Genomic DNA, 997,369 nt, shown 5'->3' with positions numbered 1-997,369 from the left:
TAAATTAATTCAATAAATATTTTCTTGTTAATATGTTGTTTGCAGTTCTTTGATAACTCTTCATAAATTTAATTGATAAATTTTATTATGTTCATAGACACTGAAAATTCCATATGTGAGAGCATCCATTCTGAATAATTCTGTAAAAAAAATAAAGTTAAATCACGGATATTTCATAAAAACAACAGAGAGTTGCAGAAAGCACAACATAGTTTAAAGTCTTTAATTATTGTCTCTTGATTTTTTTTTTCTTAACCTCTTCGTCGTCTGTAACGCGTATAGCGCGTTCATGTGAAACTTCTGTAGAGTGGCCGTTACGCGTTTCAAGCATTCTTCTACATTTTAAAACTTTTAAATATTTAATATATTTTAAATATTTTTTTGTTTATACACCAATATACAATCATATTTTAGTATTTTACATTTTAATTTATGCCTAATAACAAAAAAATTATGCACATTGAATTTATTTAATAACAAGTTCAAATCGCAATTTTTTTTTTTTTTTTTTTTTTTTTTTCAGAATTTGAGTGAATATTTTTACTTAGAACATACGCTACTAGTGAAAGTACATTCTTTCTGCTTGATTTTTTTTTTATTTGAATGGCACCATGAATCTGCATATATTAATTAGTGATAATATAATGTATTTATGTCAAGAAGCATTTATAGAAGAAAGAAATCTGCGTGATTTTTTCGGAAATATTGAATTTTTGCCATTTATGGTAAAATTATTACTGTGAAAAAAGTAAAGAAAATCTTTACTCTTTACTCTGCAAAATGTAAAACTCAAACAGTGTTTAAAAAAATTGTGATAATTAATTATTTTTAGGTTTAATGAATGAAGAGGTGGAAAAATGCATTCTTCGCATTACAAAATATGGCACATAAATGTAACTTAACTGAATTGTTTGTCCCAGTTTCACAACACCTTTTATTTTCATATCTGCTGTATTCTTACTAAATATAAAAGCACTGGAAATGTCAGATTTGGATGAACGAAACAAAAAAAAATACCGAAAAGCGCTAGATAGATCTATTGGCCAATGATTATAAAAATATTAAAGTGCATCCAAACAACGATGATAATGTTATGAAAAATCCTCCCAATGAGTGTGCGGTGAGAAGTCCAATAAACTCCCCAGATAGACAGTCTGTTGCACTAAATTGTAGAATATGGTGCGATATTATACGATACTAGCTAACCCGGCAAACGTTGTTCTGCCTTATAAATTATTTCTATTGAATATTTTGGTTGTTAACGAATGCATTGTAAGTGTGTGGGATTGGGATCTCTGATAGAAAGAGGAATGGAGCGCTGTAGATGATGATCGCCGATAAAAACAAAAAAAAACACCAACCATTCCTTTTCTCAATACAATGTATTTCATTAACATAACGAACATATACATTGTTTGATCTCTTAAAAGTTAAACGTAAAGTGAAAAAAGCAATACATTTTTTGTCCTAAAGTATAAAAATGAAATAAAGAAAATCAATATTCATTTCGAAGAGCAACTGAGTGTACGATATTTTTTCTCAGTCCGTCTTTAGCCAACACAAATAAGCTCGATAGTTTGCCCACGCGAGAACATGCCAGATCTGAAAAACATGGTGTGCCCAAATCTAAGCCGCAAACAGACATCGTTTGGTCTTGCGACTTATTGATTGTCACTGCGAATGCGAATCTAATAGGAAATTGAACGCGTCTGAATTCGATTGCCACGTCTATGCGAATCATTGGAATTCGTGGCAGCAAAACATTTTCGGCTAGGAATTTACCATTCAAAATGGTGATTTCGATAACAATCAATTTTTTAAAGTCCAATCGCGTGTCATTGCACAGCCATGGTGAATTCCAATTCTGAAGTAAAATAACCGGAGATCCAACTTTCAGTCGTAGAAGGTGTGGTGGCATGCCTGGCAAATCCAGAGAGTTCAAAAACTCTGTTGGATAATTTACAGCTTCGTTAGCATCGCAAACTGTATGGATCAATTTTTATGATACCAAATCGCCTGGCAACGACTGCTGTATCTTGAAGTTTAAATCGTCGACGTCCACATTTTTTGCTCCCAAAATGGCTCTTTCTGCCAGCCAAGTAAGATTTATGTATTATGTGCGTACATCGGGAAATATGCGGTCAATAAGAGCATTTTGTGAATCAACGATAGTGCAGAAATGAGTAGACAATTTTATGCATCCAGTATTTTATTAGACAGCAACTTTTCCATCGCCGATATCTAACAATTGGTCCGAGGATGTGTCAGCAGATGGATCTTGTAGCATTTGGTCGCGCGTGTTTATTTTTAGCTGGACTCTTTCAATATTACGTCACAGTGGCGATGATTTCAAGCAAGCGTTGATCTCCTCAGCGTACGGTAAACGTGGATAGGAGCACCCTAATTACTTAGTGTTATGAAATATACTTTACGACCCATTTTCATACCTACCAAATACACATAAAAAAATTTCATGAAAATCGGTCGAGCCGTTTCGGAGGAGTACGAACACAAGCGCCGTGACATGAGATTTTTATATGTTAGATTAAACAATATTTCCCTATATTAAACAATATTGTGAATATTGATCAATATACAATATTGTACAATATTTGTGTGCTACCAGGGCCGATATAGGAAGACCACGAAAGATTACTTCGCGCCGCATTCGAATAAATCTGAATAATATTGTCAAGAATTACACTTAAGTTCTAAGGGTCATCACCGACTATGGCACATTTCCTGCAGTAGGAGACACGTCCCATCATCGATAGGAAGTAACCAATCGCACAACGTTTTCGTACTCAACAGGGCAGCGGAAACCAACCACTAGAAACTTCTCATCTCCATTTTTGAAGTGCTCTATAGAGTGATAGATACAATATAATATCGTTTTTCTCCACAAGAAAGGAACACTGGCAGCAAAAAAAAAAAAAAAAAAAATATAACCGAAGCTCATAGAGACAGCACTTGCAGAAATTAACACACACGCAAACAGCAAATCGCTAATTAAGAAACTATGCAGCACGATATCGTTCAGATTTCATTTCTAGAGCTCACTCCAAGATCAAGACTTTAAAGACAAAATGCACTCAAGTGACATCATTCGCATAGCCTCTCATTTTATAAAAGTCCACCGACAGGGCATCGAAAATCTAAATTGTGATTGTTTAATGCTAAATGTTGAAATTAACTTGGAAAGTTAATTTCTTTTAGAAATAGTGAATAATTGTTTTATATTTGCGCGAATAATATTGTTTTTCTAGTATCTTAATCGGCATCCCCCCAAATACAATTTGATGTAAATGATTGTTAAGAAACCTGATAGAAATTCAACATTATTAAAAAAGAATAATAAATCACAAATAAATTATATTTTAAAATTTGAATTATGAGAAAATGTAGCGTAAGACAACATAAAAAAAAAACCGTAATCTGAGCGACCAATTCCCTTATTATAAAGCGTATAACAGATATATATGTACAAGTTTGAGATTCGAACTCGCAACGTTAGGGTTCATAGCCGAGTAACAAAGCCACTAGACAAAAGTGTACACTCTTCTCCTGGATTGTTATCTGGCTTATGATGTTACCACCATATATATACATACCCTGTAGCCTACTTGAAAGCGTGAAGTCGAGATTATAGCAAGAAGTGACTGTTATCCTCAAAAGGTATATCATAAAAAGATGAGAATTTATATAACTATAAAAAATGCTAACGTACGTGTCATACAAATCGCTCTTATTTTATATTGTCGAATGGGAACAATCAAATGTAAACTAATCATTATAAGAACGTTTCAGACTACTTTATTGAACATTCCCACAGCTGTGCATAATTCAGCGATTCGTTAATTAATATAATTAAAAAAATGTTATGTGAAATGCTCTGGATATAACGTTTACCAAACACTCAGAGAAAAGGAGATGTAAAAGAAAATAAGTGACCACAAAGTTATCTGTCAGAAATAAGCTTAACTATGGCCAATTGTGTAATCACTATGGCTTACCTATAAAAACTGATGACCATTAAAAAAATTAACTTTTTCATGGTATCAATTCCATTTCTGGGCAATGATTTTCTTTGTTTTTAATAATATTTTAGTGTAATGCAGAATTTGTTAATTTTTAATGTTATGAAATGTCGGGCAACAGAACAGTCAGTTACATGTTTATGCCATGTAAAAATTAAGATTAAAATATAATTTCTTTGGAAATTAATTCCAAAATAGCATTTTCACTTCCATTAATTTTGCCTTTTTTAATTTACACGCATTACAATTTGTTCTGTCTAATTCAATTAAATACATATCATTTCAGTCTTATTAATTAACAGAATGAAATTTTTATAAAATATATACATTCCACATTAATATTTAATATCTCAAAAAGGCAATAACAAACTGATTGCCAAATGCGATTAGTACTTGATAAAACTCTTGGAAAGTCAAAGATGAGCAACAATAACGAAATCTTAATGATTGTATTTTGAGTTCAAATTTGTGGAATAAAGGTAAGCCCGCACCATCAATATGTGCGAGATCATGCGGCACGCGATGGCATCAAGTCAAAAGGGGGTTTATGTTTCATATTATTTTTATGTCAAATAAAATCTTATTTCAAATGTAAACCAAATGCCATTTGCATATAGGTGCTCACTAGAGAGTTGCACGACGACATCGATTATATATGGCTTGAACCGCGTAAATTCACTTACAATGATAGCAAAATAAAGTTTTTATATGTTTGTTAATGACAGCACAGAGAAGATAAAGCATTGTTATGCGTGTTCGTAAAGCAATGTGTATTTGCTTTAAATGGAATCAGGTTAATTTGAAACGTGTTAAGAAAACAAATAGGAGTTTTAAGAATCAGTGAAATTTCTTGGAATCATATCACAAAGCAATATTATATTATTACATGACAACTTAAAACAAAGAGGGAAAAAAATGTGATTTCATGTTTATACATTCATTATGAAAGAATGTGTTTTAAATAGCTTAGTGAACTTTTTTTCTATAAATATTAAATGCTGAGAGTAAAACAAAAATAAATTATGTCAGAGACTAAAAACTATTTATAAGACTTCAAACATATAATGCACAAATGGCAGCACTGATACTTAAGGAAAACAATACAATTAAATCATGTTTTGAAACTTCTTATGAAAATGTTATTTCCCTGATACATGAAAATGGTAAGAAAAATTCATAAATATTAAACAAAATTACGACTTCAAGGAAGACAAAATTTCGACTCAAATAGCAGCAATCACAAAAATGGAGCAATCCGAAAGGAAAAGAAATTTAAAGAAGATCAAAAGTAAATATATTTCAAATTTATAACTTCTTTAATTATTTTATTCATGGAGTAATTTCATTATAAATTATAGGTTATCTTACTGTTATATACAAACTATTTATGATGTAGTAATTAATTTTGGGAAAAAAAATATTTAAATTTTTTTTGGAAAATAGTAATATCTTAAATAGAGATGCATAATCCACGATTTTTTGAATAACAAATAATTTTACTATTGTTATTTTTAAATATTTATTCCAAATATCTGTTATTTCAATCATATTATTGATTAAAAATTATTACATAATATTAAATATAAAATTTAATAATTGTAATTAATACTTAATTTACTAATTTAAGTAACGCGTGATTGAATTAATTTATCTATTTCAGCTTACTTCTTAAATTTGATTTTTTTTTCAAAACTATTTTTTTAATTTTTTTATTGGAATAAACCATTTTCTGATATATATATCATTTCTTTAAATTGTTTACTTTAGTTCTATATTCTACCAATAGATGACGCCAGCAGTAAACGGAATATATGTAAAGTCAAGTCACAAGCAATAAAAAAGGGTTTGTATGGAATAGTGCATCATCAAATGCGAATATCGGAAAGTCAATGTTACTCTCATGAAGTGGAACGGTGACTTCACACTTTCCAGTGAAGTCACCGCTCCGATAAATTTCAGTGATACGCAATTTAATGATACGATAATTCCAATAACCGGTCCGTTCACTTTTCAATCCATTCACAGATTTCTCCTTTTCTGTTTCGTTCGAGAGCTTCCATTGGACAGATCGTATCGATTGTTATTTTCTAGTGAAGTCACCACTCCGGTAAATTTCAGTGATATCGTGTCGATTGTTATTTTCTATCGTGATCCAAAACCTGTAATCGAAATATCACCAGTAAGATCATATCAAGGATTTGAATCACACCCCTCTTTGAAAAGTATTGATCGCTGGTATTTGTGACTTTTTAATATTGGTTACGTAATAACCGCTCGTAAAATATTCGCCATCCCTAATCTCAAAATGTTTATTTTGAAAATTGTTTTATTATTATTTCCTATGCTTTTAAATAATACTATTCATTATAAGAAGGAACAAAAACCTCATTCTTAAAGGTAGGAAAATATTTTGACGATTACTTCGTATTGTCTTGCAACCCTATTCATTCTATTTCTTACTTTGTCAACTATCTTGACTTTTGACTTAGATGATTTATAATGTCAGTATCCGTGAGAATATGAAGAAACACGTTAATGCAGATTTTTAATGGTATTTTTTTTTCGACAAAGTAAAAATAATGTAAGTTGATTATAATTAAAGTGACCCTATTCAGACATATGTAGAGCCTGTTCTTATGTTTTATATCAGCCATAGGAAAAAGAAAACTGCACGCACACATATATATATTGTTACAAACCTGTAATGCTGCTTCCCAGCATGGTTGGTTCTATCACCGGAAATACCGATTTATATTCATCTGTATTGGATGCTGCTTGGGGGCCGTGCCAGTCATCCCAGTGCTTGACAAAATAGATAATAGTGGAAACTTCGTGAGTTTTTGCAATCCAGCTAATAAGAATCGAGATACACTTGCTTGGTCCCGAACCTTCTCGGCCCGCCTACCGGGAACTATAAAAGGCCGGCAACCTCAAGCTGCCATGAATCGTAATCGGAGTCGTAGAGAAATAACGAGTCCTTGAGAGGATAACGAAACAACGGCGTTGTGTGGAGCTTAAGCGAGTACTGAACAGTGTGCCGAGTCCTGGCGTTTATTGTAGAAGCAGTATCGTGTCAGGCAGTAGAAGCAGTGCATGGTATAGCGAGTCGTGTAGTAGTAGTTGGATACAGCTAAAAATAGGTGACTGGAGAATTCCAGCCGTTTGAAGGGACAGTAGAGCGAAGCTCCGAAAATACCCTCTCCTGCTGAATTCTGTCTGTCCGCTCTGTGTTCTATGGCCGTTATTCTACCGAATTAGTGCTTGTGGGCTACTGTCTACTGTAGTGTGCTGCTGTGTGTTCGTCTCGGTTGTGCATAATTGTCGTCTTGTTGTACGTCACTGTTGCTTTCTGCTGGGGCATGATGGTTGTTTACAAACCGTATACCCACTTCTAGCGAACCCGGCGATTTTGATTAGTAGTGGAATCCGTAACTATATATGTATATAGTGCCTTGTCTTGGGTCCACAACTTGAGGCGGTTGGGGAGGGGGGTATAACTTATTTGTAACAGAGTTTGCAAAAATAGAGGAGGCCAATCTCACTCGTTAAGTCTTAAATTTTTTAATCATATTAAAATATATTAATGGTATAAAGTAGTAGTATTAAAAATAAAACTACTTAAAATAATCATATTGTAAAGCAAATATCTTACCTTAACTTATTTAATTTTAATTCATTAATCCATAAAACTACAAAAAATAACGTTTGCATCTAAACAAAAAAGACATCTTTCTTCAAATGAAGATACTTGCCGCCGTATAAGGCTCCGATTGACGCACCAGTTAATTGGTCATTGTTAAAATACATTTATGAGACAAATTTTAAGTTTTGCATTTTTGGCCAGATTTTCGCCTTAAATATTCCACTGTGCTTCGCCAAACTGAGAAATCGAATCAAATGTTATTATACGTTTTGCGGTTGTATTTATCTGCTTTTATATTTAAAATTTTTGTGAGCAAAAACTGTGTCACTGTTTCCATATAAAATATCACAATTTTTTTTCTCATTTGTAGTGAACCGAACAGTTGAATGGACAATGAAGAATTATTTAACAAATGAAATACAAGAAAATGGCAAAACTCATGAACCATCGGTATCTCGTCGCCAAGATAAGAGAAATAAGAAAAGAAGCAATTCGAAAAAGAATGCAAAAAATAAAAGACCAACAAGTAGAAAAGTAAACACAAAGAAATCATGCTCCAATAAGAGAGTAGAAAACAATCAGGACAAAAATAAAAATGATAAAGATTCGAAAAAGAAAAAACGCAAAAAGAAAGACGAGGAAGATAGTAGTAGTTCCGATTCAGATGAAAGCTATGAATCTATTGCAATAGCAGGAGAAGTTTGCAAGAATTGTTCCAGAGGGAACATTGATCAGTTATTTGAAGATACGAAAGTTATGGATTTTGGATTTCCAGAATTCGTTCCGCCTCGACCAGTAGTAGAAGATTTATAGAAAAAAAATTATCGTGATTTAAGTATCATAAACATGTTAAAAAAAACGGGGAAAAAAAATCTCCTCTATTTTTAGAAGCATACATCTCTATCACTGCTACTAATAAAGATTGTGTGTGTGGAGGGGGGAGGTCTTTCTACTGACCGTTTAGCCTAAAGCTACTACTTATACTTGGCATTTATACACTTTGGAAGATGGGAATGTATAATTCAGTGCAATTTTGCTTTGAGACTTTAATTAATTAAACATTAGACGCTTTCTTACCATAATTTCCAAAAGCATAATAGCACAAAAATAATTTTGGCGTCATCTCAAAATTAAAAAAAGAATTCCTTTCGGCAAACTGGAACACAAAGGTAGATTCCTTCACATCGAAGTTACGATCTTTCAGCATAAATTGTTGATGTTAGAAACAGTCAAAATTAGGGCTTTAAAATCACTTTTCAGCCCCTAACTTATTACAGTTATCGAAATGACATCACGAAAAACTTTAAGTACAAAAGTTGTTCGTCTTATTGAAGCGCTAATTTGGCTAATTGGGTTTATTTTTCTATCCTCAATATTAAGAAAGTTATAGCGAAAAGAAAATTTCACACCCACCACTGCCATTTCCATCTCCTTTGAGCTAAATGGGCCATTTACAAACTCGTTCGAGATTTTTACATTTCTATCTACATATTACAAGTCAGTTAAAATCCAAACAAAATAACTCTAGTTTTCCTGTTCACAAAAATACAAATATATATATATAGAAAGAGAGAGAAAGCCAAATTAGTCTTGTCATGAGAACCATTGCAATAGGTAGACTTCCTATAGAAATCTGCCTAAAAAAATTCCATAGTACTTTTTTTGATATATATTTAGTTAATTTTTATAAAATATCTTGAGCGAATTTTACTATAACATATTTCAGTGTTGAAGTGAAACTGAAATCGTTTTCATTGTTACTATTCATATTTTCTTCTGACATTTTTCCGTTATTGATTATCAAAATTTGAATATTTATCCTCTTTTCCCGTACTGAATAGGTTCCGATATTATGCATTTAATAAATTTTTTGAAATTTTGTTTGATCTGCACAGTTAAAATTTAACTGAAGAATCAAATACACTGGTAAAAAAAATTACAGTGCACCCTTTTCTAAATAACTACTATTTTATCCTATAATAGATATTTGGAGATGTAAACAGAAAATTGGAAAAATACATAGTACAATGAACAGGGTATTATAAGGCTTTTAAAATGGTTTAAAATTTGTTAAAAATAACTTTCAGAGGAAGCCATTAAGACAGAGTTACTTTAGAAGAACGAATATTTAATTGAATAACTGAGAAAATATTTAATTGAAATTTTTAACAACTCTTAATCCCGGCGAGTCGAATGATCAACAAAGGTGGCTAGTGTTTAAAAAGAATTTTTAAAGATAGCTCCATTTATTTCTAGATAGCTATTTTATAATGAGAAGAATTAAAGGAAATTCAAACCTATATTGTCTGTCTAAACGCATAGTTTGATTTTATATGTCATCACATTCCATCAAAAAAAATGTTTTTTTTTTTTTAATTTTATTTTATTTTACATTAGGCAATTTACAGAAAGAACGTCAAACTGGAAAATATTATAAAGTGTATAAAAATTTTCAGCGTTTTGAAATTTGCTAAAGCCTTAGTAAATAATAAACTTAAAAATGCATTTATTTTTATTTAATCACACAAGAAGGTTTGAACCTCCTCAATCAGTATGTATCAATTATATACTGATGTATAAAAGAATTATATGCATGTTATTAAACATTTATTGAGTATTCGGTATTATTTAAAACTTTTGTACATAGTGATGTAACGGGAAAGTATTGGTATAAAAATTATTTAAAACAAATTTGAATTTTTTTTTAATTAAAGGAAAAAAATGCATGCTAAAAAAATTGTGTCATTGGAAATCTTTATATTTGAAAGTGATGTAAAAAGGATTTTGTTTGCGATTATACACTCTCAGTTGTTTAAAAAAAGGCTAAAATTAAAATTAATTTTTAATTAATTAAAAATCTAACTAAATTTTCTTTCTGATTAAAGATGAGAAGAATTCTTTCTTATCCTAAAAATAACTGCATTCTTAATTTGGTAACTCTGTGCTATGTAGAATATTTAGAACAATTTCGTCAATCATTTTAGAGGTAATATAACAGCCTATAAACATTATCAGGTTAAAATCATTTGCCAGCAAACGGAATATCTGACTTTCTTATAAGATATATCACTTATCTGGTCTTTCCACATTTCCAATGGAGTTAGTCCACATAAAGTCGCATCCTTGCGACAAATGTAGCTTCTGGCATTTAAATGCATGTAACTAAAAGAAATAGCATTTTCAGCATAGAATAGAATTGTAGCTTAGTTTTTGCTACTATTTCAAAAATTTGCTTGGTATTTTCCCTGGCTTGGAAGTTTTAGATGTTTTATCTAAGAATAAAGCATTAAAAACCATATAGACAAATAAACTGGAATAAATTTTGTGGAACAAGCATTATATCTATTTCTTATATTTCATGGAAAACGATTAATACTATACTCATGTCCAAAATTAAGGTCACAAATATAAAATCTGCGAAAAATGAAAAACTATTCTCTGTGTTGCCACGAAATTTGGCAGAGAGGTACACTACAATGGAAAAAAGAACATAGACACATAACAACAGGGAAATGATTTTAATTAGGAATTAAGAAACAGGGTATATCAAAAAGTGTTACATTATGAATCAGAGATAAAGCATTTATTTCGGGAAAAACTTGTCTAATATAGAGTATGACCACCGTGCACTGCTATACAGGCTTCATAACGAGCTTTCATACTGTTTATGAGGGTGTTAATAAATGCTTGGGGCAACAAAGCCCATTCTTCCAAAAACGCGGCTTTTATCTCTTGGGGTGTATTAGGAGAAGGGTTACGCTGTGCAATGGCTCTTCCGAGACCATCCCAAACATGTTCAATAGGAATGAGATACGGGAGACCTCGAGAGCAAGTTCATACGTCGAAAATTCTCTTCCTCAAGAAAATCATCAACGATCTGGGCTCTATGTGGACGCGCATTATCGTCCATAAACATGAAGTCTGGGCCAAAAGCACCCCGGAACAACCTCACATAGGCTTTAAGGATCTCATCCCTATAGCGATATGCATTGACAGTACCCCCATCGAAGACGTGCAGTGATGTGCGATTGCCCAACATTATGCCACCTCAGACAAGAATTCCTCTGCCACCAAATCTGTCGATTTCTTTTACGTAGGAGGGATGATAGCGAGATCCTCGCTCTCTTAAGATGAAGATTCGACGAGTGTCACTCTATGTGGTAAATCTCGACTCATCACTGAAAAGAACACGTCCCCATTCTTGCTGTGCCCAAGTCTGATGTGTTCGGCACCACAACCGAGCTTTTTTGTTGGATGCTGTCAAAGGATGCACTCAACTGGTCGCCGAGCATAAAGGGCCCTCTCTGCTAGACGCATGTATACTGTTTGTCTGGAAATTCTTATTCCAGATGCAGCAGCAAGGTCACGAGCAAGTTGAGGAGCCGTTATCAGCCTATGCCGTCGTGCGCTTAATGCCAAATAGCGATTCTATGCAGGCATCGTTGCTCTGTGCCGGCGTTGGCCAGCCTTCCTGGTTACAGTACCATTTGTTTGGAATTGATTCCACAGCCTGGATACCGCTTTCGGTGCTACTTGTCACCATCGAGCCACCTCCGCTTGAGACTGCCCAGCTTCAAGCCTGCCAACGGCTCTCCATCTCAAGGAGTCGTCTAAACGATTATGAGAACTGATTCTCATTTTAAACATGTTAAATTTTTTGTTTTAATGCAATATTCACAAAATTGCAGGCAAAATACCCAAATGCCTAAATGGTCTAATTTCAGTAGTTCCTCAAAAACTAATGCTAAACAACATTTTTTCCCACAACAAAGGTTAATATCGTGTTACCGGTCCTTCACAATATATAAAATATAATTTGTTTAAAATTTACTAGTAGCCATTTAGAATTACTTTGAAAAATATTTTTGTGACCTTAATTTTGGACATGAGTGTATATTTATTTATGGAAACTTTCCAAGCATATGATTTTCAGGCAGATGGATTGTAATTTGATCATAAGGACTTTGACTTGTAATAGTGAACTTATAATCAATGTCTATACTATACTTTTTCCGTTTATGGGCTTAAATTCTCTCTAAAAAATTTTTGCATCTCAGTGTGCATACTTTTTGAATAGTAATATATAATGATACAATTCATTAAATCATTCTATCAAGTATGATGATTTAGAGGCTTTCAGTTAAAATTTTGCGGTGTTTTTTTTTAATGAGATTTATCAAAAGTCCGTTTTAATCGTGGTTTGGATATTTCGCATGTTGATAATGTATTAACTTTAAGATAATTTTTAAAATATGACCGTTCCGAAGCGGAAACTTGCCGACGAACCTTTTAATCTGTCGCCGACGGAGAGTGAAGGTGAAGGAGTTGCCTTTTCCTTTGCCTCTTTTCTGAATAAACTTTTTTTTAAAATGTAAATGAGGAGAAATTTTTCTTAAATTTCTTTTTAATATTAGATTTTTCTGTGCCGTCATTACCGTGTTAACGTTACAAAAGAGGATATCTGGTAAAAAAAATTTTAATCGATATCTACATAATATTTCCGAAAAAAGAAAATAGTTTTTGTCAAAATGACTTTTAAGTACTCTTCTATGTCTCCAAAAAATTCCTATGGCAGAATTTTGTTCCAAAATTTCATTTGATTTATATGTGATTTTTAATCAGGAAAAAAGTAGCGAAAACTTATCTTGACCGCCTTTTCAGCACCGTTACGTTCACGAATATTTTTTCGAATTTTATCCAGAATCAATTGCCACAAAATAATACAGTATATTCCTGAGTTTCGGACTTAATGTGGCAGAAGGATAGACCAGAGAATTTCCTCAATTATTGAGTATTAAGCCTTCCAGCCTAAAAGAATGTGAACGTGACCCGGTGAATCATAGAAGCAGTTGTCTATAGCGTGTCGAGTTAAAATAAAAGACTCTGTACTGGTAGTTTATACGTATATGTTTATACACTACACTGCACGTCTCAAAAATTTATTAGAGAAAAAGTAAATAAATGGGTATAAACTGCTCGCGTTTTAATATATTTTCTGTAATGCCTAACTTAAATGCAATACACAACTTTTTTCGTTTATCACCCATTTTGAAATCCTCACTGTAGTACACTAAAAAAAAACATTAAGAATGTCCCAAGAACAATTTACGAATACTGCACGTACTGTGGAGTTGTAATAGAGGTCTGTTACATACTGACGAAATAATATTTTGCTCACGACATCTAAAAGGATCATAACAGACGCCCGCTTCCAGTGCTTTAGCAGTGTTACCAACGGAACGACTTGCCTTCGTCATTTAATTACGGTAAAAGAAAACTAGGCCGGATTTTACGGAAGCCAGATAGTCGCGAACTGGATACTCGGGAGTGTACTGTAATTTTTTTTAAAATTTAATTGTTAACTTTTTTTTTATTAATAAAGACAACACAAAAACCTTTCAAAATTGTAGAGCAACGCTTTGAGAATAGGATTATCTATCTGTTTTTCGAAGCAGTGAATTCGAATCGATTGAAAAGTATTTATAAGTATTTTTCTCAACAATTTTTTTTTTTCAAAAATTTATGTTGATATCTATCTGAAATGGTTATTATATATTTCTTCCCATACAACACATGTTTTAATGGAATCACAAAAACTTCATTCAAATTAATAAGATAAAATAAAATAAAATATTTTTCAACATTAATATTTCTTAATTTTTTTCTGATTTAAATTTATCTTAGTGTACAATAATTCATTTTATGTTTTTTTTTTAAATATTTAAAACTTATTTTTTTCTTTTCACTTTTTCTCTCATATAAAAGCAATTATTGAACTCTAGAGTTCAATTTTTCTTCTTTCTTTCCTATTCCCCTGTCCCTTCTATAATTATCTCTTCAGTAATCATCTATATAATATAATACTAATCATCTATATAATATAACCCTATGAGCCCTAATTCGCCCAAGATCGCCCCGTCCAATAGGGGTCTGACTCGGGCGCTTTGAGGCGTTTAGGTGAATTTAAGGGATGAAAAGTATTTTGCGGCTAGCGCACCGTATGCTCACTGGGGGGAGGGTGTGTGTATTCGCTAACCTTGATATTGATTGATGAGCTGCTTTTCAAGTCTGCTATACTGCTGCGAAGGAAAAGGACACTCCCAATAGTAACTAAGGGGATGAAACATTATTTATCTGTTAAGAAGACCTAAATTCAATGATTAGATTTTAAAAAAAATTTTATTGCGATTGCATAAGCTTTTCTATTTTTTATGCATATCATAATTTTTAATATTTATATCAATTAAAAAATCTATTTCCTTCCTCTTTACTTACTTTTATTGACACTGATTATTCAAATATTTTTTAGAAATTAGTTTCCTTATGTATTTTTTTTTCTGATACCTTATTTAATTTGTGGCGGATGTGATGAGCGAAGATACAACCTGGGATCTTGGGGTTCGCAGTCCAGTAACATGACCATGATACAAGAACAATTGCTCATGCAGCTCCAGTGAGTCGGAAGAGAGACGAACGATATGACTGTTGAGTGATGATGTATTAGCTGTTGATTCTAACGCGCCTGTACCCATTTGAGTAGCGCCAAGCGTTATAGCGAGCGTGTGTCGGTGAGTGGCTGCTGATGCTGTTGCTGCGTCAAATGAGTCTAACGACTTTGGTTGTGGGTAGATGGCGTCACAACACCTGTACAAAGGTTGAGGATTCATCGTCCGAGGTCACCAATGTGGCGAATTGGGATGCGCTGGGATAGAACCTGGGACCTTGTGGTTTGCAGTCCAGTAACATGACCATGATACAAGAGCAATTGCTCGTGCAGCGTAGTTGTTAACTGGCATATATGCTATTCACTACAAATTACAAATCGATTTTTCTAAATTTATTGGATTACCAAAAAGCCTCAAATAGATGTTAAATAAACATTTTGACAATTATTGTTTCTTTCCTCTTCTATTTACAATGAGTACATTTTAGAAAAATATGGTAACTATTAATTAAAATCAATTGCTGTATAAAATTTAGAAATACAGTAAAATTTGATGCATTCAGTTTCAATTTTGAAGGAACTTCTGTGAAAATAATTGAAAAATTATGAACCGATTGATGAATGTCGACATACGTGCGAAATGTACAAATATTCTTAACATATTTATTATCTTATTTGTCAAAAACTTCTCAGTTTTATATAAATACAAAAATCTTGCTGTTTGGAATAAAATTTATTATGTTTTAATTATGAAATTAAGTAAAAAAAAAATTAATTTTGATTCAGAAACTAATTTGAATTGCTATAAAAATTTCACAAGATTATGTAATAGAATTTTTTTATGAGAATAAATAAAATGATCATTTGAAAAATCGATAACGGTACTTTTTTTTTTTTTTTTTTTTGTGAAATATTGCCAGGGCGCTTTCCTCCACCCTAATTATGTATTTTATTTACTAATATAGAAGAAGAAAAAGAAGGCAGAATTTTGTTAGGATACTTTTCATGAACATCTTTACTGAAATAATTTTATAGAGAATTAAATATATAATTCAAAAAGGAAGAGCATTTTACAAACTGCATTCAATATTACTGCTGATCTTTGAAAATTAGAGATGTTTTAAATTTTATATTAGCAAAATAATAAATTTTAACGATACATATTTTAACTTTTCATTAAATTCTTTTCAGTTTTCCGAGCCACCACACCTTAATTAAAATTGCACTATATCTACACAGCTTGTAAAAATATTTTGGGTAAGTTAAAAAGCAAATAAAAGCATATCCAATTTTACTTTAATAAATAAATTTAAATTATTTCATTAATAATTATAAAATAAAACCAAACTTAAATTTTTAAGATTTTTGTAGCTAAAACAGATTTCCATTCTTTGAAGATTTCGTGATAATTTTCATATGCTTTATATAATGGTTTAAACAATAATAATAATAAAAAAACACTAAATCTAAAATTTGAACTTAAAATACGAACTTTATTTTTATCATCATATGTTTTCATATTTCATAAGTAAGAAAATACACTTTTGAAAAAAAAATACCCGAAGGAGATTCGTAGATAATAATGTTTTATGTTGAATTGATTTATTCTTATTTTATTTCTAAAATTTACTATTAATTCTATAGCAACGATAAAATTCAAAAAGAAAAATACACTTAAAATAGTTGAAACACATGTGAGTGTAAATTCAGCAATAACAAATTAAGCAAACCCTTCCTTCAAACCGCAAATAACAGCCACAATGGGGTCAAAAATGACCACGCATTTCAATTATAATTCAGCCGGTGTCTCCCTCCTGTAATCTTTCTGAAGGAAAAGACGATTCCATTCTGTTTTCGTCCACGAAAAACGGCTCAGGACTTTGAGGCTGTGGCGACGCTTTATAAGCCAGATAACAGCTACAAGACATGGAAATTTCTTTTGTCTTGTGGTCATGTTACTCGGCTACGAACCCAAAGGTTGCGAATTCGATCCTCGCCTATCGTCAATAGCAATAAGGCACTGAAATTCTCATGCTAGCCGGGCTTATAGAGATAAAGACATCTCTTGAAAGACCTTCAACTAAAGCTATAAAATAATGTTTAGCCTTATCATGACAATCGTTTTAGAATGATAATGCGACTGAATTAGTGCTACTATTTTTATTTAAAATTCAAATTTACGTTTATTTTATTTTATTTTATTCAATGGAAGAAAGAAAGAGGCCCTTTTAAATAACAAAGTTAGTTTTATTTTATTTACTCCTCTTTTCTTATTAAGAATTTTGAGAGAAAAACCAAAACAAGAGGTATTTTTTCAAATATATACAAATCACTGTTGTCACCAGTCTTACTAAAATTTTGCTGTTTCTGAACAATATTCATTTCATGACATGCCAGAAAGAAGTCGACTCTTAAAACGCTCTCTAGATTTGAACCAATTATTATTTGAGATTTTTTTTTGTTCTTGTTAAATTTAGCTTCTAATGAATTTTTTAATTTTCTATTTTGCGTAGGGATGACGAATATTTTATGAGCTGTTATTACGTAACCAATATCAAAAAGTCACAAATACAAGTGATCAATACTTTTTAAAGAGGGGTGTGATTCAAATCCTTCATACGATCTTACTGATGATATTTCGATTACAAGTTTTGGATCACGATAGAAAGTAACAATCGATACGATATCACTGAAATTTGCCGGAGCGGTGACGATACGATCTGTCCAATGGAAGCTCTCGGAAGAAATCTGTGATTGGATTGAAAAGTGAACGGACTGGTTATTGGAATTATCGTATCGTATCATTGAATTGCATATCACTGAAATTTATCGGAGCGGTGATTTCACCGGAAAGTGCGAAGTCACCGCTGCACTTTACGGGAGTGACCGATATTCGTATTTGATGATGCACTATTCCGTACAGATCATTTTTAATTGCTCGTGACATGATTGACTTTGATTACATGTACGCTGTTGACTGCTGGCGCCATCTATTGGTAGAGTATAGGACTAAAGTAAACATTTTAAAGAAATTACATATATTTTTAACTCATCTTTTCCAGAAAATGGTTCACTCTAATAAATAAATTAAATAAATAGTTTTGAGAAAAAAAAATTTAAGAAGTAAGCTGAAACAGATAAATTAATTCAATCACAAGTTAATTAAATTAGTAAATTAAGTATTAATTACAATTAATAAATTTTATATTTAATATTAAGTAATAATATTTAATTAATAATATGATTGAAATAACAGATACTTGGAACGCATATTTAAAAATAACAATAGCAATATTATTTGTTATTCAAAAAATCGTGGATTATGCATCTCTACTGGAAAGTGTGAAGTCGCCGCTCTACTTCATGAGAGTAACCGGTCTTACTGGTATTCGTATGTGTTGATGCACTGTTCCATACAAATCGTTCTGCTTGTGATTTGACTTAGCATATACTCCATTTACTGCTGACGCCATCTATTGGTAGAATATACAACTAAAGTAAACAATTTAAAGAAATGACATTTATATTTAATTCAAATTTTTCAGAAAATGGTTTACTCCAATACAGAAATTAAATAAATGATTTTGAAAAAAATCAAATTTAAGAAGTAAGCTGAAATAGATAAATTAATTCAATCACACGTTACTTAAATTAGTAAATTAAGTATTAATTACAATTAATAAATTTTATAAATAACAATAGTAAAATTATTTGTTGTTCAAAAAATCGTGGATTATGCAACTCTAATTTTGCGTCAAGGACACTGGGACTAAAAGCGTTATAGAGCGATAGAAATCTAACTATCTTGTCTTTGGAAAAATTATCGTGACTTGAAAATTTTTGTCTAATATAGTTTTATTTCTATTTCTGAATAATTTTTATTGGTATTTCATTTATAATAAAGCGATTAAAAAAACATAAACAAGAATACGGTGTTAGTGTTCAAGCCTTCACAGGTTAACTGGCTGTAAACCGTACCTGCTTTGAATGAAAACATGCTCATTGTTGTGTAACTACTGTAGGTCAAACATATTTTAAATTTATAAATCATGTCTTTATTAAGGCAGAGTATCAGATGTTGTCTCATAAAAAGAATACACCAATATTCATTAGACTTACAGTGTAATAATTACAGACAACATCGACTATGGAGGTAAGTATTTTGCGTATACATTTATTTTCATTTCTTTTGGTGTATGTATTGAGTCAATATATTGGCTTAATATGATAAACCACGAAAAAAGGCCTTTTATATTTTCAATTCATGTACCTGGTCCACAATATTTATTTAAGTGATTCATGTTTTGATGCTTTTTCTATTCTTAATGAATGAGAAGATTTACCGGCTAATGTACTCCGGAAGGCAGTGCGAAGAAATTATGTATTATAAGAAAGATATACACATACACAGATACACATTTGAGAGAACAAGAAGGAAAAGTGCAAAATAAAGTTTTTGAAATTGTAGGTTTTTCTGATTGAAGTAATGCCAATGGGATTCTTAAAAGCATTTTTGTTTGATTATCCTGACTGTTTAATTTTTTGCTCATTACTCAGAAGATACAATTTGGTTTGAACAAAACTTCAATGTTGCAGGAGCGATTGCTTCAAAAATGCAGATTGTATTGAAACCGTATTTTGATTCTGAAACATTCACGGTATTCTTAGTATATATATTTAACCCGTCTGCACACACACACACACACAGGATCTTTTTGTCCCCATCCTTTCTCTTTAATCTAGGAATTTATAAAAGTTTCTATTTGTTACTTCCTATACCTTCTTGAGGTAGCTAGAAGAAGAAGATGAGAATAACAGAAATCAATGAAATGATGTATTTCATTTTTTACTTGAAGGTTGGGGGTCAAATTGGCCTACTGTGGACTTTCAGATTCTTTTAATGTTATGAATATGGCTGTTAGCATCACTTTCAGAGTTTCGCAAGTCTTCCTATTTATAAGCAGAATGACAATAGCTCAGATTTGTTGTACTTTCATGAAATTTTGGAATATGATACAGAACTGAAACAAAATGCAGATTCTGAATACTCCAGAAAATCGAATCCTTTACTGCTTGTATTCTGATGGAATCCTTTACTGCTCGTAAAAAATGTAATAAGTTATTATATAAAATGCATTTTTATAATATTTATAAATTATCTCAAAATTTATTTAAAAAATTCATTTTATTCTGAATGAGAAATAATAAAAGTACTATTTGAGTGTGTATATAAAAATGTCAGACAAAAGATATGAATTTTCAAAGTGGTATGTTGAAGCGTCTTTTTCTAAACAATTTCAAATGTAAACTATATATGAAATGTAGTTTTTTCTTATTTTTCTAGTATTTTTATACAGGGGAAAAAAACTACATATGTTAAAAATAATAAGTTTTTTTATGAATGCAACTATCTTTAAAGAAAGATTGCTAGTTTGCAGATGAACCTATTGGACTTGAAGTTGCTGTTAATTTTTATTTTAATGAACTAATTTGTAATTTTGAAAGTGATTCAAATTATAATGAAAAATATTTTTTATAATAAATATTACATTGTGTGACAAATTGTATAATATTGCAATTATAATGCTTTTAATTGCAACTGTATTAAACATATTAATGAATTGATTTTCAAATTATGTGATAATAAATATTTCTGAAAAATTTTATTCTTTTTTTTATAGTATAATTATTATTGTTAATGAAAAAAACTTATTTTTTTTGTACTATATATATATATTGCCATTCGGCTGTGCATGTGAATAGGTAAATTTATAATGGCAAGGATTGTATGATGTTTTCTATATCCAAGAGTCTCCTTGAAACTAATTCTACTGTGCAATTCTGTAAAAATTAGTAAGTCTCTGCATAATAATAATGATGATAAATGGTTTGATATATGGCATGCATAGTTCTTGAGAGAGCTATATTGACAATAAATATATGATCACTCTCACTTAGAAGACTGATACGAAATAGTGAATCCAAAATCATGCATAATTTTATACTTTCATTAAATTAATTAAAATTTCTTTAAATTCTGTTCCGCCCTCTCCTCTTTTCAGATTTCAGTTTACATTTCTGAAAATTTAAAATTTCATTTCTAAACAAAAAATTTTAATTTGTTGTTACATGATGTTAGATCATTCTAAATATTTGACTAATAACTGTAACTTTCTTCATAAAAAAATGCAACTTTTCTCTCATTTTGAGCATTATATTGTCAATATAAAGTTTAAAATCACCAGCTGGAACATATTAAGTCATCATTTGACTTGATTACTTACAGCTGTGTGCTGACAATATATATTTATTTGTTTGAAGTCTTATATATTTAAAAATTTAGTTATAAATTCTTTAATGTGTTAGTTATCACATTTAGTCATCAGTTTCCTAATGGTTTTTTTATATGTCTAATTGCTGTAGTTTTGTAGAAAGTGCTGTCTTGGTAACTCTTAGACATGACATATTTTCACAGACTTTAGTTTTTTCAAAAGTGAATTTTATCATCCTTAAGATCAACCAGTTTTCTTTCATGTAATAATTCTATAATAATTTTGATACCTGAAGTACTTTTATAATTTTATTCATTTTATTGTTTATTTAATCATATTTATTTTATTTCTCAATGTTTATGTTCGGCACAATTTATTTATAAAGCTGAGTGTTTTTTAAATTTTAAGCCTATATCATGCTTAAACTTTTCTTGTCATATAAGGACTGATTACATCTAGGAATCAGATACTTATGTTTTTTTTTCCTATAATACACGTTTTAAATATTTTATATTGAAGTACATTTAAATTCGATGGATTTCCATTTTTTTTAAATTCATCCTCTCTTTTTTTTAAAAAAAATAAAACTATGATTATTATCAAAATAGTTTTTAAATTATTGAGTAATTTAATAACAAAATTCTCTTAATTTAACCCTTTATTTACCACATTATTGCCATTAATTTTATTTTTGCTTCATTAGAAAAATTTTGATGCAGAATAAACCCAGGAAAGAGGAAAAAGGTTTTTTTAATATATTAAAATAACATAATTTAATTAATAATGAAAGATTTTTTAATTTCTGCTTCAGCTGCTATCTACTGTTTGCTTTCAGAGTTATGCTCTTCGTGATGTTTTAAAAATACTGTCAGAAAAAAAAAAAAGGCATAAGAAGAAGATTACAGCATTATTTAAATGATACTTTTAAATACTTTCAGAATATAAGGGGTTACAGCATTATTTAAATGATACTTTTAAATACTTTCAGAATATAAGGGGTTAAAAATAAATACAAAGTTTAGTTGAAAACAAATATTGGAAATATGTATATTTTTCTGTTAAGCAGTATATTAAAATATATCTTGTTTTTTTTTTTATTTAGGCTTTATTGTAGTTCTGCAATTTCCCATCCAACACCGGATGGATCTGAAAAATCTTACTCACCAAAAGTCTTAAGTATAGTTGAAGAAATAGCAAAATTACCTCTAATAGAAGTTGCTAATTTAAATGAATGCTTAAAAGTAAGGAAGTTGTGGTAATTTGTATTTGATTATTTGTGTTCTGTTTTATTTGCTTAAAATTGTGCTGTTGAGTTAAACTATTTTGTAATTTAGATGTTTTTAATTGAAGTAAATTTAACAGTTGATTAATTAAAATAAATTTAATGTGGGAGAAATAATGAATGTTATTAATGTCTTTACTCTTTAATACTTTCTTATATTAATTAAAAAGTTAATAAAAGAATTCGCTAGATAAGTAAAAGTTAATAAAGTATTTCAGCTTTGATAAAACTTTAATTTCCTTTTTTAAATGTAATCTTTTTTTTTTTTTTGAAATCAACATAAAATATATTGAAGCTTGACATTTTTAATTTAATGTGAAACTATTGTTTAAAACATAATGCAGATTTTGTAATAATTTTAATTTATCCTTAAAAGGGAGGAGTGACTTTCTGTTTTTCAAAAAGAACTTCATGTACATTTTATTTGAAGCTGCTTCTTGTATGAAAATAAGCTGCTTGTTTTCATAATCATTTCTTTATTATCTTTTATTTAAAATTGAATAGAAGCTACCGTTGGTGATTTACCAATTACAACTGTTGGTGATTTACCAATAGTATACTTTGCTGTCTTTTAAAATTTTGATTTGTTTCTATTTCTTTAAATGAGTTTTTATGCATATAGTTATCAGATTCATATCTGTTGATTTCAAAAATCATATTACAAGAGCATTTAAAAAATATATAACACATAGATGAATAAAAAGGTTTTGATGAATCTTTAGCAATGTCAGCTTTAAACTTGAACTCTTTGCTTTGTTCTTGAGCTAATTTGCCATTCCTAAGATAAATGTGATTCAAATAGTACATCTTTACATTGGGTGCAGCAGTTCAAAATTTCACTAAATATAAAGTGTGCCACCATCATAGATTTTCTTAATGAAAAGGCATAAAGAATGCATAGTATAGAACAGGTAGGCTATCAGTGATTTATGGCACATTAAACAAAATACCCAGTTTGCATTGATAGATCCTTGTACAGGAAGAATTGTATAATATCATACTATAACTGTCTATGACAATTCATTATGAATTTATAACTGCGACTTTAGGAGACAAAAAAATGTATTATGATGGAATCTTAATATGCGATGAAAGCACCCCCCCCCCCCCCCCCCGCAAAAAAAGGGTTTTGCTCTTAGTTTTCTCACATGCCATGCAGAAGCATGCGATGAGTTTTTGATCATACTGTGATTGATGATGAGATTTGGATTTATAACTGTATACCTGAATGCTAGTAACAGTTATGCATAGGTGCCATCTATAAGCTCAGTTTCCGACTTAGCCTAATTGGGACCTGGGGCAAAAACTTCTTTGGGGTCCCCCTCTTCTTCACTACTTCAGTAATGAAGAACCTTGCATAGAACTTGACAAACTCTATTCGATTTGGGGGTGCCCCTTTGATGTGGGGGGCCTCCAACTGCCCCTGCCTTAGTCGGGCTCTGTATAATCTATATAATCCAAAATATGCAAAGTTTCAATTTCTGCAAGGGAAAAAATTGTTAATTAAAGGTGATGAAGCTAAGCTTTCTTCTGCTTATCTTCATTCCTCCTAGTATCCCAGTTATTGCTGTTGCATATTGTGAAATTTGCAATATCTTCAATAAACAATGCAGATTAAATATTGGGAAATGCTTACTAATTGTATACATGTGTTTGATGACAGTATTTAATCTTGCCCAGCAATTAAAACTAAAGCATTAATCAGAAGTTTCATATTTGATCATGTCCTATACATCCTGAATCTTCTACTTGCTTCTTTTTCTATATAAATATATTATAGTGCCAAACTTTCATAACAACAGTGAGAAAAAAGTGAAATAAAAATAGGGTTTTCAGAAGGGACAATTAATTTTTATGATTATGAGATGAGAAGTTTATACTGAGACATAACAAATGCTTGAACAATATTGGCAACTATGTCTAAAAATAAAGCATGAATCATTAAGCAATTTGTAATAGTAAATAATGTTTTGATAATTAAAAAATGTTCTGAATGGATATTAATAACCGTATCTTTACTATCCTTGTATTATTCAGATTATTATTATTTTGGCCACCAAACCAATATTGGTATATGTAATGCTTTGTTAAATGCGATATCTCTTTTAAGGTAGTTTGAGGATTATGGGAAAGTCTTATATAACATAATATCCTAAAGATATTATTTCATCTATTATTGATTTGCTATTAGCTCAAAATAAAAAAAATCATATTTGATTCTGAAAGCTCCCAGGCTAGCCTGAAAATAGAGATTTTATTTTATAAGTAAAGATTCATTTACTGAAAAACATTAGATTTAAGAAAAAGGTTCACCCAAATAATTAGCATTATATAATATAATTTATAAAGATCTATGATAAGTTACAGTCCTGTTTAATGCAAAAAAAAAAAAAAAAAAAAAAAAAAAAGCCTAAAGCTTTGTCGAAAGAAAATACATTTGGTTATTGGTGTAAAGTAAAAATTATAGAATATATATTTTGATTAAATGTTGATATTCTATGTTTTTGATGCAAGTTGCTTTAATTTTTTGAAGATTTTTCCCTTAATTATATAAAATATAATGGAATAAATTTTTTTGGTACTACCCCGCCCCCTTCATTTTTGTGCTAATTCTTTATTTTATTTAACATAAATTCAACTGTTTTATATGAGTTATCATAGCAAAGTTTTCTCTTAGTTAACAGGCTTTGTTTCAATTATATATATATATATATATATATATATATATAGTAGTTTTTATTTGTACTAGCCCCCATTTTAGCATTTTTTGAAGAATTCTAACAAGTTTTATGTGATTTTTCTCCTAATTAACTATAGATTTTATTTCATCAGTTTTTATGTAAGAATAAAAACAGAATTATTAACAATTGAATTATTATTCAAAGCTCATTTTAGTGCATTGATTTTCTTTTACTTATACATTATGTAGCAGCTTTATGATTTTTGTTTTACTGTCCATTTCAGAAAAAATTAAATATTAAGGATGTTCCCATGATGATGGGGGCTGCTCCTGTTGCTGCGCCAGCTGCAGCTGGTGATGATGTAAGCTTTTTTTCTTTTTTACATGTTTTTATTTCTTATGGTAGTGCCAAATTGCAATAAAATTATAAAATCTGTGTCTAGAAAAATGTAAATGGTAGTCATTCTTTCATGCCTTTAAGCTTTTTTTAATATTAGGTAATCTTTTTATGTATATTTTTTTAATGAAACAAAATATGAATTTGCATATTTAGTTATTTGCATTTTTTATTGTTATTATTTTAATATGCATAAATGATATAAAATATAGTATTTTGCCAAAAATTTAAAAAATTATTTTGAATTAACACTAATTTATGGAATTTAAGGATTGTCCTTGCTGTATTTCAAGCAGTTATTGACAAAATAAATGCATATAATATGATTATGGTAAAAAGTAAATATGAATGAAATAATTTGCTTTTAAAACTTAGGTTTTTATATGTTTTTGCAATGAAAAAAAGTTGTATACAAGAAGCTGTTTTTGGACTATATATCCTTAATCCAAGTGTTTCTATATAATATCTTTTTGTTAAAATTAAATACTTTTAAAATGGTTTGAAATAATATATTTTTTAGAATATACAAATAAAGTGAAAATTTCTCTTGTCTGCTTTTTATATTTTTTAGTTAAATTATTTCAAATTCTTTCTATATTATTATGATTATATTGTTACGAAATTTTTCTTCTACTACAAATACCGCTAATCAATTGTAATAGCGCAGCACATTTAATTGCCATAGTTCAGCAGCTTTCTTGCTTGCTATCTAATCCTCTCCAAAATCCTTACGTGTCGGCGACTCCGACTGACACCCACGACTTCTCTGACGATCCACACTACTTCTTCCGAGTGCCTGTCTTTTATAGTTCCGGGAGGTGGGGCTAGAGTCTTCCAGACCAATCATTGCGTACCTGGTTGTACCTCGGGTCTTACTAGATGGATCGTGAAACTTCTCGAACTTTCCGGTATTATCCATTTAGTCGCCAAATTCGTCGCCAAATGATCGCTACGCTCTCAGGTCATTTATGCGGCAGCTGCTCAGCACAGATCTTACAACGGTCTTTCTCACGATGACACTATTCATGGCCAAGTAGCAAAATTACAGATTTGTAACAATATGTTAGTTGTCACCTGGTTTAACTTGCTTTTTTGTGAACCTTTTAAGATTATTGTTACATTTATGAATTCTGCCACATTTAATTAGATAGGATTGATAGAAAAAAAAATCAGGTTATGTCTGTTGTCTAATAATTATACATTTGGGTTAATATTTTATAATTCTTGGTTCTATCTTACTAAAATGAAATGATTCAACATTATATATTTGTAAATAAATTTTCAATTTTTGTTTGGAGCAGATAACATTAATGACTGATTATTTTTGCTGTTTTGCATTCAAGTCTTAAAAGGGTAGAAAAAGGATTTTTACACTTACTTTGCTGAATATAACCGTCTGTCAGGATTGCATATGTAATATGCCAAATAAAAACTAGAATTAAGGAAAGTTCTGGTTTATTGATCCAAGTTCTATTTTCACTTAATGTGCGATTTTGAGGAACAAACTCAAAATGATTAAAATTCATGTTATGCTATTTTTATTTGCAAAACAACTACATAATTAGGATGTTATTGAAGGATTTAATAATGATGATATTTAAGATGAGATGTTTTTTAAAAATTGTTGACTTTATTTTTAGACTATTTGTTAGAATTGATCTAACAATAATTATTATGAATAATCATAATTAAATCATGATATTTGATATTGAAATGAATATCATAAAATTCATGCTTGTTGAATTTTTTGTTTGTAAGTTGTCAGTATATAGAGTTTATTGTTTCATGTGCTTTTCATTTTATGAAATGCATTCAATGTTCTGGACTATCTTATTAATAATAGCAATATTAGTAAAAAGCAATTTCTTAATTAAAATTTTTCAATGTCCATGAATTGTTTTTTAGTTATTTATAAATATAACTTTCCTAATAAGTCATATTTAGCTCACTCTAATTATATATATGTTTGAATATTTTTTCAGGAAGGTGAAAGTGAACCTCAAGTCACAAAAAGCTCATTTACTGTTAAATTAGCCTCATTTGATGCTGCCAAGAAAATTGCATTAATCAAGGAAGTAAAGAATCTAATGGAAGGCATGAACTTAGTCCAAGTAATTTGCAGCTTGCTTTTTCTGTTTTTATTTTGGCATAATAAGTGTGTCTATAACTTGCTATTTAATTTTCAAGAAACTTTACCATTTTAATTATTAATATTTTATACCTATATTGTTGATTGTATTAATTGTAAAGCCATCTAAGTAATTCTCTTCGAGAATTTTTCATTGTAACTGGCTGTGTAGGCAGAACCAGTTAGAGTGCAAAATTGTTTATATAGGTACATGTAGTATAGACTTCTCTTAAATATTTTAGGTTTTATTCATATCAGCTAGTCATAAATCTGATTTGTTAGATCTATCCATAAATAGCCATAGTGTAGCTTCTATATTGGAAGTAATTTATCTGTGGTTTGTTTATTTCTCTTCTTTTGCATATATTAACTATTGTGTTTGAGAAATATGTTTTTAATAAACTTTTTCCTTTTAATTTATTCTGGGTGTTTACGAAAGAAAGCCCCAACTTTGAAGAGCCACTTCTCCTTAATAAACAAGTATCAAGTATTTCTGTGTATATGCCAATACTTCAACAAGAAGCTGTAACTTGCTCTAAAAAATTATGCCGGGGGGAGGGGTCAAATACAACAAATTTGCTATACTTGCTTACATATACAAACCTGCTAATTTCATAAAAATATAGGTACATTTTCATTAGTCAATCACCAGTGATAAATTACTAAATATCTCTATGTACAGCACTTTTTATTTCAACAGTTTATATTTCTTATGTTTAAGAAAAATTAATTTTAGTTGAAATCATATTTCTTTTGTTTGTTTAAACAGGAATTTAAATTTTTTTTGATAATATGTATGATTGCTGTATTGGATGGCAGATTTATAGAAAAATGCGGAGCAGTCATGCTGTTAAAATTTCTTGAAACACAATCAAATAAAATTTCAGTTTTGATTTGAAGTTTCCTAAATAAGGATTTCTCTGCCAGCTCAGCCTTCAAACAAAAAATAAAATGCATAGAAAATATAACTAGCATGTATATAAGAACAGTAAAGAATGGGATGTGCCAGCTTCAGACTTCCAGAATTAAAACTGTCATTTTTGGTGTTTTACTTTATAGTATTTGAAAATATTCCATCTGTTTTATCTGCTTGACAAATTTTATTTTTTGCCTTCATTTCAGCAAGTTTGAAAATTGAAATTAGATTGTTTTTCAGTTTATATATGGATTTTGAATCTCGGGTAGGAAAAAAAAAAAAAAAAAAAAAAAAAAATGAACTCTCAGCTTATAGAGGGATTGTCTTATATTTGGAAATATATAAGTGTGCCTTTCTACTAATTGTAGTGATATAGATATTCATAATATTCACATTTATTGCTATTTGAATCATGATCATTTGTCAAGAAATAGCATTATTGGCATTCTGAGTACTTATTATACTAACTCTTAGGAGTTCATTCATTCATTTTATCTCACGATGATTACTAAATTCAAAAGGAATTTTATGTTATAAAACTTTTGCAAAAGTGAATCAACTACTATTGTTTAATGCACATTTTGTTGCACATATGCAATTAATCTTCCCAATAAATATAGCTTTTACATTGTTCCCATCAATTTCTAGACTGGGGCATTTCAAAGGTAAAAGTTGTAATCAATCATATATGTTTGAATGAGAGTGGAATGGATTTGATAAATATTCATGGTTATTCAGACGAAAATCAATTTGACTATGCAGCTGAAAACTGCAAATGCCCTATCAAAGGTGTGGAAATGTTGAAAAAATAATTGATTTTCAAACTGTTCACCTTGTAACTGGTGTAGACTTTAGTATCAAAATGATAAATAGCAAAAAGTTTATTTTTTACAAATTAGTTTTTAATAATTTTGCAAAGATTATTCTTTCAAATTGAAGTTTGTCTTAGCAGTGAAGCAATATTTAGTTATACAACTGTAAAATCTTCCAGCACAAAATTCTCACACATGGAATATAGTTGATAATCATGTAACTGTTGAAATAGAGTGTAGTCTTACAAAAATTAATGGGTGTTGTATTATACAAGAAAATTTTTGGTCTATTCTGTTTTCATGAATCAATTGCTTATTTGCATTATTTACATGGATATGCAACAGATTTGGTTGTTTCCACAATCAAAAGAAAAATTTGAAGGCTTTATTTTCCAGCAGACTAGAGTACTATTGCATCTATATCTCTCAATATAAACTAAGGCACATAGCACAGAAATTGCACTTAGTACCTATTGTCAAAAGACAACAGTTAAATGCCAATAAAGCAAATCAGACTGTTTTCATTTAACTTTTTTTTACAACTGCATTTAATTCAACACTTTGCTTAAATAATTAATTGATCTGCAAAATATTATTAATGTTTCTGGGGTGTGAGCTTATCATGTCAGTAGAAAATCCATCCAATCAGAGGAAAGAATGTGGAAAGAAATCAAGATGTTAGAAAATTGTCCCCAGTTGGATAATCAATTACTATGATTTGTCTGTGAACACTGATGTTCATGTTTTCCAGTACTATTTTTTCCCCAAACTGGTCTCTGCATTATTTTAAAACTCAATTTTTAAAAAAAAATATATCAATTTCATTACTATACAATTCTTCCCTTTATTTTGGCTTCAGTTTGGAATGGTTCAATTATGTGTATTTGCCAGCATTAAAATTAAGAGTAGTAAAAATTTCCCTTTTTTCAGACACATTCTACAATTTGCTTTTTTAATGTACTTTAGTTTTACATTAAAGATATTTTTTTTAAAAAAAATTTCTTATCTATTGGTGAATGTTCATGATTTGAATATGAATAACTATAATAGAAAGGATGCAAAAAAAAAAAAAAAAGTGTAAGCAACTGACAACAACAGAATTGTTACTCATGTTTTTGGTGGTAATAACAAAACATATTTTTTTATAATTTTTTAAACCTTGAAATGTTATTTTTGATTTAATTTGTTTAAAAAAGGTCCAAAAATGTTCTTTAGTTCTGTAATTGGGGCCATTGGATGGTGAAGCTTTTCTAAACTCCTTTATATTCCTTATTACCAAAACTGAATGTTCATTTTCATGATTGTGAAATATATATGTTAGCATTTAAGAAATCAGGAAATATTTTTTGAATAATGTTAAAGATTGAGACAGATGATTGCATTTTACATATATAAGAAGAAAAATTTTTGCAATTTTCCTGATAGTTATGATTAAAGCTTTTTATGATATAATAAATTAATTAGATCATAATGTTTAATCATTAATTATAGTTACTCTATTTTATTTCTGTAAAGTTATTTTAAGTATGTTGATGCACTTATTTCTTTTTAAAAAATAACAATAAATTAAGAAAATTTAGCAACCGTTTTTTTCCCCCCATATAAATTGTTAACAGTTACTGCATTTTGAAAGTTTCTATTGTTATTAAATAAGAGGAATTTTAATTATGTTTGACTAGAAAATTGTTTCTTTGGAAATGAATGAATATTGTCTTTTTAGATATGTTTTTAATGAAATGCATTGTTTATGTAAATTTGTTAGCTTTTGATAAAAATAAATATCTGACAAATATATTTTATATTGTAGGCAAAACAATTCATTGAAAGTGCTCCTCAAGTACTCAAGGCAGACATTGCTAAAGATGAAGCAGAAAACATTAAAAAATCATTAGAGGCTGTTGGTGCTGTTTGTGAGATTTCATAAGGTCATATGGAATATCTTTACTTAACAGAAACATACTGAACAGAAATCCAATATGTTTATTTTCAATAATTTTTTTGTTTACATCAAAAGAATGTTATATAAATTAGAACTGAATATAAATCTCTTTTCTGCTTTGCACATATAAATATCCATGTAACTTTTGTTGCTACTGGAAAATAGCAATACCATCACAGCATTTTTTGAATCTTCAATAAAAGTGACCTGAAAACAGTATTCAGATGTATATTTCATCAAATACTTTGCATCAGTTATTTCTGTGCCCAAGTTAGGAAAATACATTTGTTTTAGTGATGCTCTTTTGTAAATCATATATCATAAAAGTTCATGTACACTTCATTTTAAATATGTGGCAAAGGATTCTGTGACATTGCACCTTTATCTTTTTTTTAAAAAATAAATTTGTATTAAGTTTTTTAAATATATAGTAATGATTTTTTCTGTATTAAAACACTAATATGTAGTTACCTTTCAAATTACAATGAGTTTTACTTCATAAAAGAATTTTGTACTTAAAGTGAATAACTTAACGTTTTAGAATGGGGCATAAGGTTTTATTTTTTTTTATAGTCCTACGCTTTTAGATTACAACTAATAAGTTATGAATGTTTTCCTATTTTTTATCTTTTAATCTATTTTTTGTTAGTATAGTAAATTTCACATTTCATAAAAATAGGAAAAATTCAGTTGCTAATCATTTTTATTCTGTTAAAAATTGACTTAGGATATGTTTGACTTAAAAAAACTTACCATTTGATTTGTTTCGTTTTTTTTTTAAAAATTAGTCACACTGAAAAATCTAGTATAGTTAAAGTGATTAAGTGCAATTTGATGCAGTTATGCATTATGACCATGCATTTAGAATTGTTTTTCTTTATTCAGAATAAATAAAATAATGTTGAACATAGATTGTTGTTTGGCTTTATTCACTGTCTCTTCTGTTTATGAAAAATCTGAATAAAGTTGGTAGTTAAGATGCACAGAGAAGGAGTTGGGACTATTATTTTGCAAAAAATATTTTGCCATAATACTAAAAAAAAAAAAATGAATGAATGAAAAAAATCCACTTATCAGAATAATGTTAAAAAATGCAGATATTTTCAATAGAATTTATGAATATTAATTGACAGAGTATAAAATTATTATAACTTGCAGTTTATATGAAATAAAAAAGATATATATTTTAATATTTCTTTTTGAGATATGTGTGTATAAGTTATTCTATGAACCAATAAGTACTATTCAAAATACTTTCCACACACAAATATGTACTTTAAAATTGAAATATATATAAATTATTCACAGTTTTGATAATTATTGTGGTAAGGATAATTTAATTTATGAAATTATGAAATGGCAACTGATCAAAGCCAACTGGATTTAAAACTTTTAGGAATTGTGTTATGTAAGTTTTTCCTTATAAGGTATTATTTGATAATTCAAAATTAATAACAAACACTATTGTTAATTAATATAACTATTTAATGATATAAAATTATTTTGTTCTCTGGGAAAGCCCCCAGTTTTCAATTTCAAAAGTCACATTTGATTTGAATTTTTAATCGAATTAAAAATTTTATTTTAAAAACTTTTTGTTCTTGGATTTATTTTATTCTTCAGAATCACTCGATGCTACTTAGCGATAAATTAAACCTTTCCACGGATCAGTTTTGTTGCTGCAATTATGAAATCTTGTCATGTTTTCTGGTTATACAAATGTTATGCCTGTTAACAATTATGATTCAATTTCTCTTTTTGAACTATCTCTGCTCTAATTACATAATTGTTGTTTTATTGCTGTTTTTATTCAGTCACTCCATTTGCAGTTAGTAAGTTTAATTGTTATTGATCGAAATCAAGAACAATTATCCTAAGTTTGATCAACAAAATCATAAACTATTATCTGATCATTTCAAAATAGAGTACTCTTCCTCTTTACTTGTCAAAATCAGTTGTAGGTACTTTCTGAAAATTTTTTCCCCTGCTCTTTATTCTAATACTTCATAATTTGCAAATATATTAAATCAAAATTATTATTTGAAATTACATTATTAATTTTTTTTTTGTCTTTAGCTATTTATAAAGATGAATAAGAATCTATATAACTACTTTCTTTGTACAGATTATAAAAAAATAAATTATTCAGCTGTGGGATTTGTCAATATCTGCAGCAATTGATGGATTTCACTGTTTCACTTTCCAAATGTAAACAAACAACGTTTGCTTTTAGCCTTCTTTTGAGTAAATGGGAATTATAATTCCATAAATGCAATTCCTTGTAAATGTTGTGCAATGTGGTCACCGCTAATCTTCACTTTATATTATCAAAATTCTTTTGGTACTGAATCAGTTGTTGCAGTTTGAGTTAAAACGTTTATGTGTATTCGGTTCAACAGATCGACAGACTGTTGGCCCTTGATGGATATGGTATGGAACTGTAGTTTAAAGTTTTCTCAATGTACCAAATCTTATTTATCCAGCTCTTTGCACAACGTAATTACCATATTTACTTGCACTCGGACAGACAAAGCTTCAGAGAATAAATTTCTTTTAAATTTGAAACAGATAAAAAAAAATTGTATAACGACCGCATATCACATTTATATTTCATATATATATTTCAGCCTCCTCTCCAAAGCTCAAATTTTTGAGCTCACAGACAAATATAATTCCAAAAGTGTGTTTTTCGTATTCAGGAAAGTATGAAACATGGGCCAAAGTCTCGTTATTGAACTTTTCGACAATTGCAATACTTTTGCTTTGTATACTTTATTTATAAGAAGGTGGCATTCTTAAGATGTAAACGGAAAGCAAACCAGCTGGTGGGGTCCCCCTAAAACTTTCTCGCATACTCTAATAAACATGCCATGTCAAAGAGCTCCTTGCAGGACACTGGTGTACAATAATTACGAAATATTAACTTTCAGCTTGAATTTAACATTTTTGCTAAATCTATCGTGTCATCCTTGGAGACTTTTTTTGCTGATTAATCCCTGGTGTGCGGTTAATAGTATCCGAAGATCGAATTTGTGCTTTAGACACGTTTTTTATAATCGATTGAAAAAAAAAATTGACACATTGTTATACTTGTAGTCACAAATTCCCATACCTAATTTTATATATTTAAATCATTGCGTTTTTGAATTTTTACGTTTATATGTTTCTGAAAGTACTAAGCGACAGATAATCAACCCTTTGTTGAATTTGGCAGGTGTGTACACTACGGATGTTAAATCTGTGTACAGAATCTTATCTATCTCTCTTCGTTTTGCAATTATCGTGTTAATTTATATTCAAACAGGGGGACTTTCTGTGAACAAATTTTACTCAAAATATGATAGAAATCTTCAAATTTGGTGTAAAGACAGTATACTAAACTCCAACCTTCTATCTCAAAGCGTTTCAGAGTTATCTTTGTCACAGACAGATAGAGATTTTCCAAAAATGCGCTTCTCGAACTCAGAGAAATTTAAAACGTGGAGATACGTCAAAATCTCGGAATTTTTTGAATTTTTTTTACGATTACTATACTTTCTCTATGTTACGAAAAAGTAAGTAAATAAATAAAAAAAAACTGTTCCTAAGATGTGTATTTTATTACAAAGCAAATCTTAGGTATTCGATTTTTTTTCTTTTTTAAATTTCTGGTTGGAAAAATAAAAATCCTTGTATATACGGAATTTGCTTGAGATCTACGGTTGTTATGGTCAGATTTAACCGTTTTTCTTGATGGCTGAACTGCTTTTCTTTCAGGTTCTCCCATCATTTCTATTTTCCGTATATTAGCATGAAGTTCACATGTCTGTCTGTCTTATGCTCGCATCATAATATTTATAAACGTTTATGAGCACCGTGTGTTGGTTGAACGGATTTGTGGCTCTGTATTCAGTACGATATTAATATATTCAAAACATAATTTCCTAAAAAATACTGTAGTACTTACCAGCGGGTGTGATCTCCCTCAAACTTTTTCGCATACTCTCTGATGAAGGAGAACGCCTTGCATGGCAATGGTCTTTAATATTTACGAAATATTTACCGTGAATTTATCATTTTTATTGAATCCACCGAGTAATCATTGGCGGGTTTCTTGGCTCTGCCAAGCGGATAATAGAATCAAATTTGTGATATAGACCCATTTTTCTCAATCGATTGAAGTCAAAATTCAACTCAAAACTAGACTTGTAGTCACAAAATTTGATATAATTAAATCAATGTGTGGTACAGTTCTAGAAACGGGCACCATTTGGCGATTTCCCGCCAAATTTTTCTCACCAAGCCCCGAAGACGCTGTAATCTTCAGAAATGTATTTCTCAATATTATGACTATTTTCAAGAGATTTTTTTCTAAAGTTTACAGCGTCCTTGGGGCGATGGCAGGAGAAAAATTTGGCATGAAGTATACAAAAAGAACAAAAATAAGAATAATTATATTTAATAGAATATTATAATATTATATTTAGAATATTAGAATATTATAATTATAAAATAAGAATAATTATATAAGAAATAATTAAAAATAGCACAATTTGAACAATGTTAAATTTAAAAAAATGCACAAAAATAACAATACAAATTTTTTTTAACTCACCCGATTTAACGATGTGAATTTCGTTAATTTACAATAATGCACTTCTCTTCTACAAACCTTTCCTTTCTGTTAATACCATATCCTGCCCGCATTCACCACACTTCCATCAGCAATTAAATCCATTTTCATGCACCATTCAACACACGCTTTCGCTACCAAACGTTCTAAATCGAAAAAACCCCTCAATTTAAGGGATTCCTCATTTGTCACAATCATACCATCCATTTTACACCACAAGAAAAATCGACGAAAGTAAGAAAAAAAAAATACTTTACAAGCAGAAGAAATCAGAATAAATCCAATCGTCAATTAATTGAAGAGAAAATCTTGAAATTCCCCACGAAAAGCTGCCAGCACAAGAGAAATCGAAGAAAGTAAGAAAAAATACGTTACAAGACTTGGGGAGCAGTAGAAATTAGAAATTCCCCGCGAAAAGCTGCACTTACACCTAATTGGTTGATATTCAAAGTCAATTCATACCTGATTAGTTTATAATTACATCACCGACATCACCCCATTCTCTTCACAGGGTTGCCATACATTTCAGGCGTAGAGGGGTTGCCATATTGGCAAATTTAGCTTTAAAATTTGGCGCCAAACTTGGCGGTACCCGTCTGTAAAATTTAGCCCAATGTGTTATTGAATTATCGCACTTGCATGTTTTTGGAAGTACAGTTTTGTGGCAAAAAGCTTATAAGCCAGTTAACAGCTACGCTGCACGAGCAATTGATTTTGTATCGTGGTCATGTTACTGGACTGCGAACCACAAGGTTCCAGGTTCTATCCTCGCGTAACACATATCGCCACAGTTTGATAGACGGTCAACCTCTAGTTTGATTTAGCTCAAAATTTGATAAGTGTCTACATAATAGATATTAAGTTTGTGTACCGAATTTTATCAATTTTTCACCCCGTAGAGAGCTAGATTGATAAAATTTGTTGTTATCGTATTAACTTATATTGGAATAGCTGGACAGACATTTTCTCTAATCGGATTTTCCTCAGAATTTTATAGGAATCTATAATTTTGGTGCAAGGACCATATACCAAATTTCACCCTCCTAGCTCAAAGCATTATTGAGTTATCTTTGCCACAGACATGCAGACAGACGGGCATTTTCCAAAAATGCGTTTTTTAAACTCATGGAGGTCTAAAACGTGAAGATTTGCCAAAATCTCGAATTCGAATATTTTGATGATTACAATATTTTCTCTATACTACTTATATGAGAAAGTAAAACATTCGCTTGTTTGTCAAAAAAAAATACAATTTTTTAAAATTATTTTATTTAAAACGTACCCAGTTATCTTTGGCATTAGCTACTCACCTACGATCTAAATAATATTAATTTATTCACGGAAAACTTCTTTGATGAACTGCATCTTTTCACAAAAGAAAATTTTATTTCAAATTATATTCACATTGTTAGTGTGACGATTTGATATGATCGAGAATAGAACCTGGGACCTTGTGGTTCGCAGTCCAGTAACATAACCACGATACAAAAGCAATTGCTCGGGTAGCGTAGCTGTTAACTGGCTTATAAGCTTTCACCGCATTAGCATTGACTATTCTGATTGATTCGCTATGTAGTTGTTTTTGTCTTTCATACGAGACAAAAATTGGCGAACTATCATGGGAAGCGAGGTCCTTATTATTTGAAATGTATAGCTATTATTCGCCATATTTTCCCATTAAATATGGGAAAAGAGATTAAATTGAATTTAAGTGTTTTCTAAAATTGAACGAAATAATTACACATATAAAATATATTACTGTCAGTTAGAAATGAATGATCGTAAATGATAGTTAAATATTTATTAATTTTTGACACTATGCTCTCTGCTTAAAACTTTTATGTATTTATTTTATTGTATGATAACTATTATTATTAAGAGGAAAATTAGGTATTATTAAAAGCATGCAAATATTAGTACATAATAGTTATATTATCTGTATTAATATATCGTAAATGTCTTCTCCTTCTTTAACCCTTTCTAGGGCTGTGGGAAGTATGCTTCCCACCAAATTTATCAATTTTTGTATGAATTTATGTAGGTTGGCATAAGTTCTGACACATTTTTTTAGAAAGACAGAAACTTAGAAGCTCCAGTTCTTTATCTCGCACAAAATGATGTGTCTTGATTTGTTACTTAATTATTAATTAACTAAAATAATTAATTAATCAAATTAAATTTACCTAATAAGCTAAATGAATCCCTTTTCTTATTCTAATTTCAAGCCTAAAAATATTTTAACATAATATGACTAGAAAAAAAAAATGGCCTTTTAAAGGGTTAAACTAGTGGGAGACATCTCCCTAAAAATTTCTCGCATACTCTCTAATAAGCTTGTCATGCCAGAGAACACCTTACATAGCATTGGCGTACAATAGTTACGAAATATTACCTTTTTGGCTTGAATTTAGCATTTTTACTGAATCTATCGTGCCAACCTTGGCGATTTATTTGCGATTAATTCCTGGTATGCGTTAATACTATCCAAAAATCGAATTTGTGTTTTAGACGCGTTTTTCTCAACTGATTGAAATAAAAATTCGACGCAAAACTGCTTCTGTAGCTACAAAATCCCATACCAAATTTGATACCATTAAATCATTGCATCTTTGAAATATCGAGTTTATATGTTTCTGAAAGTACAGGCAGACAGACAGTCAACCCGTAGTTGGATTTTGATCGAAATTTGACATATGTTTACTCTACTGATGTTAAATCTGTGTATCGAATATTACCAATCTCATTGTTTCTGTTTTGTAGTTATCATGTTAACTTATTGTTACGAATCTGCGACGCTGCTTTTCAGCATAGTTGGTTCCATCATCAGAAATGTTTTACAGTCATCTGTATTCGACGGAGTCCGGGTGTCGCGTCGGAGGTCCCAGAGCTTGGCGATAAACTTGGCGACGAATTTGGCGACTTTGGCGCCAAAATAGATTATACCCGAAACATCGAGAATTTTCTTGATCCGTCCATTGGGAACCGAGAATCGCCTCGAAAGTTCCTGATTGGTTGAGAGGCTTCTAGCCCCACCTCCTGAGACCTATAAAAGGAAGCAGTCTGCAGCTGCCGGGAGTAGTCGGAATCGTCGGTAAAGAACGAGTCTTCCAGAGATTAGCAGAGCAGCGACGGAGTCAATCTAGTGCTGAACTAAGCTGTGCGCTACTGTCTGCAGTAGAGTCTTGTTGTGTGCTGCTGTGTGCACATCTCAGCTGAAGATAATTCTCTTCTCTATGCTGTATATAGTTGTCGTCTTTGTGCTGTCCTGTGTGTCGTAGTGTCAATAAACGTGTTGTGTGTTCGTCTTCTGAAAAGACTGATCATCGTGTTGTGTTATCTTCATACCATACACAACCAATAAATACACACAAGTAAACGAGCCCGACGGATTGATAGTGATAGAGGGAAATCCGTAACATTATATTCGAACTGCTGGACAGACGAACCTTTAAACAGATTTTACTCAAAATTTGATAAAAAAAATCTCCAAATTAGGGGTAAAGATCTTGTACCAAATTTCAACTGTCTTCCTTAAAACGATTTTGAGTTATCTTTGTCACGAATAGACAGACAGACGGACATTTTTCGAACTCAGAAAGGTCTAAAACGTAGAGATTCGTCAAAATCTCGAGTTTGAATTTTTTGACGATAACTATACTTTCCTTGTACTACAATATACACGAGAAAGTAAAAACTTAGAAATTTAAAGTTTCCCCATTGTTATTTCTGTCTTCTCTTATTTTCAGGCACTTTCAGCCAATAACTTTTGATTGAGTTTCAAACTTAAGTGAAAAATATTTGTTTTCTTTTCGAAGTACTTTCGAAATTCTTTCTTGGAAACAGTTTCCTTCTACGTAAATAAAAAAGCTTTCTCTTTCTTTCGTTCTTTTTGGAGGAAAGTCTTTGGATACAACATTTAATGTTTTTGTTTTTGAAGAAATTATATTTTCTTAACCTTAAAACTTTAAACTGCTTGATATTTCCTTTCATTTAAGTTTTCCTTTCTTTCTTTTTATATTTATGTCCCCTCCATCAAAATATAGAAAAAAACTTCTAAGTTTCATTCAATTTATCGAAATAAATGATTTTTTATGGAGTTTTGTTCAATCTTTCATCTAAGAAAATTTATTTTGCTTTAAGATTTTTTTTTATAGTTTTTATTACTTTTTCGTAAACATAGTGTAGAAAAAGTATACTAATCGTCAAAAAGTTCGAACTCGTGATTCCACGTTTTTAGACCTCCCTAAAATAGAAAAACACATTTTTGAAAAACACATTTGATGCCACTAGTACGGCATCTTGTCCGAAATATTTATTGACAACAGCGGCTAGTTTTGTTGTTTGTTCTGTATGTGAACTTGACAATTAAAAACTGAAAAGGGTAGACAGATGAAATTTGGCACATCGTCTTTATAAGTAGATTTCTTTCAAATTTTGAAACCTGGGTGTTTGCCTCCATTCATCGAACTGTCTGGTACAAGTGAACATGATGGTTACAAAATGTAAAGATTTAGATGTTTAAAATTGTGCACAGAAATTTAGCATCTAAAGTGTAATTATACATTAATTTTTTTCAAAACCTATTAAATAATCAACCATCTATCGATTTATATGTCGCGTGCAGGCAACTAGGATAATTAAAAAAACACAACGCCTTGCGTAGATAAATGAAATTTGGTATATAAACTTGTTATTAAAATTGTAGCCTTTTGTCAGCTTTAGCTCCAATGGGTCGAAACGCAAAAAAGAATCTAAAATTTCAAATACTTTTTTTTCCTCATTACACTACGAAGCACAAAGTCCTCTTGACTGGACCTCTGAAAATAAAAATCTGAGCAATCATGGCAGTCGAAGTCTTGCCGAAGATGCACACTTTTACGAATGCGGGAAAGAGGGATAGTATCTATTAAAGAATATTCACAAAGTGAAATCTTATGACAAGTATGACCAACAGAATACTCTTACGAAAACTAGCAAGCTTATACGATCAGTAGTTTCTATATAAAAATCTAATCGATATAAAATATAGACAATACAAAATTCTACATAAAATTGTAAATAACAGAAAATATTTAAAACAAAAAGAATTTTATGAAAACTTTTAATGTGAACTGAGAGTAGGAAAATCAGAACAAAGTAAAGAATAAAATGAAAATAAAAGAGTATGATTAGAGAGTAATAATATGAGCATTATTAGAGAAAGTTTGGTAGAGAACACTATTGCTGATTTATATTATGAATAAGTTGATATCATTTTCCAGCAGAGTTGCAGTGATGTATAAATGGACGAATGGAAGCTAAGCAGAGTCAGCCCTGTTTAGTAAGGTATGCGATAGAGTGTGAGCTCTTCTGAAATTCACAACCCTATGAGCCCTAACTCGCCCGAAATTGTCCCGTTCGACAGGGTGCTTTTGAGCGTTTAGATGAATATAATCCGTGGATTGCATTTGTTTGGAATCAACTTTAAAGACGGCAATTATTTGCAGCTGACTGAGTATATATAATACTGCAAATAAATATAGAGTCGCTGAAACAATACTCTTCGAATTTTCTCTAGAGAAACCACTAGATGTTGGTAATCAGATTTAGTTTATGCTTAAGATTACGAGGAGATGGTTTGTATGCCACAGGTCCAACAGTATGTATACCACCGAAATGAGAGGTTGTATTTGATACAGGTAAATATGAATGCAAGTCAATGGATATAATGCACTCTTTACTGATGAATTTTGTGTGCAAAGTGATTCATGGGAATAACTTTTGATTTCAAAATTGGCTATTTTTCATTGAAATAAAGATTTTTGAAAAGCATTTTATGTTTTACAATAATAATTTGCTTGAACATTCAAGCTTGATTTGTTATTTTTTAAAAATAAAAATTTATGCTTCCCAAAAAATTTTAATTGGAATTATTTCGTTTATTTAATTGGAAGTAATGTTGTAATATTTTTATATTTATTTTAATTGAAATTTTTTTTTTGTTATTGCAAGCAATATCTGAAATCAAGTGAAAAATATAGATACAATTTTTAAAGGAGATTTGCGTGTCCAGTTTCAAAAATTGTGTCATGATAAATTTTTAGGTTAGATTCATTCGAGTTTCTACTATTTTTATTATATTATTTTTTATTTATATTTAGTTTATCCTTAGTTATAGCAACGCTAGCACGCACAAGAACAAAAATATATTTAATTTCATTGTAAAACACATATGTATAAACGTTTTAACTGAAACAACGAAAATTATTATCATTTATGCTAAAATATTTTAAAGATTTATTTAAATGTGAAAAAAATTATCAGTAATAAAATTAGTATCACTGAAATATTAATCTGAACTTTAAAGTGGTAGAAAAATAACTTTTGTGCGAAAAAAGTTTTTGATTAGGCAGTAGCCTATAGCCGCCAGGTTGAGAGGAGACCACAAACTGTTCTATAAAAAAATCTATTTATTTTTAAGGTTAAGCAAGTAAGGTTGTAAAAAAATACGAATTTTACAAAATAATAAAATATTAAGATAATATTAACACTTTATTAAGTATAATTAATTTGATTTCTATATGTCTTATGATACTCGCTCAGTAATTAGAATATTATTAAACAATGAGCCTTTTTTCAGTAATATTGTATACAAACATGTTGTCTGGAATCATAATACAGTAATGGATGCTTGTAGTGATTAGTACAGCCAACATACCTTAAAACTAATATAATTCATTAGAAACACGACAACACAATTAAAATTAGACTACATGATATCATTCGTATAATTAATTCTTTTGAATTAGAAATAGGAAAATCAATACAATATTTAAGATTGAAAATTATTAATTAATATTTAATTCTTTAAATTTTATTAAAAGGTTATAAGACCATTTAGTAAGTATTGACGAATGCTTAATAACTCAATATGAATAATGTCCAGCCAAAGAATCCACAGATCTTCTTATGGGTTGAAGCGCAATCAAGATTTCTCGTGCTGCTGATGATTTTCCGTCTGATTCCTACCTTTTTACCTTTCTTTTCTTCATCGTCGTTGTCTACATGCTATATGCCATCATCTCTTTGATTTATCTGTGCAAGAAAAATTGTTTCTTCTGTAGTTGTCTCTCAATTTAAGTCAATGTCGAACCAGTCCTCACGATGTTCTATCTTTTCTATAAAACAGGTTGCTAACTTTTCCATAAATCAGAGTCATCCTCTTGATTGATCTTAATAAAACCTTCCTGCCGGGGAGTTGATTGCTACAATCGAATTGTTGATTACTAGAACCGATGGACTTTTAAATGTATTTTGATTTGGGAGTTCCTTTCCTCATTACTTTGATCAGTACAAATAAACTTCGTAGTGATCTTTATATATGCGATCACTACGAAAGTTTACTGTAAACATATAAAAACAAATACACTTTAACAAATTAAGTAAATAAAATAAACATTTCAATACTTTAACATATTTTATAACTAATATATGTTAAAAATGTGAAAAAAAAATGATCAATAAATTAAAGATCGGGCTTCATAATGTGCATTGTCTAAGGCCGCAAAATACCTAAACCCGTCACTCGCAATAAATGATGAAAAACATAACATTTTTATTCATTAAATAAAAGTCCAATAAAAAATAAAAAAATTTATAAATCAATTCTCAAGGAGTATCTATTATCTAAGAAATAATTACATGCCAAATGTAAAACTTCTACGCCCTATCGTCTGTCTTATTTCGCATTTCGAACGTTTTTTAACATGCATACCGCAGTATGCAGTTAATAGATAGTATCTAGCCTATCAGCATAATTATATTTAAAAAATATCCTAAAAATTAAAAAAAAAAGAGGAAGAAATGGAGTGAAAACACCCATATTCTATTTGTTTAACGAAATTAAACTTCTGCAGCGGTTATTACTCTTTTTTTTAACTGAGAATATTCGACCATTCCAAGAAAAAAAAATATGGAAAAAAAAAAAAAAAAGTCGAGACAAATAAAAAAAATATTACAGAAGGTAGAATTTTGAGCATGAGTCGGAAAGAAGTAATAAAATGTTAAAATACAGACTTTAAAGATTGGTTGGGTCGTAATTAAATCTTATTTTGCCGTTTATATATTCTACGCATGAAAACGAATAAATGTTTTTATTTTTTTTAAAGCCATGATTCTTCCAGAACTCAAAAAAATATAAGCAAGTAATCACACCAATAATAAAAATAAAATTCAAAAAAGAATCTAAATTAAACGAAGAAATATTTATATTCAAGCATTTTTCATGATTAATTAAAAGAGTTTGAAAAAGGAATAATAAATAAAAAAAATGAAAAGATACTTAAAAAATCTTTTGCTTTTCTAATATAAATTCCACGAGATATTTATCGTTTGATATGTTTTAAGTATCTCTTTTTACGATTCTTTATACGAATTCCTTTTTTTTTTTATTCGCGAAAGACCTTGCTGGAGGTAAGGGAAACAAAAACGAAAGCCGCTCAGGAAATGCAGAAATGTAATATAAAGAAGATACATTTTCTGCTTTCGATTTTTGTTTGTTAATTTTTTCCACTCGTTTTCTTTTTTTTATTGTTTCGGCCGGTCTTAATCGCTGCGGGGTATAAGAATTCCATCCCACACCAGCTCCTAGGTGTACCCCCATCTTTGCCCCACGATCTGCACGCGCGAGTCGGGGGGTATGAAACACTCTCACCTGTTGATTTAAATGCGCGAGGGACGATCTTGAAATGCAGTATTGCAGAGCCAAGGTCTGATTGTGCTACAAAAATAACTTTTCCATTCTTTCTTTTCCGCGTTCATGGGAGTGCAATTAGCGAAGGCGGGCAAATTTTTTTCTTCTGTTTTTAACTATTATTTAAATTAAATTAAATTAAAAAAATCTGACCTTATTAGAAATAATTTACAATTTTTAAACACTAATAACCAAATAAACTTGTCGATTAATTATATTATTTTTTAGGCGATTGGAGGCAGGAAATAAAAGTTAAGAAGTTTAAGATTTTTAAACTATATTTATCCATTTTATTACTTTTTCGTATGCGAAGTATGTAAAGAAAAAGTATTATGATCGTCAAAGCAACGAACTCATGATTTTGACGAATTTTCGCATTTGAGACCACCTTGAGTGGAAAGTTACATTTTTGGCATTATGTCTGTCTATTTGTCCATGAACTTGGTAACTCAAAAACATTTTAAGCTAGATAGAATATGTCTGAATATGGCTCTTGTCAAAATTTGTAGCTTTCTGTCAGATTTTAAAAGAAATCCATTCAAAGGAAATCTGTCTGTCCGACTGTCTGAAAATAAGTTAACACGATAATTGCAACACAAAGAGAGCTAGAAGAATAAAATTTGGTACACTGACTTAAATTCTTATGAGTAGACACTTATCGAATTTGAATTCAAATCCATCCAAAACTTGGGGGGCCGCGGTGGCCTGGTGGTAAAGTCTCGGCTTGTGAGCCGTAGGGTTTCAGGTTCGAGACCCGATTCCCCCGAAGAACCGTTGTGTAAGGGGGTCTGTTGCACGTTCAATCCGTCATGCCAAACGTCCTCCCGCTGTCGTGGTGTGGTGTGGACAGGGGGGTGAAAGCTCAGGTGTCGTCCTCGTCATCTGACCGCGGTTCAAAATGACGAGGTCCGTCCCAAAATAGCCCTAGTGTTGCTTTAAAACGGGACGTTAATATAACTAAACTAAACCATAAAAAAATCGACCATTTGTCGGCATGTGCTTTCATATGCATGTAAACACGATATCTCACGTTATGTGAGGACTTAAATATGTGATTTTGTGATTACAATTGTAGTTTTGTGTAAAATTTCGGTTTTAATCTACCGAAAAAAAGACGTCCAAAATACATATTCAATTTTCTTCTACTTGTGTATTAACCACATTCATGGAATTAAACGTCTTATATCACAGTTTAATGGGCGTCGTAGATAACAGGTTAATGGCTTTGTTCACCAAAGGCATGAGGGTAATAATACTCACGTATATTTACTAAAGAGTACGTACGAAAATTTCAGAGTGATCACACCCGCTGGTTTTCTCCTATACGAAGTTGCGTAAAAATTAACTGTCAGAATAGTTGACCTAGAGATTCTGATGAATTTTCACATTTTAAAATTTTTACGAGTCCGAAAATTACATTTTTGCAATTATGTCTGTCTGTCTATGCTTCCATGTTATTAAATTAATGGTGAAGAATTAATAAATGCATCAAGTCCATATGGGCAAAATAATCTTGCTTTACTTGTCACTGTCCGATTGGAGCCTACTTTAAAATATCCAACTTAACCGTTTCATACTTTACCTGTGGAAGATTTGGTTCCAGCCTTCAATAGGATATCGAATTCTATTGTCGGAATCGTTGCACCTGAAAAGATCAAAGCAACAGTTGAAAAATATTTGGTTTCAAAGAGTCTCAACCAACCAGCTCTCCTGGAGTAAAAATTTCAAAATTATCCCATTTTATTCATTTAATTCAATGGTCACTTCTTGACTTCAAATTAAAGATATTTCCAGACATCTCATCTCAGTGGTATTTCAGTGTCCATATTTCAGCGTTTCTATAGCTGCATCAATTCGATCACTACACGTGTAGAATTTACAAATTACCGAAAGTTTTCCCAAATAGTTCTTGTCCTCTAGTGTGGTTATGCATGTTGTATGCAATTATTTCAGTGTATTCAGTCATGTTTTTTATTTTCCATTTATTATCTCTTCTCTTTCAACATTCATTTAAATCTTCCATAATTAAATTTTTCAACGCTTAGCATATAAATTTGTAATGCAAAGTGTTTCGAAGTGTTGTATATATTTGCACTTTTTTTCATATAATCTCAATTTTGAAGTTTTTAATTGCTGAACTATTTTTTACCTCCCTCCTTTTTTTGTCTTCTTTTCCTAATTTTTAAGCTTTTTAACAACTTTACAGCACTATTATTGCAGCTGTTGGAATTTTTATTTATTAACCATATTTGTTGTTGTATTTAAAAAGTGTTACCTTACAATGGTAATCCATTTGTTAATATTTCCTTTTACCCTTTAAAGGGCCATTTTTTTCTAGTCATATTATGTTAAAATATTTTTAGGCTTGAAATTAGAATAAGGAAAGGGATTAATTTAGCTTATTAAATAAATTTAATTTGATTAATTAATTAATTTGGTTAATTAATAATTAAGTGACAAACCAAGATATATCATTTTGGGTGAGATAAAGAAATGAAGCATCTAAGTTTCTGCCTTTCTAAAAAAATTTGTCAGAACTGATGCCAACCTACATCATTTCATACAAAGATTGATAAATTTGGTGGCAAGCATACTTCCCACGGCCTTAGAAAGGGTTAAACAGAGGTGTGTGGGTGACAAGGTGGTTTATGTAAATCATCACTTCTTGTTTATTCATCTTTCTTATAAAAGAATCACAAATGCTGTAGGTATGGAGACTGGAAGCAATGCCATATCATGTTCATCAATATGACCATGAGCACACAAACCCAAGAAAGCAACAAATTTAACAGCGTATTAATTTCTGGCCGTTGTCGATTTGTACAAAAGTTTCGACTAGAAGTTGAATGATCTGCTCTTTTCCGGAACAGTTGCCAATAATTAAGGAGTTACAATAATTAATACTGTTAACAATAATTATTAATTAATTGTGAGCAATAATGAAGGAGTTACAATAAGGAATTTTGAAGGGTGATATTTACCCAAGCAATCAGATAAATATTTTCGAACAAATCGATGGATGAGAAGGAATACTATTCCAAAATGCATTCTTGATTCTCTTAACTGTGAGACGAAGTGAAGCACAAAAGCCATATTGAGGAAATATATATGAAAATCGAAGAAAGAACTGTCCTACTTGTTACCAGTTATTGTTTATATATTATTCAATAGTAGAATAGATGTGTATTTTTCATTGACCCCATTTTTATTTTCTCGTATAATAAGTACAGGGGAAAAAAATTGTAAATGTCAAAATATTCGAACTCGAGATTTTGGTGAATTTTCGTAATTTAGAACTCCTTGAGTTCGCAAAACACATTTTTGGTATTATATCTATATGTAACAAAGAGAGCTCAGAAAAGCTTTGAGCTAGACTGATGAAATTTAGTATATGGGCTTACTGTGGACTTTGAACTAAATTCATTTTCAAGAAGTCTATCTGTCTGGCTATTTGAGTATAAGGGAACTAGATAAATACAAAACCATAAATTCATTCTCAGGAAGTCTATCTGTCTTTCTATTTGAATATAAGGGAACTAGATAAATACAAAACCATAAATTCATTCTCAGGAAGTCTATCTGTCTGGCTATTTGAGTATAAGGGAACTAGATAAATACAAAACCATAAATTCATTCTCAGGAAGTCTATTTGTCTGGCTATTTGAGTATAAAGGAACTAGATAAATACAAAACCATAAATTCATTCTCAGGAAGTCTATTTGTCTGGCTATTTGAGTTTAAAGGAACTAGATAAATACAAAACCATAAATTCATTCTCAGGAAGTCTATCTGTCTAACTATTCGAGTATAAGGGGACTAGATAAATACAAAACTATAAAGAGCTACATAGATGAAATTTTGTACACAGATTTAGCATCTAAATTATAGATCCTTATTAATTTTGAACCAAATCTATCAAACGGATAACCATTTGAAAGTCTGTATTTTCGTATGACTATAAATGCGATGGTTCATAAATATGATGACTTAAATCAATGAAATTCGGTATGTTGTTTTGCGACTGCATTTGTAATTCCAAGTCAGATTTCGGTATCAAAGGGTCATCAAAATGGCGTCCAAAATAGTTACATATTCTTCAGTAAAAGAGCTAGATTCCCGCCAAAGATTTATATTTCGTCACTATTGTTCCCCAAGGTATTTACGGTCCATCATTTTATACTGGGGGAGGGGTATAAGATTATTGGAGAATATGCGATATTATTTCGGGGGGGGGCGGAATCACTTCCGTTGGTTTCATCATAGCATAATTTCTCCCTATAATAAGCTTCCAGAACGATGAAATCTCGTTGTTGCAAATTGAAAATCATGATCATGTGCTGCATTTGTTTTTTTGTTTATCATTGATAAGTAGATTATTGCTGTTTTTATCAGCACACGGATTATCCGATATTTTGTAGGCTGAATTTCGGGTCTCTTTGTATAGCTATATTAAAAACTCTGGATGGTTTAAAATTATATTTTTAATTATACTAATTTAAAAGTAGTGCGAATTTTTGCTGAATTATGAACATTTTTTTTAAAAATATTTTTTTCCTAATTTTCAACAATAGTTGTTGCTTTAAAATTCAAACTGTTTTCGTTGTTTCATCCAATATTTAATTGTTTGATTTTTTTTCCATTGATAAAAGTTAAAGAAAAAGAATTCTGTTTAGTATTTATGTTGTTTACGAGACAAATAAAAAAGTTAATGAATTCACAATATGACGAAATTTAAAATATAGACACGAACCGGATATTTACTTTTCAATAGCATTATGATGCTATGGCAGATTGTAATGAGCGAGGATAGAACCTGGGACCTTGTGGTTCGCAGTCCAGTAACATGACCATGATACAAAAGCAACTGCTCGTGCAGCGTAGCTGTTAACTGGCTTATAAGCTATTCACTACAGACTCTCCCTCCTGTGAGTCGGAGGTGAGACGAACGATATGACTGTTGATGTATTAGCTGTTGATTCTAATGCGCTGATTAATTGTTTAATAACTGTTGATCACGTCCGGGTCACCAATGTGAGGGATTGTAATGAGCGAGGATAGAACCTCGGACCTTGTGGTTCGCAGTCCGGTAACATGACCATAATACAAAAGCAATTGCTCGTGCAGCGTAGTTAACTGCCTTATAAGCTATTCACTACACTGCTATAGGATTGCCTCTATTAGGAAGGTTTATGTGCCCCATAAGCAGAATTTAAGTAAGATAATTAAAATAACGCGGCTTTAATGTCAAAAACTTTGGAGGAATCACGGACATGAAGTTTAAACAATTTATCTGAAATCAAATGTAATCAATATTCCTAAATTAGCTGATCGTCTGAGATGACTGATCATTCTATATAAGACAGTAACGTGAACAGAAATAGAGCTTATTACTAACTGCCGAATGGCAACAGCTAAATATAAACAAAACATCTGACGAATATCAGACTCCGGTGCTGCAAAATATTATTAGAAGTTTTCTGGGTATAATTCCTTATGTCACCAAGGAAGACATTCAGTCAGAAGAAAGAAGATATAAAAGAAATCAAGAAATAGGCTTCAAACAAAAAATTAAATCAAGTGCAGAAAGGAGCTTAACGCTATCAGATAAATAATCGTGATGAGTCTTAAGATTAATGTATGGTTTCTCTGCAAGCGTGTCAAAATCATGCCAATCATCCAAAAACCTTTCTAAGGTTTTGCAATCCTGGATGTATACCAGAAATGCTAACAAACGGCTTTAGAAGTTGCAATAAAAACTATCACGATTTTATTTGACGAGAAACAGTAATTTAATCTTGTCTAGTCCTGATTGTTATCACTTGCCTACAGAAATGGATGCTCATGTCGTTCAAAACAATTATCTTATAAAAATGTTTTTTGTATTATCTTAAGACTAGAAAAAATACTTTTTTATGATATAAATTTCATTTTCGTACAATTATTCGTTTAATTTTAATATTTAAAATTCAATTTGATAGGCTATCTGAAACAATATTTTTAAATGCTATGATGGAATTCAAACTCTCCATTAAAACATTCAAACACGTGCTTTTAAGAATCATTCAATACGTAGTAGGATTTTCTCGGTACGACCGGAGTTTAACCCCCTGCTTGAAGCAATTTTCAAAAACCGCCAATTCGCCAATAACGGTCTTGCACCGCGGTTTGTGAAATGTTCAAAAGCGAGGGAGCAGATGTCCAATCATAGCGCATAATAAAAGCGAAAGATAATAGGTTTGCCAGCTTTGGCGCATTATCGCTACTTGGCGAAGAAGTGGTTTAAACTCCGGTTCACCCATTTTCTCTTACACTTTTATTTCGTAATGTATACACTTTGTAATTCGCAGTAAACTGTTTTAATTGAATTCATGTGTTTTAGTTGTATCAAATTATAAAGTGAAATGTTTTTTAAAGAAATACATCTCATATTAATAAATAACAGCCTAAAAACCCAATAATTTAGGCGAACGAACTGGTCGCCAAAGGCGGATAGTATTGAATAACTGAACAACTAATCCAATAATATGTTTTCTGAATTAAAGTACGCTTTTAATAACCAATATTAAGATTGAAAGTGGAATATTTTAGCATTGAAGAACATATTTTAATATTTGTGAAATATTCTAAAGAATTAATCAGTAAAATTGCTCCTCTTCAATAAAAAATTCAGTACTCTGAGAAAAGAAAAAACTTCAGGCTAAAAGAGCGATGATATATTTTTATACATTCCATTACGTTACAGGAAAGTTTAATACAATTTAAGTATTGATAAACTTCGAAAACATTTCGTTGTTGCTTTTTTATAATGTTAAGCCTGCCCGTAACTACCCCAGAGTTGAAGAAAATTCAAAAATAATACAGTAAACTCACTTATTACAATAAGAAACCTATTTAATATGAAAAAATAAATCGAATCTTCATACCTTGATCATCAATCGAAAGAAAAATCCAGATGAAATATTTGAAAGAATAACGGTTTGAATTTCAATAAGGCAATGGACATATTACTTTAAAGTATGTTTAAAAAAGCATCTTCAAAGATTAATTAAAATTATATGAAAGTTTTGAGGAAGCTGAATTAGCCTTAATGAAAGTTTAATAATTTATTCATTCTTTTAAAATTTTAAATTGGTGTAAAAATTTCTTTTGAGACATAATATTTTCGGAACTTATGGCTGAAAACATTTCGGTACTTATGGCTTTTTAATTAATTCTAATTAAAATTTTAAAAAATCATTTCTAAATGCACATCCTCCCTCCACCCCATCCTGTCAGAAGTATGTTTCTACCAAATTTTTTTTCCCACCCATTCACGAATTAGTATAGAACGAGTTCCTCATTTGATTATTAATTTATTTAAAAAAATAGAAACCGCACTCATTTTTAATGGAGCAATCTATATTCTATTAAGTTTTTCTGCAATCGCAGAAAATAATCGCAATTTTAAAAATAATGAATTTGTAGTGATAAAATGTTTGATTACAACAAATGTTATTATATTGAAATATATATAATGGGTATATAATAAATAACAAATCCATTATTTTATGTAATTTGTCTTTATTTTTATATGTGCTTTAAATAAAAATTAATATTTTTTCAAAAATTGAAAAAAAAAATCATCAAGCAAAATATCAAGTATGACCTCTTCGAATATCATCCCATTATCCATATCGATATCGAGATGTATGAAGAAATATGGATGGAGATATTTGCTTGAACTTCTTGTGCCCTTTATTAGCTTTTAAATATCATTTAAACATATTTGAAGCATTAAATTTGATCGTTTCATCCATTTTAGATGACAATAAGCATTTTTGATTTATCTTTAGGACTTTTTCTTTACGAAGTGAAAAGAAATCATAACCCATTCAGCAATTGTTATTATTATGCCAAATGGTTTATATTCCTTAAATGGATATTATTGCTTCTGGACAGAAAAATAAGTGCCATTCAAAATTTCTTGATACCATATGATATAAATGAGCTTTACATTTCAAATACTGTATCTAAGCTAACTTGAATGACTTAAGTGAAGGCCTCATGGGTCGATATCTCTCTTTTCATCAAATGTGAATGTCAACTATCAGTTTTGCCATAAACTGAACAGCGTCATTATTTACTGTCATAAATTGTAAAGTTCTGAAGGATATTATCAGTTTATTTCTTTGAATTATTCCAAACCATTTATCAAAGGTAAAAAAAAGAGTTCTTGCGAAATTTAAGAAAAGGCATATCCAGAGAAATACTAATACTTACTTTCAATTTCAATTTACTATCTGCGAATATCTTGCCTTCAGTTTCAATTTATTTTTGCTTTATAAGTTCAATTTTATAAGATTAAGGCATCAATATTTGAAAATATATATATACAAATATTTTTAAAAAATTTCCATAAAGGCGTGTGAAAAATATCTTATTATCATAGCTATATTATCTTACGTATTATTTCTGTTATCAACATCCCTTTTTCTCAATTTATTCGACGCTTATAGCAATAAATAAAGAATTACTAGATAAATATTTTTCAGACTTCTGACGGAGAGTACTCAATTTACTCTAAAAGAGTTCTTAAAATTTAAGTTGAAAGAAAAATTAAAAATAGCATAGTCATTGTTGGGACTCGTTGATAAATGAGTTTAAGGGTTCGAGCGCGCATCGTTAAGGGGCATTTTCACGATGCTGTTCAGTTACACGCTTTCCAACCAATGAAAGTTTTAGTTTGAATGTGGGAGTCATGCAATCCATACAGTATATATATATTTTATTTTGAAGAATATTAATACAAATCTACTGCTTCTCATAAAAATTTTATCGTTATTATTTTCATAAGTACTATAGACATAGATATGTAGACTTGACTCTCACGCACTTTTCACTTTCTTATATACGAAATACACAAAGAGAAAGTATAGTAATTGTCTAAAATTTTTTTGAAGAATCTCGAAAAAACACACTTTTGAAATTATGTCTGTTTGTCTGTGCAAGCGATAACTCAACAATGCTTTGAGCTAGACGGATGAAATGTAGTATAGGGATTTAATGCCGAATTTATACATATCTAATAAATTTTGAATGAAATTTATTTAGAGGAAGTATGCCTGTTCGGATACAAGTGAACATGAAAACTACAAAACTTAAAAAGCTAGACAGGTAAAATTTGGTACATATGTTAAGCATCTAAAATGTAAATTTGTATCAAATTTGGAACTAAATTCGAACAAATGTTGACTGTACATAGGTTTGTACTTTCGCATGCATGTAAATGCTGTAACTCAAAAACGCAAGTCATTGTTGGGAACAAAATGAATGAAATTTGGTATGCAATCTTGTGATTACAATTGCTGTTCTATCTAAAATTTTGGTTTCAATCGGTTTGGAAAATAGGTGCCCAAAATATGCATTTCTATCTCTTTTGAATTAATCCCCCAAATAAAACAATTGCCAAAGATCGCAAGCTAAATTCAGTACAAATCCAGATTCATATCAACGATAGATTTTTTTTGTAACTATTATTCGCCAATGAAATACAGTTAAGACATACATACTGATTCTATTTAATATTCCTAGAAGCATAAAGCTTCGAACTAATTTAATTCCTGAAACATGAATTAAATTTTAAAAGAATTATTGATACTAAAAATCAATATTCTTTTATTTACCTAATACTTATTATAATCAGATCTAATTTCATAATATACATTTTAAGAGTTCTTTGTTAAGAGTTTTGAAATTGTATTTTTAGATATACTAAAATTAAAATGTTTACGTTTTAGGACTTTACTATATCGCTATATAAAATTCTTATGTGGACACAAACCACGCCAAATCTGTTAATCTTCATTTGGCAACAGCATGTTTGGACTTTTTATATACTTGCATTGGCGGAAAATCAGAAGCAACATTTATTTTATTTTTTGAGATGGATAATGCGAAAAAATGAGTTTAAAATCGAGCAGTTTTGATTATAAATCGAAAGAGGCGAAAAAGAGAACTTAGGGCAAAAGAAATTGTCGAGGAATCACTTATAAGAAAATACAGTCGGAATGGATGGAATAGAAATGTAAAGCACTTTTGTATACGAAGCGAAGTTGTGGAATTATGTCAGGATTCAGTTTTTTTCCGTGGCATGTTTCTGAGAGAACGAAGTACATTTAAATGGAAAATACACGAAACGTTGCCTTGTCAAAAGAAAAACTGTTTTGAAAAAAATCTATGAATCCACGGCCATTGCTCAACGATTTACTAACTATGAAATAGGAGATAACCCTCTTTGGCAACAGAAATTGGTGTAACTGGTTGTGAGGCAAACTTTTTGGAAATTCATCACGTTTTTTTTGAGGAAGCTTTAAAATGGTCAATTTCAAATTAATGTAAATTATTTTTATTTTCAAACATCTCAGTATTGTCTGTTTTTACTTTTTAACATTTACATTTATACCTCTCTCCTTCCTGCCCGAAAATTTAATTTAAAAAATTGATAATTTAGTTCTTTAATAATTGATGAAAAAATTGTGTTAGCAGTTGACGTAATTTGAAATCATTTCAATTTACTTTTAATAATAAATGTTTTTATTATTATTAAGAGTGGATAATTACGTCTATGGCGAGCGAACTAAACGAGCTGATATCACGTAATAAATCCAAAATAATTTCGAAGCTCGTGTAAGTTGGTGAGCGGAGCGAGCATGAGTAGTAACCTTTTAGTTTTCTTTAGTTTTATTTATGATTGCTAATATTACAACTTTTAAATGTCGGGATAGCCTGGTTGGTAGGGCGTTGGATTCGCGTTACTTGGGTTACGCGGTCGAAGACTCTCTGTGTGTGTAGTGGCTGGCGCACATGTAAATATGTCGTGGTGCTAAAGTCCTCCATGTCGAGAGTAATACCACTGGGGGCACTGGATCAGGAGTGATCGTTCTCTGATTCAGGTTTAAATTACGGTCTGTGAGTGAAATGCATGAATGAAGTCCGCCCCGTAAAAAAGTTTGTGACGTATGTGTAGGTATGTCATACTCTTGGTCCTAGATGGCGCTACTGAATAAACAAGAGACGCACTCTTGGTTTAAAATCACTGACTTCAAAATCACTGACTTCTCTATGACAGGTGACAGGTGTCATTAGAAACATCAATTGCTTTTAATTATTTTTAAACATAATCAAAAGCATTGGAATGCAGCACACAATTTTCTTGTTCTAACAGAGAAGATCAAATAATTTTTTCGGGAAATTATGATTTTTTCCGTTGACTTCCCATAAAATTAAGAATCTCTAGGTGTTGATATTACACAAACTCTTGTTGATAATAATCAGTATAATTATATTAAATATAGAGTAAAAAATTATGAAAAGCCATACATCAATAATACATGCATGACAAATTTATGATAATGGTTTTATAAATTCCCATTTATTTGATTAGTCTTAATCTGTTCGGAAGAATGCTAATTTAGTAGATTTCGTAATTATTGTTTCAATAAATAGTGTTTCATTGGATATTTTTTACTGTAAACATCCATTTACATTTATTTGAATAGAAATAAATGTAAATGGATTTTTTATATGTATTTCTATTCAAATAATACATCTTTTTTACGTCATTATCTCAATGATAATATGATGTTATTGCAGTTAATGCTATCCAAGTGTAGCTGTAATTTTTTTAAAGAAAATTTATTTGCTGATGTTTTGCGATTCTATCTGTAGAATTTAAAGATTAGAACACCAGTTAATTTTGTTTTTATATTTACATAATTTAAGAAGATAGTATGAACAATCAAACAGATACAAGAAATTAGAACGACAAGTACATTATTTTGTCTTTCATAGCTATGGAAGCTCAAGGGACAATTAAAACTCCAATATATGTTGTGAAACAAAAACGGCAAGAATGTTTTTGAAATAAAAGTATGAAAATGTTATCTCAAATATCTACGTTTAAAATTCGTGGTTTTTAATTACAAACTGATTGTTGATTTTAAAATTCAACATCATTACTTCTTTTTGTATTTGAGAACTATCATGTGGAAAAAAATACATAAAATACAGTTAAAATGTGGGAAAATATAAAACGATATAAATTTCAAATCTCAGGAAATAAAATTTTGTTACAGTTCAGCATAAAAATGTGTGAAGTTCACGATCATAGAACTAATTTTTATTCATGCCTGTTTTTATTTGCGCACCGAAAAAATCAGCCAATTAAACGTAAAAAAATTGTTTCAGTTGCTAGACGAAAAATATTGGGAATTCCTACACGATAAAGACAAATATCAAAGGGGCGAGGATATTTTAAAAATTTGTGGAAAACTTCATCCAGTATTACAGATACCATCTGATAATTATATTTATAGATTTCTAGAATTTTTTTTCATTGTTTTGTAAATGCAAGGCCTATCTTGACTTTCCCCCCTTTAATAATGGTAAAAAGTTATGCTTAAATTTTTGACAAATAAGAACAATCGAAAAGGTCTCACATCAATTATTTTATCACAATAAACGAAAATCAGACTCTATTTGATTCAAATAGAACACAAAATTTTGATTAATTGCTAATTAGTCCTAGTAGCGCAAGAAGCAGACATTATTTAATATAAATGACTGACGTTTAACTGGTTTGTATAGAGTAAAAATCAAGCATTTGTTTGATTGGAATATCAAATCTTAGATAATCTTAGTGGAGCAACAGCCAGGTTTGGCTATTCTGCGCTAACCATGACGCAAAAATTAAAAACACATTAAAATTATATAAAATAGGAATATGAAAACTTTTATATTAAAAAACTGAAAAATATAATACGTGAATGGGTAAGAAAACTCTCTCAAAGGGCAAGGACAGAAATGAATTTAAAATCTTAAAAAAACACACCTTATAACATAAAAGTTAACTATTTCAAACAAACAGATGCTGAAATATATTTCATGGAAACGCAAAAGTTTAAAATAAGAAAAATCTAATGCCAAACGAAGTTTAATAAACTTGCAGGAAAGCTAAAAAAGGCAAATAAAATTAAAAAAAAAATGGAAATAAAGAAATTAATAACTATTCTGAATTAAATCTCTCGTGTAGCAGCAAGAATTTAATCAAATTTTATAATTAGTTGATGGTTGCCAAAAATTCTTTATGAAATGCTTAAAGTAAGCAGCGAATTCTTAAATATTAAATTACAGATGTGTTTTTTTTCTAATACAATTAACATTAAATTTATTTGACACGCCAGAGAAAGAAATAACCTTAAGAATATTTAGCCCCAAAATTCAATGTTTATATTTCAGTTGGGTCTTTTAAATTGATTTATACCTTAAAATAAAAATTAAATTAAAAAAACTAATTTCTTGAAATTCGAGATTTATAAATTGACAAAAAAAAAAAAAAAAAAAAAAAAACAGTTTTGTTAGATAAAGTATTTGGAAACTTATTTTTTCCCGACAAATTTTTAAAACTCGAGAAAATGAAAACTCGAAATTAAAAAGAGCTAAAAGTATAACTGGAATTAGTTTTCCCTTTTCCGTTTTTTATTAATCAGTTTTTTTAGTGTACTTTAAATAAAGAAAAATTACTTCCTTATTTGCTTCTCAGAATTTTTTTCTACATTTCCAAGAATTTTTCGACATTTATTTAATGAAGTTTTCCATTGTAAAGACATTATATTATTCAAGTTTATAAAGATTGAAAATTTTACTAATAACTCTTTGTAACAAAATATGATGTCTTCTGATTAGCTCCGTGGATAGAAGTTTGAAATTAATAAAGCTGGAAATTTAAATGGAAATTAAAAAAAAAAAACAGCGTCTTAATTCTTGAAATAAATTCCAAACTTGTCACTTAGATTAAAATTTCCCTGCTTGTACTTAATGAGTTCAAGTTTTTAACATATAGTAAAAATTTTTTAATCTTTTCTGTACTAATAGTACAATATATTTAAGTGTCGGGTGTTACAAAATCTACCAACAAAATCATTAGGGTTTCACTCTCCACTACAGAATTAATCTTTTTGCTATCATTCTGTTATTTTCCTTTTTTAATTATGCTAATATAACTATGTTTATTATATTTATCCCTTTTGCCCGATAGTTAGAATACTTTGGGCCTTTTGGGACAATTGGTCTTATTTATCTTTTAATAATTTGGAAAAGTGGCAACGATAGTTTCTTTATTCACATTTGTAAAAGTATATTTTGATATCTTGTCTGTCGCAAGCGGAGAGAAGCTTTCGGTATGGTGACTGATTCTCGCTACTCTGGTGGGTACAAAAAAGGTAAGGGTTGGCTACTTACTGTTGATGGCGGGACGTACTTCCTATGGGGAAGATTGTACCGTTGCCGGTGATGGCCTTTAGGATTTAACCATAGTTCCATTCAATGTTGCTGTGATGATCCTATCGACACTGCTACGTGCAGTGATGGCGGGGTATTCGGCTGTACACAAGCAGTCTAGCCATGCAGTTTTTTTTCCGCTTGTCTCAGGGCAGATCGGAGTGGCCAGTTTATGATTGCCCTATAGCAATCGGAAGGATATTATGCTTATTTAAATCATAAAATAATAATAATAAAAAAAAGATTTGGTTTCAAGCGGAATTATGCAGATATTAAAATGTGAGACACGAGTGGAATCGAGTCATAATAATTTCCCAATGAAACACATCTCACCAGTCAAGGCAACTGTTTTGTATTATTGAATTGCCTGTTTTTGATGCAACATTTGCTCTTGATATCTAAACATGTTCCTCTTGTTTTATGCAAAGTTATAAGAAGAGAAAATATTGTAATCTTAAGAAAAAACTGATTTCAAGATTTTTAGGAATCTGCACATTATAGATATCTCTGCGTCTGAAACTGACATTTACGAATCCAGTTTGTCGTTTTATGAATCTTCTATTAAGACAAAAAAAAAAAAAAAAGGTGGGAATGGGGGGGGGCGAATGATGTTTCAGCGCCAGTTTTACACTAAAATTATAGATTTTGCAAGATTTTTAATGAAGATTTTAAAGGAAAGTATAGCTGTCAATTCATTCGCTTATGAATATGTGTATTCGGTAGTTTAAAACCTTAATGAAAAAAGTAAATGAAATTTTCATGTGGTTTTATTATTAAAATTATAAATATGCATCTAATTTTGGGCCAAATCTTTCAAAGTTTACTTCTATCGATATTTGTGAGTATGTTTATTCAAGTTTGGGTGCTTGATAAATAAATAAAAACAATGTAAAGAGCTAGATAAGTGAAATTTGGTATATTATATTTTCATCAAAGCTAAAAATCTGTATTAAATTTTAGATTAAATTAATCATCGAGGAGAAGACCAATCTCTAAAATATTGTAAAATGACGAGTACGCACACACACACACACACACGCACACACACACACGCACACACACACACACACACGCACGCACACACACACACACACACACACACACACACACACACACACACACACACACACACACACACACACACACACACACACACACATTCATATTCACATAATATGCACTGTAATTTATAAAAGGCCTTGTATAAATCCGCAAGAATGACAACCAGGGAACATTCCTAGTGTTTGGAATGAATTCTTTGTCATTTCTTTTTGACGAGTTCTGAAGCGTTGCCATTTAATTTATTGAAATCTCCAGACTATTTCTTGATGATTACATTAATAATAAAGGCAAACGAGCGAAGCGAAACCAGATGGCAAAAACGATTGTTGTAGAAAAGGATGATACTCGCGTGCCAGTTGCTTATCAGATCTTGGCACCAGCTTTAGCCTTTCTGCGAAGATAACGTAGATTAGAGAAGAAACCAGATGCAGGCGATAGCTTCATGGGTACTTTTATATTCACGACGCAGTTCATTATACGCATTACACAATCTGATAAAAACATTGTCGGCAGTTTGTTTAGCAGAGGATATAAAATTGAAAAATCGGATATGTATAATCCCCAAAAAGTATTTACATTTTTAGCAAGTTCATTAAAATGAGAAACGAGCTACTTTTCTTAAGCAGTTTATAAATTATTAATACAGCGTATAAAAGTATTTAGGATTTTTATTTTTGTAATTTATTTATAAAAAGGTTGGATTTATTGACATTACATACATATATAAGAGATCCGACTTTTTAAGAAAACAGAATATGTACTATGGTTGCTTCAATCAATATTAATTATTTGTCGTCAATAATTAATTAGTATTACTGTTATGAATCTAAAAACTTTTTTTTTTATTTTCTCATGTACGAAGCCATGATACTATAATCGCAAAACATTCTGTCTAGAAATTTTGAGAATCTATGCTTTAGATCTCACTGAGTTTGATGAATACATTTTTAGAATTATGCTTGTCTGCGAACGCGATAATTAAAAAAATACTCTCAGCTAGACAGATGAAATTTAGTATAGGACAACATCAATATGTAGATTTCTACCAAAATTTAAACGATTACCATTCGGAGAATGTCTTCGGCCAGAATACAAGTGGATTGGTTTGGATTGGATTGTTGATTTTATTGGCACATGAGCCAGAAAAGGCCATACTGCGCCATGCATATGGTCAATAAGTAACAAAAGTATAAAAATTCAAACAGCGTTCGGTAAAAAAAAAGATTCATAAAAGTCTATGATAAAACTCTGGATCAATTCAATGATGTGTCAGACAAAAATGGAGATTTAGATAAAATGGTAAAAACCAACTGCTTTCAAAAATTTAAAAAGGTTTTCCGTGTGGATTTTCCCCAATAGTGTTCGCATGTTTAGTAAGGCGGAGTTAAAAAAAATCTAAACGATGAAAATCAGGACATTCTATTAAAATGAAGAACTGTTAAAATTACTTGGCATTTTGAGCAAAAAGGAGCTCGATCTCCTAATAAAAGATATTTATGCGTTAAGCGAGTATGCTGAATACAAGTGCACTCGTTAACTATAAACATTAAAAGCTATATCGATAAAATTTGGCACATAGGCCAAGCATATAAAATGTAGACACGTGCCAAAGTTGGAACCCGATTCTTCTTAGTATTGACTATCTGTCTATCTGTACTTTTTCATGTAAGTAAACGCAATATCTTAGAAACTCGGTGATTTAAATAAATGAAATTTAATATGTGATCTTGTGACTACATTAGTTCTTCAGTGCCACATTCTGATTTCAATCCTAAGACGTTTGGAGAAAAGGCACCCACTATACAAATTCGATTTTCCGACATTTTTGAATTAACTGTATATGTCAGCGATTAATCGGAAAAAGCAATCGCCAAATGTAGTATATTAGATTTAATTATAACGCCAATGATCAATCTTTTGTATTTATTATCCGTCAATGAATTGCAAATGCGGTTTTCTTTAAAATTCGTCGAAGCATAAAATGCTCATGTGCGGGACTCTGTGCCAAAGGTCCACACTTTTATGAGGGTGGGGAGGTAAGACCTTTATTTTAGAATATGCGGGAAAGTTTTGGGGACACCTATCCCTCTGGTTTTACTATATGAGTGCTGTATGAGTCTAAGAAAGTGTTGATAAATGGAGGAATGCTTCCTTTATTGATTTCTATAGTTTTAAAACCGTATAGCTTAATGTAAGTGGTTATTATACATAAGCTTTAATAAGTTTACATCCAAAAATAATTTCCTTAAATATCATCAGATTGTGCGTTGTTAGCAATGATTCATGTGGATTGTTGATAATGTCAGATGAGCCTTGCCAGCTTAGTACTGAATTCCATTGCATATTCTTAAAGAAAAAATCGCAAAGGTGTTCTTATTTCACATTCTAGCATTCGGCATGTTTTGTGTATAGCTTTGTTGTAACATACTGAGAATTTAGTGGGATTGTTAGACTTTCTTGATTTCAAAAACTGTCCACAAATTTGGAGACAAGAATATCTAGCACGTTCTCTTCCTCTCTCTCTCTATATATATAAATAGATAGATAGATAGAGAGAGATAGAGATAGAAATATAGAGATAGATAGATAGATAGAGAGAGATAGAGATAGAAATATAGAGATAGATAGATAGATAGAGAGAGAGCGAGGGAGAAAGATCTCTTTATATATAGAGATAGATAGATAGATAGATAGATAGATAGATAGAGATAGATAGATAGAGAGAGAGAGAGAGAGAGAAATATCTCTCTATATATAGAGAGAGTGAGATAGATAGATACATACATAGATAGATAGATAGAGAGAGAAATATACATTTATATGTAGATTGCTATATAAGATATATGCTGAAAAATTTTTGAGCGAAAGTTATGAAATATTGCTCTTAAATCTAAATTTAGCATTTTTAGTGAACTTATCATGCGATCCTTGGCGAGTGTTTTGGCGATCAATCCTCGGCATGCGGTTAGTCGTATTTTTGAAATCTAAGAGTTGAATTTTCATATCTTCCAATCGTATCGACGCATTTTTTTCCCAATTGATTAAAACCAAAATTTTGCTCAGAACTACAACTGTATTTATGTAAAAATAACATATAAATTTTATATATTTAAATCATAATATTTTTCAGTTATCATATTTAAATGCTTGTGAAAATACAGACCGATTGACGATCAACTCCTAAACAAATTTGGTCTCAAATTTGATACTTACACTTTATATGTTAAATCTGTAGTGTAACCAAATTATATCGATCGAACTCTCTTCGTTTTGTAATTATTCTGTTAATTTATATCCAGACAACCGGGTTGACAAACTTTCTCTGAATGAATTCCACTCGAAATTTGACGAAAATCTACAAGTTTAAAGAGAGTTAAGTTTGGTATAAAGAACATGAATCAAATTTTCTCCTTCTTTCTCAAATCCTTTTTGAGTTATTGCATCCGGAGACAGACAGACAAGCATAATGCCAAAAATGCAGGCATCAAATTCAAAAAGGTCTGAAACGTGAGATTTGTTTAAATTTTGAGTTCGGTTTTTTTTACCATTACAATACTTTCTTTATATCTCATATACGAGGATGTAAAAACCACAATTTTCTATAAAAATTTAGAAATTTAATATTTTTTATTAATGATTACTGACAAATCCTAAATAAAATTAAGAATCTCCAAAAGAAAATAATTTGTTCCGCTTCATTTTCAAAATTAAAATTAACAAGCGTATTCTGAGAAGAAGGAAAACGATGTCTACAACATGACTAGAAGAACGTAACTGAATGCCACTCAGATTTTTTGTTTTTTCTTTTGAAGTATTTATACTTTTATCTTTTTCTAAAGAGTATTCTTTCTTTCATTAATCTTTTGATCACAAAATGGCAACATGTCTTCATTCAATTTTTATGATGCATAAAATTTTTATTGTTTAAATAGCAAAAACGTTTTAAAAATTAAATTAGTTCATATTTTGAAAATATAAAAGAACTGTTTAATGAGATTTTTAATATCTATCTTGTTTACACTTTTAAGAACATGATATACCATTTTTAGAACATACCTTTAATAACCCTCCAAAAAGCGTTTAGATATGGAGAAAAAAATACGAATTCAAAAAATTAATTATTTAAGAAAAGTTAAAGCGTTTTTTTAACAAAAAATTAAACATCAATTTTATAAAGTAGGCGGGTACTCATTCGTAGGTGGATATGAAGTAATAATAATAATAATAATGATTAATAAAAGTAAATTATTTATCTCTCTACCAAAATGATGGGGGAGGTGATGTGATGAGGGAGGGCACAAAATTTAATAAAAATCATTGTAGACTGCAATTTATACATATATGAGGATAAAAAAAAACTAAAAATTGTTGCTTTCTTATTATCCACATTGAAGCACAATATATTAATAGTGATACAAAACACATAGATCAATAATTTACTTGTGCATTTCTAGTACTACAAGTAGGAATAGATTAATATTTTTAAAATAATTTATTTATGCGATTTATAAATTGAACCTAGCATTTTTAAAAAATAATTATACTTAAATTACAATTCACCACAAATAAATTGAGAACATCAAACCATTGAAATCAAAAACCATATCTAAAACCGCCTAACACCAGCTTTTTTCGTGCGTTTCCGGGGCTTCTCTTTTCGTTTCTTTATATCTTCTAGAGAGTTCACAAATTTAGAATCCACAGACGATAAAAGAATTGTTTTAGTATTTTCTGACAGATAGAAATACTGCTAATTGTTTTAAACAATATATTAGTGGTGGGTTTTTGTATTTCTATCATGGGTAATGTTTTTGCCCTCAGATTTAGTTGTTAATCAGTTCCAAAAATTATAATTTAATTTTAAATAAACTGGATGGCTTCATTGCTGAGAAGGGGCTTAAAATTGCGTGATCTCTTGATGCGGATAAGCTTTGCCAAAGAACTCACCTGCGCCTCGTCTGATACTTTGCAAACAACCCCTGCAGTAAGTTGACTAGACGCTGCTTGAGGAGTGCCCGTCAGGCAAGCGGTGTTAGAAAAACCGGACCCGAATCTCGACTCTGAGCTCACGAGGCACCGAACACGAGGAGGCACTGCACCAACAGAGAAAGATTCAGTGCCGTATTTGCTCTCAAACGCATCGTTTCATGGATCGCACACCGTAAAGTTAACGGTGGATGCATGGCGAACACCGTATCGATAAAAAAAAAGTGTGATGGTAAATAAAAAACGCGAGCGCTGAGTAGCGCAGGTGAAAGTGGAGCGATTGTTGTTAGAAAGTTCATGATTGGTTCTTGGTTACCTTGAAGAAACCAATGTCGATGCGCTTTCTGCCTTTTTTAGAATTTGAAAAAGAAAACTGTAAAAAAGGCCGCGCTTACTTTCTTGCAACAGGTGGATTTTTATGCTAATGTGCTTGTGGATGTTTGTGTGCAATTATTTAATGATCTGGATATTATGGATAACTTTTAAGTAAAGGTAAGTGACTCTGTGATCGTCTGCTTGATCATTAAGTGTTTTTTTTAAGAAAGGAATGTGTGTAAATTTTTAAAAGCAGAAGAACATTTTTTTCCCTTCTGAATTCTTTTCAAAACAACAAGTCAAATTAAAATTAGTTATTTATCAACAATAAAAATCCCTTAAGAATAAGAAAATAATTTATAGAATTGAACGTTTTGCAAAACTATTAGTGATCTACTTTTTAAATTTAGCCATAAATGTTTTTGAAATCTTTAGACTTTTGTAAGAATGTTTTGGATTTTAAATTATACCTTAATTCATTAAAGGGGATTAAAAGATTCTCTTTAGAATTTGAACAAGTTTTAGAAATTCAAATCTTGTTCCTTAATAATTTTGTTCGGGAAATATGTAATTATGGATTTATAAAGTAGCGTAGAAAGATATTTATTTGTTCTATTGAACAAACAATGCGTCTGAAAGTACTGAATAATTTTGTACTGATTTAAGTTTATTTCAGAATATATTTTCAAAAGAATTTGTATTAATTATTTTTATAGAATTTGCATTAAAAATTTCCAAAATATTTTAAACTTATTTTCAAATTCTAATAGAATTTGTATTAAAATTTTCCAAAATATTTTAAACTTATTTTCAAAATCTAATAGAATTTGTATTAAAAAGTTTCCTTTTTACTTCAAAATGCGATGGAATTTTAGGTAAAAGTAAATATAATCAAATTCATTTCTCTGAGGCTAAAAATGTACTTTATATAATTGAGATAAGGACTTCATTTAAATTAAACGTTATCTTCAACTCGTTATTAGTTTTAAATATCATCTACAGGTTCAATGCACTCAGGTTATAAATCGAAAATCTCGAAGCTATTTTTTTAGTGATTAAAAATTCGGAAAAAATTGATTTTATTCATTTCTTCCTGTCTAATCTTTTCAACAAACCCTGTTCTTCGATATTTTGAAAATAGATGATAGATTTCAAATTATTTTTGTTTGTGTGAAGTGATCATATTTTACACAGATACGATTTAATTGCATAGAATTGAAAAGGAACATAAAAAGTTATAAAGAGTATTAAATGTTGTAAGCTTTAAAAGAAATATATATATAAAAAGAAGAAACTCGGAAAGTCTCTAACAAAATAGAAACATAAAGTTTAAAGCCATAACGTTCTCATTGCCATTTAAAGCCAATAAAATGTTTGAGAATTGTCAGAACATCTTCAAACGCTTTGATATCAATGGATAACGATCGGATACACTTTATTATTTTTCTTATTTCTTTCAACATAAATTGTACTTCGCGCTATAAATTTATTTTGGCAACTCAATCAGATAATGGGATTGCGCTTTTTAAAACGTGACTTGACTAAACAATACTTATGAAAAAAATACTCATTCGGCACTTTTTAATGAGAATGATGGCGCAATTCAAAGAGTTATTATTTGAAAACTTTCGAATGCAGGAAATCACCAAAAACAATGCTGCTTTGTTCTAAGTTGTTTTCGGAATACTTTTATGTTTTCATGATTAATAATAAAAAGCATGATTTTATTTTGCAATTAAAACTTATACTATAGAAAATTTCACCTAGTTAGTTTTAGTTGCTTGTGTTTTAAAACAAAAAATTTCCTATTTCTCAGAAAAGTGTTTTTAATATCTTATTTATATGTTATTTAATTACATCAACATAATTCAGATACATATTTTTAACTTTTAGTTTACACATGAAGCATATATAATTTCATTCCCTTAAATGTTATCAAAATTTAGTTTTTAGGAGGGAATAAAGGGAAAAAAGTAAAGAATAAATAAAGTGAAAGAATTAATTCATTTCAAATGATCTTATTAAAACAGAATTTGAAAATGTAAAAATCCGTTAAACGGATTTGGAATTTTTCTACAGAAAAAAGTAAAGGACAATTTGTAAATGACAATATGTTACTAAATGGTAGATCAAATGGCCTTTTAAAGGGCATTTAATTGCTGGTCTTTTGTCTCTAAAGATAAACGATTTGAAAGCATAATGGTTAAACTGTTATTTATATATTTCTTAGGGCAAGGTCTTTTTACAGGGATCGGGACCTCAAACGATATAATGTTGTTTAATGCTGAGATTATTTAAAGTTATCAGAGGGTCTACTTTATAGTTTGAATGTTAATAAACATTCAAAACGTTAAAACAATAAGGTACGAGTTTAAAATATCCAAGTATAAACATTAAAAACATTTAAACAATAAAAAATTAATTCGAAACATGTTAAGAAAATCAATTTCGCTTAATAAATGTGAAAAAAAGTTTCATTATAAATATTTAAAATTGACTTTTTATTTATCAAATTTGAATTATCTTTATTTCTTATCTATCACTTTTGTAATTGTCAGGGAATTCTTCCCTCCTCTGATAGAATTGTAGAAGTTCTGAAACTCCAATAGTTTGGAATTGCCGGCAATATTTACAATTTCAACTCCAGAATCAGTAGACACTTAGTCTGGAATCTTGGTCTAAGTGTCCAAACTTGCCCACACTTAGTCTGGAATCACGGTTATGAGCAACAACATTCACGTGACTGATTCCGGAATGTTTTAATCTTTAGATATTGATGTGGGATGACTGTGCGTGATTATCCTTGGAACCGCATTTCTGTCCTCCCTGGTTGTCATGATCAAGGAAACTGTAGAAATCGAAACAGCAATTACCTCCCACTTTCAAGAGAGGTAATTATCTAATTTACAATAAATAGGGTACTGTGCGAATTACCATAATCGTAACCAGTGCTTTTTAGTTAGTTCAACTTATTTACTTTTGTTATGCATGGTTATTTTAAATTACTTTTTTTTTCAAATGATTATGTTTTTTAAACTTTATGGAATTTAACAAATTTTTTTTAAGTATGAGATTGTTAAAATTATATAATAATTGAATTTTAAACGATCGACAATTTCTTAATTTTGATTGTTTTTTATATATTGAGCAGTATTTTTAATCACCGGTTAAACCTAGTGATCTAATAATCGGAAACAAAATGATTATAATCTTGGGTATCTATACTGGAAGGGCATTTCACATAGAATTTAAAACTATTTATTGTAATTTGGCTGACTTCGAAAAATGCATAATGACTTCACTTTGCATTTTGTTAGTGCGAGTTATTTATTACGATTTTACTTCTTACATTATATCTGAATTCAATCTATTTTTGGATAGTAGACAGTAACGCATACGATGCTAATTTGTGCTGTTATATTCAGTAAAACTATCAATAATTTGAGCTGTATTGAAATAATTTTATATAAAGAAATTCTCTATAACAAAGAACCCTAAAGTCTTGGAAATAATCTTTGTTTTTATAAAGAGTATATCAACTATAACACACTAATCATAATTTCTCTAGGAAAACATCTTATGAAGTTGAAGATTTTATCACAAAGATAGGTCAGACAACAAGCCCTGTGTACAAATGCATAGCCCCCCTTTTAGTATGGATTCTTTACATGTGCCAATTAGTTATTTAGAAATTCTGAAATGGCTGATAATGATATCACACATTGTTAAAAAAAACATCATTATTAATTAAAAAATTACAAAACTCATTAAAAAATTAAAAATCATTAAAAAAAACAAAACTCAAGTATATTATCATATGTATTTTCATTTTCTTTGATATGCAATTTCTGGAATAATTTCGTTTTAAAATGTTAATTTTCCAAACTAATTTTTGATCCCTTTTGTTTTTTCGTGCATGAAATATAGAAAAAGTATTGCAATCGTCAAAAAAAAAAAAAAAAAAAAAAAAAAAAAAAAAAAGTCGAATTCGTGATTTTGACGAATTTCCCTGTTTCAGATTTTCTTGAGTTCGAAAAACACATTTTTGGCCTATGTCTGTACTGCCATCTGCCTGTCTGTCTGTGTGAGAACAAAATAACTAAAAGCTTTGAGCTAGACAGATGAAATTTATTATATGATTTTTACACCAAATTTTTAGATTTCTGTGAATGTTTGGGAAAAATCCATTCGCAGGAAGTCTGTTCGTCTGGCTGTTTGTATACAAGTTAACGTGATAGCTATAAAACGCAGAGAACTGGATGAATTAAATTCGTTGCGCAGATTTAACATTTATTGTTTCAACTATTAAATTTTAAGTCAAATCCAACAAGGGATCGAGCGTCTGTCTGTATGTACTTTTAGAAACATTTAAATATTATAACTCGAAAATGCAATAGCTTAAATATATCTAATTTGGTATGTAATTTTGTGATTACAATTGTCTTAATTTTGATTTCACTCGATTGAAAAACACACACGTCAAAAACACATATTTGATTTTGGGTACTATTATCCGTATGCCAAAAAAAAAGTAAGCCCCAAAAATTCGTGAAGGGTCTGATGACAGTTTGAGTAAAAACTTTATTTTTTTTGTCAGTGTTTCAGAGCTGATTTTGCCAAATATCAATATCTGTTCACCAATACCATGCAAGACATTCACAAATTTCTACAAGGTCCAAAATTTTATGCCGATTGAGGGAAATAACTTTATGCAAGAAAGTTTTGAAGACACATTGATGAAGAAAGTTTTGAAGATCTAGCACTTCGTCATTTGTTAGGTGGAAAGGTTCTGAGAATGATCATACACTATGAAACTTCTATTCAGAGCTTTTAACTTCAGTCCAATAAGTTCTGAATTGACAGTCCCGGCGTCCTGGCATAGGGGTAGTGCATTTTCCCCGTGATGTGGGAGTCCGAGTCCCGATTTGGGCATGGTTGTTCTTCCTTTTCTATCTGTGAGATGTGCGAATGTGCCCTCCTGTAGAAAGGGGTTCTGCAAGCGAATGAGTGATGCATGAGTAGTCAAGTCGTACTCTTGGCCGAGGTTGGCTCTGCGATAAAAACAAGAGGCGCTCCCCCTTAGGCTTAAATCGGCTGTCTTTGAACATCGGGCTTGTCTGTGGCAAGTGCCATAAGAAACAACAACAGAGTTGACAGTGTATGCAGGAGAACAAATAGATGATAATAATCTACGTTTTTGCAGCAATCTGTCAAAGTTATTGAAGTAAAAGACTCACCACCAAGGACATTGTCAAATAATATAATGTCCATGACAATTTTACTATAGATTATTGTTACGTCCATAACTGGAGTAACTTTTTTTCGTTCAAGCATATTATGATCTATAAAGATATAAGTGTTATGCATAAATGGCACACAAAATAAAATCTAAAGTAATTACGTAAGTATAAAACACATTCTTATTACATAATCTGACAATCAAATCTATTTCAGTGAAAAAATTACTTTCGAAAGCAAATTTACAAAACAGAAAAAAATCATGGCTTGTTCATGGAAAAAATGGAAGAAAGTAAAAATAATTTCTAAATCATTGTAAATTGTGTATTTAAGTATGTGACTATGAGTCAATTTCCTTATACAAATGCATTTTCTTTCCTCGAATGTCATTTAGCGAAGATCCTTTGTGCCAGAATTGCAAACCTTTAATTATTGACCGTGAAGTTTTGTACATTAATTGCTGCCATTTAAATACGACATCTTAAATACAAAATTGTTAGAACATTCTTCAAAATCAATCGTGCATACCTTGATCATTTTTGTCAAGTTCATTTTTTTTTTTTTTTTACCGAATTGAAATTCATTTGTGAATGTTTTTTTTTAATCCAAAGAATATTCTCTATTCATAAACTTAAAAAAACTCGCATCTGCATTTAAATCTTCTATTCAAAAATGAAGTGTAATTTTTATTAGTAAGAAGAATGGAAAGGAACAAAATATAGTTTTTAAATCACTGTAAATAACGAGAAGTAATAAATAACATTGCAATGATATTACTAAAGATAATAATAACAAATTACAGTGTAATGTTTTTGTTAATCAGTGGTAAGAATATATTACAATCTATCAGCGTCCTGCAAGTGTAACACCGAAGAAGCCAAATATTTGCTGCAAAATTTGTTAAATAGCTTTAGGAAAAATTGTTTTTTTTTTATAAGCAGAGAAGACATTTTTTTAAAAAAAATTAAAACTAGTGAATAAAAATTATTTTAAGTTTATTTTATTGGAATTGTTATTTAGAATTTGAAATGAATAAAAAACTAAAACTGATAAAAGTAATTTCGAATCTTCAGAAAAATTCTGATTTCGATGTGCTTATAGAAAGTATATAATTGTCATCGTTTCGACTCAAATAATAACTGATTTGAATAAAAAAGAAAATTTCTAGCAAAAGTAATTGTTTTAATAAATGATCATTATAAAAATTCTAATAGAAAATAATTCTAATAAAATTGTTTTAATAAATGATCATTATAAAAATTCTAATAGAAAATGATTCTAAAAAAATAATTCTAATAGAATTGTTTTAATAAATGATCATTATAAAAATTCTAATAGAAAATAATTCTAAAAAAATAATTCTAATAGAATTGTTTTAATAAATGATCATTATAAAAATTCTAATAGAAAATACATTTTCTATCTACTATTCAAATTCATGTTCATATTGTGAGTTACTAGACACGTTTCCATATCTATATGAATATGCTTTACAATATAATAAAAACAATGCGTTTCTAAACGATGCGATGATTTGTTTGATTTCAATAAAAGGAATAAAATTAGTTTGTCTATCAGGAAATTGTTGGAATATCTATTTGTAATAATATTTCATCAAAATTTTTTAAATCAAATATTGTGAGGATATTTAAAAATAATAAATGGCAATTTTGAAATAGATATTAAATATTAATTTCTTTGAAATTTAAATTTAAACAATTCCTTTGTCTTTAATATACACTGTAAAAAAATATTACATTTTAGTTTTTGACAAAAAATGTGGCAAAATCATGACATTATACAGATTAATTTTGTTTCCACAAACTTCCACTTTCTTTGAATCACTACACCTTTTAGAAGAACAAAACTATTTTGTATTTAATCTTACTTAATGCTATCTTTGACGATTCCGAATGTTTCAGTAAAATTTTAAAGCACAAGGTTTAAAAAAAATTATCTGATTACTTCAACTAGCACAGCTTCTTTGTTCACCAATTAAGCTTAAAATTCAAACAAAAGCAAGATTAATGAAATTTATTTGACTTTTACATCATGTATTATTTTATTTAAAGGCTGGTTAAGCTTCGATTTAAAGTACCTTTCCCTGAGGTTTAGTGAGAGAATTTGAAATTGCTGTTTCCAAAAAATAATCTTTACTTAATCTTAAAAACATACGATGAATTTAAAACATCCTTGCTTTTTAAAGAAAATGATGAAGATAAAATACGATTTAATTTTCAGATTCAGCTCATATTTAAACCATTTATTGTAAAATTTCTGAAAGATGCTTCTCTGTTGCTCCGCATTAACGTCCAAGAAGTTTCTGAAAATATTTCACGGCTTAATTCCACACGGCCTTTAAATGCATCTTTGATGTAAAGCATTCAAAATCTCTTTATTTCTTAGCGCTAAATTCAGAAGCACCTCATGTTGCTTTCTGCTTCTATAACTTATTCTTAGAACCGCTCCTCACGCAGTTAAAAAGGGCTTTCTCGATGTTGCAGCTTAATTTGATTTTCAATGCTCTCTCATAACTCGTAACTTTCACTCTAGATGGAATTCGAGATTTCTGTAAATTTATCTATCTGTTCATCACCTCGAACACTGCTTTGATTACATTTGCATATCAGCTATTTTGCTTTATTTTGAAAATAAATATCGATTAATCTTTTAAGTAATGAACTTTTTAAGAATTTCTTAATGCAAATGAAATAAATAATCTGGTTTCTTTTATATGAATAATTACATTACAAATTAATATTTATTTAAGTTTTAAAGCAATGAATGAATAAGTATCAAACCATTTCATTTCATTTCATTTCTTCATTTCGAAAGTCTGAACGATATTTATTTCCAGATGAATAATTCCTTTTAAAAATCGTTCTAATTTCTAAAAAAAATAGTTATTAAAATGGATTAAAGCAAATTGAAAAAATAGTGGAAAGAATAAAATAAACGGAAAAAATAAAATAATAACAGCAATGAGAAAAGCAAGAATTTCATTTAATTCTCGTTAAAACTTATATTTCAATTTTTTTTTTCATTTTAGTTTTTAGGAAAACTTGGTTTATAAAATCTTCAAAGAATGGTCAAAATAATAAAAATTTTTGGATGGTAATTTCGTCTACAAGCGGATTAAATGGCTATAATGACACATCATTTAGTTTAGTTGAAAATGCGCTATGTTAAAAAGTCTAACACAATTTTTTTTTTATTTAATGGCAATAGAGCATTTTTCAATGTTTAAAAAGACTTTATCTGTAATTATTTGCTTTCATTATAATATACAAAGTAAATTTCATGAAGATAAGTAAAATTAAAAAATAAATAAATAAATAAATAAATAAATGATTTTTGAAATTATAACAAATAAGTTTTTTTACAGTTTTATCAATATTTTATAGTTTTTGATTACTAAATATCATAATTAAAATAATAAATCATCGACTAAAAGTGGCATTAATTCAGTCACATGAGCAAACTTTAATGAGCTAAGTATTATTAAAAAAGTATTATTTTAAATTATACATGCGCAATAAAAACATATAATTTTGAATATTTATCTGTGCTTGCAATATATTTAATATTCGAAATCTGTCAAGTTATTAAAGCTGGAGACTTCGTTAAAGTTTTATATTGAGATTAATCTTGGAAAGTGGAGATTGGTGAATTGGCATTGGAATTGGAGTGGAATTGGCAAGTGAACTTTGATGACATATCTAGGGTTCATAAACTTTTACATGAAGAAATGCTGTGATTTTGGCTAATGGTCTCTATGAAGCATCTTTTCGGGGGGAAATAGAAGTAGTAGAAGTAGAACTGATATTTTTCTTGAAAATGAACAGACGAACTATAATGATGTAGAACTAAGAATCAAGGCTTTTCGTATGAAATAAAAAGATAAAACCGGTACGTTGGTTGAAGTTGAGGCACTCGTTCAATACTTTTTCCCGTAACGAATGCACAGTAAAATATAGCTTTTGGGATCTCTTTCGAAAGTAATGGGCATTGGAGGGCAACCAGGTATTAATAACAAATTCAGGATTATAATCTTTCATATCATGCGAAAAAAAAATTGCAAAATTGATACAGTAGTTGTGGTTGTAGACTTTGAATAATGTTTTTTCACTACAGAAAATGTACTGTTTTAGATATTTCTCTCAAAAGTAGTGAGTTTTTTTGGTTGATTAATTGGTGAGGAAAACAGGCAGCCATTGATAGATATGAGATTTCACATGAAAGGAAAATTATCGAAATCAGATTAGTGGTTAAGACTGGGAGATTAGTTATTTGATGCGGATTATGTTTTCAAATTATTTTAAATATACAAATAAAAAAATTAATAAAGTTTTTTCTGGAAAATTTTTTGCTAAAAATATTGAATGTATAAACAAATTAAATAGAGAAAAAAGTTTGTAAATGCTTTGATTTCTAACATCTTCCTGTTATAACAAAAAAAAAAAAAAAAAAAATTGTCTGCAGGAAATGTAATATTTTTTTTCAGGTTTTTTTTTTTTTTTTTTTTTTTTTTACTTGAAGTTAAAAGTATTTAGAAAAAAGGATTTAAATACTTAAAAAAATTGAGAATGAATACCTAAAATTTTTTTCGTAATTTATAATCTTAAATTATTTTTAAAATATACTAATATGTGGTATTTATAGCCAGTGACTAACATTATGTTTAATTCTTAATTCATCCAATTATTTTATGATCAATTTTTCAATTTCATTTTTGCATTATTAGTTAAGTTATGGTGCAAGTTATAAGATGAGAAAGTAATTTTTTTAATTAATTAAACCAACTGAATTAATTTAATTAATAATTAATTTTTTTTTAATTTCTTCCGTTAGTTGATATTTACTGTTTGTAGTATGCTCTTTGTATCTTTTTGAATACCTTCAGAAAACATAGTCATATATGATACATAAAAAATAACCAATGCCATCGGAAAAGATAGATTTAAATGATATTTTTAGTTACCTAAAATTTTTAGTTACCTTAGTTACCTACTTCGTTATTTTAAATAACGAGTTAAGTGCTTGAACTGGATACATTGATAAATTATATTTATAAGAAAATTTTTCAAACTAAGTTGATTTTTTTTTCTTTTTCTAATCTTTTAATTATTTTCATACGTTATCATCGATATTGACGAGTTTATGGATGATAATAAATTTTCCTGTTATTCTTGCTTAAAAAATTTACATTCCCACTCAAAAATTTGGAAATGTAGACTTTATTTTTCTTTTAAAAAATATTTATATAATATTTTTATTATTTTAAGGCATATGACTATGTTCGGGAAGGAGGTTTCGAATGAGTTCGAAAATAACTTTTTTTTAGAATATTTGCATAAAAACGAAAAAAAAAAAAAAACGCATATGAAACCAAACTATGCCCCTTAAGAGACAAAACTAAATTAGAAATTAAAAACTAATTTAAAATTAGAAAAAGGGATTTTTTTTGGGCTTAAAAGAGGTATGAAGCAAAAATCATTTAGTTTAGAGATTTATCAAATGATTTGTTTAAAATTTTGCAGATGACTTAAGAAATGTGTTATCTAAATCCTGAACTAAAAACATAAGCTGTATTTCAATCCATTCTATAAATACTGGTGTTCGACTGATAAATAACACGGAAGTTTTAATTAATTTTTGTTTACATTGTAAAGAACTAAAACAACTATAAAATATTTCTAAGATTACTTATAATCTATAAGTAATCTTATATACTATATAATCTATAAGTAAGATTAATAATAATAGATTACTTATTCTCTAGTTCAGGAACTGCAGAACCAATTGAGAAATTATTATATTATTATACCAAATTTGAATAAAAATATTCTTTAGATTTGAATTCTACCAAAGATTAGAATTTGAGAAAACAGCATCTAAAAATATAAGGTAGCATTAAAACGTATTAAATGAAAATATAAAAATAAATGTAACTGCCAAAATAGATTTAATTACAAAATTCAAAGGGTTTTATAAAGAAACCTGTTTAAACATTAAGAATATTAAATAAAAAAAGTTATAAATTCGCAAAAAATTGACTTTTTAATGTAGAACCGTACCTTAATTGTTTTCAAATGAATGAAAAAGAATGCCCAATGCCTCTCGAACGAAAATGGTTACCGAAGTGAAAGAAATACTCATTTGGCGACAATGTTATAAAATAATCCGTGAAAAATATTCTATAGAAATTATTCACAAAGTTAAAAAGCGAAATGAAAGAGAAAAATTGTCGTTTGGTTAAAAAACAAAACTGGATAAACCTGTACATTTTATAGGAACAGCTGAAAAGTCGTTTTCATCTGCCGACCCAGGGTGAAAGGGAGAGGTCCGGGAATAAAAACAAGTAAATAAAGGCAACGAATAGAGCGGGAATCTGTTCGGTGCTTCAATTTTAACAGTGCGTTCGTTTTAAAACTGGTTTTCCGGCTACCTGTCAGGATCTCTGCCTGTGCTTTATTTGAGGAAGATACATCAGGTGAGACTTACCGTTGATTAAATTCTTGGAAGGCTTTTCTGCATATTTTTAGTTCTACTGATTGAGATTGAAAAATAATCGGTGTTTAGATTTCACGAAAATGAGTTATTTAGCTGAAAATCTTTCATTTTTCAGAAATAATTTCAAATAATTTGTTTCTTTTCTTTTCTTGGAATGTCATTACTTTCTGGAAGTTTCAAATTTCATGTTTTTAAATTGAGTGGTCAACATGTTATAATTTGCTGCTAAAATAATTGAATTAGTTATTTCAAACTGATTCTAAAATCGCCATTTCACGGAACGGTGAATTTTATTAATGAAAATTTATTTTCCGGAAGGTATTCTTATCAACTTATACAAGTTTTGATTTTTTTGATAATATTCTTTTATAATGGAAGCTTCAACCGTTTTTTAATAATGTAGAGAATTAATGTTTTGTTGCAAAATGTTGCCAAAAAGTGATATAATTTTTTAAAGTAATATTTTAATGAAAGTAAATTCTTAATTTATACTGTCGAAACCAATTTCTAATCATCGATATTTTAGAAACATAACTTCAAGAAAACGGTATTCTTAATTATGGCAGTATAATTAAATTTAATATCTGATATACATAAAATAATAATAATTTTTTTTATTTATTTATATATTTTATTTTAATTATTCAGCAACGTCTCATTTTATCATATTGTTAGAAAATCGGTAGACCCATACTGTATATATATATACATATATGTCAGATTAGTAAATTATGTTTCACGTATTCAACAGAATTTCAATTTGGAATTGCTCAACTAAATCATCAATGTCCTATTCAGTTACAAACTGACCAATCATAGATGTTATGGAATAATTAATTGTAATAATAATGTATAATTGTAATTTATTATCTAATGGTTTGTTATTTAATCATATTCATAAACAGTATCAATCTAAGCAAAAATATTAAAATAATACAATCTGAATCCTAATGATATATTCAGCAGTTTTCTCATTTGAACTGTAGAATAATTATGAAATAATTATCTGGATAAACCGACAGTATTCATGACGTACTGCTAATAAGACAATAAATAATGCCCAGTAAATAATGGAATTATTTAATGATTTTCAAATAACTACAAATATTTTATGAGTTTTCTTTTCGTTGTAATCTAACTTTTATGATGGTATTTCACAACTGCCCCAAAAATTACTGGATCATCGCATTTTCTTTGGTTATAAGAAGTAGCGCTCATTTAATATAATCGAAAATGATACTTGTATATAGTGTCTTCAATATAATTAAAAAATCGGGAAATGTAAGATCTGGAGACTTTGTGGATTATTTCGACATTGACAAGTACAGTTTTGAAGGATTATGGCAACAGTGAGATCGTACTCCATCATGTAGTGTATGGAATCTCTATGGAAAAATAAATTTAACATTTGCTTATTCTTTTTTTAATTAGTACTCAAGAGAGTAATTTATATTTTTAAAGTAATATCATTCTAAAACCCGGTGATTATTTTGTTATTAGTTGCTGTTATTTGTTGTTTGGTTAGTTATATTGTTACATCATTTTGAATTTTTTTTCGTATAAATGAGCCAAGTTTGTTAAACCAGCACATAAAATTTTTTAAATACCTTCCATAAAGCCGTTCATTTAAATGCACTGTTTAATTATTATTCTAACTTAATTAAGCCTCTACATTAGTTCAGATATTCTAACTTAATAAAGCCTCTACATTAGTTCAGATATTCTTCACTTTCCATACAACTTCCGATTCTAGATTCGAACTTGAAATTACCATAATACAAGGACTATTCTATAAAAGGCTTGATAAAGAAGATTTTGATAATTAAATAATAGATTAATGTTTGCTTGCAGAAATAAACATTTTAAACTATATATATTCAATGATTAATAATTTATTTTTTATTCAGGCAATCTATATTATGGAAATTCTAAAACAAAAGAAAAGATATACAAAATTTATCTTCAAAATTGCTGTACTTTTTGCTTGTTCTATCAAATACTGACATAAAATTGAAAATATACTTTGACACAATATATGATATCTCAAGCACGAATTTTTTTTGCTTTCACCTCTACATCAGTTCAGATATTCTTCACTTTCTATACAACTTCCAATTCTAGATTTGAACTTGAAATTACCATAAGAGATATTCTGCTCTACATTCGACTCCGAATTTTATTGAAAAAAGTAAACGTAAAGAGACGTGTTCGGAGTAGGGAATGGCAAAGATACGTGATACGTTTCTGTAGTCATGAAAATATCGGGTGTTGAAATTATCCAAAGGATGTGAAAGAAAATATGAAAAGAATGGTTCCGCATAAAATATTCCTAGAACATTTCCTTTTACTGTTCTTATTAAGGTTTAAAATATTTGAATTGCTAAATGAAAAGCAGATACTTTTAACTGGAAAGATTTCATGGTTCTAAAAGGCTTTAGTCTAAAATGACGTGGATTATTCACATGCTTGCATCCGCTTTTAATGTAAACGATATATTACGCTGTGTGTATTGTGGTTTACAGCAAGTATGTCTACCAGGTATTATTATTCATAAGATATCCTGTTAGATAATTATTTTCTATCATAAGGGAAATAAAGCTAGTTATAACTGAATAATGCTTCAATACAATATTTGTATGGTGTGTACAATCCACCAATTCTTGCCATACTGATATTCCGGATTTGCTTTCAAAGAATTTGATGAATTAATACTACATAAAATTGAATCCTGTGTAAACCGTTTAAGCCTCCATTGTTCTTTAGCATATAATAAGATAAAGCAAATTCTTATAAGAAAAAAATGAAAGATAATTCATATTTTGATAAATTATATTTTATGAGCCATTCAAACATTTAATAAAAACTATGCGACTGAAATCACGAAAAGGAAATTAAATTTATTCCAATAGTCATAAAACTTAATATTCAAATAAATTTAATTATGAAAATACACTTTTGGAATTTTATATTAACATTTATTGCCTATCAAAGTTTTATTTTTTAGGTGGAAAAATTAATGATAATAAGGTTGATGCATTTCTTATGAAGAACTTAAATAATCTAAATTAAATGAAAATGGAGTAGTGTTTGGTGTACTCAAATATATATCTGAAAGAATTTTCGGAATTAATAACAAAAAAACCTATTTAACTATCATTTTATTTCTTGCAAAAAGCTGCATTTTGTGTTAGAAATTAACTATCATAAAGAGTATTTCCCACCTTGCTTAAGTGCCTTCGGTAAATTAAATGACCGAGTTTCCACTGTATATAACAGTGGACATTGTGGTTAATACATAATAGCTCCTATTACGAGTATCATATCCTTCTACAGATGTACAACACATCATTTGCGACGGACTCAGGACAACAATAACAAAAAGAAATTCCATTATTATATCTACCAGGGTAGCAAGAACTAACCACCGTATTGCCCGTGGTGAGATTTAGAAATTATATACAGAGAGATCCAAAAGTGTTTAGACAAATTTTAAATAAGGATTCTGTGCGTACAGTTTTACAGTTACGTAAAATGTTACGTAATGCAAAATGTTTATTTTGTTAAAAAAATATCATTTTGCTTTTTGATGAAACTTAAAGACATGAATTGAAATGAATAAATTAAACGAAATAATAACGCATGCAAAATAAAAAAAAATTTAAATTCTGAAATAAAAGCAGAAGTGAAAATCTTACTTTGGAAATTAACGTCCAAATGAAGCATTTTTTAAAATCTTAATCTTAACACTGACAAAGTATGAGATTTAATAATTTGATGATGAGTTTGAGTTTTCTCATAACATAAAATTGTTACAAATTGTGTATTACGATTAAACAATCATAAAAAAAAAAACATTATACTGAGACGAAACTAAAGTATTTGAAAAGGAAATTTTTTGAGTTGTAAGAAAATGCAAGAACAAATTTCATGAGGTAATAAGTTTGGAAGATACTGTAATCAATTTTCATAGATAAGTTATCTCAATTACATATCTGGTAATGGTTATGCTTATTTTCGCGCTTGGTTAAACGCTGCTTCATAATTTCTTTTATGTTTTTTTCTTCCAAGTGAATTGAATTCTTGATCAGGCGTATCTTAAGGATTTCCAATAATATTCTGTAGCTTCCTTAGTTAGCAAACCTTTGAATTAAGTGCATCAGTGAAAACGTTCGATGGAGCAGTCCGAAAAGTCCGCATAATGATTTATTTATATTTGAACGTTACCATTAGACAATGTACAATAAGAGCGATTCCTGTGCCACGTACGTAAGCCTTTTATATACAGGTTGTCCCTGAATTCATGGGCCAAACATTGAGGATAGGTAAAATACATACACAGAAGCCTTTTTTTGTGAAGCAATATAAGATGGGGAATGAAAAGTGTAGACGGAACAAGTAAGTGTAAGTAAGTCATATCACTGACTCTTCGACCCGCACACGAATAAAGAAAATTGAATGACCAGACCGCCGTAATAGCAACACTGACGGGAACTGTGGCTGAGTCCAAAAGGCCATCACCAGCCACGGTACAACCCTCCCCGAAGGAAGTACGTCCCGTCATCGATGGGAGGAGCCATATCCCCCCCTTTTTGTGTACCCTCCAGGGTGGAGAGATCCAATCACCCTACCGGAAGCATCTCATCCTCTTTTCAAGGTGTCTCCCCCGGGGGGTCAAAAGTGTAAATATATACAAGCAACACGGAAAAGTAGTCTACGAGATTCCAATTACCGCAGATGAGAACCTCATTGCAAAACTTTCAGTTGCTGCTGTAATTGTACGTGAAACACCTAGAATCTTCGAAAGAGCACACACCAATCACTTGCTAGACGTTACCAGACCTATATCGATACTGGTAGCGGCACATTTGTGCACTTACTGTGATATTATGCAAGTAAAGAGCTTTATTTCATTTTCACAGCATTATGTTTTTGTCTGTCAAAACTTTTGATTTCCGACACCCCATTATTATACAAAACCAGCGGGAGTGGTATCCTCCAAACTTTCTCGCATACTCTCTAATAAACTTGTCATGTCAAATGCTTTACATGGTATTAACGAGCAATAGATACGAAATATTAACTTCTGGCATGAATTTAATATTTTTACTGAATCTATCGTGTCATCCTTGACGAGTCAGTTGGCGATTCATACCTGGCATGAGGTTAATAGTATCCAAAAATCAAATTTGTTTTTTAGACCTGCTTTTTCAAACTGATTGAAATAAAACTTAGACCCGAAACTGTACGTGTACTCACAAAATCCCATACCAAATTTCATAGATTTATGTCATTGCGTTTTTGAATTACCGTGTTTACATTTTTTTGAAAGTACAAATTGACAGACAGTCAAACCATAGTTGGATCTGGCTCAAAATTTGATAGGTTAGATAGTTGTTATATCTGTGAACCGAATTTTATCTATCTAGCCTCTTCGTTTTGCAGTTATCGTGTTAACTTATTTTCGGAAAGACGGACTTCCTCTGAACAGATTTTACTCAAAATTTGATAGAATTCTACAAATTTGTTGTAAAGGTCTTATATCAAATTCGAAGCTTCTACCTCAAATAGTCTTTGAGTTATTTTTGTCACAGACAGACGGACATTTTCTAAAAAATGCTTTAATCGAACTCATGGACGTCTAAAGCATGGAGATTCGTCAAAATCTCGAGTTCGAATTTTTTGACTTTTTACTCTACTTTCTCTATACTACGTATATGAGAGAAGGTAAAAATACTTTTTTATACTTACTTATTTTAGATACCCTTAAAATTTGGCCTGTGAATTAAGGGATACCCTGTATGTATTGTATCTAAAACGTTCTCTTATGCCGGCTTCCTGGCACAGAGTTAGAGATCTGGTGATCTGGGTGTCCCGGGTTCGGGTTCGGGTCCTGGTTTGAGCATGGTTGTTCTTCTGTTGTTCTAATTGTGAGATGTGTGAATGTGCCCTCCTGTAAAAAGGGGTTGTGCAAGCGAATGAGTGATTCGTGAGTTGCAAAGTCGTACTCTTGGCCCTAGTTGGCGTACTATAAAAACAATAGATGCTCCCCCTCCAGCTTAAATCGCCGTCTTCGCAACAGCGGGCTTGTCCGTGGCAAATGCCATAAGAAACAACAACATGGTCTTTTATTTTCTGATCAAATTTCCGCTTTTTATTTAATTAATAAAAAGCAGTCTATGAAACTACTCACTTCAGCATTCTTTCACGCTCCAAGTGAAGGAATAAAAATCCTTAATGCTTACAATATTCTTTCAAAGATACCTAAGATACCTTTTCCTAAATCGACATGTGATAAAAAAAAATCCCTATCGAAATCTCATATTAAAGTCACTGAAGGGAAAAATTTCTTCCGCTTTTGCTGTTGTGTCGTGATGTAGATTCACGCATTCTTATTCTTTGTTTGAAAATTATGCCTCCCGTGTTGCAATAAAAATTTCTGAATTCTCTTCTGCACGGCCACGCATCTACTAATCTCTCTCTCTCTCTCTCTCTCTCTATATATATATATATATGTATGCATATTTATATATACATATACATACTATACAGTATTTTTATCTTGATTAACCACTATCATTTAATTTTATATCCAGATAATATTTATTTCGTTGTAACTGTTATGAAATTTGCCTCGTCATTCTGTAACAAAGCGTTTTATAAATCTCAAGGGAGGAAAGTTCAGAACGAGATGGTAATGCATTTCAATAGGGCAAACCAACCATTCAATACTTGGGTAGGATCTCAAGTCATTAGATGCTTAAATTGCTACGAAGTTCTGTTAGATGACACTAATTAAATGAAGTTCTAAGTTTCGCTTCTCATTAAAGAGAGAATTTATCTGCATTTGAATGAAATATGTTATGAATAATTAGCTCCTAAGACAGAAGATTTTTCAGGTAATTAGGCCGAAATCCAGAAACATGTGTTATTTTATTAGGCGTTCTTTTATTAAATTCAAAGTAAATACTTAACAAAGTATTTAATTATCTACAAAAAAGACAATAAGCGCATATCTTAAGTTGTATCTATCTTACAATATTAAAATGTATAAATGTTATTGAGATGAACATATTTTAGTTAATATAGATATTGAACCATTGATCTTTTTAATGTTTCCGCTTATTGGAAATAAAATTCTTTTTGTCATAACTTATTTGAATTTTCAATTACAAGGGAGATTCGAAATTTAATTGGATAATCGCAGGAAATCTATTTCACCTTGCTTCAAGTAGATTAAAAACTAATTTTTTTTCCGTTTTAAATAGGAACTCTAAATTATTACTTTCACATAAGATTAAAATGGCGTTCTAATCATAGAAATTAATCTTTAATTTTTTAGGATTTTTTATGTAGGAAATGATAATAATTGAGAATTTACTATTATTAGTTAAAAGTATAGTTATGATTTTGATTTTAAAAACTGCATTCTATTATTGGCTGCATGCAAACAAAAGAATTCTTATCAATTTACTACAGTTATTATCAAGTATTAATTTCTTGAAAAGAAAGGTACTTCCTGTTCTAGATAAAAAAATTCAATATGTATTAAAGAGCAGCTTTCAAATATCTATTTACCGAAATAGAATTATAAAAATAACAATGTAAGATATTTATTTTACCTCCAAATTGCCACAACTTTCTTATCAGACACTGAATGGGATAAAAAAAGCGCTTTTTCGAAAGTTGAAAACAGTGCAATGTTAATCAGTTACAATAAAGCAGGAATTGCATTTTCAAGACTCGAGCCTTTTTGTTATCAAGATGTAAATTCTTTTTTTAACATGTAAATGTTTTTAGGATGCCATTTTTTTTTGGAAATTTCTTGATGCTCAGAATGCAATCGTTATGCGTTGTAGAGCAGACTATTCGAGTTAAAGCTACTGTATTTAGAAAAAAAAACATACTTTAGGGAGGAATATGCACCTTAAAAGGATTTTTTCAAAAATATTAATAATTAAAAATTAAGTAAAAGTTTAGATATTTTCTTCTTGGTGACTCCTTTAAATAAATTATAGCACATGAAAAATTTTTGTACTATCGTAAAAATTAAAAAAAAAAAGTCATTTTACTGATTCCAATTTAGTTGCTTTACAATTTTTTCTCAAATTTAATTAATACTTAAAATTATTTTTAAGCGTACCTTACTACAATAATTTTTGTTATTATAATGAAGCACAAATGGTTCTTTTTGTTGTTGCAAATATTTCTTCCTCCGTTATCGAGACACGAAAATTCAGCTTATTTTTTCCATATTGAGTAGGGTTTTTTTTGCTAAAATATTTAATAAAATTTTTGAGTTTTATAATTTTATGAAAATTATAATTATATACACTGCAAGGCCAAAAGCAATATGAAAATACACAGAGGGCAGTAATATGAAATGCATAAATAAGTAATACTTAATATTTAATGCAATATTTAACTTTATATTATCCTAAAAAATGCATAGATAGGTAATACTTAAATGCAAACATGGTTTTTGTTTGCATTGAAACGATTCCTGTGAAAAGTTCCTCGATGTTATCACACAGCAGGGATTGACAGACTTTGAATGTGAATATTAGTTGAATCAAGATTCTTAGGGCATTCCATTGCAAACATTGTTGGACATTCGAAATTGCTCAAACGTATGCAATGTAAAAAGTCTATCGAGAACGTTCAGATATTAGCTCTTATCAATAATGGTATGTCGTGTGTATTTAGTGACCGAGACCAACGACATCTGAGTAAAACAGGACTATCAAACAAGGCATATTACATAAAATCACGGTAATAATTAGCATGGGAATTAGAAGAGATGTGTCTGTGAGGACGGTACAGCGAGATTCGACATTGATGGCATATACAGTAACAGCAGAATAACTCGAATAATTTTATTAACGACACGCTATCGGCCATAAAGTAATGTATGCAAATATCGTACATAAAGTTTGTTTTCCTTTAGGGGAAACATTAAGTATTAGGATTGAAGGCACTATGTTTGTATCTTTTTTTGTGTATATACATTCATCTAAAGTTTAACTCTGCATATTCTTTTATTTTAACTAAAAATAAAAGAATAAAACGAGATGACTGTGATGGGATTCCATTCCAGCTAATTCTTCCAATTCACGTTTATTGCTTATGCCGCAAACGATTTTATCGCAAATAGCCTTGTCACGAAAATTTGGGAGATTGCAGTTCTTTGCCAAATTATAGAGAGCATTAATGCTCTTATACTCATTCATCTTTTTTTGTATTCATATGTTGAATTTATAACGACCGTAAATTACATTTCGAGGTAGAAAATTTTCAAATTTGTGTTTTAAAATAAAATAGTTTTCAAATTTGTCTTTCCTTGATCAGAGTCCTGTCTTCAACGTTGCATGTAATGGTTTTGCTATGTCAGTTAGATTTTCTAAAAATGTTCATCATGTTTAGAAACGTTTGGGCTCTATGAGACAAGCTGGTTATTTTTTTTCTTTTTATCAGTTATTCTTGTTGGGGTCGAAGCTTATATCATCAGCAAAAATGATATGACTTAAAACTTTGATTAATTTCTTTCTAAATTCGTATTTTTCGGCATTTAGTGTCTAATCACAATCTTGTAAATTTTCTGAACCCTGATAAAGCATTTCACCATATTCTTTTTGTTCCAACTTCATCCATCACATTATGACCAAGATGATACAGCGAGAAAATTGCCAAATCTACCAAAAAGACTCCTCACTTTCAAATGATCTCCAAGTCTATTCCTAGATTCACCTCTTACCCAACAACACCGCTGTTTCCAACAACAGGTCCATTAAAATCGCTTAACAAGTCTTACGAGACAAAAAATGGATGGACAGGGCAACTATCAAACAAACTTAATTTGTAACTGAGGAGGGAGATGTAATATTTGCAAATATTGTACATAAAATTTGTTTTTTTATTGTGACAACATTAAATATTGTGGCCACAGACATATGTTTGTATTTTCATTATGTATATAAATTCATATAAATTTTAATTTTGCGTCTGTTTTATTTTAACTGAAAACGACCATAAAGCAGGTTGGATCCTAGATGAATGAAAACACGTAGCTTAGTCAGAAGAATCATGATTTTAATTGTTTAGAACTGAATGTAGGGTACGAGCATGATCCCATTGGCCATCATGGCACTATGCAAACTGGTGGTAGCTTCATAATGATGTGGGCTGTTTTTACCTCTGGTCAAACGAAGCCAATCAATGGCTAGAAAGCTTATGTTTAGTTACTTGGAGACCATTTGCAGGCATTTATGGATTTCAAGCTCTCAAACAACAGTGAAATTATTCACGATGACAATGTCCTATGGCAGTGGGCCGAAATTGTTTGGAATTAGTTTGGGGAACATTCTGGATAATTCCAATCAATGATTTAGACGTGAACTGACCAGTAATACATGAGACATAATCAAAAGGTCTGTTACTAATCAAATCCCTCAAACAGCCCCACTTTTGCATTTAAGGAAATGTCATAGAGGCAGCATGATTAAATTTCTTAATAGGACTTCTGATGACTTTTTTCACTCACAGCCAAGTTGAGCTAATGCACATTCTTAGAAAAGGAACTCCCACATGTTTAAGAGATATCCTATGACTTTTGGTCTTTAGTGTATAATTTAAGTGAAATAAAGTATAGATTAGAAGTAAGCAATGATGAAAAGTTTTGGAAGTTCATTCATTTTTAAGCCCTCTGTAATGTCATTGAATTTTTGTAAACTGTATGATACAATAATCGATGTTGTTAAGACAGATAAATCAATTTTAAAACTTTAACATGCCATGATGTCTTAGGATAAATTTAAAGTTGCCTTTGTTTTTCCTTTTAATAAATATAAATATTTTCACAACAAAATACTTGCCACATTTAATTTTCTTTAAAAATCAACAACATTTTATTTTTCATTAATTTGCACGTGGAAAATTTTCGTTACTAATTTTGTATTCAAAAATGCTGCATTAAATATTTGTGAATTTTATTCTTAATCACTCTTAATTCAAATATTCTAAAATTCAGCGAAATATTTTCAGACACGGTTTTTGTGAAATATAAGAGAATCATAAAAGTATTATATTAAGCGTTCGAATATTCCGCTTGAATTAGAATTTTTACACAAAGTTGTAATTAAAAGTAAAGTTATTTATATTGATTTTATATGGAATACGACAGTGAGAAAAATCATGAATGCGAAGGACATACGTTTGTTACGGCTTCTTTCAAATGTATGCCAGCAACTGAAATTACGAATTGAAACTTTTTTCTTTTGCTTTAAGTCTGTAGAAGGAAATGGTTGTTGTAAAATGAACTGGTGTTAAATGAAATTTCTAAACTGTTATCAGACTATTGAAAAGAAAGAAAAAATATAATAATCTACAAAATGAATGGCATAGGAAAATTTGGAAATAATTTTGAGTTATATACTTTGTAACAAATGATATTGACTTATGAATAAAATGTGAACATCGATATTAAAATATAAATAATAATTAAAAAGGTTCTTTAAATTTAGGGCATCTCAATTTCTCTTCTTAAATTTCTAAGGAACCCATATCTTCTCAAGATGATAAATGAGATCCATCACATTAGCTTGTTGGAATGCATGGCTGGAATTTGGAATGCCTGATGGCCTCATTTTTTGCATTTTAAAACTCTGAGTTCCTATTACAACAACAATGTCGCAGCGAATATTTGTTAAAACTGTTTAAAAAAACAAGTCATAGAATAAAAACAATGTAATTAAATTAAAAACACAATTTTTAGTGTCATATAGAAAAACTGAGGTTCCATATTATGATTACTTGAATCATTGTATTCAAAAAAATTTAATATCAGCTGTATCACATTTTAAATATTATAAAACGAAGGAGAAAAACAGTGACCGTAATTTTATATCGTAAACAGTAATTTCATTATTATGAAACACATGACTTCCAAAAAAAATCTAATAGAAGAGTTATTAACATTTGACTCTCCACTGGTTGCGCTAGGAGAAATTAATTGCATATATACTTTAGGTTTAAACATATATATTTAATTTTTTAAAATTCAAACAATGTAGAACTTTTAATGAGACCACAATTAAAAATTTTGATTGCTAATCAAAGTAATTACATCGTTTTTTAAGCATTTTAACCGGCTAGTGCAATCAACAAAGTATTATAAATATTTATAATAATTAGAATTTGGATTTCAAAGAAGCATTAAAGGTTACCAAAAGATCCAAGGAGATTAACGCCCCTTTAGGAAGTTATGAGTGTGCTATTTTAAGGCGGATCTAATAAATTTTGAGCCGCGAGTGGATGTAGAAGATGGCACATAAGTCGGCTCATCATTTTTTTTTCATTCTTCCATGCTACAGGAAGACTTTTGGTTCATGACGAAGAAATATAATCAAATCGTATACACTGTAGAACTTTGGTGGAAATGGGATTCAAATTTGAAACTCTCTCTAATCTCTTGTCAATATACCAATAACCTTCAGTAACCCTTAAGTTTGAAGCATAAGTTACATAGGACATCATAACATAAATATTGTAATCGTCCTAGAGACTGAACCCAGACTTTCAGGCACTCATGCCCAGCAATTTTTATTGTTAATCTTGACAAATAACTACGAACAGGATAAATCATTACGTCTTTTCCTATTGAACTATAGTGAATGCTCCTTGATTTGTGGTAAGAAAAAAAATCCTTGGTTAGCTTAAAAGTACTATTATTATTATGATTAATTTTGAAAGATTCAGAGACTTCTAATTTACATTATGTGGAATCCAATTTTCTGCATTAGATTTAATGAAGTTATTATTCCAACGAATCTTTTTTAAATTTTCCATACCAATGCATTGGACAATAAATAGTTAATGTCAAAATACTTTCTAAAAATTTCTATTAAGATGATTTTTAACAGAGAGTTTTTTTAAGTTTAAAATAAAAATAAAAAAAAGTTGATAAGATGTAAACTTACTAATATTTGCTGTTGCTAAACCCGAAATATCAAAAACCTTCACTCAGAAATAATCAAAGAGACGTTTAGATATCAAAAAATAAAAATACTAAACAGATTTTTTTGCTAGCAAAAAAGTAAAACAACGGTTAACTATTCTTCTATTTATTAAATTACTAGTCACCATTGGCAATTAGCTGGTTTGCTGGGGATATTGGTAGTATTTAATTGTAATTAAATCCTTTGATGCCCATGATTCCGTGAAATTATAAGACATTAAAGCTGCATTATTTTAATTACACATGCTCTCTTCATTTTGTACATGAACCTTTCTATTGGAGACAGCTCCATCATAGGACTATTAAAAGCTTTAATGTGTGGTTCGTCTCTCTTCTAAATCTTTCTGTATTGTAACTTCATCTTTTTTATCTTCTTATAAAATATACAGATATTAAACGGAATCCTTCTTCGTCAGCTTTCAACAATGGAAAAAAAGTCACCTGATCAATCACCCGATGTTTGATGAAACAAAGGAAATAATTTGAATTTCAAAGCAACAGCAATCCATTGCTGAAAATTAAACAAAAAAATACCTTTAAAAATTGTCGAAATTCAGAAAAATTGGCTGAATTGAATTCAAGAAATTATTATGAAGTTAATATAATTAGAAAGACAATTTTTAAAAATTTTTGAAATGGTGTAAATTTTATTTTTCTGCAAGTAATATATTCAAAAGTTATTATGGTAAAAACCCAAAATTCTACTTAATTTTTAATTAAAGCACTGGCGCACACATCGACACACACACGCAATAATCTTTATTATTAGTACAGATAATTGTTCTACAAAGAAATAAGTAACATTAAAAGCCTTTCGTGTCTTGTTCGCTTAGACCAGAGGTTCCCAAACTTTTTTTTCTCGTGGGCCACTTTCAAAGTTTTACTATTTTCGGTAGACCCCCTGCTGTTACATTTCTACTGTATTCCCAAAACTCCTAAAAAATATCACCCTAAATTGGGGGTGTTAAGAAGAGAAAAAAGTAGCACATTTTCTTGTGTCCTATTTATTAAAATAATACTTGTGGTTATACAAAATTATAAACATTTATTATTACAAACAATCAACAATTGACAAAAAATCAACAATGAACTCTGAAATATAAATCAACAATAAAAAATAGTCATGCTTTTAATGAAACGGATGTACTTGATGAATTGACAGCAAATTATCAATATTTGGCTTCAGTTTTGTAAGAAGTAATCTCAAATCTCCCCATTCTGTGATGTTCAATCTGCTCCTTTTTTTTTGTTAACAGTTTGGTAACGGCACTAAAACTTCTTTCGACAAGATATGACGAGGCAAACGCTATCAAAAATTTTCGGGCAATTTCCCACAGCCCAGAATATTTTTCGGGGATTTCTGCCGGCAGCCAAAATGTTTGATAGCATTTTTTAAATTTACCTAGTGAATGATACTATTTGCCTACGTTGAGAGGTAAATCTAAGCCAAAATTTTTGTTCTTTATTATGAAGACCAGAAAATTTTTCGTGGACCCCCACCTACAACTTGTGAAACCCTGTTTTCTTTTCACGTCTACGTGGACCCCCGTGTGGTCTGCTATGGACCCATGGGGGTCCACCTGGACCACTTTGGGAATCTATGGCTTAGACTAATGGCACCGTAGCTGCTGCACATTGAATTTCTGTTTGTATCTTGTTGTATAAAAGCAATTTGTTGTAATATGCCTGACTTGCCATTCAATTTGAGTATGATTTTTTCGAAATCTCCTGAGTATTTATATCTATTTTCGAAAATGCCACATTCTTTCTTTTTTATTAATGGAACTCACTTAAAAAAACATTTGATTCCGTTTTTTAGATCATTACGTTTTCGTAAGTGGGTGCCCTCGACAAGTTAAGATTTGCTTTTTAAATGATTTATCATATATTTAATTAAAATTTTAAACATTGTTTTCTTATTTGTTTATTAATTAACAATTTCTGATTAAAAATCATTTACTGCTTACTTCTTTTATGCAGAAATATTAGAAATATTATTTACTTGCAAAAGCAATTCAGATATTCCAGAAATGACCCATTCTGGTAGTAATATGAGAAAATTTTTAAAACAACACTGAAATTCATTTTGAAATTCGTTGTATCAGATAAATAAGTATTGTTTAATGTAAATTCCAATATCATTAAAACGAGCACATTTTATGATGAGATTATTCGATAAATATCATCAAAATTCATTCTGCCTTTAGTTGAATTTGGGAATGAAATGCGTGATGGCTTCATTAATAAGAACAATGGAGCTTCAGAGGATTTTGGGAGGTCAATATTTATTTCAATCCAAATCAGCAATCTCATCACGAAGTTGTTTCATTTGGCGAGGAAATGCGTGAAAACTTTTCCTCACGATCACGATCCCGTCATTATTTGATGATGCTAGTCCGGAATAATGCTGTTACAATCGACATTATGAGCAAATTACCTAGGGAGGCTTAACAGAGCGGAATTTTCATTTGTCTATTCCGTCACAGGAGCTTGCATTTGTATAGTTTAGTGATTTTATACACATAGAGTGTTTAGAGTTCTGGAAGCCTAGTTAGAAGAGTAATTATTTGAGTTTAAATTTATATGCTTTCCTGATTCTGTATTAGTTCGGCTTTATTTGTTTCTGTGTTCTATTGTTTTAATTAGTTAGCTTCATTTATATATTTTTAATGAAGAATTTTTTAAATGGCGTGAAAAAATAGGTTTGGAAACATATTGACAGTGAAAAAAGAATATTGATTTCAAATAAATTATTTTATAATAAAATAGGAGGTTTCACCCCCGATAATATCCGGTAAAGTACGCGATATTCGCAAGTTCCATTTAGCACGTTTTTAAACACCACTAGTCATTTGTCCAATGCTGGAACCTTAATTTTTCCATTATAAAAACACACATTTTCTAATGGGCATATTTTTTGTTCAAAACTCAAAACCTCACAACGAGAATATTCGTTGCTTGTATCTGCAATATATAAATATTGAATCAATTTTCACATTTTGCTAACAGCTTAGAAACTTTACGATCAGCGTTTCATTTTAAATTGCCAGATTCTCGCTTAGTCTCCCTTCGCATTTTTTTCTTTATCTGAAATCGCTGGACGCACTATTACTTTTTAAAAGAACAATGCAGGGTTAGTACGTGTGTTGCTTAGATATTTACACGACTGTTAGCCTAAAGTTGAAATATTTCCTTTACATTCAGCATGCTACAATCCATCCAGTAAAACTACGCATGCACAAAAACTGTACCGTAGCAAGTATTTATCCCGTCGAAACAAGAACTTGCTATTGTCCGTTCTTTTAGCGCATGCGCAATTTTCCTTTTACACATGTGTGACTTCCTTGAATCTTATTACTGGCTGAATGTAAACTCATCTTTATTCAAAAAAGATAAACAGGAAAGTTATTCATTAGTATTGCCACAAGCGATGTGCCTAATATTGTTTAAATATTATTATTTTAAACTCATTTACGGTTAATTTTTTGTTATTTAAAGCTTTACTTTTCCTTTTTTTTGTCATAATTTTACCTTCAAGTGGAGTTAAACAGTTTATAGGGGAGATGTGTGTGTATGGTTTACGTATCCATCTTGATGAGGTGATTTAGAAAAATACTAACTTTATTAACAACACAATCACTCATATATATAAGTATTTACATGAAGACATATTTGGATTCTCAGTTGACGCGCATCAAAAATGAAATATACGCAGTAAGAAAGTAAACTGAAGAAACAAGATTCGAAACACGAGTTGAGTTGTTTCTTACAATCAAATCTGATCTTGTCCAGTACGATGAGTTGCCACCACAAGTTACTATGACGTAATAATAATTTTCATTAAATATTTCAGACAATACTGGCAAAACAAACCTCAAATATCATGGGTCAGGTGACTCGCCATCTACCTATCACAAAGCGAATAAAACGGAATGTTCATATAAAATTTTTTTAATGAATTACAATGAACATAAAATAAAAAAAATGAGTAAAACGTTATAACAAAATTATAAAAGTATATATATAATAAAGCTAAAAGTATATATATAATAAATTACTACTTAATGAAAATTATATTGTACTTATTGTAAGTGGAAACTAGCTGAAGTGGTCTCCATTTAACTTTCTCTTATACTCTCCACTTTAGATTTTACTCTTCTCTTTTCGTATAAAGAACCTTTCGTACCAGTGGACCTTATATAAGACCTCGAAGGCCTTACATAGAAATGTCGAACAATAGTTACGAAATAATAGATCTTTGGGCTGTATCTACCCTTTTTTATTGAATCTATCTTACGAATATCATTTCGCAAAACACTGCAAATTTGAGAATTGCAAAAGACAGTTTCCTCAAGTTTGTATAAATTGAACTCGGAAGCACAACTTTTAAGTGTAGCTGCTATTCATACTTTTCTTATTTTATATGGCAGATTACTAAATTTCCAGAAAAGCAATACCAGAAAAAGTATTATTTAAGAAAAAAAATTCTGGCAATATTTGAGGGATAAACTTTGATAGAGAGTCATTTGGCGCCTTGCGAGGTTGGCAATTTTTCGGTGCCGCTTTTGCTACCGTTACGCTATTGCTGCAGTTCGTGTCACATTCGACCATTTGGCTACAAATTGGCGATAAACTATTTTTTGGCGAAAATGACTGTATATCACAGCTTTTCCATAATAATGGCAAAATAATTCAGAATTGCATTGATACTTTAGAGAATTATTTTTTAAAAAATCTAACGGAACTCTGAATCACAAATACTCTCAAATAGGAACGAGAATATTTGTGATTCAGAGTTCTGTTAGATTTTTTCTTAAATAATTCTCTAAAGTATCAATGCAATTCTGAATTATTTTGCCATTATTATTATCAATGCAATTATTAATTACTGACAATAATTAGCGTAACTTAGAAATTACTTTTTCATGATCAGGATAAAAAAAGATTTTATTATAGAATATTTCATAATTTGATAAGAAACTCTCAGTCCAAATTCTGTTTAAAGACGGTATTGAATTATGACATCATATTCCATTTATTTCTGTTAAGTAAAAGAATAACTTCATAACCTTTTCGAACTCACAGATTAATTGGAGAAAATAAGTTAAGTGAAAGTACTCTTTTTCGTTACTTTATGAAAACTATGATGTGGATTAAACAAACAAACAAAAAAAAAATATTATTACCTGACTCGTATTGCGTAGTCCTAAAATGACAACTCTCAATTTCTTATGATACATACGCCATTTACTAAATGTTTCTTGTGCTGCTTCTAAACGTGACGTAAAAGTAACTAAACCAAATCAAGAGACACATTAGAAAGTTTTAAAAGAATAATAAAAGGCATGATCTTTGTGTATATGCATTAAGAGAACAGTTTAATTACTGCAAATCAACACTTAAGTTAATAATGAATTAATTTGAAAGATTAATTAAATTAGTAGTTTATTTAATTAAAGTAATAATTAATGTTGCAAATGCATTTAAAAACTTATTACTAATGTAACGAGTTTAATAAAATTCAACGTTACAGATTTAGTAAATTTTCCGTCTTAAATGCACGTTTACAAAAGTTTTATCAAATCTTCAGCCTCCTTTCATACTGTTTAACTTAATAAGCACTAAATTGATAGTATTATATTGATTATTGTTCTGATAAAAATATTTTTATTATGTTCTTCTTACTTCATTTGGTGCAAAAGCTATAAACGAGGAAAATACTTCCAATGTTTCGTTTCTATCGAATTAACAATAAAAGAAATATTAAAAAAGAAACAAACAAGTATTATTTCAACTAAAATCTAAATATTATAAAAAATAAACGATGCATGTTCAGTAAATGTTAACAAACCACATTAGCCTTTCGTCAGCAAGACCATTTTATCTCTGAATCACCTGTTGATTCACTTTTCATATTCGCATACCTTTCACCGCTACAAAATATTTCTCAGAGTACATTATTAAGGCCAACAATTACCTTATGACCCCTTCGATTCTAAGTCGAGTTCAAGCTGCCATCCAAAGCGAAGAATTGCAGGTGATTGGGATGGGCCGGTAAAACCCCCAGGGCCTTGCGATGGCGGGCACTGACCTTTTGTGGTAACACTTGAAAGCCTATTACCTTAACTTTTTCTTAAATTTTTGGCATCGGGAGGATTAGATCATTGAGTGAACAATCGTTAAATTCTGCATGGCAAGTACATCCAAAAATTCCAAACTCGTTCCAATAATGGAGGGAAATAGGAAGAAAGTAAAGAAATTCAGAAGGCGTGGCTGGCTGGAGGTTTGGGCAAGGCGGATATGTGCCGAAAGGTGGGCTAAAGGTAATTCTTTGACAGTTGCCAGGTAAAACGTTTGAGTCACGTGGGTTCACCGGAAGGCTTTGGGTTGTTTACCTGACAGAGGTGCACATGTTTTCTGAGATTTAATTCTTATTTGTGAGAGAATTAAATGGGTTCTGGGGGCGACTTACATCATAATTTTAAAATGTGTCCTGATTATTAGATAATTGGTTTATTGAAAGTGTGGTGGTTTTTCGGTTATAAATTAAATTAGTATGTCATCCATATTCCAAAGAAAAAGAGGCCATATTTTCAATAAAATTGAAAAGATAATTTCTAAATCCCTTTAAAGCTTGTAAGCACTTTGTAATTGAGAGACGATATACATTTTGAATTATAATTGTTTCTGTGTAAAATTACAAAAAGATTATAAATAATGAGTTCATTAGTAAATTGTAGATGATTTAGTTTTGTAAAGTAAGCTAATAAACTATTTATATTAAAGTATCGTTTTCAGTAATGACTCCTCAATTCATAAAACTTGTCGCGCTACAATATATGCACTCATTTATCACTGCGTATAGAAATTAATATTCTGCTTAGAATTTTTCTTGAAGCTAATAGTAAAAATATTATTAAAACTATTTAATAATCGATTCAGTTTTTAATCGGGGAACTTTTTGGTAGTTATATTAGAGATAAAATTTGAATATTTTAAAAATAGACGTTTCAAGGAATTTTTTCAAAATCATTAGGAATTTTTGGAAATTCTGAAGATTTATTTTTGTTTTATAATTTCTTTAAAACAAATTATTAATTTGCTTTTTTATCTTCAAGCCGAATATTTCTTCTATAAATGGATTTATTTTCTGAAAAATTAACTATATTTGATAAATGATATTTTTTATTTGAAGAAAGAAAAACTAACAAAATAATGGGAACCTAACAGTTAGGAAATGACATCACTTACTTCATTTACTTCAGTTTCCCAATTTTTTTCAGAAAAAAAGGTAAATATTTGACTTCTTTGCAATCAATATCGAATATTTCAGACTTCTCACTTTGATACGAACACAAGATGGTTTGCTTTTACGAGAAATCGGAAATATCCATAAATGGTTTAAAAAAATTTCTTTTTGCGGTGAAAAAATATGAATGCTTTAGTTAATTGCTGACAATTGAGAAAATTAAAGAAGGACGCTGATATCAATCGCTGCATATTCTGTTCGCTAAATGATCGGAAAGTGCCCTTGTAGAATCATATTTACTAAGGAATTTTTAGATGATTCTGCAAGGAAAAAATAATCATAATGGCAACTAAATCTGTCAACAACTTTATTAACCTTTATAATTGTCCTGAGTCGTCTGTAACTCTGGATAGAACTAAGAATAACCCAGTCATTTTAGTCTGCGTTATTACCGGTCGTGAAATCTCAACTTCTATTTTGAGTCTAGCAACTCAATTAGGTTATTTTTATGTTTAAATCGATCGATTTATCGGTGTGCTAGTAAAGTTAAGCATGAATAAATATTAAAGGTCAATGAGCTGAGCAATACCAATACAAGTGATTTCATTATTTTATATTTATGCTGATTCATTATATTCTCCCTTCATGGACCAAATTTAAAATTGCTGCCAATATTCTCTTTCAGCATGCTTTTTTTGCTTTATATTCGGCATTATATTTTTTTTCTATCAATGCTTCATTGTTCGTTTCAATCTGATTTCAATGATGAGTTTTTTTTATAGTGATCATGAATGCTATGAATAAAGAAAGTTCGAATGCTTAATCAAAACTTCTAACATTATTATATATTTACATCTGAACTGTACGCCAAATAATAATGTATTTTTTCAATTTCTTAAGTATTTTGACAATATTCGGGATATTTCCTAAATTCTTTGTTAGTTAATCTGTGGCAATCATATTCAAGATATTGTTAACAGGATTACAGCCCGTCTGGGTGGGTACATCTTCCAGTATACATATAAACTTATTAAGGAACTCCCTTGGAAGTTAATTTTAAGAATTGCATATTGAAAATCAGTAAAACTTATAGATTTAATTTAATTTAGTTATATTAACGTCTCGATGTAAAGCAACACTAGGGCTATTTTGGGACGGACTTTGTAATGACGAGGACGGCATCTGAGCTGGCACCCCCCTCTCCGCACTACACCACACCAGGACATTTGGCCCTGACGGATTTAGCGTGCAACAGGAATTGGGTCTCGAACCGGGACCTTACCATCAGGCCAGCAAAGCTTATGGAGGAATGCTATTAATGCATTCCTTCATAGTTATATAATATAATAATTATGAAGCATTAATAGCATTTCTCCATAGCTAACAAGAAATAAGTTATTCTATTTAGATTTAGAATTCTATAAATTATAAATAAAGCACTTATTTTACCAACAGTGGTCATTTCAATATGAATAGTTCTCCATTTACTATGTGGAAACATTTCTAGGGAAATTTAAAAACCTGACTGCTTAATTGATCTTGTATTCTATCTTAAAGTTTTGAAAAACTGAAATTTTGAGGAAAATAAAAATACTTGCTTAGATGTTAAACAACTCTCGAAGTTTTCACTCATACGCAGAGTGGTTATATATGCAGCCAATGTGGATCTATAGCTTCTTTAATTTTTTCATTACATAAACATAACCAATAATTTAATTAATTTTGCATTGCGGTATTTAAATCTATCAACAATTTTCAGGAATTTTTCTTTTTATAGCTTTGAGGCTTCGTAGGAAAAACAGGAAAAACGGTATTCTTTTCTTTGAAGAGGGTGGAGTACTAGAAAATAGAAACGTATTTTGGGCGCATTTTCTCTCGACCAACTGATATCGAAATTGCACACAAAACTACAATTGTTGTCATATGGTCACAAACTAAATTTTATTTATCTAAATTATTACGAAAGTTTAGACCGACAGGCGGACAGATGTGATTCAAAGTTTAATAAGAAACTACTACATTTTAGATGCTAAAACTATGGAATAAATTTTCTTTTCAAGTTGTTACTTGTTTGATTTTGTTTACTTGTTTTTTTTATCAGAATTTGATGATTGCAAAAGTAAAGACCAGTAGACGGTCAATTACTTGCAGATTTGGTTTAAAATTCGATATATATCTACGTTTGAGATGATAAATCTATATGCCAGAGTATGGTATCTATAATTCTATCTATATCTATAGTTTTTTTCATGTTGTAATAGTGTTAACTTGAAATAGGACATCCGGACAAACAGACTTCTTCTGAATAAAACTTCTTCAAAGTTTAATAAGAAACTACTTCATTTTAGATGCTAAAACTATGGAATAAATTTTCTTTTAAAGTTGTTACTTGTTTGATTTTGTTTGCTTGTTTTTTTTTTTTTATCAGAATTTGATGCTTGCAAAAGTAAAGACCAGTAGACGGTCAATTACTTGCAGATTTGGTTTAAAATTCGATATATATCTACGTTTGAGATGATAAATCTATATGCCAGAGTATGGTATCTATAATTCTATCTATATCTATAGTTTTTTTCATGTTGTAATAGTGTTAACTTGAAATAGGACATCCGGACAAACAGACTTCTTCTGAATAAAACTTCTTCAAAGTTTAATAAGAAACTACTTCATTTTAGATGCTAAAACTATGGAATAAATTTTCTTTTAAAGTTGTTACTTGTTTGATTTTGTTTGCTTGTTTTTTTTTTTATCAGAATTTGATGATTGCAAAAGTAAAGACCAGTAGACGGTCAATTACTTGCAGATTTGGTTTAAAATTCGATATATATCTACGTTTGAGATGATAAATCTATATGCCAGAGTATGGTATCTATAATTCTATCTATATCTATAGTTTTTTTCATGTTGTAATAGTGTTAACTTGAAATAGGACATCCGGACAAACAGACTTCTTCTGAATAAAACTTCTTCAAAGTTTAATAAGAAACTACTTCATTTTAGATGCTAAAACTATGGAATAAATTTTCTTTTAAAGTTGTTACTTGTTTGATTTTGTTTGCTTGTTTTTTTTTTTATCAGAATTTGATGCTTGCAAAAGTAAAGACCAGTAGACGGTCAATTACTTGCAGATTTGGTTTAAAATTCGATATATATCTACGTTTGAGATGATAAATCTATATGCCAGAGTATGGTATCTATAATTCTATCTATATCTATAGTTTTTTTCATGTTGTAATTATAGTGTTAACTTGGAATAGAACATCCGCACAAATAGACTTCTTCTGAATAGAATTCATTCAAAATTTAAGAGAAATCTAACAATTTAATGTAAAGTCAGTTTACCAAATTTCATCTTTCTAGTTTAAATTGTTTTTGAGTTATTGTGCTCACAGACATAAATGTGTTTTTTGTACTCAAGTACGTACAGATGGGTCAAAATCTCGAGTTTGAATTTTTCAACGACTTGAACACTTCCTCTTGGCTTTCTTCATACACGAGAAAGCAAAAACGAGATAGCTGTCAAGAAAACAAGTTTATCATTCTTTATGATAATTTTTGATTAACATGATAATGCTTTTAGGCCCGCATGATATCTGTAAATTGTCATATGGTCTTACTCTTGTTCTGTCATTGTTGAAAAAGTCAACAATAACAGAAGACGTTATCATGCTGTGATGTTTCGCCTAGAGGTTCGAATTTATTTTCTCATTTTTATTATAACATTTAATTTATCAGAGAGTATTTTGAACATAACGATCTCTTTTCTGTGCAATGCAAAATATCCTAATGAAATATTAAAAAAAAAGATTTATCTGTTTCAGAGACTTTTTCTTTTAGATAAAGAAGTATTTTATTTGTGAATATAAGAACAGATAAAATTTCTTCGGAGATAAAAATCATTGTGGAAGCTCAGTAAAAATAATGAAATGGCGGTTTAAATGATGATGGAGTAGTACAAAAAATAATTCTATCTGAGCTCCATTTTTTAAAATCTCTATTAATAATAAAAGACAATGTATGTGTTGACGCTCTAATGAAAAAACCAAAGTCACAAGAAAGGCTGTGAACAGGTTCTAGAGCTACCGAGTTTGGCATATATTTACGTATGTATATAACATACATGCAAACATTTCTTTTTTTAAAAAAAAATATAGAGAGATTAACGCTTCATTTTGAAATAACATAAGGGGTATTTTGGGTGGACCTTATAATTCTAAATATGCTAACATGATGAAGGAGACACCATAGTTACTTTTCCTATGTTTACGCTTTCACACCACATTCCGCGAAGGATGAGATAATGCTTCAAATTCATACTCAACATAATACATTCGGTAATACTTAATTTTATTCATTCAGTCTGAGTAATTTCCAATAATTTAGATTCAAACTTTACATAATACATTTGATAATCATTCATTTTAGTAATTCAGTCTGAGTAATTTCCAATAATTTAGATTCAAACTTTACATAATACATTTGATAATCATTCATTTTAGCAATTCAGTCTGAGTAATTTCCAATAATTCAGATTCAAACTCAACATAATACTTTTGATGATCATTAATTTTAGTAATTCACTCTGAGTAATTTCCAATAATTCAGATTAATACTTAACATAATTCATTCAGATTCAACATAATACATTCAGATTCAACATAATACATTCAATAAATTCACTTTATCAGTTCCTTTAAAACAAATTATTTAAACCGTGTCTCTGAAAATCTAATTACTGTAACTTTAATTGCCTGACAGTGATTTATCTTATGCCAGAAACATCACAAACTTAAAAGAAATGCGAGTCCCTTCTTAAAAGAAATCCCGAGTATGAAAATACAGCTCTGCCTTTATAAGCATTATTTCTCAGATTTTTGCTTATCAGCAAATGCTTGCCGATGTGTTTTTCTTAAACATAGCTATTGCTGGAATTCACTTTAAATACCGTTTGAAGGGTTAAAATTCATTATTAAAAGAAGTATATTTCATGATCAAAGTAAACTAAATTTTAGACAATCAGCATAACTGCTAGCCTTTTGTAAGATACTTCTAGGAGAATAAACTTCTTTCATGCTGAATTTATAAGAATAACAATTTAAACAATTTTATAACACAAATTTGAAATAATAATATTCATTTAACAGTAGCAAATATCGTAAAATTTAATCTTTACTCCACGTTTTCAATTTTAATACTTTGCATATACGTATGAATGTACATTCAAATATTTCTGACAATCCTTTATAAAGATAACTTTTAATAACAGAAATGATAATTATAAAAATGTACGCGCTATTCTTATTATTGGATGAATAAAAGTAAGGAACTGTCACCAACGAAATAAGAAAGAAAAAGTATAAAACCATTGTTAAGAGTGAATTTATAGCTAAAAGTTTCGTCGTAGTCATTTATCTTTCGCAATAAAGAGGTGATATTTCTTTGATCTATGACAAGGCAACCCTAGTTCAGATTACACGGCGAATTTTCAACAGAAATATGTCAAAACAAACGACGGATGCGAATGTGGCATTGATATAAAGTCGAATTACTTCGTTTAACTTTGAAATAAACTATTACGTCTACATTTCAGCAATATAACACACCACGTACAATTGCAATTGAAAACTAAATTTTCTGATAGTTTTCATTTTAATCAGGAAAGTTAAGTTTTTTATTTTTCTTCTTCTTTCAGATGATTAATGGGAATATAGATTAAAAGGATTTCATATCTGTTTCGAAGAAAAAAATTCAGCTTGGACTATTTTATGCTGTGATGGATAGCTTCGAAAAAGAAAACGATGCCTTGAAAAATGATGTCTTGGATTATTGGCTACCATTTGTCATATAAGTGACTTATTATATAATATGTAGAGCCAAGACTCTAACTGTATCAAACTTTTTTATATTGTGACCAGTTAGTGAATGTGTGACAGATGTGTAGTGATTTCTCGGTGCAATCAAGCATGACTACACAACCTCACTGGTTTCCTATGCTGGCGACACCAAACATCCTTACCATGTAAGTAACGTTATCAATTTTCATGTTTCAAAGATTTATTTTTAAAATAACTATGATTAATTGACACAAATACTTTTCTACATGCATTCTGAATAAGGAAAAATATCTATCTATTGTACTGATTAGTCCTGTACTTATTTCGATGTTGCATTTCGTGACTTTACGATCTTTGTATATATATTGACAAATATGAAATTCTAAAAAACAAATTGATTTATTATCAAAAATAATTATTTAATTTTATATGCATTATATATTTATATTTAATGTAGAAACCATCATAATTGGAGCATTGACGATAAGATCAACAATTTAATGAGCAATAATCAGCAAATGAATACGAAAGAAGCATTTCCGCCGTAGATATGATTATGATATTATCATACGAGTTATAAGAATTAGCTAATCATTCATAAGCTCTCATTATTCAGATACTAAGAATAATTAGCTGATCCCGGCTTTGATCGTATTGAAATGCTTTCATTCTAATATTTTTAATTAAAAAAGTACAGAAGGCATTTACACACTTTTAGAACAATTTTGATAAAGAATTTTAAAAAAGTAAATGATTTGGAGATTAAAATTTACTGCAGCAGCTTGTTATTTGAATGGAGAAATATCGTCTGCTACATTTAAATTTATTTTTCTTTCTAAATATTGCGTAGATATATATAATGGCTCAAATAATTGAGAGAACACCTTACTTTTATTTGATAAATCCGACTTTCAATATAAATAACACATTACATAGAAGTGCAAATATGTTTTTCTTTTTACACGTAACAAATGGTTTAATTTGAAATGAAAACAATCAACGAAAAATTTCTAAATTGAAAAGTTTCAGAAGCATTTTAAATAAACATATGCAGATTTTTGTCTCACAAAATTGAGAATACATGAATCAAGTTTTGTGACATCTCACACAGAAAGAAAGTGTCAGTATTTAGTTGCATGTCTTTTGGCTTTTATAATAACCTCTAAAAGTCGTGGTACCGATTCGACCCATTTTTGGTGGTATCTGAAGATATTTTATGCCATTCTTCTTGCAACATTTGTTTTAAATGGGTTTTGTTTCTAATTTTGTGTTTTTGGACCACTGCTAAGAGTGTGTGCCACAGATATTCAATGATACTGATGTTGGTGGACTGTAGTAGTGTGTATAATTGCTGTTTACATTAAATAAGACACCACATTTTTACGTTGCGTGCAATCTGTTTGGGGTCGTTGTCCTACTGGAGAATGAAATTTCCGTGGGAGGATATGTTTTTACGCTTTCAGAACAGAAATAATCCTATTCTGAAATTCAAAAAAAGTTATGAAATGAATTATATGAATTTTTTAATGAAAACAATTACAGTTGTTGGACTATGGACAGTAGTGGAAGAGGAATGGAAATCAATACTTCGGAAATTCTATGAAAAACTGAATCATCAAATCTGATAAAAATGTTATAATATCGAAGATATAAAAAATAGTCTTTACATTTTAAACATCAATTACATGCTCGAAATTGTTTTAAATAGTGTAAATATGTATTATACCTTTATATGAAATATAAAATTATGCAGAATCCTTTTATCATTTGAATCCTTTTTTAAAAATTAAAATACGAATGTCAAATGTCAGACGATTTTTAAAACCGCCACACATTGTTAATATTTGTTGAATAAAAAACTTCTAATTTTGTTTACAATTATTGAAATATAAAGAAGGTTTTAATTAACGCTTTGATGCAATTAATTAAATAGTTAGTTAATTAAAAAAATTACTATTCAAATTCTTGAGATGATTTAGCGCAGATTCTTTTAGCCTGAAGCTACTGCTCTCATAGGGTGTTTGCATTTTTTTCGTAATAGATTTATTTTCCTTGATTTCCTTTGAAATTGAACTTGTTCTTGAGTGTGTTCTTGTTAAATAGGCATTGTTAAATATCTACACCAAATTTTCACCATTTAAATTTTATATGCTTCCAATCACAATATTACTGTTTTATCACTTTGTAGTAGCCACAGGTAAAAAAATCTTTTGCTCAAAGTAATTTTTTAAATTTAATTTAATAAACTGGAGATTCGTTTTTGAAATCAGTAAAAAAATTGTCAAAATATTTTATAAAATCAAAAATTAAAAAAAGAATTAGTTATTCAAAATCTCACTGTTTCTTAGCAATAGAGTATATAGAAATCTCTTTATTTAAAATTCGATCACATTTAGCAATTATTTGTTAAAAATTGAAAGATTATTAATATAAATTGAAGAACGAACTATATGGAACAGAAACCGATATCATTGAAAAGGTAAAAGTTTGAATTTTTAAGATGATACGAACGTATTTCTTGTGGGATAATCTAACCCGAAATTTCTGCGTTTAGTTATAATTAATTCGATTTGTTTCTAATTAATAAATATTTAATTAATTTCTTCAGTTTAAAATTTCGTAATACTTTATTTCTCACTTTAAATAGTAAATATGGAAAGTATGGTTGAATTTCGTCAAGTTGCTTAGGACATGTATAGGATATACATACACACAGACATACAACAATGATTTATATTGTTACAAAATTTTTTCTTCTACTACAATAAATACCGCCAATAAATCGTAATGACTCAGCGCATTTAATCTCTATAGTTCAGCAGTTTGTTTGCTGTCTCATCCTCTAATTTCTCTTATTTGTCGGCGACTCCGACTCCTCTCACACACACACAACTTTTGAAGATCCACACAACTTCTTCTCCACGATACACACGACTTCTTCCGATACACACGACACGACCTCTCCGTAGCTTCTGAGTGCCCGTCTTTTATAGTTCCGGGGAGGCGGGGCTAGAGTCTTCCAGACAAATCAGGGCGTACCTGGCTGTACCTCGGGTCTTACTAGATGGATCGTGAAACTTCTAGAACTTTCCGGTATTATCCGTTTAGTCGCCAAACTCGCCAAATTTATCGCCAAGCCGCCAAATGCTCGCCAAGTCTGTCGCCAAGCTCTAAGTTCATTGATCTCAGCACGTACAGGACCGATCGTACAACGGTCTTTCTTACGATGACTCTATTCATGCCGGGTAGCAATATTATAGGTTTGTAACAATATTAAGATAATTCCAATTTGGGCAATTTATGGGTATTAAATTGAAGCTATTTTCATTAATGCCAATCGATGGAAATTTTTAGCATGAAATATAAATAAAATAACATCTAGTCCCCCTTTTATATATTGTTAATTTAAAACAGTGGCTTACGGAAAAAAAATTAAGAAGAGAACGTGAAGTTTCTCAGAAGAAACTTCGGCATATTTGGAAATTAATCTAAAACGAGCAAAAAGGAACTACTAATAAAAAAGCAGAATTCAAAATGAAAAAAAAAATGGAACTGTTTTTAAAGTTATTTATCATTATTATTAAAAAAAGAATTAAAAGTGGTAGTATAATGATATGATTTTATTAGGATGAGTTTCATCTATAGCACCATATATTTTAATATTGATGCAACATTAATTATTGCAATCCTTTTGATAGTAAAACAAATTTAAAAAAACTCGTAAACTTTTTTGGTGAAACAAATTGAACTGCGTTAAACAAAACGTTGTTCACAATTATATAGAGATAAAGTACAAAGCAAAACCTTTACTTCAATGTTGAACTTTTATAAGAAAATATGGTATTAAAAGCGCATATAGGTATGGTTTCAATAAAAACATATTATATTTCATTATAATTGGGTCCAGCCAAAAAATCATGTAAGGAATTTTAGTGCTTAAATTGGTAAGACAAAAAGTATTAAAAATACAGAAACTTATGAATAATTTAAACTTTTAATTTTAAGCGAAGATAATAGCATTTTAAAATTAAATTCAATAATTTGATGAATAAAGTATATCAAATTTATAAGGACATTCTAAATGACTTCTGATGAAAATGAGAATTCTTAGAACCTTATTAAAACATTCATAATATATCTCGAATAATAATATGTATAAATAATTTAATTAATTCAGTCAGAATATGATTATTTTCAATAATTTTTAATTATGCGTTGGTAGAAAATGAACTGTATTTTAAATTATTAAATTTAAGCTGTAATTGCTTTCGAATACTTAAAAGTTTTAACAAACTATTAATTTGTGCTAGAAAATTGAATAGAAAACTATGAAATTACCAGTGGGAGAAGTCTTTTCGAAACTTTCACACATATTCTTAATAAATATATTTATCTATTAATAATCATATGTCACCAGTGAACAATAGTTAAAAATTTTTATGCCCATGAGAGTGAATGAGATGCCTTTGAAGGAGCCTATGAGAGTACGATCTTAAGTGAATTTTTTTGGTTATTAGTTTTTAGGATATGGCCAATACAAGATTATCAGAAAATCAAGTGGGTATTTTGGGCGCCCTTTTTTAGATCAATTAAAACCAAAATTTGCATAGAATCACAAGAGTAGTTAAGAAATCAAATACCAAATTTCACGTATTTAAGTCATTCCGTTTTTAAATTAATGCGTTTACATGCTTGTGAAACACTGAGCAACAGAAGCTCGACCTTTCACTGATTTGTTTTCAAATTTGATCCTTTAGGTATTAAATCTATGGAACAAATTTTGTCCATGTATCTGTCATATATTTGGCCAGAAGAACAAATTGACAGAAAGGCTTTCTTCCAAATTTTGATATAAATCTACAAATTTAATGCAAAGACCATAAACTAAATTTCAACCTCCTTGCTCAAATGTTAAAATATCAAGCTCGAGTTTTTTTGTCTATTTCAATACATCTTCTTTGTCTATTTCTTATTGAAAAAATGAAGATAAATGAATTGAAGTTCAGATATTTGCCCTTTGAATTTAAGAACACTGTTTGATGGACTAATTTAAAAAAAGTCATTAAGAATTTATATAAAAAATGCAATTTTCTAATTAATAAATTTGATGGTAAAATTTGAAATTTAAAATTTTGATTTAAAATATTTTAAAATATAATACAAATTAAGATAATAATAGATTTTTATAGAAATGTCCTTTAAAATGTTCAACGAAAAAAATTCTGAATATAATCGCAAAACTTTAAAATCTCTACAGTTGGTGTCTGTTTGAATATTTTTTACAAAATTAAGTAACTTAAAAAAAAAAGTAATTTTGCTTTGAGAATATATCGCACTTATAAAAAGTGAAATATGTCAAAGCAACAAAACTAATTGAACCAATTAAAAATAATCCCACTACTTTATTATATAGGTATAGATTTTCACATATAGGTAAATACGCATAATATATAAGTGTAATGTCAGTAAGAGTGTAAATGATCGATTAGGTTAAAAATCAAAGCAGTTTTCCACGATAAGAATATTGAAAACCATAATCTACACTAATAATAAAAATGAATGTGTATGTTAACGCTCTACAGGACAGATTGTTTGACATTCAGCTTCTAAATTTGGCACATGTACATGCTTTTAAAGATTTTGATTTATAATAAAAGGTTAAAAACTTAATTTAAATAAAAGAAACATACAAAAATAAATTATATCTGTAAACTGAATTTTTAATATTTATGTCACTTTTCAATAGAAGAACGATTTTTTTTTCAAAATTCATAATATTGCTAGAAATACGAGCAAACGATTTTGAATTTAAAAAATCATTATTTTGCTATTGCCACAAAAATTAGATTACTTTTCGTTTGAACTATTTTTTTTTATTAAAAACTATTTTTTTATTATTTTTAATTAAAAACTCAGAATCGAATTACAAATTGTTCTAAGAAGCATATCTTTCTTCAACTTTCAAACTATCTTTTTTACTTGCAATATTAGATAGAAATCTTTCTCCCCATAATTTTATTCTTTTCGGTCTAGACACTCAAAAGAAATTAATCTAACCGAAAGCAATCAAATTAGTTTCACTGGCTGACAATTCGACATGAGAATATATTCTTTTTATAAACATTTTATTGAATGAGTATAATTATTTTTGTAGTTTCTGGAAGTTAAAGATAATTTTTAAACTAAATTTATTTTTTTCATTTACTAAATTGGTAGCATTTAAACAAGAATTTTAAAATATAAGAATACATGAAAAAATATATATTTTTATATAAATGAAATAAATTCAAATTATTCACTTTCTCAAAATTATTTATTTTCTAAAAAATTGATTTCAAACTTCAGTTTAATTTGTTAATTGTAAGATATTATGGATTTTCCATACTTTTCAGATTCTTATTTCTGTAATTTAAACATTTCAGTGTTAAACTACAATGTCATGTGGATACTACGTGCTAAAAATAAATGCTTGCTTCGCAACAAAGTTTGATAAAATTTCTTTCTGAAAGTATATAAGTTCTGAAAGCGTTCACGTGCTCAATTTTTTTCCCTATTTCTTTGCCTTGTGGTTTTAATGAATGACTTTTAAAAGTTTCTGAAAATTTATCTTTTGCTGAAACAACTAGAAGAAAAGTAACAAACACAAGCGAAAAAAAATTGAATCACACTGAATGGTAGAATTTAATTAGGAATGAACACACACACACACACACACACACACACACACACACACACACACACACACACACACACACACACACACACACACACACACACACACACACACACACACACACACACACACCAGTTGGAATAGTCTCTCTAACTGTCTTTCTCGCATATTCTCTAACAAACTTGTCATGCCACAGAATACCTTACATGATATAATAATTATGTATAGTATAATATTATGTATAGTAATTATTATGATAGTATAATAATTAGGAAATATTAATTCTTGACGTGAATTTAGCGTTTTTATTAAATCTGTTAGGTCATCGTTTGAGAATTATTTAGCGATTAATCCCTGACATGTGGTTAACAGCATCCAAAAATCGAATTTGTGTTTTTGACGCGTTTTTATCAACCGATTGAAGCAAAATTTTGACACGAGATTATAACGGTAGTCACAAAATCTCATACCAGATTTGATATATTTAATTTATTGCGGTTTTGAATCATCGCGTTTACTTGCTCTAATAGAACTGAACCACAGACGATCAAACCTTCTTTGGATTTGGTTTAAAGTTTGATAAGTGTTTGCAGTACAGATGTTATATATATGCACTGAATTTCACCAATCTAGCTCTCTTTGTTTTGTAATTATCGTGATTCCAGCAGAAAAGACGGATATCCTCTGAAAAGAATTTACTCAAAATTTAATAGAAATCTGCGAATTTGGTAAAAAGGTGTATACCAAATTTCAACCGTCTAGCTCAAAGTGTTTTTGTGTTATCTTTGTCAAAAACTGACAGACAGACGGATATTTTCCAAAAAATGTATTTTTCCAATTCAGAGAAGTAAAAAAACGTGGTGATTTGCCAAAATCTCGAGTTCGAATTTTTGTGATGATTTCTTTACGATGATTTTGTGATGATTTCATGTACTAGAAAATATTTATATTCAAGTTTAGTGATTCAGCTAAAATTTCAAGAGAGATAAAATATAAATGTATATATAAAAGCTTATAAAAATATAAAAGTTTTGAAAATTTTCTCTGCTCTTTCACTTTTTAAATAAATAATATTTTAAAAAGTCTGAAAAGCATGTCAACTTAAAGATTTTTGAAAAAAAGAAGAAAAAAAATTCAACAGATATATTAATTATCAGTTTTAAAAATCAATTTCATACGAAAATAATAAATTATTTTTGTATTTATTGTCGCATCAACAGAGAGAAAGCACTGAAATGACGATGAACTAGTTTTTCGTGTAATGTTATCTCTTTGTATGGTTCATTATTTCTTTATTCAACGCCAAAGAAATCTTTCGTTTTGGATTTTATCAGCAACAAGATGCTTTGCCTCATTTGCATGCGCTGTAATACTTGTTTTGAATATGACATCGGCTACGTTCACTGAGGCACTGATTGTGCTGCCAATTAGAAAATAATTAAGCCTTTCTGACGAATAATTAGACGATAATTCGTTCAAAACAGAAATGACGCGGGCATTTTGAGTTAATCGGATTTACTCAATGGAATTTAATTTGAGCACAAAAGTGATGATTCATCAAATCCATAAATGACGGCATTGAAAGTTAATGATAAATTCTGAATTTTTCGTGTTTCAAAGGATGCCATGAAGCTGATGTTTAATTGACGTTCATTAGTTAGATAATTAGAAAATTTACACAATTGCTTGATTGGTTATTGTTTTATTAATTTAATGCTGAATATTTAATTGAACTATAAAAGATGAAAAACGAGTTTTAATTACATAAATGATTAAAAATATTTTCGGTGTTGTTATTTCAACTCTTCGTATGCTCTTTAGAAATCGATAAATTTGCTTTAATCATGAAATTGACAAGATATAATATTTGGGGAAACATTTACTTAATGATTCATAGTGAATTTAGTGGAGCAACTGTACAAAAAGAATATGGAAGTTACCAAATTACTCTGAAAGACCTCTCCTATTCCCATCAGAAAAAACTTTTACCGTTTCATAAACATCAAAAGGCAGTCTCTTATAGAAGTAATTAAGAAAAAGAAATGTCATATTCTTAACTTGTAATTAACCGATGTCTATTGGGAGCGTCAATTTACCAGATAAATGATGGTTAAATGCCGTCTAATAGATGTTATTTTAAATATCTAGGGATAGCTCAATTATAAGAATAATAAACTAGAATTCATTAAAATGTTTTGAAGATATTTTAATTATCCTAGTTATTAGGTCATCAGGAAAGTCATTATGCACTTTTTTCCTCTTTTTAAAGGCAAAAATATGTTAATGATATATGCTTGGCTGTTAATGATGATATATGCTTTTATTCGATAACCTTTTGTCTTTTGTTTGATGGGTCTATTTTTCCACAATAAATAATAATGGGTCTATTTTTCTAAAGTAAAATTGTATAAAATGCTGATTTACACTTTCATTTAAATTTACTATTGTGCCATATAACGATTTTGGAAATTAAAAATTAATAATTGAGTATTTTGAAGGTGCTAAGTCAGGTAAGCATGGTGATGTTGAATATGACGAATCCTAACTCCAATATTTTTACTTTCTTGTATGCGAATTATAGTATTGTAATCGTCAAAAACTGTAACTCGAGATTTTGATGAATTTCCACGTTCTGAATCCGAAAAACACATTTTTAGCATTATATCTGTCTGCGAACACAATTAAAAAATGCTTTGAGCAAGATGTTTTAAAATTTAATATATTAAGACCAAATTTTTAGATATTTTTAATCAAATTTTGAACGAAATGCATTCAAAGTCTTTCTGCTTGGATGTTTGAGTACAAGTGAACTCGATAGTTACAAAACCCTTAGAACTATGTCGATAAAATTTAGTGCACAGGTTTAACATCTAAGACATAGGTATCATATTTTGAACCAAATATATCAAATGGTTGACCGTCTACTTTCGCGTATATGCAATCTCAATAATTCATAAATGCAATGACTTAAATTAATGAAATTCAGTATGTTGTTTTGCAACTGCAATTGTAATTTTGTGTCAATCGGCCGCGAAAATGGAATCCGAAATACATATTTTCACGATAGATTCAAGCTAAAATCCTCTATTTCGTAACCATCGTTTACCAATGCCCTGTAAGCTATTCGAGGCCTTGCTATTCGATTATCCAAGGTACATAATTTTATGAAGAATTTTTATTGGAGAATATATGAGAATATTTTTAGGAGACTACTCTCGCTGGTTCATCACGGAAATGCGATCGTGATGCAATGTTATGATGTATAGTTCTTGTACAGCTTTTCATATCTGAAAATTTGTAGGTGATAAATTAGCTAAAAAACATTAAACAAAAAACATTCGAATCTGATGCTTGGTTCTTCGGTGTCAGCATGGCAAATGAAATACCTTTAAAATCTCACTACTTAAGAACATTATTTCAACTTTTCTGATAAATAATTGCTTTCGATGTTTTTTGAGACAAATGACGAAGCCTAGGCCAAAATACATTTAGCAATATATTTCTATAATCAATCGTTACAGTTATTCATTCATTTCAAAATAGGGTTGTTTTCCTTCCGTTTAATCAATATATATAATCGGTCATCACCTCCTGTAACGTTGAGCGGAATTAAAAATAGCCCCACCCTTTTGGTCTAAATGATTTTAGAATGCGAAAAACCAACCTCTATTCTGGTATCCAGCAACTCAGACAGCCAGACAGACGAGATTTCTTCTGGAAGAATTTTCTTCAAAATTTAATATAAATTTACAGATTTAGAGTAGATATCACATAACAAATTTCATCAATCCAGCTTGAGGCGTTTTTGAGATATTGTACTTACAAAAAGACACGCATAATTTCGAACATATGTTTTGATACAGAATTCGCTTAAAACGTGGAAATTCATCAAAATCTCGAATTTTTTGACGTTTATAATATTTTTTCATCGTATAAGAAAAAGTAAAGAAAGAATCGTAAATCAAACCATATTAAATTTATGTGCATTCAAACTAAAATTGTTCAATCAAAGCAAGCCAATTAACAGCAGCACTTAAGATATAACCATTCTGTATTACATCACCTATAATGAATAAAGATTAAAACGTTTCACTGCATGTTTCAGATGGCTCGTGGCTGCGATTGAAATTTCTATTCTATACACTTCCATCACACTTTAACCCTCATTACAATCTTACCTATTTGTAAAGTACAGTTATACAACAAGCGCGTGGGGAGTAGAAACATAATTGCAATGAATACAATGCTTCTGGTTAGATACCGTGCCTTGATAACGGCAAACAAAACGAATTAGTTGTTTAAGAAAGTTAATTCAGCGTGTAAAACACGCGATAAAGAGAAAGCGATCATTATCCTGCCATCTTGGGTCATCATTACTGTTGAAAGCAGGGGCAAAGAGCGGAACTAATTTTCGGCATTGAGTTTTTTTTTTTTTTTAATAAGGAAACTTTGTGTTGCCATCTAGCGTCTTGTTCATGAAACAAAAAGTGTTCCGTAGTGAAATACTATGATTTTAAAAGCCTTTTCAATTGTTATATATTTACAGTTATTGCTCAGAATTTATTGGTCTGGTTTTCTTTTCTGTCCTTTTTTTTATTTAGTTTATTTTGAACCTAGTACCACCTTTGTTCAAATTTTATTAACAATATTTTATATGAATTCTTTACAGTTTGTATTTAAAAATTTTGACAGTGAATCGAAAATAATCGCTTGATGAATTCTTCTTATCTGTTCTTAAATTTTTCGATTTTTAAACTGATTTTCTTGCTGATATCTTAGACTTTGGGGGAGATTTTTACATCCACAGAGCTTTTTTTTTATATCAAAATGCTATTTTGTAGAAATATCTTTTTAAATCGACTCTAAATATGACTTACTTCATGTTCCTTCGTTTTGATAGCTTACACAAATATTTTTCTTCGTTTTACACTAATATTTTATACTTGATCATATATTTCATGCAGTTTAGTCATATTTGAATCACTGACCATTAAATCCAACAAATCTAAAATTGTGCATTTAGCATTTAGTAATCTATGTTGTATCCTTTTTTATATATCAATATATATTTTTGCAACTGTTTTGCAACTGAACTTTTACACCTATTAAATGATTAAATTCAACCATGCAATTTATTTTCGTTACTAAATAAATTGCATGGTTGTATTTCAGCATCAAATTCATTTATTCTATTCATCAAACTCATTTATTTTACTTTTCAAAGGACTTCGACTTCTTTTGTATCCACGTATTTCCATCTCTACTGTGAATATCACCGAGATTCTTCATGCACGAGCATGAGATAATATTGAATTATATGAAGAGAGAATTTCTAAGAAACTAATAAACTGTAAAAGAAATTTTGCTGAAGACTTTAAGGAAGCATCAGAACTTGCATATTAAAAAAAGAATTATTCTAACTTAAGGAAAAAGGATTTATTATTAAAACCAGAACTGCTTCTCATATGTCATATGCATGAGCGACAGTAAGAAAGTTATTTACACGACTTCAAAAAGTAAACCAGAATCGAAATTTTGCAATCACTTTATTTCTACCAGAAAGTTCTAAGCAAAATCTATTTTGGCTTAATTATTTCCATTTTTTTTAATTGTCTAGACATGATGTTAGTTTTTCAATATCTTTTGCAAAGAAATATCGTCCGACTTCTCACGCGAGCATTGATTTTAGAATTTGTCTCTACTGATGGTCTTCCATCGCGCTTAGCGTCGTACTATCTGTACAATTCATTCTCGGACAAGTTGTACCACTTCAAGATAGCTTGACGTGACACTGTATTTTCACGCTAAGCTTCATGCAAATGTTGAAAAATTTCAATGTTGTTTCAGTGTTTTCGCCCACAAAATGCGAAACATTGCACGGATTTTCAATTTGGATACCATTCGCAGCTGCTGAAACATCTTTATGGCTGGCTATTAGATAAATTAAAATTGCTCTGAAAGCGACTGTCACATGATACAGATAAATGCATGAAGTGTTGCCACAACACATGAAAATAGTGTTTCACTGAAAATTTTTATGAAGGAAGGTAACTAATTTTTTGTCAAAAGTCTTACCGAAGTAGGAAATCCCCCGGGGGGGCACCTCGAAATGAGGATGAGATGCTTCGGGCATGGTGTTGGATCTCGCCACCCAGAAGGGTACACTAATAGGTGGGGGATCTGACTCCTCCAATCGATGACGGGACGTACTTCCTCCGGGGATGGTTGTACCATGGCCGGTGACGGCCCTTAGGACTACAATTCTCGCCAATGTTGCTGTTGCGGCGGCCCGGTCATTCAGTTTTTATTGTTTAAATCAGTGTGGCTTCGTGGCGGGTCGGAGAGTTAGATGGCTGACTTACCGAAGTAGGAAAATTAAACAACTTAACCGAAGTAAGAAAATTAAATTGACTTCAGCAATATTCTTTCAAATATTATCGAGGGAGTATTCTTCTCAAGAGTATATCCCTGGAGTATCCCCTTCTCTGGAATATATCTACGAATGGAGTAAGGGTTCGGAAAATCTTTATTTCCACAGAATTGAGCCAAAATTTTATACAGATTCACGAATTTGGCTGACATCAAAATTCACTTATCTAAATTTTTATGCCTTTGAACTATCACGTTCACGTACTCCCAAATATATCACATGGATCTATAGACGTTCAATTCTTGAACGAATTTATTAAAAATCTGATTCGAATCTACAATTTTGTTAATAAATTTATATTCTTAATTATAATATATTATAGAGTGAGTATTCTTTCCTCGAATGTATCAACGAATGGAGTAAGGTACATTTTGTCCTTCATAGTGCACTGAAGAAAACCGAAATTCTAGGGAAATTCTTTCAACAGATTGGAGCCAAAATTCGAACAGATTCACAAATTTGATGACGTCAAAAAATATCAAATTTCATTTGTCTAATTTTTTAAACTTTTAAATTATCGCGTTCACATACTTGCAAGTATATCATAGAGTAATAGACGGTTAGCTCTTGAGTGGATTTATTTAAATTTTGATTCTAATCTTTAATTCTAATGATAAACCTATTTGCTTAGTTCCCTCTATCTAGATTCTCTCATTTTTTAGTTATTATGGTCATATGTACATGTATGGTGAATAGTATATAAGCCAGTTAACAACTCTTCTACCCGTACGATCGTTTTGATATAATGGTTTAGTTACTGGACTGCTAACCACAAGGTCCCAGGTTCTATCTTTCGCTCATACCAATCCGCTAAACATGAAAGGACGTAAGGAAAAAACTCACATCTACAGATTTCATTCAAAATTTGATAGAAAATTGCAAATACGTTGAATGTCATATACATATTTCCAGCCTGTAGCTTGCTATGTTTTTGAGGTATCGTAATCACAGAAAAACAGACAAATACAATTAAAAAAAAACTATTTTCAGTTTTTGGGAGGAACTGAAAATGTAGATTTATCAAAACCTTGAGGTTGAATTTTGTTGGAGACTTTAAGCAGATTTTGATTACAATTTGAATATTTCGTAGATGAAAAATAAAGTAAATAAAAATAATGAATATATAAGAAAGCAATTATTTTAATTATGAAATTTATTTACATAATAAAATCATCTTGAGATTTCTATTACTTAACATTTTATTTCAGGCTTGCCTACTTTTTTTTTTTGTCGTGTGACTATTTTAAGCCAAACTTTTGCGCAGTAGCTTCTGAAAGTAAAGACCCCTGAGCACCCGAGGGCAGAAGTCGGGCTTGTAGCTCAAATGAAGATAGCACACATACACACTCGCTTGCACAACCCCTTTCTACAAGGGGGCTCATTCACGCATCTCACAGAGAGAACATAGATCAATGGGAAGACGAGCTACCCCTAGGTTATGACTCCGGTGACTACTTCTTTTTAACTGCCAATTAAGACTGAAATTTACTATTAAATATGCTTTTCTTTATATTTTACGTAGAAAGTTTTTACATAGTTTTTCCCCACCATGCCAGGTTTCAGAGGTGAAGCCGGGTCTAAATTATCACCCCGTTTAATTTAAGTCACCCCTTCATTTTATAATGCAGAGATATTCAAACTTTAAAAAATATTATACCATGTAAATATGAATCAAAATAAACATATTATCAGAACAGCATTTTCGAAGCACTTACAGTTAAGTTACAGCACCTATGTAGAGCTCTTACAGTTAAGGAATAAAACATATATACACTATACATTACAGTAAAAAGTGGGTAAAAATACATAACAGCATATATTAAGATTTATTAATGATTAATTACCTTTGTTGACTAGCTTTCAATAGATAAATAAATTATAATAGTAATAATAAAATCAAAATATATTTGAAGAAAGAGCGAAAGAGTCTAATTAATGCATTAAGTCTAAAATTAATGCATTAAATATCCATGTTCATAAGCGTTCATTTGCATGAAAAGGACATATTTAGGGATATACTGTAGCATTTAAGAGTAAAAATTTATTTTACTGTTGCATTTGTATTATTTTTTGAGATAGCAATGAGCTTATAATGTTTTATAATTACAATTCATATTACAAAGCTTTTTGGAAATTTTATTCTAAATTATTACAATTAAATATAATGATATTTTATTTTTTATATCATGTTTGCTTCTGAAATAAATAGGCTTCATAATAATGTAGTTTGATATGAACGAGAAAAAAATTTGAAATAAATAATGAATGATATAAAAACAAGAAAATACTTTTCAACCAAATATAATTTTCGAATAGCCATTAAAATGTTAGTAATTCAGGTAAATAAGATTAGTGCATTAATATACTATTTTTTGTTCAAATATATCACTCTCCTCTTCTCCCCCTTCCCCTACTGCTTCATAAATTGATAAAATGAAAGCAAAACAAAATATTGCTTAATCTATAAATCGATTTTCTTAATTTACTGTTCCTATTCATTTTTTGATCTGTCTGTTTGTTAACTACTGTGATTGAAATAGAAAACTTACGAAACATTTTGCAATTTTCCAATGTAAAGACTCAAACACTGAAGACTAAAGCAACCAAAATGATTCCTAGAACTGATTACCACTATTTGTAAGATGTTGAGTTTTTGATGCAACTTCACTCAGAGAAAACATTGAGCTTTAAGGAGTTTTTGAAGCGCAGTTCATCGATTTCATTCTTTGCTAGCCCTTCCCATTTCTATAATACACGTAACGAGCTTTTCTAAAGGTGATTAAGGAAATGAATAGACATTGATTTTGAAAAGAACTTTAGAAGTTTCTGGTTTAGAAGCGTGCTCGTATTTACACAAGCGCTTTAGAATTAATTCCGGTTTTTAGATATCTATAGATAGTTGATTTATTCTGATAATGCAAACATTCAGTAAATAATCCGGGAAAAGGACTTACTGTAATAAATTAAAATAATGATGTTTGATTTAAGAGAAAGGTTTTTTGCAATGATGTTGTCGTCGATTTGGCTGGGAAATATTTTACATAGAAATTTCACTGAATTTCGTAATTTTTAAGATATTTTGTGATTAAAAGGCAAGAAAGCTGTCTGAGATACTGTCACAGCTGTGTTTACTTACTCAGTGAACAATGACGCAAAGGATAATTAATATGTTAAAGAGAGAGAAAAAATGCAACGCCTCTGATGATGTTTTATACTTTAAAAATGACTTAAAAATAACTTACTTTTAGCTTACTTTGTTAAGCTAAAATATGAATGGTTTATTGAAAGTTGGATTATGTTGGTCTGGCTATGACGATCAATATTATGTGCATTAATTTAAAAACAAAGTCTGTATTGCCATTTGGATTAAAACCCAGACCTACCCTTATTTTTTGTCCAATGATTATTCCACATATAGTCGTCAATAACAAGTTTCGAAAGAAGAATTTCGTGTTGAAATAATGTTGTGAGAATTCGCATTTGATTCATTGTCATCTCCTGATTATTCCACATATAGTCGTCAATAACAAGTTTCGAAAAAAGAATTTCGTGTTGAAATAATGTTGTGAGAATTCGCATTTGATTCATTGTCATCTCCTGATTATTCCACATATAGTCGTCAATAACAAGTTTCGAAAAAAGAATTTCGTGTTGAAATAATGTTGTGAGAATTCGCATTTGATTCATTGTCATCTCCTGATTATTCCACATATAGTCGTCAATAACAAGTTTCGTAAGAAGAATTTCGTGTTGAAATAATGTTGTGAGAATTCGCATTTGATTCATTGTCATCTCCTGATTATTTCACATATAGTCGTCAATAACAAGTTTCGAAAGAAGAATTTCGTGTTGAAATAATGTTGTGAGAATTCGCATTTGATTCATTGTCATCTCCTGATTATTCCACATATAGTCGTCAATAACAAGTTTCGTAAGAAGAATTTCGTGTTGAAATAATGTTGTGAGAATTCGCATTTGATTCATTGTCATCTCCTGATTATTCCACATATAGTCGTCAATAACAAGTTTCGTAAGAAGAATTTCGTGTTGAAATAATGTTGTGAGAATTCGCATTTGATTCATTGTCATCTCCTGATTATTCCACATATAGTCGTCAATAACAAGTTTCGTAAGAAGAATTTCGTGTTGAAATAATGTTGTGAGAATTCGCATTTGATTCATTGTCATCTCCTGATTATTTCACATATAGTCGTCAATAACAAGTTTCGAAAGAAGAATTTCGTGTTGAAATAATTTTTTGAGAATTCGCATTTGATTCATTGTCAAATCATCCTAGATCGTCCCCAAACCCATGTCTGAGTCAACAATTTAAATGTTCAGATAAACTGTAGTTGATTTTATGAAGATATATTTTCGGTGCAAACTTTGAAAGAATTTATCTGAACAAAGATTATTATTGCTTCGGATTTGTAGCTCTATTGTGTTGTTTTTATTGTAACTCTTTGTGTTTTAATTTATTCAATATTTTTCTTCTTTCTTGAGATTTAAATTAATGTAGTGTGCTGTACATGGCATTTGTATTCTAAGGAATGGCATTGCGTATGCCATTTGCATTCTAGTTTTTGCAGATCGAGATGACACCTTAATATATTCTTTCAAGATACATCCTAGAATATTGAAAAATAGTTTACAAAGAATTTATATAAAACATGAAAGTACCAAATCAGTGCACAGTTTAAAAGAATTTCATATACCATGCACGTTCAAAATCATTAGATACATTCTATACGCAGTACTAATCGTGTTCCTTCACCTTTGGCTCTGATGATAGCAAGTATTGGATAAACATGAACTTTGAAGTTACTGAAAAAGTTAAGGATGTACTATATAAGCAATAAAAAAAAATGACAGTTTCTACAGATTAGATGTCGACATTTTGGAGCAATCAAGAGAATTTTCTACACATCTTTTTTTAAACAATAGATCTTTTCTAAATGAGCCTCACAAATGAAGTATTTTTTAAAATCACGACTAAAAGTATTTTTCAGTCTTTAATTCATTCATTTGCAATCTTCAATTGGAAGTATTCTTTAACTCATAAAGAAACTTTTTTTTAGTTTCGATGCTTCAACCAAAGACCAAAGACTCTCATCTCTTTTTTTGGCCGCCGGAATTTAAATTAAACCCAATCATTAGAATACCCGTTTTATAGAGTGCTATATATATATATATATATATATATATATATATATATATATATATATATATACATTGTGAGCCTTTTTAATTATATTATGCTACTATTTGTGACATTATATCTCTTCTGTCATTGCACGTCTATGTCGTTCATTGGTGATTTTCATCTACTATTCCGCACTTTGTCCGAAGATTTTTGTAGTGGCAAGAAGTTAGTTAGTTAGTTAGCTACCATTTTACCGGAACTAGAATAAAAAAATAATCTTTTAAAAATAAAAAATAGAAATTTGTGGTTTCGTAGATAACTGTACCGACTATTTTCGGGCATTAATCATACATTTTCCTAGCCACTTATTTACTTTCCCCCGGAAATTCCAAGTAAAACCTTTATTGATGTTTTTAACACGGGAAAAGCTTTCTAACAATAAACGTGGCTTAAAATGCCAATGCATATAACTCAGAGCCTAGTCGAATTTTCAATGAGAAGCATTTCTAATATTTTGGGTTTTCTGTGTAGTACTCTCTTCATATTCTGATTGAACTTAGCAAAGAAGTCTGAAAGGATAAGAACGAGTGTGTAATAGAAACCATTTCACCGGGATAAGAATATCAGGATATGCTATTGACAGGAAAATGAAAAAAGGATGCCGGCATCCTGGCATAGGAGTAGCGCGTCTTCCCCTTGATCTGGGCGTCCCGGGTTCGAGTCCCGGTTCGGGCTTGGTTGTTCATCTGTGAGGTGTGTGAATGTGCCCCTCTGTAAAAAGGGATTGTGTAAGCGAATGTGTGAGTTTCATCTTCATATGAGCTAGAAGTCAGACTTCTACCCTCGGGTGCTCAGGGGTCTTTACCCTCAGAAACTACGGCACCCCCTTTCTGTGGTTGGATGCAGATGCGAGTTATTTTAAGTTTATGAATAGAGAATATTCTTTGGATTAAAAAAAAACATTCACAAATGAATTTCGATTCGGTAAAAAAAAAAAAAAAATGCGCATGACAAAAATGATCAAGGTATGCACGATTGATTTTTAAGAATGTTCTAACAATTTTGTATTTAAGATGTTGTATTTAAATGGCAGCAATTAATTTACAAAACTTCACAGTCAATAATTAAAGGTTTGCAAGTGGTACAAAGGATCTTCGCTAAATGACATTCGAGGAAAGAAAATGCATTTGTATAAGGAAATTGACTCATAGTCACATACTTAAATATACAATTTACAATGATTTAGAAATTATTTTTACTTTCTACCATTTTTTCCATGAACAAGCCATGATTTTTTTCTGTTTTGTAAACTTGCTTTCGAAAGTAATTTTTTCACTGAAATAGATTTGATTGTCAGATTATGTAATAAGAATATGTTTTATACTTACATAATTACTTTAGATTTTATTTTGTGTTGCCTTTATGCATAACACTGTATCTTTAGCCGGAGTCCTGGCATAGGGGTAGCGCGTCTTTCTCGTAATCTAAGCGCCCTGGGTTCGAGTCCCGGTTCGAGCATAGTTGTTCTTTATCTGTGTTCTATCTGTGAGATATGTGATTGTGCCCCTCTGTAAAACGGGGTTGTGTAAGCGAATGTCCTCTTCATATGAGCTAGAAGTCAGACTTCTACCCTCGGGTGCTCAGTGGTCTTTACCCTCAGAAGCTACTGCACCCCCTTTCTGTGGTAGGGCGGACACGCCATCTTCATCATCATGAAGAGAGGATGGAAGCTCAATCGAATAATAAAATGCTTTCAGGGGAATCAAGCTGCAAAATAAGTTTCATGATGCAAAAAAGAATGTGAAATATTATTATTTATTGTTTTTAGTATGAACTTGAGTGTGAGTCTTGTTAAAAATATATTGTAATTGCTATATATTTCAAACTAGATATTTTGATTATTGACATTCGCTGCATTCCAAAGCCGTTTGAATTGGAATTTTTTTTTGAATTTTTTCTATCTTTTTGCCAATAGAATTGTTTTTCTGTGAACACCATAATTCAAAGAATGCAAACTATTACACAATTGATATTTTTGTGTTGTATTCATAAAACTATAGGTATGTGTCTAATTTTGGATTAAATCCATCTACAAAAAGATGGCCTACATTTTTATCCTAATGTCTGCATTTTTATCATATGATGATTTAATAGCTTAAACAAGCAAAATAATTTGGATACATTATAATTAATATTTAGTCATTAATCTTAAAATTTGAAATCTATTAGTTGAAAGTTAAAGATGCAAAATTCATACCCGATTCTCACCAGTTCTACATAAAATGCATTATATTGTCGCGAATCTGGAACATTGATTACCTTTATAATAAAAAAGAGAATTTTATTGATATTAAAAAGGATGCTGAGCGAATGATATCCGGTTATGGCACCAAATTTGGCTACCTTTTGGCGACAAAAATGAAGGATTACGCAATTTGAAAATATTGGAGTTATTTTTATTAGGACTCTAGAACATTCGATATCCTATAAGAGCTAAGGCGTACATACGAGAAGTAGTCGAATCGAAAGAAGCCAGTAGTCGAGTGAATTTTCTTTTTGGAGTGTTATTTCCATTTGAGTTTTCTTTGAATTTTTCGTGTTCTTGCGATTGTTTAATAATGGCTTTCTGCTTGTGTATTGTTGATATTTGCAGGAACTGTTTTGTGTATTATTATTTTACGTTTTATTACTTATTTTCAAGTAATATGAAGCATCCTTTTCTATTATCTAAGCTACAAGACTTTTCTCTTTACAACCATCTAATGGAATTTCCTTAACTATATTTTTTCCTTATTGTACAAATATTCAAGAAAGATTAGAACAGAACACTTTTTCTACTCTTTTAGATGTATAATCGTCCTGAACGATCTTTCTTGTCTTACTTGTTATTTCATATCCTAATTTTATCCGCGAATTCGTACGCGGAAATTTTGATGTGTATGTGTGAGAACTAACGGTCTGAAATATAGAAAAAAACACTCAATAAATGCAAAAAAAAAATGAAATGCACGCAAAAAAATTTAATCGAAAATAATGAACTGTTTTGTGTACACAGTACTTGAAATACTTGAAGAAAACTTGAAGTGCAAAATGAAAACACAAAACAGTTCATTATTTCGATTCGAAAGGACTTGAGAAAAAAATTCAATGTTCGACTCATTCTCACATTAACGAAACTGACTTTTCTCTACAAATAATAACGATGATCAGGTCAGACTGTTTGACTTGGAGCATCCAAACTTGCTAACATAGACAGCTAAATAAACGATTAAGTACGAGTTTCCTATGAATTTGTAAAAATGTCAGCCGACTTTTTATGCCTTTTTTGTGAAGAAATCAGTAGACACTCAGCAAATATAGACGGAAATCAATCTTCATAAAAATTCTCTTTTCTTTCAACAGATACGCTTCACATTGCTTCTTGTGGTTGTCTTTCATTTGATTCTACACATTAAGCATAATCTATACTTATATGATATGTGTGTGTGTGTTGGAGCTCTACAGGTCAGACCGTTTGACTTATAGCTACCAAATTTGGTACATGTATACCTTGGAAGTCGGAAATGTGCACCTGGGTTCCCTTTTTTTGAATTTTTAATTAGAATTTTAATTATTAATTAAAAACTCACTTTCCCGTCAAAAAATCTTCATTTTCTCCACCGCCAAATGAATAAGGATTCATTCCCCCCCCCACGCTAATGAGGCTAGGCTTAAGATTTTTCGGCGGATTATTTCAAACGATTCTGTTTATTTTCTTAATGTTTGATGTATTTAAAATGAAACATTGTTAATTAATCGATCTTTCAGATTCATTCTGAAGTACTTTTGAATTAAAATAAAACAGGATAAAGGAAATTAAAAATTTCTAATCTGCATAGCGTTACCCCAACTGGCGTAGAAAAATTCAAGCATTTGCGTTACCGTAACTGGCGTTGAAAATTCACGCATGCGCATTGTGTTCTGATTGTTGACAATTATTATCAACGGATGCGGACTTGATTTAAATTATTTTTAGGTTAGTTGCATGCTTTTGTAATTAAATTGTATTTATGTTAGTTATATATATTTTTTTTGTATATGCATATAGTTTTAAATACATAGTTTTTTAAGTAGTTTTTTTTAACCTGTTTTCAACCGATTATTTTAAACGATTCTTTTTATTTTCTTAGTGTTTGATGCATTTAAAATTAAATATTGTTAATGAATCGATCTGGTCATGATGAATCTGATAAAATTTTGTTGACAAATTCTCGAAATATTACATAAATTAAGAAAGATATTTTTTAGTGCCCATAAAGTTTAAACTCTCAGTGACACTGTTTTCAGTAATAATATTATGGAAAAATACTTTGTTTCAGTAAAAAGTATTATTATATTAATTGCAGATTAATCCTTTCCACTTTAATTTAAAGTATAAATTCTACGGGAACTAACAGACAATTAGAAAGATACATATTACGTTTGACTGAAGGCCTTTATAATATTATGAGCGAATTATAGGACTATCAAAATTTGAAGTTTTAAAATATTTTGATGAAACTATTAAAGTAGGAATTGCATAAAATATTTAATTATTAAAATTTTAACGAACATTTAGATTGGCGAACTGGCTGGTCGCCAAAGGCGGCTAGTATTTAATAAATATGAGACATCAGATTCGTTTTTGTATATTGATTCTTAAATGGGCGATGTATTTATGATATTCTTGAGAGCTCATGGAGCTTTTTATTTTTATTTAACCCAGAAATTTGTGCATGCTTATTATATGGCAATGGAAACTCTGCAAGATTAAATGACTCCCAGTCGTACTATTATGCTTATGGAATTTTATTAAGTGAACACTGTAGCTTCTTCACTCATAGAAAAGAGATATAAGTATTTAAGAAAATAAGTATTAAGAGTAATAAGTATTTACGAAGAAACTTTCATTTCTTATCATGCTTTAATATCATTCATAACTTTAGCTAAAGCTGTATTTGGAAGGTTGTTATCAGGTAAAACTTGTCAGTGTATGCTTACTTCATGCAAAATTCGTGAATATACTGAGGTCAAATTTTGTAAAACCTTTAAAGGGAAAACAAAAGATTTCGGTTGGTTCTTGCTACCTGTGTAAAAATTTATATATTCTTGTTTCTCTAGACCAAGACCTGGCATCGTGCAATTCTTTTAAACCATAATTTCGGTTTCTCAAAAGTCAACAAAAGATATAAATGCTATAAAATAAAATACTAGTTTGAATTTTGGAATAGATCACACTTGAACATTTTTCATGTTCTCTACTTATTTCAAAAAAGAAAGTACATATATGTGTTGGCGCTGTACAGGGAAGACAATATGAACCGTGTGTCAACTTGTGCAAGTTGAGTACACCCCTTTCCGGAGGTTGTTATCTGGCTTATGAAGTTATCACCACGATACTCCACCACCAGTGAGTCGGTGGAGTTTTATCGTGCCAAGTGCTATGGCGGGCGACGGCGAGCATGTGTGAGTGGTTGCTGCCGGTAGATGGAGCCACGACAGCTGAACGAAGGATGCGGTTGTTTAGAACCAGGGACACCAATGTGCAAGTTTGAGGCTCGAACTCGCAACGTTAGGATTCATAGCCGAGTAACAAAGCCACTAGACAAAAGTGTACATTCCCTTCTGGAGATTGTTATCTGGCTTATGAAGTCACCACCACAAACTTATCAAATTTAGCACAGATGTACTTTGGAGCTTGTAATTGAATTCACAACAGTGCATTTTATTGTTTCGTAAAATATTTGATCTCATAACTTTGACCCATTGTGGAAAGATTTATTGAAAGAAAGATCTATTTAATATTTGTGTACTTTATATAAAGAAGAAGGAATTGAAGTTACTGTATAGAATTAACCTGACACTTTTAAGAGCATTATTATGTCATGGGACTTGACTTTATTAGGATAGTTCATATACACAATGGACAAAAGGGCTATTAAAATGATACCAACTTGATGTCTGTCACATTTTTTTTTTTAAATATGCTTTTCTGGGGGATATACAAGTACACGATTATTAAGTTATGCTTAAGGAATTTAATTGGAATTACGTGTTGCTAATTTTCACTGCGAACCAGTTGATCGTCAAAGACGGCTAGTATAAAAATATTAATAATATTGATCAAGTAGTTTTTCGATTAAAATGGGTGGATTCAAAATTTGTAAGTATTAAAAATTAATTATAAAATATTACAATAATGTTTGAATTTTATCAAAAATAAACTTAGAAAACTGTTAAAGGCTGTGAGCATATTATCTCATTTGAAAATGAAAGTAATATCATATCCAAAAATTTTTCGATTAATGATTTCCTTAAATTTAGAGTCAAAAATCTCATTAGAAATTATACATAGTTTCTATTCTTAATACGAATGTCTATATTTTAATTTCGCGATTCATGACAATATATATTCAGATGACGCAGGTAATTCTATGAAGCAATATCAAACTTCTTGAAACTTAACTTCTTTATACCACATTACATTTTCGTTTTTAGAGTAATACATATTCCATCTGATTCGATATCAATATTGATGGATTTTATTAAAAGTAAAGAAAAATAGAAATATATGACAGATAAAAATGGCAAGAAACAATAGCATTATATGTGAAAAAAAAAGAAAATTAATTATAAAATTCGAACTACAAGAATAAAAACGAAAAGAATATGCTGTTTACTAAATACAAAGATACATAAGCAAGAGATATAAAAACAAATAAAAAACAAAGCTATTTAATTAAATATTAAAATGATGATATAAAAAAGGACACAAAATCTTCAACACAAAAATCAGAAGCATTTCAATGTTTATATAATTTACAACATCGAAATATAAGTACATATATAAAAGATTAAGATAAAACAGAAAAAAAAAATGCACATTATATGAAATACAAAAATTCCAAAAAATCTCCCTGAAATCACGAAATAATTCATCACTGTTTTATCTTACTTAGAGAAATATTAATGACAGTAGAGAATCAGCAAGCTATTCTGATTTAAATTATCAGGATGTTAATATCACTATATAAGAATCATTTAAATTATCTTGATAGCTCTCAAATTATTTCTATGAATGTTGTTTACAAACATGCTAAAAAGCTACCAATGATTATTTATGAAAATTCAGCTAATGTTTGCTTTTATCATGTATAAATTAAATAATTCTTAGTGGTTCCATTTCTGTTGAATGTTGTAAAACTGAGTTTCTCTTTAACGTAAATAAACTTCTGGACGAACAAAGTATTCCTGACAAATCAAAACCATAGTGACACATGGAGTAGCGAATATCATCTTCACACCGGTGGTAACTTCAAGAAATACTTAAGTTCAACGAAGAGTTGTTGCAAATATATCATTTGGGAATGTTTGAGACCATTCAATAGAAAGTGCAGCGGATCGAATATTTCTGGTCGAAGTTTTACAAGTGCTTTCTAAAAGACATCATATTCAACAGTGTTTGAACCTTGAAATGGGATTTCAATTCATAGGTAATCCTACCTATTTCTACGGATATAAAACCTTTGATTATTATTCTACAGAAGTCAATTCATCCCATAGGTATTTTTCTGTAAATATCAATGATTTTCAAGGGACAATACACTAATAATTTCTGTCATTTGAATAAATTTGTATTCTTTTTAAATACTTGAACGGGAATTTAAAGTTTTCATGTCTTTAAAAACTGAATTTTATAAACGATTTTCAACATTTCCTGATGTGCTGGAGCGAAACTTCCCAAACATTTAAACATTGCAATCAAGTTTCTAGAACCTAAATCTGTAGCGATCCGCTTCATCCTCGGCACACTGAATTTTTTCATACATTTGTTCGGAGAGAGTCACACATTAGAAACATTTTTATGGTATAATGAACGAAAAAGGTTTTTTATAGGTTAAAATGAACGTTATTGGAAAAAATTATTAATAAATATAACTTTATAAAAATATTTATAATGGGCGGCTTAAGGTGTATGTACACAAAACTTCGAAAATCCTTCAAAATATCGAATATTTTTTTTTTTTTGATTAATAATGTTTTCTGATCCTTTAGCTTCCAAAAGATACCAAAATGTTGTCAATATTCAGAATATTTATCAAGTTATGATTATTTTTCTTGAGGTGCTTCCATTAAAAACTCTAGTTACGGTGTTTTTAAAACTCATTTTATGAAGAATGATATTTTCCCACTATGTTGCTTCATTCAAACAATCACAACTCAACAAGAAATGAACCAAATACAGTTATTTATATATCAAAATAAATCTGTATGAAATAGTGGATGTTTTGTGCCTCAATCAAAGATATTTATAGAAATAAATTTTTAATAGCTGTTTAAAAGTTAAAATGACAGAAAAAATCTCGCTTTTTCTATTCATCGTTGATGAAAAAATTGTTTAAAAAAACTATACATTTTTTTACCTTGTTTGAGGCAGACAACATCAAAACTAATATTAGGCATCATTTCCAACTAGAATTGTGTGCCTATACAAATTAGAATTTAAGATATCATGTTTCAAAAAATAGGCTAATTAGCTCATTAAATATTATTTAATTAATTAATCATTAGTGCAATAAAGTTTTTTCTCACTGAAATGAATTTAAACATGTATTAATAACCTACTGTGAAAAAATAGATTTTTAAAGTTAAAATTTAAAAAAAAATATCTTTAAGTGTGTACGTACACCTTAACGAACAAATATTTGCGAATTGTAAGAAAATACATTTACATCTAAAATCTTGTTTCGATCCACACAAAATTGAGTCGTGATCCATAGAATGGGAATCCTTGTGCTTTAAGCTTGGAATTTTGTATGCTTGTGTATTTTCAATAACAAGAAACAATTTTTAAATTTTCAAAACTTAATTAGCTGTTAATGCTTCAAATCCTAATATCACAAATTCCTCAAAAATATTATTGCAATAGCACCTCGATATTGGCCGGCATTCAGAATAGCCAGTAACATCGTGGAGTTGTAGTACAATATCTTGCGCTAATAGAGATAACAAAAATGATAGGCATTTCGACTAAAATTATCAAATATGATAAAAAATATACTTTAGAAGATGAAAATGTATATATCAGAATAATTAAAATAAATAAGAACTTTAATTGAAAATTAAGCGAGATTTTGGCGTTTTCCTGTGATAATCTCCAAAAATACCCTTAAACATAACTGATTTTTACATAGTTTTAAAATTTAAAATTATTGTCTTTAGATCATGTCAATTTAATTATCACTCTAAATTTTCTGCTTTTGCATTTTTTGAAAATATTTTTTTATTGCAGAATTTTTAAGAATAGATTTTATTGTTTCACTGGATTTCAAACTTCTCCATCATTTCATTAAATATTTTTTTTATTAGTAGTAAGGCAATCCGTGTGCACCACAAAGTACAGCACAAGGCTTACAGAAGTGAGTAGAAACAACTACATACATAGATAAAAACAACAGAAAAAAACAAAGCAAAAAAACAGCAAACAAGACTAATTAAAAACTGAAGCAGCAAAGGCAATACATTTACAGAATGAGAAAAAAGCCATTTTATGGTCGACCAAAACATAAACTTAATATTACAGGCATCGAGATCCACAATAAAATCTCTTCTCCCTTCAGTAAGTTCATTAAATATTTAATGGTGGGATTTTCTTCCATTGTAATAAGCAAAGGAAGAAAGACTTCATTTAATATCTATGCAGCATATGCGGAATAAGAAAAAGATGTTATAGAGCATCGAAATAAAAAAAATAAATGAACTGATTATAAAGTTTATTTTTATGGTACTATGGTATCATGAGGATTGACTCTAGAGGATAGGATAATTCATGTATACAATGGAGATAAAACGTGTTAAGTTATTAAAGTTGTGCAACTTTAAATTCTAAGATAATTTGCTACTTAAAAATATATTTTTGTGGTATAAAAAATATCGAGGTATAGATCAATTGAAATTAAGGAGAACCAATATTGCTGGCAAGTTAGCAGGTTGAAAATGCAACTGACCAATAAAAATAATAATAAATAAATAAAAATTTGATTCCGGATCAGTGGCTCCATCTATTAATGAGTTTGAAGAACAAATGAAAAGATAAAAAGAATAAGAAGATAATTAAATTTAAAAAAATCTATTGTTGTGGCAGCATATAAAAGTATGTTTTTAAAAGGTGCTTTTAATTCAATTTCTTCAGTATTAATTAGAATTATAGTGTTTAGGAAGCAATAATCGAAATTGTTCTTACAGAGCCGAGGAGTGTGATTGCGTATGTAATGATGAAGGGCTATGCTGTTGCCACGGCGAGAAAGATGCTCGGACAAGCTCATCCAGTGACACACCTGAGACACCTCTTAGGATGACTCCTGACTTTGAGGAGTTCGATGGTGTCGACGACATCTTGGCTGTCAGGTGAGTCCAAATTCATCTAGAACAAATTTATTTCCAAAAATTCAAATATTACATTGATGAATATTTTATGTGAAATTCATTTTTCCGATTTAGGTAAGAAACTCTTATAATTAAAAGAAATTTCAATTTAAAAAAATAACTTTGTTTTTTTAGAATTTTATATCATTTTTTGTCACATTAATACGGCAGTTTTTATGTGGAAATATCTGAATTTGATTTTTTTTTGATATTTCATCTATGTCTCAGTTTCTTAAATAAGAATTACTATTTAAAGAATATAAATTGCTATAAATTTATTTAAGTTGTATCAGTCAGTCTCACTAAGAAAGAATTTTCGACATGCATTCAATTTTTCATGGCTATTCCACGCAGAAGATTGGAAAATTCGATTGCAGCAAAGGCATGTAATGGCAAAGAATAAATATTTCATATCTTCTTTGGATAGTATGACTTCTCTTTCTTCTACTTATTGCATCTATACAACCAATAGGAAGCCCTTTGATTACGGGATATATAATACAGTTAACGTTAATGCCACCTAAGCCTTCTGGGATTCCATGTCATATTTAACATTAAACACCGTTAGAGATTTTTATGGAAGTGGTTATGGCAAATAAGAGCTTGAAAAGATATTGATTAATAAACAGAGGAAACTTCTACAATGCTACTTTTATTATTTCATTTTTTTATTCGTAACTTTTTCTATATATCAGTTGATTATCTTTTATTTTGTAATCATTTCTTTTTTGTTCGATATATACGAGTTGATTATCTTTCTTTTTTAATTGGCCTCTTTCTTATCTCTCTATGCATGATGAATATTTTCATTTTTGTATTCGTTTCCTATATACGCCATCTTATCTTTAATTTTTCTATTTTTGTTTTCATCTAATGCCTTTCAATAGTATATTTTTAACGCGTCTGAGTCTGCACAAAAATATATTTTCAAGATATCGTCTGCAAATAAATTTATATGAAGGTACACTCGCAATTTGTATACCTGGCATCCGACTATTACGTTAAATTCTGATGAACTTCAAAGGCATATGACCTCCCATATGGTTATTCTCCTATCCATTGACTAGTGTTTCAGCTGGTGTGAATTAATGTTGACTCATTGACTTTATCTTAACTATTACCGATAAGAAAGAAGGTTTCTTTTTTCACACTAACTATATCCACTTTATGTTATCGTTTATTCCATGCCATTTAATTATCCTATCGTTGCGAACCTATTTTATTGGTTTGCGCTTAATTTTTCAAGTAGCGTCGGGAAAGATTTCTAAAATTGCTAACTTTGAATATATTTTATGCAATATCAATTCATGAGTAAAAATATTTCAGAATTATTTAGTTAATAATTTGCCAGAAATTTAATGATTTAGCTTTTCAAATGAAAGTTCTTTCCTATTTAATTCTATACAAAAATCTCAACATATATTTTTTAATGAAATATCGTACTAAGTATTATTTGAACAAATAAGGATTGATTTCGTTACATTAAGTAACTTTATTTTAAACTAGTCGTCTTTGGCGACCAGATAATTCTGCAGAAATCTAAAATTTTCAATTAAATATTTATATATCTCGATATCTTAATAGCTTCTGCAGAAAAAAAATTAAGCTTCAAATTTCGACAGTCATATAATGCATACTATTATATATTACGTACATTGTGTTATATATCTCCCTAATTTAATCAGCTCCCGTTGAATTTAAATTTGAATTTGAAATGGAAGATATAAAACTTTAGTAAACACGATTTTTAAGTGATTAAGCTATTTAGAAGTGATAATTTATATAGTAATTTTAACTTTTATATTTCATAGAACGTTTTTATAGCTAAACTTAAATGTATGTTTAACTATTAAATGGAGCTACAAAATATAATTAGAAATGCTCTGGAGAGCAACAGATATTTTCTAATCGTATTTTTATTCTCTTTGTGTCACCAGAGAAAATCAATTCAATCAGAAGGCATAAGTTGTAAAAAAAAATAATAATAAGTTTAATCCAGCTTGGAAATATGCTTAACTGTTACTAAATTAATTACCACAATAACTTGCTTATGGAAATTGATCATTGTACTTCAAATAATTATATCACAACGATTGTTTTTGCACTATTTTAAAATTAAAAAAGATGCCCTTGTTTAATTATATCAACTTTATTTATGTGTAATTGTTTGATTTTTAATAAAATTTTACTTTAATTTAATACACAATTTTAAAAATGTTTTTGATGTTTTGAGAGAAAAAAAATGTTTTCTGTAGACATTATCTCTGAGAAAGGATTTTTATTTCTATTTCTATTTCCTAAAATATACATTTTAATAATAGTAGATTCGTTCAAATAAATTCACGTTTTTCAATCGTTTTAAATAACAAAGTGAATCCCTTTTTTTAAAAATGTGTTTCATATATTTCCGCCAACATTTAGAAAGTGAATTTGGACGAGCAAGTTATTCGTCAAAGGCAGCTAATAGGTGTTTTAAAAGCAAAAGATTTCAAATCAGCTTTTAAATCTTGTTCTTATTTTTTAAAATAGAACTGCAATGAATTTTCAGGTTTAGTAGAGTTAAAAACGAAATTTTCAAAGATAAGAAAATCCACTATAATTTTGTTCGATTATCATAATAACGCATAATTAAGCTTTCTTCGGAGTAGGTGTAAAGTCATAAAAAAAACAGAAAATATATAATTTTATTTTTATTTTTCATTTTCGTTTTGTAGATTACAACCCTTTTAATGGTTTCACTGTTTCGTGAGTCAATGGTGAATTGGATGGCGCAAAACTGATATTTAATTTTAGTTTCGTTAATATTGATAAAAGCAGACATTTGATTACAGTTTTATCAATTTTGACAAAAATACACTTTTAATTATAATATTTTGTATTCTGATAAACGCAAAAACTTATTCGGACCCGATTATTACTATTATTTACAGAATTTTTATTAGTTACAGAACTTTTGTATTTTAAAATTTATTGAATTAATGATATTGCAAATCAGTATCACAATGTATTAAGGTATTGTACTATATTGTACTGAGGGACTATATTTAGAGAAAGAATATTGTGAGGTTTTTTCCCTATGTGTATTCTTAATAAACAATATACAAAAACTGATATATCGGTATATGTTTTAATAACAGATTTCTTGCTAAGACTTCAGGTGATTTTTCTGGTTTTAATTTAAGCGAAATACAAATGTAGTCCAATTGCTCGTGGAGACTCTTCGAATTAATAACTTGTTAAGTCAGTTTTCTATCAAAAATCAGCATTTCCTCATCAATCCTTAATTAAAGGTTTAGACTGGATATGCTAAAGCCAGTGAGATTGGAATACAATCTTTTCTGTTGACGCTATTAACATATTTTAGAATGAAAATATTCTTCACATACTTGGATGAAATGCTAGTACATTTTTTTCTTCAGGATTACAATAACTGAAATAAATATATTTTTGTTTAAATTTATAGAATTATTTCAAAATTTTTAGAGAAGTTAAATTAAAATTTGGAATAATCTGTTGCATATTTACATATGGAATTATAATAGATCCTTCATTTTTGCAAAATAACCTTCGGCAAATAATATAAATGGCGATCGCTATTTCGGTAGAAAAAATATAAAAAAAATCGAAAACGCTGAAAAACCATCTAACCTTTTCAAGAAAAATTTATTTTGCTGTTCAACAATTGACACGCATCATATTCTAAATCATACGAAAAATGTTTGAAAACGACATTTCTCCCCATTTTTCATAAGAAAAAAGACGTCTTTGGAATAACTCAATTTAAATGCTTGACTTTTCATTTTATCAAACGCATTTGCAGCTCGTTTGATGTTCTGTCCTTATATTTTTTCCACGATAAAGATAAAAATAAATATATACTTGTTCGACTTTTATGTAACAAAGGTATGAATTGGGTTTTCGAGTGGAAAATATGAACAAGAATTCGAAAAACGGAAAAAAAAATATTCATGGGAGAATACGCAATCGAATAGTTTATGGAGCCCTGAAAAATATTATGCGACATGAGTTGCCTAACAAAGACGAAGTTCTGCAGCAGAATGTATAGATATATATTTCTTTTTATGAAAAAAAAATCAGTACTTGTTCATCAGTGTAGAAAATGCGAAGAGACGAGCGAAAAATTCTAAGATAAGCAAGAGCTGCATTTCTCCTTATTCCTACTTATGGTAAGCTTCTTTTGTTTTTCAGTTTTCTTGGAAAAGAAAAGGAATTTAGTTGAAGGTTTGGTTTCTATAAACAGAATTGATCGGAGCATTAATCTTATGTTTTGTTTCCTGAAGCTTTCTATTCTGCTTCTAGCACTGATATAGAAGTTTATAAAAATAGACTGGAAGCTTTCAGAAAGCAACGAAGATTTTGTTTGTAGCCTTACATTATAAAATATGTTAAAAATTATAAAACATGCTAGGAATGCTACATGTTACATAAAACATGTTAGAAATTATAAAACATGTTAGGAATGTTACATGTTACATTATAAAACATGTTAGGAATGTTACACGTTACATTATAAAACATGTTAGGAATGTTACATTATAAAACATGTTAGGAATGTTACATGTTACATTATAAAACATGTTAGGAATGTTACATGTTACATTATAAAACATGTTAGGAATGTTACATGTTACATTATAAAACATGTTAGGAATGTTACATTATAAAACATGTTAGGAATGTTACATGTTACATTATAAAACATGTTAGGAATGTTACATGTTACATCATAAAATATTTTAGGAATGTTACATGTTACATCATAAAACATGTTTGAAATGTTGCATGTTACATTATAAAACATGTTAGGAATGTTACATGTTACATTATAAAACATGTTAGGAATGTTACATGTTACATCATAAAATATTTTAGGAATGTTACATGTTACAGCATAAAACATGTTTGAAATGTTGCATGTTACATTATAAAACATGTTAGAAATTATAAAACATGTTAGGAATGTTACATTATAAAACATGTTAGAAATTATAAAACATGTTAGGAATGTTACATTATAAAACATGTTAGGAATGTTACATTATAAAACATGTTAGGAATGTTACATTATAAAACATGTTAGAAATTATAAAACATGTTAGGAATGTTACATTATAAAACATGTTAGAAATTATAAAACATGTTAGGAATGTTACATTATAAAACATGTTAGAAATTATAAAACATGTTAGGAAAGTTACATTATAAAACATGTTAGAAATTATAAAACATGCTAGGAATGTTACATTATAAAACATGTTAGAAATTATAAAACATGTTAGGAATGTTACATTATAAAACATGTTAGAAATTATAAAACATGTTAGGAATGTTACATTATAAAACATGTTAGGAATGTTACATTATAAAACATGTTAGAAATTATAAAACATGTTAGGAATGTTACATTATAAAACATGTTAGAAATTATAAAACATGTTAGGAATGTTACATTATAAAACATGTTAGAAATTATAAAACATGTTAGGAATGTTACATTATAAAACATGTTAGGAATGTTACATTATAAAACATGTTAGGAATGTTACATTATAAAACATGTTAGGAATTTAGTAATAATATTTCAGTTCAACATTGATTGAAGACTAATCCTTAGTAATCAGAATGAATGCCTTAGAATTTTTTGAACCAGTAATATACGATTTAAGAATGATACAAAATGAATAGATTTTAACATACTTTTTATTTTCTCCTTTTTGTAGAATAGAGAAAGTATAGTGATCGCCAAAAAATTGGAACTCGAGATTTTGACGAATCTCTACGTTTCAGATATTCCTGAGTTCGAAAAACACATTTTTGGAAAATATCCATCTGTCTGTGACAAAAATAACTCAAGAGCGCTTTGAGCTGGATGGATGAAGTTTGGTTTATAGTTTTTACGCCAATTTTCTATCAAATTTTGTTTAAAATCTGTTCTGTGGAAGTCTGCCCATTCGGCTGTTCGAATATAAGTTAAAACGATAATTACAAAACGAAGAGAGCTAGATGGGTAAACTTTGATTCATAAATTTAACAGGTATAATATAGATACCTGCCAAATTTTGAGCGAAATCCAACAAAGTGTTGATCTCGGTTGCTCTGCATTTTCAGAAGTTTTAGTTATATTAACGTCCCGTTGTGAAGCAACACTAGGGCTATTTTGGGACGGACCTTGTAATTTCGAGCCGCGGTCAGATGACGAGGACGATACCTGAGCTGAAACTCCCCTCTCCACTCCACACCAGCAGGAGGACGTTTGGTATGACGGATTTAACGTGCAACAGCCCCCTTTACACGACGGTTCTTCGGTGGAATCGGATCTCGAGCCTGAAACCCTACGGTTCACAAGCCGAGACCTTACCACCAGGCCACCGCGACCCCTGTATTTTCAGAAACATGTAAGCATGGTAACACAAAAACGCAATAACCGAAATATATGAAATTTCGTATGGGATTTTGTGACAAATGTAGTTTTGTGTTAAATTTTTGTTTCAATAAATTAGGGAAAATGCATCTAAAACAGAAATTCGATTTTTAGATATTATTAACCGCATGTCAGGGATCGCCGAAAATCTCACCAAATTTGACAGGATATATTCAGTAAAAGGGCCAAATTTACATCAAAGGCTAATATTTCGTAACTATTGTACAGCAATGCCCTGCAAGGCGTTCTCTGGGATAACATCTTTATTAGAGAGAATGCGAGAAAGGTTTTGGGAGACCACTACCTTTGGTTTCAGAGTTAAAGTTGTTTTGATTTCTAAATATAAAGACTTATATTTCTAAATACAAAGATCACGATTTACAAAATTTAGCGTTCTAGGCTTCTTGTTATGCTATTCATAATAGACATAAATTGGTTTCAAGAAATTGGTTTTGCTTATTATTGACATTTGAAAGAAATAAAAGAATTGATTTTGTATTGGAATAACATTTCTTCAACGGAATACTTTTCCATTTTTCTACTGCACTGTTCGTGTAATTAATATTGGCGGAAAGAAATGCAATTTTGTAGGGTTTTGTCTTTTTATTTTATCCTACTCCAATTTCACAAGGTGAAGCTGATAAAAATGGATAAGGCGCAACAGTCAATATCACCACTAATAAAAGCAAAAAAAAGGGTGGGGGGCAAAATATCGTTCGTTTCACCTCCGACTCACTGGAGGGGGAGTAATGTGGTGACGCTTTATAAGCCAGATAACAGCTACGAGACATGAGTAATTGCTTTTGTCTCGTGGTCATCTTACGCGGCTACGAACCATAAGGTTGCAAGTTCGATCCTCGCCTTTCGCCAATCGCAACACTATCATGAAGACATATATCAAACTATATAATCGAGTTGACTGTCTGCATGAATGCCTATTAGTGGGTAAGCGAACTCAACAACACACAATTGCAAGAAGCTGTATATGTTAAATGTTAAAAGGCGATTTCATCACTGAACTTGTAAATGAGTTTGAATTTTATACTGAATCTAATAAAAATAAAAAAGTCAAAAAGCATAGATCCTCTTCCCTAAAAGGTGAAGTCAAACACAAAATATTTTATATTATAGAAATAAATCAAAAAATCGGAAGAAGAACAATTCCGCTAGTAATTTTCAGTATTTATTTTGCATAGTGTATATTATATTATTTATTTATATTATTTTATTTATATATATTATTTGGATAGTGCACTATTGTAATGATTTTTACAATTATTCATCCTGGAAAAACGCTTTCTTTACCATAGCCTGACTCTGACGAGTTGGCGAATGTGATATAAGAATTTCGTCAGACGAGTCTATTTTGATAAGTTAGGGAACAGACTTGAGTCAAAGTTTATTAGATATAGCCACATTTCTGCCTACAAATGATTGAAGATGTATCTGTAATGTGAAGAATGAAAAATTTACACTAATTTCAACCCAATCTAACAACTCTATTATTTCTTTCCAATCTGCTCTTCGTTTTCTATTTTTATTTCTAGTAACAAATGTATTTGTTTGCTTAAGGTCAAAGACCAACCATGAACTTATCAATGCTATATCCCATATCCATCCATTCCATGTTTATTTAAATTACAAAGAATCTGCAAATTCTGCCTTGATTAATTCTTATTATTATTTGTTTCGTCTTTAAATGATTTTTTGGCCCATCCTTCTTCAATTCTTTAATTTCTGAAGAAATATACTAATATTCTCGTTTCACATTTTGTATTTCATCACGTTTTATCCGTGATTGATTTAGCTTGATTCTTTTAATTTTACCACTCTTGTTGAAGATATTTTTGACTGTGCAATCGAAGTGTTTTGTCATAAAAAATTCAAATATTCCCGCCTATTATGTAAATTTACTATGAGGAATAAATGCACGAAGTAAGGTCGACTATGAGAAAAGCGTTTGAGATTATTCTTGTTAAAATAACATCGCATATATGTTTTAAAAGAATTCTTTTTTCTGTCTACATAGTTATTGCCAATATTTTTCCAAAAAAAAAAATAATCATAAACATGATTAAATTCCTCACTGATCATGGAGAATTATTTCAATGAGATTAACCCTACCAATATGTTCGTCCAATACTTTAATACTCCTCGCATTTTATTAATAATATATCCTTAAGCCTCCTCAAGTAGCTAATTTTTATAATTTCTTTATTTTTTTTTCTCATTCTGTACTTTATCATGTTTATCAATCCAATTTTAATGTACTCCAGATATTTTTCATTCTAGTTTTGTTTTATTTTGTAATCGTATTTTGTCATTTGTATGCTTTTTTTCAATTGATTGCAGTGTAATTTTTCTTTCTTTTGTTTTTTTTTAAAAATAAAGTCCACCTAAATTTATACCTATCCGTAAGGGCCCACATGAGCTCTAAAAACGGAGGTATGGTGCTAATATGGATATACAAATAAAAATAAAGATTGATATGGTAAAAAAATATGCTAATGATATTGAAAAAGAGAGACAAAATCAACTTCACCGTTTCATATTTTTATATTCTCTTTTACACACGTTCTTCTCATGTTTTTCTATTTCTTTGTTAGTTTCTCTTCCATACTGGTAGTGTCCTTAACGGGTTTACAAACAAACAACACCAATAATGATATATATATATATATATATATATATATATATATTTATTTTGATGTTTTTTTTTAAAACGACAGAGAATGCTTTAAGCACAACAAAACAATAACAACTTCATATTATCTCCTGAGTTTCAGACACAAACTGAAATTTCTAATGCAACAATAAAATTTTATTGTTACTCAATATTTCGGCCTTTTTCTGAATCCTGAGACCATTATATTTTCTTCTTCTGAATTTCTGATACAAAATGAAATTTTTAATGCAACAATAAAGTTTCAAAAGCCAATATCTCAAAATTTCTTCTTTGAACTGAGCAATCGATATATTTTTCATACAAAAAAAAAATCGCCTAATATGTAGGTTTACTACGAAAATATATCCATAAAATAACTCTAACAAAATCGTGATCACTTGGATAATATTTCGGCTATGAGAAAAGCGTCTACGAAGATTTTTGTTTGAACAAAGATGGAAATGATGGCCAAAACATTTCATATATATGCTTAGGAGGAATACTGATTCTGTGTGCATGGCGGCGATGTTTATTTTCAGGTATATATCGGAAAATGGGAATTTATTTTTCTCTCCACATTTTATTGTCAGATCCCCACACATGGCTCTGAAGAAGACGAAAGAGGTCATGGCTACCGCAAGAAAATTCGTCGTCTGCTCCTGAAGTACTGTTTATTTTACGACGTTTTGCAAAGAGAATCTCCCGCATACATCTAAACCAGTTGTGGCCTATTTCGGATAGAGAATACAAACTATGTTTCTGAAAACAAACTGCTGGCTATAATTTCTAAAGAATCGTCTGCTGCTCTTAAGTTATCCTAGCATTTTAAATCGTTTGGAATTTATGTTTCAAGGAACAATTATAATTTCATTGAAATAATTGAAATTAAATGCAAAATTTAATATTTCATCAAAATGTCGTTATTCAGATTTTTTTTAATTACACCGTATTTTTTTCCGTAGAATAATTGAATTTTACTGCTCTGCTAAAAAAATTAAAAGAATCTAAAGGCCGAAGTACTGTAGCTTGAAAATATTCATTCGTCCATTTTTATTTTATTTTTAAATTTTGTTTTAAGTTATATAGCAACAATAGTGTTGAGAAAAATGTTTTTTAATATCGCAGCAAAGAACATAAGAAAAAATCTAATTATTAAAACAATGAAATTGTTATAAAATACACTTGATAATTAAAAAAAATATTAAAATGGACACATTTTTTTTACGAAAACAGAACTACTATCACTTATTAGCATATATTTTATTTCCATAATGGCATTAAGATGGGTTATGTGAAATAGTACACCGTGATATTATTGAAGGAAAAAAATATTCAAACTTTAACTAATTATTTTTTTCTGTCAAAAAATGAAATTGAAAAATTTGAAACCTTTCTTACTGAGCACCTACTATCAAAGACGTAATTATACAGAATTTGGTATCTTTGGATTTAATGCTCTGCTTTATAGGGAGTTTTGAAGGAATTTTTAAAAATCATATTCACTTGATACAATTTATAAATAATATGCTAGCCTATAAACAGTATTAAATTAAAATAATTTATTATTCTTCATTAATTATAATTTCTTACAAATGATTTGAAATTTGAGTTTGTAATTGTCATACTGATGGAATCCAGAATGCTTTATGGTCTTCATTATTGAGTATAGGGTTATTATATCGAAATATAAATTTATATTTTTAATGGGTACATTAGTAATTTCAATTTTGCATTATTTTAGAAATCATGTAACAATCGACAAAATTTTCGTTCGATGTATGACTTTTAGTTTTTATTCTACTTCTTAATATCGATGCTTTTTTCATGTTGAAAAACATCAAATAATTAGATTTCATCTATTATAGCAATATTTAAACTTATTCATGTGTTATTATTATTCTTTATCTAATTTTTCTCTTGAAGAAAGACAGAACTAAATTTTTGACAAGGTAGTTAAGTTATATTTATAACATTTTTTTTAATGCGAATTCTACAGAATTTTGTTTTTTGAATTACGATTTATATTTTGTCATAAAAACATAAGTTACAGTTAAATATTTTAAAGAATTTCTCTTTCTTTTAATGAAGATATGAGCTCACGTTTTTCAACGAACGATATTAGTAGCTGTTCCTCAGGTTTCTAAAGTTTTGAAATTCTAAAATAAATTTTATACTCATTCTTCGATAAAATATTTTCCCCACTTTTAACTTCCTCCAAGGCTAACTCTGCTGAGCACATTTGAATTTCGGTTGGAAATTTCAAAAGATATGATATTTATCTTAGCTTTCCTTATTCGTGAAGAGGCAGCAGAATGTGGAAGAAAGATATTTCTGCAAAATTTAGAATGTCAAAAGCTGTAACTGAAATCCGTTGGGATTGTTATAAAAATTACTAAATCCAGAAGCTGTTCGTTTCTGAAAACGTGGAATATTTTTGAATATGATAGTCGAAATATTGTAAAAGTTTGTATATGGTTTATTTGAGGTTGCTAAGTTTTCTAATGGCTACTGAGATACATATCACAATAGTGGTCTTTTAGATATGTATGCGACCCCTTATGCAAATATTATTTATTTAAATTTTGAAAAAGCATTTTTCTTTCTTTTTTTTTGCTTTCAAATGTAAATTTTCTGTTGAAAATACGATGGAGTATAACAGAGCACAGAACTGGGGAGAATTTCACTTAAAAAATTGCAATATGTTTCTATCCATGTCATAATGGAATTTCTGATTTTTTTTCCTACTAGGCACTCTGAGCGATCATCTAATCCACCGAAAAAAAAATTTCATTCTATATTTTATGCAAATTAGTTTCTTAAAGCTTCTTCAGCAAAATATTTTTGTTTCGAATTTTGAGTCATATAACTCGTATTATTATGAGAATCTTACGCCGCTCTGTTTATTGTGATATGTATTTTTCAAATTTTCAATCAACTCCATTAAAATGTGAATTTTAAATTGAGTCAGTAGGGATTAAACTTCAATTAATACATTAAAATTATTTTTTCTGACATCAAACATTTTTTTGAAAAATAGAAAAAAAAAAAAAAAAATAGAGTACAGAAAACAGAATTGTTCGGCAAGTCTTATGTGCAATTCAAAATATTTTTTTTATAATTTATGAAATATCTCAAAGGATTATTCAATGAAAATTACACTGATTTATTATGAAATTCAGCTTTTAGTTTTACTTTCAAAAAGATTTAAATGATGTAAATAATAATATTTTATTTTGTTTCAGTCAATAATTGTTGTTATGCAAAAATTATGAAGTCTAAATTTTATACAATCCTTTAGTTTAAAGAAGCATTTTCAGTTAAATATTCTTCCAAATATTTAACTAAAAATGTTTTTATTTTCTGCGACCAAATCAGACCGAGATATCAAGTTATGAATTATTTTAGGACAATCAACAATTTCATCATTTTTGGTTAATCCGTCTTGAAGAAACAGTTGACACTGATTGATGCATTTTATTTATGACAGTCAATAAAATGGTACAGAATCGCATGTTCTTATAAAAACAGTAATATTAAGATTTTAGAATAGATCTTTCTTCTTATTTAAAATGTTAATGAATCAAGAATATTTTTCATGCAGCTTAAAAATGAAGGAATGAAAAATTATTATTACTTTTGCTTAATATAAGAAAAGCAAAATGGTTCAAAGCAATTTATACTGAAATTTATGAAATGTATTCTTAATCGAAAACTTTCTCCAGAAAAAAGTGATAAATTGAAAAATTCTATTTATTTAATTAATGACAAATTAAACTTCGAAATGATAAACGCAATAAGTGCGTTTTTAACATAAATCGCATGTTTTATATTAGAGGTTAAAATCCTGTTTCAAACCAGTTTTATCATTTGTTATATTTATCGGATAAGTTATACTTAATTCGTAATATATTTTTATTTTTTATTTCTATTTTCTTTAATGAACAAAAATATATATTGTTACGAATCTGTAATGCTGCTTCCCAGCATAGTTGGTTCCATAAGAGGTTCCAGAGCTTGGCGACAAACTTGGCGACCATTTGGCAACTTGGCGACGAATTTGGTGACTTTGGCGCCAAAATAGATTATACCCGAAACATCGTGAATTTTCCCAACCGTCCATTAGGAACCTAGATACGCCTCGAACGTTCCTGATTGGTTGACAGTCTTCTAGCCCCGCCTCCCGAGACCTATAAAAGGAGGCAGCCGCAGCAGTAGAGTAGAGTAGTCGGAATCGACGGTGAAGAACTGGTCTTCCAGGGATTAACGGAGCAATGACGGAGTCAAACTAGTGCTGAACTAAGCTGTGCGCTACTGTCTGCAGTAGAGTCTTGTTGTATGCTGCACGTCTCGGCTGAAGATAATCGTCTTCTGTGCTGTATATAGTTGTCGTCTTTGTGCTGTCCTGTGTGTCTTCGTGTAAATAAACGTCGTTGTTTTTTTCTACTGCTGATTGAGCGTTCTCCACACCATATAACTCCCACTATCCAAACGAACCCCGGAAATTTCGTAACAATATTATATCAACAATTCATTTTTTAAATCCAATTTGACCATTTCGAGATACATTTTGTAATAAATAGGGAACGCTACATTGAATTAAACAACTGATACAATGTTAATGATTGCAAATTTAATCATGAAAGTTCTTACATTCTCCATTTCACTCATTGAGATATTTATATCATTAGCGATATCTATCAACATATTTTCCCCTTTTTAAAAAGTGTAATGGATACCAGTACTTTTTTAAAATTATAAACCCTGGTATTGACTCGTTTTAAGGTTGAAATTTTTTTAATTTTTTTTACTTAATTCAAATTTTAGTTTTGTATACTGAAATACACAGGTTAAAAATTTTTACTCGCATTCACAAGGAATTATTTTTCTTCTCAAACAAAGAAAAGTACAACTTTTTAAAAGCAAAATCATTTCCATGCAACTTCCATTTATTTCTACAAAATACATAAAATTCAAAATGGCACAAAAAGAAAGATGGTTGCAACAAAACGAATTGATTTTAAAAACACGGATGAATTCTATTGCATGTTACCCAACCTAGGTACAAAGAAAACAGTAGCTTTCTGTCATCCAAAGAAATGTCAGAAAAATCCTTTTTTTTACCTTGTGAAATCGATAACTTTCGGAAGATCAGGTTTTCAAATAAAGATTTCATGCTAAGAATCGGATAAAGAAAGAGTTTGTATTTAACTAAAGATCAAGATCAAGGAAACGGGATGTGGAATAGAAAGAATTCAGAAAGAAGGTTGGAACAAACAATGCTATGGTACAGTAGAAACTTATAAAGAATTGCTTTCAACAACATCAAGAATAATACTTAAAGTGAAAAGGAAATATTCAGTTATCATTCGTCAATGTATAGTTTACAGATTGTTTAATTTAGTAAGATCTGCGCACCTTTTTGACATTAGATCTTTTTTTCTATAATAATAAAGAATGTTATTTTCTATATTTGACGTTCTCAAACTTAGAAATTTTCGCAATTGGAACTTTTGAATTGAAAAATTTCAAAATAATTTTCGCAATTTTAATATCAAAAAATTATCTTATTTCATATGATAATTTTATTATCTTATACTTTCTTCATAATTTTGGCGATTTTTACGAGAAATTTCTTTTGCTTAATTTACAGCAATACTTTTTTTGCTATTTTAAATGATTTTTTTGCGAATGTTATTTTCTATATTTGACGTTTTCAAACTTTTCGCAATTTTCTTTGATAAATTCCAAAATTATTTTCGCAACTTTAATATTCAAAAAATTATCTTATTTTAGATGATCATTTTGTTCTCTTATATTTTTTCATAATATTGATAATTTTTTTTCAAAAATTTTTTTAGTTTAGTTTAAAACAATACTTTTTTTGCTACTTTAACAGTTATTTTCTATGTTTGATGTTCTCAAACTCAAAAAAAAAAAAAAAAAAAAAAAATCTACAATTTTCTTTGATAAATTCCAAAATTGTTTTCACCATTTTAAAATTCAAAAAATTACCTTATTTCTGATGATAATTTTATTTTGTTATATCTTTTTCATAATTTTGGCATTTCTTTTTTTAAATTTGTTTGCTTAGTTTACAATAATACTTTTTTTGCTGTTTTAAATACTTCAGTCTATGCTTTTCCTCCAGAGATGGCAGCTAAAAATGAAGACTAAGCCTTTTTTGTATATGGAGTTAGTATATTTCTTAACACTGCTGCTTTGTTCTGTAATATTGTTAGATGCATAATAATATGCTGTCGCTTTTAAGTTTGAAATTTTCCTTCCTTATTATAGAGCACAATACTTTTCATTAAATATGTAAATAAACATTCTTCAAGATATTGCAAAAATTATGAAACGTTACGCAATATAATCCAAAGTCAAGTGGTTTCACTTTTTATCCATTTTATATCCATTCTTTCGATTCAGCAGGCAAATTTTTAGGCTAGCTGAAGTTTTATTTTTACCTTTTGAATTTTTTTTTTTAGATGAAGTGACAGAGGAGGAGAAATAGAATATGAATAGCACAATGAAAGAACAGGTGTAAAGCTTCAAAATTGGTACAAATTTCATGTCTGTAAAAATTTCAAATTATTTTGGTGAGGGTATTGTTAAAAAAACTCAACTGGAATAGGCTTTCTGAAACTTTCTTATATATTTTCTAATAAAAATTTTATCTTCTTCTACCCCCCCCCCCTCATAAAACTGTGAACCTTGAACAAGACCGTGAAAACTCAAGAGTGCTCAGATATTTATTTACAGTCTTGGGCACGATAGTTGGATGCTTCATAGCACTGTAAAAAAACTGATACTTTTTATAATTAAAAGCAAAAATTTCAAAAATTGTTGCGAAACATCCTATTGGAGAGCTAGTTTTAGCGAGTAGTTCCTGGGGTGTGAATATACAAAGATACCAGAAAACTGGAAATGTACATTAGACATCTTTCTTCTGAATTATTGAAACCATCCTTTGACATCGAATTACAATTGTAGTCATATAAAAAGATCACATACCAAATCTCATTTATTTAAGTCCGTGCGTTTTTAAGTTATCATGTTTATATGTTTGTGAAAGGCAGATTCGATGACAAATTTGAGACATATCTATGCTTTAGATATTAAAACTGTGTATCAAATTTTATCTATGGGGCTGTGGCTAACCTGGGACCTTGTGGTTCGCAGCCCAGTAACATTACCGCAATATAAAAGCAGTTGCTCTGGTAGCATAGCTGTTACTGGCTTATACGCTATTCACCATAGGGCTTTCTTCGTTTAGTAATTATTGTGTTAACCAACCAGACGGACAGATGTCTTCTGAATAAATTTAATTCAAAATTTTATAGAATCCTATAAATTTAGCATCAAGACCATGCACTAATTTACAGCCGTCTAGTTCAAAGCATTTGTCACAGACAGACATAATTCTAAAAACTTGCTTCTCGGACTCAGAGAAGTAGGTCTGTAACGTAAAGATTTGTCAAAATCTCAAGTTCGAATTTTTTAGATAGTTACAATATTTTCTCTTTATACTTGAAAGTAACAAGCAGTATGTAAGTCATATCACTGACTCCCCGATCCGCCCGAAGCACAAGGATAAAATTATTGAATGACCGGACCGCCGCAACAGCAACCATGGCGAAAATTATGGTTGAATCCTAAAGGCCATCACCGGCCACGGTACAACCCTCCCCGAAGGAAGTAATTCCCGTCATCGATGGGAGAAGCCAAATCCCCCACCTTTTTGTGTACCCTCCAGGGTGGCCGGACCCAACCACCATGCCGGAAGCATCTCATCCTCATTTCGAGGTGCCCCTCTTGGGGGTTACAAGCGGTATGCAAAGAATTTAATAAATTTTTTCGGCTCTGCCGATTACTAAAATGAGCTAGTAAGGAATGTTTTGAAAAGATTTCATATTTTGGAATTACAATCAAATTCTGAAGACAACATAATCCTCTCTAAGCTTCTTTGCTCAATCGGTGAAAGGAGCTACGACGAAGTCGAAGACCTATCTCTAACGGGTAAAAAAAAGAAAGTAAGAATCTTTATATTTGCATTTGAATTTAAAAATATTTAATTCTAGAATGAGACATTAAAAACTCAAAAAAGGTTTAAAAGAAAGAAAATGAAATAGCGACTATTTATTCTAGTGATTTTATTTTAAATAACTTTACATTTTTATTCCTATTACGGTTACTAAGTAGATATTATTTGCTTTTTGAAATCCTTGATATTTCTAAAAAATGACATTTGAAAGATAAATGATTTATTTTTATTTATTATCAGTAAAATGTAACTTAATGTTTTCTTTTTCACTAACTGAAATTTTCAAGGAAAAGAAGCTGACTTTTTTTAAGGATGAAAGATAATGCATCCTACATCTTTTGGCAAGACTAAAAGTATATAAAAAAATTAACGAGCTGAAGCGTGCATTTTTAAGCGAAGCGCACGAAAAAGTAACAACTATTCCTTGGAGATATTTTACTTCATTAATATTCTATCTTAATTGTGGTAATATAAGAGCAAAAAAAGTTTTACAAAAAGCATCTTTAATTGGGAAAATCTTTTTACTAAATACTGTTCACTTAAGGAAAAAAAAGTTCACTTTAAAGTATTGGAAGAAATTGCCTTTTTGTTTCCATGGAGAATTTTTTTTTCTTCTTACTTACGTTCAAACTGTCATAATATTAAGGCTCAGAAGACGCATTTATTTTTCATGCTTATTTTAAGATATTGGTGGAAAATTAGATTCTGGAAAACAGGATTCTATTCTTAAAAGAATAAAATTAACGTTTGAACAGAGTTGCCTTTTTGTGTCGCTTACGTAATCTAACAAGAAATTTATAAAAGAACAGAGGTATTGAATAACAATTAAGTATTTTTAATATTAATGAAATAATCTAATTATCGATTAATTAAATTAATAATTAGCTCACAGCACAATAATTTCATCTGAAAAATTAATGAAGTATTTTAGAAAAATGAAATATTTTCATTTTTAATTCCTTCATTGTGATACGCATGTTAGTTTCAAAAATTTTCATAAAGAAAAAGAAAGTAGCATTTCCCAATTCTCTACCCTACCGGAGAGTTGTATCTCATGTTCATAAATGAAAAGTTGCCGTATAAATAAGCAGGTCTTTATTTCCCTGGTGGGTGTAGTAATGATATAGTGATAAATTATTGGCATTTCTATGACGGAACATACCTCACATGGGAAGAGTTAGTCATGCCAATGATATTGTTACGAAATTTTCCACGGTTCGTTTGGATAGTGGGAGTTATATGGTGTGAAGAACGCTCAATCACCAGGCGGCAGTAGAAAATAAAACAACGACGTTTATTTACACGAAGACACACAGGACAGCACAAACACGACAACTATATACAGCGCAGAAGACGATTATCTTCAGCCGAGACGTGCAGCATATAACAGTATACACAGCAGCTCTACTCCGTCGCTGCTCCGCTAGTCCCTGGAAGACGAGTTCTTCAACGTCGCTTGCGACTACTCTTCGACTCCACTGCTCCACGACTCTATTCACCACTCCCCGGCAGCTGCGGGTGCTTCCTTTTATAGGTCTAAGGAGGCGGGGCTAGAAACCTCTCAACCAATTAGGAACGTTCGAGGCGTATCTCCGTTCCTACTGGACGGATCGGAGAAATTCTCGATGTTTCGGGTATAATCTATTTTGGCGCCAAAGTCGCCAAGTTTGTCGCCAAGCTCTGGGACCTCCTATGGAACCAGTTATGCTGGGAAGCCGCATCACAGGTTCGTAACAATATATTATCTCATTCCGCCTATATTATAGTAATCATGGCTATTAAGATTACTCTGAATGCTTAGTCATACCAGGGATAATTTGAATGTTGTCGGTTTCAATATTGCTTCACATTTACGGTTCCTTCTTCTACATTTTCCTGTTGTTTACAATACATTTTGCTGCTTTTCTTAGATCTAGAAGTATTTCTTATAAATGGTTTTTCTTGATTTATACACTTTCTTTCCAACAGTTATAGTCTGGTTCTTTGTAAAGTGTAAAAGGGAGGGTGGATAGTGCTATTTCTAATTTTTTAATAAACATTGTCATTTTGAAATTTGAGATAATATATTATGCTGCTATTGCAAAACGAACTTAATTCATTTCTTTTCTAAATATCGAGTATAATGGTTTTTCAATAATGATATTAATTGAAAAAATCTTACCAACAACATCACTTTAAAAAAATTGATTTATTTTTTTACTTTTTATACAAACAGAAAAGATAGTTTCGATTTCTGCATTTTTTATTGCTAAATTCGTAAATAATCCCATTTTTGCCTAATTCAAATTGGTTTTAGATTTTAATATTCCTATGAAATAGTACCAACCCATTTCATTTTAATAATGTACTTTTTCTCTCTTGATTAAAAAATCAATAATTCATTTACAGATAGATTGAGTTTTCCTTTCTCTCCATGTTTTTTTGCAAGAATGCCTTTAAAGTATTCTTAGAAATTAATCAAAAAAGAAATCATAATGTTAATGATTTTTTTAAAAATTGGTTTGAAAAATCCCTTTTACGCGTTTTGATAGATTTTTTCTTTTGTATTTTGTCATTCATTCAAAGAGCCATTACAAAATCAAGGAAAGAAACAGCTGTTTGGCATTAAATGAAAGAATAAATAATTTCAAAAGAAATAAATGTTATTTTTTCAAATATAAAAATACATAATTATTTTTTAATATTCTTTCAAATGAATGTATGTATCTCAGGTATCATGGCTAACTGATCAGAGTGACAAATCTATAAAAAACAAATAAAAAAAACTAGATATTAACGAGAGTTAAAAAACGAATTTCAAAAGCAGCAATTATATTTAAAGTAAAATGAATTAATATATCATAGTTAAAAGTATAAAAATATGTGTTTCTGTTGATCGGTCCACTTTTTCTGATATACAAATGCATTCAAATTAAAAGCAAGACTCACAACGCTGGTTATTTTGAAACGGATATCTCAGTTTCAATCGGGGGCCGCGGGGGCCTTGTGGTATGGTCTCGGCTTCGGAATCAGAGGGTTTCAGGTTCGAGACCTGATTCCACTTAAGAACCGTCTTGTAAGGAGGTCTGTTGCACGTTAAATACGGCATGAAGAAACGTCCTCCCGCTGGTGTAGTGTGGTGTAGAGAGAGGATGCCAGCTCAGGTGTCGTCCTCGTCATCTAACCGTGGTTCAAAATTATGAGGTCCCTCCCAAAATAGCCCTAGTGTTGCTTCAAACGGGACGTTAATGTAACTAAACCAAACTAAACTCAGTTTAAATATTGAAGACAATACCTGAGCTGGTTATCCTCTTTTTACTCGGGTTAAACAATTAGAAGATAATAATACTAGATCTTTTATCTTCATTTGATAATGACTCAAAATCGGGTGTATTGATCTTAAAATTCCTCATCTATCTTCAGAATAAGGAATAGTTTTCGTAATTTAAACAATCAAATACAAAGTTAAAACAGAATCCATAAGCAGCTTGTTTAAGAATTAGAAAGAGCATTCTCCCTACTTTGAAACTTAAAGTGCTTCCTTGAATACTACTAAAGAAACTATAATTCTATCAGGAAAAACATATATTTTATGAGGAAAAAGAAATTCTTCGTAAAACTTTTACTTTAAAATGTATCTAGGGATTGAAATTTCATGTTTATGCCTATAAAGAAATATAAATTTAAAACTACTGGTCAAGAAAATTTGAAACAGTCACAGAAACTTATTTACATATATTGTAGCGAATTGGTATGAACGAGGATAGAACCTGGGACCTTGTGGTTCGCAGTTCAGTAACATGATCACAATACAAGAGCAATTGCTTGTGCAGCGTAGCTGTTAACTGGCTTATAAGTTTTCACCACAATATCTTCATTTTTAGGTTTCAAAAAAGCAATGACTTAAAAATATCAAATTTCGCATGTGATTCTGTAACTACAGTCGTAATTCTGAATCAAATTTTAGTTTCAATTGGTTGGAAAAAATGCATTTAAAATACAAATTGGATTTTTGATTGAACTTTTTACAAATTGTACTATTAACATCATGCCAGGGATCAATTGCCAAAAAATAGCTAAGTATAAAATGATAGATTCAGTAAAAATGTTAAATTCATGCCAAAGGTTAATATTTTGTGACAGGCGTTCTCTACCTTACCGAAGGTCCACAACGTTCTGCAGGGATGGAAGATTAGTTATATTACCTAAACAAAAACTCTAATAAAGCAACACTAGAGCTATTTTGGAATGGACCTCGTAATTTTGAACCGCGGTCAGATGACGAGGACGACATCTGAGCTGGCACCTCCCTCTCCACATCACACCAGCGGGAGGACGTTTCTCATAACGTATTTAACGTGCAACAAGCCCCCTTACACGACGGTTCTTCGGTTGAATCGGGTCTCGAACCTAAAACCCTACGCCTCACAAGTCGAGACCTTACCACCAAACCACCGTGGCCTGAAATTTATTAGAGAGTATGCGATAAAGGTTTAAGAAGACCATTCCCACTGGTTTCGATAGAGAATGTTTTCTTTGTACAAATTTCCAAGTGGAAATTTACTATGAATTCCTGAATTTCATTTAATGATTTTTGCTATTCATTCTGTAATTAATTTTTTAGGTTTAAGCAAAAGAAAAATAAACTGCCTTGTGCAATCATATTTATAGAAAGCAATATTTTAAAATTTCCTTGCACACTGTGTGTCATCTTGGTTTGCAAAAGTTATTTCATAAATAACAATCAACTGAATTAGCAGGAAATAATTTTTTTTAAATACATTATTATTTACATTGAATAAGCCGCCGCCTTTCTATTGCAATAATTATGATTAATTGCTCTGTTTATATTTTATAAGGCTTTACCACCCACACTTTGGCTTTACCTATTTTTTTTGTTCTATACCGAAGGCGTAAAGAAATGTATATCTGATGTTGAAGTGAATTTATATATATGGAAATGTTAAAATAAATGCGTAATAAAACAGTTCCCGATAAACGAATTATTTTGAACTTCCTGCCCGTAAGATTTTATTATATATAAACAAATGGATTCCGAAAAAATGGAGTTTGGCCTATAAAATGAAAACTGGAATGACGTCAGGGATTGGTATTTATCACGTGGTCAAAACATCCTCCACTGTCTCCACGAAATACAAGTAAATAGAAAAGAAGTTTGTGATGAAACATTTCTCTCGAGGTATACAAACATACTTAAGAGAAAGAAACCCACAATCAATATTATGTGGATAATATGATAAAAATCTTCCAAATGCAAATAAAGCTGATATCAATGCATGTTTAAATAAAAAATGCTTGCATTAAAATGTTTTATTGGAAGCATTACATATCGTTTAGTTTCCAGCATCGAAAGAAGTTACTTTTAAAGATAACGAAACCCGGAATTTACTTGTAATATTAAAATAAACACCAGCGGAAATGGTCTCCACAACACTTTCTCCATACTCTCTAATAAACTTAACATACCAGAGAAAGCATTACATGGCACTAGCGAACAGTAGTTACGAAATATTTTTTGGAGTGAATTTTGCACTATTACTGACTGAATCGTGTCATCCATGGAATGTTGCCTAAGTTCGTCTCCAATTACGATAACCAGTCTCTAAAACTGTTGTTAAGATTTTGATTTGTTAAGATGAATGGTGTTAATAATGTTTGATAAAAATATTTTATTTTCAACCGTTGCTCGTTCTTTTTGAATTTATGAAAAAATATCGAATCGAACGCCCGCGACACGGTTGACTTTTAAGTTTAGTAACAATTGATTCTCGAGAGTAGCATTCCTTTCTGGAGACTCGCATTAGCTGTTTTGTAATAGAATTTGGAATTTTGAGCAATGGTCATATGCCAAGGATGACATCCGATCCACTTTCCAACTTTGGATTTTCTGATTATGCCTGTGTGAGAAAAACTGAACAGCCAAATTGCAGAACACATTTTTGTTGTTTCTTATGGCACTTGCCGCGGACTAGCCCGCTGTTCGAAGACAGCCGATTTAAGCCTGATGGGGAGCGTCTCTTGTTTTTATAGGAAAGCCAACTAGGGCCAAGAGCCCGACTTAGCTACTCGCGCATCACATTCGCTTGCACAACCCCTTTTTATCTCACCCCTTTTACACATCTCACAGATAGAACAACGGAAAAACAACCATTTCTAAACCGGGACTCGAACCCGGGACGCTCATATCACGGGGAAGACGCGCTACCCCTATGCCAGGAGGCCGGCACAAATTTTTGTACAATAAATGATCCGCATGTGCAACAGATTTTTGATATGAACCCTCAGTCAATCGGTTTTCGAGATTCTGCCACTAGGCACCTAATGCCTGGTAAGAACCAAGAATTCAAAAATTCTTTCCTTTCACTAAAAAAATTTCTTTTATTACTTTTTACTTTTTATTTTATTATTTTTTTTACATTTCTAAAAACTTTTTTCAATAGAAATTTTTTTATATATATTTTGTCAAAAAGGATTGCCAAAAGGCTGCAAGGATCTTACTTATATCTCTGATCCTTGATTTATTATACAAGACATCTAGAAAATTCATAAAATATCAAAGAAAACAGATATACACATAAAACAATATCAGTTTCTTGCCGTGACGTCTAGAAGAAATCTAATCTGCCTGTTTTGAAGTAGAGTTCCCTTGCATACAAAACAGATCTTTGAAATATTAAAAAAATCAATCTTCCAGTGTACAGTTCGAAATTTTACCATCAGACAATCATGAGTTGTTAAATGTCACTACAGATTCAAGAAAGAATTCTTTTTTTGTAACTTGTTACGTTTTTAAAAACGTTCATTCAATAGCATAACCAGAATATTTTTGAGAAAAATTATTAATTTGTATTTATCGAGTTTTTAGATGACAAATTAAAAAAAAAACATAAATATTAAAATAACACACGTATATCTTACTTTTCCTATCCTTTCTCTGTTAAGTTTAAATTTCATTCCTTGCAGGTAAAATTCAATAAATTCACAATATGAGTTTCCCCCTAGACATGTTTAATATAATGACCTAACAGAATACAGTTCCGGTGTCTTCCTTTGTCTGCATGGATTTAGATCCTTCCGTAATAGAGATCTGAAACGAAACGTTAATTCAACGTATAAGTGACAGCAGGCGACAGTTAACGTCTCTCGTTTTCCTAATCGCTTGTGATAGAAGACAGCTGTTTTGCATTGTGCAGTGTTAACTAAACAAACTAATCATCAACTTAATTAAAGCATTGAAATGAAATGTGAGGCATCAAGAAAAAATGCAATGAGTGATTCTCAGTAATGTATACTCAAATATTTAATTACAAACTGTTATAAAAATTAATTAATTTATTTTTAATCTTGACTTTAAAAGAGACTGAATATTTTCAAATTAAAAAGTTGATTTTAGCAAAGATAATTTGAAATAATCTGTAAAAATTTTATATTTAGGAATATTGCTGAAAAAATTAGTACATTATTATTGTTTATTGAATATTTAAGATTAAAAAATTGATAATTTATTAGAATTATTATAATTTTGTTAAAACAGATATTTATATATCAGTGTCACACATTAGAAAAAGAAACATTTGTTTCATCTAATAAGAAGAGACATGGGAGTAATGATTTATCAGATATTTTTGTAAAAAAGCATCGCCTTTCAATAGAATCAGAAAGTTTATATGTAAAATATAATACTATGTATACTATTATGGACACAAGCATTTTGGTTTATAACATTACTAGCTTGAGAATAGAAACAAAGAATTGTTACTAGAGAATGGAAAAGACAAGTATAGAAAAAAAGTGTCTTTAATATTGGCAGCGAGATAATAAATGGTTAGATATGTATCATTTCGTTAGAATTTCATATTGATTTTAATTAAGAATCGATCTATATTTTTTAGAATTAAAATTATGAATGGTTAAGTTTCAAGAAAAAAAATAGATAAAGATTTTCAAATTATTTATTTAGCTGATAAAATAAATAAAGAAATAAAAAACATTTTAATTCAAAATCGTTTGATAATTATTAAACTAAAAAAATATCCTTTAGAAAAATTCAAAACATGAAATGAATTCAAACATGAATGAAACTTCAAATTCAAAACATGAATGAAACAGCAAAACATGAAATGAATTCTTGTATTTAAAATAATAATTTTAGTATTTTGAGCAAATATTTAATAGTAAATGTTAGTATCAATAAGTTTCCATATTGATTATTAAAAAGGATGTAATTTTAGCCCATTATATTCATTAAACTATTCAAAAAAATAAAAAACAACAACGTGATATATAGTAAAAAATTCTTTTTATTTTTACCTATTAAAAATTCATAACTTTTTCCCATTTAGTTGGTTAATGCACAATTCTTGCTGAAATTTTCATTTTTTAATACAATGAATTTATCTCTGAAGAAGTATTAAAGTTAGAATATCACCGTCAAATTATATCTTCAAAGTATATACAATGCTGCTAAATAGTTTCTATGCCAACGAAATACCAAATTACTGCACTTTTTTGAATATGACAGACATAATTTTAAAAAAGTGACAATTCTGTTTAGATTAAAGATTTATTAACTGCATCCTAATGGCATATAATAACTGACTTTAACAGAAAGCCAAATTCTTCCATAAAGTCATATAAATTTAAAATCATTTGCTATTATTTAAAACAACTCGAGATAGCTTTCCTATTGTTGAAATTCAATTCAGTTTTAGTTTGAGTCGTATTTTAAAATGTATTTTGACTGAATTAACAGATATTACTAAGGAAATTAAAGGAACAGATAAATAATGTAATTATTTCTGTTGTGTATAATCCTAAGGTCCCTGAGCATGGAATTTGAAATAATGCAATTAGAAAGAGGAAATTTCTATTTGTTCAGTGAAACATAATAGTGTTAAAAATCAGCATCTTTAATTAGAGCAGAAACTGCTGTGATATTAATGAATTATTAAAAAGAATTTTATATCTGTATTTAAATGCTCCTTATTTTTATGATATTTGTAATTGTTTGCAATGTAAGAATACATTAAATTTTCATACAAAATCTGCGTTATATGCAGGAATAGAACTAGATGTCTTTTCTCAAATTCATCGTATTTAATGTTAATAGCAATAGTAAAACTTTGTTTATTCTATTGACAAATGAACATTCACGAGTAAATTGCTATTGAGATTACAAAGATTTGATTAAATACAAAGAGTTTAGCTTTATTCAAAGCCAATTTTCCATCTTGAAGTTAATGAGATCAAAATTATTGTGCCCGCAGGAAGTTGGCTTTCACAGTAAAATTATATAAAGCTTTCTCAGTTTTGCTAATTTTTCGGCGATACATCATTTTTGCACACTTCTTAACATGACTTGTTTTATGGTCATTAAAATAGAAGATACTTTCCTTTCCTTTCCAAATATACTCAAGTTCTCAAAATTTGAGCATTTTCCCCGGACTTTGATAATGTTTTAACTTTGGTTAATTTAATTAAATTTTGATTCTTTAGAAAAATTCTATTTTTTATGGAATTTTTGAAAAAAATAATATCTTAATATTTGTAACGACGAATTATTAAATAAACGCTAAGCAACAGAAAATGATTAAAATAATGTATTTCTAAATTTTATTTACTGATATAATAAACGAGAACGTTTGTATATGAGTATGCATTGGCTCTTTTCATTTCAGACTGTCACATTTAGAAATACCAAGTTGGTATAAATATGCTTTGCAGAATGAGAATGTGCACCTCGGGACGTTTTTCTTGAAATTTTACTTAGAATTTTAATAAAGTAAAAAAATAAACTAAAATTCGAGAGGTTAACCGCTGTAACTTTCAAAACTGTTACTGTACCGAAATCATTTTTTCACATTTTTAAAATTTAAAGAATTTATATTTTTAATAAAATTAATTCATTTGTAATATATTTTTTTTATTAAATTTGTTTGCATAATTTTTTTAAAAATTTATATTTAATTTTTGTAGTAAAAATCAAAACGTTTTCATTTCTTCCTGAAATAGTTAATCGCGTGATTTTCCATTATTACAATGAAAGGAAAAAAGATTGAATTTACTTCCTATAGAAATAAGAAAGGGAAATTACAGTATTACGAAAATTAGAAGATAATCGAATTGGATTTTTCAATAGCACAATCATGTCATGGAAGTAAGATTCCACTAGGAAAGTTAATTTAAACAATAAATAAAATTTTAAAAAATATTAAAATGACACGAATTTGATCACAATTTGACATTTAAAAGCACTTTTATGAGGGAATCTTGAACAAAATAAAAATTGTATATAAAAGATTTAATAGAGATTAAACACAATCAATATTTCCGTTGAATTAATCGGCCGCCAAAAACTTTCATTAATAAAAAAATGTTTAAAAAATTGCTTTAATTTTTTATTCGGGTTTGACGTTAATATTAAAAAATGTCAATATATGATTATTCTGAAAACATGCACATGATATCATAATTGCATATTAGCAAATATTACTAGAAAAAAAAGACTAGTGATATTAGTATTTAGAAAGTAGAAATATGAAAACATTTTTAAAAATATTTTAGACTCAATAATTATTTAAAGAAATGATATATACGAAGAAATTTAATTCATTATTATTATTATTTAATATCGTTTGCAGTTCTTTCACCTCCAAAACCTATGCATTTGTAATAATTTTTCTTTATCTTTTCTTCAGAAATTTCGATATATTTTATCTGTTATATCGTAACCATTGAATGAACTTGATACATAATAAGTCACCCAAAATTCGACAAAATACTCTCTTTCTAGAAATATATCACATTTATTCTGAAAAATTTGTAAAAAAAGAAAAAGAAAAAAACTTCTGCTGCAGTCGCAAGGGCGACGTGATCCATTATGAGATGAAGTTTTCCTTAAAAAAAAGCGAGAAATCTATTATTTTTTTTTTTCTTTTTGAAAAAGCATCGATACAAATAATTTGTTCAGACGACCATATTCCTTAAGAAGCTGTCTCCGCAAATCCGCTTATTCGAAAATTTACTCGATTTCTTTCGAAAAGAAAACAAACAAACAAAAATCTCGTCCTTCGTGATCTGGCATAAGCGAATCAATTTCAAAACAGAACGTTGACTACCATCTCCGTTTCGTTTAATGGATTCAGATGATGTCAGAAGTTGCAGACGCAGCGACTGTGCAGTGGTGGAATCCATGAGGGTCGACGACCTTCAGGAGTTTTTGATGAACTTGGAATGGTCAAGGAAGTGGACTAAGGACGTTCAGCTTGATTGAGACTTTTATTATTGGAGAAGGGATCAATATCGTATGTTATTGTTTTGTCGCTGCATGTGAGGGGGTCCCGAGTTATTGATGAAAAGAAGGACAGAGCTGCTGACGTAAAGATTCAATAGTAACGGATTTTTGGCTGCTTTGTGGATTCTTTGCTGAATATTTGTGGATTCGCTTTGGTGTCAGTGAACTCCATTACTTTGATGAAGGATGGTTGATTGGTAAAAGATCGAGGAGAGATGTTTATCTCGGATGTTTTGTTTCATGTATCGATGTTTTTAATTTGTATAAGTTAGACTTTCGTTCCAAGAACTTTATGGAAACTTTTAATGGTAATAAAATAGACATAAAATGCCGGAGAAGAGAAAAATAAAATCTGAATTTATCTCAAGGACAGCAAAATGATAATGAAATATTGACAATAAAACGTAAAAAGAAATTTATTGTGGATAAAAGCGGGAAATATTCTTTCTTTCAAATTGTTTTTGATTTAATTTTCAGCAAGAAAGCGAACTTATATCAAAGTTCCTTTATTATGCAAATTTATTTTAGATAACATGACAAATATGTCTCCAAGAAAAGCAATGGTTTTACCTGCCCTGTTAATTAGCTTATAAATGAAAATATTTAAAGAAATGAGATATGGTATCTAATAATTTTCTGAAATTGGGCAATTCGTAATAGTTTGAGGATATATAATTATTACTATAAAATATAAAAAAATTATTGTAGTGTTTCCTGGCACAGTGATAATTTTGGTCATGGCCAAAATTTTCATACTTTTTTTCTTGAATTATGAGCAATTATGGAGAATTTAATTGTTCCATAATTGTTGTTTTGTCTTCCAAAGAATAAATAAGCCTGGAAAGTTTCAAGTAAAAAAATTAATCACTCGATACAAACTCGGAACAAACTCTATTAAATTAATGCCCATTCAAAATTTTCATGATTTCAGTTAGAATGAGTATCGAAATTTTTAGTTATGCTCCGGAAACTAGGAATGTCAGGAGGCTAGACATAATTTTATTTAAATTTGTTTAAATGGTGTTCTTAATTTTTTGAAATTTATAGAATTAATTTAATTGCAGCCTACCTTTTATATTTTAAATTCACGTTCTTTTTTATTGTCGAATTCTTGAATATTGTTCTTTGAGTTTCTTACAGAATCATAAAATGGCAATGATGCGATTGAGTAATATTGGAGAAATTGTATGCATGTTTTTGCATTTTTTTTTGTTAAAGTATTTCATTTATTGAAATGAAACTCGAATAATTTAAAATCTATTTCTAGAATTAGCTTCGCTTTAAGATGTGTACTAAAGAAAGAATCTTATTTCCAACCTTTTGATACATTATCAGTTATGAATTAGAATTAACATTTCAACATAAGTTTTTCTAAAACATTAAATATTGCTAGAAAAAATAGAAACAATGCAACTTTTTTTATCATTTGAAGAAATTGGAAACGATGTAATTTTCCTTCATTCAAACGTTGATTATTTGAATTATAGAAGAAAATGATTTCCATCTCATTGGAATCGAGATCAACTCAATTTTTAGAATGAAATTGGAAACAAATGATTTCTTATTTTATGGAATCACTTTATATATATATATATATTGCTTCTTTTACAGACGATTCTGATATCAGGAACATTTCTCTGTCTAGCAAGTAAAATTTACATTTATATTTTAATTTAAACATGTAATCGTTCGTTCAAAGCAATGAATTATAAATTTATAAACTCCTTTAACTGTTATTTTATAGCTTATTTTATGAATTTTCTGACCTAGATAGATCTGATTGGTTGCTTTCTAGGTTAAAATGGATAACACTGTGAGATAGGATTGGATGTGACAGTAAGCAACAATAAAAAGAGCTTTATTGTGCTCAATTTCTAATGAAATGTTTAAATTATTTAAAATAGAGTAAGTAATCTTCGTGAAATTGAGTTCACAACGATTACTTAGAATCTACTTGTTTTCTAATTTAGAGCATTTCTCTAAATGATTGTTCAGAGCATGATCCTTGTTTTTAGATCTGAATTGAATTATTTTTTTTTACAAGAGAAATGACATTACTACTGTTGTTTCAGTATTCTGAGACGACCACTTTTCGACGATTCTATCTCATTAAGGGGCGTCATTGATCTTGATTTTTGCAATATTAGATACTTTTTTGTTCAATTTTTTTCACGTATATATGAATATCGTGTCGTTTCTGACCGTATTATTTTAATTCAGCCGGCGAGTAATCCGAGTTTATTTTATAGTTAAATGTAAACATCCCCTCCTTTCATCTATCATCTCACCCCTATTTTGACGAATTAAATCATCCATACACAAAAGCGCGGAGGGTTTTAAAACCCTTTGTCAAACAATGCAGAAATCTGGGATTCCCAATAATGTCCAAAATATAATCAAAACTTGTTGTAGGAATATATTTTAAGTAATTAGCTTTAAATGAAATTTGAATCTGAAAGGTACTTAGTAATTAGAACAACTATTTCGTAGATTGAAATAAAAATTATTTTTTAACTTTATATTTTCTTTGTAACATAATTACAAGTTTTCATTAGAAGATAAAAATAAAATTTTAGAATTTTTTATTAGTTTTTAAATTTTAATTAATTTATTTAAATTCATTTTCTATTTATACTGAATTAGATATGTTTTCCAGCGTTATTAGTACCAATTTCATATAAATTAATTGTACTTTTCAGAATTTAAAACACTTAACTAAGTTTGAAAATTGGATTGTCTAATAGGAATTATTTAACAGTAGCTCTGAAAATGGTTTACTTCATAACAATGCAATTTTCGTAAAATATCACAGCTATGAAAGCAAACTCATTATTTTTTTTGTTTACTTGGGAGAAGGTTTTTATATCAAAGTAAAAATATTTGAAAATTATCAATTCACAGCAGATATTGATATTTATCTCTCTTTACTTGGAAGACCAGTTTGAAGGCTTTTATATCAAAGTAAAAATATTTGAAAATTATCAATTCACAGTAGATATTGATATTTATCTCTCTTTGTTTCATAGATATTTTCCTTTTTGGTTTGTTAATGTGGTTTACTTATTTTCTATTGTTTGATTTTCCGTGTGGGATTTATAAAGAATATTATGGCTTGTTTATGTAAATCTTGATCTCATACATAATCGAGTTAAATTCTAACATACTCCTAAAAGTTTTCTTGTATTCTTTTTTAGAATTTTTCTAATACTAGCAAAAAAAGTTAATGAATATAACCATTTTGATTAAAATAAAGCTCCTAAATTTTCTCATTACTTTACAAGGAATTTCTTTGTTTCTTGTTATTAATATCTTACCTATTTAGTTATTTTTAGATCTGGAACGAATAGTTTTCGGTTCAAAAACACATAGCAGAGGGGAGAAGTTAAAAATTTTTGAACTTTAAACTTCATTGATAATATTTTAATTTCCTCCAATTTTTTTGAATATTTGATAGTTAAAATTTGCATCCAATTATTAATAAATACACATCTACTATTTTAATGAAAATGTAACTTTTCAAATTTCTATAATTTTTTAAAATTTTTAATATAAATAAAACATAATGTGGTTATTTACGTATGCAATTCCACATCTCCTCCTAAACTACTGCATTTATTTCAACAAAACTTTGCACAGTCGAAATTTGCACCAAACTTTGCTTATTTTCTTTATGGCAATAAAAAGATTGCTTTCAACTTTTCAAACGCAGAAGTCAATTGAGAAAAAATTAGATGTTTATTGAAGTTTTCCTGTTTTTCTGCTGTAACTTAAATGAAAATTGTTTTTGTAAAAATATTTTAAAATTCTACATTTTAAGTTTTTAATGATACTAAATTCTTTTTTGCGCAATTTTTTTCTTCAACCTTTATTAAGTGTTTCAAAACTTAACGCCTTTGGCTTTTTGAAAAACAGTAACAGTTCATATTTTCAGATTTTTTTTATTGCTGTAAAGCAGTTATTTAATGAAGCTGAAAAGAACTGAGAGAAACAACTAAATATTGTATATGAAATTACTTAAATGCCGGGTATATCAGCTAGTCTCTTATAAAAGTGTGCTAATCTTAATAATTTATGAATAACATTAACAGGAACTAGTTTTCAGTTGACACGAGAATTAAGGATTAAAAACTGATATATAATTCTTTTCAAAAAGACACTGATAAAATTCAAGAAATCGAAATGATAAAGACAAATTTAAGCTAATATAAAATTTAACAACGATTGAATACCTTTTTTGCAATCCTTTAATGCTAAATGCTTTTAAATGTCCATATAAAAATGCTAATAAATCATATTTAACAAGCTAATCTGACCTTTTCGATGAGCTTGTTAGACCGATGAGAAAGACATAACAAAACTATTTCGGATGTTTCGCAGCTGGTTTAATTAGGCTTTTTGCTCATTAAGGAGTCAATGCCTTAATTGCTTGTTAAGGTTATCTTCATGATCTTTAACTGATTGCCTTTCAGGGTTCTTTATTTTATGAAAGCTCATTGATATATTTTTTGTTCTTGGAACGAGAAAAAGAAATTGCTACATTTTGTGCTCACTTACAGCACACGTCGATTGTATAACGTATCGACAGATATTGATACGTTGTTTGTCAATTTTTTCGATCTTCAATCTGATTTCTTAATTTTCTACTTAGACGGCAGTTTGTATATTCGTTAAATTTCAGTTTCTTAATAATAATAATAAAAATCAATGTCATGAAGCGTTGCATTTCTTAATTTTTTTATTAGCTTTAGGAATCTAAATTTCTTTTGATTGTTTTATGGTGTGCATATTGTTTTATAAAGTGGATAGAAACAAAATCTCTCATGTGTCAATCATGTCTTTGTGTTATATTGTTGAAATTTTCGAGAAAATATAACAGTTCTATATTAGAATGATAGCAATTACGATATTTTATGGTGTGTTATTGTGGTGTGCATATTGTTTTATGAAGTAGAGAAAAACAGAGTCTTTCATGTGTCACACATATCTTTGTGTTTTATTGTTGAAGTTTCCGATAAAGTATAATATTTTTATATTAGAATCATAACATTTGCAGTATTTTTCTCTGTCATGATAAATATTGATATTTCTTATTTCTATAATCTTGCTCATAGGATCACACCTATAAACTAATGCAAATGCTCAAGTTTGAAGTGGGTTTTCTGCTTAAAATAGTATTGTGAGTTTAACTTAACTCTGGGACCCAATAATACGTTGTCTTGAGATGGATTCTAGTTAATTTTATAAAAATGTCCTAAAGATTGCCATCAAGTTGTCATCATGTACCATCCAGCAACTTTCTTCATGTGCAATATCTTCACCATGTCTTCATGTATGACTAACATCAAAATAATCAAGTGATTGCCAAAAATTGCTAACAAATGAATGGTACAATTGATATGCATAAAAATGTTTAAAATTAAATTTCTTCGGAACAACTTTTAGCTAATATAGTGTTACGAAAAAAAGAAGAATTAAGAAAAAAATATTACATTAACTTTCAGTTTCGAAATCGCTTGAAACTTGTAGGATGTAGATATTGTAATTTTTTAACCTTCCACGGATGACATGGAATATAAATCGATGTCCTACTCTCTAAAATTTATAATACGACAACATGGTGTGTTTGGCTAATAAGTAGATTTAAATACGTGACTGATTTATGATGGAATATGGATTCAGTTTACCGCTAATCTAACTACGAATAACCAAGTCCCATCCAAATAAAGAGAATTTGGTGTGGAATTTTAAGGTCAAAGAACCAAACCGTACCACGGCAAGTAGGGAAAAATAAGAAAACTTAATAATATCGTTTTTAATTTTTCCAATGTTATTTGAGCATTTTGATTATTAGTAATACAAAAGCCTCAGTTTCTAAAAACGAAATACATGTTTATGTTAAGTTGATTCCTCACATAAGTATAATATAAGTCACTTAAATTTAAGAAGACTTGTTCCTATTTTAAGAATCTCTTAGAGAACTTAGATGATCAACTTGACCATAGAAATTAAAAAAAAATGTATTAAAAACAAATGTTAAATAAATATTTTTTATATATAAAATACTAAAAACTATATCAAGAAATATTGCCAACAAAATTATCGAGGTTGATTATTTATTTTTTCTTATTGGCACCCAATTCTATTCCATCGGAAATTTAATCCCAATCATATACTATATTTCAGTTGCTTACTACTATTGAAGTTTCAGTAAAATGAACCTATATTGACTTTTATTTGGGGCCCTTTTTTTCTGCAGGGTGGCCTAAAAATTAATTCACAAAGAACTAAGATATTGCATATTATCGTATATACCATAATATAACTTGAAATATGTAAAAAAATTAGCAATATTTTAATTCATCACACATTCACCTATACTTTCCCTTTCACAAACATATTATTACAATGGTTTCCTCAGATATAAATGAAAATATTTCACTATGTAACCACTTTGGTTCAATGAAGTTTATATTTGAAAATAATTATTACTTATCCAATAAAGGTGATAATGAAAATAATTATTATTTGAAAATAATATTATTAATTAATAAATAATAATTACTAATAATTATTACTTATTGTAATTTACTCACACATTTTAAGAAAATGATCTACGGTCAGTTCTGCCTTGTGCCTTCTGCAAAAAAATTGAGAAATTCGCATGAAACCAAAGAAACATTTTAAATATGAAATGTACGTAAAAATTTTTTTAATTATTCAAATTGATATTTCATAATGAAATGTTGGAAATCCTTCTGAAAAAATACGTATTATACTTTTTATGTTCTTATTTGTTTAAAGTTAAGATGAAAAAAATGTCAATTCTTTTATTATAAATATATAGCCATCGCAGAAAACTGTTAAATGCTTTACTAAATTCACAACAAAATTTTTTTAACACTTGTATTAAGCTTGTAACTTTTTGGATTTAGTTTTAAACACTATTATTCACTACAGGACATTATAGGACATTGTACATTAATATTTCAATGCATTTGACTTCATAAAATTCTACGCATTGATTAATTGACTCATAAAATTCTACGCATATATCACACATTAATTTCTACACATAAAATTCTACGCATATATTACACATTAATTTCTACGCATAAAATTCTACGCATACATCACACATTAATTTCTACGCATATATCACACATTAATTTCTACGCATAAAATTCTACGCATATATCACATATTAATTTCTACGCATAAAATTCTACGCATACATCACACATTAATTTCTACGCATAAAATTCTACGCATATATCACACATTAATTTCTACACATAAAATTCTACGCATATATTACACATTAATTTCTACGCATAAAATTCTACGCATATATTACACATTAATTTCTACGCATAAAATTCTACGCATATATCACATATTAATTTCTACGCATAAAATTCTACGCATATATTACACATTAATTTCTACGCATAAAATTCTACGCATATATCACATATTAATTTCTACGCATAAAATTCTACGCATATATTACACATTAATTTCTACGCATAAAATTCTACGCATATATCACATATTAATTTCTACACATAAAATTCTACGCATACATCACACATTAATTTCTACGCATAAAATTCTACGCATATATCACACATTAATTTCTACACATAAAATTCTACGCATATATTACACATTAATTTCTACGCATAAAATTCTACGCATATATTACACATTAATTTCTACGCATAAAATTCTACGCATATATCACATATTAATTTCTACGCATAAAATTCTACGCATATATTACACATTAATTTCTACGCATAAAATTCTACGCATATATCACACATTAATTTCTACGCATATATCATACATTAATTTCTACGCATAAAATTCTACGCATATATTACACATTAATTTCTACGCATATATCACACATTAATTTCCACGCATATGTTACACATTAATTTCAGGGTGTCAAATAATTCTTTCATCAGCACGAAATTTTAAATTTAAATCCTCTTTTGAAGGTACATTCAAAAGTTTCTATTTTCCCTACCCCCTTTTGTTCGAATACTGCTTATCGAATCATGTTTTGGAATTTGGGGTTTTCATTTCGAACGGAGGCATTTAAAGAATCCGGAAATACTGATTTATTCCAATAACAAATTCCTATTCACTGCTCAGTTGGCAGAATAGCCTTTACAGGTTGAAGTTCCTTTATGAGCGATCCTAAAATGCTGAAAGCCCTGGCTGGGAGGGACAAATTCGATTATATCTCCTCATCTGCTCGTCTGGAAGCCAAGGACAAGGACATCTTTTCTCATTCATAGCTTAAAAGCCTATTTATCTATTGCGCATGATGGCGGCCACATAAATTCCTGCACTCCGTGTCCAGAGCTTTTAGAACTTGAAATAAACCCAGCCACTTACTTAGGACGGTTGATTTAGTGTTGTATTGGATCTATATTCATTCTTTTCTAAGCCTGGTGGATAATGCTGGTTGAGCTTCTTATTTGTCTGGCGATTATTTTTTCTTAGTTGCGGTTGGATAATGTTCCTAACACATGTTTTATTTTATCCAAACTATTGAAATTTAAGTATGGATTTTGCCAAATTAAATGAAAAGAAAGTTTTCAAAGTTAATGATTGTACCTTTCTGGAGGATGTTCATAGCACATGTTTTATTTTATCCAAACTGTAGAATTTTAAGTGTGGATTTTGCCAAATAAAATGAAAAGAAAGTTTTCAAAGTTATTGATTGCACCTTTCTGCAGAATGTTCATAGTGTTTGTTTTATTTTATCCAAATTATTGAATTTTAAGTATGGATTTTACTAAATAAGATGAAACGAAAACTTAGTATGTTACTTACGAAACAAAGTATGGTTTGCATTTGAATTTATTGTTTAGGAATGATGTTCGCCATGATTTTCTATTTGGAATTTTCAGAATAGATTAGGCAAGTGAATTCCATAGAATGCTTGCAAAAATTTGAAATCGAGAAATGTTTTCATAAAATTAAAACGTTGGTATGCCAGGTCAAAGTACTGCTAATGCAAAATTATTTAAAATTGAATTTACAATATATTAAAAAACAGAGGAAGCACAAAAACAGTGCAAAACCATAAAGAAATATGTGGCCAAAATGGTTACCCGGTTGAGTTAGGAAATATATAAAGTTGCAAAAAAAAAAAGTGACAAGAGTTAGCGAAAATAATTTATTTGACAATACATTACACAGTACATGCTCACATCTAGTTTTAAAGTTCCTATTAAAGTTTCTACAGCTTAATATGATTCAAGAATTTTAATAACATAAAATCGCTTGATAACACTAACTGAATTGGGTCAAATGAACGATATTTATCATATCATACGGGAAAAACTTATCTTAGGGCGTTCTGTTATTTATTAAAAAAATAACGAATAAAAAATAATTGATTGCTGATTATTGACAATTATTTCACAACAGTTCTTTTATTTTTTTAAAACTGAGTTGAAGCTGCATGGTAGGTTTCAAAATATATTTCAATTCGCTCGTAGGAGAGGTTTCTTCAAAACATTCGTCGCCGTCCGAATCGCCATCGTTTATTGCGTGTCTTGATCACAAAAAGCGCATTATTTTAAAAAATTTTACAATGGAGAAGCTGTGAATTTTTCATCTGCTCTATAGCCCGTTAACTCATTTTAGGCAAAACATAATTATAAAGAATCTCAAATTTAGATTTAACACACAAATAATATTGTTTTTTATTCATTTTTCTTCATAATTAAATCGCAAGCAACAACAATTAATGGCTGTTAAACTGAATTCAAGGCAGATCTGGTAGTACAGCCGGCGTCCTTGAATAGGGGTAGCGCATCTTCCCCGTGGTCTGAGCGTCCCGGGTTCGAATCCGGGTTCGGGCATGGTTGTTCTTCATCTGTGTTCTGTGTGTGAATGTGCTCCCCTGTAAAAAGGGGTTGAGCAAGCGAGTGTGTGAGTTTCATCTTCATATCAGCTAGAAGTCAGACTTCTGCCCTCGGGTGCTCAGGGGTCTTTACCCTCAGAAACTACTTCACCCCCTTTCCGTGGTAACGCGGACACGATATCAACATATGGTAGTATAGCTGTCCGACTAAAAAAAACCAGAAAGTCCGGATATAGAATGTGAGTTTCGTCTCTACTTCAAACCTAATAGTCTTAAATAACGTATCAAACGCGTATTTTTTTTTGCATTTTAATAATTCGTTTCGGAACCATAGGACTTGATATTTATTCCTATAGGTAATTTCTACCATAGGTAATTTCCTTACCATAGGTAAGGAAATGGTAGCAATAACATCGATGACATTAAGCTGCATCCGCTACACATTCAGGTGATAAAATTTCTACCATAGGTAAGGAAATGGTAGCAATAACATCGATGACATTAAGCTGCATCCGCTACACATTCAGGTGATAAAATTTCTACCATAGGTAAGGAAATGGTAGCAATAACATCGATGACATTAAGCTGCATCCGCTACACATTCAGATGATAAAATTTCTACCATAGGTAAGGAAATGGTAGCAATAACATCGATGACATTAAGCGGCATCCGCTATACATTCAGGTGATAAGAGTCATGGGATAGCAATATGCAGATATACAGAATAGTAGTAATATCACTACAAAATATATAAACGGGCAGTGCATTGACAGGGCTTTAATTTGTTTTGTAATAATTAATTGCCAATTAATTCAAGTGAAGATGTTTCTGACGTTATTCATGTTAACGACGGGTATTAACAGACTTTCAACGTTGAGTGGTACTAGATGCACGGGATATAACATTTTTGAAACTGTTTGGGAATTCTACATTTTGAGATCCAGAGTGTTAAGAACGTGCAAAGAATATCAAATTTCAGGTCTAAATTCACACACACACTCCCGTGCTCTGGGAGTCCCGGTTTGGGCATGGTTGTTGTGTGTTCTATCTCTGAGGTCTGTAGATGTGCCCCCTTGTAAAAAGGTGTTGTGCAAGTGAGTGCAACAAATAAAGTAGCTACGTCGAACTCTTGGTCCAATTTGGCGCTACTGAAAAAATAAGAGACGCTCACTCGGCTTAAATTGCTGACAGATAACTGTCAACGGGCTTGTAAAGTGCCATAAGTCAAAACACAAGATGAAATTCTAGGAGAAAATATCATTATTAATTTACTTTAATTATCATACATTTATTTTGCCACAGCATTTTAGTAATAATTCACACTGAATGTCACCTTTTTAAGTGCAAGTTCACAGAATTATTCTTGTAAAATTAAGTATTTTTGCTTTATTATATCACTTTTTTTAATTTTAAGTGTAATAGCTCAAACTTTGATATACAAATTTATGGAATATATAAATAGAATAAAAATTAATTTTGCCATGGTCCTGGCATAGGGGTAGCGCGTCTTCCCCCTGATCTCGAGTCCCTGTTCGGGCATGGTTGTTTTTCTGTGTTCCATCTGTGAAGTGTGTGGATGTGCCCCCCCCCCCCACCTGTAAAAAGAAGTTGTGCAAGCGAATGTGACGCATGAAGTAGCTAAGTCGTACTCTTGGTCCTATTTGGCGCTACTGAAAAAATAAGAGACGCTCACTCGGATTAAATCGCCGACAGATAACTGTCAACGAGCTTGTAAAGTGCCATAAGTCACAACACAAAAAATTTACTTTTTTTTGTCCTAATTGATATTATTCTGATATTTTTTTTTGAAATTTCAAAAAGAAATTACCCATAATTCCTTACTTGCATGCTTGCAAAGAATTCATAGTTTTAATTAATCTAACCAACTCAAAACGGCAAGTATCGATTGGATTTTCCCCTTCTAAATTTATATTTAGAACCTGCAAGGCAATCAAGCTCGAGTCTTTAAACGTGTCATTTGAGAATGAATAATCGAAATAAAAGGATTACTCTGGCATCTCATCTAGGGCATTCTAGTTGAAACTCAGGACTTTAATCTAATTTGACCTCGTAAAAATTGGATGATTGGTAAGCAACATTTCACATGAAATGGTGCGTAATTCTATTCTGTTTGAATGCGATTGCATGTTGAGTGAATCGATTTGAATAACATCATTAGTGAAAGGTCAATACGCCGGTTAATTCGAAATCAATGCATTATCGAATGCCTGCTCTAATAAGCGGAAAGGATTGAAATACCCGATAATAATCAGCGTTATTCTCTAAATTTAACTTGAATGTTTCGATATATGCTTAAATCCGAACCAATCAATTTCAGGAGGCTGATTAGTATTAAATGTAGATTATTGTTCCAAAAAATGAAAAATTCTATTATTAAGTTCTATTTATTCATAATATAATCTATTGCAATGCGAAGAATTCAGTATATACTCAAATAGGAATCAGTCATTTTCAGGTAAATTTTTTTTAAATATGGATTATTGCGGAAAAATGCAGAAATGTTCGGTTTATTTACAATGTAATCCATTCCAATACGAATGATACAGCAAACAGAATCAATCAGTTTAAGAAGGATTGATTTTTATTCAATGAAGATTCCTGCTAATTAGTTTAGTTGAGTTAGAAGACTGTTTTTTAAGCCACACAGTTACTGATTTGCACTTGACTTCGCAATTTTGACCTGAATTCACTCCATCTCTCAAAATTCCATACCACACTAGATATTTTTGATTTAACATCTTCTCTATCGCTTTACAGACGTTTGATTTTTCGTAATGGTATGTAAATGCAGAATTTCATCCTTTTCATAACAACAAATTAAAATAATGAATGACATCTACATTAAGAATTCAGTATTCCATTGCACTATTCTAATTTTCCTTTGATCATTAGGTAGATTGTTTTTATTTTTTTTGTCCCCACACAAAAAAAAACAAAAACAGTCCCATTTATTGATTATGAGAGAAGAAAAGATAAATAACCTCAGGGATGTAAAAAGGGACCAGAATCATCTTCTGTAAATTCATTTTCAAAATGTGAAGATTCTCCCTTATTTCTGCGTTAAAATCTCATTCACAATTTCATCGTCCCACAATTAATAATTAGGAGTTATTTAATAAACAGTACTGCTTATTTATAATTAGACTGTTTTTTTTATATAAAAATAAAATTCATTTACCCTTAGAGAACTTAAAATAATTCAAAATAATTTTGAAATTCGATTGAAGTATGAATTTCTATTAATAATAAAGGTAGATACGTGTTTATGTTGGCATTCTACAATATAGAGCAATTGCTCCTGAGCTAAAGAATTGGGTGTAGGCATATTTTCGAGGGAGGAAAGGCTCACCTCGAAATAATATTATATTTCGAGGAGAGCTAATTTTAAAAAATATTCTAGTTATAAATTAAGCGACATCTTAGTGTTTTTTTCACATTATCTTTCGGAAAATATTATTTAACAAAATTGATTTTAGCACCATTTTAGAATTAAAAAATTGTTTTTTTTTTTAATAATATAGATTTAGTTATCGTAAAAGTTTTTTTTTTCTAAATTTTGGGCAATTTTAATTTTTTTGCATCATTTTGAACAATACATTTTATTATAGAAATGAAATTGTACCATTTTTATTGTTTTGTCAGATATTTAATCACGTGATTTTTCTTTCGTAGTTGAAAGACAAAGTAAAAGGATTCTGTTTATTTTCTGAATAATTTATAGAAAGAATAAGAAAATGAAGCTACATTACCGCGTAAGTTCCATGGCTTGGACAGTTAGCTTCTAAGAGTACTATGATGCCTTGAGATTTGACTTCATTATAATGGTTTATATACACAATACACAGTAACGAGAGCAATGCAAGCCAGCTGAAACTAAAAGGTTTTATTGTTAGTCATAAATTGATGTCTAAAACTATTTTAATGGAGAAATAACAATCAAGCTATGCATAAGAGATTTAATTGAAATTAAACACAAATTATTAATGGCGAATAAGCTGGTCATCAAAGGCGGCTAGTATGAAAATAAAAGCTGTATGACTAAAATGTAATTGCGCATACTAATGACTTTATATAGCAAGTACTGTGACAAATGGGTGCAATGGTATTTGAGCAAGGCCAATGAATAATTCAGAGCTAAGGCACTAAACATAGAACATGTACCTACACTATGAGACAAAATATTATTTCTATATATAAACTAATAATAAATTTTGAATAGAATGCATGTATTATGCCATGCGAATGTAATAAATTTTATGTGAAGGTAATAAATTTAGATATTTTAATTTTAATTACTTTGTTAATAATAATCATTTAAATTTCATACGATTCTTTAAATAAAGTTTAAAAAAATTTCTGTGACTTTAAACTTAAAACAAATGAATAATACGGCATATTGATTTTCAAAGAAATTTTTTTATGTCGTATATTTAAATGTAGCACCAAGTTTTTTTTTTAACACTCTCGTTAGTTTTGAGATCATAAACAACACCTACAAATACTTAGTTTCTAATTTAAAAACTCTTCATCCACTTAAGGATACCGCAATTTTTCTTGAGCCAACAATTTTGTAATTTAATATCACCTGAAGTCAATCCTCAGATACTTAGATGGCATGTTACTGAAGACTTTATAACACAATAACTTCGTCTACTTCTCAAAATTACTGTCTTAATTTTCATAATTTTATAAAACTGAACTTTCTCTAGAATGACTTTAAGCTACATGTAATTATCGTGCATGGATAACAAATTGCTGTTTTGAAAGATTCTGACGGCACATGGCATATACTACTCACTTTTCTTTTTGCAATGCTTGAACTATTTTTCACTTTTTTAGTTCGAAAATGAAGCTTGTCTAACTGTTACAACTAAAGCCAGTAAAAAGTTAAAGTGTGCGTTTTCCTTTAATAAATCTTTGTTTAAAAATTATAATATGTAAGCTGAAATAGAGAAAGGCTCGAAAAACACATTTTTGGCATTATGTCTGTGAGCGCAATAAGTAAAAACGCTTTGCATTAGAAGGATATAATTTGGTATATAGTTTTTAAAACAAGTTTGTAGATTTCTATTATAATTTGTATGAAATCCTTAGAGATGAAATCTGTCTATGATTGTTCGAGCACAAATGAATTCGACAAATGCAAAACATAAAGAGCTATATATATAAAATTTGGTACACAAGTTTAACATCTAACTCCTAGATTCCTATCAAATATTGAACTATATTTATCAAAGGGTTGATCATCTGTCGGTCTGTACTTTCGAATGCCTTTAAACGGAATAACTTTAATCTATGAAATTTGGAATCTGATCTTGTGACTGTCAAATTCAGTTCCGTGTTAAAATTTGATTCTAATCGATCAGAAAATACGTATCCAAAATAAACATTCACAATAAAAAATTAAGTTAAAATGCTAAATTCATGCCAAACATGTATATTTATTTCCTAACTATTGTTAGTAAGAGTCCTATAAAATATTTTCTACAAAGTAGCAATTTTATGTAGGAGGAGGGGAAGTCAACCATCTAACTCCCCGCCCCGCCCGAAGGCACACGGATTTAAACCATAAAACTGAATGACCGGACCGCCGCAACAGCAACATTGGCGGGAACTGTGGTTGAGTCCTAAGGGCCGTCACCGGCCACGGTACAACCCTCCCCGAAGGAAGTACGTCCCGTCATCGATGGGAGGAGCCAGATCCCCCACCTATTAGTGTACCCTCCAGGGTGGCGAGATCCAACCACCATGCCGGAAGCATCTCATCCTCATTTCGAGGTGCCCCCCCCCGGGGGTATTAGGAGGAGGGGAAATAAGACTTTTATTGGAAAGTATGCGAGAAAGTTTCGGCGAGATCACTCTTGCTTGTTTATTGAATGGAAAATAAAATAAGCATGGCAAATACATGGCCGGATATATTTATCTTTTTATTCCATTTTTAAGTATAGAGAACTAAAAAAAACATAATGATTCAAAGTAGAATTTTTAATTTTTTTCGGGTGTGAAAGCTTCTAGTTATTTTAATCAGTTTACTTTCCCGAATTATCTCGGGTAAATGAAATTGTTTGTCCAGTATATTTAAAGTCCGTTTCTTCATAATTATTACAATGAAAACTACCTACATTATTTTCGCTCTCATATGCAAATTTTTTTACTCTTTTTAATCATAACTATATTTACTTATCCAGCATTCGCCGTACATACAATCAAGCAAGACATATACCCTGCCTTTCCATATAACGGCAAAACTTTTCAACAAACCTAAAACAACTGCTAATCAAAGTAGAATGTTTTCTTTCTTTCTAAAGGACGAGTACAAATATAATGAATGAAATCTTACCTACAAATTCTGCTATGTCTGAGTTTTCTCAGGCAGTAAATGCGAGTCCGAAATAATTCCGGATAATCAGGACGAAGAAAAACAATTTAGAAACAAAATAATTTTTTTCACACTTTTTTAGTTTTAATTTTGAATCAATTAAATAAATTACAATTACAGGAGATATTTTACACTAAGTTAATTAGAATTTCATGGAAAGGGAGGAAAAACTTCGAATTACTGAACGAATTTAAATTGACATAATAAAAAAGCAGCAAATCTCAATTATAAACGAAATCAGTTTTTTAAACTCAATGATATTCAGACATCGAAGGACATTAGTTTACAACTTCAGTTTTATTGTACTGACTGCGACATTAGCCGAAGCAGTCAGACGATTTTTTTTAAAAGCGAGGATAGTTTCTTCAATTCCGATTTCATATATATTTGGAATTCAGAATAAAATATTTTATAGAAAAACTCTCTAGAAAACTTTTATTTGAAAGTAAAATTGCAAATTCAAGCATTTCAATTGCAAATATTTCAAAAAGGTCAATTTTTATATTTGTTCAGTGGATTTATGTAAATCGAAAATTTTATCAATAGCCACTTACGGATATTTCAAATAGTGAAAAGCTCAGCTTTCACTATTTCAAAGCTTAAATAGTTCATAAAATAGTATTGTTTATGAAGCATGTAATGTATAAAATTTCGAATTCATTAAGTATTTTTAACTTATATTCAAAGAAGGTCAATACCATACTTTTTTCTTCTAAAGGCAATTGGAAAAATAACCTTGTTTTTCCAAAATAGCCAATATTTGAAATTAAAAAAAAATTCTAAAATGATGTTAGTAAGTGTTACAAAAAGTGAAGTAGTTTGAAAAATAAATGTATTTTGAAGAAGAAAATTATTTTTTAACTCATCAATTTCTAGAAAATTATTTTTTATTAAACCAATTCTCAGTTATTAAACGAAAATCTCAATTTTCATTTAATTCAAAATTATTCAACGATTTCAAATGCAGACTTCAATGTAAATTACACTAAATTAACTGCAAGAAGGGTATTCATTATATATTTTCTTTGGATTCAAAGGTCTTATATCTTTTCTGTAGCTTTCGATATCAATTATGAGTTCTGCTTAATAACCAAATTCAAAAACTCAGAAATGAAATTACAAGTGTTTTTACATCCTTTGCTTAGTCATCTGCATCCAAAATTATTTGAAACAATTTTTTTCGAAGAAAGAAACTATTTAATTAAATTTCTATTAAATATTTAATGCATACTAAGCCTTCTTTTAACAACCAAGTATTTCTTTGAATGCTTGTAAGAAAGTGAATCAAATCATATATAATTAAAATACTGTTTTAAAATATTCAAGGTATTGAATTCAATAATTTTTTCCTTTGTTCGAATTAGATTACTAAAAAAAATATTTTATCTGTACAATATTCCTTACAATTTAAAATTAATTGAAGCTTTCTTTCCTTTTCTTTAAACAAGAAACAGTTTTATCAAATGATTTATCTGAAAAATTTAATTTTCTAGTTTTTATTTTTAAATGAACATATTTTATAAATCGCATTCTTTTTATTGATACCGATGTCTTGTGATGCATATTTGAGTCACTCTCCATTTTGGATCATATAAAAATGTGACCAGTTTAATGACCAATAATTGAAATAAAATATTTAATTGGTGTAATATTCCTTTAAAGTTGGAAAGTTATAAAAATAATATAATTAGACAATTACAGTTTTTAAAAATAATTAAATATAATGAAGTCAATTTCAGCTTATACATAAGTTAATGTTCTCTACTTTTTATTTCTAAAGTCGTTTACTCGACAAAAGACGAGAACGAAGACGAGATATCACGTTACTGAGTAAGATTACGTGCATTACAATCTTAAAAGACATCCACACATGATTTATCAGGTGATTTTGCCGTTTTGTGAATATTCTCCATTAGCCGCCTTTCTTGACCAGTTGATCCAGCGAGATTGTTGAAAAATTCAATTAAATATTTATTATAACATAATCTTAATAGTTTCCTCAGTAAAATAGTTTTAAACTCTTAGTTCTGATTAGACATGTAATTCATACTTTTTAGCATTTTCACGCTGTTCCACCATATATCTTTCACCATTACAGGAAGGGCCGCGGTTGCCTGTAGGCAAGGTCTCGGCTTCGGAACCGGAGGGTTTCAGGTTCGAGACCCGATTCCACCGAAGAACCGTCGTGTAAGGGGGTCAGTTGCACGCTAAATCCGTCCTGACCAAACGTCCTCCCGCTGGTGTGGTGTGGTGTGGAGAGGGGGATGCCAGCTCAGGTGTCGTCCTCGTCATCTGACCGCGGTTCAAAATGACGAGGTCCGTCCCAAAATAGCCCTAGTGTTGCTCCAAACGGGACGTTAATATAACTAAACTAAACTAAACCATTACAGGAATCTGAGGTTAATTTAAAACTTTATTAAAATCATGCTTTCTATTGAAACCTATTCAATATGGGAAAAAAGCTAAATCCTCATATATGGATCATCATCACTGGAAAAAAATGTTAAGATGAAATTTTAGCAACGACAATTTCAGTATTAAAATGTATTGTATATTTTGGAATACGTTTGCTATATTTTGAAAATATTTTATGAATTAAATTAAAATTTGAAAAAACTATATAATAAAAATTGTGTCACCGAGCGATAATATTTTGAATTTTAAGATAACAAAAAAATCACATATGTGCTGCGATCTTTTTGGAATTTATCGCGAAAAAGCAACAAAATTTCATTTGAAATTTTAATTAAAAATAAAAAAAAGGGGAAAATATCCGGTCTGAGATAAACAACCCCATCTTCCAAAATATATATGTGTCTAGTTTGGTAGGTTTAGCTGAAAAGGTCTGTTCTAAAACACATTCAGTTTTATTTCAAATAGAAATTACTAATAATTAAATATTAATTGCTGTTTTAAACTTCATTAGCTCTTGCGATTGGGTGATACTTTTCGTTAGAGTATTTCTCTAAAATCCTTTCAAAACTGACTTTCCTGTATTCCTTATAGTCAATTGATTATCTTAAATTTTTCTATAATATTCCATTACTGAAATAAAATTAAGCATTTAAATTCAAAATACCTTCAATGTTGTCGTGGGTACTTTCTACTCATTATTGCATCTGAGACATGCGAATGAGAAATGACTTGTCTATGTATGCCTTTTATCATCTTCCTGGGGAATGCAGAATTGTTTCAGGATCGAATTACCTTCATTCTAATGATGGACTCTAGATTTTGCGGGATGAGTAAGGAAGGGTAAAAGAAGTTTTTAAGGTATTCAGGTATGGCCATTATGCTTTGTTTGGAAGCCTAGGCACGATGGGGGAGGAGATTAAGCCGCCTTTTTAGGTTGCATTTATCATTTCGATGAATATAAATTCATAATTTAAATTCTGAGTTTTTTTTCTTATTAAAATAATATTAATACTAAGATTGGATTGTTTATCTTTGATTTTTTTCCTTTGCATCCATTTGTGTATTTTTCCCATTATTTTTATTAAAGAAGTAAAATTAAACATTTATCAGTACAATTATTTATATTTTTATACTTCTTATAATCATTGATTGGATTTGAATTCATTTTTTTAATTTTTTTAGTAGCAAAGTAAAATTATATATTTAAATTAAAAATTATTTTTTAAAAATACTTTTACTGTATATCTCACCATTATTCTAGGATTGAGAAATAAAAATGAGCAGTTTAGGGTATACAGAGATTCTGCATGGAACATCCCTATCAAAATCAAATGGAGCAATCAAAAATAATTTTTTATGCCCAGAATACCATGAATATCCGTTTAATGCTAAATCTGCCTGATGAAGCAATCTTATATAATATAATTTTATTTGAAGAAACTATCTCTTAAGAGTATCTTCTCATCCAACAATCTGCAATTCGATTAAGGAGTTAACTCTCGAAATACTGAATCTAGAGAATGATTCTCATTTCTTAGTTTCGGTATTTATTCAAGCGTACAGAAAGAAGATGCGTTGTCATTTCAGTCCGAAACAACGTTAAAAAAATTTCATTCTGAACTGAAGATTACGATGCAGTATTGGATTACTCTTCGAAAAGCCAATATTTCAAAAATTTAATTTACGTTGAAAAATTCTGTTTTTTTTTGGAGCAGTTTTAAAGTGAATAGTAGGATTTTCTAAATCATAAATCTTCGATGACTGAAGAATATGGTGAATTATATTTGAGTAATAGGCAGAGATTTTAAAGTACAGAGTGGTTATAATTAAAGTTAAACTTTGAAATGATCATAAAAGGAAAACTACTGGACCAAATGTTATCAAGGTAATAGTTTAAAGGACGTCATAAAAATTTCTTTTTCACCCCCCCAAAAAAAGTTCAAAACTGAACACCAGGGGTGAAATGGCGCTGTATACAATATTGTTAAGCAAAATAGGTTTAAGCGAAATAAGACATGAAGACATCGGTTTAAAATGTGTTTAATCGTTTCTGAAAAGTGTCACAAAGCATGTTCAATGTGGCGTCCACCATTTTATTAAAGCCAGTTAAATCACATTACTGTATTCTCAAAAGTAGCTCTTAGCATTTCAGGAGGATAGTTACGCACATATCGGCGTATCGCTTCTTTCAGTTCCGCTAAATTTTTTAGATTATAATCAGAAACAGTGCTTTTGAGATAACACACATTGAACATGCGTTGTAACACGTTTCAGAAACGATTAAACACATTTTAAACCGATGTCTTCATGTCCTATTATTCTTAACAATATTGCGTACAGCGCCACTTCACACCTGATGGTGAGTTTTCGAACCTTTTTTTAAGCAGAAAAGAAATTCCCATAACCTTATTTAAATTATTATCAAGTTTGATAACATTTGGTCCTGTAGTTTTCCTTTTATGACCATTTCAAAGTGGAACTTTAATTATTAATTAATTTAATTATTTAATTATAAAGAGTTTTGTTGAAACATATAATTGTCTTTGTTTTCATCATGCGTCATTCACATAATTATTATATTTTCAATATATTGAATAAACACGATAATAAATTAAATATAACTAATTTACACTGAAGAAAAATTTCGAGATTAGATTAAAGAAATTCTGTATGATTCTGAAACAATCTTGTTTACAAAATTATTAAAAAAAAATGTTTGCAATTTATGCATGATAGATCTGAAAATTATTTAAAAATATTGCTTAACAGGAAAATAAAATTTTGCAAAAAAATGTAAATATGTTTTGATATTTCCGTCAAAGCAAACTTCTAGACTATAAGCTAAATTTCAAATAAACAAATTTGTAATATCCTATGTTAACGAGATTAGAAGATAAATTTTCCAATGATGTTGTTTATACATTGAGTTGGTAGAATTTTAAATTGTTTTTTTTTTTACATGCCACTATTTATAGAAGCTCTCTTTTCATAAACAATTTCTAATTTTTACCAGTCATGGTTTTATTCTTTTAAAATGCTTGGAATGAAAATATATTTCGTATTATTATGATACTGTCCGCCTTCGGCAATCAGCTTTATTCCCCAGATTATTGATTTTTTTAGCTGTTAAATATTAAGTGGAATGTGTATTTTTTGAAAATCACCATTTTATTTGATAATCATTAAAAAATTTGACCTCGAGTTTTTGACAAATATCCACGTTTCAGATCTCTCTGAGTCCGAATAAAAAATCTTTTTTGAAATTATGTCTTTATTTCATTCGTTCTATTTGTTTGTCTGTGAATAGGACAACTTAAAAATATTTTGATCCAGACGGATAAAATTTGGCACATGAAATTGACACTAACTTTATAAATTTCTAAGAAATTTTGAACGAATTTTACTCCCAGAAAATACACGATAATTGTAAAATATAAATAAGTTAGATAAACAAAATTTGGTTCATATGGTTCATAACATCAAAAGGAAAGATCTGTATCAAATTTTAAGCCAAATTGTTGACCATCTATCGAGGGGCTTTTGGGTACATAAAAAATAATAATTAAAAAAAAGGATTTAAATAAATGAAATTTAGCATGTGACCTTGGGATTACAATTGTGAAAAATATGCAGAATACTATGCCAAATACCGATTTCAGTCTCTTGGGAAAAGGCATCAGAACACATAGTCCATTTTCTGGTACATGTTTGTTAACCGCATGCTAGTGCTTCATGATTTAGCGCCAAGATGTTACAATTTGGCTGCTCATGATTTGGCGCCAAACAATCTCCAAGGATCCCACGTCAGTTCAATAAAACGAATATTAATGCCAAAGTTCGAAATCCAGCAACTATTATTTGGAAATGTGATGCGATTAAACGTAAGTGCAAACTTTCTTTATTACGTTACGCATTGCCCAATTCCTAAGTGGGACTCTGAAAATAAAAATCTGAGCAATTGCTGCATTCATGGCCTTATCCAATGTCAGTGTCCAGGAATGACACTAATATCATAAAGTAGGCGAGTAAATTTTGAAAAATCATTTCCACTGGTTTACTCTTATTTTAAAAAAATTTCTGTGAAAGGTCGAAAATTAAGATATTGCCTCATATGTTATGGTTATTATTTCATCTTCATTTGAAAATTCCAAAATACGACACAAATTATCTTCACATAAATCCAAAATTGCCATTAATTCAGAAAATAAAATTCTTATCATAAGATAATAACCGTAACATCAATATGCACAAAACTGATTTTATGAGATATAATTAAAATCTGATATGAAATAAATAAAAAATTTCACGAAGCAGTCATTATTTAAGGATCAGTATCTTTCTGAAGTAAATTCAAATCCGCCTTTTCTGAGCTTCATATCATTAAAGAAGTTGCCCGCGCAGGTTCTCATTATGTCTTATGACAGTTTGTGTCACCTTCCGGGATAGGAATGCCGTCATAAATTTTGATCGAGGGCCTCCCTTCTTGTTATGCAAAGCCATCAATATCTTGGTTTTAGGGATGAAATTTCCCCCCTTATTTTATCTTGAAGAAATATCCTGAATTTTCTCTCTTTTTCTTTATTATATACTCGAAGAAACGAATGTGTACTTTCAGTAAGTAAAACACAAATATTATTTAAATTACGTCTGTCTAGAATGTAAATAATGTTTTCTACCAAATATTACGAATATATCAGGACTTTTATGAAAGCGAACTGAAATTCATTAAACGAGGTGTTTGTTAGTAAGCAAAGTTGAAGCATTACTAAAAAGTAATCCGAAAAATGCTAATACTAGTATTATTTTTATGTTAAAAAATAATGCTAGCAAATGTAAAAACAAATAATGTCTTACTCGTGTTGAAAAACCATTAAAATTTTCATTTGAATAGTTTAATTCTAATCTGATCTAATTACTTTTTTTCAGAGAAAAAGTTTTGTATTGACATACTTATATTTATTTTGAATGGAAATATGTTTGTAAATTAATATGGCTAAGTACAAAACGCAATATTTCATTGGACCTTAAACATTTAAATTTGACACTTATTGGTTTGATTACTTCTTGGGTAGTACTTGCTCAGTAAGGAAAATCGTATTTTTTTTTAAAAAATTAATTAGATTGTTATAAATTTAAAAGTTAAAAGAAAATTCAATACTTTTCGTCGATTATTTTGAACCATATTTTTGTACAAAAACCCTTTTAAGTCAATATAAAATAAAATTAAAGAAAATTAGAATATCACTGAAGCTAATTTTTCAATGAAGATACAATTTTTTAATTCTAATATGTTTTTCAAAATCATATCCACCAATGTAACAAAGCACGGTATTATAGCAAGAAGTACAAACTAATTTTATTATAGCATCAAAAATTTCAATTTTGTATTTTTGCCAATGATAACTTTATGATAAATTAATTGCTTTCATTAGATCCCAATTCCAAAACAAATTTTTCAGTTTCGCTTTTATTAATGTGATAATGATTTTAGGGCTGCATCCTTTATGATGTAAATTTTGTCTGTAAATCGCTATGTACAAAATGCTGCGACTGATGCAATCAAACTAGACGAAGCAAACAAAACTAGCTATAAACATATCATGCTACAATATTTTAGATTAGAAGTTTCAACGAGGTAGCTTATAAATTGTATAACGAACGACCGATGTATTTTTAATGAGTGGACAGACGGTAAAAGAATTAAGTAAGGTAATAAGTAACCTGAGAGAATGACTTTTCTTTTCTCAAATACTCCTTAATAAAACACGTGGAAGATTGTGAAGAGCGAGGATAGAACCTGGGACCTTGTGGTTCGCAGCCCAGTAACATGACCACGATACAAAAGCAATTGCTCGTGTAGCGTAGCTGTTCATTGGCTTAAAAGCTATTCACCACAGACTCTCCCTCCAGTGAGTCGGAGGTGAGACGAACGATATGGCTGTTGAGTGGTGATGTATTAGCTGTTGATTCTAATGCGCCTGCACCCATTTGAGAAGCGCCAAGCGTTATGGCAAGCATTTGTGGTTATTGTTGCTGCGTCAAGTGAATCTGACGACTTTGTGTTGCTGCTTCAAGTGAGTCTGACGACTTTGCTGCGGGTAGATGGCGCCACAACAGCTGTATGATGGTTGAAGGTTCATCGTCCGAGGTCACCAATGTTGAGGATTGTGAGGATAGAACCTGGGCCCTTGTGGTTCGCAGCCCAGTAACATGGCCACAATACAAAAGTAATTGCTCGGGTAGCGTAGCTGTTAATTGGCTTATAAGCTATTCACTACAAAGGTCATTCTTTACTTCCTTCGCATAAAAGGCAAGACCGTGAATACCACCTGTTCAAATTTTAATTTTAGAATACCACACGTGAGCGTTTTGTCCTTCGAAATATAATAAATAAAACCAAGTATGCATTTTATAATTCTACCGAAACCAAAATTCGACACAAAATTACAATTTTAGTGAATAGATCACATACCAATTTTCACTTATCTAGATCTTTGCATTTTTGAGATATCGCATTTACATGTATGTGAATATACAAACCTACAGAAGAGAATCCACTTCTTAATTTGATATGAATCCACATTCAGTATGGGTAAATCTATGTACCAAATTTCATTTATCTAGCTCTTTGCATTGCCTTTTATAGTTATCGTGTTCAGTTGCATTCGGACAGACATATGGGCATATGAATGGATTGCGGTCAGAATTTGATTTGACATTTATAAATTTCTTGTAAAACCATGTACTCAGTTTCATCAATTTAAATTAAAGAGATCTTGAGTTATTGTTTACAGATAAATATACAGAACGACTGACCATTATAATACCTATATATAAAGGAGATCTGAAACATTAAGATTCATCAAAATCTCGAGATCGAATATTCGACGATTACTAAACTTTGCCATAGCATATCTCGTAAATGCTAAAATAAGAATGTATATAATACTTTCATTCAATCTGTAGAACTATAGAGACATAGACTGTTTTTTTGTGCGTGTTCTTAATTTACTGATAAAAATAGATTATGTAATTAAGTGAAGAACTAGTAAAGCTGACAAAAATTGTGTCAGAATTTGATGAAAACCAATGATTTTTTGATGACACCATAGAAATGACATCATATCGATATTTCATACTTAAAATAACAATTAAAATTCAACAAGTGATTTTTTTTTGTTATCAGAGAATTCAAAAAAACATGTAATAACAATTAAGGTGTACGTACACACTTGAAGATTTTTTTAAAAATTTTAACTTTAAAAATCCGGTTTCTTCACAGTAGGTTATTAATATATGTTTAAACTCATTTCAGTGAGAAAAAAACCATATTACACTAATTATTAATTAATTAAATAATATTTAATGAGCTAATTAGCCTATTTTTTGAAACACGATATCTTAAATTCTAATTTATTACAAGCACACAATTCTAGTTGGAAATGATGCCTAATATTAGTCTTCATGTTGTCTGCCTCAATCAAGTTATAAAAATATATAGTTTTTTTTTACAATTTTTTCATCAACGATAAATAGGAAAAAGCGAGATTTTTTCTGTAATTTTAACTTTTAAACAACTATTAAAAATTTATTTCTATGAATATAACTTTTGAGGCACAAAACATCCGCTATTTCATACAGATTATTTTGATATATAAATAACTGTATTTGGTTCATTTCTTGTTGAGTTATGATTGTTTGAATGAAGCAACATAGTGGAAAAATATCATTCTTCATAAAATGAGTTTTAAAAACCTGTAAGTAGAGTTTTCAATGAAAGCACCTCAAGAAAAATAATTATAACTCGAGAAATATTTGGAATATTGGCAACATCTTGGTATCGTTTGAAAGCTAAAGAATTAGAAAACATTATTAAGCAATAATAAAAAAATTTCGATATTTTGAACGATTTTCGAAGTTTCAAGTGTGTACATACACCTTAAACAATTTATCAATTCCGATATTATCATTTTCTGCACGAAAAAACATGCAATTACAATCAGTGTAAATTTGGCTTGCTTGAATATGGAGAGACTATTGTAAACCCCTTTACGAATCCAGGTCCCGAGCTCTTCGCAAATAGAGGGACATATTAACATTTCAAACATCCACAACCAGATTATCAAACCTACCTAATTAACATAACAGAAAGAGGCTTCTTGTAGCAACTTCAAGCGCAAAGTCAACCACACTTTGCGGACACAAATAAAGGCAAATTAACCTTCTCTTGAGACTTCATTAATCCAATATTTCTCCTCGAATGAGTTAAAACTCCGCTCAATCCTTTCTTAATAAAGGAATGTCAATCATTGATCATGCAAAGGCAAGCCGCCGGATAGGGAACATTCCTCGCTAAGCGATATCGATTCGCTGATGAAGGAACGTGACGAACCGAATGTAGCGATCGCTCAGGGAATTTTGTAATGAAATTCCTTTCTGCAAGAGAAGATGATTCGAGCCGACAATTTAGAACTTGACCTGTTTAATTTTTAAATCATTTCGCAATGGCCTTCCGACAATGTGGTTTCCGATTGTACAATTGGATTTGTATTAGATTAAATCCGGTTTCGCTTGGGCAGTTGTTGAAAGGATAAAATACTATACGGATTAGAGCGATAGTGTAAAAATGTCAATAGTATTGTAAATATATAGGATGATTGGTAAAGTCCTTGTAAGCTCTTTAAATTCAAAATGGCGTCTTGTATAGCTAGGAAAGTAACATGTACCTTTAGAAAAAGTGACTATCTAAATGTATTGTGATAGTTAAGAGCGCTTGTAGAGGCGAAATAAGAAAGTTATGGAGAATAGCTCAAAAATTAAAGGTGAACGTCCAAAAAGTCTAGTTGGAAAAATGTATTTTATTTCATAGTAAAAAGGAATGACCTTTATACTATAGTAAACAATGTCACAGGAAAAGTTTCACGGAGTTAACTATAAAATTGGTGGAAATATTTGAAATTAAAATTTATGAAGTTTCCTTGATTTGAAAAAACTTCCGTCTTAAAATAAAAATTATTTTATTTGGCTGTCTCCCCCCCCCCCATTTCTAGATTGTTTTAAAAATTATTATTGTCACTAAAAAATTATTGCCATTTTCTTCATTGCTTAAATTTCACTTTATCGTTTATTAACTTGAAAAAAATATACGATGACACCAGAGAATTAATTTTTCAACTAAGGACGAACCCTTTTTCAAGTTACAGAAAATTCATAATTTCATTTGAAAATACGTCCGTCAATTTTAAATTACTCCACTAAACTTTTTCTTATGTTTTTATTGTGGTACAACGTCCATTTTTTCTAACAGGATATCTTACCCTATAAATTCAGTCTCAATAAATTCAGCATAGTATTTTTTATTCCAGGTACCCGTTGCTTTCCTGGCTTGTATTAAAGATTATGTATATTAAAGAAACTTTTATTCTTTGTATCTGAGAGCTGGTGTAAAAAACATCAAAATTGAATTAAACGCATGTAAAGGTACTTAATAAGCTTTGCACAGTAAACAGTAACTGGCATCAGGTGCTGAGAAAAAGGCAAGGTAATAACAAAACTTTGCATTCTAGAAAAGAACAGCTGTATGTATTGGAATTGAGATGTTGCATTAGTAAATTCAAAAAGTGCATGCATGCATAAAATATATTAGAACTTGATTCGAAAAGTGTTTAATTAAAAATTTTCTATCATGAATATTATAAGCCTCGATGGTAAAATTATTAATAGTTACCAGGTAATTAACAGAATAGAAATGTTTATGTAATAGAAATGTTAACCTAGTGTATCAGATTCGAAATTACCGGAAATTTATAATGCGAATTCGATTTTTTAATTTTTCAGCTTTGTTGTATAGAGAAAGTACAATAATCGCCGAAAAAAAATATTCGAAATCAAGATTTTGATGTATATCTATGTTTTAGAACCCTCAGAGTTCAATAAACACATATTTGGAAAATGTCTATCTTGCTATAACAAAGATATCTCAAAATAGCTTTGATCTAGGTAGGTGAAATTTGGTATACGGCCTTTATACCAAATTTTGAGCAAAATCCGCTCAGAGGATATCGAATGTCTATTCGAATATAATTTAACACGATAAGTACAAAATAAAGAGTTAAGATTGAAATAAATTCAATACAGAGTATTAATATCTATAATACGGACACCTTCAAGTTTTGTGCCAAAAGCAACTACAGATTGACTGTCTGTCGGTCTGTACTTTCAAAAACATGCAAATGCGATAATTCAAAAACCCATTGACTTAAATATATAAAATTTGGTATAGTATTTTGTGACTGCAAGGGAAATTTTGTGTCAAATTTTTGTTTCAAACCTGTCTAAAACATAAATTCGATTTTTATGTACCATTAATGCATACCAAGGATAAATCACCAAATAACTCGCCAAGGATGACACGATAGATTCAGTAAAGATGCCAAATTCATGCCAAAGGTTAATATTTTGTAAGTTTTGTACGGCAATGTTTTGGAAGGCTTTCTCTGGGATAACACCTTTTTTAGAGTGTATGCGAGAAAGTTTTAGGAAGGCAACTCCCACTGGTTGTTTTTGATGAAACATGAACAATTTTGGGTTTGTGACATTAAAAAATACATGAAAATAAAGTCAAAGGGTTATTCAACATTTCTTTTGGTAAATTGCTCAGAATTATTATTACTGAAGAAAAGTTAGCCACGAAAAACATTATACTTATGTAGTGAGCCAGTATGTAGTAAGCCAGTTAACAGCTACGCTACCCGAGCAGTTGCTTCTGTATTATGGTCATGTTATTGGGCTGCAAACCACAGGGTCCCAGGTTCTATCCTCGAGAATCACAATCCGCTACATTGGCGACTTCAGATGATGAACCTTCAACCTTCGTACAGCTGTTGTGGGGCCATCTACTCGCAGCAAACCAAAGTCGTCAGACTCACTTGACGCAGCAACACAAAGACGTCAGATTCACTTGACGCAGCAACCCAAAGTCGTCAGACTCACTTGACGCAGCAACAGCAACCACACACGCTCGCCATAACGCTTAGCGCTATTCAAATGGGTACAGGCGCATTAGAATCAACAGCTAATACATCACCACTCAACAGCCATATCGTTCGTCTTACCTGCGACACATTGTGGCGCCCTCTACCCGCAACCAAAGTCGTCAGACTCACTTGACGCAGCAACAGCATCAGCAACCACACACCCACACACGCTCGCCATAATGCGTGACGCTACTAAAGGGGTACAAGTGCAATAATAGACTCGACAGCTAATACATCACCACTTAACAGCCATATTGTTCGTCTCACCTCCGACTCACTGGAGAGAGAGTCTGTAGTGAATAGCATATAAGCCAGTTAACAACTACGCTGCACAAGCAATTGCTTTTGTATCATGGTTATGTTACTGGACTGCTAACCACAACTTTATATCCTCGTGCATCGCAATTCCGCCACACCTTAACAATATGTTTGTAGACTCTCATGTTTGTCTCTGCATTAAATTGTTTTGTCATATTGTTTTATCTATGCATTAAAGTGTATTATCTCTAGACGTTTACAGCCTTTAAAGAGTTTCACGAAGAGTTATTGACTGTTTAATGACATAATGCTTAAATCTAAGAGACATAATTTCGATCCATGTTATACGTGTTATTGGGGATCTAATTCTGGGCATCCCTAATTCTCCAGACACATCTGGTCTGCTCTCTTAATTAATTTAGAATTGGGATTCAACCTGCATGAAATTCATTTCTATTGATAGCTTCCCATTTTGAGGAGTTCATTATCATTACAATCACTCTTCATTGATTATTTTCCCATTAAATTTCCTACATTATGAATGGATGATGATGGTATGTCTATAAGATGGTTTCAATACAAAGATGCTCGGATGTAGTTGCGCATAATCCAATTAAATTCTACTTTCTGTATTCGTCCAAACTTGTTGATTGGAGCTTTAAAAGTTTTCAGATTTTTGCATAGCTTTAATCTGAAAGTCAGGCATTTCATGAATTTGATTTTTTTTTAGTTCGAACTTGTTTAATGATTTTTAATAGCTGATTTATATTTTTTATTGCAAGAAGAACCAACATTACCTACAATATCACTGTACTCAATATTAAAAGAAATAAAATTAAAAAAAAATTGATTTAAATTTTTAAAAATTCCACTGAATTCTTATTAATAGTCATAATTTTTTATTGTTGATTAAATTAAAAAAATGCTTTAAATTTGTAAAAATTCCACTGAATTTTTATTAATAGTCATAATTTTTTATTGTTGATTAAATTAAAAAAATGATTTTAATTTGTAAAAATTCCACTGAATTCTTATTAATAGTCATAATTTTTTTTTTTATCAAAGAGGTGTATTTCACGGTTTTATCCAAGGTCACGATTTTATTCGGAGGTGGAAGGTGAATAAGATCTTAATGGAGAATATACGAGAAATGTGATATACTGTCGTTGGTTCCTTTATAATTCCCAAAATGAGAATTGAAGCAAAGCACTGAAATCCACATTTCATTGGTTCAACAATTAATCGATTAGTTAATTATTAATAAATGGAATGGTCTGAATAATAAATGGTCTGAATTCTTCATCAAATAGTAAAATGGTAAAATAATACATCACAGCACTATTATTGTTTTGAATTGTTGTAACAGACATTAAATGAAAAGTGATGAGAAATAGGAATATCAATTTTTCGCTCTTAGATAAAAGTCTGAAATTTAAATGGAAATATAATATATAGGAATTTAAAAAGGAAAGATATAGATGCATTAAAAAACAATTATAAAATAAGACATCGAATGCTAAAAGCAAATTTTAAATAAAAAAAAACACTTTAGACAAAATTTTGGACGAAAGAAATGGAATTCTGCATATTGAAGCAATCATAGATGACTTTGTTGTCACTTAATTCAGAATTATTATAAAATAAATAATATTAAGTAACAAATATTAAAAATAAAATAGAAACTGATTTGTTTTAAGGTTTAAATTATGTTACTGAGCCACATCGAAATTTCTCTGTGGCGATTGGTTTTAAAAAAACATTGATGTTCGTCAAGGTAAAGGTTGGTTGCCTTGGTCATCAAAAAATGGGCTTAGGTATAATAAGTGAGAGAAAATTTTGTCTTCAAGTCTATTTGTCCTGACATTTTTCAGAAAATCGACTATTATAATATGATTTCGATCCTTGATAGATAGAAAATAGAAAAATAATTATAAAATACTTGTAAGGAGAAAGATACTTATAGAATTTTGTAAATAATAAAGGTGAATTTATAAAAAATCGGGACAAATATCGTTTTGAAATTTCTACTTAATATTTCTTTCTGCTTAATACATATTTAAGCATAATTTCCGAAATCTTGCTCAGATAAATAAATAAAAGAAAAAGAAAGAAATATTGTACCTAATTTCCTAATCTATTTGATTCTTTCTAAACACTTAGCGACTTTATTACAATTTTTTTTATACCTCTAACTTTTATATAAAAAATTTTCTTCTTAGATTTATTCAAATACGAAAAGTCGATGTTTCAAACTTTCGATCATCTCCCCTATTCCTAATCTAATATCCGGGAGCAGATACATTGATTTGGTTTGGATAATCAACCCAAAATCTAAAAAAAAACACCTTTTGTTGTTGTTTGTTTGTTTCTTATGGCACTTGCCACTGACAAGCCCACTGTTACGAAGACAGCGATTTAAGCCTGAGGGGGACGTCTCTTATTTTTTATAGCAGCGCCAACTAGGGCCAAGAGTACGACTTTGCCACTCACGCATCACTCATTCGCTTGCACAACCCCTTTTTACAGGAGGGCACATTCACACATCTCACAGATAGAACAACAGAAGAACAACCATGCCCAAACCGGGACTCGAACCCGGGACGCCCGGATCACGGGGAAGACGCGCTACCCCTATGCCAGGACGCCGGCACACCTTTTGTTATATATTTATTCCACGTCTTGATATTTTTAATAACAATTCGACTGAATCCTAATTCAGTATAATAAATTAAGCAAATCAAATACATAAAATAAATGCGACGAAATGTTTTAATGTTGGATGGGGGTGAGTGTGTGTTTATTTTTATATTCATTTAATACGCAAAGCAAATAATCAGAATAAGTTTGTGCCTGAAAAATTTTAATAAAATGAAATTCTAAAAACAGATAAATATGAAGCATACTTGTATATATATACACACACATATGCATACATATACTGTTTTCTCAATTTAACTACAATATATAAGTGTACATAAGTATTAAATTGAAGAAAGAGTAAATATCAGTATTCTTAAGTACACATCACGTTATAATAAAAATAAATCTGAAATAAATTCAAATTGAAAAATGAGAATGAATAAATTGAATGAGATTTCTAGAAAATAAATTAAACAGCAGAAATTGTTTTCGAATGAAAATTGGGAAATGTGTGTATCAAAAGAGCTTCTATTTTTGAAGATCACACATATCTATAATAGTTAACGCTGGTTGGTTGAATTCATGAAATCGGAATGAAATAGTAATCATTTTATTACCCTGGAAGAAGACAAAAAGAGATTTTGTAAAAAAAAATATTGTGTAAAGCCAAATACTGAAAAAAGAAATGAAATTGGTAAAGTTATCAGAACTTTAAAAAGCGGAGAGTACCATTTTCATGTGAAGTGTTTGAATAGTACATCATTAGCTTATAAACTTTCTGAGACTGGAACTTCAAAAGCGAGCTAATTGGGAGATTCGTCTTCTTTCAAAATTCTATGATTTTCCGATCAGGAAAGAGTCTGCAAATAGATACTTCAAGATCCATTTTAAAGGCATTTTTCTACCCTGATAATATATATTCCCAGATATTGACTTAAGGAGCTATGTTTAAAGTCAGCAAATTAAACAATTCACGTTTGTGCATTCTCCATATCATTGCATCTTAAACATTATTCGTTTAAAATAATATTTTTTGATTTTAAACATAGGAAGAGTTTGAATTCTTTTATGAATAAAGAAGTTTTTGATAGATGTTTTATATTAAATTATACTCTCAATATTTGTAGCGTATTAGTGAAACCTACAAAGTGGGTTTAGTTCAGTTTAGTTTAGTTAGATTAACGTCCCGTTTGAAGCAACACTAGTGCTATTTTGCGACGGACCTCGTAATTTTGAACCACAATCAGATGACGAGGAGACTGAGCTGGCACCCCCTCTCCACACCACACCAGCGGGAGGACGTTTGCTCAGGACGGATTTAACGTGCAACAGACCCCCTCATACGACGGTTCTTCGGTGGAATCGGGTCTCGAACCTGAAACCCTCTGGTTCCGAAGCCGAGACCTTATCACCAGGCCACCGCGGCCCCACTTACAACGTGGGATAGAATATTTCTTTATGAAATTTTATTATGGAATTAAATTTTTAAAAAATGGATATATAATAATCAAGGGTTGTATTTTAATATAATATGAAATGCATTACTTTATCATTAAGATGTTCAGAATCTTAGAAAGTATAATATCTTTATATAAAGGCGAATGTTTGTAGGGTTTTTTAAGGAGATCTATAATTTTTGTTCAATTTTGATTAAATTTGGCATATGCACCTTTCAAATTATTATCAACTTTTCAAAGTCTAAAAAAATGATTAAAATGTGCTAATTGAAACTTAAGTAAGGATTTTTTGATAGTGATCAGTCATATTTTTTGTCAATATTTTCATAAAAAATAATTTTTATCAGCTAAAAATCCAGAGATTACCTTTCTAATGATATCCATTTCTTTTTCTTCAGTTTTTTCTCTAATTTAAATTTAAAAAAAATTAATTCGATACTGAAGTTTTAACAATGTTTCTATTCATATGATGAAATTCTAGCGATTTTAATTCCTGCATTACAACATTTAATCACATGCTTTGATTATTAATAAATAAAAGATAGCTTTCTTTGAACAATGAAGTAGAATTTTCACTTTGGCATTAATTTCACAATATGTAATTTTTTAAAATTTGTACGTGTATGGATTTAGAATATACTGATTCCGTTAAATTAATTCTTCCAATTTTATCTTCAAGTAATTGCGATTGCATTAATATTTCCATGTTGAAAGTTATTTTTGAGTGTGAAGAATTTTCGTACTTTATCTTATTAAATTCATGATATTTAAATTTTGTATATTTCTGTATAAATTTTAATAATCAGTAGAACATAATTGGAACATAAATTAAAGTGCCGGAATTGAATTCAAAATATTAAGTTAAATGATCATGTTGATAAATGGTTATATTGATTTCTTTCAAGAAAATATAGAAATATTTTTATGCTATACACTTAATTCTTGTAAAGTTTTGTTTCAAAAAAAACATTTAAATTTCATTTCTACGTTCATTTTTTGTGAAATTACATGCATTTTAAATTTGCATACATGGAATTTTAAAATGACACTTCTAAATATTATTTATTAAATTCTAATTTTTGATCAAATATTCTTACGAAACACTTCATAAATTAAAATTTTATGCTTATATTGTTTTCAATTTAATATAATAATTTCTCAATATATTCTTTAGTTTCTGAATTATAGAATAAGAACATATTTATTTAAAAAGATTTTACAGCTCTATTGAGGTTTCATAATGGAAAAAATTTAAATTTTTAGGTTATTTAGTAATCTAAACCCAGTAATTAAAAAAAAATAGATATGATTTACAGTTCAGGGCGTAGATGATAAATTACTTTCAAAATTTTATAAAAAATAATTTGATAACCTTTTTTATTAGAAATGCTTTTTATATCTGTATAGCTGCACTCTCCAATTCCTTACCACCACCACCACCACCACAAATTTTCTTCCAATTTTCAAAATAGTTTTGGCTTTCAAGTGATATACTTAGTATCGTAGGAGTTTTTCAAAAACTCAAAAATATATTTGATTTATGATATTTTTCAAAAAAAAAAAAAAAAAATTCTGAACGTATATTTGTTTGGTTATGTATTTAGAGCTTTTTCGATATAAAATACAACATTCGTGTGAACATGAAAAAATAATCTGCAACTAATTTCTTCAAAATATTTATCCTTATTAATGTTTTGTCTCTAAATATATGTAACATTCAACGGCAAAAACATTAATATTCATAAAAAAATTTGCAGTAATATTCATATTCAAAAATTTACAGTAATTATCATATTCAAAAATTTACAGTAATATTCATATTCAAAAATTTACAGTAATATTCATATTCAAATTTTTACAGTATTGTTCCTTTTCGATTCAGTATTATTCCTTTTCGCAAAGGAAAGATTTTATCTGGGAGAATACTTATTCTGTTCCAGTGCTTATTCTGCTGATTAATTTGACAATGCCTTTAACTGATTTTCAAATGGCACGCGGTAAAATTCTTTAAGAATTCCACAGAGCACCTTTTGGAAGAATTTGCTCTAATTAACTCATAGTAAATGTAAATTAGCAAATTGTGCCGAAATTGATTGGGGTTTAAGTTTGAACTCGTGCATATAAATGTAAAATTGCAATAACAGACGTTATCTTAACTATTAATCTCGCTATTTGTATTTTTTTTATTTTATAGGATTAGAGATAATCAGAAAGCAAACCTCACAAAATATTGAAAAACGATTTAAATATTCACAATTTAAATCTGAATGACCATATCAAGAAAAAAATCATTATTTCACCGAAATCTGATTCATCAACTGGAATATTTATATATATATATATATTACTGGTTTAACTATCGAAAGTTAATTCATATGAAATCTTTAGAATTAAAATATGGAAATTATATATATTTATTTCTCAAAGGGATGAAGTCCTAAATTTTTTAACACGATTAATTGAATTGAATTAAGAACTTTTTTTTTTAACTAAGTGAAAATCTTTCAATTTCTTCAAGAAATAAAAAAAATCTTATGCATTTCACGATTTGAATTTAGAACAAAGAAACGGTTGTTAAAATACTGTTTTTTGTGAATATTTGAAGGAATATTGGACTTTTCTCGAAAACTGCCTTTCAGGACAGAGAGATTCATATTCACATATATGTATATTTTGATAATCAAAATGGGTGTCGATATAAGTATCAAATGGTATATATTGTTACCAGAATGGATAATTCAACCATTGGAAAGACCGTTTTACGATCAGCTCTGTTGGATGCTGATCGGATGGCGAATCAGTGTTCGCAGGACTTGGCAACAAACTTGGCGACGAATTTGATGACTTTGGCCAGAAAATAGGTAATACTAGAATCTTCCAGATTTTTAGCGATAGAGCCAATAGGAACCGAGATATACCTGATTATTCCAGAACTTTCTCTGCCCGGCTCTGGAAACTATAAAAGGCCGGCAATCTAAGCTGAAGGCAGTCGTGTATAGAGTCGTCGAAAGGTTTAGATTTGCATAGCGAGTCAACGGTGAATAGTTATATTAGTCCAGAGAAACGCAAGCATTGTGTGGAGCTCAAGCGTTTGCTGAATTGAGCTGTGTGCCAAATCCTGGTGTTTATTACAGAAACAGCATCGAGTCGTGTAGTAATGAGTCGGCAGTTAGATACAGCTAAAGCGAGAAGGCAGTGGAGAATTGCAAGCGTTTGGAGAGATCGTAGAGTGTAGCTATGTAGATTCCTTCCTTCTGAATTCTGTCTGGCCTCTTTGTGTGCTGTGTTTGTTATTATTACCGCTTACTATTTGGGAGCTACTGTGTGTTTAGTGTGCTGCTGTATATTGTGTGTATTTGGCAGTGTATTCATTTCTTCGTGTTTAATAAGAGTCGTCTTTCGTTACTAAAAGATTGTTTTTTCATCGACTAGCAAATCGAAAGAACCCCGAATTCATATGTTACTGTTGAAACTCGAAAGCCGTTAACGTGCATATTACCTAGTTATTTTGCAGATTAATTGATTTTCACCGTTAAAGGGCGGTATGAAGAGTTCTCTGCCCTTTAGCTAGATAACACGCACATTAACAGCTTCTGTAACGGTATGTATAAAAGTAGTATGCGTGGTCTGTATTCAGTGTTTGCAAAGAGAGATTTTTAACGAAAGAAGATTTCCCTGCTGTAGAAATATTCTTGAGACAAACAGCAATAAATCAATCCCTTGGTACTGGGCAGAGTTTCAAAAAATATGATTGAAAATCCAATTGCATCACAAATAGGTATACTTGTCCCAAGAATTAATTGCTATACAATTCAAAGTGTCACCAATCTTTAGACTGAACAATTAAGTGAGTATAATTTTATTATATATTTCGAAAATTCATTTCCAAAATTGCGATAATATGTAAAAATCTTTGAGTCTTTGTATTATAGTTTTTTAAAAAATGATTGATGATTGATTCTGTCAACTAATGTCTTGATTGCTTGATTGCATTAACGTGATTCTTTAGATATCGAAAAATAAATAAATAACATTATGTCAATCTCCTTAATTGTAATAATATTTTAAACCGTTTGATTATTTGTGTTGAAATCTTTCAATAGGTTGATGATAAATTCTATTAACTAATGTGTTGACTGTCCGATTGCCTTAACTCGATTCTTTGGTTATCAATCAATAAATAAACAGCGTTTAATTCAAGCGTACAGAAACGTTGCTGTTGTTTCAGCAAAGATTATTTTTACGAGGTAATGAGCAGAATAACGAGCGTCTAGTAGGTAATTCGCAGATTATGTAGGTAATTCGCAGATTATGCTAACTAAACCGCACATAAACTGATTTCTACACTTTAAAGGTAACGTATACCGAGGAGACAGCGAAGAAAGCAGACGGTTGGAGAGATCTTGGTGAATAGTTACGAAGATTCCCTCCTCCTGCTGAGTTCTGTCTGGTCGCTTTGTGTGCTGTTGTGTTTATTTACTACCGATTACGACTTGTGGACTGCTGTTTATTGCTGTGTATTGTTCGCGTACGTTTCGGCTATGTTTTGTCGTCTGTGTCTTCGTGTTAATAAATGTCGTCATTTGTTATTGAGGCCTGTTGATTGTCTGTGTCACCATACACTCACTACAGGCAAATCCATCATTGATTTTTAGCGAAATTTTATAATTTCCTTTACAATATGTTTGATAATTTGCAATTTGTTGATGTATTCATAAGTAAGGGATGCTTTTGGCATTAATAAACAACTTATTAATAATAAGATGTGAAATGTTACTTTGAGGGAAAAACATTAAATTATTTTCTTTTAGCATATTTCACAGATTTTAGTAAAAAAAAGAGTGAAAATTTTCATTTTATCCTTGAAGCAATTTATCCACTTTTATTTTGTTTTCATGCATTGCAAATTTTTACCAATAGCAGTTAACACACCACGAAAGATTGAAAAAAAATCTTTCTAATGTTTATTTACTTAGTTGATTCCAAAATCGGTTTCTTTTCTACATTCACACAGAAAAAAATAATGCATTGATGTTTCAAAAAACAATTTCCTTTTGTACAATGTGTTTATTTCTTTTTCTTCTTATGCTGTTCTCGACGCCTTCCAGCTGCTATGAAATGTCAATGTTAGATAAAAATTGAACGAATGGAAAAAGATTACTTTTAATCAAAATATCTCGAGCTCATGGCATTATGAAACTATCTGTTTTCTTTATATTTATTAAGAAAGAAGGAAGAAATGTCCGTTGCTGAGTTAAAAGGATAACCGTGGTTTCTATTAATGGGTCGGAAAGAAATTGTTATTGTGAGTTGAAAAGTTATTATCATTCAAATTCTTATTTTAATCAAAGATTTCAATCAAAAATATGTGTATCTTGCATGTGAAAATAATTTTTTTTTGATTTGTGAGGATTTTGCATAAAAAAATAAAAACTGAAACCAGTTTAAAATTTAAAATCTACTAATTCTACTAATACTTCCTTGTATTTGTCTGGCGAATTATATATGCTTGAAGAAAAATGCTTTTAGATGTAATGAAATTTAAATAATTTGAATATATCAAGATATGTATTAGTGAGACGATTTAATTTAAGTCGCTCGAATTAATTTGGATTCAATTTGAATTTTAGATAAACATGTTTTAATTTTATTCTAGAGGCTGTATTTTATTATAAATACAATAGAATTAATTTTCGATTAAATTACTTTAAGAAATGTATTCGTATGTTGACCTGAGATTCGTTGAAAGATGTTTTTAACGGCGGAAAACAATTTTGCTAGATTTTAAGTGATATTTAAATAATTTAATTAAACTGAATTAAATTATTCTTGCTTTGTGTTACAAAGGAAGCTTAGAGATTTTAAAAAAAGAAGGGGCATGAAAAATTAATTTTTTCTTAAAACAAATCAACGAAATCTTATAGATTATTTTGATAAGATGCATTTGATGTAAAAGAATGAATCCTGCTAATCGAGACAAATGCTCGTATTTTAAGCAGGAAACGAAATATTGCTTTCAGAGGTTGTACAAACGGTACAAACTATAAGTGATAGAATTAATATCTATTATAATTTTTTTTATAATATCTCGTTATGACATCACAAAAAATTAATAGAATACTATATGTTATAAAAAATTTATAGAATATATAAAAAATTAATATATAAAATTAATAGAATAATTCATTGACATACTAGTATTAAGCTATTAAATTCAGAACGGCTAGAATTAAAACATATGTGTTCTGTGAATTTTTAGGAAAAAAAAAAACAGTGATAATGGCAATACTTATCTCGGTTATATAGTTTAAAAACATGAGAAAACGTTAAATGAAAACAGAAAAAATTAATAACAAGCAATACAAACAAATTTTTTAACCCTTTTTAGGGCTGTGGGAAGTATGCTTCCCACCAAATTTATCAATCTTTGTATGAAATTATGTAGGTTGGCATAAGTTCTGACAATTTTTTTTAGTAAGTCAGATACTTAGATGCTTCAGTTCTTTATCTCAGACAAAATGATGCGTCTTGATTTGTTATTTAATTATTAATTAACCAAATCAATTAAATTATCTAATAAGCTAAATGAATCCCTTTTCTTATTCTAATTTTAAGCCTAAAAATATTTTAACATAATATGACTAGAAAAAAAGGGCCCTTTAAAGGGTTAAGTCAATTTCTACTTTCGCAGAATTGAACTCGCATTCTTCACCTTCTTGCGAAAAATACTGGAATCCTTGCATTTTACCGATTGACCTACTGCCTGTTGATTTCAACTATCATTACAAATTGGTAAAACTCTATTTAAAGTATTAAAAATTAATTAAATTTAAAAATTAATGAATTAATATTTAAAAAACTGTATTAACATCAAGTGTCATCCACTACAAGTTTAAAAAAATGTATTTGAACTTGAATGGATGAATAAAAAGTATTTTATTAACGATTGAAAGTTTGAACAAGATGTATAAATATATATAGGGAGAGTGTGAACTAATAGTAGGAATTGAAAAAGAAAACAACCAGTAACCGGAGTGACTGGTCTACTTGAAACTTTCTCTCATACTTTTTAAGAAAAAGGTCTTGAGCTGAATTTCGATTTTCACACTTGTGAACTGTGGGTTTCATGACATAATAACAAAAACCGATGTTTGTGTATTAATAATATGCCATTGGCGAGAAATAGTCATGAAAGATAGATCTTTGACGTGAATCTAGCGTTTTTTCTGAATCTATCTTTTTTTGGAGATTAATAGCTGACATATGACAAAATCCATATTCGAATGAAATCGAATATGTATTTTGGATGTTCTTTTTTTCAACCGATTGAAACCAAGTTGAAAATAGAATTGGTAATTTATAAGATCATATAACATGTTTCATTTATTTAAATAATTGCATTTTTGAGTTATCTTGTTTAAATGCATGAGAAAGTATGGAGGAAAGAAAGGTGGTTAATAACTTGGAGAATTTAAATCAAATTTGTTTGGGCTCTGCATTATTGATCTAAACCAGTACACAAAATTTTATCTATTTTGTACTTTATGTTTCGTAATTATCATATTCATTTGGACTGTTGGACAGGCAAACATCGTCTGAATAAACCCTATTCAAATTTGAAAAAAATATATATATAAATTTAATAAATTTAAGTTAAAATTTATCTATCAGATCTCATCTTCAAATTCAAAGCGTTTTTTTGAATAATTTGATGGCGGACAGAAATCATTTCAAAAATGTGGTTTTCGGACGCAGATAAGTGTTGTAAATCAATATATATATACAGGGTGTCTCAAAAACCTTGACCGAGGCTTTTATTGATCATAGACATATACTGTAAATTACAAAGTTGCGTAAAAAAAGGTACAAAATGTTATGAAATCAATTAAAATTTTCAGGGCATTAAACTTATATAAATAAATATAAAAATTTAAATTTTGTATTTTTTAAATTTTATCCCTTGAAAAAAATATATATCTAAATTATATATATATATAAATGAAACATAAGGTTAATATATATAGAAATGAAATATAAGTTATAGTTTATCTTATTCTCCAGTTATTTACCATATTTCCTTAAATATGATGGTCATATTCAAAGAGATGTCATTACTCTAGTAAAAGGCGTCTCAGCCGTATATTATTGTTATTTTTTTTTTGGAAAAATATCCTCAATGTGCCTTTGTCAAGAACAAATACCACAGAGTTATAATGAAATAAGCATATTTTGAGCAGGGAAAAAAATTGTCTTTGTTACGCAAATCCTTCAGGACGAAACGAAACCGTAGTTGTTGAATAGCCCTGAATGTTAGCTGATTATGTTATATTTAAAATACCCTGGATTTCTCTCATAACATGGACTTAGAAATAAAGAATTTCTTTTGTCACAGCCATAAGCGTAAAAATGGAACTGGAACTTTCTTTTGTGTTTAAGCCGTATTAATTCTTTATGTTAGCTTTTTTTGTTTACTAGAATTCCTCATGCACAAAAAATGAATGAGAATTGAATACTTTTTTTAAAAATTTTTAGACCTTTTAAGAGTTTTATATGAAACATGCCAGATGAAATCAACAATTTTGTTTGTTTTGAAGGGTTGAGGAATGAAATACTTGTCAGAGTTTTTATGACCTTGAGTAGCTAAAAATTTAAGCATGAAATATTATACGTTGGTTTATTTAGAATCGAGTTATACATAATCTTACCGATAAAAATACTGTATACCTGAAGATAAAAATACTGTATGAGGAGAGATGGTTTGTGTTTTACGTAAGAGCATACATATGATGCATCTCTGAGTTATCAGAGGTTTAATCCCCTCGCGGTGCTAATCTACTAGGTACCTTATCACCCTGCAGATAGTAATTTTTACTTAACTTATTGCATTATTAAATTCGTTGTGGATAGGTTAATTTTTAGGAAAGGTTGAGATAAAATGAGCACATTTTTCGAATTTCAATCCAATTTGGTATAAACTTAAATGACCAGTTGATAAATGAAACTTGTATGTACTTTTGAGATGAAAAATGTAGATATTCTACTCATTGCTCACCTAATCAATCAAATTCACCCATATTTAGTAATTTTATTTTAATAGTAAAGCTAAACAAATGGGATAATTGTGAAAATATTTCAAAAAGTTGAAGGCACAACACTCCTATAGCCTGATTCTAGAAATAATCAAGAAAACATTTTTAATAAAGATAATCAACTTTTGAATAATTTATATTAATCACATTCACATAGGAGTTTTGCTAAGAAAAAAGTATTTATTCTAAGTATAGAAAATATTAACACAAAGGATAACGAATAGCTTCGAATTTAATGCGTATGGAAATTGAATTGAATGTTCATAGTGAAAGGCAATTTCTAATAAGGTGGCCGGGTATCGAAATGACACGAGTCGTTTGCTTGCATATTGCACTTTTATATTCATAAGTGTTTTTCTACCGGTTTGGATCCCGCTGGTGTAGTGTGGTGTGGAGAGGGGGTGCCAGCTCAGGTGTCGTCCTCGTCATCTGACCGCAGTTCAAAATGACGAGGTCCGTCCCAAAATAGCCCTAGTGTTGCTTCAAACGGGACGTTAATATAACCAAAACCCAAACCACCGGTTTGGATGCTACACTTTGATGCAATTTTTCTCATTGGCTTTAGTTTGGGAGAGAGAATTGTATCTTGTATATGCATTACAAATCTTATTGAGATCTACAAAAATTGAATTACTATTCTCCAATGGCTAAACACCCCATCGCTCTTGCTAAACATTATTGTTATGGGATTATATACTATTTCTGTTTAATTGAAAATAAAATATAATTTTTTTTCTCGAATTTAATATTTTGTGAGTGAAATAATTCTTTTTGATTCTATTCTCATTTTGAGCGTAAAGTATAAACAGCCAAACTCAATTTATTTCTTAGAATATTTTTCAAAAAGTATTAATCATATCAGTGAATTCAAATTTATTTTTCTGATTTCATTCTGATATGAACGGTGAATCTGGGTGATAAGAAATCTAAATTTCTATTAATTTCAGTAAGCGAAAACAAAAAGCAATCATCGTCCCAAGTAAACAACCCACTTTGCGTGGGTGGATGAAATTTATTTATTCATTTATTTTTAGTTTCTTGTTATTTCTCCTCATTTATGACGAAAATTACGAAAACAAGAGCAAAGTTTGCTGCATTGCTTTAAAAACGGAAAAAACAAAGTTATTACTCAATCTTTCAATTTATTTACTGCTGTTATTTTGAACAATCTGGAAAAACAATTCAGTAAAGGAGTTAGAGAGTTTTTTAATTTCTTTTATTTCCTGAATAATTTAGTTTATTATATGAAGTTAAATCATATTACGAAGCTAATCATATTTATCACTAAAGTTAATTTTCTTTTTTTATTATGGGCTTATTAGCTCATAAATGAAAAATTTAATCAATGAAATCTAATCAATCAAATCAGTGAATCTCTCAGTGAAAAATTTAATCACAAATTTATTATCTGATTTTTATTTTATGCACACTTCTTCTAAACGTCCCCCCGTTGGTGTTGTGTGGAAGTTTGGAGAGGTGATGTCATATCAGGTGTTGCCCTCGTCATCTGCCCGCGGATCAAAATTACAAGGTCCGTCCCCAAATAGCCACGGCGTTGCTATAAAACGGGACGTTAATATAACTCATCTAATTACTTCTCATGTAAATGTGTAGATAGAAAACAAAAACTTTATTCAGCATGAACAACCGAAGAAATTCACGTGATTAAATACATGATAAGACAGTGAAAACAATTTTTAGTAATGCTATATATTTTTCAAAATTATGCAAATAAATAATTTTTTAAAAAATTGTTGAAATTCAAGAAAAAATTACATGATATATAAACTACATTAGAAAGCAAAAATACCTGTAGATACTACTTCGTTCAGTGGTGGCGGGGTGGTCGGCTGTATATATAACATAAAGCCGTCCTGTGCCCCCGGTGCCTATAACACTAAGTTATCTAAGCAGTTAGATGAGCACAGGATTGAAGGGGGAAAAAGGATAAAAGAAAGAAAGAGGCGACAAACATTCCAGGGATCTCCAGAGAGAATCCCATTTGTGTCAAATCCTACACGACTGTATTTGATGTTTTGCCGAAGTAATAACTAAATGGAGGGAACAAGAATATCTAAAAACAAATAGTGACAATGGGTTGAACTTACAGAGAAATGAGATTATAATTGAAAAGAAAAAAAAAAGGAAAAATTTGATAAATTACATTGTGAGCATCTATATGATATGTATAAGTATATAAACAAAAATTGTATAGTCAAAAATCTGTAGCATCCGTCTGGGTCCTGTGGTTTTGATTTCCTTCGTGGAGATGTGGTACTGTAGGGTATTGCACTTTTGAGGGAATAATTTCGGCTGATTTTGACAAGTGGTATTTTGGTCTTAGCTATTGTGTGGTCTTGACGAAGTCTTGGTATTTATGAATATGATTTACTATTCGATGAACGGGTATTCGATGCAACTCTCCTGTACCATTCTTTCTCGAGACTTGTTTCTGGCTTTCTCATGTGCCATGAGAGAGTCATTAAGCACTCGGTGGCATAGTGAAATGGGGATCCTATCTCCGCTCAGCTACAGAAAGGAGAGTTATCCTGATGGAATCTGTGTAGATGTGTCGGGAATGGGCCGTGTACAGTGAAGAAAAGGACACCCGCTTTGTTCCAGTTGGCCGCGGGGCCGCGGTGGCCTAGTGGTAAGGTCTCGGCTTCGGAACCGGAGGGTTTCAGGTTCGAGACCCGATTCCACCGAAGAACCGTCGTGTAAGGGGGTCTGTTGCACGTTAAATCCGTCATGACCAAACGTCCTCCCGTTGGTGTGGTGCGGTGTGGAGAGGGGGGTGCCAGCTCAGGTGTCGTCCTCGTCATCTGACCGCGGTTCAAAATGACGAGGTCCGTCCCAAAATAGCCCTAGTGTTGCTTCAAACGGGACGTTAATATAACTAAACCAAACCAAACCAGTTGGCCGCGTGGAAAGAAACGTCTGGTATTATGTTGAATGTGGCATGTTCTCCTTCTTCCCATTCCTTTTGCCATTTTGTCATCATCTTGGTATGGAGGATGTTCTTCAGATGGCAACTTGGAAGCTTCACTACATTCACGAGCCGCTGTTTGGGCTAGTTTGTCCGCCGCTTCATTTCAGTCATAGCCTACATGTGTTTTGATCCATGAAATTTTAATGTTAGGATTTACAAGAAGAAGGCCGGCTTCCTGGCGTAGGGGTAGCGCGTCTTCCATGTGATCTGGGCATCCCGGGTTCGAGTTCCGGTTTGGGCATGGTTGTTCTGCCTGTTCCATCTGTGAGATGTATGAATGTGCCCTCCTGTAAAAAGGGGTTGTGAAAGCGAATGAGTGATGCGTGAGTAGTCAAGTCGTACTCTTGGCCCAAGTTGGTTCTACGATAAAAACAAGAGGCCCTTGGGCTTGTACGTGGCAATTGTCATAAGAAATAATACGAAGAAGAAGAAGGGAGACTGTATCTCTTGCTAATTGACTATTGGATTTTAGAGAACTTGTGGCTTGTATACTTGCTTTATTGCCGACAAAAATAGTGACTGGGAGGAGATGAAGAGAGAGAGGTTGCGTATTTGACTGCTCTATTGAGTGCTAGTCGTTCACTTTGGTAGACCGTATTTTCTTTCAACGGTCGGCTGTATACAGGAAGAAGTAAGCAAAACATATTTTTTTTTAACTTTTAAAATAATGTAAAAATCACTTTGTATACAATAATACTTTCAGAAGTTATGACAGAAATAAGCATAAATCTTGCTTAATTTTTAATTAATGAAAAATCCATATTAAGATAGTACGAAAATTAACCGAAAATATACTTTGTCATCTCAAAGTGCATTTATACTAAATTAAGCATCTATAAATCCAACAGTCTGATCTATAGAACAACAACACACACATATTTTCCTTTATTATTAATAGAGTTAATAAGGTCATATTGGGAAAAATGTTATCTAATCAAGAAATATTTCTGCATTAGCGTAGGAGTAATTTAATATATAATAGTGGATTAATTACATTAACTTATCAGACGAGTTAATTGACCTAGTTTTAGGTGAATGAGGTCTATGTATAGTAAATATTCGTTAGCATTTAATTTACATTTTTCTTGAATTCGAGTTATAAAGATTGAAAATTTTTTACTAACAATAGCTGTTATCATGAATTGAAACTGCTGAGATATCAACGCATGAAGTAACATTAACGTTTAAGTTACATAACAGTAAGTCAGCATTTTTCAAGCGTAAAATTCTCTAAAAATTTTTAAGTTCTAAAAAGAGAAATAATTATATAATTTAAAAGAAAATTAATTATATAATTTAAAAGAAAATTAATTACTGCTTTCTGCAATTAAGTAAAAATTGTCTTCCGAAAAAGTTTTTATAATGAACGAAATATTAGTGTCATGATGCTAAAGAATGTAGAAATGTCATTTTCTTAGTCTCTTATTTAAGTTTTCCAAATAAAATAAAGAAGTCATTAAATGAAATTTTGTGTTTTTTTAAGTCGCCAAAAACATAATTCATCTTGAGTTTATTTGATTCATATTATTTTTATGTCTTGTTGGTCTAGCACAGAGGTTCCCAACCTTTTTTTTCTCGTAGACCACTTTCAAAGTTTTACTATTTTCTGTAGACCCCCTGCTGCTACATTTCTACTGTATTCTCAAAACTCCCAAAAAATATCACCCTAAATTGGGGGCATTAAGAAGAAAAAAAAAGTAGCACATTTTCAGTTTCAAAAAAGTAGAAAAGTAGCACAGCGCAAGTCGCATTTCATCCCTTTGCAGGTCTAAACAAGCATCCAGGACGAGCGGGCGCACGGGAGGCACTTTGGAAGTCTCGACATGTGGTGTGCACTTGTACTATTATCTATTGTTCTATTTAATTCTGTGTTTGAACTAAGCATCAAATATTTCTACCTACCTACCTAGTGAATGATGATACCTATCTACCCTCTTAGGTAAATCCAAGCCAAAATTTTTGTTCTTTATTATGAAAACCAGAAAATTTTTCGTGAACCCCCACTTACAACTTGTGAACCCCTGTTTTCTTTTCACATCTACATGGACCCCCGTGTGGTCTCCTATGGATCCCTGGTGGTCCACCTGGACCACTTTGGGAACCTATGGTCTAGTATATCTATACGGGTTCATGGTAAAAATACGGTATAATGATAAAAATAAAACGAAGCAGCTTCTATTATTTAAGTTGATTTTGGGGCACTTAAGCAGAAAAACATATTTTTGGAATTATGTCTGCCTGTTTGTGAGTACGATAGCTAACAAACCTTTTGAGCTAAATGCATAAAATCTGACAGGAGATATTGACACCGAATTTTTAGATTTCTATCAAATTTTGAGCGAAAATATATTCACAGACGGCTGTCCGAGAATGAATTTACGCGACAATAACAAAATGTAAAGAGCTATATAGAAAAAATTTAATGCAGAGTTTTACTATAAATTATACGATTTTATTCTAAATAATTGTATCAAAAATTTAACTTAAAGCATCAATTTATGCAAAAAGCTCCCACATAAAATGTAATTTGTTTAAGTCGTTGCATTTTTGAATCAACACATTAATTCAAAATTTGTAATCAATTTTGTCGTAAATGATGTGTAAACTTTGATAGAATTTGCTTTGTTGTTTGATAGATGTGGAACATGCATATATACATACTCAGTCACTATGATTTGTATTTATAATAATATAAATTCCGCATAAAAGTTACATCAAGAAGAAAAATAAAAGTAGTTGTGTTAAGAGATAATATTTAAATTTTCCACCTAAATACAGGTATCTATGTTTTTTGTTAAATCAATTATATGCGGAAACTGATGAAATATCTTTAAAAAAACACATTATGTGGCACCAAACCAAGACCTAATAAGATTTAAAGGAAGAACCGTAGGTGTTCAGATCTTGTTTCCATGAAGTCCTCTTAAAGGAACTACGTACAAATCGCGGTCTTAACAAGCTCTAAGTCTCATAAACGAAGTTTAAGAAGATTACTTGTTCCTAACATACAGTGCTTTCTATCCCCGTTTTTCCAAAAGAGGTTCTACGTCTAATATTTTATTTTCGTTGGATTCCAGAAAAATTTAGACCAGCAATTTCTTGCAGGAGTACTAGTCGATGAGCATATTAATTAATTAATTACGATATTGAGCTGTGATAAACCTTTAGGAAATCAAATAACAGAGAACGCAAAAGGAAATAATATAAAATATGAAGAAAATTGAAATATTATGCTAATAATTCTGTTTGTTTGTTTCTTATGGCACTTGCCACTGACAAGCCCACTGTTACGAAGACAGCGATTTAAGACTGAGGGGGACGTCTCTTATTTTTTATAGCAGCGCCAAATAGGGCCAAAAGTACGACTTTGCCACTCACGCATCACTCATTCGCTTGCACAACCCCTTTTTACAGGAGGGCACATTCACACATCTCACAGATAGAACAACCGAAGAACAACCATGCCCAAACAGGGACTCGAACCCGAGACGCCCAGATCACGGGGAAGACGCGCTACCCCTATGCCAGGACGCCGGTACTAATAATTCTAAATAATAATAACAATTAAGATATTTGCTGTTAAACTAAAGTTAATATTAAATTAAAAACTTTTCTGCATATATCATTAATAAGTAATTAATTGAAAAAAAAACGCAAATAAGTATAAAATACCTATAATTTATAAGTATATACAAGAATTGCACTTTAAAATGATAAAAATAAAATTGTACAAATTACAGAAAGCATAGCATGGAAAAAATCGAACTAAAATTTAGAAAATCGAAAACTTTGATTACTTTTGAAACTGAGGATTCAGTCATTATATTAAACTAAATAACATGGTTCCAACTTCCCACTCAGCCAAATATATTATTAATAAATGAGAAAAAATTAACAAAAAAGAAAAGAGCTTAAAAATTTTGAGTTTAAAAATAATAAACACATTTATAATCAATTTCAGAAAATATATATATTCAAGATGTATCAAAAACATAGGCATGCTTTGAATAATTGTGATGAGACAATTAATCATATTGCGTAGAACTCGTTATCACTGTGATGGCTAACTCAAAGCACACAAACGTTGAAAAAAACTAATACAGGTGTATCCGGAACAAAAGTGTTCAAGTCGATCGTACTAGAGAACTATCTCCCAACTTGAGTGCAGTTACTTATATACTCCGAAAGAACAATCTAGAAATATTTAAATCAATAAAATTAACCTAAACTGGAAGTTTATAGAAAATTCTGGAAACAGAACAAGGATAAAATGTAGAAAATGCTTGTAGTACCAGAAACTGGACGTTTTGGGAGGCCAGTGTTTACCTCTAAACCACCTCGGGAAATAAATGGAAATGTGGCAATATGTATTACAATTTCATAATTGAGATAAATTATTACAAATGTAGATTCTTGACTATCTTTGGACAAGATCGCTATAATTATTGCAAAACAGTAACTTAATGATCTTTGTTTTATAGTGGAAGAACATATAGATTTATTACATATTGACATTAGGTGTAGATTCTTTGGAAACCACTTAATTCCTTCGAAGCCACTAGCGATATTTATCTGAACTTATAATCGGAATGTATTAGATCATACATTTAAGCGATTTGCAAATATAAATAATAGTATTTGTATTACATCTGCATTGTTGTCCGTTGTATACGGATTTCTGTTAAATAGATGATTAGGAAAAGAAACAACTTTATACGCATCTCCTTCTGGTGTACCCGTTTTTTATGGTGATGTGTGAAATATAATAATTATGGCTGAAACTGAATTGTGAACAAAGAAATTATAGCATTTTCATTGGAAGAAAATGCGTCTAAAATGTAGTCAAGGCCATTACAGTTTTTTAGTCAGTTTCATCAACTTTGTCAAAACAATTCGAATATTTTCCGTTATTAATTAAATTCTATACTTACATTATTAATTTGATTAACGAAACATTTCATATGCGTCATTAATTATTTATGCAATCGTTATTATATTTCTGTGTTTCTTTCCTGGTACTTGATTGATTGATTTATTTTTCAAAGGTTGACATTCTCATGATCAAAAATTTTAGTCTGTAGATTTGATTTTCTAACTGAGGATAACTGTGCAGTATAACAGTATCTCACACTTAGTTAATTTGCTTTATTTAAATTTTTGGGAAATAATGACAAGTTTTTCGTCTGTTTAATTTAGCGATTAATGCATCGAGAATTTAGGAATTAGAATATAGTGTGTCAATTTGATGCAAGCAGCAATACAGTACGAATTTTAAAATTTATTTGTCTATTAAGTGCAGAGATTATTTCTTGCATCCATCAAGAAATAAATGGTATTTTCTTATATTTTTGTAAAGTACATTCTGATGTTATTACATGAATGAACTGCACTTGAAGTTACTGACATTCGTATTATTGCACGAAGTTATTAATATTTATAGTTGTATTAGTAAATGAAGCTGACATAATTTTTTTTGTATCTGTGTATTTTATTTCAAGAAAAAGAAAAGTAAAATTAATGCTTATGTTTTGTGGAATACCTATTTTTTAGTTTCTCCTGAAAGTAAAATAACTAATCAAAGATAGATTTCTTTTCTTAATTTAAATTGTCTTGCTTACCTGATGTAATTATTGAGAGTTTAAAAGCACTAGTCTAATTTTTGAGAAGATTTATATGAAATTCAAAAGACACTAGTATCATATTTTGTACAATATTGTATGATTTTAAACAATGTTCTGAATATTGTAAAATATTGCTGCATATTAATTGATATAATATAGTATCGCACAATATTGTACAATATTATTAAAGAGGATGCGCTACCAGCAATGAGTGACCCAATAAAAACGACGCAACAACAAGAAGGAAGCTGACATGTTTTCTATTATATAGAAGATCAATATTATAAATTACTTTGTATTTTATAAAAACTAAAAAAGACCACGCTAAAAAATTCCTTTTCTTTTCAAAGAGCATCCTTACATGAAAGATTTTGTATGACTATGCAATATGAGAGAATCAGCGATATAAACTACAAATATTTCATCTTCTGACATCAAGAATCAAATGTTGAGAAATAAAATTCTATATTGCAGGATTAATTCGTAACGATGATATTCTCACATGAAAAGGCAACAACATAAATTTATTTTCCTGGAGTTTTCAAGCCATATGGAGGCCAACGTATTCAAGATCCATTTTGTAATTAATTAGAGGGCACTATGTGGGAGTGCATTAAATATTTAATCCCTTTATGCTTAATAAACGTTTTCATCTTCAATGTTTCTGAAAACACCTGTTTTAAAGATGGTACGTCTTCTGTTTTATATTATTTCAACGAATTGCTTTCATTCATTTGATAATTCACCTTGATAAAGCTTATCTAGAATTTAGAATATGTCCTTCTAGGCAGTCTGATGTCTAAATATGAACGAAGCAGCTATTAAGAGAAATGGGTCTTCATATCGTATTGCCTTCTCAACATAATAGAGCCTAAGTAACTAAAATGGCCGTAGTTATGCCACAGAAATGTCGCAAGTCATTGTAAAGTTTCGTACTTAGCTGTACACGTGTCAGTAAACGGCGTGTAAATATTGTTATTAATTTAGCTGCCCATTCATTAGAATATAAGACAAAAAAAAATCCACCGTAATATATAATTACCTTATGATAATTAAAATGAAGTATTAAAGATACATAAGGCTTTCATTAGAGTGACTTTTATACTCTTAATGCTTTAGGCGCCACATATGTGAGGATAGAACTGTAATTCTAAAAGATTTGAATTTAATTTGTGGAAAAGCAATAAAAATTTGGAAAGGTTAAGATTTTCTTCTGGTAATCAAATGTGCATCATTATATAACTTATAAATAAAGGTAGAATGTGCACGCCACTTACGCTTTCAATGATTATTTATTCATAAATAAAGTATAGAAAAAGAAAGCTTAGAATTAAGAACACACCATTTTAGCTATAATGATTTCTAGGCATGAATGAAGCAGCTATTTAGAGAAATTGGTCTGTACTGTTAAGGAACAATACTGAAATTGTCAAATAAATCAACAAAAAAAATTCAACATTCGAGATTTTGGTGAATTTTCTTGTTTAAGATTCCTCTCCAATAGAAAGAAAGTTTAGAGGTGAAGCCTATCTCTCCTGGTTAGTCAATAAGTAAACGAAAGATAGAACGATAAAAAAATAATGTATAGATGTATTTCAGATTTTGGATCAAATGTTTCTATTGAAAGTCTTTTTGTTTATTCGTCCATATGCATAATAAATCAAAAATGCACACAACTAGACAGACGACATAGTCAAGCATTTCATTATAAAAATTAACGGTATGCTTCAGAGTTTCGATCAGATTTGTAAGCCTTTTCGTATTCATGTTGTTGTTTCTTATGGCACTTGCCATGGACAAGCCCGCTGTTCGAAAACAGCCGATTTAAGCCTGAGGGGGGAGCGCCTCTTGTTTCTATAGTAGCGCCATCTAGGGCCAAGAGCACGACTTAGCTACACACACGTCACAACCCTTTTTACGGGGCGGACTTCATTCACGCATTTCATTCACTCAACCACAGATCGCAATTTAGACCTGAATCAGAGAACGTTCACCCCTGATCCAGTACCCCCAGTGGTATTACTCTCGACATGGAGGACTTTGTGACCACGACAGATTTAACGCGCGTTAGTCACCAAGCACGCGGGGAATCTTCGGCCGGTGGGGTTCGAACTCGCAACCTAAGGGACGCAAATCCGACGCTCTACCAACCAGGCTATCCCGGCCTTCGTATTCATGTGAACACCATAACCCAACGCCAGCGTCCTGGCATAGGAGTAGCGCGTCTTCCTCGTGATCTGGGCGTTCTGGGTTCGAATCCCGGTTAGGGCATGGTTGTTCTTCACGTGTGTTCCATCTGTAAGGTGTGTGAATGTGCCCCCCTGTAAAAAGGGTCTGTGCAAGCGAATGTGTGTGAGTTTCATGAGCTAGAAGTCAGACTTCTGCCCCCAGGTGCTCAGGGGTCTTTACCCTCAGAAGCTACTGCACCCCCTTTCCGTGGTAACGCGGACACGGCATTATAATCACCATAATCCAAAAGAGCAATAAATCAGACAAAGGAAATTTTAACACACAATTAGTTACTTCAGTGCTAATTTTCAGTATATATTTCCTGCTATGTAGCTTTTATAATAAGAAAGATGATTTTGTATTAGTTTTTAATGGATGCTAGATGAATGATCCTCGACTTTGGTGATCATGCAGAGTTTAACTGCAGAGTTTAGTAACAAAAAACTGGTGATGAATTTAGAGAAAAAATGAAGATTCTGAAAAATGCAAGAATTATGGATGTATCTTTATAGGAAGCCAAGATCCGCAGATATTTCTAGGGAAATCTAAGTAATGTCACACGCCATTAGGAGACAATGAAAGGAAAGCAATCACACGAGTGCTAATTCTCCTATCAGAGTATTATTCAAATAGTGATTTCGTTAGCAATTTTACACTGTGTGTTACAACTGTCTTTTGTTTAGTGATTTTATATCTGTTTGTGTTTTTAATCTTTGCTGTGATCAGTCTGTACATTCTGGTTGTGATTTTGCTACGTGTTCCCTATGTCTATTCATTAAATATATGACAAAACGTCATTTTTCATCATACAGATTGCAGGCCGGATTTCTTTGGTGGGTATACATATTTACCGGAATTTTTTGGTGGGTGTACAGATTTCGCCTGCACAAACACCATAAAATTTCTGTAACAATTTGTTTTCCTCTGATTCATATTTTTATTAAAAATTTATTGCGCAGTTGTTTAGTGACACTAATTCAAAACAAAACCAACAACTTTTTTACATTTGTATTTTTGCTTTTTAATCAAGGACTTTGGATACAAAAATATGAGAAAATATTATTTAATTCCAAAATTTTCGATGAATCATACTGTCGTGATGATGATTCAGCAAGGAAAGTTCTTTCAAGCTATTCATTAAAGGGGGCATTCCATCTTTCAAGTAATAATTCAATTCCTCATTCGACGATTTTTTCACAATTTGTGCCAGAGAATAATTTCCTGAGCAGGTCTTCATTTCTAAAAGTCCTTTGGTCTTTATATCAAAGGCAGCAAACAGTAAATAAATTATGTCGCTCTGGGATTGCCACGCGTTCCCGAAACCCCCTCTTATCTCTGAACAATCTATTTCGAGAGTCCAACAAAGGAGACATCAATAGAATTATGTGCATTCAATTATGTTGGAGGGGTGAGCAGAAAACCTTCCACAGAAAATACTCCAGTTCCGAATGAACCAGCCGAACATAAAAAGAAGAACGGGTGCTTGCAGTGTCTCACTAGCAGAATCTCTAATGTGGTTATGTTGGCCGGGGTGAATTTGCTTTTATATTTTGGTTAATGCGATTACTGCATGAGAGAAATATACGGCAAAAGGCGTCATCAATCGACGGCTATAAAGACAAAGATGCTCTATGAGGGCAAAAGAAATTAATACTTTGCTGTGAAGAAAATGACTGTAGAGCAACAGGGAGTTGGATCAAATGCACGCTGTAGAATTTGAAACTACGGCTGCTAAAGAGAATTGAAATATTAAATGCATGATAAGTCATTTTGAAAGGAATAATTATCATTCGATTAAGAAAGATTGTTCATTAAAAATACAAAAATAAGTTTTCTTAGAGATGAAACTATGCTATAATATTTTTTTCAATTTGATTTGATACTCTTTATTCAATGATGAGTAATTAAATGAAAACATTATTGTTTTATAATAATTTCATTTTAATTCTGTTGATTCATATTATTATACTATTATTAATTTTTCGACTTACATTTTATTATTTATTATGTTCTTATAACATGTTTCGATATTTTACAATTTTACGCAATGGTTTTATTTATAAATATTTAAAATATAAGATTAAATAAAAAAAAATATATTAGAAATTTTTAAAGGCATGTTAAAGGCAACAATAGCATATTTATTTATTTTCATCAAAAAATGGGAATTACTTAAACAGAAAAGATTAAAGCTGATATAAAATCTTTAAAAGCGTTTTTTTTAAATAGAGAATAGAGTTTTTAAATTATATTATTTTCTCTATTTTTTACATTAAAGAAAATTAAATTATTTTCTTTATTCTCTATTTCTTTACATGAGATTTTCCAAAATTCAAAACCAGATGGCGCCACTTGTATGGAATAAAAATTAACTAATTTTACTAATTAACTGATAATTAAGTTCTGAGAATTCTGATACAGTATATTGTGATAAAAAAAATTTAAACTTAATAAAAATTTGAAAACTAGTTCGCCAGGTGAAAATTTCAGTGATAACTTTTCTTCTTTAGAGACGAAACAAATCAGATTAAATGAAAGTACCAAAGAATATGAAGGGTCAAAGATAATGAATCCATTTTTTTGAAGAATTGCTCAAATCTAAGCGTAATAAGATGCGATAAATTTTATTGTGACGTTTCTACGTATATTCTTTGGCTATCTCTAATTAGAGTTTTTCCCATTCTTGAATTAATGAAGGATTTAGATATTAAATACTGAAGTAAATAATAAAGAAATGAACAAAACAAAAAATTAAATTATTATCATACGATTCTGTTTCTACAAACTTCAATACACTTTTACTATTCAATTCTTATATTATTTACACAGCAAATCATTACTTTGATTACTATAGTTTAAAAACGCCATGGGTATTTAAAAATACGTTTAATCTAACTAACATATGTAGTTTTAATGGTAAAAATTCTCGTTAGTAGTCTCTTGACATTTTTAATTTTTCCTTATCTATGTTGTCATTAGGTACCATTGGAATAAAACTCCTTTTATACGCATTTTTCCATTTAATTTACGTTGTAAAGAGTTTCATTAAGAGCTCCATTAGTGTCCTACCAAATGATGTCAACGTAGTCCTAGTAATTCTCATTTATATCCAACATGATTTAGATGTAAATGGTAATTTAAAAAAATAATCTGAAAGCGATTAATTAATTTGTCTGGAATTAATGAGGAATTTTAAACATGAATTTTTTTAAAAATATTTTTCTCTAACAAATCCTCTTTTGAGGCAGGAAGAATGGAAGAAAAATTAATAAAAAATTTACGAGTTATTTTATGGATCATAATCAAATATTTTCTGAAGGTTTGAACGGAAGAAATGTTGAGGTTTTTAAAATTGTGCGTAATGAGTCAATTTAAAATATCCACCAAACAATTTTTTTAAGTCTTGAAATGCAGTTTATCATAATTTTTTTTTATATTCTCCGTGCAAAAGTAGTTTCTCTTAGAAATGAATTGTTTCTTTCAAAGTACACACCATAGAACCTTATGTACAATATGGATATTGTACAGTTAAATTTTTTCCTTTGACCTATACTGGTATTCGAAATTCTCAATTGTATCATTAAAACACTAGAATTTCAGTGTACCACTGAATTAATCTTTCTTCCATAATCCATTTTCACTTCATGATTCTTTTATCCTAATCGATGCTAGGGCCTCGGTGGCCTGGTGGTAAGGTCTCGGCTTCGGAACCGGAGGGTTTCAGGTTCGTGACCCGATTCCACCGAAGAACCGTCGTGTAAGGGAGTCTGTTGAATGTTAAATCCGTCATGACCAAACGCTCTCCCGCTGGTGTGGAGAGGGGGGATGACAGCTCAGGTGTCGTCCTCGTCATCTGACCAGGGTTCAAAATTACTAGGTTCGTTCCAAAATAGCCCTAGTGTTGCTTCAAACGGGACGTTAATATAACCAAACCAAACCTAATCGATACTTTTTAAAATCAATTCATGCTTAAAGGCTTGTTTGACTAATTATGTTAAATATTAAATAGCAATGATAAGGAGTGATTGGTCAAGCATATGACTGGTAGAATGAAAAGGATCTAACTTTTCATATTATTGACTTAGAAGAAATTAAGAGGGTATTTTCAATCTTATGTGCTGAAATACTCAATTGAAGATTTCAGAATTTATTTTCTTCGCAATTCAAAGGCGAACACTTGTTATATTGCTATAGAAATCATTTGTGTACAGTTATTCTGTTTTCTGTAAGAAATACTGACTCCTTTAAGCTCTCGTGTGATTAAATAATTTTTTTTTAAAAAAAGAGCATTGCTATTTTCTAGAAGATTCCTCGAATCTCGAGTCCTTATGAATAACTTACCCAACTTACCGCATTAGCTAAAGTCGCTAAAAGTCGGCAAAGATGCTAAATTCATGGTAAATTTACCAAATTACAACAACGTTTGTCACCAATGTCAGGAATCATTAATCAGGCATATATTCAAGAGTCATTAAAAATAAAAAAATAAATCCTCTTTCACATTTTTTAAACTCATATTGCAGAAAAGAAATTATATTCTTATTAATTATCCGTTTATTTTTCTGTTTTAAACAGATGTTGACTTTTAATATTTCATATGCCTAAATTATATGCATACCATTTTAAGGCAATATACAAATGAAGCTTGAAGCAAATCTTTAAACATAATATGTCTATAAACGCATATTTGTCTTGATCTTCCACCAATATAGAAATTCTCGTCAGCTTAAAAGAATAAATATATCTTATATAATTTGCAAAGTGCCAATTTAAAATTTTAACTCATTACACATTTTGTATTTGCTGTTAGAATATTGTGGATAATCATTTTATTGTTTGTAATAAGTTTTATTTCGTACTCTTTTTTCCTTTATGATATTATCTAAGCGTATATATTAAATATTTAGTTGCTTTTTATTAGATTTAGATTTTGTTTAATCAGTTTAATCCTTTCTGACTCAACCATCATTCCTATTTGATAGCATTTTTAAAATTAATCTAAGTTATTTTGACTTTTTAAAAATACATATGTTTGATTAGCCCTTTTCGGTACGATTTAATCATGCAAAATTGTAAAGAAATAATCATTTAATTTATATGATATATATAACTATATCTTATTTTACTAAGTATATCTTATTTTATAATTTTCATATATTGCTATTTAACATTCTGCTTTTTATTGATTTGGAAGGAATTGCAATTCTTCGTGGAAACATTATCAAAATGGGCAAAAATTGAAATAAAAATAAGGTGCACAACAAACAGTTCTGTTCTGTGTAAAATACGTAATTATAATTTCTGTAAACAAATGACAAAAATAATAATTATTATAAAAAGATGCGTTATTGCCAGATTCAATATGCTAGAAATTTGTAAATAATTTGATTATTTATCATATTTAACACTATTCGCATAATCAGGATAGCGTATCCTTTTTCTGTAAAAGGTTCGGCTTTTTTTATATTATCTGTCTTTTTTTGTTTATATATATATTGTTTGATAAACATATACATTAATGTGTTCCGACACATTTTTATAATTAGGACATATGAAGAAGTTCAAATATATCGTATAAATTTATTCATTTAAAAAAATGGAGCTTTGATCATGATTTTTGATTCTAATAAAATGACAATTACTATGGAGGAAATATAAAATTTGATTTTAATGATCTGAAAACTAGAGACAGACGATAAGAAAAATACTCGAAACAAACATTTTAAAAAATAATTTTATCTCCTGCTTTTATGCGAGTTTGAAAGACAATAATATATTCTATATTTAGATCCATAAGCAGTAGATATATAAAAGCATAAAATGTCTAATATTTTCTGCCAGGAATACGAGTAAAATGTCTCTATATGAGAACAAAGAAGAAATAAAAAATTAACCACAGATTAAATTTCTTATAATTTTAATTTTTGCTATTTCTTTCTTATTCTGGATTTTGCATGAATTATAAACTATTTTTATTTTTATTCTCAGCATTTTTATGTGTCAGTTTCCAATTAAGGTATCAGACTAAATACGTACGGAATTAAAAAATTAATATTTATACGATGATTTTGTATGAATATAAGGAAAAGATAATAAATAAAAGTGAACTTATTTAAATTTATATGTAGATTTTGAAGAAAAAGCATATTTCATTGTAAATTTTAGCATTTATTTACAAAAACTAGGATTGTTCTAGAGAAAAGAATTGTTACAGTTTTTCATTTCTTAACAACATTACATTCGTATTATATCTTAGAATGTAACTAACTATTGTTTAAGAATTATATTCCAAATTAAAAACTTTATGTGTTGGACATATGAAATGATCTACGAAATTTCGGATTTTCTTTTCAATAGTATTTACATTAAACAATCATGAATCCACTTTTAGATCATTCAACAACAAATTCTTAGTTCATCGCATTCTGCGTAACGTAATGAGTTCTACTTAGAAATTTCATTAAGATATCTTGATTATTTTTTGAGATATGACTATACTCGTATAATAGAATTATGGAAAATAAATTAGTTTTTTCAGAAAATGCATTAAAAGTTTTTAAATGCTTATAAATAAGATCACTTACATTTCAATAGTTTACAATAACTTAGCTTCTAATTGACATAGAAACCAAACAAAGTATTTACTGGTGTAGCTATTTAGTATGGGCGGAGATAGAACCTGGGACCTTTGGTTTGCAGCCGAATAACATGACCACAATATAAAAGCAATTGCTCGTGTAGCGTAGCTGCTAACTGGCTTATAAGCTTTCACTACAGACTCTCCCTCCAGTGAGTCGGAGGTGAGACGAATGATGTGGCTGTTGAGTGGCGATGCATTAACTGTTGAGTCTAATGTGCCTGTAATCATTTGAGTAGGCCAAGCCTTATGACGAGCGTATGTGAGTGAGTGGTTGCTGTTGCGTCAAGTGAGTCTGACGGTTTTGTGCTGCTGCGGCCTTTTTGTGTTGCTGTGTCAAGTGAATTTGACGGCTTTGGGTTGCTGTGGGTAGATGGCGCCACAACAGCTATATGAAGGTTGAAGGTTCATTGTCCGAGGTCACCAATGTAGCGGATTGGAATGAGCGAGGGCTACATTTTTCAGTATTTTGATGGAAGGCATATGTTAAAGGTTTTTGGTCAGTATAAATGACAAAAGTTCTACCTTCAAGCATATATCGGAATTCTTTGAAAGAGGAAAAAATAGCAAATAGCTGATTGGTATGGGCGAGGATAGAACCTCGGACGTTGTTTTTCGCAGCCGAGTAACATGACCACATTACAAAAGCAATTGCTCGTGTAGCTTAGCTGTTAACTGGCTTATAAACTTTCACTACACTGGTAACAAAAAGGTACGAATTTTTTGGAACTACGAAAAAAAATAATATAGAAATGACATTTTTCATCCAAATTCATGATTCCAAACTAGTCTGATACCTTAAATATGATTGATACATAATTTTCTTTTAGATACTATTATAATGTAACTTAAACAATTGAACTATATCATCAAGCTAACTGCTTATTTCTTTTCCCTGAAGAAATATCTTAGCCAGAAAATTTTTATAGTAAACCTGACTAGACATAATATATCGAAGAAAAAAGCGCCCTCTGGCAGGAATTTTCTTTAAACCTATTTTCATATAATACTTTTCAGTAGCTTGTTAGTATCATCCACGAACTTTATTCAACTACTAAGTACACTAAGAGAACAGCAGGGGCTTAACGTTACCAGAAAAAAAATGTCAGCTTACGTATGATCTTTTTCTACTAGTCTCACTGCTTATTGCTTTTTTGTGCTTCGCTGCAGATAAGGGTCATGTAATCGAGAAGCTCTTACTTGTTACCGAACTTTCTCTTTATTATATTTCTAGAAAGCTCAAGTAGAGCGTGCGACAAGAAAATGGCTTTCTAGTAGTATTTAAGTGATGTTTTTGCTTTCTTGATTCCCTTTTTTCGAAACTTTGCTAGCATATACTGGAGCAAACATGTCATGATTATGGAACCCAAACAAGTGATTATTGAAGCTTATGAAGTGATAATTCGTTTCACGCCGGCCATTAATAAGCTATTTTTGATCTGGGACAGATTTAATTTGTAATACACCGATGTAAGATTTTAACTTAGAAACAGAAAGAGCTTGCAAACTATTTTGCTTAGGGTTAGCAGTCTGAGGCTTAAATTTTGTAATCTCATTGGTTCTTCTATTTTCTCATATATATATCCTTAACACGACGCGTTTTGTTTAAAGATTTGTCATTAGTGAAGAAAATCAAATATACTAATCGGTTTACAAGGATAAATTGAGTGTAAAACTTCAGACTGATTCAGATATTTAAATACAGAAAAAATGTACAAACTGTCATGCTGAGAGTGCACTTGTAGTCAAAAAATTCCATATTAAATTTGATGTGTTTAAGTCATCATGTATTTGGATTATCGCGTTTGCATGTTTCTGAAATTATAGACCGACATACAATGCCCTCGTAGTTGGATTTGGCTTAAAATTTGATAGTGTAGTAGATGTTAAATCACTCTGTATCGAATTTTATCTATTTGTCTGCCACCGTCATGGCATAGGGTTAGCGCATCTTCCCCGTGCTATGGGGTCGGGCATGGTTGCTCTTCATCTGTGTTCTGTCTGTGAGGTGTGTGAATGTGCCCGCCTGTAAAAAGGGGTTGTGCAAGAGAATGTGTGAGTTTTATCTTCATATGAGCTGAAAGTCAGACTTCTGCCCTCGGGTGCTCAGGGGTCTTTACCCTCAGAAGCTACTGCACCCTCCTTCCATGGTAACGCGGACACGACATCATCATCTATTTATCTTTTTTCGTTTTATATTTATCGTGACAACTTATATTCGGACAAACGGACTGCCTTTAAACAGATTTTACTGAAAATTAGAAAACAGACAAAAATGTGGTCATTTTCCAAACACGTGTTTCGAACTCAGATAGGTCTAAAACACGGAGATCCGTCAAAATTTCGAGTTCAAATTTTTTGAGGAATATTGTACTTTGTATTACATATACGAGAAAGTAAAAATATTTTGAAAAATGGTGAATGTGTAAGTTCCAAAGAAATTAAAATACTACTTTTGATCCTAAAATGGCAAGCGAGCAATATTTTAAAAAGTTGGAAACATAGAAACTATTTTTTTATCTGTTTACTTGCTAAATGAATCTTGTAAAAACATGGCTGATTAAAATATTTTTGCCGATTATAAAAACAATATTTCTTGACTCCTCAACATCTTAGTTTTCGACACATTTAATTTTCATTTTCATTAAATTTCATTCAAATATCTTTTCGAACAGGAAGTAGAAAAACGATTATTATCGATAAGTTTTGAGACCAATTAATCAATTATACTTGAAGCAATTTAACTGGTATTTAATGTTCAACATTCAATAGTATATTTTTAAATTCTAATGGATACCTCCTTTTTAATTCCGTTTTATTCTACTTTTAATTTAATTTGTGTAATAAATCTTATTCAATCCCATCTTTTTAAATTAAAATGCTTGTCTCCCCATCTTCTAATCTCGAAACCCAAACCCTTCAAGCAGATAGGATCTACGAGGGTTATAAATATAAATAAAAAGCTTGTCTTATTTACATTTTAATTTATCTTATCCAACTTCTTCACTTTCATCCGATTTCAATTTTAATTTATCTGCTAGATAATTAAATGGAACAGAATGATTTAAATGAAACTTCATTCAATGCATGTAGAAAAACAAAGGACATGTTTAAAAGCTTGTTGGTTACACGCATCAGTTGTCAGAAAATTTATCAGTTTGGCATTAAAGAGCATTGTATCATAAATTTGAAAGATACAAATTTTTAACATTAGTTCGGTGGATTTAGAGCATTTAATTTTTATTTTCTCATATACATAGTATACAGAAAGTATAGTAATCGGCCAAAAATTCGAACTAGAGATTTTGACGAATCTCCACGTTTTGGATCACCCTGAGTTCGAAAAATACATTTTTAGAAATTATCCGTCTGTCTGTTCATCAGTCTGTGACAAAGATAACTCAAAACGGTTTTGAATTAAACAGTTGAAATTTGGTATACGGTCTTTATATCTAATTTGCAGTTTTCCATCAATGTTTGACTAAAATATATTCAGAGGAAGACTGTCTGTCCGGCTGTTCGAATAAAAGTTAACGCGATAATTGCAAAACGAAGGGAGCTAAGTAGATATAATTCGGTACATAAGTAACATCTATAGTCTAGCCATCTTTCAAATTTTGTGTCAAAAACAACAAGCGATTGGCTGTCTGTCGGTTTGTACTTTCAGAAACATGCCAAAGCTATAATTGAAAAACTCAACGAATTAAATATATCAAACTTCGCATGAAATTTTGTGATTGCAAGTTTTATGTCAATCTGTTGAGAAAAAACACAAATTTGACTTTTGGATACTATTAATGACATGTCAGAGATGAATCGCCAAATAACTCGCCAAGGATAATACTATACATTCAGTAAAAATGTTAAATTCACGCCAAAGATTAATACTTCCTAACTGGTGTACGCCATTGCCATGTAAGGCTTTCTCAGAGATTATGCGAGAAAATTTTGAAGAAGATACTTCCGCAGGTTTATCAGGCACAGAAAACTATTTTTAATTAAGGTACAATAGATATTTTAAATTGTAATAATATTTTCACAAATATATGTAATGATATTTTAAACTCTGATTTCAATTCTAATTAATTTTCAAGATTTTATTTTAATTTAGCCCATAGTAACTTCATTCTAAAAATATTCTCTTATTTCGTGATCCAATTCCACTTTCTCTACTTAATTAATTCTAGAGTAGTTTTGTAAAATTGCTGAATCGGCTAAAAGCCTAATTTTCCCACACTCCGAGTGAAGGGACAAAATACCGCTGACGGAACAAATTCATTTTTAAAAGATCCCTGTGTTTTCCCTGCCTCTTCGACGCGTGTAGCAAAAATCCCTATGGAAATCTTAATAATATATTAGCACTGTAAAGAAATATTTTCCCTATCAAAATCTCAGGTTATATAAGACCAGAGATAAAATGTCCAAGAGCTTTTCCCTCATTCCTTACTGTGTCGTCCTGTGTGCTCATCGCTTGTACATATGCCTGCTTCTTCAAAATGAAATAATTCGACGTCACGAAATCGAAAGTCTTTTCACTGTCTTCAAAACTGCATCCTGCTTCACATAAAATAAGGTTTACATATATATCATTCAAACTTATGCAAGGAATGTGCGTATTTTAAAGAATTTCATGGCACAGCCTATATAATTTCAGAATCTTTTATAATTCGTAAAACACCATAATTTAAAATGTAATATATGAAATACCAATAATTTTAATAAATCAAACCATTTATTTTTTAAAACTCAAGATGCATTTAATTATGTATGGAAAATCAACATGAATTTAAACTTAGGTAACTTTAAAACACCTGGAGTTAGCAACTAACTAGTTAAATTGCTAGCTACAAGAAATCTCTCATTAATCTGAAGTGATATTTTAAAAGCCTCGCCTCTAACGATCGCGCAAACGTTTCTAATTATCTAATTAATACGAAATAATTTTGAAATTCTAAGGACCTGGAGTTCTCCTTTTGACGGTGAGATAAAAGAAGTTTAGAAACATTCTCCAAGATGGCAACTTCAGCTTCAATAGATACTTCAAGTGAACGGTATTATTAGCATGTAAAAATGACACTGTTTCATAATAAACTTTCAGACTGAATTTCAATAAGGAAGCGACCTTTTCGTTAGCAAAGGTGAATTATTTTAAGATGCATGTTCTACTTTAGTCCTGAATGTGTCTTTTTAAAGCATTAAATGAAAACCATTTAGACTGTTTGATGAAATAAAGAAAAGATTAGAATCTTGCGAATACAAACTAAAAACCCAATGAAGACTTTGAACTCAATTTAATTATAAAAAAATATTATTCGCGTACCTGAGGATAAGTTGAAAATTAACAAAATCTTCTTTTTAACCGATTGATAAATAAAACTAGAGACTGAATAGAGATAGTAGATATTCTGGAATTCTTTTTTCTGTTACATGCCGATTAGGGATACATCTAATCAATGATATCGTGCTAAGCAGAAGGTTGGAAAATTCTCCCCTCATCTTATATAATGTTACTATATAGTTCATTTTGTACTTCAAAGTACAGTGGAGAAAGCTTAGTATGGAGCACTTCCTTTCATAAATTGTTTTCAAAATTTGAATAGATCTGTAATCTCAAGATCTCATACTAATTCATTTGTTGAAGTTTTTATGTTTTCGAGATATAGTATTCACATATTCTCAAATATAAAGAAAGGCGTCCTATTAAACCTTTCAAATGATTGGATCAAATCTAATATTAACATTATCTTCGATTATAATTGTAAAAAAATCTGTAACATTTTTTCCCCTATGCAGTAAGTTTCATTGTAGGGAAAAGAGAGATTAACAGCTATTTTGAAGGGATGCTACATTAATAACCTCCGACTCAAGTGACAAATCTAGCGAGTGATTAACAAATGCGACGCATTTTGTGACAAAAATTGAGGCTGTAGAAAATACAAGAATGATGGTGAAATATTCATTAGATTTTTAGATCCATGATCATTTCAAAAATTCCGTACCCTATTATAGAGAATATATAAATAGAGGAGCTCACACGACCGAATTCTCTCGTTTGAGTAATGATTGCGGAATGAGTTCTCTGGTTATACTCTAAGCACTAACATGCTGCTGCTGTTATTTGATAAGGCACAGCTGTTTGCGTTGTTTGTTGCTATTTTTGCAAATGCCCTTCTTTGTGCCCTTTTTTGTCTTTCTTTCGATTTTGTTTCGCTATCCGGATTTCATGTTTAATTATGAAATAAAACATCGTTATCCGTTATCAAGTTTTAGATTTTTTTTTTTTTTGCACTAATCATCCGTTGGACAGATTTTTTAAAATTATTTAAAACATTCTTAATACATAATTTTTTTAAAAAAAATTTCATCAATTAATATTCTTTTAGCCTTAATTAAATAGCAATGATTTTAATTATTAGAGAAATTCACAATATTGTTTCCTAAAGGATTTAGTCTGATAGTAAAGAATAAGAAATAAAGGCATTTTTAATGGATGATTAGTCCATGAATCTTGACCTTGCAGATAAATTTGATGAACATTTGGTGATTTCGATAACAAAAATGAAGGCTCTGGAAAATACAAGAATTTTGACTTTACCTCCATTGTAACAGAAATTCGAAAATTTTTCGAAAAAGTTCCATGCTCTTTCGGAGAATCTATGTAAAGTTAGAGGCTGAACTAGGAATGCTTTATTTGGAATATTTATCACAAAGTAATTTCTCCAGTTATTTTACGTGGGGTGCTATTGTTCTGTTTTATTATTCAATCAGCACTTTGTTGTCTAGAGTGTAGTTAGTGTCTATAAGTGAAGTTCCAAGGTTGTGTTTACATGATATGCCCTTTGAATTTTCCGGATTTCCGTAGGATAAAGTGAAATTTCTCATTATACTGTTTACTGGACTTCTTTTACCCCACACATATTGCAAATATTCGGAACAGTATGTCGATTCTAAAATTGCATTTGGCTAACATGTGATCATTCGATGTACTAATGTCCCATTTGGTTAAGAATATTATGCTTAACCAAATATTATATTATACATCTGTTTATTGCTGGTGATTCTCGAGTAAATTTTATTTCTCAAAACTTTTTATCCAACTTAAAGAAGCCATGATGAAATTTTTTTAGGCAATTAGTGAGTGTACCGAAGCAATGAAAATGGTTTTAAAATGAACAAATCTAGTGCATCAATTATTCTAACTCTGATATCGTATTTTCAGTTAACACGAAAATTGATTAAAAATATTATGTAATTTTTAAAGATATTTTTCTTTTATAATAGAAAAAGTAAAAAGGCAGAAATTCGAAATCTTTATCTAAGTTTTATTTTGGTAAAGAATCTGAAATTGTACAAATTGATCATGATGAATAACTATTAAATTGTTATATGTACTGTAATGACGAGAAGTAATAATTCAAACAATAAAGAAAATTATATGCAAATCTTATATTTTCTTGTGAAAATTATTTATAGTTACAACAATGAAGTATTTTTTTAATGTAAGATATGTACCCTTTCATCTAAATAAAAATCAATTTTAGGAGATGTTTATACATATCAAATGATTATTATTAATTCAATATCAGAGATTTGTAGATTTAAAACATAACGTATTAATCAAGGCGGTAGCTATTTTCAACCAATGAGTAGCTGGAATTTCTATTCATTGGTTGAAAGTGGTCTTGAATTTGGATGCTTTCTTTTGAACAATTGATCAAACCTAAATTATTTCCAAACTTCTGCTCTTTGATCGAATTCGTTGCGTCTAATTTTTCTTTTTCGTGTGTCTCAAATGAGGATCAAGATTCATTGTTATTTCTAAAAATGGCGCTTCTCTTTTAGATCAAGTTCTAAGTTATTTCAATCTAAAATTTTTCCGGGTAATGTGATGTGTTAAAAATTATCCTGTAATTATTTTTGTATGAAGAGCATTTAATATAGAATATTCGGAACGGATATATTTAACTGTAGATAAAACTAATAAAAAGTACGTTTATAAAAATTACTTATCATATTGTTACAAACCTATAATATTGCTACCCGGCACGAATAGAGTCATCGTAGAGAGATCGTTGTACGATCGGTCCTGTACGTGCTGAGATCAATGAACTTAGAGCTTGGCGACAGACTTGGCGAGCATTTGGCGGCTTGGCGATAAATTTGGCGAGTTTGGCGACTAAATGGATAATACTAGAAAGTTCGAGAACTTTCACGATCCATCCACTAAGACACGAGGTACAGCCAGCTACGCCCTGATTGGTCTGAAGATTCTAGCCCCGCCTCCCGGAGCTATAAAAGACGGCGGGCACTCTGAAGTTGTGTGGATAGTGAGAAGTCGTGTGTATCGGAAGAAGTTGGGTGGATCGTCAGAGATCGTGTGTGAGAGTGGTCGGAGTCGCGTCATTACGATTTATTGGCGGTATTTTGTAGTAGAAGAAAAAAAATTTTGTAACAATATTTAATTATACTTATAAATATCATATTTAATTATTACTTATCATATTGCCAATCTTTATTTAATTTAATTAAAGAATTATAAAATTTTAAAATTATTTTTGAAACTTTAAAAGTGTTAAAAAGGTCTTTATCCTATAATTCCTAAGTTACTGAAGTAACTTCTTCAAAGTTACTGACAAAAAACATTACAATTTCAATTATTAATTAATAATCAAATTTTGAAAAGGCCATGCATAGCGGGAACCCTGGAAGTAATATATAAACTTTGGTAACCATAGGTCTAATTTTTATGGCCTGCAGAGCATTTTGAAATTTTTTTGTATAATATATGTCGCATAATTCATCACATAATTTATAGATAGTATCTAGCCTATAAATGTTATTATGTAAAAAAAAAATGTTGAATATCTGCCATAGTTATAAAAATGTATTTATCAATTTCAAAAGCGTATAATTGTGAACAATAATGGTTTGATTTGCTTGATTAACATCAAGGTTTGAAGTTCAACATGAGGGCTAATTTGTTACATGCATCTTGATTTAATCCACGATTTGTATGTCTCAGATGATATTTGAACCGACAATCTACTCCCAAAACTTTCTATCTGAATGTCGGAAATAATCGGTTTGGTCGTTTGATAAAGGGATCTTTTTCTGCCAAAGGCATTAGGACCACTTTTCAAACGTCACATATAAGTAACGTTTTTATTTTCTCGTATACCGAGAATACAAAGAAAAGGTTTTATAACCGTTAAGAAATTCGACATCGAGATTATGATAAATCTCTGTATTTCGAATCTCACTGGATCTGTAAAACACATTTTTGCATTAGGTCTGTGGCTCTCTAAACACGATAACTGAAAAACACTTTGAGTTAGATTGATAAAATTTGGTATGTGGTCTTCATAACAAATTGATAAATTTCTGTAACATTTTGATAAAAGCCGATTAAAAAAAATTATGGCTTTGCACACTTTTTGAGAGGCAGGAGAACAATATCTTTATATGGGTTTGGCTTAGTTATATTAACGTCCCCTTTGAAGCAACACTGGGGCTATTTTGGGATGGACCTCGTCATTTTGAACCGCTGTCAGATGACGAGGACGACACCTGAGCTGGCACTCCCCTCTCCACACCAGCGGGAAGACTTTTGGTCATGACGGATTTAACGTACAACAGACCCCCTTAAACGACGGTTTTTCGTTGGAATCGGGTCCCCAACTGAAACCCTCCGGTTCCGAAGCCGATACCTTACCACCAGGCCACCGCGGCCCATCTTTATATGGGAATATACCGGGAAGTAATGCTCACCCTTTTTTTAATCTGAATTTGAAACGTTACTACAACATAATCATATCATACTCTCCTAAAGAACTGAAAATACATTGATGACGTTATTTTAATTTTATTAGGAAACTTTAAAGACGAGTCAAAAATTCTTACTTATGTTTCTGACAGTAAAGTGTTCGATTTTTATCCATTATAATTACGTCAAATTTTACGAGTATGTACTCATCAAGATTTATAGTCAGATAAAAATTCCAAAAAATGATAAGGAATGATTCTTCTATTCATTATTAGCAATCAGTGTTAACAAGGAAGGAAAGGATCATTCCAGAATATTTCGTTCATCATCACCAGTTTAATATTCACGCTTTAAATCCTTACCTTTTGAAGAGTTAAAAAATAAATTTTAAACATTTGATTTGAATATTTGAATAGCGATTTCCAGTTTTCGCAACTTTTTAAGTTTTAATTGCGAATTACCCTGCGAGGAAATGCTAAAAAGCTTGCGAGGATTTAAAGAAGCATATTTTCGATCTAAGAAACGAGCCCAGAATAACGAGATGGAGGTTCATTATAGTTAATCTTTCGCATGAGAGGATATTTTTGTTGAAAGAAAAGGTAAATGGTTATAATTGCTTGACTTCCATTCATTCATTCAGTGACTTTTCGAGTAACAAAGAGTGCCTTGTTGAGAAAAGTAGGGCGATGCGCTTCATCTGAATATTGCTATCGAAAGAATAGTTTCTTAAAAGAAACGAATAAATTATCAAGGGCCTTCTGTTTCTGGTGCCATAACGGAGTAATTTAAATATTAAAATGTCAGTTTATCGCCGCATCTTCGGAACATGGATATGCTTTTTTTTTTTATTTTAGTGAAGAAAATTGGTGTAGGATTCTGTTTCCATAGGGGATGTTTAGATAACACCTGCTCTTTGGGAAGAGGCGATCGATAAGGGAAGCAAAGAAGTATCTAACGGAAAATATATATAAAAGCGAAGACAAAGACTTTTGACATTTCGAGACAGTATTTAAATTTATTTCAGAAATACATATGCTGTGGGCGTAAAGTTAGTAATTGAAGGTATAAAAAAATTTCTGGATTTTAGATTGAAAGTTTTTCATTATCATTTAAAAAATAAAATTGATTGAAAATCTTAATTATAGAAGTAAATTATAAAGTTGATTCAGATAAAGCGTAGACATTTAGAAAAATGGCTTTAAATTTCAAAACTGAATTTTTAAAATAATATTTCTAAAAAAAAAAAACTTTCAAAACTTTATTAGAATTTCTAGTCCAAATCACCGTGAATGATAATCGGGTTTGATTTATCTATTTTGTCTTCATTTAAATTCATTCATTACATTCATTCTTCGTTTAATGATTTTGGCATCACTTAATTTACTAAAAGAATGCCAGTTTAAAATATTGTCGTGTTTAATAAAAGCATTCCTTATCACAGAGTTTTTCTAAATGTATAATGACTTATTTGATTTAATAAACTGTAAGAAAGAAAATATTCCTTTTTACTGAATCGTATGAAGACTATTAAAATAATCAAACTAATTATATATTTTGTTGCGCAAGGTTATAAAAATAAACATTGTTATAAAATTAAAAACTCTTTTTGTAAAGTTTTTAGAAATGAATGAAAAAAATGAAGCAGAAGTAAAAAATTATATCACAGTAAAACTAATTTATGTTTTAAATTAATGTATGGTAGGCTTTAAATATAATTAAAAACAGTAATATTTCTATCATTTTTTAATTAATTAAAAATCTAATATTTTTAGAAAATTTCTTATCGAAGGTCTATTACCAAAGAAGTAACTACGTTCCACATTTTCTGCTCCTAGGTTGAACTGGTCTATTATCTAGAGTAATAATAATTATTGAGTCATATATGTCACATCCCACAATTTACCTACAGTATGTCTGTCTATGTCGATACTGGTTCGTCCAGTGGTCGGCCTGTACACAAGAATTATGTCCGTTTATAAACATTGCCATGTTAAAAATTATGGCCCTAAGAAATTATAATCAACTATCATAAGCCTAAGATAGTATTCTTTCTCTCGAGTTTCACTCATATAGTTTATTTCCTATTTTTCGTTTGCATTTTAAAAGTTAATTTTTTGGTCGAATTAAAAAAAAAATGTTTAAGATCTTCAATTACGAGGATAAAATCAGGAATCAATTGTATCTAATTCGTTTATTGTAGACTAGAAGTGAAATGTACTTTGTCGTATTTATGTGCAAAAAGATATATTTGCTGTTGAATAATTTCATTCAATTTGTAAACGATATACACATTTGATGTGTGGCTGATATATTCAATTTAATCGTTTTCCAATGTCGCTTTTGAATTATAGTGTACAAATATATATTTTTCAAAATGGGCTTTTATAGGATAGAAGGTAATTGAATCTCTCTGAACACTGCTAAATTTTCAGAAATTTGAAGATTCATTAAAATTATCAAATCAAATTTGCGAGCGATTGCAATCTTTTTTTTTTTTTGTACACGTCTATTACGAAACCAGCAGGAGTTATTTCAAATCTTACTTATATACTATTTAATAAAAGTATTATATCTTCCAGTATAAAATTGGGAATTCCATAAGTGACACGATTATTATTTATATACAGAAAAAAGTTGCGTGTTTCATAAAATAATGCGGTAAACCGTTATTTGTGTAATTATTTTATGCCCTGGCAAACTGTACTTAAGAAATATTGATATATAGCACGAATCTAGAGATTTTTTTGAATCTTACATGCAATGATTAGCGATTAATCACGTTATTGTAATACACAAGTACCAGAAAATCGATTACAAATTTTACACACTTTTTTCCGACCATTGAAGCTAAATCTGATATATAATTATAACTGTAACTACAAAATCACATCCAAATTTCATTAATTTAAAACATTGCGTTTTTCAGTTATTGTGCGTATTCTAAGTACTGATTTTCTGCATTTATAATGAAAGTTCTTTTTAATTCATGTTGCTGTTTCTAGAATTTTAAGCCGCGTTGATATTCTTATTATTACATTTACCAATACGGTAATGGTGCTTTGTGTGGGCTTTTATTGTCGTTCACTACATGTGAGAAAAAACGAGATTAAAATTAATTCTAAAAAAAGATCAGTTTTAATAAATCCTCCTTGATAAATCTGATAAAATTTTATTATATCCATTAAATATTATAAATATAAGGAAAAATCCTAAAATTTTTTATGAAAAAACTTTTAATGTACAACAGAAAAGAGCATACAATTAAGAGATAGATCACTTAAACTATAAACAGATCAAGTACAAAGCTCTTAAGATAACAGGATTTTAAAATCAATTGCAACTGAAAATCAAATCACATATTAAAAATTCAACATATTTAAATACATCCATTATTCTAGAGAGACAGTTGGTTGCCAATAGCAACTAATTTTTAATAAAAGTTAAAATTTTAATTATCTTCTTAATTTCCTCTCATTTGCAGACATTTAATGAATGAAATGGAAAAAATAAAACTACAATTTGAAACTTGCGACGACAGTTAATTGGAGAAATTATCTGATGTAATTTGAAATTTAGAGCAGATGGCAAAAGATGCAGTTTTCAATATCTAATCTTTTAAGTCTGAATCTCTAATCTAATCTATAATCTATTATCGCTACTTTATACAAGTTTCTCTAAACTGAAAAAATATCTTGTTCAGAGTCCACGCCTTTACTGAAAATGAATCAATGCCCCCTGAGCATCTTAAAAAAATCCTGTGAGCAAAACATGTTTCACGCACAATGTAATAAAACAGTATTGTTATAAAAAATCTGTCCCATGAGTTATAATATAAATTTAATAACGGGTAACTATGCCTCATTTCCCAAGAAAATACGGAATTACAATTAGCAAAAATGTCAACAACCTAAAAGTAGGCAAATCTTTAATAAACAACTGCACAGCGCAAAGAACTTATAGAGAATGTCTGAGATCAACACTGAGAGCAAAACATTCGCTCCCCTACTCTTTCTTGTGTGTTTGTTTCTACTTTTATAGCTTTCATGACAGGGTATGGAGCGATCTAGAAGAATCCTGTATCTTGACTCCCTATAAAAATATCACTAAAATTTCCACATATTCGGGAGAATTCATTTTTCTCGCCAAAAAAAAATATATATATCAATGTCATGTCTCTAAATACTTGTCAAGATTTTCGCTAAAACCATAAATTACAGACCAAGCATTTATTTAGTAGACGTTAGACATATATACAAAACTAATATTTGACGATTTGATTCTCTACTTTGCATTCAAATTAACTGCGCAGAGAAGCATTATTATAGATTCGTAACACTACGGACACTTTTTTTTTTGTCTTCTCAGAAGATACGATATTTTTCTATTTCGCTGTTCTAATCAGTGTGAACATTGTCTGCTTGATGTTCTCTTATTTATACTCAGTTGAAAAAGCAAAAATTTGAGATTTTTATTTAACCGAAAAAAGTAAATAGTCAATTATGTTTTTTTTTTTTTTTTTTTTGCTCTAGTAAACGTTATTAAATGAATAAATTTCTCAAAAATCTTGATTTAATGTCCAAAGATGGGCCTATTTCAGCTGATAAATGTTTTGCCATATTTTGCTACGTGGTTTAGAAATTAATAATATTGGTTCTCAAAACGGGGTTATTATTTGAAACTTTATAACATTACCTACTGAGATAAAATAAAAGCCATGATTCTTGTTCTGTAAATATTACAAACTAGCCGCCTTTGGCAACCAGCCGGATCGCCAATCTTAATGTTCGTTAAAATTTTAATAATTAAATATTTTATGCAATTCCAACTTTAATAGATTCTTCAGCAAAATATTTTAAAACTTCAAAATTTGATAGTCATATAATTCACTCATAATATTATAAAGGCCTTCAGTCATAACGTGATATGTATCTCTCTAATTTTCTGTTACCCCTCGTAGAATTTATGCTTTAAATTAAAGTGTAAATGATTAATCTGCAATTAATATAATAATATTTTTTACTGAAACAAAGCATTTTTTTTAATAATATGATTACTGATAATAGAGTCACTGAGCGTTTAAACTTTATGGGCACTAAAGAATATCTTTCTTAATTTATGTAATATCTCAAGAATTTGTCAACCAAATTTTCTCAGATTCATCATGAACAGATCGATTAATGAACAATGTTTCATTTTAAATGCATTAAACACTAAGAAAATAAAATGAATCGTTTAAAATAAACGGTTGAAAACAGGTTTAAAAAAACTACTTAAAAAACGATGTACTTAAAACTATAAGCATATACAAAAAAATATATAACTAACATAAATACAATTTAATTACAAAAGTACACAACTAACCTAAAAATAATTTAAATCATTGAAAACAGGTTAAAAAAAACTGCTTAAAAAACGATGTACTTAAAACTATAAGTATATACAAAAAATATATAACTAACATAAATACAATTTACTTACAAAAGCATTCAACTAACCTAAAAATAATTTAAATCATCCGTTGAAAGTGATTGTCATGACAACAATCAGAACAATGCGCATGCGTGAATTTTCTTCGCCAGTTAGGTAACGCAAATGCGCGAATTTTTCTACGCCAGTTGGGGTAACGCTAGGCAGATTATACATTTTTAATTTCCTTTATTCTGTGTTATTTTAATTCAAAAGTACTTCAGAATGAATCTGAAACATGGATTAATTAACAATGTTTAATTTTAAATGCATAAAACATTAAGAAAATAAACAGAATCGTTTAAAACAATCCGCCGAAAAATATTAACCCTAGCCTCATTACTGTTGGGAGAAAAAAGAAATGGAAGCCTTACTCATTTGGCGGTGGGGGAAATGGAAGATTTTTTTTTTGGCGGAAAGGTTGGCGGTGGGGAAAATGGAAGATTTTTTTGGCGGGAAAGTTAGTTTTTAATTAATAATTAAAATTTCAAAAAAAGGGACCCCAGGTGCACATTCCCGACCTCTAAGTTATACATGCACCAAATTTGATAGCTGTATGTCAAATGACCAGGCCTGTAGAGCGCCAACACACACACACATTGAGCTTTATTATAAGTATAGATAAAAAGAGGGCATAGGACGATCTTAAAAATGCTTGAAATAGTATAGTTTGTAAAAACATCCATAGCAGAGTATTTCATTTTTGAAATCTATTAATCGACATCATTTTTTTTTTTAAATTTGAGGCCGTCCCTCAAATGTGGTCTTCGAAGAGGCATTTCCTTTAATTAAAAATTAATTGAGATTTTAGCGTTTTTTCACAATAATTCGCGGAAGCATCACTACATGTATAAGAATTTTGCATCATTTTATTTTTTGAAATTTATGTCTTTAATTATACCTATTTAATTGCCGTGGATTTTTTTTTTTTGAATTTTGACAATTTTTATAAATATTTCTATCATAACTTTCAATTATAAATTTCATTGTTGCAATGCAATTCAGACTGTTTTCCTTTTTTCATCAAATATTTGATGATTTTATTTTATTCCCTCATTGAAAGCATGGAAGAATTTTTTGTTTCAAACTAGCTAATTGCCTGCAAAGTTTATATGAGAAATAAAAAAAGTGAAATATCATTTCCGCAAGAGATTACTAGCATTTTGAAATAGAGTACCTAGACATTTACCGTTCTAATCACACTAAGTTGTCATGTGTCAAGTACTATGATGTCGACTCCATAGGGAAGATTCTTGCAAGCAATAAATAGATCAGGTGTAAAATCATTAAACAGCTTTACTATCAGCCACCATTTGATGCTTAAAAATTCTTTGTTGTGGGAATCATGAGCATCAAACCATGCATTAAGAATATAATTGAAATTAAACACAACCATTAGTCTAGACAAACTAGCTGATCGCCAAAGTCGACTAGTGGGCGATAAAAGTAAAATAAGAAGCCATGCTGCATATAATTATAACACAACCATCAGTCTAGATAAACTAGCTGATCGCCAAAGTCGAATAGTGAGCGATAAGAATAAAATAAGAAGCCATGCTGCATATAACACAACCATTAGTCTAGATAAACTAGTTGATCGCCAAAGTCGACTAATGGGCGATAAAAGTAAAATAAGAAGCCATGCTGCATATAATTATAACACAGCCATCAGTCTAGATAAACTAGCTGATCGCCAAAGTCGAATAGTGAGCGATAAGAATAAAATAAGAAGCCATGCTGCATATAACACAACCATTAGTCTAGATTAACTAATTGATCGCCAAAGTCGACTAGTGGGCGATAAAAGTAAAATAAGAAGCCATGCTGCATATAATTATAACACAGCCATCAGTCTAGATAAACTAGCTGATCGCCAAAGTCGAATAGTGGGCGATAAAAGTAAAATAAGAAGCCATGCTGCATATAATACTTTGTATGAAATTCTGTCTTAATTTCTTGAAAAATTACTATTGCTTTCTAAATTACATTTGATCTCCTGGAGCAATAATAAATTCTTAATTTCTCAAGAAATTCTCTTCAACTTTGTGTACAATTCAACACTCCGTTGAAATTATTTTGCTTAATTCCTGTTAAATCAGTTTTGGATTATTACAGCAAGCAAACTTTCCAAATTAGAATATCCATTTTGTCCGTAAAAAACGATTATTCTCTAAATAAAAATGAAAATTACAGTATGAATATTTGTTTTCTTATTTTTCCATAGCCATCTATTATTTTACGATTCAGGATGCAAATGATAATATATTTACATAAATAATTCATTCTTATTTTATTTAAATTTCTGTAGAAAGTTAATTTCTATGAAAAGATTAATAAGGCAGAGAAAATTTATTTACTAAATATACCATATAGCATTAAAAAAATGAAAAATAACCACTCCTGGTTTTTAAATGACGACTTCTGATCTCAATGAAGGCTAATTAAATTTAATGAAGACTAATTAAATAAAGAAGAATTGAAAACTAAGTTGATTGTAAAAAGAATTTTACTTTGCAAGCGCTATTTGTTTATATTCGAAACTTTTGCAAAATTTCTGTTTAATACTTCATTATCAGCTACAACTCTTTCTAACATAAAGAAGAAAGCAGATGATTAATGTATTTCAACTACTGGGATCAACGACACGACAGACAATACTACTGTCATTTTTTTTTCTCGAAATCCAGTATTTATCTTTGAGAACAACGCACTCTTTCTTTTCTGTAAAAAAAGTGTGTGAAAATTCATTATTTAGATCTTTCCGCTGTATCAAACACAGGAAGAAGAAATTATTATTATTTTTTTTTCCTTCGCAAAGCCTCTCCGCTCATTTCGGTTCGAAGGAGTTTAAATATTTGCATTCCCTTCGCCACTCTTCATTCATCATGGAATAAAGAACCATCATCCGAACAGCGTGATTTTCCGCGCATGCGCCTCTGCTTCTGACAAATCGTCGACCGCTACTTACTCCTGTTGCTTCAGCCACTATCCCCACCACCCTTTTTACCCCGAAACCAATCACCGAGTGCGCATACCCCTCTCTTAGAAGGCTGAACTTCACCTCCAGAAGACAGTTGCCGAACTCGGATTTACTGGAACGCTGCTCCAGAAACCTTCATCACATTGAAGGATTTTAGAGATACTGCCATTCCGATAGCAGTAAATTCGGAGAAAGGAATTTTCACGCTTCGGAAAATATGATTTATGTTGCAAAGAGTTTCAAAATGATCAAAAGAAAGATAAAAGAATTTGTGGAAGAAGAAAACTATATTTGAGTGTGGCAATAAATACGCACATTTTTTGCAAACGATTTTTTTTTTCCTTTTATGTGAGCTTCATCGTAAAATTTTGGCAACTGATAATTTTCTCTTAGTGAGAATTTAGAATATCACAAGAAGATTTCTGCTTCACTTTAATTTGGAAAAATATTGCACAAGTTTCCGAGAATAATATCACATTATTTTAATAAACCGTTTGAAAAACTTTTTTTTTAATTAAAATCGTTAATAAAATTCTACGGAATTTGAGAACAAGCAATATTTATCTAAATACAACCTATATTTGCTTTATCTACATTCTTTGTTACTCAGCTTGGATAAATATTAATTTGATTTGCATGGAATATATTCTTAAAGATTTTAATAAGAAAATAAACGGAAATACCTATACGTACTGAAAATAAATGGCATTTTCTTCTTGTACTGGCAGTTAATGAAACCGAAGTTAACAAAGAAGATGATTTCAATGAAAATTATTTTCGAGCTTTGAAGTGTTGGATATCGTCTTCTTCCGCGTATTTTGAATCGAATTGTAGAAGTTCATTTTCACTGTAAAGAAGAAAAAAGCATTTTCAATGCGCGGTAGTTTAAAGAAGATGGCTTCCACTGCTTCAGATTCAGAGCAGGGCCATGTGTTATCAATGGACAAAGCGGCATTCATTCTCATCCGTATAAAGAAGGCTTTCCAAAAGAAAAAGAAAGGGTAAGTTAATCTTAATAAGTCATATGAGAAACTTCTTTGATTTTGATATCTTCTTAATGTGTAACGAATAAGTTCCTAACAAGCGTTTTAGATTTTGCTAGATTAGTTTTTTTTCCAGCACTTTTTGATTTATTTATGATAAAAAAAATTCATTATTTTTTTTAATTAAGCGAGATGGTCTTTTTTATTAATAAAAAGTAATTCTTTAAATGAATTTGAATGTAAATGAATGTATAAGCTCTTTTCTGATTAAAAGATTCTCTCATTGAATTTTCGATTTAGATAAACTTAAATTAATAAACTTCTTTGAGTCTAGTATTCTTAATATACATTGAATAGGTTCCTGACAAGAATTTCAGATTTTGTAAGATAAATTTCTCTTTAATCATTTTCGGATTTGAAAAATTATTTGTGACAAAAAATGTATTTTTTTTGAAAATTATATAACTTGCTTGTTTCTGCTAGTAAAAAATATATTTTTTAAAAGAATTTTTGAATTTTAATGTGATTTTATAAGCCGTTTTCTGATTGACTATATGCCCAAATGATCTTTTAATTTCGATAATTTTAAGCTGTTTTTAGCAAAAGGATTTTAAAATATCAATTTCTTCATCACAATTTGAAAAAGTTATTACAAAAATTTATGGTTATAAATGAAATTTTCTTTTATTGATATAATAGCTTGATAAAAGTAAACCCGTGAAGTCATAATTTAATTATTTGTAATCTAAGTGCTAAATAGATGATGGTTAAAAAAATGTCGATGTAGGTTCATAGATTTGCTCTTTTTTTTAATTTAAAAATTTGAAGGTTATTTCATTTTCTAAGCATTTATTTTCTGCCACTTGATATTTTTTCATAGGAAAACGATGATTTTTGACATACAATTAATCAAAATTCATCTACGGAATAAAAACGGTTAAAAAAAGAATAAAATTTAAATTTGATATAGTTTTTACTTTTACCGAACTTTTTCAAAACGAATGATATATAGTCTAAAACTTGAAATTACTGGAACAAATTTTTATAAAATTTATTTTATAATAAAATAATTTATTTGTATTGTTTTTTGTTTTTATAATTTTGTTTATTCATGTATTTTTACCCTGTCAGTTATGAGTATATCGCATTTTTCTGGTGTTTAAGAAGTAAGGAATTTCAAACATAAATTCTAACAGAAGATTTTATTATAAACCGTGTTTTATTTTTAATTAAATTTATCCATTGTTAATTTTCTCATCGTGATATCACTTAAGTATCGATATTAAAAAGTCGTTTGGCATAAAATTGAAATTAATATATATCTTTGCATAAATTTCTTATATCATTATAGAGCATAAAAGTTGATATTATAAGTAAGAACTATTAATGTTAATTTGGAAGATCCTGTATTTGAGTGATTAGAGTGCAATTCTTATTTTTTTATTTTCTGGCTTTTTCAATTGCTTAATTATTATGTATGATTACATATAACAAATTCGTTTGGTGAAATCGAAATGTTGACCAAAATTTTTTCAGTCAGAAATTATAAAATCCCAATTAAATAATCTTTAGTTTACTCTTTATTTCATTCTAAAATTATTGATTTAATTTATACCAGAATATTTATATGATCAATTTCATAGTTTTTAGAAAACACTTACATAAAAACTTATATCTATTCTTTTGGACTTTTATTATTTATATTACGACAAATTCAGTAATGCAAAGTTGATAATAGGAAAAATTGTTTCAAAGGTTTTTTAATGTAATACATTGTTTATGAGGAATGCAATTGCATTAAAACTTCATTATTAATTTGCATTAATAAATAAAGACATGTATTGAGGAAAACAAATCCCAATTATATATAACGATGAAATTGAATATATTTCTTTATAGTATTATAATTTTATTTTGGTATTTGATTTTATTGACTCTGTATTAATCATGGAATACTGTTAAGCATTTTTTTTTATTTTGCAACAAATAATTATTGATCAAGAAAATAGGATCACTAGCACTTTAGCATATTGGGAAATATTTGAAAACAAATTAGAATGAGAAAGTTTGAACGTTTAGAATCAGAATTTTTCTTATCTGAATTATTTTATATTAAATCAGCTCTATTTCCTTTAAAAATAAATTTTTGAATTATTATATAGTTTCAAGCACGTAGCTACAACATATAAGTTTTTTAAATAATTTGTGCAATAATTAAACATAGTTCTTTTTATGTAGGTCTTATTTTCTGCGTATACCGTATACATTTTCAACATATTATGATTTGAATATTTCGTCGATGAAATATTAAAATAATTAAGAAAACGCATAATTAGGGAATATACACATATATAATAATAGGGAAACATTAAATATAGTTTTCTTTATTCTAAATTATAGAATTACAAGAATTTTTAACACAAGCGGCGAAATCATATTTCCATAAAATTTTAACCTTCTTTAGAGAAACCTCTAACTTTCTCCTGATAGATAAATCAATCGGCTTTTCAACAGCTCCATATAAATATTGAATTTCCATTTGATATCGTTTACATTTAGAATAGTCCATCACCTGCGGCAGACTAAATAGTTTTGGCTTCTTATTCAATATTCAATTTTCCTCAGACAGTAAATCGAACATTCAGTTTAAATATAACATGCTTTCAATTTAAGAGACAATTTAGTTTGTGTAATCAAAAGACATCATTAAATGATTTTTTTGGAAAACTGATTTGTTTAATTCAGTAAATCTATAATTAAATCTTTGTAAATAGTTCTCGGTTTAGATTAACCATCCTGTTGCTTAACTGTAAAGTAATTAATGGGTTGTTGTCTCAATATTTCATCGACCAGAAATTTTATGTTTATATAAGATATTGCATGTTTATCATTAATATAATTATAAGAATTAGATTTGCAAATCTATTCATGAAATAATTAAAAACTTGATATTTCGAACTAAAGATAAGATATTTTGGGTATATAAGATTTATTATTAGATAATAAATCTTAGATAATAAATATATAAGATTTATTATTAGATAAAAGATATTTTAAACTGAGATTGTTTGTTATTGCACAGTCTTTGCTAAAATAAAAGGTCACAATTATGATAAAAATGTTACCTAAAATATTGAAGATTCATTATACATTCATTGAAATTATCAAGAACAATTTTCCAAATATCGCTTCTGAAATGTATTGAAGATTTACAAACTTTCATTAATTTCATTTCTTCATTTCATTAATTCTTCCATTTCATTTGCTTTAATTTTCAAAGGGTCCTGACATTTTAAAGATTCCTCAGGCTACCATAAATTAAATAAGACTTCACACATTATCAAAGAATGTGAGTTTAAAATACTCAAGGAAAATAGTGCTTATTGATTGATTGGATATAAAAGGGAAAACATTACAGAAATTTTAAATCGACAAGATCTTTTGTCTTTTGGGTCTTTGAAAATTTTTTGACTCAAGAATGGGATCAAGCCCAACCAGTATTAATTATAGACACCATTTTTATCTATTTCTTTTCTTTTAAAAAGTAGATGCTGTATGTGATTTTTTTAAACCCTCATTAGTTGTATTTTATTTAAATTTATTCTTGCATTATCTGTTTTGATGAATCTAAAACCCCTTACATATAGATAAATTTAATAGAACTTAGAATTCTGTGGTATTTGAATAGGACAACTTGAATCTTTCGCTTATTATAATTTTTTATGGTATTCCGGAGGACCTCAGCGTGAATTGCCTTAGCGTCAGCTGCCATTCCTCTATTTTGCCTTTTGGTGAGATGTTTTGTTATTTGATGGTGGTCAACATTTTTCTGATGAGTTTGATTTGAATGGGCTTGTGATTTCGCATTTCTTTCATTTTAAATCTCCTGTTTTAAAATTAAAAATGCAAATTGTTTCGAGCATTTGAGTAAGATTACATTTTTATTTATATTTAAATAACCGTATAGATAAAGATTTCAGATCTAAATTATCGTTAAAATTTTTGATGAAGAAAAATGGCGTTTTTTTTTTGAAGTATTGATGATAGAGATTTGATTGAAATATTGTAATTGAATGAAGAAGGTGTAGATAATTCTTTAATTAGCAAAAATGACTCCGTAACCCTCAGACAATTATTCCTTAAGCGAAAATCAAGGAATAAAATGACATTTAAAGAAAATCTCCGTTGGCAATTTACAGCAATTAATTGGAAGTCCTTAAAAAATTTGAGCAAAAAATAATTGCATATTTTTATTTGTTTCTAGCATTTCAAAATATTTAATGAAAAATATCTTCACGCTCATTTTGACAGCTGAAATTAAAACATTTCATTCGGCGAAAACGAATTTGAAGGACAGATTACAGAGCGCGTCGCATTTGATACAGAACCTAGTGTTGTGTAATACGAGAGAATGAAGACGTGCTAAATGTCACTCACCATGTGATGTTTAGATAACGATGTCAGTTATATCTGACTTTGAAAAGAAAAAAAACTCTTTTTATATTTTAAATTTTTGTTAGGTCCAGATGGTTTAAAGTGCAGACGTTCGTTATTAACTTTGTTGATATAGTTTAACAAATTATAACTTTGAGGAAGACATAAAGAAAATTAGATGGTGTTGAAAAAGGTCAACTCTTGCTTTATTTAGGTGACGTTCTTAGACTTTAGCTCTAATTATTTCATACTTAGAGTTTAATGTTACGCGATATCTTAAAATTTTTTTTTGAGATATTAAAATTGAAAGTAATGTGTGACTTTTCCGGATTCTATTATTAAATTGATTTCTGATGAAGAAAAAATATCAGTTTAGCAAGCACATTTATTTTTAAAATTTTAATTTTTCATAAATTATTTTTTTATTTTTTCGAGCAAATTAATTTCTCTGATAATTGGCAATAAAAGAGCTACCATGTAATTGAAGATCTGGCTCTTTCTTTAATTTTAATATTTACTTCTGTAGCGAAATCTTTGAAAATATCTGAAAATTCTAAAAAAAAAATATTAATTTTGACATTTAAGAAACATAATTGAACTCTTATATATGCTAATTCTTACTGTAATAATTTTTATGACATTGACAGAAAATAACAAAATTTGAACTCAACATTTGTATACAAAATGATGTTTATAATAACAAAAATTATATTAAAAATATCCAATTATTTACAATTTAAATTATTATTTACAATTCCAATTATATCCAATTATTTACACATCTTATAATTTTTTTCAGTTTTAAATTGGGATTATTAAGTTTTTCGATTTTTCCGTTGCGTGTCTTAAGATTTCCCTGCTTTTTTTCCCCCAATGTCCACAAAAATTCAGTTTAATGCTACAAAGAGGTCTTCAATTTTATTCTCAAGATCTATGTTCAGTACACATGTATCCTGAAGTCTTAAGTTAGTATCTGCAGAAAGTTCTTTTTGTCAAAATTATTACTTTTGCTAATCCACCGTCTCTTCAAAACATTACGTTTTTGAGCAACTTGAGTTCGTCTTGGCGGTAATATTTTCAGAAAAGAAAACTGAATAAAAATAGCAAAATATTAGAATTCAGAATTTTCTAAATGAAAACGAAAACTTCGTGTAAAATCCAATGTTGGTTTTGAAAAAAATCTTTTTCATGAAAATTTGTTTTGTAGTAATGAGAACTAGCAAAAAAGAAGAACATAAACAGAAACGATTTGAATAGTGAAATTTGAAGTTATTATTTCATCCATAGAATAAATTTATTAAAAATATTTTTAATTAATTAATTACAAGAATGGAAAAGTGCAGCAGAATGAAAATTAAACTGATTGCATCGTATTAAGCGCCAAATTTTGAGACAGATATAACTCTGAAAATTCAAATATATTTAAAACTATTTGTACATCATTTCTTAAATTTTGGAATAAGATTCCTTATTTCATATGTTTAAAAATATAAAAAAATAATTCGATATTTTAAACAAAATTATAGTACATTGTTGCTTAATCATTTGCATAAAAAGACAGAAAAGTATTAATAATTTCTGAGATATATTTAAAGCTAATTATGAATGCTGCTTAACAGTGTTCTTGTGCTTGTATAAAATGCATAGTTCGGATTTTTTTTTACTTGTAGCTATTTTATAACACAGTTTTGATTCTCTTTGTCTCTTTCTGTTCCCTAATTTTACAGAACAAAAAGATTACTTTTTCTCATCTTTTGAAATCCTATTTCTAGAATTTGTTTATTTTTATGTATAAAAGAATTAGCTGTTTTGATTTACCAAATCTGATTTTCACCTACTTCAGTTGATTGATTTACTCATTTTATATATATTAGAGGGAACTTAGAAATTTTTGCCTTAAAGATTATAAATTTAAAAATTATTTTAAAGGAAAAAATTCTCTAACCATTATTCGTCTTTTAATCATTTGCTGAAATTTTTTCATTTTTATTATTGAAAAGGTATTTCTATAATGGGATATGTTTTTAATGACAGTTATCTTTATAAATAAAGTACAATCATAACTTCGATTATCGAATTCGAATGAATCAATCTTAAATTTGTTTATTTTTACGATTGTAAATTTTTAGAAATAAACCATCATTGCAAGCAGATTATTTATTGAATTATAACTAAAAAAGTGTTTTTTTATATTTAAGACAATCTTATTATAAGTCTTTTAACGAAATGGTCTCAGAATAAATTGAATGGATACTAAATAACAATGTGTACGTCAATAAGTCACTGCCATACGATGTAAGCGACATCATATTTTAGAAAGGATAAAATGTTACTTCAAACAACTTAAAGGCTTTCTTCATCGAAGAAACGTCCATCTTTATTTTTTTTTCAGGACATAACTTTAAACTTGTAGTGTTAGGATTTAAGGATAAAACATAAGAACGATAATATTTCTAATTCCAAAGAGTTTTCTGTGAAGTGATTGTGTTTGATTTTCTTACATACATTATTTTAGTTTTTCAGTACTTGCTGTGAATAAAATCAGTTTTTTCCATCCTATTTTCGTATTTACTTATAATCATTAGAAGTTTAGAATAAATGTGTGAAGGTTGACGAAAATTCAAGATAATAGTTATATTTAAGTTGTTTAAGCCTTTGAGATCTTCTCAAATTTAATGATTGCATTAGAAGTAACTATTCTTTTACTACATTCTGATTACATTTAATTTTTAAATTATTACATGGTTCTATCATGTTCTGTCATCCAAATTCTAATAATAACACTGCTACAATATTTTCTATGTAACATGCTGAGTTCTTTTGAGAATTAATGTTTGAAAATGCTACATGAAACTCTGATTAAAGTTAAAATAATTTTTTCCTTTTAACTCTATTAGAAAATTCTAGAAATTTGATTTATAAAGTTTTATTATAAATGTGGACTCGATGTAGCTATTTTTTACCGAAACACCAAAGTTTTAACATTTAAAGTAAGGTTTTAGGGTTTAGGTAGCTAACAGATAAGAAAGAAAACTTGTAATTTAAAAAAAATTGCTAAAGCTTGTTCTTCGATGTTCTCATAACTCAAATTGAATACATAATATTTTTGTTATTTTAGAAACAATGCATAGGTAGAAAGGCGGAAATTGAAATTGAAAGTCAGTTTATTTTTGCTAAAAATTTATTAATTATTTATTTTGGTACGTAAAAAAACTATTAGAAAATGAGAAAAATAGAGAAAAAAAAAATAATTTTTTTTTACTGTATTTAAAACTGTATTTTATTTTTTTTACTGTATACTAAATTTGATTGGAACTTTCGTATGCTCACTTGTATTATTTTTTTGTTGAACTTTTGAGAAGCTGATTTTTTTTAAAGAAAAAAGAGCTTATTTTAATTAGTGAAAGCAAAATATTAATTATGAATTACAATTATTTCCAACATAAATAATGATTTTTTTTTCATTTTTACTAATTTTTTTTCAGAAATTTTTATTAAAATTATTCAGAATTATTATTTTTTGAAATATTTTTTGTTTTTATTAAAAAATAGTATTTTTTTATTACCTTCCTCTTTTTTTATTTTGGAAAAGCCATTTCAATTAAAAGCAACGAAACGTACCTTTTAAATTCTTTACTTGATATGAGAGTATTTATATTGATGAAGAAAGTGCTTTCCGTATTTATAATAAAAGGAATAGTTTTTTTTATTAGCTAGAAATCCTGTGGTATCAAAAATTCCATTATCTAAAAAATGAAGCGTTGCATCTGTTATTTAATTAAATTCATAAGCATATTCGGAGGATTGAGGAATACCCTTTTTTGAAAATGTAATTATTACATGAAATTATGTTTTATTTATTTTTTATTAAGAGAATATTGCTCAAATGAGCTTTTCTTCTTAACGGTTTAGCTTTTCACTTCCTGCTCTGAAAGCGTGCAGAAAAACGATCATTCGATCGTTAATGCTAGAGATAAATATTAATGGCCTTATTTGTAGCATATTCCATAAGAAATGCTCTACGTCTAAGTATTAAATTTTCAAAATAACTGCATGTTTTTCCTCATACATAAATAAAATAACTCAAAGGTTGAAGAGAGAAAGGAAGAGCATGAGAGAAACTTGATGGAATCTACGAAAATTATCGTAGGCAACCTACAGATATTTTTATAAATTTCAATCTAATATTTCACAGAATATCTGTCAAGAAGACATTGAGAAAAGTGCAAATTATTTTTACTTATTCATTTAATTTGGTATTTTATATTAAATTTAAAATAAAAGCCTATCAAGTAATCGTTATTTTTAAAATTAATATTCTGTACATTTATAATTGAAATCATTCACAACTATTTTCATAATTAAATTGCTACATCATTTGGTTTCTAGTAAAATGTTTTTTGGTCTAGACCCATCTTAAAGTACTCTTCTAAATAAAATTATTCAGAATATTTATTTATTTAACTGTGCTTTAATAAAATCTGCTGTATTACGAATAATAATAAATTATTAAGATCAATTTATACCATAGGCTTTACTGCGGTATTGTATCTAGAACATTGGAAATAAGGATATCTAAGAAATTGTTATTGGTTAGGTATCTAAGAAATAAATTTCTTAGATACCTAAGAAATAAATTTATATTGGTTTCGAAAACTTCTTCACTTTTTCAAATAAAACATTTTTGAAGTGAAAACGTTTTAATCATAAAAAATTAGGTTTCTAGTATTGTTTGAACTTTCCTTAACCTGAATAAAAGTTTTTGGAATATGCCTTTCTGCTTGTGGATACAAAATCTGAAAAAAGGAATTAAAGTTGAATAAATGAAATTATTTGTAATATACTTTAATCATTAAAATAAAATATTTATATCAAATTTTGGACAAAATTCGTCAAGATATAACCACATATTTTCATATGAATTTGATATTAAATAAGGCAATGAGCTAGATAGAGCAAAATTGTATTTCTATTTGTTCCTTTCTTTATTTATTAACTGGTCGCCTTTGGAGACGAGATATTTCGCTGGAAAATTAATATTTCCTAAATTTTTAATTAATTTTTTATGTAACTTAATCTCTTAATAATCTCGTCAACAAAATATTTTTGATTCAAATTTTGGAAGCTATATAATTCACACCACTATAGAACCGCCGTGGCCAGGTGGTAAGGTCTAAGGTTTTAGGTTTGAGACCCGATTCAACCGAAGAACCTTCGTGTCAGCTGGTCTGGTGCACGCAAAATCCGTCCGGGCCAAACGTCCTCCGGATGGCCTGGAGTGGTGAGGAAAGGGGGATGCCAGATCAGGTGTCGTCCTTGTCATCTGATCTCGGTTCAAAATGACGAGGTCCGTCCCAAATTAGCCCTAGTGTTGCTTTAAAACGGGACTTTAATATAATAACTAAACTAAACCCACTACCATAGAAGCCTTGTGCCGTTTTGTTTATTGTGCTACATATCTTTTTTACTTTCTATAAGCTCCATAAAATCAGAAATCTGAATTGAAATGAATTTGAATGAAATACGAAACTTCCTCCGCGCACACTCTCTTTCACACACACACGCACGGAAGCACGCACACACTTTCATCTTTATTATTATTATTATTATTAGAGATGAAATATAAAAAGAGAAAATTCTGTAATCACCAAATAAATCAATAAAATCTTCAATAATCGAGATTTTGATGAATTTCTACGTTTAAGATCTTCCGTTGTTCGAAAGAAATTTTCGGGGTTAAATCTGTATCTCTGAGCGTACAATAAGTTAAAGGAAATTATCAAATATAGGAGAATGAAAAAAAAAATGTATATTGTTCTTACTTCAGACTTGGAAGCAAGTCCTTTTAAAGACCACTTTTATGTTATCCGTGTTCAAACACGTGAGCATATTAAGTAAAAAGCGAGCGCATTTAGATAGATGAAATTCATTTATTTTATCATAAGAATTGTAAGATGTTCCAAAAGTTCGGACCAAATCCTCATAGTATTGTCTATTTGCATACCTTATTGTATGTATTATTTGCATGAATGTATACATACACCTGCAGCCGTGCGCGCGCACGTACACACACACACACACACACACACACACACACACACACACACACACACACACACACACACACACACACATTCTTCTGTGTTATTAGTAAAGATAATTTTAAAAAAATCTGAATTTAAGATCAGAATTACAGATTTATACCAAATTTTAAATAAAATTCATTAAAAGTTTAATTGTTTGTATTTCGGATCTTGGTATTTGAAAATTGCGACAAACCAGGGTCTTGAATTTCATTAAATTAAAACTGTAGATCCTTGGCAAATTTTATAAGTAATAACGCAATGCAGAGACGTTTGTATTGCATCTTAGACTTTTTCACATTGTAAGAGAGTGCTAAACACAAAGTTTACTATAGTGTGGATGACTTCAAAAATAAACAATGGGAGAAGAGTATTTCTCCTGTAGAAATCTTTGGAAAGAGCATATTCGATTCCTGGATTGATTGTTTGAATATTGAATTCATCAATAATATTATCTATCTATTTACTCTATACTACCAATTGTAAAAAATACTTGTGGCTATAATAAATTTATAAATTTTCATTTTCAATTTTTTTTTTCAAATTCAATATATACATTTTGAAAATAGAAGTTCTTAGATAATTTATTTTTCGCTCAATAGCAACAACTGTTCCTAATATTCTTTACTGGAGAAATGCCAAAAGTAGTTTCGAGGCGATCCAAACTATTAATTCTTAAAATGAATTCTCAGTTTTCACTTGTGGCCTCAAAGTAAAACCAATACTTGAAAATTGAAAATGTTGAGAAAAATAAATAAAGCATCTTTCCTTCCATAGTTAGAGAATCGCTTCGACTCTGAAGGTATTGATTTCTTGATAAGGTTTCCATTGTTTTCAACCGCACGTCTCGAGTCTGTTTTATTATTAACAAAATCGGAAGAGAGATAAGAAAATTGCAGTATGAAAAATAGAATATTAGTAAGAAAAGACAAGAAAATATTTGAGATAAACCAGATGCAGAATAGGAATATATTTTGTGAAAGTATGAATGTTTATATTAACCAAAATTTTAATAAGTCCTGAAGATCGATATGATATAGTATTTCGAGGTGAGTACAACATACTTTTTTCTAACATTTCCAAGTTTATCATCTCTAAAAACAAAGCAATATTTCAAAGTGTTACGCTAATCTTTCAACCATGAGGAAATCACAGACGAATGTTTTTGCGCTGTCTGCAGTCCATCAGAAAATAAACAACTAAGGCAGACAGTCTAAAAAATTCATTTAAAACCTTGAATTTCATGATTCACAAGCTTTTATAACTTAAATTTGGATTTAATTGAGTTATTACATTTTTAGCTTAGATGTTTGGAAAAGCAAGAGAAGTTTAGATTCAAAGATTTTATAGAGGAAATTATTGGTTTTCTTAAAAAAAAGCTGAGGCAGTTATTATCAATCATTTGTCATGGCTTATTGGAAATGAATCATATCAGATTTTTTTATTCAAAGGAAAAAAATATTAACACTAAAAGATGATAAAAATAAATTTTATCTTAATTGATTTGAAAAGAATACAATCAGTATTTATTGTAGTCTTTATTATAAATTATATGAACTGAATATTTACAAATTCTAAAATATTTTAATATTTTTCTAAATTTGAACAATTCAAAGAAGTTAAAAGGGTATTTAATATTTATTTTTAATATTTTTTTCATATTTAAAGGTGGTTTAAATAACGATTCCTTAAAAATTATCCAATAGTGTGTAAAATAAGATTTAATTTCTAGCATTGGCATAAAAAAATTCTGTACATGAATTTTTATATCAAATACTAAATTTTATATGATGCATTTCATACTGAATTTTTTAATGAATTTTGAAATTCAATCCAGAATACAAAAATTAACCTTTATATAATATTGTATATTTTTAACTATTAGTACTATGCAGCTTATGCAAATGTTTGTATTACGATTTAATTCCTAAAACAGATGTCATGAAAACTGAAATCTGTGCATTAATTATTTTGAACAAAACTGTTGTTTAATACTTTAATTTCAGAAGTAGATTTGAAACATCAATGTGATTTTTTTAAGTTTCTGTAGAATTTATAACAAGCTGATTAAAATCAGTAATGATTTTTATTATAATATATATATATATATATATACTTGACATTTACAAATTCTAATATTTTTTAATATTTTTCCTTATTTGACCAATTCAAAGAAACTAAACAAGCAGAATATTTTTTCAAATTTAAAGGGAAAAAATAACAATTCCTTAAAAATTATTCAAACATTTACACAATAAGATTTCATTTCTATAATAGACATAGAAAAGAATTGATTTCATACATAAATTTTTGGATTAAATACTAAATATTTATAGCACATTTGGTACGGAATTTTTTAATGAATTTCAAAACTAATCTTTGATATTATATTCTGCATTTTGTAAGCATTAGTGCTATGCAACTTATACAAATGTTTATCGTAAGATTTAGTACCTAAAATAGATATCATGAAATCCGAAATATATGCATTAATTAATTACTTAAAACAAAACCGTTATTTAATACATTAATTTCAGAAATGGAATTGAAACATAAAAAAGATTTTTTTTTACTTCTGTATCATTTATAGTGAACTGATTAAAATTAGTTATATAACTTATTCTAAGACGATTATTAATATTTCGAATATTAATATACCTTTTTAATTAATTTAATAATAACTGCTTCTAGATTATTTAATGTTTTAAAAAATTTTGCTATCAGTAACTTGCTTGAAAAAGATTTTTTTCTGCATGTCAAAAAATTTAATTTATTGCATCGAGGCTTAAACTTGAACAGTTTTTTTTTTCAGTTTTAATCACTACAAATAACTTCCCCCAAATATTTAAAGCTATTTAATGCAATTTTATTGTTAGGTTTTTAAGCTCATTCTGGAAAAATAAGTCTGAAATACGATTACATCCTTTTCCGAAATTAAATTGCAAGTTTTTTTTTGAGTAATCAGATCTTAAAACAATCTATCAAATTAAAAATTCACATATTAAGTAAAAACAACGCTCCGGGTTATTATTCAGCAAAAATTAGATACAATAAAAATGATTGGAGAAGTAATTATCCATTCTTGGACAGGACTCGAAAAGTTTTTATTTTGATTGCAACTGATCCGTTCATTATGTTTCCCTGATAATATTCGCCTTGGGTTGTAAGTAATCTGGTCAACTAATCGAAACTCTCTGCTCCGATTGAGCCTCTGATCGAAAACACGTATTTTCCCAATATAGTAAATCATGTTTGTTTCTCGAGGCAAAAAGGAAAACGGAAGTGTGAGTAATTCAGCTGACGAAAGTAATCTCTCCTGGAACATCATTTCAACACACTGCTGACCCATTTGAAATTTTGTAGCTTTTTATATATAATATATATTTATACGAATGCTTGTCATTTTACTTGCTTGCTAAATTAAAAGTTTATATTTTTTGAAACTAAATCATTTCTTAATAAAAATAAAATGCTCTTTAGCTATAGAGAATGTGCAAATGTTTTCTGTTTTTATTATGTGAGGAACGCAATTAATTTTTTGAATAGCAATAACAAGATTAAGAGGTTTTTATGAAATATATTGTCATGTAGAACTATAGTATAGAACTCAATGACACACACAAGAGGTAGAGCTAAATCAATTTATTAACTGAACTCTGAACTGAGAACACAGTAACTGACAAATCTTCTGCTTTTATACAAGTAGAGAAAGTTCCATAATACTCTTCTGAAGACAGTAAGAAAAGTCCAGAACACTTGTCTGGTAAATTAAAGAAATGTCCAGTATCTTCTGAAGCATGAAATAAAGGAAAACATAAAATCGAGGAATTAAGTATTTACATATACTATTAATCGCATTGTCTCTAGCGAGATTCGAACCCAAGTCTCTTGATCATGAGACCAGTGTCCTGACCATTCGGCCATGGAGATTCAACTGCCTTTCTTCAATGCGGCAATTTTTCGTTTTAGAAAACGATATTAGAATTCTATGCATTACCTGAAGAAAAAATTTCATAAATGATCATTAGAGCCGCTTGTAAACCCTGTTAGTTAAATCACGCGTAATATTTGCTTGGATAAACTTTTGTCGCCATTGTTTATGTAAACATTTGAATTTTGCATAATATTCAGTAGCGTGCATTCTTTTCTAATAGAAAGCTGGGATTTCACAGTCTGATGCAATTTTGTTTTAACATTACATTAAAAAAAAACATTCTTTTTCCAGGAAAATCTTTGAAAAGCAACCAGTTTTTTTTAATTGAAAGCTAACATAAAACCAGCCGGAGTTGTGTCCTCAAATCTTTGTCGCATACTCTCTAGTAAAAGTGTTATCTGAAAGATCGCCTTGCATAGCATTGGCGTACAGTAGTTTCGAAATATGAAGGTTTGGCGAGAATTTAGCATTTTTACTGAATATATCATATCATTCTTGGCGAGTTATTTGACGATTCATCCCTGGCATGCGTTTAACAGCATCGAAAAATAAAATTTATGTTTTAGATGCGTTTTTCCCAATAGACTAAAACAAAATTTGAAACGAAACTACATTTGTAGTCACAAAATCAAGTACCAAATTTGATATATTTAAGTCTTAGCGTCTTTGAGCTATAACGTTTGGAATTTTCTGAAAGTACAGACCAACAGATGATCGATCCCTTGTTGGATTTGGTTCAAAATTTGACAAGTGTCTAGCCTATAGATACTATTTCTATATATCGAATTTTATCTATTTTGTTCTCTTTGTTTTATAGTTATCGTATTAAATTATATTCGAATAGCCAGACAGACGGACTTTTACTGAGCGAAATTTGCTCAGTATTTCATTGAAATCTACAAATTTGGTGCAAAGGCCATATACCAGATTTCATCCATCTAGTTCAAAGCGTAATTGAGTTATCTTTGTCACAAACAGACGGATGGACATTTTCCCAAATTGTGTTTTTCTAATTCAGGGAAGTCTAAAACGTGGAGATTCATCAAATTCTCGAATTCGAATTTTTTGACGATCTCTATACTTCCTCTAGAATGCGAGATGGAATCAAAATGAAGGCTGACTTACCATCATTGTTATTTTAATTATGCACTTATCACATACAATAAATAGATAAATAGTTTTTGTGATAAAGTTTGAGCAAATTCCTTAAAATTAATTTTTTATACATTGATTTTACTTTATAATGCAATTATTATCTTCAAAAAGTTTTAGGTTGAAAATTGAAATGTATGTAAAATTCGAACTAACTTTACTCATAATGGTAATCGGGTAATTTTTAGATAATAGTGAATTAAAATAAAATTTCAACATTCTTTTGAAATAGAAATATTCTCTTTCATTGAACAGTTTAATTAAACATTTCTAATATTTCAACATTTTCTTTACATTGAAATAGTTTAATATTTCTTTTTATAAAAATTGAAGTTGTTTCAGGATTCAAATCAAATGTATACTGGGAAAGAAATTAAATTAAAATCAGTAGAATAGACACGTTTGTTTGAGCTACTTTAAACTTTTTTTTTACTTTAAGCAGAGAGAAGCAAAGCATTTTGTTCATTGCTATAAAATAATTACTAACAATAAAATAAATATTTCTGCCGTAGCCCATATAGATCTATCATTATTTTATTTACTGAGAGAATTTTAAAAACTATAAATGATATTATGCGTATCTATTATTGTCATACGATTCATAATATTTTTTAAAGTTTTATGACTTGAAAACCTTCCTTTATTTCTGTTTTATGAATCCTTTTTCTCCCTTTATTTTTTGCATCTGTGTCCATATGAGAGTATCATGGCAATTTTTTTTCATTCGATGGGCAATTTTTTTAAAATTTGAAATTAATCTAAGATGTTGATTGATTTCATTTTAATGGTATTTAGAGTCATTTATTCAATACCTTATTTTATTTTTTATCGAATGTAAGACTTCAAAATAACTTCAAAAGTTGCATCTACTCATTCTGCATATAAGGATAAAAAATAATCTGTGACTTTTAATGAAATACATTATATCTAGCTAATTTTGAATTTTCTCTATATATACATATATTTAATGTCATTCTTTTATGAATTTGACCAGTTTTCATATTATACTATTGGGGTTAGAAATTTTATTGGCGTTCAATATTAAAAAAAGAAATTTGAAAACCATAGCGATTTTGCATCTTTTCTTCATAAACTGTAGCGCGATGTAAGCAATGTAGCTGAATTTTCATTAATTTTAGTGGAATAATGCTTTTTACAATCCTTTTGTTTTCATACTGAGTTATTGATGCATTGTTGTATCAAATTATGGTAGATGATTAAAAATAAGTTTTAATATTACCTCTGGAAGCGCTCGTTAATGGCGCTGAAATTAATTTTATTATATTTGTTAAGTGGTTTAAAATTTTTAAGTAGCTGTTTAGGTAGCAAAACTACCCTGTCTATCTGGGGTGAAATAACTGTTATCCTTGAGGCTGTATAGCAGTTTTCTCAATATTGATATGCCACAACAAAACAAAAATATTGTTACAAGTCTTTATAGATGCTTCCCAGCACGGTTAGACCTATTTACAATCATCTGCATTGGATACTGCTCGGATGCCGAGCCAGTATTTCCAGAGCTTGACTACAAACTTGGCGACTATTTGGCGAAGAATGTGGTGACTTTGGCGACAAAATAGATAATGCTGAAAACTTCGGGAATTTTTAACGATCCATCCAATAGGAACTGAGATGCGCTTGATTGGCCCGGAAGGTTCTCGGCCCACCTTCCGGGAACTGTAAAAGGACAGCAGTTTCAAGCTGCAGAGAATTGAATCGGATTCGGAGTCATAGACAAGTAACTAGTCGTCGAGAGGATAACAAAGCAACGGCAGAATAGTCCAGCGTTGTGTGGAAACTCAAGCGAGTGCTGAACTGCTGTGTGCCGAGTCCTGTTGTCTATTGTAGAAGCAGCGTCATGTCGTGTGTGGAGTAGCGAGTCGTGTAGTAGTGAGTCGGCAGTTGGATACAGCTAAAACGAGGAGACAGTGGAGAACTTCAGCCGTTTGGAGAGACCATATAGCAAATCTCTGAGGACCCCCTCTCCTGCTGAATTCTGTCTGGCTGCTTTGTGTGCTGTGGTCGTTGTTACTACCGAATTACTACTTGTGAGCTACTGTCTGTTGTAGTGTGCTGCTATGTGTTCATCTCGGCTGTGTGTCTCTTTGTATGTTTGTTTTCTATTGAGGCCTGCTGATTGTGTTTTGGTATCATAATACCCACTACAAGCGAACCCGGTGACTTTTACGGACTTAGTAGTAGCCGTGGAATCTGCAACAATATGTGCATACAAAATAATGTATCAGCAAATATTAAGACACAAAAAATGAAAAATGAAGTGCAAGCAAACATACAGAAATTTCATGTATTTAAATGTAACGTTCAATTCTGAAACATAAGCCAAAAATATGATTCACTAGACTTGGAACTCCGGAATAAGAAAATTATTTCTTTTAGTAAGACCTGTACACATATACACGAAAACAACAGGCTGTACCAAAGAACCAACGTCCTCTACCAAATTAATGAATGATTAATGAATCAAAATTCATTAATCTGAATAGTAAATTGTACAATAGTTGTGATATATTGTATAAACTGTCCTGACTTTAAATTATTCATATATTTATTTAAAATATTCATTCCCTCAAAATATATATTAGTTTTAATATATTTAATATACTATCCTGACTTTAAAATATTCGGAATTATATTACTTATAATGAATATACTATGCTTTAAACATTTGCGAACTCTTATTTAGAGTAACATTGTAATACAACTGTAAATAATACACTTTTTTTACTTTGAAATTATGATATAAATACAAAAATACCAAATAATTTACTCAGTATCAAGAGAAACTATTACAAACACAATAACAAACAATGCGTTTTCTGCTGGCCATCATAATGAGAAATTCAAACACAACTGTTGACTTTCAGAAAGTAAAACTTTCCTAAATGGACTCAAAGGGTTCTGTCGACGGAAATTTCAGACAATCGTGGTCAAATGTGAGCGAAGTAATGGGATTAGGGCTTCATTCTCTGCAGCAATAAGACGTGAGTGGAGAGTAAAGCTCAGTTCCTCTTTTCGTGATGTAAGAGACAGCTTGGAGGATAAGGAGTCGGTTGACTGGGCATGATTCTTGCTTATTTTAGTTCGCAAGATGTTCCATTATTATAAACTCCTACTAGAGAAGAAAGACGACTCCATTTATCCATTGGCAGAATGTTTCTTTATTCATGAGTTATTGTTTGAATGTGTGTAAAGTAAGAGTAGGGCTAGGATTTCGATGATACCTGATTTAACAGTACAGTTTAATACTGATACTCTATTGTACCTGATAGTTTTAAATAGTATTTTTGAATTTGATGATCGTCAGTTCTCGGACTTGTTTTGAATCTGGTATCTGATATTGATATGAATAAGATTTCAAATTGAATTTTTCGGAAGATGTATCGATGATGCACCGTTTTTTTTTTTTTTTTTTTTTTCCTTTTTAGTAGTGATTGACGGATGGATGAGAAGAGAAAATGGAATGCTTGCTTATAGAGTTAATAATCATTAAATGATTTGAATACTAGTATGAACGCGAATAAAATGTATATAGGGCTGAGGCCGAACGGAGAACTCAGCTATATAGGAAAAAAAAAACCTGATGCTGACTGCTTGATAATTTCAGACTTTATTAGTTTTGTGTAGATACAATTTCACCCACCCTTAATAAGGACTTGAAAAAAGATTATGAGTAGTTATGATGTCATTTCTGTTATATCCTATGATCATTTCCATTATTGGACCATCTTGTCTATTTAATTTTTCAGTTTGAAATGATAATAAACAACTGGAGACTAACTTCAGAATTTTAAATCTTGTACTGATAATGTTTTTAGTTAGTTATGTTAGTGTCATATTTTAATGAAATGGAAGTTTCATTTTTAAATAGACAGATATAGTAAATTTGGGGGGGGGGGGAGGGCAGACAGATCTAATAGCAGTCATCAAAATAGAAGTTCGGTTTTGATCTAATGAGTGTACCTAATATGACTCCTAATTCACAAATACTTTAAGAGAACATTTAGCCCAACAAAATTAACGTGCACCAGACCCAATTACTGGCTATTCTTCATGAAATCAGGTTTCGAACCTAAAACCCTCTGCTTCCAAAGCATAGGCGTTACCACCAGCCCACCCATAAAACGGACGGAGCGGGTATATGAGCAAGCACCTAATTATTCAAACCTTTACATCACATATTAAAGAAGATTCCTGTTTTTTTTTGTAATAAATGCAAGGTAATCATAAAATACTTATCCTCGTCTGAGTTATTTATAGAATCTTATATCCCCATTAACTCATTTGCATAATTATCTGCATCGTTTCTTGTCCTTACAAAGAGTGCTATGGCGAAACCACTCTGCAGCGCCCACTCTCTTTTTCCATATTAAATTGGCCATTCAGATGGATGGGTCGCTTTAAAAGTCATTTTATTATTTCGGATGCAATGAGTTTGAAAACTTATCTATAGAAAAAAAATGATTTTTTTTATCTAAAATTTCTTAATCTTTTTTTTTTTTTTTTTTTTTTTTTTTTTGGAATAAGACACAATTATTTTCGTTTGGCTGTTTCAAATTTAAAATGGATTTTGGCTTACTAAATCTTTTATTAGATTTCTCATACATTTTGTATTTATTTATTTTCCCTCTTAAGCGGACCAGGAGTTATAAAAGCACTGACAGCTAAATCGATACATTGCAATCTTTTCATCAAGCATTTTTTTTTCCAGCTTAGAATATAAAAGGCATTTTCATTCCTATCGTAAAAAAGTCCTATATTCTTACTTTCTCTGCTGAATACTTCGAAAACTATCCAGTTTTCATGATCAGAATAAATATAAAGGCTTAAAAATAAATACTGTTTAAGATTTCTATATATTCAAGAATTATTTGTCTTGCTTCTGTAAATACAAGATTTTAGAAATTCTGATTCTTATCGTCATCTAGCACGTAGTTAGAATTTGTTTTGTTTTACAAAACTGTTTTGAAACTTTTGGTATGTTTACATTTATTTCCATTTCATGCTGATTTACATCTTCAAAAGTAGGGCCCAGAAAGAACATGTCGCGTTCTTGAAATATTATATATAATAAGAGGAAATGTTCTTGAACTCGTAAACTTATGCTCTCAATAAGGAAACCCTCGAATGTTCAGAGAAAAATTATTTATTTTTCTTAAGGCGAATGCTTTTGATCTCGGGTGAATACCTCAGCCTCTCGAGAATACCATTCATTATTTGAAAACAACAAACAATGTATAATTTGAAAAGAGTTTTTTTTATGTCACTAGAAACCAGTAGGGATTCGAATGAATTCTGGGATTGAATTTCTAATCTTTTAGCTTTTTGTACATCACTGTTTTAGAGAAATTTCTTATGTCCTTCGACAGGAATTTATAAATGGTCATCTAGCAAACATAGACTTTATTTTTAGATTTCTTTTCTTTTCTTTAGCTGCAGGAAAGCCTCCGATGACAAATCCCGTAATATTATAAGTAGTCAGATGACTAGGAAGATGCCTTTCATAATATCCTTATTAAGACGAGGACATCTGATCTGCTTTTAGGCGCCTCCCCCTAAGAATATTATATTCTGCATCGGTTATTACAACACGACTACTTTGAAATTTCTACAAATTTATCTTATCATTGTCCCTAGAACTCAAAACTGCTCCTTGTTGAAAAGGTTTATAGACAATTTTTAAAGCCATAGGATAAACTTTATGTCAGACATACAGAAATAAGACATTTTTATAATAAAACAAAGAGTCAAAAGATAACAATTAGTGAAAGAATGATGGAAAAGTGTTTTATAAAAAATATGTTGCGATATAATATGCCTTCCTTTTTATATAATGACATTTTGAATACTTGTGGAAAATAGTCAATAAAAACAGACTCTATGTTTTTTAAAATCACGAGATAAGCTTTATATCAAGCATACAGAAACAAAGCATTTTTAGAATAAAAACAAAGGGTGAGAGACCAGTTTCTAGTGGAAATCGATGATGAAGCGTATTATAAAAATGTGGGACGATACAAGATGTCTTCCTTATTATATAACGACATTTTGGATACTTGTAGAAAATACAGTCAAATCTCTCTTAACAAGCACCTCGTATAATAAGCGATTTGAATAACAAGCAAAACAAAATGTAAAAAAAAAATGATTCGCTTAACCGGCAATGTACCATAGAACGAATGGCAAGAAAAGAGAGTGATGTCACCTGCGTTCAATCAATCTGCGTTGAGCGCTTTTTTGAAAAGAACCGTTATATTTATATGAAAATTTTTTGCCCATATAGAGTTGTCGAACACTACTCCGAGGGAAGGTGGATAGTAACGACGTCACTGAGATGGTAGAAGAACATGAATGCTTACTGAGCTATATTTTGTGTCACAGTAAAAAGCTAAGGAGGAGATTTCTGTCTTTTGTGGAAGAAATGAAAGATGCGACATAGTTCTTGCAATAAAATAAAAGAAAGGCAGAAATTATTGCGTTTCATGTTGAGGAGCTTCATCCTAATAACGCAGTTAAATTCGTTTAACGATAATGATGTGTATCAGTTTCGCTGTATTTCGAAGCGTAACTGAAATTAAATGTTTTAAAACAATTTTCCTGTCATGAACAGCATTCATTAGGAAAAGTAAATTGCATTATTATAAATTTATTTGGGTATTTTTTTTCCGAATGGAAAGCATAATCATATTTTAAATGTATCCCTATGGAAAAATTGGTTTTCTTAACAAATTTAACAAAACGAGTAAGATTCGGAAACGATTTATGCTCGTTAAGTAAAATTCCCTCGTTTATAAAGGAAGTAAATGTTTTGCATTTCTGATGTTTCTCTGAGCTTATAGGCTGTTTATACATTTTTCTTAGTTTCTAACTAGCGTCGACGAGTTTGTTGCAATTACCATTCCAAAGCCATTTATTGAATTCTATTATCATAACAAAATATTTATTGCAATAAAAAAAAGTAAACGAGTTCCTGAAATTTTATCAATATAATAGTGTGGGAATTGAAAATTGTTTACACATTATTTTCGAGCATTTATTTTAAAACACCTTTCAGTTAAAGTTTCATTTCTTTTTCTTGAAATATATGATAACCAGGGTTACATATATTAAAAATAAACTTTTTCACTATCATTCTGTATTTATTCAAAGAATATAAATAAAATATTGAATGCATTTCCCATTTGGAAGTCTACACCATATAAGTTTAAAAATTAACTTTTGTGACATGGTTAAAAGGAATACCTTGTACGATGCCTATATTATCTTGTAAACATATTAATTGGAGTAATTTGAATCGGATTTAAGTTAGAGATATGTTGTAAAGAAAGATAATAAAGACTAATTTCACAAATTTTCCGATTAGATCGAAAGAGGGATTAGGGGTAAAAACTGTAAAACTTTTGAATTTTTTTCAAACGCTTATAAATCCTGGCTAAAAAGAGATTTTGAACCCTTAACCTTGAATGTTTTTTAATCTATATATCACAAACTAACTACTCCGACCCGCTGGAAGGCACACGGAAAACCTTGAATGACCAGACCGCCTCAACAGCAACACCAGCGGGAACTGTGGTTGAGTCCTAAGGGCCATTACCAGCCACGGTACAACCCTTCCCGAAGGAAGTACGTCCCGTCATCGATGGGAGGAGCCAAACCCCCACCATTTCGTGTACCCACAGGGGTGACGAGAACCAAGCACCATGCAGGAAAATTTTCATCCTAAATTATGAGGTGTCCTCTGTGGGACTTTAATTTATATATATCAAGAGTTCTCCTCAATTGAATTCTTTTCCAATTTATCAACCTTTTTTATTTTCATTGCTCTAACTCTTACGCAATTAAAGGAGGAAATGGGAAAGGAGACCAACATTTTCTCTTTTCTTTATAAAATCAGAAAAAACTATGCTTTTCGACTCGCCGACAGGAATTTTTAAACATTTAGTCTACACTATCCTCATTAGGGTCTATCTGGTTCGTTGGGATAATTTCTCTTATTTCGATTATTTCTCTGAGAAGCTTGATGTTCATTCTTTTCTAAATAAAGAACTTATGAGCAACAATTGTTTCAGACATTAAAGTTTTGTTATTTTAACAGCCTTACATTAATTACGCTTAATTTGCTGATGAGCCTTTTTAATGGCGTAAAGTATTATTGAACTAACGTATTTATCCAGGCTTATTTATCTTTGAATTGCACATTGTTTTTTCAAATACTGTAACTTCACTTTATGCACACTCTATTGCAATGTGTGATTAACAAAGTCTTCCTTTTTTTTGTATAAAATTTATTTTTTTATATAAAAGTTTTTATTATATAAAAATTATTTCATAATAAACGTTTTTTCCATATAATAAGTTATAGAAATTTCAACAATTAGAACGTTTTTATTGCCTTCCGACTCTTTTTTACCAAACAGATCTTAGAATAAAAACACTTCGCGTGCAAAGAATATTTTCGAATAAAAGTTTTCGCGCTTATGTCAAATCAAATATAAATTTCTTAGGTAATTATTTTTCGAGTGAAACGAAGGAAAATGTTTAAGCAATGTCATACTTAACATATATCAATCTTTTGTAAATGATTTGCAGAATGATGAGTTCAATAATTTTATTCTTCTGAAGTTCCGTTGCTAACCTCATATAAAGTTTACTGCAAGATGAACTTTGTATTGACTCACATTTTGATGAGAAAGTCACTTGAATCATCCCATTCCGAACTCTATCTATACTATTCTGACTAAGTTTGCCTTTCCACCACTTAAACTTTCACCACTTCAAAATGCAAGGTGGATGTTCATCGGAATTTGAAATCTTAACTACTATTTTCAGATTCTAAAGATGAGAGGCAATCAGCGAAACTACGCATCTTCTGGTTCTATAGTGAAAATGTTTGATTTAAAGAATTTTCAGTTTTAGAGCCATAGATTCAGCAAATGAGCTAAATCTTTCGAACGTGACGTGAGTAAATACTTTCAAGAATTTTGAAGCTTCTTAAAACTTTATTAAAATTTGAATGCTTTCAATTTAAATACGATGAATTGTTTATTTTATTTTCGAAACAACTCATTGAATTTTAATACCAAAAAATAACTCAAGATAAAGCTAAGCAGTTAAATTAAGCAGTACAGCAAAAATTATTGCGCAAAAATAAATTTTCTGTATTAAATATGCAAGATTTCCATGCCAATTGTAGTCTAATATTTAATTTCCAGATTATTAGAAGTCGAATATGCTTTCAATTAAAAAAGTATTTTATAAGATGAAAAGAAGTATCTTTTATATTGTTTGAATCAATACAATGCTTCTGGAAATAATTTTCTATTAATTGAATAAAATGAACAAATAATTCATATATATATATATATATTCCGTTTTCTTTTCTTTTTTTTTTCAAAATAACAAAATAAAGATTATGTAGCAATAAAAAAAGGGATATTTTCTAAACAAAGCCTGCATGGAATATTTTCACTTAAATGTTAATTGCATTATGAAATTAATTTTGTTGATAGAGAGTTGTAGAAATCTGGAAAAGAAAAAAATACTAATTCGTAACCACGTTTTCATATACTAATCGACCACGTTTTCTGCCCATGTTTCAAATTTCTTATATCTGAAAATCGTTGAAAATGGAATGATAAGGTCTAACTGAGCAAAACTAAATAATAAACCTCATCTGATATATTGTATATTTGATGGATTGATTTAGATTATGTTCAAGTTAAGAAAATTTGTTCGAGCATATCTGATGAAAAAGAAAATGTTTCACTTTCCCCTAAATTTATTTTATTCGGAAATGTTATTTGTTGGAAACATTATACTTTCTAAAACTAATTTGCAGGCTACTTTCTCTTTTTCAAAATATCTAAAATAGCATCACTTCACAGAAAAAGAAATTTCAAAAATTTTAAAAAGAATTTAGAATTAGACAGAGAAATTCGTGCTTTAATTTATTTTGGAATACTTAAAGTGGAAAAATCCCTGTCTTCAAATAGACCATAAAAAGAAGAAAACCAAATTAAAAAAAGTTATTCGAACAGAAACTTTTTTCAGTGAGTTAATTCCGATAAATTTCTTTGCATTTTAAGATATTCTGTTGAGGTTTATGGATTACTCTGTATCATAACAGGAAATTGAATCAGATTTAGGGGCATTTATTTATGTAGTTTTTGATGAAATTCACGTAAGACATATCTGAACTATTTTTTTCTCATTTGACTGATTATTTGGATATACTGTGTGTTAGCCCTTATCGAAATTTAATTGCTAATTTCTAAGCCATAGAGATAGACATATGAATCCAACTGGAAGATTGTTTTAAATGATGATAAGACCTCTATTTTATGTTGTTTGAGTTTATAAATGTATTGCTGAAATGTTACAAATTCTATCGTTTTTTTACAGTCCCCGGTAATATCAACCCTATTTAGTAAAATATTCTTGATACTGCAACATTTTTAATAAAAAAAATGTATTCTACTGTGACTAAAACTGATCAAGTTATAAAACGTTGTAAATCACTATTTTAAACAAATTTTACTGCTGAAATCAGGAGCTTGTGACAAGTTTTAAAAGATAATTTGCAAAGTCAGTTATATTTAGTAAAAAGTTATAGACCTCTAAAAAAATATGATTAAAAAATTCTTTATCTTATGACTGATATTGGCTGAATTACAACATTTTGGAAAAAAACGTAAATAGGGATTGTATGTGAAAAGTAACACAACGTTGAACAATTTCAATTTTCAAACTATAAATAACTCAAAAAAATTTGTTGAAAAGTCTCTATATAAACAGTTGTAAAATTAATCTGAAATAATAATTTTCAACGTTTTATAACACGTTCAATTTTAATCGCAGAAGAACGGAATTTTTTTTATTTAAAATGCTAAAAATATTAAATATCTCTAAATATGATATACACAACAGAGGAAATCGTATAAAAATAGAATTTGAAACATTTTTCAGAAGCATATTTATTGATTCATACAACATACTATATAATTCTTCCTGTCATTTAAAACTTATTTTTTCAATCCAACTATATGTATAATATATCTAACGGTCTAGAAGCTATTTACTCGGCTACAATAATAGTGAACATGCATATATGCAATAAAATATTTCTATCCAGTAATGCCTAAGATTTCTTGTTTTATAACAGAAAAAAAATCTCGATATAGCATTCAATAACTCCAAGCAATCCGTTTTGATATTTATTCTGGTAATGCTCACAACTTATTTAATGAGATGCATTAGATCAGATGCATTCATCTTATATCTAATATTGATAAAAAGATTCTGATCACGATAACTATTCCCAAGCAAACAAATATAAATATATGAGTAAATGGAAAGTATTCAGAAGTTATGATTAGTTTGGAAGAAAAAAGTTATTTCGAGGGCTGGAAAACGTTTTACTTTCTCACTAAGAAAAAGTATTGTGATCATCCATCAAAAACATTGACTTTCAGATTTTGACGAATCTCGGTGTTTCAGATCTATTTTGATCTTCTCACTAGCACATTTTAGAATTATGTCTGTTGATGATTATCTCAAAAAACACTTTCAGATAGAATGAAATTTGGATGATGGATGGAATTTATTATGTGGACTTGTAGATTTCTATCCAATCTTGAAAGAAATCCATTCCAAGGAAATTTGTCTGTCTGTCCGTCCGTGTTCAAGTGAATACAATTAATTTAGAAGACAAATAGTTAGATGGATAAAGTTTTGAACAATGTTTTGGTATCCAAAATTTAGGTTTCAAACCAAGGGGCCGGGATAACCTGGTTGGTAGAGCGTTGGATTCGCAGTCTTTAGGTTGCGAGTTCGAACCCTGCCGGACGAAGACTCTCCGTGTGTGTGGTGGCTGACGAGCGTTTAAATCTGTTGTGGTCACAAAGTCCTCCATGTCGAGAGTAATACCACTGGTGGTACTGGATCAGGGGTGATCGTTCTCGGATTCAGGTCTAAATTACGATCTGTGGATGGGTGAATGAAGTCCGCACCGTAAAAAGGGTTGTGACGCATGTGAGTAACTAAAACATTCTCTTGGCCCTAGATGACGCTACTATTAAAACAAGAGACGCTCCCCCACCGGCATAAAATCGCTGTCTTCGTAACAGCGGGCTTGTTCAGTGGCAAGTGCCATAAGAAACAACAACAACAGGTTTCGAACCAAATCCGCCACTTTTGGGCTGTCTATCGGCCTATATATCCGCGCGTTTGTGAATTTGATAATTCAAAAACGAAATGACAAAGATAAATAAAATTGGTGCGCGATAAAAATTGTAGTTTTATATCAATTTTTTGTATCAATTGTTCCAAAAAAAAAAAAGGGTTTAAAATATTCACTCGGTTTTTTTCACTACACTATGAAGCTCAAAATCCATGTGCGAAAATCTGAAAATATAAAATTGAGCACTCATGGCGTTCGTAGCACTGCCCAAAGTTCACAACTTTTATTCGGAGTTCGTTTATTAGGGAATATGCGAGAACGTTTGGAGGAAAACACCCCAGAAGGTTTTACATGCAATACAAATTTGTTAAATTTATTAGTTTTAGGCTATGTACCAAATTTGTTTTCAAATAAATTACTGGATTTCCCTCTGCCATGAAAATCCATTTAAATATATTATTTTCATACAAATATAAATTTGTGAAATTTGCGTCACAAATTTATTTTCTAAAAGCATGCCAATTTTTCCACTGCCATTTAAATAAGTGAATAATAAAATAGTTAAGTGAAAAGAGGAATAAATTAAATGCAAAAATTTACAAATGGTAAAATCATGTTATAAAATTAACTCGATTAATTATTTTAAAGATATTTTGATTCTACCTAATATTTAAATTAATCAAATAATTTTTAATCTTTTTTCAAAATTTCATTAAAAAAGGTAAAATAATATGAGTTTTATTATTAAAATACTTATACCAAAATATTTGTTTCCTTTTCTTTACTGAGTGAATTATGTAGTTATTGAAAATAATTATTGGTTGGAATATTTAAAAAAAAGATACTAATAATATAATAAGATAATAATAAAAAGATACTAATAAATAGATACTATATATTTTTCTATAAGAGATAGTTTTTATATAGGAAAAAAAGGAATACATAATTTTTAAGAGGAATTTTTTTATGACTCTAATCTTTATTAATAATAAAAATGAAGAACGTGTTCATGTGAGTATTTGAGGTTTATTAGGATAAAGCGTTTGACTCAGAGTCAGCAAACTTGTCAAGCATACTAAAAAGTGGGAATATGAAATTGAGAGCTATTTGAATTGGAATTGCATTAATCCATAACGGTATCGATGAATAGTAAAGATGTATATATGTGTGTTGTCGCTCTATAAAGCCAGATTGTCTTACTTACAATTAAAAATTTGGCAGATATATACTTTGGAGGTTGAGAATTTTCACTTTAGGCCAATTTTTTTAAAAATTGTAGTTAATTAAAAAATAAGTGGAATTTTGACCTTTCTTCACCATAATTTCCAAAAATATCAGAGCGCAAACAGGACTTTTACATCTTCTTAAAATTGTGTTTTCAGTTATGCTTATTTGATTGAAGTATTAAAATTTTTGTAAAATTAGCAGTTTTTTAAACATTTCTTTTTTGCTTAATTTTTCTACATTATTTATCTGAAATTCAAGCTGCTTTGATTGTTTCAACAAATTCTTCTTTCCGGATTTCTATTCTGCCTATAATCTTTGAACTGATATTAAACGAAATTTAAATTATTCTTTGCCACATAATTTAATTCCTTTCTTATGAAATTCATATAATAAAGCATAAAGGTTTTTAATTGCGTCCTTAAGAAAAGTATCCTAAATATTATTCTCGGATGATAAAGATTTCATCCTTTGATTTAATTTCAAATTGACGAACAGCGAATCTCCATTCAAACTTGTTCGACACATATTAACTATCTTAAAAACCAAAAATTTCATCCCTGTTAAACAGCCATTGCCCTCAAATGAACCCTACTTCGAATTATTCAATTAAGGTTGACATCATTTTAAGGGAGACAAGGAGCTATTTCAAAGCCATTAACTGCCATCGTTAGAATGTCACACTCAACTAAATTTAAGAGCTTCGGATAGAATTCTCCACATTCTCCCAACGGAATTTTATTAAAGTGACGTATTTTAGTCGAAATGGACTTTAAAATACGAAACGTCGTAGATTAAACTACGTCACCAAAGTTCTTTATCTAACTGCTGTTATAAAGTTCTTAAAATACGATGAGAAATTTACTTGGCCAAAAGGCGGCAAAGAAACTATTAAAGTTCTTTAGCCTCTGAGTTTACTATTTGCAAGTTTAGGAGGGAATCCTGTAGTAAAAATTTCATTGTCTCGGGGGCAGCTAATTATACACCCTAGTTTCTTGAAGGCATTCTCCTGGGCATTGACCTCCTTTAGACTGGAAAGCGATAGTGTAGGTGGAAAGTAAGGGGATATTTAACGACGTCTTCTTGCTGGAATCGCCTCATTAGCATACGTCGAAAGAGGGGGAGTTAAGCTGAATTGTGGAACGGCCCTGATACGCCAGCGTTCTTTCATGAATCTCATCTCCTGCCTTTTCTTCCCATTTTTCTTTTTTCCTCCTAACTGTCTCAGTCCAAACAAGCACATAAATGTCCCAACTTATATGTCTGATAAAGCAGATCTCTTTTCTGGAAAAAGACAAGTTATGAAAATTTTTGAAATAGGATGTAAATTCTTGTTGACTGTTAACTTGCTTTTAGGATTTGAGATATTTGATGTTGAAATGAGGCTACTGTTATTCTTTGCCTGATTTCCGGAAAATATTACACATATATAAAAAGAATCGTGTTTACTCAAGTCTATAAATATCAAATTTTTCAGTTTCTATACATTTAATGTTTAAATAAAACATGGGACATTAAACTCATAATGAATCTTCAGAATATGAATAAGCATATTTGAATTAACAGTTTAAAATATAATAGTTTATAATACATAAAATTTTTCTAAATATTTCTGTCTTACATTTCTGTTTGAAGTCTTTAAAGAGCCGGCGTTCTGGTATAAGGGTAGCGCGTCTTCCCCGTGATCTGGACGTCCTGGGTTCGAGTCCCGGTTTGGGCATGATTGTTCCTCCTGTTCTATCTGTGATATGTGTGAGTGTGCCCTCCTGTAAAAAGGGGTTGTGCAAACGAATGAGTGATGAGTGAGTAGTCAACTCGTACTCTTGGCCCTAGCTGGCTCTACGATAAAAACAAGAGGCGCTCTCCTTTAGGCTTAAATCGGCTGTCTTCGAACAGCGGGCTTGTCCATGGTAAGTGTCATAAGATACAACAACAACTGTCTTTAAAGACAAAATAGTTTTTCTTTTTTTTTACTCGCATAGTTTAAAACCAAATTTGCTTTTTTTTGTATGAAGAAATCATATCGGCATAAACCGATTTCATGTTATATTTAAAGTAGCAAATGCATTTCGTTTATCTTAGACCAGATATCAATAATTTCATTTGTCAATTTAAATCTTCAAATATAGTGAAATCCTAGCACTAAACAGATAAATAAAATTTTCCACATTAGTAAAATAACAACTGACCTTTAATATTTTAGTTAATATTAATATGTCTATCTAAAGACACCATAACCTACTTCCCTCTTCAAAAGTAGCATATGCTAGTGCTAGAAAATTTATTAGGAGGTAAGAAAACAAAAATTAATCTTTCATATAGAATTGTGGGAATATGAAGGTAAAGATAAATTCCCCTCAATAACTAAAGAATTCTTCTAGATACCGGAATTTAATATTCAAAAGTTCTCTCAATGACTAAATATATTCCTATCTAATTCCTATCTAATATGCAATATAGATAATTCCTAATTCCTATCTAATATGCAATATAGATAATCCCTAATTCCTATCTAATATGCAATATAGATAATTCCTAATTCCTATTTAATATGCAATATAGATAATTCCTATTTCCTATCTAATATGCAATATAGATAATTCCTAATTCCTATTTAATATGCAATATAGATAATTCCTAATTCCTATCTAATATGCAATATAGATAATTCCTAATTCCTATCTAATATGCAATATCTAAAAACGCTACGGTACTGATTGATAAATTTCTCATTATTTAACAAAATTATCTCCTTTTATTTTATCGTTTACGAAGTTTACAAAATGAAAAGAAAAGAATTGGCATTATACTCAAAGATTTTAAATGAATCGCCAAGTCTTATACCTCTATGAACCGAGAAAACCGATTTGAGAACCTCATCTATTTGAGAATAAATTAATTCAAAGATAGAAAGAGCTAAATAAATGAAATTTGTTTTGTAGTCTTCACATCTAAATTATAATTTATAGGAAAGTTTGGATGAAATATATAAAAAGAAAATCTGTCTTTATGCCTTCCGTGTTTAAATGAAAGTATTAATTCAAAAACGTTATGTGCAAGATGATACTCTTGAGTGCTTAGCTTTATAAACAGAATTGCTTATCCGAATTAAAATTTGGATCAACATTGTCAGCAGGTTGGCCACTTGGTAACAAATTGATTTGTGTCTTTGTGAGAAAAATAACTCAAAAACACAATTCATGTTGATTAAATGAGGTACGACAGTTGTGGTGGCACTATAATTGTAGACTTTTTGAAAAAGAATTTTAATCCGATTCTTCAGCAAGGAGAGGTCCAATTATTTTACTAATTTCTCTTCATTATTTGATAAAGTTAAATACAAAATTTACCATATTATATATGAGAAAGTTTAAAGGAGAAAAATCTTCACAACAAAGCAGTATTTAAAAAAAAAAAGCATAATATTTCTATTCTAATGCTGGGTTTAATGCCAGTTATAAGACGTCCAGTAAGCAGCGCATGCGTAGAAAGGCTGAAAAATGATGTTCTGTCGATGGCAAGTAAGTGTCCCTACGTGACAACAACATATTGTATTTTTTTCTTATTGGGCATGCATTTGTAGAATTTGGCTGGTTTTTTGGCGTGAAAAAATAAATTACTTATCATAGATTAATTCCGATATTTTTTGCTATTTGTTTTTTGTGATTCGAGGTTATGTTTTTTCACCTTTTATTTGCATGGAATGCCAAAATCTATCTTATGAAATTGTGGCAAACATAAATCAGTGTCTTTCTCTACATGTGATGCCTACTGGCCGAGTGTAAACCCGGCATAAAATTAAGCAGAATTTTTTTAAAATCTAATATTTCAAATACATAAGAATGTCTACTCATATTTTTTTCCCTGTTATATCTAAGTATATAAAAGAAGAAATCAAATACATTTTGTAAAATTCCATTTCATTAGAAATTGAAAATATCAATATATAAAACTAGGTATTACATTCGTTCTTTAACTCTTTCATTTAAAATAACTTATTTTGCAGTGTCAGGCATCTTTGCTTGAAAGTACATGTCCTGAAGATAACTTTTCAAGGTTTGTTTACTTCAATTACCAGGTATAATAGAGTTTGGGAAAAACGAAATGGTTTTTTTCCTGGGTTTCCCCTTCTCTGCCTTCCCGTTTCAGTGCCAGAGGCGAAGAAGAAAAATAGAAACCTATTTCCTACAACTGTTTTTGTTTGTCTACAGATTTGCTGTTTGTAGGCAGAATTAAAAAGAGTTAGATTCCTATACTATGTAACAAAAAGATGCAAAATGATGTTTTTATTACATTTTTTTAATGATTTTGGGAATTAAATTTTTGCATTAAATATATTTATTTGTATTTTTTTAAACTCATCTTCTAGCATGGGATTTAAAACGTGCTTTTGAATACCTTACGATGAGACATGCATTTCATCCTTTATTCTTAAAATGAATGAAAATATATTGTCTGTTTTATAAATTTTGGTATAGAACGAAATAATTTTAATTGCCATTTTAAAGTTATTTAGAATTATTTTAGAGAATATCTCACTTTTTAGAAAGGTAATCAAATAAGGAGAAAAATATTTGAACAAACATTTGCATTCCGATCTTCCGATATTCGCAGGACATTCATCTGAATTTTTATTAAAGAACATAGAATATTTAGGAGTAATTCAAAATGGTTTTGCTTTTTCCAAAGTCTAAGCGTTGATACTGTAAATAACGTATAGAAAATATAGCTCTAGATAAATCAATCTGAACTTCAATTGCAATCACTATTCCAGGATATCTCGACATTATCTTTCAATTTTTATGTTAACTTGATTATTACTTATTGTAACTATTTTTCTAATTTCATTCGCTAATACAAATTAATTATTTTATTACATTTGAATATCAACACACTCTAAATGTAAGATTTTTTTGAAAAAGGATGTTTCAAGCAAAGATCGAGCTGCGACTGTCCAGGTCTTCATGCATCAAAAGAAAAACAAAAATTTGCTGTAGAAGTGCAGTTACGTTAGCTGTAAAATAATTTAAATGCAAAAGAATAACCAAATCAAGAATTTAGAAATGTGCTTGTGAAAATAATTGTCAAGTCAGTTTTATGCTAGTGTTGATTCTTTGAAAAATAAACTTATAGACATAAATGGAAATATTATTGAGAAAAACTTAGTATCCCACTTGCAAGAGAGGCAGCATGTGATCAGCAGTCAACACCAATAAAGTTTACAAGTCTACGTTTTTTGAAATTTAAAAAAAAAAATGTTAAATGAGTTTTAATCCCCTTCAAACCATTTCTTATTAAAAAGCAAAACTTGCAGCCAAATAATTCGGCATACAAGTTTAAAATGCAGTAAAAACTAATGAAAAATCCAGGAACTAGTTTGAATATGTAAAATAAAATCAGGAGTAATATTTTTAATTCACTGTTTAATTTATCTCAGTTTCTTGATAATAAATATAGTGCTTTACATTTATTTTATTTTGCTGCTATTTTTATGGTGCAAATTAAATTTAACTACTATTATTGTTATAGGGCAGAGGGAATATTTATTTAAATGCCTTATAACTGTAACAAATGAGATTGTAATCCCCCGGAGAGGGGGCCTAATGAGCTATAAAACGTTAAGACACCCTGAGAGATTCTCATTTACCCCAATCATACGGCGTCTTTTAGGTTTAGATTCGTCATATATAGAGTACTAAATACACATTTATGAAATGCATTTATTTTTATTCCTTAGAATTTGTTAAGGATTTGGCATTGATTGCGACTTTTGAAATAAAACTGCAAGCTTCCATTGATTTTTTTCACTGCGTCTTTAAGTTTTTGTGTTCATATTTAGAAACGTAGTTTCTATAATGTTCTTTTCATATTTTAAGAACCCTGTAAAGCGAATATTTATCAAAATATCTAGGTCGAATCTTTCAATCGTTTAATACACTCTTTGTGTAACTTTACATTTTTTATTTTACTGACTGAGAAGTTCCCCCCCCCCCCCTCTCCTATTAGAACAAATAGGACCTCGGGAAAAATATCATTTTAACTATAGAAACGGGTACTCCTGACATCCATGAGTACTCAAATTGTATTTTTCTGCATATAAATGAGTACTTAATATTTTGTTGTAGTCTTAAGAAAACAAGGCATTCATTTTAAATGACTTTATGCCCCCCCCCAAATAGTAACCAAAAGTTTACAAAGAATTACAATTTTAGTAGCAAGATATCATTCACTTTCATTTATCTAAATCGATTGTATATTTTAATTATCATATTCACATTCATGTGAAGGTACAGCCTGACAGCATAGTCAACACCTTGACAGATGCTAAATTTTTTTTTTATCAAGTTCTATGCATTTTGTTATTATTAAATTCACTTGTAGTCAGTCATTTTTGAATGGACGTTGTTCAAATTTGATAGAAGACCAAAAATTTGGTTTTTCCAGATTCAAGTTTCATCCATCTTTTTAAAAGCAGTTTTGAAAAATCACATTCGCAGACATATATAATTTAAAAAAAAAAAAAAAAAAAAAAAAAAAAAAACGTGTGTATGTTTTGGACTCATGGTGATCTGAAACGTAGAGGTATGACAAAATCGGTTCTAATACTTTCTCTTTGTGTACATTAGATGAGATGAAATACAAATTTCTTCCTCTAAAACCGAGAAATGAAATAGATGATTAATCAATAAAAGCATAATATCAGTAAAAATTATTATTAAAGTAATATAAATAATTTAAATATGAGAATAGAATTTTAAAAAAAAGCAAAGTTGGACGCTTTCAAAACTTTTCACGTGAAGTTATCCATGAAAGTTTGTAATGATATTTCTTATTTTTCGTTGGCTTAATAATTACTTTTTTTATATTATCTTTATATTTGTGTATTATCGATAGAATTTTACTGCTCTAGATAAATGAACATTTTTTACTTACATTTACTTAGATTCCCTAAAAATAACAAAACAAGCTTTCATTCAGGACTTGCATACTGAAGAAATTCACTACATGCTATTGCTATTTATAAAGTTTTTCTTTCTTCAATTTTTTTTTATTTCAAAAATAATTTATTTTCATATATATATTATTTGTAAATACTCATTAATCTATGGTTGAACAACTGCTAAGATATGCATATTTTCTGTTTGAATAGGTATTTCGTAATTCCTCTTACAATATAGCAAAACAGTTAAATGGAAAAATAGAAAAAAATTGTTAATGAATTAAAATGCAGTTACATTTTTTTTAAATATTAAAAATGTATTTTTGGGAAAAAATGGTTTTAATAAAAAAGGTACGATTTATTCTTCAATAACATTCACAAAAAAAAAAAAAATCTGAGATTTAGTTAAATTCATTTAAAAAAAAAATCTATTTAATTTTTATTGATATTATTAATAGCAATTTTTTTTAATTAATCATAATAAATGTATTCTAATTCGCAAAATGAAACAAAAAATAAATTGTGCGGAAATGCATTGTTTTACATGGTTAATTCCTGAATTACGGATTAAAGAAATATCAAATTAGAGATCAGTTTATTCTGTTTAAAAGTTCTTTATACATAAAAATCATTTATTCTACACTTTTAGTCATTATTTTCTTTCCTTTTATTTAATTACGTTATCGTTCTTTCTTCTTGAATTCGGTTCATTCATTTATTTTTTTATATTTGATAAATAAATTTTATTTCTTTATTAATTAATTTATTTATTGTTGAAAGCAATTAATTTTATGTAATCAGAAAAAAAAACATGATGCTTTGAAATGTAAATACATCCTCAAATAATTATTTCTAATGAAAAGTTCATCTATTGTTTATTAAACATATTAGCATATGTATTAACATTCTTCGCTCCGATGAAAATTAGATGTTGTTTAAACCATTCTTTAAATAATTAATTAAAAACATTTTTTTACGCTCAAATCTTGTTTTCATGCAGTCAATACTTTCCAAAAATACTATGGTTTATTTTATATATATATATATATATAAGAGAAAAGTTTTCATAAATAAATATTTTTGTTGGATTATTTGTCTATAGCTAATTCTTTAATTCTTTTATACGATAGTATTCGAATATCTATTTGGAAAAGATCATTTCGTTCTTCAATGTCAGAAATGATAAAATCATATTTAAATAAGGTTCCGAAATGAAAAATAAGTTATTTGACATTTGCTTAAATTGATGCACAATTAAAACTAAATATGGATGAATTAAAATGATAATATTGTTGGATAAATGTTATATATACTCTTTAATTATCATTAAAAAAGTGAAAAAAGTATTTTATCTGTCTTTAATATGACATTTAAGAGCAGTATAATTTTATCTCAATAAGGAATTTGACTTTTGGGGAAAAAAAAACACGTATAGAATTGGCATTATTTGAAATAAGAACCTGAATTCCAAACAAAGCTTCCGTTTTTCTAAGAAACTCTTATTGGTGTCATTTTTTTCTTTACTCATTAAACTTCTGACATTTAGAAAATTCAGTTGAAGATGTTATGAAATTTCACATTTTTCTTCTTAATTTTATACAACTTTTGGAGAAAGAAATTAAATTGAATTAAAAAGAAAGTTCATTCTTCGAAAATTCTGATAACTGTAATGTTGTTTTCCCCATTGTTCCTTAGAACTTATGAATCAGCAAACATTCACGCACAGTCTGAAAATTTTGAATGGAACCAAAAATAAGGCCCTTCCGATTTTTTTGCGCAGATGTTACATAGGCATGACCATGAAACACTGGTGTTTACCTCTAAAAGCATATGGTTCGAGCATCCTCTGACGTCACCATCTATTTAAGGTGTTTAACTCGGAAGCTATTGTTATTTCAGACAATTCTGTGACGGTAGAAAAGATCTTCGTAGTGTTAAAGTTGGCAGTGAATAATCATTGCACGTTACCTTTCTTTCTGAGAAAGACAAAGCAGCAGTATTAAAAAAGCGAAAACTCTATAGAAGAGTTATAATGGTAGATATAAAATAAAAAATTTGAAAATTTTTATTACATTGGAAATGAAAGGGCTTTTGTAACAAATGTATTGAATAAAATTTATGAATCTAAAATATTATTTCAAAAGATATGTGCAGCTCATAAAATGAAAGTGATTTGTTTTCGAAATAGTTTCATTATTGAAATTGCTTGTTCTTTCTCTATTTCTTGATTGTCATCGATGGGGTCTATTTACTTAAATACATATTATTAAAATGGATATAACTAATAATGTTTTAAATTTTAAACAGTTATTATAATGGCAAGAAGAAACCATTCATTTTAAATTTCAAAATTGAAGACTTTTTCAAAAAAAAATTTTTTTTTTGATTAATGTTTATCGAAAAATAAAAAATTTTATTTCTTTATAAAATGTATTGATTCTTAAAAAAATGCTAAATAATCTTCATCAAAATTATTGCTCGAAAATTGAATTTCATGATTTATTCACAATAGTTGTGAATGGTTGTTGTGACCATAAAAATGATTGGTACATTTATGCAACTCTATTTTAGAAAGTGTATAAAGGGTACATTTAACTAAAATGTCATTTTTTTATATAATTTCTTTTATTTTTCAGTAAAAATAAAATAATAGTTGTATTATAAAGTTAAAATAGATTGATTATCATAAGATTGTTTTCATTCATTAAGTTTGTTTCGAGATATAAAAATAGAAATATGGCTGCTTCTCTCAAATTACAAACGTCCGAATGATTCGTTATTAAAATACACTGCATATTTTCAATTTCTGCATATGGTTATGTTTTAGCTACGTATTGATACGCTTCCCATTAAAACTCTGCATCTTCGAATATAATAAATATGCAATAAAATCCAAGAAAATACTAATCTCCCCAATCTTGAAATTAAATTAATTATAAAAGTAGTGTCTTCTTAATTGATCAGAATATGCAGAATGTTTCATTCTAATCTTGATCCAATAGCTAATTTCTATACCTTAAGTGATATATATATATATATATATATATATATATATATATATATATATATATTTCTAATCTGAAAAATGCTTTAAATAACATTAAGTACTATATTTTACATTGTTTGAATAAATAAATGCATTTCTGAAAAAAAATAATGAAGTCAAAATTCTCATATAGTAGCCTATTAATTTATGTCATGGTTAGAAAAATATACTTGACACTCTAAACTTTTTAACAATATAAACACTACTCTTCTGTGAATGCAACTAATCACATTACAAACTGTTGAATTTCATCATTTTAAACCAATCCACAGCCACCTCGATTAACAATCGCTCATTTATAGGCGGATCTTCTTCAAAGAGGTCATAGAAATACTCTAACATATTCTGAAAAAGTGCTATTCAGATATTTATTATAAAGAGTGAACACCTTGTATATTATAAAAAAAAGTAAATCTTCTAAAAGAAAGAAAAACATTTCATTCTTTTTCTGAAACTCAGAGCAGACTGTGCTGATGGCAACTATTTTTTAACCATTAGATTGCATAGTGTTAAAATTTAAAATTCCACATAATCCTACAATGTGAAAGTAATAAAATCTAAAAAAACCTAAACCAATCTGTGATACTTCTGCCAGAATTAATTCTTTTTATCTGTAATATGTTCATTAATTTGTCTATTTCAATTTTTTTTATTTCAATGAATACGATATCAACTTCCCGAAAGTGAACCATTAATAATTCAAGAAAAATTATTAACTATTCATTACAATTTGACCTTGTTATGTTTATATCTAGAATTTACACTTGAGTGTGAATGTATGCGTTTAGCTTGTAATGAACACTTTCCAAAAACTGTTGACGAATTATGTAACAGCTCTATTCTATAGGATGGAAAAAAGACAATTTTTCGCGAACTGTTACGAATTATTTCGAATTTCTTCACAGATGATATGAATACGAGGCAATATATTAAGCTTGGTTTGAAAAATGAAGGCCGGAAATATTCGTTATTTTAGCAAACAATTTAATTCTTTTTTCTTGCGGCTTTTTAAAATCTGAGATATTGCTTGTTAATTGATAAAACCTACAGCTTGTTACATGAAAAGTTATTTGTGAGAAAATAAATAAACAAATAAATCTCAAAAGAATCAAATTTCGATCTACAAAACAAACTTATTGTCAATGTTAGTAAACTCTTGTCAAATGCGGAAGTTGCGTCTTTAAAACATTGAGCACGTACCAAAATTACATTTCACAAAGGAAAATTTTCAATTGAAATTAAAAGCATATTTATCTTAATTAAGCATAAATACGAGTCTTATTGTAATTAAAAGATAAGAATTCAAATAAGTATATTTATTAATGTAATACAATAAATATTCTGGTAGCTTTTTTTGAAACACTGAATGATGCAACTTTTTAAAATTTTCTTGGTAAGAACCTCAAACATTTCCCAAGTCTTCTCATCTCTCTTTAGAGCAAAATCAGACAGATCCAGTCTCCTTTTTGAACAAATGACTATCTAATTATTTATTCAGCATTTCATGTTTAATTTCTTAATTTCTCTTTCTCACATTCTTGGAAAATCTTTTTATCGCTAATTGCTTTAGGATTTCATCTAATTTTTCTTTCAGTCTTTGAAAATCTTTTAAACCTATTGAAATTTCTGGTGTCGTTCTGCAATGTACCGTGTATTATAAAATACAAGTATTCATCATAACAACATTTAATGTCAAATTCGTTTGAGATAAGCAAATAATTTCATAGATATTCACAGTCAAAATTCCTTATTAGAAAAAAATACTTTATTTCAAAGATTTCAGACTTTTTAATGGTGCTCTACAAAACTGGTTTCTCAATACGAGTCATAAAAATGTTGGTGAATTTTACCAATCTTGATTAAACTGTTTAGCAGTTATGCATGATAAATTTTTATTCTCTTATTTTTTGTATTGCAGACTAACTTTCCTCTCTATACTGTTGATGATACTATAAGAAGCTTGTTAAATTTTCTAACTTCTCTTATCAGCTTATTTCTAATAAATATAAATTCCATACTTCTTTTGATAATCATATTGAAGAGACGTTTAAAAGATTCTCCAATAATATATTCATACTTAAGAAATGTTTTATAAAATACTCCTAAAAAATGTTGCAATGCATTTTCGTGTGAGATATCCAATTAAATTCTTCTCGCGTTCAACAGAAAATATTTTCTGAAATGTATGGCTAATGCCTTTTCTTAAACGTCATATGATATTCAGATTTTAACATATGATATTCAGATTTCATATATAAGTAGCCTGCTTTAAATATTGCATTTAAAGCATTCACTTGTAAAATCCCCATTAGAAGAAAATTAAGATAAAAGTGCATTCTTTAAATATTTTATAAAATATAACCTAAGTTACTGCATTCAAACTAGACGCGCTGGAAAATATTCGCCTTTTTAACTTTTCAATCCACTTTCATTCTTTAGAGATTTTAAACTAATGCATAATAGAGCATCCGTGACTTATTTTCTTATTTCTACTCGTATTTTTTCATATAATAAGCCTATGCAGGCTTTCCAGATTTTTTCCCAGAGATTTTTTTTTTTTTTTTTTTTTTTTTTTGAGAAGAAAAGAAAATCAACTAAAAAATACTGAATTTTGAAGTTGGAAAAAGGGCGCTAAATGTCATAACATTATGAATAATATAAAAGTTATTTTAGAATTTAACAAAGGAGAGATGAGGTTACAAAATTTTTTACAATTATTTTAGTATTAAAAGATAGTTTAAATTTTCTAATTGTTAAAAAAAGTATTTTTCTTTTTTGTGAAAGATTTAAAAGTTCATTAAGAATTATATAAATTGCCATTTTAGTTTTTTTTTAATTTACTTTAATTTTGGAATTAAAATTCCATTTTTTTAATCTTTAAATGCATATTAAATATTTATTTTATAAATAAATATTTAATTTTATAATAAATATGTAATTTATGATTATTTATAAATTATTATAAATTGAACGAATACTTTAGAAAAATATTATTTTTTTATGGAAGAAGAATATTATTTTTGTATCGTATGAATATTATAGGATAAAGAAAAAAGAATGCATTTTGCAAGTATAAATTGAAGATTGTAAAAAAATACTCTAAATTTGGTACTTTAGTTAATATATATATATATATATATATATATATATATATATATATATATATATATATATATATATATATATATATATATAAGCGGCTCTTTTAATGCTTGATTTTTTTTTTGTTTTCACATCTTGATTTTGTTTACAATAATTTAAAAAGAGTATAAAGAGATGAATAAATATGGGAATATGGAAAAAATGCGAATAAACACTTTATATTGCTGATTACCTAAACTTAAAAATATTGTACAGTTATTAGGTTTGACGACTATGACTTTAAATTCTTATAGCATGCTACGTTTTAGTGCGTATTAACATCTAGTCTTCACATATCTATTTAGTAATATTGTATATTAGATGTTCATTCATTTATTCAATACCAGGAGAGCCGGATAAAATTTAATTGGCCCTCCAGAAGGAGAATGCTCTAGAAAAGGAAAATCCAGATGAAAAATAAGGGCATATAATAAAATATATCAAATAAATAATAAATAAAGGATTGCTAATTTTGGAATTTTAAAATTTGAGTAAGATGAATTCTAAGAAATATAATAAATATAACGAATATAACCGTACAATACGCAACAAATATTTATAAATAACAATGAAACTCTGTAAAATATAAATAAAAGTACAAAAATTTTGACTTGCATGACAACAAATAAAAATTATTAAATAGTGTAATAAGGGAAAAAAAACTATGACTCCTAAACCACCAGACGAAATCTATTCACAATAAACATTAGGTGAAATAAAAAAGTGTCCAAACAGAAAATTAAGCAATCTAAATAATAAAAGGCAGAAAAAGAATTAATGCAAAATTTTTAATATTTATTTTGATATATGTTTAAATATTTAATATTACTTTTTTATATTAAATATTATTGTTATATATTTATAAATAAGCCCATTATGAAAAATGAAACAAGAAATTATTTTGTTAGCCGGTATATATTTATTCATTGACCTGTTTCATTAATTGCCTATTCACAACTATATGTTACTCTATTTACCCGTTCTGTGAATGGCTTATTCAAAACAATATTTGAAGCCATTCACTAATTCTATGAATTGCCTGCTCATAACATGCAGTTTCAGTTCTGCCATAGGAAGATACTTACAGCTTTAGTCAGTAATATTGTTATAAGGATAATTCTGTTATCATATCTATTCTTATTTTACATAATACATTTCTAAATAAGTATGAAAATAGACATCTTATTTTTTTCTTAAACCTAAGAAACTGTAACTGCAACAAGCAGTTAAAACACTTGCAGCAAACCAACGAAATATCACGAATTCTTGAGCAAAAAGCAGGGAACTCTAAAAATATACTTGTGATGTTTGTTGCCGTGGGCAAAAAGTGAACCTTTCCGGCAGTTGCCAGTCGTAAAAATCCCACTTTTGTCTTCCCGTAAGAAAATATAATAGACTTTTCGGGCAAAATCTAACGTGGAATGACTTCTGTAGCCCTTCACTATAGCTTCTCCTTTCTTTTTCCTTTTATATGGCATGGATTTTCAATTGGATTTGCTGTCCTATCCGGAGTAAGGCCTTTTCACGCATTTCTTCTCCCGTTGCTAGCCGTAGAGGTGACAGGGAGACCCCCTCTGTTTGCAGAAAGAAAAATAGGAGCAGTACCTGAAGCAATTGATTGACCCATTTTTCTGTTGGATATTTTTATTTGTAGAGGTCCCTTTCTGATAGATGCCGGCATTATCGGACTGATAGATAGCTAAATCAATTCGAATTTTTTCTTCAATTGTATCGATGCAGAGTGAAGGCAGGAATTAAATCACTTCTTCACCGGTATCATCTAGTCTATTAATGATTTCAGATGGTAAAATGTATAAAAAAATGCTGCTTTTCAGGATGATGAAATTAGCAACTGTCTATAGTGTTTTATTTTTTATCAAATAAATTATTCTTTATCGTTGCGATACTGTAGGCATAAAAAAATAATGTAATTTTTAATTTTTACAAGCAAGTAGATTTGTCATTTTTATTTTTTAATTAAACTTGTCAGTTAAGGTGAACGTACACACTTGAAACTTAGAAAATCGTTCAAAATATCGAATATTTTTTTTTATTGCTTCAAACCTTTCAAACGATACCAGATGTTTTCAATATTGGGAATATTTCTCGAGTTATAATTTTTTTTCTTGAGGTACTATCACTAAAAACTCTAGTTTCGGTTTTTTTAAACTCATTTTATGAAGAATGATATTTTTCCACTATGTTGCTTCATTCAAACAATCATAACACAAAAAGAAATTAACCAAATGCAATTATTTATATATCAAAGTAATCTGTTTGAAACAGTGGAGGTTTTGTGCCTCAATCAAAGTTATATTTATAGAAATAAATTTTTAATAGCTATTTAAGAGTTAAAATTACAGAAAAAAATCTCGCTTTTTCTATTCATCGTTGATGAAAAAATCGTTAAAAAAACTATATATTTTTATAACTTGATTGAGGCAGATAACATGAAGACTAATATTAGGCATCATTTCCAACTAGAATTGTGTGTCTGTACAAATTAGAATTTAAGATATCATGTTTCAAAAATAGGCTAATTAGTTCATTAAATATTATTTAATTAATTAATAATTAATGTAATATGGTTTTTTTTCTCAGTGAAATGAGTTTAAACATATATTAACGACCTACTGTAAAAAAACTGGATTTTTAAAGTTAAAATTTAAAAAAAATCTTCTAGTGTGTACGTACATCTTAAATTAAATTTAAATATCAGAGAAATATTGTTTAGTTAAAGTTTGTGTCTTTTTGAAGTTGACGAAATTAATTTTCGTCGCAAGTATATTGTAGGTTTTAGGAAAATAAGCGATTTAAAACATAATGTATTTAATTAAACATAGTTGTTTGTTTGTTTGTTTCTTATGGCACTTGCCACGGACAAGCCTGCTGTTCAAACACAGCCGATTTAAGCCTAAGGGGGACGCCTCTTGTTTTTATCGTAGCGCCAACTAGGGCCAAGAGTACGACTTTGCTACTCACGCATCACTCATTCGCTTGCACAACCCCTTTTTACAGGAGGGCACATTCACACATCTCACAGATAGAACAGGAAGAACAACCATGCCCAAACCGGGACTCGAACCCGGGACGCCCAGATCACGGGGAAGATGCGAAACATAGTTGTAAAAAATGTTAGTATAATTTTTTTACAGCGCTTTATTATGTCATCAAAAATAACAGTAAAATTTCAAAATTTAACTCTGGCTACAGCGACTTTAATGATAAATGGTAAATTTCTATAACTTACAAGAAACACAATGGATATAGGCATCAAATCAAGTGCAATGTCAAGCATAATGACAATAGTATAATAAATTATTAACCAACAATATTTTTAAAAAAAGTATGCATTAAAAAAATAAATTTTATAAAATAAGATATTAAAATGAAAATGCGTTATATCGCTTTAAAATTATTTCTAAACGAGTGAATATTTTTTTCTTGCAATTTTTATAACTTTTATAAAGGTATCCATGCCTAGCATTGAAGAACGCCCATTGTCTTGCATAACGCAAATGGTAGATAATATGACAATTATATCTTTTAACATAAGTTGGTAATGATATTTCTTTTTAATTAGAAAAAAAAATGATTTCTAAAAAGAATGCACGTTTGTTTCTGTGCCAGAATAAATGCTATTTATTAAACTTGCTAGATATGTCAATTTATAGTTTTTATCATATTAATGAGTTGATAATAATATATGTTTTATTAGTTAGAAAATTGGCAATAATTTTTGAAATGAATGCATAACTGTTATCATGCTAGAATCGATATCATTCATTGAACTTGCTAGACATTAAACATTTAGTTCTTGATGCATGCAGTCAAAATATAAAGATAATTGCAATTCTCCAAAACAGAAGATTTATATATTCATTGAGAGAGCAAAATATTAAAATAAGAAATTGTTAAAATATTGTAGGTTTATTTTGTATATTTGCTCTTCAGAATTATATCAGAAAAATATTAACTATTACCGAATTAAAGCATTATCTTAAAACAAACATTTTATGAAGAAATGTTTTCTTTGATATCCACAAATTCTTTCAAATAATATTTTAAATATACGTGTAAGACACAATCCATTGTTTGAATAAAATCGATTTTTTTTCCTTGCTGTTTCATCAGAATTTTTTGATCACGTGTTCCTTCCATTTCTTAAATATTGATTTCAGAGTTCGTTTTAAATCTGGATAAAGTTATTCGTTGTCTGTTCATGAATAAAAAGTAATCTTATAAAATTTTTAGTCTCAAGTTTTAATAAAGGATTTGGATTTCTTTATTTTCCTTTTATGCTCTGTTTTTAGTGTCTTGCTTTAGCTTTTTTAAGATCATTTTTCCAATTATTATTCCTTGATCCCTCATTATGAAATGAAAATAAGCACTATTCTTATTTGGGTTTTACATTATTTTATAATATTGTAAAATAATTGTTATATTCAATTAATCTTTAAGGATTATATTTAAACTTACTAAACAGTTTCAGATTTTTTTTAAAAAAAATTTATTTTTACAGAAATGTGTATATTTTGAAGGTCGATTTTAAATAACAAACAATCAACTGAAAAATGCAAATAACATGTTTGATCAACAAAATTAGGAACTGTATATACACAAGACCGACGTTTTGTTGATAATATTGTTACATTAGTCCTATATTCAAGATGAAGACTATTTTTTTCTGTTTTAATAGAAGTAAGCTTATTAATTGATCACTTAATCCCGAATTAAAATGTATATCATTAATTATTTTTCATGCATTACACTTTAATATATTGAAGTTCAAAAATAAGCAACGATGTTAAAAAAAAAGTGAACTGTGTCAAAACTGGGTTAACAATACTGCATTGACTGAAGTGGAGACGTACGAACAGTTTTTCTGACCCAAATTAATCTATGCATGTATACAAATAGTGGATATTACTGATTTCATATCGAGCTCTTGGAGACTTTCAAATTCACTTTCTTCAGGAATCTATAAATAGCCCAAACAGGGTCAGCACTACATGGCTGTTGTATATAATTTGAGCTGAGCTATTTGAGTTCAGCTGATATCCATATCTATATCCATTTCGATAGAGATTAAAAGTTTTTGCATAATATATTATCACATGTTTTGCAACTATGGGTTCTGATTCATTAAGTTTTCAAAAAAGTCTTATTACTTGGTGATGGATTTTTGAAAGATATTTTATAGTATCTCTTATGAGAGTATAGACTATCAAAAAATGAACTGAAGCTCAATATGTAAAAAGACAAAAATATTATCTTGAAATTTGATTTTTACCATTTTTTTTTAATATCTACCTCTGTGATATAAATTGAAATCGTGCATTAATGCTTTTAATACTGGATTATTTTTCTGTCTGTGAATTGTAAACGGCAGAAAATATTTATGTAGGCATTCCCAGTTTTATTTGACAAAGTCTATTAAAAATAATTAAAATACAAAATTAAAATTTTTACAAGTTATTTTCTTCTGTGCATTAAGTGGAATTCTAAAAATTTTGTTCAAATTTTAAAGAAACGGAATTTTTTTTTTCATATTTGTGCGTTTTCAAATTTATTTCTGATCTAATCAAATTATCATAACATTCTGCAGCTTAATCATTTTATAGATATTTTTTAACATCCACAACTATTTAGTTTAAACCTTTCCTCCCAGATTAATATCGTTTTATTCAAAAGCAAAAAACCTTTATCTGAAATTCAACCCTGTCTTTCATTTTCCAGTAATATGAAACCGAGTACAATCTTGAAGGTCAATATAGAATTTAAAGCAATAAAATTGCAATTATTCCCATCCCTCACACACATTTTGATATTTTTCGTGACATTTCGACTGGACTATATATGAGAAATGCTTGAGAGGCCCCTGACTCTTTCCGAATTCTTTCGGGATTAAAAAAAAAAGTCTTCTTTATGCGTGGGCACAGATACTCTAAAACGTTACAGATGGCCTTATTCTTTGTATAAATTGATTGTAGTGCGTGTGAAACTCAGGATAGGTAGCCCCATTTCATTCTGAAAAATGACCACACTAAATTGCCTTGTCATCAGAGTGTTATTTAAACATTCATTGTGTATTCCTTTTATATATCTTTTTGCTGTTGTTGAGACTTATGGCACTTCACAAGTTCGCTGACAATTATCTGTCAGCTATTTGAGCCGAGTGAGCGTCTCTTGTTTCTACAATAGTGCCAATTAGGACCAAGAGTACGACTTAGTTATTCACGCATCACAATTATTTTTAAGGGGAGGATTTCCTTCATGCATTTCATTCACAAGTCTTAATTTAGACCTGAATCAGAGAACGATCACCTTTGAACCAATATCCCCAGTGATATTACTCTCGACATGGAGAATTTTGTGACCACAACAGATTTATACATGCGCAAGCCACCACCACATACGGAGAGTCTTCGACCGGTGTGTTTCGAGCTCACAACCTAAGGGATGCGAGTCCAACGCCCTACCAACTAGGCTATCCAGCCTTCATATGCCTTTCTAGACGTATCTTTTATTCAGCCTTAGTATTTGAGAAACGCACTAATATCATATGGATACATTTTATTTTATCCACTTTTTACTTTCTGCTATATGAAATATAGAAAAAGTATTGTAACCGTCATAAAATTCGAACTCGAGATTTTGGTGAATCTGTATATTTTAGTTCCCAGTGACTTCGAAAAACACATTTTTGGAAAATGTCTGCCTATTTGTCTGTGACAAAGATAACTCAAAAATGCCTTGAGGTAGAAGGTTGGAATTTTGTATATGGTCGTTACACCAGATTTGTAGATTTTTGTCAAATTTTGAGCAATATTCGTTCAGATTAAATCTGTCTCCCCCGCTGTTCTTAGATAACCCGAATACTACAATTTGATAAAAGTTAGATAAATAAAATTGGTGCAAAGATTTAAAGTTAGATTCCAATTAAATTTTGAGCCAACTGTTGGTCTGTACTTTCAGAAACATTCCAACGCGATAGCTCAAAAAACGCGGGGACTTAAATATATCAAGTTCGGTATGTGATTATGTGACTACAAGAGTAAATCTGAGTCAAATTTTGGCTTCAGACGGTTGGGAAAAACGCATCTAAAATATAAATTTAATCTTCGCATACTTTTTAACCGCATGACAGGAATTAAGTGCCAAAAAATTCACCAAGGATACAACACAATAGATTCAGTAAAAATGCCAAATTTACGCCAAAAATATTTCGTGAAAATTATACGCAAATGCCGTGCAAGGCGTTCCCTGGATTAACATCTTTATTAGAGAGTATATGAGAAAATTTTGGCGTAAATTTTGAAAAATTCTAAAAAATTTGGCGTCTTCCGCTGATTAGACTTTGCTATTTAACTTTTGAACATCTATGGGCAATAGGATGGAAAAAGATGAGAAACTTTTTCAAACAGGGGTATCGATTATTTAAGTGAAGACATACATAAAGAGTTATGTTTCACAATTCATCTGATCAAAAATTAAATGATTTAATCTGATAATATATTGTTTAAAAGATATTAATCACACTTTTGGAAACTATAAATCAAATTTAATTATACATATTTATCTATATAATATATAAAAACATTTATTAAATTGTTTTATATGCCTTACAATTTTATTTTTCAATATATTGCTTTTTAATATATTTCATTGCATTAAATATCAAAGAAAAAATTTATTCTCTTTAAATTAAAGATGCTTTTACATTATATTCGATTGAATATTTAACGAGATTAGAAATATGCTTTAAAATATTTCTCAACTTAATAATATGCTAAAGTTAATATTATTTTAATAAAATTTTATGGTTTATTAAAATAACACTCAAGTTACTAAATCATTCTCAGTGAAAACGAGAATTTTCATCGTTTATTTTAATTTGTTTTTGAAAACTACACAGCTTGTTTAATCAGTTTTATGTATTCAATGTTCTGCGAATAAATTTCTGACACATTTTAAAAAGTTTCTCATTTTCTCCATTGCTGAAGCTAAAAGGTTTGTCATCTTATAGGATTCTTAAAATTAACCGATCGCAAACACATTAAATTATGATATGAGTTAATGACTTTTCGCATAATAAACTTGCAAGTAAAGATTACATAAAACTAGAGTCGGGGCTTTTTAATATATTGGGATTAGACTTAAGTTCCAATGATTAGAGATAGAATTATTATTTCTAGCTTAGGTTAAAAACTAATACTTACTTGATAGAATTCCTTTTTGATAAAGTACATAGTAATTGAAATTTTAAGGGCACATTTTCAAGTATATTAATAAATAGACATCAGTAAAATCTTTAATTGGGATTTAGTTAGTACGATTTAGTGTAGTTTTCATTTAAAATTATTATAATACTAAATGCATAAAACTATTTTGGAAATTATCAAACGCTTTTAGAAAATACAGAATTTTACTTTTAAATATTGGTTTTCTGAAATTTGGTAAAATAATTTTAATCTATACATATACAGAAAGTGTATTCGTCAAAAATATATTTACCCTCTTGAGTCATCACTGTGCGTTAGATAGAAAAACAGTGGACGCAGATCATTATTTTTTATTGGGTCCACGGCGGGAAATTTCATCCAAATAAACCTTCAAATAACCTTAAGATAATAGATTAAAAAATGCAATTTTTAAAATCGGGAAAAATTTTAAGATTTTTTTTTCCATCCACAGCAATCTATACCAGTGAATGACACAAGAAAGTTTTCACTTGACAGGAACCCCTAATTTTTTAAAAAACTTTATTCCCTTTATTCATTTTTCTATAAATATAGTTGACTTTCCTTTTTATAATTGGATTAGGAGCATCGTTTTTCCTTCTAAATTGCATTACAGATACTTGTTGATGCTTTTTCTCTTGTTAGGTGAAATTTGGAAATTTTTCTGATGAGTACCTGATTTTTTTTTTTTTTTTTTGCGTATTTGTAAATTTTATTTATTATTTATTTACTTGCACACATATTTAATTATGGTTATTTATTTATTATTAGTTTACGAAAGAGCTTTATGCCATTTTTATTTTTTTTTTTATTTTTCATATAAATTTATTTTGTTTTTAAATTTGCTTCCATCAAAAAAAAAAAAAGTATAGTTTTTATAGGCAGAAATTTTTCTTTCCGCCAACTCGTATCAAATTCTACATATTTTTATATTGTTAGGTAAAAACAGAAAATAAATTTCAAAAAAAAAATATCTATAATAATAATGTCACGTCACATCTAAATATGTAATTAGTCGTAAAAATAATTTGATAAATGTTTTCCTTCTCTGCACTAAATGATCATATTTTGCACTAGTTCTAGGAAGTCGCGTGATTGGTTTGTGATATAGATGTTACATTAATGAACATAAACTCAATGGAACAAATAGAAAGGTAAAGCAGAAAGAAAACACAGAGAAGCACGAATCCCTTGGTTAGTTTAATCAATTTGCTTATTCTTTTTTTATTTCGATAGCCTATTAAGATAATATTTGTCTTGGAAATAATCTTGTTTTTTTAAATTTATCTAAAGGTTTCATGGAAAACTCGAGATATTTATAAAATTCACATACCTTTGTATCGGATTATTACCTCGGAGTATAACTTTTTTTTTGCCTCACATTTATAATTATCTGGTAAACATGGCATACTGAAAGGAAGGACATTTCAATAAAGGATCTGTTCTACTATGTACTTTTTATTCTATTCCGGTGCGGTCCATTCTCTTTATAAGGGGAGTGATGGAGTCATCTATAGCGGCAATGTAAATGGAATGATTTCTCTGGAAGTTTAGAATGGAAAGAAATAGGAATGCATAGCTAAATTATGATTGGGAACAAAGTTGCTTACTAATGCACTGCTTCGGGACTGTGTGGGATATGACCTGATAAATTTTAGTACATTAGGGCATTCATTGTCTATTTAATCAATACAAAGTATCCTTTGAACAGTACAGACTCAAAATTGATATTCATTGAATAGTAAAATTAGCACTACTTTGTACTGATTGCAAATTTAAACTATTTGGAGTTGAGAATTTTTTTTACTAAAGTCTTATTCAAAACCAGATAAAAAAAAATTTGAAAATGTTCTTGAATTTCAAAGACAGTATAGTAATGAGTTCCAAACAAAGCCACCTATGATCTTTGTTAATTATGAATCGAACCTATTTTATGTCAAATGCAATGATCGACTGCTTCAACAAGAAACGAAGAGAACTATAGATGACATCGAAGCAATATAGCGAGGCAATTTTATGGGGAAAATTAAGCATTTAAAAACCTTTGCGGCAAGCAAATCTTGAGTTAGGAATTTCCTGTAATTATCAAAGTTTTCTGAAATGAAGTCTGGTAACATTTATGATAATATGCTAATAGCCTGAGTGCTTCATACTTTCTGTAAATAACGTGATGCAAAAAGTATTCAAAATATTGTCCAGTGCAGACCACTTCACCTAAATTTGCCAAATGCAGGTCAAACTTTTGTTTAAACTTCTTGATTAGTAAGTTCTCACCAAAAACGAGTTCCCCCAAATTTTAATTAGACTTTTAATTAACTAAAAATAATTGAAATTTAAACATTTAGCTTCAATAATTACGGAGAATAATGCTGTACAAATCTATTTTTAAATTTGAAAGAAATTGTCTTTTTAATAATATCAATTTAAAAATCTATGAGGTATTTTATTACATTTTACACAGTTCCTTACAAAACGGCGTACACAATAGATTTTCCAGCTATTAAAATTCGAATCAATCTGTTTAATTGTTGTCGGCTTACTTAGTATAACTTTTCTTTAAAAATTTAAGTAAATTTATATTTCAAAATTATTTAAATTTCAGAACTTGCTTGAATACTTTTATTTTAAATTTAATGGAATTACGTCTCATTTTGAGGTTTTTACAAATTTAAGAAATTCTAAACTTCATTTGAAAGCAAGTATAAACTAGTGATATTAAAGCACATAATATAAAATAAGAAATTCTTTTTAGTATGTTAATGTTTTAAAAATCCATTCGTTCTTTTATAAACTGTATAGTGTAAAAATTATTGCATACATTATTCGAAATCTGATTCAAATGAAAATAATATCTATTAAAGAACAATAAAAGCCCATAATATCTTTAATACTCGCAATTCTATAATAGACACTGATATCAGGCTTTATATGGTATGGAGTGGGAGTTTTTAGGTCAATACTATCTGCTTCAAACTTTTTAGAAGTTTGAACAATAATGAACTGGAATAAATGAGTGGAGTTTCTGTGATACAACATTTTAGTAAATAATAATAATATTAGCAGTTTCTTTATACCTTTTTTTTTAAAACGTTTAATAATTTTAGACAGTTTTTGCTTTTTATACCTTTTTATTTAATTTGACTTGCTTCATGCTTCTGAAAATGACATTTTCTAATTGAATTTTCTTCTTCTTCTTTTTGTGCTTCAGTTTTAAAATTTTGTGCACTTATGCTTTACCGATGTACATGATATTTAATATATTAAAAATATTTATCACTTAATCATTAGTTATATTTAATTTTGATTACATATTGGTGATATCACTCAGTCTTATATTTTGAAAAGAAATTGATCAGGAGATAGGAAAAAAAGTGGAAAATAATGGGGGGAAAAAACTGCTGCTTCGTACCTAATTGAAACATATTTACCTAATTGTTTATAATGAAATTTATTTGAAGGATCATAATGCATTTTTCATATAACATCAACGTAGAATGGACCGGTACCAAATTCTGACCAGAAGTTTAAATGAAAAGAGTTTAATTTAAAATTATATTATTTTAAGTCTATTAAGACATTAGATTATAAAATCATTGTTTTGAAAACGATTTATTCTTTTAAAATTGTTCTTACTGGATTAATTTTTTTCTCACTAAATTAGAATACTGTGTCGGTGAAATTCTTAATTAATGAATAAGGTATTGCTATTCATTTTTTTTATTTCGGTAATAGGCCTTAGCTACTCACATTAGTAAAAATGCATTAAATGAAACAAATATTATTAAAAAAATGAAATACAATCTACCTATGAATATATCATATACATTCTTTCTAGGTGTTATTCTTTTATCATTTTCTAATATTTGGTAAAGAATGTATCATTGTTTAAATTGCTAGTTATTTTGCTTTATTTCTCTTTATATATTGATTTTTGTTGTCCTCCTTCTTGTTGTGATTTGATCAAATATAAACAATTAAACAAAGAACATTTTAAAGAATAAACAATATTCGTAAAGAATTTGCCGTTAAAATTGCTATTCATTTCATTTTTTTTATCATATATTGTTTTTTGTCATCCTTTTCTATTTGTGATTTTATTAAATACTAGCCGCCTTTGGCGACCAGACGGTTCGCTAATCTTAATGCTCGTTAAAATTTTAATAATTAAATATTTTATGTAATTCCTACTTTAATAGCTTCTTCATCAAATATTTTAAAGCTTCAAATTTTGATAGTCGTGTAATTCACTCATAATAATATAAAGTCCTTCAGCCATAACATAATATGTATCTCTCTAATTTTCTGTTAGTTCCGGTAGAATTTATGCTTAAAATTAAAATGGAAATGACTAAACTGCAATTAATATAATAATATTTTTTACTGAAACAAAGCATTTTTTTAACAATATGATTACTGATAATAGAGTCACTGAGCGTTTAAACTTTATGGGCACTAAAGAATATCTTTCTTAATTTATGTAATATCTCACGAATTTGTCAACAAAATTTTCTCAGATTCATCATGAACAAATCGATTCATTAACAAGGTTTCATTTTAAATGCATCAAACACTAAGAAAATAAAATGAATCGTTTAAAATAATCGGTCGAAAACAGGTTTAAGAAAACTACTTAAAAAGCGATGTACTTAAAACTATAAGCATATACAAAAAATATATAAATAACCTAAATACAATTTAATTACAAAAACATGCAACTAACGTAAAAATAATAAAAATCGTCCGTTGATAACGGTTGTCATGGCAACAATCAGAACACAATTGCGCATGCGTGAATTTTCTTCGCCACTTACGGTAACGCAAATGCGTGAATTTTTCTACGCCAGTTGGGGTAACGCTATGCAGATTTTACATTTTTAATTTCCTTTATTCTGTGTTATTTTAATTCAAAAGTACTTCAGAATGAATCTGAAAGTTCGATTCATTAACAATGTTTAATTTTAAATGCATAAAACATTAAGAAAATAAACAGAATCGTTTGAAATAATCGGCTGAAAAATGTTAGTCCTAGCCTCATTGCTGTTGGGGGAAAAAAAAAACTGAAGCCTTACTCATTTGGCGGTGGGGAAAATGGAAGGACTTTTTGGCAGGAAAGTTAGTTTTTAATTAATTAAAATTCTAGTTAAAATTTCAAAAAAAGCGACCCCAGGTGCACATTCCCGACCTCTAAGGTATACATGTACCAAATTTGATAGCTGTATGTCAAATGACCTGGCCTGTATAGCGCCAACACACACACACACACACACACATTGAGCTTTATTATAAGTATATAGATAAACGATTAAGGAAAGGAAATTTTAAAAATTAATCAATAAACATTCATTGAATAAATATTACTCACACTTGTTGCCATACAGCATTATAAAAATCTTTTACTTGCATTAATATTGTGACAAAAAAAAATTCGCCTTAAAATTTATCGTAATCCATTGTATTTCCACTCTTGAAGATCATTATACATTCACTGGAATCAACTTTTTTGGATCAAACAAAGCATTAGATCTGGAATTTTAAACTGATGAAATATTGTTACATAAAAATAAAGAGCTCTTTTTTTAATTGGCCTTTGATAGTTTTAAGAATATACTATTACTGATTATCTATATAAAAAATAATTAAAGATGGTAATTTTTGAAAAAAATCTCTTATAATGAGATTAATAAGAAATCTCGTTATTCTCAAAATGCATTTTCTTTCAACTAACTTACTCAATTTTATGAATGAGACAATGCTGAAATCTCAATAACTGATGTCATTTTTGTAACAAAATTAATTTAATTAATCATCCAAAAATCAGAAAAAAAAAACTGAGGATGACATTAAAGCAGATTTACTGCTCTCACGATGAAATAACATGTAGGCAGAAAGCAGTTTTTCTTACTCTAAATCTAATTTAGCATGGAGCAAAAGGCCTTTTCGGAACTGAGGCCATATCTAAAAATAATTAAATTGCACTGACGTCTTAATGAGCTTTGGTGTTGTAAACAGTCTGCAAAAAATTGTAGTCAATCTGAATTACACCGGCCTGCGTTTAGGATTACACTAAATTTTATGACTTCACAAGAGATTGAATTCAGTTAATTAAAGAGGATAGACAAAAGATAATAAATCTTCATTTTAAATTCACAAAAACTGCAGTTGCACCCCCATAAATTTCTGAGAAAATTAATAATGAAATGTCTACTTGGTTTAATTTAGGAGAACTAATTTTAATTGAATGAGAAACCTAACTTAGTTTGTACTCAAACGAATCGTGAACGTTTTTTTTATTTGAATAAACAAAAAGTTTAACAGAATTTGCTTCTAGATTTACATTAGACTTTTCTATTTAATTGATTCTGTTTTTTATATATTTTATTATGGTGATAAGAGATTTATTGAATTATTTAGTAAACAAGTCTATTAACTAACTAAGGCTATTAACTAGCAATTTATTCAAATTATTTTCTAATTTTAGTTGTATTTCGCTCTATCTTTGGATGAGTTTATCTTAATTTTTTTATTTTAAAACAATTTAAAAAATCATTTAGAAATTTAAACAGAAGTGTAGCATCACCCATTTAAGTGTAAGCAAACAGAAGAAAATTTTGTTTCCTAGATGCAAACACATTATTTATGTTTTGATGTAGAAATTTAAGAGAATAATTGAATTTATATACGTACTGTGTAAAATTAAAATTTTTGTAATCTTGACTCGAAATATGCAATATTTATAATCCAATATGTTACATAATAATTTTCCTGGTTCTAATTCATGAATGATATTACTATACAAACTATCTATCCATTTATTTATATATATTCAATACATAAATAGGATAACTGTTTGATTCTATAGACGAGATATATAAATCTTTTAGACTATAAAATGATTTAAGTATTTTTTGCAGCAGACGTATATTGCGAGAAGATAAAAGTTAAACATCACAAACGACAATTTTAATAACTGATTTATTAAGACAATCTTAATATATAACATTTTCATTCGTAGAATATCGGAAAATTTCAATAATTGATATAATTTATTGTTACAGGAAATAATACAATAAAATTTCACATGATCAGGCAATCCATCTAAGAATTCGACTTAGAGAAACATTCTTGTTCTATGTGTGAAAATTATACAGAAATATGTATCCACCACGATGAACTGTCTATTGTAAAGAAAATGGGACCTATGATAATGGTACTAAAATGCATTAGATGATTCTTAAATTGCAACAAAGTGCAACTTTAACACATTGCAGGCCACGGTCGAGTAGGTAATATTTCCCATGAAGCCATGAAATTATTTTTTATTTTGTAATTCGCATTCATCTGATATCAAATATATTGTTAGATATGTGATTTGGGCAAATTTTTTCAGCGTTGCCCATTTTTATTTTGATTAGTTTTCACGTATTTTATTATTTTATGTCTGTGGAATCCAAACATGGAAGGTGTTTCACTATATGCCAGATCAGACACTTATGTAAAATACATGGCAAGGTTGCTCAGTACAATGTGAATGTCTGTGAAGGTGAAAATACCCATTGCATATATATGTGTGTTGTGGCCCTTCGAAATGTGTTACTACTACGCATATGCGCGTGACATAGTAAGCCATAAGTTAATGAAATTCTACTATATAAAAATGAGTTTTTAATAGCAGATAAATGTAAAATGTAAAAAAAAAATATCTTTGATATATATTAGTTTAGCTTCCGTAAAGACGTTTTTTATTTCTCTATTTATACTTAAAGTTCTATTTTTTAAATTTTATATTTTGCTATTAATTAAATTTTTAAAAAATTATTCCATTATCAGTATCTTAAAATCAAATTTAATATTTAATAGCTATCTCAAAGATATAAAACTTTTTAAGCAATGACGATGTCAAAAGCAACTGTGACATCCTTTAAATTATTATTAGCTACAGCTAATATATTTTTAATAGCAAATAATAATTTTTAGTAACTAGATATATATAATATTGAATGAATGGAATTTAATATTCAAAATAGAAATTTATCAGATTCATTTATTTATATTTTGTAATTCTTATCATTTTCACGGAAAACTCCGATTTCAATTGATTGAATAGACACATTTATGTAAATAGTTTATAATAATCAAAATAATGGTCGACGAAGACGGCTGGCGTTAAACAATTTAAACTACATTATTACTATTTTTCACGTTTTCATTTTAGTTACCATCCATTTCAAGTAATATATTATATTACTCACTTTTAAGATAGTTGTCAAGCATTTTTAGAGTGGAAAAGTTATAAAAGTATTGATGAAAGCAATTTCCAGTTATGAAAATTTTATCCCAATAATACTGATTACACTTTATATAATCATAAGCCTTAAAAGATATCCAGTTGAACTAAAAACATTTCTTTAGAGAAATCGGTTCGTTTGCTGAATAATTTTGTCCGAAAAGAATTTTGAAACAGAGCAACTGAATGCTAATAAAATAAGCTAATAATAAAATAAAATAATAAGCTAAATATAAAATAAAATAATATAACAAGCATTCCAAGAAAAATAATAGTTCCATTAATCAAGAAGTTTAATAAAAACATTTCGATTTTTTTTTCCCATTTCTTTCTCCATTCTTCTTTTTAAAATATAAAAAGAAATGTTTCTGTTTTTTTTCATATACTTTCCTTTGTCTTTCTAATTGAAAAAAATTGTTCGAATGGAAAAAATAACAATAAAGCAGTTAAATGTGTTTACCTAAATATATATATAATATAATATATATATAATATATATATATATAATATATATATATAATATATATATAATATATTACCATGTTTACTATACATGGTATATCATAAAACACCGACTATTAATATTTTGAGTTACATGGTGTAATGGGAAAATTTTATCCAGTTACGAAATTAATAAAACAGTTTATGATAAAACAAATATTTATTTAATATAAATAGTGTTTATTTTTCATAAATTTAATTTTTTATTCCTTACAAGTAAAAATTTTCTTTAAAGGATTTTTTTTTGTTAATTGAAAACAAGAAGAAATAAAAATTAATTTAAATCAGGATTTGAAGCTGTACAGAAAAATAAATATTTACGGAATAATTTTTTATTTATTTATAAACATAAAAAAATTCTGGCCAATTATTTTGTGAATGCATATAACGCTTAAATAATTTCGAAAAGTAAAGTTTAAATTTTGTATTAAAAAAAAAGTTCGGCAAAAATTCCAAACTGTTTAGAATGATCTTTAAAGAATGTGAAGATATATCATAATAAGTTTAGTAAACGGTATTTAGTTATTTTTCGTCGCAATCACTATGGAATTAATAAAAAATTTAAATAATTATTTGTGCCGAAAATCCAAAGTTCTAAATTAAAATCACTGCTGTTTATTTTAAAATAATCTGCATTTTTACTCCTCTCCTTTCAATTTTAAATATATTCGTTTTTGCTAATCCTAAATTTATGTAAAAAGAAAAAGATTGGTATAAAAATTGCGTAGTTAAGATGCGGAAAATGTATAATATTTTTTCAATTTTTTTTAATTATTTCTTTTTTAATTTAGGATAAGAAAAGCTTTATTTATTCATGATTTTAATATATTTTGTATCTAGTATTATATACGTTTCCTTGAAGCTTATTTCAAAATAATTAAAATTGGTTATACTTAATGTTAGATAAAAATACCAAAAATAAATTAATCTCATGAGAAAAACATTTTAATTTTAACTACCATATCATTAAAAGACCGTAGTGAATTAAAAAAATATCATAAGGCTGCTTTCATATATATTTGGGAAAAAATACTCATTAAAAAGAGCTTTAACTTAGTAATTTTAAACAGAAACGCTTTTATGTAATTTCAAAACATTTATTATAATGGATTTTTCGTTTAGTTTATTTTTGAACATTAACTGTCCTATTTAGGTTTCCTAGTTATAAATGAATAATTAAAAAAAAATTCTTTATGTTATCTAATACCTTTTAACTAATCCAAAATCCAAAAATCGAAAATCAGAAACTTGTAATCAAAGAAGTATATAATACGATATAAAATGGTAATCCCCAAATTATCTACCTAGTATCTGGTATCACCTTTTTTTCTTTTACTTTAATTTTCTTCTTCACATAGAAATGGTGTTTAGAATTGCATCATTGACACAAGCTATTCATTTAGAATTGTAATTTATTTGTTGAAATCTATGAGAAATATTTTATATATATATATATATATATATATATATATATATACCAATCTAAAGTAAGAAAAAGTTTGAAAACGAAACTAAAATGAAAACGAAACAAAACAGTTTCGAAATCGCAACTAAAATTTATTATCTATTTAAACTAAAACCAAAAAGGAACTTCATAGTATTTAGAGAGCGCAATTGCAGCTACTTCTAAAACACAGATGAATTTATACAAAAGTATTAGAATCAAGTTAATAGGAAAAACAAAATCAAATAAAAATTAAACCAAAAAAATTATTAAAAAATATTAAAAAAGAATCCGGCCTGAAGACTTTTTCAAGGGTCACCCTCAGGCAGGGATTCAAATAAAGGGATTTTTTCTGTGAGGACATACAGACATTAAGTCTAATAATGATTCCTCGTGACCCGAAAATCCCCCGAAATTATGCTCAAGAGATATACCATTTTAACAGAAAGGAAATACAAAATAACAAATTAGAAAAAAACCACAAAGTAAAAATACAATGAAAACAATAACAATAAAAACAAAAACAGCATTAAAATTAAAATTAAAAACAAAAAGGCCAGAACATACCTTCCAACAGTGAATGAAACTTTAAACAATCGATTGTGATTTCCTGTTTTTGAAAGTTAACGGTTAAATTATGTAAACAGAGGTAGGCACCCAGCGCCATCTATTGAGTGATCCAATATGCAAGTAAATTTCTATTTTTATTTAAGCCAAAAGATTAATCCCAAACCATACCTTGTTTAATTAAAAAATTGACATTACAGTAATTTCTAGGAAAATCATTTTTAATTAAATTTTTAAGGAGGATATTTGATGCTTCAATATAAGAATTTTTATTATTGCAAACCCTTTTGATCCTGTTAACTTGTGAGAAAATTAGATTTTTGAAAATTTTAGAGTTTAGATTGGAATGGTAGTTACATAGTTTTGTTATTTTAAAGTTGAAATCATCCCTTTTATCGTATATACCAACTATTGTTTTATCATTAGCAATTTCGATTTTTAAATCCAGAAAGGTAGCCTCAAGTTGATTTATATTTGTATCTTTTAGAATTAAATCTTTTGGATAGCAATTAGTAATAATATTAGTATTGTCGAAGTTAATCAAAAGTAGGTCATCAATATATCTCCACCCGTTTATTAAATTATATTTAATTATTTTTTTCTCATAGTAATGCAGGAAAATATTAGTTTTATATTAGTCTAATATTAGTCTAATATTTTCCTGCATTACTATGAGAAAAAAATAATTAAATATAATTTAATAAACGGGTGGAGATATATTGATGACCTACTTTTGATTAACTTCGACAATACTAATATTATTACTAATTGCTATCCAAAAGATTTAATTCTAAAAGATACAAATATAAATCAACTTGAGGCTACCTTTCTGGATTTAAAAATCGAAATTGCTAATGATAAAACAATAGTTGGTATATACGATAAAAGGGATGATTTCAACTTTAAAATAACAAAACTATGTAACTACCATTCCAATCTAAACTCTAAAATTTTCAAAAATCTAATTTTCTCACAAGTTAACAGGATCAAAAGGGTTTGCAATAATAAAAATTCTTATATTGAAGCATCAAATATCCTCCTTAAAAATTTAATTAAAAATGATTTTCCTAGAAATTACTGTAATGTCAATTTTTTAATTAAACAAGGTATGGTTTGGGATTAATCTTTTGGCTTAAATAAAAATAGAAATTTACTTGCATATTGGATCACTCAATAGATGGCGCTGGGTGCCTACCTCTGTTTACATAATTTAACCGTTAACTTTCAAAAACAGGAAATCACAATCGATTGTTTAAAGTTTCATTCACTGTTGGAAGGTATGTTCTGGCCTTTTTGTTTTTAATTTTAATTTTAATGCTGTTTTTGTTTTTATTGTTATTGTTTTCATTGTATTTTTACTTTGTGGTTTTTTTCTAATTTGTTATTTTGTATTTCCTTTCTGTTAAAATGGTATATCTCTTGAGCATAATTTCGGGGGATTTTCGGGTCACGAGGAATCATTATTAGACTTAATGTCTGTATGTCCTCACAGAAAAAATCCCTTTATTTGAATCCCTGCCTGAGGGTGACCCTTGAAAAAGTCTTCAGGCCGGATTCTTTTTTAATATTTTTTAATAATTTTTTTGGTTTAATTTTTATTTGATTTTGTTTTTCCTATTAACTTGATTCTAATACTTTTGTATATATATATATATATATATATATATATATATATATATATATATTTGAAAAAATGCTTCATTGAAAGTAACAAGATTTTAGATGATTTCATAAAAAGTAATTTAACAGTTTTCTCAACATTTGATGAATACTAGCATTTAAAAATTAAATATAAGTGAAAAAACTGTTTTACTGCCTAACGCTAGGTGTCGATAAAAATGTTTTTCTTATAGATGTTATCTTTTTTCTCAGATTCTTTACATGAATACCAAGACAAGAAATATTGTTGTCTTATTTAATCGAAAAATTTCATCTTGAAAAAGAACAATCATTAAGGTAATCAAAGTAACATTTTGAAGAACCAAGTCAGTGACTCATAATTTTTTATTATGTCTTAGTTTCTATTAGATTCCGTTTTATAGTTGTAGAATTTTAAAAGTTGCCTTTTTTTATTCCAAAAATTTAAACTTGCATTTTTGAACCAAACATAATATAATAGGATAACCTTATTATTATAAGCCTTTTTGTGCAGTTTTCAAACTGCTCATAAAGCAAAATATTTAACTCGAAATTTACACCTATGAGATCAAGAAACAACAATTTATAAAGTCTGAATTTAATTTATTTTGATTTCTTAAGAACAAAATAAATGTTTAGGAAGTTTACCAGAAGGCAAATAAAAATGGTGGACAAATAAATAATAATTATATTTTGGTCATGTTTTGTTGATAATCAGTATTAATTTGATGTTATAAAAAGCATTCAATTTCTTTTAAAATAGCTGAAATATTCAAAATGGTTCGTTTATTAATAGCAATTATGCTACAATAAAATTTTGATATTTATTTTTTTGTTATTTAATTATTTAATGCTTGTTTTCAGATATTTGTGAAATATTCAATCTCTTGTGATATCTCAGTTAAAAGTGTAAAATAAATTTGAAACATACATGCATAATACATAGCTTAGGACATTTCAAAGTGGAAAATATTTCCTTGAATAGAAAGAAGAAATATATTGGTAATTTTAGTTTTCTCATGTTTGTTAGAATTCAGTGCCCAACAGCTTTTTTCTTTTTAAATATTGTTTGTTTGTTTCTTATGGCACTTGCCACTGACAAGCCCGCTGTTACGAAGACAGCGATTTAAGCCTGAGGGGGACGTCTCTTATTTTTTATAGCAGCGCCAACTAGGGCCAAGAGTACGACTTTGCCACTCACGCATCATTCATTCGCTTGCACAACCCCTTTTTACAGGAGGGCACATTCACACATCTCACAGATAGAACAACCATGCCGAAACCGGGACTCGAACCCGGGACGCCCAGATCACGGGGAAGACGCGCTACCCCTATGCCAGGACGCCAGCCTTTTTAAATATTAGTTTTTTTTAAAAAAACAAAACAATTTCCTTGCCCTGCGACGTAATGATATATATATATATATATATATATATATATATATATATATATATACAAAAGTATTAGAATCAAGTTAATAGGAAAAACAAATATCAAATAAAAATTAAACCAAAAAAATTATTGAAAAAATATTAAAAAAGAATCCGGCCTGAAGACTTTTTCAAGGGTCACCCTCAGGCAGGGATTGTATATATATATATATATATATATATATATATATATATATATATATATATATATATATATATATATATATATATATATATATATATATATATATATATATATATATATATATATATATATATATATATATATATATATATATATATATATAGGAAATGTTTAAGAAAAGGAAGCTTTTTCTCCCTGCTGTCTTGTTTTCACATATGCTAATCTACTTATGAGTTATAAATTTTTCAATGTTGAGTCTTCGAAACAGTTCAAAAAATTTGATAATAAATTATGCAATTTTTCTTCAATTTCTGTAATTCATATCCAAATTTAAAGAAAACATTCAGTATGTACAGAAATTTCTAAACTTCAGTTCTTTGAAATTCTTGTAAAATTATGGTGAACAATACCTTAAAATATAGTCTATAAATATTTCACTTTGCAATTTTTTTAATACGGGTCATGTTATTCCAGCAACTATATTTTTATATTTAGAACAACTTTAATCGCATATATTTTAATTAAGCAGCGTAAATGATGTGAAGTGTATTATATTCTTTTAAAAATTTAAAAAAATTTAAAAATATATAATCAACTGTATAAAAATATATCATTCAGTTTAAAAATATATTATCAACAACTATTTTTTCTTGCTATTTAGCCTTTGCAAGAAACTTGCGTAATTTTAGAATTTGAATCATAAATGTCAAAATATTTAAGCAGAAATTAAATATAACATTATTGTAAATAAAAATTTTATTAAACTGTAATTAAAATTTTTGCTAATGACATTTATAATCTTATGTAACTTTCTTGACAGTGTAAAAATTCTTTACCCGAATTTGACAATGAAAATATTATAGTATCAAACCATTATCTACAGTTACGGTTTTATTAAAGAAATATGACCTAAATTTATTGTACACTGAGGGAAAAAAATTCAATTAGTTAGAAGCACAGATATTTATATATGTATAATTATCTCCTGAATAATATTTATTTCCAACAGTATTCAGATTTGTTTGAAGAAATATATATTACTAACTATTGAATATTTTATGAAAACTCGTTCGTGAAATACAAGAAATGAAATGAAAATCATTTGTGAAAAGGTTAATAAATTTATAAAATATTTGAAGAATAATTTTAAGTATATTTAAGAATATCCTTAAATTAACTTTCCGCAAAAACTAATCAACGGATCGGGTATAAAAAATTATTTTTAAAAATATTAGTCTTCTGTTTAAGACATTGCTTTATTAATTTTGAATATTTTGGATGATGAAAGTATTATTTAATTTTCATCGAGAAAAGTAATTAATAAGCTCACAAAGAATATTCAATAGAAAACCAAGAGAAAATATGCGATAAATTCTGCGTTGCCAATAACATTTCACTAAAAGAAATTTCAATAAATTATTTTATTTCAAAACCGTTATGTTTTATTTATTATACTAAGTGATTACAATTACTGATTTCAGAATTGTAAGGTTTCAAAAGAAAATAAGAAATACGATTATCTTTTGAAAAAGAGTTGACATTCTCCAAAATAGAGAAGTAAATTTTCTAAACGAATTATATGCAGAAATTTGTAAAAATAAAGTCCTTTCGTTAGAATTTAAAACGCATTATAAAAAGATGATAATTCAATTGAAAATGCTGGTTACTTCTACAATGTTTGTATTATATATAAAAAAAATGATAAATACATCTCGAGGAAAATATCATAGACCATAATTAATGTTTAATGTTTCTCATAATCTAAAAACAGAAACTGGATGAGCTTTTAATGAGGAACTGAATCTCATTGGTACAAAAGATTATTTTTTAAAAAAATGTGTTGCTTTTTTATCATAAATAACATTTTCTTGTTTTTCTGCATCTCTATTCTACTAAATAGCATGGGAAAAATGCATCAGAAGGGTGTAATATTTCCATCGTAGCAATTAAAGATCTCATTTTTGTGATAACTGGTAAATACCAACATCATAAATATGTGGTTTCTTCAAATAAAAATGATAACAAAGCACCAAATGGGTCCCCAAAATATAAAGTAAAAGTAAAAGAAATTTATTTAAATATATAATGTTACGAAATTTCCCGGGGGTTCGTTTGGATAGTTGGGGTTATATGGTGTGATGCACGCTCAATCACCAGACGGCAGTAGAAAATAAAACAACGACGTTTATTTACACGAAGACACACAGCACAGCACAAAGACGACAACTATATACAGCACAGAAGACGATTATCTTCAGCCGAGATGTGCAGCATACAACAGCATACAAAACAGAGCATACAACAGACTCTACTACAGACAGTAGCACACAGCTTAGTTCAGAACTAGCTTCACTCCGTCGCTACTCCACTTAGCTCTGGAAGGCCAGTTCTTTACCGTCGATTCCGACAACTCTTCGACTCCACTAATTCGCGACTCAATTCACCGTCACTGCCCGGCAGCTGCAGCTCCTTTTATATGTCTTATGAGGCGGGGCTAAAAGCCTCTCAACCAATCAGGAACGTTTGAGGCGTATCTCCGTTCCTACTGGACGGATCGGGAAAATTCTCGATGTTTCGAGTATAATCTATTTTGACGCCAAAGTCGCCAAATTTGTCGCCAAGTCTCCAAATGGTCGCCAAGTTTATCGCCAAGCTCTAGGACCTACTATGTAACCAACTATGCTGGGAAGCCGAATCAAGGATTCGTAACAATAAGTATGAAATTTGAATGATTACATCTGAAAATGCTTACTGTAAAAGAAAAAAAAATCCTCTCGATAAGTCTTAAGGCAAAGGTAGATTTCTTTACATTTGAGTTACTATTTGGCAACATAAATTGTTGATGTTAGAAACAGTCAAAGTTAGGGTGTGAAAATCACTTTTCATCCCCTAACTTCTAAGATATTGCCTTTGTCAAAACTCTCATTAAAACAAAAGTTGTTTGTCTTGATGAGACGATCATTTGGCTTACTGGATTTATTTTTCTGTCTTCAATATTAAAAATGTTATAGCAGAATGAAAATGTCAATCCCCCACACCATTTCCATGCCCTTTGAACTAGATGGCCCATTTACGAACTTGTCCGAGATTTTTATATTTCTAACAACATATTCCAAGCCAGTTAAAACCCAAACAACGATAGCATGGGCATAGGGTGGTTTGGGGTGCTAGAGACCATGATCGATGAAGAAATGAAGAAATTTTCCTAAAGTCTTGTCATGAGAGCTATTGCAATACATAGTCTTCCTGTAGGAATCTACCTAAAAAACATATCGAGCGCAGTAGCAATAACAACAGAAAAGGAAACATGACAAAAAAATTTCACAAAACTGTGAAAATGAAATTTATGAGTTTCAAAATAACTTCTGATTTTAATATTGAAAGATAATTATTTAACTAAATTCTAGTCTTTCTTCATCGTAAGCACAAATCAATTTAAGGATGAGAAATTAATATGATTTTAAATGATTCTAAAAAAATGATGAAAAATTGTTAATAAACTGATTTTAATGAATTGAATAATAATGAATTCAGCAAGAATAAAATATTCTTTAAAAACATAAATGATTTCATTTTGTAATTTTTCCGAACCAATAAATACATGAGATACATTTTCTAATGAATTTTAACGGAATCAAAGGAAATTCTGCTTTTAATAAGCATTAAATATTCCAAAAGAAAAAGATTTCGAACAATTTTTTTATTCCACATATGATAGGGAATATCAATAATTTTCATAGTTTGACAGAAAATGTTTATTTTAACTTATCTTTGCATGGATTTTATATGTATTATCGGTGTACTTTTTTATTAGACATTAAAAATTAAAACCTGATGAATATTTGAAATTTAAATAGAAAATGTATTTTGACAGCGAGCTGCTTACTTTTTGATTTATGCACTTAAATTTCCATTTAGCTTGTTAAAACTTTAAAAGGGCAGGAAAAGTCACTTTCATTTAAAGCTCTTTTCAGCTTCCGCCGCTTGATCGAAGTTTTGAGCTAAGCCCATTAGTCTTTGAAAAATGGCTTCTAGCATTTTTCAGGACTAACGTAATTTTGTCCAATGAGAAGGAAATAAAGATAAATAAAAATTGTAATTTTCTGATCATTACCCATATTTTTGCAATTTTATTTTTCTACAAAATTTCAGAGAGAATCATTTTATGTGAAAACAATTTTGCCCACAAATTATATGTAGCTATTATGCTACATATAATCAATTTATAGTAGCATAGATTTTGGTTTTTAAATACCTTTAGTTTAGTTTAGCTTAGTTATATTAACGTCTTGTTTTAAAGCAACACTAGGACTATTTTGGGACCGACCTCGTAATTTTAAACCACGGTCAGATGACGAGGACGACTACTGATCTAGCACTCCCCTCTCCACACCACGCCACACCAGCGGGAGGATGTTTGGCCAGGACGTTTAAAGTGCACCAGACCCGTTTACACGACGGTTCTGTGGTGTAATCGGGTCTCGAACCTGAAACCCTCCCTTTCCGAAGCCGAGACCGTACCACCAGACCACCGCGGCCCATTTTTATTAAATACCTTATCTCTACTAATAATAAGGATGAATGTATGTGCATATGTAGGCGTGCAAGCTGGAATTATACATACCAGATCATTTGGCCTAGAGCTTCTAAATTCGGGACATATATAAATGTTGTAGGGTTGGAACATGCACCCGGTGCGATTTTTGAAATTTTAATTAATTAAATTTCTGGCATTTTTTTCGCAATAGCTGCCAAATATATTACCTTATAAAAATGAATTTTACGTCGGTTTAAAATTCAAAAAATAATGTGTTTTCAACAAATTTCATGATTCTTGGTAACTTTTCTAAATTTTGACTTTTTAAAAAATGTGTTTTTGTCTTATTTCCATCCATGCCTTATTTCAATCCTATTTCCAACCATATCTTTTTTTGCCTAATTTATTGCCATGGTGTTCAAACTGTTTTCATTGTTTCATTAACTATCTAATCGTATGATATTCTTCCATTGTTAAAAGCTGGGAAGTAACGATTTTTTTTAAAAATATCTGCTCAATTTACGAGATGAGTAATAAAGAATTCAAGATGCAGTACCATGAAATTTAGAAGATAGATGAACTGTACATCTACTTTTTAAAAAGTCCTGTGATGTCATGGGATTGATCTCCTTTAGAAATGTTCATGTACACAACAAACGAAATATATGCAATTAAAATAACAGGGGTTTAAGGACTGTTAATTTTGGGGAATCATGATCTTGAAGGTATATTTATACAATGTAAATAAAATTTAAGTATAACAAATATTCCCAGTGAACGAACTGGACGCCAAATTTAACTAGTATAAATAAGTGAAAATTTGCTCTTCTAAAATATAATACTATAAAAAGTGTAAACGGAAAGATCCCGGTGTCGGTTTCAGTTGTTTGGTTTCTGGAGAGGAAGGCAGAATACTAATTTTTTTTTCTTGCTTTGAAATCCCACGAATATGAAATTAGAATTAAGAATGGAATGCACTGAAACCTAAAGGTGTAGGCTTAATCTGACCCACCATTTCATAGCCTCGTGGCAAAGAATGTTTTGTCTCATAGCTTTTTAGAATTTTAATTAGTTTAGTCGTCTTTTTGTTAAAAAAAATATTTTTAAGTTATAACAAATGTTTCTAAGTTATATTAAAACAAACAAAGCAATTCCTTTTTTAGAATTCATATTCTTTAGATTTTATTAGGCATTTTAAAGCGAGCGTGCTGACGCCATCTTGTATAAATGTCACACTTACTTTTTACATTGTTTTTATATTTTATTAGTAACATTTTGAAAGTCCATGTTTTTTTAATGCATAAAAAGCTATCAAATGGCAGTGTAATTGTCATTCTGAGTAATGAAGAGATAGATTAATAATTTGTCAATGAGTTGATGACTCTGGATTTGCTTTTTCCGCATGATCACATTTCAAAAGAACAAAATGAACTCCGCATGAGCGGGTTAAAATTACGTTGGTAGAAGTAACATTTTCTTTGTTTGTGAGAAGTTAGCGTTGCGTATATAGTCATGTATTATTCAGGAATACAAATATTCAAGTATAACATGAATGTTTAATTTACTTTCCTTTTTGAACTGGTTATAATTTTAAACACTTACATTTGTGTAACTTTAACTGTCCATACAACCTCCAGGGTATCAAATGGATCTTTAACTAATTTGATTGGCTGAAAAATCAATTGATAATTAAGGTACTGTAAAAGGAAATAATGTTTAATCTCAGCGCATGCAAGTTTAATTTTACTCTGATAATATACATTTCATTGTAATTTTTCAAATGTAAATGCTGCCAATAATTAAAAATATCGCTATTTGAAATAGAATTCTGAACTCAATTTATAATAAGGGATTTATTTTTCAAATCAACACACACTAGTGAATATAGTTTATTTTTTTATTGTTTCAAATTCCAAACAAATATATTTTTGAGAATAATATTTTCTTTAATTTTTGATTGGAAATATAAATATTAATCGATTTCTTTTATAAGTTAATGCTTATAATAAACTATTTCGTGATTAAGTCAATTGTCTTCTCATAATAATTAGCTGAAATTAATTACCATAAAAAAGACTAAAAATTGCACAGAAGCCAGAGGGTTTTACGTGAATCAAGATTGTTATGCATATTTTCCGCATATAAAGATTGTAATACCGCTTTTTTAGATTTCTCTAGAGGCATAATTTGTCAAGTCGCACAAGAGTTTGCTTGTATACATATATATTTCGCTTTTGAATCCCGCATCATGCATTAAATTAGACAGTTTCAGTAAAATACTCAATTATCCTGTGTTCGTGGTGTGATCAGTGTTTCTTTAAATATCGAAATTAATGTTTAAATTACTGCCGAAAAATAAAATTTTTCTTGCGACTTACAGAACTTGAATTACAATTTTTATAACATCTTAGCTGATATTATTCAAATTTCGCTGTATTGGAGCATCTAAGTTATAAACTTTTATAGTTACAGATGAAACTTTAACAATCCAAACCAATGGATTTTGTGGAATAAGGGACAAATTGAATGTCCAAAATGTATAAAGCATTCATGATGTTACGAATCTGTAATATTGATTGTATACTCAATTATTTTCATGATAGGGGTTTATAGAGGTTTTAATGACTGCTAAATGAATGTCAGATCAAATGGTTCTCCGCCTTGACGAAAAGCATAGAGATAAATTTGTTGACTTTGGTAACAAAAATGAAGGTTCTAGAATTAGCTGTAATTCTAACATTCTGATTAAGAGCAAAGATACGATATCCTCCCAGAAGTTTCTTTACTCTATCAGTTAAATCAATCGAGTCAACAGAACTAGTAGTAAAATGATTCCTGCCCTTGGAATGTTGATCTCCAGTGATATCTCTCTGTGTTGTTGTTATAGCTGTGCTTTATTGATTTCTGCCAAACATTTAATTATTAAGAGCAGTTTGTAAACACGCCTATAGCAAATCCAATATTTTTTTGTTTGCAAATGATTTTAAAAAAATCAGATATTTTCTGCTTATAATTTTAACTTGTATGTCGAAATATCGTCTGCGCTTTTATGTCGAATTTTCAACAAATATCTTCAGATTCTCTTTAAATTTCTAAGAGATATAAAATTTTACTTTAGCAAATTATTTCAAATATAACAAGAAATGAAATATGATATATAGTGTAAATGTTGTTATTTATAAATATACACATATTAATGATCATCTATTTATAATATGAATTTTCTATTCTATCTAATTTCTATATTTCTATATTATTCTATAATTTTCTATTAAACTATTTATAATATGAATTTCAAACAATTAATTAATTGCTTAAAAGTGTTTCATTAAGTAAAATTCCGCAACTCCTTTTTTTAAAAAATTGTATTTTTATATTATTTTTGAAATTGTATCAAAATATAATTATAATACAATACTGAACTGCGTAAGATTTTAATTTCTTTTTGTTCAATATTATTTTTTTTTAATTCTAATTATATATTTACATGTTAATATTTGCAATGAAGCAGGAGCTTAATCGTAGCTAAGTTTTATTCCTTAAAATAATTAGAATTATATCACATAATCAATTAATTTTTTTAAAGTGCTTTTAAAAAAAATAATAATAATTCCTTAAAGAAGCATACATGGTCTTCTGCATTATTGAACAAGTCAATTATAGTTCGAAAAAATTCTTCTAATACAAATTTCAGATTATTTAGAAAATTTATTTTATTTATTTTCGTTTAATTTTTTTAGAATAAAAAAATGGCAACTTCATATTATTCTATCCTTGATACTAATGATAATTGATTTACTCTTGAAATATTATATTTTCCTATAAAATAAAGTAGGAAAAAACATTTAATCATCTGTATAGTTGTTATCCTACGCTATATTTCATCCGATATATTTTTTCTGTAATGCATCTGCAATGCTTTTAGAGAGGAGCTGTTCCTTCCCCCCCCCTCTACATGTATTTATGCCAGCAAAATTTATCACACTCGAAAAGCACAAAAATATACGAACTCGTACAAAGAGCTTCTCTCTTTCATCATTTGTCCCGAATTCACGTCTCAGAAAAATGTTTCTTCCGAATTTCATTCGTCCTTTTTCTTTCTTTCTTTTGCAGCCACTTGTCTCAGAAGCCATCGATCAAGAAAAGAATCCCACTGTTGCGTGCCAAGACCCTGCCTGCCATCATAACCCCCAGCCTCAGCATTATTCAAGCACCTCTCGACCCAGGGACACGATCGAAGATACCCACCATCACAACCACCCGTAAGCGAACATTTATGTTCTCTCAAAACCCCCTAGTCCCATTCCACACATATTGTCGTTACTCGTACATACCAATTTTGTTTTCGCCTAGAGCCCAGGGAATACGTGAAAGAAAGTGCAAGAATGCGGGAGATGCAATTCCGGTGTTGGAAATACTTTCTTTAGTTTAAGGTGGATAGGCATTTCCTCAAAAACTGCCCATCATTTTAATGATTATGTAATTCTGATTATTGTTTTTGAGAGTTTTTCTACCCTAAAAACAATAATCAACAATGAAGCATATTAAAAAAAATATTATGGTGTTGTGGAAACTGCATGTCGTTCTAACTATGGTTGTTACTTTACAGAATTTATGAAAGTATAATTAATTTAGCGACCAGAGATAAAAAACAGTTAAACCAATTGTGAAGTATGATTGCATAGATTTTTTTATTTGTAGAAATAAATAACACAGAAAAGATTTTACAACGAAATAACCAGTTAAAGTTTTAAGAGTTAGATGATTTTTATTTGATTATAATAAACAAAAACTTAATTGTTTAAAAAATTAAAAATTATGCATAAACATAATTTTAAAAAATATAAATATAAATATATATTTTTTTAAATTAAGCTTAAAAATAAAGCATAATTTTAAAAAGAAATAGAGCATTACAGTTATGGAAACTGTATGTCGCTATTGGTTATTGGTTTAGAAAGTGCATGAAAGTATGGTTAACTTTGTACCAACAAATGAGAATAAAATTATTTAAACTTATAATGAAGAATGATTGTATAGATTTTTTTATCTGTGGTAAAAAAGTTTAAAGTTTCAAGAGCTAGAATAGTTGGATAATTTTTACATTTGATCATAATAAACAAAGACTAAATCGTTTCGAAAAATAAAAGAATTTAGCTTCAAATTCCTAAAATACAGAATTATTACACGGTTGTTGTTTTTTCCCTCAAGTTGTGAAACTAATTCAGATGAATCGAGATTTTAATATTCTTTTGACACCCCACTTCATAAACCAAAACATTTTTTTCACGAGTAAAAATTTTGATGTAAAACCTTGGTCGAATGCAAAGCTTTAAGCCTTTAAAGGGGCATTTTTTTCTAGTCATATTATATTAAAATATTTTTAGGCTTGAAATTAGAATAAGAAAAGGGATTCATTTAGCTTATTAGATAAATTTAATTTGATCAATAAATTAATTTGGTTAATTAATAATTAAGTATGAAATCAAGACACATCATTTTGTGTAAAATAAAGAACTAAAGCATCTAAGTTTCTGTCTTTCTAAAAAAATTTGTCAGAACTTCTGCCAACCTACATAAATTCATACAAAGATTGATAAATTTGGTGGGAAGCATACTTCCCTCGGCCCTAGAAAAGGGTTAAAGAGAAGCATTCAGTATGGTGATTGGTCTTCGCCATCCTGACAGCTATAAAGATGACATGAAGTCGAATCACTATGGGAATGATGATGATGATGATGATGGGACGTATCTGACAGAGAAGTGCCTGACGCGAAGACGTGGTTGGAAGTGCCTCCTACGAGTGGTGTTGTACCGTGGCTGGTGATGACATTAGCCACGGTACAAACATAGCTCTGGTGACCAGCCATAGCTCCAGGCTACTTCTCTCACGAAGTTCTGATCATTCTGTGTAACCGTATGCCATCGGATAGATCGGGGGAGGGGGTGGCTTAAATATGCTTACCAATATTAATGTTGGATTTGATAATTGAATAAATTTTCTCTTAACTGGAGCTATAATAGAACGTCTTATGAATGAATAGCCTTACTTTGGAAATAATAAGGATAACTGCAGTCTCGTTGCATCTCATTATAGAAGTTGCTCGAACCCCACGAATGTGAGGAACAATAACTAAAATTAAACATTATCGCTATAGGGCCATTAAGGCCCAAATGGATAAGATTGGTTTTCATTGAATGATTAGACATAATTTAAATATTTATATCAGTATTTATTCAGTTAATGTGACGATCCTTAAGAAAGCACTACTCAACCGGGGCTCCTGATCGAAGATTCACCTTCACTATAAGTAAATGTTTATCTTTTGCAAAATAAAAATCGCCGTTTTCACATACATAATATATTATAAAAATATTGTTTCCTCTCTCCTTACCCCCCTTAAAAATGTTTCAAGATTAAATCTTTAAAAAATGTTATAGACAGAATAAATATCAATTGGGAGCTTCGGTTCCAGTGGGCTGGAATAACTTTCATTAATATAAAGTGAAAAAAACAGCGGGAATGTTTTCCCCAGAGCATTTTCGAATAAAGATGTTACTCTTCTCCCTCGCACAAAAAAAATGATCCTTGGGCAAGTTCATGAATGCTTTATAAATCAATGGCGAAAAATAGTAGAGAAATATACATCTTTAGCATGAGTCTGACATTTTTATTGAGTCTATTTTGCGATTTTTAAAAATGAATCACTAAAGTGCGGTTAATATATAAAAACCAAACAATCGAATATGTATTTAGACATTTTTTTACGACCGACTGAAATTAAAATTTGATATAAAATTACAATTGCATCACAGGATCACATACTAAATTACATTTATATAAATCATTAAGTTTATATGCATACGAAAGAACGGACCGATCCATTTTTTAATATATTTTATTGAAAAGTTCACAAAAATCCGCACTTTTATTACTAAAATTGTAAGCCAAATTTCATAATTAATAAGTCAATTTACCTAATTTGTTAAATACTAGAATTCCACGTTCCCATATATGCAAAAATATATGCTTCCATCTTTGGCGGATTTAGCTCAAAATTTGAATTTTTCTATATTGGATGTTGAATCTATGTACCAAATTTTATCTATCTAGCTCTTCACTTTTTGTAGTTATTCTGCTCATTTGTAATTGGACAGCCGGACATTTGAAATTCATCTGAATGAATTTCTTTTAAGAATTGTTTCAAATCTATAATTTTGATGTAAAGCCCATGTACTAAATTTAATCTGTTTAGTTCGAATTATTTTTAAACTATCGTGTTCACAGAACAGAAATAATTCCAAAAGAATGTTTTTTGAGTTTCATAGAATTCTGAAACGTGAGGGCTCGCCAAAATTTCCAGTATGTATTTTTTGATTATTACATTTCTTTTTCTTTATATACTTTGAATACGAAAAAGTGGAAATGAAAATAATTTTACAATGGGAGGTACTTTTCCGTTTCGGGGTTCTGTTGGCGACGGTTGGCAACACACATGCACTATAAGCACTCACACTCATTAATTGTGTCATAAATTTGTCACAATTAATAAATTATAACTGTCATTTGGCGATATTTTGTTTTTTTATGACCCCAGAAAAAGAAAAAATATCCATTGTCTATTATTTTAGTAAATATTTAAGTTTGATTATCATTTCACTTTATTTTCAAACGTTTATATACAAAAATTTATTCTCTATAATGAAGAAAAATAGGAAAATCAATGAAGTGAAATAATAGCAGATATTTCTATTTCGAGAAAAATAAACAACAGGTGCTTTTAATATTGCCTCATTGTTTCGAACTGAGATAGAATAAATTATTTCTTTTTATATCTAGATTTTGAAGAATTTAGTTTTCGAAATCGTTTTCAATTCATTGGTTGTTTTTAATTTGAGATATTATTTTAAATTCTAATTTATTCCATTTTCCTTAATTGGTTTGCGCAGTTATATAATATAAATGCTCTATTATCCACAAAAAAACTAATGTTACGTTCGTTTAACTAAAAAGGTTTTTGAACGAATTTTTAAAAAAAGAGTAGAAATCCGATTGATGTGTGAAAAATAATGGTTTTAAATCATCTCAATGTTTGCATAGCATTAGAGCTAAATATCCAAATGCAAAAAAAATTTAATTAAAAATAATTACTCTTAAGGTAAGTAAGACAAAAATGCAATTCATGATATTTGAAGAGCTAATAAGTCTGAGAATCAATTGAACTCTCGTGAGGAAATAAACTCTGATTAATGAATTAACTAGATGGTTCTAAAGTTGTTTGGTTCTATTTATAGAGTACATCAAACAAAAAGTGAGCTGAAAATATAATTTATCTGCATTGTTGTTTCTTATTTATATAGACAGAAAAATGTTAATTAACATTGATTTTAATGAAAAAAATTAATTTTCTGTAATCAAAATTTTTAAATTGCAAATTGTTTGTGTTCATCAACTATTAACTAAACATTGTTTTTATTTTATTTCCTAGTTTGAATGAAAAAGATTTTTTTTCTTTGAAAAATCGCACTTATAATTTAAAGTTCTAAAGAAAAGTGTGATTGTTATAGAAAATGTTCTTAAACTGTAGTTTGGATTTAAAATAACAGTTTTAATAGAAATATTTCCAAGCACTGTATTATAACGCTGACATTTATTTCACTTAAAAGCATAAATTTACAATATACTAATCTGATTTAATTAAGGACATCGAAGCTATTAAACAGTATAGCAAATTTCGCTAATTAAAAATAAAAAAAACATATTGTACATCATTTATTGCATAAAAATTATGCAAATTTTCAGACATTTTCCAGATAAGTACTAAAATTTAATTATATATATATATATATATATATATATATATATATATATATATATATATATATATATATATATATATATATATATATATATATATTAGGGTAAAAGAATAAACAGATTTATCCTTGTTACATTTTCATTACTATATCATAAAATCAAGAATTTATTTTGATAAAGTCCAGAAAAAAAATGAGGAAAATTAAATTTTAAACCAAATTTTTCAAACATTTGTTGCCAAAGGCCAAATCTTACTTTAAAAACTGTAACATTATAGTCAGAATTCAAATAGAAATAAAGTATTTACTCTTTATATTTTTAGATTCTTGATAAAACCTGATGCACGCTGTTGTTAAAATGTGAATTAAATCTTTATAAATATAGAAATGCAAACGATCATGGAAAGAATGTGCAAAAGTGTTCAGAAACTAACATATATTCTCTTGATAAATTCTTCGTCTGAAGCTATTGTTTACTTTACAATTCCTTAGTAATGGTGTTTGATACATCGTTTGGTTTTGATATTTATAAATTTATTTCTGAAGAATGCTTTACTTATTATTTGATGATCATTAAATAAAATCTATCAACTAGCATTCGAAAAGCTTCGTTTATTTCATCATAAAAGAAATAAATTATTTGAAATGTTGTTAAATTCGGAAAACCAGGTATTTGATAATTCAATTATGTCGTTGCAAAGAGAAAATTATAATGAGAGCCAAGAGAAAAATTAATTCCACTTGATCGAAAAGTCATTTTTCAAAATTTAAAAAAGAATATTTGTATGAGTTCCATAAAAATTTCGACATTAACAAAAATACTGCATATGAAGCGTTAAAATTAAATGAGTGTTAAGATTTAACTGTAAGACCAGTTCGTGCCGCACTGCACGAAGTACGAAAGAAGCAAGTACGATAAAAGGAAAACTCAAATTTCCCATCCCAAAATCAGTAGTAATTAAGTATATATCATATTGGAATCACGCTCTGTTTGCAGATGAGAGCAAATTCTTGTCTCAGATGGGTATAATTGAAAGGTAAATAAGGAAAGGAAGAAGAACTTCCTCCGACGAATTTAATTGGTTCTCTGAAGCATGACGGTGGAAACGTCATTGCCTAGACGTGCATATTGACATAAGAACTAAGTAACTTAATGTTTATTGATAGCGCAGTAGATCATTCTTTTTACTGAAGCTTATAAGAAACAATACAAAATTATCAACCCGGAATTCAACTGTCAAAAAACAACGTTTTTATTTAATCACCATAATAGTCAGAAGCACAGGATCCTCAATATTTATTTTTGATACCTCTAAAACTGTTTGGAAGTTATAAACATGCTACCTTAAGGTGGATTTAAATCCGATTGCGCAAGTTGGGAGAAATCGAAATTAGAATATGAAGGTAAAGCAAAGAAAAGTAAAATGAGTTGAAAGCAAGAAATATTAAAGAATGTTGGAACAGTAAAAAAGGAACCATACAGAAGTTATTGAATTCTATGCCTAGAAAAAATAAAAGCTTTTGTGGATACTCAAGACTAATTTATTAATCAAACCTTATCTTTTAGCATAATTGCCAAAATAATTTAATATTCATTGATTACAAAGTAAACTTTAGAACAGTTTTCGAATACTGATTGCTTAAAAAAGATCAAACTGCGGATCTTAATTCGAAATGCAAAAAGTCAAAAATAATCAAAATTTAAAAATTCTTTTTATGAAATATGAACTTTTATTAAAAGATAGAACAACGTTTCTGTATAATTGCCAAATGCCAAAATAACATACGACGCCTCTACCTTTCTTAGATCTTAATTATATTATTATTATAATTTTATTGTCAAAAACAAATCTTTTTTGAGCATTTAAAATTGTTTTTAATAATTAATGTCCCTTAATAAATTAAAAATAAACACAACAGGAAAGATTCAGGAAAGCACAACATTAACCATGATTAGAGGTAATAGAAAAAATAAATAAAAACATTCCACCGTCATCATTATGTATTAATATTAAATATCAACATATTTTAAAACGTTAAAATTAAATTAAATATTTAATCAAGATAAAACAGTCTTCGCTCTAGTATTTAATGATGCAAATGTAATGTTTGTGAAATTTTGCATTATTACGAAATATCAAAGGTTGAATCTAGTATAAAAGAACATGAAAACTAATAGTAAGAATAGAGTAATAAGTAATTAGAGTAGAGTAGATGTCAAAATTTAACAGAAATAGATGTCTAAATTTTAATGATATTAATATCATAATTCATTTTGAGTACTATTAAAGATGTTCTCGCTACATAAATGTCACGGAACAATCTAAGGAAATGTCTCTTAAAAATATTTCATTTAAAGATATATGTGCAATATTAAATTAAGCATATGTATATTTAATCTAATTTTTCTCCCTAAATGCGTAAATTATTATGTAGAAATTAAATTATTTATAATTAGTATTTAAATAAAGATGACAATAAAATGGATTCAATCGCTTTCCTGTAAGCATAGTAATTCTGAAATAGTTGTAATAAAATTTGCTTGTAAATACGAAATTTACTAAAATTTATGAGTATTTTCACAAAGAAAGAAAGCAAATTTGAAATGTTTTGATAACAATACTGGTGATGTTAGAAGTTATGGTAATTATGAAAAAAATATTAGGAATTGAGTTCTTGAGTCTAGATTCTAGATTGTTTTCAAGTGCAAAAATTTTCAGCCCGAAAATAATTAAAAAAATTGTTAATGTTTTTATTAAGTATTCTTTTTTTGTTAGTCATATAATTCATCTGTTCGATTCGACAAAAATAGAAAGCTCAAATTGATTTCTTGAAATCTTTCACTTTCTCCCTTCATCAGATGTATTTCATTTCACTTGTTTAATTATTGTTCAGATGAAATAATGGAAGGGAAAAAGTAATGCCAGAAGAAAAAAAAACTTCTTCTGGCTTAAATTAATACAGAACATATGGATAGTCCCATTTTAGAAGCTTAAAATATTAATGAGTATTTATTAATTTTATGAGCATGGTATCTCAAAAAATATAACTCATCGAGCAAGAAGAAGCGTAAACTTGCTCAGCTATCTATCTATTTATTTATATATATTCAGATAACAATATATATATATATATATATATATATATATATATATATATATAGAGAGAGAGAGAGAGAGAGAGAGAGAGAGAGAGAGAGAGAGAAAGAGAAAAAAGGGAGAGGCAAAGAGAAAAAGGGAGAGAAAGAAAGAGAGAAAAAGAAGAGAAAAAGCGAAAGAGATGTATGCATAGATGCGATGGAAAGAAAGAAAGAAAGATAAAGAAGAAGAGAAAAAGAGAAAGAGATGTATGCATAGATGCATAAATAGATAATATATTCATTGAAAATAGAAACATTTGAATTTATTCTTAACTGACCCAACTATCCCTGTTTGAGGAGGAAACATTTCGAGACGGTTGATAAATATAGAGCCTGCGCTACACTTCCTTAGAATCTTAGTTAGAAATTAATTACAAAAGTCGAGCACTTACCCAAAGTATATGTAATTTTCTAAAATGAAAATAATCATGCTATCACGCAAGATAAATGTATAAATTGTTTTTAACAACAGGTACATCCTGAAGTTTATATATTTACTTCTTCCATTGAAAATTATATAATATAATATGAATCCTTTAATTCGTATCACATTGAATGATAGATTAGTAAGTTATACTTTTGTACCTTCAACACATCTTCAAAATTGACAAATAATCTAAAACGTGACAAGAAATTACTATGTTTAATTCTTTGCAATAAATTCTTTTGTTGCTCAATATATTAACAAAATTTCATATTTTTATAGATTTTATATATTCATTACATCATAGGATTATGCTTCATTTTTAAATTATGTACTCCAATTTGCATTTTTTGAAGACATTTTTTTCCCTTCCAAACTTTTAAAACCTCAATTCCAAAGTATTGGAGATTTGAATCCAGAATACTCGAAAATCCCCATCAGCGTGAAACTAATGTATGTTAAATTTGTTGCGTCAAACCTTTCCTTGGTGGTGATAATTTAGTAAGGACTAGATGATTCATTTGACATTTTTGTCATCTGACCATAGTACAAAATTGTGAGATTCGTGTCAAAATAACTCGAATGTTACTTCAGAACGGTGAGGAAATTGGAGATTTTTGAGAGTGAAACTAACCAAAAGTAGCCTTTACATAGATTTAAAAATTATCTCAGTAAAGCAATCTAAAGCTTCGAGACTGGAGAGATAATCAAATGATGAAAATCATCAAGAACATTTTATGACTCATTTTGCTTCAAAATACCAATTCAGTTTAATCTCAGTAAAGCAATCTAAAACTTCAAGACTAGAAAGACAATCAGATCAAGAACATTCTATGACTCATTTTACTTCAAAATACCAATTCAATTTAATCTCTCTAAAACAATCTAATGCTTCAGGACTAAAAAAACAATCAGATCAAGAACATTCTATGACTCATTTTACTTCAAAATATCAATTCAATTTAATCTCAGTAAAGCAATCCAAAGCTTCAAGACTAAAAAGACAATCAGATCAAGAATATTCTATGAGTCATTTTACTTCAAAATACCAATTCAATTTAATCTCTCTAAAACAATCTAATGCTTCAGGACTAAAAAAACAATCAGATCAAGAACATTCTATGACTCATTTTACTTCAAAATATCAATTCAATTTAATCTCAGTAAAGCAATCCAAAGCTTCAAGACTAAAAAGACAATCAGATCAAGAATATTCTATGACTCATTTTACTTCAAAATACCAATTCAATTTAATCTCTCTAAAACAATCTAATGCTTCAGGACTAAAAAAACAATCAGATCAAGAACATTCTATGACTCATTTTACTTCAAAATATCAATTCAATTTAATCTCAGTAAAGCAATCTAAAACTTCAAGACTAGAAAGACAATCAGATCAAGAACATTCTATGATTCATTTTACTTCAAAATACCAATTCAATTTAATCTCTCTAAAACAATCTAATGCTTCAGGACTAAAAAAACAATCAGATCAAGAACATTCTATGACTCATTTTACTTCAAAATATCAATTCAATTTAATCTCAGTAAAGCAATCCAAAGCTTCAAGACTAAAAAGACAATCAGATCAAGAATATTCTATGAGTCATTTTACTTCAAAATACCAATTCAATTTAATCTCTCTAAAACAATCTAATGCTTCAGGACTAAAAAAACAATCAGATCAAGAACATTCTATGACTCATTTTACTTCAAAATACCAATTCAATTTAATCTCAGTAAAGCAATCTAAAGCTTCAAAACTAAATAGACAATCAGATGGTGAAATTCATAAAGAATATTCCATAACTCCTTTTAATTCAAAATATTAATTCAGTTTCTGTTTCTGGTATAAACAACTTTATTATTATTTGCAGACGAGAATAAATGCATAAAGTTGCATTTAAATTGATTAAGCCACATTTAATTGATCATTTTATTTTTTATATGAAAGAAGTTAATGCTAAAGTTTGCTGGATACTCTGAGGAATTTCAAAACAATATCTATTTCATCAGACTTCTTTTCATTTATTTCATGCAGTAAATAAGCCAGCTTCATTAAAAATGTATGTTTCGTAGACGAGATTAAGCAGGCAAGCACGATAATGCCTCCAGTTCATTCAATTTTAATGGAAGTTTCAGCAAAATCGATAAGTCCTATTTACCTAACCTTGCGTTATACTTTTTTCCTCTAGGAAACTAATTTGACTTTTTCGAACTTTTGCACAAAGCATTTGCTATTTTTATATTCTTTAATCATCGAATAGATGATTCAATAAATATTAGCTTTTTCTATGAATTGGTCCTTGTATAAACAGTGAAAGTGTAATCATAACATGTTTAATATTCATAATTTTCTGGTTGGGGAATGATCATTTTTCGATTTAAAATATCGATTCATTTTTATGGCATTTATTTGGTTTCTAGAGAGATTTTTAAAAGTGCGCTGTATCAATATTTTTTGCAGGTGTATACCATCATTATCTGTTCTTTTTTATTTTCTCGTATGCGAAAGTATGACAAGCATACAAATTATTGCAATTAAGAAAAAATTCTTGAGATTTTTGAGAAATTGTTAAGTTTAAGATCTCCTTTACAAACATCTCTTTTATCTTCTCATGCATGGAATATGCAAAGAGAAAATATTGTAGTCGCCAATCAAGTCGAACTCCAGAGTTTGATGAATCACTTTATTCTAGAAGTCCCTGTGACCAAAAAAAATATTTTAATTTTTTCGTATTCGAAATATGGAAAAACTCTTGTAAACGTCAAAAAAATTCGAACTCGAGACTTTGATGAATATCGATGTTTCAGATCATCCTGAATTAGAAAAACATATTTTTGGCACTATGCCTTTCTCAAAAATTCAAAAATACTTTAAACTACACAGATAAAATATTATACATGGAATTCAGACCACATACAACTTTATAATTTTTATCAAATTTTGAATGAAATTTAGAGGAATCCAATCAGATAGAGGGCCGCGGTGGTCTGGTGGTAAAGTCTCTGCTTTGGAGCCGGAGGGTTTCATATTCGTGACCCGATTCCACCGAAGAACCGTCGTGTAATGGGTTCTGTTGCACGTTAAATCCGTCCTGACCAAACGTCCTCCCGCTGGTGTGGAGTGGTCGTGGAGAGGGAGATACTAGCTAAGGTGTCGTCCTCGTCATCTGACCACGGTTCAAAATGACGAGGTCCGTCCCAAAATAACCCTAGTGTTGCTTTAAAACGGGACGTTAATATAACTAAACCAAACCAATCAGATAGAGTTTTTGTCTTACTGTTCGAGAACAAGCAAACTCGATAGCTACAAAACGTAAAGAGAGTTAGATAGATAAAATTCGGTACATATGTTTAGCATCCAAAATTTCAAATTATTACCAAATTTTGAACCACATCTACCTAAGGGTTGACCACCTGTTTGTCTGAACTTTCGCATTCATGCAAACGCAAGAAATCATATATGCAATGATTTAAATCAAAATATTTTATATGTGATCTTCTGACTAAACTTTAATTCCGTGCCAAATTTTAATTTCAATCATTCTGAATCCAAAGTAGAAATTCGCACGATAAATTCTCTCCAACGATCTATATCTCATAATTATCGTTCACCAATGCCCTCGGGGCATTTAAAACTTTATCCAAGGATCATAATTTCACAGACAGAATAGGGTATAAGGCATTAATTAACCCCTTGCCTGCCGCGGACGTATATATACGTCTCTCTAAGTCAATGTGTTAACTGCCCCTGGCGTATATATACGTCTCGCAACTATATACGTATATATAGGATTAGGATATATACATAGCACTAGGGACCGAATCTCGCAAGTTATCCTCGGCAGGTAAGGGGTTAAAAAGTATACGAGAAACTCTCATGGTTGAAATCATGTCTGACAGCTGTTCTGTCTTTGAACATGATAACTCAAAAACTTTTTGATCTAGATGAATGAAATTTGGTATTTGGATTTTATACTAAATCTAATCTTTGTTAATTTTTGAAGAGAGATTTCAGCGAAAATTCAGTGAAAGTATATCTATCTGGTTGTCTAAATACAGCTGAATGTGATAAACTTCACTTGTACTCCAAGATTTTGATGAATACAATTTGATACGCAGATTTGAAATTTATAATATAAAAAAACCCCGAATTCTGAATAGGGGATTAACTATAAGTCGATTTATAATTTTGCATGCGTATGATACAATTAAAAAGAAGGAACAATTTATGCGATTAAAATTTGGTTCACAGTCCACATAATTAACTTTATCTAAAATCTAGAGATTTATCAGATTTTGAGCCAAAACTGCCAACGGCTTGAGCATCTGCTAGATTATATTTCGCAATATAAATACAATAACCAAAAAATGCACTGACTTAAATTGATAAAATTTAGCATGTGACCTTTCATCTACAATTGTATATCTGAGCTAAATTTTGGTTTCAATTCATCGGAAAAGAGGAGTTCAGAAAAAAAATAATCCATTTTTCGGGTGTGCGTGTGTTAACACGCTAGCGATTAATAACTAAAAAAAAAGCGCCAGTACTTTAGATTCACCGAAAACATCAGATTCATACTAATGAATCTAACTATTGTCCGAGAATGTCATGTAGAACATACCCGGGCGTTACTGATGGCTATGCAGGGGAAAAGGATAGCACATTTATTAAAGAGTATGCTGTAAAGTTTTAGGGAAATTAAGCCCGTTGGTTTGAGGTTATGTTATTATGTTTATCAGTCTTCAGTTTGTCAACTCAAGGAATGAACGAGATAAACAAATGAAATGTAACAGGCAGTATTCACAATAACAATAATTTCAAATCTTTACAATAATTTTGACTTTCAACTTATATATCTTTTCATATGTACATGCAATACATATCTATAAAAAACAAACAGTAAAATGAACGAAATCTAGTATATGGTTTTAACAGCAGAACTGCAGATCTGCACCAGTATTAAGTACCAGTACCAAACAAGTATTAAGGTTATATTGTCATTTCATAAAACATTTTTTTTTAAATTTGATTCCTCATTCCTTGGAGCACTTCAGGCATAAACCGAACTGATGAATTGATAAGCATATAAATTGAAATTAATTGAGACTATTATAAATAAGGTAAAAAATCGAATAACATGCCTATGCATTTTTATCCTATTCTTTTTTGTTGTTGTTGTTAGTTTTGGTATGTCATATTCTATGAATTCCTGATACACGCAAAATTTCTAATTCAAAATAGGTCTTTTTTTTAAATAATAGAGAAGTTGAATAACAAAGGGTTTAAATATCAAAAATATATCCTTTCACTCTACAATGGGTAAATTTCATATATAATATTAGAAATAAATTTAATATCATAATTATTTTCCAATCCGCTAGCATTAAATAACTGGATAAATTATTAACAGCTACATTTGAATTCGCTGATTTAATTTATAATTGAATTATGATGGAGAGACATATTTCTCCAGATGTAAAAATTCCGTGATTAAAAATCAAGACCAGGTTTGCTGCCACCTTATTCGATTCATTGCAAACAGTAATATAAAGAGGCAACTGCATAAAACGAAATAATAATAATAAATCTTTTATATATATACATATTTGCATAAAAATTCTATCTAATAAGCTATAATAATACAAAATAATTTTATATGATATACAGCTTTGATATAAAGTATTTTCACTTCAGAAAATTATATTTAAAAGAATCATGAATTGAACTATATTTATTCATTTAATTTAACAGATTATTTAAAATTTAATGGAATATTTTTCTGTGAAAATTTTTCTAGACTCAGGAAAACCGTTAAGAGGAAAGAATTATCAAAGGCTTATTTTTTTTAGTTCTTTCTAGTCTTTTCCAGAGATTCTAACTTCACAACTAAATCAAAAAGATTTTTTAAAAATATTTTAAGGTAAAAACTAGAATTTTAAAAGAATTTTCAGTTGAATAAAAGTTCTTTAATTAATTTTACAGACATATGACATAAAAATGGTTTTGTTAAATAGAATTAAAAAAAAATTTTTTTTTAAGATTTAAATCTAAAATGAAGCAAAAAAAAAAATTCAAAATGTTTATATTAATGTCACGGATGTACTTATTTTAAGTCCAAAAGATTTTAATTCCAAAACAAACGCTTTACTTATCAAAAAATATACTTTTGCATAAAAGAGCACTTCATTATCTAGTCATGTGATATTAAATAAGAACACATTTCTTTATTTTTTACCATTTTTTTTTCAAAAGACCATAAGAATTCTGAACCCTTAGAAAATCAGATTTACTTTGATGAAAAGAATTCGGAAGATTCCTTCATATCTGCTTTAACCGTTGTGACTTATGAAATGACTTTTCAAATACACATTATACATATTTTGTTTGCTTTAGTTATTAATGTACATTGAAATCCTTTTAATATAACATTCATTTCAAAATCAAAGGAAAAGAAGGAAAAAAAAAGTCTTCGAATAGCGAATTTTTCTTGTATTTCAAGAAGTGTAAACATTTCGCACAATGAGGACTTTGTAGTTAAGAAAAATACATTCATCACTGCATTTTGCTCTTATAAATCACAAGGAGAAGTCTCTGTTTTGTTTAGAAAGGATAAACGGTTGCAGTTTCTTCTCCAAAATTTATTTTTTTTATCTTGAGAATTCGAACTAAAAACGCCTTATACTCATTTTAAAATAAAATGTTGAGCTTGCAAATATGAATAAAAGATAAATATTTGATTTGGCATATAATTCCCCAAAAAAACATGAAAACTACATAATTGTTGACTTTTTTTGAACTACATGTTTATTTGCACAATGTAATGTCAGATCAGAAGAAAGATTCGAACAAGGTGTTGCTCACGAAATTCAGTTTCTTTATTTTTCATACAGTTTTTTTAAAAACTGTTAATGAAGGATTTAAGTTCTGCACTTCTAATTTAATGAAATTTGGCATTACTTGAAATGTACGTTAGAAATCTTTACCTTCTTTGCCATACGAATTTTTTAAAAATCACTGAGTATAACATAATTATTTTTGTTATATCAGTTACACGATAAATGCTGTAATTTTGGTGTCATTTAAAAATCCAATTTTTTTATATTATCATTCTCAAAAATAAAAATTGAATTATTTTCCATACTTACAAGACAAAACAAAAGTTTCATGTATCACAATAAATGCATTGATAAAATCTGTCACAAATATTTTATTATAAATAAAGACGAGTTATTTTCAGAGATCATTGAATATCCATCCCATGCTAGACATTACAGCTATCTAATTTTAATCCAAATCTTTTATAAATGAAACTTTTAAAGCTGATTCGAAAAACTTTTCAAAAGCACATATTACTTTAAAAATTGCTTTTAGATTTTTACTCAGAATAAAATGAGTGAACTGAATTTTTAAATTAATTTGTTAAATACATACTTCCCCATTCCTTCTTGTTATAACATAAATATTGAAGAGAATAAGGTCTATAGAGTTTAAAAAATATATCACCAAATATATATTGAATACAATTAAATAAATATTTATAAATAAATATCTATAAAATCATATGTATGAATAATTAAATAATTTCAGCAATAAGAGTTTAATTTTAGCTTAATTCTCTCATGATTTATAGAAATTACAGACTAACTGTCTGCATATTTGTTGCAGCATTTTGTTTTGTTTATTTGTGACCTTAATAATATTATAGTTTAAAGGATTTGAATAAAACTAATTATTTATTCATAAATCAGGGAAATCACACATTTTGATTTTTCGTAGTCATTATTAAAAAAAACAGAAAGTTTATTTCGCCTACTACGAAAACCTTTATGCATTTATAAACAAACCCTCTAAAATTATTGATAGAATTAAAATTTATCTCTGAAGAAATGCTTCTTTGAAAAGCTTATATTGCACTTTATTATTTATTTATTGAGTTTAATATTCAGAAAAGTAGCTAATATGAAAATAATATAATATAAAATAAATAAATAGTATATTATAAACTATATAATAGTAGCAGTGATATAAAAGTAGATATATTTTCAATAAAAAATCAATATCCACCAAATCGGAAACTTAATTTTTACATTTAAGTATAATAATATATAAATTGGAATTGAATTGGGTATAGAATTATAAATTATTAACTATAGGACAAATAATTAGTGTTTATTATTATAAGTATAATAATATATAAAATGAATGTAGAATAATAAATTATTATCTATAGTTCAAATAATTAGGGTTTATTATTATAAGTATAATAATATATAAATTAGGTGTAGAATAATAAATTACTAATTGTAGGAGAGATAATGAGTTTTTTTATTATATAATAATATATAAATTGAATGTAGAATAATAAATTATTAACTATAGTTCAAATAATTAGTGTTTATTATTATAAGTATAGTAATATAAAAATTGGGTGTAGAATAATAAATTATTAACTATAGTTCAAATAATTAGTGTTTATTATTATAAGTATAGTAATATAAAAATTGGGTGTAGAATAATAAATTATTAACTATAGTTCAAATAATTAGGGTTTATTATTATAAGTATAATAATATACAAATTAGGTGTAGAATAATAAATAATTATTTGTAGGACAAATAATTAGTGTTTATTATTATAAGTATAGTAATATATAAATTGGGTGTAGAATAATAAATTATTAACTATAGGGCAAATAATTATTTTTTATTTCAATATATTATTTAACTTAAAATTTCGTTACTTATCAGTGAGTAAAATTAAATGTTATATAAATTTATAATCAATTGACTATAAATAATATTTATACTAAATTTACTTTAAAATTGTTTTGCAATTCGACAGCTAAGATTTTAATATTAAAATTTTAAATAATTAAAATAATTGAAATAATTCAGATATTTAATTTATTTTCTGAACTTTAAGAATTTAGGTGTCTGGTAGCTTTTCTATATTTCATGATGGCAATTGAAAAGGAATGCCAGAATTATTTTGAAAAATAAACACGTTTAAAAAGCTTAGACAGAATAATTAAACTAAAGGCAGTATAAAGAAGTATTTTTTGTGGGTGAATTCTTTGTTTCTAGAAATAAAAACAGTTATGACCATATGAAATTATTCATGAATATATATATATATATATATATATATATATATTATGATCGAACTTGTTTCGAGATGCACTTTTTGGAAATAGATTAGAGACTCACATTTTTGGTTTAAAATAATAATTTCATAATTTTCTCAAAAGAGTATAATTAATTCAACAATTTTTAAAGATACACATTTATTTGTATACTAATATGTAAAATTTATTATTTCAATAATTTTACTGCATTACAGTTACAATTTGTGGTTCTTTATATTAAATTTCCGGATTCGAATTCATTTTTTTTTCAATACACTAATAGGTAATTCCAACCGTAAGAAATTAAATAGATTAACTTGTAATCATGTTCTGAAAATATTAAAATAGTGTTTTGTCATCTAGAGCATACAAGTATAAAAAATTTTTTTAATAGTAAACTAAATTTTAAAAATAAAACTATTAATTAATTTGTTAAATACATACTTCCCCATTCCTTCTTGTTATAACATAAATATTGAAGAGAATAAGGTCTATAGAGTTTAAAAAATATATCACCAAATATATATTGAATACAATTAAATAAATATTTATAAATAAATATCTATAAAATCATATGTATGAATAATTAAATAATTTCAGCAATAAGAGTTTAATTTTAGCTTAATTCTCTCATGATTTATAGAAATTACAGACTAACTGTCTGCATATTTGTTGCAGCATTTTGTTTTGTTTATTTGTGACCTTAATAATATTATAGTTTAAAGGATTTGAATAAAACTAATTATTTATTCATAAATCAGGGAAATCACACATTTTGATTTTTCGTAGTCATTATTAAAAAAAACAGAAAGTTTATTTCGCCTACTACGAAAACCTTTATGCATTTATAAACAAACCCTCTAAAATTATTGATAGAATTAAAATTTATCTCTGAAGAAATGCTTCTTTGAAAAGCTTATATTGCACTTTATTATTTATTTATTGAGTTTAATATTCAGAAAAGTAGCTAATATGAAAATAATATAATATAAAATAAATAAATAGTATATTATAAACTATATAATAGTAGCAGTGATATAAAAGTAGATATATTTTCAATAAAAAATCAATATCCACCAAATCGGAAACTTAATTTTTACATTTAAGTATAATAATATATAAATTGGAATTGAATTGGGTATAGAATTATAAATTATTAACTATAGGACAAATAATTAGTGTTTATTATTATAAGTATAATAATATATAAAATGAATGTAGAATAATAAATTATTAACTATAGTTCAAATAATTAGGGTTTATTATTATAAGTATAATAATATATAAATTAGGTGTAGAATAATAAATTACTAATTGTAGGAGAGATAATGAGTTTTTTTATTATATAATAATATATAAATTGAATGTAGAATAATAAATTATTAACTATAGTTCAAATAATTAGTGTTTATTATTATAAGTATAGTAATATAAAAATTGGGTGTAGAATAATAAATTATTAACTATAGTTCAAATAATTAGTGTTTATTATTATAAGTATAGTAATATAAAAATTGGGTGTAGAATAATAAATTATTAACTATAGTTCAAATAATTAGGGTTTATTATTATAAGTATAATAATATACAAATTAGGTGTAGAATAATAAATAATTATTTGTAGGACAAATAATTAGTGTTTATTATTATAAGTATAGTAATATATAAATTGGGTGTAGAATAATAAATTATTAACTATAGGGCAAATAATTATTTTTTATTTCAATATATTATTTAACTTAAAATTTCGTTACTTATCAGTGAGTAAAATTAAATGTTATATAAATTTATAATCAATTGACTATAAATAATATTTATACTAAATTTACTTTAAAATTGTTTTGCAATTCGACAGCTAAGATTTTAATATTAAAATTTTAAATAATTAAAATAATTGAAATAATTCAGATATTTAATTTATTTTCTGAACTTTAAGAATTTAGGTGTCTGGTAGCTTTTCTATATTTCATGATGGCAATTGAAAAGGAATGCCAGAATTATTTTGAAAAATAAACACGTTTAAAAAGCTTAGACAGAATAATTAAACTAAAGGCAGTATAAAGAAGTATTTTTTGTGGGTGAATTCTTTGTTTCTAGAAATAAAAACAGTTATGACCATATGAAATTATTCATGAATATATATATATATATATATATATATATATATATATATATATATATATATATATATTATGATCGAACTTGTTTCGAGATGCACTTTTTGGAAATAGATTAGAGACTCACATTTTTGGTTTAAAATAATAATTTCATAATTTTCTCAAAAGAGTATAATTAATTCAACAATTTTTAAAGATACACATTTATTTGTATACTAATATGTAAAATTTATTATTTCAATAATTTTACTGCATTACAGTTACAATTTGTGGTTCTTTATATTAAATTTCCGGATTCGAATTCATTTTTTTTTTCAATACACTAATAGGTAATTCCAACCGTAAGAAATTAAATAGATTAACTTGTAATCATGTTCTGAAAATATTAAAATAGTGTTTTGTCATCTAGAGCATACAAGTATAAAAAATTTTAAAACTAGCACTCCAGGTAATGATAAAAAATGGATAATAGAATTTCACCACTCTAAACGTGAAACAAATCAATTTAAATAAAAATGTCTAAGAATGCATTAAGATGATAAAAAAATATTTTGTACTAAAATGAAGTATCTGCATTTTGCACATTATAGATTCGAAATTGTATGGCATTACTTTTGGATGACAAAACAATAATTTTTTTAATTTATATTTTGAAAACACATAAATAAACAGTGATATTTTAATAGTTTTTTTTTAAATAGTGTTAATTTTCCTACAGAAACACTTCAAAAAACGGAAAGAATAACTTGAAAATTATTGATTGTCATTTTTCTGGAGGATACGGGAATAGCGGTAAAATTCATCAACGAGGACGGAGGTTGCCTCCTAAGGTAGGGACTTTCATGTGTGCCGGTAATGGGCATTTAATTACAAAACACAGTTCCTATATATATATATATATTTTTTTTTCATAACGTCTTCATTTAAGTAAAACCGTACAGCTAAAAGTAAAGAGAATTGGAGCATTAGGTACTTATTTTCATAATGTGTTGAAAAGAAACAAGCAGAACTGCATTCTTCTTGTAACATTTTTAATTTAGTTTTTACTTTCCTTGGCAAAAGAATAAATATTCAATAAAACTTGCAGTATCAGTTATTTGATAATTATAATATATTGATAGATTATATTTCTGAATATTTTAAAGATAAATAATGTGCGCAGATTTTATTGCAATATTGGTATAATTGTCGACATGAATTTGATTTTTAGTAACAACTGAACATAAAACATAACACCTAGATTCAAACTTTCAGTCTATAATATCAAATTGTAATTTAAATCCATTCTTTATCTCCATTAATAGTTCCACTGGGGTGCATCTAGCAAATGAGGATGAAAGCTTTCGGCATGGTGGTTAATACTCGCCACCCCTATCGGCATACGAAATGGTGGAAGTAGCTCCCCCCAATCGATGACGGGACGTACTTCCTAAGGGAAGGGTTGTACCGTGATCGGTGATAGCCTTTAGGGTTCAACCAGGGTCCAGTTCCTCTCAGTGTTGTTGTCTCGGAGGTCCGTTCATTCAAATTTTTCCGTGTGCTTTCGGACGGGCCGGAGTAGTCAGCCTATAATTATCTCTATTAATGCGAAAGTTCTATCACAAGTAAAATATTTTCAGTTATATATTCACTTTATCTATAAATTTTATTATATAAAATAATCAATTTTACGCGAGTTACAGATCTCTTTCATAATTAAATGAACTTTAAGGTCTTAATTAATATAAGATTAATATAAGATGCTTAATTGTCTGTTTAATGTCTGCTTAATTAATATAAGATTTAACAATCGCTTGGATACACATAAATATATCCTACATATTTTTATATGACTTGAAATTTGAATTAATACTCCTAATAGTATATATCACCTAATTTAATAAATTTAATAAACTTGTAGGACAAAAAGGTTAATGCAGTTTCAATGATTGGTGCGATCAACACTTTGAATGTCTGCAACTTCAAAGTTGAGGGGAAGTTTTAACAGATGTACTGCAGGCGAATTACATTCGCAGAAGTATTGATTTCAGATTAAGGGCAAAAGATCTCGTTGGTAATAGACCGTCATCAATAACAAATAGACAAATGAACAAATTTCGAATCTGAAGTAGCAGAATGTGTCTTTATCTGTTTCAATAACTTTGTCTCTCAAAAAAAATATTTTAAGAAAAAAAATTCCTACGCTAATATCTTTTATAATTTTTGTTCTTGTTTCTATCTTTAACGACCCTTAAAATGATCTCCAAATACATTATGTTTTTTGGACTTTTTTTACTGGAATTATATTAAATTTAGTCCTAATTTCAAGAACGGCCAGATGTTAAGTTGCAAACCTTCTTTTTCTAATGTCTGTCTCAAATGCAATATCTCATTTTTTATTTTCACGGATATAAATATATTATAAAAGAGATACTAGAATCTATCATGAATTATTCTACTTCCGAAATAAGACAAAATGGGAAAAAATTATTAAGAACTACATAAAAAAAAGTATCATGTCAAAATAGTCCACCCCAATGTTTTTTTAAACTTTCATATAAATTATAGAGCAAAATTGTGAATTGAAAAATTATTGTCAGTTTGTAAGAATTTTATCATACTAAAACGAAAATCACTGGCAAAAGTGATAGTTAGTTTTATTTTTTTTTTCTATTTTACAAGCATCGATTATAGGGAATTGAACACAGTAGACCAATGGAAACAAAAATGTCTATATATACATCTTCTTATTAGGTTATTAATATTAGGAGAAATCCTTTTATTTAGTTGTCAATAAATGAAAACAACCGTGCATTTCTGATTATTAACAAAGTGAATGGCATAATCTCTGATTTATATTGTTTATAGATATACTTAATCGATATTTACAGATATTGTTTGCTTTGCGACTATAAGTAAATATGTTATATTTATTATATTTTCGTTGTTTGCTATTACTTATTATGATAAATTTTTTTATTTTAAAATGCTTCGAGTCTGTGCACTATGTGTGTGATGAAGTGGCGTGTTGTTGTTGTTGCTGCAGCTTATCTCCCTTGGATTGAACACCAATTTAAATCAAGTCCAAGAGATCGGGGAAAGAGGGTTCAACAGCTTCTGAGGGTAAAGACCCCTGAGAACCCGAGGGCATAAGTCTGACTTTATTTCATATGAAGATGACACTCGCATACTCGTTTGCACAACCCCTTTTTACAGTTGGGGGGGGGGGGCTCTTTCACACACCTCACAGATGGAACACAGAATAAAGAACAACCATGCCCGAACCAGGACTCGAACCAGGGACGCCCAGATCACGGGGAAGACCGCAACCCCAAGGTGAGAAAGCCGGCGAAGTGACGTGTTCTAGTCAGAAACAGGCAATTCCCCCCCCCCCGTTGATTGAAATGGAACCCAATTATTATTTTATAGTCGAACAAAGATCTACGTATTGCTTGTAACATCTCTGCCAACATTTAAAAAATTAAAGGCTGACAATATGGAATTATTAAGAGAAATGTTTCTGTCATTCAAAATAAACGGCAGTCAAAGAAAAGGTGCCTAATTTTGCCTTAAATGCATTTATTCATCTATTTAAAATAAACTTTGAATCCATACTATTTTAATTTTTCTTACATATTTCAAATGAATGGTTAAAAAATTTCACTTCGGGGGCATGAATTGTGTATTTCAGCGATTTCATCGCCCTACGTCTTTTATTTCAAAAACTAGGATTATGACTTATCAATATGCTATTCCCTTATGTTCATAAGAATGTAAACATCCACGTTTGAAAGAGTTTGCAAGGCTTCCATGTACATTTGTCGAACAATGTTATTATTAATCTATTCATAAAGATTATAATTAGATGCAAAAATTATTCAAAATCTCATGTACTGCATGTATAAGCTTATTTGGAACAAAACGATAACATATTCCGGTATCTGAACTTGCCATCTAATCTAATTTGACAGCAAAACAATTTTTCACCATAATAATCTCAAACGGAACATGTCTGATTACTTGGAAGCATATCTTTACTCAGGGGAATAAAAAATAATTACAAGGAACACGTTATTGAATTAAAGAGAACGTGAAGATGGAATGTAGTAGAATTCCTGAATCCAGTTCTTCATCGACTGCCAACTCTTTGTACCGATGGGCATTGTTCAAGGACAAAAGAGAGTGTGTCAAATGCTGATGAAGCAGAAACCAATTTAAAAAAGATATATTATGATATCTTCTTTATTTATTCATTGTGGGTCTCTAATGTGTGAAAAGTATTCCCAAAATCGCATAATGTTTTCGAAAAGTCATTATGTCCACGCATAGTCTGGAATATTTTCGTTCGCAAACTCCTTCTACTTGGTGAGCGGACGGCACCGGTATACTCAACAAGGTACATACGTTTATATTTTAGCTAAATGATTCAGTTATCGTACCTCTCGTGTGAGCCATTTTGACCTTACCTTTAAGTATGTGCAACTTGGTGGGTCAAAATAACCATTCGAGTATTATCAGCTTTTAAAAAAGATTTTGACATTTTTTTTCGATATATTTAGCAACTTTCTATTTCATTTCGATCGATGGTTGCTTGAAATATAATATCTTGTTATATTATATAGTGAAAGATAATACTACAGTAGTGAAAAATTAATAAGTTTTTATGTTAGAAAAGCTTGTATTCCTTTAAAATTTTTCATTTTGAGTAGAATTACATTCCGCTGTGTATACCTTATTTTATTGTAGATGTCATTTTCAGTTAAATGCTTTTATAGCACAGCGAGATCAATTATTCTTTAATGAATTAATTCCAAAATCCTATTTTACTTTAAAAAAATATTCTCAATTTATGTTCTGCGTTGAAACTCTCCCTAAGGGGAGTTTCAACGCAGAACATATTTTATATATTCAACGCAGAACATTTTTTATATATTCACCTCCATTATTATAGAAATTCATGCGATTGTTAGATTTGAGCTGCTGGTAGATACCTATAAATTATTTAAATTATTGCAGATCTACCAGTTTTTTACCTATTTGAAATCATACTAAATAATTTCTGCTGTTAATGAAAGAAAATGATAGTATCAAATGATTTTCTACAGGTCCCACTATTTGGCCTATATTTACTAAATTTAGTCTAAATTTGCCGTGAAAAACAAGAAGGTGCATCTCGAGAAAATTTTAAAGTTTTAATTAAATTAAAATGAAGCGAGATTTTGATGTATTTTCAAGATAATTGCAAATAAATAAATAAATTTTTGCTCAAAACTGAGTTTTTCTGGTGATTTACACAAAATTGATTTTTTCATGACCTACCAAAAGTTAAAAAAAAGGATTTATTTTACGTAAAGGTGAACACGTTTACAAAGGTAACTGCACACATTTTGTAACTTCTAACATTGTTTATTTATTCATTTTCTTACTGCAGTAAAGTATACAGTGTATCACAAAATTCAAGTAACGTAGAGCACTTGACGTGCATCATAAGATTATGTATTATTCCCATTATTAAATTAAAAATAATACTACCTTCATGTTCTGCTGAAATTAGATGGTTTGTTTTAAAACTAAGTTGGAAATAACTGAAACATGCAGTGAAATATTTTTAAATACAAGAAAGATGGGACATTTAATTATTATCCAATTTGTCGAAATTGACCTTTTACCTTATGTGTTATATAATACCCATTTATTATGTATAGTTTCTTAAAATATTAGTGAAATAATCTACAGATTATTATTATCCTATTATAAATAAAAGATTCAGTTTTCCCACTTGAAATGCTCATTCCTCAATAAGTGGACGTTTGGAGATCTAAATTAAAAATTCATTTTCCGCCCACGTCGCTAAAAGGATAATACTAATCAAATTTTAACGACTTAACGTGAAACTTAAATATTGAAACTACTAAACTAGAAAAGAAAATAGACACACAGAGTTTCTAAGAATTCTGTCACGAATTTTCTTTTTATCATGTGAGAACATGATGTTGTTTTGGTTATGGGGTTTTGACTCTCGAAATAGCATAGGCAATGAATAAAGCATAAATGACAATTTTCATCATCATCTTTTAATCGCATATGTTTTTTTACCTGCTTTTAACAGTGTTGCATTATTATTATGTATGCTTCTTTGAAAGGAGATGCGTTTTTATTAAAATGTTGTTCTGCTTTTATCAGTATTGCTTTATTATTACGTATGCTTCTTTGACAGCAGATCCCTTTTTAAAAGGTTGACGTAGAGCTATGACATCATTATATATATATAGAGAGGGGGGGGGGGCTAGAGAAGTCTCGTGATCGTTTCAAACCGGTTTAAACTGGTTAATGGCTTAAATTAATTAAGACAAATAATGACTTAAAAATAATAATGTTTTCACATGATAACTTGAAATTTGCGATCGTAGATTTCTTTTTATTTCATTTACGGTTGTTTTATAAAAAGTCTTTTGGCTTCGATAAACTTTAATTGATGTAATGCAAGAGTTAATAAATATATCTTTACAAAACGTTGAGTCAGGGTTATGTTAAGTGTATCTTTCCCTTCTTTTTTGCCGAGTCTTTTACTTAGTGTCAGAAGTCCGAGTTAATTTTAGGGATATTTCGCTATCGATTTGCCATTAAGTTTTATGTGAGGGCGTATTGTGGGAAAACAGATTGTCCATGAAAATTTAAGAAAGATTTTATGTTCGTGTTACTATTTCGGACTTCCCATTCCAGTTTTCTGAGACATCAAATTACTTTCTGCTCCCAAAACAACTGGCATACGCGTATGTAAACTTTTCAAAATTTTACTATTTATGCGTAGTTTTTTTTTCTTTCTTTTTTTGATTTTCACTCTCCCTGTTCATGATTGGTTTACATTGAAACATTAGCGTTAGGTATGAGGGCAGAAGTTTTCTTTAGTTTTCTGAACATTAAGTTTTTCCCATTGCCCTCCCTCCCCCCTATTTTATTTATAAACTCATTCTGAGAAATTCTATTAATTCTTGATCATCCTGCTATGCTTTAAACTATATAAAATATGTAAAAAAACTCTCTTTTCTATTGAATAAAATTTAGTTTTATAGATTGAGAAATAATAATATTTTGTTACATTTGTTTTATTAATCTTTTATTTCAATAAGATGGAATTACAAAATATTTTATCCAAAAATTTGATCAATTTTAATTAATTTTCGGTTTTAATTAATGAATATTGAAACCAATTAATCTTTTGTTTCAATACGATTGAATTAAAAAATATTTTATCCAAGAATTTCACTAATTTTTGATTTACTAATGAGTAAAATGATTTAAAATACTTTAAGGTCTTTTTAAAAACCAAGAATTCGAAGAATTTGAATAGTAAAAAATAGAACCTATATAAGCGTGGAGTTAAAAATGATCTTATGTTGCGGATCTGTGCGTTATATTTCATCGAGTCTTCATTCTTTAAATGTTTTTACTGTTTTTGTTAGAGGAATATATTACATTTTATTTTACTGTTTTTTTACAAATTTACATTTTATTTACAAATTTTTTTACTGTTTTTGTTAGAGGAATATATTACATTTTAGGTACTTACTGAAATTTATTTCAATCAATTTTTTAAAAATTTTATTGCCAAAATAAAAAAGTATTTCAAAGATATGATCATTAATTAAAGTATTAAACAAGTGTTCGATGATGCTATAATTTATGAACTGTCTGCAATTGAATTCTCCTGTACAATTGAATAAAATTAAATTTTATACATTAAAAAATAATATTTTGATACGTTTGTTTTATTAATCTTTAGTTTCAATACGACTGAATTACAAAAATAATTTACTCAAGAATTTGCCCAATGTTTGATTGCTGTTGAACGAAATGATTTAAAATACATCATGGACCTTTTTAAAAAATGATGAATTTGAACAATTGCGGCAATCAAAAAATATAACATCGAAGCATGTGTTTAAACTGAGCTTACGTGCAGAACTCTACGTTATATTTCATTGAGTCTCCATTATTTAATTTTTTACTATATTATATTTTTTACTCTATTTCATTTTTTACTATATTACATTTTTTACTCTATTTAATTTTTTACTATATTATTAATAAAGGATAATTTGAAAAATGCGATCATTAATTAAAATTTTAACCCTTTGACCACTATTCCGGCCGAACCGGCCATGGTAATTCTAGACCGGCTGAACAGTAACTGTTTTCAATATGGAGTAAGGATTTAAAGCGAGTACATCCTTATTAATGACTCAATTTACATCCTGTACTCCTCTTTGGAAACAAAAACTGGGCAAACAGTAAAGTATTTGCATACCCGATTGGACCGAGTCAGTAGTAAAAGATTTAAACAAATGTTCAACGGTAAAATAAATTATGAACTGTTTGCAATTGAATATGAACGTCAACTGAATCTCTCTCAAACTATCATATCATATGGATTTTTTGAGGATAATTAAAAAACAGAGAACTTGACAAGGGTGTCCAAGGTCAAGAGGAATCCGAAAACTATTTTCTCTTATAGTTGACAAAAAGGAACTAATAAGATGGGTAAGTTACCTTCTAACCTATAGATAGCCACAAGAACTCACATCAACCATTATACTCTTGAACAAATGGAGAAAAATAGCGGTTTATGCCCCTCTCATCTTTCATTTACGGATGCATCATCACCAAATGCAGCCTGAATGAGAATTCTACTCGAGAAAAGAGAGAGGAAGAGGAAAAAAGAGAAATATGCCTTCCAGAACTCTGTAAGGATAACATTCGTTGGGAGAGCTTTCATGTTTACTATAAGTGGAATAATAAAAATTAATCGAATCAGTTTAAATATTTACCAAGAAGGAACTATAACTAGTTAGACAAATATGAAAAGTATTTTATAACTCCTCGTAAGATTAATTAAAATGCTAATAGATTAAAAAATTTCTAATAAATTTAATCCTTGGTCTGCTTTGAGTGTCTCTAGTATTAAAATATTTGTAACAGAAAATGAATGTGGGGGTGGTGCCAAATTATTCACCAAATATGAATCCAATTGAGAATAAATAGGACGTTTTAGGCTGTAGAATCGCAACATTCTAAATTTCTAAGTTCAGGTCAGTTATATTAACGTCCCCTTTTAATGAAACAATAGGTCTATATTGAGAAGCACCTCGAAGTTATGAACCAAGGTCAGATGGCGAGAATGACATCTGAGTTGGCAGAGCCTTTGTAGATTTTCGTCAAATTTTGAACAAAATCCATTCGGAAGAAGATTGTCTGTTCGGTTGTTTGAATATATGTTAACCAATAACTACAAAATGAAGAGAGCTAGGTAAATAAAATATGGCGTCTATAATGCAGACATCTGTCAAATTTTAAGCCATATCCAACATTGACCGTCTGTCGGTTTCTACTGTCAGAAACATACAAACGCGATAACTCAAAAACGCAAAGACTTACATTCAATAAATATGGTATGGAGTTTTGTGATTATAAGTATGTTTTCGGATCAATAATTTATTACAATCATTTAGGAAAAACTTGTCTTTAACAAATATTCGATATTCGGTTATTATTAACCGCATTCCAGTGATTAGATATCAAAAACTAACCAAGCATCACACGATAGAATGCTAAATATTTCTCTCAAAAATGTATTTTCTCTCTTTAAATCGGTTTTTTCATGATCTCTGGCATAATACTTTTACTAGAAGATATGCGAAAAACTTTCGATGATCACACCGGCTGCAAATATGTTGTGATTTTAATAATAATAATATTGTTAAAATTTGTAAGAATTTATATCGATAATCATTGTAAAATATAATATCGATATGAATTGTAAGATAAATACACCTGCGCTTGAAAGAAGCAATTTATTTTTATAATCATTCATAAAACATTCAGTAATCAGTGGTTGAATTTTTTTATATATAATTATATTTGTACAATATTCCTTTTCTATTTTATGGTCCATTTTTATTAATCATGCGTTGAATATAATGTCCATTTTGTGACATTTTATGCAATAACTAGTGATAGATATTTATTGATTTGTTTTCTATTAAACGATTTCTTACAAAACTTATTTTTTGAATTTAGCTTTATTAAACGTTTAGACAAATTTTAGAGGTTTGTGCATTTAAAGTTCATATATGTATGAAATGATGGAAATTTTTGTGACCTGTAAAATAGGGAATTTATTGACAACTCTAAATGAAAAAATTATTTTCAGAAAATGACTATTAAATATGATTCTATAAATTTTGATTTAGCTTTTATTTGAAATAGCATTTTCAATTATTAGATAGATAAATTATTTACCAAAATAGTGCTTTTGTCAAAAATTATTTCAAATTTAAAATATAATAAGCGCAAATGAAGATTACCAATGCAATACAAAAGTAGAAAATTTTGCTTATATAGCTTTGCATCTTTCTACTGCATGATGTAAATGAAGAGTTTAATGCCTTACTCTTCTTATGCATGGTATATTTATGCAATATTATGCATGCCTAATAACGCATTATTATGTTAATGTTGCGTAACGCGCAGCATACAAAATGTCAACTAAAGTCTTCTATTCCCCATTAATTTAAGAACGGCGATGTCGTGTTTATTATATTAAAATGACCATACACTACGCAGTGAGGTCGCATGTTTTACACGTTTTGTTCTCAGCCTTATTACACTCAAGGCGCCTTTTCATACAAATCTCAGGTGCTCTACAATTTATAATTGACTTTTTTCTGTAAATTGTACCCTTTTTAAGATAAGAACGATAACTTCATTGTTTGCCACCGCGTGGCGCTGCAACTGATATTATCGTGTAAGGCATGGTTGCTTTACTGTATCTATATATCATTAAATATAACTATAGTCGTTAATATAAGGTAGAATGATTTTATGCGGACACTCTTTATATCCGATATTCAATATATTATGTATATATTGTTACGAATGTGATGCGGCTTCCCAGCATAGTTGGTTCCATAGGAAGTCCGGAGCTTGGCGACAATCTTGGCGACCATTTGGCGACTTGGGTACGAAAATAGGTTATACCCGAAACATCGAGAATTTTCCCGTCCGTCCAGTAGGAACCGAGATACACCTCGAACGTTCCTGATTGGTTGAGAGGCTTCTAGCCGCGCCTTCTGAGACCTATAAAAGGAGACAGCCGCAGCTGCCAGAGTAGAGTAGTCGGAATCAATGGTGAAGAACTGGTCTTCCAGGGATTAGCGGAGCAGCGACGGAGTCAAGCTAGTGCTGAACTAAGCTATGCGCTACTGTTTGCAGCAGAGTCTTGTTGTATGCTGCACGTCTCGGCTGAAGATAATCGTCTTCTATGCTGTATATAGTTATCGTCTTTGTGCTGTCCTGTGTGTCTTCGTGTAAATAAACGTCGTTGTTTTTTTTTCTACTGCCGCCTACTGATTGAGCGTCCTCCACACCATATAACTCCCACTATCCAAATGAACCCCGGAAATTTCGTAACAATATATATATATATACAAGTCTATATTAGCTGCCTTCTGAATTTATACTATTCATACAGATTAATGCAGCGAAAAGAAATATCTTCTTGGAAAGTAAAAGTAAAATGAGCATTATACAAGAATTCAAGATGGGAAAAAAGAAAATAAATAAAAATGTGTTCAAAATTCAGGAAAATGCAGTCTTCTTTCAGGAATCTCAGACAAAAATTTTTGAAGACGGTATATTTTGAAGACAGGTATGTTGCAATACATGTACCCTGACAGATGTATTTTCGCACTAGACATATAAGTAAATTTCTTTGGGGTAGACTTGGAAATAGCTCATTTGAAGTTAAAAATCGAAATTTTTTTACTGTTTTGGGATTTTTAATTTATATGTATTGTTTTTATAATTCTACAATATTTCATGATTGTAAAGGCTTTGTTCTAAAAACACATTGGTATTTAACTAGTGTAATGTAAAATAATATATTTTAAAATCAGAAATACATATTAAAAAACTGCTAGTTTAACTAATTTAACTTTTTATGTGGTCATACAATGGCTTGTCTGTTGACTACATGAAAAGACATTTTTCCGATATGTAGATAGATAGATAGTTTTAATAATGTATATAGTTTTATTCATTATTAAACCTAGCTTTATGAATGATGCATATAACTTTCTGAAACCCTTCTACAAAAACATTATGGGTGCCAAAATAAATCTCTCTGATTGCATGTATTTATGTTTCTTGAAATTAAATACCGAGGAATGGAAACTATACATTAATACTAATGACTCATTCTGGCAAACGTTCATCTTTTCAATTAAAAAATAATGGTAATTTTTCATAAAAATGTTGTTTTTGTTGGTTTTAAATGCTGTTGTTTAAATATTTCTGTTTTAATACCTTGAACAAATATATTTATAATTAAATAAGAAGAAAGATGAAAAAGGATATAAAAATAGTGTTATTAAATAATTTTAAATATCTGACATCATACAATCGGACACATAGTATTCTGGAGATTTATAAATAACTTCAGATGTTTCTAAAAGCCTACTGAATAGAAAATAGCATAGTAATAAATGAAGGCTTATTTTTCAATTGATAATAAAAAAAAGTCTACATTTCAAGGGTATTGAATTTTAATTACAGAGGAATTAGATTTACATATATCATAAAGTAATAATTAGATGATCTATAAATATATGAAATTTCGTAAAGAGTACTCGAAATTTAAATGCTCTTAAAATTTAGCCCTCCGAATTTTTATTATTATTTATTATTATTCCCACTGGGGAGGACCTCAAAAATGAGTATGAGAAGCTTTCAGTATGGTGGTTGGTTCTCGCCGTCCTGGGGTGTACAGAAAGAGGTGAGGCTTGGACTTACTTCCTAAGAGAAAGGTTATGCCGTGGCCGGTGATGTCCCTTAGGACTCAACCATAGTGCTGCTGTCGCGGTGGTCTGATCATTCAGTTTTATCCGTGTACCTTCAGGAGGGTCAGAGTAATCAGTTAGTGATTGTTTTTAAGTATTTTTCGGCCCCAGACATTTCACATTATGAGGTTCCCTTTTTTAATGAAATTAAACATTTCGTTTTTTAGTATGCCATTTTTAAAAGGATAAAGGACATTTTTAAAGTGATAAAAATTTGTTCTAGATTGTTTATTTCTGTCTTAATTTTGGGAAAATTAATTTATCTATATCAATTATGATTTCAGATTTCCTTGCATTATATTATAGAAGAAGATTGGTAAACGTTCATCTACAATATTATGCAGGCATTGGTTTTATAAACATTCTAATCATTAAGTAAATGCAATGAAAGGGTATAGGAACGTGACCAATTATTTTTAATAAAGTATTAATATTTTCTTACTCTTTTATCCGTTACATAACTGGCAATTTTTCCTTTACATAACAACAAATTTATTTATTTAGCAAGTAGGAAAATAAAATATTTCAGTCGATTTGTTTGCATCCCCCTCTAAGCAGCCCCTCTCAGTCAGCCTAATATAAAATCCGCCGCTGCATTTCTATATCTTAAAACCAATAAATCTAAAATTAAAATTCCTTTTCTTACTTGATTAAATACACATTTCTTTCATTCTTCATTTTTATTTGGAGATCAAATCAATTTCTATCAAAACGGCAATTGGAAATATAAATCTAGCAAAATATTCCCAGAAGAAACTCATCATTTTAGAATCTTAAAAGAGGAACGATTTGAAAGTAAAAAGGTAAAATCGTCTACTTCTTTTGATAATAAAACGTCTTGTTTTCGTATTTTCTAATGATCCCTTGAGAAAGTTTATGCGATCACTTGAGACGCAAATAGGAAATAAATTGCAAATATATTTCCTTTTAACATTTCTTAACCCGAATTTGTTGAAAAGCAAATACTCAAGAGTACCCGAGATGCTCCAAAAGAAATTTCATATTTCATTTAATGATGTTTTCATAATATTTTATATATTTAAATAGAAATGATTTTCAAGTATCGTAGACGTCTCCGAGGAAAGTTATTTGACTTTATATATATATATATATATATTTGAAAATAAAACTTTCTATTTACTTGTTACGTTTTTTGAATCATATATTTTTTTTTATTATACAAATAAACGTTATGTCGGTTCAAATATAGCGAATGGACCTGCAAAACAATAAAACTAAAAGAGTAGCAGAAAATCAATAAAAGAGAACATATCGAGAAAACTAAGCGGCACTATATAATACAAAATTGTAATGTAAAATGTATATAAAAATATACATCAATAAAGAGTAGAATGTAAAAAAAAATTTAAAAAAAAAAGCTTTTAAAAATCGATTTTTTTTAATTAAAATACTGAAATGTAAAATTTTTATTATTATTACTAGCCGCGTATGGCGACCAGCCGGTTCGCCAATCTTAATGTTCGTTAAAATTTTAATAATTAAATATTTTATGCAATTCCTACTTTAATAGCTTCTTCATCAAAATATTTTAAAACTTCAAATTTTGATTATCATATAATTCATTCATAATATTATAAAGGCCTTCAGTCATAACGTAATATGTATCTCTCTCATTTTCTGTTAGCACCCGTAGAATTTATGCTTTAAATTAAAATGGAAAGAATTTATCTTCAATTAATATAATAATATTTTTTACTGAAAAAAAGCATTTTTTTATAATCTGATTACTGATAATAGAGTCACTGAGCGTTTACACTTTATGGGCACTAAAGAATATCTTTCTTAATTTATGTAATATCTCAAGAATTTGTCAACAAAATTTTCTCAGATTCATCATGAGCAGATCGATTTATTAACAATGTTTAATCTTAAATGCATCAAACACTAAGAAAATAAAACGAATCGTTTAAAATAATCGGTTAAAAAAAGGTTTAAAAAAAACTACTTAAAAAACGATTCATTTAAAACTATATGCATATACAAAAAATATATAACTAACATAAATACAATTTAATTACAAAGGCATGCAACTAACCTAAAAAAAAATTTAATCAAGTCCACATCCGTTGATAATAGTTGTCAACAATCAGAACACAAATGCGCATGCGTGCAACACCAGTTACGGTAACGCAAATGCGTGAATTTTTCTACGCCTCTTGGGATAACGCCATGCAGATTAGAAATTTTTAATTTCCTTTATTCTATGTTATTTTAATTCAAAAGTACTTCAGAATGAATCTGAAAGATCGATTCATTAACAATGTTTAATTTTAAATGCATCAAACATTAAGAAAATAAAGAGAATCGTTTGAAATAATCGACCGAAAAATCTTAAACTTAGCCTCATTAGCGTGGGGGAAAAAAAACCTGAAGCCTTACTCATTTGGCGGTGGAGAAAATGAAAAGATTTTTTTTGGCGGGAAAGTTAATTTTTAATTAATAATTAATTATAGAAGGTAATTCTAATTAAAAAAATTTAAGAAAAAGGGACCCCAGGTGCACATTCCTGACCTCCAAGGTATACATGTACCAAATTTGGTAGCTGTAAGTTAAATGGTCTGGCCTGTAGAGCGGCAACACACATACACACACATTGAGCTTTATATAAGTATAGATTAATCACTAGTTTTTAAAGAATATTAAAATTTTCTCAATTAAGTACTAGATAGAGCCACTAGAGTTGTGTAAAAATTTAATTAAACTAATTGATGAAATCATAATTAGACTCAAAAATATAAAGTAATACATTGTCTGAAAGAAATGAGAGTATGAATTGTGTTTAGACATAATTCCTTTTAAGAAAGCGAAAGAAAAATTGAATGCAAAATGTTATTCCTAGAATCTGGGAAAAGTCCTCAATATTATTTACAATATCTAAGAAATAGAGATAGAGATAAATATATATATTAACGAAAAATTTAAAAAATAAAAAAAAACATTCAAATAAATTGTGAGTGAAACATGTACATTACCTAGAATTGCGAGCTACTGATAACATTTTATCACATTTAAACGAGAAAATATTCTGCAAATTACAGCACACACGACTTAACATATCGATTTTTTAAAGAATTTATTAACATTTTGCACTATTGAAAAATGATATAATCCATTTTCATGGTAACAATATCATTGGTTAAAAATCCTGGATTATATTAAAAGTAACTGCAATTGCACCACATTCGCCACGACCAGTTAAAAAATTAAACTAATTTTCTGCATATAAAATAAAAGCGGCATCGATTTGTTGAAGTAAGATATATTAAAAAATAAATTATAAAAACCCTTTGGACATGAAAGAAGGTTTTCTAATCCATTTAACTTGTTGCTGTTTTTTTAATGTAGAGAATGTCCTTATTAGGAAAGATTGAATTCCTTCTAAATGAGAAGTTCACTTCATTAAAAATTTAATTACAAGCCGCAAGGTTTTGCTGAATCATTTCATTTCGGAATCACCTTTATTTATATTTTTAAAAAATAACTTTCCTAATGTCCTTTACCAAAATCCTTATTATTCTCAGATGATAAAATATCTTTGAAACAATCCATTTATCATTTCATATCTCTCTTAACTATCAAAATATTTCAACTTAACTATTAAAATGTATTGCATCGGTTTGAGGAAATTGATGGAAGAATTTTATGAAAATTCACAAGATGAAAATAACACACACGAGATGAAAATAACTATAACCTTTTTTTATAGTTATGCATCTTTCGATGGAGTTTAAATGGAAATTCAAGATGATACAACTTTTCTTACATCAACAAAAAAATATATTATTACAAACTGAAAAAAAAAGAATTCAGATAGTTTTAACTTTATTCTTTTATTTTAGCTATTATAACACAGTTTAAGGCTAAAATTTAAAATGATATATATTTTAAATAAAATTGTATAAAATCTTAGAAAATTATATGATGAAAGTTTTTGCACAAAAACAATGTAATTATATATTTGAGGAAAACCTTTATAATGGTATTTATTATCTGTTTGTTTCTCTATATATATATATATGTTGCTGATATCTTCACTAAATGTAACAACATAATCTTAGAATACATGCAACATTCTTCTTCAACATGAAATATAAGAAATTTCGTTATTTTTCTTATGAACAATTACAGAAAGAGCAACAAAGACTATGTCATCATTTCATGTTGGTCCACTTTCTGTAGTAGAAGTATTTCCTTTCTTTTGTTTAGATGGAAATATCCCTACATTCTAAGAACTGCATTTAATCATCTGGCCGACTTTCTTTCTGGTGGGCTAAAACCCGATGTAGGTCATAAAAATGTCCTTGAGAAGAAAATAGAATTCCGTAAGTTCGGTTTCCCCACAAGTAGAAAAATATAGCTTACAGATGAGTGGTAAACAGAAACGTCATCTCTCTATCGACAGGAGAATGCATATGAGAATATATAGTTTGTTAATTTACCAAAGCTGTCTCAAGGACTTTGAGAAGGGTCGGGGACATGTCCAATTTTTTTCCGATTATATTATCTAAATAATATTTGTCAGTCATAGATAAAATATGGATCAAAAAGATCTTATTTTCAGATCTGAAATCCAATTTCTTTTTTTCAAAAAAATTCATAAATTTCTAATTATGTTTTTTTAAAGAATTTTTATTGCATGAAACATCTTTTGTGATGATATATTGTTAAAATTATAAGATTTTAATTCCCACATATTTTTAAGATATATAATAAAATAAAATCATTCAAAGTACAATATTTTTTTTCATGTAATGTTGACCTAATTATTTCATCTGACATCTTATGCTTGAAAATCATTTCCATAATAAAGAACATACTAATAATAGTTTCTATAAAAGTATATGACTTTTATATATATAGTATATATATATATATATATATATATATATATATATATATATATATATATATATATATATATATATATATATATAATATTTAAAGTGTTCAATCGATTATTATAGCCGATAAAAGTACCAGAAATAATTTAGTCAAAAATATTGTAATAAGTATCATATAAATAACGATTTTACTCTTCATTGAAATGTAAAGAAATAAAAGAAAGAGATTCGCCATGAAAATATTTCAATAGATTTGAATTAGATCAGAATTTAATATATCTGCATAGCTATGAAAATGACTATCACAAATGGTTCTTTTCTAAAACATTTCAATAAAATAAATAAATACAAAGAAATTAATATCAATATCTTCTCTTAAACAAAAAATAGTGTTTTAGAGATATTAAAAAAATACCATGTTTATGTTCCAATTTCATTTTGTTCAATTATTCAAGTTTTTTGAAAGGAATATAGCATTTATGTTTATTCATGAGTTTTGCTGAAAATGTTAAAAAGGATGAATCCAATGAAAGACTAAACAAAATCATAATTTTGAAAAATTCTATTAGGAATTATGCTAATTACCTCTGATTATGTCTATTTGTATGCATATGTTGAAATGTAAAGTGCTTAAATTATTCGCTCACTCACTTTTGTAACCCTAAATTTTTTATGCAGTTTTGCGTTATTACTTTTTCCAATATCTTCACTATTCCAATACTACTCTTACTATTTCCAATAACAACTCAAATTCTTTTTTTTTTCTTCCTATTTATATTTAGATAAAAAAAAACAATAAAAGAGAAACATCAATATTAATGAAAAATAAAATAAGAACTGTATGATTTTGCTTTCCAAAATAAATTTTAATTCATTAATAATCTGAATAAATGTATAATTTAAGACAAAGAATATTTGACACTGAAAAAGTCAAAATTTTTAAAATATAATTTTCCTAAATCTCACCCCTATTTTTCTTAAATATTTTTAAAAGAATTATTTAAAAAATTATAAGAAAATTATAAAAAAAAAATTTTAAGGGTTAGAATGGGCGAATTACGTACTTATATTTCAATCTCTTATTCTTTCCAAAATTATAAATAGGATACAAAAAATGTTTTGAGATATATAATATTAAAGATATTTTTAAAAACTCGTTTGTATCATTATTTATTTTTGGATTGCATTATTATAACATTTTGCAGTTCATTTTTTAAAAGAATAACAAATCTCAAGTTATTTTAGAAGTCTTTTAATTTGCTGCGAGAAAAATTAAATTAGTAATCTTACATTACTAAAAATGTTATTATGAGTGCATTAACACGTTTCGTCCAATTTTAGCAACGTGTTATTTGCCACTTACTGAATATCTGATTCGCAGGTGAATTAAAGAATTAACATTCTGCGTTTTGATGACAGTAATTTAAATTAAATTTTAATTGATGCAGTCATATTTCACAATTATATGAGGGGAAAAGAATGAAATGTTTTCTTGTATTGCTATACTTTATTTATATGAGCAAATGGATGTGTTTTTACTATGCGATGCTTTTTGTGATTTGCTTTGGAATATAATAAGAATAATGGCGTATTCTAAAAATAATGGATTAATCACTGATTTCTGGAATTTCTTTTTTTTAAAAAGAATTGCATGCGCCCTTTAAAAAAAACTAAAGTTGGCACGGGAGGATCCTAGCACAGCCCACATCTTGGCGTCTTTTTTAATTCTCGCCAAACGAATGGAGATAACGTCGCCATTCGTTATTTTATTTTATTTATTTATTTATTTTTTATTATATTTATTTTATTTATTTATTTATTTTTTATTATATTTATTTTATTTTATTTATTATTATTTCTGGCCTTCAAATGTCGTTTTTTAATTGAAAAATAATAATAATAACAAATATTCAATTAGTAGTCAATTTGGCGAGATTTCAAATAAGTCGCGAAGAGGTTTGCCCATCTAGGATTTTACCACTGGCACTTACTATGTCTGAGGTGGGGAGCAGGGGTGTTAACTAGATCGAGTTCTTTGTTCCAATTCATTCCACAAATATTCGATCGGATTGATTTCACGTTAGTGAGACGTATTTGCTCAGTAATCAAATTGTAAAGGTGTAAGAAAAATTAAAAAGTAGGACATTTGAGCAAATATTTTCTGATGTTTATGTATATAATGGGGAAAATGTAATGTAATTTTTTGTAACGTGATGTCTAATTTATTGCAATTATGTTTTTTTGTTTTTAAACATTCAAAGGCAAATATCATAAATCTAATCCTAATGTCAGTAATTCAGTTGATGCAATTCTAAGGTAAGATTTATGTTTAAAAAGTTTAAATTTGTTGATAACTTCTCTACGATCTTTCAAAATTTTCTTGTAGTGGCAATTGAGATTCAAGTCTCTGTTATGTAAATATGTTTTTAAATCTTAATGGCTTTAAGCTGAATTTTTATATATAAGTTCATTATATATTTAGTTTCCAAATTATAAAAAAAATTTAAAATTTTAGCCTTTTTTTAAAATTTATAGTATTAACTGAATGTAACATTATATATAACTACGAAATTATTCAAAGAAACGAAATCACGTAAGCGAAAAAGCGAAATGTTTGTAAACATTGTATCCCGTATACGTAGAAAGCAATTCTTTAGCACAAATGCTCATATTTCAAATGAATTCAGAGTGTTTAATTCGGAACTTTAATTATTACACAATGATACATTATAATATTTCCTGAAAACTTAATTTCATTCCATTGAATTAGTTTCGTTTATTGTTTTTATTGTTTATTGTTGTTTCGTTACTTGTTGTAAGCAAAAAATATGTGTATAGAAAAAATTTGAATTAAAAAATAGTTATCTTTTAAAAAATATGTATATAGAAAAAATTTGGGTTAAAAAATATTTATCTTTTAAAAAATATGTAAATAGAAAAAATTTGGGTTAAAAAATATTTTTCTTTACAATTACACGTGCAATTTTTAAGTAATAAGCCATTAAAAGTGAGGAATCAGAAAATAAAAATGCTGCTAATTCAAACTAATTTTGGAAAAAAGGGCACACAAATCATTAATTGGTTTCTTTACAAAATTTGTTCAAGATGAACAATTTCAATATCTATAGAATGTTGTATTCTTTCAACAGTATTTTCCTGCATTTTCTTGCAATACGATTACATTCATTATAAATAACCTGCGTATCAGAACGTTCCTTTTTACTGAAAGGCATCATTTTTTTATAAAGGCTTAATATCACGGGCAAAAAAAAATTATTTATTATTATTATTATTTATTTATTTATTTTTGCTTGTGATACTTATTTCTTTGAGATACCTTAAATGTTCACTTTCTCTATTTTCTCTTACATTCTTTATTAAGCCGAAGTTACAGTTATCGATCAACGAAAAATTTCTGTCAGATTATGAGGAATGAATTATTTATTGTAAGAAAAATATTTAACTTCGAAATTTTTTTCCAATATTAAATCAATTTGCATTTCAAAAATAAATGTTTCCATCTAAATTTAAATATAAACAAATCTCTACAAATTTTGTAGATAAAAAAATGAATTTTTGTTCGTGACGTTGGTAAGTACAAGAGAAATATTTTATTAACTGGCACTATTACACTATAAAAATGCAACTTTAAAAGAAATTTCACCAACCTCCATAAAAGCCTTAAATTTTTCATGCAGTTGACCAATTTACTTAATAAAATTTGTAAATGAAAGAATTTGTCTAGGGATAATATTTAGAAAATAAAAGAATTGTTCCACTATTTTTGGCCCTGAATACTATAATTCTAAGTTATCTGCATACATATTTCAAATATGCATAGTTCAATTTCATTTACCATTACATAAATTAGTAATTATTAAATTCAAAAGCTTTTTATACGATAACATCTAAAATATGTTACATTTTCAGAAAAGGAGTTTGCTTTAGTTTATACGAAGTTTCGTTGTATAATTGTCAACTAGATTTATATTTTGCTGTAAATGGAGCAGAATAATTGGGGGAATGGTATATTTCTTTTTCGTCTGATGCGATAGAGATAACCGAATATATCTATAATTGCATCACAGCGTGTTGTATAAGTACGCTTTCTATTCATTCGTTTTCTGAACCTCTTTCGAGTGCTGTATGATATGACCGTCCAATTTCCTGCCTTTCAGGGGAGTGTCAACAGATGAAACTGCTGACACGGAAGAAAGAGGGAAAACGAGTTTTATATATCTCCACAATTATGAAGCCATCGGGAGTGTTCTTTTTTTAAGGTGCCCCCCCTCCCCCTCATCCTGCATAAAATTATGGACTTCGAGCATGTCCGTAGAACTGTGCTCAAATTTTTATTTTCAAGCATTAAAAATGTATGCTTCGTTGTATAAGAAAAACTGGCATTTGTGTTTTAAATATATGCCATTGGCGAGCAATATTTACGAATACCAATCTTTGGCGCAGATTTGGCTTGATATTTTTAGCGATTACTCATTGATACATAAATTGAATTAAATATGAAAAGTAATTTGAATGTTTAGCATTAACATTTGTTTTGGCCACATTTTCCCCAACCTATTGAAATATAACTTTTGGCATGAACTACTATTGTAATAACAAGATGAAATACTAAATTTCCTTCATTTAGGTCACTGTGGTTTTGAGTTATCGAGCCCATATGCATGAGAAAGTACAGATAGACAGATGATTAACATCCTTGACTGATTTGAGGTTATCGGTGCTCCCCAAGGTTATAGATACCAAGATAATCAACTTATGAATACTATCTATAGATAGGTTATAGAGAGTCACTAAATCTTATTTTTCTAGCTTTTTTACTTTATAATATTCACTTGAAATCGGGCAGAGGAACAGACAAACTTTCTCTGAATGGATTTCATTTAAACTTTAAAAAAAAATTTACACATGATATGAAAGGACAGTATATTAAATCCACCTATCTAGTTCAAAGCACTTCTTAAATGATCATGGTCATAGACAGATTGACAGAGTGAAAGACAGAATATAAAATCACTGTTTCTAAATTAGTTGCCCTATCTGTTGGACTAAAAAAATTAAAAAGAGAGCCAACCATTCTATGCTAAACATTTTACAGTATTACATTCCATGTGCCTTTCATTGAATAATTTAAATTCAAAATGGCGTATCGAATAACCAGAGAAGTAAAGTGTACCAATAGTAAAGTGCTATGCCGAATTTGTTGGCACAGATTACAGCAGTCATAGCAAAAAAAATAATAAAGTTACAAAAAAAAAAGTCCACATAGTGAAATGTATGCTATAATCAAATCACAGGAAGGTTTTATTAAGTTATTTGTAAAATTGATAAAGATATTTGCAATGAATAATTATGGGCTTCCCGTGACTTGAAAAAAAGTTCTAAAATTCAAAAATATATCCTCGGATTCCTCCTACTAAATGCGTTTTTCAATTTTTTTTAATTCACTTTCTACGTCGCTTCAATTTTACTTCGTCGTTGCTTAATCAGAAGTATCTTATGAAAATATCGGTGAATATATTTTTCAATTTTAGGATGAACCCTTTTTCAAGTAACTCCAAGGAAGTTTTTCTTGTGTTTTTATTATGGAAGGGCATACCTATTTCTAATCAAACTTAATGGCCGATCTCCTTTACTTTTTGGAATTATTTTTTCTAATCTTATTTTGATTGATGATTTATTTCGATTATTATAGATATCTTATTTCATAGCTAGGGGTGCTGTAACCTGTCTGAATAAATTCAGTATAGTCACTTTACTATAGGAATACGCTACTTCCAGAAGTTGTTTTGAATCTAAAGAGTTTTAAAAGATTTTAATAATCACCGTTATAATATCTTTTTGTAGCCAGAAAAAGACATTATGTATATTCTCTATTTCTATGTGTTTTTAGCTACCATTTGAAATGAATACGAAAGATAGATTTCCCTTCGGCGAAAATCTTCCAAACGTTGATAGAAATTTAAAAATTTGGTTTTTAGACTGCATACCAAATGTCAACGCCCTGAGTTATTGTGTTTACAATCAGGCAGACATAGCTACAGATAGCAGACATAATTCCAGTTTTTCGAATTCTGAGAGATCTGTAAAGTAGTAATTCCTAAAATTCCTAAAACATCGAATTTTTTTCACGAGAACAATATTTTCTCCTTGCATACTTTGTAAAAGAGAAAGTAAAATGCATCTTAGAGGCATTCTGGCTTATGAAAAATTATGGATTTAAATGAATTTATTTTGTCAATGTGAGTATTTTATTAACTTATCAGAATTAAAATTCAGAATAGTATTTTAGCCCAGTAGCTCGTACGAATTAAGTAAACTTTACATATATTCCCTTTTTAAATGTCATTAAATTACTATTATAAAAAATTTAAATAGAAACATTTTTAAATGAAATAGAAAATTTATGAAATAAATGAGAATCGAAGGTTAGTTTTATTGCTGTAGTTTATGATCAGAATTAGTTTAATAATATTAACTATAAGCCAACAAAGAATAATTAAATAATAATAAAATTATACCGTGTATATCTTTCCTCGATTTGTTTCTTCTTTCCTGTTTATCATACCTGTAACATGTAAGGAATTTGAATATTTTAAATGTTAATAAAAGTAAAAATACATTTCCTACTATGATTTGATTTTAATTGGCCACAGCAACCTAATTTGCTAATTTGTTAATTTTTATTCTGAAAATGATGTCACAATTCCATTAGGCAATCTAATTGAGATTTTCTGTACAATTAAATGTATATTACATTGTTAATCAGTGAATAATTCTACATACCATTAACGTTACCTTAATTTCATCGGAAAAAAGCAAGAAAAACAAGTGCAAAGATAATGTGAAATGTATATTTTCTTAACTTTAGTCTAATATATTTTTTGAAATTAACTCTGGCATAAAAAGATTCATGAAATTTTATTAAAATTGGTTTATTCCATGTTCGTGAAGATGACATTTTTTTGTCATTTTCTGATGAGTTGGAATTTTGGATATTTGCATGTTTTCTTTGAAAATATGCAAATTATGAAAATGTTAGACTATTCTAATATTTCCAGAACTTAATTATCAATAAACTGATTAATCAAATTAAATTTTAATTTCATACAAATGGATTAATATGACAATGAATGTGAGGAGACATTGAGTTCAGTATTTCATGATCATTATGTAAGTCAATTGTAATTCAAAGAATAAAAAGAAAAAATAATTATAAAAATTGTTGCATTTTTAGTCATCTAATATAAGTGCATTTTAAGAATAGTTTTTATTGAACTTATTATTATCTTATAAAAATGTACGAAATATTTTCCCTTTTTAATATAATGTTACATATAATGCAAAAATTTTAATTTTAAATAAAACCACATTTTTCTAGGAACTGCTTTTCTATTCCAAATATTAAATTTATTATTTTGAAGAACAGTACTGGAAATGCGCCGTTATACTCTGTTAAACTGCGCTGACAATAAAAATACATTTGAAGCTTAATTAGTTTGAACATGTTTAGATTAATAGTTGCTAGTTCGAAATAATTGGCAATTTATTTTGCTTCGTAGACTCCTTGAATTTCCTGTTTGTACAAAGTTAAAATATAATCTGTTAATCAAATTTATTTCCTGAATTCCAAATCAATTTTTTTTTATACTTTAAAATTTTTATCGTCTCAAAATATATTCGTATTTTGTATTATACATGTTTCTTAATATCGAAAATTTTTCATTAATATATTTAAACATTCAGTTCTGTTTCATAAAAATATGAAATTCTTTATATTATATTGCATTTTATTTTTCACTTTACAATTACATATTAAAGTTAAAATAATTCTTTATTTTACCTTTATTTAACTTACAATTTAATTTTTAAAAAGTTTGTTTATACTTCGGATTTCCAGAAATTTTTCATGGTTAATCATTTGGAAAATATTAAATTTTTTTTATAAAATCGGAATAATTTCTTTAGAGTTTTAATTATTTCCTTACAATAATGCGAACAAATTAAAATATTTAAAGAAATATTTTTAACAGAAGAAATGAAAGAGTGCGAATATTTTAATATTTGATTTCTTATAAAGCTTTATATATTCATCAGATTTTTTTCGTATTTAAATTTCTTACACCTTTCTTGTTTACTTGTAGATTTTTACCATCTTATTAAATAATTAGAACATTAATTATGTAATCAATAGAAGTTTTTCTTTTCCCCGATGTGTTAACATTTTTTTTAATGGAAAGTTTTTATTTTTTATTTTTTTAATTAGACTTTAACAAATTTCCATTTTTTATTTCGTTTATATTGATTAAATAAGCATAGTTTCCTCTTCCACCTTTATGAAATTCCCAAAGGATCAGCAATTTTAAAATATGTGAAGAAAGAATGTGTTTATTAAACACCGATAGATGGCAGCAGGATAGGTACAGAAAAATCTACGCCTAATGTTGGCATTTTCATTTTCAGTTCCACGCGTGGATAATATCATAACAAGTTTGTTTTTAATAATTAATTAAGGAAATGAATTAAAGAATAATTCGCAATTTTTTTTATGGTATAAGGCCATTTTATTTTCCGGTTTTTAAAAAAAGAAAAACCATTTAAAATAATGATATTTTTAATTAGATTTGAATTTCATATAAAGCATAATTTTTGAAGATATATGTTAGAATTTCGTAATATATTAATCAGTATATATTATAAAATTATATATACTGATTATATCATCAATTTCATAATATATTAGTCACAAAAATATTTTGTTCCTAAAAATAGAATTGCAAAATGATGATAGATACTGCAAAATTATGACATAGGTACTGCAAAATGAAGGTAGTTCAGATGATTTCATTAAATTTTCAATCAAAAATTTTTAAACTTATAAAATTAAGTGATAAATTAAATTAAATTTTACATCGTGATATTAATTTAAGAATGATTTTAAAAAATACTTTGGGACAATAAACTAAAAAAGGCATAAAATTTAATAAAAAATACAATTTTCTCCATATGATACAATTTGAGTCTTTTATAGTGCACAAATTGTTACATTATTTGATACTATCCATAGAGAAGGTAAAATTCTAGACTAAGAAGATATTCACACAATTAAACTAATTATTCAGATTTAAATTTAACATTATAAATTGAGAAAATTCACTAAAATAACAATAATAAAAAGTTAAATTCAACATTTGATGCTGTCTGTTTAATTTCAAACGCAATCCATGGGGAAAATAAATATCAAGAGTAATGCCATATAGCTGGTGACTTTGCAATGCTCCATATAGTTGGTCAAGCTAATTTTAATATCACTTTACTTTTTGTTTATCCAGCATTATCAGCTGTGAACTAAAACCCTCTATATTAAAATGAATATTTAAAAATCTCATAAAATGATACTCACTGTGTTTTAACAAATTAAAAATCACTATTAAATAATAAATTTAAAGGAAATGAAATTTTATAAGAAAAAAAATTGTAAGTATAATAGCATAAATGTTCGCCCAAATTGTTCAACAACATTGTAACGATATCTTTACGATGTTATCTGGTATTCAGAATATTAAATAACACTGTGGGTATATCATACAATATATAGTGCTAATAAATTGGTCCCATTCAACATATATGCAATATGTTAGAAAATTTCATATTGATATGGAATGATCAAAAATAATTTTTATGATTATTTGATAATATAGGATTGATGATTACATTATTAATTTTGCGTGATTGATTTTCTTCAATGATTTACTAACAAATGTTTAGGTATTTAAATAATTAGCAACAATTACTGTTGATCAAAATTGTTGCTCATTTTTAAGAGTTTTTTTACAAAATTATTCTAGTTCAAGATGCTTATACCAGAAACAGTTTTGAATCAATAAGCATATTTTTTTTTGTGTTATCTATTTTTATATAAGATTATAAGGAATACTAGAGCAGCTTTAAAACCCCTATAGTTTTCTTAGAATACTCTAGATGGCGCCATCATATAAAATCGAAAAATTTTGAAAGCTTGTTGGAATTTCACTTTCTTGTTGATTTCCAATTATTCATACTTACAACAACAAAGAATATATAAATAAAAATGATAACTGTAAAGTTCGATATATCTAAAAGTTCTAGAATATTTTATTTACAGTGTATACAATGGAATAAATACTAAGCATTTTCACAATTTATTATTCATTCATTTTCCATCCAGGAATTGGCATCTCGTGTTTAACTTAAACCTTTTAAACTTTTAAAATTTAAATAGCTTTGAAATTTATCGATTTCATTTCTGACTTGTCAATCGGCAGTCGAATAGGAAATGTAAAATTTCATTTAGACATTTATCTATACTAATGATTGTAAGCTAATAAAATAATTTAAAATGCGAAATAAAAACTTTTTCAAACTCCAGTTATTTTAAAACACTATGTTTGAGAACGGAAAAATAGAATCATAGCTTTGCAACAAAGCCACTTCCATGATAAATGAGTTAAAATTAGGCTGTTGCTTCAATTACCCAACTAATCACTTTAAATTTGAAAACGACTCTACTACAGGGATCGTAAGAAATGTGATTTTTTTAAGACTTTCATTTGAGAAATTTATTGATAAACTCTAAAAAGTATGAAAGGGAATACTCAAAAGAAATTATATTCGTAGAATTGAAAATTGTAGAAAAACTATATTTTTCTAAATCTAATTTTGAATAATAGGTTATATTGTTGCTGTAAATTTCAAACCTTGTCATTGTTTCGACAAAAAAAAATTTCTTAATTTTTCTTCTATTATTTAAAGCTAATTATGTGGAGATTAATTACTTTATGAAATAGAAAAAGAAGTTACAGCACCGCTAATGTTGGAAAAAAAATGAATCGGAAATTAAGTTTTTAATCGGTATGATTTATTCTATTAAAACGGTTCATATTCTCATTGAACAGAATTGGTGTTGGTCTATTAAACAAACTTAACTTTAATTTTTGTTAAAATTCAGTGTTTAAAAATATTTTCTTGAGAGAAATGTGAATATCAAGATACACATAAAAGATTTAATTGAAAGTAAACATAATCAAAATTTCTGGTGAACCGACTAGTCGCCGAAAATGACTCGCAATAAATAACAAGAAGAAATCTCCTCCAACTCTAGTTCTTTCATGACCTCAAAAAATATGAAAAAAGAAAATTCTTGAGAAAATTTTGGACAGAAAATGGAATTTGAATGTGTAGATTGACAAATATTTTGTGAAAATGCTCAACTTTTAATGAGTGTACAATATAAATTCGTAAACCTGTCTTGCTCTTTCTATTTGTAGCGAAAACCAACGAATTTGAAATTTAAAAGGAAACAGCAAATGTATTGAAAAATGAAGCAAAAGTAGTAACAGAGATTTGATCAAATTTCTTGTGGTTATTATTATAATATCAGCAAGACGTTCTCTTAGATACAAAGGAAAACGTTACTCAAAACATAACAATTGATAACGAAGGACTCTCTAAACTAATTTCTGCACGTTACCAAAAATCAACTGAGAACTAAGCCATGAAATCACGATAGCTAAATGTTCGTTTGCTCTTCATCGCACATCTTTTTTTTTTTTTTTTTTTTTTTTTTTTAATCATGTGAAGACATGGTGTTGATTTGGTTTATGCTTTTTAAAGCCACAAAATGCACGGGTAACAAACTGGCGATTTCGCTTTTGAGGCATCAATTTTTCGCTTTTAGGGTTATTAAAAAATGATAATGAGGGTTGGCACATTTGAAGATTTATCGCCGGCAAAAAGTTAAAACTTTATATATATATATATATATATATATATATATATATATATATATATATAGAGAGAGAGAGAGAGAGAGAGAGACTAATTAGTAATGAATACCAAATTAAAAGGAAAAATAGAATCAAAATTAAACCAATTAAAATAAGAATCCGGCATGAAGAATTTCTCAAGGGTCACCTTCAGGCAGGGATTCAAAATAAGGGATTTTTTTCTGTGAGGAATCAGACTTTATTTCAACAGAAATAAATTTAGTTTCGTTTCCGAAATCTTTTTAATTTTAGATTGTTTCAGAAACAGGTTTTAATTTCATAATGCTCATATTTATGATTACTCGAGAGGATAACAAAGCAACGTCGAAGAGCAAGCCTTGTGTGAAGCTCAAGCGATTGCTGAGCTGCATGCCGAGTCCTGATGTTTATTATGGAAGTAGCATCGAGTCCCGTGTGCAGTAGCCCAGCCGTATAGTATTGAGTCGACAGTAGGATACAGCTGAAGTAGGAGACAGTGGAGAATTGCAGACGTTTGGAGAGGTCGTAGAATGAAGCTACGTGAATTCCCTCCTTCTGCTGAATACTGTTTGGCCGTTTTGTGTGCTGTGGTCGTTTACTACTTGTGGGCTACTGTCTGTTGTAGTGGTGCTGCTGTGTGTTCGTTACGGCTGTATATATTTGTTGTCTTTGTGTTAGTGTCTTCGTGTTCAATAAAAGTCATCGTTCGTTATCGAGGATTGCTGATTGTTTTCACATCATACACCAACTACAATCGAACCCGGTTTAATTTACGGACTGACTTATAGGAATCGGAAGTTCTGTAACATTTTGGTTCCCCGGGTGAGGGTTAGTTCAACGGCGTAAAAGTCCGGTGAATTTTCCAGCAATATTTATTTTGCCGCCAAGTTTGTTGCCAAGCTCTGAAATCACTGACGCGGCACCCAATCAGCACCCAATGGGTCTGATCGTAAAACGGTCTTTCCAGTGATTGAACCATGCTGTGAAGCAGCGTTACAGATTTGTACTTATATATATATATATATAACATCGTTTTCTAATTTTCTAATTATCGACGCATGCGTAATCTGATAGTCCCGTGGTTGTTTCAAACAAGATTCAACTGTTAAATGACTTAAATTAATTATGAAAAATAATGATTTTAAAAAACTATAATGTTCTCACATAATAATATGAAATTTTCTACAGCAGATTTCATTTTTTTGTTTTGTTTTCAAAAGTAGTAAAAATGGCAATAACCTAGAAATTTTCACAATGATTTCTTAGTAGAAACATGACAGATTTTTCATTTTTCGTAACACAAATGAAAATGTGATTTACAAATATTGAAGAAGCATATAATAAAACGTAAATTAAAAGTAGTCAAAATTTATAGTTGAAGCTAAACAAATAACAAGCACTATTTAAAGAAAGTATTTAAGAAATTTCATCAAATTATTTTTAATTGTTCTCAGAAATTTGTAACAATATAAAATAAAAAATATTAATTTATGCTTCTAAAATAATTTTTTTCAGGCAATAAAGATTTCGATTTCAACAAATATTTCTTTTTGTTTTATGACTGAAATTTTGAAACTCCGCAACAAATAGTTTGTCTCTGGAATTGAAATTCAAATGCAAAGTCTAGGGAAAAAAATCAATTTTTCTTCAAAATACAATGATGTTAAGTAATCATTTTCCATTTCAAGAATTGAATATAAATAGCTATTTAATATATTTTGCCGCAAGTACAATTGTTAAGAAATACATTATGCTTTTCAAAAAAAAAAAAAATACATTTTTATAATACAGACCATAACTGTCTTTTCTATAAGAAAAATAGCAATAATCCATGAATTTCAATTCATGCCTGTAAAGAAGATTTTTTTTGGTATTGTTATATTACTAATACAAAGTATTGAGGCTTATATATAAGTAGTAAAACCTGAAATATTTTAAATAAAATAAAATGCATGATTAAAATACATTATCGTTAGTTCTTTTAATAATCTTCTCATCGAATAGCTTTCATATTTTACTTTTAAATGATTTCATATTATAATAAATCATAAGTTAATTCAAAGTCTTGTGAAATCAATTTGTTATGAACTGGAAATTGAAAACTTTGTTCTTATTTAACATTTGTAACGGATTTTCTCGGAACTTTAAAAAGAATAAACTCGTTGAAATACTTTGCATTTCAAACATTTGGAAAAAATATGATTGTTAATAATATTATATGTGCATACATGGGATTATACAAAGATGGAAAGTTGAATGAACTCTTTATTCCTATCTGTATTTAATGGTGAATGCTTGTCTGTACATTTTTTTTTTATAAAAATGTATATTTCTTTTCAAATCTTGATGAAGTTGTGCACGTGTTCATGAAGAGTCAAGAAAGGCGAATGACAAATTAAATGACAAAAATGAATTAAAATATATTATTATTATATTATATTAATTATAATATAATATTCATTTAAAGTTGAGCACGATTCTAATATTTAAAAAAATTATAATTTCAGAAAATATCTTTAATAATTTATTTTTGCGCTATTATAGAACTTAAAAAGTCAATTCAAAATCGTAATAATTTCATATCCATACAATTTTTCTTTAATTTTAATAAAATTATAACATTTAATGAATTTAATTTGATAAACAATCAATAATAATGTTTTAATAGTTATGATTACTTCTACTACACCTGTCAATCATGCGCTATTGCAAAAATTACATTAAAGGAATTGTTTTATCTGCACTTTAACTCGAAAGAAGAGGGATTTTCACTTCCATTTTTATTTTATAGTATGTACAAGCGCATTAAATTGATTTCCTTAAATTTATATTCTTAAGTTTTATCACATCAAAACGTAAATTTTTAAATAAATGCTACTCGTATTAAAAGGTTAACAAAGTAACCAAAAAAAACCAGGCTAATAAATCTATTACCAAAGGTACATAGAATTATTCATTAAAAAAGAAAACTTTTTTTTCAATTATATTATTACTAATTGTTCCTCATACATTAACATTATAGTTTAAAAAATGTTTTATTTTTCTCCAAAGCGGATGGATTAGAATTTAAGTGCTTTAAGTCGTTTTAAAATAATTCAAGCTGTAAACAATGCAAATATTCCTTTAAATTCATCTTTTAAATTATAGTTGTATCCGAGAGATGCCTTAAGAGATAGTATTACAACAGTTTTATTCCCGAATAAAACGATAATTTTAGCGATTAATTAATTTCTGGAAAACAAAAATGAGATTTTCATCTTCGTAATTTTACCCCATTCACAAGTAAGCGAAATGAGCAATCACCTTTGGCGACCAACTGTTTTACAGAGATATTGGTTAAATTAAATCTCAGTTAAATTGAACAGCTTTTACTTTATATTTATCACACCATGAAATTGCCAGACATTCAAGATATTGTGACGATTTGTGATGAGCGCAAGGATAGAACCTGGGACCTTGTGGTTCGCAGCCCAGTAACATGACCACGATACAAAAGCAATTACTCTAGCGTAGCTGTTAACTGACTTATAAGCTTTCACCACAGACTCTCCCACCAGTGAGACGAACGATATGCTGTTGAGCGGTGATGCATTATTAGCTGTTGAGTCTAATGTGCCTGTATCCATTTGAGCAGCGCCAAGCGTTATGGCGAGCGTGTGTGGGTGAGTGGTTGCTGTTGCGCCAAGTGAGTCTGACGGCTTTGGGTTCCTGCATCAAATGAGTCTGATGACTTTGGGTTGCTCCGGGTAGATTGTACCACAACAGCTGTGCGAAGGTAAGGTTAATGATTCATCGTCCGAGGTCACCAATGTAACGGATTGTGATGAGCGGGGATAGAGCCTGGGACCTTATGGTTCGCAGCCCAGTAACATGACCACGATACAAAAGCAATTGCTCTGATAGTGTAGCTGTTAACTGGCGTACAAGCTTTCACCACAATATGTTACTTTAATTGTCTTAAGTATGTTCCACTTATTGTGCACATGAAAGCTTCTAATGAAGACTAGTCCCATGATGTCATGGGACTATTAAAAATGTAAATCTGGGGTTAATCTATCTTATGAATTTCGAGGTCCTGTAATTCTACATATTTTTCCGTCTCGTAAACTGCACAGATGCTAAACTAAACTGATTATTTTTCAATAATGAAAGTTCATATGATGAAATACTATGGTGAAAACGGTCAGGGTAATAATGTTATCTATTCTTGGGAATAAGGCAAAATAAATTTTAATAAAACCCATTCCAATATTCAGAAGTTTTTCGCTTAACTATGTTATAGAATAAAATTCAGTTTAATTTTTAATTAATTAAAATTCTGATTAACATTGTAAATAATCGCTCCGAGGTGCATATTCCTACACATCAAGGCATATATGTACCAAGTACGATAATTCTAGATCAAGCGATTTCACCTGTAGAACAACACCTCCCCACCCACTTACTCGCACAAACGCACACATTCATTTTTATTAGGCAGAGGGAAAAAACCATAAAAATGAAAGTAACAACATTGATATGCTTTAATTTTCTATTAAGGTTTATTTTAATTCTTTTCTTTATTTTCCATTTTTCATCTGTGTCAAAAATCAAGAAATGAAGTTAAAATTTTATCAATTACTTATACCATCACGTTAATTGAAAATACTCACTAAACTTTCGTTTTTCTACCCCTTCTCCCTCCTTTTTTAACACCGCCCAATTCTTTAAGGAATTCACATGGATTCTTAATGCTTTACTTTTATAAGAGTTGCACACATAAAAAGTTGACCAAGTAAGAAAAATGGTGTTCTTTTTATAAATTTAAGAGAAATCGCCGTTATTGTTCAAATACTAGTCTTATGGTTCCGGTAGCATGTCAATGCCTTTAGTGCAAAATGATCGTGGATGCGGATTCTAGAAGTCCCGCAATATTTCCTCCACTTCTTCCTCCCAATAAAAACATTTTCCTTGTACACTTTTATATAGTGGTACAAAAGTGTGATAATCACATGGTGGTAAATCCGGATTGTACGATATGTAATTCTGATGTGATCACGCATTATCATAAGGAGAATTTTTGTTTTATTCAATTTTTATTTCAGTAAGAAAAATGGTGTCCTTTTTATAAATTTAAGAGAAATCGCTGTTATTGTTCAAATACTCGTCTTATCGTTTCGGTGGTATGTCAATTCCTTTGGTGCAGAATGATCGAGGATGATGTTTGAAGAAGTCTAGCCATATTTCCTTCACTTTTCGTACGAATGAGGATGTTGCCCTTGCACACTTTTCTTAAGTGGTTCAAAAGAGTGATAATCACATGGTTGTAAATCTGGGTTGTACAATATATAATTTGAATGTGGTCGAGCATTATGCTATGAAAGAAGGTCAGATACCCCAATTTTTCTTTATCATGTTTTCTCAACTCACTGATTTGACCATATGTGCTTAATTAACTGGAACTAAACTTATCTCTACAATTTGCTTTATCTGTATTGCTAATATTTGGACTAAAAATATAAGATATATTTATTGAGCATATATAACTTCGTCAATAAGGGAGTTTTTTTTTTAATTTTGTATAAAAATTTGTAGATAATTTACATTTTGAGGTAAAAAATAAACTGATTTTCTAAGCAATCTTAAAATGCTGCGTTTCGATTAATAAATAAAGTAAAATTACCATATTTTTGCCTTATGAAGCATTAAAATCTTTCTAAATGAACAGATTAGTTATAATATAGCTCAGAAATTGCTGAATATATTGAGGCATTTTTGTAATAAATATGAAAAAATATATATATGTGTTAGATCTTAATTTTTGAGGCTTTTCTACAACGTTTTACTAAAATTTAAACTTGGAAAATATTTTTCAATATTTTGAAAAACATATCATTGTAAATTATACAAATATAAAAACCAATGTAACTTCCTAAAAAAATGAACGTAGAAACAAAATTTAAAAAAAAAAATATTAAAGAAACTGTTCAGAAAACAAAAATATTAAATAAACAATATTCGATGTTTATTGAAAAACGATACTAGAATATACAAAGAAAATCAATTTTTCAACGTCGTCACCTACCATTCATTAAGATGTTTTTAATTATGTATATATCAAATATATAGTATTGAAACTTATTTGGTGTCTAGAAAATGAAGTTGAACCAACCCTAATCTAAATAAAGGCAATTGAATAACCAGACGCCGTGAAAACAATAGGTGATAATTGTGATGGAATCCTGAGAGCCATCACCTGCTACGTCACAACCTCTCCGGTAGGAGATGCATTCCGTCATCCGTAGAAAGTTATTTAAAATTCACACTATTACTATATACACCTGAATGGCTAAAACCAATCACCATCCCGGAAGGCTCTCATTCCCATATCTGAGGTCCTTCCCCCCTCTTTGGAACACATAATGAAAAGTTCCGAATTAATAAATTACCCAATAGATATCTAGAAAATAATAAATAGACCGAATGAAATAGGAAGTTAAAAATCATTCTCATTCATTAAAACTTTTCTGTTAATTAGCAATTAAAATGTTACAAAAATTAAACTAAAAATAAAATTTGCGCCAGTTTACTGACCAATAATGCAATCATTTTGATTCCTGAATTAATCCATTAGACCAGGGAGAAAATATAAATCCCTTTTTGTGTGATTGCTGAAACAGGAAGCATTTAGAGTGGAAGAAAATTCTTTCTCTTTTCCCGCCTTTTTAAAAGAGGGAAACGTTTCCAGTTTACTGGAGAAACAATCACGTGATACGGAAGTAATGAATTTCTGAATGTGGGTTAATGAAGCAAATCCTTAAACGAGAAATCACCCTTATAGCAAGTCTTATAACCAAGATTTCCATTTCTTTCTAGAAATAAAAAGATGCAAAAGATTAACATAAGAGTTTAAGAAGGGAGAATTAAGTTCTTTGTTCCAGGATATTGTTCCGGATCGTTGTGTAATCTATTCCCCGAAAATGAAATTTCGAACGACGTAGTAAAAGTTCTGCAATGGTGGGTGATAAATGGGAAGATATATGTGATAGTAATTGTCAACAAGGGTTTCTGTAATTAAGTTAATGGTGCGAATGTCTTTGGGTTTGTAGATTTGTTTTATGCAGAGAGAAATAACAATAAATATCACATTAAACAGGAATTTTATGAGGTAATTAAAGATATTTCTACTTTTGCAAAGTGAAAACTTAATACAACTGTTAAAGCAAATTGCTGTATCTTATATATCAGATGTGAATTAATTGAAGAAGTCGTGTCCGCGTCAACACGGAAAGGGGGTGCAGTAGCTCCTGAGGGTAAAGATCCCCGAGCATCCGAGGGCAGAAGTCTGACTTTTAGCTCATATGAAGATGACACACACATTCGCTTGCACAACCCAGGGGGACACATTCACACACCTCACAGATAGAACACTGATGAGGAACAACCATTCCCGAACCGGTATTCGAACTCGGGACGCCCAGGTCACGGAGCAGGTGCGCTACCCCTATGCCAGGACGCCGGCTGAGAATTAATTCAGCATATAAATAAAAAAATGAATAGCAAATAAAGATTTTATTAATGAATCAGAAGTTAGAAGTATTTTTAAAAATGAATAATTTACAAGCGATTGAATATATAGAAAGGACAGAAATTACATCGGTTTTTATATTCTTGTATACGAAATACACATACAGGAAGTATCGAAATCGCCAAACAATTTGAACTCTGGACTTTGACGAATCTCTTGGTATTGGACCTCTTTAAATCCGAAAAACATATTTTTGGAATTATGTCATTCAGACGGTCTGTTTGAGTTATGAACACCATGCTTCAAAGATGCTCTGGGCTAAATATATTGAACTTGGTTTGCATTCTTTATACAAATTTGCAGATTTTTATCAAATTTCTAGAAAATTCATTCAGTGGTCCGAGTTCAAAACGCATGATAACTAAAAACATAGGGGGTAAAGTCGATAAACTTGGTGCAGAAATTAACTTCTAAATGGCAAATCCTTTGGAAAATCAAATCAAATTTTGACTGAAGTCTATCAAGGTGTTAATAGTCTATCGGTCCGTACTTCTTCCACTTGCAATAACACAGAAGCGCAATGTCTTGGGTAAATTAAATTTCGTGCATAGTTTTAGCACTTAAAGTGTATATTTTATGGAATTTCGGAACAAATTTGACAAATTGTTGACCATCTGTCATCTGAACTTTTGCTTACATGTAAGCACAATCATTGAAAAAACACGAGAACTTCGTTAAATTAAATCATGTATATGAGCTAGTTATTAGAGAAAGAATTCTATGTCTTTTTTTTTTTCTTAATCGATTAAAAATAGACTTCCAAAATGCATATTTGATTTTCTTTACTATTCTATGGCTGTGCGTAGAACTCTGAAATTAGTACTAAAGGCCTAAGATTTCCAATTTTATGCTGGAGGAATTAGGATGGCACCATTATTAGAGAAAAGGAGGAACGGCACCCTAGCTCAGTTGTGTGTGTGTGTGCGTCATGAAAATTACAAATTATTGGAAGTATAGTGAGCAAATTTAACTAATCAAATGACTCTGCATTTGGTGGAAAGATATTTTTTTTGTCGTGTGACTATTTTAAGCCAAATTTTGCGCAGTAGCTTTTGAGGGTAAAGACCCCTGAGCACCCTAGGGTAGAAATCTGATTCTTCTAGCTCAAATGAAGATAGCACACACACATTCGCTTGCACAACCCCTTTTTACAGGGGAGCTCATTCACACACCTCACAGAGAGAACACAATGAACCATGTCCGCACCAGGACTCGAACCCGAAACGCCTAGATCACAGGGTAGACGCACTACCCCTAGGCCGGCGGTGGTATGTTATATTATGTAGGATAAGGATGATGACTAGAACTTTGAGATTCGACTTGAGGAATATTCCCCATATTTCACACCTGTAAGAACCAATTCTGAGATTGTGAATCAAAATTATTCTCCGCAATAAGTAACATCGCTGTGTTCTATTATGCTCATTTTGTGTTCTGCTATGTTATCGGAAAAGGCGTTTGATGCTGTGGAAATTTCTTTTCCCTGTCTACGTACTGAGTTCTTCAAAGGAAAACGAAAGCATTTGTAAATGTTAACCAGACGTAGGTTTTATGCATCTCACTATCTTGAAAAGTGAAAAAAAAACCTTTCTAGCTTAGACTGCAAATATTTTTACCATCAAATCCGGTTTTTTGACAAAAAATAGAAGTTTCATTTTCATTCTCTCAGTATGAACGGTATCTTTCTATATTTAATCTTTTACAAATTAGTAATATTTGAAGTTACTTTGGATATTAATAAAGAAAATAATAGGATTTGATTTACAAATAGTTGCGTTTGTGTTCAGCGAATATTAGTACAAAGTTTTTTTAAAAAAAAATAGGAAGAGTCAATTCTATCAGTAGGAAGTATCCCAAACTCCCGTCTAATGAAACTATGGAGAACAGCCGAGACGTTTGGCTTCCAATATTAAATTCTTTCTCCTTTCGTTGATTGACTGAATACCCTAGGCGTATGCTTTGTTTGTTATAGACGCTCATCCAGGACGGATTGGAGGGTAGAGTGGTTTTCCCTATGAAGTCTCTTTAAGCATGTTTGAGCGCACATTTGCTTAGTAGTAGTCAGTTAAACGAGGTCTCCTTTCTGTATCAATTCCGGCATGATGGTTTTAAAGGAAGAGGTACGGGATTTTTCTAATTTTGAAAAAGAAATCGGGCATCCCATTATTCTGAGGCATCTAAGCTCGAATAATCATAGGAATGAAAATGTTAAAATTATTGGTATTTCATGATGATTTATAGTAGATAGTTATATCTATAAGTATATTTTAGCTCATAAGATGATATAAAAATACAGTGGTGAACTGGTGGAAAGCGGAGCTGATTTCAATTAAAAAGTCACATATTTAAAAAAAAAACCATTTGTAGTGTTATTGTCGACCTATTATAATCATGTTTAGATATCAAAGATTATATCCAAGCAGCAATAATCAGCAATTTTCAAAAGCAGCAATAATCAAAAATCAAACATGTTTAAAAACATGATATATCTTACCTGATCGAACAGAGCTTTGGCGCGATTTATTTTTTTTAAATCTGATGATATACATTAGAATTCTTGCCCCAAAGACGCGTAAAATAGCGGTGTACCCTAAGAGAAGCTTATTAAAGGCTTTGGACTTTTCCAGTCTAGGTACTAGATATGTTGTAAGACACTTTCAACCAATTTTCCTTTGTAAGAGGCCTTTTTTGTTGATTTCTAGCACACTTACTGAGTAATATAGGGGAAACTGTGGACAACCTACAGTCAAATCGGTAAATGGGGCCAACATGAAAAGCATTTTCCTGTTATTAAGTTAATGTCAAGTATAAAAATTTAAAATTACAGAAAGAGAATTTTACTTCCAAACGAGGGAGAAAACAGAAAAAGCAAGCAAAGTTAGGTAAATTGAAAGGAAGATCAGACAGTAGAGTACCTCAGAAGTCATAATGACTATCACACACATAACGAAGACCAGCCCTGTGAACAACCGTTCTTGAAAACTGGTTCAATATTGTTACGAATCTGTGATGCGGCTTCCCAGTATAGTTGGTTCCATAGGAGATCCCATAGCTTGGCGACAAACTTGGCGACGAATTTAGCGCCTTTGGCGCCAAAATATATTATACCCGAAACATCAAGAATTTTCCCGATCCGTCCAGTAGGAACCGAGTTACGCCTCGAACGTTCCTGATTGGTTGAGAGGCTTCAAGCCCCGCCTCCTGAGACCTATAAAAGGAGCGGCCTGCAGCTGCCGGGGAGTCGTCGTGAACCAGGGTAGTCGAGAGTAGTCAGAATCGATGGTAAAGAACTGGCCTTCCAGAGATAAGCGGAGCAGCGACGGAAGTGCTGAACTAAGCTGTGCGCTACTGTCTGCAGTAGAGTCTGGTTGTATGCTGCACATCTCGGCTGAAGATAATAGTCTTTTGTGCTGTATATAGTTGTCGTCTTTGTGCTGTCCTGTGTGTCTTCGTGTAAATAAACGTCGTTGTTTTTTTTTCAACTGCCGCCTGCTGATTGAGCGTTCTCCACACCATATAACTCCCACAATCCAAACGAACCCCGGAAATTTCGTAACAATATATACTTTTTGAATTATTTATTTAATTAAAAGTTTACTACGACTAGTCTGTTTTATGAGCCTTAAAAGGAGAAATGTATCTTCAAGCTGTATACAAAGTCTTTTATGAAATATCCTGGGATAATAACAAATAGAAAAGAATAGAAATATTATATAAAATAATCTTCTCTACTTACAAAGGTAAATATTGTATCACTAGAGGATGTGCTTGTCTAGACGGGCTCTTAACTTCTTGACCATAATTCAGATCTGGTTAAATATCATTTGGTGTTTTCTTGCCTTTTATCAAGCAGTTCTCTGTCTTGTTAATTTTTGTTTCCTTGCCTTTCCAATTCATGACGTTCACGAAAACTTAAATCAATACTATTTTCTGAAAACGATAGGGAAAAAATAGTGATCTACTGACAGTAAAAGGTGAATTACCAAATATGAAATTTTAAAAAAACTATCAGCAATAGTTTCCAAATAACCTCAAAATGAGAATATGATGAATCGGACTAGCATTTGCTAAGTTTAACTCCTCCACCTTTGTTAAATCTATCTTTAAAAAATAAATAGAATGGAAAGTTTATGATCCCTCATTTAATTCTTATTCATGCTTAGCTTTATTTGCACATAGATAAATCAATAATTTGGTCATTTTAAATAAATAGATTGATTTTGTTGATGCAAACAGGTTAGGTTTCTCCCTTTTGGAATTTAATAAGGACGTAGATCAAATGGAGAACGAGGGTATATTTTTCATCCAGCGTTGCCGGAATGGCAGGCTATTATATTTAGAGATAGCAACATTAATACAAAGTTCCTTAATCACTTCAAAAATGTTCTTCATCTGCAAAAGTACCTTCTTATACGAAAGTGTTGCTTTTCATCATGATAACTCAAAATAGAAAAAAAAATCATCCTGAGCATCTTTACTTCCTTTCATATTTGCAAACCTTTTTTTTTTTTTTTTTTTTTTTTTTTTTTTTTCCCTTGACATCTTAACAGAACAACTTCGTTATTTAAATTTACGTTCATGTGGTGAAATCGAATATAAAAAAAAAGTTTTTGAACAGAATATTTTTATAAGCGAAATTTTAATACGCTTTTTAAATTTCGCACTGTATTATATCCTTTTTTTTATGCAAATAAACATTTACAATCATTACACATACCCAGTAAATAACTGCTCTGCATCTCATTAAGGCTCATGTTATGAATGTTATTTTTTTTTTTTTTTTTGCACTTTCGTAAATTTTTTTTTTTTTTTTTTTTTTTGCACTTTAAAAAAAAAAAAAAAATGCACTTTTGTATTTTTTTTTTGTTTGTTTACTGTATAAAAAAATATTTAATTTCTTATAAGGCAAACTAGCGGATTTTGAAAAAATAAATTCTCTCTTGTGACAAAGTTCTCATATGCCATAAATATTTTTGGTCATATTCTGTCTATCGATGAATTTATATTTGTCTTCTTGAGTTCGATATACAGGTATCAAAATCTTACAAGACATAAGATAGCTACAAGTATTGCACGTTCAATTATATTTTTTTCCACTACCTGACCCTTAAACTCACAGATATAGGCATATATTTCAAAATGGGAAAACTGCTTTAAAAGTGGTAATGAATTATTTATATTTATAAATATATTTCTGAAAAATTCACCAAATATAATATTTTACTAGTCCTTCAGTCCTGTCAGTTACGCTTGATAAAGCAATATCAACATTCTAACCTATTTGAAGAAAAAAGGCTCTTTTGGACCAAAAATGATTGAAACGTTCAATTTATATGCTACGATTTAATCAGTTTTAAGCGATAAGTACCGTTGGTTCGGGATATCTTCGTTTTCTTTTATAAGAAATAGTAAAGAAATGCTGACTATACATAAATATATTTTCAAACGAAACAGAACAAAAGCTAGCTAAATAATGGGGGGATGCATTTATTTAATAAAAGAGTTTTTATTTTAAAAAACAGACTTTTACTAATTTACTTTGTTTTATTTTAAAAAACAGACTTTTACTTTAATTATTTTTTCATCGAATTGATGTTTATGACATTTTACAACGACGCAAAAAAGCCAAACTCGCAATTTAGAGTTCTATTTTAAGTGGCAGTTGTGGCATTCTTTAGAAACAATCACAGTCAGAATTAGAAAAAACTCGTCCAATTAAAATATCAAACTCACGAATGAATAAACTAATGATCATTTCTTAAATTTAAGCTATGCTTCATTAATTATCGAAATATTTGTAACGAATATATTATAATTTTTTTTTCATTCTAATTTCAATTAGGAGAGCTTCATGGTAAATAGCCTTACATTAAAAATTTGCCTTCGCTTTCATGAATGTATTCATTTGGCAAGCTACTTATTTGAATCCACAAATGAGTTTTCTTTTGGACGAAAATCTTTTATCCACAAGAGCACCAAATATAGACCCGTAACTTTTTACATCTCATGAGGCACTATTTCTGGAGTGGTTACTCCACAGGGCCATCGGATTTAGGAAACTACAGATTGAGGATCCGTTGCTATGACAACCAGAGGTTCAATGCCCGCCCTGCTACCTATCGGACACTGATAAAAATCAGATTAAAGCATTTTCAGTAAAAGAACAGAGTAAATGTCCCACCAATTTAGTCCTGAAGATAAATGCACTTGAAGTGGAAAAGGAACAAACAAAATTCAGAATGTCGGACGGGATTAGTTTTTGGTAGAGAACTTGGGTGTTGTTCGCCGGGGCGATCATAAAAATTGCTGAACTCGGAAAACAAAAAGAGTTTTCGGTTTTTATGGGTCGTAACCTGGCAACTTTAACGAAAGCAAGATGCCAGGAAATAATCAGAAGATGGTGTTTTAAAGTGTTTGGAGATGACGCGAGTTTATGTTCATATCTGCCAGGAGAATGATATTATGTTGTGGGTACTTTAGTGCTTTACAGTTTACATGTATAAGTTCGATACAAGAATACTGTCCGTTGATTAAAATTTTATTCTTTTATCTTCTGTCTTTATGAGAATTTATGATACCACCTATCTTCCTTTACCGGCACTTCCGGATTCGATTTCATATAGTTCATCTTTTATAGTTACGTACTTAGTATTCATTGCTTGGTTGTACAGCTTATTTTCAATCATATATTGTCTGAAATTCTGATTTAAAAGCCTTGTAAGTGGTCGTTTTTTATGTCTTTTTTTAAATCTCTTGTCATGCAAAAAAAGGACATTTTTTCCTTGCTGTGTGATACTCTTTTAAATACTATATAAAAGTAGCATATACAGCACCAGTGCAGATAAGTTTGTTTTAACTGACTAGCGAGTTAAAAAAATAACCATGGGATCATTGTTCGCTGCAACAATGATCCCATGATTTTTTTTTTGTAACTAGAACTGGTATTTGTTGGAATAAAAACCAATAATATTTACTATGATAATGATGCTTAAATGTTATTATTTCGTCAGAGCAAGACAGAATCTGTTCTTATTTTTCTTTTTTACATTTTCATCTATATAATAATTTTTTAGATAAATTCAACTATTTCGATTTTTTTTGTAGCGTTCAATTCAAGAATCATGAAATGTATGACAATATTCTGTTGATAATTAGATATTTCGTTAATCTACTTAAGACATCTATCTTCCTTCAGCCAGATGGCCTAGTCATCTTCCCTTTTTAGCACAGTTCACAGAGTATCAGTGCATGTTTGATACTTCTATCCTCTTTTTTGGTATAAACACTTTTTTCCAAAAAATCTTGTTTGAAACACTCTGAATAAAGCATGACTAGACTAGAATAGATTTGATTTATTTAAAATTCAACTTGTATTTACTTGCTGTTGATTTGTGAAATTTTTTTCTTTGAGAACTTTATTGAACAAGATCTCCTTATTTCCCATCGTGTCTTAATGCCTTTCTTTTTAATATAACAAATAATTTAGAGAATAAGAGGGAGAAATACCAAATACAAGATAAATTAATCAAAAATATTAAATAATTCGTTTAAATTATATTGCTTTAGCCAACGTAGAAATTACTTTTCAAGAGTTTCAAACAATTTCGTAATTTCCAGTCTTTTACAGCATTGTATATAAATAACAAACATCTTCCTTGCAAAATTATTTAAGTTTTACAAAAGAAAAGTTTAAATAATTTTGCAACAAAAAAAATAGAAGTAAAAATATTTTGTTTTTATTTTTTTTTATTTTTATACAAGAATTTTTTAAAAATCGTCTGCCATTAGAAGGATAAAAACAAGACATTTGGCTCTAAAGTACGTTTCTACCACTAATTTGAAGGTGGAACTACGGCCGTTTAAAGTATAAAAGAAGTATTTATCTATACTTATAATAAAGCTCAATGTATGTGTGTGTGTTGGCGCTCTACAGGCTAGACCGTTTAACCTACAGCTACCAAATTTGGTACATGTATACCTTGGAGGTTGGGAATGTGCACCTGGGGTTCCTTTTTTCGAAGTTTTAATTAGAATTTTAATTATTAATTAAAAACTAACTTTCCCGCCAAAAAAATCTTCCATTTTCCCCACCGCCAACTTTTCCGCCAAAAAAATCTTCTATTTTCCCCACCGCCAAATGAGTAAGGCTTCGGTTTTTTTCTCCCAACAGTAATAAGGCTAGGGTTAATATTTTTCGGCGGATTATTTCAAACGATTCTGTTTATTTTCTTAATGTTTGATGCATTTAAAATTAAACATCGATCTTTCAGATTCATTCTGAAGTACTTTTGAATTAAAATAAAACAGAATAAAGGAAATTAAAAATTTCTAATCCGCATAGCGTTACCCCAACTGGCGTAGAAAAAATCACGTATTTGCGTTACGTAACCGCCGTTGAAAATTCACGCATGCGCATCGTGTTCTGAATTCCGCATTGTGTTGACAATTATTATCAACAGATGCGGACTGGATTTAAATTATTTTTAGGTTCGTTGTATGCTTTTGTAATTAAAATGGATTTATGTTAGTTATATATATTTTTTGTATATGCTTATAGTTTTAAATACATGGTTTTCTTAAGTAGTTTTTTTAAAACCTGTTTTCAACCGTTTATTTTAAACGATTCGTTTTATTTTCTTAGTGTTTCATGCATTTAAAATGAAACATTGTTAATGAATCCATCTGTTCATGATGAATCTGAGAAAATTTTGTTGACAAATTCTTGAGATATTACATAAATTTAGAAAGATATTCTTTATTGCCCATAAAGTTTAAACGCTCAGTGACTCTATTATCAGTAATCATATTATTAAAAAAAATGCTTTGTTTCAGTAAAAAAATATTATTATATTAATTGCAGATTAATCATTTACACTTTAATTTAAAGCATAAATTCTACGAGGGGTAACAGAAAATGAGAGAGATACATATCACGCTATGACTGAAGGCCTTTATAATATTATGAGTGAATTATATGACTATCAAAATTTGAAGTTTTAAAATATTTTGCTGAAGAATCTATTAAAGTTGGAATTGCGTAAAATATTTAATGGTACGACCGGAGTTTAACCCCTGCTTGACGCAATTTTTAAAAATCGCCAACAACGGCCTAGCGAAATGTTCAAAAGCAAAGGAGCAGATGTTCTATTATAGGGCATAATAAAGATTGCCAGCTTTGGTGCGTTATCGCAACTTGACGAAGAAGGGGGTTAAACTCCGGTTCAACCTATTTAATTATTAAAATTTAAACGAACTTTAAGATGAATCATGAATCTGAGAAAAAAATTGTTAATGAATCGATCTGTTCATGATGCATCTAAGAAAATTTTGTTGACAAATTCTTGAGATATTACATAAATTAAAAAAGATATTCTTTAGTGCCCATAAACTTTAAACGATGAGTGACTCTATTTTCAGTTATCAGATTTAAAAAAAAAATGCTTTGCTTCAGTAAAAAAATATTATTATATTAATTGAAGATTAATTCTTTCCACTTTAATTTAAAACATAAATTCTATGGGTGCTAACAGAAAATGAGAGAGATACATATTACGTTATAATTGAAGGCCTTTATAATATTATGAATGAATTATATGACAATCAAAATTTGAAGTTTTAAAATATTTTGATGAAGAAGCTATTAAAGTAGGAATTGCATAAAATATTTAATTATTAAAATTTTAACGAACATTGAGATTGGCGAACCGGCTGGTCACCAAAGGCGGCTAGTACATCTATAAAAAGAATAAATTGGATAAAAACTACTGAAAATATTTTGAAAGAGAAAATAAAGAAAATTCATAAAGGTATGCGAATCGCGGGGGTAAAATAATATCACTCTTACTCAAATTTTGTTTCCTTTTTTTAATTGAGAATTAGAAAAAAAAAAAAAAAAAAAAAAAAAAACGAATTCCCGATAGCTTATGCAAATTTTCTTTTCCATCAAAATCCAAAGATAAATATAAAATAAAACTCAGGCGCATTTCTTTTCAAGTCCTATTTTAAATTTGTGAATATTTTAATTGTCCTAAAAATGAAAGAATATAAAAATGAATTCAAGAATGTTAATTAGAGTAAAATGTTTGTTTTTGAATTTTGATGAATTTTTTTTACATTGTAATACTATTGTAAAAAAATTGACATTCGTTTTAAATAATCTTAAAGCAGTACACATATTTAATTGCATATAATTTTATGCCTGTATAATTTTTAGAACAGTATACAGGTTTCACATTCAATATTCTTTTGATATTTAAAAGTATGTCTATACAATATATGCAAAGTATAAAACTATATATGCGTAAGGGTTATAAACATTATTCTTTAATAAATGTTTTACGAAATTCATTTTATTTTTGCCAGAATTCGTAGTTTATTTAAAAATGAAAATTTCACATTTTGTGCATGCGTACAAAAAAGTTTGAAGACAACTTTCTTATATTAATATAAAATAATTTGAATTTATTTTTTAAGTAATTTAAATATTATATTCCGTTTATAACCTGGAAAATGAACGAAATATTTTTATAACAAGTTTCTCTCTCTAAGTAAGCTATTGCAAATAATGAAAATAATACATATGGGAATTAATTCCAAATTTAGCTTCCAAGTCATTGATACAGAAATTGCAGATGGAATTACTTTTATTTTGTTTTTGGTAGTTAAAAGCTTCCAATTAAACTATTTTAAAGCTATTTTTAACCTTTTCCGGCTAGACTAAATCTCAGTCTTTTCTCCATCCATCTCTTTTTGTCTCGTATTTTTGTCTGGGAATGTTCGATCCTAAGAGATGTTTATCGAACTTGGGGTTATTGGCAGATTTTGACATTTTCCCGATAGAACTGTCACGTCGGGAAACGGAATCCCATAGATAAGAAAGAAATAATACAAATAAGAAACAATTTTGGTTTTGTTTTCATCCATTACTTTTACAATATTTTTTTTTATTATTGAAGATGGATTTATATAACAAACCTGGCCACAATTTTTCTTCTCCATTTATTGTAGAAATATCGATTTTATTTTTTCCTAAAAATGCTGGTTGAATTTCTCAATAATTAATTAGCCATTGTCAATAAAACTTTTACCAAGCAAATCTTTTAAAATTAATTTTTAAATTTTGATGAAATTATTTCAGATAGACGATCTTTTAGGTAATTTTACTGTTAATTTATGGGGTTTTTTTTATTCTCTTTCTTGAAATACTTAATGTCATTTGTGTTTGAAAGTCTGTTTTTTAGTTGTTTAAATTTGACAGATTATTCACGTATAATTCGATACATAAATTACATGGAAATTCTTTGACATTTCAAGAGTTCCGTAAATTTTCAGCTGCATCATGGCTTCGACACCTTTCTGAAACAGAACATTCCTTCTTTTTATAAAAAACGATAAAATGAAGCAATTAAGATTAATATCGCATATATTAAGTGACAAAATTAGTTAGAAAAGAAATGATAAGAATCAAAAGAATAATATAGCCTTTAAGATTAATTTCGCATACATTAAGTGACAAAATCAGTTAGAAAAGAAATTATAAGAATCAAAAAATAATTTTCTGATAATTAAAATTATAAAGGAATGAAAAATTTATAATAACTTTTTAATGAACAAGTACTACCATAATGGCTTGAGATGGAATCACTGATTCGAGATCCTTATGACTATGAAACTCAAATGAACAAGAAATTAGCAACTAATCATTAGTCACTAATTGCTAGCATAACATGGAAATTTATAAAATAGAGATTATCTTATCATCTGATTGTTGTTTAAAATTTCAAATACAGATCTAATTTTCATGGGTTTCTATAACAGGAAATTAATCATATATCTAACATACATCGAAATATATTTTTAAGTTGAAACTAATTCATCCTTAAATATTATAATTCAGTTCAAAAGGTATCTGGAACACATAAACAACTAAAAAATTCATAAATATTCAGTTAAATCCAAACGAAAATAAATTTCGATATCAGCCAGTCAGAATGTAGAGAAAATAAAAAAAGAGAAATTAAGTAATTAATCTAATAAAATTAATTTGTTGTTGTTAATGATTGACATCTACGAAACACGTTTCTTGTCATATTTATTCTCTCCGTCCACTTCCGTGACTAAAAAATAAAATTATTTGCACCTCACTTGCTAGCAACAACATGAAAAATTTTATTCTGAGTAGATAAAGTGATACGTCTGAGATGTACTAGCATATTTTGAATAGCTGTCAGAGACTTGTTTATATTCTTGTAAAATTTTGAAGTATAGGGAAACTGCAAAATTGGAAGTCTGTTGTTTACAGTCAACAACCCTTTGAAGAAATATAAACAAATATAATTTTTATTCCTTTTATGAAGATTCAATGAATATTATTTCATTGTAAATTTATTCTTTCGGTTGATAATTTGCTTATAGTTTGCAATCATTCTTTAATATGATTTCAACTTATTTCTTAATAATATTTCTCTAAAAGCCTGACTTGTCAAAAAAAATATGCTGTGCACACAACAGTATTTTCAACTTATTTGAATTACAAGGTAATTCCCCAATTTTTCAAACAATCCACTATTTAAATAAAAAAATAATATTGATCATTAATCAGAAAATCGATATTTTTACATATTTTGTTTGTTTTAATAAGAAATATTGCATTTTATGAATTTCAATGATATTTTAAAGGTACTTCTTAATAGTTTATCAGTTCTATTTTGAGGATTTTCCAATATATATACAAATAAATTTTTTGATTATTATTTATGTAATGCATTTATGCACAACAAAGTGCAATCGCACAGTTTGCACTTTGTAATTTTTTTTTGGTTTCAAACCCAGAGGAAAATATAGAATTAAATTGATTTTGTGATTATTTCTTCAAGTGGACTTTTAATTTTTGCCTTTTATATCAAGTGAATTTTTATTTAAGAGAAATTTGTTTGAAAATATATGTTAGCATTGTTACTAATCTCTTTTTAGCTTATAATTCATCTAGTATTAAAACATGAAAACGTCGTTCAGAATATCTGTATGTGCCGACTAAAATATAATCTTAAAATATATGCTCATATATTTAATTTTAATAGATTAACATTACTTAGTTCAACTTAGTTTTACATTTAGTTAATTGAATAAATAAAAATTAATTTCATAAAACAAAGCAATTTATGTTGTGGAACAAGTTCTTTTTTTTTCTTATATATTTCAATTCGGGATATACTTTAAATAGAAAAAAATTCTTTAAATATGCTTTTGCATACAATATATATATATATATATATATATATATATATATATATATATATATATATATATATATATATATATATATATATATATATATATATATATATATATATATATATATATATATATATATATATATATACAAAAGTATTAGAATCAAGTTAATAGGAAAAACAAAAAATCAAATAAAAATTAAACCAAAAAAATTATAAAAAATATAAAAAAATAATCCGGCCTGAAGACTTTTTCAAGGGTCACCCTCAGGCAGGGATTCAAAGAAAGGGATTTTTTTATGTGAGGAAATACAGACATTGTCTAATAATGATTCCTCGTGACCCGAAAATCCCCTGAAATTATGCTCAAGAGATATACCATTTTAACAGAAAGGAAATATAAAACAACAAATTAGAAGAAATTAACCACAACAAAGTAAAAATACAATAACAAAAATAACAATAAAAACAAAAAATAGCACTAAAATTAAAAATTAAAAACGAAAAGGCCAGTACATACCATCAACAGTCAAGGAAACTTTAAACTATATATATATATATATATATATATATATATATATTATTTTGCAAAATTTTTGCACAAATCAAAATCATTTAACACTTTCCATCCAGTTTACTGTAAATCCGAAACTTTTGCAATAAATCTTATTTATTACTGGTTTATTAAAATCTGAGTAAATAGCAAAAATATTATTGTATTGTCTGCACTGAATTCACAGAGATATTTTGTATTAGTAAAAATATGGCTTAAAAATTTCACAATTAAAATTACATATGGAATATTTAATATTAAACAATAGTCATGTAATCACCGCACAAAACTTGCTAATATGAAGAATATGATATAAAAATAGCCTAAAAACAATAATTCGTATTAAATGCATGAGGTAATTATTATTATCTATAGTAAGTTTTTACATTCTAAATTGTGATACAATAGCAGACAAAACCAGAGGAAGGAATCTACCCAAAATTTTCTCTCAAACCATCTAATAAAGAGGTTATTCTTCTCCCAGTATAAAACAATAAACTTTGGATAAGGCTATGAATTCCTTGCATGGCATTTGCGAACAGTAGTCACAAAATATAGATCTTTGGCGTGAATCTAACATTTTAACTGAATCTATCGTAGGATTCTTGGTGATTTTTTGGCGATAATCCTTGCGAGGTGGTAAATAGTATCCAGAAATCGAGTTTATGTTTAGACACTTTATTTCCAACAGATTGAAATCAAAATTTGACATAAAATTACAATTTTAGTCACAAAATCACATTCTGAATTTCACATATTTATGTCACTGCATTTTTGAATTAACGCGTTCATATGCTTGTAAAAATACTAACCTGTAGGCGATCAGCCTCTCGAAGAATTTGGTTCCAAAACTGAATAATTTCTACACATTAAATGCTATATATATGTACCAAATTTTATCCATCTAGTTCTCTTTATTTTATAGCTTTCTTGTTAACATGTATCCGGAAAACTGGACAAATACATGGCTTCTGAATAAATGTCGATCAAAATGTGACAAAAATCTGCATATTTGGAGTAAAGACAATATACCGAATTTCATTTGCCTAGTTCAAAGTGGTTTCGTGTTATTTTTGTCATACAGATGTACATAATGTCAAAAAAAAAGTTTTTTTCGAATTCAAAGAGGCCTGAAAAGGGGAAATGCATCAAAATTTTGAGTTTGATTTTTTTTTTTTTAACAATTACTATATTTTATGCTTTTTATGTGAGAAAATAAAACTGAGTGAAAATAATCAGGAATAGTGAGAAAAAAAAACTTATGCTCTCTACTTAGCTCAAGAGTGCATACATTTATTATATCAAACTTAAAAAACACCAGAGTTATCATAAAGTGCTAGATGACTTAAGCTAAGAAAGAAATTTTCACAAAATATGAAAGTAATAAAATATTACTGACATTTCTATTTGTCAATTTAACCTAAATTTGGACTTGCTGCTTTTCAATGAGGGTTATAAATTGGGGTTATTTTTTTCTACTTCTTATCTACAAACGGAAAAGAAAATAGCATGCCATTTAAAATTTCCATTTCTAAGCAAAACTGCCCACATGTAATTTATTTTTATGATATAAATGAGAATAGAGTTAGGAGTTCTTAGTACTTGCATATCCAAATGACATATTTATTCACTTCAAGACTTTAAATCTCTTGTTTAAACTTGCTGGAATGTTAACATTGTTAAATTTTAAAGCTTAACAAAGATGCTTCTTCAGATTTTATGTATATAAGCTTGTATAATATTTTTTTAAAGTTTTCTTTTTTTTTTAATGAAAACTAAAGATGTCTATATTAACATATTTACCACCGTCTCTAAACGGGATTTTCCTGTCTGGAGAATTATAGCAAAAGGAAAGAGAATTCAATTCTGTTAATTTATCAAATAAAATGCCTTAAAATATTTACAAAATACACGTTTATTTGCCTTTTTGAAAATATTTTAAGGAGATTGTATCCTCTATTTCAAAAAACAGAAGTTTGATAATGTTTTCAAGTATTTTTTCCTTGTTTTCATTTTATTTGAAAACTCATTTTTAAATATGTATCAATGGATACACAAAAAATGTATTTAATTCACTCACAAAGCGCATGTGTATTAATGCAGTAACTAAAGCAATGAAAAGTAGTTTTGTAAAATAAACTTTTAATATATTTTTCACACTTTATCGAATTTGAAAGGAAAATTGAAAGGCAATAAAATTAGTATCACTAAAAAGCTTCTTTTTCAATTATAAAGGGACATAAAAATGTTTTCATGGCAATAATATGCTCTAAAGTCATTGAGAAAGAAAGATGTTTTTAATTAATCATTTAATAAAATTTTGAATAATGTTTTTTATTGAGCTCCTATTATTCATGAAGTACATTATGTTACATTTAGCCCTATAGAGAGTTTTGAAGACAATTAATAGATTTTGCACCATTCTATAAATTTTTTCTTGTTAATTATGCAATATTTATTATAGAGTCGATTCCATTTAATGAGGACATTATGGCATTTGGTGCAATGAAAAATGCTGTTGTAATTAAAAGAATTGCACATAAACTTGCACAATGAACAACTTTTCTTCTCTATTTAAATAATTTTCCAGCCACCCTTGGTAACCAGCTTTTACCCACGTCATCTACATTTTTAAAAATAATTTATTGTACCGATTCCACCAATTTTATATTTCATATAAAATTATTTCTTAAAATAGTCATATTAGTTTCATATCAAATCAAAGCGGCCTATTTTTCAAGCGTCATTCATATCGGAAAGAAATTTCAAAACCCTATTTCACTATACATATTCTATTTGTAAAATCTTTGGCCAAATTTTGGCAGTCACATTCAGTAAATGAAATATATAATGAACCGATTTTTCCCTCCAATTCCGTACAATACTTCATGAATCCTATGTCATCTAGATTCAATTTTCCTTCTACATCCAATTTCAAGCGATATTGCAAAATAAAACTTAGATAGCGCCCCATATAAAACAACTGGACTGATTCCGATCATTTTCATCTCCAATTGATTTTGCCAATTTGCAAATATAGATAACCAAGCAGAATTCTCTGAAATTTGTATTCAACGATAATTTAAAAAAATACTTCATTTTATTTTGAGAAGATATATCAAATTTTCTTCATATGACTATATTGTTACAAACCTGTAATTTTGCTTCCCAGCACGACTAGTGTCATCGTAAGAAAAACTGTTGTAAAATCTGTCCTGTGCATGCTGAGCTTGGCGACTAAATGGATCATACTGCAAAGTTCGAGAAGTTTCACGATCCATCCAGTAGAAACCAAGATAGATACGCCCTGATTGGTCTGGAAAATTCTAGCCCCGCCTCCCGGAACTATAAAAGGCAGGCACTCTGAAACTGCAGTGAAGTCGTGTGTATCGTCATAAGTCGCTTGTGAGAGTAGTCGGAATCGTCGACAAGTAACAGATATTAGAGGATTAGACAGCAAGCAAGCTGCTGAACTAACAATTAAATGCGCTGCATTATTACGATTGATTGGCGGTATTTGTAGAAAAAAAATTTTGTAACAATATTAATGTCATTAATATGGTCGCCCAAGTCATATGTTTAATAAGTTTAATTTATGTCAACAAACATTGAATTAACTACATCCTATCACAACAAAAGTTTAATAAAAGAATAGCTACAGTAATAAAAGCAAAAGTTGCACTAAAATTATTGAACATTCTGATTATTTAGTTATATTTCAACGAAAATAAATTAACAAGTTTGGCGAAAATTGGCTATAAAATTCCAGCTGTTGTGTTCCAGCTGTCAGGGCTACTCCACTTTTTATTTAGAGATATTTCTTGAAACAGGGAGGTGAAATAGGAGGCAGGATCTCTTGAAAGGTGTAAACGACTATTGATATATTAAGGGTCATAAATAATCTTATAAAGTAAAAGCTTTTGAAATTAGTTTCATGGTTGAAGCATTCCAAATCTGTTGTAAGATTTCTCCATAGAGAATGCAGTATGATATTGTTTTTTCTTTATTGCTGCTGAAATTGGATAGGGGTATGTGAGTAGGAAATCCTGGAAGTACCTATATAAGAATCATAAGCTTTCATATGAAATTAACATTTTCGTAATTGATTCAATGATTGTGACTGATGAAGTTTACAAAACCGCGCGTGAACTCAAGATTTCCTTATCGAAAATGTATTACCTAGATTTTTTTTTTGTTCGATTTCTCTCTTAAATGGAGGGTGGTGATCATAAGATCTCATATAAAACAAAAATTGACAAAATCGAACAAGGCTGATTGGTTCATTGGTTTTCCTTATTATTTTAAATACATATATTGAATAGAAATAAAATATAGATTCTTCAAATTAAGATTTTGAATCTATAATTTAAGAAAACTAGACATGATGGTGCTTCAAACTTCATTTGACTGTGTTTAATTTATTTTATAAGCTAATATGTCAAAAGTATAATATAAAATAGTTTTCGTACGATAATATACTCCAAAATTATTAAGACGAAATGTTAACAGTTTTATTAGAATATTAATATTTTTAAGGGAAATTTTTAGAACCCTTTTAATAAGAAAAAGTAGGCAAGATGTATTTCACTACTCAGGAACTGCATGCCAAATTTAGCAATTGTAGAGACAACTGCCTGTCCTGTAGAGTATTTATAATGATTTTACCATTATATAAACCCCAACGAGCAATTTTCAGATACTACCCAACGTATATATATTATCATGTTAAACTAAATTTTTTATCATATGCACGTGAAGCACTGTTTTTTTTTTTTCCTTCTTTTCTCGTGGGCAAAATAAGTAAAGGTTAATTAGTTAAATCTAAGAAATGTAAAAACATACAGAAAAGCGACTTCTGCTTGTTTAGTAAAATTCAAATTTAAGCATCTTGAAACTCATTTATTTGGTTTCTTTTTCTTAAGTATTGGTCCAAATAGCTAAGTATGGAATGGTTGATGATAGCCAAGGATTAGAATAGATGAAATCGACTTTTGTGTTTTTCACTAAGAACAATACTAACCAATCTAGAAACTGATAAAAAAAATTTACACTAGAATTTAAACGCACATAATATTTTTTTCAAATAAATAAATAAATAAGGAGGACATTGCAAAGAAATGGGCATAAAAAAATTAAAAATGCTAGAAATACCTAAAATATTCCAACATTCTTTCTCAAATATTGGATAATTTGAATTATATTAACGCCGTTTTTTCAAAGCATCACTGGACTATTCTTTTAAGGACCTCACAATTTTGAACCGCGGTCATATGACGAGGACGACACTTGAATTGACACCCTAAAGTCTGCACCATACCATCGGAAGGACATTTGGTTCGACGGATTTAACGTGCAACAGACCTGTTTGCACGATGGTTTTTTCAGTGGAATTGGGTCTTGAATCTGAAACCCGAACCCGTTTTAGCCAAAATCTTACCACCACTCCACTGCGTCCCCAGATTTTTTTAATTTTTTTATTTATTTATTTTTAGCAGATTTTAGTTACAAGAATATTCCAAATTATGGCGATTAGATTATTAAGCTTAAGTTATATCTTAATTATAACTTAAGAAATGCTTACCACGAAGAAAGTGTTTATCCAGTCAAACTAGATTGAGTTTTTATTGGTTAGTTTCAATTCAACTTCAAACTGATTGTTCAGAAACAGAATGTTATTTTTCTTTTCACAACAAGTATGACGAAATTTGTAAATAAAAAGCTTCGAAACTCCATCACATCATAATAACAAATGAAAGCCGCCGTCGTCTCACACATTCGAATTTCAAATTATGGTAATGAATTCAGGTCAATCACACTGGAAGAATCACGTGAGACATCGTCTAATTCGGTAGGTATTCAGAAACCAGGATTTCGCCAGGGTGATTTTTGCTTCACTTCAATAGAAGTCGTTTACTTCCTGATATATGGGGTCTGCCTAAATAGACTTCCTACTGTGGAGATGGATGGTAAACATTTTATAGGAGTCGTATATCCGAGGTTGTAAAAGTGCAGCAAAGAAATGCCATTAGGACTTCCAGAGACCAGAATGTATTCATATTATTTATAGCTGAACATAAAGTGAATACCACTTGTGAGAGATCTAACATTTAAAAAAATATGTATGAAGTGTTATATGAAATAGGACTTTGTCTTGAATAGAAAGCTTTCATGTTGCTGGAAAGTTTCTTTGAACTTCTTTTTTCTTGCAGTAGATCACCTTTTAAGTAAACGCCAGAGCTTTTTCCTAGCCATTTAACACCAAAAAAATTCACATAGTCCTAATATTTTCAGATATCTGAAGCCTTTGCTATAGTATAAAAGATATTTAGACAATAGATATTGAATATATTGATATGAATGATATATTGATGCTGATTATTATTGATTTTGATATCAAAAGAGCTTTTTATTAAAAACTGAATAAAAATATGTACAGATATGTTTAATATTCTGGACTAAAATCTAATTAAGATGAGGTGACATTTTTCACTGTGATTGGCTTTAAATACACTATTCTATTTATAGTTTAGTCGCCAAAATTAAATAACTAAAATATATACTGATCCAGTTTGAATCCGTTCATTTGAGATTACGCATAAAAACAGGAAAATGTACAAAGACATCTGGTCCAAAAAACTAATTGCAAACCAAAAATGGGTTTTCAAAAAAAGAGATTCCAAACAAGAGCAATAATTTGTTTTTGCAAATGGTACAAGAACAGATTTATTGATATGAATAGTATATTCAATATTCATTTATTAACATGAACGAAATAAATATATTGATTGTATTAATATAAATGAAACAAACATAAAGGTTATATTGATTGAGCATTTTAAAGATTTTAATTATAATGATATGAATATATACAGATATATTATATTATTGATATAAATAATAAGCAGATATCAATTTATTGATAAATATATGGATATTGATTATATTGATAGGAACGATTTATGCTGACTAAGTTTTTTATCTATATTCTCTTTTATAAAATGTAAGCTAATGTATAATTTCTCCATTCAGTTTAGAAATATTTCTTAGTAAATTAGTACAACGAAATAGTAAGAAAGCAATAGCGAGGAAGAAGTTCAATTTATTTTGGTTACTTTCAAAAAACATAACGAATATATAGTACATGTGACCTTTAAGTCTTTTTTATTAGAGAGATAAACTGTTCTGTATATTACTGTAAATAAATATTTGCTGCTTTCTTTAGCATATCCTACTTATATATCTCTGTCACAATCCTAACATCATTCTCAGCAACAAGCCCCAATTTGAAATTACAAGGACAAACCTAAAACAGTCATTTTGTCATTTCAGCAAGGACAATTATCCCTTAGAGAATTTTATTTAAATTCAAAGAACGAAAAGCATTTTAATTTGAGCCTCAGATAGAAAAAAAAATGCCTCTGCAAATGTTTGAATCTCGAAAAACAGCAAAGCTTTTAAAATTTGACACAATTCTTCAAGCCCGATTACGTAGGCGATAACGTCATCAAGATCAGAGCTGTATTTTATTTCCACGTTGAAAGTTCTGTCAAATTTAGTTCTTCTCTAGCTGTGACTGTTAAGCATTTGTACTGTTAGGAACAGAACGCAAGTATATTTACACACCATGTTTCTAACAATACGGTTGTTCTTGTGCCCTAGTTTTGTTGTCCTAAATTTATTCTGATTTAGAATTTTGAAGTTCATGTTTTCGCTTCAGCATGTTATTTTTAGTCAATCGATTTCCCAAGAGGTCACATATGCTGCAAGTTTAGGGATTCAAAGCAAATCTTCTGAATCCTTCAAATGCAAAATATCATCGATCACAAATCAATTGCAAATAATTTCTATACTTTCGAAACAGCTGAGATTGTTATTTATATGCAGCGCGATATAATATGATGCAATTAAGCTGTTTATTAATAAGAGGTATACAAACTAGATTGTGAGAATTATAGAATGCAGCAGAAAATAAATTAATTCAATTTCACGTGAAAAAAGATAAGATTTAAAAACGTGTGCAGCTAATATGAATTTCATTTTTTAAAATATTTTAAAATTTTTTGTTTAAATACAAATGCATAAATTAAATGTTTTAAATACCAAATCTAAATTGTGTTTTTAAACAATAAAAGTTGACTTACTAATAAGTGATTTAATTCCTTCTTTTTTTAGAAAAGAAAAAAAGTAGTGAATATTATATTAAAGCGACAAAAGACCAATAAAACGTTAGTAAAATAACAGGGGGAGTAGTCTCTTTAAAACTTTCTTGTATACTCTCTAATAACTTTTCATGTCAGAGGCATGCCTTGGATGGCATTGACGCACAGTAGTTACAAAATATTAACATTTAACACAATAGTAACAAAATTTTGCTGAATCTATCGCATGATCCTTGGAGAGTGTTTTGGCAATTAATCCCTGGTATACGTTAATAGTATCCAAACATAGAATTTTTACTTTAGACACAATTTTACCGACCAAGTGAAACAAAAACTTGACACAAAAATGCGTTTGTGGTCACGAAATCTGATACCAAATTTAAGTCATTGCATTTTTTTTAATTATCGCGTTTACATATTTCTGAAAGTACGGACCAACAGATGGTCAAACCCTCATTCGATTTGGCTCAAAAGTTTATAGATATTTACACTGTAAATGTAAAATAAGTGTACTGAATTTTATCTGTCTAGCTCTCTTCGTTTTGCAGTCATTTTTATATTCGAACAGCTGGACAGACAGGCTTCATCTGAATGAATTTACTTGAAATTTGATAGGATTCTATAAATTAGGTGTTAAGACCGTACACCAAATTTCAACTGTCTGGATCAAAGTTTTTATGAGTTATCTTTGTCTCAGACAGACAGACGGACATTTTCCAAAAATGTCTGTTCTCAGCTCAGGGAGGTCAAGAACGTAGAGATTCTTCTAAATCAGATAAAAAGTTAAAAAAAAAGACGTTTTAAGGATATTTTTAAAAAGTAACTCACGTGAAATTAAGATACTATAATCTTAATTTTGTTTGAGATCATAATGTTTTGTTTTAATTTTCACTTTTTCCTATATAAAGACTATCAGGAGGAGCGAAATTGAGGAAGTGCGTGCTTAGGCTCCTCGTTCTGTTCGACGATTCGACGTTTTCAAAAGAATGTATAGGAAGCATTAAGAATAAAGTGAAATTATAGTTCAAATTTCAGTGACCTTATCATGATGAAAATAATAATCTGAATTATATTTTTAAATATTTATTATAAGTAATACAATTTTCTGCATCATTTATTAAATTTTATCATCTTTAGAATAATAAACATGGGTCTTTCAATTTATTTTATTAAACAATCTTCTATTTCAACCATTTCGTTGATCCGGTACTCTTTTATTCTAATATCTGGAAGATTACTGAAAGTCGATTGTGAAAAATATTTCATTTTATTTTATTTAAAATTGTGCATTTATACAATAATTTCCTGGGTTAAATATTGTATTTTCCATTTCAGTTGAAGTGAATGGCCACTCCAAAGCATCCCCTGGAAAATCTCGCTCAAGAAGAAGCCCAGGTTCATCAGGAAAGAAAAAAGAAAACGCAGATGAAAGTAAGTAACTGTCAAATTCAAGTATAAAATTTTTTCGTGAAATATCAAAACAAATATCGAATCTCTGTTGGTTAATAATTTCCAGATATGTTGTCACCAATCTATCGATTGAAATAAGAGAGAAATATCAACTAGAATAAAGATTCTTTAACTAGTTTGAATACTAAAAGTATTTGCTGATTTTTATAGGTCCCGAGTTTAGTTGTGATTTTCTTACTATGTCATTATCACCAAGCTCCATTATACATAATATGTCAGGATTTCGCCAAGATAATGGGTTTACTTGGCGATTTTCAGATCACACCAAGATTGGTTAGTTCCATTATAAATATATATACATGTAAAAAATAAACAAGCACTGAATAATCTCTTAAGTAGAATCAATTTAAAGTCACAAGTATCAAGACAGTGAGGATTTGTATCTGAGGATTTTATTTAAGTAGTGCTTACATACCTTGTTTATTCCTTTCCATTTCAGCTTAAAAAAATATATAAACTTTTCTTAAATAGCTTCTTTCTGAATGATTACGAACTGATAAATCCAGTTTGTTTAGGAAATATTTTCACATAGTCCAATTTTAATGACTGGAATTTAATGAATTGCAATTTTAATAGCTGGATGTTTTTTTCTTCTGGTATTTGTTGGATTTTCTTTAATGGAGCGCATAAAATGAATGAAGCGCAAGTCGAAACTTAAACAGTGTTTAGTATATTAATGTTTAATAAACAAGTAATCAAAAAATTCTTTTATTTTTTTTAATAATAGTCTTTAAAAATATTTACATTTCTAATTTTAAGAAAATTTAAAACTTTGATATTATGTAGTTCTACTTAAGTAAACTTATCTTCAGGCCGAGTAAATTGCTCAGCTTTATTGCAATAAAAAAAAGAAGCAATATATTAAGTAAGAATGTGTCAATGATAAAAATGAATAAATATATAAAAGTAATATTTTAGAATGGTGAAATAAATGTTCTGTTGTTTAAGAAAAAGACAGAAAAAAAATGAAAGTATTTACAAATCCAAAATAAACACTTCGAACAAAATATCAATTATGAAACACATCAATTTTTATGAAAAAAATCAATGAAAATTTCACATTTTATTTTTGAAATCAAAAAGATGAAGTTTCTTTTATTTCTAATGCTTTTATTTCTTCATGCGTTGTTATCAAAAATCGGTACATGTGTTTTTACATAACTACATATATAATTCTTCGTCTTAAAAAATTAATGATTTTGATGGAGAATATTATCTTTGCTCACAAAATACCGTAACAGAAAATATTCCGCTTCTTAGAAGGTTTTAAATACTGAACTATACTGTGTTTCACAACTTTATATAAATCACTCGCCCAACGAAATGAAAGAATATTCGACAAAACAAAAACAAAATTCCATCATACAAAATTTCATTCCAAAAATATGCGCTTTACAATTAAAATTTCACGCTTCCTGATCCCAAATGAATAATTTTTGCACATATTTGCCATCGCTTAACTAATTACACTTTATTGAAAATGCGGAAATGTATTATCTCTTGGCTGCTGTTATTCAACTGATTACTCGCAATTATTACGTAGCGGTTCCTCCTTTGTGTAGGAGTATCCTTTTTTATTCTTTCTTTTAAATTTTTGAATGATTGTTTTCTCAAAGCTATCCCACAGGTGCTTCATTGTTCAAAATGACAGCAGTTATTTAAATCATGTTTGCCAGGAAAATTTTCAGTTGAGGGAGGCATTCAATGTGAATGGTGAGATTAATTTTTAAGGAATGAAATTTCTCACTGTCGCTTCATTTCGTCAAAAAAGGTTATCGACCTCGAAAACAAACTCATTAAATCACCGCACAGAGGAAATATACTCTTCAAAATCTATTGAAAGGATGGTGAGTTTGAATTCCATTATCTTCACCGATCCCATCTGCTATTCATCTTTTAAAAGAATAATAGAATACAGAAGCGTTTGAGGGGATTTTTGGCCACATATAGAAGTTTTTCCGCATTGGAAATTCCGGGATGCGAAATTTGTTTCCGGAAGTTTCATTGCTTCAAGCAGATTTAAAGTGTGATGAAAAAAAATTAATTTTAATTTAGATCACTATTTTTTTTTTCCTTTCGGGCATCTAATAAGCATTTATTACATAAAAAAAATCACTAAATCACTTCCGTGTTGGTTTTTATAGAGAATGAATTAATTAACGTCATCGAAAATAAAATAAACAAAAAAGAAATATATATATATATATATATTCTTTGTGGTGTTGCCCACTTTTGCCACTCATGTGAGGGTGGAGGAGGAACAGGGTGCCGATATCGTTGCTTTGAAGTTCATTCTTAATTTATTACTTTTATGCAAAATTTTCTTAGTAAAGCTTATTGGAAAAAATCCGCAATTGAATATTCAAACAGTGGAAGAAGCAATGGATAACGGGTGAATGACCCCGGCTTTGCATCAAATTAATGAAGCTTTCTCCTCTCTTTGATGTAGAAAAGGATTAATGTAAACAATAAATTTGTGTATTAAGTTTTTAAACACGGAGTGAAATTACTTCCGTGTTGCGTATACAGGTGTTCCGTCAAGTGGAGAAATGTAGCCAGGTTTAAATAATTTTATTTGAGGTTTTTGAAAGAGTTCGAATGTAACAAATTTAGGTTTCTAGTATGTAAAGAATCATTTAAAAAACCATTTCTTTTATTTTTATTTGTCTATTTAAAACATTTATTGAAAGTATCTGTGTCAACGAAACGCCTTCACACAAAAGTGCAAATATTCCTATTTATAGTTGTATTTCCGGAAAAAAAAATTATTTATTTGAAATATCTTGTTTTCCACATTTCTTTCTTCTTCCCTTTTCATTAATTTTATCACTGAATGATTTTTCAATTAGTTTAAAATAAAACTCGCAATTAAGAAGGTAAAAAAAGAGTGTTATTTGTCATTAATAAATATAAATGATTTTATTTCCTGGTTTAAGATTCCAAAAATGTTTGCACTTTAAATACAGTAAATTTACTCATTCATTTGAAGAACTTGTGCATGTTTTGCTTCAAATCGTGATTTATACATAAATAAATGAACGATCCCATATATTTATTTGTGCATATATTTATTTGTATTGTGTGTGTGTGTGTGTGTGTGTGTGTGTGTGTGTGTGTGTGTGTGTGTGTGTGTGTGTGTGTGTGTGTGTGTGTGTGTGTGTGTGTGTGTGTGTGTGTTTTCTGACTATTCGATTTCAATTTTGAATTAAGCATAGTTTTTTGCTTCCCTGTACCACTCAAGTCTTCATTTCTTTAAGCATTTCTCATGAAGTTGCAATATCACGTGAAAATCACAAGGCTAAAATAAATTGTTATCCAGCTAGAATTTGGGAATATGCACTTTTGAACCGATACCTATTTTGAAAGCATTTCTGTTAATCTATATTACTTCTTTCTGCTTTGATTTGTTGAGAATTCTACTGCAATAGTCATGGATTTGTCAAAGAACTTTTAATAATTGCTAAAAATGAATCATTTGTATCTGCTTATATAGAAAAAAATTCGTATTTCACAAAATAAAAGGGATATTTTATTAAAAAGGTAAATAAACTTTTCAGTGAAAAATCTAAATTTTTCATCGAATTTAATCTATTTACTTGTGCTTATGCCGGCGTCCTGGCATAGAGGTAGCGCGTCTTCCCCGTGATCTGGGCGTCCCGGGTTCGAGTCCTGGTTTGGGCATGGTTTTTCTTCTGTTGTTCTATCTGTGAGATGTGTGAATCTAAAATTTTCATCTATTTACTTGTGCTTATACCGGCGTCCTGGCATAGGGGTAGCGCGTCTTCCCCGTGATCTGGGGGTCCCGGGTTCGAGTCCCGGTTTGGGCATGGTTTTTCTTCTGTTGTTCTATCTGTGAGATGTGTGAATCTAAATTTTTCATCGAATTTAATCTATTTACTTGTGCTTATGCCGGCGTCCTGGCATAGGGGTAGCGCGTCTTCCCCGTGATCTGGGCGTCCCGGGTTCGAGTCCCGGTTTGGGCATGGTTGTTCTTCTGTTGTTCTATCTGTGAGATGTGTGAATGTGCCCTCCTGTAAAAAGGGGTTGTGCAAGCGAATGAGTGATGCGTGAGTGGCAAAGTCGTACTCTTGGCCCTAGTTGACGCTGCTATAAAAAATAAGAGACGTCCCCCTCAGGCTTAAATCGCTGTCTTCGTAACAGCGGGCTTGTCAGTGGCAAGTGCCATAAGAAACAAACAAACAACAAACTTGTGCTTATTATCAAATGAGAAACGTAATTGCATATATAATCCAATGGGGAACTGCATGTTATGATATTATGTTCTTTTTCTATCCTTCGGAATGCTCAACGGATTCCAAAATATAAATTGGTCTATCGCATTTCATGCATACGTCAAAACTTTGAATTGCCTCCATCAAGAAAGTATATCGAAAATGAAACATCAATTCTACCTTTGTAAGAAAAGAACCCCAAATTCGAAGTGAACAGCTACGAAAATATTAAAATATTACTTAAAGCTTATTTACGAATTCATAATACAGATACAAATGTATTGAATATCATCTGCATACTTATGGAATTCAATTTCATTCCTTCGCATTTCTCCTCTCGTATATAAATTTCATGATTTCATCCTCCTTCAGAAACGATTCCATTTCTCTCTTACATATACGATTCTTTTTCTTTTCTCGTACTTGCCGCGAAGTGCACAGCGAATCAATTTTCTGACTCCATATTTTATATTAATGTTTGATGAAAGTTCTCGTATATGAAGCATACGGGAAGTATTGTAATCATCAAAGGTTTTGAACTCAAAATTTTGGTGAATTTCCATGTTTCAGATTTCCCTGAGGATGAGTATGAAAACACATTTTTGTTCTTAAGTCTGTACTGTCCGACGGATTGTGAAAGCGATAATTAAAATACGTTTGGATTTACACGGCTGAAAATTGATATATGTACTGACGATTAAATTTGTACATTAATATTCAATTTTCAAGAAATTTGGATTATCGAACACTGATCTGGGCTCTTGCAGCGTGGGTGGAGTTCAAAATGTCGAACACTTGCTTTTTGATTGCTCCAAACTTACTGAAGGGAGAAGAGATTTTATTGTGGATCTCGATGCCTGTAATATTAAGTTTCCACCTCCACTTCATGTTTTGGTAGACCACAAAATGGCTTTTTTCTCATTCTGTAAATTTATTTCCTTTGCTGCTTCAATTTTTAATTAGTTTTGTTGTTTATTTTTTCCTGTTGCTTTTATCCTTATTTTTATATGTACATATTTTTATCTATGTATGTAGTTGTTTCTACTTACTTCTGTAAGCCTTGTGCTGTACTTTGTGGTGCACACGGATTGACTTATTATTAATAAAAAAAAAATTCAATTTTGAACTAAATCCATTTTCAGAAACTATCTTTGTCTGTTCTAATACAAGCGAGCAATATAACTGTAAAATACCAAAGGCTAAGTTAATAAAATTTGGTTCACAGGTTAAGGATCTAAAATATCGATACTTGTCAACTTTTGAATCAAATCTATTAAATAGTTGACTGTCTGTTAGTCCGAAATTTTTCATGCGTGCAAAAGTAATAAATCATAAGTGCAATGATAAATCAATCAAATTATATATATTATGTGACTAAGACTATAATGATATGTCAAAGATTGATATTACTCTCCCAGTAACTAAGATCCCGAAATACGTATTCTCACAATAGACTCAGTAGATTCAAGACAAAGATCTGCATTTCATAAGTATCTTTCATCAATGCCATGCACGGTGTTCGCGGCATTATACAAAATCTTCAATTTTATGTGGAAGAAAAGGGATAAGATTTATATTGTTACGAAATTTCCCGGGGTTCGTTTGGATAGTGGGAGTTATATGGTGTGGAGAACGATCAATCAGCAGGCGGCAGTAGAAAATAAAACAACGACGTTGATTTACACGAAGACACACAGGACAGTACAAAGACGACAACTATATACAGCACAGAAGACGATTATCTTCAGCCGAGACGTGCAGCATACAACAGCATACACAAGACTCTACTGCAGACAGTAGGGCACAGCTTAGTTCAGCACTAGCTTGACTCCGTCGCTGCTCCGCCAGTCTCTGGAAGACTTCTTCTTCTTCACCGTCGATCCCGACTACTCTCTGGTTCACGACTGCCGGGCAGCTGCGGCTGCTTCCTTTCATAGGTCTCAGGAGACGGGGCTAGAAGCATCTCAACCAAGCAGGAACGTTCGAGGCCTAGCTCGGTTCCCACTGGACGGGTCGGGGAAATTCTCGATGTTTCGGGTATAATCTATTTTGGCTCCAAAATCGCCAAATCGCCAAAGGGTCGCCAAGTTTTTCGCCAAGCTCTGGGACCTCCTATGGAACCAACTATGCTGGGAAGCAGCATCACAGGTTAGTAACAATATTGAAGAGTGTGCGAGAAATTTTCTGAGAGACCACTTCCCTGGTATCACCTGCTGTTTAAGGCATGTTATTAAAGTTGGATAATTTTTAAGTTACATATGTTTAATTTTATATATCTAAGTAAACGACTTTCTTTGAATTTAGAAACATTAAGTTTTAAATCACAAATAACACTTAAGCAAAGTAATTGAATGAGAAAAACATTTAAATTTAAATTATTCTCTCTGGATTAAAAGAAAGAATGTGCATTATTAAAGGAAAGTAATTATGCAATTGAGAATTCATTGTTATTTTCTGGATTTCAAATACCCCTATCCAAATGTCACCGAAATATGTGCATTATGCAATTTACTATACAAAACTGTGCAAACTCCAATTCAACAGAAGTTTTTAAAATAACGATAATTTTTGAAATATTCAACATTAAAGTTACTTTATTTTAATAAAAAATTTACTTAATTTTAATTTTGTTTTACATTTTTATATAAAATAAAAATAAAAATTTATTTATTTATTGCTATTTATTTATTTTTGCAAAAATGAGCTAGCTGTATTTTGAAACATTGTTCGTAATTGCTTTCCAAATACATGAAGGGATTTATAGAGTCTTAAAAGACAGCTTCAGAATTGGATGGCTTTAGATTGAAAGCTATTTTCATTCAATTTCTCTCTATTTCTTTGACTGGCGAAATATCATATTGGAGGTAAGATGTTCTACAGTTGGTGTGGTGTATACGTTTAGAGAGGAATATTCGCTCAGTTGTTCTCATCTGAATAATGTTTCAAAAAATTGCAAGTTATATCATAATAATACTCATACTGCATCAACGTGTATTTCGTGATTGGTTCTCGAATTTTTAAAGGGAATATTGCATCAGATACATAGAAGTTTAATTTAAGAGACAGTTCCCGAATCTGCAAAGGGTACATAGTGTCATTTGCTAACAGATTGATTTTGAAATCAGTTTCCGAATTCTCAAGGTACTGTGGTGAAAGCTTATAAGCCAGTTAACAGCTACGCTACACGAGAAATTGCTTTTGTATCATGGTCATGTTACTGGATTGCGAATCACAAGGTCCCAGGTTCTATTCTCGCTCATATCAATCCGCCATATTGATGACCCGGACGTGATTTCAACACACAACGCCACAGTACTGTGCCATGTTGATAAATGATATGCCTCGGAATTGAATTCTGAAGGATCCGATTCCTTGTGTGGGAACCGTAGTGTTATGTTGATAAAGGATTGGATACCTTAGGTTTGAAACTCAGGTCCATTAAGGATCCATCTTATTTCCTCTCCTGGATAAAATTAAATCTGAATCCGGGATCAAACACACTGACGCCGTTTTAGCCTGGATGTTTGGAAAAGAAAATGTTAATTCAAATATCTTACTTCTTCATGAGATTCATAGTTCAAATAATCGAAAATCATACCAAAATAACTTTTATATTTCTTCAAAATGAGGTCGTTAATTTAACAAATTAAATAAATCTAATTTATATAACTGTCCACAAATGAATTGTAATATCATCTACTTCTTTGAAAATAATCTTTTTATTATTTCTTGTTTTTCAAGTCCATAAATTTGATATCTGAGATCAAACTTTCTCCCCCTGATAAGGAATGGAAATTTTCAAGGAGTATTGGTTTAGTTTTTTTTTTTTTTTTTTTTCCCTTCCTTCCATCCAATCAAGGCTTAAAATTATAAATTCACTCCAAAACATCCCTAGTATTTCAAAATCGGACGCCAATTTCACATAAGAAATAAACTGCAATTGTATACTAGCGTCTAAAAGAATAGCAATACCCTAAGTGTCTTTGAAAAATACTCCTTCAAAAGAAATTCTTTTGTCTTTATATAAATATAATGCAGGAAAATTTTTAGATTCCTCAAAGATATATGTATATTTTTAGGAATACAAGGAAAATTCATATTGAAGATTTGAATGTATCTGAATTTTTTTTTATTTTTTCTAAACCTTCATCAATGTACTTCCTGTTTTCGATGAATGCAAAGTTCGAAAATGAAGCCAAACTTTCTACGAAATAAATTCTGGCTGCTTTCCAAACAAAAGGATCAAATGAAAAAAGTCTCAACTTTCTTCAAATGAAATTTACGCTCTGGAAAGAATTCTTCAATTGTTTCGCTGTAAGCGAAAGTTCTTAGTTGAAGAGATTAACGAATCTGAAACATTATATAATAATAAAACATCTTAAAGGAAATTCATTTTAACTATTTTTGAATAGTTTGTAGAAAGCAAAATTAGATTACAATTGTTTAAACTCATTTTAAGTATTGCGGGATTTTGACAACAGCTTTTGTTTAAAATATTGCTCCCTTTACAATTATTATTTTCAATATAATATAGATATTAAGCTAAAACAATATAAAGCGTTTTCTTTTTATATTTTATTCAATTTTTCATGCAACAAAATAGTCATTATACTAATATTCTCACTGTAAATTCATTATCATGAAATATCCTAACTTTTTTAACTATCTAAATCCTTTTTGATTCAAACATGTAAACTCAGATAAACAAAATTATATAAGATGATTGCTATACTTTAAAATTTAATAAGAATACATGCAATTTACTTAAAACCTAGAATGAAGCATTATTTTGATGAAATTCAATATTTTAAAAAAATGATCTCTTCTTAAAGGAATAAAATAGAATAAAAATTAAAAAAGAATGGAAAGAATTCAGAAGAATAAAATTAAAAAAGGCAATTTACCTCATTTTTATAAGCGTGATCACAAAAAAATACTGGAATAAAGATAAAACTAATTTATTCTATATTGATGTATTCGTTTAATTTAAGCATGTTTGAAAATTTTATTTCTTTGTTTTTACGTCTAATGAAAAACATGCATTATCAAATATGAGATATTAGACGAATGACCTCTAAACAGGATCCATAATTATTTTTTATTAATTTAAATCTGTTATTAATTTAAATTAATTCCTGAACTTCAAGACTTTTGAAGAACGTAATACTTTTATTATTTCATATATTATTATATTCATGAAATATATTCAATAAGCAATTCTGTAAAAACTAATTATGGTCATGATATAAGAAACTAGAAGAAAAATTCTGTAAAAATATGTTATTAAAGAAATCTGAAAAAGTGTACATGGTTTCATTTAGAAAATTATTTTAAGAATCCCTAAAACTATACGAAGCACTATTGCATTATTATTGATTAAAATTATATCAATTGTATGCAAATTAAATCTTTTAAATGATGAAAGTTCTTTTAATAATTTTCTTTTAATATTACTTCTTACTAGATTTTTAGTTACTGAAAATAAATTTCCATTGCAACTATTTTCATCAATTTGCTTAATAATATAGCTATATATATACAATATAGTTATATAAACAATGCAGTTATAGCAATATAACTATATTGTCATGTTAATTTTACACCACCTATTTGCATACTTATTTTTTATTTTAAGATAAATATACCTGTGCTTATACTTAAATTTACAATACTTATTTTAAAATTTTATTTTATATAATTTTAAAATAAGCATTTCTATCGCAACAGGTTCGTCTAAACATCTTGGATGACAAAATTATGGTTGGCCTCTTCGAGCCCGTACTCGTAATTGATTTTCGAGATGAAAATAAACATCATCATCCATATCGTGTCTTTTTGTAGAAGATAAAAAAATCTATTTAACATTATTTTGGTGTCATCTATTTTCAGCGCGATTCGTGTTCTACAAATTGGTAGTTTGATTCATATCAAATTCGTGGATATATTATATTCGCCATTGAAATCAATGTTAAATACTTGCTGGTCCGTATTCTCAGATCCTAACTTTAGGCGCTGTGAATTGCTTAAATGCCAAGAAGCAAATCTCTTAAAAATAAATAAGCAAAAATAAAATAAATCTGCTATGTTTTCTCCATCTTCTTATCAAATATGTTGCATTTTATGTCCAACATCGTGGCAAACTATCTATTTTGTAGAATATAGTGATCTATTTGTTCGAATGCATTGATCTATTTGATTCAATATAGTGATATTTTTGGTAAAATATATTGATCTATTTGTTCGAATGCATTGATCTGTTTTTTCGAATAAATTGATTTATTTGATAGAATGTAATGATATTTTTGATAAAATATATTAATCTATTTGTTCGAATGCATTGATCTATTTGTTCGAATACATTGATTTATTTGATTGAATAAAGTGATATATTTGGTATAGTGATCTATTTGTTCGAATACATTGATCTACTTGTTAAAATAAATTGATATATTTGTTCGAATACTTTGATCTGTTTGTTCGAATACTTTGATCTATTTGATTGAATATAGTGATATATTTGGGTAAAATATATTGATCTATTTGATAGAATAAAATGATCTAGTTTATAATATATTTATGATCAATTGGATAGAATATGGTGATCTGACTGATAGAATATAGTATTCTGTTTAATAGAATATAGTGATCAATTTGGTCTTTTATTTAAAAATCTATATTCTTTCCTATTGATTTACGATTAGTGGTACGGATTTTGAATATGTTCATAAAGATGGTTTACTTAAATTCCTACATTTATCATGTTACATTTATGAATAACTGTATACATATGCACATAGATAAAGAAATCTTTTAAAAGATTTAATAAATGCTACCTAATAAATCTGCTCTACTAGTACCTACTACTGGTACTTACTAGATCTGCTTTACTTACTACCGAGAGACTTTATTATTTACACCTTATTAAATAATGAAGTCTCGTGATAAATTTCCAACCTCCAGTTGCTTCCATTTTTAATTTACCATGTTAACAGAGAAATCTGATTCCAAAAAAGAAAAAAAAAACTAATTCTTTTAGATTTAGAATATTTTAAATACGAAACTACGTCGAAATGTTTTTTCCTATTGGTTATAATAATATTTTCTAGATAACTTCATTTCGAGTTTTGTTATATTAACATAAATTTTGTAGCAACACTAGGGTTATTTTAGAACGGACCTTGTAATTTTGACTAGCGGTCAGATGACGAGGACGACACCTGAACTGACACCCCCTCTCCAAACTTCAATACCAAACTAGCGGCAGGACATTTAGCCACGACGACTTTAACGTGCACCAGACAACTTACATGACGATTTTTCTGTGGAATCGGGTCTCGAACCTGAAACCTTCCTGTTCCAGTACCACTAGGCCACCGTGGCCCTCTTCATTTCCTAAAAAGCAAAAACAATTTATTGACAAATGTCATAAAAAATATCATGTGCCATAGCCTTATTTTCTTTGCTAAGAAATATAAAAATTTAACTTAATAATTAAGAATTCTAATGTAATTGTTTAATTCTTTTAAATCATCTTTTATAAGGCTTTCTTTCTTAACCAAGCAGTAATCTTTTAGTGATTAATCGGTTATGTTTTCAGCTTTTAATAAAAAATAATTTAATTCAAAAAATTTTATTATGAATTTTTACATTTCTTAACTTTATTTTAACAAAAAATATATGTTTTCACTTGAAAGTATAAAAAAATAATCTTCGGATAACGTAAGGATCTTTACAACATACTGGTATTATTAGTGATTTTTGAAAAACACAAAAAATTCATTTTTGAAAAAATTAAGAAGGAAAAAAGACACAGTGAAATGATATTTGACTGACTTAATAAAAATGATCCTCGTAAAAATCTAAGACATTTTCTATTCAAATTTACAATTTGAAGTAGGAAACAAGAACAAAACGTACACAATAAAATTTATTTTTTCTTATATCAAATATGTATTATCATATAAAGCAACAAAATCAATGTAAGAAAGCAACGAAATCGTTACATAAACCATTAATCTATAGAATCCTACAAGAAGTTTGGTTAAAAAGAAGATATATTAGCAAAAGTATTGATTTTTTTTTAAAGTTAGAAAACGATTTCTTTTTGAATTCGTTCACTACAAATTACTGATTGATCGAATCATTGCTATTACTTTGCAATAAACTTTCCCAAAACCAAAAATTCAAACGAAACTGGGATAAACAAAAATGTAAATAAACTTCTTTGTTTCAATTCCACGTCACTTGCAAATGTTGCCCAAAGTTTTATTTACTTTGTACATTGAATAATTGCAATCACACCCCTTTCGCGTCACATGCAAGGGGACCACTTTTTGCACCTCCGACGATTCTTACTTCCGGGTAATTTGTCATTCCTGACATACCCTATTTACTCTACAACTCCCCTTCTAAAAGTTTAAGGCTAGCAACTGTTGTATTTGAACTGAGGTAAAAAATATCCCTTGTATTATTCACTTAAAAAGAAGAGCATTTTTTTGTCATAAAATTGTGTAAAAAAATATTGACAAAGACGCTTTGATGGATAAGAAATTCTCCTAAGTGCTGAAATTGGATCTTTGAAATGTAATCCATCTCAAGCGACTGGAGAGGTTCATTTTATTGGCGCTTTCTCATGAAGTTAGGATCCAGAATATTAAGCCAAGATTTTCTATAACAAAATTGTGTTAAAAGTGAATAACCTCGTGTTTACCGAAAGATTATATATCATGACCTGTTTAAAATGAACTAGTAACCGGATAAATAGGAAATCATTAGATGGATGCATGTAACTTAGAATGAGAGAGTTAAAAGATATTCTGAATTATATTTTTGTGCATAAATATAACTTTTATGAATTTTTTTTTTCAGAAAAGGGAAAAATAATATTTCGATTAAAAAAATTGAAATTCTTATATGAGGGTAATTAAAATGTTTATGCCGAAGTTATTCATATTCACATCATATTTTTGTATTTAAACCTTAAAGTAGGGGACAATGTTGAAAATATCATTTTTTATTTGATATTCTTGGTGTTTGGATTTTGAATTTTATTTTTAAGTCTATTTTTGGGAAGCTACATAGTTTTTACAGCTGTATTTACATATGTTTTAATGTTATTTTACAATTTTAAAGGAGATTTTAACAAATTTTAATCTTTGGCAGAATTTTCTTATGAAAACCTCATAAATCAAAATCTAGTAATAATTTTTTGTTCAAATTTGGTATGATAACTTTTTCAATAGCTTCTGCTGATTCTGAACTGGAGAATAAGTAATCTGTTAATTTATAAATATTCTACTTTTATTTCAATCTTTCACAATGAGAAAAAAATGCAGCTTATTTTTTTAATCATATATAAGTAATGCTTCACTATTTTCAAAAGGTGAAGTAAATCATTTAATATATATTTACATTAGAAGATTTTTACTTTATACCTATTTTTATCAGAAAAGGGCCCTTTTTTTTCAATTTTTAAAAAACGTTTTGCATTTAACTGGCATATTTTTCTTTCATAGATGTTCTTTCAATCTTTTTTATACAACAATTCAAAATATAATAATATCTGAGGGGTTTTTTTTCAGAAACTCATCCTGAATGTAGTCAAATACCGTAAACAATATATTTTTAAAAATCAAATTATTACCTGACCATCTGATTGGTAAAATTGTCAGCATCCGATTGGTTGAAACCACCCGAACCATCACTATAGGTTAAGCATTTATTTCTACGAGTTTAGTATCTTGCGAATAAAGTTGTTTCTCTATTGGCTTAGATACTGAAATATAAGTTTTTGAATTAATTTTTTAATTAAAAAGTTCATTCAAGTATCGATTTCGGGAGGAAAGAATTGCAGCTTCGATATTCGATTCAACCGAAGGACTGTTATTTAAGCAGTCAATTATACTTCAAATCCGCTTGAGTCAAATTTTCTCCAGCTTATCTGATGCGAAGTTTAAAGAGAAAGCTTCCAATCCTGGTGAGATGGATGGTCCTTATCATTTGGTCAAGGTTCAGAACAAGAAGATCAGTCCCAAAGAATCCTTAATGTTGCTTCAAAATAGGATATCAATCTAACTACGCTTTAATAATTTCATATTCTATCTTTTTTTATCCATAAGCAGTTTTATTAAAAACTAACAGTTGCCATTCTTCTAACATAAAAATAAATATTAATATTTATTTTCATTCATTATTTCATCCATTCATATGATACTTGGTAAATAAATAAAAAAATGTATCGAATTGCAAAAATATCCGGCGTTAATAAATATTAATTAAATAAATTGTTCAATTGTTTCGTTTATTCCAAAATGTTTAAATATATGTTTATTGACTCTTATAAATTAATCAAAATAATAAATAAAAATCATTAATGTCTCAAACTTCTCAATCCATATTCATTTCGCTTATTTAGAAGTTCAAAGTATATTTATTGATTTTATTCTACCCTTAAAACATTTTCCATATACTGTGCTAGTATGAACATTAATTGTACATCGCTTATTTAGACGTTCAAAGTATATTTATTGATTTTATTCTACCCTTAAGACATTTCCCATATACTGTGCTAGTATGAACATTAATTGTACATCGCTTATTTAGACGTTCAAAGTATATTTATTGATTTTATTCTACCCTTAAGACATTTTCCATATACTGTGCTAGTATGAACCTTAATTGTACATCGCTTATTTAGAAGATCAAAGTATATTTATTGATTTTATTCTACCCTTAAGACATTTTCCATATACTGTGCTAGTATGAACATTAATTGTACATCGCTTATTTAGACGTTCAAAGTATATTTATTGATTTTATTCTACCCTTAAGACATTTTCCATATACTGTGCTAGTATGAACATTAATTGTACATCGCTTATTTAGAAGATCAAAGTATATTTATTGATTTTATTCTACCCTTAAGACATTTTCCATATACTGTGCTAGTATGAACATTAATTGTACATCGCTTATTTAGAAGATCAAAGTATATTTATTGATTTTATTCTACCCTTAAGACATTTTCCATATACTGTGCTAGTATGAATGCTAATTGTACATCGCTTATTTAGAAGATCAAAGTATATTTATTGATTTTATTCTACCCTTAAGACATTTTCCATATACTGTGCTAGTATGAATGCTAATTGTACATCGCTTATTTAGAAGTTCAAAGTATATTTATTGATTTTATTCTACCCTTAAACATTTTCCATGTACTGTGCTAGTATAAACATTAATTGTACAAACTCCTAAATCCCTGTGGTTTTTGTTTATGCAAAAGTAAAAAAAAAATTAATTATTCACCTTTTTTATTTAAAATATCTTCCATAGATCGAACCAATGCGAAACAAAATTATTACTGTCATATATTACATGATAAATGTGTGATTATGTCTTATTTTTCATCCAAAATAAATTTTAAAAAACATTTAATGGACTCCAAACTATTTGACTGTCAAAAACCAGTGTAAGCTTTTGTCTTCAGTCTCAAATTGTTCTTTATACTAAAACCTTCAACAAAATCTCTGCCATGAGATATTCAAAAAGCTTTTCCTGATCAACCTCATATCTAAACGATTATAGAGTATAAAAAAAAAAGAACCTAAACACGATGACACACTCCTTGGGGTTTTATGATATTGGTCAGAAAGGAAATGAAGACTTATGAACATCTTGTTGCTGACTTGGTTGGTAGGAAAAAAATAAATATCCATCTGTATGCCAAAATAAATATCTATCAATGCAACCAATCTTTCTTTACAGGAGAGCCTTTTATTTTTTATTTTGGAAGTGGAAGTCTTTTATTTTTGGCAAATGTAGGGTATGGTTCTGAAAAGAGGATATTTAAGTAGCAATCTTGATTTAAAAAATACTTTCATTACCTAAAATACCGCAAATAATTGGTGGCGTCATTTAAATTACATATGGGTCCATTCCAGTTAATAACTATTGGTCCTTTCTTTCATAAAATATTTCATGAATTCTGAATCAGAAATATGTACATCTCACATTGTATACAGAAATTATAAAGTAGTAGTAAGACTTTAACTTTTCTAACTAAAAGACTAATGTTAGGAAGTCATTTAACCCTTTAAAGGGCCCTTTTTTTCTAGTCATATGATGTTAAAATATTTTTAGACTTGAAATTAGAATAAGAAAAGGGATTCATTTAGCTTATTAGATACATTTAATGTGATTCATTAATTAATTTGGTTAATTAATAATTAAGTGACAAATCAAGACACATCGTTTTGTGTAGGATAAAGAACTTAAGCATCTAAGTTTCTGTCTTTCTAAAAAAGAACTTATGGCAACCTACATAATTTCATACAAATATTGATCAATTGGGTGGGAAGCATACTTCCCACGGCCCTAGAAAGGGTTACATGATAATGCATGTTCTATATCATATTCATGTAATAAAGCCTGCTCAATAAATGCATGTGAAGAACGATCTAGCTTAATTGTTTATTCTGTTATTCTATCTAAACGAGGATTTTGAAAATGTATATAACCTAGGGTACAAATTTTAGAATCACTTGTCATAAAAATACCAGATTAATATAATTCGTACTTCAAAACTCAACCAGCTGCAGTCTATTTTGCAAAAGAGGGATTATAATGAAAGAATTAATTTAAAAACATTTATGAGTAAAATTTCAAAATTCTCTTATAAACACAGCACAAAAAAAGTTATTTTAATTGTTTAGAAAGTGGGTTTATGGATTTTGATCAATCTTCACTTTTTAGGTCTCACTAAATTCAGATATTCATTTTATCCACATGTAAATATAAATTCTACATGTTAGTTAGATAAAATTTGGTATGCAGTATTTTGATAAAAGATGTAGATTTCTGCTAAATTTTAAACGAAACCAGTCTGTGCGTCTGTCCGTATCCACGTGAGCTTGATATATATATATATATATATATATATATATATATATATATATATATATATATATAATTATTTCTAAAAATTTTAGATTCATGAAGAATTTCGTGTTGCTTAAGCATGTTTTATTTTTTTCCATGTTTTCGCTAATCCGTCTCAGGCTAGACGGACCAGAATGGAGAGGTTCAACAATGATGACGAATCTTTTAGAATTTTAATGATTTTATTGTTTCTCCGCTTTTGGGAGTTCCTTTGAGCTTTGCCTTTCGGCGTTGCTGCTACATCGATGATGTTACAAGACTGATAGTTTTTTACATATACCGCTTGAGGGCGTCACAAGTGAAAGGCGGGGCAACATGCTTACGTAACACTTCGGATCAAATATATTTAGAATTAAAAGTCTTTCAATCTTCTATTTGTGCACATATGCATGTTATCTTCAAAAAAAATTAGTAAGCTAAACGGATAAAATTTAATATATGATCCATATACCAAAATGATGATAATGTGATACCTTGTTGTGTATGTATGAAATATTTGTCTTTGAATAGCATAAATTTGTCAAGTTTTGGTTTTATTATAGCAATGGAAAGATGCCAAAATGGGAATATTTTTTTTCACAAAACTAAACAAATCTAAGAATAGGGTATGTCATTTGGTGGAAATATAGGCTGAAATTAAATTATCCATATACTTTCAGCTAGTACCTAAAAGTTTAAAATTTATAATAAAGTAAAGGCAGTCATACTTTCTAAAAAAAATCTTGATATTTTTAAATATATAACCAGTTTGTACCAAAACAATTTGGAATCCAAACAAATAAAAAAATAACCGAATAAAACCGTTTGTATGATTATACAGTAGCAAATATGATGTGAAATTGCTGACATTGCGTTTCCTTACGAAAAAAATTATTCTCTAGTATGTGACTACATTGGGGGTGGATTTTTTCAAAAACGTTCGAAAATAGTTTTATTTTTTTAATATTTGCATAAAAAAAATGTTGAAAAAACATCTATGAAACCAAAATATACCAAATGAATGGCATTTTTTTTGTAAATTGAAAAAGTACATTTATAGGATTATAAAAGTTTAAAGCAAAAATCTACTAGTTTATAAGTTTACCAAGTAATTTGCTTAAATGTTTACAGATAGACTAAAAAATATATGATATAACTAAAAAGTAAGCTGTAATTCTATCCATTATTTAAATACTGGGAACTGATAAATAACACGCATATTTCTATTTTTTCACATTGTGAAGCACGGAAACAACTAAACCAAGTGAATAGATTACTTATTCCGTAGTTCAGGGACTGAAGAACATATTGAAGAATTATTATACCAAACTTGAATAAACTACATGCATTATATTTTAATTTAGGAGGTTTTTCGTAATAAAATTCGATCAAAAATTAAAATTTGAGGAAATGGTATCTAAAGAGGCAAAGCAGCATTAAAACGAATAAAAATATAAATATAAAAATCAGTACACCTTCCCAAAAAACAGACTTAGAAAGAAAATTTAAACGATATTATAAAGAAATCTGTTCAAACAATAAAAATATTAAATTTAAAAAAATTTGAAATTTCGCAAAAAAATCGACTTTGCAACGCAGTCACCGAACTTTTAAAAAACTATCATCTGTTCTCATAATGAATTAATTTCTAATAAAGATAAACAAATCTTAAATTCAATCAAATATTCCTCAAATAATATAAAATTGTAAATAAAAATTAATTCGTAATTCACAATAAAAAATTAATCGAAGATAATTTGCATGGAAATTGCGTACATGATATTGATATTTTTTATTCATTTTTCCAATTAAAAATACATGGGAAAAAAAACTCCATCAAAACATATTTTAATGAATTTTCATAGATACCTGTATAAAAAACATGCAATTACTTATTTAATAACATTTACAATTTTTAAAAAAAACTGAAAAATGATATATATATATATGATAAATTATATAAAAAAACGCTGAGACATTTGATTCGGTGAAAATATAATCTATGATTCCAATGAATTTCTTTGGGTGATTTCATTAATTGAAGTAGTTTTTGTTGGGGACTTCTTAGCTGAAACTTTATTGACGTTTATGTTATCAAAGAAGTGATTCTATCTCATTTCATAAATGGAGTTTTTTTCCCCTTTCACTGCAACCAGCGAAATGTAACTGATGCGGGTCGTTAAGCGCAAGTCAACAGCTCTTGAACTATAGGATTTGGGGTCGCTCTACTTGGCAGAATTCATAGTCCGACATAAATGAAATGTTAACCAAAATATTCGAGGAAGACGGTAAAAATGTTACAAAACTTTCAAAATAAATTATGATGAAAAAATGTGAAAATAGTTCCATTAAATGAATAAACATATTTTAATTTTGTATTTTTCGAATGTTACAATGAAATAACTAGCTAAAAAGATATATTCATCTTTGATAATGACTCTATTTTGAAAAAAAAAATTTGGATTATTTGTTTTGTGGGTGGATTATGTGTTTTTGATTTGTATGCATATTTTAGTCTCAACTTTTAGAATATTAAGAAATTGCTATACGTTTCATCGATTTCATTTCCTATTTAAAATGGTACGAATTCTAAACGTAATTTAGCTGTACATTCCCTGTAAATGCTACAACATTGAATTTCCAGGGATGGTATATTATTTTGAGTGTGCGTTACCGATGAAGTGCATGGTGTGGAAAGGGGGTGCCAGCTCAGGTGTCGTCCTCGTCATCTGACCTCGGTTCAAAATGACGAGGTCCGTCCCAAAACAGCCCTAGTGTTGCTACAAACGGGACGTTAATATAACTAAACTAAACTAAAACCGATGAAGTGAAGAAATCAATTAGCTAATCTGTATATAAATTAGGTTTATCCGTTAAAGTGTGGAAAATTATTGCATTTCTTCGAATTACCTAAGAAATCTGCGAATTACCTAGATAATCTGAGCATTAAAAATTAGATGTTTGTTAATCTACACATTATCTACTCGTTGAAATAACAATAAGATCTTTGCTGGAACGGAAGCTACCTTTTAAATACCTACCTATATACCGGAAGTAAATTACCTATTTAAAATGCAGAAAACTCATGATTCCGCACTTTAACGGAACAAATCAGTTAATCTGCAGGTTAGCTAAGAAAGCTGGGCATTGACGACTTCCGCGCTTTAACGGTGACATACACACTTCGTAGCATGCAGAAATTATGAAGTCCAGAGACTTAGTTTCCGTTGATATTGTTACGAAATTTCTCGGGTTCGTTTGGATAGTGGAAGTTATATGGTGTGGAGAACGCTCAATCAGCAGTAGAAAAAGAAACAACGACGTTTATTTACACGAAGACACACAGGACAGCACAAAGACGACAACTATATACAGCACAGAGAAGACAATTATCTTCAGCCGCGAGGCGTGCAAACAGCAGCACACAACAAGACTCTACTGCAGACAGTAGCGCACAGCTTAGTTCAGCACTAGCTTGACTCCGTCGCTGCTCTGCTAATCCCTGGAAGACCAGTTCTTCACCGTCGATTCCGACTACTCTTCTCTGTCGCTTCCGACTACGACTACTCTGGCAACTGCGGCTGCCTCCTTTTATAGGTCTCAGGAGGCGGGGCTAGAAGCCTCTCAACCAATCAGGAACGTTCGAGGCGTATCTCCGTTCCTAATGGACGGATCGGGAAAATTCTCGAGAAACATTTATTTACATAATCTATTCACCAAGTCACCAAATGGTCGCCAAGTTTGGCGCCAAGCTCATGGACCTCCCACGCGACCCCCGGACTCCGTCCAATGCAGATGACTGTAAAATTGTCTTTCTGATGACGGAACCAACTATGCTGGGAAACCGCATCGCAGATTCGTAACAATATTATTTGTAAGGTTGTAATTAACTTCAAAGGTTACGTATGTTTGGCAATATATGCACATCATGTCACTGGATGGATGTATTTTTACTTTCCCGTATAAGTAGTACAGAGAAAGTATCGTAATCTTTAAAAAAGTCGAGCCGGCGTCCTGGCATAGGGGTAGCGCGTCTTACCCGTGGTCTGGGCGTGTTAGGTTCGAATCCCGGTTTGGGCATGGTTGTTCTTCCGTTGTTCTATCTGTGAGATGTGTGAATGTGCCCTCCTGTAAAAAGGGGTTGTGCAAGCGAAGGAGTGATGCGTGAGTAGCAAAGTAGCACTCTTGGCCCTAATTGGCACTACTAAAAAAACAAGAGACGCTCCCCCACCTGCTTAAAATCGCTGTCTTCGTAACAGCGGGCTTGTCCATGGCAAATGCCATAAGAAACCACAAAAAAGTCGAACTCGAGTTTTTGACGAATCTCCATGTTTTAAACCACCTTCAGTTCGAAAAACACATTTTTGGAAAATGTCTGTCGATCTTTTCATTCTCAGCTAAAAATGCAAGAATATAATTTAGTTTCTTTTCTTTTTTTAATCCTGGATACTTCTGAACTTGTTTTTTAAAAAAATATTCACTACGACAAAAAAAGTGAATAAATATCAATTAACTCATAGAAGACATATTCAAATAAGAAATTTAACTGTACATCGTCTTTGTTATTTCAAAATGTCTCATGTCAAATTTGCATAACAATGAGTTGATGCATATTAATATTTCAATATGAAAGGACACAATGAAATTAACTTTTTCAATAACATTATGTTTAGAATTTTCCTAACAAAAGAAATTATATATTCATAGTTATTATACTAGAAATTATTATATTAGATATTTTTAGCTGTTTACTATATTTATTTGAATTTCAACATTGTTTTAATTTTTATTTCATATCTAGTAAAATTGGAGATATTCAACTAATCTAAGACTTAACTAATTGAAATTTGTTTAAGCTATTTTATTATTATTATTATTATATGATAATATAGTAATATTTATGTTGGCCATTTATAAAACAATTTGGTATTTATATTAAAACTGTTAAATCTTTATTTTTCGTTATAGGTATCAAAAGAAATAGTATGTGTTAATTTTTAACATGCAGATATGAAATTAGATTTTATTGTATGTTAAAATAATAATTGTATCAAATATAATTGGTGTTATTTACAATAAATTTAATTTATGGATAAGACAAGTAACTTGAATATTTTTCAAATCTTATATGTATTGAGTTTAACTGAAGAATATTTTGTATCTTAATAATCATGTATTATAATTCTTAATGCCATAATCTCGCACAACATATTCATTTCTTATTCTTAATTAATATAAATATTGTATTCAGAATTATGTACTGCAAGACTTATAGTTAGAATTATAGTTTTAATTCTCTTATAGTTAGACTTAGCAAGACTTATAGTTATAATTCCCAATAGTTTCTAAAAATAACCATACAAATTTACCTAAGGTTATTGACTCTTAAAGGTCAACATCTTATACTTTACATACTCCAAAAAATATTTGTATATTATCTTCTTAAATATAAAACTGTTAAGTAAACTTTTTCAAAGTAATGGTTACATTAACAAAAAGTAGACATATAACATATTAATATTTTTTTCTTTAAAATTTTTTATTAAAGTTACAAAGAAAAAGGCTCCAAAAATTTCTTTTTCTTGTAAAGATCCACCGCTATTGCCTTTTTTAAATATTATGCAAATGCAGCGCATACGTCAAGGAGAGGAAAAAAAAAGGAGTAATATGATTATACTTTTTGTTCCGGTCTCTAAAAATGCTTCCGCCGATACAACAGCTAGTTCACTGCATCATAAAAACCCCAAAAAGAATACACTTTTTGTCATCCACCCTCCTACAACGCTCCAGAGCAGATAGTGAAAAGATAGCTGACAAGAAAGTATCACCGACCCAAATTTTGTCAACCAATCCATGAATTTCAAGTAGTCCCTTGTCAAAACTTACCCTTTTTTTTTATTATCGTTTGGAGAATGCCGTGTGTCCCTTCGCGTAAACGAACCCTGATCTTATTGATTTTGCGAGGACGTTCCGTAGTCAATATCCATTATTCTCTGATCTTCCTCCACTTCCGGGTTTGTGAGAAAGAAATGTTTTCTTCTACATTTGCCAATTTTGTTTTCCTTTCTTGCTCATTGTGGTAGAAACTGGATAAATATAAAAGTATATGTTGTTCACTCTCCGCCCCGAGAATTATTTCTTTATTTGTGACTTAGAAGAAATGTTCGATGGAAGTTGGCATAACCAAAATTTGTCTTTTGCAAGATGGATGTCTTCGGAAAGATAAGAATGGCAGCTGAATGTAAACAATCTATTTGTGTGTCCATAAATTACTGTCGGTCGTAGACATGTAGGAAGGAGATAGTAGAACGAAATTTGATTAGCTGTTTTCTGTTTCTTTGGAGTGATATTGTGTGCTCTGATGTCCGGTAGGTTGTCAGAAATGGAAAAAAGATATTACAGTTTTCGCATGTGATCCTTTACAATCAAAATGTTGCTATTCGGTTGTAGTTTTCGTAAGTTTGTGTTGTCTAACGAAGTTATGGAATTTTTATTTTAAAATTTATTAAAATGACAGTTTAAATGTTATTTAAAATTCATATAATAGTATGAAATTTTAAATAATTAAAAAGTCAGTTTCCTTTTCCAGGACTGATTTTTTTTTCGAATAATAAGAAAATTATAACACCTTTGGATGTAGTATATTTTCATTCATCCTGTAGATATTAAATCAGATGACTGCTTACTCAGCATTGAAAAAAGTTTGAATAAAATTATAGCTTGTTTTTTCTTGTAATTAAAATTATCATAAAGTGAATATTTCTTGTTGAGCACGACCGTAAAATAATTGTACAATAATGAGATCAGAGCAAGTGAAAAAAAAAAGAAAATATGCTTTCTAATAATATAAAAATAAAAAATCAGCTTTATAAATAAACAGAGGAGAAGGGGGATTTATCTATAACGGGAATTAATTATAAGAAGAGTTGATATATAGTGATATTACAAATTGCGGCCCAAATTTTGAGTATGGCAATGAAACTGACACATTTTAAAATGCAGCAGAAATACGAATGTCTTTACAACGACAAAGACAAAATTATTCTCATAATTCTTGCTCTTTTTCATAACAGCAGTTATAATTCTTGCTCTTTTTCATAACAGCAGTTATAATTCTTGCTCTTTTTCATGATAGCAGTTATAATTCTTGCTCTTTTTCATAATAGCAGTTATAATTCTTGCTCTTTTTCGTAATAGCAGTTATAATTCTTGCTCTTTTTCATAACAGCAGTTATAATTCTTGCTCTTTTCATAATAGCAGTTATAATTCCTGCTCTTTTTCATAATAGCAGTTATAATTCTTGCTCTTTGTGATGAACGCACAGAAACAATGAAAGCAAGAAGAGGGTGCAGTAATCAATTGCTTAACCTTAAATGAAAAATGAAACTTTCTCACAGACTTGCGATGTTCTCTAGTCTAACTTCGCTTTTGTTCATATTCCCTTCCTTTTTTGAAAGTTCCATTAACTAAAGAACATATGGTCATCAACGACAAACTGAACATGAACAAAGCCAGTATATGCAATGAATCTTAATTATAATAAAGATTTTAATTTGCAACTCTAAGATTCTAAGCTTGTGATCTTAGCATTGAGCCATCATGACCCAGTTAAAATGAAGAAATAAAAAGTTGATAGACTACATATCTTTACAAAAATTGGTGAAAAAAAATGCCTTAACAGCAAATGCACTTTGCTCCCACGCAAGTTGCACGTTAAATCCGTCATGCCAAACGTCCTCCCGCTGGTGTGGTGTGGTGTGGAGAGGGGGTTCAGGCCAGCTCAGGTGTCGTCCCCGTGATCTGACCGAGGTTCAAAATAACGAGGTCCGTCCCAAAATAGCCCTAGTGTTGCTTTACAACGGGACGTTAATATAACTAAACTAAACTTGCTCCCACACAAATCGATGATCTCAGCCTTGCTCACCGAGACTAAACATTATTATGAAAGAATTGATAATTGTTCACTGGATAGGATCACTTCTCCTTTCTTTCAGTTGATTAGGAACATGTTTCATTGCAAGCCTATAATGTTTACAGCAAAAAGCAGAAATTTTTTTTAAAAATCTTTGTTGAATTGTTCAGTTATTGTATTTTAATACAAATTAACAGATGTTGTTGTTGTTTCTTATGGCACTAGCCATCGGATAAACCCACTGTTACGAAGACAGCGTCTCTTGTTTTTATAGTAGCGCCAACTAGGGTCAAGAGTACGACTTTGCTACTCACGAATCACTCTTTCGCTTGCACAACCCTTTTTACAGGAGGGCACATTCACACATCTCACAGATAGAACAACGGAGGAACAACCATGCCCAAACCTGGACTCGAACCCGTTACGCGCAGATCACCGGGAAGAATCGCTACCCCTATGCCAGGACGCCGGAAATTAACAGATTATGATGGATTTGATGGATTTAGTCCAAAATTTAATGTACATCTGGATTTTTGATGTTAAAAATGTGTACTAAATTCAATTAATTTACTCTTTGCGTTTTCGAGTTATGTGTTCACATGTACAAGGTCGAAAAACCCACAAGCGATTTTCAGTTATCGTGTCCACAGACAAACAGACATAATTCTGAAAAAAAAATTGGTTACGAGGAAGTTGAAGCCCTTTTTTGGACGAGGTTAAAATGCTTTCTGAATATACTACACATACTGAAAGTAATAAATATTTTTTTCCTTTTTTTAATACCATTGATAAAAAAAATGATAGAGGTACCATTTCCCATTAAACTCAAAGCACTTTCCTCTTTCTTTTTTAGAAAATTTCATTCATAATCGACTGTTCTTTGAACTTGAGTCTACTTATCCGTGTTTTTCTTCCCTCAAATTGGAAAGAAGAAATGATTTTTCGCTCGAAATGTGTTTCTCCAATCTTGTCTCTATACGCGGAATCCTAATCGAGATATTTTTAGAGCCCCATCGTCGAAAGGATGAAAACACATACCAACCTAGGCTTACTGCATTTTTCCCTCTAATGCACTCAATCAGAGGATACGTTATGAGGATCTGGTATCCCAGCAATTTCAGTGATCGGAACCTGATCCTGGGGTCAATGGCCTGATCAGAGTTATTCTTATGTTAGGATTGTTTTCCTAAATAGCTAATGGAGAAGGTTGTGTCTCTTACTCTTTTTTCTCTTTATTTTTAGTTTATTTATGAATTTATATGTAATGGCACATTTCATTGTTTTAACATTTAGAATGGCACAAGGAATAACCAAAACCTATATCCCATTAAGCAATCTTTTTTTTAAAAAAAATTATACTGGAAGAGCATTTTTAATGCATTGTGGAATCCTATGCTTTGGCTTCTAACATGCACTGCTTGACAATTTCCGAGGTACAGAGATATTTTCTGAAATAAATAATCTCAGACAATGAACGAAGAAATGAAACATAGTGGGTAAGTAATACAGGGGTAATGTTATATTTATAGCTCAAAATGCTATAGATTTCACCACATGGGAAAGCGAGATAACAAAGAAACAAATAAAGTTATCGTTTGAAGAATTTCAGAGTCACACAAAATCGTCCTTACCAAATGGAAGGATAAGAGATATTAGTCTCTAAGTAAGGAATATGCCTTCCTCAGACAGCAGCGCACGTCTTTCATCTGTTATTCATATTGTCTACTAAACGATTGAGAAATTTTTGTGGGATATTATCGCCTTCCTCTTTCAAGACGTCTTTCAATTCTTGCATTTATCGGGAAGGGGGTTATTTCTTTGTGAAACACGTCTAAGAAGAGCATCCCATATATGCTCTCTGGGATTGAAGCCCGGAGAGTATGCAGGCTTTCCATACATTTAATATTTTCACTTTCAAGTATATGTCTGATGCTTCAGTGGTCCTGTGTGGACTCATATTGTCGTCCATAAGTAGAAAGTCTGATCCATCCCCTCCCCTAAAGAGACAAACATGATCCAGAATCATTTCTCTGCAATACCTGCCTGACAGAAAGTACTTCCATCATAGATATGAAGCGGTATTATTCCATTGTGTGTATTGCCTGCCCACATGATAACGCCTTTCTGAAATAAATAATCTCAGGCAATGTACGAAGAAATGAAACATAGTGGGTAATGATTACGTTCATGGACATTCTGTGGCGTATAACGTATTCCCTCCACAATAACCTGTGGCCAGAATCACTTGTCACAGGGAAGCTGTATTCATTGAAGTACATCACTCTGGACTATTTTTTCAGATTCCACCATTATGTTCCCCACACCAACGATATCTTTCTCGACGACGGCGTCTTTGAAGTGGGATGCAATGTACAGGTTCCGAGCATACACACCTGCCTCATTTGATTGCTTTGAAATGGGTTTGGTAGATACAAGTGTATCGTCAGCGGCTTCAAGGTCTGCAGCTATCTGAATTGGAGTGAGTTTTGTATTCATTCTCACCACTAGGGACACATATCGATCATCTTGTGGTTTGGTGTTCCTTCTACGACAACTGGCATGTTTTCATATAACATTGCAACCTTAAGCGGCCTTTTTTAATCGCAAGAGATTACACTTTTTGACACACCTATTGTTGTGACCAACATTATTAGCACTTTGATCTGCTTTGAGCTGTCCAACTACTCGGCCGTGATTGTAAGCCTTCAAAGGATGTCTTGTAGACATTTTGCACTTAATTAGTGAAATACGAAATATAATTTTTCAGAAATGCGTTCAATAATCTACAGAGTTGTTTCCGTCAAACACTTAACTGCATGACATTTCGAAGGAATTAAAAGGTTTCGTGCAACCCGTTTTATACAGATTACATGTTCTGTCCTACTACGCATTGAATTTTACTATGATTGGTCGACTGCTATTTTGCAAAAAATCAGTTTTTCCTTATCAATTGTAGTATAATTGTCACCATTATTGATGCCTTTATCTAAACGGGTCACGAGCTTTATTTATCTAAGCATTTATTTTTATCTTCAATTATCTAAGCGGTCATCGTAGAAAAATTCCGCACTTAAAGATGAAGAAGTTAATGGGAAATTTGAGGAAAATGCATAAACAGTGCTATAATAATGCATTAACAGTGCTATAAATCTTGAAATTGCCATTTTTTAAAATTTCTATAAGCAAATCATCGTCTATCAGAGACTGGAATTCATTTCATCTTGAATATTTTCACATACTTTGAAGTTTAGCTCCTACCTCCTTACCATCGAATCACTCACCACGGCTTGTCTGTAAACTGCACAAATTTGTCTCTAAATATCATACAATTTTGTGTTTTTAGCATTAAGAGAATGGATGGTCAAACTAACTCCCCTACAGCGGAATATTCAATTTTTAAAAATGATTTAAACGCTCAATATGCAGTCGACGCAATACTCAGCTATATAAAGATGAGCTCTGTTATTTTCCAATGAGTCAGCCAAGTAGACGCACATGTGTGAAATAACATCAAAGCTTCCATGACAAGAATTGAAAATGGAATTTACTTTCTGAATATCTCACATATTTGAGTTATTAAATTGATTAAAGTTTAAATCAAAAGAAAGAGGCTGATTAAAAAATTTTTGAAGCAGTAGCGTAATGAAAAACAGTAGCGTTTGAAGTATAGCATTCTGCTCAGCTGCCTTTCAAGATATTTTTATTAATAAAATGATTTAAAAGTACTGATATTATGTCTCCGTGACGCCCTTTAAGACGTATTTGAAACTTCTGTACCCTCTTAACCCCATTATAATGTCACTGATTTTAAACTGAATTGCAGAAATTCAAAATACATTAAGGTAATAGTTACCTTTGCATTCGTTTGATTGAAAGTAATAGTTATCTTTTGTATTCGCTTGATTGAAACTAATAGTTATCGTTTGTATTCGTTTGATTGAAAGTAATAGTTATCTTTTGTATTCGTTTGATTGAAAGTAATAGTTATCTTTTGTATTCGCTTGATTGAAAGTAATAGTTATCTTTGCATTAATTAATTATTCATGATTAAACAATAATTAATCATAATTATTACTTATAAAATATGATTTTTATTAATTATGATGATTATTTTTATTCTGATTAATAATTTTTTAGTTTTATTGTCAAATTTTTAATTTTTTCAAACTTAAATTTTAAACAATTATCCCTGCTTATTCACAATGAAACAGGGGAAATTACATTTTTACTGAGAGAAAACGAATACATGGGGCAATATATCGAATCATTGTTTCATTTCCAAGGCAACAGAAATCTCAATAGTAGTTTTAGTAGTTATTGTGTCGAAAATGCTCGGTTTTAATTATATAATAGTTTATTTTAATGATTTAAAAAGAAACAGTAGTCAATAATTTTTTGAAAAAATCACAACACCGAAATTAAAAAGTATCAAATTCTCTTTCATATAATATAAAAATTTTAACAAATCATTTAATTTCTGTTCATTTTTTTAAATTTAGATATAAATAGAATTTTTTTAAAAAAATCTTAAAAAAATAAAACCTTTGTGCATTTGGCAGGTTGAAGAAACATGCGATTTCTTCATATATAACTCTATTATTTGTTTTATCGCTGAAGATTAATATTATCCAAATCAGATTAAATTGTATCCGATATAGTGTAAAAGCTTTCAAAGGAGAAAGCCAGTTCAGGGCTTGTCTTCGTCATCTTAGCATGGTTTAAAAATATTAGATCCTAAAACAGTTGTATGGCATCACATTGGTGTTATATCTTACAACACTAAATTAAACTTATAATTTTCAACAAATTTAATTTAGAATGTTGATGGAAAAAGTTTAATAAATATTTTAACTTAGAATTTTAATAGAAAGAGTTTTATAAATACTAAATCTCCAAAGCTGTATAGCTATATTTTCCCAATATCCCATTTTTGCGTGTAGATAATTGTCCAAGTTTTGTTTTGCCTAAATATTTTTCAGGAAGAAACTGTACTGTGAAGAAAAATGAACAAATATAACTCATGATTACTATACAGTAATTGCGATGTTCAGAAACATTTGATAAAAAGAATGGGCAAATAAAACTTAATGCTCATGATTACTGTCTTTTCCAATAGCGTTTTGAGGTTAAAAATTCTTTTATTCCATTTGCATAAATTTCATATGTAACTTTATCTTTCAGAGCACTATTTATTCAAATAGTTGGACCAAACAAAGACATACATATTAATGACATTCCCTGTCAAGACAAAACCCAAATGATTCGAAATATTTTATTTCAAACATTTCCGCCATAAACGAATCAAACCAATTTATGTTTCGATTCAGTTTCATTCAATTTACTTTTCATGTGCAAGTTTGAGCGATACTATCGATTGGTTGCCACATTTTAAAACGTTTCGGTCATTGAACCCGAAATTTTGTGAGAATTCCCAGAATAAAAGTATTTTAATTCTGTGGTGGATTTCAGTATCAGTTTTGAGTTAGTTCTTTTTTTTTTTTTTTGTTAGTTTTAGCGTACTTTTATCCACTTATTCCACATCAACAACTACAGAAATTATAGAATTCATTTTGGCACATGATGGTATAATGAAAAGCAAGCCGTTACTGCGGAAGTAGCATAATTATTCATTTTAATTATGAACTATGCACTTTTAGCAAGTTTGACGAAGTGAAGTCTCAAATGGAGAAATCTAGCAAATTAACAAGCTCATAAAAATACTTTGAAAGAGCTATCTCTTTAATTAATTGGATGATTAATTTATATATGATAAAAGCTCCCCGAATAATCATATGTTTTCATTGAAGCATTTCACAATTTCAACATATTGACTCATTTTTAACTTAATCAATATGTTAATGATCTAGTTTCGGTTATTTTTATTAACTTTAGGAAAATGTGGAACTTTTTAAAGAATTATTTATTTGTTTATAAATAATTATTTATTTGTTATATAATAAATAATTATTGCGATTTATATCTGAGAAGCATCTAAGTTACCACACAAAATTTTTTAGGTAAACAGCATTTAAAAGTACTTTAATAACTAAATAAACATAATATAAAGATAAAAATCTGACCATTTATGTTCAACAAATATGTAATAATATCTTAATTAATTATTAGAATTAAAAATTATAATTATAGTTAATATCATAATTACTTTTAAAGTATTATTAAATTATTTATTAAATTTCTTCAAAATATTAAGTGTTTGCTTAAATAAATATAATTATAATTATTAATACGAAGTATTGTAAGTTAGTGTTCTATTAATTTTAATTATAATTAATAGAATTTGTATATTTATAAAATTTTATTTATTTATTTTTATTCATAAATCATATCATTTTCAAATGCTTACCTACGGTTTCCTCTTACCTTAGTGGTTCTAGACAGCTGTTTAATCAGCTTAGTGGGAAATCCCCAGTGTACATTTTGTTCGATTTTTAAATAATAAAGTAATCATTTAAGAATTTTTTTTCTTAATTTTAAGAATGAGTATAGTACCCATAGTCATTCTGGTGTACTATTGCAAGTTTAAAAACCACAAAAGATAATTTCCTTTCTTCATGAAACAAACAGAAATTCAAATAATTAAATTATTATTTCAGCTTAATGAGGTAGTTAATTTTTCTTTAAAATTTATTTTGCTGAAAATAAAAATTTAAGAAAATTAATTTTACTGCCTTTTCAAATCAATTTTACTGCAAAATAAATGGAGATATTTTCAAGGAATTAAAGTTTCTGATTTTAAATATGTATATTTACTTGAGAAACAAAATCAACGCTGTTATATTTTATTTGACATTGATTATTACTAATTATTTAGTTGTTTGGCAACAAAAAAAAACCATTTTGAAGATACATAGGGCATTATTCTTAGTATCATATTGCACGTTAATTATCAACAATTATGTTATTAGTTGATTTTTATTGCTGCTTACATCATATGGACCAATCCACATTTCATCATTAAATATAATATAATGAGAAAGTTTTTATAGTCATTATTTCATTGGAAGTATTATCTGTTAATATACCGCATATATATTATATTTCGTTGTATTACTTAAATCGTTGATCTTTGAATAATATCGCACCGTTTATAATCAAGACAAATTTTAAAAATTATTGCTCAATGCCACAAAAAATTATTTTCGTGTATAATTTAATTATTATTCTGTATTCTAACTTCTGGAATTGATTTGTTTGTGTTTTGGTGAATGTTTAATGTGCAAAGCTTACATTATTGATAGAATTATATTCACATTTGGAATTGACAAGAAAAAGTTCCAAATCTGAAGTGAAAATAAATATTTATTTATATGCAATAGTAATTATAAAATTCCAAGTATTATTTAAGATATTTTTTTTTTATCTGAAGTGAAAATTAGTATTTATTTATATGCAATAGTAATTATAAATTTCCCAATATTATTTAAGACATTTTTTTAAAATCTGAAGTGAAAATTAATATTTAATTACATGCAATAGTAATTATAAAATTTCAAACATTATTTAAGGCATTTTTTTAAATCTAAAGTGAAAATTAGTATTTATTTATATGCAATAGTAATTATAAAATTCCAAGTATTATTTAAGATATTTTTTTTGATCTGAAGTGAAAATTAGTATTTATTTATATGCAATATTAATTATAAATTTCCCAATATTATTTAAGACATTTTTTAAAATCTGAAGTGAAAATTAATATTTAATTACATGCAATAGTAATTATAAAATTTCAAATATTATTCAAGGCATTTTTTTAAATCTAAAGTGAAAATTAGTATTTATTTATATGCAATAGTAATTATCAAATTCCAAATATTATTTAAGGCATTTTTTAAAATCTGAAGTGAAAATTAATATTTAATTACATGCAATAGTAATTATCAAATTCCAAATATTATTTAAGACATTTTTAAAAATCTGAAGTGAAAATTAATATTTATTTATAAGCAATAGTAATTATAAAATTCCAAGTATTATTTAAGACATTGTTTTAAATCTGAAGTGAAAATTAGTATTTATTTATATGCAATTGTAATTATAAATTTCCCAATATTATTTAAGACATTTTTTAAAATCTGAAGTGAAAATTAATATTTAATTACATGCAATAGTAATTATAAAATTTCAAATATTATTTAAGGCATTTTTTTAAATCTAAAGTGAAAATTAGTATTTATTTACATGCAATAGTAATTATAAAATTCCAAATATTATTTAAGACATTTTTAAAAATCTGAAGTGAAAATTAGTATTTATTTATATGCAATAGTAATTATAAAATTCCAAATATTATTTAAGACATTTTTTAAAAATCTGAAGTGAAAATTAGTATTTATTTATATGCAATAGTAATTATAAAATTTCAAATATTATTTAAGGCATTTTTAAAAATCTGAAGTGAAAATTAGTATTTATTTATATGCAATAGTTATTATAAAATTTCAAATATTATTTAAGGCATTTTTAAAAATCTGAAGTGAAAATTAATATTTATTTATATGCAATAGTAATTATAAAATTCCAAATATTATTTAAGACATTGTTTTAAATCTGAAGTGAAAATTAATATTTATTTATATGCAATTGTAATTATAAATTTCCCAATATTATTTAAGACATTTTTTTAAAATCTGAAGTGAAAATTAATATTTATTTACATGCAACAGTAATTATAAAATTCCAAGTATTATTTAAGACATTTTTTTAAAATCTGAAGTGAAAATTAATATTTATTTACATGCAACAGTAATTATAAAATTCCAAGTATTATTTAAGACATTTTTTTAAAATCTGAAGTGAAAATTAATATTTATTTATATGCAATAGTAATTATAAAATTCCAAATATTATTTAAGACATTGTTTTAAATCTGAAGTGAAAATTAATATTTATTTATATGCAATTGTAATTATAAATTTCCCAATATTATTTAAGACATTTTTTTAAAATCTGAAGTGAAAATTAATATTTAATTACATGCAATAGTAATTATAAAATTTCAAATATTATTTAAGGCATTTTTTTAAATCTGAAGTGAAAATTAGTATTTATTTATATGCAATAGTAATTATAAATTTCCCAATATTATTTAAGGCATTTTTTTAAATCTGAAGTGAAAATTAATATTTATTTATATGCAATTGTAATTATAAATTTCCCAATATTATTTAAGACATTTTTTTAAAATCTGAAGTGAAAATTAATATTTAATTACATGCAATAGTAATTATAAAATTCCAAATATTATTTAAGACATTGTTTTAAATCTGAAGTGAAAATTAGTATTTATTTATATGCAATAGTAATTATAAATTTCCCAATATTATTTAAGACATTTTTTTAAAATCTGAAGTGAAAATTAATATTTAATTACATGCAATAGTAATTATAAAATTTCAAATATTATTTAAGGCATTTTTTTAAATCTAAAGTGAAAATTAGTATTTATTTATATGCAATAGTAATTATAAAATTCCAAGTATTATTTAAGATATTTTTTTTGATCTGAAGTGAAAATTAGTATTTTAAATAAATACTAATTTTCACTTTAGATTTAATTAATTAGATTTTATGCAATATTAATTATAAATTTCCCAATATTATTTAAGACATTTTTTAAAATCTGAAGTGAAAATTAATATTTAATTACATGCAATAGTAATTATAAAATTTCAAATATTATTCAAGGCATTTTTTTAAATCTAAAGTGAAAATTAGTATTTATTTATATGCAATAGTAATTATCAAATTCCAAATATTATTTAAGGCATTTTTTAAAATCTGAAGTGAAAATTAATATTTAATTACATGCAATAGTAATTATCAAATTCCAAATATTATTTAAGACATTTTTAAAAATCTGAAGTGAAAATTAATATTTATTTATAAGCAATAGTAATTATAAAATTCCAAGTATTATTTAAGACATTGTTTTAAATCTGAAGTGAAAATTAGTATTTATTTATATGCAATTGTAATTATAAATTTCCCAATATTATTTAAGACATTTTTTAAAATCTGAAGTGAAAATTAATATTTAATTACATGCAATAGTAATTATAAAATTTCAAATATTATTTAAGGCATTTTTTTAAATCTAAAGTGAAAATTAGTATTTATTTACATGCAATAGTAATTATAAAATTCCAAATATTATTTAAGACATTTTTAAAAATCTGAAGTGAAAATTAGTATTTATTTATATGCAATAGTAATTATAAAATTCCAAATATTATTTAACACATTTTTTAAAAATCTGAAGTGAAAATTAGTATTTATTTATATGCAATAGTAATTATAAAATTTCAAATATTATTTAAGGCATTTTTAAAAATCTGAAGTGAAAATTAGTATTTATTTATATGCAATAGTAATTATAAAATTTCAAATATTATTTAAGGCATTTTTAAAAATCTGAAGTCAAAATTAATATTTATTTATATGCAATAGTAATTATAAAATTCCAAATATTATTTAAGACATTGTTTTAAATCTGAAGTGAAAATTAATATTTATTTATATGCAATTGTAATTATAAATTTCCCAATATTATTTAAGACATTTTTTTAAAATCTGAAGTGAAAATTAATATTTATTTACATGCAACAGTAATTATAAAATTCCAAGTATTATTTAAGACATTTTTTTAAAATCTGAAGTGAAAATTAATATTTATTTACATGCAACAGTAATTATAAATTTCCCAATATTATTTAAGACATTTTTTTAAAATCTGAAGTGAAAATTAATATTTATTTACATGCAACAGTAATTATAAAATTCCAAGTATTATTTAAGACATTGTTTTAAATCTGAAGTTTTTCCTTACATGATGGATATATAAACAAAGGTAAAAAATAGTATTCCTTAGAAAATTTCACTCGTTTTTAGTCCGCTCATTGTAGTTTGAAGAAACTGAAAATTCTCGAAAAACTAAATTGTAATTATTTTTCGCCTTCAAGCAATCGACATTTTGAAACTGAAATATCTGATCTCAGATATGTTAATTTCTGAGACATTTCAACTAAGCAAAAAAATTATTTTATTTCAACCAAGGATTTTTGAAAAGCTTTTAAAGTACTTGAGGATCATTGACCCAATTTTTCATCAAAAAAAATAATCTAAACTGAACTGTTAAAATCTTTTATTCATTTTTGAAGATAAAAAATAACAGAATTGTAATTCAACTGTAAGTTTTTATTATTTTGTTAAAGCACAATACGATTTTTAAACACCTTTCTGACAAATCTGAGTGCATCTAAAGGAAAGAAAGTTCATAAACCTTCATCTTTCCTGTATTCCTAACGACGGGCCATTTCCTATTTATTCGTCTTTTCACCCAAATATCCAATGGGTCATAACTTTATTTCAGCTATAAACGTGTTTTGCTTCGTCATTTCTGTTCTTTTAAGAGCATTTCTTTTATCTTCCTGTTTAATGTTAATAAGAAATAGTTTTAGATTTTGCTTCCTCCTTTAAGACAGATACATAAATTTTGAATGCATCATACATTCCATACTCAACACACATGCAAAAATACATTTATATATTTTAATACATAAAAGGCAAATTAAAATATATTTGAATGATTTCTTTTAAGATTATCTATGGCAATTCATAAATCGTTGACCTGAGTCGCCTTTTAATATCATGTTACAATTTTCTTTTAAGATGCAGTAAAATCGAATATGCAAAATAAAATAAATGAGATAAAATATATTATTTTTAGAATTGCATTGCTAAATGTTAATTTTGTATAACATCTATAATGTCTACAAGAAAAGTTAAGTTAATTGTTTCTGAATATATAACTATGATTTAAAATATCATATTCAAGATTTATTTTTAGGTCCTAGAAATAGAAGTGATGAAATGAGAACTGCAAAATTTTAGAAAAATTCATAAATAGTAAATGGGATTCTGATATAAATTACGAGTTATTTGTATTCGAAATAAAACAAACGAGATGGAGCATTTCATCATATTTATAACTTTTCTTTAATCAAAGTAATATACCCCAATAGTTTCCTGAATTACTATGAATTGAGTTTGCAAAACAATGACATTAATTATTCAAATTGATGAGAAACCAGCAAGAATGGTATCCCTAAATTTTCTCACATATTTTCTAGTAAAAGTGCTATTCCCTCTCTCTGTGCATGAAATTGTGGATTTTGGGCAAGGCAGTGAACACTAGGAGTGCTCAGATTTATTTTCAATACATGACTGTTGTATGTATTGAAAACAGTATCATAAAACAGTAAAGAAAACGCTCTTCATAAAACAGTAAAGAAAACAAATATTTGCTTATTATAAGTGACATTTAAGAATAATGGTCATAAAAAATCGATCTTTTGCATCAAAAAATAGCTTACAGGACTTTAGCATGTGACCTTAAGCCATTACGTAACTACTTATAAGCAAGTACAAGCAAACAGAATACGTATTTTGAGAGCCTTTGTTTCCACCAAAATTCGAGCTACAATTGCAGTCACAAAATCACATTCTTAATTTAATTTATTTAAGTCATTATGAGTTGAATTATCGACAAAAATAGTGACCGACAGACGGCCAACCTTTTGGCGTATTTGGTACCAAATTTGATCCCAATATACATTTTAGATGCCAAACATTTATAATTATTTATGTTTTGTAGTTATCATGTTCATTTGTATTCGGAATTGTAATTAGCATTTATATTCGGAACAGTTTCTAGTATCGAGTTCGCTTACTTGTATTCGGAATAGACTTCCTTTGAATGGATTTCGTTCAAATTTTAAAAGACATATGCAAATGTGGTATAAAGTCAATGTACCAAGTATTATTTGTTTAGATCAAAGAGCTTTTGAATTATTGTGTTTACTAACGTTAACAGACAGGAAAATATAATGATCGGGTAAACAGACAGAAAAAAGTAATGCCAAAAATGTGTTTTTCCGCCTCTGAAAGTCTGAAATTAGGAGACCCCGAAAAATCACCCGAGATTGAATTTTTCGACAATTATAATACTTTCTCTTTGTGTTGTTTGCATGTGAGAAGTTGTTGTGACTTATGGCCCTTTACCAGCCCGCTGACAGTTATCTGTCAACGATTTAAGGTATCCGACTACCTTAAAAACACTGGTTATCGACCACATTGGCGAATTCTTCTTTTATTATTATTTCTTGTAGTTCAGGCTTTCCTCTTACCAAAATAGTATTTTCTAGGAAAAGGAAGGTCTGATCTATCATCCAGGATAATTTTAAACAATTTTTTAGCTAAAATTTTTCTTTAACTTCAATTTTCTCAAACTTTAATTTTTATAAAAATTATACACCGTTAACATGATATCTCAAAAAGTAATTGAGGCATTTACATAAAAATTTCAGCGTGTGTTTTAAATACTGTGGGCAATGAAATGAACCAAAAGTTTTATTGTTGGTGAAATACTTTTTCATTTATAGGTGTTTTTAGAAAAATTATGTTGTAAATTTATGGAAAAAATGCATATGTACGTATATTTTTACCCATAATTTCTTTGCATCTCAAAATGTTTCTTAGATTTTGGTTCATTTCATTCATCATTATATTCTATAACTTGTGTACAAAGAAAAATAGGATTGCTGCATTACAATTTTGTGTAGAGTGTGAACCGTTTAGGTTAAATTTCATTAAAATTTACTACAAATGTTCCTATTTCTCAAAATATATTATATTTCTAAATAATTTTTTTGTATATATAGTGTTTATAATTGACAATACATCTAAAAACCATAAATAGTTTTTAAAAAATCCATTTTTTCAAAAATAATGCTTCGAACGTAGTCGGTTACCTTAAGCCAAGTGAGCGTCTCTTGTTTTTTCAGTAGCACCAACTAGGGCAAAGAATACGACTTAGCTACTCACAAGCCACAACCCTTTTTATGGGGCGGACTTCGTTCCTGCATTTCGTTCATTCATTCATCCACAGATCGTTATTTAGACCAAACTCAGAGAACGATAACCTCTGAACGAGTACCCCTAGTGGTATTACTCCCGACATGGAGGACTTTGTGACCACGACAGACTTAATTATCTGAATTTCTGACGTACTTTGAATATTAATAATAATAAATGAAGACTAATCCACTAATTCATACTTCTTGGCAAAAGTTCATACAAAACAAATTCCACAATAAAGGGTAAAGTGTAGTAAAATATAACTATTCTATACTAAACAGCTTTTGATACACAAATAATACAAATTTAAATAAATAATTATATGAGTACAAGAAAAATAATTTAAGAAATAATTGCAATCTTATAGGTTTAGTTAAAATTTACTAACAATCTTCTTAAAAAAATGAAATTCCTTGGTCAAAATTTCTCCATTGAAATAATTTTCCTTCTGAAAAATAAAATAATACTGGGGAAAAAATCAAATAGTTTAATCTTACTAATTTATTAAAAAATATTTTTTTAAATAAAATATGCGTGTTATAAAAATATGTATGCTATAAAAAATGTTTGCCGTAAGTATATAATTGAATAAGAACTGAATTGAAGTTAACCCTTTTTATAAATTATTTTTAAAAATTTTCTGAAATAAACTGTTTAGTGCAGTTTCAAAAATATCCTGAATTCCCATATTTTATTCCGGAATATTTAATAAAGATGTTTTACATAATATAAAAAAACTAGAAAAAGAAATTCATGTGATTAAAGATTTCGTTTGAAATTATAATACAATTCATTTTAAATCTCAGAATAGAAACGTTTAGAAAATATAAATATAAAATTTAACATAAAAAAAGTTTTTATTTTTACAAAATTGCCAATAATTCCAAATTCAAAAGTTTCAATGAACCCATTAATATGCTAGCAATTATACCACGTTCTTTTAAAGAAATCTCGAAACGAATTAACAAGTAAAATTTACAGAAGAATAAAATATCTTTTAATTTACAATGCAATGTTAGATTTGTATGCTTCAAATAGAAAAATAATTTTATTATGATTTACAATTTCAGTTCGGAGAACCAGATAGATTTATTTTTTTCTGGATAATAATAGTAAATAAATGAAAGTAACTAAAACTTTCTATCGCGAAAAATGACAAAATATTTTTATTATTTCATTTATTTTTATTAGTTCGACTTATTTCGTCGATCTTTATTTCATTTTTAAAATTTTATCTTTATTATGAGCATCAGTAATTTAACACTTACAAAGAATAATTAATTAAAATGATAAAAAATGTTGTTGTAAAACTTATTCAAAATACTTTTTAAAAGTTATTAAAACTAAACAAAAATTTTGCACAAAAATAAAACTGGTATTGCAGAAATACTTATCAATGAATTTTCATGTAGCGTAAAAAAGTTTTAAGTAATAATTAGTTAGAATAAATAATTTAATTTTTTTAAGAATTTTTTAGTTTAATAATTTTAATATATTTTTTTTAGTTTTACAAAGTTATTTAAATTAGAGAAAAACTTTACACAGAAATAAAATTGGAATCCTATAAAAATGCTTATCAGTAAACTTTGTTTTAATGTAAAAATTATTTTTATACAATAATTAGTTCAGATGTTTAGGAAAAAATATTTATATTTTAATTAAATTAATTTATTTAATTAAAATTATGATACAACTTTATTATTGAGGACTTACTATCCAATAATTAATTAGTAATAATTACGACATATCTAAATTTACTTGTCATAATTTAAAAATTGTATCCAATATATAAACACTACGGTGTTAAAAGAATTAAAACCGGTAAAGACAGATTTTAACTCATATTTTTATTGACTTTATAATTGTCTGTCATATAATTGCGTATGAATTTAAAATGATTTATCGATTGCATAAAAAATTACACCACTTGAATGTTAATCCAACTAACTATAATTGACTAGCATATAATTGCATACGAATTTAAAATAATTTATCAGATGCATAAAAAATTACACTGCCTGCAAGTCAATCCCACTAACTATAATTTTTTGGCATATCATTGCGAATGACTTTAAAATAATTTATCAGATGCTTAAAAATTACACTGCCTGAAAGTTAATCCAACTGACTATAATCGTTTGGCATATAATTGCGAATGACTTTAAAATAATTTATCATATTCTTAAAAAATTACACTGCCTGGAAGTTAATCCAACTAACTATAATTGTTTGGCATATCATTGCGAATGACTTTAAAATAATATATCAGATGCATAAAAAATTACACTGCCTGAAATTTAAACCAACTAACTATAACTGTTTGGCATATCATTGCGAATGACTTTAAAATAATTTATCAGATGCATAAAAAATTATACTGCCTGGAAGTCAATCCAACTAACTATAATTGTTTGGCATATCATTGCGAATGACTTTAAAATAATTTATCAGATGCTTAAAAAATTACACTGCCTGGAAGTCAATCCAACTAACTATAATCGTTTGACATATAATTGCAAATGACTTTAAAATATTTTATCAGATGTTTAAAAAATTACACTGCCTGGAAGTCAATCCAACTAACTATAATTGTTTGGCATATCATTGCGAATGACTTTAAAATAATTTATCAGATGCTTAAAAATTACACTGCTTGAAAGTTAATCCAACTGATTATAATCGTTTGGAATATAATTGCGAATGACTTTAAAATAATTTATCATATTCTTAAAAAATTACACTGCCTGGAAGTTAATCCAACTAACTATAATTGTTTGGCATATCATTGCGAATGACTTTAAAATAATATATCAGATGCATAAAAAATTACACTGCCCGAAATTTAAACCAACTAACTATAACTGTTTGACATATCATTGCGAATGACTTTAAAATAATTTATCAGATGCATAAAAAATTATACTGCCTGGAAGTCAATCCAACTAACTATAATTGTTTGGCATATCATTGCGAATGACTTTAAAATAATTTATCAGATGCTTAAAAAATTACACTGCCTGGAAGTCAATCCAACTAACTATAATCGTTTGACATATAATTGCAAATGACTTTAAAAAATTTTATCAGATGCTTAAAAAATTACACTGCCTGGAAGTCAATCCAACTAACTATAATTGTTTGGCATATCATTGCGAATGACTTTAAAATAATTTATCACATGCTTAAAAATTACACTGCTAGAAAGTTAATCCAACTGATTATAATCGTTTGGAATATAATTGCGAATGACTTTAAAATAATTTATCATATTCTTAAAAAATTACACTGCCTGGAAGTTAATCCAACTAACTATAATTGTTTGGCATATCATTGCGAATGACTTTAAAATAATATATCAGATGCATAAAAAATTACACTGCCTGAAATTTAAACCAACTAACTATAATTGTTTGGCATATCATTGCGAATGACTTTAAAATAATTTATCAGATGCATAAAAAAATTATACTGCCTGGAAGTCAATCCAACTAACTATAATTGTTTGGCATATCATTGCGAATGACTTTAAAATAATTTATCAGATGCTTAAAAAATTACACTGCCTGGAAGTCAATCCAACTAACTATAATTGTTTGGCATATCATTGCGAATGACTTTAAAATAATTTATCAGATGCATAAAAAATTACAGCGCTTGAATGTTAATCCAACTAAGTATAATTGACTAGCATATAATTGCATACGAATTTAAAATAATTTATCAGATGCATAAAAAATTACACTGCCTGGAAGTTAAACCAACTAACTATAATTGTTTGGCATATCATTGCGAATGACTTTAAAATAATATATCAGATGCATAAAAAATTACACTGCCTGAAAGTTAATCCAACTGACTATAATCGTTTGGCATATCATTGCAAATGACTTTAAAATAATTTATCAGATGCTTAAAAAATTACACTACCTGGAAGTCAATCCAACTAACTATAATCGTTTGGCATATCATTGCAAATGACTTTAAAATAATTTATCAGATGCTTAAAAAATTACACTGCCTGGATGTTAATCCAACTAACTATAATTTTTTGGCATATCATTGCGAATGACTTTAAAATAATTTATCAGATGCTTAAAAAATTACACTGCCTGGATGTTAATCCAACTAACTATAATCGTTTGGCATATCATTGCAAATGACTTTAAAATAATTTATCAGATGCTTAAAAAATTACACTACCTGGAAGTCAATCCAACTAACTATAATCGTTTGGCATATCATTGCAAATGACTTTAAAATAATTTATCAGATGCATAAAAAATTACAGCACTTGAATGTTAATCCAACTAACTATAATTGATTAGCATATAATTGCATATGAATTTAAAATAATTTATCCACTGTAGAAAAAACTACATCGCGTAAAAGTTAATTCAATTCAATGTTTCTCAGATACAGTTTAAAAATCAATTAAGGAATGAAAAAGCTCAAAACTTTCTCCTCTTTCTCTAATAAAAAATTTATTTTTACTCTATGAAGTTTTTCATTTTACCGGAAGCGAAATTCTCTAATAAGGCTCTGATCGCATTTCTTCCAGTATTTTCTCCCCAACAAACATTTTAAGAAAATGGAAAAGACGCGAAGCTTTCTCTAAACACAACCGAGTTAGCGCGCTCGAATTGAGGTCAGTTTTCGATGCTGATTGGTTCGTGATTGGGCCGGTGGATAAAGACGGAGGATGCGCAGTAGAAATTGTTTCGGACTCGGGGCTCATTTGGCGACTTTTTATTTTCTTGATGCCGGCGCTTGGCGACGTTGAAAAGTTTGGCTATATAGCATATCGAAGTGATATCTTAGTAAAATTCATTTAAATAGTAGTTATAGCATTTAACGAAATTGCATTAAGGAAGCTATCTTTATATAATAATTAACTTTCCGTGTATATTTTAAATCATCCAGTTTAATTTTTTGAGGTTTTATGCTTTATATATAATTTCTTCTTCGCAATTATTAAGCCTTTTATGTATATTTATGAACATTCAAAAAATGATTTATGCAGATGTATTATAAATTACTGAAATAAGAAGAATTGGAAATAATAATTATAACTAATATGTTCCATAATACGTAATAAAATAATTAATAATTTGCATTAATTATGACAATAATTTTACTAGATCGTGATTTGGATGGATCGATCTGAACCCAGAAACAGATTTTAGGGAAGGCTTTGGGCTTGAATTGATAGATTTTAGTATTTTCATTGAAATAAAATAATATAAAATTTTATGACAAAAATGAATCTCAGAATAATTTTGAAACATTTTCTATTAAAAATGAAGTTAATTTTATAGATTTATTAACTTATAAGAAAAAAGTATTATAACAAAAGAATGTATACTATTTGTGGCTATTTCAGAATTTCAGACCATTCATAATTCTGCTTGCTAATTCAACTGTTTTTTTTCTCTTTATATCTTGAGAGATAGAGAGTTGCATATAAAGAGAGAACCTTATTTGATCAGAATTCTTTTAAGATAGAAGTACTCATAGAACTTGTAGTATTTTCAAGCTTTAATTTATTGAAAAATTCACATTTTAACCTTTTCATTGTGAATGACAATTGTACTTTGAAATCCTAAACTGCCTTTACCGAATTTACATTAAATGCGAATCTCTTAATTATATTTCAATTTTAATTCTGTTCCTTTTTTTATATTCTCTTTTATAAGTCGTTGATCTCGTACATTCTGTATTTAGAATTAAAGATTTGAAATCAGAAAAATAAAATTATAAATCCCTAATAAATGGATAAAGCTCATTTTATTGACAACAAACAAACAAAAAAGAAAATTTCTGTTTGGTAACCGAGCTCAGAGATTTTTTAATAAAAATCATAAATTTACATTTTGCTTCAAAATATTTCATTACATTAGGTCTCCTTAAAAATTCTCAGAAATAAGAAGAATACATAAAAGGCAGAGGTAATCAAATTAATGTAATTCAGCTTTTAATGCACTAATTATTTAGGATCAAGTCTTGTTTTACATATAAGAGCAAGAGCCATTAAAATTACTCATATTGTAATAATACATTTCTTGTCGTTCAAATATTTGAAATTTAGTAAATGAAATATTTACAGAGGTCACAGTAAAAATCATAATTTTCATTTCCGAACGATATAAAAAACAAATGAACTATTCGGATTCAAAATGGATTTCTAATCGTAGCATATATTTCAGTTCATTTTCTTATGATTGAAACTGTTTTAAAAACAATAGTGTTCTTTTCAGTATTTTTAAATAAATTACCATAAAAAAGGGAATTAAAAGTTAAAATTTTATAAAATTTATAACCAGTTCATCTACCTTCAAAGCATATTGTGAATTAAAATAAAATTTTTAAAATCATTTTATTTACAAAAAGATTTAAAAACATTTAGTAATTAGACACGAATTTAAAAAAAAATTCTAAAATGTATGTAATTCCAAAAACTTTATACTGCTTTTTTCTTTCATTTGCTTAAGGAAGACAGAAAGTAAAATTTAAATTGAAGAGAGAATTAAAATAAACCTTCAGTCTAGCTAACAAATGAATTTAATCTCAATTTTTATCTTCGCATCTTTTTCCCAAGATCTATCATTTCACTTTCTCCAATCTCCATATCAAAATAACATCATCATCGTTAGAAAACAAAATTCCCCCATGAATGTTAAAAACACCTCTTCCCCACATCACAACAAATTACCAACTCAAACAAAGCAACATCTAAATCAATTTTCCAGTCATTGTCCCAAACAAAACAATATTCCACCCCCTCCAAGGGGTCCAACATGTGTCTCCTATTATTAAAGATCATTAACCCCGCGGAAGCATCCCACTCCAAATATCTCGCCAACCACTTGGCGCCAATCATCCCATTCAACTTTTCTCTCTCTTGCATCCTGGCAACCCCCTAGCCCAAGTAACTCTGTTTCAGAAGCCCCCCTTTTGGGCGCTTCCGGAAAAAGAAAGTTCCCCTAAAAGATGCTGTCTCCTCGATCTTCGGTTAACATACACGATGGTGCGGCTCCTGATCGCATGTCTGACCCCAGGTGCCAGGACCTACAGCAGAGAGTGTCCGTCTCCGAGAAGACATAGACGCAGTAAGTTGTTACGAATTTGCATGGCAAAGAATGATTAGAAAATATTTTGAGTTGGAATGAATCAAAATATTTTCACTTACTAATGAATAAAGTGAGCTATAGAACTAATAGCAGGAAAATTATCGCCAAAAAACATGCAGTAAATTAAAAAAAAAAGTGAAATAGAAATTAGTTACTGGACTAAGGATATTCCAAGTCAGCACGAGAAATAATAATTAAATCACAAATATTTTTAAGTGAATCTCATTATTTTAACATAAAATCGAATAGAGTTTTTAAAAGGAATCGCCAAGATATTAAAGCATCCAGAAACTGGTTTTAAAGATAAAGAACATTGTACTAAATTAAAAATTCGTGCAGCTTTTGTTATTAAACTTTTGATTATTTTAAATTTGCTCGAAAAAATATAAGAATAAAAATAAAAGTGGAAGTATTTTGAAACAAAATATTTTTACGAGACATTGTTTAAATTTTAAAAAATCACGGAAATGGTTTTTGGACTATTTTCGGCTCAGTATCCAATGACTGGGGAAAAAAGACACTGACAATAAATCTTCGGGAAAAAAAAGTATAAGAAATTTATTTTCAGGAAAAATATTTTTATTTTCATTTTTTAATAATTCTTAAAGGAATAATTTGAATTTCATCTTCCTATTGCCAATTTCTGTTAACATAATAATTATGTGTAAGAATTTATTGTCTATTGAGTTTTGTTTTGGCAGTCTTTCACCATTGATCAATGTAAACCAGTTTTCATCTGTTCAGGTCTCCAGTCATAAACAAACTGCCAAATGTTAAATTTTCGAACGGATAAAAAAAACCAAAGTCATAAATTTTTGCGAAAACGATAATTTCAATATATCGGAAATATTGAAGCACTTCAAAATTTTTTTATTTAATATTTAAAATTTAAAGTTTGAATCATCATAAGTTTGAAAGAGATACGAATGCTATTAAGTTCAATGCTTTTGATTCAAATTCATTAGAAAATTTATATTAAAAAAAGACATGTTTTATCAATTATATAATTATGGTTTATTATAAATAATTATCTTCTTTATTTCTAAATAAATTTAGTTTATTTTTGTTGGATTTTATAACTTTATATATAATATTTATTAACCTGTTAACAGATATATATAAATAATTATGTAATTCCACTTTAGCAAAAACAAATATATTGGCAATTTAATTAAAGATTAAATTTTATCTAATATTTATATTTCAAAGATTTGGTATAAAGCAGATAGGAAATTTTAACTATTTCCCTTGATTTATTCTCCTGTTTATCATATTTTGCCCAGGCATCTGTTGAATCATTCCCCTGTTTAAAAAATGCATTTTGAAATAATGTGCGGAATTCAGCCAATCTCTTTCCTTTATAAACATATATTTAATTTTTTGAATGTAATAAAATTTTTAATTTTTCTATTTCTGTATGCAAGTAAAACATACATGGTACTAATGTTGTTCTAAAATGTTTATTTGTAAATTAATGGAGTTTTGTAGAAATTTAATAATATAATACACAGGAGGAATGCACAATAAAAATATTCATTAATTTCTATTCTATTATAGCTTTCTTGCTACTTAAAATATTCTTAATCACATCTTCCAAGATTCTCTCTATGATTATATTGTTCCAGTTATTTTATTTCATTTTTATGTTATTTTAGTTACTTTGAATTTATTTAGTTATAATATTTTAATTTTAAAAACGCAAAATTTAGCATTTAGAAATAAATGCAATTTAATTTTGAATTTAATCAAAATTTGCAACATATATGATTTAATGATTTTATAATGTTATCTTTTAAAATACTAATAAAATGCAACAATTTAAACTTGGATCAAATTACTTTAAACTGTGAAAAGTAAACAAAAAATTTGTTTTATTACGATAAACCATAAAACACTGCATTTTTAAAATTTAAACGTCATTTTTTTCTGATACAACTACGATTTTTTAATGTCAATAAATTTCTTAAGAGAGAAATATTATATTGTTAGTATTTTATGTTTTTAGCAATTGTATTGTCATGCGATGAAGATAGGCTTCTCTATGGTAGAAGATATAATATTCTAACATATTCAATTTGCTATAGAATAAAAATTTTAAATCAGAATGTTAAAAAAAAATTAATAAAAAGAATTAGTAATTTTTAAAAAAATAATCAGATAATTCAAAGTATTTATATAATTATAATTCATTAAATAATTGATAAAAAATATTTTTATATACAGGTAAAGAACAAAAGAAAAAAAACCATCACAATCTTGCATGTATATTCTTTCAAGATTTATAAAAAATCATCTATTAGTAAAATAAATATTTAAATTTAAAATAGAAATAATACATTTCTATTTCTGCATTATAAGACGAATTCAGAGGACTAATCTAGTATTTAAGATTAGTATTAGTAGAGTAATGGATTTTTTTCCCGTGAATACTAAACATCGAGTTAAAATTGGTCAATTTGAAAAAAAAACTAAATATTTTTTCTTTCTGTGCAGTTATATTAGTTTCTATACAGTTGAATAATAAAATTAGATTTTTCAAAAATAGTTCATGTTTATCAATAATTAACATTTATTTTCATATTATAGATATTGAGCAATAAAATATATGATTTGTACTTTTGATTTAATAAATACTTTTTATGAGCTGTTTTGTATAATATTTAATGCTTATATATGTTAGTATATCTATTTTATTAGTTTATGTATTATCGAATTTAGAAAAAAATCTTGAGGAAGTATTAAAATTAGTTGAAATTTTTGAGAATTGACTATCGCTATTTCTAAACAGAAAAGTAAATGAAGAAATATTCTCAATTGGAGTGCTTGCTTTAAAATATTGAGTGTATTATTTAGTTTTGTACATCGTAGTTGAATTCGTAATTTCACTCAAAAATGTTCAACTGTTTTCAACCAATAACTAAGATTTAAATATGTTATATCTTTTAGAATATAATAGAGACAAATTGTTTTTCACTACTTTTGTCAACTACTTACGCAGCTTCATTAAATTGACTTCTAGCTGTAGAACTAGTTTGAATAAGTGCATCTAGGAGTTTAAATATAATTTTTTTCTTAATATTATTCAAAAAGGGATACTAAATTGATAAGTAAAATCATGAATGAAAGTAGAATATTAATTTTCGAAAATAATTCTTGCAAATATTGCACTTATGATTTTTTGGAAAGAAATTTAAAATATACATTTTTTACAATTAATTCTTCAAATTTATATGATTACCACAATTATGAGTATAAAAAGTATAATGTTTCTAAACATATAAATAAAAATATATATAAAAAAAATAAGAAGAAAGGATATTCTAAACATATATGAGGATTCTGTATTCTCATTTCAGTTTCAGTTTAATGAAAATAGATGGCAGCACCAAAATACATCGTTACAATTATGAAGAATTTTCTTGACAATAAATCAATAACTTACCTTTAAGAAGTGTATAGATATCAATTATTCCATTGTTGCTTTAATTGTTCTTGTTTCATGTTTGGAGTGTATACGTTTCAATAAAATTACTCCTTAGAGCTGATGATGGAAAAGTTCGATTTTTGCATCAAATTCTTCTTAGAATTTTTCAGTTTCGCAAAAGTTTGACGGAAATTTACTAACACATTTTTTTTTTTTTTTAAGCACGCAGCTTGTGTTCATTATAATGTGGCATTTAACTTTTTTGAAAAAACAGCTTGTGAATTATATCTAAGCATTTTTCAAATAAGTTTATATAAAATTCTTTCTCGCAGTCTTCAAATTCCAGAAATTTCGAAGGATTTTTTTTTTTTTTTTTTCAGAAAACGATTTTTGGAATATTAGTATTATTAAAAAAGAAAAAGATTTTAAAAATACAAATAGCTTTTTATGTGTAGATTTCAATAGATTTTCTGTTAAGTTTTTAAAATTGAAACGGAAAATTTTATTTTGCGTCAATTATATGAAAGCAAATTATGTAAATCAAAATTTACCAATAAAAAATTAACTGAATTGCTTAGAAACCGCATGTTTTGATGCAATGATACATAAAATGTGTATAACAATTTATTAATAATGCAAAAGTTGATTTACCTTTTCTACCTCTTACTGTTCTTTTTCTGATTTTTCTCTTGATTGCTTGAAAAAAATGTTCTTTTGAAACAGAATTATTTGATAGGATGTCATGGTTATTTTGCATGGTAAAGAAGAAAAAAAATCAAACTTCACTTATGATTCTCCTGCAAAATTATTTTTCTTTTAAAATAAGAATTTTAGTCACTAAGTGTATATAAAATATGTAAAGAACTTGGTGAAAAATTAATATTTTTTTCACTATGTATATGCATGAAGTTAAAATCAACAAAAGTGGTCTCTCCAAATCTTTCTAGTACACGCTCTAATAAATGTCTACCTCACATAAAATTGTGGGCCTTGGTAATCTTACATGGCTTTTGCGGACGATAGTGAAGGAATATTAATGCTTATTTATTGATTTTATTGTTTGATTCCTGGCAATATTTTGGTGATTAATGTTTAGCATGTGGTTGATAGTACTAAAAAAACAAACTTGTGTTTTAGAGACATTTTTTTCTAACCGAGTGGAACCGAAATTTGAAACAGAACTATAATTGCAATAAAATACATGCCAAATTACATGCAATTATTTCGTTCTGTTTCTGAGCTTTTGTGTTTACATTATATATATATATATATATATATATATAATTTAATCCAAATTAATTTCCTAAATTTTTATCTAATTCGGCCCATGTCGAGGTCATTCTAAAGTGTTTTCTTGTTAAAGTGTTAAATAATTATACTTAAACCAAGAAAAAATATATTAAATTATATAATATTTACTTGGCAAATAAATATTTATATGTAAATAACTTAAGAATTCATGGATTGTCTTTAAACGAAAATATAAAATGTTTAACAACATAAATCTAAACTAACTTTATTGGTCTCCATAAAACTTTCTAGTGTACACTTGAATAAACTTGTCATGCCAGAGAACATCTTACAAAGCATTAGCTTACAGTATTTAAGTAATATTTCATTTGACCTGAATTTAGCGTTTTTAACTCAATCTATCTTACAATTCTTGGCGAGTTATTTGGCGATTTCCTGCCATGCGTTAATAGTATATGAAAATCGAATTGGCGTTCTTCTCAACCAATTGAAACCAAAATATGACACAAACCTGCACTTGTAGTCACAAAATACCAGACCAAAATTGATATATTTAAGTCATTGCGTGTTTAAATTATCGCGTTTACATATTTCTGAAAGTAAAGACCGACAGACGGTCAACACTTCGTTGGTCATGGCACAAACTTTGACAGGTATCTACACTATAGATGTTAAATCAGTGTACCGAATTTTATATATTTAACTCTCTTCGTTTTGTAATTATCTTCATGACTTATATTCCAATAACCGTACAGACAGACTTTCTATGGTCAGATTTTTTTTTAATTTGAAAGAAATCTGTAAATTTGGTGTAAAGACCATATACCTAATTTCAACCGTCTAGCTGAAAACGATTTTCAGTTACATTTGTCAGAACAGACAGACAAACGGACATTTTAAAAACATCTTTTTGAACTCAAGGAGGTTTAAAACGTGGAAATTCTTCAAAGTCTCGAGTTCGGATTTTTTAACCATTTCTATACTTTATCTATACTACAGATATGAGAAAGTATAAAAAAGGTTCAGAATTACTATCTATATTATTTGCCAGCTCTTAAAATGTAATATTTATACACACTTCTCTTTTTAACTTCTTTTGACAAAATAAGTTATAAAAGCCACAATAATGAAAGCTCTTAACTATTCGTAAACAATAATTTAATTAATTAAAATAATACAGGCACTTAACATATCATATCACTTATTCGTAATAGAAGAGGCAGATGAAACGCATCATAACAAAATGATTATGACAAACTGCTTTTAACTTCTGTATTAACATCTCATTTCAATTACACTGAATATTTAATTATAATTTAAATATTCAGCAATTAATCCTAAACAACTCACAGAAAATAATCAATCTTCAGAGAAACAAACACGCATGTTTCTTTTTCATTCTACTCATCACATTTAAATACATGACTTCATTCATAAACGAGTTAAAAAGCTCAATCAACAGCCCGATACTTATCAGTATTTTGAATAAGTGTTTCACTAACAATGCTTTGAATTAACTAACAAACTACTGAGCTAATTAACGCATAAAATAAAACATTCTGCCATCTCCAAATAAATGCTTTTACAGTTTTCGACAAATAAACAAAAAACATCCATCGGTGTATGAATGCTTTTGAAAATAAATAAATTAACAGTCTCGGTCTTAATTCCCTGAGGTTTGACAAATCGATCACAGAAGAACAAATAAAATTCCAAATTATGTTTGCACAAAAGTGCGAGTTAAATTAATTTGTCCGTCGGTAATCTGATTACATTCAACGAGTTCTATGATGCGGGTTCGTATGTCGTGAAAAGAAGGACGATGTATTCGGATGTTTTCGGTTTTGTTTGCATTTGCGTTATCACTTATTAAACAATCGATAGTCCTACGCTAAAACATTCGCTTGGGAGAATTAAATTAATTTGTTTTGAAAATTATGTTAATTATTTTCTCTTAAATTAATCATAAACCTCAAAAGTTTGTAAGCGCAAAATGAATAAAAGCAGTGAATCGTACTATATATATATATATATATATATATATATATATATATATATATATATATATATATATATATATATATATATATATATATATATATATATATATATATATATATATATATATATATATATATATATATATATATATATATATATATATTTAATAACACTAAATGTTAGAAGTAACACTACCTAATAGGAAATTTTATCAGAAGTAACATTTAATATATATCTACATTTGTTATAAAGGAAGTTTCTTCAGCCACTTTTTTGTTGTAGATTGATACAATAACTTCTGCTTTATATTCGCATTCGTAATACAGGGTGTTTATTTAGTCCCGGACCCATTTTGATGCTTAATAACTCATAAAATAATAAAGATAGATTAAAATTAATAACATAAATGGTTAAATAGACTCAAAAAGTTTCATAACCCTAGTCAATGAACTTCCACGTGTGCCCCCTTCGTCGCACGGAGAATATCAAGTCTATAGTCAATTTCACGCCAGGTAGCGGCAAGCATGTCGGTATCCACAGAGCCTATTGCGGTTGTAATTCTGGCTTTTGCCGGCGTCCTGGCATAGGGGTAGCGCGTCTTCCCCGTGATCTGGGCGTCCCGGTTTGGGCACGGTTGTTCTTCTGTTGTTCTATCTGTGAGATGTGTGAATGTGCCCTCCTGTAAAAAGGGGTTGTGCAAGCGAATGAGTGATGCGTGAGTGGCAAAGTCGTACTCTTGGCCCTAGTTGGCGCTGCTATAAAAAATAAGAGACGTCCCCCTCAGGCTTAAATCGCTGTCTTCGTAACAGTAGGCTTGTCAGTGGCAAGTGCCATAAGAAACAAACAAACAATTCTGGCTTTTAGGTCATCAATGTTCGACACTCTCCTCCTGAAAACGTTGGAGGATCTTTTTGGTAAATTCTGAAATTTCTCTGTGCTTGCACTATCGATTTCGTTTCTATGAACCACCATAAAATCTGTGCTTTCTCTTGTGGTGTACGCATTCTCCTTAATATCCACTCGAATAAAACATCACATACAAAAGTACTACATAGAACAAACACATCAAAAGTAAACATAACATTGCAATAGTTGCCAAAAATAAAAGAGAGAAAAATGCAATTAATAAGCAGACAATATTTAGAAAAGTACAGATATTTAGACTGGAAAATGAAATTATCTGAAAATAACCACACGTGCAGACGATATTTACAAAAGTAAAAATATTCAAACCTGAAAAGGAAAATATATGAGTTATTCCATCAATAAATGCCATAAGTTTGTTTATATCTTTATTATTTTACGAGTTATTAAACATAAAAATGGGTCCGGGACTTTATAAACACCCTGTATATGTATATATATATATACAAAAGTATTAGAATCAAGTTAATAGGAAAAACAAAATCAAATAAAAATTAAACCAAAAAAATTATTAAAAAATATTAAAAAAGAATCCGGCCTGAAGACTTTTTCAAGGGTCACCCTCAGGCAGGGATTCAAATAAAGGGATTTTTTCTGTGAGGACATACAGACATTAAGTCTAATAATGATTCCTCGTGACCCGAAAATCCCCCGAAATTATGCTCAAGAGATATACCATTTTAACAGAAAGGAAATACAAAATAACAAATTAGAAAAAAACCACAAAGTAAAAATACAATGAAAACAATAACAATAAAAACAAAAACAGCATTAAAATTAAAATTAAAAACAAAAAGGCCAGAACATACCTTCCAACAGTGAATGAAACTTTAAACAATCGATTGTGATTTCCTGTTTTTGAAAGTTAACGGTTAAATTATGTAAACAGAGGTAGGCACCCAGCGCCATCTATTGAGTGATCCAATATGCAAGTAAATTTCTATTTTTATTTAAGCCAAAAGATTAATCCCAAACCATACCTTGTTTAATTAAAAAATTGACATTACAGTAATTTCTAGGAAAATCATTTTTAATTAAATTTTTAAGGAGGATATTTGATGCTTCAATATAAGAATTTTTATTATTGCAAACCCTTTTGATCCTGTTAACTTGTGAGAAAATTAGATTTTTGAAAATTTTAGAGTTTAGATTGGAATGGTAGTTACATAGTTTTGTTATTTTAAAGTTGAAATCATCCCTTTTATCGTATATACCAACTATTGTTTTATCATTAGCAATTTCGATTTTTAAATCCAGAAAGGTAGCCTCAAGTTGATTTATATTTGTATCTTTTAGAATTAAATCTTTTGGATAGCAATTAGTAATAATATTAGTATTGTCGAAGTTAATCAAAAGTAGGTCATCAATATATCTCCACCCGTTTATTAAATTATATTTAATTATTTTTTTCTCATAGTAATGCAGGAAAATATTAGCTAAAGCACTTGAGAAAGCTGTCCCCATTGGAATGCCCTTGACTTGTTTATAAAAATTAATACCATTAAACACGTAATTTTCAGTAATATTAAAATTACATAACTCAAGCCAGTTATTTTTAGGAATGATATTTTCATTTAAATATTCGTCATATATAAAAGTGCAGACCTTTATTAATTTTTCATGAGGTAGATTAGTGTATAAATTTTCGAAATCAAAAGTATTAAGTTTATTAATGTTGTTATCTTTAAGAAAATCCAATACTTCTTTGTTACTAGAAATAATAAAGTTGTCTTCATTTTTTATTTTGTCCAGGATAATTTTTAAGTATTTAAAGAAATGTTTACCCGTATAGTAATTATAACTACCAGTGCTACAGGTTACGAATCTGAATTTTAATGGATTTTTATGAAATTTAACTGTTGGGAATAAATAAGGATAGTTAAGAGAGCAAGTCTTAGTTTTGGTTTTTTTTGCAAAAGCTAGCATTCTTTTATCTAATTCCTTTTTTCCGGTGTTCTTTAACATATAAGTTGCATTAGAGTTATATTCATTAATTAAAAGTTCTTTATAATAATATTTACAAATTAAACAGAAATTATTTGCTGATTTATCTATTACTGTAATAACAAATTTTTCTTTTAAATTTTTTATTTCATTTTTTAATGTTTTACTAAAATAAATTCCACGTTCTTTAGATCTGTCAAAATCAGTATTCAATTTTATTTTAATTTCCTTTAAAATTCTCACTTTCCATTCCCCGAAACCTTCCGCAGGCCAGTGGTATTTTCTAGCTAATTTGGCAATAAAAACATCCAAATCATTACCAATAGAAATCAAAATTTTGTTATGGTTTATTTTTTCTCTTAATCTAAATTTTGTTCCTCTTCCCATCAAATCTCTTAAAGAGTTGGATTCAATAATTTTTAAATTACCTGTAATAATATGACCTTTATCAATATCTATAAAATCTTTATATTTTTCCTTGTTACAGTAACAATCTGTTTTATTTATTTTATCTAAATTTTTGCTATAGTAATTATAATTACAAATTTTTTTCTTTAAAGTTGAAGTGTAACTAAACGCTATTGATACATTAGTTTTATCTGCAAGAGGAAAAAATATATTATTATTATGTATAATTTTGGGTAATTTTAGATATTCGAAGTAAATATCCAAGAATTTAATCACACAGTATTCTTTGTAAACATTATTTTTATTATTAAAAAGTAAATCGTTTTTTCCAATGTTAAGTTTACATTTAATAAGATCTAGAATAATACATTTAGTGTACGAATTTTTAAACTCTAATTCCCCGAATTTATTATTTAAAAACCATTTCATTTTATTATTTCTAAGACCAAAAATGTATTTCCTAATTCTGTGAATGTTTTCACTATTGTGTTCCAGATTACAGTAATTTTGAAATTCCTCAAATATAATTTGAAAATTGCCTCCTTTCCCTTTACCTCTTTTAAATCTTTTAGAAAAGTTATCTTTATTTAGAAAATTTTTAAAAATGTTAAATTTGTTATAAATGCAATTATTGTTTAAATCTGCATAACCTTCCCCATTTAATTTACTATTGAGACCATAAGGAAATAAAGTTTTCAGGTTGCAAATATAAATGTTTTCCAGATCTAATCTTTTGTTTAATTCGTTAATATTGTCTTCTAGAATGTAGATATTAATATTGTTAAAGTTATGGTTTTGAAAATGCTCCAGTTCGAAGTCAGTGGTCCTATTTTTTATGAAGTTTTTTATATCGGATCTGTGATTGTTAATTCTTAAATTAAGCTCGGTGCTAGTTTGGCCAATATATTTTAAATTACATTCTGAACAATTAAGGAGATAAATCAAATTTTTGTTTTTACAGAATGTTTGTAATTTTGAGTTTTCATTTTTGATCTGTTCCTTATCTGCCAAAGGACATGTCCTACACTTTCCGTTTCCACAAATTTTATATTTTTTTGTATTTTTAAGATTTTTTAAACAAAACAATTGTGTCAGTAATTTTTTCTCCGTGAATGCTCCTGACACAAAGCTATCCACAGTGCCCCTTGGTAGAGCGCGCGACGGGCCATGCGCTATGATAAATTCGTTATTAACTTTTTGCATAGTTTAATTTATTTATTAAAATGAAAATATATCTCCTAAACGCCAAAAACAAGGAATTCTCGAAAAAGTAAAATCAGGAAAAATGATCTGAAAATTCTTAAATTTTTTAGGCAATACACCAAAAAACCTATTGAACCCCCCCCCCACCACCAAAAAAAACTATTAAAACTATTTTATTTAAAAATTTTGCAGTTCGTGGAACAGCGCACCTGCAGCTAAATTCCAACCAAATGCAAGAACGAGTAACCAATCTAAAGTAAGAAAAAGTTTGAAAACGAAACTAAAATGAAAACGAAACAAAACAGTTTCGAAATCGCAACTAAAATTTATTATCTATTTAAACTAAAACCAAAAAGGAACTTCATAGTATTTAGAGAGCGCAATTGCAGCTACTTCTAAAACACAGATGAATTTATACAAAAGTATTAGAATCAAGTTAATAGGAAAAACAAAATCAAATAAAAATTAAACCAAAAAAATTATTAAAAAATATTAAAAAAGAATCCGGCCTGAAGACTTTTTCAAGGGTCACCCTCAGGCAGGGATTCAAATAAAGGGATTTTTTCTGTGAGGACATACAGACATTAAGTCTAATAATGATTCCTCGTGACCCGAAAATCCCCCGAAATTATGCTCAAGAGATATACCATTTTAACAGAAAGGAAATACAAAATAACAAATTAGAAAAAAACCACAAAGTAAAAATACAATGAAAACAATAACAATAAAAACAAAAACAGCATTAAAATTAAAATTAAAAACAAAAAGGCCAGAACATACCTTCCAACAGTGAATGAAACTTTAAACAATCGATTGTGATTTCCTGTTTTTGAAAGTTAACGGTTAAATTATGTAAACAGAGGTAGGCACCCAGCGCCATCTATTGAGTGATCCAATATGCAAGTAAATTTCTATTTTTATTTAAGCCAAAAGATTAATCCCAAACCATACCTTGTTTAATTAAAAAATTGACATTACAGTAATTTCTAGGAAAATCATTTTTAATTAAATTTTTAAGGAGGATATTTGATGCTTCAATATAAGAATTTTTATTATTGCAAACCCTTTTGATCCTGTTAACTTGTGAGAAAATTAGATTTTTGAAAATTTTAGAGTTTAGATTGGAATGGTAGTTACATAGTTTTGTTATTTTAAAGTTGAAATCATCCCTTTTATCGTATATACCAACTATTGTTTTATCATTAGCAATTTCGATTTTTAAATCCAGAAAGGTAGCCTCAAGTTGATTTATATTTGTATCTTTTAGAATTAAATCTTTTGGATAGCAATTAGTAATAATATTAGTATTGTCGAAGTTAATCAAAAGTAGGTCATCAATATATCTCCACCCGTTTATTAAATTATATTTAATTATTTTTTTCTCATAGTAATGCAGGAAAATATTAGCTAAAGCACTTGAGAAAGCTGTCCCCATTGGAATGCCCTTGACTTGTTTATAAAAATTAATACCATTAAACACGTAATTTTCAGTAATATTAAAATTACATAACTCAAGCCAGTTATTTTTAGGAATGATATTTTCATTTAAATATTCGTCATATATAAAAGTGCAGACCTTTATTAATTTTTCATGAGGTAGATTAGTGTATAAATTTTCGAAATCAAAAGTATTAAGTTTATTAATGTTGTTATCTTTAAGAAAATCCAATACTTCTTTGTTACTAGAAATAATAAAGTTGTCTTCATTTTTTATTTTGTCCAGGATAATTTTTAAGTATTTAAAGAAATGTTTACCCGTATAGTAATTATAACTACCAGTGCTACAGGTTACGAATCTGAATTTTAATGGATTTTTATGAAATTTAACTGTTGGGAATAAATAAGGATAGTTAAGAGAGCAAGTCTTAGTTTTGGTTTTTTTTGCAAAAGCTAGCATTCTTTTATCTAATTCCTTTTTTCCGGTGTTCTTTAACATATAAGTTGCATTAGAGTTATATTCATTAATTAAAAGTTCTTTATAATAATATTTACAAATTAAACAGAAATTATTTGCTGATTTATCTATTACTGTAATAACAAATTTTTCTTTTAAATTTTTTATTTCATTTTTTAATGTTTTACTAAAATAAATTCCACGTTCTTTAGATCTGTCAAAATCAGTATTCAATTTTATTTTAATTTCCTTTAAAATTCTCACTTTCCATTCCCCGAAACCTTCCGCAGGCCAGTGGTATTTTCTAGCTAATTTGGCAATAAAAACATCCAAATCATTACCAATAGAAATCAAAATTTTGTTATGGTTTATTTTTTCTCTTAATCTAAATTTTGTTCCTCTTCCCATCAAATCTCTTAAAGAGTTGGATTCAATAATTTTTAAATTACCTGTAATAATATGACCTTTATCAATATCTATAAAATCTTTATATTTTTCCTTGTTACAGTAACAATCTGTTTTATTTATTTTATCTAAATTTTTGCTATAGTAATTATAATTACAAATTTTTTTCTTTAAAGTTGAAGTGTAACTAAACGCTATTGATACATTAGTTTTATCTGCAAGAGGAAAAAATATATTATTATTATGTATAATTTTGGGTAATTTTAGATATTCGAAGTAAATATCCAAGAATTTAATCACACAGTATTCTTTGTAAACATTATTTTTATTATTAAAAAGTAAATCGTTTTTTCCAATGTTAAGTTTACATTTAATAAGATCTAGAATAATACATTTAGTGTACGAATTTTTAAACTCTAATTCCCCGAATTTATTATTTAAAAACCATTTCATTTTATTATTTCTAAGACCAAAAATGTATTTCCTAATTCTGTGAATGTTTTCACTATTGTGTTCCAGATTACAGTAATTTTGAAATTCCTCAAATATAATTTGAAAATTGCCTCCTTTCCCTTTACCTCTTTTAAATCTTTTAGAAAAGTTATCTTTATTTAGAAAATTTTTAAAAATGTTAAATTTGTTATAAATGCAATTATTGTTTAAATCTGCATAACCTTCCCCATTTAATTTACTATTGAGACCATAAGGAAATAAAGTTTTCAGGTTGCAAATATAAATGTTTTCCAGATCTAATCTTTTGTTTAATTCGTTAATATTGTCTTCTAGAATGTAGATATTAATATTGTTAAAGTTATGGTTTTGAAAATGCTCCAGTTCGAAGTCAGTGGTCCTATTTTTTATGAAGTTTTTTATATCGGATCTGTGATTGTTAATTCTTAAATTAAGCTCGGTGCTAGTTTGGCCAATATATTTTAAATTACATTCTGAACAATTAAGGAGATAAATCAAATTTTTGTTTTTACAGAATGTTTGTAATTTTGAGTTTTCATTTTTGATCTGTTCCTTATCTGCCAAAGGACATGTCCTACACTTTCCGTTTCCACAAATTTTATATTTTTTTGTATTTTTAAGATTTTTTAAACAAAACAATTGTGTCAGTAATTTTTTCTCCGTGAATGCTCCTGACACAAAGCTATCCACAGTGCCCCTTGGTAGAGCGCGCGACGGGCCATGCGCTATGATAAATTCGTTATTAACTTTTTGCATAGTTTAATTTATTTATTAAAATGAAAATATATCTCCTAAACGCCAAAAACAAGGAATTCTCGAAAAAGTAAAATCAGGAAAAATGATCTGAAAATTCTTAAATTTTTTAGGCAATACACCAAAAAACCTATTGAACCCCCCACCACCACCAAAAAAAACTATTAAAACTATTTTATTTAAAAATTTTGCAGTTCGTGGAACAGCGCACCTGCAGCTAAATTCCAACCAAATGCAAGAACGAGTAACCAATCTAAAGTAAGAAAAAGTTTGAAAACGAAACTAAAATGAAAACGAAACAAAACAGTTTCGAAATCGCAACTAAAATTTATTATCTATTTAAACTAAAACCAAAAAGGAACTTCATAGTATTTAGAGAGCGCAATTGCAGCTACTTCTAAAACACAGATGAATTTATACAAAAGTATTAGAATCAAGTTAATAGGAAAAACAAAATCAAATAAAAATTAAACCAAAAAAATTATTAAAAAATATTAAAAAAGAATCCGGCCTGAAGACTTTTTCAAGGGTCACCCTCAGGCAGGGATTCAAATAAAGGGATTTTTTCTGTGAGGACATACAGACATTAAGTCTAATAATGATTCCTCGTGACCCGAAAATCCCCCGAAATTATGCTCAAGAGATATACCATTTTAACAGAAAGGAAATACAAAATAACAAATTAGAAAAAAACCACAAAGTAAAAATACAATGAAAACAATAACAATAAAAACAAAAACAGCATTAAAATTAAAATTAAAAACAAAAAGGCCAGAACATACCTTCCAACAGTGAATGAAACTTTAAACAATCGATTGTGATTTCCTGTTTTTGAAAGTTAACGGTTAAATTATGTAAACAGAGGTAGGCACCCAGCGCCATCTATTGAGTGATCCAATATGCAAGTAAATTTCTATTTTTATTTAAGCCAAAAGATTAATCCCAAACCATACCTTGTTTAATTAAAAAATTGACATTACAGTAATTTCTAGGAAAATCATTTTTAATTAAATTTTTAAGGAGGATATTTGATGCTTCAATATAAGAATTTTTATTATTGCAAACCCTTTTGATCCTGTTAACTTGTGAGAAAATTAGATTTTTGAAAATTTTAGAGTTTAGATTGGAATGGTAGTTACATAGTTTTGTTATTTTAAAGTTGAAATCATCCCTTTTATCGTATATACCAACTATTGTTTTATCATTAGCAATTTCGATTTTTAAATCCAGAAAGGTAGCCTCAAGTTGATTTATATTTGTATCTTTTAGAATTAAATCTTTTGGATAGCAATTAGTAATAATATTAGTATTGTCGAAGTTAATCAAAAGTAGGTCATCAATATATCTCCACCCGTTTATTAAATTATATTTAATTATTTTTTTCTCATAGTAATGCAGGAAAATATTAGCTAAAGCACTTGAGAAAGCTGTCCCCTTTGGAATGCCCTTGACTTGTTTATAAAAATTAATACCATTAAACACGTAATTTTCAGTAATATTAAAATTACATAACTCAAGCCAGTTATTTTTAGGAATGATATTTTCATTTAAATATTCGTCATATATAAAAGTGCAGACCTTTATTAATTTTTCATGAGGTAGATTAGTGTATAAATTTTCGAAATCAAAAGTATTAAGTTTATTAATGTTGTTATCTTTAAGAAAATCCAATACTTCTTTGTTACTAGAAATAATAAAGTTGTCTTCATTTTTTATTTTGTCCAGGATAATTTTTAAGTATTTAAAGAAATGTTTACCCGTATAGTAATTATAACTACCAGTGCTACAGGTTACGAATCTGAATTTTAATGGATTTTTATGAAATTTAACTGTTGGGAATAAATAAGGATAGTTAAGAGAGCAAGTCTTAGTTTTGGTTTTTTTTGCAAAAGCTAGCATTCTTTTATCTAATTCCTTTTTTCCGGTGTTCTTTAACATATAAGTTGCATTAGAGTTATATTCATTAATTAAAAGTTCTTTATAATAATATTTACAAATTAAACAGAAATTATTTGCTGATTTATCTATTACTGTAATAACAAATTTTTCTTTTAAATTTTTTATTTCATTTTTTAATGTTTTACTAAAATAAATTCCACGTTCTTTAGATCTGTCAAAATCAGTATTCAATTTTATTTTAATTTCCTTTAAAATTCTCACTTTCCATTCCCCGAAACCTTCCGCAGGCCAGTGGTATTTTCTAGCTAATTTGGCAATAAAAACATCCAAATCATTACCAATAGAAATCAAAATTTTGTTATGGTTTATTTTTTCTCTTAATCTAAATTTTGTTCCTCTTCCCATCAAATCTCTTAAAGAGTTGGATTCAATAATTTTTAAATTACCTGTAATAATATGACCTTTATCAATATCTATAAAATCTTTATATTTTTCCTTGTTACAGTAACAATCTGTTTTATTTATTTTATCTAAATTTTTGCTATAGTAATTATAATTACAAATTTTTTTCTTTAAAGTTGAAGTGTAACTAAACGCTATTGATACATTAGTTTTATCTGCAAGAGGAAAAAATATATTATTATTATGTATAATTTTGGGTAATTTTAGATATTCGAAGTAAATATCCAAGAATTTAATCACACAGTATTCTTTGTAAACATTATTTTTATTATTAAAAAGTAAATCGTTTTTTCCAATGTTAAGTTTACATTTAATAAGATCTAGAATAATACATTTAGTGTACGAATTTTTAAACTCTAATTCCCCGAATTTATTATTTAAAAACCATTTCATTTTATTATTTCTAAGACCAAAAATGTATTTCCTAATTCTGTGAATGTTTTCACTATTGTGTTCCAGATTACAGTAATTTTGAAATTCCTCAAATATAATTTGAAAATTGCCTCCTTTCCCTTTACCTCTTTTAAATCTTTTAGAAAAGTTATCTTTATTTAGAAAATTTTTAAAAATGTTAAATTTGTTATAAATGCAATTATTGTTTAAATCTGCATAACCTTCCCCATTTAATTTACTATTGAGACCATAAGGAAATAAAGTTTTCAGGTTGCAAATATAAATGTTTTCCAGATCTAATCTTTTGTTTAATTCGTTAATATTGTCTTCTAGAATGTAGATATTAATATTGTTAAAGTTATGGTTTTGAAAATGCTCCAGTTCGAAGTCAGTGGTCCTATTTTTTATGAAGTTTTTTATATCGGATCTGTGATTGTTAATTCTTAAATTAAGCTCGGTGCTAGTTTGGCCAATATATTTTAAATTACATTCTGAACAATTAAGGAGATAAATCAAATTTTTGTTTTTACAGAATGTTTGTAATTTTGAGTTTTCATTTTTGATCTGTTCCTTATCTGCCAAAGGACATGTCCTACACTTTCCGTTTCCACAAATTTTATATTTTTTTGTATTTTTAAGATTTTTTAAACAAAACAATTGTGTCAGTAATTTTTTCTCCGTGAATGCTCCTGACACAAAGCTATCCACAGTGCCCCTTGGTAGAGCGCGCGACGGGCCATGCGCTATGATAAATTCGTTATTAACTTTTTGCATAGTTTAATTTATTTATTAAAATGAAAATATATCTCCTAAACGCCAAAAACAAGGAATTCTCGAAAAAGTAAAATCAGGAAAAATGATCTGAAAATTCTTAAATTTTTTAGGCAATACACCAAAAAACCTATTGAACCCCCCACCACCACCAAAAAAAACTATTAAAACTATTTTATTTAAAAATTTTGCAGTTCGTGGAACAGCGCACCTGCAGCTAAATTCCAACCAAATGCAAGAACGAGTAACCAATCTAAAGTAAGAAAAAGTTTGAAAACGAAACTAAAATGAAAACGAAACAAAACAGTTTCGAAATCGCAACTAAAATTTATTATCTATTTAAACTAAAACCAAAAAGGAACTTCATAGTATTTAGAGAGCGCAATTGCAGCTACTTCTAAAACACAGATGAATTTATACAAAAGTATTAGAATCAAGTTAATAGGAAAAACAAAATCAAATAAAAATTAAACCAAAAAAATTATTAAAAAATATTAAAAAAGAATCCGGCCTGAAGACTTTTTCAAGGGTCACCCTCAGGCAGGGATTCAAATAAAGGGATTTTTTCTGTGAGGACATACAGACATTAAGTCTAATAATGATTCCTCGTGACCCGAAAATCCCCCGAAATTATGCTCAAGAGATATACCATTTTAACAGAAAGGAAATACAAAATAACAAATTAGAAAAAAACCACAAAGTAAAAATACAATGAAAACAATAACAATAAAAACAAAAACAGCATTAAAATTAAAATTAAAAACAAAAAGGCCAGAACATACCTTCCAACAGTGAATGAAACTTTAAACAATCGATTGTGATTTCCTGTTTTTGAAAGTTAACGGTTAAATTATGTAAACAGAGGTAGGCACCCAGCGCCATCTATTGAGTGATCCAATATGCAAGTAAATTTCTATTTTTATTTAAGCCAAAAGATTAATCCCAAACCATACCTTGTTTAATTAAAAAATTGACATTACAGTAATTTCTAGGAAAATCATTTTTAATTAAATTTTTAAGGAGGATATTTGATGCTTCAATATAAGAATTTTTATTATTGCAAACCCTTTTGATCCTGTTAACTTGTGAGAAAATTAGATTTTTGAAAATTTTAGAGTTTAGATTGGAATGGTAGTTACATAGTTTTGTTATTTTAAAGTTGAAATCATCCCTTTTATCGTATATACCAACTATTGTTTTATCATTAGCAATTTCGATTTTTAAATCCAGAAAGGTAGCCTCAAGTTGATTTATATTTGTATCTTTTAGAATTAAATCTTTTGGATAGCAATTAGTAATAATATTAGTATTGTCGAAGTTAATCAAAAGTAGGTCATCAATATATCTCCACCCGTTTATTAAATTATATTTAATTATTTTTTTCTCATAGTAATGCAGGAAAATATTAGACTAATATTAGACTAATATAAAACTAATATTTTCCTGCATTACTATGAGAAAAAAATAATTAAATATAATTTAATAAACGGGTGGAGATATATTGATGACCTACTTTTGATTAACTTCGACAATACTAATATTATTACTAATTGCTATCCAAAAGATTTAATTCTAAAAGATACAAATATAAATCAACTTGAGGCTACCTTTCTGGATTTAAAAATCGAAATTGCTAATGATAAAACAATAGTTGGTATATACGATAAAAGGGATGATTTCAACTTTAAAATAACAAAACTATGTAACTACCATTCCAATCTAAACTCTAAAATTTTCAAAAATCTAATTTTCTCACAAGTTAACAGGATCAAAAGGGTTTGCAATAATAAAAATTCTTATATTGAAGCATCAAATATCCTCCTTAAAAATTTAATTAAAAATGATTTTCCTAGAAATTACTGTAATGTCAATTTTTTAATTAAACAAGGTATGGTTTGGGATTAATCTTTTGGCTTAAATAAAAATAGAAATTTACTTGCATATTGGATCACTCAATAGATGGCGCTGGGTGCCTACCTCTGTTTACATAATTTAACCGTTAACTTTCAAAAACAGGAAATCACAATCGATTGTTTAAAGTTTCATTCACTGTTGGAAGGTATGTTCTGGCCTTTTTGTTTTTAATTTTAATTTTAATGCTGTTTTTGTTTTTATTGTTATTGTTTTCATTGTATTTTTACTTTGTGGTTTTTTTCTAATTTGTTATTTTGTATTTCCTTTCTGTTAAAATGGTATATCTCTTGAGCATAATTTCGGGGGATTTTCGGGTCACGAGGAATCATTATTAGACTTAATGTCTGTATGTCCTCACAGAAAAAATCCCTTTATTTGAATCCCTGCCTGAGGGTGACCCTTGAAAAAGTCTTCAGGCCGGATTCTTTTTTAATATTTTTTAATAATTTTTTTGGTTTAATTTTTATTTGATTTTGTTTTTCCTATTAACTTGATTCTAATACTTTTGTATAAATTCATCTGTGTTTTAGAAGTAGCTGCAATTGCGCTCTCTAAATACTATGAAGTTCCTTTTTGGTTTTAGTTTAAATAGATAATAAATTTTAGTTGCGATTTCGAAACTGTTTTGTTTCGTTTTCATTTTAGTTTCGTTTTCAAACTTTTTCTTACTTTAGATTGGTTACTCGTTCTTGCATTTGGTTGGAATTTAGCTGCAGGTGCGCTGTTCCACGAACTGCAAAATTTTTAAATAAAATAGTTTTAATAGTTTTTTTTGGTGGTGGTGGGGGGTTCAATAGGTTTTTTGGTGTATTGCCTAAAAAATTTAAGAATTTTCAGATCATTTTTCCTGATTTTACTTTTTCGAGAATTCCTTGTTTTTGGCGTTTAGGAGATATATTTTCATTTTAATAAATAAATTAAACTATGCAAAAAGTTAATAACGAATTTATCATAGCGCATGGCCCGTCGCGCGCTCTACCAAGGGGCACTGTGGATAGCTTTGTGTCAGGAGCATTCACGGAGAAAAAATTACTGACACAATTGTTTTGTTTAAAAAATCTTAAAAATACAAAAAAATATAAAATTTGTGGAAACGGAAAGTGTAGGACATGTCCTTTGGCAGATAAGGAACAGATCAAAAATGAAAACTCAAAATTACAAACATTCTGTAAAAACAAAAATTTGATTTATCTCCTTAATTGTTCAGAATGTAATTTAAAATATATTGGCCAAACTAGCACCGAGCTTAATTTAAGAATTAACAATCACAGATCCGATATAAAAAACTTCATAAAAAATAGGACCACTGACTTCGAACTGGAGCATTTTCAAAACCATAACTTTAACAATATTAATATCTACATTCTAGAAGACAATATTAACGAATTAAACAAAAGATTAGATCTGGAAAACATTTATATTTGCAACCTGAAAACTTTATTTCCTTATGGTCTCAATAGTAAATTAAATGGGGAAGGTTATGCAGATTTAAACAATAATTGCATTTATAACAAATTTAACATTTTTAAAAATTTTCTAAATAAAGATAACTTTTCTAAAAGATTTAAAAGAGGTAAAGGGAAAGGAGGCAATTTTCAAATTATATTTGAGGAATTTCAAAATTACTGTAATCTGGAACACAATAGTGAAAACATTCACAGAATTAGGAAATACATTTTTGGTCTTAGAAATAATAAAATGAAATGGTTTTTAAATAATAAATTCGGGGAATTAGAGTTTAAAAATTCGTACACTAAATGTATTATTCTAGATCTTATTAAATGTAAACTTAACATTGGAAAAAACGATTTACTTTTTAATAATAAAAATAATGTTTACAAAGAATACTGTGTGATTAAATTCTTGGATATTTACTTCGAATATCTAAAATTACCCAAAATTATACATAATAATAATATATTTTTTCCTCTTGCAGATAAAACTAATGTATCAATAGCGTTTAGTTACACTTCAACTTTAAAGAAAAAAATTTGTAATTATAATTACTATAGCAAAAATTTAGATAAAATAAATAAAACAGATTGTTACTGTAACAAGGAAAAATATAAAGATTTTATAGATATTGATAAAGGTCATATTATTACAGGTAATTTAAAAATTATTGAATCCAACTCTTTAAGAGATTTGATGGGAAGAGGAACAAAATTTAGATTAAGAGAAAAAATAAACCATAACAAAATTTTGATTTCTATTGGTAATGATTTGGATGTTTTTATTGCCAAATTAGCTAGAAAATACCACTGGCCTGCGGAAGGTTTCGGGGAATGGAAAGTGAGAATTTTAAAGGAAATTAAAATAAAATTGAATACTGATTTTGACAGATCTAAAGAACGTGGAATTTATTTTAGTAAAACATTAAAAAATGAAATAAAAAATTTAAAAGAAAAATTTGTTATTACAGTAATAGATAAATCAGCAAATAATTTCTGTTTAATTTGTAAATATTATTATAAAGAACTTTTAATTAATGAATATAACTCTAATGCAACTTATATGTTAAAGAACACCGGAAAAAAGGAATTAGATAAAAGAATGCTAGCTTTTGCAAAAAAAACCAAAACTAAGACTTGCTCTCTTAACTATCCTTATTTATTCCCAACAGTTAAATTTCATAAAAATCCATTAAAATTCAGATTCGTAACCTGTAGCACTGGTAGTTATAATTACTATACGGGTAAACATTTCTTTAAATACTTAAAAATTATCCTGGACAAAATAAAAAATGAAGACAACTTTATTATTTCTAGTAACAAAGAAGTATTGGATTTTCTTAAAGATAACAACATTAATAAACTTAATACTTTTGATTTCGAAAATTTATACACTAATCTACCTCATGAAAAATTAATAAAGGTCTGCACTTTTATATATGACGAATATTTAAATGAAAATATCATTCCTAAAAATAACTGGCTTGAGTTATGTAATTTTAATATTACTGAAAATTACGTGTTTAATGGTATTAATTTTTATAAACAAGTCAAGGGCATTCCAATGGGGACAGCTTTCTCAAGTGCTTTAGCTAATATTTTCCTGCATTACTATGAGAAAAAAATAATTAAATATAATTTAATAAACGGGTGGAGATATATTGATGACCTACTTTTGATTAACTTCGACAATACTAATATTATTACTAATTGCTATCCAAAAGATTTAATTCTAAAAGATACAAATATAAATCAACTTGAGGCTACCTTTCTGGATTTAAAAATCGAAATTGCTAATGATAAAACAATAGTTGGTATATACGATAAAAGGGATGATTTCAACTTTAAAATAACAAAACTATGTAACTACCATTCCAATCTAAACTCTAAAATTTTCAAAAATCTAATTTTCTCACAAGTTAACAGGATCAAAAGGGTTTGCAATAATAAAAATTCTTATATTGAAGCATCAAATATCCTCCTTAAAAATTTAATTAAAAATGATTTTCCTAGAAATTACTGTAATGTCAATTTTTTAATTAAACAAGGTATGGTTTGGGATTAATCTTTTGGCTTAAATAAAAATAGAAATTTACTTGCATATTGGATCACTCAATAGATGGCGCTGGGTGCCTACCTCTGTTTACATAATTTAACCGTTAACTTTCAAAAACAGGAAATCACAATCGATTGTTTAAAGTTTCATTCACTGTTGGAAGGTATGTTCTGGCCTTTTTGTTTTTAATTTTAATTTTAATGCTGTTTTTGTTTTTATTGTTATTGTTTTCATTGTATTTTTACTTTGTGGTTTTTTTCTAATTTGTTATTTTGTATTTCCTTTCTGTTAAAATGGTATATCTCTTGAGCATAATTTCGGGGGATTTTCGGGTCACGAGGAATCATTATTAGACTTAATGTCTGTATGTCCTCACAGAAAAAATCCCTTTATTTGAATCCCTGCCTGAGGGTGACCCTTGAAAAAGTCTTCAGGCCGGATTCTTTTTTAATATTTTTTAATAATTTTTTTGGTTTAATTTTTATTTGATTTTGTTTTTCCTATTAACTTGATTCTAATACTTTTGTATAAATTCATCTGTGTTTTAGAAGTAGCTGCAATTGCGCTCTCTAAATACTATGAAGTTCCTTTTTGGTTTTAGTTTAAATAGATAATAAATTTTAGTTGCGATTTCGAAACTGTTTTGTTTCGTTTTCATTTTAGTTTCGTTTTCAAACTTTTTCTTACTTTAGATTGGTTACTCGTTCTTGCATTTGGTTGGAATTTAGCTGCAGGTGCGCTGTTCCACGAACTGCAAAATTTTTAAATAAAATAGTTTTAATAGTTTTTTTTGGTGGTGGTGGGGGGTTCAATAGGTTTTTTGGTGTATTGCCTAAAAAATTTAAGAATTTTCAGATCATTTTTCCTGATTTTACTTTTTCGAGAATTCCTTGTTTTTGGCGTTTAGGAGATATATTTTCATTTTAATAAATAAATTAAACTATGCAAAAAGTTAATAACGAATTTATCATAGCGCATGGCCCGTCGCGCGCTCTACCAAGGGGCACTGTGGATAGCTTTGTGTCAGGAGCATTCACGGAGAAAAAATTACTGACACAATTGTTTTGTTTAAAAAATCTTAAAAATACAAAAAAATATAAAATTTGTGGAAACGGAAAGTGTAGGACATGTCCTTTGGCAGATAAGGAACAGATCAAAAATGAAAACTCAAAATTACAAACATTCTGTAAAAACAAAAATTTGATTTATCTCCTTAATTGTTCAGAATGTAATTTAAAATATATTGGCCAAACTAGCACCGAGCTTAATTTAAGAATTAACAATCACAGATCCGATATAAAAAACTTCATAAAAAATAGGACCACTGACTTCGAACTGGAGCATTTTCAAAACCATAACTTTAACAATATTAATATCTACATTCTAGAAGACAATATTAACGAATTAAACAAAAGATTAGATCTGGAAAACATTTATATTTGCAACCTGAAAACTTTATTTCCTTATGGTCTCAATAGTAAATTAAATGGGGAAGGTTATGCAGATTTAAACAATAATTGCATTTATAACAAATTTAAAATTTTTAAAAATTTTCTAAATAAAGATAACTTTTCTAAAAGATTTAAAAGAGGTAAAGGGAAAGGAGGCAATTTTCAAATTATATTTGAGGAATTTCAAAATTACTGTAATCTGGAACACAATAGTGAAAACATTCACAGAATTAGGAAATACATTTTTGGTCTTAGAAATAATAAAATGAAATGGTTTTTAAATAATAAATTCGGGGAATTAGAGTTTAAAAATTCGTACACTAAATGTATTATTCTAGATCTTATTAAATGTAAACTTAACATTGGAAAAAACGATTTACTTTTTAATAATAAAAATAATGTTTACAAAGAATACTGTGTGATTAAATTCTTGGATATTTACTTCGAATATCTAAAATTACCCAAAATTATACATAATAATAATATATTTTTTCCTCTTGCAGATAAAACTAATGTATCAATAGCGTTTAGTTACACTTCAACTTTAAAGAAAAAAATTTGTAATTATAATTACTATAGCAAAAATTTAGATAAAATAAATAAAACAGATTGTTACTGTAACAAGGAAAAATATAAAGATTTTATAGATATTGATAAAGGTCATATTATTACAGGTAATTTAAAAATTATTGAATCCAACTCTTTAAGAGATTTGATGGGAAGAGGAACAAAATTTAGATTAAGAGAAAAAATAAACCATAACAAAATTTTGATTTCTATTGGTAATGATTTGGATGTTTTTATTGCCAAATTAGCTAGAAAATACCACTGGCCTGCGGAAGGTTTCGGGGAATGGAAAGTGAGAATTTTAAAGGAAATTAAAATAAAATTGAATACTGATTTTGACAGATCTAAAGAACGTGGAATTTATTTTAGTAAAACATTAAAAAATGAAATAAAAAATTTAAAAGAAAAATTTGTTATTACAGTAATAGATAAATCAGCAAATAATTTCTGTTTAATTTGTAAATATTATTATAAAGAACTTTTAATTAATGAATATAACTCTAATGCAACTTATATGTTAAAGAACACCGGAAAAAAGGAATTAGATAAAAGAATGCTAGCTTTTGCAAAAAAAACCAAAACTAAGACTTGCTCTCTTAACTATCCTTATTTATTCCCAACAGTTAAATTTCATAAAAATCCATTAAAATTCAGATTCGTAACCTGTAGCACTGGTAGTTATAATTACTATACGGGTAAACATTTCTTTAAATACTTAAAAATTATCCTGGACAAAATAAAAAATGAAGACAACTTTATTATTTCTAGTAACAAAGAAGTATTGGATTTTCTTAAAGATAACAACATTAATAAACTTAATACTTTTGATTTCGAAAATTTATACACTAATCTACCTCATGAAAAATTAATAAAGGTCTGCACTTTTATATATGACGAATATTTAAATGAAAATATCATTCCTAAAAATAACTGGCTTGAGTTATGTAATTTTAATATTACTGAAAATTACGTGTTTAATGGTATTAATTTTTATAAACAAGTCAAGGGCATTCCAAAGGGGACAGCTTTCTCAAGTGCTTTAGCTAATATTTTCCTGCATTACTATGAGAAAAAAATAATTAAATATAATTTAATAAACGGGTGGAGATATATTGATGACCTACTTTTGATTAACTTCGACAATACTAATATTATTACTAATTGCTATCCAAAAGATTTAATTCTAAAAGATACAAATATAAATCAACTTGAGGCTACCTTTCTGGATTTAAAAATCGAAATTGCTAATGATAAAACAATAGTTGGTATATACGATAAAAGGGATGATTTCAACTTTAAAATAACAAAACTATGTAACTACCATTCCAATCTAAACTCTAAAATTTTCAAAAATCTAATTTTCTCACAAGTTAACAGGATCAAAAGGGTTTGCAATAATAAAAATTCTTATATTGAAGCATCAAATATCCTCCTTAAAAATTTAATTAAAAATGATTTTCCTAGAAATTACTGTAATGTCAATTTTTTAATTAAACAAGGTATGGTTTGGGATTAATCTTTTGGCTTAAATAAAAATAGAAATTTACTTGCATATTGGATCACTCAATAGATGGCGCTGGGTGCCTACCTCTGTTTACATAATTTAACCGTTAACTTTCAAAAACAGGAAATCACAATCGATTGTTTAAAGTTTCATTCACTGTTGGAAGGTATGTTCTGGCCTTTTTGTTTTTAATTTTAATTTTAATGCTGTTTTTGTTTTTATTGTTATTGTTTTCATTGTATTTTTACTTTGTGGTTTTTTTCTAATTTGTTATTTTGTATTTCCTTTCTGTTAAAATGGTATATCTCTTGAGCATAATTTCGGGGGATTTTCGGGTCACGAGGAATCATTATTAGACTTAATGTCTGTATGTCCTCACAGAAAAAATCCCTTTATTTGAATCCCTGCCTGAGGGTGACCCTTGAAAAAGTCTTCAGGCCGGATTCTTTTTTAATATTTTTTAATAATTTTTTTGGTTTAATTTTTATTTGATTTTGTTTTTCCTATTAACTTGATTCTAATACTTTTGTATAAATTCATCTGTGTTTTAGAAGTAGCTGCAATTGCGCTCTCTAAATACTATGAAGTTCCTTTTTGGTTTTAGTTTAAATAGATAATAAATTTTAGTTGCGATTTCGAAACTGTTTTGTTTCGTTTTCATTTTAGTTTCGTTTTCAAACTTTTTCTTACTTTAGATTGGTTATATATATATATATATATATATATATATATATATATATATATATATATATATATATATATATATAATAACACTAAATATTAGAAGTAACATTATCTAATAGGAAATTTTATCAGAGGTAACATTTAATATATATCTACATTTGTTATAAAGGAAGTTTCTTCAGCCACTTTTTTGTTGTAGATTGATACAATAACTTCTGCTTTATATTCGCATTCGTAATATAATGAAAAGAAACGCGAATGCAATAATTTAACATTAATCTATTCAGATGACTAAAATCGAAATCAAAATTTTGGTAGTGAATCATAATTTTGATGTCTAACTCACATACCAAATTTCATTTATAATATTTGATGCAGTTTTGAATAATTATAGTCATATGCACAAGGCTGAACGAATGCATAATCTATATCCTGTCCATTGCAGTAATTATGTATACTTACTAAAAGAAAAAAGCTTTTTGTTACGAATTTGTAACATTGCTCCCGGCATAGTAAGTTTTCTTTTAAGGAAAAGAATATTACAGATATAAGAAGCGCTGCTAAATGGATGCCGGGCTCAATTTCCCACGACGACAAACTTGGTGACCATTTGATTCCTACAATGAAGGATCTCGAATATTCGAGAATCATAGAAATACCTCTTTAGGGACTCGAGTTTCAGAATTTTTTCTAGAACCTTCAATGTTTTTCCAAAGACAAGCCAGTAATATGACAGAAGTCTTTGAAGTGTTGATAACCAATGAATCCTCTCTACTTGCTTCATACTATTACGATTGTTTAATAATGATTAGTTGCTTGCACGTTGCTGTTGATTTTTTTAAAATACTTTTTTCTGTGCAGATATAAGATCAAAGAATCAGGCCCGGTCTTAGTAACAAACTTCGTGACTATTTGGTGTCAAAAATAAAGGATGTCGAATATTCGAGAAGCTTCGCATTGCTCTATTAGGGACTTGAGTTCCAGTAATTTTTCTAGAACCTTTGATGTATTTTCACAGGTCACACATTATCATAAGATCCAACTCCAAACAGCCCTAGTGTTGCTTCCAAACGTTGCGTCAATATAAGTAAGCTTTCTGCATTTAATACACGCGAAAATTAAAATATAAATAAATAAATAAGTTACTAGGTTTACAAAAATAGGTGAAATTGTATCGAACTAAGTAGTAGTCATTTAAGATCAGAGTCTATTTCTTTGGTACTGTTGAAATCCAAACCAAAACTCTTTTCTTGATATGATAAGGAACTTTACAGGAGTTCTGAGATCGGTGAGCTCTAGATTGCGAAATTCTTCCTGAAATATGAAGTTTCAAAACATGATTTTAATCTAAGAAATCAAACATTAGACGCACCCTTTATAACAACCTTCAAAATACAAACATTTCTTGTATGAGTTAGTATCTTAAAAACTGATAGAGGAAATGTATCGCTCATTCTTAGTCTTAATCTTATATTAAATTTATTTCTCTTCATACGAACAAATAACGGTATCAAGTATTTGTGTTGCGCGTTTCAATATCGGAATAATTCCGAGGTCGTCGAATGTATTTATTTTCGGATTCCTTTCAAATTTTTCTAACTGATGTTCAGAAAATTCCAGAAAACTCAAGAAACATCAAGTCCATTAATGAAATTTAAGTTAAAATCAGAATTTATATGTTGTTACAGTCATCTATCTGTAGCGATGTTTCAGCCTTTTGTAATTTAGCGACAAAAGGGAGAAAAATATTTTTTTTTTTAAAAAAAAAAACTTCTCCTCGAAAGATTAAAAATTTACAAATCTTGATTAAGATTTTTTTTTACTACTCATTTTAATAATTAATTCTCTATATTATTTTGATACAAAAAATCTACATTCATTTTTTTTTCCTACCTATTTTTATAATTAATGCAGTTTATATAATTAATATAATAATAACTATATAAATAAATTTAATAATAATAATTTAAGAAATACTCTTTTATTAATGAAATAAAATTATTTTATTTCAATTATTTATTGTTTTTTATTTATATTATTAATGTTATAAAATCGCAAAATCTTTTTTTTTTCAAATTCTCTATTGGTTGGCACTATTTCAAAACATTACAATTTCATAAAACTTCTCGATTAACTGACAATCTGTTGCTGAAAATATTAAATAATGTTGTGACTCAAATATATTAGCATATAAAATTTCCAAACTTTAACATATCAAAAAATGATTTAAAAATGTCGTTTATAAAATTTATTCTTTAAGAACATAAAACATATGAGAAATTCACACAAAAGACCCCTTATTGCTCACTCAAAAACGATATAAAACTCGTATATTACAGAAAGGAGTGGTATAAAGAATCAATGGAACAATATCTGTATTGAGGAAAGAATAGCTGTATAAAAATAAATAATCTGACAAAGAGTAAGGATAGAAAGTAACTTAATCATAACCATCTCTTGGTGAAAGATATTTTTTTCACCTGCGCCTTCATTATAATGATAGTTTTTAAAATCAGATAGTCTGCAGCGGCCAAACAGGCGATAAATGACTGTTTGTTTCGCCAACTGGCGATAAGCATCAATCATACCTACGGAGATGAACTTTGCTCTCCAACGAATACGAGTGACTCACTTCCTGCCTTCGCCGGCTTGCTCCGAACTTCTGCCTCGTGCTGGTCGATGGAATTACGGCCAATGTATCATGATCTATATTTGTTAATTTAATTTGTAATTAAAATTTATTTTTGTTATCTACATGGCTGGCAGTTTTCATTAAGTAAAAATGTTTTAATACTTTAATTTAAAGTAAATTTGGCAATACGTGTTAAACCACGCACCAAAAGTCATAGACTTAGATTCAACATACTGAACACAAATTGACTTTAATGTTATTAGGTAGATGCATTCATTATTTGATTATATATATTATTACTGTTTTGTATTTGCCAGTACTTAGGCACATACACATAAACGTCATCCTAAATATCCTCATTCCTTTTCAATATGAATTAAATCAAGAAATAAATTGACTAATCTATTGGAGAAATATTCTCACATTCATACAGTTGATCCATAGCAAAAGCTTCGATGTGTTCTGGCTTTGTCTCCATAATTGAATTGAGCTTAAAATTTGATTCAGGTGCAACTCGGATTGGAGCATATTGGGAAGTGTTATTGGCTGGAATGCTCACACTAATAGCGGTATGTCCATTAAAGATATGACATTCAGTTCACCCATTTAACATAGCACCGCTCTTTTGAAAGTACCAGCGTTACTCAAACTGCCTTTACCTTTGATATTATCAGATACTGAAAGCAGTTCGTTATCTCACCCTATACCTTCTACAGTACAGAATCATACGTGGAACTCAAAACACTTTTCATTGTGAAGTCCAATTTTGTCTCTTTGTTTTCGTCATTACAGTAAATGCCACCTCGGCAACTGAGTGTCAGTGGCCTGCATATTAGGGAATGACGAATAAATAGACCACTTTTGTGATGATGTCTATTTACAATAAACAGCAAACTTTGATGTTTGATTGAATCGCGAAACTGCTGAGAAGGTTTCTAAGCGCTTGTAATTGTCTCTTTTGAATGATAATAGATTAATTTTCTTTGGTTAAAAATACCAACAGACAACGAACTGCCATTTGTCGGTATTGATTTTGAATGACCAACTACAAATTTTCTTACTGCTGTATAAGAACTTAAGACAGATTTCCATGGTCTGAAAACCATTCTGTAGCGATATTTAAGTCAATACATTATGTTTCTCCGCCAGCTTGCTATATTTTCTAACATCTTGTCTTCAAGATCGTTTTTTGGGTATAATTTGGTTTTAAAGGAGACCAAAAAGCGCCAAGAAAAAACGTCGCCAAATTATAAAAATATACTTAATAGCATTATTATTAATTATGAAACATTTTGAACGTACGAATCACATGTTTGATATATAATTTGACGATTAAAATCGCCAAATTGGCGAAATTATTTCTTGGCGCCTTTTAGTCGCGTTACAACCGACAAATAGGTGTTACATAAAGGCCTACTAAGTAAAAATGATACAAACATGATTTTAGACACTATTAAAAACTGGATTTTCTTACAGTTTTACTATTGTAAGAGATGCGTTGCCTGAAGGCAGCTAATATCTGAACGCAGCAATCTAATCAAGCGCCAAAAAATTGCATCTGTTAGTGACATCGAAAGTGACCTTCTGCATTTAGGAGGTCTTAGTTATTTTCGAAAGTTTTTAATGCCAGCAACTTCCATATTTATTTTGCGTATCGCCAAGCAAATCACAATCATGGAATGAAATCGATAATCAGGAGAAACATTCTCAAGTGTTCTGTGATATCTTGACTCTGAAATTTCCACGCACATAACACTTCTTTTAGTTACAAAAATGTAATATTTTTCCTTCAATTTTTCACTATAGTATATTTTTTAGGTAATTGTGGGCTTCGTGAGTTCTGCTGCATCATTTATCATTTTCTATATAAAAGTTTGAATGTATATTTTATGGGGATGGATGTCTATATACATATATATATATGCTACGAATTGCTTTATACTGTTCTATATCTAGTGTCTGCTATAGCTATAACATATATTTTTCTTGAAAGTCATCTTTATCAATTTCTTTCCAACAAGCGTGTCTCGATTCAGTGAGTAAATAGTATCAAACATTGCTGTTTTCTTTTACTTTTGTGTTGTCGGATACACTGAGAGAAGTGGGAATCAACGTTCTCTTCAGAAACAACTTTCAATTCATTATCTTATGTTTAAGCATATCTTATAAAGCATTTGTTTGTTTAAAAGTGTTGTGGCTTATTTTTATTTGATACCAATTTTTTTTTCTATTTAGGTCAATTTGTTCTATTAGATGCAATAAAACCAATATTTTTAATTACTAAATTTAAATTCATTTATATTAATGTATAATTTTTCCATTTTTATTATTAAAAAAAGAAAGAAACGCCCGCTTTGAATGCTTTTTTTCAGTGCTTAACATTTAAAGAATTTTTTTTTTTCCTTTTTCTTATAGAAAAATAAATAATAATATCATTAATTTTAAAAAAAGTCGAACTGAAGATTAATTGATAAAATTAATAAATAATGATAGGTTATTTGTATTCATCCATGAGTTGAACGATTCAGTTTAAATAATTTGTGGTTTATTTTTATTTTATATCAATTTTTTTATTTGCATGAATCTACACCATTATATGTCATAAAACCACTAATTTTAATTACGAAAATTAAACGTATTTTTATGAATGACTAATTGTTGAATAATATTATTCAAGAAAAGAAACATCTAACCTTATTCTGTTTTTTTTTTCAGTGCTTAATTTTTTTTAAATTTTTACGTATTAATTTTCCAATTTTTTTTCTTATAAAAATAATTTTTAATCAATTTGTCGGTTCTTCAAGAGAAGTAAATAATAATAACTTCAACTTTAAAAAAATAAGTTGAACCAATATTTAATAACTAAAGTCAATAAATAATGATTGATTATTTACTTTCATCCATGATTTGAAAGATTCAGCTAGCTTTCTTATCTATATAACATTGTGATATTGATTCATTTTTTGTATATGTTATGATAAATATGATTAATTGATTATTATTAATAATAACTGATTAATAACAACCTATTAATCACATTTACGTAAGATGTGCGCTCATCTAGATTTAGAAAATTAGGCTTAGACATGTTTCAGAAATTAAAAAGATTTTGTCGTTATTCTTTTTCTATGATCAGTAACTATAATCTCTGACTTTTCTCCAAAAAGATGGCTGTTTGTAAAAGTTTCATTATGTTCATGAAAAATTAATTTTTTGCATTTCTTCAATTTTATTTATTGTCATATTTAAATCATAATTTTGCTTTAAACATTAAAATTTCAAATATAGATATTTCTTTTACTTCAAAACTATTCTGTTTTAACAAAGCATACTTAAAGAATGTTTCAAAATTCGAACGATGACAATGACGGAAAAGATTCAGCTTGTTAATTATGCGCATTCCTTTCTTAATAAGAACATTTAGAAATCTTCCAGTCACTCCCAGTGAATCACATTAAAGTCTTAAAATAAGAATTGGTTCTCAGAACGAATGCGTAGTTCCATCTAAAGATAGCATTCGATATTGCTGAGTCAGCTGCCTAGATCTCCATTGAATTTAGAAATTCCTTCGTAATTTTCTCTCGAGATGCCCCTCAGGGCTTGTCGGATGTATTGATCAAGTTAACGGTGGCATTTGGAAGCGCGCAGTAACCGACCGAGGACAGTTTCTACGCATTTCTCGAAAGAATTTTACTGTATTTCCTCTCTCGAAGATTTAAAATATTTGATCTTCGCGATTGCATTCTAAAACTTTTAAAAGCGAATATTTTATCTTAACTTTGTATAAATTTCATAAAAGGGTGTATTTAGTGGACATATAATTTTCAGTAACCTTACTAAAGGAATCGAAAGTTCTTATAATTACATCTACAATAGCATTCCACTTTTTTTTTTTTGCTATGAATAAAGATACATTGCAGATAGTATTCCATTCTTTTTACAGATGATTTTAAACAATAAAAATATATAAATGGTAAAAATTATATAGCTAGCAATTTTATTTTTGGTTTATTGTTAAATGTCATAATTTATGCTAATCAAAGGGAATATGATTTTTCATCATGATAAATTATAGAATAAAAGGCTAAACAATTGATCTAGAACAGCGGACTGATTGTATTTATTCATTTATTTCATTTTGCTGGCATTATCAAGCAATTTTGTGTTTCGCACGAGATTTAACTCCAAATGATTTTATATAAAGAAATAGCTTCAATATAATTAATTCAAAAGTTTTAAAACTTATGAAAATTGTATGTTTTATCTTACCCTTGTACAAATTTCGTAAAAGGATGTATTTAGTAGATATAGCATTTGAAGTCATTTTAATTTCTATATCAAAAGTTCTTATAATTGTATCTATAATAGCATTCCACTTTTTTTTTTTTTGCTATGAATAAAGATACATTGCAGATAGTATTCCATTCTTTTTACAGATGATTTTAAACAATAAAAATATATAAATGGTAAAAATTATATAGCTAGCAATTTTATTTTTGGTTTATTGTTAAATGTCATAATTTATGCTAATCAAAGGGCATATGATTTTTCATCATGATAAATTATAGAATAAAAGGCTAAACAATTGATCTAGAACAGCGGACTGATTGTATTTATTCATTTATTTCATTTTGCTGGCATTATCAAGCAATTTTGTGTTTCGCACGAGATTTAACTCCAAATGATTTTATATAAAGAAATAGCTTCAATATAATTAATTCAAAAGTTTTAAAACTTATGAAAATTGTATGTTTTATCTTACCCTTGTACAAATTTCGTCAAAGGATGTATTTAGTAGATATAGCATTTGAAGTCATTTTAATTTCTATATCAAAAGTTCTTATAATTGTATCTATAATAGCATTCCACTTTTTTTTTTTTTTTTGCTGTGAATAAAGATACATTGCAGATAGTATTCCATTCTTTTTACAGATGATTTTAAACAATAAAAATATATAAATGGTAAAAATTATATAGCTAGCAATTTTATTTTTGGTTTATTGTTAAATGTCATAATTTATGCTAATCAAAGGGCATATGATTTTTCATCATGATAAATTATAGAATAAAAGGCTAAACAATTGATCTAGAACAGCGGACTGATTGTATTTATTCATTTATTTCATTTTGCTGGCATTATCAAGCAATTTTGTGTTTCGCACGAGATTTAACTCCAAATGATTTTATATAAAGAAATAGCTTCAATATAATTAATTCAAAAGTTTTAAAACTTATGAAAATTGTATGTTTTATCTTACCCTTGTACAAATTTCGTAAAAGGATGTATTTAGTAGATATAGCATTTGAAGTCATTTTAATTTCTATATCAAAAGTTCTTATAATTACATCTACAATAGCATTCCACTTTTTTTTTTTTTTTTGCTATGAATAAAGATACATTGCAGATAGTATTCCATTCTTTTTACAGATGATTTTAAACAATAAAAATATATAAATGGTAAAAATTATATAGCTAGCAATTTTATTTTTGGTTTATTGTTAAATGTCATAATTTATGCTAATCAAAGGGAATATGATTTTTCATCATGATAAATTATAGAATAAAAGGCTAAACAATTGATCTAGAACAGCGGACTGATTGTATTTATTCATTTATTTCATTTTGCTGGCATTATCAAGCAATTTTGTGTTTCGCACGAGATTTAACTCCAAATGATTTTATATAAAGAAATAGCTTCAATATAATTAATTCAAAAGTTTTAAAACTTATGAAAATTGTATGTTTTATCTTACCCTTGTACAAATTTCGTAAAAGGATGTATTTAGTAGATATAGCATTTGAAGTCATTTTAATTTCTATATCAAAAGTTCTTATAATTGTATCTATAATAGCATTCCACTTTTTTTTTTTTTGCTGTGAATAAAGATACATTGCAGATAGTATTCCATTCTTTTTACAGATGATTTTAAACAATAAAAATATATAAATGGTAAAAATTATATAGCTAGCAATTTTATTTTTGGTTTATTGTTAAATGTCATAATTTATGCTAATCAAAGGGCATATGATTTTTCATCATGATAAATTATAGAATAAAAGGCTAAACAATTGATCTAGAACAGCGGACTGATTGTATTTATTCATTTATTTCATTTTGCTGGCATTATCAAGCAATTTTGTGTTTCGCACGAGATTTAACTCCAAATGATTTTATATAAAGAAATAGCTTCAATATAATTAATTCAAAAGTTTTAAAACTTATGAAAATTGTATGTTTTATCTTACCCTTGTACAAATTTCGTCAAAGGATGTATTTAGTAGATATAGCATTTGAAGTCATTTTAATTTCTATATCAAAAGTTCTTATAATTGTATCTATAATAGCATTCCACTTTTTTTTTTTTGCTATGAATAAAGATACATTGCAGATAGTATTCCATTCTTTTTACAGATGATTTTAAACAATAAAAATATATAAATGGTAAAAATTATATAGCTAGCAATTTTATTTTTGGTTTATTGTTAAATGTCATAATTTATGCTAATCAAAGGGCATATGATTTTTCATCATGATAAATTATAGAATAAAAAGCTAAACAATTGATCTAGAACAGCGGACTGATTGTATTTATTCATTTATTTCATTTTGCTGGCATTATCAAGCAATTTTGTGTTTCGCACGAGATTTAACTCCAAATGATTTTATATAAAGAAATAGCTTCAATATAATTAATTCAAAAGTTTTAAAACTTATGAAAATTGTATGTTTTATCTTACCCTTGTACAAATTTCGTCAAAGGATGTATTTAGTAGATATAGCATTTGAAGTCATTTTAATTTCTATATCAAAAGTTCTTATAATTGTATCTATAATAGCATTCCACTTTTTTTTTTTTTTGCTGTGAATAAAGATACATTGCAGATAGTATTCCATTCTTTTTACAGATGATTTTAAACAATAAAAATATATAAATGGTAAAAATTATATAGCTAGCAATTTTATTTTTGGTTTATTGTTAAATGTCATAATTTATGCTAATCAAAGGGCATATGATTTTTCATCATGATAAATTATAGAATAAAAGGCTAAACAATTGATCTAGAACAGCGGACTGATTGTATTTATTCATTTATTTCATTTTGCTGGCATTATCAAGCAATTTTGTGTTTCGCACGAGATTTAACTCCAAATGATTTTATATAAAGAAATAGCTTCAATATAATTAATTCAAAAGTTTTAAAACTTATGAAAATTGTATGTTTTATCTTACCCTTGTACAAATATCTTCAAAGGATGTATTTAGTAGATATAGCATTTGAAGTCATTTTAATTTCTATATCAAAAGTTCTTATAATTGTATCTATAATAGCATTCCACTTTTTTTTTTTTGCTATGAATAAAGATACATTGCAGATAGTATTCCATTCTTTTTACAGATGATTTTAAACAATAAAAATATATAAATGGTAAAAATTATATAGCTAGCAATTTTATTTTTGGTTTATTGTTAAATGTCATAATTTATGCTAATCAAAGGGCATATGATTTTTCATCATGATAAATTATAGAATAAAAGGCTAAACAATTGATCTAGAACAGCGGACTGATTGTATTTATTCATTTATTTCATTTTGCTGGCATTATCAAGCAATTTTGTGTTTCGCACGAGATTTAACTCCAAATGATTTTATATAAAGAAATAGCTTCAATATAATTAATTCAAAAGTTTTAAAACTTATGGAAATTGTATGTTTTATCTTACCCTTGTACAAATTTCGTAAAAGGATGTATTTAGTAGATATAGCATTTGAAGTCATTTTAATTTCTATATCAAAAGTTCTTATAATTGTATCTACAATAGCATTCCACTTTTTTTTTTTGCTATGAATAAAGATACATTGCAGATAGTATTCCATTCTTTTTACAGATGATTTTAAACAATAAAAATATATAAATGGTAAAAATTATATAGCTAGCAATTTTATTTTTGGTTTATTGTTAAATGTCATAATTTATGCTAATCAAAGGGAATATGATTTTTCATCATGATAAATTATAGAATAAAAGGCTAAACAATTGATCTAGAACAGCGGACTGATTGTATTTATTCATTTATTTCATTTTGCTGGCATTATCAAGCAATTTTGTGTTTCGCACGAGATTTAACTCCAAATGATTTTATATAAAGAAATAGCTTCAATATAATTAATTCAAAAGTTTTAAAACTTATGAAAATTGTATGTTTTATCTTACCCTTGTACAAATTTCGTAAAAGGATGTATTTAGTAGATATAGCATTTGAAGTCATTTTAATTTCTATATCAAAAGTTCTTATAATTGTATCTACAATAGCATTCCACTTTTTTTTTTTTTGCTATGAATAAAGATACATTGCAGATAGTATTCCATTCTTTTTACAGATGATTTTAAACAATAAAAATATATAAATGGTAAAAATTATATAGCTAGCAATTTTATTTTTGGTTTATTGTTAAATGTCATAATTTATGCTAATCAAAGGGCATATGATTTTTCATCATGATAAATTATAGAATAAAAGGCTAAACAATTGATCTAGAACAGCGGACTGATTGTATTTATTCATTTATTTCATTTTGCTGTCATTATCAAGCAATTTTGTGTTTCGCACGAGATTTAACTCCAAATGATTTTATATAAAGAAATAGCTTCAATATAATTAATTCAAAAGTTTTAAAACTTATGAAAATTGTATGTTTTATCTTACCCTTGTACAAATTTCGTAAAAGGATGTATTTAGTAGATATAGCATTTGAAGTCATTTTAATTTCTATATCAAAAGTTCTTATAATTGTATCTACAATAGCATTCCACTTTTTTTTTTTTTGCTGTGAATAAAGATACATTGCAGATAGTATTCCATTCTTTTTACAGATGATTTTAAACAATAAAAATATATAAATGGTAAAAATTATATAGCTAGCAATTTTATTTTTGGTTTATTGTTAAATGTCATAATTTATGCTAATCAAAGGGAATATGATTTTTCATCATGATAAATTATAGAATAAAAGGCTAAACAATTGATCTAGAACAGCGGACTGATTGTATTTATTCATTTATTTCATTTTGCTGGCATTATCAAGCAATTTTGTGTTTCGCACGAGATTTAACTCCAAATGATTTTATATAAAGAAATAGCTTCAATATAATTAATTCAAAAGTTTTAAAACTTATGAAAATTGTATGTTTTATCTTACCCTTGTACAAATATCTTCAAAGGATGTATTTAGTAGATATAGCATTTGAAGTCATTTTAATTTCTATATCAAAAGTTCTTATAATTGTATCTATAATAGAATTCCACTTTTTTTTTTTTTGCTATGAATAAAGATACATTGCAGATAGTATTCCATTCTTTTTACAGATGATTTTAAACAATAAAAATATATAAATGGTAAAAATTATATAGCTAGCAATTTTATTTTTGGTTTATTGTTAAATGTCATAATTTATGCTAATCAAAGGGCATATGATTTTTCATCATGATAAATTATAGAATAAAAGGCTAAACAATTGATCTAGAACAGCGGACTGATTGTATTTATTCATTTATTTCATTTTGCTGGCATTATCAAGCAATTTTGTGTTTCGCACGAGATTTAACTCCAAATGATTTTATATAAAGAAATAGCTTCAATATAATTAATTCAAAAGTTTTAAAACTTATGAAAATTGTATGTTTTATCTTACCCTTGTACAAATTTCGTAAAAGGATGTATTTAGTAGATATAGCATTTGAAGTCATTTTAATTTCTATATCAAAAGTTCTTATAATTACATCTACAATAGCATTCCACTTTTTTTTTTTTTGCTATGAATAAAGATACATTGCAGATAGTATTCCATTCTTTTTACAGATGATTTTAAACAATAAAAATATATAAATGGTAAAAATTATATAGCTAGCAATTTTATTTTTGGTTTATTGTTAAATGTCATAATTTATGCTAATCAAAGGGAATATGATTTTTCATCATGATAAATTATAGAATAAAAGGCTAAACAATTGATCTAGAACAGCGGACTGATTGTATTTATTCATTTATTTCATTTTGCTGGCATTATCAAGCAATTTTGTGTTTCGCACGAGATTTAACTCCAAATGATTTTATATAAAGAAATAGCTTCAACATAATTAATTCAAAAGTTTTAAAACTTATGAAAATTGTATGTTTTATCTTACCCTTGTACAAATTTCGTAAAAGGATGTATTTAGTAGATATAGCATTTGAAGTCATTTTAATTTCTATATCAAAAGTTCTTATAATTGTATCTTTTTTTTATATGGATGATGATAAATTGCGGAGAGTCGGTATTCTATTCTTTTTTACCGTTGATTTCCTAAAAAAAAGGATAGACTATAAACAGAAAAATTATGTAATTAATAATTCCATTTTATTTTTTATAATTATTTTATTATAACTTGTACCGATTAAAAGAAATATGATTTAGAAATCATGGTAAATTATAGAACAAAAATTCTAAAAATTGATTCTGAAACAACAAACTAATTTCATTCATTTTTTTTGTTTTTTTTTTTTTTTTTTTGTTTTTCTGAAACATTGAGCAATTTTGTATTTCGCATGAGATTTTAACTCCTGATGATTTTATATAAAGAACTAGTTTAAATGTAAGTTTTTAAACTTATGAAAATGGCATATTTTATTTTACCTTTGTACAAATTTTATATAATGTTTTTAATGGATATTTCCAGTCACTTTAATTTCTAAAACAAAATTTCTTATAACTACATCTATAATACCATTTCACTTTTTTTCTATGAATGGCGATAAATGCAGTGACTTGTTATTCTATTTTTTTCACAGATGATTTCATAAAAAAAAAGAATATAAATGACAAAAATTATATAAGTAACAATTTTATTTTATGTTGTTGTTTCTTTTTTCTGTGTGTGAATTTATAATAATTTATATCAATCAAAGGCTATGCTATTTTTGAATCATGATAAATTATTGAATAAAAATTCAGTTTAGGACAACGGACATTGTATTTATTTATTTCATTTTGCTGACAATATTAAGCATTCTTTTTATTTTATACTATGTTTAACTCCAAATGTTTTTATATAAAGAAATAGTTAAAATTTAGACGATTCATTTAAAAGTATTCATTTCGTGTATTTTTGAGTTTCAATCGAACTGTATTCTCAATAAGACTTAAAATGAGACAGTTAAAATTCAATTGAAATTTTTTGAGAAAATGCGTGTGCAGTAGAGTTGTTGCAAGTGAGCTTTAATTTTATCTGTCCAATCTTATATTGTATTACCTGCTGAATTTTAAATAAAATTAACATTTATAATTCAGTTAAAATATTCATTTTGAAGACAATTTGTTACATTTATTATCAAGTGCCCCCTAAACTAAAGCTAAGAAAGCTTCCTTATAAAATATTAATAATAATAAAAATTTTAGTGCAATTAAAAAATTTATAAAATTAAAATTTCAATTAATGAAAGAATCTAAAATGTTTTTCCTTGAATGTATTCAATAGAAATTTTTCAGATGGCGTATTTTTAGTTATTATTTTAAATATGAAAGAAACTATTCGTTGCAATGAGTAAACATTATGAGAACAATTGGTATCTTATTAATAAGTTTCAATAGTTTATTAAGTATATTTTTGTATAATTTTACTATTTCGGTTATTATACTTGTTAAGGAAGAACGATTAACTTTTCCAGAAAAAAATTCTAAGTAAAGTTTGCAATCAAATATGATAAATCGTTTTTATAACATTTATCATGGAATCACCAATTTAAAGCTATATAATGTTTAAAGTTCTGCAGTATATTCGTTATTATGTTTCTATGCTTCTAAATAATATTGCTTTGCCAAAAGTAAGAAAAAGTTTTGAAAAAAATTAAATGACATTATAATTCAAGCATTTACTAATTTTACTTTCTGTGGTCATTTAATTCTATGTTCTGTGTCCTTCTTGAATGAATTCTGTCATGGATAAATTCAAATTTCACTTTAATAGTAATGTCATGAAAATAAACAGAATATTATGAATGCGATGACTCTCTTAAATGAAAATGTAAAATATATTTGGCTCATTTTCAAATTCTGTTAACTTTTAGAGTTCCAAAAAATATTCATTATTTAATATTTTTAATGATTTTGAATAATCAATAGAACAACAATTACTGTGGTTTGTTTTTCTCATATTTCTTTTAAAAATTAAATTTATCATCTTTATGAAAATGATTTCAAAATTAACATTGCTAAAATTTAACTTGTCTATTTTTAGAAATATTTAGAATGAGTTAGCATTTAAGCGAATAATTAAAAAGTTTAAATTACATTTTATAAATAGAATGATTATTCAAATGTAATATCCCCTTGATGATTTAACTTAAAATAAAATTTAGTAAGTTTTAAATAGTAACCAGTAAATAAGAAATCTCTCTATTTTTGGATAATATAAATTTATACTTTACAGAAATCCAAGAAGAAAACATCTGCTGAATTAAAATGATTTTTTCAATGTTTTTCATAATGATTCCTGTAAATCGAAAACAATAAACAATGGAAGCGTCTACTAAACATTTTTAATATAATATAAAATAAATAAAAATAAGTAATTATTAACAAAATATAAAACATATATAAATTTAACTATAAATAGTTGAATTAACTAAAATTACATGTAGTATAAAGAAATTAAGTTTTCTATAAACTAGAAACAAATAAAACTACGACGAAATAAAGAAAAAAACTTAAATATAAAAAATAAGAAAGAGCTAATTCCATGAATGAAAATAATACTGTAATCTTTTATTCATCTTAAATAATGAGTAGATGTTTTTCTTCTAAATTTCTTTCAGACGTATATTTTTTAAAATATATATTTATTTGTAAATTTTCGATTTCTTTGTTGTCAACGATAACAAATAATGTTTTCTCTGCTCATGGTTAAATAAATCTGGTCGAAACTCTTTATGTTTTGATGATTTTTTTTTTTATTTCATGGAAGATCACAGCAGATGATTAATAATTTTTCCCCATATAAGGGATAATTCAAATGCAGTGAACAGTAAATAATTTTTAACTCTGAAAAGTTTCGGACTTCGTTTCTGTAAAAAGCAATTTCGAATAATTTGACAATTTTTAAATATAATTCAATTGGATGAAATCATTTTAAACTGAACATTAGTTTTTAGTTAAAAATTATAATTTTAAAATTTCTTGAAAGTTGTCTATTAATTTTAATCCACATTTTTATTCTTGTTGAATTCCACATTTTTGATTAAATATAATATTCGAAATGAAAATGGGCTTTTGTTTTTTAAAAAAAAGTACAGATCATGAAAGAATTTACCATCAGTAAAAAAATATTTGCCATACACATTAAAAAAGAAAATTAAATCTTGCATAAAGAAAAGGGAATTTATGACATTTTTAAAAAGTAAAATGTCATGAAAACATCAAAAAATATCAAAAAATAAATGTCACGCAATATTTTATTATTTACTTTTCAGCAAATCTTTCGCTTTTATAAATACAGCAGTACTAAAGAATGCTATTCCACCATTTAATAAAACAAACGATTTCTTTACTTTTCCTCCGGCAAACAAATGAAAACAAATTCTTCATGCACAGCAACTACTTGAAAATTGTTAGAGAAAAAAGCAATGATCATTGTTTCCAAAACTGGTATTCAAGCATAATAATTAAATAAGAGTTTAGAAATCTTTGCTTCGGGCAAAAGATGGAATTTAAGAAAAAGAAAAATATCGATGTGCATTGGAAATGAAATAATTTCATGTTGTCGTGTAATAAATATGATTGAAATAAACAATGTTAGAGCCTTCCGAAATTTATTCTTAGAAGATTTCTAGAGATTTTGTGATTTAATGAAGATATTCTAAAACAGTAAAGGAATTAAATAAACTACTACTAATTCGGAATGCATTAAATTGGAATAAAAATATATGATAATCCTGAAAGTAAAATTTGAATATTAATAATCAGTACTAATAATAGAAATATGTGCATGTGTGCATATTTAATGATTAACAGGATTCGAACCTGTAGTATTTTAATGAATATACCGAGTCGTGGTGTCAATTAACTGTAATTATATTCAAATTCTGGAATTCATTTAAATAACAAAATGGTAAGTCTTTGTAAAGTTTCATAAGTATACTGTTTATTCAGAATCTTGAAACTGCAATTGAAAAGTTTAGTAAAATGTTGTAACGTTTTATGAAGTATAGAACAGAATTGTAATTTTAAATAATATCTTGTAATTTATGTATCACAAATTTGCTATTTCATTTTTTAAACTCATGCTTAGTTTGACGAAATCCCTTATAATCAGTGTCCCATTTATATGGAATGATAGAGCTTTAATAATATTGTATTCTTGATTAAAGAGCCTTTCAAGTTTCAAAAGTTCTAATTCTCTATCCACATAATTTGAGTTAAATCCATATTTGCCGAGTTATAACTTTTGATTTCATATTCATTATAACGTAATGTTATGCATTAATATTAATTCAAAATGTTAGAATTATATATTACTGTAAATGTATAATTCTATTGTAATGATATTTGTAAAATAGTTTGACAGAACAGTACCATAATTTTAAAATTATCTTTACAAATTGATTCAATACACGTAGCGAATTAACATGGAAAACTTGAAATAATAATTGCTCCAGTTTTTCATGAAAATGAATGTATAGATAATTATATAAGAATTCTAAATTTTGATATTTTTAATATCTTTACTCAGAATTCTTTCGAAAATTTATCATGGTATAAATTGTTAAATATTTAATTATGTTTATTATTCGATCTCATTTAATGAACGCACAAAAAAAAACTGTCACTCCATTAGTGAATAAAGAAGAATCAACATTTTTAAAGTTTGACTGATATGTTAATTAATTACTTTAAGAGGCCAAAGTCTTTTGATTTCAGCGTAACAAAACTTTTTGTAATGATAAGAAATGTTTATATTTTTAAATGTTTTTCTGGAATTATATTCAAAACAAATTCAGTCTAATGAACATGAAGATCCTCGTTTTCAATGTCGTCCTGCATGAGTGTCTTCTGAAAGACATGCCTGGTGGCATTGATTTGTGCCTGAATTCCTTTTATAAACTATAAATGACAATTATGACGCATCAAAGTCCTGTAGTTTGCCTTTGATATCACGCCGAAGTTGATAGTTGCTGATAGTTGCCAAATGAATATCACGCATTTGATAATTTGCAATTGTTATCAATATTGTTTAAAAAAACATTGGAAAAAGGTAGAAACAAAAATATATATATTTTGAGAAACACAAAAAATATATACATATTCTCGAACAAAAGAATGTTTCATATATGCGGAAGGATAATTTGCTGGAAAAAGTTTAGATTCAGTATAGCAATTTTTAACTTTGTTACAACAAATATATTGCATTCATTCATTAAATGTATCGAAAATTCTCTTTCAAAATATCGTTTGCTTTTGTTCTCAAAATAAATCTTTTCAAATACGAATATAAACTACTTCGTATTACCAAATAAACTACAAGCTATTAGACTAACAAGTTTCATCCAAAAATAACTCATGGCATGTTTAATTTTACTATCCAAATAAATCTTTCCAAATACAAATATAAACTATTTCCTATTAACAACCAAATCACAAGCTATTGGACTATCATTGGACTAACAAGTTGCATCCAAAAATACGCATGTTTACTTTTATTCTCCAAATAAATCTTTTTAAATACAAACATAAACCACTTATTACCAAACAAACGTCAAGCTACTAGATTATCATTAGAATAACAAGTTGCATCCAAAAATAGACCGTGTTTACCTACATAAGACACTCCTTTCATGAAGAGAAATGAGAAAGCATTAACGCTTCAGGCGAAATGATTTGCGGGGCTGAGGAACCACCTTGCGAGGTTCATCCTTAGTGAATCCAACCAAATCTCCGAAATTTTGGGCGATGTAATTTCCCGAATACGTTTTAGATGATGAAGTTTTCGATCGATGTTCCACTAGGCTCAGTGGTAGAAGGGCCCTTTTGGGCAAATATCTGGTTAGCGTGCCTCTCCCATATCGCGTGATGTCATCCGGAGTCCAGCGGCGAAAATTAATGCACTTAGCAGATCTAAATTTAGATCGCACCATCTATTTTTATGTGCCACGAGGGCAGTTGTTTCTAAAAACTCTTCTTTTTATATTCGAGAACGTAGTTATTTCTGAAACCGAGTGTTACGTTCTGTTTTATTTGAGGATCGGATCTGTACCGAGAGATGATGAATGGAGCGGCCGTTCTTTCGCAGGATGTATCTTCTGTATCTTCTTGGTGTTTTTCTTTGTTCTGTTTCAAGGGGAAGTGATGGATTTGTCTTCCGGTGGTAGTCCTTTCGTGAATACAATCTGCGATGCAATTGATTTGTTTACATTTTGTTTTCAAATGATATCGATAAAGGAGAGATTGTTTTGCGGAATTCGTTGTTTGATATTCTTCGTTTTATTATGGTTATTTTTTTTCATTCTCATAAGTAAAAATAAGTTGAATAAAAAAGATTCGTAATTGATTTACAAAACGAGCTCTCAAGCAATCATGCTCGAGAAAATATAGAAAATGTAACAATTTTCATAGCATCTGAAATGAATTTCATTTTATTACTCTCAACAAATGCAAATGTAAACATGCAGTATTTGTTGAGAAAATTATTAAAGATGGTAGCAAAATCAGAATTATTATTGCTACTAAGAATAAGCGGAGACTGATATTTCCCAAATTTGGATTCTCACAGACAGCAAGAGCTTAATACAATGCTTAAAGGACTGGCCACATATTCTTGACAAGTTGGGCCAAGACATTATCTCCAAATTCACTACAATCGCAAGAACCGGGGCAATTAGCATACAGTGGATCCCTCATCATGTGGGCATACACGGCTTGTCTCTGGCGTTCACCAGTCCAAGGAATGTTCAAACGCTCTTATCTAGGCTAAGGTCTGGAAATATAAAAAGTCTTTTTTTTTTCCCCAGGGCCCAAAAGATGTATACGCGACTGCTCGACTGACACTTCTCCACCTCATTTCATTGACTGTATTGGCGCCTCTGTGAGGCAGCTGGTGAATGAGGGGAGGGGTGTCAGTTTACATTCTTATCATGCGATTCAATCTCTTGGACTTAGTTTGAATCCTATTCAATCCAAGGGGGAAAAGCAACAACAACAATTACAGAATAATCCCAGCGTGGGGAAAGTCATAAATTTCAAAAATAATTATGTAGTTATTTTATTCTAGATCAGAAACTCAATAAACGCTTAAGACAATATTTTAAACAGAATTTATACAATTTGCCTCAGATACTATTGTTAAGAAAATTTATTAAAAAAAAATACTAAGGTACTATTACTAAGAAGGAAAGTAAATATGAATAGAAATAGTAGTAGAATGTAATAAAAAAAGGAGAAAAATACATATGGAAAAATATAATATATAAAGATATTGTGTGTGTGTGTGTGTGTGTGTGTGTGTGTGTGTGTGTGTGTGTGTGTGTGTGTGTGTGTGTGTGTGTGTAATGGTATTTATAAATCTAATTTAAACAATTCATTTACTAATTTTCATTTTAACTTAATTCTAAAATATTCTCTTATTTCCTGATCCAATTCCACCTTTTTGATTTAATTAATGGCCCACGAGCTCTGTAAAACTGCTTTAATCAACGCTTTCACATGCTTCAAGTGAAGGGATAAAAATCTCTCAAGCTAAACAAATTCAAGAAATCACTATCAGAATCTCATAGTATAAAATCACTGGGGGAAAATATTTCGGTCTCTTCCATTCTTTTGCTCATCTCTTGTGTCGTGCACAGACGTAACTCGTCGCTTCTTTCTTGTACATAAAGTATGCCTCCCGGCATGGAATAAATCAATGTTTTAAAAATTTCAAAATTGTCTTTTCTCTTCTTCACTTCGAAATTGCTTTAATATATGTTTTTACGTATTTGCACACACTCAAACACACACACACATATATATATACATAAACGTTGTATCTAAGTATATATACTCCAGATCTCCTATTAAACAAATTGTTCAAGCAAACATTGCACAAATATTATTATTTAAAACAAGATAAATAATTTTCACAATTATAGAAAGGGCAAAATGAATTGAAATTTTATTGCTAATCCTTTTTTAATATCTAAAACATAACTGCAAATATTTCAACCACAAAAATAAATCTTTCTAAACAAACCATAAGGAAATGAATAATTAGAAACACTCTATTTGGTTCTTTCTGAAATGTAACTTCTTTGGGAGTTCTCTCTGTTAAGTATTCGAATCCCAATAATTGAAGTTCAGCCTTAATAACATTGGATCGTGAACTCTATAATTACCATCTACAAAGCATAATTAGCTCTTAAGCCAACATGAAATGAAGTCGATTCACTCATTCATTCCTGTCACAGCAGTAAGTAGTGAATCGGTTTTTCCAGAGCGCAGTAATTAATCATTCCATACAAAGAATTAAAATGTTGGAAATTATCTGAGTGTAGTAAATGTTTATTTTTGCCACACAAAATGTGTAAATGAATGAATGACTCCGCCATTAAAAAGGACGAATGAGACGAGGAATTGTTAAATTATATTAATGGCATTAAAACTGCATTTTAATGACTTTCTGCATCAAAGGCGTTCAACTCAACGACTGAAGCAAAAATTGTTCTGCTCTTTAAACGAAATTTCAGAATTTCGAAGGTTTAATTAACATAAGATATTTTTAAAATTTGAATAATGAAAAGTTAAGCTTTGAAGATTTGCATATGAAACATTGATAAGCTTGTAAATATTGTGATGTTTGAACAATTTTGGCTTTAAAATCCGATTTTCATTTGTTGTCATAAGCAAATTTTAATTTATCTTGCTACAACAGTGATTTTCAAACTGCATTCCACAGAATCCTGGAGTATCATTTGGGGAGAAAGTATAGATCCCTCGATACCATAAGTGCTGTTTCTAGCTAAAAAGGAAAAACGCGAACCCCAGAAATCCAGAATTCTTTATCATAGTTCCACTCATAATTTTCTGGAGTATAACAATTCTTTTATGTTTTTAGTTTAAAAGATTTGTAGATTTAATAATATCTTTTTTTTTAACACGTTTATTCGTTGTTTCCATGCCATTTTAATTTACATAGAGTACTCAGAGCCTCTACAACTTCATTTTAAATTTTATTCAATAAAACATTTTGAAAATATGTGTCATTTGCAAGTAAAAAATAAATGTTTAAGACTTACTTCCATTAGAATTTTCTGTTAAACTGCATTTTAGCGTATACATTTTAAAACGCAGCAAACAATTTATTATAATTGCATTTTGTTAAAAATAACTTACAGAGTGCTTTAAACTTCTTTTTATGTGACAATTAAAACTAATTGTTTTCCAAGAATACGGAAAAGACCCTCTATTATTGTTATAGGGGGATTTTTTTTTATTACTTCATTTCTCAAATAATTTAAAATATTTCCTCATTAAGGATCAAATGTACTCATTATTTGAAGTATACTTGATTTTTGTTTGGGAACGATAAAAATAATTACTAGAATAAAAATTCCACTCATAAATATTATTTTTAAAATGATACGTTTCAATCATAAATATCTGCCTGTTAATTATAATTATCTTTTGATATTGAATCACTATGTATAGAATGACTTTAGTGTTTTATCTTTCAATCCTAACTTTTCTATAAAGAAAAAAATTTTAGTTTGATAAATTAAAAAAAAAATCACCATACGTCAATTGATTGTTTTAAAGCTTCAAAAATTTAGATAAAACACCAATTAATCAAGTTAAATAAAGTGAAAGTAAATGAATAGAGATATGAACAAAAAAAAAGTTTAAATATCTGGGGCATTAATTAAAGTGATAAAAGAAATATTTTTACTGAAATCAAAAAAGGTTTTGTGAGTATTTTTTTCCTAGATAAAAGTGAATAAAGAAACAATAAGTAGTGAAAGAAGTTTAAAAATAAATAGAAAAGCTAGTACATTACCTGTAATTGTTTTTCTTTTCTTTATCAGTTTTTCTTTTGTAATTCAATATCGAATGAAAAAAAAAGTGACGTAGGTTCTTATCCGGTGGTGCAATAACAGAGTAATTTTCTGTTGCTATGCCAACGAAGATCTCAAGTATGTCTCATGTCTTAAATCTTCCTCGAGTATAGCCAAGTTTATCTTGTAAAATAGAAAAGAAACAAGATAAAATGTTAATTTTGACAGCAGTCAAATTGATGTAACGAAGAGGTTTTCTTTTTTCAATTTCTTGTTGTAAGGTAGCATTAGCTTTTAGCATTTTTTTTAAATGAATTACACTATGTTATTGAAAATCTTTACCCGGAAAAATCTTAGACACTGCGGTATTTTTTTAAATTTCCAAAATTAAAATTTTATCTGTTTAATGCATTTAAAGCCCGAATGATGTTCCAATTACCTTTATTTTTCTATTTTTAGTAGTCAAGTTATAAATTTAATTCATTTTATCTTGTATAAGATATCAAAACTAACAGAATATTTTTTATCTTAAATAATACACGAGAGGCAACCAATGTATTCCGAATTTCTTAAAACTCGGTTTTATATAAAAAAAAATTAATAATGTTTAATCAACAAAAATATTTAATCTCATTGAAAATTTATGAGTTCTTCAAGATAAGTTACTTAAAATCAAACTTCCGTAATTATATCAAATGTAATCGCATTATATTTTCTTTTTCTATTACTTAAAAAAAAAACTATCTTAAAGTATGAATGCAGATTATTTTGCTTTCAATTAAATTTCCCTTGTTTTTCTTTTCTACATGAAAGAACACCTCAAATTCTTATTCGCAGTCAAAATCAACTTATAAAAATATGTTTTTTTATGATATGAAATGTAGAAGGCATTTTGAAATAAAAGAAAGTTAAAAAAAAAAAGCGAGAACTCCAAGGCGATGAGAATTTTTAAAAATAATCGAGCATTAGTTTTGACATTGCCTGAGGTTTGGATTAAAATTAAATAAAAAAACAAGAAGAATTATTCTGATTTATATTTTTGATAAAGGAAAAGATTTCAAAAAAAGGTGTTTTTCTAATGTTACGAATAATATTAAATTACGCAGATTAAAAGCATTTCTGTAAAATTCTGAAGTTTTAAATAAAATTAAAGTGTTAGAAACATTTCTACATGAATATTTATTCAGTTATTAATATTTATTTTTTAAAGCTTCCTGAAGCAATATATCGAAACACAATGATATTCTCCGGGTTCTAGAAATGCAGAATTACTATTTATATCTAAATTCTTATTATATATTCTATTTTTTTTTTATTTTAAGGGTATGAATAATGCATAATCAAAGAAAAACTTTTTCATTAGTTAAGAGCCAACGAGTTAAAAATTGCACAGTTCCAACCTTTTTAATTTCATTTGATTCATCTTATTAAGTGTAAAGAGACAATAACAATTTCTAATTAATAATGTTTTACAACATAATTTTCTATTTCGAGAAAAAAATAAAAAAGAAGAATTTCTGATAAGAAAATAAATAAAAACCTATAAACAACACACCAAACTCGAAAGTATTCAGTAATGAATTTTGAATTCTGTTTATTTGTTCTTAATTAAATTATTCTGAATTTTAATTTCCTGGATTTCTGATTTTTAAACTTTATTTATTTAATTTAATTGTCTAATTTGTAATATTGTGATATTCTGATGTATTTTAAAGATAATTCTAAAGTCTTGTAATGAAATTCTTCCAATTTTTTAATGTAATTTTCGGACGCAGAGAGTTATACTTGTTATCGAACCTTATTAAATTCGATGCGATATTTAAAACAAATTTTTAAAAATTTATTCTCGATTGTATTGATATGATATATACACAACCGATAAAACAGGCTTCAATTGTTGTATAATTATTTTATATTATACTTCGCAAAATTCAGATTTAGTAATTACGATGTCGCAAATATTAATTAGGTTTGTGCTTTCACAAATTTAAAAAAAATGAGATGAGAAAATATTATAGTCAAAACATTTATCTCCGGCTTTCGATTTTGATGAATCTATATTTTCAGACTTCTTTGAGTCAGCAAAAAGCATTTTAGGAATTATATGTATATATCTATAGGTATGTTGTATATATAGGTAACTATAGGTAATAGGTATATGTATAGGTAACTTGGCAAAGATATTAAATAATAATCTATGAAAAATTCTAAGTTAAATGGTAAAATTTGCTCAATTTCAACATTATAACAAGGGAAAAATAGAATAATATATTTTTCAATTCCTATTAGTTCACACTCTCCCTATATATATTTATATATTTTGTTCAAATTTTCAATCGTTAATAAAATACTTTTTATTCATCCACTCAAGTTCAAATACACTTTTTTAAGATTGTAGTAGAGACACTTCATGGTAATTCAGTTTTTTCAAATATTAATTCATTAATTATTAAATTTAATTAATGTTTAATACTTTAAATAAAGTTTTAGCAGTTTGTAATGAGAACTGAAATCAGCAGGTATTTGCTCAATCGGTAAAATGCAAGGATTTCAGTATTTTTCACGTGAAGGTGAAGAATTCCAGTTCAATTCTTGCAAAAGTAGGAATTGCCTTAAAAAAATTTTTTTATATTACTTGTTACAAATTATTAAGGAAAATTATGTGTCTTTATTGACTCTTTGCAAATAGAACTGTTTGATCTAGGCTTACGAAAAGTCACATATATTTTTTGGAGAATAAAATGTGTAACTCGGTGTGAATATTTGAAATTTTAATTATAATTTGAATTAAATAAAAATAAAACTGAATTTTCGCATTCTTTGTTATGATTCCGAAAATATTACAAAACATAATAATGATTTTATAGTCATTAAATAATTCAAAACGTTATCATTTTAATGATAACTTTTTGTAATGTGTAACTTGGTGCGAATATTTTAAACTTTAATTATAATTTCAATTAAATAAATATGAGATTGAATTTATGTATTCTTTGTTATTATTCCGAATATATTACGAAATACAAAAATAATTTTATAGTCGTTAAATAATTCAAAATGTTTTCATTTTAAGCACATCAAAGCAATCTTCTTTTCTGCATTATGACAAATTTTCGAAAAATAAATGGCTTAATAATTTTCAAAACTATTTTTTTTTTCTGCAATAACACTTTTACGTCTGAAAGCAATTTAATAATTAAAAACGTTAACGTTTTATTGATATCAAAATTATTTTGCGGCAATCTTTTTTTCTGCATTTTGACAATTTAAAAAAAAAATGCGCAATTTTCAAAACTTTTTTTTTCACTTCTGCAATAATAATGTTGTAATTCATTGAATATGTACGACTCATAGCGATTTTTCTGTTAGAAATTTCACGTACATAATAAACAAAATTGACGTATATCGAATAAAATAATATGATTTTCATTTAATCACTGAAAATACTTTGTTGTAGAAATCATAAACATCAAATTAGGCATGCGAAAATCAACTAAAATTAAACCTAGCCAATATTCTCGTCAAACTGATTCATTTAAGACGAAGATTAATATAAAATATATCAATATTTACTTATTAATTCAGTAAAATATGTAAGCATATATTAATTAATGTATCTGCTGAGATGTAGATACACATTTCCATAAAATGTTACGCTCTTCAATAGACTTCCCGTTTCACCGGATTTTCTTGAAAAATAATTTTCCGCAGCATGGAAACTTGGCGGGAATTGTTGTACTCCTTTTACAATACACGCGCGGTTAACGCGATAAGTTTCTAATTTTAGATATTTTCTCGAAAATCGATGACGTGCACGTGTGGCTCTTATTCTTTCGGTTCACACTTTTCATAATATGTTTCTATGAGGTTTTTCACTCGTTTTAATACGGTAATTCAAAGAATAAGCTTTTATTAAAACCTTTGTATTAGATATAAGCTTTCAAATAAAAATAAAAGAAAAACGAGCGTTCTTGTTAATATTTGTCCAGTCCTCCCCCACAAAAACGGATTATTACATAGTTTGAGAGTCAAAATATTTCGTTAATTAAACTGTCTTGGAGATTCGATTTCGAAAATAGTAAAAAAGTTCGGAAGTCCATATTTTTAGTTAAATGAATTTTCCAATTTTATTTGTTTCATTTTTGATGTCTTGAAACTGGAAAAAAGATTTAAAATAATTTTTTTAAATAAAATTTTATTATTTTCTGGAATTTCAAGTAGTTGTTAAAAGCTATAAGAGTCTCAATAAAGTAATGTATGGCATTTTCCTTTTGTGTAAGAAAATAAAGAGAGAAACTTTTTACAGAAAATTCGTTTTGTTAATCAATTCAGGGTTTTGTTTTAATCATGAATATGTAAACTTTTAAGAGAATGAATAATAGAGTTTTTGTTTTTCTAGATGAATCATTCTTGTTTAGTTTTTTTTCTAAATGAACCATTTATGCTTGTTTTCCGAGATGAACAATTCTTCTTTGCTTTTCCAGATAAACCATTCTTGTTTTCTTCCTAAATGAACTTTTCTTGATTGTTTTTCTTGATGAACCAATCTTGTTTGTTTCAATCTCACTTGGTCCTAGTTTCATTTTGAATTAAAAGAGCTCTAGATCGAAAGAGAATTTCAATATTTTCTTTTGGAAACGAAGTCCAAATTAACTCTAGTATACTTATAGAATTGTATCGTGTAAGATAAGAGCAGAGGAACTAACTCTGTTATCATTCCGATTACCAAAACAAAACCAAAAATAAATCTTAGTGAAGACCAAAAACTAAAATAACAAAATGATAATATATATTAACTTTTTTAAAAAATTGGTTTGGCATTCGGGCTGAAAGGGATATTTCCTATCTTGATTTCAGGTACCTTCGTATGTATAAAACATTTTTAAAAAAAACTTAACAGGGTTTACATGTATTTCATTCCATTCAGAAGCATTTATCTTCTTTTTATTACCTACATTTTACGTTTTAATCGCTTCTTTTAAAAATGATTTTTACTGTATTTCCGTAACGTTATAATAATTGCAACGTATGGCGTATTTGTAACTTTTTTTGTCTTTCCCGCTTTTTATTTGCACTCATTTTTTTTGTTGATATTTTTGTTCTATTTTACTATTTTTATTTAAGATTTTATTGATTTCATTTTTTATTTTGATATGACTGGCTGTATACATAAATATTTCATTCACACCGTTTAACGGCAAGAGATTCATTAGCTATTTCAAAAAAAGAAAACATTCTTTATGAAGAATCAATTGTCTCTTTTAAAAAAGGATTGCGTTGTTAAAATGAAATTCTTTGATGTATTTTTGATTAATTCTAGCATTTTTAGGAAGTTTTAATAGCAAAGAAAAATCTTATTTTCCACATATCGTTTAAAACTTTCAATCCTTTTTGAAAGCCAATACCGTAAAAATTGAATTCCTATTCCAATAGTTGATTAAAAATTACATAAAATTTGATTCAAGAAATTGAAACCATATCAAACATCGAAGTTTATTCTTTTTATCGATTAGGATTTAATCGTTAAACCGATTTCATATATACTCAATAATAATATTTAAAGAAGGTCCAATTAAACGCTGATAATTTTCTATCAATTTCTTAAATATTTGGCATAATAATTTGAATAATATTAGTGGATAAAGAATTTTTTATCTTTATTTCTGAGTTACTTCCTTTTAGTTGCTATCAATGTTATGTAACGTTTTTGTTTATTAAAATTAGGGAAATAATTTCCTGCTTTTAAAATTACAGTTTATATTGAATGTATATTATATATCCCTACATTTGCATGATTTTTCTTCTGTACCATTTATAAATTTATTTTTTATAAGGATCATAGAGAAAAAATTTATGTAATTAAATTCAGGCACCACGTTAAGTATAGATTTAGATAGTCACGTTCGGAATATTTTTTAATGCTACAAAATACTTATATTTTTGAATTTTTGCATGAAAAACAATAAAAAAAACACTTATAAAAATTTATAAATTAGAACCCAAGACTGTTTTTAAAATTAAAAGAAATATATTATATCTTTTGAAGGGGGGGAACTATAAAGATATATAAAGCGAAAACATTCTTGTTCGATCGTTTAACAAATGATTTTTTTTTCAAATTATTGCAGATAAAACAACATATAAAAATACTTTATCTGGCTCTTAAATTTAAGCTGTAATTTATCAAGATACTAAATACTAATGTTCAACAATTAAAGAAGTTTCGATTTCTTACACTTCATGAACCATTAAAACTACTACAAAATCTTTTTTTAGATGAAAAGATTACTTCTTCTGCATTTTAAGAAATATAAACTATATTAAGAAATCATTATACCAAATTTGAGTAAAAAAATACACATTCGAATTTTATTCATGAAGTTTTTGTCAGAAAGTTTTAACAGAATTCAGGAATTGAAGAAATATCATTTAAAAATGTAAATAAAATTAACTATGCAAATATTAACATCAATGTAATTTCCTGAAAATTGAACTCTGAAACAAAATATTCAAATAACTCCATAAAAAAATACATTCTGATTTTAAGTGTATTGAATAAATAAATATTCTTCGACATTTCTACTAAAAACTCGACTTCTGACAGTCGCCATCGACCATTAGTTTAATTCAAACGAAAATTGCTAAAAATACAATAATATAAATGCATATATATGTAACATGTTCCTTTTAAAATAAAAGGCAATTTAAAAGTATGTATATATGGATCGATTTTGTTGAAATGCTTTTCACTTTAAACTAAGAATTTGCTAGCTTACTTCAAGGAATTTAAATAATGTAATAACGAGGCAAATATGTGAATTTAAGAGTATAAATATAAACATTGTTCATTATATTCTTTTAAAAGAAGTTTTTGGAAAGGTAAGTCACAGGAATTCTCACAAAAAAGAAACCCCCTTAAAAGCCATTCTGCATTATTCATTCTTTCAGATGGTATTCTATAACGTCTCGTGAGAAAAATATGTAGATGTGTTGAAAGGAGTATTTCCCTGCTTTTATTGTGTCCTTGGAAAAATCCATAGGAATTTTAGTAATCCTTTTATCTGTAGCTCTTTTCTCAAATGTCTTAGAAAGGTCTGGAAGGGGCATTCATATTCATTTTGAGAAAACCTATGTAAATAATTTCAGAAGAATTTTACTCTTTTTTTTTCTTTAAGTGGTTATTTTCCTCGCAATAAATAGAATGTTATTTGTGCATTTATTTTACTGAAACGGCATACAAGAAGTCGTTTAAGTCTTAAGAAAGATAATATGAAATTTAAATAATACTTAGAGAATGTCAATAAAAATATCGAAGCTGTTGTGAAGTATGTATAATGAAATATAGAATACTGCGTAGGCATTTCAATAAAGAAAGATCATACAATAATAAAAAGTAGTTACTGATATTGATCCCAACATAATTCTTAAAATATTCCGTATTACATGTAATGCATTTATCTCATTATTTTTTCCTCTCTTCAAATGCATACTGGTGTACATTTTTGATAGATTCTACAAGTCTTCCATTTCCTTTGACAATGAAATACGCTTGTTCTGGAAAAATTTCGTAAATTTTAGAAAAGGAAAAATCATATGGTGCTAAATCAGGGCCATAAGGAGGATCGGGATGAAACACAGATGTAGAGTTGATATTTGAAAGATAATGATGAACAGTCTCGTACTTAAAGCGCACAGATGCATGCTATGTTCAGTTTTTCTGTAAGAAATGTGGGACTGACACCCAATGAAATATTCACTCCTTCTGATAGATTTCCTAATGTGATTCAACTAAATTTCCATTATCACAGCAGTTGGGTTGATGTTTACTTGCAATAGAAATCCACTGAATCTTCGATGAAATCGATTATCTTCTTTCTTTAAACATTTTAAACTATTTTCTGCCGGCGTTCTGGCGTAGCGGTAGCGCGTCTTCCCCATGATCTGGGCGTCCCGCTTCGGCCATGGTTGTTCCTCTTCTGTGCTCTATCTGTGAGGTATGGGATTATGCTCCCCTGTAAAAAGGGGTTGTATAAGCGAATGTGACGCATGAAGTAGCTAAGCGTACTGTTGGCCCTAGTTAGTACTGCTGAAAAAACAAAAGACGCTCCCTCAGCTTAAATCGCTGACAGATAACTGTTAGAAGGCTTGCAAAATGCCATAAGTCAGAACAACAAACCATCTTCTAGCTGTGCTATAATTACAGACTCCTCATAAGTTTCCTTTAGTATCACGTAAGTTTTAGAAAGAAGGGCAGAAACAGAATTTCAATGTGTTTTTCGCGTGTCACATCAATGCGTTGCGACACGCGAATGTGAAAACGAAACAATGTATCTTTGGTTGGTTGGCAAGGCCATAACAATGACGTCATAACTACGAAACAAGCTTCATCTATTTCTCATGTACCCAGCTACATATGTAGTATTAATTAATTTTTCTTGATTTTTTTTTAAAATCAGTTTAAAATTTTATGATAATTTTGCGAGAAAAAAAAATCTAATTTTTTAGATGCTTATATGAAAAAAATATATATGCACATTTATAATATTTGGGGGCGGGAGGTATTTATTCAGTTTTTAGTCTTTATTTCACCCCAGAAAACCTAAGTCAGTAGGCCAAAATGTGCTTGTTAATAGAGATGTTAATGCAAGATAACATCTTTAAAAAAGTTTTTAAGTAAATTCCAGTTAGTGGGAAACATAAACTACAGAAATAGCTCATTAGCTGTAAAAAAAATCATTGAATTTTTAAAACACAAAGAAAATGTATACCTCATCTACATTTGAAAAAATAAATAAATATATTCAAAGTGTTTTTATTATACAGATTGATTTTTATAAATAATTTTTATAATTAATGAAAGAATTCATTGATAATTAACATTCATTATAATTCGTTATAATTATTCATTATAATTCAACGGAACATTCATTTGACATTCGTTACAGTTTAATATGTTGCATACCAATAAGACACATTAAAATGCTTTTCCTATAACTGTGAAGTTTATGTATCAAAACTACAGAACGGCTCAGATTTGCAACATTTACAATAATCCTATTTTATTGTAAATAATTTATCTATTTTAATTCATTAAAAAGTAGTTTATTAGAATATAGAACTGTACGAACAATCGAGATTATAGTAAAATTAAATAATATACAAATCATTTTATTGGAAAGCTATTTTACGGTAATCAGTATTTTATTTCTACACCCATGCAAAATCTTTGGTATTTGGAAATGGTAAATTAAACTTTAAAATACCGAGGCAAGAATTGGGGATTTAATATCGAACTAGGATTTAGTTCCTCATTTAATACTCTAAATATCTGACATTGAATTAAATCAAATTATTTTCATGTAAATAATTTGAATCCAACTATTTTGAATTACTTGATTGTCATTAGAACATATTCCACATAATTGGTTTTTCCTAAACAAAGATGATTTCTTCATCTACGTTTTTGATTTTGATTTTTTAACTTTATTTGTTTCATATTTGTAAAAATGAAATTTTTTATATTAATCTTTTTCTTTGCTTTCTGATATACAGAGCTTTGACATTTTCTACTATTTGGAATTCTTAGTTACAAAAAATTATTTTAATATTTTTAGAAGTTAATTATCAGTTAATCATTAGCTGAATTAAATTTTCATTCCACACTAGGGGCGCCACCTAGTGATGAATTTGTGAAAAAAAGGAAGTTCAAATAATGATTAGGGTTTAAAATTTATAATTATGACTAATAAGTAAAAATGATATTAAGAATTTATTTTTAGTACAGTAGTGAAAATGTACATTATTTTTTTTAAATTTCTTAGACACAAGTTTCACAGATTTGGATTGCTTAATTGTTTTATTATACCAGTTTTCTATATTAGAACTGTAATCGAATGTCGTTGAGAACGATTGAAGTGAAACCTTGTTCTACAGACTTCAGAATTTTTTTCATTACATCATTTACATTCGAAGCTTTGAATATATTTTTAGAGAAAAGAAGAGAAAGAAAAAGGATAGAGAAAAAAGAAACAGAAAGAATGAGGGAAAGTAATCAATTTGTAAATTCCAAATTCAACAATGATTCACATCTTTGAAAAAAAAACTTTTATATATTCTAAGCTTCAAATGTAACAAAAATTTTAATAGCAAAATAACGTGTCATTAATACAGAAAAAGCTCTTTTAATTGTTTAAATTATCTTTAATTCCTGTTTTTTATATAGGAAGATTATACTAAAAAAACTTTCAATAATTACTTAAGAAATTTCACACAAGCAATGAATTTTTGCTTAAAAAAACAATTTTTACAGAGAAGATTAATTTATCTGTCTTTAACGTTTACTTTATTGTAGCGTTGAAAAACGCAGAACTTTTTATGTTTTCAGAATAATAAATTAATTTAATAATCCGGCTTAAATTAGTGGGAAGAACAAAAAAAAAATTTTTTTTTAAATATTTTTCTTCAAAAGCTAATTTAATTTATAATAAATCAAAGTACTTCAATTTGAAAAAATAGACAAATTATTTCAACATGTATTTTTAGTAGAACCGATTTTCCAGAATTAATTGAAAGAGATACTTTCTAAATTTTAAAGCGGAAATATATATATATATATATATATATATATATATATATATATATATATATATATATATATATATATATATATATATATATATATATATATATATAATTTATTTTACCTTTATTTTTTCACTGCAATTTTCAAGGCCTTAATTATCACTAAGCAACTCTTATTAATATTTGGGAGTGGATTTTAATTACTAACAAGGTTAATATTTAGAATTTTTCATAAAATATACTTAACATTTTAAAATCTTTTAAAACATACTAAATAACTGCTATAGTTAAAACGGAAGAGAAAATTTAAATTTTGTTTGTTTGTATTCGATATATAAAGTCGTAAAAATTGCAATAAATATGATATTGAAACTTATTCTTTCTAACATATTTATTTGATTCAACAATAATTAATTATGTACTGCTTAATTAAACAATTTAAGTTGTGCAAGCTTAGTGAATAATTGTTAACAATGGAGCAATAAAAAATAGTTAACGGAAATTCAATATAAAAGAGGCCAAAATTATCTTTGTAACTTGTAAAATAATTATAATGTGCTTTAGATTCTATATTTTTTACGGTAATAATTTAATTTTTGTTATCAAATGCTGCTCTTAATTATATCCAAGTTTTATCGACTGAAAATTCTGACTTAACATCAACTCAAAACAAAACCAATCCAAATAAACGAAATGTAATCAAGCGATATTTTATTGAAATTGTCATACCGAATTTCATTGAAATTATCGTGTGACTGAAAATAATGTAACCTTAAGTAAAAATATTCTAATAAAAATTACTATATTGCATCTAATTGATTTTATTCGAAAGTTTTTGTTTACTTGGAAATTAACGATTCTATAATATTAGAAAATAAATAATATTACAAATTTAAAAATATTTTTCTGGCAAAACTTTACGATACGATTTTACAATATATATAATTGAAATAAATGGCAACAATTATTTCTTCGAACCAATTCGGTCAATAAATGCAACTAATAATAAATAAAATCGTCCTTCTTTAGCTTTCAACTATGAATGAAAATCACATAACTAGATATTTGATCAAATAATATTTTTAAAAAATTTATTTCGGGGCAGCAATGTAATTTATTGTTGTAAATTATGTAGTAAATATTTTTTTTTGATATTCTTAAATTCAAAAAGAAATTGTATGATAACTGAAATTGTATTATTAAAAGAAATTGGTCTATCAAATGCTGAAATTTCCATTTTATTGACTAATATATTCAAATTCACCTTTGAAAGAACTAAAAATGTTAATTAATTGAAATTTCCAATTAAATATCTCAAAATTCCACATCCGTCAGAAGTATATTTGTTAGAAATTTAATATCCATAAGTCAAATTATTTGACTATATTTTGAGCTTTATATTAGCAGTAGCATAAGTCAAATTATTTGACCTATTGAGCATCAATATGCAGATAGACACATATTCATATTCATGTGTGATTATTCAGCTGGGTATAAATTTATTTATCCAAATTAAGAAATAGAAATTTTTTAGAAAGTTAATTTATAGAATTGTAGTACTGAAATTTCTATTTACAAAAGCCTATATATTTTTAAAGTATTTTATGAAAATTTTTCTGTTATTTTCTATTACTAATGAGTAGAAACCCCCGGGGGGGTACCTCGAAATGAGGATGAGATGCTTCCGGTATGATGGTTGGATCACGCCACCCTGGTGTGTACAATGGGGGTATAGGATCTGGTTCCTCCTATCGGTGACTGGACGTACTTCCTTCGGAAAGAGTTATACCGTGGCCGGTGATGGTCCTTAGAACTCAACCACAATTCCCGCCAATGTTGCTGTTGCGACGGTCATTCAGAATTATTTATCCGTATGCCTTCGGGAGGGTCGGAGAGTCAGTGATATGACTTACTAATGAGAAGGCTAAGCTTTTTCGAACTAAATGTAATACAAATAATATGCATTATTTAAATGATAATTCATAATATTCTTCTAAAGACTATTATAAATTACATCAAAATCGAACGTAAAACAAACTATAGAAGTAACAGATAAAGGAGAAATCAAACCTTATCTTCGATAGAAAACTTACTTTAGAATAATGGAATCAGAAAGAAATGAAAATTTGAATCTCAGAAATCAAATTTTGTTCATTGAAATTTGTTTAATAATAACAATAACATATCGCCAGTTATAAGAATACTTACGAGTATTTTATTTCAGAATGTTGTCTTTGTTATTCTTTGTTATATATACTTCAATTGAAATATAAAAGTAAAACTTACTCAGATCACATCAAACAATAATTCGATTAAGAGATATTCAATTATTAAGTAACATACGCTTATGTGATAAGTTTTACTGTATGAATTATATACACAATCTGAATAACTTCAAATAATAATTTCTTTAATTTCTCCCTTTGTAACCCAGTTTTATATATATAATTTTTATTTTACTTATGATTAAAGAAATCATCTGGTGAGCCAACAGAGCACGAATTCCAACGATTCTGTAACGAAATATACACGAAGAATAAGCAGCAAAGCTTTGCCGAAGCATTCAGAACTCCAATACTTGCTAGAGACAACAAAACAATAGTAAAGAATAGATTACTAATAAAATAGTAACACAACTGGAGAGCTCCATATGTGTGAGAGAGAAATATCACCCGTGCATGCGCCTCCACTTTTATAGTCTCCCCAGAATCTAGTCAGGAATCTCGGCTTTAAATAGAAATAATATCCTCATAAATTCTCAAATTTCCTAGAATTTTCATTTTTATCGCCAAATACAACGCCAAGTCGCCAAATGTTTGTTAAGGCCGACCAAGGGTCATGGTATCCATTAAAAGAAACTGTAAGTCTTCTTCCTTACAATGAGATTCACCACGCAAAAAAAAAAAAAAAAAAAAAAAAAAAAACTATAGCTTTGCAACGATATTCTTCATATGCTTTTTTGTATATTATAATAGAATATAATAATTCCTAATTTTTTTCCTTTTTAACTTATGCAATTATTTCTGTAATAAATTGATTAGAATATCTAAAATGATGAATTGATGTAAATATAATCAATACACAACAACAGCGTGTACGAATTAGGTGTCAATTTTACTACACATTTAACGAACATTCATTTTAAAAGACAGCTTAATTATAAACTTTAATCTTTCTGGCGACAACAAAATTTTGGTTAGTAGGAAGGAAAACAAGAGGGAGGCTGGTGGAAGCGTATAATCTCCGCAGTGACAGTTTGACACGTGCGTAAAGTCTGTACAAAAGGTTTATCAAATAAATTTCTAAGGAACACGGATAATTTAAATCATTAATATTAAAATATTAAGGGCAAATATCTTAACCTACAATGAAAATTAGGTTCGAAATTTCTAGGAAATGCTTTCCTCTCCTTTGAAGCTGTAAGGTGAAATTCCCTTTGGATAAATTATTAAAACTGTTGTTTAAGGGCTGTAAATGAAAGCTACGAAACGACTAAATATTATGGAAATGGATTCTCAAACGGGTTTACGACTCTATATAAAAATGCATTTTTTTATTTAAACTCCTCGCTTTAATTTTATGTAAAAAAATTTTAAAAAACAATAATGGAGTTCTAGAAATAAAAAAAAAATCGAATGGAAATTATCTTTCTGAATATTTTTTACATAGTCTCTAATAATTTTTTTATTCTTCACCCTCAAACAGCATAAAAATTGTAGATCTTAAACAAGGCAATACACTTACACGAATGCTTAGATTTTAATATTCCATACATGAGTGTTTTGTACTTCGTAGTAAAGTAAAGAATTACAAGTATTGATTTTGGAATCTTTACATACCCTATAATAAATTTGTTATTCTTCACTAACCACCAGCATAAAAATTTTAAATCTTAAACAAAGCTAAGCATCTACGTGAATGGTTAATTTTCAGAGCTCCACACATGAGCGTTTTGTACTTCTTATTAAAGGAAAGAAATACAAGCATTAATTTTGGAATCATTTTTATTGAAACCAAAACTTTATACAGAACTATGATTTTAGCAACAAAATGGCATACCAAATTTCATTTATCTAAATCATTGCATTTTCGAGTTACTGCGGTTACATATATAAAAATGTATAGATTGACAGATGATCAATTATATGAAGAGTTTGCTTTAAAATTTAATATATATGAAAATTAATACTTTAGATACCATTGACGCTTATATTAGATAATGGAAACTGTGTGCAATACTTAATTTATCTATCTATTTCGTTTTATAATTATTGTTCATTTGCTCCCGGACACACATATTTTCTGTGCATGGATTTCGTTTGAAATTCGACAGAAATCTATAAACTTATTGTAAAGAATACATGACACATTTCATACTTCTAGCTGAAATAGTTTTGGAGTATCATAGCACAGTCACTCACAAAAATATATTTTTCTAACTTTGAACTCTTTGAAACAATAGGATGCGTCAAAATCAAGTTTTTAAATTTTCTTTTAACCAATAAAATACTTTCTCTTTGCATAGTCTGTATTCGAGAAAGCAAAATTGATACAAACAATACATCAAAAATTGAAATATTTTATTATTTATTTTATTTATTTAATTATTCTAGATTTTTTTTTCTAATACTGCCGTGAAATAAACATACAATTATATTGTCATTATTAAATGATTTTAATTAAAATATGATTGCATTATTCGGTAGAATCAAAGTTTGAAATTCTCCAAATGGAATGTCGATTTTTCTCTTTAAGTAATTATATGAATCTGAAATGACTATTATTTGCAAATTATATTACACTTTCCTATAAGTACACAATTATTGCTATGATCAAACTAATGACATTACGATTAATCTTAGATTATCCAAATTAATATCTAATAACATTATTAGGCTTAGTTGAAATTGGAAGTTGTGCCCATCGATTATCCGAATTTATTCATGTTTAAATAATATAGACAGCCCCAATTACCAGAATTAATTTAATTAAATATTTGGGAATAATCAGTTTCATTCAAACTTTGATTTCATCTATTAAATTAAAAGAAATATTTAAGTTAAACAAATTCTGTCGAAACCATTGGTTATTTTACTTCCTCTTTAATAATATGGGCCAATTATTATGTGAAATAATCAGATTTCGTCACCATCTTTCGAATGTTTTCATTTAAAGAAAAGTGATTGTTCAATAAAATAAAATTGCCATTCATGTATTTATTTTCAAGCTATTAACTGTGACTTTCGTATTAATAATGTATAGTAATTTTAGACTATTACATAAAACCTCATGAGAGTCTTATGCTCTCATGGTTCATTTTAAATTATTTATATTCCCTTTTATTTCTTTGTTATATGTCATTGTTCAAATCTTTTGTTTTTAAATCCATGAAATTCAATCGGAGCATGGGTCTTTTTTTCTTTAATTTTGCACAAAGGAATTCTGTTTCGTTGAAATATTTTGAAAAATCAGAATATTCATTGTTTAAATTATTAAAAGACTTTCACTGGTGCATCCTGTGAATATTTCCTTTCTTATTCACGATGAAATTATTTCATTCTTTTCATAATAAATTCAACCTTATCCCCTTTTAATTTTTTTTAATCTTCAAGAAACCATGATTTTCTGTCATTTTAAATTGAAATTGTTTTAGTTTAAATTTATTTAGATTCGTAATTTATTTAAATTTTTGGATATATATATATATATATATATATATATATATATATATATATACCATTATTTAGATCGATATATACATATATTAGATTATATATATATATATAATCTTCTATTTAGTTATGGAATGTTGAGAATAATTACATAATACATTTTTTATTTATTTTTATGACAATAAAATAGAAAGGTGGGGATAATTAATGAAATCGTAAGAAAAAACATTTAAATTTATTTATGAATTTTAGTGCTTAACATTTTTAAGCAATAAAAATTGCATTTCGATTTAATAAATACATATTTTTTTTTCATATAGCTTGAAGGTAAAATGTTTGGTAACATAAAAGCGGAAAGAATTACTTAGAATTTATCTAAAAATCCAAAAACCATACTGAACCAGCATTCAAATTACTTTTTTTTTTGAATTTCTCTTTTTAATTAAAATTTAAGGTTTTCAGCTGTCAAAAACAGATTTCTTCATTCATTAAAAGAGCAAAAACATCAAATCATTTCCAAAAACAGTATTTGTTAAAGAGCATTAATTTAATCATAAAAGAAATCCAAAAACTAAATATCAACAGTTCGGGAAAAGAAGTGCAGTTTTTTTTGACTACCCATTTTTACTTGCAAATACAACGTCATACTATCCCACCTCCTCTCTCATCTTTTAATCAAAGGGTTTACCAGTTCCTCTTCTCAACCCCCTCACCTGAATCGCGATGCGAACGCCTCCCTCGTTACTATAGCAACCGAAAGGTGGCGTGGGAGGTTAGTGCTTCTCGTCTGCCTCACATTGAGAAGCATGAGAAGGAGGTATGGCCACCGGCCGCCGTGACAGCAGTCCAGGCCGCCTGGCCCTGGCCCTCCCTTCTAGTATATGGAGGAAAGTGCGGTATCGATGGAGTCCCCACCGTATGAATACGGTCGACCTGGGGGCCTCAACGAGCTCCCTTTCTGAAGCGATTATCTACCCCTGGATTGCTCAACCCCCGGACGGAAGACCCAGGAGTTTATCCTGTCAGCTCCCTGGACCACCCCTGCGTAAGTCTTCTTCCTTGAAATTATTTAAGAATATCGTCAGCATCTTCGATAGATCACTTATAATAAATGTGCTTTAAGAAAGCTGTATAACTTGTGGGATTTCTGAACACCGTAAAAATATAGTTTGAATTTTCCGCTCTTTTCAGCTTAATGTTTAGAAAGAGGATTTTAAAATTTCCCCTTATTCATTTTGGATTGTTATTTTAAATATTTTAGGTATTTGATAGAAAGTGGCTGCGTATATTTCATATCTCATTTCTGAGTTCTGTATGTTCATTGAGTTGTATTATTTTCGGTCTTGAGTTAAATAGATCCGTTAGAAATTCTTTAAGATTATATATGTTCAAAAACGTCTCCAGTTACGGTATTTTATTCAAATATAGAGTACATAAGAGTCGAAATTTGAATATTTCCTTCTCTAGAAGTTCTGATTAATTATAAATTATTCAGCATCGTTTGCTTTAAATTTCATTTATTTATTTATTTTTATTTTGTAATTGTGGCGTTCGTTTGTTTAAACTTGAAAAAATTTTTAAAAATAGTTTTTTTTTAAATTTTAATTTTTATATCAACATGATTTCATTAAAAAAGTAAAGCATATTATTTATTTTTATTGATATGATGATGATTTTTATTGATAATAATGATGAAAATTAATAATACATGATTAATTAATTTGAGAATCCTATAAAATCAAACAAATTTAATATTTCACGGAATTTTTCTTTTTTTCGTGTAATATATAGAATAAATATAAATAAAAGTTTTAAAAAAAACCTCTTCTAATTATAAAGAACACATATGTGTGTTGACAAGTGAGACCGTTTGATTTGCAGCAACAAAAATAGCACATATATATTTTAGCGAGCTGGAATGTGCACCTGATAACACATTTTTTTAATTTCAAATATAATTTTAATTAAGGAAAACTCAACCTCAATTTGGAGTTTTCCCAAAAAAAACTTCAGAAACACTACACTAATAATTTTTACGCCATTTCATAATTTTTAAAAAAATATCTTTTTAATGTATTTATTTGATGGTAATGTTTCTGAACATCGGTCATTTTAGAAGTATTTAAAAATAATCAATATTACTGATGTACCAACTGAACGTCAATGATGACTAAATGAATGAAGAATCATGCATATAATTTCACGGAATACCAAACGATTTTTATTATAAATCAAATATTCCTTATAATTCAGAATAAAATCTTTAAATATTTTTTGTTGCAAATTTCTAGTAGCAGAACATTAACATTTTTCTTTAGGAATGTTCATAGAAATTAATCATACCGAAAGCTATTTGATCTTTAATATATTCTTTATACATTTTAACATATTTTAAACCACTTTTTTTTTAATTGTGAAACATAACATCGCAATTTGCTTTTTCTTTATTTCACTTAATATTAATATTTATCGAACATGTTTTAACATCCTAAATTGTGAATAAATGCTAAGAAATTCCATTGGTGCAAAACAAATGAAAAAAAACAAAATAAAAATAAATTCACCTGTTTACATTCTGAAAAAATAGGGGTGAAAAAGTTATGATAAATGAAAATTCATTTTAAGATCGTTAAAAAAATTTTGTAGAATCGTAATCATTTTCAAAAAAAGAAAAAAAAGACATTTCCGACGTTTAGAAAATTATAAGAAACATGATGGAATTTAAATTACATTTTTTTGTACATTCTTAAAATATTATATAAAAAGAATTAAATTTTAATTTAATTATCATCTGCATACATAAATATTGAAATATTTTTAAGAAAAGCACTCGTTTGACAGAAAAAAAATTATTAAAAATTTTGTGTGACATTTGGATGCAATTCTTCTGTTTTTCTTTTCAATTGTGTGAATCCTAATTTCGATATTATTCATCAAAAAATGGAAATACAAACTTTAAAAGTTTATATGTAGCATTTTTGAAATTAATTTATATTTAATGTTAATTAAATTCTGTGATGCATAAGTAAAAATAAATTTTTTCATTTTTTTAAGAATTTGAAATAATTCAGCTCTTTTTTTTACGGTCTTTCTTTTTAGAAGTCTTTCTAATATTTCTAGTTCAGTGATCCAAATTCAATAATAACAAGTAAAAAATTTGCGTTCGAAAAACAAGGAAACAATTCTTTTTATTTGATATATCAAAAATATCTGATTCGTACTGTGTAAAAATATTTAATGGTTGATTATGTGATTAAATAACTTCTTTAACAAATAAATATCATATATCTCTTTGATTTTTTTAAGTTTTATTGTGTGATTGAATTTTATTATATATATCGCATTAACCAAAGATGTATATAAATTATTCTTTGCAAGTGCAATACACATATTAATGCATATTTATGTTTTATGTTCAAAAAAGACCGTATTATTATATTTTTTTAAAAAAAAAATCAAGAAATTCAATAAATGCCAATGTACTTTTTATAAAATAATTTTTAACTTTTCGTTAGAAAAAAGTCGAAATTTTGTTTAATAACTTTTAAAAATTATTTAGGAAGAAATGACAAATCCTAACTGAGCATAAATCGCTATTGTAGTGCTGCAAATTTCCATCATTAAAATTGAGATTTTGCAACAATTCTGATATTTTCCATTCTATTTTTTGTTAAATTTTTATTCAGAAAATATAACTTTATAAAAATAAACAAACCAGGTGCATTTTTCTCATGAAACATGCAAACGAGTTGGCATTAAATAAACGCTGTATAATACATCTAATGAATAATTGGTACAGTTTCCTTTAAAGATTGATTAAAAGATCAAGCATTTGAAACTTATTCTTTTTTTAATAAATATTTTTAGGTAAAATTTTAATTCTGATTCTCTATAGTGTTATAAACAGGTCCTGATAATTCTTTACGTTCAGTTACTGGTTTTCAACTTTTCAGCAAATTATTTGCATGCACAGTGCAATGGGTTGTACACAAACTTTTCTTTTATCCAAATAATATTTTCTTCTATGTTTTAAATTATTTTCTTACGTACCCTGATTCAAAACTTAAATTTTGCACACACCAAGATAAAAAAAATTTGGTATGTATATTTTTCTGTAAATATAATGAACTTTTAATTAATTTACTATAAATTAATATCTCTAATATAACTGTCAAAATTAGAGAACAACGAACATTATGTTATACTGTAACAGTGATTGAATATTTGATATTAAAAAAGTAAATTGATAAAAGTTATAAAAAATTCTGCTTATTTTATAATACCAAATTTTAGTTCACAATAAAAAATTCAAAACAATGGGGTTTTTTTTCTAATCCTAAATAACAATTTATCTTTACTTCCCTTCTAATAAAGTGAAGCTTATACACCAGAAATCAATAGCAAACACTCAAAACACATATTATTTAACCATAGAAAAAGCACAAAAGTGCTAATGCTGAAAATAACGAGCTCGCTCCACGATCGTTACAGCAAAGTCTTATGAATCCTATTAGATATAGTCCCATAATTTTTGTATTTTTGAAAGCCTTCCTTTTTGTCACCAAAGACGTCAAATGTGTCACCAAATCTGGGGTTAATGACTGACATGGGTTTAGCTTTCAGTAAGAATATCTGTAAATTATTCTTCTTTTCTGTGAGACTGAATGGTGCATTGTTACACATTCGCAACATTATTAGTTAGCAATCTTTCATGTTTTATTACTTTTTATATTGAAATGTAAAGGAATTATTGTTATTAAATAACTTAAGCTCTAGATTTCGACAAATCTCCATATTTCGGACATCAATAAGTTCCAAAAACACATTTTTTGCATTATGTGTGTGAACACGATAACACAAAAAACTGTTATCAAAACAAATAAAATTCGGCATATGAATTTACGACCAAATTTGTAGATTTTTATCAAATTTTGAAAGAAATCTATTCGGTCTGCCCAGCTCTTCAGTTACAAATGAACTTGATACCACAAAAAAAGCAGAGCGCTTTGTTGGTAAAATTTGGTACACAAGTTTAGCTTTTAAAAGATAAATTCTTGACAAATTTAAATCAAATTTGTCAAAGGACTGATCGTCTGATACTCTGTATATTCGCAATTCGCAATAGCCCATAAATGAAATGACTTAAATTAAAAAATTCGGTGCCCTTTGAATGCAACTGTACTTCCTGTTCAAATTTTCGTATCATTCAGTCATCAGAATATATATTTGCATAATATATTCAGTGAAAATGTAACATTTAAACCAAAGATCTGAATATCATAATTTTCGCTCGCTGTTAGCATATAAATCTTTTGTGACCTTATCAAAGGTCTTTAATATTAAGGTGGAAGGGAGGGGGGGGGCGAGATAAAGTTTCAAGGAGCTGCCACCCGCTAATTTGCCTAAAATTTATAAAAAGTTACTTTTTATTTAAGCAAAAATAGTACATTCATCATTTTTCATCTATAGTAAAAATCATTTTTCATGCAATTTCAATGACATCTCTTTACAACTATTTTAATGATAAAAATCAAAAACGTCTTCTGACATAAATCCTTTCTTTGATATTTCAGTTGAAAATAAGATTCCATAAATCTTCTGAAACTGATAAAACAATATTTTTTACGCTAATTTCCATCAGTCACTCCAGATAAAAATATCTTATCTTAAGATACTTCGCACATAACCCTTAGGAATCAAAACCCATCTAGCATTTCTCTGCTCAAGTGCCTTCACCTACGCCTTCCCACTGGAGAACAAAGCATTCTTTTCCTTAGAGGCTCTTAAAAATTTTATTCCCACGGAAATACATATGAAAACTGTTCCCTAGGAGACAGTCGGATATAAATTCTTGGAAACTTGTTTCCATGGTTGATTCATAGTTTTTCCAAAATCAGGCGAAGGCATTTTCGATGGAAATTTAAACTTTCTTTACAGCAAAGATACATTTGTTGCAAAGAGGGGAAGCATTGATTTCTTTTAAATTTTATTATTTCAAATATTTTATAATGTTTTACAAGTAGTGGGTGGACTTTCAAAAAGTCTATAAACATGTCAAAATATCAGAAAAAAATCGAAAAACTATTAAATTGAAAAATAATTTGAGGGGAAATCCTTCTCTTTATATAATGAGCTCTTTTTTTTCATTTGAGAAAAAAAAATTAGTATAAAATTCACTGATATAGGGAGTTAATGTAATTAAATAAATAAAAACATAACCTTAATGTCAATTTTAACATTTTTATTGTGATATCAAATGTACTACATAGCCTCCACCGCAAAGTTAAGTTGGAGATTCGTTCCAATATGTTCAGGTTTTGAAATAATATGGTATAGAGATGTTAGGTGTATGTACGTCATTAAAGAATCCGATTTGTTTATTTACAATATAGATCTCACTTTACAACCTTATCTATTCTTGTTTTGTGTTGATTTTTTTCATTTTGCGCTTTAGACAAATTTTTCTTAACTGATTGAAATAAAAGTTTGACACAAAACTGTATTTCTAGTCACAAATTCCCATATTTAATTTGATATACCTGAGCCACTGCGCTTTTGAGTTATCCCGTTTACATGTTTCTGAAAGTACAGACCGACAGACAGTCAACCCTTTGTAGATTTTGGCTTAAACTTTGATAGGTGTCTATATTATATATGTTAAATCTGTGTACCGAATCTTACCTATCTAGATCTCTTCGTTTTGTAGTTATCGTGTTAACATGTATTCGAACAGTCGGATAGACGGACTTTCTCTGAATAGATTTTACTCAAAATTTGATGAAAATTTGGTGTAAAGACCGTATACAAAATTTCAATTGTCTAGATCAAAATGGTTTTGAGTTATCATTGTCACAGACAGTTAGACAGACTTTTTCCAAGATTGTCTTTTTCGAACTCAAGGAGTTTTAAAACATGGAGATAAGTCAAAACCTCAAATTCGAATTTTTTTTTGATTAATATACTTTTTCCATACTATGTATACGAAGAAAAAAAGACTCATATGCATTTAAGATTTGTTTCAAACTCCTTTTTATTATTCGATTATTTTTAGGATTTTTTTTCATGTGTGAGAATATTTTGCCTCTTCGGTATAAACAAATTTTTTTAACCCTTTCTTGGGCTGTGGGATGTATGCTTCTCACCAAATTTATCAATCTTTGTATGAAATTATGTAGGTTGGCATAAGTTCTGACAAACTTTTTTAGAAAGACAGAAACTTAAATGCTTCAGTTCTTTATCTTACCCAAAATGATGTGTCTTGATTTATTACTTAATTATTAATTAACCAAATTGATTAATTAATCAAATTAAATTTATCTAAAAAGTTAAATGAATCCTTTTTCTTATTCTAATTTCAAGCCTAAAAATATTTTAACATAATATGATTAGAAAAAAATGGCCCTTTAAATGGTTAATTAATTTTTGAACTTTTTAAGATTTTCTTTGTGGTCTAAAATAGGTATCGTGAAAGTACAAGAATGTCATTCGTCTAGCCTAGATGAATGGTGGGTAGATATAATTATTTTATAAATAGATTCCTAATAATATATTGTTATAGTACAAAATAATTAATGCCAAGACATTTTACTATCAATAAGGGCTGTGAGTAGGTTGTCTCAAAGGGGTGGGAAGAGTTTGAAATTTTAGCTTCCAACGACTTTGCAGAAAGGGAAAATAATTTCTTAATAATATTTTAGTCTCGGCATTTTATAAGGTTAACATAATGCATTGCATAGTGATGTTTTAAAAGAGAACCTCATGAATTAAGAAATTTATCGTGAATGTAATCGATGCTTTAGACGTCTATACGTACCATAAATTTTTGACTTTAAATCGAGATTTTGCAAACGGATTCAGTACGTATCAAATGTCATGATGAAAAATGTGCAATTATTATGTTTTATTAAGAGAAATTATATATAAACTGATATTGTTAAGCAAATATATTTGATTTCAAATGCTCTTTCTTTGAATTAATTTAATTAAATACATTTTGGTTATTACATTTTTTGAAATATGATGAAGTCTTGTCTTTCTACTCAAAACATTTCATTTGAAACATTTAAAATATTTTAATTAATAAAATAGTGAAATTATAATTTTAAAATTTGTTCTGTGTATAAGCATCAAATTATAATGGAAATTGAGATTTAAATTAATTAAATTGGTTCTGCAAGAACCAATTTAATTAATTTTAAAACCTTCTAAACGACTTCTACAACCTTATCTCAAATTTTGTGAACATATGAGTTGAAACTCAATGCCTTAACCAGATAAAGAATTGGATTTTGGGCAGAATTTGTTGACTAGAATAATAATAGAATACTAAGTTAGAATTTGTAATTATTTTTGGAATAAATATATATATATATATATATATTTGAAGCAAATATGTTTAGTTTTTAAATTTAAAAAAATTCTAAATAATTTAAATATTTTTAGAAGATTTCACATAAAAACTTTTTTTTTAATATCTATATCGAAATTACTTTTATAAGGGCGTCAATATAATTTTTTTAAAAAAAAATCATTTTTTCGAAAATCGCTGAAATTAGATATTAATAGAATAAATTTCTTAACGAATTTTATAATCAGATTTTGCAATTTTCTATGTAATCTTTTATTTTGCTCTTCGTTCTTTACATTCGATTTCATTTATTCTTGATTGAAATTTTGGAAGTACACTTTTTTGCCATAAGTCTGTCTAGGAACTCTCATATAAGGTTTCAGAATTCGATACTAAAAGCAATTTCTAACGAAACATGAAAATTACATAAAGATAGTGAAAAATAAATTTGAATTTCGTTTGTTTTTTTAGCATCGTTAAAGTAATTAATTTTCTCAACACAGTTAAAATTATTCGCATTAAATATATTTTAGTTACAATAAAATTTTGATTCTATTGTGAATTTATTTTCAATTTTAAAATGTATTTTTTCTTTTATAAGATTATAATAATTAGCTTTTAAGTAACGTTGATACATAAAACTAAATATTTCATAAGGCTTCTTTTTTAGTATTTTTTTAGTCTGTTATGTATATAGAAATTTATTACACATACAGACGACTTAAAAGAAATTTTAGGTATGAGAATCAGTGAAACAAAAAAACATTTTTGATAAATTCATTTCACTTTTCAACTCGCTGATTTTTTGACCATGAATGCATCTGTTACAAAAAAAATGAGTGAAATTTATTTTAATTTGATTAAAAAATTATTAGCTTTTTAAAAGTTATTTGATAATTTATTACTATTAAGAATAGAATGAAATAGTAAGAAAGTTATAGTTTTAAGAAAATCCTAAATATATAATAAATATTTTGCACCTAAAGAACAATTTATAAAAGAAAATCATTTTAAATTTTCATTGAATTACAATATACTTCACTTTGTGGCACAAACTAGCTAATTGTCTATAAATGTAGAAATGTCACTTGTTCTAAAAAAAAAAACTAACAAATTTAATGAACGTATAATAACTGTCTAGAATAAGGTAAAATAATTAAGTTCATAATAGACAAAACTATTTTAATTGCTTTTATTTGCAATTGTTATACAAAATAGAATATTAACAGTCAAACTGTAAATACTTTACGTTCAAGGTTACACGTTTTTTGCAAAATTAAAACAGTTTTCTCTAAACATAATTACATTTTTATCCTTTAATCATAAAAAAAAATTTTAACGTTGTGAAAATTCTTACTAATTGGACGATAAACAGTTTAATTTTTAATATATAACTTAGTAATTAGAAAAATTTAAAAGAAAAAAAATCGAAGAATTTATTTTAAAAATATTCATTTCATAGAAACCGTGAAACAAATGTTCTTTCCTTGCTTAGTGCATATATTATTTGGATTTACATTATACTTTTATTTTTCATGAAGCCCATCATTCATTTTTAATCATTTACCTGTTTCAAAATATATTTTCTAATTTAAAAAACATGTATATTTTTCAGAACAAGTTATTCATTAAACATACAGAAAGAATAAAATTACATCGCTTTCATTTGACATTCAAAATATAGAATAAATTGCTGCACAAAAGATAAAATACCTGATGTATACATAAATTTTAAATAGATGTTCTATTAGCATTTTACATCCTGAAAAAATTTTCCAACATCACATTTTATGACGTACACATTCTAAAATCAGCATTACTGCAGAAAATAAATCGGAATTCTTCTTTGTTTTCTAATATTTCCTTTCTTAATGGAACACACAATGGAAGTACTTTATATGTTTGGAATGGACCGAATCTGAATAATTCAACACAATATTTGCATTTAAAATTTGACCGATTAATTATAGCCATGTTTTAGTCATTAGTGAAAAGTCCGATTTTGTAGAGAGTAGAATTGTTGCAATGTGAGATCTCGGTTCCTAAAATTCTTTCAAAAGAATTTTAAACTGTGGAATTGCAAAGGATCAAAATCATTTGCATTAGCTTTTCACTTTAACGTTTACAAATGGCATGCAGGCATAAACTCCTCCATGCATTTTCATTGCATAGGCGTATGGAAATGGTAAGATTCTAAATTTTCTAAAAAAAGACCACAACTTAATAGTTTGTGGGTTCCACTAAGATAAAGAATTTTACATCGAGTTTATTATACAGAATTTCTGATATTCCCGTTAAGTTATTTTATTCTGTGACATAATAAAAAAATATATAAATTCAAATTTATTTTGTGCCTTATTATTTATGACATTTTAATGCATCTTATTTAAAGTAATATTTTTCACTAAAAATTTTATTAAAATATTATGAATTTACATTTCAATTATCAAGCTAAAACTAGAAAAATAAAGCTGAAGCTAAATTTTTTGATTATAACTTTGACAATTTAAATATTTAACTGAAAGTAAACCTAATGAATTTAGTTTTTCAAAATTAAATACTCAAGTTCTAATCGCTATTCAATTTTTAAATGAATATTGCAAAACTTAATCTCTGAATTTAATATTTTAATATTTAAATTTGATTTAATTTGTATGGAATATGAATTGCAATGTATCATTTTTTATTTTGCTTTATTTAATCTTATTGCTTTTTAAAACTATCATAGGAATACAAGTATAAAAGAAATTATGAAACTTTAAATTGTTTCAAAATTTTTAAAAAAGAGAGAGATGTTCTTTTTGTATTAATCAATTTACTCTTAGATTTTAGAATACAGATTTTGAAATGCTGTTAAAATTGCATACAAAAAAAAGTAAATAGAAGATGATTTTTTTTAAAGAAATTTAAGAAAATAAAACTTGTTTGCTAGTGCTTTTGAAAATGAATTACCATAATAAAAACCTAAAAACTACACAACTTATTAATAATAAAAATATTATTGATATATATATATATAGAAAGTGGAAGGAAAGAAATGTGTGTTAATAATTAAAGATAAAAAAGAAAAGAGTGTCAAAAAATAAATTTTATACTTTTCATAATATGTTCTGATAATTTTTTAATAAAATTAATTTGATTAAAACTGATTATTACTTTTTTTCTACGTTAGAATTTTAAATACGTTTCACAAAATTTTACTTTAATCATTCAAATTTTTGTCAATAGATATTTATCTAAAATATATATTATAGTGCAAATTATTGTCACGTGCAATTAAAAATCCCTTGCATTATCCTATAAACAAATGAATGTGTTCCAAAGCGTAAGCAATTTTCTGGAAAAAAAAATTGTCAATGATGAAAAAAAAAAAAAAAAAAAAATTGTCTTTATTTGAATCTGCTCCTTCCGTAGATTTATTCCGTGAATTAAATGCCTTAAATTATGTTCTTCAAATAATTTTTTTTGTGAAGAATGATATGCAAATACATCCCTGACTTTAACGTATAATTAATCCAACTCAAAATGTCTGACTTGAATAAGAAATAAGGAAGTATAATTTAGCCATCGCAGAACATGCTTCAAAACAAGCAATTAACTTCTTAATATAAATGAAAGCTAAGTTATTTACACTTTGATTCGTGATAGGACAAGTTGAAGCAAACTGTCCGTAAACGTGTCATTTTTTACGACAAAATCTCTGCAAAGCCCTCTTTGAAAATGATGTTATTCGCTTTTGCATGCAGTTATGATTACGAGTAAATAAACAGTCTTCTAAACGAGCTAAATTAATGGGGCGGCTTGAAATTAAACACACAACTGTCATTAACTATGCCGGAGCGCTTAGGTTAATTAGAAAATATTCAAAGCAAAGAGTGAAATGCTTTTAGAAAGAAAATATGTTATTTATTAAAAGGTATATACTTAAGTGAAATCATTTAAATTATGTATAGATTTTTGTCAAAATTAAAGATTATTTATTAGAAATGTGAATTTTTCAAAAAAATAAGGAAAAAAAGACTTTCATTAATTTTTTAAACAAAAATTCATTATTTCATTATTTATTTTCAAAACTTTGAGGCGGCTGAAAATGAATTTCTTTATATTTTTATTGGAAAAATTGGACTTCATAAAATTTCAGTGGTTTTTCATTTAATTTTTATGTTGATCAAAAAACTAAAAAATCGTTTCATAGATGGTATAAGAAATGAAGATATTTTTTTGAATAATGATTTAATGAATATCAATGTTCCTAAAAATTTAAAACGTTTTAATGTCTGAAGTTATTAAAAGGATTGTAGTCTAAAATACATTATATAGTCCTAACGTGATAATAAAAAATGAAGATATTTTTTTGAATAATGATTTAATGAATATCAATGTTCCTAAAAATTTAAAACGTTTTAGTGTCTGAAGTTATTAAAAGGATTGTAGTCTAAAATACATTATATAGTCCTAACGTAATAATAAAAAATGAAGATATTTTTTTGAATAATGATTTAATGAATATCAATGTTCCTAAAAATTTAAAACGTTTTAGTGTCTGAAGTTATTAAAAGGATTGTAGTCTAAAATACATTATATAGTCCTAACGTTACAATTCTAAAAATTTTCCTCCGGGAACAAAATATAATTGAAATATGTTTTTGAAGCTTCGGCCACTATTGATAAAATACATGCGCTGGAACGTAGAAAAAATAACTTCCTTCATTAATTATAAATGCTTATGATAACTTTTATTTTTGCATTCATTCACTTATATTCTTGAAATAAGTTTTTTTTCCTTAACAGATATATACAGTCTCTAAGCATGTCTAATTCTTTTATATTATTCCATGCGATATTAGATTTAATATAGACTTCTAAAAGAAATTTATGATCTGATTATGTTGGTGAGTTCATATTAAGTTTTGTACCTCGTTTACTAAGGTGTAAAAAGTCACTTTTTTATTATAAATATATAATTTTTTAACTTTAAACAGTTTCATTGGTATTAAAAATATTTTGGGGCATATATGCGCTCTACAAAATGGCACCCATTTAGACGACACAAATTCATTCACTAAACTACAAAATTTTCAAAAATATTTGATGTTTAATAAAAGATGTTTATGTAAATTTAATAACTGAAATTCTTTGATTTTTTTCGTCAACGGCATGAATTTTTTCAGATAAGACTTAGTTTAAAAGTTATTGAAATAAATTCTAAATTTTTAACAGTTGCTTTTATTAAATATAGAAGAGAAATTTTTATTACTATATTTTTTACATAGATTTGAAATATGTTAAGGCAAAGAATAGATAACTTTTGCAAAATTTCCTTAGAAAATAATATCTCAAAAAAGTCCCCTACAATTCTAAATCGTTCTATTAAGTAAATTAAAATATAAGCAAACTCCAAAAAGCATGATAAAAACACACCTAACAGAATGCCAAAAAAAAAGCAAATTTCATGTTTATCTCTATTATTTTTTGCGACATTTAATAAACAGCTAAATCATATTTTCCTACCAGGATTTCTTCATTAATGAATTCGAGCTTTTTCATTCGCCGTAATTGAGGTTGTGTGGGAAACATCGAAAACATCAATTTTTTTCCCCTTGAAAAAAATTCCCAGATGTTTCGTTTTCATCTATCTTTTCTTCGTTGTTATCTTATGTTTTTAGACGCACATGGAGAAAATATTGACGCTAAGCTAAAAATAGCTTGAATGAATTTGCAATCGATTTCATCCTATGTTCTCATAAAACTAACAGGTCCGTGCGAAGTCATTTTAGATAAGATTTTAAATTTTAAAAGAAACAAGAAAGAGATTTAAAATGGCTTATACTTGTTTAAGGGTATTTGTTTTTAAGAATTTTATTTTAATTTATTATTAAAATAAAAAAAAACTGTTTAATGTGAGAATATGAATTGGCATTTTTTAAACATGAATTTCGTGATAAAATCATAGATTTTCATTTCAAAATTGTATGTTAATTAATAAATGTGAAATAAGAAAATTAACAAAGAATTCTATTGAATTTATTCTTTTTAAAAATGAAGCCGATGATATTCACCCATGGTTCTCTTTTAAATTTCAATTCAGTAGAATAGAACTGTTTGCAGTCTTCGTTTCACTTTTGAGTTCTTAAATAAAAAGATGAATTATCCTTTTTTTCATGAATATATGAGGGTTAATTTAAATTTAATTAACTGAGTAAATTAAATTAATATATCAAGAAAGATTAAAATTTTTACGAAAAACAAGATATGCCAAATTTTTTAAAATTATTATAACTTTTTCCAAGAAATAGCTTAAATTTAAATGTATTAAAATATGTTGTATGATTTCTGAATTTTGAGAGAAACTTTATTACTAAATTGTGAAGACAGATTTATCATTTATTTAAATTGAAAATATCCAGTATTACAGAACGCATTACAAAAAATTTCATTATTTACGCATTTATCTAGTTACTTATTTAATTAAAAAAGGAGAGAAATATATATGGAAAAATATAATATATAAAGATATTGTGTGTGTGTGTGTGTGTGTGTGTGTGTGTGTGTGTGTGTGTGTGTGTGTGTGTGTGTGTGTGTGTGTGTGTGTGTGTGTGTGTGTGTGTGTGTGTTTTCACAGTAAAATTAGAGTTTTTTCCAAATAAGCAAAAACATTTTTCTTTATTAAAGTTAAACCCACATTGAGATTTCGATTTCTTGCATTCATTATATTGCTTAAAATGGTTTATTATTAGTAAATACTTGTTTGCAATTTAAGCAAATGTTTTCTTATATCGGTGCTTAGTTTAAGATCTTTTAAATCGATTGTATGTACACATTGATTTTTTTGCATGAACTATTTGAACTGTAGGAAGAAATTGATCGAAAATTTTTACTAATTACTATTGTATGTATTAAGAACTAAGAAAAATGAATGTCACGAATATATAATATTAAAATATTTTGTTTCGCTTTTGAGTCGGATTTCTACATGGTAGTAAAGGACTCCCTAAAGAAAATCAAAAGGTTATGTACCAAGTATAAACCTTCTAAAATAGAACTCTAATATCTTTACCATAAACCTGAAAATGTACTTAAGCTAAAATATTAGAACTTTACAGGAAATTATTTTACATTTTTAAAACATGAAATATACGCATATTTTGTCGCCAAAATTCTTATTTCTTTCAATTAAAGTATTCACTCTACTTTAATTATCAAATGCTTTTAAAAATTTGATTAGTATTGCAGTGAAAAAATAAAGCTCTTCATCGATTTTCTGTCACCCTGACTTGAGCAGCTAAATATTTAACATTTTCAACCAGGTTGAAAAGCGTCCCAACAGATTTATCCCAATTTTATGTAAAGACAAGGTAATCTCACAGTTTTCAAGACTTGAATTTAAAGTTTTATATAAAGGAAAATTTAAATACTTTGAATTAACTATAGTATTTTTTTCCTTTGCTTTGGTTTACAATTTAGATTCTTTTTTCTTGCCTTCTAGATCGACTCGTATTAATTGATATTATTAAATTCAACATCTCGTTTTAATATTTTAGCATTTTAACACGAAATATTAATATGAAGTATACTGTATATTTCCAAATATAAAATGATACATAATCTACGAGAAGTTTAGTATAAGAAAACACTCTTTTGTTTTTTTCGAAATCCAATATTAAAATCTATAAATGAAATTTCATAATTTTCCAGATAAGATTTTACAATATTTTAGCTTAGATATAAGCGCAGCTTTTTTTATAATTGAAATGTAAAATGTTTAACTTCGATTCTTTTAGTATAATTTTGCTCTCGTGATAAAAAAATTTTCATTATGATGGTGAAGCAGTGTCAATATTTTAAATAAAAGTAGACATATTTATAAAGCCTAATTCAGTTTCCACGGAGAAAAGGTTAACGCAGTTACACTAATTTTCTTTTTAAGAAATTTGAATTAAAATCCTTCTCTTATATTTAAATTTCCAAGTACAATTATAATTAGATATTTATAGTTAAGTAGTTATACTTTAACACTTACTTTATATTCTTTGGTTAAATGACTCTTCTCATATTTCCATTGAAATTATGAAATACAAATCTGATTGAATATAGTATGGTCCATCGTATGCCAAAAGATGCGAAGTCACCAACATCAAAAATCAAGATGATTACTTAAGAAAATTATACAGAGAAGCAATCGTGGTTAAATATTATATGCTTAAAGTCTAAATCCATTTCATCAGTCAATTTTCATCTGTGTAAAAAATTTTTTTGACACGGTTGCACCTGTCTTTATAGTATAGAATTATAAAAAGGCACTCGAAAAGTTCTCATGCCTATAGCATTTCAAGTGGGCGTAGGATTGAATTTTCTTAGAAAAAACATCCTACGCCTTTTCCTGCCGCGGGAGCTGGAAAAGAATTGGTCGCTAGCGCAATGGAAGCGGAATTCTGACGAAATTAGAAGTGAGCAGGTACGAAAAGAATGAAGCTAAAAGAACATCAGCCACAAACAGATTCACTTGTAGTGACATTCTTCTTACACCATCAATTCTTGAAGAAAAAAAAATTCACCCACCGTCCTTCTATTTAGCAGCAATCAATAGCATACCTAAATGCCATAGGAATGATACAATCCCATAATAAGGAAAGAAAATGTTCTAAGAATTCTGAAAAGAAAAATCCTGAAATAAAATAATAAATTTAAGATCTCGAAATCAAACGATTATTTTCAAACGAAATAAATTTCACTCAAAATTATCTTCGTAAACAAACGAAAAAGAAAAAAAGCAATCGCTTTGAAATTCATTTTAAAAATAGCTTCACTATGTCATTATGATTTTTTAAATTAATTTTTCTTAAAATTAATTTGATTCATAGTTTAATTCTTAAATCTAAATCAAGTTTTAATCGTTTTTAATATTCTCTTAAATTTCATGTGAATATACAACTCATCAATAAAAAATATTAGATGAAGAGATGCTAATGAAACTATTTTACAATTACCTATCAACAAAAGAAGGACATTAATGTATATTTCAATCAAATTAACCCTTCCAAAATATCTCCTTTATTTAAGAATGTTTATTTAAAAACTTGTTACACTTTTTGAATTGAAGCATTACTTCCATTAGCTAAGCATCCATATTTGTCGTTGCCATTTTTCTCGAATTCTCAAATAAAATTGTCAAACACAAGTGGCAACAAACTTCAAATGCTGAAATAGTCATTAAATTAAAGTAATAAAAAAATCAAGAGACGAACTTTGAAAGTTCCCTATTTTTATTTCCATTATTTTTATCATCAAATTAAAAATAACGGAAACCAGGTAATAGAATTGTGAATAGAGCAAAAATTTAACAAAATACTTTAATGGTCAAATGAAATATTCGTAGCAGCATTCTAAAGATTCTTGTGCTAACAAAAAAATAAAAAAGAGCCAAATTCTATGCATTCTTTCATATACATTGTTTGGTTTTAATTCTTCAAGATTTTTCAAAACTGCTTTTTAAGGGGTTTTTTTTTGGTTTTTTTATTAAGAATTATGATCCTTACAAATTTCAGCAATGAAAACACAATTTTGGAAGTAAATTTTAAATATCTCTAGTTAATTTGATAGATGAAACTTGCCATAAAGCTCCAGATCTGTATTGACATTTTCATTAATGAAATCAAATGCATGGTCCCTTTTTCTAAAATACATACTCAAACATCTTTACCATACTATGAAAAAAAACTCAGTTTTAAAAACACTTATATTAATGAAATCAATTGTATGTATAATTTTTCCAATATACATAATTAGATATCTTTATCATACTATGAAGTTAAAGAAAAAAAACTGCTGCCTTTAAAACTATTTTTTGATATGCACATTACTCTTCACGTTAAATGATGACAATGCAAACAGTTACAGTTATTGCTCGTTGAGACGAAATATCAATAAAAGCATAAAATGTGTTTATTCGTGTTTAGTCTTTTGTGTCTATACTTAAGAATGTCTTTTTTTAATTCTAGAAATAAGAGAAAAGAATGAGAATGATTTTTAAATGGCAACATGGAATGAAAAATGTTTTGAATTTCAAAAATATATCATAAAATTCAAATAATAATTTTCGAACACATCAACGAAATGTTTCAAATTTTAGTAATTTTAAAAAATTGCTAGACCGTCTGTGGAAAAGGAACTGAAATGCAATAAGGAAAAGTTTTGTTGAGGTTAATAGAAAATAATTGACTAGACAGCTTTAAATATAGTCATAACTAGGTCACAATTCATATCGCATATTATAAGTTATAACTTTGAATGTAATTCATGAGAATATTGAAAAATAAAACTCTCAATATTTTTTTAGTAGTTTCGATTATCCGATATTAAGCCATACGTGATTTCATATTTAATATTAAAAAAAAGATAACATTTTCTTTTCTCTAATAAATTGTTATCGCTTTTTATAGAGTCAATTATTTTGACTTATTAATTATCAATTTTCCAGCATTTGACAGGTTTCGTATTAAGCTGAAAAGAGATCAAACATGTTTTGGAGGGGAAACAGAAACTTCAAACCTCAAATGAATATCTTCAGCATTAGATACAGTAAAGAAGGGGCAATATGGTAATTAATAATGGGGAATTTATCTTCACCTGTGAACTTAAACGAACGAATATAGCGAATTCAAGTATGAAAGTTAATTAAAATTAATCAAGCTATTAATTAAATTATTCTGCCCTGATAAATATTATTCAAGTTAATTAATCTTCATTAGCGAAAAAAAGTTTAAAAAAACAAAATGGGAGTATAAAGAGTTTTAAAGAAACGTTTTATCAGTTTAGGAATGGGAGATTTTTTTCCTATATTTAAAAAAAAATTTAAAATTTTAATCATTCATTGCATTAGCCATTGCTGTTACTGATAACTTTCAGCTTCTTGTTTTCAGCAATATTTGATGAATGACTTCTCTTAAGCTGTTAAAGGATATGTTTGAAACCAACATTATAATTAATTTCTTGAATTTTGATCTTTTGATCCCTTTTCGGAATTTTTATTGTATCTGTAATTTTTGCTTTTAAATTCATGATTAATCAGTAAGGTGTGCAATTGTTGGCGTTAATATTCGAAAAGAGAACAGATTTTTGAAGTTTAAAACGTAAAGTATGGAAATCTTATATTCGGTCTCCATATTAAATATTGAGATATGCGACCATTTATTAGAAAATACAGTATTAACATAGTTCTTCGAATGTTGGAAATTCAGAAATTATTTTGAAATTTAAAACCTTTTCTTAAGCCACAAATAAGGTGAAATATATCCAGCTGAATCATTTGACAAATTTCCATTTTCAAAGAACAGTATTATATCCAGATTCCTCTCCAGATTCCACATCAAATAACCGAACAAGCAATCGGGTTGAATATGGTCTAAACCCACATACTTGAAGAATTTCAAGTAAGTTCGAGGCAAACAGAACGTGTTCTAGATTTGCAAACACGAAGGTTTTCTGGTTGAATTTTAAACGAATTGAATTTAATCTCAGGTTGTTTCATTTAACTCTAACTTTAGTGAAATAACCGCATTATAATCATAGAATACTTTCTAATCATAGAAGCAACGGAATAAGAGATAACAGAGATCGAGTTAATCTCGGATTGAGTTCGAGACAAACAAAACACGTTCTAGATTTGCAAACAAAGGATTTCTGGTTGAATTTCAAACAAATTGAGTTTAATCTCAGGTTATTTCCTTTTCCTTTAACTTTAGTTAAATAACCGCATTATAATCATAGAAGCAACGGAATGAGAACTAATAGAGATCGAGTTAATCTCGGATTGAGTTCGAGACAAACAAAACACGTTCTAGATTTGCAAACAAAGGATTTCTGGTTGAATTTCAAACAAATTGAGTTTAATCTCAGGTTGTTGTTTTTTCCTTTAACTTTAGTTAAATAACCGCATTATAATCATAGAAGCAACGGAATAAGAACTAATAGAGATCGAGTTAATCTCGGGTTGAGTTCGAGACAAACAGAACACGTTCTAGATTTGCAAACACGAAGGATTTCTAGTTGAATTTCAAACAAATTGAGTTTAATCTCAGGTTGTTTCCTTTTCCTTTAACTTTAGTTAAATAACCGCATTATAATCATAGAAGCAGCGGAATAAGAGCTAATAGAGATTGGGTTAATCTCAGGTTGAGTTCGAGACAAACCGAACGCATTCTAGACTGACAAACACGAAGGATTTCTGGTTGAACTTTAAACAAATTGAGTTAAATCTTTAATCTTTTGAGTTGTTTTCCCTTAATTTCAATTAAATAATAGTATTCAAATCGTAGAATGCATTTTAATCATAAAAGCAATGGACTAAGAGTTAATAGAGGTTGAGTTAATCTCAGATTGAGTTCGAGACAAACAGAACGCGTTCTAGACTGCAAACACGAAGGATTTCTGGCTGAACCTTAGACATATTGAGAACGCATCAGTCTTACGTTGAATCCCAACCAAACTTAGGCCTCTAGCTTAATCCTCTATAGAATCAATGAGACCAGACCGAAGTAGATACGAGATTTCTGTATCAATCGTATATCGAACCTACAACTCACCATTTCTAATGCCAGTTTAGTCACAAATTTTTTAAGTATTTATAGTGATTTAATATAATAAGGTCCATTAGTAATTATCTATTTCATCTTTATTTTCCATGAAAAACAACTTATTTTCAAATGATTTTGTATTTTGTCATTTGCCTTAGGACGTTTTCTAATTTAGCCTTGAAAATATGCCTTGGAGGGAATCGTAACAACCTCTTTAATCTTCTTTTGTTTATCTTTTAAGTACGCAAATAAAAATTAATCTAAAGCAAACATTTTTTTGTTTTGTTTTTTTGGCTTTCATTCATTACAATATTAACAAAAAGCTTCCAAAAAAATCCTTTGTTTTGACTCGATGAAGACTCATTTAAAACCTTGCTTGGAATAGCGAGAGCTTTTATAATTTTTAAATCGCCAGTCTTTGCGCCTATCTCTTATTCCCAAAAGATGTCTAAACAAAAGGGCGCGAATAAATAGCTTTTAGCGTACGAAAACAACAATTCCATTGAAAATCGAGCTTTCTTTTATGGAAGCAACTTTGAAAAGGCAGTTTTATTGAAAGTTTAGAAGACTTTCCTCCCCTTTATTTAAATCTAGTGAAGTGAAATGAGAGGAAATGAAGCCGTTGGCGAGGTTAACATCTGCTTTGGTGAAAGTAGAAAGTTGGGCATAAACAAACTGTAATAGATTGTTAGGACTAATTACCTCAAGTTCTTTTAATTCTAAAAGTTGTCGATAGGAGTTGTTGTTCGGTAAACACTGGAAAACATTTCCTAAAGGAAATAAACTACTTCTTTTCTTGTTACAAGAATGTTGTCTTTAAACCTATTTTAATGCTATAGAGCAACCGTTCTGCCTAATCAAACTAGAAAATTAGGCGAATTTCTATTCGAACCTGTTGATTCTTATATGACGGTGGAGCTTTTAAGAAAATAAAATAGGGCTTTCTTTGAGTACTTTCCATTGTTTTTGAGACGTAAAAATAAAACGTAAAAAGCAGAAAAGGAATAAACTTCAGTGCCTCCTTTTGCTCCTTTTTTCATTGATTTTATTCTCTAAAAATAGAAATTTAATCACATTTTGTAAAAGCATTTCGGTTAGAACTTCCTTTCTAGAAAAAAATTGTGATGTTTCTTTATCTCGTAAACTTTGCTGGCTTCATTTTCAACGAAGCTTCTTAAAATCGAACGAATTTGTGAAAAATTAGATACTAAGTTACTAAAATTCTTTGATTTTTAATTTCGCCTTTTTGAATATACTATCAAAACAACTACTTACTATAAAGTAGTTTGATATTCTTAAAGCAGAATTGTTTATCGAATTTGTTAATAAAGGATATGTTATACGATTTATGATGACTATTTGCATTTAAAAAAAAGAATGAAGTTATTGTTAAAATGGTTTTTATGTTGTCGCATTATGTTCGAATCCAGATAGAATTCAGTCTGCCATAAGACTTATTTAACTGATCGAATCCAAATTTCCAACAATGGTCCCATCATGTATAACATTTATCCAATTCTAACCATTTGTATCTCTCATCTGTTTATACATTTTAAATATTGCGTCAAAATTTGCAACATATCTTTGGCCGTAGTCGTTCATTAAATAAAGTTATTTTATGTTTATGATAGGTTCCCTATGATTCTTTTGCAAGAATCTTCAATAATAACTCAGAATTTGTAAATCTGCATATAGATAAACCTCTACGAAGAAGTCAGGCATACTTATTCACAAAATAATTTGATTTTGAAAATCGTTGTTCATTAGAAATAAAATAACAATCGATTAAAAGTCATTAAAAACATTTGCAAATTAGATTCAGACACTGGAGATATAATTGACCCATTTACCAATATATTTTCTGAATAATCATGAGACCTTTGAGTTAAGCTGATACTAAACTGAGCCAAATGAGAAAGTGAATTTATTAGCCAAGAATCTGGTGTGCTTTCACCAGCATTCAATCGGAAAGATGATAATTTTTGTTGCCTAACAGTATTTCCCTTAATTATATCAATTTGACTTTTAAGGAATCCAGGTCTATTACAATGTAAATCTTATTTATTTTGTTGATCGTTGGCCTCAGGTTTCTCACGATTTTATCTTAGGGAAACAGCTGAGAAATAATCACTGCCCAAATAAACATTATTCAAGATTAAGCTTTAGATTAAGTATAGACTTATTTCCTTCTAAGTTTGTTATTTTGCAAGCGTTTCTTCACTTCTGGAAAAAGGCTAGTTTGAATAGGAACAATATTAATTCATTAACTATAAACACTTCGTCTTCATGCTAAAAGCTATGCTTTGCCATCTTAAAATGCTAAGTATAAATATTTATTTTATTTTTAAATATACAGTATGATATTTCACTTTTCATTTGATTTATACTTAGATCAAAGATCTTTGAATTATTCATTTAACTTATAAATAAAAAAAATCGGTTTATTTTCCAAATTTAATATTTATTTTTTATTATACTTATTCATTTTATGGATTAAATAAAAAATTTCATATATTTATGATTTCTACAATCTATTAATTAAACTATCGTTTGGTTCTTTCTTTCTTTTTTTTTTTTTTCGTTTAGTATAAATAATTAGTTTATTTTTACCTTCTCAAATTATTTATTTTTTGAAAAAGGCTAGTTAGAATAGTAACAATATTTATTCGTAACTACAAATTCTTCGTCTTCATGCTAAAAGCTACGCTTTACCTTCTGAAAGTGCTAATTATAAATATTTATTTTATTTTTGAAATATTTGATATTTCTCTTTTTCATTTGATTTATACTTAGATCAACGATCATTAATTTATTAATTTTATCAAAAAATAAAAAGAATTCTTTTATTTTCCAATCTTGAAAGCAATTTTTTTTCATTTATTCATTATATCCAGTAAGTAAAAAAAAATTCATATATGTATTTATTAATTTCACAATCTATTAATTAAACTATTATTTGGTTCTTTCTTTTTTTTCGCTTAATATAAAAAATTCGTTTATTTTTTAACTTTTAAAACTATTTTTTATTTATTCCTTTTCGTCCGCTAAGCATAAAGAGTGTATTTATTTTTTATGTTCAAATATTGCTATTTATTCTTATTAATTAAGATTCCCTTTATTTAACATCAAAATTCTATTCTTTAGTTTCATAAGATATATTCACAAAGAATATACAATTTTAGCTATAATGCTTGATATAATATTCAGTATGCTTATACCAATAATGGTTGAAATTTTCATCGAAATTCTATTATAATGCATAAACTTCAGAAAGAATAAACCGACTTTATTTGTAATACTTGCTATAGAAAGTGTCATAACCGTAGTTTGTGGATAAGAGATTGATTAGATCTGCTAAATACTCTCTAACTTTAGCGTAATTAAATATGCGTTATTTTGCTTCCTCTGTAATATCGGAAACTTGTTCTTTGTTCTCGGAGTTTCACGCTAAGAATCGTTAATCAGCAGCTGTTGCCTTTACCTCGACCGAACAATTATGCTGGTCTCCTACACTGCTAGAATGTCATCCTCCCTTTTTGTAGATATTAATACATACTTTTGAGAATGAAAGATAAGCTAAATATGTGTAACACTTGACGAAAAATTAAAAAATAGACTTCTAGGTTTCTTTTTTTCATTAAAAAATAGATCAGGTTGTGTCATTATCTTTCTTTTTTTTTTCTTTTTCTTTTTTCAAAATAAGATATCTCAAAAACAAATGTGCGTTGTAAGGAAATTTTCGTTTAAACTTGTCTTGCGTGGCACAAATTTGAAGGCCTCATTCCAAAAAAATTGATTTTTATGAAATATTATTTTGTGGTAGCATTAAAAGTATATGGCCATCGCAAATTAAATTTATCTTATTGATTTCCTTAAAAATATAAAAAGGATTACTGTTTACGAAATAGTTATTATGTCGTTGAATGAAATTAATTGAAAGGATTCTTTTTATGGTTCCTTATACGATTATGAAATTCATGGGTAAGAGAAATCCAATTTAAATAACTGAAGTACATGCAATTTAAACATATCCTTTTAAAAACTCACTTTTTATTATGATGGTCCATTAGAAGTTAAAAAAATATATGTATACTTGTGTACTTCATATCTAAATACAGGCTATATATTCCCTATCTAAATACAGGCTATATATTCCATATCTAAATACTGGCTATAGCTTTTTCTTCTTTATATAAATAATACCATTCACACTTCTTTATGTCGCTACAGCATTAAAATTGTAACATTTTATTTTTCTAGGCAGTAGTGGAATTTCTTTACTTACCTAAAATGTCCCCTGTTCGTTCTGATGCTTGTAGAATATATAAGCGATAAGACCTAGATGGGCAATACATGAAATGCAGAATTCAAAGAGGACAATTTTCTGATAATTATGTATAAGAAATTAGACTTCTGATAACTTTCTTTTTAAAATGAATTTTCATTAATAAAACTCACAAGTCAATTGTTCTGATTTACTTTCCGATAATTATATAAGAGAGTAGATTTCTGACAAATTTATTTTTAAAATGAATTATCATTAATATAAAAATTATCTAAGGGCTTCAAGAAGAATTAATAAAAAGAAAATCATTTAATAAATATATTTTTAAATAATTTTATAATGGGTAACTTTATAAGTGGGTAACTTTAATGGGGTATAACTTTCTTTTTAAAATGAATTTTCATTAATAAAACTCACAATTTAATTGTTCTGATTTACTTTCCAATAATTATATAAGAGAGTAGATTTCTGACAAATTTCTTTTTAAAATGAATTCTCATTAATATTAAAATTATCTAATGACTTCAAGAAGAATTAATAAAAAGAAGAACATTTAATAAATATATTTTTAAATAATTTTATAATTACAATTATAATTTTCTGTTTTCTAAAAGCTAATAAAAGAAGTTATTCTAAGTGCTCTATATGCAATACTCATTTTACCAATAAATAAACAATAGAATAGGAAATCTGCAATGAAAAAGAATCACTTCGATCTTCATCTTCAGAAATGTAAGAATGTCAAGAATGTTGCTTTAGGCTTAAGCATTAAGTTGTAATCGATTGAATTGATTTTGTTAGGTGTACGGATGGAAAAATTTTAATTCAAATAGAATCGATGAATTTACATTTTTGCATCTTTTAATATCGTTTGCGCTTTCTGGTATAATTATAAAAAAAACAATTGCAATAAAAATTCGGATGTAAAATATGTTCTGGTGGAATGTTTCGTCTGCATCGTTCGAACTACTAATGTCGGATATTCTTATTGGGTATTAGGACTTTGCTAAAGTACGGAATTATTAATGAAGTTGCTACTAATTTAAAGAATTCTTTGATATTTCTGAAGAACATTCTTTTATCTGGAAATCATTAAAGAGTTTGGAAAAGGTTTAGCTGAAGTATGAAAATTCATTGCTATAATGTTCTCCAAAATTTTTCAAAGTACCTTAATACGCAGTGCAAAACTTTTTCAATTCGTAGCAAATTAATTCACATTCCGTTCTTCTTACACCTTTTAATTCGAAAATCAATTCTTTCTCTTTCAAAGGCTATCTTTAGATCAGTCTTATAAAAACTAATCATGAATGGTTTCTAAAATTAAATCAATTGAAATCAAAAATAAAATAAAAAGAATTTAGTAATTATCATTGCAGGCAACTTTCTAAGTGAAAAATTATAATCTGACATCATCAGAAATCACAATAAAAATGTTAACATATTATGAAATGTAAAATATACACTTCTTTCTGCATTATGATATTATCGAAATAGATGCAATTATAAAGGCAAGATTAAAATTTTATTTAAATTTAAATTCAAAAAATTTTTAAATTTATACTGCAGTTATTTTGCCTTATTTTCCAGCATTTAATGCTCCAAACACAAAAAGAAATTATTTCATCGGAAAATAAAAAAATTTATGCACATTTGATCTCATTATAAGAGATACATAAGAGGGCGTGTTATTCAAACAATTTTAATTGTAGTTTCATCTATTTATTAAGCATTGCTATGGTATAAACTGCAGTTCAATTCCCATTTTTATATGTTTTTATTCATTGAAAAAGGGTATATAAGCGCAATCTATATAAACAATTTATCTAATATAGCTGATATAACATATTTTTTTGAACAGTGCTTTGGTTTAAGAGGATCTTTATATATCTATATCTATACTTATAATAAAGCTCAATGTGTGTGTGTTGGCGCTCTACAGGCCAGACCGTTTGACATACAGCTACCAAATTTGGTACATGTATACCTTGGAGGTTGGGAACGTGCACCTGGGGTTTCTTTTTTCGAATTTTTAATTAGAATTTTAATTATTAATTAAAAACTAACTTTCCCGCCAAAAAAATCTTCCATTTTCCCCACCGCCAACTTTTCCGCCAAAAAAATCTTCCATTTTCCCCACCGCCAACTTTTTCGCCAAAAAAATCTTCCATTATCCCCAGCGCCAAACGAGAAAGGCTTCAGTTTTTTTTTTTCTCCCAACAGTCATGAGGCTAGGGTTAAAATTTTTCGGCGGATTATTTCAATCGGTTCTGTTTATTTTCTTAATGTTTGATGCATTTAAAATTAAACATTGTTAATGAATCAATCTTTCAGATTCATTCTGAAGTAGTTTTGAATTAAAATAAAACAGAATAAAGGAAATTAAAAATTTCTAATCCGCATAGCGTTACCCCAACTGGCGTAGAAAAAATCACGTATTTGCGTTACGTAACTGGCGAAGAAAATTCACGCATGCGCATTCTGTTCTGATTGTTGCCATGACAACGTTATCAATGGATGATTTAAATTATTTTTGGGTTAGTTGCATGCTTTTGTAAGTAAATTGTATTTATGTTAGTTATATATTTTTTGTATATGCTTATAGTTTTAAGTACATCGTTTTTTAAGTAGTTTTTTTAAAACCTGTTTTAAACCGTTTATTTTAAACGATTCGTTTTATTTTCTTAGTCTTTGATGCATTTAAATTTAAACATTGTTAATGAATCGATCTGCTCATAATGAATCTAAGAAAATTTTGTTGACCAACTCTTGAGATATTACATAAATTAAAAAAGATATTCTTTAGTGCCCATAAAGTTTAAACGCTGAGTGACTCTATTTTCAGTAATCAGATTATAAAAAAATGCTTTGTTTCAGTAAAAAATATTATTATATTAATTGAAGATAAATTCTTTCCACTTTAATTTAAAGCATAAATTCTACGGGTGCTAACAGAAAATGAGAGAGATACATATTACGTTATGACTGAAGGCCTTTATAATATTATGAATGAATTATATGATAATCAAAATTTGAAGTTTTAAAATATTTTGATGAAGAAGCTATTAAAGTAGAAATTGCATAAAATATTTAATTATTAAAATTTTAATGAACATTAAGATTGGCGAACCGGCTGGTCGCCAAAGGCGGCTAGTATATATATATATATATGAACCTTTAAAGGTAATACACTTAAAAACAGCGAGCATTGCAGAAATTTATTATATCTACAGTATAGGCAAGAAATTTATTATAAATTAATAAGTATAAATACTGTTTTTATCTGGAAGCTTCAAGTCCAAGTTATTCTTTTTCTGCGGAAAACTAAGTTAGGTCACTATGGTGACGCTGTTATGTTACAGAAAAGCAATAACCATGTCTTTGTTCTTGTCTTTAATAACACGCAAAGAGAAACGAGAAAATAGTGCCAAATAATACTGTGAAAATAAACGTGTACTCGAAACCTGGTGCTAGAATGTATCCAACAGCTTGTTAAAGAAACATTTCGTGATGACAAAAGCATATTCAAACAAGTAGTTTACAAAATAAACGCTTTAACTGAGCTGAAATTATGATAATGATGCATTCTGGGATATTTCAACTTATAATGTTGAAGAATTTCCATATAACTTTGTGTTAAGGGTAATATATTAATATTCTTTCCTGCAGATTGTACAACACTCCACGCACATAAAAATGAACTAAATAGTGCCTTTAGAACTATTTTATTGTTATAATGCTGATATAAATAAATTAGATTTTTTAAGTGATATTTCTGAAGAAATAAACAATTATATATATATATATATATATATATATATATATATATATATATATATATATATATATATATATTTCAGAGGTGTAACAAGACAAATATAAAAAAATTTTATTCAAAATGCAGTCAGTTAATTAACTTAAGGTTCTATTCGCATGAAATATATGCACACGCATGTAATCTCATATTTAACTCCTTGTTAACATTGCTTTAATCCTTTAAAAGGCCATTTTTTTTATCCATGGTATATTAAAATATTTTAATGATTGAAATTGGCTTACGAAAAGTGATTCATTAAGCTTTTAAGATAAATTAAATCGATTAATTAATTTGTTTAATTAATTTTTAAGTAACAAATCAAGACGTACCATTTTGTGTAAGATAAAGATCTGAAACGCCTTAGTTTTTGTCTTGTTAAGAAAATGTCAAAATTTATGCCAATCTACATAGTCCATACAAAGATTGATGAATTTGCGTCAGAACTTATGCCAATCTACATAGTCCATACAAAGATTGATGTATTTGTGTCAGAACTTATGCCAATCTACATAGTCCATACAAAGATTGATGTATTTGTGTCAGAACTTATGCCAATCTACATAGTCCATACAAAGATTGATGAATTTGCGTCAGAACTTATGCCAATCTACATAGTCCATACAAAGATTGATGAATTTGCGTCAGAACTTATGCCAATCTACATAGTCCATACAAAGATTGATGTATTTGTGTCAGAACTTATGCCAATCTACATAGTCCATACAAAGATTGATGTATTTGTGTCAGAACTTATGCCAATCTACATAGTCCATACAAAGATTGATGAATTTGCGTCAGAACTTATGCCAATCTACATAGTCCATACAAAGATTGATGTATTTGTGTCAGAACTTATGCCAATCTACATAGTCCATACAAAGATTGATGAATTTGCGTCAGAACTTATGCCAATCTACATAGTCCATACAAAGATTGATGTATTTGTGTCAGAACTTATGCCAATCTACATATTCCATACAAAGATTGATGAATTTGCGTCAGAACTTATGCCAATCTACATAGTCCATACAAAGATTGATGTATTTGTGTCAGAACTTATGCCAATCTACATAGTCCATACAAAGATTGATGAATTTGGTGGGAAGCATGTTTCTCATGACCCTATAAAGGGTTAAAACTATTTACTATTGTCTATTTTTCAACGTCATTTCTTTTTTCGAAATATAAGAATTCGTGAAATCTTAAAATGAACAAAGCGATCTCATTTTGCAGACAAAATTAAGATTTAGATACTTTAAATTAAGCCTGAATAGAATTGAATGAAGCCTTGCTATATCATATCTAAAATATTTCAGAAAAGGCCAAAATGATTTCTCCTCTTCCAAAATGACTACTCATTTCAACAATCATATCTACATATAAGGTGAAATCGTGAATTCTTAATATGAATAAAGCAATCTCATTTTGCAGAAAAAAATAAGATTTAGATACGTTATATGAAGCCTAAATAGCATTTAATGAATACTTGAATATCATACCTAAAATAATTCAAAAAAGGCCAAATTGGTCTCTCCTCTTCCAAAATGAATACTCATTTCAACAATCATATCTACATATAAGGTGAATTCGTGAATTTTTAAGATAAATACAGTTATCTTATTTTGCGAAAAAATCAGGATCTAGATATATTAGATTAAGCTTTTCTATATCGTATCTAAAATAAAACAGAAAAAAAAAAACCAAATCGATTTCTCCTCTTCCAAAAGGAATACTCATTTCAACAAAATATGAGAGTTCCTTCAGGAATCAGATATGTGATTTCAATATGGGAATCGCATTCAGAAATTCCCGAAGTATTATAGGAATCTTTCAACTCCGTTAGAAGCGAACGACATCATTCTTGGCATTCTTGGCATCATTCTTGGCAAGGAATTGCGGAATCATTGACTGCAGCCTGTTGTGTTGGATTATGACCTCAAATAATTTCATTAGGGATCCTAGCGTCTTAGTTGCACTTGAGAAATCCACTTGATGCGGGAAGTATCTTTTAATTACGGTATTATAGGTTGCTTTTAGTAGGCAGGGGAGTTGCATAAAGGTATGCATGCAACGTTCTGACACATTTATTTCCGATTTAATGTAATATCACGCTAGTTGAAATATTGATGAAAAGAATTTCAGTTACATAATATATGAGTTTTGACATTGAATAAAATATAAAATAGTCTAATTGCACTTCATTTGTTTCGAAATTATTTGAAAATAATTTTGAATTATTTTTACTTTTTATAACTATTTCATTAATAAACTGTTTTTGTTTTTATATAACGATGCTAAATTACAAAACAGATTAAAACTTAAAACAAAAAGTTTTCTTCAATATTAGTTACCTTTAGGGAATTTTATACTTTTATTTAAAAAATATTTTGTGATAAACAGTTTGAAAAATTCATTTTACGCAATACTTAATTATATTTCAGAGTTTAAAATCTAAGCATCGAAGGTTATCATTTAAGCTGTTACTTTGAATTGCTAATTAGGAATGAAAATTGTTATATAAAATTATTTAAAGATTAACGGGAAAATTACTTTATATAACATTACAAAATAATTATAAAATTGATGTTTTTTTTAAAATAAAATATAATTTTTATATTGAATTATTCGAGATAAAAAAAAAGTGTTAAAGGAAAAATTATAGAAATGAAAAGAAGTCAAATACTAACTTGAGATATTTATGAATAAATGATATGTAAAAAAATAGAATAAATTAATGAGAGCAAAATATTAATCAAAAAAATCTTAAAACTCATTTAAAGAATATACAAACAAATGATTGTATGTTTTGTAAATACCTTCTTTCATCATGCTTCTGAAAATAAATCAAGAGAAACTTTTGAAAATTAGCAATGAAATTACTGAAAATTTAAAAGAAAACAGGAAGAGAATTTTTATAATGATAGAATTACCTAGAAACTTAGATTTTATAATGAGGCCTAATTATAATAACTCAAATAAAAGTTTTAAAAATTAATAATTCATTTATACATGATGAAATATTTAAATCATTTCCTGTTTTAATCTGTATAAATTGTAACAACTAATCCATTAAAATAGGCGTTACCTTCGAGATTCTTAAAATTTCGAGCACACATTCTAAAAATTAAATAGTATTCTAAAAGATTTCAATTAATTTTTCGATTTTCTTTCATTTTTTAATAATTTATTTTTATACTTCTTTTAATTATAAATTTTTAAGACATGTCTGATCTTCATGATAAGTTTTTGAAAGAGAATAAAGAGAAAAAAGCCTTTATTTGCTTACATTTTCATATACATTATTAATGTAAATTACTTATATTTTCGTATCATATTAGTGAAGTGAATGTTCAGACGATTTGTAATTTTGAAATAATCAGTTCTAAAATGCTCAATTATTGTGTGATTAAATAAGTTCCACAAAAAAAATCTATCGTTTCTGTGAGGAAATTATTGTAGAATGAAATTTTTTTTTTTCTAATTTATCAAAAAAAAGTCTTTTAATATCTTTACATTATTCATAAAATGAAATTTATAAAATTCTAACGTTTTCTCACTCTCTTTTATTTGCAGAATGGCAACTGCTAGTGGACGATGAAGTCTCTTCTGCAAAATCTCCTGGGAATTCACCAAGGAATAGTTTCAGTTCTACAGGCTCAGTTGCATCTCAGGCTTCTAGCAGCAAAGATAACAGGTACAAAAACTGGGCATATTCAAATAATCTAAAAAAAAGCAGTAACAATGTATACATTAATAAAAGACAGTCGTGTTACAATAAAGCATATTAATTGTCTCATTGTTATGTCACCAAAACTATTATACAGGGAGTAATGTTTCATTTTTAATCTAGACAACATCGCCAATATAATGATATTTTAATTAACAACTTTTCAGTTAAATTTACTTCAATTCGATATATTTCCCAAATGAATGTCCTTTTGCTTAATAATGCATAATAATCACGCGAAATCATTGAGTTCATGTACCTCCTATCTCAATATTAATTTGGCGTGTCATATAAAATATATTCTCTTTACATTTTGTTTGTTTTCAGCTTCTTCGGATATCGTCCAACAGAATTTTAATAACTAAGACAATTTGGTAAAGCGTGCTTTCTTATCTCTGTATAACAAATTACTTAATGCTGAATGAAATCAAAAGTTCTATTTTTGGTTTTCAAATTATATAAATAACTAAATATAAGTTGATTTTATAAAATTTAAAATTTCTTTTTTATATAGAAATCAAGCTGATATATCCCGCATTGTTTGGTATTAAAATATTGCCATTTCTCATTTATTTTTATAAAAATAACTATTTTAATTGATAATAGTATGATACATAAAATCTTTTTACTGTCTGAAATGTTTTTGAATTAAAATAAGTGCATCATTTGAACCAAACGATTTTGAAAAACCGCCGATAACTAATTATCGTTATATGTTATTAATATTGTTTTAAGTTTTGTTCTCAAATGCTGTTATAAAAAAAGGTTAAAGTATAAAAAAATGTTTTAATGGATGTTTGAACCAATTAATTAAATAATTAATTCGTCATTAATAAAAATTATGATGTATACTAAAAACATTTATTCCTGATATATATTTTTACTGTTTTTTTTTTAAATTTTTTGTTCCTGTTCTTAAAGTATTCTTCTAAAATTTTATTTTATTACAATTCTTATTATGTATTCTTATTCTTCAATAATTTAAAACTTTATTTTAGTAACGTAGTATTTATAGATTTCCTTTCCTTTTTTTATAAATTGTTTTTATCTGTTCAACTATTAATTACATTTTGAAAATTAATAATAAAAATTGTAAGAGAAATTGTGTTGAAATAAAGTTGACATCATTAAAATAATAAAATTATTTTAATATTAAAATCATTTCTTCTAAAATAATTTCCCCCGAAGTCAATAGGCATAACGGCAAAATTTCGATTAATTTCTGATTAAATGAATAATTAACTAACTTCGAAAATTTTACAGTATATTCCTTTCTTGTGTTAAACAGTAAATATAGTTGCAAAGTAAATATATATGCAAAGTTTTCTTTAAATTCATTCCAATTGCTTAAAAGAAGATGCAAAGTATACATATACGAGCGCAATGACTTTTGTTCATATTACGATACTATTTTGTAAGAAAATGTTATCTATACAAAATTTATTATCTTCTGCTTATTTTTCTCAAATTTAGTTCATTTTAGCCATAATCCACAAGAACTTATTCCGTTTTCGTGAAATAATTTGCATAGATATGTAAATGAATTAGAACTTCATCTTACAACATTTTAATTGTATCTAAAAATAACTGTATATGAAATAAATTCCATTCCGAAAAATATCAACTAATTTGATTCTTGTGAAATTACATTTAATTTTTAGAGGAATTCTACCAAACTCAAAATACTTATTTTTATGCATTTTATTCCATTTGATGAACAGTCAATTCTCAACAGATTAATTATGCATTTTGTTATTTTTATTCATTTTGTTCTAGTTAATGAACAGACATGATAGCAGTTCTCGAATAGATTAAATCTTCAAACACTCTACTATAATTATGCATAATAATTTTCTGACAGTTCAATAATGAAGTCCACCCACATATCAGAACGTGACATTTAACTCACTCGCCAGATAATACAAGAATTAATAATTGCACTTGAAATTACATTAAACAGACACAAAACTCTGGAATAAAACTAAAAAAAAATGTTTATATATTACATTTTATTTTGAAATGAAATATTTTAAAACTTATTTCACTCAAAACAGTTTTGTTTCGGTTAAAATAATGCTTAGTATTTGTTAACAATTATTAAAATTAACTGCTCAAACAGGTCTAGATCCGCCTATATGATTGAATTTGGAATAAATTTTCATTAGCATATGGTACAAGAGATGCTGTTAATAAAAATCGGAAAATAATTTTGACATTTTAATTAGCATAAAAAATATCAGGTGATTTTTAACATTCATTATTTTTATTATAGCAAGTACAGAATTGAATAATTCAATTTTTATTAGATAAACAAAAGTCGCTGTAAAAAAATTCTTTTCAGAACTGAAAACATAATTTCCCATTCAAAATATCATTTTTGCAAGACGGTTGATCATTTCTCATAATTCTTAAGACGCCATTTCGTACATGTTACTATTCATTATTTTGAAAGAGTCTGGTTACCATGATCACCTGATCTAGCCCCATGCGATTTTTTTGAAAGATTATCTTTCTAAAGATATATGTGAGAGTATCTCTAAAATCTCTGAAAGACAACGCTGAGCTTAAAAGCTGGTTTATCCATTGGACATTTCTATTTTGTAATACAAAAAATATATTTGAGAATTGAATGTGCGGTTAAAAATAGTGGAAGGGTCATTAAGTATATATGATATTGTTTTTGTTTTTGTTTGTGGATACAAATTATTTGACATGAAATTATCTCATTTTCTTCATGTATTGTTTGGAGCTTACCTTCTACTTTTGGCTTTGCTGAATTAGGTAATTGTAAATTTAACAATAATGAAATAAATTTTTCTAACTAAAACACCTAAAAATGTCGCCTTAGATATTAACGTTACACTACTTTTCAGGAACTGTAATTATAGTAACTTATTTATCGGTTTTCGAACTTATAACCTATTCTGCATATTAGTGAAGTTTTGTTTCAGTTGGAGGCATAAAACTTGATGTTCTAGAGCCTTTTGTATAAATGAATTTAATTATAAGAACCCTGTATATACAAATAGCTTTATTTCAGCATAAGAAGCAATTTCTTCAGAACAAAATATTTTAATAATTAAATATTTTTGAATAACTGGTTAAATTTCACTTTATTATTCAAGAATTTAAAAGAGAAAGAAAGCAGTTTCAGAATTAATTATTGTTGGCTGTTTAAAGAAAAATTTAAGAAATTAAAAAATAAATATGAAAATTTTTTCAGATTGATTTTTCCTTCTTAGAATACTGTAAATCATATTCTACAGGAAAAAAAATTATTAAATTATTAAGAAACATTCCCTTGTTTTAAAATTAGAAACATCAAAAACGGATTTTAATAATCAATTTTTATTTCGCAAATATTTTAATAACAATTTATTCATTAAATTGTTATGGTGTTATACCAAGCTTAGGATAAAAAAATTAAATTTGAAATTTAAACCATTCTCAATCAATTCTGCTTTTCTTCCCGGCGAGTTAGTCCTATACTTGTTATGGTTTTATTGCAAAAATACATACTTCAAATAGATTAGCATAAGAATAGATTCGTGGATGTGAAATAAAATTTGGAAAAGAAATATTTAAACTTCATATTTTCAGTAAAGTTTTTATTAAAGAGTCATTTATAATGTCTTTAACTCTCTGTCTCTTATCCAAGTCTGATAACGTTTTCTTATCAACTTTATAAAGCGAAATATCGCAATTCAAAATTTCAAAATGAATTATTAAAAAAGTTATCAAATAAAGTATTCATCAGAATAAATTATTAAGAAGAAAGCACAAGGAAAAAATAAAACGGGAGCTATATAATTATTTTTTATTGCTTTTTCTTTTGCTGCCTATTTATTTTGTCTTTTATAATGCTTTAACTCGAACTTAACAAAGTTTAAAATAACATTTTTTTTCTATTTTGCTTTGTTTAAGGATTTGTGCTTTATTATAGTGATAAAAAGAATTTCAGTTATAAGATTATTTTTCCGAATCCTGTACAATATATACTTTTCTCAATTTTCAAAATACCAAAATAATGTTATTAGAATTTTAATAATGGGCAATCTAAAAATCGAATTACCAGGTCTCAGAATACAAAAATATAATTTTTTTTCTTTTTTCAAAATAAAAAAAAAAGTTTAAAAAATATAATCTAGTCTTAAAAAAAAATAATTATACATTTATATTGCATTTTGTTTGAGGAAAGTAAATGATAGCATACAAAATTATATATATACCATTTTTTCCATTTTTCTTAATATAAATTAAAGTCTTTGTATACATGCATGTACTTATGTATGCTCGTCCTAAATAACTAATCTCAATTTAATCAAATTTTGCACACCTATTATTTATATATAAGAGAAAGAATACTGGAGCCTTTTCAATTTACACATTTAATTATGCATTCAATAATAAAAAAATCAATTTAAAATTCGCTATTTTTTAAAGGTAATTTCGAAGTAATTTGTCTCACAAGAAATAATTTTATACTATCTTAAAATTCAAAAATTTACCTTTTCAATGAGGGTAATTTCAGTTCCATGCATTTTTAACTTTATTCGTTTCTAAAATATAAATAATTGAATAGATGCAGACGATTGTGAAATATGGAAATTTGTAGTTACTTCATTGATAAATATTGATAAGACTGAACAAATAAATATTGATAAGACTTACCATTAGTTTTCTATGTATCTTTTTTTTATTTTTTTATAATTTTAAAAACTCTTTTATTTTTCAAAAATTAAGAAAAAAAATTCTGGTTTTGAAAGAAAACTTTTGTAATATTTGTAATAATATTATTTGAAGTTAAAGACTAATAATACAAACGAATAACTGTCGTTAGAACACATTAGCAGAATTTTGGAAGAACACTAAAAAAAGTTTGAAAACAGATGATTAACGATTTATATCAAGAACAATTAGCGATTTTCTTTACTGATATGAAGAAAATTAGCAAGTGGAAATTTTTAAAAATTGTCTAATTCAGTTGATATTTTTATAATTATAAAAAATTCTTTGACGATGAAAAGATTTCTTGAATTATAATATTGTGTACAAAAATAGATTCTACATTAAGAATATTAGATATGAAATTATTCTAATCCTGATTTTTCCAGAGTATATCAATTAGTTTTATTAAAAATCAATAAGTTGCAAAACGCATTGCCTCAGTTCAAATTTATTAGAAGATTAAGCAACACACACACAATGCTTTCAAACACTTTCTTCGTTCATAAAAAGAAAAAATAATTAATAAGAAATTTTCTCTTATATCATTTGACTTTTATTTTCTATATTTACAGAGTTACTGTTCACAAAAACTTTTGCGAACAGTAACTGACTCCAGAGTTCGCAAAAACATTTGCGATTAAGGCCAAAGAATATATCCTATTAATTATTCTTGTGTTTCGTTTCCATCTTTCAGTACATTAAGCAAATATCTTTTGTCATGCAATACCAGTATAAATGATATAAATGAGCATTATTCCTTTATTTCTTGCAGGTCCGAGCATGGTAGTCAAGGTTCACGAGCTGGCCTGGGGAAATTGGCAAGGTTCCTGACTTCCAGAGATAAATCAGTAGCCAGTGACAGGCCTGCCAGTCATGGATCCGATTCCTCTCTCGCGCCGGACATGTAAGAGCGAGAATGTCTTAATAATTCACATAGCACAGTAATAGTTAGCAGATATCTTTTTAAAAATGAGGATAAAACACATTTAGAAATGTTGCCTATTCAATGTTGTCAATTAATTTATTAATTTTCAACATTTAATTTTAATGGGATTATCAATGCTCAATGTATTTAAATTAGACTATTTTGTTTCTAATTATTTTATATTATAATTCTTCGATAGTAGACTCATTTAATTCTTTACGTTTTAAGACCTAAATGTAATAATTTTAGAAAAAAAATTTATTGCCAGATTGTTATACATTATTTTTGCTTTATTTTTAAGAATTAACCACATTTCATGCCAGCGTTGTTGTTTTTTTTAATTAATAAAATGCACCTTGTTTCTGCACAATAAAACTAAATTTTTTTCTCACATGTTTTATACGTCACTTATGTTATTTCTGATTCTTAGAAGAAATTCATTCCATTATTGCATTTGATACTCTTAACAATATTGGTTCTGATATAGATTGGTTGACTGATTAAAAAAATTAAAATCCGAAACGAATCTTATTTGTAAATGAATAATCTTACTTGATTACCACATAGCATCAATAACATAATGTGATAATATTCATAACGATTTTCAATATTTCAGATATAAAAGCGATATAAAGTCATAAATGTCAGTTTAATTTAAAATCATTATTTTGTCATTTTTAAGTTATTCTTTATCAATTTTTTTTATAGTTTTATGGTTTCATTCAATTTTTTTCATTAATTTATCAATATGATCAGTTTTTCCTCACATTTGTGAAAATCTCTTTTTTAATATTCATCTTATAACAAACGAAACTTGATTGTAATTAAAACACAATTATGTATGTAGCAAAACTTTGTCTTCTGCGTTACAGTTGTAAGAAAGCTGAATACTTTAATTTAAAATACTGAACTTAATTTAAAGGTTTTAATGGCTAACAGCCTTGATTCTACAGCAGTTAACGTAGAATTAAAGATCCTCCTTAGTCAAAATGCTACATTGCATGACTATCATTTTTCCCTGACAGTTATAAAATTAATTTATTTCATTCGTTTTAAAATAAAAACTAGTTATGAATATTTCACAAGAAAAAAAAAATCATAAAATAAGCTGCCCTAAACCAAGTAAACTTCTGACTGTTCCTGTAAATATCATTACAACTAATAAAGCCATCACAAGTTCCCTTCCCTTTTTTTTATCATTTCCCACTTAAAACAAAAGCATAGTCATGTTTTATCTATCCTGTCAACCAAATATCTTAGATCGCAGAAAAAATATATCATTCTGAATACCCCCAACCCATATCTTTAAAGCCGCTTAACGTGTTTATTTTCGTCCAATCACTATTTTAAAAAAAAAACGAATATTTGAGAGTTCAATTAATTATGATTGTGTGCTTCCTTTCTCGCTTTTCTGCTGAAGAACTCTTCATTATTTCAAGTATTTGCATTAAGCATGAAAGCTTCATTTGTAAAGTAAGATAACACTATAAATATGAAATGTAAGTTTTTCTACCTTGTACCACTGACTTTGTTCCATTAAAATCTTTTTAACTAAATATGAAAAGATGAAGAAGTATACATATCAAAGTACTATTGCATCTTCCTTTTTAAAAAAATATCATTTCTTTTTTTATTTTTTAATTTAATTCTTTTCCTGCATTTCTATGCAGGTAGAAAATTTCTTTACCTGGTAAATATATGCAGAGAAAAAAATAAGTCGAAATTAATTATCGTTTCAACGATGTCGGCAGTATTATTGAAAGTTTGGATACTCATAAAAGAATGTTTTAATTAAATTTACCTACATTCTAAAGTGCATAGATGGAATTTATTTTCGGAACTGAAATTAATACTTATTTATTAAAAATGTTTTCAGATAAATTTAAAATAAGTTCGATATTTAATTAAATTTTATTTTAATTATATTTGTTTCGATCTTTTTAATATTACAGAATGCAATTTTTATTATTGGCAAATATTGTAACAGTAAATAAAAAAATCAAGATTAGGATTGATTGATGCTTATAATTTTTTCCCACTTAGAAAGGACGATAATATTTCAGCTACTCTTAGATTATTATCATAGTAGAAAGTTTTAAATAAATTTTTAAATTATGACATCCAATAAGCTGTTTTGATTAATTCTGTATAGCATTTTCCTTTAAATAATTTTTAAAGATACCCAGTGATGAATAAATAAATTTACCTGTTAAATGCAGAAACTTTGATTATTAATATTTTCTCCCTAAAAATAATTAAAATTTAATGAGAAAACCTTTTTAATAATTTTTAAAGTCAATGAAAGTATGCTTACTATGAAATTCACCAATTTTAAATTATCATTTTAATTTACCTTACACCTTCTAATTAGAACTGTTATCTCTTAAAAGAAGAAATTACAAAGTAATATAAAAAAAATTACTTAATGTCAGAAATTACAAAGAAAATATATTGATAAACACTTTGCCGACACAATGCAGTTTCAACATGCAAACTGCTTATCAATAAGTTAGTATTATTATTTTGAGATAATACTTGACAAAACTTGAACGTTGAAGAATAATATTGACGTAAATTGTCGCCAAATTTTTCAATGGAATAAAATCTTAAATATTTTACTTTTTTTGTCTCAAACTATAATGAAATTTCTTGACTAATTCATCTATTATTAGTTAACCAAATTAATTGTCAAATTAAATTAATTTTATCTAATAAATCAAACGAATCTCTTTTATAAAATCTTTAATTCCAAAAATATTTTAATATATAATTATTAGAAAAAAAATGCTCTTTTAAAGTCATCTATAGGATTACTACTGCATAGCAGTGAAAACCAATCATTATCAGAAAAAATAAATATCAGTGAACGATGAAAAATCTTTTTGAGACGTCATTTATTTTTCTAACTATCGCCACTTATCGATCTAAAAATGATTGATTATCACCAATTCTTTCCAGTGCATTTATTCCAGTAAGAGAAGATTCCTATATTTAGCATAGCAATAATTACTCTTTCTGCTATAAATCTTCAGAATGAGCATCATATACAAACTCGATTGACCTCTCCGTTCAACAATTCGGGAGAATTTAGTTCATATTTATTCAGAGAATCTCAACAAGCGTCTCTATTTTACCTGAATGCATCCCACAAATGACTCAATACTGAATGCATCGTTTATTCAAATGCAAGCCATTGTGATACTCATTCTGACATATAATTCCAATATTAAGCTTTAACGAGGATGGCAGAAGTCTAACCGAAATTCTAAAGATGGACTTAAGGCTAATTACCAGAACAATTAGTTTCAGTTTGACTAGAGCTTTAATAAGAGATGCCAACGAACCATGAGTTCTGTTTTGTAACAAACTAATATACAGAGGATATTATTAAAATTCATCATGTTGAAATGCCTTGTGGGTTAGTATGACATAAGATATTTAAGTTAAATTCTTCTAGATAGTTGCTCTGTAACATTTAAATCATTGTTATATAATAAATCTACCAGATTTATCTAATTAGACAGTACTATCTCAATTTTCAATTATTCATTCCAGAATTGTCCCAGTTTCTAGTAAAGTCATTGGTTATCTCAAATATAATTATTTTGGGCAATGAGATTTAATGTTAAAAAATAATTTATGAAAGTTTAACTTATCACAATTCTTATTATTGACAGCCATTTTTATTTTTAAGCTTTGATGGGTCATAAAAAATTATGAGAGCAGAGAATAAAATAATTATCAAATGTTTACAATATGGCTATTTTTCGACATAATCGCTATTAAGCTTCAGATAATTATTACATCAGTGGAACAGGTTTCCGATCCCTTCCTCGAAGAAGGTTGTCGCAGTTATCTGAGATGAGCCTTAACATTGGTTTGAAGCTCCTCTTTATTCTGGAAGCCTTGATCCTCTAGCATGGCCAATTCAGAAAAAAAATGAAAATCACTCGGTTCTAATCCGCCTTCTCGATGATGGAGGAAAAAGACGTTTTGCAGAACACAGAATCTTGTTCAAGTGATTCTAAAAAAATGAAGAGTGCTGGATTTCCAGATAACATGTTGGTTGCCCGACATGGAAATTTTCGATTTTGGTACTTGAATGTTAGACTTTCCAGCACCATATTCTTTCCTTAAAAGGAAACTCAAAGAATTATAAGCAGCTAATGCGGAGCGTAACAAAGATATTACAAAGCCTAATAAGGAGCTTCACAAAAACATTATAGAGCTCATCTAACATCACAGGTGACAGCATTCTTAGAAGAGAGGATTGGAAAACTGAACTACCGATATGACAAAAGCCTGTATCTTCATCACGATTTTATAGAAAAGTAACCATATTTGCACATAATTTTGTCAGTAAATTCATTTTGTTCTCTAATCTTGCTTTTTTTATTGTCCATCAAAAATTTGGTAAAAAAAACCGATCCTCGTACATAACTTATTGTCAATCTAATATAGCTAGTTTGGAATTATGAACTTCAACAAAAAGTAATAACCAAATCAAATTTTTATTGATTACCCATATCCTTCCGAATTTTTCTCTTTTTAATACATTTTCTTTTGTTTTGCTAACTTTTGTATGTAAACTTATAACTAATTCCCCATCTCTATCCAAATTCTCATATCACACTATTACTAAACTGCCAAATGATATATTTCATTATCTTAATTTTATAACGTCTTTGATTAAAATTCAACATATTTGTCATTTCAGATACAAATATGCCATTTCAGTCGTATTTGAATTCAAGTATTTAAATATGCACCAATAATACAAAATTAAAATTTAAAATTGGCTTTACATGCATTTTTATATATTTACAGGTGTTATGTAGATATTTCTTTAACTCTTTACCACCGATAGATTTTGCTATTTTAGGGGTATATGCCAACATTTATAAGGATGCTTGTCGATGACCCCATAATTATATCGTTCAAAATTGAAACGAATTGTATCATTTTTCTAATGATTGAAAAGATTTGATGAATTCAATAATATGCTTTTTGTGTAGCTTCTGTTATTTTCATAAGTTTATATTAATTATTTTTAATCACGTCAAATTCTTTTACACATATTGAAATATTTTTAATTCAAATATTAAATAATATTTTTTTTATTAATTTTAAAATAAAATCATAGAAATTTTCATCTCTATAACTTTTGAAATGACTAAGCTTTTTACATTATGGTTCATTTATTTATTTTAATATATAAAATTTCTTAATTAATGCTGTCATTATAGCGCGTCTTTGCGAAAGGCTAACAGCATTGACAGCTTGCTCGAATCTTCAAGTTCTGGTTACAATCTGGATAGCATTGCCCAGAATGGTGGTGTATCGCCTGTTACTCCAGGATCCAGCGGCAAACCTCTTCCAGCATCGCCAAGTGTCCCCGCCAAATTGGAATCGCACAAGAAAGGAAACGGATCATCTACTTCACCAACAGTCAGTAAACATTCCAAAGGTGAGTGGAATGAACTTGATGATAAATTTTATAATGAAAAAAAATCTCTCAATTTAAACTCTGATTCAAATACTAGCAAACAAAGCGACTGAAATGCCGCCATGTTTTTGAAACTACTAGAATTTTTAAAAAGAAAGCAACATTTCAGTATTCCAAACATATTTTAAACTTTAATGGCTTATTCAATGGATTTATTTTAGTCCTTTGTTCAAAGAATGTTTAAAACTTTAGTTTCCTAATTACCAACCAAGAAAATAAAGATTTATCCTTACTTGAACAGTAAGCTATTAATACTTCTCCTTCAACCTTATAAAACTTTGTTAGAAAAACAATTATTCTATAAATAGGAAACAATTTGTTTGCCATTAACTTCTTTCTTGAGCCAAAATAACATTTTCTTCTGATGTATGTTAGCAATTCTAAATTTACGTTGGGAACCAGATGAGACTATAAACTAATAAAAACATATAATGAATGAAGAAAATAAGGACAAATTAATCCAAACATAAACTAAACTAAAAGGATAATGGATAATCTCCAGAAAGCAAAAATTTGATTTCCTCTCTTGTTCTATTCTTTATTCCATCCTTTCTGATTATTATCTTTATCTAAGCGCTTTCGTTATCTTAACTAGTTCTCTTTATTGTTTACTCTTAATTTGACACAGAATCAGAAATTTATAAGAAGGAAGAATGTGGCGTAATATATAAGGTCTCCAATATCAGTACAAGCTCATTTGTTGAAGCATTTTATTTGATATGGGAAAAGGTAGAAGATAATGGAACTTAATTTCATGGAGAGTAGTAATTCGATCCGATACCATCCTCATTATCTGATTAAGGATCAAATTTACGAGATCTATTCACAAAGATTCTGTCTATGCCTTCGAATCGGACACTATTTTAACTAAAACAAACGAAATGGATTGCGAAATCCGGATTGCCCAATTCTCCAAATTATCATTGACTGCAATCGACAGCATGCAATTACGCATCAATTCCTTTTAGAAACGATCCATTTTTTCATGTTCTTTTATTCTCATCTCAAATTATTGGGCTCTGTAGAAAAGTATTTTGATTTCCAACACTTGTTCGTTCATAAAATAATTTTAGTTTCAGAATTAAAAACATCAAAGTTAGCTCAACACTATGGCTATGTTCGGGTTGAATCTTTTTGAAAAATACTATAAAATACATTTTTTTGCATGAAATAGATTTTAAAGGAAACTCTTACAAAGCAAAAAATATACCAATTAAAAGCAAAAAGATTTTTGAAAATTTATATATATATATATATATATATATATATATATATATATAATGATATTTTAAACTATAATTTCAATTCTAATTAATTTCCAAAGTTTTGTTTTAATTTAGCCCATATTAACTTCATTCTAAAATATTCTCTTATTTCCTGATCCCATTACACTTTTTCTACTTAATTAATTCAACTGAAGCTTTCGAAAAATACTTTCGTCAGCGGTTCCCACGCTCCGAGTAAAGGAACAAGAAATTGCTGATCTAAACAAATTCTTCTAAAAGATCCCTGTGTTTACCTTGCCTGTTCGACGAGTGTAGAGAAATACCTATCAAAATCTCATGGTATATAAGACCAGGGACAATTAATTTCTCCCTCTTTAACGGTAATCTGCTCTTTCATCGCGCTGTGAGCGGACGTGCCTTGTCCGAGCCAACTTGTAAATAAAACATGCCTCCTGGGATGGATTAAGGCTGAGTTTAAAAATTCAGTCTTCTTCCTTGTCTTCGATCACGACTCTGCTTCAACAATTATGCGTTTATATATATATATATATATATATATATATATATATATTGTCTAGTTCCTGAATAAACAAATAACCTATATAATTAAGGTTCATTTCATAAATAGCATGAAATTTCAATTTTTCCCCCCTCATCGTGAAGCATTAAAAGAATTATGAATACTTTCTAAACAAATAGATTGCTATATAATTAGTTCAGAAAACTGCAGAATATATTGAAAAAATAAAAATTTGCTTCAGATTTTAATTTAGGAGATTTCTTGTAAATATTTTACTAAAGTGAAGAATTTGAGAAAATGGCATTTAAAGAAGTTAAATAACAATTAAAAGTATGTCATGCTAATCTAAAAAAACAATCCAACTACCCAAAGAAAGGACATATAAACAAAATTCATCCATTTACAAACTGCTCAGAAATGAAGAAAATTAAATTTAAAAAATATCTAATATTTTCAACAAAAATCGACTTTTTAGCGTAATCATCTACCTTTAAATATTCCTATAAGGCCAAACATTACCTCGGTGTGTCCAACAGAGCTCAAAGAAAAATATGATTAAATAAGTCTTTTTACCTTTTAAACCTAAAAACATCTTTTAAGATATAACAATAAATGCCTCTTTCAATAATAAAAAATTATTGGCTCCCCCGAGTGTCATTCAAAAAGATTCTAAGCATTAACATGTAAAAACCGTTCCGCATACATAAAAAGCTTTTGTTGTACATAATTTTGAATATCAAAACTTTTACGTCTAAATAATAAATATACATTTTCCTAGGAGGAAGATTCTCTCTCTAGGTAGATTTATTCTATGGAACTGCAGTATATTTACAAACTTGTTTAAAATATTAGAATAATTAAGGAACTTTATATTTTATGCAGTATTTTTACTAAATTTTGTTTCTCGTTATTTCTAGGAAAACTTTATAATGTCTACGTTAATTGCTTGGTTTTCCTAAGGCATAAAAATAAAAATCCTAAAATATGTTTCATGAATTTAAACGCTGAGAGTTGAAGTTTTAGTTTCGATGTCTTTGAGTCTGAGAATAGTACTCAAGCAAATATAAACATCGAAACGCTTTTATGAAAGGTATTCGTTTTTGCTCGCATCCTTTTAAACAAAATTGGTAAACGTTTTGCTTTATATGCAGAAACGTTAACCAGAAACAACGCTAATGCATGAAACCTGCCGTTCTCTTAACTATTCCAAACACGTATTTTCAGAATATGGAATGCTCCAGATTTGTAAACATTTAACTAGTGAAATAAATTTACGCAATAACTTAAATGAAATCTTTTTATCTGGAAATTCTACATAAAGATTATGAAATGCATTTTCCCTCATTTTACATTTTTTCTTATAAGAAAGTAAAATATGGAGAAAAAAAAGGCAAAAGAAAGAGTATTGTTATAAAATTCAGTCATGACATTTTGACTAATCTTCACATTTCAACTCTTTCTTAATTCGCGAAAAACCACATTTTTGGAATAAGTTGTTTGTTTGTGAATAAGATAGTTCAAAAATACTTTGAGCTAAACGCCTGAAAATTGGTACATGATCGTAGCATCTTTATTTGTAGGTTTCCGCCAAATTTTAATAAAATCCATTTTGGGGAAATTTCTGTCTGTCTGACTGTAAGTGAACATTATAACTACGAAATGGAAAGATTTATATGGATATAATTTAATACACAATTTTAGCATTTAAAAGAAATATCTTGGCCAGATTATGAACAAAAAGGCTTCAAAGAGTCGACCACTTTCGATCTGTTCATTTATATGTATATAAACTAATTAATTTAAAAACTGAATAACTAAAATAAGAGTAATTTTGTAAGTTACTAAAACTAAACTTCTCTGTCCAATTTCGGTTTCATCGGCCGGCAAAAAGAAATCCAAAATGCATACTCGGCTTTCCTCCTTGTACTACAAAGAATAAAACGCTCATGAGAAAGAATGAGAACATAAACATCTGATGACTCACAGCGTTCACATTCTTGCCGCAACTTAAGGTGTACGTACACACTTGAAGATTTTTTTTTTTAAATTTTAACTTCAAAAATCCAGTTTTTTTACAGTAGGTCATTAATATATGTTTAAACTCATTTCAGTGAGAAAAAAACCACATTACACTAATTGTTAATTAATTAAATAATATTTAATGAGCTAATTAGCCTATTTTTTGAAACATGATATCTTAAATTCTAATTTGCACAGACACATAATTCTAGTTGGAAGTTATGCCTAATATTAGTCTTCATGTTGTCTTCCTCAATCAAGTTATAAAAATATATAGTTTTTTTAAACAATTTTTTCATCAACAATGAATAGAAAAAGCGAGATTTTTTCTGTAATTTTAACTTTTAAATAGCTATAAAAAATTTATTTCTATAAATAATTTTGATTGAGGCACAAAACATCCGCTATTTCATACAGATTATTTTGATATATAAATAATTGAATTTGGTTCATTTCTTGTCAAGTTATGATTATTTGAATGAAGCAACATAGTGGGAAAATATCATTCTTCATAAAATGAGTTTTAAAAACACCGTAACTAGAGTTTTTAATGAAAGAACCTCAAGAAAAATAATTATAACTCGAGAAATATTTCGAATATTGACAATATCTTGGTATCGTTTGAAAGCTAAAGGATCAGACAACATTATTAAGCAATAAAAAAATATTCAATATTTTGAACGATTTTCGAAGTTTCAAGTGTGTACATACACCTTAACAGGAAGGAGAGATGGGTAACATATTTCTTAGGGATACAAGGGAATTTTTCAAGGCGACCACTAAAGTTGGTTTAAGAATATCATTGAAATATACATAGTTAGATCTTTGTATTAAATACCTTTTATTTATCATAACGAATTCTATCCAAATGGACTATAGCTTTGGTAAACATTAAATCCTGTCATTAGTGAAGAGCGAAATTCTCCTCTAGTGTCTTCCTCTTAGTCTAATCAAACCTCTAACTCGCGAATAATCGATGATGGACCATAAGGTTCATTCAGCCTTGATAATCCGTTTGAAGACCCAAAAGGGGAAAGTAATGATACAAATCAGTTAACCCTTGGCATTCGATAGGAATTCCTAATGTACATTCCTTCTTCGAATATATTGATAGATATAGAGAATTAAAAGTGTATTCTTCTGTGTTGTATTGTTCAGTTTGTGTTGTTGTTTCTTATGTCACTTGACATGGACAAGCCCGCTGTTACGAAGACAGCGATTTAAGCCGGTGGAGGAGAGTCTCTTATTTTTTTAGTAGCGCCAACGAAGTCAAAGAGTACGACTTTGTTACTCACGCACCCCTCAGTTCGCTTGCACAATCCCTATTTACTGGAGGGCACATTCACACTACTCACAAATAGAAGAGTGGAAGAACAACCATGCCCAAACCGGGACTCGAACCCAGGACGCCCAGATCACGTGGAAGACGTGCTACCCCTATTCAAGGACGCCGGCTTTATTCAGATTGTTTTTGGCTATACTGAATAATAGCTGTTCCCTCTGCCGTCTTGGATTTGACATTCAATTCAGCCTTATCTGATTGGTTTCTTATTGTAACTTATAAACGTTAAATCTTAGCGTTGGTGTTGCAGAAGATCTACCTCGAGTAACTGTATTTTCCTCTAAAAAAACATGTGCATTATTGAGGATGGACTGCTTAAAGTTCATCCTCAATAACCCATCTGAAACCCCAAAAGGGGACATTAATGAAACAAACCAATTAAACCTTGACATCTAATGAACATTATCTCTTCGAATATTTAATTGATTTGTTGGGAATGGATAACTTATTCTTTTGTATTTTATTCATCCGGGTATTATCGTATATTATTCATCTTCAATAATATCCTCTTGAAGCCACACAAGGGGACATTAATGAAACAAACCAATTAAACCTTGACATCTAATGAACACTATCTCTTCGAATATTTAATTGATTTGTTCGGAATGGATAACTTATTCTTTTGTATTTTATTCATCCGGGTATTATCGTATATTATTCATCTTCAACAATATCCTCTTGAAGCCACAAAAGGGGACATTAATGAAACAAACCAATTAAACCTTTATCTAATGCACAATCTCTCATCGAATATTTAACTGATTGGTTAGGGGTGGAAGGTTTATTCTTTTGTATTTTATTGCTCCGAGTATTTTTGGTTGTACTGTTCATAGGAAGTTTGGCAACATATAATATTTCATCTGATGCTTGAGATTTCTGAGACAGTCAATTTAACAGTTTTGGAAGACAAAGGGTTAATTCAACAATCAAATGTTAGTCGAAGTGAATTTGATTAGATGGTGGCATATCATTTATTTTAGTCCTCATATTTCAAGAAGTTCATTTTTATACCTAGAAACTAACTTTAATAACTTAAATGCAAGCTAAATTCATTATCTAATTTGAATGTATTTAATATATTTAATTAGCATGCATTTAAGGGTTCATTCATCTGGCTTGATTGCATCAGCCATTGCATTCAGCTAACGACGATATTTAAATCACACAAATTACTGGAAGAATATCTGTTAATTTACCCTGTAGTATCGTATTTCTTTCTTTCCTTTATATTTTTGGATGCAAAATTTTCACATCAAAACATTTTTAATAGGATTTGGGTATAAAAATTATTAAATAATTAAATAAGAATAAATTTAATGAAAAGAAACAGACTGAAAGTTTAATTACTGCATATTTTGTATTACAAATGTGAGGTTCTAGAATTATAATGATATTAAAAGATATCTGTAAATATTAGCCAATTCTAATTTTTTTTCAATTAATTTATTCTGCTATGAAAAGAGATAAAAGTATAAACATTACTCATTTGTTATAAAGCTATAACATTATCAAGAAAATCATTTTTTGATTAAAACACAATTTTGTGTTTAGTATACGTATCAAATCAAATAAGATGTTATTTCGATTTCAATTCCAGCGGAAATATGTCATCTTCAAATGAATCTAGTTCTACCTATTCTGATGTATTAATTAATTTTCTTGATTAGTATTCTCTGGTTTTAGGAGACATTTTCTCTGCTTTCATTAACCATATTTTTTCCATCTTAAAATATATTTAATGCCAGTAATAACAATAAAAAAAATTCTCAGAAAATAATCATGCATTAATTAAAATTCGCAACAATAAAACAGATATATAAATAGTCTGGATAAAATTGTCATGGGTTTTGTGAGTTGAAATAGATTTCTAGACCATGAAGTAAAGAAAATAAAAATGTGTGCATTAATAAATGTCAAAAGATGAAAATCCAAATTAATTGTAAATTATTAGAATGAAGAAAAAATATGATCAAATATTAAACGTAAAAAAAATTCATCTCCTTATAATAAAAACTACATGTTGCCAAATGATATAATATAAATTTACAAAAAAAAAAATTTGATAAAAAAATTTAGATTATCGGCTTTCTTTTATAGTTATTTTTTCCATACTTTTTGATTAAGTATTTACCGTCTACATTTTTCATTTTTAATTTCTGTCAAAGATTCAAACTTGTAGTAATTTTAAAACTTACTAAATAATGATTTAAGAAGCTATTTCCAAGACAAAAAAAGATCAAAATACAGAACACGAACATTAATGGTTGATGCATTAATATCTGAAAGAAATATTATTGTATGTAATAAAATTTCTGTCGTTCAAGATTTTCAGTCAAATATTTTTTTCCTTATATTTATTAACAATTATTGACATTTAATTTATAATGGTTAATCTAAAGAAGCAAAACTCATTATTTTAACATAAATGGCTAAATTCCAATTAGTTGTAAAATATGCCTAAAATTCTGAAAGTAAAATTATGAATTATGACAATAGTTATATTATTATTAAAATTATATATATTTGATTTAACAATAAACATTTGCAATCACATATCTTAAAAACGAAACAAATCAGAGAGAATGGTCAACCAAAAACTTTCTCTTATACTCTCTGTTAAAAGTAAATTTGAGTTTTAGACGTATTTTTTCCCAACAAAATGAAACCAAAATTTGACACAAAACTACTATATCAGGTTTAAAAAAAAAAAAAAAAAACCTTTCCAAATTTGATATATTTAAGTCAATGTGGTTTTGAGATGTCACGATTTAAGCCAAGTGAGCTTCTCGTGTTTTTAAAGTAGCGCCAACTAGGACCAAGAGTACGATTTAGCTATTCACGCATTACAGCCCTTTCAACGGGGTGGACTTCATTCATGCATTTCATTCACTCATCCACAGATCGCAATTTGGACCTGAATCAGAGAATAATCAGCTCTGAGCCAGTATCCCCAGCGGTATTACTCCCGACATAAAAGACTTTGTGATCGCGACAGATTTATACGTGCGTCAGCCACCACACACACGGAGAGTCATCGGCCTGGCGGGGTTCGAACTCACAACCTAAGGGTTAGGAGTCCAACTCTCTACCAACCAGGTTATCCCGCACTAGACAGAAATATATTTTTCAAAATCTAGAATGTTTAAAATGTGGAGATTTGTCAAAATCTCGAGTTCGAATTTTTTGACGATTACAGTACTCTCTCAGTTCTTATTTCGAAAAAGCAAAAAGAAACTGTAGTTTGTATTGTAGGTGAAGTGACTCAATTCAACTTTCTATTATTATTTGTACAAAAAAAGAAAGAACATCGCAATACAGCCATTTCTGAAAATCCAGAGAAAAGGTCTTAAGCAATAATCCTATTTTCGAAAGTACTTTTAAGTCTCGTCGTGAAAATAGGCCTTTTCGATCTTTTCTGGCTAAAACAATTTTTAGTATTCTTCGAACTTTCTGTGTGCTTATTACGAAAAATTGAGAAAGATAAGGGATTGGTAATCTTTCTTCCATTTTAGAATGACATTATAAACTGTAAAATTATAGAAAATTGTTTAGAATTGTGAAAGTGGTTAATCGTCATTGAAATAAATGTAATTCCTTAACAAATTCTCGTTCTCGAAACTTGAGAAATTGATGACGTAATCTAACTATAAAACTGATTTTCAAAACGAATTCATGTGACTGAATCAGAAATTAACCAACATGTTCATGTGTTTGACTCGTGTTATTTCAGATATACTGAAATTAGCTGGTTGATCCTGTGGTTTGTATAAGCTTCACGAAAAAATAACATAATTTCCATATTTCTCAGCATTAGCTTCTTAAAGAAAAAGGCTACTTTTACTAAATAAACTTTTTTCGGTTTTTTTAAATCACTTTCTTAGCATCGTTCAAATTAAACTCGAGACAAATAAGTGAATTTTTAAATTTATTGTTTACCCTTCATAATGTTGGTAACAGCTTTTTTTTATAGTTTGATCAATTATTTTTATATTTTCGTCTCTTGAGATATTTAAAACATAAATGTAATTAATTTTTTTTTAAATATTTCTTTATATAATCTAAACGCCAAAGAAATTGATGTTTTTATCTTAAAAAATTACCAAAAATGCACTTAGCAAATATTTTAATTTAATTATCCATAAAATATTTAAATGAACATAAAAAGAAATACGTTGGTTTAATTTTATAATTAAGTTTTAACATAATCAAATTATTTCCCATTTAATTGCGAATTCTCATTTTTTTTGTGATTCGGTATTTTATATTTTTACTTGCACTATATGAAAAAAAGGGTTTTTTTTGAAGATCTATAACAATAAATATAAAGAACAACACAAAGCAATCATTAGTATATGAATAATTCTACACAAAATGCTTTTCTCTCGTATCTTCTCTTCAAACTGCGCCAGAGAAACTGTCGATAATTAAAAGCATTAATTGGACAGTAATCCTTGGCAGCTTACAGTTAATTGGTTCCCTGAAAAGTGAGTTTTTGCGTTAATTGAATTTAGATTTACAAAAGAAATATTTTCGGTGAAGTATATTCCATTAAGCTCTAATGGAGAACTTTTGTCCAGTGTATTCTTAAATTTAATTAACCAAAATAAACATACAACGAATGGCTTAATCTAAACATGGGTGTTTTAAAATAGTTGTGAGAAAAAGTAATTGAATTGTAAAGTTTTATCTAAACAGAATCAAACATAAATAGAGAAAAATTTCTAAATATATTATATGGGCACTTGTTTATTTTTACGGCCCCAGAGTTTATTTGGCGATTTCCGGATTACGCCAAGATCAGCAAGCTTTCTTATACATAACATGCCAAGATTTCACCAAAATGGTAACATTCCGGTATTTACTTGGCAGGTGTCAGGCTTTACTACTCAGATTGCTCCAAAATCGCCAAGATAATTTGTTTAGTTGGCGATTTCCAAATTATATCAATTACTTCCGATTGATGATTTACATTTTTTGACGATTTATCAAAGGGGAGAGGAAATAAACAATTACTGTAAAATTTCTATAAAGATAAGCTAAGTTGAAAGTTAATTTTGGAGAAATAAATAATCCCTGTATGAATTCAAATGTGATGTTTTCTAAGCAAAATGGAAATATATAAAACTATAACTCTTCTCGCTTTAAGAAGAGTAAAATTCACAATATTAAGATGTTAAATTTAATTTACTTTTTTTTCTCCATTTAAATCAGCTTTCATAATACCAAGATGTTTCAATTGTTCCATTCATAAAAATTCTTATGAACTATCGAAATAATTGAACAAAAGGTAGGTACTTATCGGTTGTAACTTCTACCAAAAAGCACCAAGTAACAATAATAAAGCACTTGAGCATATATTTATAATTTGGCGAATTTTTTTCTTGGAGCTTTTTTGTCGCCATTAAAACCGACTTGTACCGAACAAAATTTTGATTCAAAATTTTCAATTTGATACAAAATCCGATTGATTCATATTGAATAAAAAAAATAAAACCACTTTTTTTATTATCTTTATTCATGTTTAAGATAATCCAAAATATAATTTGTCAACTTTTATAAAGAATGTTTCATCGGCTTTCTTCACCATTAATTAATGATTGATTTCTTTTCAGTTAAGTCATTTTTTCTTCCAATCAAATCAAACTCCTTTATATTGAAGAACTTTATTTGCTTCCTTCATAAAGTTTCATACGAAGTATACTAATAATTGACCAAAATTTCCTATCTCTTTCCGAATAAGCTCATACTGATTTAAAGAAAAGGGTCTGCTTGTTTTACTTTATTATCCTTATTCAAGCTTAGATGACCCGGAAATATATCTTGCCAACTTTGATAAACGACGTTTCATCTTCTTGTCATTATCGTCCTAAATTCTTTATTGAAACATTCCTAAGCCTATCAACCCTTCTGTTCCATTCTGGCGAATAGATTCTGGAATTCCATAGCAAATCGAATGGGTAACACATTTGTTGAGTTGGAACAATTCCATTTAGTTGCAACAAAAAAAAATACGCTTTTTGATTTTAATACAAAGAAGTTTCCCTTTACGCTTTTTTTCTGTGGTACTTTAAAAAATAAAAAGTGTTTTTGAAACTTATACTTTAGAGTCAAGTAAGAAGCCTTCGAACGTTTCTTCAATACTTACATGAGTCAAAATACTTTCGGTTAGTGAATCTTCTTTTGATTCTTTTAGGTAAACTTTAAAGATTAGTTTATCTTTGCCACTTCAGTAAGAACTTTTTTTTTTGTTATCGTAATGTATAATACAAAATATTTTTAGAATCCCATCTGAAAGGCTTCATTGAATCAAATCATGAAAACTATCACATAGGAGCCCAAAGTTTAAAGACTTTATTTAACAACATCTTGAGTAAATTAAATATAAAAATGTTGTGCAACTAGATTATTTCATGTTCTGAGAATACTAAAAAAATGCCAGCTACTTTCAAAACTTTTCCAAAATTCTAACTTATTTTCATTTTTCATTTTTTTAAACTTGCCCCTTATAGTTTTAAATAAATTTCAAAACCTCAAAATTCTATATAAAAGAAATTGTTTCATTCATAAGAAAATGATTTTATTTTTTTTTCTCCATCTCCAAGTTACAATTCAACCAATCATCATATATTTATATTATTTAAAAATACTCTTTGTTCAAAAATTTAATGAAAACAATCCAATAAATATGTTAAGAACCTATATATATATATATATACTCATGTATTTGTATGTAAATAATTATTGGAATTACGCAGTGTTAGGCTAAATCTCTTATGGTCATTCATATAAACCCATATATTCATATATAAAGAATGTTTGTTCACGTCATGTTATGTTAAAACTCTAATTCTCATACATATAAACTCATACATTTATATGTAAAAGATTATTTGAATCCCGCCATGTTATGATAAAACTCCTTTGAGATAGTCTTCATTTAAAATACAAATTAATGCTCTTAAAAATTATTTCATTCATCTGAATTTTCAATTCTTTTATTCACTTGAAACACTTTTCAAATGAATAAAAGATTCAAATGAATAACTGCAGTTCCTGAATAAAATTGCAAGTTAGTAATAATCATTTTCACAATGAAAAAATAAATTTATGATGTAAATACCTTTGAACACTATGACGCAAACATCTTAGAAAACTATCTAAATCCAACGGCTATTATTTCATATTAAAATTCCTTTTAGTGAAGAATCATTCATTAAAATAAGTATTTAAGCTCTAAAATTTCGTATGATCTCCTTTAGATTTTTTTTAATGAATTCAACTCATGTTTCATTAATTTAATATTTATCGAGTGGCATGTTTATTATCAGACGGGATTTAAATTTAAATACCCCGCTAAATATTCATCACGGTATTTATTAAATAAAAAAATTAATAATTTAAATTCATTCGCAAAATTTCCTTTCCACAAAGTTTCTTGGAAATAATTGAAAAAAGATATCACTGTTAATTTTATTAAACCAAAATGTGTGCACAAAAGGACTCAATAACAATGAAATAATTTGAATTTTCTTAATATTATGCTTTAGAAAATGCCTTAATTTTTTTTGCTTGCAATTTTATTTAAATAAAATTTCTTTTTATGAATCCTGATTATTATTTCTATCATTTTAGAATAATCAGATAATAAATAATATTTATCGAACACAATCAGGGAATAGCTTTTCTATCAGTAAATAGGTTTTCTAAGCCCACATGATTAAGGTAATTCAAGTGCAAAGAATACAATTAGCATTCGAAAGTGTACTTAATTGGATGTGGGTTTGCAAAAGCAATGAAATGAAATGAAGAAATCGAAGACATACTTTTTAAATGCCTTTCTAATGTAGTCAATAACTAATTCTTCTGTAGGCGCTGCTTTCATATAAATATATCACAGAGACATCAATACAATGCTTAGAATCTTTTAAAGTCACACATTTTTCTAATTATCAGTGCTGAAAAAGCTATTTTCAAAGGAAAATAAGACATTTAGGTTTGAGAAATATTAAACAAATGAATTATGAATTATTAATTTTTTTTAATAATTTTCCACCCTCCAATAAAATTATTTAGATATTCCAAGTCCTCCATTGCCAAGAAAAAAGATCAAACAATATTTCTGCTTTTGTGCATTAAAAAGGAAATGCATTTTTTAAATTTAATATTGATAAAAATGCCAAATGTTTCATACCAAAATTCGTGATTTTGATATTCAGGATAATTTCCTATTCTTCTTTCTGAATTTCCAAATGATGAGATGTTTTTATACAATACAATCAGCATTTGACCTTAACCCATAAAATTATATATCGATGCTTTTTGTTTAATAGATAATGAAATAATGATTAGACAATTTTGCTTACCAATCTTTGACCTTTTATTGGGGTCAAATTTTCTCAATTCCATTCTTTCAATATTACGGATCGTTATTACATACCATCTTCCCAATGTATCATTTTTCAATTCCCACTCCCAAATAGCATTCCTTTATGAATTCCCAAATTCATCGAAAAGCCTCCTCTTTCTCTTGTCTCTATGCGCTACTTAATGAAATTACTTTTCGATACATCGATCCATCTCAGCAGGAAAAAGGGAGAAAGGTGTCCAACCTAATGGCAATCTCAAATGAATCATACCCTTAAAAGATGCGCTACGCAATGATTAGTTCTCACAAGACCCAACGGTAGTAAAAGTGAAGCCTAACTGAAGCAGGAGTCATCAATACGAAATGAAGTAATTACATTAAGATAGTTAACACTCTCTTCCCAAAAGATCCGTGTTTCTAATTTGACTCGGCTTCCCTCGGTGTGTGCTATTAATTGAAAAGACTAACTGTGCCCGTATCCGACTTCAGAAACTATTTCGTTTGGCAGCAGGGAGAAAATGATCTTTTCCTGCTCCTGAACCTGGTAAATAAATGGTTACCTACTAGACTTATTTGTAACTTTGACGCAAATAATATATACTGCCCATCGTCTTAATAATATATGTAAAGGTACAAGGAAATAGAAATAAGCTTCAAAAATAATGATATAAATACTTTAGTTCGTGTGTTAGAATGAAATCAAATTTCTATCTGCTTTAATTAACCCATTAACTGGTATTGTCTTAAATTTATATGCTGAACATTCTTGCTGGCATTCTTGATGAACTGAGATTGGCTTGCTTCTTGTAGTGGTGATTTGTATTGAGAGCTTATTAAAATTAATTGAGTGTTTTGAAATTGGTTGAGAGGATGGATATGCCTCCTTATAGAATTTTGTCCTGATTTTGATTTTAAATACTCAAAATGTTTCCCTTGTTTAAAAGTATTCTAAAAAATCTATGTCACAGGAGATGAAATGTGACGGTTATATAATTTTAATTTTGGAATAATTTATTGGAAAACTCTTAAGAATGGAATAGGATTGAATGAAACAAGTAAATGAAATGTTTAATTGGGCTGGAATATGATTGAACGAGATGAAATGAGATTTAAATTGCTATAATTATCCGTTTTTAGTTGTTTAGACAGTTTGCCGGGAAACATAAAATAGATTAATCGCAATCAATTCAGGTGTTTTCTTTGAATAAAAAAATCATTGTTTTCGACGAAGTGTTCTTAACAAAATGCAACTACTTAACTACATTTTTTATTAATTTTATGTTTCATCTTTGAGTAGTATAAAATTACATCCTCAAAATTAAACAAACAGAATTGGAAAACAGAATACTTCATACAAAAAAATCTATTTTTCTTGATGATCTTTTGAAAATTAAATATCTATTAGACTTGCTATCTTCAGCTACGTTTTTACTTCAGATAAATTTAACATTGATATATAGACAAAAAAATCATTAAGATACGTACCGAATGATGGTCACTGAAGTAATATAAACTGAAGAAATATATCAGCATACTAAAAAAGAAAACCTGTATTTATATTAAATATACAACTTAGCACAATATATTTTTTTAGGTATAAAACTCTCACTTTTGTTAAGAATAGTGAGATATTACAAAAGAAAAGTTACGGTTATAACAATACATAATCTTCTCTCTAATATGAATATGAATTTCTGCAGGCACTGCGAATACCATATTTACAATTACATCAAATCCATAGTAATTATTCGTCGTCGATTATCTTTAACTATCAAGCTTAACACTTGAAACCTATAAATTTTTTTACCAAATTATAATTCCATGATATCCAAGAAAAGAAAAGTTCTGGTTATAACAATACATAATCTTCTCTTAAATTTGTATCTGGATCTTCTTCAGAAACATTGCTAATACCAGATTTATAATTACGGTAACAACATTCTATGATCTTTAACCATTAAATTTAACACCTGAGACCAATAAAATGTTCTACCAAATTCTAATTCCCTGATACCTAGATAAGAAAATATTTCTGGCTATAACAATGCATAATCTTCTCTCTAATCTAGATAGATCTGAATCCTCTTCAGAATCATTGTTAATACCAGATTTATAATTACGACAACAACATTCGATTATCCTGAACCATCAAATTTAACACGTGAAACCAATAAAATGTTCTAATTCTATTTCCATGATATCCAAGATAAGAAAAGTTATGGTTATAACAATACATAATCTTCTCTCTAATATGAATATGAATTGCTGAAGTCATTGCGAATACGAAATTTACAATTACGGCCAAACACAGCAATTATTTGTCGTCAATTATCTTTAACCATCAAATTTGACACTTGACACCAATAAAACTTTCTACCAAATTCTAGTTCTATGATATCCAAGATTAGAAAATTTCTGGCTATAACAATATATAATATCTCTACAATTACAGCTATCACATTCAATTATCTTGAACCATTAAATTTAACATTTGAGGCCAATAAAATGTTCTATCAAATTCTAATTCCATGATATCCAAGATAAGAAAATTTCTGGCTATAACAATATATAGCATCTGTACAATTACAGCTATAACATTCGATGATTTTGAACCATCAAATTTAACACTTGAGACCTATAAAATGTTCTATCAAATTCTAATTCCATGATAGCCAAGATAATAAAAGTTCTGGTTATAACAATACATAATCTTCTGTATTAATCTGAATCTGAATCTTCTCCAAGGGCATCGCGAAACCCACATTACGGGTCACGGCCATAACAAGATAAATAGCAATTCGTCTTCGGTAATCTTCATGCAGACAAACATCAGTTTACACGATAATTTTTCCACCAACAAATATTCGGCACAGGAAATGAAGCAAGTTCTGAAATGGCAGAGATGAGTAGCAAAGAGCCTTTACTGGGATTCAAAGGTTCCATTATTGAAAGGTTATTTTAGTCCCGAGTGATAAGAGAGATGGAATCCTGTGCATTAAGGTATAATCCCCGAGGCTTTTGCCTTTGCCCGGGGAATCCTGTTTGCTTTGCCGGGCGGAGATATGAAAGGACGAAATGATAAAGTTTGGCCGAGCAGAAATTGTTTGAATCAGCTTTTGTTATCAAGAAGGTCGTTGGGTATCAAGCGCTGGTTTTTGACATGCTTTTCGAAATTGATATGGATTATTCAATTAACTGTGCATTCTATCGAAAATTCTACATAATATTTTAATATTTAATTGATGATGTATTTATTTTATATATAAAAGAATATTGCATTTATGTTATAATTTATCATATGATATCAATAACAGAAATAGGCATGTGATATATTTATTTTATTGCAAAATTTTAATGTTAAGTAAATTGTATAAATATATTTGGAGAGATTTAAATATATAATATCAAGAAAAAAAAGTACTCAATTATAAATTTTATTTAAGTAATAATTAACTTTTTAATATTTATCTTTGGATTATCGACAATATTCTGGGTGTATTAAGAATATATCACAAAACCTTATTTGAGGGAAAACATTGAATAACAATTTTCCAATAACAACTATTTTATTTTTTAATTAAATTATAAATAATCTCTTACTAATTTACTTTTGCATTGTTGGCAAAATTTTCCATGTGCTATCAATGTATCGAAAAACCTCATTTATGAGAAGACATTGTATACCAGTTTTGCGACAACGAAATAGAATATTGTAAAAAATATATTTATTTATAGAAGCCTTAAACTGCAAGAAAAAGAGAAAAAAATGAAAAAAATATATGAAAAATGAAAAAAATGAAATAAATATCAGATTTAAATAAAGACGCAATAAAATAAATTATAAAAATATTTAAAAAATTAGAGTAATATTAAACAGAAGAAATAAACTGTTTCCACAAAAGATTACTCAAATAAAAAAGGTTGAAAAGAATTTTTAAAATGAAGAACTTATCTTAATACTATTGGCTGTGATTTTAATAAAAGCTTTATTTATCTATTAGTAATCCTAAACAAGGTAATAAATTTTATTTTAATTCTAAAATCTTAGTATATAATTTATTTATAATATAATTTATTTATAAATATGGTAGAATTATTGATATATAAATATAAAATCAATGTGTATGTATGGTGCAATTATATTATTCTATCTCTTGGAACCTTATTACAAGAACAGTTTGCTTGCGTTCGGTTAGATGGTATTAATGTCTTCTAACATTTCTTTTGCCTTTTCAAAAATTAGACTGAATTCGTCCTTTTATATAAATCAAAAAAGATATCGCTTTATAAACTAATATTTAATTGTCCCATAGAAGAACTAACTATAAAAGAACAGATTAACGCCAACAAGCAGCTAATTTCTGTCACTTGTATAATAATGGTTAAACAAGTTAATTGAGGAATTGCATTTCCTTATTTCATAGATAATATTATTTGCAACTAGAAAAAACTAAATTTTTTAATAACATAAGAAAAAAGAAAATGGCAACAGAAAGAAAGGGGAAAAAACATTAAATTTTTTTGCATCGTATTAACATTTTCAAGTAACAAAGGATAATAAAGATGATGTATAAATAGTCATAGAACATAGTTGGGAAAAAAGCACTTAATTTTTTTATTTTCTGAAAAATATTTAAAATTACTGTTTCAATATAAAATACTGTAAAATATAAATCGAATAACAAATGACAATACTTACTGGTTTTGAGCTTTTATCTTTCAGGAAAACAGTCCATATATGTATACATTTTTCATAAACTAAATTGGTACTACATTGTTGCATTCATATATAAATTTCATATATCATCATATCTCTATATGTTGAAAGATTCCAAGAATTTTTTAAATTAATTTCTCTTCTTCTGGCCGATTCTATTTTAAATTGCATGTTATTTAGTTTATCGACTAGAATTAAGAGAAATTTTAAGAAATAAAAAAAAAAATATTTGATTTTTAAATATAAATTACAAAATATTAATTAAACTGCGTCTTTTATTACTCCCCAAAATTATTGTAAAAAGACTTCAATATCTAGACGAAGAAAAGATAACAAAAGATACGAGTAAATTAAAATGAGCAGTCTGCTGTGAAACGTGATATCAGAAATTTTTAGTTACTTTAACAACAATTTTTGTTGAAAAGAGAGCAAGTTAAATTAGATTTTTTTAAAAAAAATAAGATCTTGCAGTCTCGGATCGATTTTTCTTTTCTGGTACCTCTGGCATTTTCTCCAAAATATGATACGTGAGTAGATTTAAATAAGAGAGGGGGGGGGTAATGTTTACTTGTTAGAGAATAATTCTTTTTAAATATTAGTATTCTCTGTTATCTAATTATAAATCGATACAAATTTTACAAGAAGTTTTATCAGCTTAAAAAAAAATTCCACATTTTGTATTCTTTGCTTCAGAGGTATTAATAAACAGTATTAATTTACTTGTATAAAGCTGTCGTTTATTTTTTGTTTCCATAAACAATTGTTATATAATAATCAAATCTTGTTCCCTATTGTATTGCGCTATCATATTGTACAAATAATGCTTTTATTTAAATACAGGAGTCTATAATTTAGTATAAACACATGAATACAAAATATGGGAAATTTTGATTTTATTGATAAAACTCTTTGTAAAATGTGTATCAGTTTTCAATCAGGTGAAAGCACATGCTTATATTTAATATATTTGTATAAAAGTATAATTTTAATTATTTCATAAAATCTGATACATTTTAAATGTTTTAAGAATTTTTATTGTATAGCCATCAATGCATTGTCCTTGTTATACTATATTATCATATAAGACTTTCCAATTCTTTCAATATATGATATTTTGACTTTTTAGATACCTTCACCCCTTTTTAAATTAGTAAAATGTGCCCTTTTTTTTAATTCAGTATTCCCTGTTTAATGATAAATCTTTTTTCAAATGGGAAGTTACATTTTCTGGACTGTATTAGCATTATACCACCCATACACCACGATTTCCCTTCTTTGTTATCGCAAATCTCTCATTTATCTATCGCCTCCATTGAAGATTTCAGCACCCCCTGAAGGGAGATACCATTTTTATTAAGAACCTACAGCCCAGAATATTTAAATTATTTTTATTTTTTTACTTATTCACATACGAAGTATAAAAGAAGTATTGCAATCGACAAAAAAATTCGAACTCGAAATTTATATGGACTTCCACGTTTCAGGTCTCTTTGAATTCAAAAAACACTTTTTTTGGCATCATATCTGTCAATCTGTCCGTCCATTTGTCTGTCAGTCTGTGGATATGGTAGCTCAAAAATACTTTGAACCTGATAGATGAAATTTGATATATGTTTAAATCAAATTTGTCGATTAATATCCAGTTTTCAATGAAATCCATTCTGAAAAATTCTGTCTGTCTGGGTGATCGTGTACAACTGAATTATATAAAACATGAGAAGCGAGATAGTTAAAATTTGGTAGAGTTAGCATATAAAGTATAGATACTTATTTTATACCAAATCTTTCGAAGGTTTGTCCATCTGTCTGTCTATACTTTGACTAGCACACAAACTCAATAATTCATAAACGGAATAAATTAAATATATGAAATTTAGCATATAATCTTTAGTGAATCATTTGTTTTTAATCATTCGAAAAAAGTATCGAAAACATACATTCATTCCATAGATTCAGCAAAAATACTAGATTCACTCCAAAGATCTATATTTCGTGACTATAGTTCACCAAATCCAGCCAAGGCATGAAAGATCAATCCCTCAGTGACTACAACTTTAGTCAAATTTTGATTTTGTTCATTTTGAAAAAAAGCATCGAAAATATACATTCCCACCATAGATTCAGTAAAATTACTAGACTCACGCCAAAGATCTATATTTAGTTATTATAGTTCGTCAATGGCAGGAATGACATTAAAGGCTTTATTTAAGGTTTACAATTTTATGCGGAAGAAGAAGGGATAAATATTTTCGGGAAGATCATTAAAATTTAAAATAATCTAATGAGCTGTGATTTTTTAAACTAAAAATTAGGTCAAATATATATATATATATTCTAATCAATACTTTGTGCTTAACATACATAATTGATTCATTAAACAAATTTAATGGCAAACAATTATTCATTTTGCTAAATGTTAGTCGAATCCACAAACTCCTTTTTCTTAACAAAATTGTGTCATAAATGCGTGTAAAATTGTCCACTTCTTAGAAACTTAATTAATATGAAGTAGAGGAACACATGACCTTTCAACATGTGTAAGCTATTTCCGGAACTCCGACTTAATTAAGTACATCCCTCAAATTAATTTAATTATCCCGTGTAATAAATCAGCTTAGTTAGATTTTCCTTTATTGTTTTGCAAAATGTATGATGACCTTCAGTCAACATACATTGCGATAATTACCCAAGCACATTTCCATGCATGAAGTATTTTAATGAAATAAATGCAGTGAGAGGATATAGCATTAAAAACCACTTTGTCGTAATGGAAAACGCTGATTTCTTCTAAGTAATGGTGATTAATATTTTGTTCAATTACAAGATAAATGTGTTTATACAAAAACAAAAGATGTTATTTGATTAAAGAAATTATATGGAAACGGAGCATAAAATAGAGCCTTTATAGAAAACATTAAATCATTTAAGATTTTTATGAAAAAATAACATAATTAATAAGTTTTTTTATGAAAAAATAACATAATTAATAAGTTTTTTTATATCAAAATCTTAGATACAATTGTGTTATGTCCAACTAATAAGTATTTACTTATTGTTTATTTTACAATCCATATAAATGGCTAAATCAAACTAATTAGTAGCCAATATTTTAACGATTGTATAGATTTTCAACCTTTAATTCATAATTAATGATTTAATTTTATTTTCCTCCAATTTTAAGGATTTGTCAGTTTGCTAAGGACCATATACTTTGCATATACATTGTAAGAATTAAAAAAAAATAAGTAATTTTTTTATTAAAGAAAAAGAAAAGAAAAATTTCGGAAACAACAAAATTATTGAATATTTCGTATAAAAGAACAGATACGATTAAATTCTAGTCTAATATTCAAAAACATGCCAAAATTCTTTCATTATGGAACCTAGAGAATAATCTGATCTAATTTAATGAGGCATTTCATCCTGAAGTCCTGATTTTTTTTTTTAAACTGATTTAAAATTATTTATTTTTACCTTTTTAATTAATTATAGAAAAAAAGTTCTTTGAAGAATCATGCTTTGTTTTAAGTATGGTTTATGGCAAAGTGAAAAATTTGTTGCCAATCAACAATTCTGGGTTTTATTTGAGAAAAAAATGTGTAGTGATATATATTTTTTTAAATTTCTGATTTTGCAAAATAAAATATAATATTCTTAATTATGTATATAGATAAATATAGACATAGATATTGCAATATTCAGAGTCCATCTCCCTCCTTCTAACAACATATATTTTTTTCTTGATTTTAAATTAATTTCTATATAAGCAGGCAATGAGTAATGCTTATATATTCTCTGCTTACTATTTATATTATGGCAAAGTGAAATAACACCAATTTAAGTATTGAATTGGTCATGATATCAAACAAATTTAGCTTTAAACATAATTTGATGCTGAAAAAGCTACAAAATTTTTATAATATACCTTAAACACTCAAATACAAAGAAATAAGTCCACAGAATAATATTCTGATTTTTAAAGTTTGATTTTAGTTTGAATATATTCGAATACTTGCCCATTTTAAATCACATTTACAAATTTATATCTCTCTGAAAATATTTCAAAAATTAGGGAACCTTGGCTTTTTAGGCATCTGCCTACTTTGCCTATTTGGTAATCCGGTCCTATTGGTAGCAAAAGGCATAAGAGCATCAATTTTACTCTCATAATATTTTAAAAAACAAAACTGGGCCTATTGCTTAAAGGCAGCACGCGACATTTAAGAGTTAAAGATTAAATACTTTATCAAAAAGTGTACAATGAGCGGAAATTTCGTAGAAAAATGCCTGCCTTTTATGCGAACAAAAGATTCGTAAAATATTCAGTTCGGAGAGGAAAAGCAAAGAAGATGCTCTATTCATGGAAGAGACAAAATTTCTTTCGTGAAGGAAGAACATTTATTCTTCCAGAGAAGCATTACAAAGATAAATGGGAATGGGTTAGAGCATGTAATGCAGCTAACGGAGCGTACTTTATTTGAGAGCTTTAGGGACGCTTTCATCTCAGTGGTCCAGAACTAATGACCTTGAAGACATCTGGTAGAAGCCCCCTCCCAAAAAAAAATAGAATAAGTTTTACTATCCGTCTATCAGTCTAAGATACTAGTGTCGTCGACCATAAAAATTTACTGTTGCTTCTCGAATACACGTGCTAGATTAATTATTTCGTGAGGCTTGATCCAATAAATTGTTTAACCTAACCAAGAAAAAATTTATCATATGTACCAGTGATAATTGAATTGCTCCTTCTCTAAAACGAAGACTTTTAAAACATGTTTGAAATCTTAATTTTAATTTGGATTTTAACCCTTTATTTACCGACTGTAATTAAAATAAGGCCGATATCTTGGTAGCAATATTATTTTTTCTAACTGTATTTAAAAGAACACGGAAAGCGTATTTCCAATAAAAAGTAGTAGCTATCAACTAAAAACAACATTAAAACTTAATTATTAATTATATTATTTTAATAATTAAAAAAGCTTTTCCTTTTTTCTGGTTGTACCAAAACTTAACTAATGGTTCAAAAATAAATTTGAAAAATTGAATGTAAAATATTTCGGTAAATAAAAAGTTAATTATTGATTTTAAATTACATTTTTTTTTATTTAGGAGACTCGGGATGATTTATGAGTAGGATTTAATGGAATTTTGCATAATTTAGAGGCGATTTAAAATAAAACTAATGTTGAATAAATAATTAAGCCTTAATCTACATTCGGAATTCTATAGTAGAACTGCATGGGTATAACAACATCATTTAAAACGGTGACTTTTCAAATTTTATTTTAGTGTTTCAAATGGAATTGCCTAAAATAAAATTTATGTCATTTTTTTCTAATGTGTCATTTTTTTTCTGTAAATTTGAATGTGCGATTTAAAAGTAATTTTGAAAATTCCCATGCGACTATTTTAAATGATGATCTTTCTTCCTCTCGTCATGAATTAATTATTGCTTTTTCATTTTTTTTTCTGTTATAATGTTGAAATGGTATGGAAAAAACATTTCCTCTTAAATTGGTGACCCACAGCAGAAGATTTGTATCGTCTTCATAAAGATCTGAAAAATAATTTTTGTTACTATATTTAAAATATGCAGTCGTTATTTCTTAGTACCTAGGAGACCAAACTTCGCTAGACAGTTTTTTTTTTAAATCGTAAATAAAACTCAATCTTACGGCTCATTTAAAGTTATAAGCGAAAGCTAGTTGAAATACAAACGCGGGATCGAACATGATAAAAATGCAGGGGAGGCCAAAGCCCTAATAGCATATTCCAGATCTGATTATGCAAATCATGTATAGATCATTGTCAGTATAATTTGTGAAGGCAGAACGATACAAAAAGGAATGAGGAAAAAGCTCTTGGACATTTTATCCCTGGTTTTATATAATTAGAGAAATTGATAGGGAAAATATTTCTTTATAGCGCTGATATATTATTAAGATTTCGATAGGGATTTTCGTTACAAGCGTCGAAGAGATAGGGGAACACGGGGATCCTTTAAAAAAGAGTGTGTCTCGTCAGCGGTATTTTGTCCCTTCACGCGGAGTGTGGGAAAGTTAGGTTTTTAACCGATTCAGCAATTTTACAAAGCTACTCTTGAATTAATTACGTAGGGAAAGTGGAATTGGATCACGAAATAAGAGCATACTTTAGAATGAAGTTACTATGGGCTAAATTAAGATGAAATCTTGGAAATTAATTAAATTGAAATTAGAATTAAAATATCATTACATATATATATATATATATATATGTACATACAAGAATTGCCTGTTTAAAGTTATATAATGTTAACTTTAATAATGTTATATAATGCGTAACCAGTTCTCTATTTACGATTTCGGTATCCTAAAGCTGTTCGTTCTTGATGCTGGATTTTACACTAGCAATCTGAAAGCAAGACGGCATTGATTTAAATCTCTCCACAATTCTCCATAACATTTAATTTTTAAATAGCAAGTTCTTTTTAAATACTTGTTTTAGAATTTCACAAGACATTGTCCAAAACGACAAGGAGTTCATTCAGTTAAAGGAGTAAGCGAAACGGGAAATTTACTATTACGGTAACAAATTTTATTCCTCTGTATGCATTTCCAGCATCAAACACACACACACACACGCACGCACGCACTTGTACCTTACATATAGGACAGTGTGGATTTACATCTTTAATTGGAAGCATTATTTTCAACAATTGCTTTTGAATTCAACAATTAATTTATTATTGTTGAATTAATGAGAATTATTTTCGACAATTTCATGAAATTTTTAAAAAATATACTAATTTTTTCATTTTGAATTCCTGTGTATAATCATTGAGATAAATGGAACGCCTCGCAATTTTTCTGACATAAAATTTCTTAAAATGTCAAATTGTCAAAGTAAAATCATGAGATTGACAGAATTGCAAAAATTAGATCTTTCTCGTGGAAAAAAAAATCTGTGTGCTACTCCTCTTCTAGGTAAAACTTGCAAATCTTTCGATTTATATTCTAATCCCTGAAGGAAAATGATCGGGAATGGAGAAATCCCATTTTCTACGATAGCCTAAAATAGCTCACTCGGTCTCCGAATAGAATTACTATATGTTCCAACCCGCATGGAATTTTGAACATTTTCAAACACACAAAAATCTTCAGATCGATTTACTTTGCTTGAGATGCGAAAATTAAACTTCAGGTAAAATTTTATCATTTAAAACTTTCAATTTTTCTTTTTGTGAAGATGTATTACGTCATTCAAAATGACGTAAATATATAAAGTTAAATTTTAAAAAACCGTAATATATTTTCTATCAGGATTTTAATATCTTCATTTGATTTTTTTAAACTTTCTGAAATTCCATATATTGATGAATTCGATCGTATTTGAGCAAATACATCTTCTGCATTGATCATTTGATCACTGCAGAGATTAAACGAATTTAAAAGAAAAGAAAATTTGATAAAAAGAAATGTTCCAAAAAGTACTTTTATTGTAGTTCTATAGGGAATAAGTGCGGCAGTGTTGAGTTGTTCCTTTCTGGTAGCCTTCCAAGTTGAAGTGAATTGTTTCTTTCCTGTTTCTCCATCCAGTCCCTTTCCGACTGGAGTTGAATTGCTTCTCTCCTGCCTCTTCCTCTGTGAGCCACGAGTGGAGTTCAGTTGTTCTCCTCCTACTATCCCCATTTAATCCTGACTGGAGATGTTTTTGTCCTGCTCCAGCATTACGTCATCGAAGATTTGTTTACATGCTACACCTTCGAATTGAACAGCATTGTTTTGCATTTTCCATTTCAACTGTAATGGGCTGAAGTGAATGGAGAAAAGTGATGTCATTTTACACAATCTAAACAGATATTTCCGATAAATTTTAATCCATCACTAATTAGAATCAACTAGCTGAAATGTTCGTAATCTCTTAAGTAATTATTGCATATTTATTATTTTTCAGTAATTTTTAATGTAATTAAATATTTTAATTGAATTTATTTTTTAAGTCTTTAACTTATAATTCATTATAGTCTATATCATGAAAACCTGGAAGAAATGTTTTTGGAACTTCATTATAGCATTGCACCACTAATTTATTATTCATCAGTAAAATATTAAATAGCTTAAAAGTTTTATTAAAATATGAAGTAGATAATTAAAATTTGTTTAAAAATCCATTCACCGCAGATAATTAAACAACAAAACTCTATCGCTTCCGAAAAAAGATGAAAACTAACAAACTTTCATCTTTTCAAAGGTGAAACAAATCAAGTTAAATAAGAAATTTAATTATATCTTAATATCTAAAAAACATTTTCATGATTGACGTTATTAATTTGATAATATGGTTTTTTAACAAGCAATTCTCAAACACTGTGTGACCTACAGCTGCTAAATTTGGCACAGCTGTTAAATTTTGGATTAGGAATGTGTACATCGGAACAAATAAATGATTTAAATATCTGTAAAAATATGTTAAATATAATAAATTATGTTAAAATATAAAATTTTAACTAATTAAAATTAAGATGAATTTTGGCTTTACCGAAATTATTATTAAACTATTTTGAATTTTACATCATTGGAAATTGTAAAAAATTATTTTGTTAATGATGTCAATTTAATAGTCTTGCAAATTTTTCTAAATTTTGGTAATTTTTAAAAATATTTTTGCCTTATTTCCAACAATACATTGTATTGTTACCATAAAATTCAAATTTTCATTGTTTCAACAACATTTAATCGTTTTCTATCATTTTGAAATCGAAAACAGAAGTATTCTGTTTAATAATTTATTAATTTGCAAATTGAATTAAAAAATCAATTTAAAATACTAGGAAATTTAGACGATAGATGAATCATACATTTACGTTTTTAATAGGGCCATAGTGTCATAGAACCGGTATCCATTTGAAAAGATCATGCACATAAAAAATAAAACATATATAATATAATTAAAATAATACGGCTTTAATGTCTACCTATATCACGGAATCATGGTTATGAAGTTGTATGTGGAAGACTTAACCGAAATTAAATATAACTAAGATTCCTTATAAAGAGCTAGTCGTCAAACACAACAAATACTAAATAGAAATAAAGCAACATGAAAGTATAATTGTATTAAAATAAAAAATAAAAACTTTACGAAACCTATTTCCCTTTACTTCTTAATATTTCGTTGTCTATTACCTATTTTCTCTGCAACAAAAATAAATATTTGAAAACATTTTGAAAACGAATAAAAACATAATATCATGACTCAGCCATATTTTGTCAGGAATTCAATTACTATGATTGATGAAGATTTTATTGGTATTTCTCTAAAGTAATCTGACATGCAAAAATAATAGATGGAAAAAAAACATCAAGTGCGTCTGTTATTACTAATAGCTTAATTTAACAGAGATCTCATTTTATCTGAACTTGATGCCGAAATAGAAATGTTCCGTTTAACATGTCGTGTGTTTTTGACAGGAGAGAATGTGATTGGTCGAGCTATGCGCTTAATTTTCTCCAATCACAATCGTCATTTTTTTTTTTTTTTTTTGCTTTGCATATTTTAAATAATTGCGTGATTTGTAATTATTCCGTTTCTGTTTTGATTTGGTAAACGTTTTTCATATTTTATATAATAAATAATGGTTTCGATTTTCCGTGAGTTTCTATGTTTCAACCATTGCTGCCTTTAAATTTTTTTTATTTGAAAGTTTTAATTAAAATATGTATACTTTAATAAAATTTATTAAAAATATTATTTTTATGTTAATTTTTTATTACCTTTCAGAATTATGACAAGAATGGGTGCAAGTCGGTAAAACTTTTGTTAAGAACTAGTTTCCCTATTTTTTTAATTTTCGTCTTATATATTTATTTCCTTATTTCCAAATGAACTTATGTCCAGTCATTATTTATTTTTTTCCATCTGGACATTTCTATTTAATCTCATCTGAACTTTTCAGATTTTTTTTATATTACAATTTTTTTTTCAATTATCACCTGATTATTCTATTTAAAATTGTATTTAATGTTTTGAAATCGAATTTTTTGTATCCTTTTGCCTTTTTTTGCTTCAAATAATTCCTATTTTGGGAGTTGTAATTTTTAATTTCGTTATTTCTGAAAAGAATATGCTTCATACTTGTCCTTTAAATTATAACGGGTCTTAGAAACTAAAAAATATTTGTCTTGTGGACAAATCTGTCCTTATTTTTTTCGGTGTTCCTTTAATTTCACTTTTTAAAAAAGGTTCTTCATAAAAAAATAATACTTATCTTACATTTCACTTGTGGGTTTTTATGTCGAAGGATTTATATTAGACGCATGAACTTGTGTTAACATTAACATTGAAAATTATTTTTGTTTTGAAAATAAGGTATAAAAAAGAAAGGTATATATTTTTATTTCCAGTCATTCAAATGGTAGACGAAATGGCCAGTTGTTTTAGTATTTTTATCAAATATTTTACATCGTTTGAATGTTAAAACACTTCAATATGCAAAAGTAATTTAAAGCATGCTTAGCTATAGAATTAAGGCTCTAATTCTTTCCGAGAATGTACGTGATTTAAGATTCTCCCAAAATACTATTTTTTTTTGCTTGTTGCTTTTAGAAAATTTTGTAAAGATAAGACATGTAGCACTCATTTATATTTTTATCATCACAGCTATATTTAAATGTCGTATATCAAATTTCTAGAGACATTTTATTGATGAAAAATACTTTAAAAAGTCATATGCAGAAATTGTTGTAATCTTCAACACATGCTGTTGTTACATGTTGTCAGAAAATAACCACATATTGCTAGCGTGCTGTTAATTAAAAATTTCCATGTGTTTTCCAGTGTACGTGGTTTTCGACATAGGATACTTTGATATAAGACTTCAGATTCACATTCAAGATTATCACAAAGAAGAGAATGATTTCATTCTTGATGTTATCATTCTAGAATTAAAAAAGAAATTGTATGATGTTGAAAAAAAAACCTATATGGTTCCTCCTTAGAGAATATTTTTTAAAGGGAAAAGTTTTAACGACCACAAATGCTATTAATATCATAAATGATTACTTAATTATTTTTATATGTATCACTGTAATGGGGATATGCATGACAAAAAGATGTCGTAGTATTTAATTTCATTCTATGCATAAATTATTCCAATCTTAATACTTACCATAAGCAACTTTAAAGCCCCCTTACAATTAATGTAGAAATAATGTCAGATAGTTCTAAGGATAAAGGTATTACATTTAAACCTGCCTGTTCCTTCAAAACAAGAAACATTGTCTTCTTCCGGCAATTTCAAAAACAAAATGGTGAGCTTGAAACTCAAAATCCCCTTCAAAATACAGAAGCTCTCTGCGGTTTCTTTTCCTCCGAATACTTTCGAATTCAGGTTTGAAATTCCTCCTCCACCTCCCCTCTCTACTCTAAAATCGAATTCTTTAAAAATCCGAGTGATTTTCTCGTTCTATTCATTCCCGTGACCATATTTTTTTCCAACTACTACAAAGAAATAAAAGCAGTCGAAATGAGGATTTTATGAAAACTATTAAAAGGAAAAAAATAATTGGTCTGTTGTCAGTGGGTTTTTTTTTTAATTTGAGCATGAATAAAATAGAAGAATATGATTTAATTTAATGTAATATGGCACTTAGAAAATGATAATAATTTAACAAGCATAAATAACAAAATATAAAGGATCATAATAATTGAAAGATAACGAGGAGATATTAATGTTACAATGGAAATAAATTGTAGAATATTTTCAATATAACAAAAAAAGATTATTCGTCTAAAGAAAAAAAAAATGTCGACATTTTCTTTAATATACATTTTATCCGTATTTAATTTGATTATACTCCTTTTTTTAAGCTTGTACGCTTTTCTTTATAATATCTTACCTCACTTTATATCAGTTTTCTTTCAGATAATTTTTTCTTTATTCATTTTCACTTTTTTTAATTTTTAACTTATTATAATTTAGTTTTTAAAGCAAAGAGTTTTGTAAGTTTACATATTGTTTTTTTTTTTTGGTTTAAACTAAAAATGTTTTTTAAAAAAATGAATAATAATTTCATAATTTTCATGCTAAAGGTTATCAGAATATCTGCCAAGAAAAGTTTTTTTTTTTTTTTTTTGGTGGGGGAGATTGAAGAACTGATATTTTTAGTTGATTCAATTAGGAAATTTAACATTACAACTATTGTTTTAAAAATGAATCGAAATATAGCATTTACTTAATGTCTGGAGGATTTTATGAAATATTTTGAAAAAGAAAATAATAAGAATTTTTTTCCTTTAATGCTGGTATTTCATAAAAAAAATATTCAAAATATTCGAATTCATATATAAAAAAATTCATATATTCATATATTACACAATGTCTTAATTATTAAAACACTCTCTTTACCTTCTTTAAGGCACCATTTTTGTATAGCTATTTCCTTTTCCAGTTTAAATAAATGCAGGAGAAATCCGTTTTTTTAAAGATACTTTGAAATCTTATACAAAAAGAAGAAAACCAAGGAAATTGAAAAGAAAACTGTTTAGCTTCGTTTTTTTTTCCTGGAATTTCATTCAAAACCATTATTTGATAAGTATAAAAATGAATAAATTTAAAAGAGCCTATAAAGAATAATAACAATAATTCACAAAATGGATAATAAACCGTAAATTATAAAAGAAAATTATTTTTAGCTTGCATAGTCGTTTCCTCGCCTTTAATTTAACTCCATTTTCTCGATAACATTAATTATAATGCATATAATAAATAAAATGTTTATATCAATTCAAAACAAACTATTAATATAAACACAGAATAAATTGTTAAAAAGAGAATTATTCTTTGTTGAAATGAAATTAATAAAATTCAAGATGAAAGCGATCTCGAGTAAATATAATTAAATTTGAATTCACAATTATGCTTTCATAAGTAAAAAAAAATATAGCGTTTTAATTCTGTTTTAATCCCAAGAATTTAAAGTAGAATATGTCTTGTAACAATATAGTTTTATGTCAGTGTGGTATCCGATGAATATTTTATACAAAAAATGCCTATTCAATATTTTTTTATCTGCAGAAATTATCTTAAATTCAGACAAAATCTGAGAAACAATCAAGTAAAAATGCAAATGCTTGGACCCAAGTGGCGTCTGGGGGCTTTATTATGGCTTCTGCGAGACCATTGCTCCTTTTATTTATTCATTTTTTTATCACAGGTTCGAAAAAAGAAGGGTTTTAGTCTCTCAGAATTGCAAATTAAATAAACTTCAAAGTGGAATATACGTTAAAGTTTTAAAAAAAACTCTCCTGTAAGATGGTCTTGCTCTTTTTTTATATATATATATGCTAGATAAAATTATTTATCGAAATCGATCTTTTGTGACCGACGTTTTTTTACTGCAATGCAATCTCTCATTTTTTTTTTTTTTATATATAATTTCTTTTTTCGGTCTGTCTTTAAACTCGAGTGTAATTTTTTTATTCTTTACCCATGTTATTTTGGAATAATAGCTGCAATCAATTAAATTTGGAGCATTTATTGTAGTAGACTTCCATTCTTAAAATCTACGTTCTTTATTTAAACCTAATATTCGTGTTTTATAAAATGATCGATAAATTATACATGAATTTTAATTTTAGTCTTGTAATCAATCTAATTTTATTCAGTTTAAATTGATATAATTTCAAGAAAAATGATTGTAGGAGAGTATTGGGTGGAAATGTGAAAAAAAATTATAAGAAAATATAAAATAATATCTTAAAAATAATACATTTTGTTAGAAATGAAATATCACTCTTAAAAATAGATGAATGAATTGGTTATAATTTAAGAATATCGATTAACTTTGTCATCAATACTTTTATTTTGGTTTATTAAGTGGAAGTAATTTGAAAAACTGATTTTTAATAAAGTTATGACAAATTTATTTTCTTATTTATCACAGAATAATTTATTACGAGAAAGTAGACATTTGCATTAAGATTTTGATAACAATAACACAGCCTTGTCATCAAATCTGATTAACTACATTTTATCACAACAAAAATATTATTTTAAATTATACTTACCCAATGAACATAAAATTTTGATTGGTTAGTTATAATTGCAAAGTAATGAAATTAACAGATTAACAAAATTGAGAGAATTTCTCCAGTTCTTAAGGTTTGAGACTTTCTTTGAACTTTATTTTGCAGATCTCCCTAAATTAGAGAATAATACAAGACATACAATCATTATTTAGGTGCCATCGGTGTTCATTTAAAATAAAAACTTGCAAAATTGGATCAATGGGTTAGGCTTGGAGATTGGTTCTTTGATTTTGCCAATCAATTTAAATGTCTGTGCTGTTTTGAAATTTTGGTATTTTCCAAGCTTTTAAATCATAATAATCATAGCAGTCTTTGTTTTCTCTTCTTTTTTCATTTCTTATTCATATGAAAACTATTATGAAGTGTTATTTCGAAATTATGATATTTTCCACCCTTTTAAATTATAATAATGATAGCTGTCTTTGTTTTCTATTCTATTTTTCAGTCTCATATTCATATAAGCAATATGGAAGCTATTATGAAATTAGAATATTAAAATTTCAAAAATTGTTTAAAAAATGGAAAAAAATTAAACAAAATAGTGTATTGAGTTGAAGGGACCATTAAAATTACATAAAAATCTGAGACCCTAATAGCAAAAAAGTTGAGGACTGCGGGCTTAATGATTTTTTAATTACCTAATTTTTTTCTGATGCAAAGTAATGTGAGATGATATATGAGATTTTGTGTTTGCCCAGGGCGCCTTTTAAAATTCCCCTACATCTTAATGAAATCTTCATCCAATCTTGCCTTTGAGTAATGACTTAACTTCTTTTTAGATAAAATAACTTTGTGTTACCACGAAAGGCTGTAAAAAGTTTAACATATATCTTAAAAAAAGCATTTTTCCACCAATTTTGATTTTTATAAACAGGAAATGTTGCTTGAATGAGATGAAACTCTTTAAAATGTCTAAATGTTTTTCTAATTTAAAAAAAATAAAAAAATTATGACATCTTTTTATTTTAAAACATTAATTTGGTCAACAAAGAAAAATAAAGTATAAAAAGAATAGGATTTATTTTCTTGGATGAAGCCACAATTCTATGGAAATATTTCCTTAATTTTTATGATTGGCATAATTTCTATTTGCCGTAAATAAAAAAAAAAACTAATAATTCATTGAAAATTTTGGTTAAATCATATTTGATGAAATATCAGTTTGTTTTTACCTGCTTCATTCTTGCTTACGATTTTAGGGCAAAATATTTTGCATCAATTGTAATGAATCTGATATATTTCTTAGAATCCCATACAAAAACATAATGGCATATTATATTATTCAAATAAAGAGACTTTTATTATATGCATGTATAAAAAAATACTCAGAAAATTTTTTAACTTGGCATAACTAGTTTTAGGTTGCCTGTATTTCTTTTTCAAATTAAGTCATATCTTCCCTAATCTCATGTCCTTAAATGAAAGTAGTTCTTATTTATTTTTCTTCTCTGTAATTTACTATTAAATTATTTTAATTTGTTCAGAAAAAAAAATATCCTTTATATTTTAATGTATGTTTATAAGTGCATTATAACTTAGAAGAAAGACATGTTCATTTTGAGTCCTTATCTTTTCATTCAAAAGCTTTTTTAAATGCTAGAATTGTGTACTTACATAATTTCTTTCTAAATTTATTTCGATATTTTTTTCTGAAAAGTTCTTAATATTCACAAAACTATAATTGATTAATTAATATTTATTATTCATTTTGTAATTAATTATATTTTACCATATTCTTTGTCGCAATTAGCCTTTATTTTTAATTGCTTATTAACAGGTTATAATTACACAATGACAAATGTTCTGTCTTTAGTAAAATTTTTATTTATTAATTTCCGAAACTGTCGAAAAACTTCTAATTACTAGGAATAATTAAAATATCTATGGAAAACGAACAAAAGCTTTGTTTCTAACAAAATTTTTGTACATTAAAAGGAAATTGCAAAATTTGCTTTCAAAAGAAAAAATAATAATCTTTTTAACTTTGCTTTTTTTTACCAAGTTATATCGTGTACATATTGGGCCATATTGTATCGTTCATGTAAGAAAACTTCATTCGTTAAACAGCAAACTCTATTTTCGAGCAATTGATTATTCAGATGACAAGAATACAAATTTCATGTGAAACAATTTTTTTTTCTATTTATACTAACTTTTAAGCAAAATGTATTTTCTAAGTTTGTCAAAAATATTTCACATTTTGAAATTTCCAAATGTTCTATAATAAATCTATTCAAGATTTAAAAAATGAAACAAGGTTTGTTTGGTTTTTTTTTCTATTATAAATTTTTAAGCAAAAATTATTTTCTAAGTTTGTCAAAAATATTTCACATTTTGAAATTTCCAAATGCTCTATAATAAATCTATTCAAGTTTTAGAAAATTAATTTGATATTACTTGCATATAATTTCCAAGATATAAAATAATTCAGTATATAAATATATGTTTTCAAATAAAATAATATAGATTGGAGAAAATATTTTTAAACATTTTTCTGTAACAATCTCTGCGCTTTTATATAGAATTCTATTTTATATAACAAAACTTATAATAGTTAAAGAAACCTTATAGTTGAACATTCGGCAAACTGATTCAAAAAGAACAGAGCTCACTAAAACTCGAAAATATTATTTTTTACTTAATCCTGTAAGGATTCTGAATCAGTAAAACTAAATATTGAAAAAAATCCTTTTTTTGGCAAAACGACAGAGAAAAGAGAGCCATTTTCTTCAAAACCAGTGTAGCTTATTTAGATTTAAATAAATAAAATATTATTAATATTAAAGTTATCCTTAAAAACTATATACTTTTTCAAATTTTCTGAAGTACTTTAAAATCAAGTTATCAAAAAGTGTTTTAAAAATAACGTGATCATTATTTTGTTTCGTATAAAATTATGTCAATCCATACCCAATTTTCCTTATTCATTTAATTCATGATTGAAATCATTTAATATAAAAGATTATAAAATACTTCGTAGATAAGAAATTACAGTGGGAAAAAAATTTCTAATGGCATTTCTAACGACATTTACATTATTTGGTCTCTATACCACTAGTAAAGGAATAGTTAATTCTTCAGCAGAACTTTAATATTTTATTTCATTTTATTTACCGAATTATTTTATCGCCATTTTTTCAAATTTATTTTTAAACCATTAGTTAAGTATTGGTAAAGAATAAACGTAGGAAAAAGAAGTAAAAAAATGTTTTAATTAATTAAAATATTTTAGTTAATTTAATTAGTAATAAGCATATTTTAATTTTATTTTTAATTGAGATCTTCTGCCTTTTATTGGAAATACTTTCTTCATGTTCTTTCAAATGCACTTAGAAAAAATAGTCAAATTATGAAAATATCAGCCGGATTTAAACAGTACTTTAAATGACTGTCGTTAAATAAAGGGTCAAGAGAGTTATTTATTATAATATGCTTCAAATTCTGCATTAAAAATATAGCAACGTTTATTCTAAAATATAAATATTTGTTTCTTAAGAAATACTCGATTGAAGGTAATAAAAAGCTCCTTTAATCTATGCATGTTTTCATAAAAACAATATAGATTAAAGATAAGTTATTTAGATTCTGATTGATTTATTTTATGCAATAATCGAGTTTTTAATTTAGATATATTTCATTCTTTCGAATTCCAAGACAGTCGTAATAGAATATTTCAGTAAATCTCTCATTATTATAATTACTTTGATTTGCTAATTTGCATTAAATGAAAACAATGTCTTTCTTTTGCACTATTGTAAAAGGTCCATTTTAATCTTAAAAGTGAATCTTAAGAATCAGTTTTAAACAATCACGTCGTTTAGAAAGATAAAAAGACTTGCTTTAAGGAGAATTTAAACAGACAAGATAAGACAAAGAAAGGAAAGGAAAAGGAAAAAGGAAAAACAGAGTAGAAAGAAGGGAGATCTAAAAATTCAAAATAAATAATTTTTTTTCCGAACAGCAGGAGAAAAAAAAATTCAAATAATTAAGGGAATAAGTACAATCACTAGATTCTTTAAGAGTAGTAACAAAAAAGACTACAAGGCTTTTTTCCGATTGTCTAAGCTGCCTAAAATAAAGATTTAAAATAAACTAAATCTCTGTATTCTAAAGTTTGTCCATAGAGTAAATTAAAGAAATCACTAAAGTTTTCGTAGATACCATTTTCTTAATTCACTGTATTCTTTTCTTCAAATTAAATTACAGATTAAACTTATACAATTTCTTATTGTTCAAACTCTTAATTGGAATAAAACGCTACTTTTGGGGAAATTTATATTTTGAAAGAACAATAAAGGATTCTATGGTATCTTTCATAAATGTAATGAATAAGCTGTTTGTAATTGTGAATGGATATTCTGGATATTATATGCACCTCAAGAACTTCATTTAAGAACAAAAGTACAGTTTTTATTTTATTAAATTAATTATAACTCAGTTATATAAAGATAAGAGAAATATAAATGAATCAAAATCTTTCTTAATTTTTCAAAAAACATGGTAATATGTTATTTGATAAAACTTTCGAATTATTAATTAAAAAAGCTTTTTAACTGCATCCATTTGTGACAATTTTCTAAACTTAAATCTTAATTATTTCGTCTGTGTTCAATTTGATGTTCCATATTTTTCAATATTTGAGATTAAATCCAATATCAATATTATCCTACAAAATTACTATTAATAAAATTTCTAAATTTGCATATTTTGCACTTTTTATCGTTTCTATTAATCTTAATTATCCAAGACTCACACTAATTCTGCAAACGTTTTATTCGTAATACTTTCAAAGCTTCAAAAAAACTGTGCATTCTTTTTCTTATTTATTTTCTCATATTTGAATTATACAAAAAAAAGAAGTAATGAATCGTCGAAAAATTCGACCTCAATATTTTGACGTATCTCCACATTTTCAAAATTATGTTTTTCTGTCTGTGAACGATATAACTCAAAAGTCTCTGAACTAGTAGAATGAAATTTGGTTATAATTTGGAACATAAATTTCATTAAATTTCTTTTAAATTATTTCGAAATCATCAAAATTAAAATACTTTTTAAATAAAATAAAATCTTGAAGAAATATTTTTTTCGAAAAAAGTATGGATAAAAAGTCATTTTTAAAAAATTTGTAAATAAATATTTTAAAAAATTATAATATTGTAAAATATCAAAAAATAAAGATAACTTTCAAATTCTATTCTTCGCCTCGAAAATAAATGAAAGCAGGAAACAAAACACATTTTTAAAAGGCGACACTTTGACTTTAAAATCAGGCTAATGCGTAATTTAAGCGGATTGAAAATTGCTTTGGAGTTGGTGAATATAAATTGACTTCTTAAATAAAGCGAAAACGGAAGAGTGGTACGCGTTCGGTTACACCACAGTCACGAATTATAATAGACCTATAAACTAGACGCTGGCGTCAACAGCTTAGTTTAATAAATTTTCTGTTCATTTCTTTTCTTTTGTATTTGTAATTCATATGTTATCTAAAACTGTGGGAGTTTTTTTAATCTTTATCCCCATAGGCTTAATTTGTTTTCAAGTAAACTTTTGGGGATGATACCTACAAACCAATCATTCCGAATGATAAAACAATCCAGGATATATATTTGTCTGTTTCATACAATTTTACAATATAAAATCCAAACTAATAAAATACTTCAGCAAAAAAAATTTTTGTGAGTGTAATTTGAAGCATTTTTAAAAATGTTGGGAAAAAATATCCTAAATTTGAATGAAAAAATAAATTTCTATGGATGATATATTTGAATATTATTAAAGATGTCCCAAAATTAACGCAAGGTTTCAATTCGCCACCATTCGTTCAGTAAAGTGTTGGCAACCATATTAAAAAAAACCATTGACAGTTAATAGTTTAGAGTTAGTAAAAATGGAACGTTACTCGATAGAACATCGTGTTAACGCAAGATTTGAATTAAATAGAAAGCTCAGTTTTGTTTCTTTAATTTTAATTTCTTATTGAATCGTAAAGTATACATGATAGGGTTATATATATGGGGTTGTGGTGAAAGCTTATAAGCCAGTTAATAGCTATGCTACAAGGGCAATTGCTTTTGTATTGTGGTCATGTTACTGGGCTGCGAACCACAAGGTCCCAGGCTCTATTCTCGTCCATACCAATCCACCACAGGGTAATACAGAGGACAAATGGCCTCATAGCATCACTTTTCTGGCACATACTCACTCTTTTGTCAAAATCTTCAATTACCATTTTGCATAAATGTGGCTGAATTTCGTTGATGCAGCATTGAATTTCCTCCTTCAATGCACGGGTGCTTGTGTGCTTGTTGGCACAGACCTTTGACAGCAAATAACCCCTTAAAAAATCCAGTGGTGTTAAATTACAAGATCTAGAGGGCCAATTCTCAAATTTTTGAATTGTGACAGCCAGACTTTCATTATTTTTGAAATATTATTCAACAATGAAAACACGTTGTTCTATCGTGAAACATTCAATTTTTACTAACCCTAAATAATCAGTTGCCAAATGAGTATTTTTAATAGAGTTGCCAACGCTTTACTACACGAAAGGTGGCAAAATAAAATCTTAATTTATTGATTATTAACCTTAATTAAAAATTAATTTTACGACACTCTTTATTTAATTAGAATTTAAAAATGAAGTGAAACATGTCGTCTTGGTTGCAAGATTATATAATACGAGACGTGAAGACATTGCAGTAGAAATTCAATTAAATTTTTAATTTAAATTCCTTATTTACGATGACGAAAAATAAAAAAGATAAATAGGATAAGAACGAAAATTCATACATATCACAAATTATACTTTTAATGATTGATACTACTCCAACTTCAAATAGCATTACGAGTTATTTCTCGTAAATATATTTTAAAAACTCTTCTGATTTAATTTTGAAAGTTTTTTATTATTTTTGATTAAAGCTATAAAAAAATATTATTAGTATGCATGTATATATAAAATATCTATGTAAAATAATACTAATTTAGTTACTTGTATGATTTACATTTTTTTTTCATAAATGTTTAACTAAACTGTTTTAAAATGCAAGAATTTCCTTTAAGATCTCATAGTCACAAATTAACAAACTTCATAAGTTTTCCTATATTATTTGTAAAAAATTATATCCTTAATTTAAATCAATGCAGTTTATTCAAATTTATTTATTATTTAATTTCCTTAAATAATATGATTAAATTTTCATTTTTGCATTTCATTTCCATTACATTAATTACGATAATAAGAAAAACAAAGAGTTTTCAAAAAGTGGCAATCATTTAAATTAAAATCCGTATCCATGTAACTAGCTGCAATTTTGAAAATTAATTATTTGATGCACGTAATCGATCCCATTACCTGATTACTTTCGTAGCATGCAGGAATTTTAAAATTTCCATTATGAAATGATAAACTTTCTTTTATTAAGAAAAATATTTAACAAACTATTAAAATATATTAATTATAATTCGACAAGCTAAGAAAACTTTACTTATCTCATTCATTTAATACACATTAATTCTCTAAAAATTCTATTTATGGACAGTTACGAAAATTTCTGTGAAATTTTTAAATTATATAATGTAAAAATATGCGAATTCTTTGTAATGTTATGCAGCATCATAAGTATCGCCATCTATCGCAAATGAAAGGAAATATACTGTGCTGTTTTTTTTTTGTTTGTTTGTTTTGTTTATTTAGAGTAAATTAAAGCGTTTTTCCCCCTTAACCATAACCATTTTCGATAAACTTTTGATAATCTTTTACCCTTCTTTTACCTCGCTTACAAGTCAGAAGTGAATGAAAAATTCATAAAATAAGTGATTGAAAATTAATATGAAATACTGAGGATTTAAATTCATAAAAACAAAAGAAATATAACCTATTTTTAAGAATTCTTTAACATATCATCAATTGATTTCGTATAAAAACAGAAATTTATAAGTTTTATTTTCGAAAAAAAAATATAAATCGAATGAAAACTTTTCAAATCTGATATTGCATTGGCATAATATTGTATTTCAAACTACTCGATTTCCGAAATCTTATAAAATATACTTTTATTTATTCATTTTTGTTATCGAATCAAGGCGTCAGCATGATAACGATTTATTCTATCAATTAATTCCATATGTCATACAGAAGAAATTCAAAATATTTTACATTCGTTTGACTCATAGCTACTACTGAATTTGGTGTTTTACGAACGTCTTGTTATCATGTGAGAACATGATGTTGTTTTGGTTCGGGGTTTTTGAAGCCTCAAAATGCACGTACAGAAAATTGGCGATTTATCGCTTTTGGGGCATCAATTTTTCGTTTTTCGGGTTACTGGAAAATAATTTTAAAAAAAAGGTTGTCACATTTGATGACTTATCGCCAACAAAAAGTTACAACTTGGTGTGAATGTCTGCCATGTACCGGATTCTCTGATATGGCCAATAAAGAGCAGGTTCGTAAGAAGTTATGGCCGGAAAAATCACAGAGAAGAAAACGGGAATGAACGCGAAGCAGCGAAGAATATATATATATATATATATATATATATATATATATATATATATATATATATATATATATATATATATATATATATATATATATATATATATATATATAAATTTTTTGAACTTAAACTCTCTTAAATCTTTTTTAAGGCATCAATTTCTCATAATCTGATAGTCACGTGACTGTTTAAAGCATGTTTAAACTTGTTTTTGCATGAAAAAAAAATTCTGTCCTCAACGAAATATTTTTAGAATTCGATTGATTCTGAAATAGTCAAAAACCATAGCTTTGCTAAATGTTGGTGATTGCGAAATATGAATCATGTGAGAACAGGATGTTTTCCTGTCTGGTTGATACCAAGTGACTTAAAAAATAATGTTCTCACATGATGACTTGAAATTTGCTATCGCAAATTTTAACAGTTTTATCTAACTTTTATTTATTTATTTTAAATTTTTAATTCATTATGAACTAAAATCTATCTTTGCTTCATGTATAGCTTAAAAATATTTCATATCTCGAAATAAAAATTGCTGGCCAAGCCAAAACTCAAAACATTGGCTTTTAAATATTATCAATTTTTGTTTCGGTGCAATTTTTCTGACATCTAAATAAATCTTTAGCAGACACCTCAATAAATCTTTCTTAATGCAACGACCGCTGCAATAAATTTTTGTCATGCAAACGTTACTAAAATGCTCAGTAGACTGTTTAACTCCAAAATCGTCTTTCACAGCTTTATCTTTGATTCAAAACTTACATTTCTAATTTTTCGTAAGTAAATTTACATTTTAAAAATGTTGAATTCTCAGGATTTGCTTTTACACGCCTGTTTGATTTTTTTGAAATTTATTGGAAGAATCCTACATATTGTGTATTTTTATATAACTTTAAGACTTTTTAAACTTGGTTTAGAAACGACGACGAAATACTATCAAAGAAAAGCCGACGAAAAAATAAATAATAATTTTAACGGGATAACATTCTTATGTTTCGGTGCTTCGGACTGGAGATTCAACAAGTCTTTTGTTCGAAAACAATTTATTTTATCCCCCCTCCCGTAACTCCCGATTTTTAAAAAGAAACTGTCATCTAAGTTTTGTTTAGAAAAAACTGAAACGTATACTTCAGAAATACTTCTGTCCTTTAGAGCATGAAAAGATCTATTCATTTTTTCCGTCAAATGATTTGAATAGTTTGGAAACTTTTTATACCATGACTGATGTGATAGAGCATGCAGACTATTTAATTACGAATTTGGTTTACAAAATGCAATCTTTAATTCAAAAGATTAGCAATTTTGCATTTAAAAATTTTTTCTAATTTTTTATTTTATTGTGACAAATTATATCGCTTGCATAATTTTGTTTCAAATGTTATAGAAATATCTGACAATCGATATTATTTTGATATAATTTTACGAATTTTATTTAGAAAGAAGGACGAAATATTATTATAGAAACACAGACGATAAAATGAATAACGTTTTTAAACGTTATTAAGTTACAACGCTTTGGAATATAATTGCGAATATTCTTTTTTACTTTCTTGTATACGTAGTACAGAGAAAATATAGTAATCGTCAAAAATTTCGAAATCGATATTTTGACGAATTTTTACGTTTCAGACTTCCTTGAGTTCGAAAAATACATTTTTAGAGAATGTCCGTCTCTATCTATGACGAAGATAAATCAAAATCTCTTTGAGCTAGACAGGTAAAATTTGGTATACAAGTCAAATTTGCAGATTTCTATCAAATTTTTAGCAAAATCAGCTCAAAGGAAGACTGTCTGCCCGGCTGTTCGAATATAAATAAGCATGATAAATACAAAACAAAGGGAACTAGATAGATAAAATTCGGTACAGAGATTTAACATCTTTAGTATAGACGCGTATCGAATATTGAGCGATATCCAACAAAGGGTTGGCCATCTGTAGTTGTGAATTTTCTAATATATATAAATACGATATTTCAAAAACGCAATGATTTAAATATATCAAATTAAGTATGGGATGTCGTGACTACAAGTGCAGTTTTATGCCATGTCTTTGTTTCAATTGATTGTGAAAAACATGCCTAAAGCACAAACTCAACCATAGGATATTATTAACCACATGCTAGGAGTTAATCACAAAAAAACACGTCTAGGATGACACAATAAATTCAATAAAAATATTAAATTTACACCAAAAGCTAATATTTTGTAATTATTGTACACCAATGCTATGTAAGGCGTTCTCTGGCATGACACATTTATTTGAGATTTTGCGAGAAAGTTTTGTGGAAACCATTCCCGTATTTCTCTTTTAAATATTTAATGTATCTTTAAACAGTATTTCTCACAAAAACAAACTCGAGTTTTGCTTCATATAGCAAAACGCTGGCAAATATACCAGTCTAGTATATAACTCCTTCGCTCTTTGGGAGCATGAAAAGGTCTATTCACTCTTTTCTTTTCTCTATATTTTTCTTCTCCAGTCTATTCTTTTACAGAGAAAGATTTGAGAAGCTGGATTTCGGACAGATAAAATATGATCCCATTTTCTTAGAAGAAGAACACTCTCACAGCATCCCTGCGCAAGACACACACACATCTCGAAGCTGCTTATATTCCGAATATCGATGGAACGCAATGAGGGAGTAGCTATAAATAGAAAGCAAAACAATACTTCCCCGAAGACTTTGCGTTAAGAAACAAATCAACATGCAAATCTTGCAACACCGAACATTTTTAGAGGAAAAAAAAATCGTTTGGCACAGAAACCGAATACGAAATCTTCTGCTTTTTTTGCTTGCTTCTTCTTGGCGAAGATTTATTGATTTTAACCACGCAAAATGAAAGTATTCACACCATTGCAATAAAGGCTTAAACACCGTTGGTTTCCAGGAAAAAAATGCCGCCTTAAAGGAATTAATGGGTGTTTTTATGGTGAAATAAATTATCCAGTATTTAATTGTTAAGACTTTTAATTAAAGTGTAATGAAAGCAAGAAAGAAGAGAGATAAAGTAAGAATTAACTAAATATGTTTCATATTCATTAGTCGGCAACATTTCAGTAGAAAAAAAATCGTTTGATTAAAAAAAAATTATACTCCGTTAATGCTCTAAAATTATACTATTGCATCCATTACGTCCATTTTTCGTGGTTTATTTTTTCTTAATACAATGTATAAACTGCACGTGTAGGCAAAAGATTTTATTTTTAGCAAAGCCATGAATGAAATTTCATTTAATACTTTGCTTTTCTAGTAAATTCCCGATTGCAAAGACTTTTATTTTAGAAAAAGAAGATTTTAAAAATAACATAAAATAGGAAAATAAAATGAAAAGACGAAAAATATAGAAATGTAATAATGTGCCATCTTAATTAATGAATTTATTTGCTTTCATTTTTTATATTATTTTAATTATTTATTTTGTACATATTATTTCCATTTTTAGACATTGTTTAAAATGAATTGATTGTTAAATCCACTTTAAAAATACTGAAATCTATGCATTGATTATTCATAAGTTTCTAATTTTTACATATTATCTACATTTTTCTATAAACTTTTCTACACTATTTAAAATGATAATAATACTATTTCGTGATAAAATAAATAAATTAAATAAACTAAAATAAAATTATTTAAATTAAAAATGTTTCAATATTTTTAAAATAACAAAGTTTTCAAATATCAAATTTTCGAAAACCGTGAAGATTTTATCTAATTCTCACTTGTAGTATAAGTTAACTATTAAAATATAAATTAATTATTAATATGAATCCTTTCTTCATTTTCAAAAGTAAATCAGATTGTTTGAAAATATCGAGAATAATGACTGAATTCGTAAAATTATTGTTCTTAAATTTTTTTTTATTCTTTACAATGGTAGATATTTATCACTTCCATAGAATATATTAGCAAGCTTTAAGAGCAGCTAAATCATATTCACATATTCATAAAAGCTAAGTATGCTTTCTCTTAGCTGCTTAAAAAACAATTTATACAATTCCACTCATTCTATCGTATTACATGAAGAGATATATGGGAATAAAATCATGTAATTTTATGGTTTATAGTTTTGATTTTATAAAAGTTGCATGTCATTATAATAATTAAAATATAATATAAAAATGATACATTTCAGTAATATCTGGCCTTTTGCTACTGAAATATCTCATGTTTTTTTTTATTATTATTATTTCGCTGATACTTTAGAGTTTTTTTTAGATATATAAGTTTTCTTCCCAAAATATTTTATAATTTGCAAATTTTGCTTATTAAAAATATTTTAATCAATTATTATTCTGCCTTTAGAAGAACCGTGAATATATCTCGTTGAGTTAGTGCTTAAATATATTTTCATATATTGCCATGAAGCATCTATAAAGAAGAAGAAATTCGAAATTCAAATAGATATTGGAGCATTATAATGTTTTAGGCTTAAATCATCATCAGTTTCGTTTTAAAATTTAATCGTAAATTATACAGCAGAGGGAAAGTGCATGCATAAATCCAGTAACCAAAAAAAAATGTTTAAAAAAATTGTTGCAAAATATACTTGAGAAATATTTTTTTCAAAATAATTAAAATTAAAAAAAAACTGTAATGGAATAAAATTTAACAATGGAAAAGGTACCAATTGTAAGTATATACTTAATTCTAACAATTTAGACATTATCCACTGGGCCACGATTCGAAAGCCTTTACTATATATAATTTTTCCCGAAAATTGTCTTTCTCTTTTTCACATTTATGCAAAAAATATATAATTTTGAGGTGTGAATAATGTCTATATGCAAAACTATGAGCTGAAAGATAATAAAACAGAATCAAAATTTTTATTTCATAACTAAATATTTATTGCATTTTAAAATATTCCTACATTTATTCAAAATAATACATTTTGATAACACAAATCATTTACATCGCAAATGTGTTGATCTTATTCGTGAATTTCTGTTTATTGCGATTCCATAAAGTCATTCATCTGTTTTATTTTTGATGCATTCTGCACGAAAAGCATTTACCAAAAACCATTTACATTCAAAAAAATCGATCATTCCAGGTGTGAACGGCAGTAACATAAACGAAAGCCATTTTTTTTCCCTTGGCTTAAGTGAGCCGTTTATGAAATAAAAGACGTCTCCTATTACATTGAAAGAAACACGAAATTCGCTTTTGTACAGAAGAAAATAAAAATCTTCTTCCACAAAATATCTGGTGGATAAAAATAAATCCTCTCTTCATTTCATAAACGAAAGCACGCAAATGTAACGGGACAAGAAAATGAATGTTCAACAAAACTATTTCCTTCCTCAGAATTCATTTTTGTAGCTTTTCCTTTTCCTTATTTTTTTTTTCCTTATTTGACGCTGCACAAAGTGAGAAAAAAAAAGAAATATAAAGCGTATCAACCTTCTTAAAGAGAAAAGAATTCCAAGTGAAAAAGAGAGAGCTCGGTCTTTCTCACTTCACTGCACTTCAGGACTTTTCACTGAGTTTGCGAATCTGCAGAGTCGTCTGCTGATTAAAATAGTAAGAAACCACGAGAATATGAAGTAGAAAAGATAAGAGAAATCACTCGATAATTCTCGAAGTTTGTCTTTTGCCGCTTTGCGCAAGGATTTCTATGTCAACATTTTTTACTTTATGTGCATGATAAATATTTGATTAATTGAATGTAAGCTATTTATTTTCGTTTAAGAAATAAACACGATATTTCTGAATAAACAGAACACAAGAAGAACATGTTTCAAAACGAAGGGGAAAAGTAACTTAGAATACTTTTAATCATTTGGCTTATTTATTCTGGGGGTGAAAAAAGATAACTTTTCATTAAATTCCTACAAGTACAAATCATGAAAGTATGTAAGATAAATTCAAAATAAGACGCAATCTATAGCATTTCATCGGTAAGAAATTTTAATTTCTTTTTTTCATAATATAAAATAATTTTTATTTTTTCCTTGCCAGATGTTTGATTAATATATAGCAGACGATTATTTCTGTTTTCTCTTTTGCTTGTGAGTATTGAATAAGCACCTTTTAAAATATACAAAATGACTTGGAATGCTTTTGCATACATGGTGCTTATTTATTCTGATTTTTTTTTATTTAGCTTTTGTATTTGCACACAAATGCATAGAACATATAAGATTAAATTCGCATCGTATCTTTTTAATCTTTTTGAGCGTATGTCTTATTATTCTAAAAAATCAAAAGCGCATTTGTAAAAGAATGTTAATATTTCATCAATATATAAACTTCAATTTTACAAAACTTTTAGCTGCAATAAATTTGTTGTTGGTAAGATTATTTTTTTTTTTTTTTTTTTTTTTTGCAATGGGTTCATAAAAATTTATCTAAAACACATAAAAATTTCTATAAATGAAAATTATGTTAACAATAATTATTATTTAAAGCGATTTTAAGGAATGTAATAAAACTAATCATTGTAAAAGATATATCAATTATATAAACTTTTTTTCATAAATTTATATTATTTATATTATTTTCATAAATTTATATTTATTATATTTTCTTTATATTTTTTCATATAAGAAATATAAAGAAAATGAATTTCATTATTTTAAAGCATAGAATTAAATGGAAAGCATGTTTGAAACTATTTATTTACACCTATGCATTAATTGTTATTAGATGGAGATAAGCATTTCAATACATTTCAATGATATAAAAATTAAAAATTAATAATAATAAAATTTATTTGTTTTAAAGGTCTAATTTTGAAGAGAAAAATCTGAACGTTGCTTAAAAAAATCATAAATAAATAGAAAAATTTATTTATCAACAGCTATATTGAACTATCAGGTAAATTAAGGAAAGTATTTTATTGAGTGATTTAAATCATTTATACTTTAATAAACACAAGTGTATGAGACAAAAATTATAACAATAAAAACTTTTGGAGCTTTAAAAATTAAATTAAATAAAAGCTTTAATTGAGACTAAAAATTATGTTAAACAAACCTTGAAATGCATCGTTCTTTAAATGCATTGTTTTAGGCATAAATAGTCAAATATTTTTAATTTTTATTTTCTCCAAAGATAAAATATCTCACTCTATTAAAAATAAATGCCATTGTCTATAATCCGAATTCTTTTTCAAAATTTATGATTTTAGATAAGTTATTCACAATATTACAAATGCTTTTGAAACATTGAATTGAAATCAACTTTCCGCCCGGTAGCTGAAATTTGATAAATCTTAAAAATGCGTTTCCCTGGTATTTATGAATACGGAATTAAAAAAATAGTAATTTTGTTCAGAGAGAATCCTTTGATTAAATCATTTCAATTACCTTTTTGTTTTGTGTGATGTTCTAATTTGTTATTTAGTGTTTAGAAGATTTATTATGATATTTTTTTGTTAATTGTTTTAACCTTCTATTTAACGTTTGATTAATTCTATTTAAAACCCTCATCAAAGCGTTCATAAAAATAAATTTATCAGAGACATGTCTTTGTTACCTGTTTTTGAATTTAAGAGGAAAAATAAGAATTGATGGTTATAAATTTAAATTTAAATGTGATTATATGATACAAATGCTCATATTTTATTTTTTCTTAAGTAAAAAAATCCTGTTTTTTCATTCAGTCTTAAGTAGAAATATTTTTTGTATTTTTTTTTATTATTATTATTTTATAATAACATTATAAGCTCCTCGTAAACATTTCTTGTCTATGTTCATATAATATTCTTGTTCTTGGAAATAGATTTCTTTAGAACACAAGCAGAAAGCTATTGTTTTGAAACACCAAAATATATTGCTAATTACATTTAAGAAAACAAACATCATGATCTTAATGTTTTGTTTAACATTAGTAAGTTTTTAAGAGATGTAAATTTCTAATGAATACTGATAAAATAATCAAATTTCCCCTTCATTCCATTGATATTTGTTGCTGTATGTATGCAACCATCGTTTAACATGGCATCCATATAATACGTTTCAAGAATTGGAAGTCGCTAAACAATGCCAACTTAATACAAATGTAATGTAATAAATATGGAAGAAATGACATTTTTATTGGGCAAAAAATATTTGGAAGATGATATCAATGATGAAAATGAATAAAAAAGCATCTTCTTTTCTTCTATCAAAATTTAGACATTCGTTAAAGAATGTCTAAATTTTGTTTAGACACGGGAGTTCCCTTTAAAGAATGATACACAAAATTTAAGTAAGAATTTCACAAGTTTTATTTTTCCATATAACGTCATCTTATTAAAATATCTTGGTTGAAGGCAAAATTTAAATGGATGACTTTAAATAAAGTACAGAATACAAAAACCAAGATAATGCCGAAGATAGTTTAAAGAAGAAAATACCTCCATATAGCAACATTTTATTAAAATTTCTCGGTTGAAGGCAAACATTTAAACTGATGACTTTAAATGATGATGGTGATGTCGTGTCCACGTTACCACGGAAAGGGGGTGCAGTAGCTTCTAAGGATAAAGACCCCTGAGCACCAGAGGGCAGAAGTCTGACTTCTAGCTCATATGAAGATGAAACTCACACATTCGCTTGCACAACCCTTTTTTCAAGTGGGCACATTCACACACCTCGCAAATAGAACACAGATGAAGAACAACCATGCCCGAAACGGGATTCGAAGCCGGGACGACCAGATCACGGGGAAGACGCGCTACCCCTATGCAAGGATGTCGTCGATAATTTTAAATAAAGTACAGAATACAAAAACCAAGATAATACCGAAGATAGTTTAAAGAATAGAAATTTTATCATAATCTCTCGGTTGAAGGTAAACATCTAAATTGATGGTTTTAAATAAAATACATAATAAAAAAAACCAAGATAATACCGAAGATAGTTTAAAGAATGAAGATACCTTGTCAAAGAAATTTTACTTTCTTTTATCATTGCTAAATAATAATAAAGATGAAAACATTATTTACATTAAATTAAATGCATTATTACATTAAATTAAATGCATTATTACATTAAATTAAATGCATCATTTTTATTAAAAAAATTGCTTTAATAAAAATATATAATTCTAGATAAAAATATAATTACTTTTTTAAATTTTTAGATCATAATTTTATTTTTAAATGAATTTTTTTGTTATTCATATAATATGAATTCGAATTACATATAATTTTTAAGAATATAAAGACAGTATTTTGTGTAGGTTACCTATATTTAATGTCAGCAAATATTTTATTTATACTACAATAAAATGTTCCATATTTAATTCACAGGATCTCGCCAAGGAAGTTTGGAAAGAATTATCGATTCTAGTCCCCTCACGAAAGCAGAGCGAAAAAAGCTTGAAAAATACAATAAGTTCAATATTGATCTTCAAGGTAATTTTTACATTGTAGAACATCTTATACCATGTATTTGGTTTCAAATCTTCCAAATCTGTATCCCAATATTTAATGTTCTTCTTTCTATGTTGTTTTTGTATTCAATATATTCTTTAAATATCTAATATTTCTTTCTTGATTCAGAAACTCCTCAACTAATGGATCATAAAAAATGTATGTGACTTTAAAACTCTATGCTAAGCTTACAAAAAATGTATCGTATTGAATTTTTGGAATTTCGATATAGTTTTTCTCAATAAATTCTAGATTAGATATATTTTGCTATGTATTTTAAAATGCAATCGAGATATAATTCGATATAGTTGCTTCTTTAGGTTCTTTCATGCTAAAAAGATTTTATACCATTTTACTTTTCACTTTTAAAATATTATATGAAAATTTAAATATCTCAAATATTAAATCAAAATAAAATATGAGAATAAATACAAATACAATGTAACTGAATTTAAAAAATTCTGTTTAGGTATTCTGAGCCATAAAATTTAGTTTACACTGGATACAAGATTTTGATTTTATATTAGAGACAGTTAATTCAAATAAAGAATCAAATTTAATATTTTGAAGATTCTCTTCATTCTTTTTATTCTCTAAATCAAATAAATTTATCTACTATTAATTGTTTAACTATAAAATTTATTTAAAAGTATAATAACCTTCTTAAAATTATTAACTATTTTATTCTTTAATTTTAGCACATTAATACTCTTATTAAATATAATTCTGTGAAAATGATCATTGCCTAACTTTTTTACACTTCTAATGATATTTAAGCCCTATTATCAAAATTTCCATAACCTAATATGTCCTTCACAATATATACTAAGATGTCGGTCTTTATTTTTTGGAGATTTATTTTTAATGAATCAACTGCAACTGGCGAATTACTCACTATATAACACACTCGAACTTATTTCAGTTTTATATTGTCTTTCCTGATTTGTTATTTTGTAACTGCTACCTTACAAATAACTTTTTATTGCATTGTTTCAGCATTATTTGCTGCTGTGGAGCACAAACAATTGGACCGTGCTCGTGGAATTTTAGAAACAACAAATGTGGATGTCAATAGGTAAGTGCTTAATCTTTTCTTTCTTAAAAAAGTACATCTTACAGATAACAAGAGTTACTAAAAACATTTATGAGATTTTTTAGAAATCAATTAGAAAGTGAAAAACAATTTTATGGATCCATTAATGAAAGAATTTCAAAGCTGTATTTTTGTACAGTTAACCTCCAAATCGTTACAAATCTACCTGAAAGCAAATATATATATTCAAATTAGCTGTGCTGCCATCTGGTGTTATAAGAAATTATTTTACACGAGTAAATAAAATGGATGAATTTCATGTCCTACACCAATCAATATTACTTATCGTATTATAGCTAAAAGATATAATAAACAGAAAGCATGAAAATGTGCAGTATTTAAACATTTATTATATAATAAAGTAAATACATTAAATATTACAATTATAATATTAGGAAAAAACATCTTGTTTGAGCAGCCGATGGAAATGGGATTATTACTGCCAAATTTAACTGAAAACTTATTTTCTTTTAATTTAAGGTTTTGCAATTTTAATTTTTTGGTATAATTGAATATCATTTCATGATAGCATATACATATATATATTAAAACACTATTTTAAATAAAAATTTCAATACTGAATTCGATTTAAGAAATTAATTCAAAGCTAGGAAAATTCACTTTTGTTTTGTGAAAATTTTCTATACAGATAAATAAGTTTATTAAGAAAGTGAGAACTACAATTTATCTATGAAAGAAACTTAAATAAAGGTAAATAAGAAAAAGTTCAACTAACTTTAGATTTTAAAAAACATTTTTTCCTGAAATTGATATAATAGAATAGATGAAAAGCTTCATAGTTCTTTTTGAATAGAAAGAAGAAAATAATGAGGTTTTAATGAATTTGGCTTCTAGATCTAAAAATACCTAGTAGTTAAACGGAATTCTTATGCGTTTATTCAAAAATTACGGCTGTATAGTTTTTAACAATACAATTATGGTTTCTTTATAACAGTATAATATTTTATAAATATACAAAACAAATATATAAACATATTCTTTATTCTTTGATATACGTGTTTATTTATTATATTCCCTTAGATACGAATTACATATTAAAAAAGGAATAATACTGCAACGGATTTTACTTGCATAATATCAGAAAATCCCATACGTTGTGTAAAAGCCCATTCATTTAAAAAATATAATTTCACTGATTCAAAGCTACTTTTTTTTAGTTAATTTAAATAAATTTCTGATAATAGCATGGGCAAATTTCATTAAACAGGCATTTAAAAATGCAATAAATGAATGCAATTTTATCACACGATTTCATGTGCTAAAATACAAAGAAAGAAACTTATATTCATTTTTCTTTTATTGCTGGTGTAATGGAATATTATTCTATAGGAAACTGTGGGGAAATGATATAAGATACATTGCAATTAATAAAATTTATATTTATTTTTGTTTTTTAAATATTTAAATATGAATTAAAATAACTTTGATTGATCATTATATCGTACATAATTTTGATTATTGATTGACTTTTGTTTGCTTCCCGATATGTTAAATCCAAAAACTTTAGCATTGAATTTTAATGCCATAATTTAATATTATTTCTTTAATTTGAAAGAAATATTATTACTTTAAATAAAATAAAATTATTTTATATTTTATTTAGATTATTACATTGTTATTTAAATTATTCTAATTTAAAAATTCAATATGCCTGAATGATAAACGGCAAATCATATTAAACTTGTTTTGGCTGCTTAAAGAGGGTTAACAATTTTGTTTATATGATGATATTAAAAGTATGTAAATTATAAAATATGCATACTTAATATAATATAGTTTGTTTCATATATTTTTTTATTTTAATGCATGTTATTTATTTAATGAAAACTAACTATGGTAGTCCTTTGTATGCAATAATTTATTTTTTCAAACATCTAAATTTAATTACACACACACACACGCACGCACGCACACACACACACACATATATATATATATCATTGCGCGTACTTTCGCGATGCAGAAAATGCTACAATTCCTCTTGCTACCCGCTTTTATTTCATTCCCTGGTGAGCAACATTGTTCGATAAGTTTGACAATTTGTTTCCACTTTTCATATTGTTTTACAATATACAGAGTGAGAGGGGGGAAAGGTCCGTCCTGTATGTTGTTCTTATCGATCTATTCGGAACATAGTTTGTTATGCATTTGTATTGACTTTCTTAGGTTTAAATATTGTTTTTCACTGCATTAAATTTTGTGAAATATAACAAAGAAATGTAAGATTTCCTTTCCACATTAATGACTTAAATTCATACTTTACAGCTACAAGCTCATTCTATAATTTCTTATTCTGAATAATATTTTCTTATTATGATATTATATCTCAGTGTTTTATATTCGGAATTTATGTGAAACACAAAAAACACCAGAAAATGAAATGGAGAAACAATGAAAGAAAGGCGGTAAAGGAAATTAACATATGAAAAAATCTTTTTTTAAATAAAATTAATATTAAATTTTTCTTCATTTATCTCTTAGATACTCATTTTAATAGCAGTATATTAACATTTATAAATGTTAATAACATTGTTAACATTTATAATTAAATTATAAATGTTAATAACATTGTTAACATTTATAATTAAATTATAATGTTAACAATGTTAACATTTATAAATTATGTTAACATTTATAAATATCAACATTATAAATGTTATGTTAACATTATGTTAACATTTATAAGTGTTATGTTAACATTATGTTAACATTTATAAATGTTATGTTAACATTATGTTAACATTTATAATTAACATTATTATAAATGTTAAATTAACATTTATAATTAACATTATTATAAATGTTAAATTAACATTTATAATTAACATTATTATAAATGTTAAATTAACATTTATAATTAACATTATTATAAATGTTAAATTAACATTTATAATTAACATTATTATAAATGTTAAATTAACATTTATAATTAACATTATTATAAATGTTAAATTAACATTATTGTACATAACAACCATAAATAATAGTTTAATGAAGATAGACAATATCCTTTCAGGACCACCACACACACACACAGTTTTTTATTATGGCATTATGTGTTCAGAGTGTATACATACCTTATGATACAAAATATACAACAAAAAATGAATTGAGTTTGGGCAGCTGAGAATACAATCCCTAACGGGTTTGCTTTTCGTAACGCCTCTCCGGAGACGAGTCCATTTCATATTGACAGGGGAAGACGCTTCGCGATTTCAAGAATCCACAAATTTTCTATCCGTGAGATACATGTCATTCGCTAAAAGTAGATTGTAAGTTAACTGCAGAATTATATTGACAAGAACTGGTTATATTTTATTGTAAAATTATTTGTTATAAAAGAAATAATTTGTTCAGATAACTTATGCTAAACAATGAGGTGCGTATCATTTTTTTTAATTCAAAGTTTAATAGATGTTAGGAATTCATCTTGAATTAAAATTCATATCTTTTTTTCTGTTTTATAATTCTGAATTTTAAAAGTGCAGTATTCAATCTTTCCATGTCAAGGTATATAAAAAAATTATTTCTTTTATTAATTTCAATTATCCAAAAAAAAATTGATAATTCAAAAAAATTACATTTTTTTTTTTTACTATGAGTTCAAATTAATAATGTATATAATTATCTGTTGAGCTGTTTTATAATTTTAATTCTAAAAATTCTATATTTAACCTTTTTATGTCAAGGTACATGAAAAAATATTTATATTTATTAATTACAATTTTCCAAACGATACTGAAAACATAAAAAAATACATTTTTTTACAAAGAATTCAAATTAATAATGTATGCAATTATTTAAAGCTTTCAGAAATCCATGTCTTTTTATCATTTTCGTCAAAAAAAAATTAAGATAATGAATATGATACTGAATTTTTTTTCTGCGTCCTTCATATGTTATTCATCAATAAAATCCTCAAATAAAAAAAAATAATCGTCCAATTTATCAGTATTATATATTTGCTTTTTATTGCTTCTTTTAAACTTATATCTTAACGGCGTAGTTTAACTGAAAAAATGTCGCCCTACAAATAAGTATTTCAGGCAAAATCATCCCATCAATCCAGAACGCTTAGAAAAAGAAATTAACTATGAAAAAAATACTTGTCAATAAACCATTTTTGCTCATTAAGAAATTGGTTGTTAATTTTAATGATAATATTAATGCTAATGGCTCATCACTGTATTCTTCGTTATAATGAACGATTTTTAATCTTTTATGTTTTGCGAAAACATATAATTATTTCCCAATAAACAGACAATAGGATGCGAAGCATTTGAAAACAAATATTTAAATGCAAATATCCGTGTTAGCATAGAATGAAAAAGACGCCAGTTCATTTAACACATTTACACCTCATTATCTGCACAAAAAAGTTGTCTACTGAAGCATTTCCTTCTTCTAAACTATAACAATAGCCAATAATTCTTCCCCAGAGCGGTTTTCTCTTTTGAAGATCAACTTACCTCAAACGATTTCTTTGCAAAATGCCTTGCGCGTAAAACATTCTTTTGAAATTCTGAGTCGTAGGAGTCCTTTCTTTTTCCGCAGGTAGTAAAGTAGGAAAAAAAAAAGATCTTTTCATCAAACAAATCGATCTTTCTATCGTGGGCGAAGTGAGAGAGAAAAAATTCATTGTCATTTAAATCGCGTTCCGCCATTTTTTTTTTTTTTTCCCTTCGTATTGTATCTTCACTTCCTTGCTAGCGTTTCCTTCTCAAGAAGCAAATGACGAAATTACAAATGAGGTTTTATTCATAGAATGCACATAAAAAGTACAAAAATGGTAAATAGCCGTCTTGTTGTCGTGCTTTTGAATATAGATGAAGTATTTACCCCTTCGATTTGAATACGAATAGCAGTTCTATTGCTTTTAATTTGCAACACTTGAAATTGTAATAACTGAGCTTTGATCTTTAATTGAACTTCTTTTTATAAATCTGATTTTTCGGATTACTACAAGAGTTTTGACGGCATTGTGGGTACATCTGGAAATAATAAATTTTTAGATGTTTTTTTGTATATACAGTCTCCTGGAAAAATGTTCTATTTTTATATATATATTTATTTTCGAAAGACAATAAATGTTCCAAACGACTCCGTGCAAACAAACATCTACAAATTTTATTTTGACAAATATTTGAATGAAATCCATCTTTTGATCCTGTGATCTATTTTGTACTGCAAAGTACTAAATTAGGTCACAGTTTTTGATTAAATTCAATGCTATTTTTTTTTCTCATTTTACGTGAATTATAGTTTTTTTTTTCAAAACTTTTAGAAAAGATGCAATTTTCCATTTTAAAGACTTTGAGTGAAAATTTTCTGATTTATTATGGAAAAATAATAGAAATGCAGATAAAACTTTCAGTTCGATATAATTGTGAAGATATGATATAAAAACAATTCATGAAAACATTGATTATCGTTGAGTTACTTACACAATTTTAAAATCACCTCACTATTTTTAATTTATTTATAAATTTTTATGTTTTTAATGATGCCTTAGAAAAATTCAATTAAAATATTTTGATGAGTAAAATTTATTTCAGGTCTTCGAAATTTAAAATATTGTAGAATTTTGGTTATTCAAACTAAATAGAATCAGACCCAATCAGCATAGTTGATGATAGAGATAATTAGATTATTTGAGAAAAAAAATATTTTTTAGAAAAACAAAATGTGATTATAATTTACTCATTTAATGAATTGTTGTTGTTGTTTCTTATGGCACTTGCCACGGACAAGGCCGCTGTTCAAAGACAGCCGATAAGGTTGTTTAAATCGTACCTCTGTTTTTTATCGTAGAGCCAACTTGGTCCAAGAGCACGACTTGACTACTCACGCATCCCTCATTCGCTTGCACAACCCCTTCTTACGGGAGGGCACATTCACACATAGAACAGGAAGAACAACCATGCCCAAATGGGACTCGAACCCGGGAAGCCCATATCACGAGGAAGACGCGCTACCCCTATGCCAGGACTCCGGCACTCATTTAATGAAATAACATATTTGTTTATATTTCTTATAATTACATTGCATTAAATAATCTTTATTTGAGTATATTAGTTCAAATCAGTTATTCCGCTATCAGTTAAAGATCAAAACTATAGTTTAACTATATGGCTCTGTACATAAAAGATTTAATATTAAGATCAATACACAAATAAATATTTACTTATAAACACACATTCATAAATACTATAAAGTAAAGTATAAAGATATAGTACAACTAAATCAAAATAGAAGTAAAAAGAAAAAAAGATTCGCAGGATTAACACAAGTGTTGCGTTGATACCAGGCTTTCCTGAATCATATACAGGTTGATACTGGTACTCGAGTATACCAGATTCTTTCGTATCTGATACAGCAGTAACCGAATTTTTAACCATCGGAATGGATCGGATACTCGTTGGATATCTGTTCGCGCATTTGTACCAAGACTGGTAACTGATACTGATATGAATATCCATCTTCGGAAGAAGTGGGGATGACTATTTCCGGTGGTCTTCATTTTGACAGTGATTGACGTATGGAGGAGAACTGGAAAGGAAGTAATTTTTTTATATGATCAGTATGGAAAAAGACAGTGATTTTTTCAGTTATATGCGCACCATTATATGGGGGTAAAAGGTAGTAATAGCTTGAAATTAAGTATATATAACTAAAAACATCACAAATACTCATAATATCCCAGAAACAGAACTACTGCAAATTAACCTATATTGACTTAATACTTTGTTCAAAATGATGTAATATCAAAAACGAACGAGCGAGAAGATTATTAATTCAGTTCAAAAAATTGATGCCGACGATCTGATACACTTAGTTTGTATCGGATTGTGATGAGCGAGGATAGAACCTGGGACCTTGTGGTTCGCAGTCCAGTCCATGATACAAAAGCATATGCTCGTGCAGCGCAGCTGTTAACTGGCTTATTAGCTATTCACCTCAAGCTTGTGTCATTTTTGTGTACTTGATACTTCTGCATATCTGATATAAGGTATCAGATCTGTTTACTATCATCCAATTCCAATTGAAACAGCACAAAAAAAGCTTCCAATTGAAAAAGAAAATTAGATTAGTATCAAAAATAATTATTGATTCCGAATATTCATTCTTCCATTCTATCTAAATGGACTGTTTATGGGCGCCAAACTGTTTAGAAAAGTTCAAAATTCCAAGCAACATAAAACTGATCGTTTCAAAAATTACAGGATTTATTTTGAATCAAATTTGAACAAGAAATATTAATTATTTAAAACTTATAATTTTACCGCAATTACTATATTTTGTGACATCTTCTTTCTAGATTAAAATTATTTATCAGTTTATCCATAAAAGTTTTTTTTTAATTTCTAACTCACTTAATTCATTTTTTTATTACTGATAAAAAGAATCAGATATCTGATATTTCAGATTAAAATTTTTAAATAGAAATATTTTGAAAAATAAAGTAGCAAAATCAAAGTTTTTTTTTAATTTCTAACTCATTTAATTCATTTGTTATTGCTGACAAAAAGAATCAGATATCTGATATTTCAGATTAAAATTTTTAAATAGAAATAAATATAAATATTTAAAAAAATAAAGTAGCAAAATCATAGTGAGAAAAATAAGACTATTTAATCATAAAGATATTAGTTAAGAGATCAGTAAAGATAAAACTAAAGATACACATTATTTAATCATAAAGTTATTATATTTTTATTTAATTTTAAAGAATTGTTCAATCAAAAAGATTTCTAGGCCTCCAATTCCTTTATCGATAAGAAATACTTAAAGGTAATCAAAATTTCTTATTCCGTAGTTTATTATGTTTTTTATTAATAGATTATTAAAAAGTGTAAAATAAATATCTACTCGTAGCACATATTGAAATAATAATAAATGAATGCAACATAAAAGTTTGCATTTTTTTTTCCTTATTGAAACAATTATTATCGTTTGCTCCTTTCGTAGCTCATTAAGTATTACCCTACATTGGAATTTATTTCTGTAAAATTAAATAAATAATTTTATTCGTAATAATATTTAAATAAATAATTCTTTTCTTTACTGTGAGATATTTCAATATTGGTTTATAATTTATGCGTTCAAATTAATTCATCGGGTTTATAGTCGATATAAAGGTTAATGATTATACATATGCAGTATGAAATCATGTATTTTAATAACTAATTAGAATTATCTAAGGCAATTACACATTTTGAAAATATATTCTTAATTTTATATTTTATTAATTCCAAATCACATTAAATTTTAAGAGACAAATGTGACTTAATTCTTCGGAGAGCAAACGTTTAATATATAGAATTCACACTTGTATGGCTGATATTGAATTATTATAAATCAAATAATTTTGATATCCTCGTTAATATTATACAGTAGAAATTTTAACAAAAAATTTAGTTGTTAAGCTTTAGTTTATTTTACATCCTTTTCTTGAAATATAATGCCGTCATAATATTTCTTAACAGAAACTTAATTTCTTAAAAGCTGTTGTTCCAGAAATATATCTCAGAAATAGAAAATAGTTCAGAAAATTTTTGATAAACCCTTTTATTCTTGAATTATAGTATACATATATAAATAATGGGAGAAAGAAAATGAATTACATTTATGCAGATTATTTTGAATATTATGCAAAAAACATAGTTTTAAAAGAAATTCAATATAAAAGGGCATTTTTAAAATGATTGTTTGCTTTTTGCTTTTCAAATATCATAAAAAATATAATAATCATTAAAATAAAAAAGAATGGTTTCAAGTTTGATATGACGGATACTTTATACTATATCCGAATTTGTATATCATTCTTAACACATTAAATTTCAAAAAATTCCATTTGGTTTATTTCATGGAATGTTTGTTTGCTGAGTACAAAACGTAGTCATGAGTTTATCCAAAATCAGTTAGTTACACATGTTCCTAAGTCAACACGAGCAGTTTATTTTCCCAGTGAGAATCATTTCATACCCAATATCATCTTTATATTTTCTACTATTGCGCAAGATTATTGAGTTATAAAACGAATCAAAGTTCTTTAACCCCTGAATATCGTCTGAAAAGAGTAAGAATACGCATGGACAAATGTATACCTAATTTCGCTTTCATGCTCAAATAGAATGAATCACAATCTTATAATCATAAAAGTAAAGCAGATTCGTTTCGAAGGAAAACTTTTATTATTATTATTATTTGTACAGATGTTGCAAATTTATTATTATTTATCATTAAAAATAATGATTATATAAATCTATACTATTAATTTTTATTATTTTAAAACAGCAAATTATTTCTAACAAAAAAGAACGTTTTTTTTTATTATTATTTTATTGTCTAGGAAGTATAGAGAAAGTATTATAATCATCAAAAATCCGAAGAATTTTTGAATAATTTTCACGTTTTAGACTTCTCTGGGTTCTAAAGTCACATTTCTAGTATTATGTCTGTCTGTCTGTGACGAAGACATCTCAAAGCACTTAGAACTAGATTGATAAAATTTGATACATGGTCTTTACGCCGAATTTGTTGGTTTCTATCAAGCTCTGAGAAAAATCCATTGATAGGAACTTATTCCGACCGATTGTCCCTCATAAACTTTAACACGATAACTACAAAACCAAGAGAGCTAGATGAATAAAATTTGGTACGCAGATATAATATCTAAAGTATAGATGAATTGTAATATAAAGTATAAATATACACGGATGAAAAAAAAAAGCATAGATGCAAGTAAAGCATAAAATCTAAATATACTAAGATTTAACTTCTAAAATATGGATCTCAAGTATTTATCAATGTTTTATAAAACTGAATTTTCACTGGCATATAAATGTGATTACTCGAAAATGTAATGCCTTAAATATGTAAAATTTCGTGTTTTGATTTTTCTGACTACAATTATAGAACTGTGTCAAATCTTAATTTCAATCGATAGAAAACAACACGCCAAAAACACAAATTCGATTTCCGTGTACCTGTTGCTAAATTCCAGGGCTATTGTTAAATTTATTTACCGAAAAAAAAATCCCCAAGGATCGCTTTATAGATTCAACAAAAATACTGTTAGATTTTCTCTATAAATGATATTTAAAGTTATTTATATATAATCCGAAATTATTTTTTTGTGTTTCCATTCTGCTATTGCCTTGCTGTCCTGCTTGAAACAAAATCACAAATAATGTAAATGGATACAGAATATAATCTCGATTATATTTATGTATAGAAAGCATCCGAAAAAAACTAAGCTAAATTCATCTATATCTATACTTATAATAAAGCTCAATGTGTGTGTGTGTGTGTGTGTATTGGCGCTCTACAGGCCAGGTCATTTGACATACAGCTATCAAATTTGGTACATGTATACCTTAGAGGTCGGGAATGTGCACCTGGGGTCCCTTTTTTTGAAATTTTCATTAGAATTTTAACTATTAGTTAAAAACTAACTTTCCCCCAAAAAAAATCTTCCATTTTCCCCACCGCCAACCTTTCCGCCAAAAAAATCTTCCATTTTCCCCACCGCCAAATGAGTAAAGCTTTAGTTTGTTTTTTTTTTCTCCCAACAGTAATGAGGCTAGGTTTAACGTTTTTCGGCGGATTATTTCAAACGATTCTGTTTATTTTCTTAGTGTTTGATGCATTTAAAATGAAACATTGTTAATGAATCGATCTGTTCATGATGAATCTGAGAAAATTTTGTTGACAAATTCTTGAGATATTACATAAATTAAGAAAGATATTCTTTAGTGCCCATAAAGTGTAAACGCTCAGTGACTCTATTATCAGTAATCATATTATTAAAAAAATGCTTTGTTTCAGTATTATTATATTAATTGCAGATTAATCATTTACACTTTAATTTAAAGCATAAATTCTACGAGGGGTAACAGAAAATTAGAGAGATACATATCACGTTATGACTGAAGGCGTTTATAATATTATGAGTGAATTATGTGACTATCAAAATTTGAAATTTTAAAATATTTTGCTGAAGAATCTATTAAAGTTGGAATTGCATAAAATATTTAATTATTAAAATTTTAACGAACATTAAGATTGGCGAACCGGCTGGTCGCCAAAGGCGGCTAGTAGTAAATAAAATAATCTATTAAAAAAAAGATGAAGAATTAAATAAATAACGCAAGAAAATTACTAAGAATTTTAAAAAACGGATTCAATTTGAAAATTAATTGAATTTAACCACTTTAATGAGATGTGATGCAACTAATTATTTTAAACAATACTTTTAATTTTAAAGTTAGGTGATTTCAAAAAGGGTTCACTCAGTCTTTGGAACGGTATGGAATGTTCGGAATAACAATTACCTCCAAAATAATTTATCACTTTTTCCATTTTTCCCCTTTCTTATTCAAAATTCACAAGATAATCGTTTCTGTTCCAGAATTCCTGTATCCGACTATAGCCGGAAGCTTTAATTTTTCAATTTCAGATAATTTTTGTTTCACAACTAGCTGCTTTTGGCAACCAGCATGTTCTATAGGTATTCCACTGAGGCTTCATTCCAATCAAATTTCTTCTTGCTCTTTATGGTTCAATGAACGCTATGACAACAATTTGATGTTTATTGATATTTAACCTCAACTATTTTGAAATCCTTACTTCTATTCTATTTATTGTATCGATTCACATTTTTAATAATATCGAAATCGATGTAGTAATTTTTTATTTTGAATAATCGATTTTTTTCTTTATGATGCAGCCATCAGAATTTGCGATTGTATCGGAAAACACATTATAAATCAAATCTCTTTCGGATCTAATTCAAGTCTTTTTAAATCATTGTTATCAATTTATTATTTGATTAATTAATTAGATTAATATAACTTTAAAAATATTTAATGAATTATATTAAAACTCTTTTCAAATTCATAAAGTTTCTTTGGGTTTATGTAAGATTAGTTCGTGATATGCCAAGCGGTGATCGGACTTAAAATACCTTTATGTATAATATTTTTAACTTAAAGATTATTTTTGTATAAAATGTTACAAAATAAATAATTCCTTAATAATAAAATCCTTCTGATCTTTTTTTCATCTGCTTTCAATTAAAATTAAAATATGAAATAAAGCAGAAGATTTTTTAAAAATCGCCAATAGTTAAATTTCGCCAAATCAAATTAATATTGAACGATTGTTCTTCAGGCTTAGTTTTAAACATAATTTTATCGCTACTTTAAGACCAATAAAAGCATTGCCAAAATTAGAATAAAGGAGAAATTTTAAAAAATAGTAGTAAAGTAGTTTAACGAATAAAAAAAGTTAAAATTAAAATGGAGATGAAAGTTCAAATCACTCTCTCCTTTTTTTCACTCTATTCCAATTTACAAAAATTATAATTTCATTCGCTTTAACATGTGTGGATAAGCTGCGCACTTGTTCAACAGTTACGAAAAATCTGAAAACGGTATTATGAAATGAAAGAAAATTTACATTACTAAAGTTTTGTAATTAGAGAAAGATTTAATGCTTACACTGTATATCATTAATTATAGTATTTTTACTTTTTCACTCTCTGTAAATTAATCTTTAATACTGTAAATATACCTTAAATAGTACCTAAATACCTTATATACCTTTAATATACCTTAATATACCTTAAATTATTACATTAAAACCATATAAGTTTTACATATTACAGAAAGTACTATAATTTGTATATTTCTCTTTGCCGATTTCGGCTTTCACTTAATTTAATTGCATTTCTTGGTAACAATACATTTAATAAAATTTTCAGTGACTAAAATGCACAGCTTAAGATGCCATTTGTATGCTTTAATATATACACTTGAACAGCAAAGTGTTACTTCATGGACATTATAATATAAGGAATAGGAAGTAGATGACATAATTTGATCTTTTTCCTGCAAAACATTCACGTACGACGTAAGATATTTATTCCTGGATGATGTTTCGGCGAGATTTGATGAAAAACATTTATAGCCGCAAGTAATATTAAATTGTTTGCGACATTTTAATGTTTACTGGTATTAGAGATCTCGAAGTTTGTTTGTACCTTTAATTTATATTTTCGAAGATTTTTTAATTCAACCAGAATTCCTTTTATGATTCCTTAGTTTTAGAGAAAAGGAAAAAGAAATTTTTGCCTTGGCAATGTTTTGCTTATAAATCTTTTATTCTTCTCAAAATATACTGCTTTTATTTAATAAACTATTTCTAGCTGCTACCTTGCAAATACAGCGATCTTTTCTGGATAAAAAATATCATAAAAAATAATTTCAGGTGGATCTGTGTAAATTGCATATAGATTTATAATAATTAAATAATAACTCTTATCGTGTGAAAACTTGTTATTGTTTTGTTTTGAGGTTTTTGAAGCCACAAAATGCACGGGCAGAAAACTGGCGCTTTATCGTTTTTGAGGCATTAGTTTTTCGCTTTTAGGGTTATTAAAAAAGGATGAAGATGGTTGTCACATTGTTTTGGCTACTTATCGTCAACAAAAAATTACAATTTGTCGTGAATGTCGACAAATGCCGTGTCAGCCACGTACCTGATTCTCTTCTCTGACCAATAAAGGGCGGGGTCGTAAAAAGTTGTAGCCCGAAGAAGAACAGAGAAGAAAATGGGAATGAAAGCGAAACAGCGAGGAGAGGTACCGAAAGTTATATATATTATAATGATAGTAATAATATAATTTTTTTAAACTTTAATTTTCAACTTTTCTAGCTGGCAAAAAGAATTTGGAGTTCGACTGATTTTGGGGTTAAAAAAAACCATCGTTTCTCTAAATATCGACGCATGCGTAATCTGATAATCACGTGATTGTTTCAGAAAGAGGTTTAAACTGGTTAATGGCTTAAATTAAATAAGACAAACAATGAATTTAAAAACAGAATAATGTTCTCATATAATTAAATTCACATGATAGCAAATTTTATTTTATTTTTTAATTTTTGTCTGTTATTGAGTGTTTAAAAAAGTGTTCAATAAATGAAATAGAAAATTTCTTGAAAGAAAAATTGAAAAATTCTTAGAAGTGTAATATTTCTTCTACCTCAGTAGTTACAAAGACCCAGTAAAATAATTCATCTCGAAGATTGTCAAACATAAAATTCAGCCGACACATAAATCTCGACTTCTTCTGACAGAAATTTTAAGATAAATGCTTCTTTCCCAGCCCTTTTAAGGCGAATTTCATCATTTATAAGCCGCAACAGCTTTCAGACAAACAAGCCCCGGTAATCCTGTGTAGGAGTGCAATTTTGAACTGTAGATCTTTACTCTTTACTCTTCAAGATCGTTCTGACAATCATATTTTGAAGAGTGTTAGCTGTATTCCTGTCATCAGGAACTTTTAAAGTAAGAAAGCAGTTGCAATCTGTCCTTATCAAATTGTGGAGTGACTGATATTTCTGCATTTGTTATGTTGTTTTTCTTTTCTATCTAATCTCAAACAGAAGAAGTACTTTATGGCCCTGTTATTTTTTTCCTGGCCCATTATGATTCTGGAAAAAAATTATGGGTTACCAAGGAATTAACTGTTTCTAAGGCATAAAATGCACGGTATCTTTAATGTTGTAATGAAAATGTATTTTGGGAACAATTTTTGCCAACGTGGTTATCGTATGTGATGATCTATTTCTCCTAGTACATGTATAGTTCACCGTGAACACTTTACGAAATTTAAATATTTTATCTCATTTTCAAAGTTTTATTCGCTTAGTCTATCTATAATTAAAACTAAATTTATATTGATAATAAATATGTGTGTGTATGTGTGTGTGCGTGCGTGCGTGCGTGTGCGTGTATGTGTGGTCCTCCACAGGTTACGCCATATGATCTAGAGCTATCACACTAGGCACATATTTACCTTGTGAAGTCAAAATATGCAGCTTGAAACGATTTATTTAAAATTGTAAATTAATTAAAAATTAATTTGAATTCTCGGCATTTTTTTCGCGACAATTTCTAAAATTATTTCTGCACAAAAATAAATTTTACAAGATTTTAAAAATTATTTTTTTAATAATACCAATTTAAGTATTGAGCAAATTGGCGATCGACCTTTGACGATTTAAAAAAGAAATTTGCCTAATTTTTAACAATAGATTATATAGTTGCCCTGAAAATAAAACCGTTTTCATTGTTTTATAAATATTTAATCGCTAGATTTGTTTCCATCGTTGAAAACTATTGCAAAGGAATTCTGCTTAACATATTACAAATCAAATTAAAAATAGCGAAATTTAGAAGATTGATCAACCAGACATATTTTTAATAGTGCTGTTATGTTATGGACTAACTTCCATGTCTCTAAATAATAAAATATGTCTTGAAATGCGTGTCATGTTCTTTTACCTTTAAATTGGGATAAAAGCGAAACTAAATAACTAAACGATACAATTTTCTTACTAAATTAAAGGTGAAAGCCCAAACAATAAGAAAACAATATAAATTAGGTTCTTTGAACACGTTGACGAAACAAAAGAATGTGCTAAATCTGTCTATTGACAAAATCCGCAATGACTTAGTTGCCAAACCAATATATTATCATAACCACGGGGTTATTTCAGTAAACAAGATTTTAATCGTACAATAAATTAAAATCTTGCATAAAAGCATTAATGTTGCATCTATCAACTTTTGAAGCCTGCGTCCTGGCCTAGTGTAGCGCGGCTTCCCCGTGATCTAAGCATTCCGGGTACGAGTCCTGGTTCGGGCATGGTTGTTCTCTTCCTTATGTTCGCTCTGAGAGATGCGTGAATGAGCGCCCCTGTAAAAAGGGGTTGTGGAAGCAAGAGTGTGTGCGCTATCTTCATTTGAGTTAGAAGTCAGACTTCTGCCCTCGGGTGCTCAGAGGTCTTTACCCTCAGAAGCTACTGTGCAAAATTTGGCTTAAATAGTCACACGACAAAAAAAAATCACCTTTTGAAGAAAAAATATCTACTGTGAAAGAAATACTAGAAGAAAATATATTTATATTTATCGGTATTTCGAAAACTTCAATAAATTAAAGAAACAGTTAATGAAATTAAAAATTTTTTCTACAGATATTGTTTTTAAAAAACTTGCAATGTATCGATTCTTAGATAGCAGTATTTATAAATGGATTTTAGAATCTTAGGCACTTAAATAAATGTCTCTACAGGTCTCATTAGTAAATCACTTGTAAATAAATGTCTCTACAGGTCTCATTAGTAAATCACTCGTAAATAAATGTCTCTACAGGTCTCATTAGTAAATCACTCGTAAATAAATGTCTCTACAGGTCTCATTAGTAAATCACTCGTAAATAAATGTCTCTACAGGTCTCATTAGTAAATCACTCGTAAATAAATGTCTCTACAGGTCTCATTAGTAAATCACTCGTAAATAAATGTCTCTACAGGTCTCATTAGTAAATCACTCGTAAATAAATGTCTCTACAGGTCTCATTAGTAAATCACTCGTAAATAAATGTCTCTACAGGTTTGGAATGATAATTAAACTTAATCTATCAAAATAAAATGTTCAATAAAAACACGGAAAATAATAAACTGAAGAAATCATAAAATGTTCAGCCGAAGTTTGCACAGCATGTTTTTATTAGTGCTGTTTTTCTTTTTTTAGAATTCATATAACATTATTGCTTCAAATAATTAACTTTTTAAATAGATGTATGCTTTAAAAATATTAAATGACTCAAAATTAAAGCAGTAATTCAACTGTAAAAAAATTTTAATTTCTTTTGGAGTTAAAAATATATTGATAAAAAGAAATAACAACATAGATCATTTTAATGAGTTTAAAAGGTGAATATATTAAAAATAAAAATATTTCACTTCGATAGTTCTAATGAATTAATAGCGGGTAATACATTAAAACTTCTGAAAGGGAAAACAAAATCAAACATTTTATGAAAAATGTAGGTGTATTACTTTCTATTATATTTCAAAATATTAGATATTCTTAATTATATTTAAAATAAGTTTTTAATTATTTTTTACAAAGCTCATCGTTATGTTTGTATCTTTTTAATAAAAATTATTTTCTCACAATTCAGTTGGAATAACACATTAAGACGTTTATCTTAATTGGAATATTTTTTTTAAATAAACTGAACTCAAAAAGAAATGGAAGATGTTTCCTTTGGATTTGCATTTAAGTTTTTGATAAATATTACAACAATTTATTGCCTTAACTTACGGAAAACATTCAATAATTGAATAATAAATAAAATAATTGGAAGTAAATTTTATCGTCGAGTTTATCACATAATTTAACTTTTACACATAATTAATATAATAAATCTGACATTTCTTATATCTGCGACGACTTTCAAGATTTTATATATTTTTTAAAAGAATTTATTCATTTTAATATGGTAATTTTGTTTGTTTTTTTATATATTTTCTTTGTAAAAAAAAACTCAAACTTCATTAGAATTTAAAGCGCAATTCTAAAGATTCTTCATTTCTTATATTTATTAATTATATTAAACAATCTTTCTCATCTTTTTCTAATTGCTTTGAGTAGCGAAAATTATTTTGCGCCATCAACTGAAGGACAGTGCTTAAAGCTAAATCAAGGAGTAGGGCTGGATTATAAAAAATTTTAAAAAAACACTAATTTATAATTAAACTCTTCCATCAAATTACAGTTAAAATTAAACATACCACACACTCGAATTCATTTTTCAATAATTAATCCTGTCTTGGAGTTTATAAAAGCAAACTATTTTTTAAAAAGTTGCTCTCTTCTAAGACTTATTGTACATTTTATGCAACAAAAAAAAACTGGGGAAAATAATTAAAGTAAAACCGTATACTACTTTTTAATAAATTTTGTTCTTAAATATAGGTGGGCACTTGCCTTAATTTTTTTTATCTAAAATTATTCGTAGGAATTTTCCAATGAATGAACACCCACGCCCACATTTTAAATTTAAAAAAAAATGCGCAACTAATCTTTCCATTAATTGTACTTTAAACTGAACCTTACATGCTGCATATTTTTAGCCTCGAGAATTGTCTTCCCATTCTTTAAAAAAACTGTTAGCAAAAAATTCATATTTTTTTCATTATTATAAAGAGAAACTATGTATAAATTTGACGATAAAAATAATTGAAATATTATAAATATTGAGAACTTCTGAAATTTTAATTTACGTTATATTTTGTCTTTTTCATTGTTTGGTTACTGAAACAATACTATTTGTTTGGATTTAATGAAGTATTTTTAGAAATTATATCAAATTAATTATTTAATGAGGTATTTGTTAAGAGAATAAGGTTATTTTTTCTTAGCTATAAAACTTGGAGCAAAAATTAATTTTAGAACAAACTTTGCATTTACTTTTAATTTTAAAAAAATATCCTGTTGTTATAAATAACTATCATTAAAATAGTTTTTAAAAATGCTAAACGGGAAAAAATGGCATTGTAATTTATATTATGTTCTCGTGCATGCAATTCTTAAGATCATCATTTTCAATTAATAAAAGTACAGGAAAGCCTTAGATGAAATATATAAATATTTCTATATATTTCCTATTTCTCTCTAATATTAATCATGGCATTATATTTATAGCAAAATGGTCAATATGTTAAATGTTCAAATGTTTCATGATGAAAATGTACTCTAAAAAAGAGACGACGACAGAACTATTTCAAAAGTAATTAAAATGTACTTTTATCTACAAAAAATGACATCGTTTTTCTTATAATTCCCATGAAATTTTCCTTATCTAACCAAAAGAAAATATTTTCTGCATAAGGATAGGTGAAAAACCTTTTGATTACTTTAATTTCGGGAACTGAAAGCAATGTTAATACAATCTTAATCCATCATTAGCTTTTAAGAAAACTAGGAAATCATTCTCATTAGTAAAGGAATATAAAAATTTATTTGAATTGGTTCTTTTTCAAATTATTTTTTTCTAATATATCTTATCCACGTGTCTAGTCATTGAATTTCATCTGTAAATATCAACAAAAAAAATCTCATCGGTAAAAGAATATGAAAATTTATCAAAATTGATTCTTTTATCATATTATTTTTTTTTCTAATATATCTTATCCACGTGTCTAGAACTGAATTTAATCATTAGAATGTAAAAAAAACCATTTATTATATTCTTTCTCAATTTTATAACTTCTAGATAAAATACGATAATGAGGTTTAAGCTTAAGAATATATTAATAAAAAGAATTAAGAATAATAATAATAAGAAGAAGAAGAATTAAGAATAAGAAGAATTAAGAATAAATAAGAATAAACTCCAAAATTACTAGTGATTTTTGAAACCTTATAAACAATATCTAACATTCTATTTTTCCAAACTAAGTCTAAAATTTCTTCTACTACTATAATTATGAAGAAACGACCTTCATGGCAAAAACTGTACACAGTTAGTAATTCGAAAAGGGAATTTAAATAATATTATTTGCGTCTGTAAATAAGTCTGTATAAGAAATCAAATGTAAACCGTACCTTTAAAAACAATCGCGAGCTTTAAGATAACAACATTTTATTTTTAACCATTAACACTCCGGATACTAGAGAATGTTTCCTTTTGATAGGGTTTACTATTTTGATATCAATAAAGGATGTTATTATCTTACTTACTGCGTTATTCATTTGCAATATAAATATGCATGTTTACATAACAACTGACTTCGTAGACCTTATTTAAAATTTGACATATTTGAGAAATATGTTGCAAACAACTTTGTAAAATATCTTAGTACAGTAGAAATTTAATACAGTATGAAAAATGAATCTAACAATAAAATGTAATAAAATTTTATGAGTAGATAATTTAAATGACAAAAGTTTCATAGTTCAGAATTTTTTATGTTACGAACAATTCTGCAAAACATCTTAATATAATAAAAATTTTATGCAATATGAAAAACTTATCTAAAAATAAAATGTTATAATACTTTACGAGTAGAAAATTTAAGTGACAGAAGTTTTATAGTTCAGAATTTTTTCTTCGTTTTAATTAAAAAATATAATAATAAAACTTTGTGAGCAGAAAATTTAAATGGTGGAAGTTTCAGAGTTCAGAATTTTTTTTTTTTCATTTTAATTAAATAATATAGTAATAAAAATTTGTGAATAAAAAAATTTAAATGACAGAAGTTTCATAATTCAAAATTTTTTCCTACATTTATTAAATAGTTTCTGTCTGGTGATGTATTATTAGTTTAATCTTGATATGTATTAATAATTAAGATGTTTAGGCATTCTAAGCAATTTCCATCTTTAGTGTTAGTATTTCAGTTTTAGTTAACTATTTAATCCTAATTAAAAACTGGTCTTATGTCAAGCATGAATGCCATTACTTTCCTTTAAATAATCCAAAGAATAATTTAAAAAATTTTTTGGATCTCTTTTAAAAGTTTTCACAGTTTCAGTGTGGTTATAATGCTATCATGAATATCATATTTTCCATCTAGCCACAGTATTTATAAATAATATTTTTCAATAATTATCTGTTTCATCTGGTGAAAATTATTGCAGATAATTATGACTCAGTCAAATATCACAAAGAAAGGCAAAGAAACCATGCATGACGATGCATTCGATTGTTGCAAATGATCATATGTTTAATCTCCTTCGCTGACATTGAAATCAGGTCTCATTTATTCTGTATAATCAGGATGATATTTTGTAACATTGCATATTAATAATAACTTGTTTCTTTGAAAGAGAACTGGAATTGTTTATAAGCTTAATGATTAATTAATGACTAATTAATTTTGAATAAACAAAACAGTCATAAAATATTCAACATTTTATTAGTGAAAACACTCTTTAAATCTGAAGAATAAAAGACAATTCTTTGTGCATCTAAAAGTGAATTTTCCGAAACTGATTTTATTTATCATAGATTAAGCTATAATATTTGCAAATAAAATTAACACCACCACAAACCCCAAACTGGTTGCTCTGAGCCGCTGGAAGGCTCAAAATTTAAATGACCGGACTACCACAACAGCAACACTGGCGAAAACTGTGGTTGAGACCTAAGGGACATCACCGGCTACGGTACAACCCTTCCCTAAGGAAGTACGTCCCTTCATCGATGGGAGGAGCCAGACTCCCACAATTTTGTATACCCACCAGGATGGCGAGAACCAACTACCATGCATGAAGCTTCTCATTCTCAATTACGAGGGTCCCATCGTGGGACAAATTAAATAAACAATTTAAAAGTAAAAAATTGATTATTTCATCCACAAAATTAATAATTATATACCTGGTAAGAAAGAAACCTAAAAGAAAAAGAAAAGAAATTGTACCTAAAAGAAATTGTAAAAATAAAATGCGGCAAAATTTGATGGAATCCTAAAATTCCAGATAAATAAATGAGGTGAATGTTAATGTTCTTATTTCTTGTTTAATAATCTTAAAATTTTACATTTAATTCAATATTGCACCGACAGAAATTAGAGACTTTTTATGAAATTTATGTGACAAATTAAATAACACATGCCTTTTTCAGTTATGCTTATTTTAATTGAAAATCTGTCTATCCTCTACGAAATACTACCTTTATCCAAATATGAATTCTTTACAAAAAAATTCCTTTTCATAGTTCAAGTCCAAAAGATTTCATGTAATAAATAATCTTTTTTCCCTTTTTTTCCCCCCTTTCACAAAATATGGCGATATAAAATTAATCTCTTTTCTTAACCTGCTTTTGCCACTGAACTTGAAAGCGATGAAATAAAATGGTTTTTCCTACCGTCCATTCCGCCATCCCTTGTCAGACGTGAAATTTATTTTCCCTGACAGGTGGACGTTTAATCCTCTCGATAGTGACATAATGGTGTTAGATTGAATTCCTGGAAAAAAAACTCTTTTCCGGTTGGCTTTCTTCCTAACTAAGTTGAAGGACCGAGCAGAAAATCTAAAGCATCTTCCGAAACAGACAGATCAGCAAAATAAAGTCACCGCCTCGTATTTGGACAGTTGGTAGTGTAATCTGTGATTCAATGGAGAAACGGAAATGGCTAATATACAATGAGATTTTCTTTCCCTAAAAGATTTCTAGTGCTTGTTTATAAAAATAAATAAAGCGGTTGTATCAAGAAAAGAGAAAGAAATTATAAGATTTCGAGAAATGGCAGAGTAATGTCTCTGGCATTGGAAATTGGCTATTTTTGGAAAACAAACCAATCTTTTTGTAAAGTTCTTGAAATAAATGGTCAATGAGAGTGGAAAAGGGTTCGATTCATCCTTAAACAAAGTAACTAGGAAAAGCAATTTTTATTCTATTGATTTGAATTGTTTATATCCTTTGAAAGAAAACATTTATCTATAACAGGTGTCGAATTGTGATTATATGAAAGACTATCCAACATTGGACTTATTAATCAGTAAAGAAATGCTTAAAATATTTCATTCAATGTTCATTGAAATATATTTTTAAAATGAAACGTCTTTAATGAAAGAAACAAATATCGATTTTTTCCAATCTATATCTTTTTTTTTTCTGTATCAAATCGCGGGCTATCTTTGATGCCAGTGAATATATAATGCTTGCAAAGTGTCGAGTAATTTTTTCAATCAAATTAAATACTATATTTGTTGATTATTATTAGTAGAGTGACTCGTCAAATTGCATGGAATAAATGGTCAAAGATGGTGTAAAAGATTTCGCTTCAACTTTAAACAAAGTAACTAGTAAAAGCAATTTTTTATTCTAATTATTTGAAATGTTTATATCCTTTAAAAGAAAATATTTATTTCAAATAGGTGTTGAACTGTGGTTTGAATCCAAATATGAAAGATTATCCAACATTGGAACTGATTTGTCAATAAAGAACTGCTTAAAATATTTTGTTAAATCTTTATTGAAATATTTTTTTAAAATGAAACCTCACTAATGAAAGAAAAAGTATAAATTATCCAATTTGTATCCTTTTTTTTTATCACCAAAAAATTCAAACTCGCGATTTTGCTGAATCTCCACGTTTTAGACCTCTTTGAGTTAAAAAAAACACACACATTTTTGGAAAATGTCTGTTTGTTTGTCTGTGACGGTTGAAATTTGGTATACTGTCTTTACACCAAATTTGCAGATTTCTATCAAAATTTGAATAAAATCTCTTCAGAGGAAGTCAGCCTGTCCTGCTGTTCGAGTATAAGTTAACACGATAAATACAAACGAAGAGAACTAAATAGACAAAATTCGACACAAATATTTAACATCTATAGTGTAGACATCTGTCAAATTTTGAGCCAAATCCAACTACGGGTTGACTGTCTGTAGGTCTGTACTTTCAGAAACAAGTAAACGCAATAATTCAAAAGAGCAATGACTTAAAAATGTATCAAATTTGGAATGAGATTTTGTAGCTACAAATACAATTTTGTGTCAAATTTGTGTTTCCATCGGTTGAGAAAAACATGTCTAAAGCACAAATTCGATTTTTAGATACAATTAACACAAGCGAGTGATTAATCACCAAAAACTCGCCAAGGATAAAAAGATTCAGTAAAAATGCCAAATTGACACCAAAAGTTAATATTTCGTAACTATTGCGCACCAATGCCATGTAAGGCGTTCTCTGGCATGACAAGCTTATTAGAATGTATGCGAGAAAATTTGGGGAAGACTACTCCCTCTGATTTTTCTTTCTGTATCATATCGCAAGCCATCTTTACTGTCAGTGAATATGTAATGCTTGAAAAGCATCGAGAGATTTTTTCAATCAAACGAAATCCTATGTTTGTGTAATGTTATTAATTGAGCGATTCTTCAAATTGTATGGAATAAATTAGACATTATAATCTAAGTTGCCTCTTTGAAACTACGAAAGAGGTGTTCGCGCACAAACTTGTTATCTCGAAAAAAAATTGAAATTATAGTATTACGAAAACCAACAAGCAATTAAAAGATCAATTGTTTATCAGGTTAGTTACGTTTTTAAGGGTACTATATTTTCTTAGCACTTGACTTATATAGGAAGAATCATGTATACTATAAAAAGAAGATACCTTAACAGCACAATATTAATTTTTTTCCTAATTTGATGCTTAAAATGCATTGTTAAAGGGATCATGGACAAAATATAACTACTGGATAAAATAACGAATCGCCAAATATGGTTAAAATTTAATAAAAAATTATTTTGTGCGTTAAGAATTTGAAAGACTTTTTCTCTAAATAATTTTGCATCAGGTGAGACATCTTTTATAATATACATGAAAAATTTTGGTAAAAAAGGGATGCAAACACCAGATATATACAAGCAATTTCACAAAATTTTTATTCTTTTAGTCAGTAATCAAAATACTATGGCAAAGTTTCAAACAAAACACTTAAAACAAATATTTCTCCCTTATTAAAAGTCATATGTGAATTCATTTAACCCTTTAAAGGACCATTTTTTTCTAGTCCTATTATGTTAAAATATTTTTAGGCTTGAAATTAGGATAAGAAAAGCGATTCATTTAGCTTATTTGATCAATTTAATTTGGTTAATTAATAATTAAGTGACAAACCAAACACATCATTTTGTGTGAGATCAAGAACTGAAGCATCTAAGTTTCTGTCTTTCTAAAAAAATTTGTCAGAACTGATGCCAACCTACATAATTTTATACAAAGATTGATAAGTTTGGTGGGAAGCATACTTCCCACGGCCTTAGAAAGGGTTAATAGAGATTTTATATACATGTAGTGAATGTGAAAATTTGTTTACTGTCGTCTAACTTAAAGCAACTGATGTTTCCTATTTGGATAAATATATAATATTAGATACTTATTTTTTAAAAGAGAACATTTTTAGCGCTCTCTTAAAAATTAGCAAATGTTTACTTAACCTTCATCAAGATATTTTATTAATTAATCTGTAAATTTCAGGGTAAAAATGTGGAACAGCCATTTACAATTGCAATAAATAATTTCCTTATTTATTTTTTGCTATAAATTGGATTGCAATTTAATAGCGAAAGTAATATAATTTATGATTTACAAAATTCAATAAGTATGATAAACTTAATTGAACTGTAAGAATCCAGTATTATTAAAATACATATTCAAAATAATCAAAATTAGTATTTGCTAAATAATTGCTTCAAAAAATAGATACGCATAATAAAAATACAATGTATACGATTACAAAATAATACATGTACATTTAAAAAGAGATAAGTTTATCAGGTTGATATGTCTAAATCTAATCTAACCAATAAACAAAGTTGTAACCCACAAATGGATCGTATGAAGTTCACCCGATAAATAAAACTCTCCGCCTACGTGCGGTGAATTTAACTTTGTACTTCCACTACGCTCCCAATATCCGTCCATCTAGAAGACTCTAAACTTGACCTGTTGCTTATCGCTCACGCAAATCAACTGACCACACGCCAACTCTGCGATAAGACTCGATAAAGACGATGTTTAGCAGGTTAAGAAAGTCATTCGTGGTGTCGGCGCAAACATCAGCCCGATGACAAACACGCGAAGGTCGGTCGCTGATGTCGACTGGCGGTCAAACTCATCAGGGACGCCATGAACCGTTACTTGCGTCTTCTGTAACCAATTGCCGATTTTATGGTATCTCGGGCGCGGAGGGAACATCGATTCATGCTCGTTATAGAGGAGTCGAGGTCAAATATGGTTTCCGATTTATAAATGACGAATATTACGCGGTCAATGGGATGAAGGTTTTTGGAGAAATTTTATAAGAATTTTTTGTAATGCTTTCTGTACCTACCTCTATATATCGAATCGAAAATTTTAGATTTAATTTTATTTATTATACATTTTATTTTAAGTAAGTAGAGGATAAATTCGTGATTTATGATTGGAAGAGATTATTGACTTGTAAATGACAAGCTTTGGGCTGTTAAATATAATATAACAATATTGCATTTGGATATTTATATTTATAATTTTTTACTATGAATTTTTTTAGTTTGGTTATGAAGAATAAAGGAAAAACGAAGTATAGCTATCAAACCGATTTTTAGGTAACGATTTAGCTCAGTTTAGTTATATTAATGTCCCGTTTAAAAACAGCACTAGGGCTATTTTGGGAATGGGCCTTGTAACTTTGAGTTGGCACCCCCTCTCCAAGCTTCCACACCACACCGAGGATGTTTGGCCCCTACGGATTTAACGTGCACCAGATCCACTTACACGACGTTATTCGATGGAATTGGGTATCGAATCTAAAACCCTCCGATTCTGAAACCAAGACCTTGAATATTGCACTATTACAGGAGTTTAATTTAGTAGCACTTACTTAATTTCATGAAGACATATAATTATAGTTTTGGACAGACCTCATTATATTCAACCACCATCAGGTGACGAAGGCGACAACTCTATCGGCACCTAACTTCAAACGTCCCAACACCAACAAAAAGACATGGACCAAATTATGGATATATTAGGTACACACACATGTCATATTGTTAGAGGAATAGGGTCTCGAACATCGAACATACCTGCCACAATCCTAAGATCCTACCATTAGGCCCACACGGCTATGACGATCGTTTAGAGAATAACAATATGAAGCTTGTTGTAGAATGTAGCATTCTAGCCTACCCTTTTCCTTCCTAAAGAAGTTTCTTTTCGAAAACAATGTATGCAGTTCAGAAATTAATTTTTGTTTCATTCTATCTGGGCAAATGCTTTTTCTAAATGACTACAAATGAGTTTTCATCATAATCTGTGCGTCCCCATTATTACGCTAAGCTAAAAACTAAGATTACATGAAATTTGTAGGCAATTCTTGTAATGGTATGTTTCCAGTATTTCCTGCATGTCATTCAAAATTTGCTTTGAATATTAAATTTGCCTGATGAAGTCTTAATGGAATCTTATGGATTCTACTTGCGTAGAAGTCAAATGAAGTCAATTTCAGATTGATAAACCAATGAACGTGCTTTACATGTTTGCATTATCAAACACTAAAGTCAGAATCTAAATTCAAACAAGCGCACACAAGTTCACTGTGTAGGTATACTTATATTCCTTTCGAGTTCAAGGAAAATCGCAGAACTTTTTTTATTGATGTTAAAAAAGCAGAATTAATATTTATTTATTTCAAGATCCGTAATTCGGGAACATCAAAGTGATTGGAAAGTTTTTGGAATGCCATGTATGTAAATATTTTGTGGATCAGAAATCGAATTCTTACAAATTATATGCAATATATATATATTATTTATCTCTTAATCGGATTTCGCTTTACAGAAATGCATTATTAGTATCGTCATGCAAATAGTTGCATGCAATAGATTAGTGTTTAATTTGAGGGGGAAAAAATAAAAATTCTTAAACTATAAATATTTCAAAATCCTTTCTTAAAAATGAATTCTGTAGAACTTCAATTTTTATTTCACTGATTACTTTTCATTTCATACATTTTATAGCCTGCATTAAACTTTATTAAGTTTAAACTGAAAAAGAATAAAGTTTTTATAATGAAATAATATTATTAATTCATTTCGCCTGAAATACACAAAATTCCCTACTCTTGAGTGTTAAAAAATGTTTTAACTCTTTATTTATAGTATATACATGAATGAAAAAAGGTATCTTAATAAAAAAAAAAGGTGTAAAAAATTGGTGAATTATTAAACATTTTTTGTACCCTCATCTTTAATCGAAACACAAAAACGCTTTTTTTTCATATCAAAGATTTCGAAAAGAAGAGAGTATTTATTTTGGAGATTTTTATATTATATTTAGATTTCGCACATTATTATGATAATCCATTTCTTTATAGTTCTAACAAAAAAGGAAGAAAAAAACTAAAATTATAAAAAGAAAGTTAACATTTCAGCTGTTAGAACCATTTCATACACCTATTTTTAAAAGCGTGTAAAAATTTTTATCTGGATAAAGTTAACAAATTTAATGTATATTTTTTAAATTCAAATGTTTTAGGAGCCTATCATATGAGGAAATCTAACAACATAGATATATAAAATTAAAATAATCACAAAAATAAAGTTGATAAAAATGAGAATTTTTCAAGTGCTGAAAACATAATCTCGAATTTTATGCTAAAAATATCAAATAATTTCACCTCCTAATATGAAAGTTCAGTACTGAATATTTCAATGCAAGAAAATTAATACTGTGTTATCCAGCTTCTTTATGTAAATAATAAAGAATTTAAAATTCCAAAAATGTATAAAACAGATGATTTTTAGACCCCTTGAAATTTTATTTTATATATTAGACGCTTAGAACATAAGCTTTATTTTGACATTTAAGAAGGAAAAAAACGTTTCATTTTGGCTTTCTTCTTTTTCTTTTTTTCTTTCTTTTCTTTTTTCTTTTTATTCTAAAAAAAGGTCAATTTAAATCTAAACTTAATACTATTCTTGTCGTTTTACTGAATTCTTTTTTATTTGTTACCAGAATAACGAAGGGAATATGTTTCCATTTTATATTTAAAAAAATCAATTTTTAGCAATCGCTCGTTTTTCAATTGAACGAATTCTTCTCATTTTGTTTTCTAAAAATTGCTTTTCTACGTGAAACACAACAGGAAAACGAAACTAAATCGCTATCATTCCAGGTGAACAAAACTTGCTGCGAAATTCGAAAACTTGACGTCAAGAAATTGCGAAAAATGACGTCAGAATTCGAAAGTACCTCATTCAATGAATTCTGATTGCTTTAGGTCTCTTATTGCATTCTGATAGCCAGCTGTTCGTTCATTTTTTCTTTCTCGTCTATACTATGTATTTAGATGGATCAAGTATTGTTTCAAAGATTCCAGCTTGGCGATTTTCATAATTTTCGATATTTTAGATCACTCTGAGTCCAATATCACTTTTGGAATTATGCAAGGTTATCAATGTGTTTGAATACCTCGAATATGAGGATGTTAGAATTTTAAACCAGCGGTCTCCCCAAATCTTTCTCCCATACTCTCTAATAAATTTGTCATTACAGAAAACACCTTACATTTCATTGGCGAATTTTTTTTGGCGTGAATTTAGAATTTTTATTGAATCTATCGTGTTATTCAAGGCGAATTATTTGGCAATTTATCCCTGGCATACGTTAATAGTATCCAAAAATCGAATTTCTGTTTTAGATACTTCTTTCTCAACCGATTAAAACAATAATTTGGCACAAAACTGCATTTGTACTCACAAAATCCCATACCAACTTTCATATTTTTCAGTCGCTGCGTTTTTTAATCATCGTGTTTACTTGTTTCTGAAAGTACAGACCGACAGACAGCCATCCTATAGTTAAATTTGGCACTGTAATGTCCTGATCTAGACTGATCAAATAACGAAGCAGAATTTCCAGACAATTCTTTATTTTACAGCCCTATATATACAAAGAACAACTTGTTCTAATCTTGGTTAAATAAATAGTTATTTACACCAGTGGTAGGAGATACAACAGTCATAATCGAAGGTTTTTCTTGAAACTCAGTTCTTCATCTCGTCAAAACGACTATTCCAGGCGTAGTTTCTCAAACTCCAAACTTGTGGGCGTAGTCCAACAGTTCCTGCAATTCGTTTCTTCTCTCTTCTCTAAAAAAAAAAAAAAAAAAAAAAAAAAAAAAAAAAAATATCAGCGCTTTATTTCGGCGACAATCTCCGCCTCTTAATTTTACATTGGTCATTTGAGCTCTCCTTCGGCCAATCGGGGTTCAGCCATATGCTCTCTCAGCGGCGCCAGTGGATCGAGGGAAGGTCCTTTCACAAAGAGAAACATCTAGCATCCAGATTTTTGGACACCCCTTTCTCTTTGAAGATACTATCAATACCTCTGGGACGAGGAATTGCATATGTAGTCTTTCATTGTAGTCGATAATGAACAGATGCGAGACCACCCAGGTGAAAAGATCCACCATCTGGCTATCTCGAGGAGTTTAGTAAATAACAGCGAAGACACAATGAATCAGTACAACACAATGTCTTATCAGTACTGGGAAACGGGAAATTTTACAGCACAAAATTTGACACTGTAGATATTAAATATTTGTGTCGAATTTTATCAGTCTATCTCTCTTCCTTTTTGCAATTATCGTGTTAATTTATAGTCGAATAGCCGGACAGACGGACTTCCTATGATGAGATTTTATTCAAAATATGACAAAAAAATCTGGAAATTTGGTGTAAAGGCCGTATACCAAATTTCAACTGTCTAGCTCAAAGCGTTTTTGAGTTACCGTCAAAATTTCGAGTTCGAATTTTTTACACTGCATTTACAAGAAAGTAAAAGCTGTTAAATCGTTCATTAATTGGAAAATGCACCTACTTTTTTTTAAAAAAATTGTTTTTAGTTGTTATTCGGCTGTCTAAAAAAGTCATTTATATAACAAAATTGGTCCCATTAAGTGTAAATATTTCTTCAGTTTAAAACTACGATTTCAGAAATTGCGAAGAGTGATGTTAAAGCTCGAGAGTGTCTTTGAAATGAATTGTGAATTATTCCTCTAATGACAATTACTCGTCACGTTTTACTTTTTTGTATATCCACAATAAAAGTATCGTCTTAAAAATTTTGCGGCATTAGATTTTGATTTCATATGACTTCAATATGATCTGCAATCTGGAGTTCGAAATATCATTTTTAGGACTTACATGATGTGTGAATGGAAGCAATAACACGAAAATTCAAATCGTAAGATGTATGAAATCTTCATGTCAAATATCCAGACGAATATCTTCATATTTCATACACGAAAAATTTAATTAAAAATTAATTAATAAAAAATACTAAACTACAATTTATTCAAAATGTATGGATTCGTAAGTTGTCCTTCGGTTGTTTGAAAAACCGGTTTTATGAAAAAATGGCACCACTGGGACTAATGATTTATTCTATTTAATATGCATGTATTCATTTCCTATTTCATCCGATCAAATTGTTTTGACGTTTCCTTGAAATTGCAATGATATTAACGGAAGGTGTAATTTCGGTCGGATATATTTGGCTTTCTTGCAATCTATGAGTCCGAACAAACTGATAATTCAATAATGTACATAGGTCCGTGTCACTTTTCTTACTTTCAAGCAATTTTGTCATTTTAACATTAAACATAATGTTTTGCTTTCTTGCATTGCAATCAATGGCTCCGAATAAACTGAAATTGTGTGTGTGTGTGTGTGTGTGTGTGTGTGTGTGTGTGTGTGTGTGTGTGTGTGTGTGTGTGTGTGTGTGTGTGTGTGTGTGTGTGTGTGTGTGTGTGTGTGTGTGTGTGTGTGTGTGTGTGTGTGTGTGGAGGATAGAGCTTTTGGAATTTCAATTTCAGTTTATTTCACCGCATGAGGCGTAATTTCGTACAAAGAAAAAGCGTTAAGCGCTGGTTCAGTAATTTTACTATGAGATTCTGATAGGGATATCTTTGCCACATGTCAATTTAGAAAAGGAGTCTTAGATATCTTTAAAAGAATGTTGTAAGTATTAGGGATAATTATCTTTTCCCTCTGAGTGTGGGAAATGCAAATATCGTCAGTTTTCTAGACCGTGTATAGAAATAATTAAATAATAAAATGGGAATTGGGCGAAGAAATAAGAAAACACTTTAGAATGAAATAAACATGGACTAATTTAAGATAAAAATTAGGGAATTAATTAGGATTGAAATTAAGTGATATTGTTACATATATATGTAAACATGTTTTAGCCGTTGCGTGACTGAATAGAATAAATTTTTGAAATTTCAAACCGATTTATTTTATCCAGGTGGCGTTTTATGTACCAGAAACGGTTGTGGTGGTAACATTATAAACCAGTTAACAACTTCCGGAGAAGAGTGTACACTTTTGTCTAGTGGTTATGTTACTCGGCTATGAACCCTAACGTTGCGAGTTCGAACCTCACCCTGCACATTGGTGACCCTGGTTCTGAACAACCGCATCCTTCATTCAGCTGTCGTGGCTCCATCTACCGGCAGGAACCGCTCGCCGTCGCTCCCCATAACGCCTGGCGCCATAATCACGTCCGTCGCTCGCCATAACTGGCGCGATAAACTCTACCGACTCACTGGTGGGGGACTGTTGTGGTGGTAACATTATAAGCCAGTTAACAACTTCCGGAGAAGAGAGTACGCTTTTGTCTAGTGGTTATGTTACTCGGCTATGAACCCTAACGTTGCGAGTTCGACCTCAACCCGCACACGGTGATAAAGCTGGCGGTCGTTTACATCGCGACACAAGTGCAAAAGAGACCGAAATTTTCCCTTCAGTGTTTTTTACAATGAAATTTTGTTAGGTATTTCTTTGACACTAATGAAAGGGGAAATTAAAGTATCTTTAAAAGGATGTATTGTAAGCATTAAGGTTTTTTTTTATCCCTTCACTCGAAGCGTGAGAAATGGTTGAAATGCTGATACCAGCAATTTGATAGAAAGAATTTAGAATTAATTAAATAAAAAAAAATGTGAAATGGATCAGGAAATAAGAGAACATTTTAGAATGGAGTTAATACGGTCTAAAATAAGATAAAAATTGGGAAATTAATTAGGATTTAAGTTAAAGTACGAGATATCATTACATTTATACATTCTTCTCCCAATTCCTCCTTTCAAACAATTTTAACGTTTTATGTAAAAAAAATGTAAAATAGGCGAAACGAGCTATTTCGGTTACAACAGGGCTAAAAGATTACAAAAAATTGTATATTTCATTTTCTTACAATCTATAGAATGGAGAAAATAAAACCTTTGATTCAATTACAACTGAAACAGAATTATGTTTATTTAGTGCAGACGATATATAAAAAAAAAACATATATCTTTTTCACACTTCAGTAATTAACTATTTTTATTCAATGAATTGTATTTGTCGTTTCTGAGAAATCATTACTCATTTACTACATGATTTATCCTCAGACTAACTCCATGTCTTATCTTAAACAGTTTAAAGATATGCTTTTCACCAAAAAATAAAATCGATAAGTAACGATTACTCATATCCATAAGTCCAGTTGAAACCGTAGAGCAGATGAATGACATGTCTACCTGAATAAATTCCCAAAATACCGTAGCTTCTTTCTGGCTTCGAAAATCCTTTTTATAGCTTTTTTTTTACGAGACGAGGTTTTATGGTCATTTTATGGAACACTGGGAGCTTAACTTCAGACGTCATGCTCTAAAATTGAAGCATTACACCTGCGTCAACTCAAACAGACATTACATAGAACCAGTGATCTGGATTTATTTTAATTTCTGACCACTAATAAATTTGTTTGCGTGTTTTGATAACAACATAGTAACATAGATATTTTCCAGTCAACAAATTTTTTAGAGTTATTTAATGTTTTGTAAATATTTTTTTAGTATTTATGGAATCTTCCGATTTTTTGTTTTGAAATTTCGGTTATGAAATAATTAAGTAAACATATGTTAATGTCAATTTTATGTTAGATGAATAGTAAAATGAAATAAATTTATCACGATTTGTGCATTTTTTAGGGACATTCATACTTGAGGAATTTGTTTCAGAATTACACAAAGAGCAATATAACATTTATTATAAACTATCAGATGATTGACTATTTTGTTGGGAATATTGTTTATATTTGATTTCGGACAAACTGTTTAGATATAACATTATGTCAACGGTTCCGTTAAATTGTCTAACATTAATGTCATGTTATTTTAACTATCTATATATTGTGTACATGCCTTTCTAATGAAATAGTCCCATTGGGTTTTCTGTAAAATAAAATAGAATTTACAATTTTTGCAAAAGTCATGTTCTAAATTTCATTCGTCAATCTATTGCCATTTTGCAATAACTTATTTACACGCAAACAATCTTTACTTTTTATTTTATTTAATAATGTTACTTTTTATTTTATTTTAATAATGTTACTTTTTATTTTATTTTAATAATGTTACTTTTTTGTTTGTATCTTAAAATAATATGAATATCTTTGATTTTCTGGTCGCTTTCAATTTTTTGATTTATATGGTTATATACATGCTGCTCTTTCTCAGAAAAATAAATGTTCGACTAATTGTTACATTTGTACATGGATAATAAATAACTTTTGAATTATGTGAATGAAATCACTAATAGAAGCATTTCGAACTCTGAACTTTTGATTTACTCTTATCAAATCAATTATCTTGTTCCATTTCGCTAGTGTTTCTGATATAGTATTTGTTTTCGAAGTAAAACGATTTTTCAAATCATATTGATGGCGTACATTGTAAGATATATAAAATTCTTTGATTTCTTAAACGTAAAACTAAAAAGTTATTAAATGAACTGCCTTTGAAGGTTCTATAGTGTTGACTGATTTAATCTGGTATATTGCAAGTTTCATTTGGAATCCTTACTATAAAAATAATATTGAAATTCTTCACCTAATACAAACGAATTTATGTGCTATTCGTTTCAAAAATATGATCACTTTTAATAACATAACATATCTTCAGTCTATCTGTGTTCACACTCCTATTCTGAAATCTCGACTTGGTCTTTCTTGCATTCTGTTTTTATATAAAATCATTTATAATAGGATTGATTGATTGCGGTAACATGTTAAACTTTATACATTTTGCAGTCAAAACTCTAGGAATCAACAAGTGACTTGTGAATGTGGCTACCAATTTTAATTTTGTAGCTCAATTCTCATGATAAATTGTATTAAGAAATTCAATAAATTTTCTGAAGAATTGATATTCCTTCGATGTTTTCAAAACAAAATGTCCGCTGTTTTTATATTCCTGATTTTTTAAAGATTGATTACATGCGGTTTTTGTATTATTTGCGTGTTTTTTAAATGTTTAAATAAAATATTTTTTTACATTCCAAATATGTTTTTAGAATTTTTAAGATTAAATATATTTAGCTTTTAAATCTTTTTTATGCCTTTGCATGTTTTAAAGGTTCAAAATTTATATCTTTAAAATTCGTAAGATGTTTTTTTAATATTTTAATATTCAGATAGATTACATATTCATATTAAATTCCTAATTCCTTTTTTAATGTTCTATAGTTCACTATTTATTGTTTTTCTGTGATATACTTTGAACCAAAAGTTTTTTAAACAGTGTGTTTTTTCTTTAAGAAGAAAGGTTTTAAATAAAAATACTAAAAAGCAGCAATTAATAATCTTTTATCTTTTATACCCATTAGTAAGTAAGTAATCAATGGTTAATATTTCAGTAGTTAATAGTAAGTAATTAATCAATAGTTAATAATAATAATAGTTAATATATAATATGAAAGAGTTAATATTCATAAAAACATTTATAGTAATTGATTTTTTTCTGTGTCTCAGCAATTTCGTTTACTTTCTAATAAGTAAAAGTTATTTTAATATTTTAGTAACAATGCTTTCCTGATAAATTTATAAATTTAAAATTTTTTAAAGTTCTATCCAATAATGAATATGATAGAAATTAATCTGAAGATAATTATCCAGTAATTAATTTGACAGCAATGACTATATAACATTTTATCTATCTCATTTATTTTTGTGTTGGTTTAAGAAGCTTGTCAAAAGATACTAAAAACCTATCTTCTATTAGTTTTTTTTTATGTGCAATCGTTTTACTGAAATATATCAGGATTAGTTTTTTAAGAGATCGGTTGATCTATTGTTGTAGAATATTGTTTCACCTGATGTCATTTTAAGAATCCATGTCTCTTGGGAAGGGTAAATCCATCATTCCATTTCGATCTATGTTGCTAAGCTCTTGAATTTTAATGGGATGTTCGAATACTGCCGGGCAAACCGTACAGAACGATAATCCTCGTTTTAAGAACTAAACATAACCCAAAGAAGCATACATTTACTTCGAATAGTTTTCGAGAAAAATGCAAAAGAGAAATATGACATCATATCCGGTGTATAAGAATTTTTATTAAACTTCAAAAAAAAAACGAAAGAATAACAATTTAGAAAGAATTGGACGATAGGGCGAGTATCTTTTATTCAAGCGACAGCTATTCTTTTAATCAGCAGGCTTTAAAAATATGGAATACTTTGGTTCCTGCATTGAATATGGGATTCCAATCATGTGGCCATCAGCATCCTTAGATCTGACTCTTTGGGTTTCTTTCCCATTATCTATAGAATCCAAATTACTATAGACAGTGATTTAAATGCTTATCTGCATGCAGCACTTTCATCGATCCTACAATAAATAGAATGCAGTTAGCTATGTCATAAAATATGAAATGGTTAATTTGACCATCTATTTATATAAACAATATTTCATTTGTAAATACTGCTATACCTCCACGTCTATATTAAAAATTGCTTTTCTTGAACCAGACGTGACGTTATATATTTTTTTTCTTTTGTTTTTTCTTCCCTCAAAAACTAAGCGTCGTGCAAGTATAGCTCTTTGGTCAACTTTTATGTATTTAGATTGGAGGACTTTGGTTTTGCATAGTTTGTCCAGTGATATCAGAACGCCAAGTATAATGCATAAATAAAGTTTTTACTGAAGTCTTCTCCAAAAACATTACTTTGAAACCTAATTTTCTTTCAAATTTCTTTTATTGGTAAAAAGAGATGTAATGTTCTTTCCTTTTAATAATTTACTACGGAACTGCAATTGCTTTTATAATTTTAATCTTGAAATATAAGTAATTTCAATATAATCCTTAAGTTAATGGCATAGCGAATGGTCACTGGTGTCAAAGCCAGTGTATAAGTCAAAAGAATTTTTCGTTCCCAATTATCAGCAACAATTCAACGAGGGAAAATGGTGTGTGGGATATGGAGTGATTTTTCATTCTCCTTATGATATTTTACTATAAAGCGACATAAATGCACTAATGTTTTCCCCTATGGTGTCCTTACGTTCCGAAACTGAGGCACCATTAAATTCTCCGTCATCTCCACCCCCCTTCTTGTCTTCCTGTAGTTACAACATTCAAAACAGAACTTGAATCTAACTAAATATGTCGTCAATCAAAAAGAAAATTTGACATTTTTATAATGATTTTATAGATACCAGTAGAGAGCTTTTGGTGAATAGCATATAAACAACAACTCTACTTTGCAATACTTTTAGGAAGCAATAAATCAGATCAATATTTGTTATTCCTCAAACACGGCGATGTTTCATCTCGGTACACTTCCTAAATCTACAAACGAAGTATTTTCTTTGTTTCCTCCATTACCACTTCTATATTTTCACTCAAACTGCGCATTTTTTAATATCGGACAACCTGTTGTTCAAACAGCACAGATTTAATTGCCGTGCACCAAGACAAACGTTAGTGTACGACTCAGCAAGCCGTTCATTCTTTTTTCTTTCCGCCTTCTACTACATGCAGAGGTCGTTCGCATCTGTCAACAAAACCGTGAGGTGAACGGCGCCTCTCCAAGGTGAAGGGTTGACGAACACCCTCTATGCAAATGAATGACGTCCGTGAATGTGAAAATGGACGCCGGCAGCGTTCACTTTCTCATTAAAGTATCGCTCATTAGAGCTTAGTTTCCCGTTACCGGAAAAGCCATCGTAGACTCGGAAGTTGAACTTCACCCGTAGAAGGAAAGGCTGAGTGCTTTATGTCTTGGGGGTGGAGGGATCCCATGCAAATTGAGACACACTTGAGATAAACAACGTATGTTTGAGAAAAAAAAAATATTTTTTTTGTGGCAAAACTGTTAAGTCTAGGAAATAAACTTATTAAATTAAACTAAAAGATAATTTAATTAGGTATATGTAGAAAAAATATTCCAAAATTTTGATAATTCTTGTTGTTATTGTATATTTGTTGTCTTGTTATTGTCGAATGTTTGATTTTTAATAATAGAAAGGCCGGAATACTAAAGTCAGTATACATTTCAAACAAAAAATATTAAGGAAATGTCTAAAATATAGCTGAAAATATTTTACTGAAAGACATTTTAATTAAGTAAAAGTATAAAAATTATGCCAAAATTTTGATAATTCCTGTTGTTATTGCATATTTGTTATCTTGTTATTGTTGAATGTTTGATTTCTAATAATACAGTGGCCGGAATACTAAAGCCAGTATACATTTCAAACAAAAAAATATTAAGAAAATGTCTAAAATATAGCTGAAAACATTTTACTGAAAGACATTTTAATTAAGTAAAGGTATAAAAATTATTCCAAAATTTTGATAATTCCTGTCGTTATTGCATATTTGTTATCTTGTTATTGTCGAATGTTGGATTTCTAATAATACAATGGCCGGAATACTAAAGCCAGCATACATTTCAAACAAAAAAATATTAAGGAAATGTCTAAAATATAGCTGAAAATATTTTACTGAAAGACATTTTAATTAAGTAAAAGTATAAAAATTATGCCAAAATTTTGATAATTCCTGTTGTTATTGCATATTTGTTATCTTGTTATTGTTGAATGTTTGATTTCTAATAATACAGTGGCCGGAATACTAAAGCCAGTATACATTTCAAACAAAAAAATATTAAGGAAATGTCTAAAATATAGCTGAAAATATTTTACTGAAAGACATTTTAATTAAGTAAAAGTATAAAAATTATGCCAAAATTTTGATAATTCCTGTTGTTATTGCATATTTGTTATCTTGTTATTGTCGAATGTTTGATTTCTAATAATACAATGGCCGGAATACTAAAGCCAGTATACATTTCAAACAAAAAATATTAAGGAAATGTCTAAAATATAGCTGAAAACATTTTACTGAAAGACATTTTAATTAAGTAAAGGTATAAAAATTATTCCAAAATTTTGATAATTCCTGTTGTTATTGCATATTTGTTGTCTTGTTATTGTTGAATGTTTGATTTCTAATAATACAATGGCCGGAATACTAAAGCCAGCATACATTTCAAACAAAAAAATATTAAGGAAATGTCTAAAATATTGCTGAAAACATTTTACTGAAAGACATTTTAATTAAGTAAAGGTATAAAAATTATGCCAACATTTTGACAGTTGATGTTACTATTGTATATTTGTTGTCTTGTTATTATTGCATATTTTATTTCTAATAATATAATGCACGGAATATCAAAGTCAGTATACATTTCGACCTAAAAGATATCAAGGAAATATCTAAAATATGGCTCTTCTTCTGAATTAGTTTTATGATTCTTAAAAACACTTTCGATGAACTATAGAATTATTTTACTGATATTTTTTCATCTGTTATTAGATGGTTTTTCACATTTTTTTCATTTTCTTATATGGTATCTCTAATATCCATTTTAAATCTCTGTAATCAACATTCCTTCTGTGTTCCTTGAGATTAAGATCAAGAAGCAAGTTTATTATTTTAAATTTAAATATCAAAATTTTAGCGACAAATGATATAAAATCACTTAGATATCAAATAATTGCATTTGAAAAGAGATTTTGGATAGACTTTCAACGTGAATCGTAAATTAAAATACGTAAAATATATATTGTTTCTTTTTTTAATTCTGTGGTCCACCTTTTTTTTTATCTTAAATATTGTGGGAAATTCAGAATTTGCCAATGCTTTTAATAAAAAATAAATTAACCATAAAGAAAATAAAAATCCTATCTTCAATGGTTATTCACCAAATTAAAGTAAAATGCGTAACTAAAGATGATTTTCTGCAGCAAAAAAACTAGGCTTTTTTTTTTTTTTTTCCAAAAAAAAAGTTCCAGTGAAAGTTTCCGTTTCTCGCAAACAAAGTCGCGACCCGCAATCTTAGAAACCATGGAAAAAGCTAACTTTTGCGGAAATTTTTTCGTTCTACTTCTTTTTCTGAATTTTTTAACACCTCCCTTCTCAAATTTCGTATTCGTTAGCGAAAGTCATAGGATGAAAAAAAAAGAAAATATTTTGAAAGGAATCTCTAAAAAACGAGGTTGATAAAAAAAAAAAGTCAGGAATTTTTATCTTCTGGTCTTTCGTGTATACTTAAATGGTATTGCTGATTTTATGTTTAGTTTCCCAGTATAGTAAAGAAAAGTATGCCTTTTATAACTCTGATTAAACGAAAAATCAGGGAATACGTTTTGCAATGTTTTCCTTTTACCGATTAAATCCAAAATAACAATGACTATTTTGGAATTTTTTCCTTTGAACTATTAAAACCAAAATCAAATACAAATATAAAACTTTAGCGTGAAAATCAGATATAAAACCTCGATGTCATATTTTTTGAAAATTACAATGCTTTTTCTATTTGATATATGAAGAAGCATTAAAAAAAACAATGAATTTTATGCTTATAAATTGAAAAGCTCTGTATTTCCTACTAATTTCATAAAATATTTTTATTGCCCTCAAAAATAGAAAGGTTAAGTGTCTAGAGAAGCTTGTTAAAACTCCTCTATCACCAACTTGCAGACTTAATCAACATCCATTTTAACTGTGCACGACAATTATTTAGAAAGAGTAGAATGATTAATAAGTTGTAATCAGATGTCAAGGATGACTTTGAATGGGAAATTTCTTCTACGATTTTCTATGCATTGATAACACGTAAAGGAGTTTAATGTGCATCAGGTTAATACAGCAAAATAGTCTTCAAATTCGGTTTGAACAATCTCTGAACTAAGATGTGCAAATCGATTTTGTCTAATGTATCTTTGTTGCTAGTAAAAGAAATTTTAACTTGAAGGGTTCTTTTCCTTGCCTTTTAAACATGATTTTGAATGGAAAAATTTCTTCGCTGATTCATTCAATAATGATTTTCTTCAATGAATCGATTCGATCGTTCGATTTAAATTCGATTTCATTTTCTTGTCCTTAAACAATACATTTAGCTTTAAGAATGTCCTTAAACAACATTTTAATTCTACAATTTGCACACTTTTTTCCTTTTTGTATTCTTATATTCATTCCAAAGGAAGATCATCTCAAGTATGAAGATGTAAAGTCATCTTTCCAGTGCTATTCTTTTTAAAACTATTACATAGTAAGTCAATCAACTGACTCTTCGACCCGCCACGAAGGCACACGGATTTAAACAATAAGGCTGAATGACCGAACCGCCGCAACAGCAACACTGGCGGGAACTGTGGTTGAGTCCTAAGGGCCATCACCGGCCAAGGCACAACCTTCCCCGAGGGAAGTACGTCCCGTCATCGATGGGAGGATCAGATCCCCCACCTATTTGTGTTCCCTCCAGGGTGCAGAGATCCAACCACCATGCCGGAAGCATCTTATCCTCATTTCAAGATACCCCCGGGGGGGGGACTATTACATAGTAAGAGCATGTTGGACATAATGTGCACATTACATCATTGACTGCTTCCCTCTTGGTATTATGAAATGTTTTCTGTTAATTAATGGCTCCAATTAGAAGGCTTGAAACTTAGGATAGTAAGACATGTACATATTTCGGGGACCATATTGATCTATCTAGCGTTATCTTTGTTTCATAGTCATACTGAATGACATGGAATTGAAATTTTATTTGATTAGATGTGTTATTAGATGTTATCTTTTATTTATTTGTGAAAAAATCATGAAATAACTTTGTGAGGATCAGTGCTAATAATTAAATCTCCGAGCACTTTTGGAGGGATTTTTGTTATTGACATTGGAAATTCATTGATGACGTTGCAATGATGAATAGATAATAAAACATAGGAGAATTCTTTTTTCCGAAAGCAATTCGGATAGATTAGGAAACATTTTGTACCTCTTGATAATTTCTCACCGAAATTAATAAAGAAAAAAAATTAAATTTATAATTTGAGACATGGAAGCATAATAAATATAATAGGCTTTATTTATTTATTTTTTAATTTGCTCTTAATTATAGTAATAATAACGTAACACAAAACTATATCTAATATATTCGCAATGCCGCCTTGCATTTAAGTATAAATCATGTAATTAAAACAATGACAAGTATTGTAAAATAATTATTTTTAAAAAATTATCAAAATTAGAGGGAAAATTGCAGGAAAATCAAATTGATGTGATAAAAAAGCTATTTCTTTTAAATTTTTGAAAATGATATGAAATTATTTTTGTGCAATAATATCCTTAAAAAATTTTGATGCAAAATTTTAAAAGTTTGATACATTTTGATTAATTAATGATGTGTTTAAAATTTTGAAAAACTCAATCTTACAGAACACCTTCTACCAAAAAGCAACTACTTGCAAACTTTTGGAGCTTTAACCTCATAGGTCTACCTTGAAAAACTTTTTAAATTGTTTTTTTACATCATGTAGATAATATCATTCTTATAAAATACAATCATGGTAATAAATTGAAAAAATTGTAAAAAAAAGGGGGGGAAAGAAGAAAAAGAAAGGTCTTTTTAGAAAAGGTTTTATTTTTTATTTTTATTTTCCTTTTAGAAAAAGGAAAAAAAAGTTGAAAAATATTTTTCTGCCTTTTAAAGATATTGATGGATAAGATCATTAGAACATTTATACTGCCGGTTTCTCTATTATCTACAAATCTCTTCACACGCTTGATGTAGCAAATATAATAGGACTTCAATTAATATTAGCCACCGAGTGATTAGATTGACAAGCTAGGAGACAAGGAGAGAAGTTCTAATGATAATTTTGTATAATATGCATAAAAGAACATACAATGAAGACTACAATGCTAAAGTGTCTTTCAAAATATTTTCCATGTCAATATGTCAAGCTAATTCATGTATTATGATATATTAATGTATGAAGATTAAGTACAAGATTAGATGAACAATTAAAAGATGATTAAAGTATTATATAAATGAAAGAAAAAACATTTGTCGAAAAGTTATTTTTGAAAATGTAAGAAAAGAAAAGAAAAGTTGAGATTTTTTTTTATATATATAAAAAGGGGGAGGGGATAAATTCTGAAAGCATTATTTTTAAAAAGTAGACTTCAAGGACAATCTGAATAGCATTTAATCGTCTGAACCATACAACAATATTGCAGATTTTTGGGTTTGGTCTTGTTATTAACTTATGTTAATGACTTTTTGAAAAGTACCAATATTTATGTTACTTTATGATATGAGTTTTCGCTTAGCAATACTTCTTGTATTAAAAAACTAATAATGCATACAATTTATATTTTTTTCTATGAGCACTTCTGACTTTTAGTGTAGGTCCAACATTCATAGACTCATTATCTCAACTAGAACAACCATGAACTACTGATGTTGTAACTGCAATTTCTTTTTATCCCTGAATATTTGCTGGTACAAATTCTTTATCACTAAGCAATTAAGATTTATATTTCATCTTGGTCCCCAATGCATTTGATCTGTAATCATCTTGCAGATTTCTTTACCTCATCTCATAGATGTATGAGAAATTGGCTAATTATTGACGAGAGAAAAGATGTCCCATAGGCAATCAAAAAAATCCAAGGATCTAATGTTATTTATTGTCACATAATTTCATCAATTGTCTCATCTTCTAATGTCCTGCAGAATCATCTAGCCCCACCACGCCACATATATGCATGACGGATTGTCAAATTGCTAAAGAGAGGAAAAAAGAGTGAATAACCTGCAGGCGATTTAATGGAACCACAGATTTCATTTATTTTCTAATGTTTTGGAAAATGAGGATAAAGCACTTATGTGTTGTTCCGCTAAAATCTCCATGTTAAGAAACGATTTTGGATTTTACTAGACGTAATCTAGAAGTTAATAAGTTGTACAAAATATAAATATATTGCTTCCTGGTCCACTTTAAAGAGCTAATGCAACCCACTTTATTAGGAATGTTCCAAATAGTAGATTTTATTGCAGTCCTTTCTAAAAATGCAATGTAATCAAGTAATTACATTATATTCAAAGGAATTTCTTCTTATTATTTGTCCAGGTCGAACTTCAGTCTTTATTAGGCATATCCAGATTAGATTTTTAAAATGGAGCACTGTGTAATAAAACAGGTTTCTTTTGTTCAAGATATAACTTCTCAAGATTAATCTTCATATTTTTATATCACGTACATCTGTTAAAGACTCTCAAATAAAAACAGTGTTACAATGGTGGTATTTTCTTCTAATTGTGATGTTCTAAATTATACCATTTTCTTCAATAAATGTTGACAGATATCTTCCTACATATCTCAAAAAAAAAAATCAGAGAAGAAACTATTTTGATATCCAAATAAATAGATATCACCAGGCTCAGTAAGGATTCTTCTTGGTAGAAGTGAAGCTTACGGTGAAACCAACTGTTCAAATAAAATGCTTGATTGCATTCCAAACATATGAAAACATCAGACGCGTTAAAAAAGGATGGTGTTGTCGCGATGGCACCTGAAATATCAAGTTCACACACAAAAAAAAGTTGGTCTTTCCTATTGAATGGCAATTAATTAACCCTCTACAAAGTAACTAGTTGTTGCATTTTCACAGAAAATATAGAAATCTATAAAATTCTTCCCAAAACAATATAAATATTTTATGTTCTAAAAATATAAATGGAATTTCTTAATGTTGTCACCACGATGGTTGAAACAGCAAGCTCCTAAACAGATATGTATGTTTTCCCACTGCGCACTTATTAAAAAACCTCATAATAAATAATTGGCTGTTAAGCATACATTAGTTGCAAACTCAGAGAAAACGAAGAAATTTACAAAAATGTTTTTAATTCTATATAAAGAATCGTTTGTAAAAAACTGTTGGGAAATTTATGATAGTTCTTATTAAAGAAATTCATTTATTAATATTTTGAATAAAAAAAATTGTTAAACGTGTGTTTTAAATTACAAAAGGAAATTAATAAATTTTTATTTCATCATCGAAATTCAAATTCCAGAAGAGTTCGGGTGTGTTTATATTTTTATTTTTTCCTGGATATTTAAAAAATCAAAATATGATTTGAATCAGAGTCAAAAATACATAAATTAAATTGCCAAATTCAAATATAAATAAAGATATTTTTTAGTTTTTTTAAATAAATTTTAAAAAGTAAATGTTATATCTTATTAAAAATACGTATGATAATTATAATTTATGTAATTAATTTTACTGATAAAATCAATAAATATTCATATATGACAATTTTGTTTCCCATGGATATGCTTCAATGGTTTCTAGAAGCAAAATTAAGTATTTAGAAAGCGTGTTTCAACATCACACAACCATAAAAAGAGATCTAAAAATGAATATTGTTCTAGAAATGACTTATTTGAAGCAAAATCTGAATTATGATTAATTATTCCGATTTTTCTTTCCATTGGAATTCTAATAGTAACGAGAATTTTTTATGAGAAATATTTAAAACCTTTTATGTTAAATAAACTTTCTACTTTTGCTTATTTTCACATTCTTCGTATTAAGAAATATTTAAACAAATATTTACAAGTTATGTTAAAAAAACTATTCATTTCTTAAATCATAGTAATGCTTGATAAATTATGCTTTATTTATTTATTTATTATCAGCAGTAATCTTAATTTATATAATAATTATACATTAATTCAATTATTTAACACATTATTAAAATGTCACATTTACTAAATCGAAATACAAAAGCACATATACTGCATTTATGATATTTTTGGTGAAATACAATTAATCTTCTTGCACATGATCTATAACAAAATATTATTTATAGTTATATCGATTTACATACCGACTTTATTATAAGCTACAATAATTTATAACTATATCGTTATAATGATTAATATGTATTATGAGAAAAATCCATGTTAAAATTAATGCAAAGAAAGAAAATGCTTAAAAATCTTAAAGCCGGTTTAAGCTTAGAAAAATATGATTAAAATATATGATATATATGACTTAGAAAATTATAACATATTAGAAAAATATGGTATAACTATTTTAAAACATCAGAATTTCATGTGATCTGTCTTTAATTTTTTTTAGTAAATAATATGATTTCCTAAAGTAAAAGACAGATTTCATTTTCTCCTTCATTTTATATCGATTATTATTAAATCATCATTCAAAAATTTCATGAATCAGTAAGACAAATCGGAAGTTTTTAATATCATTTTATGTCAAATTCACTGCTGAGACGACAATGATGTGCTTGGAGTTTCTGTTTTCAGCGAAAAGCTCAGTATTCCGTATAATATTTCAATTTTGCTTTTTTCGGAAAGCGATACGGAATATTGCATTGAAAGCAAACACTGATATTTACTTTCAAGTTGGCAAACATAGAATTGCAGTTACTGATGTCAGAATTTAAAATCGAAAAAGATGCACAATCGCCAAAAAGTTACAAAACAAACTGGAAAAAAAGGAATAACATTTTAATGCTCAAGTCATATTTTGAATAGTAAAATAACAAATGAATGAATTGTATTTCGAACTCACGTGACGTCACTTCAGTTATATTAATGTCCCGTTTTAACATAACGCTACAGATGACGAAGATGATACTTTAAAACAACATTAATGTTATTTTGGGACGATCCTCGTAATTTTCAACTGCGGTCAGATAACGAGGAAGACACCTGAGCCCCCACTCCTCGCATCACACCAGTGATAGAACGTTTGGCTCCGGCGGATTTAGTGTACACCACACCAGCTTATACGACGGCTCTTTGGTGGAATTGGGTCTCGAACCTAAAACCCCGCGATTCTGAAGCCGAAACCTTACCACCAAGCCACCACGACCCACGTGACGTCAGATATGTCGCTTCAATAAAATTTGTGAATCCATTGCGTATCTTCCTGGAGGAAAAATCGTGAGCATTCTGAGAATTAATGAGAATCGACATATGTGAAAGCAGTTGTCATGTGACTCTAGCTTATTGAATTAATTAAGTTCTATGAACTAACTATGGCAGCAACTCATTTATTAACTGTAAACCATTGCGAATATTCTCCCATGTATGTCTTAGACACTTTCAAAATATAGTGCTTTATTTATTTATTTTTATTATTTTATTTCTTAAAATCGATAGATACTTCAGAGAATTAATTACGTATTTTGAGCATCTTCCTACAGACTGAAAGGATCTGAAATTTAATACAAAACTATAATTTTAATGTTGCGAATGCTTTCTTTATCAAACTTGATCACTATTTCAAGCTAATCACTTTTTCACAGAAGCGCATACAAAAATAGTTCGACGAATTATCCAGAATTTGATACGTATTGTGGAACCGGCGCATTTTGTCTAAGAAACTATAGTCTAGACATAGTATATACCGTCTGGATGATTGCGAGTGGCCAGACATGAGAGTGATGGTTGCCACCCACGTTTGATCTGTGTGTCTGTGAATATTGTCCATACTTCAGAATTTTTAAAAATGTTTAAAAGCTTATAGAAACCCTACTAGTGTTCTTTTATGACCCAAGACAGCTCAATATTTTCAATTCTGCTTGTGAAACTATTTTCAAATTGTATCAATCCAGTTAATTGGATTTTAGAGTTAACAGTTTGTAAAGGCGGAAAGATGGACAGTCACTCCATAAATGGATTTCGTTTGAAATCATACAGAAATGTGATACAGATATACAAATTTAATATAAAGACCATTAGCCAAATTTGTTGCCATTTTGTGTAATTATATTAGGAGGTAGATAAAATTCCTGCACTGTTTTTCCACGACTTAGGGAAATGCAAATAGTGGAAATTCTTCAAAATCTAATAGTGATATTGTTCATTGAACAGAATACTGTAATTTTGTTTACTTTTTGAGAAAGTAAAAATGAAAAGAATTACTGATCCTTCTTGTGTATAGTCGACCAACCCGCCACCACTGAACGAAGCACTATCAACAGAATGAAAGAATTATATTCTATAAATCGAACATTTAAAACAATTAATTTTCTTCATCGTTGGGATCATAATAATTATCATATATTACCATTATGTAATAATAAAAAAATTTCCTGAATTTGTTGGCATTTAAAATTCTGAATACCAAATAAAGTATGTGCTATTTTATTATTTAAAAAAGGAAATCATTGTGAAAAGCTGTATTAAAACCTTCAAAGCGTTTGCATTTTTATTACTTTTTTTAACACTAATAATAAGGAAAAATGTTAAGATTAAAATCGGATGTTTCAAATCTTTGCAGCTTCTTTTTAAGTGTCTAGTGGAACAGCTGAGTTAATTTGATTAATTCCCGAAGAACTGTAAATTAGATCAAGTGCAGGTGGTTTCCTGTTCGCACGTGAATTTCAAAAGCATGGCACTTGTCAGCAAGGTTAAGGCTTACAGTAGACGCCTGAATCTCAACGATTAGATTTACGAGAGAAATTTGAGATACAGATCTAGACAAAACAATGATTACGTTGAAATTTGTTATTGGAAGTGAACATTTTTTTTCCTTGTTGTTTCAGCGCAGTCAAATAACTTGTATTTTTTTTAAGAAATGATTTAAATGTAGACATTGTTTTGAATTTCATTTTAATCCTTTTCCTTATTGACATTACAGAAACGATAATAGAAGTTTTTTCTGTAAATGGAATGTCACTGAGCATCAATTCACGAAATAACGGAAATAATTCTTATTATCCTGCAAATAGACTTACTCTATGGATTTATTGTATCAATCTATGTTTGGTGGCAAAGCCTATAACTAACGAAATAGCACAAGAACAGGAAGTTCCATAGGTAACTGGATAAAATTACAAATCTTGTCGATCAACAGCTATTATCATCGATTATTTCTCAAAATACCTATTTTTAAAAAGTTAATGGTTTTTTTTCCATATCGATAAAGGTTAATTTTTGTTCTTTTTTATTCTCTTTATTTTACAAATCCAAATATTTTATTCTATCTACTTCCTACATTTTAATAATCTGATGAGTTTAACTCGGGTTAAAGTGTGAAAAGGTTGATTTTTATCTTATTATACCATATATTTCTTTTTACTATTCTACGGATTTTAATCCGATTTATTCGTCAAATTTTAAATGCCTGAAGAATCTAACTCTGCCTGTTTTTGATCGAATAAATTGATTTTGAATAAGCTTCCTTTGTTTGTTTGTTTTTTCTTCCCCTTTACAGTGTGTGTTTAAAGTTTCCACCCCTTTCATATAAATAAAATTCATGACTGTTAAAACTCTTTGACAACTTCCTTTTCTCAAATTAATTTAATTTATGCACTATAAATTTAACCAGACAGCTTTTATAAATCATTTTCACATATTTTTAAATTTTGATAGTATTTATCAATTTGAAACTTACTTTTATTTACTGTAGCTTTTAAATTACTTTAAAATTTTGACTACTGCAGTATTAAATTTATCTCTAAAACATGACACCAATTTTCTAAATGATTAAATAATTATCGTATCGTAAGTTGATAATTCAGTTTAAATTGTGTTTCATTTATTAAAAATCTCAATTTAAGACATCTACTAATTTTTGGCAAAAGCCTCAAAATTAATATCTAAAGAGAAAATAATTTATCTGAACAAAATAAAATTTGAATACTTTAGTTCCCTGTATAAGCAAAAATGAATATTAGAAGAGCATTACGCAATCATTTGATGTTTAAAATATGTGATTAATCAAGCAATAAAAGTTTATTAGGGGCAAAAATGAAAATGATTGTATACTTTCCCTTATTATCAACCAAAATAGTTATATGTGGTCACAGTTAACTGTTTATATGAGAAAAAAACTCTCATTAAAAATTGGTAATATTCATCTAAAATTTAAATTTTTATCTGCTTTTGAAAATGAACAATAATTTTTTTTATTTATTTTTTCATATCATTTTTTTTGTAGCTTCTTAGAAGTCTGAAACAAAGATTTTTCTAATTCCATTTCTATACTAGAACTTGAAAATTAAAACAAATTATAATCAAATAAGTGAATTCAATATAGTCAGTCTTTTATTTCTACATCATCATTTTTTTACTTTCAATAAATAGGTTTAATTTGAAATTCATTAAAAGACAATGTGTTATTTTAAATAGAACAGAATTTTATCAAAACATCGAAAAGAGGAATTCGTTAAGAATAATGCCATTATATTTTGAAATTAAAATCAAAGTATCACTCGTCGTTCTCTCATAAATCAATCAAAATGATGTATATTAATGACAAATTCCATATGCTAAAGAAATACAATAGATACTAATAATGATCATAAATTCCCAAATGCAATTATAATTCAAATATAAAAGAATTCTAAGATTTAAAAAATAATTTATTACGAATCAAATGTGTATCTTCTTAATTAAAAAAAATTATTTAATATTTCACGCTTGTAAAAATGTAATTCCTGATATACTGGAGTTTCGAAACTTTGTACATTTTTTTTTTTTTTTTTGTGTGTGTGTGTGTGTGTCCACGCTTTTTGAGAACAATACACTATTTTAACATTTTCGCATCGTAATTATTATTTAATAAAATTTTGATTCCTTACAAATTCCAGCACTTGAGGTGAATTTGAGAAAAAAAAATGGTTTAAAAAAATAGAGAAAATTATTTCAAGATTATAAATAAAATATTAAAAGATAAATAATGATTAAAATAAAAACAATTGCTAATTTTTAACACTAATAAAAAAATGTGTTTTTAAAACTGTCTTTATTTTTTTTTTCGCGCCATGTGCTTCTCCTTTCTTGGAACATATACAGGCATATGACATTTGTTGCTTTAATTTTATTGCAGTATTTCTGCATGTTAAAAAATATGGTATAGAAAAAGTATATATATGGTATAGTCCTAAATGGTATAGAAAAACAATTTTTCCAATTATTTTTATAAACTCCCAAATGTCAATTTAATTCAAACATATAAAATAAAGGATTTCGAGATTTTAAAAATGGTAATTTTTATCATGATTTATTTTATTTTTTTATTTTTCTACTTTGTCACGTCATTTGTTTTTTCCTTCTTAAACGCGTGCAGCTGAGATACGTCATTCTGAGGACCACTGGCTTTATCTCCTACAAGAAACACATTCATTCTAACCATCCTGCATTTCAACTTTTATCCGTCACTTTTAACTTTGATCCCTTTGTGCTGTCACACACTTACTCAATTTTCACATAATTACCGACTCCAAGAAGTTGGCGAATGAGTACAACTCTTTCGTATTCGCGTCGTCTGCTTCTTGGAGCATGCGCAGTGATTTCTCTTGGTCACGTGAAGATGGACGAAAAATGTGGCGCTCGTAGAATCGCCTTTCAGAATTCTAAAACGCGCGAAACAGTCAACTTGGTTTTTGTCCTTTGCTGTTCGAATCACATTGTACATCATGCGTCTTGGGGCAAAACGATCGCATACTTACAAGTAAGTACGCGATTTCATACTTACATAAAAGTATCCGAGTGCAAAAATGAAGCTGAACAAAAATTTAACTTTTACGAGGTGTTTGGATTGCTTTTAAATTCTTCTAAAAGATAGTCATTGTTTTCCTTTATTTGAACAGTGTTACGTTATATAATATATATTAAACTATTAGGGAGATTATTGCTCTATAAAATAGCTTTCATAAACATAAATAAAATATTTATTTCTTAAGTATTTATTTGATACATAACTGATATTGACAAACTGTTCAGTTAAACTTGGTATATAAAATAATATGAATTGTAATCATCTTTATATCAATCATATATTAACGTTACAATAAAATTGATTAAAATTTGTTATTATATACTTTTAATAGTTAGATATTACAACTACATTTCATAATCGATTTCAGGATTGAAAACAAAAGTATCTTAGGCAAAGCATTGAAATTTTTATATTATTTAAATATATAAAATAAATAATGACAAAGTGATGATACCTAATTCCCGAAATTTAATATTACATTGTATTGGCCTAATTCCATCGAATCTTCAAAATAAATATAATGCTTAATTGAAATTTAAAATATATACTTTTTAAGTTTTAAAAAATTGTACACTAACAAAATAGTATAGAGAGGAAAAGAAACATATTCTTTTTTATTATAATTATAAGTATATTATATGCAACAATAAAAATTATTGATTTTCTGATATATTAAATCAATCAGTGTTGCAAAAAAATGATTGAATCTATATTTTTATTTATTATAGAAATTGTATTCATATCAAATGAATTATTTCCTTTTTATATGCTTTCATCATTTTTTTGTAAAATGTATCTCATATATGATGAAAATTTACAAAGGATTTTTTGACTTTAATATGTTTACTATTATATTTTATTTTATGAAAGCTTTATTTACATTTTGATAATAAATAATAGTTTTGCCATCTAATTATTAGCTTCATGATTTAAAAAATGAATTTCAATTTTTTTTAAATTGTTGAAATAAAAATGTTAAATTAAAAACGAAACAAATTTAAAAGGTGCATGGATTACAATTTCTTTAAAATCAAAATGGTATAAAAAAATCTCTGTCAACCTTATTTTAATATCAGTCTCTTATTATATGATTACTGATATGTAATATTTTAATTTAAAAGATGTTTGTGTACTTTTATTTAAAATTTTTCTGAAATTGTCTAATTTTTGTTTCAATTTTGAAGGAAATTTATTAACTGGAATATTTTTTTTACCAAAAATATAGAACATCTTTATCTAATATCATAATATAACATATATTTTACAAATTCAAAAGAAAAAAAAGTTTCAAAATTATAATTGTTTTGACCGCCAAACATAAAACTTTATAGGTTATTACATCATAACGTTAACACACAATCATTTCTCAGAAACGAAACTATAAAACAGCCCCTTATTAAAAACGACGCTTACATATGCAATCAACTTTCCCTCATGTCCTTGAGGTATTGCTGTGAAAACGAATTTACGAAGCTGGTATATCTAACTAGGTCAAACAAATTTTACTAGTGAAGAGGAACACATTAATCTAGGACATGCAGAATGAGAGGAAAATATCATGTTTGGTAAAATTCTTTTATTATGATACTATCAGCAATTATTTATTCACTAAAGTAATATTTACATGTTCAGGCTCCGGTACTAGAAGCAATTTAAATTCTATGAAATAAAGATTATCGGTTTAAAACAGTTCGATAAAGTATTTAAAAATTCTATGAGAAGTTTCAAATCTATCTCTGCTTACAAAAGAGGGAAATGTCTGTGTTTATTTTTGGTGTTTTATAGAACAGATCATTTGATTAATAGGTAACAGATTTGGCATGTATATATTTTTAAAAGTTGATATGTGCATCTTGACGGTTTTTTATAATTTTAATTAAAATTCAATTAATTAAAAAATTTATTTTTAGACTATTTTAAAATTTTAAAAATTATCTTTTTAACTATGCCAGTTTAATCATTGCGTAAATTATTTCTAAGTTTTTGTATAATTTTTTGCATAACTTTCAACAATAGATTTCTTTGATACACTGAGCTTCAGTTATTTAATCCTATAATTTTCTTTCATTCTTTAAAAGAATGAAAGAAAAAAAAATCAGTTTTATATCTTTGTATTTTCATAAGAAATGAGAAAATGAAGCTACATTAACCTGACAGTTACCGGACGGTTGCGTTTTTAATTGCCCTATGATGCGTCTGGACTTGACTCCATTAGGATGATTTATACTCGTCGAATAGAATGATTGTAAGATTGTTTAAATAACACAACTTTAGTATCAATGACAATTTGTTACTAAAAAAATGATTTGCTGACGAATTAATAAATATTTGAAAGGGATTTAATTGAAAGTCAGTATAACTAATATTCACGGCGTACCAGCTGGTTGCCAATGACTGCTAAGAACTCTTCAAAGACAAAGCCAAGTTAAGACACACAGATAGATTTGAGGTATAATTATTATTTCCTGCAAAATGAAAGAATATAATCTAAATACATTTAAATGTAATTAATATATTTAGATTTAATTTGTATTTGGACACTAATATTCTATTTTCAAAATAAAACGTCATATTTACTTGCCTCCAACTTGGTCTTGGTCTGTCCCACGATGACCATCCTACCCGATAGGGTGTGAGAGTTTGAAGGCCCCCGGTGAGACTTATCTCTAACTAGTAGAGTAAAAGAGAAGATAAACCTTAGATACACAAGCTGTTTGATCCTCGGTTTATCCAGTTGATTCTTTTTTTTTTTTTTTTGTATTTAGACCTTGAGCTATTTTTCATTAAGTTCAGCTATAATTTAATTTATATCACATGCAGCTAATTTATACGACAAGTAAAATTCTTTTAAGTTTTATTTAGGTAAGGACTATATCTGTATTATCTTCTCTTCACTTCATGGTATAATTGTGTTAAATTAAGCTGTTTAGTACTAAAATTTTATTGAATTATCTTCATGACTTAAAATTATAAAGAAAATACCATAACAAAAACTACTCGTCCTAGTCTTGTATTTGAAATTTTTCTTTTAATGCCGTCTATATGTTTATATTCTTTTAGAATATAAATATCAATTTATTTTATGCTTTATTTAATCGTAAATCTTAAAAAGATTGGATATTCCTGTATTTCAAGTTTCCTTGTCTATTTCATTCGTGGATAGATAATTGGGCCATTTTTCGTTTCAGTTTGTGGTTTTCTTACAAAAGTGCATGATTTCAGAACTGATAAAGCAGTTTTATCTACATCAGTAACTGACTGCAGTTTGAGCTAATTAATTCCGCTTGAAAATAAAAATTACTTTACATTCATTGAGAGATAATAATTATCCTCTCTAGTATTACTTGATTAAAGCGGATAATTACTACTTCCGATGTCTGAAGAGTGCTTATAATTATCAAGAGTTCGGATCAATTGTGACAAAACTAGTATTGAAATATTTGGTAGAAATCAAAATTATAGATTAATACAAAAAATATTCAAACATAAGATAAAATAACATTTATGTTAGTAACTGATCAGAGAATCACCTAATTCATTCCACTTAAAAATTTCTATATTTCTTTAGTTCCAAAAAGATTCCCTGCAAATATTTAAAAAAAATAACATATTCAAATCAATGTTGATCTACATTCATTGATAAGTAATATTATTCTTCTCAAATATTATTTTTCTAATTGAGATCGGTTCTTATTATTTAGAGTGTTCGCGCAAAACTAATATATAACTCATGCTGATTAATTTAGCAAAAATCACCGAAATACAGAATATTACTTGTCAATGAATGTAGAAGAATATATTACTTATCAAAGAATGTAGAAGAATGTATTACTTATCAATGAATGTAGAAGAATATATTACTTATCTAAGAATGTAGAAGAATGTATTACTTATCAATGAATGTAGAAGAATATATTACTTATCAAAGAATGTAGAAGAATGTATTACTTATCAATGAATGTAGAAGATTATATTACTTATCAAAGAATGTAGAAGAATGTATTACTTATCAATGAATGTACATTTGAAGTTACTTTTATTACAAATATTTCTTATTTATCAACAATAATCCATTACGTTTTGCCACAATAGTCCTTATTCACTTTATAGTCTCCTAATGGAACATTAATATAATTTTTGTGAATTTTGATAATCAGCCAAGTGAAGTAATTTTAAAATAAAAATATAACTGAGAAATTATAGCAAATAGACAGAAATTTGATGCTAATGTTGGATAAGAATTAATAATAATAATTGTCCACCACCGTCTGTAATCCTGGGCGGAGTTAAAAATAACTCCGCCCTTTTGGTCTGCTTTATTATTGGATGCGAAATTTCAACTTTTGCGCTTGCGTCTTGCAACTGAGATAGATTATTTTCATGTTTAAATTGGCTGATTTACAGGTTCATGAATAAAGCTAAGAATGAATAAAAATTAGTTATGCGGTTGTTGAGATTAGTTCACATTTTATTTACATTTTTTGTTCGTTGGATTATAACAAAAATTAATTAGTTGAGGTCTGAAATTTTTATTATATTGTACTCAAACCAGTTTCAGAAATTAGTTTTAATCTGAATATTCTTGAATATTATAGATAGAGAAATTCGCATTGCAAAAAAAACTTATATTTTAATGATACTATATATTTACATTTGAAGTGTGCTGCAAGTAATAATTTTTTTTATTTCTTAAGCACTCTGCGAATGCGCGTAAAAATTTCTATTGTAGTTTCGGTTATTAATCTGCGAAATAATTTTGTCTAAGATCATTTTATTAGGATAACAAACCGTTTAGAGATTCACATCTTTTATTAAAGTAAGAATCGTTAGATCTTATCTTTATTGTCAGTCGCTGTCAGAATCTACCGTTGGATCTTATCTCTGCAGCCGGATTAACTATCCTTTACACCGAACTTTAACGAAGTTTCTCTTTGACATTTTCTTTTATTTTTTTTCTTTGGATATTTTCTTTTATCTTTCTGTTAATATCTTTTTTTTTCATTTTTATAAATAGATATTTCAGAAAACATATATTTCATTTGTAACATAAAAGCATAAACTAGTCAAAAAAAATTCTTCCTTTTAAATAATCTTGGAATAAAATGGAAACTTACAAGTATTCTTATCACATATTTTACCATTGTTCTAGAAGATTTTGATCGTCTTTGAAATAACGAAGATCACTTCTGTATAAATAATGTAGCATTTTTAAGTCATAAAATTTAACAATAAAAAATACGATCTTATATTTAATATCAGGGTTTGAAAGACTGGTTCGAAAAGTGTGTAAATGCCGTTAAAAATTACTTTATACACTCTTTCTAATTACATCCATTTTTATTGACCTCCATTGAGGTCCCAAAGAGTTAATTCTGTTCACAACTGTAGGTTAACCTCCTATGATATTTATAGATGAATCTGTAAACTGGCAATATTCCTCGAGCTCATGCAGAATAATTAAAATTAATATATCCTAATTCAGAACACGATCTTGTTTTTGAAGTGACACTTGGGTTGTTTTGGGACGAACTTCTTTATTTTTGACCATTGTCCTATAGCGACCCCAGAGCCTCAACCAACACCTGCTCTCTAAATTTATTTTCCAACCCATCTGCAGGACATTTGACCGCAATGGATTTAACATATACCTGGTCCGCTTACTATGACGCTATTGTGACTTGTATATCCGCTATTGTGACTCTTGTGATTATAAGAATCTTAAGTGTTCTGGTATTTGGTACCGAAGAATAGAATCTAAAATGAATATTTAATTTTGTTAACGACACAAAGGAGCTAATGCAATATTGTACAATAATACCAGAAAATAGAAGGGAAAACAATGTCACTGCCGGCGTCCTGGCATAGGGGTAACGCGTCTTCCCCGTGATCTGGGAATCCCGGTTTGGGCATGATTGTTCTTCCGTTGTTCTATCTGTGAGATGAGTGAATGTGCCCTCCTGTAAAAAGGGGTTGTGCAAGCGAATGAGTGATGCGGGAGTAGTCAAGTCGTACTCTTGACCCTAGTTGGCTCTTCTAAAAAAACAAGAGACGCTCCCCCTCCGGCTTAAATCGCTGTCTTCGTAACAGTGGGCTTGTCCGTGGTAAGTGCCATAAAAAACAACAACAACACAATGCCACCGGTTTTTCTCCATTCCGAATACCTGATGCTTGAATGACAACCACCTGATATATTTCTTTTGATTGATACTTAGAGAGCTTAATATAGCTTTTACAGAAATGACTTGGTGAAATGGATGTTCAATGAAGTACATTTGGCAACCAAGCAAGTAATAAGGTGGCCATCCGAAAAACATCGGTGTTAGTCACTATTTTCGTTCCGGCAAATCCTGCCTGTATAGCGCAAGGATGCCAGAAAACAGAAGAGAAAACAATCTCACTGGGTTTTTTTCTCTATATTCTGAATACCTGATACCTGAATTGCAACCTCCTGATATATTTCTTTTGATTGATACTTAGCGAGCTTAATATAACTTTTTCAGACATGACTTGGTGAAACGGAAGTTTAATGAAGTACATTTGGCAACCAAGCAAGTAATAAGGTGGCCATCCGGAAAACATTGGTGTGAGTCAATATTTTCGTTCCGGCAAATCCTGTCGGAGCGTAAATAAAGTGGTCATTAAGTGGCGTTGCAAATCTCTGACACAGTTTCTAAAACGATTGGGCCCCAGTCACGCTCTGGCAGTTGAGACTCACCATAATTAGCCAGCATTACTATAACGGAGATCTTACTTGACTGCTGAAGCTAAACGTAAAACTGCCCCCAAATGACAGCATAATATAAATCTTTTAACGGTGCTCTTGGCTTTTGCCTTGCTTCATTAACTGCAGTCAAGTGTTTGCATAATTTTGTAATGATAACTTCCGTATGTTTTCTTTGTGTCTTTTTGAGTATGTGTGCGTGTAAGAAAGAATCATTTGCGTTCTCATGAAGCAATCAAAACTGTAATTTGAATACATCAAAGTTTAAGTGGTTTAGAATGGCATCGTGACTTATTTATGCATATTATGAAAAGAATGAAGTCAAATATTCGATTTTCGATGAATGATTGCTGCTGATAATAAAGTTAAAATACCTTATTTCAGTCATTTTTCTTTTCTTTTTTAAGAAGTATTTTTATGGAAAGAGCAGTTTTTTTTTCCTTAATGCCAGTAGTTTCCTGCTATTTCATTCTGAATATAAAATATTACCTGTTCTGGTACTTTTTTTATGCTGCCATGGCTATTTAAAGCTATTTAATATTTATGTCTTTTTTAAATAAAAAAATGTGCTTTTAAATCTTTGCTTTAAGTAGCTATTTAAATTTCATGAAGTCAATTTGGGCTCTTTCTCATATGCCATCAAAAAAACCTTTCATTATTTGTAGTATGATCAAATAGTTACTTCATAGTTCAAGATGTCCACATGCTTATGGAAATTAATAACAAAATATAAGGATTTTAAAGTCTGCTAATGTAAGCAAATACAAATTTAAAAAACTGAAGTATATAACCAGTCAAAACAAAATTTAAAACCATATTTCTCCATGACAAGATTTGAAACTTTTTTCTTGTTATGGACTAACCCATTTGGTCAAGCATACTAACCAAAGAACTCTAACAAAGGAACGATTTCAAAACAAAACGGCCAAGGAAGCCAGGGTTGACAAGAAGCAAACGCTTGACTTAGTTTCTAATGACAGGGGACAAGGGGGTGGGGGGCTTCCTTGTAGGAATTTCAGAGGAATTACGCCTCATTTGGGTTTCACTTGGCGAAAATCTATGAAAACTTCCAAACACAGTGGGAATTTCGTTGCGAAAGCATATGTTGTCATAATAATTTACGAATAATGTTGGTTAAGAGCGTATATATGAAACATATTAAACGTAAATAAAAAAATCAAATTCTAAATAATTTCAAAAATTTTATCCAAGCAAATTACCACTTAGCAGAACTCTAAAAAACTGTAATGAATCTTTTGATTGCCTTTATTTTTATGACTATACGACATGATAAACAATATTAACACTTCTAAATACAAATTTGATATGATATATTTACAAGATGTTGTTTTAATACTTAAGAGTATTTTACAAAAGTTAGGACAATTTCTTTCAAGTTTTTTTTTAAATCAATAGGAATTATCACAAAAATTACCCTTTGTTAGCTGAGTAAAGAAACGATATCTGATCTCCAGCCACAAATATGCCTATGGTACTTGCTTTTATTTACAATTCTGTTTCAATAACAAAATTTCGCTGGTGACGTTAACATAGTATTATTTCCATCCTTTACGCAAATTGTTCAAATACCGCATTTCTCGGCATCTAACAATATTTCTTTTTTCCTTTCTCCTTTTTGGGAATATTACCTCCTGCTTCCAAACCTTCAAGGCATTCAGGTGTGTGTGTTGTGTGTGTCATCATTGCTTAGCTCCATACCCTTATCCAAAGAGGAAAATTGGAATGAAAGAATCAGGTTGAACTCATTCCATCACGAGCAGGTTTTTGTATTGAGAAACGAGAGTGAAATTTATTGGATTTATTAACTCGCGTGTTTCTAGCTTGCTTCCATCTTCTTATTTTTTTTTCTAATGTTCGTCTTTTTAAGAGGAAATTGTAGCTGATTAAACATGCAAAGCATATTTGTAAAACCTTCATCAAACTGATGAGATTTCCTTATAACAAAGAAGTGGTCGCACTGACACGACTTTTGAACTCACGTGCAACTGTTATATAATTAAGTCGATCTTTCATGTCACATGGGTAAGTTATGTTGTATAACTAATTCTTGTTTCGTGTCAGTGATTTTGAAAACAACTTAGGGATTTCTTCTTGAAAGTTTTTAAACGACATTTAAAAAGTTAATTTATAAAATATAATTAAAATATTGAGGCAATATTTCAAGTGCTTCCAAGTTTACCAGTCTTCATCCTTTGCACTCCCATGTCGAGTCTCACTCATCATTAGATGCATTGTTTCGACATTTTCCTTAAATAATGATTATTATAAAAGTCATATAAAGTTAAAACTTTTATATTTATTTTTGGGAATTATAACAATTCTATAATTATATTTTTGAGCCTCCTAAGCAGTCAAAGACATCCTTGCTTTCACATACGAATAATTATTCAATTTTTTTTTATTTATTTATTTCATAATTTCCTGTTTTTATATAAAGAAAAAATTTCCAATTTTTAAAAAAAGCATGGATAAAATTTGAGCTAAAATACTAATTCCATTTTTTCTCAATTTCTCTTAATTTTCTGCATAAGGTTTACATAGAAAATGCGTTAATTAGTCATAATTTTTTTTTCTAATTTTTTACTTATTCTTGTATTTATAAATGAAAGGAAATCATTTCAACTCTTGACAGTTTTTGAAAAGGCATAAATTTACAGAATCATATTTCGCATGGTTTTTTATTCTCCATTAGCTGTTACGATCTCTTTTGCTTTTTATTGAAAAGATTTTATTGATCATTTTATAATGATACCCTTTTTCAAAAATATAAAATATTTTCAAAATAAAGCATAATTTGAATATAATTTGATGTTAAACAATTTTTTGTATATAATTTATCCGGTCAAAGTTTGACAGTTAAAAATTTAATTATACGTGTTATTTTTATTTAATGGTATACGACACTATCAGAATTATATAATTTAAACAGCATGTTTCCATTCTGATTAGAAATCTAAATTTTTTTGATTACCTATAAGATTTGCATTTGATTTTCTTGTTGTTGTTGTTGCCTGTCTATAAAACTCCAATATAAAGTTTTCAGTTCATTATCTCAAAATTCAAAAACTTCCAATAGAAAATGTTTTTTTAATGCGCGAGGCAAAGTAGTTATTTTTTTAAGTAATCTTGATCTTCTGAACTCCTTAAACATGATTAATATTATAAATACTTTTACAACGGATTTGAAATACATGATATCAAATAACCTGCTTTTTCAATCGTGAATATTTTTACTAAATGGGTTCAAATTACTTTGATCTACTTCCAAAATAAAGCATTGTCAGAGAGTTCCTATTTTAAAGCAAATCTCTGATATCGGTTTTTTAAATAATCCTTGTCATTTTCAGATCAAAAATATGATTCCTAAAATCTAGATATGCCTCATTTTATTATATTGTTGTAAGTATGCTGAATTCAATTTTAAATGTAATGTTTTTCAAATGTTTGTAAAGTTTCGAGATTTCAAAATATTTTTATTATCTTCATCTGAATATCTAAAATTTTGCTCTCATTTTCTTCTAAGGGAATAAAATTATATATTTCGTGAACAGTAAAAGATCTTTAGAAGATTTTAGCATGTGTATAGTATTTAAAGAAGATATTTATGGGGAATTTCAAAATTTAGGAGATAAAACGCAAAAATTTAGGTCATCAAACACAATTATACAACGTTCTGAAGTTTTTTCTTTCGAAATATGGTACGGTCAAATATCGATTTGTGAGTAAAATAGTGACAAAAAGTAAAATATCGATTTGTGAATAAAATTTCGATTAACACCAAAATATCGATTTGTGAGTAAAATATTGACAAACAGTAAAATATCGATTTGTGAATAAAATTTCGATTAACACCAAAATATCGATTGGTAAATAAAATCTCGATTAACAGTAAAGTATCGATTTACAGTGAAATATCGATTAGGATGTTAAATGATGTCGATGATAATCTTAAATGCTGTGAAGAAATGTAAAAAAAAAATCAATAGTAGAAAGGTATTATAAAATAAAAACACTTGGATGTTGTTTTGTAAAAAAAGTACACAAATGTATTATCACGTCATAAATTTAAGTGCCGAATTACTATTGTAAATAAAATTGTTCCAAACAATTTTCGTGTTGATTTATGTTCTCATAATTTATTCATGTCCGCATAATTATCTGCATGATTTGTTTATCCACATTTAATACTCCATCCAACTGCTCATAGAATTCTAAATTAACCATATTTAAAAAAAATATAAACAGAACCATCCCCTTCTCAATATCGATCAGTAAATATTTTCCATTGCTTCGAAAAGTAGTTAGAATTTCAAAATTAAACACGCCTCTTGATTTTCGAAAAAACATTGCAAAATATTTTAAAGTTCAACCTTTACTTAAAACTCACGTAACAAAACAATTCTCACATCTGTGCCATCTTGTTGTGTTGCAATCTCTCAAGTCAGACATATATTGTGAGGCTCCACGCTTCTTCTGGCGGGTTAGAAATCTCAATCAAGAAATAAGTCACTATTCAAGTCACTTTGGGTCATCTGAGTTTCTATGGTTCGCGACAACTCTTGCAAAATCAGTCAACGACATGTCTGGCCCAGACAAATTACTTCTCATCTTCCACAATAATTACGGAGAAGGACAATGCCTCGAGGAGGTTTGATTTTCTAAGATTTCCCCATCCAGCAAAACTGCCACAAATATTTTGCGAGACAAATTGTTTGGGTTAGAAAGCTCATTCGTAACTCTGGCTTGCATTTTGAAACTTAAATGTGATTTAAATTAAAGGAAAATATTGTAAAGAGAGGAAATGTTTATAAACTTTAAGCAAAATAACTTCCTGTTATACTTTTTGTTGAACGAAATATGTTTTATAAAATATATATATAAAAATTATATATATGTAATGATATTTTTAAATTCTAATTTAAATCCTAATTTTTATCTAAAATTAGCCCATCTTAACTTCATTCTAAAAATGTATTCTATTATTTGCTGATCCAAATACCCCTCTTTCGTTTAATTATTTCTAATGCGAGCTCTAAATTTGCCGACTCTGTTGGTTTCCACGCCATGAGGGGAGGGATAAAAATCCTTAACATCTACACATACCTTTCAAAGATACCTCAGATTCCCTTTCCTAAATCGACATACGTCAAAGGAGTCTGTTAGAATCTCGTCGTACAATCGCTGAAGGAAAAATTTTCTGTCTTTTTTTCCCCTCTTGTGACGTGATGTAGACTTTGCGCATCCCTTCTTCCCTGCTCATAATATTCTCCCGCGTAAAATAAGTTGTTTCAAATTAAGTTAATTTCAAAAGTTTCTTCTTATTGGTCACACACCTTCAGAATTATATATATGTGTGTGTGTGTGTGTGTGTGTGTGTGTGTGTGTGTGTGTGTGTGTGTGTGTGTGTGTGTGTGTGTGTGTGTGTGTGTGTAATGATATTTTAAACTTTTAATTTAATCCAAATTAATTTCCAAGATTTTATCTTAATTATCCCATCGTAACTTCATTCTAATAAGTACGAAATTCACGAAATAAGAGAATAGAACTCACTTCTATTCTCTTATTTCGTGATCCAATTCCACTATCGGTTTAATTAATTCCTCTGTAAAAATAATGCGCCATCAGTACTACGTATCAAGAGAAAGTGATATCTTCGGTTGCCCTTGAAAAGATGTCAACGGTCACCACGTGTATTGAATTGACGCCTGGCCAGAAATCCTATGTTATATAAGACTAGTGATCATTTGTTCGTTCCTTTTTTTGCCTTCTGCTTTTGTGCCGCGCTGCGCCTTCTTGTAAATAATCATGTTTGCATCCCGAGAGATAATAAAACGGAATTAAAAATGCGAAGTCTCTTACTTTAAATAGATAAAAAGTAATTCTTTTATTTTCTCTTTGTACAATAACTTTTTTTCTGAATGAAATTTTATCTGTATAAAAAAATATGAACATTCTGCCTTTAAAATTGATAGTTTTCAGTCTCAAATTTCCATCTTGTTGGGAAAAAAAAGTAGGTTCACTCTCTATATGTTAGACAAATAGTTTTAATTTTTTTTAACATAATAATGATTATATCCTGCTTACTTTCTATTCATTTCTAAATGCACAATAAAAAAAATCGTTCAAAAGGCTAAATAGAGCAGAACGTTGAACCGAATTTCATCAAATTTGCAGTCAGTTATTTGCTGGGAAGTAGCCACTCAATTCGAAAGAATTTTTCTAATTAGATTTTTAATTATGTTAATAGAAATCAAACAGTTTTTCTCGAAGAAATACCTTTTTTCAGAGAAATAATTACCGTCTTTCTTTCTTTTCTTTTTTTTTTGTGTGTGTGTGTGTGTGTGTGTGTGTGTGTGTGTGTGTGTGTGTGTGTGTGTGTGTGTGTGTGTGTGTGTGTGTGTGTGTGTGTGTGTGTGTATGTGTCAATAATACATGAACAAATTTTCTCAAGCTATGCTGACTGGCATTTTCTGGCTTCCATTTTGATTTTAGTTACTAATCAACTATATTTATAGAATTACTGTAGATTTTGTGGATATTTTTGAAGAAAGGATATACATGATGATTAATGTCTGAATACTAGTTTAATAGAAACAAACTTAATACCCACTGCTTTTTTTTAAAAAAAAAATGAAGAAGAAAATTGCTCTTTTGTGTGCGTGTGTGTGCTCAAATGGGAAGTTTCTTTACTTCCACTAAACAGATGGTTGGTTGGTTGTTAGTGTTTTATGGCGCAAGAACCATACTTGATTATACTGCGCCAAGCAAATGGTGAAATCAGACCAAACTATAAAACAACGCATGATAAGACAGACCACTAAACAAAATAGGTATCATAAATTATAAATTAGTGTAAATTTATACGCTGAGATACTATAATGCATTATTTCCTATTCAAACAGTATTCACCAAGTAGATCATCAAGATCTAGTCTTGGTGATCTGGTTGTGAAATCTGGGCACAGTCATAAGTTCGATACCTATCCCATAAAGATGCACCGTGTAGGTGACCCTAGTGTGGGTTGAATCCTTATTAGTGAACCAAATGTCTACTGGTGTGGGGGGAAAAATTGAAAAATTGAGAGCTGGCTCAAGTATAAGACATTTTATTTCACCACCAAATTTATTACATTATCGAACAAGTTTTAAAGCAACACAAGGACTCATTTGGGAAGAATCTCGTAATTTTGAACCGTAATCAGATGACGGGGATGACATTAGAACTAACACATCACATCTCTTCGAATGCTTCTATATCACTCCAACAAGAGAACGTTTCACCTTCGATATCAGATAGGCTCCCACGCGCGGTGAGATCAGGGTTTCGAATCTGGAACCTTTCAATCATAAACTTAAACTTAACTATGCCAGATCAAAAAAAAAAGAAAAAAAAAAGTGGTTTCTAAACGGATCGTTTATGTAATTAAACTAAGCACCAAAAAAATTGATACATCATCTGGTTGTTACATCGATTTATAGTATTTATGTCAAAAAGATCCGCTTAAGAAAAGTATATGGTATGTTACCTGGTTATTGCTGTTATCCATTAAGTTTTAAAGACACGACATGGTAAGTTTATTTGCGCTCAAACGATGATAAAGAATCGATAATATTACGATTTAAGAAAAAAAAATAGAAACTTGAGCAGATATAATGCTATTTTTAAAAATTTAATTCTGTCAATTATTAGCAAAATCCTGGTAAATATCTAGAACATCCGTATATCAAACAATACGATTCTTCAGGTTACATCCGGAGGCTTTAACAAACACAGTAAAAGCTGTTGTTTTATCTAGGTCATAATTGCTCAGTTGTATTTAAGAAGCCGACATCCGTATAGCCCACATCACAATAATTCTATTTACGAGTCCATTCCTTAAACATTATCTGGTTGTGTTTCTTTTTATTATTATTATTTATTTAAAAAAAAAAAAGAAGGATGCGATCGAATGACTAATGATCTGCTTTTTTTTATTTCTTTTCTTTAACAGTGTCAATGCAGATGGTTTCACCCCTCTGGATTTGGCGGTAATGACCACAAACGTGGCGATGGTGCAGCTATTGCAGTCCCATGGAGCAGCTGAAAGCCCAAAATGTAAGCCTCTGTTTTGTTTTTAATCCCCCGTTGAATGACGATTGGCCGCGATGTTTAGCGGATAGAAGCAGAGGGTTCCTTCTAAGAAGTCACACTGACCTAGAAAACGATGGGGAAAATAGTTCATGATGAAGGTTAAGCGTAACAGAAAGTTTCATTTTTTTCATTTTTCCCCCCTGGTCTTTTTGCCTGATGTTTGTTTGTCTTTGAGGAGCAGGTGATGGAACGATTTTAACTTGGCAGGTTTTTGCTAAGAGTTAGTCTTATCATAGTACAGCTTCTTATAACTTTTTAAAATAATATTTACGTTAAAGAATATTAAAATAAAATATAATAAACTATAAATTTTATGATGGATAACAAAGAGAGATAGAAATATAAAAAAAATATCTATTCTCAAAAGAAAATAAACCATTTAAGTATGCTTGTAAAATGAAAATTTTCTCTTCAGAAATTGGATAAATTATGTTTTAATCGTATATTTAAAAAAAATTTGACAGATTCATGTTATTAAAAATAAAACTCTGTAAAAATTCGAATATAAATTTTCAAAATGGCATGTTTTATTTGCAATCGAATGCCTCTGTGTTTTATGCTTGCAACACAAATAGAAATTTATGTTTTCTCTTGTACATAAAATATTATAATAATCAGATTAAATAAAATTGAAGCAAATAAGAATAACATAAATTGGAATTAAATATTATTGATCGATCTTAAATCAAATCGTTCAATTCATAACATATATTCATTTGTTTACTGAGCATGTAATTTGAAGAAAAGGTATTTTAGACATAAGAATACTAATCTCATGATAAATTATCAACATTTAATTTTAAAATTAATTATAAATAATATTTAAAATATTAAATTTTAACAGAGTAGCCAATTTTGAAGCAGTTTTTGTCAGTCTGTTAAAGTATATATTTTAAAACTAAATCGTTTGTTTATCTCAATAATAGTATTCGGGTTGTTTATATTCTTAGATGCTTACATGATATTATGAATATGGGAAACGTAATGGCAATTCAACTGTTGTTTTGGACAACTGATCAAGTATAAAATTTGTGGGATACATTGAGATACAGTGATATGAAAAATGACATTAAATGAAGTTAATTAAGAACAGTTTTTAAATACACACTTATTTAGCGTATTGACACCAGTTCAGTTTAGTTCAATTATTTCCCTATTTTTCATTTGAGGCGCTTCTTCTTCTTCTTTTTTCTTTTTTTTTTTTTTTTTTTTTTTTTGCAAACTTATTATTCTGTAGTTTGACTAATAAGAAATTAAAATTTGTTTTAATTAATGATTAACTGATAATTAAGTTCTGGAGATATTAAAATAGTGTATTTTCGATGAGGGCACAAAAACTTATGTTATTTCAAAGCTCTCGTACATCAGAAAGTGGGTGAAAGATTATCTTCAAAAATATATTCACAAATATGAAATTAATCAAATTATCTCTTCCAATTTTTATTTTACTTCATCTTTATTTAAAACAGACATCTTTAATCAAATTATGTAATAGTATGCTTATAGATAGTATCATATTACTCGAATGTTACAAGAAAGAATATTAAAATTTGAATAAATCAGTTTAAATTTATTTTTATAATATGTTTTTTTTTTCTTAACTATCTTTAATTATCAAATTTCATCTCAATTCAGACAAAATATTTATATGCAGCAGCTAAGATAACTTTAATTAAACATAGCATGAAAATTCAGATGTCTCCTGTCCCATAACTTTTTTTTTTTTACTTTATCGGCTTAATTTATTATCTAAAGACTGTTAGTCAAGCTATATAATATCTGACCTGATAGAAAAGACATGAAAAAAAAAGATCAAGATCTGGGGTGAATCAGTTTTCAGATTTATTTTGATGACAGCTCTGCCTCTAAAATACGTTTCACTTTTATCTTTTACGTCTGAATTTTTCTTATCGGGGCGAAACATAAGCATTTATGTGGGTATATACCGAAAAATAGGATCACATTAAACTAAAAAAAAGGTATATCAAACTGTAGATGTTTAAAGATAGGATCAAGTTTTGTTAAAAAGTAAATATCCTGATAGGGTTGTGTAACTTAAAACTGTTTTTTCTACTTTAATTTTCTCTCTATCGAGATAATCATAAAATTTAGTGCCAGTTTGGATATTTACTCGTTCTGTATAGCCTTGAACTTAATTATGGCGGTGGTCTTTTAGTACAGAAAAAGAGGACAGCCAACAGGAAATTAACCTTGGTTGATGTCATGACTTTTATTCTTTCTTTTTTTATTTTGGATTTATTTTTCACAATTTTAGGAAAGTATGGTGATAAAATCTTTCCTTATAAACTTTTCAGTTATACGTAATCAATGTCCTTACACTTTGGTTCGTAAGATCTTGAACTATTGCAGATTAATTTATTCTGTAACATTTTTTTTTTTTTTTTTTTTTTTTTTTGTACTTGCTATGGCAAATTTTGTCCTCGTCTAATTTTTATCTGATTGATTCGTAAGATAATGGTTCTATGATATTTGGATAAATTAAAAGTTTTTATATAATTTCTTTGGTAAAAAAAATAGTGTATATTATTCAATTAATTAAATAATTTTTAATATGAGTGTTTTTTAATAAATAGGGAAAAGGTTCGATTATAATCATATTGAGAAATCTCAATTGAAAAGTTGTAAGATAATTGTTTTTCTTCAAAATTTAAAAATGAAATCCTGGCACTATATTTCTCGACAATAAACTACTATTTTAATGTAATTTAGAACAAAAATATGTACCAGCATTTTATTAGAAACCAGTTTAATCAGAGAGCTGTATTCAATTCAGTCAAATTTAAACAAGTTTATTTTCTTTTTTTGATAATATGAATAATAGTTGAATAAAAAAATCACGGATATAAAAAGTTTGCTAAAAATATTTTTAAAAAATATAAAAAAATAAAAGGATGTATTGCATTTAATAATTTGCACAATTTAAATTTGCTTTATTATCCAAAATCCAAAACAAAAGTCTAATTTAATTTTTTCAAACGATTTTTTTTCAATGAGAATTTTTAATTCAAGCGATTTTTTTAATTTTTCTGAAAATAATAATTCTGGATTAATTTTATTTTCATTAAAAGGAGAATTAGCAAAGATTTTCTAACGTTTAATTAATAATATAATAATTAATATTTAACTAATTCTAAATTGAACTCAATCATTTTGTGAAAAGAATATATATATTCGAGAATCAAATAATGAAACGAATAAAATATGATTCTTTAAAGAACTGAATCCTTTGAATTGTGATACTTTCGTTTTTAGCAAACGATATATTTTTACTAGAGATATTTTCTCTTCAAAATCTAATTCACATCCATATTAACGATGTCAGACGTTCAGCCAAGAACTTTTTCTTTCTGAAAATAGTCATTACAAATCTCATTATTTGGAACAAGTAAAATTTTTTCCTTTGAAAACCATTCAAAAAATAAAACAAAATGACGTAGACAACTCCAATATTTAGAATCCTCTCACTGCTTTACAAATTTTTCTACAAAGTGTATAAACTCTTTCTGAATTTTTTTTTTTTCTTCAAAGAAAACGAATTACAGTGCTCACTATTTGGAACAAGAAAGTTTTACCCTCAACAAAACTCGAAAAAGCGAAACAGAATGACGTAGGAAAAAAAGGCCCCGCTGTTCCAATATTTAGTATTCTCATCTTTCACCGGGTCAAGTAGAGAAACTGGAACAGAGAAGAGTTTTTTGAGAAGGCAACAGTGCTTCAGGTAGACCACGGGATGACGTCACGGATAGACAGCTGTTCCTCGAAAACTGTTTAAATAAGTCGGCCGGAACCCAAATAAATCTATAATGAGGATTTCCTAAAAGAAAACAGAATCTGTCTAATTGACCTGCATGCTTGTGACATGATTCGTCAGGATCCTCCAATAGGAAACAATTCTGTAGCTGTTGAAATCCTTGTTTGCTGATGGCTCGGTTTGTGTTCTAATTAAATTGAGCTTCTGCGTCTTACTTGGGGTGATTAATTTATTAATGTAATGCATTAAAATGTGTATATATTTAGAACTGGAAACAATCAATGGTGGATTTCTAAATAGGCAGGTGCTTAGGGTCCTTGGGTTGAAGAAGGACTGCAGGCAGGAAGGTTAAAAATGCCATTTGCCAAGTTTCCAAATTAATAAATTTGTGGGAAAAAAATTATATGAATTATAAACAATGAATACTAGAAAGTGCGTTTACATTGAATTATAAATTAATGAATTAATTATTTTCCATTGTAAACTTTATATTGATTTTTCATTAAATTAGATATATTATTATTCATATTATTTCATAAATTCATAAATTCACTTATTATTTCATAAATTAGTTATATATATTATTTTTTTTTCTCTTGAAAGACCTTGTAAAATTATAATTTTTATTGTTATATTTGCTTGGCGTTTATTATTTCCTTCCGATATAACATAATAATTACATGGTAGTATTTATAAACAGAAAAATCATTACCTGATATTTTATTAATGAATTGTGATATACTTCCAAACAAAAGAACTAATAAATATGATTAATATTTCGAAAATTAAATTTAAATATGCCATTAACATGATATATTAATATTCAAATGTTTTGAAATGTGAAATTATATATGCCAACTTTTTAAAAGAGGTGTCTCAAAATCACTGCCTAGGACTGCAAAATGCCACAATTCGTATTGGAAACAATTAATCGGGAAAATAAAATATTCAATATGATTATAGCAATACTTCATTATTTAATGCAGAGTTTCTAAAACTATGTCCATTCCCTGAAAGTTTTGGACTGCAAAAATTTCCTATTTCCTATTTGGCGATATTTAAAAGTATTAATAAATATTATAAACTAATTTAATTTAAAACACAAATTTTGATAATACTTTTTTAAAGTTCAGACAATATTTCCTTTACAATTTCCTTTTGTGTAAAAATATAGAAATATTAACTAAATAAAAGTGCTGTAAATGTTTTTGAGACATTGAAACTTCTGTGTGCCCACTTTTGGTTGGAAACTAATCGTTTATTGATATATACTAATCGTCTTGTTAAATTCATAGATTTATTTTCCCATTTTATATGGAGCATTATTCTAAATATGAATCAAATTTTATTTTTATGTTTTGTAGTCGAATTAAAATAGTGTGATTGCATAGAAAACTAAGAAAGAGCAAAACAAATTCACCAGTAAAAACTATTCAAGTCAATATTCTCTGAAAATTGACTAAATTGAAATAAAGTTTGTCTTAAAATAATTAGTTTTAAAATATATAATGTATCTAAGCATATAATTATATTCAAATTTTTGTACCTTTACAAATCAGTATTTTGATGTTCGTTCTTTTGATAAAATTTCACCTTACCTTCCAAAAGTGTAATTTACACAATTATTATATTATCTATCTACAATTAATCCTTTAATTTAAAAAAATTGTTTCAAAACAATTTCAGAGAAGGATGTTTTTTTTTTTTGTTTTTTTTTTTTTTAAACTTTAGTATGTGTTCAAAATATATCTATAAACACTATAAAACATTCCATTTTATAAAGCAAAAATATATCAATTTATATCTCGACAACATTAATGTATGCAAAAAAAAAAAAAAAAAAAATCCAATAACAATCAAAATTTTATGAGCAAATTTCATTCCCTTTTTTATTTTATATTACTAATCTATATATTATTATGTGATTTAAGATAATGTGAAACAATAACGTAGAAATTATTGAAAAGATTAATTTTTGTTGAACCTCTTGAAATGTAAGGACTCTCACATTTGCATGGCCAGAATAGTTTCGAATTGCGCTATTGCCTTTTCATTTATTTATCTTTTTACAACACTTCTTTCACATTTTCTTTCTATGATTATTTTTAATTCTAATAGCTGTAAAATTCTTTCAGTTCCATGCAGAGAGACCCGATCCAACCAGCTGCAAACGCTGGTCCGGGAAGCTGGTCGATGTGTGGAAGATCTTGGGACATGCGTTCTCAGTGCTGCTACGAACGGGAGTTTGTCCGCAGCACTGTTAAAGGTAAGAATGATGTCGCCATCTGTTGGTCATTTTTATAACCATTTGTTAATCAGAAAGGAAACTCTTCAACTCCACAGAACAAGTTCATGCATTTCAACTATTTGAAGGGGAGGAGGAAATAAAAAATATATATTAATCTCGTATTAGATTTCATCTCTATATTATTAATAATAATAATTCATAAATTTATTTCATTGCATAAATTATAGGAGAAGTTACTGCTTCATATCTAGGGGATTTTTTATACGACTTCTGCAATGCAAAAATGTATGATGAGATTAGTAATGCAGATAAAAGATTCTACCTCTGTTAGGAATAAACAAATATCATTCTTTGATTTTAATGAAATAGAAGATAGTTGAAAACAACAGCAGATAGTTAAAACGAGATAAAATAATCTTAATCAAATGACGGATAGTTGAAAATGATATTTTTTCACAACTTTTAGTTGTTAACATTCACATTACATTAATAACTTTTTTTTTAGATTTTCAGCACCACATAGTGAGCATGTATTCACCGCTTAAAACATCATACAATATTATTTTATATAATTTGTCTATTATGTTGCATTAAAATAAACTACATGAAAATAATTGCAAAAAACATTTTTTCACTTCTATATCGTGCTAAAATTTCATTAATAAGATTTTAAACAAAAAATAATGAAATAATGTTCTCAGCCAACACTTTTAATTTATGATTCACAACCTTAACATTTTTCTGTATTTAAAAGTTAATATATATTTGATTTGTTGGGATTAACTTTTCAAGTATTGAGGCTAAATCACAACAATCACATGAAAAAAAAAGTTATGCAATGCATAACATTACCACTGCAATTGTAACCTTGAAAATTGATAAATGTAATTACAACGCTTATAATTATTTCAATTAATTGGAAGAAGGTTTTAAATTTAAATCGTTTTAGATACATTTACGAATTTTCAAATTTCCGTATATTCTAAAATTATTATTTATCTTAAAGAATAAAAGCATGATTTTTTCTGTTGGAAATAATTATATTTTAATAAAACCTAAATATTTGTTCGCCTTTGTTTTCCATAATTTTATTTATATTTTTATGCATAATAGGAGTATAAAGAACATTTTACAATGAAAGGAACTGTAAATTAATAATTCTAAAATTTCATTTTATAAGCATTTTTAACGTGAACTATCGAATTAAATGTTGCTGAATTTTTTGAAACCGATTCCACTTAAAAAAAGAAGACAAAAAATTAGATTTTTCATAAAATTCAGTTTCATTTATTTTTTCGTGCTGTGTTTATCTTTTAACAAAGTGTACATCTAATGAATCTATCAAAGTGTACATCTATCTTTACATCTAAGATTTATATCAGCTAGAAACATACAAAAGTCTATCTTCCGCTCCTTTTGTAAAAAAAAAAAAAAAGAGAGAGAGAGAGAGAAACTTACATAAAAAAAATGCTATAATTATTTGATGTGTTATAATTGCTACTTGTGAAATTAAATGCGCCCGGAAGCTAAAAAGGAAAAAAAACTTTTTTTTACAAAAAAAAAAAAAAAAGTGTAAATGCAAATGTTTGTGGCGAATCTCATTTTTTTATTATTATTATTATTATTAACATTTTTTATTGTCGTTCTTAGATTCGCTTAATTTATTTCTGGACAAGTATTTGTTTTTCGTGTCGCCTCTATTTTTCTCCGTTTTTCCCCGAAAATAAAGTAACTAAATTACGTTATGTGTTTGTTTTTTTTTGTTTTTTTTTTTTCTTTATTTTTAGCATTTCGGTGACTTCTTGCTGCTTAGTGTCACTTTTTTTTATTTAATCCCCAAATGTATTCTGCCAGTTGTAGATTTAAATTAACCTTGAAAACCAAATAAATAAACAGATAAAATAAAGTTCACTGAGAAGCATTTCACCTGAAAGTGTAAAAGGGAGGGCGGGGACTTTTTTCCCCCCCATAGCAGTGGTTTTTTTTTTTTTTTTTTTTTTGTCTTTCTCTTTTTTTTTAGGAAAAGCCATTTTCAGTCATCACTAAAACAATATTTAAAGAAAAAAAGATACCACGATTTACTTACGTTGCAAGAGCATTAAGAAAAAAGAAGTAATAAAAAAACACAAAAACGATGCATTGCCTTCATTTTTAGTACTACGTATATGAAAAAGGAAAAGTTACGAAATACATCTGTGAGCTTATGTGTAGAGCAGTACTGAATAAAAAGACAGTACAATCTTCCTCTTCTGCAGTGAGAAAAAAAATAAAAAAATACGAGATGAAATTCTCAGAACAGGTTCTAAAGCAGCCCGAACATGGAGAAAAAGAAACCGCCTCCAACTCAAAATCTCTCTCTCTCTCTCTCTCTCTCTCTTTTTTTTTTTTTTTTTTTTTGCCTCGCTTAGTGTATGAGGGTTCTTTCCCTGAAAACCAACTACTTAGTAAGATCGCTTTTTCATTCTCGAAGCCATTAATGATGAATCGTAACCGTAACCGTAACCTTGCTGCTTTTCTGAGGGGAATAAATTTTCAAGTTTCTGTTGATATGTTTGCCGAGATTTATAAATAAAAATGAATTTTGAGAATCTGTAACTTTATAAGTCTGCTTCAGCTTTAACCTCTTGTTTTTATAGATTAATAATCTAAACTTTTTAGTTTACTATTTTTTGATGATATTTTAAATCCAAAAAGCGGAAACCATACACTGTTATTACATTACTCCCGATATATTGTTTAACTCGGATTCTAAAATCCTCTGTCTTTTGCTCATGCGTCAGATTGGGTTTGATTCCACAAAATATGGGCAAGATGGAAGATGAAAGAAGAAAATATTTACATTTGTCAATAAAGTAAATTCTGGAGATGCCCACGTCCTTCCACGTCTCACCCCTTAGAGAAATAGAATCACCGGATACAGAATGAATAGTACATATATAAATATTATTTAGATGATACAATAATAATAAAATTGAAATTAACAGAATTTCCTCACAGTCTAGAACCCTGATGTGTAACTTAGGTGACTGGCTGAGGGAGAGTGAAATAATGGAACAACCTCCCACCCCCTTCCCCAAAAATGTAAACGGAAATCAAAAACAACGAAACAATTAATTATTATTAAAAAAAAGAATTTTTAATAATGAAAAAAAGAAGTATATACAATATTATTCGGTGTAATTGTTAATTATTCAATGTTACTTTTCCTTTAGACTTAAATAAACCTTCCTTTTGTATATAGTAAAAAACACTTTCATAAGAATAAAGAAGTGGTTATAAAAACATTTAAGAAAAAAATCTGGATTAAGTTTATCAGTTCAATTAAATTTATATAAGTTATCATATTAAGTTTATCAATATCTAATTCCATTTCAGTTCAATACAATCCAATTCATTATTTGTTTTTTCAATTTAAGCAATAACCTTGATCATACTCTATATATAGTAAAATATTAGAGAATTTTTAAAAAGATAATAAAAGAGCGAATTAATGTTTTTTTTAAGCGAACATTTTATCGTTGTTTTTTTAGATGAAAAACAATAAATGTTTTTAGATAAAATTAAAAAGTGGCAATGCAGATATCTGATCTAAAATAAGGATAATTTCCTAGATCTTTTTGAATCCAAGCAGCAGAGCTAATAATTGCCCCTGGTTTTTTTCCCCTTCGGCTTTATTTATTCTTACTGATTATATTAATGTCTATTTCCAATTCAATTCAATATCCATTCCAATTCGACTTTATCAATTTAGTCAAAGGCAACGATATTCTAAAATAATATACAATAAAATTTAGGTGACAGAATGCTTGAAAAGAAATTTTATTGTTGTGACGTATTGTCTTATATTTCGTAAAATTTTTAAAATTAAAAAAAAACACATCTTTAATTGAAATTTTCCCACATTCTTCTGATTTCGCACATTACTAATTACATTAAAGCACTTCAAGATTATAACCGAGAAACTATTTTTTTCCTTTAAGAATGTTCATATTTCAAATTCATTACCTTCTCATGCTTTTGATACTATTGTAACAGTCTCCACAGTTACAGTTTAATTAAATTTGAGAAAAAAATTTAAATAATCATTTGTGAGACATCAAAAAAAATTCTTTTTAACCAATCTTTTTGATTTAACACTAACATCAAAATAAAAATATACATGGAGCGAAACGCGAACGCTTCCTTTTATATGTAGTAACAAACGCTCTCTTAAGAATAAAGTAGTTGTTATTCAAGCATAAAAGAAAAAAAAATTGGACACATATAATTGCACTTTCCCTAGCCTGCGCATAATTTCGGTTATCATTAAGCAACATTAATGCTTTTAAATTTTTTTCTCTTTCTTTGGGATCTCACATCAGCGAATCCTTTACACATCATCTGGTCTGAAATTTTCCCGTGAGTTTTTCTATACCGTTGTTGAATAAAATATGTTTTTATTTCGTTGCCAGCCTCAGGCTATTCAAATGGCACTTTGATGTTCTCTCAAACTCCTTTTGAGTGTCAGTATCTTTGGAGAAATATATTGTTGAGATAAAAAAAAAAGTACATTTTGCGTATATTTCGTAATCTTCAAGAGTTTTTTTTTTTTTTTTTTTTAACTCCAATGTGCATTTCTAGAGAAAGTATCATAATCCCTTGTCGCAGCAATGTCAGATTTGGCTCTAACACAAAATAAATAAATGAAAAAATTTCAGAACCAAACCATGTCTTTCCTCATTTTTTCAAGAATCTTCCCCATAATAAATTTATTTCCACATGGAGAAGGAAATCAAATAATATTAAATCTTCCAATCTCTAATTACAGATGTACTATTTCTTTTATTGGTGATTTCGTTTCAATGTAACATCATTAACGTTCTTTTTAAAGTTAGGGTTTCTAGATTGAAGCGAAAAATTGATTTTTTTCTTGGAATTTAATACAGCAATTAATTATATATTTATTTCCTAAATATTAATCAATCTATTTTAATAAATTTTGGATAAAATATGTAATGACTTCAATAAATATTTATATAATTTGAATAAAACATATTTAAAAAAAGTTTCAAAAATGTGATGTGGATTTAATCTTGATGAAGCCTAATATCAGCAATATTTTCTATAAAATTAGTTATAATAAATAATAAAAGGCTTTTTTCTTTACAAAAATTTCTTTTTTATCCGTGAAACCTTTTTTGGGAAAATCAAGCGTTGTTCGACTTTTAAAAAATTTGATTTCTGAAAGGCAGATTGCAATGTTTAAAAATTTGGAGGCCTTTAAGTCAGAAAAAAGATATTTGAAAAAAGTTCTTCATTTAAACTGTTATTGAAGTTTGGCATCCAAATAAAACCTTTTCCTCTACGAAATTCAATTCACGAAAGTAAATTTCTGATTCTTTCGTATTTGATCCCTAATGCAAATTCTCGAATGTGAAAAATCTTATTAAAAAAATGATCAAGAAAATCTGCAATAAAAACTTTGATATATCGTACTAAAATTGAATGCAATGAATATATATAAAGTGACTTTTTATATGTCACTTCTAATACAAGATTCATGAATAGAAAAAATCTTATATAAAAATTACTACAGAAAATCTGCACTACAAATTTCGATACTATGTCTTAAAATAGAAAGTAATGAATTTCAATAAGGTTCATACCTTCTAATCCATGATTCATAAGTGGAAAAAAATCTTATATAAAAATTGCTACTGAAAATCTACAATATAATCCTGATACAACGTCTTAAAACTGAAAGCAATGAACTTTAATTTTAAGACTGAAACTTTCTTAAAACTGAAACCAATGAACCTTCTTATTCAATTTTTAATACAAGCTTTATGGATGTTAATGCAAAAGGAGACTACAGGAAATCTACAATAAAAGTTTAATACAATGTCTTAAAATTGAAAACATTGAACTTCAATAAGGTTGAATGTCTGATTACTTGATAAATTTCCAAAAGAGTAGATTTTTTTTTGTATGCAATATTAGGGCATTCTGCCCAACATCTTACCATCTGTGAAAATGACCCTATTTACAAACGAGTTCTGGTCATTAAATAAGAAAAGTAAGGCCATCTGGAGGACGATCAGAGAAAAATACACATCATACCTTGAATAATAAATTCGAATTATGACGTAAACCCTTAACACCAATGGGTGAGAGAACTGGTGGAATAAATAAATAATAATAATAATAATAATTTATCTCACTTCCTTCAGTTTTGTTCTAAATATGTATTTACCCTCAATCCCAAGGAAAACTTGATCTAAACCCATTTGACAGAAAGGCAGCTTCGTGAAAAGTCGTTGGAACAGTTAAACATTGTTAAAGCTAAAAGAAAATAAAGATAAAAATTACATTTGAAAAAATATCGTCTGTTTTTGCTTAATATTTAATCATTGTTTACTTAATGAAAATTCGTTGTTTAATGAAAATCTTAATATAAAAAATGTCATCTGTTTTTAGTACGTTCAGTAATTAGAATCAGAATTTGTAATTGCCATTAATACTAAATGTCATACATTTATTTATTTGCCTTATTTGTAAACTTAATAAAACTGATAAGCAAAACTTAATAAAATTTATTACTATATAAGTGAAAAAAACTGATAAGCAATGGCACTAATTAGAAATAAATTATTTGATAGATATGTTATGAAAAATTATAGAATTTTTATTTTATTTAATAAACACCAGGAAAAACACTGTAGTTAAAGTCACTGATCTGAAAAAGAAAGAGTCGTTTAAAGTTTATATCAATTCAGAATCATTTATATTTTTACAGATTTGACTGATCTTCAGTTAATTCAATTTTTAATTTTTTTAATTTTGATTTTTTAATAAAATTAATACATTTAATATATTTTTTCTTTGAATTTTAAATAATAATTCGTTATACTGTAATTACTTTGAGTTATAAAAAAATTTCCAAATTATGTAAACAGTTTATTGAGCTAATTAGATATTAATATTATTTTTTTGAACTTGAATAAATTTTAGGCTTAACTTATACAATAATTAATTTTATTATGATTTCTTTATAAATTTTAATAATTTATATGAATTTATATAGTTTATTGATCTTTTCCTTGAACTCTCAGAAAACATTGGTTACATCACAGATTCCCCATTAATATAGCTGCTAGAAAAAAGAACGCAGGTACTTTAGGATTAATGCAATATTTCTAACTATACGCTGCATGAAAGAGTGATAAAAAAAATCTATTGTCAAAGGGCACTATAGAATGACTCAACATAAACTTGGGTCAGTGGGGCGTTTGACCCGAGTCGATGAAAATCACCTCCTCGCGGAAACCTCTGCCCTTTCTCACGACTAATTCTTCGCTTCTCTCTCCCTCTTTTCTTCTCCAACGATCTGCACAAATTCTTTTGCGGTCCATTCTTTCTTGTTGTTAAACTAGAGGACGCTAGCGCTTGGAAGATTTTCATGGACTTGGGTTTTCAGCGGAAACATAGGTATTTTTTAATTTTAATGGATCATTAAGGCAGTGGTGTAGCCAGAAGAAGGAGGGGAGGGGATAGTTACACTGAGAGCAGTCTCAAGGGACGCCATGCAAACAAAACATTTTTGCTTTAATGTCACTTTATTAAAACAAGATACGACTAGAGAGGGGAAAAAATAATAATATATTCCTTGAACTATTGGTTGATACTGGGAACGCGATGGTTTGGTAAAATAATTAAGGTTTCTGTTTGCAGGGTCCCAGGTTCAAAACTCGATTCCAATCACAGTGTGAGACAAATTAGCTTTCAATCTGTCGGAGCCAAATGTCCTCTCGTTGGTGTGGTGTGAATTGATTGATTGAGTGGGTTTTTCTGGCGCATGGGCCCTGTTTGGCCATGCTGCGCCAAACTTATGATGGAACTGGTGTGATGTGGAAATTAGGGGAAAGGATGCCAGCTCAGGTGCCGTCTTAACTGGCGTGGTGCAAAGTTTGGAATTTCCTCCTAAAACAACACTTATAATTTTGTTAAAATGGGACGTTAACAAAGCTAAACTAAACCACGTGCAATTTTACTTGCTAAAAAACGAATAACATCCAAGTAGCAAAAAATTAAATTATTTTGCCAAAATCATTTATATACCCATGCGCACTAATCTTTGATGTGGTATTTGGGCACCACAGGGATCAACGAAGCTATAGCATTCGTTATAATTCTTTTTTTTCTCCGGGATTTTGAAAGAACAATTGAATGGCATATTATACTTTTAGATATGGACCGCAATGTAAGCTAGTCAAGTGAACGTTAAATCTGTCGGGTGCAAATGTCCTCCCGCTGGTTTGATGTGGAAGTTTGCGGAATTGATGCCAGTTCAGGTGTCGTCATCTTCACCTGTTGTGATCCAAGATTTGGATTTTCGCCCCAAAACATCACTAATAATGTTGTTAAAACAGGACGTTAACATAACTAAACCAAACCATGTGCAGTTACACTTGCTAAAAAACGGATAACATTCGAGTAGCAAAAAATTGCATTATATTCCGAACATCATTTGCCCAAGTAAGCGCACTAGCCTTTGACGTGATCTTTGGGCGCTACAGAAGTCTGAGAAACTATCGCATTCGTTATAAATCTTTCTTTCTCTCTCTCTCTCTCTCCTCGCTTTTGAAAGAACAATTGAATGGCATATTATACTTTTAGATATGGAGACTATGGAAGACGATATCGAATTCCCAAAGTATAGATTTCAAAGATAGTTAAGATATTGAAATATTAGAGAATTTATTTCATATTAAAAGGATGGAAATTAAGAAGAACACTGTTTATCTTTCTACGACGTTATCTTACACATAATATAGGAAATGTATTGATATGCGGATTTTTATTTCTCTAAATAATTTTCCAATGATTTCTAACAAATATCTCTGCTATTAATAGTCTCGAAATAAATCGCTTTTAAAAAAATAAAATATAATTTTAAAAATGCAAATTATTTAAAATATTATTAAAAAATGCAACCTAAAGTAGTAATTATCCAAGCAGTTTAAACTGAAACTGTAAATTGTTTCCCCATTATTAATCAGTTTCCTGCAAGATAAAGCGCGTTATTTATTTAAAGCCCGCATTTCCAAGATGTTCATCTATTGCTTAGAAAATGCGCATATCAATGATGTGTCATCACCTGCTTGCTATGCGTCGAATTTTTTTCCTTCCCAATACACTTTCATATTTGCAACCTCGCCGGTGATAATAAATCAGTTTAACTGAAGTAGCAAATCTGTTTTCTTTTTCGTTTAAATCTAAATGTACATTCGAATCTGAATTAAGTTTTTGTATTCTTTTATCAAGAGAAACTATATATATTCAAAGATTAATGGTTACATTTGTTTAACCACCTTCGCCTACCGGAAATTGTTATAGTGATATAGTTTAATCATAAAATTATCAGATGTTGCTTATCGCTATTTTTGGTTTTACACATTCGTAAATGGAACAAGAGGCTTATTATTTCGCAGGCGTAAATGGATTTGGAGATAAAAATTCAAATGGTTTTGATACCATTATTTTCTTTTAGGATTTTTCATCGATTTTTGGAAGATTCATTGATGAATAAGCCTTTCTTTGGTTATTTTCCACGTCAAGTTAGATTTTCTTTGGGAGAAAACCTCCAATCAATAAATAGCATCGATTGCGTACATTTCATTTTTGTACAGAGGAAATTTACGATATTTGTCAATAGAAAATGAAAAATCTTTTGTTCTGTTGGAACTTTCTCCAGCTTTGGAGACTTAAGACGTTTTTCTTTTGCATGGATTGCGTCACCGTAAAGTGGATTTTTCCATACTTTCAAGTTTTATATAATAAACAATACAATATTTTTACAATAATATAATCCAGTTGATCTAATTGGTTTACCTTGTACACTTTTTTTTTTTTTTTTTTTTTTTGTATAATGCCGAATTTCCTTCATAGAACTATATAAAAAAATGGGCATATCTTGAATAGAAACCCTTTTAACAATTTAATATTCGTTTTTCCACATTATCTAATGGAGATATGTCCCTTTAGTACCATAAACGTATGCGTTGGCGTCCCTACTACAAAAATCCATAAAAATTTAAAATGGCAAAAAACTGAGACATTATTCCTTTATGCATGTGAATATTTCAAATATTTTATGATATTCATCTGTATTTAGCTGAGCTTCCGAAAACACACACCCAACAAATTAAGAATATTGAACTTCTATTTTCGAACAGGTGTCATTAATTATTTGTGCGAAATAAGGAACCCACGCCAACACATGTCAATTTTTACTTGCCCCACACACCTGATGATGGCGTAAAGAGAGGGGGGCTTCCGTATCTGACCCCCTTTTCTCTGGCTACTTTTGGGGCCATCAAGAAGGGGGGATCGAGAAAACGTGCTCCATAAAAGACCGAAACAGCGTTGAACTCCTGTAAAGTAAGAAAAACGTTTCAAAACATTAAGAGGCTACCAGAATTTGGCGCTTTATCGCCGCTTCTTATTTTGTTTGAGTGATGGTACTCTTCAAAGAAGACTCCAGGCAGGATACACATTAATAGAAACATCGTGTCAGTGAACGATTTCTGTATTGGAAATAACTTGTCTCTTTCAGGATTAAAAAAGAAGAAACATTTATGAGGAAAATTGCTATATAGAATTTTGAAAAAATGCTTCTCAGTATCGCAGAGAAAAATTTATATAACATTATTTTGTTAGATTTAGGAATTACAACTGTAGTTGAGAAAAATGTGGTTGATATTTTATTTTAAAAGGTAGCATAAAGATAATGGTTTCGTATGTTTGAATCTTAAATAGCAATCAGTAACAATGAAAAAAATATTAGCAATTATAGCATCGTAGCTTTAACTGATGCTTGACTGCAGTTTTAGCTCATGATGATGAAATAATGTATTAATTTGAGATTTACTTGATTCTATATGGGTGCTTTGTGATATTTCAATAATTTGATTTTTATTTTAAATCTTAGAAGATTTTTTTAACTATAATTTAAGTATCACAATCACCATCGGAAAGACAAAGTTCTTTTGAAAATTTACATGAAGAAGTCATTGCTTCTTAATTTTAGCTTATATTAGAAACTGATTTGAATTAAAAATTCCTCACAGACCTTCCCCCCTTGTCATCTTTTATTCAAATAAATAAAAGAATATTTGAGGGTGTTTTTTTTTTATTATTCTTGCAAAACAATAAAAAAAAAATCTAGATTTTTTTTTTAAATATTCGATACAAAATATAATATTCTCTAAAAATGATTTTAATTTTTTAAGTTCTTTAATAATTGGTACATGCTGTGAAAAAAATCTTTAATTTATGGAATCACAGGCTGTATGCAAGAAATAAGCTAAATTAAATTATACTAAACAACAAATTTCCTGTTTGAAAGAAATTGACCCATAATGGATATCTTGAAATTTTCTAAAAACCTTTTTGTTCTGAAACCTTTGAATTCTATGAATAGCGATTATTTTTAACTTGGATGTATCAGTACCATCTTGTAATACGGGTACTCTATGTAGAATGAAAGCAATCGATAAGATTCTGCGAATGAATTTTGGAAAATGATTTTTGTTTCTGCAGTCTGTGGCATAGCAAAAGGTGTGCTAGAAGATAACGACATCCAGTAAACCAGTCTGACAAGCAAATATAATATTATTACTGATACTTTTAGATCAAGGGGGTGGTAGAGATAAGAGATCTGATTAGGGAGATTTATCTGATTCCTTTCCATTTCATAATAACATTGTTCGGTCTCTTACTCTTAGATTCACAGAAATTAAAGGCTACTTACCAGAAACCATAGAATAGTGAGAGGCTGGCAAGTTGCCCCGGTTGCCAATCTTAGAAAGCACTGTAAAGATAAAATTCTCATGGAATTTTGTTAGATTTTTCAGGCTAATGTAATAGGAGAACGCAAAAAGTGCTATGTTTCAGTCGCCATTTGCACTTTCAAAGACATCAATACGATGAAATGAAATAAAGTAGACTCCCGATTATCCGCGCCTGCCGCACAAAGTTTTTTTTTTCTTTTTTTTTTTCGACTGATTTCTTCAAAAAGGTGCAGTTTTACAGTTATGCTTTTGTAATTACCTAATACATTACAGTATTAAAACAGTACATATGTATTAATTTTTCTGTGCATCCTTGACGCCTCTCGTAAATACAAAGCACTTTTCTGTTTTCATTAACAAAATGCATTTTAGGTTAGTTTTGAGTGATATGCTAAAATATTAAGCGTTAGTTAAACATTTCCTGCTGTTTATTTTACGTTTTATTGTACATAAAACGATTTTTCAAAGTTGGAATGACTGTTTTCTCTTTTGCTATACCCGTTTTTAGCTTTTTTCGGATTATCCGCGATTTTTATTATCCGCGGCGGCAGCGCCACCCAATTCCGCGGATAATCGGGAGTGTACTGTAATATGGAAATAAAAAGTCTTCAAATAGTTGATGCCATCTTTCTTGAATCGACATTGGTTAAGGAGATAGCAAAAAGTCGAATATTTTAATAAATTTCGTACCAGTAAATTAATATAAATATTATATTTTTCAATTCATTCTTATCTATTTTGTTATTAATGGTAAAGTTTTCTATTTTCTATTTTTCAATTGGTGAGATTATCATGATATTTGACGGTGATCCGTCTATAGTTTATCTTATTATTATGTTATAGTGTATCTAATATTTATGGTGTAAATTAGAGCCTTGTCTCATGAGTTTTAGGATTCGAGACATCTTTTAATTGGCGAAAAAAATTATAATAAATGTAGTTACAACTGTTTATCTACCAAAGGAAATAAAATAAGCATGTGTGCCTATAGTTATCTTCTTTTTCTTTCTTTCTTTTTTTTTTTTTTTTTTTTTTTTCTTGTTTCTATTTTATTTTGAATAATTCTAAATTTCTGTCTCTCATACAAAAAGTATTCGATTGTGATTTGTCATTTATTTTTATTAATGGCAGTGATAATGGATAATACAGTTATGGAAATTTCTTTGAAAAATGTGTTTGTACCTGAATTTTCAGATTTTTTATTCTTAAAAAAATGATTAAAGACCTCGAAGAATATAAAAGTTAATGTCGAAATTAAAATTTGATATTGATTTCAACATTCAAAGATGGTTGGCTTTATCTCTTAAGATCCAGAGAAAATTGTAGTTAGTGCTATAAATTTGCCTTTACATAAAATAAATAAATTTAAAATAAACTATTAATACTGTCAGCAAATATATTTTTACAGATTAAAATCTGTATTTGAAATGTGCAAATTATATGCTGTTCAAACTTCACCAAAGTATTAATATCTGTTTTATTCTCCTAGAAAAATAATTTTCAATCCCTGATGGCTTAATATCACATTATAATCCGCACTATAGAATACAGTTGCTCGTATAAAAGGGGGGAAATTAAATGAGCTCTAGCATATAAAATTTAAGACGTAATATTTTAGTATTTAAATTGTATTTTCTGGCAACATTCATTGGCAATAAATTCACCAAATACTGAAACATAAAATAACATACCAAGAATTAAAAATAAGACATTGCTACTTTACATGGCAAATTTCACCAGCATCTTTTTCTGTATGATTTTGCTAAAGCATTAATTTTCAGTTCTTGATTTAGTTATACCAGTTCTGAATGAAAAAAAAAAATATATATTTCTGATATAGAATAAAATGACTCATAATTTTTTCGACGAATTATTTATAAATTTCGACTGTCTTTCCTGGCAACACTCATTTTTAGTAGAATCCCCAAATACTGAAACATTCGAATTAAAAACCGAATAATAATAAAAAAAAATGGCAGAGAAGTTCTGTTTGGCGACGCCGAGCGTATGGCAACCCCTTCACCGGACGCTCAGTTTTCGCGGCCTCTTCCCTCTCAGCGGCTGGACAGTTCAGACCCGTTTGTGAGATCCGGTTTCAGGTATACCCCAGTAGCGCTCGCTCCCCAGACTAGTGGACACTTTATTCATGTGCCTGTGTTTATCATGTGAGGCGTCCATGGATACTCATGGTCAAGTTTCAGGTAGTCTGTCTCTGACTCAAATACACTTCATATATATATACACACTCATTAGCTAAAAGTGTGCGATGAAAAAAATTTGAGTAAAATGTAGTGTTTTTTTGCATGGGTAGTAAATGATCCATGTGATTTGTTATTTGTAATGTTTAGTTTTCTGGTCTATTTATTTTGTTTACTGAGTGTTACACTGATTGTCCATGACACTGGATTTTTTTATATGGAGAATATCTTATTTTTAAATTGTTTCCTGTTGTTTACAAAAAAATTGTTTTGGTCCTTGTCTTGTGTCACGCTGCAGTTTTGTTCTTCTTTGTTTATGTTTCAAAATTTTTTTAACCTTTAAGCTTTTAAAAATTTTAAAAATATATATAGTAGAGTTATAGTACGGAAATATTTTTAAAAATTAAACTAAAAAAAGGACATAATAATATATTGTCGTAACTTTATTTCAAAGGTGGAGTTAGTGGGGTTTTCCTGTAAATGCTTTTGTTCAGTTATTCGGTATCCTTATCAATTAAATTGCAGAAGTAGTTCAAAAATAATAATTAGTTCTATAAGAAGTTTAATTTTTTATATTGATTTAATTATGAGATTCTTTACATTTTTTTAACTATGAATAATTATTAATAAATTCTAATGTTTACTGCATTATATGGTTCCGCTTGTTGCTATTTATATAAAAGCTTTTGACTGACTTGATTTATTTTAAAATTTAATCAATTATGCTATACAAAATGAATAAATGAATAGTATTAAAAAATTTTATTATTTTTTTAGAATTTATTTTATTTCTATTATTTAAATTACTTTTTAATAAACAAAGATTTCTATATTATTTTGTAAGAATGATTGAAAACTTTAATTGAAATATTTAATCCAATAAAATAAAATAGGTTTTAATTCAATCGCATAAATACACCGGAGTAAATTAAATGCAACTTTTGAAGATTTTCTTGAAATTCTTAAAAAACGATCAAATTAGGTAACATTATGTTTTTCATGATAATTTTAATGGTAATTCTCTATTTAATCATGCAAAAAAAAATTTTTTTAATAATTCTTTACTATGTAAACATAATATTTTTTTTTTTTTTTGATTAAATTGGTTGGAAAAAAAAACAAAAGCTTATACAAAATTGATGTCACTGTTGTAAAACAACAAATTCTGAAAAGAAAGATATATTTTTAAAAAAAGAAAGAAAAAGAATCAAAATCTAAAAAGTTTATAAGAGTTCGCTAAATCTCGAAATAGTACATAAATTGCAAAAAGTAAATTTTAAAATAACTATCATCTGGTAAGGGAAAAGTTTTTTTTTTGTATGTATATTTTTATATTAATTAATACGAAATCATATAGTTTCATTCTATCGACAAATATTCTGGTTTCAATCTCTTATTTATTAACAATAATTAAAGTAATGATATCCAATTTATGTAGAGAATTTTACTAAAATAAATGATAAGTTTTTAACAAACTTATCGAACATTTTAATTTTTTTTTTTTTTTTTTTTTTTTTTTTTTTTTGTATTTTACACATTTTATATTTTCGGATATTCTTTGATCCGTGTCTCAATCTATTGAACTGTTAAGAGGTTACATTCTAAATTTAATTCCTATCTTCAAAACCTCTTTTCCTACCGATTTGCGCATCATTCATACTTATAATTATCTAATATCGGAATAAAAATTAAGTGTGCAGACATGTCAAAAACGATACTTCTGCCTTAAGGTTAAATAAAAAAATAAAAAAATTTTAAGTTTCAGTGGCTAATCCATCTTTTCCCGTTACAGGAGAAAGAGCGTCAGTTGTCGCTATGGCAACGACGGCATCAGTTACTGAAAAGGATGAAGACGGGATTTGATCATTTACGTAAGTATAAGCTTGCATTTTTTTTAACAAACTTATTCGTGAACTTTGTTGATATTTCATTATCGCGTGGTGTCTTTTCAGCTATTTTTAACTACTGTTCGAAATGTATTTGTAAGTTTATAGGCAAAATCTTCGTATATATAAAGTCACAGAAGTTTTTCCCGTTATAATTAATAATTATCTTATTGCTTTGGAATGAAGCGTTTTCTTTTAATATTCAAAATTAAAAGTGTACTCTTATGTTAGCAACATCAGTAAAAATTAAAAATTTGCCTTGGTTAAAATTTTAGTTTTTAATCCATTTCATATCGAATTTATTATTATTATTCCATTTATTTGATGAATGAAAAAATTGGATTTTTTTTATGTAACGATTTCGCTGTTATATAAAAGGTGGAGAAAAATTTACATTTAAATAAATATGTGAACAAATTATTGAAACAGTGTTATTTAAAACAGTAGATGCATAGCAATCAATACTTCGTGAGATATTTTGTATATTAAAGTGATAAAGCTGTTTATAAAAGTAAAAAAAAAAGGGGGTGGGTGGGGGGGAACTAAATTCTAACTTCTGCTAAGCTTGACAACATAGAATCTTTGTTGCAATTAGTAAAGTACTTACACGTGTACGGTGTTAAATCTGATAAAAGAAATGCCAGATTTTTCATGTCAAATATATTATACTATATAATATGCATAGAATACCAAACATGCAGACTAGACAACTGCCTAAAAGCTTTAAAGTGCCCTCTAGAAGGGGGGGGGGTATTTTTAGAATTATCTAGTTTTGTTTATTCATTTAACTTATAAGTACCATGTAATAGAAACATATTCAAATTAAAATCAAATATTTTACTGAATCAAGTACTCCAGAATATTTTATTACCATTATTATTTAAAAAAATTTCAAATTCGCTTGCAAATCAGTGCAGTCTTTTTTTTTTCTTTGAGTGGCTTAATTGATTAACAAATTGGTTTTAAAAAGTTTCCGATTTTTTTTTTTTTTTTTTTCTTTTTGTTTGGAATAACTTTCTTTATATACAGGAGATACTGAAACTATCATTCTTGAAGATGACTCGTAATTAATCGATTTGTTGTTTCTGTTTTTTCGTAATATTTGTTATTTAAAAGCTGTTTATATGAAAATATTATATTAAAATCGATTATATTGATTTGGAATAGAAGAAAGGATTCCGAATTTTGCATTGCTTGTAAGCTCTTGCAGGAATGAATCTTTTCCTACTCTTCCAATCAGTGATGTAGCAAGGGGGGATATAGGTGCCCCGGGTGTAGGTTTCAATGGACATCGTGGTGATAAAACATTAGTGTCTTTTTTTAAACCAAGGATGAGAAAAAAATTAATTCAATGTCTAGGTGACATTTACATTTTCTAAACAACTATTGACGGTAAAGAGCAAAAGTATTATTTTTTTTTTTGCCCCGTGTGCCATTTACTCTCGCTACGACACTGCGCTATGAGAGTAAATAGCACACGGGGTATCAGCAGCAAATATTAAGTAAAATATACATGTATTTTTCAGATTGGTCATAAATTGTGTTTTTTGTCATCTTCAAATTGTGTAGGAAAGAAGAAATTACACACACACGCAAGCGCACGCACACACTATATATATATATATATATATATATATATATATATATATATATATATATATATATATATATATATATATATATATATATATATATATATATATATATATATATATATATATATATATATATATATATATATATATATATATATAAACACAGTTTGAATTCATATATAATGCAATAGCAGACCCCAAGTCATTTTGTTAGGTACGTCTGAATTAATATTAAATACTCATATACGAAGCATACGTTATCAAAAAATAAAATTATATCACATGATAATAATCTTTATCATATTAGGGATAAAATTCTGTCTTAAGCTTGATTTGGACAGAGATTTCCTGCTATTCGTTTCACAGCTAGCAGAAAAGAATCTCTACCGTTTTTCTGTACTCAAAATTACAGGAATTTAACAAAATTCGTTTAAATATGCAACTGATATTTGAAAAATATAATAAATAAAGGGAAAGTGAATGCCAATTGAAAGAATAAGCAAATAGAATTCATTAACTCTTTCCTACTCCTATTTTTGTAGTAAACAACCTTTTACTTGATAGGTTATACATTATTTTATTTAATTGGACTTCAACAGAGACATAAATATGCAACTTAATATCAATCCAAAAAGGTCAATTCTTTCTTATATGTGGAAACATAAGGAGTTAGGAGCGCAAATTAACATATGCTATCCATATTGATAAAAAAAAAATCCTGCTATGATATAAACTTAGATTTCTGAGCTTTGTATGAAAATTTGAGAGTCTATTGTGTGAATTCACCCTTCAAAGACAGTATCTCACAACACCTTTTCCCTTTTGATGATTGGCGGCATTTTAATTCAATAATTCGTCACAACCCCATAAATTTCATTGTGCTGCGAATACAATTCCATCGACCCAGACATTCCACGGCGGACATAAAAGATTACTGTTCCGATTTTTAATTATAAATGGATGTTGCATCTCTCTTTTCTGCCGGAACGAACAATAAAACACCGAAAGAAGAGAAACAAAAATTCGCTGTTCTGTTTTAAGGTATTCTTTGTGGGCCGAAAATAGCTATTCCCATTGTTTTACTCATGATGCACCCTCTGCTTGGACCCTGATTTGGGATAATAATCCATTGTGTTTCCTCGGCGGGCGGTGGTCCATGGGCTTTAATTACCCATGTGTAGGTGAGAACCAAACAAAGAACCAAAGGGCCTTGAGCCCCGGGAGAATGTATAGATATTTTTATGGGTTTTCGTTCTAATCCGAAATGAAGGATTTCGACTGTCGTTTGTTTGTTGGTCGGTTTGTAAGTAAACGACGAGAAAAACGGGTTGTGGGAAAAGGTCAGCTGAGACAAAACTTATTTTTCTCAGAATTCGTTAAAATGAATATGCAGTGAAATGAATGTGCAGTGGATGGTTTTCGGACAGACAGACAGAATTATAATCTTATTTCGCGTCATCGGGAAAAAGTGATTTATTATCTGATGGATGTTACTTTCAGAGTGTTGATATTTTGTCCGTGAGAAAGACGGTAGAGTATAAAGGAAGTGAATGGGCTTAGTTTATCGAGATATAGATATATCAGATATCAAGTTTAAATATTCTTTGTGTTTATTTTTCGGTCTTTTTATTGATTTGATAGTATCTTAAGTCTAAAAGTTGAAGATAATATTCATTAAGGGAGCCACTTTGACCTCCTCAGCATATATGAGGTGCAACTTTTCAGATGCTCACTTTTCAATTATCTTTTTGTTAAAATTTATCCTTTCCCATAGATTTTTCGAATTTTCAAAATTAAAGTATAGTTGGGAAAAAATATAAATTAAAATAATATAGGTTTTTTTTAATCAAATTGTTTTTAAAAAATTAAGTTCTTTTATCAATTTTAATTTTGCTTTGAATTTGTCCAGCAGCGGAATCAAAAACATTGAAAATAAGTCCCATTCTTACAGCTGGTAAAGTTCAGCAGTATATATTATGTTAAGAGTATAGTTTTAAAAAATACGTGAAAATGATGTCAGTTCTTCTGGGATGTACTGAATAATTGTAAAAAGTTTTTTAAAACTTTTTTCAGATTTTAGAAGAAATATTAAAAAGAATTTATATTAATCTGTTTAATATATTTCTACCTTTTTTTCTTAATCCTGCGATTATTTTAACGAGACTGAATCCAGGATCTTAACATTTTTACAAGTCTATTCTCCTTTGTGGTTAGTTGATAATTTCAGAAGAGAAGACGTTTATCAAATAGGTGTGAATATTTGATCCGCAGATACTGTTTATCTTTTAAAAAAAAAAAAAAAAAAAAAAACCCTTGCTGCTAAATGCTTTAAATCACTGTAAGTTTATTAAAATTTCATTTTCAAGTTTTCGAAAGGAGGTTTAAGAAAACAACTCATAATAAATTTTTTTTTTTTAAATATAGTAGTTCAACCATCTTCCGTAATCAGGGGGACGCGGTGGCCTGGTGGTAAGGTCTCGGTTTCGGAACCGGAGGGTTTCAGGTTCGTGACCCGATTCCACCGAAGAACCGTCGTGTAAGGGGGTGTGCTGCCCGCCAAATCCGTCGTGACCAAACGCCCTCCCACTGGTGCGGTGTGGTGTGGAGAGGGGGGTGCCAGCTCAGGTGCCGTCCTCGTCATCTGACCGCGGTTCCAAATTACGAGATCCGTCCCAAAATAGCCCTAGAGTTTCTTTAAAACGGGATGTTAATATAACTAAACTAAGCCAATCTCCCTTAATCCAGAAATTTTTCACGCCAAAATTGAATCAGAGATCTTAACATTTTGATCTCTTTTCAGTTAGTCGATAGTTCCACTTCTAAAAAAAGACAAACTTCGTCAGTACAATTCTATTAAACACCATTTTTTAGATATGTTTTTTAATATGATAGTTCAAATCCTTCCTTAATGCCGAAGTTTCTCACGTCTGGCTGAACCCGAGATTTCAATATTTTGACCTAATGTCACTCCCTTTCTGTTAGTTGATAGCCCCACTTCCAGAAAAGGCCATTTTTGTCGAACAGATGTGATTATTTGATCAGCAGATACCATTGTGTCTTTTTAAAGCCTTTATTACCACCTTCTTCACACATTTCCACTTTCCGGGAAAAGATTATGAATATACAGGTTCTTCCACCTGTATATTCATGAAGCAATAAAAGTGGTCCATTTTCCACTTTAGTCCATTGCAACACCTTTCAAAACACAAACAATTCATTTAAGCGCACCATAAATGTCCTCGGGACACGCTTCAGAAGTTACGGTTAAGGTCTTTCGAACGGTTTATATCTGGGATATACTGAAACCTTGATCACTCATTGTATCCGAACATGAACAGGATACGAAATTGAAAAGTGCATGCGAACTGTAACTAGCCGACAATGGTCGATTTTAATTTGCTCGACTTTTTTTTCCAATGTTCGGATACACCTTGCTCGCTTTCGTTCTAATTTACATTTAACAAAAGCGGCAAGTGAAGAGAACTCTTTACTTTTGTTTTCCCATAAATTTTACACATGAGCGACAGTTTACAGCGTATTTGTTCTGAGATCAAAAATGCGGTGTTTTTTATATCTCTAACCAGGTTTAATAACACGGTTATGAAGCTGGTAAAAGCCGATTATTTTGTAAAGTAATGTTACCACATCATGAAGAAGTATTCGAAGAGATCATTATCTTTGGGAAATAAGGGCACGAAATGGTAAGAAAAAAAGGCTTGTGGGATGATAAGTTCAAATAGATGCCTACGCGAAGTTAAGAAGATGAAGGAAATCTTGGAGAGGTCGCATTTTCTCTATTTGGATGTATTTTTCAAATCTGTACTCTCAGATAATTATCGATGGCTTTAATTTTCTTCTCATGGAATTCTTATTTAAAAAATACCATGCTTTTCAAAAGACTTTTATTTCCATTTTAATCATGCTGTACAATCTCATGTTATAGAAGGAGTCTTTTTCTTTTTATTTTCTTTGATACTTTGCAGTTTATATATTTTTCTTCGTAGCATGAACAAATAAAACGAATATGTCTTTTGTTCTTTTGCCTAAAATCTGATATTAGTCCACAATTTTAATTTCAAATCATATATCTAGTCAAATTTATTTCTGATATCGAATTCACATAAACACGAATGGAAAAACTGATAGTCTATCTGCAGGATTTTATCCAAAATTTATTATAAATATACAATTTTGGGATAGAGTCATATCCAAAATTTCATTTTCCTATCTCGAAATATACAATTTTGGGAATAGAATCATATCCAAAATTTCATTTTCCTTCTTCTAAATATACAATTTTGGGAATAGAATCATATCCGAAATTTCATCTTCCTGTCTCTCAATATACAATTTTGGGAATAGAGTCATATCCAAAATTTCATTTCCCTATCTATAAATATGTAATTTTTGGATAGAGTCATATCCAACATTTCATCTTCCTGTTTCTAAATATACAATTTTGGGAATAGAATCAGATCCGAAATTTCATCTTTCTGGCTCTCAATATACAATTTTGGGAATAGAGTCGTATCCAAAATTTCGTCTTCTTGTCTCTGAATATACAATTTTGGGAATAGAGTCTTCCTGTATCATTATGCTTTTGAGTTATCATATCCATATGTAAAATGTTTGAAAGGCAGATTTCTTTGGATGGATTTTATCCAAATTTCATTGAAATTTATGATTTTAATATAAAAATCGCATAACAAAATGTCTTCTTTCTTCTTTATTCTTGTTTTCTTTATCGAATCCAAAGAAATCGCAGAGACTCATCTGAAACCACGAGATTCATTGGCAATTACAATACTTTCTCCTTGAATAAACTTTCTTCTTTAATATGGAAGAAAGTAAAACAAATTTTCATTGCCTGCGTGTTATGCAGTTAAGGATTTTGAGAAAATTGCCATCTAGTTCCGTTTTGATAAAAGAACAATCACTAATTGCTGCTTCATTAGGAATATCTGTGGATTCATGATTGGAGAAGCTCAAATTGGATCTCGTTTTGATTAAAGTTTCATCATATACAAATGCAATTTACTTTTAACCCTTTCACTACTTACACGGCCCAATCGGCCACGCGAATTCTCTCCTGGCAAGCCTGTTTATGTTTCAAACCAGGGGTGCATAATGTAAAACGAGTTATCCCAAAGGATTTCCTTGATTTACATCGTACACTCGTTCGTTACATCTTTTGACATGGAAATGGACTCCCCAATATAGAATTTGCACGTCCAGTTCGGCCGGGTCAGTAGTGAAAGGGTTAATGGTAACTCAGTTATTTTCATAATTTTATTTTCTTTTTGAATGTGAAATACAGAATTTCAGATTCTTTTAGTAAGATTTAAAAAGAAGGTATAATATGATAATTTCCCTACTTATTTAATAGCAAATGGTGAAAATGATTGGATAAATGCCTTTTAGGATGCCTAATGTAATTATATTACATTTCTTCCATAATTTTTGAATATTTGGGTAATAACAATTTGTTTTTGTTTTTCCATATAGTTTTATTCCTCTTTTACCATCCATCTTTATATTTTCCAGTTGTTTACAACACGTTTTGTTGGTCCCCACAGATAAAGTAAATTAATGTCAATCTTTTTCCCAATGAATGCCCCCCCCTCCCTGCTTTATATTGCAATTCCTTTGGTTCCTTGGAATATATAAAAGCAAAATAACACTGCAGTATTTAGAAATATTTTAGTTTAATTACCGATGTGTGTACTATAATATTAATTTATCCGGGGTTGTTTTATATGTATAGAACTCTGGGGCTTAGATTCACCTTCGTCCTTTAATATTTTCCTCGTCGACCTTGAAAACGTTCTAAATCCTTTCAACGAGTGGGCTGATGAGGGATTAAAAAATATAAAGTTGCGTGACTTAGTGGTCAATAGAGTTGTCCCATCTCAGAAATTACTCGCACACTTAACAAACTACTCTAGACGAGACGACGTAAATACTGCTTATCAGTGTTATTATGATAAGGACCATATTAATTTGCCTTTTCCTTGTGAAATGCTTTAAAAAAGTAACTATCGTATTCGGCAGATTTTGAAATAGGTTGCATCAGCAGAAATGTTGTAACTTATTTCATAATCAACCCAATATCTGTTGCAAGTATCTTTTTTCTTTTCAATAATATAACAAAATGTTATTCAGTTTCGCCACGAGGCTTTATATAAAAACTAAATCCTGATTGATATAAACATGATAAATTTTCAAAATCTGCCGTTTTGTCGTCAATATTTTCTTTCTCATTTATTAAACTTAAATGCATGCATTATCGTCTATCATGGACTCGCAGAACATTTTTGAATATCACTCATTTCCTTTTACGTCTGATTTATGCAATATTATGTAACAGGGCGTTTTCTTTCTTCACTAATAAAGTCCATTTAATTTTTCTTCTGGATTGCCAACTTTTTTGGTCATAGGAAATTTATTGGTCAGTAGAATAGCTATTTTATTTCACTCATTTCCTATTCATTGCCTTTTGTAAAGTACAGACACCTTACAAAACTTAGCATTTCGCCATTGTTATCAATCATCGCTACTGAAACCTATTTAACAGGTCGCTCAGTTGTAGCAACCTGTTTTTAGTAGCTTGATTCGTCTTTGAATATATATGCATATAAGCTTTAAAAAAAAGAGTCCTTTAGTAGCAAATAGATTCTTGTTTTTATCCCTTCTTCAACTTGTTCCATCAAGTCTTCCTGTTTTTTATTAATTAGAATTTTCTATTGCCTTTTTTGTTACAAAATAATTGGTATAATTTTTTTTAGTTAAATAGTTAAAGAAGGATAGTTTTGTCAAATCCTAAGTCGTTTAATCTTCAAAGAATCGAAGTTTTTTAATAAATGCTAAGTATTGAAGACCGGAATAGAATCTTGGAATTGGATAGCAATACGTTCTAATCAATGTTCTGATGCATCAAGATGTGATAACTATGGTAAATCATTTAAATGAAGAAGTTAAATTCTAATTATGTTTTAGTAAATGTTATAGAGTTTATATATTTCTATACGTTATTTTAATTACTTAAGCGTTGGCAAATTTTAGCATAAATATGATCTAGTTTATTTGAAACAAAAATGATGAAATAATTTACTACTTTTCTGTATGTACTGTTGTGAATAACGATGATTGGATATGAATTTTTTATTATGTCACTATCATCTTTTTCTCTTGTAATTCGAAGACTTAAGGCATTAGAGCATCAGATAATAACTGAAATCATCAATAGGTATAAAAGCGAATACATAATTTTAGCTTAATAGTAACTGAATATGAAGCACTTAAGTCCATCGATAGCCGTTATAAAAATGTTAACACATGATGTACGCCCTATCTTAGGAATAGAGGTAATTCGACCCCAAACTATTTTTCTTCCTTACTAGAAAATAACAACAAACTTACTTATCCGGCAACTTCTCAGCTACATACTTATAGTGTTTTCAGGAAAATACCGCTATTTAGTTTCAAACAGTATTTCTTTAAAAGCATTGCCATCCCCATGTGCGTGTTAGAAGCCATATTACTCGTTCATCAATGAATAGAAATACGCATAGAAATCATAATCAAAATTTTAAGATGAGTTTTGAAGGAAATAGAAGGATTTAATAGAATTTGCTAACAGATTTATATAATAGATGCGCACATGGAAAATTAACAATGAAATATATTCGTTAGAATGATAGATTGGTTTTAAACAAATTATACCTTTCTGTTATATATTTTTATATACCGTATTATTCCATGCTATAAATTTCCCCTTTTATCTTTGCGGAATATACAAAATGAAAGTATTGTAAGTATAATAAGCAAAACAATTTCACTTCAGAGATTTTTAATGAATCCCCAAGTGTTAGTTCTACATCAGTCTAAAGAAATTCATTTTTTTTTATTATTATTATGTATGTCTTATGTGAACACAATAACCCAAAAATACAAAGAATTAAGTAAATTTAATTTGATATACAGTTTCTACTTTAAAATTGTAAATTTCTCCCAAATTACTTTCTATTGATGGAAAGTTTGTCTATTTGTCCGTGTATCTGTTCATATAAATGTGATCACGATAGCTCAAAACTGTAATGATTTAATTTTATCACTATAAATACAGATATTCATTGCATTTTGGATCAAAGCAATCCAATTTTAGACAGTGGCAGGTTGACTGTATGTTGGTCAACAACCATAAATGTATATGATCGTAATAGTTAAAAAATTCAATGAATTAAATCGATAACACTTGGCCTTTGATTTTATCATCACAATAATGGATCTATATCGAATTTTGAACTAAAACCGTCAATTTGTTGACAACCAGTCAGCATCTATGAGTTATGTGATTATGTTAAGTCAAAATCACAATGAGCTGTATGGATGACATTTGTCGTATATTTTATCATCAATTATGGATCTATATCGAATTTTGGACCAATGCTATCAATTCGTTGACTACCAGTCAGCATCTATGAGTTATGTGATTGCGTTAAGTCAAAAATGCAATTGACTGAATCGATAATACTTGTCATATATTTTATCATCAATTATAGATCTATATCGAATCTTGAACCAAAACCGTCAATTTGTTGACTACTAGTCAGCAACACTGAGACAATCAGCATCTATGAGTTATGTGATTACGTTAAGTCAAAAATGCAATTGGCTGAATCGATAATACTTGTCGTATATTTTATCATCAATTATGGATCTATATCGAATTTTAAACTAAAACCGTCAATTCATTGACTACCAGTCAGCAAAAATGAGACAATCAGAATCTATGAGTTATGTGATTATGTTAAGTCAAAAATACAATTGGCTAAATGGATAATACTTGTCGTATATTTTATCGGCAATTATGGATCTATGTCGTATTTTGGACCAATGCTATCAATTCGTTGACTACCAGTCAGCATCTATGAGTTATGTGATCATGTTAAGTCAAAATCACAATGAGCTGTATGGATGACATTTGTCATATGCTTTATCAACTGAGTTATGGATTTATATCTATAATTCTGGCTCTTTATGACATTCGGGCTTGGGACCATCAACACATAGATTACTTGTCCGGCAGCAACTTGGAGTGTAAATGACCACGAAAACCAAAAACGTGAAAAGAACAAAATACGTTATATTTTATTTTTAAAAAATCACAGAATGAACACTCCAGCTAGCTAAAAATATGTCCAATACCTAACTATATTATAAACTTCAAAAATGAATTTATCCGAATAGGACATCACACATTTGACCAATCCTTGGCGCTCATCCATATCAAAGTAATCCATTCTTAAATAAACCTGCGCATTTGTACACGAGTGCTTCTTCCTTTTACGAGCGAACCCGTTTATTAGTAGTCCTTGGCCCACATGCATTTTTACAAGACGCATTCGAAAGGCAGGGGTACGTATAGGAAATAGATAGAATATTAGCTTCTTTTTTTCTCCGCCCATTTTCTTTTTCCCCGCCACCCCCGACTATCGTCTGAAGTTGATCTTTCCGACCTCCTCCAGGCTACTGCCTATCATTTACAAATAATAATAAAAAAAAATTCAAAAAAGTCGCTCTACTCCTTTTGCTGCAGAGTCAGGTGATTCGCGTTAATAGATGAGTTGGGTGAGGGTAGGATTATTACCATTAACAGCATCCATCCTTTCAATTGACTGTTACTTTCCGAGAATCATCGACGTTTTTCCATCGAAAGCGTCTCGTTTTTGGGACTTCTTTCGCTTTAATTGGTTTGCTCTCAATTGTGTTCCTCTATTTTTTTATGGATTTGTATAGAATTCGGTTTGAAAATTGGGATCTCGAAATAATAATTAAAAAAAATGGTCTCCAGACTAATTTAAGAACAATATTTTTCTAGCTGCGTGTCTGGTCCCTGATGACAAGAAAGTTAATACTTAGGGCTCCTATTATTCGAGGTATAGTTTCCTGATCGTCTTCAGAGGGGGTGGGGTAGAAATAGCATTTTACTGAGTAAAAGCAGAGAAACAACTGACTTCGACTGTTATGCTCTAGTACCGATATTTTAATTCGTCAATGAAATGTACAATATGTAAACAACACTTTTTATAGACATTAAATTAATATGTTGTAAAACAAATTATTCTCGAGTAAAAACAAAGCAGCAATGTCTTCAACAGTTACGTTCAAGCATTGACACTTTAATCTACTAATGAAACAATTCAAAATATAAACAACATTGTTCTTTTTTGTTTCTATCCTCTGCCTGGTTCTCTAAAACATATCAATCTACAAACATCTTCCCGAGTAAAGATAGTGAAATAACTGACTTTGATCGTTGCTCTGTTATTATCATCGGATATATAATTCACAAATATAAACTGATCATAACAACTAATAAGTAACAACTGATTTTATTTGTTGCACTACTGCTATCATCGGATATGTAATTGCGCAAATATAAACTGATAATAATAACTAATAATAACAACTAATAAATAGCAACTAATTTCATTTGTTGTACTGCTACTATCATCGGATATGTAATTGCACAAATATAAACTGATAATAGCAACTAATTAATAACAACTGATTTCATTAGCTGCACTGCTATCGTCTTTGAATATATAATTGCACAAACATAGACTGATAATAACAACTAATAAATAACAACTGATTTCATTTGTTGCACTGCTACTATCATCGGATATGTAATGTCGGATATGCATGCCGAAATGTTGACCATCTCACAGTCTATTCTTTCGCATATTTATATGCACAATAATTCATAAATTCATTCATAAATTAAATCATTGAATTTCGGTATGTTGTGATTACATTTGTAATTCTGTATCAAATTTTGGTCTTAATAAGTAGGCAAAAAGACATCTAAAATGCATATTCTCCGAATAGATTCATAAAAAATGTTTTCCACTTCAAAGATCTGTATTTTATAACTACCGTTCCCAAAACCGTGCTAGATATTCGCAACCGTACTAAGGTTCGCATTTTTATGCTTGGGGGGGGTAAAAATTTGTTGGAGAATATACAAGAAAGTTTCAAGGAAATCACTCCCCCCCCCCTAGCTTATACAGTTTTTATTTATCTAACATTCGTCTTCTAGCATATGTTTTTTTGTTCAACATATCGCTTTATATTTCAGTAGAATCCTTCATATAGGCATCCATCTTATTTTACAAATTCTGATGTAAAGTTTCTTGCAATATAAATTCTGCAGTAACCGTAATTTATTAGAAGCGGCTTCTAGAAAGTAAATGCCTTTTCTTTTATTGCAGGTCCACCTGATCCACCCTCCAGTGTACAGTTGGAAGTGGTCGGCAACAGATCGCTGAAAGTAAAATTTTGTGCGCCAGAGACAGCCTACCAAGAGAGCAGCATTGTCACTAAATATAAAGGTAACAATAGGACAGGACTCTTTATGCCAATGTTATACGCGTAATAGTTTCCCACTCTTTACTTTATATCACAATTTATTTCAACATTTTTAGAAGAGAATTAAAATTGATTAATTATAATGAAAAAAAGTTCCAGAAATCCGAGAAATAAAGAACATTTTGAAACTTCTAACTGTTTAAATCGTACGTTTGAATATTGGTTCTGTCCTTACATTCTGGATATCGGTACACTTGTGGGGTCAAGTGCACTAGTTTTTGTAGTAATATAGTGCCTCTCATTCGTTTAGATGTGTCCAAAGTATTAATTTCATATTTGCATCTCTGATATGCACTTCAATTTACGATCTCTGCGATTTAGAAACATGGAAATAAATTTCGAAATAGAATTTAATTTCAGGTTATATTTATATTTTTTTAAATGTAAATTTGAGTTCATTTTATACATTGTTCACAACTTATGCAGTCACAATACTGCATAGATCAAACTTTTGTTTTTTTTATGTATGATATTTATACCTTTATAAATGAAAACAGTGTTTTAAAACATAAGCTCGAATGATGACCAATTGGAAAGAAATTTGGTCCTATATCTTGTAAAACTTGTACCTCGAATTCGAAATGATACATTAATCATATGGTAATACATTATATATTGATGGTAATTTCAATTACATTAATGGTAATATATTATTGTATATTAATAATAATTCCAATTACATTAATGGTAATATATTATTGTATATTAATGATAATTCCAATTACATTAATGGTAATATATTATTGTATATTAATGATAATTCCAATTACAATAATGGTAATATATTATTGTATATTAATGATAATTCCAATTACAATAATGGTAATATATTATTGTATATTAATGGTAATTTCAATTACATTAATGGTAATATATTATTGTATATTAATAATAATTCCAATTACATTAATGGTAATATATTATTGTATATTAATAATAATTCCAATTACATTAATGGTAATATATTATTGTATATTAATGATAATTCCAATTACATTAATGGTAATATATTATTGTATATTAATGATAATTCCAATTACATTAATGGTAATATATTATTGTATATTAATGATAATTCCAATTACATTAATGGTAATATATTATTGTATATTAATAATAATTCCAATTACATTAATGGTAATATATTATTGTATATTAATGATAATTCCAATTACATTAATGGTAATATATTATTGTATATTAATGATAATTCAAATTACATTAATGGTAATATATTATTGTATATTAATGATAATTCCAATTACATTAATGGTAATATATTATTGTATATTAATGATAATTCCAATTACATTAATGGTAATATATTATTGTATATTAATGATAATTCCAATTACATTAATGGTAATATATTATTGTATATTAATAATAATTCCAATTACATTAATGGTAATATATTATTGTATATTAATAATAATTCCAATTACATTAATGGTAATATATTATTGTATATTAATAATAATTCCAATTACATTAATGGTAATATATTATTGTATATTAATGATAATTCCAATTACATTAATGGTAATATATTATTGTATATTAATGATAATTCCAATTACATTAATGGTAATATATTATTGTATATTAATGATAATTCCAATTACAATAATGGTAATATATTATTGTATATTAATGGTAATTCCAAATTTGCAGCTGGCAAAAAACTTCAAATTTTAAAGGTCAAATATTTAGCAAACCCATATTCGTACAAAATTTTCATATTTTTAAAAACTTGAGGGGAGAGAGTGGGTTGTAGGATTTAATGGCGCAAGAGTCATTTTCTGGTAAAACTGAGCATACTTAAGTTTAAAATAAAAATATCTAAAATTGAAAGAGAAAAAAAAGTCTGCATTAAAAATAATTGTACTAAAAGGTATTTTATAATGTGAGAATTTTAGTAGGAATTTTTCCTGTCTTAAGTGCAAATCTCTTTTGCTTGTATGTGTATGTAGTTCTGATTACATTAATGATAATATATTATGGTATATTAATGATAATTCCAATTATATTAATAGTAATATATTATAGTGTATTAATGGTAATTCCAATTACATTAATGGTAATATTGATAAAAAAAAAACCTCCATTAAAAATAATTGTACTAAACAGTATTTTACAATTTGATAATTTTAGTAGGGATTTCTCCTGTCTTAAGAGCAAATCTTTTTTGTTTGTATGTATATGTAGTTCTGAATCACTTTTGGAATGAACATCTTATTGACATAAAATTTTACTATGTTAGAGTATTAAGTCTTATTTCGATCGGAAAAGACAACAATTAAATTATCTGAAAATAAATCTCAACCTACTATATCCAACCAGGTAAAAAAGTGGCTGTCCACCAAATTGCTTATTTGTTGAATACTAAACTGCAACCGTGATCCTGCTCCCTCTCTTGATTGATGCCTCGCTTTCAGCACTCGTGATGAGTGAGTTTGTGATTGATACTTTGTGATTTCAGTGGAATGGAGCTGCTACGAGGACTTCTCCCTGCTGGCGGGATCTCGAGAGATCTCGGACGTGCAGAAGCTGGAGCTCATGATTCCGGACCTGACCCAGGGCAGCACGTATTTCGTGAGGGTTGCTGCTGGGAACGTCAAAGGATTCAGTTCCTGGAGGAGCGCATCGCCCTTGTCCGCCACCCCTTCCAGTAAGTTCCCCTCTTGCATGCCTGCCGTTGCTTTCGTGTGTTACCCTGAAATTTGCTGTTTTCAATCAATGCACTTTTCATTCAGCTTTCTAATGCACGTTTTTATTCGTGTTTTTTATATACATAAAAGAGAGATAAACAAGGTAAAATATATTTTAATCTCACCATCAAAGGTGGATTTAAAACTAGGCATATCATGAGTTCGCCAAAACCGCCAAGAAGCCCCCATGCAGATAGACTAGCCATTGCGAGCCCCCAGGCATTTATTTTTTCACCTTCCTTGTCATATTTAGTTCGAAGAACGTGAAAGGAGGGTGAAAATGTTTTGTTTTCCTAGTAGCCTCCAAGATTGAAGCTTGAGAACATCGATCCTCCCCTTGCTTCTCTATAATCCCCTCTTCCAACACTCCCGCTAAGCTAATTAGTTAGTTAGTTTTTTAAGAAAATTTTTTGATGCATATCAATATTGCAACATTTATATTCTCGAAAGTATTTAATAAAATTTCTTCTTCTCTTTGTTGTGAAACTCATATTTCACATTTCTAGAAGATTTGCTTGAATTAATGTATTTTTGTTCACAGTTTTACTATTAAATAAATGCGACACTGTAGCATTTATTGCCTAATAGATTCAATGTGCAATTTAGCAGCTTAGGATTTGGTTTATGAGCACGCACGTATTTTATTTAAATTATATTTACGTCCACTTGAGCAATATGAGAGCTATTTTAAGACAAATCTCGTAATTCTAAAACTGAATTGATAAGGAGGTCAGCAATTGAGCTGGCTACGTCTTCTTCAGAGTTTTATTCCAAGCCAATAAGGCACATTAAATCATGAACGATTTAATATGTGAAAGACTCTTTTACGCACTGATCTTTGATGAAAGCGGATTTCAAACTTGGAACCCTCATGCTCCGAGACCGAGTTCTTAAACCAATCTATCGTAGTCACTCGTTACATAAACTTGGATAAATTTGGTCTCTAAATTCTCAAGAAAGTACGCCTTCCTTACCAAGCTCGACCAAATAATAAAGATTATATTAAAAAATCTAGTAATAACCACAAACACCATTTTGATTTAAACACTTTTAAAGAACTATTTTAAATTAACGTTATATATCGTTCATCACTAAATTATTATTTCTATGCATGTCTTCCGGTGAAAATATACGTGAAATCGTGGAGGGGGGAAGGGAGAATTTTTATCCAAAAATGTGATCGTGAGTTTAAGAAACCCAAGACGTTACCTAGGTGAAATTAGCTATAACCGTGTACAACAAAATGAGTTTTGTAACAGTTGATGCATTTGATAAGAGTGTTCTTTTTATTCCTTTTAGGTTGGCGGGACGTGGAAGGCAAAGTTCCTCGTTCTTCAGGTCGTTTAGGCAAGTTAGACGATCTCTTTCACCAAATCATCAATTCTCGATCTGGACATGCGAGTGAAATTAAAGGTAAGGATTTTCCAAGTACTTACCATATCGTGGTTTATATTTAATAGGATGAAGTAACTAATGCACATGAGCATACGACTTTAAATAATGAGATACGTGATAATCATCTTTTTATGTTTCTTTTTTTAAAGATTTATCGGAAACACCTCAGCAACAAAGACGGCAAGTACGGAAAAGCATTAAACACCTCTTCACTTCAGCTCCAAAATTTCAGAAGAACATGAAAAGGTATGCATAAGCAATGAAGTATTATATTTTGCCGGATAAAAAAATTTCTATTTGCAGCTTCGTTTTGATAATAAAAATTAATATGTAAATATTCGTTCTTTTAATTCTATTTTATCGTGCTTTTCAATTTTTCTAATAATATTGTTCATGCTAATATTTTTTTCTTTAAAGGGAAACTCGTATTTATGCCTATAATTATTTAATGAATATTTCAAACATTACTTTAACCCTTTCTAGGGCCGTCGGAAGTATGCTTCCCACCAAATTTATCAATATTTGTATGAAATTATTTAGGTTGGCATCAGTTCTGACACACTTTTTTTAGTAAGTCAGAAACTTAGATGCTTCAGTTCTTTATCTCAGACAAAATGATGTGTCTTGATTTGTTACTTAATTATTAATTAACCAAATTAATTAATGAATCAAATTAAATTTATCTAATAAGCAAAATGAATCCCTTTTCTTATTCTAATTTCAAGCTTAAAAATATTTTAACATAATATGACTAGAAAAAAATGGCCCTTTAAAGCGTTAATATATGTGCAGAATCATAAAAAAATATATAAGCTTTAAATTTATCAATAATTTAATTCATTCATTCTTGCAAACTTTTAAAAAATATTTGTCAATGCTTCTATAATTACATATCCTTTTTTTTTTTTTTTTTTTTTTTTACAGAGGTGTGTTTTTGGCTTGTCTATTATATCACGAAGATAGGATTATAGTAACTGCTGAAGATACTTTACCGATTTTGGAAGTAGATGAAACCTATCCTTCTCCTCTACATACCGATTTTCATTGGCTCATGAAGGTAAGATATTAAAAAGCCAATTAACTCAATGGCGCCAAATGCCTCTAAATTAATGCTTTTGTTAATTTTCTTAAGGTGTATGTATACACTTGAAACTTCGAAAATCGTTCAAAATATCGATTTTTTCTTTTTTTTTCTTTTTTTTTTCTATTGCTTAATAATGTTTTCTGATCCTTTAGCTTTCAAACGATACCAAGATGTTGTCTTCGAAATATTTCCCGAGTTATAATTATTTTTCTTGAGGTGCTTTCATTAAAAACACTAGTTACGGTTTTTTTAAAACTCATTTTATGAAGAATGATATTTTTCCACTATGTTGCTTCATTCAAACAATCATAACTCAACAAGAAATGAACCAAAATCAGTTATTTATATATCAAAATAATCTGTATGAAATAGCGGATGTTTTGTGCCTCAAAAGTTATATTTATAGAAATAGATTTTTAATAGCTATTTAAAAGTTAAAATGACAGAAAAAAATCTGGCTTTTTCTATTCATCGTTGATGAAAAAATTATTAAAAAAAACTATGTATTTTTATAACTTGATTGAGGCAGACAACATGAAGACTAAATATTAGGCATAATTTCCAACAAGAATTGTGTGTCTGTACAAATTAGAATTTAAGATATTATGTTCCAAAAAATAGGCTAATTATCTCATTAAATATTATATAATTAATTAATAATTAGTTTAATATGGTTTTTTTCTCACTGAAATGACCTACTGTGAAAAAACTGGATTTTTAAAGTTAAAATTTTTAAAATAGTCTTCTAGTGTGTACGTACACCTTAAGAAAAAAAATATATCTTAATCATGGGAAATAAATTAATCTGATATCTTGATTTTTTTTAACTATGAATTTCATAAAGGAACTTATTTCAGTGTTTCTTCTAAAACATTACTTTTGATCGTAAGGTTTGAATTTGTTTCATATAATTTGTAATAAAGATAGTTGTGTTTTCTTGAAATTATTTAAGGCACTACTTTTGAAATAAAAACCGAATATCATATGTTTCAAATATTTTTCAGATATCTTTTTTTTCTTTTCATTACTATACTAAGCACATTACTATATGCCTGAAAGAAAAAGAAAAAAAAATGTTTACTTAATTGAATATCATGCCATGTGTGATGTTCCAATTCCAGAAATTCCAATCCTACGATATATTAATAGACAGAACAAATCAGGATGAAAATATGACGATGAATTTGACAGAATGCGTAGAGGAAAATTTTTTCTTTCCGAATGCAGAGACGACATTCTTTATGAAAGAAATTCGATTAATTGTTCATAAAAATCGATTTGACAGCTTATAAAGCACGTGTCAATTATTTAACATTCCTAAACTCATCTGGGCTTCTAATTTCCTCACCAAAACATTTTATTGTGAAAGAACGATGCGCAGTACGTTTTCGGTAAAAAAAAAATGAAAGTTAAGAAGTTAATGAAAGTTAAGAGTAAAGACTGTTTATATGAGATATATTAATAAATATTAATTTGTATGACAAAAAAGAATCTGTGAATGGAATAAAAAAGATTTATGCTGTGGCTGTGTGTGTTCATAATTTATATGATAAAAAGAATCTGTGAAAGGAATTAAGAAGATGAATGCTGTGTGTGTGTGGGAGGGGGGGGGTAATTGATTTAGTTTGGGGGTTCTAATTCTTTCTTTGAACAGCAGTAACATATTTAAATTTCAATCAAACAATGAACATCATTTTTTAACAGTGATGCTGAAGAATAAATAATTTTTAACTTAAATTTCAAATGACAAGGGAAAAAAATTGAAAAATTCTAGTCTTCTAATCTTTTTCTCAGGTTCTTTCCATTATAAAGATTTAAATTTAATATCGCAATCATCCCGCATTTATCTTACTTTCTAATCCAAAAATTTGAAAGAAACCAAATCAATACAAAACATTAAATAACTTTTGTCACACCTAAATAGAATATTTTATGATTTATTTATATTTTTTTCTGAAATATGGAATGTTATTTCCACTTAAGGTATCCGACTAGGTTCGGAGGGGATTTTTTTCAAAAAAAAAAAATGTTAATGTTTATATGATGTTTTTTTTTATTAATATAAGATTAAAATGATGAATAAAAGTGAAATTATTTCAATATATATGTAGCTTTCGAAGAAAAACCATATTTGATGCAAATTTTAGCATTTATTTACTAAAGATAAAGATTATTTTACAGGAAAAAAAATTGTTACAATTTTTTATTTTTCTCTGTAACATATTTTAGAGTGTGACTAACTATTACCTACGAATTATATTCAAAAAAACATTTTTGTGTTTAATATATGAAATTCTGGAATTTTTTCCAACAATTTTTCCATTAAACAAGACAAATTCCACTTCTAGAGCCTTCCACAAATCCATAGTTCATTACATTCTGCATAATATAACGAGCACTAATTATAAATTTCTTTAAGATATCTTGATTATTTTTTGATATATGACAATACTCGTACAGTAGAATTATGAAAAAATTCGTTCTTGAGAAATTGCATTTAAACTCTTGCTTATAAATAAGCATCACTTACATGTCATAACTTGGCTTCTAATATGCATAGAGACAAAATAAAGATATCACTAGAAACAGAAATGTGCCTATTTTTTTAAAAATGCGAAAAGAAAAAAAACGCGCAAGTTTTCTTTCAAATTCATGTTTTCTACTTAGACGGATACCTAAAAATGTATAAAAATACATTTTAAGGTAAGCTGAAATGTATAAATGTATTCTAAGTAGAAATACTTCAGCGAAATAATACGCTCCGAAATATTAATTTTGAAATTTCGATTCATTTTTAGGTGAAATTTTAATTAAAATTTTGAAACATACTTTCTTTGAATTTTTACTGCCCAAGATTTAACTATTAGTCAAATTTCGTTGCTCAAGATTCAATGATGTTCACGATTCAATGATTCAATTTTGCACGATTTTTAACCTTGAAGCTTACAGATAGTGAAACAACTGTATAAATATTATCATGTTAATGCTATTATGTTTTGCTTCTAATTAGGTGGCTTGCACTTGGGAAGATGTGAAGACATTGAGACAGGATATGGAGAAGAGTCATTCTTCTTCCAACGTCCACTTCCGAAGCAAGCTCTTGCAGGCTGCAGAACAAATGCAGGTGAGTTCTTCTCAAGTGACTCAAATAGAAGAACTGGCAAATTAAAATTCTAGTACTCTTTGAACATAAGGATGTTCCGATTATAAAAATCTTTATTTTAATTTCCCATCAAATCTTCTCAAAAAGGATGTTATTCAACAAGTGGGAATAAGGATGTACGAAAAGTCTGCAAGTTGAAAAGTCAGCCAAATGGCACGAATTCAAAATAGGTCAGATAAAGGGGTTATTTCCTCAGTAATAACTGATCTTTTAAAGGAAAAAGAAAAGTATTTAGGATGTTATTCCTTTGATTCAATTATAATTGGATTTTTTTTAATTTTATATAATTGTTAATAAAAATGTATAAAATTATTAAGAAAACTTTAATTTTGTTTCGCTTTAAATCGCATTAATTTGGATAAAAAAATATATAAATAGCTCAATCTTACACTTTTTAATAGTTCTTGTTTAATCTTAAACTTTTTATTGGCGATTTTTTTTTTTTCGTTTTTTATTTTGATCTCTGTATTCAAACAAAGATTGGAAATATATCAGGAAAACTTAATATTTCTTTTCAAACACCATAATTTTGATTAAGAAACATATAAATAGTTCAATATTACACTTTTTATTAATTCTTGTTTAATGTTACATTTTTTACTGGCGATTTTTTTTTATTTTTATTCATTTATTTATTTATTTGTTTTTCATTTTGATCTCTGGATTCAAACAATGATTGGAAAATTATCAAGGAAACTTTCATCTTTTTTTTATAACGCCTTAATTTTGAATTAAAAAAATATAAATAGTTCAGTATTATACTTTTTATTAGTTCTTGTTTAATGTTACACTTTTTACTGGCGATTTTTTATTTATTTATTTATTCGTCTTTCATTTTGATCTCTGGATTCAAACAATGATTGGGAAATTGTCAAGGAAACTTTATCTTTCTTTTCAAACGCCTTACTTTTGATTAAAATATATAAATAGTTCCATCTTACTCTTTTTAATAATTCTTGTTCACCCTTTCATTTTTTAAAGACGATTTTTTTCGTCTCTCATTTTGGTCTCTGGATTCTGACAGTGATTGGGCCTCGCCCATCAGTCTGTAAAAGTGATGGAAAGGGCGTTTTTTTTCGCCGGAAGTTGGATAAAAATATTGTGCTGTTTATAATCTTTAATATGTGACTGGCTGCCATATGTGAGGTGTAATTTCCTCTGTCACCCGCTTCCGCTTTGTTAGTGAAGATGAGAGTAACGTCTTCTAAGATAAGAACTGACTTCTTGCTGACATCTGCTGTGTAAATTTCCTCTGCTGAGACGAACCTTCTTTTGAAGACGAAAATATATCAGGATATCCGTGTACCAGTATTTTGAAGGAGGAGGTTATATCTGTTGTCATTCATTGCACAGAGACGCAGAAGTGCGCTATTTTTTAAAAGTTGTTTATTGGAATTAATCAGTGGCAAATAAAGAAATTTTGTCCTTCTAAGCATTGAAACCTCTCTTTTTAAGTATTAGTCAATCTAATTTCACATTTCAAGACATCTGTAACTTAATCAGCATGTTAAGCAACACTTTGTGAATATATATATATATATATATATATATATATATAAAACAAAAGGTGTTTTATGGTTTTAGTTTGAATAGGTAATAATTTTTAGTTGCGATTTCGAAACTGTTTCGTTTCGTTTTCATTTTAGTTTCGTTTTCAAACTATTTCTTACTTTAGATTTGGTTACTTATATACATATATATATATATATATATATATATATATATATATATATATATATATATATATATATATATATATATATATATAGTATATGTAAAGTTTAGTATGTTTCTTTATGTAAATACTGCTTATGTTTTGTTTGTAAAATTATTTATTTAAGAATTAAATAATAAAATTCGTGAAGAATGAAACATAATTATCATTTAACGATTCCCATACTTACAAAATAAATATTTAATAAAAATGAAGAATTATAAAAAAAAAATAGTAAAATTCAAACAAATGTAGTATTAAAAATTATTTTATAGGATTAATAGCATTTGGTTATAAAATAACCAATTAATGAATAATTAATATTATTTACATATTTTCATAAATAAACATTTAATCATCATGAAGAATTATAAAAAAGATACTAAATTTCAAATAAATAGCATTAAAAATTAATATTTTACAGGATGCATAACATTGCTTATAAAAACCAGATAATGAATAATTAATATTCTAACATATTTTCATAAATTTATTTCTTAAATTTTCATTTATTTAACTATTCATTGTAAACAAATTCTGTTTTTCGAATATCTCATCATTCATTCAATTTGTAATTTTTAATAATTCATTGCAAGACGTCAACTTGGTAAAAAAAATATTTTTAAATGGCTTCTCTACGAATACCTCTTTAGTACAGCAGACGTAGACAGCTGCTTAATCAGGAATCCGCCACTGTCAGAATTAAGCAAAGAATGGATTTTAAATAAAGATTATGTCATTTCGTCAATTTTTATCACATTTTTGAAGATCTAAATAAAACTGTGAAAGTGTGGGATACCTATAGAAATATAAGAAAACTAAATACTCTAAAGGAAGAAATGCTATAATAATACGAACATTAAAATAAGGGATATATAATAAATGTAAGAAATATGTTACATATATTGAAAACTCATCTAGGTTGCAATGATCATCAAAGATCTTAAATATGAAAATTTAATTTTAAAATAAAAAATATGCCATGTTTAGATGAATGTATCTGAATTTATATTATAATTATTTAATTATAGTGTAGTAAAGTAATGAATAGATTTTAAATAAATTTAATTTGAAAAGAAGAAATAAAGTATCTAATGCAGAATTTTACATGAATTAATTTTTCTTTTGTTTTATGTATCAGAGTGCTCTAGGACTGCAAGACTTAGGACAGTTGTACTATTTGCCTTTGAAGGACAGTGAAGGTACAACAGTCCTGTGTACCGTCAAGCACATTCAAGATCCCAAGACGATGGTCACCCTTTCGGTGAGATGGCTACCTCTGTATAAAATACAAAGAAAAAGAGCGAACAATTCTGACAGCAACGGAGACAACCCAGGAGTGAATGATTTGCTCTTGGACTCATTACAGGTAATGGGTTGTCTGTCGTCTACTCTAACAGAAAAATGTGTTCTTATTGAAATTTATCAGCATGTGTTTTTCTTAAAGAATGAAAAGAGAATGTCTATTATGACCATTATTCTTTATTTAATATATATATATATATATATATATATATATATATATATATATTAATTTTATGTATCAAACTCACAAAATCACCTCAAATGCTAACACGGACCATTAAAATGACAATCATATTTTCACAAGAAAGCAGGCTTATTAAAAAAAAACTATTACATAAAAAGAAATGAGTACAAAAATATAATAGAATTCTTCCAGACAATTAGTGTCTCTTTTCTGTTGCTATCTTTCCTAAGACAAAGGAAGATTTATAGATTTTCTTCAGTGCAATTTACTATTCACAAAGATAAATATTTTTAATAATAAAAATAATTTCACAAGCACGATTTTCGAGTCTCTCTAAATTTGACTGGAAAATATTTCTAAAATTTAGGCAGACCTATTTTAATGAGCTTTGACTTCAAATAGAAATCTCACCATATTATCACGATTTCTCTAAAAACTAATACCTATGGCTTTGTATTTATTGTCCTTCCCATTATATTTGGCTTTAAAAATTTATGATGATCTCTAAAACTATCGTCAAGGATATTTATATACATTCATCGATATATCCCCTCCTTAGTCGATATCTCTATGGATTAAAGGAAACAGGGAAAACACTGCATTAATGCTTCCATTTATTTAAAAATTATGTGGTTGAATTTATCTAATCACAGTAATAGTATTATATACATTTAGATTTCTTTTTTTATATGTAATATTCTTTGTATTAATGCTTAGAAATTGTTTCCATGCAGGAAATGATTCTTTATAGTCAAGTTAGCAACAAGCCCCTATCCAGGGGCCTGTATGTGGGTTATATGAAATTAAAGAGCTCGGTGGATGCCATTCGTGTGGTCGTGCCACGGTTGATACCTAATGTACTACCTCATGCAAAAATAAGAGACAACCCTCACGTATCTTGGTAAGATAGTTTCTCAAAATGATATCATATATGATAACAATGACAATGATATTAAATTGACTGTTTGATTGTAGAACATATAAGAGCATACCAACTGAAATTATACATTTCAGAAAGAGAATATTTTATGTATTGATTAATGATTTAACCCTTTCTAGGGCTGTGGGAAGAATGCTTCCCACCAAATTTATCAATCTTTGTATGAAATTATGTAGGTTGGCATAAGTTCTGACAAATTTTTTAGAAAGACAGAAACTTAGATGCTTCAGTTCTTTATCTCACACAAAATGATGTTTATTGGTTTGTCACTTAATTATTAATTAACCAAATTAATTAATTAATCAAATTAAATTTATCTGATAAGCTAAATGAATCCCTTTTCTTATTCTAATTTCAAGCCTAAAAATATTATAAAAATAAACCTATATAATATGACTAGAAAAAAATGGCCCTTTAAAGGGTTAAATTCTAAAAATTCTGTGTAATTCAAGATTTTTTTTTTTTTTTTTTTTTTTTTTTTGTTATTTACTTAATGCTTTTACCATGGATGAAACTGGCTTCCTAATTTAAGTTTTCATATATTCATTGAAATAATAATACATGTTCACATAATCATTACCTGCCAAAATATAAAACATATTTCTGACACAACTGAAAGAAAACGAATTTTTAAAAATATTATTAATATTTTAAAATATTATAATAACTTATATTACTTAATTCCTGCATGTGAGAGTTCGCTCTAAAAATTAAATAAAATTTTATTCATTGACATGCTGAAAAATAAAGATTCAACTTTTGCCTTCAGCTTAAAAATAATTTATCACGTTTATATTGTAACTAAGAAATTTTGGAAAATGTATCAAATTTGTGTACATGTAAGTTCGACTTTTATAGACAATGTATGTGAATTTTAGATCGAAAGTTACAAATAAATTATTCAAATCATTTTTTTATTGTTAGTCTCAAACATCATTTGTATACTAAAATTGAAAGAATCAATATCAATTTGCAAATACATTTTTTGGATTAATACCATTTTTTATAAAAACCAAATTATTTCTTTTCAATTAAATTTCCGTATATAAGCCTTAAAATTATTTGTACATTTCTTCAAACTTTATATTATCATCCAATAATACCTTTCAATTGCACTGTTATTTCAAAGTCTCTTCAAGTATTATTTATTCATAAAAGGTTATTTTTTAAATCCTGAAACTGACTGACATTTTCTTTTTATAGCGAAGAATGGCAGTGGTTTAAAAGTCTTGCAAGTGGAAGTTTACCAGTCGGACCAACAGAAATTCAAATGAAATTTCAGAAGGCTCTATCATTGGCAACAAAACAATTGCTGACAGAACTTGACATTCCAGAAAATGTGATAGACTTGCACAGGTAAATGCTTCTTATTAATTATAAAAATCTTTTTCTTAGAAATAGAAAATAAATATGTAATCTGTGAATTATTCTGTGCCGCTCAGTTTTCTTGTTATATAAAATTTAATTAGTAGAATAATTTTTAGCTCAACATTAATTTTAATAATGGGTATCACTACTAAGTGGTATCCAGGGCATAATGTCACTTTTTTTTTCTCTGTCTTTTTCCTTTCTCTCTAATCACATAAATTGATATAAATATATTGATTGATATAAGTGTATAAATTGATATAAATGTATTAATTCTTTTATCTCCCTGTCACTCTCTAAGAAAGACGTCTTAATCATCTAAATCTCTTTTGACCGCATTTCACATTGTACACCACTGATTGTTATAGCAATTAAAACCTAACTTTTTGTAATAATTTTTATGGTGAGCACCACACCTTTGTTCCCATAATCTTTTAATGATTATTCGAAAATTTAACGTTTAAGCAAAACATTACCATCTTTAAATACATTTTGAATTTTAAAAAAAGTTGAAATTTAAATATTTCATAACAAAATACAATCTATAGTACACGTTTTTAAGGGGGGGGGGATTTTTTATCATCTAATACTACTTTATTTTGATATCAATAATTCAATTTTTTTTCACTTAAAATTGTTTTTTATGTCTTTCCGTTCCCTCCTATATTTTTTTTATATTATTATATATGTGTAATGATATTAAAATCTAAATTAAAACCTAATTAATTTTCAAAGTTTTATCTTAATTTCTCCCATATTAACTTCATCCTAAAATATTCTCTTACTTCCTGATCCCATTCCACTTTTTATATTTAATTTCAAAGTTTTATCTTAATTCATCCCATATTAACTTCATTCTAAAATATTCTCTTACTTCCTGATCCCATTCCACTTTTTATATTTAATTTCAAAGTTTTATCTTAATTCATCCCATATTAACTTCATTCTAAAATATTCTCTTACTTCCTGATCCCATTCCACTTTTTATATTTAATTAATTCAACACAAGCTCTAAAATTGCTGAATCGGCTAAAAGCCGACAAGTTCCCACACTCCGAGTGAAGGGATAAAATATTGCTGACTTAAATCGGGATGTCCCAGGCAGGGACATCCCGATGATTCCCTGCCTGGGGTCGACGCTTATAGGAAATCCCTATTAAAATCTCACAGTATATATTCACAGGGATAAAATTTTTATTAGATTTTCCTCATTTCATTCTGTGTCGTTTTGTATTGTGCTCGTCGCTTCTGCTTGTTCATAAATCATGCCTCTCGGGATGGAAATAAAACGAAGTTAAAAATTCAAAGTGTCTTTCTGTATTGGGCCACGACTCTGTTTAAAAATTATATATATATGTCCCACAATGTGAAATCCATTAATGTGAATTTAGTAAAATTCTGAATATCATTCCAAGTAATTTACTTTATAGCTTATGATTTTTATACGCAATATCTCGTTACAGATATTACGATGTGGAGGTTATCGAGCTAAGTGAGAATGTCTCATTTCTGCTTGTGCTGCCACCTGTGGATAGTGTATGCTCAGTACCAGGACAGTGTGATGAAATTACTTCGAGACCAGACTGCATTCCGCTTCCAATACAAATATTCGAAATGAGTATGTTATCTATTTCAAATTTTCTTAATATTTTATATCATTGTTTTTTAAATTATATTTATATTTAGTATTGCTTATGTCATTGTTTCCTTGTTTACGCTATAATTTTTGTTGTTTATATTCTCATTTGCTATTTATTTCTTTTAGTTCATATGACTACTTATCAACCAAACTTCATCATGCGGTATTCCAGACTTTCTTCAATATTAGAAATGGACAACATGCTTGCCCATCACGCTCACAGAGAGGTAAATTTAAGAATTATATATATATATATATATATATATATATATATATATATATATATATATATATATATATATATATATATATATAACTCTCATTAAACGTTTACAATAATTGCACAGTATTTAAAACCTTTATTAAAGGTTTTCTTTAAACAGAAATCTATGTAATATTAGTCACCTTTAGCAACCATTAGTTTCCCAGGAATATATGCTTGCTAAAATTTTCATTGAAATATTTTATGTAATTTACTTTTGATGCTTTCTCGACAAAGAATTTTTTAACTTAGAATTTGATGACGTTTAGCAAGTATTATTTTAAAATTGTTACACCATTCTGCTCATAGTGCAATGCATTTTTTTTTTTTTTTTCTTAATTTCCCATCATCTAACCTAAATAATTGAAATACAGTAATGTAATGTTTAAACTTCAACCAATACAAAAACTCACTTTATGAAACTAAACATTTTTATTTAAAGTATAAGAACAGAAGATAAAGTTATTCAACATTGAAGTTGTATATGTATTATTAAATATTTTTCATGAATTCAGAGGATTGTTCAAAAAGAATTTCTCTGATTCAGCAACAACAACAACAAAATAATAAATAATTAAAAAATAAGTACACTAATATGAGAACGCATTTTAAGCGATAAAAAAGATAATATAGATACAGTTATACTAAATTAAAGAGTACTTAATTACAGTGCAGTGTTGAAAATTGAAAGTACTTAAAAAAATTTCATCATTACTTACTTGTGAAGTCTTATAAATGTAAATAAAAAAATATGTAAATAAAAAATATGTAAATAAAAATATGTAAATAAAAAATCTTAAATATGTAAATAAAAAATCTTAAATATGTAAATAAAAAAATCTTAAATATGTAAATAAAAAAAAATCACAAAGAAATAAAGTTGAATTTAAAATAAAATTAAATTAATTTAAAATAAAGTTGAAAGAGACACCCATTAAGAAAAGTAAGCCAATAAGCCATAATTTCATATTTTCACCATCAAAAATTAAAATTAAAAGCTAGTATGAAATATTAGTTGCAACATTGAAAACGATTTGAGATTAATTTCAACAATGAAATATATTGTTGTAAAATAATCGCAAAACATTTTTTAACATTTATTACAAATTGTAAAAAAAACTATGCATATGTATATTAAAATATATAGACTTGAAAATAATGCATAGTAAATTGGTATCGTTAAAATATATATATATATATATATATATATATATATATATATATATATATATATATATATATATATATATATATATTAAATTTTAAAATGACGTAAAAATTATTTTTGTGTTGTAATATTTCGGAAATTATTGCGAAAAAAATTCCAAACTTTAGCATACTTATAATAAACTAAAACTTCAAAATATCGTTCCTAAGTGAGTATTTGAATCCTCCAAAGTTTATTCGTTTCAAACATGATCAAATAATGCATACATACAAACTATGTCTATTGGACATACATACACACATTAGCTTTCATTATTAAAGATTTAATCAATCTATCTCGTTTATGGAAAAGATAGCACATGAAAAAAGGGCATACGGATGATTGAATTTTTTTTATGTAAAAAAATCTTATTTAGTGAAATCAGAAATGAAAATTTATATAATAGATGTTTTTTTCTACCATAAATTTTGTATTTAATCTCAGAAGTGAATAATTCGATGAAATAATAATCTTTTGCTTGTGTCTGATTTTGCTTTCTCTTAAGACCCATCATTTTTGTTGTGCGCATTTTTAACCAACTGAATTTTTGAAAATGTTTTATTTACATTTGAAAAGTCACTAATGCATTTTCCCCCCTTCTTCCCCAAACAGGCATTTTCATCAACAGAATTATCTGAGGCAAAATCGCGTCTGAATCAACTGCAAGAATTTCAATCTCAAGTTGATAACATGTGGAGAGCTATTCGTTGGATCATGGATGTCCTCACATTCGCTCGCGACAAGCAAGGCTCCAACGGCGTTCTTCTCAAGGATATCTGGACGAACGCATCCAGTCCCGATTCTCCGAGAATCAACTCCCCTGAACAAGTTAAAGAAGTCACGGAAAGCACACGCACCAGTCCGGCACCCTCAATGAGACTCCTCGACACCGAGAAGCGACAGATACGTCGATGTTCTTCGACATCACGACTACAGATCAGTCGAACAGATTTGGCAGTTGACATCATGAACTGCAAAGCCCATAGTGCGGAGCGTCTAGGCGATTCCACCAGCCGGAGTAGTATTCGCAGTTCATTTGCTGGTAGTCTCAAATCGTTCTCTTCGGTGGACATTGCAGTCGACCCCAAAGAACACTTCTCCAGCAATGACGACGAGTTGGACAGAGTGGACGTTGCAGAAACGTCTTCTAGACCATCCTCACCAGTTGCCGAGAGTGAGTCAGAGATCCGAGTGTATGCTGACTACGAAACTGGTCTGGCCAGTGGCTACAGTGTGAAGCTCTCTGTAAATCGACTGACCACTGCAAGGGACATTGTCGAAACGATTGTAAAACAGATGAATACTGGAGTCATGGTGAAAGGTAAACAGGGACCTATTTATGATGAGAGTCAGTTCCACACTTTTTGTTTGGTGGTCACAGTTGGAGCGAGGGAACGATGTTTGAGTGACGACTTTCATCCTTTGGAGTTGCAAGGTCCGTGGCTGAAGGGAAAACTGTCTGTTCGCCGGAAAAGCACACCCTTCAATAATGGCGCAGACTAATTTGGGACAGAAGTTAAGAACAGAGCTTCCCAAACTGTTTTTCTCTGAGGAAATGATCAAATAAACAATCCCATTTCCTATATGGTGTTGTGCGCCACTTCTGTGCGTCCACAGGTGCAGGAATATTAAAGGAAAATCGACTCCATCAAACTAATTCGTGCACAAAGAGAATTAGATTTTATTAAGAGTTCTTGAGAGTATCACTTGTAATAGAAAATTAGTTTTCTTAATATAAATCTGTCGTTTCATGAGATGACTAATCGATTTGGCACATGTGTTTAAAATGCTTTTGCTTGTAGCATCTGTGGATGAACAGTCTGTATTGTGACATTACAAATTATGTACATATGTAAAGAGTTAATGTTTGTAAGATATATTAAATGTTTGTAACAAATCTCTATTACGGTTCCTTTTAAAGGATGTTGTGTTCTTCGAATAATTTGTTTCGTTCACGTTTCTTATGAGAAAGGAAAATAAATTGTGTTTATACATTGATACAAATTTCCAATCAGTTTTATAAAACCATGATCGACTTGAAAAAATAATATGCACCAGAAACCTCTCAACAGTCGTCTTAACCAAGATAAATGTAGCTTGCTCATTTTGTGCACTAGGACATGACTAGCAGATTCTCTTAAGAAAATATAAAGATAATGTGTATTTATAATTCACATCTTGTACTACAATAAATGTAAGAAGTTTTTCCATTTTAAAACACATTTCTGATTATTAAGATGATTTGTGATATAAAGTTCATGATGTCATTTGAGTAGAAAATGTATGCTCTCACTATACAGACTATTATCATTAATTGAAAAATACAAGAACGAGACATCAATTAAAAATGCTCACTTGACTCATCAAATCTGGACCAAATAAATCTGCTTTTGTATTTCTTTTTCAAGATGCAATAGAATAAGTAAACAAATAAGTTTGGGAAACTCTGGCAGTGACTGTATGATAGCACAATAAGTGGTTCGTGATATCAATGCCAAATTTTTTCGAATCTGTTCAATATGTAATTCTTAGCTATTTATTCGATTATTAGTCACGTGGTTCATATCTTTTTGAACATAACTTAACTAGTTATTCTCCATACTTTATAAGTATTATCATTTCATGTATAAACATTTATTTAATTTTGCATTGCATACACTGTATATTGATTTTTCACTATTAATTAGATTTAGAACCATCAAGCATGTGTATGATTTTATTCTGTGATAGGTCTGTGTATGTCTTGAAACATTGGCCAAATATATGTGCACTGCCTAAAAAGTGCTTGATTCCTAATGTGGAAAATAAAAAGAAAATAGATTCTGATAGAGTATTTTAATGCATATATGATTTATAAATAATTAATACAGAAAATTTTGTAACAGAAATTGATGCAGCATTAGGTAATACTAAATGAAACAATCTAGAATCTTGAATTCATATATTCAAGTGATTCATAGTATTTTAAATGCAAACATTTAGAATTCTGAAAAAAGGATTGCAACTAAAATTAGTGCTTAGCATTTATAAAAACTTATTCGCAAAATACTTTTTTAAATGAAGAAAATCTCGTACTGAAATTTTAAAGCCATCCATTCAATATATTTTGCTATGAATCAAAAATCTGTACAGCTTGAAATTGTTTAAATATATTTCCTGGAAAATTTGTAACATTGCTTCTTAATAAAGTTATTTAAGAGGAATGTTTGGGAATTATTTTATGCATTTGTGTCATATATTTATTTAAAATAATTCGCGAAATAAAAAAACACTCCTACATTTCTAATTTCTGGTAACTTCTACATCCTTAACTTCTGGTTTTTATTTTATACTAGTCGCCTTTGGCGACCAGCCGGTTCGCCAATCTTAATGTTCGTTAAAATTTTAATAATTAAATATTTTATGCAATTCCAGCTTTAATGGATTCTTCAGCAAAATATTTTAAAACTTCAAATTTTGATAGTCATATAATTCACTCATAATATTATAAAGGCCTTCAGCCATAACGTGATATGTATCTCTCTAATTTTCTGTTACCCCTCGTAGAATTTATGCTTTAAATTAAAGTGTAAATGATTAATCTGCAATTAATATAATAATATTTTTTACTGAAACAAAGCCTTTTTTTAATAATATGATTACTGATAATAGAGTCACTGAGCGTTTAAACTTTATGGGCACTAAAGAAATTCTTTCTTAATTTATGTAATATCTCAAGAATTTGTCAACAAAATTTTCTCAGATTCATCATGAACAGATCGATTAACGAACAATGTTTCATTTTAAATGCATTAAACACTAAGAAAATAAAATGAATCGTTTAAAATAATCGGTCTAAAACAGGTTTAAAAAAACTACTTAAAAAACGATGTACTTAAAACTATAAGCATATACAAAAAAATATATAACCAACATAAATACAATTTAATTACAAAAGCATGCAACTAACCTAAAAATAACTTAAATCATTGAAAACAGGTAAAAAAAAAAACTACGTAAAAAACGATGTACTTAAAACTATAAGCATATACAAAAAATATATAACTAACATAAATACAATTTACTTACAAAAGCATGCAACTAACCTAAAAATAATTTAAATCATCCGTTGAAAGTGGTTGTCATGACAACAATCAGAACAATGCGCATGCGTGAATTTTCTTCGCCAGTTAGGTAACGCAAATGCGTGAATTTTTCTACGCCAGTTGGGGTAACGCTATGCAGATTATACATTTTTAATTTCCTTTATTCTGTGTTATTTTAATTCAAAAGTACTTCAGAATGAATCTGAAACATGGATTAATTAACAATGTTTAATTTTAAATGCATCAAACATTAAGAAAATAAACAGAATCGTTTAAAATAATCCGCCGAAAAATATTAACCCTAGCCTCATTACTGTTGGGAGAAAAAAGAAACTGAAGCCTTACTCATTTGGCGGTGGGGAAAATGGAAGATTTTTTTGGCGGGAAAGTTAGTTTTTAATTAATAATTTAAATTCTAATTAAAATTTCAAAAAAAGGGACCCCAGGTGCACATTCCCGACCTCTAAGGTATACATGAACCAAATTTGATAGCTGTATGTCAAATGACCTGGCCTGTAGAGCGCCAACACACACACACACACATTGAGCTTTATTATAAGTATAGATGAAATCTTATGACCCCCTAGATATGCTCATATCATTGGTCATCAGATACCTGCCACCCACCATTTTCGAAAGAAATTTGAAAAATATTATTTTATTTTACATTCTAAATGGTCTGTCAGTTAGTCTTTATAATTTCCCAACCACAAACATTCAGGTCCTGATTAAACTCTTTAATGACCCTTAATGGTATTACATGTCTCATGAAGCTTCAAAAGAGTTGGTTTCTGTATTTAGCATATTAAAAAAATACTCTTCAGAATACAAAAGTTCTGCATATCATAGAAGTAATTTTAAGCATTTATATATATATATATTTGTTCCCGGAAATATGAATTCATAATTTCCTACTAAACAACATTTAACTCATAACATTGTACTGACAGAAAAAATAAAATAAAACAACTATAAAAAATACTACAAATTGGATGAATTTGCAGATAAAAGCATGAAACTTGCCCAAGATCTTTATTTTACCATCCCAAATAAATCTTCAAAAAATCCAGAATTGCTTATTTTGGCAGAAAAATATGAATAAAAATGTTTTTTTTTATATAATTAAATGATTTATACCAACTTTTTATAGCACATAGAAAAAGAATGAAAACTTTTTAGCTCTTTTCCATGCTATTGAAGTGGATTGATTAATCCATAATATTATTTATCATCATCTGATTTGATGTAAGGGTTTGAAAGCAATCACTCTACATTTTATTATCAAAAATATATTTTTATTCCACACACTAACATCGCGCGCCTTATCGCCGGGAGCAACTAACGGAGACGAAACACACGTCACACTTAGGCGCACTCTTCGAGAGGATTAGAACGATCGCTACACTGTATATAGATTGTTTAATATAATATCACGATTAAGTATTTGAAGAAACGCTGAAAACGATTGATTTGACTTTTAAGGCAGTCATAAAATCTATTTTGAAAAATCAAGCAATTTTTTTTTTTTAATAATGCATAACTAAATTGGTATTATTAAATGCACAGTATTTTTTAAATTTTATTTTAAAGTGATCAAAAATTAGTTTCATGCAATATTATTTTTAGGAATTATCGCAAAAAAAAAAGTCAATTCTTTTAATTAAAATTTCAGGGGAAAAAATCGCTCCGACCGGCACTTGTCCAAAATATAATTGCCAAATTGGGTAGCTCTGCTAGCCTCTTGTAGAACACCATGTCGCTTTCTTATTTATTAATAGGAAAAACAAACAAAACGAAAAAAGATAAAATTTCTCCAGAACTGTTGTCAAGCAAAAATATTCATTCCTCTTTTTCGAAAGTGTCAAATAAGATATCTTGTGGAATTAAATCGACAAGGAAATGGCAATTTTTTTTACCCAAATAAACTAGACTTGTACAAATTAGATGCTATATCATATTTTCACCCTCATCTTACCGGGTGGCTCAAAAATTACTGGTGAATTTTGAAAAATCAATATGAAAAAACGACGGGATTCGATAGAAATTTATCTTTTGTGGCCTTAAAGAATTTTACCCCACCAAACTGCAAATTTAATTAACATTTCCACGAAGAGGTGGCGCTGTACTGCACGTGAAACAATTCATGACGTGTTTGCATGGATGTCTAGAGAAATGTTTGCCTCAGACTGCAAATGGGTGTTACATTGAAAACATGGTTGTTTTAATCTTTTGTAGTTTTTATTTTTCCTGTCTTGAAGCGCACCCTGTCGGTCGTAATGTTAATTAAATTTGCAATTTGATGCGATAAAATCCCCCGATTTCCCAAGTTTAAGGCCGCAAAATGATACCTTTCTATCACATTGGGTTTTTTTTACACTTTCAAAATCCATCAGTCATTTTGCGGACACCTGGTATATTGCACAGTGGAAATGTCAAACAAATTCAATATCATTCATTCAATATAGTAGATTGATTCAGTAAAAATTGAAAATGAACTATTTTATGACAAATAAGCAAAATTTTGTACAGATTTACTGACAAAATTTTACATGCCATTGAAAGATAATCTAAATTTTGAAATATTTTTTTTTTCACTCATCTAAATAGTTTTTTCAGTGAGTAAATCTTATGATTATAAAATAGTTCATGCAATACAATTCCATTAAATGCAAATGGTGCATTTGCATTCAACAAATCTTTTATTAGAAATTTCAATTACAATTTTATGAATCAAATTTTTCAAATGTAGAAAAAGTCGCTCCGCATTTACTAATAGAAAGGCATTTTAATTTGCAATCGATGAAATTTATTCTTTCGATTCTTTGCTTTTGAGCTGCAAAAATCTTTTCATCTTTTTTTTTTTTTTTTTTTTTTTGTATACATTGTGCTCATTATTAATGTATCATTTACATCATTTGCAAGACAGTCAAGTTGTTAAACTTAATTATTTAACTATATTCACCATCTTGGCAAAAGTTTCATTTTGTAGCCATTTTTTTAATATGGTATGTGCAAACAGTGCATCTGTTAAATAATTCATTCTTTCTCCTTTCAAATTAACAATAGATGACTTAAAAAAAAAAAAAATCGAAGTTCAATTTATATACCCCCCTCCCAAAAAAAAGAAAAATCTTTTCGCACTTTTTAAAAATTTATTTAACAGTAAACTATTCTTAAAGGAAAAGATCTTCTGGAAAGAATTTTGAAATACAGAAACCCACAAGACAGATTAGGAAAGAAAGTAACCCATTTAATTAACTTTAAGCACCAATTTCAAATAAATTTAGAAATTAGGTACTCTCATCTAACGATTCAGAATTTAGGATATATTGACTAGATGTATAATAATTCATTAATATTACTGAATTGCATTTAATTAACCGATAGAAATATTCGTTTAGTAGATTTTAAATGAATATACTATTGACTGAATATACCATCTTTCAATACAAGTCATTATGAATACAACTTTGCAATTACAATGAGATCTATATTGTACTTAAGCCTTTGTATTCTTAAATTGCCCTTCACATATAAATGCACACAAATAACGAAGTAAAAATCTATTTTTCGCATGAATCTTAACAATACTAACACGAGATTTAAGAACACACAATTCACCCATAAAAAAAAAAAAAAAAAAAAAATGCTCTCATTTCTCACTCGGTAGTTTTTGTAAACTTTTACTTTTCTGCTGTCATTTAAAGTCCTTGGTCTATTCTTTAAATTACTGTCAAATATGCCTAATTATTTCCTTTAATTCACTGTTGAAATTATTTGATACATGGTCTAGTTAAAGTTATGTTTTAAACATGAATAAAAATCCTAGAGATTCAAACTTTCAATCCAAATCTTGGTGCAATTTTTTCAGATTCAATCCATAATATTTTAAAAACTACTCATAATTACATAGCAACAAAAATGTCTTGCTATGCTGCTGCATTATTGGAGTATAAATGCAGAAAATAAAATAGCAATTTAATAAAATTAGGCCCCACCCAAAAAATATGAAAATAAAATTAGTACAAATAAACATTTTTTCTTCCTATTTAAAAGTGCTTCAGAACAATCACTCCAAAGTTATTGATGGGAAAATTAAGCCAATTTTTTTTCTTTAAATCTCAACACTTGAAGACCATTTCTTGGTATTCAGTTCCTACAAAGTAACTACATGTCAAAGTTGATGGATCCAAGTTTAATTGTAAGCTCTGTAGAAGGCACTGATATTTTAGGTCATGCATACTGCATTATATACGTCATATCAGACAATATATCAGCCCATAAACATGATGCAAAAAAATCATCATTTCATGGTTATAAAACGTGTATTATCAAACACTAACTAAAAACTATTTGAGATAATATATTGAACATGAGAACAGCTCCATAATAAAAAAACTGAAATTTTATTAATTGATTTCTGTTCCTAAAAATTTATTTTGAATTACAAACAGCTGTTGTTTCAAGATTCCAATACCTTAACAGAAAACACTTTCAATTACAAGGTTTAAAATATGGCACTGTCATTAAATTTAAAGAATCATCTTTAATGATTAAAAGTTCGGTATTTCATTTTCGGTAAGTTCATCTTTGGAAGTTCGCATTTCATTTTTTAAATTAATGCATTCCAACAAATGGCTATTATGTCTTTAATATATTTTAATGAATATATAGTTACAGAAAAGTGGGTAAGGTTTTTGGCTTACAATATAGCATTCATAACTTCAAAGACATACAAACTATGTTAACAAGTATTTTATTACACCTGTAATATTAATACACACAAGGAAGACGAGCATTTAATTCAAAATGAACTATGTTGTTTTATATAAAAAAATATTTTATTCTGCTGCCAATTATTTGATTAAAAATAAAAATATGAACAGAAGTATTTAAATAACGTAATAAGTGAAAAATCTTCAAAAGTTATCATTTAACATTTACTTAAATAAAAAAATTATAAAAACAGCATAACATCTTTGTTCACACCATTTTTGAACACAACATCAGCGTAAAAAAATAATGAAATAATTGAAACTTAAAATGCCTGCTTTGTATATAATCTCTAACAAATCTGATAAGAAAAATATTTTACAGAACAATTTTTTTTATTTATTAGTATCATTAAATCCAATTTGTTCAGCACAACCACAACACAAAATGTCCGATTTATTTTAACCCCTGGAGACCAGCCATTGGCTTGAATGGAAAAATGAGTTTAACAACTGATTGCGCTTGACTTTGGTACACAATGTGTGTATGAGGAGTATGAAATGAATGACCTATTAAGTTGCGATGTTTATAGTTCATCACGATGTGCCTGCGCGTCTTCCCTGACTGCTTCTTCAGCTTCCTCCTGAAAAAATAAATACAAACATTCAGATATGTATTTAGATTTTATAAACAGTTAAATCAATAGGCCTGTAAAAACACAAGATTTATCAAACAATTATAGAATTCTATTTGCCACGTTTTAAGCATGTAAACTCAGAAAAAGAAATTTGTAGAAATCGTGTTAATAGGGTAATATGTTCACAAGACAAAATCTTTTAATTTATATAAGTCACAACTAAGATGCAACACATTAGCATAAAAAATCTTAATACAACCTTCACCCCCGAAAATGCATTAAGACGTAGAGTTTCAATGTATTAATAGATAGCTTAACTGAAGGAATGAGGGAAATACAATAAACACTTCAAAATGTAAATTACTGATGGAAAGGAGGGAATAAATTTAAAAAAGAAAGAAAAAAAACTAAATCAATAAATTATCATCAATTTAAGAAATTTTACAAATTAGAATATATTTGCATTCAAAAATACATATAGGATGGATGCATGTTGGATTTTTATGGCGCAAGAGCCTCAACTGGCCATACTGTATCAAAACAAGTGATATGTGTATGTTGCCATATGATTGATAAACAAAACATTTCCTCAAAGTTAAAATACAAACATTTTACACTTATAAAAATAAAGCATAAAAAAAATACATATAATTGAAAATGAAAGAAATAAATTCACGGTTTGATAATATTAAAAGCAATTATCAAAATTACAGTTTTTGCCCAAATTTTAAGGAGCAAAAGTGATCCAACCATTAATTCTACATTTCAGATGTTTTTGAATGAAAACCTAGTAATTTATTCCAGTACTTTATACAACACAAAAATAAATTTCTATATAGAAAAAATACAGTATTGCGATGCATGTCAAATAAACTAAACACTATGCAATAGCTGAATATCAGAAATATCGAGTTTACCATTTTCAACATTAAGAAGCACAAGGTAAATTGTGCTAAATTACTTCTATTATAAATCTTCCCCTTCACTCTAATGGCAATTTTTTTTTAATTAATGAAAAAGTTGCTCTAGAATTCCAATAAGATAATACACAGAAATTAAGACGGTGACATTGTCATCACGCCGGCAAATAATTTATGGTAATGCAACATTTGTCTAAATATGGAATCTATTAAATAAAATTTACATTGAATAGGGATAAAAAGTTTCCTGCTTTATTTAATTTACAAATCAGTTTCATTTTCCCTCTTATTTTGTAATTTTTAATAAATTCAGTTATTTTATACTACATTTTTAAACTGCATAATATAACAAAGAGGCTTAAGATATCTAAACCAAGATACACAACGAAGACTGTACAGCAAAATCATTAGTCTTGATACGTCAGAAATAAAATACAAGATTAAATGAATTGTACATTTAATAGATATTCAATTTAGCAACATTTTTCAAACACAAGCCATTTAAAATTTATGAATGATTAATTTCAATCCTATTTCATTATTCTAGCCTGTGCACAATGTAAAATGACTTCACAAATCTTATATAAATTTAAAAGTTATCTTTATCTTTGAGACCAAATGAAATCTCAATATGCTTCAAAGTTTTAAATTAGTTGAAGTTGGATGCACTACAAAACTAATGAGATACATTATAAATTTTCAAAAACTTATTTTCATGAGCTTTTAAAAACAAACCTAATGCAACAGTTACCCTTCTAAACATTTTTTTCACCTCTTCTCCCTTAAAGTTTTGCTAACTTCTAATTTTACAAAAATAGTTGCCACAATTAATATCTTTACAATACAATTAAAGCCTCACAATTTATTGAAACAATGACGAGAAGGGTTACAGTTTGGAAAACAAGCATACTATACCAAATCCAAAAATATTTGAAAAATTAGGAGGGGGAAAGATTTATAAAACAGTTTATTCAATTTCAAGAAATTTATGGTATGTACGGACATACTTCAACCATTGAGATTTCATTAAAAAAATAAGCAAAGAAGTAATTGATAAAGAAGCTCATCTAAAGAACTCAAAACTGAAAAACCTACAGCTTTATCTTCTCACAGAACTGATTATAGCAAACTCTAATATTTTGTATATAACAATCATTATGCATGTTAGAGGAATTTTTAAAAAAATTCAAGGTCATATTTAATTGTAGTAAGTCTTCAATAACAGGAAAATATGTTAGTTGCAAATTATGTTATTTTCCCGAATCCTATAGATTTTTTTTTTTTTTTTTTTTTTTTTTTTAACAGTCAAATTGAAATAAAATTTTACTTAAAAGTATACAATTCAAGAAACTTGAGTGGGAGGGACTTGTTATAAGAAGAAAAGTTCATACATAACTGAATTTCATCTAGAAATTCTCAATACATTCTTTTTATTTCAAAACTGTGGAACATTACACAATTATATTCAAATGTTAATAGGTTATGTTTGTTGTATTTAATAATATTCAGATAAATATTGCTTTACGACTAAATCCACTTACTACATTCAATAAGATTAATGTAGCTTTTAAAATTCCACTGAATTCATTCTTTAAGTTTTGACCTAAAAACATAATCATGGAAGAATTTTTTTTTCTTTGATAATGTTTGATAGCAATGAAGAGAAATATGCAGTGGATAAAGGCAATGTTCAAAATGAGGCAATATAAAATAAAGGCAATGTTCAAATATGAACTTTAAGAGATTGTCTTTCAATGTAATTACATCAATATTGGATTCAATGGAAAAAATTTATGGGTCAAATAACTTGCACTTCTCCTTGAAGATTTCACTTTATATATATTGATATTTTTTTTATAATTAAAAATAAATCAAACTATTTTTACATGATAAGATTACAATAGTAAATTATTAGTCTATATGCTTGCTAAAAATTGATGTAGTTAAATCTAATCTGCTCCTTTTATTTCTTTCCTAATAATCCGGTATTTTCAAAAAGTATGACAGAAGGGTATTAAAGGTCAAATAAAGCTCCTTCCTCTAAAAAACTGCAGTAAGCTCATAAGATTCGGATGAAAACTTGTATTTTGCAGTATCGCACATTTTCTAACATTTCTAACATGTTCTCTTATGCTACAGTGCCTTTTTAAAAAAGCAGTAATTTCCTAGTCTAATATTCCCTTAATTATTTAGAGACTTGTATATAATGAACAGAAGCTGTATAAATATGTACTCTAATATTGGATATATTAGCATTGAGAAACATTAAATTTTCTTATTAATTTGTCAGTATTATTAAATAGGATTCCATCCACCACCACATTAAATATAAGAAGAGTAAGTTGAAAATTCAAATAAAATATGTAGAAATCCCAAATAAAAAAATGCAGCAAGACCATAACCCAAGAACTTTACAACTATGGCCAATGCAAGAGCATGCATTCAAGAACAAGATAGAATTTAGATACTATTAAGAAAGCACTATTATGATACTATTAAGGTTCTAAAGCAATTAGGCCACAAGTTGTAAGAGTTCTTTGTTAGAGAAATATAAGTTGTTAGTAGCTGACCTCTTCTTTAACAGCTGCCCCATCTACACCATCAGTCTCAATAAACCTGCTAATGCCTTCAAGAGTGCGTTCTCCGTTGAATTCTATAACCTACATTGAAGTAAAAAACATTCATATTAGAAAAGACATGCATGTTTGTTATTTTACCTCATCAGGAGCAGCTTTTCCATATTCTCCATCAGTTTCAATGAATTTATTAATGCCTTCTAGAGTACGTTCTCCATTGTACTCAACAACCTATGAAATAGCATTTTAAAATATATATCACATATGGAATTTCTATTTAGTAGCGAATTATAAGCCATTAGTTCTTGAGAATATAACTTAAAACATAATTTAAGAAACTTTAAGATTTAAATACTTGATTAGTCTCGTAATTTTAGCCTCTTTCTCAAGGCATATCAAATAAGATTCCATATCAACAAAAGAAGAGATTTAAGTTATTAACAACTAGAAACAATTCATGTACAATATAAAAATAGCATAAATCAAACTTCATTAATCTAGAAATTACATCATGAAGATAAATCGTAACATGACTTCTTTAGGTAAACCAAACGCATTTAGAAGAACATTGAAATATCAAATAACTGAATACTACTCGTATATTTTAGATTTACAAAATTTTGTGAAAATTTAAAGTCTTTAATAGAATACTAGTCATTATAAAAATTCTTTAAAAAATTAGATATTTATAACAAATTTTAAATGCTTATACATTAATAAAAATACAAATGCAATTCATTAAACATTATCTTTAGTTTAACAAATGAAAGATTACATTAATCCCATGCAACAGATACAAAAAGCTGGAACAAACTTTTAAGTCATTTAAGCTAGAAAAAAAAGGGAGGGAAAAAATTAATAACACTTACCTCATTTGTGCCTTTTTTATACAATTTAATAGTGGGATAGCTATTGATTTTAGTATGTTCTAATTCATTTGCTGTAGCATCCATTTTGGCAATAACAACATCATCTCTATCTTTGTACTTTTCACCAAGCTCATCATAAATGGGAGCCAACTGTTTGCAGTGACCACACCATGGAGCATCTGAAAAAAATTTGTATTTAGAAAATTTATTCTATATCTAGAAATAACCAATATTTAAAATTGCAACTTCAGATGAATATTAGTATACTTATAAACTAAGAAAATCTAGCCATATTTTAAAAATTAGTTAAAATGTAAAGTATACTAGATCCTATAATTGAAAGCGATGCAATGATGTATAACTTTAAAACTGGTCATTAATAAGAAATCTATTCCCTCCAAAAACTTGCAAGATGAAAATTCTTACAACACTTCCTTGCAGTATGTTATAATTAAATCTTTGACATTCAAAACAAAGAAATTTCCAATATTTAGTCTCTATGGGATAAACAATGCATATTTGAGTTTGCATTGGATTCTTGGAGCCAAATACTACATCCTTGCAAACACACAGAATAATATTCGTAGGCTTAATGACGCATGGATGCGTCAGGTTTTTGGAACAAAATGTTTTCTTATTACATGGTATTGCTAATTCATGTTTCTTTTAAAAGATTAGTCCCATAAATTAACATTTTTCTTTAAAGTCAGATTACGTTGATACCTGCAAATCCTTACATTTTTACTAATGTAAACAAAAAAACATGCATTTTTCTAATATATAGAAAAAAACCTACAGTCATTGTGAAGTAATTGTTAAATATAATTATTGGAGAGTAAACAATTTCTAGAATAAAATTTGATTTAAATTGCATTTGTACAGTTATGGTACAAAATCGTTTCTCTTTCCAGGTGGGATGGTGTATGTAAAGTTATAAATGCTTGATTTAATGGATTTTTTTACTAATGATGGTAATATTTATGATAGAATAGATCATTAAAAGCCAAAGCTTGCTCAAAACAAGATAAAAATGAGAATGCTTACAAATTGTGCAATATTGGTCAACTAAAGATTAGTCAATGCGAATGTCAACCAATTTAAAAATAGTGATAAAAATTTGGTCGTATCCTACATTTTTAATACAATAAGCATCAATTTAAAGGCTGAGCAGTTTCCTAAAGTATATTTAAATCGTAAGTATACAAACCATATTAATTTTGTAAATAAGCAAACCAAAAAATAAAGATTAAGTATTTTGAATTGTTAATTATATATTAAAATTATTTTTTTCTTTACAAAAAAGTTTTACTCACAGAATTCAACAAGAACATTCTTGGATTTGTCAAAAGCCACTTCATCAAAATTCTTTCCTACAAGAACTTTTACAGGTTCTTTATCCCATCCTTCAGGAATGTCTTCAGAAAGTAAATGTTGCTAAAATGCAAAAGTAAAGTTAGGCTTCATTTGGTCAGATTTTAATATAATGAACTAAATCTTCAAGATACATGCAACAAAGCTTTTTATCTACATTGAGAATTTTAGTACATTGTATATGGTTACTATTCTGCACCTTGTCTACATCCAAGATATAAAATGTTTCCTACATGCTTCACGAATTGTTTTAAGTTCAATTTCATATAAATTAGCACTTAATTTTTAAATCTTATCAATTTTTTCCCCCTTATTCCCTTAAAATGAAAGATCTGACCTTTTCAAACTATACAGCTCCAAAGTTTATAAAAAATGATTGTCATTTTATCTAAGCACCTTTGTTGTGTAACATACCATTAGATAACACCGTATTTTAAGTACAAATAAAAGAAATTTTTAAAATATTACTAATTAAACAACTGTCATGACTTGTTTTAAATATAGATTTCAATAGCCATAATAGACATTTCTGACCACAAAGAGAAAGTTAAAGTATCCGTTAGAATTTTCAGCTTATTTCTGAATTATATCGAATTAATTTCTGTTCTAAAATTCCATTTCCTTATTGTATTGTCATAAAATATAAACATCTATAAGAAATTCAGGAACTAAATTTTAGCTATTCGTAAAGCATAGAGATATCAATAAGTATAAAAATAATGAAAAATCTTAAAAAGCTGTAAAAATATTACCTTTATCTTTCCTTCCAAAACACCATTTACAAAGTCTCTAATTTCACTTTCACTGTTTCCTTCAGTAGGAGGCTTGAATTTAGCCATTTCTTCTTCAAGCTTGATCAATCTCATAGTTGGAGTATCTTCTTTCTTCAAGCCAAAGAAGTCCATGATCTTTTCGTGATCTTCATCATCGGTATTGATTGTAACAAACAAAACCTTGCCTTTGAATTCTTTTGCTACCTTACGGAAGACATCTACACGGCTTTCATAATCTGAAGATTCTTTACTGATAAACAGAAGATTATGGGCTTTAATGTCTCCACCAAAGATCTTTTGTGCTGTCTAGAAGATAAAATTCAGTATTTAAAATGAATCCAAAATCTTACAGATTTTGCTAAATTCTAATATAAATACATAATATCAGAGTACATATAGGAAAAAAATACTTTATATTTACTCGTTAAAAAAAAAATGAAGATCAATTTTAAATAAGGACCAATATTTTATAAATTTCATAAAAATAAATACATTGTCATTAGAAACTGATGATATCAAATCTTCAATTAGCGATGTTGTAACAGTTTCAATATGACACACGATACTAAATATAATAATAATATTGTATTAATATAATAATTATATATAAATTCGATACTAAAAAAAACATGTAACCTTAAAAATGAAATAAGTCGAAACCAAAGTTCATATTATTCATCACACACTTCACATTATTTTACCAAATTAGACATCCTACATCCATGCTTTTCCTTCACCAATAATTGTCATTTACCTATTTAATGTTTGTTAAAGTAATTATGATCAACAAGAAAAAAAAATAAAGTTTCATTACTTGGATACTACCAGAGACATGTTTACATTAAATTGTACTTAAAGCAAATATTAAATTGCATCTTTTAAAGTACACGATTCCCATTTCCTACCACCGACACTTTATACTACAGAACAAAGACAAAAATTACAAAGAAAACTAAATTTGCTCAATTCCAAATTAACTTTCAATAATATCAAACCAATTAAGCCATTGAACTTAATACTGTCAGAGTATTAAAAATTAAAGTGGTATAAATAAGATATAAATTTGAAAATAATTAAAAACAGGGCATAAAAGTATTATTTGAACTAAGTTTGAAACATAAACAAGATGAAAGATACAAGTTTTACAGATAATAAAGTTATCTCAACAGTTACTATGCTCACATCAGTTATTTAACTAATTTTAAAGTATATATTCAAGCTTTATACACAACTGAATAATAGACTGCTGCAGATTACTTTTATATTAAAGCTAAGAAAAAAAATTGTGAAAAGCATAATTATATATATCTAAAAAATAAGAAAAGCAGATGTAACAATCTTAATTAGTAAATTACATAAATTCAATTCATACCAAATACAACTAGAATATTAACGATCATATGCCGATACTAATATACATTAGAAAAACTACTCGTATGCTATCAAAGAACTAAAAAAGTTTAAACTTCTAATGAAAAAACTACATTCAATTTTTATAATGATTTTTAGCCATTATTTATATTATTATATTGCCACATATTTAAACTAGTTATATTTTAAAAATGAAAAACTAATAGCTAGACACTTTAACTTTTAAAATAAGAATTCTCAAGTCCTTACGATAAAATGAATAATAAAACCTGTAGCCTCAGAAGTTTAGAAAATCCAATAATTCATTATATACCACGATTATCATACAACATTTAATCCTGAAATGATAAAGTCTAATGCTCACAAGCTATAAAAATGACTTACCATTTCTTTTATAGCTTAAGAGTAAAGTAAAATTTTTTAGTTAAAAAAGTAATCCAAGATACATCTATCTTAATAGAAGAAAAATTACTTAAAGATATGAAACTATTTTACATAAATGAAATTAAATTTTTAAAAATTAAATAAGATTACAAATTATACTGCAATTAAATTCATAACATTCAAAAGATGGCTTTTGGAGTGTAAAAATAGTTTAAAAGTCATTTTTTTCTGCGAAATTACTTCCCTAGAAATGGTCACCAAAATTTTTTTAATTTTAAAGTATCAATTTTTTAGATGCATATTCCTATTCTTTAATTTGTATTTATGAAATTGTATACAATGAACTGATAAAATGAGAATGGATGCAATATTCTCTTCTATTAATTAGCAGAGAATTGAATAACAGTAGTAAACATATGCTGCTTATTGTTCAGAATGAAATTGAAGATATACATCACAGAAATATTAAAAAGTTATGAAATGGCTTTATGAAGGTTTCACAAGTTTGCTCAGAAATTTAAATACACAACCTACTTAAAAAAGCAAAAATACAGATTTAAACATTTGTTAGTATAAAAATTAGCATACATTAGTGAAATGTCTATTGCATTTTTCTGATCTCTCAATATTTATATCAACAATTATCAAAATCTCTAAAATACAAATAATTTGAATTTAAAAAAATAATAATCTAAATATTGTCAACCAAAATTCTTACGTTTTAAATAAATAAATATTATGGTCTGATTGGGAATGGGAATATTTTATTCCCGATTTATCACACATTTTGGAAGTCAATAACTAATCTGTATGAATTATAAAAGCATAACATTTTAAGGACTCAATTAAAAGGAAGACTAAATTTATTGACCAACATATTTAAAAATATTACAAGCACAACTTCTGCAGGATAAAATCTTTAAAAAAAGATCATAACTGATAATCAAAACTCCGAAAAGATAAGATCTATATTTCTCGCTATGCGAAAAGGGCAATTTATCAAAAGACCATATTCACCCTTATTTAATTGTAACCATTTTAATTTAAAATTTAGAAAATAAGTCTTAAAATTTCTCTTCTAATTATAACTAACCAACTACATAGTTTTGTTCCTAGAAGAGCTATAACATGTTTTCTGCCTACACCACGCTACTTATTCTACCAAGAACTAATCAAGTCAAAACTTACATCTGATGACACCTATAAAAGAAAATTTACTTGAATATTATGCAATATATGATTAATCCAAAGACATTTTACCAAGTATGTACTAATTATAAAAAGAATTATATATTCTCTCTTCCAAATATTAACATCTATAAAAATTGAATTGCCTTCCTTTGTCTAGTATAAAAATCAAGAGGATTTAAAAAAATTATATATAAACTTTAGATATAGTACAAAATATACTTAAAATAAACTTTTAAACATTTTCTTAAAAATAAAAATACTTACTTCATGGCTGAATTCAACTACTAATGGCAAGCTGTTAGATTTCAAGAATTTTTTCAGATCCTCTTCCTTCAATTCACCTTCATATTCATTTCGTCCTTCATCAAACTACAACATAAAAATAAGATCAATAACAAATCAACACAAGAAATCGATAACAAATTTTCATTAAAATATTATACCTTTTTAAAAAGAATGACTCCATCCTTTGAGGCCTTAAGTTCAGAATAAACAACATCGTCATCTGTAATACCAAATACGAAGTCATCCATTTCTGATGCAACACTCTTGAAAATCTTTGCATCTGCACTTTCAAGATCCTTGAAAAATCCAACAACAGCAACTTCGTTACTATCAACAAACTTTTTAGCATCTTCTACAGATGATAAATCAACTGCGGGAGGTCCAGTTTTCTTTTTAAGCCATCTGATAATTTCATCTGAAGTTCGTCCTCCTATACAAAGAAAAGTCTACATTTGAAGAACACATCCCAAATTCAGAAAATTATATTACATGCAGATATATTACATGTCATAATCTTGACAATGACTTGTCATTATATTCTAAATATTGAAAGATGAGTATACAAACAAAAGCTCAAAATGCATACCTTTCATTCAAGAGAATTATACATTTAAAAAATAACTTGTTTAGCAATATAACATGAACAACTAAAGGTTAGCACAAGACATTTACTGCTATCTTCACTCATTTTAAAAATGAAGACATTTCTCTCCCAAACTACTTCTCTTCTTCAAAGAAAAGAAGATTTTAATAACTATAACAGTAATAAAAAATACAAAACATAAGATACCATAACTGTATTAATATATTCTATGTATTTACAATAGTTTATAATATAAAAAGATATTTTCAAAAAGTTTACTTAAATAAATTAAAAAATCTAAAATTTTACGTTTATGAACTTATTTGGAATTTAATTAATGCAACTGAAGATAAGCCAACACGCAACTTTCTAATGCTCATAAATTTATTTGTGAAGAATTTCTTAGTTTTAACTACAAACAACTCTAAAATGTTATTAAAAAATATTCTTTTTAATCTAATATATAATACAATTACTTTCATCCTTCATTAAGTATAGATATAATTTCAAAATTTAATACTTTCCCCATTTTTAGTACAAGTTTAATCAAATATACAAATCAAATTTTTATAATGTCTTTAATATATCAATATTTAAAAATTTATATGTTAAATTAAAAATAAATTGAAAAATCAAATTTAATAACCATTAATTTATACCATTGTATTCGAAGATCTTTCCTTCACGGAAAAATTTGATGGTTGGGTATCCACGAACTCCATACCGTTCAGCAAGTTCAGTTTCAACTGTAGCATCAACTTTAGCCAAGAGCAGTTCAGATTTTTCTTCAGCTAGACTCTCTGCGGCTTTGGCATATTGGGGTTCAAGAGCCTTGCAATGTCCACACCATGGTGCATCTAGAAATGGAAACTAATTATTTCAAATTTTAATAAAAACTGACGACTACTCCAAATTAAATCCATGGTAAGTTCAAAACCTACTTATCAGAAGAAGTAAGCATTTAAAAGCATTTTTTTTTCCCCCACAAATATTTTTTAAAGATCCAATACAATTTAAATACTTATGATACCCTACAGAATATTTATTTTATTTTATGAACAGTCTGGTGCAGTTAATAAGATCTTTGCAGAATACTAATACTTCAAATAGTTATTCATTCAAAAAATAAATCTAACGAAAATTTTAAAACTTAATAACCTGATCCAAAACAATGGAATAAAATCTATATCAATTGTATATCAGAAACACACACTGTCATTCTTATAAAAAATGTAACAATAAATATATTCAGTTACTTTAAAACTTTTCTAAAGCATTAAAAAATTTTGCTACATAGTTATCGGACATTAAAATGTCCTTTATTAATGTTATTCACATATGCTAATAAATTTAATCAGATTACAAAAAAAATTTAAGGTTTCGGAGAATTTAAAAAAAAAAAAAATCATACTTCATTACTATTTATCTTATTCTATTGCACAGAATTTAGCTTTTACGAGATTGGGGGGAAAATCTCGCTCACTATTATTAAATGTACTTATAGCAAAACATGATTTTATTTGATAGTGAAATGGAATTCTGCAATTTTTTCCTTAGACCACGCCTCAAGTGTAATTTTTTTACATTGATTTCCAGCAAGAAAGAAAAGATGCAAATTTATCTTAGATAATCGTATGAGAAAAATGACAAAAAGTACAAAGTTAATCGAATCACTAAATCGTTCTAAATAAACTGAAAGCATAAAGGGTGGCTTTTTTTTTAAGGCAAGGAAGTATATTTTGAAAAAATATCAAAAAGTATATACTCACAGAATTCGACCAGAACGTTTTTATCTTTGATTGCACCTTCGAAATTATCCTTTGTCAAAACTAAAACATGATTTTCTTTCTTAATTTCATCTGCAATAGTGGATGCAATACATAGCGTAGCTATTAGTAATTTAATAAACATTGCACCGTATTAAGTTGAAAGCCGGTATATGAAATCTGCTACTCTTGACACTGAAAACACCAACGCCGCAAGAGAAAGGAAAAGTCAAACGTGGCACAGCACCAGCAACAGCGTAGGCCCAAGCGTTTATAAGATACGTAACACTCGTGTGTAGAGTTGATTGGTCGAGCTTGTATATCATTTGCAATCGTAGACTGGTCGAAGGTCTTTTTAAGAGAAAGGATAAGAAATGGTGGTCTCAGAACAGGAAAACTCCTTGGTAGTGAAAATAGAAAATTTGAAAAAAAATTCTTACTTACTTCGAATAGGTTTAATGTATTTATATTTTTTTTAAATCGATATCTATATATTTCAAATTTTTTTATGTAGGTTAAAAAGCATAAATGCACTACGTTGTTTCTAGAATCAACACTGCATTTTTAATTCATAATAATCTTTTAAAACAACAACATATTGGCATAAAATGATTGTGAATTTTTTTATTAGATTGAAATTTATTCAATGTACTCTTTTATGAAAAGGGGAAATGAAGCATTTGTTGATCAGAATTTTTTTCATAGTTTAAAATTAAGCTGTTAATTGAAAAATATTTATTAAAACGTAAAAAATAAGACTAACTGGTTATAAAAACATGGTTTAAGAAAATATTAATTTTTCTGACGTCATTTAGAATACTGGTTATTGCAACCAATCAGGGCTTTTGGTTTAGGAAGAGAAAGACGTTCCTTAAACCAGCCGGTTTCGTTTTTCTTAATTTTTGTTGCAATGCAAGGTTTTTTGACAAGGAGAAAGATATTCGTTTTGTGGGTAATATCTTTTCAGCATTTTCAGATTTGCTACTTTACCTGTTTCAAGGACAATGATGCATATGCGTACATTTAGCTATTCTTTAAAATTGTCTTTAGAGACAAGAATAAATAATTTTTTTTAGATACAGACTTGATGAAAAAATTTCAATTTTCCTCGCAATAGGCATTTTGCATTGCTTTGGATGTAAATAAAGACAATACACAAAATAAGAATTAAATTAATAAGTAATATTTCACCATTTAAGTATCATTCCAAAAAGATTAATAAATTAAAATATCAATAAGTAATTAACATTTTCTATTTTTGTTATATTTTTAAAATGAATATTTTATGGTTTGGGTTTATAAATATAGTAAATGATATATTCTGTATACAAGGAAAAAAAGGGATTTTTTTTTGTATTTTTGAATAATAATTCTAATAATTATTTTCATTCGATTTTTTAAATATTATTATAGTTACGATATTTGAAAAATACATTTGTAACATTTAAATATTTTTTTTTAAGAATATTGTAATGAAAAGAAAAAAAAAACTAATACTTCAGCATTTAGATGAATCATCAGAAGAATAATGTTTCAAATTAAGAAAAAAGATTATTATTCTTGGCATATTATGTTGGTTTCAAAATCCAAAGAAAACTCACATCTCTTCCTTTTTATGAGCAAAAATAACTCGCATTATTAAGGTAGTACTTTTTACATGGCTATCAATCTGAAAATCTGAGGAAGACAACAAGACCATGCAATATAAAATATTCAATTCAAAAAAGTTTTAGGGGCTATTAATCATAACCAACTAGTTGACAAAAAATCTTTAATAAATAATGTGGAGAAAATAATGTAGCATTGTTGAACGAATTGTTTGTAACTTCAACAGTAAAATTGCATCATCAACAAACTTTTAAAATATATGTGATATGGTTTTAACTATTATCTGAATTTGGACAAAGAGAGATGTAGACAAGATTATGAAATGAAGAAAGAGAGAAAGATATCACAGGTAAATATAATTTCTTCCAATTTCAAAAGCTTCCATTTCTCCGATAACAAAAGCGAAAACGTTCCAATTCGGAATTTTATTTTCTTTCTTCATCATCAAGCTTTATACCTACAAATATATATTGTTTTTTACTGCTGTTAACAAATTTTAAGTGCGATAAAAATTTTAAAGAAAAAATATTTTTATAGGAGTATTTTGATTTTTTTTTCACCGTAATTTCTTGTTGATGATAATGATAGTACTTGATAAATAGTTATTTCATTTAAAATAATAAATTTAATCTGGACATAATTTTTATTTCAAAGTCATAATGAGGTGATACCTTTAGATCAGAATATAAGTTTAATTAACTTAATAAATTATCTTTGCTAATAATAAAAATGAATGTGTATGTATCTGAATGTGCTGGTACTCTACAGGCCATATCGTTTGAATAGAAATACCAAACTTGGCATTTTTTTAAATTTTAATTTTAATTATAACTAATTAAAAATTAAACGAAATTTTGGCGTTTTTGCAAGATAATTTCAGAAAAAGTTTCTGCACAAAAATTATTTTTACATCATTTTAAAATTTTAAAAAATCGTCTTTCCCACGATGCAAATTATTTTGGAGGATAATTTTTTCAGTTTTTAATAATTTAAAAAATAATCTAAGTCTGCTTTATAATAATATATTTTACTACCCCAGTGAAACTCAAATAATTATTTTCATTATTGTTACTAATATTTCATCCTGGTATTTTTTTTTTATATTATTGATGAAAAAGATATAATGATTCGGTTTACTTTTCCATATTCAATTGTTGTATTTACAATTAAACTTCAAAATCAAGAAATGGCTTTTAATATAATATGAGTTATATATCTATAAAAATGTAAAGTTTAAAATATTTTTCTGGGGTACTAAACTACCTAAAATATTTGATTGAAATTTTTAACAACCACTTTCCTGGCAAACCAAACGGTCGCAGAAAGCGGCTAGCATATTATATAATAATTACTGAAAATATTAAAATAAGTGTAGCGTCAATACAAATGCATAAGTGTTAAAAATTTCAATATTGAAGTACATCAGGAATTACAAAATTACAAAATTCCGTGTTTACAAATATAAAACAAGTCAAATTAAATAAGCGTTTATAATAAATTGTAATATTAATGTTAAAACTTATGGGCAATATTAGAAAATAATTGAAATAAATCTTATCGATTCCACGGAATTTAGAAATGTATTGCTAATAATTTAAGATATTGACAAATGCTGAATTATAAAATATTATATTATATGAGAAATTGCAAATGCTTTTTGAAGAAAATAATTTTCTTAATATGTTTATTTTTTTTTTTTTTTTTTTTTTGGAAAATACGCACTATATTTTACTCTCTCTGATGTTTCATGTATATTGTAATTTTTAAATATATTATTTTAGTAATAAAGTTGTGATAACTGTATGACATTATAGTTTATCATTAACAGATACTTAAGTTATGACATTATAGTTTATCATTAACAGATACTGAAGTTTCTGAGATAGAAACTGTGCTTTAAAATTATACATGGTTCGATGTGCTTAAGCTGCACTAGATATGTTTTATTGTACAAGCTAAAGTAATTTGGAAGAAGTTTATTAATTTTTGTGCATTATGAAAGATAAATATTTAACAAAAATATTAGAATCTTAGTAAAACAGAAAATATTTAATTATTCGGACAATAAGATTATTACTTTTATTACAAAATTGTTAATGATGTTTTCTTCTATCTTTTGAAGAAGATTATTGATCAAATAATTTAATTTTATCAATTATTCAATATTTAGTTACAACAATATATTATTTCATATCACATATCAATTAGAATCTATGTAGATATTTAAATATTTTATTTTATATAGTTTCAATTCCCTTATATTTTTTTGCATACAATAAATACTCTACTTATATGTACATTTAACAAATCGAATTTATAAGTTTAAAATTTATATGACGAATTATAATATATATTCTTACATCTAACTAGTCAATACATCCTATTACTTTTTTTTCTCTATGAATTACTTCGTAGCCTTACCATGTTTCAATCTATTAAACTTTTGAGGACCACTTCCCCTTAAAAGTCCTGCGGGGAAACAAACTATCCACAAAGACAATATGAGTCTTTGTGGATAGTCCAAAGTCTCTTTTAACATGAAAAGATGCCATAGTTGCTCTTAATCATGAGCCCTCGTTCCATAAACTAAGATATGTGGCATCAAGTAGGAACATCAAATTCATTAAATCTTAAAATTAATGACGAATTTTCTACTAGGCAGTAGCCTATTTCCATGGAGGGGTAATTCAAATTCAAATTCTATAAATAATTCAAATTCTATAATTATTTAAGCAATTCAAATTCTATAAATTATAAAATGCAAAGGTAATATTAATATTCTGTCATCGGCCAGGTTTATAAGTGTTTCATTATTTTTAATTAATTATTACAGTAAATGTAGACATCGAAAGTCTATTTGATAATTATTATATACAAACATGAATATTGCACTCATATATCACACCTTAATATAAATAAAAATCATTGTAGCTGCGTATGTATGCACTCTTAAACGATAGAGCAGAAAAAAGTTGATTAATATTCAAATAATTAGAAATTGATAGAACTTTTGCTATTTTACTGCAATAACTCTCGAGCAAAAGAAAATGTTATTATTTTAAAAGAAATATTTTAAGGCCATCTTAAAATTTAAAATCTTTCATTTTCAATGATACCGAATTGCTTTCTGTGCAATTTTCTCATCACTTCTTATTGATTCTTTTAAAATTTAACGCAGACGATTTTGAAATGGTAACACATCTTTAATCTACTCTGCTACTCTTTTTTCGAATTTCTATTTCATATCTTTTGCAAACTTTTTATTAGTTTAAAGCTATTATTAAATGGTGCCTAAAATAAATAAAAACACAAGGACTGATATACCTTCATACTCAAGCGATTATAATTGATCAAGGCCAATCAATCAACCGATGTGGTGGTATTAAAAGATGATTATATGGTAATAATTTTAAAAAAATTAGTTTTTATATAAAAGATATTATACATGAAAATGTTTTAATTCCGAGCACCGCCGGGTATATCTAATTAATAAATACACAAATTCTTTTTAGAAAAATCTCTAAAATAAAAAATTAATCTAAAATTAATTATTATGCTGATGAAGATAAAAATATGTTGATTATCTGAAACTAAATTGATAGTTTTATTAAAAGAGGGACATCGTAAAGGGGCACTTCTTAGTTTCGCAAAATCTTTAAAAACCCTACTTCGCAAATTGGGTCAATGATTCCCTTTGGCTAGCTCTTTAGTTAGAGATTAATACATATTGACTTTTTCTTTTTCATCCATCTTCTCAGATATGTTCCTGAATCAATATCTATTACTTCTTACCGCCATTCATTCTTTGCATTGAATTCCTTCTTTTAATTGGCTGAAGTTAATCTAATTGATTCCAAATTAGTATTTCGTTCGAAAGAGGTTATAGTATCACATATTTTCTTATTTCCCAAATTATTCTGATAATCTGTGTAGGCTGATGCCTTCAGATAAGATCAGATTAATAATAAGAAAAAAAAAATAAAGAAACTCTTGAGATTATTATTTTTTTGTTAATTTCATCAATTTATTTTTCATAATTTGAACAAACATTGTTTGGGAACTTTTAGACGAAAATTTTATTGCTTTTTATTCGAATGTTTTAAATCGGTAACGTGATTTTTTCCAGTTCTTTTAGAATACAATATATATGAATTTATTATTTAAAATTCAATAAAATGGATTATTTGGAATATTTTATTCAAAATCAAGACAAATATGGGACGTTTTGTCCACTGCTTTCTAATTGCAAATATTCAAAGTAGTTTAAATGTTAATACACAGCATTTTAAAACTAATGCCTGCAGAAACATACTATATATATATATATATATATATATATATATATATATATATATATATATATATATATATATATATATATATATATATATATATATATATATATATATATATATATATATATATATATATATATATTATTGTTAAGGTGCATAATTTTATTACTTTATAAAATTCCTAGTTATTTAGGATTTGCCACAATCACAATCATAGTTCATAAATTATTTCGTTGAACATCTAGTTATTTTATAAAATAACCTATAATATTCAATGAAATGATGGATTTCATACTTTAAAGATAATCTAACGCATCTTTTGAAACTCTGTAGAAAAAAAAAATTGAAAATTAAATCCACAACATTTTTTACATTTTCCATCTGAAGAGAAAGAAAAATAAGTGGCGTTAATGAGTGTATTTGAAAATTTGCGAATTTTATTTATGGCGGATTTACTTCTTATGTATGCCAAGGATAGTCCCCTTAAATCAGGAAATAGACAAAAGGAAATAAACGCGCTAATCATTGGGTTAAACAATGAATAATAAAGAATTGAATGACAACTAATAAAATTGAATGTACTAGTAAGAAAAAAAAAAGAGAAATATTCCGCATAAAATTAGGATTATCCTTATGAGATTTTGTTAAAAATAAGAATAATCCTACTTTTCTTAATACTTAAAAATTGAAAAACTTTTTTTAGTGGACACGAGAAATTCGTCAAAATTATATAAAATTCAGTGATGTTAGAAGCATTTAATTGTCTTTTTTTTAAAAAGAAAACAAACTACATTTGTTGAAAATAAATAAAACCTTATAAATTATCGTTTGGATCAAAGAAATTTGCCCAGTTAAATAACTGGCAATTTTTTCAAACATATTTGAACTGTTTTCCATATTATTATTATTATTTATAATGATTCATTTTGTAAATTTTTAAATTTTTACCCACTGATAAAAATATAAATAAATGAGGAAGAAAAAAAAGTGCTATTTTTTATTTATTTGGAATGTAACAAATCATCTCATAAATTATTTTGATATTAATAAAAATTTTGCGAAATAAAAATGGCAAAAGGTTTTTTATATTAATAGAAATAGCTGTTACAGATTAACTTTAAAAAGTTACGAGCTGATAAGTTTTATGTTTTATTTATTTATTTATTTGCGCTTGAAATTATGAAATATTGAAATCATGTTGATATTTATCTACTCTTTATTAACAACATTTTATTTGTTAACAGTGTCTTTTAAACATATATTTTCATCATTTTTTCTTCTTTTAAATATCGTTTTCATAGTTTATTCGTCTTTTCTGACAAACGGTCGGATTTTTATCTTTGAGTATTTTTTAATTCTTCCCTGGCTAAAGGTGATCAAATGGATAAATTTCAAGCTCTAGTAATTATTATTTTAAAAATTATATTCTATCTTTTATTTCTGCAGTTTAAGAGGAAATTACGATCCTCCTTTTTATCTAACAATTAAAAAAATCATTTACATCCTATTCTTACCATTTCTGTTTCAGTAAAAGTTTTGGATAATTTTCCGTTCCTCATTTAGATCAAATCTTCCTTCCGCTAATACTATCAGCATCATTTCCGGAAGAATTTGATGATCGCACTTAATAATAACATAAAAAATAATGAATGATAATAAAATTTCGATAATGGTACGCTTAAATTTAACTATTACAATACCATAGATGAATGAAAATAATGTAAACATTTATTGATGCTTTATTTGAAAAGATGTTTCATAAATGCACTATAAATGTAGTTCAATATGTAAAATATAATTTCATTAGTTAAATTTGAAATTTAAATTTTTTCTTCCCTTTAAATTTTTTCTTCTCAATAGAAATATTTTTAAATTTCTGAGAAAACTTATTCAATTTTAATTAATGAATAAAATGTTCAAACAATCTCGTCCATCCCTTGATAATTCCTCGAATTACAAGATTCCAATGGAAGTCCATTTAATTAATGTTTGTGTGCATAGTAAGAAAATAGTTGTGTAACAGTTGTTCGTCTTCCGTTTTCTCGTTCAAAAAATAGCAAATTACTCTGTCATACTGTAGAGAGATGTTCGCCAAAAAATGTGAGCAGGTGGGAGTTCGTGTTCTGAAAGTGTGTGTATGGGGGGGGGTAGATAAAGTAGAGGATCAGACTTGTGAATGACTTTCTTCAAAGGAGTGGCGAAAAAATGGAATGGCATCATTCTACTGCTGTGGAATGGACTGAGAGGGAATGTTGGTTTTAACTATTAGCTAACTCCTTGAATTGCAAATGAGGCCTTGCAAATTTATCAAGAAGTTCGTCGGGAAAGAGCAGAGCCGGATTATAAAATAAAGCAGACAACTATCTATGGGTCTCCTTTTTTTGCAGTAGTTTTAGAGGAATTTACTTTACAAGAATCATGTTCAAATAAAAAATTCAAGAAATCTAAAATTTATATCATTTTTCTAACAGCATTCGCAAATTTTATATTTTATAATTCAAACAAATTTTGCTTTTTTTATAGTTAAAAAAATGTTCCACCCAATAATGAAATAGCATTTAGAGATTATGCTCTATTCTGTTAGATTATTCTTTTCTTTTTCTGTTAGATTTTTTTTTTTTTTTTCTATTCTGCTTAAAATTATTTTTAAATTCTAACTTCGAATTTTTTATTGGTAAGATACTGAAACTAATTGAACCGATATTAAATGTTTTGTCATTTCAATTAGTCAAATTTTACTACTTAAATAATATATATATATATATATATATATATATATATATATATGGGGAAGTGAAGGGAAGAAGATCAGCATTGCCTAATGGCTCTAGAAGGCTGAATCTGAATCAGTCCATGGGAACGATGACCCGTCTACCCTTTACCCTCCTGTTCATTTGTTAATCCCTTTGTGTTCGCCGAAAAGCTGACAAATTTTGATTCGCTGCTATCCTCCTCTTGCCCCTCAAAAATAGGGGAGGGGGAGGGGAATCCATATCAGCGAATTGCTGCTAGCTAGTATTTCGCAAATCTTTAGGCTCGCAAGTGCGTGGACATTAAAGAGAAAGCCTTATTATGGTAAAAAAAAAATTCGACCTCGAAATTCTATTTAACGTTTCTTCCTATTTTAGCTCTAAATGCTTCCAAAAAGCACATTTTTGAAACTGTCTTAGTCCGTGCATCTGTGAATATTTAATTAATGAAATCAATGGTAATAAGTAAGCAGGATTAAATTTATCAAATGAGATATATAATCATAGATGAAATCTACCAAACTTTGTCCAATATATTCTTAAACGGGAAGTCTATCTGTCCATCACATACATGTAAATAGGCTGAATAATAATAATAATAATAATAATAAAGCAATTTGATACACATTTTTATCAATTGATTATAGATATCTATCGAACTGCGGACACAATCCATCAAAGAACTGATTTCTTGTGTGCCTGTCGTTTATCTGTGTGTGAGTAAAATTAAATACCCAATAAAGTAAATAAACAAAATCGAATGAGTGGTTTAAATTTCGAAATTGCAAATATTTATCAACTCGTAGACCCTAATGGCTAAAGAAATGAAGTTCAAACACATAATATCGATTTTTCTATACAGTACTACCTAAATAATACAAAACATTCGAGAAGAATATAAATCAAAGAGAAAATATTTCTATCAGCCATTGTCTATGTAGTTTTTATAAAGAGTTAAAATTCAGATCATAACATTTCTAAAATTTCCACTAATAATAATAAAAAAAAAATGTGCGTCTGTGGGAATTTTTGTGTGTTTGGACGCTCTACAGAATAAGATTTTTGATCTAGAGGCACCAAATTTGGTTGAGATATATTTTGGAGAAATGAATCTCGGAGCAATTTTTGAGAATTTTAATTTTATTAAAAAACTAAGCATCTACAATATCTCTCGAAAGTATTGTTGCATGAAACTGATTTACTATTTAAAAAATTATCTTTCTTTGGAATGATATTAATTTAATTGGCTGGAAAATGTCTGCTGGATTTTGGAAATTTTTTTAAAAAATATTTTTTGAATAATTTTCAACATTAGATTTTATTGTTGCAATGAAATTCAAATTACCTTCATTGTTTGTCAGATGTATGAATGAAAGGAAGAGAGAGGTTGCTTATTATCTGCACAGTTTAATTAAGGAAATACAAAGTAAAGTCATATTACTGCAAAATTATATAGATTACTCACATTAGCTTTTAATCGCATTATGATTTCAGGAGACTCTACTTTTCTGAGAAATTTTGCCCGCGTATACATAGAACAAGTGCAAGACTTTTGAAATAATATGAATTTAATATTTTTCACAATCTTATTCTTAAAAACAATTATTTGAAAGGAAATTATGAACATTATTAAACATAAAATATTTGATTGAAATCAAATACAACCATTATTCCAGGCGGACCAAGTGGTCATTATAGATGCTTAGTATGAAAATAAAAATACCATTACTAGGGTCTTTACTTTATTATTATTCGTAATTAATATGCAGTTTTTTTCTAAATAGAAATAACGCCTCTTTTTTGATAATCCATCGAAAAGGCTTTCTGAATATAACAGTTTTAATTTTTATAATATCAAAAGTCGAGAAATTGTATTGGCTTGAGAATTTTCTGTGCTAAAATTCATAATATTTGATTACATAAAAATTCTTTATTTCTTATTAAATTTTATAAACTTCTATGAAGAATGGAAACGACACTAGAGCAATAAAGCATGTGGAATTTTAATAACATTACTCATAAAATAGCAAGTATGAGAAGATATATATGTATAAATTTCATTGCTAAGTAAATAAAATGTATAGCAAGACCCCGTCACGGATATCAATACAAAATTAAAAATAACAACTATTGTAATCATTAATTTTTGTGGATACAGGTGCATACACACAGGTGAGAAAACGATGAAAAAAATTCTGATTTTTACCTTCCTTTACTATTTGTGCAGTTTGCGATGTCTCATCTCTTTATTGTAAAAAAAGATTGATGATACATCTTCTAAACGTTTAGAGTTTTATGTTCAAGACATATTAATTCTTCTTTTTTTAAGTCTTTCGCATTCTTTTTTCTGATTAAAACTCGTTTTCAATTTCTGATATCGTTTAGTTTATTTACAATTACGAGTAAATAATTCTGAAATCACAACTTTAATGAAAATATTCATATGCATTTTGATCACTTTTCTTTGAAAAACTGAGTGTGAAAAAAGTGATAACAATCATCAGATGTGTGAGTACTTTTTCTCTCTTTAGCTTAATAAAAATATCACTGGTAAAGCCTGGATTGCTGCATAAACAAATAAAAACATTCTCCAACTTCAACTTCAACTCCTCTAATTAGCTTAAAAGGTAAAAAGGGATCAGACTTAGGCAGAAAAAATGAAATCGAAAGTGCTTTAAGGCCCAGAAAAGATTTTGAAGACAGAATTTCTGATTTCTAATCAAAAAGAAGTTCAAAATTCAGAACTATATAAGGCAATGGTAAGAAAGTTTAATGTCGGGTTTCTCGCCAAAAATGACAAAAGACTGTTAATTTTCCAAAAAATTCCTAAAAGTGAGTCATTTAGGATGTCAACAGTAACAAACAACCTTTTGGATTTAGGAAATCGGTTATCCAATTATAAAGTTGGAAATTGATGTACGTAACTCAGTTTAAGAATGTTTAATATTAATGTTGCAGTATAGAGAATAAACTAGTCTGATAGAAATATAGTCTCTTCTAAGAGTCGTACAGTCGTACATAGTCTAATAAAAAGCAAGACAATCCATTCGTTCCCTTAGAAGTCAATTCAACTCCAGTAGTAATACAATCCAGTAGTCCTCGTGAAAAAAAAGATCATAAGTTGCTATCAGTCTCTAGAGAGAGTCCTGAATATGCTTGGCAAAATTTAGGTTTGGAAATCTGGCTGGTCAAATTATCCATTGACATTCTAACTTTCAAATAGATGAAGGATCAGTAAAAGCATATTGAAGAGTGTTTTCAATCATGAAAATCCACCTTAGCTCAATTATATCTCTCAAATTGGAAATAAATCTTTAAATCTTTATCCTGATAACTATAGAAAAATATGGGCTTTCCAAGATGAAATCAATCCAAATTTTCGCAGCTTCGTTGCTATTGCTAGTTTCTTTCTCTGCTTTTCTCGGATGTTAGAAAAATAATCGGTTCCAAGATTCAATACAGATGACGGACGATATATCGAGAATTAATTTCCAGTCTAAATATTGTTGCATTTGAAATTGAAGTCCCATCTAGGGAAAATGAGGACTGAAGTGTACCAAAATGTCTGCATACTGAACCAACTTTCTGACTTTTAAGAGGTATAGGTATATCTGTGTCCGGTTTTTCAGATTAAAATACTTCTTGTGTAATTTCTAGGCATTTACTTGCCAATGATTTTTTATTTTTGTATTAATATATCATATTCTTTCTGTTTTTACTTTCATTATTGTTTTTTTTTTCAATCTTTACTCAGATATTTTTTCAAAGAGAAAGCTAGTATCTACAGCCCTATTACTACTTCTATGATCTAAGTTCTAGGATTCTATCTCTATAGTTCTTTACAACAAATTAAGACTCTATGTTTTACATTAATCATGGTTATTGCATAAATTAAAAAAAAAGAAATTAATTATCTGTTCCGGATCCACAAAATGCTAATATTAGATCTAGTTTCATGGCATCACTAATAATTTTCGAAAAATTCATGTACTTCTAAGTTTGAAAATTGTAGAATGTACCAATACCCAAAACGTTAGCTAGATGAATATTCAGACCGTAAAAGCTTTTTAAATTGACAAAATACATTTTTTCTTTTGTTTTTGTGGCTCCACGTTTGGTCGAGCACAATGCAAGTGCGTCACTAGATAGAAGCCGGGTTATTTAAACACAATAAAGAAATGAAGGCCAGTCATGTACCTCCATTGTTTGCTTTGCACGAATGGTTCTACGCTTTTTTATGAGTATTTAATTTGAGTAACGTCTATATATATATATATATATATATATATATACGTGAAACGATTTTTAAACTGAATTCTAGTTGAAATGTTTAAAATTTCATAGAATACAAAGATAAGTATGCCTTCAAAATGAATAAATTTTACATCGGAATAAAAAGAACATGCTAAAGGAATTCACAAATAGAAAAATATCTTGAAAGGAAATTGAAAAGTTGGGAAGCAAATACATTTGTGTGCTATAATAAACTAGTGGGAATTATCTCCACTAAGCTTTCTCGCATACTCTTTAATAAATGATTTATACCAGAGGCACGGTATTGGCGTACAATAGTTACGAAATATTAACCTTTGGCGTGAATTTAGCATTTTTATTGAATCTATCGTGCCAACTTTGGCATTATTCCTGGTATGCGGTTAATAACTTCCGAAAATTGAAATTGTGATTTAGATGCGTTTTTTACAACCGACTAAAGCCAAAATTAGACGAACAAAAAAAAAAAAAAATCTTCACTTGTAGTTGCAAAATTTCATAACAAATTTAATATATTTAACTCAATGCGTTTTTGAATTATCGCGTTTACATGTTTCTGAAAGTACAGACCGACAGACGATCAACCCCTCATTGATTTGATTCAAAATTTGATAAGTGTCTACACTATAGCTGTTAAGTCTGAGTACCAAATCTCATCTACATAGCTCTCTTCGTTTTGTAGTTATCTTGTTAAATTACATCCGAACAGCATGACAGATAGACTTTCGCAGAACGGATTTTGTTCAAAATTTGCTAGAAATCTACAAATTTAGAATAATGATCGCATACCAAATTCCATCCTTCTGGACTGGACACGGTAATTTCAATTACTATCTGAAGAAATTTGGATTATCGAACACTGATCTGTGCTCCTGCAGCGTGGGTGGAGTTCAAAATGTCGAACACTTGCTTTTTGATTGCTCCAAACTTACTGAAGGGAGAAGAGATTTTATTGTGGATCTCGATGCCTGTAATATTAAGTTTCCACCTCCGCTTCATGTTTTGGTCGACCACAAAATGGTTTTTTTCTCATTCTGTAAATTTATTGCCTTTGCTGCTTCCATTTTTAATTAGTTTTGTTGTTTATTTTTTCCTGTTGTTTTTATCTTTATTTTTATCTGTATACATTTCTTATCTATGTATGTAGTTCTTTCTACTTACTTCTGTAAGCCTTGTGCTGTACTTTGAGGTACACAAGGATTGACTTATTATTAATAAAAGAAAATAGCTTAAAGTGTTTTTGAGTTATATTTGTTACAGACAGACGGACATTTTCCAAAAATGTGTTTTTCGAACTGAGGGATGTTTGAAACGTGGAGATGCACCAAAGTATCGAGTTATAATTTTTTGACGATTACTAAAGTTTCTCTATACTACGTATACAACAAAGTAAAAAACGTCTCTTGATGAAGAAGTAAATTCATGATTTTGATAAATGATATTTTTATTGATACAAGGTTATTTATTTAAAGACTGATGCAGCAGGTGCGGTATTCCCTCTTTCCAATAATCCAAATGTATTTGAGATCGCATACCAAATTCCATCCTTCTAGACTGGACACGATAAAGTAGTAAGAACCAATAGTAAAGAACCAATGACGATAATGTAAAAGAAGTGGAGTATATTTTTATTTATTTTGTAGTAAAATGTTTAATTCAATTAATTTAATAAAAGCTCCGAGATTTAATACCTTTAATAAAACCTGTATCAAAAATAGTCTTGGGAGTCTTTTAACCGCACTTAAATTTTTGTTTTATATGCTCAAAGCAATATGCGTATCTCAAAGTGGAAATCGCTGCTATGTTTAAACAACTCAAGCAAATTTAAATTTTCTTCTAGGACAAACGATCATAATGAATGTTTACAAGAATAATCCAACCACAAATAATTTATATGCAAAATGAATCAAGTTGAATACCCTTGTTTCAAAATTTCACTGGGCAACAGATATTTGTTGCATTTTATTGAAAGATATCTAGATTTTGAAATTAAGCAACAGAGTTTTTCTATATGAACAATGCCCTCTGCTTGTTACTGGTGTTAGCCCACCGAGAAGAAAAGGTGAATGGAGGATTCCTGTCCAACAAGACTTTCAGTATAGAGAGCGCATAGTTATTGGTGAAGTACTGTGTGTATGTGTGTGGAGTACGTATGTTAGTGCCTTCAATGGCGGATTTCCAATTAGATAGCCGGCAGCTGCCTAGGGTCGATAATCTGAGAGGGGGTCGCAAGGAAAATTAATAAATCTCTCTGGCCTCTTACTTTCCCGAACTAACTCACAGCTTCACATCAAAATGATTGATCGTGGTGTTGTTGTGAAAAGATTTGTGTACCCCTACACGGAGAATGTAGATTGGATAAGAACCTCGAAGCCTTAATTCCTCCATCAAGCCTCTATGGCCTTTCTAATATTGGGAGAAAATTTTTTTAATTCAATCCAATTATTCTGCTACAAAGAGCTATTTTAAAGACAGTAAAAATATTCACCTGTTATTCTATAAGGGAGTGAAACGACGAAGAATACAGAGTCAGTATTTTTTGAAGACATTTTATAACTTTTTTTATTACTTTACTTAAGTCAATATACTGTCCTCTAACATTTATGATTTGGTTAATGTTTGACATTAACCTTAAATTGAGCTAAAATGATCTATAGCTGTTATAATGGCAATAAACATTTTTTCTTTTATAAAAATTACATTTTTTAGCCATTTTTTTCGTTTTTAGTTGAATATTAACATTTTTGTACTCTCAAATTCAAGGAGTATGCTACAGAATACGGATAGCGGTTCTTGTACGATATTTAAAAAATAGTTTTATAACGCTTTTCTTAAAAATTTTCTTTAAAAAACTTCTTAGAAAATGTATTTTATAAGTATGCAGTAATTTCCCATTCATCTGCTTTCTAAAAATTATTTTTTTAATCCCACGAACTTCTATTTAACTGTAACTTTAAGCTGAGCGGTTGGAGTTGTGCGAACTATCATTTCAATTCCTTGCTGAAATCATATAAGTTCAAAATACTTTCTCATTGTTTCTTTTTCTGTTTCCTGCCTTCCTTCTCGATAAGGTTGCCAGGTGCTCATCATGTCTTAATAACTCAAGCAAATTTAATATTGAATTTTAATCGTTATGAATGATTTATTTTTTGCTTACAACTATCAAAATTCGATAAATCGATGCACGTACGGCATTCGGGCAAAATGATCATTTAATTGTTTCATTTTCTTTATTATCTAATACGATGACACCTTCTATTTTGGGAATATTCTCTTATTTTAATTCAAATGGAAATCCATTGAATACTTGACTTATCTATGTATTCGAAGTAATTTTAATATTGAATTATAATCGTTATGAATGGTTTATTTTTTGCTTACAACTATCAAAATTCGATAAATCGATGCACTTATGGCACTCGGACAGAACAGTTAAGTGGTTAAACCATGTAATGTATCTTTATTTTTGCATGACATTGAACCACGTAATCGTCAACAGCAATTTACTATATAATAACCGTTAACATTTATTATAACAAGTATTTGTAATATTATAACTTCTCCAAATTTTGCTTATACAAATTCTGGAAACTAAAGAAAAGTGTATTGAAGGTTTCGGAGCACTTTATTAAATAGTTAATTTTTATTAATAAAATTTATGAAAAAATATTATTTCGAGCAGTGCGATATTTATTAGATATTAGAAAATATCCATATTATCTCATTAATTATTCCAAATAATCAAATAGTTACACTTAAATTTATTCTTATTCTTGTAAATCAGCTGTTTAAACCAAATTGTTACAACATCGAATTCAAACACTTTCCAATTTCAATTCCGATATAAAACACGCAAAATAACTTCATTGTGAATTCTGTTTTATGTCTACATTTGCAGCTGGAAGCGCATAGTCAACAAATCAGGGTAACAGCTGCAAATTTGACGTCTGCATACACTGAGATTGCCGAACGAATAAACGCCACGTCACGTTTATTCTTATTGTTACTTTTTATTATTATTATTAAATAGTAAACTTACTTAAAACATTAGTTTTTACATCTACATCTCTTGAAAAGAAAATTTAGGGAAAAAAACTTATGGGAAAACTTTTTTAAAACTAAAACGAAGTATGGAATCTTTTAAAGTATTTGAAATCAAATTATTTATATATATATAAAACGCTAACGTACGAAGCATAGAAATCGAGCTTATTACTTACTGTAGAAAGGCAAAATTCTATTATCAGTAAACCATGATATGAATTTCAGACTGCTTCATTCATTGAATATTTTCACATGCGCATTAAATCCAACGTTTCGCTCAGGTAATTAATAGAGCTAAAAAAGTATTATTAGAAATATCCTAGAGATTTTTCGCCATCTTACCAAAAAGTACATTCAGTGAGAGAAAAGAAGATTTAAATGAAATAAAGAAATAGACTTCAAACAAAAAGCTTAATCGAGCTGAAAAATAGACTTAACTATTTCGAGATAATTATTCGCGGTAAGGTTTCAGATTAATTAAGGGTATCTTTACAAGCACATCAAAATTGTGTCGATCGTTCAAAAACTCGCCTAAAAACTACTGTTGTAAGAATACTGGAAATGGTAATAAGTGGCTTCTAAAGATTGCAAAAAAATGGCGATAAATCTCCACAAAATATTTCAATTTTGGCGACTGTACATTAATTTTAAGTCTGGTCATATCATTATGATCTCTATATGGAAATAGATATTCATTAAAACAATTATCTTACAAAAAATGATCTTTGTGTTAACTTAACTCAAAAGATTATTTTTTAGTGGTATAAATTTCATTTCTTCACAATTCCCCCTTAAAAAGAAATAATAATTTTAATTCAATTTGATACATTATTTGAAAAAAGGTTTTTAAATGCTCTGAAGGAATTCAAACTCTAGATTAAAACACTCAATCGTGTGTTTTTTACCAGTCATTAACTCAGCTGTAGGATTTTCACCTCCGCTTTCATGTCGTAACGTATATACTTCTTAATTTGCAGTACTTTGATTGAATTCATATTTTTCAGTCGCATCAAATAAGAAATTAATCATTTAACAACTTAAAAAGTTGATAAACTGGGTGGACGAACGGGTCGCCAAAGCGGCTAGTTTGATTAAAATCATTATCAATAGTTATCAAGTTATTTCGAGCAAAAATAAGCATAAAATCAGCTCACATAAATATACATAAATGAAGGTTTATTTCCGTCAATTTATTATTAGAAGAAAAAAGAACTGAGAAAAAAAATTAACACTCTAATTCGAAATGTATGAAATTCCTATCCGTTGTATATAAATACACTCGGTGATTATTGCTTCCAAATCTATATTTTTCTTTTGTGTGTGTATGTATCTATATCTTTGTGTGTGTATGTCAACAATATCTAGATAAATCCATCGCACTTACAGCCATGCAATATTGCATACAGGTAGTCATAATGTTGATTCAATGCCCTTGACAATTCAAATTTTAACACAGAAAAAATTTTATTTTGTGTTTCACGTTATTTTGAATGATTTTTTTCATATATCTGTCAGAAATATTTTATAACTGTAGAAATGATCAGTGCACTATCGTTGATAACAAACGCGCATACTGTTCTAAAGAAATTTCTTAACGTAAATTATACACTTTTGAGAAATTTTTAAAAATCTCACTTTTTCTGAAAAACTGAAATTAAATTTATTGCATATGACATTCTAATGTTATCTGTTTCAAGTTTTTTTGGATGATTATTCAAAAATTTCTCTCCAGTTTAAAACAAGAACTATCAAAATAGTTTCATTAATTTATTTTTAATTAATTGTTTTCCTTAATTCAGAGATTTTCTACTACTCAACTGATGGTGAGCTATTGACAATTTGGCAAGCAGCAAATTACATAAAAATATATATATAAAAAAAGCTATCTTTGTTGGATTTTATTGTAAAAGCATCCTGTTTTGAAGCTACTTCATACCATCAGACTGATGATGATAAATTCAGCATGCACAAGACTCAAAGGCTACCAGAAATTGTCTCCTGCTCGGATCCCAATATTACGGTCAATTCACCTTCAGACGACAACCGCAAATCCTAAGAATTTAAGCATATCGTCAAGATCAATCATTCTTTCGATTTTTTTTATCTATTCATGATATTCTGTCGTGAAGAAAAATGAATGCACAAAATCAATATTATTTTTACATTATTTTTATAACTTTATTTTATATTGGTATTCTTATTATTTATATTGGTATTATTTATATTTTATATTATTCTGGTTTTGATGTGCTTGTTTTTCATCCCGGCGCAGGCTTGAAAGTAAATAAATCAATTCTCCGAAAAAAATTCGCAATTTTCGATATGCATGCAAAGCATTAATAATAAAGTGGGAAAAAATTAATATTTATATTATTAAAATTGTATTTTTGGTCACAAATTCCTGTACCAAATTTGAAGCATTTAAGTCAACGTGTTTTTGAATTATCGCGTTTATATGTTTCTGAAAATACAGGCAGACAAAAAGTCAAGCCTTTGTCGGATTTGACTCAAAATTTGTCCGGAATCTACACTATGTGTGCAGAATTTTATCCATTTAACTCATTTCGTTTTGCAATTATAGTGTTAACTTATATTTGAATAACTTATATTCGATAGAAATATGCAAATTCAATGGCCGCGGTGGTCTGGTGGTAAGGTCTCGGCTTCGGAACCGGAGGGTTTCAGGTTCGTGACCCGATTCCACCGAAGAACCGTCGTATAAGGGGGTCTGTTGCACGTTAAATCCGTCATGACCAAACGTCCTCCCGCTGGTGTGGAGAGGGGGATGCCAGCTCAGGTGTCGTCCTCGTCATCTGACCGCGGTTCAAAATTACGAGGTCCGGCCCAAAATAGCCCTAGTATTGCTTCAAACGGGACGTTAATATAACCAAACCAAAAACAAAATCAATGTAAAGACCGTATACCTAATTTCGTTTGTATAACTCAAAGCGTTTTTTTTTAGTTATCTTTGTAACAGACAGAAAGACATTTTCCAAAAATGTGTTTTTCGAACTCAAGGAGTTCTGAAACGAGGTGATTCGTCAAAATCTCGATTCTAATTTTTTAATGTTTACTATACTTTTTCTATACTATGTGTATAAGAGAGTAATAATAATTTTTTTGAGCCCATGATAGTATAAAAAGTGGAAGTTTATTAAAATCTCAAGAGCGATTCTTTTTTCTATAACAGGACATGATCTTTGTATGCCTAAAATAAGAGCTTAGAAAAAAGCAGCTAAACATACCAATTAATTTTTGAAAAAAAAAGCCAGAAAGCGTGATGAAGGTACTTCCCAGAAAGCAAATATATTTCCTATTAAATATAAATTCTTGATAAAGTAGCTTCAAAGAAATCAGTTTCCCAAATTAAGGATGTTTGACTATCTCATACACTTTATAATCATCACATTAAGAAAACAAAAAATAGCAGGAGGATTTTCAGAAAAATGAATTACGTAAGAGTTTTTTTAAAAAATAAATTAACTTATAATTTATTTAAATAATATTATTTAAAAATTTCTCAACACCACGGAAAATACGCGTTCATTAAATTCAAACAAATACCGGTTCAATCTCTTCCGCCAAAATTAACAAGTAAGAAAACAGTTACTACAATAAATTAGGATATCAAATATTTTATTTTCATTACAACTGTTTGCTCATTAAAATGAAGATAAAAATAAATCCGCTAACAAATTATTTTGTGCTGCTTTCGCAACTTTAGGTGTTTTCATCAGACAAAGGAAAACACGCAGGAAATAATGCTAATAGAAGATAGAAAATCCCAGCTTAGATTTTATCGGATAATTATATAGGAAAATTCTACTGTTAATACTTGTAATTGAAACCACTGTATGTGTGCATTTTCTGTCTTTATCTTTGCAATACGCGAAGTGCGCAGAGAGAAAGTTTTGCAATCATTCAAATTTTTTACTTCAATTTTTTGATGAATAGTTAGCCATCTAAGTGGAAAAAATCAGTTACAATATTCTCTGTTTAAAGAATTATAACATTTTGTCATAGATTTTTTTCTCTCACGTTCTTATGTATTAGCATTTTATTTATTTATTTATTTTGCTTTTGCATGTCTTCTTTGAAAATAAACTATTTTAACCCTTATCGTGGCAAGATTGCTTTTTTGAAGAAAAGCAAAAAAAAAAAAAAATGTATATAGGTAGCTTCTTTACGCTATAAAAAACATCAAAAAATAAATAAATAAATCGTGTAATAAAAATCGTTTAATAAAACTAAGTTAAAAATTATTTTATAGTGGTAGTATATTTTTATAAATTTGTATGTATGGTATACTATACAAAATGAAAATAATGGTTAATACTTAAAGAACTTGGTTGTCATTAAATCGATTGAATTAATTATATTTTGATTTTATTCCAGTGGCACCACCTGGTAGTGAATCTCAGAAAAACAGATTTCGGAATTTCATAATATTTATAAAATTGAATTCGAAAATAATAAAAAAGTAAAACGTAGAAAAAATTATTTTAAAAAATTGATACCTTTTTAATACTTGTGAAAATGTATTTTTAAAATTATTTTTATAAAGTTTATTGGTATTTATTATGTTTGTGTATTTTGCCATTGATCTTTCTATTTTATAATTTTAATAATTTCACGTAATAAGTTGATGATTGTTGATTGAATAAAATAAACTATGGTTATGGCATCTTAAGATGCATAAATAATCATTAAAAATTTATTTTCAGTTACAACCGTGATTACTTACATTCAAACAAATGTTTTTAATATGCTCAACCAAAAACATGAAAATATATATATAAAAAAAGGAAGAAAAAATATGAAAGTATTAATTGCATATTTGAAATGATATATTAACAGGCACATTATTCACAAAGACTTTAAACACAATGAATGGAAATATATTTACTAAAATTTTATTTGTTGCGAATGGCAGCATATAATTTCAAATATGCTTATATCAAAAGAAAGTCTGTCGACTCATGTATATGAGAAATCGACAGTTAAAAAATGTAATGAACTAGATAAATAGCATTTAATACATAGTTTAACTCCTAAAATGTAAAAAATCATTCGAATGGTTTATTGTCTGTCGAGGTATCTGTACACGTGAACGCAATAACTGAAAAATGTAAGAAGAAAGACGAGTGAATTCGAATGTATTATCTTTATAGCAAAATTGAAGATGAATACTAATTTTAGAATAAATATGTACGTTCAGGCAATAACTTAAAACAATAATTAATAATATTAATTCATTAATAATTTTTGCAAGTATTTTTGATATCAAATTTTGGACCCAATCGATCAACAGGGGGAAAAAATCGAAAATTTCCTACTTTACAGTGAAGACAATACAAACGCAAGTCAGCTTCTGTAAATATATGAGGAAATGGAAAGAAAATGCTTTTATTGCTTTAGAAAGAGAGTCATAAGGATTTCACAAAAAAGAGTTTTTAAAAATTTTATCGGAAACTCATGCAAAAGCTAAGCTTTTTAACTCTCGATTGTTCATTTTTCTTTGCTATCAATATAATTGAAATTCTATTTCGGTAATCGGTTGGCGTTTCATATCAGTTGCTGTCCTGATTAATTATCGTCACAATATTTCAAAAATCATAATACGAAAATGGAAAACTTCCAAACATTAAAACAAAATGTTACGTAGCATTATTAAAAAAAAAATGCATTTCTTTGAATAATAGTTAAAGGCAATAGGAAAGGAAAGGCCTAGAATAATATTTTTGTAGATCTAAAACCTACATATAAAAAAAATACAAACGTCGACATATATGAACAACTTTATTTTAAATAGTGCAACCACGTGGATTTATAAAGCTATTTTTTCCACGTGGATTTATTTTTTTCTACGCACGTACAACTATCAGCTAAAGAAACGTGCAAAAAAAAATTAGAAAACAATTCTCCACAAATAAACGAACTATTTTTTCGTGATCTATCAATTAATGAACCGCCAAGAAAAAAAATATGCACAAGCAATTTACCAATCAATCCACTAAGATGAAAAACATGACTTATATATAATATCTTAACTAGGATACATTTTTTTACCTCTGCTATTTAGAACAACGTTTCAAACCCCTAAAATGTCTGCATTTTTTAAAGATGCTTATCGAAATGACGAAACTCAAAACTCGCAGAAATGAGCATTCGGGTATTATTTATAATCTATTGTTTCCTCAGAAATAGCTTAACTGTTGAAAAAAAATCAAAAATTTATTAAATATGAAACATATTATGTTAAAAGCAATGACAATTCGTACACAGGTACATCATAGTTATTGCGCTATCTTCAATGAATTAAAATAGGTTATTTGTTTCCTTTCTAGCTATATTTACTGGTTTATCCTTATTCAGAATTTACAATCTGATGTAAATATAGATAGCAATGAATTGCTGATGGCATCCTGTAACCATACGTTGGCTGTTAACACCTGTTGTAGTTCTGCGGAAATTAAATGCAAGTCAATAACACTGTACTAATTTAATACATAATTGCTTAATGCGCAGGTAAAATAACGTTGCATTTTTATATCCCTATTCGATGTGCATACTTGAAAGCTGATATCACATTATCATGCCGGTATTAAGTCCCCCCAAGGACCCTTAGGCAACAAAAGTCGCAGGGCCCGTTTTTCTTTATCCCAACTTCCAAAACGATCTTCTTTTTTTTTAAATTGATTTTAATCTTAATCTCTATATAAAGAGTTTTAAGTGTACATTCTGACAAAGTAAAATAAAATATTTAATTCCCAGATATTTTTAAGAAAATCGGTTTCATTATCACTTGTATAAAAGTATTCAAAATTCAAATTTGAATGTAATTTCAAACAAAATATGAAAAGAAATGACAAAGCTTTTAACAAAGAATAAATACTATTTTATTATATGATCGAACAGTTTTTAAATTATAAGACAGAATGACTTGTTAGAATTATAATGAAAGGTTGTATAAAATTTATAAAACGTATATAATTAAGAACGCTATGAGAATAATGTTTCCAAATTTAAATGATGCTTGATTTTAATTAAACGCGTTTGAGTACACAATGCTTGTAAATTAAATTTCTCAAAAAATTTACTTAAAAAATCAAGAGATCCCTTAGACAACTGCCTACTTTCCCTTTAGGCAGTTACCTATTTTGCTTATTTATGAATCATTGCTTATTATCTCATCATAAGGAATATTAGAAACTATCTCTTTTAGAAACTCTATTTTCATATTCTACTTTCAAATTTAAATCATTTTCACTGGTTTATTTTTTTAAGTGTTTCTTTCTAATGTTTTCGCAAAGAAAATACTCAAGGTTTAACAGTACTTATTTAATATATATATTTTTTTTACTTGTTTCCCTTATAACATACCAGTTAAACAGTTAAAAATAAATTGTTTCTCATTGAGGGAAAACAAACGTTTATTGAAGGCTTCATCTTGAGCTTTAATTCAAAATGAAAACAACACGATATATACTTTTCCAGAATTCTAATTATAATATTCTCTCTTAAAATACAAGTTATTATATACTCTCTTAAATACAATAAAGTTCGGAGCAACTTTAAAAATCACTAATTCGCAAATGAATGGAGATATTAATAGGATGAACAAGAATCTTCTTCTGGGGGATAGATGAAGTGATCCACGAATTAAATTGTTTGCTCAAAATGGGACCAGCCTATTTTTTTTATTTTTATTTTTTTGTGCATGAAATTACATTGATGTGCAAAACTTAAGCAAGAGGTGCTTTTTTTTCCATAACTCCACGAGAAATCATCTGAAGGACATGAAATTCAGAAATGAGAGATAGCAATTTGTACACAAACGAGGACGAAAGCATAGTTGCACAAAAATGAATATAATGCATATAGTTAGTATGGAATAAAACAAAAAAAAAGTCTTTAATGAACTCATAGTATCGATACGCATGATTGTTTGTCCAAGAGGAATAACAACAAGCAGATGTTCCTTAGTATGGGATATGTCTTCCCCTCGCTGCAATGGTTGCTTCGAACCGTCTCTCCATACTCAGCACCAGATTGCCGAACAGTTCTTGAAGTAAGAGTGCTCATTCCTCAATTAGCATCTGTTTCAATTGTTGGGTGTTCCCCGGAGGATGTAATATGCCCCAAGGCGTCTCCCCAAAGAATCCCACACATGTTCTATGGGATTTAAATCAGTAGAGGATACTAACCAATCCATTTGAGTGATATCTTCATTATCCAATAGCTGCTGAACATCAGCAGTCCGGTGTGGTCGTGCATTATCATCCATAAAAACGAAATCTGGTCCAATAGCTCCTCGGAACAGACGCACATGGGGAAGGATCACCTCCTTACAATGGCGATCTTCTTTTACACAACCTCTGTCGAAAACGTGGAGCTCAGTCCGCCCGTTCAGCATAAGGCCTCCCCGACGACAATTCCAGGACCACTGTAGCTGTCTCTTCCCGTGATGTTACTGAGATGAAACCGTGTCCCGACCTCTCTCTATATCAACTGACATTGAGAATCACTTGTGGCACTGAAACGACTCTCATCCGAAAAGAGGACACGATTACATTGATGAGATGTCCAGCTTTTGTGATCCTTACTCCACTCAACGGTGCCACCAATGACCAACTTTCAAAGCGATGCAACGTTCAAGACGGTGGGAGAATAGGCACCTTTGTGAAGGCGTCTGGCCAAAGTAAACCGCGACACTTGTCGCCCTGTTGCTTACACAGTTGATAAGCAGAAGCGCTTGCTGACTGGTATTGGGCTCTCTTCTCCTGCATGACGATATATCGGTCATTCACTGTAGTTGTTTTCCTAGGACGGCCACCACCAATCTTTCTAACAAATGTATCTATGGTTTGGAAGGCTTTCCAAGCGTGCGAAACGACACTTTTGGTGTTTCCGAACTCTTCGGCTGCACTGGTCAAACTGCGTCCTTCCTCCAGTTTTCCTATCATTCTTCCACTTGTGAAGTCATCCAGGTGATTTCTTCTAGCCATATTTCCTGAAAGAACTCATTTGCACTTGCAGAAAATATCTTTAATTGCGCCTTCGTTCTTCTTTTCCTCATAGTCTTGAGCTACGCTCACCGATTGTACGAGTTTTGCGTACACTCACGTCGCCTATGATATTTTGTTCCTGACATTTCCATACGCATCACCTTTCTACTGAATTGTGTGTTCATTGTATTGATCGCAATAACTCCTTTCCGGTAATTTCATGGCTAACTGCTTAAAATGTACATTGCTGCTTAAGTTTTGCACATCAGTGTAATATCGGTTAACTTCAGGTCAAATCTCAGAATGATGTTACAATAGGTTTACAGATATGTAAGACAATGTTCAATGTGCCGTCCTCTATTCCGAATCTGAGCAATTAGAGGAGATACACACTTTTTTTACAGTTATAAGCCACTAATTTCTCTTTATCTAGAAATTCTTGGCGTAGTCTGAGATTCCTAAGTAATAACTACTTAGTGTAGTTTGAAGAGAAGTAAGCCAGATTGCCTAAGGGAACTAGCCTAAATGAAGTAAGCCAGAGGGCAGTAAAAATAAACAAATACCAATGTATGTAGCATCCTCACAACGTGCGTGAGTATAAACTCACTACTTAAATAAACGAAAAATATTGCATTCGAATATACTCAGCAGCATTTAAAAACTATATTAAAATCATATAGACTGAATAGTTTAAAAAAATTCACCAAATATGTAAATTTAATTTCTAAATACTAAGATGATGCAAAAAATAGTTTATGTGATTAATTCCGTGGTTATTGTGAGAAAAAAAATTTAAAATTTTTACTTAACAAATATTTTTTGAAAACTTTTTTTTAGTACATCTACTACCCAAAAAGTAATTATATGCGAAATCTGATATCTCTAAGAGCATTAGAATGCCTCAATATCGGAAGTCTAAGCGCAGCAGCTCATACAGCATTTTGAAACGATTATTTCGTCATCACGTATGCCACCTGTCAAAAGTGAGATAATGTAGTGATCTATAAATAGCATGATATTGTGCATTATATATATTATCATATTGAAATGTTCCATTAAATAATATTACGAATTAAACTGATGTTCACGAGGCTATGAATGAAATCCACATTGGCGGGTTTCCAATTTTGATTCGAAGCTAAATGTCCACAAAGGTCAGTGCCACTTCTTCCACAAAGAACTTGTATTACTGGATATTACACAGAAGATGCTCTCAGAATTCATCAACTTGTATGAAAACATCATTGAAATTCACTGCATTTCTACAATTATCCAGAACAAAGAGGGTGAAAGAAACGTGAATACTGGCTAACATTTTGATGACGCAATTCGCGAATCTCGTTAACATAATTCATTGCTGCTACTTTTTGATCCTAAATGAGATTCATGACAGAAATATTAATGTCGAAAAAACGCTATTTTTTTTTTAGATGGTAGGATTTCTGTCAAAGAATAATTTTTAATTAGCAGCTAAGTTGTTTCATCGGGAAATATTCACTGTGTTTAAATTCAACCTCTAAAACTTAATATGATGTTCACGATTCAATCAATAAAGTATTTTTTTTAGTATCGAACTGTGACATATATTAAAGCAGTGTCATTCTTTTTATATCTACACACGTTTCATTTAATACTAATAGCCTTTGGCGACCAATTGGTCCGCCAGAGGTACAGGTTTGAATAAATTTCAGTTAAACCATTTAGACAAAACTTCATACGCATGTTTTTATCAAATTTTCAGACATTTAAGAGTGTTATTTTAGTAGTCTTATATAAGTTCTGTTCATTGTGTATATGAACTTTTATAATGGAGACCAGTTCCATGACATCATGGCTCTATTATGCCCCGATCATATCTAAATTATTATTATATATTCTTCGAACTTCATTTTTTTATTTGTCCTGTAAATTACATAGATATTAAACAGGATCCTGTTTTAGCTTTTAATAATGAAAGAAAATCACACGATCAATTATTTACTAAAACAATGAAAACAATTTGGATTTCATTCACAACGATGAAAATATTGCTGTAATTTTTTTCTTAAAAGTGTGTTTAAAAATGAATTAAATCAGATTAAAGAATTTTATAACAAATAAACTATTATCATTGAACAGACAATTCTTTGGACTTTAAAACAGTGTAAAAATTATTTTTGGGTCGGAATATTTTCGAAAGTTATCGCAAGAAAATAACAAAATTTAGCTTATTTTTTAATAAATTAAAATTCTACTTAAAATTTCAAACAAAAGACTCCAGGTTGCACATTACCACCCTTCGAAATATATTTGGCCCAAATTTGGCAAATATAAGTCAAATTATAGGACCTGTAGAGCGCCAACACATATACACACACATATTCATCTTTATTACAAGAAGAGATATACATAAACCTTCCTAGAGGAATCGAGTTCCTGATATCGATGAATCGAGTACTGATAAGAAATTAATAGAATCTTTCATCCTTAGCTTCCCAGAATGGCGGAAAATAACTTGATTAAATTTTCAGTGAAGTAATGAAAACATATTGAATTTCATTGCAACAATTATATATATTGTTAAAAATTATGCAAACATTTTTTAAAAAATTCCGAAATTTCAGGAAAAAATTTTATTAATGGAATTGGTATCATTAAAAATATACTTTTTAAAATTAAAATTGATATAAAAATCGCCGATTAAATTTTCTGCAATATTATCTCCAAGAATTATTGCGGCAAAACTTCAGAATAGCACTTGATTTTCCACTAATTAAAACATTAAAAAAAATTGCACCCCGAGTGCATATTCCCATTTTCGACATGCAGGTAACACTAGGCAAAACGATTTGTTCCTACTTTTATTATTAGTAGAGATTACACTACTTTTCCTTTGAATAACTTCATAAAAGAGATAATAAAAAAAAAGAACGAATGGAGTGATTTTAATTTCAATTTACAAAAAAATATTCGAAAATGAGTGCCAGAGAAGGAAAAATATTTTTCCCTCTTTTGCTTTTGCATAGTTATTCTTACGTGTTCCATGTTATCGCATTCGACCTTTCGACATGCAGATAACATGCGATAGAATGCATGAGTTCCAGAAAGCTCGAACCGCTAGTATTACTTTACAAGATTTCCACGTGGTCCATTTTGGGTTTCTTCGTATTTATCATTATATCGTCCAAGGAACTGTAGCTACCATAAGGACTGTAAAGAATTTTATTTTGAGAAAGCAGTTCCATTTATGAAAGTGTCCTGAAATTCCATAAACGATCCATAATTTAGAAAAATTAGAGAATATTTCGAATCGAGTATGAGGTGAAAAAAAAAAAATTATCAGATTTTTTTTCATCGCAATTAAATATTATTTCAGAAAAGTTAAGGATAAGGTGAAAGTTTGATTTTTTTACTGAAAAAAAAATGGACAATTCTTTCTATTAATGCTTCATATCCATTTAAAAGTACCTTTTAATTTTTACGAGCTGTACAGATCACTCGGATCGTCTTTTTAAAATTTTTGTTGAATTTTACTTCTCTTCCAACAAATTTTTTTTTTGGTATTTTTAGTGATGTAATTAAAATCACCGGACACACAATGTTAACGAACAAGTGCATTGCTCGCTAACAATGTACATCCGTAGCTATATTTAAGGAAGCAGAGAATCATTGGGACAAATTATTATGATCAAAATCTTTTGTTATAATGCAGCAATATTTCCTGTTTGGTCTGTTGACACAACATTTTGTATAAAGATATGGAACATTCATTCTTTGATTTTCTCATGTTTTATTTATTTAAACTTTAAAGCGTTCAATATCGTTCTTTCATAAACACACTCGAAAAAACACAAATGGAGTATAATGCTTTAATTTCGTTGATAAAATAATATCCAGTTTTGAAGTAATATTAGCCCGTTTGAAGCATTATTTTCGAAGGATTTTACAAGTTTGAGCAGCAACCAGATGACGAAGATGACACCGGTATCAGAAGTGACTCTCCAAAGTTGCACGCCACACTGTGGGAGGATATTTGAACCTCCTCACTGTCCCTTTTAGTGTGAACCAGTACCAGAAATCAGAGCTCTCCGCTTTTAGGGGAATAGGGCTTCGCCTACAGCTCCCCCCCCCCCGTCGGTTCTGAAGCCGAAACCTTACCGCAAGGTCATCGTATCTCCTTAGAACATTATGGAAAGATTGAAAATAGTTTCATCTTAATCTAAATAAAAATCATTGTGGCTATGTATATATATACATACATACATACATACATACATACATACTTTGTCCGTCTCTTATTAAATAACTGGACTGAATGTAACAAAATTTTGCATATTTATTATATAAGACAAGAGAAAGAATATTGTAAGCTTTTCAAATTACAAAAACTAAATTAAATATTCAATTAGTTAGAATTTAACCCTTTATTTATCTACATGCCTACATTATTTTGCTATATGTGTTGACAATGCTTTTATTGATTTAAAATAGTGATTATACGATGCTTAAAAGTATGATTAAGTCATTTACTCAAATTCAAACGAAGGCAAAAAAGTAAAGATTTCGTGAGCAAAGGAAATATTTGTTTTAATTTTTGAAGAATAAGAATAGATACGAAGAGAGCTATTGCCAGAATACGTTAGCAACATTCTAAAAGAATACTTTAAAAGCAGACGATTAGTAATTTGTATTAGGAAAAATATATTAATGTGGCTTATTTTTCTTATGTTAATTATCAATTAAAAATTAAATATTTAATTAATTACCTCAAAACGTTCTTTAAAACCTTTCTTATATCTCGACATTCGTTAAAAAAAATGTGCAATTCCAATAAAACAAATATTTATAACTTATGAAAAAAATTGACTAACGGCGGTTTTTAAAAAATTTCTGGCTCATTTGATACTCTAATTTTAATTAAAAACTTTTCAGATAATAAAAGGATATTTTATATATTATTATATTTTTTATAAAAATGTTTTTGGCATTAAAATATTATACACGAAAGGGTTTTAATTCCAAGCAATGCCGGATATATCAATTAGTAAAAGATAAAACAGTGGATGAAAGCATCTTGAGTATTTAAACTTTAAAAGAGATTCGTACCCCTCGTCTGAAACTTCAAAACATGATAATGTTTAGGATTTATTCTTCTTCATTTATTTCATTTTAAAAAGTTAATCTTAAATATAATGCTGTAATAAAGTCACACAGAAAATATTTTTAATATAGCAATGCTTGTAAGTATAAATACAGAAATTAAAGCGATGAACAGCATTGTCGTAAAGTATATTTGCATACTTTTTGATAAATTTATTAAAATTGGGAAAGAAATTCTATGGAAATAAAACTGGTTATCACATAAAAAAATATTTTTAAAGGGGTATAAAAATGATTTTGGTGTATAGTATGCTCTAAATTAAATGAGAGAAAACACTAACATTTTTATCAATTTTGGTTTAAAAATCTAATTAATATTTAAAAATAACTTTTTAGTGAGCACCTACTCTCTAACAAGTAACTACGCGCCAAATTTGGTAACTCTAAATACTATATAATGCTGCATACAAAGCTTTGAACGTTTTTTCATCAAGCACATCATATCATGCTTGGTTTTTGGTTTTGTGTTGGTTTCTGGCGCAAGAACCCTATTTGGCTATGCTGCACCAATCAAATAAATCATGTTAGTTAACAAATAGTATGCCAAATTATAAATATTATGACATTAAAATTAATAATGAATCAATCCTTAGTATTAATTTTTTCTTTCTAAAATTAAATTTTTCTCAGCACCAAAAGATCCACATTAATGAACTTAGTAGCAATATTTAATACGGCTGCATGGCTCAAACATTTTTTTGCTCTAATAGTCAAAATACCAAAATTAGCAGGAAGTTCAACCATTTTAAACGAATTAAGAAAGAGTCAACCCTGTAAATAGATGCTCCCATTATTTAAATGAGATTCGAGTCTCAGGAAATTGCGTGTTACGGAAATCCAACGAAATCGTACAAGTGTGAAGCTCCGGCGGATGAGAGACCCATGTAGAAGATATATTTCTTAGATTAAGAAAAGACTTCTTTGTGGCTCGCAAACCGCGACGCACCTTCTCATGCCTGGCTTACAGCAACGAACCCTTTTCGAATGTACTCTCTTTTGAGACGACGCACGCCATTTAGATTTGACAAGAAATAAACTGTAAAGGTCTGACGCGTGCATATGTCAAAATAGAGAAATATGAAGTTTTTTCTTTTTTTAAAGGAATTGCTTTTTTTTGAATATGTAATCCTTACAGTTTTTGAACTGGCAGTAGTAACAGTATTGACGAACTTCCATTTCTATTTATCTATTTCAGGCGATTATTTTAATTATTAATGTATCCTCTATTTTTTAATAGTCGCCTTTAGAATATTGCTTATGAAACCTATCAAATGACCTTTAGCAATTAATCTCTGGCATGCGGTTATTGGGTACCCAAAAATCGAATATATGTTTTAGATGCGTTTTTTTTTTTTTTTCCCAACTGATTAAAATCAAAATTTGGCACAGAATTACAATTGTAGACATAAAGTCACATACCAAATCTTATTTATTTTAACCTGAGTTATTGTATTTACATACATGAGAAAGTGTCACCCGACAGGCGATCAGCTATGGAAAGTCAATCAACTGACTCTCCGACCCGCCACGAAGGCACACGGATTTAAACCATAAAACTGAATGACCGGATCGCCGCAACACTGGCGGGAACTGTGGTTGAGTCCTAATGGCCATCACCGGCCACGGTACAACCCTCTCCGAAGGAAGTACGTCCCGTCATCGATGGGAGGAATCAGATCCCCCGCCTATTTGTGTACCCTCCAGGGTGGCGAGATCCAACCATCATGCCGGAAGCATCTCATCCTCATTTCGAGGTGCCCCCCTCGGGGGTGGTCAACTATGGAAAGATTTGATTCAAGACTCGATAAGAATATATATTTTAAATGCTAAGTCCGTATATCAAATTTTATTTATCTAGTTCTTTAAGTTTTGCAATTAGCGTATTCGTTTGCACTCAGCTAAGCAAGGTGCTTCCGAATGCATTTTCTTGAAAATTTAATAAATATCTATATACCAAATTTCATCCGTCTAGTTCAAAACGTGTTTTGATTATCGCATTCACAGAAACATATCTCCAACTGACGAACATATCTCCAAAAATATCTTTTTGAAGGAGGTCTGGAACATGGTGATTTATGAAAATCTCGTGTTCTAATTTTTTAATGATTACGACATTTTCTCTTTTTGTACTTCGTATACGAGAAATTATTTAACCTGAGACGAATTTAGTATTCTGTCTCAAAAATTTGAGTAGCAAGATTTCATATTTTTTTACGGGAAATCAATGTAATTGGAAAGATTGGATATATATATATATATATATATATATATATATATATATATATATATATATATATATATATATATATATATATATATATATATATATATATATATATATATATATATATATATATATATATATATATATATATATATATATATATATATATATATACTAATTAGTAATAAAAACCAAGTTGAAAAAAATAGAATCAAAATTAAACCGAATAAAATAAGAATCCCACCTGAAAACTTTCTCAAGTGTCACCCTCAAGCAGGGATTCAAAATAAGGGATTTTTTTCTGTAAGGAGTCTGACCTTAGTCCAACAATATCGACCCCTCGTGAAATACCCTGAAATTAAGGCCTAAGAGATCCACCATTTTTACCAGAAATGAAATACACACACACACACACACACACACACACACATATATATATATAGCGGGAGTAGTCACTTCAAAACTTTCTCGCATACTGTCTAATAAAGATGTCATGCCAGAGAACGCCTTACATGACATTGGTGTACAATAGTTACGAAATATTAACTTTTGGCATGAATTTAGCATTTTTATCCAATCTATAGTGTATGGCTTAGCTAGTTATTTGGCGATCAATCCCTGGAATGAGTTGATAGCATCCGAAAATCGAATTTGTGTTTTGACACGTTTTTTCAGTCAGTTGAAACAAAAACTTGACACAAAACTGCGTTTGTAGTTGCAAAATTCAATGCCAAATTTGATATATTTAAATGATTGCGTTTTTGAATTATCGCGTTTACATATTTCTGAAAATATAGACTCACAGACAAAAAACCCATAATTAGATTTAGCTCAAAGTAAGACAAATGTCTGCGCTGTAGATATTAAATCTTTGTACAGAATTTCATCTATCTAGATCTCTTCGTTTTGTAATTATAATGTTAAATTATATTCAATCAGCCGGACAGACTGAACAGGTTTTACTTCACCTTTGATAGAAATCTGCAAATTTGTTATAAAGACCATGTACCGAATTTCAACTGTCTAGTTCAAAGCGTTTATGAGTTACGTTTGTCACAGACAGAAAGACAGACGGACACTTTCTAGAAATGTGTTTTTCGAACTCAGGTAGGTCTAAAACTTAGAGATACGTCAAAATCTCAAAATCGAATTTTTCGACGATTATTGTACGTGTACGAGAAAGTAATGGATCTCAAAAGGCGTACGAGATTTCTAAGTACTAAGGAGAATAGGTCTTAGATATGAACTAATCTTATGTTAATTTCAACAACTTATTCATACCTAAAACTAAAAGCGAGATTTTAATGATTATTAACCAATTGTACTCGTCTAAATGATAATATCTCCTTGACTCATAGTTTCTGAATATCCACTTCAAAATCTTAAAGGCATTTTAATATATATCAAAATCTTAAAGGCATTTTAATATATATCAAAATCTTAAAGGCATTTTAATATATATCAAAATCTTAAAGGCATTTTAATATATATACATGTATGTATTTAATATTTTGAACACCGGAAGAAAATGCGGGAGCTCAATGGTCAGTTGCGATAATTTTCAACAACCAGTGAATCGTGATAAGTTTATTTTTACATAAATCAACCAACCATAAAAGGTAGCGGAAATTACCGGAAAAAAAGTGGAAAGATACGGAAATAGTTTTTCTAAAAATGATTACAATGTGAAATCTGAAAAGTTATTCAATTTCTAAACAATGGTCTCTAGTGATATTACATCTGTGTAATATGCTTGAAAATATCTATGTTGATAGTTATATTTTGTATAAGTAGTATATACAGAAGGAAAATATAGTTGTCGTTTAAATATTCGACTTCAAATTTTAACGAATTGCAATGTTTTTGATTTTCTGAGTTTTAAAAAAAATATAAGAAATTTTGGAATTATATCTGTTTGTCTGTGAATATGGCAATTGAAAAAAAGCAGAAAAGTTAAACACATGAAATTAAATATGCGATTTTTTAAATCAAAATAACAGAATTTTGCCAAATTTTAGATGAAAAATATTATCGATAGACGATTACTTATCAATACACGAACAAAATAATGAATTTCGGTACGTGGTCTTCCTGCTAAATATTGTACATATGAATTTTGAAACATATCTCTCAATAATTGACAGACAGTAAATCTGCTTTTCATTTTTTTGTATTTGATTTTCAAAAATGCGATTAGCTAAATGAAGAAAGTTTAGAATATGATGTTCGACCTCAAATTTTAGACTTGTTTGTTTGCATTCACACTTCTGTGAGTTTTACTTTTTTATTCTCGTTCCATATTTGAATTTTATTTTTATATGTCTCTGAACTATTCTGCATTTTCCGCAGTTAAATTTTTATGTGTGTTTTAGTTTGCTTTGTGTCTAGTGTTCTCTGTGTGTTTTTGTCTGATGCAAACCTTAAATGGAGTCATCTATGTAGTGTGCTTATTTTAAATAAAATAAAAATAGACTATAATGTCTATGTACGCATCTGTGCTTTTGTAAAACTTGATTACTGAAAACCCCAAGGACCTACATGAATGACATTAATTATATAATTCTCTCAATTGATGCATCAATTAACATTCTCTTATTTCAGTGTTTATCATACAGAAGTGATGCTGATATTAGAAAATTATATCTTGAAGTTATCTTACATCAGATAGAAATCTTATCAAAAATAGTACAAAAACACTATACTATATACACACTCAGATGCACTACACCATATTCATCTTGAAAATTTCTTCCAGTTTGGTCTCTCTAACGCTATTAATACGCAAGGTGAGTTTTAATTATTTTTTATAATATCGAACTATAACTATTTATGTAATTTCTCAGAGCCTCCCTAGATGTCGCTACAAATGCGAGTAATAAAAAAGGTATAAAAGAAAATTGCTGCAGTCTTTTTTTTTTTTTTTTAATTTCTTGCACTCTTTTTTAATGTCTTTCAAACTATCATATTCAACTTAAAGTATAATTTTTTGTGGTTAATAACTGATATTTATGTATTGAAAATGCAACACAATTTCTACAGAAATAATTTTCGTCACTAATCCGACGGATGTGGTCTCATTGCTGTTAATAAATGCTTCAGCATCTTCCCCGTGATCTGGGCGTCCCGGGTTCGAGTCCCGGTTTGGGCAAGGTTGTTCTTCCTGTTCTCTCTGTGAGATGTGTGAATGTGCCCTCCTGTAAAAAGGGGTTGTGCAAGCGAATGAGTGATGTGTGAGTAGTCAAGTCGTACTCTTGGCCCAAGTTGGCTCTACGATAAAAACAAGAGGCGCTCCCCCTTAGGCTTAAATCGGCTGTCTTTGAACAGCAGACTTGTCCGTGGCAAGTGCCATAAGAAACAACAACAACATAAAGATTATGAGATGCATTTTGACAATTTCGAATAACACCCTGCAGAATGGTTTATTCATGGTTTTGGAATGAAAATCCCAGATATGGATGGAATAGAAAATTTTACAGATGATTCAAAAGATGAAAATAAAGTAGGAGCTGCAATAGTAGTACACTTCTATAGGAAAGAGATCTATAAAAGTCTTGTGAAATTATCGAACCATGCCACAAGTTTCCAGGCAGAAGTGCAAGCTTTAAAGATGGCCATTGTAAATTGTGAAAGGGTGGGACACGAACAGAAGAGCTCAATTTTTTTCAGATTCTCTATCAGTCCTACAAGCCATACAATCATGTCACAATTGTAATAGGAAAATATGGACGATAAAAAAAAAAGATAAAAAGTGTAAAAATTAACAAGTGGATAGAGTTGAATTGGGTTAAGGCCCATATTGGGATATATGGTAACGAAAAGGCGGATCAATATCCAAAGTTGCGGCACAGAAAGAGAGTGTTGATATAATTGCTCCTAAATCAAATGGTGTCTTAAAATGGGAAATAAGAGAAGAAATAAAGCTACAATGGTTTGACAGATGGTATATGTCCATAAACGGAAGAGTAACTTTCGATTCCATTCCTAATCCAGAAATAAAATTAAGAAGACACTATCCACTGGTAATCCAAAATATATCAGGACGTGAGAGATTTCCTGCATATTTCCAAAGATTTGGAAGAATGCAGGAAAATAAATGCATTTGTGGAGGAATCGGTACTGTTTAACACTATTTTAAGAAATGTATTGAAATCTCGGAGTTAAGGAAAAATCTGAAAGTTGAAATTAATAACTTAAGTACAGTACTGATGGAACCAGGTAATCTTAAAAATCTACAGAACATGATGTCAAAAATTGTCAGTATCTTAGCAACTGTTTGAAAGTGTTCGGATTTCTGTTGTGAAACTAGAATTTGGAAAAATATTTAGAATTTTGCGGAGATTTTCTTTTAGTGGTGGCCTGTTCCTTGTTTAATAGGAAGAGGAGGAGGAAGGACAGTAATTGACCACTTTGTGGCCAATTCCCTCGAAGAGAATGTCAGTTTGACAAATCGGTCAATGTAAGGATGGACAATGCTAAAGACAGCAGTCGGCCACAACAAATCCTGTCGATACTGCTTCGTTCAATGGTGGTGGGGTGGTCGGTTATACACAAGAAGAAGGATGTGGTCTCATTGAAGTTTTATCACGTATTCCTTAAAAATATTGCCTCGTCCGTTGGAAAAATTATGAATCTTGAGCAATGCCATGAGCTCCATGAGTGCCCAGATTTTTATTTTCAGGGTGCCGCATAACATGAGATTGTTGCACTTCGTAGTATATAGTGAAAAACAAACAAATCTGGATATGTATTTTTGGCACTGTTTTTTCGATTCGATTGAAACTATTTGACATAGAATTATAATTTTCGAAACAAATCCACATACAAAATTTCATTTATCTAAGTCATTTTACATGTGTGAGTCATCGTGTTTACATTCATGCGAATGTATAGATCTACAGACAGCAAAACCTATTCATGTGTTTAATTCAAAATTGATACAAATCTACTCTTTAGATGCTAAAACGATTTACTAAATTCTATCTGTCTAGCTCTTTACGCTTTGTAGTAACTTTCAAACTACAAAACGTAAACTTCCTGTAATTAATCGCTCAAAACATGATATAAATCTAAAAATTTAGATTTAAAAAATGCATCAAATATCATAACCTAGTTTAAAACATTTTTGAGTGATCGAATTCAGAGACAAATAGGCATAATTCCCAAAATGCGTTTTTTGTGAAGACTCATCAAATTATTGAAGCAGAATTTTTTGAAGATAACTTTGTTTCTCTTAGTATGTTTCTTATAAAAGGAAATCCAAACCGAACTTAAATACTCAAGTGTAATAATGTATAATTAAAAAAATATATATCCAGTTTTGCTTATGTGCAAGATGATTTCAAATGGAGACTTTTCTTCTATGACTAATCCTGCGTTTTTGTTTTACTTCAGGAAATTTAATCAGTTTTTACTTACAAATATCATCCATTATATTATATTTTTTTTATTTTCCTCTTCGATGAAAAAATGTTTGCTGCACTATCTTAAATAATTCAAAATTTAGTTCAGTTTGAAGTTTTTGGTTGATTATAACTCACAATGTGCTTTAAATTTGTTCAATAAATGGAACTTCTGTGCAAACCGCAACACTTCTTGGTGTTTGCATTAGAAAAAAAGAAATCCCAAGTGGAATTTTTACTTAAATGCAAACAGTGTCGTCATTATATATGCAGGTTGATGTCTAGACATACGGGTGATTCATGCAGGTATTTAGCAAGCAGTGTTCTTTATATTTCATGTTGGTACATTTCGCAATTTTTAAGTCTCGAGATTTCACAATCTATGATAAAATCTATAATTTCTTTATGTCACGATGATATGATAAGAATTTCAAAATCATTTTTATTGGATTTTCATTTAAAGAATTCAGAATTTTAATAAGTTTTCGTGAGCCTGCGCGTTAAGCAAATATATGTCAGGTTGTTATATATATATATATATATATATATATATATATATATATATATATATATATATATATATATATATATATATATATATATATATATATATATATATATATATATGCAAATATATATATAACAACCGGAGTTACTCGGAATTAAAATCTTTTCATTGTTCAAATTTCAGCTTAAAGCAGTTTTTATATAAAATATTATAACATATAAAATTCTTTTATCATTTAAAATATCTTTATCGCTTTTTTTATCGTTTGCTTTTAATTAAAATCAGAATATCAATTGAATCAGATGAAGTTTAAAAATCTCCGAGTGTTAAGGTTCTACAAAAATTATTAAAATTTATTTAATTAGTATTGCAAATTTTGTTCACATTATAAAAAAAAAGTCGTTTTCGTTTGAAAGATTGATTTAAGATTAGTTTTAAACATGTTTATTCACTGTTTTAAGATGAATAAAAGTACTGTCAAAAGACATATTAAAATATAAGAGAAATTAAAAAATAAAGATAGAGTATTTCAAAGTGTAAAAAGGACAAAATTTTTACACTTATGTAATATTTATTCTAATTAATTGAATATTAATTTTTATATTTTAAAAAGTTTACAGTATTCTGTCTTTTTTAATACATATGAAATTTTTTTGAATTTGGCCTAGCTGTTTAGGAGGAGATATGGAACATACACGTATACATAATTGCAATGATTTTTTTCATTAGAAAGGTTGAATTTAAAGAATATAAAATGCAAAGGTAGTTCATTCAAAGATAATTTTTTATTTCTTAAAGCAATAAATAATAAGTTGTTTTATATAAAATAACTTCTGGGTTTACAATTTGATTATACCCCCCCCCCAAAAAAATGCAAGGGACATAAGTCATCAATAAAAAATTTTAAAAAAAATCTTAACATTAAATTATTATTGTTTTGTTAAGATCAAGGCAAGTTTAACTTTTAAAAGTAAGGAAATGTTTATCCAACCTAAAGTCATTTTTAAATTTGTAATGTGATTATTTTTTATTAAACTCACATGCTTGAGTTTTCAATTTTCACATTCTTTAGTTCAACAAAAACACAGTACTTAAGTTTTACAAAGAAATATTATTTTATAAGACTAAATATCATTGAATATGAAGAATAGAATCTAGAATTTGAAGATAGGTCAGATAGCTAGAAAATACCTCAGATAACTTTACATCCATCCGATTTCCTAACCACTCCACGACCACAATTATGGTAGATTTTCGCTAATTCGACATACAAAATTTCAGTAGTATAAGGTAAAGGTGTAATAAAACAAATAGTATAAATGAGATCCCAGAATAGAAAACAAATCATTATACCCTTTCAAAAATTGAATATTTTTCAAACTCTGTCTCTACTTAATAAAGGAAAACCTGTTTTGATGCTCCTCAGAACATATCGCTAAAACAAAAAGCTACCAAATTTTTCACAAACGAATTTTGAGGGTAAAAGTGATTTTTAAAAATTTTGGTTTTTAAAAGTTAAGCGAAATGTTGGCGTTTTTCTGTAATAACACTCTTAAAATATAATTTTTCTTACGATGGCAATTCACTTGTAATGAACTTTTTTTTCTAAATTAGGGCAATTTTCTGAAAGCATTTATATATTTGCATAATTTTCAAATACTATATTTTTGTGCTTCAATAAAATTCTGTTCCTACTGTTTCATCAAACCATGACTTTCTTCCGATATTATAATTAACAAAAAAATATTAAGGAATCAGTTAATATATTACATTACTGAAAAACACAACGTGCAGTTTGAAATATAATGCTCATATATTTAAGTTTTTAAGGGCACTATGATGTCAAAGGATTTTATTCCGCTGGGAGGTTCATGTACATAGTCAATAGAATAGGTGTAAGAGTATAAAAATAAGATGGTTTTCATATTTCTCACAATTTGATGTTCAAAAATACATTTATAGATGAATCATAAACATCAAATTATGTATAAAAGATTTAGTAAGAATTAACAGTATAGATATTCCAGGTGAACTAACTGGTAGCCAAAGACCATTTTGGTGAGAGGACAAAATAATAATACCATAATTCGGGTGGAATTTACACTTGCTATATCCTTAACCCTTATCGTGGCAAGATTGCTTTTTTGAAGAAAAGCAAAAAAAAAAAAAAAATTATATAGGTAGCTTCTTTATTATTATTTTAATTTTTTATTTTATTTTTAATTTTATTATTTTTTTAAAATTTATTTAATTTATTATTAAAAATTATTTTATAGTGGTAGTATATTTTATAAAGTTGTATGTATGGTATACTATACAAAATAAACATAAGGGTTAGTAAAAAGTTTGAAGCAAAATAATCATATTACTCTTTTTTTTATTATTATTATCTAATAAGATGACACTTTTCGGTTTGAAAATGAGCTGCTTTATAGATTTAATTAAGAATCATAAAATCATTTGAAGTGTTTGTGAATTATGCATAACTCTTGTATCGAATTACAACGTTTCCAAATGAGTTAAATTCAACTTATAAGTCTGAAAAACGATAATTCGATGCTCGTATGACGCACGGCTGGGCGATTAAAGAGTTAAACCACAGGCGCCACTTATTCTTGTTACACCAATATACAAGAAAGAAATTCTGAACTACAAGATCGAGAAAGCGCAAGACTTTACATTGCGTGAGTTGCTTACTTTTCTAATTGCAATGTAATAATTTTTTTTTTCTATCAAGTCAGAACACTTTCAAACTTTTGAGTTGAATTACCTTTCCGTGTTATTTTTGTGCACGGATGGTTGAGCGCTGGTCACGCCTGTTGAATTCGTTCTCATTCAGTACCAATTCGGCGAATGATTTAGGTTTGGAGTTTGCAAACCTTGAATGAAACTGAGTTTTACGCCACTGAATCGAAAAAAGAAAATATCTTTGGACATACAACAGAATTTTTGCGTTGTCTTTTTTTTTCCAGATATTTTAAGAATAATCCTTTGGGTAAAGGCGGAATAAGTTATAAGTTTATCTGAGAATAAAGAACTTAAATATTGATTTAAATTAACCACGGAGGAAAGTGGTTAATTTAAAACCCAAAAAGGAAAGGTTAACCCAAAAAGGAAAGGAGATTCGAGCCTTTAATCTGAATCTTGGCCGCTCGAATTGTCTCTTTGTTGGCATCAGTCATTACATTCTGTGTGTAACGATTTTTACTCCTTGAAGCTTGAAAAAAAAGTATGCCGGCCTAACTATTATCATATTAATAAATATCCATTGTTTTGAAATATGTTAAAGCATTAACTATGTACAAAATACTTGTATGTATAAAAGCTATGTATGTAAAGTCATTACAAAACTACACGCTTTGTCTAATCTTTTGGACAAGCTGTTCAAAACAAAAGAAAGTTCATTATTAATTTCCCAAAGTCAAAAAGTTAATTAAAATGCTAACTTAAAATTAAACACATTTTTGGTGAGGTTTTTTTTAATTGAAAATATTATCTGACAAAAAGGATTTTTACATTTTCTTAAAACCACCAAAAATATCATTTCATTAATACCAGTTGCATTTCTATGTAGTTCTTTCATTAATTTTAATAATTTTTTTTTAAATTCAAATTTATACAAAATCAGAAACAATGTTTTTATTATTTTGTTAAAATTCGAGCTAATTCCTTAGCTGCAACAGACTACTGCCTTCTTCCAAGTGAAATTTCACTTGGGCGTTTTTATTTCATTTTCTATACACTTTTTAATTTAAACGCGCAGTAATTAATTTGTATTTATTTAAAATTGCTACCGATGAAAGGTTTAAAATGATCAAAAATGATTTCTGTGCGATAATGAATTACATTAAAATTATCAGAAATTCTATTTATTAAGATTTTTAAAAACCTGTTCTCGGTGAACAAGTACGATTTAAGAAGTAACAAATTAATACATTTGTTTAGTTTTAGAGCAGTGTTCTCAATTTTTATTCCTCCCGTAATTCTTTATTTTGAATTAACGAGGGTTCTTTTTTTTGTTGTTATTATTTGAATATCTTCCTACTCACAATCCTCTCTCTTCACTAAAAAAAAATCGACTATTATATTCAAGATTCTTATGCTAGCTTAAGATTATGTTATGGTTCTTATGCTAGCTTCCCATCTCGAATTGATAAATTTTGTAGGTTATTTTTTAATTTATACAATTTCAGCCTTATTTCCTAATAAAAGAAAAAGGCATCGAAATAATTTCGCCTTTACTTATGGAGAACCCCCCGCGGGGGCACCTCGTAATGAGGATGAGATGCTTCCGACATGGTGGTTGGATGTCGCCACCCTGGAGAGTACACAAATAGGTGGGGGATCTGACTCCTTCCATCGATGACGGAACGTACTTCCTTCGGGGAGGGTTGTACCGTGGCCGGTGATGGCCATTAGGACTCAACCACAGTTCCCGCCAGTGTTGCTGTTGCGGCGGTCCGGTCATTCAGCCTTATGGTTTAAATCCGTGTGCCTTCGTGGCGGGTCGGAGAGTCAGATGGCTGACTTTACTTATGGAGAAACCCAGGAATTACTCAATGTGATAATTAATTTTACAAATAGAAAACATATTTAATGTAATCCTTAAATTTTTTTACGGAATAAGAATTATTTCTAACTTAATATGATTGATTTACAAATATGATTGCCTTTAATTCGTTTATATGAATAATTTACTTAATATTTTATTTAATACGATTGATTACTTAAAGTTGAATTGCAAAGAAAATGAATAATCTGAATGTATTCGAGAGATGCGAATTTAGATTAAAATTACTTTATAAAACAATTTTTCCAACACTTTCGATATGAATCCGTACCTCTAAAGATTTTAAATAATAATAATAATAATAAACAAATGTTTTCAAACAGATCCCGTTTTTATGTAGAAAACCGGAAGAAAGAAAATGATCCGATTACTTGTGTATGGATATTCATTTATAACTCTTCGTCCCGTTTTTATATATAATTTAAAATTAAATATCTTTAGCTTTAGCTCTCAATGATTATTAAGACAAAATAAAAGTTATTTATTTAATTAGAATATGCAGTGCAGTTTTGCTAGAATAAATCCAAATAAATTTTCTTATAATCAACGCATTTTTAAATTTTTTAAAAATAATTATATCAATATTTATCTATACTAGATTCAAGCATAAAATTGCGGAATTTATATAATGCATATTTATGAGCTGTTTTCAGGCTGCGGTGGCCTGGTGGTAAGGTCTCGGCTTGTGAGCCGCATTGTTTCAGGTTCGTGACCCGATTCCACCGAAAATCCGTCGTGTAAGGGGGTCTGTTGCACGTTAAATCCGTCAGATCAAACGTCCTCCCGCTGGTGTGGAGAGGGGGGTGCCAGCTCAGGTGTCGTCCTGATCATCTGATTACGGTTCAAAATTACGAGGTTCGTCCTAAAATAGCCCTAGTGTTGCTTCACAACGGGACGTTAATATAACTAAAACTAAACTTATGAGCAGTTTTTTAAAATATTATTTACCTATAAAAATTAAATAATATTATAAAACATGATAAATATTAATGTAAATATATATTTAAAATAATGTTATGCTGTTTTAAAACATAATCGCTGGTATGTGGAGCCATACAAGTACACACTTTCAGGCGGCCCCATGGAATTTTATCACCAGGGGCCCCAAATAAACTCAATCTAATCCTGAATATTCGCCTTTTATTTCTTTTCTTTTTCTTCCCCCCTTCGCCTTTCTTCTTCACAATCATAAATCGTTTATCTTAGCTTTTTTTTTCCACTCCGGTTTCGCTTTAATATTCTGGAAAGGGAAGAGCTTTCGAGAAAGTAATTGCTATTAAAATATTTTTTCTTTATTTTGCTTATTACCAAACAATTATTCATAAAAATGGTTTTCGTAATAGGCGAAAATAAACGTAATTTAGTCTGTTCTAAAATAATATTAATGATTCATATATCCTTAAAAGCTAGATTTTTTTTTTCTCTATAAGATTGCTTAAATATAATTTTTACTATTTTTACACGAAATGTACAAACAGAAAATATTGTAATTGTCAAATATTTGAACTCAGGATTTTAACGAATTTTCATTTTTGATACTTCTTTCAATCCAGGGAAAAAAAAAAAAAAACATTCTTGGTTATTATGTTTGTTAGTCTGTCAATCAAACTGTGAGTAAATGACACAAAAACGGAAAAGGAAAAACTAGACGAATAAAATTCTGAATGTGAATTTTTTTACAGCAAAATTGTAGATCTGTGTAAATTGTAGACAAAACATGTTAATGAGAAGTTCGTTCGTCTGTCCATCGGTATGAATGTGAACAACGATGCAACGAAATAGATGAAATTTGGTTTATGAATTGTAGATACCGGTATTACCAATAGAATTGCAGATATTTATCAAATTCGTTAGTTATTTGTCTATTCGTATGTATGCTAACACAATCACTCAAGTAGTAACAAGCTAGATAGATAATTACTTTCTTCTATACTTAGTATAAAATATTGTTACGACTCTGTGATGCGGCTTTTCAGCATAGTTGGTTCCATGGGAGGTCCCAGAGCTTGGCGACCATTTGGCGACGAATTTGGTGACTTTGGTGCCAAAATAGAATATACCCGATACATCGAGAATTTTCCCGGTCCGTCCAGTAGAAACGGAGATACGCCTCGAACGTTCCTGATTGGTTGAGAGGCTTTTAGCCCCGCCTCCTGATGCCTATAAAAGGAAGCAGTTCTGCCGCTGCCGTGTTGTGAACCAGTGGTGAATTGAGTCGTGAACCAGATCGGAGAGAAGTCGGAAGCGACAGAGCAGAGCAGAGTAGAGTGAACCAGAGTCGTCGTAGTGAATTGAGTCGTGGACCAGTGGAGTCGAAGAGTAGTCGGGATCGACGATAAAGAGCTGGCCTTCCAAAGATAAGCGGAGCAGCGACGGAGTGAAGCTAGTGCTGAACTAAGCTGTGTGCTACTGTTTGCAGTAGAGTCTGTTGAATGCTGCTGTTTTGTATGCTGCACGTCTCGGTTGAAGATAACCGTCTTCTGTGCTGTATATAGTTGTCGTCTTTGTGCTGTCCTGTGTGTCTTCATGTAAATAAACGTCGTTGTTTTATTTTCTACTGCCGCCTGGTGATTGAGCGTTCTTCACACCATATAACCCCCACTATCCAAACGAACCCCGGAAATTTCGTAACAATATTGTCATCGTCAAACATTCGAATTCGAGATTTTGATTAATCTCCACGTTTTAATTCTCTGAGTTTGTAAAACATATTTTTATAAATTGTCCATCTGTCTGCCTATCTATCTGTGACTCAAAAACGCTTTGAGTTAGATAGATGAAATCTGGTATGCGGTTTTCATAACCAAATTTGTAGATTTATATCAAATTTGAGTTCAGAGGAAGTCTTTCCATCCAGTTGTTTGCCTGTAAGTTATCTCAATAATTACAAAACTAAGAGAGCAGGATGTATAAATACCGATGCACAGATTTAGCATCCATAGTTAAGATACCTTTCAAATTTTGCGCCACATCAAACAAGGGATTGACCATCTGTCGGTCTGTACTTTCAGAAACATGTAAACGTTATAATACAAAAACGCAGCAGTGACTTAAATATATCAAATTTATATGGAATTTCGTGACTACAAGTTTAGTTTTGTGTCAAATTTTTGTTTAAATCGGTGGTAAAAACGCATCTGAAACACAAATTCGATTTTTGGATATTTTACCTGAATGCCAGGATGATAATGTCGTGCCCGCGTTACCACGGAAAGGGGGTGCAGTAGCTTCTGAGGGTAAAGACCCCTGAACACCCGAGGGCAGAAGTCTAACTTCTAGCTCATATGAAGATGAAACTCACACATTCGCTTGCACAACCCCTTTTTACAGGAGGGGGGGGGGCACATTCACAGATAGAACACAGATGAAGAACAACCATGCCCGAACCCGGGACACTCAGATCATGGGGAAGATGCGCTACTTCTATGCAAGGACGCCGGCGCATGCCAGGATTAATCGTCAAAAAAAAAAAAAAAACTCACTAAGAATGGCACAATAAATTCAGTAAAAATAGTAAATTCAAAGGTTAATATTTCGTGACTATTGCACAGCAATGCCATGCAAGACATTCCCTGGGAAAACAGCTTTATTAGAGAGTAAGCTAGAAACTTTTGGAGAGATTAAATAACTTTAACCCAATTTTTAAAAATATAATCTTAACACTAAAATTGCATTGAAGTGGTGTTTAGTTTTATACAAAATCAATCAAAAAGTAGTTTGGCTGCATGTTTCAGTATATGTATGAAAACGATAACTTAAAAAAACCAGCTACATGAATGAAATTTTTATAAATATCTTAATAACTAATTATACATAACAAAATATATAGAAAACTGGCAAATTATACACGGCTAAAGAGTTAATATCACCCAAATATTTAACGATTCATAAAATTTATAATTTAAAAACATATTTATTTGCAGTTAGGCCAATAACAGTTTGCCTGCGGTCCATCTTAGCGATCGTAGGCAGTTGCCTAGTCGAAAATCCAACACTGGAAATTTCAGCTTGTTTTATAATAATACCAATTTTTGAATAGACAAACCGCTATTGCTATCTATATCATTTACATTGATACAACAGTATATCTTCCTGTATCATATTATCAATCTCATTTCAAGATACATTTTAAAATTCTGTCCGCAGATACAACTTTCAAGTTATCGAAATATTGCTGGATATTTACTACATCTACATAAATAATCAAAAGCGGCATTTACGCTACATTCACGGAAAGATAACTTTTAGAGATCTAACATATCTCCGACGTTACTGTGTGAGAAAAAAACAGATGGTGGTAGATCGAAACACATGTGCGAGTTGAAATCGTTTGTAAGAAAATGGGCATGAGATATAGCATTTGTGTAGTGAAAAGAATACGTGTAACTGTCATAGTTTGACTCACGAATTAGGTTTTTTTTTATTTGTTTCATAATTGAATATTATAATTTTTTATGAAATCTGGTCATCAATTCTTTATCCAACAAACCCATCAATTTTTTTTAAAGGATTCATTTGGGATTTTAAGATAGAAACAATATTTTCTAACGCCCTTTTATTTAAATCAGTTTGTTTCATGTTTGTGAAGATAAAATTTGCAATGGAAAATTACTCATTTTTTGATAATAGGTTTTTGGAATTTTGAACTTATATATTTTCCCAATGACTATATGTTATTTTAATTTTGTTTCATAATTCAGACACGGTACATGACCTTAACAAAAAAGCAGAACTTCATAAAATAATGAATTGTAGCAGACATAAACATTAAAAAATGAGATACGTATGATTAAATCAACAATAAAATATATAAGTTTATACTAAAATTGCGTGAGATATTAGAAATACTGAAAAATGATCCCAAGAATGATGAAATGCGATTCTAAAAAAACGTTAACATCTCGCGAAAATGTATAATTATCACTTGGATTAATTTAATGAAATATTCATACCAATAAGTGCAACCACATGATAATAAATTTTAAAAAAATGATTTCAAAATTGAATTGTATTTACAATTATTCATTAAAAATTCGAAATTAAAAAAATAATCAAAATGTAATTTTTTTATTATTATTTATATTTTATTTCAACTTCATTGCGTATTAACAAACACTTTTAAGTATTTATTAAAATTTCGCTTTATCCAACGTGTTTATTAATTTTTTTATGACTGTTTCGAAATTTCCTCTCTTTTGACACTCATTTTGCAGCAGTTTCCTTTCAGTTTATTTTTAGTTATTTGCTTCGACTTCTACATTGAAGGTCAAAATTTTTGATGTAAAAAAATCGTTTTCTACTTTTTAGGAAATTAATAAAAGCATATTTTTTTACTTATTATTTTCTAACTTTTGGTATAATATTTATTATTATCTAATTTCTAGTATTATATTTCATAATTCAGTATAATAATTATTATAGACTCATAACATTATTTTTTTAACGAAAGTTTCCAACAATTATTTATTTTAAAAATAGAATCAGTTGAATATTCGAATTTCATGTCATCTCATAAGCTTCTTAATTTCTTATCTTATATATATAATCTAATCAGCAGACGGCAAATTCTTCAAACTTTGAAGATTATCTTTTATTTTTATCAGAATAGCTTGCAGCTGTTTTCGGAATAATTTCTGAAACATTAATTGATCAAATTCAAACTAATTAAAAATTTAAGTAATTCAGAACTCTGAGAATTTAAAATTTGCATTGCTATCCGTTACAGATAATTTCATGAAATTTTAGTTTAACATCTGTAACATTCTATAATTCTGAATGTATCTTCCTAGTTCGATATCATAATGTCCTATAGTGTTCTTAATGTCGCTTCCTAATTCCATTTCATAATGTTCTACAGTATTCTTAATGACTCTTCCTAGTTCCATATCGCAATGTACTACAGTGTTCATAATGTCTCTTCCTAGTTTCATATCGTAATGTTCTATAGTTCGCTTAATGTCTCTTCCTAGTTCCATATCATAATGTTTATAATATTCATAATGTCTCTTCCTAGTTCCATATCATAATGTTTCTTAAAGTCTCTTCCTCATTCCATAAAGCTCTGTATCTATAACACTGAGTAAAATTCTGCGATCTTTTTCATGTTATCAATAGAGTAAAATTTAAGATGAATCAATAAATAAATAGTTTCAAAATCAAATTTCATCCATCTAGCTCAATATGCTTTGGAATTATCATGACAAGAAAGCGAGTTAATATTGCATTGTCATCTAGTTTTGAACTATGTTTAAAATTTCAAGTTCTTAGCTCATCGGTAAGTTAGTTTAAAATTGATTGCAATTTGAACCGATCAGACAGAGCAGAAAGCGTGTTAATAAAAAAAATTAACCCTTTTTAAATCCATACAAATTATCCATTGATATTCGAGACTATAAATTCTGTAACAAGCTTATATCAAAAAACGTGACGTATATAACCAGCGAATAGCGGTAAGAGAAGACAGGAAAAAGCAATCTCTAAAAGAAGTAAACTCAACCACTACTCGACAGTTTTAGAATAAAATATTTCAGAATTCAACTACACTGAAATGAAAAAGAAATTAGCTGTTTATAATACTCGGTTTGTTCGTAAGTAGCAAAAACATTATGCAAATGCATAAATAAGATTCGGGACGTCCACAAAATTGAACTGCAAAAACGTGGTCCAACGTTTCTAGTTATTACTAAAATAAAACGTTCAAAAATATTAATAATATCGAGAACAGCGTCAAAGTTTAATCGCGTAGAAGCACTAAGATCAGATTATATTGAATTTCAATCAACATGTTAAAGATACAAATATAAACGCATTTCATTTTCGGAAAGTGAAACGACCACAATTTTAAATTGATTACAAGGCTATTTTAAGTATACTTTTTTTCATTACTAATTTAATTCTAAATTCTTTTCTCAAGTTCATAATCATCTTATCCGAATGCGAAAGCTTAGAGAAATTTCGATCAAGATTAGATTAGGTCAAACGGACTGTAGCTAAAATTGCTGTCTAAAATAAACAAAGAAGTTTGGATCGCAAAAGTTGATAAGGAAGTTGGCGAAAAGCAAATTGCCGCCTTATTTCAGAAGTTTAAGTATACAAAAGAATGCTTGCTACGAGAAATTTTATGAATGATTTAAAAAGTAGAATTTTTTTTTTCTTGGTTCAAATTTATTTTTGACCATTAATTCATTTAACCTATTACTTACTTCTTTTATTGGGGGGGGGGGGGGGTATTTCAATCAAAGAAATGAAAGTTTTAGTTTTGACTGTTATATTTTTACAATGATGGCGGCTGGCTTATTAATTATAAAAATGAAGAAAGAAAATGAATCACCAAGTAGACACACAATGGAGTTGCAAACTGGATAGCACTTGAAAGCATCAAATTTCGATGACTGTATAAACGACCCTATTTACGTAAGATTCTACGGTAGGCTCACAAAGTTGTTTAATATTTTCATTACCTAAAAATATCATAACAATACTGTCGGGTATTTTATAATAATAGGGAAGCGATAAATCTGAAGCCAAAAATCGATTATCTTGAACTAAGTTCAATTAAAAGCTGCAACATTATCTGAGTAAAACTAGATTTAAAAAATATTTTAAATTAAAAAAACAATTAGTAAAATGACCGCATTTTACGCAATAGCTTTCTGATTTAGAATGTTTTATCTCATTGTATTCTTATGAATTACAATTATATCAAATAGAGAATCTCTAAAAAATTTTGTTCTGTATATCTAATTATATTCATAGTTATTCAAAATACGCTTTTAAAAATTTAACTAAGAATTTTGCTAAAAAACTGTATTACTTTTAATTGAAAATATGTTTATTATATTATTATTATATATTATTATATGTTTTAAAAAATTAATCTAAAAAATTTTCTAATCTGAAAAATCTAAGTCTTTATAAAGCCAAAATTAGGCTGTAAAAAAAAGTGTATGTATTAATTTCTTTTAGATTTGGTTGAAAGAATTGTTTTTAAGAATTTTATGAATATTCAGCTAAGAAAGAGAAAGATGGCTTGCTTAAATTTTTAGGTTATGAGAATTCTGTAAAGATATGTCTCCCCTTTCTGACCTTAATTATACGCTATACTGAGTCAAGAGAGATTGCATTCTAATTCAGAGCACCACTGGAAGTAATCAGCCCAATAGACAAACAACCGGCTGTGGCTGCTTTTTAATTTTGCATCAAAAGCTCTTGTTTAGGAAACTTCCCAGCATCATAGTTTTTGTCACAAAGGTATGTTTTCGTCATTGTTATAACACAAGGAATCCTATATTAGAGGTTCTTCTGGTTCTTTTTAACCGTAAGGACAAATGTAATGACTGCTAGAGAAAGTACTTTTATAACAAAAATAGTATTACTGACATGCTTAATGTAATACACTAAAAGGAAATTTTAACTGATTTAAGTTTAAGGCAGGTATTGTCATATTATTTTAGCATGATAAATAAAATTTTTAGTAAGCAAATAAAATTGCTAAAAAAAAATTACATTTTTTTTTATTCTACACTATACAATCAGTGTACACCATCCATATAAATATAAACAACACATAATGTAAAAGTTAAAAAAAAAAGTAAATAATTATTGCACAATCTGATACCAATTTGCATTTTGTGCAATTCAAACATTATGTAAAATTTGGAAAAGATTGTTAAATAGATATGAATTATAAATGCAAGTTCAGATGTTACATGATCTACCTGACATCAACAAACCAATATACTGTGTTGTCCATTCTAATTACAGACATAAGACAGGCATGGAAAAAAAAAAAAAAAAAAAAGGAACTTAAAAAAAGTGATGAATTGTATCAAACAAATTAAAATATAAATGTTGAGATGTAAAATAAGAATGATTCATTGAATAATAAAATAAACATATTATTTATGAATTTATGCAATAACAATAAAAATATTGTAGAACTCTTATATAAAGAAAAATTAATCAGTCTCAAGAACAACGAAATTTGATTCTGAAAAAGGTGAAATCCATGTTTCCACAAAAATTCATATTGGTAGTCATGATTCAATAGCTTATTTCTAAACTGTAAAAGATAGGCATTATACTGCAAACTGAAACAGTATTCTTTGATTTCCCCATCTTCCAATTCCATTAGTCATAATTAGTAAAATATTATTGGCTTCTAAAATTTTTAAGCAATATATATATATATATATATATTGTTGACTAAAACAGACTAAGATGCAAAGCTTTGAATATTATTATTTTGAATAATTTTAATGGCTACTTAAAGAAGTTTATTCAATCAACAGATTCTATTTTATCGAAAGAGCCATGATTAGGCAACACCATAATGTTTAAGTCATTATTCAACCACAGTCAATGACTCAAATAACATAAAATATAATTCTTTACACCATTTAGATTATATTTCCATGGGGAAAATACATGCCAAACATAACAGTTTAGAAATTAGCTAACAGACTATGATTAGAATATTTTTTAAATGGTTATTGGGCTATGATTAGAGTGGACATCTTGTATATGCATTACTAATTTTATGATCTAAAAGAGTTAGTCATGAATTATACGGAAAATAATCCATATGTTTTAAATAATACACAACAAGCAGGCTTAAAAAAATTCTAATAGTACACTAAAATAATAATAAATGCAAAATAGTGAAAAGTGTCACTATTTACATCACTGTAACAAAACTGTTGCTTTAAAACCATTCTTAAGTACAAAAACACTGTCTACAATCTAACATTATTATTTTCAAAACATCAAATATGTATCATCCAAAATAAAATTAAATGCAAGGTAAACAATTTATAAGTAAACATTTCACAGAAAAAAGTAAACAGTTTCAATTAACATACTATTTTCTTGTAAGTTATTTTATAGAAAGAAGTCTATGAAAATCAAATATGTATGTAATGAAGAAAATATTACTAAAGAAAGTGATAACCAAAACTATTTATTTTATAGAATTAAGAATTTCTCTAATCATCAAAAGTATTTTATTGCTCAGAAATGATTGTCTAAGCATTATGATGAATTAGTTTTGCATTTCATCAAAGTCTCACTAAAATCTGAGAAGGAGGTAAATGTCATTTCATTTCTTCTTTTTCTTTGTTTTATCCAATGATTCATCTAATGTATCTAAATATTCTATTAAGTCCTCTTTTATTCTTCTTGATTCCTGCACATGTTGAGTGATCACTCGTTTCTGTTGAGACAAAGCAAACATAAAACATCTAATTACATAAAAAATGCTTACATATATTAACTCTAAATGGTTCACATACTAACTTTAACTGTGGCATATATTGTTCAAATAAATAAATTTAAAAATATGGTAAAAATGTTCTATAGGAGACACCTTGAACTTGGAACTACTAAATTTGGATTGTTATACATGTTCACTAAAAAAGATTATTTTAAATTTTTATTAGTAAAAGTAATCAAAATTTTAACTCCTCTCCCCATTAATAATTTCAAAGCATACTGTTGCACAAATTCCATTATATATATATAAAATTTAAAAAAAATAAACGTTTTCAAATTTTTATTTTTCACAATTTTTTTTCTAATTTTATAATTTTTTTCAAAATTATTTTCAAGCCCATTTTACAATACTTTTAATTAACCCTTTAAATTGCAATTTATTTTCAGTCATCATTGCTCAGATAGATAATTTAATTTTCTTAGCTTTAAGAAGAGGAATTGACATAAAAACTTAAGAGGTTTTCATAAAAAAAATTTAGTCGCAAATAATAACTTTTCGTAAAAATCATCAACTCTCAATAATTTCTGATGAGTGTAGCTCATCATTGTTAGTTTGCATAAGGAAGGTCATGACAAGCTAGTTTCATCATTTCAGTTCAAGCGGTTACTTGCAGAACACATTACAATGATATTAAATACATTTTTTTGTGTGTATGTGTGCACATTATCACAGGAATAAAATTAAAAGCAAGTTTTAAAAAATAAATTAGAGATACAGAAATCAAGCATAAAACATTACCATAATGTTTTAGGTTAGATATTCGAAGTTCCTATAAACTTTCTTTTGTACAAAATATCAAATAAGAAAGTTTCCGTTTTAATCTTATTTAATTAATTTATAATGAAGTTTCTTCAAATAATAAATAACACTTTAGCATCATTCACCCAAATGTATATTTAAAAAGACTCTGAAACTTAAATGTGTAAAATCATGTGCATATGTTCCAAATAGTCTTAAACGATTTTAAGGATATTCTATTATGCATATGTCTCATTGACGAGTCAAACACAATGTTGAGGTTAATTAAACCTAATATACTACCTTCTTTTTCAGATAATATGAGAGTATATTTAAATGATCTCACTAACATGAAATTTGATACAGCTAGAGCAATTCTGCTGAAATTTAGCACAAATGATTTTCATTGACTGATCATGAATACTATAGATAGAAATTAATTTTCAAGATACAAGGTACATAGTATTACAGTTGTCTAAATAAATAAAACAAGCAGACTATTAACCTCAAATACATTTGACATGTTTTACTCTGTCAGATGACATGACATGTTGAATATAATTTTCTCCATTTGTTAGAAAAAGGGTTTCAAAATGATTAAAGAATTTTTTTGAGCAGTGAAAAATCTGCACAAATTTCTAGAAACCTCCGAACAGTGTTGAAAAAATTTAAAGGACAAAAGTGCACTTATTCATTTTTTTAATTTGCAAATTAAACTATCAAAATTTGTGCAATATTCCATTTATAAAGAACCAAAAATTTAAAAAAAATTAATTAATCTGTAATGTAATATTTTGTAGTCAGGTACTCCATATAAGTTGCCAACTACCTCACTGTAAAATGTTATTGATTTACAAATCTTTTTAACCCATTTGTGTGGATTAATATGGGTCTGAAAGAAATAATAGTAACCTTTTAATATCCAGCATGAAATGAAGTAAATAAAACTTCTGGTTGGTATGAATTTCTGTTTAGAGGGTTTAATTTCTATAATTTTAACTGCCAAATAATGAATTGCTACATTGCATGAAAATAATGTCTTAAAAAATAATAGCTAAACATTTTTTCAGGAAAAAAATCCCTCTTCAAGCATATAAGAAGTTTAAATACATCTCCATGCTCTCTTTTTTCGTCTTCGCAATGGTGCTGAATGTCACTCAGGTTCCAAGTCATGATTATCCAATAAAACTATCTTATAGACAAGAGCATTTTGTCAGATAATGAAAAAATAATATAAAGCTAAGGCTTTATTCTCGTCATCATTTAACATCTAAGATTTCATATACATTATTATTTATTCCTTTAATGTAACTCATGATTATATAGCAACCACATCTGTACACAATATTATTTGAGAAAACATTCAGTGTTCATAAATAAGAAGTGAATTAAATAAAATAGATACGAAGTAGGCAAATTATACCTAATACAGTATTAATATTACTTCCAACATTTTACAAATAGAATTTTTTTCATCTTTTTTTTTTATTATTATTTATTTATTTATTTTGCAATTAGCCTAATAGTCTTTTAATCTTTTTTTCATCAAGCTTCTTACTTGCCTTCAGCTAGTTGGTAGTAGCCGAATTAGAAATCTACCAATAGTCTTAGAGGAAGGCCTAAGATTAGATGCATTGAAAGGGTTTTCAGAATCAATTAATTGAAGAAATTTAACTGAGAACAGGTCAAGATTTATTGAGAAGACTTAAGATCCACTCTAGCCATTGATGATGATGATGAAAAGGTTTTCAGACAATAGTTACTGATTCCCAACTATTAAAACTAAAACTCATCTTTTTTATTATCAGCATCAAAAAGGTCAATGATCGTAAGTTGGATATACAGCTAAGCAATATACATGTAACAAAAATTAATCCTTAAGAAATAAATAATAGATGAAAATAAAAATATTTTCTTCAGGAGTATCACAATTTAAATATTCTATTTATATGCATTTTCCTTTGGCTATTTCGTTATTCAATTTCCAACATAAAATAAAGTAGCAAAAATGACAACTATGTTGAATCATTCCATTTTTTAAGAAAATATGATACAAATATGATGTACATAAAAGTAAATAAAAACATGCAGAAAATAATTTCATCATCTTCTAAAATATTTCATAGCCAATAATGTTTGAACAGTAAAAAAAAATAAAATTAATGTATATTACTAGCAATGGATCAGTTGCAAAACAAACTCTATAAATTGACTTTCTCGGCCATTTAAAATATTACAAGAAATTCCTGCCCATAAAAGTAGAAATCTTGTAGTGATTGAATTTCAGAAAAATCCAAAATTAATTTCAAAGTAATTGAATTCAAAATCATACACATTTTAAAATTTTAATAAGAATGCTCAAAAACACATAATTTTCAGATTACTAGTGACTGAGAATCATTGCTGCCATAAATGCTTAAAATATAGCAATTCCATAAAAATGTAAAGATAGTTCCAATTTTATCATAGTAAAACACAAAAGAAAGTTTGAATAATTTGAAAAAAAGAAAACTGATATGGATAGAACAATATGTTATAAAATTAATGCACAATTTAGGAATAAAGCAGTCTAAAATAAACTTCCATTTAAGCTTTTTAAAATAAGATCTATACAGAACTGAGGAGAGTTTAAATAATTATTACAAATTAAATTTGAAGCAAAATGTTATTTGACAACAAAATTATGTATTGTTGGAATAAATTGGATAGAGAAAAATTAAACACAAGAATTATCATGGGATAGTAGCAAATAATAAGAAATTTAAAGCATTTATGTTCATTAAAAAAACTGATCATATTATAATTAACTATAAATGATTAAAAAAAGCATTTCATTATAAAATTCACAAAAAACTTAGAAGTCATAAGATTTATGTATTCATAACAAATAATAAGGAAACTGGTTTGTCGCTGAACAAATTAAAAAAAGATAGTATGTGCATAAATATATTATCATTTATACACAAATTCATAAAACATAAAAATAAAAAAAAATACTTACAATCTTATTATATTTTCTAGCACATTCAATATTAAAAATTTCTTCAATAGTAAGGTCTTTCTGTGGCTTTTTTAATTGAGCAAACAAACAGTCTTTTGAATGAGAAAAATGTTCTGCCCTGAAATAAAAATATGTTGTATTTTATATATGAGCTGTTTATTTTAAAAATGGAGCAAGTCCATTTTTTCCATTATAACTAAATTGACTTGCCTCACTTTAAAAATTGAACCGTTTATTTTGAAAATGGAGCAAGTCCATTTTTTGTTATTGCGAGATATTTAAGGGTTTGCGTTTCAATAAATTTAAAATTATTGGTAAGTATTAATAGATATATTTTGTTGTATTTTGTGGTATCACATAATGTAGGTTTATAATCCAATAGTGTTTACAGTGCTGACAATAATAATAATAAAAAAAAGAGTTCCATTATAACTAAAGGAACTTGCCTCACTTTCAAAATTAAAGAATTATTACAATCATTCATTTAATTGGGAAATAATATTTCAGTTGCACCAGCCCTTTTTTAAGAATAAAAACAAAATACTATTCAAATGTTTATAAATATTTATTGACTGTGTGGCATGTTTATGATATGGTAATAAATTCACCATATCCTTGTAATTTTCAGATGTAATAAATCTTCTTTTTTCTTACATAAAAGATAATTTTATATTTCTGAAATTACTTGGAATTATTTACCTTCCTCATTGTGTCGACAAATCGATAACTTTAAATTCAAAATCTTATTCTATCGAAGTTTTGTTGAACATTTTATATGGTGCATCCCTTGTAAATCCGATCTGCATATAGTTAATCAATTTGCGGTTTCTCTGTCGGCAATTTTCTTTCTTTTTAAAACCGCTTTTTCCAAAGGTTGGATTGAAAATAAATTTCCACGTTTAATTTCATGTACTAAAAATTTATTATGTTTTTGACAATTTTGTATTACTTTATCATAATCCTGGGGAATATGCAAGGAACTGGTTTCTGGATTGAATAATTACTAGATAGTTCCACTCCAAAATCACGATCGTTCAGTAGAAAGGAATGTCCTGACAGTAAAAATTTGTGATCAATGATATTTATTTCATTGTCACTGGACTGAATAATCGGTGATGGAAGTAAACATTATTATCCACACACAAAATTAAGATATACTTTTTATTATTTATAATATACTGTACAACCATCAATTTTCAATATCAAAAATAGATAAATAGAAACACCCTAGATTTCAGACATGATGCCAAATGGCCACATTTCCTTCACCATAGAGCAACCGGAGCTAAATTTTGACGTGATATATTCGGTCAAATATATTATGGCAATCTAAGATGGTCATGTACCACTTTCAAAATAAACAAATTTTCAATACTGTTATGAGCTAAAACTTCCATCTCCAAAATACTAGAATTTAAATATTTTTTATTATAAATCTTTTACTCATAAAAAGATCATAACAAGTTTTATCTACAACTGCCATTACCTCCATTTTTTTTTCAAAAATGGACTTGCCCCACTTTCAAAATAAACGGCTCATATATACATACACAAGAGAATGATGTGTAAATATAATTACTAATAAAATATAAAAATAAAAAAAAATATGTAGAGCTCCATTTCACATACCAAGGCTCATCAGTAGGCTCCCATCCATCTAATTCTTTAAAGCAAACATAACATTGAACTAAATCCGGTTCTTTTTCAGTTGGGCAATGAAAAAATCCTGCTTCAGCCATCTACGGAAAAGGGAAGAAGAAAAGAAAAAAAGAAAAAAAAAAAGGATGAAAGATAAATTTTTTAAGTTTTAAAAATAAATCTTCATTAGCATATTTCCAAGTAAAATTGTTTTATTTTAATAACTTTCTAATTTTTAATCATAAATTTATGAATTCATTAATATAAATATAATGAAAACTAAAACTCTGTTTCTCTCAAATTCGCAACCTGATGCAACCATTAGTACAATATTAAATTAAACTGATTAACTGATAATTAAGAGATGAAAATATTCATATAGTCATTTTCATTAAGAATGCATAAATGTGCAAAACTTCAAAATAAATAGGGAAGAGAATAAAAAATCGGTACTCATATATTAAAGGTGAAATAGCCAAAACTTGGTCAAATTGCAATTCTCTGAGTGCACTTTTAACTTACAAGAAGGAAACAAGCATATGTTTACACTATTTATAGTAAAAGATGTCAAAATTATTGATGTTAAAGATGAAAAAAAAAAAAAAAAGTGTTAACATTATCATCAAAGAGTCGTCATTAATTAATAAGTACTAAAAAAATCAAAAAAAAAAAAAAAAATTCCATTTTTACAAAAACTGAATAAGAGAAACTAAATAAAAATGTTTTAAAATGCAATATTATGCAAAATAGCAATGATAATTCCTTAGACAAAATTTACAATAATATTTATAAAAAATTATTTTATGTTTTAAAACACTCATATGCAGGTCATAGCATTTATTTTCAAAGCTCTTAATATTATTTATCTTTAAGCAGAAAATTCCATTTACAATAGCTCTGACAAAACTACAAGAAAGTTGAATGATTATAAATTATTCAACCCAGTAAGGTTGAATAATTAAAGATTTTAAATAAATAATAATAATAATCTAAAAATTATCCCAAACTTCATTAACGATGTGTATTACCTTCTACAGTGATCAGTTAGCATGTAAATGGGGGAAAAAAAAATCAAATCATGCTAAAATGTTATGCACAAAAATAGTGCACCATTTTAATTTTGGAATCCATTGTATATTTTCCTCTAGCAATAAAAACAAAGAACAGTCACAGAACAGTTTAATAATTGCAATGCGACAATATTATATGTTAATATGATAAAATGTTATATCAGATGACAAATTCAGTTATATTTCTCATAAGACTGAGGTATTATATAAATATACTCAATACTTTAATAAATGGCAAATGTGAAGTTTAAACTACAACTTATATTCATTTGGGAATTTTTAAGAAACCAAATTAAAGTTCTTATATTATTTCACAGCATACCCATGGCTAAAACTACATTCAATCTAAAAATAATGTCTCTACATGCAAAATAATCTAAGGTATCAATATATATCAAAATTTATGTCAAAAGTTTTTGGCAATTACAATATTTTTTTCATATACAGTTAATGAATTAAGAAATCAAAATTATATTTTTAAATCAGCTAATGTTTGTTTTTCCCTTTAAAAATAATGTTACATTATTTTATTTTAATTTTGTCTTTAGACAATAATTTAAGCTCATAGCATGGAAAAAATTACGAAATGCCCCATTCATTATCTCAAAATACATTGCTTGATATGATCAAGTATTTTGGAACAAAATTTTGTTGTAACCATCTTATTTGATATTCTTTTCAACGAAACTCTGTTTTTAGAAGATAGAGTTATATGCTTTCTTTTACAAAGCTCTTAACATAAACAATCCTGTATGTTAAACTATATAAAAATGTGTATGTCATTTAGATTGCAACAGGATAAGTTGTAATTTTTTTCATACTAACAATTTTATTTAGTGTCAAAGGGGAATTTAAAATAAGTTATGCTAATTTTAATATGATTACTTTCTATTTCACATAGAAGATTACTACAAAAATGTGGATTTCTATGCTATCTTATCAATTACAAAAAATTAAGAGACAAACAAAAACGTCAAGAACACTTATATTCACCACAAATAAATCAAATACTACAAGTAATTACATACAACGTATAATTACAAATCAGATATTAGAATATCATTCTAATATGTAAATCGGATTATTTCTTTAAAAATGTATGTATTTGATACAAATATATAGGATATCTAAAAACTTTTTATTTTTACAAACAAAAATAATTAATATTGGGTGTTGTTAAGCTGAGCTGTCATTTTATCGCTTCTAATAAGCATACATTTGACTTTTAATCAAATTATTTATTAAATCAGATGAGGTATTGGGATCTGATCTGTTAATTCTAATTTACATCATTAAGTTTTTGAAACCGTATAATGTTTATAAAGCTATTTTCATTATTCTGCTCATCTGTAGACTGATTTAAAGAATAAAAATCATAATAACTGTAGGTAACATGACATATTTCAAATACTGAATGCGAAATCATTAATAATTTTAAAAGGCTAAATAAATAGAATTATAGCAGAAAATTTCCTCCGACAAAAATTATTCATACAAATATTAAGATGAATAAATATGCAGCAATCACCATTACAAATTGTCATCATGTTTTAAATTTATTCAATTGGAGCAATTTACCTTTGATGCAGAGCATATTGCACTTTCATCAAATGGCCAATTTTTAAAAGACTGAAAACGGATTGCTTCAGTATACATAGCATCATATTTCTCCGCTTGCACTTCCTGAGGTCCTTCAGTCATATTTGTATCTAAAAGACACATCCAAATCTAATTACAGAAACAATACTTCAAAACATTCACGAAATCCGCCAAATCCTCCAGTTTGTTTATGTCCGCTTTCGAAAGTAACCAATCAGCGACAAAAGATAGCTTTATTGTTTTAATTGATGTTTAATTTTTATAAATTGACTAATTTAAATACTCTAATGGCATTTTTCCAGTTAAATATTTTTCCTATTTTCTAAATAAATTTTATAAATGAAAATATTTTTGACGTCTTTCTCAACAATTGTTTTATAATCATAGTGTCTCTGGATACTTTGTAGCAGTCCTTGTTCAGTACCATTAAAAAAAAAATTCATAACTGTGCAAATATAAGAATCAAATCTCTAATACTTTAAATTCTTTGAATGAGATGATGCATTTTATGATTATTATTTTTTAAAATAGTCGAATAATATTTTAATATTTATTTATTGCAGGTTAAGTTCAAAATTTTGATTAAATCGGTCCCTTTTAATTGAAATATTTAACCAATGGGCGTTGAGAGGAAAATTCTTTATACCTTTTTTTTTTTTTTTTGTTTCAAAACAAGAAATCGAAATGTATAATTTGATATTCCAACATCTATATTTTTGAAAATTTTTCTAAATGCGTCATAATTTAAACTTTTTTCATCAATTTGCTACCAGATTTTATTTTGATCGCTCTTTGTGCTCTTACATTTTTTCTCCCTTTTTATTTTGAAATGAATGCTAAAATCGCTTTTACCTAACTATTTAGAGCTGGGAAATTTCGATAATCTATACTTATAATAAAGCTCAATGTGTGTGTGTGTGTGTGTGTGTTGGCGCTCTACAGGCCAGACCATTCAACTTACAACTACCAAATTTGGCACGTGTATACCTTGGAGGCCGAGAATATGCACCTGGGGGTTATTTTTTCGAATTTTTAATTAGAATTTTATTTATTTAAAAATTATGCTAAATTTTGGAGTGTTTCTGCTATAACTTTCGAAAATATTACAGCACAAAAAAGATTTTTACATCAAGTTAAAGATCAAAAATTTATCTCTTAAATGATACCAATGTTTTAACCTTAAAATTAAATTTCTATTTTTAATGAATCTTTAAATAAATATTTTAACTATATTAATCAACAATTTTTTTCGTACAAAATAAAAATAAAATTTAAGCTGCTCGAGCACGTTTCGCATTCATAGGAAAAAATTAGCTTTTTTCAAAGTGTTCCCATCACATTGATTAAAGCTCCAATTAAAAATAAATTAAATCTTTTTGAAAATGAAATCTGCAAAAATATAATTTTCGGCGCGTATCTGTAGGAAATGAAACAAATATGAAATATTATTTTTTCTAAAAAATAGATTCAAGAAAATTATTTTATGATCTTTTACACTCTCTATATTATTAATCCAATAAATCAGTTTTATTTTAAGGCAAGTTTTGTTTAATATGAACAGGATATCCATTCAAATCAGGGCCACACAGCTAATTTGTAAACTTTTAGTAAGACACAGATATGCTAAAATGGTCTAAATGGAAAATGATTATATTTTATGTAACTTGATTCAATAAAGGCTCTAATAAATAACGAATTTTTGATTTTACATAAAGCTTCTACTGTGGAAATCACGATTAACAAAATGTTCTTGAAACACTATTTTTTTAAATAAAAAGAGTTAATTTCCAATCAACTAAATCAATCACTTAAACTGACTGATTTATGAAAATTTGAATATCACTATTCAATAAAAAAAAAGGATAATTTTAGATTTTTCATCGATTGTTTCAAAGAAAATACGCCAATCAGCGCGCAGGTTTCTCAAGATTAATTGGACTAAAATTATAAAAATGATGAGTTTTTCTAAATTTTTAAAATTCAAAACTTCATAAATCAGTCTTAGTTGATCGTGGAAAATAGAAACATTCATTCATTTATTTAAAATTTGGTGTGTCCAGAATATTTCTCAGAATATGATACCTTACTGCATTAAATTTAGACTTCATAATTTTTGAAATATATTTATAGGCCGGAACAAAATATTATTATGGATTTCATTTCAATCCTTTTGAAAGCAAAACTAAAAACTGAATTTTATGCTGAATCTGAGAAATTTTTGTTGAATTATTCTTTGAGGTATTACATAAATTATGAAAAATATTTTGTAATTCACATAAGACTTAAATACCGAGCGATTTTGTTTGCAGTACTCATATTCAATAATAATAATAATAAATAAATAACAATAAAAATGATAATAAAATAAAACGCTTGGTTTCATTAAAAAATATCTTTATATTAATTGCAGTCTCAGCATTTCCACTTTAAATTAAAGTTGAAGTTTTATCGGAAATGACAACAAATTAGAAAAATATATATAGTAAACGATCTAAACAACAGTATAAGTTTGGTATGACTATCAAAATTTGAAGATTAAAAATGTTTGTTTGAGAATCTATTAAGAGACCAGTTACTTAAAATATTTAATTGAAAATTGTTGCGAGCGATAACTCCACCAAACCGGCTGATCGCGAAAGGCGGCTAGTAATAATAATAAAGTTGCTTATAATTTCAAGGGACTTCATAACTTCCAAATGGCCTTTGATCTAAAATAATGAAATTGAAATTCATAGCTGGAGAATTCGGCAAATTTGAATCACATAACTTTTTTAATTTAAAATGCTATAGTATCAAAAATATTTTTCTTAATATAACTAATTAACTGTAGAAAAATGTAGAATTGGAAATTTTTCATATCATTCGTTGACTCTCATTGGTTTTAATAGTTATAAAATTATAAAGATTATATAATTTATAAAGATTTCTATCATAAAATTAATTAATATTTTAATTTGAAAAAGAATTATTTTCGAAATCAAAATATTTGGACTCGTGAGTTTGACGAATCCCCACGTTTTAAAACTCCGTAAGTTCGAAAAACACATTTTTGGAAAATATCCATCTGTCTGTGAAAGATAACTCAAAAACGCTTTCAGCTAAACGGATGAAATTTGGTATACGGTCTTTATACAAAATTTGTAGATTTACATCAAATTTTTAGCAAAATCTGTTTAGAAGAAGTCTGCCTATCCGGATAATCGAATATAACTAACACGATAACTACAAGATGAAATGATCTAGATAGATAAAATTCGGTACGCAGAATTAACAATTATGTCTAGACACCTATTGAATTTTGAGCAAAATTTAACAGAGGATTGATTATCTGCTTTTAGAAACACGTAAACACGATACCTCAAAAACGGAATTATTTAAATACAGCAAATTTGGTATGGGATTTTGTGACTGTAAGTGTCGTCTTGTGTCAAATTTTTACTTCAATCGGTTGGAAAAAGTGCATCTAAAACAAAAATTCGATTTTCGGATATTACTAACCACATGCTTAATTGCGAAAAAACTTACCAAGAATTACATGACAGATTCAATAAAAATAGTAAATTTTTACTAAAGGCTAATATTTCGTAAAAATTGCACGGGAAATACCACGCAATGCGCTCTCTGGAATAACACCTTCATTAGATAGTATGCGAAAATGGTTTTGAGAGACCACTCTGCACGCATTAATATCTATAACTTTCGCGATCATTAAAGTGAACGGATAATTGTTATAAATTTCTTTTTTTTTTACAAATAAAAGAATGCTTTCTTTTTGACATCGTTACATAGTTTCTTTTTTTATCACCCATTTTAAAACATTTCTTTTTGGAAAAAATTCTTTTGCGAGAAATCTTCCTTTTCAAATCAATCTTTCTTTATAAGGAATCAAGAATTTCTTCCCTTCTCTTCTTAAGAAATACTAAAAGCCGTATTTAAATTTATCTAATACCAATGCGGTCATGTAAAGTTCATCATTGCGTCTTGATATTAAAAAAATGGAAATGTTATTCATCCCTTTGTGAATAGTGATAAAAAAATTTAATGATTGAGAATCTAGTTTATGTGAAATTTCAATCTCCACCCCTTTATTCACCTTAAGTTATGACCACTGTGGCCTGGTCTCTGTGTCGGATCCAGAGTTTTCCAGATTCGAAGCCCAATTCCACCAAAGAACCGCCTTGTAAACGGGTCTGGTGCTAGCTAAATCAACCTAGTTGAAACAATTTCTCGATGATGTACTGTGTAAGTTCAGAAAAAAGGAGCGGCAGTTCAAATGTCATCCTCGTCTTCTGATCGAGGTTAAAAATTACAAAGCCCGTTCCAAAAGAGCCCAAGTTATGACTTGAAAACGGAAAATTATGTAACTAAATTAAACCAAACCACTTTCAGATAATTTTTATGTTTTGAGTTTAGCAGTTCCAAATTATTTTAGTTGCTAAATTAAAATTTTGAAATACTTATATTAATCATTATCTCAGCCATCATTTTTATATTTAATATTCGTACAAGAGTTTCATCATTCATTTTCTGCAATAAGGTTCTACACATACTTTGGAAGAAAATAGTGAAGTTTGAAATTTCTCTATAAGTGCAATGATTTTCAAATTTGTAGAATTAGTTTGTGCAAAACAATTTTTAAAATTATTTTCTTTGAAACATAAAAACATTTGTATTAAATTCGACAATTTATTATTAAGCAGAACAAAATAAGAAAAGAAATCGAACTTCAAATTTAGATAATGAACTTCAAGCTCTACCGGATAAATCAAAGTGATACCGGTAGGATGCTTTATAATGTAAAGGCTCACATGAATAATTAATTCCCTGGAATTAAATTTCCCAGAAAGAGTTCTCTATCCGTGATCTCTGAAAGCTTTTGCTGTTATTTAATTAGAAATTTGCTGCCTGCTTGTACATATATATTCAATTTCTGTTCTTTGTATACACCTTGGCTATGCTTTTGTAACTTTTGCACCGATTTCCGGAATATTAGAGAAATAGTCGACTTTCATAATCGAACTAATTAAGACTTCCTTCACCGTATACCCATCCGCAACACTATGATGATTTCCGTAACACATCATTCAGAAAAAAATCAAAACGCAAAAGAAATGTTCCTAACGTTATGAACAACAATTGATTTACACACAATAAATTTCAAATTTAATAAGCGGATAGTTTTATGTTTATTACATTCGCATGAGTTAACCGCTCACATTCTATTTTATTTTATATTAAAAATATATATAATTTAAATATTTGAATCACGATTATTTTGCATCATAATTAAAAAAATATTAAAACTTTAGAATTTTAAAAGCTTAATGTTTATATTGCTATTCGATTCTGCATTTTTAAATAAATTTGTTTATTAAATTTGGCAACAGTCTTTTTAACTTGGTCTCATTTTCTTTTAATATTTTTCATCTTTGTTAATATCTTGCCATTCTTCCAAAATATACAAAAAAAAAAAAAAAATCGTTTATTACAAAGAATTTAAAAATTTTTCCAATAACGACAAATGTTAAACATAAATCCGTCTTCTTATTTCTTGATTTATTTTCTTCTAAGAATAAAAAATAGAAATAAAATTTTAGATTTATCTATTTAAAAATTTCATTAAATGGCATCAAATTATCCACATAGTAAAAACAAAATATTAACGATGATCTTTTTAAAAAGAACACTTATGGATAAATCTTAAAGTCGAATTTCAAGCCTTCAAATCAGATTTGGACGAAGACAGAACATAGAACTTTCAATATAGAGCTTTACTAAGGAAAATCTTGGAAATTTAGTGCACTGTATTTGAAATGCTATATTACAACACATTTAAATGTTTTCGACAAACATCAAGACGATAGTACTTATTTCTAATTTGCATTTTAACGAGATATTTTAAACTGTTATATTATTTGAAAAAATGTATGATTCAGAAATCCTTACGCAGAAAAATGTAAGATACCATTGGACTTAAAAATGCTAAATTGACATGTAGCTGTTACTTAGTAAGTGCTTACAAAGAAATAATTTTTTTTACACAAAATTTAACAAACTTTTAAAAATTAATCGAAAATATAACATTCTTCTCTAATGACTTTGCAGCACTTAATTGTTACTTTCTCAGCGTTTTAAAATTCATGAAATTATCTTTTTACTGGTATCAGTTTAATTTCAATGTTATTTTTTTTTCTTTTTATATCGTACATTTTTTCATGGCCAATTTCATAATAATAAATTTTATTGTTTTAATCATATCTTTCATTTGTTTGCTAAAAACTAAGTTAAAATTATGATTTTTAAAAAATGCTTTGTTAAAGCATTAATATCATGTGTTAAGAATTTTCTCCGTCTCTTTTATCAATATATTAATGATCTTAAGCTGAAATTATTTCTGTAAAAATCTGTACATGTACAGTGCAGCTCAAGCCTAACGAAAACAAGATAGACAAATCAAATTTAAGTCATTAGTTTAAAACTTACTGCGGAATATAAATTGGATATGTAACCTCTAGTTCTTTTTGGAAAGACGGTTAACAAGTCTGCGATCTAGCCTTTAGAGAGTGAATAGGTTGTCGCTTGATTTTTTTTTAATGATATAGTTTAGTGTTTTTGAGTTTTAACTTTTTTTTAATCATGTCTCGATGTTATTTAGACTTATTTTATGCGTCGATGATATTTAGACTTATTTTATGCCTCGATGATATTTAAAGATATATTTAAAGGCGAAGTTTGAAATGTTTACTTCTGTCAATTTAAATAATGTCCAAAATAGGAGCCTCCTTTATATAGAGTACAGGTCATCATTATTTCTATACAATTCGTTCTGGTGGTTTCCAAGATTAATTTAAGCGTCACTAACTAACTAATTAGGGTGTTTTCAACACAATTGGAAAGAGATCTTAAAATCTTATTTTAACCATTCGCTTGACGATCACTGCAGATGAAAATAGCTGGCTATCGAAAGAATAAAATATCTGATGTTTTGAATGCAAGAGACATAATTGATTGGAAATGGCATTGGAAATAGAACCCAATAATTTACGCGTCACTAACTAACTAATTAGGGTGTTTTCAATATAATTGGAAAGGGATCTTAAAATCTTATTTTAACCATTCGCTTGACGTTCACAGCAGATGAAAATAGCCGACTATCAAAAGAATAAAAAATCTGATGTTTTGAATGCAAGAGACATAATTGATTAGAAATGGCATTGGAAATAGAACCCAAGTATTTTTGAAGATAGCTAAATTCAGAAGCTTTAATCGCTGTAAACTAAGGCAACTGAAATTAAGCAAAATAAAAAAATTCGCCCACATGAACTTTAAAATAATGCATTTTCAAAAAGTTTCAAATATAAATTAAAGGTTATAAGCAATTTTTATACATTTATACTGAACTTGTGTCTTGTTTTTTAGCATTTTGCATATACCAATATGAGCAGCACCCGAGATAACTTGATATTTATTGCTATTCTAAAAAAAATTAAAAAAAAATGTGTCATCTTTTTATGTTCACTATTATTATCAATTTTTCAATTTAAAGGTTACTTTTTTTCGAGACTGGATTAATGCTTATAATTTAATACAAGAATGTAGATATCTTTATACTAATAATAAATTTTGCACTTCTAATGCAAAAATAGAGGCGTTATTACAAGAAATATAACGAACAGTTTAAAATGATTTTTTCGATTTAATGCATCCTTCGGTACAATAAAATTAAATATAAAATTTCGAGGAAAAATTTAACTAAGAATTACAATTTAATTAACTAAGAATTACAAAATTTAACTAAGAATTACAATTTGCTCCTAGACAATCCGGGTCTAAATTAAATATATAATAATATGCACAATTTAAAGAAATTAATAGTTCCGAGAGAAAAAATAAGGAAATGTCAATTTTGTTTCTTTCAAGTATTTGAATTTACAAATAGATACTAAGGTATTCAAGCAAAGACCCCCCCCAAATGAGTCCCCCCCCCTCCAAAAAAAAAAAGAACCAAGTAGCTTTAATGCTGCATTTGAAAATTCTGGCACTAAGTTATGATATGCTATGTAATGTTATATTATGGATAATTATACATTATATATATATATCATGTAAATATGTTAAATTATATTTTATATACTACATGCAAAATTTAAATATAAGAGAACTGGTAATGTTTGCTATTTCATTATACCTTCAACAAAGAGTGATCGTGTGACCTACATATAGTCGTTTAAAGATAGTTCGACTCCTTCTAATGACTAAAATAAGAGTATTAATTACTATTCATATCAATATTTAAGTGAAATGGCAAGCTGCAGATTCACTTTTAAAAGTTTTTGCAAATAAGTTTATCAGTTTTCAGCATTTTTAAAAATATAACTTTAAATTCTTCTATAACTTAGCACACTTAACTCTTGTTAATTGACATATTCATATGGCCCCACCATAGTAACTCCAAGTGTGGCTCACTCCACGATTGCTTCCGATGGGTTTAGTTTAGGTATATTATTGTCTCGTTTTAAAGCAATACTAACTGTATTTGGGGACGGACCTCGTCATTTTGAACAATGGTCAGATGATGAAGATGACACTTGAGCTGGCACCCTCCTCTCCAAACTTCCATACCACACTAGCGGGAGGTCGTTTGGCCCTAACGGATTTAGCATTCACTATACTAGCTTATACGACAGTTTTTCGGTGGAATTGGATTCCGAGACCTTACCACCAGGCCACCGCGGCTCACTTCCGAAGGAAGCGAACTTTATTTCGGGGACGAGAGGATAATGGGTTTTCGAGAAGATGGTCGAAAAGAACGAACGACAAACGATTTGTTTTTCTCGACAAGATGGATGAACAGAACAGAAGAAAACTGGAAGAGCAATTTACTACAAAGCAGATATTATCTGTAAATAATACATCTATGTAATAATTAAATTAAATATAATTAGAAAGAATTAAGTGAAAATGCTCCCCACATTCATCAATATTTTATGTACAAGTGATTTTTTTTTTCATATAAGAGTGGAGAAATCAAGCAACGCATAAGCATTTATTGACAACAGACAACATTATACAATAACAATGATATGAGTGATCAAACAAAACAATTTATGCGAAGAAACACATTAAATGCGTATACAGTTTTCATTACAAAATGCTAAATACAAACACACTTATTCTAACTATATTAGTATGAAGAAAAACAAGACACGATGCCTGTTTACAACTGCGTATTTACACAGGAAAATTTAATGCAACACTTATGCTTCCGATAAAAAAGGCGATGAAAAAAATGAAAAATGTAATTTAAAAAAAAAAGAAGAAAAAAAAAGGTAACATTATGTGGAAAGAAATAACGAGTCCTTAAAATGCTTGTGCAGCAACAAGAGCTTCTTCTATATCAGCACATAAATCTAATAGTTCATTCCTTCTTTGGAACTCTTGCTCGCATTCTTCCAGAATCGAATCCTAAAAAACATTTTGCAAAGACATTTACTTCATAAAAAAATATTTACTTTTAAAATAAATCAATAGGATTTATTTAAATTTCATATGAATTGACACGCGAGAAAGATTTAATCATATCTATATTTCACTGATATAATATCCAGAATGATAAAGAAACCAGTGGGAGTGGTCTCCTGAAAACTTTCTCGCACACACTCTAATAAAAGTGTTATCTCGGGGAACACTTTTCTTGGTATTGGTGTACAATAGTTACTACATACGTATTTTTGGCGAGAATTTCGCATTTTGGCTGAATCTATCCAGTCATCCTTGGCGAGTAGTTTGGCCATTCATCCCTGGCATAAGGCTAATAACATCCGGAAATCAAATTTAGATTTTAGACGTTTTTCCCAATAGACTGAAACCAAAATTTTACACAGAACTACACTTGAAGTCGTATGAAAGTTGGCATACTGTCTTTACACCAAATTTTTAAATTTCTATCAAATTTTGATCAAAATTCATTTAGAAAAATCTGCAAGTCCGGCTGTTCGAATATAAATTAACATAATAATTACAAAATGAAGAAATCCAGATGGATAAAACTGGGTACTCACACTTAGCATCTATAATGTAGACACCAATTAAATTTTGAGCCAAATCCAATGAGGGGTTGACCTTCTACACTTTCAGACACATATAAACGCGATATCTCAAAAATGTAATAAGTTGAATATGTTAAATTTGGTATGGGATTATCTGACCATAAGTGTAGCTTTTAAACAAGTTTTTGTTTCAATCGATTGGAAAAAACACATATAAAATACAGATTTGATTTTCGGATATTATAAACCGCATCCCAGGGCTTCATCGCCAAGGTTGGCACGATAGATTCAGTAAAAATTCTAAAATAACGCCAAAGGTTAATAATTCGCCAATAACGCCAAAGGTATTATGTGGCAATGCCATGCAAGGTATTTTTTAATATAACGTTTTTATTAGAGAATATACTAGAAAGTTTTTGGGAGACCAGTCCATTTGATGGTTCATTATTTACCATTCCTCTTAAATAGATACGCTATTTGATTTTATACCATTTAAAGTAATTCATCAAATAATTTTTTCCTCACTCACTTTATTAGACGAATTCAGAAGTTTTATCATCAACTCCGTCTTAATGAAATCAAAAACCTGCAAATAAAAAAGCATAAATGAATATTAATGCACTTCGAAATTCAATAGCTTTTCGTGATGAGAAAAAGAAATGTTGCCAATATATACTGAATGTATATAAGTTAGAACAATAAAGCATTGGAAGTCCTAATTCAGACATATATTTCTCCCTGGAATCTATGGTAGAAATTTCTTTATAGAGAAATGGTTAATCAGATGAAATGAGTATAATATTACATCATGATAAAAAAAAAATGCATTTGAAAATATTTATCAGGAGAAAACGAAACTTGGAACAAATGAATAATAAATATTACTTGATGCACAAGAAAACAGTTGATGTACTTCAGAGTTGTGTCCGCTATTTGCTTTTGAACTAAACGAATGTACTCAGTTACGATGTCAGCCATATTTTTCGAATTTGATTTCATGTTGTTGTTTCTTTTCATTTTCCCCTGCAAAAATTTTAAAAGGTTAAATATATAATGGTAAAGTTCAAAATTTATTAAATAGTTATAAGTGACACTAAAACATGTATCTTAGAAATTAATATATTACAGCATTGAAAAAAGAGGCAGTCGACTGACTCACCATGGCCGAATGGTCATAGCACTGATCTCATAATCAAGAGATATGTAAGCTCGAATCCCGCTAGAGACAATACGATTCACAGTTTGTGTAAATATTTAATTCCTTGATTTTATGTTTTCCTTTATTTCATGTTCCAGAAGATTCTGGACATTTCTTTAGTTTACCAGACAAGTGTTCTTGACTTTTCTTACTTTCTCCAGAAAAGTATTCTGGAACTTTTCCTGCTAGTATAAAAGCAGAAGATTTGTCAGTCACTGGGTTCTGAGTTCAGAGTTGAGTTAATAAATGGGTTTAGCTCTACTTCTAGTGTGCGTCATTGAGTTCCACACTAGAGTATCTACGTAACAATATTAAGTTATATTGTGAATACTTTAAGTTCAAAAGAAATATAAAAATTTTCAAACCAGAATTTGAGTAAGTAGTAAAGAAAAATTTTGGAAACTGACAACTTAATTATACTAATAGATATCAATGAAATTCTTTTAAAAAATTCAGCGTAAGTGTTGCTGGAAAGATTTACATAAGATGCGATAAAACTTTGAACAATTATTGATTTATTTTTGTCAATCATTTTCGGCCTCCCACTTAATTAAATTTCGAAATTGTCAACATATATTTGCAAAATTATACAATCAAATAAAAATTTAAAATATCATTCAAAGATTTCATTCTCTTTAGTTCATCATAAAATTTGCAACAAAAAATAAATATGACTGGCTGCCTATGGCAACCAGATAGATCGTCGTGAATATTGGTTATATTAATTTCAATTAAAACGCTTGGATGTACTTTCATGTCCATGATTCAATTAAACTTCCAGACATTAAGACCATATTGTTTTAAAAATCATATTTCCTGGTCTTTGTGTACCTGAATTTCTAACTGACAGCAATCCAATGATATCATGATGCTGTTAATAACATAATTGTACGGTCCATCTCTCTTTTAATATTCATGGTATTACAATTCACTATTTATAAGTCTTGTAATAAAAATGCAAGTATTAAACAAATTTCTTTTTGTTCAAACACAAGTATTAAACAAAATACTTATTCCTTATCTTTCAATAATGAAAATAAATAATTATTTTCATTTTATTCTTTTGGCGATTGAGTGTTTAATAGAACAATGAAAAGATGCGATTTCCAAAACGACAATTTAATCTATTGTTGCAAATTAAGTAAAAAAATATTTTAAAACAGCTTCACTGACTTAGTTATTATCATGCATTACGCTTGTCTAGTTATCCATGCTTTTGAAATTTGTACCAAGAGCTTTCAAGAACACTTTATACGTAAAAAATATATTTCAAAAACAAAGAAATCAATACGGACATTTGCGGAGTGATTAGTTCTTCATTTGAACTAAAAACTTTCTTAGATAGCAATTATTTTAAATAGAAAGCAAACACTTATCTAAATTCTTTAGATTATTATTTGTGGGGAAAAAATAGAAATAAAATGAGGTCTTCAATAATTATTCGCCAAATTTAAATGTAACTAAAAAACATTTCGTATCTTTTTTCATTTAGTTGATACTTGGTTGCTCCCCACACCCCAAAAAGACAACAAGTACGAAAATGAAAAGTGTAATACAATTTTTTTTAAAATTTAAAATTCTAACTTACCGACGTCGTACAAAAATTTATTCTTTATCCACCTAATTTAGTTTGGTAGGCGATAACACGAGACAATATTTCGCTGATAAAAGCATGGCCTATCATCAGAGAAATAATTTTGGGTGAATTTTTTTTATCGCTTTCTATCATGACTTGTTTTTATCATCATTTCTCATTATCAAAATATATACCACATATTTAATGTTACTGTTAGTCTCAGCGTAACCGAAGGAACATATATGATCAAATAAAGATTTATTTACCGATATTAAATCAGATAAAGAATCTAAATCGTCTGCATGGTTATTAACAGCTATTGCATTGTCTTCTTCCTTAATTTCATCATCACTTTCATCTGCATTAGAATTCCAAACTATAACGGGCTTGCAAGGGAGGCCACTTTCCCATCTACAATGAAATTCAAGTAAATAAAGAATTAATTTAAATAAATAAATTTTTTTTAAATAACTACCTCGTGTGTGGAATACATTAAAATCAAAGGCAATTCAATAATTTAAATATTATTTGGTTCATTCAATAACAAAACAAACTCTGTCATTTTAAAGATAACTGTATATATTTTCATGCAAAATATAATTGGTGGCATTAAATTGTTAATACCTGCTCAGAAACTTACATTCTTTTATTAATGCACTACTTTAGCTTTTGCCATGACAGTGTGTAACTACCGGTGGTATATTTTACTGGATGAAACAGTGCTAATATCTTATAGACCAATAAAGCAATAGTAAAGGGGCGACACTAATTAAAGCGCATCTAAACATTTACTACATTATCTTATTTTTATTTTGAACCAAAAAATTATTTAACTCTAATATTAATTATATTAAAAGCAAAAATATGACTGGAGCTCGAAATCCGACTGCCATCGTTGTTATACTGTAGCATATATATCAGTTCAAAATTTATTCTTACAGAGACAACGTATGAATATTTCATTATATTTAGGATGTAACTATTAAAATTAATCATGAATATGATTGTGTATGCCAAAAGCTACCTTGCAAAATCCTATTTGAAAAGTTGCTAATTTAAAATCTCAAAGTTGCTAGTTAAAGAACAAATTAATTCAATTTTTACTTATCAATCTTTTATTAGATAATTATATTATCGTTCCGATGAGGTATCAAATTGCCCTAGCCCCAAGCGCTTAAATTTGTTGAAATGCCCCTAGAATATACTGGCATTAACAACCTAAATGAATATCAAATGATGATATTTGATTATTGAAACAGGTTTAAAAATGGAAGCATAAAATATATGGACTTCTGAGATAATGGTATATAATATCATATATCATACTTGACAAAACTAAACGACATAAACCATTTGCAGAGGAAATAAAATTTCACATTTTCTTAACGAAAGAGGCAATTAAGTTACAAACAATACATAAAGAAGATTCTATATAAATGAGTATACCAACTTACTAATAAAGTTCAACGTCATATGCCTGTCTAGCGATAGTCGATTTTTTTTTACTCGAGACTGTATTAAACATAAAAGTATTTGTCTTACCGCTACCAAATGAGATTGACGAACTGAAGGCAAGCATTATGCAGCCTTTCCAAGCATTACACTAGATATGATGAAAAAATGCTGGGATGAGTTATTGTATTTTCTCAATATCTTTAGTATTTCTGGAGGGACACATACTAAACTTCCAAGCATATCTTATAACTGCGTTGAATTTAAACTTTCAGCTGTTATTTTTTTATTTTTTTATCTCCAATGAACAACAAGATTACAACTTTGTTTTCATTTCTTTTAATACCTCTGCTAAGTTGGGACCTTTATTTACGGAACCCTATTATTTTTAAATATAAGTATTGTATAAAAAGGACAGGTTAGATCTTCAAAATTTGCCATTCTTAACTAATAATTTTTAAGAATAAACTATATCTCATTAGCACAAAATTCTCAACAATATTTTTTATGATACTGTTGCAACGGGAAACGAACAAACTTGATTTTTTTTTTCGTAGTTTCCTGTAATTCCTTTTTTTTTTATTTGCTTTTATTTTTTTATATGGTGCATTTGTTCATTTCCGGTCTGGTGGCGCCAGAAGGGATCATTATTATATTGTTTTTTTTGGAATTAACTAGTTGTCGGTTAGAACTCCTAAAGGAGTGCTTGTATTTTAATAATCTGCATTAAAAATGTTAAAGAAAACGTCCTCACTGCTTTTGTCATGTGGTCAGTAGAGAAGTTATTGGATACTTTTAGTGTAGGCAAGCTCTATCCCGGACACTTTGGTTCGAACTTTGTTCAGCAGAAAGGTATGTGGATTCTTTTTTGTTGATCAGTAGTAATTAAAGAACATCAAATTCGCAATAGATACTTTGAATGCCATTGTTATAAGGCATTCAGAATGTCCAATTCCTCTCAGTATAAGATATTGTATGACGTCTCCACGATATTGTCCGATATTCTGAATGTCAGCCAACATCATGAAGATATCGTAACAATGTTGTAAGGCATTTGTATTAAAAGGGACAACATCCTAGAAACACCGTATGATACTTTTTGCCAACAGAATAACTAAAATTCAATTAACACAAGACATTGTACAATACCACCACGATGTTTTTCGATATTCTAAATACTGGCAAATATCGTGAAGATAGAACAATGTTATTATTTTCTGCTAATAGGAAACCAAGTTTCCTCTCTTACATTAAACATTAATTTCAGATGAAAAACAGTTGGGAGGCTTTGAACATACCTGCATTTATTGAAATCCCAATGATAAACATTGCAGTATCTCATCTGAGAATCTAAGTGTTTTCCCAATAAATCCTGGAAAAAAAAACCCATAAAGTTTTTAAAAAAATTACTCCATTCAATATTGAATTCTTAAAAATTAGCATAAGTGATTAAAAAAAGAGGAACAATATATTAAATGCTGTTGTAAATACAAAGAGAATTTTGCAAAGTAGAGAAAAAGAGGTAAGAGTACATATTTATGAATGGTTATCATTCCGTTTTCCCAGATTGGCAATTCCTAAGAACCACTGAGGATTGGAATTTGCCTTGGGACTGCCTTTTTAAAAATATAAAATTTTAAATCACTTGTTCGAGTTATGAATTTTTTCATCGACCTCTACCTTTTAAATTAATGATACTAAAAAATACAAAAATTATTTCTGTAGTAAATCTAGTTTAATTTTGTTCTTGAGGATATTTGATAGAATTCACAGTTTACGAGATGTTCCAAGTAAAAACAAGAAAAACGAAAAACACCTCTCAGCCTTTCAACATCTCCTCTATTGCTCATTTATGTGGACTTCTTATTATGACGTTTAGGGCATTTCCCACAACAATTATGCTAATTTTCAAAACTACATTTTTTTTTTGTTGTTGTTTTTGACTGAATTCTAAGCAGAGACAGTGAAGTGACATCAAGTAATGCCGAAAAGAAGTGAAGACCTGTTTTTTAATAAGGCTGTGACGTAAAGTGCGAAATCTGCATTTAGATGGAATGCAGTAATTAGTCAATGTTCTTAATTTAGTATTTCAAGGTAACTCCTGATTAAGACCGATTCAGAACACTGCGTTTTATCTCCAAAAAATTAAGAACATCATAGACGAATTTTTTTAAAAAGCACAGTGATTTTTTTCCCTTCACTCATACATCAAATTTTCTAATTTTTGCATGTCATAATCTTGGTTTGAAATTTTAAACCAAGGTTATGAAATAAAAAAGAAGGAAAGAAATCTCTTACTTAAAACACCATACATTATTTTTAAAAATATTTACTTTGCACTTTAACAGACACAGAAAATGACAAAATTTATGAAAGTAGCACTTTTCATTAAAGATTGTTTTCAGTTTAATCTGATGCAACTGATTCTCGAGCCCAAAGACATAAGAAAAGATTCAAATTACAAAAAAACACATTACAAGAAAATTGCATTCATTAATTTTCATAAATTGTTGAATTTAGCTTTTAATTGATGAATGAAAAATAAATTCATTTATTTTTATAAATTTCAGATAAATTTTAAGCATACAAAGAGTTCTTACTTTCGTTTCTTCTGAAGCAGTGTCAATAGACTCATTGATGAATCGAACGACATCTTCTTTCAAGGCAGGATATTCACTCACCTAAGTAAAATAAGACAGATGTACAATTGCAAATTAAATACACAATCGTGTAATTCCAACAAACATAAGCTAACAGAAAATTTTATGCTTACTATGAAGCATGAATTTTCAACAGCTGAAATCAATACAGATGAGATTGAATCCACGAAAATTTCCAACGGTTCTCTATATTTTTCTAGTATTGAACCACAAGCTGCTTCTAATGCCACAGATGGAATAGATAAGATATTTCTACAAAAGATAATTCTATGTGTTAAGCAATTAACAGAGACCTATTTCGGAAAACCGATTCACAACCATAGTTAAATAATTCAAAATAACTTTATACAAGTAGAAATAATTATTCAATTCACATATTCATACATATTTTTATAGAATTTTAAACGCAAAACAATAGGTGTAATTTAAATAAAAAAATTTAAACAGTTATTTGTATATAACAAATCACTTAACTTTCTAGTTTTTCAGTTTATTTTTAAAAAATAAAGCTTAGATTTTGGGTAAAGAAGTTGTTTGATTTTTCAATTAAACATTTAATTTACTTTGAATTTCTTTACTAGATGGCGCCACAAAATTACATTCTTCACAATTCTCTTGCTTTATTATTTATTGATACTTGGAATTTTAAAAATATCGTTCGTATGTTGTTTCATTTAAAACGTTATTTTATTTTTTCTCGTATATATTTTTTTTGGTTTCGCAATCAGAATTTAATTTTCATTCCACTTTTATATATAGAGTTTATTTTATGAAATACATCACATTATGAGAGTGAAAGTTATTTTATTTTTTGATTTAGTTTCTTTTCTTTTTTTTTTTTTATTTTTAACCTGGCAACATTAATCAATTGTAGTCGATTCTTATACCTATATAACCTGAAGTCTTTTTGGAATTCAAAGTTTCGAGGATATCAAATTCTTTTAAAATTCTATAAAAAATATACTTATTCTTTAATCTTGTCTAAATAAAAAAATTACACTACTATACATTCTTTCTACCTAAATTAAAATGATTCTACTAATACTATGACAAAGGATTCTTTATTTTGCTTTGGCATTATGTGATTAGATTTAGAATACGATTTCAGTTCTAAGATGGTAAATGTATTCTTTATTATTCTGGTATTATTATTCTATTATTCTTTATTAATTATTCTGGATTTCAAAGCACCATTTTCATTCTACAGCCCACTTTTATTTATGGAAATTTCACAATTTTTTCCTTTTATTTTTCTCTCACAAATTAAGTTCAGCGGAGATAGTAAAATATTTCTTAAAATAAAAAGAATACTGTCTTTATTTAATCTTGTAAGGATTTGAAAAACGTTTAAAGATGTTTGTGAGAAAGAACTTCTAACAGGGGAAAAAAAAAAAAAACCTGGTTCTTGGAATGTTTAGAATTTTTAGAAATCAATTCAAATATCTAATAAATTACGAAGAGAATATCCATTATTTTCTTTTAGGAGGATTTCTTAATCAAAAAACTGCATTTATATTTTTGTTTTATAAGATTAAATACTATTTTACAGCATAGACGTTATCAGAGCTCAAAGATGCAGATCGGTGTTTCCACAATAGTTCGAGTTATCACACATACATGGAGCTCTAATCCAATAGACATTTATACAATATTTTAAACTTTTGAAAAAGCTCAAAGGCATGAAATATTAATTTCTTATAGTAAATATTATTCTATATTACTTATTAACCCTAAATATCTCACTAAATATGTTAATTATTGATGCCTAAAATATAGTTCCAACAATTTTTTAAAAATTCTTCATGTAAACGAAATGCTGATTTGTTTATCACAAATGATAAAGTAATTTTATATCCATATTTTTTCGCTAAATGCGTGAATATGTAAAATGGATTACTGAAGAATGACAAATGTTTATCCTTTTTCTTCATTTATTTATATACTAGCCGCCTTTGGCGACCAGCCGGTTCGCCAATCTTAATGTTCGTTAAAATTTTAATAATTAAATATTTTATGCAATTCCTACTTTAATAGCTTCTTCATCAAAATATTTTAAAACTTCAAATTTTGATTGTCACATAATTCATTCATAATATTATAAAGGCCTTCAGTTATAACGTAATATGTATCTCTCACATTTTCTGTTAGCACCCGTAGAATTTATGCTTTAAATTAAAGTGGAAAGAATTAATCTTCAATTAATATAATAATATTTTTTACTGAAACAAAGCATTTTTTTTATAATCTGATTACTGAAAATAGAGTCACTCAGCGTTTAAACTTTATGGGCACTAACGAATATCTTTTTTAATTTATTTAATATCTCAAGAATTTGTCAACAAAATTTTCTTAGATTCATTATGAGCAGATCGATTCATTAACAATGTTTAATTTTAAATGCATCAAACATTAAGAAAATAAACAGAATCGTTTGAAATAATCCGCCGAAAAATATTAACCCTAGCCTCATTACTGTTGGGAGAAAAAAAAACAAAAACTGAAGCCTTACTCATTTGGCGGTGGGGAAAATGGAAGATTTTTTTGGCGGAAAAGTTGGCGGTGGGGAAAATGGAAGATTTTTTTGGCGGGAAAGTTAGTTTTTAATAATTAATTAAAATTCTAATTAAAAATTCGAAAAAAGGAACCCCAGGTGCACATTCCCAACCTCCAAGGTATACATGTACCAAATTTGGTAGCTGTAGGTCAAACGGTCTGGCCTGTAGAGCTCCAACACACACACATTGAGCTTTATTATAAGTATAGATTTATTTTCTTTGGTTTGGATCAAAATACCAATAATACATTTTTATGCATCTGTATTTATATGTATCATTATAAATGACGTATTCTTAGCAAATCAAAACTTCCGGAATTTAATGAGTATACAAATTCAGAAATACAAGATCCCCCTTCCCTCTCTTCCTTGAAAATCATTGAATTCCCATTTTATCTGTAAATCAGTCACATATGCGAATTTTTGTGTAGAAATGCATTCATTTCAAAACCATCCTTTTATTATAAACAAACTATCAAAATATTTATTAGAATATTATCAAAATATCCATTTTGAGATTTTATATGTTCATTTAGTGTTACAAGTCTTAATTATTTTAGTTTAATTATTAGTAAGATATATAGTATTAATGTTCAATAAATAAATTAAAAAAAATTCGATTTTGTATGTAGTTGTACACTTAGTAATAAATTAATCAGAAGAAAATTTAGTTGTAACAAATGTAGGCATCTCCGATTTAAAAACAAAATGAATCAATGAGATTATTTATTACATTTCTTTAATACAATTACAATAAAGATAAACGAAATTCAGTCGAATATCTTGGTGGGTTTTATTCAAAATGAGTATTTTTCGAGAACAAAAAAGTAATTGTTACCTTAGATGAATATTTATGACTGTAGTCGCCTTTGTATTCAGAGCCCCAGGAAAACAATACACAGGAAAAATTTCAAGAAACATTCACTTATACCGATTTCGGTTGGTTGGTCGGTCGGTGAATCTTTTACAAGTGAGATGAAATTTCTTCTATCTGATGTGCTTTTCGAACCACGGAGCTGATGGGCAAGTAATTAAGGCTCGACTAAAAATTCCCAAATTCTAAACATATGGTAGTATTCTAGGTTATTGAATATGAAGCATGCTCACTCACTATTAATAGTTTTAGGAAGACTTATGCATATGATATAATGGACTATCGAAATTTGAATTGCTTATTAGAAGGTTACTGCTTTGATGACCATGAACTATTCTGTATAATATATGTATGTTCCATTTTAGTTCCCACAACCGTTAACTTTAAACAGATAAAGAATGGATGAAAACTTATCTAAAACAGAGATGAGAGTTTCAGATAAGCGACCTGTCAAATGAGAACAGGTCAGAAGTCACATTAGTAAGTCAACCGAGGAAAAATATTTCGCTCACATTGTACAGGTTAATTTGCGTTAAATTATTGTTAAAAGCATTAGTTTTTTTTTAACATTTTGAATTAACAATATTTAATTCACTTAACGTTTCTTATGTCCTTATTAAAACAAAATGGTAATCAAAACTAGATCCAGGAAATGTGGGAACTGAAGCGCCTCTATGCATTGAAGTAAAAGTGATAAAATTATCTGAAATATTATAATACTCAAAAGATGTGTAATATAAAAATTAACTGAGAGCTAACACCTTTTTTTCAATCCCTGTAGGCTAATCTAGATTTCTGTATTTCTAGTTTATGTGAATTTTCCCGTTTGGCATATTTCCTGAGATAGTTTCACAATTTCGCAGGAATTACTTTCTTTGTAAAAGAGAGAAAATGTTTAGATACAATAGATATCTTAACTATATTAGGATACTAAAAATGGAAATATATTACTGTATGAGAAAAATTCCATACCTAGTTCCATGGACATTCGCAATGAGATTCATAAATTCCTCCTCACTTAATTCAGTAGGCTAAAAATAAAACCCAGTGCTTAAAAAAGCATGAAAGGATAAAACAATATGAAAGTGAAACAAATTAAATTCTGCACAGTTAACAATCCAAAAAAAAAAAATCTAACAACATTGATAAATTGATATAGACCAGTAAAGTGGAAAGGTGATAAGTATACAAATTTTTAATGTAAGTCGCCAAAAATCACACTAAGAAATCACTAAGCGCTATATTTTATTTTATAATTTAATTAACCATTTTAATTCATTCAAAACTGAGATAAATCTTGACCTTTCGCTCACATAATATCTAAAAATATTGCATCACAAAATTTTAACGTCAATTTAAAAAAAAAAATTTAATAATAAAAATTTCTCTGACCAGCAATTTTTGTCTATTTTTAATTAATTTTTGAAAATATTTTAAGTTTATTTTTTAAAAAATATAAAAATATATTAAACTGCTTCAAAATTCCATAGGAGTTCAAAAATCCTACTTCAGCATTTGACTTGATAAGTTTTTGTCTTAGTTTTGTAAGCTCCTAGTTTCAAGAGTTTAGCTTTCATCACTTACTATATTATGCAAAGGTATATGTAGAAGCTACAACAATCCATGTAAATACTTGTTTACCCTTTTCAGAGGTTTGAACAAGAAAAAAAAATATGCGTATAGAACCTCGATAGTAACAGTAAAATGTAAAGATTATTGTATTTATTTTGCAGAATGAATACCGACTAAATTAAGATAATCATTATTTCAATTAATAAAACCTGTCGAATTGTTCTTGCTTGTCACATGTTTCAGAAGCCCACATTCATATTTGCCAGTACTGATACATTACCATGATAATATGAATGACGATCTTCTAAAACCGTTGCATCTTTTCTTAATTGATTTTAAATGTTTCCAAATAAGTGAGCTGCATCTTTCATGCTTTATACTGCCTTTTCTAAGAAACGTCCCCAAATGTATACTATTTTTTCCTTAAAATTTATATCTGTTACCGTTAAAGTATATAATGCAGTTATTTCATAGAATGCCTAGTTATTCCATGAAATAACTGATCGTGTACGTTAAAGTGTGTAATATGTTATTAATTTGACACTTTAACTAGTTATTCTATGAAATAACTAGGTATTCTATAAATTAACTAATGAGAGACAGTTAACTCAGTAAAAGAAACAATACAGACAGTAAAATAAACAATTTATCTAAAACGAAATGAAACTAATGATAGACAATTAAAATGAAAAAGAAGCAATTTATCTAATTTATGCAGCGTATAAATGGCATTTATGGAAACGTACCATAAAATCATTTGTTACATCAAGGATTACTAAAATGACACTTGGAATTACAAAGAACATTTTTTTTTTGACACACTGGGTTTTACACGAACATTTTTTAAATCTCTGACCAGTACCTAAACTTTGAGCTGTAGCAACCGACCGCAGCGATATTTCTACATCCGGTACTTCTTCGATTTTAATTAATTTTTGTTCGCAGACACTGAACTGGGATCGGGAATATAATTGTTTTATGCGGCCTTTTCTTGTGCCCAATTGGAAAAATCCTTCTTCGGTTATTTTTATGATGATAGCTAAAATAGATTTGGCATCACCTTTTCCTCTTTCAACTTCAGGCACTGGGATAGGGACGGTAAACCCCACAGAGGCTTCAGAATGAGATTTATCCGACATTAATTTCATCTTTTTCGGCCTGGAATAGTTCATAAATGCAGTAGGGGTGGAAGGTAAATGTATTTGTCGTGCGAGATATATTATATAGATTATTTTACACTTTAACGGGCTGCAGATCGTTATTCTATGAAATAACTAGTTAACTATGAAATACAAGAGAGTTTTACACTTTAACGGACACGATCAGTTATTTCATGGAATAACTAGGTATTCTATGAAATAACTGATTTCATACTTTAACTGTAACATATCTGCTAATGTTATTACTTCTTTCTGCTCAGGATCGGCAAGCTCTAGAGAGGAATTAAGCAAAAATTAGTAATATTTAGCTTTAAGTATGAGTTTTAAAACATTTATTACATACAATTAGCCATTAAATGAGTGAATTCATTCCGCATATGACTCCGAGCCTCCGTGAAAGCAATAAAATTATTAATATAACGTATTGTATTATGGGTGTACTTTCATCGCGACGACTCGGATTCGACGTGCCGGCGGGCAATATATGCATCCGCATATAACGGAGGTATTCTCATGACAAGATTAAAAAAAAAAAGATAAGAAATTTTATTAAGTTAAAATTCTCTTAATCAGAAAAATCGCTTAACACCTAAACGAATAACCATAATAATTCTGTCAGAAAACCTAACAAACAAACAAAATGCATCATTTTTTATGGGAATATAGTAGCTTAGAACAATCATTACTTTTTTATAAACAACCTTTAATTATCGACCAATTAATTATTATCAAGGAACGGCTGTCTTCTGTATTTAAAGGAAATAGAACCGAGTTATAAAATTTGAAATATTAATGAACCAGAAATTACAACTTTCCATTATCTGTGTCAAAATTCGATGCTTAGAATGTTGGCCATCGCCACACAGAATGAAGCTGAACGTCGTATTTGAGCTGATCCAAAATGCCCCACATCAGCGGCAGGATTTACCGGATTTCTCTTATAACACTAACGTGCAATGAATGTAGAAAAAAATTTTTACATGTGGGTAATCTTCTTTATAGAATAACAAAATTGCTGCAACAAAAAAAATAACCCGATTTCTTATTAATAATTGTCGCATCTACAGGATAAGCAAAACATAAAAGCGATCGGATGTCTTTTTAATTATTTAATGAGTATCGAGTAATAAAGTTCAAAACTGCACTGTTAGTGCAAAGAAGGTGAATAACGTAATAAAATTTGCTATTTACAATGTCTCACTAACAGCTATACTTGTGCAACAACAGCACAACAATATATAACTGTTCACGGATATTCAGCGTTTTTCTAATCTGTATCTTGCAGATTAGAAAAAGCTATACTTGTGCAACAACAGCACAACAATATATAACTGTTCACGGATATTCAGCGTTTTTCTAATCTGTATCTTGCAGATTAGAAAAAGCTATACTTGTGCAACAACAGCACAACAATATATAACTGTTCACGGATATCATTTGATTATTCAAAAATTCAAATTTAAAAAAAAATATTAATTTTTTAAAACCCTAGTAGCACACATACATTGTACAGTATTCTATGAAATAAAATAATATTTGCAATATTGTCTAATAGTGAACAATACTGAATAATATAATATAATATATCATACAATATTGTGCAACAGGCTGTGCAACCTGGGAATTGTGCGTTTACAATTTTTGAATATTTATAATATGTATCTAAAATTTCATTAATCAAATTATTACAAGTACAAAAATGACCATCTAAATAGCAAAAGGTGAGTGCCATTATGTTTGAAAGTACCACAGCTTACCAATTTTAATATTTCTTCAAGCTCTACATGCATTTTGTAATTGATGATTGCCCCTGCCTTCAAGCTATCCAGACAAGCATATTCGGAGTGCCCGAAGAGGTTTGTATGGATATCATCAATGAACTGGTGGACCAATCTACAAAAAGGAAATTGGATTAACTCTGAATTTTTTTTTAAATAACTACATTTTTTTTATGGTTTCTGCAAAGGTGAGTTTAGTTTAGTTATATTAACGTCCCGTTGTAAAGAAACTCTAGGGCTATTTTGGGACGGACCTCGTCATTTTGAACCGCGGTCAGATGACGAGGACGACACCTGAGCTGGCATCCCCCTCTCCACACCACATCAGCGGGAGGACGTTTGGCCTGACAGATTAACGTGACCCCCTTACACGACGGTTCTTCGGTGGGATCGGGTCTCGAACTTGAAACACTAAGGCTCACAAGCCGAGACCTTACCATCAGGCCACCACGACCTCTGCAAAGGCGAGAAGCTGTCATCGTGAACATTATGGCGTGTCAGTGCATTTTATTTTATATCAATGCTAAATGATTCACAAAGCCCTTTGCACAAGAAAATATTTTCATGTTATTTTCTAATAAAAAATTAACTGTTGCAAGATACTTTTTTTATATTAATGAATTTTATTCCAAAATTAATTTTTTTATATTACGTTATTGTAAATTCTTTAATTAATTGTTATAAGAGTTTTATTTAAATTTTATTTCAGAATTTATAAACAAAATTGTAAGAATGCATAGTATGCGAGATATTGTAAATCTATTGTTAAAACTGAATGCAATTCCAACACATCTGTACACAAATGGTTTATAATTAATTAATAATTCTCAATGCAAAAGTTTTTATATATAAAAAATATAATACAGTAAAATGTTACTATCATGTGCAACTTTAATTTTAATAACAAATTCTGTCGAATCTGGTCTCTTAATATTTCGCAACTCCTCAAAAAAAGATTCTACCAAAAATTTTTTTTTAAATATTATGAAACTTATTTTTTCTATAACTAAGTAAGCATAACAATCCCATAATAATGATAAGAATTTAATTATATATTGTGTCCGAAAAATTAAATATTTATAGCATAGAGTTTAAGTATTTATAATGTTTATAATATAGGCAGAAATTTTCAACAGACAGTTTTAATTTCCATTGACCGCCAGTCAAGTGTTAGATCAGTTTTTATATAACAGGGAAATTTAAAATAATTTTGAAGTTAAAAAATATTTTAATAAATTTAAAAGTAGAAAAAGTCAAATGCCACTTTAAGTAAGAGAATGTTTTTCATACAGCATATTTTTATCAAAGCCATACAAGCCAGCAAGGTGCAAGTGCATTTATCATATTGTTAATGACGAATTTAGATATTCTGTGGCTCTTTGTAGTGATAATTATGAGGCATTCTTTTAAGAAACTGGTCAATTTATTTTAAAATTTCAAATATCTTAATCGTTTTCAATATATCTGAATTTATTTTTATTTTAGTAATATTGTGAATATAATCTTACAAATATTTTAAAAGGCTTTCATTGAGAGACGTCCATGTTTATGCCCATTAACATTTAAGCCATATTTTGATATTTATTAATACTGTAAAAGCAAAGCGAACGTTGTGGAATAGATATGAATTTGTCAAGTTAGAATCATATTTATTCTACTATCTTATAATTCACATAAGTTGTTTTTCTAATAAATTTATTTAATAATCAACTAGACTATAAAAGTTTTAATGAATACGCATATGGCTACAGGTTTCTATCTAATCTGTAATTTACTTGATTGAGGCTTTCTTTTACTGTTATGATGCGAATATTTGGAAACAGTGTCTAAATTTAATTCTTGTCATGTGATAGCAGCTACAAATATCTTCTTCTAAAACTACTGTGTATATATTACAGCAGGACTTCAAAGAAATTAAATCTTAAAATTATTCCACTAACTCTTTCATGAGAGAGTATTCGAAACAAAACATGTATAATCCGGAATTTATCCCTTTTGTCTCTTAATACTGTTTGAAATAAATAAATTACTACCAAATATATCATTTGCCAACCCCTTTGGACTACAAAGGATACTAAGTTTAGCAAAGTAATTAGATCGCAATTTTCTCTGTCACCCTGAATTTAGCATCATTTTTTATACATTAATAAACAAAAACGCAAAAGTGAGACAAATTTCTTTTGGTATTGAAAAGGTTGTTAGTTAACTTACAAGACTCTTAGTAAAGATCAAATAATAAAAATAATCAATTTTGCCGTAGAAATGTATACCTTTGCATAAATACTTGAGCTCCACTCACTCCGTCATTGCTAAACCCCATCATTTGATCCATTTTTTTCAAATCCTTACGCATGCAACTGAGCTTGTGGGAGAGCTCCTTACGGACAGCAGGCAACGTTTTTCGAATATGTTCGATTAGTTCTATTTGGAGTCTTTTTTGTAAGTAGACACTTCCATGCAAATCCGCCATATGACTAAAAGAAAAGGACAAATCATTTTCGTACTAAAAATCAGTTTCGTTCGTGACCGATTCACATTTATTTTGTCATTTGAAATAAAACTATCTTGTAAAGGCCTTTTCAAGTGACATAATAGTCACTTAACAATTTTATTTAAGCATACAATCTCATATCTAACTGCGTGAGGCCTTTTGTTATGTTTAGATGTAACGTTACAAATTTCAAAATTCATAATAGATACAAAAAGAAATTATAGCGCAGCCTTTCGAGCATATCACACACGCTTTAAATGAAAAATATTTTTTAAAAAAGCCTTCCTAGAGTTAAACTACAAAAAAAAAAATGCATTTCGATTGCATAAATTTTGAAATCTATAATTTAAGTAATATATTTCAAAGAGATTGAATAACATTTAGACGCCATCAAATTAATCAAACTGTGAATTCATATAGAATGGATGAATAAGAGAAATACTTAGAAATGAAAATAAGACTTAAGTACCGAAAATTAAGTTTTGTGTGGTGCTTTTAGCTAATTATAAATGAATTATTACAAACATCATAAATTAAGTTCCATCACTGTCAAATGCCTTATTTAAATTATGAAAAATACCTCTTAATTTTTACAGAAAGATTCAAACAAGCAGGAGACAATAGCGATAACAATTTATAAAAGTAATTTGCTACCACATGAGAAACATTAAACAGAAATAAAAGTTAAATTATTTTTCACAGTGCTCATCAAAACAAAAAACAAGCTTTTGATAATTAGTCTATACATTTACAATTTTTCTATGTTGATCATGAATATGTGATGGAACATTTCTCGGTCAAATGTTTAAATACCTTTTGCTTTCTTAACAAAACAAAATACCTTGCTCAATACATAGCAGGTATCTTATCAAATCGCTATACATATAAATCATTCAATTAATAGATCCATGTTCCGCAGTTCGAATGTTTATTTTTCCATTCCAATTTTTGTCTATTTTTAACATTCTATCAGTCCAATGGCATAATACCCTGAAAGCAAGAGAGGTACTAATGTCCCAGACGCCAGTCTTAGGAGTGCCATGGAGGCAAAAAATCAATGTTTAAGAGTATTTTTTACAGAAATATGATGAGAAGGGAAAAAAATTACATGCCCTGTGCACCATAACATTGATTACGATTGGGGGCAAAAGAATTCCTATGTCTCAAGTGTCATTTATCTGCTCTATATCGCTGAGTCAGTCTTTTTTTATTATATTAATTATCCTTCCTTTCCTCTCTATAATCCTTGTCCTCTTAAGCAATTACATCGATCGATTTCTTTTATTGACACAGCAGGAGGAGTGTACAAAAAGAACTCGAATTTCCTTGAATATGAAGAAGCTGGGGTATAAATTCAAACAAAATTGCATGTCCTCCGTGAGCTTCAAAGCACTATACAAATTCGGCCCCATCCTCTTTTCCCTTTGAACAGAATGTGAAAAGTAAGCATATACATATACTATTAAATATTTTCAATCCATCATTTCGTCAAAATACATGACAACTAACAAATATTGCGACTACAATTTAGTTCATACTTGCTGTCGTAAAATTAATTAATATTATGATGACAATCTGATTAATATAACGGCAATCATATAAATGGTCTTCATAATGTACTTAATCTTTTTGATGCTTACAAACCATTTTTATAAGATTTTTTAAATTTATTTTTGACAATTTAAAGAGCAAAAAAGTATAAAAACTTTATATTATACATATATATAAATGTCAATTTAAATAGAAAATTTTATATCTACGCTCTCTATACCTGTAAGCAGGATGGTTTTCGAAGAATCGCTTCTCACTATGTAATGAAGCCTGAAAATCTTTTCCTGCATCTATGTCTTCCTGACTGCGGTTTACCACGCCTATGTATCCTGAAATTGTTTTTTAATAAGCTGTGCATAAGTATGAAAAAAAAATTATATGCGCGAGAAAGTTGATCTAACCCTTTCAAAAAACAAAATTAATTTTTTCAGCGATCATCTTTTGCGACATATCCTCCCCTCCTTTTTTTCATTCTTAAGATGTCCCATTTATACAAATTAGGATATCTTATTTAATTCGAAATGTTCACATGAGGAAATACACAAAATTAAATGTGTTTCACTTACTTAAAAATTACGAATGTTATTGTTCTTGTTGAATTTCATCTTTCACATCGTCCAAATAATGAAAAAGGCGCCAGGTTTTATTGACCACTAGTTATATTGGACTATTTTGCCAATTTCATATTGTATTGAAAATGTTAAAAGATCAAAAGACGAAAGTAAAGAATCAACTAAACGCCTTCGATAACTAGCTGTTCATCTACATTTTTATATTTAAAATAATTAACAAAATACCAGCCCCCCAGGTATAACCAATGGAATAGATTTTGGCAATTTTTATGTCTTTGAAAGTTAATCACACTAAGGATATATCGTCAATGGTCCCCTACTCTCAACTGAGAAATTTCTCCCCATTCTTGAGAGAAATCTCAGAAATTGTACCTCACGCTACATTCTCTGTGAAGAATAGATATTGGCGGAATATCTGTCATTGCATTAACTCTCCAATTTTACCACTTTTTATTTAGTACTAGCCGCCTTTGGCGACCAGCCAGTTCGCCAATCTTAATGCTCGTTAAAATGTTAATAATTAAATATTTTATGTAATTCCTACTTTAATATCTTCTTCATCAAATATTTTAAAGCTTCAAATTTTGATAGTCATGTAATTCACTCTAAATAATATAAAGTCCTTCAGCCATAACATAATATGTATCTCTCTAATTTTCTGTTAGTTTCGGTAGAATTTATGCTTAAAATTAAAATGGAAATGACTAAACTGCAATTAATATAATAATATTTTTTACTGAAGCAAAGCATTTTTGTTAATAATATGATTACTGATAACAGAGTCACTGAGCGTTTAAACTTTATGGGCACTAAAGAATATCTTTCTTAAGTTATGTAATATCTCAAGAATTTGTCAACAAAATTATCTCAGATTCATCATGAACAGATCGATTAATTAACAATGTTTAATTTTAAATGCATCAAACTTTAAGAAAATAAAATGAATCGTTTAAAATAATCGGTCGAAAACAGGTTTAAAAAAACTACTTAAAAAACGATGTACTTAAAACTATAAGCATATACAAAAAATATATAACTAACATAAATACAATTTAATTAAAAAAGCATGCAACTAACCTAAAAATAATTTAAATCATCCGTTGATAACGGTTGTCATGGCAACAATCAGAACACAGTGCGCATGCGTGAATTTTCTTCGCCAGTTACGTTAACGCAAATGCGTGAATTTTTCTACGCCAGTTGGGGTAACGCTATGCAGATTATACATTTTTAATTTCCTTTATTCTGTGTTATTTTAATTCAAAAGTACTTCAGAATGAATTTGAAACATGGATTAATTAACAATGTTTAATTTTAAATGCATAAAACATTAAGAAAATAAACAGAATCGTTTGAAATAATCCGCCGAAACATATTAACCCTAGCCTCATTACTGTTGGGAGGAAAAAAAACGGAAACCTTACTCATTTGGCGGTGGAGAAAATGGAAGATTTTTTTGGCGGAAAAGTTGGCGGTGGGGAAAATGGAAGATTTTTTTGGCGGGAAAGTTAGTTTTTAATTAATAATTAAAATTCTAATTAAAAATTCGAAAAAAGGAACCCCAGGTGCACATTCCCGACCTCCAAGGTATACATGTACCAAATTTGGTAGCTGTAGGTCAAACGGTCTGGCCTGTAGAGCGCCAACACACACACACACATTGAGCTTTATTATAAGTATAGATAAAAGCTCGTAATTCTTTGATATGCCGTCTAGGATCGCAACTCCCTTTCACCTTCCTTTTCGAAAGATATCGCAATATTAAAGACAGAGGGTTCAAGGTCGTTGAAGGTGACTAGAATTAATAAGATAAACTACACCTCATAATAAAAACGGACTACATTTGAAGTTCTGAAATGACCTGAATCTTCGAAATCAATAAAATGGTTAAGGTTGGGAACTTTGCCGTGTATTTTTCCCATACATAAATGTATTGTGAGATAATGCTTTTATTTTCTCGTGAAAATGGTGGGTGAATGAAGGTGTCTGTTGCAATAAGTAAAACCGCAAGCGAGACTAATTAACAAATAATATTTTTTAAAGAGTAAGTAAGAGTAGTAAAATCAAAGAAGTGTGCTGTACATATCCGCCACAAAAACGCCAAAATCAAATGATTGAGCGAAAATTATTGAAAGCCAACGATTTCTTGACATCAGTATCCATTGTGTGAACAATTAACATAAAAACTTTTCGCACCGTTAAATTAACTTATTCAAAATATAAGAAAATAATAAAAAATGGCATTATTTTTAAATCAGGAAATGTGACTATTTCAAATATAAACATATCAGGCAACTATCTAAATCGAGTTCTCTCTAAATTTGACTGTGTTATATCTTAATTTAGATGGGGGGGGGGTCAGCAAATAGGACATCCAAATTTGGAACAGAAGGAATATATTTAATTAGTCTCCCAAAAAAAAAATACCAAACTAGATAAAATAGAGCAACTAATAATAATAATTTGATACAACATATTATACTAATTCTTAGTTACCAAAAGATACAGAAACAGTAAATAACATATTAAAAACTAAAATCTTTTTGAAAGCATTACAAAAAGAAATCATAATTTATTACAAGATAACCCAAAAGATCATTGTGCTTTAAAAGGCTTGTTAAAAAAACATCAAAGGATAGATATAGCAAAAAAATATTGAATAATGAAAGAATATATACCTTTGGCTAAAGGCAGAACCCGATTTTCCAAAATATCTCTAGCGTCTGTACCTCGATCCATTAAATCCAGTTTGGTCAGTACACACAATGTTCTTTCTCCTGAAATAGAGAACATTCAATCCCAAGTTTTAAAACTTATGAATTTAAATTTAAATATGTAGTCATAATGTTTTAATGCAATATTAGCTCAGTTAAAATCAAAACTATATTCCTTTCGCTTCGGGCATTTTTTAAACAAACTATTCCAAATTTAATCTTCTCAATTAAATAAGAAGATTAAATTTGGAATAAAAGTGTTTTAGAATGTACGAGAGATGGCTCGCTTCATAGTTTCTACACAAGAAAGCCACAGCTAATTGTAAATGTAAAAGTGACAACAAATTAAGACTTTTTTCCAAGTGTCTATTTGGAAGAAGAGTTGGTAGCTGGTATATATACTAGCAGTTGTTCACAATGAATCCTATTTACATAGCTCTGTTCTTTGATAACGGGGTGACCAGCTGTATCCAAATGTCCATTTGGCAGACAGTTTAATGTGCCAGCATCTTTCATATACTGTAGGCATTTTTTCTTCTTCTTTTAACTGTATCGCAAGAGTATTGTAACACCACCGACTGTCTCTCTCCTCAAAATAGTTGTATGTTTTAACTGGAAAGCAGCTTACTAAACTTCGATTATAAGATTAAATCATTTTTATTTAATTACATGCATTAACTCTGAACTGAAGCGAAATGGGCGATCAGAAAATCACGTGAAACAATGCAGCCAATTAATGAAATTCTTATTCTTAGTTACATCTATCTACGTTGTCACACTGCATTGCTATGTCGCATATTTTCAAGCTGACATGTTTTCTTTGAAATTGTGAAATGCAAAAAACGTTCAAAGCGCTCGACTGAGTAGATTATTGTGTCTAGACTACTAAATTTGGTAAGAGATTACTTCTTGTGCAGTATATGCACTCCATTACTTTCAATTTAATAAGCTTTTTAATTAATTAAATATTAACCAAAATTTAAACATCTTTCCATTTTAACTTCGGAGAATATTACTGCACCACACTGCATTTCACGTATTATTTTAAAAATCAAAGAATTCGCCTTACAGTGTAATCAATCTTCATTTAATTTGTTCCGTCATTTTAAAGCATTTTTTAAAAATTAATTTTAAATACAATTTATGCCAATGTTTTTCCTTCTTGTCATGAAATTCAAGCAATTTTATTTTATTATGAAAGCATGAACTCTTCGTGTTAATATTTGCTTTTGATAACGTAACGATAAATGAAATAAAGATATTTGATTTGGGTATAAAATTTACAGCAGAATTTTCACTTTCGCTTTATGTCAAAATGATAACGTTTTTAGATTGGCATCTTTTCTGTAAATTATGCGACGTAATACACAAAATGTAACCAAGCCAGGCGAAAATAAGATAGATGGATCTAGAATAAAGCATTATATCACGATGTTGCGAATTAGAAGACCTTTGATTGAAGTATCCCGCGTACGTTTAAAATTATTTTTGACCGAAAATCACAATTTTATTTGAAAGCCGGTTAACATTTCCGAAGTCGTTTTGACTTAATGACAATGAAACTGTTAACAATGCTATAAATGTTTTTCATTGCTTCTACTTAAAAGTATTTAAAATGTTTTTTCTATTTCGTTTCTCTTATGTTATTTATATGTTAATATTAATGTTGAATATTTGTTTTTTTATTTATATGTAAAGTATTCTTTTCAATGATTTTCAGCATAAATTTCTTTGTTTCCGATGATGTTGTAATTTTAGATTATTCTAAATCACTGAAACATCTTGATTTTTCTTTGTTTCTATAATTTCAGACAATAACAGCACAGAAAACATTTAAAAGACACTTATTACAGATATTAACTGATAGTAGCAATTACAAGTTAGTTAAAATGTATTTTCAAAACAAAACACAGAAAATATACTGGATATCTACGGTGCCAGCAGCAACGCTGATAACTAATACTCCTTCTAGAATGGAATATTTAAAATAAAGCAAGCTTTTTATAACGAAGGAATAACCAACACATTTAGAAAGTTTTTGTAGAAAAATTATTTTATACATTTCATTAAAGATTAAAAAGACTTTTTAAACCCACTTTCCTTGAAATAAAATTTTTCCTCAAAACATTTTTTTTCAAACACGATTGCAAAAATATATTTAAAATATCAACCAGAAATTTGATATACATTTTGTTCATAATACTATCCAGAGATTAAATCAAAATAAGATTCCAATGATGATGCATTGTAAAGTTATGAAGCCTTGAAATAAAGGCTAAAAATTACAAAACACTAAAAATTCATTTAATTTGTAAAAATTTCGAACATTTGGTGCAGCCCACCTGCATCAAATACTGAAAGATATGCCAATGCAATCGTGTGTTTAATCCAACATATCTTTTAAAAAAACGATCCAAATTAGTGCACAATTTTTTAAAAACGATCTAAATTAGTGCAAAAATTCATAAAAAATTTGAAAAAAAATTTAATTTATAATTTTTTTTTTCTACAATATGCTAATTTTTTGCATCAATATCATCTGAAAATGGGACAAAAATAGTTCAAATAGCATTATTTTTAAAAATATTCTGAAAGTAATCCGCTACTTTACTATGAGAGTATCGATTGCAGGGCCCGGCTTAGCCTAATTGGGACCCGGGGCAGAAACTTCTTTGGGGCCTCCCTCTATCTTTTTTTTGTCTTTCAAAAGCAATGTTTAAAAAAGTTCATTAGTGAAGGAAACGTAAAATAAACTTTATATTCGATTTTGCCCCCCCCCTCTGATATGGAGGGTCCGAGGCAACTGCCACGTATGCCCCTGCCTTAGTCAAGTTCTGATCGATTGCACAAAAATGTTTTTATGTTTTCGAATTCATTTTTTACCAGCGAGCTGCATAAAAGAGTTCAAAATTTAATTCACAGAAAACTTTTAATAAGTTTCAATAAGTGTAAACTGAAAGAAAACTTACGCTTCGGATCAACTCTACTAGCCATTTCTATAGCATCAGAAGTAGCAATGTCTTGATTGGCTGGACTCACAGCTAGGATAATGCTGTTGGGTTGCTCTATGTATTTGAGTATCATCCTTTCCACGTCCTCCACACTTTCCTTGGGCATGTCCGGAGTGACATTTTTAATAATGCCGGGCATGTCCACAAAGGTCAACTTCAGGACTATTAACAGAAAATTCAATACTTAATAAAAAATTCAGTTAGAAAATTAAACGTTCAATTAGAAATATCTCTAAACGTCTAATAATACAGTTAGTAATATCATTTTTACAATGTCAATCCACATGCACTTTTATATGCGTACTACCAAGTGCTGACAAAAATTCATATTTCACAATTAAATCTACCCTTATAAAAAATCAAACATTACTAACCACTCTCTCTATATAATCAGACAAAGATGAACATTGTAGATTTATTATCTTTCATATTTAACATCAGTTCTGCCTGTCTTGATAATATTAAGCGCATGAGCTCTTTCGAACGAAATGTGTCGATTTCTGGGAGGTTCACAGATTGCTTGTACACGAAGTACTTTTCCTCCAAATATAACAATTGAATAGGGTAACAACATAGCACTGAAATTATTTAATAAGTGGTTGTGCTTTAAGAGAAATCTTTAATTTTAATTGTGCAAGTAATCATAATTTATTTAAGAGATAAGGAAAAAAAATTCCTCTCGTCAAGTTGGAAGGGAAAGGTAGATTTCTTTTCATCTAAGTTACTATTTTCAAATTCCTTTCAATCCTTAGACAAAAACAAACGAGAATTGTCTTCTCGAAACATTCCAGCATGCCCTCCAATTAATTCCCTCTCTTCCCCGGCATAAAACTCTGGACCTCGGGTAAGTGTAATGAACACCATGCCACGAATTTGTAGCGTGCATGACATTCACTAATATTAGTCCAAAATTAAGGCTTGAAAATCACTTTTTAGCCACTAACTTCTAAAATTTTGCAATTATAGAAAAAAATTTTAAGCACAAAAGTTGTTTGTCTTAATGAGGCACAATTTCGGCTGATTGGAATTATTTTTCTATTTCGGCTGACTGGAATTATTTTTCTATCTTCACTATTAAGGAAGTTGTAGTGAAATGAAAATTTCGACTTCCCGTTTCCACCCCCTTTGAGTTAGATTTACAATTCGACGCTTTTACATTTCTAACAATATATTCCATGCCGATTACAATCCAAACAAAATTACTCTAGTTCACAAGATAACATGGGCAAAGCGTTTATGCATATATACACTTGAAAGAAGGATGGTTTTCGACTTCTAGGGACCATGATCAACGAAGAACTACAGCAATTGGCTTGAAGTCTTGTCATGAGAACCATTCCAATAGGTAGTCTTTCTATAGGATTCTACCTAAAAATGTAGAGTAAATTTACATATATGAATTAGTAAAATTCGACCCAGTAGCACAGTTTGTGTGGTAGAGCTGTTAGGGAATTACAATAGCACAAAAGACGAAGGATGATTAATGAATTTTCTGGGTGTTTGAGACCTTAATGTTCAAATCCTTTGATGTAAATGCTGTCATTTGTATTCTGTTATTCGAAGAATCTGGTTGATAAATTCTTTAGATATTTGTTAATCGTTAGGAGATTAATGTCTTTGCATATGTCTATATTATTATCGTTATTAGATAAAAATATTAGTGAATTTCCATTCTATTCATGGACAAAAAGCATGATGTTTCACATAAATAAGCATATAATACTGTGGTGAAAAGCTTATAAGCCAGATAACAGCTACGAAACATAAGCAATTGCTTTTGTCTTGTGGTCTTGTTACTCGGCTGCGAACCACAAGGTCCCAGGTTCTATCCTCGCTCATAACAATCCATCACAGTACATTCAAATAGATAAAAACACATTCATGGATAAAAGTTCTCAACCCATTTCCTTTTGCATTTTTCAATCTTTTTTCTTTTCTTTTTTTTTTAAGTAACTTATGGGTTCAACTTACTTAAAATTAACATGATGATTTTATATCTTAACATGTTATTAACATCTCTTACTAATTAGATAATCCCTTCATTATTATTGTGAAAGATTTATTCAATTAGTGCGAGTTATGACAGATAAAGTGTAAAGGTTATTATAAATGAGAAATTGATTGACATAACTTAGAATTTATAAGTGAACTCAGTTGGCAGCCCAGTTTTCAATTCAACCGAATTGAGAATCTGAAAATTACTTACCGTTAGGCGCGTAAATCTTCAAGCTGATAGGCTTCGAGGAGAAACCATTAGGTCCAGGATCTCGCATCGTCTCATCCTTTATTTCTTGTTTTACTCTTTCGAAATCTGTGAATCGTTCACTCCCTCGATGCAGAAATTCAGCATATACTGGAAAACAAATCCAAAAAATAATCAATACTTTTAACTGTCATCTTTGATCTACAAAAACTAGCCTGAAAAGCATAATACTTCTTAGTTAGTTACTTTAAAATAACTTGTATAATATGATATCTTACCAAGGCAGTTTACTTTTTATTGAAATATCACAAATTTATTAATATATAAAGATTTTTTTTTGAGGTGTTAGAAGCAATTCGTGAGATAATTTTGTTTTTTAGATTAAATTTTTTAATTAAAAAAAATTGTATATTCTGTTGTTGTTGTTTCTTATGGCACTTGCCATGGACAAGCCCGCTGTTCGAAGACAGACAATTTAAGCATGAGGGGGAGCGCCTCTTGTTTCTATAGTAGCGCCATCTAGGGCCAAGAGAACGACTTTAACTACACACAGGTCACAACCCTTTTTACAAGGCTGACTTCATTCACGCATTCACAGATAGTAATTTAGACCTGAATCAGAGAACGATCACCCCTAATCCAGTACCCCCAGTGGTATTTCTCTCGACATGGAGGACTTTGTGACCACGACAGATGTATACGTGCGTCAGCCACCAAGTACGCGGGGAATCTTCGGCCGGCGGGGTTCGAACTCGCAATCTAAGGAACGCGAATCCAACACTCTACCAACCAGGCTATCATATTGAAGGTTTCTTTGTTTTCTTTTTAAGAAATACTCAAAGATAATATCAAATAATTTAATTCTGAAATATTCATTTTTAGTAATGGATAGAACGGTATCGTATAAAAATTGAAGGGTTTTTGATGTAGCTCCAACTTAGGGTAATTTGGAGTTACATTTATTATCATGTGGTAAAATAAAAACTTGTTCGTTTAGTGTCAGAAAGATGTAGCCCCAATTGTTAGTTCAGGCGTTGCTCAAGCGATGGAATTGTTTGTCTCATTAGTTTGTTGCAATATAGAGGTAGCTCCTGGTGCTACGCCATTTTCCCCCACCGATTGTGCTTTCGAAAACACTGAAAAACGTACAAGGAAAGTAGAAAGAGTTTTTCTACCGTGTGAGTATAATGGTATCATAGAGAAGACAAGTAAAAAGTTTGTTGTTAGAAAAGTTACATAAGGAATGATTTTCAACTTCGTTGACCTCTTAAAAGGTTTCTTCCAGAAAACTTCTTACATCATTTCTAATGGTGACAAAGGTATTTTATAAAGAAATATAGAGTTTTTACTTATGAAAAATCACAAATTAATACAGGAAACATTATGTAGAGAGTGTTGGGCTACTCTGTAACGAGACAATAAGAATATTCACCATCTAAAACATTACTCCATTTCTGTTAAACAAGATTCAGCCATCTTACTCTCACTCTCTTCCATTTATGAGCCCAAAATACAAAGATGTAATGGAACGAGCTCGCAAATACGTGCCACAAAATGATATGTAGTTAGTTCTACGATGGCCTACAACCCAACGACACAGCAGATGAGTCCGACGTTATAGAGTGTGATGATTAATGGGAATATTTTTTTTTGTTTTTAAAGCCAAGTATTATATATATGTTTTGTTAGTTTACTTTATATAATTAATAATATCATAATAAACTGCATTTTTATTGCGAAATATTTTTCACAGAGGTAGACAGACTATTTATTTGGTTGCAAGAAAGAGGCAGCTCCAACATTCCAACATGTGCCACGTCATCTGCAAAACATATGTTTGAGTGAAAATACTGTCATAATATGTAGGAGCAATTAAGGAGATTGATCAAAAGGAAAATATTCACACAATTTGGAATTTAGAACTTACAAGCGTTTTTTACGGTTTTCTGCAAACGAATAATTGGAGCTACCTCCTTTTTAAAACAAACTCTTCGATTCGTAAATGCACGAACACTTTTGGGAACCATTCTCTATACTAGGCAGCACTGATGATGTTTCAGATTTATTTTGACTTGATGAATTAATACAATAATTTTGAAACATTTTATATTATGCATAAAAACAAACACAGTGCTTAAAGTCAACATTCCTTTACATAATAACGTATACTTGTATGCACATAATGCGATGTAACATATAAAATAGAGCATACCTTCATCATTCGGATGCAACTGAATTATGGTAGGACGTCTAGTCACAGTACCAGTACCACGAGGAAGGAAATCTCTGCAAAAAAGCGATTAAATTCTGAAATAATGTTAAACACGCATGCAGAAATAAAACCATTGTTTAAGTTATCAGTACTACAATAAACTTTTTCTTAAATAGATCTGATTACTGACAGAGCAGTCGCAATTATAACAGCTATTTTCCATTTTTTTTTTAATTTGCTAATATTAAGCTTGCATCTTGTTCGTAAATCAAATATTTTGATGTCTAATATTTTTAATGTAAAACTACTTTTGTATAAAAATATTATAATTCACAAAATCGTTTTATGGTTTGAAATGCTTTTAATTAAAATAAGAATATCAGTTGAACCAAAGATTGCAGAGACATTTGAAATACAGTTTAAACAAAATTTTGTGAGGTAAATAAATTTAAATTTACATGTAGAATATTTAAATATGACCATTCTTTGTCATCTTACAAAATAAAATATTTATGAATTTTCTAAAAAAAAAAACTAATAAAATAAAAGCACGTTTCTGTTAAAATAATATGCAGGAAGAAATACAAGTAAATATTTTAGCGTATTATATTTTGGCTCATCAACGGTGCATTCTATAATAATGTGGTATTTTAATTTATTTACATGGTAAAGTAATGTGGTCCATTGCAAATATTGTGGTTATTTTATATAGTTTCATAGATTAATGTAGAAAAACTTTTAGAAAATGTCTAGACGAATTTTGATTCTGTATTTGATTTATTTTTCAGGTGCATAAGAATTCAGTAAAATCTTTCCATTCATATATATGATCATATACTCGACATATTCATATATACGATATATTCATGAATCAATTTGCACATATTTTGCATATATACGCAAATTGATTCATGGATATGTAGAATTTCTATCATTTAATTTTTTTTATTGTGATTATTGGCATGATATGCCGAATTTCTATCTAGTTCTTTATTATTCTGTTTATTCAGATATATATGTCTATTGAATATCACACATCTAACTATTTTCATGTTCATGTATGTACATGTACAGGAGGCTACTATGATCAGATGATAAGGTCTCCTCTGAAAGGTTGCATGTTCCAAATGTTCAATGCAAGTTTCTATGTTTCACCAAAGCCTAGTGCAGGTTAAATTCTAAGGGATCATATGTCTTCCCACAGGTGTGGAGCGGAAGTTTCGAGAGGGGATGCCGGCTCACGTGTCGATCTCATTATCTGACAACAGTTCAAAATTACAAAGTATGTTATAAAATAGCCCTCTTACTGCTTCGAAAACAGGAAATAAATATCACTAAATTCAACTTAACTCACATACAAATATAAAAGTCTAAAAATGTGTTCTGGGGTCTTGGAAGTATAAATCATGGATGAGATTAAAAATTCTACGTTGGGTATTTTGACATTTATATTTCTTTCTCTCTATATATTTATTGTTAAAAAACAATAAATTAATTGATTCTTATTCCACAGTTGTATAAAAGTAAGGATCCCTTAATTATATTGAATTAGTCATATAAATTAATATTATTAGCAATTGTGCTTTTAAAAAAGATTTATCAAAGTTATTTATATGTGAGACAACGTATAACTAGAATTTTTTTTTTATATCTGTTAATCAGAATATCAGAGAGCGAGGTTGTTCTTGCATTATCATTCGACCACTTTTACAAACACTAAGAGAAATACAATATACTAATTTCGGTACTTTTCCATTATACTGGCGCAGGCGATAAAATCGCCAATAATGATGTAACTAACGCCAAATAGAATATCGCCGCTGGTAACCTTTTGCTTGGTGTGATTTGTTCCGGCGACTGTGTGTTGTCGCCAAAAAAGTCTGCTTGGCGAGATTTGCGCCGGTATAATGGAAAAGTATCCTACTTTCATTACTTACTGAATTACAGTACACTCCCGATTATCCGCGGAATTGGGTGGCGCGGCCGCCGCGCATAACAAAAATCGCGGATAATCCCAAAAAAGCTAAAAACGGGTATAGCAAAAGAGAAAACAGTCATTCCAACTTTGAAAAATCGTTTTATGTACAATAAAACGTAAAATAAACAGCGGGAAATGTTTAACTAACGCTTAATATTTTAGTATATCACTCAAAACTAACCTAAAATGCATTTTGTTAATGAAAACAGAAAAGTGCTTTGTACTTACGAGAGGCGTCAAGGATCACAACAAGGATACACAGAAAAATGAATACATATGTACTGTTTTAATACTGTAATGTCTTATGTAATTACAAAAGCATAACTGTAAAACTACAGCTTTTTGAAGAAATCAGTCATTTGTGTTTGCTTCTTGCTTTGGAAAAATTTTCTCTTTGCTTGGAAGCAAAAAAAAAAAAAAAAAAAAACATTTAGTGCTGCAGGCGCGGATAACCCGCCCGCGGATAATCGGGAGTCTACTGTATTATTCTTGCCCTATTTTATAAGTGGTATTCACGACCAAAGCATAAATTTTTACTTTTTCTACGAAATGTGGAGAAAATAGTATAATAGTCAAAAAATTGGAATTTGTGATTTTGATGAATCTTTACGTCTCAGAACTCCCCAAGGTCGAACATAATAATTTTTGGGATTATGTTTGTCTATGTGTGACAAAAGCGACTCGGAAACCAGCTAGAAGAGTGAAATTTAGTATACGGTCTTTGCTTCAAACTTATAGATTTTTACTAAATTATAAACAGATACGTTAAGAGGACATCTTTCTGTCCGGCTGTCTGAATATAAGTTAATACGATAACTACAAACGAAAAGAACTAGATGGATATAGTTACGTACACATATTTCACATATATAGTGTAAGCACCTAACAAAATTTGAGTCAAATTCAATAATGGGTTAATTTTCAGTCACTCTTGTGGTGTATTCTAATGAGCGGGGATAGAACCTGGGACCTTGTGGTTCGCAGCCGAGTAACATGACAACAATACAAAAGCAATTGCTCGTGTAGCGTAGCTGTTAACTGGCTTATAAGCTTTCACCACACTCTGCACTTTCAGAAATATATAAACAAGATAACTCAAAAACTCAATGATTTAAATCCATCAAATTTGGTATGTGATGTTGCGACTACAAGTGTGGTTCTGAGTCAATCCATTGGAGAAAATCGCGTCTAAAACTCAAATTCGATTTTCGAATACTATTTACCGCACACCAGGGATTAATCACCAAAAAACGTGCCAGGGATCACACGATAGATTCAGTAAAAATGATAAATTCAAGTTAAAAGTTGATATTTCGTAACTATTGCACTTCAATGCCATCCAAGGCGTTCTCTGGTCTAATATTTTTATTAGAGAGATGCAAGAAAGTTTTTTGGGGACATCTCACTCTGGTTTGCCTTCAGAAATTACAAATATTCCATAATGGATTCCGGCATAAAGGAAAAATGTGATAGCTTTTGTAGGTCAAAACAGTTCTGGTGTACCTATAATTATTTCTTGGTGCAGAAGTCTCACTTTTTGTTCCAAAACATGAGGAGGTGAAGATTAATTACATCCCGGATGTCTAAGGGATTTGATTCTGTAAAGATAACCTCTAAACATGAATCTCGATTCTAGTGACCAATGCGTTGTTTAAAACCACACCGGCTTTATTTCTTTTAAAAATTGCTGACGAAGATAAGTGGATTTCTGTCAAGGCTGTTGTCTAGGACAACTGAATATTAGAGAGGACGCAAACAGGTCAATTAAAAAACTATGAACCTAGCTGCCCCCAAAAATATGTAAAAATATAGATTCTATAAATTATATTAGGATAGCTATATATATGTTTACTTGAAATTACTAAAATCATAATTAATACAGTAATAAAGTTTTTATGTACTGAAATATTAATTATTCATTTAATTGGTTGTGTTATAGTCTTCTAAGAGCTGCTGTAAAATTATGTTATATATTTTTGTTTGATCTGTTATATATTTTTGTTATATTTATTTGAAATTTATTATTTTCAAAAAATTTATCATAATAGTTTTTACTTTTACTTGTAAGTAAAAGAAATTATTAACTAATAGTTATAGTTCATTTTTCAAAATTTCTTTTAACTCCCCCCCTTATATGCAAGTTTAAAAAATTAAAGAATAAAAACACATATATTTTCAGAAAGTTACCGTTAAAATAAAATTAATTAAACTATAATAAATCATTAATATGATGATTAAGTTAAAATGTTTTTAAATTTCTGGGTACCCATCATTTCTGCTATTTGATTTTCCCTGACTTTTTTTTGACATCTCCAAGTTTTATAATAAATCTGACTTTTTTCGGATGTTTTTAATATCTTCATAATGATATTGCTTTCATTTTTTTTATTTATAGCACACTATGATCTTAATTGTATTTTAAAATTTAGTAGAAAATTTATTCTACTCTTTTATCTAAAATCAATATAATATAAAGTCGAATGCTCAGAAAACAAAACAAAAAAAATCATGATCATTTACTGAATTTCAAATAAACTCCAATACTTCTTTTTTTACGATTATATTAACCAATATTAAAAGATGCATGCCAACCTAGATGGACTTTTAGTCGGTCTAGTTTAATTGGTTAAGTTTTAGTCATAATAACGTCCCGTTTTAAAGCAACACTGGGACTATTTTGGGATACTCTTCGAAATTTTGTTTCTGGCGAAATCATATCTCAAAAATGTCTGTCCGATTTACTCACGGAAGATGCAGTACGAAAATAAATGACGTTGCAGAGTGTTTAAGAATGAAATTATTTGTTTCCTTACAGTGGGATCGTCCCGCCCCTATCCATAGCGTTCACTAACACACAAATCAGGGCTGAACACTGATTCTACTAACAGAAAAAAAAACAATTTAAAAACACAAAATGATATCACTGTATCAAATTAAGAAAAATTATTTCAATAATAGCAAAATTGCGCTAACTTTTAGTCTGCCAACTATAGTAACAATCACTTGTACGTAGGCAGAATACTTAAACAGAAAATACGTACAGAAAAATTGGAAAATAGATCCTTATTAATTTTTTTTCTTTATTGTACAAAAAAAATCTTTAGAAGTATAAATATTCTTTAAAAAACGATAGCACGAACGAATTTTGTAAATTTTTATGGCAATCAATTTTATATACAGCCAACGCATATAAGAAAAATGCTGCTCTTTATATAAAAAATTTTTTAAAGGAAATTACAAAATGAATGTGTATTTTAATATAGCATTTTGCGTTTAATATCATTTTAAAATTATAGAGCATTTAATTAAATGTACGAAAAATTTTAAATAAAAAAAAACCATCGAAAGAAAAGAAAAAAATAATAGCAATAACGTCCATTCCATGTCGTCCATAACTTCTATTTATTTGAAGAATTTCGAATGCATAATGTTTAAAAACAAGAAAAAGAAATATATTAAGAAATTATGACTAATAATGTTCGATGCTTCATAATTCAACAAAAAGTGAGTATCTCTGAGAAGTGAAAAAAAAATAATTTTGGTAATATAACATATGATTTGGCAACACATTTAAATAAAACAAACTGTTTGGGAATTATAATAAATGGAACAGCATTTTACATCCATTTTAAAATAGCTTTGATTATTAATATTCAAAACTCATACTTCCGTTTTCATAACATATATGACAGATTTGACGTTCGTAGGAAAATTCGGGAGATAAAAAAGAAGAAAAAAAAAAGCTCTGTATATTGTTTTCTTTTTAAACAATAAAAAAAAACTACTAAAATTTAAAATCATAAGAATGGTGAGAGTTGGGCCTCATTTAGGCTGCTTTTTCCCATAAAAAGCAAAAGCAAAATTACTTTCGCTGATTATTTCGGCAGTTTCTCGTCCTGAAAAAAAAATTTCAAGGAAAATATTATATATTTAAATATATGCGATATATTAGTATGGTGGTTAATCTTTCTTTTCCATCGTAGCCCCTAATGTTACCAATTTTATAGTACCTTAACTGTTTTGGCTAAATGCTCAATGTATTCTCTCAGTTATGATCCATCTAATATTGAAAAATGAAAATTAACAGTGCAAGACCATAAATAAGGCAAGAAAACGTGATGAAGGGGCAAATTCTTTTAGATAAGTATATATAATACTAGCCGCCTTTGGCGACCAGCCGGTTCGCCCATCTTAATGTTCGTTAAAATTTTAATAATTAAATATTTTATGCAATTCCTACTTTAATAACTTCTTCATCAAAATATTTTAAAACTTCAAATTTTGATATATAATTCACTCATAATATTATAAACGCCTTCAGTCACAACGTAATATGTATCTCTCTAATTTTCTGTTAGTTCCCGTAGAATTTATACTATAAATTAAAGTGGAAAGGATTAATCTGCAATTAATATAATAATATTTTTTACTGAAACAAAGCATTTTTTTGTAATATGATTACTGAAAAGAGTCACTGAGCGTTTAAACTTTATGGGCACTAAAGAATATCTTTCCTAATTTATGTAATATTTCAAGAATTTGTCAACAAAATATTCTCAGATTCATCATGACCAGAACGATTCATTAACAATGTTTAATTTTAAATGCATCAAACATTAAGAAAATAAAACGAATCGTTTAAAATAATCGGTTGAAAACAGGTTAAAAAAACTACTTAAAAAACGATGTACTTAAAACTATAAGCATATACAAAAAATATATAACTAACTTAAATACAATATAATTACAAAAACATGCAACGAACCTAAAAATAATTTAAATCGAGTCCGCTTCCGTTGAAATGTAAACAATCATAATACAATGCGCATGCGTGAATTTTCAACGCCAGTTGCGGAACGCAAATGCGTGATTTTTTCTACGCCAGTTGGGGTAACGCTATGCAGATTAGAAATTTTTAATTTCCTTTATTCTGTTTTATTTTAATTCAAAAGTACTTAAGAATGAATCTGAAAGATCGGTTCATTAACAATGTTTAATTTTAAATGCATCAAACATTAAGAAAATAAATAGAATCGTTTCAAATAATCAGCCGAAAAATCTTAAGCCTAGCCTCATGACTGTTGGGAAAAAAAATTGAAGCCGTACTCATTTGGCGATTTGAAGATTTTTTGGCGGGAAAGTTAGTTTTTAATTAATAATTAAAATTCTAATTAAAAATTCAAAAAAAGGGCTATCCTATCTTTTAAGTTAGATCAAACTGCACACGGTGTGCAAATTTGATTAAAATCGGTTAAGTAGTTTAGGAGTCCATCGCGGACAAACAACGTGACACGTAATTTATATATATTAAGATAAAAAGTAAGGCCAATAATAAGTTAGTTAACCCTTTCTAGGGCTGTGGGAAGTATGCTTCACACCAAATTTATCGATATTTGTATGAAATTATGTAGGTTGGCATCAGTTCTGACAAATTTTTTTAGAAAGACAGAAACTTAGATGCTTCAGTTCTTTATCTTACGCAAAATAATGTGTCTTGATTTGTTACTTAATTATTAATGAACCAAATTAATTAATTAATCAAATTAAATTTATCTAATAAGTTAAACGAATCCCTTTTCTTATTCTAATTTCAAGATTAAAAATATTTTAACATAATATGACTAGAAAAAATGGTCCTTTCAAGGGTTAATTGACACAAAACAGTAATAACAAATATTCTCACCCGAAGCGGGTAGTAATTAAATAAAGAGAATATGCTTACCTGCCGATGATGCTCTCCAATACACTACTTTTTCCGGAACTCTGCCCCCCTTCAACTACTATTTGAGGCAGGGGCACTTCGAGCAGTTTGCCGTTGGAAGTAAGCTTGTTTTGCAGCTTATTTATTACATCAATTACATCGGCTTCATTTCCCTTCCTTTTGACAAATTCTTAAAAAAAAAAAAAAAATCATAACTGCAATATATTATTTAGCAACAGAGTATTAAATGTAAAATAGCATTTGGAAATTTCTAATGGAGAAATAGATTTCTGTTAATTATAGATTCAAATAATTGAAAAAGCAAGATGAATAGTTGTTATCAAAACAATTATAGTACTACAGAGATATTCAATAGGTAGCACTAATTGTTTGCGTTCCTCATTGCAACAAGTTGTTTGAACTTGCGTAAATTGTCTGTTAATTGTTTTCATTATATTTTTTAATTCTTTAGTTTCGGCTTTACTTCCAGACAGTGGGATAATTGGGGTCGGGCAAGCAGGGCAAAATTGCGCCCAGGGAGCAAGGGGTGCAAAATAGTAGAATAAATTAGCTATATTTCATAAGAAGTATTTTTTTTTCTTCCTCAGAACTGAAATAAAGCTTTTAGAAAACCAAAATGAATATTTTTTATTTTATTTTAATATTTCTATATATTCAGTTATCTGAATTAATTCGCAAATTCAAATCGTTAAGTTTTCAATGCAAACATTGTTTCTGTCAACAAAGCGAACCATGAACGTTTGAAATACTTTCTGAGCAAATGTATCTCCATAATAAAAGTGAATCATGCGAGTAGCGATTGATCAACTAGACTCAACATGGAATTGAAGGTCATATAGTATATTGAAGGTCATATTTCTATTCTTCAAGCGTTCTTATTAATCAGCAATAAAATAAGTCTTTCGAAATACTTAACGAATTCTTAGAATTGCTTAAAAATGAATAGCTAAGAAAAAAAAATTTCAAATCGTTTCAAAAGTTTTTAATGAAATTTTGCCACGCTTACTCACGAAATGTTTGATATTATTATTATTATTGTAAACAGTTCTAAAAAAAGATTTAAATAAGAAGTCAGTTATTTGTGTGATAGTACTAATATAATAAAACATGTAAAACCAGTATGCATTCATTCCGTTGATCTCTTCAGGACAGAAATAACCGCTGAATTCTTACAGGGCCCTCCTCTAAAATGGTCATCTATAATGTACATTTCGATTTGTCAGTCATACGATTTTAAATGTTAAATAGTCAATAGGATTTTAAATTCTTTTGCACATTTCAGTTATATTTTCCTTTTATAACTTCTATATATATTAGTTAATTTTTATAAATAATTCAATTAATCAATATTATAATATTATGGGATTTTCATAATGTGCAATGCCGAAATACCGGACTAGACTGCCCAAGAGCCAAATCTTTGTCTAGTCAAATTTTAAATTAATGATGAGAAATTTTTAACCACCGATTAAAACAAGTACAAAATGAATCAGAAGATTTGTCCTGATTTAGTTGAGGTTTAGACATTATTAAATATTATTATTCATTTAAATTTTTGAAATTCTAAGCCACGATTTCGAAGCGATCAATGGATAAAGAGAGGTATATTTGCTCGGGTACAAAACCGCTTGACTTATTTTCAAGACAGAACCTAAACCTAGCGGGTTTCCCTCAATTTTGAAAGTCAAATCTGATAATGGGGCGAAAAAATTGAACAATTTTCCTAGCACTAGTTAATTTTTACTAAACTAGCGAGAATTATCGAAAGAAAAAAATCATATCCTGCACCAGATGTCACATTTGCTACACCACTATAACAGACATGATTTCGAAAAATAATGTCTTAATTATTCTCCATAGATAAAGGATACTTGTGAACTAGTGTTATAGTGGTGTGCTTTCGTCTTCTAACTTTTAAACAATCACACTTTCAGAAATGGTTCAAGAGAGTGCGATCTTCAGAAGGTAGTGATAAAAATGTTCCCATTTACGGTTAACTCCTAAAAATTATTACTCCTGTAACTAATCGGTTCTCATGAAAAGATCTCAGAAAAACACCTGCTATTTCTTCGGCCACAATTCTTAATAATCTCCTCATTCAGATTGCATATATAAAACGTTTCACTAAAGTTATTTTTATAAAATAGTAAATGGCGAAGGATATGTCATAAACTAGTAGGTGAAAATCTCAATCTAGTTCGTAGATGGTTTACACAACTCAAAGAGGTTGGAGATCTCAAATTGATTAAATACAAAAGAAATTTCCATAAAAATTGTTAAAATTTTGCCTTGAAAGCAATTTATGAATTGAATTTTTTGATAGTTACCACTTTTTAGAAATTACCCTCCACACCTTACTTTTATAGATTGCCGTTTAACCCAGAGATGAAACACATTTCGTTAACCGTTTCATTACTGATCCGGCCCAATCAGTCCAGTGAATTCCAATCTGGCGAACCACTTTCTGTTTCAAACAAGTGTTGCAGGATGTAAAGAGAGGACAGCTTTGGTTAAACCCCGTTTTAAACATAACGGAAACTGACTACTAATTTGAAACCGAAATTGGCCGCCCGCCAGGATAAAATTTACACCTTTGTTGGTTCTGGTTCAGTAGAGAAAGGGTTAAGAACCTCGCGGAAATTATATTCGCTAGCAATGTATCGCCGCCCAAGAGATCTAGCCACTATAAAATTAGGGAAAGAAAATGTTTCGGAGAAGGGGGAGTTGAAGTTTTCTTCAATCTATTCTCCCTTAATTTCTCTATATTTGCTTCTATTTAACCAGAAGAATTAGTTGCGTCATTGCTTGCCTCACAATCAAAATATTTTGGCTTAAAATTGCATCCAGATTTTTTTTTTTATAATTTGGATCAAAGTATATTTAGGGATCGATATCAGCCCGTATAGAAACATTTCAAATCATATTTCAATTTTGTTACTCTGATTTCATCCATGGTACAGAAATATGTATGTAAACATGTTTTAGCAGTTGCATGGACGAATAGAAGAAACTTTTGAAACTTCCAATTTATTTCATTACGCAAGTCAATTTATGAACAACGGAAAAACGATGATAAAACTGACGCCCGTTCACATCGCGATACAAGAGCAGAAGAGAGGGAAATTTTCTCTTCAGTCGTTTCGCTATGAGATTTTGATAGGGATTTCTTTACAATTTGTCGATTTATGTTATTGGAACCTTAGGTATCTTTAAAAGAATGCTGCAAGCATTAGGGATTTTTTTTATGTCTTCACTCGGAGCGTGAGAAAATGTTGAAACCATCAGTTTTTTTGAGTACGTGTAAAATTAATTAAACAAAAAGTGGGAATAAATAATTGGCAAATAAGAAAACATTTTTTAATGAAGTTAATACCGGCTAAATTTAGATAAAAATTCGGAAATTAATTAAAATTTAAATTAAATTAAGAGATATCATTACATGTATGTGGCCTCGTAAAAGGATTGCATGAGATTTATTCAGTTTATTCTATGCAGAATAAAACTGAACTTCGTTTCCCGGCATATCGAGCGGAATTTTAAAAATTAAATACTAAATAAAACAACTTAATACTTTAAGTACCTAAGAAAATTAAAAATTTAATTAAAAAATATTAGATACATTTTTAGTATTTAATATCTTGAGTAATTAACTAATTATTTAGGCCAGGGACCAAATTACATAAAATGTCGCCCATCTCATCTTATCTTACTATATAAAGTTAGACATTTAACCACAGATTAAAGTTTTAACTCAAGGAAAATGAATATTCCATTTAGATGCAAAGCCAACAGTTTCGAACCTGTTTGGAGATGTGCACATAATAGTTAAAATCTGAATTTCGAGTATTTCGATGCAATAATTTTTATGATATAGAATATAGTTTCAACAGGGTTTCAATTATTTCATGGCATTGACACATCTTTGTCAGTTAATCTAATATATCTCACCGAGAAGATATAGAGATCGACAGCTAATCTTTATATATTAAATATTTCAATAAAATGCACTTTAAATCATAAGTCAAGGAGTTACAATAAAAATAATTTTAGCCAACAAGAATAAAACTAAAATTATTTTACAGCAGTGTTTGCAATGATATTATTAAAATGTATAAATATAAAATATTATGAATTAAAATATTAAAATTAAGTAGATTGAAAATAGAAAATAATGCCGAATTTAAAAGGTTGATTATAATACATATTTTCTGCAGTATTTAAGAAATGTAATCACATTTTCAATGTTAATACTCAAAACAAACAAACACCGATTTAACTGATTTTCAATTTTACAGACAATTCTTTAGTTCAATAAATGAGTAAGTATTTGATTATTTTGATTGAGTTACAAAGACATTTTCCGTTATATTGCAGAAATTAAAAACTTGAATAAAAAACAATTAAAATTTCCAAAACAAAACTTACTTAATTCCGATCGTCCATTGCATCGCCTTCGTGGGGTAGAATACATTTTTAACAATAAAATATAACGTTTAAAATCACTCTAAGGAAGAGTATGAAATCCTCCTCAATGCACTATCTTTCAAAACTTGAATGAATACACAGCTACTACGCTTCGAAGAGGACGGAATTTAGCCAACACATCAAATAAATCGTTACAACTGAGTTATGCGTTGGCGCCAAAAAGTTCCAGAACTGCTGATGAGAGATTCGCCACATTCCATTGATATACATTAGCTAACTGTTCGGCTTCGTAATCATTTTTCATTTCCTAATAGACATTTAATCCAAACAAGAATAGTTATGACTTGCTCATTTCAAACAGTTTGGAATATTGATGGTATGTATCTTTACTGTCCTATCCGAAGTAACATTTTATTTCATTCTATAAGTAGAAGGTCTTAACTCTTCTTATTATACATTTCTTGAAGCTGTGATATTCAAATCAATATATATCTTTTTTGTATTTAATAACAAACTTTACAGATCATTAAAACATAAATTTCACTTTACGCTGTATAAGTCAATCAAAATAATAACAAAAATACCATTTTTTTTAGTAGAATCGATGCTTTTGTGAGTACATCAGAAACAGCTTTCTTTTAATTAATCCTGATATGGACTAAATGTTCTGGACTATTCGATCCGAAGTTAGTAATAGTGTAGTATTAGAAGTTAGTTAAGTTAGTAATTGTTATTTAAAAAAAGATAAATTTGAATTATTTTTTTAAGAAGAATTATTGTAATTGTTAAATTTATACAATAATAATATAAAAGTGAACTCTCCTTTCGAACTTTTTATATATATGTTACCTGCTGATCCGAATTAGATGAGGTAGTAAAGAATTTCGGTTTTCTTTGGAAAAAAATTCTGTTGGACTGAAAATATCTCAAATGCAGTGTTAGAATTAAGCAGGTACAATAAGAAAAGCTTCATCGGGCTTACTGGGAAACCGGTCCTAATTCGTTGATCAAAGAAAATTAATTTTTTAACTTTCCCACATTTGTATTGTGCGGTTTGGCGATTATATTTTGTCTTATTTAGATCCTAGATGTCTATGCACATCGATATAAACATTCAAGTGAATTTCAGAGCTGACTGATATTTTTAAATTCGCACATGTTAACTTGCCTAACATTAAATAAGGTTGCAGTTTAAATCAGTGTAGTCGCTGTACTTTTTACTTTCGCTTGTATGTGTTATACAGGTATGAATAAGAATAGAATAGGAAATATATAATTAGTATTCAAAATATGAGTCTGAAGCAAGATTTGTTTCGCTTTTATGATTAAAATGTAATTGCTGTTTTCAGTACTAGGTAGGACTATTTCAGTAATATGCTAATAATAGTTAAAATTAATTTTAATTAACATTTTAAAATTACTGAAGTCCATTACTTTTAAATAAATTTATATTAGTAGATTTAAACTTGAATTTACGTTTTTTTCATTTATAGGTTAGTTCCTTGAAAGACGTATAAATTGCGTTTTATTGTAATTCGTATTATAGAAAAGATTGATTGGATTTAATTTAATTAATTTTTGAAGGAATTTACTTTAAAACTTTTATTATACATAGAATAAGATAGTCTAAATCCAAATAATTCAATGAGAAGGAAAACATTTTTTTTCTTCTTCTTTAAGTTTGCCGCTTATTTTTGTAAATTTTTAATTAACCATTTTGTCAAGTCTCATTTTTTATTTTCCAAATTTTGAGCCAGACTATTTCTTCCTTCATAAATACAATCTCTTCCCAAGAAGTGCTACTTTGAATTCCCAAATAAAGGTTCAAACATTTTAGTCACATTAATTGCTAGAGTGATAGGATTTTTTAAACTTCAATCAGGAGAGTTTTAAGGATATTTTTTTATAAACAATAATATAAAAAAGCAAGAACATTATATTTTGTAAATATTTTTCCTTTTATTCATTCATTTAGATATCATTCTTCAACATCAAAGGTTTCATATATATTTATAAAAAATTAGGGAAAGACAAAGTTATAAAACACGCGCGCACACAATCATCTAGGCTCAAGCACTGTATCGAAACCATATGAAAAGCTCATGATCCACAGATAAGTCATCAATGATAACCTATCCTCCCACCACAATACCACTTTTGATAAAAATCTCAAAACCATTATGGGCCGCAGTGACTTGGTGGTACGGTCTTAGCTTTGAACTGGAAGGTTCCAGGTTTAAGACTTGATTCCTCTGAAGAATCGACGTGTAAGCGAATCTGGTGTACGATGAATCTTTCAAATGTCCCCACGCTGATGCGGTGTTGAAGTTTGAGGAAGGAAGGGGTTCCAGCTCAGGTGCCGTCCTGGTCGTCTGATCGCTGTTCAGAATGAAGAGATTCGTCTGAAAAAATAGCTCTGGTGGTGCTTAAAAAAGGAAGTTAATACAACTAAACTAAACAAGCTCAAAAACATTAATTCTCTGTATATTGTCTAAGAGAGAAATAACTCAACCAAGTTTTCGAAGCCCAAGTCATTGCATCATTTTTTCCATTTTTTTTGTTTGATCTAAAAACTGGTGACGTTTAGACACGCTATCAATGACCGCCAATTCCACACGCATATTTTTTTTTTGGAGAGATATCGCAAAATATAATCCTGCTACAGTCCCTAGCCTCAATAACTGCCCCTGTTCTGAATTAATTTCACTACTTTTCGTCCAAAGATCACAAATTTGAATGCTCTATGTTTGTTCTGCAAGCACAATTTAAAATATTATTTTCATTTCAGATGTGGTTCATCAGAGTTCATTGCCATTATTAAATCAATGCTATAATAATTATGATGGGAACACAGCTAGTTGCCGAAGGTAGCTAGTACAGCATGAGAAAGAGCAAAAATAACATTAAAAGTGCTTCATATCTTTTCTTTTCTACCATCATCTCTATTTCGAGAGCTAATATTATCCACACAGATGATTCATTTTAAAATCGATTTGAATGCCAGATTCTGGATTTAACAGGAGACTGATTACTTCCAGAAGTGAAAATAATTGCCCGGTAAGTATTTCCAAACTAGAAAATAGTTTTATATAAAAATTTTCAAATTTCTGAAACTTTGTAAAATTAATGTACCACAATTGAATTTTCCCGCCAAATTTGTTCAACAATGGAGCATATCTCTATTCGCTATAGTTGGATACGAATTCTAAATCTCCGGAGAAATTGAAGAAAACACTTTCATACTGAGGAATTAAAGTATTCAAATCTTTTTTCACATTCCGTTTTAAAAAAGTAATTTCTTTCAATTTTTTTTTTTCTTTCATACAAGCAATTTTTGTTCCAATGAATTTTCTAAAATGCAGCACTTCTGTTTCAGTTTAAATCTTCCGGACGTCATGACTTACGTTTATTACTTTTAAAAACGTTATTTAAGAATTAATAAAAATGTAAATGATGCAATTAAAGAAATAGAAAAAAAAATTCCTTTGATCATAGAAGACCAAGTAAATAATTGTGGAAACCCCTCTCCGATGAATGAACGCCACACTGCACCAACATGACTCTGTGCTAAAACAAAAATTGACAATTAGATTTTTTATACTAACATCCAACCTTTCAATGTATTCTTTTCTTCCAATTACATTAATTCAAATTAATACGTTTATTTCCTTCATATATTAATTTGAACTTTTAAAGATACTTCCATACTTTTCATTCCATTACTTTAATCATAATGTCAAACAATAGCGATTCCCGGAGGTTAAGAACCATCGAGTTCAAGCTCTTCATAAACTTTACATCACATTTATGAGATTTTCTTAAACATGATCTATTGAAAAATATAATTAGGAATTTAAAAAATAATTATACGAAATTTTTACAAAATTTTTCGTATTAATGTATAATAAATGTACAATGTTTCGTATTCGTATAAAAATTTCGTATTAAAATTAAGCGTAGTTTATTTTTAAAGTGAACTCTTTACAAATAAATTTAAAAAACAGAACATTTCGGAGCGTTGTTTTTTTAATTTTCAATCCAGCACCCTTTTTAAATTCCTTACAGAATTTAAAATTAGAATTGTGGAGTAAAAATTAGGCAGTTTAATTAGTTAAAACTATTTAAAATTTTATGTAAAATTAAATCTTGTAAATTCTGTTTAATATAATCTTTTACTTTATAAGTTAATTTCAGAAAAATTTAAGATTTTATTCAAACGAGGATGGATTGCTAACAATCAATTTCTTTAAATAATTTTTTTCCTAGAAAAAATGTGCCAATACTAACAAATTTTACTAATCAGAAAATAGTTATTTTTTTTTAATGATTAAAAGTTTTTGTAAAAGAAATCTTGAATGCTCAATTTCGTCAAATTCACTATATAAAGAATACGATTATTTAGTACAAGAATATGCAAACATTTTTTTAAAAAAGGGCAAAAAATAATATTATTATTGAAGAGTCTATATATTTTATAATGTTACGAATCTGTAATGCTGCTTCCCAGCATAGTTGGTTCCACTATCGGAAAGAATGTTTTACAGTCATCGGTAGTGGGCGGAGTCCGGTGTCGCGTCGGAGGGTCCTGGAGCTTGGCGGCAAACTTGGCGACTTTGGTGCCAAAATAGATTATACCCGAAACATCGAGAATTTTCCCGATCCGTCCAGTAGGAACGGAGACACGCCTCGAACGTTCCTGATTGGTTGAGAGGCGTCTAGCCCCGCCTCCCGAGACCTATAAAAGGAAGCGGCCGTAGCTGATAGAGACAGCAGTCGGAATCGACAATGAAAAACTGGCCTTCCAGAGATAAGCGGAGCAGCGACGGAGTGAAGCTAGTGCTGAACTAAGCTGTGCGCTACTGTCTGCAGTAGAGTCTGGTTGTATGCTGCACGTCTCGGCTAAAGATAATCGTCTTCTGAGCTGTAAATTGTTGTCGTCTTTGTTCTGTCCTGTGTGTCTTCGTGTAAATAAACGTCGTTGTTTTATTTTCTACTGCCGCCTGGTGATTGAGCGTTCTCTTCACCATATAACTCCCACTATCCAGACGAACCCGGAAATTTCGTAACAATATTAAATCTAAATAATGAGTTAAAAATTATTAATTTTTTAAACTAATGCGACGCATTAAATTGTGAAATCTTTTCATAAGGACCATTTTAATCTGATACATACCTGAATGTATTGATTATAATATTATTTTAAACTATTAGTAAGTATTTTAATTATTAATTACACAGGAAGAATAAAAACTCTAAATAGATTGTAATTTTGCTTCCATCTCCTTTGTTGATATATTTTTGCTTTTCGATAAATAGTACTTCCCGTATTACAATGCTCATAAAAATCGAAAATTTTTATCATCTCTACTAACAATAAATGTCAATGTGTGTGTGTGTGTGTGTGTTGGCGCTCTACAGGTCAGACCGTTTGATCTACAGCTACCAAACCTAGCACGCTTACCTCGGGTTTTTTTCTGATTTTTATTATCATGTGAGAACATGATGTTGATTTGGTATGGGGTTTTTAAAGCCACAAAATGTGTCGGCAAAAAAATAAATGTATGATTTTTTGGAATTCATAATTGTAGGATTTTTTTTTCTAATCGGAACCATAAATACGAGAAAATATTCCAAATGTCGAACGTTTCATATTGGTTTCTGAATTGAAGCCATCTGACTGTTTTATTAAAAATATCTTTGCAGAATGAACTTGCTGCGAAGTTAAAATCCTTCTTTCAAATTTATTTCGATGTTCCAATTTATCAATGCATGTCATGGAAGGAGCGATGATTTCAACATTCAGTTTTTACTCCCAAGTTTCGTATTTTCAAATAAAAATGATAAGCTGAAATCTGAGGCAGCAGATTTCAATCTTTTAAAATATTTTAATTAATTAAAAATTATGTTAAATTTCACCATTTTTTTCCCTAGATAACTTCCAAAATGAGTATTGCACAAAAATGCATTTTACGCCTTTTACAAAATTTTAAAAATTGTTCTTTAATGACACTAATTTAATGTTCATACAAATTTTTCTTGGATTCTGGTAATTTTTAAAAAAAACGTTTTGTCTAATTTACAACAATAGATTGCAATATTGAAATGAAATTCAAACTGTTTTCATTGTTTCGTCGAATATTTAATCGCATGATTTTCTTCCTTTGTTGAAAGCTGAAGAAGAAGGAGTCTGTATAACCTGTGTTGTAATTTGTTTACAAGACGAATAAATAGGTGAAATTACAACACCTTGAAAAATTAGAAGATAAAATAGTTGATTGGACATTATCTTTTTAACCCTTATGTTCATTTTGTATAGTATACCATACATACAACTCTATAAATATATACTACCGCTATAAAATAATTTTTAACTTAGTTAAATAACTTTTATATACATTTTTATATACTTTAATAATAATAATAATAATAATTAATAATAATGTATATAAAATAATTTTTATATAATTTTTTTTGCTTTATTCAAAAAAGCAATCTTGCCACGATAAGGGTTAATAGCGCTATAATAACACGTGATTGTAGGTGTGATTGTATAATAACATGTGTTCATGTACACAATGAACAGAACATGTGTAGGACAATTAAAATATGAAGATTTTAATCCCTGGTAAATTTTGACGGAATAATAGAATACGTACCCATATCTAAATGATTTAACTAAAATTAAATGTAACCAGTATCCCTGGCGAACCAGGCAATCGCCAGATAAGATTGGTTAGAATGAATACATGCACCTGCCAAATAAATACATTCATAAATGAATAATGCATGAACAAACAAAAAATATACGCATTATTGAGGATTCTCTGAAGGTTTTATTATTATAGACTACTTTTTCTCCTGCCTTCATTTTATGATTTTTTTTATATCTGCATTCATATATAAAAATCTTTTTTTTCTATTTTGTACATAAAATTTTCATATTAAATACATTTTTTTTTTTATATTTTTGTGGAAGAAGAGACCCCCTCTCCTCTTTTTTTACTTAAAATTCTATCTAAATCGCCTTGAATTGAAAATAAGAAGAAAAAAAAAAGATTGATTATATCAGATAAAAGAAAACGAAAAAATGTTCTTATATGTTTTTTCAATGCTTGCTGAGGGAACGAGAAGTATTATCCGTTGCCTCAGAGAGTGATGTCATGACTGTATTGTGGTTTTCACCAAAAGTTTGTAAGTTATAACGTAATCATAGTTTATTTTACGACATAGAAACAACAGGAATATGGACGGTAGACACAAACGCATATAAATTCTGACGCATCGAGACTTGTGTACACTTTTCAAGCGATCTCTTTGAGTAAGTATTACTAATTCTGAATGTATCTGGGGTGCAACAGCGCCACCTACCAATTTCGTTATAACTCATAACACTTGCAGTTTATTATCAGTCTAAATGTAATTTATTTGAAATCTTTTAAAAAATGGCCCAGTTTGCGCTTTTTTTTAAATCAAAATTTATATATAATATTCTCTTTACAACATTCCTTTTAGAATACAAGCCACCAAACTTAATCGAAATAAAATAATAAAAATAATCGAAGGTCAAAGTGAATATACACTGACGTGGAAACTTCATTAATGTCGACAACTGTCCTAATCAAAATGGTAATCTAAGTACTAAAACGCAGTGATGTCCTCCAAAATAAATTATAATTAATATTTTTAGGCCACCGTAATTTACATACGCAGTAAAATGCATAAGAAATACTCATAATAGATGTGTACAGGGTTTTTAATCAACTGCGTGTACTTGAATTACTGGCTAGCAGATGCTCCAGCCACGTAATGAAAGAAATAATATTATTAACGTCAGTGCCACATATTCACTTGCTTATATAGAATAGTTAATTGAATCCTTGCATTGAATAAAACTTTATACTTTTATAAAGTTATAATGTTATGGGAATATAAGTTTTTATCGTTCAAGATATGGATTATTTTGAACGCTTGAACACTTAATGATCTTCTTTTAATTACAAAATTAGCAAACGTTGTCTTCCCAAAACTTTCATTTTATAATAAATGTATTAATTTTCCTCTTTTCCATATAAAGTCTGGCCAAGGCTGTGAGCGCCATGAGTGCTCAGATTTTTATTTTCCGAGTGCCGCAAATGATAATTTTGTGCTTAGTAATTTAGTAATCACAAATTGACTACTCCGATTCGCCCTAAGGCACATAGATAAAACTGAATGATCGGACCACCGCACATGTGAGAACTGTGATTGAATCCCAAGGGCCATCACCGGCCATGGTACAGCCTTTCCCATGGGAGGTAGCCAACCTCAACCATTTTCTATACGCACCAGGATGGCGAGAACCAACCACCATACCGGAAGTTTCTCATCCTCATTTACGTCCTCCCGCTGGTGTCGTGTTGAAATTTGGAGGGGAGGGGGTACCAGCTGAGATGCCGTCCTCGTCATCTTCCCGCTGTTCAAAATTACGAGGTCCGTCCCGAAATAGCCCGAGTGTTGCTGTAAAAAGGGACGTTAATATAATTAAACTATTTCATCCTTATTGACATTCAGGGGGAGTTCGTTGTAAAGTTCGTTCGGAGAAAATTGGTCTTTTTTTCACACACACCCCCCTACTCATTTTGGTAACAAAAACATTTTCGAATTTTCTTTTTTAGTCGTTGCTTTTACCTGCACACGAAAGTGCGGAGAATCAACCCCATGGCCAGTCAAAATTTTAAACTGATTTACGTTTTATAGTTACTGTGTGAGTATAGTTACTATTACATCCTCTGAGCATATTTCTTTCATATTTCTATAGAAATCTACAAATTTGATCTTAAACCAATTACAAAGTTTCAGCCATCTTGCTTAACCCCTTGAGGACTAATACGTGGAAAACGAAACGTTGTAACATGACCGAGCGCTCGGAAATGTAGCGTCGTCACGGACCTATGTAGTTAAACCAATTTTACAAACAAAAATTGCTATAAAATTAGCATTTTGATATAATAACTTCAATTTTACAAGTAATGTATAATATGCTACTTCTGAATATGTATTCATATAAAGAATATAATATTAATAGAAATGAATAAAAAAAGCAAAATACTCAAATTTTAACTATGCCCACAAAACAAAATTACAAATGCTATCTTTATGAAATTAGTTAATGAAATTCTAATTAAAAAAAATCCCAGTACCGCCAGTTCTCGCTGTAAAGTTAATCTTAGATCGTGTTTTATTTTAGAAGGTCAATTAGACAGGCTCAGAATAAGCATCTCATGGCATATTATAATTATAATCCTGTGTGTCTGAAGAAAACTAATCTTCTCATTCCATTCACAAATCTCAGAAGAATTTAGCGCTGTCTCTTATTCATAGCTTATGAATCTCAATATAATCGAAATACCAGTACCAAGACTTCTATAATACAGACCCAGAAATATTTCATCTTTACCCCCAGCAACAATAAACTGAATGCACATTCCCATATTCTCCTAACGAAAAAAAAAAAAAAAAACCAAAGCAATTAACAAGAACACCAGAGTCTCGTTAAATCACACACGCACTTTTAAAAACCGTTTGTTTATACCAATAAATCTATCAAATCCAAAAGCGCGAAGCAGAAACTACTACCCATACATGAAGGTCAAAAGCCATATGGGCTGGTGCTGAAAAATTATAATGTCTCAATATAATGGAAGCCATTAACAACGGAATCTGATTGGTCATTTCCCGTCATGGGATCTTTGGTAAAAGCATCCATAAAACTAACGAAAAGTGAATAGAAGCTCTTGAAAAACAGCCGGATTTCTTTAATTAAAGATATATATCATTTGGAATCTTTGATAATTTCATAAAGAAATGTTCCATATTTGAGTTGTATCCTAAGTAATTCCTTAAAAGGTTAGTTTATTTTTCTTTTTTCATTATTTTACCCATGATGATTACAGAATGGCTTATAAAGTAATCATAATATTGGTTGAAAAGGGATATTATTAAAATAATATCCCCAAAATACTTTCCTTTTTAATTATTTTTTATTCGTTTTTAATTTCCCGTATACGTTTGTTTGTTTTCTTATGGCACTTGCCACTGACAAGCCCGCTGTTACGAAGACAGCGATTTAAGCCTGAGGGGAACGTCTCTTATTTTTTATAGCAGCGCCAACTAGGGCCAAGAGTACGACTTTGCCACTCACGCAACACTCATTCGCTTGCACAACCCCTTTTTACAGGAGGGCACATTCACACATCTCACAGATAGAACAACAGAAGAACAACCATGCCCAAACCGGGACTCGAACCCGGGACGCCCAGATCACGGGGAAGACGCGCTACCCCTGTGCCAGGACGCCGGCTCTCGTATACGTAGTATAGAGCAAGTATAGTAATCTTCCAAAAATTCGAACCCGGGATTTTCACGAATATCCACGTTTTAAACTTTCCAGAGTTCGAAAACACATTTTTAGAAAATGTCTATCTGTCTGTAACAAAGATAACTGAAAAACACTTTGACTAGAAAGTTCAAATTCGGTATACATTCTTTCCACCAAATTTGCAGATTTCTGTTAAATTTTGAATACAAAATGTTCAGAGGAAATCCATCTGTCCGCAGTACGAATATAAGCTGTCATAATTACAAAACGAAGAGAGCTAGGTAAATAAAATTCGGTACACATATTTAACATCTGAAGTATAGACACCTGTCAAATTTTGAGCCAAATTCAACTAGGAGTTGATCCTCTGTTGGTCTGTTCTTTCAGAAACATGTAAACTCGAAAATTCAAAAATGCAATGATTTAAATATATCAAATTTTGTATGAAATTTTATGACCACAAGTGCAATTTTGAGTCAAATCTTTGTTTCAATCGATTTGGAGAAAACAGTGTAAAACATAAATTCGATTTTTGGATACTATTAACGCATGACAGGGATTAATCGCCAAATAATTCGCCAAGTATAACACGATAGATTCACTAAAAATGCTAAATTCACGTCACGCCAAAAGATGATATTTCGCCAATGTTATGTACACCAATGTTATGCAAAGCATTCTCTGCTGGCAAGATAAGTTTATAGGAATGTATGAGAAAAATGTATGTAATTAAATTCACGCCAAAAGATGATATTTCGCCAATGTTATGTACACCAATGTTATGCAAAGCATTCTCTGCTGGCAAGATAAGTTTATAGGAATGTATGAGAAAAATGTATGTAATTAAATTCACGCCAAAAGATGATATTTCGCCAATGTTATGTACACCAATGTTATGTAAAGCATTCTCTGCTGGCAAGATAAGTTTATAGGAATGTATGAGAAAAATGTATGTAATTAAATTCACGCCAAAAGATGATATTTCGCCAATGTTATGTACACCAATGTTATGCAAAGCATTCTCTGCTGGCAAGATAAGTTTATAGGAATGTATGAGAAAAATGTATGTAGTTAAGTTAGATAAGTTAATTGAAATGTATCGAGAAAGTTTTTTTTTGGGGGGGGGGACCACTACCGCTTGGTTTTGTATCGGTTGTACTCATAGCATTGCTGAACGCATTATTTTGAAAATTATTAACCACAGCTATGTAATTGAAAATTTATGTTACATTTTTACCACCATTCGTCAACGTTTACTTGCATTGATTATTCACATGGTTGTTGTTTCCTGAAAAATGAAATAAACGTTAAACGTTTTACTAGATATCGTTTGAAGTGTGATTTTTCTGGCTTAGATTAATGTGATCTTATCATAGTTATTAATTTATACAATTTTGCCCAATTATCGCTTTGTACTTGTGTTAAATGATTGTAACTAAGACAGAAAAAAAAAGATAGAAAGAAGTAATTACGTTTTTTTGTTGTATTGCTTTAGAATTTCCTGCATAATTGTGTAAATGCAGTAACTGATTCTGTGCAATTTCCACATATTGGGAAATCAAATAATATATAACATATTTTGGTTGAAGCAGAATGCAGGTTTGAAGACATAGACGAGACGTTGTATTTTTAATTTCGTTTTATTCTATTCCGAGTGGCAGGCATGATTTTTTACAAGACGCATCGCGGCACAAAAGTAGAAGTATGAAAGAAGCGAAAAAGGGACGAACAAATGATTACTAGTCTTATATAACATAGGACTTCTGGCCAGGCGCCAATTCAATACACATATTGAACTTTGACACTTTTTCAAGGACAACCGAAGATATCACTTTCTCTTGATACATAGTACTGATGGCGCATTATTTTTACAGAGGAATTAATTAAACCGAAAGTGGAATTGGATCACGAAATAAGAGAATATTTTAGAATGAAGTTACAATGGGCTAAATTAAGAAAAAATCTTGAAAATTAATTTGGATTAAATTAAGAATTAAAAATATCATTATATATATATGTAACATATTTTGATTGAAGTAGAATGCAGGTTCGAAACAGTGAAGAGACTTGGTATTTTTAATTCAGTTTTATTCTATGCCGAGTGGCAGGCATGATTTTAACAAGAAGGCACGGCGCGGCGCGGCGCAGCGCAGCGCAACACAGGAAGCAAAAGGCAAAAAGAGAGTGAAAAGGGAGGAAACAAATGAACACTAGTCTTATATAACATTGGATTTCTGGCCATGCGCCAAAGGAATACATGTGTTGACCTTTGACACCTTTTCAAGGGCAAAAGTATCACTTTCATTTAATACGCAGTACTGATGGCGCATTATTTTTACAAAGCGATTAATTAAACCGAAAGTGGAATTGGATCAAGAAATAAGAGAATATTTTAGAATGAAGTTACGATGGGCTAAATTAAGATAAAGTTTTGGAAATTACTTTGGATTAAATTAAGAGTTTAAAATATCATTATATATATATATATATATATATATATATCCACGCTTAGATATAAATTATATAAATATAATGGTTAGATATAAATTAAATGGTTGGTAAATGATTAGTAAAATTTAAATTGTTTTTAAAACAGCTCTAAAATATCATTTTCTTTCATTATAATTCCACTTAATTAGCCTTGGGGGACTTAAGTCCTAAAAATTTCAAATTCTGTTATGTTTACATAATAAACAGATCCCATTTTGGCATCCGAATGCATGATCATTGAAAGTTTTAATAAAGTTTCAAATGAATGAATGGAAACAATTCTCTAGGCACAATTCACGTCACTCCTTTTATTCAAAAAATTCTTACTATCAGGTCACATTACGTTAAAATCTCAGAATCAGCTGCTTCAGTTTTGGAATTCTTGGTTTTCTTGTAACTGCTTTATGTATTCCGTTAACCATTGTTCGAATTCTACATCGCTAATGCCTTCTTCCTGAACATCATCGCTGTCTTCGGGTAGATCGTTTCCAAAATCATAATCTAGGAAATATTCGGGAGAATTTAAGTCCCGGCTTGTCTTGTCACTGAAATGATAAAAAGAAATTCAGTATATTGTATCATAGTATTTTGCCATACTTTTATTTTTAATTATCTGTCATATCTTCATTTCTTAATTTATTTTGACATTTTGTGACAATATTTTAATTCAAATGGCACCGATAAATGACGTGATGAACGAATCCATTTTTTTCGTCCATTACGTTCACAGTCAGGCTACAGGAAGGGACGTAGAAAATTATTATAAGATATTGAACCAATGGATTTGTCAATTGATAAATATTGAACCAATGGATTTGTCAATTGATAAATATTGAACCAATGGATTTGCCAATTGATAAATATTGAACCAATGAATTTGAAAATTGATAAATATTGAACAAAAAAAAAAACGAAATTAACTTAACATTTCATCAAAATCTCACATACCTTTCCTTCGAAATCTTAAAACTCCAACTAATTATCACAGCCTGCTTTCTGATTACCCTAGAATAAAAAATAAATTAGGGTGCTAAGTTCACAGTTAAGATACTCTTGAGATGCTAGTGCACCGGCAATAAACGTCGTCTGCGTTCGCCTTATCGTAACCATTCCTTATAAAAGAAGAAGGAAAGGAACGAAACTAGCACGAAATATTGTCATGTTTCGGACTAGAGGTAATAAGTTTGAGAACAAAATTGTAATAATAAGCATGATGATAATGTTTAAGACTTCATTCGTCTCTCTTATTATTATTTTTGAAAATTCATTCTTAATTATAGCAAAGATAACATTATGAATTAAAGCAGTACGTATGTGTATAAACATAACAACCAAAAAAAAAAAAAAATTGAAAGAATCAAAGGCAAGCGGAAAATCGTCACATAATGTAGAATTTCGCCAAATTTCTTGGCGACTTGGATCGCTTTTGGTTCACAATTTGCGACATTTGCGCCCGGCTAACGGAAAAGTACCAATCAAAGTTATCAAATATACATAAGATAAATTTTGAAAATTCAATAAATTTTATTTATTTATACTTATAAGAATTATAGGAAAAAAAATTGTCGGGGGAAAAATGAAAACTTAATTGTTTGATTTATAAATTGGTATAAAAATGATTTTTGTACAATAAAATAATTCAAAGACATGAAGGAAAAACATTAAAATTTCAATAAAATTTAAAAGAAAGAAGATTGATTGATTGATTTTTTTTCTGGCGCAAGGGCCAATATTGACCAAGCTGTGTCAAACTTAAAATACAAAAAAAAAAAAAATATTTATTAAAAACAGTAAGGAGATGAAAGTAAAAATGACAAAGTGAAAATAGAAATTAAATATTATGCATGAAATTGATGACAAGTAAAAATGAAAACGCATCAACATGGTAAGGTTCGCCAATTAAACTTCAAATTTCGAAAATCTCTTCCGAAATTTTTTATTCTTAGAAAACGGTACATAAGGCATTCACATATGATATTATAGGCCGAGATAGCCTGGTTGGTAGAGTGTCGGATTCGCGTCCCTTAGGTTGCGAGTTCGAACTCCGCTGGCCGAAGATTCCCCGCGTGCTTGGTGGCTGACGCGCGTTAAATCTGTCGTGCTCACAAAGTCCTCCATGTCGAGAGTAATACCACTGGGGGTACTGGATCAGGGGTGATCGTTCTCTGATTCAGGTCTAAATGACGATCTGTTGATGAGTGAATGAAATGCGTGAATGAAGTGCGCCCCGTAAAATGGGTTGTGACGTGTGTGTAGCTAAGTCGTTCTCTTGGCCCTAGATGGCGCTACTATAGAAACAAGAGGCGCTCCCCACCCCAGGCTTAAATCGGCTGTTTTCGAACAGCGGGCGAACAGAAATTATGGTACTATATCTTGCACAAATTGGAGCTGTATCCGAATGAAGTAAATACTTATGAGTGAAATAAGTATGACCCATGCGAAGTTTTGTTAACTTGACACTCAATCTCCGACTGAGAGAGTCAGCCTTAAAACCAGAAATAGATGGCTGGATGGAATGCAATTTATTATCTAGTTGCAAGTTCCAGGTATGTTACCATATATGAAAGAAAAAAGAATTTTTTAGTTTAAAAAAATTCAAACTCATTTTTTGGCGAATACCTACTATCCTAGAAATAATTATATTGTTACAAATCTGTAATTTTGCTACCCGGCATGAATAGTGTCATCGGGGAGGAAGACCGTTAAAACCTTTGTAAGATCTGTCTTGTGCGTCAATGACCTGAGAGCTTGGCGGCCATTCGGCGACTAAATGGATCATATTGGAAAGTTCGAGAAGTTTCACAATCCATCCAGTAGGAACCTAGACACACTCAGATACGCCCTGATTGGTCTGAAGATTCTAGCCCCGCCTCCCGGAACTATAAAAGACGGGCACTGTGAAGCTGCAGTGAAGTCGTGTGTATCGTAAGAAGTTGTGTGTGAGAGGAGTCGGAGTCGCCGACAAGTGGAGGATTAGACAGCAAGCAAGCTGCTAAACTATAGAGATTAAATGCGTTACGTTATTATAATTGATCGACGGTGTTGTAGAAAATTTTTTGTAACAATATACAGAACTAGTAGCTTTATATCCAATGGTCTACTCTAATTCAGTTTGAGATGAAAATAGGGGTGGAATTTATTGAGAAACGACCGACATTGGGGTGTCTGGAAAGGTGGCAGGTGCAACAGATCACATGAAAATCAAATTCGCGCATTGTTTGCATTGATCGCCTGCGCTCCTTCATCTCCGACAGAGTTATGTGAGAGATATAAATCATACATAGATGAAATATTTTCCGTCGAATACACAAGAAAAATTCAAATATGAATATGGATTTCGTAGACGAAAACAACTACGAAGCGTTGATAATGATTGAAATTACGTGTTTATAAATCGCGAGATTACGTGTTTAGAAATCGAGATTACGTGTTTAGAATTCTCAGTCAGTTGAGCAATGCCCTTATGTTGATGCAGATCCGTGAACGAAATTACAACACGAATGATCTTTTACCGTATGCACAATCAAAGATCTTTAAGCTAACATTTTACGCAAAAAGCATTTGCGATCAAATAATTCAAACTATTAATAATGGGGTTTGAGAAATCTTCATCTTAGATGCTCCAAGAAAAACTGGTAAACGTTGTTATCATGAGACGTCAATGCTCTTCAATTTTATTTTCTACACTCATATTAAAAAGAAACATGTTTGATTTTTAGCAAAAAAAAAAAAAAAAGTTTTGCATTCGTTAAAGTATTTTTGTTTCTAATTATAGCTCAATTTTTGCGAGTCATGACAGAAAATTAGTGAAGGCTTCTAAAATAGCACGAGTTAGATGACAATCAAAATTTTTGAAGCTAAAAAATATTTTTCCGAAGAAGTCAACGTCCTCCCACTAGTGTGGTGTGGTGTGGAGAAGGGGGTGCCAGCTCAGGTGTCGACTTCGTCATCTGACCGCGGTTCAAAATGACGAGGTCCGTCCCAAAATAGCTTTAGTGTTGCTATAAACGGGACGTTAATATAACTAAATTAAACTAAGCCGAAGAAGTCATGGAGACCAAGTTACATAAAATAACTGAAAATGACACTGACGATTTATCTTGGCGAACCAGATGATCTACAAAGACGATTAAATTATTATAAATCTTAGATTTGATGTAAAGATTACGAGCCAAATTTCGTTCGAATATTCTTTACCGTTATTACGTTTATAGATAATCAGACATCATTCCAAACATTTTTATTGGAGATTTATCGACGTTTTTTTGAAGGTTAAAACACTTTATCTTTGTATATGAGAAATTATCAAATTGACTTTAATAACATTATTGCCAGCTATAGTGTACAAATGCACAATTTAATAACATAAAATTAATTTAATTTTATAATTTAATTATAATTTATAATAATATTTATAATTTAATAATTTTTATAATAATTTTATAAATTTTTATAATAATATTAATAATTTTCTCTTATTTTTTCATAATTTTATGTTGCCTCACCTTTCAAATATCCCAAATTCACATTCATCCTCTACGTTAAGATCGTCTTTTCGATTATCATATTTTCGTACGTTTGGCTGCGTATTTGATTTTTCGAAAGAGGAACAACCCATTTCACTTTTGTCAACATCCATTGGTTCGGTAGATTCTAAATCAGAAATACTGTTTTCCCATAGGTTGATATTTCCCTTTTTTGAATCTGGAATATTCTGATTTATATTTAAATTCTGATTCTGATCCCAGACTCTTCGTGTGTCATCAGTATTTATTGGTTCACCTTTCTCTAAGTCAAATTTTGAACTTTTCCAAAAATAGTTGCTTCCATTTTGGGATTCAAGAACATCAAGTCCAGTATTCGGAAAAGCTGTTTCGACACCATCAATTTCCATCGGCTCTTCAATGTCTAAAATAGGTTTATATGTTTTCCATACTGAAAAGTTTTCTGGTTCTATTTCATATAAAGACTTTCCGATATATCGTGTTGAATGTTGAAGCCAATCTATTTCATTTTGGTCAATATCCATTGATTCCCAATTTTGTACAAGTTGGCAATGATTATTCCAGTCTTCTTGCATGGCTTCGGTTTTCCTTTTTCCTTCAAAAATCTTACATTCAGTTTTCTCTTTTTGACAATTGGGCGAAGCTATTTCATCTATTTCCATTGGTTCTTCATGGTCTAAAATAGGTTTATATGCATTCCATACAGAAAAGTTTTCAACTTTCGGTTCATAAACTGCTTGTCTGGTATTCAGTCTTTGATGGTAGATGAATGCCATTTCGTTTTGTACAGCATGTTGGTGATTGTTGCATGATGGCATTTCTGCATTTTCTTTAAGAATATCCTGTTTTCCATTATATATATAAATTAATTCATTTTCATTCATATTAATTGATTCATTAGCACCCATATGTTCCATTTCATGAACATTCATATGTTTATTTTCCGGGATACATAGTTTTTGAAAAGATTGAGAAATTTTGCTCTCTATTGGCCTATTTATTTTCCATTTTTCCTGTCGTGACATGTTAAAATCTTAAATCTAATTTTGAATAGAAGATGATAAGACATAAAAAAAAAATTCTAGAAAATTTTGCTGAAATACATTTTATCGACCGAATCAAGATTTTTTAGTAAAGTGAACACTGCTTTTACTTATATTGTTAACATTTCATCACTTATTTAATTTTGCATTCTGTTTGATAACAATCGAAGCATCTGCTGTGTTGAAAAATAATGTTATTTTAATAATGCAAAGTTTGAATGCAGTTTATACATTAAATAAAAATAGGACATTCCTTCTTGATTTCTATGTGAATAATATGTATTTGTGTCCTGGAAGGATATACTCGCCAATATAGTCTGTCTGTATATTAATCCATTAAGGCCTAACATTGTTTCCAAAAATATTTTATATAGTGGTTGAAAATGATGTTTAATTAACAGGACAAATATTAAAAAAAATATATAATTTAGAATTTTTTATTTAATTAAAAGACTAACAAAAAAAAGGATGCTATGTACCAAACGGTACATAATTTTCCCCCAAAAATATTGTAGACTAATAATTTAATCATTTAGAGGATAATTTATGAGCTTAAATAGAATAACCATTAATATAAACTCATATAACAAGCAAAAAATCTTTTGTATGAAAAATAACAAAGCATTTAACAAAATATAAAACATTATATGAACAAAGTAACAACAGTGTATGAAAAATAACAAAACATTCAACAAAGTATGAAACATTGATGAACAAAGTAATAACAATGTATGAGAAATAACAAATTGCACTTACTACATTTTCTGTATACTTTTTTGCAACAATGGGCACATCTTAGTTGAGTTTTATTTACAGCTATATAGTGTTTTTACCCATCATATCTAACTAAATCTGATACTTTAGATAGTAAGGTTCCTCATATTCAGTTTCCCTGATACTCTCTAAATTCAGCTAGATAAATTCTATTTCCTTTTTACTGTTCGACCATCGTTTAGTCTTTACTAAACGAACCATCCATTAGTAACCATCTACAGGGCCTCCGCGTGGGTATTAGACGCCCTTGTTCAAATTGAAATTTGGCGCCCCTTTATGGGGTTCTGTTGCACTTTTATAAAATGCTGCAAATTATATGTGAAATACTCTTTTATAGTATTCAAAATTTGACTTTCGAACTGAAAAGCTTTAAAATTATAATATTAAAACACGTTTGTCTTATTGTTTTTTTATTATTCCATAAATTTAAAAAAAAAACAATGATAAAACATTTTTTAAAGTAAAATATAAAAATTAGAAAATATATTCAAATATTGATTTTCCTAGCATTAGCAAGTACAAACGCTTGTATCAATTCCTTTTTATTTAATTTATCCAAAATTTCGCTCTCTCTGGATATAATTGACAAGTCCGATAATATCTCCTGCGCCATGGTAGATCGCATGTAGTTTTTTATAATTTTAAGTTTTGAAAAATCTCGTTCTCCAGTAGCCACCGAAACTGGAAGGGTTAAAGAAATCAGTAAAACTATTGCAATATTTGGAAATGTATCGGTAAGATTGTTTTCATAAATATAATTTAAAACATCAATAGGTGACATATCTTCTTTGATAAAACATCGCAAAGATTTTATTTCTTCGAACAAATTTAATCTATCAATGTCCTTTTCATTAACATTTTTAGTATCCGTTAATTTTTGTTCTAATTCTTTACAATGTTTTAAAATTTCATTGTCACTCCAGTTTTTTAAATTAGGTATATAGTGAAGTAATTGTAATGTTCTTTTAATTGACTGAATCTTTCAGTAATTGAAGAAATAGCAGTGTCTATTATATTGTAAAATTCAACCTGAAATTTTTGTCTTGGATTGTTGATTGGGTCGTCGGTTTGTTCATCTTGAAATAGTTTCCTTTTTAAACCTGTTTCGACTTTGTGGAAAATCAATATTCACTCCCAAATCATCAGCAACGATATGTTCTGATGATGCATGTTCAGACGCTTCATCTGATCTAAGATTATTTAGTTCTGATATAAGATTTTGTAAATTGTCAATCACGATTTGTAAATCCCGTTTTGCATTATTTTATTTACCACATTTACTAAATTTAAAATATGCCAGATGTTAATGGAACAAATGAATTTAAATTACCATCTGAATCAAATTTTTTTGCTTGAATTCTTGATTCCATTGTTTGATCTTGAATATTTATCAACGTTCTCAAAATTCCCTTCAAACCGTTTTTCAACGGTCTTAAAGCTTGAATTTTACTTTCCCATCTGGTGTTGGAAAGTGGCTTTAAAGTTAAATTTTTCAACATACTGTTGCAAAATAGACCAACGTTTAACAGATGAAGAAAGTAGTTATAAAGCTCCTGAACTACTCCGAAGAAATTAACTGTTTCGAAGGAAATTTTAGCTGCATCATTTACAACTAAATTTAGAGAATGAGCAGAGTAAGGGATATAGAGTGCCCTCAAATTATTTTCAATAATTTTTTGCTGCAATCTTTGTGCTTTCCTCTCATATTAGCACCATTATCGTAAGATTGGTCTCGTAAATCTGATAAATTTACTTCTAACGATTTTAAATGTCCATTTATGGATTCAAACAGACCTTGTCCAGTAGTGTCGTCGACAGATTGAAATCCTAAAAAATGTTCTTCAATTTGGGCTTTATTGGTTTCCTCGTTTTTATGAACAAATCGAATTACAACAATCAACTGTTCGGTATGATTGACATCAAGTGTAGTATCCAGAATTAGTGAGTAATATTTTGACTATTTAATCATATGTAATAAATGTTTTTTAATTCCTTCTATTTCATTCTGAATTTGATCCCCTAAGTAATGAGCAATGCTCTTCTTTTGAGATGTTTGAATTTTGTGGAGATGTTCAGCGATTATTGGATCAAATTTTGCTATGGTTTCAACGAAATTCAAAAAATTTCCATTATCATTATGATACAACTCTTTCGAAGAACCTCTAAATGCAAGGCATTGCGGGCTAAATATTGAATAAAATAAATAAGACGTTCAATAACCGATTGCCAGTGAACCTTTTCTGCATCATAAAGTCCTTGTTCAGCTGCATCAATGGTACATAAATTACGCAAAGACATTTTGAGTTCACTACATTTTTACCTATGTTTAAGGTGAGATGCACTGCTTTTATGTGTTTACATTATTACTAGGTGAATTTTCTACGTCAACATCTAAGTTTTCTATTGGTACAATCGTGGCTTCTTCTTGATCATATTCTGATGAATTTATATTTTGAAATAAATTTTCATTATGAAATTCCAAACCTGATGTTGATGGTCCAGATTCAATTGCTTGTCTGTCTAATCCTATTCTGTTTCTGAAATAATTATTTAGAGATCCCACCAGTTTTTGATTGGCTACCTCTCGTTGCAATTAACTTTTTCTATTTTGTGCTGCAGACTTTTTTCTTTCTTTTTTTGAGAATATGTTTCTAAAAAAATAATTATTGTACTAAATAATAAAAAATTAATTTTCATTCCATATACAAAATGCATCATATGATTTTCTCTCAAGATACTGTTTGAAAGTCGAAAGCCCATTTATGCCATTTGCTACTAAATAAAGATTCAGATAAAAAAACTAATTTGACTAAAAATTCAGAAAAAAAATTTTTTTTTTTTCTGCGGAAAATTTATTTTTGAGAATTTGGAGTGAATTTTTTTCTTCTTTTTGCTGATTCAAAATATTTAAGTAAATTAAACCAATATTAATACAAATTACTAAAAAGCATTTTTTATAAGCAATCGAAATATTGAAAACGTTTCAGGTACATAATAATTATAAACTTACTGAAAAAAAGCTATAGTCATTAATAATTTTTTTAGAATTTTTTTTCGATTATTTGTAAATTGTAATTGTATATCAGAAATAGATAAATCAAATTCTGCCCAATTAAGGGTAAGATTTTTCTGGGTTTTATAATGATAAATAAAAAGTTGCTTTTTGAATTATTTTGTTAATTTGAAAGATACATTTTTTTTAATGAATTGTTCCTTTTTAATGAATCTTTATTGCTATGAAAATAATACTAATAATATATTTAGATTGTTCACTCACCTCTAAATAATAATCCTATTTTTTGGAGCAATTATAAACAAAAAACGGTTTGAAATCAATTAATCACAGTACTTTGCTTGCGAAGCAATTCACAGAATGTACGCACTTCATGAGCAGCGACTATGTGTATGATTAAAAATAAGGAAATTCCCTGTTAATTCAAGAGCACACACCCACGGTGTCGTCGCTACCATCATTCCAGAAAAAAAAAAGCAAACTAAACAACGATGTTGAGTCGCAACAGCTTCACAGCATAAAGAATAAATATATGCCGATATAAAACATTCCCAATTCCTGTTGTTACGTGTTACAAATTCTTAGATTTTTAACACGTTCCGTGTGGTAGTGCGAACTCCACACGGAACGTGTTTTTATTGTTCGTATCGGCAATCAAATTTTGTTTTACACAAACGAAAACAACCCTCAGAAAGGAAAACTAAAATTAAATTAAAATATAAAATTAAAATTAAAATAAAATCCTATTTTATTGCTAAGAAAATATAAAATGTGCAAAATTGCAAGCATATAATTAACAACTTTTATTTAAGTAACATTAAATTAAAAAAACTATAAGTACTACAAATTTTGACGCTTCCTGCGCCCTTGTGCGGTGAACAATTTTGCCATCCTCACGCGGCGGCCCTGATCATCCATTATCCTAACCATCGTTTAGTCTTTAGGATAAAAATTGTGAGCATTTCAGACAATTGCAATGTCGCCTAAATAACGTCCCATTATTTTGTTTTTTCATTTTTCTTTTAACACAGTATTGCAATTATCAATGGACATTTTTCAGCGCGATTGAGAAGCATTGTTTTAGTAACATTATATCCTTTTCTTAAAACAAATAATCAATTAATTCAGGAGAAGTAACATATTTTTTGAATTTTCGCATAAAAATGCATGTGAAAGTATAAACTTACTGTGAAACACAGGCTACTCCTTGACGAATTTGATTGTAAATTTTCTGTATTTGAAACCAAATCCATTATGATAATTACATTTTAGAAGTTAAATCTCTTTTCCAATTTTTTTCCATCTAGCTCTCCTTGTTTTGTAGCTATTGCATTAACTTATATTCGGATAGCCAGACATATTTCTTTTAAATGGCTTTTGTTCAAAAATTGATAAAAATCTTCAAATTTGGTGTAAAGATTTTATTAAATTTCATACGACTATTTCAAAATCTTTGTTCATTGGCAGACAAAATTTCAAAAACATATTTTTTTGACTCAGGAAGATCTGAAACTTGGAGATGCGTCAAAACCTTGAGTTCAAACTTTTGGCGTTTCCAATAATTTCTCCGCACATGAGAAAGTAAAAAAAAGTTTGGATCCAAGTCTTTCCGGCGACATCTATTGCCGGATGGGTGAATCTCAAGCCGCTAATATCTGGATTTGTTGTAAGTGATTAAAGTCGACAGTTTTTCTGTTTCGGAAGATCGTTTCTGAAGACAAATTACTGTTATTGTTTTGCAGAAGAATAAATTATTATCAATTGAATCTGTTGGAAACATCACATCTAAATTTTTGCGAATATTTTTTGATGAAGTTAAAATTCGGAAACAAAGCTTTAAATTTTTGAATGAATGTAATATTCGGAAGCTATAGAAATTTGCTTTTTCTTATAATTTTACAGAAATTTCGATTTTTAATTCAACCGAAGTTGAAAACAACAGGCGAAATTTGATTTTAATGAACTGGTAGCATTTTGGAGAAACGAAATTAATTGTCGTAAAGCTGCAATTCTAATAAACTTTTTAAAGAAAACTTTCTACGACAGGATATTAAAAAAACAAAATAGAAAAAAAGAAGGAAAGAAAGAAAAAAGCATAACATTTTTAAGCTGAAAATTACACATTTTTAATTTATCCATGATGAATGAGGAGTGAATTTTTTGAAACAAAGATGATCATAGGAAATTTGAATGCGAAGAATTAAAAACCCATAAAAATATCGAATTTTTGTAATGTTTCGACCAATGATATTTAGATATTTTCTGCGCAACTAACTGTCTTTCTTGCAGAAATGTGGCGAGAAACTGCATTGCAAATCCATTTATAAAAATCCGAAACTGGCTTTTCATCAAAAAGAAAAATCCACCGACACATCGCAAAATTTCGGAGACATAAATGGAACTAACGTCATCTTTCAAAGGGTATAGACAAACTTTTATTGACCATTGGGCAAAATGAATGAAAGCAGTGTGTAGTAAGTGGCTGCTTTTAGACAGTAGAAATGAAGTTTCATTTATTAGGGAATACCTCTAATTCTAATTTGAATATTAATATATTCCTAGAGAAGAATGACAACTTTAGAGCCAAATATACATGATCTTGATTTTTTTTATATATATAGATTAGATGTTATCGGAGCTCTAATAATAACGAATAGAAAATCAGAATTCCACACATAGAGACATAGAAATAAAATTATAACTGGAGAAGTTAAGGAATCTCGCTGATGATTCATGCTAAATGCAGACTGTTTATGGAAAAATTAAATTATGACGCTGATACTATGGATATTGTTTTCGCCTGGTCTATTCAAGGTCGTTATGCTCTTTCAAGGATGAACTAGGCGGAATCATTTTGCTCTAATTTATTAGTTGAAGAATAGCAGCCCTAAAGATCAATATTATTTTGTGGTATTAAATCTTTAGAAGTGAATAAAGCGCATGAGCTATTAGTGGTTTGAAAACTTAATAAAAGAACAAGGTAAATGTCATGAAATAAATTATCATGGTTATCAGCGGTTAGTTTATTTTTAATGTCCAATTAGATGATAACTACAATTACCTACTGATTCAATTAAAAATATACTGAATACTTGAATTGTTTGTAAATTTTGCTTGATTTTTGCATCTAATTATAGAATGGTTGATTTAATTTTTGACCATAAATTTAAGAAGTAATAATTTATTATTCGTATGATTACTGTTACTATATTCCCTGTACATGCTAGACTGTCACCATATTTCATTACTCTGTCTTGTATTATTATTTGCCCTATTTTTGCTCTGTTTTCTAACTAAAGTCTCTATGAGACAGCCAGCGTAAAAATATAACGCTATATTTTTAGTACAAGGAACGTCTCTTTTGGCGATATTTAAGTTCTGTTCTACTAGTTTGAATATCTAAGAGGTTCCTAATCTCTTTTGGAACACCACACATTTAACAATAAAAAAAAAAACTTCTTTGGTTTATCATACCAAATATCGAAATATTGTTGTATATTATCTATAAAAATGGCAATTTAGAACTAAAACAATCTTCAAATATTTTACAAATTTAATAATCAAAAATTTAAAAATAAACATGAAAATCAAAAAGAAAATTTAAAAATTAATAAGATGGTTTAAGTTGATGGAGTTTTAATAATTTGTCAGTATCGGTTTCCACATTGGTTAACGTCAGCCGCCAATTTCCATTTTCTATTGATTTGTTGTTTATTCCTTTTCTTTGACAATAAATAAGCTTTTGAACTAAATCCATACTCAATAAAAGCAATTCACAATACATTTCTCTGATTCTTGTCCATAATCCAAAGCTGGTATTGATTTCTGAAGCAGAACTCAGCAAATCCATTTTACTTTTAGTTCGTTGGTGCGAGATCTATGAGGTCCTCTTCTAAAATTGAGGATTTTTCTATATCTGTATTTATTATGCACATCCAAACCGTCAAATGGACATCAAGGCTTTAAGCTCGTGTCTATGCGATTGCGTTTTATGTGTCTATATTTGTGAAAGGATCTAAAACTCAACTAGTTTCATTTAATTGCAGGTGATATGTAAAGTTGTTTGTTCAAGTATGCTATTCCAATAATTTCCTAAATCGGTAGGTGTGTCACGGTCGCTTCTCTTAACGCTTCCCATTTACCTCTAAACCCGATATTGGCCCCCCATGGAAATCCCGCATACCATTTTGGAATCTGTGGTCTAAAATATTACTTAAAAAACAATGATACCAACCAAAACTTCAAACCAGCTATGAAACTGTGTTATTGTAACGTACCCCGGCAGCAACTGAGTTCAAAGAACTTTCACTCCCCCTCCCTCCCCAGTGTAAGAATTTTTAGTGAAAAGTAAGGGGCGGAGGAATGTCGGGAGTGGACGAAAGGAAGGTGAAGAAGCACGGCAGACCCCTACATAGGTGCGACCTTGAAGGTCAAGACCGAGGACGCTGCCCAGGAAATTAGGGTGTCGAGAACTGTAAATGATAATTTATTTAATATCCTTGCTGTATATAACTATGTAGAGAATACTATTTTAATCAAGATATTATAAATAAATTATGTGTATAAATTCCGTCAGTCATTGAATTGGGGTAGCATTAATTTCAAGCATCATAAATCTCCTAGTTGTTACACTATATAAAATAAATGTTTTAAATGATAAAGTATATTGATCAGAAGTCATGTTTAGTAAAGCGTTAGTAAAACGCATTTTTCGTCTTAGCTCATAAAATAAAAAGAAGAGAATATTTCCCCTAAAGTATTTATTTTTCCTCATGATAAAAGTATTTCCCCTAATGTCAACTTAATGATCCGACAAAAGAAATAAGTTATCAGAAGAGGCAACTGAAGAAATTTTGATGTGTTATTACAATTTTAAAAAAATGATATAACTCAGAAAATAAAATTAACCTTAAAATAAGATTGATTAAAAAGGTTTAAGTGCTTTATATCTTCTTTTATTGTCTTACGTCTTCATCTCATTCAATTTTTTAATCTTTATTTATTTCTTTATCAGAGTAGAATAAAAAATTATTTACACAATTTTTTTATGTTTTATTTATTTAGCACTTAAAAGGCTCATATCAATGTTTGATAAATTATAGCAACCCTATATATGACGTACATGTAGATAAGTACGAAATTAAAGAGTGTAAATTATATGATAATTACGCTAGCGGCAAATGTCGATTCTTTGTTGTAATCTCGTTCGAATTTGAATTTTTATAAAATATATATATATAAATACGTTACAAATGGTCAAATTAAATACCAGAGGCAAAAAATTTAAATCATTACGTTTTCGAGCTACCGCATTTACATGTTTCTGAAAGAGCAGACCGACAGACAGTCAACTCCTCTTTGGATTTCGCTTAAAATTTGGTAGGCGTTTATACTAAAGGTGTTAAATATCTAGGTACCGAATTTTATATCTCTCTTCGTTTCGTAATTATCGTGTTGTTATATTCAATCAGCCGGGCAGACAGACTTCCTTCGCACTGATTTTGCTTAAAATTTGGTAGAAATCAGCAAATTTGGTTTTAAGTCTATATACCAAATTTCATCCGTCTAGCTCAAGCAGTTTTTGAGTTATCCTTGTCACAAACCGACAGACAAACGGACATTTTCCAAAAATGTATATTTCGAACTGAGGGAGGTCTAAAATGTAGATATTCACCAAAATTTCGAGCTCTAATTTTTTGATGATGGCTACATTTTTTTCTATACTTATTCGTATACTAGACAGTAAAAAATGGTACTACAAAAAAAAAAAAAAAAAAAAAAAAAATCAAAGAATTTTAAAGTTAAAGAACTTCTTATATATTTCACTCAGAAGTGCTTAGAAAAAATCGCAGTGCCGCAAAGTTAAGTGTGTTATATGATGCATCTTCAAAGGAAAGAAATCAAAATTCATTAGTGATAGTTCATTTAAGATCTAAATCATATTCCTCATTTTCCATCATGTGTGTAATCAGTTTGGAGATAAACGAGCTGTTCTGATAAAACCCGCTTCACTTATTTCAATAGAAAGCTTGATATTAAAAAAAATTAATTAGAAATCACTGGATCGATGTGCTTCCATGAGCGACAAATTCGTCACATTTTAATTTCTTTTGAATGGATTACATGAAAAGGATCATTGATTCAATCGATCTACATGCTAGGAGCGCTAATTTGCCATTTCTTTCTATTTTTTTTTTCAGCGAGGTTGCATGAAAACAATCATGTACAACAATCATTTTGTTTTTTAAAAATTGGAAATGTATTAGGCATATATGTAATTTTTCAAAATGTTTGGCGATATTTGTTTGGACGTTATGAAGCAGTTAATATCGCAGTTTTGAGTATTTGGTGTAACATCATGATTCTCATTAAAAGGTTTGATAGAATTCATTTAGAATACTACTGATTATCGACACTGCTTCGTTCAGCGGTTGCGAACTGGCTGTTTTCACAAGCTGTTTTTCTATTCATATGCAACATTCGCGATTGAATCAAAATAAAAAACAAAATGTTATTTATATGCAGTGTTATACCTGCTTATTTTGACATATTTAAAGAGAAAATGGAGGCACTATTCTCTCAATAATTGAAGCCAGTGATGTGTTGGTTTTATTCATTAAATTAGGAATTTTATGAAATATTTGAATTATGCATTTTAATATTATTATATATTAGAAGTGATACAATAAAAAGACATCAATGAGAAAATCAACAAAAAAATGAGATTCTGATCACAAATTCCAATGTTCGAAAAAATAAATGACCCTCTATACCTATAAATTTATCTGGGCCATATAAGAAAATATAAGGAATCTGAGAATCATAGTGCTCGTCCATTTGATATATACACTTAATTATAGATTTAAACATAATGCCTTATAAACTAATTGACTGAATTGTAGATTTAAAGATAATCCTTATAAACTAATTGACTGGATTGTAGATTTAAACATAATGCCTTATAAACTAATTGACTGAATTGTAGATTTAAACATAAACTAATTGACTGGATTGTAGATTTAAACATAATGCCTTATAAACTAATTGACTGGATTGTAGATTTAAAGATAATGCCTTATGAACTAATTGACTGGATTGTAGATTTAAAGATAATCCTTATAAACTAATTGAGTTAATTGTAGATTTAAACATAATGCCTTATAAACTAATTGACTGGATTGTAGATTTAAACATAATGCCTTATAAACTAATTGACTGGATTGTAGATTTAAACATAATGCCTTATAAACTAATTGACTGGATTGTAGATTTAAAGATAATGCCTTATGAACTAATTGACTGGATTGTAGATTTAAAGATAATCCTTATAAACTAATTGAGTTAATTGTAGATTTAAACATAATGCCTTATAAACTAATTGATGGATTGTAGATTTAAACATAATGCCTTATAAACTAATTGACTGGATTGTAGATTTAAACATAATGCCTTATAAACTAATTGACTGGATTGTAGATTTAAAGATAATGCCTTATGAACTAATTGACTGGATTGTAGATTTAAAGATAATCCTTATAAACTAATTGAGTTAATTGTAGATTTAAACATAATGCCTTATAAACTAATTGACTGGATTGTAGATTTAAACATAATGCCTTATAAACTAATTGACTGGATTGTAGATTTAAACATAATGCCTTATAAACTAATTGACTGAATTGTAGATTTAAAGATAATCCTTATAAACTAATTGACTGGATTGTAGATTTAAACATAATGCCTTATAAACTAATTGACTGGATTGTAGATTTAAAGATAATGCCTTATAAACTAATTGACGGGATTGTATATTTAAAGATAATTCTTATAAACTAATTGACTGAATTGCAGATTTAAACATACTGCGTTATAAACTAATTGACTGAATTGCTGATTTAAACATATTGCCTTATAAACTAATTGACTGAATTGCAGTTTTAAACATACTGCCTTATAAATTAATTAACTGAATTGTAGATTTAAATATAATCCTTATAAACTAATTGACTTAATTGTAGATTTAAACATAATGCCTTATAAACTAATTGACTGGATTGTACATTTAAAGATAGTCCTTATAAACTAATTGACTTAATTGTAGATTTAAACATAATGCCTTATAAACTAATTGACTGGATTGTATATTTAAAGATAATCTTTATAAACTAATTGACTTAATTGTAGATTTAAACATAATGCCTTATAAACTAATTGACTGAATTGTAGATTTAAAGATAATGCCTTATAAACAAATTGACTGAATTATAGATTTAAATTAGAATTTATTATAAACTAAATGACTGAATTGTAGATTTAAATATAATGCCTTATGAAATGTTTGACTTAGAGATTCAAACATAAAAAATTTTGTAATTTGATGCACCGGTCAGGCTTACTTATTTCCGGAGATATTAATGTTCCATACACATAACAAATTGTTTTATTGTATTGTGTTAGAAATGGTCAAAGATTCTTAATCTTGACAGAATGTTTAAATTAATGCATATATCATAAATTCCGAAACATTGGTATTTATTGTAGCTGTTATAAATTGAAAAAAAAAGTATTAACACTTTAGAATGAAATATATGTACTTAAAAATATGTATCAAATATAAACATAAATGTGTTATCAAGTTAGTATTAAAAATTCTTTCAAAAAATTGAAAAGAGTTTAAAGGCTAAGTACTTTAATTTTAAATTCAGAGCATAGTTTAATTATTTATTTTTTTACTTGGTTACTTTTTTTATGTATTTATTATATGGAGAAACACTGGTATCTTTACGGAAGAATTCAATACATTCTAAATCCTGACGAAAGAGGCATTTTAATAGACGACGAAAAATCTTTATTGTTTTATTTTCTTGAAAATAACTTTATATAAATGAACTTCTGCATGGACGAATCGGATTATAAAACAAATAAACATCATATTTTCTCGAGTAGAACTTGGCATGAAAAGTCAGGAGATTAAATCTCAAGGTTTGCCGATTACCGAAAACTATGCGAAATTCCCAGGACGATTTCAATATTACACTGACCTTTAATAATGTTTACTACCTCACTTCGAGGTTCTTTCCTGCAAACCGTTTAACCTTCAGTCTTACTTCGAAACGAGGATCACAGATGGCGCTGCAGTCGAACTTGGCAAACGAACCGCGAAATTCTCTTTGTTTACGCTCAATTTTTTTGCTCATTCTATCTGCTCTTGGAGTTCTTTCTCCTCCGTGCTTGACAGTAGAGGAAGATCAGAGAGTTAACTTATGGTTTTGCTTATCAGTTATTTTGCAAAAGCACGTGATTTTTACAACGCATACAATCAAGAGTTAATTTACAGAGTGGATTGTCTGATTGCACATCTGTTAAAAAGTTCTTAAAAGTGCAGTTTTTTCAAACTCGGCAGTCAATTTGCGCCGAGACATCGAAGTGCCAAAAAAAAAAAAATCCTACTGGTCTGTAGTTGGGATGGATTTTGAGAAGACAAAAGAAAATCCGAATCCATGGACAACTGCGAACTTCTTTTCCCGCCTTTTCTTTTGGTAAGTTTACATTTTAAGTTTTGTCCGCATTATTTTTTAAGAAACTTAATATATTTTGATTAAAGTTTAAATATTTTCTAAGTAAGTATTTAATTTAAAGTATTAAAGTAAGTAATTTAAAGTATTTTCTTGAATAAGAAAATTATCTTATTACTAAATCTATTTTTATTGCTACCGCCTCACTATAATTAAATGCCATCAATTTAGGAATATCACTAATTCATGTATGTACTTTTTAATTGATTTAGGTGCTATTAGTTTAAACTTCATCTTAGAAAAAATCTTTAATTGATATTTAAATTTATTTATTTTTGCCTTTTTTTTTTTTTTTTGACCGAGCATCTATTTATTATTTGGGTAAACCAAATTATTATGAATGTTAATCTTTGTAATAAGAATTTTCATGCATTTCTATAAGATTTACTTTCTAAAACAATGTGCAAGTTAAATGTTTGTTACATTAAATAATCTTAATTACTTACAATCATATAATAAGTTTAAAATTTGATAGTCAAGAATTTGATAGTATTATATGATATGACACTACGTTATTTGAACAAACTGGAAAGAACGAAAATTAGTTTATATATTAATATTAGGCGTGAAATGAATGTAACGATTTCGCAGTTCTTATGAATTTATTTTTATTATTAATTAGATTGTATTTTATTATTTTATTAGATATATTTTTATAGTAAAATTTTGTTAGATCTTGGAAGTTAATTGAATTTATTAAAATGTTGTCACAATTATCTTTCCCAAATTTATCTGTTATGTATAAAATTTAAATTCCATGGCAGATATGTTGTTAAATTAAAATTTGAAAGAACGATTCTCAATACCGAAAGCAATTACGTAATAAACACTCCGTCACCGAAAAATCTGAAAGAACAAAAGCAAGAAAAACAAAAATTTCAAAAAGACAGATACTCGTATTTCTTTATATTAATTTTTCAATTCGCATAAACAACATTATCAATCAAGACTTCGCTTGTTTATTTTTATGAATTCATGTTTTCATTATTATTTCGTAAAATCGTTTGCATTATTTTGGAGTTATTCAATGAATATTTCACTGATTTTTTTACGAACGTAAACTGTTTCTTATCACTAGAAATAGTCCAGCTCTGTATTATAAATTGATGTTCAGATATCTAATGACCAATTAATATTTTTTGACAAAGTCCATCTAAGAGTTTTTAGAAATTCGGATTTGCCTTCTAATTAGAGCCTTCTAAATATAATCTTCCAACTTTTTATGATTTTTTTATATATTTTTGCGTGAAATCGGAGGACGTTTTAAGCATTATTTACATCAGTTGGCCACGAATTGCGTGCAGATACTTTTCCGAGTACTATCACTGAAGTGCACATTCTAACCACCAAATTAATTGGAACACGATTTTCACCTTGTGCAAGAGAGAAAAATTTAAGCTATAATAATAAATTAAGGATTAGCAGAGAAATTCTCGTTATTCGAATTTTTGTCCCAATTTGAGAGAAAAAAAATCTTTTTGTATGAATAAAATATCCTAGAGTATTCCGTATTCAAGTTATTTTGAGTTGTAAAGTAATATTTATGCATATTGCCAATGGTAAAATCGTCTATCCCTTGGTAACTCCCCTCCCCCTATTTCGAATGAATTATTCTTGTAGTGAGAATCCTTAATGATTGCTATGATTTTCTGCATGTTATTAAGCTCTAGTTAAGTTATTAGCTCAACAAATCCTTTTTTATACAGAGTATTTATAGCTTTTTTGTCTTTGAAATAATAATTCATTTGAAAGGCGATTGCTAAGAGAATAAAGGGCTTTTATTGGGTTGTCTAGTAATTTATCAGTGTTTTTCCAGATTATTTTTTAAAAATTTCATTGATCTTTTGATACAAAGGTTGGTTTACTGGCTATACATTTTTTTGTAGAGCAAAAACGAATCTTCAGAATTTTTTTTTAATTCACAGAGGATCACGGTGGCTCAGTGATAAGATCTGGGTTTGGGGTTCGGAGAATTCAAGGTTTTGATTCTGCTGAATGATTCCATGTACGTGAGCCTGGTGTATGTCAAATATTAAATCGTGGGCCATCAAGCACATGATGCACTTCAAGTGTTAATCTGATTATCTGACCGGGGTTCAAAATTACAGGGTCCATCTTAAAATAACGGGTAGTGTTGCTTTCAAAATGGGGTGCTTATTAAACTAACTAATCTAGATACAGACCAAGAATTACTTTTGGGATCTTAACACCTCTATTAAACGCAGAAAGAAAATGTCTTTGAAAATAGTTGGATTTATCCACTTTCCATTCCATTTTAATAGTATCTTGTAGAAAAATAAATTCTTTTTCAAATAATGTTATCGTATTTTAGTTTAGTTTATAGGGCGTGATTATTTAATCATCCTCTAAATATAAACATTAATACCTAAATATTCAGGGTGATTATGTCGGAAATAACTTTATTAAAATATAAACAAAAAATATGTACTATGTCTGTATTCAATTTGTTTTCTACTCTTCTTTATTTTTACAACCCACCGGAGTTTGTAAAAAACATAAACCCTCGGCGAAAACCAAAACTTGATAACCCATAACTGGAAAATAAATGAATAATAAACCCATAAAAATTTTGAGGGTGTCTTGTGAAAATTGTATCACCAAACACATTTACAAAATCATTTTTGATTAAACAGTTGATAAATGGAACGCCAGTTTATTAACTTTAGTCAAAATAATGATTTTTTTTTCCTATTTACATCATTTTATTTCCAGAAATTTCTGTGCCAAGTATTTTCGTTTCAGCGACATTTTAAAAAGAATGACTTTGTGTTTTTGATGCCATTTAGAAGCGAAATGTTTGAAGGAAATTTTGCTGCTTATTCAATTGAAATTTTGAATACAATTAGAAAGAGTAATTGGAAAAAAATATTTTGAATCTGATAACTGTTATTTGAAATTTGTTGCTGTTCCTTGTTATCATAATTCTATGTAATGTTTAAAAAGTCATATTTAAAAAAAAAAGGAGAAATCAATTGATCAACGCACAGCCAATTTGAAATGTTTCCATTTGGATATAATTAGATATGTGTCGATATTTACTAAGAATACCTAAAAGAGCGAAGTTATTTTTCGACTTTTTAAACACATTCACTGCCAAGATTTCGCTGCTCCTAATAATATGACTGTTGCTTTAGATTAGTTGTTCCAACCGCGTAATTAGTACTCAGACCGACTGCACAAGGAATTTGTTAATTATATGTTATTTCTATTAAATGTGAATAACATAAAATCATTGTCTAAATTTTAATGGGTCATTTTCTAACCAGGACGCATAATTCGAAGTGCTAGGTAGGTCAACGTGCGAATGGAATTAAAAAAAAAAATGCACATCTGTGAAATAAAATTTAGAAGCATTGAAATAGTCGATTATCGGTAATTTTAAAAGCCAGTAATAATTAAAATAATGCAAGCATGAATGATATATTTTGCTGCTGTTCTTAATATTTTTTCCCCGAAGTTATTTCATCCACCTTTTATTATATTAAGGTGGCAGTATTCTTTGTAAAATAAACCTGAGAGAAGTGTTCTTTAGACGCTGATTGTTAGAAAAATTAAATATAATTATTATATTTTAGTATGTGTGGGTTTGAATGTGAAATTCGTGAAAAATAAAGAATAAAATATTTTATTTAAAAAAAAATATTTTAATTGGCTGTTAAAAGATATGCACAACATTTAGAACATACAAACAATTAAAAAACCGTTGAAGGCTGACTGTCTTTCATACAAATAAAAATCATCGAACATCATCAACGGATTTTCATTTCTCCGCCTGGCGAATGTCACAGGAGTTTTAGCCTTCTGACGCTCCACTTTTTCGATGTGTTGCCATTTGTTAAAATCTAAATCTTATCCCATATATATGCTAATGAAAAATTTAATAAAAGAAAAATCGACCAGAGGAGGACATTCAATTCAAACCGTAAAATAATAATAATAATAAATTTTAAAAAAACCAAGATTATTTCGGTTAATCACAAATCTCTGGTTCCTTAATATTGATAGTAAAGGTTCGGAATTTAAATGTAATTGAATCTAATTTTTAAAAAAATTTCGAATTAACTATTACAAGCACGAGGGCCCATTTCCTGAATTATTATTTACCAAGATATTAATTTAATTAATTAATACTTTTATTAATTTTTAAACCACTTAACGGAAAAAACATTTTTAAAGTTAAAAAAATATTATTTTTTTAATTAATTGGTTTAAAACTGAATTACAAAACATTAAATGCCTTGATAGAAATAGTTCGGGAAATAAACCATTATGCTTGAAAGTATTAATATTTTTAATATGTTCTCGGTTTAATAATAGCTAAAAATCGAAGCAAACTGATAACACTTTTTCAATCCTTGACTCTGACAACCATTTAGGGTTATCTGACGTAAGATGACAGCCATAAGCAGCCTGAACATTCCATTTTCTGATTCTTTGTCTAGGGTTGTTCCAGTCTTTATTCTCTCCTTCTGCAGATCATCGATGTTAAAAGTCAGATAATCGAATAGTTTGAATATAGAAATCGCGGAAAGTAAACTTTTTAACCCCTTGGCCTACGAATTTTCTTAACCTACTAATTAGATGATACATTCTATTTGGGACATTTATTATCAATTCCTATAATAATATAAGGGTGTTTGAGATATTGAAGAGTTTTTAAATTATTTTTGCATTTTTAATTACTGAATGCTTACACTTAATTGCAGATTTAAAATTACAAATTCAGTCATTCGCTGCCCGTATCAGACTCGTTATTGCATGGGGTTAATCAGCTGTAAAAATAGACAAGTGCTTTATTTTTAACAATTTAACTGTGGCCTTTTTTTATGGTCTTAATAGACAACATTTTCTTTTCCAAGAATGTGCTGTTTTACTTATTCCATTTAGAATCGATAGAAAGCGTGAAATGTTTGTGAAATTTGTATGATTTTTCTATAAACTTGCACCATCTTTGAGTGATTTAATTTCAGATTATAGGTTTTTAGGAATTGATAAATCGGTGCCGCATGACGCATGGTTACAACAATTAGCACCTTAACTGTGACGCCTGAGGATCGTTCGTGCTTCGGGTTATTACATTTTTAAATTTAATATTTAAAATAAAGTCATTCATAAATATTGTAATTCGATGCAAAAATGACATTAATGAAGTGTTTGATAAATTTTTAGTTGAATCAGTACGACAGCATATTCCCGAAATAGAAAGCATAATTTCATTAGATATCAGAGAAAACTATGTAGTTAAAAGTTAAATAGAAATGAAAATTTGAATGCTATAGCATTTTGAATCACAATGAAAATACAAGTTGTAGCAATCATGCCTGTAAACGCATTAATATGTTAGCACTAAGCACTTCTAGGTCGATTCCTATAGGAAGACTCTCTATTGCAATGGTTCACATGACAAGACTTCTGGAAAATGTCTTCAGTTATTTACCGATCTTAGTCACTATTACCCGAAATCACCCTTCGTTCAAAATTCTATAACGCTTTGTCCATATTATCTTTTTGAACAGGATAACTAGAGTAATTTTGTTTCGATTTTAACTGGCTTAGAATATGTTAAGAATTCAGTTAACCATGTGATCTTCCTGGGCGGAGCTAGCTGCCAATCATGTATACGAGGTCTTCCTGTTGTTGTTTAATATATATATATATATATATATATATTTTTACCAGTAGAAGCGAACTGGACTTCTGTACTAGGGGGAGTGTTATCTCGGCTCTCTCTCTCTCCCGAGAAATTTTATGTGTAGTTCTCTAGGCCTTCTACACTTTGGCGTAATCATGTGCCTTTTGTTGTCGATGTTACGAATAAACCCCATAAAAGACAACATGTGTCTTCAAGTCATTTCACCCCAGGACACAACCTTCACTTTCGAATAAATTATTGTGCAATCAAGAAAAGCAACAGTAATTTATTTACAGAATATGTTATTAGAAATATAAAAATCTCGGATGAGTAGTTCGTAAATAGGTTATCTAGTTCAAAGGGGTGGAAATGATGAAGGGGGTGACATTTTCATTTCGCTATAACTCTCTTAATATTGAAAATAGAAAGATGAACCCAATTATCCAAATAAGTACCTCATAAAAACGAAGAACTTTTGTACTTCAAGTTTTTCGATAACTGCAATGTCGTAGAAGATTAGGGTCTGAAAAGTGTTTTCAAGCTCTCATTTTGACTGTTTCTAACATCAGCAATTGATGTTGCCAGATAGTACCTCAGATGTCTACCTCAGAATCTACCTTTGCCTTCCAGCTTGCCGAGAGGAATTATTTTTTAATACTATCCAAAGACATGAAATTTCTATTACTATTTGTTGGTTTGGTTTCAAATGAACTCACTGTGGGCTGGTACACTAAACCGATTTTGAAACCTTTTTGTTTAAATAATAGATTTGATTTTTTAAACAAAAAGCTACTATTTAAATCTACAATGAATTTTGAAATCAAATTATTTTATGTAGAGAAGTTTTATGGTACATGTATTTTAGGTATTAGGCTATTCTTAGTGAAGGAAGAAATGATAGGGTCAGATGAGTTTATGATCTCGTAAAAATGATGTAACATCTTATCTAAGAGTCTGTAAAATTTTATCTGTAATAATTCAATTCTAGTGTTACATTGTTAAGTTTTCAAAGGCAGCCAAGCAGCATGACTTATTCAAAACTATTTTTCTCATGTTTTTTTTTAAATTTTATTTGTAATAATTCAATTCTAGTGTTACATTTTTGATAAATTTTCTAAGGCAACCAAGAAGCGTGACTAAAGTTATTTAAAATAGTTTTTCTCGTATAAGGTTTTTTTTTTTTTTGCTCAGAATTATCGGAAGTGTGGTATTTCTAATACCGAATTAATAATAATCTAAAATGAATTGGTTGTTGCAAATTGCAAAAATAATATAGAACGATTAGAATTATTACAGAGTATATAAAATAAATTACAATAGATTTCGAGTCCAGTGATAGTAAAATTAATTTTAATTTATTAATGTATGTAACTTTGTTTTGGATGAATTTTTTTTATAAAAAGTTCGAAAATAGCTTTATTTTTGAATATTTGCACAAAAAATATTGAAAAAGAAAAAAACTAATCAAAATTTACCAAATAAGTGACAAAAGTTTTTTGTTTTTTTTTTAATTGGAAAAAGGTGTTTTTTTGCCAAGTATAAAGCAAAGTATAAAGCAAAAGTATAAAGCAAAAATCTTCTAGTTTAAGAGTTATTAAATGATTTACTTAAAATATTCATATAGAATTATTCAAGAACTATAGAACTATTCTATAGTTTCTGAAATAAAAAATAAAATGACTTTTTATCCATTCTTTAAATATTAGTATTGGACTGAGAAATAACACGACATTTTGAATTTTTTTCATATTGTGAAGCACTAAAGCAGCTATAAAATATTTCTAAAGGAATGCATTACTTATTTTCTTGTTCAGGAACTACAGAAAGTGTTGAGAAATTATTATACCAAATTCGAACCAAAAATATGCATTAAATTTTAATTTACGAGGCTTTTCGTAAGAAAATTCTATCAAAGATTAGAATTTGAGAAAATAGGATGTAAAGATGTAAAATAGCATTAAACCGTATGTAAAAGCAAATAAAAAAAATCATTATAATTTCCCAAAAAATAGACTTAAAAGCAAAACTCTAACGGTTTTATAAACATTCATTTATTGTTCAAATATTTAGAATATTAAATTAAAAAAAATCATTATTAAATTTAAAAAATTCATAATTTCGAAAAAAAAATGACTTTTTAATATAGTTACCGATTTTAAGTGGTTTTCGAAGTTTTCACTATTGGCTATTTAAGAAGTGATCACTGTTATCATATAATATTTCTGAAAATGCATCCATCTCAAGGTCAAAGATCAAGTCAAGCAGCAAGAGATTTGAAAACTTAAGAACTACGCATGTCTTATTTCAAAGACATAGATTAAAAGTAATCGGTCTGGCTAATTAATTCTGAGGAATACGACATTTAACCCAGTAACATTACTCAATTGTCTTTTTAAAGTTTCTTCCGTTTAAATTGCTCTCAGTGATGAGTCGTAATATGTATTCGCTTTTACTGTGAAAGCTTTCGAGACACAGCATGCCATTTTTACACCTTGTTTCCACCCCAAGGTTAATTGTTGCTCTTATAATTTTTTAAAAATCTTAACTAATAAGGTTGGTTGGTTGGTTGTTTTATTGGCACAAGAGCCAATTTAATTAATAAGAGAAGAGGATCTATGTCTATTTATTTTCCTTTTCAAGGTCAGATCGTTTGACCTAAAGCTAATAAATTTAGTTGAAATAAACTTTGGAGGGTGAGAACATTCACAATGATTCTCTTTTGAAATTATAATTATTTAAAAAATAAGCGAGGTTTTAATATTTTTTAAGCTTTTTTTATTTTTTAACTTTTTAACTTTCTTTTATATTTTTATGTACATAAAATTTTTCAAAAACCTAATTACTCAAAAATCTTATTTATAATTAAAATTAAAAAAACTTAACTTTTAATGATACAAATTTAGTTATGGGCATTTTCTTTCATGAATTTTGATAATTAAAAATTGTTTTTGAATGATTTTTTAATAATATTAAAATTAAAAGAAATTCAAACCATTTTCTTTGCTTCATCAAACATTTAATTAATTTGTTCATCATTGAAAATTAAAAAAGAAAGTTTCTATTTAATATCCGTGTAATTTACATTAAGAATTAAAAAAAATGAAGTGGCAATAGTACTGTGGTGAAAGCTTATAAGTCAGCTACGCTACCCGAGCAATTGCTTTTGTATCGTGGTCATGTTATTAGACTGCCAACCACAAGGTCCCAGGTTCTATCCTCGCTCATCACAATTCGCCACAGTACTATGAAAGATAGTATGCAATTAGAAAGAACTTTAACCAAACAATTACATTTGAGTAGCAGTACAGTGATATGAGACGTGACTCCAAAAGAAATGTTTATGTACATAATGAATTGAATAGGTGTAAGGCTATTTAAACTATCCGGGATCAAGATTTAATATTTAAAATTATTTTGTCGAGGGACTCATGAATATCAAATTAACGCATAATTCAAACACATTCGTTGTCATGATTCATGCCTACAATTTGGATAATCTATCTAATCGGATGATCCCTATATTACTATCCCTATGCTGTATCTTAACTGTAGTAAAGAAGGGATCATCTAGTTGGATAGCAGATGTGAATCACAGATGAGTCATGTACCAGCCAAGATGTGAAGCAAAATTAAACATAATCAATAATTACGGTGTACCTGTTGAACACCAAAAGTGGCTAGTATTGAATGAAATCTTGGAAAAATTCCTTGAATAATAATCTTTAACTGCGCATGTGTAAAACATAGAATATTTTTTCCTTTATAATTTCTGAGTCAGATATGTAGATTTGTATTTATATAAAAAAATATTTACTGTCAAGATTTAAAAAGATGTCGTCATTTAAGTTACTCTCCAAGAGAAGCTTAAATGTTGAGAATATTTCCATATTTATTTAATCTCCGAATAGTTATATAAAAGTTAGAAATATTCCAAATACCCATGCATATTTATAAAATAAATAACGACTCATTTAAATTGCTACAAATACTATTAAGTCAATCACATTATAATTAGCATTTTAAACTTGATATAACATAATTCCGAGCTGCTTAAATTGTTTGCGACAATTTGACGGAGTATTCTTGTTTCAACATAAACATGCTCTTTCGTCACTCAGTACAGATGATTCAGAGCTAGTTTGTTTTCATGGGCAGTGAAGAAATGAATAGGACTGCCTTAAATTCAAATCTCAATCTCACAAAGCACCTGCTGGATGAATTGGAATTTCGAATTCAAACTAGGCCACAACAACCTACGTTATTAATCCTTATGTTCATTTTGTATAGTATACCATACATACAACTTTATAAAAATATACTACCACTATAAAATATATAATATAAAAAATATAAAATATATAAAAAAATATAAAAATATAAAATATAAAAAATATAAAATATATAAAAAATATAAAATATATAAAAAATATAAAATATAAAAAATATAAAAATATAAAATATAAAAAAAATGTATAAAATATAAAATAAGCTACCTATATACATTTTTTTTTTTTTTGCTTTTCTTCAAAAAAGCAATCTTGCCACGATAAGGATTAACTAAACTGATAGTTTGCCTGTGCAAGAGTGGCGTGCAAATTCAATTAAAACATTATAAAAATTAGTGAATTGCCAACCTCATAGTGGATAGCATCTTGTATCAGTAACTATACAGAGCATAAAGATGCTCGGGGTGTTTTTAATTATGTACTATATATCAGGTTATAGTTCTTTTGTTACAATTTACTTTAATTTTATAATGTGGATAGTTTTACAAAACTTATTTTGCGATGTCCAATTTACTACAATCTTAATTGATTAGTTTGAATAGATATTCATTCAATTTCCAATATTTATATAATTTAATATATTATTCGAAGGATCAAAAAAATATATCAATTTCTGGAAATTTACAAGAGAATCCTAATTTAGTTTCTCTTGTAGGACATTAAATTTAATTTATCCTTTAACGCTGTTAATTATCAGAATCATAATGGTATGTATCTTGTATAAACTGCCCTATATATTTATCTTTCACTTTAAGAATTACTTAATTTTTTTTAAAAAAATTATTATTTAGTTAAATACCTGTTGAGGAATTTTTTGCCATTTGTTGAGGAATTTTTTGCCATTTGTTGAGGATTTTTTTTTTGCCATTTGTTGAGGATTTTTTTTTTTGCCATTTGTTGAGGATTTTTTTTTTTTTGCCATTTGTTGAGGATTTTTGGTTTTAATTTGTTGAGGATTTTTTTTTTGCCATTTGTTGAGGATTTTTTTTTTTTGACATTTGTTGAGGATTTTTTTTTTGACATTTGTTGAGGATTTTTTTTTTTTGCCATTTGTTGAGGATTTTTTTTTTTTGCCATTTGTTGAGGATTTTTTTTTTTGCCATTTGTTGAGGATTTTTTTTTTTTTTTGCCATTTGTTGAGGAATTTTTTGCATTTGATTTATACATTTGACCGCTTTCCATCTGTCCAGATCATGTCCAAACCATTTCTCAGACATTAAAATATTCTTTTGCTGTAAGACCCATGGGCCGATATTCTTCCTTAATGTTCTTTGTGTATTTTGAGTTAATCAGACAGGCAGACATTCTAAAAATATTTTTCTAAACTCTAAAAGATTTAAATGTAAATATTGATCAGAATCTTCAGTCTTAATGTTTTGACAATCGCAATAGTCTCTTTTGTGTGTAATTTGTGTACAAGAAAATAACCTGGAAGGGTTAAGAATTATATTCAATATTTCCTATTTGAAAATACGTAGAACCTTATTTGCATGTTTTTCCATGTCTGCATCATTTTCCCAGTAGCAAGAACTACATAAAAACTTATGGAATTGCTTTCTGTATCACTGCAAAAAGCCACGGAGGAGATTTGATCGGGTGAGATCGAAATTAATAGTCTTAACTCTTTGCACTCGGATGGGGCATCTCACTCACCAGTCAAGACGGTGCATCATTTTGACGTTTTATTTATTTATTTTTCAATTTTGATTGTTAAAAACACCCACAGACTGGTAAAAAAGATTCATTTAAAAAAAAATTGAACTTAAAACAAATATGTATATTTATTTTTCCAAGCTATAAACAAATCTATGTATTAGGTGAATAATTATGTATCGAATTACTTTTCTGAGTACAAAGCGTTAATAGAAGAAACTAAAAGCAAGGGAAATTATCGTATCGTTTGTTGAGATACATACCCTGATAAAAAGGCAATGCGCGCTTCAAATTCATTGAACGACAATGCTACATCTTACTTTCGCCACATTTTGAAGCATAGCTAAAAATAAATGTCTTTAGACAATTTTTTGGGGAAAAAATAGTAGGTGTTTCGTCTTTGACACAATAGAGGACACTTTTCTTGGCAACGCGCACTAAATTATTGATAGCTATTTACATATAAGCAATTGAATTCTGATTTTATATCTCAATTCATTTCTCGGAGCCCCTACCTACACAGTAATCAGTGTCATAATCAGTGCTTAAATCAGTGTCAGCAGCCAAATCCCGCGCAACTCTGCCTCTCTCTTCACTTCATCTCCTTTCAACCGTGAGGCCGGAGCAGCTACGAGGTTAGAGGCATGTCAGTATGCATTGTAAATAATAAATTACATTATTTTGAATTTGTTTGGTATATTTTTTTCGAAATGGAACGCATTGTCCTATTTAACATGGAATTCTTATCGAAAAATTTGTTTCATTTAACGAATGTTTAATATTACGAGTAAGATTCTGGAACAAATTATATTCGTTAAGCGAGCTTTCACTGTTCTTCAAATAATTTCAAATTTTTACTTTTAAATTAAATTTCCTTGAGTGAAATGTGGCAATAAACTTGCAATAATTAACGTTGTCAATAAAAATATTGATTATAGATCTTTTCATTTTATTTCAGATTTTTTGTAAGAACGTATAGACGTCACTTTTCTGTTTTATCTGCAACACAAATAACACTGTTTAAAATTAAGATATTATTACTTTAATGCTAAATGAAAGGACTGATATTTCACGATCTCATAAAATTGTGCTGCAAGATAAGTAACTTAGATTATCGTGACACTGCAGCTTTAAAAAGGGTCGAATCATCTACGTCGCATCTCTGTGGTTTGTTTGCAACCATTTATGTGGCTATACAAGGTAATAATTCATGGAATAAAGAACTTACAAATTATTGATTGATATCCGATTTTCTGACATGTCATAAGAACGTAGACGTGTGTATGTAATATTTGTTTTACATTTAGAAAAGGAAATTCAAAAATAGGACATGCTATGATAGTTACTTACTGTGGACAATATAAATTGTAAAAAAGAATGCATTAAAGAATAATTTTATTTTGAATAAATGACAAAAAAAAAGATAAATGCAGTGGATTATAGTAAATTCGAATTACTTTAATTTGAAATAGTTGGTATCTCGATCTTTTTTTTCATGCTCTGGTTCTTTGAATTTCCTATGAAGAAATCTTGGAATTTTATCCACGGTTTTAATTAATTTCAGTATAAAAAGAGTAGTGTATATTTTTTGGTTTTTATTTCCGATTATTTTCGAATAGTTAATCCCCATTCTAATGTTAATTCACTCTCTCGATAATTTTGTGTCTGTGTATTTAATCGGAAAAAAATTATTGAAATTTTTTATAAAAATTTGAAAACATTACATGTGAATTACATTTTATTTTGAACTTTTATTGCATAATTGGTATGTTCTGTGTATAATTTGTTTATTATGAAATGAAATTGTTTTTAAGTTTTTACAAATAGTTAATTAAAATAATTATTATTCATATTTATTAAAATTATTTATTATTGATTTATTAAATATTATAATGTCTTAATTTTTAATTTAATTAGTAGTCTTAATTTAATTAATATTTTTTTAAGGATTTGTTAGTAATTTTCAATAGTTTAACATTTCAAAATTTCTTTTGATGCATTCCTTTTTAGTCACAGTTTTTCTTTGAAATTATGAAAAAATTGAATTTTTTCGTGAGCTTTCAAAAGTTTGAATGTATATAAATGGCATTATGATGGAACGTATGACCACATGTATGTTGTAAAGGAGTATTAAATAAGATATATTTTTGGATTTTCGATCGTGTATTGTCTTGTATGGAGATTTTTTAAAATCATTTTTAAAAATATGTTCTCAGTTTTCGTCTTATTAATTTTCGCTGACTTTTTCAGTGATTTCAGCGTATTTCATATTTTTCATTCTACGGCCTTCTTGCTATAGCTATTCAATTACTGACCTCTTTGTCACTAATCGGTATTTCAATGCATCCTCTCGATGCCTGTGCATCCATTTATGTAGTAAACATTGAAGATATTTTTGCTTAAAAGAGATTAATTTGTACGACTGGAAAAATGGCTCAGAAATCTCGGTATCATATATTAATGCAGAGTTAAAAATGCTTTCATGTGCTTTTTAAGTGTATGAGGGCTATCTTCGTAGAGAAAACTGATGATTTTTTAAATTTATACATTATTAACCCCTTTACATACAATGACGAGCCTGACACGCGTATTGAATTACTGAAATTTTAGTTTTGTTGTTGTTTCTTATGGCACTTGCCACGTACAAGCCCGCTGTTCGAGAACAGCCGATTTAAGCCTAAGGGGGAGCGCCTCTTGTTTTTTATCGTAGAGCCAACTTGGGTTAAGAGTACGACTTGACTACTCCCGCATCTCTCATTCGCTTGCACAATCCATTTTTACAGGAGGGCACATTCACACATCTCACAGATCGAACAGGAAGAACAACCATGCCCAAACCGGTTCGAACCCGGGACGCCCAGATCACGGGGAAGACGCGCTACCCCTATGCCAGGACGCCGGCAATTTTAGTTATAAATCTGCTATTAAGAGAAAGTATTAAGTAATTTAAAATGTAAGATTCGGAGCATTTCAGTATCTCAAATGCTCTTTATATCTCAATAGGAGTTAAAATAACAATCAATGACTTAAATAAGATTTGTCATCTAATTAGAAAGTTTAGTAAATACTTAAATCAAGAGATAATTTTTTTAATACTTTTCAAGCTCTTCATTTCTCTGCGTTCTCTCATTACTTCCTGGTCTTTTTGATCATATAAAACACAGCGGATCTGTGCACAAATATTATCCCAGTTTTCAATTAAAAATAAAATCTATTGAAAATTTTATACTTCATAGTATGAACACGTTTGTAAATTAGATAGCATCAAGATTTTTTTACTTTTTCATATACGTAATATAGAGAAAATATTGTAATCGTCAAAAAATTCGAGCTCTATATTTTGACGATTCTCCATTTTTTAGATCACCCTGAGTTCGAAAAACACATTTTTAGAAAATGTCTGTTGCAAAGATAACTCAAAAATGATTTGAGTTAGACGGATAAAATTCGATATGTGGCCAAATTTGTAGACTTCTTTCAAATTTTGAGCAAAATCCGCTTAGATGGTCCATTTGTTTAAATATAAGCTAACACGATATTTACAAAAAGAAGAGCGCTAGATAAATAAAATTCGGTACGCAGACTTAACATCTTAAATATAGACACCTATCAAATCTTGAGCCAAATCCAATAAGAGGTTGACCATCTGTCGGTCTGTAGTTTTAGAGACATGTAAAAATAATTCTAAATTGCAATGATTTAAATATATCGAATTTGGTACGTGATTTTGTGACTGCAAGTCTTGTTTTGTGTCAAATTATTGATTCAATCAATTGGTAAAAACATGTTTAAAGCACCAATTCAATTTTCGGATACTATTTTTGCATGCCAGAGATAAATCGTCAAATAACTCGCCAAAGATGACACGATAGATTCAGTAAAAATGCTAAATTCACGCCAAATGCTAATATTTCGTAACTATTGTATACCAGTGTTATGCGAGGTGTTCTCTAGAAAAGTTTTGTTCTCTAGTGAGACTACTGCCGCTTGTTAAAAGTCGCAACATTCATTTGCATTTTTACTGCCCAATATACTACTTTTGTAGGTATTGAAGATACTAAATAGTCCATTCGAAACTACGAAAATATACGCATCACGAAAACACCACCACTGAACGGATTCCTGCTAATCAGAATGTTTACGTACGAACACGAGTAAGACGCACTCAGGACCATGGCAGCAAGGCTTGAGGTGGGTGTACAGATATGCATCGGGCATCCGCAGATCTGTCATGTAATGGGCATATATCATAGCGCCCTATGTGTGTATTCCTGGAAATAAAATCTTTACACTTATAACAGCTTTGTGAATCCGACTCTTTACCGACTTTTTAAAGAAAATTTTCATGAATAGGAAATGATCGGCACAAATTCCGAAGCAAATGCATTAAATCATATATGAAATCTGGATTTCTCACTTCAACACTTGGAAGATTTTTAGTGAAAAAGAAATGTATTTTATCATATCAGTGCATCAAGACATTTCAATCAGATTATGCATCTCGAATTGCTTTTATGCATTGCTTCTGCAACAGTACGTTGCATATCCATCTCTGAAACATCCCAATTTCTTTATTTCACATGGGAATGGTTTTTTTCATTTCCCACAATGTTCTTATATTAATAATGACGGATATCCCTTGTAGCAAGCCCAGCGCTGTTCTACTATAAAGTTTATACGGGGATTCTATTTCGACATTCGAAAAGACAGTATGCTTGATACAGGAATCGTTTAGAAATGCTTTGTGCAATGCAAATTTGACACGTAATTATTTTCTGGGTACTTAATGATCATTAAGAACGTGTTTAAAAATTATTTATAATCAAAGCATAGTATTGTTTTAAAAAACTTTTATGCAATGTTCAAAAAATTAACTTTTCAGTAATATCAATTTTATTTTCATACAGTTTTGTTTTAGTTTTATATGTTTAAAGAAAAAAAAATTATGTTTTACAACAATGGTTTCCATTTTTTTTAAATGTGTGATATTTATTCACCATCGTGTTGCAATGATATAAAATATGGTTCTTTTGCGTCTGCACGATATCATTTCTGTAATAAAGAGTGAATTTTTAAAAATTAAATAAATACAGGCACATTAAAGTATTAAATATTATCGTGCTGTGATGTCTCAGACATATCTACATGTCTGAAGCACAAATTAGATTTTCGGATACTTTTAACGGTATGCCAGAGATATATCGCCAAAAACACTCGCCAAGGATGCCACTACAGATTCAGTAAAAATGGTAAATCCTTGTCAAAAGTTAATATTATGTAATTGTTCTACGTCAATGCCATACAAGGTAATCAACGTCAATGCCATACAAGGTATCTGTAATGATAGGTTTATTACAGTGTGCGAAAAAGTTTTGGAATAACCACTCTCGCTGATTTCTTTGGTAAGTATGCGGGCTGGCCTTATAAAGTAATACCTCAGGCCTTATCTCGTCCCTTTGCTTCTGAATTGTTGAATATAATTGATGTTTCTTGAAGAAGTATTGCTACAAATTTTAGATGAAACACATCTTTAGGTATCTTAGGTAGACCAAGTAATTTTTATAATGGTCTGTAGCACCATGGAAATTGCTCATTTCAGTCATGAAGCTATGGTGTTTGTAAGCTGTTTCCAACAAGGAATCGATATGCCCTTATATATCGATTGGATGGATCTTACCATTCTTAAAAACTTGTTTATTAGGTGTTGACACCTTGCACATTTTACTTTGGTTGTACGATCAATATGCTATGGTTCATTTTATTTCATTAAAACCAGTACAAAAATAACTAATACATCACAATTCTGCCTATTATGAAATTTTGAAAAAGGTATCTGCTGGAAGCTATTAAAAGAAATGTTAAACATGACTTGCATGAAAAGTTTATCTGCCTTTTCTTTTTTTTCAAGTTCTGTCAACACCTTTTGCTTAGATTGCAGTTTTACGTTGCCACTGTTTATTTATGACAAAAGAACAATACAATGGACTTCCGAATGTCTGTGAAATTTATTGACGTGACAACCGCAGGAAAAATGATCGATAAAAGACGCAAATCGAGACGAAAATGTTTTTTAATTCTTTTTATTTATAGTGAGAACTGACACATATAATAACTATACGACATATTAGATTTCTGTACTTAAAAAATTTGTTGGTTTGCTTTTTCACACATACACGCACAAAAACACCCTCTATCTTTTTTTGTTTTATTTGTCTCTTTTTTATTTACGATCGAAATTTTTTAGCAACATTTTGCGATTAGAAAGCGAGGATATTCGAGAATTTATTGTAATTAAACGATGAAAAGCTTAAATTTCCCTTCAACATGCTAGTCTCATAAGATGGCCTTGGAAAGAGAATTAGTTGGTTTCAACATTATGTGCAAGTGACAATAACGCAGTCAAAACGCTACTAATCTATTCTTGTGAAGATTAAAATTATGGAAATACTAGATGTTGTTAACCTTTCGGCAATCGGAATAATTTCCATCCTTAACACTTTAAAGTGCCATTTTTTTCTAGTCATGGTATAGTAAAATATTTTTTGAATTGAGAGTGGCTTAAGAAAAATGATTCATTTAGCTTATTAGATAAATTTAATTAAACGACGTGTAGTACAATATTAGTCTGAAGCTCCATATCATCTAGACATATTAAAAATTTTTCCAGACATATAAAAGTTTATATAACATAGAAATATTTAGAAAAAAATGAACTGTTTAGATTTGGTGTGATATCTAATTTGACATTTCAAAAGTTTGAGGAAGTTTCATGAAAAAATTTCAGTATCATCATGATTCGATTTTTATTTGTCGCCAAATGGTAACTGTGTCAATGATTTTATTTCTATCTTTTTACACTGAGTGACAAGCGAATTCAAATTTATAATAAATATGAGAACAACTTGATTGTGAAATAGATTTTTTATTCTTGTGAGATGAGAATAGTGAAAAGTTCTCCATGTGTTTGGATACGTTATGTGTTAAACTTAACAATTTATAATTTTTTCGTTTGATTAATTAATATTAATTAATCAAATGAAAACATTAAATTTTAATTTTTATCGAAAACTTTAGAGGACATTTGAGAAATATAAACTAACGATTTAATTATTTTTGCATCTAAATGTAAGCAGTCTATTTTTATTTGTATAATGGTTTCCCTGTATTAATCACGAATTTCTATCTTATTTTCGCGGTGAATTGATATCGATGACTACAGCCTTGGTTTATCTTTCATCGATTGAAATCGATTCATGTTCTCCCTTGGCATTGTTCTATTGTGATACTGTGAATCTGACATATTATTTGCCAACGGATTCTAATGCCCTCCGCGCTTTTGCGCATGCGTTAGGATGAGTTTAATTCAACAAAATATGAATGAGGGGAAAGATTAAAGGAGGAGATGTTTACATCTATACTTATAATAAAGCTCAATGTGTGTGTGTGTGTGTTGGCGCTCTACAGGCCAGGTCATTTGACATACAGCTACCAAATTTGGTACATGTATACCTTAGAGGTCGGGAATGTGCACCTGGGGTCCCTTTTTTTGAAATTTTAATTATTAATTAAAAACTAACTTTCCCGCCAAAAAAATCTTCCATTTTCCCCACCGCCAACTTTTCCGCCAAAATAATCTTCCATTTTCCCCAACGCCAAATGATTTAGGCTTTAGTTCTTTTTTTCTCCCAACAGTAATGAGGCTAGGGTTAAGATTTTTCGGCGGATTATTTCAAACGATTCTGTTTATTTTCTTAATGTTTTATGCATTTAAAATTAAACATTGTTAATGAATCCATGTTTCAGATTCATTCTGAAGTACTTTTGAATTAAAATAACACAGAATAAAGGAAATTAAAAATGTATAATCTGCATAGCGTTACCCCAACTGGCGTAGAAAAATTTACGCATTTGCGTTACGGTAAAAGGAGAAGAAAATTCACGCATGCGCATTGTTTTCTGATTGTTGGCATGGCAACCATTATTAACGGACGATTTCAATTACTTTTAGGTTAGTTGTATGCTTTTGTAAATAAATTGTATTTATGTTAGTTATATATTTTTTGTATATGCTTTAGTTTTAAGTACATCGTTTTTTAAATAGTTTTTTTAAACCTGTTTTCAATGATTTAAATTATTTTTTGGTTAGTTGCATGCTTTTGTAATTAAATTGTATTTATGTTAGTTATATATATTTTTTGTGTATGCTTATAGTTTTAAGTACATCGTTTTTTAAGTAGTTTTTTTAAACCTATTTTCGACCGATTATTTTAAACGATTCATTTTATTTTCTTAGTGTTTGATGCATTTAAAATGAAACATTGTTAATGAATCGATCTGTTCATGATGAATCTGAGAAAATTTTGTTGACAAATTCTTAAGATATTACATAAATTAAGATATTCTTTAGTGCCCATAAAGTTTAAACGCTCAGTGACTCTATTATCAGTAATCATATTATTAAAAAAAATGCTTTGTTTCAGTAAAAAAATATTATTATATTAATTGCAGATTAATCATTTACACTTTAATTTAAAGCATAAATTCTACGAGGGGTAACAGAAAATTAAAGAGATACATATCACGTTATGACTGAAGGCCTTTATAATATTATGAGTGAAGTATGAAATATGTCTATCAAAATTTGAAGTTTTAAAATATTTTTCTGAAGAATCTATTAAAGTTGGAATTGCGTAAAATATTTAATGGTACGACCGGAGTTTAACCCCTGCGTTGCCCAATTTTTAAAAATCGCCAACAACGGTCTTGCGAAATGTTCAAAAGCAAAGGAGCAGATATTCAATTATAGTGCATAATAAAGATTGTCAGCTTTGGCGCGTTATCGCAACTGGGCGAAGAAGGGGGTTAAACTCCGGTTCAACCTATTTAATTATTAAAATTTAAATGAACATTAAGATTGGCGAACCGGCTGGTCGCCAAAGGCGGCTAGTTTAACAATAAAGTAAGTTCCGGAAAAGGCGCACATTCTTCCACATCTCACCCCTTAGTAAGATAAAATCGTCGAAAAGTGGTCATCTCAGGATACTGAAACGAACAGTATCTCGTAGAAGAAGCAACGGCGTAATTCCATAGTGTGACGTAATATAGAAATCAGATACTAGATACAATATTAAGTTCTCACTTTATTTTGACTTCAAATGAGTTGATTCCGTTATGCTTAGTGAATTGCCATAAAGCCTAATTTGCACTGTAATAGTATAAAGGCAATTGGAAAAAAATCTATGAAATACAACGAGATCGCGTTACTATTAATAAAATATTAAACTTTATATTACATAAATATTACATTTAAAAACCTTTCTCCTAGTCAATATGACCATATTATTGAGTCGTCTAAGAAACAAAACCCACATTTTCAAGTAAAGTGATTAACAAATTATGATATACTTAATTTCATAGTTTGGTGGCCATAATATTTTAAAATGTTGAGAAAAAAAACAATCATTTAGCATTAGCAAACATATATTAACTTACATATACAAAAAAAAAAGATGAAAATTATCTCAAGGCATTTAAATTCATTGAAAGCTTGATTTAACAGACTTTTCAGTGGAAGTGGCAAAATCCCTATTAATTCTAAGAAGTAAGTTCAAGTTCAATTAGTTTCAAAAGAACATATAACATACCTGAAAACTGTGAGATCCATAGAAATCTCACTATAAATAGAAAGATCAGTGATCCAAAGAATTAAAATTTGCGTAAATATTATTTTCTAAATTTTTTTTTAATCTTGAAATCAAAGAATGATGTCTTCATAAATGCTTTATTTCATTATGTTTAACCTACTTTGTTTATTTTGGGAAGACAAAGAATAATATTACTGCACTTTTATTGCTATAATATTTTTTATTTTACATATTGTTATCTCTTATAGGACATTTGAATTTCATTATTAAATACCCTTTGTCAAAATATACAATTCACTAAAAGGGGTCTGAAAGATTTCACAGTAAAACTTCTTTTCTAAATGAATTTTCAAAGACAAGCTTGACTAAAACATTATCTTTTTTTCCAATCACCAATTTAAATTTCATTTCAGCAATGATGAAATAAATACATCGTTAACACAAAATATGTGATTTAAAAGTGAAAAAAGGAATTAAACTTCTCTTGTAGACGTATCGGATACCGATTGAATATTTTATTTAACAGCAAGTCGTGAAACAATATGCAAAATTCTAGGTTTGCGGGAAATAGTGGAAACATGATTATATCGGCAAATGAGATTTTTTAAATAAATAATTAGATGAAAAGGCAAATTTAATCGTGTTTATAACTGAATCTCAAACAATAACAAAGAAAATGAATTGAAGTTTTGGTAAATATTATATTTCCAGCAATCAAAGTTACTGAAAGGATAAATTTCCGATTAAAATGGTATTAAATAAATAAAAGTCAAAATAAATTACATAAAAGTCGTCTGCGTACTACAATAGGTTCAATATTTGCTGCTGAATAACGTAAAAATGTCGATTATTTTTTAATTCACAAAAAGTTTTCAGATTTTTTTTTAAAGAAATCTGTTCAGATTTTCATGTAGAAGCCTTTTTCAAAGTATATATACCGAATTAGATAATTTTTAACCCTTTGCTCGAAAGAGATTTTTAATAATAGCTGAGAATTTTAAGTTTTTTAAAATTAAATAATGGCAACAGTGAAATATGTGCCATCATATAGATACATCAACCATATTTGTAGATAGTCGTCCTAGTATCGCTTTCGTACGCTTGGCGAGATTTTGATAAAAATTGTCACTTAGGTTCTTATTTGATCGACTGAATATGTTATAAGGGTAAATCAATCATTTCTGAATACAATGAGCATTAAGTAGTTTGAATGTATATAACTGATGGACCAAACGAATGAAATTATATTTCACATGTTTCAAATCGTCAAGCTATGAAACATAGGAGGGTTAAATCTTCGTTTATGAATCCTGTTTTAGTTGCTTAGAACAATTCGAGCAATTTTGAAAGAATGAAGAAAGAATATTTTTCATAATTCTCCTGTAATTATTGTAATGGTAAATTAGCTCTAATTAAAACCATTCGAAATGAAGACAAATCATTAATAGAAATTTAACGGTTGGGACAAATTTTTAATATCCAATGGGAAATACCAAAAAACTGGGACTGACAATCTAAGAAGGATAATTATATGAAGGAAAATTGTTCTAATTCGTAAATTATTTTATTAGAATATGAACATTTTTCCATCTATAATATAATATAAATAAACACTATTTTATTTAAAGACCTTGGCTTATTTTCCAATGACATACTTAAGCTTCCTCTAATACAAACTGTGACGTAGTAAATTCTACTACCCGTATTTTAATCCATTGTCCTAATTTTACTTTTGTCAATTCACTTTCACACGTCTATTTTAAACCTACAGGTGTATGAAAATCCTTACCCTAAATTTTTTGAATTTCTGAAAGCCATTGCTTTTTTTCGCAGTATCTGATTTTTTTTTCTTTTGTTCCAAATCGTGTTCCATCACTGATGTTTTTATTTTTTGACATTTATGTAATTTTACGAATTCCACTCAAAACCTGGTCGATTATTGATAGTTGAATAAATCTTATGAACAGCATAGTTTGTCTTAAATTAAGGTAACCGACTTAGTTAAAAACGTGAAAATTCCGATTTTTATTTATTTAATTATTTGCAGTTTCAAAAATAGGTACGTTTGTTTTCAGTGATATCTTTATTTTGTCTCTAAGGGGCAATTAGAAACAAAGTTATAACAAACTATTGACATGAAAATGATGCCTATTTATAAGCATTTAAAAACTTTGTGTAGCGAGACTTTTTGTAGAACGAGTTTTTTTTTACATATTTCTAATGTGCGAGTATCGTCATATTTCAAAAAATAACCAAGATATTTTAATGAAATTCATAATTAGTGTCCATTACGTTATGCAGAATGCGACGAACTATAGATATGATGATGAATGCTCTAGAAATGGATTTATGATTGTTTAATGTAAATATTGTTGACAAAATTCCATAATTTCATATATTACACACAAAAATTTTATTTTTGAATATAATCTTTAGATAATAGTTAATTATCCTCTAAGATATATTACACATGTAATGTTAGAAACAAAAACGAAAAACTTTAACAATTTTTTTTTCTCTAGAAAAATCCTAGGTTTTGTAAATAACTGCTAAAACTTTCATCAAAACATGCTTTTTCTTCAAACATTACATATGCATATTTAAATAATTTCACTTTAACTCATCATTGTATCCTTATATTAACCCTTTCTAGGGCCGTGGGAAGTATGCTTCCCACCAAATTTATCAATATTTGTATGAAATTATGTAGGTTGGCATAAGTTCTGACAATTTTTTTTAGAAAGACAGAAACTTAGATGCTTCAGGTCTTTATCTTACACAGACTGATGTGTCTTGATTTGTTACTTAATTATTAATTAAACTAATTAATTAATTAATCAAATTAAATTTATCTAATAATTTATCTTAAATTTATCTAAGCTAAATGAATCCTTTTTCTTATTCTAATTTCAAGCCTAAAAATATTGAAACATAATATGACTAGAAAAAAAATGGCCTTTAAAGGGTTAATAAAAAACATCACATAAGAATTAAATTTTAAAAAAATCGACTCTGAATCTAGTTGGTTATTTTGAATTGAATTTAGTACTAGAAATCCATCCAATATTAATAACCATAAGATTTTCATAAGAAAAAGATTTGTCAGCAACGGATATTCTGCTGAACTTACAATAAATCATACCAATTATTAAATAGAATTTTTGTTACATTATCTCATTGTGCAAAGTACTAAAAATATTAGATAGAATTGCAGAAATAGTCAAATTTTATCTCTAAATACCTTTAATCATATGACAGTCCATCAATATTCGATAAAATTTGACATGGAATAGAGATGATATTTGTGATTATATTATTTGATGAGGGGTATGCTCTGTTTTTCCTTAAATCTTGACAGTTTCGCGTCTTTCTTATTTTTTGCCATTTTCTGTAACAAAAGACTTATCTGCTAAAAAGACCCGGAAGTGGATATTATCAAGAAAATACTTCATTCAATGGGGGGAATCTTCTTAAATTGTTTCCATTTGGAGTGCCTTATTTGCTCTTCCTTTTATATAATCTTATCATCTGTTTGAAAAGCGAATTTTATCACTCATGAGTGACAATACTGTTGAAAAACCACTCAACTTGGATTCTTTTCGGTATATAAGAATTTGCATTGTATTTAATGTTATTTATCATTTTATCACTTCATCGGGAACTTACTACATTGATATACATAACTATTAAGAAAACGTATCAATATTTCCGCTTAAATATTGACATTGGGATATAGGGAATAAATTTTGTGTCGAAATTAATATACTTTTTAAGATATTCTAATTATGTCCTTAAGGTTTAACTTTAGTGTGAAATTAAAGTATTTATTTAATTTTATTTAAAGGCCATTATCCGGAAATTTATTTAATATTTTTATTAATGTGAAATTAAGAATATGGTTGTGAAAATTGAAGATTATTTGAGAGTTAAAAATTATTAAAGCTTATTAGACTGAAATGCTTATAGAATGTGATTTCTTTTATCGTTTTAACAAAAAAAAAATGTGTTTTTGTATCTGTATTTTTATCGGTAGTTCCAAGAGACCAAACTATTTGACATAAATTTATGGGAAATATACTTTGAAAAATGGAAATTTGCACCACAAAACGATATTTTTAAAATTTTAATTAAATATGAAGTTAGCTTTTGCTATATATCTGCAAGAAATTCCGAAAATATTCTCACATGAAAACCTTTTTTAGATCATTTTGAAATTCAAAAAAAATAAATAAATTATTTTCTGGAGCAATTTAATTATGCAGTTTTTTAAATATGTTTTTGCATAATTCTCAATAAAACATATCATTGTTCTACTGAAATTATTTTTATTATTTCACCAACTATTTAATCGCTTCATTTTCTGTTATTGTTGAAAGCTAAGGAAGAAAGATTTTATTTATTTTTCCGTGTAATTTATATCATGAATAAGAAATTGAAGTTTTTGTGTCATGAAAGAAGAACGTACATTTACAGGAAAGAATATATATGTACTTAATTATAAATATTATAGCCCAAATTTATAACCTAGTCAAAATAGCCGTTTATTTTTCATATTGGGACATTTTTCCATTCTTTTTAATTTTTTTTCCGAAACTCATTTTTTTCTTTTGGACAAGGCTTCCCAACTTTTAAACACTGGAACGCACTTTTTAGAATTTTATCGAATCTATTGTGACCGACTTTATTCTCGGCGCACTGAAGAACAGAGTACATTCTTTCCGAAAAATATTTAATGGGCCACAAAAAGAATGTTTGTGAAGGGAAAAAAAGCACCTATTATTGAATATAAGTGTACAAAAAATATTCCTAATATGAGGCATGATAGAGATTTAAGCTCATCAAAAATTGACTCATGATTCCTGAACTGATTGCTACTCTTATTTTAGGAATTCCTGCTCTAGGACATCAATGGCTTGCTAGATTTTTAATAATGGACTCATGCCATTACTTTGTCTAAATATCCGTCAAACGCACATTATTTATTTTCTTCTATACGAAGTACACATTGAGAAAGTATTGGAATAGTCAAATTTGAAATCAAGACTGGGACAAATCTCCATGTATTAATACTTTCCTGAATTAGAGAAGCCCATTTTGGGAATTATGTCTATCTGTCTGTGAACACGATGATTCAAATGCTTTGAGCAAGAGGGATGCAATTTGATATGTGCATCATATTTATTGATTAATATCAAATTTTAAATGAAATCTATTCGCATAAAGTCTGTTTGTCCGACTATCCTAATGCAAATCAACTATTAAGTAAAAAGCACTAGATGGACTAAAGTTAGAATCTAAAATGTAAATATTTATCAAATATGAAACCACCCCTAAATTTGTATGTACGTAGATGCAGTAATTCAAAAATGCAATGACCTAAGTAAATGAAATTTGGTATGTGATCTTGTGATTACAATTGTAATTCTATGTTAAATTTCGGCTTTAATCGGTTAGGAAATAATGAGTACGAAATACGTAACTAACTTTCTTTTACTTGCGTACTAACCGCATCCCAGCCATTAATCGTAAGAAGGCAAATTACCAAAGAGCGCACGGTAGTAAGTTTTTTTCGTAATTATTTTTCGCCAAATGATATGCTGTTTGTAATATACAAGTCCTGTTTTCTCTACTATAATATCAAATCAACCATGTATACAAGTCCTGTTTTCTTTACTATAATATCAAGTCAATTATGCATACAAGTCCTATTTTCTTTACTATAATATCAAGTAAATCATTATACAAATCCTGTTTTCTTTATTATAATATCAAGTCAATCATGTATACAAGTCGTATTTTCTTTACTATAATATCAAGTAAATCATTATACAAATCCTGTTTTCTTTATTATAATATCAAGTCAATCATGTATACAAGTCGTATTTTCTTTACTATAATATCAAGTAAATCATTATACAAATCCTGTTTTCTTTATTATAATATCGTCAATCATGTATACAAGTCGTATTTTCTTTACTATAATATCAAGTAAATCATTATACAAATCCTGTTTTCTTTATTATAATATCAAGTCAATCATGTATACAAGTCGTATTTTCTTTACTATAATATCAAGTAAATCATTATACAAATCCTGTTTTCTTTATTATAATATCAAGTCAATCATGTATACAAGTCCTGTTTTCTTTACTATAATATCAAGTCAACTATGTATACAAGTCCTGTTTTCTTTACTATAATATCAAGTCAACTATGTATACAAGTCCTGTTTTCTTTACTATAATATCAAGTCAACTATGTATACAAGTCCTGTTTTCTTTGCTATAATATCAAGCCAATCATGTATACAAGTCCTGTTTTCTTTACTATAATCTCAAACAACCATGCATACAAGTCCTGTTTTCTTTACTATAATATCAAACAACCATGCATACAAGTCCTGTTTTCTTTACTATAATATCAAACAACCATGCATACAAGTCCTGTTTCCTTTACTATAATATCAAATCAACCATGTATACAAGTCCTGTTTTCTTTACTATAATATCAAATCAACCATGTATACAAGTCCTATTTTCTTTACTATAATATTAAGTATAATTACAACTCTCTTGGTCTGAATATAAAAATCCGAGTACTCGAAATGTAGACAGTATAGTCAAAGGTTCACAATTTTATGCGAGGATGGAGATAGTATTTTTAATAGAGAGTATGCGGGAAATTTTTGATGAGTTGTGGTATGTTTACAATAAGTAAATAAAGTAAGCTTGTATTTCTGGCCATATAAGTATATATTTAAAAAAAAAAAGAAACCTTGTTTCTTATTTAGCAGACTTATATGAACTGCTTAATCACATCACACCTTACTTTTTCAAGGTAGAGAAGCACGTTTCTAAAACTAAGTAGCATCTTCAATGACCTTTGATAAGATATAAAATAACCTTGAAAAAGAGACATTATTTTTTTTTTCACAAATTTCCAAAGACGTGTGCCGTTTTTGTAAGAACTCTTAACACGTTGCCCTTATCTCCAATCTTGATATGCCCAGATATTTTGTCGTCGTGCTCAAAGAGTCAAGAATATGATACACATCATGACAAAACAAGAAAAAGGATTTATGATTTTTTTTTGCGCTTGTAAAATGAAACAACCTGTATAAATTTTGTGGATGGTTAGTTCTTTGTTGAAAGGGAGATAATACCAGCGACCTTGGCAACATCCATCCTTCTGGTTATCTACCTGAGACAAGAATCTGCCTAGTACGGCAACACCTCTTTATTTGTCAGAAAATTTTATGATGTTTCTCTGAAGTCATAATTTAAAATTTTTATTTAATCTAACCTTTGCTTATTGTTTACTAGCGCAACTTTTAAGTTTTTGTGTGCTAAACTTACTTTTCCAGAACAAGAAAAGATTAAGAAATTTCTGTGGATCAAGTTCAGAGATTTGTTGTTTATCCTGTAGCTTAAAACAGAGTGTTTATGTAACCGAGAGACAAGAAATTTATTGAATTAATAAGGATTCCATGGTATAGTAATGTTTTTAATCGGGTTGTATATCAATTTGCCGTGTAGAATTTATTGCGTGATAAAATTTATATTTCAAAAAAAAGTTATAGAATTATCTTCAAATATCTGAAATATATATATATATATATTCAATTTATGTTTTTCTCATTAAAAATAATTTTTGAAATAAATTCACTTTTTAAATTCAGCGTTAATATCCGATTATCAAACTAAGATTAATATCTGATATTTTAAAATATTTGAAATTTAATTTGACTTCATAGAAAAATAAATCTTTTCCAAATCAATAAAGGAATAATTCAACTAGGCATTTTGTTTATGTTTGATGAATAGCTGTAGTTAGTTAGTTAGTTTGTTCGTTTCAAGATTCTGAAACTAGCAGTTTTCTACGATTGTACCTCGCTAAGGGGTGGTAGGCAGAAAGATAAGCGGTCCTAATTCTGTGAATAATCTGAGTTCAGTTTATTGGCAAATGCATACATTTCCTTCTTTCATATTTCTTCTCACTTTTTTTTTGACGAAATAAACGCTTTTTGACGCATGCGCAAAAGCGCAAAGGGTTCTCGAATCCAAGAACAAACGGTAGTTTGGTTGCAGGTTCATTCGCTTGCAAAAACCACTATTTACAAATTTTATATCATAAAAAGTAAATGGAGCAGATGTTTATTTTTGCAGTTGCCAGCATTATTTAAAATTAATTTCGTTATAAAAAACAAGCAATACATTTTCGAAGCATAAATAAATAAACCATATTTGACTTATATATATTTGAGATAAATTGCATTTTTGAATTCATCAGTGGTTTTCCTCATCAATCTTTCACTCGTCGATTTTAGTCACTTGAGTCTCACAAATTTCGTCACTTGAGGAAATGCTTCATCATTAAATAAAATGACGGGTATTTTGACAACTTTAAAAAAATTAAAAAGATTTTTAAAATGGCACAATACAATAAATAAATACAATAAATTCATTAATAGTTTTCTGTATTTAAAAAGTGTATGTTTTTTTTTTTTTTTTTTTTTTTTTATAATTTGTGTTGGATTATAATCTTGTATTCCCTAACCAGATTTCAAATTTTGAATAATGAGTTGGTGTTTTTGGTATATCTTTACCTCATCCAGGGGTGTTTGTGCTCCGGGGAAACCCCGGAATTCCGGGGATTTTGAACTTCGATCCCCGGAATTTCCGGGGATCGTCGTTCAAAAGGAAGTAGGAATAATAATGAATTATTTATTTTGATCTGGGTAATTTTGTTTGCTTTTAAAGCAGAAAACGCAAGGTCAGTGTGTGTGGTGAAAACTTTTCCTTTCTTTCTCCAAAGGCAGTGATAATGCGTGAAAAGGGGGAAAAAACTTCTTTTTTGTTCTTTCCTTATTGCGAGTTATGACTCATTCCCCCGGTTCTCGGACATTCTCTTCTGGATTCTTTTCGGCAAGTGGGCGCGGCAGAAAAAAAAGGGGGAGACTTCGTTCGACCAGATGTGCGATAACGTGACTCTGGGTTCAAAGGTCTTATCTCTACTGGCGTGGCGCCAATAAGTAGAGAAGGGGGATTTTTCGCCGTATTAGCTATTTGTCATTGATCGCTTCGCAACTTTTTTTTCTCCGCTGTGTAAAATTTTCGTTTCATTTATTGATGCACGTGTAAATTTTTCGTTTCGCCTATTGAAATATTTTTTTATTTATGTACGCAAGAGAATTTCATTTAGAAATTTCAGCATATGAAACAGAAATTACCCCTTAAAAATTCATATCTAATTAGTTTTACAGCATTAGATCCAGAGCTAAGAGGTAAAACCAGTACAATATTAGCTTTTGAAAAATTATCATCTTTTATGTCCCATATTTTTAGTGATAATGAAAAGTCAAAAGTAGAAGCTGAAATAAGGTTATACCAGAGTGATATTGATATCACCAAAGAAATGCTCTACACATCTGATGAAAGTGGAAATCAAGTCAAGTGTACAATTGATAAATATTGGTCTAAAGTTTTTAATTTAAAAGAGGATTTCACAAATGATTATAAGTATCCTACATTGGCTAAATTGGTCAAAGCCTGCCTTAGCTGCTTCCATGGCCCATTAGTGGAAAGTGCATTCAACTTAATGGATACACTTGTCACTGACTATAGAACCTCTCTTAAGATTGATTCCCTAGATGCAGTGCAGACTATTAAATATGATTTAATGGCTTCTAAAGAAACCTCATGTGAAAAATATGGCTCAAAAAATCCAATGACTGATCCAATTCACAAAGATCTCTTACTGAATATGAACAGAAGTTGGAAAACATATCAAGAGGACTTAAAAACATGTATTTCAGATGAGTCACCTATAAAAGTCTCTGAAAAACCTTCTACATTAGCAGAAAAGCAAACTGCTTCTACCTCTGCATGTGCAGTTCTCGAGGAAATTTCTTCAACTGTAAATGAGGAAAATAAAAGTCAACCTTCCTGCAATTATGAAGTTCACCACAAAAGAAAGACAAGCCCACAAACATCAGAAAATAAAAAAAAAGCAGCAGAAATTAGATAATTTTTTTTTAAGAATTAATTCAGGTAATTTAAAATATTTGCATAAAATGTAGTAGTTTATATGTTTGAAAATTTATGGTTATTAATTTTGCAAAAAAAGTAATTCATTGAACTTTTATAATTAGGTCATTCAATACTTCATAGTTGTAATTTTTCATTCCCCCCCCCCTTCTCGAAACTCCAAAATGCCGGTAGTAAGTCCGTAAATGTTTCAGGGGATTTTTTGGGGTCCCACAAACACCCCTGCTCATCTTTCTGATTGATTCACTTAGTGTCATTGTAACAATTAAAGTAGAATAATGAATTGAAAATAAATTAAAACAATTATTTAAGTAAATAAACATCGAAGTTGATAGGAACAGCAATTGGGCCGTGGTGGTAAGGTCTCGGCTTGTGAGCCGTGGGTTTCAGGTTCGAGACCCGTTTCCACCGAAGAACCGTCGTGTAAGGGGGTCTGTTGCACGTTAAATCCGTCACGACCAAACGTCCTCCCGCTGGTGTGGTGTGGCGTGGAGATGGTGGGTGCCAGTTCAGGTATCGTCCTCGTCATCTGACCGCGGTTCAAAATGACGAGGTCCGTCCCAAAATAGACCTAGTGTTGCTTCAAACGGGACGTTAATATAACTAAACTAAACTAAGGAGCAGCAATCATTATTGGTAAACAAGAATAAAATAATGTAATTAAACAATATATTTAATAGAAGAAATAATGAAATATATAAAAAGATTGCTTTGGAAAGAAATAATTTGAAAACATTGTATAGAAATTTTAATACATATTGAATGCATCAAAATCAGTGCTAAATTGAGCTTTTACTTTTAATGTTTCAAAACACTTATATAAATTTAAAGCCTTAACAACTAATAATAATAGTAGTAATAGAACACGTGTCATGCATTAACGCAGGGGTAATTATATATTACAAACATTTAAGGGTTCTCTCCCTAAAATTTTCGCACATACTCTCTTATAAAATTGTGACCCTCTCCCTCCTCCACATAAAATGACTACCTTACTTAAGGGTCACGAATGCCTTTTCATGGCATTGGCAAACAATAGCAACGAAATATCCGTGTGTGGTCTGAAGTAAGCATTTTCACAGAGTCTGTCATATAATTCTTGACGATATTTTTGGTAGTTCCCGGAATTCAGCAATGGATATACGAAAATCGAATTTGTGTTTTAAACACGTTGCTTCCAGTCGATTGTAAAATGTACAAATAATATAGTATAAGTAAAAATATGCATAAAGTGTACATTTGCTATATCTTATAATATGGTAAAGAAAACTGAATATGCATTTTAAAAGCCTTATTTTTCGATCTATTGAAACCAAAGTTTGGGCACAGAAGTAAAATTTTGGTCACAAAAATCACATACCAAATTTCATATATTTTTAAATCATTGCATTTTTTTTTAAGTTTCCGCGTTTTATGGAAAAAAAAACCGGATTGACGGCAAGTCCATCCCTTGACTGATTTGGTTTCAATTTTGATAGGTATCTATATTTTGGATGTTGTGTACCAAATTTTATACATCTAGCTGCACTCGTTTTATAGTTATCGTTTTAACTTATATTCGAACAGAAAGACTGAAAGACTACATCTAAAATGGATTTCACTCAAACGTTGATAGAAATCTACAAATTGGATGTAAAGACCATATACCAAATTTTATCAGTCTAGCTCCAAACGTTTCTGAATTGTATGTGTCACTGACAAATAATGGACGAACATTATAACAAAAATGTGTTTTTAAACTTGGGGCGATCTAAAGCGTGAAAGTTCATCAAAATCTCAATTTCGTAAAACACATTTTGCATTTGAGTTTTTTGGTCGTTAGGATTATTTTCTTTATGCTTCGTATACTAGAACGTAAAAATCATTTACATATTGGGCGTTTTTTCAAATTTTAACAAGACTGAAATGTCGTTAAAAATAGGTGAAAATTTACAATACTTCCTTAACCCTTTAAAGGGCCATTTTTTTCTAGCTATATTATGTTAAAATATTTTTAGGCCTGAAATTAGAATAAGAAAAGGGATTCATTTAGCTTATTAGATAAATTTAATTTGTTTAATTAATAATTAAGTGACAAACCAAGACGCATCATTTAGTGTGAAATAAAGAACTGAAGCATCTAAGTTTCTGTCTTTCTAAAAAAATGTGTCAGAACTTATGCCAACCTACATAATTTCATACAAAGATTGATAAATTTGGTGGGAAGCATACTTCCCACGGCCCTAGAAAAGGTTAACCTGGTTTTTTAAAACTCAATTGTGTTTTATATTGCACTTTATATCAGTTGTGTTAACTTGAAGAATATTTGATAATTTTGTTTTAAATTTTTGTATAAAACATAATTTTTTTTTCACTTTTAAATTGGATTTAAATAATCGAACACAAAAATTTTCAAATTTCCTGCAGCTTGCATTCACAATCTTATTTAAAAACGATTCATTTCTGTCACAAATGTGTGCCTTAAGCAGAAGCGCTAATGTTATGAAATAAGAACAATTGGAGGTCATTATATAAGTTAGAACTTCTGACTAAGCCGGAGCTGGAAATTATCTTTTCCATCTTCTTATCAATTATCTATGCAATTTTCTTGGAATGCCAAATGGGACAAATTATTATCTACCAACTGCCATTACGTTTAATTAACGCCTTATTTTGTGTCACTATAAAGTGTCATTTATCTTATGATGACAAAATAAATAGTTATTTATTGTACACTTATTTTGGGCTCATCAAAAGTTGAAAAATGAGCGACAGTGTTCTATCCTCGACTTTTTCATTGACTTCCGCCTTTATAGGCCCATATTGGTTTAACTTCGCGCAGTAAGATTCGAGGGGAACATTTTTAATTATACATACTTTCATAGATAAATTTGTAACTGAAGAAGGCTTTAAATTTTAAAACGATGTAAAAATAATTTTTATGTAATAATATTTTCGCAAGGTATGATAGAGAACACCAGAATTACACTTAAGTTTTAGCTATAAATATTTATATTTTGTCTCGAAATGCACATTTCCTCTCTTAAAAGTTTATTTGAGCCATATTAAGTTAGTTCTAAGACAAATACACCGACAAGTAGAGCTCTAAAAAACACTAACGCATAATTATCCTTTAATTTTAGAAAATATGCAGCTTCTAAAAAATCTCTTCTTTCGAAATCTAATTATACGTAAAATGAGATCCTTATTTAGTTTCGATTTAAATCAAACTTCTTTTTAAAATAATATTAAAAGTATTAATAAAATATTTAATTCTTTAATTTTATTTATTGTTTAGAGCGAAGTTTTATGATTTACTCTATGTACGTCTCTGATTTTTCTATCTTCCTTCCTTCTTTTTATATTAGTTAAAACGCTTTCTCTCTCTCGTAACTAGTATTCTAATTTGAAATTCACTTTATATTAAGTTTATATTGACTTTATATTATTAATGATAATATTATATATAATATTATCTTATAACTTTAAACGATCAATTTTTGTATGTATATAAATTTATTTCGTGTATCTTAGATTCTAACGATTTGGATTCATTTTTATATTTAGATGAGGTTTTGCTTTTTAAGTTTATCTGTGTAGGTGTTTTTCCTGTAAAAACCGGATTTTACATTTAGAAAAGAAAAAGCATTTTTTATAACTAACTATTAGAGCCTCTTTCTGTCTGCTGTCATGCTTACAATGTCATATAACGCCATCTCAGTCCCGATTTCACTTTGGTAAAACTGAGTATAAATTAAAAAAAATTAAGTAATGATAGATAAACTGTATAAAGAATACTGTAATAACAGCAGATTGTTTCGAATAACATGTTAAACTAAGTGCATTCACGATTTTTTATTATTTAAGTGACCAGTTAATATATAGGTAGGATTGAAAAAATATTCATATGTAAACAGTATGTGATTCGTATCTAAATATTTTCTTTAAAAAAAAAAAAAAACTGCCAAGCAAACTTGGTTTTCCAGATATTTTTTATACTAAATTCTGTAGCATGCGGATTTTTCATTTAGAATATGATATGCCTATCACAGATATAAACTTATATATATAGTAAATTAACGTTCGTAATTTCTCATTTATACGCCAGTTCATTTCAATACCGCTCCCTTTACAGAACAGAACGCATCTCATACCTCCTTACCTATAATCATTTTGAGTAGTTTGAAGGGCATGTCACGGAACTTTATTTAAACATCAGAATATTTACAGACGATAAAACAGAAATGAGTACGTACAGAGTTTACAAGCATATAAAAAACGATAATTATATGAAACCGTTTACGACGGTTTTCTACTTTGTAATAGGATAGAAAAATTATCTGGAGTAATAAAAAAACAGAAGGATATTATGAATTTAAAAAAAAACATGAGAAATACTTCATTTATACTAGAACACAAAGAACCAGTGTCGTAATTAGGGTAGTGCAGGAAGAGCAGGTTTTCTGGCAGAAAATTGTGGAATAAATTAGTTACATTTTAGGAAAATAAACACATTTCTTGAACTTTTAATCCCCAGAAATAAAATAAAACTTCGTGAAGACAAAGATAAAGAATTGTGATAAGAATTCCCAATTTTAAATCGTTATTTGAGTTCCGTATGTAAACATCATATTTGATATTAATAATAAAGTCATGAAAGTTTGGAAATATTTTGATTAATAATCAAAAACCTATATGTCATCATAATATAAATGAATTATGTGAGTGGTATTTATAAAACTTGACTCAACATAAAATCATATTTGGATTTAGTAGATCAAATGTCTAGTCATTGAACATTTTATCAATCAGCAAAAAACAGGATTAGTGGTTTTAAATAGATAAGCAATTATTAAGAATTGCTAATAAATTAAACAATGAGGAAAATTGGATAATAAAAGTGCTGAGTTCAGATATTATACATAAAAAGACAATGATGTGAGAGTATAATAAACTATCTGTCGGATTATTGGACGTTTGAAACGATTTTTTTTGTTGTTAAATTGGAATCTCAGCAACCAGAAAAAGTCTTTGTTCAAATTATATTAGTTTTGAGCTTGCAAACGAATTCTTCTTTGGATTTATAACTCTACCATACTGGTTCAGTTTGAATTCTTAAAGCAATAATGATTTAATTTCTGCTCAATATTGGACATATAATAATTAACCGAACAACGTCTCTAAAAATACCTAATCTAAATGAATTTGAGGACAGAATAAATTTCATCGAAATTCGGGGGACGCTGTATTGGTACTTGACATTGGAGTCATTTTGTGTAGGTAGCCTAAAATTCGCAAATTTTCCACTTGTCATTGCTTTTCCATTCCTATGAGGGGAAGGACAATACTTACAAATCAAGAAGGACATTATCCTTTTTTCCCTTCCATTTTCAGGTAAATGACGCAGGGAGGATAGGCAATTAAAAACTTTTTTTTATCAAAACATTATGAAAAAACATTCAGTGATTAATTTCATTCATAATGCTGTATTTTATACTCACAGTTCATTAATAGGTTAGACGACCATTAAATTTTTTATGATTGCATGCTTACTTCTGCGCGTACTTTTAAATCGAATAAAATAAGAAATGTATAACTGGTATACAATAAAGGTACGACTTGTCACATTTTTATGATAATTTTAAAACAATTTTTCACTGTTATTCTTTAATATACTGTATCAAAAGCATTAAAATTAATACTTCTGATGAAATTTGTATATTAGCAGCATCATATTTTTAAGTAATTGATTAAAAATTGTATTATATGTTTCATTGTACATATTATTATTTACTATTAAGTTTGTCGATTTGTTCAAACCCTTATATTGTTTCTTCTTTTGTGTAGGTGGCTCAACCCAACTTTCATAAAAGGCCGAAAGGGAAATTTGAAACTAGGGGATATTTATGATTGTCCATATGTTGACTCATCGGAAAAAGTTGGCGAAAAAATGATAAAGTAAGTTTTATTTCTGAATTTTCGCAGAAAAGATAAGAGAAAATTTGATAATTTAAGTTGCTTTTTATCGTATATCATGAATGAATGTCTAGTAATATTGTACCAAAAGAAATTGAACGTCCAAATAATTTGTTATTCAACTTAAAACAGTCTATCGTGAAAAGTCTTGAAAATGGTAATGACACATGTGAATAAAATATTATTATTAATGATTAATAAAGATAAAAAAAATAACAACAAGTAAGCTTAAATTGTTAATCAATTTTCCTCTAAATTTAAATGTTGTTTTTCGATAGTCATTAATGAAATGTTTAACAGTTACACTGCTTTTTGCGAGTTAGTGTGAAAACAGCGTGTACTTCGTCCTTTTTGGCATACTCTATCCAACTATATAGATTTGCATAAAAAGCCTATAAAAAGCGCCTAGCGTAACCTAACCGCATAGTACATCATGTAGCTTCAGTATCATTAAGTGTGTTAACCCTTTAAAGGGCCATTTTTTTCTAGACATATTATGTTAAAATATTTTTAGGCTTGAAATTCGAACAAGAAAAGGGATTCATTTAGCTTATTAGATAAATTTAATTTCATTAATTAATAATTTGGTTAATTAATAATTAAGTAACAAATCAAGACACATCATTTTGTCTCAGATAAAGAACTGAAGCATCTAAGTTTCTGACTTACTAAAAAAATTTGTCAGAACTTATGCCAACCTACATAATTTCATACAAAGATTGATACATTTGGTGGGAAGCATACTTCCCACAGCCCTAGAAAGGATTAAATAAAGCTTATTCGTTCTTTTAGTAAAAAATTCTTTTGGCTTTCTCATAATAAATTCTTATTTGTTTCTGAATCATATCTGAAGAGATTTTATACATGAGTGAAATTCATTTTATCATGACTGTGATTCTGCTGTTTATGAATATCAGACTTTTCTGTTAGTAAAAATTTATAATGCAATCCTTGGGACTCTGAAATTATTAACATAATTATTTTTCACCAGCAATGTGTAATAATATTGACTGAACAAAATTCAGTTTCTGTTGAAAAAATTCTTCGTATCGCGACGGAAGCGCTATGGTGCATGAAAAATTAATGTTATACACCACGAACTCAAAATTGATACAATTGAAGGAATTAATTGGAATTAAATAAACTGTCTACGAACTTAACAAAAACAGCAAAAAACATCCTGGCTCCAATTATCAGCGACATGCATTCTTCCTCAAGCCAGAGTATAATGACAATGACATAACCATATGCGAACCTCGACCTTCAACCATACTCATTAGAATCGCATTCTTTTGTCTGAAGCCTTTCATTGCAGTCTTAAGATGACTCCTAAACTTTATTTTCTAAGCAACTTCGATATTCAGATTTAAAGTGATCTTCAGATAAAATCACGACGATTTCAGGCTTTCAGATTAAACTGGTGGTTGTGGTCTCCCTAAAACTTTCTTGCGTACTTTCTAATGAAAGTCTTTTTCAATAGTTACGAAATATTAATCTTTGGCGTGAAATGACCATGTTTACTGAAACTCTCATATCATCCTTGGCGAGTTATTTGGCGATTAATCACTGGCATGGGATTAATAACATCGTTGGCGAGTTATTTGGCGATTAATCACTGGCATGGGATTAATAACATCGTTGGCGAGTTATTTGGCGATTAATCACTGGCATGGGATTAATAACATCGTTGGCGAGTTATTTGGCGATTAATCACTGGCATGGCGTTAATAACATCCGAAGCGCGAATCTGCATCTTAAATGCGTTTTTCCCAATCGATTGAAACAAAATTTTGTTCAAAACTACATTTGTAGTCATAAACTCCCATACCAAATTTGATATATTTAACTCATTGAGTTTATTGCTTTTAAGTGCTTCTAAAAGTACAGACAGACAGATGGTCAACCCCCTCGTTGGATTTGACTCAAAATTTGATTAGGTACCTACCAAATTTTACACAATAGATGTTAAATCTGTGTACCAAATGTTATCCATCTAGCTCTCTTCGTTCATCTAGCTTCATTCGTTTTATCCATCCGGAGTTCTCCGTTAGTTACCATGTTAACATATATTCGAACGGGCGGACAGACAGACTTTCCATGAACGGATTTCGCTCAAAATTTGGTAAAAATCTAGAAGTTCGGTGTGAAGACTGTGTATCAAATTTCACTCGTCTAACTCAAAGCGTTTTTGAGTTATCCTTGTCGCAGACAGACAGACGGACATTTCCCAAAAATGTATTTTTCGAAATCAGGGAAATCTATAACGCGGTCAGAGTCAAATTCTTGAGTTCGAATTTATTATACTTTCTGTTTACTACGTATACGAGAGAGAATATTTTATTAACTCTTTTATTAGTGTAACTAAAGAGTATAAAATATTTTTTTAAAATCAAAAACATGAAAATCAAAACAAAATGGTAAAAGCATGAGGAGCTGATAAAAATACTCTAAACATTTTGGATTTAATATTGCATTTGTGATTCGTTCCACTTTTCTTACTTATGGAATTTTAATTCTATCACTTGATTTTTATAGTTATTTTTACCACCCCATGGTTTTGCACTATACACATTTATAATTCTGACAATAAACTGCATGCCTAATTTTATCCAAATTTGTCTTTGCGCATTAGTGTTATCTCAAACACATTCATCAGACAGATATAATTGTTCCTTGATTAATTTCTTCTAGCATTTGATAATAATCTGCAATTTTTGCTGTAGAGATTACATACCGAATTTCGTTCATCCGATTAATTGTATTTTTGAGTATCGTGTTCATAGATTAAAATTAACTCTAAAAATTGTGTTTGGCGAACGCGATTCTTTCTCCTTGTTCACTTTATATATGAAAAAGTAAAATTGTTATATTAGAATAATTTTTTAAAAATATTATGTAAAATCATTTATATCTGAATGCTTGATTTTATGATGATTCCCCTTTGCATAATTGCTTTCAATTGATATATATTTATTTCATTACTATTGTAGTGAACAGTTTATAAGCCAGTTAACAGCTACGCTACACGAGCAATTGCTTTTGTATCGTGGTTATGTTACTCGGCTGCGAACCACAAGGTGCCAGGTTCTATCTTCGCACATCTCAATCCACCACTCTATTCCTACAAATATTAAGATATAATTTTTGAATTAAGATTTTGTTATGTTGTTTTTATTTTTGATGAAAATCATTTTTAATTTATAATGTCTTTTTGGCAGAGAATGGGAAAAGGAGCTAAAGAAACAAAAAGAAGGTAAAAATCCCAGTCTTGTCCGAGCAACCATTCGAACTTTTGGACCTTATTATTGTCTTAATGGAATATACACTTTGATTGAGGTAAATGGATATTTTTTTCCATCTATCAAAAGTTTTTGATACATATAAATATGATTGGTGTTTGAATTGCTTACCTGAAAGTTTCCAATAATTATTGTAAGATTTTTTTTCTTCTTGAAACTGTTCAGAAATTTCAAATAATTGTGCTTCTTTTACTTTCTCTTTTTTCCTCTTTCTTTTTTTTCTTTTATTGAGCATGATTTGTTAGTTAAAAGTAAGAATCTTGAAATATAGTCACACACTAATTCAATTAATGTTTAAAATTAATGTCATAAAATTAGGAAAGTTTTCTTTATCGCGAATCTAATAATAATTTTTATTATATATAACTGAGCTTATCTCAAAATGTTTTTGAAATGAACCAAATTATCATATCATTTGAAATAAATAATGATTTTTGTGATTTGAATGATTTCCCCTTTAAACCGAGCATTATATTCACTATGTAGAATACTTAGAATGCTGTAGTTTTAATTTTAAGAAAATTATTCATAAACTTTTAAACAGAATTGAATTAAATAATTTATTCAATTTTTTTTGCGAAAGTGGAAGCGAGTGTTTGTCAATGTATCAAACTCTCCAATATTTTAATGCTAACAATTTTATTTATCATCAATAACAAGAGTTGAAGTAAACATTAAAAAAATGTGCATCTATTTCATTGTAGTGTTTTGTTATTTTTTTCATCTTGATTCTATGTTACTTTTAAATTTAAATGCTTAGAAATAATCTTGAATGATTAAAAATTTATAAGCAAAAAGAATCTAAAATTTAAAAGCGTAGGCATTAAATCCGAATTATTTATACATTACATCAACAAAATATTAGGTTGATTATCACCCTTTCCATCTTTCTTCGCTCTCTGTGGAAAAAAATTATTATCTAATTAATAATAGATGTGAGTCACAGATTACTCACGGTAGCCAACGTATTAGTAAATTATATTTTTTTATGTTATCAAAACTGACCGAGTTATGAAACTTAGTTGCATAATTTTAGGGCACTCAACCTTCTATTTTATGATGTTCTTTGAACCAGTTATAGAAATATATTAAAATTGTTTTAAATAGAGGTATTCAAAACTTCATTTGGTAGGATAGTGGAACTTCTTTAGCAATATGTTTATTGATTGGAAAAACATGAAATAATTCTTTATTTCATTTAGTGCGTTTCCCCGATTGGAACTATATGCATATCTTTAACATTTTGGAAATAATGTGCAATGTCAATATTTCAGTGGATATAAATGCGTTGTGAGACATTTTATATGAGAAGGAAAAATCATTTTGTCATCAGGTCAATTTGTTCAAGTTTTAAATATAATATAAATTAGGATAATCCTGTTTTATATCTCATTTACATCAAAACAATTGAATTTTATGAACTGGCAAATTTTGGCATTTTGTGGCTCTAAGCGGAGCGCATTATGAGGCCCTTGTTTTAATAGACTGGTCAATTTAGTTTTACATTTCATCATATTTTTAAACTTAATTGACATAATAATTTTTTTTGTTTTAGTAATTTTGTGAAAATGCTCATGCTCATAACTTATTAGTAATAATATTAGTAATATTAGTAACCCTGGCATCATGTTTGCAGATATTATTTAATAGGTTAGTCGCCGTAAATTAGACCTATGATTTGGATCATAGATCATAGTAGGCAATCTGTTCTTTGCTGTCTCTTGGTTGAAGAAGATATAGATTCATCTAATTAGACAGTTTGTAGGAATCAATTGGATGCTAGATGTGAATCACAGATGAGTCACGTGGCAGTTAATGCGCTAATAAGAGATTTCGTGTACATAAATACTGTTATAAAAATGAATATAATGAAACAGATAAAATCCTGAACAATTATACTAAATAAACTCATCATATTAAGTAAAATATTAATGCTATTCTTACATTTTATAATTCTTAAAAGATTTGTTTTAAATATATTTATTTGATAACCTGGCCAATAACGTCTTTTTAATCGAAATAGATGCCCCTGCTTAAACCCAAAAGCCTTAGTTAGCTATTTAATCAGAAAGCCCAATATGGATTTATATAACATTTTTAATATGCGTATCAATATTTCTGAAAATTGATTTTTTTTATCACATGCTGACTTTCAAATAGCTGTTTTCCTAGCCCATGCCTCCAATTAATTAAAATTTGCATATATTGATATAAAGATTTTAATATTCGATATACGCAATAACGATTTAGGCATTTTTTTTTCGTCACTCCCACCTGTTGCATAGCTTCGGGGTATTATTGCATTTTTATTTCAGTAATTTGATATATTTCCTCCAAAGTATTAACGATTCTTGAAATTCTTTTCATCTGTTTACCATTCCAAAACTATTGGATCCAAGATGCTATGTCAGATATTTATTTGCCGACATTTGGCGAAATATTTGGAGAACTTACGGAAGTGTCCACTGCATGTATCTCATTTCAAGGTTAATTGTTCACGGTTATGATTACTTACTTCTACGTAATAGTCATGGAAAAATGAAATCATTGCACTGATGAAACGCTCGAATAATTTCTGAGAAAGCCGTTTTCGCCCGCTAATCCGGATTATAAAGTGCATGGCTGAGTGCTTGCACCCACTTCAGCGAAGAACTAAGTGATGATTTTTGCTCTGTTATTTATGAAATTCACTAACCGATTCACTGCAATGTACACAGGTCAGGATCTTCATGGTCACGGGTACGTGATAACACCTGTTGTGCTATGGAAACGAACATTCATTTACATTATAAACAAACTACCGTGGTTTAGAAGGACTTTATAATCATATTCAAGGGTAAATTTGAATACCTTTCACAATTGTATAAAATATCTGCAAATCAAATAACAGAATCAACTATCCTTTATCATTTATGGGGTGAATTAAGGATGTATTTTTTGTATTGTTGCATTATGATATGTTTTTTATTATCCTCGTGTGACCTGCTGCATTAAAAAAATGAGACCATACTGAAACGACATGAAATTTACGGAAAAGACGAAAATGTGGGAAACTTAGGGACAATTATTCGAAGTTCCATATTGCCCATTTAGGATGCCGTTGTGTATAGGTTGGATTTCTAAAAAGGCAATTATCTAAGGCTGTTGAATAGAGGGAGGGGGGACGGGCATGCACTAAACGGGCATGCACCATATTGCATATTTAAGATGCCGTTATGTATAGGTTGGATTTCTAAAAAGGCATTTGTCTGAGGCTGTTGAATAGAGGGAGGGGGGACGGGCATGCACTAAAAATGTTATTAAATTCCATATTGCTCATTTAGGATGCCGTTATGTATCGGTTGGATTTCTAAAAATTCATTTGTCTGAGGCTGTTGAATAGAGGGAGGGGGGGACGGGCATGCACTAAAAATGTTATTAATGTAGCTTTCATAAAGATAAATTTTTAGTAAAGGCAAATTCTATGTATTATAAAATACTAAGATTATAATATTTGTTTTTAATTGCTAATATCATTATTAAATATAATTTAATTAATTTTTAATTTATGAGATGTTGTAATATTAATTATTCATTTAAGTAGTTATATTATAATTATCTTGACTGTCACAGTAAAATAATTGTTTTTAATGTTATATTTGCTTGAAATTTTTTATATCTTTGTAATTTATCATAATAATTAAATTATTTTATTTGAGATTGAAAAAAATTATGGTTAATTGTTCAAGAATTTTATAACATTAGCAATATACTGCTATAAAAAAATAACTTTTTTTCCGCGATATGTGCTTAAAAAATATTTTTACTATATGAAAATAAAAAATATTAAACTGAAATAAATCGTTAACATGATAATTAAATTTTGAAAATTTGAAATTTAAAACAAAATTGACTAGTTGTTGACAAAGATGCCGCATTATGTTTTCTGCATCCGACAATGCATAATGTGACCCTCTCCCCTCCGGCACCAGATTTTCTGGGAGAACTAATTTTCTTCTACACTTACAAGACTTTATATGCGGAAAAATAATGTAGGGAGGTGTAAATCTTGGATTTATGATTATGAGGTCAAGCAGAATGGCAGCGACAAAGAGCAGTGAAGTACAAAGTAGCTAAATGTGGAAAAATTAAGTTTTTAAAAAATATAATTTAATGTATATTTATTAATATTAATATACATTGAAAATATAAACATATATAAACATTGACAAAATATTGCAAATATAAACATAATGCCAAAATATAAACAATAACAAAATAATTATAGTAAAAACTATTTTTTTATATTAATTGCAAATTTTTTTTAAAGAAATTGTTTGCCGTAAATAATCAAATATGCATAATATTTATTCTAGTCGTGAGAATTTAAATAAGAATTACTTTTAAAAGTGCCGCTTAGTCACTGACTGGTAGCATGATTTTAAGTAACTAACTGGAACAGTAGCATGATTTTAAATAACAATATCATCGAGATATCACAATATGCGTTTGTAATGTTGAGCATCATCTTTACATAATGAGAATTGAAATGAAAACTATGAGCGCGCTGGGCTATCGCCTTCCGAACAATTTGCTACTATTTGTCGATATCAGAATAATGGGGATGTTTAGATCAAATAGAAAAAATTATTTACTGCCCCTTAAGTTGCGAGTTCGAACCTCGAAGATTCCCCGCGTGCTTGGTGGCTGACGCGCGTATAAATCTGTCGTGGTCACAAAGTCATCCATGTCGAGAGTAATACACTGGGGGTACTGGATCAGGGGTGATCGTTCTCTGATTCAGGTCTAAATCACTACTTGTGGATGAGTGAATGAAAATGTGTGAATGAAGTCCGCCCCGTAAAACGGATTGTGACGTGTGTGTAGCTAAGTCGTTCTCTTGGCCCTAGATGGCGCTACTATAAAAAACAAGAGACGCTCCCCCACCGGCTTAAAATCGCTGTCTTTGTAACAGAGGGCTTGTCCATGGCAAGTGCCATAAGAAACAACAACAAGAAGAAGAAAAAAATTATTTACTTTCACGATTTTAATTTAATTTAAAATTTTATTATATATTTCCTTCTATTTTAAAATCATATACATAACTAGATGAGCGGAAAGAGAGGGCGTACTTATCACGATGTCATATGGTAAAAACTGACTGATCGAGTCGTCACGAAAGCTACGCCTTGAGAATCATGTAAAACCGATTCGATTATGAGAATCGTATGGAGCCCTCACCAGGCGGTATAGTCTGTCATCAGTGATGGGTATGTTAATTAGCCACGAAGTTATGACTGTGCTGTCTAGACAACTGAAAGCTTGTTTAATAATTTTATACATAATTAACTATACATAGGATAATTTTATGCATAAAAAAATTCCATTATTATTTTTATGAATAGTTTAACCGTATAATTTAAAACCCTTTACCTATTTAAATCTACATTAGTCGCATGAAAGAGGACTTTTTTATATTCAATCAAGCTTCCTTGAATTTCTTAGTGCCTGGCTGTGGTAGAAAGTAAGTGCCGTGGTGGCTTGATGATAAGATGTCCGATTCAGATCCAGAGTTTTCTATATTCTAAGAAATACTCAAGAAAAGCCATATATGCGCTAGCTCAGGTATCGTTCTCGTCGTCTGGCCACTATTTAACCCATTTGCATCATAAGCGCATATATGAGCAGAATTTTCATGATAATATCACCAAAGCACTGGTATACTCGCTAGTTTTATATGCATAAGAGCATAACATTAGAGCTCATAATCACAGTATGCAGTTAGTGGAAAGTCATGATTCCAAAGTGAGATCAGATTCCATGTTATTCGAAGATTTCAGGGAGTTTACAAAAACCAAAAAAAAATTGACATTATTCTTTTAAACAGTTAAAATTATTTCAAAAGCTGTTGATAAAAACAGAACAGTACACGTCTTCAAGCAAAAATAGTACAAGAAATAATTGAACAAAATAAATAAAAAAATAAAAACATCAACAATATGAAAAATTATAGTTTGACCATCAAGATTTATTGGCCAATATTTTTTAATACCTCTTGAAATAACGTCCTCTCAAGAGTTTGGTAATGCTGTATAATTTGCTAATCACAAAAAGGGAGAATAAATTAAACGTGACAAATGACGTGTGGTTATATATATTGACCATTGCAAGTGTTATCATATGATGTAAAACTATTAAATTTAATTTCTCAAATTATTTTGATTGTATAACTTCATTGAACTAAATAAAATTATGAATACTTTGTGTATGCCATTTTGCTTTTTGTTTTCTTAATAACTTAGGAATTTTTTTTTATCTTTATACAATTAAAAAAATTGGGTTAATATTGCCGCTGAAGAGGACGAAATTTATTAATGATTCTTTCGGCAGAAAAAAGTTTGCAGCTCATTTATCCCCAAATATTCCTAAAGTTGTCTTAAAAATAACAAATATATTAAAATAAAGCTAATAGAAAATAGGTAGTTGGTTTTTAAGCATGATACTTAAGATAGAAATGCATACATTTTTACTGTGGAACGAATCATTAATAAATTTTGTACTCAATTTTTTATTCTTTTTTCATTCTAAAAGTACATCGGCTGAAAGGTTAAATCATCGATTTGTGATAACACGTTTAATCTTTCAGCGAAGTGTTGATGCATTTTAATTCATTATTATTATAAATTATTATTAATAACTTATAATTAACGCTAATTAATTAAAAATTACTATTAATTAGCATTTGAACGTTTCATTCATACTTTTTATTAAATCTACAAAGATAGATTCGAGTTAGGTGAAATATGATAATATCAGAAAAGAGCTGTTTTTTAAATATTGCAATAGATCCATGCATAATAATTAATATATATTTGAAGAAACCGTAATATTAATCCACTAATTTCCTTACTCTTTTGCAACTTATACTACAAATTGTTATGAAAAATTTCACCTGTTAAACATCCGGCCCTAAAAATATTGTTATGCAAACATTTTCTTTAATTTAACTACATTTTGTATTTCTTTACTTTATGTAACATATTTATCTAATCTATCTAGATTTTATGATTTATTTCATTAAGTTTAAGCGCATAATTTCTTGTTTACATTTTCGAACGCAACAACTCTTTTTCGTTTGCGTCATAATCAGCAGAAAATAAATCCCCCGAATTTCAATTTCTACTTAAAATTGATGGTATATCGAACTTTTATATAATGGGACAATTTCTGAAAAATCCGACAAGCTTCGTTAAGCATCTATTTAACCGAAAAATAAAGATACGGCTTATTTAAAAAAAACATTAAAATTATAATCATTTAGGTTAGCTCTGTTATTAAGAGGATTTGTTGATTAAATTTATTAAAGGTTTTTTTTTTTTTTCTATACTGCGCTTGACTCAGTGTTAAAAGGAATGGAAATTACTAGAGAATTAAAAAAAGTAAAAGAAAAACAAATTTAAAATTATTCTGCAGAAAGAGTTCGCGGAGAAATAAAAATTTAACAGATGGAATAAAAACAAGATAGCATATGATATTAACGTAAAATATTCTTTGAGGAAATTTTTTTTGGAAAATTTACATGCAAAAAAAGATGCAGTGATAAAATCCTATTCACTTACTTAAAATTATTAAGATGAATTGTGCTAATTAAGAATACATTAGAATCTATGATAATAATTTTATTTTTTACAGGTCGAATTTTCTTGAAGCAAAATCAAATGATTACATCTTTTTTTATTTTCATCTTTTCTGTCTTTAAATATTTGTTGAATTGGAAGAAAACTAACAAAAAAAAATCTTTCGAAATATTTTCCCCATGTTTTAATATTTTTTTCGCTTAAAATAAATTAAATTTAAAGAAAAGTCTAAATGTTCCCAATTTTTTTATTTTTTTATAACGTTTAAACATTTTATGAAAAGCTATACTTAAAAATAATAAAATAATCTTTAAAAAAGAAAGACCACTCAAATTTCTCCTTGAAAAATATCTCACTTCGAAGTTACTGGAGAAATATTTTGGTGCAAGCTTCACAATTCGAACTATGATCAGATGGCGAGGATGGCTCTTAAGATTGCCCTACCCGTTTTCTAAAATTCCAATCCACATCAACCGAAGGACTTTTGAACTTGACGTTCGCTAATACGTAACTCTGTAGCTAATCTACCGTGACTCGAGAAAGACCGTTAAATCTCAGAATTGAGAGGATTTTTTTTTTTTTTCGTTCCGATTTGGTATATTTTCGGTATATCCAAAATTTTAATTATCCATGCATATTTTCTTCTAATCTTTTTTTTTTATGTCCAGATTTCTGAGAGCTTCGTTTGTAGTCTTAGAGTAAAAGCTGGATTATAAACTAAAAATCTCCTTTCAATGTAACAAAAAACAAAGTTAATCTTTCAACCTTGTATTCTGGTTTTTTTTTTTAAATTATGCATACAATTCCTATTAATATTTCCAACTTCTTAATTATGCAGTATTAGCTTTCGTCGACTCTCTTTTTAAAGCCATTATTTATTTATTTTCGTCGTGCGCAGTTGTATTCTCGAGATTAAAAATTACTTTTTAATGATTATTGAAATGATTTTTCAATTTCTAAGAAAAATTTATAAATCTTTAAAGGTTCTATCGCATAAATTGCAGGAAAAAAATTCTGTCCATGAGACTAAAAAGTAATCCTCCTGATTTTTCTTTTCTCTTCTTTCTCTTTCTCGTTAAAAAAGAGGGGGGGGGGGGGGAATCTTGAAAAAAAATTTATTTTCTCTAAAATACAAGTTTATTTATAAAATGTTTACTTTTATTAAACAATCATATTTACAGCTGTAAGAATTTTGGTATACTTCTATCAAATAGTTTGAACAAATTTTTCTTTTTACAATTTCAACACAAAGAGACTGAATATGATCTCTTAACAAGCAACACCATTTATATGAATTTCTCTAATTTCACAATAGGGAAAAAAAAAGCTGAATTTTCCGCAACCAATAACGAATAATTGTAATTTTTTTTCAGTTTTGGTATGAATATGACTGTATGTTCATGTCTGATTTAAAAAGAAAATAAGAGAGCGGAAATAATTGGTGCTTTTTTAATTACGAAAAATTCAGCTGTTGCTTCTTGTTGTAAAATTAAGGAAATTGAAATAAATGAGGTTGCTTGTTAAACGACGATTAGCGGTTCCTTTTTACACAATCAGTTTTTTTTATCATCTGACAAATTTTTCAAATATAATACATTTTCAAATAATAAACATTTGCACATTTATTTTGTCATTTCTGAACACTTAATCTCTTTGCATGCAATGAAATATCTGATTTAGTAAATTACAGAGATTTGAATTATAGTCATTCATAAATTAAGTTTCAATTCGTTTTAAACTCTCAAATCATTTGTACATGCTTTAAAATCTTATCTTTTTTTAAGTTTTTACATATATGAAAATAATAGTAAATGTTCCATATCGGATGTCAATTAATTAAAGAGTTAAATTAATTCGAGTGAAAAGGGGGCGGTTTTCCACGAAGGCTATTTCATGTATACATACCTTGTCGTAATCTTCGAGATCTTATGCTTCAAAGGTCACTAAATAATGCGCGTAACATGAGTTGAGGAGGAAACATCCTCTTATTGGTGTGGTGTGAAAATTTGATAAGAGAGTGCTGGATCATGTGTCATATTTGTTATCAAAACAAGTTCAGAATCACGAAATTTGTTTCAAAATTTTTCTTGTATTGCTGCAAAATTGTAATATAGTTTTTCGTCTAAGCTACTTAACCTAATTTCGACTGCAAGTAGAATGATTAATCGCAAAAGAGATTTAAATTTCTGATTATATCAAGAACAGTTCAAATAGAACAAGCTATCCGTAAATCATACGGGGCATCTTTGCTTATTTTTTGTGCAAAACATTGTAGAAACGTTGAAATTCCATTTCCACCTATATCCATTTTGATGAATTTCGTGTGTGATTTGTTTTAAGTAGAATCTAACCTCTGCCATATTTTTCTGTATATTGGATGAAAATGGTAAGTCTTTGAAATTATATGGCCTCTTATAAGAAAATTTACTTCTAAATAGTTCATTCCAAGCCTCAATTTTGTTCGAAACCTTCTTCTCTCTGTCCTAGTCATATTTACGCCTAGTCGGAGCATCCCATTGCATCATGATTTATATATATTTTTTTTTTACCTCTGAACTAGCATGCCAATACCAATTGCTTTCTATGTTGATTTTAAAAGAAATACGAATACACGGATAGTGAATGCTTTCCTAAATCGTAGTCACTTTCTCTGTGTTCTTTTGTTGTTTCTTATGGCACTTGCCATAGACAAGCCCGCTGTTACGAAGACAGCGATTTAAGCCGGTGGGGGAGCGTCTCTTGTTTTTTAGTAGCGCCAATTAGGGCCAAGAGTACGTTTTAGCTACTCACGCATCACATTCGCTTGCACAACCCCTTTTTACAGGAGGGCACATTCACACACATCTCACAGATAGAACAAATGAAGAACAACCTTGCCCGTACCGGAATTCGAACCCAGGACGCCCAGATCACGGGGAAGATCTCTGTGTTCTTATTTGGAGAATACGATCCTTCCTGTAGAGAGCCCTATTTGCGATGGAGTCATTGGCATAGCGAGAATATGTGGTTTCCGGGCCATAGTTTGATTTTTTAAACCAATAACCATGTATGGTTTAATAATAAATAAAAAAAAACGTACTTACGACATTGTATTATTTCTTTACTCCCTTGTCTTAACTTGACTTTAAAAAATTAATCTTTTGTCTTTGTGGCATGCCTTAAGACTCAAAACTAAAATGCTGACAACAATTATAAACCATTTTTTTTCAAATAATGTCGTAACTTTTGGAGGAAACTTCGATATTATTTAGTCTGGCGCAGTTTAATCAAAAAAACGACTCTTGTGCCAAAAAAAAAAAAAAAAAAAAAAAAAACGTTACTTCACTGGTTGAACTCGGCCATCCCTTTCGGTAAATGATTGATTTGATTCTGCGACACTAATCCTGATCCTGGTTCGATCTGTTTTGTCACTGCAAATGGTTACTTTTTAGCATCTTCTACCTTTTCTCCTAATTGACAGCTCATCGTCCTCTTGTGGGATCCGGGGTCTGATGGTCATCTAATCTTATGAAGCCAGATATGTAACATAGGTTGAAACACCTAAAAACTGTTGGAGACGTTTCTAATCATTTTTAATTATTATTTTTATGCAAGTTTGAGGTTTGAACTTGCAACGTTAGGAATCAGAGCCGAGTAACAAAGCCACTAGACAGAAGTGTACACTTCTTTCCGGAGGTTGTTATCTGGCTTATGAATTTACCACCACACATGTAATTGATAGAATTGCAGTTAAAAAAAAATTTAACCTAAATATTTATGGATGTTGCTATTATTTTTCAGGAATGCTTTATTCACGTTCTGCAACCGATATTTCTTGGTTACCTAATCGAACATTTTTCGAGGATGAGGACGTTAACGAACGATTACTTATATGGCTACACGGCCGCTGTGTGCCTGTTGGCCGCCATGTTTGTTTTCACTCACCACAAGTATTTCTTTGGGGCACAAAGGACTGGAATGCGAGTACGAATCGCTTGCTGTACTCTTGTATATCGTAAGGTGAGCAGATTTTTTTTTCATGGTGCTTTTGGTATCATAATTTTTTTTGAAGTAAATTTTCGCATCTTATTAACAGTACAATTTTTTTTATTTTAGGCTTTGAAACTTAGTCAGTACGCACTGAGTCGCACAACGGTTGGACAGATGGTCAATCTTTTATCCAATGATGTAAACAGATTTGATCAGGTAAAATTTTCTGATTTATATTACTATACATTCTCAAACTTGAATTTAATTTTATGCAACAAGTAACGTTATTAGATAATTTCTCATTATCATTCGCATACATAATGTGATTCCACGTTTTCAGGATATGAAAAGGTATCGGGTAACTAAATCTCTCGTGACATCCGGTCACTGAAATTCTGTAAATTACATAATACAAAATTACACATGTAGCACATAGAATATAATAATTTACAAACAGATCATTGAACCTGTACATTTCATGATGTATGCAATTTCTCCTGTAAATGACACGATACAAAAATCACAACAGAATGTAATAAATTTTACGGACAGACCATTGGACCATATTGATTCCAATATATATATGTGTGTGTAACATATTATTGGTTTAAGTTGAATGCAGGTTCGAAGCAGTGAAGAGACTTGGTATTTTTGATTCCGTTTTATTCTCTTTCGGGAGGCAAACATGATTATTTACAAGAAGGAGCAGCGCGGCACAAAAGCAAAAGGCAAAAAGGGATGAACAAATGATCACTAGTCTTATATAACATAGGATTACTGGCCAGGCGCCAATTCAATACACATGGTGACCTTGACACTTTTTCAAGGGCAACCGAAGATATCACTTTCTCTCGATACGTAGCACTGATGGCGCATTATTTTTACAGAGGAATTAATTAAACCGAAAGTGGAATTGGATCACGAAATAAGAGAATATTTTAGAATGAAGTTACGATGGGCTAAGTTAAGATAAAATCTTGGAAATAGATTAAATTGAAATTAGAATTTAAATATATATATATATATATATATATATATATATATATATATATATATATATATAATATACATACTGGCAGAATACGACGACTGATGCTATCAAATCATACGCGCGAAAGCAGATGGATTAAATTTAAAATATTAGCTTGCTAAGATATTAAGAGATTCGAATTTCCAATTTTTTTTTTAAAGTGGCAATTTGAATTAACGGTTGTACCGAATTTCAGTTAAAACAGAAATAGAATTAATTAACTCATCTTCATGTATTTTATGCACATTTCTTAAAAACTGCATTGCCAGACCAAGTTGAATCCATCATTTCACAGCGGACGCAAGAATATTTTCATACAAAATGATCATATTGAATTTTGAATTTTCTCCCCTTTAAACAATATGCATTATACTTGTACTGTTTTTATATTAAATTAAGTTCTTTTGTGACCGTTTTTAGCACTATTTTCTCGTATCTAATCGGATCGTAGATGTATTATTTCCTTTCTCTGCTTTTATTCAGCCAATGATAAGTTCGGGTCTTTGCAAATAGTTGAAAAGAAATAATCTGTCAAGAAATGGATCATTACTTGACAAAAGAAATGGTGGTAACGGTTACGTGGTAAGAGAACCGATTGTAACGCTTACTTAACAGGAGAAATGATGGTAACTGTTACGTGGCAAGAGAAATGATTGTAACGGTTACTTGACAGGAGAAATGATGGCAACGGTTACGTGGCAAGAGAAATGATTGTAATGGTTACTTGACTGGAGAAAAATGATGGTAACTGTTACTTGAAGAAAAACTGATGGATCGGTTACTTGATAAAATAATAATGGTAATTACCTGAGAGAAAAAAGGATGAAGTCGCTTACGTGAAAAGAAATAGATTTTTCAGTTTGATAATAGTTTTGTAAATTTATAGCAAAGATTCATTTTTAAAACTAAAAATAATTAAATCTGTATTTTTTTGCTTTTGTTTAAAGAAACTATTTTCCTTAGTTTGGTATAAATGATTGTAACAGTTACTTTAACAGGAGAAATGATGGTAACTGTTACTTGAACGAAAACTGATGGATCGGTTACTTGATAAAATAATAATGGTATTGGTTACCTGAGGGAAAAAAGGATGAAGTTGCTTACATGAAAAGAAATAAATTTTTCAATTTGATGAAAGTTTTGCAAATTTATAGCAAAGATTCATTTATAAAACTAAAAATAATTAAATCTGTATTTTTTTTTGTTTTGTTTAAAGAAATTATTTTTCTTAAGTTGGTTATTCTATATATTCTTCCGAAAATATTAATTAGTAATCAAAATTTATATATTAGATCCTTAACCACATTGAGTTAGGACATTAAAAGTATGTATTACATTCCTTTCCGTGGAAAGATTGAAAAAAAATTATATTTTTGCTATAATTTTAAAAACAATTTAAATAAATAGATTAATTAAATTCTAAATTTTCATTTGATCAAATATTGGACTTTATAATATTGAACCTTATTATTATTTCAGATGAAAGCATTTAATTTCATTGTAATCTCAGCGTTGTTTAATTGTTTTGATCTCTTATTTTTACGATTTGAATTAATTATTACGTAAATTTTTAATTACGATTAATTGCTTGCTCGCGTGTCATCTTGATTAATTATTCTTTTTAAAGAATTTAAATTAACTATTTGAATTTTTAATTCATAACTAACCCAACTTAAAATATAATAAAATGAAGCAAATGATTTTGTTTCCTTAGAAAATAAATATGTGAAAAATAAGAAAACGAAAATATTATTTACTCTGATAACAGTGTTTACTGGTTAGATGAAATATTGATACTGAAGTTTATAAAAAATTAACAGTAGTTACATGGTCGTCCAACGTTGATTTCAAGTTCGTTTTAACTTTTCAGATTTGGACCCAATGTTGGAAAAATATGGGGGAAATAATCATGAAATAAGGGATAATACACTAACGAAGTGAGAAGGAAATAATAATAATAATAAAAAACTGCTCGCATCAAAAATATCACGATTTTTTTGTAAAGTCTTATTTTCAAATAGCTACACATTTTATGTTGTTGTACTCGCTTCATTTTTAAGTAGTTGGGAAATTTGTGCGGTTCCATTTTTTCCATTTAGGCATTTAATTCAATTTCACGTATTTAATTTTTAAGTTGTTGATCATTTATTGCCATTTCTTTCATCACAATTCATTTTTTAAAATAGTATAAATTTTGTTCCCATAATTGGTAATTCTGTGTTTCGTATATGCATTCCATTTTCAAATAAATGGCTATGCGTTTCAAGTCATTTTATGCACTTATGACTCATTATTTTATAAAATTACAAATAGTTTGTTTTTATTTTCATTCATTTCGTATTTCTATAACTTCCTATTTTTTTTCATACCCTATATAAATTTTTTTTTTAATTTACGTGCGCATATTTATATTTCATGATGAAATATTTTTTTAATTTACGTGCGCATATTTATATTTCATGATGAAATATTTTTTTAATTTACGTGCGCATATTTATATTTCATGATGAAATATTTTTTAGTTTACGTGCGCATATTTATATTTCATGATGAAATATTTTTTAGTTTACGTGCGCATATTTATATTTCATGATGAAATATTTTTTTAATTTACGTGCGCATATTTATATTTCATGATGAAATATTTTTTAGTTTACGTGCGCATATTTATATTTCATGATGAAATATTTTTTTAATTTACGTGCGCATATTTATATTTCATGATGAAATATTTTTTAGTTTACGTGCGCATATTTATATTTCATGATGAAATATTTTTTAATTTACGTGCGCATATTTATATTTCATGATGAAATATTTTTTAATTTACGTGCGCATATTTATATTTCATGATGAAATATTTTTTAATTTACGTGCGCATATTTATATTTCATGATGAAATATTTTTTAATTTACGTGCGCATATTTATATTTCATGATGAAATATTTTTTTAATTTACGTGCGCATATTTATATTTCATGATGAAATATTTTTTTAATTTACGTGCGCATATTTATATTTCATGATGAAATATTTTTTTAATTTACGTGCGCATATTTATATTTCATGATGAAATATTTTTTAGTTTACGTGCGCATATTTATATTTCATGATGAAATATTTTTTAATTTACGTGCGCATATTTATATTTCATGATGAAATATTTTTTAATTTACGTGCGCATATTTATATTTCATGATGAAATATTTTTTAATTTACGTGCGCATATTTATATTTCATGATGAAATATTTTTCAATTTTCAGTCTGTTGTGTACCTTCCATACTTGATAGCCGGTCCGATCCAGACAGCGATAATTATAGTCGTTTTGTGGCAGCACATCGATTTTGCTAGTCTGGCGGGAGTATCTGTTCTTTTACTCTATATTCCATTCCAAGGCATGATGGGAAAACTCTTCTCGAAACTCAGGTAACGCCATTCTTCATATTTATGTATATAGAAATAATTTTCATAAATATGCATTATATTAGGCTATTTATTTGGAACAAAACTAGGTTATATACCCAGTGTAGGGGACTCATTTGCTGCAGCTGGCCTGCATATCATGTTACTCGTTGTTAAGAGAAAATTCCAGAGCTCTCAAACACATGTTTTATTGCTCGAGGTATTTACAAAAGTGAGCAATGTACAAGAAAGAGTATATAAGACGAAGAAAGTTTCCAAATCCGCTGCAGTCGCGCTGCCTGCCTATCCACTCATAACCCACTCTATTACAGGATGAAGACAGCTTCCCTTACTGATGAGCGAATCAGATTGATGAATGAAATTATAGGAGGCATGAGAGTTATTAAGATGTATGGCTGGGAATTTCCTTTCGCCAATCTCGTGGACTCTATACGAAGGTATGGATATTTCACTCCTAAATACATCAGAATAAAGCATGTACAATTTATGTAATAAACATTTTTATTACTGATGAAGTTTATTACTGGTTTTTTTTCCCATTTTGTTTAGTTTACACCAACTCTAAGAAATTCGCTCTAAACAACATTTTTTTTTCTTTTATTGCTGATTGAGAGGAAGATTCGGTGAATAGAAATTTGATTTTCGGATTTCGATTTAACATTGAATCTAGTTTTATCAAATATTCGCTTAAATTATGGCGGTACATACTGTCTTTACTTATTAATAAAAACATATTTTCCTAAGTTCTTGACTCTATTATCACTGTCAGATACGATATGTGCGTCCGAAATTCCATTTTTCTTTTGAATTTCGGAATTAACGAAATAACTCAGAATAGCGAAATATAGAATTGAAACAAAGGAATTTTCATTTCTGTTTTTAAGAAATTTTATTTTATTCAGAAAATTAATTATTGAAGATATGTATTTTTCAATACAACAATTTTTCCACGATTTTATGCCCTTCGATCATAACGCCTCGGGCATCTGCCCTGACTGTTCCATCTTAGCTACACCATTCTGAGTCATAAGGATTCATATTATGCACTTCCATCAGTATTAAATGACTGATAACCAATAAATTATACAATGCAATAAACGCTACAAATAAATTATATCCATCAATGTCTTGGTGTGTATAATTTATCGATAGAAATGATGCTTGAACTGGCGGATTCCTGCTACGAACAGTGACTGTCGTGATTTTACTCTTTGCTAGTCACAATTATACTCATCTTTAAATGGTCGAAATCTTTCTCAGGGATATTAATTTTATAAAATATGTTCATCCTATTTCGATAATTTTCCATTTATAATTATTATAATTTGTGCTAATGATAATGTAAATGAATATTCCGCAAGAAAAATAAAAGGAAATTTTAATATGCTGAAAGTAATATAAAACACTTTAAAAAATAGATTAATTTGATATGTTCTGAATATCTGTTAGATATTGGAGCTAACAAAAGATTAACATCAGATTTAATCTATTCGATCTTTTGAGCGTATTGGATGATTCTAAAGGACAGATCTAAAAAATTATATAATCCGGACCGTTACATATAAAATCAGATTTAATCCATCAAATCTTTTGATCATAATGGATAGTTCTATAGGACAATTCTAGACAATGATGTGATTTGAACGTTATGCATGTAACTCCAGATTTAGTCTTTTAAATCTTTTGAGTATAATTGATATTCTACAGAACAATTCCAGACAACGGCCTGGGCGGATGCATATAATATCGAATTTAGTTCTTTAAATCTTTTGAGCTTAATGGTCAACTCTACAGGACAGTTTTAGACAATTGTATGACTAGGGCAAATCTTGTAGTTTCTCATTGCCCGCTAGTGATTATCCAAATCTAAGCAAATGCGCTTTTAAATCCCTAAACAAAAAGCACTCAACTGCATTTAAAAGTAGCTTTAATCATTTTGAGCATAATGGGACATAATCATGTCAGTAGACTTATAAGTAGTAATTTCAAATTCGCCTCTAGGTGAAAAGTTTGTAAAAATTCTTATATATTTACAGGAAAGAAGTGACAAAAATTAGGCGCACATCCATCCTAAGAGGCTTGAACTTGGCGGTTTTCTTCATTTCTTCCAAACTGATTCTACTTGTTGCATTCGTCGTCTTTGTGCTCGGTGTGAAAGGAGACCTGACGCCTGAAAAAGTCTTCGTCTGCATGTCTTTGTTTAATAATCTCCGACTGGCCATGACTCTGTTCTTCCCATATGCCATTGCCCAAGGAGCCGAATCCATTATATCGCTTAAAAGGATCCAGGTAACCTTTACTTTATTTCTATTTTTTTTCATAATATATCCAAACATCTTTCTCATTTGTATAGGGTTATTCAAAAAGGAAGAGCAGAATTAAAATATTTATATCTAAAGAACGACCAAAGATAGAGAACATATAATACATCATTACATAGAGGAAGTTCAAAGTTTTGTTTTATACATCCAGTTAATTCCACCAAAAGCAGCTCTGTCATCTGTTTACGAAAAAATGGCGATGCCTCAGGAAAAGTTGTCTAATGTACTGTATATATGCAAAAAGATTGATTCCTAATTGTAATGCAGGGTTGCACTTCGTTGCAAGTTCCACAAAGCGCCACTTCTTCAACAGATTTACAGGCAATACAAGAAATTCGTAGAAGATGGTTGATTTCCAAAGCGAAAAGCAGTGATCATCCTTACACATCAGATAAAAATGTTGAGAGTATCCAAACTTCTTGTAAACATAGCCTTAAAAATTTTAACCCTTTATACTCGGATGATGACTCTCACCCACTATTCAAGACGATGCATCATTTTGACGTTTTATTTATTTATTTTTCAATTTTGATTGTTAAAAACGCCTACAGAGTAATAGGAAGATGCAAATTAATTAAACGGGAGAATTCAAGTTAAAACAATTATATATATTTATTTTTTGGAGCAATAAACAGTTCTTTGTATTAGATGAATAATTATGCATCGAATTACTTTTCCAGTGCAAATGGTTAATTCTGTCTGGGAATACATAAGATATTAATTATGTATATTCCACCAATACTTGCTACTTTTCAAGATCTGCGATGTGGAATTGTTCAGAAATTAAATAACCAATCATGGATCAGTCACTTCGTGCGTGGCAATAAATGGACTTCAATTTATTGTTTGTCGCGTAACAAGTAGAGCTCGTGTTGAATGCTTAAAATAAAACTTCAAATTTTCCTCTATCCTATGATGTGTCTAATTGTTGTTATACGTTAGAAACAGACATTTCAATTCTGTTCTTAGTTTTCGAATAAAGCTGTACTTATCTCCAGAAATAAATTAATTCCAATCTAATAATATTTTTTTGCAACTGAAAAAATAATCAATTAATCTTTTTTATTTTATTACAGAAATTTTTGTTACTCGAGGAGCAGCAAGAAACTTCTCACTTGGATGTTTCAAATCTCAGGCCAAAGCTGAGCCAATGCGGTATTTGGATGCAGAAAGTAGTTGCCTCTTGGGACAAAGTACTATTATTTTAACACTTAAAAACCTTTATAGCTTATTAATTATGTAATTTTCATAAAGTCACTCAGAACATTACGAATAGGAATGAGCATTGTTACTTTGCCTTGAATATCAAGATGGGTATTTTCTTTTACAGGGTGGAGAGTCTACTCTTCGAAATGTAACTCTAACCGTAAAGCCTGGAGAATTACTGGCAGTCGTAGGACCTGTTGGATGCGGAAAGGTACTGAAATATTTTATTCCAATATGAATATTTCTTTGCGAAGATGTAATTAAATAATATTTATTGTAAATAATCTCATTTTAACACATCATTCTCCATTAGTTTTTTATCATCCTTTCATATTTGATGTAATGCAAAAAGTTTTTCACTCCAAATCACATAGCAAAAATAGATTTAAAAAAATATTCGAACTTTTAAAAATTTGTATTAGCTTGATTAGCTCTTTATTTCATTTTTAAAATTTACTCTTAATTATATAGAACGATAGCTTAATAATTTTGCTCTTTATTATATGGAACACACAAAATGTATATATTTAATATTATCGAAACATGCCTGCCTGCATGAGTATAAATAGAACTAAATATTAGTGTAAAATATATTTAAATTATTTTTTAATTTATAAATAAAATTTGAGAAAAAACTTGTAGGGGTATAAAATTTATTTCACTAAAAAACTAAATTAAAAAAAATTTAAACGTAAAAAACTAAATTTTTTAAACATTTAAAATTTAAATTTAAAAAAAATTTAAATTATTTTTTTAAAAATGGTTTTTATGCAATAAGTTCTTGAAAATAACAACAATTTTTATCAATAATTAATGGAAGTTTTTGAAAAAACCATTTCTTAATGAGCAACCTCATACTTAATAAGTAGATACATTGCGAATTTGGCCGTAATACATCCAACTTTCTGCTCTAGATAGAATTATGAATGATTTTTGTCACATGAGAAAATATGCAGACAGTCTGCCAGCTTATGGACATTATCTGATTAAAATTGTATGTAAATACAACTTTTCGTTTGTATTTGGCCTGTTTTCCCCTCTTGTATTAATACAGGACAAAAGTAGCTTTTCTGTTGGTGTACTGATTTTGTTGAAGAAACATAGTTAATGACGATTGATTTCGGTTCGGCGAGTTGAGTGCTACCACTTGATCTTTAATTTGATTTGAAACTACATTTTAAAAATGATTATGTAGAGATATACAAAATGACTCAATAATCTTAATACGCTAGTTGTTTATTATCACTGCCAGAAAACGACTGAGGTTTCCGAAACTAAATGAAATATACTGGGAGTATGCAAGTTAATATATATTTTAATTTTTCCCTTCTGTTTGAAACACCTATTCTTATTCCCAGACTTCTCTTTTGATGTCCATCCTTGGCGAGCTTCCCATTGTGTCGGGTGAAGTGAAGGTGCGAGGCAAAGTGGCGTACGCCTCGCAAGAACCCTGGGTGTTCGGTGGCAGTGTCAAGCAGAATGTCATCTTTGGAAGCACTTTCGATGAAAATAAATACAAAACAGTGCTGAATGTGTGCGCTCTGGATAAAGTGAGTATTAGGATTTCATTCTGAAATAAATAAAAAAAATACAGATAAAGAATGTTATAATGATAATACATAGTTCCGGAATCTACGAATTTCTTTTTATTAAACTTTTCTTAGAACATTTAATAAAGAATAATAAAAATTAAGTATATGTATTGACTGCTTTTTTCCCTTGTTATTTAACCTTTTTTTTTATTTAATTTCACATCAGTGCTTATCGGTTTTGCTTAAAAAGCATAACTCTGTACTACAATCGGATTGCTACAATTTCTAAGACCAGAGGATTTCAAGGACAATAAAAGCGACCGGTGATTTCCAAAGCGCTCATCAAAATTTTTAATTCAGAAGTCAATATATATATTTTTCCTATATCGAACTCCTTTGTCGAGTTCAACAATGTCAATCGCTGTTCATAACGGAATTCTTGACTGTAAACCGTACTGGTTATATTGGACTTTCATTACACTTCTGGAAATTATATCTGTATCGCAAAGCTCTCAGAGTCTGAAGGGCCGCGGAGACCTGGTGATAAGGTCTTGGCTTTGGAACCGGAGGGTTTCAGGTTCGAGACCCGATTCCACCGAAGAACCGTTGTGTAAGTGGGTCTGGTGCATTCGTCCGGGCCAAACGTCCTCCCGCTGGTGTGGTGTGGAGAGGGAGGTGCCAGCTCAGGTGTCGTCCTCGTCATCTGACCATGGTTCAAAATGACGAGGTCTGTCCCAAAATAGCCCTAGTATGGCTTTAAAACGGAACGTTAATATAACTAAACTAAACTCAGAGTCTGAAAACCTTTTTTTACATTCTCGTATGCGAAGTATATACGAAGACAAAGTATTGTAATCATCAGGAAGTAAAAACTAGAAATTTTGATGAATTATCAAGTTTCAGATCTTCCACAATAAACTTTTTTTTCGGAGTTATGTCTGTCTGTTTGCGCATACGATAACTCAAAAACACATTGAACTAGATGGATGAAATTTGGTATATGTAATTTATATCAAATGTGTAGATTTCTTTTAAATTTTAAACGAAATCCAATCAGGGGAAATCTGTTCGGCTGTTCTAGTTCAAGCGAGCACTATAGTTACAAAACATTAAAGCTAGATAAATAAAATTTAGTATGCAGGTTAAGCATCTAAAAGCCTCATCTAGATACGTTTCAAATTTGAAATCAAGTCAGTCAAGAGATTGACTGCCTGTCTTCTTGTACTTTCGCATGATCTTGTGCCTACGATAGTAGTTCTATTAATTAAATTGTAAAATATTGATTTCAATCGAACGGAGAAAGGGTATCTAAAATGCGTATTTAATGTTCTAGTATTTGTGTATTAATTGCATCTCGGTGATTAATGGCGAAAAAAATCGCCAAAAATTGTTGATTAATTGGTTGTTTTCTAACTATAGTTCGCCAATGTCTTATTGTTTATAAGGCATAAGTATTAATTTTCTATGCTAAAAAGTACCCAATTCCCATGTGCTGGACTCTGAAAATAAAAATCTGAGTACTGTGGCATTCACGGACTATATATCTTGTGTATAAATTCTATATATTCCGTACTTCCGTAATTTTTCCATATGGTAACCAGACACCTGTTGAAGAAAGGGGTGTCAACTTAAGTGGAGGTCAAAAGACTCGTGTAAACCTTGCCAGTTATAAACACGGACTTTATATATATAATATAGTCCGTGCACAATACATATATATGTATTGTGCAAAAATGAAGAAATATCGCATCAAAATTCATACTTCTTTTTACTGGTTGTATTCTGCAAATTCGACATTTTTTGAATATTTAACTTTTTTTTTTTCATTTTAAATTTCTAAGTACTTGAAATTAATGTTCAAACAGTCACGAAATCATCGGTTTAAAAAACTCGAAGTTATCTTGAAATAAGGAACTTCAACTTCAAGTTTATACAATAGCTGTAATAATTTTTTTTCTTTTAAGGATATTGAACTTTTCCCATATGGAGACCAGACACCTGTTGGAGAAAGGGGTGTCAGTTTAAGTGGTGGTCAAAAGGCTCGTGTAAACCTTGCCAGGTATAAATTAAGAAATATCGTTTGAATTGAAACGGCAGAGCTAGGGTTTAATCGAACTTTATTTCTAATTAATTTGTTGCTTCTAGGGCTATGTATTTCGACGCTGACATCTTCTTGTTAGACGACCCCTTGAGTGCCGTGGACTCTGCTGTTTCCAAACATCTCTTCGAAAAGTATTTTCGATATATTTTTTTAAAAATTTTATTGAATTTAATATGTATTCTGTTTTAGAATATGACTGGAAAGATAATATAAAATGCTTATATTTGTATATGTTAAAAATATATAATGTATACTTTTGACTTTCATCGTTTCAAGCTAAGCTATTTTAGCTGTCATTTTGATTGTCTTTTGTTCTTTCACCACTCTCCAATGAATTTCCCGATTCTCTTAAAATTACTGAATAATTTTTTATGTATTGGAGTCAAAAAAATTTTTTTTAAATTATAAAAAAATTCATCTTATTAGTTCGGTGCTCTCTTTATTCAATGTGAAAATAAAAAGAGCAAGATATAAACAGGTTCATATACAATATTATGAAAAAATGGCTCTAGACTGAAATAAAACGTTAGCAAAATTTTTAATCCAGTTCTTACTATCCTTAGCAATCGTGCCCACTCTAGAAAACTTGGCTTAACTGAAAAAAAATGTCACCTGTAGTATCTTTTATATTCTCAAAATTGACTCATTAATTTTCCCCTAACAATATACCAACCATTTTCCCCTAGCAGTATACCAACCATTTCTAAACTATTTCAACAATTACATCGAGAAAGATGCACCAATCAATTAATTGACTTCGCTTCCTCAAAGTGGGTATTGCTTACTGTGAAATAAAGAAATTCAAAGCTTCACAACTCGTATAGTTTTAGTTGCAGAAGAATGGGACTTTTTGTTTTTGTTTAAGATGTTAATATAGTTATAGATTACTTTTCTAAAAATAGTTAATACAACCAGAGTACCATATAGAAATTAAGATTTTGTATTTCTTTCTTGCATTCATTTACTGTCTCAAGCAACATAAAAATATTCTATAACATTATTTAAAGCATTTTTTCAACTACAAATATATGCTTATATCGAAAGGTTCAAAAACCAGCTGTTGGACCTCGATTAGAGTGAACACACTGTATAATATTTCAAATAGATTTTTCTCAACATTTGTACCTTTTTTTTTTTTCTTTTTTGATAAATATTCTCTTTTACTATTTTGAGAAATATGAATTTAATAAATGATATTATTTGATTAGTAATAACAGTGTGGAAAAGATATGGATTAATTTGAATAAATTATTGCCTTTAATCTGTATAAGTTGTTCTGTAAATGTCCAAAGTTTTAAATATCTTCTCTATAACACGCAGGTGTATCAACGGTTATCTGAAGGACAAAGTGAGGATTTTGGCGACACATCAGATTCAATTTTTAAAAGGTGCTTCGCAGATTCTTGTTTTGAAAGAGGTATGCAAAATCCTTAGATTCCTTTGCCTGTATTTCATAAATGTCAGAAAAGCATGAAGATGAAAAATCTGTTTTGTTCTAACTTTTAGTGTTATACTGTCATTCCCAAGCAATTCTTGAAATATTACTAACAATCACCGTTACCATCAACAATAGTATAATTCAGAGGATTGCTTAAGGATTGCATTTGCCAATAATACTTAAAAGTCAAATTAGCTAGATAAAGAGTAACTGTGAACGTGACACGACTCATACAATTCAAATTGTTGGCAATATTCTAAATGACGTTTCCTCATGATTCTTTGATAGTATAAGAGTAATTATCACTTTTAAAGTATTGAAACAATAGTAGCAAAGCTATAAAAAATGACACACGCACACATATTTGTGCTTTTATATTATTTCTGGCCATTAGTATTAATGTAGCATTGTTATCATTGACATAAACATAATTTGTGATGCCAAGTGAAAAAAATAGATAAGAACATGCAATAAATAAAAGAAAATTGCAATAAATTTTAGAATGTTTTTTTAGATAAGTACCATACAGAAACTGAATAATTTGAGTTTAGCATAGCAATTTCTAGTCCCAAAGTTAAGGGTACTATCTTTTTTCATAATTATAATGATATTATTAATTTTCTTTACTATTACATTACACAGATATGTATATTTATTACACATATATAGATATGTCATTTAAATCCTGTTTTCGTAAGTAACAGAGATATTCAAATTGTAAAAGACATCCTGTCACATTTTGTTTATTGGCAAAGAGTCTTTAAACTGTATTTTTGTATGCTTCCATTTTTGTGACATGGTACTCTTTACCCTTTGATAACATCATTATCATTTTCCTTTCCATCATTATCGTTTAATAATGTTTATAATTTGTACTTGATAATATATTACAATACGGCCAAATAATGTTTAATAAGAACCAAAAATAATAATATCATTAAATATAACTATTAACGTCTAAAAATACTCAAGTAATCTTGAAATTGAATATTAATCTAACTAGATAAAACAAACCAAACTAAATTTTTAAAAAATATATAGTATTTTGTTTTAGATTTCTTTCCATAATTTATAATTAGTTTTTGATATTATTTTCAAAATTACTTTACCTTCTATCCTATTTTCTTTTGAAAATCATATGTAAATTATATTCCTAAAAAGTCAATTTCTAATATCAAAATATGCCTTACAATTTGCTCCCTTTTTTTTTTGTAGGGTAAATGCCTCGCTCTGGGAACATATGATCAACTGACAGAATCCGGTGTGGATTTGGGATCAATGATGGAAGACTACGAAAACGAACGACGCCAACGTCTGTGTTCCATGAACTCAACTGCCAGCAATGTTTCTCTGCCTGACGAATTAGGCGATGGAACAACTGCCGTTCCATTGTACGAATCTACTTTGTCTCTCAGCTCCTCAGTTTCGGCTGGATACGACGATGTATGGCACTTGTTCTTTTTTTAATTATACATTACAATATGCATTCCATGAATCACGCGTTTAAAATTTGTTAAGTCTTAAAAATTAATTTCATGGATTATTTTGCATTAGCCACTTCTTTCGCTAGGAATGTTAATTGTGCATTATTTATTTTTAATCTGTTAGGGAGTACAGTTTTAAAATTATTGTTCCCTTAACAATTGCATAGTTTTACTTAAACCCCTTGTTTTAGAACCATATATTCTTTTTCTATTTGAATGGATGGGGATGAATGTCATTTTTTTTTAAAGAAAAGACATATAACTGCATATAATAATGATTGATTGTGATTTTAATCAGTAGGAGTTATTTTAATAGCTTACATCTGATCTGTTTATTTTATATATGACTGTGTCTAATGGAGTCAAGTCATATTTCTGCACTCCAGGTCATCCTATTGCACAATATTATACAGTATTCTGTGATATTATATCATTTAATATTTAACAATATTATACAATATTGTGTGATATTTTATTTTATCATTTAATATTTAACAATATTATACAATATTGTGTGATATTTTATTTTATCATTTAATATTTAACAATATTATAAAATATTGTGCGATATTATATTGCATCATTTAATATTTAACAATATTATATTATATCATTTAATATTTAACAATATTATACAATATTGTGGGATATTATATTATATCATTTAATATTTTATACAATATTGTGCAATATTATATTATATCATTTAATATTTAACAATATTATAAAATATTGTAAATATTGTTTAATATCATACAATATTGTACAATATATCTGTGCTACTAGGGGTCATCTAACATTTAATTGCATTTTATCTTAAGACGTGCTATTACTTCTGTTATTTATACTCTATGTAAATTGTGCAGCGTAGATTCCAGCATTAATGCAAATTTACATTTATAAAATGGTAACTTAAATTATTTAAGTCCTATAGTAGCAAACTCATTTAAAATCTGCTGATAAAAAGTTGTGAAATAACAATCATAATATTAGAATTCTAGATCAAATGCAACTATCTGTAGAGGCATTGTAGAGCGCCTACAGACACGTGCACACATCTGCGCATTCACTTATATTAATAATAGAGATTATTATTATGGCATAAAATTTGAATCCTTTGAGTAGTATGAAATGCGATTTGCCACGCCTTTTAAACGTCTAATGGGTTATAAAGATTCTCTTTCATTTTCCTTGTGATCATTGAGATTGAATATTTATCCTATTTAGTGGCATAGAAAGAGTAAGTGACATCCATGTAACCATCTGGGACAAAGCAGGGATAAATGACACCCAGATTATCTATACCCATTGCCCTATCCTTTTCTTCACTGCTTCTCTTATCTCTGTGAACTGCTGTTTGGAAAACGACAGAACTCCCTATCGTTAGGAATTATACTTTTTAAGTTATTGATGAAAAACTGTGAAAGGATGTTTATCAAAATATTAAAATCCTTGATAAATTGTAACAATACAAATAATCTTTTTATGTCATTAGAAATTCAGCTACAGTATTGAAACCTCGGTTAGAACTCGTAGCGGAATTTAGATTTGAATCGGTGATCCTGTCTCCTTATTGAAACCATAATCTGCGGAAGATCTACAAAAATTTTGTATCCTGTGTCCCAGAAATCTTTTAGATGTCATACATCTTCCTTGCTATTGTGTAGGTTTTGGAGAAGAGAGTTTCAGTTCAGGTGCAGTTCTTCCCTATTGATCACTGTATATAATTACAGGATCTATACTTGTAGCTTCATATGGCGATAGAATCAATATTGTAGATGTTTCGAATTGACAAAAATATTGTCTGTCGCCAATGCTCCCATGAGAAATTCTCATTTTCATAAGAGAAAAAAAAACTTAGTGAAAGCAATAATATAATTTTTTTTTATTGTTGCTTTGTAAGTTTATTAGAAAATTCAGTCATTAGTGCTAAGAAAACTGAAGGATAAACAGTTAAATACGATTTAGCACTAATAATTAGTGATTTGAATATCACCCAAATTAGAAATAAATATTAAGTTTAATGCAAAAGAACCAAAAAGAACGACATTCTCATGATGAATCCGGCCTGGAGACTTTCTCAAAGGTCACCCTCAGGCAGGGATTCAAACCAGGGATTTCTTTCTGTGAAGGGTCTGACTTTCGTCCAAAAATATTGACCCCCTCGTCAATATTATTGTAATGACGAAGGGTCAATATTTTTGAATGTAAGTCAGAACCCTCACAGAAAAAAAATCCCTGGTTTGAATCCCTGCCTGAAGGTGACCTTTGAGAAAATCTTCAGGCCGGATTCATTATGAGAATGCCTTTTTTTGGTCCTTTTCAATTAAACTTAATAGTTTTTCTAATTTCGTTAAGTTTATTTGTGTTTTAGTTGTAGCAATATTAGCGCTCTCTAAATACAATGTATATTTTATTACTTTGATTCGAGAAATAATTATTTTTAATATAATTTCATAATGATTGTTTTTGGATTGATTTGAATATATCACATTCAAGAAAGTGAAATATAGTCATTTTGCGCTACATATCTTACAGCGCTACTAGCGATAAATTCTGTTTGGACTTGCGATCTCAAAAACTGTAGAAGAGAAAGACAAGAAATTCAATCGCAAAGCTGTGGAGCATCATGAGCTTAGATAGAAAAGACGCTTCGTACAAATGAAGTTAAAAATAGAATTACTTACAAAAGTCATTTGTTCATTGCATGTAACACCTCATCAATGAGCTAGAACACTGAGATTTGACCACATTTCTATTTGCCGCAGAATACATTAAAATGCTCACTTTTTACATTCTGCGATATGTCAAGTGTCAAATACAAGATCTTCATTCTGTAATGTGTCAAGTGTCAGTATATGATAATTATCAGTTATATGTCATCTACGTTCTACAACGTCATTAAAAGAATCTGATACATTTGATCTTTGAAACGGTCGCGTAAAAAATTGCGTAAAAAGTGAGGTTTGTTCAGCATGAAGACGATTCTACGCTACTTTTTTATTCAGGTATTTGTTTGTCAAATATATCTACTAGGTTTTTTTTTTTTTTTTTTTTTGGTATCTAAATAAGAGAATAACCACAGTATTTTTTTACCATCAAGACACCATTCAATACGTTTATCAATAAATGTTTTCGTCTTAAAACGCCCTCCGGCGCGGAAAACGAAATTTTATCCTAACTTGCTCTGTATGTTATGTAATACCGCTGAAAATCGAGAACAACATAAACCAGTATTCTTTTCTTTCTATTGAAACACACACTCTCTCTCTTTTTGTGAAAATTAGTTTGATATAATTCATGCTCTGGATTAAAGGAAAAATGTTTTAAAAAATCCTAGTAGAAATATATAAAATAAAATAATTAAAAAACAGTATGATTCAAATATCCATCGTCATGCAGATTTACATTTTAAACTCAGTACGAAATCTCCGATGTCCCTCGCTCCTAAATTTCTCCACTCATTATCGCTTTTATTAGCAAAAAAAAAAAAAAAAAAAAAAAAAAAAACCTCACATTAGTTATAAAAAATATTTAAGAAATTGCACTTTTCATCTAACCACAACAAACAGCGGAATGACAAGCTCAAACCCGCTATAATGATTGTGTCATTCGATTTTTTTTTTTACAGCTACGTTCCTTATTACAAGAAAAAAAATTGTCCGTAACAACCAATTTACAATAGGGCTGTGCCGATTTTCGATTTATTGACAAAAAAAATCGATATTTTTAAAAAATCGATTTTTCGATGACAGTTTTCGAAAAATCGATTTATCAAAATTGTGATCACGAGTAATAGTTCTCGATCAATCGTGATACAATGAATCGATATTCATAATTAATTTGCATTTTCGATTTCGTTTTGGTTAGTGTTTATTTTCGTTGCTTCTCATTCTTTTTCATCTTCAAACATAATGTTTGTTAACATTTCTATAAATACTGCCATGTTCTAATATATAAAAGTACTTGTTTTAAACACAACGTTATAAATGCATTGCTATAACATACAGACATTGCTTTGGCATTTGACACACTTTATTAAAGGGGTTTTAACAGAATTATTTTCTAACTATTTTTGTTAAAAAAAATTATTATATAAATTGAAAATACCTTTTATTTTGGTGTCGTTCTGATCAGTCAGTATGTTAAGAGATGCTATTTATAACTTATCATTATTTATTTATAGCTATTATATCACGATATATCGAAAAATATCGATATGTGTTGAACGATATATCGCGATGATGAAGCCCCGTCATCGCCCAGCCCTAATTTACAGTACACCTGTTATGAGTACAATTTTTTGTTCATTAAATGTTTTTATGGAAATTTCCATCATCACGCAAAGAAGGGTTAACCATCGAATCATTTAATTCACTAATTTTGTCTAAGTAATTAAACATTTACTTTATGTGTGATAGATGCCTGATTCTGTTTCCCTTTATTGTTTCAGATCGAAGGTGAAAAGATAAACGACAAAGGCCCCAAAGGCGTCGAAGAACTGAAGACTCAAGGAGCCGTGAAACTAAAAGTGTACATAGAATATATCAAATCGGGCGCCGGTCTATTCCTCAGAATCATTCTGCTGCTTTCTTACATTGGCACGCAAGTCCTTTTCAGCGGCAGTGACTTCTGGCTGACAGCATGGTACTTGTGAAATCCACTTTTGATTCTAAAGGAGCTCTTCGAAACATTCTGCTCTGATGAGTGAAGGATTCAATATGATCCGTCTACCAAAACTTACCCTAAATAGCTTCCTTTATTTAAATGAGATATTTTTCTATTAAAATTATGGGAACAAAACTGATTTAGTAAAAGAAAATTTCATCTCATAATTTAAATTAGTTACTACTAAAACCAAGCTTGTATTATACATCATTTTTAAATTTTAATCAGCTTCCAAATTTATCTGGGAGAAAAATAGTGAAAATCGATAGGATTGACCCCATGAATAACGCAAAGAATTTAATCTTTCTTTTTATTTCTAATACTTGATAGTTGTTTGTACTGTAGTTTGTCAGCAATATGACTGAACAAAAGGCTTCCGAATGAACGGAAACATCCGCTTATCGAAGATTCTTCCTAAAAAACACATTCTGATTGCAAAGCCTATGTTTATTGCCCAAAATATACAAAAATATTAAGAAATTATAAACATGGTGTTTATGATTAAAATTTCCCTATTTTGAGCTCTTTATATAGCGAACTACTCTGTGGAAAAACTCCAAAAGCGTTGAACAGACTATTCAAGACATGGGGAATGGGTTACACGAAAAAAAAAAGTAATAGTTTCAGGAACACCAATAGATGGCGCTGTACAACAGAAAATATGCTAAAAATTCACAAATAAAAAAAAATAAAAAACATGCGGTATGGAATTTTTCCTTTCTAATTTCTATTGCTGATATGAAAAAAAAAAAAAAAGATATAAAAGTGAAGAAACTAAAACTGCCATGTTGTTGTTACTTATAGCACTTGCCACGGCAAGCATGCTGTTCGAAGACAGCCGATTTAAGCCTACGGGGGAGCGCATCTTATTCTTTTTAATCGTCGAGCCAACTAGGTCCAAGAGTACGACTTAGCTACACACACGTCACAACCCTCTTTACGGGGCGGACTTCATTCTCGCATTTCATTCACTCATCCACAGATCGTCATTTAGACCTGAATCAGAGAACGATCACCCCTGATCCAGTACCCCCAGTGGTATTACTTTCGACATGGAGGACTTTGTGACCACGACAGATGTATACGCGCGTCAGCCACCAAGCACGCGGGGAATTTTCGGCCGGCGGGGTTCGAACTCGCAACCTAAGGGTCGCGAATCCAACATTCTACCAACCAGGCTATCCCAACCAAAATTGTCATTATAACTGTAATTTCGCACGGTAAGCACAAAAATTTGCATAAACCCTTGGTAGGTAATACTGTCTTAGGAATAAAAGGGATAACGCTGGGAAAATGTTGTTCTTATCAGCGGTAGCTTTGTGCTTTGCTAGTAAAGTTGTTTTATGAAAACAAAGAAATGCTGCAGTTGCATTTCGAGAGTTTCATCGTCTTGCGAATTTACGCAAAGGCTCAGCAAGTACCAAAACAAGCTCGGAAATTTTACTGTACCCCAAGTGCAACAGCGCCAATGTCTTGATTTAATTACCTTTATGCAAGATGAAGTGCCACCACATGAACTCAGTGTACGGCAATCTAAACCTCTCGTTCTACACATCAAAATCCTTGTGATATTTGGCTTTGGGGATATTTTTTTTAAAAAAAATTTGTTTATCGAGGACATCTAGTAACTTTGACATATTTGAAAGACAGTATCACTCTGTATGTGAGAAGCATCTTATTTTACCAATAACGATCCACTCTTGAACAAACTATCTAAAGAATGCAGATTTTACATCTGGAAGAAGGGACCATATTGAACAGTCTCCCTAACATCAATAAGGTCCTTGTCACTCAATGTTTGAATAAAATGTGTTACAAATGCGTATTTTGCGTCTTTTCAGCATGTTTTTTTATTGAACAGTGCCATCTATCGGTGTTTCTGGAACTATCCCTCCCCCCAAGGTAATCAGTTTCCCCATATCTTAAATAGTATGTTCAACAATTTTGAAGCTTTTACATTGAGAAGTTCGCTGTATAGAAAGCTCAGAGTAGGGGGTATTTTAATTTTGACCAACTTGTATATTAAATGTTACAAAATATGAGCAGCAATCTATTTACATAATACTAAGATCCTTGACATTGGCATACAGTAACTTGCTTTCCGTTTCACGTTATTCGCCCATCTGAATATGTCAAACTACTGGAGAAGCCAAATTGGCGATGTACCGGATTATAGAAATAATCCTAATATATAGAAATCGAAATTATTCAGGCCCAAACAAAGACATAAAAATCAAGAATCCTTTTATTAAAAAAAGAGGTTTTTAATTGTGTTTGTTTATGTTTAAATTTAGGACTAATCTAGAGCAGAGGAAGTACAACGTCAAAGACTGCTGGGATGGCGTGAACGCGACGAAGGCCGATCTGAATGAAACTGGACAATACAACCTCACTTACGGGGTTTTCGATCGAGATTTCTTCTACATGAATTTCGCCAACGTGAGTCAGGATTGCTTCAAAGTAACCAGCAATTACCGGATGGACGAGTTTGATGCGGCTAGCAGAGTGAACACGCCTTACCACCTTTCAGTTTATGCAGGTCTCGTCCTCATCGTATTTCTTCTATCTCTACTAAGGACGACCTGTTTCTTCCACATGTGCATGAAAGCATCGAGAAATCTTCACAACAAAATGTTTCGATGCGTTCTTAGGTCACCTGTCTCATTTTTTGACAGCAATCCAGTGGGTGAGTGATAATTTTTCGTTTCTATTTTTTTGGACAAGAAAGTTATTGGAATGTTTTATGTTAGTTAAATGATACTACCACAAAAATGGCCTCTCATCCATTTATAATTAAATCCTCCACAGTTTGCAAATTCCGTTAAAAATGAAACGAGTTTCCTGTAGTGGGTATATGGTGACACAGTCAAGAGAACTCAATAACAAATAGCGACGTTTATTAATGCGAAGACACGAATACATTCCAAATGACAAGCCAATTTAACATATCTAAGAAGTTCACAAGCAATAAACAGCAGTACTTCTAGTAAACAGCAGAACGCAAGCAGCATAAAAATGATAAGCATCTTGAAGCACTCAGAGAGGAAGAGAATTCGTTCAGCAAATAAATCGAACTGATCTCAAATAACTGCTTCCAACCCGGTCTCCGACCTTTTATAATTATCGAGACAGGCCAGAGAAGGTTCTTGAAAGATCATCTTAAATCGCGTTCTGACGGACCTATCGCCAAAATTCCTGGAGATTCCAAAATCTTCTATTTTGTCGTCAAATAGTAGCCAAGTTTCTCGCCAAGGTCGACATCCGTACAGCAGACTATCTGACTAATTGTTTCCCTTTCGATGGAAATATCTGCGTTGGGAAGCAACATATCAAATTTTTACACCACCTTTCTATTTTAAATTTATATAAATTTATTACATTCATAATCATAAACATTTTCTTTCTCGCATACGCAAAAAGCATGAAACACAAACATTTACTTTAGACATTCTGAAAAACTTCAGCATAAAGCCCAAACATTTCTTTACGCTTGCGAAGCCCTACTTCTGCGCATGCTCGAGAAGGTGCTTTTTTTCACCAAAACAAGGGCGAGGTGCAAAATGGATGATAACTTTGCATTTTAATAAATAATAAAATAAACCCTGAGTATCATTAGAATAATTTGTCTTGACAGTCGCGAACAATTTCCAATATTTAATAAGCCATATAATCAAAAAAAAAAAAAAGAAGAAGAAGAAGAGAAGAGAAAAAAGCCTGTTTCGAATTAAAATAAGAAGTAATAATTCAAAATGGCAACTGGAAAAGAAAGAGTTGAAAAAAAAAACGCATCTGAGACGTAAATACATTTTCGGCAGCTCATCAAATAGTCAATAAAGAGAGTTATTTGTTTTCTGCTGTTTACTTGAAGCAATTTATTCAAAACATCTTGAAGTGGGACAAGTAAACTGAAAAAAGAGTTTTACACCGCAATAATGCGCCTTATCACCATTATTATTCTTGAATTTGTAACTTAACATTCAACATTAAGCTCTGTATTCGCTTGATATGGCACCGTGTAATTTTATCTTACTTCTACGGTTGAAATTGCTTCTTCGTGGTCATCGTTTTGAGTTGAAGAAATTCGATTAAGAAAGATAAGAAAAGGAAGGGATTTTATAAAAGTAATTTTGAGGCACGTTTTGATGATTGATAAAATTATTGTTAGGAGGTTACTTTGAAAGAAGTACAATTTGACCAATAAATTGATATCTTTCGTTTTATGTCATATTGCCGAATACATTTTGATCAATGTAGTATGACCCCGTACAATGAATAAGGCCAATCAGAAAATCGGAACAAAACCTCGCAATGTTAGCATATATCTTATTAATCATATGAACATATAATGCTAGCATAATCTTTACTACTTACGCATCCATTTAATGCTAAAAATCTGCGCACATTTCTTCACCATGATATACAATTGAATTGCAGATATTCAACAAACATGAGGAGGAAAAATACATGTGACCATTTATCTCAAAATCAAATTTGTATGACATTCATATTTACAATTTAGTTTTTAAGTAAAACAGAACTGCTTTTTAAAGGAAAAATCCATATTTAAGATTATGGAGTGAAATACACTTCTTGTCTATGTAAGGGCTAATAATGTAAGGTGATGAAATATTTTTAATATAGTTTACTAGAGTCTTACTAAGCTATGCGGCAACAATTTAAAAAGACGCAAGATTAAAGCTAGATACTTTTTTTCAAATGTTTAATTTATAATTATACAGTTTAACTCTTTCCTGGGCTGTGATGTCTTTGGACATCATTTGAATAACACTTTTTTTGTAATGTATATCTTCTTTTAATTTCGGTCATAAAAAGGGTTAGATACATTTTTTATTTAAATTAATTATACCTCTAACAAGTTTGCTTAGACCTAATCGTTACTAATAAAATACTTGGACTTATTAAATAATTTTCACTTTACTGAAAAAAATTATATAATTATATTTGGTTCGTCCACAAAGTAAATTCCTCGGAAACTGTAATACGAAACGACACAAAACAAAATAACTTGAGCATTTATTAAAATAAATGCCGAACTCTTTCAATCACCCCTCTAAACATAAGAATCGTCGGAATTGAAACATATGCCATTCTATGAGGCCAGTACTGTATATCTTCCAGCATGTGATAGCCATCAGACCCTATCATCACTCACAAACTACTGCCCTTCCAGTAACTTAAGGCGCTGGAACACATCACACAGGGATGCTTCGTGCTGGAATGGTTTTACTGCACGGAAATGCCCAGGAGCGGCCTTGTGTATGCAACAGTTGCTGCTACGATTTCACTAGATTTTGTCTATCCTTCCTAAAATTCGATTTTGCTCCCATCTACAATGTGTCCCAATATCTGTACAGGTTCTTAAACAGGCAGCATTTTTCTAGTTGCATGACGGCGATCAGATGCTAGCTCCGTTCTCAGACGGCAGATTTCTACATTACCAGTTTATAAAATTAAGTTTTACGTTATAACACGTACTTCATTTCCTACCGATTTATGGGGGTCTGTCTCGAAGTTCTTGAACTCAAGGTTCTTAACCTCCGAGTATAACAAATGATTTGAATAATAGCAAGGCAATGGAATTATTTAGTAAGTGTATCAGTTTCTGTGGCACTTATGTTGAGATACAACTGAAAGAGCCCTGCATTTGTTTCAGTAAATTTCCAAGCAATTATATCTTGTGTGTCAATATAATTTCCTGGGAACTTGCTCTCTAGACGAACTTAATATTTTACATTTGAAGTATAATTTTGAATATTATGCAGAAATAATAAATTTCTGAAATATAGTAGTAAAGAGAATTTATTTCTCTGTCTGAAAAAATTTTTCAGTTTTATAATAATGATATTTATGAGCAAAATTTGTAAAGGAAAAATTTTTAAGATTTGAAATTAAAAGATGCATTGTTAACATATTTCTTATTTAAAAAAGAGAGAAAGAAATAGTATGTCCAGTATTTATCTGTAAAAGCTAAACAAGATTTTTATCCAAATATTTTGTTACTAATTAATATTAACTACTGAATTTTCTCGAAATTTTTAAAATGTTTATTAATCACACCGTGAAAAGCAAATACCTTCATATTGTCAATTCTTTATATTTATCAAAGCTAAATTTATGACTTATTACAAAATCATATATATTATCTCTTTATTGAATTTCAGTTTATCTAAAATTATTTCCATATGATAAAAGAAACCATTTTATATACCAATTATCGAAATAAAGTTATAAACCACTATATACTCAAATATATCAACATGTGTAGGATGGCCAGAATTAAAAGCATTTATTACTACTTTGTGCATTTTATTTACTACTTCTCCAAAAGCATTCCAATAATGTATATAAATCAGGTTTTTTAAACCATTTGTAGTCTTTAATTTTTTTTAAATTAACGAAATTAATTTAAGATATGATTCACTTCACAGCTATAATTACTCCTGCTGTTTATCCATTTTAAAAAAATTCTTCATTTTTACTTTTAGCAGAAATTGTATTAAATAATATCTTTACCTCTTGATTCTTTGAGTCATACAGTCTTATTTCGTGAATATTCTGCAGTCTTTGCATATTTGCAATTTATTTCGTCGTTTTTGTACTGCTTTGACAAACTAATGCTGACCTGAATTGAAGCAGCATTCGAAATACTTCGCAATTTATATAAAGCATCTTAAATTGAAGTCGTGTATTCGGAAAGTAACTGCTTTTTAACTCTGGCCAATCTATGCATATGTCTTGAAATGCTTATTAAACTAATGCCTGACTGCTACCTCATCAGGACGAGTTCTGAATCGTTTTTCGAAGGACGTAGGCGTCATCGACGAGACCATGCCGATGGCTGCTTTAGACGCCGTCATTGTGAGTAAAAACAAAACGGAACTAACACTTGCATGATGTTTTCTAGCATGAAATCGTAACCTTTGCACCTATTCACTTTGCACGGTGATGGGTTTTCACACCCGGTGATGGTTGCAAAGTTCTGTATGAGAACATTAGTCCGCAAAATCTGAACGCCATGAATCTCGTAACATGCTCCCAAACGATAATTATTAAAAAATATTCACATATCAAAACATACACAGAAATGGCCAATGATCACGCACTATTTACATTTTTTTCCCCTGAATATAACTTAATAAATTAAAATTGGCTAAACAATATTGTTGGAAAAAAAGTAATTTTTATCTGTTCGCTGTATTATCATAATGTCGCCCATTAAGTAATTGCATTAATCTCCTCTATAAAATATCGCAAAATCAATTGTGCATTTTCATTGGCCATGTCTATAAATACCCATTTTTCACATACAAACAAAACTTGATTCATAGATTTAAATAAATATAATTTATATTACATGAAATAATTAAGCTAACATGTTAAAAATTATTCCAAATTGCATGATTTTTAAATATAATATATATAATTAAATAATAGATAGAAAAACTCAGAACTTTAAGTAAGTTCTTTGATGCAATATTTTGCAATTTGTTCTAGGTTTAGACAACTAATGTTCTCATACAGTGATATTGTTTTCTGTCTATTGTGTAATTTTTTATTGTAAAATGTGATGGGAAATGTTTTTCTTTGAGCTTGGTTTTTGTGTATAGCAAAAGTTGCAACTGTGGTGTATAGCATTCTTGTTTAGAGTTTCATTTAAAAATGGTTTAAGTCCATGTTTCTTTAATTCATTTTTCTGATTAAAACATTTACATGGAATGCTGTTATTTAAACCATAGTATAAGGAATCGGAAATCGACGAACAGTACAAAGGTAAAGCTGGTTTTAAAATTTTAAAGCATTTGGACACTTGCAAACGACGAATGCCATGAGCTGTAATATTTAAAGTAAACGTTGGAAAATATTTTATAACTTTTATTAGTAATAATAATAAATTAAATATGTAAAATGATTAATATTTATTATTAAAATATTAAGTAAGTGCTAATTTCTCAATGCATTTATTTAATCATTACCAAATAGTGTTGATAAAGATGAGATACAGAAGAAAGACTTGGATCTTTAAAGCATTTGTTATATTTGTATTCTTAATGATTATTAACACCTTGAATAAATCTATTTTAATAATTCAAAACATTTTTGCTCGAATTTATTTCAAATATTCATCCTCTTCTAAATTTTAAGATATTTTTTAATATAGCATTATTTGTATAATTTTTATTCCTAATTTTTTTTAACTTAAAGATAGTGATTTTTATAGGTATTATGTAATATTTAATGATTACTCTTAATCAAATAAGAATAATTTCCGATAATATATGCAAATTCTTTATATAAATTGAAATAAGAGTATAATGAATGGAAAAAATGTGATTACAATACCCGACTGCTCCAAAATAGCATCATAGCTTTCTGTGTATTTTTAGCATAGCTCTAAATAAGATATCATTTTTATTATGACATAAAATAATTAATTAATTTCAGAATATTGCCTGGGTTGGTCTGATGCAGACTAACTCCTAACATCTAAATATACAAGCAGTTTTACAAGGATAAAAGAATTTGTGTTCTAGCTTCTTCGTTTTCATGTCGAATCTTTTGTAATTTATGTTTCTAGCAGTTTTTGCATTTCAGATCTTTCCAGAATTCTGTTGTTTTTTATATCTGCTTTTTGTTTCTGTAACAGACTAACATTAACTTTTTGCTTTCTGTATGTCAGTTTCTGTCGTTTTCCTACAAATAATTCTGTTTACTTCATGCTCTAAAACATCTAATGCAGCTGAAAAGAATATACAATTCTTCACTAGAACGCCGACGTGATTCGAAAATGGGGAGCATATTTTTATTATAATTGCACGAAGATGTTGATTTGAAGGTTCAAAATCTGATTCATTTAATAGCCCGCTTTATAATTTTTTTGATATATTGAAAATTTTCAATTTTAAACAATGAAAGTGGGTTAAAAATTTTAATTTTAGTTAAATTTTTCTTGCATTCTTTATCTTAGTTAAGAAAGAAACAGTTTTTCACCATTAATAACTCTATTAGTTGTTTCAAAATAAGAGTTTAATTTTCTGTCAACAGTGTTCTTTTATTTATTCATTTATTTTTGGAAACAAAACATTGATTCATTCTTTTTTTTTTAATCATCTTAATATTCCCAATTAGAAAAACTAAAGAGAATTATTTAATTAAATAAACTTTTCATTATTTCTTCTATAAAATGTTATCATGGTTTCTCCAAAACCTTTATTCCATGCATTTCAGTTATACACGAAATTAAATCGTAAGTAGTAAAACGTAAATTTCACGAAGTATTATGCATTTCTGATTTTTAAAAGTATTTTTTACTGTCACTTATCATTTAATTTATTCTTAATCTTTTAAAAAAAAATTTTTAATTTGTTTGAAAAATCAACTGGAACAGATATGTTGACTAGAATAATTTCCACCATTTAGTACTGAGTGAGTGCATAATGTTGACTCTTTTATTGAAAGAGTTCCTAGTATTGTTAGGCTTTAAGAAAATCGGTCGTAGCTAGTGCATTCTTCGTTTTCGAATCTGTAGTTTCTGAACTTGACTAACAATCTTCCTAACCCTTTCTCAACTGACCCAGGCAATGTTCTTAACCGATGTTCGAGGGACTTGGGCCTCATCGACGATGTCATTCCACCGACGGCCTCTGACTGCCTGGAGGTAATGCTTCGCTTTACTAACAATTCTATTTGTTTCCATTTTGTATTCACTAACTGCTGTATTGTTTCCATTAAAACAAATCTTTTGTATTGTTTCCATTAAACAGCCTTTTCGAATGGTTTGACGCTATAACAAGGTTTCATAAATGCAATCCTTTGTTTATCATTATATGGTCATGATATGTCTGTTAAAGAATATTTCTGTTTTAGTGCATAGCCTTCCATAATACTCAATTTTAATTTTCTATATTTCTATATAGAAAAATATTTTCTATATTTTTCTTATTTTAATGTTTTTATTTTAATGCAATAGAGGTTGGTTCATTGTCAGTTATTAATAAATTATTTATTGTTGATAAAAGATTAAATGAATAAATAAGTAATTATAATAAAGTATTCATAATAATTAATATAATGTACACAGTTGTATATTTTGTACATCATTCGTTTGTATCTATTATAGCGTTACCAACTAGGGCTTTTAAATGCATGTGAAATTTCGTCATGTTACAATCAAATCAAATTAGTCTATTAATACGAAATAATTTCGCCTTATCGGAAAGGTTTGAATAATGGATACCATACTCCTATCTATTAATGGCATGTAGAAAGCAATAATAATTATATATAAATATTTTTTTTGTAAGAATACCTTAATGAATGGAACATAAATATAGTTTTCTGCATAAGTATGTTTCATAAATGTAGCATTTTGCAATTTCACTTGCTCAAACTTTTGTTTAACCCTTTCTAAGGCCGTGGGAAGTACCACCAAATTTATCAATCTTTGTATGAAATTATGTAGGTTGGCATAAGTTCTGACAATTTTTTTTAGAAAGACAGAAACTTAGATGCTTCAGTTCTTTATCTTACACAAAATGATGTGTCTTGATTTGTTACTTAATTATTAATTAATTAATCAAATTAAGTTTACCTAGTAAGCTAAATGAATCCCTTTTCTTATTCTAATTTCAAGCTTAAAAATATTTTAACATAATAGGACTGGAAAAAAAATGGCCCTTTAAAGGGTTAATACGAAATAATTTCGCCTTATCGGAAAGGTTTGAATAATGGATACCATACTCCTATCTATAAATGGCATGTAGAAAGCAATAATAATTATGTATAAATATTTTTTTTGTAAGAATACCTTAATGAATGGAACAGAAATATAGTTTTCTGCATAAGTATGTTTCAGAAATGTAGCATTTTACAATTTGACTTGCTCAAACTTTTGTTTAATACACTATTTAGTATATTTAAAATTAGAAGAGGCGTTGAATGATATAAATTAATTTTACAAAATATATCTCACATTGTTTATGATACTCTTTTGTAAAGATTTCCATCCCATTAAAAAAAATGCAGTAATTTGTCTGTTGGAGATCTTCCAATTTCCTAGTGACTTGAAAGAAATTAGCCGCGAACGCCTAGTAATAAACTCTCGATTTCCATGTCTGAGGGTTCTGATTTTATGATTCCATAGAAATATCCTTCGTATTTGTGATCTGACACAAGTTAAATGCGATGCTGAAGGGAGATATTGTCAGCTCAAGTGCTGACCTCGTTATACTATAACAGCGGTTTAGAAGTACGAGATCAGTTCCTTAAATAACTCTAGTGCAGTTTATAAACGGGCCATGGATAAATTTAAGCGGACCCTAAGTGTAATTTTAACTTGTACCGAATTCAGAGTACTAATATTTAACAAAACAGAATTATTCCTAATTGTTCGGTAAATATCATAATCTAAATCTGTTAATAGACATTTAGCAGACGATTCCTTTTCAGACATTTTATAACTGCTACTATTTTTATTTTGTTAAAATATTATTAAAAAGTAAAAGCAAACGATTTTTTATTTGATAAACATATTTTGTTAATATTATTTCGTTTATGTTTTGTATAATAGCTGATGATCAATTGTAAATCTTCTGGAATCTGGCAATATTTGTAAAATAAGTTGTTATGTTGAAAGAATAAACAAGCCGATGGAATTATAAATTGCTTGGAGTATTATTTTAGTTTTAAAAATTTAAGATGCTCTGCAAGCTATATTTTGAAGCTTAAGAAAACGGGTAGTTTTCTAGAAAGCATGCAAAACCTAACGATATCAATCTCTTTCACTAGACTAGAATACCAAATGCTTATCTCTTGAAATGGGTAGTTGAAATGATTCCTGGATAACGCTTACCATTATTTGCGCTATCTAGGAATCATTTCAACTATCAACCACTATTTTCTGAATTGCACTTACCACTATGAAAGAGCACATAAGTGTTCCAACTGGATAAAAAAAAGTGTGATGTCATGTCCTGTAAACTCATTAAATAATGCTTATAAAATTAATTTTTCTAATGTTAAAAAGACATTTCCACAATATTTACGTCTTTCATGTAGTTATATTTTTAGAATATTAAACTAGTAGTAAACAATCCATCGCATTAAAAAATATGTGTTATTGTTTGGAGTTATTTATTAGAATATAATCTGATTTGTATTTATAATAATCTATAAAATAATTTACGAATTTGTAATTACTTCAATGTCAGGTAGAGAGAAATGTCGTCTGTTATTTTATTTGAAAATCTTAAATATTGATTGGTCTAAAGGAAAAAATTATAAGCTTTATTTCCGCTTTTGCATTTGATCTAATCCGATATGATCCAAAACCTGTTTCTGATTTGTTGATGTTCTATATCATAAAGATTTTCTGCACTCTGTTTGGCATCATTTGCGTCGTGGCCATCATCGAACCTCTGCTACTCGTACCCACTCTCATCATCAGTGTAGCATTTGTATTCTTGAGGAGATTCTACTTGCCAACCGCCCGTGATGTGAAGAGATATGAAGGCATAAGTAAGTCCAATCTTGTTTTTTCTAAAAGAATAATCTGGAGATATAGTTTGTTTGTTTCACATTCTATTTTTAAGTTTTTAATAAATTTTTCAAATTTGTTACTGTAATTTACGGAATTTCGTTCTTGCATCCATTAATTTTCATAAAAATTACAACAAACATAAAATTGTTCGTAGTATTGATGGAATGGGAAACTAATTTCCAAATGTATATTTGAGATATAGTCGATTTCATAAAATATTAAGAAAACTTCTACTACAATATTTTCCTAAAATAGTTACATTCTTATAAAAAGTTTTGTGTTTTCTCATTTCACTTAGTCCAACTTTGCATTGCAACAATGGCGGTTTAAAAATGTTTTGCGATCCCAGGTAGTGCACATCGTGGGGGTCCCTTTTTTAATAAAATATTCAATTTATTTTCGCATTTCAACACATTTTTAACATATTAATGATTTATTTTAGGTTAATATTTTTGTTTCATTTTCTTTGTAAAAATGCATTAGTTTTTATTAATTATTTATCTTAGCCGCTGGGCAGCCATATTTCTACTTAATATTAAAGAAGTTTTCTACTTACTATATTCTTATAATCCCGTGAACATAATGAGACATATAGGGATCGTGACCAATTACATTGGATAAAATTTTAATAATATTATAATATTTTACAATTCATAGAATTTGTATTTTTTTTAACTTTTTAATTTGGCGATTAGGAAAATAATACTTATTAACCGACCAGCTTGTGGCCTTCTCTTAGCCTAGTAATCATATACTGCTGCCAAGTGGGAAATCTGATACTACCTATCAACGGGCCGCGGTGGAATGGTGGTAAGGTCTCGGCTTGTGAGCCGTAGGGTTTCAGGTTCGAGACCCGATTCCACCGAAGAACCGTCGTGTAAGGGGGTCTGTTGCACGTTAAATCCGCCATGCCATACGTCCTCCCTCTGGTGTGGTGTGGTGTGGTGTGGTGTGGTGTGGCGTGGAGAGGGGGTGCCAGCTCAGGTGTCGTCCTCGTCATCTGACCGCGGTTCAAAATTACGAGGTCCGTCCCAAAATAGCCCTAGTGTTGCTTTACAACGAGACGTTAATATAACTAAACTAAACTACCTATCAACATATATATATACAGTACAGTCTTTCATAGCGAACCAGGGGGCCGCGGTGGCCTGGTGCATGTTAAATCCGTTGAGGTCAAATGTATATAAAAATTCACTGAGCGTGCATAAAAATATTTCTAAAATTAACATTTAATTAGAATTACAAAATTATATGCAGTTTTATTTCAAATAAATTAATATTGGGTAATAAAGAAAAGAAAATAGAAAAAATTAAAATATTCCAGGCTACTCAATTTTTGAGATTTTAAAAAATTCTGTATCTTTTAAACTTTTTCAAAATAATATTTCGTTTCAAAATGTTCTTTAAAGGTAACTATAGGTAATGATAACTAAACTGTAAAATAATACTATATTATAGCAGATTATTTCGAATAACATATTAAACTAAGTGCACTCATGATTTTTTTTTTTAATGGCCAGTTCATGTGTAGGTAAGATTCAAAAAGTTTGTATGTAATCAGTATGTCATTCATATCTAAATATTTCCCCGAAAAAACACAATTTTACAAAAAAAAAAAAATGCCGAGTGAAGCTTTGTTTATCAGGTACTCTTTTTTTTTTAATTTTAATTTTTTAAATAAATGCGTTAGACGTTTTAAATTCTGATTTTGAACCCAATGATAAAACTGCTTTTCCTTTTGTTTTATTGTAGCAAGAAGCCCAGTATTCTCCCATTTAAGTACCTCGCTCTATGGACTGACAACAATCCGTGCGTTCAAAGCTCAACAGTCATTTGAGCTCAGTTTCGACCATTACCAGGACAGACATACTGCTACTTGGTTCATGTTCATTTCTGTGACGCGTTGGTTCGGAATTGTCTTGGACTGGCTGTGTGTCATCTACATCACTTGTGTCACGGTCTCAATGGTAGTGCTATCAGAAGGTGAGGATTTTGTGCATTTTCTTTACTTGCTTTTATGCAATTGTTGTTTATTTTGTTCAGAAATCTGGAATTCATCACTGGGTGGCAAAGGTAATAGTTTTCGAAAGTGATTGTTTCGAATAGTTCATTCAAATTATTGACTCTAAATTTAGTGATTTTGTACACTAATTGAAATAGCATGTATATTACTAAATGAAATATCCGGTGCTGGCCATTATATTTTCGTGTTTTTAATAATAATAAACTTATTAATTGCCACAAAAACCTCATACTCATACAAGAAAATAGTATTTCATTGCGTTGATTTATCTTATTTTAGATCCATCGTATGCCAGTAGAGCTGGATTGGCAATCGCTTCTGCTCTTCAGTTGAGCGGTAGTTTCCAGTGGGGTGTCAGACAGTCAGCAGAAGTCGAGAGTCAGGTTGGTATAACATTTCATTGAAAGAAACTAACCATCGTCACTTCCTTTACATAAGAATAATGTTCCAAATAATCACCTATTGACCACTCTGACCTGCTTTCGAGGCCCACGGATAAATTTGTAGGATTGCACCACTGCGACAGCAACCTGGCGGGAACTGAGGTTGAATCCTAAGGGCCATCACCGGCCACGATATACCCCTTCCCGTGGGAAGCAGGTCCCATTTTCGATAGAGGGTAGTCAACCTCACGCCACTTGTTTGTTGTTCTTCGAATGGGGAGAACTCACCGCCATATCGGAAGCTTCTCCTCCTCATATCCCCCCCCCCCTCCTTTCCGGAGCGGAGGAAGTAGTTTGATAACTCATGAACTAAGAAAGAACCAAAGCTAAACTTGTAAATGTTATTTAAAAAATCGTTTTCTATTAACCAAACATTTTTTTTTTTTTTTTACATGCGCAGACAAATTTTTAACGTTAAATTTATTTTAACAGCATTAAGTGAAAAATCTTAAGTCTATTTAATGAGCTTCGTAGCTACGAATTGCATTAACGCCCGGGTAAAAATATATTTGAGATATATTTATTTTTCTGCATGACTGTAAATTAATTATTTTTACCTAGATATTAATTTACTACAAAAGAAAAAAAAATTTGTTAATATTTCTAGCAAGTAGCAAGTAGTGCGATTAAAGCGAATTTATTAAAATAATTTCAAAAGGCAAAAAAGTATTGTAGGTGAAAGAACAAGAAAAAAGGAGAAGGAGGGGGGGGGGATTGAAAGGTTGTCAGTTTTTTAATCCTGTAAACTTAAGAAAGTTTTTTCCGATTTGCAACTCCTACATTAGTGTACATTATCCAACTTTCAGATATTTTTAAACTTTCTTTTCGTTGAGATGAGGTCTGATATTCCCATAAGGTAATATGTATGTCGGCAAATGTTACCAAAATAATATAATAATTTTTTTTAATAATTCCAAGATTTTTGCAATTTTCAAACCTATGTGGAGAGTTGCTACTGATTTATTGACAATTCAATAATAGCATAGTGACTAGAGGGGAAGCGGAGGGTGGACAAGAAGAGAATAAATGCAGAGTACTAATTTTAGGGGGTGCACCTTGGAAATAAATCTATGCGTTAATATTTCTTTCAAATATGATAAAGAGTTCGAACTGCTACCATGATTTGTGCATGCCAATGCCAATTACACATGCTGCAATGATCATGCATGCCAATTACACTTGCTAATTCACTAATGACGATAGTATACCTATGTTATTCCACGATATTTACTCTCATTATAACATTGCAAGTCGAAGTCTTCTCTTCGCTTCATTTCCGATTCAATTTCGACTGCTGATTGCCTTAAAAAATTTGTTTCGATATAACAACAAACATTTTATACATATCCCCAGTAAAGTACAAAAAAGAAAAAGATTTACAATGAAAGACAGTGTACAACTTGAAACTCAAATAAGGTTTCGATATGAATTTTAACAGATATATGCAAGATTTAGCAGCAATATTTATGTGCTTTTAACTACTAAACAACTTTTCTAGATGACATCCGTCGAACGAGTGATCGAATACAGCAACTTACCACCAGAAGCAGCTCTGGACAGCGACAAGGACAAGAAACCCCCTAAAGAGTGGCCATCTAAAGGATACATTATCTACAAAAATGTCAGTCTCAAGTATTCCCCAGAGGATCCTCCAGTTCTTAAAAATCTTAATTTTGAAATATATCCTGAGGAAAAGGTAAATATTTTTTCTTGGTGATTTTCTTTAATCTTCCCAAGACGAAAAATTTGGAAAGGAATTTAGTTATAATTTTAATGTTGTTAAAGTGATGTTGGTGGATCTAATTTCATATGATTTAGTATATTCAATCAAATTTATGAGCGAAAGATTCAAGGCATCATCTGTTGGTCGAAGTGGCATAATACCAAAAGAGGTTATAAGTCTGACTTATCTCTGATTTATCTGTTGCCACCTTGAAGAATTTTCACGTTATATTTAACTTGGAAGTAAAGCTGTAGTCAGCAACTAGACTGATACGAACAAATCATTGCTCGATCAGTCATCTGCAACCTGATGCACACTTCTGATCAATATTGGCAAATGAACGTCAAAACGTTGGAGAAGCAATTAGCAATATGAGGTATATAAATAGCAATTGAATAATTCACACATACAAAGGGTGTTCGTGTTCAAATGAAAAGGTACGAAACGTCGTAACAACGTAACCGTTAACATATTTGCCTATGCCGCTATAAGAGAACGTAGCGAAACATCTAGGGATGTGATTGGAGTCACTGGCGTAGATCGGAGTATGCGCAGGAGAGAGCAGAGGTTCTTATAAAGAGCGCCGTCCAATTGACGTGGCAATGCATGTGAAGATAGAATGGCGTTCACATTGCAAAATTCGACGCTTGAGGAGCAGCGCGGCGTTATTCAATTTCTGACAGCAGAAGGTGTTACACCGGTAGCTATTCATCGCCGGATGGTCACCGTATACGGGGAAGACTGTGTATCAGACAAGTCAGTGAGAAAATGGAGTGCCCGTTTTCGTGCAGGCCGTGAGAGTTTGGTTGATGATCCGAGACCAGGCCAGGTAAACACAGTCATCACAGCCCATCTCATCGACAAGGTGGACGACCTACCGAGAAGTGATTGGCGCGTCACATTGCTAATGCTAGCGTTGAAGGTGGATGTCAACGTTGGAACAGTGTAGACAATTGTTCACGACAGGTTGCATTATCGGAAGATGTGCGCGCAGTGAATTCCGAAGCAGCTGACAGACCAGCACAAGGAACTACCTATGGGGCTAGCACTTCAACATCTATTTGGTATCGTGAAGACCCCGCTTTCCTGGAGCGGATCGTCACAGGTAATGAGAGGTGGTGCCATCATTGGGAGCCAGAGACAAAGCGGGACAGCATGCAGTGGAAGCATACGTCATCACCTCTCCCTAAGAAGTTCAAAGCCATGGCGTCAGCAGGCAAGGTGTGGTTCACCGTCTTTTTCGACGTCCAAGGTCCGCTACTTGTTGAATTCCACGAGCACACAAGAACCATTAAGTCTGATGTGCACTGTGAGACACTCCAAAGACTACGCAGGTCCATCAAGAACAAAAGACCTGAGCTATTCACGGAGGGTGTGGTCTTGCTCCATGATAACGCACGTTCACACATCTCAAGCTTCACACACGCGGAACTGGCCAAGTTCAAGTGGGAGCAGCTCGGCCATCCACCGTACAGCCCAGACATGCCGCCCTGCGATTTTCATGTTTGGTCCCCTGAAAAATCATCTGAAAAAGGAAGCGCTTCAACTCGGATGGCGAACTCAAGGACTGGGTTGTCGTGAAGGACAGGGTCTCGTCACGGGCACAGGAATTCTGGGAACAAGAAATCCTTCGGATCTTTAATCAATGGGATCGTTGTGCTCAGGCCTATAGTGTATACTTTGAATGAAGTTTTCTTTTATATCCACAGTGTCGTTTCGTACCTTTTCGTTTGAACACCCCTTGTATATACTAACGAGCTGATATGTCGTGTTAGGAGTTCATAACACGTTTTTGCACTATAATTCACGTTAAGGAGATGGAGCGGAACTTATAGAGCCGCCGAAGGGTAATTTTGCTCAGTTTTTTCATCAGAAGGAAGAAAGAGGCATGTATGTACTACTACCAGTAGTACTAGTATTATTATTAGTAGTAATATTACTAGTAACAGTATCACTACTTTTAATACCACGGCTATTACTACTGTGTACGCCACTAATTTGTCTCCTAGCATGACTTGTCCGATAAATTTATTTGTGCACTCCACCAGATTTACAGTAAGGCTGTTCGAAAGTACAGCCAGAAGATTGAATCCATAATCTTCATCCTAATATTTATATTCCTCAACTATATCTCGTATTCACATACTATATTACTACTGAGATGCTTTTTAAATACCTCAGTTGTAGATAGCCATATATTCATGTATTTAGTTATTGGGTCGTACTTAAATGTCAACTATATACCAGTGTAAATAATGAATTTATATAGCATAGTTTAGCAAACCTTCATCGCACGTTATTTTATTAGACATAATAGTTTTTTTAACCCTGTAATCAACATGGTCATACGTCGTAACGACTCGAATTATCGCTTCTCTGACTTATAAGCTGAAATTTAATAATTCAAATACTCTATAAATGGATTAAAAAATGGTATATAATCCTGAAAAATCTCAAATAATCTATGAATTCTTAATTGAATCAGTAAGATAGAACATTCTAGAAACAGAAGAAGTCATCTAATTGGATAATAAAAAAACAAAACTTTAAGGTGTTAATAACAATTGTTTTTTAAATAATAAATCACTATAAAATAGTCATTATAAAATTCTAAAATTCTAATTGAAAACATTTTTAAAATATGTACATATTTAGATCTCATTCAGTTATTTATATAAGAACTGAAAATAATTGTTTCTAAAAGCGAAAGTGTGGAATATTTGCGCAAAAGAATGAATGTACGCAAGAATGAATAAAATCTTTGGAAAAGAGTTGCGTCAGGATATTTAATCAAATCTCAAATTTCAGGATATGTAGCGTTTCCTCTTATTGTTTAACTTTCCGGTTGCGACGTTCTACTTCAGTGACTCAACACAATCTGCTTGTAGAAAAAGAAACAATTGTTTCCTAAAATAAACTGCAGACTTGTCTGGCCCAGATTTTCAATTTTCTCAGAAAAATGAAATTAAAATTCTTTGTTTCAAATGCTATTTACTTAGTTTCAATCGCGAAAGTTAAGGAAAAGTTGTCGAAAATATTGGTACGAAAAATTTTATAAACGAAATCATAGCTATTTTTCTCCATATATGGTAGATAATCTGTTATCATAGCAAAAATTGAGTCAGTCATAATAATATTTAAATATATAATCTACATTTCATTGCAAAATGCCATTTGATATTTGAATGTCAGAATTTTTCAGAACCTTGATAAGTTGAACTTCTTAAAGTAATTATGATAGGTGATATTGTAACTTTCTCGGGCAACTAACCAAAATAATTTGTTTCATTTACATCAGTAATATTTAAAAAAGAAAGACAATATCTGATGAGGATAATTTAGATATTAATTTAGTACAAAATTCTTTTGTAGCATAAAATGCGCCGTATGTGTCTGATGAACATGAATACAGTAAAAAAATGTAAGAGATTTGTGTTTCTAATCTGAAACTTCGCAGCATATTCATAGTTGAATTTAATTCGCTTCCTCTTCATTTGGCTTAATTGCATCACTATTGAATTCTTTGCGTAATGGTTATTACATCATGCAATTATGAGGACGCATGCCATCTAGAAACTTCATAAAGTTTTAAAAAACAATTTTTTTTCTTGTTACATTGTTTAAAAAAAATCATTGTTCAGTAATTAATATTTGATTTACAAGCTATTCGCTTTTCCTCTCAGTTTATATAATTTGCACATAAAAATGTATTTAATATTGTAGCAATTAGCTTGTGGATAAGGCAGTATTGTAAAATATATTTAAAAATATTTTTTTTTTAAAATTACTAAAAAATTTTTTAATTGTTCTAAGGTAAGATTGTTATGATTAAAGAGTTTAGCTTTTGAATTTTAAAATTTTCGGTAAAAATAGTATTTGTTTGATAATATGCTCTAATAGTTATTGAAAAAAATTATAAATTTCAATTTCTAATAAAAAAATTGTTCAAATTTTTAAAGATAATTTCTTAGTGAGCAGATATTGTTAAAAAAAAAAGTATAATATCAAATGTTGGTGAGTTCTAGGTCCAGCGTATAAAATGTTTGAAGCGATTTTTCCATCATGCATGTACCAATCGTACAATTTGCAGATAGTGAGCCATTTAAACATTTTGAAAGGAATTTAATAATTTGAAGTTCTGCAATTGAACTAAATTATTTTGAGTAAGTATATCCGATATTAGAATGAGTTAGATTTCTCAAAAGAAACTGGGCTATTGATTAAAAACGGCATGATATATGATCAACAATAAATATCTTTGTTTTGGCTTCCTCAAAATAAAAATGACACGTTTCCTAAAACAATTTTTTTTTTTCATTTTTCTGTTATCGTATTTTTTATCTTATCATATTTTTGGCTATAGGACTGCATAAGAAATAAAATAAATACCTTCCATCGTTTAAATATAAATCTGGTGAATGCTAAATCTGTAATTGGGGAAGTGACTAATCTGGTGAGGCTATCATAAGCGTTCACTCTTACCAGATTACTAGGTCCGCCTCCAAATAAATCGTGTATAGTTCAAAAATTAAACCTTAATCTTAAATTAATCAAATTTCAGTTTGTATTGATTGAATTTTCAAATTATTATCTATATTTTAAAGTTAATTTATTGCTATTTACGCATTGGCTAATAGCAAGAAGATCATTCGTTTTTCTTCCATTTTAAGATCGGTATTGTGGGCAGAACTGGAGCCGGTAAGAGTTCCATGATCGCGACCCTTTTCCGAATGACCGAACCAGAGGGAGAGGTCAAAATCGACGGAATCTCCACCAAAGACATCGGACTGCATGACCTCCGAAGGAAAATTTCCATCATTCCTCAGGTAAATTCTCTTCTGCCATTCCCCCCCCCCCATCTCTTATTTTCGTTTCTTTCTGAAATATAATTTATCAAAAGTTCGTCCACTTAAGATTTGATACTACTCATTATTATCAATTTATATGTTAACCCTTTATTTACCGAATTATTTTGCCATATATATTTTCAAATTTATTTTTGAACTGTTAGTTAAGTTTTGGTTTAGAATAAACCCAGAAAGACGAAAAAAATTTTTTAAAAATTTAAAAAAAAAAACTAAGTTTTTTAATGTTTTTTTTTTTTTTAGTTCAAAGCTACTGCTTTCTATTGGAAATAGGTTCTTCATGTTATTTCAAATATTGTTATAAAAAATAGTCATATTGTGAAGATATCAGCCGGATTTCAACGGTACTTTACAGTACCGTCGGTAAATAAAGGGTTGAAATAATGATCCTGGCTCAATTGGGCTAGATATATTTTTATATCAATTTTCTGAGACATTCCAATTAACGTAGTATTTTAAATTGTATATTGAAGATATTTATAGTGTTGGTACTCGATGCCTTTACTTATTTGCGTAAAAATCCAAATAAGGTCTCGGCTTCAGAACCGGAGGGTTTCTGGTTCGAGACCCGATTCCACCGAAGAACCATCGTGTAAGGGGGTCTGTTGAACGTTAAATCCGTCCTGACCAAACTTCCTCCCGCTGGTGTGGTGTGGAGAGGGGGGTGCTAGCTCAGGTGTCGTCCTCGTCATCTGACCGCAGTTCAAAATGACGAGGTCCGCCCCAAAATAGCCCTAGTGTTGCTTCAAACGGGACGTTAATATAACTAAACTAAACTAAACTAAAAATCCAAAACTTTGTTACATTTTCATGATATTTTATGGTTCTTAGAAAAATAAATATCATGAGGATGTCGTGCTGAGAAGTTATGTTTAAAAGCTTATGGCTTATTTTTTATCTCGCACCAATATTACTCAATTTCAAGTTATAAAAATTGAATGCTATAAATACAGGGTGATTTATATTAAATGGGATAAAAATAAAACACTTATGAATTCTGTAACTTATTTTAATGAATCAAATTTACTATGAAACTGCAGTTATCGAAATTTCTAAAGATGTTTTATGTGTGTCCCTCTGTGGTCTTGGCAAATATCTATGCAGTATTCCGTTTCATTCTATTGAAAATCCTCTGTTAATGAGTCTATTAGTTAACACATACCACTCTGTTGCTTGGTGCATATTCAGTTTTGCACTCGCACGACATGTTGAGTTTCCGTGACTTCTTGAAAAAACCATTCACGAGTTTTTTTTAACCACTTCGCTTTTGGCTGGAGTTCGTCCTGTACTTTTATTTTTACATAAATCAATATCCTGACTTTACTTCACCCTCTATCCGATGTTGAGAACGAATGATTCACTCGCGATTTTTTTACTAAATGTCACGCGAAAATTTCTTTGAACGACAATTAAACGAAGATGTTTTGGCATATTCCAAAATACAGAATGCTATCTCCTACATGGATGACTCCATTTTGACCATGACGGCGGCAAACGCTTTCTTCTAGCGACCTCTAGTGGCGATTGCATTATTAACTACAACTGCTGACACCAAATGAAACTCGTCTAATATTAGTTCTCGAATAAATTTATTTCAGCGAAATGAATTACAGAATTTATACTATACTATTCTTTGTATCCCATTCAATATGAATCACCCTGTATTATTTATTATTAACTAGCCGCCTTTGGCGACCAGCTGGTTCGCCAATCTTAATGTTCGTTTAAATTTTAATAATTAAATATTTTACGCAATTCCTACTTTAATAGATTCTTCATCAAAATATTTTAAAACTTCAAATTTTGAGAGTCATATAATTCACTCATAATATTATAAAGGCCTTCAGTCATAACGTAATATGTATTTCTCTAATTTAAAGCATAAATTCTACGGGAGCTAACAGAAAATTAAAGTGTAAAGGATTAATCTGCAATTAATATAATAATATTTTTTACTGAAACAAAGCATTTTTTATAATATTATTACTGATTAATATCTTTTGTTTTGTCTAAAACTATTCTATATATGAAGTTGTATCTTTTCCCTTTATCTTTGTGCATTTACAAAAATAATATATATTTTATTCTTTACATTCATTGTGATTCATTTAATAATATTATTTAGGATCCTGTCTTGTTCACCGGTCCAATCCGAAGAAACTTGGATCCTTTCTCCGAGCACAAGGACGACGAATTATGGCAAGCTTTGGATGAGGCAAGTTTTGATTAATCACAGTAAAAACTTCATTAATAGGTGCTTAATTAATAAAATAGTAGCTTTTTGAGATAACTTTAAATCCAAAACTTAGGATTATGATATTAAAAGATGAAGTGCAAATTAGAAACAGAAGAAGAATCAGGCTTAAGATTATGAAGTAAAGTTGAAGTGCAAGCTTAAGAAACTGCAGATTTCTCTTCAAATTCTCTCTTGACCATGACTAAATAATCGGATATGTAATAAAAAAATAACAGGATGTCATTTAGGATGTAAAGCATTAAGGAAGAGACTACACGTAAACCAAGGAAATTGCATTGAAGCCAACGAATGAACGGCTGCTGACTGTCATAAAACTTATCGAGGAATATTCATCTATCTCGGCATATAATATAAACATTGCAATGCTATCTTGCTACTTTGGCCAATTGGAAACTCCATCAGGTGGCATTCCAGATATGGAAATGAGAAACTTACATTTCGGTGGGTGAATCTCGCCTCCTTTGTTGACATAGAAATATATGGGAGTCGAGTTGATGGGTCATACTTCCTACGGCAGGGATTGTATTATTGTTGGCGGTGGTCATTTGCAATCAGTCTTAGTTCCTACATATATACTTTCTATTCGTCGATTATTCCAAGTAACCCGGATGCTTAGGTAAGGCGGGGGCGATTCCGATATGATTTATCTAATGGTAGATTTTCAGTTTTAAGTTCGAAAGAGTATAGCTTTTCCATTCTTAATGATTCGGAGGAAAGGCAGCAGCATCAGAAAATGGTGTATTCCTTGTTTCCTTGCGGCACAATAAAAAGAGAGGCAAGAAATTTAACAACTTCATTTTTAAATGTAGATCACTATTACAAAAATATTGATTGCATTGTGATTAAATTGTCGCATAATGCATTGATTAATTTTTAAAAACCGTATTATATTCGGGAAAGTAACTAAATGCAATGATACTTCACATTATTTTCGAGCATTGTGAGGACCTCGATGGTTTAGTGGTGAAGTCTCAACTTCGATGCCGGGGAGTTCCAGTTTCAAAATATGATTTCGTCCCTATCCCAAGAATCATTTTATAAGAAGATCTGGCGCTCGTTAAATGTGTCAGGAGTAAACTTCCTATCATTATTGTGGTGCAGAAGTTCGCGGAGAGAATGCCAGTTCAAGTATCATTTTGACCATCTAAACGAAATTAAGCGGTATAATCCATAATATGCTTGCCATTGCTTCAAAATAAGACGTTGATATAATTAAGCCAAATCAAATCAAATCAAACAGCACTGTTCATTTGAAGTGGAATTGATAAGTAATGTTCATTAAATCCTCGAATTGCTTTTGGAAATTTTAATACCAGGTGGGAAGCCATTGTCATTTAATCGATGTTTGAAATGATCAAACCAATCTCGGTTATCTTTGAGTAGTTTCGAAAAGCGTCATTTATTGAATGAATGGCAAGTGCTTAAATGCTATTTGTCTTATTTTTTTTTTTTCAGACATTACAAAAAGGCCTGTACTAAAGCATTTAATTGTCAAATTGGCTTGATTCTTATTTTTAAGGTTATTTGAATTAAAATTGAAAAAAAAATTTCAAACCGAATAAGTCATTTCAATTTAGATACAAAATTAACCAATTAAATTAGAGTGGACTGAATTATCCTGGTGCTATCTAATTCTTTCTTTGCAGGCTTATTTGAAGGAATCAATCGAAGAAATGCCCGGCGGTCTGGACACGATCGTTTCGGAAGGTGGCAGCAACTTCAGTGTTGGCCAGAGACAGCTCATTTGTCTCGCCAGGGCAATCCTGCGAAGAAACAGAGTTCTGGTCTTGGATGAAGCGACGGCGAATGTCGATCCCAAGTAAGTTGGCGAATAATGTAGAAATGGTGCATTCAATAATTGAAGAAACATGGACATAATATAAACTGGGATTTTTTAAAATCATTTTGTAGTAGAGACACGGAAACTGAGCAACATGTGTTGCAAAAAGTCATTTGCTTTTGTTTGTGCTGTATGTAACTTTACGAACAGAGCCGCGGTGGCCTGGTGGTAAGGTTTCGGCTTGTGAGCCGTAGGATTTCAGGTTCGAGACCCGATTCCACCGAAGAACCATCGTGTAAGGGGGTCTGTTGCACGTTAAATTCGTCATGCCAAACGTCCTCCCACTGGTGTGGTGTGGAGAGGGTGTGCCAGCTCAGGTGTCGTCCTCGTCATCTGACCGCGGTTCAAAATGACGAGGTCCGTCCCAAAATAGCCCTAGTGTTGCTTTACAACGGGACGTTAATATAACTAAACTAAACTAACTTTACGAACTCTGAATGTAATTTTTGTTCGGTTTGTTACACTTCAACCCCATTTTTATAATCATTTACGCAATCTGTGCAATATTTCATTGATGTAGAAGTGCAATAAGTTCAACTTGCCTAAAAAATGCAATTCCTTTCGAGTTGCCTCTAATAATGTGAATTTTAATTTATTTATTTTGTGAAAATCGTAGTGTTAGAATGCTACTATCGGGATTTTTACTTTTATTTATACGAAGTATAACAAAAGTACTGTAATCGTCAAAAAAAAAAAAAAAAAAAATCAACCTGAAGATTTTGTCGAATTTTCACGTTTTAGATCCCTCCGAATTCCAAAACACACTTTTAGCATTATGTCTACCTGTCTGTGACAAAAATATCTCAAAAAGATGAAATTCCTATCTCTCCTGATGAAATTTGGTATATGGGCTTTATACCAAATTTATAGATATCTACTGAATTTCTGAATGCAATCCATTCAGAGGACATCTGTCTGTCCGGTTGTGCGGATATCAGTTTACTACAAAACAAAGAGGACTAAATGAATAAAATTTGGTACTCAGATTTAACATCTGAAATATAGATACCCGCCACTTTTTACACCAAATAATCTGTCAAGTGGTTGACTTTCTGATGACCTGCATTTCCACAAGCATATGTGTTGTGAATTATGGCACTTTACAAGCCCGCTGACAGTTATCTGTCAGCGATTTAAGCCGAATGAGCGTCTCTTATTTTTACAGTAGCGCCAACTAGGGCCAAGAGTACGATTTCTCTACTCACACGTCACAACCCTTTTTACGGGGCGGACTTCATTCATGCATTTCATTCATTCATCTACAAATCGTTACTTAGACCTGAATCAGAGAATGATCACCTCTGAACCAGTACCCCCCAGTGGCATTACTCTCGACATGGTGGACTTTGTGACCACGACAGATTTATACGTACGCCAGTCACCATACACACGGAGAGTCTTAAGTCGGCGAGGTTCGAACTCGCAACCCAAGGAATGCGAATCCAATGCCCTACCAACCAGGCTATCCCGGCCCTTCCAAAAACATACAAACTGAATTACTCAAAAATGCCATGATTTAAATATATCATATTCTGTATGTGATTACATTTGTAGTTCCATATTAAATTTCGGTTTCAAATGCTCGGTTAAAAGAGATCCAAAATACGTATTCGCACGATAGATTTCGTAAAAACGCTAAATTCAGATCAATAACTAATATTTCGTAACTATTGTTCGCCAGTGCTATGCAAGACACTCGCGACCATAACCAATCTCCAAAATGGGTTTATCGGGTTAAAATTTTTCTACCCTCTAACGGAATACGTCTATTATTTAACGCATAATTTTCAAACTTAATACTGCGGGGATTCTCGTTTAACGATCATAATTATTTACTGAATCTTACTTCATGCGAAACACTCGTTAACCCATCAATAGGTAAAATAGAATGATGCGTTCTATTCCGAAAAAAAAAAAAAAATACTTAAACAAATTTATATAATTTATGATGCATGCTGAAAAGTTAAAAGATATTTGTCTTTGACTCAGCTTCAAAAGTTGGTGAAAATGAGACACAGCACACGTAGATACTGCCTTCTTAGAGTTATGTTTCTCAACATGCCATTCAATCATTTCTCATGCCTGCAACAACTCCCTTATTTCACTGGAAAGTTGCTCTGTTATATTTATTATTTCTTCCTCTTTGTACCAAATCTCCTGCACAGCTTTTTGCTGTGACACAGAATGCAGCTCCATAGGTTCTTAGGTAGTCCTGGTTATATGTTGTTGTTTCTTATGGCACTTGCCGTGGACAAGCTCGCTGTTACGAAGACAGCGATTTTAAGCCGGTCGGGGAGCGTCTCTTATTTGTTTAGTAGCGCCAACTAGGGCCAAGAGTACGACTTTGATACTCACGCATCACTCATTCGCTTGCACAACCCCTTTTTTACAGGAGGGCACATTCATACATTTCACAGATAGAACAACGGGAGAACAACCATACCCAAACCGGGACTCGAACCCAGGACGCCCAAATCACAGGGAAGACGCGCTACCCCTATGCCAGGACACCGGCGTTCTGGCTATATTCTTCCATCAACTTATTGATGTCGTTACTATCCACATCTTTCGCCATAATTGTGACCAGAGACAAAATCCCGAAGTTGAAGACTCCACAGGCACTCAAACCCCTCGGAGTCGCGTTCGACAAGGCTTTCGGACGAAATTTCCGTGTAGATGTACGGCTTCTCTTAAAGAAGCACTGAACACAAGACTGATGTAGATCAGTCTAGCATATGTCTTCTCGTCACTCGTTCTACGAAACATCGCTCGTAAAACGAATCATTTCTTTTTTACATTTTGTTTTGCTCATTATGAGATTTCACCGTACTTAAAGTACTAATTTTCTTTATAGTAATTGATTACACTTACTGTTTACCAGTTTTAAGATGTTTACAATTAATGACAAGAGCTTAAACAGCATTTTTTTAAATAAAAATTAAAGAATTTTCTGTCTTAATTTTTGGATTTCCATTTTTTCCAGCACGGACAGCCTTATTCAGGAAACGATACGAGATCGATTTGCACATTGCACCGTCTTAACCATCGCTCATCGTCTTCACACTATCATGGATTCAGACAGAGTTCTGGTGAGTGTTTTATCTTCGTTTTTTTTAGAAATGATATTTTTATTTTACCCATACCAGATTTATAATTATTTTAAATTCTTACATAAAATAACTTATTTATATTTATAACAAGAAAATAAGTAAAAGAAAACTGACAATATTTAATTTTGTATTTACAGTTTTATTTGATAATTATGTAAATCTTTTAAGTTTTGAGGTTTTTGGTTTAGTTTTCTGGTGCAAGAACCATTTTTGGCCATACTGCGCCATTTAAATTTTGAGGATGTCACTCAACACGCTTTCATTTCTGCTGAGTCATTTCTTTTAACTCCTTTTGCCGGTTTAATTTCTAATGAGGTGATGCGAGCCGTTTGGGATTATTGCATTTTATTTTCAGTCCATATAATTGTGTGAAGGACACCTGATTATTTTCGGATGCGAAAACCCTATGCGCTTTTGCATGCGCACGAGGAAGCGCATGCAAAAGATTACCAGATGGGTAATCGATGAAAATTAATGCTTTTATCTCTCAAAACATTTATAAAAAATGATTTTAGTTTTATCTTAAGATCAAAAAATTATATTTTCTAATTATCCATTTCTATATCATATCATTCTCTGTTTTAATATTTTTTTTAAAATTGCATTTGACATACAATCGGTGGCAATTCTTGGGGAAGGAGAAGAATCGCCTACCTCACCAACCTGACGCACTCTCTAAATGAGTTTGGATATCACAAATGGCGTCGTAAAAGGCGTTGAAGCACTTTTGCTAAATAAGTGAAATATCGGTTAATAGGAAGAGTAGCCGTTTCTTCAGATTCACCGAATGTTTTTAAACATTATGATGGAATTCAAATTCATCTACTAAAAAAATTAATGGCTTATTTTTTAATTCCGTAACAGGATTTTCACTTGAGCTTTCATTTCGTAATGTATACACCTTTTAATTTACAATAAATGGATTCAGTTTGTTCAGTTCAGTTATATTAACGTCCCGTTGTAAAGCAACACTAGGGCTATTTTGGGACGGACCTCGTCATTTTGAACAGCGGTCAGATGACGAGGACGACACCTGAGCTGGCACCACGCTCTCCACACCACACCACACCAGTGGGAGGAAGTTTGGCCCGGAAGAGTTTAACGTGCACCAGACCCGCTTACACAACAGTTCTTGTGAATTGATGAAACTGACGGCGATGAGATACGCCAGTCTGCATCGCGATACAAGAAAGCAGAAGGAAACGAAATTTTTCTCTTCATTGGTTTTACAATTAGATTTTGACAGGGATGTCTTTGACACTTGTCGATTTAGAATAGGGAAGTTTAGGTATCTTTAAAAGAATGTGGTAAGCATTAAGGATTTTTATCACTTCACTCGAAGCGTGTAAAAATACTGAAACTTGCAGTTCTATAGAGCTCGTGTAGCAATAAATAAATTTAAAAAAATAGATTTGGAGCGGGCCATTTTAGAATGAAGTTAATATGGGCTAAATTAAGAGAAAAATTTAAAAATTAATTAAATTTAAATTAGATTTTAAAATATCATTACATATATTTGGTTTTGAATCTGTGTAAGGAAAGATGTTTTATATTTTTCACATGTGCAGTTAAAATTTATTTACTTGAAATATATTACCTCGAACAAATTTTTAAAAAGCAATATTTCTATATATTCTGCTAATTTCTTATTATTCATTTGAAAACTCTAAATTTTATGAGCTAAAAACTTGCAGGAATTTATATATATATATTTTAAAGTTTTATTTTTTTTAAACAATGCAATTTTTAAGAAAATGCATGAAAATATTGTTTAAAAAAATTAAACTATTGTCGAAAGTTTCAAGTTTACTTTTTTCGCAACATGTTGAACCAAACTACTTTTCTCCATCAATTTCTAGTCGTTCCCCTGAATGCTTGTTGTGGCTGAAATTTTCACTGTAAAATATGAGACAAAGTACACGTTTTATCTTTCTGAAGTTCAAAGTTAGTTTGTTCAGCCTGTCTTCTGTAGATTTGAGGAAAATTGTGTAGGCACGTGTCTAGAATAGTATATTTAAATATAATGGTAAATGAACCAAAACAGAAAGATGTGTTGATGTGATTCAAAAAGTTTTACTTATGATAAAATGACATTATAAATTTCAAATTTGAAAAAAATTATTATTATTATTGTTTTTTCATTTTAATATTGAGAAAAATGTTTCTTTTTTAAATTAATCAGCATTTATTTTTATAATTATCAATACATGTCCTGACTTTCTGATTTCGATCAAAGTTATTATTTTGTAGAAAATTGAATTAAACTTATTGGAATAACTTCAAAGTAAAAAAGTATTTAGTAACATGATCAAAGAATTGCCTTGTGGAATAAGCAATAGAGTCAAAAAGACATTTTTGAAACATTTGCTCTTGATGTTGGTTAGATAAATTGCTCCTTACAATCAAACCACTCTAATATGTATTTTAAAATCTAATTTAAATCTTAATTGATTTCCAAATTTTTATTTTAAATTAGCCTTTATTAATCATTCTAAAATGTGCTGTTATTTCCTGACCCAATTCAAGCTTTTTATTTACAAGCGTTCTAGAAAACTGATGATTTCAGCATTTTCTCACGCACCAGGCGAAAGGATTTTTTTTTAAATCTTACAACATTTTTTAAAAAATATACCCAAGATTCCCTTTCCTAAATCGACACATGTAAATGAAATCCCTATCAAAATCTTATAGTAAAATCGCTGATAGGAAAAATTTATCTCTCTTTTGCTCTTGTGTCGCGATGTAAACTGATGCATTTCTTACCACTTGTACAAATTCTCTGTACAAATGAAGCCTTCCGAGAAAATAAATCGAAGTTGTAATTTCAAAAGTTCCTTCTTTTCATCTACGCATCTGCAAAATTATGTTATATATAATCACACATTCAGGGTGCCTTAAAAAATGGAACAATCGTTTATTTCCTTTATTATTACAATATATTTCCAATTGCTACATTTCACTAAATAAGGCACCAGAAGGAAAATACTCAGGTTTCTGCAGAGGAGGGTAAATAAAGTTAGAAAAAATAAGCTTCAATATTATTTCCATAGCGAAAAAGTTTCAGAGAATAAAATGTTTTACTAATATCCACGTATGCACATATAAAATTGCATTATTCTGTCTGTAATATTCGCTGAAATGTTAAAAGGCAAATGTGTTGATTTTGATCCTTTTTCCATGCCTCTGACTGGTGTAAGAGTGAGAGTTCCATTGTTATTTTCAAGGTTAATATGCATATACGGTAAAAGATTATTAAAAGGACTGGATCAAAAAAATAACGCACTTATTATTTTTAAAAATTTGATGAAAGTTAATCATGAAATAATTGAAGCCATAGGATAAAAGAAGGTAGGCTATCGTATGGCCTATAAGCGAAATCTAATTGAACTGCAAACGCGGGATCGAACATGAAAATTTTGCTTGGTAGTCTGAAGCTCTAATCACTATTCCGTCTCTGATATAGGCTATGCAAATCCTGTATAGCCCTTTGTCCATATTTAGTTATAAATTTTGTGTGTGTGTAAAATCGCGTTTTTCCTGGAAAGACATTTATATAGATAAATTTAAAACGCAAAACTTTATATAAATATAAAATTTGATCCAGATCGTTTGAACTTTGAGATACATGAAATAAATTTAAATGAACAATTCTCGTTAAAGTTATAAAATATACGTTTGGTGTATATCTAAATAACGTTAAATATAAACGTAGGGAACTTGGTCAAAACAGACCTGACAAAAAAATTTGCTATCCTAATATTATGATTTACAGAATTTATTTTTTACAAAATGATGCTAATAACATTCTTTTAATTGGCCTCTCAATTCAGCACCTTTGGCAACTAACAAATCTAATCTGCCTAATCGAAAATCCGCCATTAGACCAGAGCAAACGATATGATTCCTCAAAATTTTAAAAGACGATTTAGCAATAGATCGCCAGTCTAAACTGATACTTCTTTACAGGTGCTGGATGCTGGTGAAGTGAAAGAATTTGACTCACCTTTCGTTCTACTCCAGAACCGGAACAGCCTGTTCTCCCACATGGTGCAGATGACGGGCCCCGGCATGGCCCAGCAACTGAGGGAAGTCGCCCGAAATGCCTACCTCAAAAACGCAGCGAATACGAAAAAAGAAGGCAGCATAGGTCCTGGCGACGAGTACATAGAAATGAATGGATCTGCTCGTCATATAATCAATGGTGGGGTTCTGAACACCCCAGTTGGGCAAGTGACCGAAGTGCATGAAAATACAGAGATGACGTATTTATAGCGATGTTTTTAATACTTTAGGTGTACAAGGACTTGTAAATAGAATTTAAAAACTGCTCTGTGCACTCCATTGGATTATAAATGAAACTACAATAGGAGAGTATTTTTAGCAATCAGTTAAGGAGGCCTGGTTATTTGTATGATATCGTGGATTTTATTTATATGTACAAATATAATACAATTAGGTATTCGGAATGCGGAAATAAATTTATTTTCGTAAAAGTTTTGTGATTTTTTTATTAATAACTACTTTCGCCACAGAATATCCCCGAACTTGGAATCTCAAGGATTCCCTGTCGGTTGAAAGGATATACGTGGGAGTATTTATTAAAATTTTAAAAAATACACATAAAAAGACAAAATATCAATATACACACAAAAAGTAACTATATGCAATATTATAATGATGAAGGAGGTGTTCGGTGGGGGGGGGGGTATGAGTAGATGAAATCTATTGAAGTTAATATACTCTGGAGAAGAGCTTGGTTGGGAAATGAAACGAAAATTTATCCTGTGCTTGGGTCTGGAGAAATCAATTCCCCGTTCTCTTGTAGGAACCGCACAAGATTTCTAATTTTAACCTTGGACATCTTGTTCCTCATAACGTTGGTCCACCAGATATTTTCTAGGTCGTGGGTGGGTTTTTTGAGATGAAAAGATGTGGCGAGAGGGCAGCTAGTGGCATAATGAAGGGGATCGCCTACTTCGCCGCAGCCACATTGACCCGATCCTTTTATATTGAGTCTCTTGAAATATGAAGGGAAAGGGCCATGGCCAGTTGCAAAGATAATGTCAAGCCTATTCCAAGAGGATGGGTTAAAGGACACTTTCCAGATGATTTGATGGATGTTTCTGCCAGTTGAGCCATTGTCCCATTCTTCTTGCCATCGCTGTAGGCTAAATTTATTAATAACTGACAATATCAATTACATTCATATTCTTAACGATATGAGTGAACGGATTCTTCTGCTAAAAATATTTCTAAGCGAGAGCAACACCTCCCCACCCACTAGTATTAATTTTTTATAAAAGTTATCCACTCGATTGCATTTTAATTTTTAAAGTAGTTGCAATTAAATACTACACATTTTTTCAAAAAAAAAAAAATATTGTGGCAAATGAAATTTTGTAATTGTTATAGTAAACTCTCCCTTAACAAGCATAATTTGTTTCCAAATCTTACTTGTAATGCGAAATTATTTTTCACATAGGATCAATGTAAAATAGAAGAATGCATTCCATTCCGAAAAAAAATAAATTATAATGTATTTCTTTAACTAAAAAGTAAGTAAAGACATGTGTTTTTGCCAATATTTACAAATTTTGCGAAAACCACAGTATTATCGTTAAATATATTTATAACAAGCCTAGCCACAACCTTATTTGAAAGAGGTTTCTAAACATGCAATGCAACAGTTTTCCATGCTTTCAATATGTCCTTTATATTTTCTTGTGTGCAGCCGACCACCCCGCCACTTCTGAACGAAGTAGTAACGACAGAATTTGTTGTGGCCGATGTCTATCTTAAATATAACCCATCCATAACACCGGCAGATTCACCGAACTGACATCCTCTTCGAGGGCTCTTGCCAAACAAAGTGGTCAATCTCTGACCTTCCTCCTCATTTTCCTTCTGTTTACCTATCATCCTGTTAAACGAGGAACAGGCCACCACTTTTAGAATATCTTCCCTAAATGCTCGATATTCCTTGATTCTCGTTCCACAACAATAGAAATCCAAATACTTTAAACCTTTCAAATAGTTGATAAAAAATTGACAATTTTTAACATCATGTCCTTCAGTGTTTTAAGATTATCTGATGCGATCAGTCATCATTTTCAACTTTTAGATTTTTAATTCCGATATTTTTTACGCATTCCTTTAAGCAATGATAAACAGTTCCATTTCCTTCATCGATGTATTTATTTTCCAGCATTCTTTTAAAGCTTTGGGAATATGCGGGGAATCTTTCATGTCCTGGTATAATTTGGATTATCAAAGAACTGATTATCTTCTTATTTTTAGTTTTGTATTAGGAATAAAGTATCTCTTATATCACTTCAAGATTGGTGCTGTATTGAGGTATTTATATATTCCTCTGCTGATCAAATCTCCTCCACTGCTATGATACAGAATATAGTTCTTAGCTTTGCCTGTATTTGTGCTCGCATTTATTGAAATACTTCTCCCTCATAACACAATTTGAGATTAGGGAATATACCGCTCACCAGAGTGCCTCGCATTTTTTCGAAACATCTATTATCTGTATATTTTACAATTCCACTCTGAATTTAAAAGCATCAACAAACACTAAAGACAGATTGAGATATAGACAAGATTCCGAAAGTGACGCCACGATGTCGCCTTCTCAATCGTTTGGCAAAACATCGCTTGCTAAAAAGTTTATATTAGATATAACATTATTTTGGTTGAAGCAGAGTGCAGGTTTGAAGACAGACGAGAAATTATATAATGTAAGTCACAAATCTAAACTTAAAAAAAAAGTTAACGAAATTTGACTATCGAGAACAGATGTGGATAATTTAATGTACAAATTTTTATCACATTAATTTTTAAAAATGCTAACATTTACTTGTCTAATTTCTTTTTACTGCTAGTATTTAAAACTTTTATTGAATTAGAATTATATTCCTTAATTAATAATTTTTTAGTAATATTTACAAAGTAAACAAATTATTTACTTTTTCTTTCTACTACATTAATAATAAATTTCTCTTTTCAATATTTTCTTTCTTTCTTTAATAATTTATTATCAAAAAGCCTCCTTCCTTAAATCTGATCTTCTCAGAATTAATTCTTAATTTCTTCAGTAATTCTCATCTTCCATTTGGCCAATAGTATTTCCAAAACATTTTTAAAATAAAATAAAAATCTCTATTGGACAGGATTAGGATAAAGACTTTGTCGAATATTTAACTTTTCCCTCATTCTAAATTTTTTCTCAATTTCATTACTCTCTTAAACCGTTTGATTCAATAATCTTTGTATTTCCTGTTATAAAATGACAGTTTTCTGCATTTCCCATCTGTACAGTATATTAAAATAACACTTTTAAATATTAAGATATTTCTAGCTCCCACAGATTTAAATGACTAAACATAATATTTAATTTAAATGTGAATGATAAAATTTTAAAAAGTTTCGGTGGACACACTTTTATTAACGTGTAAAAATGTAGAAAATTTTTTAAATTAGGAAAATGAATCTCAAAACAACTTAAGACTACTAAACACATTCATTATTAACAAATTATTAATAATAATAATGGAAAGTTTTTCATATAAATAAATTGATTTCGATACAGTATTTTATCCGGTGTATTTTTTGTGCCATTTTCGATAAATGAATTTTTTCTACCATTTAGAACTTTATTAAATGTATGTTTTATTTTTTCCTTTTCAATCTTTGATTACCTTTTATTATACAAGCATTTTACTCTATATTAGCTTAATGAAGAAATGAAAATCCAATATACTGAGTATAAAAATTCTCAAAATAGAGTTTATATAGTTTTTAATTCTGTGCACACTCATATTCCAAGAGCGAAACATTATTGACATTCCACAGTTAGTTAATAGTTTAACATATTCAATACAAAGATAGATTAAAAAAAAGGGGTATTGAAAAAGGAAACTTTATTAATTAATTAATTAATTATTGGAAATTTATATTAATTTATTTTTATTCTTACAAAAACATATATATACAAAAGCATGCTTGTAATACTCGGATAAAGCATTTGAATTTGTCTCTTAGGGGAGATCTATAACTCCGAGGGAAAGATATTGCACCTGACAAATAAAATATTAAACTATAAAAGCCTTCATTTATGCATTTTTAAAAATAAACATGCAAATATCGAATGATTCATACACTATTATGATATTGCTTGGCTCCAAACACCTGTTTGTTTTGTCAACAAAGTGTGATTCATTATAAATAAATTAATATTTCCCAATATGGTTTTATACAATTTGTCTACTATTTTATATCTTGATAAAAGTTATTTGTGCCAGATGAAGATGTCTGTACAATTTGTATACAGATTAAAAAAATAAAAAGGATAGAGCTCCTCTCATTTTTTTTTTTACCAAGAAAAGATACAATTTATAATCGACAATTACTCGGAAAATGGGTGGGGTGGGATGAAAGGTGGACAAAATTAATGCAATGAGTGTAAATAAAGGGATTTTCTTCCCATTATATCTAGATAATTAAAAAAAAAAAAACTGTGGCTGATAGAGACAAAATATTTACATATCAGATCAAGTTTATATTATATATATATATATACCAGAAAGAAAAAGCTATATATTGTATACCAATGTTATTTTTATGTTATAAATCTAACGAGTTTAAATTGCATTATGAAATGTAAAAAGAAGCTGTAAAGCAGCAAGATTCTTAGAATTAATTACCTAATTATCAAAAACCTAAATATGAACTATTTAAATCTGCATTTAATCTGAATACTGCCTATAAAATAGCATAATGAAACACATAAATCTGATCTTCCAGTATAATTCAGCAAAACAAATTTATTTGTTACACAATTTCTCTTTTCAACAGATTAGATGAAATAGAATTGTTTTTATAATTTCATGTTTTTATGATCTATGTTAACAATGATGAAAGTTTTCTTCAGGAAGTCATAAAAGTAAATTTAATAATGATGTAATTTCTTATTCTTCAAATTTGATAGCACTAGGTTGATCTTTTATGTTTAACATGTTTATATGTGGCGTTTTTTTAAAAATTATTGTATTCGTCATATTTTTAATTATTATATAAAAATATTATGGTTTAGGAATGGTGTTGGTGAGATAGCATATGTATTAGTACTTAATATACAATAAACTTGGACTTTAAACGGTTCTATTATGAACAAAACTGGGCGCAGTGTAACTTTAAGTACCTTTTGGTTTTAAATTCTTTAATGTTTGTTTACAAATAAGTAAAAAAAAAAATGCCAATAATTGTTTTAATTACTAATTAAAATGGTAATGAATAAACCCGAATTCAAATATATCATCAGTCTGTCTTGAATAAGCTTGCAAATATAAAAAAAAATTTTAATTTGTGCATGAAAACTGGTTTGTTACAGTTACTTATTTCTTATTTACTTTCAAGTAAATAATACTGTTAATGAATACTGTATTTGGAGATAACTTTTTTTTCATTTTCTACTACAAATAAATATTTCTGAAGGACTATTTTTAAGTAGAAAGAAGAGGTGAAATAAAAACAGTTGAAACAAGAGATTACTTTTTTAACATTTGTTCAAATTTTTTTTGCAAAAGTTACATGACAGTGATAATCAAAACTATTGAATAACAGAAATTTGACATTAAGTGAAATCTAAAATATGCACTAAGTAATTCAACATCTTTGCATTTTGCATTACTGTGCATTTTAAAATGACTAATGATGTTTTTTTTTTTGCCAGTCAGTTTCAAAAGAAGCATGGAAAAAATAACTGGCAGAATAGATGTTTAATAAATGCAATATTCCTTTCACAAAATAAAAACAATACAAAAGAAAGTAAATTAACTTTTTATTGTAAATAAGTTGCATTTTACAAGGAGAAAAATTGTGTATTCCAGTCAAAACCAGAATGATAGCTGAATGCTTCGGTCAAAAAACGAAATAACACATACTTTAAAAAAAAAAAAAAAATGTTTTTCTTTATAAAGAAAGATGTATTCATAAATCAGAAAAACATGAAAAAAATACCAGTTGCTTCAATACTTAATTCTAAATTTACAAGCCATTTTTAAAAAAATAGGCACAGTCCTAACTTGAATGAGTATTTCAACAGTCAATTTTAATCCTTAAAACAAATATACAAAAACAAAAGTGTAACGCCGAAACTTTTTTTTTTTTGAAAGTGATTTACATTTTGAAATGTAAAGATAGCATTTTAAAGCATTAGCAGAATATTACATGCAACATGACTATTTCACAAAATAAAACAGTCATAATTAAAATGTTCCCACAACAGTCTGTTGAATTCATAAATATAAACAGAAATTAGTAGCCAAGTTATAAAGATTTATATAACAGTAGTCATTCCACATAAACTTCACAAACAATATAAGAGTCCTCTATTACAAAAGCACAACAAGTGATAAAATTTTAAATTTACATAGCAAAAATTCTTATTACATGTACTTTTAAAAACAATGATCTTATAGTCAGATACCATAGATTTTTTTATTGCTCTGTGGTTTCATCATGATTAAGGCACCTTAAATCACAGAACTGTGTGTTTTGATATATGCAGAAATTTCTACAACTTTCATTTCAGTTTAACTGAAACAAATCCATCAGA

General features: G+C 28.8%; 6 protein-coding genes across 11 annotated transcripts; 3 read left to right on the top strand and 3 right to left on the bottom strand.

Moving 5' to 3' along the window:
• Nucleotides 1-19,101: 19,101 nt before the first annotated feature.
• Nucleotides 19,102-31,769, top strand: LOC129967150 (39S ribosomal protein L12, mitochondrial-like). The gene is made up of 5 exons (XM_056081843.1): nucleotides 19,102-19,277; nucleotides 22,499-22,637; nucleotides 25,643-25,720; nucleotides 27,738-27,866; nucleotides 31,419-31,769. The coding sequence occupies exons 1-5, from the start codon at nucleotides 19,174-19,176 to the stop codon at nucleotides 31,533-31,535; spliced, it is 567 nt and encodes a 188-aa protein (XP_055937818.1). The 5' UTR covers nucleotides 19,102-19,173; the 3' UTR covers nucleotides 31,536-31,769.
• A 71,517-nt stretch (nucleotides 31,770-103,286) lies between these two features.
• On the top strand, nucleotides 103,287-722,625 carry LOC129965744 (ankyrin repeat and fibronectin type-III domain-containing protein 1-like). 4 transcript variants are annotated; one of them, XM_056079892.1, is made up of 24 exons: nucleotides 103,287-103,600; nucleotides 131,925-132,086; nucleotides 313,454-313,602; nucleotides 393,352-393,447; nucleotides 538,974-539,094; nucleotides 544,628-544,759; nucleotides 550,027-550,247; nucleotides 600,300-600,404; nucleotides 601,419-601,497; nucleotides 667,361-667,464; nucleotides 673,408-673,538; nucleotides 689,342-689,420; nucleotides 702,307-702,426; nucleotides 704,946-705,134; nucleotides 706,474-706,587; nucleotides 706,719-706,815; nucleotides 707,494-707,626; nucleotides 710,664-710,777; nucleotides 713,672-713,899; nucleotides 714,754-714,920; nucleotides 716,163-716,315; nucleotides 717,791-717,945; nucleotides 718,093-718,193; nucleotides 720,048-722,625. In XM_056079892.1, exons 1-24 carry the CDS (start codon nucleotides 103,515-103,517, stop codon nucleotides 720,936-720,938), a joined length of 3,927 nt encoding a protein of 1,308 aa, XP_055935867.1. In that variant the 5' UTR covers nucleotides 103,287-103,514; the 3' UTR covers nucleotides 720,939-722,625. The 4 variants fall into 4 exon arrangements, with proteins under 4 accessions (XP_055935867.1, XP_055935868.1, XP_055935870.1 ...); XM_056079893.1 differs by lacking the exons at nucleotides 103,287-103,600; nucleotides 131,925-132,086 and adding an exon at nucleotides 240,263-240,419; XM_056079895.1 differs by lacking the exons at nucleotides 103,287-103,600; nucleotides 131,925-132,086; nucleotides 313,454-313,602; nucleotides 393,352-393,447 and adding an exon at nucleotides 507,215-507,427.
• A 6,018-nt stretch (nucleotides 722,626-728,643) lies between these two features.
• On the bottom strand, nucleotides 728,644-741,234 carry LOC129965507 (protein disulfide-isomerase-like). Of its 2 annotated transcripts, none has more exons than XM_056079471.1 (9): nucleotides 740,963-741,234; nucleotides 739,853-740,050; nucleotides 738,769-739,040; nucleotides 738,590-738,694; nucleotides 735,359-735,685; nucleotides 734,549-734,669; nucleotides 733,236-733,414; nucleotides 732,508-732,597; nucleotides 728,644-728,876 (listed from the first exon to the last, which is right to left on the bottom strand). In XM_056079471.1, exons 1-9 carry the CDS (start codon nucleotides 741,102-741,104, stop codon nucleotides 728,820-728,822), a joined length of 1,491 nt encoding a protein of 496 aa, XP_055935446.1. In that variant the 5' UTR covers nucleotides 741,105-741,234; the 3' UTR covers nucleotides 728,644-728,819. The 2 variants fall into 2 exon arrangements, with proteins under 2 accessions (XP_055935446.1, XP_055935445.1); XM_056079470.1 differs by lacking the exon at nucleotides 732,508-732,597 and adding an exon at nucleotides 732,361-732,450 and having other exon boundaries at nucleotides 740,963-741,231.
• A 52,090-nt stretch (nucleotides 741,235-793,324) lies between these two features.
• Nucleotides 793,325-803,288, bottom strand: LOC129966137 (baculoviral IAP repeat-containing protein 5-like). The gene is made up of 4 exons (XM_056080524.1): nucleotides 803,072-803,288; nucleotides 800,415-800,524; nucleotides 798,786-798,903; nucleotides 793,325-794,986 (listed from the first exon to the last, which is right to left on the bottom strand). Exons 1-4 carry the CDS (start codon nucleotides 803,213-803,215, stop codon nucleotides 794,873-794,875), a joined length of 486 nt encoding a protein of 161 aa, XP_055936499.1. The 5' UTR covers nucleotides 803,216-803,288; the 3' UTR covers nucleotides 793,325-794,872.
• Nucleotides 803,289-812,187: 8,899 nt separating this feature from the next.
• LOC129966090 (dynamin-like) lies at nucleotides 812,188-855,060 on the bottom strand. The gene is made up of 17 exons (XM_056080467.1): nucleotides 854,845-855,060; nucleotides 850,420-850,588; nucleotides 842,720-842,793; nucleotides 840,511-840,657; nucleotides 838,263-838,466; nucleotides 835,258-835,356; nucleotides 832,228-832,336; nucleotides 830,236-830,439; nucleotides 827,945-828,080; nucleotides 824,428-824,486; nucleotides 820,141-820,279; nucleotides 819,968-820,048; nucleotides 818,666-818,739; nucleotides 816,182-816,326; nucleotides 814,027-814,164; nucleotides 813,671-813,727; nucleotides 812,188-812,557 (listed from the first exon to the last, which is right to left on the bottom strand). The coding sequence occupies exons 1-17, from the start codon at nucleotides 854,888-854,890 to the stop codon at nucleotides 812,453-812,455; spliced, it is 1,986 nt and encodes a 661-aa protein (XP_055936442.1). The 5' UTR covers nucleotides 854,891-855,060; the 3' UTR covers nucleotides 812,188-812,452.
• Nucleotides 855,061-886,254: 31,194 nt separating this feature from the next.
• Nucleotides 886,255-991,238, top strand: LOC129965887 (ATP-binding cassette sub-family C member 4-like). Of its 2 annotated transcripts, none has more exons than XM_056080148.1 (27): nucleotides 886,255-886,565; nucleotides 923,710-923,820; nucleotides 927,057-927,174; nucleotides 938,534-938,752; nucleotides 938,849-938,938; nucleotides 943,018-943,181; nucleotides 943,490-943,615; nucleotides 945,215-945,467; nucleotides 946,576-946,692; nucleotides 946,830-946,916; nucleotides 948,064-948,255; nucleotides 950,202-950,296; nucleotides 950,383-950,469; nucleotides 951,659-951,755; nucleotides 952,992-953,219; nucleotides 957,714-957,907; nucleotides 960,223-960,614; nucleotides 967,525-967,604; nucleotides 970,312-970,462; nucleotides 972,237-972,467; nucleotides 972,787-972,890; nucleotides 974,449-974,646; nucleotides 979,344-979,499; nucleotides 981,664-981,753; nucleotides 983,442-983,614; nucleotides 986,619-986,724; nucleotides 990,712-991,238. In XM_056080148.1, the coding sequence occupies exons 1-27, from the start codon at nucleotides 886,492-886,494 to the stop codon at nucleotides 991,015-991,017; spliced, it is 4,239 nt and encodes a 1,412-aa protein (XP_055936123.1). In that variant the 5' UTR covers nucleotides 886,255-886,491; the 3' UTR covers nucleotides 991,018-991,238. The 2 variants fall into 2 exon arrangements, with proteins under 2 accessions (XP_055936123.1, XP_055936124.1); XM_056080149.1 differs by lacking the exon at nucleotides 967,525-967,604 and adding an exon at nucleotides 964,728-964,807.
• Nucleotides 991,239-997,369: the final 6,131 nt, after the last annotated feature.

Source organism: Argiope bruennichi, chromosome 4, assembly GCF_947563725.1.
Source record: "Argiope bruennichi chromosome 4, qqArgBrue1.1, whole genome shotgun sequence".
Taxonomy (NCBI): Eukaryota; Metazoa; Arthropoda; class Arachnida; order Araneae; family Araneidae; genus Argiope; species Argiope bruennichi.
This window is presented reverse-complemented; position numbering and strand designations above follow the sequence as displayed.

Bases quoted from the DNA above. Each gene is read 5' to 3' on its own strand.
- LOC129967150 (XM_056081843.1), top strand. From the start codon at position 19,174: ATGTCTTTATTAAGGCAGAGTATCAGATGTTGTCTCATAAAAAGAATA. The intron at 19,278-22,498 runs GTAAGTATTTTG...TTTTTTATTTAG, and splicing joins AGACAACATCGACTATGGAG to GCTTTATTGTAGTTCTGCAA. The intron at 27,867-31,418 runs GTAATTTGCAGC...TTTATATTGTAG, and splicing joins AAGGCATGAACTTAGTCCAA to GCAAAACAATTCATTGAAAG.
- LOC129966137 (XM_056080524.1), bottom strand. From the start codon at position 803,215: ATGTGTCTTTTAGATACAAATATGACTGAAGGACCTCAGGAAGTGCAA. The intron at 800,525-803,071 runs GTAAATTGCTCC...CCTTTTCCGTAG, and splicing joins CAATATGCTCTGCATCAAAG to ATGGCTGAAGCAGGATTTTT. The intron at 798,904-800,414 runs GTATGTGAAATG...TTTTTATTTCAG, and splicing joins GAGCCTACTGATGAGCCTTG to GGCAGAACATTTTTCTCATT.
- LOC129965744 (XM_056079892.1), top strand. From the start codon at position 103,515: ATGTGTAGTGATTTCTCGGTGCAATCAAGCATGACTACACAACCTCAC. The intron at 393,448-538,973 runs GTAAGTAACTGT...TTTTATTTGCAG, and splicing joins AAAAGAAAACGCAGATGAAA to AATGGCAACTGCTAGTGGAC. The intron at 673,539-689,341 runs GTAAGAATGATG...TTCCCGTTACAG, and splicing joins TGTCCGCAGCACTGTTAAAG to GAGAAAGAGCGTCAGTTGTC.
- LOC129966090 (XM_056080467.1), bottom strand. From the start codon at position 854,890: ATGTATTCTACCCCACGAAGGCGATGCAATGGACGATCGGAATTAA. The intron at 850,589-854,844 runs GTAAGTTTTGTT...TTTTTTTTTAAG, and splicing joins CAATGGACGATCGGAATTAA to AATTTGTCAAAAGGAAGGGA. The intron at 812,558-813,670 runs GTGAGTGAGGAA...AATGTTTTTTAG, and splicing joins TTCTGAATTCGTCTAATAAA to GATTCGATTCTGGAAGAATG.
- LOC129965887 (XM_056080148.1), top strand. From the start codon at position 886,492: ATGGATTTTGAGAAGACAAAAGAAAATCCGAATCCATGGACAACTGCG. The intron at 951,756-952,991 runs GTATGCAAAATC...TTTTTTTTGTAG, and splicing joins AGATTCTTGTTTTGAAAGAG to GGTAAATGCCTCGCTCTGGG. The intron at 986,725-990,711 runs GTGAGTGTTTTA...ACTTCTTTACAG, and splicing joins TGGATTCAGACAGAGTTCTG to GTGCTGGATGCTGGTGAAGT.
- LOC129965507 (XM_056079471.1), bottom strand. From the start codon at position 741,104: ATGTTTATTAAATTACTAATAGCTACGCTATGTATTGCATCCACTATT. The intron at 739,041-739,852 runs GTATAAATTAAT...TTCTTTGTATAG, and splicing joins AAAGATCTTCGAATACAATG to GAGGACGAACTTCAGATGAA. The intron at 733,415-734,548 runs GTGAGTAAAACT...AATTTTTTTCAG, and splicing joins GAATGTTCTTGTTGAATTCT to ATGCTCCATGGTGTGGTCAC.